At 41.4% G+C, this 1,082,262-nt stretch overlaps 13 protein-coding genes across 13 annotated transcripts; 6 read left to right on the forward strand and 7 right to left on the reverse strand.

Moving 5' to 3' along the window:
• Nucleotides 1-7,170: 7,170 nt before the first annotated feature.
• On the reverse strand, nucleotides 7,171-563,723 carry macrod2 (mono-ADP ribosylhydrolase 2). Its single transcript, XM_079559786.1, has 18 exons — nucleotides 563,516-563,723; nucleotides 560,579-560,680; nucleotides 559,754-559,867; nucleotides 442,020-442,049; nucleotides 386,255-386,371; nucleotides 221,902-222,023; nucleotides 170,429-170,459; nucleotides 151,021-151,094; nucleotides 69,835-69,913; nucleotides 55,760-55,798; nucleotides 51,761-51,820; nucleotides 44,621-44,659; nucleotides 44,150-44,194; nucleotides 40,232-40,366; nucleotides 38,422-38,511; nucleotides 13,581-13,622; nucleotides 12,202-12,264; nucleotides 7,171-7,765 (listed from the first exon to the last, which is right to left on the reverse strand). Exons 1-18 carry the CDS (start codon nucleotides 563,550-563,552, stop codon nucleotides 7,740-7,742), a joined length of 1,245 nt encoding a protein of 414 aa, XP_079415912.1. The 5' UTR covers nucleotides 563,553-563,723; the 3' UTR covers nucleotides 7,171-7,739.
• Nucleotides 487,032-496,174, forward strand: flrt3 (fibronectin leucine rich transmembrane 3). Its single transcript, XM_079559763.1, has 3 exons — nucleotides 487,032-487,261; nucleotides 491,302-491,954; nucleotides 493,174-496,174. Exon 3 carries the CDS (start codon nucleotides 493,216-493,218, stop codon nucleotides 495,151-495,153), a length of 1,938 nt encoding a protein of 645 aa, XP_079415889.1. The 5' UTR covers nucleotides 487,032-487,261; nucleotides 491,302-491,954; nucleotides 493,174-493,215; the 3' UTR covers nucleotides 495,154-496,174.
• Nucleotides 563,724-568,179: 4,456 nt separating the features above from the next.
• On the forward strand, nucleotides 568,180-591,227 carry tasp1 (taspase, threonine aspartase, 1). The gene is made up of 14 exons (XM_079559787.1): nucleotides 568,180-568,350; nucleotides 568,822-569,023; nucleotides 569,094-569,161; nucleotides 569,302-569,370; nucleotides 569,724-569,844; nucleotides 570,033-570,117; nucleotides 570,177-570,256; nucleotides 570,710-570,816; nucleotides 572,838-572,957; nucleotides 573,285-573,363; nucleotides 579,485-579,595; nucleotides 582,390-582,497; nucleotides 583,200-583,273; nucleotides 590,534-591,227. Exons 2-14 carry the CDS (start codon nucleotides 568,894-568,896, stop codon nucleotides 590,624-590,626), a joined length of 1,245 nt encoding a protein of 414 aa, XP_079415913.1. The 5' UTR covers nucleotides 568,180-568,350; nucleotides 568,822-568,893; the 3' UTR covers nucleotides 590,627-591,227.
• Nucleotides 591,228-600,244: 9,017 nt separating this feature from the next.
• On the reverse strand, nucleotides 600,245-615,223 carry ism1 (isthmin 1). Its single transcript, XM_079559783.1, has 6 exons — nucleotides 614,366-615,223; nucleotides 607,856-608,077; nucleotides 605,986-606,226; nucleotides 603,768-603,911; nucleotides 602,655-602,744; nucleotides 600,245-601,640 (listed from the first exon to the last, which is right to left on the reverse strand). Exons 1-6 carry the CDS (start codon nucleotides 614,498-614,500, stop codon nucleotides 601,123-601,125), a joined length of 1,350 nt encoding a protein of 449 aa, XP_079415909.1. The 5' UTR covers nucleotides 614,501-615,223; the 3' UTR covers nucleotides 600,245-601,122.
• A 6,083-nt stretch (nucleotides 615,224-621,306) lies between these two features.
• Nucleotides 621,307-651,131, reverse strand: sptlc3 (serine palmitoyltransferase, long chain base subunit 3). Its single transcript, XM_079559777.1, has 12 exons — nucleotides 650,956-651,131; nucleotides 649,370-649,561; nucleotides 648,576-648,730; nucleotides 647,556-647,704; nucleotides 640,350-640,474; nucleotides 639,303-639,396; nucleotides 637,767-637,872; nucleotides 635,198-635,417; nucleotides 628,810-628,936; nucleotides 625,400-625,535; nucleotides 622,513-622,642; nucleotides 621,307-621,709 (listed from the first exon to the last, which is right to left on the reverse strand). The coding sequence occupies exons 1-12, from the start codon at nucleotides 651,058-651,060 to the stop codon at nucleotides 621,596-621,598; spliced, it is 1,653 nt and encodes a 550-aa protein (XP_079415903.1). The 5' UTR covers nucleotides 651,061-651,131; the 3' UTR covers nucleotides 621,307-621,595.
• A 104,635-nt stretch (nucleotides 651,132-755,766) lies between these two features.
• On the reverse strand, nucleotides 755,767-762,226 carry LOC306965615 (BTB/POZ domain-containing protein 3-like). Its single transcript, XM_079560133.1, has 4 exons — nucleotides 761,375-762,226; nucleotides 760,540-760,630; nucleotides 757,954-758,072; nucleotides 755,767-757,885 (listed from the first exon to the last, which is right to left on the reverse strand). The coding sequence occupies exons 1-4, from the start codon at nucleotides 761,692-761,694 to the stop codon at nucleotides 756,853-756,855; spliced, it is 1,563 nt and encodes a 520-aa protein (XP_079416259.1). The 5' UTR covers nucleotides 761,695-762,226; the 3' UTR covers nucleotides 755,767-756,852.
• Nucleotides 762,227-808,904: 46,678 nt separating this feature from the next.
• Nucleotides 808,905-829,273, reverse strand: LOC306965361 (uncharacterized protein). The gene is made up of 15 exons (XM_079559724.1): nucleotides 828,567-829,273; nucleotides 824,985-825,085; nucleotides 824,613-824,748; nucleotides 824,444-824,493; nucleotides 821,977-822,082; nucleotides 821,640-821,798; nucleotides 820,432-820,549; nucleotides 820,290-820,351; nucleotides 819,997-820,122; nucleotides 819,830-819,918; nucleotides 817,260-817,418; nucleotides 816,953-817,149; nucleotides 816,426-816,555; nucleotides 811,419-811,606; nucleotides 808,905-809,249 (listed from the first exon to the last, which is right to left on the reverse strand). Exons 1-15 carry the CDS (start codon nucleotides 829,243-829,245, stop codon nucleotides 809,009-809,011), a joined length of 2,541 nt encoding a protein of 846 aa, XP_079415850.1. The 5' UTR covers nucleotides 829,246-829,273; the 3' UTR covers nucleotides 808,905-809,008.
• Nucleotides 829,274-943,782: 114,509 nt separating this feature from the next.
• jag1b (jagged canonical Notch ligand 1b) lies at nucleotides 943,783-980,060 on the forward strand. The gene is made up of 26 exons (XM_079559710.1): nucleotides 943,783-944,157; nucleotides 944,437-944,742; nucleotides 952,019-952,070; nucleotides 955,206-955,463; nucleotides 956,089-956,149; nucleotides 958,700-958,830; nucleotides 958,916-959,035; nucleotides 961,206-961,319; nucleotides 962,412-962,525; nucleotides 962,613-962,726; nucleotides 963,659-963,705; nucleotides 964,432-964,605; nucleotides 966,452-966,602; nucleotides 968,801-968,965; nucleotides 969,488-969,601; nucleotides 969,746-969,859; nucleotides 970,027-970,140; nucleotides 970,975-971,091; nucleotides 971,874-971,901; nucleotides 972,398-972,483; nucleotides 973,337-973,450; nucleotides 973,641-973,750; nucleotides 975,937-976,176; nucleotides 976,952-977,083; nucleotides 977,423-977,564; nucleotides 978,160-980,060. Exons 1-26 carry the CDS (start codon nucleotides 944,101-944,103, stop codon nucleotides 978,633-978,635), a joined length of 3,651 nt encoding a protein of 1,216 aa, XP_079415836.1. The 5' UTR covers nucleotides 943,783-944,100; the 3' UTR covers nucleotides 978,636-980,060.
• Nucleotides 980,061-982,081: 2,021 nt separating this feature from the next.
• Nucleotides 982,082-1,029,078, reverse strand: slx4ip (SLX4 interacting protein). Its single transcript, XM_079559794.1, has 8 exons — nucleotides 1,028,982-1,029,078; nucleotides 1,028,698-1,028,759; nucleotides 1,018,159-1,018,251; nucleotides 1,017,110-1,017,236; nucleotides 1,002,534-1,002,593; nucleotides 1,000,798-1,000,889; nucleotides 984,156-984,262; nucleotides 982,082-982,763 (listed from the first exon to the last, which is right to left on the reverse strand). Exons 2-8 carry the CDS (start codon nucleotides 1,028,722-1,028,724, stop codon nucleotides 982,136-982,138), a joined length of 1,134 nt encoding a protein of 377 aa, XP_079415920.1. The 5' UTR covers nucleotides 1,028,725-1,028,759; nucleotides 1,028,982-1,029,078; the 3' UTR covers nucleotides 982,082-982,135.
• Nucleotides 1,029,079-1,029,737: 659 nt separating this feature from the next.
• mkks (MKKS centrosomal shuttling protein) lies at nucleotides 1,029,738-1,032,778 on the forward strand. Its single transcript, XM_079559775.1, has 4 exons — nucleotides 1,029,738-1,030,749; nucleotides 1,030,980-1,031,161; nucleotides 1,032,107-1,032,217; nucleotides 1,032,294-1,032,778. Exons 1-4 carry the CDS (start codon nucleotides 1,029,756-1,029,758, stop codon nucleotides 1,032,708-1,032,710), a joined length of 1,704 nt encoding a protein of 567 aa, XP_079415901.1. The 5' UTR covers nucleotides 1,029,738-1,029,755; the 3' UTR covers nucleotides 1,032,711-1,032,778.
• Nucleotides 1,032,779-1,034,888: 2,110 nt separating this feature from the next.
• Nucleotides 1,034,889-1,040,221, reverse strand: memo1 (mediator of cell motility 1). The gene is made up of 9 exons (XM_079559813.1): nucleotides 1,040,140-1,040,221; nucleotides 1,038,533-1,038,614; nucleotides 1,038,392-1,038,460; nucleotides 1,038,192-1,038,304; nucleotides 1,037,762-1,037,873; nucleotides 1,036,962-1,037,104; nucleotides 1,036,287-1,036,363; nucleotides 1,036,023-1,036,127; nucleotides 1,034,889-1,035,933 (listed from the first exon to the last, which is right to left on the reverse strand). The coding sequence occupies exons 1-9, from the start codon at nucleotides 1,040,198-1,040,200 to the stop codon at nucleotides 1,035,802-1,035,804; spliced, it is 894 nt and encodes a 297-aa protein (XP_079415939.1). The 5' UTR covers nucleotides 1,040,201-1,040,221; the 3' UTR covers nucleotides 1,034,889-1,035,801.
• A 1,579-nt stretch (nucleotides 1,040,222-1,041,800) lies between these two features.
• Nucleotides 1,041,801-1,047,145, forward strand: spast (spastin). Its single transcript, XM_079559818.1, has 16 exons — nucleotides 1,041,801-1,042,142; nucleotides 1,042,233-1,042,316; nucleotides 1,042,395-1,042,478; nucleotides 1,044,282-1,044,445; nucleotides 1,044,517-1,044,647; nucleotides 1,044,723-1,044,816; nucleotides 1,044,902-1,044,976; nucleotides 1,045,055-1,045,126; nucleotides 1,045,215-1,045,290; nucleotides 1,045,383-1,045,474; nucleotides 1,045,567-1,045,646; nucleotides 1,045,723-1,045,765; nucleotides 1,045,842-1,045,921; nucleotides 1,046,009-1,046,079; nucleotides 1,046,167-1,046,207; nucleotides 1,046,282-1,047,145. Exons 1-16 carry the CDS (start codon nucleotides 1,042,025-1,042,027, stop codon nucleotides 1,046,405-1,046,407), a joined length of 1,431 nt encoding a protein of 476 aa, XP_079415944.1. The 5' UTR covers nucleotides 1,041,801-1,042,024; the 3' UTR covers nucleotides 1,046,408-1,047,145.
• Nucleotides 1,047,146-1,067,851: 20,706 nt separating this feature from the next.
• Nucleotides 1,067,852-1,079,552, forward strand: LOC306965388 (opsin-5-like). Its single transcript, XM_079559785.1, has 6 exons — nucleotides 1,067,852-1,068,064; nucleotides 1,069,767-1,069,972; nucleotides 1,073,929-1,074,028; nucleotides 1,077,133-1,077,237; nucleotides 1,077,438-1,077,661; nucleotides 1,079,018-1,079,552. The coding sequence occupies exons 1-6, from the start codon at nucleotides 1,067,917-1,067,919 to the stop codon at nucleotides 1,079,501-1,079,503; spliced, it is 1,269 nt and encodes a 422-aa protein (XP_079415911.1). The 5' UTR covers nucleotides 1,067,852-1,067,916; the 3' UTR covers nucleotides 1,079,504-1,079,552.
• The last annotated feature ends 2,710 nt before the right edge of the window (nucleotides 1,079,553-1,082,262 follow it).

Below are 1,082,262 nucleotides of genomic sequence, written 5' to 3' on the forward strand. Positions count from 1 at the left end.
CATGGAGTTAGGTTTAGGTTTAGGTTTAGGGACCGGCAAATGTGACATAAGTTGCGTTTTGCTCACACAGACATAGTTTTAGAAACTAGAAATTCATGGCTTTCAAATGAGGCATCACACTGGCACATGGGCTGTGAGCTCTCCGGACAATTTGGATATGCACAATTGCTAACTCTAACTCTAACCCTAACCCTAAGCTGGCAGATAGGGTTAATGCTAAATGTTTGCAATGATAGCTTTGCATTTGCAAAAACTAAAATTTCCTTGTCACATTGCATTCACTATACATCTGCAGAGCGCCACCTACTGTTCTGCAGTGTGCATAATAAGATATACTTTATCACAAGCTTTATGATAAAGTAGACCTGAAAGAGCCATGGAAAACCTCTGCTGGGCCCCAATGAGTAAAATATGACACACTATAGCCTTAGAATTAACTTTTATGAACAGTTTACAATCTTCATTGGTTCAGTCATTGCTGAACAAACCAAGCGTTGATGCAGTATGATGACACAATCCCAGTCTGTGTATGTATGGACTGGGGAGTAGGTATCTGGAAACGTAATGGTTCAATTTGTGTGTTTTTGAAGAAATTTCCCAAACTTCCATGCCTCTAAATCTTGATCTGTAATATCTGAAACACTAATTTATTCACTAAAAGCCACGAGGCACCAAGCATCCAGGTGACATTTTGCCTTAATGAGTTAATCAAAGTTACTGCAAAAATAAGCCAATTCCATTTATTAATGTCCATTTTAATTACACATTTTAGAGCCCCCTGCATTTCATTTGCATCCATTAATCTCCTCAGTCTGATGAACAACAACAGAAATAACACTTTGCTAACAAGGATAGCGAACGTGCATTTCTTAACTTAATTAAAGTTAAAATCTAGAGTTGTAATTTATTGCTACCGAATATATCACACATTAGCTTAAATTTACATAGAGGCTTGTTTATGGAGTAAAAGCTTTGACCTATTGGATAATGGGGACAATTCTGAGTAAATTAACAGTGGCTCGTTGTTGATAGGTCCCCAGTCAAAACACAAATATTAGCCCCCTAGCTGTTAGCCGTCTTGGTGGTTTACAGCGTATACCCATAAAAGTAATTGATTTGTCCACATAGGTTATATTTATAAGGTAATTAAAAAAAAAATCTCCACCCAGAAGAAACCGGCGCAAACACGGGGAGAACATGGAAACTCCACACATAAAGGCCCCGGTGGGGATCAAACCTGGGACCTAGCTGTAAGGCAAGAGTGCTAACCACTTTGGTGCTAGTTCCTGGTTTAATGATGTTTCAGACCTGGTTAGCCCCAGTTTAAACCTGGCATAGGCCTGGTTTAAGTTTCTGGTTCTAGTTGAATCGGGTTGTTTTCTTTCTTTACTTATATATACTTATATTTACTTAATATAAAAAGAAGGTAAATTATACACATTCTCAAAAATGTTTTATACATAGACAGTGCATTATGAGCTTGCTATAAATTCATAATGCACTGTACATAGGGCAGGTCCTGGAAGGTACAATTACATCTAAACTCTGTTACTTCAAAGATGAGATGAGATGAGATGAGATGAGATGAGATGAGATGAGATGAGATGAGATGAGATGAGATGAGATGAGATGAGATGAGATGAGATGAGATGAGATGAGATGAGATGAGATGAGATGAGATGAGATGAGATGAGATGAGATGAGATGAGATGAGATGAGATGAGATGAGATGAGATGAGATGAGATGAGATGAGATGAGATGAGATGAGATGAGACTTTATTGATCTCACAAAGGAGAAATTCACTTGTTACAGTCGGCGTTCAAGAAGATCACTCAGGTTAAAAAGTGCAGCTGATGCAGAGATTATTGCACATGTTACTTTACAGTCTTATTGTACTGTCTGACAGCAGAAAGCAATACTAAGTACTGTAACTTGTTTACCTTAATAAATCCTTTTCGTAGTTCCTCTGGGGGTAACACAAGTGTTAATGGGATGATTGGGGGGTCTTTCATCTCATCTGGTGTCTCTGGCCAGAAAACCACACTTACATCTTGACTGCCATCGGACCGGAGCCACCAATACACACTAATAGAATCACGAAGAAGAAGCTAACAGGCTAACGGGCAAAGCTAACTGCGGGCTAGCACCACTTTAAACAGTATTTACAGCCAAGTTTGAATGGAAAAAAATGATTTCTATTGTGTAATTGAATGAACAATATCCCTCACTCCCTTCGCCTTTTCTTTTGGCGCAGTATTTACTCTCATGGATCAGTTACAAAATCGCAACTAGCTACGACACCTGCAGTTGCACTTATGACCTCTAGGGCAAGAGTTACTTAGTACTGCTTTAAATTTGGCAATTAGTTTTGGTGTAGTTTTGAGAGTGTGTTTAATTTGAATAAGCTTCCCCCTGTACCCTGTTTTTTTTTTTTTTTTTTTGCTCTGGGCACCATCCAACACTTCTGCTTAGTGCACCAAAATGGCTAGCAGCGGCCCTGTCCACACAACCTTCTTGCTGACCCTACTGCTGCTTCGTCTTTCAAAAGATGTTGCAGGTTAAAAATATTGATGTTGTGTTTTATAACCACCTATTTCGATAATCTGCCACATAGCACTGATTTAATTTATAACCCCGGGTGCTAACGTCTTGTTCTTCATAGCTTCTTGATGATCCACATTGAAACAGAACATAATTGATTCTTTGTTTTACGCAATCCCCTTGGTGCCACTTTGGGACCAATATTCTTTTAAGCCAAATCAAAAACGACAGGCCAATAAGTTGAAGGAGGCAATTTGTCTGATTTGCGGCTCCAGTCAATAGAAGCTGCACTGAGGAGAGGCCAGTGGCTATTATGACTATGATTTAGAATTTCAGTGCTTAAATTGATTCTTTCTCGCAACTGTAGCTCATATTTGCTGGCACCTGATTAAGAACATTATCACATTGGGTGATTAAAGAAAAAAACAACAACCAAACAACAGATGTACTGAGATACGATTAGTTAAAAGTTAATCCTTTTTCTTGTGATCTGGTGCCACAAGAGACCAGCAAATTCTTTATTTTTTTTTATTTTTTGTTGCATCTAACAAATGGGATTTGCATGCAATTTGTGTTGGCAGAGTTTTAATCGACACATCATCAGTTGTTCAAAGCGAACTGCTAGTCAATTTCCTTTCAACATTTCAGTGGCGCTGCAGCTTTGAAGACGGGCGTCCATAATGACCAACATCAATTTTCCTACCAATTAGAGTCTTTATCCTGGCTTAGTTCACCTATAGAGTAGCCTATGTTCCTCCTGGGTGGGGGAAATGAATTTTTATGAAGGACATGCACGTTTTTTTTTTGTATATTAAAGGAAAAACAGTTTATCTGGCCTTGGGATTTAACAGTTTAGAGATAGCAATTACTTCTATCCAATTTGCCTTAACAGAGGTTGTAGCACAGGTTGCCAGGTTGGGAACAGTAGCGTGTAGAGTGGAAAAAAAAAAGCGACAATGTCTCAAAAGGGAAAGAAGAAAAAGACAAGGCGAGAGAAGGGGGGAGATAACATGTGATTTGTGTTGGAATAAGAACAGGTCTACAGAGCTTTCATCTGGAAAATGGAATAAACGGAGCGCATCGTATCAGCCGCAAACTGCCTGATGAAAGGTAACAGACAGGAACACGCTTAAACTACACAGGTCAATCAAAGCTAGTGGTGTACACCTAAAGTGTTTATGTTAAAGCCGACATAAAGATGCAAGGGAGACGTTACAAAGCAGTGTTTTCTAACCTCTAGTACAACAAAGGAGTGAACTGTTTCTTGGTGCCCATATAGCAAAGACAAGGCTGTAGTAGCAGATAGGACAGGACTTCTTGCAGGTCACATAGGAACACTTTTTAACCCAATGGCCGAGTTTAATAAATAAATGCAATTTGCAAATAGACAGCAATTGCTCAATGAGCCACATGTCACTCCCAGACCTTTTGGTTTACCTACCCACCTCTGAACTAGAATCTGCATATTTCTCTGTTTATTGTTTTGAATGTATTTCAAATATAAATGTATATGTTTGCATACACATGTTAAACTAGTGCTCTTGCTTCAATGCCACTGGGGCAACCTGTCAAGTGCACAGAGTCTCCATCTCCATCTTCTTGAGCAAGGTTTGATGTGTATTTTTGCCGGTGTTTTGTGCATGTGCTTAAATTTGCTTAAATTTGCTTACATTAATGGTGAGAAATGAGTGGGTATATGAACAAAAACATAATAATATATGACTACACACAGCGACTGCTACCTACAAGAACATGTAAGCCTGAGAAAAGTAACATTGTTGCGTGTAAAGCAGGCTGGCAGGCTGTGACTGAGGACGAGGTGTATTGTGAGAGTGAAACATTTTGTATGCCAAAGAGCTGGTGTAATAGCAGCGAGCCGTCTCTCCCCTGACAGTGCTGGGGACCCTCTGCTGCACATGCAACATTTAAATGAAGCCATTAAAATTTAAAGCCTCTCTATTCCAGGGACAGACTCTCCGGCATGCGCCCAGTGAGCCAGAAGTAAATGGGACATAAACATTGGCACCACTGAAGTTAAATTTAAATTTGTTTTTGACTGATGAAGCTCAACATATTGGACACCTGTTGGTTCGATTCAATCAATTTAGAGCTGGCCACCAGCAGCTGAATGTAAAACTTTAAGATGCATAGGTTCTCACTGCTGATTCAATTGAGGAGTGTGGCGGTGCTCAGGTGCCCAATATTCTTATTCTCATGTTACCCTTGCATACAGCTGATACGCATCACCATTTCACCCTGTGAAAACAGATACCGTATATATCTAAAAGGGCAATACTGACATAAATTTCCCAAGTCAAATAAGCTGGATAATGCCAATACATCAGCTGCTGCACGCTGACCAGCATCCAATGTGGGAGTTTAACTGATCCGCTTAGCAGTGCAGAACCCCGAGATAAGACACAAAGCTGACAGTGTATCGTCCTGGTTACCCTGGTGACGTGCCGAGTCTTTGAACAGAAAATGAACTTTACAGTGAAGATTTAAATCTGCAATTAGAATCACTGAAAGAGAGAAACAACACACTTTCTCATGTTCTATTAAATTCAACGACGCTGTCACAGGTCAAGAACAATACAGTAAGCGCCATTTAAAGAAGAGCTAAGGTGAAAAAGGTGATCCAATGTATCCACAGCTGCTTTCCTTCACAATAGGTGATGGGAGGTGAGGGAAGATTACAAACGATGGTAGAAAGCTGTGTAGCTGAGATGCAACATAGGTCGAAAAAGGGATTTCAGACACTAGACCGTAGAGCCCAAGTGATATATTGATGTTATAGGCACTTACTGAAATAAAATCTATTAGCCAAAATGCTTCTGATAAACTTTGTTCATTGTTCCACTGTTTTCTTACTTTATTAACAGAATGAGCTTATTAACATTTCCACTTAACATTGCTCTACACAATAAAGCAGTGATTGTTTCTTATGTTTTCTCATATATCTGTTCTTAATGGTGGTTGGATCCATTGACGCAGAAAACATGTCTTGTGAAATGCTTGGAGTGCCATGTGAAAAACGGCAATACGCTATATGATAAATAAGACTCCTTTTCTTTGCACTGATCCAACTCGTGTGAAAAGCAATCGCCCCAGTTCACTGTTGTCGACAATGTTTTCAACCAAACACGAGGCAGACTGTTGAGTTTTAATTCCAAGATCATTTCGATCTCTAAACATTCCCCCGCTCAGAATAGAAAAGGTTTTCTGAAGTTGTCTTTTTGGCAGTTACACGTGTGATACCTCCTTCTCTTTTCGTGTTTGTCTTTTTGTCTTTAATCCATGCAGCGTTAATACCAGACTGCTCACGGCGCTGCATACTAATCATTACTTTACCTTTTTGACGATTTTCACTCTTTGTGTTCTATTCTTGTTTGTAATTGTCAGACAAAGTGTTTTTTTTTCTTTCTTCCTTTTTCTTTTGGAGATGAATCAAAAGCAGGAAGCATTTTTAAAGGACAGTAACAGCATGGTAGGTAAAAGTGTAAGGACAAGGCAATTATGGAGATCACATGGAAACAGGACACGCACCAAATGTATTTAACACAGTATAAAGACTTTAAACGCAATAATAATTCATAATAATATATTATAAACCCAAACATGGACAATTGGCTGATACACATGATGTGGAAACTGGCGGCAAAACGCAAAAGTTACCATACAGTTTCAATATTACCATGCCATTACTGTTGGTACAAGCATATTAAACCTGATAAGGACCAGCAGGAGACTTGGTTTTCATCTTAAATCTTTATTAGGTGTTTCTCTTATAGTTTTAGCAAAGCAAACATCAAAGAATGAAGGCATCATTTCATAGAACTGTCATTTATCTGATCTTTATCATGGCACCATTCAAAATGATATAGGAATCGCACCAACGTCTAAAAGAAAAAGAGGTTTAAAATTCAGGGAAAAGCAATCGTTAACAGTAGGTATTAGCCATTATGAGTAAAATTACAAATCATCTGCATGTATCTAAGATTTAGTACGTGGACCACCTCCGTCAATAAGAAATAAGGCAGATTCCTTTTATTGAGACAATCTGGTATAGGACATAGAAGCAGAAAGCAAAGTAATGAATGGGATTGCTGAAGTGAAAAGTAATATTTCGGCATGCACTGGCCCCAATAAGGACGAAGGAAGAGGATAATGGATTGTTAATGGCGCACACACATCCTGGTTCAGCGGTGTGATGATTTGGTGAAGTTATTTAGGCCTGAGTTATGGGACAAAAGAGTTAAAATAGTTATTATTTAATCGGAGCCGGTTGCAGCAGTGTGTGACGAGTGTGGCAGGTGTCTGAGTCATTTCACTGTAAAATACCGTTCACTACATTTACGTGCAAGTCAAGAAAAATACACTTATGCCTTAGTCCAACACATTTTTAGATCAGCGATATCAAGGTACAAGTGACAAGCTAGTTTGTTTGTTGATTATTCTGGTCTATCATAAACCAAAGATTCATAAGCAAATGTTTCGAAGTGGAAGCTTACAGTTCTGACTTTGTTGAGTATTTTCTCTTCTGAAACACAATATTCCAATTCTAATTCTCTCACACGACATTTACCAAATGATTTATTAAATTGAGTTTTGGTAGATGAGAACAAAAATGTGATTGCGACTTGTGATGCAACCACATATGGAGAGAAAATGGTCTCAATTTTCTACTATTCTACGCTAATATCCATGTAAACATAGAGACTATTTTATGTTATTTGCCATAATATTGGAAAGATAAGAACAAAAATGTATGTTAAGTATTACCCAGCCTGCAGTGGAGGGGCTGTTGCCCGATGACAGTGGCCACATTTAAAATAAAAAGGACTTGGTTTCTCTCTCTCAGACACACAGTACTGTAGTAAAATGGCAGATGGCTAACACACAGTGAGGTATGGCTCATCGTCTCGCTGATATGTTCAAGTCCTATAGGTTCAGTATGTACATTAATACATAGGTACATACATACATAGTTCGGGGTGAGTAGTAATGTTTAAACTATAGAGAAAGGGTTAAAAAAAAAAACATTTGGAATGTGAGCGCATGGTGGCGGGTAACTGGTTTAGCCCCAGTCGGGTGGAGAGAGGCCCTCTACTTGGGGCGCTGCGTTGGGGGGGGGGGGGGGTGGTCCGCACAGTTTGCTGGCTGTCAGATGAGGTTGATTGTCTGCCCCTCAGCTGGTCAATCCTTCTTCTCAGGGTCAGTGTCTGAGAAGAAAGGAAACAAACCCTTAACTCAACAAAGACAAAAGCAGAATGAACTTAGTTAAACCTTTTTAGTCCCCATATGCTGTGTTCTTTGCTTGACCAGGAGTAGTTGAAGGGTTAGCCTATTGAACACGTTTTATCTCACACAAGTTATCTGATGCTATAGTGTGTTTGATGCACCCAGCAGTTAAAAGAGTTGTCCGTGACCTTTTGCCTTATACACTGCCTTGACCAAAATCCACCGGGATTTAATGAAGAAGTTTGATCTGGTGTCGCTGCAGTTGGTCAGGTCTAGGTTCAGCAACACTATGTGCCCAAAGAATGAGATCTGCTGACAACCTGAACATCCTGAATGACCAGGCTATTCCATCAATGGATTCCTTCTTCTGGCATATTCCAAGATGACAATACCAGGCGTACACTATGACAGAGTGGTTCAGGGAGCTTGAGACATTATTTTCACACATGGATTGGCCACAGAATCCAGATCTTAAACCCATTTAGAAACTTTGAGATGTGCTGGAGAAGGCTTTGTACAGTGGTCGCACTCTCCCATCATCAGTACAAGATCTTGGTGAAAAATGAATGCAACACTGGATCTTTTGACGTTGCAGAAGCTCATTGAAACAATCGGTCAGGCAGCGTTGAACCACAAACACAGTGACAAGAACATCTGTACAATACGTCACTGATCTCCATAACTAGAATAGCAACAAAAATAACAAAGTTAAGCCTACGGATAGAAGAAGAGCGGTTCGAAAACTTCCCAAGGCCTAAAGTAATAGTAAACAGTCTTGTGTTTCATTTATTTACAAACTTGTGTGCGTCATTTTCAACCAAATGAATTTCTAGCTTAAAGCAGTACTAAGTAACTCTTCCCCCTAGAGGCCATAAGCGCAACTGCAGGTGTAGTAGACAGTTACGATTTTTTAACTTATTAATTGTCTTGGAGAGTAAATACTACGCCGACAGGAAAGGCGAGGGAGAGAGGGTTACTGTGCATCCAATTATACAATGGAAATATTTTTTTTCACTCAAACTTTGCTGTAAATACTGTTTAAAGTGACGTTCGCCCGCAGTTAGCTTTGCCCGTTAGCATGTTAGCTTCTTCTGCGTGATTTCATTAGTGTGTATTGCTTTCTCCGGACCGGTGGCAGTCAAGTTGCAAACATGGTTTTCTGGTCAGAGACACCAGGGGGAGACGAAAGACCCTCCAATCATCCCATAAACACTTGTATTACCCCCCACAGGGACTACGAAAAGGATTTATTAAGGTAAACACGTTACTTAGTACTGCTTTAATTCCTGCAATACTTTAGCACTTAGAAGTGATGGGACAGCGCCTCTCTAATAGCTAAGAGCAAGCCTAACACTTGTGCCGCATTTTGCTATTCCCAGGAACTATTTGTAAAAGGAGATGCCACGGCTCAAGGTAGAACATGTTATTTAAAAAACTGACAGCGCCACTTCGACAAATTTATCACTTACTGAACCAGGCAGTGCTGTGGAGGATGTTTGGCTGTTTATCAACTTCTGAGCGTTATTATGAAAAATTGAGCAAAATCAACTTCGTTTATTGAAAGAAGCCAGCTCCTCTCAATCGTTAATGGCTGCAGTGCCCCCAGAAAGTTTTCAACAAATCAATACTGAAAACAGGGGACTTTTCATAATAATGTGAGATAAACACATAATAAAAAGTGTGTGTTTTGTGATTTCTCAGTGTGAAAAGAAGAGAGGCATTTCGTCTTCTTTACTGCTGATAAAGTCACAAAGCGTCCTGTTAAAAGCGCGCGTAGCTGTGTGTCGAGGTGCCCAGTGTCATGCATTTATGTGATTCACTCACAGCACACAGTGTGCACACTCCTCCACAACATCCTTTTTTCCTTTGCCTCTTTGTCTGTCATTGTTAAAGCTCGCTGCCTTCACCACAAGCCCTTTGTCTCTGCCAACTTATTCACACCCTGCTAGCCTGCTCGATTTATTCAACCCAGACAATCTGTTCACAACTTAATGAATTTTTGCACCTGGGAAAAAGTGGATGCCCAAATGTGAAATTCTATTCTTTAGCCACGCACGCAGATAGAGGCGGGAAGTCCTGCCGGAAATGAACTCCAAACTTCTGTTGCTTCTCTCATGTGTTAGAAAAATTCACCATTAATGTTGTCACTATACAGGAATATATAAACATACACATCAAAAAGAGCAGCCGAACGATGCATTCAAAGTGGACAATTGACCTTATCTGCAAGTGTTGTCGTGAATGTGATGTCTGTAAAATGGTCACATTTATGCAGCGCTTTCTACCTTCGATGGGCTCTCAAGTGCTTTACATCAATGAACCATTCACCCAATGACATTCCTATTCATACAACAGCACACTATACACAGACACTGGGGGCAAGATGGGTTAAAGCCATTGACAGTGGATTAAGCAGGGGTGTCCAAACTGAGGGCCACATACAGAAAAATATACAAACAACTGGGCCGCACTCAGTAGAGGTCAGACATTTAATTTCACCTCTATTGTATTAAAGTTCGCAAATTCATGTTATCTATGCTTTTTAATTGATATTCAGTAAAGTAAAGTAAAAAAGACAGCCTTCGTCACAGTTTCTATTAATGGGTTTTCATTTAGTTTTATATATATTCGATTTGGACACCCCTGGGTTAAAGGAATAGACCACCGTTTTTCTATAGTGTGATATGTTCTTACCTGAGCTTAGACGAGTTGATGCGTACCTGTCTGGTCTTTGTGCGTTCGCTCAGTCACGCAAAAAGACCAAAGATGTTGTTAGCATTTAGCCTCTCCCTGCATATTCCTATGGTCCCAAACGGGGGTGAAGTTAGAAGCGACCAAGCTCTTCCACGTTTTTCCTATTTAAATACGGTTTCATGAGTAGTTACACGATCCAAGTATAGTTAAACACGTCGATTTTCTAAGTGGAGAACTATATTGTAAGGCGTACTAACACCTTAGGAGCACTTCGACGTCTTTATCTTCAGAATTCTTTAGGAGTGAAGATATTACTGCGTGGACGTCGAAGTCCTAACTTGTGTAAGTACTCAGGTAACCGTATTTAAAGCTTGGTCACTTCTAGCTTCACCCCCGTTTCGGGTCCATAGGAATATGCAGGGAGAGGCTAAATGCTAACAACATCTTTGGTCTTTTTGTGTGACTGAGCGCACGCGTAAAGACCAGACAGGTATGCATCAACTCATCTAAGCTCAGGTAAGAACATATCTCAGTACGGAAAAAACAGTGGCTTGTTCCTTTAAGTGTCTTGCCCGAGGACACAACTGCCTTAAAGGAACAGGCCACCGATTTTAAATACTGAGCTTAGACGAGTTGATGCGTACCTCTCTGGTCTTTGTGTGTGCCCCCTCAGCCACGCAAAACGACCAAAGATTTGGCCTCTCCCAACATGTTCCTATAGCTCCAAACGGGGTGAAGTTAGAAGCTACCACGCTCTCCCACGGGCACGCACAAAGACCAGATAGGTACGTATCAACTCGTCTAAGCTCAGGTAAGAACATATCTCAGTATGGAAAAACAGTGGCCTGTTCCCTTTACGCGCTGGTTTGAAGCGGGGATCACACGCAAACCTTTGGAGCAGGGGTTGAATGTATGTTGTATGAGTTGGACCGAAGTGGATGAGCATCAGATCGTAAAACATCTTACAGTACAGAGGAATTACATTAACACAGATGAATCGCATTACTATGTGGCGCAAAAATAACAGCGGGAAGCAAAACAAATGTCAAACCACATCGGTGTGCAGAGGTGACAAAACTAAATGAAGACAGAGAAATCCAGAACACACTCAAGTTGTCTTCGCCGAAATTACACGCCGTCTTATTACCCAAACCTCGCTGGAGCCCCGGAATAACAACAGCGGTGTATCCCCCTCACATATGATTTATTGGCATGATTACTTCCCCTACAGTCCGTGTTAAAATAATATGCATTGCTCGCTTGATTTATTAAACGTCTGATGGTCGAGTTTGTGGGTAATTTATCACACTCAATCTCCAAAGACGCCCACACTGACATGCTCATACCAAAAAAAATCAGGGTCATAGCTGAGGGGTCCCGGGACGTGGTGAGCGAGTTTACAAATGCGTTTGGCCCTGAAGGAGCACTGACTGAGAGTGTCTGCCTGCCTGCCTGCCTGCCTGCCTGCCTGCCCGCCGCTCGACCCAGCTGAGAAAGGCAATAAGACGGAGAGGAGAGAGGAGAGAGGAGACGGGAGCGGATCAGGCTTGGGACAGGGGCGGGCAGGAGGGTTGCGTGAGGCATAAAAATGACTAAAGGCTGGGTAGCACTCAGTGTCTCACCGAGGATTCAAGAGCATTTTAATTCAGCAGCTGCGGTCCCTAATAAGTGCCGGGTTTATAAATAAAGATGGGAGTGATAAGTGCTTCCTCTGTGTCCTTACCTTTGGACTGCGTGTTGTCAGTAGCATTCGAATCGGGTAGACTCTTAACTTCCTCTTTCGCATCTGCAAAATAAATATGGACAAGTGGGTGGTGATTGCATTGAACATTTATAGTCATTTTGAATAATCATCTAATCTGTAGTTCCCAAAGAAGCCCAATACCAAATATCTAGTGTATAAACAATGAAAATCTTTAGTTGTGGTCAGAACACATGGATGGGTTTTGAAAAGCCCATTTTGCAACTTTCAGGAAGCAATACTATCACAGTAATTTAAAGCCACACCCCGTAAAATTTCACCCAATAAACAAAATTGAAATATACGCATTTATTGTATGACAGATATTTTCATCATTGAAAAATAATTTGTAAATGTACAAACAAGTGCTTTTGCTATAAGCGGTTCACCTCTCCTATAAGACACCCCTCCCAAGACACTTTACCAGGAGTGGTTACGTCTCCAGCTCGTCTCCATGGAAATGTAACTAAAGGCCAAATGTGAAATTGAAATAGGTCAGGTCCTCATCCAGATCCATTCTTTCATTACCCACTACAAAAATACCTTTTTTCTGTCATTGGGAGCATGTTTTCTATTGATGGCCACAGTATAGTCCCGAATGTTACGCAGTGTGCCTTTAAACAACAACTCAGATGCTAAAACACGATTGACAAAATGCTTTATAATAGATGAAGAGATCTTTTTGCTTTTATAATATACTGGAAGACTAAACCAATTCTATTCCAGGTTAATCCGGAATAAGTGATTCATTCACATCTTCCATTCCATGTCTCGTTTTACTTTATTTCAGATAACAAGTTATTGCTACTGGCTTTCTTAAGTATTGTAATTTTAATGGAAATAGTTAAGGATTAGCCCATAATGAGCTGCATTTCTGGAGATGCTCTGCAGGACATTTTCAACCTAATACAACCTCAAATCTTGTACCTCCTTTTTCGTGTCAGGATAAACTCCCCCCCCCTCCCAAACCCCCCCAAGAGTCACAATCAAGGTAAAAAAGAAAAGAAAAAAGAAATGTTTTGTTCATTCTTCACAGAGAAGCCAAAATCATCCCAGCTTCTTTGTGCTTTATACTCCGCTGAATATGAGCCTCTCGGAGTCTGATGATAGCTTTTATTCCTTTTGCATCTCCCCGAGCATCTACATAAGAGCGTCTATCTGTCTCGGCGCTGCGGACAGCTAGGTCCTCGGCGTATAATCAAAGAACTGATGTTTAGTGTGATGTTTTATCGATAGCGAGGCAGGTACGCTCAAGGAAAGGCAGCGCTGGAAAACTCAAAAGGAGAAGGCATGTTGCAGTGTTGTGTGAAGTGGCGTGTCGCAGTATGCGGTATAAGGAGACATACAAAAGCAGAGCTCACCTCCGTTGTTGCTGGTGTCGGTTTCATTGATGTCGGACACATCTGGATAACAAAAAGAGAAAAAGAGCACAGAGAGAGAGAGAGAGAGAGAGAGAGAGAGAGAGAGACAGAGATGTTACTTGTTGCAGTCTAACGCAAATATGTCACGTATCGACAAACAGGTTACGCAGAATAACAATTATCCAGAGGCCACAGAAAGCAGCTTCACAACACGGTTCAGAAAAGCTTATAAAAAGAGGAAGGCTTTGCTTTGTTATGGCAAGGAGCCTATTTATGTCTGAGAGCGGCAAGTAAGTAACTGAATATGTTATACGGCTGCTATACAATGTGCACAATTGCATAAGGATCTTCAATGATAAGACTTTGCTTCAAGAGAGTTATCTTCATTCCTTTAATATACTTATAAATGCAAAGTATAAAAGTCTGTAAACGATGGGCTTAAAGGTCGGGACAATCAGGGAAATGTTTTTGTTTGACAAAGCTCCATTCTCCAAACAATTAATTTTCAGACAAGTCATTTGGATAAATCTTTCAAACAGTACAAAAACACACTGTGGGAAAACAACTCAAAAACATAAAGGTTACAAAAAGAGAAGGAAGACAGCGGCGGTTCTCAAACTCCTCACACCAAATACCACCTTAAAAATGTCTCTCCCATTACGACCAGATCAATATCAAATAAAAGGACTATTTCTGGTATAAACTTGGGTTGAATCAAGTACACACAAAGGCCAAGCAATAGGACTAAGCCAGTTCCAATCAGCTCCAGTCACCTGCACAGTGCTTCTCAAACTTTTATCACCAAGACCAGAGAAAATACTTGCTCTATGAACACCACCAGGACTAGCGATCTCAAACTTTAACAGCACTACATCTAAATAAGGGATAACTAGGTATAAAAGAAGAGTGGTTCTAACCAATTACTAACCCAACAGAAGACAATACGTTTAGTAAAGTCCATAGTAGGACTTCACCTGCAGAGGAACCCGAGTATCACCTAAAGCAGTCTGTCGCAGTTTGAGAGACACTGATATAGAGAATACAAAGAGATTTAGTCAGACTACATTTAAGGGTGCAGAAAAAAAGGGAATTCATAAATGTATCCTAAAAAAGATATCCGATAGGACCAACAAGCATAATGTTGTTTTGTGGATGAATACAATTTTTGTGCTTTGAATACGCAGAGATTCCGAGCTTCTCTTTTACAGGCATTAGCTTGTCAACATGGATGGTGCTCAACAGTCCCCCAATCCCTCGAAGTCTGTTGCCATCTCAAAGACTTACTTCAAAAGAACAAAACAAACGCGAGCAGGGAGCAAGATGGATGCAGAATTAATTAGAGTGCCATCCCTGTAAGGCAGCCCCCATCTCCACCTCTGCTCCCCCTCGCTCCCACGGGCTCCGCCCATCGCGCCAACCATCATCCAAAACAAAGCAGCGAGTAAAAATAACAGCCCTCTCCAGGCAGTCTGACAATGATGTAAACAAATACAACTGTTTAGGCAAGACACACGAGCCACTAGTGACCTGGAATGGCTTCTGCGTGAGGCGTTTAACAGCAAGTCTATCGTGGATGGTTAATTTGAATATACAGTACTATGTCTGTAACAAAAACATTAACAACCATAGCATTGTCTTATATAAAGTCCCGTAGCAACAAACTAATTTGTTCAGACAACCAGCAGTCACTTCCTGAGCAACTTTGCTTTCTTGACCATTCAAACCCCCCTGTGTGTTTAATTTCAGTGGCTCAACGCTATTTAATATTTGGACCTGTTGTTCAAAACAGACTAAGATTACCCTACAAAAGATAAAATGTCAGCGTCATTGCTGATCTCCAAACCGTTTCTCTTTGTCAAATCTGCAGTGTTTTGGAAGTCTTGTGAGCCCATGTCTATTGGTGATATTGGGCCACATAAAAACAGATTAATATTAATAAACTCTTGGATTTATATAGCGCTTTCCTATGGTCCGCAACCTGGAGTGGGGAACTGTGAGCTGAGCTGAGGAGGAGCGGAGAGACCGGGAGGGAGTGTAAATGTGGATGAGGTCAGACAGGTACTGAGGGGCCAGGGAGTGGAGGGATTTGTAAGTAAGGAGAAGGACTTTGTACTGAATGCGGTATTTTATAGGAAGCCAGTGTAAATGGATGAGTGTGGGGGTGGTGTGTTGCCAGGGCCTGGTGTGAGTCAGGACCCTGGCAGCAGAATTTTGGATGAATTGGGGCCTGTCCAGGAGCTTTTCAGGGATTCTGGACAGGACCATTGCAATAGTCCAGTTGTGAGGTTATGAAGGATGTATGAGCGTTTCTGCTACTGAGGCTAGAAGTGAGTGGTGGAGGCGTGAGATGTTCCGGAGGTGAAAGAAAGCGGACTTTGTTATTTAGCTCATGTGTGGTTCAAAAGAAACTGTGGAATCCAGGATGACACCGATGGGGACGGGCAGATGTTGTTGGTGAGCACCAGATCCCCAACCTTCCGAAGCAGTTGTCTGGTAGCCACAACCATGAGCTCCGTCTTGTTTCATTTAAGAAAGTTGGATGTGTCCGGAGTCCGGAGTTCTGAAAGGCAGAGGGAGAGGGACTGTGGCGGAAGCTGGGCAGTGGGTTTGGAGGAGCTGTATAACTGTGTGTAATCAGCATATGAGTGAAAATTGAGTCCATATTTCCTCATGATCTGTCCAAGCAGAAGCATATAAATGGTGAATAGAAGTGGTTCGAGAACTGATCCTTGCGGTACACCTTGATGAACATGGGAGGATGGAAAGCGGGATCCAGTGATTGAAATAAACTTGTCTGTTGGTGAGATATGACTGAAACCAGGAGAGAGCAGTACCAGAGAGTCCAATGTATTTGGAGTGGCGGTCAAGGAGGATGGAGTGAGAAATTGTATCAAATGTGGCCGATTGATCGAGGAGGATAAGTATGGTGATTTTTCCAGAGTCAGCAGCACGGAGGAGAAGAGCTGTTTCAGTACTGTGATGTTGTCGAAATCCTGATTGAAACGGTTCAAAGAGCTCATGCTTGGACATGTTGTTGGATTTGACCAGCAACTGCTTTCTCCAGGATCTTACCTAGAAAATGAAGGTTGGAGATCAAGCTATGTTGATAGATATGAGTCTATTTCATTGTATAATCTAAATATATATAAAGCTTCTATTCACATTACCCTTCTATGGAAAATGCATTCAAGAGTCGAGCCAGGACACTGGTAGACTATACGCTTTTCTTATGTCATACAAACATATACAATTTGGGGCTTTATCCTTAGACTCCCAGTTCAAGTGCATGTGATTGACTGGAGAGTATATCATTCAGAGAAACGCACAATCTGTCTGTATCTCAACAAACACGGCGACCAATGAGGGTAAATAAAACACAAGAGCAAATAAAAATCAGACAGAAGAGACTGAGAAGCAACATGTCCTGAATCAACAGTCAACGTGTTCAGGATGTGCTAAAACTAACGGCTATGACTGGATCACTACCAGACTTTAATTTACGGAAACTTTATTGATCGAGGAAAACGGTGAAATCATTTGCTGTGTGCAGGGTCCAAGACGCTCCTGCGTGTAAACAGAAAGTGGCTCAGGAGCGAGGCTATCACTAATAAAATGGAAGTTACACATCTCAACAACTGCAAATTCAATATAGTAAAGTCAGAAAGGATAATAGTTTTGACGCTTCTTACTGTCTCAGGGTTTCGACAGGTGGCAGCAAGTCAAATGTAATGCTTTTTAATGCCATTTTATTGCCTAAATACTATATTTTTAATGCCACAAATGCAAAAAATCTTGGCATTTTGGATGATTTGTGGACATTCAATCACACAAGGGAAACTTTGATGTAATGTGAGTAATGTCATTGAGGGGGTTCTGTCTCGAGGGAAACATGACATTTTGTAAGACATTGAGATTTAATGCCAGTTTGAATCCAATTTCATGCTTTTTAATGACTTTGAAAGCCTTATATTTGACTTTAAATGACTTTTAATGCTTTTAAATGCTCCGCAGAAAACCTGTGTAAAGTACACTGCGTTCCAAATTATTATGCAAATTGGATTTTTGTGTCAAAAAGGTAAAAAAAAAAACAATAATAATGAAACTCGTGGATGGCATCGTGTCTTGGGGCTCTATGAATCACTGACATTAATCTCAGAGACCTGGGATGATTAGTTTTCAGGTTAAGCCCAGTTAAGGGAAAAACTACTGAAAAAGGGTGTTCCACTTTATTATGCAGATCATCCTTTTCAAGCAATATGGGAGAGAAAAAGGGTCTGTCTGCTGATGAAAAGCGTGAAATAGTTGAATGCCTTGGTCTAGGTATGAAAACCTTCGATATTTCATGAAAGATTAAGCGTTATCATCGTACTGATAAGAGATTTGTGGATGATTCAGAGCACACTCCGGTTTGTGCAGATAATGGCACAATATGGACGGTTTCTCCCAGACAAACACATCAGATTAAGAGAACAGCTGCTACAAAGCAGCAAACAGGTATTTGAAGCTGCTGGGGCCTCTGGAGTCCCCCAAACATCAAGGTGTAGGACCCTCCAGAGGCTGCAGTTGTGCATAAACCTTCTATCCGGCCTCCCCTAAACTGTTCATTGAATGTTCATGAACAGAAACAGCTGCAACGGGCTCAGAAATACATGAGGACTCATTTTCAAACAGTCAATGGAGTAGCGGATAGTTGGTGAATAGCCACAATGTCCCAACAAGGCTGCGACGTCAACAAGGAGGTGGCGGAGTCATGTTTTGGACCAAAATCATAAGGAGAGAGCTGGTCGGCCCCTTTAGGCCCTTTTAGGCTCCCTGAAGGTGTGAAAATTACCTTTGAAAAATATGTGGAGTTTCTGACTGACCACTGTCTTCTATGCTACAAAATGACAAGATCCTCTTCATGCATGACAACGCACCATGTCCTGCTGTAAAGAATACCTCTGCATCACTGGCTACCATGGGCATAAAAGGAGAGAAACTCATGATGTGGACCCCCTCCTCCCCTGACCTCAACCCTATTGAGAACCTTTGGAGCCTCAACAAAAACAAACGTCTATGAGGGTGGGAGGCAGTTTTCATCCAAACAGCAGCTCTGGGAGGCTAATCTAACATCCTGCAAAGAAATCCAAGCAGAAACTCTACAAAAACTCACAAGTTTAATGGATTTAATAATTTTGAAGCTGCTATCACACAAGGACTCCTTTGGTAAAATATAACTTGACCGGTTAATATTTTTTTGATTGAAATAGCTTTTGATTTCAGTAAATATGACCTCCTAATGCTACAAATACAACAAATGACCATTTTCAGTTAATTACAAGCTTTAAAATGTATTGAAACGATGAGTTGCATAATAATTTGGAACAGTGGATTTTGAGGTTTTTATTATATATATTTTTGAAAAAAAATACTGTTATCACTAGGAAATTTTTTCCACCACATTTAAATGATCCTCTACCAGTTAAAGACTTGAAAATTATGCTGACTCTCATTTGAGTTGACAATTTAGAAAATCTTAGAAAAACGTCATTTGCATAATAATTTGGAACGCAGTGTATGTGCGGCACTGATGGGTAAAGTTCAAGCGAGAGAGTTACAAGATGGTTCCGTATAAACACAATTTGACTGTGAAAACAATGCGAGCAATTCTAACCAAAAATGAGACAAAATAACAGTAATAACATAAATCTTTAATGTGCTGAGCCTTATTTTGATGGACTGAAACTACAGTGCACCAAATTATTTGAAAGGAAACACACACATTCACACAGAGAGTGAGAGAGCGACGACGGGTTTAGAGTAAGTCCATAAAGTATGCAGCCGTGTGGAACGATATATGGTGACACTTATCCACATAATCATCTTCAGCATATTACGGGAGACATTTGGAGGGAGCCAACACTGTCCAATGGTGTCTTCTACATGTGATCCAGAAACACCAGCCTAATTTTAGAAGCATTTTTATTTCTTTCTAGCGAGGTCATTGATAGATCTCAATTGTCAATTTGTGTATTAGCATTTGCACATTAAATTAGCGTTGTTTTAGTTTTTTGATGTGCTCCATGACATAGCACACTTACATTTCATCTTTGGCAAAAAAAGCATGCATTTTAATGAAGTGTGACCAAGCCTGAAGCTCTTGGGCAGCTGTTGTATTGGGGTGATAATGTAGGAGCTGATGTGAGTGAGCAGCATTGACCTCACAAACAAGTTGAGGGCAGAGGAAAGAGGGCCTCAGTCAAGGTTCCTCTGAAGGAGACGGGGTCCACCGAGGGCTGATAAGGAGCACCAAGACACTGGACTGAACAGGCTTCTCAGCAGGAAACCGGACCGCTTACCTCAGGTCTTCTACAGGACTTAGGTCTATGGCGCATGTGCAGTGCAGGGCCTTATGATTCCCTAGACATCTATTTACACACAGCAGCAGCACAGAGCAGCAGCACAGAGCAGCCTTCTCTACCAGAGATGTTTATGTTTAACAACTGTTTGAGAGCAAGCTGTGCTTGATCGATTACATTTCATTATGTTTTCACAGGAAGCACCTCTAATGCTGTCTTTTTATCCAGCCTCTACCATGGCACTGACTGGCAAACGGATTATCTAAAAATATTATATTTAGTGGACTGTCACTTAGATGTCTGTCTGCCATGTATTAAATGTCTGAAGTGTATTTATAGTTTAACGTATGTAAATCATATTATGAAGAGACACTTTAAATAGAAGAATAGAACTTGATTGTCTACCATAGAAATTAAACTTTGGCTCACCGACACATAAAAACACAAGACTAGGGTCAATACAAACATGTCCTGTAGAAAAATACATAAAAAAAATAAACGTACAAAAATGAAAACAGAAAAAATATTACAGAACTATCTTAAAGAACAGAACATGTTATCTGTTTTTTTTGTGCCACATTTCAGTTGAAGTGGGGGCTTATCCAAGATCTAAATCATCTAAATCAGTGGTTCCCCAAGTGGGGGTCGTGAGGCCTTGGGTCCCCAGATGATTTCAAGATGAAACAAAAAGAAAACTGTATATTGTGTGAAACAGCCAATAACTTGTGAAATCCATTCAGTTATTCAAAAATAAACTGTTTGTACATATGAACTCGATTTGAAAATGTTTGTCTGCCCTAAAGAGGCAATAACTTTACACAATGGGGGAACCTAGTTGTTTACTTTTTTGTACTTTTTTGATGTCCCAGCCAATAACGTTTAGAATCCCTGATCTAAATCATTTACAGTATGAAGTTTTGAAAAATTCCCTGCTCCTTGACTCCTAAAAGCTGCACATCTATAAAGAGACACTCTGTCATCCCAGATGCACTGATCTGCAAAACATCTCAGAGAAAGTCGATAGGTGAGCCGATTTTGTCGCCCCGCAAATAAATAAAAAAATCTGTGTCAATAAAATAAGCCGACCTCAGTGTCCTCCAGAAAAGTGCGGGTCCACAAGTGAATTTGGTCGATTACTTTCAGTGGGTATTTGAAGTGGAGAGAAAAGCTTTTATAAAGAGCAGGAGTCAATAAAACGGTGTTAATAGTGTTACAATGTGCTACAGGAAAGCACTTTGGGAAGAACTTGTCAGTGAAGGGATATTTTCACGCCCCATAATAGATCAATTTCTATCATTTTCTCAAAGCCAAAAATGTGTAACGAGATGAGTCCAGGGAGGGCAGTTTCCTGTAGTTGGCCAAATCCTTCAGCTCATCTTAATTATACGTCTCTATCACATACCATCCTCTGATCCGGTATACGGCCCCCATGCACCTGAGAATTACAAGTATTATTCTGCATCACAAATCACCAAGTAGCAGAAAATGACTGTCAGTGAAGGAACCATCGCTGGAGTTGACAAACAGCAGAGCTCATGGGGGGATGTGGATAACACAACGCAGGCAAGAAAAATACCACAATATTCATAGAAACAAGTAAAAGATCAATTATTTAAATGACTGCAAACGCTGCTTGAACAGACTTTGAACATGTGGTTGCGTTACACGACACCCCTTAAGTGAAACAACTAAATGCTCTTGGTGGTGCGCTACTCAGCAAAGAGCTTTTGGTTTAATCGGTCTTCTACGCAGCCTCCTCCAATCTCACAATCCCATGAATACAAAACAGAATCGGTAAATCAGAATCAGGCTTAATCAATATGAGAGAGAATGGTTGCCTGCCTCAAACCCACAATTATTGTCAGGGATGGCGACGTTTTGTGGGAATAAGTTGATAAAGATAATGCCCCGTTGAGAAAGACGCTGCTTTTTCCCAACAAATAAATTGCGAGGCTTAACTGAGCAAAGGTTTTCAAAAAGTAGTCATCTGCACTTAATTGTCCTGTGTGGAGAAGAACAAAGGAAGTGACTGTATTTTCAGCTTTTACAGAGTACTTTAAGGTACACTGTGTAACATTTTGAACAATACGGTTGCCGGCAAAACAAAACATGCACCTAATGACCAACTAAACACAGAAAATGCTATTACTGCAGTGTGTAATAAAAGGATGTGTTTGGATGAGGACCTAACCTGTTTGAATCTCAAATTCTACTGATTTTCGTTACATCTCCATGGAAACAAGCTGGAGACGTACCCACTCCCGGTAAAGTTTACAGTCATATCTTAGGAGGGGTGAGCCTCATAAATATTTGTTTGTACATTTATGAGGTATTTTTCAATGATGAAAATAACTGTCATAAAATAAATGTTTGTATTTCCATTTTATTTATTGGGTACAATTCTACGCGGTGTGGCTTTAAGAAGGTATTTGATGTAAGAATATTTCTCAAAATCATCCTCAAACCTCCCTGTCTGTTGAGTAAAGGGTTCTCTCTCTTCACACAAATCTTTCCTCCCTTCCCTCCCAAACCATCTTTTCTCTCCTTGGCTAAAATTCTTGTCGTCGTCGTGTGATACTGCGTCTTCAATCACAAAGCTGGTAAAACAAACTGCCTTGTTTACAAAGTTCTACATACACACACGCACCCCCAATGATACCTTTGGATTTGCCGGAAAATAACACCGACTCCATAAAACATGACTTACTAGAATCCCTCAGCTGTTTCCCAGATGCAGTTATATTTGGCTTTCTTTACGCAATCTATAAAACTAGGGCATAAATTTGGTGTTTAGATCGCATCTGTTTTACTACCTGCCCCGTGGAAATAGGCAACAAGAGCGTTAATATCTCATCTGCATCCTTAAATATGAAAACTGCAAACCCCAGCAATACGCAGGAGATCAATGCCTTTGCCTTCGCAGAGAGAGAGAGAGAGAGAGAGAGAGAGAGAGAGAGAGAGAGAGAGAGAGAGAGAGAGAGAGAGAGAGAGAGAGAGAGAGAGAGAGAGAGAGAGAGAGAGAGAGAGAGAGAGAGAGAGAGAGAGAGAGAGAGAGAGAGAGAGAGAGGTTTCTGTGCCGCTAATTACAAATAAACAAGACATCAAATGAGCTAAACTACAACTTAAAGAACATTTGGTGGCTTGGGGCTTTTATGCTCGGGAGCATCAATATAGGGGGCGAAATGTGCGTCTTATCAAACCCCACACGCGCACGAGAGGAGACGAGGGGAGAGGAAGGAGTAGGGCGTAAGTCACCCTCTGATGCAGACAAGCAGAAAATTACATCCTCCATCGTCTATGCCTATAAGACAAGGCGTAGTTAGCGTTTTCTTGGTCAGTATTAGCAAAGCGCATCACGGTATTCAGGGCTCTGTAACCTCGCTGCAATTCATCTAGTTCTTAATTCACAATGCTGATAATGCTCTTTACTTTTAGCTGTGGCCAAAAAGTTGAGTTGTTGCCAAGTATGCAGTGGTTTCAACCTCTTAACCCTCACCTGAACCAACTGATTTTTTTCCAGTTCAACTTTATATTGTATTATATTGTCATGGCGATGTGTAAACAGGCAGCAACCTCCCTCCCTCTCTGTACAGCTGCATTTTTTTGTGCCTTTTTCTACAAACTGCATTTGTGGTTTTAGTGTTCCACATTGTTTAACTGTTTTCTTCTTCTGAGACACTGAAGAGACACCTGCAGCACAGTGAAGGCGTCACCTTGAAGGAGCGGAGGGAGCTGCGCAGGAGGAAGAGGAAGCAGGAGGTGGAGCTGTCCAGTGCAGGACACCACGCTCTGAAACAGGGATAAACCCAGAAGGCAGTGCGCCGTTTCAGAGGATCAGAGGTGACTGAAGGCAACCAGCCAGGTTTCCTCCGGGTTATACAGTTTTCTATACCTCCAAAAACATGCTGGTCAGGTTGACCCACAGTGGCGGTGCGGCTTAGTTGCAGTGGCTCAGGACCAACACCTGAACACAACTTCACTGTACGCTTGCACAATGACAAATACAGCACTTACTTAATCAAATCTAAAAGCTTCTAGAAAACCCCTCATCAAAATAGCGACATAAACGAGGCGAGAACGAGGATGAAAAAGTCACAAAACCCCAACAAAAAACGAACAAAAAAAGTGTCAAAAATGTGATGAAAAAGTTCAATGAAAACACAACAAAAATGTGTCAAAAAACGCGACAAAAAGCAATGAAACGAAATGTCAAAAAGTGACAATGCAAAGAAACAAGATCAGTTTTGTAGGTCTTAGCTTTCAAATATGGCGTTACTCTGGCCTATAGGCTGTAAACCTATAGATTTGGTTAAAGCCGAACTGGAGAAAATGCACCCCGTTAAAGTGGAGGTTAAGAGGTTAATATTAAGTTTAGCTTTAGTTAAGGCCAAACGCTATTCCATCCGGATGCTTCAGCATTGATACTGGGCCGATATATTATTTGTGGCTAAAGGAAAGGTGAGTTCAATTTCATATTTCACACGAGAATATCCCTCAAAAAGCAATAAAAAAACAAAGACAAAACGTGGAGATGAAATACGTTCAGTTGTCAAATGCACAGCTAAGTAAGACTGAGATATAGCGCTGATAACAATAGTGGGCTATTCCAGTGCCATAGAGCTGTCATCGCCACAATACCTGGAAGATTGAGGTTCTCTCGGGTGATTTAGAGGGATGTACAATGACAATTTTTACAAGCTGTTACTTTAAGCTCATTTGTCACAACCTGGCCTGTTTTTACACCCCTCTCTGAACTCATCGCTCATAGTTTGGCTGAGGAAGGCTGTCCCCGCGGGTCATCGGCGCCGCAGCATGGGAACAGCCCACTGCCTAATGTTCCAGACAGGAGCTGTGGGTAGAACAGCCGGTTCTCTTTGTCCCCTCCAGCTACAGGCCACATCGTCTTTTTTTCTTCTTCTTCAAACTCCTTTTTGCCTCAAGTGGAGTAAAAAAAATCAATGGGCATGTACAACTGTCTGTTCCCCCCGGGAGGGTTTGGGATTTGGGCAGTTCGTTTGATCCTCGGTCCGTGGCAGGTCGGGCCTCTGCTTTGATCCAGGTGTCCAGCTGCTGCCACTCTCCCACTGTCAAAGACCCCCAGAAACTAACCGACATCTTGGTACAGTTGGCCTACACCGAGGAGAATATTCAGATTTAGATTTAATTTATTCAGATAAAGAGGGGACAAATGTATACATAATGTCTGAAATGGAATAGGAAGAAACTAAAGCTTATAGCGCCTATCCCAGTGTATTTTACAAAACAAAAACAGCTGCCAATGTCATATGCCTGAAGTTTTACTTCTTTTCAACCAGTTCGTCACATCATATTATTTTGTATCCTTAGCTTCCATTCTCAACATAAGTTTTATGATTGATTTCTTGAACATATCAATATTGGGTATAGTCAGATGAATTTACTTTACTTTTTAATACTTTTTATCTGACCATTAGCATCCTGCCTCCATCTTAAGTTTTTTTTATTGATAGGCCAAGCCAAATGTACTGTACTTCGATAAATAGTGTCAGGAATGGTCATATATTATTCAATAATTTCTGCGACAATACTGATAGAAATGTTTGTTTGGCAACAAACAACCATCATGAAAGTCTTCATTGGCCTGGCAAACTATTCTGACTTACTCCTTGGTGAGGTTTGAATTAAAGGTTTATTTTACACTACCTTGATACATTGTGTCAAATTTTGTATAATGTAATGGGCTTTGTAACAATGTGTAAGAACTTGTACCTAAGGGTTAGATACACGATGGAATAATATGTATCTGCAGTTTGGAGGTACATAATGTATAACTCTAAACCTAGCCTTAAGCCCTAACCCTAAGGGTCTTATGTTTTATTACATTATGTACCTGCAAAGTACTAATACACATTATTCCATTGTGTATGTACTACATAGATACACGTTATTACAGATTGTTACATAGCAGATTACATTGTACTAAATTTTGTTAGGCACAATGTATCAAGGTAGTGTAAAATAAAGCGTTGATATCTAAACTGATCATCAACCGGGGGGAAAAACTTATTTGTATTTGACAATTGGTTAATCTCAAGAGTCATTATTTCAAGACTCTTGAAATAAACAAATGTTAAATAATAAAAATGTTTGGCATTCAAAGCTCATTAAATAATAACATGAGTAAAACCATAACCCATGTAATAAAGTTCCTCTTACAAAATGGTCATAAAAGGCACAAAACAAAAATATTTGTTCTAGAATTAAACATTGAGCTCACATCCACTTTTATTTCTAGAGATTTGAGAACAACTTCAATATGCTTTATTCTGTTTCGTAGATGAGGGCAGATCATTTTAATAAGCAAACTCGGTGGCCTGGGAGCAACCTGGCCACGCTCTGCTCTGGGACCATGTATATTAACCAAGTATCAAAGAGCCCCCAGCTGAACTTTGCATGCTCTAATAGCTTTGGGCCCAAAATGCCCAGTGCACAGATAATTAAAGACATCTCCCCACTTACGCAAAACAAGAGCGGGGGGTACACCTCAACAAGTGCCTGACCAAAGGAACTAATGATCTGGTAAATGCAGAAAAGCAGCCTATTTTCATATGGTAATGTTAAGTTTGTAAAGCGGTTCTTGCGGAAATCGCTTTGGCTTCCATTCTGAGCAAGAAGAAAGGGTTTTTTCGAAAGTCTCTTCTATATAAGGATGGAGTGCAGACTGCCAATCTGAGCCAATTAAAGAGCATTGAGCTGTGACCTGCGGGTAAGGGAGCCGAAAACAAGCCTGCTTAGTAAACATTGTCTCCGCCTCTCTGTGTCTCTATGCCACAATCCTCCTCAAACGCTAAGAGTCTCATTAATATTCTACCTTTATTCTGCAGGGTTGTGGACACTGAGTAGCGTTGTGCACCCTTGGTGAGTTTGGGTAACCTTGCGAGGGGTGCAGAGTGGGTCAGGGTCTTTTTAACACTTTGAAAAGAGCTCATTACAAACAAGCTCGAGCCATGCCTGACGAGATGAGAAAACTGAATGTTCTTGGGAGTGAGAGAAGGGGGGGGCAGGATGCCATCTGCTAAGGGCTTCAGACATCGATGATTAGAGATGGCTGCACAACACACCAGAGAAGCATTCAACATATGCCACAAAAACTGAAGGATGTGAACAACGGCCAGGCCTTTGAAAATAAATACGGTCAAGAAGACACAACCTGAGGGCCTGAGGAGGGCTTGTGATACGAGTCCTTGCTTTATTCTACAGTTGTGTCCTCTGGTAACACACGTGTCTTATCTCACCTCTAAGAATGTGTGTATTTGGTGTTTGGTGGTCAAGGTTGTTCAAAGCACATATGGCGACCATGAATTTGACTGTGTCCCAGGGCAGAGAGGGACGCACTTACTGTGAATCATTTCCATTCTTCTCAACTGAACCCCCATCATTCCAGACTGAGCGGCAAAATCAAATAATAATACAGATTTTGCCACTCACTGCACAATGTCATGACATCAAGTTTGCTTGGCGTAGGGCCAGTTTTCTTCATTTGATCTCTGATTAGTCTTATAATATTCCTCAAGGTTTTGGTTCCTGAAAAATACCTGAAAACAAGTAATCCATCTTACAAACAGAGCAGAGTTGTTGTTGGTATGTTCTTACCTGAGCTTAGACGAGGTGATGCGTACCTGTCTGGTCTTTACGTGTGCGCTCAGTACCGCAAAAAGATAAAAAGGGGTACTATATTTATTAGGCGCAATAATACCTTAGAAGCACTTCGACGTCCACGCAGTAACATCTTCACTTTACAGCGTAACCATGTTAAACTCATTGACTGCCAAGTTTTTCAGTGGGAATGGATGCAGTAAAGCCTTGTGCAACTTTCACGCAAAGATCTTACTTGTAGACATTATTTTATTGAGTCAGCAGGTGGCAGCAGTGCTCTTTGGATGCCTGATCACAGGTAGAAGTAGAAACAGCAGCTACTCTCTTTAATGGAACGATGGAAGGACAATGGCTATGAGAGTAGGAGAAGATCGAGGGAGGAAAAATACAGGCAACATATACGTGAACAGGTTTTGGTCAGCGGTGGTTCTCGTAAGAGTAGTGGAGGAGGAGGATCAAGGAAGCAGACAGGTGTTACACCCATTGTTCGACCTAAAAAAGCTGCCGACAAGCATGCTAAGGATGCAAACCCGGACATATCGCTGACGGCAGCGCCTTTCATCGCATCTCACACGAGAGAGAAGCAGTTTTTTGCTGTAGAAGGGAACCACTGTTCAGAAGTTTGAGGTGTCACTAAAGCAATTAATATTAGCGTCCATGTCACTGTCACAAAGTCGCAAAGTCACGGTTCTGCTTGATTTGTTTCTTTTTAAGAAAAAAAGCTGATTTTCTCAGCTTTTTTGGTCAGAAACTCAAACGTCCTAAACCTCACCATATTCAAATGGTGATTATGGAAGAACGAAACAAGCTAGAAACAAACTTTCTTTTACTGATGAAAGTAGACAGTCTATTCTTTCAGAATCTGGTTTTACATAGTCATAGGACACAATATTCTGTGAGTCTTGAAAAATCAGTGAAAATCATCTAAAATGCCTGGCAATATGGGGTTGGCAGTTCTGAAATTGTCTGGCAGCCAATGAGTTAAATAGGGAAAACGTGGAAGAGCTTGGTCGCTTCTAACTTCACCCCCGTTTGGCCCTAGAGGAGAGGAGGAGAAGAGGCTAAATGCTGACAACATCTTTGGTCTTTTTGCGTGACATGAGCACACACACACAAAGACCAGACAGATATGCATCAACTCGTCTAAGCTCAGGTAAGAACATATCTCAGTATGGAAAATGGTTGCCTGTTCCTTTGAAGTACAAATATAAGCACATACAAGCATTTTCCAGTAAAAAAAAAAAAAAGAAAGTCTCATGCTCAATCAATTCATAAGCACCAAAAATCCAATACTAAATTTTTTTTACAACCAACTTCCCATTCAAATCCGTGGCTGCTCTACATTGTCCATTGTCATGAAAACTGCTCATAGCGCGAACGCTGCTTCAGTGCACACGGATAGATTTGAACATTTTTAAAACCCGAGTATTTATTGACTTCGAAACTCGGCAGTTCGGTTTCTCTCCCCTCTATGTCTTTCATTTCTGGCCTTTGCAGACAATCACAGTGGTCTGTCAGGGCATAAAACAGGAAGCAGCGAGAGACAGCCAGATGAAAGGCCTAAGTGAATAACTGATTAAGTGAAGTAGGGAGACAACACAAAAATAGACACGAAGGAGAGGGCTGCAGAGGCGGCCTCCCCCGGTGTGACCCACATACCTGCTAAACCTGCTGTCAGCGCTACTCTCTCATCACTGTGAATTACTTTACATAATCTTTAGAGTCTGCCTGTGCTTTTGGTCCTGCTGAGAGGGGACGCTCCGCACTCCTTTAAGTGCCTTTTGTGGTTTATCAAGGCAGCGACAGGCGGCTCTCGCAAGGGACGGGTGGATTTGACACAGGCGATTTGGCCAACCTTTAAAATAGGCCCTTACTTCTTAAACCTTTTGCATCTTTGGCTTGCAGGTAACGTTATAGTGGGTTACAATAATGCATAGAAGCCAAGGACACCAGGAAAGAGGAAATGAAGACGGGTAAGCATGCAAAACAAGCACATTAAAGTATACGGTCAAATGGGTCAAGTAAAAACTCTGGAACCTTTACCACACTTAAATCAATTTTTTGACAAGCACTTTCACTTTTACGCCACTTCATTTTTGGACCCTGGTGGTGGTGGAATAGGCCCATGCCCATCTGTAAATATGACAGGGATTTCAAGAAAATTCTGACGCAAAACACAAGCGATACTCAATGTGCAAAGGGGCAACAAAAAACATGTGAATATCTCTGCTCTTTGACCTTACCATATACAGTATTGGACACCATTGTACTGCGCAACACTGCGAGTGAAAACAGCAGGATTCAGGCACAAAGGTTGAGCTGTGAGGTTTCTATAGGAGATAATAGATTGAGCAGATTGATGTATAGTGAAATATGTGTATAGGCGAGATTGTGAAGAAAAGCAAGGCCATGGTAGAAGAAGTCTCTGAAACTAAAAGGTCAAAAGAGCAGGATTCGATTGGCAAAGTTCAGTAAAGACAAACTGGAGTTAAGTTAAGTCAAGTTAAGTCGAGATTCAGTGGATGGCGATCAAGGAAAAACTTGCATTGACCATAAATGTGTGACTCCAAAGTGAAACCTATAGCCAAACAAAAATCAGAAAATGATCGCTAATTAATTTCTATGTAAAAAAAAAATTAATAACAGATGGACGGTGATCTGATAATAGAAAAAAAGAAACTTGCAGAGAAAATAGTCCGAAACCCTGCGGTACACAAAGAAACATGTTTCAGAAACCACCAAGTATCTTCTGTTGTCTCTCTGCAACTAACGGACCGAACTGCAAAGAGCACATTGATTTGCCATTTTTGTGAACTAAACAGGGACATGCAGGGTGAAGATGAGAGCGCTGATCAAAAGATGAGCTTCAAAGGGGGCTGTGGAGAGTGTGTCCCTCGTAGCCTATTAGACAAAACCCTCTCTGTGAAACAGGCTCCTGGGCCAGAGGTGACCAGCATCCCACACAGCACCGCGGTCTGTCCGGAGCTATAGCTAACAACTCGTCATGTGCTTCTGGTCAATTATGATTTGGAAAACAGCAACAACAAAGCGAGCTCCCATGAGTGTGTCTTGATTGTGAAGGACTTGGAAGCACCAGCAGGGGCCAGCTTTCAATTATTATTACACACATCCTTTTTGTTCTTGACGCTGTGATGGAATATTTTGAGATTTAGGATTAAAGTTCAATGAAGTAAGTGCAGTGGTAAAGTAATACAAAAAGCTGCATAAGTGGAGATAAAGCTGAGGCCGTGGGTAGTCCCCTTGTATAACAGCACAGCGGGCAGTGATTGCGATATCCACAGCTCCAGGACTTTGAGATTGAAAGTAAAAAGTATAAAACAGCAGCCTAGTCTGTCTTCCACCCCGTACAGCTCTCCCCGAGGAACCACTCAGTGCAACAGTGTACACTGTTATGCCAAAAGTTTAATTGTGTGCTGACAACTCGTAGCCACGGGAAGGAGTGCACTGCCCTCCAAAGTGAGATTTACATCAGCGGTGCCCCGTTGTTCATGAAAGACCAAGACAAAGGGGCGCACAACAACCAATTAAGCAAAGCCTGAAATCCTTTTTTGCTTTTCACAAGGAGCGCGGATGCAAAGTACACTTTATTCACTGCAAATTCAGGGAGGAATAAACCAATGTATTCAGGGTTAAATTATTCAAACAGCCCTCCTCCGGTCTGTGATGGATTACTCAGACATTTGCTCTGTGTCGTGGATTGTGACACATGAAAGAGTGGCCGCTTGGGTCACGCCGATTGTGTTGTACCTCCGCAGTGCCACAGTTAAATCTGGGCCTTAAAAAAAAAAAAAAAGCCATTTGTTTCGCCTTGTTGCTACACTCGCGCCGCACCACTGGGAGCGCAAAAGAAATACACAGAAATCAATAACGTCTCCGAAACAACGCTTGCAAACGCGAGAATAAACCAACACCGGTGACAGTTGTTAAACGCTATTTGTTGTGCGTCTGCTAAATGCTGTTTTTAAACTGAAGATCATGCTGCAAACAGAGGTGAGGACCCACGTGTTTGCCATTGTTAACTCCGCCATATGGCTCTGTGCATATCTTGTTATAGCCTCACAAACACACACAGGCATTTGAGGCAACGTGTTTAATAAAGCAACTGCCTTCATCAATATTTATCATCTCTTATCCAACAGAGAAGACAGGCGAGAAAAACAGGAAGTCCAAGAAAAGAATAGGGCTGCACAAAAACTTGTAGAAAATTAGAAATGATTCGTTAGGTCTCTGAGGACGTCTTTTGTATTTTAAAAACAAAGATCTAAGGCGAGGAGAGCGATAAAATCAGAGAGATAGGAGCGGAAAGGAGCCTGCGGGGCTGATGTAACGCTTGTCTGTGCTGCTCTGGGACGTCCTCTGCTGGGATGGCCCGCTGAGGCTGTCTCCATCACTTCTTTCCTCTGTGTTCTCCCGCCGGGCCCGGGCTTTATACACCATTACGCTGTGGCCCTCCATTCACTATAGGCTTCCATACAGCCGTAAGCCTCCACTGTAAAGCATGGGGGAACGGCTTTTATCGCACCTGCCGCATCAGACAGACTGACGTACGGGCGCGCATTCCGGGTCCTCGCTCCCTGATTGTCGAGCCGTCCACGTTTTAGTGCTCGTCGTATATAGTGAAGCGAAAGCATTGTATTTTTCATGGACGCCTTCGACACACAAGCGGAGCGCCACTGATTGTCGCGTGTAAGACATAATGTTTTGTATCGCATCAGTGCTAATTTGCAGTTTGAACAGACCACAGAATGAGGAGTCTTTTTGAGGCCATTGAGAGGCAGCCGTTAAATCTTACCTTCCCTGATAAGACAATAGCAGCCACCGCCGCATGAAGGAAAAACTATTTCTGCTCACAACTTGGATTTATTTATTCATTGCTTTGGGCAAAATCTGTCTTATTTTAATTTATGGCTGTTGCACGAGTTCAGTGAAGCGCTTGCCCACTCTCTCCCTCTCTCTCTCTCTCTCTCTCTCTCTCACACACACACACATAAGAGACAAAGGCGAGCAGGAGATTTGAATTGCAAGAACAATATATGCAAAATTTACATTTTAAAGTGCGCTATGAATATTCATTAATACGATGATTCAATTTGTTGAACGGTATCGCCCGATCCTTCCAAGTATCACCATCCCACTGCTGGTGCCGACATATCTATATGATTTATATAGTGGAGCGCTCAGGCTGATTTAAAATACAGGGTGCTCCTCTTCTCTGCTGCACATAGATATTGGGGCATAAAATCTCTCCGATGTAATATTTCTGTGGACCGTATGGCTCTCGGTAGGTTGTAATCTCGCATTTTCGAAAGATTAAAGCGCTTTCATGCAAGCTCAAGTGCAGCAAATAGCAGGCGTGGATGTTTTGGCACCGTTGGTACATAGTAAACCTACGGCTTAGAAAACAGTTGTGCGATTTGAATGCAACTAGAATCACTGTTTCTTGTTGTGAATTAATATGTCATAAGCCAGGGTATTCATTTCTACATATGTTCCATGAGTTTGATTACTCTGTGGGGAGGATAAATATGTGAAAGTGAACACTTTGTAAATAATAAGAAAAGCCAAACAAAGTGTGCCATGAATCTAAATACAGAACTGACGCGATGGTTTGAACATTAACGTCAGTGGTAAATGTACTGTAAAAAGTCTACAGCACAGATGTCAAAACAGCTACGTAACACGCTCTAATGTTTGCAAGCAAAACACGAAAGCACATACACGGCAAGCAAGGCAACTTTATTTATACCGCGCATTACGTATACAAGGCATTTCGATGCGCCTTACATAAGAAGATTTGCGAAATAACAATCGAGTTGAGGCAAAGCACATAAAAACATCAGGAGTAAGTAAACTTTATTTTATTTATTTTACTTTATTTATCCCAAGACATGGGAAATACGCAGCACACAAGGTCACGTGCAGAATTTTTTGGGGGACAGGAAGGACAACCAGCCATTGACTGGGGGGTGTGGCTGAGGAAATGTGTTGAGGCAGACGCGGAACGAGGTTAGGGAAGGTGTATGTGTGTGCAGTTTACAATCCTGAAAGTCAGTGTTATGCAAAATATGAGCGAAGGAGCTCAATCCTTACTTAAAAATATATTGTTCAGAGAAATAAAAGTGAGTCCTGTCAACTTAGTGAGACCATTTGTTCTTCATAGTTGAATGCCTTGGGCTAGGTATGAAAACACTTGATAATTCACAAAAGATCAAGCGTAATCATCGTACTGTTGAGAGATTTATGGCTGATTCAGAGCACACATGGGTTTTTGCAGATAAAGGCACAATGAAGACGGTTTCTGCCGGACAAATACATGAGATTAAGAGAACAGCTGCTACAAAGCAGCAAACAGGTATTTGAAGCTGCTGGTGCCTCTGGAGTCTCCCGAACATCAAGGTGTAGGACCCTCCAGAGGCTGCAGTTGTGCATAAACCTTCTATCCGACCTCCCCTAAACTGTTAATTGAATGCTCATGAGCAGAAACGGCTGCCGTGGCTCAGAAATACATGAAGACTCATTTTCAAACAGTCTTGTTCACTGATGAGTGCCGTGTAACCCTGGATGGTCAGATGGATGGCGTAGTGGATGGTTGGTGAATGGAGAATCATCGGGGAGAGAGCTGCTCTGCCCCTTAAGGCAAAAAGAAGATCTGTGCTTTGCCTAACAAAATCATCTTCATGCATGACAACCAATGGCCGCTGGCTGCTCTGCTTTATGCCCACGACACTGGAGGCCGCCATTGCTCCGCTATTGCTGTAGTACCTCCATATCGCCGCTAGTGCCCCATTGAAAAGCATTGGAGTTTAGACACCTTAAAAACAACTTTAACGCCTGGTTTCAATTTTTTCAACACTAGACTAGGCTAGATATTCCTCCTGAGAGAACGCTGGGTTAGTCACAATTTAAGAAACCAGGCTGGTTTTTGTAAGAAGAATTTTAGAAATCTCGTACTTAATGAGGGTCGGACTGTTAGCATTGGAGCAGCGTGAGCTACACGTCACGCAAGGGCAGAGTCTAGAGTGAAGATCCCGCCCGTATGCCCTTTTTAAGAACATGCTTCGTCAGAGCTGGGGAGGGGGAGTCTGTAAATCCGCCATGAATTCCCCCATGACCGTGGTCATTATGGTAAACAGGGAGGAGTGAGCAGAAGCTGTCCATTTATATATACAGTCTATGATGACAACGCACCATGTCATGCTGTAAAGAATACCTCTGCATACCTTCTATGGGCATAAAAGGAGAGACACATATCAACAAGCAAAACATCTATGAGGGGGAGGCAGTTTTCACCCAACAGCAGCTCTTTGAGGCTCCATTAAACTTGTGAGTTTAATGGATTTAAGAATTTTGAAACTTCTATCACAGAAGGAACCTATGTTAAAATATAACTTGGCCTGTTAAGATGTTTCTGATTGAAATAGCTTTTGATCAGTTGATATCAGTAAATATGACCTCCTAATGACCATTTTCAGTTTTCAGTTTTCAGTTGCATAATATTTTGGAACAGTAGATTTTGAGTTTTTTCTTTTTACTACATTTATTTTAGAAACTGACTCTCATTTGAGTTGATAATTTAGAAGATCTTAGAAAAATGTCCTTTGCTTTAGTGTTTATGAAATATAATGTTGTTCCCTAATTAGAGTAAACGTAGAGTCCTTCTTTAGTATAGTATAGTATAGTATTTTAACATGCTGTATTGTGAGCATTCATTTTTGGTCCTCGGGCCTGACACTGTTTACCCATGCCCTACATATAGCCTTTGAAGTTATCCTAATACTTTTCTACCAAGTTAGCGCGATGAGCTAAAGCGGATAGGAAAGCTGTCGTCTCTGGGGCTGCATATTGGAGTGTGACTGTGCTGGGGCTGCGATGTTTGACTGCGACACACAGTTCAAATGTGCAACACCAAGCTACGTGCTAACAACGGGGTGTCAGCAGTGGAAACAAGTGCACTGCGACGTGTCAAAGCAGCAGTATTTGAGAAGACTGCTGAGACATGCCAATAACACATCCGCTAACAGCATTAAATTAACGAGTATAGTGCCATGACCTCTCCTTCAGGGTCACCATCAGGGAACAACGGTTACACTTCTTTGGCTGGTCAGAGCGGCTTTGGAACACATGAACAAAAAGTTGAGCAAAAGATACAAATGTGAGTAAAACTAACTAAATAAAAGATCCATATGCTGATTTATAGTAATGGAACAAAATTTTCATTGTATTGTCCAATTTTATGAACTTGCTGGTTAGTTTTCTAGCCTTTCTGTGAAAGTGACCCTGAAAAGTGACCCTGCAAGTTGTGAAATGTGCCCATAAACTCGTCCCTATGAAGAATTGTTTACTTCGTCCCACCTCTTTTCGAGTTTTTGTACAGCATTATTTATATATAGAGAAGCATGTGGAAATGGCATGAACGCATGTTAAAATTTCATAAAAGCTGCACATGTTCAGCATGTGTGTTTGTTATGTAACTTGAACTCGGAATAAACAATCAATTGGGATGCGACAAAGTTGTTAGAAACATTAGGAATGCGTTTGGACCACAACTAACATTTTTATTGTGAGTCTGCTAAATCTGTTACATGGCCTTTAAAGGGACTAGATGCAAGTTGGTCATTTTAGACTCACTACTGCCACCTCAGGTCTTAAGCGTAACTGCAGCTTCTATATTAAGCTCGTGCATGAGGCACTTCAGACCCGAATGAACAACTTTTTGAGTGACAGTGCAGGATTTTAGAGGCAGTTGTGATGAACAGGTCTGGGCTCATTCTACACATTAGGACATGGCTGGAACCTATAGAGGAGGAAACTACATAACTTTAACATTTTTAAAGTCAGTATAGCCATTTCTGGGCTTGTCAGTTGCTAAAATCATCTATGCAAAGTAAATAAGGACACTGTTCCTGACTCACAGCACCCATTTCTCTAAACGCTGCACAAGCACCGCATTCTTTAGAAGGACAAAAGGGCTGGCAAAACTCACAGTAATTTACAAGTCACAAAGCACTGCATCGTTAAATGCCATCTTGTTTTTGCATCACATGTGCCTTGAATGTTAACGTGTAGAAAGAAAATGTAGACTACGAATAAGAGTCATGCTTTTGAGAAATGAGTTCAAGCAGTTGGAGGTTTTGTCTAGTCAAAGGCATTTCGTTTTCTTTTATTAATTGACCAAAAACTGTAAATGCCGTCATTGGAAGGAGTTCACCTAGAGCTCAAAGCCCGCCAAAGAAAGTGCGACATTCTGATGGGCAATGGACAGCTCCAGTTCCCACAAGAACAAAGGGTTCACGAAAGGACGAGACGTGACCTAGAACCAGGTCATCTGTGGGAACGAGTCTGATCTATCTGGGCCGAACTTTGGAGGACTTAAAGGATCTGAGGCAGACATCTCAGGGGCACACCAGGATCAGTGACAATCGAGCAGCGCTGGAGTGAGGCAAAAAGGAGGACCTAACATTATGGCTTGTAGTCCAATGTTAAGTTTTGTATTTATGCTGCTGTTAATAAGGGATTTCTATTTTTGTATTTCTATCTTGAAGGTCTACACGATAAGTAAAAAACGCATGCACGCAGGTGTGTGTCTCTTCATTTTCAGCTGGTCTTTGATGACTATCCTCCCATTGTTATGAGACGGTTTATTATTACTTCTCACAATGAAGCCGAGTTAACCTTCTGTACGTGCGCCCGCAGCCTGATTACTGTTATTATTTTTAATAAAGGCTACTGGCTCGGGATTTCATTGGGTTTTGTGAATAGCTGGTTACGGATGGCTGAGTTGAGATTCGATATCCGAGACAGTTCGGGGGCCCACAGTCCTCCACGCAAAATCCAATCGGCTCCACGATCACGAGTGACGCCAAGTGTTTACAGCTGACGGGGAAGGCCTGTGGTAACCCGGAGCCAGTGACAGACAGGGGGCAGGCTGCGGCAGGACACAATCAACAGGCTGGAGTGAAGCTTTCCACTGATGGAGGAGCAGCCGCCGCGTCTCGCTCGACGTATTCCAATGGCCACTCAGAGCGGGGCTGGAGCGGCCTATCTCGAGCACATCTATCTGGAATACCGGCTCTCGCGGCTAAATAAATTGAATGTCAGTCAGAGAGAAAGTGAAATGGAGGTGAGAGAGTGACTTAGACCTTTGTGTTCGAGCGGCGTCGGAGAGGCGGCTCACAGATCTACCCTTGACTCCTCCAGAGAGCGCGCTTAATCACTGCCACTGAATAAATGGAGAAAAATAAAGCCCTGTGTGGGTCCCTTGTGGTCAGAGGGAGCGCAAACAGGAGCAGGTCTCGGACAGGGAGGGCTGCGGTGACTAATAGTCGGATTCATTATCGGTCTCATTTGTGAAGAGAGGCTGCTTCAGAATGAGTTTATGGTTAATGTCTAATGTAAGGTGGTTTAGACTCAATTTATCAGTATAACAATCACTACCTTTCTGATTCGCGGCTACAATCGTCTGTCAAACTTTGAGAAGCTAGTCAGAGCGCAATACAAGTCAAAGCGATTATGGAAATGATTGTAAGAGCAGTACATCACATCCTTCAGCCTTTGCATTTACAAGAGCGTTGAGTGCATATATTTTTAACACAATGTAGTGAAAGCGCGATGTACCCGTCTCTTGTAGTTTCACACTCGCTGCATGAACAAAGCCGATAACAATGTCAACAAGGAATGTGTTGACGTTGGCTGTCAATTCAGAAATAACACCGGAATATTTATAATTAATTTACACTGCTGCTTGAAATAAACCGCTGCATTGTTTAACGTGATGTCTGTCCGATAAATGTGACTTGCTGTCTACAATAAGTACTTAATAAAATGATTTCCATCCAAGCACAACTTACCTTCCATCTCCACAAAAGACATCTGTGTGTTGACCTCAGCCTCTCCCTCTTCTTCCTGGTCTGTTTTTGCTTCAGGCTCCTCTTCCTTGGCTGGGAAATGGTGAAAATGGTTTATATTCCATACATACAGGCATATTATATTAGGCTATTATTGAGAGAAGAAGCCTAACATGCCAAGTCGTCATGCTTATTTTAGCTTGGAGGCTGCGTGCTTTGAATTGCAATTCATCAATGATATTACAAGTCTGATATGTTACACGGCTCGCATCACAATCTCCCTTTACTTGACTCGCACATTTGCATAGATTTGAGGTTGGGGAAGAGATGGAAGGAGTCTGACAATGACGAGCTATTGTGAAAAAAAAAAAAAAATGTTGCTATTGTTAGTGATGCTGCATTTATTCAAGTAATATCAAAATCAGAATTATATCAAGCATGTTATTTGCCATTTGTGCATATCTGTGGACCACTATAGAACTGGCAAATTCCACAAGAGCTGCAGTTTTGGAGATGATCTGACCCAGTTGTCTAGTCGTTGTAAATTGTGCTTAGCCTTTTTAAGCCAATTTTACCTGACTTTAACATCAACTTAGGTAGAAATGCTCTATGCATAAAAATATATACGCTCCATCTCACACTTTTGAGTTTTAGAGTAATGTAACTAAACCAATCAAGTTAATTCTGTGAGATTCGTCGGATTATTTGGATCTGCAAAGGAGTGGCTTTCCTTCCAACACAGTCAGGTTTGAAAAAAAAAAAAATCACAAAATCTTGTGTTTCCACAGTTTGCACAGTGTTTGAGTAAGACACACCCAGGTACAGAGTGGAATCATTGCATCACTAAGCAAATGCTCACGGGCAGAGATAGACTCAAATATTGGACAAGAATCTAGAGAAGTATTCACTTACATATAACAGTATATGTATTATAGTAATAATGCCTTACACTTGTATTGCTCCATACTCACTCCATACTCGGCGGTGGTAAGCTACTGTTGTAGCCACATCTGCCCTGGGGTAGACTGACAGAAGCGAGGCAACCAGTCTGTGCTATCGGCCCCTCCGACCACGACTCACTACTCACTTACACACTACATTCACCCAGGCTTCCTGGTTTTACCAAATGGTCTCTCATCCAAGTACCATTCAAGCTCTTCCCTGCTTAGCTTCCGAGATATGACGGGATCAGGCAGAGCAAAGGCCGTATGGCCTTTGTTATACCGGTGAGAATATATGCCATAGGGTGGATCTGCAAAGGGTGTGGCTATCTTCTTGTGGCATCAATATTTGACATGAGGCGTTCATATTTTTGTTAAGTATAAATCTTCAGAAATCTAACAGATATAACAGATAGTGGCTCAGTGGTCGTCCATAGATCCAACACTGTTATTGCGTCACGACCTTCAATCAATCAATCAGTCAATGGTTTTGTATAGCCCAATATCACTACAGGAGGTGCCTCACAGGGCTGCACCAAACATTAAGGCAGTAAAACAGAGCAATGAATATAAAAATATAAAGTTCAGGCGAATGAAGTCTATATATGAATGTCATACATGTGTCACATACAGGAGTCAGTATGTGATTGGTGGTGTAGGTGTAGATTGACAGCCATGCTTCCATCAGTTTACCCTGGGGCAGCTGTGGCCACCACCACCACCGACAGTGGAGAGGCAACAAAAATGGATGAAATTGTGAAGCGACTTTGAATACCTGAAAAAGCCCTACATAAACTACACACAGTTTTTTTGTCATTTAAATCATAATGTAATATCAAATCCGTGTGTCCCATGGAAATCAAAATAAATACCTTTCTCTTCACTGTTAGCAGCGTCTGAGTCTTCATCTTTGTTATTGCCGGCGCTCGTATCCTCGACTTTGCCTTGCTTCTCATCTTGTTTCTCCTTTTCCTCTGGGTTTGGCTCATCAGCGCCCATTTCTTCATCTGTCGGCGGAAAATGTTCAAATCAGGACACGGCGAAGCATTGAAATAGGCGCGGGGAGTCAAAGTTATCACATCAAATTCTCCAAAACATAGTTGAAGTCTAATAGTTCATTACAGCACAGACAGAAAACTCGGGGGAACATTTCCATGCAAACAGGTTGCTCTGTTCGCATTTTGAGAGACAGGCAGTTGACAAGAAGAGAGGGACTAAAATGTTGGAAGTGCCACCTTTCATATACATTTGAAGCTTCACAATGACATAGCAGAGACACGGCAGCTGAAAAGCCATACAACACTGTGGAAAAAGATGGGACAATGTGCAAGCTGCATTTCGTGAACTTATAACCTTATTTAAGAAAAAAAAAATATTGAATCCTAAATGAAAGTGTCAAATCCAAATTTGTCATGTTTGACAGTTTTCAGGGAGCAGCTAGACATCGGTGCTACAATTGCTCATAATACGCTGAAGATGCCACACAGAATTCTCCTTTTTTCACTCCACAGAGGTCTGCAAATATACAATATACTGTTGGTGGGGAAAACAATTTTAACTCTATGACGAGTATGAGAAATACATACAGCCCCTTAAACATTTCTGAAAAACTTACCTCTCCTTGAGTTAGGGGAAACTTATGTCACACACATATTATTAATAGACCATCATATGTTTCACAAAATAACTACGTTCAAGGGGGAAATCATGGCGGATTTACAGACTCGCCCCCCCCCCCCCCTAGCTTTGAGGAAGCATGTTCCAAAAAAGGGCATAAGGGCGGCATCGTCACTGTACGTTCACGCAGCTCCAATGCTAACAGTCCGGCCCCCATTAGCACGAGATTCCAAAAAAAAGTCTTTAATTGGAACTCACCCAGCGTTATCACAGGAGGAATATCTAGCTGTAGAAAGTTTAAGAAAATGAGAAACCAGGCTTTAAAGTTGTTTTTAACGTGTCTAAAGTGGAATGCTTTCCAATGGGTGACTAGCGGCTAGCCTAGCACTAGCCTAGCACCACTAAACTTTTCAAATATAAGGACTGCATGAATAATAAACAAAAAAAAAACATACTAGATAGGTAACTAGCAAATGAGGCCCTATGTCAAAAATCCTGAAATATCCCTTTGAGTGGCAAATACATTCAGCATGTTATATATTGTTCATTGCTACACCCAACATTGTTTTTTGGACGGGCCGTGTCCAGGGCAAACTCATAGGACGAGTATTGTTGTACACTTAACTTTGTTCCAAATAAATTTGAAATGCTGCCTATTATGTTTTGTGTTGATAAATAATAGGTCTCCACATTTGCATTTATAGATTTCAAATATATTAAAGTTCATCCCAGGCCTGAACTTTATCAGAATACTGTAAAATGTACAAATAAGAAACTTGAAGGAAATCGCTGATCTTCACAGAGATTGGATTTAATGCTGCATAATTAAACAACATATTGATCTTTGGCTGTGGCGAGCAAACAGTGCAGACAAGGAAGATAAAAATAAAATCCCAGTCGATTAGGCCGGCAGGTGTTTTTTAAAACTAAATGCATATGCACTTTTACTGGCAGCTATCATTTTGTTTATGTCCTGCGAGAAACAAATTACGCGTGGAGGCTCTGGCCTACATCCCAGCTTTGCATTTTACACAAGTTTAGCACAAAATAACCACCCTAAAGTTCATGCTCTGAGCGTTTCTGGCAAATGGTTGTCAACGGGACGAGATTTGAATAAACAGAAGAGAGAGGCAAGGCGCTGCGCACTGGCAATATGCAAATGTGGAAATCTTAATTATATAGCAGCGGCACGGAGGATACTTGAAAGAGAAAAATGGTGGTAGCTTAAAGTTAATGGCTGGGGCCTTTGTAACACGCGCACACAGTCAACTCACTTAAAACTGACGGCACATTGGAGAATTAAGGTCTTTAGTAGCAGCAGCCTGTACGGATGCATTTGGAGAAGTTAGTTATCCTTGTGCAGGAGATAGGATAATGTCTATTAAGGGGACGCACAGCAAGCCAAACCAACTTTTTTTAAAAATTTTTAGATTTTGGGCCAGTTCTTAACATCTGTCGATTATTATTCAAAATAAGTTGTTTAATGCAGTGATTCAACATTTCTCCATAGATTTATAGGAAATTGTAACTACAAAAGCCATTTTCTCAAAATGCATTTTGACAGTGGCAACGACATCTCCATATAAGTACCACCTAAAAACTTTTTACAGTCTTGTACTTTACAATATATTTTGAAGGTTTTTCAATATCTATTTCATAGCAAGATTTATTTGTCTTTCAACCCTCGAAAAACAGGGCAACATTAGATTTTTATTTACTTTCATCATAACAAATTAATTCAAAGACAAAAGAAGATATTATGAAAAGGTACATTATGGCAGTAATGCACCTTTTTATAATATCTTATGCTATGCTGGAGTGTGGGCCAAAATATGTAGCCTAGCTCTGTCTAAATTATTTTCATATTTCTGTAAAATTTTATGGGTTTGATGGGTTACTGATTAAGTTCAAAGATTCAACCCCAAGTATTACTAATAAAAATACTACTAATAATACTAATAATAACAACAATAAAAAAAAATCATCCTATAAAAGGAAGAAAGACCATTGTCCTTTTTATCATGCAAAGGCAGAATGGAGATGCAGAGAAATGCCACCTCATGCTAGCCTGGCTAACGTCAGACTGCTGTGTGCACTCAAATCATTTCGAACTGCACAGCAGCCTGGGGACCATGGCCGAAATCTTCGCTTGGATTTGGGAACCAATCACAGAAGGAGGAGGGATGGCAAGACCCCTTTACAGTGGGTATGCACTATTCTTTTTTATTTTTATTTTTTTATTTATTTTTTTATTTGAGCAGTTGAAATTCTGCTCAAAAGGAGTGGGCCGAAGGAAAAGCTTATAAACGCCCACCCACGAATTCGACATACAGAAGCTTGTAGTTTGTTTACGGATAGAAACAAAAAGTTTATTTACAGACCTAACATGACAGCAACAGACACGACGCCATCTTTCAATCAAGCTTTAGACTGTGTTTAGACCGTGTTCTAAATAGTTTAGCTTGAAACTTTACAGTGGGTACGTCATTCATCATCTGATGCGATGATACGATTGGCTATGGCTACGTGCAGACGCATATGATAGACATTCGTAGCGCCCAATAAACGGCTACGGACAATCGTAAACCACGCCTCTCCTATGAGAAAATGAATTGGTGGTCCCCAGACTAGATATAACTTATGATTTTAGTCGAAATATCACTAAATATCACTTGTAAAATTAGTATGAAAACGTTAGCCAGGAAAACCTCATGCTTGGACCATGAAGTAAGTGCTTTATTTGTCATTGTACGATTGTACAAGAATTACGTTCAGGTGTTGGGTTAGTCCTAAGCCACTGCGACGCGCGGCCACTACCCTTTTTTGTTTCTCTTTAGTACCCTTGTGACGTCTCCACTGTGCTGCAAGTGCGGGGCTTTTGGTCTCAAATGTCTTAAGCTAAACTAGCTGATTGTTTACTTTAAAAAAAAAAGCTGGGTCCTTCATGGCTATGGACTCTCTGCAGTAAAAATCCACTGAACTTCACAAAAACACAGCAAAGATGTACAAAAGCATCCAGTGAAACAATGTGGAACACAGAAACCACAAATGCAGTTCGCAAAAAACACCGCTGTACCACAGAGAAAGGGAGGTTGCTGTTTGTGTACGCGTCGTCCTGACAAAAACTTTACCCATAAATCCAACACACATGCTTATGTTACTGCCGTCTTTACCTAGAGGTTGACTCATCATGTCCACATCAGCACTGGCCTCAGCATCTGCAAACACACAGACAATTAGTATTAGTATACAGTACAACGCACAAGAGTTCAGTGCAAGTGCCACATTTCAAACAACCCTTTCCTTCTAGTTTTAGGAGTAGCTTTGTCTCTGTAGTGCAGTATGAGAGCAATGGAACCACAAAGCCACGCATAAATTAAACAATAGAAACGAAGAGGGAAAAGAATGTCACTTCTAAAGCCATAGATAATTGAGGGATTTCTTTGTTCCATGTGTCTGAGATAAGAGAAGTTTTTCCTTTTTTTTTTGCTGGTTAGCGACGTACAGACGGAAAGAGAGGGAAGCTTCGTGAACTGGAGCGAATGGAAACTTCAATTTTTCATGACAAATGACATGAAGAAGCAGGGCGAGAGCTGCGGGGCTAAAATTCTTATGCTAATGATGCGTGTATCGAGGGACATTACCATTGGTGTCCTCCTCTTCGTCACCAACATCATCCGCGCCTAAACAAAGATGTCAGAAACAAAGATGTCAAAGATGTATTTATGTGTTACAGTTGAAATGTTCACAGTGAGCTAATTAAGTCTGAGGACTGTCCTTCCTCTATAGGCAACAGAAGCTTCAAGTATAAAGCAAATAAAACAAAAAAGCTGCATTTCCTGTAAACTGTCTTGTAAATATACCCCCTCCATTTTCATGTTCACCAGAAGCTCCAAACCCGCCTGATAATGGCGACAATTTGACTCATATTATGTGGTCAATTGACACTCTGTAAACATCTGGCAAGTGACAAACGTCAGTCTTACTTTGTACCACCACCGTTCAGCGCCTTATCCTGTTATTCAGCAGGCTTTATATTCTGCCTTCAGTGAAAAACCTCTTAAGAGGCTTAGACATGACACATATCACATAAATGTACACCAAAGTCTCTTAATCAGCCAGGGACTTTGCATTTTGAGTGGCGTGTCCATCTCAGGCAACTTTCGCATTAATTTATCTTGTACCGATGCCATGTTTAAATTGCAACATAAAACCATTCTCATCCATACACCAAATTCATCACTGCGCGCTCTTCTCTATCACACGCACAGACCCACAAACAGCGACATTTAGAACAAATTGACTAAATGAAAGCCATGACACCAATAAGAGAACATGCTCGACAATGGCTATTGTGCAGCTGCTATAATTGCTTTTTTAACAAGTCGCGGAGAGAGGCCATTTTTTCATATCCATGCAATTTTACCCCAGCGCTCAGAACAATAAAAACGCCAGCCTCTATTAACTGGGAAAAAGGCCAGTTGTACCAGTGCAGCGTGTTAGTCTCAAGTAGCGGTGTCCATCAAGCAGACTGCTGGTGACACGCCGTAGATGGCAATTCTTTCAGTATTAATCACGAGTGGCATTTGGAGACGCAGCTGCATACACCGGAGCTGGACAGAATACAGCATTGACAGAAATTGTGCTCATGGGACAAATGTCTCCGGCCACAAGAACGTCCTTTTGACCTTTCCCCTGCACTATGAATTAATGCGCGGCTGGTTGTGTCCATCTAAAGTGATCCTAAACAACAATATATCAGATATGACTACTGGCCGAATGCAATTTCCTCCCTGTTATTTGATCACTTGGTTTTCCAGTATTGAATGAAGGCAGTATTCAATTTGTGATGAAGCATGCACAGGGACCACGCTGGACGTCAGTGGACATGCACGGACAGATGATTTTATGAAAGGGAGAGAAAGGATCGGCTTTGTGCAGAAACAAGCCATGTATAGGCAGAATCCTTCATGTTGTGACCAGCAGGTGGCAGCATGGTCACAGCCGTAATGTAAACTTCTCACTACCACTGTCTTCAATATGAGTCTGACACTTTCAGCCAAAGTCCACATCCCCGGACTCTCACTGCCTGTGCACTGTAAAACCAGACATGAGATATCACTAAGATAAGCTACAGGACAACGCATTTACAGATTTCATTGTTTTAAGACATCCAGGTAGTTACTGACTGCCTGACTATATACGCACACAATAATTTTAGAATGACAAACATATTATTTTATAATCAAATAGTCCTAGACAGAGGTTCATCTGTATCATCTGCATCATCTGTACTTGAAATGAAAACATCAAACAGCGTAAACTGTCAAATAATGTAAAGCCAACTTGACTATATTCCATTAAAATGAGTTATTCTGTGTACTAAATCAATAAAAAAGAATAGTGCTAGAAGTCATTGTGAATATACTATTTTTACCCCAATGATTCTTTTTACATAATGCACGGTGCTTGCCTAATTTGAAGCGAAGTGTTTTTAGTGTTTTTCAGTTTATAGGAAAAGACTGTCTCTGAGTGTTTGTCTGGCCCAGTTTGGAGTTCTTCACATCCTCTCTTGCATAAAAGACGACTATGTCTACACATGTAGTAAATGTTTTATTTATGTCCACAACAAACTCAGGGTTACTGTATCACAAGGGCATAAAGTATTCAGAAGCTGATATATAGCCTTTTTCCTGTGTGTCCATGTTGCGTGATCATGCCCTCACCACAGTGGCGCGTCTTGTTAGATCTTAACAAAGTATGTTTTATTTAGTATATGAAAAAATATAAAAAAAATGGGCAACTTATGAGAAAAAAAGTTGTTTATGTACACATCCAAATTCTAGTGTTCAGTTAATTATTGACCGCTAATAAAAATAACAATAGAAAACACTGAATAATGACATAACCCACACGATACCGTATTTAAAATATAGGGAATATCTGGGATGCATCTTTTATTATGACCTAAAAAGAATGGAAAAATCTTGGTAAAAATAAAATCGTACCACCCTAAAAGATTAATGACGTGCGAAAAGGGGTTTCGGAGACGACCAGGACCTTTTGCCTGTATGATGTGTGCGTCCACAGCCGGTAAATGGTGAGTGATGCATGATGGGAGCCCCAGTTAAAAGCTGGCGTCTGGTGGGGATGGGGCTGCGCATCTGTCCTCGCGCCTTATTATTAATCTGATGCCGTCTCTCAGCAGCCCTGTCCTGTTTTGCTTGGGTCAGTCCCAGAAGCTCATGCCAAGCCCAAAAAACTCCCTTCATCCTCGACATCGATTCTTGGCTTAGGGACATGTAGTTTTTGCAGTGCCCCGTGACATCTCTTAATCTCTCTAATGCCGATCTGATATCAAATAATGGACTATAAGAGCGAATAGGCTGCCAGCTCAGGTGTGCTCCGGCCCGTGCTGCCAAGTTTTCCCCTCTTCTTTTTTGCTTTACCCGTTCAGTCTACAGTCAGGCCCTTTTTTTTTTTTTTTTTTTTCTTTTTTTTTTTTTTTTACAGTGCTGGGAGCACTGCATCTCGACGCTGCGCTTGTGTTTCATCTGGATTACATCACACAACACAAGTCACCCTGTGCAGCTAATCTGACTTTGTGCAAATACAAAATTGGATTAGATGTATTTGAGGAAGAGTGAGGAGTGTTTTGTTGAAATATATTTAAAGGTTTGTGTCGTGGCTGCCTAAAAATATCAAAATCCTTAAACTAAAAATATCAAAATGCGTCGCTACATCACACTTGGATCAATGGGAACATAAATTGAATGAATAATTTAGGTTCTTGCATTGGCTTTCTGACAGGTTACCAATTTCACCGGTGGCCACATTCAGCACTAGCTCAGCAAAATCAATGCTTAATAACATGATTGAGCACATGTTGAACTTTCGATGCGCCGAGATGTTGCTGTTTAATAAGAGCATCCATTTTCAGAAAATGAATGGTCTCGTTTTAAACATTCCCAGAAAAGAGCTGGCACATGGTGTTCATGGTTCAGACAGGTTATTTCAGAGCGATATGTGAAACAATTTAAGGACACATATCTCTGTAGCATTTTGAAAGCGGAGAAGATATTAAACTAGCAATTCGCGTTTCCAAGACTTTCCTTTTCTCAGAGTTTTCACGATCTTGAAACTCCTATTACTAGAAAGATGACGTGTTGTGTGTGCAAAGTACATTCAAGAGACTCACAAACTAAATAAATAGCTTTCCTGTGAAGATAATAAAATGATAATATTCCGTTTTAAAGCAGAACTAAGTAACTCATGTCCCATAAGCGCCCCTGCAGGTGTCGTCGCATGTTGCGTTTTTTTATCATTCTCATTAATTGTCCGTGAGAGTAAATACTACACTGACAGAAAAGAAAAAGGAAGAGCGGGATATTGTACATCCAATTACACAATGAAGATTTCTTTTTTTTCACTCAAACCTGGCTGTAAATACTGTTTAAGTGGCACTAGCCCGCAGTTAGCTTTGCCCGTTAGCCTGTTAGCTTCTTCTTCGTGATTCCATTCGTGTGTATTGGTGACTCCGACCCGGTGCAGGGAAGTTGCAATTGTAGTTTTCTGGCAGAGACACCAGGGGGAGATGAAAGACCCCCCCCAATCATCCCATCAACACTTGTATTACCCCCAGAGGGACTACGAAAAGGATTTATTAAGGTAAACAAGTTATGTAGTGCTGCTTTAAGTTCTAAGTATAGTCAGTGCTGGTTGGAAAACACAATCATTTCATTTCATCATAGCACAACAATTGTATGTATACATTAAATCAAAACAACTATATTGATTTACAAAGAATGGAATATGGATAAGAGCAAATTGTCAAATCAACTGGCGTATCCCACTCACCTTCACACCCATATAAAGGTTCTTTAACACAAAGAACTGCTGCTTTTTTTCTGTGTGAACTTAGAAAACGTAGCTCTATTGCACCAGCTTGAGCTTGTGGTTCAAAGAGTGATCTATGATAATCTAAAACGGGTATGACTGCGCACTGTTTCCACTTCAACTGTACTTAACAACAGCCAAACAACATACAAAAAGCCTTTTACAGAGTCCTGTTTCAGTCCGGGAGCTAAAAGGCCCCGACACAACTTAAGCGAGACGATGGGAGGGAGAGAGCGAGAGAGAGAACACCCCCCTCAGAGAAGCACCGACAGTGATGGATCACACTGAGCCGTATTGACACATACACTCCACTCCACTCATACAAAATCACTTAAATGGTTTTAGTCCAAGTAGGTGACCTAAATTGGAGAGACATGGAGGTTTGTGAAGAGTACTCTAAAGCTGTATACTTCAAAATAGTATTGGTTGAGTCAGGAAGGACATTTGGTAAAAACACCAGCCGAATTGCCCGCCGAAGTGGTATGTGAATCTAGTGCTACTTCCACTACTAGTATCTATTATGCCACTTTTCATACTCTACTTGATAACTATTTCAACTTTAACTTACTCTAGCCACCGCTGTCATGATACGATACTGTTTTTGCATGTAAAAGCACATTTTCTTTGTCCAGATATCTCATTGTGGCGTAACCGCAGCTTGCATTTCCCGTGCGGTCTGATATGTGACATCGGAGAGATTAATCCTTTCTCCATTGCACCAGGCCTAACCTTTACAATACAGCCACCGCTACAAAATCATTTCATTGGTTTCCTGAGAGGGAGGTTGTCTCAAGGACTGGCTGTTCCCATGCTGGAAAGCTGTGCCAAGGCCTTTTGTGAATGGATTAGTTACTATTAAGCTGGCGGGCCTGATAAATTAGGATTTATAAAGATTATTACAAAATACTTAGGCCCTGCTAATGCTGCTGATTGAATTTGTGAATCATATTGAATTATGGCAAAGGATTACTGGAAGGTACTGTACATCGGAAAGGCAGGCGCGGTAAGTTCTTCTGCACTGTATTAAAGAACTACAAGCTAGTTCCTAAACATTTTTCCCATTTGCCACCACTGTAGTGTGTAGAGCAAGCACATATCAGTCAGTTCAAATATGTTTGGACTTATTAATAGTCCAAAATATCATGCTATTAACAGGTTAACACAAATCAATTTTAACGGCGTCAATTGGCCGACACACATTAAAAAGGCGCCGCATGAGCCTCTCTGCTGCCAACTGTCACTCAAACGGGAGTTTACAGGTGAAAAGGTTTGTTTTGCCACGGCACCGCTGAGGACGCCTTTGAAATTGCTTATGGACTTATGAGGAAACAAGCAGCAGAAATGTTCCCACGGCTTCACTTTCACCCCGTCATGGACAACTTTTAAGTCAAACAAAACCAATCTGAGGCTACAAAGCTGCACTCCACAGGTCAGTAAGAAGCTGTCGCCTTGTTATTGTAAGCGGACCTTGCTTCTTGCTGCTGCATTATTTTTCATCACATATGCCTGTCGCGCATTTGCTTGAGCTCACTGCCGTTGTGCCGCATCTGGAGCAGAAGAGCTCTAGGCTACATCTAAACTCCAGAAAACAAAACATGCTGATCACACGTTCACCCCATAAAACTGGACATTCAACAAAACATAGCCTACTTTGAGTGGCATTTATGGAGTGGAGTGGATATTCTAACCCAAGCCGCCTGCACCCGAAGTCATACCGTATATTTGAAATACCTGAGAAGAGTATTAGCGTATTAAAACGATAATTCAAGGGAAATATAGAATAGATGTGTACACTTTCTATCTTCACATGTTATTGGACCAACAAACAAAAAACTATGAGTTGCTCTTGTCATTATGCTAGGAGGATGCTTCTATGTGAAAAATAGTACATCTACTACTATGCTACTGCTGCAACCACTGCGACTATTATTGTTACTATTGAAATTAAAGCTGCTGCAATTGGGGCTACTCTTTCTGCAATTCCATCAACAATTTAACTGAATTCTCCTTCTCTTGTTCCCTCCTTTGTGAAAAAAGAAAACTCCATTATATTACGCGAGATACGAGTCATTTTTTCCTAGGATGACTTCTATTATGTCGTGCTATTGAGTGAATAATTAGTTTTCAATCGAATACAGGGGACCAAAAGCAAGTAGTGCATTTTCTAAGCTCTTGAAGTGACTGTGCTTTCTACCCAGGTACCCAGGACGACGTCCCGGAAGAAAACAACCATGACTGCCATCTTTAAAAAGGCCCCACAACCTTAAGGCTCGGAGACAAATGGATGGTGTAGTATTTTAATTGCCTACCAACAGCCTCCAGTGTAAGAATCTAATTATCTCCGGTCCAAGGTATCGGAGAGGGCTATAATTGTTTCAATATTACACATCCAAGGGGGCTGAAACCGCAGAATGGCCAGATAATGGCTTCTTAAGCAACTTTACCTCCAAGAAAACATTCCTTAAGAAACATCCCGCTTCATCTTGTATTCATTTCCCCACAGACAAGCAAGAGATTAGGCGAAACTCAGAATTTATACTCGAGTAAAAGTAGCCTATACACGACTCAAAATAACCAACAGTGAAAAGAGAAACACTACCATTTCAACAGGTGATGGTTATTTTACTGCTATACCAAGTAAAAATACTCACATTTAGACCATGACCCATCCTTCTATGCAGTAGAAAAACCCTGTCAGCGGGTTTACCTTTGTGGACTAGGACTGCTACTACAAATACAACTACGGGTACTACAAAATCGGATCGTCCACGGATCGTACATACAGTAACTGACCACAAGTCTCTTCATTACCCCAACCACTCCAAATGCGCTTGGCATTTTCAAAACAACTTGTCACGTCGACAATATATAAACACAAAACCACGTACCCCTGTTGGCCTCTTCATCCTCATCTTTAGGTGTAGATGGGGGCGTTGACGGTGTGGTATCTGTAAGCAAACAAACACACTTTATTAAATTAGCCTCACCGTATAAACCATTTAAATTGGATTTAGCACATTTCCCCTCCCCCATCCTCAGAAAATAATGGTTCACTTCTCTTTAATTTGTCACTTCTTGTCTGACCACACACACACTGGACCCAAGCAGTTTTGTTTAGTACCTGTCTGACCAAACCAGTGCAGTGGGGTACAGGGGAAGAATGTGAGCCTTTGAGACAGTCCTGGGACAAAAGGCCTATTTCATGTGTGAGTAGCCTTCATTGGGACGGCTGAATGGTGTCCAGACTGATTCAGAGTCAAGCTGATGGAACAGTATCAAAGGCTGGTCCATAGAAAAAAAGACACCATTAAACTGAGCCAAACTGGGCCCATCCAGCTCTGGGCCATGACAATAGCAAAGACTTTACACAGCCTAGTGTTATAATGTTGGCACATGGACGTCCTCTGATGTTTTTTGCAGTACCAATTTGTATACGTTTTGCTTTTGTTCCAGAAAGTATTTCTAGCTTAGCCAGGGGCAAAAACTGGTTTGGACCTAGATATACAATAGATGAAAGGCCTAAATTCTGGTCTAGTTCTCATGATTCACGGCAGTCATTTTGTACAATTTCAAATAATTTGTTTTAAATGTCGCAAAATGTTAATTTGCTTTAATCAAGATTTTGCCAACTTGATCGAGGGTGTGTTCAAACTTCGTCTGCTTGAAGTTAATTTTGATGTACTTCCAGGGATGGAGCAAAGTGGTTCAAGGCAAATTAATTTTACAGCGCAAATAACAGTAGCGCACTAATTTTTAGCGGAGCAGTTGTTGCTAATTGGATAAGAAACCATGAGCACAACATAACATTATCTATAGTTAAAAAAAAACATTTTAATCATGTTTTTTTGCGCATAGCTGCAACAGGATTCACATCAAGCAGACACAAGTGTATATGCGATGCACCCTAAACCTCAGATACTTGCACACAAACTTAAAAAAATAGGATCTTGTTCCCACTTTCTTCTTTGTTTTCATCAGCAAACGAACATATGGTTGTAGTTTTAGCCCTCATTGATGAATTAGGTGGCGCGGTACTGCTGATTAAATACTGGGAAATAAGGGAAATTTAGTGCATGATTTTAAAATTAGTACACCTATACAAACATATTGCTCTTGTGTTGTACTTATAAATAGAATGTATCATGTTGATGTTTTTGTTCCTCAGTTTAGACCTCAAACTACAGCCCATTTAACCCGGCCCCTGACTTGCAGAGCACAAATCCCTAAGTAAAAAAGTAAGTCTACAGCCCATTCCTCTGCAGAGTAAAGATTTTTTTTTTTTTTTTTTTTTTACTAAATAACCAGTATACTCATTCCAGCCACTAGGGAGCAAACTTAAATAAATAAATAAAATAATTCCACATGTTTCCAGCAAGGCCATTGACAAAAGAAAGCAGGATATAAACAACACATTATAGCCACGTGGTAAATGAAGTTTACCACCACAGAGCTTGGAGTGAAGGAATAATACAGTGTACTTCGAAAAACTTGTGTTACAGGCTTGTAAAGCGCAAAAGTGTTAACAGTTATTACTTTGGTCACATTACTCAATGATGTTTTATTTGAAAAATAAAAACAAATGGAACACCTGTGGTATTTCAAATTAAAACAGTGTGAAGACTTGATTATTAATTTTGCAAACCACTACAGATAAACAAATATGTGCCTGGCATCAAGTGCTGATTTTGTTTGTATAATAGTGGGGATGACTGTGCCAGGCTGGCAATCTCTACTTCAAAATGAGGCCTTTTGGTCTGGGTCATACAACTCTATGTTATTACCAACCTGGCCCGGCCCCCCATCACAGTCAGGAACAATAATGTGGCCCCCAGAGAAAAAAAATTGAGGGCCCCTGGTTTAGACGAACGTTAGTCCTGACATTTAAGTTTATTTCAGGCATTAGTTGGAAAGTTACCTCTTTTCCTTCCTGTGAGAAGCACTGCTGTACCATAAAAAACTGTGCCAACCACAGTAACAGAACAATCTCGAGACGTTGATCGAGGCCTTTATGACTTCACCATTACACACACATTGTTTCACTCGACGGCAACAGATTTTACAGTGCACTTACAAAGCAGCCCCTCTTTTATGTTCACCCTAAAATTGAATCTCATTGAAAACACAGATGCGTGTAATTGGCAAATCATGGGGTGACTTTGAGAAGAAAAAACATTTTGATAGCACCCGCGTCCCACATCAGCGCAGTAATCAGAGCGCTTTCTTCACAAGGCTTGGAGTAAAACTAACATTGAGCGTGGTTTATTTGGTGGCACATGTACAATAGTGTCATTGGGAACATGAGAAAGCGGCATATGCCAGATCCACTCAACAAACACATGAAGATAAGCCGCAGTTGTTTCAGTTCACATTTGAAACAGCTGTCAAATAAAATGGTATTGAAAGGTAATCAGTGTTGTGGCAGTCTTCTAGAAGTGACATTCGGACCATTATCAAGACCATTACCACGGTCAATGCAAAGTGGAAATGTTAAGCGTAAGAAGTTCCCTTGTGGCGTTTGCATGCTCTCCCCGTGTCTCAATGGTTTTCTAAAACATGTACAATAGGCTGCAGTATTCAAGCGCTCTTGACCATGAACCTATAGCTTAAAATCTGGTAATGAGTCCCACAGAGCTGCACTGCGGTCGCGGACAGCTCCTGACAGATTACCTCATCGACACTGAAGTCAAAGACAGAGGACACATTTCTCTACAGGAAGAATAAAGTCCACCAATAGCACTATGGATTACCAGAAACAAAGGATCAACATCTGAAGTGAGCTAGTGCATCCCTGACAATAGCAGTACAAGTTCAGTCTCACCGGATCAAATATTTAATTTTGTGCCACTTATCTTTCCATGCCCAAAGTGAAGTGTTAAAAACTGAACTTATCCAATGCTTTAATTTGTTTAAGTCGAGACAAAATATTTCTTTTCCCATAATGCACCCGCTGGCTCCTGAATGCATTTACCGACAATAAACAGCTTTCCAAATGCCCTGTTCATGCCATTGCTTATTCAGGACATGAGTGCACAGCCTAATGTCAATAGTTGATCGTGATAAGCAGTATCAGGGAGTTTCAGGCCATGTGCCAAGATGGTGTAGTGATAAAGGCATTATGTGCTGACAGTTGTGTTTGTGCCGCGGTAAAGAGAGATGCTGCATGGCTGCTTCTTTAGGAGGGCTGCAGCTATTGTGGCCCAGCAACAGAAGAAAATAGTGTGAGGGAATAAGGAGAAAATGACTATACACTGGACATTTTATGAAGTACACATGCTCTGTTATTTTTAAATTCAAAATAACTAAGTGGGCTATAGTAGACAGTAGGAAGCCTTTTTAAGAATATATTGTAAAGTTGACCAAGAAATTAACAATCATTGTGTTTGTAGAATTAAATTGATGCCATAGGAACACTATTGTATTAGATTGATGGAGGAAACCTACACAGACATTGGGAGAACATGTCTTGCAATGAGGTAAGAGTTGTAGTCACTGAGCAACTGTGCCGCCTATGTCATATTCTGCAGTTGAGTCCTTTAGCAAGACACCTTCAGTGTATTTGACAAATACGAGCAAAGCCATGTATTTTCCTTTAGGCACGATGTGGACAGGATTGTATGGTATTATTCTATGCCATGATATCAGATGTACCCAATTATGTGGCCGATGAGCGCTCAAGCTCCTGAAATGTAATGCACATCAAGTATTTTTAACTGTGACGTGTCTCGGATTCAGCCGCCTTCTGAATAAATAAACATTCAATTTGATCTGCCTGGAGTGAAACGCAGTAAATCCGTGTGGCAGGAGCAGCTTTGCCTCTCACTCAGCCTCTGTGTGCTCTAATGCAGGTGTGAAGGTGAAAAGAAGCCATGAATTCCTCTGCCACTCACCATCCTTCTGCCGCTGCTCTGAAACCTCCATATCATTGTCTGAGGAGAGAGAGAGACGAGAAACAAGTCAAATTATGCAAAATTAATTACAACTTGTCACTCATATAAGTGTGCGAAGTTGAACCTTTGAACCAGTGCAACTATGGCATATACACAACATCTACTTTGTGCTTATAAATGATGAATAAGTAATATGGAATACGCACGTCTTCACATATTTCATAAATAATGACTGAAGTATTGATTAACACTTTACAAGTGCGTTGTGTGGAGCCATGAAGTAACAGTCTAAAAAAGTCATTTAGCTATAAATGTAATTGTTCACTGGACTTTATTGTTTACAAATAAAACTTACAATTTATTCACCAACTAAAATGCTCCTGCATCACTGCCATAAATAATCAATGATTAAGTAATTAATTCCTCCTTTAATTCCTCCTTTAGACCAGAAAGCACTGGGTTAGTCTCATAGACTGTAGAATTAATAGACAGCTTCTACCTCACTCCTCTCCATTTACCATAATGACCATGTTCGAAAGGAAAATCATGGCGGATTTACAGACTCCTCCTACCCTGCTGTGACGGAGCACGTTCCTAAAAAGGGCATAAGGGCGGGATCTTCACTGTAGACACGGCTCTCCCGGGGTAGTTAGGTGGTAGCTGCACCCGTGACATTAGCTCTAATGCTAACGGCCAGTCCATCCAAGTCTGGCCCTCATTAGCATACGAGATTTCTAAAACGTTTCTTAAACTAACCTGCCTGATCCCTTTAATTGTAACTTACCCAGCGCTATCACAGGAGCAATTTCTAGATGTAGAAAGGCTTTAAAAGTTAGGCACCGGGCTTTACAGTTGTTTAGAACGTACCTAAAGTGCAATGGTTTCTAATGGAAAACTAGCTTGTTTTGGCGCTCACATATGGAGGTCAAACAGCGTAAAGCAGTGCCATAAAGCAGTGCAACCAGTGGCCATATGTTGGTCTACTTGTACATGCGAACTACTGTATTCTTGTGTAAGATCTCAGTTGTCCAGCTGTGTTCCATTATAGAAAACGTTTGCAAAGAGCAGTCGTATAAATTTGCTTCTCAAATTCAGAATTGAGAATGCTTCGGGGTGAGACGTAAAACATGCTCTTCTCCGCACAGTTAAAATGTTTGCCCCGACTATTCGCACAGCAATTATAGAGATTATCAACGGACACACATGATAGAAGCCTTATCGAAAAGGCTGAACAGAGACATTACACTAGATTGTTTCCATAGTTAGCTTCAGATTTTTAATGAGGGAAAAAAAAACATCTGGACTAAATGACCCCATTGACACAAAATGTCCCAAAAAACTTTCACAGCCCTCCTTTACTTCCCCTGGCAGTCATTGCAGCATATAGTTATTACATTAAATTATAGGGTGCGTGTATAACAAAGGAGAGGAGGGGTCTGCGCTTTCCTTTTCAATTAAAGCTTCTCTGGTTGACTTGGTGTAAAATTCCCATTTCCCAAATTACTGGGACGGAAGGCTTGGGTGGACCATGTGGCTCAGACAGAGAGAAACAGCCCTTTGATTTGGCCCTTTTTTTCTCTCTTTCTCCAAGCCTATATTGTAAGAGACAGAGAGTGGGGACTGCGGTGGTTCTGGAAGGAGGAGTAGAATCACACTGTGAGAGATGAGATGGCTTTGGCTGCTGCTTCAATAGAGAGAGACAAGGCTTGTAGACATACTGTATACAGAACAATGGTCAAACAGAAGAAAAAATCAATAACCAGCACAACTAAATAGAAACAAATTTGATCCTCTTCTTTACAAAAACTAGTCTGGAACCTTTTCTGACTGACAGGATTATGCAAACAAAGTCATGTTAAACAAATGTGGCGGCTTACATGAGCAAAAACAATGGAAAGAATCCGAGAGAGGAGTGAGAAGCAACATAATCTGCAGCTTAATCGACTGATCTATCTTCCAAACCCCTTACAGTATTTTAACCTTAACCAAAACGCTTTTCCAAGAAGAAGTTAACAGGCTAACGGGCAATGCTAACTGCGGGCTAGCGCCACTTAAACAGTATACAGCTGAGTTTGAAGTAAAAAAAAATATCTCCATTGTTTAATTGGACGCACAATATCCCTCTCTCTGTTTGTCTTTTCTGTCTGCGTAGTATTTACTCTCACGGACAATTAATGAGTAAAAAAAAACGCAACATGCTACGATACCTGCAGTGGCGCGTATGGCCTCTAGGGGCATGAGTTGCTTAGCACTGCTTTAACAGTAAAATGAGTAAAGAGAGCAAACCTAAGTACAAACAAAAAGGACTGTAAAAACCTACTGAAATAAAAGGTCAATAATTTCTTCCAACTACATAATTTATCTATTTCACTGTTTCTTTATTCACCGTATTCAGCCCCGCCCACTCTTGCCGTGCAAACATTTACGCTCAGTCTAAGCACTTCCGGTAAGAAGGGACTTAGCAGAGAGTGACGAAACTAAAATGAGACTGAACGCGAAAAAGGATATGCATTTGCCTGGCCTCATGCTGATCACAGAACAGCATGACAAACTGACCTCACATTATTTTTAGCAATATTTTTGTGTGCTTTCATGTTGTGGGATAGCATTGATGGTTTGGCTGTGAGGATCTGTAAATAACCGAAGCCGAACAATATCTACCCAGCGGTTTGTCAGAAATGCCACATGTTACATCAATATCAGCAAAAGTTAGACCTGCAGTTTAGTCCTGAACACCGCGACCCCCTGAATAAGGTGAATACAATCAAGAAAAATGTTTAAAGCAAATGAACACAAAAGGAAAATCAAGCCATCATTCAGATCTCCACAGCGTTTACGCTTGAGTCATGGCGCCAGTGTGTGCATGTTTCTTCCATACACAGCCCCACCATGATCCCTGCATGCGAGTCTGCTGCAACCATTGCACTGTGGTTAGCGAGTGCGGTTAGCAGGCGTTAGCGTTGATGAAAGGCTGTTGTCATCAGCTCTATGGAAGTGTGAGCAGCGTGGCTCCCGGAGGATTCAGCGACAGGCTTTTCTTTTGTACAACACTGAATGAAAGGGTACAGTGCATTAATCTAACCCTGCTTTGGGGAGACAAAGGAAAGGGTGTAACAATAGGGCACAATCTGAAACATGGACGCTCACGTATCGTCAGATGTTATGGCATTTTTACAGGGCAAGGCGAGCACCTGCAGGAGTGTGGGCATGAGAGAATCCGGGAATAGCAGTGGGACAATAGGGACAAAGGCAAGAAAAGTCATAATATTGAGTATAAACCAGACATACGGACTGAGACTGTGCGACTACATTTATAAACACATCCGTTTCAAGGACTATGCAAATAACTGCACGCATATTCCCTCTCGAGCCACGCCCCAATCCTTCTGCGTCTGTGTTCATGACCTTTTCTCAACTCGTCGGCTATTGGTAAACAGCAATGTCCACTTAAAACAGCAGGATGAGCCATAAGTCAATTCCTTTCAATTGTTTGTATATCTTCCTAATTGTGATTCATCCTGCCAGACATTAGTTCCATTTTTATTGGGCAAGTCAATGTGTTTGGTCGAGCTTAATCTCAGCTACTATCTTTAACAAACTAAACGAAACCTTAATTTAACTTGACTTTATTGTTGCCCATGGGAAAAGACTGGGTAATGGAATCGTAAGGCTCAAACACACATTCAATTAGGCGCCACAATCAAAACGAGTTAAAACGGCACATGCTGCAACATTAGCAAGAAATTAAAGAAGCCTTGTGAGTCGCTGGAATCGCTAAGGCGGTTAGAGGCAAATGTGAGTGATGTTGCTTTTCATTTACTAGCTGCTGAAGTGATCGAGCTGGTTGAGCTTTGGTCAAGGTTTTTCCAAAGAACGTAGTGAGATGTGCCGGAGCATGTCACAGCAGCCACATCCTCCCTCCGCTGCATGTCTTCTATTTACACAGCACGTTCTGACATTGTCACACGTGAAAGTGAATCCATGTTTGAGCCGCAGCCGAATGAGGGACTGGTGATCACATGACTAACACACCGTGCCCTGTTCGCATCCCACTCCTGAGAGATTGCCCCAGCAAACAGACACGGCTCCATTTTCACCCCTCGCACGGTTCCCTGCAATTCTTCGACAAATTACAAGTGTGATACCAGAGCATGTTCATGTCATAGGGAGGTCTGGGAGTCTTCGATTATGGACATTGGAGGACGGTGCGCCAGTGTGAATCGCTGAAAGAGAGTGGGCATGGCTTCTGCTGCATTATTAGTGTCCAGATTTAGCTCCACTCACAAAACATGAGGGAAAAAAACACGCAAACAAAAACAACACAGAATGCCATTTATTGTGAAATGCCCTGGTTTTGAAATAATGGTCTTATTCAAAAATAATAATAATTCTTGGCTGCTTCTGGGTTGCAATAGTGAACTGTCAAACCCTGCTCACTCATCGGTAGGAGATATGGTCCATGATACAGTATTTTTGTCATTATTTTCATACAAACAAAATCTGATTTCAATTTTTCCCATATGTTCTCTATGTATTGGCTTTAAGAGGCAACTAAAACCAAGCAATCTCCATCTGCTGGAATTTCCCTCTTCATTTTGATCAGTTTGTCTCTTACTCAAAGCATGATGAGACTGACCTCCTATACTCGAACAGAGATTTCCTCCAGTTTGGCTTTACCCAAATCGAAAGCTTCTTGAAAAAAGCGTCCAAATAGTGACAAAAACAAGGATGAAAACGCAACAAAACAAATTATTTTAAAAGCGACAACAAATAAATCAAAATCGTGACAAAAAAGCACCAGAAGTGACAAAAAAATTCTAAAAAAAGTGTCAAATAAAGGATCAAAAAAGCGCAAAAAAAAAAAATTGTCAAAAGATTATCAAAAAAAGGTAAAAAAACAACAACAACAACAATACAGACAACACAGCAACAACAAGAGTAAAAGTTGTAGATCAGTTTTGTAGGTCTAATGGCGGGTCTACACTGTGTGATTTTGGCCGCCTACGACGTACGATTACTAGTGGTGAGAAAAATCTTCTGTCGTAGCTGAAAATCGCAGGTCTTAGGTCAGAGAGTGAGACAGGGACAAAGATTTAAAAAAGAACCTTAGTACGACCAAAGACGAGCTACGACCGACATCAGGCAGTGTCTGATATTTTGATCTCTGTCAGTGTCCCGTAAACACATCAGCACACACCACACGCCAACGGAGTCACAGGGAACAGAGGCCAGGCATGAACGGGTCTGACTCAGTTTACAGGACTTTCTTAGGACTTTTCTGTGGATATAAACCCCGCTAGCAAACAAACCTTCGATTGCAGCTACGACTGTCTCTTTGAAAACTTGTGGAGTGCAGCTCATGATTTTACCATCCCCAAGTCGTACAATGTGACATCGAAAAATCTAATAAAACAAAAATAAAATCGTACAGTGTACACCAGCCATTAGTTTTCAAATGTGGAGTTACACTGGCCTATAGGCTGTGAGCTCCACTCAGGAAGCTTTTAGATTTGGATAAAGCCGAACTGGGCAACATGTGCGTGATTAATGTTTATTGTTCCAAGTTGGTTGCTAACCAAAGGGCTCAAATCACAATTTGTTTTTTTTCATCATCCTGTTGCCCAGCCCTGAGTCACAACAGCCACTTTTATAGCTGAACAACCTCTTGCACCATTGTTGCCACTATCATTTTGTAAGCAGTTGTCATGCGGAGAGTGTCCTCAATACCGTCAGAATTTGAGAACAGGAAAGAACAAATTGTTGTCTGGTTATCCACTGGTGAAGAAATGAAATGAAGGTGATGAAATGCGAGGACCATTGTCATTTTTCATTCAAAAGCAAATATTCAATCTCTCGAATGGTGAAAAGTTGAGCTCATAAATGCAATGCTTTTAAAACTCCATCAAACTCCGTACTTTGACACAATCCTGGGACTGGTGCATGACACAGATCACAGGTACAGCAGGTCGATGTGCTTTTGGATATTTAGATGTCTCCTAAACAACATCTATTGGGAAGAGTGGTGAAACAGCATGGTGAGCGTGAGCTGGCCCTGCAGATCTGTGGGCTGTGTTAATACTGTCAGGACTGAGATGGAGCCCGCAGCCTGTGGGCAGTCACCCGGATCATATTAGCCGAGGAGTTGTACTCAGAATCAATTCCAACATGCTTTCGCTCTCCCCCAACCACAGCTGCCTGACTGCCTTCCTGCTCGCAAATAATACGTGCCAAGGCAAGCATGTGGTCAATCAAAATCTATGATCCAATCTGAATACCTAATAGAAGCCTGTCATATGATTAATTGCATTGATTAAGCTCTGCGAGTATTAATAGGGTTTACTCACACATCCGTTTCTCTCTCTCTAATGCGACACTGGAGAAATAGTGGACCGAATCAGTTACTGACAGGGTGACTCTCAAAGTTAAGCTACAATTGATATCCATTGAAAAACCATTGAAAAAAATAATAGTATTTTCTTGGCCTTAGATCGAGCTTATTGTTTTTGAGTTTGAACACGGGCATGACTTTCTCAAGAAAAGAATATGAGACAAACACACCTAGATACAGTTTGATTCAGCGTGAATGATTGAAAGCCAGGTTGCACTTTAAGCTCTCAGTCATCCAGGCGCTTTCCAATTCCATCACACAACACATGTAAATTTAGTTTGAGTCTTTTGATGAAAATATAGTTTACAAATTCTCTTCAATTTTAGTCTTGTTTTAATCGAGTAAAATGACTTTGCATTTATAATATTTATCATAATCATGTTTAATCGAGGTCCTCGCCTTCATGGAGCTTCTCCCACATGAACAAAGCACAGAGATGTTCCTTATTTTAATATTTAAATGACATGAGGCTCTTTCAGGCTGTCATTGGAGGTTTGGAAGATTTTAGTCTCTTCTTTTCATGTTTATAAGTCGATACATTTTCTGCAAAAATATGACTTTGACTAAAATTATGACTAAATATTTTAGTCGATGAAATTAACACTGCAGCACAGGGTGACAGTTGGTGAAGAGAGAAGAGAGTATGTGCAGCAGCTTTAACCACTAGGCTAACTGCACAGAGCTGTCGTAGAGCAGTGCATTATTACACTATTGCTAAACTGTATTTTGTCCAATTCATTTCTTATATTCTTTGCAACATTTCTTCTCTATTCTATTACCAGGCATGTACACGCTTTTACATTCATTGACAACTATCAGAATTTCACCAAAATTCATCACATGATCCATGTTTTTTAATAGTAGGAAGAAACTGGGCTAGTCAAAGATTTACGAGACGCCAAGAAGTGCAAACTACTCTGCCTCTATGTACCGTATTCAAAACAATGTTAACAGTTTCATCGCTAGAAATGATATGGATGTACATTTTTTCATTAATTATTAATAAACCAGGTTGTTGCTTCTGTACACCCATTTGTTGCGGTTATATTCTCCCGTATAGCGACAGCATCTATGACTTGTGGTTTCATAAACACATGAGACACAACAGCTCCTCGTAGCGTCGCTCCTTCAGCAGCTACATATGTTTGCGAACACTTGTGCACTATGATGCAACGCAGCTGCTCCTCTTTGTGAAAAACTGGGACTGTAACAGCACCTCTGAGATGTGGCGAGTTTAAGGCTGCAGTGCATAATGAATATGGTCATTATATCACTGGTTATGAGCGCGGTTGGTGTGGGGGTAGTTGAAGTATTGTAGTATACAAATGGTTTTATGTGTATTTACTGTGTGTCTGCCACTGAATGTGGTTTTATTCACAAACGCACGCCTGCTGCTTGTGTTTAGTTTTAAGCTGCTTTTTGACATCTGGTTAAAGGACTATACTTAAAATAAGTATAAGCGAACACTGTCAAATATTCCACCAAATCCTGTCCTTTGGTTCATCCCCAGACAGCGGGGAACTGAGCGGTGGCTTATGGGATAGCTCTTTATGGCTGGTGGGGAACCTCCTGTGGTCCTTATGCTAAAGGAGCTATGAGAGGAAGCATACAGGCTCCTTTTCCTACTTCCTTCTTCACTGACAGGACGATTCATGGCAAACGGTGATGCACATCCGCTTTTGGCTAAAGGAGCAATGACCCTTTTGATGTATTCTCAACATGCCTGTGCTTGATCAACAAAGAACAACTGCAAAAATGTAAAAAGAGAGTCTGTGTTAAGAAAAGTGTGCAAAGAGAAATGCCTTTTAATCAGACTCTGGTCTCTGGGCCTAAATAGACGCATTGACAACCCTGGGCATTGCTAATTGTTGTCTTTAATTAGCAACGCTCCGGGCTGTCAATCGACAAAGGCACTTAATGCCAAAGTTTTGTGGAGGAAGTTGAAATGAAATCAATCGGGTTTTTTTTCCTACTCATATCAAGAGCTGTATAAAGGTTGAGTGGCACAATGGAGACAGCCCTTACCCCTCAAAACTGTTCTGGACCACGCATCATTAAAATACAGTTAAGGACCAGTGCTATGTCTGATTTTCTTTTATATATATATATATACATTAAAAAAAAAAACATTTTATCTCACAATCAGTGCATCATTCTTCATCGCTTGGGAACAGTTCAGAGACTTTTGGAAATGTGTGCCAAACAAAACAGCTATTTTTCTGCCAGCTCTTGGCGCAAAAAGATGCAGGCGTATTCTCTCATAGTGACAGCTTGTGGGAATGCACATTGTAATAAAGCAATTTCCTGTATGCAAATATCCTGTTTACACATCCCTGCTCCAGTCATTGTCACTTGACAGATTGCCCGAATACAGGGAAAGCAGCTATACAATGAAAAATGAGAATAGTAAGACTTCAATAAAAAAAAATCTATTGTGGCCCGCTCGGGTCCAGACATGCTTAAAACTGATGTCACAGGGAGGATCTTGAGTCTCGGTCGTTCGCTTGCACACAAATACAAATTATACAAAGATCACGGCTACTTTTCACAATGCCTGATAACCGCTGGCAGATGGAGGAGCCACACCGTACCTCCTCCTTGATATAATGAGAAAGAATGATAGAATGTGGAGAGATGAAGTATTGGAAGAATGGCAGAGAAAAAAAATGTTGCAAGCGGGAGCGAGAAAAAGGGAGAAGTGGAGAAAATGGAAAATTCAGCTTATTGAAAGGAGGCAGCAAGGATCCAGCGCTGTGAATGGCCCTCCATGTTTTTATGTGGTATTTTCGGTGAACCTAACTGGCTGTCTGACTTGAGGCGCGAGGATGATGCTGATGGGATGTCCTGAAAGCACTGGAGCAAACCCCCCCGAGCTAATTCACACACTGATTCAGAACATTTGGAGCAGGGGAAGTTGAAGGCTGGAGCCATCATCAATCAGCAGCTCTTCAAAAATGATTCAAGCTATAGTGCAGAACATGCTATAATAATGCTCCATACATGATTCTCATAAAAAGACTAAAGGTTAGTTTATAAATGAACATAACTTGGCCATTGTTAACCCTATTTTATATACTGGAGGCAGCACGTGCTCTCAGGAATACATTTATATCACAACATGTCAGCGCTCCTATATTACAACTTTACTATATTAGTGAGCAAACAAAAGGTATCTTTGGTTCAAATTCTGAATTTTGATGAGTTAAGGCCGACACACACTGAGAAGCTTTAGCAAAACAGCCGCCTCCGTTATTTTCAATGAGAAAACCCTACACCGAGGGGCCTGGGGAGCGCGGCGACACCCGCCCCCCGGCACGATTCAGATGTAATGTATTCAGATGTGGCACGGCAGAGCAAAACACAGCCTTTTGCATTTCTGCAGTGAACACAGACAGGTCTCTAGTCAGTGACAGACAGGGGGACTGCTACAAACTTTCTTGAGAGGGACAAGAAGTGCAGTAACAAAAGGGAAAGTGTCTCCGAAACTCTTGCTTCAGCGCGTGCAGGTAGAATTCTGTCGGTCAACTTGGCGTGTAAAAAAAGAGCCACCACTGCCATGTTTGTGCTGTTTTGACCGGCGTGTCTTGTTTTCTCAATGAAAGACAAACCTTTCATATGTTTTTGTGTCATAATAGTAGCAGCATAAACCTTCTCTAATATGTGTTATGCTTCATTATATGATTTTTAACCACACCTCACCATAATGAATGCTAAAAGTTGAGCACATTCTGGAGGTCAGCTGAGGTAAAAACTAGCCGCCTCTTCAAAAGTGACCCTGAAAGTGAATGTTACTCTTATGCAGCCACTTTGTCTATAATGGGATTAATATCGTTGGCCTCCCACATGTGCGCACAAAGCACTGATACACTGGCCCTGACACGGGGGTCAAAGGGCTCATGACAGCAGCGCTCTGTGATGAGGAAAAGCTATTTGCCTGGCATCGCCGTGTCTGCAGCGTTAGCCTCTGGAACGACCCGCAGTTTAATCAAAAGAATGAGCTCATTAACATTTTATGAATAATAGTTGTTAATGGCCCACCACTCGAGTTATGGTAAAAAAAAAAGAAAGGTCATATTCTAAAATGGCTCTCTAGCTTTTTGATTCACTGGCTTCTGTTTTGTTTTTTTTTAAGTTAGATTTGCTTCCATGTTACTGCTATTAAGTACAGATATACAGAAGCTTGCACTCTGTAGCAATGAGGAGTGTCCCATGATAGAAAAGGGAACGTTTATCTCGGCTGTGTGTGATTGGTCGATTCAGCCCCCTATTCCACTCCTCCCCTATGCAGTCGCCCCACACACAAAGGTTCAACAGTATAAGTCAAAATCACTTTAAAAACTCCCATAGTACAAAACAAACAAACGTACATAAACCACATCATTTTAATTTCAAGATTTATCCAAAATTTTATAAAGTTACATAGGCTTTATGCCATAATAAGTGTTTAGTATTTTCTATCTCCTAATATTAAGGCTTTTGTGTCACTGATCATCATAGCACATATATATTTTTATGTTGTTGTTTTTTCAATAAAGTTGATGGAGATTTTGAATGGCATTTTTACTTGGGGCCATCTATACAGGGAGGGATTTTTACGCAACCAGCCCAGGGTTAAAAGCGGGCAGGACTGTGGAGCTCCATTAAGACAGAGTTGTCACTGACCCGGGTCAGTAAGCCAAGATGACACAGGATAATACACCGCCTGACCACAAATAAAAACTCGCCACAAAAAAGGTCACACGCTTTAATATTTCATTGGACTGCCTTTAGCTTTAGCCAGGCACTCAGATCTTGTATTAGGGCAGGGCGATATGGTCTAAAATCTCTATCACGATATAAAAAGAAATGTAATGCTAACGTTATAATTGACGATATAATTGACAGTGGACAAATTACTTCAAAAGTCCAGCCTTACGCCGATTTGGAAGATTAATGTAAAGCACCATACTAATTTTCTCGCAAATACGATCTACTCAAGCTAGCTTTACATCCTTCATTTCATTTTACTTTTTAAGCACCTGACCCTGTCTCCACATATATATCGTGTCCACAACAATATATAAAATTACATTGCGATAACAATGTGCGATACGATATGGCCCACCCCTATCGTGTATGGATGATGTAAGAGTGTAACTATGGCACAAAGCCTTCTCCAGAACATCTCAAGTGGGTTAAGATCTGGCCAATTAATGTGAAAGCAATGTCTTCTATTGTCTGGACCACTCTTCCATAATGTGAGCCCGATAAATCCTGGCATAGTCATCTTGAAAAATGCCTGTGCCATAAGGGAAGAAGGAATAACCTGGTCATTAAAGATGCTCAGATGGTCAGCTAAACCTAAATCAGTCACCCATTCACACTCTCATTCATACGCCAGTGTACGCAGATACTGGACTGAGACCTGACCAACAGCAGCAACCTCAGATCACACTTAAATCCAGGGGGCGACTTGTTGTTTGGTCAGGCAGTGTAGATTACTTTTACATGCTGTGCTATGAGTGAACAATTACTTTTCTTTGAGTAAAAGGCCATTGCAAGTCGTTTAAAAGTAACATTACGTAAACTTTTATGATCACACTGACAAGCCCATTGCCTATTGTTTTGTCCTGCCACAGTTTCTATCAGAGCTTGTATATGCTGCATTTATCCGGCGGGCCGACAGCACTTGTAAATGCTCGAAGTGATAACTGGAGAACAACAACAGCCCCGGATTCTCATCTCGGAGCACTAATATGATGAGACGGGCGCTGGGTGCACGGGGGCAGCCAATATAATTACGATCTCTCCCTCCACAAAATGTAATCTTTCAGGGAAGAGCCAGATGACTAGGACGGTGGCGGCGCAGGGGGAACAAAACACTCTCCATCTGGGAGCGGTGCAGATGAAGGCCTAAGAGCCGCATATTCCATTGGGGAGGCCGGGGGAGAGAGGGAAAATGGGAGGTAATGCTAGTCTGTCGAAAGCCAAGCCGGCCGCTTTCAGCATCCCAAGCTATTCAACGCAATCCTCCGTGGAGCCCCCATCACAGTCCGGACACCGAGAGAGAAAAAAAAAAGAAAAAAAAAAAAAAAAGATGATGGCATGGGAGAGGGGAGGGAATTGAATGCGGCGCTGAAAGAGAGAGACGGCATGGCAAAGTGGGAGTACAAAGATAATAGCTGTTTGTTTATTTCGCATACTGAATCGAAGGCACCGGGGATGAGGCGGTTGCTATGCATGCCTGGATTTCTGTTGTGCACCGTTAAGACGCCATTATTACAGTCAATCAAATCTAACATCAGAATATTATCAATTATGTAAAATATCAGCCCGCTGCTTCCCTAACAAGTCCTAATCCTATTAAAAGCATCTGCAGAGACTTGTTGTTGCAAACGTGGTAATCTCCCAAATGGCCATTGGTGGTGCATTCAAATTCTTAAACATTTCTAGGTGCCACCCAACCCTGACAAGCTTTTTTCCATTCTGGCGCTTCAGGAGCGAGCTATCTCCTGCTGCAGATGTTTCCCGCGTGCAAGCGATGAGCTGCAGTGCCCTGAGCAGATGGGCACGCGCTATAATAAAGTGTATGAATGAGGGCTTCACACAACGGGCCATTAATCATTAAAGCTTTATTTTAGTATCTCTTATTATTGGAACAAGTTGTCCAGGGACAGGTTTCTGAAGGAAGTTAGGTGGGCTGTGTTGTTAAAAGAATGGAAGAAATCGCACTACTCGTCAAGGCTGTTTTCCTCAAAGTGGGCATTCTTTTGGGTATGCCACATTAATGTTTTACATGTTATCAGTTGGAAGAGTGTTTACAAATGGAAAAGAAGAGATGGTCAGATACATTTCTGGTCATCGTGTGAATGAACTGAAATACTTTATATTGAATACGACATTAAACAATGGTTAAATCTACTAAAAAAAAGTTGTGTTTGTTCTATCAATATTCTGAGTATTTGGAGGCAGATCCCATTACCTTTGTTAACCTCTTAACCCCCGCCTGAACCGGCTATACCCAAATCGAATAGCTTCTTGAAAAAAAGTGTCAAAAAAATGACAAAAATGAGGATGAAAATGTAACAAAAGATTGCCAAAACGCAGTGATAAAGTGAGAAAACTGTGATGAAAAAGTGAAAAGAATGTGACAAAATGCAACAAAAAAAGCCAAAAGAGAGGAAAGCGACAAAAAAGTGACAAAAACAACAACAAAAGAGCAACAAACAAATTGGCAAAATGTAGCAAAAATCAACGCAAAAAATGTCAAAAAATGGGAGGGAAGGTCTTAGCTTTCAAATGAGGCGTTACACTGCAACTGGAGAAAATGCACTTTGTTAAGGCGGGGGTTAAGAGGTTAATAATGCCAGCAGATCGATAATCTTGTGGAAATATTCTCACTAGGTTTATTTTTCAGTCCATAAGGTAAATGTGTGAGTTACACAGGGTAATTTTCCTCAATAGTCCGAGCGTTGGATTGAAGAAAAAGAACTAACCGAGCGGTGGATTAAGCTTTCACCCACTGACCATAGAGCAATAATACTAATACTTTACATCCTGTACTCTCTACTCAGGAATGGCATCAACTACTTACTTGAATGAAAAGTTAATATCAAAATGAGCACTTCCAATTTTGATGTTTGCTGCTTGTCAGCTACAGCGAAGCGTGTATTACAACATGACACGACTCGAAAAACAACGGCCATACCTTGAAAAACGACAGCCATTTTCTTCTTGTAGATGTTGAAGTCTGTCTCCAGGAAGACGCAGAATATGACCCGTGTAATCTGCGGAGGAAAAAAAACACACACGGGAAAGCAATTAGCTCAACATCCTGGTTCATAAAAGGTCTCAATCAGGGGAAGGACATGGAAGAATAAAAGGCCAGGACAAGTAAACATCTGATGACAAGAGCGCACACGAGCGGGAAATAATCAAAGTCATTCCGAAAATCTAATTAGTCAGCCACCCATTCATGGCCACCCGCCATCGTCCCTGCTTTTATCATGTTACTGCACATTACATCAGAATCAGCATCAGGGAGACACGGTGAGTGCACTGGGGAGACTCGTACCGCAGTGTTTAAGAGAGCATGGGCAGATGAGCAAATAGAAATAAAATAAATTACAAACAAAATCAGTCTTTGTGGATATTTGCAGTTTCCCACAAGGAGACCATGGTGGCTCCCCATTGTCTCATTTCTCTTCCCTCCCCCCCCACAGTCAAACAAGCTGCAAAATAAAATGATATGACTAATGGTACTTTTGTTTCTGCCATGATTATAAACACAATGAAACACAACAAGTAACAGCTTTACTCAAAACATATTAAAATTAGGATCTTACACTGCACCAAAAATAACATTCGTTTGAAGACAATTCATGAAGCATTTGCTTACAATGTGCAAACTGCTTTAAAGGGATATTTCAGGATTTTTGACATAGGGCCTCATTTCCTAGTTATCCAGAGTGTTGCTGGTACCTGGAGTTTCGTGGCGCTAGGCTAATGCAAGGCTAGCACATTTCTACGGTATCAGCTAGCCTGCATTAAAAACAGTCTTACGCACTCCACAGAGCACCTGAAGCAAATCACTTATAACGCCAGACTAACCATATAAATGTCTGTGTCGATAGAATAATTTGTGGAATATAACAGACCTTGCATCACATGAATGATCGCATTTTGAGGGACTATTTTCTAGCACATCACTCCGCCGCTGCGTAGCTTATACAAACACGAAGCTGATGCTGCTCAAACATAAGTTATTTTAAAGGCAAAATGGTTAAAATTATTCTATCGACACAGACATTTATATGGTTAGTCTGGCGTTATAAGTGATTTGCCTCAGGTGCACTGTGCAGTGTGTAAGACTGTTTTTAATGCAGGCTAGCTGACATAGAAATGCGCTAGCCTTGCATTAGCCTAGCGCCACGAAACTCTTCAAACATAAGAACTGCATGAATTACAAACAAAAAATATATCCAGGTACCAGCAACACTCTGGATAACTAGGAAATGGGGCCCTGTCAAAAATCCTGAAATATCCCTTTAAGTACTTGGGTAAAAGGTAACAAGCACTTAGAAGGTCCCAGGTTCCATTACCACCTGTTTTTTTGCAGTTTGTTCTCCCCGTGTCTAGGTACTCCGGTTTCCCCTACCACTAAAAACATGTACAGTAGGACAGAATGAGTGTAGTGTAAGTGAGTGGCAGCGACAATAGTAGGCTCACCACCGAGTATGGCGTGAATGAATATTGACTACAGTGTAGCGCTTTGAGAAACTTGTAACACAGGCTTGTAAAGCGCAATACAAGTGTAAGCCATTATCATTATTATAGTTCAAAGGGTGTGAACTTGTTTTACACCATTTAACCAATTTAACAATCCACAAACATAGACCTATTAAATAACAACTTAAAATTGTTTTCACTCAAAATATAAAAGAAACCACATGAAAATATACGAAATACTAATTTAGTTTAGTTTATTTGAGCAGTAAACATTCTGCAAGAGCTTATAAGCACCCATCCCCAAAATCAATACAATGAAAATTCTCATTTCACAAGGAATATAGTCGAACAGCAAAAAAGCAACAAAACAAAAAAAATTATATACACCTGCAGTTTCTGATCATGGCTGAAATTTTTGACCAATTGAATAAATTGAATAAAGACATTTACAGATAATAATAACAAGACCAAAAGCATTTATTTTGTGCTTCACAGAACTAACAAAAGTGTGTGAACAGATATTTTGTGCAAAAAGCCACACACCCTCGCTGTGATAATGTGCTTAAAAGGAGTCAGACTACTCTGACTGACTGCAGAGAAAGAGGTCACCTCTGCACTCTGCTCTGTACAGCTGTGCATTACTCATACTCACACAGAACAGATAATCGCTTCACTGAATAATGGCAATTTTACACAACAGCGTAATGGTAGCTGTTCGCCTCATTCTCCCAGTGCAGGACAGTGATGTTATGGGCCCATTCCTGACCCCTTCAAACGCAAGGACCCCATTCAAAGACTTCCCTCCTGCTGCTTTCACGCACTTTTATTTATTAATACTTTATGAGCTGTTCTTTGCTATAAATGCTAGCAGTGAATACCCAGAATGTGGCATATCATTTCGCCTCTTTGTTCATGTAATATGGACTCACTTTCTCCACCCTTTGCCCCGACACACCATAAAGAATAGCCAAGCATCCTTTGAAGTAGTGGATTCGCTGACAAACAGATAGAGCCAAGATTGTGGATATACCGCTGAGCAGTGAAGGCCACAGGACGCTACAGCTCCCCAGGAATCCCCATTACTCTTTTATGACTGGGTTCAAGCCCACTCTGGACTATGGAGCATGATGAATCAGAAATTACGCTTTGAATAAAACTCAGTGGATGGGCAGGAAAGTCTGCGCGCTCTCATATACCCCATTGATTACATTTCTATTATATGTACAACGGGAAAATTGAGAAATATCGCACTCAGGCTCGACTACAGGGTTAAACCAAATTGAAACTCTCACAGTAGCTGTACGTAAACGCATCTCCGACTCTTTCTCTCAGTCAATCTCTTCCCTTAGTTCATATTCTGCACAAAAGCTCAGCAGTGCTTTTGTTTGGCAGATCAGAAAGCCCTGGTATGGCCTTTGACAGTCGTGAGCAACACCACGATGCCAAAGGAAACCAGAAATGCCAAAGCCACGAATTGACATTCTCTCTGTATCCAAACTTGAACCCTTGAATAAAACAAACAGCACAAGGCAATCTGTGAAGTTTCTCTTGGAAAAAAGGAAGCGCCAGTAGCTGCTTCTTTAGAGTTGGTAACCATATGCAATAACCCAAAACGGTTGGCAAGATATTAAAATAACAAACTGGGTTGCACTTGCTTCATCTACAGTCTTTATACTGGGTTAAGGTTAGAGTTAGGGTTATGACTTATCGGTTTTCTTGGACATTTTATTTCGATCACTGTTTAGTTTAGTGCAGCCCTGAGAGGCAACTCCTGTTGTGTTACTGGACTACAGAAAAACAACTTTATTGATTAATCGTAATTGTACCACACTATACCAAATTATTATACTATTAAGTCCCATGCCATTTCCACCCATATTCCAGCGCTGTAAAGTAAAGTACTAAAAAGAGATGCCTTTACCTCTTACCTTAACCGAGCACATTTTCTTCAGTTTTACCCCAATCTCGACTTACAGCCTATAGGACAGAGTAACTCCTCATTTGAAAAACGTGACAAAAATGCAACAAAAAAGGATGAAAATGTGGCAATCATAACGAGGATGAAGCTTAGAATGAGTTCTGTCGGTTTTAGTTATACTGGCCTACAGGCTGTACGTTCCAGTCGAGAAGCTTTTACATTTGGGTAAGCCCGAACCGGAGAAAAGGCTCTTGGTTAAAGGAACAGGCCACCGTTTTTCCATACTGAAATATGTTCTTACCTGAGCTTAGACAAGTTGATACGTACCTATCTGGTCTTTGTGCGTGCGCTTAGTCATGCAGACCAAGACCAAAGATGTTGTTAGCATTTGGCCTCTCCCAGTGTAATAGCTCCAGACGGGGGTGAAGTTGGAAGCTACCACGCTCTACCACGGGCACGCACAAAGACCAGACAGGTACATATCAACTCGTCTAAGCTCAGGTAAGAACATATCTCAGTATGGAAAAATGGTGGCCTGTTCCTTTAAGGCGGGGGTTAAGAGGTTAGGAAAAGTCAAAAGTAAAGTATAACCTAACAACCTAAGTGGTTTCAGGCTTTCTTGAGGCATACTGCCATTGAACACTTGGGCAATGTGTATGCAATTCAATTATGGAGGACAGACAGGCTAAAAAATGAATGAAAAATGCAAAAATGTATTAAATTAATTTTACAATTGTATAATGGTGTCGTAATTAGCGTCTCGGTGTGGATTTTTGCCTCCAGCTTTTATTGTTTATGCTGCACTATATCATATACAAAGCAACATACAGTTAACAGCACTTTTATTGGCCGCTGAGAGTAATGAATTTGTGCTTGCATTTGAATGTAGGTCACTTCCCCAAAAAGAAGACCAGCTGGGGGCTCTTTGTGCAGCGGTGTGAACATGGCCTCAATAATAATGCCTCTTTGCAAGTGTGAATAACGATTTAAATGAAAACAACTAACTTTTATCCTCTTTGAAGTAAAGGTGGGCTGCGGCGGTGTGTGAGTGCACGCCCGGCTTCCTACTGTACGTGTTGAGTGCGCACCCCGCAGCCATCAAGGTTGAAAAAGTTAATGGAAGACTAATTAGAAAGCTGGGATCACTGCGTGCAGGACTGTCTGGTCATTACTCATGGCTGATTGGGGGCCCTCTGCCAAAGGGTGAGTGCAATATGGTTTGGTCCCCTGGTCGCATCTGGAAAGGCTGGTCGTCTCATCAAAAACGTCTTCCGCACAGTGAGGTCTCCAGCTACTGAAATGGCCCTGTGAGTCATCCTCGTGAAATATATAATTGTAATGAGGGTAGTCAGTTGAAAGTACTTTTAAGATTTCTACGCAATGTAAAGATTTTATGTACAAGAAATGATCCAGCAGAGAACACACCCTTTATGTATTGCATAGAGACAAAAAAAAAAAAACAGACTGGAAATCAGGATATTTTAGTACTGGGGTAAAAGGTAGCGACTGCCACAAAAAACATGTACAATAGGCCAGAGTGAAAGAGAGTGTGTTGGTGGTGATGGTTGGAGCGGCTGTGTTTTACCACCACCGAGTAAGCCATTATCATTATCATATTATTATGATTATAATTAATAAACACAAAACAACAATGGCAGAAAGTTATAGAAATAGGAATAGGAGAGTCAAGGGTAAAGAATTTATGGTGGGCCTGTCATGATAATTACTGTATCGACTTATTGTTCAATAAATAACAGATCTATTTATTGTCTGTACATTTATTAGCATTTTCCCCGTGATGTTTTCTTGTAAAACAAATTGAGTTACATTATATTTCATGTTTGTTGCAGCTTGTGTGGTATATTAGGACATGATTATGAACTTTAAGAATTAGGTTTACTGTCATTTTTATACCTGAGAGTTGACAGTATCCAGCATCGTTAGAGTCAATAATATCGTTTATCGCGATACTCTGTCTCAATATATCGAACTTCAAATTTGTTATCGTGACAGGCCTAAATATAGCCTTCCGCTTCGATTGTTTTTAATAAAATAACGATGACCTTAAAGATATTATTTCTATCAATATCTGTAATGCAAAAGTGATTTGACGCAGGTTAACGTCTCATTTGTTTCGATTGACTCTGTTCATCTCGCTCTGGTTCGTTCTAAACCAAAGGCTGTTTGTTAATTGACACCGGGCTTTGAGATAATTAAAACACAAAGGCACTGGGTGACATTTTAACTCATCTGCACTGAACACATGGAAACAAAATCTGGGCACATAATTATCAGGTGTATGACAAGCGTGCGTGTGCATTCACTTGCATAATATAACTGTTGACTTGCACGTGGCTTCCCCCCCCTCCCAACTCTTTAAGGCATGTCATGGCCGTCCACCCGTCCCAATAATTACATCGGGGGACAGTGCCAGTGGAGCCCGATGTACAGCTGCAGCGCACACGCTTTTCACGACTCGCATTTCCTTCTTGATTCTGTCACAAACGATAACAGGAACAGGTTGCCATAGCATGTCCACCCCAGCTGGAGCAAAGGCCCATGGGAGACGCGTGCCTGTCGTTACCGCGAGGACGCCTGATTCCGAATGTTCCGCGCATGTTTCCAGATGGACAGCAGCGACGGGAGACTGATATACAATATTAACGTGGGCAGCAAAATTCATTCATTTCCTTTATTTGTTATTGCCGAAGGTCGGAGCGAGCAGACGTTATAGGCCCACACAGTCCCGGACGAGGAGTAATGAAATGAATACATCACGTAGCCGTATGCGGAATATTGTGTGTTGTTTTGTTTATGGACTGACATGACGTACTCCGCATGCGAGAGGCCAAATCACGCACTGATAGAACATGTCATTTTTCCAGGCAGATTGAATAAATCCAGCAAATTATTTTTGAGCCAGAAATATCAACCCATAAAATACAGGCTTCGAGCTGGATCATCAAAGCCATAATCAGCCAGCATCAGTCTTCTTTGTTGTCTGTGGCGCTGCCTTGGACAGAGGCTGCACTTTGAAGCAGGTGGAGCGTGTGCAGGGCTTATTACAGATGTAATTACACACACCTGCGCCTCTGACCGCTGCACAGACGACGGGAAAAACCTGAGTGTACAACAGACTGCAGACCACTGATGGTAAATAGTCCCACACAAAGAAACATGGCCGCATTATTAATAAACAGCTCCTCAGTAGCTTTGGCAGTGTGCGTCTTTAGCAGGAGGAGAGATTATGTGGTGACAGCAGCAGTCAGGCAGGTGAACCTGAGCTGCGTCTCCATTTGACTTTGATTGACCCTGTCTGCCAGAGGAGCGCTCCACCTGCAGCAGCAGCAGCCGCGGCAGCAGCAGCCGCGGCACGGGGAATTATAATTTCAAAGAAGTGCCCAGAAAAGGTTATCCCTTTGAACAAAACGTCTCCATCCATACATCAAAAGAGCATTCTGACACTGGGCTTTGAGACGGCACACTTACCTCCGAACACTGAGGGAAAACGCTGAATGCGCTTATTATTGCAGACATGGCAGATCTAGTGAGTATTAGGAGCCAACTGGATCTTGATTACAACAGTCCAACAGTCAATGGAGTGTTGTAAAGCAGACTGAGGATTTTGATGAATGTGTATGTACACAATCATGCCCAAGTGCTCAGTGCTGTGTGACTAAATAGCAGTGATTAAAGACGGGTAACCAGACTGGTTATTTCATCGCCTCATCATCATCACAAGGTTTATACATCCAGACCAAAAGCAGTATATTAAACATTTTGACTGAAAATGCTGCCTTGCTAGATTTAGTAAAGTCCATAAGATAATGCATCAGCAATTTGTATGTTAATTCAACAAATGCAGCTTGCCTCCACGTTTTACACATTAGAGCTGAACAAATAGTTCCAGTGTATTATCCGGCTTCGGCGCGCAGACACAAATGGGAGAACAGAATGCTGCAGGCACACAGCATTTGAGTTCACATTTTCAGAAAGTGTTCTCAGACTGAAAGAGACAGCATTTGACTTTGTGACGCTCTGAGCGGATCCAGCTCGCGCTGCCAGCAGCAGACACTGTGCTATCTGATTTAAAGCCACAGCCGACTGCAAAATGTACAACACATTTTATTCCCCATTATTTTCATATTTTATTCTGCTGAAAGAGAGGCCAGTGTTTATGGATTCAACTACACTGTTGGCAGTAATAAAACTCTGCACAATAGCTGAATGCATAATCATTTTCCTGCTTTACTGTAGTGATGTCTTCCCCTGCAGACTGAAGGAAAATGTCAATAAGTACCCACAGGGATTGTAACAACACTAACTGACAATGGGCTGTAGTAAATGTATGGCCCCACCACATACGACAGACTGAAACAACCTCTTCAGCCCTGCGGCCATTTTAGAGTATTCTTCAGGGACGACGCCTGACCACTGGGTCTCCAGGTATTTGGCATTCACATTAAAACACCATTTGTCATGTGACATGCAGAGCATTAGACTGTCCTGACAAATTTGTCAATTAATACGGATTGTCAAATAATTAGAATGATGGAATACGTGCTGGCAGTTGGTGGGAAGCAGTGGGAGTGTGAAGGATTGGGTCATTTTCAAATCATAAAGAGAAGAGGAGGTGCAGCTGTGGACCCGGTCAGAGGGGAGCGATGAAGGGCGCGCTAATATGAGCCGGTGTCTATGATCCATGACTGCATTGGTAATGAAGTGACCCCTGAACCACCACGGGCACCCTGGCTGATGAAGCAATGCACCTTTGCCAATGACCAGCACATACATGACAAATCTGGCCATGTCAAGAAATACCGCAAGAATCTTAAGAAATTTAAAATCCTTGCATTGATGCAAGTAATATCCTAATATCTCTATTTCTGCTTCTTTCTTCTTTTATCCCCCAACCAATTTAGTAATAGTGGTAAGATAGCTAAAATACAGAGGTTTCACTGAGTCAATATGACTTGGAAAGCAGAGGACACTGCTAATGTTAAGGGCTCTTGTCAAAAGTGGGGTCATGACACCAAATACCAAAGTCTCTTCAGCAAAGGCTATCAGCAAAGCTTTGAGCCAGAGGCTGGTTTTAAATAATGACTGTAAAAACATTAAGATGAAGCCTAATGAAAGGGTGTTTAGGGACAGATAATTAAGCTAATACACAGTTTCCAAGTACTATTACTTCAAAACAACACAAGTTAAAAAAAAAAAAAGGTTAAAAAGTACCTAGGTTCTTCAATCTAATGATAAATTAGGCAAAAGTTCACTATTTACAATCTACTTTCATATCTACTATACAATATTGGAGCGTCTACTGATAATGTGGCTTCTATAACAAAAAGTGATAATGTGTATGAAAAGAGAAAATTAGCAATTATAAAAGAAAGTCAGGTTTCTGTATATAGGCATAAACGTTAAAGGGGGGGTATTATGCAAAATCGACTTTTTCAAGCTTTACATCATGTTATTAAGTCATTCCCTCATTAAAAACATGCCTGAAGTGTTGCCTTGGCACATTCACGTATTTTCGAGTAATCTGTAAAAACTCTGGTGGCAGCCATTTTAGGGATAAAACACCTGATTCCTTCTAGGAACGCCTCGACCGCCTGAGCACCAGCCGAGTAACCAACCACTGCTCCTCAGCAGAACCCCCTCCCCACTGTGTCTAGCCCTAAGATGTAAACAGAACCTCCGGAGAAAGCTAATGCTAAGCTAAACCTCGAGTCATCACGTAAAAACGAGAAATATGCACACATAAAGTCAATAAAAACACCACATACATAAAGAACCGTTTAACAATGATCACACACGGAGCCTGGCTTGTTCATTTGGAAGTTTATTGCTCACATTTCATCTACAATGGGTCATAGCCGAGTGGCTCTCTCCCGGAGCTAACAAGCTAGCCGCGACAAGCTAACGGGAAAATTCACTGAATACAAGCAGCATATTATGCACTAAAAACGTCACTTCCGATGGCATCACCGGTGCCTCTGTCGACGCGGTTGTCACCACTACATCACTGTAACCCATGTAGAATTAACAAAACAGTACTGAAAATGAAAGAATATCTTTGGATTTAATAAAAGGGAAAGAAAGAAAAGGGAAGAGAGAGAAAGGGAAAAGGAAGGGAATGGCTGAGATGTATGTAGATAAGTATGTGGGGGTGTACGTGTGTGTGGGTGCGTATGTGCATGTGTGTACATGTGCACGGGTAGACTTATATATGTGTCTATATGTGCTTGTATGCCTCAGCTATTATTAATATTGGTACTATTATTGTTACTTTTATGTTTATTTTTTATAATTATTATTATTGTTACCATTTATTTGCTGTCTCTGCACTGGGTGTAAAAAAAAAAAAAAAAAAAAATTGTGTTAATTCTGACACGCTAACTGTGTAAATTGTAAAAATGAAACTTATGGCACAATAAAGTAATAAAAAAAAAAAAAAAAAAAAAAAACGTCACTAAAACAGGCAACTGCTTGAAGCAGCCTTTATGATGATCACACACGGAGCCTGGCTTGTTGATTTTGCAGTTTATTGCTCACATTTCATCTACAGTGAGTCGTAGCCGAGTGGTTTTCTCCTGGAGCTAAGGCACTATTAGCCGCGACAAGCTAACAACCTTCACCTTCACAACATTCATTGAAAACAGGCAGCATATTATGCACAAATAACGTCAATAAAGCAGGCAACTACTCGAAGCAGCCTTTACGATGATCACACAATGAGCCTGGCTTTACACATTTGTGGTTTATTGCAGACTTTTCATCAACAATGAGCTGTAGTCGATTATAACAAGGTAACGGGGTAACCTCGAAAAAACATTGTCCACCTTCACAGATAATGTCCGTCTTTTGAATCGTATGGGCTCCTGCAGATCCTGGTGTCGTCCATGGGGGTATAGTTAGAGATCCACAGGGCATGGCAGTTGCAAAGAGATAGCCTCCAAACAGCAGTTATTTTTCAGGCAAGAGCCCCTTCCAAGCGTCCGGTGTGGAAGGTTCGTCTCCAAATAATATCCTGTGTGGCCATTGTTCACAAAGTGATAAACAGTAGCTCCTTTCCAACAATAAAAATTAAAATGCACCGATCGTAGTTTCAATACTTTTGAGACAACCAGCGGAGTGTTGTGATGCCACAGACAGCGTGTGGAGGGGGCGTGTCGGAAAGGGTCAGGGAGCGTCTTAAAGAGACAGGGGCCTATTTCAAGCCATTTGCTACGGCCATTTTGAAAGAGCAATTTTATACAAGGCAGTTATTTTAATTTACTGCAATTACAGACCAACAGAAGGTTTCGTCATCATTGTAGTGTGCTATAGACTGGTGTTATGTGGCTGAAAAAAGCATAATACCCCCTCTTTAATTACATTCAATAGATATCTCTTTACTCCCCACCACTGAGAGGAGTCAAATCAAAACACACTTTTAAGAGATATTCCCCATAATGAAGGAGATTGTAAACTCTTTAGTTGAATCCTGTTAGATGGATTTCTTCTCACAGCGAGTTCATCCCTCCCGTTGAGCCTCTTTAAATCTACAACTAGCCTCCGACTCCTCTGCAGCTGCGCCAATCTCCTCATTGACCCGCTGTAGGTCGGATCTGGCGTCAGGGTGAAGTATTGGCATCTTGCTCGGATATGTCTGGCTTTGTGTCTTCTCCTCTGCTACTCCGGGATCATACAGGCCCGTCAAATCCACTAACATTTCATTTTTCCCATTTCTCCTAGTCAATATCTGCTCAGTGGGTGGGAGCTAAGTCAGCCATCTTGAGAGGGAGGCAGCGCAGGTGTAGATATTTGCCGTAAACCAGAGCTCTGAGCTTATTTTGATGAAGTCATTACTGTGTGCGAGTGCGTGGGTGTGTGCATGTGTGAGTGTGTGTGTTTGGTCAGATAAATGGTTTTCGCACAGTGTGGGAGCAAAGCCCCAAAGAAAAAAAACAGCAGGCGAGATTTATTTATAAGAAAAAATATTGATGTTCATGAAAGATAACACTACAAGCTTCATAGATAACGGAAATGTGCTAACCTAAACAAGGCAGGGCTTGATGTTAACGTTTGCTTGGTGTTGGTCTTTTTCATATGGCCACAATTTGATTGGTTACGATACTTTTTAATATCGTGGTGTTGGAGTTTGAGCACCCAGGAGCTCTGTTGTCAGGGGCTTCGTGCCACATGGCAAACAGGTCCTGGGTGACGGGTCAGACAAAGAGCGGTTCAGAAGCCCCTTATGAGAGACCAGCAGGCCCTGGTTACAATAGTGAGGCTGCCCTTCGGTGGACCCGCCCCCTGCAGGAGGAGCCATAGGGGATGTGGGGATGTGATTTGGGCAGCTTGGATAGCTGCCCCCGACGACCCGGCAACGGACAAGTGGAAAAAAATGGATGGATGAATAAAAGCCTATTGATGATTTGGGATAGATTGCTATTTATTTATTTATTTATTTGAAAAAGAGACTGAACATCAATCAACATGAGAAAAATGTTCCAAAAAAAGCTGAATTTTATTAGCAGTCCCTTTGCCAGATATCAAAAGTCACCCTAAAACTGAACACTTACTTAAAGCTCAGAGAACTGTGTCTCCACCAGACCTTTTTTATTAAGCGTTCCTCTTAAATGAGAGGATTTATGGGAAACAACAGCCAGGCCTAAAATGGTGTATGCTGTATAATTTTCTTAGTACAAAATCAGACCTACTATATATAAATATTATATGCTCTGTGGGGATGAGTCTTTGAAAATCTCAAACTGCCCTTAATTTCCTGAATTTGGAATTCTGTCCAGTGAACCAAAAACAAGCAAGAAAGCATCAATGAAAGAAAATTAGTCCAAAAAGAATTTCAGACATCCAGGAGAATCTGATGAAGCCAGACAGCCGGCTACATCTTGATTCAAACAGCCGACGTTCCATGATTAACTAAATCTCATCCTCAGGGCTTAGGGCGGTGACAGAATCTCCTACTCGATGTCAAAGTGGGCAGAGTCGTTAAGGAGTGTCAAGGAGTCAGGAGTTAAAGATCACGATGTATCCAGCTGCCTGCATTTATCAGACTTTGTTGACAAAAAAGTACATGAGCAATGAATTTGGATGGTTCATGAGGCATTTCTCAACAAACTGGGAACACTAAAGGACATCTGTATTTGGTGTGAGGAAAATAAGTCAAGGCATTTTTCTGTTTCGGTCAGTGGCAAGGACGGGTCAAATCGAAAGAATTTCCCCATCAGCATAAAAGTAGGTCTTACTTGGTTTAAAGCATCAAATGATGTGTCCAAAAGCAAAGAGGGGGTATGATTGAATTGAACAAGTTGAAGAATTAATGGCCACGTTTACTTTTTCTTCCCGCGCAGTCGGGTGTTTCACTTCGTCTTTATGCAGCACATGAAGCGAGAGGCTTGGAAATGATTCTTTAACATGTCTCTGCTCTCCTTTCAGCCGTCTATTTGTGCAGTCCTGGTCCGGGCCGGTTCTGAGGAGGAAATATGCGGATCCATCGTTGGTCCTTGCGAGTAACACAAAGCTGCCAGACAAATGGGAATCAAATCACTGCCATTCGTGTCAAGGAAGCCTGAAATGTATCCAACCCGGGACTCGACAGGCGCCTGGACAGCAAGACCGAGTCACTGACCTGTGCTTTACCACCATCCGCATGTTAGTCAAAGGACGACAAAGGATGTAACAAAGATAAGCGAGACTATCTTCTAGTTCAGAGGTAAATGCTGTGTCAAGTGCCCAGTCTGTCTCTATAAAAGATGCATATTTCATGTCCAATATTCTTAATCACAGTTATTTAAATACAAAACATACACTTGGCCATTAAACAGCATCTTTCACACCTGCCGAGAGGTTTTATGCCAAGAACTATGACTATATTTACTGTATTGTGGATCATGGATATCAAATTGCGCTTTTGTCTTGGCTGCATTATCATAATCTCGCGTTCTATATGACCTGGCCATTACTTGTCAAGACCAGAAAAAGAACGCGTGGGTTGCCGTATCCCACGCTACCTGGAAAATGCTAACAGTCCTCTCTCAGGCGCTAGCCATGTGCCGCGTATTTCCTGTGAAGCGAAATGCCACGAGGTCGCAGGGAACACTCATTAGAAAGCACTCCTGCTCACAAACAACTTCGACGCGCTGCCGCTATTACCCCTTTGTTACTTCCCGAACACACAGATACCAGCGGCACGTTCAGATGTTCTTGTTTCTTTGCTCATCCACCGTGTGCCGCAGCGGCGAAACCCTCAAAAGCAAAGATTCATTAAAGTCGGTGTTGCTTTCATATGGAAAAGGCGACGCCGTTACAAGTGTAGTATTCATTATTTCATCTCAGAGATAGCCGGCATTTGTGGCACAAACGCTGCAGCTCATTATGCTGCAACATCAGCCTTTTGATACTTTTGGCTTTTAGACGCACATTTACTTCTTAGAGCACACACGGGGGCATGCGGTGTATTTCCCGCTGTTAGTCTATTTGTGGAGAAGTTAGGAGCATGTGAGGGGACTCTGCATCGTCTACTACGGACATGTGTTTTCAGAATGTGTTTGGGTTTAATATTTAAAGGTATTTCTTCAAAGTTATGCATAGTTCAATCACCAGTTTCCATACGGTGTTGCTCAGCCTGAAGCATGGGTATCCCTGTGGGCCAATAAGCACTTCAGGCTTAGAATGGTTTCATATCAAAAAGAAAGATTTTTTGTTTTATTTGTAAACTGAGTACTAATAGAACGTTATTGTCAAATGGAAGGGAGGCAGTAAAAGTGAGAGTAAAAGTGGCTCAAAGCGACTAAAGTGGTTGTGAACCACAGGCTTAGGCTTCTCAACTGATGAAAAACAATGACTAATTTGACAGCAATTAACAGTTCAAAACAAAATGTTTAATCTTAAATGTCCATAACAGGATAAAGTCACGCAACTTAGACCTGAGCATAGAATGAAAGTGGCCTTTCTGGCTTAGCTTTTCCATTTAGTGAAACACTGAACTCAGAGGCTTGGTTGTAAGATTAGAGAAGCAAATCATACAAAATGAACATGCTATCACAATTTATGTTTATTTTTTTTTATAAACCAGGGAAGTCCTACTGAGATTAAGAATCTTTTTTCAGGGTAGTCCTGGCACTAGAGGAGAACCTATTGTACATGTTTTTTGTGATGGGGAAACTGGGGTACCTGGAGGAAACCTACGCAGATACGGGGAGAACATGCAAACTCCACACAGAAAGGCCCCGTCCAGGTGGGAATTGAACCCGGGACCTTCTTGCTGTCAGTGTTGGATAGTAAAGGAATACAGTTACTTAAATTACTACTTACTTCAAATCAAGGGGAGACATTATGGTACTGAATAATTACATTTTTGTTTCATGTTGCATGATATTGAGAGGAAAATGATTAAAATGACCAGGGAAAAGTTTAGTGATCCCTGCTGCATCCCTGATGTGCTATTGCAAAGAGCTTTCTTGCCTTCCTAATCAATGGCAAATAAATTCACACCAGGCTGAGCAACAAGCTTAAGCATACACTGATTTATGCATGAACATAATGCAAATGAATTCATGCTTTTCATCGTAGATACGCTACATCTGTGCATGGATATAAGCAAAGAAATGTGAAAGTATTCAGAATACAGTACTCTGATTGGACGAAGTAACGGAATATGTTACAGAATGCATTTTCAGTGTCCTGTAACTAAATGCAATTTCAAAGTATGAAAGGAAACGCGCTAAAAACAAATGCGGACTGCTTATAGAACTCATGTCTAACTTGTCAAAGCAGGTTCAGTCAGACTATCACACTGCTGAGCGCAACACGAGAGACGCGTAATAGCAGGAAATAAAGAACAGTCGAAGGAGTCGCTGAGAGCTCCACCATATGGCCGTGTGGGCGACTTCAAACGCGAAACTCAAGCCTTAAAGCTGAGGTGCGGCTCGACAAAACGTACAAAGTGTGTAAAGATCTGATGTGGACTGTGTCAAACGCATCACGCAAATTTACAACCTCTCCCTCCCCATCAGTCTGCGAGCTGTTTATTCAGAGTGACAGCTCAGCAGACGGTAAAACGATTCGTGAACGGCCAGAGGACTTGGATTACCATCAAAAAGAGCAAAACGTAGGTGAGGTCCACAAAGGCAATAAGTCACTGGAAACTTTGAACAAGATCATAACTTCAAAACATTTCAAGGATAAATAAAAGGAGACAACAAGGACGCTGGCAATATATCCACTGTGACTGGCAGGTAAATACACATATTGCTTTCAAAAAGTGAGAAGAATGGAGTATTTGAAAGTGGCAGTAAAGACAAAATGATCTGGTCTGAGTTTCCCATGTGCAGAAACTGGCGCAGTAACAATACCGGGGCGACAGAGGCTCAGTTGGAAGAACAGGCTTGATGAACAGATTTGTACAGAGCAATTCAAGCCATTATTGTGCCTGGAGACCGATCACATCACGAGACGCAAAAAATCTGAGTTTGTTCGGGCAATGCATACAATTAATAGAAATGAAACAAACTAGGAATATTGTATATCTGCAGGTCTACTTCAGACTGCCTAATGAACTGTTTTGGGCCAACTTTTGTTCAAAAACATTGCCAGTATATCCTCAGGCCACCTCATAACAGCCTGGAGTTACGCGCAAGAAACAATAACAATATGGAGATGGCCAGTGGCATTCCTGAATAAAAGTAATATGAATTAACTTAAGAAAAGAGAAATATATTTAGATGGAACACACACACCTTATTATATTAGTATATAGTTTTAAAGGCACGCTTCAGTCTAGGAATGCTTCACCATCTAGGTGCATCGTTGAAGGGGTAGAACATGTATTTCGGGCGTGATCCCACAGAGCATCAACTCTATGTGGACAGACAGATATCAAAAAGCTTTTAATTAGAGAAGGTAAAGTTTTAAATCCCAGTGACAATTGAGGAAAAACACACACCTTTTCACTTGAATACAGTAAAAACTTCCATGGGTGAATAAATAATGAGACTTAGCCCCTGTTCTATTCTCTCATCCGGCTGTTATCTTCATAAGTACATTTAAAATCCGACAGAGATTTCACATTATACAAAGCTGTTATATTAATATGAATCTCTTAGGTGTCACTTATTCCAAAATAGCTCTTAAAATGTGTCCCTGTAAAACTATTTTCACCTCTTCCATGGATGGAGATTACAGATCCTCGTCAGCCACGCTCAGGTGTGTCACACAGCGGCCTAATTTCCAGCCGGCTTAGGCGTGTCTCCGTGTTATCCAAATATAATGTGATTAGCCTCGGAGAGATACAATGTCAAACGAGGAACATGATCGAAATCAGGATTAGGGCTTGAAGTGATGCATACAGTTTTTCCAATTAGCAGAGACAGCAACTGTTTAGCATTTTACGGGCCGAGAATAACGCTGAGTTTGGTTACGCCATTTTGAATCGTAAGTGTGAGCTTGGTCAAAACTTCAAACTAGGGCTGGGACTTTATAAAGATTTTTGAACGTGTTAACATTTTGAATGCAGTTAATCGCATTTTCCCCCATATACAAAAGTCCAGAGCCGGAACTTTCTATTTGTATGTTTCTGGCGCGCCCGTAAATCTGACACCCGCACTACATCCGCTCACGTGATGGATGAAGACGCTTCACTTGGCGACTGGGGACTAATTTTTGCTTTAAGAATACTGTTGTGTTCGGCAAATGTCAAACTTTTTAAGGCAATGCTTCATGGCCTTTTTGCTTTACTACTTTTTAATATATGCAATGGAAAACGATCCACACGATCCACTTACGGTTAACAAGTTACATGAACAATCAGAGTTGCTGAAACACTTATTATAGCTATAACATCACTTTGCACCAATCTGTCTGTTGAATACAGAAAACAGATTAACAACAATATATTTGTTGTTGAGCTCATGGGTCTGTCTATTTATTCACAAATTTAGTTGCAAACAGGGAAATTTAATTGAACTGAAAGTGTTGTTTTTGGTTTTCGATTATAATGTAATTTATTAAAGCAGTACTAAGTAACTTGTTAACCTTAATAAATCCTATCCGTAGTCCCTCTGGGGGTAATACAAGTGTTCATGAGATGATTGGGGTGTCTTTCATCTCCCCCTGGTGTGTCTGTCCAAAAAAACATCCTTGCAGCTTTCCCTGCACCGACCCAGAGCCACCAATACACACTAATGGAAACACGAAGAAGAAGCTAAGAGGCTAACAAGCAAAGCTAACTGTGGGCTAGCATTGGTTAAACAGTATTTACAGCCAAGTTTGAGTGAAAAAAAGTATCTCCATTGTATAATTGGATGAACAATATCCCTCTCTCCCTTTGTCTTTTCTGTCAGCGTAGTATTTACTCTCACAGACAATTAATGAGTAAAAAACGCAACATGCTACAACACCTGGCGCAGTGGCGCTTATGGCCTCTAGGAGCATGAGTTACTTAGTTCTGCTTTAATTACAGACTGTCATTAACTCAATGAAATTTTCATGGAGTCCAACCACTACATCAAACATGTATGTACTATTTTCAGTATTTCATATAACTATTATCAAAACTATTGTGATTTTACTATACAGAATAAGAAATCAGGAAAACAATACTTTGGTGTAAGTGAATGTCACACGATCCAGAAAACATACTCTCTTGACGATCAAGCAGCATACTGTTGCCGAGCGCTAGAGCAAGATGCTTCAGCCACTTTGCCAGTGTGAAAAAGGTGATGTGATGTAATTGGTGGTGACTTTAGTTGCAGCATAACAGTCTCCTATCACCATCAAGCGTGTGGAGAGAGTAATGGATTCTGTAAGGTGCAATTTAAATCCTAGCCATTATTATTATTCTTGTGTTCAGTCTTTTTAGTGTAGCGATTTGCAGAGGAATCCATAAATGCGTACTCTCGTGGGATGAGGATAACATAAGGCCTGTAAGAATAATGAAGAGCGATGTATAAGTCAATCCGTAAACACGTGAAATTAAGTCTAAAAGTTTCTCCTTATCTCCGTCCGACTCAGCTACAGCTCTGGAGTGGGGGAGTGTGATTCCCTCCGGTGTCTCTGATTGGATCTCTGCAGAAGTAACCGTTATATAGCTGCCTGAGCCGTATGCTTCAACCCACGGGCTGCGCTTATGTGTTGCTAAAAACAGGCAGCAGAGCACGTTTTAAATAAACCAATTCTCGCAACAACAAAACAATTCGAGAGATCCCCCTGAGAAACAATGAAATGGCTAAAGTGGATCTAATTAGCGTTCTGAGCGGAGGAAAGCGCGCCGTCCTACTCTTGGATACAGACCAAACTATTTCACTCCGCTGGCAGATCAAATACAAACAATCCCCAAATGCTGAAATATCTCCTGACATGTTGACTTAAGTGGGATATCTGTGGGCTAATATGTGATCCAAGCTGTGAAAATGGAAATGGGCTGCATTTTTAATAGCGCTCCAGAACAATGTGGTGGGTTTTTCACAAACAAACAGCAGCTGCAGACGGAGGGGCTCAGCTTGTAGCCTGGGGATATTTCAGACATTTCAAAAAGAGAAACCGAGGCATCGAGCGGTCAGAGCTGAAGCTTGTGAATGACCAGACATACTTCCGGAAACAAAGTTAACGAAGAAAGGAGAAACAGAACGCAGGGGGTTTTGAGGGAAGGCTGTTGTGTTGCCCTTACACAAGCTAACACAGCGTTCTTCTCGGAGTCAATCATTTGTTTCCATCTAAACCAGCGGTGTCAAACTCATTTTGGGCCACGGGCTGAAATTCAGCTCCCACGGCGGGTCACGGGCCGCATATAATAGAGAACATTTTTTCCAATAAATGAATAATAATAAGCTGTGATTTGGTTAAAGCCCCAACTTGACCGTAGCTTCATTAAAAACAATGGCTTATACGTGTATTGCACTTTACAAGCTAGTGTCACAAGTTCCTCAAAGTACTACATAGTCCTTATTCATTCACTCCACACTTGGTGGTGGTAAGCTGGGGCAGACAGTACATTAAGATAAGATGATACTTTATTGATCTCACAGATGGAGAAATTGCATTCGATGAGAGAGCATCCGGCAGCAGCACCCATTCAGTGCGCACCACTCTTTTTTCTTTTTTTTTTTTTTTTTCTTTGGTGAAAGATCGTGTCGCGGCCGCCATCTTCACTGTTTTGGTCACAGGAGGAGCCACATGGCTGTATAATGTGTTGTTCATATCCTGAGCTCTTATTATGTCAGTGCCCTCTGCTGGACACGTTTGGAACTCTTTCCATCCATCCATCCATCCATCCATTTTCTTCCGCTTTATCCGGGGCCGGGTCGCGGGGGCAGCAGTCTCAGCAGAGATGCCCAAACTTCCCGATCCACACACACCTCCTCCAGCTGTTCTGGGGGGACCCCGAGGCGACACCAGGCCAGCTCGGAGACATAGTCCCACCACCGTGTCCTGGGCCTTCCACGAGGCCTTGTCCCACTAGGACATGCCTGGAACACCTCCCGCGGGAGGCGACCAGGAGGCATCCGAAACAGATGCCCGAGCCACCTCAGCTGGCTCCTTTCGACGTGAAGGAGCAGCGACTCTACTCCGAGCTCCTCCCGGGTAACTGAGCTCCTCACCCGATCTCGGAGGGTGCGCCCAGCCACCCTGCGAAGGAAACTCATTTCGGCCGCTTGTATTCGCGATCTTGTCCTTTCGGTCATGACCCAAATCTCATGACCATAGGTGAGGGTGGGAACGTAGATCGATCGGTAAATCGAGAGCTTTGCCCTCCGACTCAGCTCCCTCTTCACCACGACAGACCGATACAGCGACCGCATCACTGCTGACGCCGCACCGATCCGTCTATCGATCTCACGCTCCATCCGTCCCCCACTCGTGAACAAGACCCCGAGATACTTGAACTCCTCCACTTGAGGCAAGGACTCCCCACCGACCTGAAGAGGGGAAGCCACCTTTTTCCGGTGGAGAACCATGGCCTCGGATTTGGAGGTGCTGATCCTCATCCCGGCCGCTACACACTCGGCTGCAAACCGCCCCAGTGCGTGCTGGAGGTCCTGGTTCGTTGAAGCCATCAGAACAACATCGTCCGCAAACAGCAGAGATGAGACTCTGAGGCTCCCAAACCGGACACCCTCCGGCCCCTGGCTGCGCCTAGAAATTCTGTCCATAAAAGTAATGAACAGAACCGGTGACAAAGGGCAGCCCTGGCGGAGACCAACACGCACCGGGAACAGGTCTGACTTACTGCCGGCAATGCGAACCAAGCTCCTGCTGCGGTCATACAGGGAACGGACAGCCCTTAACAGAGGGCCCCGGACCCCATACTCCCGGAGCACCCCCCACAGGGCACCACGAGGGACGCGGTCGAACGCTTTCTCCAGATCCACAAAACACATGTGGACTGGTTGGGCGAACTCCCACGAACCCTCGAGTACCCGATGAAGGGTATAGAGTTGGTCCAGTGTGCCACGACCAGGACGAAAACCGCATTGTTCCTCCTGGATCCGAGGTTCAACTATCGGCCGGATCCTCCTCTCCAGCACCCCGGAATAGACCTTACCGGGGAGGCTAAGGAGGGTGATTCCTCTGTAATTGGAACACACCCTCCGATCCCCCTTTTTAAAGAGAGGGACCACCACCCCAGTCTGCCAATCCAGGGGCACTGTCCCCGACCGCCACGCGATGTTGCAGAGACGTGTCAGCCAAGACAGTCCTACAACATCCAGAGACTTAAGGTACTCAGGGCGAATCTCATCCACCCCCGGAGCCTTGCCACCAAGGAGCTTTCTCACCACCTTGGTGACTTCAGCCCCGGTGATGGGCGAGCCCACCTCCGAGTCCTCAGCCTCTGCTTCCTCATTGGAAGACGTGACGACGGGATTGAGGAGGTCCTCGAAGTACTCCTTCCACCGCCCGACGACATCCCCAGTCGAGGTCAGCAGCCCCCCACCCGCACTGTACACAGTGTTGGTGAAGCACTGCTTCCCCCTCCTGAGGCGCCGGATGGTTTGCCAGAATCTCTTCGAGGCCGACCGATAGTCTTCCTCCATGGCCTCCCCGAACTCCTCCCAGACCCGAGTTTTAGCCTCCGCGACCGCACGAGCTGCAGCACGCTTGGCCTGCCGGTACCTCTCAGCTGCCTCAGGAGTCCCACAAGCCAACAAGGCCAGGTAGGACTCCTTCTTCAGCTTGACGGCATCCCTTACTTCCGGGCGCCACCACCGGGTTCGGGGATTGCCGCCGCGACAGGCACCAGAGACCTTACGGCCACAGCTACGAGCAGCCGCATCGACAATGGAGGAGGAGAACAGAGTCCACTCTGACTCCATGTCCCCCGCCTCCCCCGGAATCTGGGTGAAGCTCTTCCGGAGGTGGGAGTTGAAGACCCCACTGACAGAGGGATCCACCAGACGTTCCCAGCAGACCCTCACAACACGCTTGGGCCTGCCAGGTTTGACCGGCTTCCTCCCCTGCCACCGGATCCAGCTCACCACCAGGTGGTGATCGGTTGACAGCTCAGCCCCTCTCTTCACCCGAGTGTCCGAGACACGCGGCCGGAGGTCAGACGACACAACTACAAAGTCGATCATCGACCTCCTGCCTAGGGTGTCCTGGTGCCACGTGCACTTATGGACACCCTTGTGCTCGAACATGGTGTTCGTTATGGACAAACTGTGACTAGCACAGAAGTCCAATAACAGCACACCACTCGGGTTCAGATCGGGGAGGCCGTTCTTCCCAATCACCCCCTCCCAGGTCTCACTGTCGTTACCCACGTGGGCGTTGAAGTCCCCCAGCAGAACAATGGAGTCCCCAGTCGGAGCACCATCTAGTACCCCTCCCAGGGACTCCAAGAAGGCCGGGTACTCTGCACCGATGTTGGGCCCGTAGGCCGAGACAACGGTGAGAGACCTGTCCCCGACCCGAAGGCGTAGGGACGCGACCCTCTCGTCCACCGGGGTGAACTCTTTCCTTATTCTTTAAAAAAAAATCATAACTCCACACAGTAATGGGCTAGAGACGTACTTTTTCTTTTTACATACTCTGGAATCTTTGCTCCTCAGGGCAGGGGCCGACTTAAATCCTCTCATCAGCAAAGTTCACTCAGTACTAAAGGCCTTCTGCATTGGATTGCTCAATTCACACATTGCCATTTATCAGCATCTAAGCCCAAAAGTATCTGAAAAAAACGATCAAAACCCGCAGACATACGGCACAGCTGGAATTCCCAATGTATTTTATCAGTTCACAGAGCCTCCGATGATGCTTCTTGTCCCTCTCTCACTGAAAGAGCAGCTCTGTTGGCCGTGGATTTGAGGTTTTGTCATTCGAGATGCTGATTTCTATCGAGAAAATACGCTAAATATAACCTATTTTACATAGAAATCACCCTGATTCATACTCACTATCTCCTCTGTACTGTTCAAGCCATCTGAATCCAGCTGTAATCTCCAACCACTATCCAACAAGAAATGGTTATTACATTTATTCATTCCTTATCCTCCCCAGACTATTTAGGAATGCATAAATAAATAGCTTTACACACCATTATTTCCTGTTTGTTTCCACACTTTTGCAACTTTCAAAGAATTCTTTAATCAGTACGACATAATCAAATGCGTCTTTTGGTCTGACTTGGACTTAGCTTAGCCAGTGACCCCGTCATTTCTACAATGCTTCCTACAGTGTTCCGGATTGCCTCTTCAAGCCCTCCCAAAGTCGACTCTGCAAGTGGCTGACACTTTGCTAATGCGACCATGTTGTTGGACCGGGCACTGAGGTCTACCGTAATTAATAATGCTAATAGGACATCACTATGTATGTCTGCACTTATAAGACAAACAAGGATAAGTAGGAGAGCAGCTATATGACGAATGAGTGGACTTACTAAGTGACTAATGCCAGGGGATAAGAGACAGAATTTCCCCCCTGTTGTTAATACGTTAATAAACAAGGACAGTCGCTAGTTTCAAAGTAATACATCCAGTCTGCAACTAATTAATGCGCGTGATAAATACGGCCCGTTAAGGAGGTGTCGAGGGACTAATTACATCAGAGGAACAAGAGTCACTAAGCATGCAGAAGATCTCACATGGGAGCGAACAGGAGAAAAAACCTCAGCACCCACTCAGTCATGTGCCAGAGACCCTGCTGGCTCCGACTTAAGGAAATCCTCCCCGCCCCATTAGGATGGATGAGGAGCCTAATGCATGGCCAAAGAATACAGCTAACATATCTACCGCTAATAACCAGAGGAGGAAGTTGACGTCGCTAGAAGATCACAACAGCAAAATCCCATAGTTGTTTTGGTATCCGATGTGTTGAAATGGCTTATTAAAATATTGCAATAAGATACTGCAATGTTCATGAGAGTTATCTAATATTGTGCAGGCCTAGAGCAAATGAATGAAAGGTTTGTATCAAAATACGTTCCTGCAGCCTCACAAAACATCAGCTCAGATCAGATGCCAGGTTCAGCCATTTTGCTCTCAACTCCATCAAAGGGAGTCATGTATATAGATATCAAAGACATAAGTAAGAGCTACCTCAGGCAACTCTATGTTTTCCAAACTTGATTTGTGCGTAGGTTTGTTTACTTGTTGGCAAGACAACCAAAAAGTTGTATCTTTCTTTTGATTAAACTTTTTTTTTTTTGCTTTTTCACTGCTATCTCTGTCCGGATCCAGGAATGGAAAGGACTAGTCTCATAGTGACAACATGTTTAAAGAATTAGACTGAAATTTTAGTAAGAATGTATACTCACAGGGTCAAGTTGCCAAATGTTTTTTTTAATAAAGGTCATAATTAATGTTTTTGTTTGGGTCACAGCTGTTCATTATATGTGGAAAATGGGTCCAAAAGCAAACCACAGCCATTGCTTTGGATTACATACTTGTACTCACGTCACAGGATCCACCAGGTATGTAAAAATGCCAGTGAGCTCTGTAGGTCATTTAATATTCTGTACGTATACGCTCAAGACAAAAGTAAATTTCCGGAGATATTGCAAGCCTCACAATAAAACCAGGAGTCGCCAGCAGGCAGCTATACAATAAGAAACGTAATAATCAAAGACGTGCTGTTATGTAATAGACCTTCATAAAGATAGTGCTAAACAGGAGCGTTTAAGCCCTTTGGATATCCATCTCTCCTGAAGCCACTATAGAAAAGTAAAGCCCAGTTTGACCCGCTGACCCCAGCTAGCATAGCTCCTATATTACCATTCTGCATGCCTCTGCCGCAACCTTTTCAAATCCCTCTTTAAAGGTTGCGTGTTCCTGCGTCTGTGGGCTGCGCTGGGTTTGCCGTTGCAGCACACCTCTCTCTTCCAACACAGAGTGACCTACAAAGCTATTGTATTAAAAGAACCATATTTATCACCACTCTCCACACCCACTCCAGCTCTACTCGCCGCACAAGGGATCGAGTCTCTTCCACCAGAAAAGCTTTTCAGGAGCCTTGTGCGGGAGGGTTCACTGGTCCAGAACTGTGATATGTTGGAGTGGTATCCGAAAGCATGTAAAAGTTTAATCAGTGTCGAGTGTGGATGTATGTGGGGAGGGATGTTTGAAACACAAGGATGAGCTGGTAAAGACCAAAAGCATCTAGATTAGTCTGCAGAAAGAAAGAATGTGCAAAGGAATAATCTGTATAAATCTGTTTAAATAAGGATTGAGAGATGCCTAGCATAGAATAGCATTGGGATTTTTCTTTTAATGCCTCAGATTTGGTATTGCAATCACAAATGGAATTGAATATAATCATACCGTAAGCGGTACATAAGCTTAATTAGATTTATTGTTCCTGCAAAGGATGTTCATTCATCAGCTGACCCTTTCTTCAGTAAGATTACTTATTTTGTTGATACAATAGCATTAACCATGCCGCCTTAATTAATTAAACGCTATTCACATACTTTCATTCATTCTGCGCTAGTGTCCCTCTGAGGTACTCCATGCACATAGAGGATATATAATACATGTTTTAATGGTAAAGGAAACTCAAATAGAACCCATGAGAAACTAACACAGACATGAAGAAAACCTATAGGCCCCTCTGGCCAAGTTAGCAGCAGCAGCAGCAATCCATGTTGTTTGTTCAGTGATAAGATGTGAATATATATAAATATATATTAATTGTTAAATCACATACATTTCTTTACAGTTCAGTCTCACCACTGAGCACTTACAGAGCAATTAATAAACCATTAAGTAACAGAACTTTGCATGTAATGAGCTAAATTACCATCAACAGAATGACTCGCATCCAGATGGTCACGAAGAAAGTACATTTTGGACTGGGAACTTTTTGTTTGTTGTTTGCCAATTTTATCTTCGCCAATTCTACACTAGAAAAAACTAACATTAGGCTGGAGAAGATTGCTCAAGGGCTCTCTTTGAAAGACCAAGCTCTTTTCCCATACCCTCGTTTCACGTTTTAGCTTTGCACATTACACGGGAGCTGTCAAGACTTCGAATGATGAGAGCTTTCTGAGAAAAAGAGGTTTTTTTCAAAAAGAGACACCAAATTGTGGATCAAGCAGACTTATCTTCCCTAGTGCATGTAGTAATCATTTCGAGTAGCGCTCGAAATGAGCAGAGCAAGCTGCTATACGATAAAGGGTCAAAACTATTTGAGTTGTCTCACTTTAACGAAAAATTACAAGAACCAAAAAACTAAAAATATATTGTAATTAGGAATTGGAGTGAAAGCATCTACTAATTAATATCTGTAGACTTTCGAAATGTGTTGTTGGTTCACCTTTATCGCATCACCTGTGCAAACACTTAAAGCTTTGCAGGTAAGCTTTACAATGCAATGCTAAAGATTAAAAAAGGAGGCTGTTAAAATCTTAGATAAAGAGAAGAAATAGGTAATGGCTACTAAATGTACTATTACAAAAACATGGGAAATTAAAGAGGCATGTAAACAACATTACAACAATATTCAAGTGAAAACACAAAAATCTTTACGGTGGATAAACCGCCATTTTCTGCCATTGCACTCTTCTTCGTGACAATTAAAAACTAATACTTTAAAGACTTTAAGTTCTGAAAAGTTCTTTACAAAATACTGGGTTCACTAAGGTTTGTCCTTTGAGCTCAGCGCCATTTCAGATCTTAGGATGTGTTACTCACATATTTGGCTTTGCATGTTCAGGCACTACATATGTTCTGCGTGTTGGAAGATCAATGTACACGAGAGCTGAAGGTCTCATTGAACTCCCACATATAAAGATTTTCAACAGTTTACTTGCGCATGAGAAATATTATTATATAATCTGACAGATATGAGCGCTGCTTTACTCAAACATGCAACGGCTTTCTAAATATGGCCCTGGATCAAATCAATCAGACAGATTTACGTCGGCTTTAGGATAAGAAAATCCATCGATTTACGGGACTTATAGTGAACTCAATCATACAGCAAAGCATCAAAGTTAGTGGTGGTTGTATTCAAAACTGGTCGAACATGTTGGTCAGTCTTGCGTACTTGGCGGCCTTAGTTTGCCTTCCTCTGTTCTTGGCACATACTGTACATTATTTGAAGTTAAATTACAAAAAAAAAAAAAGTCCCTTTTTCCTGACCGCTATCTGTGAGTCTGACACACAGTAACACGACATGGTGGCACTGATATACGATGCTCAAGAGATTTCCTCATAGGGTTAGTTAGGTTACACAGGAAAGCCATGGCAGATGGGAGAATGTGAGAATCTCAAACAGAGCCTTCACTTCCTGCTTTTGTGGCAGAAGGAGGTCATCGGGGGTCAATGTGCAGCCTCGCCTGGACGGCCCACGCTGCGCTCACAGGAATACGCAGGGTCGAGCTTTTATCACCGGGACACAGCGGAAACGTAGCTGAGGAAAAGATCAGAGCAGCACGCAGGGGAGTAGCGTATATCTGCGCCGCCTTCACTTACTGTGATAAGAGGCGAGTCGCTGACAGCCTGTCATCCCTGCCGCCGATGCACGTGATTGAGCTTTAATGGGTTTTCTGTGGATGACACGGCTTTGTTTTCACTGTATTTTTCTAATTAGGAGTCGGTCTGACATGTCGAGGTCCTCTTGTTTTTGTAGTGCGAGTCGATACAGCAAAGAGAAGACTGCGAAATGAGTTTAGGTTGTATTGAATTGTCAAACAAAAAAACAACAATCTAATGTACAGCTGTAGCAATTTAATGAGCAGCTTGTTATATTTTCTGATAGGGCCAAAACTGGACAATGGACAACCAGGCAAAAGCCACTGCACTTTTACCTTTAAGCCATACAGTACACACATATTTTTCTACACAAGACTGCATGAAATAATTTCACTTGTACATATATTCAAATGGTTAATTCCCTTTAGATCTAAGGAGTGTGCCGACAAGTATTCTGGATTAGTTTACCATAATAAATCCTTTCCGTAGTCCCTCTGGGGGTAATACAAGTGTTGATGGGATGATTGGAGGGTCTTTCATCTCCCCCTGGTGTCTCTGGCCAGAAAACCACACTTGTAGCTTTCCCTGCTCCGACCCAGAGGCGCAATACACACTAATGGAGTCACAAAGAAGAAGCTAGCAGGCTAACGGGCAAAGCTAACTGCGGGCTAGCGCCACTTAAACAGTATTTACAGCCAAGTTTGAGTCAAAAAAATGATCTCCATTGTGTAATTGGATGCACAATATCCCTCTCTCCCTTTGTAGTGTTTACTCTCATGGACAATGAATGAGTAAAAAATGTAACATGCTACAACACCTGCAGTGGCGCTTATGGCCTCCAGGGGCATGGGCTACTTAGTACTGCTTTAAAATGTTTTTTGTTTAGAGATCGCAAGATGATTTCAGGACACTGTTTTTATTAGTTGTATCAATTTATAAAATGTACAGTACCTTGCTCTGGAAATTATACATTTTAGAGTATGGGGCTCAAGGTCTTGGTCTGATGATTTTGAGGATCGTGGCCAAAAACTTAATATCTTTTTTACTTTTTCAAAATGTTTTGTCTAATCGATGGACGCTTACAACAACAAACAGAGCATTTAGGCCTTAACGGTATTTCATTTATAACTCTTGATCCTAAACTCAATATGATCTGAATCTGATCTAATGCAGACCAATCTCACAAGTGGTTACTGGAGGGACACGTGATTATTTTTGCTTATTACTTTACTATTGTAGGGTTTTGTTCGTCAGTCGATTCACCCTTGAACTAGCTGCTTCAGTCTGGGTGCTGGATTTCTATCACTAAAGCATTATTCCCCCCCACAGGTTGAAGCACACTAGCTTCTTTGTGAAGAGAAATTGTTGTCATTAGGAGCCAATTTTAGTCTTATTGATCTTCAAAATTACACAGGCAGTATTCAGTCTACTGGTGCAAATCTTCAAAAAAAAAAAGAGTACAAAAAAAACATTGTATTATTCATTCGTTGAAACACAATTTAATGCACCAAGATGAGAGGGAAGAGGTAGTATTTGCATAATCAAAAAGAAATGGATAAAAGTAACCTGTGCCATGTCACAACTGCACTGCGGGAGGCTAGAGTGCTCCAAAAGAAAAAGAAACCTGCCGTAATTAACATGAGAATGCATTTGTGCTGAACCAGGAGAAACAGCATTACCTTGAAGTGCAATTTACATTTCTTCTTATTAAAATTCATCTTTCCTCACAATAGTTCTGCTGTAATTGGCACATTTTAGTAATATGTGGCGACGATGAATATGAATGAACAAAGGGACCAGTGGATTTACTGTATTTCCAATCAACGGCACATCTATCTTTCGGTGCTCCAATTAAATTTGACATTCAGCGAGAGCCTGCGTTGAGTCAGGCAGAGCAGCGTGTTTATGAATATGGATCCTTTTTACGCTGTCAATTAAGTCGCGGATAAACGGCCATGATGTGCATTTTGCCATCTTTAAGTGCAGTTAAAGTCACTGTAATTAGCCGCTTTCAAATGAAAGGCTCGGATTCAACACACAGAGCCATGAATGTCCCAGCGGTCCAAGGCTACAAGGCTACACCAGACTGTGTGTTTTTAAGAAATGATATATCGTTTCACACGGTTAACACTTTCAGATTGGTTTAGCCTTGGCACCTATGGGTCATGTGTTGCCTATAATTTCCTTGAAACAGCAGACATCTGGAAGACATTTGAATGAACTGAGTTAGCCAGTGGTTCTTTAGGGTCCTACATTAAGCTTTATCCACGCAATTAAACTACTTTCGGACATCTTTGCCAAGGAGTTTTAGTGTAAGTTATAATAATTGAGTCTGGAAAATACCTAGTAGTTAAGAGGCTATAAATGTAGATAGACTGTGCCGGCACAGAGGACACACCGCACTCTACTACTGCAGTGAAGGGGGATGTGTTTGGATGGAAAGTTTCCGCAATGTTAGTAAGAAGCAAACATGCTAATCTGCGAGGGGAAGGGAGTTTGGTGAAGGTGTCGAAAACAGAGGAGGTTCATGGATTTGTCCATGTGATGTTTACCAAGGTGTGGGTTTGGTTTGGAAGAGGGAGGATGACTATGTACAGATAACAAAAATGTGTGGGGATGAAATAACACAGCAGTCCAGGTATGTTTTTTATGGGAATATATAGTATTATAACATGTTTAAAAGCACAAAAGGTTGATTTGCATGATGTTGGCCCCTGCACTACGCAACTTTCTAAAAAAAAAAGATAAAGAATTGACCTTGTAGTGACCAAGCGGCTGTATGAGTGGTCAGCATGGCGCCTTTACTTTCCATCACTGTGGTCTCTAGGACGCTCCTGGATCAACTGATTGGAAAGTTTTCACCACTGACAGATACTCTCACCTGAAAACCTACAAAACAATTGATCCTGGAGCGTTGTAGAGATCACCGCGATGGAAAATACAGGCATCATGCAGACCACTCATACAGCTGCTTGGTCACTATAAGGTCAAATGCTCACAAATATCAACTTGCATAGTTAAAAATGCACCTTTAACATTTTTAATACTTTAAAAAATAATACATAATAAAGTAGTCACCATAATATTTGCTCAACATAACGCTTTTGAAACCACTGACATGCAATGAATAGAGCAAAGTTAAGAAGATAATTCAGAAAAATACATCAACTAATTGTGTGAAATTTGCTGCAATTAAATGCTTAAAACTGGTTGCTCAAAAGATTTAGTAAAATAAATGAATACATTCGCAAAGATTAAAAGCAGGGGATTGGCCAAATAAACAAGCGTGAATAAACAGTACATCAGTGTATGACAGATTCATTATAAAATAATCCTTGGTATTTGAAACAATCTCTTCCTCATGTCAGACACCGTGCATTTCTATTAAAAGTATTACATTTTTTGTAATGGTGCGTTAAGCTGAATAATTACTTGTTAACATTATTTTGTTTTTGCATTCACGCCACTTGGTTCCCTGTCTGGGTTTTTGCAAGAATAATTACTCAGTCAACAGATTAAGATGATGGAAGTCAAAAAATAAAAAAGTGAATCAACAGAGTGAGAACTAGAGCAAGGGTGTTTTGACGGACATTTTCATTGGTTGAGTCTGAGTTTCTCTGGTCAGTCATGACCCACACTTTTATCTACTCGGGAACATTGTCTCGCAGAGGTACGATGGGGATGACAATTAATCAATCAGAGAAATGCAAACTCCACCACGTATCAAAACACTTTAACATCTGCCAAATCAACAGGTGAAGCACTAAACACACAAGAGGAGTCACAAAGCTCACTTTGAAAGAGAGGAACTGTCTACTCTTTAGAGTGATGCGCTACAAGTGTGTTTGGACCGTTTTTGCAATAGAAGTGATTATCTGTGCAGGGCCCTTGCTTTAATAAAGCAGGGCTGGTTGGCTCAGGTAAATAAAATGCATTCTGTATATCGCATTTTCCGGACTATAAGTCACACTTATTTTCGTAATTTGGCTGAGGGTGCAACTTATACTCAGGTGCAACTTATGTATAAAAATATATAATTTCACATGTTTGTTATTTTCATACAGCTGTGAGAGGGCGCTCTAGGCTTGTGTACCAGTATCTGCTACTCCTGTACCAGCGACATTTAAAAAACAGTAATTGAGCTGTAGAAAGAAAGTTTGGAGTGAGTGAGAAACTTGTGAGGCGAATGAACTGCAATGAAGAAAACAATAAAAGCTAATCATGGGCTAAAGGCTCGATGGCCACAGCTAGAGGAAAGAGTTTGCAAATGGGTGCTTGAACAACGTGATGCCGGGAGAGGCTTGTCAACAGTGTAGTTACGCCTCCATGCCCAGGTAGTTGCCACGGCTAGTGCGACTTCTACTCCGACTTATATACATTTTTTGGATGGTGTGACTTATACTCTGGAGCGACTTATAGTCCAGAAAATAAAGTACACAAATACAAAATATTTCTGACAGCAGGTCTTTACGATTGCAGAAATGACATGAAGGAGACATTGTGATGCCAAAATAACCATTTGGAGGAGCATAAGAGTGAGGCTCGTTTGAACCCTTGAACACACATCTGTTACTTATTTCAAAGTCAAAGTTTAACATTGGACAGAGTCATTACCACAGCCCGGGCTACAGCCCGTTACTAAATTGCCCCGAACTCGGGCGTCAAGGGGCATTTACTTGACTCGAGAAAGGAAAAGCCACATTTCCAGTTATTCACTTCAAAACCTATCTTCTTGTACTTAAATTAAGGTTTGACTTGCATCGACATGACAGACAGAGCAGCACTTTGCACACAATTATAAGCCGTTAAAAGCTAATAAAAGCTGTAGCATGCAGTTTGAGAACAGGGTGAGAAGGGCAGTGGGGGGAAGATGCCAGGCCTGCTCTGATTGGCTGAGGGCTGATGAGGGAGTTGTCCTATCTTACAGCTGCAGTCCCAACAACAGCCGCGGGCTTAAGAGGCCAGGGTGCAGAGCTGGGGTCACATCAATCATATACCCCAGCCGTGAACACTACACAAGTTAATACGGGAACTAATTTTTCTGTGCTGTGAATGGTCTCATATCAGTTTATAAGCCTTGTGGGTGCAACACAGGTCTTTGCTGTATGCTGCTTCTTAAAATAGAAATGTGCCTATGTGTACAGTAACTATAACTGAGTGTACAGAGACACAGATTGAGAAACAACACTTCATAATTTAAAGGGTCCTCTGAATTTATATCAGTGCTGCAAACGCAACATTATCAGGAGCATGTGGGCGACTGATGTGCGCCGCAGCCGAGCATGCAATAATATACAGCCTTCATTGTCGATTTCCAGCGAGGTGAAACCAGTTCATGCTTAGCAGGGCGCCCCCTAAACTAGCTCTGTGATTCTGACCATGAGCCTTGCAGAAGATCCCGGGTACGGCAATGCAAATGCGAACTGCTCCTTTTTGGTAGTGAAGCCCCTTAGCTGCATCAAATACAGAGGACAAATACAGTATAGTATATCCTAACCTACCTTAACCTTGCCTTAAAGGGATATTTCAGGATTTTTGACATAGGGCCTCATTTCCTAGTTATCCAGAGTGTTGATAATTTCTGGAGATTTATATATATATTTTTATTCATGCCGTATTTGAAGAGTTAGTTAGTGGTGCATGGCTAGTGCTAGGCTAGTGCATGTCTATGGTAACTAGTAGCGTGCACTAAAAACAGTCTGACCCAAGCACAGTGCACCTGAGGCAGATCACTTATACCATCCAACTGCCGATGTTGACTGAATCATTTTTTAAAAATATAACCATTATGCATTAAAAGAACTTATATGTGAGCAGCATCAGCTTCCTGGTTGTAAGCTACGCAGCAGCGGAGTGATCTGCTAGGTTACTGGATAGTAGTTTATTTACCTGCGGCATTTCTACACATGGAATTCACACAGGAACTTTCAACAAATCGGATATGGCAAGGTTTTGAGGACTACCTGATGATTTTGAAGAGGTTTTTAATGAAGGCTACTAGTTACCATAGACGTGTGCTAGCCTAGCACCACTAAACTCTTCAAATATAAGGACTGCATGAATACATTTTTTTTATAAAATCTCCAGAAATCAACAACACTCTGGATAACTAGGAAATCCTGAAACATCCCTTTAAGATTTGGTGCTGTTATGATTAGTCAACATAGAAAACAGAATTTGAGAGGAGGACGACGTTCCATTTTAGTGCATCCATGATATTGTAACTGTGGGCTCGAGTTGTTATACTGTATTTTCAGCATCATCTTGGTTATATTGGCAAAAGCTGAATCTACTAGTGATGGTAGGTTTCTGCTCAAAATGGTTCTCAGAGAGTCAAATTTGAATTGAGCCTCTAAAGTGTTGAACTTACATGTCTAATGTCCCTGAGTGTCAAATTATCCTTTCATCGTAACTCAGACGGTAAAGGACCAAGTCTAGACCAAAGTAAAAAAAAAAAACATTCCTATTCAGAATTTCACTCAGCGCAAGACGGCCTCTTCATGTCATTACTTTCATGCAGTGTCCATCGCCAGGGAGCTCATCAGGACCGCTCATTTCTAACCTAGAAAAATCAAGGTGAATATTTCTAAGCCAGTAAAGCATGTGTGATCTATGGGTTGTCCTCCACTTTATACTTGTCCTTAAGAACACCCCGAGGTTAGTAGGTTAATGCTATCCATGACTTCGTGAAATTTAATCTACCGCCATGTAAAAATGATGAACTGGCTACTTCTGTTCTTTAATCCTGCTAAAATTCGCATGAGGCGCAGTAAGTCAATTTCCCCTCTATAATTTAAACGAGAGGGGCAAAAATAGAAAGAAGAGTTGAAAGCCGAAGGTGCAGTGGTCCTGGGGGCATATTGGGAACACAACTATAAAACACCTCCATAACCATGAATAATGCTGAGGGGTAAACTGAAATAAGACGCCTTATCGCTATTCTCCAGTGAGCGACGCGGACGACCACAACGAGTCAAAGGTTCAAGATGCATTTAAAAAGTGCGGTGTCGGGTTATTATTATCACTTAGCATCCATAAAGCTATCGCCAGTGTTCGAGCTTTATCTCCGCAGCCTGGATATATACATTTGAGCTTTGACGATAAAATATTTATTCTGGTGCTAGCGACGGATAATAGGTTTTTGCCCTTGAGCTACTGGGCTACCAGACAAAGTGCAGAGAGACATACAGGGGAAATAAACGGGCAGTGACAACAGAATGGGTCAGATGGAGCATCAGGGCACAGCTTTTGAAGTATTAAAGACGTGAAGTAATGGCTCTTTAGAGAAGAGGATCGAGAGGTGAGCTTTGCTAGTAATTACACAGTAGGAAAGTATATTTAGATGAAAAAACAGCTATACCGCATATATATAGCAATAAAGACTTGATTTATAACACCATGTTGGGTGGGAAAAGACAAACATTGTGACTACCTTACAATATGAAACAGTGTTGCATTCATTTTCATCAAGATCTTGTATTGATGATGGGAGAGTGTGACCACTGCACAAAGCCTTCTCCAGCACATCCCAAAGATTGTCAATGGGGTTAAGATCTGGACTCTGTGGTGGCGAATCCATGTGTGAAAATGATATCTCATGCTCCCTTAACTTTTTTTTTTTTTTTTTGGGGGGGGGGGGGGCAGGCTACTACATTTCTGCTATTGGGAAATTAATAATATTTCTGCTTGTGACATATATTATTTATTTTTAAGTGGGAGTAATATGCTTTTTTACAGGTATGATTACTTTCTTCCATTTTGTGCAAATGGCCTGTCCTCTCGCTCCCCATCAAAACAAAACTCCATTGCATCTAACATCTCGTGGATGTAGTTTACTGTAGGACATCAGAGTGAGCATAAGGAGGGGGTGGAGTGTGCCGTTTTGTAGCAAAGCTCTGGTGATACTTTTGCCTCTCGGAAGCTGGGCGAGAGGAAAGGACAGTGCTTCCCGTTTACAATAGGATGAAGTTCGGGGGTAAATGGAGGAGCGATGTGAGATCGGGCGGCGCAGCACTTGGAATAGTTGCCTCAAGATATTAAAAGATTCTCAAACATGCCGTGAATGTCTGAAAACGCCGCTTCTTTTTGATTGCAATACCACGAAAACTCCAATTGTGCATGTCCATATTCACCTTTTTCTCCCATTACAGCTATGTCTAAACCGAAATGTCGATGATAACCGCTCAATACCGACTGAAGGTCAGACAAAATGGCCTCTTCACTTCACTCCTCCTTCAGATGGTGTGCTCAGATCCTCACTGTAAGCCAAGGGATAATGGCTCGGGTCCTCGGTACATGGCCGTGAGCGCCGTCTTTAGAAGTGGATCTTTGAGTAATGTAAACATTTGCAGATGGCAGCTCATGTGGTTCCTGTTCATACGTGGCTACAGTATTCACTTCTATTAAAAGCAGAAAACCTCCACATCTGAAAAGCATTTGTGCTCTCCTTGTGAACCCCATAGCACTCCGCGCACACTGCCCGAACGCGGCGTCGTAATAAATATGTTATTCTCGATCTTCAATGCAGCACTTGATTGGATTGTACCAGGCAATGTAGACCACTTAAACATTTGCCGAGCAGCTGCAATAAAAAGCCACATTCCATCGAGACGGAATCCGGAGTATCACTGGCTTGAAGTGGCAATTTAAAAATAACAAATACAGACACCCGTAAGCCCACAGGGACGCCGAACGGTAACTGTACAATGTACCAAGTCAGAGCCGCAATATCACCGGGTTGATAGATGCGTTCAAATGGGATACCAGACACACAGTTCCTCAGCGGTTCACCCTCATCGTGTTTGTATTACTGCGGCCTGATGACATTGCTGCTTATTGTGTCAGATGTGATGTTGATAAATGTCAAATAAACGGCGAAGAATATAATGTCTGCTGTCACTCAGGCTTTTACTACAGCGGTGACAAAAATGCTACAGGCATCAGGAGCCAAAAATAGCATTGAGGACCTTTTGATTTCCCAAATACAATATCACCGCATAGAAGAAAAAAAAGATTATTCTCAAACGAATGGGCAGAGCACTGTGTGTTATTTTGACAATCAGGAAAAACAATCTTCTCTTGTGAGTAGACCAACAACAACCACTCATTTTGATTTTCTTTATCTCCCCTCAAACACATTGGACCAAAACTACATATTATTATTACACATTTACCAAAAAATTACACAATTCCTAAATGTACTCATGTAGTCATTATTACCCACCTCTGGCTACAAGGTCATTTTACTCCCACATCACCAAATATGAATAATTCAACTGAAAATATTGTCTTTTCTATCTGCGCTTGATTTGGACCGCTCACCTCATTTTCCAGACAGTGTTGAAAACCCCCGTCATATCCGGCCTACTCAGCCCACTTTATGTGCTGTTGAAATGACATTAACCTTTTTCGACACGATTTCAGAGTTTTTTTTTGAATGAGGCCGAGTATTGCATCACTAATTGACTGCTTAGTGGAGGAAATGTGCTGTAAAATGACAAGATTATTAGATACAGAGAGGGAACGTAATGGAGCTGCTGAAGGAAGGGGCTGCCTAATAGCTCTCGATGTGTACTTTAAGGGTAAAAATACTCCCTTTTCAAAATTGTATTATTAAAAACGCACAGAGAATTGTTACTTTGATACATGCACTATGTCTGAAGATGATTTACATTAGGCAACAAATGACTAAACAAGCAACATTTTGGTTTTATGCAAGTCAAATCTGAAATAGCCTTTGGAGCGGAACTAAGTAGGCTAACTCATGCCCCTAGAGGCCATAAGCGCCACTGCGGGTGTTGTAGCATGCTACGTTTTTTTACTCATTAATTGTCCGTGAGAGGAAATACTACGTCGACAGAAAAGACAAAGGGAGAGAGGGATATTTTACATTCAATAACACAATGGAGATAATTTTTTTTCCACACAAATTTGTTTGTAAATACTGTTTAAGTGGCGCTAGCTCGCAGCTAGCTTCGCCTGGTAGCTTCTTCTTCGTGATTCTATTAGTGTGTATTGGGCCTCCGAGCCGATGCAGGGAAAGTTGCAATGTGGTTTTCTGGCCAGAGATACCAGGGGGAGATGAAAGACCCCCAATCATCCCAATAACACTTGTATTACCCCCAGAGGGACTACGAAAAGGATTTATAAAGGTAAACAAGTTACTTAGGTCGTCTTGAAGTAGATACATGAAAGTTCAGGCTGAAAATGCTTTATACGCTTTTTAAATTAAATTCTATTCTATTAATTATTTTAAAAGCCTTCTTATAATTTCATGTAGCCCATCTTTAATACATCGTTATAAAGCAGTGAATAACTTTGTATACAAATCGCGCTCTTCTAACTTGCCTTGCCCTACATGTATATCTGCTGGTTGTCACGTCTGCAAACCGTCTCTTTAGCGTGTACTGTGAAAAAATAAAAACATATGTGACATATTTACAGGCAGAGACAGGGCTAAATCCACACTCAAAGTTATACAGCCTTTACCATAAACATGCTAAATTCAATATAGCTTGATACGATTTTAATAAAGCAAAGGAAATACAGGGAAAGGCTTGGGGGCTTAAATAACTTTGTTTTTCTTCCATAGAGCCCCATATCACATTTCTGTGCTGCTGCCTTATCCCAATATCCCCCATTCCCTGCAGGAACACTTGTATGGGTTCACCGCTATAACAGCTACCATATGCTCTGTAACCAAGGCCACATATTGTACATCAGATAAAACCTCTCTACCAAAAAAAGACTGGGGCCTCTGTCTCCTCCTTCAGTTCTCACAATTATTATCAAATAAAGGATCAATCTGAAGTGGACAAGCTGAGCGCCTGGCTTGACACAACATACTCCTGTGACTCTAAATCAATTAAGATGAAGTTTGATAAGGATTTTTTTTTTTTTTTTGGGAAGAAAGAGGATAAAAAGTAGAGCCAGAAAAAAAAATACACTTTCATCTGCAGACACAAAGGAATCTGAAAAAGTCTGAAAGAAAGATCCAAACACGGCAGTGGGATTCCTTATGAGAAATTAATTGCTTTTGTCTTGGCGGCTCATCCCTCTGTGCATCGCAGAGTTATTCACTTTTTACATCAATCATAATTGCAGTGAAATGTAGCGCCCGCGTTAAAGACCTTCTCGATAATTTACGATTTCTCCCCCTCCGTCTTTCCACCCCAGCTTCATGCAATATTACTGAAGCTAATGTTACACAATAAAAGGACAGGGAATGATTACGATGGGCTCCTGCTTTATTGTTTTACATGGCGCGCTGCACAGAAACACAAGGCTGAGCGTGGATGGGCTTCTGAAGATGTTCTATAATTCCGAAATGGTCCATGAAATACGCGGGATTATTGCTGGGTACTGAGTGGAGGCTAATATGCATGCCAAATGAAGGACTGGGGAGGGCTCAGGAGTAGGGATGGAGCTGGGGTGGGGGGTGGCTCTAAAATTAATCGTAACCGAGTAAAATTTAGGACTTGTAATATGCACAATTATGTAATGGGGGAATGTTTACCGACCAGGGTTTACACAGGAGATCAATTTCAAGGCGTTTTAATACCATTTTAATATCCAAATACTATAATTTAATACCATGAATGCAATAAAAAATCTTAGCATATTTAGTTTATTAAGATTTACGATATTTCAAACAGAGGAATGAGGGGGAAATTCGATATTCAAAAGGAAATTGGACACAACGGGAAACCTTTGAGCGAAAAAAATGTGCACTATTTCAGCCAAAACTGCAGCTGAATGAGTTTTGAGCTACGATTTTTTTTTTCTTTTTTTTATGCAGTGATGCGGTAAAAGTTATTATTTCCCAAGGAATTTACATTGAATTCAGTTTGAATCCAATTAAATGCTAAAGTATTGAATGAAATTAACCTCTTAAAGCAGTACTTAGTAACTTGTTTACCTAATAAATCCTTTTCGTAGTCCCTCTTGGGGGTAATACAAGTGTTGATGGGATGATTGGGGGGGTCTTTCATCTCCTCCTGGTGTCTCTGGCCAGAAAACTACAATTGCCACCGAACCGGAGTCACCAATACACACTAATAGAATCACGAAGAAGAACAGGCTAACGGGCAAAGCTAACTTTATTTCCATTATGTAATTGGATATACAATATCCCCTCTCTCGCTTCGCCTTTTCTGTCAGCAAAATATTTATTCTCACAGACAATTAATAAGTAAAAAAAATCGCAACTTGCTACAACTCCTGCTGTTGTGCTTATGGCCTCCAGGAGCATGAGATACTTAGTACTGCTTTAACCCTCGCCTGAACCAAGCACATTTTCTCCAGTTCCGCTTTACCCGAACTCTTGAAAAAAGCGTCAAAACAGTGAGGAAAACGAGGGTGAATACGCAACAAAAATGCAAAATAAATAGACAAAAGAGTGACAAAAAACATGGCAGAAAAGCAACAATAACAGAATTAACAAGTGGCAAAAAAGCAAGGAAAAAAGTGACAAAAACGCGGTAGTCTTTAGCTTTCAAATGAGGCCTTACACTGTTGCTCTGTAGTCGAAAAGCTTTTAGATTTGGGTAAAGTCGAACTAGAGAAAATGCCAAGGCAGAAGGTAAGAGGTTAAGGCCTTCATTTTGGCACAGTTATTACAGACCCTGCCTACATTACATAGAATAGTCAGTGACTTATAATGGGATTATACAGACCTCCAATGGTTCAAAATTAAATTGTTAAACCGGTTACGCTTCATAATAAGAATCTTGTGAACATCAGTAATTGTACCTGACCTACACTTCGTGACTTGAGTATTATTTGTTCCAGCTTGAAGTACGTTTACTTAAAAACAGATTTCCGGCCCCACCCCTTCCCACCTCTATTAGTCATCTTGCCAAATGAACGGCTCGCGGTGCATTTCCCATTATGCGGCGCCCTGCTGAGAGGCTACCTGGCGTGAACACAGAGAAGCACGGCGCTGCAGCAGTGGCCAGTGACTCACGCTGGGCGCCCCACTCTCAGCCGATAATTGGTAGCGCCTGCGTGCCAAAAAGGGACCCAAACACGAAACTTCGGCATATGGTGCGTCTGATGAGCAAAACAGCATGGCGACAAAGAGGCTGAGGTGTAGATATAAGGAATCGGGACGATCTCTAAATAGTTCTAGTATAAATATATCTATGTCACTTTTTGACTGACATGAAGCGCAACAAAGATGGGAAAGATCTAAGGCGTATCAGAGCGGGTTTGCTCATTTTGTCGGTACACTTTTTTTATTCCAGTGTTGGCGAACAATTCCAGGTGTCAGGGAATCAAAAGACAGCGGAGCAGCCCAGCAAACAGGAAAAAAGGTGTCACAGTAATGACAAAAAAGGAAGAAATCCTATTTTAGATGGTATCACAGTCGACAAATAAACTGGTCCGACATTTTTACAATGCACTTGTAATCTCTGGTGGAATTTAAGCACAAAGAGCACAATTCATCAAAACAGAAATCCAAAGATAATAGAATTGATGTTTTAAAGTAATCAAATTGAACTCACGGATTGAGTGAAATTCGACTTACGATTGACACTACATGCAATACAATTTACTTTACGGAATTTAATTCAAAACTTTATTCTCCATTTTAAACTTTTATGCATGCACTGATTTTTTTTTTCTATCATGACAGTTTGGTTTGGCCTCAAAATGAGGAGTACAATGTAACAGCAGTGAAAGTGATCGGGCCTTTGTTCCTGCAGATTGGGTCGGAAGAAGCCCAGTCTGAGAGCTGAATCAATGTGACAGGGTTAATGACTGTTTCTCTGCTCTAAAGTGCGACAGAGGAGCAGCTGGGCCTCAGGGAGAACAGGTGACACCTCTTCTCTCTGTCATATCCGCACAGTCACACTCCGCTTCCTCACCTTACATCAGTCCCATGTCCCATAGCGCTGGGACGAGACCGACGCAGCCCGGCTCTTTCACCTGAGGGCCTCATGGGGATCCAGCCGTAACATGAACTGACTAACATTTAAACTAAAACAAGTCGAGATTTTTTTGTTTTCAAATTAGTTTCTGTACTGTATCTCAGGAAAAAATCCAAACTAAACCTGTCTTGATCCTGGATACAATAGCAATATGCAACCGTATGATATTAATATACTGTATATAATTTGCATGGGTGTATCTGTGTGAACTTCAAAGTTCTCCCCAATGTTTGAGCTTGTGTTTCCCCTACCACTAAAACATGTACAATAAGGTCCACTGTAAAACAACTACAATACAAAAATCTAAGTCTGCTTAATCCGATAGACGTAAATGTAGCATACAGAGGTGAAATTGCATTACTCTCAAACCCTCGGTGCAAACAATGAGTCTTTGTTGGTCGCCAGGTGATTATCAACTTACAATCACTTTGATTTGAAAAAACAGAGAATAATGCCAAGATACACAGGCCCATTTAGACAAATGAAGCCTAGGCATAAATTCTACCTGGAGACCAATTTAGCATCACCTACTGTACCTCTAGCCAATGATCGTGTCTGCTTGGGTCACGCCTACACCTCAGCCTATCACCGATTGGTTCATAGCAACCAATCATCGCCCTCAGTTCTGCTTTTAAGCCTCTTGCATTCATAACCGTTCGTTTCCCAGCTGTGCTGCGACCCACTTCCTCCCCGTCTCTGCCTCTTCAATCTACGGCTCTCCCTGCTGTATCCTCTCCGGCCTCCCATCCTACCGCCAGTGTCCAGGCTCCGGGGGAAGACATCTCCAACTCTAACCTGCCCATCCATTCTAAATTCAATTACTATAGCTGATGTCTACTGCCGGGGTCTGATCGCCAAAAATGTCAATAAATCTTTCTTATCGTTGCTTTTGTCTGTTTGAGTCTATCCAGGTTGTATTGGTGTCCAGCTTTAGTGCAGAGGGATGTGTGCATCCAAGGCTCTACATGATGGTGGAAACTGGTGGGTTAGTGTGAGAACTAGCTTCATGTGTCTGAAAAAGAAAAAAAAGTAGCTGATTTAGAGCCAGAAGCCACCTGTGCCATTCTCCCTGACCTTCATGAGGACGTGACAGCGAGCACTTCTCCCCCTATAGGAAGGCTGTTTTAACACGTCAGGGCATGTGGAAATAAATCTGTGCAGACACGAGATATATGGGAAGAGTAGACTTTTTTCATTATGTCCTGTCTGTAAGATGGGAAGAAACAAACAGGTCTTGGTTGAATTATTGTCGAGAGCATGCATGGAACCACTCTCACCTCTGAGTGCGGCTTGACCCGCTGATTTATACCTTTTTGCACTGGTCGCAGGGGCCTTGTCAGTACAGCTCCCACCGTACAGGAACACATCAACACCAAGGACAGTGTGCTCCTGACTGGTTTGAACCAAATCCAAACAAATAACCCCCGAGCACCGCCAGATTTATCGCCTGCGACCAGCGGGGGCGCAAGAGGATGACACCAGCAATGCACCGCCGGCATCCATCATCTGCGCTTCTGCCTCTTTAGCACTCAATCAGTTTAGCATCACAATATGAGAGATGAGATGGGCCGTTCCTTAGAAGAGGCGGTCGGGAGGGTGAATTTGGAAATGAACACGGTGCACCTGCCATTTGATTTACCGGAAGTCGGGCTGACCGGAGAGGCGCTGCAGCAGAGGACTCACTTGACAAATTATGAGGCAGCCATTCCTCCAGATGTGACCAAGCTGTCCCACTTTCTGCCACATGCTCCGCGCAGCCGTCCCGCCCGAGGACCCCCCCCTTCTCCCCCCCTTCTCCTCTCTCTTTCTGAACAGGGGAAGGGCAGGGCAGCGGAGTGGACAGAGAGCGGGGGACAGTGGCACACCGGTCCCCAGCTGCGGCCGCTGCTGTAGGGGGTGTCTTCAGTGCCATCTTGCCCAGGGCTTTGCAGCAGGAGCGCTGGTTTTGGTCCCTTGATCGCACTGGTGAGACTTTCATCTGTAGCTGTGGAACTGTGCTGGGCCCAAAGAGGCGACTGATGCCTGACAGCGAACAGGGAAGCAGGCCAGAGCAGGCTGATAATAGACGGAGGAACGAGGCAAATTCAAACAAGCCGCTTACTCACTTTTCACCTTTGCCTTTCACTTTGCAAATGTGCATTAGTTTAAAACATTTAAACAGCATGCTGCTCATGTTCAGTGCGCCTCTGCTTTTATGATCCTTGGGCGACAAACACACGACATTTGAAAAGCCACTTTTTTGTACAGGGCAGATAACGTTCAAAAGCATTTAGAGACAACACTGATGGAATTTGCAAGTGACTCGGCAGCAAACTCTATTATTTATATCAAAGTAAATATTCCATCCTGGACTCTATCTAACAGGTCATACACAAATATTTTGGCTAGACTTTCCAAACGACTTTCCACTTAGGTGCCAATTGAAACGCAATGGTGGAAAATGTAGTTACAGTAAATACAATATTTATATATTTTTATAGGGGGAGCTTTATGTCTTTGTTTGAGCTGCATACATTTAACAGCTAGACTCACCTTGACAATTTGATTGTGAGCAAAGAAATAAAAGCTTGCCATCTTTTAGTCTTCAATAGTAGCCTTGCCATTTAAAGTTGTTCAAGTGACTCAGTTTCGAACACTTGCAGCACTCGTCATTCATTGTCGAAGGTGGAACAACGCATTGCTCTTACCACTTTGCTCTCACAAATGACTGACAAATGCCTGCCACTCTCTGATACCAGGTGACTCTTTTACAATCTTATCAATGGTGTAATGGCATATAAGCTTCGCGCTGAACAGTGCTCCAGTCCTGAAGGGCTGACGGAGATGCTTGGCTCAATTTTCAGAAATAATGGAGCACTGCGCCATATAAGAACTTCAACAATAGCAGAAATTAATGATTTCAGTGGAGCCACACTGTGTTAAAGTATGGAGGAAATTAAATACCACTCGGAGTAAATTAACCATTGAAATGACTGCGCAATGAGAGGCTTGCATTGAAGTAATAACTTGGTAAGGAAAGTTAAACATAATACAATACAGAATGCACATATGAAAAAAGTGTAACATTAACATGACCGCCTATACTGATATACTCTGTTTTCTTTTATCATCATCTCACAGGGTCACCTTGTTCTTAGCATACATCCATGTGTTAGTTTTTAAGCCTATGTTCGATCTTTTCTTCTTTTATGTGACAATGCACTTAAGCTTATTTATTGCAATGTGGTTTAATACGGCAAACGGCAAATAAACTGAACTGAGCTGGTCATATCCAGGGCTTAAAATGATAATGACATGGGCACAATTGCATAAAACAACAGCACTGTGTTTATTATTTGGTTAACCTAAAAAAATATATATACCAAAACGTTTTCCTGACATTAGGAGTATGTCCTCATATTAAACATGCATTAAGTAAAGGTTGTGAGTAAAGGTGTTAGATGCTGAGTTACATAGGCTCTACTCTGTCCTGGCACGGCCTATACCTTTGGGCTTTAGCTGATGTTATTTAGGCCCCTGCTTGGGACAGGGTAAGAGTAACAGTTTGAGGACGATAGCCAAGCTGCAGGCAGGACCTGCTGTCATGGCCGCCGCCCCTCTCTTTATCTCAGTCTCACCTGGGTCTGGGACACTCCAATTCATCCCGCTCCGTGTGGTGGCTTTCCAAAGTGACATTCGATTAGTGGCCCATTTAGGACCAGCTCTAGCTTTAAGGCCTCTCTTTTACCCAATGTGTCAGGGTGGGAGCAAGATGTAGTCCACAGAAGTTTTAGTTCAATGGAAAGGCAACTAGCCGAAATGTTCATGCCAGCTTTACAAGCTTAATCAATGGACACTTTCACACTTTAGTTGTGGCTTTTAGATTCCTCTATCAGCACTTTGGCCTTTAGGTTAATTAATGTTGCTACTACAATAGCCAACTCCCAAATGCAAACCGATTCTTCCAACAGGTATAAATAAAGTTACCGCGACCAATGGGAGAATAAAGAGGATACCATGGGACAACAAAGCACAGTTTCAAACAACTTCGTGAAAGATATAACTTATAAGCCATGAAAAATGCATTTGAAGGTTTGTTCAAAGAAAACAGCATCATCTTTTGTATTCATTGGTTGTACGGGGATCCTCTGTTCCATTCTACAAAAGTGCTATGGTAAGTTTTCCTCGCCACATGGGGTGTGAAGTGCCCTACACAAGGGAGGACTTAGAAACGAGATGTGGAAAGAGAAAAACAACAAAGCAGAGCAATGACTTTTGTTGTTATTTTCCTTAAATACAGCGCGTTTTTATTTGAATCATATTCCAAAACGGTGCTACAGAGAGTTACATGGAGGCAAGTTTCAGTTAGATGTATAGGTATTTGAATATTAAAGCACCTATGGGTTTTGATTGGGGCATATGGACTGTGGCTACAGACGGAGAACTATTTACTTTCATTCACAGAACTAAGAGCAGTATACAGTAGTTCCTGTGGGGAAGCTGTCATGAAGCATTGAGCTGTGGGTCCCAAGAGGATTTGAAGATTCTATTTTACTATGTAAAAAGAACAACACCATATTTATAATATTCTAAAAGCACTACTTTTTTCAAGAAACTGGTAGTAAATTAGTCATTAACAGCTGTTGTTTAGTCCTGTGTGGCTCTTCACTAAAGGCCAGGGCTGAAAAAGCTGATGCCACACTATTGAAGACAGCCATGTTTGCTTTAACCTATTTCCTCTTGGAGTGATATGGATTTTCTTCAAAGAGGGGTTAATGCTCATGTTGGCTGCCTTCTTGACTTTTAACAACGCAATTAGTGCTAGGGAAAACTACCAACAAATCACTTTCATTTGCACTAATTGATTTCAAGCCATTGTAATTATAACTGAGTTGCATCCAGGCAGCGGCACACTCCGAGGCAGCTAATTCAGTCAGCTTCATGAGTGAGTCTGTCTCTTTGTGTACAGGGACCAATCCCAAAAAACCCGTCCTTCCCGACTCCATATTGGTTTAGTTTCTCACCAAATTTGCACAGATCTAATTTGGCATATGCTCGCGTAATGGCCATGCTCGAGAACAGGTGGAGCGGAAAAGATGGTGAGAATGTCCAGAAACGCAGCGAGACACGGGAAGTGCCGTCTGTCACCATCTTGCGAGAGGAGGCCCAGGAGCGCGCACTGACTCGTGGGTCGTGCCGCGGTGCTGGTAGGATTAGTTCATCACACTCTGTTATCACGGACAGCTTGAGTTTGCCGGATCCGTTTTTTTTGTTTTTTTTTGTCGCTGCGAGGCTTTGTCATTTGAGGTGTAAAAAGCTAAGCGGCTAATGTCATGCTAATGCTGTGATTCAACTGGGAAAAACTGCACGTCTTAGCTCCGTCTTTCTTTTGACAATTGTGGATTAACACTTCAAATTCTCCAATAGGTTTTTGCAACTAAAGTTATTTGTACTTTCACTTTTTTTCTAGTCTCTCTAACCCAGTGCTTCTCAATTATTTTCTGTTGCGTGAACGAGTACAAGACAAGGCAGGATGCTAAAGTATTGATCCTGCCTGCGCTGTGATCGCCGTTTAATGACCATACCTGCGTGAGTATTTGACCAATCTTCACCAAATAAACACCCATTTAAAGCATGCAAGCAGGGGCACAGCACTGTGGGATCTCTAAACAGTTAAATGCAGACAGTTTATGTGCATTATTTCCCCTAAATTACCGTGGATCCCCTCTACTTTGAGGTGCGCGCTGCAGCTGGCACTGACGCCCGTGTACACTTACACTCAAGGCCGGATTTATGCAGGGGCTTACGGTGGCTAAGCCCAGGGCCCCAGCAGGTTGAAGGGCCCATGGGCATAAGGAGAGTTCCCTCTCTCTTTGCAGACTCCCTCACATGTAAGACTGAATCAGATGACTTTGTACCCGAGACTAAACCAGGTCCAAACCAGGAATAAACCAGGTCTAAATCAGTTCGAGGTTTGCACCATTTTCACTGAGTTGACACTGGGAAAAAAATATGTACCTGTTGGTCTGTTAAAATGCATGAGAATGCACCAAATTGTGGGAGGACCCCCAGAACGCACTTTTAAATATGTCCCCCCACCAGTCTGGCAGTAGCAAAGGTTCTTCCACGAGGGCCATGGAGCTCAAATTGGGGTCATTATGTCATTTTTTAAACTAGTACTATGTTTAAGATGTTACTTCTGCATGCTCAAATAAAAAAAAAAACTGCATTCATTTATCTTTTCATTGTAGAGAGAGAGAGAGAGAGAAATCCGACAGACAGGCATACGGGGAGCCCTGAAAAAACCTTTAGCCTCGGAGCCCATTTTACTTATATCCGGCCCTGCTGAGGCTTTCACAAAGCAAAAGTGAAGCCTTAATTTATCTGGCTTCATGCTGTCCACTGCATAGTAGTCACAGTGAAGCCAAGCGCTACATACTCTTCCTCATATTTCCTCATCGGGAGACTTTCGTTTGTCTCATTATCTCCGTCTCTCTCTGCCTTTCTTTTCGTCACTATTAAATATTTTTCCATGGTGTCTCCTGAGGGTTTGTTTACTGCACTTCATATCTCCTGCTCTGTGCTGTGTGCGCACATACTCGCTGTAAAAACCCTGCCACCTGCTATAGTGGGTGTACAGTAAAATCAGCATGTTCCTCGGGTCACACGCGCCTCCCCCCCCCAACCTGCTATAGTGGGCGTACGGCAAAAACAGCATGTTCCATGGGGTCTCACACGCCCCCCCTACCCCCACCTGCTATATAGGGTGTACGGTAAAAACAGCATGTTCCATTAGGGTCACACGTGCCCCCCCCCCCCCTTTACAGCACTGTCTAAATGTTCACGAAACAAGACATTCATGCTTTTACCCTTATGTAAAAAAATAAATAAAAAAAGGATTTCAAAATAATAAATAGGCAATATAATCTTATTATTAGCTCCGAGGAAGCAAATTGGTGAGGATGTTTTTAGATAATATTCTATAATAAGATATGTTCTCTCTGATCTGCTGTCTCATGAATAGACTATAGCCAAATTCACACATGAGCCCCCAGCAGGCTAAAGTCAGTGTTTTGGTCCAAAAATCCTGACTTTAGCAGGACTTTAGCCTTTGCATGTGTGAATTTGGCTTATAAATACAAAAGAGTAACCATAACAAACACAGCTGCACGTGGTTCTTTTGGGACTCTTCCTTTGGCGATATTATGCAATTATCAAGCAAAAATGGATACGATTTGTGAGGACACGGTTAACAGAGTGCATTCTTACTACTGCCAAATGTCAAGTCACATGACTGAAATGGACCAGCTTCCTTTCTAAAATGGGAGGACATTTTGTTTTTAACCAAATGACGAAACAGTTGCCGTACAGTTTGTAATATTAAGCAATAGGCCCTAAGCATTATCCTTTCAGAACCATAGGAATACATTCTGATCTGTGGGTGTAAGTATTAAGTATTCTCGATGCAGAGAGGACCTGGAAGCAGCGAGGGAATTGATCTTTTCCTTCCTTGGGCAACACACGCCAGCTCTAATTGTCGAGCAGCCAGTAGAAGAAGGCCCTTGCAGAGCGAGAGAGAGATTGCCCTGGGAGGTCCCGGCGTGCTCGGAGCTCTGCTGGAGTGACAGGAGCTAACGCACTGATGCCCTGGACGCTGAATAATGCAAATCATGTCAGGCCCCACACCAGCCACATAACAAGACTCAGGCGGCCACTCGGTGCATCATCTGTAACAGTGACAAATCCCAGCATGATGCAAATTAAAACAGTGGAGGAGATGATTCGCGCTACAGTGGCCCACCTCCCGTGAATTATGAACCAATAAATTAAACTTAACAGAAATGGCTGCGAGCTACAGTACAGATAGATGCGTGCTGAGACACCTTTTAATTGGATTGTTGGGCCAACAGCAAACATTAGTGTGCGCAATCCATCATGCAAAAACGACACCAGCTCCACAAGACGCTTCAATGACAGTTTGAGTTTACCAAGAAGTATTATATTACACTATTTTACATTTGCTTTTGCTAGCTGCACCCACAGGATCATTTATTTGCACTGCTGTACTATATTTACCTATCAGTGGTTTTACAACATTATAAAAGAAAAGAAAACTTGAAATATGTTTCAAATTCTTTCATAGAATTAAAAATGATTGAGGCTTTTCACTGATTGCTGATGACCCAACTTGCTTTCAGACGTTACATTGGCACTGTCTGTTCAAGTATGTCCAAATATGACCCTCAGATCTATGGTTAAATAGATGGATATTTTAGTATTGTTGCACTGATTTGCTCCTAGAGAATGTGAACCATGTGAACTGTACATCTACAATACAACAGCTACCTTTATTTTCCAGTGCATTTCCTTTAGATTGTGTTACCTACATTTCACTTCAGTCTGAGCAAAAGTAAGCCGTTAAGAAAACCTGTTTCTCGAGTCCTCCACTCCACCACTCCACTGCTTGTTATTCCTGCTGAGCGCATGGATCCCTGCAGCGAGTCCACAGCTACATCTCAGTCTTGGTCACTTCAGAGGCCTTCAGCCCCAGGCCTCATTCATCACATCTGCTTCTGTCCGCGAGCTAAGGATCACAGAGCGCTTCTCTTTCTGCAAACTTTGCATTTCAGGACACCCCAAAGGGAGGAGGAGGAAGGCCATGATGGACGCACCGCTCAGGGCATGTGCAGCCAACATTGCCAGTCATCCACCCAGATTTAGCCTGGACTTCACTGACAACTCCCTCTTTGAAACACACACACACACACACACACACACACACACACACACACACACACACACACACACACACACACACACACACACACACCACACACTGATGGCGGCGCGATGCCCATCTGGTTGGAGTCAGGAGCAGAGCGGTGCCACGAGGGCTAGTCACATTCTCTCCTCCAAGACTGATATATGTGTACCAGCAGCATTGTTCTTGCCAGGGAAAAAGATTAGCTTGGCTGTCGCTGTCAAATAAATATTGTGAGTGTAATGCCATCTGGTAAAAAAGAGCACTTGTAGACATATTTTCTTCACAGTGACAGATATGTCCAAGACTCTCCCCATTAGACCTTTGGATGAGATGCCGACTTGTCCTTAGAGTTGCGGGTGATAGGTAAACATAACAAGATGATGTATTGTGTTGGACAGTGAGCAAGTTCCTCTGGCTTTCCCCTGGGGCGGATAGGAAGCCTCAGCCCGGTGCAGTGACTCACCTAAGGTCATTTTTTACACCTTGACGCCTTGGTCTGAGAACTGACCAGGGATGATAATTGTGTGTGACTTGACAGTCAGCGGGACATTTACATGTAGACATGTGAGTGTGCTCAACGGCTTATTAAGTCCACAGTGGATTTCTTACATAGAAAAGGCTGAGCTCCCATATGGCTCCCATATGGACTATAAAATATATACTGGATTTAATACTTTGTGACAACTAAACAAACAGCAACAGCAAGAAAAAAATGCAGATTTGGTGGCATTCAGGTGTGTAAAAATGATCCAGGTGGTAATTCAATGATTATTTTTGGTTTGTAAAACTGTAGCATATCTGTTAGGCTTAGAAAAGCACTTCCACTTGTCAACGTATCCTTCAATTATTCCGACACCGACATGTTTGACCCCTGAAATAACCATAGCAATGACAAAGTGTAGCAACGGTAATAACACAAAGTCTGAAAATGGAAACTAATTATTACTCTAATGCATTTGATATGATCGGTGATGGGAAAATCATCTCCTGTAAAATTCCACACTGATAATTACAATAACATTAACCTTTGCCATGTCAACTCAAGCTCTGCATAGCAATCCACTTTAGGTCGCAACCCATTTCTTCCACTCTAGTTTTGCGAGGGGCAAGGGCAGAGAGAAATCTGGCTAACAAGCACATGCTCTTTAAGATGAATAAATGCATGGATTCGTATTTGCAGCCTGCTGGTGCACGTCCCCTTGTTACTCTTGTCAAATGAGCGGCTTCTGTCTGCAGCTTTTGGTAATTGGAATACCTCTATGGCAGGGAGAAATGACTCAATAATCCATTCATGTCTGCCACTTAATGACGGTCTGTTTGGCGCTCATGTTGTGTTATTTGGATGCCTCTAATGATGTGTGAGCAGACACTTGCAAAAATACACACAACTGTTTTTGCCCAGACACACACTTGATCGCAAATGAGCCGCGGCGACACAAATCCCAAAATTAATACCGCCATGACAGAGAGTAAACACTCGATAAGGCAAATACAAACAGATAACACCGAGAAGACATGCTGAAGACGCACAAGTTGTATTTTATTTTGACATGTTTCCGCTATGCAGAGATAAAAAAAAAAAAAAGAATGTTTTCAGTGATTGGTCGGTGTCTGCTCTCTATATCATCACAAGGTTTTGAGTAATGCATTTCTTTATCATAAGAAAAAATATAATGGAACAACAGGGCTCCTTTCATGGACCGTGTTGGGCAAGTTACATAAAAATTGTAATATATTGTATATTAGTAATTACAGTTCTAAAAATGTAATATGTTTGTATTAAACATAACTGTTTCAAAAATGAAGCTGAGTAACAGTACTTCCAGTTGCTTTGGGCAAAATATACACTGAAAATAGTAATAAAGCCACCGAGAAAAAGTGCAGTCAGAGATTTCCTTTTCCTTTCTCTTTCCCCCGTTCTCTTGCTTTTTGTTTTTAGGACATTAACTACATGCAACTGCAGATCTTATACATCAGTGTCCAACTTGATTTGGCATGCTGCATTTTATTTGGGGGGAGTTCATATATTTAAATTCACTTGAAATGTAATGACTAATATATTCCAGTATTTTGTCTAAGTAATATGTTATATTCCTTAGTTACTGAAAAAAGTAATAGATTTTTGCAACTCGTAAAGATCCAGCTTAGATATTTAAAGGAATAGGCCACCATTTTTACATACTAAGATATGTTCTTACCTCACTTTAGACGTGTTAATATATCCCCGTCTGGTCTTTGTCCGTGCGCTCTGCCAGGCAAACGGAGCACATACGCAGCCTCTCCCATATGTCACATAGCTCCGAAAAAGCTCACGATAGAAGCTACCAAGCTCTTCCACGTGTTCCCTATTTAAATAAAGTTACGTGAAGTGTTTTCATGCGAAGTATATTTACACAGAAATGTAACATGTCGATTTTATAAGCAAATAAAAAGGGGGACTATATTGTGAGGCGTAATGATACGAGGAGCACAGCGTCCGCGTAGTAACTCCTAAAGACTTCCCCCGCTCACTTCCGTCAATAACCTTTAGGAGTTACTGCGCGGACGTTTTACTCCTCGTATCATTACGCCTCACAATATAGTCCCCCTTTTTATCTGCTTATAAAATCGACATGCTACATTTCTGTGTAAATATACTTCGCATGAAAACACTTCACGTAACTTTATTTAAATAGGGAACACGTGGAAGAGCTTGGTTGCTTCTATCGTGAGCTTTTTCGGAGCTATGTGACATATGGGAGAGGCTGCGTATGTGCTCCGTTTGCGTGACAGAGCGCACGGACAAAGACCAGACGGGGATATATTAACACGTCTAAAGTGAGGTAAGAACATATCTTAGTATGTAAAAACGGTGGCCTATTCCTTTAAATGTGAGTAATCACAGTTCCTACACTAACCACCAGGTTGATCTCGAGAGCCTCATCATTAACTTATTTGAGTCACAAATACAGTACGTCAATATGTTGATTACAGTTTCTAAAAGAGAGACCACTCTTGTAATGAAAATCCACTGGGATCCACCAAAACATATATCTGATGACTCAAACAATTCATTTAATGGTAATACTTTGCACAACTTTAAAATTGGCTCTTGATGCAAAATGAGGAATTGAAAACAGTATGTAGTTTATCTTTGGAATGGTGAAAAGTCCTAAAATGACACCCATTGCAGGAAAAGTCATGTGATTGAAACCCATCTTGAAGCAATGACATAAAGAAGTAATAGCAACTGCATGACAACAGAAGGAAAATGAGTGTCAAATGTCCATTTCCTTGTTTTGACAGGTGTTCTGCTTCAAATGAAAATAATGGAAGTGAAAACCATTTATTCCTTTTTTATTCCATCCATCCTTTTAGAATAAACACGCTAAAACTCAATCTCCTTATCTTTCAATAATGGTAATCACTGCTACTTTACCAAGTTCCCTTTTACTTTAATGTTATCTTCAGAAAGTTGCATAAAATATGTTCAAGATAGCGACCGATATTTCAACAAACCGCTTCCCATCGACATCTCAACCCTTCCCATGTAACTCACTGGGGCATAAACTGAAGACGTGTCCGTCAGCGCGCCACACATAACTGAAACGGCATCTGCTGTCATGTGAGAAATACAGGCCCAAACAGAGCCAGAGTCAAAACAGCAGAGAGTACAGCATGTGTCTCATTATCCGTCAGGCAGGTAGAAAATGGCGGGTGTGAAGCGACAGGGAGAGGATGCACTTGTCAGAATTATCAATCATGTCGGCGCCGGACACAGTTGCTTGGCTCGCCACGTGAAGTTATTACTTGCCAATCATACTCGGTTAGCTCGTGTGCTATGTTCATTCTTCAGTGCACCGAGCAATCTGCCATCGCTAAACGGAAAAAGCGCTTTTCCTGTCTTTCATGTGCGCAGGTTTACAGCTCGTCTCTCCTCAGCAGACAGTAATGAAGTCTGTATTTAGTTTGCATGAGCTGTCAGTCACTCTGGTAACAAAACAAAAAAAGAGAGATTATGTCTACAAATACAAAAAGAAAGACATCTGATGCATGCAATACAGTAAAGTAAATAAGACAATGGAAGTTGTATCAATGCGAAATGGAGTGTAGATCAAAGGTGCTAATGTTTTATCAGTGCATTTCAGAAGTGGAACATTTCATATAAGTACAGTATAATTCATTTGACAAGAGTGACGGCAACACAGATATTTATAGAGTAGAACTTGTAGTAGTCGTAGTATCAAAGTAACATTATCAACAGTACATCAGTAATATAGACAGGTTAAGGGTCAAGTTTAACGATAAAGCACATTTAACACAACCAATATCTTTAAGGAACCAGTTGGGAACAAAATAACAAACAAAGTCCTGCTTAGTTTATGTTGAAAGCCAGTGCAAACAAGTGAGTTTTCAGAAAAGACTTACAATTGTCTTAAAGGAACAGGCCACCGTTTTTCCATACTGAGATATGTTCTTAGCTGAGCTTAGACGAGTTGATACGTACCTGTCTGGTCTTTGTGCAGACCCTCAGTCACGCACAAAGACCAAAGATGACAAAGACAAAGATGTTGTTAGCAAATGGACTCTCCAAGCACACTCCTATAGCTCCAAACGGGGTGAAGTTAGAAGCGACCTCGCTCTTCCATGGTACGTACAAAGCCCAGACAGGTGCGTATCAACTCATCTAAGCTCAGGTAAGAACATATCCCAGTATGGAAAAACGGTGGCCTGTTCCTTTAAGACTGGGCAGCCCTAACATGGAGGGGTAGACTGTTCCAAAGTCTAAGAGCCGCTACGACAAAAGCCCGGTCTCCTCTAGATGCCAGCCGTGATCTTGGGACACCTAACAATAGTTTGTGAATCAACCCCATTGTTCTGCTCGGAGTAAGAACAGACAGAAGCTAAGAGAGGTAGGAGACATATAAGAGAGCACTGGCAAAGTTATGCTTGTGTTGGAGCATTTCTTCGTCACACTTCGTCAACCTCACTTGCCTCTTTGACCGACCATTTAAAAAATGGTGGCAACTGTGAGCTTATTGCTATGTCTGAAAATAGTGTTTAAGTGCCAGGTAAAATAAAATGAAAGTGTGGCTCTTCTTGATTGGGGTTTTCCTTGAGAATTACTGAGCTTCCGGCAACTTTATCCCCTCTATCTGATGCTGTTGAAGCGTATTCTGAGCTGCTGACTGGTTTAATTGTGCTGTCGAAAGTTGTTACAAAAACAAAGGAGACATTTGTAGGAGGAGGAATAGGTCGAGAGCAGAGGACTGGCTTTGCAATCGAAATCAGTTCTTATTACAGGAACATATGGTAAATGCAGTTCCCTTATGGAATAATGTACCAGCGAAAGATTCTATTCATAGACAGATATCAACTCATTAACGACTACTCCTCATTAGTAAGTTGAAGTTTTACTCTCACCATAGACTTTAATTCTTAGGAATTGTTACTCATTATAAACTTATTGTAATAAATGCATGTCATTTAATGAGAAAAGTGCCCCTTGGTGGTGAACGGGCCAATGGAGATGCACACATTGTCATTTTTCCACACAGCACAGTTCAACCCAGCTCTGTTTGGCCACAGTACATGCCACGGGATGTTTTTTTTACTTAAATGCTTAACGTGGCCAGCCCACGCTAGAATACACATTACTGAAAGAACAACAGCTTTGTGAGCTGCGATGCCTTTGGATGGCCAAGGCAAATACTAGAGGAAAGAAGCAGCTAAAAGACGAACTATGAAGGTAAGCTACATGCAGATAATATGCTAACAACAGTGTTGGGGAGAATACTTCTGAAATTGTATTTACTGAATACTGAATACTTGCCTGAAAATTTATTTTGTAACCTATTCTGTTACTTTGTCTAATCAGAGTGCTGTATTCTGAGTACTTTGGATACTTTTAGGATACTTTCACATTGATTGTCATTACAGTAATGTATGAAAAATGGCGTATAATTACAAAAACGAAGACTACGAGTGTTGGAACTCCTCTTACAAAATCACTTATTATTAATTAGGAACTCAAAACCTCAGGTGCAGCAGATACATTATCATGAGACACATGTGCAGTGTTTGTATGAACTGTGGCGTTTTAAATCTTTAGGAGGAGGAAAAACAGGTCAACATTTAAAGTTCTTTCTTAATAATGTTGTGCTATATGGAGCTAAAATTTCATGATTGATATTGGGATATATTCCCTTGATGTCTCTCTGAACTCTGGCCACTTTCAAAGCACGTTTTAAACTGTGGCTAGAGGAAAACCAGGCCTGTGAACACTTTTAATTGTTACTGCATGTATTGTTGTCACATTATGTAATTGTAAATTGTAAATTGTGTATGTGCTGCCTGCCTAGGGACTACAGATGGAAACTAGCATCCCCGCTATAATCTGGCATATTTACAGTGGTCATGTGCAACTGTTCATCAATATGCATTGTCCCTATCAAATAAATAAATAAATTAAAACAAAAAAATTGAAAGGTAACTGTACTCTAAATATTCTCATATGAAAGAGTGACTTAACCAGAATACAGTTACTCGAAATGAGTATTCTAAATATGTATTCTAAATACATGTATTCAGTTACTCCCCAACACTGGCTAACAAACACTAGCTAAATGCTATCATCGGCAAAATCACCTTTTGAAATAACGGTATGATGTTGTGAAATCTTAAATCTGCATGTTTAAGTGAGGGCCGTCCTCTCTCCTCTAGCCAATCAGAGGCCAGCAATCTGTTCCCGTCCCGTTACTATCAGTTCAGCGCGCTTTGGCCCTGGCCTGAGGTCGGTCCCAAAACTTGTACCTGGCTGACTCTGTTTGACCCTGGTCTGACCGGTGGAGACACTTGACTACACGGAAAGGCCTGGCACTGGGCTGGGTAGGAACTGTCAGAGGAAAAGCAGCACATGTTCCTGACTGTAGACTAGAAACCGCATCCTTTCGTTCCATACTGGGCTATTACATGATACACAAAAAGCCATAACATTTCACATTATGATCACTGATAAGCCAATGGATGGTTAGTGTTAAGGTTGTTGGACTATCAGGTAAATGTATCACAGAATCACAGTATTCCTTTGTTCCATATGTTGCCTAATTGTAATTACACACAGTACACTTACTTATGTACATTCAGTCACAGCCTCATAAATAATTTCCCATCCAACAGTGCTTCATGTGAGGTATGATTATTTTCTTGTGTGCAGAAAGAAAAACTAATATTGATAATTTTAGAAGTATTTAGCGGCAAACACCGGAAACCCTTTGGAAACAGTTGACACATTAGTAAGTTAATGCTTAAACTAACACCACTTAAGATGGAAATGGTGAAGAAAAACACAGCATTAGCATAAAATGATAATCACATTAACATTTTCAATTTACATTAAAACTTAATCAGTGCCACCATTGTTTGATCTCTTGACAATGCGCTAAATGGGCTGTCTGTGCAGCTGTCGCGTTGTACGGCTATGTTTGGAAGTGAACATTTTAAAATGTTTTGCATCCATCTACGGGGAGACCAAGACATGCATTTCAAAACAACATACGCCTTCTGACTTGCATGTGGACGGCTTTAATTATGAATAAATGCCAAGTCACAGGATTGGATGGAATGGTGGAGAATCGATTGGGGAGCATGGGTAATGAGAGAAAGCGTTGCGCTCTCTGTTATTACAGTGCTAAACAACCTTATCAGTCTCTGCATGTTGAATGGACAAACGTGCTGCATACAAAGGTCAGTCATATCATGAACACTGAGAGAAGAAGTGAAAAGCAAAAGAAGCATTAACATTAATAAGTAAAGTCCAGCCTCCCCTGATTGGTGTGCATTATGGCCTTGCCCCACATTAATAGCAAAAGGGCATGGGGTGGCCTTGCCTCACAGAAAAAAATCTTGGGTTTGATCGGACAGGATGAACAAGGAAGAATGCCTTGGGTCTTGTTGTCTATGTGAATATTTAGTAGCTTAGTTTTAGTAGTTTTAGTAGCCTGTATGAGTGGACTTTGCCTTCAAAATAATGTTTCTCCAAAACTTTAAAACGAAACAAGTCCCCTGTAAGTTCCCCTGTAAAAGAGATTCAGCTGAAATTTCCCGGTTTGATCAAATTAATGTTTTATCTCTCAGGCTTATATGAGAAACCACGAATGGAGCCATTCATTTTACAACATCTCCTATAACAAGACCCAAACCCCCGTAAACCGTTATTGTTTACTAGCTGAGACCCGGCCTTCGGCCGGGCCTCGCTAGTCTCCACATTTGATATTCTGAGATTATGAGTGATTACAAAGAAATGTCCAACCCGTCACACAGTGCAGCTGTAGACCAGTGGTTCCCAACCCATGCCAAAAACTATGGCCACTACAAATGAGTAAAAGAATGAATGCAAAAAAAAATGTCAAACAAACTGCAATTGGAGTGTTTGATGCACCCGTGCTCCTTTCTTATAAACTACAACGACAATATTTTCGCTCAACTCAGGGAATAGAATTCAAGAGACAGTGGAATAATTATGGATAAATATTAGGGGTTCAGCTGTAACGCTTTGGTTCAAAGTGCAGGACCCGTGGTTTGGTGCATCACGGTAGTTTACAATCCAAAAAATAAAGAGTAGGTTTAGAAATGAAATAGCCTAATTATCGTTGTTAGACAGTATTTATAACCTTACAATAAAATTGGCAATGCTTTCCAAGCTGCTTTAGAATAAAATGTACCTCTGGGCTCAATACGTGAAAGCAAAATAGAAAACAAATGGTACAGCAGCAAAGTAAAAAAAAAGATAAAAAGAAAAAAAACTACGCAGTGCAGGCCATGCGCTCGTTAAGTTGTAGTGTCATTTTCGCTTTTACGCACACGGAGGATAAATCAGTCGGAGCAGCGCGTGTGATTAGAGGCTCGTGTTTGAGGAGGTTTTGGGCACGCACGCACACGCACACACATACGCACACGCACACACACGCACACATGGCCCTGTTTGGATGCGCACGCGCACACATACATACACACACACGCACACACACATCGCCCTGTTTGTACGCGCGCACACGCACGGCAGTCAGATCTCGTGCACTCGCGTTTTTGTGACGGCGGGTTGTCCTCGGACAGCAGCACCGCGGTCCATATGGACCCGTGGCCAATGCCCGCGAGCGGTGGGACTCGTCACGTGGGGGCCGGCCGCGGATGTAATAACACCAACCACGCACACACTCAGTACTGTCGCCAGGCTTCCTGGTGTTCCCAAACGGTCTCCCATCCCAGTCCTAACCAGGCCTTTCCCTGCTTAGCATCGGAGGAACGGTCTCCCATCCCAGTTCTAACCAGGCACTTTCCTGCTTAGCTTCAAAGTCGGTATGGGAAATAAACATGGCGGCGCCCAGGCGGCGGCCATTGAGATAGCGTTTTCTATAATAGATTGACCAGAGTGCTAATTTGCAATTATACACCAAGTAATTTATTATTAAAAGGCCAGAATATTCCCCTTTGGTCTAATTTAATTCATGATCAAGCCCGTTCAGTGCTCATATCTTATACAATAGACCACCCACAACGGACATAATGTATACAGTACAGTTTTATTATTATGCTGCTGCTGGTCATGAGGGTGCAACATTTGCTCCAAAGCAGACTGCTGCCTCTTTTCATGTATGCCCAAGCTTTTTTTTACAAACAACCTCTTAATTATGCAGCGCTGCGAGCAAAAAAAAAAAAAAGCAACAAACAAACACTGGACCTGGCTCAAGCTAACAACACAGTGTGCACCAAACAAAGCCTTTTGAAGTTTGCCATTGGAGCTAGCGGAAGCAAGAATGGTGAATGCCCTGCCAGCAATTTGTACCTAAATTCACAGTTAGGTGGACTGGCCTAACAAGCACTGGATATATAAAACAAAGTAGCGTTAAGCTTGTTACTGCACAGTTGCTCCAATTTGTACCACAGGTCACAGTAGGGAAATACTAAGACCAAGACAACAACAGCATTATACTGTGCAATGCGGAAATGGAGACAATCAGCTCCAAAATAAACAAAATGTGTTGTTTGATGTCTTCACTAAACCTGCCTTGCTGTTTCTGTATGCTCGATTGTTTATCATACTATTCCCAGCCCACTCAATCATGATCCGGATGTACATGGCAACAAGTGAGGAAATTCTCATACACATTGGTAGAAATGTGGAGGTGGGTAAAACAGCACTATAAGGACCTAACCTATTTGAATCTCATATTTGGCTGCCTTTAGTCAGCATCTCCATGGAGACGAGCTGGAGATGTAAAATTACAGTCAGGTCTCAGGAGAGGTGAGTATTTTTAAATAAAAAGACCTGTAATCATTTAACTCTATTTATTGGGTGAAATGCTAGATGGTGTGGTTTTAAAAGTACGATTTTTACAAGCTTCATAATGAAGTGATATAATACTTTAACTTTCAATGGTTAATTCTTATCTTTCCGCTGAGATGCCGTCTTTTGTTGATCAATTGTTTGGCACTATCACAATAATGTGAGCCCCTGACCCATGCTACTGAAAGGCCATGTCAGTCCATGTAATAGAGTGTTTCTTGTGCTTCCTGTTGCAGATTTCTGACCCTCCCCAGACATACTGGGTGGTGTGAGACTCATTTTTCTCTGTCTATAACTGGGCCGCGGCATCATCACTGGGGCCTGATTGTGCTTTGATTGTTTCCAGCCCACTTCTTGGGCGCACGGTGTGGCAGCCCGTCCTAGTGGACTGAATCAGGACATAATGGGTTCATTAAAACCGGCCAGGACCACTGGCATTGGGAGGAATGATTAGTGAGATAAGCAGGGGATATGAGCTTAATGGAACAAGAGGTGCCGTGCTAAGATTAAAAGCCTTTTCCACATCACTGCCATTTTCCCTCCAATTCAGCAAATCGCCTAATTGAAATTCTTTTAATTTTCTTTTTAATTTTCTTCTCAAAACCCCTCCTGGAATTGCAAAACCATGATGAATGGGAGACAAAGGAAGCACTGTGAGGAGTTTTATTACACTTAAGTTGGCAATGTTTTAGCACATTGGACCTCCTTAGTCTGTTATAGATGGATTGTCCAAGACTTAGCACAGATCAACTTTAGCCTGAGATTTGACACTTCAATCAATATTAATGATAACAAAGAAAAGCATTGCGTTTAATAAAAGCAGCATCAAATTCCTCACAAAGACAGACATGGCTGCATAAAACCCTGGAATCAGGAATGTCAATGGAGGAAGAAACATGGGACTGGGAGGTTCAGGCATCTGTCAGTCAAATGTGAGGGTCCTTTGTAGTGTTATCCCTGTCAGAAGTGGAGCATCTCTGTGGTTTGCAGCATCAGAACCAGAGACAGAACAAGAAGACGAGTGAGGGAAAGAAAGAGAGAAAGTTTTTGTTGGGATGAGAGACGTTAATAAGTCTACACTGTGAAGAGAAACCAAAGACCACTCAGACCCATACTTCTCAAGTCAACAATAGGCCTCAGTGCTTCAAGAACATAATACTGTATGTTACTTTATCATGGTTCCACATTCTTATTCACAACTATGGCAATGAAAAATCAAGCTGAGACATGTCAGCTCTGAAAGCAGCTCTTTATGAGCCCCATTTGAAAAGCGCCTTCTCTCAAAGTCAGGCCATGCGTTCTCATTGAAGCCTCTGTCAGCGGCACTTTACGCCAGGCACGTCTGACGCTCTGTGATGATGTGACGGCTCCTGTCTGGTTGGGGCGGGACCTCCGTCTGGTCCATGACGGTACCAAAGATGAATAGGGGTTCGCACCAGGTCACAAAAGAGAAAAGTGTAAAAATCTGCCTGTCATGAAGCAGATGAAAAGAGCCTCATTCCAGCTTTAATGCCATTCAGTTTGGCATTGCAGCGGCGGACACAAAAGTGGGTAATTATTTTTGGATTATAGTATTTCAAACAGGGCTTGTGTAAAGAGCTCCTCAGTCTGAAGCTAGAGCTAACACAAACTGTGCTAACGAAGAACCAAGTGGGCAGACTTCTGAAAGACTGTGGAGACAAGTGAATTTAAGTGATCAGATCATGGAAGTCAAAGATCACACTGCGCACTGAGGAGGACAAATAGAGTGGGCCTCAAAAGGCTTTGAATGATTCACAGTAGTGACAAAACCTAACTAGACTGTAAAAGGTTCAGTGTTAAAGGTTGAGAACATGGCAGAGATTCATACCCTTGTCATCGGGTTCTATCAGTGGGTTTCCCAAAACATCTGCAAAAAGAGGTCCAAGCTAATGGAATAATAATTAATAGATGGCACTTTAAAAAAATGTCTATATTGTTATTGTCCTCTCGAATAAATTATTTGGGGCAGGTACAGGTACATTCCCATTACACACTGTTATATCATATCAGATATTCATACTTTACCCTCAGAAATTGAAAGAAAGGGGAGAGCGCTTCACCAGGGCTGGCCATCGGGATTTCCGGTGGGCCGATGTACTTTGGGCCTGGTCTAACCTGATGATAGGTTGCACCATACTGGCCCACAAGAGATACTGCGTATTCGATTGACGTGCTGCTCACTATATGGGCCCAATTTCATGATATATCCACTATATACTTTATACCCCTCTGTTGGCATGCTTTCTTGAGTTATGGTTCCCAGATAATCTGGTATATAATAAGCAATGGGCCTCTCGGATATAACATTACTCCTGCCGCTCACATCATATTTGCCAAGTGAATATAGGTCATTGTAACACCCTGCAGGACCAACAGAACCTTGTGTTTTCGGGGCAGTTCCTAAAATTTACGTGTGGCAACGGATAATGCTCTGCTTGTAGAACGCCGGGCTCATAACCACGAGTTTGAAAAATCAATCCAGACCCCCATCCACAGGGAAGAACATAAATCACCGTCTATGGTATAAAAAAATCAAACAAACCGTCTATGGTATGACTGATTTTATAGAGTCTTGACCCAAAAGTCCCGGGCCGATCTCTTCTGCCACTCCAGCCCTGCGCTCCACCAAATGAGGATCAAATTAAACACTGAATAAGGTGTTAAAAAGGTCATCCATGCAATCTTCAATCTGAGCATTGTGTCTCAAAATAAAAGAAATCCATGTGAAACTTGTGCTTGGTCAGTGCTATAATAGAGCAATGAAAAAGTGCTTCTTCACTTGGATTGCGTTTGTCCATCGATATGGGATAAACAGTATTATGATGCGGTAACGTGAAGACTACTGATGGTTTTTCATAAAAGCTTTGATGGACCTCAAATCTAATCTTCAAGGATACAGAGCCGAAGTATTTCAGGAAAATCTAGCAGCCGTCTTTGCCTTTGATGCGCAGTAATACCGTTCTCTCATCTGAAGAGGGCAAACCTGGAGCTGAGCACACAAGATTTTCTCCCAGAATGAGGTTAGGCAGCGGACATTCCCTCGCCAATGGTAGATATTGATTATTTCGCAGCTGTCTAACGGTGGGGATTTTCAGCACTTTGTGTCAGATTCTGGTCATTACTCCCCAAAACAAGTTCATACAGGCTGAATGTCAACTGTCAGCTGCAATGTTTTGGAAGGTAATTATTGCAGCGTAGCATGTTTTGGTCCAAAAATCTCAGTTTCTGAAAATGCCACAAAAAGGGAAAATGCAAATGGGATTAATTTCCCACAGCCGAGTAAGACAATAAAAAGCAGTTTAAATATGAGAAGCCCAAGCTGCTTTGAAGAACGTGCGCTCCGTTAATTGCATTGGGCGAGTGGTTTTGAAGTCTGACTGTGGGCTCATTTACATACGTCCCATCAGAATTTCTTTGTGTAAAATTGTGCGCCTTGATCATATGCTTAACCAGATTATGAATTGAAGTGAGAAAGTCATGCAAATGACCTTGAAAAAAAAGGTAAAAGTAAGAAGTAAAATGTGCTTTGTAATTGTTGCGTGGTACAAATCAGATAACTAAAGTGGGATCATACTCAATTTTGAGTTTGTGAAACTAATGAAAACAGAATTAAAAGTTGTCCTAAATGTTTTTATTTTATTCTATTACTTTATTTGACAGGGACAGTACAATTAATGAACATTTCTGTAAATGTGTCTGTATTAGCTGCAAAGCTAGTTTTCAACTGTTGTACCTGGGCAAGGTGCATAATGCCAACAACAAGCACTTTGAAGGCAGTGATAATGGCAACTCTTCTGGTGATTTGTAAGATAAAATTGGATAAACATGGTCACAGAAAAACAAACAGCATTTGTTGTTATTTTTTTTAGGTATTTAAAAAGGATGACAATAATCTTTCCAGATAGGCGCACTGAGTTGCCTTGTGTACAAAATACGCGGTATAAGTAAAGCTGCCTGGCCTTGCCATAGTAAACCGTTGCATTCAGAAGAAGTCGTGAACGTCAAAAATCACCTCCAATGTTAGTCATTGTTGCTCATATAATTTTATCCATCCATCCATCCATTTTCTTCCACTTTTCCGTTTCCGGGTCGTGGGGGCAGCTGTTGGAGCTGACCAAATCACATTGCACCAGCCCCTTATGGCTCCTCCTGCAGGTGATGGGTCCACAGAAGGACGGCCTCATGGTTCTAAACGGGCCTGTTGGTCTGTCATAAGGCCTCTGAACCGCTCTTTGTCTGACCCGTCACCTAGGACCTGTTTGCCATGGGAGACCCTACCAGGGGCACAAAGCCCCCGACAACAGAGCCCCCAGGATCATTCAGGTGCTCAAACCCCTCCACCATGTTAAGGTGGCGGTTCCAGGAGGGGCATATAATTTTAATCAAACTAATAATTTATTTAAAAAAAATAAGATCTCTATGTCGTCATTCTCCTGGTTCAACATTGGTTCAACATTACCCAGTGAAATCTCCACACTTTCTGTGTGGAGTTAGCATGTTCTCCCGTGTCTGCGTAGGTTTCCTCAGCTCACAGGTTACATCATATTATGAATGAACAACAGGAAACTATGTAAAATAAGATTGTTTATAGACATTGACTCCAATAGATTGATACACATCTCGTCTTTTTACCTTATTCAACTCCTGTCCACCTTTAGCTCTGCCAAAGGAAGTCATAAAAGCCAGAGAGGAGTAAAACTTCAGAGCTGCTCTCCTTTAGCAGGCCTGGATGAGCGGGGACTGGCTCTAGTGTGGAGTTCAGCACATAAATAGTAATTCGTAGCTTGAGGCGAAGAGAACACAGCGGTGGACTGGGACCACTCGACAGGACGACTGCCTTTTAACAGCCTTCTCTGAATAAAACACTGGAAATACAGGCACAGACACAGGGAAGAACGCGTTTGGTCGCATCAACCGCACTGTTTAATAAGTTCTGGGCAGAGCAGGAGGAAACCATTATTATCGGATCATTATGAAAAAGAAAAATTCAGGCGCTTGCCGAATGAGAGCCGACTTTGGAGTTAGTTGGTGAGCGCTGGATTTATGTACATTATTGATTTCCAAATTGAAATGTAGTTTATTACAACAATGAATTTTGGTGATGAGTTGGTGTGCTATTTCCAATGCAATAAACAGATACTAATTTACTAGACATAAACAAATGAACATGGAATTTAATGACACTTGTTGTCGTCTCAAGTCATTACTTCACAAACTTAGTCATTCACATCATCCTTGCAGTAACAATGTAATTACGCGAAAACTACCTGTGCATATTACAACCACTTTCCCTCTGATTAGGGCCCAAATGAGAGTGCAAACCGTTGAAATAAACAGCGTCACGCCGGTGCAATGGGGGTAATATTGGAGATTGGCCTGAGCGAGCGTAATGGAAAAGGACTTGTTCTGTCAGTGGCTCTCATGGTGATCGAATGCCACGCGCTCCCTCCTGACAGTGTGATATTGGCTTGGCACCAGCATGATGAATGCACCAGCCATAAGTCAGACAGCCCAGTGCCCTTCCCCACGTGAGATGTTTATATCACAGTATAGACAGGCGCTGTGCCATCGGACCATTGACTGAAATAGGTTTATGGAATAAGCAGGGATTGACCAAAGACGTGCACGTGTAAGGTAACTCTAAAGCAGGGGTCAGGAGCTGAAATTTACCTTGGTCCAATTGGCTTGTGCATAATTTCAAATCACCGCCCAAGAAGTGACTTCCTGTTTCGATCCAGCACACCAAAATAAAAGCACACAGCTTTGGTCCAGCAGGTGCTTGCAACATTACAAGAATATAATATAAAGAACTGCTTTATGGTGCTTTTATTTCGGTGTGCTGGAACGAAACAGGAAGTCACTTCTTGGGCGATATGATTTGAAGTTATGCACAACAAAGAGTCAATTTGAGGAAACAAAATGTACAGGGTAAATTTACTTCATTCGAGTGATAGATTGACTTGTACCGAAGAACTTTACAATGTTCAGATCCAAGGTCTGGGTCTGGACAGGTCAGCATTTGCATCTGGATCCAAAACAGAGTTTGCTTAATTGTGACCTGTGCTCTTCTGTAAGTCCAGTGAGGCTCCGGTCACCTGCAGTCCTGGAAAAATAATAGACGATGATGGGGGAATAGGGGGAAAAACTCAACAAGAATTCGACATAATGCAATATAGTCAAGCATTGTGTAAAGCAATAATAGGGACTAGGAATAGATTTTTTTGGCAAGAGTTTTAGGGAACGGAAGGCCAAATTCAAATTCTCGAAACTAAAAAGAGCTTGGGAATGAAGGTGCACATTTGGCCGGGGTGACTTTGCTGTTGAACTCTGAAGAGCTAACCAGAACTTCTCGGTGTGTTGTTGAGGCAGAAGGTTAAGAAAACACAGGAGCGGACTGTGCGAGCTGAGCAGGAGGAGGGGGGGGGCAGACCTTTCCTGAGGCGGGTGACGACCCTCCTCGGACCACCTGGCTTTGTGCCGCGGTCAGGCAATTAAAGCCACCCCCCCCTTTGATTAGCTCAGACAGGTCAAGCAGCACTGTCCAGACTGGAAAGACTCTCAAGGCAGCACGGACACAGGTTAACTACTCTCAACAGAACCATATTGAACGGAAAACCTCCAAAAATTTAATTATTACATTTAAAAGGCATAACATTTGTGGTATTCCTGGGTACAGACCATTTGTGTTTTACCTCCAGCAATACGCCTTGATGCTCCTAACCTCACTGCAATTGTGCCATTGACATAAAAATCTCACCATAAAACTGTTCATCCTACAAAAAGAAACATGTGCTTTCGCGAACCGAGCCTCGGATAACCTTCACACCGACTTCAAGCGAACCATCAGTTGCCACAGAGTGACGTGTCCCAGTTCTCTCCTGATTGGCTCTTCACTGGCTGCGTCCCGTTCATCCATCACTCGGCTCTGCCACACAGTAGACCTGAGCATGGTCTTATCTGTGAACCCGGGTGAGTTACAGCATGTACCACTCCTCCCGCTGCAGCCTCTGTGCCTCTGTCCCATTGAGACGCACGCCCCTGTCAATCAACGCATCCGGCATCATCTATCAGAGCAGCTGGAGCAGAAACAGAGACGGGTGAGCGAGGGGAAAGGCTGCACAGTTTCACTGGCAATCTTTGTGCCTCTCCCAAGCCTAGACGAAATAAAAAGCAGTAGCAGGAAGGGAAACTTGCTGCGTCCTGCTGTTTATCCTAAATCTAGACTAGGTTGCAGGGTAAAAAGTATGGAAAATCTAGCTCCTCACAACCAAAGGGTCATCAAAAGTTTGCCTCTTAGATCAGAGTACTTTTTGAGAACTTTTGCTCGGATGTTCTGCAGGTCCAAAACTGTCATGGCTGTTGAGTGCCCCCTGGACGGTAGAGTAACTGTCAAAACCATAGCAGCTAGAGGCAATAGCGACATAATGATGAAGACCGGCTGGCAGCTCAGAAGAAGAAAGTGAAACAACAACAAAGGCTGTACAAGATCATTTGACTCACATTTTGCCAAGATCACAACTTGTAATGACACACACAGCGTTTCATATTTTCCATTCAGTGGCTCAATACAAAGCAGTCTAAAAGGAGCGCGGCGAGGGGGGATAGTGCTTTAGAACTCAGCATGACTCAAGCGCTGCCGCAACCTTTTGCTCGACTTTGAAGAGCGTTTACATCCTTTTAAAGTTCAGCAGATCAATTGGACATAAGGGAGAAGTATGACCGTCTTCCCCCACCTCAGAAGAACGCCTCTCCTGGCAGCGGTAGGTACGGCACGAACGCATTTTAACACAGTTTCTAGGGGTAATGGAGAAGGGTATGAGCGGAATTTAGATGTGGAAATGATTTCCCAACGGCTTCCATTTTATACCGTAAACCTCTCGAATTGATGAGGACGTAACATATGTAAACATCACCTCCAAACCATGGCAGAGCTTCCTTTTGGATATAACCTTGGGCAAAAAACTCGCCTGATCAAGTAATTTATGCTCAGAAATAAAACATTGACTTTCAAATGCACCAGTGCCCGGAGCCAGGCTTTGAGGCTGATTTGATCCCCCTTTGAGATGGCGAGAGATACGGCCCATTCCCCCTAATCACATGCCAGAGACCCTGCAATCACACAGCAACAAGCAAAGTAATCACACCAAAGGTCTCCTCCCATTCAGGGACCATAAGCCAGCTATACCTTTATAGATCCAGCCAAGGTATAAAGAATCATAACTAATTAGTCCGATTCACATTAGTCATTTTCTCTTACATATTAATGCAGCAAGTACAACCCTGTATTGGACAGTAAGGGTTAATAGTAAATGGTCATAACCATTTCAAGTAAAACATCGTAAACTTCAACAAACTGACATTCTAAAATGGTCCGAGCAGCCATTCCCATATTAACAATGTTTGTGAATATGAGAATGTCTTTAAGCATCCAAGGCGCATTTCCCACATGGCCCCGCGAAGTGTTCAGTCTACTGAAACAGTTGTACTTTTTCTCATAAGTTAACTTACAGGGTATATACACATGCATAATTCTCTACTGAGGGCAAAATCAAACGATGACAATGCTGGAGCCTGTGTATCATCTGTGAGGACCCCAGACCCCATTTTGGAAAACACTGGATAAGAGGTGAACAAATGTCTCGCAATAGCACACGTTTAAACATGTATAATTTAAATGAGACACTGCAGGCAAAAACAAAAACATTTTTGGAAGGTCGGGTTTGAATGCCGGCTCCTGAGGGGTGCACACGGTCATTGTGTCCTCGGGCAAGACACTTCACCCACGTTGCTTCCAGGTGTCTGTGTACATTGGTGTATGACTGAAAGTGTGAAGGGGTGAGTGGTTCCTTACTGTAAAGCTCTAATGGTGGAAAAGTATATAACTATATAAGTTGAGACCATTGAGGGACAATTCACTCTCTTAACATGTAAACCTTCACCTGAAAACAAGTAAATGGACTACTCTTCACAATAAGGTGTTTAATTGTTTCACTGCTTCCGCATTTCTCCACAGATATAAGATAGATAAGACATCCAAAATCCCATTAGAGAAAATCTGTGTAACTACAACATCAACAGAATGAAACCATAAACCTTGTCATTGAAAATATAGGCAATTTCTGCCATTCTTATGCATAGAAAACTTTAGATTTGTCTGAAAACTTTAAATGACAGAAAACTTGCAATGCATTTTTTCCTTGTATTTATGTCATTGACAGCAAAACTTTCAAATTGATATCTGTACTTTATTCCCTCCTATTCACCTGCAATGTGTTGCCTTTAGACAAACACTTGAAAATTGGATCCTTTCATCATGTTAATGTTTAAATTATTCAACCTTTCTATTTCTGGGCTTCTTGACCTCATGACTGACCACAAGGACAGTGGAGCGCTTATGTTTTCGTCTCTATCTGGATTTTACTCCCCAATAATAATTACAAAGTGGTGTTTTTTTTCCGAGTCAACACTCAAAGAGATTATACCTAAAATTAGCAACGTATTCTCACACAGAGCTTAGTACACAGACACACCTCCGCAGCACAAGTGGGCCGCGCGATAAAAAAAATGTGTTCATATAACAAATGGAGGACCTAAGTTTGATGAGTCTCCTCTAAAGCAAAAGCTCGACCTACTCTCAGTTTATCACGGTGTGGCAGCCTACTGCTATCTGCACTGCACTAAATCAATTAGCATGTCATTAAGATAGCTCGTTCCAGCTCGTAAGCTTGAGGGAGGGGCTTTAAGTATTAACAGAGGACACCAAGCCACCCCAATGCTGATGGGTACAGTACAGTGGACCCAGGTGAACCCATAGGTGTTAAATAATCAAAAATCATGTTTTGTTCAGCCTATTCATCCCAACAGTGACCAACCACCCTTTGTTCATTTTCCTCATTGACTTTTTTGTCGAAAACACTGTCATTTTTCATGTTCTACTTCAGAAAAGCTTTTAATACTAATAACCCTTCACCCACTGCTACAAAATGCGCAAACTAGACATTGGTTCCCGGAGATCTGACCTAACAAAAAATCTGAAAACTTAACCTAATACAACTTTTACTGTTTAACTCAGATGTCACTTTTACACATTAAAGTAGAACTAAGTAATTTGTTTAAATCCTTTCCACAGTCCCTCTTGGGGTAATACAAGCGTTAATGGGATGACTGGGGAGTCTTTCATCTCCCTCTGGTGTCTCTCGCCAGAAAACCACAATTGCAACTTCCCTGCCACTGGGTAGGAGTTTGCTTGGCATAAAGCCAGACTGACTTTATTCATGTATTCATAAATACATATAAAGATAGTCTGGAATTGTGGTAATAGGACGCAATTTCCAAATCGAGACTCGAGGCGATCGCAGTTTGAACGAGAGCAAACCAATCAAACGCAAAGCAGCTTACGCTTTGCATTTACGTCCTCCGCCATGATTCTCGTACTCCACACGTGCAGTCGACTAAATGTTCTGGTGAAAGCCCTCAGAGCAGCTTCTTGCTGTTGCTTTAAGGACAAGTTCAGCTAATTTAAAACAGACAAAAGGGCACGGGTAGAAGATCGTTGTGTCGCAGCCGCCATCTTCTGGAGGAGCACTGGTTGATGGGAAATCCTAGCGCGAAAGATGACGCACCATTAACTCCCGCCTCCTGTGCTATGATTGGCTCGTCTTGGTTTTGCCGGTCATCAAGATTCAAATCGCACAATTCCAGACTGTATCCCCATGTATCTCTTAACATGGAGGATCAGTCTGGCTCGTGCCAGGCTAGGTAGGAGTCACCAATACACACTAATGGAATCATGAAGAAGAAGCTAACAGGCTAATGGGCAAAGCTAACTGCGGGCTAGCACCACTTAAACAGTATTTACAGCCAAGTTTGAATGAAAAAATGATCTCCACTGTGTCATTGGATGTACAATATCCCTCTCTCCCGTTGTCTTTTCTGTCAGCGTAGTATTTACTCTCACGGACAAGTAATGAATAAAAAACAGCAACATGCTACAACACCTATTTGCTACACAATTAATTATTTTGTTTTTTAAATACAATGAACAGTTCACAGAATTTAGCATTTGCATGCATTGTTTTCTTCGATTTGTCATTTTGCTTTATTAGATTTACCCAAAAAAAAAAAAAATAGAGACCGATGCAACAGCAATCCGAAGAAACATGGTGTGTTTGAGAATTAATCTGATGCAACCCTTACGGTCCAATAGAAATTTGGAGAACAAAGGTTAGAAACGTTTGCCCCAGACAAAGAAGTCCCAAAAGACAAGATACCAGACATGAAACATTATTGAATATTTGTGTTTTATGGTTATGTTCATCCTGATTGGCAGCAGCAGCATTGCATCAACACCAACCAGCCAAACACTGGAAGATTTCTAATTTGGCTTTTAATTTTTTTACTCTCACTTTGGCATGTTGCTTTTCCACAGTGAAATCAACAAGGAACTTGGCATTAAATATTCTACATTTTAGGTTTGTTCAATGCATTTGCCAACATGATCTTTATTTCCAATCACATTTAACCTATCAGTCAACTAAACAAATGTGTTTTATCGCACAAACATGAAGCAAGACTTTCCCTTTCAATCAAAGCCCTGCATCCACACTCAAACATTTCATATATTTTCACTCTGCTCCACTCTGGTCTTTGATAGGCTTAATCTTCATTAGCGCAGCAGCGGGGATATCTCTAAAGGATACAACATTTGCTGATAAACACGGAAAGTACTGCAGCTTTAGTCTTTTACGGCAAACTTTGGTTCATCTTTAGAAACCACAAATGTTGTAGATTAGTCTAAAAAGATCCAACATTTATGAAATGACTTGTGCTCATTCCAAATTGGATATCCATCTTTCCAAATCTACTCGCGCTGAAAGAAGTGGTTTTAGACTGAATCTGCCAAAGGTCAGAGGAATCAAAGAGCACACATCATATTATCCAGAGAAAGCCAGATAATAAAATGCTCAGATCATAAAAAGCCATAAAATCCCCACTCGGCTGCCCTGGGCATAATGGCTGCCACTAATGTATTAGGATACAATTCATGTATTAGCACCAGAGCTAGAAAAGTAATTCAGTGACTGAGAAAACTAATAGATTCATACACACTTGTCAAAGTGAGTCGACAGCCAAAAGTTCCATCAAACAATATTATTAGGCTATATTTGAATTACAGTGGATTATATTATGTAGATTGGACCTGCTTCTTTCAAAAGGACTCTGATGAGGTCCTATCATGGATGTTCTGGCTATAGCGAACCATCCCCTCAGAGCACCCTCCAGTCAGAGGCTGTTCTGTGGTCTGCAACAGTAAATCCCCTTGGGCTCAGAAAGGATTTTAATCATAGAGCGTCTGTGTGAAGGCAAACTGCTCTTATTCTTATTCCGACAGCTTTCACAAAAGGTCAGATTTTGTGGCAATTATTAGTTATTTTAACATCATAGAGATTTTCAACTCAGTCTAGCATAGCTCTGAACCAGCCCGCTCTAGCCCTCCACCAGGCTGGTTGGTCAGATTGGTCAAATTGGATCACGTAGTGCTGGCTGTGGTGGGCATGCGTCAGCTCTCACACAAGGGACAACAGAGAGCACGCTCATTGGCCAATAGCATGGAAACAAACATGGACGTTTCGAATAGCTCGAGCTTGAGTCATATACACACATTCTTAGAATAGATAGTTAGATATTCTGACATGAAGATGATAATTAAATAGTTTGGATCTGGGTTTTACATTTTAAACATTTTATAGGCAAAAAGGTAAGGGTGTACATTTTTTTTGGCAGTAAACAGGCTTTTCTAAACAGGACTCAGACATCCCTTATGCTAAATTTGGCACTTGTAACTCAAAGTGAACATTTTTTGTCCTGATCTGCTCTGCTATCATCTGTATTGGTTATAGCAGAGGGCGGAATATACAGATTAGGAGAGAAGGGTTCGGTCTGCTCTTCAGACGCTCTCAGTCACAGTGATATTCCAAGGGTCTAGACAGTGACATCAAAAAAATCACTGCTGCTTTGAAAAGTATCCATGTGGCACACACAGTGGCATCAGCCGACATCAGCCTCCTCCTACAGGCATCGACCGCACAAATGTTGGCCTCTCAAGACCCACAGACGCAGCGCCTGGCACCGTGCTTTCACTGGTTACAAGACAATCAAAACCTACACAGCCGGAACAAAACTGAGCGCCTCCTCACTTAGCACCCATGTCTGTTCCAAGAGTTCTGCTCTCAGCATATGTTCCAATTGTACAGCCATTTCATGGCTTAGCACGAAGAGTTGGGTCTTTGTGAATTGTTTTTAGGTAATGCTTTACCAGATTTGTTGGATAAAGGAGGCAAGAGGTTCAGCAGTGAAGTAATTCCATCTTCACCCAGTGAATGCTCTTACTGATTAGAATTTACATCTTATGCCCCGAGCTCAACCCCAAAGTCAGGCCAGGTCGGGCCGAGATATCACGCATGACAGTCGGGAAAGCTGGGGCTTTTTAAAAATTACTATTATCATATAAATATCATTATTATCTCTAATAAAAATATAAACTATAAGCTTTATCTACAGCATACAAAATGTGATTATATTTATCATAAAATAGAGGAGGCCTTTTTACTCCTATGACCGGTACATTTTTAATTTACTCTAATATTTAAACTGTGTGTTTGTCAGTCCGTGTATTGTACAGGAGGCTGTATTGTTGCAGATGCACATATGGTAGCGGCTCATCAATTATTGTGTGTCAGACTGATTAGTTTGATGAAGGCAGAACATCAGGTTCTTTCATTTACAGACTATTCACAAGGATTTAGGAACACACAAAAAAAGCAGAAGTGTAGAGACGCCTCTGTCAATAGACTTCTGTAGAAATATTTGATCCTATTTAGAAAAGAACACACTTTGATGGAACAGATGCAACGATGAAGGGGGAATTGTATGTGAGGCAATTCATCATAATTTCAACCCCAATGTACAGTAGCTGATAAATAAGCACTTATTTAGAGAGCATGTATGAAAGTGATATAAAGTGGGTCAAAGCACAAAAATATTCTTTTGTCAAGGTGGCAATGCTGCTGATAACGGTGGTCATCCATCTTACTCACTGAGCGACAAAGAAGGCTTCAATGTGTCATTCACCGAGCCCCAGACAGCCTTTAAACCGATATGTCTTCACATAAAACACATTGTAGTGTTTATTTCTCATATAGTTTTCCTTGATATTTTGTCACCAATGACTTTTATGTTGTGTGCCGCTGGGGACAAGAGGTAATATCAGGTGTCCACAGTGACACATGCTACAAGGTAAACAGATCTTTCAGATCAGGAAACGGATGTAAACACCTGCTTCGGGAGCACTTATGGTACAGTGCAGTGTTTAATACTAAAGCCCTGCTGGTGAGAGGTGAAATCTCTACACATCAATTTGTCCTGTGGCATTTCAGCCGAGCTTATTACAAACTCCCAATCTGTCTCCAGTATTGAGACTGTGTCACTAATGCCGGGCGGCCGCCCTCGAAACGCTTCATTAAGAGGCTTGGCCATCCACAGCACATTTGAGAGAGCCAAATAAAGTGTCAGAGCACATTATTCAAGTGTAGATTAAACCAATGTAGGCCCGAATTAATCCAAATTACATCTGAAAATGGAGGCAAACCAGAGCCAGATGAGAGGTGGGAGAGTGTGCTGCCACAGGAAGGAAAGGCTCCAATGCCATATGGACACACTGGACAGTCACGCTGAGGCTGGAGCTGAATATATGTGTGCAATAAAGTCTAGCATTTATTGTAAATCATTCAACACAAGGCTTCACTTACAACACAACTAGTCCAAGTGGTTGATAAGGCACTATTACATAAACTACACTTGAATATCGATTTATAATCTGAAAACTAATCAGTAATAAAGATTAAATGGTTGTTTCTTCTGCATCTTGGTAAGGCACCAGTCGTCTATCTCAAATTATTACAGGCTCGAGTTCTATTGTTTACAAATACCCACATATTCCATTCCTTTCAGTGGTCTAGAGGGGACAGCGAAGCAGAGGCGGATGTGACTTATTCTTTCATCTATTGTGATCTGAAGGACCATTGGCATCTGTGTAGATTAAAGGATGTGCTCTGCCTGACCATAACCAGGCTGTTTACTGCTCAAAATGAAAGTGGAGGTGCTTTTATGAGATTCATGCTGGCACCAGGGGTCTTTGTACACCGGGGAGAGCATCAGGGCCACAAAGGGTTGGCTTTAGAGATAAACTCACTGCTAATTCATTTAACATTACTCTTAAAAAAAAGGGTAGCACATCAATCAATATGTTTTATAAATGACTATCCAGACAAAAATACTTGCATAGCTGTTTATTTGGCTACAGCATATTTTGGGTTAATGATTCAGTTTCTCATGACTTGTGTATGTATAAAGTGCACGATGATGATTGCTTTACCTTTTCCTAGACGCCTAAAGGCCTATTCACACTTCATAAGATGCAAGACGTTTGTTCTTGTTCTTGAGGCAATAAGAAGTTCATTTTGGCTCTGTCATTTCATACTTTAAAAGACAACGACGTCTTTTCATCCTGCTCAGAGGGGGATGTCAGGGTGTGGTGGTCGCTGGTGTCAGTATCACGAGGACTAGAGTTGTTCTGAAACGGACCAGGAGGCTGTTAATCTAAATCTTGGCCCAGATATGCAGCCCGACATCTGTGTGGAGCGCTACACATATTCTATGTAAGCTACAATAGGCCATCTCACAGCCCTGCCGAACAAGTTCTGCTCAGCTGAGGTGCTCAGAACAAGCTGCATGAACAGCTGAAGAGGGTGCAAGAACAAAGTTCTTGCATCTTATGAAGCATGAATGAGGCACAGAAGGCTTTGCCTGTGGACGGTCTTATGACCCTAGAATAGTTTAAGGATTTACCATGAATGTTCTTGTTTTTAAGCATTATGTTAATGCTGTTGTAATTGACTTAATTTCTATGTTGTTATTGTTGTCTCTACTCTGTAGAGAAGGAGACAGCCTATAGCACGTGTACATAGAGTTTAGTAGTCTGTATTAGGATCATTTACGAGTCTATGCATATTTTGTTGAGATGAAGTGTTTAGTACGCAGGTGCACTTGACTCCTTAAATATCATAAATTGCAGAGCTTAAAATAATGCTTTAGTAGATACATTCAACACTGTTGAGCCCAAAATCCTTCTATGTGAAGGATGACTCCTGTATTGTACATCGTACAATCTCCATTTGGTTTATTATTACAGAATGCACAATATCCTAGAAATCTTATCAGGAAAATGCACAGCTTGGGATAAGTTATAATGCACTACAGTATTATACTATTTATTATGTTTTAAACACTAGTGACAGTCCCACTGGAAGGTTGAGTCAGAAAGGGCATCTTGCTAGAAATCTGTGTCAAATAAATGTGCACCAAAGACCTATATCCAAACTAAAGCATACTATGTGAGTTCAAACTCTAAAACTTTATTAACAAAGCCCTCACTTACAATACTGACTAAGCCATCCACATTTGATCAGCGGCGAGTTACAGGGCAGAAACTTTCTCATCTCTGGAGAGGACATCACATCGTGTACACACTCATCACTGCCATGGCATCAGGAGGTCCGGAGAGGCCAGCGCTGATGAGCAGTGGCCCGCGCTGAGCCTTAGATCATTGGCCAGTCCATTGTGCAGACATGCAGCTACAATGGCCCTGTATCTTCCCCAAAGCAGGCCCTTATCATGGCCCCGAACCAGCTCGGTCTCAGCGGATGCCCCAGCACACAGAGTGTCTGCGTAGAGCTTCACAGAGCTGGAGGTGGACGCGCACTGCAATCTCCTGCCATTGTTCCAGATAAAAGCCTCTGTATCTGCGGAGTCTGTGTAATCTGTGATAGTGTTGAAGTACTGAGAGGCACGAGAGGCGCTTCTCACGAGGCTTTGTCTTGTTGTTTCAGACGGGGCGGAGAGAATAAATAAAGCAAAATGTGTACAATAACCTGCAGCGCTCGTCTTATTATTATGTGCGTCCTCACTGTGACAACTAAACTCAGCAGTATTCTCAGAGCTGATATTTTGATTAGACGAGACAGAGAGTTATCTATCAAGTTGACACGTGTGTAGGAGTAAGTCCTGACAATTGGCCTAAACACACATCTTCATTCATCATCATTGTTCTCCAAAGTGCATCATTAAACACCTTCAGGCATACATGTATCAATCTCTATCAACCTTTATAACATTACAGTAAACACATTTGGAAAATATTGTATAAAGAGAGGGCATCAACATACAAAAACACACACACACACACACTTGATAAAAAAAATAAAAAATAAAAATCACTCCACTGAGACTGCTGTTATCTAGCAATGGCAAAGACAAATAGAACCAGAGCTGGCCACAAGCTCTTAGATGTAACCCACTAAATATTTGTGTTAGCTCTACAGAAATATTCCATCATAGTAAAAGCTATCGGCTACTTTATTTCATGTTTAAGTGAGTAAAGAACTAGGTAAGAACGCTCCAACCAGCTGAGATACTGTCTCGCCAGTATCTTACTATACAGCACTGGAACAGCATGGTACCAGAATAGTAGCGTAATACCTCATAATTATAGAACAACAACCCTCATTCAGTTATCATGCTCTTTAGATCGTATTACCATGTCATTGTTGTGACCAGAACCTTTGACACATTGAACCCAATTGCCTCTCAGCTTATTTTGTGTTATCACATTGTTTTACGTTTCATTCTCTTATCTTGCTCGAAGCTTCACTTGCACTTGCCTTTAAGAATCCAACGCATGTGGACGAGGAGCTTTGCCAACCAGTGCTCAGGCAAAAGCCTTTGTAGACACTTCTCTGTCATCGTGAATAGTCGTATTTTCCACTTGATCTCCCCATGCATCCTCCAAAACAGCGAGTAGCAAATACGGGATAGTGATGCAGCTCCGATCACAAAAGTCAGCACGGAACATTAGCGCGTTATTTACAGTCGGCAATAAGCTCCATAAAACCTTCCTGATGCCGCCGTGTTGATGGATTCCCTGAGTGCATGTTACAGCAATCATCAGGCCGAGAACAAGAGCCGCAAACGGAGGACATCAACAGCAAAGTAATCCTGCACCGCGCTGTCATTTGGCGAGGGCCCGTTCGCTACATTCATAACACTACAGAGCAGGCGAGGCGGCAGCAGCACCTATAAAACACCTCGGTCTACAGCGAGAAATAAAAAAAAAAACACACACACACATGCAACGCTGTAAACAAATATGACCTGTAACAGATCCAATCATAGTCTTACACTTTCATGGTCCCACAAAACTGCTTTATACAACAAACAGGGCGAGTAAGGTCAAGTACACAGTAATGCAGCACACATGCAGGTGCAGGTGCTTGAACATGTATCATTCAACAATTGCCTTGAACGAAGAGTTTTGCCACTTGAAAATGCGGTATTCTTCATAATCTTAAGCATGCCTTCAAACGTCAGTGTGAAGTGGTCTTTTCCTTCATTTTTTCGCCCACCAGGATAATGAGGTAGTAATGCCGGCGACATTGCGGCAAAGTCCTTGAAAGCAGCAAGTGGCTCAATCTTTAGTCCAATGGGTTTGAAATAAAACTGTCCACATTTGAGTTTCCACGGGGGAGGGAAATTGAGACATTTCGTGGCTTTGTAGTGGTCAATTCAAAAAAATAATATTAAAAGCCTAATAATTACAATTCAGCATAATTGGCCATTTGTTTGCTTTTTGTCGTTTGCGCTTACACTTTGAGGGGCCAATAAATTCAATCCAAATGAGAGGCTCTTAAAGGGATTTGGCATCAATCTCTTTTGTTGTTCTGTAATTAGGTGCTATGCTCCAGTGCTTTAAAACTGCTCATTATGAAACAGCACCTAATTTTAGAGCATTTGACTATAAATCATGTTTATAGGGAGTTGGACAGAAAAAATATAAAATTGTCGACATCTCAATCTCTTAAAGCAGAACTAAGTAACTCATGCCCCTAGAGGCCATAAACGCCACTGCAGGCGGCGTAGCATGTTGCGTTTTTTGTTTAACTAATTAATTGTCCGTGAGAGTAAATACTCTGACAGAAAAGACAAAGGGAGACAGGAATAATGTACATTGTGCCACAACTTAAAGACACAATAGAGATTTTTTGTCACCCAAACCTGGCTGTAAATACTGCTAAAGTGGTGCTAGCCCGCAGCTAGCTTTGCCCGTTAGCTTCTTCTTTGTGATTCTATTAGTGTGTATTGGGCCTCTGACCCAGTGCAGGGAGAGTTGCAAGCGGGGTTTTCTGGACAGAGACAACAGGGGGAGATGAAAGACCTCAATCATCCTATCAACACTTGTACCACCCCCAGAGGGACTACGAAAAGGACTTATTAAAGACGCATTATGCAACCTTTTGTGTGAAAAGTTGATATTTGTGCGTATTTGACCATGTGCCACACCCAGTGGCTGTATGACTGGTCAGCATGGCGCCTTTACTCTCCGTAACAATGGTCCCTATGATGCCCCTGGATCAATTGTTTTGTAAGTGTGAGGGTCCATCCTTTGTGAAAACCTTCCAAACAATTGATTCTGGAGCGTCCTAGAGACCGCTGTGATGGAAAGTAAAGGCACCATGCTGACCACTCACACAGCCGCTGGGTCACTACATGGTCAAATATGCACAAATGTCAACTTTATTTTTCACATAAAAGTTGCATAATGCACCTTTAAGGTTAACAAGTTACTTAGTTCTTCTTTAAGCTTGGTTGTTGTAAATCATAAGATGTCTCTACACTGATATCTTGAGTCAACATACTGTGCACAAACACAAAATAAAAAATCTTGTTAATTTTATGGCATGCATGACATGGCATGTGGAAAATAATTTGAACATTTTTTAATTCAGTCTAGTCCCTTTAAAGAACAGAACACAAACTAGCTGAGCAGTAATGTTGAGTTCATGAACACCGTCATGAAATCACCACTTCTAATCTTCTCATCTCTAATACACAAATAATTTCAAGTTAATTTTGAATGGATGAAGGCCCTAATTTGGATGTTGTGATGCATGTTCACGTTCTAGTGCATCTAATAGCTCTGCATGGACCAATTAACCAGTCTACAGACTATTTAAGCCCCGATTAGTCACAGCCGAGCTTTTAATTTGACATGCATGCTCTACACAGGCCAAACGGCTGATCAAGCGGAGCAGGTGAATCCCATGTCGGTTATGGCCAATAAGCGGCACAGCAGCATCAATGAACGCCTGCCTCAGTGATCCTCAAACATAGTACAACCTCTGAAAATCATTCAGTAAAATAGACAGGCTTAATCACGAAGACAACAGCAACAAAACTGTACTGTACCAATTATAAAAATCCAGCAAACACTCCAGCAAACTAAGACTTTACCAAGGCAAAAACAGCTCAAGCAGAATTGAATCAGCAAGATCTAATCGAGGAACTGAGAAGAAGAAGCCTGGACTCAATCAAAAGCAAACCACAAGTGATTTCAATCTAACATGGGCCTAAAAACTACTCTTAAAAGAGCAAAAAGCAGCTCTAACTGAGAACTGGACTAGGGCCTGAAATTAACCCGATCTACATCAATAATTACATCATGACAAGCCACAATAAAGATGGGGTCTCCAACTTGCAGCTTCGGAGTAATCGAAAGGGCTTCAAACTCATACAATGTTTGTACAAGATCTCATTTTCGTATAGGTGCAAACACAAAGGTTTTGTCAAAGCTCACAAGGGTCAAACATATCTACGGAATAAAACTAATCAATATGCTAAAGTTCCACAAGTTCCAGCAATCTCGTTTCCTACCTTATCAGGATTCTGTTCGATCCAGGTCTTGACTGTGTTCAGGGCTATGTCGGCGGCGGGCTCATTGGGAAAACCTGGCAAAGAAACACGTATAAAAAAAATCAGTGTCAATAACAGGAGGATGCAACATGCACAGAGAAGATAAAGCACACAAGCAAACCCATATCTCCACAGGTAAGAGCGTTATCTACTAAATCAATGGAAAGCAGCTGTCTGCCGGAACCAGCTGTCTGATAAATACGGAGAGATTTGTGGTGCCAGATGCACAAAGATGGAAAACATTTCAGTAAATACAAAGAGCACATAGAACAAGCACATCTGTAGCAGAGAGACTCATTACCATCTCCTGAGCTGCTGCTGTGGTTCACAGGTCACAACTTTTACACAGGTGATAATAGACTCTAGTGGGAGGAGGTTGTGGAAAGTCACGACAGCAGTGATGGCTGATATACATTCATTTTTATCAAATTCAGCATTCATTATTACAGTTCTCTGGCTTTTTATTATACATAAAAAGGTTGTATGTTCCCATTTTTAAAGCCATATTTAAAACATTCCACTCTGTAAAAATACATATATATATAATATATATTATATATATAATATATAGAAATATGTAATGGCACTAAAAAGATGATATATTGTCTTCTTGAGGTAAACAATTATGCACATTCTAAATGAGACTAATTAGTGCAACTGTCTTTTACTTATAGGATAACGGATTACGGATAATCTGCCAACAGGTTCAAAGACAGAATATTATTGTTGATAAAATTTCCAAGCCAATGATCGTGATCACAAACTCATAACTCATTATTTCAGTCTATGAAATGTACCTCTTATTTTTGTCTTTTGTTTGTTGTTGTTTGTATTTTTCTTTGAAGTTCAACAATTTCATTTGCAGTTTATTGCTTCCTTTCTGCTGAATCCAGATTCACAGCAGAGCTGCGCAATCACACTGATTATAATCAATGAGGAAAAACACAAACTACGGAGCAGCTTCAGTGCTCGCAGGTGCCCTGTCACTCAACATAACAGACATCTGAAAATTCATGCAAATGCACTTGGAGCACCTTGCACTCTTTCAAGTGTCAAACGTGTTAAACAATTGATTTATTGTTAGTTTCTTTGTTTCCCAAAGATCATTCCAGAGCCAGCCTAGTTGAAAAGAGCGTTTGCTCATGTCCTGTAGCTTTGTCCTTGTGCAAGACACTTAATGTTCAATGTCACTGTCTATGAAAGTGTGTGTGTGGGTTCTTTGATGTAAAGTGTTTAGAGAGTTTGAGAAGGGTGACACAGCACTTCACCAGATCAATAGTTTAATGTGGTGCTATAAAGTTGAATAGAACGCCACTCTTTTTGTAAGATTGGCATAGCTTACAAGAGTAGTGCCAACTCAGGGGCTTTAACACAGAGTTACCACGACGTATTGATCTCCAGAGCACAGATTGCACTTGTATTAATTTTTAATAAGGCCAGCATAAGGAGAACTCTGCTGATCTCGAGATCATTTGCTGCCACTGTAGAGAAGTTCCCAGGCCTGACACTTAGAGTGAGCTATTGACTTAAAAAGCCCTTGGGGTCGGCCCTGCCTTTGCGCCAGTACAGTATATGTGCCATTACCAAAAGCGCTGACAATCTGCTCCCTGTCAGAGTGTAGTGTTTCAGTTGTCTTCATTTAAGAGTAATTATAGTTGAGTGTGGTCTTTTAACCCTTCGCAAAACTTGAGTATTCCACTTACTTACAAAACTTAAAACGCCCCCTCTTCTCAGAGTCCAGACCAGTCATGCTATTTACTGGGAACCGAATCTTTGGGTTCTGTTCATTTCAAAGAGTTGTTCAACGACTGTCTCATTTTTATATCGATTGATTTTAAGAAGCCAGCCCGATGAATCACATTCTCTGAAAACTAACCACCGCGGCAGAAGTTTTAATTAAAATTGTCCAACCTTATAGTGGGACTATTTTTACTTTTAAATACTTATGTGAAAAATAAACACAGATATCATAGTTCAGAAAGTTTAAACATTGGGTTTTAACGAATGAGGCCATCGTTTTTCCATACTGAGATATGTTCTTACCTGAGCTTAGACGAGTTGATGTGTACCTGTCTGGTCTTTACGCGTGTGCTCAGTCACGCAAAACGACCAAAGATGTTGTTAGCATTTAACCTATCCTCCTCTCCTCTATGGGGCCAAACAGGGTGAAGTTAGCGACCAAGCTAGTAGAGGCTAAATGCTAACATCTTTGGTCCTTTTGCCTGACTGAGCGCACACACAAAGACCAGACAGTTACGCATCAACTCGTCTAAGCTCAGGTAAAAACATATCTCAGTTGTATCTAAGGTCATACTGTATATCAGGCATTCCGGCGTTTCAAAAGATATGATTTGGTCATGACTGTCTCGACTTCAGAATGCCATTTTTCAGACTTCAGGCGAGGTGACAAATACACACTTTAACCACTGCACCTTTTTACCCCTTAGAGAACTGACTTGAAAGTTATCCTTTGTTTGTATCATAACCTGTGACCCCATAAGGCACTAGAGGACAGAGTTCATAACCTCAATTTCAACTCCCATCAGCTCACACTGTATACGCGTCATACCACCAATGCAAGTTGTTGGTCAAAGCAAACATTTCCTTTTTTTTCCCCCTTTTCTTTGGGTCACTGCCACTGCTCAAACGCTCTGAGACCTATCAAACAGGCTTACAAGCGCCGCGCAGCCACCTCTCACCCTCGCGTTGGATGTAAAAGGGGAAATATGAAAAGAAAAAAAAAAAAAAGCACAGAGAGACGTAGCCAAATTATTTCATCACACAATCGGGCCGCGCTGTCAAAGCCTCCCCGACTGAAAATGTGCTAAATCAACAGGCTCCTCCATCAAGATGTGTCTCCGCTTTCATCCTAGCGCTACCTGCAGCTTTCAGAGAGCATTTGATGTCTCTGTCTCATGTTTAACTTCTCCTCCTGCCTGGTGTCTGACAGGAGAGGTAAAGTAAGTCAGGAGTGGCTGGAGCACTGCTGAGCCCTCCCTGAGCTGCTCTCAAGAGTCGTGGGTGAAGCTCGCGGTGTGAGATGAATACGGCGCCGCGCTGTGACAGCCGAGTCGAGCTTTGTACCCTCTGCCTAAGTTTGGTAGTGTGTCAAAAGAAAGTGGGTTCCCCAAACTAGGGAGCAGGAACTGTGGTGGTAAGGAGGGTTCTGCCAGAGGTTTTTTTTTGCAGTCAAAATGTATTTATAAAGCACAGGGAAAAAAAACTAAAAAAAGTTGATTTGCTTAAAAAGCAAATAAATGACGATACAATAAAATAAAAGCTGTATTAACCTCTTCCCTGAACTGATCAATTTGTCACGATGTCGCCGTGTTTTTGTCACATTTTTGGCATGTTTTGGTCTTTTTTTGTTCATCTATTTGTCGGTTTATGCTGCTTTTTTGCTGTGTTTTTGTCACTTTTTGTGTCACTTTTTATGTCTTGTTTTCATCACATTTTTTGACGGGTTTTTGGTGTGTTTCTGTTGTGTTTTTTTTAAATGTGTTTTTAACATGTTTTTGTTTCTTGGGGGTGTTTTTGTGTGTTTTTGTGTGTTTTTGTCATGTTTTTGACGTGTTTTTTGTTGTGTTTTTTGTGTGTTTTTGTCAAGTTTTTGTCGTGTTTTTGTCATGTTTTGTCGTGTTTTTGACGTGTTTTTGACATGTTTTTGTCAAATTTTTGTCAAATTTTTGTCGTGTTTTGGTCTCTTTGTTGGTCATTTGTCGGTTTATGCTGCTTTTTCATTGCTTTTTTGCTGTGTTTTTGTTGTGATTTTGTCACTTTTTTGTCACTGTTTTCTTCACGTTACGTCATGTTTTTATGTTGTGTTTTTGTCACATTTTTGTCGTGTTTTCATCACGTTTTTGTCATGTTTTTATGTCGTGTCTTTGTCATATTTTTGACGTGTTTTTGTCATGTTTTCGTCACATTTTTGTCGCTTTTTTGACGTGTTTTTGATGTGTTTTTGACGTGTTTTTGACGTGTTTTTGACATGTTTTTGACATGTTTTGTTGTGTTTTTGTCACTTTGTTGTTGCGATTTCATCCTCCTTTTCGTCTCTATTTTGATGCTTATAGATTTGGTTTATGCCAAACTAGAGAAAATGTGCCCAGTTGAGGTGGGGGTTAACAGGTTAAGTTCTTATACTGATAGTCCGTTTTAGCCTAGGCTTAGCCAAAGTAAAAAACCCTCCAGCTCCTCTCGCAGTGAAGGAGCGGCGGCTCTACTCCGTGCTCCCCCAGGGTAACTGAACTCATTTCACACACTTGTATCTGCATCTTGTTCTTTCCGTCATGAACCAGATCTCATGACTGCAGGTGAGAACATGGATAATAAACAAAACATAGAAGGTGAAATGCTAATTATGCCTGTGCAATTGAATTCAGACACCTCTAACACGTGTCAAAATTCGCCTCTACATGAACTCGGTTAGATGCATTCAGTCTGAACGTACCAAGATTCTTGTTTACAGCTTCCTGCCCTTCAAATAGCTGCTCCCAAGAGCTGCAGCCTCCCCAACGCAATCTGGGATGCCAAGCCTCTCCGTTGGTCAGCCCAAACCTCCACCGAACGCATTTAACCTTTACCGTTCTCACTTAAGACTTTCCGAAGGTTTATTTTATGAAGCATCCACACATTTGCAGGTGCACCAACACTCCTACTCGCACTTCAGCTAACACGGGCCAACAGATGTGCGGCTGCCGAGAAAGCTGACACAAAAAAGGCTCGACGGAGACGGGGCCAGCTGTTTCAGAGGAGCCGACACGTGGGAGAGGTGTCACAGAGGTATGCATAAGCAAATGGTAATTACAAGTTTTTTTTGCTGTTGCTTGAATTTATAGAAGGAGAGACAAATTTGAGGGGGTGATATAGAATGAAAGATTAAGATGAAACAGGAAATGAAACAAAAGTCACTGGGCTGGAAAAATATTTTATCTTGTCTGTTTTCAAATGTTACTTTTCTTTTGCCTTCCTAAAGTTGCAAAAAAAAGCTACCTGCCAGCCTTGAATCATTTTGCGGTTGTTTATTTGGCAGAGGCTGCACAACTCACTTGTGATACACTTTGCTGAAATCCCTGTCCTTTTGACTGTATTGACTGTTTTCAGTAATTAGAGGGCATCAGCATACAATCCGCCCAAAGCAGGTAATCTATGCATTTTCTTTTACATTTTTAAATGACCCCTCAGAAAGTCTTAAAGGAATAGGCCATCGTTTTTACATACTGAGATATGTTCTTACCTAACCTTAGTCGAGTTAATATATACCCGTCTGGTCTTTCTCCGTGCGCTCTGTCACGCAAACGGAGCACATACGCAGCCTCTCCACATGTCATATAGCTCCAAAAAAGCTCACGATAGAAGCTACCAAGCTCTTCCACGTGTTCCCTATTTAAATAAAGTTATGTGAAGTGTTTTCATGCGAAGTATATTTACACAGAAATGTAGCATGTCGATTTTATAAGCAGATAAAAAGGGGTACTATATTGTGAGGCGTAATGATACAGGAGCACAACGTCCGCGCAGTAACTCCTAAAGACTTCCCCCGCTCACTTCCGTCAATAGAAGCTGCGTGACTTGTAGAGAGCTCGCAGAGAACAGTTGAAGCGTCGATAACTTGTGAACAATGCCTTTTACGTGCATCGTGCCGGGCTGTGATAACAAGCAGAAAGTATATAGTGTAGTAATGTTTCACAGATTTCCAACTCACCCCGGACAACGACACAGGACTCAGGACCTCGACCATGAGGTAGGAATGCGCGAGCACTTTCCGAAAATATATTTTCTGCTTGTTGTAAAAGGCTCTGTTCAAGTCACGCAGCTTCTATTGACGGAAGTGAGCGGGGGAAGTCTTTAGGAGTTACTGCGCGGACGTTTTGCTCCTCGTATCATTACGCCTCACAATATAGTACCCTTTTTATCTGCTTATAAAATCGACATGTTACATTTCTGTGTAAATATACTTCGCATGAAAACACTTCACGTAACTTTATTTAAATAGGGAACACGTGGAAGAGCTTGGTAGCTTCTATCGTGAGCTTTTTTGGAGCTATATGACATGTGGGAGAGGCTGCGTATGTGCTCCGTTTGCGTGACAGAGCGCACAGAGAAAAAACAGACGGGTATATATTAACTCGACTAAGGTTAGGTAAGAACATATCTTAGTATATAAAAACGGTGGCTTATTCCTTTAAGTATAGAATGTGTCCATTTAGTCATAGTATAGTCTTTAACAAAGACTTGTTTAAAGGAGCACTATACAACTTTTTCAGTGGAAAAAAACAACTTAATATTTGTGTATATTTGACCTTGCAGTGACTCAGTGGCTTTATGGGTGCAGCATGGCACCTTTGCTTTCCCTCACAGTGGTCTTTATGACACTCCAGGATCAGTTGTTTTTATGGGTTTGTACCAGAAACTGTCCAGAAACCCAAAAACAATAGATTCTGGAGCATCACAGACGCCAATGTGAGGGAAAGCAAAGGTGCCCTGCTGCACCCTTAAAGCCACTACAAGGTCAAATATACACAAATTATTAAGATGATTAAATTTTCACTTCAAAAGTTGCATAGTGCACTTTTAAAGATCAAATCAAGGCAAGCACTGAGTTAAAGTATCATGCAGTTTGTTTTAGAAAGAAAGTGTAAATCCCTGTCAGATGTCATCATAATTTAGGAATATATTATGCAGCTCTAGCAATTGATTTTACTTTAATTTCGTGGTGTGGTAGAAGAAAAAACAGGGCCAAAGCATTGCAATGATGGATGTAAACAAACTGTGGAAAAAGTCTGACTATAAACTCCACTGAACATCAACAGCCCAAGGTCAACTGCATCACTTCCAGTGCTCATCATCTGTCTCTTTGACAACATCCAGAGTCCTCACCTCTCCTCCCCTCTCCTCCCCTCTCCCCTGTTTCTCACCGTGTCCTGGTCATACATTCCTCCTCTGTGGTACTCTGATAAAACACCTTCAGTCATCACTTCTGTAACCTTGCCTGGGCATACACTACGACGACAATTGATGATGCAAAAGGCTGACGGAGTGAACTTCCAAAAAACAGAGAGCCTCTTCTCCCCCTGTGCACCTCCCCCTAAATCTGGTGTGCTTCGCTGGCCGTGGAGGCCTCATCCTTCAGGGCCAGAGAGGTGGAGAGGCGCTGATATTTCGTCAACTCGAAGAAAACAAAAACTATATAAAAAAGTATGAAGGATAAAACTAGGGCTTAATCACAATCAATTGTCAACAAAATATCCTGTGTTCTTGTTGTAACAAATGTCCAGTTGAATTTATTGAACTTCTGTGTGTTTACCACCCTGGATTACATCAATCTTTGTTGGAAGGCCTGTGATTGTTGTATTAGTTTCTACATTTCTCTCAAATGCCGACACCCTAAACTCTTGGACATGTTGAAGGTGAGACACTGCAGGTACAATTCAAGAAATCCGTGGCAAAAAAAAAACAATGACCAAATAAAAAAAAAGAACCTTTGAACAATCTACAAAATCACACAAAAACTACAATGAATTTATCCTAGAAATGAAACAGCATTTTAAATGTTCCTTGTACTTACTGAAGTTGACTTCGACATACTTTATATTACATGTATTTAGCACACATACAGGTAGAACTCGGAAAATGACAATATCGTTAAAAAGTGCATTCATTTCTGTAATTCAACTTAAAGTGCCAAACTAATATATGCTATAGACTCAGTGAGATATGTGCAGCCTTTATTTGTTATCATTTTGATTATTATGGCTCAGCTTGTAAAAACCCCAAATTAACAATCTCATAAAATTTGAAAATATTTTGAAAATGGACTGTAAAATTCTAACAAATTAAGGCATAACATATGTCACTTTGCATGTAATGAGTGTATCATATAAGTTTCACATTTTAAGTAGAATTATAGAAATAAATGAACTTTTGAACGATATTCTAATTTTCTGAGTTTCATCTGTACGACCTGCTTTGTTTTATGCTTTACATGCTTTACGTACTTTATGTGCTTTATGTGTTGTATAAATTGTTGGCTCAGGGACTGCAGATGGAAATATCTGGTCAAATAGACACACATTTTCTTTCATTTATGCTTCCATGCAACATCAGGCACTGCATGCATTAAAAAAGGGATAAATGGACTATATTTTCAGCGATATAATATCATTTTTTGATTATCTTGATTATTAAGTAAAAACATTTCCTAAGTAACACTAAAATCTAAATAAGAACATGGTATCTGGAGTTGGGGAGCTGGCACGAGGCGCGATGGCGGTGAAGCTGCGCCCCCCGAGGGAGCCGCCGCTGCTTGCTTGGCTCGCCTCGCCTGCGTGGCTGTATGCTGGGAATATGGCCGGCTCAGGGAGATTTGTCTTAGTGAGCTGCACTGATGGGATGTGTGCACGCGGTGCCGCTGATGAGGACTCAGGTGGTGCAGTGTTATTTCTGCTGAAGGCCCCTGTACTTTATCACCAAGTAGAGCGCAGCATCACCCACCCACCAGAGAGAGAGAGAGACAGAGAGAGAGAGAGGACAGAGGTGGGAACAAAGGATGTCTCGCAGCACATGCTTTTGGTATCTCCGGATCTTAGCCAGTGGTTATGTGGTCAGTGTACCAAAAAGTTCATCCGCTCTCCCCCCGAGTTTGCTACCGTTTCACTGCTATTTTTGAACACAGGACTATCAGGACACCAGAACAATAGAATCTCTATCTGGGAAAAAAGCAAAAAAGTTACAGGGTAATTCTGCCTTTTTTGTTTAGACTCACTGGAGAATATTTCTTACCGGTGATTTGAAACATGTGGACAGGTTGATGTTCCAAATCAAATGTGTGATTAAGTTATTTGAGAAAGATGGATTCATTTCCCCAATTATGAAGGTACATTTTTCATCACTGCCCCGTGTCAGATGAGGGAGTTGCTCCGAAAGGGAAGATTTCTCTTGAAACAGAATCCACATTTTTTATTCCTATGATCTCGGGCATGTAGGACCTTTGTTAATAAGAAGAAAAAAAAGTGAACCCTGGAATCTCTGATGCAACGCGCCGACACCAGCCCGGGCCTCTGTTAGGCTAATGCAAAACACCTTTAAGAACACTTGAAGGCGACCCTGGGTGACTTTAAGGATTTTTACACTGAACTGCAGGGCGAGCTCTTTGGATGTTCAACCTCAAAAGGATATGCCTTGATGATGTAAAGCTGTGCAAATTTTTTGTGATGTTTAATAAATTATGTTAACAGCGTCTGAATAAGAGCATGATCTTCTTTCTTTTATTTTTATAATTTTAGGTGATAATATTATTAAAGGCTTTTTAATGATCTACCGACATTTGCAGAGTACATTTCAGGCAAACACGTTGTCCAGTGCCAAACCCGAACTTCTCACTATCTCAAGTCTTCAAATCCTCAAAGTTAACTTTCACAACAAACTGTGTAGCTAAGGGTTTTTTTCCACTGTGCAGACATTACAGCTTCACCTGGCAACACGAGGAAAAGTCAACAACATGTCTGTGCCATGATGCATTCCTATTCTTTGTTTGCAAATAAATGGCCAGGAACACATTCTGCCGACCACACCACTTCTGTTTCCCTCCGAGTGCGCTGGAATCGTGGCCACCACATCTCCAAGTTATTTTTAGGTTTATATTTTAATGTGTTTTTTCCCTCGGACTTGTCCTGGCGCTGGGTCTTGAATTTCGAAATATGGAAATCGGGAACAAATATCCTGTTAATATAAAAAGGTCCAGCCTATGTCGAGCAGAGGTAGGAATTGTATAGTTAGCTGTATTTGGTCATGGTTCCATCTGTACCCAGAGCTGCCTGCCATACTGCTGCCTCTTCCAGCCTGGGGCTATGTGTTTGGTATTTGTACATTCACAGCATGTGTTCCAGTCACTTGCAGTCAACATGGGAAGTGAAAAGAAAAGAAGAAGCTAAATAGAAAACAAAACGTTCTGTTATTCTAAGGGGGAGGGTTTGGGTGTCATGCAAAATACAAGGGCATGTTACAATGTTGTTTCCTCATCAAAACTTTCTCTCATTTGTGTTTTTGAACCTCCATGTTTGGGAAATATTTGGATCTTCCCAGTAATACCTAGATCTGTTTTTTTGTATTGGTGCCTATATAGTGGCTATGTTGAAGGACTGGGCGAGAGGAGAAAAACCATTAGGAGCTTCCACAGCTGAGGGCTGTTGGAGCGGAGGGCACCAGTGCAGTGTGGCGATCTGGAAAGGGGAGAAGGGGTAAGGGACTCGTCACCTCCATCAGAGCCCAGAGAGAGGTGAGCCGGCCCGGGGTGGAGGACACAGCAGCGCCCCGAGGACTCCAGGCTCCGGCGTGTGGGTGTCAAATGGCCCGGACACACTGGGACAAGTCGGGGCTGTGACCATGACCGAGTTTGCAGCCACAGAAGGAGACAGTAGGGAGAGATGAAGGGGAAGGAGGAGTGAAAGGAAGGCTTACGAGGGAGGGAGGGCGAGAGCAGGCTCCGTGGCTTCGACGACCTTCACTGGAACCAGCGCATTTCAGGTGGTGCCGTGGCTTTGGCCTGATTGCTAAAATGAACAACTTTTACTTCTTTGTTCTACATGCTAATAATATCCAGGCATGGCTAAGTTGGCAGAGCGTGTGCCATAAAACGATTACTCAATAAAATGAGAACAATCTAGTTTCCCCCAATATTTGAGGAAATGATTCAGTTCATACAGCACAGCAAAACAGAGGTCAGCATGAGAAAAGAGAGAAAAAAAAGATCTCATGACCGCTTCATTTGACCAATCATGGTCAGAGCACATTTTTACCCACATTTAAAAGCTACTTGAGCAACAAAAATGGGAGTAAATGAATATAAAATACAACAAAAAAGTGTCAAAAATGTGTGATGAAAACGCAACAAAAAAGCAACAGAAAAGTGACAAAGCATGATGAAAATGTGGCAAAAAGTGTGACGAAAAAGTGATGAAAAAATTACAAAAAATGTGGACGAAAACTCAAGAAAAAAGTGACAAAAAGGTGACAAAACAAGATATGAAAAAGTGACAAAAAGTTGACAAAATGGGACGAAAACACCAGAAAAAAGCGAGAATAGAGTGATAAAAAATTATGAAAATGTGACAAATGCAACAAAATTGTTGTAGATGAGTTTTGTAGGTCTTAGCTTTCAAATGAGGCCCATAGGCTGTAAGCTTTTAGATTTGGGTAAAAACTGGAGAACATGCACTTGGTTAAGGCAGTTAACTTTGTTTTGTAAGAGGTTACAAAACAAAGTTAAGAGCAAGTATAGGCTACAGCTTTATCATTATTTGATCTATTTTTTTTTTTGATTGAATGCATTGATTTATTTGTATTAGCATGTTATTTATTTCTTATTTATCTGCAGGAACAGACTTTGGTCAAAAACATTCTCCTCAAGAATGGTCTATTTCTGTTGTACTGCAGGCGTTAAGCATTTTCACACCACATAAAGCCAAGCATGTCCCCATTTACTGCTACAAGTGTCTAACTTTGTCTAAGCTCCCTCTGCTCCCCACTGATACACCACACTGCACCACCAAATACGCAGTCCAGCCAGGCTAAGCCCTCACTTGAAAACCCCTGGATTTTTTTCCCTTTTTTTTTTTCTTTTAAAGGGAAGGGGGTGACTTGCCGAGCTAACAGCAAGCCATAACTGCGGCGCGATAACGTGCCATGGAAGTCTCCCACCTGTAATCCTCAGCAGGGATGAGGGGAGCAGTAGCGGGATGCCGTATAGTGTGTAAAAAAATAAATAAAAAATAAGTGCTAGCAGCTTGAAACCTTTGATCTGGACAGTGCAGGAGAACAGCAGCATGGACACACCAGTGGAGCTGTGGGGATTACCGACATATCTCCCCGCACGAGCTGAAAGTCCAGCGTCAACACTTCTCGATCCGTGACAGAGACAGAGGAGGCAGAGGGGCACAAGAGGGGCACTAAACAGAACGAGATCAGGCACTTGTGTTTAAGGACTGGGCAGCTTTTACTCCTTGGGTTATGGTTTCTGTAGATTTGCTTGGTAAACTGCACTTCCAGGAGTATATTTTTAGCTCTCAACACCATCATCCATAAGAGGTCTTTAACTGTTTATCTGTTATACTTACTTTGCTTACAGCAATATATAGTAATTATTGTCTTTCTGATTTCATACATATCACAACAAACAACAAATCAGACATACCTTTTGACAATAAGCGATTTCACATGTGTCACCTTATATTCCTTTCCTTAAGCGGGAAGATATTTCTGCCCACACTGATGCTGTATGTATATAATAACAGTCTTACAGTAGACACTTAGCTTCTCTATTATTGGCAAATGACATCTGTCCTCAGAGAAGCTGTGCTTGAGGTTCTGATAGGTTCATAAAGACCTGTGTGGGATAGCAGGTGTCAGTTAAATAGGAGATTTAATGCTCACGTAGTTGCTCCACGCTCGGAGCTCGGGGCCTGTGTGGTTTTAAATCGATCTCATGTGATGCGTCCTAAACTGTACGGATCATTACAGAGCGGCGGGAGGATGTTCTTCAAACCACTATTATGTTCACGTTCTAAAAATGTGTTCTTGGTATCTACCGGAACAAAATGTCTGACAGCATGGGCTTTTTTTTCTTTCTTTTTTGCCAAATCAGATTATATTATCAAAACACATAACAACATATGGAGCCAGATTGTATGAAACTCCTTTGCTATTATGTCATTGCCTGGGTACACTTTTCTATTTACTAATCCAAGTCTCCTCATGATAGGTTCAGCCTGGCATGAACTTATTTAACCTCTTAACCCCCACCTGTACCGAGCACATTCCCTCCAGTTTGGCTTTACCCAAATCCCAAAGCTTCTTGAGAAAAGCATCAAAACAGGGACAAAACCGAGACGAAAATGTGACAAAAACACAACCAAGATAGCGATTACAAAGTGACAAAAAAGTGTCAAAAAGGCAACAATAAAGTGACATAAAAATCTAAGAAAAAGTGAAAAAAAAAAAAAAAGGGACAATGCGACGAAAAAGATCAGTTTAGGTCCATTTTGTAGCTTTCAACTCTCTTGTACAGTGATTTTATCTGTGAAAAGTGCATAGAAATAAACTTTACTTACTAACTTGCTTACAAATGAGGCTTTGCACTGGCGTATAGGCTGTATCCTCCAGTAAAGAAGGTTTTAGTTTTGGGTAAAGCCAAACTGGAGAAAATGTGATCGGTGAAGGTGGGGGGTAAGAGGCTCTGGTTCTCTGCATTTGATCCTTCAAGGCTGCTAGAAAACGTGTCCGGGGCGGATAATCTCGGTCATCATAACGTGGAGCATCCCCGATTTTGCCCAATTCAAAAAAAATGAAATCCTTTCCATGAATTGTCATACTTTTTGGGCCACTGCTGCATGTGTGAGAGAGACATATGAGGCAGAGTGTTCGGGAGAGCGCGCGCCACGCAGAACATGACCTGCCTAAGTCGCGGTACTTGGACTCTTGGCACTGATCCTCTGAGACATCCGCGGTTGTCTCCTCTTTGGTTGGAATAATCCATTTTAACCCGAGTCACTCAGCGGTGATGGATGCGCGAACACCAACAACACTTAATAACCTCCATCACGCTGGGTGACCCGGTGCACCGCAGTGGGCACCGGTTTGTTTACGAGGGGTACCTCCGGACACACTATCCGGGCTGAAATTCTGCTGTGGCTAATGGACCGGACTGAGGGATTGGACTGTCAGTGCGCTGTGAGGCCTCATTTTTCTTTGGGAGCGTCTGAGGTAGCCCCCCGCGCACCTCTGCAACCCAACCTCCATTTGTGCCATCATCTGTCAGGGCTGACGGAGTTTCCCCCCAAACAGAGAGGCGTGAGAGAGAGTGTCAATTAGCATTAGCTTTTCTGACAAATCTGTTTTCCTCAGCACAAAGGCGGAGGATAACTTGTTCCTGATTCCTCTCTGTCACGCCGCTGCGAGGAGGGGATTTGTTTTTGTACTACACTTTAAGCCGGGAAATGGGTCAAGTACATTCAGGTATTAATAGATGCATGACAGCGGTGACAATAAAAACAATGGGGCGGGAGACAGCAGTCAATCTAACGTGCAAAAGAAGAGAAGCGGCGCGGCGGTTTAGGCCTGTGAATACTTATGCTGCATTAGAGTTTAACCTCTTAACCCCCACCTGAACCAAGCACATTTTCTCCAGTTAAGCTCTAGCCAAATCTAAAAGCTAAAAAGAAAAGCATCACAATAGCGAGGAAAACGAGGATGAAACCGCAACAAAGAATGTGCCGGAAAAGTGTCCAAAACACTTCAAAAACAAGGTGACAATGTGACAAAAAAAGCTACAATCACTTTTGGAGGTCTTAGCTTTCAAATGAGGCATTACACTGCTGCTCTCCAGTCAAGAAGCCTATATATTTGGGTCATACCGAACTGGAGAATATGTCCTTGGTGAAGGCGGTTAAAGGCCACTCATGTAAACATGTTTGGATGTTCATTTCGTACAATTATTCCCCAAACATGTGATCGATTTAAAAAACTGACTCATGCCCCTATCTGGAAATATGGGCTTCTATCTGTTTGGGGTTTCTTTTAAAGGGACTAGACGGAGTTTAAAAATGTTCAAATCAAGTACTTTCTACCCCCTACTTGCTCCAGCAATGTCCTAATGTGTAGAATAAGCCCAAACCAATTCAACCCAACTGTCGTTAAAATCCTGCACTGTCACTCAAAAAGTTGTTAAAGCAGTACTAAGTAACTTGTTTACCTTAATAAATCCTTTTCGTAGTCTCTCTGGGGGTAATACAAGTGTTAATGGGATGATTGGGGGGTGTTTCATCTCCCCCGGTGTCTCAAAGAAGAATCACAAAGAAGAAAGGGCTAACGGGCAAAGCTAACTGTGGGCTAGCGCCACTTCAACAGTATTTATTTATTTTACCACTAGCGGAGACCCGGCCTTCGGCCGGGCCTCGCTAGTCTCCACATTTGATATTCTGAGATTATGAGTGATTACAAAGAAATGTCCAACCCGTCACACAGTGCAGCTGTAGACCAGTGGTTCCCAACCCATTCCAAAAACTATGGCCACTACAAATGTGTAAAATAATGAATGCTCAAAATAATTTCAAACAAACTGCAATTGGAGTGTTTGATGCACCCGTACTCCTTTCTTATAAACTACAACGACAATATGTTCGCTAAACTCAGGGAATAGAATTCAAGAGACAGTGGAATAATTATGGATAAATATTAGGGGTTCAGCTCTAACGGTTTGGTTCACGGTGCAGGACCCGTGGTTTGGTCCATCACGGTAGTGTGCAATCCAAAAAATAATAAGTTGGTTTTGAAATGAAATAGCCTAATGATCGTTGTTAGACAGTATTCATAACCGTAGAATAGAATGGGCAATGCTTTCAAAGCTGCTTTAGAATAAAATGTACCTCTGGGCTCACAATACGTGAAAGCAAAAATAGAAAACAAATGGTACAGCAGCAAAGTAAAAAAAAAAAAAAAAAAAGTACGCAGTGCAGGCCATGCGCTCGTTAACTGGTAGTTTCAATTTCGCTTTGACTCACACGGAGGATAAATCAGTCGGAGCAGCGCGTTTGATTAGAGGCTCGTGTTTGAGCAGGTTGTGCGTGTACTTTTTTTTCGGAGACAAAGCTTTGGAGACGGATATGGCCAGGATTGGATCTTACGCATACACACTAGAGTGCGGATCGGGCTGATTTTTTCTGTCCGAGCCCGGCCCTCGTCCGACAGAGCAGTGATCAAATCCGAACCGAGCCCGACAGGCATTAAGATATTTGTGTCCGAGTCCGACCGAGCCCGACACATTTAAAATCACAATATTTCCATAAGCCTAATGACACAGTAGGATACGATATTGTTTGTGTGGAAAAAGTCAGATTTTATCCATCAAAAGGCATTCGGAACGTCAACACAGATGAGCGGAGCACGCACGGCCACACGCACGCACGTACGCGGAGCAACAGTTTTACCTGTGCGGTCACTACACGTGTTTCGTTGTCACAGCAGTTCACAACTTCTTAAAAGCATTACTGCGTGCGCACTGCGCAGTGCATAAGCGGGTTTAAATGCCGCATCTTCTATTTATTTATTTATTTATTTAGTTTTTTGACAAATGAACGCTTGCTATGCATGAAATGAAACAGACCCATTTTATTTTCATGTTTTATTATCGTGCTGATGTGTCCGAGTCCGATCCGAGCCCGAAAATAAGTTCTAAATATTTGTCCGAGTCCGACCGAGCCCGTCGGGTTCCGACGGGTCCCGTCAGACGTCGGACGGGTTGCAGCACTCTAATACACACGCACACACACACTCACACATCGTCCTGTTTGGATGCGCGCGTGCACACATACATACGCACGCACACACACGCACACAGCGCCCTGTGTGGATGCGGGCGCACACATACATACACACACGCACGCGCGCACACACACATCGCCCTGTGTGGATGCGCGCACACGGACGGCAGTCAGATCTCGTGCACGCGCGTTTTTGTGACGGCGGGGTGTCCTCGGACAGCAGCACCGTGGTCCATATGGACCCGTGGCCGATGTAATAACATCAGCCCCCAACACCAACCACGCACACACTCAGTACTGTCGCCAGGCTTCCTGGTGTTCCCAAACGGTCTCCCATCCCAGTCCTAACCAGGCCCTTCCCTGCTTAGCGTCTGAGGAACGGTCTCCCATCCCAGTTCTAACCAGGCACTTCCCTGCTTAGCTTCAAAGCCGGTATGGGAAATAAACATGGCGGCGCCCAGGCGGCGGCCATTGAGATAGCGTTTTCTATAATAGATTCTACGACACCTGCAGTGGCGCTTATGGCCTCTAGGGGCATGAGTTACGTAGTTCTGCTTTAATTTGGGTCCGAAGTACCGTCATGCACGAGCTTAATATAGATATTGCAGTTACGCGCAAGACCTGAGGTGGCAGTAGCGAGTATAAAAATGACAACGCCCATCAACGTCCCTTTAAATACTCAATTGCAATGGCATTTCCTCACTTTGGATTCATGCAAAGGCACAGAAAGGGATGACACAAAAAAGCAGTGAACATCCACAAGAGTGCAATACTGATACATAAAGTATTGGCTTGTTTGTTATACATAGTTTTGTTGTTTCGATATAAAGGAAATATGCCATAGGCTGAAGTGTGTTTATATTAACTCTAGGTCTCATTTATTCACTTTTATTATAATAATCTATACAATGCTGAAAATAGCAGGCTTTGATATGCTAGCAGTGTGGATCTGTATTCTCAGACACAGCCTTATCTCGCTCTGTATGTCGCTTTGTTTTATACAGCAATGGGCAGAAAGTGAGAGATCAAGAAGATGTGCCGCTCACACTAAAAAGCCTTTGTTTACATTGCTGAGATGGCGGCTGACCTTAAAGGTTATCTTAAATGTACAGGAAACGTCAAAATGGCTGACAAGAGAAGCGGGTCTTTCCAGATCCGCGTTACTCCGGGGGCCACGCTGGGAATACGATCACGGCACTGTACGTCCCTCTGAAAAGCTCTCCTCTGTTGCCCTGTGCTGAGGGGAGATCTCCAATCCTAATCAGCCGCATTGTTCTGTGCAGTGCCGTTGTGAGGAGCGCTAAGCTGTTTATTTATTGAAGACTTGTTTAATTCGCCCCTCCGCTGCGTCGAAGCATGCCTTTGATGCTGCTGGAGAACTATGACAAGCTCCCACTGGCGAAAACACCAATAAGTGGTGGCCCAGTCAGCACTCTACATAATACAGTGATCTCTGCTGCCCCTGCGCTGGCTGCCGTTGTGTCTGGCACTGAAATAATTGCATAGGCATATTTGAGGGAATAGCAAGGGGAATTGTATTGACATTTTTGTTTGCGTAAGCTCTCAGTCGTACAGGAGTTGTCCATTGTGTTGTCCACTTACAGAGTACATATGACGGCTGAAGAAGATTTAACTCAGTGAAACCATTGAGGGTCCCAGGAGAGCATTGTAAATTATTAACTGTGTGACTGCCATTGATGAGAATTGCTGTCATAAAAATGGCAACTGTTGCTTGCCATGATGGTAATTCTCGTCAATCGTCATTTATTCTCGCGCCGGTACCAGCCACTTGTGTAAACAAGCCTTGAAATGCATCACACCAGGGAAAAGTATGCGAAATTGGGCAGAGGAATACCTGAGAACAACATTAAAATGAAAGAAAATGAATGAGAAATGGGTGCCTGTGTGGCAGAACAATAGATTTTTCTGATGTTTTTTACAGTTTCACAGTTAAATTTATGAAGCGGGATGTCGCAATTCATTCATGGGATGTTTTAAACACTTCAAAATGTTGCTTAAAGGCACACTGCGCAAGATTTTGGACTACACTTTTGCCATCAGAACAAACCTTGATCTTAATGACCAGTTCAACCCAGAAAATGCTGTTTTTGCAGTGGTAATCAAAGAATGGATTTATATGAGGGACTAACCTGTTTAAATCTCAAATTCTACTGACTTTAGTCACATCTCCATGGAGACGAGCTGGAGACGTGCCCACTCCTGGTAAAGCTACAGTCATGTCTGAGGAGAGCTGAGCCGCTCACAGCAAAATGACTTTATTTTATGAGGTATTTTTCAATGATGAAAATATGTGTCAGAAAATAAATGCTTGTGCTTCAATTTTATTCACTGGGTAAAATTCTACACAGTGTGGCTTTAAAAGATCTATTTTACAAAAGTGTGATTTTCAGTTCTTGCCAAAACAGGACTACCGTATCCGATAAACAGTGTTGGGCAAGTTACATTCAAGTTGTAATATATTCTACGTATATTAGTAGAATTACAGTTTTTAAAATGTAATATGTTTGTATTACACGCTCCTGTTTCAAATAGCTGAGTTACTTTGAGTTGCCTCTGAGTTACTTTTGGCAAAATATAAACCGTCTGATATAGTAATAATGCCACCGAGCAAAAGTGCAGTCACGGATTTCCCTTTCCTTTGTTACCTCCATTTTTCATTCATGCATGTGACTTAAGTTGGTTAAATTGTAATAACTAATATATTACTGTATTCTGTGTGAGTGATGTGTTATGTTCCTTAGTTACTGGAAAAAGTTGCATATTTTTGTAACATTACACCCAACACTGCAGATAAAACTATAATAAGACGCTTTAAAAAAAATGAATGTAGACTTAGATCTTTGTTTTGGTATAGCATGTGGTTATCAGAGTGCTGCATAATTTGAAAATGAGCAGACTGCTGGGTTGATTTTGAGAAAAGTGCTGGCAGGCAAAGAGTCACATTTTCTTATGGCAAAAATCCCACACACTTGGTTGTAGAAAATGTCAACATGCACATGTGTTCAAATCTTTAGCATTACAAAACAGGTACTCACCATAGATGCCGGTGGATATACACGGAAAGGCCTGCGAAATGAGAAAACATATTAGGGCACAGTGATATGAATATACATAAACCATAAGGGATGTTTCAGCAAAATTTCAGACAAGATCTGCTGCTGTTGTGACATTTTTAAATTGAATGTCACATTTTATTCATCTCCGAAATTAAGGCAATAGCAACAGAAATCCAATTTTAGTGGGTTCACCGTCTTAAGAAAATTGGCCATTTCGGTAGATGGATGTTTTTTCTCCCACATTAATAAAACAAACAACTCAACAGCTTCAAAAACGTACGTCTGGTGGTTTTGCAATATCACAGTGCTTCATCAACATCATTTACTTTTTTTTTTTTACTTGTTCATTTAAAGAGTTGGTTCATGCTGTTGCTCCAGGGAGGTGCAATTTTCCCCTGTTTTTTACCCCAGTTCCATTGCATAAAACGTAGCCTGAGCTTTTACGGCTGCTCCCAAATATACCGCGCATTTTTCTGCCTTCTCCCTGTCCCTGATGTTGTGACACATTACTGCAATTAAAGGGCTCTGTTTAACTGGGCTCAGGACAATATGGAGCGAGGTCCATACTTCACAGCTTGCATTTCGTTGCCGGAGGGAGAAGTCAATTAGTCTCATGAGGCTCGAGGTATACGCGGCTCGCTGTAATATCCACATGAATATCCAAATGAGCTTGATTGATCCAGTCTTTGGCCTCCAGGCAAACTTATAAAACACACAGCTCACCTTATTCCATTATTGAAATACATTTCAAGCCGGAACAAATGTTGTTTGTGTTTGTGTGTGTTCTCTCACGCCACACTCACCGGCTAACACGACTACTGCGTTTTTTATATTTCTACACTACTACACTTCCTACTGCTACTAGAACAGCATCTGCTACTTCTATTTCTACTATTACTTCACTTCATCTGCTTGAACTCTTGCAGCTTCAACTATTAACACTACAATGATTACTACTACTTCAGCTTCAACGTCATTGTCGTCTACCATTACTATTACTACTACTACTACTACTACAACTACAACAACTACAACTACAACAACTAAAACAACTACAACTACTACCTATTACTATTACTATTACTATTACTATTACTATTACTATTACTATTACTACTACAACTACGACTACTACTACCAAGACTTCTATCACTGTTTGACCATTTCTATCTTACTGCTATTCACTGATGAGCACAGGCTTGAACTACAGCCCTTTTTACTTGACCAAAGTTAAACAACTTTCTAATATGAAGCCCACATTTTCTCCAGATTTCAAAAAAAAAAAAAAGGTGCTGTCAATCAATTTAAAAATATAAAAAACATTAATCTCTTACCCCCCGCTTTAATCGAGTGCATTTTCTCCAATTAAGCTATACCCAAATCTAGAAGTTTACAGCCTATAAGGCTGCAGTAACGCCTCATTTGAAAGCTAAGACCAACTAAACTGCTCTCAATGGATCTTCTTCCTTGCGTTACTGCCATTTTGTCATCGGATTATTGCCAATTGCCAATTTTTTTTGTCAGCCTTTGTTGCTTTTTTGGGGCTCTTTAAATTGCGCTTTGGACCCATTTTTAGTTTTTTATGTCACTTTTGTGTTGTTGTTTCATTATGCAGCTTTTTTAATTGCATATTTGTAAATTTTCTATGGCTTTTTCACCTCGTTTTCCTTTAGTTTATGTCGCGATTTTGACACTTTTTTCACGAAGCTTTTTGATTTAGGTAATGCCAAATTGGAGAAAATGTTCTCGGAATTAATTGAATTGAATTATTATATTCACACCAATCCAACATAAAATGCTCTAACTTAAAGCATTTGCTCACATTTCATTCAGAAACTGGTAACTATATCATAAATCTATGTTTACAATTTGTAGTTTGTAGTTTAATGTCAGTGCTCCGTCCTTCAGGAAACATGTGCTCGAGATACAAAACATCTTATTCATTTGTGATTAATCCATGATTAATTAACTTTCATTTGATTAATTGTGAGCTAACTTTGACAGCCCTTTTTCACTAGGATAATAATAAATAAATAAATAAATAAATATAATGCAAATCTAAAGTCCAGAGTGGAATGTACAATAAGATTGTAGGGAATAAAAATGGAGCAGCCTCTGTTTCAGAAGCCCAAAGAACGCTTAAATACAGTCTGTAATTTGTAATGGCTTTTGATAAATCCCTTGCAGTTTGCTACAGTACACACTGTGACAAACACAAGCAAATAAAAGTAAATGTTACAAATGTTAACATTTCCAAGAGCTTAAGAGCAAAATTGTGCATATATTTATGGCTGTCTATTCCAAAAAGATTATAAAAAGTAACCACCTTGTAATAGTCCTGGCTTTGTAGCACTTTGCGGCAGACGTATTATTCAGGCATGGCTTTATAGCTGAAAATAGTTTCATTATTCTTCACTTCTGTGAGCAAATATATTATGATGCATAGGCCTCGCTGTAAGCTCTCCCATTTCGCATTCATCTTTTTAAGTATATTAATAAACAGTAAAGTGAAACGGATTTTTTTCAAAGGTCCCATTTGTCCAGGAAAGCAGCTGAATACGGGTTTTGGTTTGGTGCATTCATCACGAGGCGTGGCCGAGGCTGCGTTAATATAATCACATGACAAATGAAAAAAAAAGAAAAAAAAAAGGAAACATTTGCATGGGACGCTCACGAACAGATGAATATGGAGCATCTAAATACTACAAAATATTCATCACAAGAGCAACAGTCGTGTGTTACCATCCCACACAGCCAAAACTCACCCCAACTGTTTGTTTTGCCACAGCGACCCTGTCAAGCCCGATTTAGAAACACGCCACGGCTTTATTACTGAACCAACACACAATTAATCGAACTGAAGGGGGGAAATTAAGAGTAGAAGCACAAATATATCATAATGAGGATACAACAGCAGGGCTCTGTGTGAAACAAACTAAAATAAATCCACACATTAGCAAATAATACACCATTATGTCAATTTATCAGAGGTGGATTTGGCATTTTTTATTTTACTTTTCATGCTAATCCCTTTGTGACAACATGATCTCAACTTTACTTCCTTACTTCTTGAACACAACTTTTCCACGATACTCAATTCAAAGCGATGAATGGTAATGATTCTCTGATGGCAGGACTCTTCACAGCAGACAAAGCATCTTCGAACCCACGCATTAGCAAAATAAAAGGATTTCTTTCCCGAAGCCTGTGCGCGCGGTGCTTTGGAGACGCGGGCCCGTTTGTCCTTGCTCACAGCGCAGCGGAGTATGAGTCGGTTTGTATTCTTATTTACCAGTTTCCCGGTTCCGCCTGTCAGGGGGAATCTTTCTTCTGTGGCTGATTTAAATCTTTTACCGGAGCTCTGACCTTTCCAGATGAATGTCTCCCTCTGACACAAACCACACACGATGAAGGGAGGAGACGCACGGCCATTTTCGGGCTGCGCCGAAGCCATCGATGGGGCCCGGCAGGAAGAGGGGGTTTGTAAATGAAACTCAACCGACATTAACTGTAATTTACTTAGACATTCATTAGATATTCAATAAAGGGAAGTTCAAGAGTTAAACTAGGTACTTGATCAAATCTCTCCACATATTTGAGCAATAATTGATTTCTGTGTTTGGCAGTCAGTCTTGCATCATCTTATGGCTGGTTTGTCGTAGCAGTTTCAGGCTTCAGAAGGCGTGTCTTTAGCTGAGGCGTGCTAGCATGCTAGCAGGGTTTATTTCCGCGGAAAAGTCCTAAGAAAGTCCTGTAAAGTGCAGAGTCAGACTCGTTCATGCCTGGCCTCTGTTGTGACTCTGGCGGCAGTGCGGTCTGTGCTGATGTGTCAAGGTGTCACTGCCTGATGTCGGTCGTAGCTCGTCTTTGGTTGTACGACGGTTCTATTTTAAAGGGGGGGTATTATGCAAAATCGACTTTTACAAGCTTTACATCATGTTATTATGTCACTCCCTCATTAAAAACATGCCTGAAGTGTTGCCTTGGCACATTCACGTATTTTTGAGTAATCTGTAAAAACTCTGATGGCAGCCATTTTAGGGATAGGTTTGCCTGAGTCCTCCTAGGAACGCCCCCACCTCCTGGAGACGCCTCAGAGCTTTCGTCACCAGCCGAGTAACCAACCACTGCTCCTCAGCAGTGCCCCCTCCCCACTGATGCCACAGACAGTGTGTAGAGGGGGCGTGTCGGAAAGGGTCAGAGGTTCTTAAAGAGACAGAGGCCTATTTCAAGACATTTGCTACAGCCATTTTGAGAGAGCCATTTTATACAAGGCAGTTATTCTAATTGACTGCATTTACAGACCAACATAAGGTTTCATCATCATTGTAGTGTGCTATAGACTGGTGCTATGTGATTGAAAAAAGCATAATACCCCTTTTTAAATCTTTGTCCCTGTCTCACCGTCAGACTTGCGATTTTTAGCTACGACCTAAGATTTTTTCACCACTAGTGATCGTACGTCGCAGACGACCAAAATCGCTCAGAGCCATGGAGACTTCCCGCTCTATCAAAATGTAAACTGGATGAACACACACGCGGGACGTCCATTCAGACTCTGCCCTGGGTAAATACAGGGTGAATTAACCTCTTCACCCCCACCTGAACCTGAACATTTTCTCCAGCTTGTCTTTACCCAAGTGACAAAAATGAGATGAAAAAGGTGATGAAAAGGTGATGCAAATGTGGCAAAAATGTGACCTACAAAACTGATTGCAACTTTATTGTCGCATTGTCGTCACACTTATTGAAGCGTTTTTGTCTCTTTTTTTCATCGTGCTTTTGTATTTTTTTTTTGGCAGTGTTTTAGTCCTGTTTTTGTCGTTTGTTTATTGTGCTATTGTGGCTTTTCCGGCACATTTGTGTCGCTATTTTTACGTTGTTGTTTTTTCAAGAAGCTTTTAGATTTGGGTAATGCCAAACTGGAGTCAATGTGCTCGGTTCAGGCGCGGGTTAAGAGGTTAAAAAGGAAGTTATAATGGACCTCTGAGGACCCCGAGAGGCACAACAGGGAGCCCCCAAAAGCTTGTCTACAAAACAAGCACATTGAAAAAAGATTTTGAAAGGAAATGTAAATTTATCTACTAAAATGTACGACTTTAAACTTCTTTTAAACCCAAAGTCATTGCTTGATGTTATTTCCTATGTCATTTTTGATGTAACATAATATAAAATACCTTTGAATGGAGCAAATTATAAACATTGGGGCCCTGTGAGAGTTCTTGTAATGATAAAAAAATGATGATTAAAAACAAAATAAAGAACATAACTGAAATAAATCGATTTAATTCATCCTTACTGTATTCTCGAGTGCACATTGTTACATAGATCATACGCACACTCAGCACAGTATAACATTACAGCTGTATTCAGTGCCATTTTGCCTGGAGTCAAAGGGAGCCGCTGCCAACCCTGTCCCGAGCCAACGGCCTCGTCAGCTACAGGCCAAAATGTCAACAGACTCTACTAAAACTTGTGCTCCATAACTTCACCACTTCTGAGAGTTCGGCAAAGACGAGCACCACATCGGGCACGATCGCTTTTACTGCTGCTCCGCTTGATCCAATTTGATCCATTGATTTGTGCTGTATTACATTACGCCAGCACTTAACGGGACGTTTTAAAGATGACATGTACAGGATTTTGGCTCGTCGCGGATGCAAATGTCATTAAGACGCTTAAAAAGACAGTTATTGCCAAAAGGGAAGATAGGCAATAATTGTAAACGGCGGAGCGTCTTGGCAGAGGATTCTCGTATATATAAATTACAACAACACACTCAGCAGTAGTCTCTGCATTTAAATTCATGCATTGCTTTAACCTTGCTTAAACCTAACACTGAAAACATTTGCAAAGTTTAAGTATGTTTCACTGATCAAGGTAAACCGCTAAAGTCTTCCCTCCCTTTCATCCTGAACTGATCAAAATGAAGCCTACACGGGAAACAAAAAAAAGGAATAGCAATGCCTGTATTGCGTATACACATGCAAACTAGATGGTGCCTGTCAGCTCCAATAAATCTCCTCATTGTGGAGCAGATCTGTGACATGATGTTCAGTCTTCCGCATTTTTCATGACAAGGCGTGCACCAAAAATACACCACTGTGGGGGACGCTATAAGTAGGGCCCATCTTTCATTTGCTTTGAAGATCAAGGCTGGGCCACCGAAGTAGGGAGCAGTTTTGACAGTTGTTAGCGCACCCTGCCTTGCACACGTGCTAACTTTGCATGAGGCCCCCGTGTTAATTAGGACATCCAGCAGTATCTCCGCTGCCATGACCTATGATTTCTGGTTTTAGGTTATTATTCCCGTCTCTGAGTGCTCATTAGGAGTGAGTCAGCAATGTCCGCAGCATTGCGAGCACGGGCCCCACACCTGACATGTTGGCTTGTTGCTGATTTTCTTTGCTTAGGGAGAGTTCAGAAATTGGTCACAAGGGAAATTATTCTGTTGCCGGAACTCCTCCCTAATCTATCACATCACTTTAAAAGTAGAGCACCTTTCCACTCAGCCTCTCTGCGTGTTGAGCTCACAGGACTAAATATACTGCGAGCTGGTGCATGGGATAAAGTCTGGCAACTGTCTGTTTATGCTCAGTTAATGGAGCTGTTAATTGAGCTCAAACATATGGAATTTCCTTTAATATCTTCTTACTTGCACTTCTTGCAGCTTATTAAAGCAATGATTTAAAGACTTCAATGTGAGAATGAAGACAGTGCTCATGAAATGAAGTCCACAGAGAGGCTGACAGCCTGCAGGTTTCACTCATTTGTAAAGCAGCGGGATGTGGCACAGTAAAGATGGCTCAACCTGTGGCTGAATGGGCCTGTCCCACCGCAGCTGCACAGATGGAAACAGGGGTATACCCGCCCCTCAGTGCTCTGCTGCAGGACGCTGTCGGAGGCACATGGATGTGACTACCTGAGTAAATAGCAGCAGACCCGGGGTGGTGCCCTATAGCTTCAAGCCCCTGGCCTGTTTGCGGATGGGAATTATGCTTATAAATCACATCAGTGAGTGGAGACCTTGTGCAAATGCAACTACAAGTATGTTATTATAAAACAGTGTTACACAGTGAGGCCACATACGAATCCGCTATGGTGACTGCTGTAATGCTATAAGCATGCAGGTCATGCTTTCTCTTCACATCAGCTGCTGTCGGGGAAAGCACACAGCGCATGCAGATCCGGCTACTCAAATATTGCACATTATCACTTTTTTTTTTTACTTTGCATAATACCACACTCCATATTTGAATACGGCTGCTGATTGTTTGAGTGTCATTATGGCAAATGGAGGATGAAAAAAATGCAGCGAACGAGAAACCTGAAACCTAATGGTCCAAGCTAATGGCTCAAGGGCCATGTATTTTATATGTGCTGTGATCAAGTGGAACTATTTTGCAAATACAGCCGTCCATTAGGGCAGGGTGCCGGGGTTTTCACCAGCTTCACTCAGTGGCTAAGACATTAAGAAAAGCAGCTTATTTATGCGTACACAGTTCACACCACAGCCCTGTCTTTAATGGATAAATGTTATTATGCAGCCAGAGGTTTATGGATATCCAAGGAATCTCACACTGACAAAGGAACCACAAGTTAAATTTGATGCATGCACAAACATTATGTATTGCTTTGAAACCAAATAAACGTATTCAACTACTTGCATATTGTTGAAATTGCACAAAATAATCAGTGCACGCAAGGAAGGGGTTTGCGTGGGCATGACAGTAACACCAAAAGTCGTTTCTCTCGTCCAAAAGCACCTCATGTTAAAGGTTAGAAGACATAAAGGAATTGCCTGATGAAATGATAGAGCAGAGATATTTGATAATAACACAAATGACAGCTTGAATGTTACACAATATTGCATAAACATGTATGAATGCAGCAAAAAGCGATATAGGATATACTTTCTTTCAAGAACATTACAACAAGCTTGATCACTCCAAAAGGTAATTTAAGCCTCAAAAAGACCCTTTAGAGTGTAACGTATGAGCTATATTTAAATGTAATTCACACATATAAAATCCAGATCAAACATTAAAAGCTTCCCCTTTTATTATTCATGCCACATGGAGTTCCGGTGGTCTACAGTGACACTGATTTCCCAAGTGTTAAAGGGAAGCAGCTAAAAATTTCATGATACCATAATATGTTGAACTAAGGACACGTGACCGCTCAAACCTACAGATTAATCTCTACTTAACATGGCATAGACATTAAAGCAATAAAGTATGGATGGAGTGGATGACAGACAGGTTTCACACGAGTGGGGGAGGGACAGCAGCTAAATCTCGTCGAATAAAAAGTACCTTGGAAATTATGTATTTGTGAAGTTAATCTGTTCTGCCGCAGGTGCAGCCCTTGTCGTGGATTTCTGTTTTGAAAATGTATTGAATTGATTTGGAGAATAAGATCAAGGCCGTCTTCGTGTCCTGATCCGACATCACACATCGCGGAATCAACATCCGACGAATAAGACGGCTGATCAAAGGCAAACACACTTCTTTTTTTAGGCTTTTTGCTTAAATGTTTTAATATTTTCCAATCATATAATAATGTATGTTCTCCGTGGTGAAAGAATGTATGTAAATGATAGATTAAGGCCAACCTTTTATAGCGCCCATAGCTTCCCTATAACCTTATTCCAAGATGCAGGAAATCAGGCAACATTTTACAAGTAAAGTGCTTGTACATTTGTGATGTACTTTTTTTTTTTTCATTCTTCACTCTGCCTCTGAGCCTTCAAAGAAAATACTTCTTTTTTTTTTTTTTTAAATGCAGAGGCTATGTGCATGGTGCATTAGGACTCACTTGCATTTGTAAGTTACAGGTGGGCAATAAGACAAGATCAAAGCAAGATTCTGTGTGAAAGCATCAAAACTCTTTTATGAGGAAGTGAAAGAAACACCATGTACCATATTTGCTTCTAAGAATTCAAACGGAGGCATATGCAAATTCCCAATGTCCATGTCAAAAAGGAGATTAGCAGCATATGGAGCTAGAGGAATCCTTAAACATGTCCTCAGATTTGTAACATAAGGACGGATAATTCCGAGTAGATCTTTCGTGTAAATGTTAAAATTATGACCAAACTTACTTAATTTGCCACAATATACAAAAGTCTGTTATGTGCCCCAATACAGGGACATGCACTAGAGAGCAGATTTTTGAGCTCGCAAAACTACATTTCTGACTGTAAACAAAGTGCTGAAAAGCTTTTTTACTGGAACTTTGCTCTAGACCTTAAAGGTCCTATATCATGCAAAATCGACTTTTTGGAGCTTTTAGCCATGTTGTTATGCTATTTCCTTATCAAAAACACCCTCAGAGTGGTTTGTGGCTTCATTCACGCAGCTCTCAGTAATCCTCCTGAATCATGCTCTCTGAGCAGCTGCTCCTCTCTCTCCTGGTGAATGGCTGAGTGTTCAGTTGTGTCGTAACAACGGAACGGAAGTGCTCGACGTCTGTAATGTAATGTCTTAATTCTATGCTTACGGCCTGATTTTAATTTGTAAAACAGCTTTTTCATTATTTCTGTCGTAAGAGAGAAACAAAGAGTAAAAAAAAAAAAAAAAAAAAAAAAAAAAAAAAAAAAAGGATGTGCCCGAAGTGCTTCCAGGTCAGCTGTGGCCAAAACAAACACATCGCGTCTGAACAGATCAGTCATGTTTGCGCTGCAGCTGTGAAGATGGAGCTCGTTACCTACTCTGGACACCTGTGTTTTATTCTTAACTAACGATAATGTCACGGACGGAGAAAAAGAAGCGCGTTTGGCTACGAGGACGAGGAGTTTATATTCAACCCTTTTCAGGAAGAGGCCACTCAGCTGTTTTTTTCTCCGGGATTCAGCGACTATCAGCCATAATGGTGTTTTTCTGTGATTGTCACTGATGGATGTTTGGGGAACCTTCGCCAGAATCAAAGTGGATTAACTTTTATAACCAACGCGAGTCCCATAATGTAAACAACGATGGAGCAGAGCGGTGAGTCAATCCAAACGCGGGTTAGCTTGTGTGTTAGCATATTAGCATGTGTGTTAGCCATTTATGAAGCTGTGTTGCAGATGTCAACTCCATATAACTGCATCGTGAAGTAACTTCACTTATTGTTGTTTATTTATATTACGGTAAAGTTGTATGAGCGGAGAGAGGGGGCGGAGTTAACTGAATCGAAGCGTTGTGTCTTCCGGGTTTGAAAAATACCTCCAGAAAACACTTATATTTATCACAAAAATGAGTGCTCCATAATGGTAGAGGTACAATATATCATATAAATGCCTATACTTAACTTTGGAATGGCTAAAATAGCATGATATAGCCCCTTTAACAAGGAAATCCAAACTAAAGCAGCAGCAAAGTCGCACACACTGCCTGTTCCTTCTTATAGAGGCCATTGTTCGTTCTTTTAATGTTATTTTTTTAAATATCGAGCTGGACTAGGCCCTCCTCATTGTGCAGGACTGTAGTATTTATGGCTAAACAATGATATAGACGGGGCCCGTTCAAACTGCTTTCCTGTGATGACGTGGACAGGGTTTTCTAAGAGGGAGACAGCTATGACGACAGTCCAGCATCAGGAACAAGAAACCAGCGGGACCTGATCCTGCGGGACCTGATCCTTTGGGATCAGGCCGAATTGATGTGGCCATGGGTGGAAGAGTGTGGTCAGAACAAACACCTCAGGTGCCGACAGCACAGTCTCTAGTTTAGAGCAGAACACCTGGAATTTATTCAACCCCAACCAGAGCAATGCACTGGCTCTTGTCAGACAGAAGATCCAAGTGACAAGGACAGCTTCTTCCTCCAGGTTCTTCCCTCCCACTGCCTCCTAGTGTGTGCAGAGATTGTCCTGTATATAGTGGTAACTATTATCTTTCTATATATACTGTATAATGATTCTCTGTATGTTCTTTACATGAGGTAGAATTGACAATAAAGCTAACAGAACAACACAAACTAAATAACAAAATATATAAATAAATATTAGCAGCTGCAATGCCAGAGTTGAACAGTGAAAACTGATTTAGAAGGAACCACCGTGCATCATTACTTTTTACACCCGCTGGCAGCAAACACACAACAATGTGTCTAATCGGAAAAGAGAAAAAAGGAATTTTTGGTGTTGGCAGACATGAAAGTTGGCGGATGGTTCCCGTCCAAAGCTAGGCCGCTAATTAAACATTTTTTTGCTTTCAAGGCGCCCTTCAACATTTCAAAAGTGCCACATGAAAAGCACTTCAAAGTTAAATCGTGGAGGTGACAGAGCAGTATATAAGGCGAGCGACTGTTGCATACAGTAATGGAATCAGCATTGGCACAGCTGAGGTTAAAGTTAAATGTTTTTAGTTAAATGGCAAATGCAAATAACCATGATTGAAGATAAATGAACTGTGAGCACAGGACAGGCCAAACGTGTTAGAACTTTTGCAGACAGCTGCGAAACATTTACAACCATATAATTAAAAATATTGTTTAGGGAAAGTATCATGCATGTACCGGCTATATAATGTTGGTATATTGGTACTTTGCCGCACTAATTCTCTCCGCACTGGGACGCAGAGGGACATCCGTTATTGTGAAAGGGTTAGCTCCGAGTCAGTGCTGCAGAAAAGGCATTAACATGTGGTCAGTGGGGTGCAGAAGGGAATAAATATGGCTCCTGTAGTAGATTATTCTTAGCCGCAGCCCGCTGGTCACTGAAGCATATTTCTCAGCAGTGTCAGGACTTTGGATATGAAATGGCCCAATCCCAAAAGAGATAGACTCCCCGGCCTCCAGGCAATTGCCAGCCTTTGAAGGTTGACAGACTGCACAGTGACAAAGTCATTATTCGCCAGCACAACAACCATATAAAAGAGCGTTACACTCGGACGATCGCACTGCAGACATATGGCTCACTGTTTTCTGCTTCCCTCCTCCTTTCTATGGTGAATGTGGGTTTGTATGATACTGTACAATTCTAAAAAAGCACCCAAAATACCTCATTTTGTGAAATAAAATGAGTTTTGCTGTTAAGCATATTGTAACGGCAGACATTAGTAAAATATAAAAAAAAGACCTCTCTGCACTGTGCATCAAATTAGATAGCCTTTTTATGGATGGTGTACTGGTTGTTTTTATTAGTTCAGTTTAGTTTAGTTCATTTATTTATTTGAAAGGGATTGTGCGCAATTATAACATAAATGTTGCAATTTGATGCAGAGTAAGTCTGAAACAAGACAAAATTCACAAGACAAAGACGTTGACCACAAAAAGACCAACACACACTTCACAAATAAAAATAAAAATAAAAATACTCCTCTTACATACAGGACAACCAGACAAGACACATCAATGACACAAATACAAACACCAGAGCAGAATCAGCACCATGGGAGAGATCTTTTTTTAAGTTCAGTTTTAAAACTCTTGATGAAACTTGCTTAGTCATCACATGGAATAATGAAGGTGCTAGAAATGCTTTAGGTTTGTTTTTATAATAGTATGCTAAGGTTTTTATATTACAGATTCCAATATACAGTGTGATTTTCATGTTATTCTTGCTTCATGTATGCCTTTGACTCATTACTTTGGAAACCAGCCCTCGGTGAAGGGTAAGAGTTAAAGATTTAGACTTAGAAGCACATCAGCTTTTCAAACCTCATTTCAGTCAAGTGCATTGTGCTCATAGTGTTAGTAACCTGCTTTACTTCTTGTATTTGGAGTCACTTAACTGTGTCTATAAAAGCTAATATGGTAAAAAAAAAAAAAAAAAAAAATCTGCAGTCAAAACTAGGCCATAACTGTGTATGTCCCAAAGCGCAGCACGGCAAATAAACACTAACATTGCTCTACAGGCACAACCTCATTAACTGCAAATCGAAGCATGCTCTGTACTTGTGCGCCATTGACCCTTGGAAGAATGGCAAATACATAATTATTATTGAATCAAAACAACGTTTTCTCCAATTAAAGAGATTCCCTTTTCAATGGGACAGCACACACAATTACAGAAGTTCTGTTTCTTCTTCTCACACACTCACTGGTTTGAGGAAAAACACAAACATTTTAAAACAAGGATGATGTGTTGACTTAGGAATTAGGATGCTTTGTCATTGCCTCCACAACGCGAAAGAGAGAACAGTGTCCTATTTGAACAGCTTTGGATCGCACTTGTGCGCGTGCAAGACAGTGATGCAACATCGTGCAGAATAGTTGCATCTATGAACTCTTGGAAATTTGACAGAGCATAAAAGTGTCTAGACTGCAAAAACAGCACTGCAGCTGACCACAAAACATCTGATCATTTATAGTTTTGAAGCATTAATATTACAATTTAGGTTAGACTTTAACTGCTTTTACAATAGAAAGATAGAAAGCTTGTAGAGTATAAATAAGCACACAATCCAAGAATGCAAAGCGGTGTGTGCCTTCAAATGTCAGGAATTTGCACAGAAAAGTCGCTTTCACCATGTAAGTGAATCCTAGCCTTCCGTTTTGACAGCTTATTTACCCGCAGGGATCAAACGTTGGCACTTAGTGTCCGTGACAGATCTAAATCAATGCAAATGATCTTTATCTTACTGTCTGAATACAAATAATGATTAAAAAAAAAACTTCAATTATACTTGTCAGAAAAGATTGTCAAGGCCACATAACCCCTGCTGGCCTAAAATGGCTAGTCTGACCATTGTCAGCACTGCTCAAAATGATTCCCTAGTTCTCTACATACATCACACGCATGCGTCTCAGCCTTGACGCATGCGTCAAGGCTGAGCATATCGGGAGAACGCCAGACGCGGACAAAACACGAAAATACTGTGGTAATTAAAGATCTTTCTGATTTATAATGACGGCCAGTCAAGTATGAAGGTGGACTTGATCTGGTGAGCGAGCTGTGATATGTCTAAGAAGAAAACAAGGTCGCAAACAAAGCAAATTGGACTCGGCCTCGCTGAACAGGTGCCTGAGATTGACATGGCAGGAAAGGATATCAACACGCAGGAGCTGTCTGAGCTGATCCGAACCATAATTAGGGAAGAAATCAATGCAGCGGTTGATAAACTCCAACCGCAACTTGATGTCGTTAAAAAAGATTTGACTGAGTGTTCCATCAAAGTTGCCGCTATGGAGGAAGCACTGAACTGCATGGAGATCAGAGTTACGGCGCTGGAGTCTGCAAACGAAAGTCTGCGTAAAGAGAACACGGACTTGAAAGAGAAAGCCGATCGCTTGGAGAATCACAGTCGGAAATATAACATCCGTATTCTCGGCTTGGTTCGAGATACCGAGAAGGGAAATCCAACAAGTTTCGTGTCCGCTTTGCTCAACGAGCTGTTCCAGGACAAACTCCCTCGCGCACCTGAAGTGGAAAATGCCCACCGCATCGGACCCGTGGCTAAATCTGGACAGCGCGCAATGATTGCAAGAATGCACAGGCTTGAAACGAGGGATGCGATTCTACGTTTAGCCAAGAAGGAAAAGCTGTTTGAAATTCGTGGAATGAAGCTGCGCATTTTCCCCGACCTCACTGCGGAGACGGCGAGGGCCAGGGCGCGTTTCCGTGAGGTGAGGAACAAACTGTGGAGCGCAGGAGTGAAGCACGGGATCATTCACCCAGCTACTTTGATTTTGACTTTTAAAGAAGAGACCATGAAGTTTACTGACCACCGAGCTGCAGAGACATTCTATAAGACTGTGGTTGAACCTGAGATGCAAAGCACGAACTGATGGCAAAGCACAGGTATGGACTTTGCGCATGTAGCCTAGTCTACGGATATATTTAAGACTGCTTCTGAAGCTCGAAATACAACGTACATGCTTTCAGTATCCCTGTTTAAATTATTATTGAATTATCAGTTCAAATGCTAATAGTGGGACTAAGTGGTTGGCTTGATTTATGATTATGATTTAATGACCACAGAAGTTATGTGTAAAATATAAGTTTGTCTGAGTTGGCGTAACATCCTATTAGTTGTCGTTGACAAATGTTGGCAAAATGGGGGTGCATATGTGTGAATGTGTGTGTATGTATGTCTTTGTGTGTTGTGTGTCTTTTTTGTCTAATTTGTTTATTTGATAGCTCTTCAATGTGTTTAATCAGAAGTTACTATCTGTGTAAAATAAAAAATGGTGATGGATAAAATACTCTCAAATAAAGGACTAAAAATAGCTCATTTGAATGTCTGTAGTTTGCGAAATAAGATTCAGGATATTACTGGGATTCTAGGAAATAATTTGCACATTTTGGCAATATCTGAAACGCATTTAGATGCAACTATAGACGACTCCCTTTTGCACGTAAATGGTTACCTATTATATAGATGTGACAGAAATATAAATGGTGGAGGAGTGGCTTTTTATGTTCAGGATCAAATACCAGTGAAGATTAGACAGGACCTGGGTTGTATTGGGGTTGAGGCGCTGTGGTTGGAAGTGCAGTTATCACACTTAAAGCCGATTCTTGTTGGTTGCTGCTATCGGCCACCCAATGCACCAATAGTCTATTTAGATCGAATCTGTTATATGTTGGATAAAGTCTGTGATTTAAATAAGGAGATTTATTTTCTAGGTGACCTAAATATTGATTGGAGTTTGAACAATGGTTCAATGAAAAATAAGTTGCAATCTATAGCTGACACTTGCAATCTATCACAAGTGGTCACAAATCCAACAAGAATTGTTTATAATGATGTTGGGACAAAAACGGAAACATGCATAGATCTAATTTTTACCAATGCAACTGACTTGTGTTCAAAAGCAATTTCAATTTGTGTTGGCTTTAGTGATCATAATTTAATCGCAATTAACAGAAAAACTAAAGTCCCCAAACCGGGCCAGAAGATAATAATAAAACGGATTTTTAAACATTTCAATGAGACTAGTTTTTGTAGCGATATAAGAAATATTGACTGGTCGCAGGTACTACGGGAAGTAGATCCTGATCTTGCTTTGGAAGTTTTTACAAACCTATTAATGCCAATTGTTGACAAACATGCCCCATTAAGACGAATGACAGTGAGAAACATTGCTTCTCCATGGTTAGATGCTGAACTTAAAGAATATATGAGGGAAAGAAATAAATTAAAGTCAGAAGCAATCTCCTCAGGGGATAACGCATTATGGGAAAGGTACAAACAACTTAGAAATCTTGTTACAAAATTAAACAGAACAAAAAAGAGAAGCTATTATGAATATAAATTTGAGAACGTAAAATTAGACAAGAATAAATTATGGAATACATTAAACCAATTAACAGGGCGGAGAGATAAATCTGTACCGACATTTTTAGATGTAGGTGACACTTTTTTGACTAAACCTGCTGATATAGCGAATTATTTAGGAGATTACTTCACTAAGAAAGTTCTGAATTTACAAAAAGACATGATTTCACAGTCAAACCCTGATTTATCTTTCAATACAATTAAAAACACAATTATGCTGAATAAATCGTGTACATTTAAATTTGATAAAGTAAGTCTGACTACAGTAAAAAACATATTACAGTCAATGAAAGATAAACCTTCTGGTTCTGATGAGCTTGATGTCAAGTTCTTAAAGATTGTTGCTGATGTGATTACTATGCCTATATGCTATATTATTAATTTAAGTTTAGAAAAATGTGTTTTTCCTGCTATCTGGAAAAAAGCTAAAATTGTGCCTCTTCCTAAAAACAAAAAGGATAACTTCTCTGGGAAAAATAGCAGACCTATAAGTATTCTGCCAATTTTGAGTAAGATCACAGAGAAAATAGTTTATGATCAAATTAATCTGTATTTCTCTAAAAATGGCTTGAATTCACCCTATCAACATGCTTATAAGAAAGGACATTCCACAATGACAGCCTTAGTTCAAATGACGGATGATTGGTTGCATGAAATTGATGATAGAAAATTAGTTGGAGCTGCAATGCTAGATCTGAGTGCAGCATTTGATTTAATTGATTATGATTTATTATTGGGAAAACTTAGTTGTTATGGATTTCAGAAGGGTGCAATACAATGGATCTACAGCTATCTTACTAACAGGGAGTTTAATGTACTGTTTAATGGTAGTTATTCTGAGACAAAGGTTCTGTGTTGTGGGGTGCCTCAAGGGAGTTGCCTTGGACCACTGTTATTTTCTATTTTTACTAACGATTTGTCTTTTATTTTGGAGTGTGCCACTATTGCCCTATATGCAGATGACTTAACTGTTTATGTGTCGGATTATGACTCTACCAGACTTAATACTTCATTAAATAATGAACTAAAACTAATTGAAAATTGGATCAAAGAAAATAAGTTAATTATTAATGTTGCGAAAAGCAAATGTATGATATTGGGATCTAATCATCTTTTAAAAGAGTCCCCTGTTCTGAATTTGTTTGTTGGTGGGTCGATCATTGAACAAGTGGCTGAGGTCAAACTGCTTGGTGTGACTCTGGACAGCAGGCTGAACTGGAACGCTCACATAAAACAATTAGTGAATAAAATGGGTAGGAGTATGGCCGCAGTTCGGCATTGCAGAAAATGCATACCGACTCGCATACGGAAAACTTTGGTGGAATCAATAGTTTTATGTCATCTGGATTATTGTCCCATCATTTGGGCAACAACTACAGAGAATAATTTAAACAGATTACAGATTGCACAAAATAAAGCGGCTCGGCTTGTGCTTAACTGTTCTTTCAGAACAAGCATTACAGACATGCACAATCAGTTAGCATGGCTTCAAGTAAGAAGTAGAATCAATTATTGTCTTATTAAATTTCTAAAAAATATAATTATCACAAAAGCACCTGAAATTATTTATAATAGACTGACTCTCTTCAGTGATGTTCATACTTATTCCACTCGCCAATCAAGTGAAGGGCGTTTTCTGCTACCTGCCTGTCGAACAAATCAACTTCAGAGAACATCGTGTTATAGAGCAATGGTGGCATGGAATTCACTCCCACAATTCCTGGTTTCTGGGATTCACAATGTTAGTTTTTCCAAACGACTTAGATTGTATGCACTTACTTTGGAGTAACTGGATCATCTATGTAATGACTTTACAATGAGCTATGTCAGCTGATATGTTTTTGTTATATTTGATATGATACCCCGAGTGTGGTAATATTTGTTTTCATAGAAGAGCTTATGTTGTTATATTGTCATGTTCAGTAGGGCTGAAACAGTTAATCGATCGGTCGACTAATAATCGATTATTGAAATAGGTGACAACTACTGTTAAAAATTTGTAAAAAAAAAAAGGGAAGAGAAAAGAAGGAAAAATGAAAGAAAATTAACTAAAAAGGAAAGAAAAAGAAGAGAGAAAAAAAGAAAAAGGAAAAGAAAAAGAAGAAAAAGAAAAGAGAGAGAGAAAAAAAAGAAAAAACATTTACCATCCTAATACTCTATTTACAGCCAGTCAATTAGTTGTGTAAATAACTGATGGATTGATCGACTATCAAAATGACCGTTAGTTGCAGCCCTAATGTTCAGTATATATGTGTTATGTTTCGTTGTGTTTCGCTGTGTGTGTGTGTGTGTGTGTGGGGGGGGGTATGTGTTTTGTGTGCACTTCTGTATTTGTCTTCATTGTTGCACAGCCTTGATGTTAATATTTGTTTAAAATTGTTAAGACCCCAGGAAGAATAGCTGCTTTATTTAGTAGCTAATGGGGATCTAAATAAATAAACAAATAAACAATAAACACATGACTGTAGCTTATAGACCTGCTATTTGTGTGTCATGTTTTATACTGTACGGCTGTAGAATCTGGCCAACAGTCAAATACGTGTGACCTATCATGGCACATGGTAAAAAAGGAGAGTCATACCTGGTCGTGATGAATTTGAAATTCCTGTTTTATCCCTGTGTGTGCTGCTGCTGTACGCTTTTACTTTAAACCTGCGCGCTACATAAAGCCATAAATCTAAGCATGCCCAGAGGTAGGAGCAAACCAGCGCTAATTAACAGGAGCGGGACGAGGGGTCAAGGCTTGTGTCGTATTAGCGTGAGAAAACACTATTTTTCAATTTACAGAATACCGTCCGCCACATGGAAATAGAAATCTGTATTACCATGGGCACAATTATAAACACATACACTGGACAAATGATGAGTTGTGTTGGGAAAAGCGTAACGTGTAACACTGGTGCTTTTGCATATAACAACAAACTAATAGGGTGACCACAAAGCAAGGGCATTGATCTGAGCGGAGACTATGCGCAGTGTTAAAAAGGACTTTGGTGCAAGGACGTGGTAAGCCGTGCGGAGGTCAGTCCTGCTCGTACAGAGACCTAGGGGCCGCTGTGATGATGGCGTGGCAGCCGCGCACTCGGGAGAGGAGGGATTACAGACATGAAGACTGACAGCTCCCTTTGTATTCATTTGATCCTCATTTTCTGCATAATAGCACTCGGCGCTCAGGCCAGCGGCTCCTTCAAGGTGCTCTCACAGGTTGGAACTCATCAAGATATGCAAAACACAGCGCTGCATTACAGTCCTTCTGACGCCGGTGTGACCACTTTGCAGGTTTCAAATCAAATGGTTGAACTTTCTTATATAGTACAGCGATATAGTGGAATGAACTTTCTGAAACATTGTTCCTCTTCTTTGTAAATATTCTTCCAAACACCATGCCCCCCGAAAAAGTCTAATATTTAGCCATGTTTTCACCATACTGGATATTTTTGTCCGATACCTCTTTTGGCCCGACACATGCTCTTTGGGCTGCGAGCCAGATCAAATCATAGTCTCTCGTCCTTATTTGCATGAGGAGACTGTGCCAGGGTCTGAAATGACCTTCTCTTTTAGTTCACTTGACTCTTGATGATGCTTTTAAAGAGTCAATTAAAAAATGTTGCTCTAACTGTTCAAACTGGAGAAGATTAAGGGTTTCCATACTATCGATCATTTTATCAACATTGTAAATGTTTTGTCCACTTTCAAATGTATTTTATTGTTCTTTTAAGAAGCATTTTGTGGCTTCTCCTGTCCGTGAAAGGTGCTGCATGAATAAATTCACTTGCTGCTTTTTCCCCCCTTGAGATCAGAAGCCTCATTGATACCAACATAATGCTTTGCTACAGAGAAGCGATTCCTGAACGCAGTTCAAACACTGGTCTATTAGTCATGCTGCCGGCTCGTTTCCACATGTGTTTTTACTGTCTCCCGGGCAAAGGCAGCAGCACCCACTCACGTTTACAGCACTAACACTCCATCTCATCACATTCACACCTACGGCAAAATAAAGCCTGTGCATCGCGTCTGCAGAGAAAAGGAAGCTAAGAGGTGAATACACACTATACAGACTTCACTAATCCACTTTCACACTCCGTAAATGTACAACACATGTATTATACATGTGTATAAGTACATTATAACCTCTAAATGTGGCATGTAGAAAATGGTGAAAGTAATGGGCAACAAAAAAAAAATCACAAATACAAAGGACAAAAAAATAGAGTTGTTGTAATCGCATTAATGTTGTCAGACTGAGGTAAAAGGCGGCAGAGTTTTACAACAACAAGGTCTGTGTTCTCGCGGTGTCTGGCTTGGTTTCCTTCAGGTGCTCCAGCTTTTCCTTTAGACAAAACAACAGGCTTATCCTCCAAACAAACGTGACCAAACCCAGTTCTGAGTCTGGAGAAAAGTCCTCCAGTGCAGCACTGAGGTCATGTGTTTCTCCTGACTGGCAGACATTATCTCAAATGCAGAGGGTTCATTTCTTTATGGGAACAATTTCATAAGCTTAATCAGAAGACATTCTTACAAAAAGACTTTTTCAATTTATGTGGCATTAAACTTTGGTTTTAAACAACTGGGGCTTTGACATTCGAAAAAGTAAATACTGTTTTTATAAGAGCAACTAGTCTACATAGTGATCCACTGCACTACAGGCAACTTCTAGTGAAGCAGCGGGATTCTTGTTGTAGTGTAGCATGCAATCTTAAGAATGAAGAATAAAAACTTGTTTCTCAGAATCAACTACAAAAACAAAGCCAGGTTGTAAAACAACAGCATTTCCTGTTCACAACGGTTTGCATCGACACATGAATTTCACACCTCACAACATGATTTGGAAATTTGGAAACAACTCCAACCTTGCGCCCTCACCCGTCCTGCTTGAGGACTCCTGATGATCTCTGGATAAAAACACAACACTGAGGTAATAACAATGTCAGCCCTGGACGCCCAACTGTGATCCCCCAATAACCTCTGTACACTCCTTCTCATGTACCACAGCTATCCCACAGGCCTGAACTCTCTGCTCATGTCAACCTCAAGGAGAGCGCTTTAAAAAAGTTCCTGTCACGTAGTAAACTTCCTCTATTCATGGCAGGTCGAGGGATATGAGGGATCAACAGATGTGAAAGTGTTTGCTGCCATCTTTAAGCAGTCCTGTCACTTCTAGTCCTGCGCTCAGAGGGACAGGGTATAAAGTATGGGGCTGTAAAAGCAGTGTTTTGAAACATTGGGCGTTAGTGGATTTATTGAGTGTAAAACTCTCTCCTCTTCTCACTATCCACCTTTAAATCCCCAAAGAGATTTATTCCACCAAGTGTCCGGGCCTAATAAGAGGCTCACAGACAGTCTGGGGACAATGTTTTCTTCTGCATACAAAGACACAGGAGAGCAAAACAAACGCACTTTAATGAAGCAACAGTGGCTCCACGGTTAGAGCCTAAAGTTGGAGGTTCAATTCCAGCTCTACTTAAAACATTTTACCTTTTTTCCAATAGGTACAAATAACAGCTAGCCCAGTCAGAAGAATTGAGTGTCAGTGAAGTATATTGTGCAAGTTCCAAACCTGGAGAAATGGTGAAGTCCAAGCAATCAAGGTTTTACGCCCGATGCCCTTCCATAACACAGCCTTACTCTTCTATTCATAGGTGTGATGATATGTGACAAAATGTGGCTTGACACTTTCGAACTATACAAAACACGCCTCAGCCTGCATCTCCATATGCTGTATATAGACAGGGTTATTTGGGGGTGCATAGGGCTGCTGTTATCATCAAGATGCTAAATAACCCCGTTTCCAGTGGGACCTGACAGGCGAGTGGGGCTGATCCAGAGAGGGTCACCTTCATGTGGGGACAGCAGTGTCACCGAAGGGGCCACAAATAACGCCACTTCCACCGGAGCCTATAGCGCAGACACCTCCAGTCATCCAAGCAGAACAACAACTCTGCAGCCTTCTCCATGAAAACAAACACGGCTGATGTGAGAGGTGGGCAGAAATACAACGGCCACTGGGGGAAAGTAGACGGACATTCAATTGTTCGTTTATTTCCCACACAACCTACACATGGAAGTGGAGAATCAATGTTAGTCTGTGGATCAATGAAGATAAGGGAGCACATATTTAGCATAAGTTGAGCGAATGGCATGTGAATAACAGACAGAGGGCCAGATCTTGTGGCGGCGCACGGGGCGGCGCAGGCTCTTGGGGAATTATTTTCCGAGTGGCGGCGCTATATGTGCTATTCGCCTCCGCCACCTGTGAGGGGGCGTCACAAGAGGAGGTGACTGCACTGATGGAAACACGGCTGACATTCACTTCCTCGTTTACATTGTGCTGTCTTGCGTTCTTTCTTAAGCCTTAGGCTCTCACAGGTCAAACTAAAAACTTTATTTACCCCATCGTGAGCTAAACGATGTTCACGTCTCGAGAGCGCAAAGCAAAACAAAAGCACATGTTCACCCCACACAACCACTCTCCTGGACGGGGAGTCGATCTGGTTGGAGGAAAATGTGTGTGTCTCCACCCACTTAAATGCGCTAAGTCTGGAGTGGCAAGATCACAAAGTGCACTCCGACTGAGCGCAAAATGTCACGCTATCGTCTCCGTTTTGATGCACAAGATCGGGCCCAGAATGTTGTTAAAAAATGCCAAAAATGCCACAGTTCGTATTGGAATCACTTTGTATCGGATTGGATTCAAAATGTTAACGTAGCATAGATATTAAACAATGCTTCAAAAATAATTTCTGGTGTTGTTTACATTAGATGTGTTATGGTAGAGCTTTTGAGGTCATTTTTTAGGCTTCCCTACTGGTGTTGTGTTCAAGTGTCTATGTACATTGGTGTATAGGAGCAAATGCAGAGAAATTCAAATGATCCCAATTGACGCACTGTGCATTGTCCCGATCCAAATTCCAAATTCAATTAAAGGAAGAACAATTGGTACCAGTATATCTCAAGAGATATTTTGTTAAATGTTGTTAAATAAAGTATGATCAACTAAAGAGTTAAAGACACACAACGGGCTCGATCTTCAGCCTGGTGCCTGGTACTCTAGACAGCACCAGTGGAGCACCAGTGCTTTCGCCGGTAGCCTGAGGGCTGAGGGCATCACTTAGAAATAACAAGGGGTCGCAGGTCAACTTACTAAGTATTTCTACCACTGTGAGTGAAACACTGTGAGAGAGAGAGAAAATATTGATGATCCCACTAGTATTGAAGACCGCGGGGAAAACTCCATGAAACCGCAAAACAAAACATCAGCAGGTGAAGAAGATATCACAGAGCTATATCTATATCTATATCTATATCTATATCTATATCTATATCTATATCTATATCTATATCTATATCTATATCTATCGATCTATATCAATATCTATTTATATATGGCTCCTTTTGAACTCCTCGACAACGCCTATTATGCCACATACCCGGACATATTATTAACAATTATTTCAAGACTGTTGGGCCATTTGTTGTTTTGGAGCACAGCTGGTGTCCTAAATGAGGGGGGACTTAAAGACCAGCACCATGTCCCCAACCTGAGATTTGGGGCAGTGCAGTGAAGGTCAGAGGCAAACAGTGTAGACAGCATCAGACTGATTGGGAGCGCAGGGAGCAGCTGGCTGAGTCCAATCCGAAAAGTGACAGTGAGACTCTCCAGGTAGCTTGTGAATTATGGCACTGTCCAATGGATCCTTTCTGCCTCCATACGCAAACTAAGTGTTGCTTTGAAGTGCCCCGTCATTTACGCCTGGGGACCCATATCCGATTTCTGGCTAATTTCTGAATTGTGCATGCACCGTTTGGTCAGAAACTAGAACTGTTGCCATAGCAGATTTCAACTACGCTGGTAACTTTTTTAAATTTATTTTTTTCCAAATGGCCCTGGGGATAAAACGGCTAATTATGCTCTTCCAAATGAGGAGTTCATCATGAATATTGATAAAGCATTAATTAGTTGCTAAAAGTAGAAAATCATTTTCTCTGTGCCCAATATATCACATGTTTTTGGGGCAAAAATGTACAGAGTCTCAAAGGATAGTTTTTCTTCTTTAAAACAACGTTGCATGATATGGATTCCTTACATCCCTGTATTTCAATCAAAGGGGCACTCTTGTCATTTGTGACTGGCTGGAGGATTGGTTGCACCTATTTTTATTCTTTTTTTTATTACATTTTGCCAGAATGCCAGATGCCCTTCCTGGTGCAGCCTAAAGGTGACCGCTTTCCCTGCTATCCCTATGGTAACAAGCCATTTTCTATGGACCAATTCAGGATTATAGACTGCAATCTTACTAATTACTGTTAAGCAGTATTTTTTATGTGCAGTGCTGAATTGTGTTTACATTTACAACAGCTGTGATTGCATACTTTCTTAAGAGAGGTGAAAATTGTATTATGCCCTATTATCAACTGTCAAGCGCAAACTAAACTCTGTTGTTCTCAGACTGTGGAATGAGCCGCCCCGTACATTGATTCCCTTCTTGTTTTAGATCCTGCCTTAAGACTTGCTCTTCTTGATGTTGTGAAATCTTGACGGTTAACACTGTTTTTTTGCCACTATGTTGTGTTCTATTGTATATACTTTAACATTTTCTCTGTTGTTTGGTCAACTTGTTGTTTTTAGTGCTTTATAAATAAACTGGGTTGGATTATAGTATATAGCATTATAGGACCATTCTATACCAGATGTGACCCATCACTCCAGCACATGCTTTTATATAAGGATTTAATGAAAAAAATCATACAAAATCTCAAAGACATAAGGGTGACACATGTACACTGTCTCCTCAAAGCAGCATAAAAGACTTCATGTAGGCCACAGTCATTACATCCAATAGCCTCCTCTTAAGAGTGTGAAGACGCAGACAGAGGACTAATGTCATACTGGGCTCAGGTGGGGCGCTAATCATTTCTCACATTAGGTGTCCAAAACCATCATGGCCCTGATTAAGCCAAAGAGATCCGCTATACTTCTCAGAAAAAAATATCTTCTTTCTTTCATAACCTTCGCTCTATAGAAGGGAGTATGATTGGAGTCTGACTTCTCCTGCCTCGAAAAGCAACAGTAAAAAAGTATTTATGCAATATAGTCTAAATGAATGCTATATAGTCCAAATAGTCTGGTGACTCACGAGTACAAAGAACCTGGGGTTGGAAGGTTATATGTTTAACATTACCATAGAAAGCTTCTATTTAAGGGGGAACTGGCAAACATTGGGGGTCATTTCCCCAAGCGTATCCTAATGTGTAAAACAAGTGCCACGTGCAAAAGTGGATCAGCAGTAAAGCATTAATCATGTAACATTCTCTCATTTACATATCAGTTTTGGGGTCCTAATACTGTTACAGGCTGTTCATAAACAAAATGAGTGTGCACAAAAACTCCAGTATCAATCCCGAACTCTATAGACTCTAAGTCTTTTTCCTCAAGTCAAGAATGAAAGGTGTGTAGTAATAGATAAAGGAATAACAGTGGTCATGATTACACAACCTATGCCTTGTTTACCATGAAAAAATGGTATTACAGGCAGCAGCGGAGTACTGTGTTAGCTGGTTTAATACAGTAGAAGATGTACAACTTTAGAAGTAGCCAAGTCAAAGTGGTATTGATAGTATTGGCAGCAGTAAGGAAGTGACTGAATGCACCGTACGTAGACTCAACACTTGATAATAAACACTGTGTTCATTTCTAGATTTTTCTTATTTTGAATTAACCAGCACATATTTATACCTCTTTGTCCTCTGCCTGTAAAGGATGGGACTGGCGTGTTAAGGATTTCCAGCAAATAGCAACAACCTCAGGTATCAGCGACTTCTGGCATTTCCTGTAGATATGGTAATTGTAGAGGGCCTGGACCTTGAAGATACATCAAGCCCCACATTTCATACCGTGCATATTGTCATTACTAAAGGTTTATGGATGTGACATTAGATATTAGGCCGACGGAGATTTGGAGGTTATCTGGCATTTGAAGATGTGTGCGAAAAGTCAAGCCGTGAAAAAGGATTCACCCTGCTGTTCGCTCCGCCAGCACATCACTCACAGCACTCCGCAGCTCTGACTAAATCTTTGACTTGTCTGGATCCATGCATGGGAAATGAAAAAGGTGGCTATAGCTAACCTTAATGCCAGCCTTCAATTTATATCTTTTTCTATGGTTATTGCAGTCACGCCAGCGCTGAAAGCAATGTGACTTTTAGTATAGTAGGGGCACTGGTTGAAAACGAGAGAAACGTTGAATGAGCTGAGTTGCCTCATAAAAGGATTTTTTTTTTATGCTAATAGATCCATCTATTTAATTAGCTTGGATGTTAAGGTTTTGAGTCAAGGACTAGAAAGATGCGCTAACAACAAATTCAATAGATAAATGCTCACTATATCGGAAATGAAAAAAAAAAAAAAAAAACATATATAAAAGAGTAGTTATTCCTGTGGTCACAACATTTTTTAGCCACGAAATAATATGAAAAGGACGACACAGTATGAAAACTGGCAAAACCTTTGAAGTCAAGGTCTGCTTGTTGGATTAGACCATATACCCAGAGAGACAATGGCTCAGAGCGGGTCATCCAATAACCAAGAGGTTAGCAGTTCAACTCCGGGCTCCAGCAGGTGCAGATTGTCGTTGTGTCCTTGGGTAAGACGCCCATTACCTGAATGAATCTTGTGGGTGAGCTAGTGGTTGGTGGTGGTTGTAGAAGGCACAGATTGGCAGCCTCACTTCCGTCAGTCCAGCCCATGGCAGAGTATGGCGTGAATGCATAATGACTACAGTGAGTGCTTTGAAAAACCTTGAAACACAAGGTTGTAGAGCGAAATACAAGAGTAAGCCAATATTATTAATCAGTTACTGTAAAAATGTACCAAAAGTCCACGCAATTGGGTTTCCGTGTCCTGACAAAGGAACAGCCGAATGACAAAAACGTGCTTTTCATATGAAGGCCTTATTCTACATATAGATCACAGTAACTAAATTTGACTGCAAATCAAACACTATGCCAGGTGTGTTGCCTATTTCAGGACAAAGGTGGGACATTATGCTATAATTGTGTACGTGGGTGTCTAAAGGACAGACACACTCAGCAGTAGGCGGTATAAAGGCAGCAGATATTGCAGCAAGAAGCCTCCTGAATTGCTGAGTAGGCCTGGTTCAAACCTGACTCAATCAGAGCTGGGTGGGCCGTATGGCAACCCCTGTTAACTACGACCTTGGAAGATAATAATGTCTCCAAACTGCTGTATGCGTGAGGTAATGGCTGTTGATTAAAGCATTATACAAGCCGGAATATCAGCGAGTTTATACAAAGAGCTGGACGCAAAATTCACCTTGAAATGCGCGGTGTCGAGCCAAACAGCGTTGAAGATTTTGTATTTAAATTGATGGAGTTATTGACATAAATATGCATGAACCGGCCACCTGGATAGCACAATGAACTACTCGCACATCACTGTCAAAAGCATAATGGGTCTGAACAATGCAATTTTACCTTCGATCTAGCTGTGAGGCAGGTTTTTTGAGAGTCTGCAGCCTTCCCTGATGTAGACACGGAGTTGCATGCTCGAGAAGAAAGCAGTACAAACATTCCCAGGGCTCTGAATACCTGTCAGCTCCTGCCTTATGCATTCTCTTTGATACACCGCACGGGAACGGATGCATTAACAAAACACAGGAGGGAACCGGTGAGCTCAGCGTGTGCAAAGTTTACAGGGATCTGAACGGAAAATGTTCACAACAGAGAAGATATGTTCAGGACAACAGCTACTTGAGAAAATGAGGATGTGATGAATAAGGCTACTTCTGTTGGGTTCATTCACGGTAGCCACATCCACTTTGTCCAAGAAGAGAAACAACTTGGACGGGACTATTCTCTGATCAACAGAAGAGCAGTATAGTTTACAACCAAAGCTCCATTTAATGATACATGAAATAACTCCGTGCAAAGTAACTGCTACTAAAAAATTACTCATAAACATTTCCTTTGGGGATTTATCTTTTTTGGTGGATTGAAACCTTCACTGATACATGCAGTGTCCTTCGTGTCAGACCACAGTGAAAGACCTTGCGCATTGACCAAACACATCTGTAAGAGCTGGCTACAGTGATTGAAGGATAATTGGGTGCAAGCTTGTTGAAATGGAGCCCTGTGACAGACCGGGAAATTCCAGCTTCATGGTCAATGCCGGCAAGGTCGACACAGGGTTTGGCACCTACCCTCACAGAAAAAAAGCGAAAAATCCTTAGCAGTAGCTACATCTGAAAACAACTTGCAACAAGCACAGTAATGAGATTAGTCCTAATATTTTTCATGTTTACTGTTTATCTACTTCCTGCTTAACATGCAACAGGTTTTTTTTTCTTCTTTTCACAACGGTGTGTCTCGTTTTAATTAAGTGCAACGGCAAGCGACGCAAGAAATCCACTGCTCTCATCACTTTTCACGCAATAATAATTAAAATATTCATCTGCAAGGAGTAAATTGAAAATGTTGCCATGCGTATCACGGTGTCACCGAGATCTGTGGACCAGTAGGACATAAAAGATAGCTGGTTGTTTGACGAGAAACAATTGGCAATTAAGACTTTAATCGCGGGTCTGCTTTGAAATGCGGCGCAGTGTTTCTTAAGCACAAAGGAGCTAAAGCTGAGATAAATGAGAGACAAATGAATACGTATTAAATAGGCTTTGGGCACTTGGGGGGGGGGGGGAGCGAAGACCTGTGGGCCAGTATACAAAAAATAATCTCCCAAACGTTCTGTTGAAAGGTAGCATGCAGAATTCTAATAAGTGTAGGGGTGAAGAGCGTGGAGAGAGCCAGGACTCAAACCCATAACAGGGACAGAACAGTGTTTTGTCATACGTGCAGCCGCCTTAACCACCATAAGTTTGAAGTGTGATGGTCTAGTCATAACTGTATATTGACCACTGCAATCCAGGCCCATTGCCCTTTAAAGAGGGGGTATTATGCTTTTTTCAGCCACATAGCACCAGTTTATAGCACACTACAATGATGACGAAACCTTCTGTTGGTCTGTCAATGCAGTAAATTAGAATAACTGCCTTGTATAAAATTACTCTTTCAAAATGGCAGTAGCAAATGACTTGAAATAGGCCCCTGTCTCTTTAAGAACCTCTGACCCTTTCAGACACGCCCCCTCCACACGCTGTCTGTGGCATCACAACAACTATGCGCTCGTTGTCTCAACAGTATTGAAACTACGATCGGTGCATTTTAATGTTTATTGTTGGAAAGGACCTACTGTTTATCACTTTGTGAACAATGGCCACACAGGATATTATTTGGAAACGAACCTTCCACACCGGACGCTTGGTAGGGGCTCTTGCCTGAAAAATAACTGCTGTTTGGAGGCTATCTCTTTGCATCTGCCATGCCCTATGGATCTCTAACTATACCACCGTGGACAACACCAGGATCTGCAGGAGCCCATACGATTCAAAGACGGACATTATCTGTGCAGGTGGACAATGTTTTTTCGAGGTTACCCGTTAGCTTGTTATAATCGACTACAGCTCATTGTTGATGAAAAGTCTGTAATAAACCACAAATGTGTAAAGCCAGGCTCATTGTGTGATCATCGTAAAGGCTGCTTCGAGTAGTTGCCTGCTTTATTGACGTTATTTGTGCATAATATGCTGCCTGTTTTCAATGAATGTTGTGAAGGTGAAGGTTGTTAGCTTGTCGCGGCTAATAGTGCCTTAGCTCCGGGAGAAAACCACTCGGCTACGACTCACTGTATATGAAATGTGAGCAATAAACTACGAAATCAACAAGCCCGGCTCAGTGTGTGATCATCATAAAGGCTGCTTCAAGCAGTTGCCTGTTTTAGTGACGTTTTCAATGCATAATATGCTTGTATTCAGTGAATTTTCCCGTTAGCTTGTCGCGGCTAGCTTGTTAGCTCCGGGAGAAAACCACTCGGCTATGACCCATTGTAGATGAAATGTGAGCAATAAACTTCCAAATCAACAAGCCTGGCTCCGTGTGTGATCATTGTTAAACGGTTCTTTATGTGTGTGGTGGTTTTATTGACTTTATTTGTGCATAAGTCTCGTTTTCACGTGATGACTCGAGGTTTAGCTTAGCATTAGCTTTCTCCGGAGGCTCTGTGCATCATCAAGGCCCAGCGCAGAACCAGACACTGAAATAAGTGTTCTTGTCACCGGTTTTAATCCTGGGTGTTTCGGTAACAGAAACACTGATGTGTGTCTTTGTAAAAGTCTGCTGTGGCTCCGGTTCACAACACATGAAGCTAAACCTCCATGATGACTCTGTTTACATCTTAGGGCTAGACACTGCGGGGAGGGGGTTCTGCTGAAGAGCAGTGGTTGGTTACTCGGCTGGTGACGAAAGGTCGGAGGCGTATCCTGGAGGTCGAGGGCGTTTCCTGAAGGAATCAGGCGTTTTATCCCTAAAATGGCCGCCATCAGAGTTTCTACAGATTACTCGAAAATACGTGAATGTGCCAAGGCAACACTTCAGGCATGGTTTTAATGAGGGAATGACTTAATAACATGATGTAAAGCTTGAAAAAGTAGATTTTGCATAATAGGCCCCCTTTAAGATGTTCTCCACATACTCTTTTATATTTCTTTTTTATAGTTATTTTTGCAAAAAGCTTTACCAACCACCATGGACTTGTTCTGCCACACTGCTTCTATAACCTTTAATTGTAAGGGTGTCGAACTTGTTTGGGTAGTGGGCCGAAATTCAGCCCTAACAGCAGGTCACGGGCCTAATAAATAAGAATGGCTTCCATACACTTATTGTGCTTTATCAGTGCTACATATAGGGATTATTCATTCACTCCACACTCAATGGCAGTAAGTTACTATTGTAGCCAAAGCCGCCCTGGGGCAGACTGACCATTTACCACATGGCTATAATATGCTGTTTATCTTCTGATCTCTTATTACGTCTGTGCCCTCTCCTGGACATGTGTGGATTTTTTTCCTTTTTCTAGTGGCTGGCGTGAGCATTCTAGCTATTTCTTTAAAAATGCATAAAGGCCTCTGCATAGTCCACAAGACGCGAGAACTTTGTTCTTGTTCTTGAAGCAAAAAGAACGAGAACAAAGTTCGTCTGAGCTCTGACATTTCATACTCCACAAGACGTGTTGCTGCCGAACTGCCACGCCCCCTTTTTCCGCATCCAAAACAAACAAGGAATGACCGAAATAAAACAAGCCATTTGACTTCAAACTATTATAAAATGTATCAGTCACGATATTGAAAACATTTTGAAGTTGACTTCATGTTTAGCCACATCTCACGCTGGTTTATTATGTTAGAAAACGTTAACGTTAAAAGCTTACCTCCGTGTAACTCGGTAAAACCATGTTGTTTCATTTCATTTCATTTTATTTATTTCATTCAAAAGTAATGTTGTGCAATCACAATAAATAAAACGGCCAAGCCAACACGGCATGAATGAAACGGAGCAGAGGAGAACAAGTCTTATAATATCTAATAGTTTCACGTCTGTGTCGCTCAGTACAGGTTTTGTCCATCCAAGAACCTTCACTGAACATGTTGGTGATGTTTCCCGGTGTTTGATGAAAGGGTATGAGATGTACAAGCTTGGTATTCCTCCGTCCACAAGCCTGAACCACTTTTTTTTTTCTTTATCACTCGCCTCTTTTACGCAGGTAGCGCCAGGCTCTTCTGTTTCGTCCTCGCCCAAAACGTCCGCGTGTTTCTCCCCAGGACTTTTTTGCCATTTGCATGTCCTTGTAATCCTACAACGAAGTATTTTACTGCTGCGAGCGGTGCCGCAAAACTATCCATGTTGTCTCCGTTTTCCGCACCGGTGTTAGGACGTAAACATTGGATTCTCGCTTCCCGCTTCCGCTAAAATAACCCCGCCCACTAAAAATCCAGCCAATCACAGACAGAGTTCTCGCAGCCCTGCCGAACAAAGTTCTGCTGAGCTGATGCGTCAGCCAGACCTGCCGAACAGGAGCTGCGAGAACAAAATGACGTCATTTTGTTCTCGCAGCTCTGGGTGCGAGAACAAAGTTCTCGCATCTTGTGGAGTATGAATAGGCCTTAACTCCGCACAGGAACGGGCTAGAGCAGGGGCCCCCAACTAAATCAGCTCGAGGTCTGCAAACCTTTCTTTCGTAACTTTCGTCATATGTCCGGGGTCCGGACGATTTGCAGTCATAGCTCTTGAAAAAGTTAAAACATGAACACAGGTTGTCTATTTACAAATCAGAACTGATTAATGAATAAAAAAATGTCGCCATCTTATTTCAATGTTATTCTAATTGTTTAGATTATTTTTAATTCAGCCTTAGAAAATGAGTATATTGAGAGGATGAAAAGACTTTGGGGTCCGGACTAAAGCCTCTGGAGGACCCCAGGGCTAGAGACTTATTTTTGACATACTCAGAAATTCATGCTCTGCAAAGGGCCATATTAAATAATCTCGCTGGCCACATCTAGCCCGCGGGCCTTGTGTTTGACAAATGTGTTTATTGTATAATGATTATAATGCCCTTAAATCAAGATACTCATTTTGCCTGGAGTAACATCTTTTCAAATACTGTTATGAGTTCATTTAAAATTGATATTTTTTTTAAAGCATAGGCTGCCAACAAAGTAAACAGCTGCATAGACCTAACCTCTCTGGCAGAGGCAATAACATGAAGAAGCTCATTCCATTGAGATTGACTGTAAGCCATCAGTATTTGAAGATCGCTGGTTTGAAGATTGCCGTTTCGTTTTAAGAACAAGTGCCAAGTTGTGAGACATCCTCCTCCTTAGCGCAGCTTCTTTGATCAGAGAAGAAACATTATGAGGTTGTGCTGGAGCCGTTTGATGGCTGAAGAGTTTTAAGTTTTAAGTGAAACTCTGAACAGATGGTGGCGAACGGGAGAGAGACTGTTCCACGCCAATAGCCCCGCGCGCTGGTTTGGTTAAGAAGGCTTCAAAGCAGAACGCTGCCCGTGTCCATGTGCCGTCTCCTTCCTGAGATTTCCTCTTGTCGAGTGATGTGACTGAGAAGTGCCTGCCTCGGGGCTCCCGACTTCAAAACTCAGCCTGAACAGCAGTGTTGTCCAAATCTCAGCAGCGTACACAAGCAGAAACTATCTAATCACTATAAAGCTAAAAAATCCGCACAAAATCTGTTGCCTATAATGTCCCGTATCCCATGACTCACCAAAAACAGCAGCAGTGCAGGTAACTCAAAGTAAAATGAACACTAATTTCAAAGATTTCTCCTGATATCTGTTAAGGAAGTAAGGAAGTACACGGAGAAATTTGAACATCTGTTAATGCAGAATGAATGATAGGAATAGGAGTGGAGTCCGAGAGTTGTAAATTAGAGACAGGAGACTCTTACTGAAAAGTTTATCAGTACAGGACCTGGAGACATAAACACTCATACATTGTGGTAGTATTGACAAGTCAGGCTTTGCTGTGGGGGTTTATATAGTCCAAAATGAGACAGGGGATTGATTTATCCACACCTCGAAAAAAAACAAAAAACACACAGACACAAAAAACAAGGACAGGCCTCGACATTTCCACAACAATGAATTCACCGATAACGGATGATTGTTGGCATTGTTTACAGGAGGTCAGCCTTAGTTATGTACTTGAACATTGAAAAGGTTTTCTCAAATAAAGGAAAGAGAACACATACGCTACTGACTATCCACTCAATGCATTGCTTGGGATTTATTCAACCATATTGTGTAAAAAAAGAACTGTCTTTGTTGTTCTTATGCATATCTAACTTTCTTCAGGTGCACTTAATTAATTCATGCTCATGTTTTTTTGTCTTGCGGTGTGCGGCAGGAGCGACATCTGTTTAATCAACGGCTTCCTGTGACAGTCCCTCAGTCGGGCGCAGGCTGTTGCTGCTATTCTCAGACGGTGCCACGGAGGGAAGTGCGCCTCATCGAAATTCACAAATCCTCCATCTCCGAGCCCCTCACAGCCAGATACAGCTGCAGAGAGGAGAGGAAGACAAACCAGAGAGCAAACCCAGAGCTGTACCTGTGACTGTGTAGTGCTGGAGAATAACGTACCATTTGCTGGTGAGAAAATTAGGCTGTTTATTTAATTCCGTCGAATTCTGTCAATAGCTTTACACCGGAATTCACAAGGTAGCATTGCCACTATAGTGTTTGTTCTAAGTATTTGTTAACATGCCTTTCCAATGGCAGTGCAGTAGCTGAGTGGTTTATATGCATTTTATCTGCAGGAAACTGCTCCACCTGGGGATCAACACATCACTGTGCAACTGGCTGCTGGACTTTCTGGCGGGGAGACCACAGGCTGTACGTGTCGGCGGCAAGTCCTCCAGAACCATCACACTGAACACAGGGGCTCCCCAAGGCTGTGTGCTGAGCCCCCTCCTGTTCACTCTGCTGACTCCATGACTGTACTTCAAAGTACGACTCAGACCTCTTCTGCAGACGACACAACTGTGGTGGGTCTCATCAGCAACAGAGACAAGTCAAACTACAGGAGTGAGTGAGCAGTCTGGCCATGTGGTTCACTCACATAACAATCTCTCTCTGAAAGTTCACAAGAATCTCTTATGTCTGCTCCACATTTAAAGAGTGCGAGTCCAGCATGCTCCTCTAACAATCAATGGTGCTGCAGTGGAGAGGGTGACCAGCACTAAGTTCCTGGGTGAGCACATCACAGAGAAGCTCTCCTGGACCATGCACGCTACATCACTGGTCAAGAAAAGTAATCAGCGTCTCTACTTTCTCCACAAGTTAAGAAGAACCAGAGTCCCAGCCTCCAATATGTGCAACTGAAGCCTCTCTCCCCTCCATTAAGCACATGTACTCCACCCGTCTCACCCGCAAAGCCGTCAGAATCACCAGGGACCTACGCACCCATCACACAGTCTCTTCAAAGTAATGCCTTCAGGGAGGAGACTGCGGAATCCACGGGCCAGTTCCAGTTGACTGAAGAAAGTTTCATACACCGGGCTTTCAGGAAGCTAATTGTAATTTCAAATCATTCACAAATGGTTTGACAAATAAAACAATCTTTGAGAATGTCTGTTATGGAGTCAAATGGGGAGGAAAGTGTACCTTTACCATGATTTATTTTAAAAAATATATATAAATATATTTTATAGAGTGGGACGAACCCCATGTGATAAGCACTTAGTGTCAATAAGCTCAAGTCGCTTCCAATCCCTAACAAGTGCAATATGTACTAATACAATCATCTACACTTTCAAAACATCGGCTGTAATGTGCTGTAATGTTTCAACCTTTTTGTCTGCATCGTCTCACCCTCTATTTTTAATAGCCTTTGATATTCGCCGTAAACATCCGTCTTCGGTGGACCTGCTGCCATTTCACATCACATAACACTGGCCTCATCGGGGAGAAACGTTTTTCGTGATAGGCTTCTTGTGCTTGTAATCAAGACACTAGCATCCAGCCCCACTCCACGCGGGCACTCCTGAGATTACCTCTTCAATCCCCATCAACCGTGATTACCCCTCTCGAGGTGTGTGCGGAAATGTCAAATTTTACATATCATAATATTTCACCTCTCATAAACTTCCACCGTCTTCCCAGGAGGAGTCAGGAATAAAGTCAGGGGAAGATGATTTGTGAAGGCCGTCATATCTTTAAGACCAGAAGCCCCACCTCTCGGCAACTTTTGGATCAAGGCGCAGGAGCATAAATGGGGTTTCATTGGTCATTACCTTAAACTAGGCAGCGACACTGGCACACGCGCGCTGAGTGCAATTGAAGTTAATTGGCCCAGTGTTGCCAATGATTTGGATCAGACTAACAGCAGTGACTAATTTAAATGGCGACGTGACCTTTTGGAAAGCTTCAGTCTAATTAACCTTTCTCTGGTCGATGCAGGTACTGTATGTAGAATTAGGCCACGAGAAACAACCGTGAGGGCTAATCATGTGCGGAGCGCGAGCTAAACTCAAATGCTTTCTCCAGAAACAACGGCAAACTATGAAACGACACAATTTGTATGGAGGGCCAACGAGAAAAGAAAAACAAAATAGACAAATTACTATGCAATATTTCATTGTCGACACTGAACAAAATCAGTCAAAAAGAGTTTAAAGGGATGTTTCAGGATTTTTGACAAAGGGCCTCATTTTCCTACTTATCCAGTGTTATCCAGTGTTACTTATCCAGAGTGATGCTGGATAACTTGTCTACAAAACAAGTACAACAAAAATTTATATTTTTAAAGGAAATGTAGATTTATTTGCTACATTATACTACTTTAAACCAGTATTTAGCCTACAGTCAAGGATAAATGTTGCTTTTCATGTTATTCTACCTAAAAAATAATCAGAATAGTGTAAATATATTATTATTGGGGCCCCCAACAGATTTTCGGATCGATAAGGGGGCCGTGATGTCCCGTACTTTGGGAACGATATAAATGTCTGTGTCGATCATTTTAACCATTTTGCATTTAAAATAACTTATATTTGAGCAGCATCAGCTTCGTGCTTGTAAGCTACGCAGCGGCGGAGTGATCTGCTAGAAAATAGTCCCACATAATGCGATCATTCACGTGATGCAAGGTCAGTTCTACTCCAAAAATTATTTTAACGACACAGACATTTATACGGTTAGTCTGGCGTCATAAGTGATTTGCCTCAGGTGCTCTGTGGAGTGTGTCAGACTGTTTTTAATGCAGGCTAGCTGATACCGTAGAAATGCGCTAGCCTTGCATTAGCCTAGCGCCACGTAACTCTTCAAATATAAGAACTGCATGAATTACAAAAAGATATCTCCAGAAATTAACAACACACTGGATAACTAGGAAATGAGGCCCTTTGTCAAAAATCCTGAAATATCCCTTTAAGGTGCACAATAGCCCTAAAAATTATGTTGTATTTTGGTTTAGACTTACAGAAGGCGCAAAATTCTTATACTGCAGACATGGTCATCTTGCCCATGGAATCACAAACAGCTGTCCAATGCCAGCCAATGCCGGCTAAACTCAAAATCCCTCCAACACACACACGTACACACACGCACACACACACAATTAATTCATATTCAGACAAGATCACGCAACCTTTTCAGAAGCGGTCGCGTTTTGTAAGCAGATCAGTCAACGCTTTCCAATGCTCTGTCCCAATTAGTGGCATACATTCTGATCAGAGAGCTGGTCTAAGTGTCAAAACTCTGTCCTCCTCCAGCCATTATATAATTGAATCCGGAATCAGCTGCACTAAAGGACAATAATTCACGAGAGAAAGAGGGAGGGAGAGAAAGAGCAGAGGGATAAAGGGAAAGTTTGGGCACGATGTGTTCAGTACATAAATGAGAATTAATTAATCACTTGGGGAGTCGGCACAATACCAAAATGGAGTAGGTTGGAGAACAAAGTCATTAAGTTTGATATTGTAGTATTTGGGAACATAAATAATGACAAAGTGCCTTCAGGGTGCTCAAGTACAGCAATAAAAACACATTTCCCAATATTACCACTGACCTACATTAATCGAGGCGCGATAGTAAAAGTTATTTGCACATTGGGAGGCGGGCCAATGAATCAGAGCAGATTTGTCAGCTTGGAAATTTAACTACGGTAAATTAACTAAGGTGTACGCAATGCAAAGAAAGGAAAAGACGTATGTTTGGTCTGATGGGCTGAGGCAGTGTGGGTGCCTTGGTGGAGGTCTGGTGTCGCAATGCTACTCCCATTGCAGATGGTTCTTGTAATGTTGTTCATCTGTACTCAGCCTCACGTTAATTTTATTAGTAATGTGAGTGGGTGCATATGCGAGCGTGATCATTATCCGTGAACATTGTTTGTGCAATGGGTCAGTCACGCTACATTTATACAAAAAGTGCTTTATGAATAAAGTTTGATTGGATATGATACACTCACAGGGCCAATACTACCAGTGGTCGGGTTGCAGAGTAGCAGGACAGAAAAAAGTGGTAAAACATGAGTGTACTCTTCATATTTTGGCAGTATTTTCTGAGGAGCACAAAACCAAACATCCCTAATTACATTCATTTCACAGTGTTTACTTGAAGTCCAATGGCACTGCATGAATACAATGCGGTCCCACTGCTCATACTTGCTCCCATGTGCTGCACCCGTCGTGCTAACCAGATTACCTAGTAGGAGCTTTCACCTTGCCTCGTGTGAATATGCATGTGTCACTAGCAGATATCATTGCAGGAAAACGTTTTGGGTGCAATATGAGCAAAATGAAAGCTTCTAGCCGCCTTGGAATGAACCCGCTGAGAAGGGTAGCTAATCCTATCATTCTACACCATTCATCTCCAATCCACTTGGCTTTTGGCATTTTTTCTCAACGGGCAATTTGTGGCTTCCCCACTGGATCTCTTCAAAGCCAGTGTGTTATGACTACAAAACACTCGCAGTGCCGCCTGGGAGCCACAGACAAGGCACTAAGCGCAGTGTCCGACCCTGTCAGGGCCTGTAGTGACAGCTGCCAGCCCACCGCACACACAGACAGCCCCAATGACAGATATGTGAAGAAATGGAGGCCTGTCCACCTCAACCAAAGACTAATAGAGGCTGTTCAACCCCGAATCATTAGTCAACAATTACTGTGCTGTCTGAGCATTACAATAACAACCGCCTGAAAGGTTCAAGCCTGCTTTTAAGATGTCAATAATCTGCCCACCAAGTTCTTTAGAGCTGATGAAATGAGTGAATGAGATCAACAAAGTTCTATCTTATATAAAACTTATTGATGCATTATTCAATGATTTACATTCTAGAATATATCCATTCAGAGGTGTAGGCTATTAACATTAGTTTTTGTTTTGTTTTGAGTAATAATTTTCTGCATTTTTCACTTTTTAACCATAATTTGGAGAAACATCTGCTCCACTGGCTGCTCCAATCACTTGGTAGTTTTATTGAAATCAATAAAGCAATATATATTTTTTTTATTTCATGTTATTTGAAAGTTTGGACTGGAGTAAGTGTCTGTGAATATCAGTGAATATCTACAGGTGGTGTGTCTGAACAGTCTGTGGCAGATGCTACAGTGGGCTCCAGCAGCCATCCATGACACACAGAGACAGGGGACTGTGGCTCGGCTCTGTGCTCAGCTCCTCGGATCAGCTCTGTGCATCCTCAGTCTGCAGAGGAGAGCCACCGCTGGCTTCTTTCTACTCGTCACATTAGCACAAACACAGGTGAGCGGTTTGCCTTTCACACATGGAAACACACGGTATGGCACACAAGCGCATCATAAGAAACTTTTAAACTGAAACTATGTGAATTTAGCACTATGTTTGATTATGTTATGTTATGTTAATTTTATTTGATCCAATCTATTTAAGAACCTTGTATGACCTGGTTTGATGTTGATCTAGGTGGTAGAGGTTAAATATGGTACTTTGTGAAAAGTTTGTGAAAACTGCTCCAATATGTTCTGCTCTGCTAAATACTGAAAGTCGGCATTTGCATCAGGTTTGATATTGATCAAGAAGCCAGTGTTATTATTACAACTTGTGTCAATAATCAACTCATCATGAATCCATATTCGTGACCACATTTCCCCTTCACCTGAGCTAGCCCTGGAGACAACTGTAACAGGCTGTGAGCAGAGGAGGGGGCTGTTTGACAATGAGACGCAGAGTCCTGGGGTTTACTCCTCTGCCTCTCCTCTGGGAAGGTAAAACTCTTTTTAAATCTCATCGCACTTTCTTAAACACATTGGTGAAATGTGTTGTGGCCATACCACCTTTGCTCTGCCCAATCCCGTCAGACCTTGGAAGCTAAGCAGGGAAGGGCCTGGTCGGTACATGGATGGGAGACTGTTTGAGAACACAAGGAAGCCTAGCGAATGTAGTGAGTGCATGAGTGGTTGGTGGTGGTCGGAGGGGTAGACTGGTTGCCTCGCTTCCGTCAGTTTACCCCAGGGCAGCTGTGGCTACAATAGTAGCTTACCACTACCAAGTATGGAGTGAATGAATAATAAAATAGTGTCTTTGATTTTCCATAAATACGCTATATAAAACCGATATATATATATTTTGTAATGTATTTTCTGCCATGTTTTATGGTGTAAACAATCTCTCAACATTACTGTATGAAGCATGCTCTTATTTCAAATTGTATTTTATTTTTTTGCTTATGTATTAAACAAAATGATATTACTATTAAATCCCATTGTTGTTGTAAAAATCGATAGTTTTCACAAAGCCTACATTGCTCACTTATTGCTGTCCTATTACGTCCTCAACAATCCATATAGTCCATGGGCCAAACCCCAAAATCTGGCATATCGGTACCGAAAAGGTGGCAAAGGCTATCGTTGATTTTTAAGTAGGTCCATGTCTGAGGTTTATATTTTTGTATGATAGCCTTTTCAGAGTCACAGCTTTATCATAGTTTTCAGCTGTTGAAGTGAACCACCCCCATGTCAAAAAAGTCGCTTTTGACACTGGTCCATAGTTTGGTTTAGGCCATTTCCAGCCCATTAGATACTGATTTACACCATTGTATTTGGTATCATTGTAAAGAAGACATTTTCATGTTTCATTTGAGCCCAAATGTACTACGCTGTGACTATTACCGTGGTAACCAACGCTCCTCAAACACAAACCTGAGGACGTTTTTTCACCATTTTCACAAAAACAGTTTTACTATGTTTAACGCTGTTTCTTCAAGGAACATCACAGAGACAAATGTTTGATACTGGGAAACTCTCTAGACTCTGAGGATTCAGGAAATGTATAACATGTCAGTACTTTTTCAACTTAAGGCCTCACTGTGGGCCACGAAGAAAAAGAATGTCCACCTCACATGAGCCTCTCCCATTGAAATAAGCCTATATCTGCCATTCTAAGGTTGGAACCGCTGGTGAGACTTTCTGTCCAGGACAGGCTTGAAAATGCATTTAAAAAAATTACAATTATTCTGTATAATATAAACTGTATCCTAAATTGTAAAAAAATATCCATATTATGTAGCCTACACAATGCACTCACTGACAGTCTCATTCACTTTCACTCATTCACTACTCAAACCACATCATTTTACATTTGTATTTGGTAAATAAATAACATTTCTAGCGATATAACATTGCAGACACCATTATCTTTTGCTTCTAGAGAGTTGTGCAGTCGAATGGCCAAAAAGACAAAAGGGGGTTAACTATCACTAGATTTTGAGCCAAAAGCTAGGTTAGAAGTACCAAGGTGTTCTACCATACTAGAACTGGATTCTACAGAAAATTAACTCAGGGACATGAAACGAAAAGAACAACATGCAAACTCTACACAGAAAGGTCCCACATGGCCTGGGATATCAAACCCAGGAACGTCTTGCTGTAAGGTGACAGCTAGACATTCAGTCACTCTTGAATCCCCTTGTACAAAAAACATTATGCTGATAGAAAAGGGTGAAGGGAATACCTTTATGTCCAAGAAGACACACAAACTGCAGTTGGTTAGACAGTTGGTTATCCAAGAACCAAGCTTTTCCTGCAACAGTTGACAATCGCGACTCGTGACCAATGGCAATGTTCTTCCAACCAGACTCCGCGACCAGGAAGGGGCGAGGGAGAAAGGTGGTGTAAGAGTGGGGGTGAATAACGGCTGAGTACAGACTGGAAACATAGCAGGACCGGCTTCACATCTTTTTCTCTCAGATACGGACAGTGGTTAACTCAAGTTTTTAGTTTGACCTGATTATAGAAGCCCATAACACTAAAGGAAGAACATGAGGCAGCACGATGTAACCTAGGAAAAGAATGTGGGTCTTGTCTTGTTTGGAGCAGCGCTGTCCTTGCGCCAGGTGGAAGATCTGGCCCAAAAAGTGTTGAATGCACAGGAGAGATTGCAGGCCCTCAGTGGTTAGTCTTAGTGCTTAGCGTTCTCTTGCCTTTCAGCATGAAGTTCAATTTAGGTGTTTTTGTGTGGAGTTTACATCCTATGTCTGTGTCTGGACAGATTTTTTTGGGGTGCTTTGGTTTCTTCCATCAACGTAAAAGATGCACAGGAGGACAATCCTCTAACTTGGTGATTCTGAACATGAGCATGGCTGTCCACTGCTCCTGACATGTTCCAGGGGCAGATGGATGGGTTAAATGGTTAATTATTGTAAACAATAACGTACAGCTTCGATCTGTGGCTCCAATTGAAATGCATTATCTGAATTACAGTTCACAAACAGTTGTAAAAGTTCGGAATATCCATAAATCTTCACTTCGTTGTCTTCTTCTGGACCTCGATCCCTACTCTGTGCATGTCCAAATCTAGAATCAATCGGCCTCAGACCCTTGTTCTTCTGCATTGTCCTCACCACTTCCCAATGCATACTTGCTGTTTTTCATCTCCTCATACAACATTCATGTGCAACTTGTTGAGTCCAGTCTAAGCATATGAAGTATCTTCAAAAACACAAATTTCAACAAAAGGACTCTTGTGATACATTCCTTGTGCTGAATAAAGCATTCTCATTCTAGAATTTGCATGTTCTTTTTTCACTCTACACTTGTTGAGGTGTTGAGATAAAATGTGCACAAGAGGCAACAAGAGACGATCCCAAACAGGAATGGTTTCAGAGGTGGAGCCTGCTGAGCTTCCGAGAGACAGTTTTCTAGTTGCATTTGACTGGGCTCGATATAACTATTGTCAGCCTGAGGTGACACTGAACCCTGCAGAGGTGGCACAGTCCAGGATGACAACTCAATAAGTGCCATCGCCAAAAGATTTGTTTTCAGCATATTCTGAAGAGCATGAAGAATAATTCAGGATATGGGCACAACTCTACATTTAAACCTTCACAATCATCAACAGGTTTGTTATCTGCTAAGTTATGATGGGAATGAGCAGCGGCTCTACTCCAAGCTCCACTTAGTTGACTGAGGAAGCTCCTTTCGGCCGCCTGTATCTACGATCTTGTCCTTTTGGTCATTACCCAGATCTGCCTGGGAAGAAAATAAATAAATTACACAACATAAAGAAATAAAAAATAAACTCATATACGTTAATACAGCACATACACATACACACAAAAAAAATAAAATAATCCATGTACAAAGAACTTAAAATAATTTCAGAAAAGCTGGAGAAATTGTTTAATCAAATAAAAATATGGACTGTTTTGCTTAGTCGACTGCCTCTGTGATTTAGTTCTGGATGAGGCTAAGCTGTAGTTTTGTGTTGACTCTTCATGTCCTGGTTTTAACACCTCACACCTCACCATCTTTATACTACTATATTTGATTTATTAGTAATGAAATAAAACAACCTTACTGAAATGACCTTACACAATTATTATCAGTAAAAAAGGGTGATGTTCAACTTGCTGTTTATGGCAAATTCAGCTTCAGAACAGAGCACAGTTTTCTACAGCAAACACATTAACAACTGTGTAAAACAAATACATATGGTATTTTTGGCATAACCATGTGGTGTCTACAAAGACAAACCTTTGGAATTATCTTGGATTATTGAGACATTTTAGACAAATGTACAGGACTACGTATAGTAGTAAAAGAAACAGAATGACATTGTGTGTATGGCATAGTATATGATAAATAGCTATAATATATATAATATATGAACAACTTTTTGGTGAAAATACAGAACTGTTCTTCTCCACAAATGTAATTTCAAGTTGCATTGGCCTGTCCTGGACAGAAAGTCTCACCAGCGGTTCCAACCTTAGAATGGCAGATATAGGCTTATTTCAATGGGAGAGGCTCATGTGAGGTGGACATTCTTTTACTTCGTGGCTCACAGTGAGGCCTTAAGCTGAGAAGTACTGACATGTTATACATTTCCTGAATCCTCAGAGTCTAGAGAGTTTCCCAGTATCAAACATTTGTCTCTGTGATGTTCCTTGAAGAAACAGCGTTAAACATAGTAAAACTGTTTTTGTGAAAATGGTGAAAAAACGTCCTCAGGTTTGTGTTTGAGGAGCGTTGGTTACCACGGTAATAGTCACAGCGTAGTACATTTGGGCTCAAATGAAACATGAAAATGTCTTCTTTACAATGATACCAAATACAATGGTGTAAATCAGTATCTAATGGGCTGGAAATGGCCTAAACCAAAATATGGACCAGTGTCAAAAGCGACTTTTTTGACATGGGGGTGGTTCACTTCAACAGCTGAAAACTATGATAAAGCTGTGACTCTGAAAAGGCTATCATACAAAAATAAAAACCTCAGACATGGACCTACTTAAAAATCAACGATAGCCTTTGCCACCTTTTCGGTACCGATATTTGGTCTGGCCCATGGACTAATATTGTATACGATGCAAATTGTGTTAAATGAAACACTATAACCCTGACTCCTCTGCAGTGGTCAGCTGTGGCCAGAGCTGTGAGAGGCCGCTGCTCTTTCAGCCGCAGCAGAGAAAAAGAGGAGAAAAGCAGTGGAGCAGAAAAGACCTGAGGCAGAAGAACATCTGCACAAAGCCACATTCACTGGAGCCTCAGGAAAGTCACAAATCAACGGCAGGCCAAAATACACAGTATCACTGACAAACAGTGCAGGCAAATGATTTGGAAAATGCAACTCAATAGGCCATTCATCCATCCGAAATGAATCCAGGACACAGAGGAGACCTCTTCTGTATGTCTGAGCTGCACTGCAGATTCAGACAGTGACAATTAAATAATATACTTGAACACTTCTTGTATGTTGTCATTTAGCATCCTTCATTTAACTGTAAACACTGCTGCTACTGTATGGCTTCAGCTAATTACAAGGCCTCATAAAATAACAAAAGACATAAGTCATATTACAGTATGAAATGTATGGATGATTAGTCCACACTGTGCCACAGTTTAGCACTGTAGTGACACTGAGGAAAAATATCAACCCTGGAACATTGAAGTTAGGGGTGCACCAACACCACTTTTTCTTAAACCGATACGAGTATTCGGATTTCAGCACTTGCCGATGCTGAATACCAATACCAGTACAAGGGATTACATACTTTTGAAGTACGTATATAGACGGTTTATAGACAGACTTTAGCAGATTGGTTAGTAGTAATTGTAACTAATCGTTTACATTTACTTCAGTATCGGTATTCCCTAATCAGTACAGAAGATGACTCAAGAACCTTCATCAAAGATCCCTGTAATATGTGACAGTAAAAAAAAGCGCAAAATATAGATATATGCCTTTAACTTTCCTTTTGCATCAAATAAAAAATAAGGCACTGGGCACTGGGCACTGGGCAGTGTGGGCACGTTGTATTGGTTCTAACAAAAAATAGCATGTGTTTTCATCTGAGATTGCAAACCAGTGTCTTGTCAGGTAGGCTTTTCTATTATAGTCTCTCTATTGAAATAAACATCTTTCCAGCCATGTGGATTTTTCTTTCTCTCATTCTGAAGTTCATTTTGCCTTTGTTTGGACTATTTCATTGTAATTCACTGGAACCTTCATTGATAGATGCCCAGCAATGGTTCCCAGGCACTCCTCATTCTGCCCAGTAGTAGTGAGTAGAGACCCACTTGGCCGTTGGTCGTTAGTGGATCCTTTTCCGCGTATTACTGTACGGCTCTGGCCTATTCACACAAGAGGGATTGAGCTTAGTGCTGATCTGCTAAGCAGGAACTTTGCACGTTTTTGTTCTTCTGCAAGAGGCTGCTTTAAGACTCGTGGTTAACAAAGAATTAGGTCTTGAGAACCCTTGGAATCACTCATGAACTAAGGAAGTATGTCAAAGCTGAATAAAGCTTAGTTCAATGAGATCCCAGCTCTTGGAAAGCACAAAGTATTGTTCATGAATGGTTTGGAAACTGCAGCACAAGCACAACAGGTGGTATTTTCATTTATAGCTATAATTGTATCTATGGTTTGGACTATATTTGTGTTCTCGTTTAGTATTTTTTATAGCCTTCTTCAAGCAATAACACCGTGTTTAGGCCTGGTTTAGTATTGCAGTTTAGACTTGGTTCAGATTCATTTCCTTATCTAACCTGACTTAATTTCTTATCGCAGTCAATGGTTAGTCTAAACAGGCAAGTGGTGACAGTTAGTAACAGTGGTAACAGCATTTAGTGCAGTATAACTGTGCTAGATACTGTAATGGTCGTCATAATGCTGGTAGCAATTTCATTATGCCTCGCATTGAACTCCCCCAGACCCCACTCTCATCTCTTTCCATGAGGCTGAAGGGCCTTATTGTTTTGGGAAGTAAGTCAGAACATTAGATGATTGGCTAGAAGACAGAAACTGACATTTCATTGGTAGCACCACGCGTGGCAGCAGTCTCTGTTTTGCAGGCATATGTTTTACTTTTAATGGCTTGTTTTGTTGGGATATAAAGCTAGTGACGCAAATTGAATAGGAAAGCTCTTAAAGACTCATGCTCAGAATCTGAAACTATATAGGTGTGCATTCAGTGGACAAATAAGGCTCATCTCTCACTCAAACAAGAAGCTATGACTGCTTTTGTCATTACATTGTCCAGTAATGCATTACTTTCATCATACAGTAATGCAGTTACTTTTGAGGAGTAATCATTACTATAAAGTAACGGTCCAACACTGTGATGGGGATCCAAACAATTTCTCGAAAGGTGCATTCAAAATCCGAGGTGAAGCGATTTTGACTTATTCTGGCTGCAATGAGTCTAAGACTGAAATAAGTAAGAGCCAGCTGATCCATAGGGCCAGTCAGTCACAAAATGAATGTTTATGTGGAAAGCCTCCTGAACACGGAGCAGCTGTACAAATATATTAAGCAGGATCTGGCAAGCTCCTAGTAAAACAAAAACTCACAGTCTTGTAAATATATGGGCTTTTGAGCAAATAAATTATGGGATAGATAAACAAGGTGGAATGCGGTGGAAACGTTTTGTTATGTTTTTGAACAAAAGCGAGTGAGATCCAGGGATTAGGCCCAAGGGCAAGGTGCAGTTGGTCAGACACACTCATAACAAGGGTCGATCTGCTTTAAAACGGTGTCAGGGACTTTTGAGACAAACTGAAATGAAATCTTCTGAAAAACGCAGGTCCCTAAAATACAGGAAAAAAAACTTTAAAGCATTGCTGTTTTTTTCAAACAGCTCTTGATGAACCAAAACCTGCAGAGTAAAAGGATGTATATGTTAATGCTAGCTTTCTGCTGAGAAATACTATGTGGGGTGACTTTTACCACAACAATGTAGATTCAAAGATTGTTTAGATTATTTAGAAATTCGCAAGCCAAATGTTGATTTAGTCGAGTCCAGGGAGAGCACTACAGAAAATTACATGGTTGTTTTAGTTTACATAAATAATACACATTTAAAAGAATAGACTTTATGGGATAAATTAACATTATTGCTTTGTTTTATGGTTTTAGATGACAAATATTTTATTATATATATCGAGTAAGTAAACCAAATAAACCAAATACATGATTTTATTACTAAAATACAAGGGTGTGACCACATATGTGATGTTTATGTATGTGTTAAAGTCTACATGCAATATATTTATTATACAGGTGAAACTCAGAAAATTAGAATATCGTTTAAAAAGTGCATTCACTTCTGTGATTCAACCTAACATGTGAAACTAATATATGATAGACTCATTACATGCAAAGTGAGATATGTAGCCTTAATTTGTATAATAATTTAATTATTATTTTTGATAAAAAATTATCAAAATTATAACAAATAAAGGCTTGACATAATGTCACTTTGCATGTAGTGAGTCTATATCATATATTAGTTTCACATTTTAAGTTGAACTGCAGAATAAATGAATATTCTAAGTTTCCAAGTTTCACCTATATATCATGTAAAATTATTGACAATCATTTTACATGATTGTCAATCATTATAAGTCCATTTCAATAGTCAATTCTTCTGCCTATATAGAGACTTTTAGACAGTGTATTTGGTTTTGTCAAATGGGGACATCTTTCCATAAACTTACCCCTCAAACTGTGACAAACATGAGCAGAGTCCATAGCACAACAACTGTTATTAGCGTCTTTAGATTAGCGCCTAGATTAGCCTCATGCCTCTGATTCTGTTATGTGCCCAAAACACTCATCACCGCAGACTCAACTTCACAATCTATTTAATTGCTACCCAGAGGTGTCTGCAGCTCTCACAATAAGTCATCAACAGCACTGAGATATGTTCCAATCACGTTTAATGAAACTGGCACTTGTCTGTGTCTGTGCGCCCTGGTGGGAAACACTTGCATTGATTGGTCTCTGATGAGGTTGGAGGGCAGCGGGATGGTGTTTGAAAATGTGATTTGTGGCGATCGGGCCCAGCGCTGAGTTGTTTACCCTCCGTGGGCTGCCGAAATCCATATATCACGTGGACTACAGACCACGACACGCCGGCAGAGTGGGCAGCTAGTGAGAGAAGGATTGGACACTTCCAGCTACCAACTGTGGGGGCTTAAGTCTTGGAGTTTTGGAGTTATAAGTTAGTCATGGTTGTCAGAACTGAAACTAAAGACATGGGAAGTAGAATGTTTGGGGAGAATCAATCAATCAAGCCGAAAGAACATGCATGCCAGAACACTACAGTATGAAGTCCTGTCCAACAAAGGCAAAAGGGACCAAAATGTTTAGAGGTCTGGTCATATTCTGTGTCTTTTACAAACTCCAAAAGCTAAAAACTACACCTCCCCCACACTGACCACTTCCATTCAAGCACCAATCCTCTGTTAGATCAGAACACAAAAATGAGCACGCTCCCCCCATGGTCATCGTCATGTTCGTTTAAATGTCCCTTTGTTTCCTATTTGAGTTTGGGCGTGCAGTGGCTTTTCTTCAAGCCCCTCAATCTCCTCGCCAGCTCCACAGTGCTGCCTCGCTTGGCCGAGACTTCTGCCATCACATGTCTCCATCTTTTCGTTGGTCTCCCAGGTGGTTGTTGTCCCTCCATCCCATAGTTCAAAGCAGCTTTGAGCACACCACAAGAGGAGCCGTTATGCCAATCCCTCTAGAATATCCTTCAGCCTGTTCCTTGGCCTTTCGCTTCTGCCATGTGGAGTGCAATCCCGGCCACAGCAACTCTCTTCAAATCACATTTTGGCCCTTATAAAAGGCTTAGCAGCCACACTCTTGTAAAAAAGAACTTTTAAATAGATTCGGATTCACAATTTCACATTTACTTCGGGGCCATCAAAAGACAATACGCCAGAGCACATAGAGCAATGTGGTCCAAGTGAGTAATAAGCAAAGATGAAAAACCTCTCAGTTATTTCTTCACTGTAGACCACCTGAGTTCTAGTTCTTTAGCCTTCGATACAAAGGATTTCTCTTAATTTAGTCAACCCCCGCAGTGTTCATGAAAACCTCTCATTTAACAAACATAAAACAGTACAATTCCCTCTGTATGTCGAAAATAAAAGGAAGATTAAGTCTTTTCAAAACTGTATCTGAAACAAAAGATTCTAAACCCTTTCGTTCTTGTACCTTTTCCAAAATGTTCAGACACTTCTGCCTGAATGCTTTTTTGCTGTCAGATGAAAACAAAGGCACATAATTTAGCTCTTAAGCAGCACAGGGAAGGTGGATTTTCCTCTCTTAAGAATAATACAGCACAGTTCCAAATCAATGAAGAATGAGCACATGATGGAAAGAATTGCATCATTGGCAGTTGTTAATATTTCAGCAGCTAAACAATTCTGAACAGCAACTGAAACATACATTTCTCAGTGGAATAGTCGTAGTAGTAGTAGTAGAAGAAGAACAAAAATAAAACCCACCATTTGGTTGAACCAATGTTACTGCATGAGTTTGTGGATGGAAACTAACAAGGAACCATGCTGAAAATACCTACATTGCAACCTGACCTGGGGCAACTACTCCTTGGTTGCTTTCTGTAGATATTTCCCTATGCTCATTCTTCTGAGTTGTTTTTTTTCTTTGCCAGAGCAGCTGATTCAACGTGAGGCCAAGTGCTGTCGGTGAAATTCTATAAGGGTCGCTCCCCTCATTTTGGGCTTTATATCTAGAAGCTCGTGCTAGCGTGTCCGCCATTTAACACGGAAGCAAGGCAGGAAACTCTGGCAAATGGAGTCAACAGAAAGGCAAAGCTTTTTTTTTTTCCTCACTGGGATACTCAAGGTGCGATCTTAAAGATGAATATCGTAGAAGTGGTAATAGTGCGAGGCTGTAGAAGACATTGGGATAATAGTGTGTTAGTCTCTCCCAGGATGAAAGCAACTCATCAATATCAATGCATGGGAGCACTTTCTTCATAAAGCAGGAGTTTGGGAAACACGTAGACATTTTGGTGGTGCAATACAGAACAGTCGCTCAGTGCCTACAATTGCATCTCATCTACATCCACCTTCCCCCAAGAGTGTACACGTACACTGGTGTGTAGAGGAGAGGGCGTCTGAGAGTGCAAATGCAGGACTAAAGTAAGTTCATATCTTCATGAACAGGGTTTCCCCCAGGACATTTGGAAGTTATGGTGGTGTCTGTCGATTTGTTCAATGTATACAACATTGAACAATTATTTATTAACAAAATAAATAGAAAGAGGTTTTTTGAAAAAGTTAGTGAAAGGTCCTATATCATGCTAAATCGACTTTTTGGAGCTTTTAACCATGTTGTAATGCTATTTCCTTATCAAAAACACCCCAGAGTGGTTTTTGGCTTAATTCACGCAGTTCTAAGCAATCCTCCTGAATCCTGCTCCGCCCTCTCTCATCTGATGTCAGATAGGAACAAGGAAGTGCTCAACGTCTGTAATGCAATGCCTTACGGCCTGATTTAATTTGTAAAACAGCTTTTTCAGTCTTTCTGTCTTAAGAAAGAAAGAAAGAAGGTGGAAAGGAAGTGCCCGAGGTGTCCGCGCCACCTCTGTGAAAACAAACCTGAAAACCTGAGCGTCCGAACAGATGTCCTGTTTCTAAACTACTCTCAACACCTATTCTTTTTTCTTACCTAACGATAATGTCTCCGCGAAAATGCGCGTTTGGCTACAAGAGGACAGGACTTTATTCAACCTTCCTATAGAAGAGGACACTCGCCAGAAGTTGGAATATCTTTCCCGGATTCAGCGACTCTCAGCCAAAACAAGGTTTGTCTGTGACCCTCACTTCATGATATGATGATCAATAATAAACAAGAAGTGGGACCAAAGGAAAATGTCTTGTGCAATGTTCAGTTATGGTTAGTGTTGTCTGAATAGCTCAAATTAGGCAGTGTCATGCTCCTTCAAATTACGCACGGGAACTTGGAAATGCAATAATATAAATCATTATTGTCAGCATTACAGTATGTAGCAGTGCAGCAGTAGAAACGAACTGTACTCACCACAGTGCTGAGGCCGTGCTCCTTCAGCAGCCGGAGGGAGTTCTGGTAGCACGAGGTGAGGTCGCTGGTCTCGCCGGGGCCCACATGACCTCTGGCCACGGGGCCTACAGTGTGGATCACATCTAAAAAGGGGACAGCACACACTGCTCAGTCACACTACTACAAGGTTATACAGGCTCTCCGTGCATGTGGGGTGAGGATAAGGACAAGTGTTTCAGTGGCACAACACTGAGCTTTCACCATGCGCAAAGTCATTGTCGAATACACACTGCGATAAAGTCTGTCCTCACAATGAGACAATGGAAAAAGCATGAGCATTCCTCTGTCTGAAATGAATGCATTTATTCACTAAATGAAACGGCAGCTTAGATAGAAAATCAATTACAAGATTCTTTTATGCCATCTACTCACATATTCATATCTCTCCTCGTCCTGCCTTTGCCCACGCATAGTAATGCCTCTGCCTGTCAATCTGTGCTCTCTGCAGGCTAGCCCAGACGGAGGAATGCAGCGTCTTAATTGAATTATAGCAGCGTTGACAGGAAAATAAGAGAATCTGGGCAGTGACTTGACAGAAACAAAATCGGGCAGATTCTGCCCGAATAACCTTGGCCTTCTCAGCGTCCGACAGCACAGGTCAGCATCATTATACTAGTGGTATCGTTGTATTCACAGAGGCAACAAGTACAGGCCTCACAAAACACATAAAAAACTTTATCCGGGAAGATCCTCTGGAACTACTTTTTGGTTCAGTTATCACTAGATCAGAATTGTATTTATTGCCATTGTTTGAGAACAGGTTCACAGACTAGGAATTTTCTCGGTGCACTCGTGGAACATAAAACATGTAACACAGAATTTCAATAAAAAATAAGCTATGAAAACTATGACTAAGACTGTAAGGGTATGCATCAAGATTATCCATCCATCCATCCATTTTCTTCCGCTTTATCCGGGGCCGGGTCGCGGGGGCAGCAGTCTCAGCCGAGAGGGCCAAACTTCCCGGTCCACACACACTTCCTCCAGCTGTTCTGGGGGGACCCCGAGGCGACACCAGGCCAGCTCAGAGACATAGTCCCACCACCGTGTCCTGGGCCTTCCACGAGGCCTTGTCCCACTAGGACATGCCTGGAACACCTCCCGCGAGAGGCAACCAGGAAGCATCCGAAACAGATGCCCTAGCCACCTCAGCTGGCTCCTTTCGACGTGAAGGAGCAGCGACTCTACTCCGAGCTCCTCCCGGGTAACTGAGCTTCTCACCCGATCTCGAAGGGTGCGCCCAGCCACCCTGCGAAGGAAACTCATTTCCGCCGCTTGTATTCGTGATCTTGTCCTCAAGATTATTAAAACAAAAAAATATATAGAAAATAAAAACAGGAAAAACATGATAGGACAACAACAATTTGACATAGAACAACAGTGGTATTGTATTCACAGATGGGCAAGTGTATTAAGTGATAGCAGCAAACAGTAAATAAAATGTCACATTTATATATCGCCTTTCTCCTTGCTTTAGGCACTCAAAGCGTTTCAATCAATCAAAACTTTATTTCTAGAGCGCTTTTCATACAAGGTTGTAGTGTAATGTGCTTTACAGATTAAAAACAATTCCCAACCACCCACCTGTGCAAATAGAAGCAGACAAAAACACTCACATTCACCCCTCTCCCTTTCAAATAGCCAAATACATACACATACACACACAATCTTGTACTTCTATCTTAGTGAGGACACTCATAGACATAACGTATTACCCAGACCCTAACCCCTAACCCTAAGCCCATAACCCTAATCTTAACCCAATTCTAACCCTAACCCTAAAACCACATCTTGACCCTCAAACAGTCCTTCAAATAAGTGAGGACCACCCAAAATGTCCTCACTTTTCAAAAATGTCCTCACTCTGCTGGTTCAAAACTAAAACTGGTCCTCACAATGTCGTAAGTACAAGAACACACACACACACTGGCAGTCCCCTCACGATATGATAATGGACATAGGGCTGAGTCTGGGTACAGATGAACCAGGTAAGGAAACACCAGCAGGGGAGCCGTCTGCACCGGGAGCAGCACATCAGCCACAGGGCTCCGCCACAGGGCGCCAAGAAGAGGCGCAGTAAAAAACACCACACCTCCATCAGGCACCCACCGGACAGCACCCACACACAGCCGCAACCAATCACTGTTTGAAATCGAGGAACCACTCACCCATTCATACACCAGTGTCAGGCACCGGAGGCGAGGTGAAGTGCCTTGCCCAAGGACACAACGACAGTGTGACACCTGCGGGGTTCAAACCGCCGACCCTCCACTCTACTCTCTGCAGTCTGCTGCTCTGTGCATGTTAACAGTGGTTTATTTTATCCACGAGAATAAACACACAGCAGTTGGTGGAAGTGTATAAATCTACAGTAAGAGGTGCAAGTAAAGGTACAGCATCACAGGGTTAGCTTCTTGAGACGGAGTTGTGTTTCCAGTCAAAGGGTTAAATGGATTTTTACAGATGATTGACATTGCACACATTTCCTCACAGTTATCAACTGATCGTTACTGCAATAGCTGTGTCGTATAGAACAAACAAAGCAGTTTTCCCCTCTGGTTGATCAGTTGCCATTCATTTAGTTGCTGTGATAATCATCATGTAACAAATCAATCAAGTGTGTGTCCTATTAAAGTTGCAGCGCATTAATAAGCACGCAGGTTCATTATTCCACATGCTTGTCTACTGCGTGTGAGGAGCAAAAAAAAGCAATATCAGCTTCAGGGATACATTTAATAACACTGTAGAAAAGAAATACGCCGTTGCTCTGTAATTTTTACCGCCAAAGCTACAGACTTGTATTGATACATGCTTTCCACCGTTCGCTCAAAGCAAAAAAAATGTCTCAAAGTTACTTTTCCGTCCATTAGTCACTATTGGCACATCTCAACTCATGCCTCATTAAATATAGATCAAGGCTGTCTCATACATTTGCTACATTTAAGGCATCCATCTCCCCTTTCCCTGCATTCCCACGCTCAAAAGGATGTATCCGGAAAAAAAACCAAAAAAAAAACATCACATCCGCTCGAGACTAGACACAAGAAAAACATACCCCAGTGTGTAATATGCATCCTCTCTTGTGTTTTCTCACATCTAACCGCTGCCTTTACTTTAATACGAAAAACACTTAGCCTTGCGTTCCAGTTGAATAAATGTAAGCTTTATTATCCACCATAAATCATTCATGGATTATATTTAGATGTGTCTTAATAGGCTAGCATAGTAAATAAATCCTGCTGTGTAGAAAGTTAAAGCTATACTTCCTCTCCTTCGTTGAGTTCAGGACGGCCTGTAATGAAAATGTCTCTTTCCTCGACTCCTGAAGCAAGGCAGAAAAGTGTGGTGCGCAATAAGGTTATAATAGTGACACGTGGTCCTGTTGTTTTTGTTGCATAATTCATTCGCTCCTTTCACTACAAGAGCAGCAACGTGCCAATTAGGAACACGGGCAAGCGCCAAAACCCCCGACTGCTACTGGTGAATCCATGAAAGTTTAAACAGGCCTCATCTCACTAGCACCCACTAGTATCTGCACGCCCCGAGTATCTCCAGCACTTCCACATCGGATAAATATTTATACAGCTGTGGCTCCGTAAAGGTGAGAGACACATTTTACTTTGTAACTAAGGAAAGGGGGGGAAATTACAGCAGAGAACGGTTAGCGGCTGCAGCGCTCTGAAAACACTCTGACAGCAGCTGTGGGATCGAGCGTAAGTTAAACACAAATAACCTCATACCCTTGGTGTGGTACAACTGGGACTGTTTACTTTGTGCAGAGAATTTGAATATACATGAAAAAGTAATTATGCTGAGCAGATCCGGAAAAAGAATAACATGCATTTTTTTCTCATGCATATTTTATAGAGTGACATTTATTGGGCGTTTCGTCCTTATAGAGAAATGGTTTGTTGCTGTTAATCCACCTGTTAGCCTGTGCTGCTCCATCTGTTCAGCTGCACTAGGAGGCAGCAAACTATATCCACTTCAAGAAATATCAGACAAACTAAACATTTTTAGAATCAATATTTATTGTCTGTGCATTGTTTCCCTATTTTTTCCTAAGTAAATTGGGTTACATTATATCTATGGTTTTTGCAGCCTTTGTGGTTTTTAGGTCATGATTATTGGACTTTTAGAAACAAAGGTTTACATGTTTTTATTCTTAAGGCGAGACACTGCATGTGAATAGGGGGAAAAAATAAGTGTAGAGATATCAATTTGAAACCTTTGCTGAACATTACTGATATAAATATGAGAAATGGCCAAAATTGCCTATATTTTGGGCAACGAAATGTAAACAATGGATTGAGCCAGATTAAAATGTATGGCTTCATTTTATTGACGTATTAGTAGCTAAGATTTTTTCAGAGGGGATTTTGGATATATTGTTTAGTTTTTCAATAAACTAATCATGAGTGAAAAAATCTGTAAAACCTCAAATTCCGCCTGTTTTTTTTGGGGTTCAAAACTGAATAAATCAGGTTTGGAATTAGATATTAAAAAATCCCTCTGAAAAACCTTCAAAATATTGTTAAGTCCAAGACTGGAAAGTTTGGAGTCTGTTGGAGCTACTGTAAGCACTCAGACGCTGCTCGAGTGTGGCCTTCTCTCATTCAGAGAAAACCAGCCCTGAAGTTTTGTTCTTCTTTTGTTCTGCCCATTCTTCTACTTTTTCCGCACCAGCGTCTCGTAGGAGGTAAAATACCATATTTGGGTGAAAGCGTCATCACGGGCACCCTTCACAGCACACGTGGATGTAAAATCTGTCAATATTTGTGAATGAATACCCGCGGGAAAGACGGCCTTTTGACGCGCCGCAGCAGCTACTTCCGGGTTGTTGCCACCTCGCAGGCGAGAAAACAGCATAAAATAAACATCATGCGGGTGAGTTTTGTCATTTTCATACCCTGACATGAAAACTAAGATGTAAAGGGAGGAAAATAGATAAAAATCTCCACTTCGACCACTGCGTGAAAAATCAATACTTTCACCTGCCGTGTATCGCCTTGACTCACCTCGCAGTGAGTCAAAAATGTAGAAATATCAATTTGAAACTTTTACTGAACATTACTGTTGCATGAGTGGAGGAAAATCCTCATTTAGAGAAGGTGTGTATCAATCTGTTGGATTCCAGAAGTAAAAATATCATATTTGGGTAATAGCCTCATTGCAGGCACCCGTCATTATGTCAATATGTCAAAATTTGTGAATGAATACCTGTGTGAAAGACGGCTTTTCGAAGCGGCGAAAAAAAGGTTGCAGTCTAAAGATCAATGTAACAAGTGTGTTTTCTTCACACTTATTTGCCATTTCCTGTTGCTCTTTTATGTCACTTTTTTTTTTTGGTCACGATTTTGTCGGTCTTTAGTTGCATTTTCATCCTCGCTTTGATCTTATTTCTGTTACTATTTGACACTTTTTTCAAGAACCTTTTAGATTTGAGTAAAGCCAGACCGGAGAAAATGTGCTCAGTTCAGGTAGAGGTTAAGAGGTTCAGGCCATCCTTAAATTAAGTAAGGATTAAACAACTCGGAGCCGTGCATTAGACGGTTATAATGCACGACGCGGAGTCAAGAACATTTTTATGTGGGTTATTAGCCGGTCACTGAAGGCTCGTCTCAGAGCGAGTCATTCTCCGCAGCTATTATGAGGATCTCAGTCAGACGCAACCAAACAACATAAGCACAGAATCACAACACAACAAGACTAACCCGGCACTTTTCCGTGGAAGTAAACACCGATGTGCGGCACTCGTGGGCAGGAGTTATTTCACTTTTACGCTGTTTAACCTGGAGCTAGCTAGCTAGCTCAACGAGCTCAACTGTTTATGGAAACAGCTGCGGTGGAGTCCGCTTATACCTGGGCCCCACGAACTGAAACTTTTATGTTTCACTTTACTAATCCAGCCAAATATGTTTAAATGCAGGATCATGTTATGTACGCCTGAAAATCATGAATAGTGCCTTAACCGTTTTCAATAGAAATGTAAAGCTCATATTTTATTAACAGTAGGCTAACCTAGCTGCTCACTCTCCTCTACTTCCCATTTATCAAACATTTTGTTTTGGCCAAAAACGTTGAAATTAAACAAAATCCATCTCATACGTTCCTGTCAGTCACTAATTACGTGTTTATCTGATTCAGCTGTGTCATGCGTTGCTATGGCGATGCCCACAGCGGAGTGATATCCCAGTGATTTAACTACCGGACTACATGTGCGGTTATACCAAAATAATGCACGCTTGTTAGCACCCACCAGCCAATCAGAATCGAGTATTCACCCAGACCATGGTATAATCAAAGTGAATGTAGAATTATGGGTTGAACCTTTACTTCTAGAGCAGTGGACTTTGATTCAAAGTCCACCGCTTTTTTTGTTGTTGTTTGCATTAGAAAAGCATCTTAAAAACCTTGTCTGAAGTATTAATCTCTAAATCAGACTGGGGAAGTGCACTTGAGATTCCAGGCGGCACTTCTGTTCTGATTGCACTTGATGAGTAAACATTTAAGTGCATCCTGTTTTAAATTTGCCCAATTATCCTCCACAGCCACACTCTCAGTCTCAAACATTTTATAGCAATTTTCCTTTTACGACCACAAGTGCCGTCATCAACATCTGAAATGCCAATGGGTATTTTTTATCTGATAATTAACAAATAAATCATGCATACAGTTCTCCGGGAGGATGGCGTCGGTGGATTTGGGCTGGCACTTCTTCAAGCTTCTTCGAGCTTTTTCAAATATCACCGCTGCTACACTGCAAATGTACATACTGTATTTTGTTTCACGTTTGTGATGTTGTTTTCTGTTATATATTTTATTATAGTGTAGCTTTGGCCTGTTTAGATATTCGGCCTTTTAGTTCAATCATGTTGAGAACCTTTTAACCCCGAGGCAGAGAGCAATGTTTAAACACTGGAAAGAGCACAATGCAACATAATGTTCTTTCAGTAACTTAACAGTGTTGGTCATAGGGCTCATCGGGTTTATTCAGCTACGCTAGATTATACGTTTAGGAAAGAGAAGCTTTAAAGTGTAGCACATATTTCACAACTGAAACAAACAACAGAAAATGATTATAGAGATATGTACAGTACGTAGATAGAGTTGAGTATTGAGGAAGACTGACGGAAGCGCAGACAAATCCTCCAAGCAATACCAACCATTTACACAAAATTCACCCAAGCTCCAACCAATCTTATCCTGTTGCTATCCAGGGACAATCTACTTAGCTGCCAAATTCTGATGGTTTGGGCATTTGCAAGTTGGTAAGGCTTAGTCCCAAAGCCAGGATTTGTTGCAAGTATGAATGGATTAGGAATGACATCAGGTCATCATTAGGTCACAGCATGTTTTACACACTATACTAACCCCTTAACCCCCACCTTAAAGGAACAGGCCACCGTTTTTTCATTCTGAGATATGTTCTTACCTGAGCTTAGACGAGTTGATGCGTGCCTGGTCTTTGTCTTTGTGTGTGCCCTCAGTTACGCAAAACGGCCAAAGATGTTTTTGGCATATGGCCTCTCCCAATGAATTCCTATGGCTCCAAACAGGGGTGAAGTTAGAGGCGACCATGCTCTTTCACGGGCACGCACAAAGACTAGACAGGTACGTATCAACTCGTCTAAGCTCAGGTAAGAACATAATAAAAACAGTGGCCTGTTCTTTTAACCAAGTGCATTTTCTCCAGTTCAGTTTTACCCAAATCTTCTCGACTGGAGGGTATAGGCTATAGGCCAGTGTGAAGCCTCATTTGTAAGCTAAGATCAACAAAACTCATTGAAGCTTCCTCCTTGTTATGATCCATCCTCTTTGGTGGTGTTTGTCACTTTTTTTTACATGTATTTGTCACATATTTGTGGCTTGATCAACTACATTACACAAAAAAACAACCAAAAATGCGGCCAAAACGCTACAAAAAACAAATAAAACATGACAAAAATGTGGTAATAATGCAACAAAAATGTGACAAAGAAGCAATGAAAAAGTGATTTAAAAAAATGAAACAAAACAACAACACAAACAAGAAAGAAGCTTAGATGAACTTTGCAGGCCTTAGCTTTCAAATGAGGCGTTACTCTGGCCTATAGGCTGTAAGCTCCAGTCCAGAAGCTTTTAGGTTTGGGTAAAGCCGAATTGGAGAAAATGTGCTGGGTTCAGGTGGGAGAAATGAATTTTCAGAAATAATATGAATAAAATGACAATATTGTAATATTTGAACAACAAAATTCAAAAAGACCCTGAAAAAAATCTTCAATTCTGATTAGTGTTTATACAAAACAAAATTAACAAATGGCATCAATTATCTTCGTGTTAAGGTTAATTTCTCCTTTTGAATAATATTTCCCAAAATATTTTGCATGAATATTTTATATGATACCCCAGTAATGACAAATTTAATACATTATTCCACCAACACATTCCTGATTCTGAACATTAGTCATGCGCTGTATCCCCTGTGTCTTGTTTTAAGCAGGTCACTTCACCCAAGGCTTTCACGTCATAAATCAGCCCGTAACCCCCTGATGGGACCAGGATTATTTGCAATCTTGTCTGGTCTTGCTGTGAAATACTGCCATGTTGGTGTTTTGATATCTTCTAATCAAGCCACGCTGAGCCTGAGGTTAAAAGCTTTGTGTTGTAAACAAAGCAAACATAGACTGATTGGTTTCATTTATATAACATGTTTGTTTCACTCTGGAGAAGATGGATTGTGCATTGAAATCAACGGCTTCCTTTAAGGTCGATTTGTGTTAATTACTCTATGGTGGCGTGGATCGGGTCATAACATTCTCCTTGGATCGCGGGCCGGGTTGGGGCGGGTCAAAAAAGGTTGGTCGCCTCCATTCATGCGGTCATTGTATTCAGCCACTTATTCGATCATTTTTACAGCAGGTATTTGACGTATTGTAGATATCCTATTTTCCAGGTTATGTGTGTCGTGTTACCTCTGCTCTTTGGTCTGCCCCTCTCCTGATCCCGGCACTCTGCGTAGGAGGGAGGGCGAGCGTGAGGGCGTAAGACACGCCAGTCCAGATCATTTCAAGCACATTTTTGTACGGAGTTAAAGCCGTGGTCCATTCAGACGGATCATGTCTATATTGCGTGATTTCTAATGATTGTGGGGCAGGTTGTAATAACAGAAACAATGTTGTGCCAGGGGTCGGGTCGTGTTCAAACCATCTCCAATGCAGTGACTGAAAAAAACACAGACCTGTGCATCATGATTTCCAACCATTTTCACCCGGAGAGCTACTTTTACGCAACTAAAACGTGAGAGTTACTCATGTTTCGAAGACACGTGTGTAACAATGCGACTTAGAAGGAGCTCACCCAGGAGAGTTACGAGCCAACAGGATATTGGGTTTCAGCCATATACTTTACTATCATGCCTCAGATGTATACAGATTGTGTTCAGCACTGAATGAAAATGCCAATCCTCACTTGGATATTTTTGATATTTCTATATTTTTATACTGTGTCAATTTCCTTTTAATTATTTATATGTATACATACTTTCGCTCTGGTGCATTATGAAACTTTTTATGGGACAAAAAAAGTTGATATTTGTGCGTATTTTACCTTGTTGTGACCCAGCGGCTGTATGAGTGGTCAGCGTGGTGCCTTTACTCTCCATCACAGTGGTCACTAGAACGCTCCAGGATCAATTGTTTTGTAGGTTTTCTGGTGAGAGGGTCAACAGCGAAAACATTCCAAACAATTGATCCTGGAGTGTCCTAGAGACCACTGTGATGGAAAGTAAAGGTGCCATGCTGACCACTCATACAGCCGCTGGGTCACTAAAAGGTCAAATACACACAAATATGAACTTTATTTTTTCACATAAAATGTTGCATAATGCACCTTTAAAGCTTTTTATTCATTGAATAAAAATCATCAAGAGCATGTGGGAATCTATAAAGTCTTTGGTGAGCTCCCCAGAAAGGGCTGGAGAGCTTCTGGTTGGAGATCCCTGATGTAAAGATTGCATTGATGACCTGGAAAACCATGGCTGCAGGTATTAGGCCCAAATGTTAGGTTTGAAGAGAGGACATACAGTAGACTCATAGTCTAGTTTCATTACTTTACTCACAAGTGTCGTGTAATGGATGCAGCTTATGGCCTCGGCTGCCACCAGCCCGAGGGCAACACAATGAGCCCCCGAGGATCTCTTTCTTCAATGATTACTCATAATCATGGAATATGTCATTGAACTGGGGCTGTTACAGTATGAACATTTTACCTCACGGTTATTGTGACCAAAATTATTATCGCGGTATTTTTTAAATGTGTTAATATATTCAGAAAGCATTGATAGTCCTACACAAACAGAAACAGTTTTTAAAAAAAGTGTAACAATGTTTATTATAAAAAAATAAAAAAAATACAGACAAAGCCATATCAAAAGTGCTACTTTTCACATCAAAGTAAAGGAACTGCAAGTATGTATTGTTGATTGTTTCTAAGATATTACATGTACTATTTATAGTGCCAGAAACGTGTTATAATATTTTTGAACTAGATAAACCCTTTATATTAGGAAAATATTGTCCTCAGTTTGTGTCCTTCCAGTGTGGTTTGCAGATTTGGGAAAATGCCATCAGATAGTAATCATTGTTAAATTCATAATAATGCGGCGAGAGTGAATCTATTGTATTGGCGACCAACTCTTATCTGCCCCCCAGGAGCCCTGTAATGCATTGGGCCATTTCAATATGGAGGTATCCACGACACGGCTGCACTATGGGGCAACTCGTTGCGTTCTCCCTCAACCCAAAGTCCCCACATCAGCATTTCAGCTAAAACATTAACGTTACCTTGCATTGGCTATAGAGTTGTGGGTGACGTTCACGCAGATGAGTCATGAGGTTCCAAGTATTGCTAACTTTAGCAGACATTTTTTCCTGCACGTTCAGGATAACCGTCTTCTATCAACCGTCCCTCGGCCTTCTTAAAACACCCAAAATATGCCCGGACATCAGACTTGGTCCTCTTTGAAGGCTCATAGATGCCCTGAGAGCTGTCTCGGACATGATTCCAGCTTTGAGAAAGCTTTGTTTTGGTTGTAAGGTAGTGCACGGAGTGCACCTGTGCAGCAACTTATTGTTACTGTCCACGCCCACATCTATATCTGGGGGGCGTCATCAGAAGCTGCCATTAGCTCTCAAGCTTCTTCATATCAGAGGGAGTATCTGTGTCTTTCTAAATGTAGTTTACACTGCTTTGACTAGATTCTTACAAGATAGGAGTAATACCTTTAAGACGGAAGCAGCATCTCAAATTAGAGTGAAATATGACATATAAAAATTATCAATGCAACACATAGATATTACAAATGATTACTATACGGATAAATTGTATAATCTGACAGCAGTTATCAAGGCAAATGTTCTTATACCAATTACTGTCTACAATAGGCTGGTGAAATCTCAAGATTATTCATATTTTAGGTAATTTTTCTCAAATGATGCAACAGTGGCTCAACACTGAATTCCAGCAAGCACACGCATATTGGCTCGGTCTTTTAATAAGGGTCCTGCTGCGACGTGTACATACTTATTATGTAGAACCATAAATATCACATGAGCACTCTGACACATTTGTAAGAGCAACAGCATCAAGCCAACATGGAGAAGAGCAGGGACTAGAGCTCTAATTGAGACATCTTTATGGCTAATAACAGCGATTATGTACATTAATATCTATGGGAGATGAACTGGACATGAATGACCCCTTTTAGAAACCAATCATTGGGAATGTCATAGTCAGATTTACATATTGTGCTTCCCAGTGCACTAACCACCAACAGGGCATGTGACGGTACTTCAAAGACGCCACTTTCTTAGTAGTAAAAAGCTCTCTCAACTTCATTTAGAAGAGAGTGCTGTACTATTTAGGAGAGGGGCCAGCACTTCACCGCCTAACCAATCTTTTATTTTCACTTTCACCTGCGTCACATTCCCAGATAATTATAGCGAAGCAGGTTTCCAATGTAGGCTTGAGCCGGAAAACTCTAGAAGCTGATAAATAAAGACAGTTGGCAGCAGAGGTAAGCGCATATGAAGCAATTTGGATGCATTATCATTCACAGCAGACAATAATAAAAGTGCTTTCGTTCTGCCCATGCTAATTACTATATCCTCCGCGGCTCCGAACCAACAAAGCATATAATGACTTACAGCCCATTACGAAATTGTGGCCAAAATTAAATTTAAATGCAGTTGCCAGTTTTATGGGTCAAGCTTGATTTTGTACACGGCCTGGACCGGACGAGCCTTGTCAGAGCAGGGCCAATAAATTTAAATGTCCCTGTAAAATGCAGGGGAAATCTGATGCATCATCAGTTCACTTTTAATTGCAGTAGAAGCCGATATTGAGCTGCATAATGTATTACAGCACATGTTATAGGGCAATGTGAAATACCGCTTACGTCCCCTTTCGAAGTGTTTATTGTTTATGTTTTTATTGCGAGCGCCGCTTACACACTTGGGGGAGGTGATGAATTGAGGCAAATGTGTAAAAAGAAAAAAAGCATACGATCTGAATGATGTGTTATGATTTCAAGGTGGGTCATATCAATTAGATTTTGAAAACTGGCAAAGACTAGTAGGTTGTTGTTGTTTTCAAATAGAAAACACTAAACCAAGGGCAGAGGCCTTTCTGTGGAAAACGAGAAGCGAAAATATAATAATATAAAAGAATTAAACACTGATGACACAACTATTTGATGTTAAGTATGTGTATACCGAATCCTCTCCATATCAGCCCAATACCACCACAAATGGGAGGATCTGCAAGACTGAAAAAAACATACTTAAAGAGGGGTTTTATGTTTTTTCAATCACAAAACACCAGTCTATATCACACTACAATGGTGACGAAACCTTCTGTTAGTCTGTAAATGCAGTGAATTAGAATAACTGCCTTGTATAAAATTGCTCTCTCAAAATGGCTGTAGCAAATGTCTTGAAATAGGCCTCTGTCTCTTTAAGAACCTCTGACCCTTTCCGACACGCCCCCTCCACACGCTGTCTGTGGCATCAGTGGGGAGGGGGTTCTGCTGAGGAGCAGTGGTTGGTTACTCGGCTGGTGACGAAAGGTCGGAGGCGTCTCCAGGAGGTGGGGGCGTTCCTAGGAGGACTCAGGCAAAGCTGTCCCTAAAATGGCTGCCATTAGAGTTTTTACAGATTACTCAAAAATACGTGAATGTGCCAAGGCAACACTTCAGGCATGATTTTAATGAGGGAATGACATAATGACATGATGAAGTCGATTTTGCATCATACCCCCCCCTCCCTTTAAACACAATTGTATAAATTAGAGCAATGGTGATGACTGTCAGTGTTTGCTGAGGAAATAAATGCATGTAAGTCTAACGTGATGTTCACTGTATAGATCACTGACAGGTGGATACAGTAGTGTAAGGGGTTAAGGACTGATTCTGATGGCTCTAAACATCCTCATCTACTTCATCTGCCCCTGAGCATGTTTGTTTAAGTGCAGCACAAAAATATGGATTATGATGATTAGAAGACATTAAATTAAATTATAAAGTGTGTATGTGAATAACAGGGAGTTCTGTGAGGCCTGTAAAGGTTATTTTCAGATGTTTTGACTTGATTTACAAAGGCCTTGCAGCAATGCATCAGAACAAACAGAGGAAAGGAGATCAATAAAGTAGCACAACTTGTCTTGCTGCCATTAACATTGGATTTTTGTTTGTGCCTCTGCCAAAACATAAAGAAAATTGGAAAGGAGAACAAATGCACAACCATATAACAAATCTCTTTGGTCTGCCCATTACTAACAAATCCCAAGTGTTCACAAGCATTGCTGCAAGCTTTCATACTGTGCCTACTTTAATTCACGCATGCTTTGCTATTGTCAAATTGTCAGCCGGTCCAAATAAAATATCAAACTAAGTCGTTCGTTAATGAAGGCTTTCAGACTGTAACATGACAGGATATAAGTGTCAGTCACCGAGAGGCAGAGGGGATGCATCTATCTCATGTCAGTCATGGATCTGTCTTTGTGACGCATTCAATGGCCCATGGAGAAAAAAAAAGTGGGAGAAAAAAAATCAAAGAGATGACATCTTGCTTCAAAGCGCTCGCGAGCATTTCCATTCCTTCATCTCGAGGTGCGAGTCACTGTCAGTGTGTCAGGGCAGAAACCCTTTTTTTGGCAGGTCAAGAACCACCTGGGCAACACAAGGAGCTACACAAGTGTTGAATATTTATAGGGCGATGCTGAAATAAAGTGGCTGTAAGAGGGAATAAAGAAAAAAGAGGTGTTTTTATAGTAGATTTGAGTGAAGGTTAATGGAATAAAGGCAAAAAAATACTTAAATATCGACATGTGTTGAGTCCCCTTGTAAAATAAACAACAAATGAATATGTTTGCATAATGTTAAATGGGAGACTGGGCGCTAAAAGGAACGCCTGAAAAGACGTTTTAATGTGAAAAGCAGTGTTTTATTTCTCTGACAGGTAAGACAGCACCCTGCTTTTCCAACAGCTGCTGAAAACTTTAAGACAGAGCTGGATAACGTTTAGAATAAAGCAGAAATGTGTAGATATTGATTTTCTCGTCTGAAATGTATTCAAATCCCTGCAGTCTTGTCCACTCTCCAAAACAGCTCCGGTCCAACTTGTTCCATTGAGAAGAAGTGACCAGCGCGTTCCCGGCGAGTGTGTTTGGCCTGATTGCTCGTCTGGCTCCTCGCGGCACGCACACAGCTGTCTCACATGTTGGTCAGCGAGAGTCACTAAATGAAGTGTGTCCACCCGATCGGACAGGGAGACGGTGTCGCCATGGAGACGGGGAGAGCGGAGTGATCCCTGAAGAAGAGCACGAGAGGGAGAGGGGGGTTTTCTATAGTCCTGATACAGCCGTTATAGTATTAATATTTCTCCTGCTTTAAAAATGGATTAGGGCTGTCGCAGCTGATTATGCCACGGATTGGCTTTCAAAGAGCTGCCCCTATTGTGAGTGTCATTGAGAGTCTGTCACACTTAAACAGGCCATGGGTTGAAGGATGATGATGACAGAGCATACTATATACATGCAATATCAGAGCCTTTTGCTGCCCATGGATCGGAATTATTAATAATAAGCCAAGAATAGCAGGGGTTTCTCTTGTAGGCCTGTATTATTAAATCAGATTTTCTTACACCTTTTCCCCTTACTGAGACCATTTGTCTTTGATCACTGCTTTGAAAGAGATAATAGGGTCTCTGCACGTGAGTAACACGTGACTTCCGAGTGCGAGGTGGCAGTCCTTCACCAATCCTTATTTTCCCAATAAGGTTTAGCGGTGTCTTGCACAAATCAACGAATAGTTCAAGGAAACATCACGGACAGTGAGATACTGATGCGAACGTCTTAAAAACATTATGTTGGATGTAAATATTTGACTTCAGGAAATGTCTGTGTTCCTTGAGGCCCATTATTTTTTTGAGCGGCTCGTTCAAACCCTTGGTGCCAATTAAGTTTTTTATTCAGTGTTAGCCTGCCGTGATAAACATGGAAGGATCTTCCAGTGAATTCTTTACTCCTGACGCAATGCTATTTTCATTGCCAGCCAGGTAATCTTGAGCTATTTATTTTTTGGACAAGACATTGCTTCTAACTCATAGGGAAATAACAGGACAAGGAGAGCAGCGTCTCCTGAGGATCCACGCTCACGTGTATATAGCCCATTGAGTATTATACACGTTTCTCGGCCAGATGCCCTGCCTGGTGCAAATTTATGTCCGATGGCATTCCTGGAGAAACTGTCTTAAAGGGATATTTCAGGATTTTTGCCTCATTTCCTAGATATCCAGAATGTTCTGGAGATATATATATATATATATATATATATATATTTTTTTTTTTTTCAATTCATGCAGTCCTTATATTTGAAGAGTTTAGTGATGCTAGGCTAGTGCATGTTATGTTATGCTATGCTATGTTAACTAGTAGCCTGCATTAAATATCATAGGATAGTCCTCCAAACGTTGCCACATCTGATTTGTAGAAAGCTACTGTAGATCCGGTAACCGAGCAGATCACTCCACCGCTGTGTAGCTTACAACCAGGAAGCTGATGCTGCTCAAATATAAATTCTTTTAAATGCAAAATGGTTACATTTAAAAAAAATATTCAGTAAACACAGACATTTATATTGGTAGTCTGGTGTTATAAGTGATTTGCCTCAGGTGCACTGTGCTTGGGTCAGACTGTTTTAATGCAGGCTTCTAGTTACCATAGACATGCGCAAGCCTAGCACTAGCCTAGCACCACTTAACTCTTCAAATATAAGGACTGCATCAATTAAAAAAATAAATAAAATAAAAAGTGCAAAACACTCTGACAACTCGGAAATGAGGCCCCATGTCAAAAATCCTGAAATATCCCTTTAACTTCCATCCATCTATGAGACTGATGCTAAAAATAGCGTGGCTCATTGTGGCTTCACTCCACTATATTTAATGCATTGCTGTAGTATGACTCTTGATGCAGCGTCTTAAGTGACTGACAAGCCTTTTCCATTAAGCACGGACGAGCATTCACACTCAGTCAAAACAAGATAAAATTAGATATTTCAATCAAGCATAACAGATGGTTCCCATGCATCCACAATCAAAGGAAAGAAACACAACGCTGCCTTTAAATGTCAAGAAGCTTGTTGTGTCCAGGAAGAGCACTCACTTTAAAAGCCATCCCTCCACCACAGTCACAGGTGAGATAGTATTTTTGCTCCACAACGCTGAAGGACATGAACAGGGCGAGAGATGATTATTTGGCTGTACACTGCTGTAAAGAATGGCACTGCTGAGTCCATTGGGACGCTGAGCCCACCGTATAGAGACAACACAGCACCACCAGCTGTTTCCGCCGCTCTGGGCTTTCACTAACGTTTTCCCTGTAAGCTCCACTGAGCCTCTGTGTGACAACAGTCTGCATGGTCTAAGACACGAGTGCTCTCGCTTTTAATAAAATGTCAAAATATGATGTTACAGGAGAGTCCCAACAAGTCACACATACAGAGTAAACATAAAAGTAATGGTACGCCCAGGAGATACATGCATGGGACAGGGGGGCAAATCTGTTATAGTGGAAGGAACATGTCAACAAACCATCAAAGCAGAAGTGTTTGAGGAACTGATATGTGCCCATGGGGTTGGTCGTATCCCGTAACAACTATGCCTATATTTGAAAAAGTATTTTTCATGTTCTTTCAGGGGTAAATGCTCCATCCATCGAGCCACATTTACCTTATCCACAGCTCTGACCCTTCTCACCCTGGACACTGACTATTCACCCCTCTCCCCTCAGGCAGGAGGCTACGGTCTATTCCATAAATCCCGCCACATGAACAGTTTTTTTTCCATCAGATTCATGAACAAAAACAAGACCCAATAACTTAGTTACACACATGGATGTAATCTACTCTATTGCACTATCTGGTGTGTCCACACTTAGAACTGCTGCTATCACTTTATGCATCTGTAAATACAATCCTGCAGTTGTTCTATGTCAAATTGTTGTCGTCTTATCATATTTTACTTTTCATTTTATCATTTAGTTTAATATTCTTCATGCATGCCCTTATAGCCTTATAGTTTTAGCTTATCTAAATTATGTGTTCTATGTTGCACGATTGTACCAAGAAAAATTCAGAGTTTGTGAACCTGTTCTCAAACAATGGCAATAAAACCTATTCTGATTCTGATTATCTGAATTCAAACACTTTTCCAGAGCTTTTTTTTAATAACTTACATTTGACCAAAACTGCAAACATTCCCTTTTACACTGCTTAGGTTCAAAGCTTTTTATAATCTTATATTACTCCATACTTAGGTTCAACACACACAAAAAAGGTGGTACAACATGCACTGCTAGTGTGATGAAACAGTAAACGGTGAAAGAAATACTGTAGGTCTGAAAACCTTTTTGAGAGTATTCTACATCAGTACTGCAACACTGCAGACTGTTGTCACTAAGAGGTTCAGAGGCCAAGTATTCTGTAAAATCTATTGACACAATGAGTTGTCAACATTGCAGTTTATATTTGACTTGTGAAAAGCTTATGTAAATCAGGGCAAGGACGCACAACCAGAGTCAACAAACTGTAACCTTTCTAGTGAAACACATATATAGCTGTGACTCTTTGAAGGAAATCCTTGCTCTCACGAACTATAATCCCTGTTTTCTCTGCATGCACAGGTCTGTTTGTTGGTGTTTTCTCAGCAGGCAGGGCATGGCTGTGCGCTAATGCAGCACAGAGCAGCATGTGCCGACACCAGTGTACGTAAGAGGAAAGGCTCCTGCCGCGCTACATCCTCCATCCTCATGTTGTCAAGTAGGAACTATTTGGGATTTTCCTGACAAAAAGGGTCCTTAAACACTTGAGAGAAAAGCCTTTGTAACAACATCTGACTACATTTGACACTTACACATTCAGTAAAACGACAGGGTCCAAAATCCAACAGAGCTGGAGTTAGTATTGCCAGTCCATCTTAGAATGTGAGTCATCTATTTACCAGGACATTTCACACAGAAGCTTTAAAAAGTCAAAGAAAAAGCAGTTTTCCAAGGGTATTGTACTGTATTTCATCATGATATACAAAGTGAGAGCACGAAGTTCAGTAGTAAATGCTCTTTCTACTGAGGCGAAATAGGTTAATAATAACAATAGCTGAATCTCCAGATTTAATTGCCTCGATAATGGACAAAAAGGTTTATACTTCATCAAAACGAATAATTTACTTATATTTACATATGATCAGAGTCTTTATCAGGGCCTTTCCCACTCAGAAAAACAAAAGTTTTTAAAAGGATTACCAGGTCCGACTACATGTGTACATGTCATGTAGATCTGAATGGAAGAGGCATGTGTCATCCATCCAATCACATGCCGTCAACATGGGCAATATTTATTGTTCACTTTCAACCCACCACATTGTGTGCATGACCCTTTATGCGCCGCACACTGCCTTAAAAGTCTGCCGGTGAATGTACAACACTTCTGCTTTCATCTCGCTGTGATGTTGCCACCTGACTTTGACCGCATCTCATCATTTCGTCTGATTGGACCCCAAACAGCACGGGCAGTCCATCATCATTCTATACAGAGGAGCAGCAGCGAGGCCTTGAGCCATTTCATGAATCTTTTAGACGTCAGGAAGGTTGTTGCCCACACGCCAACACACACCGAGACAGAGGCGCGCATTGTTGGAGGCACAGCTGCAGGCGGAAAGTGATGTGGCCTTCGCAGATTGTATTAGCCGTCATTTCAATTAAGACATATGCCGCAGAGGAGGAGGAGGACGTGGGTTCGATTGGCGAGAAGACTCCAAGAGAGATTAAGTGCGCTCTCCATCCAAACACATGTGGCACAGTCTCCAAATTATCCTAATGACAGTAATTACACAGGCTCGCTCAGCCCCTGTTTGGGTAAGTAAGGGTTAGCAAATGGGGAGAGACGCATTGTGCTACTGTAGATTCACAGCAATTAGTCGCTTGGAAAGAGCAGCAAGTTTGGCGACGTTTAAAGAAGTAAACAACCTGCTTATGTTGAAAGAATTTAAATGACAAATTACAAACTTGCAACCCTGGAGGTTGTAATGGAAGGGAAGGAAGTTTGTATCCCAAACTTGAGAAACAAAGAAAACAAACGCACCACACTACACACTGGAAATCTGACCAAGCACATAACGTAAATTTAAATTCCCAATAGACACAGTGCACATTGTCAACACAACGACAATTTCGACCTAATAAAGGGCACTGCAGTGTGGGCATGCTGGCCCAAAAGGAAACAAAAGTAGAGAAGAGACATACCACATACATTCAAGTGTTGAAACGGGCAACTTAAACTACATACATACCACCTGTTACAACCTGGCTCTGTTAGACTAAAAGTTATAACAAAAACCAAGATGTAAAAAGGTTACATAAAGTTGTGATTTACTAAAAGAAGTGTGAAAGGTAAAGTTAACAATGGGGTAACCAAAAATAACCAAACCAAGGCTATTTACAATAAAGGTTAACCAAAACAAATAAAGGCTCAGTACACAAAAGTGAACAAGTGTACTAACCAAAGTAGGCCCAACGAATACAAAACAAAGTCATGAGTAACCAGACGAGTGGCCACCAAGGCCAGCAGCCTAACTAAACACGAGTGGTCCCTGGACACACAAAGTCATGAATGACACGATGGGACACAGACACAATACAGAATGGCATACTGGCCACCAAGGCCAGCAGCCCTGAATGTTCAGAGCTGTGGGCTGTTTATAGGTGTGGCTGGCACCAGGTGGTTGATTGGCCAGGTGTTCCGATGCGCCAATTAGAACCAGGGACGAGCAGCCAACCAGAACCGAGCTTGAAATAAGTCCACCAATCCCAGGCCAGAGCTCACACAGCCAAATATCCATGGAGGGAAAGACAGCATTAACCACACAAACAAACACAAAAAGGAGGGAGACTGGAGGCCTGGGGATGTAACATCAAGTCTATACTGCCTTTGCTCATGCCCGGTCACGTCAGATCTCTGAAGCAAAGTGAGGCTGGGCCAGGTTAGTAGCTTAATGGGAAACCGTGAGGGAATACCAGAATGTCTGGGTGAATGGTGTGAGTAGTTGGTGGTGGTCGGAGGGACTAATGGCGCAGATTGGCAGCCTTTTCCAGGGCAGCTGTAGCTACAAACATAGCTTATCACCACCGAGAATGAAGGGAATGAATTATGTACAAAATTGTAAAGTGTCTTTGAACGTCACTTTACAAAAAAGCACTGAATAAGACATCATTATTACAGCTTTGTGCCTGAATACCATGCTGAGAAGCAGTCAGTGTTGCTATGCTGAAGAATGAGTAAGAGATAACTTCATATTTGGCACTTCAAACAGAGAATGGAGTTGCATGTATTCTATGTATAGGTTGAGGTATTCCTGGAATGCATTTAACAACAATGAGAGGAAGCTAGGACACTAGGGGACATAGAAGGGAGCAAGGTGGATGCTAAGGACACCTTAACACATCCTCCTCTACACGCTGTGATAGAAAATAAACAATGTCACCAAATGGACAATACAAGTAGGAAGTCATTATTCCTTCATTGTTCAAATACCATACAGAAATGACAATGTTAGGTAATTCTTTCATAAGGATAATGCTTATGATCTACTTCTTTATAGGACAGGGCAGTACAATGTAAAAAGGGGGTGAAGTGACAATTCAGGAAATTGTCAGGCTCAAACTCACGATTCTGAGACTAGAACTGGAGCCTTATCCAGAACACTATTGTGACAATGGAATTGGGCAGACGCTTGAACCACTTTGAAACGAAGATGGACAATGCAAACTTCAATAGCCTTTCCCTTGAACCACAGGCTGCTTCAGAGTTTCTAATTGGGTCAGGGAATTGGAACAGTCCTGTATGCTTCCTTCTTGCTTCTTCTTATTTGTTTTTTGTTTCTTTCTTTAAAAATCCATCTTTTCTACATTATATAAGGCATCATTGTCTAATATAGCCAAAAAGGGGCGATACATATTAACAATTACACAGTGATATCTTCAAGCGCTCAACTGTGTAGGGTTACTCTGCTTTATTTCTCAGAGGAATTGGAGATGTTGTATAATAATACAGTCAGCAGCCAGTAGATTTTTTTGTGATAAATTGTAGCTCGATCTTGTGAGGTAAATGTTGAACTGTGTAAACTGTAAACATTTTTGGGAGATTTTGTTTACTTTGGTTCTCATTTTGGCAGTCCAAAGCAAAATGATAGTGCCCTAAGGCATTAGAAAATCCTGTTAGTAGATATAGAAAAACAATCAGCTCATTGCTAACATGCTGACAATCACAAGACATAATAAAAAAAAATACAGCGGGAGGCAAAAACATCTGATAAGCTCTCTCCAGGGATGCAAAGACAGCTGCAATGTTGAGCAAAAAATAAATAAAAACATTTTGTGGAAAGCTGCAAAAAATGTTGTATTTAAAATTTCACACAAAACAGAATCTGTTGATGAACAAATAGTTCGATGTGTCGACGTGCTCTTGAACACCTTGTTCAATTAAGTGCACACCAACACAGCTTTCAGGGAGCAACCTTGAGGCGCTTCCACTTTAATTTTGGTCATGAAAAAAAAACCAGACATACAAAGAAATTCAATATCTCATATTGACTCTATTCTATTAATACATTCTTAAAAAACTATGTTCAGTTTGTCTCAAAAGAAAATGTAGGGAACGGTCTTGAATTTTGCTGTGTTTATCCTATTATGATATTTCCTTACACCATTTCCTTTGAAAGTTAACATTTTTTGTAATGAGTTCATCAACCTCTGTCAGAACGAAACATTAAAAATACAAATTTGGTAGAAACATGGCTTAAATAAGCAAAAGCAAAATTGAACTTGAATTTTTACGTTGCTATGCGCAAAGTCAGAATGTTATTTTGCAATACATTGTGCCTATTTTGCCTATTATTGCTATAACAGAAAAATGGCAACATATTTCAGTAGTCTCACTTTATTTCAGTGCATGCCAATTGTAACCACAAAACCAGCATCCGGGTTCAAAGTCAGATCAGGGTTATTATCTGAGAGACAGAGGTCGAGGTTAACCAACACGAGTCAGGCCGGTACAATGGCAGCATTTAAAGTTCAAGTGCAAACATTTCAATACATTTCAGGAATCACATGGCCATTTTCACACCAGTTCTCTACATATTTGATTTTCATTAATCATTTGCTCTTCTATTTGTTGAAGTGTTTGTGAGGATTAGATACTTACAACTCAACATCTAAATGTAAAGTGTTTATAATAAAGTGATATAATACTCTAGATCGTATATGCTAAACTGTAATAGTCTTTAAGTTTAGATACTTCAATCATTTCAAGGCTAAACTCTTTTTTAAATGAACATATAGGAGACTCATGCATAAAAAACACGCCTCGCTTATTTCCATCCATTGTCATGCACTCGCACTCACAAACGCCATTGGTCCTGGCCCCAGAGGGAACTCGATTGTACCTGGGAGCTCATTGCTGTGAGGCCCCCCCTTCACTATCTGCAGGAACCAGCTGATCAGAGCTGGTGCCACTATACAGGACAGAGGCTTTTCTAACAAGTAAACGTCCCAAGAGAGTCCATCCCCACTACATTACAGGCCCATGTGTTCAGAGGCACTCACAAAGACAGATTATCTACAGCGGCATCAAAACTCCAAGCATCAGCGCGAGGCGGGCGTGACAACGTGTGTGAAGAGACCGCATCAAAATAAATAGGGGTCATCGCTCACTCTCTCCTCCCTGCCTCCTCCAAAGACTTCCCGGGCCCCATGTGGGTGAGGGAGAAGTGTGACCAAACTCCTCCGGGGAGTAAAGGGGGCTTGACAAACGGATGCACCGCCTGCGTACACCTGCCACCTAATGCTTCAAAGGAGAGGAAGCCCAAACGCAGCTGAATGCAGGCACGAGTCGTGAGACCAAACGCTACAAGAGGCACGTTCTTGTGGGAATATATGAGTCTTTTGTAGCACATGGCACAGCACTGATCAAAAACACGGAGCCGGAGTAAGTTGCCACACGGCGCGGACACGTGCAGCCGTTGCCTTGGATTGATGGTATGGTGAAATCTCATTAGGAGCTGGGTTGCAGTTGGACCCGGGCCCAGCCGCTTTTTTTTTTTCCCCCTCCCTCGTCTTTTTTCACTTTGGCGCACTTCGTCTTTTCTTTCACTCTGCACCAATAGGCTCCCGATTTGTCTCTCAGTAGTGCTGTAAATGAAATGTGTTGAACTGCCGAATTTAGCAAAGGTTTATGTGGCGGAAACGCAAGGTCATGCGTAGCAGCGGCCGCGGCTCCCACCTGCTTTATAGCGCTCGGTCTGCGGTGTATTTATCACATGCAGCCGCTGGTGCACCGAAAGCCACGGCACGCTGCGCACACGCTCACTTTGTTACCCCCGACAGAAATGTCTCACCAGGGACGAGCCTTTAGTAGAGCGCATATAAACTCCTGCCTTTTAGCGGCATGGGAAATGCTCAAATACATACATTTACAGCGGCTGTTTCTTTGCGCGGTGCTTAAACTCAGAGTTTGACCTTGTCTCTTCTTTGTGTCGCTTTCTATTTAAGTGCTGAAGTGTTAGTTTTAAACAATGGATAATTAATGTACTTTCCTCTACTTCACAGGGGCTCAGATATATGGAGGTGTCATACGCCCAGCTGCATCAGAAGGCCAGAAGAGGTACCAGAAGCAGCAGACACTTTTTAAATAAAGTTGTAATATGACATGAAATGAGCGCCGTTGATATGCCTAAATTGCAATCTAAATTTATATTATAAAATTATAATTATTATTTAGCAGTATCTAAGATGGTTTCTAGTCATTAGAGTAAGTGAAGTACCTCGCCTAAGTTTACACATAAGGGTTGGAAAGGGTTGTTTTAATTGAGATGAATAAAGTCGATGCTTGTACTAGCACAGTCATCAGATAAGCAAAGCCAACAGTAGATAATGTGGTGCTGCCGGATCTCTCAGCAGACCCGCATTAACGCCACTTACAGTTTAGCACAGCGTACTTAAGGGTGATATCTCAGTGACACAGACATGTTCAAATATGTTCAGCAAACACAGGTGACCCGACAGGACCGAGGTCACACACAAGTGATCCACAGACCGCAAGATGGACGACAGAACAATTACATGTGTGAAGATGAGTAGCGACCATAACCCTTTTCTTCCAGAGAATCATTCATTTAGGAGGAAAAAAACACAATATACATCTATGTAGTATTCGAACCATACTTTCTACAATATCCAAGTGGTTTTCAAAGCCTTGTGTTGAGAAAACATGAGAAAATTTGGACAGAGTTTTTTAGGGACAGAGTTTTAAAAAAGGGGGATGAAAATACTTAGTTTTTCATGTTCCAGCCATGTCCTAAGGGGCAGAATGAGGCCAGACCTGTTCACCACAACTGCCTCTAAAATCCTGCACAGTCACTCAAAAAGTTGTTACTTTGGGTCCGAAGTCCCGTCATGCATGCGCTTTTAATATAGAGACTGCAGTTACGCGTAAGACCTGAGGTGGCAGTAGTGAGCATAAAATGACCAACTTTTTCAGATTCAGATTTTGCAAGTATTATATAATTAGCGTTTAATAGGGCTGGGACAAAACATTGGATCAGACTTGGATCACAATACTTTTGCTGAAATATCAATACGTTATCATGTATTGCAATACTTTAAATACTTGAGTTTGGAGGCATTTTTATCTTCACCCTTTGCTTTCCAGTAACAGTTACACAGCACTTAGTTACATTTTGTGTTAATGCACCTTTTCAATCTTAACGCTTCAATAAATGTCAAATGGCATTTTGTTTATTAACTTTGGACACAAAGCTTTTTACACTTTTTAAGTTAAACATATTACTGATCATAATTTATTAATTTAATTTATTTGTTTATTTGGTGCATGTAAACACGCCATACCGGATTATAGCAATGGGGTAATTTCCATCCGTCGTCACACACTCACACTCATCCTGGCCTATTGTACATGTTTTTAGTGGTAGGGGAAACTGCAGGCAATTACTTACTGGATCGCGTAACAATACGTATCGGATCGGCACATGAGCATCGTGAACGTCAATAATGACTTAACGTTTTGCTTCAAATATCTCAACTTGCTTACAGATTATTTCCACTCACTTCAGTGCAAACTCACTGCCCCACTGCAGCCCACACAACTACCTCTTGTTCTCAGCCCAATACGAGCCACATGCAGCATGCACATTAATCTTACTTTGGTGAAAAAGCGCTGGCTTAATGACATAATTGTGAGGTTAGAGTGACAGAGCAGAAAAGCGGTGATGTGTGGTCCTGTCCCATGCAGAGAAGGTTATGCGGGATATATATGGCCTCGGCTGGGTCTTTTAGCTGACGCACACACTGCAGAAGAAATTGCCACCAGACTTTAGACCAAGATGGAAGACATGGCTGAGGCAGGGCGGTAGTTTTGCATGGGAAGCAATCAGACGGGAGTTTCAGTGAGGTATATGGAAAACATTATTTGGGTCCCGCGCTGCAACTCGTATACGCGTGGGTTTCACTTCAGATGGATAGAGCAAATGCCACTGTGACCTTTACAATATATCTCCCTTTCTGATCTAAAAATGCGGATAAACTATGTTCAAATATTGTATTGTTGTCGTGAGGAAACCTTGTGTAAAAGAAACTTGAATATTGCCCAATCCTACTGGCTAATAAACACAATGTTTTAAAGGAAGAGGTCACCATTTTTTCATACTGAGATATGTTCTTACCTGAGCTTAGACGAGTTGATGTGTACCTGTCTGGTCTTTGTGCGTGCCCGTGGAAGAGCTTGGTCGCTTCTAACTTCACCCCGTTTGGAACTATAGGAATATACTGGGAGAGGCCAAACGCTAACAACCTCTTTGGTCGCCTTACGTGACTGAGGGCACTCGCAAAGACCAGACATGTTCGCATCAACTCATCTAAGCTCAGACAAGAACATATCTCAGTATGTAAAAATGGTGACCTGTTCCTTTAAGATTTGATCTTGATTGTCAGGCAGCTCAGGAAGTTAATGCGATAGCAAAATAGCTATTCGTATGAAGACTAAACAGTGCCCTGCACGGAAACATCACTGTTTTGCACGACGCTTTCTCTGTTGTGTTTGTTCCCCCCCCCCCCCCATTTTTAGGGTTTGAGTAAAGCCAAACTGGAGACAATGTGCTCGGTTCGGGTGGGGGGTTAAAAGGCTAAAGCAACTTCATCCAAGTGTGAGCAATTGAGGTTTGGCAACAAAAGATGCTTTCCCAGTAAATTGAAAAACAAATTCAAATTTCCTCCGTCGTGATAACAGCAGAACCGGCTTCGTCGAAAAAATTCTCCAAGGCTGAAACACCAAAGTAACTACAGCAGCCCACGTTTTGTCAAGGGGATAAGAGTGCGATGCCTACTTGGTGGTTCTGGGGCCTTTATGGAGAGGAAACACTTACATTTGAAGCACTTTACATGTTTGGCTACAAAGTGAACAAACTATAAAAGTATCCCGTATTGGAGAGGTTTGGCGGGTTGACGATTGGTGATGGGAAAGCTTAAAAAGCACCGCAAAAAAAAAGGCACGCAGGGATGTCAGCGATTGCACTTCTGCCAAATAACCCAGCGGCGCGGAGCAGGCTCTGAAATGAAATGATGAAGAGCAGGTGCAAAACAGTGAAGCCATCAGTGCTGCTGCTCAGACAGGGCTGAAAATAGTCCTCCACACCTGAATGGAGAGAACGGCAGAGGCTAATGGACAGCCTGTGTCTGCCTGTACGCTCCAGGACCAATGATAAAACCTGATTAGTTTTACACTCCAAAGGCCCCCCAGCTGACAATTATGTAATTCGGTCTGCTGAGGTGAAGATGATGCAAGTGGCGAGATACATTTAAAACCAAAACGCTAAGAGTTACTGGCAGCACTAGTGAAGAATATGTGAAGCGTGTCCCGGCACTCAGGCTGTTCGAGCATCTGTCCCACCATGAGGCATTTTCGCTTTTCTTTTATTGCAGCGCGCATTCAAGGGAACACTTTACTCTATTTCTGCAAATGATGAGGGCCCTCTGTGACTAGCACAAAGAGGTAGCGTAGCGTTAGCTCATACTTAGCCGCACTGAGCGTAAACTCTTTCAAAAAGGGCTTCTGCGCGGCTGTTACGAGATCATACAAAACATGCTTCACCAAAGACTGCAGACGCCGGCCCATAGGCGTTCCGATACCACTGCGCTTATCACACTGTGAATGAACAAAATGTCAACAAGGCTAACGTTATATCTTAAACTGGAAAGGAGATCGTTGTACATTTCAATAAAAGAGGGAGAAACGACGATACAGACAGTTTCGCGGCCTCTTTCCTGCTACAGCATATCACACAAATCAGCGCTAGTAATGCGTATAGCGCGCATGAAGACTGAAAAATACAACATGTCACCGAGCGACTACCTGTTTAGCATGAAAGCATATATTCCCGCCAGCTGATTAGCATGTTGTCATAGAAACAGCGCACATAAAAGAATATGAGCCGCCAACATATACGGTTCGCAACAGATTTCTTTATGTGTGTTAACTATCCATTCTTCTAAAATTTTAATGATACGCACACTACAAATGGGTGCATGTGCGACAATCATCCTTATTAAATATAAATGACATTGTATAGCTGGCTTTGAGTGGGACCTCATGAGAATTTCTGCTACTTTTAAGGAATGAACGGCTACAGTGGAAGTGAAGATGTTGTTTACAAAATGCTATTCCTGTGAGACACTTGATCAAAGCCCACATCTCCAGAGCTGGCAGTGGTATCATGTGTAAACAATGCGTTGTGTTGTGGCGCGCGTGGGCGTGCAGCGGACGTGCGCGGGAGCTTATCTGGACGAGAAACAGACTAGAGGCAGGGGCCTTCTCCCTCATGTTGAGATTTGGAAGGAGATTTTGTGCAAATACAGCAAAAAGCACATGACAGCATGCTTAATTATTTTTGGCTTTAGCGGGTCCTGCCTCTGGTGGTGCCCAGCAGTGCTTGCCTCTCGTGGGGGCAGAGGCAGGCAGCCATCTCGGGGGGGAGGAGGGGGGGAGGGGGGCGGGTTGTGCATTGGCCTTGTTAGCATAAACCTAACTACAGTTGTGGGAAATTACCACTGAGACCAGCTCGGAATACAATAAAATCTCCGGATTGGGCACATCCTCTGGCCCAGGCTGCAGTTCTCATAAATAAACACATAGCATTTTCACCTTGCGGTATCTGCAGTGGAGAAGAAAACGGGGAGCTAACCTCAGTGGACGGCCAAATGAAATATGAGAGTGTGAAATGGGGGTAAATGCGCTCGCTGGTGTTTTCTTTAAGCATCTGCTAAGGTGGGCTGTGACATTGCTGAGGTAGGCTAGTGGAAGGGCACAAAGTCTCCCCGATGACTTGAGGAGGAAGCTTCTCTCGCTGCTGCACACAGGAACGGGGGAAACAATACATTTCCTCCAACTTTCAACAGCTCTCCCAATTGTACGTCATGACGGAGTGTTTGTTTTCCTCACTTGCCCTTACCGGAAGTCCCCAAAGACAAAACACAGCACAAAGGTTACCGCATGAGGACTTCTCGCTGTATACCAAGTAGTCCATTCTCCTTGCCTCAACAGCTTGCCTCCTGCAGAGCCCAGTGGAGGGCAGGAGGGCTGATGATGGCAGGCCCCAGCACTGACCCGGGACATAAATCCTCTAACAGGTGGCCAGCATGGAGGGAAAAGCACACCATCCCACTGCTGGTGAGGTGAGTCTGACTGTTTTATAGGCCTTAATTACACAGACCTCCAAAAACCTTCACCCACCGTCCTTCATTATAGAGCGCGAGGAGGACCCACAGTCTTTTTATTCAACATATAATATTTATGACTGTGGCACAGAACATTTCCAAAGTCCAAACCAATGTCAAAACCCTATTATTATAATATGCTACAAAATAAGTTTTATAGGATTTGACATCAGTTGTCAGATATATCTTTGATTTACCTCTACAGCAGGGCAGCCAGTGCTTTACAGGCCAAAACAGTTATGAGAACACAATCCTATCCTCTCAGAATAGGGCAGAGGTCACATTAACGGAAAATTCTCCTTGATTTACAGAATATTTTTAGCTTTGACGAATTTTGAAGACCGTCCGTCATTTTGACAATAATAATTCATTAAAATAAAGGCACAGTGCTGCTCTTTCTCTGAGCACCTGACCTCGGGACCGCTACGTAGTTTTGTGTTGTATTTCACATGGGAACTAAACAGCCTACGACGGTTCCAAAATGATGCTCGCTCACGTCGGAGCGGAGAGTGCGTTGACTTGGACAAATAGAAGAGAGAAGACCAGGCGTGGTACACAAAGGTAACACGGATACGGAGCGGTTGCGTGTAATGCCGGCTTCAAAGACGCATGAACTGCTGAATATTGCCCTGTCTACTCACTGTGTTTCTTAAAAGTTGTTAAAATGGAGGAAATACAGATAATAAGCTCCAATTTGCATTTGTAACAGTGAAATATGAGCCTTAATATAGATGGGCCGTCCTTCCTTTGAGACTTTTACACACAAGTTTTACCACATTTTCGTTGCAAAATTCATGTTCCATGTTCCTGTAAAGTTTAGCTAAAAAGAAATAGGCAGTAAAACCTTCATGCTGGATCCAAAATAAGAATGCAGTGATTGCAAGTAAGAGTCCGCACAGCAGTGAAAGCTCCCCATTTTTTAATAGTTTCTTACACCATAGGTACAGTATATGTGATTTTTCCTGTTAAATTTAACCCCATTATGCACTCTCAGATTATTTCCTAATATAAACAGTTGGTATAAACACCTAAACAAATGCATGAGAGATTAATTAATGGATAAAAAATAGATCATGACGGAATTATTACAACCCTGTTCGTCAAAATGACATTTTAAATTTCCTTAGCAAAATCCCTGGTGCTGAGACCAATTTTACCCATAAAATTGAAGCAAAAGGGAATGCATTCCTCAAAATAGGAGCTCAAATTAACACCATCAATAATGAAGGAGTTGCACTCTTGCCTCAATTCAAGAAGGTGCTGGGTTCCTGAATCAAGTGTTAACTTTCTTCAGTGGAATTGGCATGTTCTACCCGTGTCTAAGGGGGGTGGCGCTCTGGTTTCTCCCAAACCCAAAACATGCAACAGGCCAGATGGTAATCTCCAGGTACATTACAAAGACAATGCCAGTAGATCACGGGACGGTGCCCAACAAAAAGTCATATTTTGCAAAGAGGATATTCCCCCACTGGTCCTGATGTCCACATTTACCCACGGAACAACTAAGGACACCTACACCTTAAAGGGGCTGGATGCGAGTTCGCCATTTTATACTCACTACTGCCACCTCAGGCCATATGTGTAACTGCACCTTCTATATTAAGCTCGTGCATGACGGCACTTCGGACCCGAATTAACACCTTTTTGAGTGACAGTGCAGGATTTTAGAGGCAGTTGTGGTGAACAGGTCTGAGCTCATTCTACACATTAGGACATGGCTGGAACATGTAGGGGGAGGAAAATACATAATAATACATGGCGACGTGAAAACAGGAAGTGACCTCCCTCTCTCCTGGTACAGCTGAATTGTTTTGTTTTTTTCAGCGAACCACGTTGTTTTTCTGGATACTTTTGTACGTCTTTACCGTGTTTTTGTGGAGGTTTGGTGGATTTGTTTACTTTGAGAGTCCAAAATGATCCTGAAGAAAGCAGCTTTTTGAAGGTAAACAAACTGCAAGCTTATCAGCTAAACCCATTTGAGATCTACAAACATCTTCTTCTGAGACACTGAACAGTGAAGAGGCACCAAGAGCCCCCACACCTGCAGCACGGAGGAGGCGTCACAAGAGGAGCTACAGGAAATAAACAAAAGGGACCAACGAGGAGATGGTGATAGACTGTGGAGGGAGCTGTGCAGGAGGAAGAGGAAGGATGAGGTGGAGCTGACCAGTGCAGGACACCACGCTCTGAGACGGGGACAAGCCCAGGAGGCGGTGCACCGTTTCAGATGATCAGAAGAGACAGAGGGCAGCTACAGTTTCTCCATCCTCCAAGGTCATGCGGGTGGAGTGGCTGAAGGACAACGAGATCATCGACCCGGCCGAGGACAGGAACTTCTACATCACCGTGGACCACAACCTGATCATCAAGCAGGCGCGTCTGTCCGACACGGCCAACTACACCTGTGTGGCCAAGAACATCGTGGCCAAGCGCAAGAGCTCCACTGCTGTGGTCATCGTCTACGGATTTCCCATCAACCAGTGCTCCTCCTGTGACCAAAACAGTGAAGATGGCGGCCGCGACACAACGATCTTTCACCAAAGAAAAAAAAAGAGTGGAAAAAGAGTGGTGCGCACTGAATGGGTGCTGCTGCCGGATGCGCTCTCATCAAATGCAATTTCTCCATCTGTGAGATCAATAAAGTATCATCTTATCTTATCTTAATTTTAACATTTTTAAACTCCCTATAGTCCCTTTAAGAAGACACACATAATATTGCATTCAATCCTACTGAATCAAAATGTGAATGAAATTACAGCTCGTCCACAAGGGAGCAGGTAGAAGAGCATTGTAACAAAGACACTTTCTCGACCCCAGGAAGGTGAGTTTTGACATATCCTGCTGCATGTTTCTATTCTTTGAGGCCATTTGTAAATGATAACACCTGTTTCTGGCCTCTGACTCCACGGGGACTTGGGCCACGTGTAGTTGTGTCACTCTCCGTATCCAGGCAACTGAGCGTGTGTTACAGTGAAGCGACCAGCGCTGGCGGCGGTTGCTAGGGAACTGCTGGAGAGTGTTGCACTTGTGAGCGGCGCTTCGATAGATCAGCTTCTAATGGTTCAGGTCTGACGGAGCTCTGCCTACGAGGAGATGAAGGCGGCACGCTCCATCTCACCGGCTGTACCATATGTCACGGGCGACAAGTCTCCGGAGTCCCACGCATCAGCACACATAACAACCCAGATGAAAACGATGGCAGGTCTCCCTCAATAGAAAAGCATTTGCATAGATGTGGAGACTGAATAATTGAGAGGTGTGGGAGCGGGAGAGGGAAGAGGGTTTACTCGATTGGGATGAGGGGATGTATGCCTGCCAGCCAAATCCATTAGCCAGGCCCCCGCTCAGCCCGGGCAGGAGCAGCTGATGGGACGGGCCCCTGTTATCGGACACTAAAGGACACTCCAGCCTGCCATCACCACGCCTGCACTCGCCGCCGCGGGGAGAACAGACAGAAAGACAAGAGAGGGGATGGGGAAGAAAGCAAAATGACAAAAAAAAAAAAAAAAAAAGAGAGAGAGAGAGAACAGAGAGGTTCGATAACTGAGGAGGTGTGCCCGGTTACAGCTTTATAATTGGCCTGCAAGGGCGGTCAAACGAGGGGCTACTTATCGCGCCGAGCACTTCCACGAGAATACTTGTCCATCTCGACAGCGCAGGCCCATTTAAAAGAACATTAGGACAAATGAAGCGCTGAAAAAGAGGACACCGTCTTTCTGTTTAAGTGCGGATTAAAAAAAAAAAGGGAGCAGAATTAGACTATTGTATCCCATGCAAAATGCACTTCCAATGAGAGTCTAATTACCCAGGAGAATATATAAGAGCACTCATGAGAAGTATAGAAGTGTGAAGCCATAGAATAGACGAGAGAGGGACGGTGGAGCGGGTTGTCTCATAAATAATGTCCTTGGGCAAGACACTTAGGCCACCTGTCTGAGTGGATGTGGCGTGTGAGGGGTTGGTGGTGGTTGGATTTTCGCAGCCTCGCTTCCGAGAGTCTATAGCTAAAAATACAAAAGTATAGCGTACAACCTCAGAGTGTGGAGTGAATGGAAAATGCAATCCAAAAACCAATGCAATATTAATTCCTTTTATCTTAAAGAAATTTCAAGCAGGACAGACTTGGACATAGACGGAGGACTTGTTGATGATTAATTGAGGAGGGGAAAAACTTCGAGGTGTATGCAACAGGAAGGAAAAGCACAATAGATTTGTTTGAGGGGGAAAAAAAAACCTCCCTGTGCAGAGAGTGCAGAGAAAGCAGGCAGCAACAGGGTAGAAAAAGGTTAGGGAGTTTAGTTTTCCTGGTTGAATCTAGGCTTCAGCCTCATTAAAATATACCAAAAAGAAACAAAGATTCAACAAGATAAAGACATCAGTGTCTCCAGTCGTCCTGCTTTGGGTCAAAAACACTCTTGGCCTGTTTTGTAAGGTGCTCGTAGCAATTTACACGCCGCATCTCTCTGCAAAAAGAAAAAAAAAACACTGCTCTCATTGAAACACTGCCAGTAGGAATTATGTAGCACACTCTGCTGCTTGTGGAGAGGGCCAAGAGAAGGTGAAAATGCTGGAAAGGAACAATGTTTTGTTTTTTTGGACGCAACAAAGTGCAGCGTGGCTTTGAATGAGAAGTGAACAACATCAAAGTAATGGACCTCACAAAAAGGATTGACAGTATTTCAATGAATATCGATTTTCGGAGTCCTTGTAGGCTCTTTGCTCCAGTCTATTTGCAGCAAACACTAAAAATAGTCATAATGGGAAAAAAAAAAAAATACAATAAAGTCAGGTTGCGGAACAGACTAAAAATTGACACCATTCTTGGCTGAAGATGAAAATAGGCACAGAAAAGACTACTTCCAAAAGGGCTTCCGCAAAAAGGGTGGAGCATATTGCCCTCCACAAAAAAGAAATACGTTGAGAAATTGAGGCTGTGCAGTTAATTTTGTGATTTTCAATTTTGGACATTGTACATGGTTTCAAGCCAAGAAAAGATCCAGGGACTTGGACGATTATCAAGGTCATTCTAGCATTAAACTAATTGGGCAAAAAGCTGAAAATCTGAATGTTTTTGAGAGAACTGGATATAAACAAATCGTGGTAAAACCATGAGCAACACGGACTAAACCAGGCCTCAGTGATATGCACAAGCTCTAAACCAGGCTTTCAACTACAAGCCCTATCGCTCTACAAAAGCATACTGAAAAACCAGAACATGCCAAGTCTAAATGTGGACAAAAGTCAAACTAAACTAAAATCCCAAACATGCGCAATAGGCTTATCCCCCAGCTATATAATCCTGAGTAAGATCCCTGCACAAGATCTGAAGATGGGTGCTCGAGGCGCTGCACTGTGTTCACCCACAGACTCCGACAGCTGCCCAGAGGCACTGGCTGAAGGATGAGTCAAATGCAGAGGGCACATTTCTTTATGCACAATAAAGCCAAAAGAACATAAAAACCTACATAAACCTCATGCAAATAAAGCAAACCGCCAATGGAATCAGGAAACACTCAATATTCTGCCATAAAACACGCTGGTTTAATCTTCCCTCCTTATCAGAATGACTGAACTGATATGAGGCTTGGGGCAAGCTGTTGAGGTGCGAGTGCGCTAATACTGGCCATTCATTTGTAGAAAGAATAGCCTCATAATCTCACGTGCCATTTGGTGCATGGCCTGACCTCATGCATCACACTGTGAGAGCATAAATACTTAACATCCATCGCCCCAGCAGGAGTCAAGTCAGAGAGGCCAAGCACACGGTTCAACCTACTTGCATTATGCTAATATTTGCTTTGTACATTTGCATAAAATAAATCATCCACCAACATTACACACTTTTTTAATGATTTTAAGATTTTCACCCTATTGATCTTTTGACACTGAAGCTTTCACATTAAAATAATCTGCATTTACATTTATAAATTACACATTCCACATCTTTATTTTCTTCTCAACAGGTTTAATGATAAGAATGATATGATGCGCAATTCATAATTAAGACAAATGAAGTCAGGGATTGGACAACTGCTGAAAACATAAATTATCAGGCATTATGCAGTACAGTAGAACCTTTTATTGTTAAGCGTCTCACCACCCGCTCTTGGAGATCTGGGCCCATACCGGAGATGGTATTTGGCGTGGTTAAAAAGCAGATATCACATGTTAGTGACACTGCATCTCAATGAGCTTGTTACAGCTGCTGCTACAGGAAGTACCTCCGCGGCGATGTGCCAAAGCAGCCCCATTTGCATTTTTTTCTTTTTTTTTTTTTACATTTTTAAACCCTGGAGAGCGCAGACAGGTCTTCATGTGGCCTAATGCTGCGCCTGACATCTTCTGAGCTTGTAATTATTTCCCTGACCTGCCCAACAATCAGCCCTTCCTCCAGTTAATTGTGAATATAAACAAAGTGCGGTGAGCGTTTTGCATTCGTAACACACTGGCCTCATCGCTCACAGCCTTGAAATCAAATGTTGAAATGATCACCATTTCTCAGCAGCACTGTTGTGGCGTCTTTGTGTAGTGCTAATTACAGTTTCTCCGTTCCAGAGTTATTGAAAGAATGATGACTGTAATTTTTTGGAAAAGAATACTGGAATTGGACAATGATTACATAAAACCTTGGCACAGGAGAGCGGTTGTTATTTTAGATAATAGTCAAATAGCAGCAACAACAATTATAATAAGAAATATGTATATAATCAATTACAATTCAAGACACAAAAAAAGGATTTTAACTTATGTCATTAATGCTATAAAAATATAACACTTAATACTTTTAACAACTGTCTTGGTAGTCACAATAGAAGAGAACCGAATAGAACCATTGGTAGTGACTTCTTGTGATTATGATTTGGATATGGTGTGACCTTAGGGCCGGGCAATTAATTGAATTTCAATCTAAACGAGATTCTAATAAAGGTCGATCATGATAATTGCGTGGTGCATTTTAATCGAGGAGAATTGGCCAGACCTGTCTGGAAAAAAATATGGACGGCGCAATGCTGCAGCGCCTGTCAGGTCAATCCCAGGGAAACAGTTGGCCCAAACAAACAGGAAGCACAGGACGATACACGTAGCAGCATGAGGACCTGGTGATTTTCCATGTAAAATCAGCCACAAAGTTGCGCTAACTCCGTCTAAAGGCTGGTTTATACTTCGGCGGCCGGTCCTGCCCACCGCTCCTCTTGAAGTAAGCCAGAATTGTTCATCCACGTAGCTCCTCTGCGTTCACGTTGTGATGTATGTTTGAAACATTTTTTTTTAAGCACTAAGTCATACGAACGATATATTCATGAAAAATAACTTGAAAGAGGGAGACTGAAGGAGTTTGTTCTGTGTTTCCTTGTTTTGAGAAAGGATCAACTAATCACAGCGCTTGCGTTCTGCAGCTCTGGCCGTGGAGACACCTTGTGCGGCAGGAGCACTTCAGATGCAGCTGTCGCGGACTCCCCGATTGGCTCCCACGTGCGTCCAGCATGTAAACGCGGAGCTGCCGCTGAAGTATAAACCAGCCTTAAAGGGCAAAACGGAAACACGCGGGGAGCTGCCAGAGGACCAGGACGAGCGCACGGGGATGAAGAGTTTAAACCTTCGAAGATGGAAAACTATTGATCGCTATTTGGACCATGTGGATTCTAACACTGAATTGTAAGTTTGATCATCTTCTTTGCTAATAAATGTGCGGTTTACTCATTTATTTATGTAAATATATAAGTTGCTAGCGCTTCACTCCGTGACGTCGTGGCCTTTTGAGCTCTGCACACGAACATGCGCTCGTTGTCGCTTCTGACATTCTTCAAAACATTCCAATTTTTTTGCGTCTCCTTTGCAGATGTTTGTGTGTTGCTTGTCCAGGTGAAGGGGTGACATGGGGAGGCTGTACTGTGATGCTAGAAGTGTGGAGTGCCGAGTTAGCTGCAGTTTTCAGTTTGGCCGCAGTATCTGTTTATATGCTCATCTCGGAAAGACCACATTTATTGTTTTTTTTCTTTTAAACAAAAAAATCTAATCGAAAATCGAGATCGATCAATATGAGAAAAATAATCGTTTTTCCATAATCGCCCAGCCCTGTGTGACCTCATATGGAGATAAAAAATATCTTTCGATTAATTGTACCAGCCTGGTATAGGAGGTTTTGTTATGTCAATGCAAGTAGTACAATGAAACTGCTTTCAAAAATAAGAATTTATTGAAAATACATAAATGCACAGCGAACTCATTATCTCACTGCACAGTTTCTAATCAGGCATAGAAACCATTTCACGCCTTTCTAGCGGCATGCTTAATATTTAAAAAGGCCTGTGGATTAGTAAACAGCATTTTCCAGAGCATGTAGCTTTACGCTGTGTTCAGAGACGTGCACAGAGGTTGTATTATTGTGGCTCTTTTGTGTCTTGTCTGTATGTGCTCAATGTTTAGTGTGCTGTCGCCGCGAGTGAATATTTAATGAAGCCGTGGCAGGCTCCTCACTGCTGTTCATCTGGGCACCGAGTCAGCGGAAAAACTCTCTGCTCCTGCCATCTGTTTGAACTGAAAAGGAGGGGCTCTTAACCACCGCCAGCGCTCAGAGCTGCAGCATGTCCATCGTGAAAGCTCACACTCTCTGTTCCTTTAAGTCCCGTGCAGGTTAAACGGCAGGTGCTGATAGAATATGCCCTGTATGCTCACGCTAATCCTGCAATTAAATTATAGCATCCAGGCAGACAGGCTTTTTCCTCATCTCACGTTTGCACACCATTGTCCACACTCCACGCGGCGGCTTCAGTCGGATTTACGGCGGGAAGCGATACACCGCACAAAGACAACTGTATACATTGGGCATTAACACTGGTGGAGGTGTTTGCTTAGCGTGGCAAAGGCATTATAAAGCTGTCAGGCAGAAAACACTCAGAAATCCTCTTTGTCCTGTTTGTGTTGCTGATGTTTACAGTCGGTGTCTGTCTCGAGAGCGCAGCCATAACGCCTGTCAACAGCAGATGGAGAAGACTAAAGAAATGTCCCTCTCCGGCAGCCCGCGGGTGCTGCTCCTCTAATGGGGAAGAATAAGGTTGTTTAATTGTAGTTTATTTCGGTGCCTGATTGCTTTTATTGAGTTCCATTATTCTTGTTAATGAGGCTGTAATGTGAATGCTGATAACGTGAGCGCGAGTCTGTTCCTTCTCTATGTGAGACCCAGCCTTTTTTCTGCCTGGACACTAAATCCTCAGTGAGCCAAAGCCAAGCATCTGTTTGCCGCTCCCTGCACGGCTGCCACTGACCCCGCAAACACTCAGGACTGAAACTTAATTGCAGTGGAAAGCTACAGCTAGAGTCTCACAGCTGTGAAGAGCCTAAACCTAAAACCAGTAGATCCTCCAGGCAGGTAGGCTACTCCTGGAAAAAGATCACGACACAAGGTCTGAAGTACGATCGCCAGGCGATGGTTTGCAACGTCCAGCAGTGTTAAAGAATGGGTCAAATCCTGAGAATAAAAGCATTTTGGTTCTACAGACTAGCCCAGAACCCTTGCACTTGCGCTTGTTATCTGAATCAGTGGCAGCAAAACATGGCAGCAATACAATTAAATTAGAGACACTGAAACTGAATCTTTCCAAGTTTCCAGGTATTTATATTTTAGGCTATATAAGTGAAATAAAAAATATGTCAATCAAACCAAATAACTAATTTGTGGCTTCTTTCATTATGGTATTGCATCCCCTGATACTACAATAATAAATTGGCGTTGCAGCCCGACTTAAAGCAGAACTAAGTAACTCATGCCCTTATAGGGTCGTCAAAAAAATAGACTCCTCGATACTAAATCGATACTAAAAGTGAGATTGAAGCTTGACATTCACTTGAGCAGGTATTGATACTTTCTGTGTTTCCTCCAGGCTCGCACAGAGCAGCCACTGCTCCTCCTGCTCGCTCCCAGAGAGCCAGAAGGTACTTGCTGCGCTACGATTAAAAATTAAATTAGAGCTAAAAAGTACTCACTTAAAGCCTGAATAAAATTGTAAAACTAAATGTCGAAGTGTAGAATCAGACTACTGGTACTAGTACCAGGTTGAAAGGATTGTGGCTAGTGTTAGCTTAGCAGCGTCCACTGGTTTACATGTATCAGTTAGCATTGGCTATAAAGCTCCTAAAAAATCTCAACAAAATGAAATTTTACCAATGTAAATAGCTACATGTTACCTATCTGTACTTAACTCATTAATATATTTAGAGAAAGTCCAGTTTTAACATTGTGCTTTGAATTAATGCACTGTTCTGCTGCTAAATGTGACAGCAGTGACTGTTTCCAGGCCAAAAGAGTCACTGCAATGTGTTTTTTACTCATTAATTGTGAGAGTAAAATACTACGGTGACAGAAAAAAACAAAGGGAGAGGGATATTGTACATTGTGCCCCAACCAAATTACACATCTCAAATCGTGCTGTAATTACTGCTACAGTGGTGCTAGCCCACGGTTAGCTTTGCCCGTTAGCCTGTTAGCTTCTTATTTGTGATTCCATTAGTGTGTATTGCGCCTCCGATCCGGAGGCAGGAAAGTTGCAAGCGTGGTTTTCAGAGACATCAGGGAGAGATGAAAGACCCCCCAATCATCCCATTAACACTTGTATTACCCCCAGAGGGACTATGAAAAGGATCTATTAAGGTAAACAAGTTACTTATTGCTGCTTTAATACAATAGTAATATACAGTAAAGTAAGTATAATGTGATGATTAACTTTCATGACCATTTGAATATGCTAACGGTATATGTAAGACAAAATGTTAAGTTACTGACTGTTGAATGACCAATAACACATCAAGATTTTCCCAAAACTAAAAACTAAAAAAGAGCAATACCAGTCTTGTTGGAATCTTGCCCATTGGAACTTGGGGCTTTCTAGTTTCAGATAATAGCGCACTGGAACACACAGCACTTTTTGCTCAAAATGGACACTCTCATCCTGATCGGTGTTGATGTTTCTGCAGAAAAATAGTTTAAAGGAACTTTTGACCGCGCTCTTGGATACGTAAAAGTGTATTTTGTCCGGGACGCGGTAGAAAAAAACAACAACATTTTTCTCGACTTTTAAACCGGGTTACTTTGGCGACAAGTGTGCTGAAATGTCATTGGCATTTAGTACCAGGATGAGGCATTAGAATTACACAAAGGGTGCTTTATGAGTGAATAATGCAGCGGGCGACTGGTTTGGACACGCAGCAAAGTGAATGTCAAAACTCATTGGAGCGCACATTCCTCAGCTCGTGGAGCAGCGGATCACACTTAAACAAGAACACAAGGAAGCCCATCTCCTGCTCATTCCTTCATTATGGAGCCAGGGAAGAGCCAAGGAGGCACCGAGGATAGACCTATATACTTTGCCTTTATAGCAAAGCCTGGAGAATGGACTTGAAAATGTCCATGTTTTTTGGGTGGGGTCTGAGGAAAGGTACAAATTACAGCGCGACACTAGCCTCCTCTGATGCAACTCCGATGGAAGATGTTGGCCACTAAGATCACAAAAAACACAAGTATGAACATGCATGCTGGAAACAGGCATCAAGCCGACATGGGATCCCCCCCCCCTCACTCATCACGGGTCAGAGGGGGAGCGGGCGAGACAGACGCAGCTAAAAGCACTGAAACGCAGAGGATGGCCTGTCAGTTTGTCATATCCTAAACAAACAGATCCCCAAACAAAGTCGGCACTGTTCTCCGCAGCACTTTGAAGGTTTCAATCATTTACAAGTGTTTGAACAAGAAAGGAAAACCAGATGAAACACTATAAACTTCAAACGGGCAGACTGGACTTCTCTGTTTACATTTGTTATTCCAACTTCCAAAACGCACAAAGCATTTACTTCGATGAAAGCCGAACAAGAAATCACAAAAACACATACCTGCTGACAACGCGTTTATCCAGAGAAAACAATAAGAACGACACAGATTTGGCAAGTTTCTACAACTGAATTACAAGAGATTAAAGTAGTAAAGAAACATTTCATTCACAATCAAAATGCCGCAGATTGAGTGTAGAAACGCGGGGACAAAAAGTCGGCCTAAAAATCGTTCTATCTCACTGTTTCAGTTTATTCCTCGAAATATTTTAGCGCTAACGTCCATAGATAGTGCACATCGGAGGATCGCATCGCTGGACAGTTGCTTTGGAAACCTACCGCCAAAACCGGCTCATGATAATTACAGTCCTATCAGGGCAGTTATTTTGAGAACACATCTCTTTCAACATGACGAACGTTCCATTGAACACGCTTCAGTCTGTCAAACTCGGCCGACATAAATCCACAAAATTACAATAATTAACTTGTCCTTGGAAACTATGACAATAATAAAAAAAGAAAAAGAAGAATACAGCGTGATACGTTTGGAGAAAAGAGGGATTAATGCGAGATGTATTCACAAAGTAAGAATGAGCAGACTTGAGCTAATCCAATCACAGGTTTATAAAGATGTCCCTTAAATTTAACCACTTATAACAAAAGCTACAAAAACGAAGACTGTAAAATGTGTGTTGTAAGATAAAGACTCTCATTTTTAATTTTTTACCAAAGCATCTTAATAGAGATTTGCAGAACCCCAACAGGAATATGCAAAACATCAGAACACTTGGGAAGCTAATTTTCTTTTAGGGATTCCAGATGAAAGTAGGGGACTTCTATTGGCTGCAAGTCCTTGGACACTCTCAAAAAAAAAAAAAAAAAAAAGAAAAAAAAGGCGACAGCGGAATATCTGAAACAAAGGGGCAGCAGATGAAAGACATCTTAACAAAATACGAGTTAGTTGAGTATTACAAATCTAATCAGATCCATAGAATTCTCTGTTCCTTCCCATAAGCCATTGCACCAGCTGTGATGAATAGAACCTCGCAAAACATTCACAGCTTCCGAAAACGCCGCCACTTTTCTTAGTCCGGGACCGCGGTGACTTCTGAGAAAATGTAATGGCTGTTTTTATCTCACATCTCTCCACTGTGTAGGAAATAATGGGGTCCTCTCCCTTTAAAGACTAGATGCTGAAACATTTCCTGTTATGTTTAAGCGGCGCATAAGAGAAGTAATCGGCCATTGCGATTCGGGCCTGGACAAATCTTCCTCTCCTCTGATCTTGTCCGTGCCGAATTATCTGCTATTTAAATGTGAACTGGATTGAACTACAGTAGCTGTCGCGGAGGGTGTATCACTGGTGACATGCTGCGTTCTCATGTTGAAGGGAACAGAGGGTCCCGGGCTGCACGGGGACTAATGGGATTTAGCCAAGAACCCCAGACTGGATGCTAGGTCCTATGAGAGTGAGAAGGAGAGGGTGAAAAAAAACACTCTTGCCTTTTTGTTCTTTGGGCTTGCTTCAACGCTGTCCCTCAACTGTACATCTTTAATGAGCTGGCATCTCCCTCCCCCGTTTCAACTTTGTTCTCCAGCATTTCCACCATGCCCTCACTCGCTCTTTTTCATCACCCCCCCTCCCCCCTTCAACTTAGTCCAATATTCTTCCTTCTGGCATTCACACAGCTCCAGAAGGGGCTGACGAAACTTTTATTTTCCCAATGGTTTTTGCGGGAGGTTTTAGTGACAATAGAAAGAGAAGCTCTTAGAATAGCCAATCTGGCATTTCAATTTACATGTAAGAATAGTCCTAATCAGCAGCCGTCATCATTTGTATTATGCAAAGGCTAAAATGAATTCTTCAGGGGGAGACAATGCAGAACGGGACAGTCTTCCCCGCACTATTGGCTTTTCCATTTTGTCGCTTCATGTCAAAAGCATAGCGCCGTAAAATGGGACAAATGAGATTCCTTGAATAGATGAATGGCCTCTTCATACACACACTATCTAAATCAATCATTGATGAGTTAATTTGCGGAAAGGACGGGGACAGCGCTCTATCACGAGGGGCGAGACGAGATCATTTCTTTGACAGGGGCGGCAGACTGAAGCAGACAGCTGGCCCGGTTCCCCAGCACCAACAGAGTTTTAGCGGGACATGTGTGAGTGAACTGCGGCTTGGCACTTCAGAGGACAAACACACACCAGAGCTGCGAAGCGGGAGGAGGAATTAATGCGGCAGTTTGTGCATTAGCAAGCAGAACCATATTATAACAAACTATATTTCAAGTTCAAGACAAAGCAACCAGCCAGAGTAAAAGGTTAGACTTACAGGCAGGGGCGGACTGGGACTGAAAAACAGCCCTGGACTCTGACCAGCCTGGCCCAAATTAGTGTAATTGTCACTTCCACAAATACATATTTTAACCTCTAACCACCCGCCTTAACCGAGTGCATTTTCCCTAGGTCGACTTTTTATTTATTTTTATTTCTTTCATCAGCAAAAAGAACTGGAAAGGTGGTCGTAGAAACAGAAGCAAAATCATTAATATGAATAATAAATAATAATGGTCCCAAAATTGTACCTTGTGGTACACCATACTCCACGGAAATCCTTTTAGATTCATATTTTATTATACTGGGCTTTACCCAAATCTAAAAGCTTCTCGACTGGAGAGCAACAATGTAACACCTCATTTGAAAGCTAAGACCTACAAAAGTGATAGTAACTTTTTTTCACGTCATTTTTGTCATATTTTGTTATTTTTTTCCCATTATTTTTTCTATCATTTTATGTTGTTTTTATCACGTTTTTGTAACTTTTTTGTTTCTTTGTTGTTTTTCTCATGTTTTTGTTGCCTTTTCATCACATTTTTGTTTTGTTTTCATCCTCTTTTTCTCGGTATTTTGATGCTTTTCTTTTTAGCCTTTAGATTTGGGTAAAGCTCAGTTGAGGCGGGACTGGTGGCCCTAGAGCCAGTGGACCTTCTGTGCTCTTCCAGAATGGACATATGGTCAGTCCGGCCCTGCTTACAGGTATTAGGTAATGTATAACGCCAGTTTTGTTTGAGCAGTTTTGAATCAAGAATACATTTTTGCTGTGCGTGATGTGCCATCCGATGCAAAAAATAAAATAAATTGCGTCTACTCAAGGGCAGCTGGCCTGGATTGGCTTAGCACCACCCATGGGGTAAGTGGAAAAAAGTCGATTGTGTTGTGCTTCGAGTGATTTGTATCTGTGAAGAACACACCAAATAAGATTCCTTTCCCTTTTCTCTTTTTAGAACGCCTTTACAAAGCTTTTTAACACAGACAGATCCAGAAAACTGATCCACAAATGTTATGTGATTCCTTTTATATTGACATATCCAAATCTAGCCATTTCTAACACAGACCAAAAACCTCCTTTGACAAAAGCAAATCACAGCACAACTTGTAGCATTTAAAGTGAGTCTGAAAACATTCATCAAACCCCGACAGGCACTGCAGCACCCCACTTTACATACCTGAATACTGTTCCATCACTCCTAATTGGGTGTAAGACGTTCTTGGGTTGCCGACGCTGGGAGCTGGAGTGTGGAAAGTGTAGGAGGCCCGGCTGTTCCAACATGCCTGGCCTGTCTGCACAGTCCTTGGACAGTGATTTATAGGTCAATGTTGGACGTGTTAATGGACTGTGCCTATGGAGCATATCCATAGTACCTTATACACCCCAAAGATGGATATGCCGCAATAGGGACCTGTCTCGGCTCACCACTGCGGTTTAACTGACAGGGTTTTGTGGGGAAAGTTTAAAAGTCGCTGTACCTGTAGTGCCAGATGCCTGCTTAAGGATAGCTACAACGCCACAGCTAATGCTCTTAGCACAACAGCAAATTATTACTGCTCCGTGGGTGATTGAAAAGAAAGGCAGGTGAGAAAGGTTAAGAGCAGCATGGAGCTGTATAGCTTTGTTCCTACAAACAAACAAGTCTGATCTGACAAATGGCTTAAAGGGCATTTTGAGTTGTGCCAGATGGATCTAAAAATACATCTATTGACTACTCTTGCTTTGTATAGACTCCAAAGCACCACAATTAACTATGATAGATGGTTTAAAAGCGACCATGATTGTTGCATTTGATTTCAAAAAGCCACTTCATTGTCAATTGTATGGCACACTAAACTAAAATCAAGCCAAAAGAGTGCACAGATTAGTCTCTATATGAAGCTTCATTGCAAATTCAACCTGGAAGACCTACATGCAGCCTTCATTATCCAATCATCCAATCACGTTTCATCTCGAGCCGCACCTTCGAGTCAGCCAATCACCGCAGCTGCTCATCCTGCTTCAGCCGTTCATCGCCCAGGATCCCCTTCTTAAACTCCCCGGTCAATCACTCGGCCATTTCCCAGCCGTGCTGCGACCCTCCTCCGTCCCTCCTCCGCCCGGCCTCTCCTCAAAGATTCTGGCTATCATCCATCATCGCCATGTATTCCATATCGTCAATTGGGGTTCGATCCCCAGTCATGATCCATGTTCAATAAAGCTTCCTAACACATTCTGTCTCTGTGAGTCTTTTCAGGTTGAAATGGTTCAACCTCAAGGTAATGCAGAGGACTGAGTCAATCTGATATAAAACTAGTTCCAATAACAGTCAACTGTTATCATCTCCTATGTCACAATCTTTCAAGGCATGTATGGTATCGTAAATCTATGTACATCCCAAACGACCAATAGCAAAAGCACATGATATCGATGCTTCAACTTTACTTGTAATTTGATTATACTGTATTTACCATTTTAATGTGTTCACAACAAGAGAGAACACTAATTACTAATAATTTTTCCATCACACGTTCAGCAGGCATTAGTCCTCACATAATTCCAAAGGGAGCCTGAAACCTTTTTGTCGTCAGTTTAACAAGCAAATAACACGCCTCCGTGCTCCACAAATGAGAATAGATTGTGGAAGCAGATATTTTAATTCATCACACCCCCACCTTGCCGTTATGTGCTTCTGCAATGCTCCATCTTGGCTGAATACTCTCTCAAACTGTGCAATATGTGGATAATTGCCATGTTTTATCAAGGCGCGGAGCAGATTTGAAGAAAGCCGAGAGCCAGACTGCAGCAGGAGCGCTGGTCGTGTGTCTCTAAACAGAAAGCCTTTGGATCATCTGAGCCCTGCACACACCGTTAAAACATCAGGGCCTATAAAACACTTTTATGAAGTAAAGAGGCAAATTTACAGGTTTTGCGCCCGCTCTGGAAACGTATGCTGCGCTCTCTAAAGCCTATGGCATAAAAACACTGCAGGATGCAATTATACAACACACTGAATCTTTTGCTAGATAAAGTTTTACACCATCAGACATAGCATCTAATTGTGGTCATAATGTTATACGTCTTGAGCTTTTGGCCTTCAAAATTCAGATCATTTTTCGCTTTTTCTATTTTGAACCACCGTGCATGTGGCGTGGACCAGCCCAGGTAGCTTAGATCTTTATATATCTTCATTTTGAATCTGGAGGCCACACCCAGTGCAGAGAATCAAATCATTCCATATCATCTCTTAAACACAGTATATAGGGATTGAACATGTAAAACTGACCCCTAGAGGTGGAAACTTCGATCCCCTTCTGTCTAGGAAGGAGCACTATTGATTTTGTATACATTGGCTCTCTGCACTGGATGTGGCCTCCAGATTGATGGCACCACCCACTCTTTGGAGAAGATCTGATCCACCTGGGCTGGTCCACTCCACATGCACAGCACGTTATCTTTATGAAGAAACATGTACAAATATACCTTGGACATCGGCTACCTGAGTGTGCGACGCTGCTTTTTTGAATTTTGAAGATTTTCCTCAACATCTGCACCTTTGATCACTTTTGGTGCGCGTTGCTTCTCTTTCTTACTTGAGCATTTGGCCTGACATGAAGTGCTAGATGTAACAAACTGCACGGTGTGCTGGCACCATTCTATCAAAACCAACATCAATCTTCAACAATATGAGCTCTGTGGTTCCTGCCTCACAACATTTTTGATAGAGACCATTGTAGACCTGGGAACTCCTCACAAAACCTGCAGTGTTGAGGATGCTCTGACCCAGTTGTCTGGTCTTCACAGTTTCTCTTTTTCTGACAACATCTTGATGCCATTTATTTCTTTTTTTCAAATTATATCACATACAATTCAAGTGCACTTCCTTTTCACCAATAAGTGCCACCGTGAATTACGAAAAATCAATTAACTATCTCTTGTAAAAATACTTACTTGAATTGTTACAAAAGCTTTACGAACTTCTCCAATAACTACTTTTTTTTTTTATCCCTCCCCATGGTGTGGTAAGATACTCTTGTATTCTCTGACTACCACCAATTAGGTACGCACACACAAAGTCAAACTGGGTTGAAGGACATAAAAACAGCATAAACCAGCTGGAGTTGGGTTTGAACTGTCTGGACCCGTGAACAAACACCACCATGCACTTTGTCGGTATTCATAACTTTACACCTAATATCAGTGTAGAAAAAAGTTCTAAACCTGTTGCTTAACTCTGTCCAAAACTTGACAACTTCAATGAATGCAGCTACCTTTAGTACGAGCCAAAATAAAGTTTGAATTCAGCATGTGTCTGTGCACTCGACATTTCCCCTGTAATAACTGCTCAGGAGTTGCCAAGTAACGCCAAGGGTCATTGTTTACTCTTCGCCGCTGTTGTGAGGCTACTCCCACAGCAGCCAATATCCATTTGCAAAAGAGTGTTGTGTCCTTGCCTGCTTCTCTCCACACTTCCCCGTCCCCCTTTCCCTTACAATAGCCTCCTGATCAGTTTGGTCAAAAAAAAAAAAAAAAATGTCCCCAATTCCAGCTATATAAATAAATAAAGCTGGGGAAATCACTTATACAGTATTTTAGAGCCAACATTCATCATTGTCAGCGGGCATATACAGTTCGTATGCCCCTAACACGTCCCATTTCCCCACCAGCAGCCATCCCGCCTTTGATAGGACAGCCTCCTCGCTCATTTATAGCATGGCCTGTCACTTTTGTGCTATTTACTAATGTAAATGTCCCTCAGATGAAGTCATCGGCCGGCGTACCCTTGCTGTGACAGGAAAACACGCAAACACGGCCGATTTAGAGCCGCTGCCACGTCCAAACTGCGCACATTTAAATACCTGCTCTGCACAAAGTAGCTGAAGGTCAAGACGACCTCCAGACAGTAGTTTTAAGAGATACCTCGGCTGAAACTTGAGCAGCTCTCGGCTAAATGCTTGGTGCAAATACCGGTGCAAAGAACTAATTAGACGGCATACTGTACATTGCAAGTACACTTGAAAAGGTAAAAACACATTCCATTTTTTTTATATTGGAATACAATTCAGCCCAAATACATTGATAGCGAGTACTGTCTATTCGATCGCGCACCATTTTTTGAATCCAAAGCAAACGATATGCAATGTTATAACATTATGACCACCTACAATGTCACAGCTGCCAGATGTTACAATCGGGGTGCCGTCTCCAACTATTTGAACTTTGACCTTCAGATGGTAGTTCCTAAAAGAGATACCTCAGTTGAAACTCAATCGGTTGTGCCTGGAGACATAATAAAAATAACAGTGAAGCTGCTTTACTGGCTACATGCCACTTTACCGGTTCCATAAACAGTCTAACATTTCAGTCCCACTAATTGAATAAAGTGAAATTTCCCTGTGTTGCTAAGCGGTTTTAGTCGAAATTGTACCGTAAACAAAGGCTATAAAGACATAGGTTGTTCACATGCACAAACACAAGCCCTGTCCAACAGCGCTGTGCAGACGGACGGGGCTGTTGTTACCAGTTCCACAGAGAGGTGACTTTTTTGTTGTTTACAATAAAATTCCCTAAAAGCCATCATATCTGCCGGCGTCCTATTGAGTTACAGCACAAATGAATTTGTGGGCATTTAGTGTTTGTGTCTGTCACGGGGCCAGGCGGGACCTTGGGACAGGACCTGGAGGGGAAAAAAATGCCAATGCTGAGATCCATTTCGAGGCATGTAGGAGTGGAGCAAAGCTGTCCTTTTCCCCTCTCCTCTGCAAGCTTTCAGTTTACCCCTGCTGCACCGCGGTCTGCCCACTTGTTTTTTGAAGCCGATAATCGGCTCAGGGAAATTAGCTTATCTGCGTTTAGCATTCAGGAAAACAGAAGGGTCTCGTAAACAGAGAGGAATGACAGAACATGCGGTACATGTTTGTGTGGGTGTGTGAGACAGAGTGCGTGAGAGGGATTCTGTGACAGTTTGACAGCGTAGTCCACAGGCTTAAGGTGGACAAGTGGCACAATCAAAGGTATTTCTAGAACCCCAGGGACGAACGGAATACAATACTGAGGAAAAACAACATGGTGCACAGCATATAGACCTTTCATGGTGCAACAACAAGTGTAACAAGCCGACTTTATTTATATAGTACATTTCAATGAGAGGAGACGTCAAGAAAGTGAAGCAAATATCAGTTAGCATTACATAAAACAACTACTAACAGTATAAAAGAAACATGATGGTATAATTGTAAGCCTTGACTGGCTGTGGAACGCTTGGAGGAACAAGGTGGGTCTAAAAGACATCAACAGAGTGAACGTAAGGAAAGCAGATCATTGCAGAGCACAGGTTCGACAGCTTGGAAAGTTTGGGTTTCTTGGATCCAAAACCAAGTTTAAAGGACCCGAGGGCTTCCGCCTGTGGGAGGGGTATATGAACAAAGAAGGAATCTTTGATGGAGAGGATGAAGCCCCAGATGAACTACCCGGCTGCAAAGCTCAATAACAGAATTTTAAAACATACAAAAAAAAGTAACCAAAAGCGAGTGAAGAAAATTTTGAATAGGGGTATATAATATAATTTGTCATATTAATTCATAATGAGTAATGACTTTTGTAGTTTTGCTTTGCTTTGTACAGACTTAACTTATTATAATTTGTTCAATAATTTATATAATTGCTGTTACAATTACAAATTAGTTGTAAAGTGAAGACGGCACTTCGGACCCGAATTAGCACCTTTTTGAGTGACAGTGCAGGATTTTAGAGGCAGTTGTGGTAAATAGGTCTGGGCTCATTCTACACATTAGGACATTGCTGAAACATGTAGGGGGAGGAAAATACTTAATTTTAACATTTTTAAACTCCGTATAGTCCCTTTAAGTTTCACAAGTATTCAACATTGGAGGGATTTTCTCAATAAGCCAAACGTTGACTATACGAGATTATAGTGTGTGCTTTTAAAATAAATATAATTTCAAGAACATAGTTACTAGGGCTGGGACAAAATATCATATCGGACTTGGATCGCAATACTTTGTGCTGCAATACTATGTATCGCAATACATTCAATACTTGTGTTTGGAGGCATTTTCTTTCCTGTAATAGTTACAGCACTTGGTTAAAGGGGCAAGATGCAAGTCCGCCATTTTATACTCACTACTGCCACCTCAGGTCATACGTGTAACTGCACCTTCTACATTAAGCACATGCATGACGGCAATTCGGACCCGAAGTAACACCTTTTTGAGTGACAGTGCAGGATTTTCGAGGCAGTTGTGGTGAACAGGTCTGGGCTCATTCTACACATTAGGACATTGTTGGAACATGTAGGGGGAGGAAAATACATAATTTAAACATTTTTAAACTCCATTTAGTCCCTTTAATGCACTTTCAGTCTAAACACTTCAGTAAATGTTAAATGGCATTTGGTTTCTAAACTTTGGACACATGACTTTTTACACATTTTAAGGTAAACATATGAGTTATTATAATTACTTATTGTATCGCAATACATATCAGATCGACCCCTGGGTATCGTGATATGTATTGGATCGTGACAAAAGTGGATCGCCCCAGCCCTAATATCTACGAAAGTTAGAGATACAACACAAATATGCTAATCTTTATGAACTTTAGCATGCAGCCTATGGAAAAAACTGTATTATTTTTTACTGAAAGTGCTTTTGTATAGTCCCTGAGAAGTGCATCTCCCAGTCAATCAAAGTGATGCTGCAGGGAGCTGGTACTCAGTTGTAGTTATAACACTCATAAAAGTGTAAAACTTTTGTGCTCACTTGCAGGTAGAGAAATATGAGCATGTAAATATTGGGGCCGATATTTGTCATAGATTTTTTTCATTAAATAAAACAAAAAAAAAGAAAGAGTGCGTGAGAGTGAGATGCCAGGTCTCATTTGGTTTCATAGAACTCATCCATTAACTTTTTTTCACGCCGGGAGTGTAGACCTTGCATCGCTTGATATTGGCTTTGCGAGAAGAAAATGACTGTCACATCACATCCAGTTTGAACGGTCGTTTGACAAAAAGCCGCTGGTGGTGCTACACTTTATGAAACACGGGCGTTTAGCAGACAGTGCAACCTCCGCGGGCTAAACTCACCATCAGACGGGCTAACTCAGGCTGTCACAACTAATAGGACACTCTGAGGACAACAAACACTTTCAGTCTGTCCTTGTCTGAGTGAAAACGCAGACGCAAGGCCAGAGATACAAGCACATGAACAAGTCAGGGAGGACCATTTTAACTGTTATCTTAACCGTTAAAATGGCCGATACTGGAAAAAAGGTATCGGCTACATATATCCGATACTGAAACAATATCAGTTTTGGCTCTCAACCCCTTAAAAACACAGCTTTTACCACCTAAATCTAAGTGAATATGGGCTTGCTGTATATCTAAGAACTCAACTCGAGAATTCTGTTTCAACCTCCGCAAATGTTTTTTTTCTATCGCTGCGCAAAAAATCTGCGGTTAGCAATAGCATGCTAAAGCTAGCGGGAGCATGGCAATGCTAACAAAAACTAATCAAGGCTGGGTCAGTAGCCTAATAAAACAAAATAACCACTGCTGAAGCCATGTGTTTGTATTTTAGTTTAAAGAGACTAGATGCGAGTTGGTCATTTTAAACTCACTACTGCCACCCCTGGTCTTACGCGTAACTGCAGGTTCTATGTTAAGCTCATGCATGACGGCACTTCGGACCCAAATTAACACCTTTTTCAGTGACAGTGCAGGATTTTAGAGGCAGTTGTGGTGAACAGGTGGCATGAGCTCATCCTACACATTAGGACATTGCTGGAACATTTAGGGGGAGGAAAATGCTTCATTTTTACATTTTTAAACTCTGTATCGTGCCTTTAAGAATTAACTGATCTCACATATTTGTAATGATCAGATCACTTAATAGGAGTTGTTTATACTAATGTAACCTAAAGCCTTTCATATACCCGAGGATATTTAGTTTATCAATAGATATAATTGATGATTGATCTGTAACATGACAATAAAATATGACTTTATTGATCTTCTAATGGAGAAGAGTCAATTAAATGTTTCACTCAGAGAAGGCCACTTTTAAGAAAGTCTCTTGGTATCAGTAAATATCGGACATCAGCAAATACTCAAACCCCAGCATCGGTATCAATAGCAAAAAAGCTGGATCAGTGCATCTCTAAATAACATACCTAAAACATAACAGAAGGCTCATTTGAAAGGTTTCCCAAACAAAAAAGGAAAAAAAAGGAAAGTCTACAATGGCTTGTTCTGGGGACGTGAAAGGGTGACAATGCATGATTGGTTTCATTTGAACGTCCACAGTGAGGTCAACCTCCTACAAAACAATGGCTCCGGGGTAGAGTAAAATCATCATGCCGTTTTATGAATCTTGTCTGAAAAATCCTGTTAAAGCCGTGGGCCTGACAGCAGCACGGCAAAAGGACGCCTATATAACATCACCCGGGGCCAGCATCCCCATGTACAAAAACCTCCAACGGAATAGAGAGAGTCCCATCATTGATCTGGAGCTCCATGAGACTGTGGTAACTCAGGGCTTGGCGGGTTATTTCAAGTCACACAGTAATCAAAGAAAAGGACAGCGAGTTCCACGGAAGAAAAAAAAAATACAAAGCCGCGTTCTTTTTTTCGTCGAGTACAAGATGGGTTCATGTTGTGGGTAAGATTGCTGCTGTGATAAGGACGACAACTAGTATATTGCCATATGATGCTCTGTGTGTTAGGTACTGTGAAATGTGTTAAATGCAGTTGGCCAACCTTGAGATTTTAATTAAATATGTGTTGAAACATTGAAGCAGTACTCAGACCCAATACTAAAGCAGAACAGGGACTAAACTAATGGCAGATGAAATGGCCGATGAACCAGAAACACAAAGGTTGTTCGTTCAGTCTGGGCTCCAGCCGGTGCATGTTTGTGTCCTTGGGCAATTCACTTCATCAGCCTTGTCCATATATGTGGCGGGAGAGAGAGTGGCGGCCGGAGGAAGAAGACAGTCAAGCATCGGTCAATCTACCCCAGGGCAGATGTCGCAACCTAGCCACTATTAAGTTTTGAGAGTGAAGAAAAGTAAGGCCGTGTTCATACATAATAACAAAGTAAAATGTCTTTGCGTTTCGATCTTAAAACATGTACTCCCGTGTTGGCAAGAGCTGTTTCTGCCCCCATAGTGCAGGGACCTACCTGTGTGCGTGCGGCTCGAGCCCTGTGGACCAAAGAGCACAAACACAAATAGTACATCACAAAAGGAATGAAAATAAATCGGAGTCTGTGTAACTGACTGCTGCAGTATCTGACCTACATGCCAACTATACAACATAAAAAGATAAACAACTTCTATAATTTTCCCCACAGAATCAAAATGGAAGATTTGAACAGTAAACGCTCACAAATGGCTTTCTAATGCAACCAAGTGCTATACTTACAAGGTCTTCAACAGATACTATCAAGTAAAGAAAATTAGGGACAATTTTCAGTGGCCATTGTGTTAAAATTACTGCCGAGGAGACCAACCATGGATAAAATTACGAATCACCTTTTCAGAAGTGTAATGTCACTATTCAAGGAAGTGTTGCCTTGGAGATAATGCACGGTAAATAATCCCCCTTATGTCACTATTGTGTCGTTTTTTTATGACGATGTAATGATCAACGAAGAGGGTTTTCTTTTGCCGCTGTACAGCGGTGCATTCAGGTGGGGAAAAATCACTCGCAATAATGGAGGTAAAATGAGTATTGCAAGCGGTTTTAAAACCCAATAGCCCTTAACCAAAGCTCTAATTTGCTGCAGTTTCATAAAAAATCTCTCACAGTCGATGTAAAAAGGATAGTCGGGTTGAGTGACAAAGCCTGTACTCATAATGTCCTCTCAGAGAGCTTCTAACGCTGGTATGAATAATTTACCATCAAGTTTTGGTTCAAGAGCTGTATTTCAGAAAGTCTAACCAAGAACGGAAGGAAAAAAAACTTTTATAAAAGGGAAAATGAATACATTTTTTACACCATGGCCTAATGCAGTGGGAAGCCATACAAAAGGGAATAAAAGGAGGTCTTTCACACAACTCCATAAATGTCTTTCTCAAACAGGCAATATAACAAGTTCTGTTAACAGCAAGTAATAAGTTCTAACCATTTCTTAGCCAAGCAGCCTCAAGCAAGGTCCCGAGTTTGAACCCTGGTCAACAACCTAAAATGTTCAAAACGCAAATCCTTATCTCTGAAGAGACGCAACCGATTTCAATGTTCAGGTTCAGTCCAGGTTTGATCATAGTTTAGACCTGATTAATTCTCCTGGTTTAGACTTATTTTAATATGTTTACTGTTAATGCGATACTAAACCAGAATTGAATTAGGTGAAATGGATTGACTCAAGATTAGACGAGACACGCTGGTAACGTCAGGACTCGGGATGTTTGGGCTGCAAGATGCGTGGTCTAAAACTTACAAATGAATGGTACTTGTGACCAAAGATTCTAGTGCAAAATGCTCTCCACACTGAGAGGGCAGGATTAGTCAAATGCACAAATATTCTTATGTGGACATTCAAAATCACACATTTCCATTACACATACATTTGCTCCATCTTAAAGGAACAGGTCACCGTTTTTCTTTTTTTTTTTCTTTTTTTTTTAGACGAGTTGATGCGTACCTGTCTGGTCTTTGTGCGTGCCCGTGGAAGAGCATGGTAGCTTCCAACTTCACCCCCAATTGGAGCTATAGGACTACTAGCGAGTCTGTGGAGACTACTACTCGCTAGTCTCCACATTTGATATTCAGAGATTATGAGTTATTACAAAGAAATGTCCAGTATAGTCCCTATAACCCGTCACTCAGTATAGCTGTAGACCCGCACTAAGTAGACCAGTGGTTCCCAACCCATTCCAAAAACTATGGCCACTACAAATGTGTAAAATAATGAATGCTAAAAATAATTTCAAACAAACTGCAATTGGAGTGTTTGATGCACCCGTACTCCTTTCGTATATACTACATCGACAATATGTTCGCTAAACTCAGGGAATAGAATTCAAGAGACAGTGGAATATTTATGGATAAATATTAGGGGGTCAGCTCTAACGGTTCGGTTCACGGTGCAGGACCCGTGGTTTGGTGCATCACGGTGCAAGTGCAATCTAAAAAATAATAAGTTGTTTTTTATTAGACAGTATTCATATCCTTAGAATACAATTGGCAATGCTTTCAAAGCTGCTTTATAAAATGTAAAGAAAAAATAGAAAAGAAATGGTACAGCAGCAAAGTTAAAAAAAAAAAAAAAAAAAAAAAAAAGCTACAGTGCAGGCCATGCGCTCGTTAAGCGGTAGTTTCATTTTCGCTTTCCGCACACGGAGACTGAAGCACTCGGAGCAGCGCGTTTCATTTGAAGCTCGTGTTTCTGCATGTACTTTTTTCCGGAGACAAAGCCTTGGAGACGGAATATGGCCAGGATTGGATCGTACGCATGTGTCTGCACCTCTGACATTACGCAGCACTGGATCTATAATGAACCACAGGCACAGGAGAGACTTAAACAAAGACGCGCAGATGTCATGTGTTTTGGAGGATGTAACTGTACCTGTGCGGAGCGTCTACAGCTGCAGTTTAGCGATGAGTGACGATGACACACATCGCCTTGTGTGGATGCACACACACACGCACAGCAGTCAGATCTCGTGCACTCGCGTTGTTGTGACGGCGGGTTGTCCTCGGACAGCAGCATCGCGGTCCATATGGACCCGTGGCCAATGCCCGCGGTCCCTCCGCTCGCGGCCATTGGCCAGGGGCCACCATGTGACCGTCACGTGGGGGCCGCCCGCGGATTTTTGGGAAATAAACATGGCAAGACGTCTTATATAGCGCTTTTCCAGACGCTCAAAGTCGGTGTACAATTTGATGCAGTATTCATTCACTCCATACTCGGTGATGATAAGCGAGGCAAACAGTCTGCGCACATCAGCCCCCACCACCAACCACTCACATACACTCACTACTGTCGCCAGGCTTCCTGGTGTTCCCAAACGGTCTCCCATCCCTGTCCTAACCAGGCCCTTCCCTGCTTAGCTTCCGAGGAACGGTCTCCCATCCCAGTTCAAAGTCGGTATGGGAAATAAACATGGCGGCGCCCATGGAGTTTATGGCGGCGGCCATTGAGTTTGCGGTTTCTATTATAGATGCTGGGAGAGGCCAAATGCTAACAACATCTTTGGTCGTTTTGCGTGACTGAGGATACCCACAAAGACCAGACAGGTACACATCAATTCGTCTAAACTCAGGTAAGAACATATCTCAGTATGTAAAAATGGTGGCTGGTTCCTTTAAAGTTGTATTGTTAGACTAATATAAGTAATATTCAGGAGTCACCAGCTGCAAGAGCACAATCCCGACTTTACACCCTTTCCCATTCACAAAAGCTATTGTGCCAATGCCGACACTTGTCTTTCAGCGCAGTTATGTGAAATAACACATTCAATTCTCTGAAGCAAGTAATGGAAATAGCATTTTAAATTGGGCACTGTATTTGGAAATAGCCCACACCAAAAGCACTTTGAACACCAGTCCAATAACAACTATTTTCTGTTTTTTGGTAATTTACTCTAGTTGCCCAATACAAGTCTATTACAGCAGCAATGGCACTGAATGACAATCAGCGCTAGAAGAACAACCATTTCAAAAATGGACACTTAAGCCTTATCAAACTATCAAAGATATTGTCGTTATAAAACAACTGAGGCTACTGCGGCAGAGTGAAAACACATTGAGGCAGGGTTTAGAGTAGACCTCCTCCCAACTCACAGTTTGTCGCTTTTCATATAATTACAATGTGCGTGCTGTCCAACCTAGTAACAAAGAATCAAAAGCTCTCAGATGTCAAGGAGGTTATCTGAGAAAGATAAAGTGTGTCTAATACATTCAGCCGTGCACAGCTGGTGACGATTTTGGCCAAAGGATCACATCAAAGTATTCTTCACTGCCCCCGGATGAGGTCCATAAGAGTAAAAATAACAGGTCTTCTTTTGGGATTCTTTGCTTGGAGACTGCATGATTAGTGACGAGGAAGCTCTCTTGGAGATCAGGAGAAATTATTCATACTTCTCAGAATGACAATGGACGGATAAGGAAATATTAATGCCGAGTGAAAAACAAGAAGAACTGAGCGGCTTCATCAAAAGTTTTTTAGGGCAGCTCTCAGCATTGGTCTGCTCCTTCCTGTCTGAAAATGTATTACTCTTGGATTTCAAGTTGCTTTCTTTGGCCAAAAAAGGAGATCCCCTGCTGTAGAGGAAGGAATAAACAGGCGCGGGGCCCTGACGAAGCGATTCTGAGCACATCCCCTTACGGATGTTAAAGTGCTCTCGTTCAGACTGATCCCAAAGAGAACTATCCAATTTCCTTATCATGGATTAAAGAATAGGCAAAAACGGGGAAAAAAGAAGAAGATCGAAGACATAAAAAATACACATCCAGAAAAAAGGATAACAACAAAAGGACCAAACCTAGCTCACAACTTTTTGAAATAATCTTCTTCTTGCATTGGCCATTTCTTATCTTATCTTTTCGATTCATTCATTTCAATCAAACCATAAAATGCGTCTATTTGTCTCAGACTTTCCTTGTTATTCGTAATGTTTTATGGAGCAGGGTTATGTATCTATTGCTCTTTAAAGAACCGTCTAAATAAAGTTGAATCATCGATGAGAACACATGAAAGATTTAAGGGCCTATATCGGTGATCCTCAATTTTAGTAGCACCACATGAAATATTTGACCTCCCAACCACCATCAGGCCTGAATTAAGATCGAATCAGGCCTAAAGGGTTTCTGAAACAGACCTAAATGGGACAGCATGATGTCTAAACTGTAAGTAAACAATGGATAAACCAAAACAAAAAAGAGCAAGAGGCCCAAGTACCACAGTTTGACAAGCTCTGGCCTATATCATGCAAATTCAGCTGCTTTGAGATTTGAACCATGCTGCGTTTTCTCTTCAAGAAACAAATCTGTGAAGGTGTTTTGTCTCATTTACACACGTTTCTGCCTGCATGTCTTCCTTTTCCGCTCTCAAAAGTGCCTGCCTGCACCACTCAATCCCTCACCCTTAAGTAGATAAGCACGTTTTCAGATAGCGAGCCATTTCCAAAGTTTTATTTTAGCACTACTCCTCATGGCCCCATAGCGCAAGAGGAAGAAGTTCACTATCTGCTGGCGACGTTGTGTATGACAGAAAATTTAACAAAAACTATCTGACCTAAGTAAAACTATCTAACACATGCTTTGAATAGTCTGTAAACTGTTTATTAATAAAATGGCTCCATATCGCAGATTTCATTCATATACAGCATCACCTGTCAAAACTCAATGGCGGGTTTTAACGCCTCACTAAAGCACTCTATTGTTGCCAATGAGTAAACCTTTATTTCTTTTTCATTGCTTCCCCGTGTCAACAGCTAGTTGTCATAAAGCGCCACGAAAGCCTGCAGAGCCCCCTGGCGCAGTCAGAGGAGTACAAAGCAATCATATGTGCTGATTAAAGCTGTAATGGATTCTGCTGTGTGGGGCCGGCCTCTGCATCATTAATGAAGAGCAGTGTAATATCCTGTTTACAGGGAGAGGAGGGCCGCGTGAGCACTCCCACAACAGCACTTCCACTCCTTTCACGGAGGGGGCAGCAGGGCCTGTGCGCTCCGTCCACCTGCACACTTTAGAGAGCAGCAAAACGAGCTGGAGCAAATCCACACACATAAAGGCAGCAATTTCTTTTTTGTTGTGCCATAATTTCAGCAATTGTTTCTCTGCTGTGCTTTATTGAGGTTTTACAACTACTGCAGACGTCTTAGTCTTGGTATTTTTTGCAAAACAACTGTGTGTCTGGAAAATAAATAAAGGGGGGGTATTATGCAAAATCGACTTTTTCAAGCTTTACATCATGTTATTATGTAATTCCCTCATTAAAACATGCCTGAAGTGTTGCCTTGGCACATTTACGTATTTTTGAGTAATCTGTAAAAACTCTGATGGCGGCCATTTTAGGGATAGGTTTGCCTGAGTCCTCATAGGAACGCCCCCACCTCCTGGAGACGCCTCCGAGCTTTCGTCACCAGCCGAGTAACCAACCACTGCTCCTCAGCAGAGCCCCCTCCCCACTGATGCCACAGACAGCGTGTGGAGGGGGCGTGTCGGAAAGGGTCAGAGGTTCTTAAAGAGACAGAGGCCTATTTCAAGACATTTGCTACAGCCATTTTGAGAGAGCAATTTTATACAAGGCAGTTATTCTAATTTACTGCATTTACAGACCAACAGAAGGTTTCGTCATCATTGTAGTGTGCTATAGACTGGTGCTATGTGATTGAAAAAAGCATAATACCCCCTCTTTAAAGATGTAATAAAATGTCCATACACAACATACCAGTAGAGGGTGCACTTCCTCCTCTTGTGTGCTCTGTGACCAGTGCAGCGGTGTAAAAATTAAAACAGGTACCAGCAAACATGCTAATCAGCGCTAATCATGCTAATCAAGTTTTATGAAGGTGTCCGGACTTTAAAACACAGAGGAGTTTCATGAAAGTCTGTGTGACGGATACTGGAGAGTGAACCCACGAACAGACACAATAAACTTGTGAGAAACAAAACAATACTTGAGATATATATTTGGATTTTATGTAAAAAAAAAAAAAAAAGACAGGTTCCCCAAATAACACTGACACTGTCCCTTATTGTGCTCGCTAAAATGGAAGTTTTGATTACAACAAATTCTGTTTTCATTACAGCGCAAAGTAGTAATTGATGTGCATTGGGACTAATAATCAAAGGGACTAGATAAATTAGCCGTGTAGCTATAATCCGACTGTTAGTGCTGTTTCAACGCAGACGTTCATTAAAGGGGCTAGATGTAAGTTAGTCATTTTATACTCACTACTGCCACCTCTGGTCTTATGCGTAACTGCAGCTTCTATATTAAGCTTGTGCATGACAGCACTTAGGATCCGAAATAACACCTTTTTGAGTGATAGCGCAGGATTTTAGAAGCAGTTGTGGTGAACAGGTCTGAGCTCATTCTACACATTAGGACATGGCTGGAACATGTAGGGGGAGGAAAATACATTTTTAAACTTTGCATAGTCCCATGTCCCATGTCTCTATCAAATGAATACAAAAATTACAATAAATCATTGCAGGTTAAAAAATCTGACCGTATTATGTTCTCGACCTATTGGTGAACTTCCAACAAAAGACAGTCAACATCCTCAGGCTTACTACAAAAAAAAAAACTCTGTTTTCAAATAAAAATGATTCCATACCCTGATAAAATGCTGTTGCCCTTTGTAACCCAAAGCCTAATGACAGAAGTGAGAAAGACTTAAAGCCGTGGGGCAAGTGTGATTTTCAGCATAAATATGCACACATTACTGCTTGCATCTCCAAACAGTCAGGAGGTCATTCACAAGGTTGACTATCTTAGCCGAGGTCTCACATTATCTGGCCGATAGCTCCCTCCCACTCTGTGTCTCTATGCTGGCAGGAGCCCAGTGGATGCGGGGCCAAGTGGCGGTTCAGTGAGGGGGGACACCACCCGCTCGCCCGGCCTGGTGTATGGGACAAGCGCTCCCCTGCTCTCCCCATCTGTTGGTTTTGGCGCGCTGTTCTGGACCGCAGAGCGCATCCAGCCGGGCTTTCGCAAATACACTTGTCCCGCAGCCAGACCACTTTACACAGGACTTTTCCATAAGTACTGTCAGCAGCAGTTATATGTGGGAATGGGAGCGCGTCGGACTGCCAAACAGCTTAAACACTGTGGGAAAAGGTCACTCCCATCATATCAACAAATAATATCTATTCATGCCGCACTGTCTCTGGAGATTTTAACACTTGCAAGTTCCAGTATGATGCTCATTGTTTCTCTTCTTAGTCATGTAATGTTACGGACCAAACACTTGCCCTTGTCTCCTGAAAGTATAAACTAATGTAACCTCCAGGGCTAATCTCAAACAGGAGCAACATTGAATATACTGTAAAAACGATTAAAACTGATTAGATTTTCTCTGTTCTTTTCTCTTTGTTCCACTTGAGCACACAGAAAACAAACCAAAAAATTGTCTGTCATTCTATAAAAATAAAAAAAAAAGTCCCTGTGGTAATCAATTGAAGAGTTTGGTGTCACTGAGCGTGGAATACATAGCGACTTCATCATTATTAGACAGTGTAATTGGATTATCTTCAGCGAGAACAAAAAGGACTAATTATTCATCAGGACTCACTCTTGTGCAGACGCTGTTTGTTTTGCACTCCCCCCCCCTGAGCCTTTTACCTCCTGAGCCACAACACTGTCACGTCAACCCTGACAAGTAAACATCAATGACAATGAAATCGCCAGGCAAATCTTCAAGCTCATCTGCATAAAGCCAAGAGCTTCCCAGAGTCCGGCGGTACAATTACACATTCCCACTGGTGCGGAGGAGAAGGCGAATCAAGCGCTCCCGATCAGTGTTCATTTTCACTTTCATTTTCACTGCTTTTTTGTTTGAATTTTTGTTGCTGCAACTGTATTTTATGAGCAAATGCACAAATGATCAGGATTGTGCCTCAGATGTTAAACCCTTAACCCCCACCTGAACCGAGCACATTTTTCTTAAGTTTGGCTTTACCCAGATCTAAAAGCTTTTTGAAAAAAGTGTCAAAATAGCTTCAAAAAAAAAAAAAGACAAAGCAAGGATGAAAATGCAACAAAAGAGCGACAAAAACGTGACGAAAAAGTGGCAAAAAATGTGACGAAAAAGTGACCAAAATGTCTGACAAAAAATGCAACAAAAAAGCCAAAAAAGAGCAACAGAAAAGTGACAAAAAGTTATGAAAAAGTGATTAAAAAAAAGAAAAAAATAACAACAACAACACCAAAGCATTGGCGGGTTGGCTGTGACCTTATGGTTTTGGGTAAAGCTGAACTGGAGAAAATGCACTTGGTTCATCTGGGGGTTAAGAGGTTAAGGTATTTCACTGTAAAGAAATATTTGTAATTATTTAGTTGGATCATGTTTACTACATTGTCCCCATGGTTACTTTTCGTTACACTGCACAAAATGACTATTTCTATGCAACAAATCGTACTTAATGAACCTACAATTCCTTTCTCCTCGCATTGACTTTACACCAAAGTGACCTGCATTAATGTATCTGTATCTTGAAGCCGAGGTAATCTCGGTGCAGAGAGCAGCGAATCATACAGACACTCGATCGATAAAACGAGCCACAAGGAGGCATCAAAAGTGATTGCCTCAACCAGCTAAAGACAGCCAGAGGATATGAGCCGCGCTGAACATTTTCATTTGTTCAAAGCGGAAACGCACTGCAAAATACAGAGGAGAGGGTTTGACTTACCTGTACAACAAAGCAGAGGAACATCGGGCCCAACAAGGACATGAAAAAGAAGAGACAGAAAATGTTTATTAGTGACAATAAAAGAGGAATCACACACTTTCCATCACAGAGTTAACACACGGCATCACCTTTACCTTGTCAATGCTCATTTTGGCTTTCAACTTGATGGACATGAAATATTGTTTTAGTGCACTCATGCGTCTGTGGGCAGCTGCCAGCCAACTGTCGAAACATGTGAGAAAACATCTACAACTCTATAGTCTGACCAATAAATATGACATCGATGACCTTTGCCTGTTGTGGATGCTGTTATGAACGGTTCAAAAGACACTGTATAACATTTGGTTGTGAATTACAGATTGCTATAACAATGGCTCCTAAATTTTGAAAGCCATAAATAATCATCAGCATCTTAGAGCACAAATGAGATTTCATCTACAACAATATGGGAAAGCTTGGCATTTGTTACAGTATACTGATGCTTACATTTAGATCAAACCCAAGTACCAAAGATGCATTTTTATACCTTAACAAGTTTAAATTATGCACAAAACACCTTCAGCCTTACTTGCACACACAGTAACAACCTGTCTCTCAATTTTGCCAGCGCATAAACAAGTCCAAATCTAAAAGCCTATTTCTGTCACGCTCAAAACCTTTATCACGTTTAAGATGTGCATAAATATCCTCCTTGCTCTCGTTCCAGTATCCCAGTGGTGTTTTGATACTCTGCACAGCCTTCCTAACGACACATGTGGGTGTGCGGTGTCGGTGCGAAAGCCTGGCGACGCCTGGGGAGCGCGTGTTAACCAGACACAGGGGCACAGTTTTGCACTAATTGTGAACTCTAGATGTGTTTTTTTTTTTTCTCCTTGCAGGACGTGACCCCCGGATATAAGCGAACTAAATGATGATCCACATTCCAGCCACAATTCAGTTCAGAGGCTCCGGGACACAAATTGGCACCAGATGCCAGAGGGAGGAGAGACAAATCCCAAAATGAGGCGGCGCGATTGAGCGGCGCGTAGCCCAGAGCGCGGACACGGCGGCGATAAGGGTTCCCCCATTCAACACAGATGGTCAAATAATGGCCGACTTTACCCTAAACTTAAACACTTTCCTGTCACGCGAAACCTGCCTTGACGCCGTTCAGAGGTCAGTCGCTTCATGTGCCAAAAAAACTGCTGGATCAGACGACGCTGATGATACAGACAAAATGATCTGCTATTAAAAATGACATTCGCGCCTAACTTTTCAGGTAGCTTTCAGCATTGACATTGTAATGGCTTTGTATAACTGCACTTAAGAGTTGCAATTTTAAAAAAGTACATTATTATAATGTAGTTCGAATATTGGAGCGCTTGTATAAACCCAACCGAGGGAATATTCAAGCCAGTTTCCACAATATAATAAGCTGTTGCTATGGGAGTGCGCAAACATCTTGTTACAGTTACTATTATTATAGAGGATTAGCTAAAATCTCCTCACAAATGGCAAGTGAAAAATTCTTAAATTCATGCCAACAATAATTCGTGGTTTGGAAAGATAATAAAACCAACAGCTACTGCAAGATTGAAGTAAACAACTGTATTTTTATTTTATTTTTTTACTCCTCGGCTCAACTCGGCAGGAAGAGGATAGCCCATACTAAGAAGACAGGTGTGCTCTCCCCTTCTGCTCTGGCCAAGGGCAAGTTTTGTTTTGCAGGGATGTAGTGGTCACACTTTGGAATGGATTAGGCCAACGTGATCCAAAGAATACAGTGGGGCTTTGAGGCATCTTCTCTCCAGAGGGTGGTCCCAAGCCTGAGGAGAGGTAGATAGCGCTGTCTGTGATAACGCATGGCACACACATTGTAAGTGGATTAAGCCCTCTGGCCACGCACGGCCCTCCGGAGGTCAGCCGCTCCTCGGTGTATACTGCTGCAGGAGTGGGGTAAACACTCAGCGAGGCTACTGTCAAGAATACTTCACCACCAAAACAAGAGGCTTCTGAGGTTTCGGGGGTAATTGTTTGGAGCAGCACATGTCGGGCCAATTAAAGGAGAAAGTAGCATATTATGTTTCAGAGTTCAGCAAAAACAACAAACTTAAATGAAGGTTTTAACCAGACTGTGGTATGGGGAGAATTCATGATAGACAGCCTTGTAATTCTCAAAGCTGATTTAGAATGAATGTCCAGAAATAGAGGAAATTAAAGAGACGCTCAATCGCTAGAACAATCTGCAAGATGCCAACTTCTCAGCAGTTTCAACTAGACACAAAATATGCAGACAATGAGTAAATTATAAACAAATATGTTGTTATTCATAAAGACAAAAATCTCTGGAATACTAGACGTCAAGCAAAATTCATTTGCATAATCAGGCAAAATACAAAATAAAGCCAAGAAGGTTAAAAAGTAAGTGCTTCTGGGGTGACTATTCAATTTGCATGCTTTCTTTTCTTCATCCATGAATATAATATAGCCATCAGCCAAGTTAAAAAGCAAAGGTTATTTGTTAGATACAGTATATTCAAATCACAAACTTTCAAGTTTGTTCAGCTGACTAATTATTTTTACACAGCTTGCTTTTAATCCTATTGCAATGCAGATGCCACACTTGAATAACTACAAGTATCACAGTCATTTCCGCACACTCAATGTCAAATAATGATGACATTACAATAATAACATTTCCTTCCAGTGGTTCAAACACACTCCCTTATCCACAACCTTTTCATGATGATTTTGCGATGTGGCAACTAAACATTTGAATGCTGAACTTGTCTTCTGCATCAATACAACGCTAATATTAACTTTGCATCAGTGGTTTGGAGTCCCTCGGCGGTTCCCATCTGACCGACCTAGAGTACGCTGATGATGCTATCATGCTCAGCGCAGCCGACAGCCAGCTCAGAGACTGGTCATATACAATGAAGAGGGGGAAAAGCTTGGCCTTCAGCCGAGCTGGATTTTGGCTTCACTCTGATGAGAGACTTAAAACCTGAAATGATTGCAGAAGAGCCCTGGCTGCATCAGCTCTGCAGTCAAATCTGGAAACTACTCGAACGGCATCGCTTCATCTCATGCAGAGCAAAGCTGTGGATTTACAGTTCAGCAATACTCTTCATCCTGCTCTACAGCTAAGAGACATGGCCCTTAGAGGAGACTTGGCTGCAAGAATAGATAGCTTTGATAGCAGGGATCTCAGAACTATCAGAAACATCAGGTGGCCCCAGCCAGTCTCCAACAAAGGTCCACCTTCCTCCATCCAACAAAAGCAGCCATCTTCCAGTTTGACCCCAGGCAGGGCCAAGGCCCTTTCCGAAACCACGTCCTCCTTCCCTTTCCTACACACTAACACAACAAATGCGCGTTCCCGCAAAGGTAATGTCTGTCTGAAACCGACCACGCAGCGAGGAGAAGTGGCTTATGACCTCCCACACAACAAGTGAGTATCGACGCTGCTCTCCTGCTTACACCGGAGAGCAGCCCCACGAGCAACACGCACCAAACAATTATGGTTTCCATGTCTATTTAGAAGAGTTAGAATTTGAACAATTTTACAGTCATATAGAGGGGTAGCAAAAGAAAGGAGGAAGCCGTTTCAAAAAGGGCCTAAGACTGCAGGATGTAGATGGCTGCTGGAGGATGCTAAACTGCTGGCATTGAAAGAAACTGATTCACCTGGTTGGCTCAACGCACAAAACAGTGACGCTGTCCAAAGCCCTAAGGGAGGAAATAAGTAACTCAGTTGTTTAGTACTTTTACAAAAGGGTACCATACGTGATTGTGCCAAACATTACATTACGTTCATTCTGATAACAGCTCTATCTCTGGAAGCGCTACTTGCAACTCTGAGTTACAAAGCAATGGGGCCGCAACCGACTAATTAACTGGTGAGAGGCACGAACCATCAAATAAAAAGCTATTTAAAAATGGGAAATGGATGGTGCTGGTTTGAAGTCTAAAAGTTTTGACACAACACAGTACTATGAAAATCAAGATCAACTGCCCAATTAGCACAACCACACTTCTGTCTGGCTAGCTATTAACAGTTACACTCATTTGCATGGTGCCATAAAAAGAGAAAAACATGTTTGTTGCCAAATTACTGTCACTTCCACTGCTGTTAATTGTTTGTTTGTGTCGCCTTATTTAAGTACGCTGTTACATTGCCATCGTCATACAGTCAGCTGTCAGCTTAAGCGCATATGTGCTTCAAAGAGGCTGCACTTGTGAGGCTAAACTGGCTGCTATTGTTCCCACATACCATTAGGGATGTCTCTAATTGGCTGACAGCCCCGTGCAATAGCCATCTTAACTGGATACGAAGCACAACACATACAATGCATTTGGATCGGAAAATAGTGGCACATTATTGGAAGTAATGACACAAAACACAAGGCTGGATGTGAATGAACTTAAAGGAATAGGCCACCGTTTTTACATACTGTGATATGCTCTTACCTCACTTTAGACGTGTTAATATATCCCCGTCTGGTCTTTGTCCGTGCGCTCTGCCAGGCAAACGGAGCACATACGCAGCCTCTCCCACATGTCATATAGCTCCAAAAAAGCTCACGATAGAAGCTACCAAGCTCTTCCACGTGTTCCCTATTTAAATAAAGTTACGTGAAGTGTTTTCATGCGAAGTATATTTACACAGAAATGTAAACGTGTCGATTTTATAAGCAAATAAAAAGGGGGACTATATTGTGAGGCGTAATGATATGAGGAGTAAAACGTCCGCGCAGTAACTCCTAAAGGTTACTGACGGAAGTGAGCGGGGGAAGTCTTTAGGAGTTACTGCGCGGACGTTTTGCTCCTCGTATCATTACGCCTCACAATATAGTCCCCTTTTTTATTTGCTTATAAAATCGACATGCTACATTTCTGTGTAAATATACTTCGCATGAAAACACTTCACGTAACTTTATTTAAATAGGGAACACGTGGAAGAGCTTGGTAGCTTCTATCGTGAGCTTTTTTGGAGCTATGTGACATGTGGGAGAGGCTGCGTATGTGCTCCGTTTGCCTGGCAGAGCGCACGGACAAAGACCAGACGGGGATATATTAACACGTCTAAAGTGAGGTAAGAACATATCACAGTATGTAAAAACGGTGGCCTATTCCTTTAAATATAACGCACAGGTGTAGAAAGAATTAAAGAAAGATCATTGTCGATGCCACAATCACAGCATTATCTCAACAGTCATCATGCGCATGTGTTTGATTGGACCAACTGGGGTCTTTATAATGGCCATGCGAGTAGCAGCTCCGGAGACGCGGGGCCTGTCCAATCCTATGAGGGATGGTGAAACGCCTGAGGTAATTAACAGTGGCGGAGGTGCTGAAGGGCCGCGTGACATCTAGTGCAGGATAATGCCTTTCTCTCCTCTGTCTTGGGTTAATTAGTCCAACTAAAGCAATCCTATAGCCCCCCATGCTTCCTCTTTCCACTATCAAAGTCCACAGGGGTAATATAGCCGAGCGGACTAAAATGAGCAACCGGAAAAGCTGCAATTTGCAAACCACATGGAAGACATTGTGTTGCCTATACATAAATAGTGTTTTAATGTTTAATGTTTAGAATAATGACTCGGAAGAATGTAAGATATACAGAAGGTGTGAATGGTCAATGGTCTCAACTGATATATAGCTCTTTTCTACCTTCATTAGGCCCAAAGCACTTGACAGCAAGGAACCAGTCACCCATTCACAATCTCATTCATACACCAATGTACGCAGACACTGGAGGTAAGGTGGGTGAAGTGTCTTGCCCAAGGACACAACAACAGTGTGCATCTTCAGGAGCTGGTATTCAAAGCCCCCAACCTTCCGATCATGAGACGACCCTGCTCTACCAACTGAAAAACAAAGGAAAGCTAGAAGAGAACTGACCTCTACCAAGCCTAACCTATCTCATTAAAGCAGTACTAAGTAACTGATGCCCCTAGAGGCCATAAGCGCCACTGCAGGTGTCGTAACATGTTGCGTTTTTTTACTCATTAATTGTCCGTGAGAGTAAATACTACGCTGACAGAAAAGACAAAGGGAGAGGGGGATATTTTACATCCAATCAAACAATGGAGATATTTTTTTTCACACAAACTTGGCTGTATATACTGTTTAAGTGGCGCTAGCTAGCAGTTAGCTCTGCCCATTAGCCTGCTAGCTTCTTCTTCGTGATTCCATTAGTGTGTATTGGGGCCTCTGACCCTGTGCAGGGAAAGCTGCAATTGTGTTTTCTGAGACATCAGGGGGAGATGAAAGACCCCCCAATCATCCCATTAACACTTGTATTACCCCCAGAGGGACGACGACAAGGATTTATTAAGGTAAACAAGTTACTTTGTACTGCTTTAAATTTCTCTGCATAGTTCACTTTCCCACATCAGATTAGACAGGCAGAATTTTTCGACTTCTCCAGCTAAGTTTCCTATGCCACAGATCCAACAATGAACATGAAATACAACAAGACATAACTTACTTTGGGTAATATTTTAAGTATTACATTAGAAAAATGTGGAAACCATGCAAATAAATGTACTGATGATGAATATTGAGCCCAAAAACATATAGCTCATCTGTCATTCAGTAATTATCGTAACAGCCCTATGTGCAACACTTAGGAAACGGAGTATGTTGATAAACTGTTAACAGCCATTTTCACGCGAAAACCAGCACTGTATATATTCCTTCTAGCGGCTGTTGCTTTGATAGCGTCCTCTGTGTAGTAGCTCGCTGCTGCAGGTGGAGGATGCGACTGAAGGGAGAGAGATCACAGTGAGCCGGGACAGTTACATAGGTGCGTTGTTATTCCCTCCGCCAGTGGCACAAAGCTGTACACTCTGATTTATTATCCTGCACAGACATCAGCAGAGAGAAAAAAAAACATGTGTCATTTATGTAGATCAGGGCTGTCTAAGAATAGCCTTCAAGAGACATAGTTCTATATACAGTATAATCTAAATATACTCGAAATCATGATGAAAACGCCAAATAAAACTGGTGTTGTATATCTGGATATAACACTTATCCATAAAACCCATGATTTTAAAATGTATTATTTTTACTTTATTGCCTGCTACATTTTTTGGAGTACTGTCCTCGCCCTGACACAGACCCACTTAGTCGAATCCAAACCACAATTTGAGACCTTGATTGCCAGACAGTCTAATACGCATGCAGAATATAAAGCAGGCCACAAAGATAACACTTTAAAGGCTATTTATGTGGCTTTTAGGATTGTTTTTGGTGGGTGGATGAAAAACTCTCACTGACCACAAAGAGAACAAGGGGAAAATGCCCGTTCTGAAAAAAAAAATGAAAAAAGACAAGGGGAATCTCTCCCTTATCTTTGGCCCAACCTCTGTGTTTTATGCTTTGAATCTGACATCAAAGAAATGTTGGGGCTCAAAGTCACACTGTTGCGTGGGAGGCAGCTTTTACTTCAGAGTCTGTGGCAACGCTGTGCACCTGTTAGGTAGAGCATAGTGAAAAGAGAGAAAAAAGGTGTATGCTTAAGCAAAGTAATTCTAACTGTGCACTGTCGTATCAGTCAAAATTCATTCAAGCGATAGTTTTGATGACATGATGAAGATAAACCAGACTTGATTCAATATAAAACGGTTTACAAAGTATATTTTAGAGGCTGTAATGTGCACCTGCTCTACAGTGAGTCAAGTAAAGATATCCTGATGGTGTCATGTTAGCGCCTTGCAATCATAATTGTGCTTGTAATGTTGCACCTTGCTCAGCCGTGGCATTTAATTCCTCTGGTTACATGAGAAACAGCATCTATGGCATTTGACACACACGCGCGGCTGCTGACCTGCGACGGATGGATCGACTGCGATTGGCCAAAAACAAGGTTAGTTTCTCACAAATACAAAGACGGAGCTACTTTATCAAGCAAAGCCGTTCTGACAGCTGGCACTTTTACAGTCTCGCATGAGTTTGGGTGTTTCATGTCACTGTCAAACCACAATGTTTACTTTATTGATTTTCCCGTCTGATCTCATCACGGGCTCGGAGAAAGGGAGGCGGGCGAACTCTTCAGAAACCAAACATCAGAAAAAAAAAGTACTGTAAGTTGCTTAACAGAAGACTTTCTTTAGTGAGCTGAGTGGGATAAGTGCTTTGCAGAAATTGCGGCAGCAGCGTCTCACTGATCATTGTGAGTGTGGAGTGAGGCTGTCTTGTTTGTTGATTCCGGAGAGCACAGGAGCACCGTGACCTGCTGCCGGAGCCTGGTCCCTCTGTCAAAAAACGGAGCCAAACGCACTGCTCAATCATGGTGCGCTCTGGGCTGCGGGCATGTCATAACCATCACCACTCTTGTATTTTCCTCCAAAGAAACATCAAAAGTGCACCTCGTATGTGCCTCGCTGGAAGCTCCTGATGAAACGCACCTCTATTAGACAGACTGCAGGCTGCAACAGTCACTGACCTGCACAACGTGTTTTTCACCGGGCATTCATGATTAAAGGCAAAACAAGGCAGATGCTCAACAATGCGTCCCCGGAGGCTCAACAAAAATAGAACTGTTCACAACTTCGGTATAAGAATATATTACGTCTGACAGCACAGATGTAACAATCGCTTATGGTCATTAGAAAAGCATCGCAAACAGAAGGCATACCATTGCCAGCAATCGTAGACTCGTTCATTCATGCTTTTATTTTCCAACGGAATTGGTTGATAAGAAAATGCCTTGAGGTCTCTCCAGTGGAGCAGGAGGCTGAGAGAACTTCCTCCTCAACCCAGTTACCCATGTATGGACGGCTTATAAACTAAGGTAGACTTTTAGACATTTCAGATGATCTATGACTATGGTTCTTAAACTGTGTCTTCTTCAGTTTTAGTTTGTATTTCATTTCGAGTAAATTGTATAGAACTACCCCTTCTGGAACCGCCACTTTAACATGGTGGAGGATTAGAGCGCCCAAATGATCCTGGGAGCTCTGTTGTCGGGGGCTTCGGGCCGATGGATGGATGGATGGATGGATGGATGGATGGATGGATGGATGGATGGATGGATGGATGGATGGATGGATGGATGGATGGATGGATGGATGGATGGATGGATGGATGGATGGATGGATGGATGGATGGATGGATGGATGGTTACTATCTCAGAGAGCCATTTAATAATATCTGATGTGACACTTTATGAAACAGTTTCAGAACCACTGATTAAAACGCGCAAGTTCATCCTCTGATACTCTACTCTAGGCATAACTTTACAACCAATTAACAATTTGTGGACACAGAGTGAGCTGATCTAAATACTAAAATAGACTTTTATCTAAACATTTGGCCTCAGTTAGTTGGATTTTGTGACTTGCAACAATAAAAACTTTTTATATCTTTAAAACTCAAGACAGAGAATGACTAACCAGTGAAATCCACCCTGCCAATACACAATATTTTGCCAGCAATAATTCTAATTCTACGAAACCATTCAATGAACAGCAGATAAAGAAAACAAGAGACTTTTTTTTGCCTGTTCCATCTCCTCAGAGGAGCTCGTTTTTCATGTGGCAGTGCGCTCTTCCCCACTTTCTCTGCAACTCTATCACCAAATATGATTAATACGTCGAGCCCCAACCCAGGTCTAGGCACCGGCAGATAATTGAGTTCTAATCTCTGTACTGGGGCAATATCATTAACGAACTCCCCTCCATTGCACCATGAAAGAGACCCAAGCCAATTGACAGTTTTGCGTGTGCCGCATAGGTGCAAAAGCCACATTAAAATGAGACCTAGGAGAAAGCAAGTTTTCGTATTGCACTTGTTTAATCAATAGAGGCTATTAGGTCCGAGTCCCCGTGGCCCGGGCTGACAGAATATGGGGCTAGTAAAGATTAAAGAGGCCAAAGCACACAGGTACCCAAGTAAACCCAGTCAACAAAATAAATAGACTTGTGCTAATTGTATCGGAGCTGTCAATACTGCTGCAGTCACAATGTTCGGCTCAATCACTTGTACAAATTGGAAAAAGAAATAAGGAAGAAGCAGTTTGGTGTGTGCTTTTTTAACAAAGGGCATATTGATTGTCTCCAAATTCACAAAAAGGTGAGACTTATTTGTTTGTGAAGTGCTTTTTGAGACGCAATCCCAAAGTCACAGCCGCCCTGGGGTAGATTGACACAAGGAAGGCAGCTAAATCAACAAAATGCTACTTTCTGTATATAATTTGTTTCTCTCTTTGTTCGTGAATAACTGAATTTGCATCTTGTGAGTATAATATGGACACAAATGAAAATGATTTAGCATTTTCCTCAGTATCCTCATTTTAGGGTAATAATGCACCAAACAACATAACAGACGTTTTACTGATAAAATGAATAGGCTTTTAGTAATGGACTTTTGTCAGTGTTACAAAAAACACTAAGATTTGTCATGCATTGTAGATGGTTTTACTTACAGATTACAATCCGAGTTTGACTACAAAGCCAAACTTTTGCTTGCTCCATTGTCCGGATACAGAATTTGGAAATGCGCTAACTAATGAAAGCCGTGTGATCAGAAGTGTCTAATCATCAGCCGTCTCAGCAGCAGCCCTCTCTCCTGCCTCGCTTCTCTCACATCATGGGGCGAGATGTTTGGCAGCGGTTTGAGATAGAAAAACATCTCAATATTGACAGCTAATGCCAACAGCACTGACAGGCAGCGAAACAAGACACTCACAGAATCTTTACTGACACCATCCCCGGCATATACTGCCTGGTTCTACATATTATTGCATTCTGCATCACAAGCCAAAAAGTCTTGAGTATACACTGTATGATGGACAGCTGTAACCATATATGGCAATGGGTAAATCACATAATCTTTTATATGCTGCTTTCACATATTCAGATCAACTCACGGCTCTTACCCCCAGGCAAATTTCACTTTAGATATTATGGTAGATGAAGCGGACAGAATGTGGGACAGGTGCACGGAAAGGATAGGCTCCAATGCAAACCTGGAGGAAAATATATTCAACAGTCAATTGCATGTAAGATAGAGTTGATCAAACAAAGCAGTCAAGCTGAGAAGTGTTGACTTTACTTGATGCAACATTGTGGAACGTTACAAGTTCAATGTTGATGCCATTTCCCAAGATCAACAAAGCTTCCACATGTACAGAAATATACCGCACTAACAATGCTTATTACGCTCCTCCTAATCAGCTATACACCTGCAAAGATATTTTTGCAGTGGGTGACAATAATAAGAATTTGGAGGATCTAATGTTATGATGATGTTGGGAGGCAAGATAACCACACAGAAGAGCTGGTGTTGTGCTCTCAGTAAAGTTTATGAGTCAGAGGAGAGACGAGCCCTCGCTAACACACAATGGGCCTGGCAAAAGGACAGCGAAAACTCTAACTCGATGGCCATCTTCCGAAAGGGACGTTGCTTATAAAAAGAGAAGGGCAGCACTGAGAGCGGTGCTTTAATGGCAGCCTCACATTCATTTCCTCGTTTACATCGCGCTGCCTTGTGTTCTTCCTGAAGCATTATAGACTCTCACAGGTCAAACAAAAAAAATGTGTGAGCTAAACAATGTTTTACGTGTCTCGAGAGAAAGAGATAGCCTATATCTCTTTCTCTCGAGACAGAGATATAGGCTCTATATCTCAGAGATATAGGCTCTATATGGCGGTCCCGCTGTGGCGCGGATCGGCACTCTTTCGGCCGTAATAGCGACCAAAACAAAGGCACATGTTCACCCAGCGCTTCCCCACAACCCCTCTCCCTCACCCCTTCCCTTGGTTGGAGGAAAAAGGCTGTTGTGCATAAAACTGCCATTGGCCATGAGTGTTTCTCCACCCGACATACTTCCCACTTGAATGCACTAAGTCTAGGAGCTGCAAGAAGAATCAAAGCGCGCTCCTATAGTCGGCATTTAGAAACACAACTTCAGGTCCCATATCGTTAATGGCCAGTATCCAATCTTACCCCATTTTCACACCAAAAAAGTAGCATCAAAGAGTAATCGTTGCTAAAAAAGCTCAAAATATACACATAGCATTCTCTTATTTGCACTAAAGTAAGAAAACCTCATACTGCAATGGGGCAAAATGGATTTCACCTTTTGAAATGGTGACAAATTATATATATTAAATAAATATATGTTGTGATAAAACAAGGAAGCATAATTTATTTTTAAAAGTACTTCAGACAAAATCAAGCGTATGCAGTCTGCTACTAATCTACTCCCCACATCTTGTTATGTCTGCTTTAAACTAACACTGACATATGCTTCTTGTTCAACTCCTCAAACTCTCTTTTAACCAGAACAGGAACTTTCAATTAAGTGCCCACCACTGTTTAATGAAGCACTGATGTTGAGAGTCGAGCGGTGTCCAGAAACATAATCAAGTCATTAATGCTAATTTATACAAGGTCTAACATTTGAGCCCTTTGTTTATTTGCAAGCACTCAGACAACATCCTACGGGTTCGTTATGATGTGAAGAGCTTCCTGCCGCCGCGTGTGGGACATGAGGGTCAGGAGGAGCCCGCAATCAGCGGCAAGACTTTAACAGACGTATAGACTTGTATAGTCTAAGCAGAGCCACTTGTGTTCTATGCTAATGTCAACTCATGAAAAATGGACGAAGAAAGGTAAATAATGAGAGGATGCGAAAGACACAAAAGGTGAGCTATGTAGCAAAAACTTGAAGATGGAAATCTTGAAAATAAAGTACGGTTCAATTATTGAGTAAATAGGTAAGCATAAAACATTACCCACCACAGCATGCCACATTATCATTAGGCCTATTCTATTCAGTCAGGAGCACTAAATCTTCAGAGAGCCACAGAGGAGCAGCACATCCCTGATGCCATCTCCACATGCTAATTACAACAAGTCACAAACACAACCTGCTGTTTACCGCTACCCAAGGTCAAAGCGGAGGTTATCTCAGGTTCTCTAAGGCTGATTTCTCAAGGCTATTCCCATTCAGTCTTTGAAAAGGTCAGACTTTAACTGAGCCATAATAACCCAGCACCATTTAAGTGTCTCTATTTTAATGACCTACATATGCCACCTCCGGCGCAGAAGCTCCTAAAATGATAAAACTCCCATAAAAGGCCTTCTTAAGGGGTTAATTTTGCACTGCGCGGGTTGACCACAGCTGCTGGGACGCCATTTTGTGATTCATGACCCCTGCTGATGTGCAGTCGAAGCACTAATTGCCTGCTTATCACCTGCGCAATGTGGGAACAAAAGGCGGCTGAGGCAGAAACGCAGGCTTTCGGTTCAGGTAATGACTTATTATGAGCTGGGGGTTGAGTTATGCCCGCCTAATTCAATAGAGACGGTCTGAAGACTTAAAGACATGTTCTGGTCCAGAGAGCACTTTGGTTCCTGCCCTGAAACAAATGCAGTTCACACTTCAACAACTGCACAAAAAGTCATGATTTACTGCGCACAAGTGGCAAAGAGCACAGCACACATATGTAAGCACTATGGACCTGAAAAGATTAATAATAACCCAGCGTATCTATCTGAATTAATGTAGTAGCACCAGATTTACACTAGTTACCAATTATCATACTGGCAACTTACTACCGCCTTTATTTTTTGGATCTGGACCTTTATTTTGAAATGTATCTCAAAATTTGACAATTTATGGATATTCCTTTTTATGACAAATATGACACTTTATGGATATTCTTCAATACATGCTACATATTTTAACTTGTCTTCTTTTTTATGTTAATTTGTAGCAGCTAATAAATATTTGATCATATTGCCATTGAGAAACACTGTAGCCTTTGAATCCAAGATGCCTGTTGGTTGGATCAAACTGAAACATTATTTTCCACATTTTTGAACTATAAGGAACCAAAGAACAGATACTACTGATATGTATTTACACATACACACACAGTTTTAGGATTATCTGTGTAAGGATTAGATTAGTTCCTAAAATCTGCCACAAGGTGTCAGTAAAGGAACAAATTTGTTTATTTCATCCCAGTTTAGGACAAAAGGCTTTTGTGGCTCAGTGACACCCAAAGCCGAGCCCCTTTATTGCTACACATGTCAGGACATTGTTGTGTACCAGGAGTGAGATCAGGACAGTGTAAAGTGAGTCTCATGTACAGTGGAGGGAAAAAAGCACACCGTTTGGAATTTCTCACCTTTCTGCCTAAATTGGTCATAAAATGTGGTCTGATCTTCATCAAAATCATAAGAATGAGTAAACAGTGTCTGCTTAAACTAATACCACCCAAACATTTACATTTACATCGGCCATAACAAGTAAACATTCACAGGGAAGCGTGGAATAAGTAAGTACACCGCCTGAATCTCACTGAACTGCAACAGTTTTGTAAAGAGGACTGGTCCAAGAGTCATCCTGATCGTTGTGAGCGTCTAATCTGCAACTACAGGAAAGCAGGTATTGCTGCAAAAGAAGGGTCAGCCAGCTATTTAATACAAGGGTTCACTTACTTATTCCATGCTGTTTGAACGTCTCAAGTCTTTCTGCTAAATATTTTGATAAACCTGTGAATTAATTTTTCTATTGATGATAGCAGGTTTGTCCAGGCCCTGAGACAACAAAACACCTCCACACCATAATTCTCCTGCACCATAATTCACAGTGAGGACAGGGTTTTGATGTTGATGTGCAGTTCTATTTTTCCGCCACACATGACGTCGTGTGTTCCTCCCAAAATATTCCACTTTGGTTTGTGAAAGAGCTCTTGGACGCTCCACAGCACTACTGGAAAATATCCAGTGGACTGATGGAACATTGTTGAATATCTTGGACCATTCCTCTTTACGAAACTGCTGCAGTTCAGTGAGATTCAGGCGGTGTACTTACTTTTTCTTCCCACTGTATAATCATTAATGTGCACTGTTGTGACCACGTAATACACAAAGTAAAGCCAGTTGTGCCACCACATGAAGTTGCCATTCAACATATTTAGAAACACTGAACAATGCCCTGCCGTGCTGTTGCCCGAGTGCCTTCTTGGTGACAGAAGGAGCTCGAGTTCTTTCCAGTTCACAGTGTGAATGCAGTGAAATGACACTAAAAACTGCATATGAGTCAACATTATGTGACAAGCCTCATTTTGCCCATCAAAAGCCATTAAGCATAATTGATAGCAAATAACCGGAATATGAAATGCGGCAGTAAGAATAGAGCTAGTGAGGAGGAGGAGGAGGAGTGGGAGAGAAAGAGAGTCCTGTCGTCTCATGGTAAGGAAATGGATGAATTTAAGCCGTCAAGAAACTGAAGGATTGTCAGCTCAAATGGGTAAAAGCCAGGCACTCACAAAATCTCAACACCAAGATGCTGTCAAGATGCCCAAAAGAATGAGATTGGCAGCATTGTGAGGGAAGGAAATGTGCAAAGAAAAAAAAAAGAAAAAATAACACGCACCAATGCAAATGAAAAAGCTCAGTGAATTAATGTTTTGGGGAAATGAGGAGATTTGAAACAGGAATGACTTGGATTTTGAACGCGTAAAGCCTACACACAAAGCTAAAATCGGTAAAGTATAATTGTTGCGAGGGATGCAGAGAATCCCTGGAGGGTTGTTTTTATATATAGAAAGTACTGCCTCTGACGTTTCATATAGCATACCGTAGCACAGATAAACACACTGATTATTTACAGCAGGGGCTTACTGTACTTTAAAATGCATAGGACCCATTCTATTGGGTTTAACAACGTTTTTTATTGTCAAACTGGGAAAGGGGACAGTTTCTTTCATCATTTGAAGGTTGTTTGTACGTGCCTGGATTATACATTTTGTTTATACTATTCTTTTCAACAGCACATACAATTGTGGATCAGCAGCAGAGTCATTTACACATTTTCTTGTAAAGCAACATTCTCTCATTTATACATCACATTTGGGGGCCCTTAAAGTGATAGTCTGGAAGTCTAAATGTTAACAAATGTTACAAAATGTGCAAAAATCACCCTCCTGGTCTTGCATGTTGATGTAAACTAATTAATTATATATATATATATATATATATATATATATATATATATATATATATATATATATATATATATATATATGTATTATTTCTGGTGGAGTCCCTCCTTCCCGGATGCGACTAATCAGAGTCTAGTATCCTCCCGTGTCGAACAATGAGACGAGCTCTTCCTGTGAACCAGCCTGTCAGACCCAATCAGGAGAGAGGGGGAGGAGCTTGATTGTTTACTTTTGAAAATTCTGTTCCTGCTCACCTCATGTTGCAAACTAAGAAGGGCTTTCTGGTTAAAGAGGGGACAAATTTGATTGTTTACTCTCAAATTTTAATTTTCTCTCCTCATTTTGCAAACTTACAGACTATTACTTTAAACTGTAATGCAGGCTATTACAAATGGAGCAACATACCGACATCAAGCTAAATGCTATTTTCAACATCATAATCAATCGGAATCCTTACATGTTCTATTTTCTGTTTACCTGATCTATCTGTTGAAATTAGGGATAATATGAAAACCTTGCAAGGAACATTTTTAAGATAATTTGACAAGTTATATGCAATCCAATTTCTGACGGATACTTGGCAAAAAAATCGTAACATTCGTAGCTTTGTACGTCAGTTTATATTTGCCTTCTTAACTATTGGGGTTGTCGGAGTCCGTCTGTAGCCCGGCGCCATGTTGACCTGTATACAGTTGCCCGGCGTCAGAAACAACTGGGTTGACACTTCGGGGCCTCCTCTACAGAGATGTCTGTGTGCTGGGGGTTACCTCTTACAGTACAGTCCCCTGCTCTCATCATTAGGGCCTGCTGCCTGCTCCCCTCTGGGCCTGAGCTCCTGACTGCGCTTCACTGTAACAAAATGAAATCCAAGGGACATCCCGGCTCTAGCTGCAGGCAACAGAAAACAGGGTCAGATGACAACACTACAGTGCACCTGACACAGCGCCAACGATCTCTATGTTTAAATGCACACAACAAATGTGCCCACAGCTTTATACTCACACAGTATTTCGCCGTTTCGTCCATGTTTACATGAAGGAAAGAGAACAGAACATTGGCCTCCACTGTCAGCACTGCAGAGTATTACAGTAAATATCTTGCATCGAAGCTAAATGTAAACAAAACCACTATACCCAAGTATCATATAATTAATTGTATAAAGTATAACATAATTAACATATGACCAAATAGGTGAACAGACAACAGAAAATGCACCCCTTGCTAAATGTGCAATTTCATGTAAAACTCAGGCAATACTATCATTTCCTTGATCTGCAAGAGGCAAGTAACAAGTGCAAGCATTGCTCAAACAACAGTGTGATTTGGTCACAAATGAAGCAGAACTGCGTCAACTCACTGCAAGCACAGACTCAAATGCTTTCTCTCAGCAGCTGGGCGCGTCCCACAAAGAGGGGCACATAAGGCAATAATTCTGGCAGAAGGAGAGCTCTGTTCAGGGCACATTGAGCTGCATGTCGCTGCGCTGCTGAATTAGGAAATTATGAAATAACTGTGCTGTTCGGTGCAGATGTGAAGAGCCTTGTGTTTGGGCCTTTCTTCTGGTAATTGCGCAGCTTGAGTCCTCTCCCCCCCCGTCCCCCTCCCCTTCTCCAGGATTATTGCTGAATGCACACTCCATCCTCTCCGTTTGCCTGCGCCGTATTGTAAAATATAACGACCTATAGGCATTTGCTCGGTTCTTTCATTGTGAACACAGCGTTTCCTGTTCTCTCCATGCCACAACCATGTGCTGAGAGCTTAAGCCAAGAACCCCATAGACCAATGAAATCCTCAGCCCAGGGGATACTTCAGAACATTTAGCCTCAACTGTGGCCGTAAGGGAGAGGGGCCTGTGTGTGATTATGAAGCTTAAGGCAACACTATAGGTAGCATTTGCATTCTAAAATGCAGTTTATTTTAACACTAGGCCTAAATCCGATCTGCATATACGTTTTTCATATCATACACTTTCCCAATATATCCTCAAAGGGTACACTAAACACTACACAGTCTGTACACTCACACATTATGAAACTAAATGTAAAAAAGACAGTTAATCATTTTAGCTAAACATGGGCCAATAGAGAAAAGTGAACAACAGTTTTGCACGAGTCTTAATACACACTGGTGAAGTTTTACAAACAGAAGGACTACAAACTCAGGTCTTGGCTTATGGTTACCGCAAACACCAAAAAGGATTTGGTGTTAGCGGTACTTATTGAAAAGACAGTGTGGAAACTCATCTTGTCAGCTGGTGCATGACATGAATATGATTTGATTTAGCTCAGCCATGTCCAAATATGTTCATACTGTAACTCTGGATAAGACCTCTAGCCACGAATTCAAGGTCCAGTGTGTTTTCATTAAAATGTGTCCGGGACCTTGTGGCTGATTTTCCTTATGGAAATCTATGGTCAATAAAATCAAATGAATGACTTTAAGCCAGGACCCTCCACTGATTACTGAGGGCGCGGAGATGGATTGGACAAATCCAATACGCTGAGTGATTCCAGAAAAGCGCTGCATTGGCTGTGGCCAAAACTCAGCTCTGGAGGAAATATTAATCTGATAAATAGCCATGTGTTTGAGGTAGAACAGAGAAAGCAATGTAATGGAAAATGTTAACTTGACTTTACGAGTAGTACAACAGTAGAAGAGAATAGTCAAAATGGTAAGAAGGACAATTTAATGCAATTTTCTTTAAAGGGGCCAGATGCAAGTTGGCCATTTTATACTCAGTACTGCCACCTCAGGTCATACGTGTAATTGCACCTTATATATTAAGCTCGTGCATGACGGGACTTCGGACACGAATTAACAGCTTTTTGAGTGTCAGTGCAGGATTTTAGAGGCAGTTGTGGTGAAGAGGTCTGGGCTCATTCTACACATTAAGACATGGCTGGAACATGTAGGGGGAGGAAAATACATACTTTAAACATTTTTAAACTCTGTGTAGTCCCTTTAAGTCAAATACAGTAGCCATTATTTGCCTGCTTTACTTTCATAATAAATCTTTGTATCTTGAATCTTAATCTCAGTTCCTTTGTCATAGAAAGCAAACAATAGGTGTGATAACAAAATAATAATAATATTCATCACTTCATTTTAAGTTTCATGTTAATATCCACAAGATGTTGAGTACATATTTTTTCCAATTTAGTAATGAAACTATTTTAATGTTTTTGAAGTGCATTGTCATGTATATGTAAGCTTAAAGTGATATTGCATGTCTAGAGCAGTAAATAATTCCCTAAAAGGTCAGAAACAATCTGTATATTCAACATGCATCACAAACTAAAAGCTTTACACTCAAAAATCTCACACACTGGGCAGCAGTATTTTTATGCGCCCTGTTCATGGGATACATAAAAGTAATTTCAGTTAAAACCAACTGTTGGCACCATTACCTCCTGGTGAGATAAACCCAGGCTTTTCCATTAGGGCCGGATCCATAAATTGACAGCATTAGATCATACTGCCAGTCAGTCTGACAGCATTCAATCAGACGCTCCATTCAACCCTTCACCGTAAGAGCCTTTTTCTCTGCCCCTCGGGCCTGAGCTGCCGTCACATGACAACAATGTTGCCTCCGACACGCTCCCTGTTGGCAAAGGAGATGTTTCTTTTGAGAATAGCCAGTTGCTCCCCATCAGTCACACATATGTTTAGGTAATGGTGTCTTTGTAACGCTGCTTAATGCGGACTGCGGTGGTCAGCGGCGTCCCACAGGGATAGCACCGAGAGGCCGATCACTTCCTGCTTCTGCTCGGCACATACAAAGCTCTTGTGGGATGTTCGAATTAGCGCATCAATGGAGAACACAGCTACAGCACATGGGGTCACACAATGGCCTTTTCTACAGTTTCATTGTTTTGCTGAAAACAAGGGAAAGTTAAAGATGAACCGAGAACTTCCACCTGCTCCGTTTGTCAGTTGATTCGGGGTGTTTCGATGTTCTCTCTTAAAGCTGGACTCTCTGTTGGGTCCAGGACTGATAATGTTTGTTCTGTTTATAACCATATTGATTGTATTGAAGTCATTTGTACTATAGTAAATGCAGCCAAAGAAAAAAAATCATTTAACATAACATAAGATAAAACACAACATAACATAAAACATAAGGTAAGACATAGGATAAAACATAAGATAAAACATAATATAACATAAGATAAAACATAACATAACAGGGTATACGCAGAATGTGCAAGCTCCACACATAAAGGTCTCCCCAGATTGGGTAATTGAACCCATGACCTTCTTGCAGTGGGACAAGAGAGCATTATTCCTATAAATAAAATATTTTCTGAGAAGTTTATTTTTACATATAAATGCTGCATGATATGAGAAAGAAGATTTTACTAAACCATTGTCCATTTTTGGTAAGTTTGAACAAGAAACTTTTTTGTTTTGTTTTCTTTTTACCTTTATTTTTTCTTTATTCAACCAGGAAAGTCCCACTGAGATTAAGAATCTTTTTTTCAGGGGAGTCCTGGCCCCAGAGTGGAACCTATTGTACATGTTTTTAGTGGTAGGGGAAACCGGAGTAGCCGGAGGAAACCTACGCAGACACGGGGAGGACATGCAAACCCCACACAGAGAGGCCCGGCCCAGGTGGAAATCGAACCCAGGACCTTCTTGCTGTGAAGCATGAGCGCTAACCGCTGTACCACCGTGCCGCCCCAAAGCAGGTTGTTACCAAATTGTGCCAAAAAGGCTTGAAAATAGTCAGATCAGATGTGTAAACTTTTGCACACTATTAAGTTACGATGGGCTGTAAATAGTGTTCCATGTCATTCTTTGCTTGAACAAACAGTGTCATGTCATTTGTTGTTTTAACAGAAAACTGTCATAGATATGTTCTCTAGAAATAACTCAAATTGTAATTTTCATGATTGCGTTTTGAACTGATATTGTCTACTTTTACACAATGCCACTTGGGTCCTATTTCCAGCAAATGATTTAGGGTGTAATCAGGAGTTAGCTGGACCAAGCGCATCGGCTCCGTCCAGATGCAGTGATTGATACAGAGAAGGAGACAGTGCTAAACCCGTGGGACGCAGCAGCTGAAGACCGCGCCCTGTGTCATCAGTTACAGCATATTAGGAGGGTCCATCCCAGTGTAGCTACAAAGACCAGTCTGGGCCTCTCCACCCCACTGGTCCACTGCCCTGTGCTGAGAGCCCATCTGTTCTGCAGCAGTCACCCTGGCCATACATCACAAGCGCCCCTCGCTCCAGCGCTCACAGCAGTGGCAACAGAGAGAGGGGCTGATGATATCCTGGTCAGCAAAGTCATTGGCCCATCAGCGTTACACAAAGCCACAGTCCATTGAAGTATTGAACTTTGTATGATCGTTGTAATTAAAACCAATCACATAAAAAAGGATCTGCCCCCTTTAATCAATTTAACAAAACATGAAATCAATATCCAATCCATTGCCTGACAATTACATGCGGAACACGACTGCTTCAACAGTTACATAAAATTACAAAGAAGAAGCTGAGAGGAGATAGTGCCTTTTTAGTGGCTATGCCAAGATTATGGAAAAAGCTTCCTCTGTATATTAGACAAGCCAATTCACCGTTTTTAAATCTTCGCTGAAAATGTGCTTTTTTCTCGTTGGCAATCAAATCTGGCTGAGAGTCGATGTTTGTACTGTTAAGTCTGTTTTATATTATTTTGTGTAGAATTTGTGTACAGCAATTGGGCGACTGTGTTGTTTTAAAGGTGTTTTTTAAATAAAGTTAGATTGGATTGGATACAATAACATTACTTTAGGGTCTCATTCCTGCATGTAAAATTCGCCTGCATTCACCGCCAGTTACTATCAGTAAATGGGTTGTGTATAAAAACATATCCCAAATTACCAGGGTCTATAAGGCATATAGAATGTGTAGGTGATTAGCATTTTCACATTGTGCAGAAGTCATTTAAAATATCTTTCAGAATGGCCGAATTTGCCGTTCTCCCCCACACAAAACACTATGTCCCAGATTTTAGGCAGAAGGTCTCAGCATGCGAAAATATGGAGATTGCATTTGGCATGGCTCCATAACGAATACATTTCCAGCTATGTTTACCATGTAGAGAGTGGGATGATTATACCCGAAAGACAAAAACAGAGCTCGAAAAATCGCTATTCTTAAAAATGCCTAGCCATTCCATTCAAATGAAACTAAACTTGAAGCTACACTTGCAAACAGAGGAGCATGCGTTATATATTGATTTATAGAATAAACATGAATATACCATAATTACAGCGGCACTTTGAAACATAATTATGATTGTGTAATGTAACTATATGCTCGCTTTACCTTTTTGTTCATAATAATATACTGTTAGGGAAAGGCGTCAGATCTTACAAAGAGTTTTGGACCCATTCTGACTTTGTAATACTGTTTGCTATGTAAATTTGGGGGTCACAAACTGAAGATTTATTGGGCAAAACAGTGTCAAAACGTCTAAATATTTGTGTTTGTGCCTCTCGTCTAAGGTCACCTCAAGTGCGTTTTCGGCTGATGATGAAATAAGGCTGTAATGGTCTGTTTTGTTGATAGCAAAATAATGTTTCACTTTGCAAAGGTGAGGTCACGAAAATACACAAACTTATTCGCATCTTTAAACACGCTTGCAACTCAAAACCTTGGATTCCGCTCTGAATTGTAAAATACACATTTGTTTTTTTTTTTCCTTGGGAATCTTTCAAACGTGAGAGGATATAGGGCTAGCAGGGTGCGCGTGTTTCGCCTCAAAGTCCCACGGGCTGAATGCTATTATGAAAACTATTTAGCCAGGGCTGCTTCATATCTTCGCTCTGAAAGGATGGCTAATTCGCTAAAGCGGCGCAAATGATAGATTACTTCAGAGCTATTCATACATTAAAATGGCAACTTTTAATTGCACCGGGACATTTCTAAGAGCAGTTTTTAGCTTTTACCTGCACAATCATTTATATTTCATGAGCGGGTAATTGACTCCCTCATATTATCTGTGTCTTCCGGCATACTAATCCTTCGGAGAGATGTGTGCAGATGCATAGGGCAGGGCAACGCATGAATCACCACAGTCTGCTATTGATCCCCCGCTCCCTCATTGAAAAACAACTTAATGAACATTGGCCGGGGCGTCACACAATGCATCAGCTTGTTCCTGCAGATAAGTGTGCGCCTGGATTGACAAGGGGAAAAATAGGAAGCCCGTGGACACCAGAGTCCAGTGTGGGCCGGTCCATAGATTTATCGATCCCATCTCCAGATAAGAGATGTGAGAATAATGATGCTGTGAGCGCTTCAGCTGGGACGCCCCACGTGAGTAGGGCAGGGGAGAGAGTGTCAGGGGGAGAGCGTTGGGACGGGAGGTGAAAAGCCAATTTGTGCAGTCCTCCTCCTTCCTGATGGGTCAGAGCCATTAGTATTGATGGGTCCTGATACACTTTGAAAAGCTCTCCTAAAGGCCGTTTGCATGGAAAGCAACAATTCTGTACCGTAACCTTTTGGAGAGCATCGGCATTGCATGGTAAAATAGTGAAAACATGTTAGAACAATATTATTATGTTTGCCTTGATGTATTATTGTGACACTGAGTTTAAGTATAAATTTAAATCAGACGTATACATAATGCAAGTAGCTTAAAGCGGACAAACCATGCATATGCGGCTTAAGAATGGACTTAAAGTGCAGGTTTTAATGCTTTTGAAAATATGACTTATTTAGAAGGATGACATCACTTGCAAGTTCATCAGTTGCATAATTATAATTTTATTTCAGTGAAGCAGCCATTTTAATGAAGAAATGTTGGGCAGATAAGTTATTTTTATTTGAATTTTTAAGCTGTTGACAGGAAGTGACATAGAAGAAGGTAACGTTCAATAGCAGTGTGACTCACTCATTTCCTATTGATTCAACATGGTCGGCAACAGTTTAATATTGTTTACCTTCATCTATGTCACTTCCCGTCGGTGTCCAATAAGGAAGTGAAACTATAAACATCACAAAAATGGCCAAACTAAAGAAAGCTGGGTATGATCTATAGCAAAATCTTAAATATAATCATGTTAACTATGTTTTAGCAAAAATTGTGTCAAATGTGTCAGGTGCACTTTAAAAACATTATTTTGGGTTCCTCAGCATTGAGTTTTACATTACATCATTTTACATTATGTCTCTGTAAATATTAAATAATAACAATGAAGCGCAGGCTGGGGCTTGTGAAGACTGTGCCTGGGGCTCCTCCTGTTGGCAGCTGTTTTTATTTTATTTATATGTTTATTTGATAGGGACAGAACAAGAAGCATTGTTACAATAACCGATGCCATGTTCATAGGCCGTATAGCTAAAAGCTAGTTCGCAGACCTGGTCCCTAAGACATAAAATAGGGTCTGTGGGAATAATTAATTAAAAACAAACTTTCTGTTTCGATTTACAGCACGATCACTCGTTTCAGCACGACGTGATAAACACACTTTGAGCCCAGAACGGCTCAGAACCCAAACAAAATTGGATTGTGGGCTTTTAAAATGTTTTGTGTTTTTACAATGATGCAATTGTAAGTGCTGACACCGTAGTAGAAGAAACAGGATTATTCAAAACTGCGTGACTGCATTGAAATACTACTCCAGGCATGGTTAAAGCTAAAAAAATGACGGTGCATGTCATGTCTCCTTTAAACCTAAAAGAAGATAAACTTTGTTGTTTACAGTTAAGATGATCTAATCTCCATAAATTAAATGCAATAGCTTTATTACATATCTTGCAATGAGGATATTGTTTTGCTGAAATTGCAATAACAAATTTGCCATTGTGCACCTCTAGAAAACACTCATTAAGACATGAAAGGATACAGTAACCGAAATTGATGACCTTTGCAGCCACACAAAGGCAACCTCCCCAAGGAAAGCCTAAAAATAATAGGGAGTGGAAACTAAGCATCTTTACCTAACTATTCCAGTACGTGGCTCTCCCAGGCTGGAGCCCTAAAGGCCAGGAGAGTTATCCTCTGTTCCTCCAAAGTACACTTTGTCCCAGTTTCTGCACCAGATGGGCACTCTTTTAACTACTGCACTGTCTCTCTGATCATTATCATGGACACAGCAAAAATGAGGCACCAAAGAAGGCTGCTGCAACGCTTTAATCATTTTATCTTCGAAATGAATACAAAATGAACCTAAATGTATCTTTTTTCATTGCAAAGCACCGTGATGGTTAATGCTTCATCACACTGTGTTCTACGCTGCACTTCAGACTGTTCATGCCTTAATTGAGTTTTATGGTAAAAGCTGAAAACGGTAGAAAATAACAGCGATCTGCTTATTTCGGGTGACGGAAGAGGCCACAAATACAAACAAACATTTACTCAATTTAAGGTCAATAGAATATCCATATCTTGTGTTATGTGCAGACCATGAGGGATAAACGATGCACATTTTTCATGCAAATGCAAAACTTTAAAGCACATAATCAAATACAAATCCCATGAATATTACAGTGGATGCAGTGCTGTACCATGTAACGTAAGCCTTTACCACCGTTACTTAAAAATGCTGGTTATGGGTCAAGGTGAGAAAACCGGAGGCGAGACTGGCGCATCTGAAACATTATTTGTAGACCTTGACATGGCAGTAATGAGATCCGTCCTTCCGATGGCACACATCTGGCAGTCTGCACTATATTCATCAGGATAAGAGAACCGACTTGTCAAGCTGCTCCAATTGATCCTCTATACTGTCCATAATGCTGCCGAAGGTTAGATCACATGCACTCAGTGGTCAGTCATCTTCATTCACAGCTGGACATCAGAACTGTATATTCCACAAATAAGACGTGCCGTGTGCTTTCGCAAAGGAATCTATAAGTCATTTGCAGTGGCGTGCCCTTTGTTTTGGAGCATTCAAAGGCCAAGGAACACAAAAAGCTCATCAATGAAGATCAATTGTGGACGAGCCCTGTGGGTAACTGGGGCTGGTTGTCATATTTAAATCAGTCTAAATTTACACAGCTATCAGAGTGAAGAAGCAAGGCGATGTTAGTCGATTTAGGAGACTCGGGAGAATGTTTTTGAGAGTTCAAATCAAAGTAAAACATAGAATGTAAAGGTAAGATGTCTGTGAGAACTGGTTTTCAGAGTTGTCACCACCTCATGACATTAGTAAATGGAGGTGAGCATTTGGAGCTTTGGAAAAAGAAGAAAACAATTCCAACATGCAAAAGAACTGAACTAAGTTCATAAGAGGGAAAAAGTGTCTAAATCAAAAGTTTAGCACAACAAGAATTCCCCGATATATACAGTACTGTAGATGCATTGTTTTCTCATTCAACATTGCCCTGCAGATACACAGACCACCATCTTGTTGTCTCGTATGAGGAATGGCATGTTTACAGATAGTGAAACTTCACATGCAGCTTAAGGCAACCAAAGTTCACTGCAGTTGTAGTAGAGTTAATCCTGCAGCCATTTCCTTTGACAAAACAGCAACAACGCATTTCTAGTTAAGTCCAATTACCGAAGCTCATTATTTTACTAAAATGAAGTGAAACCACTGCAAACACGCAATTCAATAATTCCCTGTAGCACACAGGCTTCTCATGCCATATTTAAGTTCACAGACACACAGCGAGTGCTCATCACGTTTCAGTATCACCATTCACTGAGTCGTTCTCATGTGGTACTTTCTAAATTCAACAGGAATTTGCAGAACTGATGATACATTTTTATTTTTTGTGTGTAACCTTTGTTTACTCTGTCATGAGACTTATCAAGGGACACCAATAAGACAAGCACAGCCAGTGGTAATTCTAATAATAAACTAAGCATGCCTCACCTGTCCTGCATTACCTATAGTGCTGTAAGCTTTTTTTGTTGCAACAAATATGCAACAATAAAGATATGTACACAACAATATGACTCACATTGAAAAAGTTTATGGAAACATCCCTTTCCCTGAAAAGGATGTATTTAATGAGTACTTCTTCCTTGTACTCGTGTGATATGTCATGATACTTTTGGCGACTCAACACTACAGGACCTATTTACCACAGTGGAGTGCACAGGAGAGCAATATCCAAAAGTAAACAGCAGCATCTTTTCCGCTAAACTACTTTTGGAAAGGGCGGATCAAAGACACACACACACGCACACAAACTCTTATCAGCACAAAAAGACTTGTGGAAAAGAAGAGCGCTGTAAAGGGGATTGCCAGCCTTTCAGGAGCGAGTGTTGTCGAAAAATACAGTAAAATAAATTCAAGAATTATTTTCAATACAAACATGTGTTCTTTGAGATACCACCGCGGAAAGAAGTATAACAGTTGCTTTTCATCCGTCTGAAACCCACGAGGGTGACATAAAACCCGCAGTAAGTACATTTGTGAGAGCTGGCTATTCAAAAGCACAGTGTGATGGACAATACTCTTATGTCGGAGTCAACTGGACATGTCGACTTTGACTGTGCACTGCTCTTCGCAATTTTTTTCCATTCTGTATCTTAACCAAGCTCATGCAGAAGGATTTGTGTTGGACATATTGTACAGGTGTCATTTTTTTTTTTAGCTTATCACGTCATGAAGCTTCACTGAGAGTCTGCGCTTTGACATGACTGCATTGAGAGGGACATTTTCTTGATTATACTTTGTTTATCCTAAATTTTAGTTCACTTTATTCGCTTGTCCTTTTATTAGTATGGCTGTTCAATTCAGATTCAGATTAAAAAGAGTTACTATCGAAAAGCATTTACCGCTCAACCCGTAGAGCTTTGCGTATTTAGATCCAGCCTAAACAGTAGATCTTAGGTCTTTCACATATTTGCCCATGAGAGCTTATTGTGTAGCTTGTTTGTATGCCAGAAATTGAAAACAGTGGAATAATAAATGTGTAGAAATTATATGCCCAACAGTGTACAAATGATAAATTGGTTTAAGCATGGGCACAATACAAATTAGAAGCAGAAATGAATGTGTTTTGAGCTGCGAGAAAAAATGAGAGAAATGGTTGTGTTTTTTAAGCACTAACAGCTTCTCCTGGCACACACAGCCTTCATCTGGATAGTCGCTCCCAGGATTCTGGTCCTGTTTTAATTGACTGTCACTCAAAGCCTGTGGCCAGCAGTTACACCCGGATTTTGTAGATTCCTTTATAATATTCCTGACAATAAATCAATAAACAAGAGCTTGAGCTGCGGGAGAGATTTCCTGTCATTAACAAGTGCTGTCGATCTCTCTGTTGCAAGAATATGCTTTGTTCATGGCTGGTCCTGCTGCCTGTCACAGCTTACACATGCTCTGATGCTTTGGGTTTAAAATCATTGGATTAATGCCATTCATTGCACATATATTGTGTCACATTTTGAATGGATATAGTTACTGAACTCTGGCCTAAATTAGTCTGTAAGATGCTACGCTATATAGCATAAAACAAATAAAATGCAGATGCTAAAGAACAAAACACACACACACACGTTTGTAATGCTATCTTATGAGGACACTCATAGACATAATGTATTACCCAGACCCCAACCCTGAACCCCAAGCCCCCAACCCTAACCTTAATCCTAACATTAACCCTAATCTTAACCTAATCCTAACCCTAACCCTAAAACCACATTTTGACCCTTAAACAGTCCCTCAAAGATGTGAGGACCACCCAAAATGTCCCCACTTTCCAAAAATGTCCTCACTCTGTTGGTTAAAAACTCAAACTGGTCCTCACAATGTCATAATTACAAGAACACACACACACGTTTCACATTTCTTTGTTACTACTAAAAAAAATACACTGCTCAATACTGCATTTCAATCTGTTAGTGCAGACAATATAACCGATGTATCTCTGAAAGAAAAAAAAAGGACTATGAAATGGGGAGGGAAATGTTTCAAAACATTTAGCTTAGTTACTCTAGTCAGCATTTAACAAGTAAAAGGTTTTCATGTCAGCTTAACTTCTAAGAAGACTCAAGCCTTTAAAACTTAAAGAGTACAGTGTCGAGGGAGGAGGGCACTGATAAAGAAACATAATATTGTAGATATTAGCATAACTCCTGATAGGCCAACTGTGATAGATAAGAGTCCCTCACATCATCAAATAAATAGCTGGGGGCGAACTTTCTCTAATGATGCGCTGATGCTGATGTTAACTCTGGTTCCTTCCCGTTCTACGCGGCGCCGCTGTGTTGTAAAGCTGCCGTGTAGAGAACTTAGAGAACATGTCCACAGGCGCAATATGTCAGCCGCGTGACCTACTTTATTCAGCGTAAGGTCTCGCAGATCCCCCAAGAACCCCCTCCACGACAAAGGCATCGTTTTGTCTTCATTAAATCCTGAAAATGCCTTTGCACGTATGCAGTTTGTCTCCAAATGATATTAGCTTTGTTTACAATGTGTTTACAGCCATAATTTCGGATCACCGTCACAAATGAGAAAATGAGGAACGAGGAAACAAGCATGGGCCTTAATGAGTTTTGCCTTATACCTGCGAGTGAAACTGAACTGGTCTGCGGCTGAGAAACAGGCTGAATCCTAGGAGGTTTGCAAACAGTGGTGGTACAAGAACTTTTTCTTTTCAGGATTTTTTTTCTTTTATTTATTTTTTTATTAGTCAACATGAGAGGAAGCAAGAAACACGATACAGTATACACAAGCAACAAAACTGGATTCATGTGGGACTAAGAGGGTTATAGTGACAGAAAGCCCAAAACGCAGACGCCAAGTCTAATATGTCTAGGAAATGTCAACTTTCGACTTAAAGGAACAGACCACTGTTTTTCCATACCGAGATATGTTCTTACCTGAGCTTAGATGAGTTCATACGTACCTGTCTGGGCTTTGTACGTGCCCTCAGTCATGCAAAAAGACCAAAGATGTTGGCCTCTCACAGTATATTCCTATAGCTCCAAACGGGGGTGAAGTTGGAAGCTACCACGCTCTTCCACGGGCACGCACAAAGACCAGACAGGTACGTATCAACTTGTCTAAGCTCAGGTAAGAACATATCACAGTATGGAAGAACTGTGTGCCCTCAGTCACGCAAAAAGACCAAAGATGTTGCTAGCATTTGGCCTCTCCCAGCATATTCTTATAGCTCCAAATGGGGGTGAAGTTGGAAGCGACCAAGCTCTTCCACGGGCACACACAAAGACCAGCCAGGTACACATCAACTCGTCTAAGCTCAGGTAAGAACATATCTCAGTGTGGAAAAATGTTGGCCTGTTCCTTTAAAAAAAACACAGCCCATTTAAAGTACAGAATTAGTAAAACTTTTTGGATTGCTTAACCCAAAGTTGGCAAATTCCAATCTTTTATAACCCTCGCTCACAGTTTATTGCCTGTCCATGCCAATACAGCCTTATTGCCAATCCAAACCCCTGACAGTTCAGAACAACAGCTGAATAATGTATTTTGTGCTGGTCTGTAAAGTTGGATTTTGATATGAAATCGGTGTAAACATTGGAGGGTAACTGAAATACAACAGTGGAAACATATTGGCTGACATAAACATACTGTAGCCAAGCTTCCTTCTGGGACTCTTCACTGCTATCCTTTGACCTCTCTCAGACTTGCTGTCATTTTTTTTCCATAACGCTGGCATTTTTTAATCTTAAAAGCATTTCTTCTGCTGTATAGGCGAGTTGTTTTGTTCTTGTACTGTATGTAATTTCAATCTCAAACAATGACATAAATGGAGCCGAAGAGGAAGAGGCAGGACTCAGCATTCTGGCACAGTCATGACAATCATTGGAGGTGATGTCTGTGCATTCAGACGTGTTAATTTGTGCCATCATGCAGCTCAAGCGGCTAACGCAATTGTATCGTGAAAGACTGTGAATGTTTGAAACACTTTTGTTGAGGTGGGAAACTTCGAGCATCTTTGTGGCATAATTGTCTAAACACAACCATATGCGCAATCTGTAGCGTAGACCGCCTCATAGTGCCATAACAATGTTTACTTCTCTTTTTCCTGCTCTTTTTATGCCCTTTCATTACGACACAAAGTCAGTCCTTTTGCATTTTCCCTTCTTGTTTTGGATGACTTTGAAGTAGAAGACAGTGGCAGCAGCAGTAGTGATAGTACGGGGGGCACAGCGGCAGGGGACATGCCAGGGGGTACATTGCCGAAACACATCTTGGCGACTGAAGCCAAGATTGGGCTCATGGGGTAGTGAGAGGAGATGGCTGGCTCTTTGAAAGTCTCTACAGTGTCTGGAGATGTGGTCCTTATACGGTGGCTGTGGAGCTTGTTATCCAGAGTAAAATATAAAAAGCCCACTCAGATGGGGCGATGTGCCACCGCGTGAACCCACGCACACTTTTGTTTGAATGGCTTTCTGCATGCGCCCATGCCGCTTAGAAACAAAACAGCAGGAAAATTCACACAAACCTCTGTGTATATTGTGAAAGCATTTCTCTAATAAAGAAATACCCAACCTTTATTATACACAGAATGCAGGTATGACGGTGATGAACAATGGTTTATCATTTTAAATTACAGGTCAAACTTTGAGGGACTGTCTTTCATTGTAAGTAAATAAGACTTCAAATCAGGTGATGTTAATTATAATTCATCATAATATAAATGTAATTTTATCTCAAAAAAGCAGAAAAACAGCTTTGCGCCACTTAACACATTCATGCTGAAAATTAGTTACAACAAGCATCACAGTTACCGCAATAAAAACTACAGAAGCAATCAGCCTTTGACCAAAGATGAAGCCAAGAAAAAGTTTTCTAGTTCTAAGACAAACAGAGATTGCCAGACCAGGGATTTAACTCACAATTTCTTTTTGTATTATATAATGGTGTTGGCGTATTATAGTTTGTGTAGGTAAGGCACTGCCCACTGAAAAATGCAATTCTTTACTGCTGCTCCTAAATGTCTGTGGTTCATGTATTAATTTAGCAGAGCAAATGTTTCCGTCTTCTCTGAAACATTATTAGTGTTTGCAATAAATGCCAGAAAATTGGAATGACTTTAAAAGCCTGAGAGAACACCATTGCCATCATATCCCTGTACAACAAAAGTTTGAACGCTATGATGCTTTAGTATTAAGATAACGTCAATTCAATTCATTTATTAATATGCATATTAATGAAAAGACAATTGGTGCTTAAATATGCCAGATAAAGTGCCCCTTTATCATCAATTTTAATCTGTGCAATATTCCCCCAGTGTAAGATCCCATGGGAGAGTGGAACAGTGGGTGCCTTCTACTCCCTATAGTGAAAGAGAATGGTAATGATACTGATGAGCACATTAAACCACTGACACCTCCCTGCTCGGTAAACATTTTTCAAAATCACTGCATTGCTAACAGGGACACTCCGCCGCATTATTTAAGACTGATTGCTGTGAGATCATGCTGACCTGGCACTAATAACCATGATTTGTATTTTTCTTCTTTCAAGGTAAATGGTTTTCCTGTCCGTCAAAAAACAAATGACTGCTGCGAAGTGAGGAATCTAGGACACTCCGGGAGCATCTTTTCAATAGAGAGCCTCTGTGCACACAATCACCATGCATAAACAGCACGGACAGTGAATTATGGCTTCGGAGACAAATGCACGTACCTGGAGGTCCAATTGATATGACAAGAGAAAATCACATGTTGTTGGAGGTGATATATTTAGAGCCACGACTTCCCGGCCAGGCAAAACACAAAGGGATTCCTGACTGATTGCCCATCTTAATCATGTGAAGTTTATTTCTCAGAGTTTGTGACCAATTTGAGTAATGAACATGTGAAGTGTATGTTCAAGCCATATCAACTGCAACATTTTTTAGAAGATTGTGTTATCTGATGCAAGTAAAGGTCAGTAGAACATTTAAATGGATTACATTTAAAAGCTTCAGTTTCAAGTGTGTGTGGAAATCACTGCCAACTCAAACTGTATATAAAATGTGGGTGCATTCACATTTGCTATTTCGGGACTCGATAGGTCCTTTAGTTTGGTCAATAATTGTCTGTGCGCACCCGTTTCAGTTTCAGGCACACGAGCTGCACAAAACAAGGAGGGATTTCCCTGGAGTTGCACCAGGGTTTGCTAAAAGTGGACAAAATTAATCATGATAAATTCAGCTTTAGGCCTATTAGATGCTAGACTGAACAAAAATCGGAGGTAAAGTACAGAAAATTGACATATTTATTAGAATTATAATGCACATCGTTTCAAGGATGGACACAAGCCAGGGGTTCCCCAGACGTTTTGGGCCGCGACTCCCCAAATCACTAGACCAACACCCTTGGGACCCCCACTGTAAAATGTAATGTTTACTTGCATGCTTTAGATCTTTGGCTTTCACTAAAATATGCCGTTTTTAATCAAATGTAAAAAATATTGCCACGTAAAAGTCTGTTTTAATTTCATTGTGCGTGTGTGTGTGTGTGTGTGTGTGTGTGTGTGTGTGTGTGTGTGTGTGTGTGTGTGTGTGTGTGTGTGTGTGTGTGTGTGTGTGTGTGTGTGTGTGTGTGTGTGTGTGTGTGTGTGTGTTCTTGTAATTACGACATTGTGAGGACCAGTTTGAGTTTTTAACCAACAGAGTGAGAACATTTTTGGAAAGTGAGGACATTTTGGGTGGTCCTCACTTATTTGAAGGACTATTTGAGGGTCAAGATGTGGTTTTATGGTTAGGGTTAGAATTGGGTTTAGATTAGGGTTAGGGTTAGGATTAAAGGGTAGGGTTAGGATTAGGGGTGTAGTGTTCAGGGTTAGGGTCTGGGTAATACACTATGTCTATGCGTGTCCTCACTAAAATAGCAGTACAAGATTGTGTGTGTGTGTTGACGAGTTTTTTGTTGTTGCTGTTTATACATCATTCAAGTTGAACACTAAACCAGGGTTCTCATCTAAATTAATTCAATAACAAAGATTATTATTCGGGACAGAAGCGAAATAAATAAAATAAAAAAGGGTAAGAGTTAAAGCTTTGAAAAGAGGATCAAAATGCCTCATCTGTTCCAAAGGTAAACAAGAGGGGATCGGTAACACTGCCAGCAAAATTAACAACCAACTCTGTGATTCTTAATCCTCATTTGCGGGAATAATGAGAAGCTCCTAACGGCTGAACGGAGAAGAGAAAAGTTCTTGTCAGTGATTAAAAGCGAGGGCTTACGCTGCTCCACGCTTTTCTAAATAACTTTGAGGGAATGGAGATTACGCAGATGCCGCCGCAGTGTGTTTGATGCAGCTCATTATCAAAGAAATCCTCTTCGAACACATACAGGTATACGAACGCTTTAGTTTGTACAGCCAATCAAGGACATTAGTTTCTTTAATACTAAGAATCAAAGTGTGAGATGTGTGTATATTATTTCTGACTGACATAGCTTGAAACATCTAATGAGCTCTTTCATTATTATGCGCAATCATCAAGACTTCAAATAATTATGTTAAGGTATTTCGATATCAGCAGGTGTCAAACTATTCATACCAGGCACCACCGACAACAAATATGCCTCTTTAAGTAACAAAAGATGGCGCAGCGGATCGCACTATTGCCTCAAAGCAAGACGGTCCCGTGTGGAGAGTACACATCCTCTCCTCTGGGTGCTCCAGTTTCCCCAACCACTAAATAGAGTAATGGAAATGGATCCCCTACCACTAAAGCACGTGAAAATAGAGCCCCCCTTTGCACCAGGACCCCCTGAGAAAAAGAGATCTCAGAGGGACTTTTTGGTTAAAATAAAAATGCATGAAAAAACGGTCAAGCGTAGGCTGTATTAACAGTGGCATTCACATACAACAGTTCCTTCTGGATGTAGAAACAGAAAATAAATCCTAAAAAGCCTGTAATATTCACTAGCTTAGATAACATTTTAACATGTATAGCTAGGCATTAAGTGTTTAAAAAATACAAATAAACCTAAGAGGAAGCCTATCCAATAGAAGATTTAAAGATTATCCAAGAGAGATCCAAGTTGGCATTACCCAAATCTAAGCTTCTTGAAAAAAGCCTCAAAATCGCGAGAAAAAAATAAACAATAAAAGAGTGACAAGAAAGCAATGAAAAAGTGGCAAAACTCCAATAACACAATAACAACACAAGGAAAAAGATCTATTTGGATCAGTTGGTCAGTCTTAGCTTTCAAATGAGGCATTACACTGGCTGATAGGCTGTTAGCAAAGGCCCTGGGAACCCAGGGTGCAGAGGGTGCTGCAGCATCCCCTGGTGGATTGTTTGAGAACTGCAGGGAATATAAAAAAAATAGGTAACATGCACAGAAAAAACGTTTTGGGGTGAATTTGGTCCCTCAGCACCCCCAAATATAATATCTTCCCATGGCTCTGCTGTAAGCTTTTAGATTTGGGTAATGCTGAACTGGAGAAAATACGCTTGGTTAAAGGTGGAGGGTCAGAGGTTAAATACCATTATCGGGTCAAATCCTAATATGTTTTGCATGTATTGCCTTTTGTTTTCCTCCATCATCATAATCAGCGATAAACAGGGTTGAGCAGATATACTGCATGAAATGGTGCAGCGGTTATAGCTCGTGCTTCACAGCTAGAAGGTCCTGGGTTTGATTCCCGAGCTGGAACGGGCCTTTCTGTGTGTAAGTTTGCATGTTTCTCCTCTGGTTACTCCCATTTCCCCTCTACCACTAAAAACATGAACAAATGGTGAATGCGTGTGTGAGTGAGTGAGTGGTTGGTGGTGGTCGGAGGGGCTGATGGCACAGATTGACAACCTCGCTTGAGTGATTGTACTGAAGTGCACGAGATTATAAAGCGTCTTTGAGCGTCTGAAAAAGCGCTATACAAGACTAAAGCATTATCATTATCAGAAGATGAACAATCCCAAAGCACAGAAGGAAAGCCAGTGAGCAATAGAGCTGACAGATGCAATAGATATGTCTTAATTCTTGTAAATATTTTAAATCTTAGAATGAAATGGGTACTCAAAAGTAGCTCTATGATTCACAGAGCCAAGACGGATGCGTATGACTTTGTGTATGGGGCCATCATGAGAGACATTGCACTCTAAAATAAGCTGTGAGCCTGACAGTGCTTAATAAATCTTTAATGTTTCTGCTTAAGTTGTCAGGGAATGGGAAAATGGATTCACTTATTCTCAGGACGCTACAGCAGTGACACGGACTGCCCCTTCTCTGCGGGTAACCAAGGTGCCCCAGTTGGATTCCAGGCAACCATTTTGTTCTGCCTCCTCGGAAAGACAGCGACTCCTGCGAGCTGTTATGGGAGCGGAGGGGGGGGGAAAAAGTCCATTATTTATGAACTAATGAGAGTAATGGAATTTCACCGGGTTAGATTTCTGTTTAAAATATGCAAAGTTTAAACAAAGCAACGACACAGAAAGCCCTCTATTAGCATTAGCATAATTTCACAGGTCAGGTACAATCCAAACACCACGATTAAAACTAGCATAGCAGCACAATCACGGTACAGATTTACTGCCTTGAAGGAAATGTTTCATGTGGAGGGAGTAATCCAGCCAATGTTTTTGCAGGCTTGTGGTTGCAGGAGGGACATTTCACTTGGAACGAGCGAAAGTATCCAATTCGACCAGAAAACGGAGTGTAGCGAGGTTGTCTAGGAGCTGCCATAAACAGTGTATAGTGAGACAGGACAGACCTGAGCGGTGAGAGTACTCATTATGGACGCCCACGCAAGGACGACATGAAATAGAGGATGCAAAAGAACAAACCATCACAATCGGACATTCTGTCAAAACATATCACATTTCTGACTGATACACGCGATTAGATAAATGCTTAACAGGTTACTTCAGAATAAAACTGTTGTATTTGAGAAAAAGAAATCCTCTGTTAAGACAGTCAAACTGTACAAGAATCTAGCACCGTAAGAGAATTCCTTAGACACCTTTTTCATGTGCTTCCGCTTTCAAATTCCTTTCCACTGGATGAGAATTGGAGTATGTCAAATACTCCAATTTACTGAAACAAGTATAAAGACTAGAATATTTTTGTATGTTTGATCATTTACAGCAAAGAGTACACTTGAGCTTCATTTATGTGACATGTTGGCGTGGTATGCGCAGCTCCATCCGGACAAATTCCGTCATTCTTGTATCCGAGGAGCTATGTCTGAGGCTTTATGCCCCTGGTAGGGTCTCCCATGGCAAACAGTCCGAGGTGACGGGTCAGACGAAGAGCAGCTCAGAAGACTTCTATGGACAGTACAACAGCAAGGACCGTGATGTCGGTATGGCGCAACCGGGGCCCCCACCCCTGGAGTTTTGGCCTGGGGTTGGGGCTCAAATGCGAGTGCCTGGTGGGGCCTGGTGGGGCCCGGCCGCGCACTGCCTTCACGTCGAAAGGAGCCAGCTGAGGTGGCTAGGGCATCTATTTCGGATGCCTCCTGGTCGCCTCTTGCGGGAGGTGTTCCAGGCATGTCCTATTGGAAGGAGGCCTCGTGGAAGGCCCAGGACACGCTCGTGGGACTATGTCTCCGAGCTGGCCTGGTGTCGCCTCAGGGTCCCCCCAGAACAGCTAGGGGAGGTGTGCGTGGATTGGGAAGTCTGGGCATGTCTGCTGAGACTGCTGCCCCCGCGACCCGGCCCCGGATAAAGCAGAAGAGGATGGATGGATGGATACTTAAAGAGGGGGTATTATGCTTTTTTCAGCCACATAGCACCAGTCTATATCACACTACAATGATGACGAAACCTTCTGTTGGTCTGTCAATGCAATAAATTAGAATAACTGCCTTGTATAAAATTGCTCTTTCAAAATGGCCGTAGCAAATGGCTTGAAGTAGGCCCCTGTCTCTTTAAGACGCTCCTTGACCCTTTCCGACACGCCCCCACCACACGCTGTCTGTGGCATCACAACACTCCGCTCGTTGTCTCCACAGTATTGAAACTGCGATCGGTGCATTTTAATTTTATTGTTGGAAAGGAGCTACTGTTTATCACTTTGTGAACAATGGCCACACAGGATATGATTTGAAGACGAACCTTCCACACCGGACGCTTGGAAGGAGCTACACCAGGATCTGCAGGAGCCCATACGATTCAAAAGACGGACATTATCTGTGCAGGTGGACAATGGTTTTTCGAGGTTACCCCGTTACCTTGTTATAATTGAATACACCTCATTGTTGATGAAAAGTCTGCAATAAACCACAAATGTGTAAAGCCAGGCTCATTGTGTGATCATCGTAAAGGCTGCTTCGAGTAGTTGCCTGCTTTATTGACGTTATTTGTGCATAATATGCTGCCTGTTTTCAATGAATGTTGTGAAGGTGAAGGTTGTTAGCTTGTCGCGGCTAATAGGGCCTTAGCTCCGGGAGAAAACCACTCGGCTACGACTCACTGTAGATGAAATGTGAGCAATAAACTGCAAAATCAACAAGCCAGGCTCCGTGTGTGATCATCATAAAGGCTGCTTCAAGCAGTTGCCTGTTTTAGTGACGTTTTAGTGCATAATATGCTGCTTGTATTCAGTGAATTTTCCCGTTAGCTTGTCGCGGCTAGCTTGTTAGCTCCGGGAGAAAGCCACTCGGCTATGACCCATTGTAGATGAAATGTGAGCAATAAACTTCCAAATCAACAAGCCTGGCTCCGTGTGTGATCATTGTCAAACGGTTCTTTATGTGTGTGGTGGTTTTATTGACTTTATTTGTGCATATTTCTCGTTTTCACGTGATGACTCGAGGTTTAGCTTAGCATTAGCTTTCTCCGGAGGCTCTGTGCATCATCAAGGCCCTAAGACATTCGCAGCGTAGAACTAGTCACTGAAATAAGTGTTCTTGTCACCGTTTTGAATCCTGGGTGTTTCAGAGCTGCTGTATCTCCGGTTCACAACACATGAAGCTAATCCTCCATGATGACTCTGTTTACATCTTAGGGCTGGACACAGTGGGGAGGGGGTTCTGCTGAGGAGCAGTGGTTGGTTACTCGGCTGGTGACGAAAGGTCGGAGGCGTCTCCGCGCGGTCGAGGCGTTCCCAGAAGGAATCAGGCGTTTTATCCCTAAAATGGCTGCCATCAGAGTTTTTACAGATTACTCGAAAATACGTGAATGTGCCAACACTTCAGGCATGTTTTTAATGAGGGAATGACATAATAGCATGATGTAAAGCTTGAAAAAGTCGATTTTGCATAATACCCCCCCTTTAAAGCTGCATGGAGTCTAGTACAACTCCAAGTCAAGTCAAGTTTGCATTACATGTCTCCTTTAACAATTCAATTGGGTATTATACGGAAATTGTAAAAGAAAAATACATATTAGTGTGTATGTTTGATATAGTGATGATGTAGTTACTGATAAAAGAAGGAGTGACTACATACTATGTAAAAAGTCAAAGAGCAGACGGAGCATGGTTTGTCCCACTTTACATTAACTACATTAAACTATTTGCAGCTGATAGCAACCTGCTGATGCCCCGAGAAAAAGTCACCAAGGTCCAAGGACACAAAGGACAAGCGAGTCACAGGGGAAAAAGTCTCCGTATCCAAGAACAACAATATGAACAATGCAACAAAGACATGAACAGGCTAACAACAGCACGACATGAAAGATCACCTGATTAAAATTCAACCAGTGTCGAGCTGAGAGCTGTCAGAGCGGGTCCTGATGGCTACCTGCTGCGTGTGCTGGGGGATATTCTGCAATGGAGCGCTTCTTGCTTTTGCTGTGGTATCTATGGAGGCTTTCAGATAATGCTAGTTAGTCTTGATGATTTGAAAAAGGTAGCTTTGCAAATATGTAGTATAATAGTTGAATTGAAATGTCACAGTGATTGGGAAACAATATCTCAGAGAACTGCAAAAAGCGTCTTAGAAAGGAGAGAGTACAATCTCTCACGCTATAACGCGATAGCTGTTATACACAAGTGAGAGCATGTGCCTATATTCATTATACACGTTCTGCATAGTGTGTGGGCGCACATCAGCGTCTCATGTGATCTCTGGGGTTGGCATGTGAGACAGCAATAGCTAGGTGTGACCATAACCATAGCTTTCCATGTATTTGACTGTGTGGGTCGCTCCATGTAAGGGTTCTCATCATCTAAATAAAACAGAAAAGTGGTGTTGAGGATGTAATTGAGCTGCCATGTACGTTTATCGTCACCGTCAAAAGCCAAGCAGGTGCCCGCTGTACCTAAGAGAGGGCTATTTCTCTCCTCCTTCATGAAAATTAATCGTCAGTCGACCACAGTAAATGACATGCCACATTTGTTTATGGGCTGCGAGTGAATTGCTAGTGAGGCAAACAGGTAAGGCGAAGGAGGCGGGGAGCAGGGGCAAGGCTACTGACCCATGCCGGCTCCAACTGCATTTGCATTCATTAGCTCAATCAGGTAGCATCCTTACTCCCTCCATCATAAATGATAGATGGCTGAAAGGCTGAACAGTCAGTGAATCCCACCGAATATAGATATATTTTTCCAATATAAATTATTCATAAGGGGAATAACAACATCTGATTGGTTCATAAGGACTAGCTGGGATAGGGATTATGCAAATGTTGATCAGCCGTAATTGAGCATAATTGCATTGCATATATTTGTGAAGATCATTCATTGCAGCCTTTTAAATTTTGTTTTAGCAAAAGAGAGGTGAGTCACTCCAAAAGCACCTGTTCAGAGGACAAGAGAAACACAGAATAATGAACATTAATGACATTTTGTTGAGGAACAGTAAAAAGAAAAATCAAACTGCACAGTAGAGGGGGTTCTCAAGCTGTGCCACCGATTATACGGTATTTTGCATTTCTTATCTACTATAGCTTGATTTCTTTTTTATCCTTTATTTTTTTGGTTTCGACAGTTAAATCCAAATTGGTTTTGTCTGTTTATAATCTGAGCTGGATGCTGATTTAATGTTAGTAAGTAAGTGGTCTATCTATCATTGTACAATTGTACACGAGATTGCGTTCAGATAATCCATTTTATTCTCCAGTGAACATACATTAGCCAAAACAATAGTAGGGATAGAATACAGTTTGTCCCTTTTTTGTTTCCTATAGCGCCTCTTGTGACACCTCCAGTGTGCTGCCTCCTCTGTGCTGCAGGTGTGGGAGACTCTTGAATCCTCTTCAGTGTTTCAGAAGAAGAAATACAGAGTGTAACTCCAGTTTACCTGGGAAAACCATCTAAAGATATTGATCTATGATCCGGACAACTTGACATGACGATTAGCCTATTGTGCAGGTACGATATCAGTCCTAGTTAAGATGGTAGGCAAAGTGGTCATCTATTGTTTTAGAATTGAAGATGTTTCAAGCTGATCAAGCCTCTTGAGAGGTTGGTGCTACTTATTGCTAAAGATGTGACAATCACGGCACAAGAGGAAGCAGAATGAGTTTGTGGTATTTCAGTTTGATCAATAAACATAACCACACAACAATATACGTCTCTGGCCTTGGGATGAGTGCTTCTGTCAGCTGTGACACCCTCCCACTTTGGCAGTACAACCTTTGTGGGTCAAAAAGTTCGCCATCAGCACATTGCCATCAGCTCTGTCATTACGATAGCATTTATTATCAACCCAGCTGCAGAATGGCAAGGATTCAGCACAGACACACAATGTGCAAACTGATCGCTGTGACCATACTGGTTACTGTTTTCAAATATTTCTACAATATTTCTACAAAAAATACTGATATTCGACCAGTTATTTCAGTTTTGTAATTGAGTCGTGTTTAGATTTGTGTAACTTATTTGAATCGACTGTTACAAATAATTTCATCAGATTGAACCAGACTTGTGTGTTTTCCCCCATGTTGTTCACATATGAATAACAATGCATCTTTTTAAAAAAGGCCCACCACGGCACCACGCAATCAGCTCTGGATAGCCTCTGTTACAGTCCTGATCAATAGTCTTAATATAGAACTAAATAATGACATAGTCGTCAGCGTGAAACTCAAACAGGGGAAAGGCCCAGGGGCCAAAACACTGCAGCGATCAATGCCGCGCTTCCCAATCACCAGACAGCACCAGCACTTACGCAACCTTTAAATTTGCTAAGTACAAGGTCATCACAAAACACTGCTTCACATATGGATTTAAAGGGAATTCTGAAAATGAGACAATTTAAAGATCAATTGGATGGTCAATATTTGGAAACTAGCTTACGGATACGCTCAAGGTGAGTGTATTGGATGAGGAAATAAGCGGTCATTTTCAATAAGAGTAGAAATATTAAGACAACATAAATTTAAACATACATTTTGAGCTTTCTTACGCTCAGACAAATAAAAAACGTCTTGCAAGAACACAAAAGGACTCAGTGGAATAGAGCCATCACCTTTCCAGCTTTCTCAAAAGTCCTTTATAAAATGCTGCCCTTCCGAAGACAATGTAATATTTTTTTCCACATGACTTTTAAATACATTTGCATATGCGGGTACCATTTTGTTAAACAGTTCCCAAGTTTGCAAGGGATTTGTGTCATAATTATATGCAAATGAGGCGAAAGTCAACAGAAGCTTCAAACAGCAAAATTGAACAGTCACAAAAAAGTCAAAGCTCCTCTCAATGAAACATTTTACTGATCGAAAATGCAAATACAGCCCTGTTTGAAGTGGCCTATTTTGCATTACAAACGTGATTTACAAACTCGTAAAAAGAAAGCACAAACATTGCAGTGGTGGAAATGCAGAAGTTGTGACTGTAAAGCGGGGTTATAGATTATGTTTGTGTATGCTGCTTGTGTCAGAAGTACACACAAAGCCATGTAGCTATGTTGTTTCCTCGCAAAGAACATGAAATCCCTATGGACTTTAAGTGGCTCCGCAGAGAAGAGCGACGGTCCCAAAACACATGCATATTCACGAAAGCCGTTGCCTTTGTTGAGCTAATGTTTCTACTCAACTCCGAAGCACAGGAAGTCAGTTTTCACCTATCAAAGCGTGCAGTACAGAGACACTGCCACCGCACATGTGGGAACAAGATGGCTCCCGTGGCCAAGTTGTACCGCTGACAAGCCTAAAAGGAGCATGGTTTAGCGTGTGGTAAATGTATGATCATGTGGAAATTCATGCAGAGGTAGAAGAAGAAAAAAAAGGCAATACCTAGATCTAATAGTTTGGCAGGGGGTGTGTCTTATACTCCGGAGCGACTAACATGTGATTTTTTTCCCCTTACATCCCCCTTCAATTCGAATCTATAATTTCACATGCCACTAGAGGGCATTGCAGGCTACTCGAGCAGCAGAAAGGAAGTTTGGAGTGAGCAAGAAGTGGAGGTTACTCTTAGAGAAGAAAACAAAACAAAGCTCATCAGGGGCTAAAAGCTAGATGGCCACAGCTAGAGGAACGACTTCGCAAATGAGAGCTTGAAAACCATGCTGCCGGGAGAGGTTTGTCAACCTCCAGTGGTTGCCAAGGCGATTGTTCAGAAGTTACACCGAGGATGAAGATTTCAATGGATTTAGAGATTTGGAGTGAGATCGAGAGTTTGGTATGTTCTTTATGCTACAGCTATCTGAACTGTTTATGTGATGTTAACAATTTAGTTTGTTGTTTATGCTTCATGTAGCTAACCATAAACGTGCTATGCTAGCATTCCGTACGCCTATTCAGCCTGTTTTTTTTTCATTCATTCAGCATTTTTGTCTTATACTCCGGAGCGACTTATAGTCTGGAAAATACGGTACATTCATTTCAGTCTTGATCTGTTCTTAAAGGGGCAAGATGCAAGTTCACCATTTTATACTAACTACTGCCACCTCAGGTCATGCGTGTAACTGTACCTTCTATATTAAGCTCATGCATGACGGCAATTCGGACCCGAAGTAAATACTTTTTGAGTGACAGTGCAGGATTTTACACATTAGGACATTGTTGGTACATGAAGGTTGAGGAAAATACATTATTTTAAATTTTTTAAACTCTGTATAGTAAGTATTCTTTCAATCTTTAAATATTGTTTCCACACATTTGAGGAAACATTTTTTTCTTCTCATTATGCATCCCAAGCACATACAGATAATCAAAATGACATTTCTCTCGAAGCCTCTCAAACCAGACACTATACAAACACATATATGCACCCAATAGGGGTAGCTATGTAAGCAAAAATCACATCATAGCTTCAATCTCCCGAGACAAAAAAAAAAAAAAAAGATATTTACCAGAATGTTTTTCTCAGTATTGTCCTCTCTATATAAAAGGAGATTGAGTCACTGTCTCACATCTAGAAATCAGAGCTGTAAAACGATCATGTTGGCAGAGTTCACCTTCTCTTCCAATCACACATGAAGACATAACAAGTTTGATGAGGTGCAGAGAGGTCAGGTCTGACCACCTGCCACAGCTGAGCAAGCGCCAGGCACACTTAAAAGAGATATTCCATCGCCGCCGAGCTACTTCAGGATATATTATATAATCACCCATCAACCACTCTCAAATCAGAAAAGTGTCACTCCATTATGTAAAAATCTTTAATTATAAGCTAAAGCATGATGTGTAGACTGAATTATAAGCTTTGACAGACTGTCTTTTACTTTTGTAAGATTTGATTGAGAGCTCAAGATGTCCACTGTATCACAAAGGGTAACAAGTATAATGAGCGTTGGTTTATGCACAATTACTGTATAATGAATGAAGGCTTGATACAGTAAAGGTGTATGAAAAACAACTTTAGTTCTACATTTCCATTTGCCTTCCATCAACAAAGCTTTTGGTTTTAAGAATGCAGTGATGATAGACACCAGCTTGAAGTGTAAAACATATTATTCTTCAACAACTGAGGTATTGCCATTTTCTGTATGATACACTTATAACAACAGCAAAGACGTATTGTGTAATATCCCTGTACGTGCTGCAACAATTCAAACTTGTGCATTAACTACAAATTACAAATGAGATGTCTAGAAGTAGAAAAGACACTTAAGGACAAGCCCGGCGTGGACACAATGCGGTTCTCACTGTTCCACTGAAATGATGCACACTTCACACTGACTGAAGCCGACAGACCAGTGCAGCGCAGAAGCACTCTGTAGCCCTCACAAGAACGCTCATTCTGAGACACAGCGAATCAAGCCGCACTTGTTTAGATGTTAAATGTTTTTTTGGGAGCTTTCTCTAAAGTGCTGCTGCCACTAAGGACTTTCTCATGCATTGATAATCCGGTGGCCCTTCAATGTTTCAGCATGCGGTGCACAGACACGCAGCCAAAAGCTCTCACAATCTTTTTAACATTTCACAAACTGAAGTAGGATTTGGAACAGCGAGACCCTTGCACCCGCGGACCATCTTAACCTCTTCGACCTGATCTCCTCAAACGAACAAAGGGGTCCCGAGCGTTTCAAGTCACTGAAAAGAGGTGAAGACATGGCTGGAATATCTTCAACGACATAGATAGACAAAAATAACAAATTACGTAACGTTCTCCTCATCAAACTCAAATCAAAAGCAATTTTGAATAAGTCATAGTTTTCCGACGACCAAAATACGCCACATTTGGTTCATCGTTTGATCACGCGTCAGCTGTGTAGCTATTGCGGCGCGTGACTGATTTTCTGAATAATTTTAATTGACAGTTTAAAGTTTTTATTTTCCTGCTGCTTAATTTAGTCACAAACACATTCAGAAATAAAAGAGTCAGGCTGATTAAGTGGTCATGATAAATTATCTATTGTCTATATTTTCTGTTCGAAGTGCAAACTAGGACATGCAGCACTTTTTTGTGCAGGGGCATCAAATTAACTTGCCACAGAACACAATATACACCGATCAGACGGATATGATTATGATCAATTGCATATGTGTCCGAACACCTTAATCAGAAGTGTCATTTACCTCTTTGAAACAATTCGATTTGAGTAACAGCCGTCCATCTGTTGGATGACCTTTTTCGTCCATGTGTATCATCTGTCACCAGTTCTACACTATTATCCACTTTACTGACTTCTACAGATATAACACACAAGAGCTGCGCTTTTAGAGATGCTCCAAAACCCGCTTTCTAGCCATCGCAATTTGTCTTACATTAATCTTTCAAAACAAAGCTCTACGTTTTCCTATTTCTAACACATCACGAACAGGGAAACAAACGCTTTCAAAAACATAGCCAGTCTCGGAGGGATCACCGTTCTCTGATACTTTCCCCTTCACCTTTGTAGATGCGCGGAATGAAAGTATGCTCGAAAACTCTTCTATAAATTTCAGAATTCAAGTCAGACTACATTTCCTCGTTTCAGATTGTGCTGCTAAAATAATGGATGCCGATGGCCAATTAATCACAAACTTGTTTACCATAGTGGGAGCTCTATGTTCATTAGTCTGCTGAAGCGGCGCTGGAGAGGACTGCAGAAAACCGCAGGAGAGCAGATCCATCTCACACCGCGGGCGACATCCGGAGATTTACGACTGAGCAGGCACACGCCACATTGTGCATCCCCCATAAGACAATAACTGCTTCATTATCTTTTTAAATGGGTCTTTTTGTTTAAGCAGAGAGGCAAAACTGTGGTTCCCCCCCAAACGGGAGAGTCCAGAGACAAACATGGCCCATGAGTCAATAGGAACTGAAAAAAACAAAAAAACAAAAAAAACACCCATTCAAAATCATGAACTGTTTTAACCATCTTCAAAAAACATGTATATCTTCATGTAAATATATACTATTACTGTCACTTAGGGGGTCGAATGGTCCTCAAACTGGAAGAGTGATGGTTCAACTCCAGCTCTGATCCGTGAGTACTGTAGTTGAGTTGGGCAAGACAATTCTCCCACACATTGCCTGAGATGATGTATGTATGCGAGTGTAACACGGGTGGGAAATATGCTATATTTCCTTTAATGTCATTCCCTTGCATTACCTGCGCTGTCCCTACGTTTAGTCTCGCGAGCGTAGCGTCACCCGCTCACGGGACTCGTTGCAGCCTATCGCGCTCTATATTATCCAGCGTTCCAATATGGCTGACAGGTGCGGTGGCTAAGCCTCGGAGAAGTTCGAAGCCGGTATGTTTTAAAGTTCTCGTTTACCCTGTCCAACATTTTACAACTAATTGTTAACTTATAGGTGCCGACCATTAGGGCTGATTCGTGACGAGAGTGCGTCGATGTTAGGATATTAAGTTGGTGAGTGAATTTGTTGCTACTGTTAGCTACTAGCTGCCTCTATGTATTCCTAATGGGCGGGTTTGCAGGGTTAGCATTGGGCTTTAAACCCTGTTTTCCTCCATGTCTCTTAATTAATTTAAGTCATATTTATGTCGAGTCTTTATTTTATGTATGTACACCTGGTGTCTAAGTCCTGTGGCTGTTTAGGGTCATCTGAACTTTTTATGCTTAGGAAAAGACAATAATGAACATTGCCGCTGGTGCGCAGTCCGCTAGTGCGTACCGGTACTTACACCTGTCATAATGACATTTGTGTTTCTTATTTTTGTACAGTCTTTTGTATACATAAAATATGTTGATTTGTCATTAGTATTGCTAATGCAAGCAGTAGTATTTGTTTATTGAGGTTAAAAAGATAAAGATTATTTTAATGTGCGCACAATGATCGAACTCAGGGTCCTGTGTTGCACTTAGGTCCCTAAGTCTTGGAAGGCGAGCTGTAGATAGGCCTCAAGCCCGAGCCCAACGATCTCCACCTCTCAACGATCTCCATCTGCTCTGGTCGGGCTGGTAGGCGGCTTATAGCCACAACCCCTTGCCTCGCACCGCACTACTCTGCGGCCTTTGCATTACCCCATACACACTATCACCATAAACCGAACTCTCACTACGAACTGTCATACTCCAATCCCCAAGCCGTGGCCGTATGAACTGTGCATATGAACTGTTACACATGAACTCCCATCGCATTTGTTGTTTATGTTATTATTTTGTTTATGTCCATTTGATTGGCCATTCTTGTCCATGTTTTTGTCCAAGTGTCTATTTGTTTTTATGTCCACTGTAAATAATAACACAACATTTATTAGCAAATATCAGTCTCTGTCCTATCTCTCCGAGAGCCGTACTCTAGACTTCTGATTAGCCCAACAGTAAGAACTATTCTAGCTTAAGTACCTGTTACACAAACGTTTTAGTATTGGTCACAGATTGGCAGCCACGTGTCCGTCTGTCGCCCCCATGGCAGCTACGCTTCTAGCCGTAGCTTATTACCACAAGAATGCAGAGTGAATATATGCCATCCCATCCACTTCAAGGTTCTGCTCACCATCTACAAAGCCCTGCAATAAAATTGTTCCCTTTGTCCCCCCACAGACCTCCTACAACATCACCGCCTCGACTCTGCAAACTTCAACCTTCATAAGCACTGGACCTTAGGCGACCGAGCCTTTATTCGAGCTCTACACTCCCCCTCTGTGACTCACGACACACCTGTAAAAAAAAAACAAAAAAAAACTGTTACACAAAACATATAACTCATAATCACTGTGCTGCTACTCTCTGGTCTTCAGTTTGCTTTTTAGTTTGCGTCTTTGTAATGTAAGGTTTTTGCATTTCTTTTTTCCTATTTCTTTAGACGTAAAAATTAAAATGCAACACAAAAGTCAATTTACAATTCAGGATGTACTACTGCATTAACACAACAAACAGAGACCTACAAGATAATGCGCTATATTTTCCAGATCTTGGAAACACTTAAGATGTAAATGTGTTTGTATGTGTAGCACCTACAGTAACATAATGTGGTCACTGTGCAAAGGCAAAACCTTCAAGCCTTTAGAAATCTGCACACAAAGTAGAGAGTACAGTATAATGAATGGAGAGTGCAGTACTGTTCCTGTGCCGTAGATGTTCCCTTTTTTAAGCCGAAAGAGAAAACGCTTCTTTCTTGTCATGAGGCCAGCTGCATTGATGATAATTTTCCACAGCTCATTTCCCCACTTAGTCATTTTAACAGCACAAAGGAGCAGCAGAAGGTGCAGATTATCAAAGAGGAGAGGAGAGAGGCAGGGACAGTGCCACACACCACTGAAACGCACACACGCATATTCAGACAGTGAGCTAAGCCGCCCTGTTGGTCTTGCAGAACGGGACATTTTCTTTAGCCTAAATGGAGTTTAGCTGAAGCGTGTGTGAGCGATGAATAATTCACGCTGGAGGTGAGTGGATCAGGAGAGTATGCAGAGGGAGATTAGCCACTGGTGGCCTCTGACAGATGGAGGCCTCACACATCAGCACTGCCCGCAGCCCACAGCGTATCGTGTGTCACCTCATTACACACTTCATAGGCTTTCTCAACTTCTAGTGTTACCTGGTCTGATTGGGCTAACCAGGACCACTCCAAAACATGTCAAAGCAGTCGGCCGCAACACAAACACGGACAGGGCTGTTGACTTTTGATAAGAAATGAGGAGGTTATAGATGCCAGACGATTTGATAGATCAGTGGTATGGCTGAAGGCTCCTGTATTTTTCCTCTACTCAAAATCAACAAATCCCAGCGCATATTTCAAAGTATGACTTTTTATTGCACACAGACAGGAAGGGTTGGCTACAGACAACACAACAGCACAGACAGATTTGTTCTAGGTCTGGATTGACAAACATCTTTCAAAAGAAGAGGCAGTGGTCAAATTATTTTCACAAAGTGCCGCTTTTACATTATATTTAAGAAGGTGACTTTTAGGTGATACAAAGGGTCATCTGCAAATTTAGACAAATGCACAGACGTTAGTTCTCTTGTTCTGGTTTAGACATGATTCACACCCAATTTAGACACAAGTGAGTGCAATTCGGGTCAATGTTAAACGTCATTAACATGATTTATTGACGGCAGGGTGCAGACTAGAAGTTTCTTGAAGACATATAAATTGGAAGAAGAGATCATTTTTTACAGATATATCTACTAGATGAAAGTGAAAGTGTAACGCATGCAAAAAAGTGCAAAATGACAATGCAATGTAACACTTCAATTAAAAAAATTGATCGCAAAACAAAAAAAAACAAAAAAGATATATCTACCAGAATATTGTCGAACACAAAATGATATATACTTTTCCAATGCCTCCTACTCATAGATATCCTGACGTGAGAGGAGCTTCGGGCAATTTTCACTACGGCCTCCTAACCCAGAAAGATAATGTGAACGTATAGGACAAAGTTATTGTACTATAAAAAGAGATGTTTCCTGATGTCTTTCAATACTGAGTGGTCCTTAGTTGAATTACTGCAAGACACCACAGTTGGCGAGAAAGCAAAATGTAGGGCAAAAGGAAGATTGAAAAGACTGTTGAAAAGACAACTCTATGAAGGCAATGGACAGTATAGAATTGCGGTGCTTACAATATTCATGAATGGAAATAACATCAAACATTACAATCCCTAGAAGTACCTCCAGTCAAGTAAACAAGGTCAACAGTGTGTAAAGGAGTACAATGCAAACCTGTATTAGCGTGCCTCTTACCCATATTACTCCGCTAGTACTTCCACTCCTACTCCTGCAACTGCCACCACAAATATAGTACCACACACCATCTCAAACATTGTACTTTTTACCTCAATGGATCAACATTTTAAACAAATAAATGGCTGCATTTTCAGATATTCCAAAGACGACACCTCGTCACTTTTGATTTCTCTCTCCATTTTCCATAAACAGGTAACAGGCCCCGGTTACCTGTCACTTTAACTTCCCCTTTAATTGTTTTGGAAATGGCGACTGATCACTGACAGGCTGAAAGGACGAGATGTGTTTCAAGAGAGAATTACTCGCCTCGGCAAAATAGCATCTCCCGGTGAGGCGCCTCAGGGCTTCAGCTAAAGTGAAAGGGACATTTAGTTGTATGCCACGATCTTCTCACTTGTAATGAGACACATCGGCGAATGCATACTCGCTGAGTACAAGGATGAAATGTTGCATCTGAGAAGAGGACAATAGATTACTTTTTTTTTTTTCAAACTTTGAATTTCAAAAGAACGGAAATACAAGTGGTCCTGATTCATTTCCAAGGCCGGTTTAAGGCGAGCTTTCATACAGAAAGCAAAGAAGCCTATTCACAAACCACAGCCATACAGGCAATGCATTATGGGCTGTTGTGTAGTGACCAGGCTTACAGGTGGCATTGACCCAGCTAATAAAAGAGACAACACATACTATTCATAAATTATACTTTAGAGCTAAGATTGTAATGTGACCAATCATGTGAATGAGCTGAAACATTTATTGAACGTTTCTATACATGTGTTTCCAATGACATCACACATAGTTCAGACGGCCATTTTGAATACCGAAGTTGAATCATGCAGTACTACAACATGTAACAATATCTCCACTCAGGATGAACGTAAAAGGCAACTGATCGACAGTGGCATTTTTATGTAATCGTAATCATTGCTCAAGAAGATAAGAGTAAAAACACGGCCCCAGAGAGCGTTCGTTCATGTGATATAACCAGCAAATGTGGCACAGATGTAGCAGCTCTGTCTGTCGAGCTACAACAGGATTTACTAAAGATCGGCTTCACTCCTCAGACTAAATTAACACATCAAAGAGGAACAGCAGTAACAGCTAAGCTCTAACCTCTGTCACATGTTGTATCCAAGGCTAGATGTTTGGAGTGTGGTTCAGGGCTTTCTCTTGGAGAGGCCTATCATGTTGAAGCTAAACGCTAACCGGTAGCATGCTAACGTCTTGAGCCGATTAAACACCGACTCACTGGTTTCCTCACATAAACATGCGCTCTCTGGGGCCGTGTTTTTACTTTTATCTTCTTGAGCAATTCTGATTACATAAAAATGCCACTGTCAATCAGTAGAGTAGAGATATTGTTAGATGTTGTAGTACTGCATAATTCAACTTCGGTATTAAAAATGGCCGCCATAACAACAAAGGTCACATGACTGAAAGGCATGTATATCTTTCTATATTTCTATGCCCATTTAATTTATCAATTTATTTTGAAAGAGACATATTATACTGGACTGACAACAACTAGTGCTGCACATATGCCTTCGTAAAGCTGTTTGTTTCAACTGCTAGAAGTTTGCACAGATAAATAGCGTCAGGAAGGCCACATGACTTACAATCAACATGCAAACAAAGTACACACCAGGAGAACCCTTGAGAGGGCGAGGAAAAATACTTGCGAAGATTTGTGAATTCATATTAATTGTAATGCCACAACCATACCATTATTATTCCACACAAGAACACTAACCAAAATGACACTCAGACCTCAAGCACAATTTGCTCACAGATGGGATTTCCTCTCAGCAACGGCATGTTAGGCGAATACACAAATTATGCACTCAGTTGCAAACATTGCGAAACAAAACAATGTGATGGAAGACTCTTTGCATTGAAAATCAGACACTTGAGTGAGCTAATCTGGCCAAAGGCAGCACTCTCGAAGCCCGAAGCCTGTTCCACGCCGGCCTCTTTGAACTTCTGTGATAAAAACAAAACAAATCACTTTAGCATCTACTCTATACTAGCCTCGAGAAGGAACCATAGATCGCATATTTTAAATGTATTGGTGTCTATGGGGCCTGGTTTAAATTATTACGAGGCTGGGAGACCTTGGATGAACCCCTGAAACTCATTAAACCGCGTGCTATCGAAATATGCCATTAATCAAAACCATTATACTACTCTAATAGAAATCCTTTCATGACGCTTATCGGGAGGAAGTTGGAGGAGGATGTGCTCAGAGGTGTGAAGTAGAACATTTAGCCTGTTCTTACTTGAGTAACTTCTTGAATAAGTTATTAATGACTTTATCACGCACGTTTTACTTTGATCTAGTTATCACGCATACCTTCCATTGCTCATTCAGTACAAGGCTCTCAAAAGTACTGGAAAACTACTAATGTGACCCAATAAGACAACGAAGTTTACTCTTACCAATATTGGCTTTTATTCAAGTTTATTCATTGTTTTGAAAACTTGAAGTAGAAAAAAAAATAAGACATTTATGTGATTTGTTTGTTTGGCAATTCATTTAACTGGATTTTACAGTTCACAATTTTTGAAACATGGAACTTTTTTTCATTGTCAAAAACCCATTTAGGCCATATATGATGTACAACACTAGCACTGGTAGAAAGTGATGCTTTACTTTAGCCTACAATTGGAGGTAAAGGAATTGAAAGTATTTTGACATTTCCAGAGTACTTTAACAGGCATTTGATGTCTGATTTGTGTAATAGATAGAGGGCCGGTTTGGCACCCAGGCCTGGCTTTGCCTACCCCTGTCCTAAATCATTACAAGAACCATATCTAAATAAATCTTTCACCCATATTGGCCACACTACTATTGCATGTGAGTGACAAACTCAGAAAAAGTCTATCCGTCACTGGGCATCTGCAGAGTCTGTCCAGCCAGTAAACTGTGTCTGACCCCCAGCAGCCTGACAGTCGTAGAGCACAAATATGTGCTGCCGCGTTACCTGCCTGTCTCTTTCTGCCGTGTCAGGCTCAGAGATGCCACTGGGGGTCCTGACAGACAAAGGCCTGGCAGGGTGCAAGGGGTATGAAGGGAGGGGAGAGCAGAATGGGGGGAAGAGGTGAGTGATGTGCCCCATCTATCACAGTGGCGGTCGACGGTGGGCTAAGGAGATGAAACAGAGAGAGAGGCAGGAGAGAGATATACTGAAGAAAAGGGTGTGTGTGAGAGAGACAGTGAGGGAGGGGTGGTCCAGTCCAAGTCAGCACTCCTTCTCCTGATCCATCATCTGGACAAGAGCTGCACAGAAATCACTCTATGTGGGGTTGACAGCGGCCAGAATGGGCTCTTCCAGTTTGGTAGAAAGTATGTGCTGACCAGGAGAAAATGCAGGTGAAAAAGACTTCAGATATTTTCTCGAGGACTGGGGCCGATCAGCTCAGTCAGAAAAGTGTTTCAGAGCTGGACACTGAAAGGGAAATGAGGGGAGTTTGGGACAAGTGGATCATAGGTTTGGGACATTCGTACAAGCCATCAAAGAATACTCCAAGGACATTGCAGCGGAAGCAAAAAAAGGGATACATCTTCAGGGACATTATTTTTTGCTCTTTGCTGTAGTTCATTTGTAATTTTGATTTAAAGCTTGGGGGCTATGAGTGCCACACTATGAGGCAGATACATCCACTTCACACCAGTTAATATTTCAACAATTATAATGGTGATAAATCATTCATAGTGCAAGTTTGGATCTCCAAAATATCTCTTAAAGGATTGGAAAATGAATATCTGTAGTTCGTACTCGACAGTAAAACATGACATAAATAATCGAGGGACATTCAGCAACCTATTACACAATCTATTCAGAGTGCTACAAGAGAAATGCCACGGGGAGGCACTGAGAAAAGAAATATTGATCCTGGAGACAGAGGGGAGAGCGGGGAGAAGCAAGTGGGAGGCATGGACGAGTGTGAAACAAAGTTCAGATGCACTGCAGAGTTCACGGCGGGAAGCAGCCTCCTGTAGATCTGAAGAATTAAGAGTCATAGCAAACCAGCAGCGGGGGCCAAACATGGGTCTCCAAGTATAATGCATCACTGTTTCACGGATGGATTTTTGGCCTTTTTTGGGGGGAAATACGGCTCTTTTCATTCAGCTTCTCCCTTTGCAGAGTTGCCAAATATCGAATACCTTTACATACTGTGGATGGATTTGGCTAGTGAAGTCTTTTGACATCAGTAAAAAGGTTGAAGAGTGGGGAGAGACATTCAGCAAATTGCCAGAGCAGAATAGAACAGCAAACTGAAGTCTCCTCTGCTGTGAAGTAATGATCTGCGGAGCACATTGTGGGGAGTCCTAGTGTTTCTGTTTACGCTTTGACGGTACACATGCACCGATTACAGAGAGATCGTTCACCTAGCAGCGTAGAAGAGTTTTTTTCCAACATGGTGCTTGATTCCAGGGGCGGACTGGGACTAAAAACGGCCCTGGACTTTGACCAACCCGGCCACCGCTACTGCTACATCAGGTCTTATGCGTAACTGCAGTCTCTATATTAAGTCCGCCCCTGCTTGATTCAGTGTTGGATTAGCTTCATCAACCTGACTTGAGTCCTTAGTCTGCGAGAATCAATTTTGAACAGGAAAATAGTTTTGGTTAAGTTCTAAGCTACATGTGGTAACCAATACTTATTTGGGCTTTGGAAAGTGATCCTGTGACAGCCCAAAAATGAGTGTGAAAAGTTTGATAATCACAGATGTAGAAGATGTTACACAAAGGCAATTCAAAAGTCACACCATGCTAATCCTCTGCAGACTGAAGCGACCTCTTTCAGTCACGTTATAATTACTTGTCAACAGCGATGGCTTTCATCAGTTATTTTGAGTCTAATGCGCGTTAATGTGGATTCCCCTGGTGTAGTCTTGACCCTGCAGCGCTTCAGCAGTCTGCTGTCTCTATTCTGTGCACTGCCTTGTGACTAAACAAGCAGAGAATGCTAAACACAACAGAACAGTGGGGTCAGGTGACAGGAAGTAGCAGCGCATTCGGACAGGAGGTGGTTAAACTCTAGGTCTGACTTCTTCTGGCAGGACAGTCCAGATAAGGCACTCTTCACTGGGTACAGGCAGGACACAGCAGGCTACAACTTTAATGGATGGGAGTTACATAGGAGCAGCTGAACAAAGGAAATGTATTTCTGTTCTCTGCAGCCTATCCGGTGCACACATGGCATCTTTGTTTGAAGATGAAAAACCTGGTGGCCTTTAAACATGTTTGCTCTGTTTTATACAAATATCTAATGTCACCTAATGTGTTTTCAGATATTATTTGTTCATGTTCCTTTTATTCCATTTTTGACACAAAACAAGAAAAAATGGGTTGCACCTAAGTTGAGGGATGTCTTTGCATTATATCAAGTTTGCATGACAATAATGGGAGAAGGAGGCTATGGCGCAGCTCAGCAGCATATTATGAATGACCACAAATCCGGAAGTGGCACCAACTATTGAAATTGAACTAGCTTCTTTTTTTAATAATCAGAAAATTATAAGTTCAAGGACTTTACCTCAGTTGCGTTAATGCTGAAGATGTAGATGGGTAAAGTTAAACTGGTAAATTAGTCAATTAGAATGCTATATGTGAAAGTAAAATATGCCTGGCCTCATTTTGACCATGTGTTCATCCCCTTTGAGGCCTAAAAAGTTCCATTCACCTTCATTTAAACCCAATGGACAGAGACGACAGATGGACGGACTCTGCCCGAGAGAGGCCGGACATTAGGTGAATAGCTCTGAGTGAAAAGTGCTGTGGTTGTACACAGCTAAAGCTGTGTCCACTGGTGTCCAATGGGAGAGCTACGGGGCAGAGTTAATGCAGGACATTACTATGATGGATTGGCATGTTATGAGTGTCCATAATAGCTACCGCTCAATGTTGAACGTTCAGTTTAGCAAAGGTGTGCCCCAAAATGCAGTGAGTGTATTAGAAGGTAGAAAATGACATTGCTGAAGACAAATGACTATACCATTGAAATACTTTGTTACAATTGTGCTCTACCAAGAAACTTAGAAGCGGTAGTAATAATGTAATAATAGTAACTCACAATGGACATACCATGCATTTTAATCATGAAAATAACAAGGTCCTGCAGTGACGTGGGCTCATTAGCCAAAGCGCCAGGCTCAGACAGGTGCTCTTAAAGACAATCCAGCGTTGCGAAAGAGCAGACCACAGAGAATACAAGCGTGATTGCATCAGTCTGACATGACAAGAGGGAGATAAAGAGGCCTGCAGTCTTACATTCATTAGAGCAGAGATGGGAGGATGCCACAGGAAAGAGGAGGAAACCATGACACAGGGGATCAGCCATTCAGAATTGCCTTATGCTCCGTCATGCACCAGAGAAAGTACAATAGGCTTTCATATTTCAGAGCAAAGACAGGGACAGACAGCAAGATGTTGTCTGTGTTCTGCACATACAAATGCAAGTCTGACATAGGGCCTATTTGACAAAATGTTTCACCAAAAACATGCCCATAAGGATCTGTGTTAAATACAAGGGAACTCAGCAAGGAGCCAGGTTCATAAATCCACACAGGGAGACTGACACGGCATAGAAAGTGTAACCAAGGCTCAAATAAAGAAGTATCACAGTGGATGGAGAACAGTGGGACAACGACATGTCTTTGAACTGGACACAGCGTGAATTAATGAAACCAGAAACGCTATTTTAATTGCTTGTCATGTTGTGACTAAGTACACGACTCAATCATAAACCACAAAAGTGTTAAGTCACTAAAGTCAGCTGCTTACGTACCTTATCTTGAGCCATCAAATTATAGCTAAGCCTCTTAGAAAAAGAATTGGGATCTATTTTAAAAATGACACATGGCTGTAATATAGTCAAGGAAATGCATTATTACCGAAGTTTAGCAAACTGTGTTTTTCTGTGACGCTAGAGTTACATAATCAGCATTGAGGAAAAAGTACAGGCCGTGTCTGAATCTGTCACAGAATAAGTGCACCATATAGTCCTCTACATTTTACAATTTTGTGAGTGAGTGAAAAGGATTGACTTTGGGATAAATTAAATGATAAATCTGTTATCTTTGCATGTCCGTATAACAATAGATTTGCTTTATAATAATAATTATAATAAGAATAATGCATCGGTTTTATATAGCGCTTTTCTGGACACTCAAAGACGCTTTACATTGCACTATTCATTCACTCCATACTCGGTGGTGGTAAGCTGCCCTGGGGTAGACTGACGGAAGCGAGGCAACCAGTCTGCGCCATCGGCCCCTCCGACCACCACCAACCACTCACTCACTCACTCACTCCATTCGCTAGGCTTCCTGGTGTTACTAAACGGTCTCCCATCCAAGTACCGACCAGGCCCTTCCCTGCTTAGCTTCCAAGATCTGACGGGATTGGGCATCGCAAAGGCGGTATGACTTTAGTTATGATTCTATCACTTCAAGGTTCATTGTATCCTGTAGCTATTGTTTAGGTGAATGGGCCTGCATTGATTGGTACCTAAAGCTGGATTCATCGCCCTGTTGTTCTCTTTTGTATAATACAAACATGGAGAAGAACCTGAGGCTAAAGCTACAAATAAATGAGTTGGCTCACACTAATTGAGCAGTAATCATGACGTGCCATTTGTTTCCGTTGAAGAAACATCATTTGCTGATAAACATTTTTCTAATCACAGCTGCTGCAGGCTCCACTTCCCTGTTTAGTGCCAAGGTGACCCGGACAAAACGCGAAATAATGTGACATGAAATAGGGACGCTGCCAGGAGCCAAACGGTTTGTCACGCTTTTGCAATACGAGGAAACGATGAGTGCTATTTTGAAAATAAATCTGGCACAATACTATTAAAACAGCGTGAGTCAATCAATAGTTTTCTCATTAATGCGTTTATGTCAGCGCTAACAGGGGATTGGTTTGTGAACAGGAAAGATGAGCGAGCCACGGCCAACTGTTTCCATTGTGTGATTATGAGGGGGCACGTCTCATAAAACTTGTCTTGACAACTTAATTGATCACAGCAGGAGGAATAATAAATGCTTTCCACAAACTGGGAGGTATATCAAGGGGCCAGCACATTATGGCTTAATTTAATTACAAAGCATAATCACATCAGACCTGCAGAAGTAAACTGTCTTATTAGAAACCCCTCCGCCCCAGGGTCAGACAACTTCACTAATGAAACGCCCTGGAAACTTATGGATGGATTATGAGGACAGTGTCACGCTGCCTCATTCACAATTCAAATAGAGGCAATTTCAAGATTCATAGACTACAAATAAATTATTTGTGGCTAATCCTTTCAAAGTTACCTCAACAACTATTAGGTGATTTTTATCTTGTAATAATCCAGGCTTGGGGCTGCCAGTAAAAATGCTACTGGTCTATATAACAATGTTCTTAGATATTTAACTTACCTTTTCTTCAAACCTTTCTGGGCATTAATCATACAATACATAAAACATAAGCACGGCGGCTGCAAGCCATTTTGGTGCCCTAAACAGAAATGTTTAATGCCCCCAGGAAGGAGGAGTAGCTCAGTCAGATTAAATACAATCAAGTCTCTATACTACACCAATAATATTTGTAGAATTAAAACATTTAAGTTTAGTGTAAACGTTTTCCCCCCATTTTCTCTGCTCTGCCCATGCAGAGCAGCAAACTTCAGCTCCGACGTGTCTTCCCTCTCTGCACCTTTGCCTCTTTCCTTTCTCACTTGTTGCTGTGAGCATAGGCTCCAGAGAACACAACATGACACCAATGTTTTGTCAGGAAATCAGAAATTAACTTTGCAATTAATTTAGTACGTTTGAGCGAGCTGTGTGTGCATGGCACAGAGATTCCAACGTGTCATCGGTCGCACTGGCACACACAACTCTTCGTTCTCATTGTTCACATTGAATGTGGGCCGTTTGGTCAGTTGTATTAAAGGTCCTATATCATGCAAAATAGACATTTTGGAGCTTTTAACCATGTTGTAATGCAATTTCCTCATCAAAAACATTTTGATTCACACGCAGTTCTCAGCAATCCTCCTGAATCCTGCTCTCTGAGCAGCTGCTCTGCCCTCTCCTGGAAAACGACTGACTTTTGACACTCTTCACATATTTTATGTCATAGGGTCAAACAGGAAGAACCCGACGTCTGTAATGTAATGCCCCACGGCCTGATTTTAATCTATAAAACAGCTTTTTCATTACTTCTTTTGTGAGAAAGAAAGCGAGAAAAAAAAAAAAGTGCCCAAGGCGTCCGCGCCATGCTGCCCCTTCAGAGAAAACAAACACACCCCGAGTGTCCGAACAGTCATGTTTGCACCAAAAGTTGTGAAGTTGTGTTCTTTTTCTTACCCAACGATAATGTCACAGAGAAAATGCGCGTTTGAGAGGTGCAGGACAACCTTCCGAAAAATTAATCCACTCGCCAGAAGTGGGAATTTCTTTGCCGGATTCAGCGACTATCACTGGATGCTTGGTGAACCTTGGCCAGAATCAAAGTGGCCAAGGTTATAACTGTTATAACCAATGCGAGTCCCATAACGTAAACACTTGATAAAGGCCTGAGCCGCGAGTCAATCAAAACACTGTTAGCGTGTGTGCTAGCCATTTATGAAGCTGTGTTGCAGATGTCAACGCCTTATAACTGCACTGTGACGTGACTGAACAGCCATGTTAATTTCACAGGTCACTCGGGACACTGAGCATAAGGAAAGAACTGTAGAGCCGTCTAGCATTCATATGCTGTCTGAGGCTCATGTCACGAATGCATGTTGATGCTTATTATTAATTATTAATTATTATTATTATTATTATTATTATTATTATTATTATTATTATTATTATTATTATTATTATTATTATTATTATTATCATTATTATTATTATTATTATTATTATTATTATTATTATTATTATCATTACTACTACTATTCAAAACTATCACAGATGGTGAAAAAAAAATACTTCATCTGCTCTGACACGATTAGTAATGAGGAAGCAACAATGGCTATTTTGAAGGCTGGCATTATGGTAAAGAGCTCATTTGACTAGTTGCAAACTTCTTACAAACACACACAGCTACTAGATTTTATTCATGCAGTCTGGCCCAGCCTTCACCTCTCTGTTTACCTATCTGAATAACCAGATTTTGGAAGAGATTATTGGCTGAACTCCACTCTAAACAAGCAAAAGGTGCAGGAGTGCCAGCTAGTGTACTGCATCATCAGACGCCTCATTTATGGACATGATTCGGGCCTCACGATCTCTGGCTGCTCTGAGCACTTTGGCTTTAGTTCGCAGCCAAATGCGAAATGTCATTAAGTAGGCTTGCTCCGCACCCGCACACACTCGCGGTGGCGTTCATAGACTTTACTGTCCCTAACAGGATGCACTTCGACAGGCAGTAATGAAAGTGTCTCATTCGAAAGTCCAATCAAAAGCTCATCAATCACCAGGCGTGCATCTGAAAAACCCTCACGCAGCCAGCATTTTGCGTAGGGGGACGCAGGAGCTGGCTAGGCGAAATGTAATCATGTGCTATCAAAAGCTAACAGGCTGACAGGCTAAAGAGATATCCACCAACAAGTGAAGCTTATCATTATGGCATTGTATTGGATGTGTTAAAAAGGATAGGTGAAGAGAGGAGAGACGGCTGCGGGCGACAAGAAGTAAATAACAAAGGAGGGAAAGACTAAAAGGCACTAATTAAACAGGGTAAAAGACAAGGCCTCAACACAAATGAGAGTGAATAGTCCGTTGGTATGAGCAGCACAAGGTCAAACAACGTGCAGGTGTGTAAAAAAAAACAAAAAAGAAGAAGAAGAGGACTCACTGTGGATTCATAAAGCTTTGGCAACTCTGCGCAGTATGATAAGTGTGTTTATCATCACACTTTCTGCTCACCATATTGGAGAAAACCTGGCTGCTATGCTAACTCATAACTTCACGTGCAGATCCTTCTTTAGTTGATTTCACACCAGCGGGGGGTGTAAAAAGAAAGTAGGAGGCAACTCTAAGTAACTCGCCCTTCGCCAGAGCTAACAACAACATTGGCGGCAATAATATGTGCAACAGACAGGAGTGAAAAATGAAGGAGAAGATAAAGGAAGAAAAACTACTTCTGACTAATCGCAGATGGTCCGACAGCGGGGAATGTAGTGTGGATTATTGCGGCAATAATTCAAGCAATGTCAACTTCAGGACACATTTTTCATTTCGGGAACGGGTTTGTTTTGATTTTGGCTTAATATATGTATAGGCCTGTTTCGATAGAAGGCATTTTAGATGTAGTTAAATGAGGCAGGATATTACTTGAAATTCATACATACAATTGATGCCCAAGATTCAACAAAGAAACCACTTGAGTCAGAACTTATTGAGCTTGGCTGCTGCAAGTGGAGAAAGCAAAAATAAGACAGTGACTCAAAAATATGGGGAATAAAAACATACAGCCTTTTGGATGTGAACCGCAAGACTGCAAATAGGGCTGCACAAAATGATCAGAAGCCGTCTTGAATAGTCATTTAAATTGACAGAGTTTAATTTAAACAAAAAACAGAAGCACCTGTCTATTTTGTTGCGTGTGTGCTAAAACAAGACAAAATTGGGAAATCAATACCGTAATACCTCAACATTTTTATTTAAAGAAGATCTTGGTAACCTGTTTACCTTAATAAATCGTTTTCGTAGTCCCTCTGGAGGTAATACAAGTCATAATGTGATGATTAAGGGGTCTTTCATCTCCCCCTGGTGTCTCTGGCCAGAAAACCACACTTGCAACTTCCCTGCAACCGGGTCGGAGACGCAATACACACTAATGAAATCACGAAGAAGAAGCTAACAGGCTAACGAGCAAAGCAAACTGCGGGCTAGCGCCACTTAAACAGTATTAACAGCCAAGTTTGAGTGAAAAAAATTATCTCCACTGTGTAATTGGATGGTGGCACAATGTACAGTATTTCTCTCTCCCTTTGCTTTTTCTGTCAGCGAAGTATTTACTCTCAATTAATGAGTAAAAAAAAGCAACATGCAACGACACCTGCAGTGACACTTTAATTCTGCTTTAACAATGTGTTTCTTATTTAAAGGGATTATACAGAGCTTAAAAAAGTTAAAACTAAGTATTTCATCCCCTAAATGTTCCAGAAATGTCCTACAATGAGTGTAGAATGAGCAGAGAATGCAGTTACGCGTAAGACCTGATGTGGCAGTAGTGAGCATAAAATGAACAACTTGCGTCTAGTCTCTTTAAGGTTGCATTAGCAAAAATGTGTAAATCTGATGTAAGATAGATACATGCCACAACTATTACAATAATTTGGGGATATGTTGTGCAGCCGTACTTGCAAATGTTGTCAATTTTACAAAATGGGCAAATGTTTATTTTTTATTTTATTTTTTTACTAATTACTTTCATAGGTATTGTTGAGAAAACCAATCCGGAAAGAAATTGACAAAATGCTTACACTTTGCATCAAAAGAATGACGCTTTTTCCTTTTCCGGTGAATAATACACAATTGAAAGTGATAAGTTGAAAGGTGCTCATGTATTAAGTATGGCTTCACTGAAAGAGTCTGCTGTGGTTCTGGGGAGCAGAAATAGCTGTGCTCTTTGAAGTATCTCTCAAGGCTGAAACAGGGATCACCCACCTTGACCAGTTCCTGCCTAAGTGATGCTTTCATATTTATGGCATTGTGCAAATGCCCTTGCCCCGTTAGCTGCAGGCCGTCTGATAAGGCAGCGTGGCCAAACATCACCTGCTGCCTCTCCCTCCACCCGGGCCTGCCTGTTCTAAGTAGCATGGCACTGTGTTTGGAAAAGAAAACACTCCATTAGTAATACCAGGGGATCCAGAGATTGCTCTTATTAATCAGAGCATGTGATAATGAGCGGTGAATAATAACCAAGTGTGAAGGCCTATGAGATACAATCGTGCAAAAAAAGAAAAAAGAGGAGAGAAAAAAAAGACAGACCCCTCTTGAGATATGTTTATTTGAGATTTTGAGATTTAAAAGTTTCCAAGGTGCATCCCCAGAGATTCTCTGTGGGTTTTTCTGCCACTGACCTTATCCCTCAACAAAGAACTGCCAGATGCTGTGAACACTATCCTCCCTGTATCCACCGGGATGGAAGAACTGATTTAATGTAGAGCAATGAAATAACAATATGCTAAGAAAAGATATGCACCGAATTAGCAGCCTAGAAATCTGAAAATGTGAATGATGGCGGTACATTTGGAGAAACTGTGACCGAGCGTGTGAGTTTATTTAATCTAATGCTTACAGTTACATACAGTTCAATGGGGAGGTGGGTTTGCATCATTTGGGGGGAAAAAACTGTCTGCGGCGCAATGATGGTTAGACATTTGGCAATTGCAATCACTAAAATTGAAATTGCAAACTGATTGGAAATAATAATGTTGTGGGCGGACAGCAATGCATTTGTCAAGAGATGCTAATGAAAGACCAATGCAATATCATGACATGCATAATTCAATTTTCTGTCTTTAAGATGAATGACAGCTGATGCCAACCTAAAAGAAGAGAGCTTACAATATTTCCAAAACATCATTTTCCTCATTGAAGGTAAGGGCAGCAACCTTGAGTTCACATGTGGAAATTATTTTGGCCATAAAAGTAAACTGGGCTTAAAACTGTTGTCTCCCGTGTATTCGCCATTTGCCGGAAGAGCCGACTACGCAATTCCCCAAAGACAATTTACAGTCAACACCATTTTCTTAACTGCTTTCTCTCTTACATTATCCCGTAGCCATGATAAACAATGTACACTCACAAACAAGAGCCGTGCTATGAAGCAATAGGGGGATTTTTATTTTATTTTTCCTTCTGATGAGCTGTACAGCCTCAGTCAGCAGCGGATGTTCCCATGAAAAAGTCAAAGACCAAACATTGTTCTTCCTAAGGGAATAACTTACAAAACAGTCTGCATCGCTGCCACACTGGAAATGAAAATTGTTATTCAGTTCAACCTTGTACACAACAGCCTTTTAAAAAGCGCTGATGCTTCAAACCACACTGTAGTAACGCCTGCGAGCTTTGAGGGTGCATTGATAATTTATATGCACATATTGTCAAGGTTAAGCAGTCATTCTTTTAATATTGGTATCTTGAATCAATGCTTAAGGCGGCGAGTAACATTTAAATGATATGATTCACTATTTCTCTGATGATGACTGGAATAAGCAGTCCTCCTTAAGACTTAAAACGAAAGATAGTTGTCGCGTCACCTTGTCAGACAATGATGATCGGATAAGACGGCGAGAATTAGCGGCGCCGACGCACTCGAGATACCGAGGCACACGGATCAAGTGTTAAAAGTATCACAAAGCTTTACATCTCCCGCCTCAAAGACGACATTATTTATTTTGCGCAATGCCCCGTAGTTACAGCCAGACGATGCAACTAACAGCTCCCGCGTTTAAGAGCGTATTTGATATTTCGTATAGGCATTTGAGGCGAGGCGTCAAAAGGGGAAAACTTACTGTGAAGTCACCTTGAAAGAAATGCCCCGGTGCCAAGGAATTACAAAGCTAAAATAGTTTCTCAGTGGAGGAAGCCGCCGTTCTATTATTCTTTAAAATGCGGCGCAATAGCTTTTTATGAGAGTGTGGAAAAGCCATTTGAGACGCGGGTCAGGGGAGAGAGCGGCGTGGCCCTGAGCGCATTGTGTCTTATCCCTCTCCATTTCCAACCACCTTGTCCCTGAATAATGGGCAGAGCTCGTCGCTGCCCCCGGAGGCTAATGGCTTCTCATGGCGCAGAAATCAACACAGAAATACCTCCACGGGTAATCCTGCCTCTTTAACCGCCGACATGCGACGTGCCCAATCCCACTGCGTTCAAAATACAGAAATGAATGATTTGGGCCCCAGTGGGATGCCCGCCTTAATATTCACAAGAGAAATGAAATCTTCCCACACTGGAATTATTCGAAGATGAATCCTCTGCCTCAAACGGATGTCATGGAGAATACAGAGAGTGTAAAGCTGATATTTTTGGCATATATAAAGGCCAAATGTTGCTCAAACAAACCATTATGCAAAGCAGAGACCTACACTATGAATATAAAGATGCCATATAGTATTTTTATATCCCAATTTTGCAGATGTAATAAAAGGCTGTTGCAGATATTGAGGTGAAAAAGGTGCAAAGCCAAGTTGGACACATGAATAACTGAACATATAAATTGCTTTGAATACAGTTTTTAACCCGGGCCCCTTTGTATTGTTCAGCTAAAATGTAGCATGAAACATGTAGAAACGCAAAACCCCTGGCTTCAAACACTTTCCAGATAATGAATTATTAAAGTACTTCCAGTGGAACTCATGAGTAGAGTCACAACCTCTTCACAACAAAATGTTCCTTTATAGAGAACATTAGTGCTGCTTTAAACACCCCACAGCCCTCCGAGTGAAATGTAATTTCAAAGATTCGCAAAAAAGGTCAATACCGTCTAATTACCGTCTGATAAATATCACGAGCAAAGAGTGCCGAGATGGGAGATATGCAAAAAGCTCACAGGAGAGGAAGGCATACTATAGATTTGCATACATATATGCATACTACATATTTTTTCTATCAAACCTTACTGTGCCTTTGAGATTTTTTCTTATGTATAATTTCAACCAGATTAAAATAAAAACGGTGAAATATGCCACTTAAGAAGTATAGAGTATTTAAAGAAATACTAAAAAATGAACACTGTGAACAACAATTCCATTCAGATAATTTTCTTACTTAAGTCAGCATTAAAGGGACTATATAGAGTTTTAAAAATTTTCCTCCCCCTACATGTCCCAGCAATGTCCTACACAACTACCTCCAAAATCCTGCACTGTCACTCAAAGAGTTATTACTTCGGGTCCGAATTGCCGTCATGCACGAGCTTAATATAGAAGGTGCAGTTACACATATGATCTGAGGTGGCAGTAGTGAGTATAAAATGGCCAACTGGCATCTAGCCACTTTAACACATTGAGCGTCAAAAACGGAAAATAAATAGTTTTTGCGCTTTTAAAAAAAATATAATTACGAAACTAGACACTCTCATACACCTTATGTGTGATTTTGGTAGCTCTGTGATGAACAGAAGTGAAATAGATGACGATTAGAAACTTGTGAAGAGTCACGATCTGGACATTTTATATAAATATTATGGTTTCTTTTCTTTTTTAATAAAGTAATAAAGTATAAAGTATACAAAGCAGAGCAAAACAGTTGAGATTTTGACGTTTCTCTGAGTTTTTAAATGGTCAAAATCGGTCCCAGGACGACTGAGAAACATCCTGATAAAGTCTTGATCTGAGAACCAGGCTGTTTAAATGCACATGCACTAAAAGGCGATCGATCTGCGGCTATACGCGGTCGTGTCAACAATGTTGTCATTGAAAATTGACTTGAAACAAATATATTTAGGCATTTGCCTCTTCCCATAATGTTAGCGTCCATCCAAAGAGAGACAGAGGAGGCAAGAGTTGTAGAGAGGAGTTAATCAGAAAGGAGAGTGTTGCATAAAACACTTTTGATCTCAGAATCTAGAAAAAAAAAACGGTGATTTTGATCCAAACTAGCCTCTGTTTAGCTTTGGATTTTTCAGGAACCGAGGCACATAGAATTAAACCTTCAGAGAGCTTAGAGCCTCACCTTTCAAATGAGCCACAGCATGTGTCCACAGCTATAACATAGAATATGCTGTGGTGCTACAAATATCATGAAAAATGGTCTGGATTGTTGGCACTCAACAGCTAAATCCCAAAAACAGCGCAGCACTCAATATGTTAAGATTGTTAATTTCAGTCATTTTAACTATGACTTTTTTGTAATTTACTGCATGTTGAGCATAATGTTGAGCCTTTTCGGTGTCTGACTGCATGAGAAATATCCCTAACATGTCAGAGTAAATAATTCTAGAGAGCAGAGAGGCACTGCATATTGATCACTGACTTCAGAGGATTCTCCAGTTGTGGGCTTCGGTGTGGGCAGGATGTCACGGATGAGACAGAATTCCTTTAATTCCACTTAGGAACCATTTCAACATGTAATCAAGCTCGGACGCCTCTGCCAATCCACATTACAGCGACCCGTTTATACATGAAAGAAATCGATGGGATAAAACAGTTCCTCCTTGAGCTAGTTCCAAAATAAACCCACGTACGGCAACAAAGAAGGGTCAAACAGGTAATTTTGCACTAGGTTTATTTTTAAGCGTCTCCACGGGGTTTTTTGTGTGTGAGTTGCAAGAATTTCAGGCGAATCGTGACTTTGCAAATTAATTATTGAGTCTGGCTGTTGCTTCATTAGCGAGCTGTTTGAATCATGGGAGATGGAGAGGCAGGAGAATAACACCCGATCCTCAGACGACCCTGCTCTTCAGACAGTTTTAGCTTCCGCCAGTGAGCTCATAATTAAGGCTTTCAGTTGAAAATTATACACAGGGAAAGCGTCTATATTATAGGCGACGTATGTGTGAGAAACCCCAATGTGGAATTTGAGTGAAAACGTATAGATAAATACATGGATAAATATCATTCCTTAAAAAATACAGATGTCAAAAATAATATAAAATATAAATCGGCAAAAATACTTCATACCGTGTTCTCCTCTCACTCACGCTGAGGAGGTTGATCCAGGTTAGTTACTATGTGTGAGTGAGTGATGGGTGGGTCTATGGTGCAGATTTGCAGCCATGCTTCGGCCAGCCAATACCAGATACATGCACCCCCAAGAGGATAAAGTCACAATTGCAGAGTTAACGAAACCCTGTCCTTTGTGAAGCACTTTGGGTGAGTAAACAAACCACTTCACTTGCCTACCCTTTGCCAGAATGCTATAAGAAGAGGAAAAATTATTTGATTATTGCTTATGATCATAATTCAATTTTATGAGCAGCCTTTGCATTGAAAAACAAAAGCATTAATGTGACAGCTTGCGCTAAATAATTTATAATTTATAGTAGGCTCTTATATAATCATTTATTACTATAGCGCTATACTATAGAATCACAAAAACACTAAAACAAAAACTGTAAAACAGGCAGACTTTATGTGGGTGTGCACTATTTTGCAGCAATTGATGACACACAGAATACAATTACATGAACTGTGGCTACCACCATTTTAGGGAGGGTTAAATAAAACACTAGAATTAGGTTACATGGTTGCTGTTGCCCATTACAAAAGCAGTGCAGGAACAATAATAGTCTAATAGGATGGTGAATGTGTCTGGTTTGAAATTGGAGCGTCTGATTTTGCAATCTGCCGTTCACCCGTGTGTGGGTGGTCATTTCTCTGGGGCCAAATAATCCAACTACGGCAAGCCCGTGGGGTCAATTTCACACTTGTGCCAGGTCTAATGTCTACAAACACATACAAATTCACACTGAGCCAAAGCCTGCGCGCTCACCGACTTGAAGCGAAACAGGTGGATTTAATGCCCGCCATCTCATCTTTCACAGACCGCACAACGAGAAGACTGGGAAAAGATATTGCTTTCATATAATTCCTTTGATAATACAATAAAAAACGAGCGGAAATGAAATAAAAGTTCCTGAGAAGTGCTTCTAACAGCAATAATGTTGATCCCCATCCACCTGCTTGACTAAAGAGGATAATGTCCCAGCTAAATGCCTGACAAACCGTGCCAAGCATTTTAGATCGGGAAATGACCACTGCAGGTTGTTTACTACTCTAGTTTTATGGACTTTACCCGCTTTATTGCGCTGTATATACAAATCTATACAGATATAGGAAAGGCTGTGTGCTGCAGTTAGATGAAGTGTGCAGAGAAAACCTGGAAAGCAATCAAATGTTTTCAAGGAGGCTGAACATATTAAACTTTTCCAAAATGAAAAATTGGAGAAACATGCAGCCATTATGAAGAAACTGTTGGAGATTATGAGAAAAAACTAAATCGAAAAGGGGGAAAAAACATTACCAGGCCAAAGACAAATCAGAGAATTTGACAAATCAGAGAATTTGTCTTTGGCTTTGACAATGCCCGATGTGCCAATGCCTAAATGCCAAATGAAATACCAGATGCTCTAACGGGCTTAAGTAGAGCATTTGGCAAAGAGCCCAATGGTCGCCTGTTTGAATCCAGACACGGGCACGACCGTTTTCCCCCTTTGCTCATTCATGGGATTGGTTGGTTGGGATTGTTGGTTGGTTGGTTGGTTGGTTGGTTGGTTGGTTGGGTTTGAGTGGTGGGTTGGCTTTGGGTGGTTGGTTAGTTGGGTTTGGTTGGTTGGTTGGTTGGTTGGTTGGTTGGTTGGTTGGTTGGTTGGTTGGTTGGTTGGTTGGTTGGTTGGTTTGTGCGTGAGCGAGTAAGTCTTTTGCACATGCTACTCGCTTTGCACATGAATAAATTCTCGGAAAATGAAAAAAAAAGGTCCATTGTGATGAGCAAGGTATGGAGTGGAAGTGCAACACGTATAAACTACCTTTCCTAACAAATCACAATACTTATTATGTGCAGTATAATGGCAGTTTGGAATATACGGTATGTTTGTGAACAAAAGCCATGAGAACTTTTAGTATGAGATTTATAAAGATATGGCTCCTGTAACATCACCGCTAATAACCCAAGCACATCCATACTTCTTTTCCTGATAGCATCTGTAGCTCCATGCAAATATCCTCTACGGGCACTTATACAGCAAACTAATGATTGTGGCTCTCTCTTGCTATGAGCGCCTTCTCTGTCGGGCGAAGGTACAGTGTGCGTGAATGAGGCGGTTACGAAGCCCCTGGTGGATTTCCTATCAGTGGATACATTGAAGTGACATCGCGCAGCACAGACGAGACATCATCCCACATCAAAGTGTCTGACAGCCCAGGGACCATCTGCTGCAGAATGTATTCACTGCATATGCAAGCCTCCAATATGCTGCCGCTAAATATTTCAATTTTCTCTCAGTAATAATGGAATGTTTGTTTCGTCGAACATGGAAATGATCAAACACAAAGAAAAAGATTTTGAGGAGCTATATTTCTCCTTGTGGAGACATGCAGGAAATTATTGCCATTTTCTGTATTGATTGCAAAAGCATCGCTCATATAGGCGCAGTAGGCATCAAAGAAATATGAACATTTCTTATTGAAATCCATCAGAGGAAGCTGCACATGATGAGACTGAAGATGATCCTCTCTCTCACCGCATAATAAGACTTAATGATTAAGACTTGAACTTAAGCAACTCCATACATTTGTTATTTAATGTTGCATTGCCCCTTAACAAAAAAAAATACTAAATTCTTTCCCCTTGACCTCAACAAATCACTTTTATTGCTACATAGAATTCTCTTCCAGTCGCAACGAGCTACACACTTACTGCTAGAGAGGCAAAGTTTCATCAGTGAGAGATTAATTTATACTTCCATTTCGTCCGTAAACAAATCAGTGTGTTAAAGTTTCTGTCAATGCATTTTTGCTTCCACACGTTTCTAGTATCAAGCCTGTGTTATCGATATACCACCGCGGGGGCCAGAGAGAATGGGGTCAGCCAGATGTTTCCCGGTACTTATGTGTTCCCCTGTTCCTCTAGATGCCAGATTAACCTGCTGCATACCTCGGTGTACCATCGCAGTTCTCTCCTCGTACTTAGGGTTAGGGCTAAGGTTAGGGTTAGGATTGGGGTCAGGATCAGAGGCTTGATATGGACCCGTCAGTGAATGAAGACACGGGGAACATTAGGTTGGTTAAGGTATGCGCTACGATCTAGATGTGATCAGTGAGCTAGTGAGGTTGTGTGGTCCTTCCAGACTCAGACAAGTATGGCTGTTCTGCAGTACCGCTGTTCTGTATAAGTCCTACTGTTCCACCATCAATAAAAAAGGGGAAACAGCAGTACCTGGGAACATAGGTACGCACCCTTAGGGATTTTACCAGCACAGATGAAGTAGCAATGAAACAAAATTGGCACCAAGAAAATTAGGTGAAAGCGGAGATGGTTTGTTTGCAAATAGTTCTGATCACTTCTGAAAAGTTGTTATTTGTTCTGCTTCACCTCTTGAGCTGAATAAATAGCTTCATTGCTGACTCCCAGAGGATCAGGGGAAGAAAAGCGACTGAGCAGATGGACAATTCATGCAGAAATCGGACAGGAAGCTCCATGCGTATCCACATGCATTTTGAACGTAGAGCCATATGGTGGGCCCCCATAGTCCAATTTTGTCCCCAAAGCAAAAAGTATCATTTGTAAGATCACTATATGAACTATGTTGATAATAAATGTTTTTTTTTACTCCAAAAAATATAATTGTTCTGCTGAGACGATGGTAAATACCACCATCGTCTCAGCAGAAATAAACACTATTAACCATAGGGAAAGTTGTCAATTGTTGAAGTGCCGAGGATGCAATTAGAGTAAACACTTGGAAAGGGAACAGAATCTCCAAATATCAACTTAGATTTTTAACAAAATGTCACATATTGTTTTGCTATAAAGGATTCCAAGACAAACAGACAAAGTGAGATGTTTAAATGCATTCAAATAACACATATTGCCAAACTTGTATAAAAAGGCCAAATTTGTGTTGCCATCTCCGTGGACGCCATTTCCTCCCTTCCCTTAATAACTGCTGTACATCATTTGGCTGAAACTTTGCTGAGTTTAAAAGCCTAATTCTGTGTCTGCAGTTCAGCTAAAAATGCTAATGTGGCCATTACTTTGTGAGGCTTGACAGAAACAATGTTCGCTGGATGATGAATTAAACAATGTCTTCCTCTGCTCTTGTAGCTGGAGCGGAGATGACCCCTAAAGCACTGCAACAGAGCCAGGGGGTCAAATGTTCATTCCCAGTTCAATTTTTCTGCTTTATTTCACACAGATTAATGAAATGTCGGTTAAGAAGTCTTGTTTCAGTCTGAATTAAACAGCGACTGCTTAATGTGGCCTGGTAAAAAGTCAGGCTGGGTGGTTTTAATTGCGGCAAGGGTGAAAGTAATTTCCTTTTTTAATTTCAAGTGATTTCCATGATTCTCCATCTCTCTCATCTCTCTCACACCAAGCACGACCTGAGAAAACGTTTAGTAGATCGAGGCTCGTTCATGATTAAAGTTGTTCTAAACAAGGGCCATGCCGTGAGGACAAAAAACTACACACTAAATCCAAATCAGCAAATGGTTGAGAAGTCTAAGCCAATACCGGATGTGCATCAGCCTACGCGCCATGAAAAGAAGAGTCTGAATAGCCCTGTCAGTGAGGAAGGAGGTAGGGAAAGGAACCTGTATGTTTCTTATCATATCTCCTTCAGCGTAGGGACCTCTGAAGGTTCCTCACCAGCAGTAAGGAGCTATGAGCCATCCCATAAGCCACCGTGCTATGATTTGAGGAATTCAGAACCAGCTCTAGATACCACTATGTCCAAAAAAAGAAAAGAAAAAAACGACTACAGACCTACAGTACAATGCTAAAAGTACAATTCCATCTGAAGAAGTGTGTAAAACTACAGTATCTAGGGTTCTAGAGCGTTTGGTTGGATAGTAGCGGTGGAACAAGTATTTACATATTGTGCATTTCCTGTGCTCTGCTAAACCTCTTAAAGGTATGTTTATTTCAAGTAATCATCACTACTTTCTGACTTCTGAGCACTTCAACATAATGCTCCCAAAGCAAACCTGATCACACCCCTTTGACAACCCAAATTAAAAAGCACAAATCTCAAATCTCAATTGATTTAGTTTCCTTAAATTTGCAAAAATAAACAAGGGCAGACAGTAGCAGAGGAAGTCACAATGGCTTAAAACTCGCAGCATGAAATCCTGCACTGATCGCTGTGTTATTGGATAAAATGAATTTTAAATAAGTCCAGGCTTTACCAAAATCCCACAACTGCTTATATTTAAGTCTGTTTTTCCTGCTCCAAAACAATATTATGACCCGACTTCTTCTTCTGCAGCAGCACTTTGCATTATTATACCCATTATTCACTGCCCGCAGGTCCAGTGGGAGACAATAAAAACAACATAGAAAATCAAGTGGGCAACTTTCATGCAAAGTCTTTTAACTTTCGCAGCAAAATAAAATGTATTCAGACAAAACTTATCACTGTTACATTTATGACAACTCAACAAGGAATGTGCCCAAATTTCTTGAATAGTGTGCATTCTTCCCTCATTCAAATCATCCATTTGTGATGCTTCTGTCTCTTGCTTGTGTGGCCCGGCCTGACGGGTCCTGGCCGTGTCCCTGCACAGCACTGGTCTCGCACTACTCTCGCACTAATCTCTGCTGATCTATGATAATGTGTGTTAATGTCAGTGTTGTGAATGTCAACAAGTGCTGCATGTTCTTGTTAATGAACGTTGTTTGTGAATTTATGTGTTGTCTGTATATTAAGTGTTGTTTTGTTCTGTTTCTTTATCTGGATTGAATGACTTCAGTATTTTACAATTGCATTGGCCATCGGTATTGTCTTGCTTGTCTGCTGAAAAAAAAAAGGGTATAATATTAATAAATAAGGATATCCTTTTTGAAGATTAGAAGGTGGGCCAAGAGAGCAAAGAATTAACTTTCAGTGAGAATCCATTCGGTCATGAAAATGGGCAGATTCTGTCAATTAGGGGAACATTTATGGCTATAATAAGGGGTGTAACTATTAAGCTGGGACTCTCGCTCTCTGGACAATACTCTAGCAAAAAAACTATGATTATGCCAGGACTGGGACATGTGGAGGAGGAACTATGACCAAGATAGGATCTCTAAGATCTCGTATCTGTCAGAACCTTTTGACATCTTCCTCTGGTCTTCTTCATTACAACCCAAAACAAACCCACAATGTCTTCAAGTGTTCTTTGGAGGATTTGATTTATTAAACAGGAAGGATTTAGTACAAAATCTTTCCTGGCTCAGTACTGCGTTTGGGAGTGGTTAACTGCATGTAGGATTTTTTTTAAGTAAAAGATGACCTCTCTGTTTGGGCTCACACACGCATGACGCAAACGAATAAAATAAAATTTGTATTGTCACATTTTGGAATTGTTCTCATACCTCTAAAAATGATGACGAATGACAATGCAAATGCATAATCTCAAGTCAGTCATATATCGAGCTAAAGGGGCTGAAGGTTGATTAAAAATGAATGATAAGCAAGCAAGCTGCACAATATGAGAAAAAGATGCAACAATCAACTGTCTTTAATATTTTAATACAACTGTGATATTTTCCTAAACCATTTCTACACAGTGCATTCTATTAAATGATATTTTCTTTTTTTTTTCATTTAACTGTGTCAAAGCAGGAAAAACATGCCCAAAATCATGACAAAAACTGACCCACATTTATACGCTTATCGAAATGATGGAAATGCCAGTCAGATGGAAGACCTCAATCATTGTGTGATCAATTGTGGTTTCTTGCAATATGGATAATGCGTCGTATAATATTGCACAAACAAAGATGGCCGATATGTATTTCCGCCCTGATAATAAGCCGAGAACATGTCTTTGAACAAAACATTTTGCCTCTTTTTTTCTCCACAAACATCCATAACAAGCCTGTAGCGGTGTCTTAGCTTCATTGCGCTTTAGTTCGCATTAGCCATTCCCAGTTCATCCTCTGAGGCCTCCGGGCCATGTGGGCGTACAGGGGTGACAGGATCCCAGCGGAAACCACAAAAATAATTGGAAGGTCAGATTTGATAATGGCCACTCCAGTGAAAAGCGGGCTCTTAATTGGAGCAGGAGCCATTTGGGTGAGTTTTTTAAAAGGTATAAAAAAGTATGAAGACAGCCATTAGCGTTGCGCGAGCTGACACTGCCCCGGACGGCGAGATAGAGATTCCTTCCACTTTTGTTTGAATCATGACACGAACAGGTTTAAGCATAACCCGGATTTCACTTTAATGAGACCAATAACGAATCATTAAAGCCGGGGTGTCTGAGGGAAATATTTTAAGATATTTTGTAAGGGTTGGGAAAAGCAGCTGTCAGGTCAATCAGAACATCCTCACACGCAACAATTTGAAATGGTGAAATGAATTCACACCCTTAAGTCTCCGATTCCCTTTCAGTGACAAATCTCCAGGTCATTACTATGGGATCAGGAGTAGTGCAATAGTCTGGAAATCAGGAGGTTGTTGGTTCGAGCATAGCCACAGCAGGTGTTATTGCATGTCCCTGGAGAGGAAAAAAACAGACCAATGGTTTTAATGAACTGTTTACGTGTCATTGTAAACTTAGAAGAGTTAAAAGAGTTAGCCGTGTCAGCAGAAAAGTTGTTGTTCTTAGCTTCATCATGTAAAGATTGTGCTCCCAAATTTTGTGAAATGTGCTTGTAAACTACTTCCTGTGAAAATTAGGGAAGGTGTCAGGTGTGTTTGGGAACTAACTATGTAACCTCTTAAGTCCCGCCTTAACTAAGCGCGTTCTCCGGTTCGACTTTAACCAAATATCCAAAGCTTCTTGAAAAAAAAAGCATCAAAATAGCAACAAAAATGAGGATGAAAACACAGCAAAATATCATCAAAAGAGCGACAGAAACGGAACAACACAAGTGACAAAAATGTAGCAAAACAGGTGACAAAAAATTCTGAAAAAGCAAAAACGGAACAAAAAAGTGACAAAAACACAACAAAACAGGAGACAAAAGTGATGAAAAAGCAACAAAATAACAAAAACAAAAACGGAGCAAAAAAGTGACAAAATATGACAAAAAAGGTAGGTCTTAGCTTTAGCTTAGCAGGCAATTTGCCTGATGAAGGTCTCAGGACCGAAACGTTGACTATCCAAATAATAACTATCCAATAATAATATTTTATCAAGGTTGGCAGTGTGCGGGAACAATTATTATTTTTGCTCATGTAAACTGGGATTTCCCTAATCTCTTACGCATCTGCCCTTGGTAATTGATGTGAGAAGTTTCTCTCCAAATGAGGCATTACACCGACCTATGGGCTGTAAACTCTCCAGTCAAGAAGCTTTTAGATTTGAACTGGAGAAAATGCTCTTGGTTAAAGAGACTAGATGCAAGTTGGTTATTTTATGCTCACTACTGCCACCTCAGGTCTTACGTGTAACTGCAGTCTCTATATTAAGCTCGTGCATGACAGCACTCGGACCCAAAGTAACAACTTTTGGAGTGACAGTGCAGGATTTTAGAGGGGGTTGTGGTGAACAGGTCTGAGCCCATTCTACACATTAGGACATGGCTGGAACATGTAGGGGGAGGAAAATACTTTGTTTTAACATTTTTAAACTCTGTATAGGCCCTTTAAGGTGGGGGTTAAGAGGTTAAACTTAATTATCTCTCTCTACCACGGTTTGAAAGTGTTACAAAAAAAACAAAATGTGTTCAGGGGAAAGTCAAAGAAATACAGCACCACTTAATCAAATGTCAAAGCATTGAAATATGCCGTTTTAAAAAGCAGTCGTTTAAGTGCGCAAAAAAAAAGAAGTGTTTCATAATGATGATGTTGTTTATTAAGCCTATCAGCTCAAGAGTAAGATCCAGAAATTGCTAAAACTTTGCTAATTGCATCGACTCAATTGACAGATAGTTCCAGACATGTCCACACAGTATTGCCAACTTTCACCCGTTTCCCCAAAGCCTTCACAACACATTCCAAAGATAATTTTCATATATTTTCGGGGCCACATGAACTCAGACAACTCTCTAAACTCAGATTGCATCATGGGCATTGCAAACATAAAGGAGCTTTTTTCACCGCCGAATTACGAATCCCTCTAAAACCCTGTGATCACCTGAGAGAGTCGGGACGGTGGCTGTGGGAGTGGGAGAGTGTTGCCCCCGCGGGATGACTGCTTTCATCAGGACAGCCCCTGCTCTGACCCTGCCTCCTGGGATAACACATGAGTCTAATGAGGGGCGGCTGCATGTGTTCCGCACTCACACACACTGCTCCCTTTGTGCGGCACTGTCCCGGGTTGCCGCACCTCCCGGGAGGAAAAGATACCGCTTAAAAAACTAACATGCACCGGCTGATGGGCCAAGATCCTTGAATATATATGCTAGTCAGTTTCGGAGCCTAAATATATTATTTTGTTCTCGTCTTAACCACGGTTTCCCTTCACAAACAATCACATTAAAATAAACTTTGGTGTTGGATAGTGAGCAATAACCAAGAAAAGATCAGCAAAAAGGTTCAAACTAGCCGTCCACCAACACAGCCCTTAGAAACTATTCTTGCAAATTCGAGACAGTGACAGTGAAGAAGTGTGCGGAGGCAGCAGGGGGCTACTTGGCGCCTGCTTTGCTTTTTGCAAAACCTGGAAAGAAGCAACCTGAGTGTGATGCCAGGGTCAGACAAGGCTAATTAGTCTGCAGCGGCCGCTCGGATTTCTGCCCTCGGATATTAATGAAGTGATCCATAGGAAAGCAGCTGCATGCCACCACCACCAACCCACCGCCGCTCTCCTATCCCCCCCCCCCTGCCGCTCTGCCACTGTGCCTGGGGAAGGGCAGGAGCGTGCCAGCCTGGGAGCTCACACGGTCTCCCCCTGCGCGGCTGACAGCACCGATGGATGGCCGGGGCGGTGGGTGGAGGAGGCCAGCAGCTGTGCATGTGTCGCCGTGCCAGGAGAGGGTGACAGTGGCCCGGCGCGGCGTCCTACATTATCACAAAAATAATGTTTGTACACGCAGGGGAGAGCGAGTGATGTGAAGAATGGCTGTCCGCGCCTTCATATTTCATCTATTTGCGCTGCACCGTCACTGCGGTAAAGCGGGAAAAGCTTATTAGAGTCTGGAGCATGCTGGGATTCAGGTGGGCAGTTATGTCACCAATGCAGTACATGTCCTTTGCAAACTGAGAAAGGAACGCGGTATTGAAGGAACGCAGAAATAGAAGTTAGTACTCACAGACTTTCTATAGGCCATTGGTGTGTGAAAAGCAGGACAAAATGGCTTATATGTGATGACATATTATCAACAGCATTCCCTCACAGCAACAGCATAAAAGTGAAAGAGTTGCCGGTCTGCATTTGATTTGCCGCTCACTAGAATGAAAAGGATGAGCATGAGCGGCTTGTTATCTATTTAGGAATATTTCTACAACTGATTCATAATTAATTGTGAGAAAAGGATGAGTAAAGAAAACTATTGTGTACTCTGTAGTACTGCATTTCAGTGTCCAGATCTAATTTGTTGTCATGTCTTTCTGAGTGCGTATCTATCTGTATGCAAAAGAGAAACATTTGTTCAACATGGCACAACAAATCAACGGACAAAAAAAAAAGAAACCTCTCGGGGAGGAGATGTGCTTAGACAAGTTTAATCAATAGTTTTCACATATCTCCTTGGAAAACATCCACTCCATCAATGAGTGGGCAAAAGGTACAAAGCAATGTGAAAATTAGGTTCTATTTTTAACTCTTCGGAGGTTTGCGATTTGTGGCTGTTTAAAAGGGGCTGTTGTCTGTGGCGAATGAAAGGAAGAATGTCTTTTTCTGTTTGAAAATATCTGTGGAATGAACGATTTCCCCTGCAGCGGTTCAGGAAGAAGAAATCATTAAAAAATCTTGCATTGTCAATATTCACAGTTTATGACCGTCTGTGAATGTTACAAAACATGTGCCATGTACGGGCAGTGCAATTAGTTACGGAAAAATGGTTAAAGAGAACACAATAAGAGCTGTGATAAACAGTCATTTGATTTGTAATGAATCAGACTCTTAACAAATTACTTTTTCTTTTCTTTTGATTTATCTGTGTTTTGGGCATTTTAATTACAGAAGAAACCAAATGAGGCTTTAAAGACATTACGCTCAATAGAAACAAAGAGTAAAGATACAGATTATATTTCGGTTACTTCCTATTGTGTTGACAACTCCCTCAGACAAAACTATTTTCCAAAGTGCTCACGTGACGGCTTGTATTCAATATATCAAATGAAGCTGTAAAACATTATACAAGGGAATTATGTTATTGCCTTGGATGTGCTGTTTTATTTTATAGTTTTACGGCCCGCTGCCCCATGATGTCTGCTGACCTGCCTGTGCCAAATGTTTCGGAGCCGCAGAGGTTTATGGCTCAGTCGGAGGGACGTGCTGCTTCATCAGGCTGTTAAAGTGACGGCTCTGTGTCCGTCTGAAAAACCAGGACTTTTGCAGATGTTGGCCCTTAAAAGAAAAGTTGCAAATTCTCAAACTGTGTGGTCCGAGTAGATTCGATTTTTTATAAACATTTTAAGCTTTTATTTTTTAACGCGATGCTGAAATTGCTCCCCATTATTGAACATTTTACTTTTGATGTAATTTCAAGTGAATTTGAACTCATGCTTCAGGACACAGTATTTGTAGTTGTTAGCTATAGTTTTTAGATCATACAGCAGTGTTTCCCAATTTTTTTTTTGCCTCCATTACCCCTTCATTTAAAGGAATAGGCCACCGTTTTTACATACTGAGATATGTTCTTATCTTAGCTTAGACGAGTTCTCTAGTACCTGTGTACCCGTGCCTTCAATCAGCCTCTCCTCCTCTCCACTATAGCTCCAAACAAGGACAAATTAAACAATGTGGATTTTCTAAGCGGATAAATGGGGGAACTATATTGTAAGGCGTAATAATACCAAGAGTAGTTCGGCGTCCACACAGTAAAGTGAAGATATTACGCCGCGGATTTCAAACTACTCCTGGTATTATTACGCCTTACAATATAGGACATATCTCAGTATGTAAAAAACGGTGGCCTATTCCTTTAAACTCGGAACACCCCCCACCACGAGGATCCTGCCAATAATTTTGTGATTAACTCAACTCAGGTTATTCAACATTTAGTTGAGTGTTGTATTCGAAATGAAGCTAAAGTACTCATAGTCAAACCTTATACTGAAAACATCATTACATTTTTAATTGAAATACGACTAGGATTTACTTTCTTTTTGTTTTTTATCTGTAAAAAATCCGAGTATCCCCTGCTAAGCGCTCGAGCAACCCATTTGATGAAGGCCAACCTGCACGAGCAATGAAAAGGAAAGACACAAGAGTCCAAAATGCTGACCTGATAAAAAACGTCTCTCTAATGGGCTTTGAACCTTATTTTCCTGTTTAAGACTTAATGAGCATTGTCTGTAAAAGGATCATTTATCTCTCCAATTCACTGATACATGCAATACTGCATTTCCTTGATGATGTGCAAGCTTTAAATGCATGTTTGATGCGGTCCAGCCCCAGAGAACGGCTGAAAGGAAATTGAGAACGAATATATATCAGCGTGGGAGCGCAATGCTCTGGAGATTAAAGGGAAATCAACCGTTCTACTGGAAACGGGTGCCAATAAGATGTGGGAGATAAGAAATCTATATCAAGGAAAGATGATGCAAATCGTTTTGTGCGCTTTAAAGTTAAGTACATTCTGTGTCCAGTCGGATTTCAATCAAACATAACTCCGCAGTATACAGTGTGTGTAAACTTTCTAACAGTGGAGTAAAGCCTGCTATATTTAATAGAATTTATCTGTGTTCAGTATAGTAATTCTGTCACAAGCAGGTTGCATATTTGCATCCATGTATATGTTTTAAGTAATAGGTGCAGTACAGGAGCAAATGAATTGAATTTCTCCAGTAATGTAAAACGTCATAATCAGCCCATTCAGTCTCTAATCCTGACTGTCAACATGGAAAATTTGGCAAAAGCGGCTAAAGCTTTAAAAAGTGTTTAAGTCCATAACAGCCATGATGATTCTGATGCATAATGAAATCAGCGCAGTTGGAAATTGAATTTTTTGCTTTACACAAACGCCCTTGAATGAGGTGCGTGGGGTTAATATTCCCCGTGTGCGAGTGTCCCCTAAAGGCACGAGGCATCATTTAGCTTTTGTGGGCCGAGGTCTTCAGAGATGCACTTAGCCCAGTGAATTCTCTGTCTTATTACGGCGCTGACAGCTTATTCTGCACACATCTCTGAGCGCGCACAGGGACCAGACAGGAGCTGAAGGCCAGTGGAGCAGTGTCAGCCTCAGCACCTCTGCCTCTGAAGGGGAGCTGCTTTCAGAGGTCACTGTATGAATACACAATCAGTGTCAGTCCATACGCAGACACACCAACAAGATGGAAGTCTGAACATATTCAAAGTATAGATGTAGAGAATGAAGACATTTCCATTGAAATCTGTTAAACAATAGCTAGAAGCATTACAGGGAGAAAAGGTTGAATGAGAAGTAACCATTTCTACAATTTTAGAAACAATAATCACACTGTATTCACAAATGGAAGTGTCCACATTTTAGATCTATGTATTTTAAAATCAGATTTATGAAAAATAACCGTCATATTTATTGATTTCGAGATTAGGGATTTGCTGCGGCTCTATTTCTGTGCCGTAACCTTTATAACGCTCATTTACATTGGCTGATTCATCCTCGTGATCGTCTTTACCTTTTCTCTCCCTCTGCCCTGCCAACTGTTGTGTGCTCAAGCCTGACGCCTGGTGAGGGAGTTAACCCTTGGGTGGCGCTGACTTTCTCCTAAGTAGTGCTGCGCCGCTGCTTCATGAGTAATTGAACACTATTGATTTTTGGGGTCTGGGGGTGACAATAATGAGGTCAGATATCAGGCAAGTGCAAACAGCAGCTGTGAGGAACACTTCACTGTCACTGCAGTGCACATAGGCATTCATACACACACACGCACACACACACAATCTTGTACTTCTATCTTAGTGAGGACACTCAGACATAATGTATTACCCAGACCCAAACCATGAACCCAAAGGCCCTAACCCGAAATGTCCTCACTTTTCAAAAATGTCCTCACTCTGTTGGTTAAAAACTCACGCTGATCCTCACAATGTCGTAAGTACAAGAACACACACACACACACACAGGCACACCTACACACATAATCATTTCTTTCATTTATTCGTTTTTTCAGGTAAAGACATGATTTACAAGCATAAGCTAGTTCAATTTTGGTTTATGTTCGGCCCGTTTTACTCCTTTCAACTAGGTCTGGTGGTACTTGGATGGTCATATCTTTAACAAAGTGATACTTGCTGTTAAAAGAGAAACACACCTTTAGAACCTTCAAGTCTTAGACGAACTAGACCAAAATCTTTAATCTGACTGTCACAACATAAAATAATGTTAAAATGTTTAGCAGTTAATACAAGATTAGAACAGATAAAATAGCAATTTACAAGTACAAGAAATATTTTTTTGTTTTGTTTTACCACTTCTAAATTCAAAACAATTTCCCCACCAATGCTGTCTTGCTGTCTTGGTACTGTATCTGCTACTCCATCGATACATACAGCCCCATGCTCCGGGAGGGCAGGAGGCGGTATTGACATTCAGCTCAAACCTACAGCTCAGAGGAGTGCCGTCCAGGGTGTCAGTCATGAATTATGCATGCCTCGACGCCAGGGTGCTGAGCTACACCAGTGCCATCATAATTGAAACAATTGAAAAGACAATACCAGATGGGTCAATAATTAGACAGCAGGGGCAGGAAACTTGATCCGGACGCTCCCCTGCTTTGCCTGCCAACCCCAGCGCTGTGCTCATAGAGGGGAATGAGCAGAGCTGGGCCCCTGCAGAGAAACGCCATGTGAGGTTGTTTTTGGCTTGTATAACTAGAGTTTGATTTTCTTTTATACACTGTAGAAACAAAAGCAAAGCTCAGTTCATGTTTTCAGATATTTTAATTTCTGTAAGCACTTAAAATCCAAATTTGAAAATCCTGCAGCTTTTGTCTTTGAAGCTTGAAGATTTCAAATGTTTTGGAGCCCATTATAAAAATTAGAGCGTTCTGTAATAAACACTGGCTTCACACAATTGCATCTAGGTCTGGATGTTGCCAACACCTTACATCTACAATATAATCTATATCCCGTTACATGTACATCACGAGACACTGACCAGTGTGGGACACTACTCTCTGAAACAGGGACAAACCCAGGAGGCGGTGCGTTGTTTCAGAGGAGCACTGACTGAAGGCAGCCAGCCGGGTTTCCTCCGTGTGCTCCGGTTTCACCTCCAAAAACATGCGGAACAGCTTGGCCCACAATAGTGGTGCGCAGAGTCGCAGCGGCTCAAGACCAGTGTGGGGCAAGTTGCTAATTTTAATATATTCTATATTAGTAATTAAGATAAGAGATAAGATAAACCTTTATTGATCTCACAAAGGAGAAATTCACTTGTTACAGTCGGCGTTACTTCACAGTCTTATTGTACAGTCTGACAGCAGTGGGGATGAAGGCTTTGTGGTAGCGCTCCGTCCTGCACTGAGGGTGTCTCAGTCTGCCACTGAGAGAGCTGCACAGCTCTTCTACAGTCCCGTGCAGTGGGACTTACAGCTCTATGAATGTAATATGTCTGTATTACATAATACGGTTTCAAAAATGTAGCTGAATAACACTACTTTGAGATACTTATGGGAAAATATAAACTGAATATAGTAATAATGCCATGTAGCAAAAGTGCAGTCAGAGATTTCCTTTTCCTTCGCTTTCCCCCATTCTCTTGTGGTTTGTTTTGAGGACATTAACTACATGCAACTGCAGATCTTATGCACCAGTGTCTGGTATGCTGCATTGTTTTTTGTTCATGCATTTAAATGCTCTTGTAACTTGAGTTATTTAATGTAATGAATAATATATTCCCGTATTTTGTTTAAGTATTATGTTGTATATTTGTGTAACTCGTTACTTTTGTAATACATAACCCCAACACTGCTCAGGACTGACTCAACATCTGATCACAATTTTGTTGTACTATTGTTCAATGACAAATAAAGCACTTATTTACTCACTTATTATCCATAATACAATACACATCTTTGTCTTAAAAATAAAATCTGTATTATTAATAGGCTCAATAAAGCCCTGCAAGTTACAACTTGTGCAATATTCAGTTTGCATTCAGCGTGCAGTTGTGGTACGTTTTGGTATATACTGTAACAAGGGGTCATACAAGCATATTGAATTGTGTGTGTGTGTGTTTCATGATACAACTGTCCCAATACGATACGTGTTTTGACAATTCAATATGATATATGGTTCTCAGTCCTAATGTGTCAACATCTGATTTTAGTAAATTATGAGACATTATAAGGTTTGGGAGCACACTAGAAAAATATCCGCCAGATACTTTGGTCTGCAGACAGGCCGTTTGAGGCAGACTTGCAAAAGCTGAGAACTTGCTGAAAGGGCTCACTGTTAAATCTACAGCTATTGCAGCAGCAGAAACATTTGCTGCGTATTGTTTGTCAAAGCCGCGTCGCCTTGGATTTCGTTCCCGCCGTTACTCATTGGTGTCTTTCTTGTTGTGTGTAGAAAAACACGAACAAAAACAAAAGGGGGGGTGACTGATACTTTTCTCCTCCCGGGCCCTTCTATAAATCCCGGCTGAGAGCTCCCAGCAGATCCATTACGCTCACTGGTCTCCTGGCCCGAACTGCGACTAAAGGTGATCACCATAAAACACACGCCACAGAGTCATCCCTCAAACCCGCACTGCCTTTAAAACAAGCCGGAGAACAGAGGAGAGCATGACGGCAACAACAAATGCAGCTACACACCACACGGCAACACCGAAGCTGTACACATAAACTCAATCTAGTTAGGTGATGGTATTCTACACTGAAACATTGGACAGCGTGTACTTTCAAGTTGTTGTAGTCATTTTACCACAACTTGTTTTTACATGTGCTGTACTTCCATATTTCTGTTGCATTTTTGAAAACATTGAGGGAAATTTATACTGAATACTGTATATGCTTCTCAATGTAATAGAGCTGCAAACCAAATATTAGACTATAAATTACATGTTTTGCGTTGACTTTGGTGTGACGAAATGAAACATTATGAACCAGTCTAATGATGCTAATGACCCCTCCCTTCCCTTCTCCGGCCAAAAACAATGGACAAAAAAAAGCGGGACAAGAACAGACTGAACAAGCTGGTCAGGAGGGCCGCAAACTCTGGCCAATGTAGTGTGTCATAAATGTTATCCTCAAAGTTATGGCTGAGATTACTGCAGACTGTACTCCATTTAAAGTTAAGTAAACACACCTTCTCCAAATACTATGATTTGCAGTTATAAAAATCTTATATGGTAGAGCTTTCCAAAGACGTAAAGCTGCGCGGATATATAAAAACCTGTATTTTATTGCAAGGTGGCAGTCAAAGTGATTGGATAAGTGAGGTTAGAAATTCAAACAGCCTTGAGGTGTAAAGTCAACTCAAAGAGCGCTGTGGGCACACACTTTTCTTTGGAAAATATTGATCGAGAAAGCACAAAATTTGACTTAATCTTAAAAGGATTATTATGTTATCAAAAGGGTACTGAGCTACACCAGTGCCATCATAATTGAAACAATTGAAAAGACAATACCAGATGGGTCAAACCAAATATTATGATAATATTATGTTTTGCGTTAACTTTGGTGTGACGAAATGAAACATTATGAACCAGTCTGATGCTAATGACCCCTCCCTCCCTTCTCCGGCCAAAAACAATGGACAAAAAAAAGCGGGACAAGAACAGACTGAACAAGCTGGTCAGGAGGGCCAGCTCCGTCCTGGGCTGCCCCCTGGACTCTGTGGAGGAGGTGAGGGACAGGAGGGTGTTAGCCAAGCTCACCTCCATCATGGACAACACCTCCCACCCACTGCACGGGACTGTAGAAGAGCTGTGCAGCTCTCTCAGTGGCAGACTGAGACACCCTCAGTGCAGGACGGAGCGCTACCGCAAAGCCTTCATCCCCACTGCTGTCAGACTGTACAATAAGACTGTGAAGTAACGCCGACTGTAACAAGTGAATTTCTCCTTTGTGAGATCAATAAAGGTTTATCTTATCTTATCTTATCTTATCTTATCAAATGAATCTGACTGCACATCTTAGAAGATTTGAACTCAAGTAAAGGAAAACAAAGTGACTTCGAAAGGACATGGACTCGTAACGGGCGTCCGATTTTCCATACTGAGATATGTTCTTTCCTGAGCTTAGACGAGTTGATGCGTACCTATCCGGTCATTATGTGTGCGCTCAGTCACACAAAAAGACCAAAGATGTTGTTAGCATTTCGCCTCTCCCAGTATATTCCTATAGGGCCAAACGGGGGTTAAAGTTATAAGCGACCAAGCTCTTCCACGTTGTCCCTACTTAAAGGAACAGGCCACCGTTTTTCCACACAGAGATATGTTCTTACCTGAGCTTAGACAAGTTGATGCGTACCTGTCTGGTCTTTGGTCTTTCACGCAAAAAGACCAAAGATGTTGTTAGCATTTAGCCTCTCCCAGCATATTCCTATGGGGCCAAACGGGGATGAAGTTAGAAGCGTTTTCCCTATTTAAATGTTATGTCGTCAACGATATTTGGATAGTGTAACTACTCACGTAACACAATTTAATTTAATCATCGTCTTTTTGCGTGACTGAGCACACACACAAAGACCAGACAGGTACGCTTCAACTCGTCTAAGCTCAGGAAAGAACATATCTCAGTATGGAAAATCGGAGACCCGTTTAACATTTGGACTGGACTGGACTTGACTGTGGACTACAATTAATTACATGATGTCTGTTATTTGGGGGTGGAAGAGAGGGGATAGGATGCGGGTTTGGTTTTCCCTTTCTCTTTCGGTCCAAATTCAGTTTTATTGTTGATATACAGGCACATTTTCTTAATAAATAAAAGGCATTTAAAATTTATGGCTACCCATTAAGAGAAGCCATGCGCATCACCTTTGATATAGTGTTATTGCAGTGAGTAGCAAAACTTTACATCTGTTCTTAACACCATGCATCTCTATCTGTTTTTAATGTGTGTGACAATTTATAGAGCATTTATTGTGGAACTGAAAGATCATTCTTCAACCTCGCAAGGCCTGTAAAACAAACTGGGTAATATAGCAAAAGTGTAAGGGCCAGAACAAATGCAACTCTGGCCAGTGTAGTGTGTCATAAATGTTATCCTCAAAGTTATGGCTGAGATTACTGCAGACTGTACTCCATTTAAAGTTAAGTAAACACACCTTCTCCAAATACTATGATTTGCAGTTATAAAAATCTTATATGGTAGAGCTTTCCAAAGACGTAAAGCTGCGCGGATATATAAAAACCTGTATTTCATTGCAAGGTGGCAGTCAAAGTGATGGGATAAGTGAGGTTAGAAATTCAAACAGCCTTGAGATGTAAAGTCAACTCAAAGAGCGCTGTGGGCACACACTTTTCTTTGGAAAATATTGATCGAGAAAGCACAAAATTTGACTTAAACTTAAAAGGATTATTATGTTATCAAAAGAGGTGCTTGCATTTTTTATAGCCTCATTTCCTGATTTCTTAAAGTTAGTCACTCAGAGCACATAAAGAGGGGGTTTGTGTGTATGGGTCCTTTTTCCATTTAAGTTTTATAGGCAGCCATATGCACCTTTTACAGGGGGCTAATGGTTTTTAAGGAGCCCTTCACGAGTCCTAAAATGGGACTTTGGGACCTGCACACGTGTAAAGGAAGTGATCGAGACAAAATGTGTGCATGAATTGAAATTCAATGGTCAGTGTTTGAAATCCAGCTCCAACGGATGCATACTGTCCTTTTGTCCTTGGGGCAAGCAAGGTGTGTGGGTGGTGTGAATGGTCGATCAGATGGCCAGATTGCAGCTTCGGTCACTCTAATCCAGCGCAGCTATGGCTACATTTGTACCACCAATGTGGAAAGTGACTGAAAGGTCAGTAAATTGGATAATTATTGAAATATTATTGTGTTTTTGTAGTAGAATAAAAACCTCTTTCTTAAAACAGGAAGAGCTTTGAGTTTTGGGGGGTCATGGTGGTGCTGCACTTTCACCACACAGCAAGAAAAAAAAAATTATACCTCAATGGGTATTTTCATGTGAAATTAAAGTTGAAAATAAATAAATAAATCGACGAGCAGAGCGCTGTAGTTGTGTGTTGGCCGGGAGCTGTTCAGCGGCGTAACACTCACCTGTTACATCTGCATCGATGCAGACTCGCTGTGAAGGAGCTTATTAGCAAGCAACTGCACACAGGGCCGAGGCAAATATTTCCAACCTTTGCTGACTCTGCTTTGGTTTGTTTTGGACTCAAACTTCTTTGTGTGTTACTGTGGTTAGATTTACAGCAGCGCGGCGTAGTGAGTGATCTTATGAACTCCATGCGACTGCTGAGATTGGTTCGGCTATTCCACAGCTGCCAATCAGAAAACTTTCATCCGTGTGTGTCCAGACATACTTTCTTTCGTGCTGGCTAGGCTAATGTTGTACCTTAATTTGCTTGGCTTTGTTCCCAAGCTTGTCAATAATCTTCCCACAGCATTGTATATCATAAACAGACTGAGCAATGTATGCAAGCGGATACAAAATCTGTCTGCATTTACCATAATATAATTGTAATGAGCAGAAGTTACCATAGTAATTTAGCAAAAAAGAACATCAAAGAGCAGGGAGCAAGTATGCAGGCTGTATTCATGCATAATTGGCTGTGGAAATGGCACTAATACAGGAGTCTGTTAGTGTCTGTGCTTAATTAGTTCTTATCCTTGGTCTTGGATGAGAGGTAAACAGAGGCGTCAGATGAAAACTTTCGCAGACAAAAACTCGACAGAGAAAGCTGGTGAGACCCATGAAGTCTGCACCAAGGTCCCAAAGGAAACAAAGAGTTTGACCTCGGGCTAAGTCACAAGGCCCAAAAACCTGAACACCAAATAGACAATAAACGCAGCGCATACAAATCGAAGCTCGGCGTTTAGTGGCTCTTTCTGAAGTTGTCAATGTATGCCCCTCATGAACAACTAGAAAGTTGAGATCACCAGAACCATTTCTCTGGAGCAAACATAAAGTGCTCAACGTTGTCACTTGCAATTCAAGCACAAACAATTAGAAACAAATCTCTGTCAAAAAAGCTTTTATGTGAAAAATACTGTATTAGACAGCTGATTCACACACTGTTACAGCGAAGCCCCACTATAAAGCTGTATATTCTCCAGTTTGAACCAATGTATCAATTTTGTATCACCTCACTGTGAGACTGGGTAAATTGGGGGTTTAGCTCTAATATCAGATCAAAATAAAAAAAAATAGAAAGTTTTGTTGCAGTAGCCTGAGTATCTCACGAGTGGACGACCACAGAGTAAGACGGGTGTTATAAAGCCATCATTAGCCCCCCTCTCCCCCTACCTCGCTCACTCTCTCTCTGGGACAGAGGAGTTGTCTGTGATGGAGGCTGGACTGCATTAGCGCCACTGCCATGTTCCACTTCAAACATGACCTTCTCCGGGTCGCACTTCATCTGCCACCCACGGACCCCAGTACACCCTCACCCCCGCACTACCTCCCACAGCTTCCCACCTGGACCGCCTTCACTCCTGGAGCATCGCCTCACCGCCCTATGTCATTATCATGCCTTTATCTTCGCCACAAATGGACTAAAAAGCACACCACGCAGACTGGCGCGTTCTATTTTCAGCCTTTTCGTATCAAATCGCCTCACTTTTCTCCCCTTCTCTCTGCAAGTGTTTATCCGATCACTCACGATGCCAGCCTGACGCCCCACGACCCCTGGTTTGCTGGTGATGAATGACCATTGGCCGTCTCACTGACAGCTCGGCAGCTGATGCCACATAATTACAGTATCACCGTTTAGGCAAAATTACCAAATTACCGCAGTTCTCAAGAGGCTGCGGAAGACTGACAGGCCGGCCGACAAAGGAAATACAAATATCTGAGAAGAGAGAGGTCTTGAAGAAGTACGCAGACAGGCACAGAAAAAGTACTTATGTTACTGGGGCGCATAACTGTGAACAAAAGGAAAGCAAAGTTGATGAGTCTGAAGAAGCAGAGACACTTTTCCTCTCATAAATAATGCTGAAAACATCTGGCCTCTCCTTGATATTCAATCTTCCGCTTCCTACTCAATTTATTCATTCATTAATTCCTCTTGAAATGTTCAAGAGGCGTCAACATTTTAATATTTCATCGAATCAGCAAGGTCTGACCTTTATCTCTCCAAAAATACGGCTTTTTGTCTCTGCACATTTCGCTGACACGGATTGAATCTCGACACAGATCTTCATAAAAGTGTAGCGTTGAGTTATGTTCTATCTGTAAATGAAGAGAGTCGGAGTGGCCCGGGAGGGTCGGCTCTCGCCCCTTTGGTAAGTGGAGCGTGTGTGAAGTGACAGACTGACATTTATGACGTGGGCGCGAACAGTGAGCAGCGGGGAAGATGTTGACTTTTCCTGTGAGTGCGGTTGAAGGCTGATGGCCACCAGGGTTGAGTTATGCCCCACTAATGTATCCATGACAACAAAGGCTTTCATTCAGCGGCCTTGAGTCCAAATGTAAAAACAGCGTGAGGGTCGCGGCGCTCGGGTTGGATCCATTAGGTACAGTGCAGTCTGAACAGCTGTCTGCCATTTTCAACTTTTCTTTTGAAGTTGGTGCTGCATCGGCAAAACTGTTAACAAAGCATTTTAGATGTATGAGAAATATCTCTTGGAAATGTGTAGCTTTGAAAGGATTACAGGCTTTATGTGAGCCGAGTAATTCAATAAACCACTGGGATTATGGGGCACTTCGAAACCTTATGCATTAATACTACTGTGCACTTATGACTGACCTTTTCCCCTTTTTTGTTTATGGATTTATTTACTTATGTTAAATCAAAGTGAGAGTTACAATTCAAAAGAACAAAGAAAATTGTTGGACAATTTCTTTTTTTTTTTTTACTAATTTTACTAATATGGTTCATAAATGTAGACCACTTTTAAATAAACTTCAGCTACAACAAACATCAAGTTCTGTTCCAGCACTATTTAACACAGAAAACTTTTTCTTCTCCATTTTCTTCCTCCAAACTCCAAACCAAATGCTATGGCTGCCCAATAACATTAGCTAAAAACAGAATAAAAAAGTGATACTGATACCAATACTGGGGTTTGAGTATCTGCCGATATCAGAGAATTACTGATACCAAGAGACATTCTTAAAAGTGGCTTTTTGAAAAATAATAGTAATAAGTGAATACTGTATTGATCTGACAATGGAGAAGAGTCACTTGAAGTCATATTTTATTGTCATGTTACTGATTAACTAAACTCTTGGATAAACATTTAACATGGATGACTTTTCAACACTAAACATCATTGGGTGTATGACAAGCTTTAGGTTAGATTAATATAAACAACTCACATTAAGTGATCTGAAGATAACAAAAATGTTACATCAGTTATTTCTTAAACTAAAATACAAACACTTGGCCTCAGCAGGGACTTATTTTATTTTATTAACCTTCTTTAAGTGTAACCAGCCTTGATTAGCTTTCGTTAGCATTAGCATGCTCCTGCTGGCCTTAGCAAGCTATTGCTAACCGCAGAAGTTTGCACGGCGATCAAAAATACGTTTGGATGTTAAAACCAACTCAGCAACTGAATTCTCCAGGTTCTAAGCTTTACAATCATATGCATGCCCATATTGACTTAGATTTCGGTGGTAAAAGTTGTGTTTTTAAGGCGTTGAAGCGACAAAACTCGTATCGGTTCATTATCGGATATTTGTAGGATATTTGATACCCGATATCGTATTTTTTCCAGTATCAGCTTCGATATCTGATACCAGTATCGGATCCCTAGTAAATACATGCAACACACTGTAGAGTCCAAGTGTTTTGATGTGAATAATAACTCCAGTATTTAATAGTTTATTATTGCTGCATAGCCCACGATGCTTAGCGATATCACGTTCCTGAACTCTATACAAATGAGATGCCCATGTGACGTATGGTGTAATTGCGCTCGTGTCATTTATTGTACAGTCATTGTCAGCCCAATGTGGACAATACTGCTGATCACAAGTATGTAACACATGCACATGCCAAATGGTTACTTTTGTCAGATATCAATTCATTCAACAAGAATACACTATTCTGAAAGACAGTCAATTATTTCTTGTTGTCTTAGGTAGCTTTTGTTCTTTTCTTTCTTTCTTTCTTTCTTTTTTTTACACAAAATAGCACAAAACATGATAACTAGCATTATCCAGCTGTTAGTCTATCAATAAAAAGACATTATAAATGAGCACAATAGCAACAATGTGCTAGGCCTGTGAATTGTGAGATCAGCTGCATGTACAGAGCAGAGACCGCTCCGTTAAACATAGTCATAATGTTGCGGAAGTAATTTAATCAGAATGAGCTATATGTCACTTTGTAATAGCGCGTGCTTTGCCTTGATTTATCTGTGTTTGTGAAGAGGAGAGAGACAGAACAGACGGCCCGGTGCGGTGCAAAGAAATAGGCCATGGGAGAGATCCTCCTGCTCGAATTTATCACCGGCTGATGATTAGTATTATTAGCACAGGTGCAGTTACAGTAAACACTAGAGACTCCCGTTTTAAACTCAAAGTGAGCCTTAGATAAAGAAGAGGGTGAAGCAGGAGCCGGGGTGCCTGTCCCTGAGGTGTTTTGTCTCGCTACGGGCCTAGATCCGCCGGAGCAGAACGAAATGTGCTACAAAAAAAAAAGGTTATGGAGAAAATTACAGCAACTGCAATCATTTTTCACCAAGTTACATTAAAAGCAGAGCGAAATGTGGGCTATTAAGGGCACATCATGCATTCAAAACTGGTGTTTAGTGTGAAGTTGATAAAAGGACTAGGTGGTTTTAGGACAGCTGCAATGCCATCGGAACTGAAAATGCAATACAGAAGGAGATAGACTACTGGTATTATATACTAGCTGAGACCCGGCCTTCGGCCAGGCCTCGCTAGTCTCCACATTTGATATTCTGAGATTGTGAGTGATTACAAAGAAATGTCCAACCCGTCACACAGTTCAGCTGTAGACCAGTGGTTCCCAAGCCATTCCAAAAACTATGGCCACTACAAATGAGTAAAAGAATGAAGGCAAAAAACAATGTCAAACAAACTGCAATTGGAGTGTTTGATGCACCCGTGCTCCTTTCTTATAAACTACGACAATATTTTCGCTAAACTCGGGGAACAGGATTCAAGAGACAGCGGAATAATTATGGATAAATATTAGGGGTTCAGCTTTAACGGTTTGGGTCACGGTGCAGGAAGTTTGGTGCATCACGGTAATGTACAATCAAAAAAATAATGAGTAGGTTTTGAACTGAAATAGCCTAATGATCTTTATTAGACAGTATTTATAACCTTACAATAAAATTGGCAATGCTTTCAAAGCTGCTTTAGAATAAAATGTACCTCTGGGCTCACAATACGTGAAAGCAGAATAGAAAACAAATGGTACAGCAGCATCGTAAAAAAAAAGAAAAAAAACTACGCAGTGCAGGCCATGCGCTCGTTAACTGGTAGTTTCATTTTCGCTTTTACTCACACGGAGGATAAATCAGTCGGAGCAGCGCGTTTGATTAGAGGCTCGTGTTTGAGCAGGTTTTGGGCACGCACGCACACGCACACACATACACACACGCACACATCGCCCTGTTTGGATGCGCGCGCACACATACATACACACACGCACGAACACACACGCGTGCGCACACACACATCGCCCTGTTTGGACGCGCGCACACGCACGGCAGTCAGATCTCGTGCACTCACGTTTTTGTGACAGCGGGGTGTCCTCGGACAGCAGCACCGCGGTCCATATGGACCCGTAGCCAATGCCCGCGGCCGGTGGGACCGTCACGTGGGGGCCGGCCGCGGATATAATAATAATAAGAGTAATAATGCATATAGCGCTTTTCCAGACGCTCAAAGTCGCCTAACGATTTGGTGCATTATTCATGGACAGGCAACCAGTCTGCGCACATCAGCCCCCAACACCAACCACGCACACACTCACTACTGTCGCCAGGCTTCCTGGTGTTCCCAAACGGTCTCCCATCCCAGTCCTAACCAGGCACTTCCCTGCTTAGCTTCCGAGGAACGGTCTCCCATCCCAGTTCTAACCAGGCACTTCCCTGCTTAGCTTCAAAGTCGGTATGGGAAATAAACATGGCGGCGCCCAGGCGGCGGCCATTGAGATTGCGTTTTCTATAATAGATCCTACACGCCACATAATTATTCAGAAGATCCATATGAAAAAAAAAAAAGTAGATGTAAAGCAGATGTAAAGCTTGGAAAAACTCGATTTTGCAAAATACCCCCCCTTTAAAATATCCTGCAGTTATTTAGGTTACAAAACACTCCTCTTATCTGTGTCCATAAAGATTCATATGTATAAACACTGGCTTTAGTTTAGCCTCTACAAACATGTTTTGAAATATTTGTGTATTAGTTTTGCAGTCCATACTTTAGCCTTAAGTGTAGCAGAGTGTTAATGCGTTTAAAGTTATTACTAATACGCACTGTGACTTGAATCGTCTTAGACATTTACAGATAAAGTAAAGGAAAAGGAAACTTGCAATTTCCTCCCTGATTTTGATGCATTAGTGCATTTGCCTCGAGCGAAGAATGAGATAATGCCGCAAACACAGAACCAGTCAAAAACAATACGAGTCTGTTTTTCTTTATGCCTTAATGCAGAGATAACATACAGATTTATAGCTGTGTGCGAGCAGCCTGCGAATAAACTAAACAGGATCCACGTTAGGAGACAAGAATAATCTTCCTGGTGCCATATGGATAACACTGCATGGATCGGAGGATTGGCTGCAGGGCACAATGTACACAAATAATCAAATAATGCTTAATAGATATATACGAACTTTGCATATAAAAAGTTCTGGGGGACATAAAAATTAAGCATCCATTGTTATGAGCTAACTTAGACAGAATGCTGGCCCCACTTTCTTGTATCTAAATAGGATTCATTATTTAAAGCGTCGAGCTGAGGGAGTAAGGGGAGACGCTAAACAATAAACAGTAAAAAGGTTTTGAACTGCCAATCTCGTGTAGCCCTGGGGAGGGAAACAAAACTAGGTGAAAGATTTTCGAATAAAATCCAAGAAAGAAAACACTCAACATCTCTCTATGAGCTCCTGTGGGACATTATGGGTTTCTTAAACAGACTCCGGTTTGAACTCTGAATACCTCTGTGGGCTAAAGTGACGACTCAGACTAAAGTGTGTGTGTGCAGATTAACCCGAAAGTCTTACGCTAAATGCCATTAGTCTGGACTAGAATTACAGTCATGAGAAAAGTATGTTGGAAAGATCAGTGACCAGAGTAAGTCCAGAAATGTGTTTAGACTGCATGATGTAATCCAAGAATGGTCATTTCAGGCCTTCACCCTTACACTACTGTTACAAGTTAAGTTTTTATGCCTTTGGATTTACCCATCACAAATATTTTACTCATGTACTTCTTTATTTCTTACTTTTTCTACCAACAGAGCAACTTCTTTAACTAGTTCATACTAAACAAAGTTGCATTTCAGGTTTTTTTTTTCCGTGAGCACCGTTCCTACTTTCTCCAGATGCTCAAAGGGTAATTTTATCATCAACCTCAAAATTTGAAAATTGTAGAATTTGTTGCGACAATCGAAGCAATTTCCTGAATTCAGTTGAAAAATTAGGCCCCACATTTTTCTGCAATTATTATTCTGCAGAGAGATGAGTAACTTGTCGCGTGAGGGCAAACAGACCATTTCCTTGTCAGACTGGTGCAGCACAGAGCTCGCGAGTCTTTCCGCTATGCTAGGCGGATAATTACTGTCATTGATTAATAATCCAAGAACCAGCCCCATAATAATCTGTGCCACATGTGGCAGCGCTCTTAAAGGAAACACTCATTTCCCCGTGAGATTCAGGGCCTAAACTGCTTAGTGACAAGTAATAGAGAGTCATTTTCTTGTCTGGTGAGGAGAGTTTGGCTGGTCGTTTTCCATTGCCTCAGCACGTCAGATGTCCAAACAAGGAAGACGGTGATTCACATCCCAGAGGACAATCATGTTATTCAAGGACAAGTCATCTGTTAACCGTGGAGCTGCGCAGATTCTAATATTTAACATTGTGCGAAAGGATGACCATTATGGAAGCAAAGATTATAGCAGTTAGCGCTTGTGCTTTACAACTAGAAGGTCCCTGGTTCGAATCCCATCTGGACGGGGCCTTTCTGTGTGGAATTTGCATGTTCTCTCCGTGTGTAGGTTTCTTCTCTGGGTGGTTTCTCCTGCTAACATGGGTCCCTGCCTACTGCGAATGCCCACTGTTCCTAGGTTTCCCCTGCGGCATTACAGGATGGGCCAAATGCAGAGAACAAATTTCCCTACGGCGATCAATAAAGTATACCTTAACATGAACTCAATGGGGAAACAAATACATTTCACTAAGTACGTTAAATCTCTATCTCTGCTGCACAAAAGCAAAGGGGTAAGGTTGCTAAGGTTTCACCATGTCCATGGTATGGTATGGCTATCAGCAGACAAAACATCACAAGGGATATTTAGGCTGGGGACCACCAATTCATTTTCTCGTAGGAGAGGTGTGGTTTATGATTGTCCATAGCAGTTAATTGGGCGCTACAAATGTCTATTACAAATGTCTATTATATTGCAGTAACGGAATTTTCAGTCAATACCTTCATACCGGCCCACTTTTTTTGCCAGTTTATTATTTTCAGTTCTTAAATTACAAATGGCATGTCTGTGGGAGACATTCACACAAAAGATACTTTTAAAAATGGTCTGAAATGTTTCAAACATAACAGGACAACGCAGCACCACATTCCCCTCTCCATTTCTGTATGAACATTTGCTGCACTCTCTTTCCCTTATTTCTGCCTAATTTCCTTTCAAATTCTTATGAGCCAGAAAAAAAACATTACAGTAAAAGTACAGTGGCACATTGTTCACCATTGCCAACAACAAAAAAAGGAAAATAATCTAAAAATGAATCAAAAAATGTCATGATCGCAAAAAAATAATTGGTTACCCATTACCCTCGAACTCTTACACTTAATTTAAAAAGTGCAGCCCGATCCTCGTTATTCAGGGTCTAAATTAACTTGTTTTCAATTATGTGTAGCAGAATGGCTTCCAGACAGGAGTCCCTGAAGATGAACCCTCTCTGAGAGCTAGTTTGTGTGTTTATTGAGAAAATTGTGAAAAAGCGGTCTAATCTTCAGGCAGAATTGGAACGAAAAAAAGGCCACTTTAGGAATACAAGGCTTTGCCAAAATGTAAATGGTAAATAGTCCATCTGTCCTTGTGCCTCCACAACTGAATAGAACATGCGCCATTTGTAAAGAGGAAAAAACGTTGCAATGAAAAAGTGAACTTACTAATATTAACTAAATGAATCTCTAAGTAAATAAACTCTAATGAGGAAGTGACGGCAGAAGCACAATGAAAAGGTTAAAGCATAATGCATCAGTGACATTCTAAAAATTTAAATACATTAGTGTTAAATGATGTCTGGGTTGCCACCTCTGTCGTCTCTCGTGCTGCTGTGTGAATAATGGCATGCATGTTCGAATTAACCATTTAATTACGCAAATATGAAAATTAATTTGGTGTCAATTCTAATCATTTTATGCATCCTGTTTGGTCCCTGGCAGACACTCATTTACATAGCATTATCTTTCAATTATACTCGCAAACGCTCACCCATTCAAGTTGGAGCTTACTCTATGCTCACAGATGAAGGGAAAAGGTGTTGAAATCTTATGCTCAAACAAAATTTTATTGGGTGCCAGTTTTAGCCATAAAGCATCATCTTGTAGAGAGGATTTCCGATAACTGTTTTACAGCAGTACTAAGTAACTCATGCCCCTAGTGGCCATAAGTGACACTGCAGGTGTCGTAGCATGTTGCAGTTTTTTACACATTAATTGTAAGAGTAAATACTTCGCTGGCAGAAGAGACAAAGGGAGGGAGGGATATTGTACATCCAATTACACAATGGAGATTTTTTTTTCACTCAAACTTGGCTGTAAATACTGTTTAAGTGCCGCTAGCCCACAGTTAGCCTGTTAGCTTCTTCTTCGTGATCCCATTAGTGTGTATTGGTAACTCCTACCTGGTGGCAGCAAAGTTGCAATTGTGGTTTTCTGGCAAGAGACACCAGGGGAGATGAAAGACCTCCCAATCATTCCATTAACACTTGTGTTACCCCCAGAGGGGGTAATGATGCTAAATAATGATTTATTAAAAGGCAAACACGTTACTTAGTACTGCTTTAAATATTGGGATATTTTACTAAACCATTTGAACACAGTACAACTATGTCCCGTTCCATTTTGTAAGCAATTTGTTTCATCATCAAATTTGGCCAAAACAAGATGATCAACTAAATCATGAGCAAAACAAGGGTAAAAAGTGATATCGCTGGAACAACACCCAATATTGCCATGACAATAATCTAGCAATATACCGTATTGTGTTGCCCTTTTAGTGTATTTTCTAATGTTTGTTGTTTTTCTGCCTGCATGGATGGCCATAGACACATACAGTACAATCAATGTGTTTTTATAATGCGTGCTCAGATGTGAAGCAAGCACATCCCACCAACTGCAACAAAAAAACAAACTGGCAATTGACCACAAAGAAAATGTCACAATAAAGCGGTCAGTTTCCAGCCAGGGCAATCTCGGTGACAGTAATCAGAAAGGCTGGATATGGGCTCAGATCGCGTTGCACTAAACTGACTGAAGCTGCAGAGTCTATAGTGAGGCAGTATAGTCGTGGACCTGGACATAATTACCACAACAGCACCCGGTGGCGACCAGATTGCTCCCAGGTGACAGTGAGGGTTATTAAATTGTCACGGCGCACCACCCCGCTTTGGCGCTGAAACGGCCTGCCAGTGCCCACTCACAAGTTTATCTGCTCCATTTGTTTGACATCTTTACGACGCGGCGCATTAACACCAACCTAATTTCATCGGGACCTCTGTGTCTTTCTTCTCTGGCATGTCTCAAAGAAATCCTTCAGGGTGAGGTTAGCGCCGCTGGGACTGCCTGTCTCCACCAAATTATTACTCCGAGTGACTTCTTTATCCTCCTGTGTATTCGACTTTACGAGAAAAATCTCAAGGCAGAGTTCAAATGAGGCTATTAGTGGAGTGAATTAGCCTGATGGTGCACTAAAAGTTATTCAATTTTCAGCTGTTGAGACGCACACTCAAAATGCCTGTAAATTAACTAAAGAAAACATTGAATCTGGGAAGAACAAACAAAACACAAATAAGTGTCCTTGTTGGTGGAATTTATAGTTGATATTAAGTTGATTATCAAATATAAATCAGGGTTGACGTATCATTCGAATTAAAAACCTAATAGTGCCTTAATGTTTTTGTTTGCGCCAATAGAGCACTCCAGATGTACAACAAGCAGTACGTTCATTATCCCATAAATAATACCTCCTCGTTTATCATAAATGACTTCCCCAAAGTTTTTTTCATTTCGGCCGTGAATCTACAACAATGCAAAAGAGTGAACTTGATAAACATCTCCTCTTTTGAAACTCTGATGCTTCCTCGGTCAGTTGAAATCAGGACCGTTTCCTCTGGACACTAACAAGCCCACTCTAATCTGTGCTGTGCTGACAGTCAGTAACCTTTATACACACACCGATATGCAAGTGCCCTTGGATTAAACAATGAACGCAGAATCTAGATCCACCTGATAAATATAATTAAAATAATATCCCTGGGCAATGTGGACACTGCAGGTCAACACAGGAATCTTTCCTGCATGTCTGATGTTAATCAATTCAGTCTGTGGCAGAAACAAATCGATACAAATTAAAATCAGTACGCAGTTTCCAATCAAAAATAAACAAAAATCTTATGTATCATCACTGCAGTAAAGACAGGAAGTGGTTTCCTTGACGATGAACTCAAGTGCTCTTCCTATGGACATTAATGCAAACGTCGACACAAGCAATGTAACATAAAATAGAGCAATGTATTCAGACGCAGTCAGAGGCATTAAGGTAGAAAACATGTGTCAAACACAAGGCCTGCGAGTCCGTGAGATGATTTAATGCGGCCCTTTGTAGAGCATGAATAGTAATAAAAAAATGCTCTAGCCCATTCCTGAGCGCAGTTATGGATTTTTAAAGAAATAGCCAGAATGCTCATTCCAGCCACTAGGGGGAAACTTACATTTAAAAAAAACTCCACACGTGTCCAGCAGAGGGCACTATTAAGACTCAGGATATAAACAGCATATTATAGCCATGTGATAAATGGTCAGTCTGTCCCAGGGCGGCTGTGGCTACAATAGTAACTTACTACCATCAAGTGTTAAGTGAATGAACAATGACTATGTACCATTTTCACAAACATGTGGCACAGGCTAATAAAGAACAAAAAGTGTAAACCGTTGTTATTTATTAGGCCACAGTCCTTTACAATATAAGCAGCCTGCGACGCACCGTGGGGGCTGAATTTTGGCCCACGACCCAAACGAGTTCAACGCCCCTGACCTAGAACCTAGGCCCTGGGTGGTCTTAGCTGGTAGAAAGGCTGCTGCTAAATAATATATGATGCATTACAACAACTTCGTAATAACACTCGCACTAATACAATAGAGGATGGATCTCCAGCACTGACTTTATAAAAACAAACAAAACAAAGCGATATATACATTTCCTTTTAGTCTTACTTTGTGTGTTGATATTTGGCCGGGGTTGGCAAGTATGTGTGGTGTTGAGACGATATTGCAGGAAAAACAAGTCATTTAAAACAATTTCACCATATTGGAGCACTTAACAGGTATTTGATACATTTTGTGCGCTAATGTATTTCATCATCTTGGGGTTGAGCGCAGGATTAGTTTTGGTTTAGCTGCTAGCATCTATTAGTTCTGTGTTTGTCCTGGTTTTTAAATTATTCCTAAAAAAGTCTCAGTTTTCTCATTATTTAGTCATGTTAATTTGAGTCTGTTTTGGTCCGATTTGGAGAACGTATTTCTTAAGTTTAAGAACACTTGTAACAAAGCATTTTGAAACTCATCAATCATAAAAGTCTGGAAAGTTAATATGGAAAATTTATCTACTTAAGCAATCACGGTAAGTTCAAGGTCGAATAAGCAATTCAACAAACAAGCAAAGATATCTAACGCTCAGTGCAGTGCCAGCAGAGCGGACCAGCTGGTCACGAGCCACTAGCTTTAAATAAATGACTCTTATAAAAACAAAGATTTATGTTGGATTGTGCGTGTTTTGCCGCTGTAATGTTTCCCACTAAATCATAATGTGCGGTAAGTGTCAGCTAATGCAGGCAGGCCCCTCAATGCAAAGCAGCACGACTTCAGAATACTCCTCCGCGGCGCTTGGGGGAGTGCATGGTGAGGAGAACAAACATGTGTGCGGCGACTTTGGTTTTACTCACATTTTGCCGGGAGGTCGTATCCGCAGGTGATCTTGGCCTTGCCGGTTTCGCAGCCGTTTAGTGAGTGGCACTCGTCGAACAGGCAGGACCCCGCCGCTTTGTGTATGCACCCGTCAACTGAAACAGACACATGACAGGCAGAGGTATGAGGCCCGGCTCGATCAGACAGACAACAATTCTCCACGCTGGGCTAATTAGCTCTTTGCTTGCTTTATCATGTCAAAACAAGCACTCATTTAGAGAAACAGGACCAGGAACAAGCAGCATGTGTGTGTAATTTTCATCATTTTCTCCACTCCGAAATGATCTGGCTTGTATATCGTGTGTCTCTGTAGGGGGAGTGTGACAGCGCCTGTGTCTGTTACTGGTAAATATTGACGAGCTTAGGAATTAAATTAGCCGGGCCAGGATCTAATAACGCCTCCACGAAGCAAAATGAGACTGTTCTTCCTGTAATGCCTCTCCTCTGTCAACAGCCATGGGCCTATAGTACACACACTAACAACTGTGTAGGGTTTAGTGTTTTGTTTGAATGAATGAACGGCCAATCTCAATCAAATACCAACAAATAAACCTGATAAGGATTCAAACAGTAATACAAGTATTTAACTATTTCATTCTCGCTTTAAGTCCGAGACAATAACCACTGTCATGATCATACAGTAGGAGTAAACATTTCTGCATTAATTATAGTCTAAAATGTAGTCTGATCTTTATTTAAGTCACCAGAATGAGTAATCCAAGGGTTCACTTACTTATTCCTCCCTGTCCTGTGAATGTCTACATGCTATGGCCAATAAAAAAAAGATAACATGTAAATATTTGGGTGGTATTAGTTTAAGCAGACAATGTTTAGTCATTCTAGTGGTTTGAATATAGATCAGACCACATTTTATGACGAATTTAGAACTAAATAACCACATTTAATTAAGCCGTAACATCAGTTTTTGAAGACTAGAATTTAGTCACATTGGAACATGATACAGGCACCATTTTTAGTCACACCGTTGTGGATGTGGAAGAAATATGCCTTGCAGATCAATACATCTCAATTAATCTGAAAGTCAGTAGAGATTTCTTTGTGTATATTTCAACGTCAAACAGAAGATCCACAAAAACGTTGAATATCGCTCTGCGCGTTTTGTCGAGAGGAGATTTTTTTTTGTTCGTATTGCGCCATGCCCCTGATGAGAGTGTCCTTGTTCTACATAAACCGCCCCCCCTGCCTCCCCTCCTTCCTCCTCTCTCTTCCCTCACCTCTATCTCTCTCCCCATGCCTGCTCCTTAAAGTTTTAATTTTACCAGGTTAAGGCTGCGATACACTTGATTGATGGCGCGTCTTACAGGAGAAGGCAGAGAGATAGAAATCCACATTATCCGTCTCTGAAAGCCTGACATCCCTCCGAGAGTCTCTTATCAATCACCACGAGACATCATAAAAATCCTCCTCCGACTTGTCCTGCAGAGTCTTCGCAGCCATTAGCCCAAACAAGAGACAGAACAGGCAACACGGACAAATACAATGCTTTGTGTTGTGCGTCTTTGTAAGGGATCAGCGAGTGCGGTTAACGTGACACTAGCAGAAGTCTCACTGCTATTGCTGCTACCTATTTTGCCTGCAGAATCCTTCACTTCCTAATCTATTGGGAAGAAAAATATCCATCTAAAATTCTAATAAACCAGACTGTTCTAGATCCGTTAAGAGTCAATTTCATAGCATTATTATTATATATATTTTTTAAATAAATGATGCACAATCGCCTCCACAGGTCTAACTATGAAGGTCGATCGCACAGGGGCGGTTCTGTGGGCGTTCATGCACTAAGCCTTAACTGAGCATTGACAATTAAAACTCTTTTAATACTTATAAGCAGAGACACTGAGTAGCTGTACTTCAGGAGAAGCTACATCCCACAGTATTAACCTTTTAATCCCCGCCATAACCCAGGGCATTTTCTCTAGTTCAGCTTTACCCAAATCTGCAAGCTTACAGCCTAGAAAGCCAGTGGAAGACCTGCAAAACTCATCTAAACCAGGGGTCTGCAGTGCAGTGGCTCTTTGTCCCACTGGAGCAGCAACAAGTATATCTACAAGAAGAGCCGGTTCTGATTGAGTAATCCATTGGAACCGTGGGATTCCTTCATTAATGGCGCCTCTTATTGATGCCTACTTTTTTAAGAACCAAAACAAAGTGCACGTGCTGAAACATGTGCTTTTTCACGCTCGCCCGAGTTATTCAAAAAGGAATGGCTTGAATATCATCTTAAAAATAGAGGAAGGGAGAGAAAGGTAAGAAAATCACGAACAACCTGTTAATGTGCAGCTACTCCTCTGCTGGGTAACGAACGTTTTAGAAAAGGAGTGTCTGCCCCACTAAAATCGATTTAAATCCCGGTAATTTAATAACTATTAGCCTTTATAAAAATGCTTTGTATGATAGAAAGTTTATGTCAAAATGTCACTTCACTCTCTCGCCTGTTTAAATAAAAATCACAAGAAGCACATATTATAGTTTGTAGCCTATTTTTTAATGAATTGATAAGAGAAACGATAAAGAACCGTATCAATAAGAGAAATTATCAATGGTATTAATATTGCTAAAAAAATTCTACAAAGAAGTATTATATAAAACAAACAAAACATAATGAATCATTTCAATCAATATTAATTCATATAATTTTGTTCGGTCGTGTGGCTCTTTGAGATTTTCGTTTGGTTTGAAATGGTCTGAAATGGCTCTTTTGATGTTGTGGGTTGCAGACCCCTGATCTAAACGTATCAGTCAGAGGCTAAATTAGCACAGGGTTAGCATTGACGGTCTCGGGCTGAGGCTCAAGTGAATGATCGGGATGTGTGAGAGCTCGAAACCCATTTAGGCGACAGCTGAGGGATTTCACTCAAATACCTACGACTTTCACTGTAAGTAATTTAGGCAGTGCTTTAAAGTAAATATCCATTTATTTAATCAAATGTCCATTGTGTATCCTTTGGAAATGACTTATTATATCAAAACGAAAAGAAATCACACTTTTACGCTCATATAACTGTTCAAAACTCATATTAGTCCCAGGTACTTTAATTTACTTGAGGAATTATTATGGAGAAGTGGAGTAGAAATGAGAACAGGCGTCACAATATTTTTGATACAACACCACAATACTGTATAAGACTTTACAAAGAAGAAGAGAAACAGTGAAAACACGTCCTGATATCTATGGACCAATAACCACGCACAACCACAGAGAATACTGAAAATATCTTGATAGCTGTGTACTCCGTGTTCTAACATGTATACAATGTGTCTTTTGAAAGAAGACGCGCCTTTTTTTTTGCGAGTTTCCCTTTCCATCGCACTCAGATAAGTCAAAGACAACAGCTGGGCGGATGCTTTTCTCCTCCTATCAATCATCTTTAATGGACTGAGGGACAGGCGCTTGACAGAGACGGATCCTGATGGCTTTTCCAAGAAGTAACATGAGTGTGACAGTGATGTGCAGCCAATGAAAGCTGCTTAGCACCAAAACAGCTGCGCACCGGTACTGGTGCTAGCTCTAAACCCGGCATTTATCTTCCATACATTGAAATGCATTGCACAGAAGAGGCTGGTTTGTGATCATCAGGCGCACTTATTTGCATCATAATTGCTTCTGAACGTTGAGCAAACAGAGAATTGTCAAATGCGTTAAGAGCTTTGGGGCCTGCAGGAAGCAGTGTAACACCTTCCACACTGTGTTTAGTCACAGCTAACAGTTTAAATGATTTGTGTAGCAATGAAGCTAATGGGGCATTGTTTGGATGGGAGCCTCTGGTTAAGCCTCCGTCACAGGCGAGAGGGGTAATAACTATTCTCAACAGGGTTTGCCGTTTCATCAAAATGAAAAAGTGAAAAAGTCAAAGTGAAAAGTAATATAAATGTAAAATATAAATATCAAATATAAATGACAAAGTTGAAGTTTTAAAAAAGGTAAAGAATTTGTTTGTCCGAATATTGAGACTGAAAACTCAGAACAGGAAAGATTGCACAATTATGGCATTTCACAAACTAATACTGTAAAAACATATGTACAACGTTATTATATTACAATTTCTGCTTTCATTATAAAGTAGGCTTCAATAGCAGAACAAAAGGTAGTGTTAGAGGTGGCAACATTTCTAGATGTTAAAGGGGGGGTATTATGCAAAATCGACTTTTTCAAGCTTTACATCATGTTATTATGTCATTCCCCCATTAAAAACATGCCTGAAGTGTTGCCTTGGCACATTCACGTATTTTTGAGTCCTCCTAGGAACGCCCCCACCTCCTGGAGACGCCTCCGAGCTTTCGTCACCAGCCGAGTAACCAACCACTGCTCCTCAGTAGAACCCCCTCCCCACTGATGCCACAGACAGCGTGTGGAGGGGGCGTGTCGGAAAGGGTCTGAGGTTCTTAAAGAGACAGAGGCCTATTTCAAGACATTCGCTACAGCCATTTTGAGAGAGCAATTTTATACAAGGCAGTTCTTCTAATTTACTGCATTTACAGACCAACAGAAGGTTGTGTCATCATTGTAGTGTGCTATAGACTGGTGCTATGTGATTGAAAAAAGCATAATACCCCCTCTTTAACCTATTAATGTGATAAAAATCCTTTCCTAAGATTCAAACAAAGTATTGTTTTGATTTTGTGCAGGTGATTAAATCACATGACTGTAACATATCCTTAAGAAGTATGAAGCACACACTATGAAGGCACAGTTCACACAAGGGTCACACTGGAGCAGCTCAATAAAGCACACTATATTTATCAACTCAATCATCTGTTTAAATATAGTTCAGCTTTAATAATACGTCTTTTCCGAAAATTTTGTTGTTGTATAAGCATTAAATAAGCCAAAAAAGCAGAAATTATGATGAAAAACTATTGCGAACTACTCTATTACAACAGACTCAAGCAGTGGTTCGACACTTTTTCTGTATATACATTAACCTCTTAACCCCCACCTGAACAGAGCACATTTTCTCCAATATGGCTTTACCCAAATCTAAAAAGTTCTTGCACAAAGCGTCAAAATAGCAACAAAAACAAGAAGACGAAAATGAGAATGACAATGAAAGTGACAAAATAAAGCCATAGAAGTGTAACAGAAAAGTTACAAAAACGTGACCAAAACGTAACAAAAAAGCAATGAAAGTGCAGAAAAAAAGGGAGAAAAACAAGGCAAAAAATGTATTGAAAACACAATAAAAAATCCACAAAAAGGCAACAGAAGAGCGACAAAAAAGTGGCAAAAAATAGATGAAAAAGAATATTAAAAAAAGTGACGGGGCAACAACGGGAGGAATAGATCAGTTTAGATTACTTTTGTAGGTCTTAGCTTTCAAATGAGGCATTACCCTGGCCCATAGGCTGCAAGCTCCGGTCGAGAAGCTTTTAGATTTGGGTAAAGCTGGAATGGAGACAATGTGCTTGGCAAGACGGGTGGTAAGAGGTTAAAAGAAAAGTTTGCTGGGAAAGGCTCGCGACCCACTGAAAACGGTTCTCAGCCCAACAGTTGAGAACCACTGATTTCCCTCACGGCGAGAAGCCCTAGGGTGTCGTCTTGATCAGGATCCAGCATCTTAACTCCACAAGCCTGAATATAACAATACGTTAAACAGTAGTTTAAACAGTACAGGCACGAGAGCTGCTAAAAGTATAAACGTACACTGTGATCCCTTCTCAGTCATTTTTTTCATCCGTGTTGGCAGCATTTAATAATACCATCTACAGTTTTCATGAACCCCAGAGGACGCCCCTCTCCCCAGACACTTCCCTCTCATCACTGGGCTGATCTCAAACCTACACAAGTATCCTGGGATCGCGGTAAGGAAAGACGCACAGGCTTCTGCTTTTCATCTCAGCCGCTCCAGAATGAGATTGTGGATAATAGTTTTCAGTTTCCATTTTTCTGCAAGTGTGAGTGCCAAAGCTCTTTCCCTCGTGCCATTTGCAGCTTGTTCGAAACTTTGAAAATTCTGCTACTCATGTTCAAGGTGGTCTGCAAATAAAAATGCTGACAGAAAAGAGAAAAAGATTTAAGCAGGTGGTAACATTTAGAGGACAGCGCAGTGGTTCTCAAACTGGAGCAGGTAGAATCATCTGCTGCAATTTGAGACTTTATTCATTTTCATTCAATTTATGCTGCAATGCAAGACAGGTTTTATGTCATGTGTTTGAGTCACAAACAGACAAAATTAACTTCAAATACAAAAATTTAGGCTTCACGAATTTTGTTGACTCATTGCTTTTTTGCTGCAATTGCTTAGTTTGACCTTGTGCATAATGCATGACATTAAATAAACTAACACTCCCACTATTATGCTGCGTCTCGAGCGACAAAATGAGCATCGGCGCTCGGCAATCGGTAAATACCCTATTAGTCACCAAATTGAATCTACTGATTGCCAACTAAAAGGACAGCAGCATTCAAAGGGGTTCGCTAAATTTCCAATTCATTTATGCCTCGTTTGTGACTAGTTTCCATTTGAATTGCTCTATGCCTGGATGTAATTACACTACATTCACATGCTAAATAAACATAATGATGATGCACCTGTACTGCTCAATCAAAAAGCATGTCCTTTTCTCACACAGTTATCTCAATCTCACACCTACAAACCCGAAAGTGAAAGTGTTTCCGACCGTGCACAATCAGCAGCACAATGATTCTTCAGATGATGACGTTATGGAGGATATTTCATGTATTTACTCTACTCTACTATTTTACTGAGCCTTAATTCCTCAGGTAGGAAAAAATATACACATCCACCTCATCTATTTCCTCTCACAGCCTGTCTGTGTTCAGTGATCAGTAATAAATCAGTGATCAGTGTTCCGGATTAGCACAATTTGCAAAGTAGTGGTATACATTTCGATTATATTGTTCCTTATAGCTTGCTTGAAATCATAAAGTTGGTAAATATGTTTTAAAAGCTGTGATTGATGTAAGTGATTAGGGGTGGGCAATGTGCCAAAAAATCAATACACCCTAAGATGAGGATTTTCATTTATCATGATTTATGTACACTCAGTACGTTTTGATCGCCTTTAACTGATCTGAAGCCATCTACTGCTTCTTAAAGTTCACTGTGATTGGTGATGTTCGAGGAAGGAATCCGGGGGCGGACCGGGTGGAACACACGAGAATATGAATGCTAAAAAAAAAAGTGATTATCCAATTTCATCTGAGAACCTGTTGTTGAGACAAGATTTTTATTATGCTGTATTTCAATGTATATATATGTGACATTTTTGTTTCGGTTCCTAGTAGTTTTTCCCTAATATTTTTCCTGATTACAAAGAATTTGGGAAACACTTTTAACTGAGCAATTAATGCTGATTAGCAAAAAATGAGCATCCATTTTTCCACAAAAAGCCTGTTCTATTCACAAACAATTTTAACCAAAAAACATTCTAGATTGAGATCACAGCGCCAAAACTTGTGAACCCTTGGACAGAGGAAAAAGCCAATGATGCAGTACCTAAAGATCAAGCCGTGTTTGGAGAGTAGTATGAAAAGAAAACAAATAAATAATAATTATAATAGCCACAGCTGCCCATGGGGTAGACGGAAGCGAGTCTGCCAATCTGTGCCATCGACCACTCAGACCCCCACCAACCATTCACTCACACACACACTACCAGAGGTGGGTAGAGTAGCCACAATATTTACTCAAGGAAGAGTAACACGACTTTGAAGTAATTTTACTCAAGTATAAGTAAAAAGCAGTGGCCCAAATATTAACGCAGGAAAGAGTAAAAAAGAAGGAACTGGAGAAAATGTTACTCGTTGTTTCAGTTATGACAATAATGTGAAAATGTTATGATATTATGAAGAATAAAAAAAAGTCATAATTTCTGTGTGTGTCAAAATCAAGATTTGTCACTTAAAATATCTACTCACAGAGGCACAAGATACTTAAAAAAAAAAAACAGTATGGTTTGAAAAAAACTACTTGCAAAAGTACAATTACCTCAAAAAGTAACTGAAATGAGTACTACCCACCTCTGCACCCCACATTCACCAAGGCTTCCTGGTGTTCGGTCTCCCATGCAAAATCAACAGATGAATTGAAAAGACAATACAAAAGATAAAAATACCAAGAATGCTTGCTCTCTACCATTAAGGGCTACTCATTCGACACAAATGTAAACTTACTGACCTAAATTTATTATTAGCCTATGCCAAAAAAGAATCTCCCAAATCATAACCCACCCTCGACTTGCCGTTTTTGAAGTATCCATGGCAACAACACATTTCTCTCTCTCTCCTCCAGCACTTTCAGAGCCGAGCGCTGCCGGAGCCCCCTCCACAGTCCCACCTCTATGATTTACCACACTATTTTCCTCTGCACTCATTTCACTGGAGGAGATAATGACATGGATTAGCAGCTAATCAAGTGCCAATCAGAAATCTGGCTGAGCTAAATGTCAGGTGGAATATACTGGAGCCATTGTGGAGCATCCCTTGTGATACGGGATTATGTGCCCTAATCACTGCAATTTTGGTTGCAACAGGAGCCAGCCACGGCCTGCTCTGTACTGTAACCAGGCCAAAGGAATAATAATCTCCATTTTACCTATAATAACCAGGTAAACATGAGGGTTGGCTGTAACACAATCCCAGATGTTAAAGTGTCGGGAAACAGCTGAGGCTTACAGGACTCTCACTCCCCAGACGCTGCACTGTGGGTACAACAAGTGACATAACAGCCACAATATAATACGGCACACAGGCTGCCATTAAACTGGTGAATTACTGCTGCGGTTAACAAACCTCTTATAGGATTTTAAGAACATCTCTGAGATGGCAGAAACTTAAAAGCAAATGAAAAGAAAAGGAAAGTAGTAATAACTTAAGTATACCCCCCAGCAACACAAAATCATTAAACACAAATTGACCTAGAAGTTTTAATTCTACAATCAAGACTGATGCCTTTGTTTGATATACATCTTTCCTTTGTTGTTGTCCTGAAGTTGGATTTTCTTTGAGTTTTATTTTCTAAACCTAAAGAAAATAAAACCCAAAGAAAATCCACAGTTCGATTGAATTCATATGTACTTTGTCTTTGGGTTTTTAAGAACAGCCCTTCAATGTTTTGTCACAAATATATGCTCACATTAATGAGAAGTGGACACCGCATACAGATACAAGTTAAAACATGTAAAGTACAGCTAGGGTACACAGGGCCTACACTGCAGATCCCCACAGCTTCTGTCAGTTTACCCAGAGGCACCGGTTGAATATTAAGTCCATAGAACTTAAACACAAAAACAATATGCACCATTCTCCGATGATTTTTCCTGGTGTCAAACTTTTCTTCAAAGATATAATTAATAGCTCTGCAACATTAGAAAGCTCTGTGCCTACGAGGATTGACGGAGCAAAACAGAATATCCGTTTTTATTGTTTTCAATCACCTATGTGCAGCACTGAGGAAAACTATCTTGCCGTATTACAATTCATTGGATTGTTTAAAACAACCATGACACATTTGTGGCACCCCCCGCTGACATGTATACGCAGAATAAGCAGGTCTGGTTACCTCACGTGACAGCGTGGAGCCCAGACCAAACAGCTGTGGACGACCCGGTGCCATCCCTGACTGTGTTCACTGCCCAGGACAATTGTTATTGCTGTGTCCGTCACTTTTAAAGATGTTGTTTTACCGGCACTGTCCTGTTGTCCCGTTGTCTGAGCGGAGTCGCCCTGTCCTGAGCAAAAGTACACCGTCTGCATTCTTAAATTGTCAGCTCAGCTCCTTCAACATCCATAGCTTTGGATTGCACTCAAGACCTTTTCTTTCCCGGTCTTATTCTAGATCATGGCATAACTGAATTTCGGAGATACATTTGGGTTTTATTTATATCGATCAATTATTAATTGTGTAAAGCAAGATGGAAAACACAATGGCTGGTAGGATATAAGGAGCAGGAGCAGTAAACTTGAACTGTAGTTGCTGTAATAATACACTATCATTCTATCATGTAATCTGTGATGTCAAGTGCCAGAGAAGTTCTTCGTGTCAGAGGGAAGTAAAAGAACAAATTTCTCAAGATCTGTTTAGTTTATCAAAATTTCATCAGTTTAGAATCCATCCATCCTGGACCCATCACTAATGAAGTCTAAGGCCCATTACTGACCTTTCTTTTAAAATGTGTTTGTTTTGATAATTTGGCGCAGCTCAACAAACGCGACATGGTTTACATTCGCAGTCTGTCATTAGAACAACTATGACAGCAGACATTCTTTGGCTCTTGTCTCACTGTAGCCACCGTCTTTACCTCACATACTCAGCTGCTTGCCAAATGGTCTGCTTCCTGGTTCACTGACGGACTGAAATTCACCATTTGTGTCTCTTTTGAACCTCAAGGCTCTGAACTTTCTTTTCCGAGGGTGAGGCATTAATCAAAGTTAAACACAAGCCTCTTCCTGCTTCAATATGACGCTCATTTTTCACCTCTGACCCTTCATTCCGCCTGTTATTATAAACAAGCACTCCTTCAATGTGTCTATTATCGCTGTGTCTCCTAGGTTAGATTACCTTTGGCATCGTGGCTTTACTATTACTGCCAGGGGAGAAAAGAAGAAAGAATGGGGGAGATTGTCATTAGATAGTATCATATAGGCTCCCCCGGCAAAAGCAATCTAAAGAACAACGTGTGTTGGAGGCAAGTAGCAACACAAGCTCCCATTTGGCCTTAGAGAAGTTCTGTGAGCCGAAATAAAATATTTGCGTCTGTCCTTGTGAATTTAAAATGAAAACAAAAGGAGGTCCGTCATCCGATATAAGTTAAGGAAAAATATGTATGTTATATACTCATATTTCAATTAAAGCAGAACTAAGTAACTCATGCCCCTAGAGGCCATAAGTGCCACTGCAGGTGTCGTAGCATGTTGCGTTTTTTTTGTTACTTATTAATCAGTCATTAGTTCATGAGAGTAAATACAACGCTGACAGAAAAGACAAAGGGAGAGAGGAAAATGATCACATCCAGTTACACACTGGAGATCATTATTTTCACTGAAACTCGGCTGTAAACACTGTTTAAGTTTCTTCTTCGTGATTCTATTAGTGTATATTGCGCCTCCGATCCGGAGGCAAGAAAGTTGCAATTGTAGTTTTCTGGCAGAGACACCACGGGAGATGAAAGACCATTAACATTTGTATTACCCCCAGAGGGACCACGAAAATGATTTATTACGGCAAACAAGTTACTTAGTTCTTCTTTAAATGATCAAAGTCTTTCATATTCTCTTTGTTAATAGGTTAAGAAAAAGAATACAGGAGAGATATCACTTGCCTTAATCTCTTGTCTTACTTCGCCTAAACCTTGGAATGCCCTGGTAATGGCTAAAAGGCAATAAAACTATTCAACCCATTATTCACAGGCCTTCGAATAAAACTATTATCATCCGAGAATGAATCATCATAAATCATAACTGTGAGGTCAATTTTGCCTTCTATAAAAAGGATTTAAGCAAATCTTAACTTAATGCCTTGTGACAACCATCCATACAGAAAAGAGCATGTTATATTGGCTTACATCACACAGGAAATCAAAGTGGTGGAAACGTATGGAAACATAATTAACAACAACATAACATGGCGGGTATTTCTCTGTGAGGTTGAGACATCAAAAGGCCTTCGTGGCAGGGGTCTGAGGCGCGCGTACATTTACATTCGAGCTGTGAAGGTAGTTGACATGAAGAGGCACCGCTATACTCCACAAACCAGCACCTTCTCAGCGGGAGAGGAGCTAATCTGGAGCTGCCAGGAAAATCATCAAATAAAGTGTATGTTTCTTTAATTTGTAGAGTATAATCCTGTGGCTGACCACTGAGGGTTTCCGACTCAGATCAAAAGTCTGATCCGATGTAAATTATTGACTAGACATATCTTGTTTACTGCAGTGGAAGCCAAAATACTCTTGCACTTGTTGTTCTTGTTCTTTTTAATTAGGTTTATTCAAAGCAATGGAGGAAGCCTTATTTGGCTAAATGTGTGTCAACATTAATGAGAATTGACCAAGGAAAATTATGTTAAAAACAAATTAGTTCACAGAAGCTGGGAACGTTTGTTTACAATATAAATAGGATTGTGCCAAGTTTGTCCAAACATAATGGCTTTTGCAGGAGTCCATGTTCCAAGCTTTTATTTACTTTCAGCCATTTCTAATGCCTTGCTGAAGGATTATAGTATATAAGTTTTTGCTTCTTTTTAAAAGGCGGAACTAAGTCACTTATACCCCTAGAAGCCAAAAGTGCCACTGCTGTTTTTTTTTTACTTATTAATTGTCCATAAGAGTAAATACTACATTGATAGAAAGGACGCTCAAACTTGGCTGTAAAGTGTTAGCCTGTTAGCTTCTTGTTCATGATTCTATTAGTGTGTATTGTGCCTCCTGCTCTGTGCAAGGAAAGAGGTTTTCTGGCCAGTGACACCAGGGGAAGATGAAAGAGCCCCCAATCATCACATTAAAACTTGTATTAACCCCAGAGGGACTACACAAAGGATTTATTAAGGTAAACAAGTTACTAAGTTCTGCTTTAAAACTTTGCAATTTCCATCAAAATAAAAAAATATTTTAATGAAGTGGCAAAAAGCTAACGCACATGATGCTTATGTTAACTTCTTTTTCTTTTGGTCTTGTCCAACTGGAGTAATCTGTAATATGCACTGGCTTTCTCTCGACTCTCTCCTTTTATCAAGGCTTGGGACTGTATGTGGTACTTCAAATAAATCGTGGTTTCATACAAAATTCACACTGACTTGACGTTACTGGGTTCAGCTCTGATTAGAGACTTCCGGACTGACTGGAATGCAGGTATTTTCATCTCCATATAATTAAACACTAGCGCCTGTAGAAATCGGCCTTTTCTGCGAAGCTAGGCTAATAAGGGACACGCTAATGTTGTGAAAACGCTGTTTGAAAACACAACCCCCAGTGCGGCTCCCGGCCAATTTCATCATAAATTACTTCCACAGCACAAAGGGTTCACGGTGGAGCCGCCCAAGAGAGAGGCTGCTTCTGCGGCTGCCTGATGGTAAAGGATGGTTTTCTAAGAACAACCTGGTGAGAGGTGAGAGTTGAAACACAAGCACTTTGTTCAATGCAACAGAAAGACGGGGCCAGACAAATGCGTGCCATTAATGGGCAATCTGAATAGCAATAGCTTGAAAAACCCAGCGAGGAGGAAAATGGTGAGGACTTTGCAGCTTCAGGCTTGCGCATTTTAAAACTTGTGTAATTGTGAAAGCGAAGAATGATTCGTCCACTGAATGAAAGGCCTGTGCATTAGGATTAAAATGCATAAACAGCTGTTACTCTTTTGCATGCTTCTACGGGTTTGCTACTGGAAAGTGCCTCTTCAACACAGCCTTCAACCCTCTTTCTTACATTAACATTTGTAAAGCCACACAGAACACATGCCAACACCAAGGAGTGCTATACAGCTACGACTGATGCTAAAGCACACCAAACAAAGACAATACATTCAAGAACAAAGAGATAAAAATGAAAATATTTTTTTAAAGTCAACATTTTTATCAGGGTTTATCGCTACACTGGGAACCGTGACATCCCTATTTTTATGAATACATTTGTCTTTGGGAAAGGTAGTCCCACATTCTTAGTTAACCACAAACAAAGCACAAGATAAATACGGTATGACTCAAACATACAAGAATAACCACCTGACACTTCGCTCTGTTGGATTGTCAGAGCATCTGAACCCAGCGTGTGCAGGTCAGGTCTTACTCTTACACTTTATGTAAGATCAAGCTTACTCAAAGTGTAAAGGTGTGCCCCAAGGGTCTGTTTTAGGTCCACTGTTATTAATTACTTATATTAACAATATTGACAAAATTGTGTCTGATGCTGATGCTCAGGCTTTCTGCAATATATATATATATTTTTTTTATTTAGGTCACCAAATAAATACTTAATATATACTGCTTATTTAGTGATGTCACAGTGCACCTCTTGTTTATGTTGATGTAGTGCATAGCTTTAAACCCACAGTTAAAACTATTGCAAGCCATACAAAAGCTGGAAAGCACATCAGGATGGCTGAAAATAAACTCGAAGACGCAGAGGCAAAAAAAAAAAAAAATTAGCGTGATATTTCATTTTAAAAACCAGCATGATGCCCATCTTTCAGAAAATATTGCTCTTCTCAAAAAATCAATACAGATGCAGGTGATGTGTTTTCATTTTCTTTCTGAAATTACAGCTACAGTGCTGCAAATCATCATCAGTTTCTATTAGGAAGACATTTTCAACGAGATCATAAAAATGCTACCTACACATCAGGGCATGGTATTATATGGTAGGTGGAAAAAAAAGTGACCAACTTCATAAAAATCTTGTCATTGCTTTTGCAGAAAATAAATGAAAACAGTCAATATATGCCGCCATTCAATGTACATAATCAGAGGAATTGTTGACAAAACGCCTCATGGTGCAATAAAATCATTAGCCTCGTGTAACTGAAAGCAAACATTGGGCAGCATACCAGCAGGCGCCCGGGTCGGGTTTTCAGTCTGTGTGGAAATCCTCTGCAGTGATTTATCTGATGGCCAATGACAACTTTCTTGCAGGACCCGAAGTGTGCGATCTATTAATTGAGCCCGTGTTGGCGCTGAGGAGATTAAGCGAGTGCAGCTGCCCACTCCCGAGGTCTTCCCCCCCGGCCCAGCTGTGAGGCACAAATCAAAGGGCCGTGGCACCACCTCCATCCTCTGCATTAGGCCGCCGCTAATGGAAGTTCACACGCTTTTCTTTGGTAAACATACCTGGGATGTGGGGGAGAGCATGACAGAAGCTTAATCTACTCTATTTGTAAAACGGCGCAGCTCAAAGTCCACCAACACTGCACACTGTAAAAGACAGAAGGTTTGGAGCGATGAACAAAGAAAGGATGAAATGATTGACTTATGTGCCATTACCAACTCCCCACTTGTCCATAAATGATCGGCTGGTGCCCACACCTCTAAACTGGATTGTACCTCCAACACTCCCCCCATTTAAAAGCCCCAAATGTCCTGTACTGTCTCCTCTTGTGAAGACCCCTGTGTGGGCCTACAACTTGGAACCAGGCTTCGCGGCATGAAGCAGCAGAGACCAGGATTAACCAGAATGATCCTTTCATAATTATACCGTCATGATTCTAGCCTCTCCTGCGCTGGTCCTTTTAATTACGCTGATAATTTCTCTCTAGAGAACACCCGCTTTAGCATACTTACCGGCTATTTCAAAAGCGGGAATTTTCGAATCTGAAGTTCCACACAAATGACTGTCGATGCTCTATTCTGCCAGACAATAGTGGTGAAGGTGTCAAAAACAACAAAGAAAGTGTATAATAATGGCCTTTGTTGCTATATAATCTAAAATGGCTGCCAATTTCTGTTAATGGAAAGACATACATTTACATTAGCTACTTTCAAAATAGGTCTTCTTGCTATTCAAATAATTTTGATTACAGAAACAAGTACTGTTCCCATTAATAGGGAATGTGAGCTGGGATTTTACCTTATTGATGTGTTCTTGCAATAGTAATTCTTACCCTAAGATGCTACAAAACAGTAAAAGTTGGGACAGACCAACAAGAAGTGCACTTGCATTTCTCTTGGCATTTGGATATATGGGTCCCGTCTCAAGAAAATTGGGAAACAGTGCTCGAAGTCTCAAAGGGCATGTTCACTTTGGCCTTTTCCTTGAGTAGCCGTGTTTCAATGGCTTCCTCCTCCCACATGTGCCTGCAGTCTGACCTACAGACTCTCCTTGAACAGTCCTTCCATTAGACTTAAAAGTGGGTGGATCATGCATGATTGTGACTTTAAAGCTACTTTTGTGCATCTCAGCATTGATATTTCACCTAAAACTTATCTCGGTGTGTGGAAAAGAGACTATCACTATTGGCTGTGTTGGCTTTGTCTCATAAAATGATTGGAACACCCTCTGTAGGCAGCAAGAGGAACCAAACACGTTAAAAACAATGTACAAACCTTGTTTTTTATATGGCATGAAATTGATGGCACCCTGATAACTGCAGTTTGAGTGTTGAATACATGATGTTTTATGGGTTTTAAAAGTGCAGATGTTTTTGATGAGGGAACAACACAACAAAGCATGTTTTGCATGATCTGCCCCCTTTAAAAATGTTTTAGCTGATTACATTTGCTATGTAAAGAAATTGTCAGATTCTTTGACATTTTAATGCAATACCAGCAAAACCACATGAAGCAAAATGGATAAAATGAGAAAAACATGGCAGCCTTGTTTTACAGTGATTCTACGCTTGTGATTGGGAAACCCTTTTGGTTCCGCATTTAGATCGCAAAGCCATGATATCGAATGAAAGAATACTTTTGATGCCTTCAAATAAGGGCACACTCCAGAGCAGTAATTTTGACGATGATGGAAGCCAATGGCCTTTCTGTGATGATATGTGGACTTACACTACACTACGCTGTCACCTAAATCAAAAGTTCTTATCAATTTTCCCTTAAATCTTCCAGGTCAGCATGTGTGTCATCTGAGGAGAGCAGCAGCAGTGATGGATGTTCAAAGAAAAGCGGTCTTTCCTCTTTGTTTAGCAGCCAATGTCTAATGACTTCCTCGTAGCCTCTCGAGAATTCTCACCCTCCATTTTTCACGACAGGAAATATTAAATCCATTTATGTCATAATTGGTGATGTCGTTAAAGAGGAGATTAAAATATTATTAAAGTCAGATTATGTGGTGTATCAGGGCTGAGCTACCTCCTACCGAAACAAAAAAAAAAAGGGAAATGGGAATGCTTTAAACTGCTGCCAGGCAACGGAGTGAGTGGGTGTTATTAATGCCTATATAGAAACACAAAGTAATGAGTTGAGTGGTGGAAGGTGTCAATATAGAGTGGTTGTGGGCAGGGGATCCACACTGGTCACATGAACAAAACAAAAGAAAATGAGTGAGGATACAGTGGCGTAGAACAAGTTGTGGTTTTCTTCTAAGATGCAACAATAAAAAACAGGTACTGGCTCCATTTTGGGAACGTTTCCAATATTTCATCATTTTGGAGTACTGTGTACATATGATTATGCAATGCAACACCTGTAAGCGCCACAGGGTCAATTTAAACTCAAAAACTATATTAATCTCCCATTAATACAGAGCTGCCCTTCCCAATGCTCAGGACATGTATAACTCCTGTTATCATTATCACTGTTCTTTTAAGGATGAGATACAAGAATGAGAAACGTGTCCAGATAATCGTTTACTGGCCCTTTCTAGGATTCTAACCTGTAAGCCAAATATACACCCATGTAGATACCCACTGAAGGAGCACAGAGTACTTGCATTCAAGATTTTCTCACTGTGAGGTAAACTATGCCCATCTGTCTTACTGCCTGACAACACTATGGGAGTCATTGAAATATCCATTATACAAGGACATTCATGCCCTTTGGAACGACAGACGCCGCCTTTTCTCATTTTTTATTCAACAGGTGAGGCAAGATATGGGACAATCGGTTTGTAATCTAAAGAAATAACACACATTTGTTGCTTTGAGTTGCAGCAGTGATATCTCCTTTCGCTATCAATGCCGTAAAACAAACCACACAGTTTTAGGCTTTTATTCTCTACAAATACAAATCTATCTGTTAACACTCTTATAGAAACATTTTCACAGTCGTCAGCTTTAAAATGTGTTGATTCAGACATTATACTCAAAGTTGTCCAGCATGTGGGCCTCAAACACCACAGGAGTTAAGAAATGCCAGTCTCGTTGCACTTAGGGTCCCAGAGACACTGAGTATCGTACACCTTGCTTCCAAATACATTCTGTTGACATTTGAGACTCGCACTTTTGAGTTTTAAGTTGGAGAGAAAAGGTACGGATATAATATTTGGGATTCTGCTTCTGCATAAAACGAATGCAAAACAAAACCGCAAGACACTTTCAAGTTTATGTACAAACTTATACAAACTCCACTGACTGTAATTAAAAAGGCTATCTGTGCAAAGATATATCAGGATCAAACTATTTTTACATCCAGTATCAATAATGTTGATGTATTCCTTCTAGCACTGTGCATCTTCTTGTACAGTTCATGACCCTGCTGCGGTATTCTAATGTAAAAAGAAGAAGAGATAAACCAACTTTCCAATGTTTGTTTACTGAAGTTTAAATGTGGGATAGATCTGGGATGCAGTCAAAATCTTAAACACATTTTTGTGCTTTCTAACATTACACTAAAAAGGTTAACCAAGGTCCAGAAAGTGCAAATAATTTGAGTGAGCTGTGCTTACAGTGGCCTCAGCCTGCCCACAGCACAACAGAGACAATAGAAATATCGTCTGGGATTAAAGTGCTGCTCTCCCACTCCACTTCTCCTCAAATGGCCTCCATCTCAGAGCGAACAGTGCATGAACTTTCAGCATGACAGCCCCCAGCTCAGAAGAGGCCCATTCCACAAACTACATCTGCCAAAATATGCCTTAAACATGGCAGAATATCCAATAAACAATTTTATGCAACTCCTGTTCTCTCGGAAATATGCCGTTACAGGGAAACACAGTCTAAACGTCTTGTTAACTGCAGCGTAAATGTATTTTGCAAACCGCAGACATTACTTCGTTCCAAGGTAGCTTTGGACGAGAGAAGACAAGGAGCTGACAGAGACCAGTGGCAGGACATGACTGATTGATTTCATTTGTGACCGTCTCTGAGGTTTGTATGGTGGCCAGGTGTACAACACCTCCATATTAATGGGCAGTGAGCAGGTCTTGGGCAGTGGCCAGACATTATGCCGGGTTTAAGACAGCGACAGCCTGGAACGCTCGCCAGGTCCTTTCCAAGTCTAAGCAATCTGCAATGCAAATCAATCAGCAGTGTGGCCAGAGCAGAGCACTGCGGAGCAGGCTGCTGGAGCAGTCGCTGTTGAAATGATCTCTTTCTCTGTTCAGAACCATCCCTCTCTGTCAGGTGCATGACCACCTCATTGCCATTGCTCCAATTAGACTGGGCTCCCCAGAGCAGCAGCGTGATGGAAGACACCATCACTGATTCACAGCTTATCTCAATCAGCCTAAATGTGGATGTTGGAAGCCTTTGGTCCTTTTTGTTATGGCTTTGTATGATAAAAAGCAGTCAAGGCATAGTGAAAGGCAGTGGTAAACTAATTCAATATTAAAAATTAAATATGCAATTGGTACAACAATAGAGTTCCATACAGAACCGTTTGCATATTACATTCCCATTTCTTGCATAAGTCAAAAACGAAAGGCAAAACACAATAGAGCCAGAAACGACATCAAGGTTTCCGTTTTCTTTGTCTGAGCTCAGGAGAGTGAGACACGGAGACAGCCCTGTGGATTTGCTCATATCCATCTCTCAGATCATTCCTGCCAGAGTGGTGCTTAGCAGGTGATCACATCTGATGGGGATTCTTCTGTCATTTCACTAAATCGTACATTTCTCCTGACCCTGTTGCTATGGTTGCAGAGCAGCGGAGGAAAACTGGGCGGCTAACAGTAAATCTTTTCATTGATCACTTGGTTTCACTTTCATCATATCAGCTGGTTAAGATGAAATGCCTCCCTGGATTGGAGCTCTCACATAGAGGAGATTAAATGGTTTGATAAAAATGCTGTTCTCGATAAAAATGCTGTTCCTGTTGGAAAATGGCAGAAATGTGTTGATTATTCTTAAGGCACAGGAGAAAAACAATCTGCAAAGAAAATGATTTAGTAACCTATTTATTAAATAAATGTAACACTGGCATGTATTTGTGACAGGACTGGAGGGCAGGCGTAATGAATGGGTGCTCTGGAGTCATTTAGAAGAGATAAAAACTAGTTTAGTTTAATTAGATTTCCGAACAGGAGGGGGTGTTGTCCCAGTTCTGAATGAGAATAGGCATTGTGAACATGCGGCAGAAGCTCCTCTAAAATACATGATAGAACTGCATTTTAATCAGTGCAGAGTGAAAAGCCAAATCCACACAGCGGGAGCGTAATCACTGCTATTTTTTCACAATTTGTTATGCTTATGTAAAAGATATTGGAGTTAATTATCTATAGAAGGGAATCTCAAAATGTCAAACCTCAAAATAAATGCTCAGATGATTCAAATAAAATGACCACTCACTCCCTCACCTCGCACCAAATGCAAGAGCCGGGATTTGAATTGCCAACCTTTCAGTTATAAGGCTCTGCCACCTGAGATAATTATACAGTATTTGCATCCAGAAATTATGACCATTTAAATGCATCCAAGTAGGCGTAATCATATATACATACTGATCAAAAGGCTTCCCACAAAACCAATAAATTAGAAGCAAGAGCACATTTCTGTAACGTCTTAACCCCCACCTGAAACCGAGCACATTTTCTACAGTTTGGCTTATCCAAAATCTAAAAGCCTAAAGCGTTAACTAGGATGAAAACACAGCAAAAAAGTGAGCTTTCAAATGAGGCATGACACTGTTGCTCTCCAGTTGAGAAGCTTTTAGATTTGGGTAATACCGAACTGAAAAAAAAAATGCATTCGGTTCAGGCGGGGGGGTAACTACCGTATTTTCCGGACTATAAGTCGCACTTTTTGTCATAGGTTGGCTCGGGGTGCGACTTATACTCAGGTGCGACTTACATATGAAAATATATAATTTCACATGCTTGTTATTTTGACACTGACAGCCGCTAGAGGGCGCTCTATTCTTGTGTACCAGTATCTGCTACTCCTGTACCATTGAAGAAAGAAAGTTTGGAGTGAGTGAGAAACTTGTGAGAGACAAGACAGGTTACTCTTACTGCAATGTGATGCCGGGAGAGGCTTGTGCAGTTATGCCTCCGTGCCCAGGTAGTTGCCAAGGCTGGTGCGACTTATACTCCAGAGCAACTTATATTATACAATATGTTTTTTTTTTCTCGTCATTATGCATTTCTTGGCTGGTGAGACTTATACTCCGGAGCGACTTATAGTCCGGAAAATACGGTAACCCTTAACTGCAACTACAAACACACTCTTACGATGCATCTGTTATTCTCCACAAGTAGTTCATACTTTAAACGTATATGCTATGAAAATGCATTCAATGTATTAATAATCTTAGACTGAGACGGTACACTACAAAGGCCTGTCTCCAGAAAAACCCTCACCACAGTCCCCACCTGTGATTGTCTGCTGACCCTTGATCTCGCGCAGTTAATTTGAGCAGTTTAAGGGATGGCTTGCGGTCTGAATATGTCTAAATGCACGCTTCACTGAAGAGTTAAATAGCAGGTTGTGGCTGAAGAAAAAAAAAAAATCAAGCAGTTGATTAGAAATCATCCTTAAGCGATGCCAGACAGGGCTCCCCTCACCTGCTGCAGCTCGCATGAAATAGAGGAGGCAGATGTAATCGTAGGCTCAAGGCTCGTGGAGGATGTCCTCATATTTTGAGCCACGGACGCCCACCTGATTTAGAGCATATGTTGTTCAAGTGCCGCTGTTACAAGCCCCTCTGACTGAGCTGACAAGAGAATGACTGTGGATTGAGATGGAAAACAAGCCTGTCGTTGTACGCACCTCAGAGGACACTCGCTTGAACTACACACCAATCAATGGGAACAATTAATGCCCCCATGACGAGGGGTTCCTGATTCAGCAGCTAATTGGATAGATCTAAAGAGGTGGAATGGATGACCCCCATGACATCCCCCCCCCCCCGCCTCCTGAAAAAAGCCGCGCCTGGGGACAACCTTACGAATGACCCCGAGTTCAAGGGTTGATCAGGACGACCTAGATTAACCCTCACAGGCGCACTAGGACGTTAGCAACAACTCAATTCATGTGTCAGAAGATCGCTGCGCATCTGGTACACATTCTCCCAATAAGATTAAAATGATAGAATAATCAGCCATGACACGTGGATTTCTGTTCATTCAATCCCAAAGAATCTGGTAGCCTACAGGGAAACGTTGTAAACAGTTCGGTCTTTTGTTGCTCTGAATGAATGAGCTTTAATTAAATAACAGCAAACATTTCTATCTGACACAAAAGGCAACTCATACTAAAAAATTTCACAAAGCATACAATACTCTGCCGCAAAATGTTTTATATAAAAACACCCTACCGTGCCTTCAACTCTGTGTTCGGTCAACCACAATATGTAAGTAATTTATCAATCTCTTTTAGTTTGAGTATTTATGGATATTAGTTGGAGCACACCCTGTACAGTGTCCAGCTAATAAGTGCTGGGATGATTAAACACACAATTGTACAATGTCCTTGGTGGATTGTCAGAATAGTAATTGGATATGAAATATTTTGATATGAAAAGAAGAATGTTGAAAAGATCTTGCTATCACTATTATTTGAAAATAGAGGCACTTAATGGCTTCTTTTGACCCGATTTGTTTTACAAGGAAGAGGTTTTTAGGTTTCAACCTGCACAGAAAGACAGAAAAGCGAGAGTAATTAGGTGTACAAAGACAGGCTGGCCTTAAAAGTCGTGGTTGACTTGGCAGGTGTTAATGGGATGTTTGAAAGTGCGAGGTTTGTGGAGTGGAAGCCACATCTCAGACAGTCCCAAGCCTCAGCAGCAGAAGACAGTCACCCAGAGGCAGGTCTGACGTAGACTGGCAGCAGTTACAGAGTGGCTGTTCGGGCCTGCACTACACTACACTACACTCAAAACCAAGAATAAGAGCCAGCATGCTAAATGTTACAGCATAGAGACACTTTAAAGGCATCACGGTGCTGAAGGTTCCAAGTTCCCAGGTTCCATCTATCAATCTTTCTCTGTGGAATTTGCCTGTTTCTCTCCCAGTGTCTGGGGGGGTTTCCTCCGGGTGCTCCAGTTTCCAAATCAACCAGAACCGCATGTTAATCCTTCAGCCTGGTTCTGACCATTAAGCCTGGCTCTACATCTGAAGATGGCTGCCTACTGCTCCTTATGGGTAGCCCCAGCGGCATCAAAGGATGGGTCAAATGCAGAGGATGATTCTACCTATAGGGACAATAAAGAACACCTTAAACTTTAAAGGAGGTTGTTTGTGCTGATGAGACAATAGTGGCATCAACTTTGTAAATACTTGAGATGCACCGATCAGGCTTTTTTGCTTCTGATACTGAAACCGATACTGGGGGTTTGAGTATCTGCCGACATCAACCGATACCAAGAGACTTTCTTAAAAGTGGCTTGCTCTGAGTGAAAAAGTGAATGGTCCTCTTTTCTCCATCATGAGATCGATTAAGTCTTATCTTTTCTTCCAAACAAGATGTTACATATCAATGATTAATTATATCTATTAAGTCTATAAACTGTAATGGAAAAACATTAAACAAGGGTGACTGGGCTTTTCTACACCAATTATCCTTGGCTACATGACACATCAAAATAAACAACTCACATAAAGTGATTTGATCAATGTAACTGTTGCAATACAAATATCCAGCAGTGGCCAATTTTATTTTATGACTATGTGATCGTATCATATGTTCTGCCAAGAGAACAGAAAAGGGAGGATCCGAGGCACTCTGACTTACAGTTAAAAGTCCTTCATTTTAACATTGAAGGACTTTTTGGTCCTTCAATGTTAAAAGGTCGACTAACGCGTTTCAACCGCAGGTTGGTCTTCCTCAGGTCATACCAATATTTTCTGCCCAGCTTTGATTAGCGTTTACAGATGCGGAACTTACCCTGTGATTATCTTCTCCAGGTTCTGAGCTTCAAAAGGAGATACAGCATGTCCATATTCACTTTTATTTAGCTGTTGTGTGTGCAGTAGTAGAGGAAGTGGATCTGTCGCTTGGCTGGGCACTCACTGATTTAATTCAATGCACTCACTGGGAAAAACGTAAATTAGCACATATGCCTTCTGTTCACTATGTTCCAGTATCTGACACTCAGTGTGGTGTTAGTCATATATGAACAGATTTGATGTAGATACTAGTAGCTTCACCTTTTCTTAAAACCACAATGGTATGAACTAGTGAAAGTGCAAACTGATAAGTCCGAATATCAACTGAACCCTATAATTTGAAATGCCAAGAAGTGGCAACATGTAACCTATAATCAATACCACCTTTGCAAAACTAGTTGTTTTCTAACAAATATACACTGGTTTGACGTTTTGAGGCTGTGCGGTATTTACGAGTAGCATGCATTCCTACTAAAACGAGAATTATTGTGATAAGCTTTTTCCTGTGGCCATTAAGTGTGCCATGTGTTCCTGCAGCTGAAGAAACCTGAGTGCCGAGATGAGCGAATAAATTGCCTGTATCACAATATGCATGGAGTAGAGCAGCAGGCAGAATGGCCATGTTAATTATTTATGGAGGGAAATGTTGCTTTCACTAACAGGTCAGGCCTCAAATGCTGCCTCAGACACTTAACATATGCTACTGCAAAACCATTAGCGCCTCTTCTCACTGCTCAATTAAAAACACACACATTCGCATAGAATAACATTTATAATAGTGACATTTCTGCAAAAAACAACACCGTACTTTGTGGCAGAAGACATTTCAGACTGTTTGTTTAACACTTGGCATTTCTTCACAAAATAGAACAAGCCAGATGTTGCTAATTTACAACAAAACATAAAATGATTATGTAAAAGCACAGCTAAAACATAGTTGTAATCTGGAAAGATCAGGCGTAACATTATGACTACTGGCAGGAAAATTGATCTCTTTGTCCAAACTAGCTGTGAAATATTAAGCAGAGAGACCATTTAGTTGCAAGAATGTCGGGGGGACAAAATCACATCTAGATGCAGGAGCAGATCCAGTCCACAGAGACACTTAAGCTCAAATTGCTGGACGAGAATAAATTGCTGGCTTTGTGAGACAGTTGCCGGATCACATTGAAGTTTGTCACCTGTGGGGTCGGACAATACTGACGGTGCTCAGTATTGTCCGACCCCACAGGTGACAAAAGTTCTTATGCCGCAAAACTTAAGTTGCTGACAAAGCTAAAAAAGCTTTTTGAGAGAGAGGTAGACTTTACTGTGACTGCCTAGTACAGATGACAGCTCATGAACTTTTATACACAATGTAAATCCCCTATACGACTGAGCGAAATATGATCACTATAGGAAAGTGGTCAACAATACCAAACACAGCAATTTATCATGTGACTAACTTAAAGCAGAACTAAGTAACTCATGCCCCTAGAGGCCATAAGCACCACTGCAGGTGTCGTAGCATGTTACGTTTTTTTACTCATTGTCCGTGAGAGTAAATACTACGCTGACAGAAAAGACAAAGGGAGAGAGGGATATTGTACATCAAATTACACAATGGAGATCTTTTTTTTTCGCTCAAACTTGGCTGTAAATATTGTAGACCGCAGTTAGCTTTGCCAGTAGCCTATTAGCTTCTTCTTCATAATTCCATTAGTATGTATTGCGCCTCCAATCCGGAGGCAGGAAAGTTGCAATTATGGTTTTCTGGCCATACCAGGGGGAGATGAAAGACCCCCCAATCATCCCATTAACACTTGAATCACCCACAGAGGGACTACGGAGAGGATTTATGAAGGTAAAGTTACTTAGTACTTCTCTGACTAATGATACTCTCTTTTGGATTGAAACTCCTGTAAGATAAAAAAGTACGTCCGCTCAAAGTTGTGGCTCAGAATTGTGTATTGTAAGAACTACAATGTCTCTTGCATCAAATCACTGCAGCCCTTCTCCAGCTTCAACTATCTGAGACCATCTTTCGGCTGAATTGTTACTTTTGTGAAGGATTTAGAGAGACACGGTGCAATGCGTTTGGTATTGCTTCCTGCAAATTGCCAGGTTGAATAACAGACTTTTTTGTTTGTTTCTTTGTACTTTGATGTATCCCACTGTGCGTTCTCTCCCAAAACTTGGACAAATAAATCGCCGTTTTCAGTCCGCAGATGAGGAGAAATCATTTATGTTATAGATTTCCTGCTTTACCATCAAGGATTACCCTTTCAACCTTAACCTCTTGCTTCCTTATTGGCTTAGCTATTGATTGCCCTCCATATACACTCTTAAACCTTCAAGGTGACCCATAACTAATAAACAATCCAGCAAAAGTGTGCCAAATACACATGGCTAAAGAAACAAGAACAGAATCAATTTTTCAAAGTCCCGTAAGTGCAACGGTTACTGCTGCAGTAATACATACATATATTAATGTAATGTAATATTACATACTACAGTGAACAGTATGAAACTGAGGAAAAATGCTATTACTATAAACGGCTAAGAATCTATTTTAAACAATTATCAAATATATGCATGTAGAGACAACACGCCTAGATTGTTTATTTGTGTAAACCTAAAAAAGGGAAACCTTCAGCTCGTAATGCACATTTTTAATAACTTCGGAATAAGCACAGAAAAGAGAAAACTGAATAAAACAAACTGTTTTACACGTTGCGAATACGACAACCATTTTGGCAGAGGTCTAAATTCTAAGCTTGCCATTTTCTATTTTTGTAATGGTATTCCACTGAAGGGCAATGAGCGCAGAATTGTAAAGCAAAAACAATCCCATCCTTTTTTAAACTCATGCTTAATGCACCATCTCTCAAAGCTCTATTAGAGCAATAGTAGCTACAACACAACCTTCACATCCAACGGAACAATATATTCAGATTAGCAGGGCTTGGAGTGGATAAGGACTGCACATGGCATTGTGCTGTGGTTGCCACTGCTGCAGGAGAGGGTCACGATGAGGAGTGTGATAAAGAGGGAACATCTGTCTCAGAAGTGTTCCTCTATTATCCGTCTATTGTGAGGGATCGGCACCTGAGCAAACAAAGAGTACCCATTATGTGATATGCACTAAAGCCTGTGCCGCACCTTTACATGAGCACCAGACTCAGAGAAGTGGCAAACAAAAGGGAAAAAATATTGTAAAGGCTCTCTACATATTTTAGTCTGGTGTGAGCTCCTTAGACAAAACCAACAATGGCCATTAGTTATTAGGAACCTCTGCCCCTTAGCGCCACTGAAAATAGCTTTTAATGCTGCAGCGGGAAAGAGGTGTTGCGCCGTTTGTGTTGTTTTGCGTCTCTCTGCAAAAATCCCTCTTTAAAATCAACACTTGACCTGCTTCCACACATTGGAGTGTCCTTTCCACGGTAATGGCATTTTGCATAATGCCATTACTCTGCTGAAAGCATGAAATCGCTCTGCTTTGGTTGAATTTAAAGTGTGTACGAGCGGGACTGGGGGAAGGGGGGGGAGGAATAGGGCTCGGGATGGTTCATAATAATTTTTTTTCTTGTTGAAACTACAGTTTTTTATCACAGCCGAGAAGTTATGAATTTTAATCAGGCAGCAATGAGGATTTGAACTACATTTTATATTTTTGTCAAGGGGTGCAGAAAATGCTATCTTCAAGAGCTCCGAGATCATGTCTAATTTCAATTTGTATGCTCAAAATCTGTAATTTCTGCACTGCTTTTGAAAATGGGGCAACAGACAAACCCACAAGTTAAAAAAAGATACAATTTTAAATACAAGGTACATACTTTGCACATACTTTCTTACTAGCCTAACAGAAATCAATCAAAACATTCCGAACAGAGTGTCAAAACAAGTAACAGCAACTCAACATTGACACTTATTTAATGTTGCTATGCTATGGCCATGCTGAGTGTCAACAGCATGACCTCTACAAGCCAAATTGATCATCAATACATTTTGCATGGTTGGATCTTAACAAGTTTCCAAGCAGAACTTCAATATGCAACAAGAAGAAATTGGGGTGAGACAAAAAAAAAGAGTAAATCTTTAATTGAAAACAACCATCAAACAAATAGGCTGTTTTAAAGCTAATCAGAGGTTTTGGACCACATGCCTTTAAAGGCTAAATCTGCAAAAATGCAGATTCAGTTTCATTTTGTCAGGTATTCACACTGTCATGACGTCCTGATGGCAAAGCAAAAAAAAAAACCCATCCCTGCTGAGGTGAGATGCAATAAAACACTCATTTGGAAGATGTTATGGAACAAAAAAGTCAAGAGGAAGACCCAAAAAATGTCCCCCGCACTGAGCTGCCGGGTCCAAATGGCTGTCCATCAAGACACTGACTGCAGCTCAATAACCATCACACGGCATTTGCAGGTGAAGGTCTTCAAAAACAAAACATGTCTTCAAAGGTCTTGTCTCCTTGAATGCTACAGAACTGTCTGTTTGGACTTTGCGAGAGAGAACCAAACATGGGACATTGAAGGTGGAAGACAGTTTGATTCTCTAATGAGACAAAATGTGACCTTAAAGTGAGTCTGATGACTTTCCGATGTTACTGGCGTAACAGAGCAGATCAATCTGATATCAGATGAGATCAATTTCTATGCCCCATGGTGGAGCAGGGCCATAATGATCTGAGGGGCTTTTTTTCCTTCAGTGGAACAATGGAGTTTCAGGTGGTGCAGAAACGACAAACGCCTGCTGGTTCTGTGCAGATGTTACAGAGAGTGTCCCTCATGACTCAGGGTCCTCGTCTGTGTGGTAACCTCTGGTTATCCCTGGTTCACCAAGGATCGCTCAGTGTCTTGACAGACAGCCAATCGGATCCTCCGGCTCAGTGCTGATGACCTTTTTTGTGGTTTTCCACTCGACTCTTTTGTTCCATAACCCTCAGAGCTTTTCAGAAATTCTAAATGTAACGCAATAAGACAGTTCTTATTGTGTCCCACCTCAGCAGCGCTGTAAAAGGCTCTGCCCAAACAAGCTAAAATATATATATATTTTGCCTTTGGCATCAGAACATCATGACAGTCTGAATAACTGACAGAAGATGACACTGTATCCACATTTTTGTAGAGATTTGGCCTTTTAAAGGCATGTGGTCCTAAGCGCTGATCAGCTGCAGAGGCCTATTTCAATCTAATGCTTGCTCAAATATTTTTTTGTCTCCCATTTCTTCTTGTTGCATATTGAAGTGCAAAACAGGATTTTTTTTGACATTTTTGAAGTGTTCTTAAAATTTTAATCGGGAGTGTATTTGTCCATCTAAACATCAAAAATACACAAGTGAAAGGAGGATATTTGAGATGTTTTTTCTCACTGCAGCTAACTATTAAACCACTCTCCAACTATACTTTTTTCAGCATACTGTGACGTATGCCTATTGAGACATCAGTATTGACAATATTATAGGATTGTTATTTGATAAAAGGCTTAGTCCTAGACCCTCTGTCAATATGAGGGCGCATTTCCAAAGTGTTCAATCGTTTGCCTAAACACACCGCAGGGAGTCCAGGAGGAGACCCTGACCTCAGCTCCCCGTGGCACTGTCCGTCCTCCACTGAAGATCTTTCAGGCCAGCTGCAACATTGATCTTCCAGGCTAGGATTTCAAGGGCTGAAAAACTATCTCCCTGTTGGCAAACGAATGGCACAACGTCCTGGCTATGAGGTCAACGGTTCAATGGAGGGAGGCCTGGAGGTGGTGTAGACCGGTGGTGATGGAGAGAGAAATGTGTGAATGTTTATCTGAGATGCTGATGGAGATAGTTCTTCCCCGGGGACGAGTGACGGCCCGGGCAGTGACCAGGTGGAGAGGTCGCTTCTGTCTAAGTTGTGCACCGAATGGTGGGACCTTCAACAGCCAATACTTCATATCGGATTTCAATGGGCCAATGAGTAGTTGGACAAACACAAGCCTCCCTCGAGACAGATGTTTTCATTGTAAAAGTGTCTACAATATAACCACAGGTGAGTATTTTTTTAATACCACTACCACTACTACTGTTACTTGGAGCTGATTCACGTAACAGAATGCACACACAAACACAATGAATCGTGTGAATGTAGGATCCTAATGTAGATGTTTTTTGTCCATGGGGGCGAGTGACGGCCCGGGCAGTGACCGGGTGAAAAGGTCGCCCCTGTCACATGACATTTCACGGGTCACATTTGTAACAGAGAATTCACCAGCCAGTACGTCATATCGGATTTCAATAGGCCAATGAAGAGCAGGACAAACACAAGACAGCCCAGGAGTCAGTGAAAACTAAATTAGAAGAAAAATAGGCACATACTGTAACCACAAGACTAGATGGTTGTACAAAACTCACTATGCACAGCAGTATACGATTGTTTGTATAACCAGGACAATAACATACATATACGCCACACCGCATTGTAGACATTGGACAATCAGACAAATCAACAATCAGACAAATCACCTTCCTCCTATATTGTGTAGCATCTTACTTAGTTCAAGACAAATTGTCGATCAACCTTATAATTGAAGGTGGGGCTTTTGCGTTAGCTGAATTATCGTCAAACTGTGGTATAACGGACACGAGGACTCATACCACAGCTATTACCATATAACCACGCATACACACATCAGACCAAATGGGAAGGTTTGTCATAAGCAGCGTTTTAGCAGGTAACCCACAAGAAAATGGACCTTAATTGTCAAAATAAGGTCAGTGATTATGAATAACTTGTACATGCACTGAAATGTATCTAAATATGATGTTTGAATAGTTAAAAAATAAGGACCTATCCGGCCGCAGACTCTTATTAAGTGTGGACATAAAAGAACCACTTGATTATCTCAGCATCTCGCAGCGCTCCTTTTCAATTGAAGGGGTTAGTGGAAATGATTGGCCTTTGCTGAATTGAGCAGTGCTTGACTTGTTACATAACACCTCAGCAGTCTGGCCACAGACTTTCAAACGCAGACACAAAGTTGAATTTCTGAAACCACAGTGTCTTGGCCTTTACCTTCTGGACTTTATTTTATCTTATGTAAGAATTGCAGTGCCTTTCTAAAATACTCCAGCTAAAAATAGGGCTGCTTTATCATTCATAGCATTGCATAAAAAAATGAAACTTACAACAAATCGTAGATTGAAATCAGGCAAATTAGTGCATTGATATTTATTTCATCGTTCGTCCAAATAATGTGTTACACTTTTCACAGAGGGATTCATTGTCAGTTGCTCAAAAAGCTGTCAATATTATAGTAGTTAATCTGGTTGTTTTACAGACAATAGGGGCACAGTGCACAGGGCATTATGTGCACTCTCGCCTCAAAAAGATCCTGGGTTCAATACTGTACAGATTTCACTTGTTCTTACCGTACCTGAGCGAGTTTTCTCCAGACCCTCCAGTTCTCCACATCAGTCAAAAATATTCACATTGGCTATTCCACGTGCAATACACCTGATGGCAACACTGATGATCTATAGATGGTTGACCTGAGGCAATGGTTGAAGCATGGAGCTAATGTCCCTACAGGGCAATGTCAGCAAATCTACGCAACACAGCATTTTGCACATTGCAATCATATATTTTTTTCTTTTCCTCCAGTGCATATTGATTCACATATTGATTTGGCAATAGGTTTTATATGTTAAGTTCATGTGTTGCTCAGCACCGACACTTACCAGAAGATGCAGTGAAGTAATTTAAAATATGCAATACATTTACAGAGAAACATTTCCCCAGAGACTATTTATTGCATCATTGTGCTATTTTTATCATTCATCCGAATCTCGCGTCGCACCTAAAGCAGACATCCGAAATGGACTTGCATCTAACGGTCAAAACAACCATCCCGTATTCGGTTATTGAGCTTATGATTGTTGCAATTTACAGTTTATATATCGATCACTGACCACTAGGCATGCACCGATCCGATTACGGGTATCTGACATCGGAGCCGATACTGGAAAAAATATCCGATACTGAACTGATACTAGTTTTGGCTCTCAAACGCCTTAAAACACAACTTTTACCACGTAAATCTAAGTGAATATGGGCATGCTGTACATCGTTTTAAAGCTAAGAACCAGCTGAGTTAGTTTCAACGTCCGCAAATGTATTTTTGATCGCCACGCAAAATGCAACGCTAGCAATAGGATGCTAAAGCTTGCAGGAGCATGCTAATGCTAACGAAAACCTATCAAGGCTGGGTCAGAAACTATAAAAATACCTAAAGAAGCCTAATACCATAAAATAAGCACGGCTGAAGCCAAGTGTTTGTATTTTAATTTAAGAAATAACAGATCTAACATATTGATCAGATCACTTAATGCGAGTTGTTTATATTAATGTAACCTAAAGCCCGTCATATATCCAAGGATGTTTAGTGTAGACCAGTGATCCTTGCTTAATGTTCATCCATTAGTTCATCAATAGATATAATTGGTAATTGATCTGTAACATCATGACAATCAAATATGATTTTATTGATCTTAAAATGGAGGAAAGAGTCAATTCAAATTTTTCCCTCAGAGAAGGACACTTTCAAGAAAGTCTCTTGGCATCGGTAAATATCGGATATCGGCAGATACTCAAACCCCAGTATCGGTATCGGTAGCAAAAAATCTGGATCGGTGCATCTCTGCTGACCACAGCCAGTACAAAACAGCCCATGAGGTCAGCTTTGCAACACAATTTAAAGAAAACAATGAAACGAAATCAGCCCTTAATTTCACTCCATTTCTTAGACACAAACCCAATATATCCAGCCCTATTCTTTTGCCTTTCACTTTCTTCCGTTCAATTTTTCTTTTTGTCCCCCTTCTTTGATCAGACCTTGGGGGAGAGAGTTAGCGTCTGAGCGCGTCTTATCGCTTTCCTCAACCCCCTTGGCCAGAGAAATTCCCGTCCATTTGTTGAATACAAGTGTGATGGTGTGCGTTAGCGGCTCATCTGCGGCTGCTCTTCTTCACCTGGCACTCGCGTGATTAGATTCCATATCCCCGCCCGCTGCAGATAAACTCTATCTCCATCGACCAGGCCCCTCCACATCAATCTGCGGCGGCTGATGGCCTGTTGAGGCTGCAGTGTTCGACGGCCCCCCGAATGCCACGCTGCTCATGCATAACAATAAAAGCGCTCATGTTGCACGCCGGCATGTCATTTCAGATAAAACCTAAATATATTTGACTTCGCCGCAAAAAACAATGTGTGCCCGTTTAGGGGGACAATCAAGAGCAGCTGTTCATTCAATAACATTTAAAACAACAGGCACTTTGTTCCCCGGCTTTTCAAAGACTCACAATATCAAAAGAAAAGACTTTGTTCTCAATATAAAACACAATATTCAATTGCCTTTTATCGTGCATTGTGGTTTGTTTACTTGTTTGTTTGTTTGTTTATGGTTTTAGCTTCATTTCTTTAGGTTATTGAAATGGGAGAAGTGTTTAGCCCAAGGACGGCAACCGCAGTATGCAAACCCCCAAACTTTCAGGTCTGAAGTAAAGAGCATTCTCATTCAGTGCGTTTTCTGAGTTCTGCTAATCACCGCGCTTCCACATTCAAGGCTTGGTTGGTCAGCTTTTATTCAGGTAATCACGGTAATCTCACTTTTTTTTTTTTTTTTTTTTTTTGAAAGCGAAATAAATTGCTCATTTAACTTTTTTTCTGTTGGGATTTCTTTTGACTTTTATAAAGCGCGCTCAATGGCTTTTTGAGTGAGTCGGAACAAAGCTGATCAAAAATAACCTTGCATCTTGAGCTCTCTGGTAAAAGTCAGTTGAGTGCAAATCACCACGTTTAATCTGCTCTTATGATCCTACAGCTTATTTAAAAAAAAAGTTGCAGTGTGTACTTTGAATAGAGGTACAAAGAACACCACAGAACAAAGATATTTTTTTGTCTTTTCACACAAAGCTGCATGCTCAGATATCACTGACTCTTTCCTCAGCCAATAGAAAAGCTGGTTACATTAAAAAAAAAAAAAAAACACCTTGCATCCAACTCACCTTTATGCTTTTCTCTCCAGCTTCTCAAAACCTATGATATACAGTAGGAGGCTACTGATTTGTAAAAGTAGTGGTGATGCTAACGAAAGCGTAGTAGCAGAAATACACCCACATTGTAGAAGCGCCAGAAGTTTATTTTAGAGTCAACAGATCTGTATCAATAAAAAGGTTAAGCCCCTCCTGGATATGTATAAATGAGCTAAACTGCTACTTGACAAAGATCTTCTAGTGAAAGTTGAAACCTCTACTACTCTTAACCCACTACAAATGACGACTGCGTGCATGTTGTATACTGTCACACACCCATCCACCGTGATGAGATGCCAGTGAATATTTACCGTATGTCCACCTTGAAGCCAGAGAGAGGCACGCAGCATGGCAGACGCGGCCTGTTTATTTATTGTTCTCTGCTTCTTTAACGGCTCGTGACTGGCTCTGGGTTTATTAAACTGGGCTTTGAGCTCACACACCGCGGCACTAAAACTTCCAGATGGCTGAGGGGGGATCAATTCCAGTCACTGCGGCCAGGAATTACTGCAAACTAATGGTACTATCACACAGGTATAGGCCTAGTCTGCGTCAGGGGTTAAATGGACCATTGAAATTCTTTAATCAACTTCAGTATTAGCAGCACAGGGGACGGGCTGTTCCGCTCAGATATGTGCAGAGGTGTGGGCACTTTCATGAATATCAAATAAGGAGTGAACAAAAAGCTCCTGGTTGGGATCAAAAGAGAAAGAGTGAAAGGCATTCAACTTTTAATTGTAGTGTTGGACAGGCAATGCTTAAAATAGAGGTAAGAGAGGTAAGTGGTAACATTTTATTTTAAGTCATGCAATTTTACATCATTACGTCATCCTTTTGTTTTGCTTTTCAGGTTATTACTATGACTGGGCAATCTTCTACAACGCTATTCTCGGAAATCTCTCGGTCACCATTGTGTCTTCAACCGGACATGTTGAAGGATGAGCGATTTTACTGACAAAAATCAAATCATGCTTCTCTCAACATTAAAACAATTGAATTAAAATTGATTTTCTGCCTTGCATAAAGAGTGATAGTATTTCTTGGAAAAACAAAAACAGAATTTGAATTGACCACTTCGCTTCTGTGTATCCTCTAGGAACATTCTCTCTTTTGCTTGTTGACACGGCGGTCCATGCAACAAACCCCAGCCAACGCATTTTTTTCAGTAAATTGTGTTTCGCGACTGGTGGGTGACAGAGAATGGCCTGTGTTTGCAGAGGAGGACAGATTAGGGCTGATTATTGCTGCTGTTTGGAGATACAACAACTGACCCCAAGGGCCAAGAAGTCAAACTGCTTTCACACTGCAATGGACATGGAGGTTCTGGTTCATCCTAGATTTCTCCAAAGTCCTAGATAACTCAAAATCACATCAGTTTAGTATATTTAATGCAGTCCTGTGTTAATTTTAGTTCTGGGTTATACTGTTCTGCCTTTATTTAGCCTTCAACTGCAGTTTAGCCCCAGTTCAGTCTCGGTTTAGTTCATTTAAACCTTGTTAAGTCCTGGTTTGACCCTGTTTCACCTTCAATCCAGTCCCCGCTCCAACCCCCTATATCACCATGCTGGTAAATTGTGTTTTGCGGCTCGAAGGTTACAGAGAAAGGCCTGTGTTTGATGAGGAGGACAGATTAGCGCTCATCAGTGGTGCTGTTTGAGATCCCGCCACTGACCCCCAAGGGGCAAGAAGCCAAGCCGCTTTCACACTGCAGTAAACATGAAGCCGGTGCGAGCCCAACAGCAGCCCATTGTCACCGCAGAAAAGACAGCAAATTGCCATGTCAGGAACTTTAGCCCCCATGCCAATATAATACATAGCCTTTGTCACTCATCTAACCTGCTCATATAAAGGGAGCATAGACTGCAGAGTCGCTCAATCTCACCACAAAATAACACCGGGATGATTTGACAGAGTTTGTGTGTGGGCGGTTTCTGCACACTTCTATAGCAGCTGCAATGAAGATGTATAGGTAATGCAAATGTTCAAACTCAAGCAATTCCTACTCGCTGCATCTGTACCTTTTGTATAACACGACAAAATAAACAGATGGCTATAGGGGCTTTTAGCAAGAAGTAGTCAGTTATTATACACTTCATTAGACAAAATTGCAACTGCAAATCATAAGCAACCATGCGCACAATGATCACTTAAGTCATTTTAGTGCTTTACTAATGCTATAGACACGTTTCAGTAATGCCTCCTCTTTTCTGCGTTCATAACATAGGCTTCTTGTTGCTGTCAATTCAACTGGACATTTCTTCACTTAACATGACTCATTATTATTCCAACTTACAGCCAAAAGAAATTCCAAAGCAGAGGTGTCTAATACGCTTCAAATTTTGCCTCATTTCACAACTCAATTGTCAAGCCTACACATTCCCCCACCATAATGGACTTGAGAGTTTTGATGCTTTATTCTTCTCCTCGCTGAAGTAGCCGGTGGAGGTCAGCGGTTTAAAATGCCTGCTAGATGACATACATCATTAGTGTGGATTTCCATCTCTGCCCAGTAGCAAGCCATGCAAAGGTAATTAGGCATTTGTGTCTCTGACTGACACTAAGATTAACAGGCTTTGGGCGCACACTTGACTGGAGGTGAGAAATCTGCCATTGTTCACATGGCATGATGAACAGGGATCACTCGGGCGCGACCAAAGTGAGACATTATCGATATTAAGTTACTTTATATTGTCCTAAACATTTTCAGTTCAATGTTTACACAGACTTTATAGTTGAATTAAAGTATTCCTGATCAAATCTTGAAAGACTCGACCTTGGGTTTGTCCTGGTTCAGTCCTATGGTTTAGCCATATCAGTTCAGGATTTTGTGCGTACAATTTGGGCTGGTGTAAAAAAAATATATATATGCAAGATTAATAACTATACACAGTTTAGTTGTTGCCATTTAGCAATAAAGAAACAAAAAGCCAATGGAGTGTGGATCTTGAGCTATTGAGTACATTCATACTTTATTTTACAGTACCCTTGATACATTGTACCTACGTAAATTTAATACAATGTAATGTGCTCTGTAACATTGTGTAGAAACTTGTACCTATGAGTTAGATACGCAATGGAATAATATGTATTTGTAGTTTGTTGGTACATAATGTAATACATTCAAACAGCAAAAGTATACGCACATCACCAGGTGCAAGGCTACTACAGTGAACAGTGAATGTTCCCTGTAGTAGGTTATCATGACCTGAGGAAGATCCACTTTGATCGAAACATCACAATAAATGCAGTCTTTTTGGAGTAAGTGTCCAGGCTTTTTCATCATACATAATGTAATAAGACATAACTCTAACCCTAACCTTAAGCCCTAAGGCCTAAGGGTCTCGTGTCCCATTACATTATGTACCTACGAAGTAATAATACAAGTTATTCCATTGTGTATCTAACCCATAGGTACAACTTATTACAGATAGTTACAGAGCACATGACATTGTACTAAATTTAGTTAAGAACAATGTATTAAGGTACTGTAAAATAAAGTGATATCGTACATTCCTTCTGCGTGTGCGCCTCCTCAGGTCATTCAAAAACATGCACAGTAGACAGAAAACCAGCAGCTAGGCACTCCTGACCCAGATCCTGGCTCAAGATCTGAAGATAGGCCCTTGGGCGCTGCACTGGAGTCAGCCACTGCTGCTGACAATTTGCTCTGAGGCATTGGGTGAAGGGTCAGTCAAATTCACGACAAATGTCTCTATATATTACTCAATAATAAGTCTTTATTTTTACTTTCTTCGTCAAGTTTACAACTACAAAAAAAAAAGAAAAAAAGGCAAATCCTCTCGCTCACAAACCCACCACACCCAGCATCTGCATGGGCGCTAACAACTGATCATTAAATCATGCGTTTTATTTTACTGCAGCCTCTTGCATCTCTGTCACATGTTTGTTCTTTTATCGCCGCCTTTTAGAGCTGCCGCTGTGATGTGCTCCAGTCGTTTGTTATGTACTAAAAGACAAAAACAGGAAAGTGTTTCACAGAGTGACATTACTGGTGACCTTAACTATTTTCTTTCTGCAGGTTTTATTTGCAGGCGTAAGGCGGCATAGGTGTTAGCGACATGCTAAAAACATTTTATCATTAGACTTTACTTTATCAGTGAATAAGGATGTTTTAGGAAGTTAGCAATAATTCTTCTCACGCTCCTAATGCCAGAAAAGAAAACAGGTCTAACCCATTACTAAACCCAGACTCAACAATCAGACCCAGGACTAAATGAGCCTGCACCTAAGTGAATTAACTAAACCAGATCTAAACAAATTGTAAGACAAAATAAAGGTTTAAATGACTAATACATATAACTAAATACATTTCCAGTGTTAAGACCTTTTCAATGTGGGACAGCCCTCCAGTGATGATGTTTATGGCCATCACCGCTAAATCCAAGAGTTTAAGATGTTCGTACACCAATGCCAAATGACCATAGAGCAAAGCATGCTGATCTCCTCTACTGGGTCCAAAAGCAGCTGGTTCTTGTTTCACCAACTCTAGTAAATAAAAAGAATGTAACCGCTGCTCAGTGTGTGGGCAGGTTGGCTCTTTTAAAAAGCACTGAAAACATCTCAAAGCATAAAGTTTAGTTTTTGGTTTTTTATATTGATTTTTATAAAGTTGAGCACCTCCGAAAGTTTACACCTTAACAGATAGACCTCAAATTGACAAATTATTCTAACAAAGCAGTGTCCAAACTGTTGCCAAAGCCCAAAGCGGATCTCGGACCGAATTGTTGAAGTGTTTTGTCTCTTTTGTTTTGTTAATGATCATAAATGAAAAATAATAATAATCAGTGGTGGCAGAAATAATAATTGGACAATGTCTCTTGCACAGTATTTACCAAGGTTTAACTGGAACTGCCAAGTTTGGCGTCCCTATGCTAAATTAAGCTACAATTAGTCTTTGGCCCTGAATGTCACATCATTTTCAACGAAAATATGTTTTGACACTTGCGATCTAACGGATTCATCTAAAGCTAGTCTAAACATGTCATACAATGTGGATGATGAAAACAAAAATAGAATAAAGGCAATTACTGGACAAGGTATAGCTGATAAGGTATAGCCGCAAATGATCAGATGTCTTCCTCCTTGTAAGACGGTTGTAAGACGGTTGTAAGAGCGGGTCGTCTCATGATCGGAGGGCCGGCGGTTCAAATCCCAGCTTCTGAAGGTGCACCCTGTCATTGTGTCCTTGGGCAAGACACTTCACCCACCTTGCCTCCAGTGTCTGCATACATTGTTGCATGAATGAGAGTGTGAATGGGTGACTGGTTCCTTGCGGTGGTGAAGATGAAGGTAAAAAAAGCGCACGTTGAGTCCATTTACCATTTGTTGTGACTAAATAACAGATGTTAACTAAAAAACAGATGAATTACTAAATCATATGCACATATCGCTTTATATTAAGGTGTGCTCCTTAAGTATAAATAAGGTATTAAAAAACATTAGTAATCTGTTTAAGGTTAGGGTTAAGGATAGGATTAGGGTAGGCCATGAATAGGCACATTATTCATGGCCTATTAATTAAAAATGCTTATTTAATACCTTATTAATAATTAATGAGGAGATAATATTTCAGTTATTTTGTGTATATCCTTCTTTAAGAATCTTAAGGTTAATTTGACCTCAGACACTAAACTATGTACAATTTGTTATGAGAGACAAGAACAGCAATGCATGTGAAAGAATGACAACTATTGCTTTGTCTACATACAGTATACGAGGCCTGGAACAACTGCATAATTCTCTGTGAATATCTGTGACTTCCGCTTGTGAGAGACTCATGGGAAGAGCTCTGAAAGAAGCATGTCGTCTCTCTGATTTTGTGCACTTCTGATAGTTGCTCTTGCTAATAAATGTGGCTCTGGACACGATCCGCCACTCTCCGGGAGTTTTTTGTACGATTTAAACTTCCGCATTAACAAGCACAGCATGATACCAAATCATCCTTAAGTCTAAGATTGTACAAGCACTCCATGTACCACACTTTGAGAACCACTACTAGTACCAACCGCTGTGCCATGAGAGGATTTGTTTTTGAAACAGTAACAGTATTTCTCCAAGGGATAAGCAAAAAGATTCTCAAAGGAACAAAGACAGAGCTATTCGTCAGGCTCTTCCTCATGCTTCACAAGTTTACTACAAGGAGCCACAAATCTCAGGTGGCCCCCAGAGACATTCACAACAATAGTGGCACTATAGCTTTACACACATCATTGCATCTTTGTTGTTATCAATCCTTAACCGTTACTTCTTCAGACATTGAGTTTGTGTTGCGCTTATACAACTTTACATTTCTACACTACTGCCTTTATTCCGGTTTGCAGCTCATTCGGTTACTTTCGTGCTCAGTAAAAAAAATTTTTTTGCTGCTACAAGAACCCTGCAAAACTCACTATCCTGCATTTCTTTTTTCCACACCTAATTTCACACAGAAACTTTAGTGGATCAGTGTGATGGTTTGGCCTGTTCTATATATTGAAGATACTACAACTACACTTTTACTTACTTAATCAAGATCTTTCCTCTGCAAAAGCAACTCAGACATACATAATGAGGGATGAATTGCTCGTCCCATTACAAAACATAATCTCACAACAATAAGAACTCTCTAAAAGTAATCGTTTCAAGTTTTGTGTATGTAATTTCCATTCAAAACACCCAATTCAACAAAACTACGGAAACAACAAGGCTTTCACGCAGGTAGTTCTGACACCTGGAAGTGGTTTGAAGCTTAAGTAGACTTCTCGTCGAGGTAAACAAACATTCTTCATCAGTGTTTGACCAATTAAAACAAGCAAACACTTAAGACACACTGCGGGAACTGCTACTGCAGCTGCGTGTGCTCACTCTGCCCCCCCGAACCTTCTCATCCACGCTGGAAGCATTTAGGCCACAGACTCCCACCAATAACCGGAGAGGTGACAGCGTGGTGCTAAGAGTGCGGGAGGGAGGGAGGGAGGGAGGGGGGAGGCTTGTTTTGGAGATCACAGGTGAAGTTCGGCTGACGGTGGGAACGTCCCGATTGGTCTCGTAGGTCTAATCTGTCAGAGCAGGCTGCGGTGGGTCGGTCTCTCTTTTGTAAACACAAACGCTGCCAGAGGGGCTAATCTGATGAGGACACTCTGGTGCAATTTCACTTTAATAATCCCCTTTACCCACATCTGTAAATATGTAGTTTGCTTCCTTTGTTTTGAAACATCATTTTTAAAAGAATCGTTATCTTGGTTTTGTCTGAACTCCATAAGGGCTGAGAGTGGGCTCTTCCAGGGAGATTCTTAAATGATCTGATGCTACAACATACTAGGTTCACTCCATTCACTTTGTCTTCAAACTATAAGCCTTTTGTTTTGATTCTTTTGTTCAAACGAAGTAATTATGTTTGCTTGCTTTTCCCCGAGCTGTTGGTCTTCCTCGGCATCGATACCTTCTCTGAACAACAACGGTAAAAACACTCGTGGTCTCAAAACATTTGTTCAATTGTCTTAGCTTTGTTGCCCATTGGAGAAGCAGGACTGACGTGATTTCCAGGGGGAGTATTTCTCACATGCATTTGATACTGGACTGTTAGAGCAACACCAAAACCATTGCACCAAGCTTAATTAGCGCTTTCTGAAACTAATGTCTTGATACACCCCCAATAATGCCCATTATTACTGCTAAGTATGCTCCTCCATCAATTATGGCATGTGCTAATGCGGGCCTCACAGTAAGAGCCAACATGTTGCAGTGGGCTCAAATGGCTATGTTGCTCGCTCCCACTCAGAAATTAATCTTCACAGCAGACACCTCTGAAAATGCCCAAACAATGTGTACAACAGATGCATAGAACAGTTGGTAAACAGCATTAGATACAATAGAACAGATGCAAAGTAACTATTTGAATCAGGCAGTAGGAAAGAGATTGTTTTTTCCCTCTCTTCATTAAACTCCTCTTAAAAGACCCAATGATGGCTTAATTTGGGTTTCTATAATCGCACATCTTTAAGCTTCTGTGTAGGCTATGAACTAAACTACAAAGCAACAACAACCTCATATAAGATAGGGCAAAAACACAATAATTTTTTTCCATAATGCATTTTGATTTATCAATTTTTTTGTTTTTTTTCTTTTTGCTATGGCTTATACAGTAAAAATGCTTTTCACTCAGGTACCAATTAACTCAAAATAGTTCCCCTGCCATAAGATTGGCAGACCAGTTGATATATATAAAAAGCCCTATGCAGTACTATTACTACGACACTATACCTACACAATAGGCATAAAGGTGCATTGAAAATATGACAGAAAAGTCCTCCTCCCACACAGTTTGACATTAGAACATCTCCATCGCTCGGCTCGTTTCACCAACCACTTTTCTCCTCGCTCATCTTCCTCACCTTGCCCCCTCCTCTCCTCTTGTGCCTCTTAGGTTCTCAGTCTTTACATGAGACCCTGTGGCAGCGAGCAGCGGTGGCAGCAGTATGACTGATAATGAAGTGTGTGGGAAAGAGGATTAGGTGGAGTGTTGGGCATCCTCCCCGTGGTACGAAAGTGCGCTCATCTCTCCCTTAGGAGGCCAACTGTGATTCTTGCACCTCCACCCAGCTGCTATCTAGACTGTCACTCTGCAATTGGCCCTGAGGACGCAATGGTGAGGAGGGCTACTGGCTCCTAGGGGACGCTTGTTTCATCCCTTCACGCTGGCCTGTTTATTCTCAACTGCCAGGCGAGGGGAACTTGACAATCCTCACCAGGGGAGACGCTGAGAGAAGTAGATGGAGGGCATAGAAAGAGAGAAAAGAAAGATAGACACGGCGCCTTTATCCCTGTGGTCTGACAAAAAGATGACAGCTTGCCTCTCTGGAAATCCTCTGCCCTCTCCGGGACCAAACTTGGCTTGTCAGCCCCGGCCAACCAGGCGGCCCCAGGAGAGCTTGACAGTTTGTTACTAGTTGGGGAAAGGTCAGTGTGGCAGGTCACTGTGCACACACAACAAAAAGTCTGAAAAGTGTCATAATGAGCCATGAGTGGGTGACTAAAATGTTCATGTTGTTCCTGTGCTTCCAGAGAGGTTAAATGAAGTTGTCAGCACAAAAATAACAGACCCATCTAAAATAGAGAAATGGCTGATAGAAACGAAAATAAAAATGTAGCTTTAAACATCACAATATTAGAATTCTATGCATATTCAATACATTCTAGGAGAATATCAAAACACCTTCTTTCCAAAAAATTAAAGACAACATTCAAGAACAAAAATGTGCTGCTTGTGCCCGCCCAAAAAGCTTTCAATTCTGGTAGTTACATTTACCTGTAGTAACTAAATGTTCCATTTTCAGACCCTGTGGGGCCACAGTGGAGTCTGTATATTCTGTGGTTGGGTGATTTTGGTTGGATACTATAGTAAACTCTGTCATTTTGATTAGGCTAGTATTTCAGCTGGTCTTAAAGCAGTACCAAGTAACTTTTTTGTAGTCCCTCTTGGGGTAATACAAATGTTGATGGGATGATTGGAGGGTCTTTCATCTCCCCAGAATACTCAGGCCAGAAAACCACAATTGCAACTTTCCTGCACCAGGTCAGAGGCCCCAATACACACTAATGGAATCACAAAGAAGAAGCTAACAGGCTAACAGGCAAAGCTAGCTGCGGGCTAACGTCACTTAAACAGTATTTATAGCAAAGTTTGAGTGAAAAAAAGTATCTCCCTTGTGTAATTGGATGTACCATATCCCTCTCTCTCTTTGTCTTTTCTGTCAGCATAGTATTTACTCTCACAAAATACTATACTGTTACTTAGTTACTTAGTACTTAGTTACTTAGTACTGCTTTAAGGTAAGGCAAGGTAAGACGGTCCCAGGTCCAATTCTCAGTCCATCTGCAGGCTTGTTTTGCACGGATATGGATCAACTTAAAACATGCACAATAGGCTAATCCTCCATCTGGCTGAACATGAGTGTGGAGATGCCAAATGCACAGCACGTGAGAAAAACCCATTCAAACACACCCACTGGAACGGAACCTCGAGTCAGGTCTATTTAACATAATGGCTCACGGCACATTTACAACCCAAAATAGCTTTGTAATTCTGTAACTATGGCAATTGAACAAAGGGTGGTCCACAACACCTTTTTGGCACTAACAATCAGCACTATGTTTCTTAGCGGCGCTCCAGCTGTGTGTGGGCTCATTACTGAAATTGGATCTGGAGACTAAAGACTAAAGAAAACAGTCCGGTGGCACCAGCTCAGCACTAAAACCCAGACCAGACTCTACAGCAGGCAGAATTAAAGTAGGAATGTAAGGTGTTTGGATTAACTAAACAATCGTTACAACGAGAGGAAGTCTGCCATTGGCTGAAGCACCTAGTGTGAGTTTGTTTCAAGCAAGTCTGAAATGGATTGCTGGAAGGACAGACCGTGCAAAAAGGAGTGAAAACTCATCTGTCTCATCAGTAGAAGAAGTTGTAGTGATAATAGCAGATTTCAACATCATCATAGAACTAGTCGTAGTGGTTACTTTTTGCATAAGTTTGTGAATGGAGATTAGCAGGATGGATGGCCGTTGGAGCTATAGCCTCTTTTCCACGGGCGGACGTTGTACAGCCCAGTGCCTGGACAACCCGGTTGGGCGAGCTGTTCAACTGCCGAGGCCAGAGCCAAACCTGACCATGTATAAGTTTGGGACCAACCTCGGGCTGTGGCCAAAGCGCCGTGACTAACGTGATGTGAACAGATTGCTGGCCTCTGATTGGAAAACGAGAGACAGAACAGCCCTCACTATTAACATGCAGGTCATACGGACTCATACGGACGATATTAGCACGTTGCTTTCCTTCATAGTTCGTATTTTAGCTGTTTCTTTCCTTTAGTATTAGCCTTGGCACCTCTGAATGATTCCATAATCCCCACCAGAAGGCTGAATTTGTCCACATTTGTTTTCATCGTCGCTTACAAAACTTTTAATGACATTCTGAACAGTGTGCACATCTGTGGGGTGTCGTGTAGTGGAAAAACAAGCATGTACTGGGTAGAGTCGACACGTGAGAATGCAAGCACATAGATCGTGGTGTGTGTGATAGAGCCGTGTTCAGTGGAAAGACGGCCATAAACTAAATTGGTGACTTCTGCGGTACACCGGCCTGAAAATGCCTACAATAGTAACCTGCTGAGTTTCTCTGGCAAACAAAAGCCTGTCAGTCAACCGCAAGGCAACTTTTTTTTCTTTTTTTTTCACTGATATTTTGGCTGGAAAAGAAGAAAAAAAAGGGAGATGAGGCAGAGAATTGTAAGCTTTTTTAGTTTTGGCTTCGTAAATAGTTTTAATTTAATCTTGAATATTTTTATTTTAAAAGTTATGATCTTTGTTTTCCTTGAATAATTATTATTTCACAGAGCAATATAAACTTTTGCTCTATTCTTAGTCAAGCTGTAAATACAATATTTAAGATGCATTGTAGCTGGTCCCTTGTATTCAGCTTTGGCAATTTACATTTTTAAGGTTTGTTTGGTTTCAGGCTACTTTGAACCCACCCTGTTATTTGCCTTGTCCTCCAAATACATATTTTGCACGAATTTTCCCTTTGACAAATTGTGCTATTTTCCATGGCTTTTTTTTCTCTCCAAATAACAGCGTTGCTTGTGATTGGTATATTGGCATGTCAGCTATCCTAAAATCAGTGTGCGCTTGTGGCTGAGCGCCCAACGCGCCTTTGTGAAGGGGCCAGGTTTGGTGCAGATATGGGACGGGACGGTGCCGCGTCCCCATCTGTCAGATCCCATCAGAGCTCTTTTCGCAGCTGGGGGCAAACGGAGCAAAACTGACCACTGAGTCAACTGACAAGTCCAGTCAGCATCCAGCCCATACAAAGTGGGGCCTACGACGCAGAAATGAAATCAAGACAATTTCATCAATTCGTGTAAATACAGGCTGTCACAGAGGGATCCGCCGTATATGCTATTGTTTTGTCAGCAGAATCAGCTAATAAAGGAATAAGCAGCTGTATTTATAGGTTTTACCATACAATCGCAACATATGTGTATTTTTTTTGTTATTAAGGTATATGTTATTATGGTATAAGTCACTGTGCCTGTTGGGAAATTTGTCCTTGTGCATTTGACACATCCATTAATGCCATTGGGGTAACTTGTCAGAAGCAATGGGTGACTGCAGCACAACACCAGGAAAACCATTGAGATCTTGAGCCAGGTTCAAGTAGGGCTGCTCGATTATAGAAAAAATAATAATCACGATTATTTTAGTAATAATTGAAATCACGATTATTTGTGGCCTTAAAAAAAATCTTCATTTTATTTATTCATTTTTATTATTATTTTACAAAACAACTATGGACTACATTTTCTTTGGACAATAAGAGCTTTTTTTTTTTTTTTTTATATGCTCACGTTTCTAAACTAATCATATAGGGATACCTGCCCCCTGCTGGCCAGCCCTCACACCTGTCCAACAGAGCCGCGCGGCCTGATGACATCATCACACAGCGCTAATGTTTTTATGTCAAACCGAAGCATGAGCCTCTAGCACGTGAAATGCGAAGGGAACAGAAACAATCATCTCAGTGGCATGAAATAATAAGAGTTTGCTTTGAGCTCCGTTGAGATCTGCTCCTGAAGAAGAGTTTTAGACTTTTCTACTAAACAAAACCAGTGCCTGAGCAAAGGATGTCGAGGCTTCTACAGCGGTTCTCCTTTCAGCACAAGGTGAGCTCTTAACAGTGGTGTTATCTCAAGAGTTAGGTATAAAAAATATCAGTACGACATTATTTACAGTTCTGTCTCGCTGCGCTGGTGTTTCAGCTGATCAGACGCGTCACACAAACCGCGCAGGTCGGACTTTTTGCGCTTTGAATGGACGAGCGGGAGGGCATCCTTAATAATCGTTTGTTCTCGATTATGCTATTTTTGTGATCGTCTAGTGTAATAATCGAAATCGTAATCGAATTTCGATTAATTGCACAGCCCTAGGTTCAAGGTTAGAAGTAGCTAGATGGAGGATTACACTGTTGTGCATGTTTTGTATAGATGCGCTGAGAAGAAACCCACCCAGACACAAGGAGAACAAAGAAACTCCAGAGAGAGGCCCACACAGAGAGATCAGATCAGACCACAGGACCTTCTTGCAGAGACACTCAGCCACCATATACTCCAGCGAAAACATCTAAAGACTAAAGATATGTTAATTTTGACAATAACATTTTGTGGGCACATTTTTTGTGAATCTGGATGACTATCTTTATTTTAAATTTAATATAGACCACCAATGACCACAATATCTATTTTGTGTTATAAATGCCTGACAATATAATACCCAGACCAACCTCAGTCCCACTGATATACTGTAAATGTGACATACAAAGAACGCTTAAAGGAATAGGCCACCGTTTTTATATACTAAGATATGTTCTTACCTCACTTTAGTCGAGTTAATATATCCCCGTCTGGTCATTGTCCGCGCGCTCTGTCACGCAAACGGAGCACATACGCAGCCTCTCCCATATGTGACATAGCTCCGAAAAAGCTCACGATAGAAGCTACCAAGCTCTTCCACGTGTTCCCTATTTAAATAAAGTTACGTGAAGTGTTTTCATGCGAAGTATATTTACACAGAAATGTAACGTGTCGATTTTATAAGCAAATAAAAAGGGGGACTATATTGTGAGGCGTAATGATACGAGGAGTAAAACGTCCGCGCAGTAACTCCTAAAGGTTATTGACGGAAGTGAGCGGGGGAAGTCTTTAGGAGTTACTACGCGGACGCTGTGCTCCTCGTATCATTACGCCTCACAATATAGTCCCCCTTTTTATTTGCTTATAAAATCGACACGTTACATTTCTGTGTAAATATACTTCGCATGAAAACACTTCACGTAACTTTATTTAAATAGGGAACACGTGGAAGAGCTTGGTAGCTTCTATCGTGAGCTTTTTCGGAGCTATGTCACATATGGGAGAGGCTGCGTATGTGCTCCGTTTGCGTGACAGAGCGCGCGGACAATGACCAGACGGGGATATATTAACTCGACTAAAGTGAGGTAAGAACATATCTTAGTATATAAAAACGGTGGCCTATTCCTTTAAACAAGACCAGTCCGTGACACAAATGGACCCTGACAAAGTGGTTGGTTCATGACGACCAAAATCTTGACAACTGACCCAAAAATCACTGGTGCACACTGGGGTCCGTGATGGGGTGCAGGGGGTCTGCCATGTGGAAAAAATACAGTGTCTGCAGCTTAGTATCCGCTGGTATCGCCATAGACTACTGTGAATTCTCCATTATTTAAAACTAGACTGAAGACGACAAACAGTAAACTAAGTCTTTTCTAATCCCATTTGTCCCGAACTGGTGCCTGCTCACCACTCACCTTCAGTTAACTGCTTTAAAATTGTTTGCTCTATCAAATGTGTTGGCATGGTATATTCAAAATGCAGTGGATGACCCTGCCTGGTTAGAAATAATTCTGATGAGTAAGCATCACACCTGACTCAGAAGGAAGGTTAAAATTAATATGTGTTTAAAGTAAAGCACTTTAGCACCATTGTTCCCCTGTCCCACGACTAAAACAGCGGGTGCAACACAAAACAGCAGAGGGGTCAAACCCAAAGCTAAACAAGCATCTGCACTGTTTACAGCAGCAGCCCTCGGGGAAGGATAGGACCCAAATGTTGGATCACATATTTAGAAACCAATGCAGCCAACACTGTTATACCATATACCACGGCTCTACCCTACACGAACAAAAGTATACAATTACCTACAAAAAGGTGAAGACCCAAACTACAGAAGCCAATGAGCCAATGTTTCCTAGTGTTCTGAGTTCAGCAGGAGAGTTTGTTCAGGGCGAGCTGCACCTGGAATAACCCCTTGCTGCTGGGAATCAGGTTGAAACAGAACGAAAAAATATCCTCTCTGCTCTGGCCTCATAATACAACTCTAACACAAAGATGGTCACACGAAGATCACACCCTGGTTTTCTTTGATGTTTTTTTACTGGACAGAAAATAAGTCCAAGCGGAATTATAAAAATAACTGTAAATGCATCTAAACAAAGTCCAAAGTTTACTGCGTCGAGTGAAGAAAACTGATGTTTAAATGACCGGCTTACTCTTCAATAAAATAAAACATATCGATTTTACTGAGGAAACTGCATCGACAGCAAACGCAGGAAATAAAATGATGTATTTTGTTGTTTTGCCGAAATTTAACTCCTTAAGCGATCCTGTGAGTTGTCGTTTGTTGAAACTGTGTGAATTGTGTGACAGTTAATAGGTCAAAGGTTAATACGGAAATCACTGCTCAACAGTAATCAATACTAGTGATTATTTTGTGTGTTAAAATGTATCTTATTCAATTGCAATATTTTAACATAAGCCAACATGTGTGGTGTGTCAAGTTGGGTCATCCCCGCCTGAGACTAGGTGCCAGAGATCAAGTGATGCCATCAAGCGTTAATGACAGCAGTCCGCAGGCCACGACCAGCCGCTTGATTTATCCTCACAGACAGAGATGAATGATTCATGGAGAGAGGGAGATACTGAGGGCACGTGGTGCTGCTGCTTTACAGACTACAACATGCTGAAAAGGTCCACTCAGTCCATGCTCATATAAAAGCAGTGATACATTTGTATTGCTCCGTAGACGTACACAGTAAATTATATTTTATTTATTTGACAGGGACATGTACAGGAGCATTAATCAGCATATGAAAAGATGCTTTGTACCAGACTTTAGCTCTTGGAGCTAATTAAAGTATACATAGATTAACACCATCGCTCCAATTATTGAAGAATACTATTACTGCTTTGAATGTTAATGTTAGGGTTTCAAAAGGCTAATGTTATAGAGCTGTTTTCTAATGTTTACATGAGCAATTGTCAGTGCCGTACCAGCTGATTTTAGTGCCTTGGTTTTAAGCTTTTTCTGTTGATTTCTGTTGCCGTCCATGGATTGACCACATCCTCTTTCCTTCCATTTCTAATTCAATGAAAACCCTAAATATGGAACTTACTGTAAGCTAAAATGAACGACCTCATCATTTCAAATCAATTAGTCCATCCATCACTGTTCACTGGCGCAGCAGTGTGAGAGTCTTAGATAGAACAGTAGAGGATTTGGTTTAGAGACTGCTTGTATAAAAGTGCAGGGTCCAAATATGTTTTATTACAATATATTTATCAAGATTATTATTTTTGTATAATAAAGATTGTGCAACAGTAAAGGATATACTGGACATCATCACAACATTATAGAAAGTTTTCCATTTCTTCTGATACAGCACTCTCTGCAGCACTTTAGCAAGAATGAGGTGCAAAGTGCTCACTAAATACTGGCAGATAGATAAATCCCAGAGGAGGAATGGTGGCTACGGAAACTTTGCTACAAATTGAGCCTTAGTTATTATTTTAGTTACTCCGTGGGGAAATACACATCCCTGTTATAAGTCATGCTAACGGCTGTATACTGCCATCTGCGCAGTGCGAACATCAGTCAAGCTTACAGCAGTCTGTTGAGTTGTGAAAGAATTTTGCATTGAGACTTATCCGAGAGGGTTGTCCTGAGTCAGAATGGTGCTGTAGATGCTTGAACCATCACAATCCCATAGGGTGACCTCCCCTCCCCCTCTCACCCAGCAGTGTGCTCCGGTCACTCCAATCTGCTCAATAAACAAGCCCTGGGTGGACACAGACAGTGGATAATGGTTCACCTGGAGGTGACAGCAAAAGAAAACAGAGCTCTTTGCATAACGAATGGAGATAGAGATAAGCTCGCCCAAGCACTTAAGAATCTAGATAAAGGATTATCCAAACATGTCCAAAATTGGAGACATTTTCTCCTGCAGAAGTGGGGGAGCACCCACTACAGTGCATGAGTGCATTAGGTTGGAATCATAAGTTTTCCTTTTTGCTCACTAAATACAGTTTTTCAGAAACAGAGCATAACTTAATAGTAGTGGCTCCCATGTTCAGTTGTACTAAATGTTTTGAGGATTAGTTTTGCTTCTCATAAAAGACTTCACAATAATTTAGACTGTCCAGAAAAAAAACATGTTGCCAATTCGAATTACAGCATTTTCTTTTTCTCATAAGCACAAAGTGTTTCAACAGGCTCAGAATCAAATCACAGTTTAGGTGTGAGTTGGGCAAACACAAAAGAGCCAATTTTATGTAAGATATGACATAATCTGTGGACTCAGACAGGGTTAGCAGCCGGTGGCTGAATGAGCCTGAGTCAGGATGTACAACACAACTTTACACGTGCTGCTGTTTGAAGAGAGAGGCCCGACCTCAGAGCGATTTGTTGGGGAGGTCTAGTAAAAGCCAGAGCTAAATGGGCACAGCTCTGGTTTGAATGCTAATGAGCTGATCCCCTTCTGAATGGAGACATCAAAGACAGAGGCGCTCCTGGCCCGTGCTGCAAAGGCCTGCTCCTATCTTTAGCCACAGTAAAGGGATCCCTGTATTAGCATGTGGAGGAGAGAGACAACATGATGTTTACATTAGGTCTATTCTTCTGGGACTGTGGCAGCATCCAGCCCCACCGTGACACACATCACACCAGCAACCTGCTTCGACTCATAATTAGCCTCTATTCACAGAGGCCTCATTTAGCGTGCTATTATCAGAGATCATTGTTATTTCCTCTATGTATATGTGGGGAGTCCCAGGGAGAATTGCATGTCTGGTAGATAACTGGGCTATTTTGGAGAACCCATTTGTGTACACAATACTGGAGAAATACAACTAAAGAAGAATTCCCACAAGTGTTTTCGAAGGAATTAATACGGAGTCTTTGTCTTTTTAAATTAATGCTATACACAATTTTCCCTGAGTAGAGGAGCTTTAGACTTGGACTTTAATTGTACAACCCCAGGATTGGCTCCATCTTTATAACTTTTATTAATTTTCCTCAATGGTCCGGAGCAAATCACAGCCGCCTGGTAGTGTTTCATCAGTTATTAGTTTATCCAGGTTTGGGAATACCAAAACAAATGACATAACAAAGTCATTATTAAAAAAAATACTACTTGTCCTGGGTCAATTCACTAAACGAATAGAAGACAGTCGACCCTACAGTCCAGCCCGTGGCAGTGAAGCTAACATGGCTCAGGTGTGTTGGGCCACAGTGATGGATGATTGTGTTGTGGATCTGCCCCTCAGTCGAGCCCTGGAAAGACATTTGGGAGATAAGCAGAGGCCTGTATGAGCGCACATCTCCTCCCACATCAATCCTCTCTGCCACCGGAGCAGGAGGCCAAACCTCACATATAGAGACAAGCAAGTTCAGGTTTGCGGGTTTAGAAGGCATCCTCCAGTGATAAGAGCACCCCGAGATAAAATCGTGGTGAGCTGGCTTTGGATTAGAAAAGTAAAAAGTGAGGAGCTTTGTTTTGGGGGTAAACATTGTCGCAGCTCAAAAGAGGATCTCAGAAATCTTATCTGCATAATATGTACTCTGAATATGTTGGCAAGGTACTGAGATGAAGTAAATGATGAAAAAATATATTTTTAAAAATTGGTTAATTGGTTAGTTGCGGTTTGAGACGCTGGATTCATCGCTAACGCAAAGAAAATTACACATTTTAGTTGACCTGTTTACAAAGTCATTGAAGTTCATTTTTCATTTATATTTCTACAACACATGAAAATGCTCTGAGCTTTCAAATGATAAATAGCATGTTCAAGGTGAAACGTGTTTCCTCACTGTGAAGCACTTTGAATTGCCTTGTGCATGAATTGAGCTCTACAAATAAACTTGCCACATATGTATCTTAACCTCTTAACCTCTACCTTTCTACAGTTTCCCACATCTAAAAGCTTCTTGAGAGAAGAGCCAAGAGACAATAACACGCAGCTTTTCAAAGCAGTACTAAATAACTTGTTTACCTTATTAAATCCTTTTCGTATAGTCCCTCTGGGGGTAATACAAGAGTTAATGGGATGATTGGGGGGTCTTTCATCTCCCCCTGGTGTCTCTGGCCAGAAAACAACACTTGCAACTTTCCCTGCACCAGCTCGGAAAAACACACTAATAGAATCACGGAGAAGAAGCTAACAGGCTAACGTGCAAAGCTAACTGTGGGCTAGCACCACTGAAATAGTATTTACAGCCAAGTTTGAGTGAAAAAAATGATCTCCATTGTGTAATTGGATGTACAATATCCCTCTCTCCCTTTGTCTTTTCTGTCAGTGTAGTATTTACTCTCATGGACAATTAATGAGTAAAAAAACGCAACAGGCTATGACACCTGCAGTGGCGCTTATGGCCTCTATGGGCATGAGTTACTTAGTTCTGCTTTAAATAATGTGATAAAAATGCGGCGACAATGCAGCAAAAAAAGTGAACGTTTTGTAGGTGTTCGCTTTCAAGTGAGGCGCTGCACTGTCTAGCCTACAGGCTGTAAGCTCCAGTCAAGAAGCTTTTAGATTTGGGTAAAGCTGAAAAGGAGAAAATGTGCGTGGTTAAGGCGGGGGTTAATTAGTTGAGGAAACTCCGCTTCAGTTGTAGCGCCTTCTTTAAACCACTAAGAGCACATCTTGCAAAAATGCTAAATATACTGTTATATTTAAAGGTGATGTTTCTATCGTTGTGTATTTTGGTAGCTGAATACATTGTTCAGCCTTCATGACCCGTCAATGAAGCCAACACAAACAACGCCAAAACATGTGGCTCGGTACTCCATCAGTTAAATGACCTTGTAAACGCTGGCAGTAAGCTGGCAGCAGCAGCATCACTGTGAGTAGATTAACAGTAAAGGACAGCTTTGTGCTCTTAAGAAAAAAAAAAAGAAAAAGAAACTAGCTCCAACGATGATTTCTCTGGAGATAATAGGCGCAGCTGTGGGTCACAATCAAGTTTCTTTTACCCCCAATCTTTGACATGGACACACGAGATCTGATGCTCCGAAGTTGACAGGCCACAAATTCAACTCAATTTTGTGCCCCTGCCACGCCGAAACACTATGCAATCAAAAAACACCCATCTATTATTAGTTCAAGAAGACGCTGGTCTATCAAGACTGTGGAGAACTGGTGGTTTGCCTCAAAATAACAATAATGAAAACATAATAGCAAAGAAAATTGGTTCATGCGTTTCTCTCAACGAGGCAAATCAATAGAGTTGACTTCGGCAGAGTGGAGGGTGGTTGGGGAAACTGCGGACCTGAGCTTGGTTATGAAGACACATGTTGGTGACCCCTGACCTCAATCAGCGGAGTGCTTTAGACGGGAGAGCGCTGAGGGCCTCTCCAGTTCTCTGATAAGGACAGGGGCGCGATGAAACAGCGGTGGGAAAGTCTGCTATGTCTTTTGTGTTGGGGCCTATGAGAGCCACTCCAAATGACATGATTAGGCGTGTTATTTGATCCTGATGTATATAGAAGCTGGTCACCGGCTTACTTGCTTAATGACAAACCTCAATGCACAACTCATTAATGATATATGCTTTTTTGTACAGATCTTTTGCACACATTAAGAAAAAAGTAAATTCATCTTTGCTACAACACAAAACACTGCATTAGTATCACAAAAGACTATTTGTAAATCAGCCCTAACCACCGGAGGACAAAGCAATGTACCCTCTACTAGTGTGATGTGCAACTGTATCTTATAACATCTTAAACCTAGGGGTATTTTCTAGACGCATACAGTTATAGAACAAAAAAAATCCAAGCTGTCTATGATGTCTTACTCTATTATTCATCTATGATCAACACACATGATGTAGTATTCGTATTGTCTAACGCAGAGTGACCCTTAAAGTTATGAGAAAACTTCTTCTTCAAACCCCACTTGCTTCACATACTGTAAAAAATGCAAAAAGGAAATCATCAAGGAGTAAATATAGACATTCTTTCACTTATCCGACGACCGTGAAAAGTCCCATTTTAGCTCAGACAGAACAATAGTGGGCCTGGGCAGGTCCTGATCTTCACTTCCGCTGTTGCTTTGATGATAATGTTGTAGGGCATGTTGTAAATGTTTCAGAAACAAAGACAGGGCAAATATACAGTCAGCCTGTCATACCGCTGTGGAGAGGTGGGTGGCAAAAGCGAGTGAAAGCGGGGCTGCACGATTTTGATTCATGATGATGATTTTTCTGACAGATGTTGAGATTCAATTTGTGATTTTAATATTTCAGCCTATGTTTTGTTTTTCATGCCATTGAGCATTGAGCGGCACATATACTTCTAAAACTGCTGCTTCATAGCAACAAGATGCCAATCTGCACGAGGCAGCAAAGAGGCCTTTTGCCAGAAAAACATCCTCCGTTTTAATCATTCTCAAATAAAACGGGCTTGGCGCTCTCACACTCTTTCTCCCTCCCTATTCAGCTACATAAAAGCGTTATCTGAATCACAAGCTGCAAAATGCTGCTTGTTTTATGAAAATCTGCCTCATATTTTAGTCAAAAACCTGCTGAGGCTTAATACAACGATACGTGCACACGGCTATGATGAATCAGCTTTTTTTATCACCACAACACGCTCCGCGATAAAATGATAATTCCGTGTCCCAATCCGACCTGTGAGAGTTTGTTACTAGCGGTGAGAATAGTCTGCAGTTGGCCCGGCGCGAGACGCACACGTGGAGTTTGTTTATAGCGCACAGCAGAGCATAAAAACATGATTTGATCGGCCAGCAGGCTCCATGATTCTGATTGGCGAACATGTTTATCACTTAAATGGCGGCGGCGCAAAGGCAGGAAAGACAAAGAAAAACCTTGGCGCTTTTGCGGTTAGATTACCGCAGTAGCTGAGTACAGATGAACCGAATGAGGAAACGCCATCAGAGGAGCCGTCTGCACCGGGAGCAGCGCCTCCGCTACAGCCGCCAGGGCACAGACACGGGGCGCCCGGAGGAGGTGCGGGAAAGACACCCAACCTCCATCCAGGCAACCACCGGACAGCACCCACACAGCCTTTTTCTTTCCTTTTGTCTACGGCTAACACAAACTTAATGTCAAGCGCAAAACAGTGAGGCCATTTAGTGGGTAAAGAGATATGTACTCACCTCCGCCTCCGCCCAAGAGACTGGAGTTTGCTGGAAAAAACAAACAAAATAAACAAGTCAATACGCATATATAATACACTCAGCAAGAACATCATTTTTTGAGCATTGCAATGATTGACAAAATGATCCATGTCCGACAGAATTGTTTTTGATATTTCGCAAAATGCAGTCACAATCATTGCTTTTTGACAGTTCTCTGCCTCCGAATAACTCCCATCTGATATGTGGCTGCTCATTTTTTACATTGTCTCCGTGAATGACAAAATTGATCACTGATGCGAGCGGCTGCCAGTAACATTCCCCCCCCCCCCCCCCTTCCAACTTGGCAACGCTGTGTGCGATTCACTCAGCAGCTAATTTCAATATTCGCTTCTTGGCTGATTTCTTCCTTGGCAACGCGACAGAGGTTATGCTCAATAAAACATGTGGTTCATTAAACGCAATTAACAGTGGCCCGTAGTGCGCTGCGTTTGTATCGGGTCCTGCGCACAAAGGGGCCCCCGCTCCTGCTCAATGACGATGCGCTTTTTAATTCAGATTTTTTTTTTTTTTACAACTGGAGCACTGTGAAAAGCGGCTGCGGCTTGTGCTAACAGATGTGCATCACCATCTCTCATTGGTTTGAAGCACTGTGCCAAGTAGTTATTCTGAAGCATGAGCTGTGCCACTAAATCATCAGATTACACAAATGTACCTTGACAAATTATGAGAAATGATCGTTTTTTTATGCAACATTTGCAATCAAAAGATAAGAAAAACACTGATGTAGCACCTTTGGTCAAGCTGTGTCTTGTTTTCCCACATCATGGAGGGCGCCGGTATTTTACTATGTCAATTTTATCCAAGGCAAGGAGATCTGTATTTAAAACTGAAGATAATTTCAAACAAGCATAAAGGTTTTTCAAACTGTTGACAAATTTACTGAAGCTTTGAAGAAGAAAAAAATTGCGATATTCAATAACAGTTTATACCAGAAGTGAGATATTGTACCAAACTATAACTGTCAAAACGAGACTTTAAAGCAGTACTAAGTAACTTGTTTACTTTAATAAATCCTTTTCGTAGTCCCTCTGGGAGATGATTGGAGGGTCTTTCATCTCCCCCTGGTGCCTCTGGCCAGAAAACCACAATTGCAGCTTTCCTGCACCGTGTCGGAGGCCCCAATACACACTAATGGAATCAAGAAGAAGAGGCTAACAGGCTAACAGGCTAACGGGCGAAGCTAACTGCGGGCTAGCGCCACTTAAACAGTATTTACAGCCAAGTTTGAGTGAAAAAAATTATCTCCATTGTGTAATTGGATGTACAATATCACTCTCTCCCTTTGTCTTTTCTGTCAGCGAAGTATTTACTCTCACGGACAATTAATGAGCAAAAAACCTGTAACATGCAACGACACCTGCAGTGGCGCTTATGGTCTCTAGGGGCATGAGTTACTTAGTACTGCTTTAAAAACTAGAAAAAATCTTGGTATACTTTATTAATCCCTGTTTATCGTATCGTATAATCACAACTAAAACCAAACTTGAGCACATGTTTAAGTTATCATGGGTTCTTGGTTTAGGCTTTGAATCTCAGTCAGATGGAAGGTGTGATTTTGTGATAAATTGTAGTTTCTTGCGTCACCCGATAATGTTGAGAACACAGTCCAGTCTGTACAGTCACCAGTTACCACTTAGGTCTTAGGTATTACTGCAAGATCAAACATAATGACCCACTACGACAGCAGCAGGACGATAATTACATGTAATTTCAATATGTGAAAAGGTTTTTAAGTGTGGTTCAGGTAAAAGGAGTCTTACAACACAACATAATTTTAATGATCTTAATGGCACAACCATTAGCAAGTTTATTATCATTTCTTGGAAATTCAGAGCATAGAAATAGATAAAAAACGTGGTAGAAAAATACCCGCCTAATCACGGCATATAGCACTCAGCTTATTATTGTTTTTCATCAGTGCATGTAAAAAGGAGTCTCTTCTCATATCCAGCACCTTCTGTGTCCACCAATATTGCTCTGCCATTGTTCCCATCTGGAGCAGAGCACATTTGAGTGGCCGGCGGGACAAAGAAAGCTCTCTCTCTGCAGAATTTGTTTAATCAAAAGGCTTTTGTTATGCATGTGTACAGGAACAAAGTCTATGAACATAACGTACAGGCATGAAAAACAAGCCGTCTAAAAGGGATGCACTGACAATCTACTGTCATGTTTACAATAGCACCTCTCTGGGTTGTTCTGCGGTGAGAAAGACACTCGTGCTCCCGCCGCCTTTGTTTAGCTCTGGAATCTGTCAACTATCAACAGCGCGCACACACACGCGCACACACGCACACACACGCACACACACACACGCGCGCGCACACACACACAACTCTCATACAGTGAAGGGTGAGCACTTCAGATAAAGGGGTACACACTATAAAAGCAATATATCATAAAAGCTATGAGCAAATGCAATACACTGAACTGCATCAGGGATCAGTATAGAGGGCGTACAGTATATGCTAGTTTACCAGCAGCTTTTACAGCAATTAACCAATCGAAATCGGACCAGTTGTATTCAAAATAGACTTTCAATTTGCACAAGTCTAAGGAATTATCATACTGAAATAAAAATGGTTCATGACGGAACACATAATGTTTGAACGTAACCAAAAAACCCCACATTCTTTCATCAAGGATACACCACTTGGACTTGTCGCTGCTTGACATGTTCAATGCATAGATTTGTTGAATTTGTGCTTTGGAGAATTACACATACTGTAGACAAGAAACGGTTCAAACAATAAGTTGAAGACAAACAACAGTTCTGCGAGTTCTTCACAAAGTCTTCCACCGTAGTCCCGCCTCCTGCAGAGAAATCCTATTAAAACACTGGGGTTTAATTACCTGACATTATGGAAATGCATACCTGAGGGGGGCGCTTCATTTACCCCTGACTATAATCAGACACTGGAGCGGTACTTGGTAATCAGACAGACACCAGTCTCTGTGAGTGACTGGGGATGAGTGGGTAGAGCTGGTAGGCCTGGTGAACATCATGTTGAGATTTGGGGGGGGGTTGAGGCACTCTGTAATCACATTTAACTAGGTGGGATCGAAGAAAATAGCTGCACTAGCCCACTAGGAGATGGAGACAGCACGGCGGGAGTCTGAACTTTTTAGTTTACAAGATGAATTCTGAAATAAGCAGGGCCCTTTGCGCTTTATGCATTTTCATGTCTTCTGATCAGAACGTCGTTAAACATGTTTTGGCAGATTATTTTATGGCTCACTGTGCTCTCTGTGCATACAAATACCAAACCAACAGTGTCTGTGCACTTAGCCCACAGCTTCACATCGCAGAAGACGTTATGATCTCTAAATGGATGAAGACTACTTAAAGAAGCTTCTTGACAGCTAGTGACACCTTTCCAACAAATGTAGATTGATCAATCAAAACTGAAAAAGCAAATCATTCTGTCGAGTGTAATCAATAGATCGTCTCAGATGATGAAAGACGAAATGGGAAATTGTACCGTTTGGATCATGGTTTACAAAGACGTAATTGCAATAGGGTCAGAGTATGTAAAACCTGAAGATCTTGAGGGTTGTCTGTGGTATCTATTAAAACAATTAATAAAAAAAATCCATTGTGTTAGTGTGGCAAATCCCATTATGAGCTACTGTTACTGAAAGTAGTGCAGAATTGAAGAGAGATATCAGAAAATTTCTGGTTTGCATGAGCAGCATACAGTATAGGGCAAGACTTGAATGACACAGAATGACCATGTAGTATTGGCTCAATGGTGAGAACATTATGTCTGGTTTTGTAATCTTTTGATCACACTGCGCCACATCCTGACCAAACTGAGTCTCAGTGGTCTTCAGTCCAAGGAAGTGCTTCCATTATGAGGAGTGGAAAATCAAAATGCTAATCCATATTTGGCCACATTAACCCCATGATGCATATTTGATACTGTGTACTAGTGTGTATTAATTATAAAACAGCTCTTTCTGTCTTCTTTGAGTCTCACAAGAAAGAAAACCGATCTTGCCAGGGATCAACACATTTGTGCCTTTAGGGAGGCAGTTGGTGCACAAACAATTAGCAATATCAGAGGCCATTAGCTTCGTCTTCTCCAGCAGCCGAGCGCCCAGATGCAAGATGGCCTTTTAAAATCTATGTTTAATAGGTTTTTGACTTTACTGCAGCAAGACGCATCCCCTTTTTAGTGCCTTGCATCTCCCTGAGGCATTTCATGATCAATGTTTGTTCAAGGGCAACGGCGACCTAAGGTACTCTGTCCCCTGAAGACAGCCCTGACATGACAACATTAGCTTAAATACCTTAGTGGTTCCGGAATCTGAATTTGTCAGTGCACTGTTTTTACTCCCCAAAAGTAGTAGTGATTCTTTGCAAACCACAAAATATGCCAGCAATCTCCATGGGGCCTTATTATCTACAAAACTTGCAAACACCCTGTAGTTTGCACCGGTGTCATGTATTTGATCAGCAGTTCACATTTCAGTCTTCTCTCTAAAGTTGGATGTGGTGAAATGTGCAAACTGGATGGAATCTTGAAGCCAATTGCGATACGTACCAAAAAACAAAACAGTTATTTCCCAGAATTGTGCTCCTGCTTGTGCGGACTGCTGCTGACACTACACACGCAAAGCCAATAGGATAAGATAGAACTGTGACAGAACAATATGAATGTAGAGAGTGTCAGCTGTTATTATTATTATAGTCTCTGCATTTGATTAGTTTTTTTGTTTTTTACAGAATTTAGCATATTGTTTTGTAGACTGAAAGAGACCCCTTTAGTACCACTAAAAAAGGCCCATCATAACACCTGCCAAAATACCTAAGTGGTGTTTCAGCGAGAATTCTTGAGAGCATTCAAAGCTTCTTTGGCTGCTTAGATTCTTTTGGTTGGTAATGGCCCATTTACTGAGGAAAGAAGTAACCCCCAAATGCTCCAGCCATGGGGTTCTTGGCTACAGATAGTCCTCCCACCAGCATAAGTGCAACATGGCTCATAAATCTGTTTGGAGGGCTCCCCAGACCGCCCAGAGATGGCAGGTCATTAGGAGCTGCCGGTGCACGCGGCGTTAGGGCTCCCCATCAAAAACATGCACTGCACTGTCACTACGGCAACACCCACTTCCTGTCAGACCTTTGAACCCTTAAACCCCTACATCAGGCTTGTGTTTTCTTCACCCAATGGGATCACAGCAGAGGCACTGGTGTGTATTTTCACAGGGGGGAGATATCGATAACCGAGTTGCAGAGCGTGACAGGTCCAGTTTATGGTTTGTGTCAAGAGGGCAGAAAACGCATAAAGACTTAAAGCAGGAATGCCGGCTTCCAGTGACATAGATTTCAGAAGGATTTATGAAGACGTGCACGTGTGTAAACAGCTTGGATCTGTAGCAAAGCACAGGGCTAGTGGTTCTCGAACTGCGGGACGAACTGATCTTACACGAGCTTTCGGCTGCACTTGGAAGTATTTCTGCAGCTCAAATCCTTTACAGTGCGCTGTTCAGCAGGCTAGATCGTACATGACAATACAGCGCCACTTTGCCTCATTAAAGCTGTGTTATGCGTGTATAAACTCATCCCAATGAAGAACCGGGATGTTAAGAAAGTGTTGCCAAAGTTACAAGCACGTGTGGACAATGAATACAACTTAAACTTAACAAGCTCCCTCAGTCATGGTTTTAAAACGGGAAAATTGTGTACAGGGACTTGAAGTGAAGAGGACTTAAGTTCTGGGATTGTCATGGTTCAGCTTATGCCACATTGGGACCTTGAAAATGGTTTCCTACAAATTGTAAAGTGACACATCTAGAAAAGCACTACGAAAGGCAAATGAATCAAAGCCATCTAAGCCCCGGATTAGTCTTGGCTTCAACTCTGTTTAGACTAGTCCTGGGATAGTCTTTGCTGATTTAGTCTGTTTATGCTTGCTTCACTGTTATAGCTTCAGCTTACTTCTGGTTTAGTTTTCGCATAGTCCTTGTTTAGAGCTGCTGTAACCCTTTATAAGCCACAGTCCACATTTAGCCAAACATTTCTTCTGGCTTGCTATGTTAAAGACGGTAGTTTGAAGAGCAGCACATGCACATTATCTGAGGTGGTGCTTGGTGTAAAACATCTGAAAACCACCGCTCTGTGTCATATTATGGGAAGTACTGGGCGTAACCGCAAAACCCCAAAGCAGTAAAAGAAATATCCAGTTTCAACTATATGTGGCACCCTGAGTGAACCCCCTAAAACACTTCAAATACACACTAACCTTATCCTCCCTGGACCGCTCGCTTTCCTCAATAAGCCCAGAGGTTAATAGTGTACTCCGCTGTGGCTCGGGGATAAAAGGTGCACTACTGAAACTAATAAAAAAAAAAGTTTTAGGGCTTTGGATTGCCGTGCTGTTGCAAAAGGATATAAGTCGCAGAGAGAAGAATCATTTTTGTGAGTAAATCTGTCTATATGAGATTTTATTTTATTTTTAACATTTAAAAAGGAGCAAGATACGTTTCAGCATAATGCAAAATCTATATAAATATAGAGGATGACAAGTGTAAAAAATATTTTATGTCCACTGAGTTAACAATTATAATGCAAATTGCATTTCAGTGCCATAAAAGGTAAAAAAATATATATAAATATATCAAACACCTGATGATTAGTTGTCAGATGAGCCCAGTTAAGGGAAAAAAGGGCGTGAACCATTATTAAGCTGACCATCATTTTCAAGCAATATGGGAAAGAAAAAATATCTCTCTGCTGATAAAAAGCGTGAAATAGTTGAATGCCTTGGACTGGGTATGAAAACCTTCAATATTTCATGAAAGATGAAGCATAATCACACTGTTAAGAGATTTGTGGCCGATTCAGAGCACACGGGTCACACGGTAAAGGCACAATGAGGACGGTTTCTGCCAGACAAATACAACAGATTAAGAGAACAGCTGCTACAAAGCGGCAAACAGGTATTTGAAGCTGCTAGTGCCTCTGGAGTCTCCCGAACATCAAAATGTAGGACCCTCCAGAGGCTTGCAGTTGTGCATAAACCTTCTATCAGGCCTCCTCTGAACTGTTAAGTGAATGCTCATGAGCTGAAATGGCTGTAGCATAACAATAACTGTTAACGCAGTGTATGTGTTGAAAATTGCTGAAATCCACCATGTAAATTAAAATATTTCAAATTAACACCAGTATTATACTTTCAACTGTGTTAAACTTCTTTATCAGTGCACAATTTCATTATGGAGGAATACTAAAAAGATGTGGTTTCCTTGTTTTGCAGACTGGTTTGGTTCAGTAACATTTCAATTGACTTATCTGTTGTATGCCATCGTACAAATTCAGTACAAGAAAAAGCGGGTTATCAGTAGCCTCGCTCGACCAGGATGGTTATTAAATGTTCTTTAGTGTTGGGATGTGTTATATTTAGCTGGGCGTCCGCGTTCAAAGAGGCAGCGAAGTGAACGACTTGGGCAAATTCTTTTGACTTGAATAATGCACTTTTCCAACATACGTACCCTTTTCCGCTCCACCAGCTCCCCTAACAAGCACTTCTATAGCGGGTCTGGAGATGTTCAAAATTATATGCCCTGCTAGATATGTCCATGTATATGCACACGCTTGAGAAATGTAGAAGGATTCTACGATTTTTTTATTTTTTTTTTGAAACAGGAGTGGAGCATACAGTCTTTCACAGGCATTCAGACCATGTCAAGTAGGTACAGTATATGAATGTAGGAATGCCAGTTGTCACAGCCCTCATAGCCACAGAGACAGTACAATGCATAGGTTTTATTCTTCCATCTGGTGCTGCCAGTCCATGGCTCATATCTAATAGTCCATAAGAAGGTACAGTGTGTACAAAACGCTGTAGTTTAATGATGTAGTTCTTTAGTTTAACTTATTACAATATAGAAAAAAATAAAAGTGGGTCCATAATCCACTAACTTTCAGCTCACAGCATAACGTATATAAACTTTTTTGTCCCCTCTATGTGGCAATAAATTCAGGGAAAAGCAGATTGGAGCACATCAGCAGAAGAAGATACAAGAAGAAGATCTCCAAGGAAGGGTCGAGAGCATCCAAGGACATTGTGAGCCGACTGGATGACACTTTCCTTGAATGTCTGCCAGACGTTCACTTTGTCAGCAGCCAGGTTATCAAAGGTGTGACAGATCGCGCAACGGAAGCCACACCAACCATTGTTCTTATTTCCTTTCCTTTAAGGAAGCTCTGATTATAGCCGCCAAAATCTAATAACTCAAAACAACATACAAAGAGCCAAACAGTTAAACACACAAAATTATTACAAAGCTCTCCCCGGTGAACCTCTCTGCTTAAAAGTAAAAGCTTTGTTCTGTGACTTATGAATCTTATGCCAGAAGCCCCCTTTTTCCAATGGAGTACTTTTGAAGACGGTTGACTTTTTGTTTAGTTTTTTAGTTTCTTTGTAAGTACACCATTTCTAAATATTCATTGCATTACATTGGCCTGCATGGGAGCATTTACATTTCAAAAGAAGAAAGGTTAGGATGGTTTGAACATACTTCATAGCTCACAGGGAGGATCTAAAATAACACAAGGCAAATGATTGGGATCGACTTGTTAGCGAAGATTTATCCAAGAAATGATATGAGAATGATGAATATGAGGTGGCTGATGGTTCTCCTGCTGCGGTATGAGGGAAGAGGCACATAGAGCTGAAACGCAGCACAAACAAATTGAATAGAAATCAGATTTTCTTGTGGCTGCTATTATTATTTGTGATTTAGAGGCTAAATGTGTCATGTAGAGCTTAACTTGCTTCATGGCATCAAATGAGCTGGAGAATGCTTACTTTGTGATTTCCATATCTTTGCCATACTTAATATACACTCATGTGCTGGTTGAAATGATGTTGTATGCATAGCAGTAACACGAGCAGCGGCGGCGCTATGATGTCTGCATGTATCAATGTGACAACGGGCTGGTGTCGCTGTGATTAATCCCTCTTCCTGCGCAGACTTGTCACCTTCAACAAAGCAACAATAGCAGATGCCACAGCCAGCCCACACGTCTATTGTTATAATTACCTGACCTTCAAATCCACATTAATGAGCGCACTGGATGATCCTATTCTCTTTCATCATTTGCCTTCCCAAGCCCTCCTTTTATCTAACAAGGTCACCTTTCACAACACACAGAAATACACAACCCCCTCATAAATATACATCTACCTGCACTGCCACTGCTGCAGCCCCTTTTTTCAAGAAAGTGCCTGGAAATTACAGGAAAATTAAGACGTAGGTGGGCTCTGCAAAGTGACAGTTTTGGGGTTGCACAAGGGAGCAGCAAAGTACCCAAAGTTAGTCTGAAAATGGCAACTTTTATGTGATGTAGGTAGGTATCTTTAGTGGCTGCAAATGAGTATAATCTGATTGGGAAGCAAGTCAAAATATGTTGGCATGGACAGGGAAAGCAGACACAGAGGTTTAGATTCACTTAAGTCATTTTCTTTGATGTGACTGCTGGTATTTGTGGCCGCACTAAATAAAAGGGGGAAAACTTAATTGTGACAGGCCAACCTCTTTGCATCAACTGGTTGTGTGTATACAAAACCAGTTGAATTTGTAGACACAGCCAGTATTCAAGTGGATAATGCTGCTGCTATGTATGTACGAACACAGGTTCACCTCTGAGTTGTGAGTCCTGGCTGAATGTCTTTCCTTGCTCTTCACTTCTTTGAGATGCCGTAATGAGCAGAGATGCCGTAATGAGCAAGTTTACTTATAGTAACTTACTCTTAATTGAGAATAACTAAATTACTCAACAAGTGCATATGATGATGTACTTGTCAAACTAGAATATCATTAAAAAGTTCATGTGTCTTATATTTTAGACTCATTACATGCAAAGTGACATATGTCAAGCCTTTGTTAGAATTTTGCTTATTATGGCTCAGCTTGTAAAAAAAACCCAATTAAAAATCTCCTAAAATTAGAATATTTTGAAAATGGACTCTAAGCCATAATCATCAAAATTATAACAAATAAAGGCTTGACATGTCACTTTGAATGTAATGAGTCTACATCATATATTACTTTCACATTTTAAGTTGAATTACAGAAATAAATGAACTTTTTAACAATATTCTAATTTTCCGAGTTTCACCTGTAGTTCAGTTTCACTATCACATTTGACCAATACACAACTGGTAAGCCCTGTATACTGTGTGATCAGACAAAAGGAAATGCCCTGTTATCACCCACATGTTGATTGTCTTGAGTTGGACAATGTCCTACTGTTGTTTCACATCAAAAGGTGAATACGCATTGAATTCATTCACACCTAACACTTGAAAAGATCACTCAAGACCAGTCAATTGCGTCAACATTTATGTCACACAATGGTGAATTGAGTAACTATAAGAGACTGTTGTGACATAAAAGATACGCAAATTAAGTAAGTTACTAAAAGTGTGGGGAAAGTATGAAAAATATTGCCCTGAAACCCCAAACCTTGTTTTAAATCTGGACACTGATCTCTTGGAGCTGCACTTGCTACACCACTGGTATTGAAGGATGGGTCAAATGTAGAGAAAAACGTTCCAGACAGAACTCAAGCTGGTATATTTTATTTCTCCAATTTCAATGACAAAATCCCAAAAATTCAAATAAAAAAAAAAATGAAAAAAATATAATATACAAAAAAAGTTTTAAAAATACAAATTATTTATCACAATATACAATATGGAGTCTCAGTGACTGAAGGACAGCTTCATTCAGACTCTTGAAACTTGGACACTTTCACAAAACTCACAGTAAAATTAAAGGATTATTAAAGTTCAAGTTCTGATCTTATATTTGACCAAACTAAAATGTGGCAGTGTCTCAAATAACCAGTTCATAACATTGCCGGCAACTGGAGATGCGATACCTTGGTCACTGTAAAATAAAGTGGAATTTAAAATAAATTTGATCACGGGAAGTTGCTTCCAATATTTCTTTATTTTGTGCTGCTTGTTACCAGCAGACTCAAACAGCCAGGGCTCCTTCTTTCCCTCAGCCCCCTTAGCTCAATCCCCAACAGACTGCAATAACTAGAATTTGTAGACACCGAGCCGAGACAGCAATAAATTGGACGTCCTAAGCCACTGAACTGCGCTTTCTAAATCAAATCCATTTTAGCATAGCACAGATTTCTTTTGCCAAAATATAAAACTTCCTGATTCAAGCCGGCATGTCTCACAGCACACAGCCGAGACGAGTGCGTGCGGCTTAAGTGGATAACATTGCATTAAGGAAGAGAGCATTGTCTTTGTAGCGCTAAATGTATTTTAACTTCTCTTACTTCCTCACTACAATGCACTTAACCAGCACTTAAGAGCGGCTGTTCCCACCAGCGCAGATTTGATCACAGAGCGGCAAAGAGTGGAGCCGGTGTGTGAAGTCAGTCCTGGAGACCGTCCACCTGCAGCCAGCCTTAAATCAGATTGGCACAAAACAGTGAAGAGGGATAGCCCCACTTTCATGCTCCCAGTATATCTTATCCGGAAAAGCTTCAACACACATTGGATTAATGGTTAATGCAAAGCACTGTAGGGAACAAGCTTTTACCCACATCGTTAGAATAAAAAACAAAATCCAGTTTAACGATGCTTCACGTCATTATATGTTGTGAATGGACGTCAACATTAAAAAGCAGCTTTCCAGCAAGGGATTTTCTCTGAGATTGCCATCACTGTAGCTTCAGTAAAGTACTTCTATATACTCCATAACAGAGCCACACTAGGAGCACACCTACAATAAAAGCAAGTCTATCCCAGGCTTCTTTAAAGTGATAGTCTGGAGGTAGTACAAATTTGATAAAATGTGCAAAGTAGACCACCTGCTTATGCATTTTGATATAAAGTAAGTAAAAAGAAATATATATTATTTCCCAGATCTCAGCAACTAATCAGAGACAAGTATCCGCCTGCGTCGACCAATGAGACAAGCTTCTCCTGTGAACCACCCAGTCAGGTCCAATCAGGAGGGACGGGGAGGAGCTTGATTGTTCAATTTTGAAAGTTGTGTTCCCCTTTTCCTCATTTAGGAAACTAAAAAGGACTTTCTGGTTAAAGAGGGGGAGAATTTGATCGCTTACTTTCGAATTTTACTAAAAAATGTTTCCCTCACTTCGTAAACTTACAGACTATCACTTTAACATAGCATGTCAACACAATGGTGTTAAGATTATATGCTTCTTGTGGGTAGGCTAAAATCTGACATGTAACCTTGTGGACAGAAGTACACAGAAAAACAGTCCTGTTCGCTCAACTGCATAAGAGCTTGTATCTCCATGCTCCACAGGAGATTATCCCAATTACGAGTGGATTAATACTGAAGCATGCTCAGTCATGGCACTTTCATCATCGCATTATCGTTATCCAGTTTAAATCAACAGTTTTAAATTCTGTGTTGGCTTGTTATCTTGCATTTTGCCAGCTCATAAATTTGCTAAGTAAAAACCTGCAAAATTTAAGATTTCTTCATCCGATTATTATTGAAATTGACACCTGACTGATCTGACGGCAGAATTTTAATGAAGCGACTTTCTCCCTGATAGATGCTATACTTTGGAAAGTAAGCCGATTAAAAAGTAATGTAAGAAAGTTGAAGCGTCTTGCCAAATGACACCGTGACAGTTTGAAGAGGGAGAAACATGGACTGAACCAACCAAAGATTATTTTGAAAACGCCACCAATTCCAATCGAGCCCTGAGCTTCAAGCCTTTGAAAATACTTACTATAGGAGATGCACCGATCCAGCTTTTTTGCTACCGATACCAATACAGATTCTTGGCTTGGAGTATATGCCAATTCCCAATATTTATCGATACCAAAAAAAGTGGCATTCTCAGAGTGAAACATTGGATTGACTCTTTTCTCCATTTTAAGATCAATAAAGTCATATTTTATTGTCATGATATTACGGATCAATTATCAATTATATCCATTAATAAACTCTTGGATAAACATTTAGCAAGAATCACTGGACTTTTCTACACTAATATCTACACACTATATCCTTGGGTGTATGACAGGCTGTAGGTCACACTGATATAAACACAAATATACTAGATCAATTATTTCTTAAACTAAAATACAAGCACTTGGCTTCAGCAGTGGTCGGTTTTGTTTTATTAGGCTACTTTAGGTATTTCTATGTTAGTTTCTGTCCCAGCCTTCATTTGTTTACGTTAGCATTAGCATGCTAACACTAGCTCTAGCATACTGATGTTAACCGCAGCATTTTGAATTCTCCAGGTTCTTAGCTTTCCAATGATATGCAGCATGCCCATAGTCACTTAAATTTTTTATGTGGTAAAAGTTGAGTTTTTAAGGCCTTGAGAGCCAAAACTAGTATCGGTTCAGCGTCAGATATTTGTAGCCGATACCCGATATCATATTTTTTCACTATCGGCTCCGATATCCGATATCAGTATTCAGTGCATCCCTACTTACTATCATTATTTTTCAAGCTTTTGACCAAACCATTCAATATCCAGTTTGTCCCCTATTGAATAACAAGTATTGCTTCATATCCTGCCTGGATCCAGAGCCCTCAATAGATATTTAAACATCATCGCCCGATTCAACAGAAGCACTCATCACGGGATACTAGCAGTTTAATAGGCCCATTACACATCCATTTACACATCTGCATAATCAGCCTGGCCTGCCGCAAATGTTTTAATATGCATTTGTATTAGAGTAGATCGCTTCTTATCTGCCTGCGTATCAGTGATTGTTTTCTGAGGAACACACTGGAGATTTGGGCACATCATAATAAGCCGCATCAAACTCAATAATTGACAGACATGTTGGAGGCTGCAGAAGTTGAACGGGCACCTTGGGGATACTAAAGCGGCAGAGTAGATTGACAATGGTTGTGCCTCTCTGAATGATATTGCCGTCCTCCTGCTGAACTTTGCTGAAATGCTTGATTGCGACTGTTAATTGGCCCGCCTCCAAGCTCTTTATTTCATTGCTTAACCCCAATACACATCAGCTCCTGCCAATGCGAGGTTATGCACTAAAGCCAAGATTTACCTAGCACTCGGCCCATTGATATTTTGAACTACAAGAACGGGGGAAGAAATGGTATTTGGACAACTTCCTGCTGGCACCTGAAAACCCCCTCAGTGCAGTCAGATCATGAGGTGTAGGGACAAGATGGCAGCTAATAGAGATGGCAGCACTTTGTCAATAAAGAGACTCATTCAAACAAGAGTTATTAAGGGATAAAGAGCTAGAGAGTGTGTACAATTGCATCAGAGTATTCCAACGTCAATCTGATAGTGAGTATACTCCATGATACTACAAACAGTTTCAGGATTATTAAGTTAAAGCCATATTAAGATGTAACCCAGAAACTTTTAAGGAATAGGCCACCGTGCTTCCTTACTGAGAAATGTTCTTACCTGAGCTTAGACGAGTTGATGCGTACCGGTCCGGTCTTTGGTCTTTTTGCATGACTGAGGCCACGCACAAAGACCAGACAGATACGCATCAACTCGTCTAAGCTCAGGTAAGAACATACTGCATCTCAGTATGGAAAAACGGTGGTCTATTCCTTTAACTGGTATGAACATTTATAATGGGCAAATCTTCAACGGATCATGACAAGCTGCAACCCAAATTTCAACTTTTGATAAAGCTATTTGCAGTTTGCCATCTTAAAATGGTCCCGCAACCCAATTTTGAGTCCCAACTCATTTATTTAGCACCGTTTTAGAGAACAAGGCACTACATATTACAGCAAACCATTACTATTTAGATTCAGACTGGTGTTAAGAAACTAACATGGCACAACAAATCACACCAATACTAACTATTTTCATCTGCAAAAAATGGAAATTGAGGCCAGAATGTGTCGTTTTTACATGCGATATCGATCAAACATGTTATTAAATATACATGCATCGAACATGAAAACAGGAATATGCTCATCTTTATTAACAGAGATTAACAAAGTCAAATATTCAGCTTAATTGATCACAGCCCAAATATAAGGCATAAAAAATAGCCGGTGGCCGGTGAGAGAACCAAGCTTCGAACAACATCACTTCCAAACGGAGTGAGATCATTTTGCAGGCGACTGTCACCTTTAGTGTTCCTGTGTCACTATCCGCACAAAGGGAGGTGGGGTGACGAACAGAGAGCCGCTTCACTGTGGCACTTACAAAACACCAATCTAACTCTAAATCACGGCGGCGCACTACTTTCAATGTGAGGGGCCTGTCATTTCGGCACAGCCAATTTATGTGGCTTTTACACACTGGAGAAAGATGAGGGCTTTGAGGAAACTCTGAGAACTGTGAGACTGAGGGAAAGAGCTAAGCATTATAGAAAAACAAAGAAAAATGTTGAAAAAAACATCCCGCATTTTTTTTATGTCTGACATTTGCGGAAATGTTTTTGAGCATGTTAAAAGACACAATACACACCTGTGGATCTATCTCTGCAATCTGCATGTAGTCACATTTGCACGTTTTTGTATGTAAAATGTTTACTTTAAAATCAAAACAAAAACCTGCAAAGATGGCTAAAGATCACTGAAGGCAGGCGACGCTCCATCCTCCTCCACAGTCAAAGTCAAACCATTGTCAGGCCTATTCAGCAGAACTATACTTACACTGTGTTTCTGTCCAGGAGAGAAGGACTCGGCGGTAACCTTGCATCCCAAGGACACATAATTTGAAATGCATTGGGCGCCACTGCTCTGTGATATATCCTTTTTCTGGAATTAACCTTAGCTAGTCTTTCCTGTCACCCACAAATCAAGGCAGTTTGAGCTGGGACAGGCCACACACGTCCTGACAGGAAACACTGCGGGCTTGGCCTTTCGTGATGTCACCAGTTGGGGACAAATGACAAGTTTGTGATTGAAAAACACTAATTGAGAATCATTTCTTTTAGATTCTTCTGAAGCGGGGCAGGCTCGGTGACCTCTATTAGTGGCTCTGAGATCTATCTGTATTCAAGGTAACCTCAGCATGATACATCCAGTCACGGAGCAGAACGCCTGTCCGGAGAGGAGAGAAAACTGAGGCCTCAGATGGCTAAAAGCATCCATGATTAAAATGCAATTCAGTTAGGAGCAGGAGACGGATGAATGACCTAAATGGAATTGGCACAGGTACAGTGGCTCTGGCTAAACTGGTGCAAATCGAGACGACACAGACACTTGGTCAAACATGACCAAATTGAAGCTACAGCGTAATGATAATACGCGGTGCTTTTCTGATAGCTTTTCTGTTCATGTATTTCCTCCAATTCTACTCCTTTAATTGTTTGCATTTATCTCTTTATTATGGAAAAATAATGGGAACAGTAATAATAAATACTATTATAACACCGAAAGTGTTTCATAGCAAAAACAATTGGTCTGGTTTTTACTTCCACTTAAATCAACTTTGAGGTCATCCGACACTGAAAAATGGTGTGCAATCTATAGAATGCATCTATGCAAAATATTCATTTTTTTAATTGTCTAAAACAGTGCTTCTCAACTGGTGGGTCAAGACCCAAAAGTGATCCATGGCACCATTTTCAGCAGTGTTGGGAAAGTTCATTTCCTACATGAACTAGTTCAAAGTTCAGTTCACAAATTTCAAAATGAACTAGTTCGTTCATAATTCATAATTGTTCATGCTTAATAGTTCGTTCATGGTTCCAAAAATGAACTAGTTCATAGTTCTTTTTTTTATTTTTTTATTTTTTTGCTGCAAGCTATTATTCAGGCATGAAAAAGGTGAGAAGTGCAGTATATTTCCTCTCTCAGGGAAATATTTTTAAAATCCATATCTTAAAGCAACAATCTGAAGTATTTTGAGATGCATTTTTGCCAACCTTGGGAGAGCTGGAGAAAGTTGACTTCAGCCATGAGTCAAAAATATCATGGCTTCCTCACTTAGTGTTAAAGCTATTTCATGTCAGCCTGTCACTGTTTTAGGAGTGGATTTTGGAAATCTTTGCTAATCATATTTTGTTTGTTTGTTTGTTTTTTTTTAGTTTAATTTTTAAATTCTTAGTGGAAAATGAAGCTACATATATTCAATTGCATTTGTGTTAATTTGTTAATTTATCTTGTGAAAAAAAAATGTTTTAGGAGCTAATTTGTAGTTTAAAAAACTCCGCATTGTGACTTTATGCAAATGAGTGGCACCGCGGAACAGAGGAGTTTGGAGCGACAGACGTTACACAAGGGAAACTCGCTTCGTAACCTCACCCTGTGACTGCTCGCGGGCAGCGTGCAGACCCGCGGGTCACCGGTGTGCCAGGACATGTGCCAGCGCCATAAACAGCAGAGTTCACCGCCACAGACCTGGACACAGTCGGGCCGTGGGCGCGGAGGCGGAGCGGAGCTAGCGCGAGCTACACCGTGGACCCGCCAGAGTTTAGAGCCGCTGGTAAACTCTGACGGCGCGGCGGGGTTTTATAATTACATTCACTGATCCGCGGTCTTAAACCACAGATATAAGAAATCTGGCACCATAATGAACGAACGTAAAAAGAACGGGAAATGCCGTTCACAGACACCAGAATGAACGCGTTCATGGTTTCGTTCATCAGGCAGTAATCCAGTGCGTTCAGTTCACGTTCGCCCAAAATATGAACGCGTTCATGAACTTTCGTTCAATGAACGCGTTCAGGTACATCACTGATTTTCAGTGGGTTGCAAGACTTTCCCAGAAGACATTTTTTTCAATATTAATGTTTTGGAAAAGTATAGTAACACCGTCTGAGTCTGTTAAAACGACTTATCAGCTTGTTTCATCATGATTTCAGCTTTTTAGGCGTATCTAATGCTGAACAGACAATATTATACATTAAATGAGACAAATTCACGGTCGTGGCTCGTCATCCTAGCTCGACCAAATCAGTTGAGAACTAGGTGATCAAACAAAAAGACACATCGTGCTTTATGTTCAATTCTAAAGGTGCCATACAGATGATCTCACAAACCGGGGGCACAGCATGCTAACTGGCCCCGGGAGAAACTAAACCATCTTAAGCATGGTAGCCATCACTCCCAGATTGGGCATCAGATTAGTCTTTGAGCTTCTCCGAGCGCACGCTGACAGAATGTGACAGTGTCGGGATTAAGGAGCACTTCAAAGACTTTGTGATCATTAACGAAGCTGCTAATTATTACTGAGGAGCCACCAGTGACGGGCGGCGCGAGCATTCATACAGATTGACAACACTTCCAGGCCCACAAAGCTTTTAATTGGCTTAACTACCCCTCTTTGTTTAAATGGACACAAAGAAACCGCTATGCTAGCCAATAAGACAACATGTGCACCGGATTAGCGAGGAAACTAAAAATCTGTGCAACAGGCCAAGTCTTAATTGTTAGTTAACCTCTTAACCCCCGCCTTAACCAAGCGCATTAGCTCCAGTTCAGCTTTACCCAAATCTAAAAGGTTACAGCCCATAGGCCAGTGTAACCCTAAGTCTCATTTGAAAGATACAAAACTGATCTTTTCCAGTCTTCTGTCACTTTTTTGTTGCATTTATCACATTTTTGTCATGATTTTTTTTACTTTGTCACATTTTTATTGGTCTTTGTTGTTTTTTTGTCATATGTTTGTTGTTTTCTTTGTTGTTTTTTGTCACCATTTTGTCTATTTTTGTTGCTGCTTTTGTTGTCACGAGCTTGTTCATTTTGGGCACTTTTGTGTCTGTCTTTTGTTGCTTTTTTTAATTTTTTTGTTGCTTTTTACCTCACTATTTTGTTGCTCTTTTGTGTAGCTTTTTTGGGTCACCTTTCTGTTGTTTTCTTTGTTTTGTTTTTTGTCAGTTTGTTTGGTCTTCTGTGGCTTCTTTCTCACCATTTTGTTGGTCTTTTGCAGCTTGTTTTGTCACATTTTTGTTGCTTTTTTTTAAATCACATTTTAGTTGGTCTTCCGTGGCTTAACGTTTGTGGCTTCTATAGTCACTATTTTGTTGGTGTTTTTGCAGCTTTTTTTTTGTCACTTTTCCACTGCTATTCATTGTTGTGTTTTCGTCAGTTTTGTCTCATTTTTACCAAACTGGAGAAAATGCAGTCGGTCCAGGTGGGAGTTAAGAGGTTAAAGAGTCTATGGCCATTAAATATAAAACATCAGTAACATGCATAGCTAACCTAAAAACACACTGTATAGAAGGACACATTTATCAATAACATGGTGGGAGTGAACATCAGTAACACATTTCCACCACAACTGAAAATCAAGGAAAATGCCAAACTCCATGTTGATCTTGATTTTAAATACTTGCAATATTCATCATAAACATGCAGGGGATGAACACAAAGCGCTTCACAAGACACACTTAAAAGGTTTCCACCCAACCAGGGGTTTTGTTACACTAAAAGTCAATAATACAAGGGAGAATGAGAAAGTCTCGAGGTTTATCTGATCAAATGCTGCCTTCATTGATGTGGCAAGCAAGAGTTACTCATCCCCTGTAGGAACCGTCTGCTCAGTCCGATTGTGGCTAATACAAAGCTGTGGAAGTGGACGGATGCTGCCCAGCGCCGTAGTGTGCATAAGAGGATGTGGTTTAATCTTCACTGCCATCTTTAATGAGATCTGATGCAGGATGCTGCGCTAGCCGCGAAAACAGAGCGCGGTCCTGCCGAGCGGCACGCGGTAACACAATATGAGCGGAGTGATCAAGTGGTGCGTGCAGAGAAAAGACAGTAGAAATGATCCGATGTGGTTAGCCGTGTCAATCCTTCAGACACAAGAGGAACATTTAAGTCGAGCAGAAATGAGTTAGAGCGGAAACTCAAGACCCGTGCAGGAGTGTTGGATTAACCTCTACAGAAACAAGGGTGAGATGAAATGGATATGACCAAATACACTGTTACATGGTCCGTATTTCATGTACAGCTCGTAGCTGGTTACCTAATATTAAATGTTGCTTTGAAAGAGCTTTTTATTATCATGCAAAACTAGCGGTGGTACTTCATTAACATTTTTAATCAAGTTAATTATGTTCTTTGTAATGAATTAATCGCAATTAATCCCATTTAAGCATCATTTATTTTTTAGGGTTGTCCTTATATTTTAGATGCTTCTTTGTGTTTTCCTACATTTAAACTGATTTTTGTGGAGATGTGAGGCCTGTGTGATCATTTCACACACTTCAAAGACATTTGATTTATTCTGGAGAATTATCTTTTTTAAAAAGTTTGTCGGCTTAACTGTGTGAATAAACAAATTCAACAGTACAATCGTTTTTAGTTTAATGCCGTGTTCGTCCCAAAGCAACATCTTGCAGGAAAAAGGAAACTGAAAAAGTGTCCGTGACGCTAAAGTAAAGGGTGATTATTTTCGATTCATATTTTTAATCACGCTAAACCTTATGTTGTTAATTAATCTGATTGAAGCGGAAAAAGTCCCAGCCCTATGCAAAACACAAACTGAAAAAACAAACAATTGGCATGACAATATTCTACCCTACCAGTGATGCCACAAACATGCAAGGGAATTTAAGAGTTAAAATGGCAGTAATTTAAACCATAGCTTATAATTTTTGGAGCACATTTTTGAACTAGAACTAAAAAAATATCATAAAATAGCTGCTGTTGCACACACACACACCTACATTACATTTCTTGCCAAACATGTTACTGATATTGCAAGCAGTAGCAAAGCATGTACTCCACACGGAACTCAAAACAGAACCCACGCTAACAATATAACTACTATCCAAGTATTGTCTCTTTGAGGCTGGCCCCAAATGCAAACATTTCAGTCAGCTTCAAGCACAACCACTTCAGAAGTCTCGGAGGACTAAACCTGACCTCTGTCTACCAAACGTTTTAGACTTTTTCAGAGCTCTCTCATACTATGCCCAGTTCAGTGAGCAATAACACGCCGTGAATACTTCTCCTTTTTCTCCTGCAACTCCCTCAAAAGACAGAGGCCATTCATTCAATTTAGCCTAATCAAATCTGAACAGAGTTAACAGCCGCGTGTCAATCTTTTCTAGGGCAGCGCGCTCCAGTTGCAGATAAGCAATCTTGGCCCGTGTCTCCTGGGTATATTTAACTCATACATAAAAACAGAGATTGTCTCAGTAGATATATGGCATGTCACTGTTGGCCAGACTGCAGGTATTGGTTACAGGCTCTTTGCCGTCTAGACTGGCGACGGGGCATCTCTGAGAAAAGCGATACATATTTATCTATTTTGTTAAGCTGGAAAAATGCAGGGGACACGAAACACGAACTCACCCGCATGCTAATAGACTTGTGTTGATTCTTGGTCAATTAGGACTATGGTGCCTATGGGGGAGGGCGGTCTAACAGGCGGTTGGGTTAAGACTAGCCACCCAACGGACGGCTATAACGGAAGGAAGTCAGTCCCGGGAGTTCACTGGCCCGCTGTGTCTCCTGCCTGACTAATGTAATCCATGATTGCGCTCATCCCAATTAAAAGCAGAAACGGCCTCAGAACAGCTGTAAAGGGAGGTCTCGGAGGAGGGCATAACCACTGTTAATGTCAGAGGCCTCGTTTAAAGAGCAGCATCTGTTTTACATCCACCAGGTCTTCATGCTTCTGAGCCCATCAATGGACCGTACGACCCTGTCCATCTGCAGCACAGACTAGCTATTATTCATGTTAAAAACAACAACCAGATTCTTAATTTTAAAAAATTAAAAAATTAAATCATTTAGAGATTTAAGTCCCACTACCTGATTTGTATTCACTTTGTTTGCTTTCACGGTTTGTAAATTTGAAAATGTTGGTTATGCCAAGGCTCATTCCCCACATGCCTTTGTTTAGCAACTTTCAGGGTCACTTTTCAGAGTCACTATAATGCTCTGAACAACCTTGCTTGTTACAGTATTTCTTTATCTTAAAAAGAGGTTTAAATTAGGTGTAGTGTCTTTTTTACTAATGCGTACTTTTACAATTTACCAAAGAAGTACAAAAAACGATTTAATTCCATACCAGGAAAAATATCAGGCAGTAAGTGCTTCATTTGTCATTGTACAACCATACAACAAAATTGTGTTTAGGTGTTAGTCCTGAGCCACCGCGACTGAGCACACAACCACTGTGACTCAACCTGACCAGCATGTTTTTGGAGGGATGGGGGAAACCGTAGCACCCGGAGGAAACCTGACTGGCTCCTCTGATCCTCTGAAATGGTGCGCCACCTTCCTGGGTTTGTCCCTGTTTCAGAGCGTGGTGTCCTGCACTGGTCAGCTCCTCCACCTCCTCCTTCCCTCCCTCTTGCGCAGCTCCCTCCGCTCCACAACAGTCTTTCACCATATTCTGGGAAGCTTAGCAGTTAATTTGTCTTATTTCTCCAGTAAACGTCCATTAGCCAGAACAATAGAAGACATGTGTGGCTTAGCTGTGAGTCTCGCACCGGATACCTCCTTGTTTGTCCCCTTCTTGTGATGCCTCCACTGTGCTGGTGGTGGTGGTGGGTGCTGCTTTCTTCAGGACCATTATGACTCTTTGAAGTAAAAAAATACTCTACCGATCCCCACAAAAACATGGCAAAAACGTACAAAAGTATCCAGCAAAACAATATGGAACACAGAAACCACAAATGCAGTTCGCAGAAAAAGGCAGAGGGAGGTTGCTGCCCGTTTACATTTCGCCAGGGACATTTAGAGTCAGGTACAGAGACTTTAAAGACTCACTAACCACTAAGGTGGTTCTCAAACTTTCCACACAAGAATGACACCAGGCCAGGATCAAGATCAAGTTTGACCTAAAGGGTTACAAAAGGTTTAAAACATCCCTAAATTGAAAAAAAAAATATGTCTGGTGTACTAGGTGTAAAGTGTAAACCATGTTTAAATGAGACAAGGGCACATGGTGGGGAAAAAAGCTAAATCAAATCAATTCGCAAGTTCAGTTTTTGTCGTGACTCCAGGATTCAAACGATTTTATTCAGTGAAGCATAAATATCTTTATCTATGTATCCATTTGAAATCATTTCCTAATTAGAAACGAACAGCCCCACAGCCTGATTCATGTAACAGGAACCAGCCATTGTTGCCAGGAAATGGTGTGATCAGAGGAGATCTCGTAAAACATAAAAATGACAGTTATTCGTTTATGGAGACGACAGACATGAGGTCAGATGATCCCAGTTCAGTGGTCTTCAACGGGAAGTGAGCCTACAAAAGGACCACAAATAATCATTAGCTAAAATGATCTCCTGGAATATTAGACACTTTATTTGAGTCACCTTCAGCTAACGCACTATTTTCATTACTGAAGTAATTGTTTTGCAATTGCGACAGTGAGAGTGGATGCTGCTATTTGATTCCTCAAGGTACTAAATATTAGCGATGGAATTTATGGCCCTTTAACAGGAGCCGAATCTTTGGGATCCGTTCATTTATTTATTTATATTGACTTTTTAAGAAGCCAGCCAGAAAACGTACATCATCTTGGACCTAAATTCAATTAAAATTCAATATACAAAATGCTTACGAACTGTTAGATCTCAAAACATTTGCTTGAATAATTGTAAAACATGCTCGGTTGAAAGTCACCATCCAGCCGAAAGATGTGCAGCAAATTCGAGGTACCTGGTAATTTCTAATGATCAGCGTTCTTCATTTTCAAAGCAGCAGCGTGTGTGAAACTTGGGACGACTTATCTAATTGGGAAGCAAAACTGGTGAAATTCACTCAAAACAAAAACAAATTTGCTTTGTTAATATTTAAACTCCTAAATAACCATAGAAGTACCACACGTACCATCAGTTGTACCCGTGCCACAGCTTGGGAACCCATACACTACACTTAAACTGTGCCAGATGCAGTTTCTTAAGTGATGATACAGTTGCCCTTTAAAGAATACGTAAATGAACCACTACAACGTATCTAATTATTTCTATCATGAGTACACCCGAGTCTTGACACCACATTACCATTCCCATTATATTGTCATTTTGTATACGACTTACCAGCCCTGAACAGATTTGCTGAAGCCTGCCCAGCGCACTGGCTTTAAGTAGAGGGATAAACACTCACTGACTCCGCAAAAAACAATGGCGGAAAGCAGCTGGCCAGGATGCACAACTCAGCATCTTTCAGCGGGCTTAAATCAGACAGGGAAGTATTGGTAATCAAGTTTATCATGTACAAAATCTGCAATTACTGGCTCTTTGGAGGTGATTCATTGCCTTAATGGGAATACGACACACATACGGTGGTGAAAGCTATTCCCTGGTTCAATACGGCATGTAAACATTACCAGTGGGACAAAGCTGTGGGGTTACTCCAAAAATCTATGAACGATAATGACTCGTGTGAAAGCAAAGGTGAGGTGTAGTAAAGGCCAGTGCTTAACATCATGAATGTGAATATTAACAAACCATTTCTTTTTGGAGGATTGTCACAACAAACTGCACACACATGGATTCAGCAAGTATAACACTAAAATTATGGTCTCTACTAACCTATCACTATCCCACATTCATAAAATTCTTGTGCTTTACATTCTTCATCTTATTTCCATAGACTGGACTAAGGCAGTGCAGTGCTTGAGTGACGAGTAAATTCACACAGTAAGAAGCAAGAATTTGATTCCCCAGCAGGGTGGGGCCTCCTTGTTAGTGTATTGTACCAGGGTGGGTTTCACTCAGTCTCTCCGGTTTGCCCCTCCATCAACTCATTGCAGAACAGAAAGTTAAAGTACCCTAGATCACCAAGATCCTAGCTGACAGCCCAGGTGTCGCTTTGCTGGGGCCCACAGCTCCTGAAAGGTTGCCATTGTACCGGTTGAAGGAAGGGTAAAAAAGAATTATAACGTTTATGCAAAGATACAACATAAGGCAGGTGGCAAAGTATGGGTCATATAGGGACACTTAGGGATGCACCGACCTGATATTGGTATCGGATATCGATACTGGAAAAAAATACAATATCCGGTATTGGATACAAATATCCAATACTGAACAGATACTAGTTTTGGCTCTCAACACCTTCAAAACACAATCATATAAATCATATATCATTGTAGAGCCAAGAACCTGTAGAGTTCAATCGCCGAGTTAGTTTTCACCTTCGCACATGTATTTTTGATTGCTAAGCAAAATTCTGTGGTTTGCAATAGCATGCTAAAGCTAGTGGGAGCGTGCTAATGCCAACGAAAACTAATCAACGTTGAGACAGAAACTATAATAGAAATACTTAAAGTAACCAAATAGAATTAAAATACGCACTGCTGAAGAAATAACTGATCTAACATACAGTATTTGTAATGATCAGATCACTTAATGCGAGTTGTTTATATTAATGTAACCTAAAGCCTGTCATATACCCAAGGATATTTAGTGTAGAAAAGTCATCCTTGTTAAATGTTAAATGTCCAAGAGTTTATCAATAGATACAATTGATAATTGATCTGTAACATGACAATAAAATATGACTTTATTGATCTTACAATGGAGAAGAATCAATTTAATTTTTCACTCAGAGAATGCTACTTTTAAGAAAGTCTCTTGGTATCGATAAATATCAGATATAAGTAGATACTCAAACCCCAGTATCGGTAGCAAAAAACTGGATCGGATCTTTAGGCACACCCTTAACAGTGGCATTTTTGACATTTCACCTCACATTTTTATGCTCCGACCAACATAGAATCACAAAGGAAGGATACAAACTCCACCCAGACAAGCCGGCGCACTAACCACTCTACCGCCGCATCGACCATTTGTCTATTGGATCCCCCAAATCTCCATGTTGTCTCTCCCTCTTGAAAAATGCTCCAATGCTTAGATGTTGCTAATGAATGGTTACACAAGCCATCAGCTGCCATGTTTAGCTTAGTCGGTGGAACATTATCTCCAGCAGCCCTTGTCATCCCTCAACTCCTGCTTGGCAGAACGAGCTCAATTATATCTGCAGAGATTAATCGTCTTGTGAAATCATAAAGAAAGTGCGACAGCGTCAGCCGGGATTGGGAGACATTTTCTTGTCTTGCAAATACACGGCTGGTGAACAAAATATAGTTTCAGACATTCAAGTGGAGCTGTGCATTTTGAATAAGGAGATGCGTGATGGAACAAGATGGAGAGATGGAAGTTTGTCTTTATGGTTTTTTGAACACGCGGTCAATGTGTGAATAGTGTTGCGAGAAGAACTGCCTCCTCCATAATGGAAATTGCTGCCAAAAATTTGAAAAAGCCCCAAAAAACTCCTTTATATCCAAAAGTAAGGGATAGGGTGCAAAGGAATGTAACACAGCTGTCAAAACTTTGGAATAATGGCGGTGGTTGCAGCTGTATTTTATGCACGCTGCCCACTGAGGTATGTAGTGTGAATGCCTATGAATAATATATTGCTATGGGAGATTCTGTTTCTTTCACTGAATTTCCCATGACTACCGATACAAATGTCTTAAACCTTCTGCACCGTTTGAAAATAGAGAATGATTTTAGCATCAAACTACAGATGTCGGCCAAACTAACGCGTAATGAATCAATCAAATGTGTTACTGAATGGACAATTTCATTATCCGCCTGTTGAACATGCATAGCCCCTCCCACTGCACATGTCCTTGTTTCCCAATGATTAGGTTACGTAAACAACGCTTCTGGCGCGATCGAAAAATGAGTTCAACAGGAAATTTGGTTCACCTCTAATAGACCACAATTACGGCATGCGTTAGTATACCAGCTATAGCTAATGACAATGTTATATTTAAACATTCACTTACATCGTCTGCTGTGAGCAACGGCAATTTATTATTATAATGTGGACTGTGATGCAAGCTTGTTGAACAAATTGGCTAAAAAATAATGAGCTAACTTTGAGAGTGGGCCTTGCCTGGGCAGCCTTGTTTGGTTTAAATTGTTCTCAACAGCAATTTCCCCAAAACATGTACAGGGTATGTACTTATTCACAGGGGCTTTTACTGAACAGGTTTATGTGTAGGCCATAATTGCGTGACTGTGGCTTTAATGACTCGAAAGAACATCGACTTTAGGTGTGTTAGTTCAGTCCAATTTGTACATTATTTAGCGACAGCAACCTCTGAACACTATTTGCTTTCAGAAAGAACATGTTCCCCGTACATGTTTACAAAAATCAAAGATACCAACTGCAGTTCAAAACACGAACCCTGTAGAGCTGCATTTTGTAATAAAAAAAATCAAATGTGGCTTAACAACCCTCACCATAACCTTATATATAAGTGAGATTAAGGTTCAACATACACAACCTTACATTACCACTGATGTCAAATTCAGAGCTTTAATAGGCCTTTTAAAGATTGACAAAGAACAGACTGGATTTTTTTCTCTAACAATGCCAATCAAAAGAACATCTAAGTCCTCACAAACTGTACAAAGTTTCTACCCAGCAACAAAGGCTGTAATTGTAGTCAACAGTGTGAGACACATGCTCCGAGTGTCTCATCATCACATTTTCTGGGTCTTTGCTCAAGAGGATTAGAGACTCCTTAAGATGCCGGTATTAAGGGTTTACAGTCCAATAGCCCAAAGGTTTATACCAGTTGGAAATAGTGACCATTTCACTTAAAAGAGCAACTGGGACTTCTTCACAGGGGGGCGGAGGACATGGCTGGACGGTGCCTTAGTTAATGGCGGTATGCAAGCCCGAGTATCCACATGAGACAAGCTGGCCTAATGGTTTTGAGAGAGCGAGACTGGGAAAGGATTAGAAGTTTGCGGACTGAGGGCGAAGTGAGGAGTTAGCGCAGACCCCTCTGCTTTGTTCCTACGGCATACCTTTGTTCAGCAAGACAATAGGCTCAGGCACTCTCAGAGCTCCCAGTTATGACCACGACCCATTATGAACACCACTGCACATGACAAACATGCAATTTTTACTGATGGCTATCAATTGCATATGCCGGGGCGGCCCTCAAAACATTTTATGTGAGAGTAGGCGAATGGAGATGCATACAGTGAGGTTGTGGAGAGTCAAACACATAAATGAAGGTGCCAAGGGTGATTTCCGCGCATTGAATGAAAACCTATTGCATTCCGATTACTGTGACCGCCGCGCCAAATGAAATGGTTGGCTTAAAAAACGCTTTTTCTGGCCCTGAACCCTCATGCAAATCCTGGAACTGCCCTGTGACCCGCAGACAATTGAGGGGCAGCGCTTAGAGAGCACTCCCAGAGATTCTCCCCCAGACTCCAATTAGAGGGGCTTCACTTTACTATACACAACAGAGCTAAATCAGGCCAAAGCATCTTAAGCAGCTCCGCATGTGCCGCAGATCCTGCCGGAGCCGTGGCAAATACAGTTCACAAAGAGCATTAGGTACAGCATGGGTAAAAGTCTTAGGATGGGGTATTTAAGAAGCCTATGAGCGAAGGAAGGCATACAGAAATGGACAAGATGACCGTGTTAGAAACTAGAAGCACCCAAAGAATACACTAAACCAAGGCATTGATTCTGTGCTAAAGATACAGTGCCAAGACCTCAATAAAAAGGTCCATTTAAAATCTATCATGAGGTTTTGAACTCATTACAGGAAAGAATCTTCTAAACCGCTTTTGTTTAGTAACCTGAACTTCATGTTGTATTTGCCTTCTTCCACTCGAGGTCAAGAATAACTCCTGCTTCGAAAAATGGACTGATGGACAAACTGACTCAACATTGTTACCTTCACATCACAAGACATTAAGAGCTAGTCCAAACACGGAGTCATCTCCTGTTTATTATTGCTATTGTAGTCTCTTCACTGCAGCACAATTCAAAGCACAACCTTAGCCTGCAGTGGCCATGAATAAAAGCATTTTTCGGTTATCTTTGCTGACCACTGTTCCATAAGAGGTGTAAACGTCGTCCGGGCGCTGCATCCTAATAAAATGGAGGATGCAGTGGTTCCGATAAAACACGGTCCGCTTTCACATATAATCCCGAGGCAGTGGGGAGCATGCTGTATAGTGCATGCACAAGCAGTAAAGCTGTACCACTCCAGTGATAAAGGGCTGCAGCTCAGTACCTGCACACACAAATAAGCAACGCTGGAGAGAGGCGGTTTCAGAGAAGTATTGGTATAACATTTGCACTATAGGCGCCTAAGAAGGATCTAAAATTTATACAAATGTGTATAGTGCGGCAAAAATACAAATAATAGGCACAATAAAACAATAAATGGTGATTATATGTTGATATTTACTGTATCTGAAAGAGAAATTCAATAATCTCTTATTTACTTTTGAATTGGTGGAAATATTTAAAAAGTCTGATCAAATTGGAAAACTCGGGCATTTTACAAGCTAGATACAAGGAACTAACTTCAGAGTGTGCATGGACCACTAATGTTGAATAAGAAGAAGAAGAGCTGTTTATTCCTCAGAGAATAAGCAGCTCTTCTGAAGGAGACAGACGAGAGGCAGCAATTTGAAGGAAGACACTCCACCTGAAAGGTCACAGGTCCTCAGCAGACGAGGAGAGTTGCTTCAGCGGTTTCTAAGCAATGATTTGAGAGCCACTGCAAATGAGGAGCATCGAAAAGATACACATACTTATGTTGTAGGCACAGGCTGGATGATTTAGGTAAAATCGCCAATTGCGATTGATCTGGAAAGTATTGCATTAGTAGAGATAAGATTAGCTCACTTTAAGAGTGGGCCTTGCCTGGGCAGCCTTGTTTGGTTTAAATAGTTCTCAACAACAATTTCTCAAAACATGTTACAGGGGCTTTCACTGCGGCACCAAACAGGTTTATGTATAGGCCATAATTGCATGACTGTGGCTTTAAGGACTCGAAAGAACATCGACTTTAGGTGTATTAGTTCAGTCTAATTTCTACAGTATTTAGCAACAATGACTAGGGTTGTTCAGATGAACGACATCATCGTCCATCACGATGGAGAGCCACCATCGTGATGCCACGCCCCCTCCTGTCAGAAACATGCACTGGTCTGCTGTAGGCCTTGGAAACCTTCAAACTTTGCAGGGATTGCACTGTAAATTATCTTACGAATAAAACTATTATGCATGCTAGTTTCAGTAGCCTGCCAGCAGCCATGATGTGTTAGCCGCAATTAAAGTAAAGACGCAGCGCTGCTCTATTTCTGACGCACGGGGCTCTCTCTCGCTTTGCTTTGCTTCGTATGGAAACTAAACAGTTTTAAAATGACGTGATGGCTCTCACATCGGAGCTGGCAGAGCATGCATGGGTTTGGATATTCTTACGAAGGACCGAAAGAGGAGAGAGAGGAGAGAAAGAGGCGCGGTGGTGCAGGAGGTACGAGGCTACGAGCATACAGACCGGACGGCGTGTGGAACGGCTTCAAAAACATAGGCTACGACGCAAACTTCTAAATATTGTCCAGTTCACCCACTATTTCCTAAACATTACGTTAAAATTGAGCAAAGGCAAATAATAAGCTCCAATTTACACTAGTCTTAGTGTGATAAGAGCCATGGTATTGAGGAGCAGATGAAGCTCTGAATAAGTCGTTCTCCTCTCAGACTTTTACACACGATATCATCGTCCATCACAATGGTTCACTGTAAACATCGTCAACTGCCAATTAAGGGGACATCGCCCAACACTAATAACGACCTCTTTGCAATCCAAAACATAGACCTGTACAGCCACATTTTGTAATAAAAATCTAAACGTAATAATATACAGTGGGGAAAAAAAGTATTTGGCCAAAATCCAATAGAATGTCTATGTGAAACTGACCAAATACTTTTTTTCCCCACTGTATATATATATATATATCCATTTCTTTGTGTATTAAAATCACATTTTGTTATAATACACCACATTTTGTAAAAACTTGTATAATGCGATAAAATGTGCAGTAACACTCTGATGACTGTTCACAATTAAAGCATTTGTACTTATTTTATGATTTCAAAGACATTAAGAATTGATTTTAACACAATATGAATTGACAGTTGCTTACAAATGGGTTTTTATAACACAAAGAAGCTATGATCTTATTACATTTTTAACAGTTATTACATAATGCAGTGTTACTACAAAATGTGGCTTAACAACCCTCACCTTAACCTTATATAATCAAGTGAGATTAAGGCTCAATATACACCACGTTATATTACATTTAGGCAAAATCGCCAATTGTGATTTATCTGGAAAGTATTACATGTGTAGAGATAAGATTTGTGATTTCCTGTTTTAAAAATTAAGATTTAACTCAAAATGTGCATTTCAAACATGTGAGGTGCCTCAAACTAATACAAGAATCATGCATTTCGTAGCATGTTCGTCGAGGCCTAAACATCAGGGATAGCTGGTTCTGTACATAATAATACCTGGTGGACCAATATAAGTAAAGCCTTTGTGATTTTGTTTTTATTGCAAGCATTCAATTTGGGATTATCCCTGCAGTCCTAATGTATGCACAGATACGAGTTAAACCTTTTAAACCAAAGAACCTATCACCTCACAAACTGACCCTGCATCTGGCCAATCCATCCGAGCGCTGCAGGAGTCAGGTTTGTTGTCTTTACTTTCACCATCTCATCTCACATGCATTGAAATCCAATCGCTCGCATGGATTCAATGGGTTTTCGAAGGAAATTACCTGAGGAGATTAGAGCCGGAGCAGCTGCAGTGAGGGACCATCGGCGGATCATTCCAGCTTTTCCCTGCGCTGTTTGTTTTCACAGCACTTTAGCTAAATTAGTAATTACAGTCAATCTCGCCCGTGGCCGCCGCAAAGCCAAAGACACACCTGCACCAGCGCCGTGGATAAACAGATAGTTTAGCGGTGTACGAACTCCCAAAAGCTAAAGAGAAAAACTGGCGTGCGCAATTTTCTAGAGGAATAAGTGAAAACAATTACAAATGAGATATTAGGGTTCACTTAGATTATAGGTGGCAGCAACCCCCATCCCGAAATAAGAAATGAATAAACACAAATAGTCACATCACATTTTATTTTTCCCCGATCGTAATAATGCAAAACCATGCGCAATGGAAAAACACCCGAGGAGTCTATGTTGGTGAATGCAATTTGGTGGGAATGTTTCTGGTTGCACCCAGACTGTGTTACAATATGTCTGGAATGGCCCACTGGCAACTAGTGTGCAGAAAACCAGAGGGGTCCCGAATCCATTTTGTAAACCATAAGGCCCTGCTCAAATGTCCAAGGAAGCCCTGGCACAGTGAGAGGCAAGTAAACAGCTTGGTAAAGGAAAGGCACAATAGGAGAACCATGTAGTCTGCTTCTGTTTTTGTGTTTTTTTCCCCCCCCAAGCACACTGTGGTATCTGTCAAAGTGTGAGACTGTTAAATTGTTGCTTCATCCAAAAAGGCATGAAGTGTCAATTCTTTTTCAACTTTTTTTGTTGTTGTCTAAAGCCAGAATTCAACCTTTCTTTCTATTATTAGCCACTTACAGATAATGACGGTTTCGAGAAAGATTGTTGATTTGGGCCAATTTTGTTTCATTCCCCTTTCTGATAAATCTTTGTTAGGCGTCCTCCTTGTGCTCGAAATTCGCCGGGTTTAGACCTCCATTTGACCCTTGCTACAACACATGTTCATATTGGGTGGACTATCTGTCAAAAATGCATATCGCCAAATTTTTAGATGCTAGATTCCAATTTAGACCTCAACTCATGTGCACTTTGCAAGATCGTTTCTTAACATGAAGATACAATGTGGCTGCTACTTCTGATGGTCACGCTTCACTGTGATGGCTTGAATATGCCTGTCACTCGCTCATGCATAACACAGGTTAAAAATAGGCGTGGGTTGGAAAATAGAACAACACATGTGTCTATATGTGTGCATAAAGGGGAATGAAAACCCAAACACAATACGTGATCTCAGTGAAATTCACAGTTCATCACGGGGGCAAAACCAGATTCCATTTATCATCCTCGTATCGCCCACTCTAGTACATTTTAGATTATTATACAGCTACTTCATGCTTAGCTATACCGTCGATACAAAATGTGTCCAAAACTACATTGAAAACTTGACCAGGCTGGACTTGTCAAGGCCGCATGTTATTGCCGTCTGTGGGTTCGCAGAGCAGTCGCCATGGAAACCGGACAGCGACGAACAAAGGCGGAGAGTTTGTCGAACACGTAGGGCTCGGGTCAGCGGGTCGTGCGACGTGGGCCGAGGAAGCAGCAGTCGAAAGGTGCGCGATGTCAGACCAAGACTTCTGCAAAAATCCGGAGGAATCAAAGAAATTCTCGGACGCGCGGCCTCGAGTTACTGTATCTGAGTCACCGCACAAAAGCATCGATTTGGTGGTTGCACCTTATGCACTTCATGTATATAACAAACAGTGTTGAACTTCACATGAGAGACAAAATAAGGTATATGAGACAGGTTTTGTTTACTGATATTTGGAATCTGCACGTGGTAAATTCAACACCAAGAGAACACAGTGTATCATTGTGTATCATCATATCATTGTTAAACACTCGCTGTAATAATATCCGCATGACTTCTAACTTGAATAGAACTGCGCTGAAATAAATATATTGCAGTCATGGGGTCGATGATGACGTTTGACACTTATTGAATCAGATTTAGAGGACTCAATTCAATTACATATTTGCGTGCTGTAGAAAAGAATGCATTCAAAATCAAATCTCATTGAAAAATAAAACGAGGTTAAAACCTTTTCCTGTCAGTATCTGCCTCAATGCCATTTGACCTTAAGAAAATAATATTGTTCTGGTAATTTTTGGAAGGCCATAATGTTTCTTATCTTGCTCCATCTGTAACTATGGGCGGGGGAAACATTTGCAGAGTGACCACATGTGAACATTCCCAGCAGTATATTGTGCTGATAGGAAATAAATGGGCGACCTACTTAACAAAAATCTCACATTTCTAATGCAAGTTTGCTTCTTTTGTTTTTATCCGGCAAAGACAAAACATCACCAAAACAGTAATAAGGCAGGAACAACAGTGGGGTTGGTGAGAAAATCAGCTGATGAGAAAAAGAGTCACGCTATATTTCAGTCATAACTTTGTGAAGAGCTTGGCAGGGGTCCGCCAGCCTTAGCCCCAATTATAACCCAGAACGTCAGTGTGTCGTGGGGCTACAGTAAAACATGAAGAGTCCCCCTCGATCACCTCCGACACTGATCCTCACGTCCAGCTGAGATGTGACTGACAGATCTAGTGGTACCGAAGAACAAGCGTTTCACTGCGATAATAAAAGGCGTCCCGCTGAAGTGGCAAACACCAGGAAGAGTCCCATGTAAGAGAACTGAACTCACCCCAGCCTTTAATTATTTAACCGGGGAAGTTGGCCTGAACAAAATAGTTGAACGGGTAAAAAGTATGTGTCAAAGTGTCAGAAAGTGAAGACAAAAGAAGAATCCAATCCTGTGCAACTTTATCTGTGCGTGCTCGAGAAATGCCATTTAGTCCTCAACTTGTAAAGCTTATGAAAAGTCTTCACATTTGCAATGGTTCAGTTCTAGTTAAGCATTTACTTATTTGTCAAGGCTTTCCACAGATGTCAAGAGATTTTTTGTATTTATCTCAAAACCAGAGTTTAGCAAAATATTGCCAAACTTGTTTTTGTCGACATGAAGCCAATACCGAGCCAAGAGGAGGTGGGATTGTCTGGTAAGTGTTTGGGCAAAGGGTTCAAAGCAAACCTCATTATCAAACAAACAAACATCAAGGCTAATATTTTTCGTTTGCCGTCACAATAACCAGAAAAGTTATCTCTGTGTTTTCCATCTTTTCCATATCGGATCGTCCTATAAATCTGTATGCAAAAGAAGGTGCTAAACACAGGAACAGAGGACCAAGTGCCGATCTCTGGGGAGAGGCAGATAATTCCCTGTTGAGCTCCGCTAGCCCCCACCCACGCTCCAACGCTTATGAGTGAAACATGAGCGAGAATATTTATTAGCAGCACAATGAACTCTAATTAAGGGAGGTGGCAGCAATAGGCGCAGGTGTGGGTTGCACCTGGCTGTTTGTTTCGGATGCAAGCTCCATGAAGACGCTCGCACTTTCTCGACTTCCTGCCACGTCACTGAAGGCCCCGACCAACAATACCGCTCCACCTGCAGCACCTCTAGGAGTGAGCCAGGCGAGAAATATGCCGAGACAACGGATACACATTTTAGAAAAAGGATAACACCTTCAGATCTACTGTGTTTTAACGACAACGTGCAATTCACACTGAAGTGCTCCTTTGTAAGGAAGTTCCTATCATTGTATTCCACTGAAACTGGAAAGGCAGCATCGTGTGAGACTTGTCAACCTTAAAAAGGACTATTATGCAACTTTTTATGTGGAAGAAAAAGGTTGATATCTGTGGGTATTTGACTTTGTAGTGCCCCAGCGGCTGCATGAGTGGTCAGCATGGCGCCTTGACTTTCCATCGCAGTGGTCTCTAGGACGCTCCAGGATCAATTGCTTGGAAGGTTATCACTGCTGGCGGACTCTCTCACCAGAAAACCAACAAAACAATTGGCCCCGGACCGTCATAGAGGCCACCGTGATCGAAAGTAAAGGCGCCATGCTGACCACTCATACAGTACAACCGCTGGGTCACTACAAGGTCAAATACGCACAAATATCAACTTTTTTTTCGCATAAAAAGTTGCATAATGCACCTTTAAGCACATAAACTAGTATAATATGAGGTTATATATTCATAATATTGAATAAATGACAAAAACAGAGAATTAACCGTGTTTATGTGTTGGGTCACCTGAATACCATACAGCCTAAAGACATGAAAAGATAAATCAATGTGAGAATTAGATTTTCTGCTTCAATGTTGTGTTCTTTGTCTGGAGTCACATGTTTTTTGTTCCTTAAAATCCTGTGACTTTTCCGCAGTACGGCATGTCCTAACCCAGAATACAATTATTAGTTTGATTCATTTGGTAAGGACATATTCAAATAAACACGCTGGACTGTGAGGCTGTTGATAGGCAAACACTGTGTCACCGAGACCGCTGGACCCACAAAATAAACTCAATTCACATTATACTGCATAGCTCAAGCATTTCAACACATTATAATTATCTGGATATACACTTGAGCCATCCTGGAAGCGATCAATCCAGCTGCTACGGCTAAGAGTCCATTTTAGCCCTTCACCTGTTGCTAAGCGGTTCAGTCCGATCGTTCCATGTGTTCTGGTCAGTGAATGTGTGTGTGTGAGACGGTGACTTAGTGAGAGCATGTGTTTTATCAGTTGCTGGCGCTTGTTTGAACGGAGCCGTGATGAAAGCCTTAGACAAACACTGAGGAATGTCACCCGGGACGAAAGTAAACAGACTGCAGCTCTGACCACTGAGAAAGAGGCCACGCCCCCCGGCCGTGTCCCCCCCCGGCCGTGTCCCCCCCCCCCCGACCGGCTCCTCAGAATATGGCAGGGCCCGTTCAAGAAACAGCTGGGTCTGTGCACTGGGAATAGATAGGAACCGTAACTGTGCTGCTGTCACTTCAAACCAATAACTATACCAGCACTGTTTGAAATACAGCTGTTACCGTAAGCTGCTGTATAACAATCCTATATTTCCTAAAAATCAGTAAGATCTGTAACCGACTGCACTTTACCTCCTCATAATTAACACCAAAAACAACCCAGTGTAGCTATGTTTTTGTACAGGACAAACTGGTACAATCACTGTGTATTCTCTGTTGAAATTGCATCCCTGTACTTTGCCCGGGTAATGTAGTGTGAAGGCAGCACAAGGGCAAATGCTAAAGCAGGCTGGGCAAACATGGGCTCTATTCAGGTCAGCGCTGGAGCTTGGCGTTTTCTCCTCTTTGTCCGGTTTTGTGTGGGAAGCCGGTAGAGCGGGCTTGAATCCCTATTGAGTGAATGCGCTGAGACATTTTCCCTTTTACTAATGCTAAAGTAGGCATGAGGGCTAATCCTTGGGGGTTAAATGGAGGCTCTGCTGGGGTCTCCTGATCCTGAGAGAGCCGGGGGTGGTTTCTGCTCCATTTTGGGAGGAAAACTGGCATGACTTTTACTAACTGTCAGCAATCAGCATAAACAGTTTGCCGTCTGGAATTTCTTCATAAAAATAACACGTGTTGACACAAAATTTTTATTATTGGCACCAGAAAAATAAATGAAACGATACAAGCATGTTTTGAGAAAAAGATGCTTGCACCAAAATTCATATTAACATGAAATGGTCAAATAAAATGCTAGTATTGCATCCAATTTTGAAAAGGCCAATATCTAAATGAATCTAGGCATGATTAAATATTAGTGTTGGTTAACACTTTATTTTACACTACCCTTGATACATTATATATTGTGTACATACTACACATGTACAAGTTAAAATTGTTACAGAGCACATTACATTGTACTAAATTTACTTAGGTACAATGTATTAAGGTAGTGTAAAACAAAGTGATACCCTGTGTTGTAACTTATGTTTGTTTATGCATTAATACAAATAAAGACCCACATTTTAACCACAATTTCTCCTAATTCATATTCATAATTGGATAATCATTGCAATTTTGTAATTTTTATTTTCTCTGCATTATCAAACTATGAAAGCCTCCACCCATCACTGAAATTCCCCAAATAAACAAAAGAGCAGTAACAAAAGCCTGTGTGCAAATGCACTGAGACGAAACTTAAATGGAAGACCAACACACTCACGCTAATAGATATTTCCAAACAGGAAATGCTGGCATTTTGCGCATTAAAGGTGACCTTTAACGAGACACGAGTCCATTCTGAGAGCTTATTGCTCCAGTATGCAGGAGCTGGAAGCAGACAGCCACAATACGCTTCGTTCACAATCTAGCGGAATTTGAACAGAATTTCAAATAGAGGGATGTTAGACAGAGTTATGTAACTAAAGTGGATGATTTCTTTTATGACATAACCAATAGAACAGAACATCCGCTCCTCCATCCATGTAAGAAACCTTACTTTCAAGTAAAAATTATGCATGCGGCACTGGGACTGGGTAAAAATATCGGATCGGACTTGGATCGCTCTACTTTGTGCTGCAATACCAAGTATCGATGCTTTCTCAAGTATTGCAATACTTTCAATTCTTGTGTTTGGAGGCATTTTTTAATCATACACTTTGTTTTCTAGTATCAGTTACACAGCACTTTGAAAAGTGCATTAACACAAAATGTAACAATCTAAACACTTCTCACAATGTCAATGTGATCTGGTTTATAAACTTTGGACACATGACTTTTTACACATTTTAAAGGTAAACATATCACTTGCTATAATTTCTTACTGTATCGCAATACGTATCAGATCGGCCTATGGGTATCGTGACAGAAGTGGATCGTCCCAGCCCTGACTATAAGAACAGAACAGAACAGAACAGAACAGACAACAATTATGCCTTATTGTTATGGGATTAAATGAAGGAACCACTTAAACATTTTGGCTTACACGTGTATTGTGCTTTGCTTTTCTCAAAGCTTTACACTGCAGTCATTATTCATTAACAGCTGCCCTGGGGTAGATTGACGGAGGCGAGGCTGCCAACTCTGTGTGAATGCAGTGTGGGAGTGAGCGGTCAGACAATGCAGATGAAATGTCTGCTCCAGCGCCAGTATCCAATACCACGACCTTCTGATCATGAGACACACACTGGCCCTACCATCTGAGCTATTGTCGCCCAGTTACCAATTCTAGATTGACATAAAAAAAAGGAAATAATTTTAGCTCATTTGTGCCGACCGAGAAGACATTGAACCAGGTCAAATCATCAGACAGATAAAAAGGCCAATTGTGCCATTTAAACTGTGGCCTGTCCTCCACCTCAAAGTGAAACTATAGGCTCTTTATGAATGTTAGTCTGTTGAATCAGCACCACACAGTTCACAATGCAGAGCAGCAGAAAAGGCCTGGCTCCATCACCAAGTCGCACCTATTTTCACACCGGCTCTGAGACGACGAGAGTGGCTGCCACCCTCCCCACAACCCGCCACTGGTGTTTCGCTCGCCGCTCAGTCAAAATTCACAACTCTCTTATTGCTTTGTGATTGATGTTGGTAATAATGACACGGCTTCTGTTTACCTAACACATCTAGCAGCTCGTAGTGACGCACTGATGGATTTCTTCTGCTCTTTACTGCCACTCTTTGAAGAGTGGAGTGTGGAAGTGGAGTGATCCTTCAGACCCGTGAAATGTCACAGCCTTGTCCCTGTAGACTTAAGCATTTAAGCTACAATAAAGAGGAATTAATTAAAAGCTTTGATTTGTTCAAGGAAGTGTTTATGGAACTACTTGTCACGTCTGGTTTTATTTGTGAGACAATAGAGCTTGAGTGAATCATCATACCCAGGTGTTAGGCTTTTTCTTGTACTGCAGCAAGTCACGTCAGTTCATGTGCTGTTTTAGACCTGGTTGAGTTTCAGTTAAGTTCACGTCTGAGATAATTAAGAGCTGGTTTAAAATGATACCATACATTGAGCTTTTTGGACTAAATGGCATTTTGAAAGCCACATGTTTTGGGTTTTACCTTAAGTTTGTCCTTACATCAAGTAACCATTCACCTATCCACACTTGGGAACAGGAATCAGACTGGAAACCTTTGAACAAGCGAGCTCTACCGATGGAGCTCCCACTGGTCCAAAAGTTTGAAGCCAGTGCAGAGCAAATGTTGAAACTTCTGAGGCTCAAAGGAAGTAAATTAATATTTGTATCTTCTCCAGTTTGACAAAATACACAACTCGTGTCTGCAGCACCGCCAGCTTACAGCAGAGCGTTAATGAGTGGGCGGGACGGTGCCGTATGAACACTCCTTTGAGGCAACTCTTCAACTTCCCCTCATCTCAATTCAAACCTTTATTCCCCGTCATTACGGTGCGCAGGCTCCTTTGAACTTGTCTCCAGGCTGCGGAGAAATGTGACATGTGATATCCAAGAGGCTCAGGAGAAGTGCTGAAGCGCCGGTGTCAGACAGAGCCGCTGACACCTCACTGTTGTTGGGACGGGGAGAGGTGTTACCTAAAAACACCTTCACACGGAGTTTAAAGCCAATTAGATGGCTGCAGCTCCCGGAGTTTTCACAGGAACTTGAACCGGAGACTCTTAAATCGCTGTGATAACAACTTGTGCCATTCTTTCATGTAGGATGAAACGGTATAGGCACTTTTGGCTGGAATCAAAGTAGCAAAACAAATCAAAAATTGTAATGCAGCTCAAAAAACCATGAAGCTAAGTCCTCTACAAACATGTTCTGAAACGTAGTTCATTTTTTTTTAAGTCTTCTCTCAAATGCTCAGGGACACGCTCCAAATGTGAACCATGAAATAAATCTGAATAAATCAAAAATCTCATCACAATAACCACTTTGTGCAAGATCATGCGGCCCGAATAGGCACAAAGCGCTACAATCAGACACACAAGCAGCAATTAGATTCACGGTTAAGCGGCGTGTTTAAGCATGTCAACATCTTTATATTCAAAATGCCGAGGACACAACCTTTCTGCACAACATACAAAAATATCCCGATGTTTTTTTTTGTTTTTTTTTTGTGTGTCATAAATGGCGCACATCGAGAACTCATAAGAAGAAACATTTTTAGATACGGCTCACGAGAGTAAACAAAGTCACATAGATGATAGAGGAGACGGCGTCGGAGTCGGCGTTTGGCGCAGATAAGTGAAGACTTTGATCACGGCGATGGCAGCTCTGCGTGATGAGACCTCCCTTATTATAGCGCTCTAACCAAACACTTTAGCCCCTGCGTGTCGTCTGCTTCCTGTATTCCGTTCCAATCATCCGACCCATTAGAAAACTCGCCATTTTGTGTCATTTATCTTATCTTATCTGGGGCAGCTTAGACTGGGTTTGTTGTAGGAGATAACATTAGGGCCGACTTCCTCCTGTACCTTGCCTGACCCCGTACATGAGCCAAACCTCAAAAACCTAATGTCGGTGCTAGATTTTGCTACACACAGGAGGAAGGAATGTGCTGCGGAGGTGAACAATTATGTGCAAGTCTGTGGGCTCGCCATTGTAGAGATAAATGTTACCATTAATCGGCGAGGGGAAAGATGCTAAGTTGGCTAATTACTGATTTAGTGGTGGGATAGTAAAGCGGGAACAAAGGCGGCGACATGGAGGGGCTTGCGTAAGCTACATTAGCACTGTTTGTTGGATTGTGAAAACACTGTATGCTAATTCACACTTTTATCTGCTTTATTGTGCTGATTAGTCCGGCATGGGGGAGAGTGCTCTATCTAATCTCATCACGGAGCATTGTGTTGTGGGGGTCATTAACCTATGGGAGGTCCAGGAGGTTGACAAGTCAGCTCATACCCCCCCCCCCCTCTACCTTTTTCCCCCCTTGTCTGTATGGCAAACACAACAGTAACCACAAAAACATCCCGACGAGACAAAGACCGAGAGGAAAAACAGCCGATCGAGCCGTTTGCATGGCTCGTCATTCTTCTAAAAAAAAAACACATGGTGTGAGTGACTAGTGACTGACCAAGGAACCCTTACGACAGCAGCAGGAAGTAAAGCCTTTAGTTTCTGTTGTTTTGGGGCCCTTTTATTTGAGATGAGTCGAAAACATCTGGGATCTGCATCAGAAAGGGTGACCGCCTTAGCGCACAGCCTCCTTGATCTCGCTGCTATAGTGTCGGCGTTCATATTAAACTTCCCTTGGTGAAAGCTTGTTCTTGACAGCGCTATCGAATGAGACATTTCCATCAACACGCACCCCGGTAATGAAATCTAACATCCGTCTATATATTTATTTTGCCATTTTTGTACTCATTCTGTGAAACCCTCATTCCATCCCTGTCACACGCATTACATCCTCGGGAAAAAAAACTCAAAAAAATAAAATAAAACGTGAATACTCCAGCAGATCCGACGGCACCCTCTCATCCACAAATCCTAGTTAAACTGTTGTGATAGTGAAAAGCTGCCTGTCAGGGGTGGCACGGCGGAGATGAAAAGCCTACAGCTAGATTGCCGCTGATTGCCTGTAGAGGGTGAATATGCAAATAAAGGCAAAGGTAAATGAAAAACAAAGCCCGGGTTTTGGCAGCCGCCTTTTACACGCTCCCCTTAATTTGGCATTGGTTAAAGAACATGGAAAAGTCTACCATTAATGAATTCCAGTCGGAGCAAGGAAAGGGAGACATGAATGGAAATCAGTCTACTTTTTTTCCCCCCCCTGTGAGCCCCTGAGCAGTTTTGGGGCCTATTGTATTTCACACACACTGAAAACGTCAACGAACACGCGCTAAGCTTAAGTGACATGTTACAGGGAAATTGAGAGATAAAAAAATATGTGTAACACCTAAGGTACAAAGCACTAACTTAACACAGACGCCATGTTTTTTTTAGATCAGTCAGAAAAGTAGGCCACTGCAGTCAGCCACGAGTCACGGCCGTATATTGACTGCAATAAGAGCAAAAAAATCAATCTGGTCAAACGCTGGCGAGACAAAATCCTGGGTTTTGTCCATAACCTGACAAACGGATGAACAAGAGCAAGTGCAGCCCGCGACCACTGCCAAACAGCACTTCAGCTGCACTTGGAGAAGTGTCCACTTTTATTTAGCCATGCAAACAGAAAACAATCAGTGGAAAGCAACCTGTGTGTTGTGTAAACACTGTGAAATTGACCAAAAAGAGCGAAGTGCGTGAAAGCGGAGAGCGCCAGTGCCTTTGAACAAAAGACACGGAGCGCAACAGATTTTGGCTGGTCTTGAGATAACAGTAACCCAACACCGAGATCCTCCAGAGGGGCTCTTTGTACGTCTGAGAGCGCCTCAATCAGTAGCACTGACAGATGTGTCTGGGGTCCATTTAGAAAAAGGAAGCCACGCCGAGGTCAGGCCCGAGCCGTGGGCTGTGGCAACCCTGAAGGAAGAGCTGACTCAGGACAGCAGAATGACCCTTTGTCACCCTGTGGCCCATGGCACATAACACCTGGGCTTCGGAGATAAGATCATGTCCCTACCACATCAGCACACACTGTAGAACTGAAACAGTGGGAAGCTTGCTCTGAAATTCCCCAAAATGAGCAGCATACAGCATACACTTTAGACTGTTCTAAAAATCCCATTGTGATCTGAACAAAGGTAAGTGCCACTCCAACTGGAAAGCAAACAAATATGAAAACTCCACTGGAGGCCTCTGTAGTTTTGGCAGATGCTTCAGGCTGGAGTGTCTGTTCAGCGCACCCTCCACTGAAGATGGTAATAGAGGTTTAACCCGGTGATAATGCATTGAGGCTCGAGCTGGCACACGGTGCGCATTCTGCCATAGTGAAACAGCCGAGGAGTCAGCAGTGGTCAGGCCCTTGTACTGCCACAATGGTGCACTGCCCACTGTCCTAATGAGGCCAGAACAATTGGCTTAAGCACTCGCTAAAAGGACTGCACAAAGAAAGAGCTTTAGTCAATGGGGATTTTAAAAAGCTACAGTATACTTTGTCAATAGAAAGGAGCAATTTGCCTCCTAAACAACCCTGTTTTTACCCTGACATTTTACATCATATTATTGTGTTGTCAGGTGTTATTTAAAGAATTTACCTTTTGTAATGGCACACGATTAAAGCTTTTCCAATTAAGCTGACATACCTAATTTGGATAGATTTGGCACAATAATTATACTGCAGTTGCTGTTTCATCAAATCCAAAATAAATCTGCTCAACTTACGCTTAAATAAACATGAGACAACCCTACAGGCAGTCGAGACATGATGCGCTAATAGGCTTTAGATAATTAAACTAAATATGTATTGGGTTTAATGAGTAACACCTAAAGAGGCTCTAAATTAGCAAAGGCAGGAAGCAGACAGAGAGATGTCAGTTGGCTTCATTGTGCCGTGAAGTGCGTCAGGCATCCACCAGGGTCGTCACGATGTTGGAGGGGGGGGCAGGAGAGCACTGGTCAGGGCAACTACGTACATAGGCTTTTGACCCAGCGCAGTCCAGGACGCAAAGGAAGAGAAACTACGGCACAGCTTCATTATCGAATGGGACAAAACAGGGTCAGGGGGAGATGGGCAGAGGGCAAGAGTCAATGCGGGGTGTCAGAGTGATTCACATGTCCATCCGACACATAAAGTACTTAATGCCTGTAATGGAGAGAGTGGAGTGGCTGCACATCGTGATCAGCAATTAGAAGATAGAGCATAAAAGTCAACACTAACCATTCATTTTCATGGTATGTCAGTGAACCTATAACGTTGATGATACAGTGGGCTATACTGTACTCAAATCTAATGGGATACAACACTCTTTTCATGTTATAATTGCATAGTATTTAGCTCCGCATACAGGCTCTGAAATAGCCAAAGAATCACATAAAGAAATGACTGACAGAAAGATTGACTCGAACCGATGGGAAAAAAAGGGATTATGTGTAAACATAGCAAATAAAGATGTTTCACAGTGATGTACAGTACACAATATGAATACTGTACTATGCCAATGATTAATGTGTAAAGTTCTGCTGGCTCAGTTCCTTACAATAAAGTTATATGGCTTCTGTTTTGACAAAGAAAGATAGAAATCTGGGGCAACAGCTTATTTTCAGTTTAATTTTTTATAGATTGCATCCTCTACAGCAGATCAAAAGTTTCATTTGAATTACTGTCTGCAAAAAAGCTTCATTTAAACAATGCAAACTAATCATCAGATATTCTATTGACTACATTATGCTTTTTGGAGAAAATGTTTTGTAAAATAGTCAAAAATAGTCAATAGAGTGAACACATTCTCTTCCAAGCGTCTCCTTCAGTCATGCTCTATGTAAACTTTCCCTTCCCCCGTCTTCAGTAAAGAGAAGTACTCTTCAACCAGAGATGACCTGCTGCTGTGAAATACACCACATTTTCACTATGCTGTAGACATACTACCCCTAGTGGCGCTTGCGCACACTGCAGCTCTGTTGGTCTCTGAGCATCCCCCCAATCGCAGCGAGGCAGGAGGAGGAGAGAGAGGCTGAGCGACTAAACCCCGCCCACAGAAGACGTCACCAGCCCCCAGTTGAAGCAGAGCTAGAGGCGAGCACAAGCCCACATTTGTATTGAGCTCTATCTGGCAGCGCACCTATGTCCATCTAGCGTATGTGTTTGAGGGGGACCCCAGTAAACATAGTAGGCTACTGCTGCAGAGAGAGAGAAAAAAACAAAAAAAAAACTCCTTACAGCCTTAGTGCTTTGACATAGCCCCCCCATTGGATGTGAATTCAAGTTTTCTTTGCGTGGACTGGATTATATTTTTCCACTTTAAAAGGATACCTGTTACTTTTTAACGCTTTTTGGTTGGTTATTATAGAGGTAAGTGCGTTTGTTAGAAGTGCCACATTGGATTAACGCGCATTTTGTCTCTTCTGGACCGTCTATCGAGCAAAGGAATGTATCAGAATCGACTGGGGTGTGTATGTGTGCGTGTTGTATGTAGGCTAATTAGTTGCCCTCTTTTTCCCTTTTAATTCCTGGTTCAGACAGATAATATCGGGTGGCTGTCAAGCTGCGAGGACCACCTTCTGACACGTTATAAAACCCCGACTTTATCCCGTGAGCCAATATTCGCTTTTTCTTTTGCGCACAGAGCGGCTCCCCAAAGATTTCCATGCAGAGGCAGACTTTCATATATCGATTTGAGCATATTCTCCGGAACTTGTAACATGCTGCGTGCCTCGATATGTGCGTCCTAAGCAGTGAAATAACATCCCCTGGTATCAAACAAACTATTTTCCAATAATCTTTATCCAAACGCCTTGCTGGGATATCATTTAAAACGCCTGCCTACAACTGCACAATCGTTCCCAGTTGGCGATATTAAACCCAGCGAATGCGTAAACTTGATGGGATTAGCGGGCAGAGGGGCCCCCAAGTCTGTGCGAATAGACTCCCCGGCGAGTGCATTTGAACATCGCAGCGCACATCCCGCGGAGCTGGACGCGAAGGGGCAGCTGCACGGGCAAGGCTCTGCGGCAACACCGCTCGCTCCCAAGTTCCCTCTCCGCTTGTCAAGACATTACCGAAAACTCCGCCAGTGCCTTTCAAATTGGCAAAGACACAGCCTTGCGCCACGGACCACAGCCATGAGCGCCTCGAAATGTGTAAAGTGCGATTTTTTTCCCCCACAGGCGCCAATTCCTTCATCGGCGTAGCCTGGCGGATTAATGCACAATTGTAAAGCGGGCGTATAGAGCCACTCATGAAACAGAAGCGAGAGCGGTGCAGAAAGATGAGATCGTTGTGTGCGTAAAGCAGCCAATTCTCACTTTAATGTCAGCACGGGGCTGATCAATCTAGTTAGCTTGGAGGAGAAAAGTCTGGGCATTAATCCCATTAAATCAACGCTGTAAAGCAATAAACTAAAGGCTACTTTGGTTGTTTATCTTATTGGCAAGGGCAGGGCTCGAGCCGTTTTAATCCCATTTAACATAACCTCATGTCTCACAGTCACTAGAAGGTCGGCAGGCTTTGCACATTAAAGCATATTGGCCACAGACGCCTAATTTAAGAAGTGACTCAAAGCAGTGATGGCCTTTATTGTTAGAGCGTGTTAGACAAGGCAGACATGAAAACACATCCAATTGTCCTCACTGAGAGCTGCCTCCGGGCACATCGTCAATCTGAGGTTTTCACTGGATATCACATTACCTAGTGTGGTTACAATAAAGTTGTTTAGCAATGCATTATCCATTTTTCTTTAAACAAAAAAATGGTTTTCACACCGATGTGTAAACCAACATTTGATGGAGTAAATGAAGGGTGAAACATAGTAAGAGCCTTTTTTCCCTCAGCTGTCGTAAAGGTGTGAGAGCACAGTATTAGCAGTGCCAGTCAAAGCAACATGACTCAGGGAAATCGTGCCAAAGGGCTTCTTAACAAATCCCCTTCAGATTAGATCCATGCGTTTGCATGCTAGACACGAGAATCTAGTGTTTTGGTGCTGCTTGTCACACGCAGACACACAGCATTTCATCTTGCAGCGCCTACCACCCCCATGTGGGCAAAAACCATCGCAGCTGCCCGAGATCTCTCCTTTCAGAGCCGTGTATACAAAGAACCACCCCAGTCTGTCCCAGGCCTCTGCACGCTCCTTTCCCCTAATGGGCCTGTTAAAACTATCATCTGTTCAGTCCATCAAAAAGACAGCACTAGGTGGGCACATTCCAAATCTGGGAAGCAATGGGGAGGATTTTGGCCCGTTTTCCCCAAGAGCTTTGGAGTGGTCCTGTTTCCCTGTGGATCCAGATGAATGTGCTTTTGTGTCTTGGCATCACAGCAGGCCACTGTCTGGTCCTTTGACAAACAACTCACTAATACTGTATGTTAATTAGCAGCAGAGCAACTCCAGCAAAATGACATAACATTTAGCAGTGGTTCTCAGTTTGGCGAGGGATAAAATCATGTTTTTCCAGGTTGTATTTGCCCTAATGTTCCCATGCAAAACATTTTAAGACAAATCTTGGAAAATGTCATCTAAATGTCACAGCTAAAGTACTAAATTGTGCCTAATGAATAATCATTTTAATGCTACATTATGAAATAAGGTGAATAGTCAACAGGAGATACAAACAACATTGATTTCCCAGTGGGGTTCTGCGGTGGTTCAAAAATTAATTTCAGGCTGTATGAATAATGCAAAAGCCAATCATTACTACTTCTCCAGCTCTTTCCCTTTAAATGCACTTCTCGTGCTGTTAGTCTACATTTTACATGATTAAAACAAGGCATTTTTCTTTTACTCATGTTTTGACAGGCATGAAATTACTCCAATTTGTGCTCTATTCCAAAGCTTGCTCGGTGTATGGCCAGAGGGCACAACGTTTAGGCTCTTGTCATGGCAAGCTAGTGTTCGTTAATGCACGTTCAGCTCACTACAGCTCTCATTGTCCAGCTTTCTCAGTGAAAGGTAACTAGCTGTACACACCATTTAGTGGGATGCTCGATTTAACTTGGCTAGTAAAAAGTAAATGAAGCAGAAGCAAGTCGGGCTGCTGGGAAACATCCAGCCAAGCAAAGCGTGCATTGGAAATGACAGAGAGAAGAGCCAATAACTAGAATCCCTTATCTCCAATAGCAATAAACTGGCATTTTGAATCATATAGTGCAAAATATAGAGCCTCCTTTAGCGTCTGAGCTTTAACTTCTACTTCTGCTTGGCTGCACTGGCTTGGCTTGCAGCAGACAATGGAGAAGGGGTGCACACTCCTGTAATCTGATATTTGTGGAAAAGACACAAAACAGCCATCTATCTAAAACTTAGCATGGCACCTTTCATGTTTTTGTCTAGTATCTGAAGGCAAAAAAAAAAAAAAAGGCCACAAATTTGCAGAGCCACTTCTTTCTTTTCTGAAATGCTAAAAATGAAAGATTCAAATCACTCAGAAATATCTGGAGATAGAAGAACTTCAGAGAATGAGGTGAAAGGGGCTATTTAAAATTTGAAATAGCTCGTCTAAGTGCCGCATTAAAAGTTCATTCAGCAGGCAGTGCATATCCCTCCATCTTGCTGCCATTTTATACGGGTCTATTTTTTTCAAAACTGCTTGCTCCTCTCCTTCGAGTGAAGTTAGCAGAGGTCACAGCTGGTGCCTTTCGCCTGTCTCTAATCTACTCCTAATATAATATAGGACTAAAGGCTGTGTTTAGTTGGAGGAGAAAGAAAGGGGGTGTGTTACTAATAGCCGACATCTCAGGAGTAGTAATTGAGTTTACCAGGCTCTCCATTCCCTAATCTTCTCCTTGTCGAGAACTGCACTATTAAATAGCTGTGCCCCTTGTTCTTAATTTACCTCTGCATGTTTTACACCACACAGAGTCTGCCGGCAGGTTGTATGGACGGAGACATGTTGGGTCACTGAGCTATTGTGTTGTTAAAGGAAGCATAATATTTTCTTTTCGCTATGGAAATTCTATTTTAGACCCATAATAGTCTTCACAGAACGTGCAGGGGATTAAAGGTTAGGACTGGGAGTGAATAGGGTCTTGCAAAAACAATGACCATTAGTAAGCAAATATTTTCGATGTTAAATGCATAGCTTTGCAATCAATGTGGGACGGAGTCTGGCTTTACAGTAACTGCAAAAATAGACAGTGAAGTCCTCCACCCTGGGCCATTGTGTTGCCCAGGGATTACAGTTCGTTCTATTGTCCAAATCAAGAAATAAGTGTGTTGTTTGGAGTAACAGGAATATAAAGGTCAATCTGAAAAATAATCATTGAGACGAAAGGTTAGGTTTCCCACAGAGATCTCAGCAAAAACAACATTTAGTCTGCATGCAAACTTGGACTGTTTTAACTGGTTTTAAAACACCTGAATATGTGTTTAAAATATGTGTCTAATCTGTTTTTGGCAGGTATGAGGAAGTGCAAGATGAGCCCTCCTGCAAATCTATGAGGACAGTCGGGGTTTTGAGCGATAAGCACTCTGCCTTGTACAGAAGGAGAACCGTGCTTATCGGTTCTGGAGGAGAACAGGACCGCAGCCTGGATTAATGCGCACGCAGGCCCGTCCAGAAAGAAGAGAGGATTCTGGGATACCTGGGGTACACAAGGATTGAGCTTGTGGCAGATCGGGGGATTGGCATGGCTCAGAGCAGCTTTGTGTTACCCCATCATGCCTACCGGGCCTGATTACAAAGAGGAGTTTGTACAAGCCTGGTCTGCGCACAGATCTCTCCCCAACACCTCCAGAAATCCCATTTGCAGTTGGCTTTTGAAACTTGGTGACTTGCAACGGCCCTTTGGATTTTTAATATACCTGGGGGTGCGTGCTTTGTGGCAGCCAGCGGATGCTTTTTCTTTGGGGCTTATCTGTCATGGTAAAGCCACTGAAAGCATGAGCCTCTAACAACACAAAAGAGGTCATCGTCCAAACAGGGATCAGCTCAGCAAACAGTGAGCGGGTCAGGATATCACTGAAGCGCCTGACAAACTTCTCCAACGCAAAGGGCAAGGCCAAACCCAGGACCCTTTGACGGGAAAGGATTTACAACTCTGTGTAAAGCAGGTATGATAAATACGAGCGTTGTATTGTGCCAACTCATCTTAAGATGAAAGATGTGCAGTGGGGAGTGGCTGTGACACAACTTATATACAATTATGACTGAAATTTGAAGGAAGCGCAATGTAAAACAGTGATACTAGTAGTAGTATTTGGTCATTGATTATTTCTGAGCAACAAACAAAACAGCATTTCCATTGTTTTACACACAATGCGACCAAAAGGCTTTAGGCTTAAGTTAAAACTACCTGCTTACATGTAAAATAATGGAGAAAACAAAACTGAAAATATACTAATTTACAACAACAGACGAGAAATTCACATTTGTAATTCGAATTTAATTTTTTGTTAAACTAAAACATGGCCTTATTTCAACTACTTAATTTAGGGAACTCAGTCTTTTAACAAATTCATTGCTTTAGTTACTCCTAAACTCTATCATTTTGAAAAAGTACTAAATTTACCTTTTAAAAGCTTTAATTGTTTTGGATTGTAAAACCGTTCCAATGTCCAAACAGATTCCCATTTACTTTTTCTTTAGTTCTAGGAGAACTGTATTGTGCCATATACATCACTAAATAAATCATGTATTTCCAATATATTTAGCTCTAGAAAAATAGAGCTTTGTTCAGGTTTATAATCTAAATCAACATTGTTGATTAAATGGATAGAGTGTGTCCAAGTGTTGTACATTGTGACTGCTGAGAGACAGGTAATGACAGGCTTCTGTCGGTTCCACTGCTGCAGTTTAAAACAATGCCTGACTTTGTTCACAGATGTGTGGTCTGTAACGATGAAAGGCAGTCTTGAGATTTAGAGTTGTGTAAAACTAGAGAAGGCTATTGCATTTCACAGGCCAAGACTGTAGAGCAGTTTAGCTGGAAGTTTCATTAAAACACACCATCACTTCACACACATCTCCTTTTCTATGAATTTTTAAACTTAAAAGGATTCATTTGAAATTTGAAACTTAATTAAACTTTATACGTTTTTATGACAATGGATATAATATTGTCAACTCTTTTCATCAATGGTCTGTCTGCACATTTATGTGGTTTAATGATTTAATGTCTGTTTTATAGACATTTGATTTTGTGGAAGTTTCTTTTATCTATAGCAAGAGCTAGAGGCAGTATTTCAAATACAGAGCAATTATGTGAGCATGATTTTGGCTCCTCTTTGCAAAGGCTCTGTGCATTAAATGTACCTTGTGTCTTCTCCCCAGGGGCTCCTGAGTGATTAGCCTGCCAAGAAACTCAACTCCAAGATGGTGCGTCATTGTGAGGCTTTTGTGCTGTTGCTCGTCAGAGCCGCGCTGCTGCTGGGCCTCGCTAACCCCCTGGTGACCTCCACCTCATGTCCCTCTGCGTGCCGTTGCGATGGGACTTTCATCTACTGTAATGACCGTGGCCTGACATCCATCCCTTCTGGCCTGCCCCAGGATGCAACAGTGCTTTTTCTGCAAAACAATCGAATTAAGAGTTCAGGCATCCCCACTGATCTCCGCAGGCTGTCCAACGTGGAAAAGATCTACCTGTATTGTAACAATCTGGACGAATTCCCCACTAATCTACCTCTAGGGGTAAAGGAGCTCCACCTACAGGAGAACAACATTCGCATGATCACCCACACCTCCTTGGCCCAAATTCCCTATATTGAAGAACTGCACTTGGATGATAACTCCGTGTCAGCTGTCAGTATTGAAGAGGGGGCTTTTAGGGACAGCAATCACCTCCGACTGTTGTTCCTGTCCAGAAACCATCTGAGCACCATCCCGTCAGGCCTTCCCATGAGCATTGAGGAGCTGCGCTTTGAAGACAACCGCATCTCCTCTATTTCAGACCAGCTGCAGGATCTCATCAACCTAAAGCGGCTGGTGCTGGACGGGAACCTGCTCAACAACCGTGGAGTTCAGGAGCTGGCCTTCGTCAACCTGATCAACCTGACAGAGCTCTCCCTCGTGAGGAACTCTTTCACTTCACCCCCAGCAAACTTACCTGGTACCAGCCTGGAGAAGCTGCAGCTACAGGATAATCACATAAACCGCGTCCCAGCCGGAGCTTTTGCCTTCCTCAGGCAGCTCTATCGCCTGGATCTGTCTGGAAACAACCTGAGCAGCCTCCCACAGGGCGTCTTTGAGGATCTGGACAATCTCACCCAACTCCTGCTCAGAAACAACCCCTGGCAGTGCACCTGTAAAATGAAGTGGGTGCGCGACTGGCTGCGATCGCTGCCTTCCAAGGTGAATGTACGAGGCTTCATGTGCAATGGCCCAGATAAAGTTAAAGGCATGGCCATTAAAGACCTGACAACAGACATGTTTGAATGTTTAGATTCAGAACTACTGTCAACATTTGAAACAAGCACCGTCTCAAACACCGTAAGACCGTCACTGCCGCAGCGGCCCTCTTTTGTCACCAGGAGGCCTGAAAGAAAAGACTTTGGGAGGAACTATCACAGCACCACGACCACAGGCAGAAAGATTATCACCATCAGTGTTAAGTCCAGCACTGCTGATAACATTCACATATCATGGAGACTGTCGCAGCCTGTGACTGCACTCCGGCTCAGCTGGCTCAAGCTGGGACACAGCCCGCCTTTTGGCTCCATCACAGAGACCATTGTGCAGGGCGAGAGGACAGAATACCTGCTCACTGGGCTGGAGCCAGAGTCTGCCTACAGGATATGCATGGTTCCCATGGAGACTAGTAACCTTTACCTGTCAGACGAGACCCCTGTTTGCATAGAGACAGAGACCGGATATCACAAATCGTACAACCCCACAACTACTTTAAACCGGGAGCAGGAGAAGGAGCCTTACAAAAATTCCAGTCTGCCTTTGGCTGCTATTATTGGGGGAGCTGTTGCTCTTTTGGCAATAATTATGTTGGCCTTGGTCTGCTGGTATGTCCACAGGAATGGGTCACTTTTCTCAAGGAACTGCACTTATAACAAAGGCCGCAGGAGAAAGGATGACTATGCTGAGGCTGGCACCAAGAAGGACAACTCCATTCTAGAAATCAGAGAGACTTCTTTTCAGATGATTCCTATTAGTCACTTGCCAGTGTCTAAGGAGGAGTTTATGATACACACAATATTTCCACCAAATGGTCTGAGTTTATACAAAAGCCCACACAGTGAGAACAGCATTAATAGAAGCTACAGAGACAGTGGAATACCAGATTCAGATCATTCCCATTCATGATATTTAAATATGGACTGCTCATGAGTGGAGAGACTTTGACACAACACTGGAAATATAAAACTAGAAATGTACATTTGCCATATAATTTATATTTAAGGACAATTTATGACGAATGAGAAGGCTCCTGTTTCAGGCCAACACTGAACTGTGGGTGTTGTAACTAACTGCAATTCTATATTTTAGGGATTTGTAGTAATTTGTACTGTACTTACTTTGTTTAAGGATAAACAAACTTAAAGAAACTCTGTGTTCTACTGAGATATGACTTGTCAACTGTGAAAGTGGGTTTTCATTGCTGTGGTGAACAATCAGACTCTAGAAAACCTTGTAGTATAAGCACAGGTCATTCTTTTAAGTTTTTGGCTGTCTAAAAACAAAAAGGCAAAAAAAGTACCTAAACGTAGGCACAGCTGATTGAAGTCACTAAGGCATGCTGCCCTCTTAGAGCGATCAGCCGTAGCTGTCTCTGTGTGTTCCGGATCTGATTCACCTGGGATGTAGTACACTAAAGATGAGGTGCCACGCTTTATTTCTCTGCTTTCTTCAATGTGTAAATTTATGTTCGCAAAGAAAGAAATGCAGCAGAGAAACCCAAGAGGGCTCCTGTGTTTCTGTAGGATTACAGGCCACAGGACATATAAGCACACCGACCTTAACCAGAAGACTTGGCAGACCGACACAGAACCCCCACACATTTTATACAGCCACAATGGCCCTCTGACAATGGCGGCATTCTTTAGTACCATGTACCATACGTCATTGTAGTCAACAGGCCAAAAGAGCAGACTCGCTGGCTTTATTTAGAGTTACCACAGTGTCAGCAACTTCTTGGTATGAGTATTATTTTGTATTGTTTTCCAAATGAACACCTTATGTTGCCACAATTTGAAGTTAACTGTTCTTTACAATTGAAAACCAAAGTGCATTGTATGCCCTTTGGCCAGTCTTGTATGTGCCTTGATCCAATGCTTATTGTATTTAGCTTTTTAATAAAACAGTGACTTTTTCATACACACTTGAATATGAAAATATTGGTCATATTACAAAATAAAAAATGTATAAAAACCTCTGACTTGATTTGGATTTGCATGTCGTAAAATATATAGATCATTAACAGTTGTGATAAATAAATACTTCTGTTGCTGGAATATTGGACAAGCAGTAAAATAATATCTCAAGATCACAGTTGATAGCAGGTAAACCTTTAAAAGAACCTGTGCAGTATTTTTCAAGATAGTTTGGAGCTCTGTGTGGCCTGTAGTGCAGCATCTGCTCGAGGCTGCAGTTGTTCTTTCATGTCGTGAAGCCACATGTGACTTATCCAATCGGTCGAGAGAGAGAGACAAACACAACAGAGGAGAATTAAGGCTTTGGAGAGATTGTACTCTAGGGTTTAATGAACCTACCATGCAGCAGGGCAACAGAAAACTAATGATCGCTCACCATATGGAGGTGGCACAAGCGGCTCCTGCTGGGGATGCCCGTCCCGATAGAGGACAGACTACTGCCAGCTCCAGGCTGCATGCTAATGACACAGGAGCAGCTTACCCATGCATAGGACCATCAAACATGTGCAAAAAGTGAAATAGGCCAGTGCGCAGTCAACCAAATGCAAAGACTTCTATTCTTACTATATTGTGGTGCTATTTTTATGACTATTGACTAAACTCTGAAAAAAGTGCATTTACTTTGTGCCACTTAAACATTTCATGCTCCCATTCACACACCACAGGCTCCTCTGCAGCCAAAGCTTTAATTACAGTAAGAGGAGATGCTAAAAGCTGCTCAAGTGATCCAAACCTTAAGTATACACTAACCTCGCCCTGAAGACAAAAAATAGCACTTTCACTTCCAATTGAAGTTAATAGAAAGACCACTTCTAGAAAGGACAACAGTTTCTATGTGAATGCGCTGACTACATACCTTCTTCTCAATCTATTAAATAAGACTGGGTTGCGAAGGGTTCAAAACCGGAAACACTTCAGTAAGACTTAAGCATTAGATCTTTTCATTTTCATGTTGAAGACGGCGGCATTTTTCACATACCACAAAGCCTCTAAATAAATGATGCCTTTCACTTTCTCTGACAAATTACCTTTGAGCTGAGTGATTAAAAGAGACCGCAATTGTTTCGACTTCACAAAAACATTCGAGCGCTTTTGTCTTCGGTAAAATGAATGAACTGACTTCGGGTAACATGCTGTATGACCCCAACAGTGCCACACATGACCCTTGACAATGAGATGCTGGAGTAAAATGTATCCGAGTACTAACCACCTCCGCTCCCGGTGTTCTCGCTGAAGTCACACGAGCCACACCCTCGGCACAAGCGCACAAAATGGCAACTGCGTTTGTCTTTAAACCGCCAAACAATGACTAATTATATTCCCCCTTCATGTAACCTGTGTAGATTAGACTAATGGGGGCAGCTGCACTGTCTGTCCCGGGCTGCTGTTACCCCCATTGTAAGTCCCCGGTCAGGCCCTGGGTCACATTAGCATTCCTATAGACGCTAATATCAAACCACCCCTGGATGACCCCAGCGCCGGCAGCAGTTGGGTCTGCTTGTTTTCTGTCAGCACCATTAGCGGGATCAGAAAAGGACGGCGACTGTATGAGTGATTTGGGGTCAGATAGGTCGGGTCAGTTCGGGTGCAAGGTTCTCAAAAGGTGAAAAACGATGCGGATTTGAGTCAGCAAAGCAAGCTACTCGAGTGGGGTTGTGTGCCAACACTAACCTTTTGTTTCTGCTTAGAGTTACAGTCATGAATTAAAGGAAGTCTTTTTTATTAAGGCTGGGGATTGAGAAACCTTTGAGAATTCTTTAAACCTCTCTATTATATAGCAATCCGGTACTAAAATTATACATATATATTGCTAGGTAGTCTGACTGCTCCACAAAATGCACTCATAATAGAATTTCAAAAAAGCCTTGAAAAAAAAAGACTTAAAAGGTTTAGGCTGTAAATTCAATTCATTGCCTACAATACAGAGAAGTACAGCCTTTAGATACATGATGTTGAAGGATAAAAATACATACATATTTTACTTTTTAGGAATACTATCTGAATTATTGCAGATGTTTTTACAACCAGGCAAAACTATTATTTTCCAGAGCATTATGCAATGTCAAAACTGAATTAATCTCTAACCCTTATACACTTTTAATTTCCCAAAAAAATGCTGACTCCCTCTGCAAAGACAAACATCTTAAATAACTTCTGCAAACTCTAACAGCGCTGACCTTTCGAAGCGGTTCTATACAAAGCAAATTTAAATGTCCCCAAATCCTGTCCCACATTACTTGTTAGTCACGAGGCACAGTCTTAAACAAAGCAATCAATAACGCTGCCTTTTTAACTACACGACGCACAATAAATGTCGGACTTTTGTTCAAAAAAAAAAAAAGTGCTTCATCAGTGCAGCCGTGTAGCAGTAAAAGTCGTCTATTGAAAATGAGCGGGTGGCTCGTGTCCCCTCATGTGTAGCACACAGCTTGCACATCAAACAGTGCTGTGATTTACTGGGCTATAAATGCCCAAACTGCACAGTGGTCAGAAGTTGGGCAGGAAACACTGGCCTCCCACAAACTTCTGCCAATGTGTTTAGTGTCTGCTCGAAAACACATGTGACAAATATTAAATTTACTGCTGGATAGAAAATGATTAATGCCCCAGATGAATTGAGTTTAACGTGAATATGAACTACGCAAGACAATGCATCTGTTCTGCAGGGTTTCACAATAGATCGCAAGAGCAAGAATTTCTTTTAAACATTTACATACTTGGTGATAACTTCCCAATTTAGTTTCCTTTTAGCTATTGTTTTTGACACAACTTGATGGACAAACAAATTGATTTCATTATTTGTTTAAATTAATTGAATGAGTAGTGTTGATTTTTCCCTTTTTAAATATCACATTATTCAAGTCATCAAATACTGCATCAAATACTCTCCTGTGCTGCCTTTGAAATTATATGGTCAAGTGGTAACTGAAATTATTATCATTATAGTATTACTGCTATTACTATTACTTACCAATAGTCAGCCATGTCTATATACAGTATTTTCCCTTGCGGTCAACCAATCTTTGCTTCACAGATTCACATTCAGATGATAAACAGTTTACATGTAAAAAAAATAATACAACATGAACCATTTAGATTGGGTTTGCTTTGTGGCCATCGTAACTCGTCGCTTTTGTTTTTCTCAACAGATGTGGATGCTAAACCGTGTGTCCATCATCATGCTAACTACCCTTTGTCTTCATGTGTGTTCATTGATATACATGTTTATCAGTGCGTGTAAACAAACACACATTGTTCACGCATCAAATGAGTCCCAGTAAGACAAAGGAGCTGTCTGATAAGCAGTAACAAAATGTCCCGGAGGCATCTCGCTCCCTGTGCCTCTCAGTTGTCCCAAGACTGTCATGTGTCTGCGTTGTCCCGGTCACAAGCACAGTGTGATTTGGGCTGCGGTGGGGACCGCGTCAGTGTGAGGGATGTGTTTCTCTAAGGGGGAGGGGGGGTAATGAGGGGTGTTGTTCTCGCTCCTCAATCTCCGTCCAGGTCTACCCCCCGCCCGCCTGTCCGGGACCCTCTCCATCTCGTCACATTACGCGCTGACCTGAATCAGCAGGGCCAAAAAAATCTAACCAGCTCCTCGGTCTTCTTAATGAATCCAATTTTTTGCCTGGGAGGACAGAGAGCGTGTGCGTAGATCCACAGCAATGCAAAATTATCAGACATTAATAAAAATTAGCACAGACCACGGTACCATCAGGACTGTACGACTCTAAAACGGCACTACATCTCTAGAAGGCCTATACACTTCACAATGTGGTCAATAAACTCGCAGGCTATAGTCAAAACAAAAGCACAGGGGCTGACTGGTGTCAGTGCCACAATAAATTATACACAATATGTTACGAAAATATCCATATAATTGACTCAGCGATGGCAGACATTAATTCCAGTCCTCCATTAAGTGGGTTAAATGATCTTATAAGAGGCTATACATCTCCTCCTGCCCTTTGTAGGATCAGCACCACGTCCCCCACAAGAACTTAATCGACCCTCAGCACTATCTGTCCATAAAGTCTGGTGGTGCAAAGTGTTTGGCGCGGTTCAAACTTGTGCATTACAAACTCCCGGTAGAATCGCAGCCCTGCAGTGAAGACCAAAGCTCCTCTTCGATCCGTGTTCTTTTCTCATTTATGTTAAGCCAGCTTTAAATGTCAGTACAGTTTTTGCATGCCAATGTGGGTCTGTCTGCAGCTCATTATTTTCAGATGTTGACAGCCTAATCGCATGCAAGTTTAGCCCACTTTGCTAACCTAATGCTTGCTACGGCCAAGCAATACTGAACAGCGAGCCAAGGTCTGTTTCCGCAGTGCCGTTGTGCAGCTGCCCGACTTATTTTTGTGTTGCAAGGAGAGGACCTGGCATAATCGTGTAATTTATTATGACGGGCAACATTGGATACAAACTCAATGACGTCTGCAGATGTGTTTAACGTATGGGAGATTTAATGTTGAGGAGGAGGCGGGCCAGATCTGATATTAGCCTTTGACAGTCTGACCTTCAGGCATGAGCTCAGTCCAGCCTCAAGTCCATCACGCGGCTCACTCACTCCGACAGAAGCCTCCGTGCCCCTTAGTCAGCCCCTGCCTCTGCACACGGGACGCAGCGTTTTGGGACTTGTCCAAGTAGTGCAGAATTCAGTCGTGTCAGCGCCTTTTAGGATTGTAAATACAACATGTCACCATTCATCACGGGCAGCAGGAGGAGAACGCAGACATTTCAAGGCCTAATTATTTTTTGCCTGCCTCCAGCATCTTGACACGGGACCGTTGCGGTGCAGCAATGGGGGGGGGGGGGGCTAACATCCCTGACTTCTGGCCGCCAAAATCTTTTTATTAACATTTCATGTGGCTCGGTGCGGTTTCGAGTAGCAGTTACCAAACTCTTTGAGACAGAATTGGGAGGGAATAACGACAATTGAGAGTTCAAACACGTGAGCGCAGTTAGCAGCCTATCTCCCGCTTTCAGGAATGTGGAAAAGTGACAGCAGTGTCATCCTGTAGTGACAAGAGCTCTGCAGTGGGTTGAGAGACTTCCTCCCACGGCACCATCAGAACACAAACAGTCAAACTCGGGCAAAGTCGCGAGCGGGAAAGTTTGTGGTGGAGCCTGGAAGGGGCAGGGCAGAGTGGTGGATTAATTAAATGCTGCTGTCACGATGTTGGGCTGGTGACATGCAGACTCATGATTACTGCAGTCACTGTGAAAGGACTCTGCTCCGACAACTCATTTCCTCCTGGTCGAAGAGGGGGCAAAAAAGGGGACCGTCTGTTGCGCAAAATAACAAGAACGAGAACAAGACAATCATCCTTCCTTTGAATGAATTTAAAGAACTGAGAAAGAGGAAGGGACAGGAGGGGTTAGCAGAAACATGAGGAGGAATGCCTTTATTTTCTGATAAGATATTTCAAAGAAGCACACGTGGCTGCCAGTGGTGTGCGAGCGCTGGGAGGGTCAGAGGATATAAGCCACTGTAATCCTGCGGCTGCCGCTGTTTAAAATCTGCTACAGTCGCTCTGAGTCTCCCAAGACATGCAGCTTAAAAACAACATCTGGCAACACAACTGTATCAAACTTTACACTCTTTTCTTAGAATACTTTGTTATCCTTATTTGACCCATACTCCGAGGTCAGTCTTGCATCCAAAACATTGCAGGGCAGCGTCACTGTGACAGCTGACTCAACGTACATCAAACTAGTAATAACCTAAATAATAAAATAGGGTAAAAAATAAATAAACAAGATATAGTAAAAATGAGCAGGATCTACAACTGTACAAAAAAGCAGCAGATGTGAGGTGAAGAATTATGTAGTGGCTGCTTCTAAATCTTCAAAATCTTACAATACCATTTATCCTTCTCTTTCCAAAAAACTGTCATCCAACTTAGATATAAACAACTACAGGCTAAACAGAATCTAATAATTCAGAACTAGTAGTACTGAACGCCCACCTGCTCCACGAGTAGACAAAAGTGCGTGGATTTAAAGGCTTTTTATTATGACGGCAAAAAAAACATTTGGATTTCTGATAAAACTAAAGAGCTTTCAAACTGAATTTCTATCGCAACCTTGCTTTCGAGCTGACACTGAAATGCCAGGGCACGTGCAACTGTTCGCCCTGAGTGGATTGGTACATTGTGGTTTGGATGCATGCTGGATTTTGAACAAAGTAAAAAGTAACTAATTTGCTCAGTACATTTTGGTATATTAATGCTCGAGGCTCCCAGCGGTTCAGAGCGAGGAAGCGGTGAGACATGCAGTAAGTAGTTGGGAGTGTTAAAGGTTGCACCCCAGCTTCAGATGTCATTAACAAGCCGCCTTAAAGGTGAGAGCTTGGGTGCAAACAGGATACAGTGGGTGAGGATGTCAGCAATGGGGCTTATTATTTCGCACTTCAAGCTTTTCTGCTGAAGGATCTGACAACATGAGAATAGAGTTACATACATGCAATGTCTTGCTTTTGTTCTTTAAAGTTGATCATTACAGTGGGTCTGGAAAGTTTTCAGCCTTCGAAGCTAATATTCATGTTTCTTTATTGGTTAAAATCGGACACTGATTGACCTTGGGGGAAAAAAAATTCAAAGCGGCTAAACTATTCAGACCGTTCCAGTGCTCTCAAATTATTATTGCGCAATTACATTCTACTTTTTGTTGGATTTAAATCAGCAGTAAATTCCAATTAAAGCCCAGAGGCACAACCTCAAATTAAACTGTAGTATGTGTAGATTTTTTTTCACATTTTTTGTCACACTTACAAAAATGCAGAGCAGGAACGTGGGCACAGATCAAACATCTTGGGAGGCAGAGTTAGAGATTTCATATCGCCAAAAGACCAAAGGGGTGTAATTATTCACCCCGTTAATGTGCAGACAATTCATTTAAACAAAATCTTTGGCAGAAGGAGGAAATTTCCACTTTTGGAAAAACACTGCTGGGAAAGCTGGCAGGCCCATTCCTCATTTTCTAATTATGCAGGATTATTATTAGCCAGAACCACAGCTGATGAAGGAGACACTGATGGAGGTGGTGAGCTAATGAAATTGCATGTCAGAAAGGCATGCTGTGTACGTCCTACTCCACAAAGAGCAGCCAAAAAAACGCAAAACCAGACTCCACAATATATGGTAAGATTCTACATTATCGCAATAAAAAAAAAAGCAACATGGATTTCTCAATTTAGTTCTGCTCAAGTCCGTATTAACGTGCAAAGTAGAATATTACAATCAAATTAATGGACAAAGAAAAAAGACAAAAGAAAAGACAGAGGAGAGGGGGATATTGTGCATTGTACCACAACTCAACTACACAATGGAGATCTTTTTTTTTTCCACTCAAACTTGGTTGTAAAAACTGTTTAAGAGGCGCTAGCCCGTAGTTAGCTGGCCTGTTTGCTTCTTCTTCGTGATTCCATTAGTGTGTATTGGTGACCCGTAGGCAGCAAAGTTGCAATTGTGGTTTTCTGGCCAGAGACACCAGGGGAGATGAAAGACCCCCCAATTACCCCCAGAGGGACTACAAAAAGGATTTATTAAGGTAAACAAGTTACTTAGTTCTGCTTTAAGTTAAAGGGGATATACAAGTTTAATGTACAGCCCAGTCACCAAATTATGTATTATTCTAAAACTTTACCTACATGATGCCCTGTTTTAAAGCATCTTTCAAGATAATATTTGTATGTGAAAATGGAAGTAACATTATTGCCTTTCATGATATATAATATATATGATATATATATAACATACTGCTTGCATTGTCATTGTCCAGCCCTGTAAAACTACAAAAACATGACACTTTGCCTTTTGCTGATCTTCAGGCAGATCGAGGTGTACATCTGGTTACAACATATTTAGGGGCCCGCGGCGTGCGGCCAAATGTTCCCGCTCGCTGCTAAATGTGACAAGAGTGATCCCTTTTGTGTGCAGTCACCACGAGTCGTCAATGGCACCACGAGTCCAGGTCATTAATCATCCGTCCCCCTGTATGCCTGACAGAGCCCTGGTCCGAACAGGAGGGGGTTTAGCCCTGGAACACGGACTCCTTGCCCCATCCAGCCCCTATAGATCTGAATGAAAACTTCCCACACATGCATAGTTACTAGGTCACCAATCAAATTATGTTGATAGCCGGAGATACCTCGCAGGACAACAGAATTCATTTAGTATCCCGTCGGCGCCATTGTCCTAGTGCCAGCTCATCGCTGGGGTGCGGGATAAATCAGTAACCGCCCTTTTTTTTTTTCGTTCGCAATTTATTTGACTCTCTTCCAATGAATGGGGAGCCTTGTGAGAGCTACATGAATTATAAAAACAACAATGCGAGGGGACAGTTTTGGAAGATCTAACAAACATAGATGTCCAGGAAGATCTATGAAAATGCAAATCATCCGTGTGAGCCAGATGGCCATAGTTTTGGGCAAATCCACTTAGTCAGGCATAAATAACGTCCCGCATTATAAATATAGGCAATTTATAAGTGGCGACGCATAAAAGGAGGATGCCTAAGTGAAACGTGTCCATCCATCAACATCACAGGGGGGGGGATCAAATGGACAGAGATCCCAAACGCTTCCTCATAGTAACAATCTGGCCCTATATCTGAAACAGGACGTCCAATTGTGGGACACCAACACATGTCATTCATGAGTTTCCATAAGCCCCCAAAGGGATGTCCTGGCTTAGCTGCAGCCGTTTTAATTAATCCCAGGATGACAGACAGGTTATGTTTGTCTGAGGGCAAGGGTTGATGGGATGGGGGGATACATGACAGTGCAGGTTAAAAGCAGAGCCACCCAAAAAGGCAGGACAACGGGGGCAGCAGGTCCACTTGGGACAGGTGCCGTCTCTCGGGTCACCGCCAACTCCCCACGCGCACACACAAAGCCACCGTCTGTTGCCCGCGAGCCCAAAAAAAAAAAAAAAAACACACACAATCAGAGGACAGGAGAGGAGCGCGTGCCCTCGACTGACACGGGGCCGATATGAGAGTTCAACATGCGCCATATTGGCTAACCTCTGATTGATTTATGTGTTTGCTCTGCTGCCATCGCAGGCCCAGAGCATCCCAGTTGGTGATTGTCCTAAATTGCCGGCTCATTTCCCCGACTCCCTGTCCTGTCCCAAGGTGTGGTTAATTTGAGCAGCCTTAATGCAAATTTGACAGAGCGTAGAAGATATATTATCGCCATTGGGTTCTTTGCTTTGGGAAATTCGTCATTCCTGCGACCGTTTAAGCTCACATTTCACGTCCGAGTGTGATTTGAATACAGAGGTGGTCAACATCTAAAGAAATCCTTGAGAAATGCAAATCTCTCTGGGAATGATTAATTGAAACCTTTATTGTGGCAGCTATTGTTTCATGCCCTGAAGTGTGCCAAAATGGGTGACTGCACAAGTCCCAGTCAACCTGCAACGCTGCCAGGCTGCGCCACACTTAATCATGGGCAGACTCGAGCCGGAGTCTAAATACTGAAGGTTAACAGTGTGACCAAGTTTCAGTACATTTGAGAGACACATTAAAATCTATTTATAATATGTGCAAATGCTTACGACTGGACAATAACCATGACCGGGAGAAACGGAGCCACCAGTAAACGTACAACTTTACAATCTTAGACGTATTCTTATGGCATGAAACAGGACTAATACACACAGTCTGTTCTTGTCATTGCACAAACACAGCCCAGTTCAGAGTCAAATGAACTGTGTAACATGCCTCCGGGCCAACAATGTGTCTCCCTCTATGACCAACATAAAAGCGTACAGAGGCCATCTGCTACAACTCATTATTTCATTCAGAAAACAGTGAGTTGTTTGTCAAGCGCAAAATCATCTTTTTTTTTTATCGTTAGAAGATGATAAAGACAGTGGAATCTGCTGAATATGCTTTTGAGAATAAAGACAACTACACATAAATGACAGATAAGGATTTGTCATTGACAGAGTGCAATTTTTTTGTGTATTCTGTGAAATTGGGCACATTAAGCTTTAAAAAATAAAACATTCTTGGATAATTTTACATTTCTTTCTAATTGGAGCCTTCTTTGGCACACAGTCTGCAAATGCTGGAGTATAATTCTAGGAAAGCTTCAGAAGATGAATAGTTCCTTACGGTGCCAGTGTTTAGTTGTGATAACACACACACACACACACACACACACACTCACAATATTTCCCACGAGCTCAAAACAATGTGCATTCACTAATTGTCACAAGCCCAAAGAATATCCGCATTAAGTCACGGTTCATCCGAATTAGTCAGAATTAGATCTACTGATTGATGATGCATGATTCCAATACATTTCTGCATTTTATATCTAATTTGCCCTGCTGAAGAGATTTCTATCCCGCAGAAACACTGACGAATCACTCTTAACCAAACTAAAGGTTAAATGCTAATGTAATGAGGAGTGCCAGAATTAGATTACCCTTTCAGGAAATGGCCAGTCTGTAGCGCAGTTTCAAAATGCTGACAAGTATAGTGGTACAAATGGCACAACAGGCCATAATAGTCACATTCTACATTACTACTCGGGTTGCTTTGGGAAATTCAATGCATGTATTCTGCAAGAGGTGTGGACATGCAAGTCGTAGCTTGGACTCGAGTCATTCATTTTGGGGTCTTAAAACTTGACTTTATCAAATGGACCAAGATTTGTGCTTGACTTCGACTTGGGACCCTGAGACTTAAGACTTGATGCTTCTCCTCAAAAATAAATATTACAACAAACAATTTCTTAACACAAATTGAAGTTAACAAGGCCTCATGTGCTGCAAAGAAATGCTACCCTTACAGACCTGCCACACTGTAGCGTCACCAACACCAACAATGGATTTTGGCAAGTCCACAAAGCCTTGAAAATTCAAAGCGGACTTGAACTTGAGAACTACTGACTGGGACTTGCCCGTCTTTGACTAAGGACTTGACTTTGACCTGAAGCAGAACTAAGTAACTCATTCTCCTAGAGGCCATAAGCGCCACTGCCGGTGTCGTAGCATGTTTTTTTTACTCATTAATTGTCTGAGAGAGTAAATACTACGCTGACAGAAAAGACAAAGGGAGAGAGGGATATTGTACATTGTGCCACAACCCAATTACACACTGGAGATAATTTTTTCACTCAAACTTGGCTGTAAATATGGCTAAAGTGGCGCTAGCCCAGAGTTAGCTTTGTCCGTTAGTCTGCTAGCTTCTTCTTCGTGATTCCATTAGTGTGTATTGTAGGGCTGTGCAATTAATCGAAATTCAATTACAATTTTGATTATTCCACTAAACGATTACAAAATTAGCATAATCCCCCCCAAAAAAACGATTTATTTTTTTTGTTTTTAAATTTTTATTTTTTTGCAAAGCAGACTTACTATTTCACGGCGCTGGGATTATTTTCCCTTCGTATTTCACGTGCCATGGCTCATGCTTTTGCCTGACATAAAAACAAACAGTGCTGCTCAGTTTACTTGTGCAGGTGTGAGGGCTGGCCAGCAGGGGGCAGGTGTGAAACAGAGACCTCTCCTTAATCGAGGCAAACTTGAAATCATTTCTACTTTTATGACGATTCAGAAAACAGAAAATATTCATATATTCATATATTCATTTTTTAAATTAATAAATATATAAATAAAATAAAGACCTTTTTTTTATAGGGAACAAATAATCGTTCGAATAATCGTGATTTAAATTATGACAAAAATAATCGTGATTATAATTTTTTCAATAATCGAGCAGCCCTAGTGTATTGCGCATCCGACCTGGAGGCAGGAAATTTGCAATTGTAGTCTTCTGGCCAGATGAAAGACCCCCCAATCATCCCATTAACACTTGTATTACCCCAGAGGGCCAGCGTATTTATTAAAGTAAACAAGTTACTTACAAGAACTAGCATAAAAAATACTGTGGGATGACACCACTGCCACTACTGCTGCTGGTACGAGAACTACTAATAATAGTACTGGCGCTGCTGCAACTACTGCTTCTGCTACCTTGACTTTCACTCCTTCTCCTACTCCTACAGCTGTTTTTAACTGATTTTGCTTTCTTTATGAGTTCACAGGCTTCCACTACTATAGTTTCAAATGCTGGCCTCTTGCCCTGAACCACACACTTTCTGGCCTAGAAGCTTCGGGGGTTTCACTTGCATCTTGGCTTACCTTCTCATCAACCTCTTTTCGAACCAAAATAGCCGCCATAATTCATCCAAGCCAATTCAGCGAGAATGTAAATAAAGAACAAAAAGTCGCCTGTTCTTCACATATTGAAAGGGGGGCCCCTCTTTGGAAATTCTGATCCTTGCTTGGCCTCGGACGTTTCAGCAGAAGTAGTAGATACACAGGGCAGAGAGCCACACTCCAAATCACTGAACAGGCCTTATCTTGCATTGGCAGACAGCGGGTCTCCCTCTGCCCGATTCTATGTCTGGGCTGAAGCTACAGTGGCCTGGCAGTTTCCGCTCATCTGCATAGCCATCTCTTTTTCCCTCAATTCAATTTAAAATAATTGGCTTTTTTTTTTTTATCTTTCGCTTTGTCCTTCCACCATGTAATGTACCTCGTGGATCTGCCGGCTGAAGCAAATGTCAATTAAAAAGACATCCAATAATAAGCGCAGCGTCCAAGTAATGTTAATTAATATAGGAGGGGTTTATGGTGCACGGCACAGGTCCCCGACTCGGCTCTGGGCACTTCGTAAGCATCGGGCCATGCAGCGTCACAGCCACTTTTGGGCACTGAGAGTAATGGGGTTTGTCGGTGGAAGTGAATCGAGATTGCGAAATGGCCTCATCAGGTAAATTATCGAAGAGAGAAAACACCTTGGTAAAAGCCCCAGGGGACATTCCTTGTTGTTTTAGGTACCGAAAATAAGAAGGAAGAAAGAAGAAAGGAAATATAGAATTGAAAATGACACTGACCGCGGTCATTTTGAATGTATAACAAAGACATTATTAACACTGAACCTTTTGCATCAGTCAGAAAAAAGGCAGTCACATCAGATGCTATATTTTACTCAAGTGTGTGTCGTTATATGCATCGGTCTATGCAGGGACCAAACCCTTATCCGAGGATGAAAGCCTTGAGCCTCTAGGTGATATCTTTTATACCAAGACAAACACGAGACAAAGCCTGGAGGAGCAGGACCCTGGACCCAGATCAGAACCTCCCGAGCCAGTAGGTCTTTAACCCCGATAAAGGCTCATGGCCGCGCGCTTTTCTTTCACTCTATTCACACACTTCATTACAGGCTCCTTTCATTCACTAATTCCCGTTTCAAATTCACTCTTTGTTAATTAGAAGCAGGTTTAACCTCACAAAGAGCTCCCATTGTGTTTACTTTTCCAAATTATTGCTCCATGTAAATGAATTAGCTGCAAACGCACTGTCCGAGCGAGGGAGGCGACTTCCAAAGAGGCTCGGCTGTAATTGAATGCGGATCCAAACACATTTTGTGCTTTTCAAACCGGGCCGCCTTGGGTTTGTCTCCTGTTGGTGTTGCTAATTAACTCTGGTTTCAGGAGGGATTTAAAATAGGCCACACTGACGAGACGCACAACAAGGAACGAGACCAGCTTCGCTTTCAATAGAAAAACCTGGAGCTCGAAATGTAACAGGTTGTTTGTCACAGATGAGAGGGAAGTCTGGCTGGGTGATTGGTGCCATTTAGATTAACAGAGGACTGACACAATGTGGTCTTTGTACAAAGTTTTGCAAAGAGTGAATAGAAAAAAAATAGGATTACAATTAAATAACACAAAGCATATATAATACAGTATGAGTGCCAAATAATTATATAATGTGTTTTACAGATATATTACATGGTAAGCATGTGCATTATTGAAAATACAATCTAAACCACTGCGCCGCCCAACGTTTTACCCTCTTTATTGTGTTGACTGCTAAGCCACACCATGTCATATGCACATATTGGATTGAAAATGCGTAAAAGCCATCAATGGGAAACACCCGCTCATTAGAAGTACGTAATTAATCTAAAGAGGCTTTATCATTTTTTGGGTGGAGTCAGACAGTGCTTCTTTTTCACTCTCGCGGCAGCACACGCCTGCTCCATCAAATTAACATATGGTAATGCAATCACACTGCTTCACTCTTCTCAGACACCCTCAGAGCCAACTTCAGGTCTGTTAACTTCTGGGACCAACTTTCAGGAAAAAGAAATCACTCAAAAAAAATCACAGTCTGAAAATGTAAGCTCAGCTGTGTCAATAGTTACTTTTAACACACTGATGTAGTTGAGATTCATCCATTAAGTACTGACCCTGAAAAGCTAAAAGCTAGGGGAACTGCTGGAGTTGTCAAGGTCTGGCATTCTAATTAATCCGATCGAGTGCTTTGAGATTTAAAATATGCATATGATTGAAATGTTAACATCTGCATGTACACAAACAGACACGAAGTACGCACACAATCTTGCTGTATACATCTATATAAGGACATCCATAAGTGGCAAATTCTGTGTTCAAAGCACAAAACATAAAAACATAAAAGTGCTGCACTAAAGCAGCTTCTGAAATCACATCAAAAAGCAGTGAGAAGATCAGCTGTCCCTGTCAAACTGTGAGGAAGAAATTACCATATTAAACACTTTGCTCCATTCAACGGTCTAATGACTCAGTCTCATTGTCACTCCACAGACAGGGAATATGGGCCAGTTCTAGCGGCGCTTAATTGGTGATTTTTGACTTCGCAGCCGTCACAGAAAGTCAGCGCTGACACACATGAGGAGGGCTACAGGACGGGAAGTCGAGGGTGGCTGTGAGGACGCGAGATTTTTATTCCCTAGTGGGCTGAAAATGCTAATAAATGCAGCGAAATACAAAGGATAGCTGCAAAAGTGTGCTTGGACAGAGCCGGCAGCATTGAATTGCAAATAAAGGGGTCAAACACAAAGGAAACGCGGGAGAATGAAACAATAAGTCATTAATAAGACATTGCTTAGGCCTGTGAGAACATAAAACGCTACAACTACGATTCAATGCTACTTAAAGCCACACTGTGGAACGTGGTAACGACACATGTTTTTGCAGGTTTTTAACCAATGAAAAAATGCTAGTATTTGATCCTATTTACCAGGTGACTGGATTTAAGCAGTCAAGGTTACCAGATCGAGACCCTTGATGGCCTACTTTAATCAGGTATTTAAAAGAAGCTGCTCTAAACCATTAAGGACTAAAGCGAAACCAGACAGGAGCACATTAACGCAGTCGTTTGTGTGTTTGCTCTTTCTGTTCATAGAGAGTTAATGTTATTAGAGAAAATGAAGAAGGATTTTGTCCGCGTGCTTAAAAGCAACACAGGGAGTGAAATTAAAGCGCTCAAAGACGGCCCACAGTACAGTAAGCTGAGACGCGTGCAGCCAGACAAACATTTCCCAATTACCTTCCATGCAGGGTTTTCATTAAGTGCTTCCACATAAGAGTCGGACTGTCTGCTCTTTGTCTCCACAGCCGTCTGGAGCTAATCAAATTCACAGGCCGTCTCAGAAGCCATCCCAGCCTCCCATTATCATTCATCTGGATGGCCATCTCATCGGCACCGTGGTTAACGAACAATGTTAGGGCTAGAAATTCAATTTTCTGCAGTTAGCGACCGAATTGGTGATCAATTGGAGCATTGCGGAGATGAAGGATTGTCAAAGTAGAGCCCTCCATTGTTCCATTATCCGGACACTCAGATGAGTGAATGCCATTAATAAAGTACACAGCTGCGCATCACAACCAGCCGACACTAACGCACGCCCCGCTTTGATACGTCCTCTGCAGTGGAAGAGATAAGCCATCAAACAAAACAACCGCTAGCTGATAAACGCAGCATATGGCGATGAATAAAGAGCAACTATTTCAGAAGAGCTGCCAGCATCAAAACACAATCAGATGCAATACCTGTCTGTAAACAGCATTGTGAATCCTTGTACTCTATTCCTTTGTCACCGATCGTCAATAGAAAGTGATCTTTTTGATTTATCATACAGGCTTTAAAGGGATATTTCAGGATTTTTGACATAGGGCCTCATTTCACAGTTATCCAGAGTGTTGTTGATTTTAAAAGATTGTTAAAAAAACAAAATCTTATATTTGAAGAGTTTAGTGGTGCTAGGCTAGTGCTAGGCTAGTGCATGTCTATGGTAACTAGTAGCCTGTATTAAAAACCTCCTCAAAATCATCAGGTAGTCCTCCAAACGTTACATCTGATTTGTAGAAAGCTCCATTACTACAATTCCACGTGAAGTAATGCTGGCCGCAGGTAAACAAACTACTGTAGATCCGGTAACCGAGCAGATCACTCCGCCGCTGCGTAGCTTACAACCAGGAAGCTGATGCTGCTCAAATGTAAGTTATTTTAAATGCAAAAAATGTTATATTTTAAAAAATATTCAGTCAACACAGACATTTATATCGGTAACCTGGTGTTATAAGTGATTCGCCTCAGGTGCACTGTGCTTGGGTCAGACTGCTTTTAATGCAGGCTACTAGTTACCATAGACATGCGCTAGCCTAGCACTAGCTTAGCACCACTAAACTCTTCAAATATAAAGGACTGCATGAATTATATTTAAAAAAAAATGTATCTCCAGAAATCAACAACACTCTGGAAAACTAGGAAATGAGGCTCTATGTCAAAAATCCTGAAATATCACTTTAACATGTGGTCCAGTTGCATGGATTTAGCAAACTATAACAACTGCAATTAGTTTTATAAAGATAAGATTCAGTTCCGAGCTCTCATTTTAAACATGCTTGAAAGAAACCAGGTCAAAACGACAGTGCATTCAATCAGGATCCCAAACGGCAGAGATAATCTGATATTTGCAGAAGGCATTGCTGTATATTGCAAGTGCAGCCTTTGAGATAAGCGAGGCCATTTCACTTTTCATTGACACTGATCATGCATCTCTGTTACAAGTTGTTAGCCCTCATCCTGCGATAATAAAACGAAGGTGTCATTCATTTGTCACAACCGCAAAATGCATTAATCAGACAGATGCGACATCTAAAGCTCTACACAAAGCTGTCCTCATTTTAAAATGTGCGAAAAGAAAGCGATGCATCAGTGCTTGTGGTGTAGCAACAATAACAAAATTGTTTTCCCAGGGAGCGCCGACTAATGTAATCCCATTTATTACAGATTTAAAAGCAGTTATACATAATGCATGAGAGTTTTACATAGTTTAGCAGTTTTGGTAGATTTGCTCCTTGGTGGAAAAAAGTATGAAAAAGTGCGGCATTTAAAACTTGCCCGAGCTCCAGAGTTGTACGTGTGACAACATCTCTAAGTGGGACTGTGCAGTGGGAATAAAATGGATGTTATGTGTTCTGGGAGCCTTTTCTCAATGCAGCATAAGTTACACTGTGTGACTGCACCGGGGTCTATTGAGACAGAGTGCCTGCCAGAGGAGCAAAAGACTAATAGCATGCTGCCATTTGTGCTTATATTGTTATACCTGCCCCAGAGGATCGGGAATTACACCTGAACATGCGCTATTGCCACATTTGCCACATAAATGGGGGAAAAACCTACATGGCGAGAACAATCATTGGACTAACACAAAAGTACAGTGTGAAATACAAAGTCCATGTTTAAACCTGCAATTACAATATACAAAGTGGTCAAGATTTTAGTGTAAATTGAGTAAATTTCCACAATGGAACAACATTTGGCAAGCAGTACATGTTCTATCCAATCATTGAGACTTAGTAAAAAGAGAAAAAGAGAAATACACCGTGTCTGTGCAATCTACATTTGTGAAAACATTTATAAGCTTTGGCTCTATGTTCAATAGTAACATGGGGACGCTTGTATTGAACATAGAGCCAATGCCAGAAAAACAAGAGTTTTAGAGCCAAAACCTTTTTGTAAATATTTTTCATTTCATTCGTTTGCTTTTTACAAAACAAATTGGCTTTGATTAGCTCTTTTTGAATCACTTTTGTTTTGTGAAAGGCTCTTTATCAACCAACAGTGTTTGTAGTCTTTGCCATGGAACCAACTTTTAGCTGTCCAAATTATAATCCAGAATTATTACACTAAATTGTTGTTCAAAAAAGCAAGACCAGTTCCAAGCAAAACAAAAGAAATGGGGAATATAATGAATATTAAGAAGTACTTCTGTAACCTAAATTGTACATTTCAACAAGTGTTTACTGTACATTATTGAATGTTGCATACGAGAATGACAACTCTCTGAACTAAGATACATCCAGAACAAGACCCGATCTGACAGAGGTCCCGCTATGCTCCCCAATGACCCCCCGTGCCTCCAGCTCTGCTCCCCTTTCAGCTCCAGGACTGTCCCGCAGCAGAGGGGGGGAGGGGGATATGAAAGCTCTTATTTGTTGGTCTTTGTTGGTGCCTGCCCCGTCAGAGCGTGTGCTGGACTTTCTATGCAGCTCACGCATATTTCCAGTTGTTGGCATCGGTATCTTAGCAACAGCACAAGGCGAGCGATACAAGCACAATCTTACTGTAGCTGTGTGCATGATGGCACATCGGAAAACTGGCTCAGGCAGTTTACTTCAGAGAGGGGGCAACAATGTGACTGGGCCTATCAGAATTTGAAGTTTGATATATTGAGCCACGATAAAAATAAGAATTATCATCGTGACAGCCCTTTATTCTTTATTCTTTATTAGGATCCCCATTAGCTCATTAGCCCATTACTCTGAATTTTTAACCACTTATCAATTTCCAGTCACACCGAAACAATATGCTATACTTTTCGATGCAATCCCTGCTGGAGTTATCACGCTGTATAGAAGTGCATATTTGCATTTACAAGCACCTGTTTCTCTCCCCAATGCACTAAATTCTCAAATAGAAAATAAAGGTTTCACACATCACAAAAATTGTAATAAGAATATTCGTGCTTTATTCCAGAAAGAGCTTGTATCTACTCCCCGTGTTGTATGATATTGGACCCAATTTGTAGGTAATATTTCATGGAAAAATATATGGACACTTCCCAACAAATTTCTGATAACAAATAAAGTAAAGGAGGTTTCGTACAAAATCATCCATAAATATTATCCAGTTAATTCTTTTATGACTAAATTCAAAAGGGACATTGATGTGAACTGCTCTTTTTGTGGAGATCATCCAGAGACAATACAACATTTTTTTTGGACATGTTCTTACCCCAAGAAATTGTGGAAGGACTTTTGTAGTTTTATAATTGGACATCTATACAAGGACTTTACATTGAAATGGGAAAACGTTATTTTTTGTTTCTTCAGAAAGCAAAAGAATGAAGATATCTATTTTGTTATTAATTTACTTATCCTTTTGTCCAAATTTTACATTCACAAATGTAAATATTCTAAGCAGAAACCCAACATTTTTTTAGTGATACTCTCTCATATATCAAGATCTTGGAAGGTTCTGATAACAAAAAGGCTCTAAAAACTATTAGTATTTGCTCAAAATATAATGTATTTGTAACTGAATAATTGTATTGTACAATTCTGTTACCCCCTGGCATACTTTTCAATAAAAAAAAAAAGAAAAAAAAAAAAAAAAAAGTCCCCATTAGCGCCCACAAGTGGTTGCTAGTCTTCCACATGTGATAATACTTGTGTGTTATAACTGTGTTTAATACTGTCATATTTTGGATTATAAAAGAGAAAGAAATGTTTATTTACTACTAATGACAATAAGTTCAGAATGTAATGATTTATCTAATGTTTACAGCTCATATAGAAATATATACTTGACTACATATGTGCAGCACTACTTGGGTGCATACTAGTTCGAGATCAAGCCAAAAACAATGGTGTTTCAGAACGGTGCCTCTTGCCGTTTTATTTTAGACATGGTGAATATGAAGGAAGGGTGCCGGCGTATAAAGAGCAGGAGAACAGTTGCACCACCTGGGTATCCGTTTGCGTCACAGCACCTTTCATTGTACAACTTCAGCAACCGTCTCCAACATTTCCACCCATTTCCTCGGGCTTTTGTTTCGGGCAAAACTTGCTGCTGAAGATATAAAAAGGTTTGGGTGAATATGAAAAGCAGATGTGGCTGTAAACAAGGTGGCATCCTGTCAATTGTGATATAGTTTGGAGGTGGAACAATCGCTGAGGGGAGAGAACAGCAACTCCAGCTAACTGATAACAGATCAAACGGGTCAATGTTGATGATGTTCAAAAGCAGTCAATTGTGCTTCATTGGGTCGCGAGTCTGGCTTAGTGGAACGTTATCAGCAAGGCCAAGTTTTTCAATAGCATTTGTGTTAACTGAATGAGAATAATACTGTGCGGGGGAAAATTACATACATTTTGCAGCTGAGTGCAATGTGCAAACTTTCCCACAACTGTTGAAATGTTCAGACAGAGCTCATGCCCTACATTTTTGAAAAGCCCTTGAATAATTTGGTTCAAGGCTGAACATGAGATACCAATTCAATCGTAATCACAATAAATGGTTTCAATGGCAAATCACAAAGACTATTATGGTATCTAGGTCATGTATATATTTAATATGTTCTCTGAAAACATAAAGGAGGATTTGTCAAGTATAAAAGCGGCTAATCCTATAGTTTGCCTCAGCATGTTCTGAAAGTTCACAATTCAGAATATTTTCAACATTGAAGAATACTTAATACATGTACAAACAAACAAACATGTATCTTTGCTGTGAGCAGCTCAGCTCAGACTGTAACTTTACTGGGAGTAGATACGACTCCAGCTCGTTTCCATGGAGATGTCAACTAAAGTCAGCCAAATTTGAGATTTAAATTGGTTAGGTTCTCATCCAAATCCAGTCTTTGATTACCCACTGCAGAAATAGCATATTAAGTGTCAAGCTGGTCAGTGGGAGCATGTTTTTTGCTGATGGCAACAGTATAATCCATCTTTGGCATATTTTCATACACAAATAGTAATTCTAATACGTATCCAGAAAAAATGCAATAGGTTTTTATCGCAGTTTCTCTCTAAAGACACAGAGGGTCTTGTCGATTTTCCACACTATTGTTTACAAGCAATCTCCATAGTTCATGACTGGCCACAGCTCTCGTGAGTGCTTTACCGTTACTGGGGATGAAAGAGATATTTCAAGGGAACCTTACACAGTAACCGTACAAGCCACAAGCTGCATTGTTTTCAATTTTTGGAAAACGATGTGAATGGATATCACAGATGTTGGACAAAGGAGAAGATAGATGAAGTGTCATTAGGCCATCAGAGGATAAGAAACAGCCAACCACAAGCCGCGACACTGGCGTCCCTTCCCCTACTTTGTTGGACATGGACTAAGACCCCCTTCTAAGACACTGTGAACTGATCCTGATTAACCCAGTGGGCCTAATCCTCAGAGGCCGACACTGCCGGGCCGCTGCCCCCCAAAAAGAGACTCACTCCAGTGGACAGAGCAGCCAGACACTGCGCCCCTTAAACTGTGAAAACTCTCGGCACAATGGGGAACCGAGCAGAAAGAGAGATCCCCCCCAAAAAGCCTCCTTCTTCCGCCGGCCCGGTGCACTCCCCACGGTCACACTTGGGAAAGCAAAGGAGCGAAGCCTCATCCCAGGAATCCTGCTCAATATCCTGGGATTAGCTCGGGCCCCTGTGCGAGCCCCTTCTCTGCCTCCTACTAGGGCCGATTCAGACTCAACTCGTCTGGGCCGCTCCTTTGTCCAGAACCAACCACACAAGAGAAAACAATCAAATATACTAAACTTTAATCTCTTATTGGCTCATATCTCCGTATCCCCCTGCCTGCACGGAAATCCGACAGTGTTAAATCCTCGGACTTTGTTAAGCATAAGACCTTAATTTCCAGGTATAGGCCGGCTCTCACTCAGGAACGGGAGCCAAATGCAGTGAAATTATTTAATCAATGTAAATGCTGCAGCCCAAACCCTTTTTGCTTCTTTGCTAAGCTCAGCAAAACGACGTAAAAGTTTTGCATTCGCTTTACACAGTGGTTTAGTCGATAAACATAATGAAAACAAGCTTTGGTTCACAGTCAGGTCAGCTATATATTTAAATTACCATAAAATATTCACATATAACAAATGCAGCCATTAAAGAGATAGATGTCTCAGAACCAACTATAGGGGCTTGCAATTAGCTTCTCCTGGGTATTTTGCGGAAGGCTTTCAACCAAAAGGTTTCAGAATAGACAAAGTGGCATAGAGGCATCTGGCAACGCTCTGGAGTCCTATCTCACAAAAAGATATTACAGACTTACTGAACCACTTAGAGTATGAAAAAGTCTATTTGTGAGAGTTAGTGTCAATGTATACTTATTTTTATTTAATATATTGTTCAAGCATGAAATTAGTTAAAATCCCATTTCAAACTTTGCACAAACTTTGCCTCGGTAATTGATGTCTGGAAACCATGGGATGTGGGTGCAGCTGTAAAAATAGCCGCAGAGTGCCACCCATGCAGCCGGCAGCATTGTGCGTCTGTGTGCCTTAGGACTGATCCTTTTTCTGCCGCATCCTGTCACTGCCCCCCTCCTCCACGAACACAGATGTACACAGGCTCTGTCTGTGAGGTCTGACAACAACAAGCCACATGTATGTGTTCATGGGTCACCCCGCACGTCCCACTGACTTCCAGTGTCACAATGTCCGCTTGTATGTGAGAGTCAGTGAAAGGAACTTGGGGGAAACTGAGCCTCCAAACAACACGGTAGCTGCCGGGCCGTACAACACTGGCAGGAAGATTTGAGTCAAACTAGTTGGGTAACTTCTCGGCTGAAATCTCTTTTTTTTTTGTTTAGAATTTTATTTTGCTATTCATAAAGCTTTAGAAGTCTTTAAGGAATTTACAAGACTCTAAGTAACTTTCCGTAGTCCCTCTGGGGGTAATACAAGTGTTAATGGGACGATTGGGGGGTTTCATCTACTGTCTCTGGACAAAAAAAAACAATTGCAACTTTCCTGCCTCTGGGTCGGAGCCACCAATACACACTAATAGAATCGCGAAGAAGAAGCTAACAGGCTAACAGGCAAAGCTAACTGCGGGCTAGCGCCACTTTAGCAGTATTTACAGCCAAGTTTGAGTGAAAAAATGTATCTCCATTGTGTTATTGGATGCACATTGGATGCATCCCTCTGTGCCTTTGTCTTTTCTGTCAGCGTAGTATTTACTCTCACAGACAATTAATAAGAAAAATCGCAACATGCGACGACACCTGCAGTGGCACTTATGGCCTCTAGGGACATGAGTTATTTAGTTCTGCTTTAAAAGGGACTATATGGAGTTTGAACATTTAAAACTCAAGTATTTTCCTCCTCCTACATGTTCCAGCCATGTCCTAACGTGTAGAACGAGCTCAGACCTGTTCACCACAACTGCCTCTAAAACCATCACTGAAAAAGTTGTTAATTCGGGTCCGAAGTGCTGCCATACACAAGCTTAATATAGAAACTGCAGGTACACGGAAGACCTGAGGTGGCAGTAGGGGGGTATAAAAATGACCAACTTGCATCTAGTCCCTTTAAGATGTCAACTACTAGGCTAAATAAAAGTGTACAAAAAAGAAAATCTAAATTTGCGCACATTTGTTCATCTTGCATCACTAAAATGTCACCACAAACTTCAAAGGTAAAACAACTGAGACCATTTACCAATTTCCTACACTCGTGACATTGCAGTATCGTCTTCATTAGCACCTTCAAGCATAAGTTACCGTCTTAAACTATACTTTGATGTTGATGTTTGATGTTAAGGAATGCGCTAAATTACCCTTCTGAGACAGATTTCTTGGGCGTTTCACTCCCACAAACATTGCAAAAATAAATTTGTCACAGCACTGTAGGTGTTTTTTTATGCAAAGAAATGGAGACTGGGGTTTTTTAAACAACAGCGTGAAGTGCCCACGCCAAACAATGTAGGCAAGAAGAGTGTACAAAACAAAATTCTGATCAAAAGAAAGCGCCCATGGTTTGAACTCAAACTATGGAGATTCCTGATCAGCAAGCAATTAAGACTTTGTGAATAAGCATGAAAACTGACCATGGGAAAAACCTTATGCTTGTACCAATTTGGTTTAACAAGGCACCTGCGTAAACTATCTCTACATCCTGTTTACTCGACAGTCTCCTTCCTGCTTTGGCGGTCAAAACAACACTAGTTAGATTAGCATCAGATCCCCAAACTTAATAAATTCAGTCTCCCACACAAAACGATTGTGCAAAAAAACTATGTCTCTAGGCAAATAGAAGAAGAGGACTAAAAACGAAAGACAGCGCCTTAGTGGAATAAAGGAGGCAGAGGCACGACTAACAGAGTGGATTTTTGTAGAGTGGCACGTATGCAAATCTGGCCATTGGGAATACGCTGTGGCTCTACTGCGCCCCGTTCTGATGATGCAGTTAGAGGCAGTGGAGGAGCAAATTGAGTTTAGCCAGATAGAGAGGCTGAGTTAACATGTGGCCTGGAGGAACAGCAGAAGTCACCTGGCTCCCGCGGGTGCCGCTATACGCGCCAAAGTCCCGGAGAGTCCGACTGAGGCGCATGCCCCGCAGGAGGAGGCAGTGAAAAGGATGTGGGGCCATAATGACATTCAAATTTGCGCGTCCACTGTAGGAGGTATGTGGGGATGTGAGATTTAAAGCTCCAAAGTGCTGCGACTCTGGAGGTCAAAAGCACACAGCTTCTCACAAAGTTAACGGTTCCATTTTACCTGCCGCCTTTTCTAATGAGAGCACAAAAGCGTCTGCCTCTTTTTTTTCTTTTTTTTTGCTCCCCTGACGGACAGCCATCCTCCGAGGCCTTTAGCAGCTCAGCCTTACTTTAATAGCCGCTGAAGGCAGGCTGTCAGCTGACCTGGATCTCTGGACTGGAGCAGAGACGAGGTTGAGTGGGTGAAAATGCACAAGAAAGAAGCCCCAGACAGAGGAGGAGAGGCTGAGATCCGCACTTGACTGTGAGTGTCTTAAAGCTCCCTTTGGGTATATATACAGCGTTAACTGAGGACTACACCAAGTGCCAGATCGAGCCTACACTTACTTTTTCGGCTTGATTTATGGCAGTCTCCTCTCGACACAGGACTAACAAGTGAAGAGCGGCTGCGGTGTCAATGATGTATGTCTGAAAACAACTGCAGATTTACAGCAGTAATGACAGGGAGAACATGAGCAGTATTCCTCACTGTGATGGCCCTGGCTTTAGAGGCCTGTGTGTCTAGTGGGAAGAGGGGGGTACGTTTGTCCCCACAGTTGCTCCTCCTTCTCCTCTCTGTGCAGGTGCCGTGTGATCCGCCCTGATTGGATCCTCTCTCCGGAAGTCATTTAAGCCGAGTGGTGCCCAGTCCAAACTCTGCTTCACCGCCTCAGCTCAGAGACTCTCCAACTTTTATTGTGCTCCATTATGTAAATAGTTGTAAATAAATGGCGCTCAGGTGCCCTTAAACCTTCCTATGCCCTGCGTCCCTGTCGCCTCAATTTATTGGCTTATTTGGTGCATGTTAATGAACAAGCCACACTGGCCCATGCCTTGGGCTAATTTCCATCCGTCGTCCTGCATGCGCACTCTCAAACACACTCTCATTCATCCTGGCCTATTGTACATGTTTTTAGTGGTAGGGGAAACTGGAGTACCTGGAGGAAACCTACGCAGACCGCGAAGGGCACAAAGAAATAGGCAACATTAGTAAGATCATGGGTAGTTTAGAGAGGACAGCCTGGACACGTTTGCTTTTTGTGCGGGCGAGTTCGGAGCGTAGTCTGTGTAGTGAATCAGGGTGTAAAGTCAGCAGTGTTAAAAGCATATCAACTAACAGCAGAGGCCTGTCAGCAAAGGTTTCGCCAGTGGGTTAGGGAAGAAGGGCAAACCCATGTCAAGTTTGTGAAGGAGTTATCCACCCAGTTTAAGCACTGGGTGAGTGGTTGATGGGTTAGACCATAGTTTGGACTTATAATTTGGCATATTGTAATTATGGACAGTGGGCAGTGTAGCCTTAATCTGTTCGGTTGGGCAAGCAAGTTTTCTGTGCAGGCATCTTTGTGGACACCTGTTTGATTCCTGTGGACTGATGCGCCGGGTGCTGCGCTTTGTAAAGCCCCACTGCACTACACTTGTGTACATCGGTGGGTTCGCCCATCGGTGTCCAGGTACGTCTCTCAGTCCTGCTCAGTCCGCCTCGTCGCTGTGCCCAGGCTCCCTGTGTCCAGCTGCCTACGTTCGTCGGGGGGTAAGTTTGTCCCCACAGTTGCTCCTCCTTCTCTCTGTGCATGTGCTGTGTGATCCGCCACTGATAGGCTCCTCTCTCTGGGAGTCATTTAAGCCGAGTGGTGTCACCCGTGCAGGGCTGCCTGCCTTGTCTCGTCCAGACTCTGCTTCACCGCCTCAGCTCAGAGACTCTTCAACTTTTATTGTGCTCTACTATGTAAATACTTGTAAATAAATGGCGCTCAGGTGCCCTTAAACCTTCCGATGCCTTGCGTCCCTGTCACCTCACTGAGCCGGGCGTGACACTCACATAAGCGGATATTACTCGCTCAAAATCAAGTCAGTCGGGTAAACATTAAAGCATTTTCATAATGGCTTTTCCATTCATCTTTTGTTGGTCGGCATGATGACGTAGCGGTTAGCAGTCTCACCTCAGAGCCAGAAGGACCTGGGTTCATGTCTCCGTAGCAGTGTTGTTTTTTCAGCAGCCGACGAAAATGCTTTTAGTCATTTTTAAATGTTATATTTTAGTTTTTGTCAGTTTCATGAAAAGAAAAAATAAGTAGTAATTAAAAAAATGTATTTACTGTAGGTTGATAGGTATTGAAAATAAGGATTGGGATGAAGGTTGAGAGGCTGTAATAAGCTTATGACAGTCAGATTACATCACAATAGGCAGAAATGTCCTCATTGTAAACATGGTATTTCCCAAAAGCAGGCGCACTGCTCATCCTCTGATCATAGCTTTGAGATTTTTTATTGACAGCGGTGTCTGCACAATCGTTCATTAACATGCTTTCTGCGTTCATACTTGGACAGTATTCAACTGGGACAAAAACTGATAAAATATAAAATCCCAGTTTGGTCACCATTATTCGCATGCTCAGTCCATGGGTCTATTGCTCAGAGCATGCTGCATGTGAGTCCATGTGACCTGACGGCACCTCTGTCACGTGTAGCGGGTGTGTTCTCCGGCTCCGCGCTCGAGCCGTGGTTGTGAACGGTCTGACAAGCCTCATTCTCCAATTTTCATCTCGTTAACAAAAACTCACAAATGTCTCACGTTTAAATCACCAAAAAGCCGTTTTTAGCATGTTGCCATTACGTGATCATCGTTAAGAAAGGTGCATCAATAAAATGATTATGTTATAGTGTTCGTTGACGAAAACACTGCTCCATAGGTTTCCACAGGGTACTCAGATCCCCTTTAATCCAGAACTCCCCTGAACAAGGAATTATGAATCTTTTCTGGTATAATATAGGTCAAATCAAACAAACATCAATAATAAAACAGATTAAACTATAAAACACAAAAGATTTTGATAAGGTTTTATGCTGTCATTTATTTTAAAATCTAATATTGCACAATATTGCAAAGATGTACTTCTGATGCAGAATTAGAACATCAGATTTTTTTTAATATATAAAGGACTCAACACACACATTTTCATTAGATATAAAATGTTACAGTTCAAAAACCTTTTGTCCACTATAATCCTGTTTCTCCCCAGCTTTTTACTCAGCCCAGCCATGCCACACATATTGATATGCATCCTCTCCTTGTTACTTGCAGGCGCTTCCTTGTTCCCTCGGAGGATATGCTGTTGCTGACTGCCTGTCTCTGCCAGACCCAGACAGTGGCAGAGAGAGGGAGGCAGAAAGAGTGTGGTTCCACTTCCATGTTTAGTGTGAAGGCAAAAATCAAAACAGCCCCTGCCTGTTTCAGCGGCGGAATGGGCCCTGCCAACGTGAAAATCAAAGAATCTCCAGTGGAAAGCGTGTGATTTATTCATGGCCTTTAGCTGCACCCTCTCAGTCGCTGCATCATGTGAAACAGAGCATTGCCGTCACATGCACAGGTGCCTTTATGGGCCTCCGACATTACTCTTGATTTGCATTTCTCTATTGCACGGTACAGTGTGACCACAGCGCTGTGTATTTCTCCAGCAGTCAATAGCCGTAATGAATGGACAACCGATCCCATTGCGGCTTGTAAAGTAATTTAGTTTCCTATGGTACTGAAAACCCTTTTCTAAAAATGTACAATTTAATCATGATCATCACAGTAATAAACATACAGCACGATGGTCCAGGGTTTGATCGCAGAACCATGTTACCCTTTTCCATGTTCTCCACGTGAATGGTTTTCTCCTTTGGCCCAAACAACCCAAACCAAACCAAGCACAACAAGCTAATCCTCCAGCTGAGTACTCCTCATAAACCAAGCTTAAGATCTGGACATGGGTTCCCAAGGTTGCCCCAGCATCATTGAAGGATGAGTCACATGCAAATCTCCCTACAGTGGAAACAACCTGAAAGGATATAGTTCACAAGCTTTTGTTTAGACTTTATATCATTAAACAACAAAGCACTGAAATCATTGGAAGGCTCTAATCTTTCTTCAGCATGTTTATTACTTGATTCCATGATGCAAAGAGCTTCTTAGAAATTAAGGAGCTTAGTGAATCTTCTAACGTCAGTACCATTGCTTTCACACTGGTAATATAATATATAGAATTATCCGTCATAGATGAAAAGCATTTGCTACCAAGCAGAGTACACCGACCGCTGCACCTCCTTTCATTGTGAAGCTTATACCTGTGCTAATAATCTATCTGGGAGGAGGGTATTCAAAGCTCGTCTGCAGATCATTTATCCATGTTTACTTGCGAGGCACACAGGGGAGTAGGTGTTTTTGAGAGGCGAGAGTGGGTGTGGAGGCATCAAAAAGGCCAAATGAAGCACTTCCAGTGGTGCTGAGAGATTAGACGGCAGACTTTCGCTTCAAGATATCACTATTGATTTCCCTTTCTTTCTCCCATTTCTCACTCTGAGGAAATATAACTTCATTACAGTTCCAACTGACTCATCGCAACACGCGCAGGAAGAAGCCATCCATTCACCAGAGCCGCCCATCACACAAGGGCATTTCACATTATGGGGCTAAAACTCATAAAAGGACGTGTTCAAAGACGATAATTGACAGGGATAAACTGCTCTGAATGGCGGTGCTTAAGATGATAGTTAAAATCACCTCTCTGAATGATTGTATTTTCCGTCATTAATAGTGGCCCTTTTTAATCTAGCCTTTATGGGCCACAGCTTCATTTGTTTTGAATCTTCACAGGGTGATTGTAATAAACCTTTTTCTTTTATTCAATATGATTGACAGATCTGGCAATAAGAGATGTGGAAATCATCTTACTTAAGACTTGACGTATGAAACTACATGAACTACCTTAAACATATAAAACAAAATATGTAAAATGATAAAAGTGCATTATATAACTTTAAAGCATATATAAATGTTTTGTAAAGCCTTGACAAAAAATCCCTTTCAATTCAGACACTTTGCGCTACGCACTTAGATGAGGTCATTTTGAGCAACATCCAAAAGGGATAACTTGGTTCCAGAAAAGTTTTACTGTCCTGTTATATAAACTTTACATAATAGAAACAATTGGCTGTTTTTTTCCTTCGCGTTGTGATGAATTGGATGTGACAGCAGAGAAGGAAACCTAAAAAGTTGGCCAGCTTACTCTCTTTGTCCAGAAAAGAGGGATATAAAATAGGGACATGGCAAGACTGTGATGCAGTGTTCATTTCAACAAAACAAACATTAAAATAATACATTTAAAAAAGAAGGTTATTTCAGTTTGGATTGGATACGGAATTGTGAATGTAGTATCCCATGACATCAATGCCTGATAAGACGACACAAGCAAAACTAACAAGAGGAATTAAAAGGTGAGGGCTGGACCACACCACAAAAATGCTGTTCTTGAAGGGTGATCCCAGTCTGCAAGGTTATACTCCAGTTCACTATGTAATTTCGCCAGATTTTTGTATCAAAACTATACATTTTTTAAAACTTTATTAAATAATCAGAAAAGCAATGTTTCCATTTGCTTTTATATGTAAAAAAAAAAAAAAAAAAAAAAAAAAGGTGCGATAATAACATTTACATGGGGAGCAAAACACATAGTTTGGCAAATTTACAAAATTTGGCAAAAATTCGATTTGGTCGTTCCAATCAAAAAAGTCAATGAAAACCTTACCGTAGCGATGACCAGAACTCCCCATTTACTCTGGTGGTGGTGGTATAATTGCACAATTTTACCAAATGACAAGGGCAAATGGAAACATTGTCTTTTCTCCTTGTTTCCCACTTAAAGGGACTAGATGCAAGTTGATCATTTTTATACTCACTACTGCCACCTCAGGTCATACGTGTAACTGCAGCTTCTATATTAAGCTCATGCATGCCGGCAATTCGGACCCGAATTAACAACTTTTTGAGCGCCAGTGCAGAATTTTAGAGGCAGTTGTGGTGAATAGGTCTGAGCTCATTCTATACATTAGGACATTGCTGGAACATGTCGGGGGAGGAAAATACATCATTTTAACATTTTTAAACTCCGTATAGACCCTTTAAGGTTTCCAAAAATATATAGTTTTCATACTCTCCATGAAAATCCCACAACAGTGGAAAACATATAGTGAACCAGACTAGGGCTGCTCGATTATAGAAAAAATAATAATCACGATTATTTTAGTCATAATTGAAATCACAATTATTCAAATGATTATTTGTCTTTATTTTATTCATATATTTATTAATTAAAAAAAACAATATGCTGAATATTTTCTGTTTTCTGAATAGTCATGAAAGTACAAATGATTTCAAGTATGCCTCGATTAAGGAGGGGTCTCTGTTTCACACCTGCCCCCTGCTGGCCAGCCCTCACACCTGCGCAAGCAAACTGAGCAGCGCGGCCTGATGACATCATCACACAAATGTTAAGGGAAAATAATCCCAGCGCCATGAAATAATGCAAGTCTGCTTTGCAAAAAAAAAAAAAAAAATTATAAAATTGAAAGAAAAAAAATGCCAATTTTGTAATCGTTTAGTGTAATAATCGAAATTGTAATCAAATTTTGATTAATTGCACAGCCCTAAACCAGACTATTAGAAAAAGGATCAGAAGTACCAATAAACTAGTGGGAACGTGGGAAGTTGGCGTTACAACAAGCTACAACTTTACATGTCAACAAGCATGAACATAGCTCAGCGATCATACCTGATACAAGCCATGTATTTGCACCTTTGTGTGACAAATGAGACAATGATTGAATTTTTAATATGAAAAGTACGAATGCGCTGATGTTTTTCTGGTTTAGGGATGAGCCGTCTTATTTTTCAGCTCTGAGTGAAACCTTGATGGATTCTGGCGGGTGCTATCAGAGCCCGAGCGTAGCGTGAAGGCGGTGTGTGTGATGTGGATGCCGCATACGGCTGATTGAAGCTGATGCAGGAGTCGGGCATGAGCGCAGGTAATGGGATCAGACTGTCCAGCCCTCAGACGGGGTGCGCAATCTTCCTCCTGGGACCGTCAACAAAAGGCCTCCTAGAATTACGCTGCACAGAGCCGCAAGACAAGAGCATTTCTGTCTCATTAACACCCCCTGCCTGTGGACCCCATCACCAAAATACCCTGAAAAGTCCGGCTCCTGCAAGTGCAATTTATGATTTCAGTAAGACGATGTGAAACCAAACTCGCCAAACTTTTGCTTCTTGGTAAAAATCTCAGGAAAAAGAGACCTCAAGATTCCAAAAAATGAAAGTGAATATTAAGGAATTTCCATCCATCCATCCATCCATCCATCCATCCATCCATCCATCCATCCATCCATCCATTGTTACTCTGAAAAACACTTGCTTAGACAAACATTTCTGCGCATTCACTGCATGTTTTTGGTCTTCCTGTCAGTCTTATGGGTGATAAAATAAGATGAGACAAGCCAATCTGACAGCAGGCAGCCTGTGCAGGTTGTATAGGACGCCTGGGAGGGCCCAAACCAGATCGCTCTGTAATGTATCACATCTATAATACAATCTCTGCTCATCTCATCTCTTTGAGCAACAGCTGCTCTACCAAACGAGATTCAGCTCCCAGTTTTGGATTTCATTAGAGAATCCACAGAAACTAAACAGTCCAAATCAAATGAGAATATGAGGATTTTAGGACCAAACAAACTCCGCCGAAATTCCTACACAATATTAATTAGAGACGCTATGTATACAAAGAGAGGCCAGAGATAACCGAACTCGTGGCTCAATAATGCAATCTATCACCCTCCAAATAGTTAACAAGAACATTTTGGCAAACACAGATAAGAGTCCTTTAGTAAGCTGCGGTGTTTGTAATGAAAACCATATTGGGCGGCATCGGTCAGTCTGGTCAACAGAACAATCCAATGGTCTTCCAAAGAAACTAAACTAAAAAGAACCACTGGTACATAAAAAAAGGCACATAGGCAAAATATAGCTTTGTAGTGGTTTAATCTACAGAAATAATGTCTGAATGTGAACGAATTGGGCTACTAACCAAGCACTTTAAGGGATTTATTTTCCTTTACTTATTGTTCCAGAAAATAACACGCTGCCTGGCTTTAAACGAAGCACAAGTGGTGTAGACACTCTAAATGTTCTTCTGAAAGGCGAAGAAAATTAACGTGTTGCAAAATGAATGCAAATGTATGCAGATTCCTTCTATCAGGCTGTACACGGCTTTTTCTTCAAACCTTTGGTCTTTTAAAACTGCAGGCAGACAAACACCAAGCTACTTAAAATTCATGAAAACATTTGTTTAATTCTCCGGGCTGGGACCTTTTTCTGACAACCTTTTACTTCTCCCACTCATGCTCTGGTAGTTTGACATTCATCACGAGTGCTTTGGACATGATATGTGGCCCCTGACAGATCACCCTCATGCATCATCCGTATTGTTCCTTTGGGTTAGGGCGACAAACCAGGCACTGACAGCCATAAAAGTAGGAAGAGTACAGCACTGTATGCTACCCCCAAAATAATGGGACAATGGATAGTTAACATATGGAATAATTAGATGGCTATCACATGAATACAGGCAGACAACAGAGTTAATGGCACCAACAAATTCAGGCATTGTTAGTTTAAAGCAGTACTAACTAACTCATGCCCCTAGAGGCCATAAGCACCACTGCAGGTGTCGTAGCATATTGCATTTTTTTACTCATTAATTGTCCGTGAGAGTAAACACTACGCTGGCAGAAAAGACAAAGGCTGAGAGGGATATTGTTACACAATGGAGATAATTTTCACTCAAACTTGGCTGTAAATTTATACCATTTAAGTGGCGCTAGCCCGCAGTTAGCTTTGGCTGTTAGCCTGTTTCTTCGGGATTCCATTAGTGTGTATTGGTGACTCCGACCCATGGGCAGCGAAGTTGTGGTTTTCTGGCCAGAGACACCGGGGGAAATGAAAGACCCCAATCATCCCACCAACACTTGTATTACCCCCAGAGTGACTACAGAAATGATTTATTATGGTAAACAAGTTACTTAGTACTGCTTTGAGTTTTGTGATGGATTCTCGTGATGTTTATAATGCTTCACTTAATACTGCAGTAATGTTCGAACAACAAGTGGCTTTAAGTACCACCTGGGAAACGAAATCGCAGCCTGTCACTCCACAAGCCTGAGAGCAGGGCCGGTAATCATTGTTATTGACAAACTAAAGGTTCAAATGGGCTTGATAATGGCCCCTCTAACAACTCCCTTTGATTCTTGAAGTCATTCCCTTGCTTTTTTTTGCAGTTGCAGCGTGACTCGGACTCACTCCATCGCCTTCACAGCCCATCTCATTCCCATCCACTGATTCAGTAGAGGCCAGCTGTCCATCGGGTTGCAACGCTGTGTGAATGACAGAGGGCGCAGCGAGGAGCAGTGGAGCGCTCAACGTGAAGGAGGCCGCTTTGAAATCAGGCAGGTTCTTTTCTTTGAGTTCAGGGGTGTGTTAAAGTCCTCCACGCCCTCTGTGGGTCTCTCCTCCCCGGTGTGCCAGCCCCTCAGCTTCCTATTCTCACCGCATCCCGCTTGCTCACTCGTCCGTGCCCCTCTTCAGTGTAGTCGCAAAGTTTCCCAGAATCCTCGGCAAACCCCAAGTCTTAAAAGCACTATTTATTCTGCTTAAACACATTCTGTCATCTGTCATTTACTTTACAGACACACGCCCCTGCCTTGCCATATGGCTGCGAGAAGGAGGAAACTTAAAATATCACGAAGCAGTAAGCGCGCGCTCTGACACAAATCTCAACAGCTGACCCCATGCCATTAGCTTTCTGCCCCACACAAATGCCACTTAGGGTACCTGAGGAATAAAGAGGGTATTTAACCCCCAGAGTTGAGAAGCTGCCTGCCATCTGTTTAAGGAGCTTAACCTCACACGGTCCTTCACTGTCTGCATGCATTGGTGACAAGGCAAAAACCAAACAAGAGCATTCACCCAAGAACAATGAAGCATGCTCGAACTCCTATCCCATCTTTGCTCAACGTGTTCTCTCCACAAGGGCCATATGTCTCCAGATTTGGGTGTTGTTTTACTTTGTACTAAATAGGGCTGGCCATCTGGAACAGTGGGAGTTTCCCTGATGGGACCGGTACCCTACTGCAACTCGATTCAACAAAAATAAAATTATTTTTTTAAACTTCCATTAAGACTCGCCACCTGGAATACAGATGTGTGTGGGCCACGGCGATCAGCGTAAAAACACAAAATCTGCTCTCACTTTAGCGACGGTCCCTTTCGAATCAGAAGCAGAAATAAACTTGGCAACGGTTGCGAAGCTGGTAATTAACATTTATCAAACTACAAGTCACATTTGGGCTAAAACTCAGTCCACCATCTAAGCAAATATGTATCAACATTTGACATGCTTTTCCATTATTTAAAGCAGTACTAAGTAACTTGTTTACCTTAATAAATCTTTTTCATAGTCCTTCTGGGGGTAATACAAGTGTTAATGGGATGATTGGGGGGTCTTTCATCTCCCCCTGGTGTCTCTGGCTAGAAAACCACACTTGGAGCTTTCCTGCCCCGGGTCGGAGCCACCAATAATGGAATCACGAAGAAGAAGCTAACAGGCTAATGGGCAAAGCTAACTGTGGGCTAGCGCCACTTAAACAGTATTTACAGCCAAGTTTGAGTGAAACAAATGATCTCCATTGTGTAATTGGATGTACAATATCCCTCTCTCCCTTTGTCTTTTCTGTCAGCGTAGTATTTACTCTCACGGACAATTAATGAGTAAAAAACTGTAACATGCTACGACACCTGCAGTGGCACGTATGGCCTCTAGCGGCATGAGTTACTTAGTACTGCTTTAATTGCTAAACTAAAACTAGAATCAAAGGCACTTCAGGAAATATTGGTCTAACTTACAGGGTTACCCGAGTTTCATACTTAAAAACGCTCCCTCTGTTGCTCCCTATTGTGTGTAAATTTCTTCTTTTTGCACCAATAAGTTCGAGGGTAACACTATTTGGATTTGCCTTTGATTCACGTGATTTTAATTGAACTGAATGGAACTGAATGAAGATAATCCCAGTTTTTAGTTTGCAGAGGACATTCCATTGGCTAAATAACTGCACCCTTTATATTTCCTTCATTATGACTGTTCAAACTGCATTTTAACAGCACTGTCATTAAGCTCGCAGCCCCGATCTTGACCGTAACTACATTAATTACACATCTCTATCCTAATGATGCAAAAGAATCTGAAACTGGCATGTGTACATTGATCCTCTTACAGTGGAGTTGTCCTCTTATGCACCAGCTTGTCATCAACATCGTCAAAAACAAGGACAGAAAAGCTATTTCAAACAGAAATATGCCATTCAAACTAACCCTGAAATCTCTGCCAACAGCCATTGTATTCTAATTTGAGCACCCATTCACGCAACATAAAAGCCCTCATCTACATTTAATGCAGCATTTAGTACAATGACGCTGCGTTTAGAGCCTCCTAACAGGTGTCATAGGGATTGTGTGCTATGAAAGGCAAATGTCATGGTGAAGTGGGGATTACACTGTATTACTTTCTGAATAATTCTTCAGGCCCACAGGCAGCGCAGAGAATAAGTGTAATCTGCTGTGGCCAGTGTCCATCTGGACTGGCAGCAGCTTACTCCCCATAAAGTCCGCTTCTCTCCCTCTGCCCAGGACTCAAAGCAAACCACGTCACAGTCCAGCAGAGACCTGAAATTTGCCCATTCACACATCCATGTAAATGAAGCCACCTCTGGCCTATAACCAAAGCCCACAGAAGTGTCCATTATGAGACAGAGGAAGCACCCCAAAGTCGAGACCCGCCATGCGAGGAGACAGCTGAGGCTACGCAGCTCACAAATAGGCTGCCTGCTATTTCTCCTCCATTTCAAAGACTGTTTATGGCTTCAGGGACATAATAGCCATGTGTCTGATGTCCTGTGCCACTTTCCTCTCAGCAGTGCAGATAAAAGAAAACACATCTCATCAGGCGGCTTTTCAGACGAGGCTTCACTGTTAACATTCAATATAAGGAGCCTGAGATATTTTTAGACATATCTTTGCTTTGTGCGACGTGTGCTGTTCTTTTCTAAACACAATGCAGTCACCATTTCTGCATGACAGATTCTGTCTTCTTCAGATAAAAACTGCAGATAGCATCGCATTAGCATTTCAAAAATGTAAATTCACTTTCTTCATTAACTTTCTGCATCAACTAAGCCTTAAAAGTCGCAATTAGCTGTTCTTCTAACATGCCCTAACAGTTTTCATTCTGCAAAACAAATTTGACGAGAGCACAGTTAACTAACTTCTAATAACAATTTTTATTATTAGGTGCTAAACAAACATTGAGACAGGGGTGACAAATATAAAACTGTGACATGGGACCAATTTGTGTCCCATGTCTTCATTCATAGACACAAGATAAGACAAAACAGGTAATAGTAAACAAAAAAAAATGGGTACAAAGGGTTATTTCCAGGTGAGTTTGTGTGGGTCTGTGTGTATATGATTATTTATATTTATTTTGTTACAAGCTGGGCATATTGGGCAATTTCACACTTATTAAAGAAAAGCAGCCGTTGACCAAGAACAGCATGGAAACAGTGGAAGGTTTACAATAAAAAAGTCCTTTCCCGAGTAAGAGATTGTGTAACACACTACTTGTGAATTGTTCAAGGCTTGAAACCAGCAGAAAGCTCGACGTTATTAGCAGTAACTAATGCACAGTTGCGATTACCACCAAAATGGCTCGCAGTGGCCCAGGCAATTACAATAAAGTGTTACATAATACCACGTACAAATATGCAATTACAAAAAAATAAGCAATCCTGAGTAATAGTCCATGCCATGTACAGATGATCACTTCACAAAATGGACATGGATTGGGTGAGTCTGTTAATTTGTTCAGGCTCACCATTACTGGACCTGTCCCGAGGCAAATGGTCACATAATGACACTTATCAGTTTGGACCAAATGCACAGATTAACGCGATCTAATCGTGTAATTTATCTGTCCACTAAAAGGGAATGTTATATTGACCTGAGAGTCACGCTGATAAATGGAAACCGTAATTGGCATTTTCAGAAGCTGGAATATTGACTGTGGTAAAAAATGGCTCATTGATTATTTGATTATGGCACTCGGCGGTGATTATCTGATAAGGAGAGTGGATATTGGGGACATGTGGGTATGGCTGGTGACTTGAAGGAAGAACTTTATCAGTTTAAAAGGGCCAGCATTATTTCAGAGCTTTAAAACTACTCTTGGACACTTTGGGATTGCATACAACCTCCTGTTGGACATTTCTGTGAGTCTCCATCTAATGAACCTCCCCTTGCAAGCATAGTACAGACTAGTGTGCACCAATTTGGAACAATCTAAAGACAATGAGAGCAGACGAAGAGGGAGACAGAACTAATAGGACGCTGCTCAAATGTATGAGAATGAAACAAAACAAGCGTTTTTTTTTTTTATTAAGGGAATAATAAAACAAAGCCAAAAAGTCATCTGAAAATATGTTCATTAAAGGGACTATACAGAGTTTAAAAATGTTAAAATTAAGCATTTTCCTCTCCCTACATGTTCCAGCCAAGTCCTAATGTGTAGAATGAGCCCAGACCTGTTCACCACAACTGCCTCTAAAATCCTGCAATGTCACTCAAAAAGGTGTTAAATCGGGTCCGAATTGCCGTCATGCACGAGCTTAATATAGAAGGTGCAGTTACACGTATGACCTGAGGTGGCAGTAGTGAGTATAAAATGGCAAACTTGCATCTAGCCGCTTCAAGTTGCCAAAACATTTGAAAAATTTAAATTGCAGATATTTTATAAAGTTCCCTCTAGCTCTGTAATAAGACCTACCAATGTTTTGTTAACTCCTCCCCACCGAGTCCAGCCGCATCTTGTAAGGAGCCTTTCGATGCAAGTTGACAGCCACAATACAAGCTGTAATAGCCAAGTATCGCAGGATCAAATTAATTCACCCCTCATGAAAACTTTATGAATGCACTCCCGGGAGCTGAATATAAATGTGCATATTCTGTAAGAAGATGCACGGCAGAAAGAGATAGAGCTGTAGCAAGAATATAAAGTCGTCTTTGGAACGTCATCATCAATACAATCAAAAACACAATGAGACTATTTCACCATTCCACAAAAGATAGCAGGAAATCGACATGGGCGTAATCTTATATTCTATATGCAAATCAACAATAATTCACCATGACCCTATGTCCCAAAAATATTCACCCTAATTAGTTTCTCATAAATTTGTACATGCATTATTGAAGACGAGCAGGCATGTCATTCTAACTATAACCCTTTCGCGTCTCCTTTAACCTAATTATTTGGGGGTTTCTGATTAACCCAATTCACTTCTTGCGGTAAAGTGTGCCGTGCTGCGGGTCAAATGTTTGCATAAAAAGTAAGCCGCAACAAATTTGAATACATCTGCATGATTGTAGTGGTCCTGGTTTACTTAAGCAGCTGTTGTACGCCATATTTTTCACTCTCAACGGATTTTTCGCTTTGAATGGTCAATAGTTGAAAGGACTCAAAGCCACACTCCCAGTTCAATTCAATAAAGCAAAAGAACTGCACTGCAATCTGCTTTGTTGATGAAAATGAGCAGAAACAAAAGAAAGAAAATGTGTGTAACTTATAGGAAAAGTAGGTGTTGGTGAAGCTGGCTATTGTATTCCAATTTTCTATGGTTTGGTCTTGAAAGACAAGTCAAGATAGAAGAAATTATGTAACTTTATATCCGGAAGGCTGTCTGGCTTAAGAATCAATATCAATATGAGCATTACACTGCAGACCAAGAGAGTGATTTGTTGAGGCAAGCAACGAGCCAAAACAGAACATTTTCAAGATTGACGCTTTAATTTGTGGAGTAAGGAATAGTAAGGAATGACCAGATTCCAAAGCTCTGATACTTCCAAGCCCAAAAAAATTAACCAACGTTTTATCGGCGTCCCCAGGTAATTCTAATCCCATGCAAATAGGGCTTAAAGGGACTATACAGAGTTTAAAAATGCTACAATTATGTATTTTCCTCCCCCTACATGTTCAAGGAATGTCCAAATGTGTACAATGAGCTCAGACCTATTCACCACAACTGCCTCTAAAATCCTGCACTGCCACTCAAAAAGTCGTTACTTTGGGTCCGAATTGCCGTCATGCACGAGCTTAATATATATGGTGCAGTTATACACTGCGTTCCAAATTATTATGCAAATGACATTTTTCAAAGATTTTCTGAATTGTCAACTCAAATGAGAGTCAGCATAATTTTTAAGTCTTTACCTGGTAGAGGATCATTTAAATCTGGTGAAAAAAATTTCCTAGTGATAACAGTATTTTTTTCAAAAATAAATATAGTAAAAACCTCAAAATCCACTGTTCCAAGTTATTATGCAACTCATCGTTTCAATGCATTTTAAAGCTTGTAGTTAACTGAAAATGGTCATTTGTTGTATCTGTAGAATTAAGAGGTCATATTTACTGAAATCAAAAGTTATTTCAATCAAAAAAATATTAACAGGTCAAGTTATATTTGACCATTGGAGCCCTTGTGTGATAGCAGCTTTAAAATTCTTAAATCCATTAAACTTGTGAGTTTTTGGACAGTTTCTGTTTGGATTTCTTTGCAGGATGTTAGAATAGCCTCCCAGAGCTGCTGTTTGGATGAAAACTGCCTTCCACCCTCATAGAAGTTTTTTTTGTTGAGGCTCCAAATGTTCTCAAAAGGGTTGAAGTCAGGGGAGGAGGGGGTCCACATCATGAGTTTCTCTCCTTTTATGCCCATAGCAGCCTGTGATGCAGAGGTATTCTTTGCAGTAGGACATGGTGCGTTGTCATGCATGAAGAGGATTATTTTAGGGAAAGCACGGCTCTTCATTTTGTAGCAGAGAAGACAGTGGTCAGTCAGAAACTCCACATATTTTTCAAAGGTCATTTTCACAGCTTCAGGGAGCCTAAAAGGGCCTAATGGGGCCGACCTGCTCTCTCACCATGAATCTGGCCCAAAACATGACTCCGCCACCTCTTTACTGACGTCGCAGCCTTGTTGGGACATTGGGGCCATTCACCAACCATCCACTACTCCATTGAGTTGACCATCCAGGGCGACACAGCGCTCATCAGTGAACAAGACTGTTTGAAAATGAGTCCTCATGTATTTCTGAGCCACTGCAGCCGTTTCTGTTCATCAGCATTCAATGAACAGTTTAGGGGAGGCCCGGATAGAAGGTTTATGCACAACTGCAGCCTCTGGAGGGTCCTACACCTTCATGTTCGGGAGACTCCAGAGGCACCAGCAGCTTCAAATACCTGTATGCTGCTTTGTAGCATCTGTTCTAATAATCTGATGTGTTTGTTTGGCAGAAACCGTCCATATTGTGCCTTTATCTGCACAAACCCGAGTGTGCTCTGAATCATCCACAAATCTCTTATCAGTATGATGATTATGCTTAATCTTTCATGAAATATCGAAGGTTTTGATACCTAGACCAAGGCATTCAACTATTTCACGCTTTTCAACAGCAGACAGACCCTTTTTCTTTCCCATATTGCTTGATAATGATGATCTGCATAATAAAGTGGAACACCCTTTTTCAGCAGTTTTTCCCTTAACTGGGCTTAACCTGAAAACTAATCATCCCAGGTCTCTGAGATTAATGTCAGTGATTCATAGAGCCCCGCGACACGATACCATCCATGAGTTTCATTATTATTGTTTTTTTTTTTACCTTTTTGACACAAAAATCCAATTTGCATAATAATTTGGAACGCAGTGTATGTATGACATGAGGTGGCGGTGTTTTCAACACCTTATTTCCGTCTGGCATTGTTTAGTGGTAGCCCCGCTTCTGCTGGACATGACATTTCTCTGTTTGACTGGAAACAGATCGTTTGTTATGATGACTACGGAGAAATAAAATCATGAAGTAGAGATTAAGGGATAGGTTTCAGAAATCAAACGGGTTAACAGACATTTTTTTTTTTTCGCTCTGTGTCTCGTCTCAACCACCTCACTGACATCAAACTAACCTTTGCTCTCTGAAGACTCCCCGTTGTCCCAACAGCCTGCAGTCTCTCTCAAAGCACACCTCCCGTCCCACACGAGGAGGTCCAAAACAGCAGCACCTTGATGATATCACTCATATTAAGTTACACAGAGATCATCGCTCACAGAGTACGGGCCGAGGGGAACGAAGGTGGCCCATTGGCTGATAGCAATCTCTTTGTCTTATAGTGATGAACTGCGCTGCCGGGTCAACATCCTGCGGGACGAACCCAGGGAAGGCATTTTTCACCGGCTGAGAGGTGTTGAGACATTGAGAGCTGGTGTGGACAGAACTATTGAATTACGGTGATGGGCAGGGCTGTAAGGGGTGCATGTTTACTAGTTAGCCCCAGGCATTTGAAAAGGCAATAAGATGGCCAGCAGCAGCTCCTGTCTAGACCCCACTAGACTTAAGCTTGTTGTGCATCACTATACCACCAGAGTCATCCTAGCTAACTCCAAAGTAAGAAAACTGCCCAGAGTGAATTCAGGAAATATTCACAGCCCTTCTTATTCACTCTACACAGGTATTAGTCACAATGCACTTTATCGTTTGCTCATAGTCCAAAACTCTGCTGCAAAAACAAGTATATTTAATAAGTATATATTTTTTTTCCTTCTCTATGGTCGGCCCCAGAATCTGGAATTCTCTACCCCCATCACGTCCGAACAGCCCCCAAAATTAAGTGTTTTAAGGCCTTTTTTCCTTGGCTTTAACTCAGAGTGAGCTGTGTGGTCCATCATCTTGCGCTTTATGCAGGGTTGGGTCAGGGATGTTGCAATCTGAACACAGATGCCCAGACTTCCCCATCCACGCGCACTTCCTCCTGAAGAAACTGGCTCGACATTTCGGGGGAATCTGTTCTCGTTGATTGGACAAAGTTGTTTTATGAGTCATCTGTGTTTATTGTTTACGAGAAGCTGACTCGGCAGCCAGATGCAGTCATTTAGTCAGACTTCAGCATGTCACTTGTCAGTAAAGGGCTGCACAGTTTATCACAAGTCTTATGTTACGGTAAATCAGCAAATATAATCTCCATATGGCAATAAAGTGTATTTCAGTAATGTTGTGGTCATGCATTCCACACACTGAATGACACGAACGCCTCGAGTTTACTGTATCTACTTTCCTAGTTGTTCAGAGCCAGTGTTTTAGAAAAGAACATCATTACTTGTACGATTAAATGGCTAATATTGCCTTATTGTGCAAATGGTCCACTTTCAAATTTTAGGCTTTTAGGAAACACATGAAACCCCAATTACACAATCCTCTGGCACTGTTAACATAATTTAATGCCTGATTACTTACTGCTTTAAAACAAGTGTAGCTTTGTCAAATAATGTTCCTCAAAGGAAAGGATAGTCAGGTGGGAAGTGACAGATGATCCAAGCAACTGCACTATAAACAAACATTAAAATACCATAAAAATCCTTCGGGGACCTGAGCAGTTCAACACTAGTCGTATTTACTTGATCTTTTCACAGCAGTGCTCCTTCTTTAATTGCAGTCTGAATGATAAGGAAGCAGACGACTCCTGGTGCTCTCTGATCACTTCGACATGTCGGCTAATGAAATAAAAGCTTTGACGCGGTATTGAGCTTTTGATGCCATCTCCTTTTGGGCCGTAAAAGAAAGTTGGTGAAATGCGCAGTGATAAATGATCATAAAGGCCTGTCTCGTTTTACTGAGAGCCCATTAAGGTGCCATCCACAGAGGTACTTCCATTCTCCGACAGTTAGCGAGATTCTGCTCATCTATAAAACATGCAGGTTATGTTGAGAGGCCGCGGTAAACGGCCAGTTTGCTCATTTAGTAATGTCTGGGGAGAGCAGCACTAAGAAATTCACATTCCATCCTCTGGCCTCAGCGATGGCCCTGACAGAGAGGACAGACACATATAAGTCACAAGTATAAGAAATGTATTATCCTGTCCCGAGGCTGTGGTTTCATAAGCACTGACACTGCAATTACAAGACTTTTTTTTGGGTGGCGCAGTATGGTGTTAAGAGCGCCCTCCAACAGTGTTCACATAAAATTTCAAGTTGCATTTGAAAATTAGGATGCCATCTCATTGAATTTGTCACTTTCTTTTACAAAACACACAACACTGAAGCTAGAATTTCAAAAAGTTCTGTTACCTCCACTTAAAGCAGTACTAAGTAACTCGTGCCCCTAGAGGCCATGAGCGCCACTGCAGGTGTCGTAAATACTACGCTCACAGAAAAGACAAAGGGAGAGAGGGATATGGTACACCCAATTACACAATGGAGATTATTTTTTTCACTCAAACTTGGCTGTAAATACTGTTCAAGTGGCGCTAACCCACATTGGCCTCTATTTATTATCATTTCTATCAGCATTCAAAACACAGACTATTGTTTAGCATAATCATTTTCATATACATGGTGAAAGCAATGAGGATTAGTCCTAACGCTGTGATGTCACTAAAATTCATTCAAACATATTCACGAGTCTAAAAGTTTCATGCAGAAGAGTCACAGTTCCTGTAAAGTAAGTCTTAAGTCCGGGTTCAGTGTCTATGATCTGTAATAGGCCTGAACCTGCCGTAGAGATATTCTAGATGTGCTGCTTCTGTCTGACTCCTTCACAACAAAACTCTCTCCACTGCTGGATAAGTGATGCTTTTTTATCTTGGCAGGACCACAGGAAGCGTTTAGCTGTTGGAAGTGACATCAATGTCAATCAAAGGTGGGTATAGAGCCAAAATCTTTACTCAAGAGTAATGCTAGGTGGAATTACGTTTCTGTAACGACATATAAAAATATATAAAATAAACAAGAAATTGTTTTGAAGAATAAGGTACATGGAACAAGCTACCTTGTTTGTTTACTCAAGTAAGAGTACAGATACTTCAGTAAATGACAAAACTACTCCAAGAAGAACAGTTACTTCAAAAAGTCAGTCAAGTACATGCACTTAAGTAAATGTTACCGAGTACTGCCTGCCTCTGATGTATAAGCTTTACTGCAGACATGGTTAGACGGCAGGCTTGTGTGTGATCTGCTACAAACAGGGCTGAAAGAAAGAAGCTCACGCAGATCAGAGAAGTTGCTTTGAGTTTTGAGGAACAGTCCTCACCTGAAAACGGAGATAGAAGTGCTTTGAGAAAACTGCCAGGGCGCTATGGTGACTTTATTACAGCCCTAAACGGTCATGCTGCATTTGTCATGGGAGGTTCTAAAAGTAGCTAAAGCTAGTGTTAAAGTTTACAACACTTGGACCAGCTCTAATCCGCTACTATTGCTCTCGGCCAGTGCTCCACTTCCTTTTCCTTTGGACACCATTGCACGTGAATTGTCATTTGCAAGAGACAATTTCTGCACCCACTTTTGCCTCTTTTTGCCATCAGCACTTCCTTCGTATTGACACTTCCAGTAGTGCACCAAGTCTGAATGCCCAATGTTCATTTGCACCAACAAGTCAACACTGCACCGTTTCTCTGCGCGGCTTAAAACGGCTTTAAATTCGTGTAGTAACTGATTTTAATTCATGGCAGCACCCACGCGAATACAAGTATGGTTACAATATCGCACAACCCTACTTCCCATGAAATACATGCATTTGTATTGTTAGATCACATAACTATACATTTGTTTTAATTACAGATATTATCATTCTCGACTGCCCCATTTTCAATTAAAATAACATTGTTCCTTCATCAAAAACAAGCATGGAGTAGTGTTTAGAGTGATTGATGCAAGTTTGAGCAATCTCTAGATCTGCAACTGCAACCAGTCAAAGTGTTCACTCCACTGTTCTTCTTTTCAACACGCGTGTGTGTGCGCGCATACGTGTGCGTGCGCGTGTACACGGCCACTCACTTTCCCCACAGATTACTGACCACTGATTACTCCTTTAAAAAGTAACTTTCTTACATTCTAAACCAAGTAATCAGTAAAGTAACTAAGTTACTTAATTATAGCGAGTTTAGTGTGTTTATTATAGTGAGATTAATCTATGGTAGTCTGGGTATCTGACCACTAGAGGGCACTACTTACTGCTATTGATCAAGTCTGATTCACTTTAATGCGCTGCCGTTCACCTCATGCTGTAGCTAAATCAAGGCATTTCCATGAAAATTACGGCCGTGTTTTACCTCATGTCCTGACACTGACAATAACCGTCTCCTCCTGCATTAGCTGTTTGCTTTGCATCACCTGGTGGGACTTTCTGTAAGTTTGATTTCCGTGCTGCCACTCGGAATGTTTCTTAATTGGATATAGTGTCTTTGAAGCTCACTTTTTTACCAGCACAGAGTGTCATCTTTATTCAACACAAACTCAAATGGTGACTATTTAGTATTTCCAGTAAGAAAATGTGCATCTCTCTCCTCCTGTTGTTTACGTTTGTGTCGTGGTCCACATGCTGAAAATGTGACTTTTTTCACAAGTTATGTCACTCTTTGCGTCGCAAGAAGAAATCATCAAATATATCTCTTTACGAAGGAAAATGACAAAATAGTAACTCACTGTGACTTGGAAAAGTCAATTTAATCTGATTACTGGCTGGGAAACAGTAATGTGTTACATTACTATTAAAGTAGTGCGTTACTGGCTTCACTGTTCAACAGTAAACTACATCCAAATCTGGATAAAAGGTGGATTGTTTTTGATGATAGGCTTTGACTGAGCTCTTGTGAACGAGGGAAGGAAGGTCTAATGGAACATGGACAAAGTACTACTAAACTCACAGATACATTTAAGGTTAAGGTTTGATCCCACCACAAATGTATTCTTGTTTGCAACACTCAAAGTTAAAAATGAAAGCTTCGAACCCATCTTTTTAATAGCAACCACCATTGTGCTGTTGCCCAATTGTAAATTAAACCAAATATAATTTTAGATCAATGCAGGTTGCCGTTTCACATAATACGCCCCGGGGACACATCGCCACAGACCCAGAAAACTTTACTAATTGAAAAAGCGCTCAGCGTCAAATATAAAGCCATCTATCTTGCCTTTGTGCAATAACATTGCAATCAAAGGGTAAGTGCAGGAAGAGTATCTTTACCGCTAATTGCGCGGGAGTGCATTTGCCTAATGAAGCCCGGGCTGACCCTTCAGTTATCCCATGTTACTGTTGTGTGTGAATGTACTTCTGGGTTGTTTGGTCCCATGTGGGTCGGCATGATAGAATCCTTGTTCTGATTACTGATAACTCAACAATGCTGTTTTATATGCAAATGTATTTCAGGTGAGAGAAAAACACATGAATTAATCAGGCAATGAATGCAAATTCAAAAGTGATGATAGTAAATTCTCATGTGTAAATGGGAGTCATGCGGAATGAAATAAAGAAAAAGCTGTGTGTTACACCAATCACCTTGAAAGACCAAGACACAGACAAGATTTTCAAATTAAACAGTCTAGAAGTTGTGCTATGATCAGCAAGAACCAGCCTCACCAGATGAGTTTTTCACAGCTTATTCAACTAGCGCCTGTGACAACATAACTCCAGGTCAAATGAAAATGAACAGGCTAATGTTGGAGCGAGTTTTAGCTCACACAGCACAAACAGAGGTCTGTCTGACCTCAGTAGGCAGAAAAAGGAATAAATGAAGAATATTTGCACTGATTTATCCGCACCATGACTTGTTGTGGATGGTACACAAGATAATTGTCTCACAATGAAAGAGTAATTGAGCATATTCAGGCATTAACAACGTGAGGAGCCTTGTCAATACCGTCAGTGCTGTCTGCACTTTAGAGAAAATTCAATATCCAAGGATCCCTCAGAAGAGAAGCACCAATTAGTCATCCACATGTCTGGGTAAAATTTGTTTTGTACTTCTGACTGTTGGTTGAGATTATACAGCACAAACTCACATAAATCACATTTTATTTTGCAACAGACATCTCTTTCTCCACAGGAGGAAAATCTGAGCCGTAAAGAGGAAGTGCGTGATGTAAATGTTGACATGCCACACAGACTGTTGTGAGTGAAACACCAGCTGGTGTTTAGAGGAAAATCCTAAACCTAGTTTAACATAATGATGCTCTCAGATTGAGCACAGCTCTCCCCTTTGCCAACCCACTTCACTTCTTTTAACAAAACTCCAGTCCACCTGGACTCGGGGACAAACTGGAGAAAAAATATCATGGACTCCACATCCACATGACTATATTTCTATTTTCATCGAAAACTGCAAGAAGAGATAATATAATCACAACCAAGAGTGTGTACCAGGTTGTAGCATATTTCCACAGTTTCTACTGCAATTTTAACAAGCATACGCATTTACGTATGGTTCCTGTGTATGGACTTTGTTTTTACAATATTAGCTTCTCTGAATATCTATCACAGTGCCATCACAGTCATGTCTTACATCGTTCTACACTGCAATAATGCCTATAAACTTAATGTCAATGCAAATTCTAATTTCAAACAGGCTTAATTTATGTATAATCATCACAGCAGTTTTTCAGATGTTTTTTTCTCAACATTGACCAATAGTAGAAAATATCTAAAATCAATGATTTTCTTTGTGACTTCATATGTGCAGAGGAGTTGTGTGCCGCTGAGAAATGATTATTGTGTTATTTTGCCAAAACTTTTTTTAGTCATGTGGAGACATTGCATGGAAGATTTTCATCAATCATGCTGACGGCACCCACACGTTGATAAAAGCCCCTCTGCTTACTGCACCGTGAGGCTGGCCGTCCCCTGGGGTCCCGCTCGGCCCGGGATGGCTATGTGCTGCTGATTATCCTGGGAACATGGGAAATTAAATCTGCTGAGAGAACACAACAACCTCATCTGAGCTGCCTTCCTGTCATAGATGCATCCTCTCTTTCTCTCTGCCTCCCTCTCACCTGGCTGCTGAACAAAGTAGACCTATAAATATACAGTGTCTCTGCACCTTGTCTTCACATTTGTCAAAAGTGCCACAAATCTTTCACAAAAAAAGTACCCAGATGACAAACACTAGACATTCTCCTTTAGTGTCTTTTTTCCCGTCTCCATTCTTTCTCTACAAATTACATTCTTATAAAATCAATCAACACCTGCTCAGAGCCTAAGAGCCAGGAGAGGCGGCGATGACATGTAACCTGGCTGCTTATCAAAAGGAAGGCAGCATAGAAGAAGCTTAGGAGCTATTTACAACCAGAGATCCAACCACAGCAGATATAATTGGCTTTACTATATCCACACCAGGAAGCAGTATTCTACATGGAGAGGAGACAACCTTTTAGTGCTGCTCTGTGCTAATAGAATAATTGCAATCAACTTGCAGAGATCCCTCTTCCTTTTTCGCCTTAGCCTCCACATCCTCACCTGGTCAGTAATGAAGTACGCCTCCTACAGAGATTTGTTATAGCACAGCTTGATCAAAATGATGTCTGTTTTTTGTGTTTCTTTTGTGTTCATTTTTGTTAAAGCAGTACTAAGTGACTCATGCCCCTAGAGGCCATAAGCGCCACTGCAGGTGTCGCAGCATGTTGCGTTATTTTACTCATTAATTTTAAGAGAGAGTAAATACTACACTGACAGAAAAGACAAAGGGAGATGGGGATGTTGCACATCCAATTATAAAATGGAGATCATTTTTGGCTGTAATTACTGATAAAGTGGCGCTAGCCCGCAGTTAGCTTTGCCGGCTAGCCTGTTAGCTTCTTCTTTGTGATTCCATTAGTGTGTATTGGTGGCTCCGACCCGGTGCAGGGAAAGTTGCCATTCTGGTTTTCTGGCCAGAGACACCAGGGGGGGATGAAAGACTCCCCAATTTATCCCATTAACACTTGTATTACCCTCAGAGGGACTACAGAAAGGATATATTAAAAGGTAAACAAGTGACATAGTTCTTCTTTAAGCTATGTATACTTAAATTATGGAATACATTTCATATTGTCATAACACCTACATCACTCCACAATATGTCAGACAAAACCTGAAAATTTAAATCTAAATAGATCAACAACAGTAATGCCAAGTTTGACATGAATCCAAGAGGGTCAAGCTGAGCAGGATGCTGATCTCAATGGCCTGTAGACGAAATTAACATCTGAAAACAACACATCGTTTCCATGTTGTATTAATGTAATAAACCTGCCAAGCCATTAGTTTAGACCTCTCCAAATTTGTTCAGAAATACATTGGATTCTTGCACCAGTTTCAGCTTTTCTCAAGAGTTAAAGAGTTAAAGAGTTAAACAGATCTAACTCACAATGGAATGGTCATTTTGAAAATATAACTAAATTTGAAAATTGTCTCGATTTTCAAACATATTAGTGTTAGTCATATGAAAATAATAACGTGCGCATCGTCTTGAAATATAGGCCGAACTTCAACGCTATAGTCCTGGTCTCGGCCTTTGTGCTTTGTGACCAAAAGCCGTGCCGTTCTTCGCCTTATATGAAACTAATCTGCTTTGTTTGTGCACGCAGGGGGGCCAAGATTCTATTAAAGAGATTAAACTGTTTCCATAGCCAAGACAGGCATCAAAGGCCGACCAAATTGCAGCCCCATACTCGACTGGGCTTCTGTAAAGTCGCTTATTTGCCCATTTCATCATGCTAATGGCACAAACCGTCATCCCATTATAGCGCCGGCACAGCTGAGCGGCCTTTGACAATCGCAGTTAGTTTGAGGCTATGCTACCGTCACTGTCATGTACATCCAAACAAATCATCACTTGTCCATAACTGCTCAGTATAAACAACCTCTGAACTACAATATATTAGTCGCCTCTTCAATCGTTGGCACTAAAAGTCTGTGCTCTCTCTTCTCTCTCAAACGTATTTCCCACCTCCCGCATGAGCGTCAGGATACAATGAAGCTCCAATTCAACGTCTTGGTCAAGGTAAAGCCTCTAAAGAGATTTAATACTGGGACAAGTCGAGCATATAACTATAGATTTTCCACAGTGTGATTCTTGCAGCTCTAAAAGTAACCGGCTTCAAATAAAATGCACAAGAAAGGAGTTAAGATCTTTTCATCAGAAAGAAATACCTGTGGCAGCCCAGTGGAATGAAACAGCGCGCAAGTGGATGTGCCTTTTTTCTTTTGCCAATAGCACATGACCACAGTATAAAGCTAAAATACAATACAGTTCCCCATCTTAATAAACATTACAATCGTAAAACAAGCAAAACCATACCTTTTATTGACATCCTAGCAATGCACAATTAAAACTGTATCACAATCAGAGCTGTTGCTACATGTTTTTATTTGATATGGACATAATAGCATTGGACAAACAAGATGCATTGTTTTAGGAGGCTTTTAGACACATATAACATCACTCCCACCATGATATATTTTAGACAGTTTCAGATACAACACAAGGATGTTACGTCAGCAATAAGTGATATATTTCAGAATAAAGTATCTGATCCTCACAATGTGTTTTATTATGTGTTATTAAGAGTGCCATAGTTAAAAAGCAGCAACAATCTTGCACTACAGCATTAAATGTCACAATTAAATCTTATTTTAGTTAACACACAAATTCTACAAAAAAAAAAGTTTTTTTATTGAAAGCCCTTAAAGGGAAAGGATGTGACATTATGAAATCCCACAAAGATTTTATAAGATTTTACACTGCACTGATATTACACTGATATACTGTACTGTACAGTATTCAGCAACTGGGGTAACCTAGGGTATATCAGGCACTTGGACTTGAAAATAATTAGTTTCCAAAATCATCGTTGACTAATGAGGAGTTTACTGCATTAATATTGAGGTATTAATAGTAATTAGGTGGACATACCACCTTTGCTTTGCCCGATCCCGTCAGAGATCTTGTGGCTTTTTAATCTCACGAGATCTCACAAGATCTCTTGGCCCATCCTAATAGTAATGCATCATCATATCATTTGTAATTAAAAAACAACAACACAACACATCTCTGTCGAGAAATCAAGCAAGCTTATAGGCTACTGGTGGCTGAGTGTAAAGATCAGTGCTGGCTATGACCATGATGATACCCGTATCAGTCAACATAACAGCAACATCTCCATAAGTCTGGCATAAATTCCACAAAATGAGACACAGTGCTGCATTTCAATTGGCACTTATCAGGAAAGCCCAAAATCACTGCCCAATCTCTTAATCCCCACAGAAGCCACACAATCATTTGTGTCAACAGAGGGAAAACCCGTCTGACTGAGGTGGTCACAGGAGTTTCATTTACATAAAAGTGGGCTTGTTGTTCCAAAATACCAGCACTGAAGACAACAGGACAAACAACTAATATTGTGTGGACTGTCTTATACGCAGAGACAATTATGTGCATACTTTGCCTCTATAAAGTATACATTACCTTACAGAACAATATTGTAAATGGTCTCAACTTCTATAGTGCTTTTCTACTTTCACTTTACAGCAAGGAACCAGTCAATTCATGCTCTCATTCATACAGCAATGTACGCAGACACTGGAGGTAAGGTGGGTGAAGTGTCTTGCCTCAGGACACAACCATAGTGTGTTTTCATTTTCAGGAGCTGGGATTCAACCCCGAGACGACCTGTGTTGTGTTCACTATGACAGGACATTGTAACTGTATTAAATGATGTGTCCAGTTTTCTACATTTCCTCCACCTTGAAAAAGAGAATAGTCTATCCTGTCCACAAAAAAAAAAAAAAAAAGCATCACATTCCTCTGCAAGGCAAACACAGAAAGTGGCGATCCGACAGGGTGACATTTAGAAATATTGTGTTGGTGCGTTTCTTGAAATGGCTTTATTTAAAACTGAGTGGGGCATACCAAATATAAGTAACAGACCCAAAATAGCAGAATACTTCAGACTGAACCTTTCAAGCAAAAGCCCGTATTTAAATGTGTGAAGAAATGTCGGATGAAAACATGTTTTGTGAACACAAGCCCAGTTCCCGCGCTTTCAGGAAAGTTTGTATGTGCTCATAAATATTGGATGAAGGAAGTGCCGGAGGTTAGAAGAAGTGGATTCTCGTTTAAAGCTACTCCATAACATCAGGACGACTATCATTTTCAGCTGCTACAATCGCTCTCGTATAAAGACATTTATTGTTTCGCAAGCAAAGAATATCTGTGGAAAAAAACAAGACTCGTGTTCCCATCTACCAAACGCATTTATACTTGAGATGGAGTAGACAGTAACGCCGCATTGGGTCATTTTATTTCTGCTAAAGCGCTACATTTTCTGGAGAGCAAGAATTTATTTTAACAACCGCAATGCCTCAGAAGAAAAGGGGCTGCAACGCTGAAGCATAAAATTATAAAATAAAGTGACTGCTGAAAGAAAATTACCTCGCTCCGAGAATAAGCCTCAGCTGCCAAAGTGTTTTATGCACCTTTACTTGTAACATTACGCTGCTTATGACTTGAACCATTACTATTACCTTGCTATTATACATAGAAAACCATTAAAGGGACCGGCTTGGCACCAGAGGGCTACAACCAAGCAGCTCATCAGTATTTCTGCCTAGGCACACACTTTTCCAGGCTGTAGCTGCCAGCATATGTTTGTTCCAGAAGGTTTACATTATTATTATTTTTTTACAGTAAAGAACAACAGACAAACCAGCAAATGTGAGAGGGGAAAAAGAAAGAGAAAGATGCAGTGATAATGAACTTATTTGAAAAAAAATAATCAGTGAGTCGCTTGCACATGGCCACGATGAGCAAATGCTGCAGGGTAACAGTCAACGGTGAGGGGTTGATTTTTAGTGAACTTCTTTCACTCTGGCAGGCTGAAATGTTCACCCTGTATCACCCTACAATCTGACACATACCAGGCCAGGCTCCTTTCTTTGTAGATTAAACTAGAAATGCTGCATCTCCACGTCTGTAGCGAACAAGAATCTCGATTTCTGTACAAGCATGACGTTCAAACACACAGGCTTACATAAACGAGAAACATGTTTATCAATATTTGATTTAAGTTAGTTAATATTCAGAACTGTAAATGACTTGTACGTTAAGAGCAGAGTGTTTCCTGTTGTCACCTTGAGCTGCTTTTACAGAAAAATCATACACTGGTTTAAAAAAATATGTATGATCAATATTAAAAATGCAAAACATGCTCCGTCACATCGCCTCAACTCTTCATTCCTCACCTAGAATTTTATATGGAGCCACAGTGCCCCCTACAGACCAAAGTTATAGGGCCAGGTTTGTCAACACGACGGTTTCCAGTTTCAAGAGTAAAAGGCACTTGTCTTGACTTGATCACTTAGCTTGTATAAAAATATAAAAACGGTGCAATCTCACTGCTGGGAAACACCGGACAGGCTGTAAATTGAGAACGAATTCCACGCAGAAAGAACAGTTTTCCCCAACACAGAAATGATTGGCCGTTGGATATAGAAATGCAGAGGTGGAATGGAGGCAGGAGAAGAGGAGAAGACAATTAGGGATGCAAACACAGGCTTAACAACAGTGACTTCTGTCCCCCCACAGAGACATGCGAGGACACGCTCAGACTGAAGAGGCAGCGGCTTAGACAGTCTAAACAGTGCATTGTGAGGAGCTGAATGTGCGCAGTTTGAGTAAGCTGAGGAGTAGGCTGTCAGACAAAACCCAGAGGAAGGGGCTCAGTTGCCCAAACAAAAGGCATCCAGTTCAAATCAGGCTATGATCTATATTTAAATTTAGACACAAACTATGTATGTAATTTCCCCTGCAACTCTGTCTTTCGTTAATACAGTTGTGGGGAAGGTCTACTTTGGGCATGAGGGGGGTACAGGCTGGACAATATAGTAATCATTCCCTGTATCACCATAAGTATACATCAAGCATAGCAATATGGTCACTGAGCGTAGAAGCCAGTAAAGTGAAAAAATAATACAAATAGAAAGCACAATTCTTGCACAGACTCTTCCATATATTGCTATAAATAATGCCAACAACTGACCCTGGGTAGCGCAGTGGTCATCGAGTGTACTGCCTGGTCATGATGTGCAGGTCAGAGTGAATCCACAGAAACAAACACATATTTTTGGGGCTGAGAATAATGATGACAACCGGAGAAAGAGGAGCAGCAAGATGGTTCACAAACCTCTAACAAGAGTAAAACAGAGTCAGAGTTACAGGTGGCAGCTGGTTTGTCAGGATACATTTACAGGCTGGCGGTGGGGGAAAACCCCGTCTCTCCCTGTGCACCGGGCTCGCTGCTGACACGATTAACTGGACCTTTTAGTGCAAGACCCAATACAAGCCACTCACCACCGGAGTCATTTCACTGTTCAGCAGAGCAGCAACGCACGCAGCCCCGAGCATTGATTTTCATCCACAGTGTGACAGTGCAACAATCACAAGTTTGCCCAAGAAGTTAGCAGACTCCCGCCGTGGTTGATAATGTACTGAGAGCGGCTGACATCTGGGTATCCAAGCAACAGGCGCATGGAGAAATATGACAAATTTACTGTTGACCTCAGACAGCAGACAAAATACTGTACTAGATGAGACAGAACAGCTCCTATATGCAAAACCGATTCCGGGTTTTTTGCTTGTTTTTCCGGTTTTGTTTTTTAAAACCGTCTCACACTTAATCAACAATCAACATAAAATAATTTCTTATATTTCTTTTTTTCATAGTTATTTATCTGGGAATCGAAATAGCCCCCCCTGCCCACTACAGGCACAGTAATGATAAATGGGCGTTCTCAGTGTTTCAAATCACCATGGCTGGGTGGACTGGGGAGCGCTCTTGCTTCACAGTGAGAAGGTCCAAGGTAGGGATGCACGTCCTGCTCTTATTACTTATTGAATAATTGTCAACCATCAGCATGATGGCCATTGTGCTTTACATTTTATGTAATCTCCCTGTCAGAGTGGTATGGTCTCCAGGCGCTCACCGTTCCGTACGGGTCACCCTACCAGTGCCATTGAAGGACGGGTCAAATACAGTCAAACCTTTATTTTAAAATTAATCACAAAAATGGAGCTGACAGAATTGGGCATCACTTTATTTTACACAACCTTGATACATTGTAACTAAATTTACAATGTGCTCTGTAAAAATCACAATGGAAAAACTTGTAAGTACTTTGTAGGTACATAATGTAAAAGGACAAGAGACCCTTATGGTTAAGGTTTAAGGTTAAAGTTCTGTCTCATGAAGGGGAAAAAATGTGTGTATCATTGAAGCATGAGTATATTGAGACCCAAGGCTGTGGCCAGGTGCATCTGGTAGTGTATATAATATAATGTGAACAATATGGGACCCCCACAGTAAAAAAAACTAAGTACAGGAAATAATATATAGAAGATAAAATCAGGCAAAAATAAATAAATATAGTATTTAGTAGGAAAAACATTGTCTACGTTCATTCACAAACACCGTTTTCAGTTAGAAATGATATTAAATACACAATTTTTCTTTTTTATGAATTGAAATCCCTTTGGGACCCCAGCTCAGCTCTCACGACACCCTAGCAGGTTCCGACCCCCAGTTCCCACAACGGGAACCACGGGTCTAGAGTCTAGTGGATGAGATAAAATAAGATAATCCTTTATTGATCTCACAATAGAGAAATTCACTATTCACATGAGGCTGCTGCCATTGAATCGGATCATCATGCCCTTTCACCTAAATGTCCTGTCAACTGAAGTCTTTGGCCTTATTATTACAAAAAAAAAGGCTATGGCAGGATTCAGGAAGGACAAAGAGATACAGCAACTTCATGGCAAACAAACAGAACCACTAAAACAAAGAAATAGATGCTGTGGAACAGTTCATCGTGTATATTTATCTCAAGAGAGAAATTGAAAGAGGTGACTCACTTTGGTGTCCTGCAGTACTTGACAAGAAAAAAAAACCTCTGACTATACTTGGATCGAAGCGGCAAATTTGTATGGTGTGTTTAATATAATCATGATGAATAGTAACTTGCGATAAATACATTTTTACGCGTTTAGAAGTAACAGCCGTTTTCCTGAACTGCAGTCTGTCTCGCCCTCACCATGAGTGGTTTTCTTCGGAGTGTGAAGCTGCGGAGACAAGTCAGACCCCGCAGTTCTCCTCCTGGGGCTCACTGTTTTGTGCAGCACATCCTGAACCTGACAGAAAATCTAATGAAGAACTACCTGACAAGATCCCAACACGCTCCCCAACCAAATGCCATGGGTTTTTAGAGGCAGCACAAGACGCTGCAGTTATTGTAAAACTGACAGTGTTCTTGGCTCATTGCAATGCAGACTGCCAATCGAGATGAACAACTTCAGCAAAGCGCTTGTGTTACTGTAACAAGACGAAAACTGTATGCTCTAATGACAGCAACCAACTAGCATCTGGCATGTTTTGTTTACCACACTAATCTACATACAGGAATATTCCACTGGCATCAAGATTTTCGATCAACCACAATTTCTCAATACATGGCAAATAGTACAACCTCAAAGCCAGTATATTCCATCAACAGCTATGAATGCACTTGCGCCTTTTCTCTATATCCATCAACACAGTAATGGTTTATAAAAGCACTTTCCAAAATCCTCAAATGAAAACTAAATGTGCATGATTGCAGCTGGAATGGATTTTCAATGACTGTAAATAGCGTCATTTGGCAAAACACTGTTGTCTTGTTACATATTAAATGAGCTTCGACAGAAAAGGCAATACTTTTCTCCCGAAGACTAGCATTTCAGTCGAGAGCTTACATGCTGCATGAATGGTCGTAATAACAAGAAATGCCGCGTTGAATATAATATTGCGGTCCTCCTTGCTTACACAGACAGCTCAGCATGCATATAAAGTCTATTAGGTTCACGGTCTTCTGCTCTCAGTGGGTCAGCGCTCTCATTACACCAGTGATGTGCTGGACTTATACAACTGCATATCAATAGCTTTCCTCACTCACAACAACCATTCTTATTCTTTACAGCACCGTTACCCGTGTCCCTTTGCACAGTAAATCTGAATGTGTAAAAATGATCGAACTAGGGAAGATGAGAAAGGTTTACAACAGGTAATGTATGAGTAAAGTCCTTTGCACTGACTCATGAGGGAAATGAGGACACTACACTAAATTTGAATAAAGCGACACAGTAATGATTTAAAGCTGCGATGTTATTTCAGCTCTTTAGCGATGAAATGTCTTTAAGTACATATAGTAAATTAATTACCTACAAAGTCTTGGTAGTAGAAGGAAGAAAAGATGGAAAGTCCAGAGAATTGATGTGAAATAACTCAATATGAGCAGAACTATTATTGTGTCTGGTGATGATAAATGATAAAGAAATGACGTGTTTGAGGCACAGTCTCACAAACACTTTTACTTTTTACCCATGTTTTAAAGAACAGTAAAGCGAGAGGAACCGGGAGCTTCGGAGAGGCCTTAAAAGGATTTTATAAATTGCCCGTTCTATTGTGCGGGTCACCTACTGGCCCTCAAAGACCCAAGGCACCTTGTTGTAATTTGGCCAAGCTGCAGCAAAGCCCAGTCTCTTAAATCATGTCTCTCAGTTCCTCCTGTTCTTCACACACTGCCACCCAGGTGGCATTAGAGTCTTGTGCAGCCAAACAGAATTAAGGCCGAATTAAAAACTCAATGAGCCTAATAATTAAACTGTAATGGACAACATAAAGTACCCAGCACCTTTTAAACACTGCTGTCACTGGAACTATCAAGCTGCAGATCCTGCTATCTCTTTTACTCGGTACAGATACATCACTATTAAGCCCATTTCTATCTTCCCCCATGAACCCTTTTGAAAAGACTACAGGTGCACGGTTCCAAAAGAGGAATCTGCCCCACACCAATAGAGGTGATGTCATAACTCAGCATCAGCATCGCAGTTAGTATTATTCACAGCAACAGCTCTTAATTCCACGCATGTGGTGGAAACAAGTTGGCATAGTGATGTCCCTATAATAATAATAATAATAGATTTTTATTTAAAGGAATAGGCGACCGTTTTTACATACTGAGATATGTTCTTACCTAACCATAGACGAGTTAATATATATCCGTCTGGTCTTTGTTCGTGCGCTCTGTCACGCAAACGGAGCACATACGCAGCCTCTCCCACATGTCATATAGCTCCAAAAAAGCTCACGATAGAAGCTACCAAGCTCTTCCACGTGTTCCCTATTTAAATAAAGTTACGTGAAGTGTTTTCAAGCAAAGTATATTTACACAGAAATGTAACATGTCGATTTTATAAGCAGATAAAAAGGGGTACTATATTGTGAGGCGTAATGATACGAGGAGCACAACGTCCGCGCAGTAACTCCTAAAGGTTACTGACGGAAGTGAGCGGGGGGAAGTCTTTAGGTATAGTACCCCTTTTTATCTGCTTATAAAATCGACATGTTACTGTACTATTTCTGTGTAAATATACTTCACTTGAAAACACTTCACGTAACTTTATTTAAATAGGGAACACGTGGAAGAGCTTGGTAGCTTCTATCGTGAGCTTTTTTGGAGCTATATGACATGTGGGAGAGCGTATGTGCTCCGTTTGCGTGACAGAGCGCACAGACAAAGACCAGACGGGTATATATTAACTCGTCTAAGGTTAGGTAAGAACATATCTCAGTATGTAAAAACGGTGGCCTATTCCTTTAAGTCAGAGTGCCTCGAATCACCTTCTTCTTCTCCTCTAGCTCTTAATTCTGCTCAACTTTCTCCCATTGCAAAACACACTAAATTATATCTGTTACTCGCTGTTCTATATCTGTTACTTGATGGTAATTGTGAATTATTATAAATAAAAAACGATAAAAAACAAACACATAAGTAACAGAACTAATGTAAAGTGATTGTAAAATTATAGCTGGGGTGCCTAACTTTTTGTTGCTGTAGAGTACATTTATTTTGCCACCACAGAGAATGTTGAATGCAAAAAACAGATCTTCCATTGTCTTCACCTAACCTTCTATTGACCGATGGAGGATAGAAGAAGAATCGAAATTAGTGCAATTTAGTGCAAAAAGATTCCACCCACTCAAACACAGATAAATCTCAAACATGCTGTTCTCAATGTCAGATCGCTAAAAAACAAGTCCTTTTTAATAAATAGTTTTATTTCCTCTCATAATCTAGATTTTATGTTTTTAACTGAAACATGGCTAGACAAAAACACTGGTAATGCAGTTTTGATTGAGTGTAGTCCATCTCACTTCAATTTTGTGTCTGAAACACGCCAAAACCAGAGGGGTGGGGGTGTTTGTGCCATATTCAAGGACAATTTACTCCTGCAAAAATTGTCATTTGGGGTTTTTCCATCGTTTGAGTATGTGTCATTCAAAATTGAGATAAAACAATCTTCCATACTTTATATGACTATTTACAAACCACCACAGAACTGTTTTATTGAAGATTTTACTCAATTACTGTCATTTATATGCATTGATTTCGATTGTTTAGTAATTTCAGGTGATTTTAATGTGCATGTGGATGTGACCAACGACAGGCATGCAAAAGAACTCAGTGCTGTCCTTGAAATGTTTGGTTTAACTCAGCACGTGAGTGAGGCGACTCACAACAAAGGCCACACTCTAGATCTGGTTATTACAAAAGGTGTTAATATATCAAATGTGAATGTTGTTAATGTTGCTTTATCTGATCATTTTTGTGTTTTCTTTGACCTGTGTGTTACACCTAAACCAGTGGTTGGGCCTGGACTTATTCAAAGAAGACACATAAATGATAAAACGAAGACACAGTTTATGGAGATGATCAGATTTGAAAATGCCCCATGTTCTAATGTTGATAATCTGTTGGACTCTTACACATCAAGGGTCTTAAATGTTTTGGATACTATTGCTCCTGTCAAGGTTAAAATGGTTAACAATAGGCAAAAGGCACCTTGGAGAAGTGAAGTTTCGGTCAGGGCACAGAAAAGGGAGTGCCGAAAAGCCGAACGGAAATGGCGCAAGTCAAAGCTCCAGGTTCATTTTGAGGTTTACAAAGAAGTGCTTTGTGTGTTCAACCAGATTTTGCGTGGAGCAAGGGAGAAGTACTTCTCTACAATCATCTCAAACTGCAGAAACAATTCTCGTGTTCTGTTTTCCACAGTAAACAGATTAACTAACCCTCCAGTTTCACTGCCCCTAGAACTAATCTCGACATCTAAGTGTAATGAGTTTGCAATATTTTTCTATGACAAAGTCCAAAGCATTAAAAATGCCATAAATTCCACAACACAAAAAGAAACTCTGCCACCAGATAAACACCTTGAGCTGACACATTTCACACCTGTTACTGACAAAACAATCGAAGAGGTTATCTCTGGTCTGAGTTCATGTACATGCTGCCTTGATGAATTACCCACTAGATTTCTGAAGTCTGTGCTGACCAGCTTGTTACCACAACTTGCTCAGTTAGTTAACATCTCACTCCAGACTGGAGCATTTCCAAAGGCCTTGAAAACAGCAGTCATTAAGCCTCTTCTAAAAAAGAGCAGCCTTGATGCCAAGGTAATGAACAACTACCGGCCCATATCAAACCTGCCATTCTTAGGAAAAGTCCTAGAGAAAGTAGTATATCAGCAGCTCACTTACTTTCTCCTGTCTAACAATGTGTTTGATACTTTCCAGTCAGGCTTTAGGCCCCACCACAGCACTGAGACAGCTCTGATCAAGGTGACAAATGATATCCGCATGAACACCAACGCAGGTAAGGTCTCAGTTTTAGTTCTGCTGGACCTGAGCGCTGCCTTTGACACAGTGGACCACGGGATCTTACTTCACAGGCTAGAAAACTGGGTGGGAATCTCTGGTACTGCTCTAAACTGGTTTAAGTCCTATCTCGAGGACAGGACGTACTTTGTTGAAATTGGCAACTGTGTCTCAGACAAAATTGCCATGACCTGTGGAGTCCCCCAGGAGTCAATCTTGGGACCCCTCTTATTCAACTTGTACATGCTTCCATTGGGTCAGCTAATAAACAGCAACAATGTGTCGTACCACAACTATGCAGATGACACTCAAATCTACGTGTCACTGACGGCTGGTGAACATGGGCCTGTAGATACACTCTGTCACTGCATCCAACAGATCAGTTTGTGGATGCAAAACAACTTTCTCCAGCTAAATGCAGGCAAAACTGAGATCATTGTTTTTGGCCCACAGGCTCAAAGACAAAGTGTTGTCAGTCACCTTGAGTCTCTCTCTCTAAAACCAAAAAATCAGGTTAGAAATCTAGGAGTAATCATGGACTCAGACCTGAACTTAAACAGCCACATCAAAGCAATAACATCAGCAGCTTTTTACCATCTGAAAAACATTGCTAAGATCAGAGGAATAGTGTCAAAACCAGACTTAGAGAGACTTATCCATGCATTTGTCTCCAGCAGGTTAGACTACTGTAACGGCCTACTCACTGGCCTCTCTAAACGAGCTATCAGACAGCTACAGTACATCCAGAACGCTGCTGCTCGAGTCCTGACAAGAACCAGGAAATATGACCATATTAGTCCAGTGCTCCGGTCTCTGCACTGGCTTCCTGTCGCTCAGAGAATAGACTTTAAAACAGCTCTGCTTGTCTACAAGTCTTTTCATGGTTTAGCACCAAAGTACATCTCTGACATGTTAGAGCCGTATGAACCATCTCGGGCCCTGAGAACTTCAGGGAGGGGCCTCCTGGTGGTTCCCAGAGTCAATAATAAACACGGTGAGGCTGCGTTTCAGTTTCATGCAGCTAAAATCTGGAACAGTCTTCACGAGGATGTGAGACAGGCCTCAACTCTGACAATGTTCAAATCCAGGCTGAAAACAGTTCTTTTTACCAATGCATATGACTGAAAGTATTTTATCTGCACTCTCGCCTTTTACTGTACTTGATTAATTTTATGTTGATGTTTTTATTGATTCTATTTGTTTTCAACTGTGAAGCACTTTGAATTGCCTTGTGTATGAATTGTGCTCTACAAATAAACTTGCCTTGCCTTGCCTTGCCTATATTTGGGGTGGTGCCCCGTGCTTCACTGGATGTGCAAGAGGGATTGTGAGAGCTAGAAACGAGTATGGGCCAAAACTAAAAATGCCACTGTTTGAAGAGGAAAAAGAAAATCAGGTAGCTCAGCTTCAACAAAGGGGCAGATGTCATATGATTTCTTCTCTCTGCTTCTTTTCATTACAACTGCATTGAGTTAACAGTTTTGTTGTATATATTCTAATGTCACTCATTTTTAAATAAATAAATAAAAAGAAAATAAATAGAGCCATTCGAGCCCACTCTGACAGGAGATAATTATTGTGTCACACTGCTATGCAACTCAGCGTGGAAAATCCTGAAGAAATTCTATAAATTATGGAAGGAGGGGGGGCCGGATCTGGTCCATGGTCCGCAGTTTTCCCACCTCTGCTCTACAGTAACACACACATAACATGCACTGTATCTGAACTGCAAAGGTTGATATACGATGGACCACACTGCACAGTTCACTCGCTCTCAGAGGAAATCAGCAAATGAAAACAAAGGCACTGCAGCGTTCATATTAGAAGCAGAGTTGATTAAAGACGTTCATACTACGCTTTGTTAGAATTGACAGCATGGGAGTCGGGCATGTGTCCACTGTGGCCTGAATAACAGCTAAGACACACATTCCAACATGTACTAGAAACCACTCACTGATGATTGATTAATGACAACTTTTAAATGATGACCAGATGTCGTTCAATGAAGAAGCTAACCCTCTAGATCAGTTATAATGTTATATGACAGACTATGCACTTCTCCCAATGAAACTGCAAAAGCAACAGGTAAAGGCAGTTGTTCAGCATCGCCGAGTGTGCGTGGGCTGAGAGCTGACTGCAAAATTACATAACTCCAGAGTAAATATTTGAAAAGAATTGCATCAGTATTGCAGCGGCTCAGCATTAACTATAAAACAATCAATTACCAAACACATAAGTTCAGACAACGCATGTTTATCAATGAGCAAAAAAGAATGGATGCCACATAAAGCAAACAATCATTTTCTTATGCAGTCAATTGTGAAGCATTTCCCGGGCCTCCCCACTAGAGGGCAACCAAAGGCAACTTTTGCATTGTACTTACCAGCGTTGACAATGGCATCCACCTCCAGAAGCGTGATGTCTCCTTTGTAGAGGGACACTTTGTCTGACAGCCCTCCTCCGTTGGTCACCTGAGTGTCCTCATCAGTGTCATTGTCTGAATTCAAGAGAGAATGTAATTAAAATAACAATAATAATGAACATTTCGAATTCCAGTATAGTCACATATCAGGGATGAATACTGGTAACACACGTGGACACTGTGCTTTAGTGCTATATGTAGCTGCAGCTGCCGTAAAGAACTATGACGCACGTTAACAGACCGGATCAATTATTAAAAAGAAAGGAAAGAACACGAAGAAGCAAAAGCATCTTAGTGTCAAAGGACAGTTTCTGTACCTGACCGAGTATATCGGCTAGCACAAAGTATCTATCACATTAGTAGTATGCCACTGTAGTTGTTCATTAGTGACATTAACGTTGCTAGGAAAATATTTTCAACTATGAATACTAAACAACAGCACTGCATATGTACATTTGTTTATATCTATACCACTTTCTGACTTTCAGCACAATAATCTTGTGGCTTGTGACATGAGGTGTAAACAAGTAGCTACAAATTTACATGTGAGTCTAGAGAACATAAAAATGTCCGCACAACTAAAGTAGCTTCCAAGTAAGTAGAAATAAATTCTTGGGAGCTAACTTCTATTGATGTTTTTTTTCATCCAGCACACATTTAGAGAATGGGAGGTGGGTGTTTTGGTTTCGAAACATTGGCTAGAGAACATGAACACTGATTTATTTTGAAGATATTTTCAATTTAAAGAAATAAAGAAAGAAAATGACAAAATGATGACGATCATACTGCTGTTTTCCTCCCTCCAGGTTGGAATCTTGTCCAGAGAGACGTAATCCTGGCGGCGGTACTCCTTACGTCTGTCCTCTCGATCAAGACGGAGCAGTCTCTCTATAAAAGACAAAGAGAAAACATTGACTGTTACGAGTTAAAGTCAACTCACAGAGAGTTTTAATGTATTGTCTTCTGAAGCGCTTGAGTGGCTTATCAAATATTGGGCAAAGGTGCATCAATATGGCTGATATCAAACACGGACATGTTATACCTCATTGAGCATTTTAATTTTGTCATTATACAATTGTACAACCAATTGTGGAGATCTGATGGAGGGTTTGTCCTGAGCCGCTGAAAGTCTGCTCACCGCCACTATAGGCCTGTATGTTTTTGGAGGTAGGGAAAACCAGAGCACCCAGAGGAAACCTGGGGGAACATGTAAACTCCACAATGATGTTCATATGAATAATAGTAATTGTAAATGTTTGACGAGCGTTACCATGGCCTAATTTGCAAGGCTACAAATTAGTCTAAGAAGTGCACAATATAGTGCACAATATAGACTAATATAGACTATTTTATATCATGATAACGATATCACAATATACCACAACAAAGTACGTTTTCAGTTATTCTTTGAAAAGTTTGACAAAAATATCATTGCTTACTTTATTCAACTTTATTTTGAATTAGTGGTTTCGCTAGGGATAATTTCTCTCCTTCATTCTGACGACAGGGTTGTATGACTTATTTTTATTTGTCATGAATTAATCTGTCATTATATGCATTTTAAAGACATTTATATACCCTATACGGCAAATATGTGCTAATACTCACTCTCATTCATACATAGGTTTGTACATAAATAGGAGGCAAGGTGAGTGAAGTATCTTGCCCAAGGACGATTGGCACGGTGGCATATCGGTTAGTGATCGTGCCTCACAGCTAGAAGGTCCTGGGTTCGATTTCCAGCCAGATGGGGCCTTTCTGTGTGGGGTTTGCATGTACTCCTTGTGTCTGTGTAGGCTTCCTCCGGGTACTCCGATTTCTCCTATCACTAAAAATATGTACAATAGGCCAGGTTGAATGAAAGTGTGTTTGAGTGTGCGAGTGGAGGACAGCGGATGGAAGTGAGCCCATGGCAATAATCCGGCAAGGGATGTTAGCATGAGTCCCCCATGTACAGTATGTTCAGTAACATGCACTGTCCCGACCAAATAAATAAATAAATAAGGAAAAAAAAACACCGGCCAGAGATGGGATTAAACTGCCAACGTTTGTTCAGTGATTTACCACGGAGCTACTGCTGCCCCCAAACAACATTAGGAATCAACAAATAATGCGTTTGAGTCAGTGTGCTTCTGTGTCAGCCAAGAAGCGCGTCATACAAATAGACTGAACCCAAACCTTTCCCCTCAAGATGCCTGGAGACACCATGCAACATTCAACATAATGCTAAATTCAGTAAATTATACATCTTAATGGAGTACTTTTTTTTTTCTTTACTTTTCTTCAGAAGCAGAACCATGGATCAACTTCCTGGCTGGCTTATCCGGTGAATAGGTGTATTGTTGCAAATATTGGTCTTTTATTTTAACAAATTACTATTCAGTACAACGTCAGTTCTTGCTCAGGGCAAATCACCACTAAACGTCAGTTCAATACAATGTTAAGTCTCACAGTATCATCTACTTTTTGACTTGCCTTGATCTTCTCTTAAAGCAATTTGAGCTGGAAGGCTATATGCTCTGAATATGAAATAAGGTTTTGCTTTGATGTTCAGTTGATGCTGCTACCTGCCCGGCCTAGAAATGGGGGTGTATAGTTAATTATCTTACCTTTACTATGGCAGTAATAATCATTAGCCTATATATTCATCTAGCGATAATTGTAACTTCAATAAGGAGTCAGTAAGTTTGCCTAAGACTCATTTGACATTTGATTTGTTACTTGTTTGACATTTGATGCTGCATTATTGTTACTTGAAGATTTGCATACAACATTAAAATACATAAGGCTTAGAATACAGATATTTTTCATTCATATAACACTGCCAGAAAGTTGGATGGCATTTTAGGCATACAGCCTCTCCAACCACAACAGCCCCCAGTGACACATCCATACATAAAGTGGCACCACATTTGCAAAGACTGAATACATGGAGACATTAGTCAAGACTGCCAAAGTCTCGAAGAACTGAGCGAGATCTTGAACAAGACTTTCTCTTTTACTTACTCGAAGTTTAGCTTGTGGTACAAGTTTTGAGCAATGCGCAGTAAGGAAAGCACAGCCTTAAATTGATCACCTGCCCAAACTTTTCAGTGCAACAACAGATAAACCATGTATGTGTATTTATTTATTCATGTAGCCAATTCACCTCATGCTAAACTATACCAATTTTAGCATCCGATTAGTCTCTCATGCATGGTAGGCTAAGCTATACTATTAAAGCACGTGGTGGCTATAAAAGGCACCCATTTGCCATTGCACCTGCAGATTGTTTTCACTGAATGACGGACAAAAACTGTATTCTTCACAACCTTTAGTAAGTTAGCTATAGGCTGTTTGCAAGTGAAACATCTATGGGGTTGTCCCCATCACACAGGTGGAAGGATTAGTTTGGCTACCTTAGCTTACACTTGCATTAACAGGGATCATGGAATTAAAGCCCTGAAAGTGTGAGCTAATAATCATGCGAGAGGAAACGTGGGGATGTCTACTGTTGCTACGGATTATATCAAACAAACAGGTTGCACTACGGTTCCCCAATACCAGCATCCTCTACACATCTGTCCAGCTGCCGTGAGGGATGGACCACAAGTTATCAGCCCAAAAAAAAAAAAAAAGGCGACACGAGAACGCGCTGTCAATCTCCTGGCACGGTCGCCAATCATGCTGCCTGCCATAGAGATGATGATAGCTTGATTCCCCCAAAAGAAGAAGCAGCCTTACCTTTCTCAGTCTTCCAGTCCTTTTTCTTTTTGCTCATGCTTCCGGAATGATAAGACTTTGAATGGTTGTTTTTTGACTGTGGCAACCCCAGGCTCACAGTGAATAGTGATCCGGAGGGAAAGTGAATAGCAAAGTGAAACAGCCCCTGGACGGTTGTCTCACCTGTGAAGCTGTCAAATTTCTATGGACCTCAGTGGAGCCAACCTACCGTGATTGCGCCGTAAATTATGTGTACGACTTGAAGCCGCGTGATTGGCCGCCAGCTACGCGGAAGTGGGCGCGTGATTGGTTGAAGTCTCACGTCAATCATTGAAGGGCCACATATTGGTCGGAGAGGGTAGGTTGTGCGCAGTGGTTCATTCTCCTGGCGTGAGAGAGAGAGAGAGAGAGAGAGAGAGAGGGAGGCAGTGCAGCCGCGCCGGTGTAATACCAAGTTCAGCCTGGCTATTACAGCAAAGACACATCATCTAGTGAAGTAAAATACAGGATAACAGATATTTTCATTGAACTTCTTGAATGCCTTTGGAGGAAAAAAATGACTTGCATGACTGAGTTGAAGACATTGTTTTTGTCCATTTGGTCTGCTGTAAAATGGTCCTCACACCTTTTTCACTCCCAGTACTACCTTGAAAAAGTTGCTTTAATAATAAAAGAGGACAGAAACAGGAGTACAGTTGTCTGAGTTAAATAAAGAGTTGAAGGAGCAGTCTACAGCCCCACCTTTTGACGACAACTGGTGGCAGTTTGTTGTTGCAGTAGAATTTCCAGATCCATTGAAGCTTAAAGTTGATGTAAAAATGTTTGAAGGCCACCAATTATGCAGTGCCTTTCAGTGTTTTCTATAACCAATGAATGGTGTATTATTCATCAAATTATATAATATAATATCACTTTGCCTGAGAAATTATTCAAGTTTGTTGGTTGATAAGATCAGTCTTTATGGAGAAATTCACTTGTTTACATCAGCACATCTCACTCAGGGCAAAATAGACAGAAAATGTGCAATCAATTAAATAGTAAATAGGTATCTTGTATACAATGAATGCAAAAAAGTTTAAAGGTCAAAAAGTATAAACAATTTTTAAAAAGTTAGTTAAAACAGGCAGCATAGGCAGTGTACGGTTTACAGTTATTGTGCAAGTGGTTGCTAAAGTGACGCAGATGCAGAGATTATTGCACATAGTTCTGCAAGGAGGTTATTGCACATGTTACTTTACAGTAGTGTCGATTGACTGATATCTAGATTTTGATGTCGGCCTATCAAACTATCATTGCTGCATTTGGTGCCTATATCTAGCTCATAACTCATGCGATTATCAGACATGGGTTGCGGTGTCAAACAAATTAATAACATCTTGCTTTTGTTCACTGGCCAATATAGTATTTTGTGGGATAGAGGAGATAAGGCTGTCATATGGGGCAGGCTGGTTCCAGAGACCACCGTCTGTTATCTGTTGTGCTGGGTTGCTCCAGTCCAGACCCATCTGCTCCAAAAAACCTCTGATACTATCCCACAAAGGACGCTGTTTTTCATCCAAAACTGACTTTGATCCGTTTTGAGTTTTGTCCAATTGTTTCATCATTTGAGCATTTGCAGAGCTCTGAAATCCCAAAGAAAGTAAACACATCTTGCAACAAAGCGAGGAATGTTGGACAATGCCCCCAATGTGCAACTGCCACTCAGTAGCCTGCCTAACAGCCTACTTGTCATTGGGAATGTATTAGGAAATAAAGGTTTCCATCACATGAGTCGTGAGTCACAACGTCTGCATGCGTTTAGTTTCACTTTCTTTTAACAAAAAACGACACACGTGCAAAGTGAGTTAAACTGACCCTTTCACTATCATTGCTGCACTTTTCACAACTGGCCAGTAGATGTCGGTCTTGCATCATAACATTCATATCATTGCAGCGGATGAGACATAAACATTTTTATTACCTTGTGCCATTTTTCTCCTGTTTAAGTCTTCTCATATTTCTGAAATTCTTTATCATACAAACCCGTATCTGGTTCTTCGTTTATGTCGATGTAATAAATGATGCACCACCCAAGTTTACACATTTTATAATATGTACTATTGCAGGAATTCCCACACTTTTTTTGGCTGGGACCCCAAAATTGACACAAAAACAACTCGGGACCCCCATTGTGTAAAGTTATTGCCTCTTACGCTACTTTAGGGAAGAAAAACATATCATAATGAAGTTAATGTGTATCTAAACAGTTTATTTTGAATAATTGAATGGATTTCATTATTAATAGGCTGGTTTACACTAAAAAAAGGTGCTAAAAACAATACAATTTTTCTTTTTGTTTCATCTTAAAATCATTTGGCGACCCCCACCCCCCGAACCACTGTACTATTGCATAAAAGTAGCATTCGTGTTGCCACTTTATTATTTGTTTTTCTTCATACAATAATGGAATTTCCTTTGACTATATCACTTCTTGACACAAAACTTGCTTTACAATTTTGTGTATTATCCATTACTCTTCACACTCAGTGGAGGTAAGCACCTTCTGTGAGATGCCCAAATAGCTGCCTCATACATAGACACATGGTCAGAGCTGCCTTTTGATTTCCTTTTTTTATGAAGGTTTTCTTCGGAGAACAACAGACCTGCTGGAGGACTTCCTTCAATCCTATATCATTGTGGTGCAGTGACTTGTCTTTGGATCTGATCAGTGGCTGATGGATGGAACTTGTGAGGTATTGTTCAAGTTTATATAACACAAGCTATGATTTTAATGGGAGTGTTGTGTCATGTTTTGTGATTTATTTTGATCGCTGATAAAGTACAAACTTGGCTGCTTGTCTTTATAGTTCCTCAGGCGAATACAGAGGAGGATCTATTTGTGTGGTGTGTAGGCTATAGTCATGGTTACAGCACCAAGTTCAAGCCAAAGTCTGAACCCAACAGGGCCGTACCTACAAGTCATGAGTCAGATCTGTTGTTGTCTTAATTTGTATGTTTTTGTATTCTACTTCCAAATCATAGCAACATAATAACAGCTGGCAATTAACTGCACCAAAATCCATCAAAAACTTGGCCTGTGGGGCAGATAAACAACGACAGCAACTTACTTTTATTTTATTTTCTATTCAAACTAAATTACTCAATTTTGATAATGAGACTTATCAATGTCATTGGGACATTCCATTCAATATTGTCGAACATGATGCGAAAACAAATAAGGGGAATAATAGAGCTGGCTGAAGAATTGCTCATCCTTGAGGGGATCAGCTGACACCATTTATTGCACTTTGTTTATAGTATAACGTGTGAGCGGCTGCCAATAAATATTAGAGAGGTTAAAAGAAACATTTCTTTGTGGAGTGTGCAGAAACCGTGAATGTAACAGTTTGCTTGGTCGAAGGGGGTTTTGTCATCGCATACAGTTTAAGTTTTCAATAGAGTCAGATACAGGTCTTTGATCCCACTCTGCCCACCCTGAATATGAAACAGTGTGACCTGGTGGTTTCTGTGGGCTTGTGGTAACCTTTTAAATCAAACCCTTTCAGGCTAAATCATTGTAGTGTCCTCTCATATATCAGCTCATCTGTTGGGCAGATGTGGACACTCGCTGCTTTGATTAAACAAACTGAAAACTGTAACATGATGGGCAGTCTCCATTTTGCACAGAATAGATAGAATACATCAGTCGTTGTCAGACTTTCACAGCAACTGCCACATCATACCATTTGACCTTGAAAGCATCACCAATACATGTACACCAAAAATAAACCAAAAAGGATATTTTGGCCTGTAGACAACACAGACTTATAAACAATGTGCCTGAATTGCTAATTCAAAGTTTAGTGCCACACAGTAATGGTTGCATAGCATGTACCGATTAAGAACAATTTATACTTGTAGTAGGAAGTAACGTATGGAGTCATTGTTTAGTCTGCATGGTCACAATGGGTTTGAGGTTGTATTTGAGGTTGTAAGCATCACATTGTGAGTATTCCTTTCTTTTAGACGATTCCTGTGGCTTGTCGCTTTAGTAAAATGTGTTTCTGCAGCTCCCTATGTTTATTTTAGTGGCCATTAAATAAAGCTCCCAATCAGCATGTCTCCTCACACCCGAGCATGTCAGCTCTCTTATCCAACTGGGAGACTCACTGTGAAAGTAATTTAAAATAATTTTACTCAAGTAGAAAAGTATCTGAACAATTAGGCTGGTAAAAAAGAAAAAGTTAAAAGACTAATTTATCAGTAGTGTATTTTTCAGTAGTGACCTAATCCATCCAACTACCTTTTTTTTTTTTTTTTAATTCTGATGTCATCATAAAGCTTTTTTTTTTTTTTTACTCAAGTAAGAGTATTGATACTGTTAAATAGCATTCGTCAAGTAAAAGTAAAAAGAACTTGGATGAAACGTATCTAATAAGTACAACTAGCCCCCTTAAAAAGGTACAGCCTACCCACCTCTGATAATAGTCTACACGTGTTAACATTATCAAGTCTAAAGCAAATAGCTATTACATTATTTTGCAGTATCTAACACGGAATAAATATATAAAAATCATGACATTTAGCGTTTATTTCAAATGAATCCAGTTTGTTGCTGTAGTGTCAGCTGTCTGATGTTTACTCACGGCTGCACCCACGTGGGACTGCTCTCAGCGCACTTCCTTAGCAACGTATATCTGAACCAGGAAGTACTCTCGCAGACCCCTGCTGAATGGCTGTGCAAGCAGAACTGCACAGAGAGAAATGACAATAAAGGCGATCTGTTTAATCTGCAACGCTTCTAATGTTGGCGAAGAGCGTGGGAGCGTAGCGGAATGAAGCTGCTCATACAACTGAACTGCTGAGAGTCGATCGTTGTAAGTTGTGATTGTTTGTGCTAACTGAGCTTGCTAGCTGCAGGCTAACAAGCTACCAAACTCTGCTAGCCTGATGATGTGTAAAACTTTGATTTGTATTAAACTAAACGAATTATATGTCAGAATCGCCTCCGTGTTTAACATAGACGTCTTACCAGATTTGATAAAAAACGACAATGTGCCTGTAGTGCATTGTTATTGATTGTAAAGCCATTCACGTTGTTTATTTTTGGGGTAGTAACATTGGCTGAATTGAAACTTCTCATGTTTTTCTTTTAATCGCAATTTTATCATTATAAATAGAAACAATGCATGAAGGGACAACACACTTTCTCCTTAGTTATACATTAAAATATCACTTTTATTCAAAGAATATTTAACAGGTAAAAAAAAAAATACAAAATAAAACAAGAAAACATACTAAACCATGCTTGAGACTTCTTTTTATGAATATTTATGTTATTTTTGCAGGTGTGGCGATAAAATGTCTTCATTGGAACTGAAGGATGAGCCCTGATAGGCTTGTCAAGTAATGTAGGGGTTATGGAAAGTCTAACAAACTCTGAAGATCAGCAGGAAACTTTTGTTGTGTCCAATTCATGGCCCCAAACCCAAGAATCAAGCAAAAACCAGAAGTGGAAAGGTTTTGGTGGATTTGTTTTGGTTCATGCAGGTATGTGACTGCTGAGGATGCATTGTAAAGTTTTTTTAACTTATTTTTTAACCTGTACAATTGTCTCTAGGAGCAGGGTACCATTCAGAATCTAAAGCCAAGGAATACAAGCATGTGTGTAAAAGGGCCTGTCAGCGGGTGAGCCCTCTTCTCTACTTTGCTTTAAAGTCATCCTTCATAATAACTGTATGGATGTAATGTATAAATTATGATAAAAGATCAAATACAGGAACTGAATTAATAAAATGCATTTTAATAAAGTTGTGTCTGTCATTTAGGCTGTTGACCAGCTCAAATCTGGTGCCCTGGCTGTGGAAGCTGTTGCTGCAGCCTTGGTTGAACTTGAGGTTGGTTTTCACTTGTTTCTTTGATTTGTAGCTACTTCAACTGATTTTGGTCAGCTGCAATTATACTCTCAGCATCTGCTGCATGGATTAATTTAATAACATTGGGTAACACCCTGTCAGTTTATTTCTTACGTCCTTTTACTGTTTTATGTACTGTTGAATGATGTCATCTCCTCCACAGGGCAAACTTGTGTTATAGTAATTGTTACCTCAGGAAGAAAAGAAAATGTATAGCATTATATTTAACAGTAGCATATACTTTGATGTTCAGTCGAGTTGATCCCCTGTAGTTTTAACCCTGGTATTAACTTAACAAATGACTCTTTTCTGAGATTCTGATTTGATGTTTTCAGGACTCTCCCTTTACGAACGCAGGCACAGGTTCCAACCTGAACTTATCAGGCGAAATTGAATGTGACGCTAGTGTCATGGATGGGAAGTCACTGCATTATGGTGCGGTTGGTGCCTTAAGTGGTAAGAGTTTATGGACACCGATTAGGCTGTCATCTGTTTGTTTTTTTTGTGTGTGAAGGTTGCAAGCCTAAGATGCAACAAACACAATATAATGTTAACTCACTATATCCTACCAAACTTAAATGATCTTGTTCATAAATCCTTACTATGGAGAATTTCTGCGATCTAATTCTAAATCTTTGTTTCAGGAATTAAGAACCCCATCTTAGTTGCCAACCGCCTACTGATGGAGGCTCAGAAAGGAAAGCTCTCAGCTGGCAGAATACCTCCCTGGTAATTATCAGTTTAAATCCTTTTTGCATAGGAACAGGGATTTCAACCTGCTCTGTTAGTTTTTTAGTGGGACAAGGAGCACAAGACTGGGCTGTTAGCCATGGAATACCACCTTGCCCTTCAGAGAAAATGGCCACCAGTGAGTAGATATGGCTTGATTATTTTCACATGCTTCCACTTTTGCTAGACACCCCCAGTACCTAATAAATCTTTTATAGTGTGTGTGTTTTTTTTAAGTGTTGTGTTTGTTTTGTGTTTGGGCGGTGCATAGAGTTTCCCACAGGTTATTGATACATAACATAGCTCACTTGTCTAGTCATCATAGCACATTTACTTCATACAGCATATGAATTTCACTGGTTAGAATTTACTTACTGTCTGATTCAGTGGAAAACGTATTTTCCTTTATTTATTTTTTATATCTCGCCTTAAACTTGCATCAAAGCATGACTTGCGTGCATCATCCCTCCCCAAACACAAAACCATAGTAGATTGTGTTAGATTTTTCAAAGCCTTTTCATTCATGAATCCTAATTTATATATCTTTATATTTATTTTCTGTTTATGTTAACATGTCTTTTGTCACGTGCAGAGTTCAGTTTGTCTGCCTATAAGCGGAACAAGCGGAAAATGGAGCTCGCAGAGAAAATGGACGTGGGGCATAATGAGGCGAAGAGAAGACGACAATCAAGCGGAAACGTGAGTCCTGCTGAATGTGTTAAAATTATGCAGATTACAGTGTTCTGGTTAAAAGGCGTTTTGACAAGCTGCAACTAAGACATCAATACATTTTCTGCCAGTTATGATCTCACATTCTTCAAGGGTCATTAAGGGAAAATGGTATTGCCAGGTTGCGTAGATAGTTTCCAAGAAATGATTCAAGCGTTGACAAGACTTGGTGTTGGGTTTCCTGGGCCCTTAGCGGCACATATGTGAAGGCCGCGTCGCTGAGTTAGGAGCAGCTGAAGGGAAAGGCAATTTGTTTTCAGCTCTCGACAGCCAGGGAGCTACTATTGAGCTTTGATTTGAGTGAAAAAGTATAAGCGAAGAAATTGAAAAGCAAGTGAGCTGTGGCTGGTTGTCAACACTACAGTCCAAAACTACCATATGTTTATTAGCTACTTGATTCGCAATTACTAATGGATCACATGTTGAATCATCTCTCATTTTGTATTGAAATTGTTTTTGAGTTTGATTTAACTTTATGAGTTACAGAATGAATGTGCAGTCAAGGTTTCTACAGAGTTATCGCCCACCCTTACATCATGTTGAAGTTTAATCATAGCGTTGCTCATTTGAAATGTCTGTTGATCGCATATGTTAGTTCATTAATACAATAGTATACAAATTTGGTGCAGTTTGTTCATAACCTCTGTAACTACCAGTGGTTTATTCTACAAATATGAATTATATGCTTATCTACTCCTTTATTCAGGACAGCACACATTATTGAACATACTACTAAAAATTTGCCAGATTATTATCATTTTTAACCTCTTAGCCTTAGCCGAGCTTTACCCAAATAGAATTGCTTAAAAGAAAAGCATCAAAAAGTGAGCAAAAAACGCGACAAAAACATGACAAAAGGCAATGAGAAATTAACAAAAATGCAAAAGAAAAGTGACAAAAACGGAACAATGAAAAAGGAACAAAAAAGCCAGAAAAAGTGTGAGGAAAACATGCCAAAAAGCCTATATAAAAGCAACAAAAAACAACAAAAACAGGACAGAAATGTGACACGGCTCCGACTACGTAACAAAAAGCCGTACTCGGTTCAGGCGGGTGGCAGGAGGTTAATTGTGTTTCTTATAGTGATTATACAGATGCTATGCTATATGGTCAATACATAGCTCATACATAAATATGTGCATAATAAAAAAAACTGCAAACCATTAGTTTACAGGTGTATTTCAGAGGCAGGTACAACACAACCACACACAGTGTACAAATTTAACACAAAACAACTCTTTAAGACTTGCTTTAACTAAAGCCTAGGTGGAGCGAGGCCGCTTCCAATTTTAATACAAATAGAGCCTGTTCTGCCTCTGTGTTGTGCCAGGCAATAAAATCAGTTCATTCTTGTGGAGCAGTAAAGACACCTGCCTCTGGTCTAATATTGTTAAGGACATTTTTAAAGAGCCTTAAGCTTTAGTCTTTAATAGATATTCCCTCTCTACAATTAGGATGTTGATAAGAAATGACAAGAGCCTTTTGGCGCAGTTTAAAAAGCCTGGCCCTGTTCCTCTTTGGCTTCAAACGCTAGAGACAAAGTTGATTTAGGGGAAAGAAACAAATGAAAGAGACCGTTGCTGTTTTTGCTCTGCCTTATTAGTGGAGGTTCGGTGATGCTCTCTGGCTTGTGCGCCTCTGATCATGTATCACTATGACATTTTGCGCATTTTACTCGGAAGAAGTCTTTTGTTTGACTGAGGTGGCTTCCAAAATAAACTGCAATCAGGGAGGGAAACAAAATTATTATAAATGATTTCTAATAATCTAATACTGAAGCCAATTTTGTGGCATGGTATATTTCATAATTGTACGTGCGGCATTAGCCAAGGTGATATAACAAATCACACAGCTAAACTTGGAGGCTTTCTTTGATAAATGATTTTTTTCTCTCTGGCTACAGGCGATCCTATATGAGCTTTGTCTGTCAAATTTGTCTGCGTTATTTAATTACGCATACACTCCTTCTTTCCCTGTTGACTGTTTGGTAGGAAAACGGATCAGGGTGCCTTGACACGGTGGGAGCTGTAGTAGTGGATCTTGAAGGTAATGTTGCTGCAGCGGTGTCCAGTGGGGGCCTCGCCATGAAACACCCCGGCAGAGTTGGACAGGTAGTCAATTGTTCTTTCCCCTTATTTGAGTGGGTTCACTTTACATACATGGAGGAATACATGTGCAGTGTGCCTCTCTACTTTACTTGCACTACTTCTTATTCATCTACATGTTTACAGTACAAATTTATTAAGCACTGTTACAAAGACCAAGAATCATGTCTTGTATTTTATTGGTGATATTATGGAAACAGAGCTACAAAATCATTATCCCTGTTATACTATCATGTTATTATAGTGCTTGGCAAGGACACACACATTTGTACTTCGTTAAAAGTAATCCTTTTTTACTTAAACAAATACATATATTTGAATGTCTCCTTTCAGGCTGCTCATTATGGATGTGGGTGCTGGGCGGAAAATGCTAATGACATGATTTCCTATTCTACAGCAGTGAGCACCTCAGGTAAACCTTTTTTTCCACATTTTGTAACTGTGTATCTAGGCCTGTCACGATAACAAATTTTAAGTTCGATATATTGAGGCTGGAAAGTATCGCGATAAACGATATTATTGACTCTAACGATACTAGGTAGATACTGTCAACTCTCAGGCATAAAAATGACAATAAACCTTTGTTCTAAAAGTGCATAATCATATCCTAAAAGACCACACAAGCTGCAATAAACATGAAATATGATGTAACTGTAATTTGCTTCAATTAGTAATCAAAGTTTTATGAAGAAAAGATAGGTGGGAGTGCTGATGAATGTACAGACGATAAAACGGAGCCCAAAAATGCATCGTTTATCCGTTGTTTATAGAACGTTAAGTCAATATAGTCATTATCGTGACAGCCCTATCTGTATCTACTGTATGCCCTTTCTTCTTCACTGTCCAGTGTTGACTCCTGGCTTTAGCTCTGGTGATGACAAGTTTCAGAAAGAGTTATTTTACGTGTATTGTTTTGCGTCAGTGAGCGGCGCTTCAAAAAGCCAGATAATACTTTCCGATGACCTCCAGCCATTCCTGCTGAGTGATTCTCATCAGTCATTTCCTCAGCTGATTGAGTCATCATACACTGCTTCTTGTTGCTCAGCTGCGTGCCAGGTGCATTGCAAAGTTCCTTGGATTAGCAGCGATGTTTGCCACTCGATATAGAAATACTCGAAGTTGAATCCATGCAACTATAGAACTGTGCGTAGGTTATAGCACGATGGTGGTTAGAGCGGTTGTTCTTGGATTCAATGATTGGTGGTTCGAATCCAGCCCTGACTGGTCGGTACATACTCTTGTTTTGTCCTTAAGACACTGTACCCAGCTTGTCTATGTCTATGTGAAGGCAGTGGTAGCCTGGCCAGCTAGACTACACGCTTTTCCTTTCCTTTACAAAGATGTGAACAGAAACATAAAGCAGAAGTGGCTGGCTTGTCAGGCTAAGTGATTGCCGCGGTCAGAAAAGTTGTGCCGCACTTTGACCAGTTTATCTAAGCGTGGACGATTTAGCAACATCATATTACGTTTTAATAGGCATATAAAGCCTATTAAAATGCACACCTCTCCATGTTTGATTGAATAGGCATATTAATAATAAAGAATATGATGCATTATTCATTCGCACTATACTCTGTGGTAGTAAGCTATGTAGCCATCAGACCCTTCGACCACATCCAACCACTCAACACACACTACATTCACCCAGGCTCCCTGGTGTTCCCCAGCGGTCTCCCATCTAAGTATCAACCAGGCCCTGCCCCGCCAGGCTTCCAAGATCTGACGGGATCGAGTAGAGCAAAGGTGATATGGCCGAGCATGACTAGATTGACCAATTAGAGTGAGTGGGAGAAAGTGTTTGTATTTGCTTTAAACAGGAAAAAAAAAAGACTGAATAATATGATGATGGCATATCTCGTAAGTGATTTTTTTGATATGGAAGACATAAATTTGTTATTTTTACTTTACCTTAAATTTCTCTGCGGTAGAAGTCACACAAGGCCGTCACGCTTGCATCCCAGTCATCTCTGTTTGCTACTGTTGCCCTCACTGCTGCCCAGCTGTGCCATCCTTCTTTAGTTCTCTCTTTCTCATCTGTTCTTCATGTGGTTTTATTTTTCCTCGTTTGCCCTCCGGTGCCCATCCTAATGCTATTTTGCAATAGTTGTTTCCTCCCTTGCAAAGCACATTTTCTAACCAGGTCCATCTTCTTCTAACTTCATCACTGATGTCATTTAGTCCGGTCGGTGTTTTAATGCTGTTGGTGGATACATGTTGCTGCCAGCAGGCCTTCAATATTCTTTTTTGACATTTGTTTTGACATTTAGATAGATCCATTTAACAGTAGACGAATTGTCAAATATACCATCAATGGAAAGAGCATTTTCTCCAAGTAAATACCACATATATTTTCTCACACCGACTTATATTGCCACGAGTGACTTCTGGAGAACATGCCTTTTCAAATGCTTTAGTACTTTTTGCCACATTTTTATAAGGCAAAACATTAAGAACAAATTCTTGGCCTGAAAGTGCTTAACGTGCACTTAAAGGGACTGGGAATGGGATGCAAAACAAATAGTTACATTATATATAGGGAATTAAAATCATCCCTGAATAATGTTTACATTTTCTTGAGTCGTTTAAAAGCAAGTGAGATCAGTGATTCCAGCTTTTATTTACAATTTTATACATTGCATAGTTTTTTTTTTTCTATTCAAACGTGTAAGGCTCCATTGTTAATTACATGTGATAAATTTGGTCGTGGTTATTTTGTCTCAACTATAAAGTTCATGCAGTGGGCGTCAGTTCAAACTACCATTTTACTGCAGCCAGTTGCAGCTTGGTCTCTTGTGGGAGTGATCAAAAGCACTGCAGAAAACTGGGAAGTGCAAGAGGCCAGAGTGCCCACCTACTCACTCCAGCCTGTACTTATTTCTAGTAAATTGTTGCGTTTTTGGCATGACTGTGTGTGTCTGTCTCCGCTCTTATAAAGAAAAAAATACATTAAAAAGTTATAAGTTAGGGCTATTCACACACTATACACGAAGTAGACAAAGAACTTCAGTCACCCCTTTGACAATGAAGACCGTATCACCCAAGGCGCAGTCTGCTTAGCCTCTTAACGCAGACAAGCACTGACTTAAACAAAAGCAAGCTTATTTTTAGAGACGGTCTTTTATAAAACTTGTGAGAGATTTAAGAGATGTGTATGGCATTGAAAGAGCGTATTATATTTGACTCCTCTCGAGGATGTGTGGACATGTGTGTGGAACATCGCTTCTGGGCAATATTTAAATCCTTTTGAAGTGGATGCGGAGTCTAATGCATCACAGCGCAGACGGGATGATTCGATCAGACGTGCCGGGGTCATGATGTGTATCAGGAGAATTTGAACAGTGCATTTATGTGATCACAAGCAATCAGTGTTCCAGGGTATATAGAGCTCCCAATCAGCAAACTGACTTACAGTAAATGGCTATTAAATGCAAACAAATCTCATAATGCCACTAATGACATTAACTGTGGTCATTATAGTATAAGATGGCAAAGAGTTATTCGTTTCCAAATTGTGGCTACAGGTCCTGAAAGTGAGTTATGTTCAATATACGAGAAGAACTCTCAAGTATGTATTTATTTATTTATTTTCAGCGTATTGTGATGGCCCGTTAAACTGTAACAGGCTAACGGCCAAAGCCAACTGCGGGCTAGCGCCACTTAAATAGCATTTACAGCCAAGTTTGAGTGAAAAAAATTATCTTCATTGCGTAATTGGATGTACAATATCCCTCTCTCCCTTTGTCCTTTTCTGTCAGCGTTGCATTTACTCTCATGGACAATTAATGAGTGAAAAAACGCAACATCCTACGACACCTGCAGTGCTGCTTATGGCCTCTAGAAAGTTACTTAGTACGGCTTTAAACAGTCTTTTTCTGTGTGATTTTCTTTTGCCTGTTTTAAGGAGATTTCACTGCGATAATGTTCTCCCGCCATCTGGCAACTAGTCTAGGACCATCTACAGACACTACATGTTATACTTTCTAGCATTTTATACTTCATTATCTATGTCAATATTATTTGTCATTCTTTCATTCTTTCGCCCCGGGAGATGTGGCGTGGATGTTTAGCCTGCACATTTTTTCACCCTATAATGTCTTCCTATATTGTGGCTGAGCCTTTGATGTAACGCTCACAACGGGACGGAGCGAATAATGTGAGTTCCAGTACGACACCTGTTTTTAATTTCCCAACATGAAAGGCATTCCCATCAAACGCTACAGAACAACAATCATTTTTATCCTGACACACTGCGCACTGTATGGTCCTCACCCTCCTGTGTCAGCCCCCTTTTCCGCTTCAACCCCTTCTTTAACTCCTGCCACCCTCTCATTGAGGACTGTTTAGTCATGTGCCGCTCATGCGGGGCGTTTGTTTTACGCGGCCTGATGGCATTCGTCCGGTTTACGCTTTCCTGTGGTGAGTGACAGAGCAGCAAACAAATGTCACTGTTGACTCTCTCAGCTGACGGCTATTACACTGTTATATTCAAGTGCACCTTTATTCAATAGGTTGTGTTTATGCTGCATCAAACCATTCTTCTGAGCTCAATAATTCAAATTGACATAAGGCCAGCTAAGACTTATGCAGAATTTTCCTTTTTGTGTTTCCATTTCCAGCTGTTTTAGGCTTGATATTTCTGTAATTTTTCAACTAATCCACCGAAAACTTGCACTATTTGTCCTTGTCTCCTCTGATACTATAACTAGATAAAAAATGTTGACGCCATCAATCCAGATATAGCACATGAACAAACCCTTTACTGCCACTGGTGTGACCGAGCACAAATCACCACCAATTCCCCAAACGGCTTTATGGTAAACAAAGTACAAAAGCCCAAGTACCTGGCCAACACTCTGCTCTCGTTTAACAAGAAGGTGAAATTACTGCAGGCATCTGGTCTCCACAGTAACGCACTTGCATTTGAGTTTTGTTGTAGTTACCTGGCGGTTTTACGGGCCTCTCGTTTGTGTTTACAGAAACAACAGGGCCATATTCTGCTGTCTTTATGGGCTTTCAGAGAAGCTGGAGCAGATGTGTTTGTGATCACTCCTGGAATTGTCAGCTCGCCTTGGTACAAATACCAGTCCCATGCTACTTCCTTCACATTTGTCTATCAACATTCTGCATGTATACGTCCTGGGTTGCTCTTATACAGAATGAGCTAGATTAGAAAGGAGAAAATCTTATTTGTATGGTGCTTTCCACATGGCACAAGTCACCAAAAGTATTTTTAATTACTTTATGCTTGATGGTTGTTAGCTACTGCACATATGTAGCCACAGCTGCACTCTGGGGTAGACTGATGGAAGCACTGCTGCACTCATCATCACTTACTCACACACCTCAGGCTACCGCATATTCCCTCATGATCTCACAACAAGACCCATCTCGACATCGGGCATTCACTTAAGTGATTTGTGCAGTAATGCTCTCCGATCTCTTCAAACAAAGCAAGTATGTTCAGTTGCAGTATTTGATCTGAAAATTTGTGCAAATCTGAACCTGAATATTTTTCACACTTTATTTCTTTATTTACTTCCATTAGATTATACAATTATTGAGTATTGTAACAATGACTATTCAGTAATTTAATTGCTGCTGCTTTTTCCTCAATCTCTCTTGTGCAGGTTCACATAATAACCCAAACACTTCCATTGCTTCAAAGGGTAAAAGTTTGCAGAGGTGGAAGTACAGTGAGGTTTCTGTTTCAAATTCCCCACACCAGCTGGAAATCTGGGCAGAAGACGAACACATTTTGTGCTGTGACTTTTACCCTTGAGGAAAGCAGTTGTGAAGAGCTTTTCCTACAAAAAGAGGCGGAATAAAATGTGTTGCGTACCTACAAATCTATAGCTTTAGTAAGATTTTCCATAACGCCATTTTATAATAAGATAATAGCTGTAGCATCAAAGGAACCCCAGTAATGATCGAGTTGCCTCAACCATCCCTCAAAACTTTACAATATGTGATTAACAACATATTCTACTGATATTAGTGAAACACATTTCAGATTTCTGTTCAAACGAAATCGAGATGCTCTTGGATCCATTAAAAAAACATTTGTTCTGTTCCCCAAAGGGGCCTCTCTTAAAATGTCCTTGAAAACTCAGCATTTGAAGCAAGGTTGCTGAAGGAGCCTTTGACTTGGATTGACAAATGGTGACAATAGTTTTGAAATGCTGCATTTCATGATTTATAAACTGGAAAATAGTGATTTCAACCATTCGCAATGTGAAAAGATTGTACAACATAGGTTATGCCATTAAGGTAAGATACACTTTTCTATCCCAGGAAACTGTCCTCTGCTTTTGACTCATCTGTCAGTGCTGCTGGGACCAGTCAAGAGCAATGTCTCAGGGACATCATCACCAGGTCTAGGTTTTGTCAGCTTTAAGTCTATTGTGCATTTCTTGGGTCAAAAGCGGAAACCGCAGCACCTGGACCAAACCCTTCCAGACACATGGGGAACATTTAAACTAGACAACTGTCTTCTACTGTGTCTAAAATCACCTCTTGTCTTCCTCTTGTCCCAGGTTGTGGGGAGCATCTGATTCGCACCATGCTGGCTCGAGAATGCTCCTCCGCCATGCAGTCAGAGGATGCACACCAAGCGCTGCTGGAAGCTATGCAAAACAAATTCATCAGTGAGTCACTCACGGTTTTCCGTGTACACACAGCTTTGTCAGTCAAGAATGTGTTTGTGAGAAACACTGTGATGCATGGGGGGACTTTTGCTGCAAAACAAATGAAGAATCCAAATGAACAAGTGGAAAGTAATGCAGTCATACTTAAAATTGGTGGTTATACGGCCAGGAAATGTCCCAGACGCTACAGTCAATTAAAAATAATGGTGTCATGTTTCAATTAAGATGTTTATCTTGTTCAGCATTTTTGACCAATCCTGGAAGGAGGTTTATGTTGCTGACAGAGTAAAATTGTATATTTTCTCCTAGGCTCTCTATTATCATACAGGTTCACATCGAAAACGTTTTTGCAGGCTTGGTATAAAAGTTTGAGCATCTCTTTTTGAGTCACAGTGTAGCTAAAAATGTTCATAAACTCTACATTTCAGTCAATGGCTAAACTGGCTGCTTTAGGTCACCAGATCATTTGTTTTTTTAGTATATCTTTAAAGGTTAAGAATAAATTTGCTATTTTTGTACTTCCTTTTGCTACAGGGCCATAAAGCCTTTTGTCTCTTTGTTGTTCCGCTTAATTTATTGCAATAATAATGATATGGGACGCATTACACAACTGTATATTGCTAAAAGGCACACTTTATGGGACATTTTCACAGCAATTAAATGTTCCAGACACTGCAGTGCAGCTGACACTCAAAATATAGAAGATTTGAACATTTTCTTTGTGGTGACTTGTAGAGACACTTTTAACTGTGAATGACCGCTGTAGCTCAGAGTGGAGCAACATGTGGCGGACTGTGCCTCTCTCTGGCCTCCTTTAGAAGTCCGGCCCAGTATTTGTCATGACCATATGTAACAGCGAGACGTTTGGATATGCTGGATAAAGTCAATTTGGGCGTAATTCTTCTGATGTCTCTTTTCAAGACACACTTTGAGCGAAGCTAAACAAAACTCCGTAGGTCCTGCCTCAGTTGGGGCTGCATAGTTCCTGTGATCTCCGTTGGTCTTATAAGGAATCATTAAGCAAGTGTCTCTCACATGGTGTGTTCTAAACGTAACTGACCAAAAATATCAAACGGGTTTGAGATGATTCGGAAATTGGTCGCACACAATTGATGTTTGCAGAAACTCACTTCACACCACAATAGGAGATTTGACAAAGGGTCGACAAAAATAAATATCTCTGTGTTTTGGCACCTACTCGATAACTATAATAAAGTGATGTCATTGAAGTCAGAAATGCTAAAGTGGATTCAGACATATTAATTTAGGCTGCATTGCTCAAAAAGCGGGGGATTGAAAAACATATACCTGAAGTCGTTTTTCTTTTTTCTTTTTTTTACTCCACTAAAGCTGCTTTTTGGACCATATACTCCATATCAGAATTTTTGCATCTTTTCCAAAAGTTTAATTTATATATAGACAATGTAGCCCACGTCTTAATTTCATGTTTGTTTTCCTGTTCAAAGTACAAAAGCACTTAAATGGCCTGTATGGCAGTGTTAAGTAGGGGGGAGTGGGGTAAGTTGAACCAACCTTATATTTTGAAAATAAAAGATATGTTTATGTGAGATTATAGATTGGATCTTTAGATGATTTGAACTTGCCAAACAAAAACATTTGAAAAATTGGCTGTAAAATCACCCCATTTTTTATGAGAAAAATGTTTTTCACGACTCAAAGTGAATTTTTGGCCTGATCACAAGATCACAAAATGTGTCTTGGTCCATTGTTTTCCCTCATCTTGGTTAGTCATTGTGATCGGTGTAAAAGCAGATTAATAGCTTTGGCAGATTTCTTCTTAAATAAATACAACTACCTTGGTGTTTTCAAAGAAGAAGAAAAAATGGACAAATGGACAAATTGACAAGGGCGTTGGGGCAAATTGAGCCGCTGCTCCATAAGAAACAATGAATAACAAACTACAGAACATTTTAATGTACAATTCTTTACTTTTTGCATCGTTTATTGGTAGGTCTGGGTCCAGGCAATTTCACCTTTAGATCTGGTGGTTCAAATGAGCCACAAAAGACAACCTTTTATTTTTAAGACCAACATCTTTAAAACTTAATACCCCAGACAATTTTTAAAGATGCAAACAATTAGCAATAGCAACATTTTGTATCTATTTTATACTGTTTACACAATAACCACCAAAGCAGAAAGTGGCTCATCTTACCCCACTCTCCTCTACTAGCGTTGAATAGGAAACCAGAGTAGACAAAATGTTTAGCTATTAACACCTAATAATTGCGCTGTTTGAAACAATAATACATGATCATGTTAAATACATATGTTAAGTCGAGGGAAATGTGTGTAAATTGGAACAAAGAGTAACCTTTTGTTTTATTGTCTAAGAAGTAGTTTTATAGAGTGCAGGAAGTATTAGAACAATGAACAAAGATCATTGTTCATCATGCCGCAGAGTATTATAGCATGCAAATAATGCCATACTTCAAAATGGCCCTGGTTTTCTTCCACTGAGTCTCTTTTAAAACTCACTACTGTCTTTCTCAGCCCCAGACCTTATTATGTTTTACTGCCCACAGCCTCCACAGACTGTGCCATTCAGAGTCTATGTGTATCTGTCACCTCATTCAATTTCACCACTGTAGAGTTCAGTGCAAGTATGTTTCATTACAAAAAAAGATTTGACTCTGAGAAATAGAGAAACCAGTTCATAAAAGTTGAGCGTTTTTCACGTAAAAAAATACATGTTTCGTCTGTGGCTAAATATTGTCATATTGGATGGGTATTTGTGAATGGAGAATGAATTATGTTTTGTGTGTGTGTGTAGGCTCACCCTTCCTGGCCAGTGAGGACAGAGTTTTGGGTGGGGTGATCGTCCTGCGGTGCTGCAGATGTGTAGAAGCGCAGCCATCTCAAAACATTCAGGGTTTACTGGGTAAGATGTGAAATATTGCATGTCCTGTCCCCTCATTTTCAGAACCTATTGACCTTTCCTTTTCTTACTGTCGTGAGAAGTTCCTCAGCCTCTTCTTGTGCCAATCAGCTGCTCCTCCATTTAAATTTCATCAGTCAGTATTTAGACTCAGTGGGGCAGCTTCTTGTGGTTTGCCGGAGGGTGGTCTGCTTTTTAACCTACACAATCAGGCTCTGGTTTCGCACCCTTCATCTCAGATTTAGACCCAGACCTCCCAGTTTGGACTGAGCCACTAATCTCGGGACAAGAGTGGGCTCCTGAGCAGTGCCCGCTGATTGTAGCCCGGGATCTAGTTTCGCTACCTGCAGCTTCGAAGAATGCTCCCAAAGCTGCCATCCAAGAATTTGACCTGTCATGCGTTTTGCTTTGACCACGTCGTTGTCAAAAGATAGTTTTCAGACCTCTTTGACTTATTAGAATTTGATTATATAGCAATTTTGTACTAAGATAATGTAAACTTGTTATGTATTGTAAAAGATCTTCCCTGATTACGCTAAAACATACCCGTTTTTTATAACTTACATATAACATTGGAATCAATAGATGGGTATGGATACTCCCTAAATGTCTTGTCTGTGCTGTAACAATGATCCATCCACTTATGTTAGTACTTCTTCATAATGGTATCCTGTTTATTGCTAACTTTTTGTTTTGTTTCCACAGTGGAATTCCTTTGGAGTCACACCACTGAGAGCATGTGTGTTGGATACATGTCGGCCCAAGACAGCAAAGCAAAGGTACACAAAGACTGTCATGACAACTGAAAGTATTTGCCAAACTAATGCCTTCAGAACAAAATAGATTCTGTTCTGTTCGAAAGATACTGTGTTAGGAATAGTTGCCGTTCAGTTTCATCCATGATATAATCGCCTACACATCTGGAAGTACCCGAGAAGCTTAGAGTTTCATCCTGTATAGCAGTGCAGTGATTTCATGCTTGGTTTACCTGCTTGGTTTCTACCTGCAGACGATTTTGGTTGCCCAAATCAGTGCGTCCCAACCACAGGTACGTGGACTTCGCGGGGGAATAATTTCAGAATGAAAACTAATACCACTTTCAAAGGAATGTTCATTTCAGCAATGTTTTCCAGCAAAATGTTTGAATTTGAGATCATTTTAGCTTTATTTTAGGACACAACACACTACTAAATTACCAATAAATCTGACTTTTATTGTTATTTAGTGGTATGTGTCATTTTTTAAATGATCACACACCTCACTGCAGGGGGTATTTGGAGTAATTGAGTGATTTAAGGAATACGCTAGACAACACAGGTTGGGAACCACTGGTATACATGGATAATTTAATACTTTTCTCTCTCAAAGTGAATGTGATGTACAGTAAGTCTGTCTTGTGTAGGCAACAGGACATTATGTCCTCTGCCTCTGAGTTGAGTAACAGTTAATGTATCTCTGGCAGTGTGTATAAAGAGAGGCCACTGTTGTCCGGGCTGCTTCAGATTTCAAAGCTTTTGTCCCGTCCCGCCTCTCTGTGCTCACCTGCCTCTCTCTTTCGCCCTCTCCCCGTGCTCCTTTTCCTTTGCTCTGCTCGGCCCGTCTCCCGTGCAGAGGTTTGGTAAAGTTTACTCAGAGTCATACACCGTGGGGATATCCGTATCAATCTGCATTTTTGTCAGATGTGCTGTGTGGAGGAATGTGCACGCTCTCCTCTCTTTTTTCACACTTGAGCCAACCCCAAGAGATGAACAAGTAGCTGCTCAATCAGCTGTAGTCAAAGTCTGAGAGGAGCTGTCAGAAATTACAAAAATCTTTATATATTTACTTCTTCAGTATGGCCTTAATCAAGCACTTTTCCTCCATGTTCAGCTTATGGGCTTATATGCCATTTTTGTTGCCCTTTTACCATGAGAGAACAACTTTTTTGTAACCGTTGTAATGCGTTTTTGTCACATTTTTGTTGCGTTTTCATCATTGTTTTGTTTTCATACCTATTTTATCAATGTACATTTAATTAATTCAATTCCAAATCTTGACTGGCCGATCTGTCACAGCCCAAGGAAAGCTATTCAAGCCTGTTAAGTCATAGTTGCCTTCCGTGGCAGGGATATCTCGGGTGTGCGGCCCTTGATCTTGGGGGACACAGTATCCACTTCCTGCTGGTGACACGGTGATATTGGAGCCCGCAGCTTAGGGCACAGCTGCTCCGCCAACCCTCACACGACTGAAACCCTAGTGCCTGGTCAGGGATCTACAGCCCTCACGGCAACCTCGCACTTCTGACATACAAGTTTCATTTAGTCCAAGGGATGCCACAAAACAAAGCATCTGTTTTTCCTCCCGTCTGGTTAGGTTACAAAGACAGTGGGGGCTTTTTTTTTTTACTTTAAAGTTGGCTCCAGCCTCAATTGTCATTGTCTGTGGACTCTTTGTTTAGAAGCTGCTGAACCGCAGAAAGTCAGATGGTCACAGAGTTAAACTACCTGCTTTATGTCGTCTCTGACAGATAAATGTACATTCTATCTTCCAATTCAATGTAATATTTATAACTTTAGTATTGATATGAAAACTGAAAAAACTATTTAAACAAAGAAACACTAATAGTAGTGGCGACGTGAAAACAGGCAGCAACCATCCTCTCTCTTGGTACAGCTGCATTTTTTGCCTTTTTCTGGAAACTGCATTTGTGGTTTCTGTGTTGTTTTACACATTGCAGTAAAAAAAGTATCCAGTAAAGCAGAGTCTATAATGGTCCTGAAGAACGCAGCTTTTTAAAAGTAAGCAAAAATCTAGTTTATCAGCTAAACCCATTTGAGACCAACGCACTTCTTCTGAGACACTGAAGAGGCACCAAGAGCCTACACCTGCAGCACAGTGGAGGCATAACAAAGAGGCCCTACAGGAAGCAAAAAAAGAACAAACGCGGAGGTACCCAGGCAAGACTCACAGCTAAGCCACACATGCCTTTTATTGTTCTGGCTAATGTTCGTTCACTGGAGAATAAAACAGATTAACTGCTAAGCTCTTGGAAGATGGTGAAAGACTGTTGTGGAACGGAGGGAGCTGCGCAGGAGGAAGGAGGAAGAGGAAGGAGTTGACCAGTGCAGGACACTATGCTGTGAAACGGGGACAAACCCAGGAGGCGCTGCCCTGTTTCAGAGGATCAGAGGAGCATTAAAGGCAGCCAGCTGGGTTCCTCCGGGTGCCACAGTTCCCCCAACCTCCTGCTGGTCAGGTTGGCCCACAATGGCAGCGCGGCTCAGTCGCAGCGGCTCAGGACCAACACCTGAACACTATTTCATTGTGCACTTGTACAATGACAAATAAAGCACTTGCCTACCTTCTCCCTAAAAGTACCCACACTGTGAGTTATTTTGCTTATTTCTCAACAGTGGTTAAGTTAAACCCAGAATAATTATCTACTTCTAGATGATGTGCAGTTATATTCATTGTAATTTGCCATAGGTTTAAAGCGACTACTATAATTTAAAATTATGTATTTTCTACGCCATACTTGCTCCAGCAGTGTTCTTATTTGTAGAATGAGCCCAGACCTATTCACCACAACTGCCGCTAAAATCCTGTCACTCAAAAAGTTGCAAGGGCTTAATATAGATTATATAGATACTAGCTGAGACCCGGCCTTTGGCCGGGCCTCGCTAGTCTCCACATTTGATATTCAGAGATTATGAGTTATTACAAAGAAATGTCCAGTATAGTCCCTATAACCCGTCACTCAGTACAGCTGTAGACCCGCAGTAAGCAGACCAGTGGTTCCCAACCCATTCCTAAAACTATGGCCACTCCAAATGTTTAAAATAATGAATGCAAAGAATAATTTCAAACAAACTGCAATTGGAGTGTTTGCACCCGTACTCCTGTCTTATAAACTACATCGACAATATGTTGCAAAACTCAGGGAATAGAAATCAAGAAACAGTGGAATATTTATGGAGAAATATTAGCGGTTCAGCTGTAACGGTTCGGTTCACGGTGCAGGACCCGTGGTTTGGAGCAATCTAAAAAATAAGAAGTTGTTTTTTATTAGACAGTATTTATGTCCTTATAATACAATTGGCAATGCTTTCAAAGCCGATTTATAGAATGCAAAGAAGAAATAGAGAAGAAATGGTACAGCAGCAAAGTAAAAAAAAACATAAATTTAAAAAAAAAGCAACAGTGCAGGCCATGCGCTCGTTAAGTGGTTTCACTTTCGCTTTCCGCACACGGAGGCTGAAGCTCTCGGAGCAGCGCGTTTCATTTGAAGCTCGTGTTTCTGCGTGTACTTTTTTTCGGAGACAAAACTTTGGAGACGGAATATGACCAGGATTGGATCTTACGCATGTGTCGGAGCTTCTGACATGACAGCACTGGATCTGTAATGAACCACAGCCTTGGTCACTGCAGGAGAGACTTAAACAAAGACGCGTAGATGTGTTTTGGAGGATGTACCTGTACCTGCGGAGCGTCTGCAGCTGCAGTTTAGGGTGAGTGACGATGACACACATCGCCCGGTTAGGATGCGCGCACGCACACATACACACACACACGCACGGCAGTCAGATCTCGTGCACTCGCGTTGTTGTGACGGCGGGTTGTCCTCGGACAGCAGCACCGCGGTCCATATGGACCCGTAACCAATGCCCGCGGCCGGTGGGACGGTGACGTGGGGCCGGCCGCGGATTTTTGGGAAATGAACATGGCAAGTCTTATATAGCGCTTTTCCAGATGCTCGTCGGTGTACAATTTGTTGCAGTATTCATTCAGTCCACTGCGCACATCAGCCCCCACCACCAACCACGCACACACTCACTACTGTCGCCAGGTTCCCAAACGGTCTCCCATCCCAGTCCTAACCAGGCCCGTCCCTGCTTAGCTTCAAAGTCGGTATGGGAAATAAAAATGGCGGCGCCCAGGCGGCGGCCATTGAGATAGCGTTTTCTATAATAGATAGATATTAATATATGTAAATATATATGACCTGAGGTGGCAGTAGCGAGTAAAATGACAACTTCCATCTAATCCCTGATGGACTGCCTTTCTGGAGGCCGCTCTGACTGTGCCATAGAATGACCACCTGAAAAAAACAATTCAAGTGAGACCATTTGTTCAAGTGAAGCTTTAAATATATAATTTACTTTTTTACTTTTCCATACAGAGGGACAACTTTGTCATTCTCCTGTTATCTGATTGTCCTACTATTGTTAAGTTGTTGTTTTGTTTAAGCTCACTGTCGCCACAAATACTTACTATTTATATCCGATCAATTTATAGCTTAATTGCCCCAGTAGCAAACCTTTTTAAATCCATCTGCCCAGAGTATCATCCTGTTAATTCCTTTGCTTTAAATCTGCCCACATTAAAGTGTACAGCTGCTCTTCCTTGGGCATTCCTCCCATTCCTGCTTTAGCATCCCAGCGGGCGTCGCTCACTGTCCAGCCACACTGAATCTCCCCTGGCTTTTTGTGATAAGAACATGAAAGAGCAGATACACAGAGGTATTCGGGACACAGGTCAAGCTCAGTTTTTAACCGCAGCTAATTGAAATACTGTATACCTTATTTTATGCTTTTTTTTTTATATCTTCCACAGTTTGACAAATTCAAAGTTAACATAGCGCTTGGGCCAAATTGTGTTGCAACCCAAAGGCAGACACGGCACTGGCAGCAACTCACCGTTTTTCCCTCTTCACTCCGCGTGAGTTTCTTGGAAAGTTGAATCATGTATCCTAATCCTTTTGACATTGCAGTGTAAAATGGCCATAAAACACTGTGCGAGCATCTGGTTTTAGTCAAACGGCTCACCTGTGTTTGCGCTGGATCCCCTATCGGGACTTTGAGCCACGTTTTTATCCACAAAACGCTGCACTTGTGAGACAGCTCCACTATTGTTTTATTCTTTTCATGATTGGACAGATGAAAGACGGTGTACAGGGTCCAAAGCAACGCTGCGCAGCAACACTCTCCCCGCTCTCTCCTCCTGGACACCATTACCACTATAAAGCACAAAAAATATAGCACGTGGCACGCAGTTCAACCCTTGTGGTCATTGTCTGCTTTGTGTATTATCCAGAAATGTCTTTTATTATGGTAGGTTTTGCTTTTTATTACGCATCTTTCATGGGGAATAAATAGCATATGATTGTCTTTGGTGCATGGGGGAGAAGAATGCTCCAGCCACAATACAAAACAGTGGGGTAGTCATGCAGCTATATTTGTCATAGAGGCCAGTGTTATGGTGTTAATGTGTGGCTCTTTTGCTGCTCGTATTGCCCAAGAATGTTGTTTTTCTCCGACAGATGATTGTTTTTCAAAATCGCGTCCAGACCTAAATGCAAATCTGACATGTGGCTGCATTGAGTAAGAGAGCTGGCACACGCATAGGGCAACGGAAAATCCATAAATGCCCCAGCCACGTTTTCCCATTGTTTTTTTCCCCCACAATGCATGATTAATTCAGCGCTTTAATTTAGTTTGGAGCAGTGTAATTAATTTGTGGGAGCCAATTAAATCATTACTTTTCGCCGGGAGCAAGGTCAAGTCAGTTAATCCAGCTGCCACCTGCCGCGTTAGGCACAAACTATAGCCGCTTTCCCTACTTAAATCCTCAGCGATATCATCTGGAGGCAGGAAGTGGGCAGCGGAGAGAAGATTAAACTAGAACTAGTGATCAAAAGTGTTAAGTTAGTGTGTTGAGGTGCAAGAATAGGAAGAACAACATTTGGGGCTGTAAATTAAGCATTTGTTTATCGTTTCTGTGACATCAGCTACAATTCCCCCGCAAATTCTCATTGGATGAAACTCCAAATTTTTTAGTTGGCTTATTTTGTATTGGGGATTAAGGTTAGGGTTAGGGACATGGACAGGGTTATGGTTAAGGTAGGCAGACGCGAGTGATACAGCATTTAACTTAAGTCTCAAAGCTAAGCCCCGCCCACCACGTCCAATGTTTACAAAAGATTAAAGGGTCTGGTCTCTATTGTGTATGTTTGAGTGGTTTCTCAATACAGAAATGTACCTAAATGTGCCTACCTATACATGCTACTGGGAACTACTTGTGGACTGAAGAGCCACAGTGTAATGCCTCATTTGAAAGAAGCCTCATTGTAATGTTTTTGTCTCTCTTTTGTCGCTTTTTCTCACATTTTTGTTGCGTTTTCACTCTCGTTTTTTTTTTTGGGTAGTGCCAAACTGGAGAAAATATGTGTGGGGGTTAAGAGGTTAAAGACTCTCATGTTGACCCGGCCATTAAGATGCCCTCTGATATCGGTGTCATGTAGAATTTTCCTCTGTATCAAAGTCATCGGGCATGGCATATTTTGTGAATTCAATCTGGTAAGCATCTATAGACTGACCATTCCAGTACTCTTTCTCTTTCTCTGTCATGTCAACATCAAAAGCAAGAGATTTGGCATGTCACCATTAGCTAATTACGACTGTGGGACAGACCTTCACTTTAACGGTTTAAACCAGGCCTGTCCCAGAAGATGAAGGGGTGCAAGATGAACTCAGAAAAAGGCTACGGGAGGCATAATAGCCCCTTGAGAGTGCTACCATGTGTGAGTGCCCCGTCTGGCTGTTGTCTCATTGTCGTGACAGATGCCCTAGGGCTGCCCGGGTCAAAAGTCAAGCTCAAGAACTTCCAGAAGAGATGATGTCTGTGAGGCTTGGACCAGTGATGTCGGGCTAAATACAGCGGTCTGGACGGCAGCAGGGGCACAAGCAGGAGCACTGTTGGCTTCATGGATGAGAGGGTGACAAGTGTTTTTGGCACCGAGAGAGAGCAGATTCACCTCTGATCCTTCTGCCTCTACAGCTGTGTTTGCTGCTGCCTGTACCTCGGACACAGGGCACACTCTGTCCACTTTCTCTGATTCAGCTGACTGAAGTTGTAGCTCTGAGTTTGGACCCCCTCAGAGATGACAGATCCCCATCGCGAATGCATTTAGACTTTTGCCATTACTACAACATCATTTTAAGTTTGGCCTTCAATTTTGCATTGTAGTCACTGAGCATGCCCTGTTGTTTTTGTTGTTGCAGACACACATATCCCGTTTGCCTCCTGGGACGGTGCCGGGTCAGTCTCTCGCCATCGAGGGAGGCGTGTGTCGACTCATGAGCCCAACAGACTGACCCGCTTCAGTCCTGGGCTGCTCCAGCAATACTCCTATTCACCTGCCACCCCACCCCCCTTTTACTCTCCACCACCGCCACTTTTGTGCGGAGACACATAATGAGCTTTAGCTATTACAACAGGTGTCCGGAAAGGGAAGGGAGGGATGTTTGCTTTCTTACTTACTTTGTAGTGCACTTAAAGGACTTCCTTGTGTCCCAGCATGGTCCTCCCCTCTTCCTAAAGCTTTCTTTAGGACACCTGGACGAGACACCAATGCCTTGATGCACCATATTTAACTCTTACTTCAACATTAGCGGCATTTTCTTTTTGTACATAAGCTATTATTATACAGGAAAGCAGGGTGATTTATTATGTTCATTTTAAGGCGTGAGATTGTCTCTTGAATATAAATGGTTGCACCGTGTTGGACGCTTGCTAGTCATGCTAAACAATGTGAAGGGCAGTTATGCATACTTATAATACTGCATTACTTATTCCATTTACATGATAAAACCTATATTATTTCTCAGATTGTATCAGAATTGCGTTTGTCCTTTAGTTCAGTGGTTCCCAACCTTTGAAACCCCCTCACTTTGTGGCAGAGACAGGACGACCAACACACACCCCTATCCAAACACAAGGCATATCGAAGCATTTCATTTTTGTCTAGTGATTTTTTTTGTTCCAACAAGCATTTAATTTAGACAAATAGGTTCAGGTTTTGTTTTGACATTTTTGTATTCTTTTTATAATTACAAGTACCGTATTTTCCAAACTATAAGTCGTACTAGCCAACAAAGGCACAAATGAAGAAAGAAAAACATACATAAGTTGCTCCAGAGTACAAGTCGCTCCAGCCTTGGCAACTACATGGGCATGGAGGAGTAACTACACAGCTGACAAGCCTCTCCTGGCATCACGTTGTCCAAGCTCCCATTTGCGAACTCGTTCCTCTCGCTGTGGCCATCTTGCATTTCGCCCACGATTAGCTTTTCTTGTTTTCTTCATTGCATTAAGAGTAAGCACCGCTTTCCGCCAGTCCCTCACAAGTTTCACGCTCACTCCAAAGTTTCTTTCTGCTGCTCGATTACCGTTTTTTAAATTTTCAGTGGTGCAGAGACTGGTACACAAATCTATAGCGCCCTCTAGCGGCTGTCAGTGTGAAAACAACCAACATGTGAAATTATAAATTGGGATATATAAGTCGCACCTGACAATAAGTTGCACCTCCAGCCAAACTATTAAAAAAGGAAAATTGGAAAATACTGAGTTTTTTTTTTTTTTTCTTCTAAATTTGCGCACACAATCCATCCATCCATTTTCTTCCACTTGTCCGTTGCTGGGTCGTGGGGGCAGCTGTTTGGGGCTGCCCAAATCACATTGCACCAGCCCCTTATGGCTCCTCCTGCAGGTGGTGGGTCCACAGAAGGACGGCCTCACGATTCTAACCGGGCATGTTGGTCTATAAGGGGCCTCTGAACCGCTCTTTGTCTGACCCGTCACCTAGGACCTGTTTGCCCTGGGAGACCCTACCAGGGGCACGAAGCCCCTGACAACAGAGCCCCCAGGATCATTCGGGCGCGCAAACCCCTCCACCACGTTAAGGTGGCAGTTCCAGGAGGGGTGCACGGATGATATTTTTGATCATTCTCAGAACACAACTGTACTATGGGCCATACAAAGCTTTGGGGACCCCCTGCTATCTCTGCCACCTTCCAGTTGGGAACCACCTGTTTAGTTTGAAAATATTAAGCTAATATAAGCAAATATAATTTCTTGTAAACTTTTCATGCATGCACATATCCACAATAAGCCAGACTTGATGTAAGCTATGCAGATATGGTGTGACACGTGGTGCTCAGGTTGCAGCCGCCAATCTTTGACTGTTAATTATCACCGACATAATTTATCAATTTTGTATAGTCACACTTTAAAAAGGGTTTTTACTCCATTTTATGTTTGTGAAGCCCATGTAATGGTGCTAGTAAAATTTTACTTGAAATGTGTGATGGTCAAATCTATAATTGTAATAGGAGTTGGTTTAAGCTACTCTAAAGCTTGTACTTGAAAATACAGCTGAGCTAATATAAGCTTTTGTAACTGCACAGCTCTAACCGCGCTCACAAGGTCAATAAAACCTGTCTTGTTACACTTCTTGGTCTAGATTGTAATCCTTGTTTAATTCAATGTTTCTTCTTTGATTCCCTGTAATGCATAAACCACTGTATGTTTTACTGTTTCCAGGCCACTTTGTGCAAACCAAAACAGACGGCGTATATATAGACTGCACTGCGCTCTGCCAACATCGTAGAGCCCAGAAATTACATGTTGAACACAAGCGGGGAAAAAGTTTGTGAAACCTTTTTTTTTTGCATTGGAGGAAAGCTCTTTGTCTACGATGGGACAACGTGTACTTAAAAATAAAATAGAAATGTCAGCAGTTTGTATAGTTAAGTAAGAACTCAGCGATTGATCAGGCGAGTGGAGGCGAAGTGGGAGGGGGAAATGTGCAAAGCAGCAAGTGAGAATTTTCAAACCAAAGAGTGTAACGAATAGGAAAAAAGACATTTGAAAGACACATTTTTTGATGGATTGATTACTGGCTCAGAACAGTATTTGGGCCTGAATGTCATTTTTATTATAGATTCTAATCATGGGGTGAAATATTTCAAGCATTTAGTTGAATTGTAGATAAATAATCCCATTCATTCTTTTGAAAATCAGCAGTCTAGGGCCGCCTTTTGACAGGAGGGTAGAGCGTGTAGTTATATGGCTCTCCAGTCTTTTTGCCTTTCAGGTGTAACATGTCGCTGTGTCCTTACTCCTGACATCAGTCTGGCCCGGTGCGGTTGACAGCTGTGATGGGACAGCCTGGAGAAGGGCTTGTGTAATGGGACAGGAGGGATTGTGGGGGTGGGGGGGGGGGGGGTAGTGTTTGTTTTGGCTGCTCATGACCCTGGCCTGATCTTGAGGCTTCATCTTAACGGGAGACGCCTGTTACCTCGCCCCCCGCACCCACCCCACTCCACACCATTAGCTTGATTATACGCCATTACAGCTAGACCCCTTCTTTTCATCAATCCGTGTTGCCGGGAGACCCCTCAGCCCTATTGAAGAGCCCTCTTCCACGTCTCTCCTTCTCCCTCTCTCCCCCCCCCCCTTGCTTTGAAAACGGATCCCAGGTCTTTAAAAAGTGGATGAGACTCCCGTACCATTCAAGGTGTATCCAATGCCTCGCGCTCAGCAAGCCTCTTAAATGCAAAGCAGACGGCACAGCAAATAAAGATCAAAGGGAGCGCTCGCCTCGCCTGCCTGGCCCGCTGTCCGCACATGCCAAGCGACCCTCTCTCTCTCTCTCTCTCTCCACTCTTGTAGTCGTCAACTCAGGGCCACCTAAACCCCCCATGACACTGTTACAGCCTTCAATGTCAGTGTTTACGACCCAAGCACACAGGGTTAAAACTGGACTGCGTTTGCGGCCCTCATTGTCACATCAAGGCACTGCTGACCCTGGGAAGAAACCGCCCGTCTAAAAGAAACGTTTTTGTTCAGGCTTTTTTTAACGCTTTTCATAAACGTATTGTTTTGGAAAGATTTATGGCCAGTGCAATGCTTTGATTTCAGATAAAAGAATCCTACAGCATTTGGATTTGGGAATGGTATTGGAATGGTATCTTGGTATGTCTCAATTTGACTCGCATATAAAATCCCGCAGACTTACACCTGCCATACAGTAGGTTCCTCCCACAAATAGATTTGCATCTGTTTGGTATACTGGTAACTCCTACACCATTGCCCACGTGATGAATATTAATGAAATTAATCCGGGTAACTCTGTTGACAACTAGTTATTGTCCAGGTTGTGGCCACCGAAAATCCAAAGCTGCAGCAACAGAAAGTGATGTGAATGACCACCCTTCTCCATCTCTATCCATCTCTGGGCACAAGATCTTCATCGGCTTTACCCCAGGAGCTAGAGCAGAGCAACCTTTTTATATACTTTTATTACATTCATTTTGTCTTCTTGTTGTGCTTGAAAACGTGTAAGGTTTCCAAGCACAAGTTTCAGGCACTAGGTTAGTCCAAACTTCTTTCATCAAGGCCCAAATTCAGGAAGTATATATGGCATGGAGGGCCACAGATCGGTGGTCACTGCAGTAAAACATTGAACTGGGTGCATTTAAGAAAGGCCACCAACCTTTATTTAGGTGTGGAACCTAAACCTGTTACCTGCCAGCTTAGGTTCTCAAAGCCTATTGACGGGAGAGCTTACATCCTATATGCCAGTGTAATACCTCATTTTATCTTTGGTAATACCGTCTTTGCTCTGTCCGATCTCGTCAGATCTTTGAAGCTAATCATGGTAGGGCCTGGTTGTTGCTGTGATGGGAGAACGCCTAGGTGAATATAATGTGTGAGTGACACCACCACCAAGTATGGAGTGAATGTCCAGAAAAGAAAAATAAATAAATACAACAAATGCATTAATATTTTTATTTCATGTTTCGATATGTCGAAACATGTAACCTGTAAGCTTAACCTTTTGACATAGTTTCATATTTTTGTTCTTTGCTTCTTTTTGCAATATACTAATATTGAACTTGACACACACACGCACACACACACACACACAAAAGTTTAAGGCCAATGATTGAATTTCACCATTCAAATGATATTATTAGCAGTACAAGTGCCAAGGACCAAATTGTAAATAGCCACTGTTTGCACTGAAAAAAATCCCACTTCTTCAAATGTACTTGGCTCTCTTCTGTCCCGCTGCAGAGGTTAACTAAGGCCCTCTGAGATGCTCCACAGCTACTTGACCTGTTTGTTCAGCTGTACACCCAGCCACATGCTTCTGGCCGTCACTCCTTCCTCACATGACTGCTTCAAAGATAGGGCTGTGGCAAAGTGCAAGTAGTATAGTAATCGTAGGCTTGTACATAAGTGAGGACTGATTTTCAAAATAGAAGTGAATTCCTGCCATACAAAGTTATTGGCATTGTGGACAAAAACATCTGATTTTAATTTTTAGACAGGCAAGTCTTCAGAGTATTTTCTAGTATTTGCCAGCAAACTAAATTGTACAAACTTAAGTCTTGTTACATCAAACAATACTGTAATGCCGTGTAGGTGTACAATTTATTCTCAATATCTCAAGTAAATTTAGTTTGTAAATAAACCCATGTGACAGTATCCATTCTGCCAGCTCAACTTTCTTACTTAAGGTCAGCTATTCTAGATTAAAAGAAGTGAAAGAAAAAAGGCTTTTAATTAGGTTTGCCAGTGCAGTTAGGGCCCTGTGGTATTGTGGCGCAGACACTTCCTGCATTGTGCAACACCACCCATAAAGCTACACCAGCAGCAGCAGCAGTGAAGAAAGTAAAGCTAAAAATGTTTTTCCCACAGCAACACGACTGATGCCTGATTGCTGTCACACACCATTTAAAAACGCCAAGTGTTTACCATTGGGAACTGTTTCGCAAAGCCCAGCAGAGGTGAAATACTTTTGTAACAGTGTTTCTTGTTGGCCGGATAAGCAGATAAAAGACTCGTAAACATGACTTAGAAATTACATTGCTTAAATGAGAATTTCAGGATTCAAACATTGCAAAACATCGACCACCTTTTATTTCTACTACATTTCTTTTCTTTTTTTTACTTTTTAGGAGGAGGCCAGAGCAAATGATCATATTTATTGATACATTTTCTTTTTGTACCCCGCATGACTGAGTTAAGAATGCAGTGAATGCAATCAGTATCAGTATATAATAGTTTAGAGAGATCTAAATTTCCCCTGTTTAAATCCAACTGTGCAATTTAATATCCTCAAAAGTAGCTCTCTGCTGTTTTTGTTCAACCTCTTAACTCCCGCCTGAACTGAGCGCATTGTCTCATTTGGCTTTACCTAAATCTAAAAGCTTCTTAACTGGAGGGGAACAATGCAATGCCTCATTTGAAAGCTAAGACCTACAAATTGTAACTTTTTGGTCACACATTTTTTAAGCGTTTTTTGTCCGTTTTTTGTTGCTATTACGTTTGCTTTTTCGTCACGTTTTTGCTCTGCTCAGGTGAGGGTTAAAAGATAGAATAAACTTACAATGGAATCCAATCCCTGACGAATTCACCACAATAAATGATATACTGTATATTATATACTGTACTGTAACTATAAAAATGGGATGATATTTCCTTCCAAACACAAAAATAGAGACAAAATGCCTGTGATCATATCTTGGTGACGCTTAATGAGCCCTTTGAGATCCTTGATGATACACTCATTTGCTGCTTTGGCTCTGAAAATACCAACACAAAGACTGCATTTACTCCTTTTGCACAAATGACTCTATTAAAAGCAACTTGTGTAACTCTTTCAGTATAACTTCTTAAAGAGCTACACCATACATTTGACTTCTTACTCATTCCACTCTCCCACTCTTGGCCGAATGTTTACCTTTTGTACCTGGCTTCTTTCGGCGCATAGACCCTGAATGTTTTTCGGGAGTGGAAGAGTAATAGCGTTCTGTGGAGACATGTGGAGCCTGTCTGGAGCAGAGATAGTGGGAGCGCAGGGAAGGCCTAATGTTTTTAAATGAAGACAAACACCTCTCTTTGATCTCCCTTTGGCTCCTTCGCTCAGATGAAGCTCCATGCCACTTACAGTAATCGTAAAACCTCCAACCAACCTTTTAAAGCAGGCAAGACCGACTTAAAGGCGAATGTAGGTCAGTTTTTGTCTTTTCAAGTACTACGTTTTGTACCTTACATTGTAAAGATTATCCATTAAATGATGAACCTCAAGGACACACTGAAGCTACTGTGTATTGATTTTAGTTTAGGTGCTCTGAATGCAATGCTTTGAAACAGCATTAGATATAACTCTGGACTACACATGCATGAATATTTTTGTTATAAATTGTCCGGGCTTTTTCTTCTAGGTTATCACAACACATCTCCTGCCTCTCATCAGGATATTGCAAAATTCTAAGTAAAAGTAATGGTATTGCTTTGTATGCTCAATAAGTATTAATGAGCTTTAGTAATCTCTTTAGGGTTATGTTTTTCGGTTAAGAATGAGGTTAGGGTTAGGAGTGTTAGGGTAGGCCATGACCTAGAGCATGGTAGTTTATAATAGTATAATGAGAAGCTTATTAATATCTTTACAGGCAAATGTAATTGATGGCCTATTAAACCACTAATGCTAATACCTTATTAATATTTAAAGAGCATCCCTTAATCTAAAGCCTTACTGAAGTAATGGTATTTGTTGAAGCAGTTCCCATTGTTTAACTGGATACTTTTGTACGTCTTTGCTGTGTTTTTGTGAGGTTGGATTTTTTTTTCACTGCAGAGAGTTCATAATGAAAGCAGCTTTTAACCCCTTAACTCCCACCTGAACCGAGCACATTTTTTCCAGTTTGGCTTTACCCCAGTCCAAAAGCTTCTGGAAAAAAGCTGTGAAAATAGTAACAAAACTGAGACGAAAACAATGATGGAAATGTGACAAAAAAGTGAGAAAACATTGATGAAAAAGTGACGAAAAATTGATGAAAAAGTGGCAATAATGTCCCAAAAATGTCACAAGAAATTGACAAAAAATGGACGAAAAAATGACAAAAATGTGACCAAAAAATGACAAAAATGTGACCAAAAATGACAAAAATGTGACAAAAAATGACAAAAATGTGACAAAAAATGACAAAAATGTTACAAAAATGAGTTGAATACCCAACAAAAAAATGATGGAAAAAAATCTGATGACGTGAGGAAAAAGATCCTCTTGGTTCAGGCGGGAGTTAAGAGGTTAAAATGTAAACAACAGCTATCTTATCAGCTTAAAACATAGACTGTTGTGGAGCGGAGGGAGCTGCGCAGAAGGAAGTTAAAAGGAGGAGGTGGAAGAGCTGACCAGTGCAGGACACCACGCTTTGAAACGGGGACAAACCCAGGTGCACCGTTTCAGATGATCCGAGGAGCACTGAAGGCAGCCAGATGCTACAGTTTCCCTCAGGTTGACCCACAGTGGCAGCGCGGCTCAGTTGCATTGGTTCAGGACTAACACCTGAACACGATTTCATTGTACAGTTGCACAATGACAAATACAGCACTTACTTACTTACGTTGAACGACGCAGGGTGTTGTTTCTCCATACATGAGTTTGTAGATGGTGAGTAATGGGGCTGGTTGTAGGAACTGACTTCTGCTCTACACCAGCTTCAAAATGGCGTCATGTAACCTGCACAACCCTTGGTTACCCTGGGTATATATATATCAACATATGGGGAAAAGTAAAAATAGTCGTATGGCAGCGTAAACTGGAACTCCACTCACTCCAAGTACCCCACCTAAAGCCTACAGGTGCTGGGATAGACATGAGTCACTCACAACCCCAAACTTGAGGTAAATGCTAATGTATAGTCATACCAATGTTTTTATATTAACACAGCACTTCATACTTAGACCTAACTCTGGCCTGGCAGCTAAAGATCCACCCACACTAGACACCGTAGTCTTTCAGGACAAATAGCCCAGACAAAGTCAGCGCTTTCTCCATCATAAACCTGTGATTTACTGCAGATGATTTGGGTTGCTAATAAAAGGGCTAACTGTGATGCACATGAAGGAATCTAGTTTACAGTGCAGCGCCTGCAGTGTTCGGGACATGCTTGGGCCTGCCGTACCACACAGTCCCGCTCAGCTTTTACCATAGACAAGACAGGAATGAGGCTTCTATGAATGGCTTTCTGTGTGCGACAATGACTGCGGCACTCAGCATAGAGAAGGTGGTCAGGGAGCGAGAGAGAGGGCCCTGCCCCGGACTGCAACCAGCGAGTATGTGAAATTACCCAGGAATGTGAGGAGACATGCCAAAGACAGAAGAATTTGAGTGGCATTCTCAAGCAACCTTAGCCTCCTCTGTGCTGCCGGCTCTGTAAGGAATATCCCAATCCCATCAAAAGGCCGGGCATGAAAGCTACACACTGATGGAACTAATGGAAGTCTTGTGCGCTGGCTTAAGGCTGGTGCAGGAGGTTAACCCCAGAGATAAGGTGTTTTTTTCTGCCTTCAAATGAATGTCCTCTGACAGCGGCCGCTAAATCTGTGGCTTTGTTCACAATGGCCTCAGAAGTGGCCCAAAACATGGCACAGTGACCAGGCACCCCCACCTGGGAAATTAATCTACAATAACTTTATCAATCAAAATCCTGGCACATTCTCAGCGGCTGGAACCCTCCGTAATAAACCAATTCTTTGAAAAGAAGTGACGTTGCGCTAAAGTGGTTCAGTGGGCTCAAAATGGCTAAATCGGTAAGAGCGTTCGTCCATTAATTCAAAGGTATGTCCGAATCCCGGCTCCGACTTTGTGCAGACTGTTGTTGTGTTCATGGGCAAGTGCATTACAAATATAACCCATGATATTACTGTTTAACCTCTTAAGCCAAGTGCATTTTCTCCAGTTCAGCTTTAGCCAAATCTAAAATGTTACAACCTGTAGCCCAGAGTAAGTTTCCCAATGAGAAAATAAATGACCTGTTGTAGCAGCAACAGTAGAAGGCAACTCTTTATCTAACATCATGCTACGGACCTATTAATTTTACACACAAGTTGCAAACTCAATTCATTTCTTACCCATTTATTTATAGATTTGTATCTTAAAATTCTTTCCTTACAATTGTATTCACACATTCTCTCTGTTTAGCTTCGGCACCAACTGGAGGTAAACCAGAGGCCGTCAAGTTAGCATTAGCCACGCGCGACTTCAAAACGACCGCCATGGACACACGAGTCATACACAGCTAAAACATCCAAAAATAAATACTTTACAAAAATAATGCAACGCTTTTTTTGTTTGTTTTTTTTACAAAGAGGAGAGATCAGGCTTGTGAGAAGTTGGTCACAAAATCTATACCAACATACAATACGAAACCTGGAAAATGAAAGGAGAAATGGTTCTGGTGTATTTCTCAGTTTGAAACAACACTCACATTCAGATATCAGTCCGTGACAGTGGTTCTCAAGCTGTGGGAGGCGTTCCACAGGTGACACGCAGCAGCAGCAGCAGGCTTCCATCTTGTCTGTCTTAAAACTCTGGTCTGTTCTGAATTTTGCCTGATTTTGTCATTTGACTTCTGAGACATTCATTTCTTTGCTTTTGCCACGCAGCAACACGATGACATCACTGGCTTGTGGTTCGCATAACTGTGATGTACTTCTCTTATTCACGCCACAACAATTCTTTTCGCCAAGATCCATGATGCTGCAAAAAGGGAAGAACTGATCTATGACAAATATGGACATGATTTAAATTCCTTAAACAATAATTTTCCCTTTTTCAGAAATCCCTTTATCACAATAGCACAATCTGAGCTGCAACGCGTGACATATTTAGTAGTTCCTATCTCCATTCCATGTGTTTATACAGTTGAAATATAGTCCCAAATGTTCGTTACGTCCCAGTCCATGTACAAAGTCTTTTAACATTAACCTCTACTTGTGCTCCTCGAGGGAAAGTCTAAAATTCTCTGGCTTCTTCAAACTGTTTATAGTAGTCCTCATCCTGTGGGTTTTCGGGACACTTCTGCCCGTTGTTCGGAGGTCTTGCCTGGTTGTATCGACTCCAATCGCCTTTGCAAATGATCCACGGCAGGATGTCCACCTTGTAGTGCAGGTCGGCCGAAAACTCTATACTAATGAGGTTAGGAGTGCCCGCCCCCTTGCCGCGCATGATTAGCTTCATATTGTCGTCATAGCAGCAGTGTTGAGCGGCCAAAGTGGTGGACTCTAGTGTCAACATGGACCTGATGCAGTAGCGGGCGGTGGGTTTGTAGATTTCGAGTTTCTCTTTGGGTCCACTGGCGTCTTTCCACCTGAAGTCCTTCCCCGTGGGCGCGTCGTGGACATCGGCCGTGCTGTAGGCCACCTCCGTGGGGTACGAGCAGGGGCAGCTCGGCAGGTCATTGGCCACTTTGCTCATGTATTTCTTCAGGAAGTCGCTCTTGCAGTTCATCCAGCGCTCACAGCTGTCCGTATCTGAAAAGGAGTTAGACAGTTATTATTTAATTTCAAAAAGAGCGGTATTTTGAGCGTCTTTGGTCTGTGTGTCTCAAACTTTTCACTCCAAGGGACATTTTGCAAAAAGTTCGTCTTTTGAGTACAGTAAAAAAACAAAACAATAGATCCGCACAACTCATCAATTTCTTATTGGTGAGCATCACAGTTGTGCAGATTGTTTTTACTCTGTACTGTTTTTTTTATCCAGCTGACTGGTTTAGAGCTGTCTTTCCTCTAAAACTGACTTTTGAGTAAAACTAAATTTAAAACAGGACTATATAAAAGGATTATTCCTGGTCTAAACTAGGTCTAACCAAGAGGTTCTTGGAACCACGAATCTCTGATTGTCCTCCACACCCAATCAGATGAGATGAATTCATGAGTTTAAAACCATGTGTAAACCCACATTTTAGTGGGTGTATTGCTCTGAGTGAGGGAATAGTTATTTAAGTGTCTAACATCATAAAATCAACATCAGAGAATTACACATTTTATGCAGGGAACGCCTGCATATGGCTCAGACCCTGGTTTGAGAACCACTGAACTCATCATAACTAAAGACTTTGCAGACAAGGACTCACTCATCACATATCCATTAAAAAAGTTGACTCAATTATAGAAAGACTAAAGACAGGACTTCCAGTGCCACATAATGTATGTACTGTTGTTGGTGGAGATTATACTCTGCATTGTCACATTCACAAGTAGCAGCCTTACCATTAGGCTATCAGGGCACCATCATGCAGGTTTTAATGTAAATAAAACAAGACTGTCAGACATGAAAGTGAAATAAAGTGCATTTTGTGACGTTAATGCTCGCTGTCATTGGTAAGATTGAGAACAGAGATGCTGGGGGTGTTAGCTGTGGCAGACTCTGTAATAAGCAGCAGGTCAGGCAGGAGGAATGCTAAATGTGTTCAGAAAGTACCAAGGCCAGATGGATGGAGTGCCTTTGACAGAGCAGGCACATGTGAATGAGAGACAGACACTTACCAACTCCAAAGAGCTCTGTGGCATTGAAATCATCTGTTCCTGCCAGCAGACTCACTTCAGTAGCGGCTGTCTTGAAAGCGTCCTCAATACCTGTGGACACATGAGGGCACATAAAAAGATGGTGAGAATGATGAAAGACGCATCAAGATGGAGACTGTAGATTTTTTCCAGACAGGTCAGCCATTTTGAATCGTCTATATCATGAACAATTGGCGAGGTCTGGTCTATATTGGAGTTGGGTGCCATGAATTTACATTTAATCTAGCTCTGAACCACATACTGAAACATGGTGCAGAGAGACCAAATGTTTCAGCCTGATGCAAAAAGACAAAACAAAAAAACTTCAACCAATCAAAGCAAGGTTGAACAGTCTTAACCCCATCTCATTGTTGATAAATGTATAGTAAATACAATTTGACTTAAAGCAGAACTATGTAACTCATGCCCCTGGAGGCCATAAGCATGTTGTGTGTTTTTTTACGCATTAATTGTCCGTAAGAGAGAGGGGTATTGTACATTGTGCCACAACTCAATGACACAATGGAGATCATTTTTTTCACTCAAACTTGGCTGTAAATACTGCGAAAGTGGTGCTAGCCCGCAGTTAGCTTTGCCCGTTAGCCTGTTAGCTTCTTCCTCATGATTCCATCATGCATTGGGTCTTGTATTGCTCCCAGAGGGACGAGGAAAAGAATTTATTAAGGTAAACAAGTTACTTAGTTCTGCTTTATTTACAAGTACTGTATATTAGGAAGCGAGGCTAGTCTTGCGCAAGGACTCACCGGCAGTATACATTGTGGGGTTGAGTTCAGCATTAGAAATCTTCTTTTCTGATTCCATCTAAAGCATGAGTGGACAAACTGTAGGGCTGGAGGGAGCACATGGGCACTGTCTAGCAGCCCTTCAGTCTGGCTCTAAAACTAAACCAAACCTGGCCAACACACTCCCAATGAACTCTAAAACCAAACTTTGATGTATTGGCAAAAAAAAAGTATAAACGTTTTTTTGAGAAGTGCACTCAAACCGCAAAATTGCTCATGAAAAATCAATTTCATCCAGGAGTTCTGCCAATAATGGTTTCGCATCACAGTCTACAGTATTGCGATGTCCTACCTGGGCAGTTGGGCATATCACAGGTCCTGGACTCTGTGGCAGTGCAGGCGTATCCACACGACCTGGTCCTCTTCTGGTTCCCGTTGCCACACGTGACGCTGCAGCTGGACCAGCCGCTCCAGTCGCCCTCTCCATCCATGTAGTCTGCGGCAGAGGGAGAGAAACAGATCTGAGCCCCGGTGCGCGCCACATGCCGGACCCTCACAGGCCTGCGAGCATTCCTTGCTAATAATCTGTGGGGGTGGGACCTGAAAGGCCGAGAAGCTTAGGGTTTTGACTTTGACCTTTTAAGAGAAGAAAGCGCATCTGGAAAAGCACACTATTGATCATAGAGGATAGTTTTTATGATGTGGGTTGTATTGAGCTACATTACTCTGTTACGTTTTCTTACATTATGCCTCTCCCCATCACAAGGTAGGATTTATACAGTTAAAATTCCAATTCCAAGTTGTACACATTTCAATTTTTGGGGACGCAAACAGGCACTGGACAGCGCTCTATCCGTGATCCAGTGTTTGGCAAATAGGAAGTGAAATGGCAAGAAATCCTCCAGCTCCTCCAATTATCCCTGAGCAGATCTTCTATGATGGGAATACATGGAAACGGTGAGCTTAGGCTTCAACCACTTCACTGCATCGATGTTATCCCCACCGCACGCTAACACACGCCGCTAACACATCTTGAAAGCAGCTCTCCATCAATGAGCAGAATGAATGTGGGCATGTTGGGATGGAAGTATTTCTGGCCATGCTCCAAACCGTTCCTATACGCCCCCCCGCTGCCATCTGCCCCTCATTATGAGCGCTTTGTATGAATACTGCCCAGATAGATGCATAGAAAGCCTGGTTCCTGTCTTCTTATAATTCACTTGGTGCAACAAGTGGTAGTGTGGCTGATGCTCATGATACTGACCAGATTTTGCAATGCAATTCACCCACACCTTCGGGGCACATTAGCATTTTCTGTTTTGCGTACTTAAGTAGCATTCAGATTTATTTCTGCATATTCAACTATTTCAAGCCTTTCATCAGCAGAGAGATCCTTTTTCTTTCCCTTATTGCTTGAAAATAGTGGTCTGCTCAATAATGTGGAACGTCCTTTTTCAGTAGTTTTTCCCTTAACTGGGCTTACCTGACAACTAATCATCCCATGTCTCTGAGATTGATGTCAGTGATTGAAAGAGCCCTGAGACACAATACCATCCATGAGTTTCATTGAAGAACTTTTTTGACCTTTATGACACTGAAATATCATTTGTATAATCATTTGGAATGCAGTGTACAAACTTCACACTGACAGCTATTGGACCTTCTTTTTATAGGCAGCACACAGACTATCTTACACTTTTGGCTACTCTGCCCATCTTTCTGGGAACAGATATCCTCTGTGCTAGATGACCCACACCGCTTGCCCACAATTATAATCATTAGGTTAAAAACCATGACACTAATGAAGATAAAACATTTCCCTGTCCATTGGAGTGGGATGAAATGAAGTATGAAGGAGTCGACCGCAGCGATAAGCCAGAAACATTAAACATGGGGCTATGGTTTGGACCTAAAAAGGCTTTGTCAGACCGCTGTAGTACAAGTGCAAGTGGATAAAGTGTCATTTTCCACAGCGCGTGCATTCCTGTTGAACCATGTTGGTTTGGGCATGCTCCGACACGGGACGGACGAATACTGTACGAGTGTGATGGGAGTGAATTCTTGCGCAGCTGATTTATCTTTTGGGTTACCGTTGTGGGAGTCGTGTGGCGGAACAAGTCAGCTTCTAGCCCCTGATCCCGCTGGTTTAACTTTGATGTCGAGATGTGTTGTAAGTGTGTCACGTTGCCGGTCTGTTCCACATCGGAATCCAGCTCATAAAAGAGTGTTAAAGGCTTCAGTAAGAGTACTCGCCTGGGACCACTGCACTTATTATGGTGACAGCTTAAATCAGCAAATCGGAAAATTACAGATTCCTCATCGGACTACGGGCATCTGTCGGATCCCTGTGGACCAGCTCTAAAAGCATATGGCTAAAAGGCCAAGTTGACCTGTCTGTTTTTTAAACCCAGTGAATGTAACTTATGTTTACTTTATTTTAGTAGTTTTGCTGTTTTGTTTGCAAGGCTTGAAGACTGAATTTCGCACTTAGCTAAAGACAGGCAAACACCTGGACAAAGATGGCCTAAATCCAACTTATACCAATGATGACGCCTTATGTTTCTTCTCACCATATTCACTCTGAGCCTTGGCCCTGCTGCCTCCTCTTCGGTCCCAGTCTGGGGGTGGCCTGAGGAAGTTGCTGTCTTCAGATTTGGTCCTGTGCTCCTCTGTCTGGTGAGTGTTGGAGGACGGAGAGGAGTGGGGCCACCAGTTCCTCCAGTTTGGAGAAGCCCAGCTGGGTTTGGTTTCTTTACGGAGACCTTTCTCTTGCTCATGGCCTTCCAATCCATCCACAACTTCTATCGTTACCTGTAGGACAATATAAAGCATTGCCATATTCAATACTAATATCCATAAGACAATTAAAACACATATTATCATATTATGTTTGGTTGCAGGGTTAGTGTTTTGTGCATTCCCAATGTGTGTCACAATAAGTTCAACGACCCCTCCTATTAGCTTTTTCTTTTATGTAAAGAGCTCAACGTCAGTCTATGACAAAAATAGAATTTGTATCATGTTTCAAAATACAAAGCAAAAACTCATACTTTGATTCTGTTATTACTAGTGGTGATGCATTGGGAGGTCACAAAATAACATTGTTTCTTTGACATCTGTGTCAATATTTTCTCTACTTTTCCTCTTAAACTATTATTTAAAATATATTCCTTAGACTGCAGGATCACAAATTAAATTTTTAACAAAACTATCACAACACAATTTGATACATTTATCCCGTGACGGCCTGAAAAATGCTGAAGACCCCAGCCTGGACAGGAGATATTAGCTGTTTAGGTACCAATAAACTGATAAAACTGAAGCCATTTTTAGTCTTCATTTTCTCCTGGCTCTTTACTCGGACAATCCTTATTCTTCCTCAGAAAGCTCTATATTTTTGATTCTTTCAATTTCTCACATGACGCAAACCCATGTAGTCACATTATCAGTGCCCGATCCCCAGAACTCGCCCCTCTCTCCCTCTGTCTCTCCCGTTCGCCCTAACACATGTGCCTCCCAGATGAGAGGGGACCACCGCCGCCCCTGCTCCCCTGCCCCTCCGCCACCCTCTCTCTCCACCTAAACACGGAGTTCAAAGGGCTCCGTGGCCTCCTCCAGACCATGAAAGCCAGATGAATCCCAGGATCAAAGACAGCCCCCACCGCACCGCCCTGTCCCTCCACAGCCTCACGCCCCTGCTCGATTGGTTACCCAGCTCTCTTCCCACATCTTGAGGCCTCGAGATGGCGAGTGCACTTTTTTTGTGTGTCCGTGCTGGGATTTAGGGCTGATGCCTTCAGATATGGTAAGGAGGCCCTTTCGCTGGATTAGACAGGGAGATGATTTAAACGCATCTGCGCAGTGAAGGGAGCATTAACATAAGTGCGAGTGTTAGTCAATGCCTTTCAACTGGCATTATGATGGACCTCTCTGTTTAATATGAGGCAGGGGAGGCAGAGTGTGACTATGTGCAGCATCTATCCTCTTCCTGCTTTCTGTACGGGCTTCCTTCCTAATGTGTGCTTAAGCAGCCATGTCTTACAAGCAACAGCGGAATCAGCATCAAACGCGCTTCTAATACTCGGAAACTACACGATAAAGCTGTTTTCGCATTGGGTCATCGAAGTAAAGCATTGGAAAAGGACCTAATGTAATTAAATCTAGTGTTGGTCTACCCATTAGTCAAAGCAAAGCAGCAACATTTACAAGGAGAAAAATATATCAACATCATCTTTCCCTTTGGCATTCTTTAACTTCACGCCTTACTTTGCCATCAGTCATCTCCGCCTGTTTCCCCTTCTTTACCATCACCAATGCACTCGTACTAGCTTTATTGTTTTGCTGATGTTCACTAGCAGCTATGGTTCAAAGTATCTCCTTTCAATTTGTAAGCTTTACTACTAACAGTACATTTTGCTTCTTTGCCTGTCTCTGACATACCTGAATGTTTGGATTCTGCCCGTTGATGTCGGCCTTGGAGAGGTCGGGGAAGTTATGCAGATCCAAGAGGAAAGCTCCAGGGCTGTCTCGGTGCAGGCCTCCTCCAGTGCCTTGTGCCCAGGGCAGGGTGGCGGGACGATGGGACAGGCGGTGTCCTGGGCCAGACCTGCGCCCCTCAGACTCCAGCTGACCAGAGGAGCTTCTCTTTGCATTGATGTTATTCTGTTAGAGGATTAAAGGGAATCATATGAACAAGGTAGACAGATAACCTACCATTTAGAATCAAAATGACAGATATGGTGTGTTCACTGCTCCTTAGCCACAATGCAGACTTGAAACTGCAATACCGTGATTTCAACAGTCAACTTTCAGATTGTAAATAATCAATCATTGCATTCACTGCGAGTAGCTAAACATGGCAGTAACTGAAGAATTGTATATTCCTGGGTTCGCCTTTTGTTGACTGTGCAACTATGGCTTTGTAGCGATCATGGACCAAAGCGTAAAACAGGGCACGCTTCTTACTTGGGGCGTCTGTCTGCGCAGACCAGAATGACTGCATGCAGCCTGTACTTACGCCAATGTCACAGCTACACCGTATATTTTTCCATTTTTAACTGACAGTGTGCCTCTATAGCTGTTTATAGCTCACACTGGGGCAGCCTGGTCAAAAAAAAAGAATGGGAGACCAATGCTTTTCTTGCACTTACACAGAAACCTACGTACATAGTACATAGTGAAATAATTATGCCTCTTTACTTGTAGACAGAAAAACATTTGGTCTGTTGACGGGGGTTGTAAGTTCAGCAAAATGAACAGCGACAGTACACGGCGTATGTCCCCCGTCAAACATATGCGGAGACGAAACAATTGCTTCTCAAATGGACAGACGGGCCAAAGTAGTCAGCAATCTTGTGTTCTGGTGGTGGCAGCGGAGAGATCAAAGATAGTCATCAATCACCGCTCTTGTTTTCTTTTCCGTGTCCCGTTTCTGCTCCTCGGTGTCTCTGTGGTGAGCCGAGGCGGAGAGAATGGCAGCGGGGCAGGACGCTGCGGTGGCTGCGGTGCCACAATAGCCCCCAATGGAGCGCTTTGAGTCCAGCCAAGGTCAGAGGTGGGGAGTAATGGTCATCAATTTACTCTGTTGCTTTACCTTAAGGGACATTTTGAAAGTGGCCAAGGCAAGTTTTATGTTTACTATTATATACCTTACTATATTTACCTCAGTGCTTGCAGATTGTGTTTAACCTGTTCCCAGCTCGATCTTTGGGTGCACAAAGAGCAAAGGCATCTACACATAAGACTTACCGTGTCAAAACAGTAATGAAACTCATCAAGCTCAGACTGACTTTGGGGAGTTTCTTGGTTAGAAGCTACAGGTTGGAGACTCCTGCCTCAAATGGAACAAAGGAACTCCGTGGCCACCATTTCCTATTCTGAGTAAATGCTGTGCCATGAATCAGCGAGGCCCAGTGTGATCACACAATTGAGAGCAACGAGTTCCAAACGCACAGCACATGTCTTAATGCTAGCTACTGCCATAATTGCACTAATTATATAATTGCCTGTAATTTGAAGGCAAAAGATAGCTCTTCTGTGTGTTGCCTCCAGCCGCCAAATAAAAAGGGAGCATTTAGTCTTTATTATTATCATTTTTTATGGGCTTCTTAGGAAATCATCAAACTTGGGAACCAGTTTTGAAAGCTCTGTCGACAATTGAAGCCGAGCAGCTCATTATGGTTATAGAGACCTGTAAGCTTTTGCCAGCGAATTAGTTATTGACCCATTATGAAAACATCAGAGGATTCTCTATGGGTTTATCATAAGTACTTGAGTCTCAAGATGGCCATCCGATAACCCTGCCTTTCAAGTGCACATACTCTGTAAAGCCACTCCAAGGGATGGTGAAATAACACAAAAAAACTAAGAATCAATCACACACCTATGGCAAATATAATAGGAATCTACTTTCATCTCTTTATCAAAAGGAAATTACTCATGGGCCACACACGCGGCTTTGATCCGGTTGAGTTTTATGATGCTGATTGAAATTTAGATGCAGAGCCAGAAAACACTTAACAAGTGCAATGCACCGTCCACGGCCACTGAAAAGAAATAGTCTTGTGTTGCTGCAAGATGCGTGTCCTCAAAGTTAAGCCATCTTATGCAAACATTCAAAAGTGTAGATAAGGAAAAGGCCACTGGCACAGCACACATGTTTTATTGAATAAGCCAGACTTATTTGAACTCATAGACTAAACATTAATCCCTCAGTATTTAGTGTAATCGCTTTCTTACCGTGTTACGCATGTACTGCAAGTCGGTTGGTGCGGTTTTGACAAAACATTGGTTCATTTTGAGGACAAAATGTAAAAGCTGACTGTAATAAACTCTATATGCATCATTGTTTACTGTGTGTCTATCCTTGCCATGCCATATGTTGATGCTTTGCTTTTTCTCTCTTTGTTTATTTACCGCTCAGCTATATACAGAAGCTTTCATTTTCCGATTTCCGAACCAGTGACATTCCATAAACATTTTTATGTTACACTTTCCTCTGGCATTTTTTCTTTAATCCATAAAGGCTTTTTCAGGTCAACTATCCACAGAGAAATGGTATAGGAAGCATTTTAGCCTCAAACAAAAACACCCCTGGAATGTAAACACAGCGTTCTCTTTATATTTACAGTTCAACGTAATGAAACTGAATCACTGTCATTCAATCCCAGCTGTCCATCTTTTCCAATCAAGCAATCGTGCCTTAAACCGTTCATATAAATAAGTCTCATTCCACTCATCCTGCCACTTTAACAGTGTAGTGCAATCTTTTATGACCAAATCCCCAGTGTAGCAGCAAAACCATACACCTCCTCAGCCTCTTCATTCCCTCCTCCTCATGATTCTTATGCCCCCGTGGGAAAGAAGTCTTTCCCTTTATTGCACTTCTACCTGCCCAAGTTCAAACACACACACAGATACTTTATTATATCTTAATGTGTTATATTTTTCTCTGGTTGAAATAATAATTGCATTGAACCAATGATTTACTCAGACGGTCACCACAGAGACCAAAGATGAACACATTGACTGTCATGCAGCTTCTCCCTCTCTGTGGATCCCTTTGAGAAGAGCCCGCTCTGACAGTTTCAAAAAGCCGAATCAGCAGTGCTCCTCTTTGAAGGCGTCCTGATTTACAGTCTCTCCCTCCGCCGTGTGAGCGGGTCCTCATCAGGGAGCGGGCTTTAATTTGGAGATCAAAAGTGACACACCATTGCTCCGTTGATGTGGGGCCTCCCAGGATGTCACCCCCCGTCCTGAAGAAGCATCAATGAACAGTGCACATGGCTGCCCCCTCCCTGTCCTGCCTGTGTCTTCCCGCTCCCCCTGTTTCACTCTGTGCTTAAAGGGGCATGACTCCAGTCTGAATTGGGAGCCACTCAGGGGTCCTTCCCCCGGGGAGGCTGCAGGAAATGAAGGCACTGCACATTGTGCCAGATGCTTTTCAACACTACACTTGTGGAGGTGCGAACCGAAACTATCCTTCCTCAGTCACACGCCTCATCCTGTGCCCATGGATATTGTTTATCCACATCAGTGTTTCCCAACCAGGGGCATGGGGACCCCTGAGGGTACTTGAGCACTTAGCAGGTTGTGGAATTATTTCAGATTCTAAAAGATAAGGTGAAAAGTGAAATATTTAAATTTGTGAGTATTTTACTTAACACTCTTGTAAATTCTGCATAATGTGAGTTTAATTGAGCACGTTGTGAAGATACTGGTAGAATTCTGGAGGTATGGGGTACTCGGAGTAAAAATTAACAGCCAAAGGGGTCGACATGACAAAATCAGCACAATGGACCCTTCACTGTAAACCATTAAGGGTGTGACAATATGGGCAATATTCTGATATCACAGTATGTACTTTCTCGTACTGTTTTGAACACTTGCATCTGCAGCTTCTATTGCTTCTTTGGCTGTTTGTCTATCCCTTTTGCAATTTGCCATTGCCTTGACAGTGACCAGTTATTCTCAGGTCCTCTTCATAAAAACACATTTAAAACATAATTCACATAGTATTCTAAAACATATCTGTACAATATTAACCTGTAGGACAATATTTGCTTTTTTCTTTCTTTTCTTTTCTTTTTGTCGACCCGTTTCCTATATTGGACATCACTACAGGGTAAAGAATGGGGAGAGACATTCAGTGAACTGTCAGAGCCGGGATCCCGCCCACAGGGCATTCCTTTCTCTTAAAAAAGCCCCAAAACAAAACATGATAAAGTACTAGTTCTCATCGATATGCCCGTGTGCCCAATGACAGCTCTGAATCCCGTCTTGCTGCAGGTGCAAAGAGCTGCTTCATCCTGTCATTTGTGCCACACTCAAAAGCATCTTAAATATGACACTTTGGGGGGGGGAACAATGCACCCCCCGGGCCATGACAAACCCGGCTGAAAGATGACATCACCCTCTTCTGTGGCAAACCAGTCTAGCACATCCCCACATAGTCAGCGCATTCAGGAGCAAGAAGCCATTCAGCCCCCGTCTCCCCATGGGGCGACGCTGCGCTCTTTCATCAGCGGCCAGAATCCAAGTGTAAATGTTAAATGCATGTTGGTTTTTTTGAATTGTTGTACATCGGTCGGTCAACAGGGACTCCCTTTCTCATTGTGCACGTCCTGTTCAGTGTTGGCATAGGGACAAATATTTGATAAATTCCTGGAATATTTCCTGAGCTTTGCATGCCCCACTATCTGTCCGAACACTGGCCTGCTGTTATAATGATGCACTTTCAGAGTCAGGGGTAATATTATTTCGAGAATAAAGCAACTTAAAGCTAGGCCTCTGTAATCTTGGGAGTTTAATTTGGAAGTAAATGTGACAAGACAGAAACTGAAGTTGCTAAAATTGAGAACTTAATTGGGAACAGAGGTTGACCCAGCCCAATGCTACACTTAGTCTTGATACAGCAATGGTCCTCAAACTGTGGCTACTCTGCAGTTAGTCTGTCTTTAATTTAGAGTTAGTTTTATTCATGTCTTTGACCACCTTTTGGTCTTCCTGGTTTACTTTATTCTTGGTTTAGGACAACTTCAGGCCTCGCATTGTCATAGGCTATCGTTTAATGGTTATCGAAAAGCCCCACATTTTCAAAGGCACTTGGTGTAAAAGGCTTGAGGACCACTGATTTAAAGTTTCACCACAACTAAATGAGGACACACCAAACCACAGAGTACTAAATTTGGCAAACTGAAATCACAATAATCAAGGTCACTCATTTTAAATTTCAACCGGAACAAAACTAAACAGAAACAGACTTTAACCAAACAAGACTTTAGAATATGCGTTGCCCTCTGGTGACTCCTTTGCGCACAAAGCCAGTCTTCAGCAATGCAACTCAAATTATTTTCATTCATTCTTGTCAGAGCCTAATAAAGCCAAACGGAAGGCCCTAATTCCAGTGGGCATGAAAAAACATTTATCACCAGGAGATGAAGAATGAGCCACCAGAGTGTTTCATCCATCCATCCATCCATCCATCCATTTTCTTCCGCTTTATCCGGGGCCGGGTCGCGGGGGCAGCAGTCTTAGCAGAGATGCCCAAACTTCCCGATCCACGCACACCTCCTCCAGCTGTTCGGGGGGACCCCGAGGCGACACCAGGCCAGCTCGGAGACATAGTCCCACCACCGTGCCCTGGGCCTTCCACGAGGCCTTGTCCCACTGAGTGTTTCAATTGTTGCTAAATATACATCAAAGCACCAGATACAAGTTTGCAAATACCAGGCTCAGCTTAACTTTATGGTGAAGAACTTTATGGTGAAGTGGATGGTCAATGGGCAGTTTAACTGCATTAGAGCTGGTGTGGCTGCTGAGCCCAAATACTGCAGGCTTAGTAGGACTTATATGAGTAAACAACCCCAGAAAGTTGAGAATATATTTGCGTTTTGTCCAGTCTAACATCATTTAGATGATTTATCACATAGAAGGTTAGGCTTTGGGACTATATGGTAGTTCCCCAAATCTAATCTGGGCCATATGTGAGTAAAAGCATGTAGTACTAAAAAGCACCAAAGTAGCGTTTTAGTGGGAGCTGAACCATGTCAAAACCTGGATTAAATGATATGCTTAAATTGAAAGCTGCCAGTCTCTTCCAGCTCCTGCTTTGAGTGATGTTCGTAAGAGCTGCGCTCCTGGGGTTCGGCTCTGACCCTTGTCTCATCAACTGAACGCTTGGCTGACAGTGATGAGCATATGATGACAGAGAGCTGCCTGCAGCGAGCATTTAATCCCAACAATAGGGAGGTGTGTCTGGGATGAGGCTGATCTCTGACCTGCCTCTCTTCTCCATCCTCCGCTGAAGGACGGACCGACTGACAGACAGACTGTCTCTAGGGATGAGTAATCAATGAGCACAGCGGCGCACATCTTAGCGCATAAGGCAAGAATAGAGCCTTTGGTTAATGCCTAAGATTATTTTACACACTACTCCTGAAAGAAACTTACCTCTGTCAGAGCTGCGTCCTGGTCTAGGCTCGTCCCGTTCGCCTGTGGCAGCGGGCTGCTCCGCAGGACCGTGATGTGCAGTGTAAGCAGAAGAAGTCCCAGCAGGAGCAACAGTTCCGCCGCCAGACGCACCATCCTTTTGACGCGACCGCTCTTTGGAGCCTCTGTGACCTGCGGGTCTCCCACTCCTCCCGGTGCAGAGACTCCAATCTCCGGATCCGCCGGGGACGAGGAGCCGCAACACCACTTGGGAGCCACCTCGGGGATCAGGAATGCAAATAACGAATGGAAAATGATCGAAGAGGGTTTTTCAAAATTGTGACTTGAGTTAAATCCAGGTTCCTCTCAGAACAGCGTAAACAAGCACTCTATCTCTCTATGGAGTTTCATTTAGATTTAATTGAAAAAAATAAATAATAATAAACAAAGTTTTTCTTTTCAGTCCGGTGCGCTGCTCTTCACTTCACGCTCTTGTTGCGCGTAAAACTTGGAGCCGTGTTCCCCCTTGTTGTCCCCGCCACATTCTCACTGTCTGAAGTTCTTCAAGTCCACTTTACGACGTTTTCTCTCCTCATTCTGTGTCAAGCACCTCCGGAACCTTGTGTCAAAAGTTAACCTTCCCTTGGAGACTTCTTGCGGAGACTCTTTCATGCACAGATCATATCCATTTCTACTTTCGAAAGTTCATTGATAACATATCTTCAAACGGTGTATAGTCGGTTCGCTGGAGAAAACAAGTCAAGCCAAATCAAAAGTAGAACCCACTGAGACACACGCTGTTCCTGTTGTGCGCTTTAGTGGTGGTTTTATACCACACGCCCCTGCGCACGCTCCCTCCCCCTCGTTAACTCTTTCGCCCTCAAAGCGTCCCACACAAACCAAATCCGGAGACACCAAAGTTTTTTTTTTTTTTTTTTTCGGAACCGCGTGGACTTGTGGTTCAAACTGCGATCCAAACGCGCCAAATGAAATGCCAAATTACGCATGGAATTGCTGAGCTAATCTTTTGAACATTTTGCGGGGAATGCTTGAAATCTCCTTTCGCAGTCCTGAAGTAACCTTGGTGGTCCCCGGAGGCGCAGTGGCGCACAGGCGCGTCGCGGAGGCAAGAGTCCTCTCGCCTCTGTTCCTGTGTACACAACAGCAGCGGCTCGCGTTACAGTGTTTGTGTGTGATTTAAAAGCGCTGTAACACTTCACTTGAACAAGACAAACGGTGACTGTAATGTGCTTAAACCGTTTATTGTGCGCTTCAAAGGACTCATTGTGTCAAGTCAAGGAGAGTCAGTTTAACAGATATGCGTCACTTAAAGGTTGGATATCGCTCTCAAAGTTGATACACACTTCAGTAATCGTGAAGCGTAATTATGATAAACTGGTTCAAGGATGTTACTGTCCCGGATTATTACTATGTTTTTAAGTTAATGTTTTACCTCCTTCATCAACATCATGACACTAAGTGATTCAATAATCCAATAAACTCATAGAGCTGCTTCTTCTGTATAAAGTGTCAGCCACAGTGATTCTCAAAACAGTAATCCCTGTTTTGCACAGACCCATCGGCAAGCACAAAATAATGTTCCAACTAGACAAACTCTGCCATATTTGGAGGATAATTAAAGTAAATCAATTCCCCACACGCTGCCGTGTGCTGGGCCCCGGGCAGCACAGAGTGGGACAAGAACAGACTGAACAAGCTGGTCAGGAGGGCCAGCTCCGTCCTGGGCTGTCCCTTAAGGTGAGGGACAGGAGGGTGTTAGCCAAGATCACCTCATCATGGACAACATTTCCCACCCACTGCAGGGGACTGTAGAGGAGCTGAGCAGCTCTTTCAGTGGAAGACTGAGGCACCCTCAGTGCAAGACGGAGCGCTACCGCAGGGCCATCATCCCCACAGCTGACTGACTGTATAACACTACTGTAAAGTAACTCACGTGCAATAACCCCTTTGCAAAATGACGTGCAATAATTTCTGTGTCAGCGCCAACCTGCACTAGGACTGTAAACTTTGCACTGCCGATGTTGACCTTGATATTGTACTTTTTATAGTCTGTTCTACTTTTTATTTTATTTTATTCTTGTTTATATTTCTGCCCCTTAAGATTTTTGCTTTTACTCATTGTAAATAAGATACCTCTTTTAACTATTTGCACATTTCCTGTCTATTTTGCACACCCTGAGTGATCTTATTGAATGCCGAATGTAACAAGTGAATTTCTCCATTGTGAGATAAATAAAGGATTAGCTTATCTTATCATAATTCAACCTACTTTGGTCTTCTTTTATCTGATGCTTTGGGTCCCAACCTCAAGATTTGGAATCACTGCTATTCAGCACACACAGTGTATTCAAATAACAACTGCTTAGAAATGAAGAAATGATTAACTATCGAAATCTTTTGTTACCGTTCTCCTCCTTAGTCCGCACACTAAAAAGCTGTCATAACCATGCAAATCTGTCCTTTGTCTGCTCCACTTCAAAAATCCCTTTGCACAGAATCAAACAATCTCTTCTGTAAATGGAAAACAGAGAGCGGCGAGAATGGCCCGCTTGCTTTGAATGCAGTGGTGTACATCAAAGGTCTTAGCAGAGAGAGGATCCCCTTCAGAATAGCAGCTACATGCCATTCCAATAAGTGCGGCGCATTTGGATCTGCAGTTCAAAAGAGGCTGGTGCGGCCAGGTCTCCGGGGCCTCGCCACCGGTAGTCTGGCTGCACAGATGTTTCGAATGCCAGCTTGCACCATTTGCCACTTCTGCTGAGGTGGAGGGCAGCTGGGAGTGACTGAGGCAGCTCTGGTACAGGAGACATGTGCTGCCCACCTTGTGTTCAGTCAACCTTTATTACACACCCAGAGTCATATAGATGTGTTTAGGAAGGGCTGCAGATACTTTCATATGTGGAAACTTCTACATGTTTTACTTCATTTCGTTTCATTCAATGTTTCAGAACATGTGTGTGAGTTCACATCATTCCTTCATTTCACACATAATATTTCAAAGTAACAATACTCGTTCTATTACCCAAAGAAGAAGGTCCTGGGCTCAAAATTCAGATCCTCAAGTTTCTCTAATGTTTTCAGTGTCTTTTGGCCTCCCACAGCCACCAAAACATGTACCATATTCTCTGGACAATAAGTCGCACTTTTGGTTTGGCTGGGGGTGCGACTTATACTCAGGTGCGACTTATATATAATGTTTGTTATTTTGACACTGACAGCCGCTAGATGGCGCTCTAGCTAGGCTTGTGTGCCAGTATCTGCTACTCCTAGACGGTTGTACAATGACAAATAAAGCACTTACTTACTGTACCACTGAAAATATAAAAAAAAAAACATATAGTTGCTCAAAGGTTGCTCTTACTAAAAAATAAAAAGAAGCTAATTGCAGGCTAAAAGCTATATGGCCACAGCAAGAAAAAAGAGTTCGCAAATGGGTGCTTGAACAACGTGATGCCGGGAGAGGCTTGTCAACGGTGTAGTTACGCCTCCATGCCCAGGTAGTTACCAAGGCTGGTGCGACTTATACCCCATAGCAACTTCCGAACACACTTGAAAGTCAGCTGGACTACGATGTTTAAATAGAGGTAAATGACCCCGACCCCACAAAAAAAAAGAACAAAAATGTTTTTGCTCATACTGTTGGTAAATGTATTAGAACCTAGTGTAGCATGTTGAGAGTTAACACCTACTTTTGTATTGAGTATTGACACTTAGTTGGCCTCCTCATCACCTGCATTCCTTATACCAGTAATGCTTTCCTAATAAAAAAGACAGTTTGGCTATGACTTGTCCTTCATTTTCCCTGAGTAACAGTGTGAGAAATCTCCCTGTCTGTCTCCTGCACTGTACAAGCCCAAAGCAGCTCATTGGTCCAAAATGAATCCCAGACCTGCACAGGACCTCGGCAGCAGATCCGAGGCCACCTTCTCGCATCACGTCCAAACCTCTCTCTGGAACACGACACTGGGATGACATCACAGAGCGAGGATTAGAGACGTCCCGTATTGTTGCCGAGATAGGAGCCAGATGTGGATATTTATTTACAGATCAAAGAAGTGATCCCTTACACAACAGACAGCTGATATGGGCCCCTTTTTCTACATATTCTGCCCTCTTTGTCCTATTGCAAAGACACAGTTGAGAGAAAGTGTAAGCTGTTTTATGGGCTGATAAATTTAAGTTAGAAGAGAGTATACACTCACCTGTTTGTTTCGATATCTCACATAAATACTTAAAGGGCCCTATACCTGCTTTTTCTAGAATGATCTACATTATCTTATTATCTGCCTCATCTACATTTTCATACACAAAGTGATTCCTTCTACAACATACTGTATATAGGGTCTTTTTTTTAGTTGATTTGTCTTTCACATTTCATTTTGTTGCAATCTAGAGGTCACTAGGCTGCTGAAGGAGGATGAAAACACAGAAACACGGCAACAAAACAAGTGCCAACACGGATCAGCTACGTAAAACGCATTCATCATCCCATCTTTAATCCTTCCTGTGTTAATCAAATCATTATCCCATACCTCTAGAATTTGGAGGAGCGCTAATTGCTAGGTTAGGTTTCTGTTGGCTCAGGTGTCTGCATACTCCGCATGCTTATCTGGCTCTCTGTGTCTGTCTGCGAACAGGAGGCAGAGGACTTAAAAGCACCAACAAATTATTAAACCTTAACCACAAAACAGGCCACAACAGACAGTGATTTAGTCAGCGAGGTAATTGCACCGCTGTATATTGTATTTGTCGAGGCTATACTTGATATGTCGATGATGAATAGGGAGTCAGTATGAGAGGAGAGTTTATTAGTCAAGCCTTTTGCGCATTAAAATACATTAGCAAAACTATTTACATTTTAAACATGTTGTCACAGTCCGATCAGTCTTTACATGTAAGAAAAGTTCATTTAGTCGGGCTGCAACGACAAAACAGACGAATTGTGATTATTTGACAGTTTATCTTTGGCTTGATTATAAAAAAAAAGACAAGTTCGCCATGGCAACAGGTGGCCCACAGTGATGGGTTTTGGACACACTCTTCTACATGTGCTGTTGATGAAACTGAGATGGACTCGTGCGGCTGAGCTGTTTGTTTCAGCTGGACCTGACATTTACAAACCGGTCTGTGAATTCTCATGCGTAGTTTTATCTGTTGATTGAATAAGTCTCTCATTGAAGCTGTTGAAATTTAACTCCAGTCCAAGATGTGCAATTATAGATACAAACGGCGTCTCTGTAATCGCCCATATATGGCCATGTTTGAAGACAAAATATTTTAACAAACGCTGAAATATGATTAGAGTTTTTCACTTAACAAAGATACAAAGACGTGGGGAGGAGCAAAGTGGTTCAACAGCCCATAAATACATAAATAACAGAGAATGCTAGCTTGATGCTTCATGTTTGCATCGGGCTGATGCTAACGGTTAGCTAACGCTAGCTACAACTGCCGTTTTTTCTCTTCCACTGAACAATCTGCTGTGAGAAAATATCCATATGGGCTCGATTTACACTATACTTTATTTATGTGTGATAAATAAGTTCATATTCCACCAGAAAAATGGCTAAAAGAGTGGAAAATTGTGTTTCTCTTAAGATTCTATTTCCCCCCTCAGCAAAGCCACGCCCCCTTCTATTACGCAATGCCATCTGTATCTAAATTTTTCTACATGTCTACAACCGGCACATTTTCTCCTGTTTGGCATCACCCAAATCTAAAAGCTTCTTGAAAAAAGTGTCAAAATAGCAACAAAAACAGGGATGTTATCAAGACAAACATTTGACAAAAAAGCAACAAAAGGCTAACAAAAACTGGCCCAAAAATCAACAATTCATTAAACAAAAAAGTGACTTAAGAGCAACAAAAAGGTGACAAAAATGGATGAAAAAAGTGACAAAAACCACGACTAAGAAGCAACAAAAAAACAAAAACAAATAAAAAACAAATTTATAACTAAAGCCGAACTGGAGAAAATGTGTTTGGTTAAAGTGGGTAAGAGGTTAAATAACACCAATTAATGTCACTTTTTATCCCATGGTCATTGTTATTTATTCTACAATATGTAATTTGAAGCTGTAAAAATTCTATAGAATACAATGAAATATTATTATTGCGGGCCCCACCGAGGAATCTTGGAATCAGCTATGTGCTAACTACTGACTATTTTACGAAGAATGAAAGAATGAAATGAATGAAAACGCTAAATACTTGAAAATATGGCAAAATTATTCTATACATTATCAGGTTCAATTTAACTTTGTGTGTTTAATGTCCATGAGTTAGCCGGCACCGTTTTTCCATACTGAGATATGTTCTTACCTGAGCTTAGACAAGTTGCCTCTCCTCCTCTCCTCTATGGGGCCAAGGAGAGGCTAAATGCAAACAACATCTTTGGTCTTTTTGCATGACTGAGCGCACGCACAAAGACCAGACAGGTGCACATCAACTTGTCTAAGCTCAGGTAAGAACATATCTCAGTATGGCCTGTTCCATTAATATTTTAATTTTTTGACAAATTTATGCTAAAAATGAATGGGATTATTTACGTCTGGACTCACATGACCTGATTTGACAAATTTATGCTAAAAATGAATGGGATTATTTACGTCTGGACTCACATGACCGGAAGTGGGTGGGGCAGTGTGTGGTGGTAGTGGTGGCTCACTACTTTGAAACAGTACAAAAATGGTAAATACATATGTGATATATATTATATTTACTCTATTTTGATATAGCAATAATTGATCTTTATTCACTCTTTAGACATTGATTCACCTGAGACTGTTACAAAAAATAGTGTTATAAAAACAATGCAAACTCAAGTTTTTGCTTCTTTGTTGAAATAAATAAATGAAAAACACTAAAAAAGTTAGTAATTTTGTGCAGTGGGTTTATAATGGATAGTTATTATTATTTATTATTCACAGCTCAATTAGTAGAATATTTATTTATTCATTTAAGTTGATTATTTATTCACAGGTAAATCGGTTTTATAAAAAAAAAAGAAAAAAGTGAACATCATATACAACTTGTGCGTCCATTAAATTTTTTGCAAATGCATGTATAGAAAAATAAAGAACACATTTGTCACTCTCTCCTGTTATAAAATAGAGGTAAATCTGCCCCGTTGTGGCTCTCAGCGTCTGTCAGATGCAGCTGCCGAACACGGGCTGGAGAGGCGCACTCTTTGGTTTTGACACAGTGGAGCGAAGGTCAGAGGTTCGTCTCTCATTCTTCGATGTGGAAGACTGTCCTGTCTTCCGAGTCGGGCCGTGGGGCGCGTCTCCGCCGCGAGAACTTCAGACAGAGCAGGTCCCCCACTTCATTCAGATGGTGCAGCACCTGGACACACACAAGCACAATTATGTTTTAGTGATGCCAGAGGAATAAATAATTTTAGCAAATAAAACAGGAAAAACATCTACTTCAAGTTAATTGAGATTTATGATCTATTTTAAAAAGCATTGAGACACCGTTTCTTAATTTACAAATTGCAAAGGTTGTTTTAAAACTCTTTAATTACTTTGTGCAATGTTGTTTCGACAACTGTAGTGCTGTTACAGAACAATGACAGCAAATAGCACAGGTGGTAGAGTAGCCAATATATTTACTCAAGTAAGAATAATGTTACTCTGAAATAATGTTACTCTAGTAAAAGTAAAAAAATTCTAGGAGAAAATGTTACTTGAGTACTGTGAGTAACTGAGTAGCTGTTTAAGCGAAAAAGTCTGATTTATTTTCAATGAAGCCATAAATTGTGTGAAACAAAACATAAAATCATGAGGAAATTGTGATATTTACAAAAGAAATTCAAAGAAAATGGCATGAAAATACAGAAAAACTCAATAATTTTAAAGAAGAAGGTGCACAAGATGATCTACATTTACTTTATGAGTCAAAATGAGGCATTTGCCACTTAAATATTTACTCACAATTGAAAAAGTACCAATTATTTTTACTCAAGTCAGAGTACAAATACATAAAAAGAACCGTATGATAAAACTACTCTAAGAAGTACATGTACTTGAGTAAAAGTAACTGAGAACTACCCGCCTCTGGCAAATAGTAATAGGCAACAAGTAGCAGTTACAGCGTGATAAGAAGTAGCCACAGTTGTGCAGTTGTAGTGGTCTAGGTGAACTTACCTGGTCCAGCATAGCTCTGGTGTGGGCGGCAGACAGACAGAAACGCGCTCTGGCCTCAGTGATGGGAGTCGCAGGGAAACCCACCACCACCACACCGATCTTACGCTCCAGCATCTCCCGTGCGAACGCACTGCACACCACAGAAAACAATCATCTACAACAGCAGTTTGGACGTGTACTCTTGCACTGACACGGAGAGAAATACCAAGGCCAAAGTAAGTTCCAAACACATGTAGTAAAGACCGCAAAGTAAAGAGTATTTACTCTCCAGTCAAACCTGAAAGACCTTTTTGTCATGATTGGAGTCTTCATCGGACTAAACAAGGCCCTAACAATGAGATGTATGTAGTTTAGTAGACATTTTCCCAAGTACAGAAGTTTACTTATATCTAGTCTGCATATTTATAGCAAATATTAAAGCCCGTAAATGGTGGATTCAAACACCAAACTCAATCACAAGATGGTCAAACTTTCTTTTTGCAAAGCTTTGCTTCTTTGTTGCTTATTTTTTATTGTAAATAAGATACCATGGTAACGCTTTATGTTAAGGTGTGCTAGTTAAGTATTAAAAAGCATGAATTAATAGGCCATTAATAATATGCTTGTTAAGTATTAATAAGCTGCTTATTATACTTTTATCCATTTAAATAAAATACTACTAGGCCATTAATCATTTTCTTATGAAGATTAATAGGTTGATCATTCTATTGTAATCAACTACCACGCTAATAGGTCGTGAATAAAATACTTATTCATAGCTGACCCTAACCCTAAAAAGATTACTAATGCTTATTAGCACACCTTAATCTAAAGCAATACCTTTATTTTACACTGCAATAAGTAATCAGAAAATAAAAACATTTTCTTGAAATATACTAACTTTTTTTTTTTTAACAATAAATTCAGAAAAACATCTACAACAATCTTATTTTCAAGTACCTCAAATCAAGGACAAATTTACTTATTTCAAGAGAATTGCACTTATTTCTTGATTTGCAGTGCACTTCTTTTTTTTTTGCACATTTACCTAGTTTCTTCTTTGATTACATTTCCTAACTCTTTGTGTTTCTTGAGAATCTTATCTTATTTCTATGGAATGTATTTCAATAACACACAAAAGATCAACATAAATATTTAAAGGAATAGGCCACCGTTTTTACATACTAAGATATGTTCTTACCTCACTTTAGACGTGTTAATATATCCCCGTTTGGTCTTTGTCCGTGCGCTCTGTCACGCAAACGGAGCACATACGCAGCCTCTCCCACATGTCATATAGCTCCAAAAAAGCAAACGATAGAAGCTACCAAGCTCTTCCACGTGTTCCCTATTTAAATAAAGTTACGTGAAGTGTTTTCATGCGAAGTATATTTACCCAGAAATGTAGCATGTCGATTTTATAAGCAAATAAAAAGGGGGACTATATTGTGAGGCGTAATGATACGAGGAGTAAAACGTCCGCGCAGTAACTCCTAAAGGTTATTGACGGAAGTGAGCGGGGGAAGTCTTTAGGAGTTACTACGCGGACGTTTTACTCCTCGTATCATTACGCCTCACAATATAGTCCCCCTTTTTATTTGCTTATAAAATCGACATGCTACATTTCTGGGTAAATATACTTCGCATGAAAACACTTCACGTAACTTTATTTAAATAGGGAACACGTGGAAGAGCTTGGTAGCTTCTATCGTGAGCTTTTTCGGAGCTATGTGACATGTGGGAGAGGCTGCGTATGTGCTCCGTTTGCGTGACAGAGCGCGCGGACAAAGACCAGACGGGGATATATTAACTCGACTAAAGTGAGCTAAGAACATATCTTAGTATGTAAAAACGGTGGCCTATTCCTTTAAGTAGGGTCAGTGATTTAATTTTATCACCACATTGAGACAAGCTGTTAAAAAAATGTGCTATTTAACTTGAACTAAACAGAGGAATTGTGCGTAAATCATATTTTACACTATGATTTACAAGGTCACACTACCCCAAAAAATGTTAAATATTTAAATGAGATAATAACTTTAGATTTCTTGTATCATCATTTAAATACATAATTATAATTGTTAGGCGGTGACCACACTGACGCTACAACTGACCTACACAAATCCAAGCCAAGCCGCTCAATAGTCCTCAAAAAAAAATCTAAAACCTCACATTTTAACAGCGATTTAGGAGGAAATCGTCGCCATTATATAGCTTGTGGTGCAGATGTTTTGGCCGGTACAACATCAGATTTATAGCATTATTTTTGTGTCCTTATTATCACTGACAACAGTAAATCCAGAAGCTTTTTACTGCGCTGTGGGCTCCTGATGCGGCGATTACTGGCCGAGTCTTGACATTTTACGAACGCGCAGCAATGACACGCTTCAAAAAAAGGGATTGGATTATTATACCTGAGCGTCTTAAACGGGCCCGGTGTTTACATGAGCTGCGCCTAAGTAGTTACAGACGCCCCAGCTGTGAGAGCCCCCCTTGGTGGAAACTTTGCAGTGAGAGTATGGCAGCCATCCATATCGCTGTAATAGCACATGCTCCACTCGCTCGAAATCGTTTGTGACAAAGAGAGGAGGTGTCTTAATAGCTGCAATGTGCTATAAAAGCTCTAGCACTAGTCGTCGGTGGGCAGTGATAAGCTACAATTACTGTATTATTTTCTTTTTTCTCACTTCATTCTTGTGTCTTTTGAAGTAAAAACAATTGAGTACAGTTAACAGCTTCTCCTCGTGTATTCATCTCTCTAATCGTCTATTCTGAACTTTATTTATTTACCTAAAACTAAGTCATTTCCGTGACAACATTTCTGTCTTCTTTACTTTACCTGCCTTTGAAGACCATACAAAAGCAGTTTGTTGGACCTGCAGAATTGGCTGGTCCTGACGGTACTTACACCACTTTGCCGGGCATGTAGAGCAGGATGGGAACCACAGGTGAGTCATCATTTCCATAGATGATGAAGCCCATCTCCTTCAGTCTGGCTCTGAAGTACCTGGTGTTTTCTGCCAGTTGGCGCACCCGTCTGATCCCTGCAATTCAAACAAGATGCACTTGAGCGCAGGGCCGACATTTTTTTTTATTTACACTCTCCCCGACTGGAAAGAGCATCTGTCAGTATAGGCTAATGTAGGGTGCGCTTTTTTTTTTTTTTTGGAAAGCTTCCTTATTTCACTACCTCCATCTGGGCCGTGCTTTCACCATAAACTTTCTCATGATTACAACTCAGCTGCAGCGGCAGATGGCTCAGTTTTGTTTCATCTGACGGCCTGCGTTCAGATGAAGCCAGGCATTTCCGCGAACGGGGATGAAATTTACATTCACAAAAACTAGATACAAGCACTTAGCAATGTGCAACTATGGCAGACGTATTTATTAGACTCAAAATCGAAAGCAGCACCACCAGGCTTCCTAACAATGTTCCTCAGCTGCTTTTTGGCTTGGTCCAGTCTTGGAACATTACTGCGTTTCCCAGTCATTACCTGCGAAAAGATTGGCAGTGCGTTCAGAGGGATGTAAGAGAGCACTTTAAATCCCCTTATCTCTACACAAGGAGAAAAAAGAAACATAACATTTCAAACATCTGCCAAAGAGTGCAGCGCCCATTTTGTAAATCGCTCCTTTCTGCGCTGATAGAGGGCACGCAGGTCAAGAAGCTGCTGCCAGACGCTGGGATTGTGAGTAGGTGAGAGTGCGTGGATGCTGCTGTCTGTCAGAGCTTTCCCCTGTTTCTTGAGCGGCAGCCTCCAGTTCACTTTGGAGTGCGAAATTCAACATAGGAGCAGCTAGGGATAGTCTGGAGAACAGGGGGGAAAAAAACAAATCTTTCACTGGCATTTCCTGCGTGTTTCTCCGGTGTTATGATGGACATGGGAACTTGTGTTTTGAAAAGCTTGCAGCGTTGCTCCCAATGCTCCCCGTTCCTTGCTTGTTTGATAAGACAGGTCAAGACTGATTTCTCCATAACAGCGATTTAACGAGGCTACGTCAGACACTGAGCATGTCTGGTTCAGAGCCAGATGAGAAAGTTACTCATCTCGGCTTTAAACTGCAATTTCCATCAACCATAACATATCAGACTGTACATGCTGTAGCTATTAAGCACTTATCCACAGTAGATACGCTGACGACTTTCTCAGGAACTCACTGACATTTTGACAATGACAAACTATCTCATATAATGTAAATATAAGCCAATGTTATTATGATGTCTGCTGTTGCTCTGAGGAAATTCCTTTTCCTCTTATTACGTCGTACTGCCATGATTTGTACACCCAAATATTGCCTTTAAGCTACAATCCATCATTTCGGCTACATTGACTTACCTCAAAAGTCCTCCCGAGGTGTTTTAAGCAGCACTTAGTGAGTTTTTACTTTGACAAACATTGCCTCAAATCATTAGAATGTGTAGTCTCAATGTCAGCTGAGACATAAAAGCGGACAATGGATGATGCCGACGGTCAGGGTACCAGGCTCACCATTGTATTAGACAAAATGCACATAGGGCATAGACTTTTGAGCCTGATCCTGTTTCGGATTTATGACAAACTAAGCTCCTCAAAAACCGCAGTGACGTGCACCAACTGCGCATTTTCTCAAACTTGGGACGGTGGGCACCGAATGGCGGCCCCTTGTCTAATAAAATGAATTCAAGCCAAGATAACTTGCCCAACGCTTGCTGAAGAAAAGGTTTTCAAAAGGATCCTGACAGGAAAGCGTCCTAACATGTTGCCACCAATTTTGGTGAATTTGCCCAACAACTGGAACAGACCCAGTACAAACGACAACCTTAAAAAACCCTTCTATGATGGAGAACTCTGGCACAACTGAGAGCTTACACAAACACATTCTAAGCCTGGATAATTGCTTACGGTTGTGGGCTAAAGTAACCTACACAGGCAGCAGCAAGTCAAATTTAATGTTTTTAAATACCATTTTAATGCCCCAATAGATACAGACAGCATAGTGTCATAGTGGCTTCGCCGAGGGGGAAAATAGAATCTTTTGGGAAACACAATTTTCCACACTTTTTAGCCATTTTCTGGTGGAATATTAACTTATTTACCACACATAAAAAAGTCAAGTGTAAATCGAGTCCAGATTATTCGGTAGAAGTGAAAAAACAGCAGTCGTAGCATTAGCACGATGCTAACATGATGATTCTCCGTTTTTTTATGTATTTATGGGCTGTTGAACCACTTTGCTCCTCACCATGTCTTTGTATCTTTATTTAGTAGAAAAATATCTTCATAATTCAGCGTTTGTTAAAGTAGTTTTTGAATAATTGAATTATTTTCCCCCTTAACTGTTTCAAACATGACCATATATGGGCCATTCCAGAGATGCCGTCTGTATCTATACCAACATTTTCATGCCACATGCAGATATTCAGTGCATAATTTATTTCTTAAGATTCACGGACATTCGGACACGGACACAAACAGAAGAATAAGGGGAAAAATTTATTTTCAAACACAAAATTTGACCAAAGAAATGTGGACAATTTCTGCCCAAACTACAGCTGAATATGTTTGGATTTTCAACGAATTTATGCAATAATAATAGTTGACCAATGCCATTATTTCCCCACCAAAAAATTTGGATTGATATAATGCCAGAGTTGAATTGAATGCTTTTAACAACTTACGGCCAACATTACTGCACTATTACTTTAATCCCTTTTAATGCTTTTTAATGCCCCGTGGAAACCCTGCTGAAGTTATATGGACAGACAAATTGACCTATTTTGACCATGCAAATCCTTAAAACGCACCTTAAACCTACGTAATGCACAAATGAACAATACTATATCTCTCTTCTCAACAAGTGCATGGATAGTCTCCCTGGAGGTACCGCAGCTGGTTGAAAAATGTCTATGTTCCTGTCCCTCTGTCCGATGTCATTAACGCAGAGACTTCTCAGAGGTTTCCTCACAAGCCACACATGAGAATCATTTCCTCCATGTTGGGGTCACGTGCGCTCATGGGACTGTGTGTGTCCCCTCATCTCTCTCTCTCTCTCTCCAAACCCGGTCCCTCTGTAATTGCTCCCACATTTCAACGCGAGCAGCTGTTTGTCTTCCCCCGCAGGTTTAGTACTTACCTCTATGTTAACATGGAGACTGTCCGCCGAATCTGGTTTGCTATTGTTTCCATAAAAATTACAGCGAGGTGTAAAACTTTTCATAAGCCAGGGATAATATTTGTCCGAGAACAGAACATGACGTTTAATGGCCTTGTGGCGAGCGGCGCTGGGGATTGGAGGTGACGTTTACAAGAAAGAGGCAGAGTGTTGAGGGAAACTAACCTTCGTCGCCCCCGTCTTTTCCCATAATGCACTTCATGGCCCGGATAACCTGCTCAGTGACAGGCGGGGACATGGCGGTGGCGTAGATCGCACTGTGGGAATGTCTGCGTATGTAGTCCACAAGCACCTGCGACAAAAAAAGAGAAGGCAGATTTTCAGTTGTTTGCTAAAGCTTACAGGAAGTTGTTACATCTCCTTGCAAAGTCAAAGCCATTTTTTTTTTTTTTCAAACCTTTTCCGGCTGTTTCCAATGTATGTTTACAGCCTTTATCAACAGCTTTTGGGTTTGAATAAATACTTTGTTTTACATCAGTTTGCCAGTCAAGATCAGGAATGTGTCATCAAAGTGCAATGAATTATGGAAATACTTGCAAAAACCATAAGAATAAAAGGAAGCACAGTTAACTTTGACAAAGAAGAATTTTGATATCCATTTGTGATATAGCTATTAAAAGAGTTGTGCCACAGTTGTTTACTTGGCCTTTTTTGTTTTGGCAGTTGTCACTTTGATTGTTAATGCTCGTTGTAGTAACATGACTGTGACTGTGACATGTGCTGCACTATATAGGGAATAATGTGGCCATTCGGACACAGTCTGTCTTTATTCAGAGGTTGCCGGGGCAATGAGGAGGAAACTATAATATCCTCATTAAGGCATGCAGACTTATTCACAAGTGATTGCTAGGAGACAGTCACCGTCAGTTAAACATGCTATCTTAAAGGCATTGTATTTTCCAGACTATAGGTTGTTCCGGAGTATAAGTTGCACCAGCCTTGGCAATGACCTGGGCATGGAGGTGTAACTACACCGTTGACAAGCCTCTCCCGGCAGCACGTTGTTCAAGCACCCATTTGCAAACTCCTTTCTCTAGCTGTAGCCTGCCATTAACTTTCTTTTTTCTTCAATGCAATATCCTCCACTTTTCGCCAGTGCCTCACAAGTTTCTCGCTCACTCCACTTTTTATTTCTGCAGATACTGGTGCACAAATCTCGAGCGCCTTCGAGCAGCTGTCAGTATGAAAATAACAAAAATGTGAAATCATATATTCTGATATATAAGTCGCACCTGAGTATAAGTTGCACCCCCAGCCAAACTATGAAAAAAAGGGTGACTTATAGTCCGGAAAATACGGTATAAAGTATAATTTATTTCTGTAAATATTTCACAAACATGACCAAATTGTGTCCACAGATATGAGGTAAAAATGTTCAAATTAAATATGGATTTTGTTTCTTTACAATAACAACATTTGCATGATATAAAGGTTGTTGATGTTTTTCTTTTGGTTCTCAAGAAAAAAGAGTAAGTTAGTTGTCCATTTGGAAATGGACATACATTTGCAGACTCTCTCTTCTACTTCCACATTCCAGCACCGGTCCCCAATCAGGTCCTAATTAATGGTAGTGCAGCCTCCAATAGATAAAGCTCATCGACTAAACCCTGGAGGTTCTTAGCTTTCACTAAAAGTGCTTCTACATAAATTACCTTAAGTTTTCTGCTGTTGACCTGTACTTTTCTGATCAACCACTAGAGCATGCTCATGCACAGTCCTCACCTGAGAGTTAATTAAATGGCCTGCTTTTCCCTTGGCTGTGTGACTGTGAAGCTGGTTAATGCTTTGGCCCATCTCCTGCTCCTCGCTGCAGAGCCAGCCTTTTAATATGAAAGGGAAGCGATGCCGAAATGAGCCAGAATCGGGACTGTCACGCTCGTTATTCCAAAATGTCAGAAGCACATTAATTCGCCTGTAGTGGTTGTCAGGAGACGAGAGGACAGGCCGGGCAGGCTGCGGTCCCGGGAGCATGTGTGTGTGTAGCGGGCTGGGACTGTGATGGGCTTCTACTCTCCGGCTCTGCGGTGGCCCCCGGCGGGTGCGAGGTGATGACACGGAGCCGGAGATGCTGTCTGGCCACTGCTTCCACGCGCAGCCATCTGTGCCTGCTGGGGCGGTGGCTGTGGCTGAAGAGATTTCGAGGCAAATGCTCAAACATAGGATAAGAACTCTGAAACAACCGGACAGCTGCTTTCGTTTAGGGCAAAGGATTTACTCCGCTTTTCGGGCCCCGCAGGATTTTTGGTGCGACCAAGATAAACCAGTTAAGGGAATGTGTCCGCAATCTGTCTCGCGTCTGGAAAGCTGGGGTGCGCAGCGACAGTAGAGCCACATCTGAGTCGGAAATTGCAGTTGTATTGGTCAAGATTAGCAAATAGTTTGGGAAACATGGTTGTGTAAGCTCTCTGTTGAACAAGAGTTTTCCATCAATCTGTCATCTGTAAAGGGTTGTTTTATTGTCAAGAATGAGAAAACTTCTCCTGACATCTCACCTGATAAAACCTCTTAAAATGAAAGGTGAATGTCCTTTGAAAGGAAAAAAAAACAGCTTACAATCTTGCTAACCCTGTAGTTTCAACCTCTTTAAATATGTTCTGTAATGAATGAGATTCTTGCATTAGTTTAGAACAAAGTTTTTAAAACTTTTCGGAGCCAAAGCACATTTTTTTTCATTGATAAAATCACGAGGCACACCACCAGCAGAAAATGTTAAAAAATGTACCTCTGTAGCCTATATTCACAAAATAAAGCCACGATGCAACTGTCACACCTGTCGTATCCATGCTTCACTAATTCTCTTGTCTCAAAGAAATTCCGATAAGATAAGATAAGATAAACTTTATTGTCCCATAGGGAAATTTGTCTTTGACTTGCCATGCTGTGGTTGCTGTGGTCAAATTAGCTACCTGCGGCCACTTACTGATATGGAAGAGTATTACATGGTTACTCTGCCGATCACTAGACAGCACAGAGACTTAACAACTGCACATTATTTGCGATTTGTTTTAGAAAAATATCTTTTTAGACCAACTAGGTGAAATAAGATGATTTTCAAAAACACACCAGGCAATATCTCACGGCACACTAGTGTGCTGCGGCACAGTGGTTGAAAAACACTGGTTTAGACAACTGAAGTTACAATGTTCTTAACTAGGGCTGAAACGACTAATCGATTAATCGACGACTAATCGATTTTTTTAAAAAGTCGACAACTATTTTAGTATTCGATTAATCGTTTTCTGGTTCAAACAGACTAAAATGAAGCAAAAATGACATAAAAATGTAGCATTTTTGATGAAAACCTACTTTGATTTTATATTTAGGGTCTGTAGTGTTTTGTACATTGTAAATTTCATTAATAGAGCCTTCAAAAAACATTTCCCTTTAGTTTCCTGAATCAACACATCCTCAAACAGCGCCACTTAAGCTATAATGTGATAAAAAAAAAGAAAAAATCAAATTTTCCTGCACCATTCACAGCCAAGCGATTAATCGATTAATCGTAAAAATGATCGATAGATTAATTGATTACAAAATAATCGTTAGTTGCAGCCCTATTCTTAACCCCTCAACACCCGGCTTAACTGAGCGCATTTTCTCCAGTTTGGCATTACCCAAATTGAAAAAAAAAGTCAAAATAGCGACGGAAACAAGGATGAAAACACAACAAAAAAGAGACAAAAACATGAGGAAAAAAGCCACAAAAAAGCAATTAAAAAGCAACAAAAAAACAAAAACAAAAAAGACAAAAGAGACGAAAACAGGACAAAAACGCTTCAAAATCACAGCGACAGCGTGACAAAAAAAGTTACAATCACTTTTGTAGGTCTTCGCTGTCAAATGAGGCATTACACTGTTGATCTCCAGTCGAGATTTAGGTAAAGCCACAAATCATTATCCCATTACTTGCCAAGAAAATAAAATGCCAATATTTCTTTCCCTCCTCCTTTAATACAATGCAGTGCTAAGTGACAGCTGACATCGCTTCCTCTGGTTTACAGCACTGGCCGCAGTTCGGATGTAGCAAAATGTGTCCAGTGTGCCACAGAGGGAGCCGGGAGCGCAGCCAAAAGCACACACTCGCCGTCACACGTTTCTCCCCCAGCAGCACATGTATTTAATAAGCTCAATTAAATGCCCTCCTTTCCTTTTTGAATTGGGCGAGTGTGCACAGCTTCATATGGACTTCAAGTGAATTAGAAGGAGCTTGAAGTTGCATTTATTGGGCTATTTATTTTGGGTACTCTCATAAAACAGCTATAACATGACTGTTTTCCAGCGCACATCTGCACAGCCTTTTGTCGGTCAACCCGATACCACTTAGTGTCGGATTTGAGAGATTCCACCACAACAACAAATGCGTCGATTTCCAAAAGGGCCTCTCTCCTCATCTCGCTGCCTCGCTCAAGTTTACTGCGCCCAGCTGTCAAACCGTACTTCAAACATTATCATGCTTGTTAAAGGGCATCCTGTTAAATGTGCAGCGCAGTTCCGACGCCTGCCACAAGAAGGGGCTGGACCTCTGCCAACTTTACCTTCTTATTAGGGCAACGCGGGGCTGTGCCAAACATAAGGCCACGGCAGGAAGGGCTCCTCGCTGAATGCTTAACTCAAACAACATGGCCGTTTCCTCTGATGCTTTCTAATCAACTGCAACAAAAGTGGTGTGGTTATGTACTAAAGTGTACTTTTTAATGGAGTAAAGAGAAATTACAAAGCCGTGGAGTCACAACCTGGGAAACATTTGTTGGACACATGAGAAATAGGGTGTGACAGAGTGGCAGTCGTTAAGAACCAAACAACTCTGAGCTGCTCTCCATCCAAATGTGTTACAGGTTTCCCCCCAAAGTGACAAACAGCCTTTTGGAAATAACCTCAATTATGATTAAGCTGATTTTTTGTGTGTGAATGAATTAAAGGTATGACAATGCAAACATATGCTGCTGTTTGACGCAGGACTCAAGTTTCGCAACATAATATCCACAGCTAAGGAAAATCTGTCAAAACTTACATAAATGACATGGACAGAAGGCTCAGAAACTGATTACCAGAGAGAGGCATGTAGTAACTACAGTAGCTCCTCTGCAGCCAGTCGTAAAATGAAATAAGATGTAATCAGTTTAACAAAGCCAAAACAGATAAATCTCCTGAATTAGTGAAGGGCAAAAACTATTAACGTTACAGACTGTGGGCAGCTTTTGTGGCAACAGGAATAATGTAACCTCAGATTGAAAGTAAGAGATGCTATACTTAATGAAATGTCATCCATTTAATTTATTACAGCTAACACAATAAAATAAATAAAGATAAACAGTAAATTGCGCCGTTTTGAAAGATTGCACAGTGTCAGCTAAGCTACATGAGGAGTTGTTGCCGTAGGTTTAAAAACTGCACTTTTTGAGGAGGAAGACGTCGAGCAAAGATCCATCGAGTGCAAGCTGAGCAGTGTGCTTTGGGATTCATTTGCTCTAATCAGCAACACAACTACCACATTTTCCGGACTATAAATCGGGTTTTTTGCATAGATTGGCTGGGGGTGCAACTTTGTATATCAAAATGTTTAATTTCACGTTTGTTATTTTCACGCTGACAGCCACTTGCGTACCAGTATCTGCTACTCCTGTACGGTTGCACAATGACAAATAAAGCACTTAATCACCTACTGTGCCTCTGAAAATGGTAAAAACGGCAAAGTTTGGAGTGAGCAGGGAACTTGTGAGGGACTGGCGAAAAGTCGAGGTTACTCTGAAAACTACTACTGAAATGAAGAAAATAAAAAAAAGGCCGGCATCGCTTTAGATTAAGGTGTGCTCATTAAGTATGCATTAGTATATAATTTTGGAGTTAGGGTAACGGTTAAGGTCCGGGTTAGGTAAAGGGTTGGCTCTGAACAAGTGTATTATTAATGGCCTATTAATGGTATGTTTGCAGATAAAAGTAGATTAAGCAGTGTGTTCATACTTTACAAGCATATTATTAATGCTTATTAATACTTATTAATATTTAACAAGCACAACTTAATATAAAGCGTTACCAAAAAGCTAATCGTGGGCTAAAAGCTAGACGGCCACAGCTAGAGGAACGAGTTTACAAGTGGGTGCTTGAACAACGTGCTACCGGGAGATACTTGAAAATGGTGCAGTTACGCCTCCATGCTCAGGTAGTTGGCAAGGCTGGTGCGACTTATACTGCGGAGCAACTTATAGTCCGGAAAATACAGAAATCTTCCCAATAAATAATCATTCTGTCAGCACTGATTAAAAGGAGTCAAACATCTTTGTCTATCATAAAAGAGTGACATAAGTATATTTTAAATAGTCCATAAAATGGTAAATATTGGCTCACTTAGTCGTAGTCATATTGGCCTGGTGTATGTGCAAAACACAAACCTTTTGAATGTTAGTCAAAAAAATATCCAGTGCTTCAAGATGATTGAGAATTTTTATGTGACGGGTAACCTGTTCCATATAACTTTTGACAGAGACTGGAGCGTTGGCCATTTGAAAATCTTTTTCATGAACTTTTCACAGTCAGTCAGGAGTGAGTCAGGAACCTTTTTGCCTGCGATGTAGCCTCCGGAAGCCCCGAAGCTCTTGGTGAAAGTGCCCATCATGATATCCACGTCTGCGGTGTTCACGTTGAACAGCTCGGTCACGCCTTTGCCCGTCAGCCCCACCGCTCCGATGCTGTGCGCCTCATCCAGGTACAGGTAGGCTTTGTACTTCTTCTTCAGGGCTAAGATCTCCGGCAGGCGCACCACTGAGCCCTCCATACTGAAGAAATGGTCCAGAGAGAGAGCCGTTTATAAGCATATGGACACATTTAAAGGCCTGTTGATATTTCTATTCATATATATTATAGTAAACAGAGTATGTTCTAATGTTGTCCCCTCTTAAAAAAGTGCTGCAATGTTTTGTTGTTGGACAAATCTTGCAGCTTATTTAGTCTGTTCCCTCCTGCTGATGTCATGGAGTGGTGCTTATCAGTGTGTATTTAAAGTCTAGGCAGCTTTATTTGACTTTAAGTGACCTTAAATTGCCTCCACTACAAAATAATACTTTTTATCTCCTAGTTTTTATTTCCAAAGCTTCACTTACTTTTGTGCCAGCAAACAAAGAGTAAAGCACAATTTTCTATAAATGCTAGCGTTCAAGGAAATTACTTGATTGTTTCAGCTCAAATAAAATAATCCCCCCCGCCCCCCCCATTACTTTTTTAATTTCTTGCCAAGTTTGCCCCATTTTCCTCAAACTTTTCCCCATATTTTTTTCTTATACTTGCCCCATTTTTTCCTTCTGTTTTCCCATTCCCCATTTATTCCCTATTTTGTCCAATCAATCAATCAATATCCCCCCCCCCACTTTAACACATTTCTTGACATCAGACACGAACCCGATATTGTAACTTGCAGATCTTCCACACGTTACTGTTCTGTTTTGTGGTTCTAGATGACAAATCAGTATTGAAAAAAGTATAATTGAAGTATTTGTACTGAAAAGATTTAACGGTACCCAGCCCTATGCATGACCTAATTGGGTCTTCTGCTTGGAAATGTCGAAAGAATTGATTGTATTTCACACATTTTTAGGCATTTGATTTCTGATTTGTGTAATAAAATCATCTTCAAAATCATTCAAAACATCCTGAGGGCTAGAGGTTCTATGCTGGAGGCCCGGACTTGGCCCTCGGGCCTGACGTTGCCTGCCCCTGACCTACAGAATGCAGCCTATGTGGAAAGCAGGTAGGCTAAAGGAGATTAAGCTCCAATATCTAAGCATACAAAACAAATGGATCAATCCTCAATCCTCTGCCTCTCCAGTAAAGAAGATGCTGAAAACAATAGTTACCCGATACTAGAAAGAAGAAAGACTCTGTAGTAGAGGTGATTTGAGTGCTGAAAATAGGCACCGCCTCATGACATCAGCAGTGTTTGAGATCTTAATAAGTGAACAAGCTGAATACAATAGATTATGTAACAATGACACAAACCACAATTCTTCGAATGTTTTTCATCTTAACAATTACAAACGATTGAGTAGTGATGAGCTCAGTGTACAACACCTGCACATGTGTGAATGAGCGTTACATAATTTAACACCCACAAACGTAAAAGGGATATTTCCGCTGGCCTCTTTTGTTTTAACTCCCACTTCAGCCCGAACCTCTCCTCCCTCAGATACAGCCCTTTTAAGGCTACAAACAGACAGCATGAGCCGGCGTGGACTTGAGCAATCCCAGACGTACTCGCCCCGCTCCAGCGCAGGACGTCTGCAGCCCAAATGACACAAGACAGGGTTTGACTAGGACCTGTGCACACATCAAAGGCAGGCCCAGGATATAACTAAAGCATGCTTACTCTTTATCCCGGCCTTTTGATGTCAGCAGAGGGCCAGAGAGGGAGCATTAGTTCTCTACAGTGGCCACATGTCTCTAATGCCTGCCATTATTGCCTGATAAAGCAGCTTTAATGGTGCGCAATTAAGCCGTCTCTCAGATGACCAGAACTGGTGTGGAACTAATCATTACATTAATGCTCCCTGATGGCTGTCTTCGGGCTTTTATTCATTTGATGCAGGAGTATAAAAACAGTTTGGTAAACAATGGAGTTGAATGGCTCTGTGTAAGCAAACCTGACCTCATGACATGTGCCGATGGCTGAAATGTATGGTGTGAAACGCAAGTGGCCGTGATGTGAGTGGGAGCGGGGGTGTAGCCAAGTCCATCTCTCTGGCTCCATTTGGCCTTGATTTGGAGCTAATGAGCAGATGGAGCGGGTCACTGTGACTCTGCAGCACTCGCTAACGTGAGACACACATGATACCTTTCCCCTGTATCCGCTCATCAAATGGACCTGACTATTAGCCACATGCACAATTATCAAATGGCAAAGAGGGAAGCGCAGCAAATGAAGCCCATTATGAGCACTGCTGGACACAGGCAGCAGGTTTTGCTCAGGTTTCAAATGATCACTTCTCCCTGGACACAGTCAGTCGGACTAAAGAACCTGATAAAGTGAGAAATATCACCATGTCCAGCTATAGCAGTATTAGGAGCAGTAGTACTAGTAGTATTAGTGTTAGTAGTAGCAGTAGTTAGTAGTATGTGGTATAATGATGGCTGACCTGTAGATACCTTCCACCATGATAAGGATCTTCTTCCAGGGTCTGTGGGTCCGAGGCTGCCCAGAGCAAATTGCCTCTCTAAGCATCTTCTCCAAACTGTGCATGTCTGACACAAACACACAAAAACAATAGAAAGAGGAACTAACAAGGAAGAAACATTTGATACACACTTGTTTTATGGTGCATTATACATATGTAACAGCTTATAAACAATGAGGAATATGTCAATATGCAATTATTTACATACACGTCTCAGTGTACATCAGCTGTACAGGTATGATTAAGTGTGAAGGTATAAGGCAAACAAACATTTTAAGTTGTAGTGCAAAACTCAGTTGTGGTAAAAAAACAAAACAAAAAAACAACAGCCAATATACGCTATATGAGTAGAGTAGCCGTGTCATTCACCAGCAGATGGCAGTGTTGGTCAGCTACATACAGAGTAATGAGAATTACTTAAGGTCTGACAGCAACCAAAGCATTTTGAGTGAAGCTGTCAACACAATTTATCTCCAACAGATAATAAGCTGATAATGACAATGACAGAGAAACAGGTCTAACAACAGACAGCTGGTATAACCAGGTATCATCATATTTCAACTGCTCTGCTGTTAAAGTAGACTTATTAATGCACCTTGTGCTCATTGTGACTTCAATGACAATGACACAAATCAGTAGAGTAAAAACAGCAGAGATGTCTATTATTATGAAGTGCATGACCTTTCGTCATGTGACGTAAAACAGACTGGACTAACGTGTTTCTCTTTTATGTAGCATGAGATGCAGTTGAAGATATGTCTGTTTCGTTGTTCTCGCTATCTGTCCATGTTTCATTGATGCAGCCACGACTAATGTAGCCCTTTTAGTCAATATTTGCTTTGCCTGGATAAAAGCGGTACAGTGGTTTCTGGCGGGGCAGGGAGAGGGAGGGGTCAGTGCGCAGGTGCCTGAGGGCTCTTCTCTCAGACAGACCTGTGGGATCTGCCTGAGGACCCTTAACCCACTCTGCTTGTACCTGTCAGGAGACATTTGCTGCCAGAGGACTGCCTCATTTGTCCTAGCTCCCAAAAGAGCAAAGGCTTCTTCCAATGCAGTCGCTTTGAATGCAAACTAATAACTAAAGCTTAACCATCCCCTTTCCTCTCTGCTGACAGTAAAAGTACTACTGTAACGGTGAACTCAGTGATAGAAGTAAAGCCCTGTTTTGCTGCTGTGCGGCAGATGGAGACAACAAAGTCGTGACTGTAAACTGAACCCACTTCATTAAAGTTTCTAGATTTGCTGGTCTAAACACAGAATGTTAAGTAGGTCTTTCCTCAGGCAAATCCTGCTCCGCACAGAGACAGAGGAGAGGAGAGAGTGCCTCACTGCAGAACAGTAGAGACTGTTCACATGCAAGTTTTAGCCTGGAGAGCAAAGGGCCAGCATCGCCTTTTTTAATTTACTACAGGTTAAACCTAGACGAGAATATGATAAACTGTATGAACAAGACAGTGCTAAAAGGTCAGCACTCTATGTTCGATAAATCAGACTTACTGTTGTGCTTGAACACTCGGATGGTTGCTCCAGACAGTCTGGCTCCCAGGATCAAGGACGTGTGGTTGAGCTCATCGCTCAGTATCAAACAGCCCTGAAATCACAGGTTTAACTGTTTTTAATATTGACTTTAAGAAAGACAGAGCCACTATCAATTGTTATTTTATGAAATATCATGTTCTGAAATCAGCACTGATGCACTGCCACTCAGTTTTGTTGCACTGTATGTCACATAAAGTTAGTAAACAGCCCAATGTAATGACTAATTGGTTTGTCTGGTAAGTATTCGGCTTATATGCAAGAACATTTTGTAATTTGTATGCTAATTTATTCAGTAATTCCAGGAAAATTCCACCTACATTACCATATTTTTCAGCGAAGCTTTAAGCGTTTGACTGTCTTTGTGAGAATGAGAGTGAGTTGACCCTGTCTCAGTGACAAATCCCCTCTCTGCTCGCTCCACCAGCAGCAGCTGTCACTCTCATTTGCCTTTGACTGTGCAGCCAGCGCTGTCTTGGCATCAAACGTCCCTGTGGGATGGAACTGGCAAGGCGCTTTGACCCGAGTCCCTACGGGCGCCGCTGCCAATGGGCTGCTGTATCCCTCCATCTGCATAAAGGAGCCCTAAACAGCAGACCACCCTTTCGTGTCCGATCGAATCAGAGATATTCAGGCTGTGTGTTCCCCTCAGTAACCAGCGGTGGTCCGGGTGAGTCAGAGTGGTCTGTCCACAGGCCAAGGTCTGGTGATCATCCCCTCGAGTGTTGCTCCTGAAGAGACAAGCCTCTTGTCTCTGTGCCCTAAACACGCCCAAAGCCCTGCTCCTCTCGTTACTCTAATGTTTCATGATGAGTTTAATTAATGGGGGTGGGTCGATAGCTGTTCTCAGCTGGATATTAGCTGACTTTTATTCAATGGTTTAGGGCAAATGTACAGAATGAACCGGGCCCTGTTAATTGGATTAATTTGTTGCGTGGTGAGTGTAAATTGTTCCTAAACAAAGAAAAGCAGTCCACTGTATGCGGTTTGTTGTGTTGATGCGTGCACCTTTCCAACAAGTGCAGGGATGTTCATTGAATTAGTGGCGAACCCCATTCCAAAGGTCATAGAGGACTCCACTCCAAGGAAATTGGCCACCAGTTGCTCCAGCTCCTGGTGCAGGCTCAGGTTTGCTGCAACAGAGCAATCAGAAAAGGTGTTTTCATCCAAACAGAACTCTATTCCTCTGGGTTTATGTGCCACTCCATCAGGCTTTCTGTTTTCTTTGTCTGTGGCACCAAATCACACAGTGCCAGCCACTTTAAACCCAGGGCAGATCAGCGTCAGCACAATAGTCTTTGACTTTTATCAAACATGTATTGCTTTATTAAAAATCAAAAGGGGGTCAAATCAAGTCAAATATTTACAAACATCATGTCAATCTGCAAAGCTACCAAACAATACCAACAAAAACCTTGGCATGTCAAAGTTAGTCTTCACAATTTGCTGAATGTCTCTCCCTCACTCTTCAACCTCCTGAACAAACTACACGCTCCAGTCCAAATAATGAAATCAAACAAGGAAAAATAAAGCCTGCAGGCCGAAGAAAAGATTTAAAAAAAAAAATAAACCAGGCAGTCATATTATGCAGACATAAAACTATGCTTTACGACATAACCAGTGACCAGAGACGGGAGATGTAGTATTACAGACAGACCAGAAAATTAGCCCTCTAGTGCTGCTCCATCTACTTTCTATATACTTTACTTTTTCAGTTTAAATAACTTATGCAATATACTTTATAACGTTGATCAAAGTAGTATGTAAATGACCATTTAGTTCAAGCTGCTCTGTCTTTGCTCTCTATTCGGACTAGTGCCAGGTTCAGTCGATGCATTTCCTCCACCACTGCAGTACACAGCCCATGATGCCAGCAACAGCTTTTTTAATCAGGCCGCATTGGCATTTCTCTTTATGGAACATTTCACTTGGATGCGGCTCTATAGGCTAACCTGACCTCAGTATTGATGCGCTAACCTCAACAAGCTGTTCACAGTCCCACTACTCCACAGGTGAGAGGGACTTCAGTGTTTATTCAGTCTTGTACTCAAATGGGAATATCATGCTGACATCTGTAGTATTAGGTCATGTGAGCAGAAGCAGTCAATTTACGAACTACTGGGCTGCCAAATCAACTGCAATTGAATCAAAATCCTAATTTTAATGGTAACAAAAATAGAAACATCTGTAACATAATGTGCTCTGAAAGAAGATATATGTCCACTGAGGTTTCAAAAAATCTGCTAACCTTGAAGTTAAGACCGCTACAAACATATTTCTGAACTTGTGTCAAAAGTGCAGTAATCTGAATCCTGATTTTAAAACATGGATTGCAAATTTAAGTGAAATTGCAATACTTATATGTAATAATCCCCACCAGGTAATTTCCCAAAATCATGCAGCCATATGGATTGAAAAAATAAAATAAAAATCCCACTGTCTGATGGATTACCACCATATTGCTTAAAGTTTAAATCAACGTTTCTGATTTTTTGTTTCCTTTAGTGCAGTGTTTTTCAACCTTTTTTGAACCAAGGCACTTTTTTTCATTGAAAAAATCACGAGGCACACTACCAGCAGAAAATGTTGAAAAATGTAACTCTGTATCCTATATTCAGTCTTCTCATCAAAGTGTCTTTAATAGGAACACCGTATAGTCTCGCTAGCCACAATGCCCCAGTGCATCACTAATTCTCTTGTCTCAAAGAAATTAACTACCTGATATGGAAGAGTATTGTATGGTTACACTGCCGATCACTAGACAGCACAGACACTCAAAAACGGTGCATTATTTGTGGATAATAATGCATTTGTTTTTAAAAAAACTACTAGGTGAAATTGGATAATTTCCCAAGGCACAGCAGACAATATCTCACGGCACACTAGTGTGCCACGGCACAGTGGTTGAAAAACACTGCTTTAGTGGATCACACGTTTGTGTTTCCAAAATCATTCTTCAAAAATATTTTGACATCTACGTATAATTACATTTATTGCTTAATCATACTAAGGTTTCATATGATGTACTTGTATTCAGTTGCTCCATACATAAGTTTAACACAAGACATGCAGTAAATGGTAATTTTACTCTTTACTCTTCCATCATGTAAAACCCAGACTGGACAGAAGGCTGTTATGCTCAGAGGAATGAAATCCTGGAACTCTCTGCCTAAAGACATTTCTAACATTGCAGACATTAACATTTTTAAAAAGACTCTGTTGTCACACTGCAACACATGAAATTGTTGTAATTGTGTATTTATGTTTTTATGTTGTTGTGATCTGTGATCATTGTATGAAAATGTGATTTTATCATCTGGACCCCAGGAAGACTAGCCTTTGTCAAGGGCAATGGCTAATGGGGATCTTAATAATAAACAAAACAAAATGCTTCTTCGTACTTCTTTTACAGTAGTTTCCTATAATTTGTCTCAAAGAGTGTGAAGCCTTTATGGCGCTGTAATTACCAGTACCTGCTGCTACAATGCACTATTTTTGCTGAGGTTGTTTGAGGAAAAGTTTGGACAGACTGTTTAACAAGATGGCCATTCTTTGAAGGGTTTAATCATTGCTTTGACTAACCTATAATGAGGTTTTAGTTAGTCAGCCTCCTGTGCAAATACTGTACTCGCCCACTCACATTGGCATCCTCATAAAACACTCCTTGTATTGTGGCTTAGTGTCTTATATCTACTTGTCAGAAGATTAGTTCTCAAACTTATTTTAATTTATAAGCACTTAATACAGTTATTTCAAATCTTTTCTCTTTTATGTATGAGATTTATGAAGATATTTGTTAAACCTAGGTGTTAAGTGATACTGTAATATAATTGTCACAACTACTTATTGATTATTCGTCGGAAACATTAGTTAATTATTAATTGCTGATATTTAGCTCATAGAATTAATGTTTATTTACTGGGTGTGTGTTCTGTGCACTTTGTGCTCATGTGCCGATGTAGTTTAAAAGCACGTGTCATACAAAGCCGCACAAAGCCAGGTCAGAAGTTGCTACATCACAAGAGCAGTTAACTATTTTAAAACTGAACAAAAGCAAACGGCAAAAAGAAGCTTTCTCCTATTGATCAGCAAGACACCAACAATGCTATTTAATTTAGTAGGCAATAAAATGTATGAGATATTATAATCTTAAGGTTTATCAACATGTAGTCGAAGCAGTAACACAAAACATGTACCGGTGCATAGAGACGAGCTGCTGATGTCCCGATCCTAGAATAGATACAGGTCAGGTCTGAGTGAAGAGAGAGGCGAGGCAGTTGTGTTTGAAACATGCTGGTCAAGTTTCTAGGTGAATCTAAGCACCCGTCAATGCTGTCAATACAGACAGAAAATCTGAATAATTTACTCTTTCAAATTCATTGTGTTTCGAACCTAGTATTCAAAAACATGATCCAACTTTAAACATCTCTCTCTACAGTCAAGTGTAAATACAGTGGACACAGACTGTGACGATGATCATAATAGAGTCACTTTCCCACCAGACTCTGTGCGCTTTAGTAAATGATGCCTAATAAGACCTCATGGGGCCTCTACTTGTTATTCCTTCACCCATTCAGTGAGCGAGCAAAAACTTGGAGCACAAAGGCGGATGACAATCCAGAAAGAGAAATAAACATATGAATAAATCAGTGACATAAATTATGGATGGTATGGAGAGGAGTGTGTCGCGGCTCTGACAATCACCAAGTAACTAATGATCACATGCCCTTCAAGTCCTGTGCTCTGGGCTTTGTTTTCATCTAACTGCTGAGATCATGCAACACTGCAGAAGACGCTTTGAGCCATTTTGTCAGCTCATCTTCAATGAGTTTGCCCTCCGCCGATCTACAGCGCAGCATGCCACTGTCACAAGTGCTATAAAAGAAATTGGAGTGGCTCTTATGAGAAACATAGAAAAAGCAAAACAAAGCAACTGTTGTCCAATCAAAATTTATGGAAGTGGGGGCTAAACAGAAGATTGCGCTGGTGCTGAGATGTATCCCAAGATAGAATTAAAACGAGTTTCCCTATCCTTAATATGGCTTTGGAAAAGATTGCAACAGATTAAGAACTGGCCTAAAAAGACCCAATGAAATGCAAGCAGTGGGGTAAGTAACAGTGAATGGGCGCAAAAAGCTGACAAACAACTGGTTTGGACAAAAAAAAAAGACCATTTTACAGCCACACTACGGAACATGCTAGGTTATACAATATGCTGCTATATCAAGAGAAACACAACTTTCCAAAAATGCATATGCATCCCAATGATACCAACTGCTCTTGTTATGATCGGCTATAAATCGACAATGGTAATTAAGCAGTGAGTTTGCAAAATAAAACATATGGAGGACATAATGTTTGGCTACAATGTTTGGCTAGGCGACAAAACAAAACATTCAAATCTCTATGGAGGCGAGCTGGTGATGCCCAGGACTCAGATGGAATATCCCTGCTGGTTTATGCTTATGTGCTTTTTATAACGGAAATTTCACCCAATAAAAATGGTCTGTTTTCACTGATTAGCATGTAACTGAGCTAAGCGTTTAAATTTGATGTTAGCGTCTCTAAAGCTATACTTTGGTTTATTGGTTTTATAAAATGTCACGGCAATTTTCTTTTTGCTAATGTTCAAGTTGGTCATTTAACTCACTATTTTGTTACTCCGAGGACAACGACAGCTCATAGAACTCAGGAGAGTAGCAGTGTTTAACCAGAAAGCTCACATTAAACGATAAATGAACAAATCTAGAGGCCATACCCATTTTTGGGTATTTTGATGGGCTGATGCCGATATGCACGACAGATGTTTTTGACCAATGTTTCTAGCCAATTTTTCCAAATCTCTATAATCCCGCTTCTAAACTGTAAAACGTGTCAGTGTTGATCTGTTACAGCAGGGGCCGCTTTATTAGAGCTGATTTATTAAAATTATTCCTGTCAGAGGGAGCTCATTTTAAAGACAAAAATCAGCCGTTTCCAAAACTGAAAACGGTAAGTCTCTATCTCTAGTGGTTCCAAAATTATAAGCAAAATTCTGCAACTTAAAATCTAAAAAAAACTGAACAAACTTGTAACCTTTCTCAGTTCCCCTGAGGCCCAGGGAGTCATTTTAAAGCTCTGACTTAGCTTGACTGAGAAGTCTCTATCACCTTTGATTCTGGAGATATTGGCTTTTAAAAAGATACCCATATATCAGCCCGATATATCGGCCAGCCAGCGCCACATCAAAGCCAATAAAAACACCCACTAGGCATGTTGGTAGGATAAACCGAAGCACCTGAAGGCAACCTATGCAGGGAAGAGAACATGCGTACTCCACACAGAAAGGTACATGGGTGATATGACTGTCATGTACTCTGAATGAAGCCCAGCACTTCCTTACTTTCCGTCATGACACCTGGCCGCACCACTTTGCCGCCTCCCATTTCAAAACCTATCCCATATCACTTTAACCACTGAGCAACTTTGTTAATGTTTAATCTTAGGGAAACAAATAATTTTATTCACAGTTACATCACTGCGTGTGATTGCATTTACTGCAGAGTAGCCTGGCCGTTCACTGATTGGTTGAAGTATAGAAGCAGAGAACCGCTTATAATCATCAGAGCGAGCAAGTTCAGAGGATAAAACACCATTAAAATTGAATCTAAAGCACTGGTCACACTTTCTGATCCTCGCTGTACCAACACTTCCATCGCAGGCATTCTTCTTGCATCTTGTTTAATGTCCACAGCGTTTCATAATCTCACATTTCACCGCTCTCATGCTGACCACTATGTAATGATCTCAGCTTCTCCTCAAATGCTACATAATTTAACCAAAGGGTGAATTATTCATAATACACTGCGGCAACGGAAAGATAATTAAACATTTGAGGAGCGTAATACCTAATTCAGATAAACGGAAGATGGGGTTTCACATCCAGTTTGATTTTGAAGCTATTACACTTTAGAAATTAAATCAAAGACTGTGAAGGCTTTTAAAACTGACACGTGCATAATGGCAATTTTAACTTGTACAAGTTCAGCTCCTAAAGAGGGCGCCTTGCAAATGACACTTCTGACACACAAAGCATCATTAAGTGAAATGTAAACCTGTGGTTCTCAAACAGTGCTCTGTGTATAACGTTGAGTACTCTGGCTTGTTATGGTCATAAACACAGCTGGGTGCCTGCTTCACAAAGCACAGTAAGCAAAACACTGATGGCTGGCTTGGTTTCTATTGTATTTGATGTTTGCCTGAATTAATTAAATGTTTCTCATAAGGCATTGATTGGATTCTCTAGATCAGCCATTCCAATCAAGGACATCGCGGCCCCTTAACAATCAAATAATCCCTCAGGGACCCCCAAAAGTAAATATTTACTGAATGTGTCAATATTTGACAGCTAAAATGTGTAGTACATTTTAGCAAAGTCATATAATTTCCTTTTTTATTTATTTTTTCTTCAAAGCTTCAATGTAGTGCCTCAGAGGCCACCGTTAGGGGCGACCAGTGTGAGATTCAATAGTAAAGCTCCTTCCTTTAAACTAGCTTTTGAGCTAAAACTGGCACATTTACAGTGATGTTCATTAATGTGCATTGTCCCTGTTCAAATAAACTAATACAATTAAAAAACTATAGAGAGACTATAGTGTTTTCCAGTTAAAGACCAAGTGTTAGTGAATTTAGTGTACACCTTATTTAGACCCAGAGCTGATATCTGATACACTTCACTTTCCTCTACATTTAAAGAGCATGTGACAGGTTCTACATTTCCCCCCAATTTTATAGGAAGGTCTGTCTGTGGTAAGTAGCATGTTCCATAGAACTCTTGACTTGCCCTGGCCCATATGGTACAGGATGGCTGCACATTGCTATTAAGGAACCACTTCGAATGTATCACTTCCCAATATAGTAGTGAAATAATAACCATTGGCAAAACCAGGACATCTCGAAAAACTAGAATAATGTTTTTGGCAAAAAACTCCACAGAGAAAATCAAACCCTGAATTTCTTTTTTATGAGGCAGGAATGCAAACCAATGGCACTCAGCATGTAAATGTGTTCTGTGTAAATGAGAACACCTTGTTTTTTTTCCTCATGAGGGCCTGTTTTGTACTGATCTCCAGGGTTATTATGAAGCTGGCCTTTATAAAACGCCACATATTAATATTGTAGTTTCAAAAAGACTGCGGTAGGCTGTTCCACACTGAACACTGACCACAACAGTACCTATTTCCTGTCTTGTGCTGCACACTCCCACGCCATACTGCTGCGTCTTCTCTGCCACAGTCTTCAGGAAATCAACATTATTCTCTGCAAAACCGAGGTAGTTGTATGAGCCCACATTGATCACATTGGGTAAGGTCCTCCCGGTAAACCTGCACAGACGTAAACAGGCGAGAGTCAATTAAAATGTGCGCAGCGAAGAGCAGTAAATTATACAAAATGAAAAGTAATCAACATTCAATTAACTGTAATTGCTTGTTATAAATCCGGTACTTCATTTGTGGAGTTCGTTCTCAGGAAATGTGACATTGGTTCATTTCATGCATGCCTTAGCTGCTATTTTTATTACCCTGGGTGACATATGGAGCGCAAAATAAAATGTTTAGAGACAATTTACTCATATTTGAGTAAAGCACATGAGATTTAAGAGATAAAAACAAACACGCTGCGAGGGAATGTACTACGTGCCAGATGTTGTTTTGGGATAAGGAAGCATGTTCAGGTAGGTCACTCGTGTTTGAAAATGAATTTTTAAAAAGATAATTTTGAAGGTAGCTAGATCCTTTTTTTAAAATCTGACCTACTTTTTCTCACAGCTTGTGTAAACCCGTACACCCATGAAAAAACCCATCTTCATCCTTTTAGTGATTCACCGCACTTCACCACATTCAACCCGAGTGTCCTATTTCTCCACTTTCCTGGTACACCCCCTACAACCTTCTAGAACGTTTTGCTTCAATTTGGTTAAAGTTTAAGGTTAAGTCTACTTTATATATTTCCCATCGGGCTGGGGCCACAGTGCAGTGGACGGGGACCCATCTCTTGATCTTGAGCTTGGTTCATGTCCAGAATCAACCAAGCTGGAGAATTATTCTACTTTGCATGTTTAGGGTTGATGGGTTAAACCGCAGCACCCAGACAAAGGCGTTTGCATGCCAAAAAGGAGAGAGTGCAAACCAACATGGCACCGTGTAGCTTTATTTATGTAAATGATGTGTTTAAAAAAAGACTTAAATATAATACCGGAATGTCCAGTTGTAGTCATCAGAAACTCTCTCCATGAGGTCAAATACTGGTCCGGGCAGGCTGCATATTGGCCGGTTCCAGTTATCACGTACCCTCATGTACAAGTTACGAGTGTAGAAGTTTTCAAAGTCTTGATACAGAGGCACAAAATGCTGTGAACAAGAAAAAAAGACTATTTTCCAACAATAAACTCACAGTAATGTTTTGAAGGGCATGTCGTCTTTTTTTGCTATCTCCAAATGCACAACAAACTAACCCGGTAATAGCAAAACAATGTAAACCGCTTGCAACAAGATCATTTTTCCCTGTCTGCATCTATTTTGGCAATGTACGCTCCACTTATCTAACAAGTGACACAACACTTCCCCACTCTCTCTTCACCGTAGCAACTATGAACTTATCTTTGAGGCAATTTAGCATTTAATTCAAGCTAATGGCAGCATAAAGAGTTCTGTGGCAGTGTTTCACTCTTATCTGCAATCCGAAGCACTGCTAAAAAAAAAGAAAAAGAAAAAAATGTATCTCCGCGGAGATTTAATTAGGGTTTTGAGCACATCTCACAAATACTCTGGGGCGTCCTGTCTCACCCGTGGCAACTCAAAAGTGCGGAGGAACGAGAAGGAGGGAGGTAAAGAGGGAGAATAAGAGCTATATAAAAAAAGAAAATAATTAGTGGGGAAAAAAACAAATTGTGTTGACACCCAGGGGCATGCTTCCGCTTCAGCATAAAATGTCAAAAGTGCAAGTGCCACAATAAGAAAGGAGTGTGTGTCCAATTTTGTACTTCTTACCTTCTGCTCGGGTCGCTCCTGCGCAACATGGCACTTCTCTAAGCCCACAGCCCGGAGGAAATCTCTGAAGTAGCCGAAAAGGGTAACCAACCCAAAGCCGAGGTATGTCATGACGGCGACGTACATGGGCGCCTGTTCAAACGGCTCGAACCGGGGCAGCCTGTTGGCGACGCCAGTCCCTGGGCCATTCTTCTGTAACAACAAAAGCCCCAGTCAGCTGTCTTATATCGCACATTAGAGGGGAGAAAACACGGCCATTAATTGGATAGAAGCAAAACAAATTCAAGAGGAAAGGCAACAAGCAATTAGCAGAATATAAATACACATTAAAATGATAAATGTTTTAGAATGTCTCCTGTATGTGTTGCATGCTGCAGTACAGACATAGTGGAGACAATTTCACCAGTAACTGTATAATTGTTACAAATGACCTGCCAGACAACATCACTAGCAGCAGCAGCAATATGATCAGTGTACTGTATGATGATTTGTAAGCTCCTTTGTTATATGAATGGCCTTGTACCTGATGTTTGTTTGCAATAAATGAAAAAGAGAGTTACATTTAAACTGTTCAAAACAACTGGCTGTTGATATTTGATCAAATGGAATATAAAATAAATGTTTTGTGTGCTTGACTGAAGAACAAAAATAAAATGAATGAAAGAAATCAGGTAAAAGACCTGAGTAATAGAACAAAGTCTCAGATGTACTGTAGTGTACGCCTAATGCATAAAGGACTCAGCTCCTTTCACATTTTCATGAATACTTTTCGTGACCATGCAATTTACCTCATTTACCATTGACGTAAAGAGGATTTACAAGCTTTGTGTCAAGTTACCATTTCCCATTGATGCCAGAACTTCTTCCACCTCTGCTTTTGCATAACAGCTGAGATGCTAGCTGTGTGTAGTTTCTATGGGAACCCCTGATCCTTCCGCAGATCCGTAGACACTCCCTGAACCTGAGACCAAAAGCTTTACCTCCTGACCTGAGCTCACGTTTATGGTATTGCCTCATCATATAACAATGCCACAAAGCCCCAGTTTTATTGCTGCTATCTTGAATGGGTGGCGTGAGCAGAGGTTTGGCCTGTTTATCAAGTTTTATTATCCCAACATCTGAGTTTGTAACTTTGATTGCATCTCTAACTGAAAAAAAGAAAGAAAGAAACTCAACACACAAACTATTTAAGCTAACACACACCTACACAGTAACTTTTTTCAGATTCAAAACAGATTTCAAAGCTGACATACAAGCCAAAAGCTAATTAGCATTGGTTTGTCTTACGTGAAGCTAACGTTACATGACTAGCTAGCAGGTGTCACAACCAAATGTGTTCGCTTACACGTTTAATACACAGCTGTTATATTAAGCTGCTTCTAATTGTTATTTGGTAAGTTCAACAGGTTTACACTGACAACCCCCAGTTTTGCATCCACGCGTTCACCCGCCCATAATAAAAAAAAACCACTAGCATTTTATGATAAATATGAAAATACCGGTAGCTAATGTGGCGCGAGAAACAAAAACACTGCTGCGTGCATCGCGCCGTCACACCCAGCTGCTGTCTCATTTCTCTGACTTACCACCTGTGTCTTCTTGTGATATCCATTCACTTTGACATCTTCGCTTCTGGAGTTTTTCTGCTTAGAGTGCTGCCTGAGGATCCCGTTTGCGGCAGTCATGGCCATAATCCAACGGGGTTACGCCGGTGTGTGCTCTGTTGTCTGTCAGCGCGCCCGTGTTAAATCGCTGTTCTTTACTGAAGTTACAGTGACTTGACTTCCTCCTTCTGCAGCGCGCGCGCGAGGGAGCGCTCAGTATCACCCGCATCAGGTGCTTCCCCAAACACACTTCTATAAAGCATTTACAGTTTAGAAATGAAATAGGAAACCGGTTTTCACTTTTTTTTTTTTTTACTGTAGCTTAAAGCACTGGTATTAAAACCCCTGTACACATTTTTTTCCTCCCAGTAGTGGAATAAAATTTGTTCTTGAATATTTTTTTTATTATATTTGTTTTAGTATTTTTATTGATTGTGAACTGACAGCCTGTATTTTTTGGTGTTACCTTGACTGCCTGCAAATGATCCTTCCACGTGCTTATACAGTGTTGGGCAAGTTACTTTAAATTGTAATATATTCTATATACAGCTTACAGTAGTTACAGTTTTTAAAATGTAATGTGTTTGTATAACATATTACTGTTTCAAAAATGTTTATACTTTTGACAAAATGTAAACTGATTATAGTCATAATGCCACCTTGAAAAAGTGCAGTCAAAGAGTTCCTTTTCTCTTTTGGATAATGCTAGCTACAACTACAGATCTTATTCACCAGTGTCCAACTTGATTTGATGTTGCATCATATTTGGGGGAGTTTCTCACATTTTTGTTTGTACATACAATACAATACAAACCATTTAAATTGTAACTGGAGTTACGTATATTGTAATGATATATCCCCATATTTCGTTTTAGTAATATGTTATGTTCCTTAATTACTGAAAAAAGTTATATATATTTGTATCTTGTTACTTTTGTAACATGTTGTCCCCAACACTGTTTATAAACTCATCCCTGTTAGGGTTGAGTTTGGACAGAGCAACTGATGGTTCCAATTTTACTCATGGTTTATAAAACAAACGAAAGTACAGGGCCTGTAATATCCTTACATTTGTCTCATTAAAATAGGCCTAATTATAAAGGCACCCACATCTTTTCTTAGTTTAGATTTTTTTTGTATGTATTAATCTACCCTTGCTACAGCATCATTTGTGTGTCGAAAAGGTTTCTTTTTCTAGTCCCATGAGTCTTGATGATGTGTAAATTAGGCTAATAATATGTCTTGTTTCACCCCCAGATTCAGCTGGGAAGATGATTTCACAAACACAGCATGGAAATCCCATCTTTAAATAAAAAAAAGGCTACATATGAAGGTGAGTGGGTTTATAACTTGTTGTGGTCCAGTACAGCCATAGTTAAACCTGAAGGCAAACCCATGCTAATGATACTGTTTACATTCCCTGCAGCTACTGTTGCATTGTGAACAGTGAACCTAATCCGTTTTTAAAGCAACAGTGTGCATGCTACTCCTTGACTCGTCTTGTTAGCCTTTCTAGCAGATGATTTAACAAAAGTGTCATAAAATGGACCGCTTGCTGGTACAGGTCAAATCAAGCCTCGCTTGTAAAGTTGCAGTAGTTAGACAGTCGACAATAGGGCCTCCATGCGGCATTGTTGAAATGTTCCCCTCCAGGAGAAAGACAAAGATTTTCTTTCTCTGTGAAAGGTCAACACCTACTCAAGTGGTGTTGCGGTGCAGTCTTTCTGGAAGTGCATAGCAAAACAAAACATACTTGTCATAATTACATGTAAGTAGCCCATTTTAATGTTGCTATGAATTAAGGTAACTATCGCACTAATAAAACTGTACTCACAATAGGGTTCTTTAATAAATATGAGAGTGTACACCTCATTACTCATGGTTGACAAAGGAGCAAATTATAGTGAACTTGATAGGCAGGCACATGTGCTAACTACTACTAACTACTACTGCTATTATTACTATACTACTACTATTTATAATTCTGCTGTATATCAGTGCTGCAATTACTTTATTGCTTCTACTGCTCCTGTTTATTTCAACCCACATTGAACATGGGTTACCTTAGCTCAGAGGTACAACAAAACATCTTTTACGTGGTTGTCATATGCACACTATTGCTTCAGAATTGAAAATATTTCAAACTTTCACTCATTCAAGCACATTTCTTCAAATTCATTGAGCTAGCTATATCTGGTTACATATGCCTGTGGTCAGGAGACAGGCGTGCACAAGCAGAGCAGACAGCGGAGGTGATAATGTTACGAGGACATGTCAGAGATAGGAATGCAGCAGCTTGTCTGGACACTTTTCTCTTAGATTAGGAAACACTGGAATGACAGAACACGCCCTCGTCCCACTACAGTGTTTACTCTGAGGAATTGAACATGGGTTTGCCTTAGCTCAGCAGTATAACAAAACATATTTTACGTGGTTGTCAGATACACACAGAATATGTAGCTCTGAAGGTCTGGAATTGATTCGTCCACCTTTTTTTGACAAACTTCATTTCATCATTTCATTTTACGCCTCTCCCTGTTCGCCGCGTTGGCAAACAGAGCTGTCTTTTTTGACACGCGTCTCCTGTTCTTAGTCTTTGTGTATAAATTGCCTCGCTGCCTTCATTGTGTTGCGTGATATTTTGGTTGCCGACACAGCCTGGCCTTGTGGGATGGCACGTGTCATCCAGCATCACACCCCGAACTGTCTCCTACGTGTTACATTTTAACTGATGAAGCCTGGTGTTTCCTTATAACTCAAGATGCTTATCCGAGGGAGTGAGGTGGGACACGGGCTGCCACTTACATGAAAGGAGAGCTGGAGAAGGCTGAGGAATAGTGCTCGTAGTCGAAGAAATGGATTGAGAAAGACAGAGCTATATCCTTCTTTGAGATTTCTCTGCCTGTTTCGGAGTAAATGATTGAACGGTGGCCGCTGTGCGACATTCTTGATAAATTAAAGTCATCCACAGCTCACGTCTGGCTGAAGAACAGTATAGGAGATCTGGAAAGGCCTGTCAGAGCCTGGGTGCTTGCCTGCTTTGTGCCTGCACCACTGGATTGCTTTCAACCAGTGGTAACCTTCATTTTCCACCACCCATTAGCTATGTCAATCTAAAAGCGCCCCATTTTGCCACCTTGGGCCTTCCTCAATGTTTTTGGGGCACAGTTGATGTTTTAAGGGGCTATACGGAGTTTAAAAATGTAGAAAAAAATATATTTTCCTCCCCTTACATGTTCCAGCCATGTCCTCAGGTGTAGAATGAGCTCAGACACATTCACCACAACTGCCTCTAAAATCCTGCTCTGTCACTCAAAAGGTTGTTACTTTGGGTCCGAATTGCCGTCATGCACGAGCTTAATGTAGATGGTGCAGTTACACGTATGACCTGCGGTGGCAGTAGTGAGCATAAAATGGCCAATTTGCATCAAGCCCCTCTACAAATGGTACAAAATGTTTATAAAAATGGAGTTCCAAACGTAATTTTATTCAGAAATGATCTTTTGACCGCATCTCTTCCATCTGAGCAATTCTTCATTTTACTTTCCATCAACATTTCTGCGACATATTTTCTTTTTAAGTTTATAAAGGTGCGCATCTAGAGGGAAAATAGTCTCTAATTTTTTGGCTTCTGACCCTACACATTGAACAGGCTCGGCATGAAATACCGGTATTCCCACTTTGATTTCTGTTGATCTCATTTCCTTTTACCTTTAATTTTTCTTTCAAGATAGTTCTCTTTTTTAAGATGCGGAAATTGTTTTGAAGTGCGCTTGAAAGACGCCTTTACCTCGAATGCAGATGAATGGAGAAGCGGCGCATATAGGGAGAGGGGGCTGATTGCAGAGCCTGGGGGAACGCATTTCCATTCTATATAACTTTCATGTGAACGTCATGTACAATGGGCTTTGCTTGAAGTGCAGGAGTCGTGCCAACACACATTTCACGTTATTGCTGGATAGATTTTAATTAATGACAGGTTACTCTTAAAAGCTTTCACTCATAAACGCTCCCCAGAATTGTCTCTCCCCCGTGTGGCAGCAAAGAAACAGACATGTCAAACTTAGACACTTGAAAAGGTGGATTTAGAAGTTTGAAAAATAAAGACCAAAGATATTCACTGTTAACTTGTTTTTGATCTAGCTACAGTACTTAAAGGTGCATTATGCAGCTTATTAAGAGAAAAAAAAAGTTAATATTTATGTGTATTTGACTTGTATTGTATTGACCCAGCGGCTGTATGAGTGTTTTTCATGGCGCCTTTACTTTCGATCACGGTGGCCTCTACAATGCTCCAAGGTGAATTGTTTTGTAGGTTTCTGGCGAGAGGGTCCGTTACCAGTGAAAACCTTCCAAACAATTGGTCCTGGAGCGTCATAGAGACCACCGTGATGGAAAGTAAAGATGCCATACTGACCACTCATACAGCTGCTGGGCCACTACAAGGTCAAATACGCAAAAATATCAACTTTAATTTTTCACATGAAAAGTTGCATAATGAACCTTTAACCTCTTAACTCCCACATGAAAATGAACCGAGCACATTTTCTCCAGTTCGGCATTACCCAAATCTAAAAGCAAAAAACGTGCTGGAAAAGTAACAATAACACAATTGAAAAAGTGACAAAAACACGACTAAAAAGTGATGAAAATGAGGTGAAAAAGTGATGAAAACAGGACAAAAAGCAGAATAAAAACAAAAAAACATGTCATTAAAGTGTTTTGTCACATTTTCGACATACTTTTGTAGTTTTTGTCTTGTTTTCATTTTTTTAGGTCGGTTTTTTTTGTCACTTTCTTCATCGCTTTCCCTTGCTTTTTGACGTTATTTTTTCGTCTTGTTTTAGTTGTGTATTTTTGTCGCTTTTTCGACTTTTCCGACACGTTTTTGACGCTCTTTCGTTACTTTTTTGTAACCATTTTTGTTGAATTTTCACCAATGTTTTTGTCGCTATTTTGATGCTTAATTCAAGACAATTTTAGATTTGGGTAAAGGCGGGGGTTAAAAGGTTTAATAAAGATGTACCAGTGTAGATGTTGTCTCTGACCTCATGCTACCTCAGTTTCATACTCTATCAAATGACGGTTATCCTTGTGTATTTGATGGAAAACCTTCATTATAAAGCAAAGTGGTCTTCACGGACATGTTTTTGTTTGCTGACTGTATTACATGCGCACACATAGGCCTCATTCAGGTTTTAAGTGCTTATGGAGGAAGTTGTGTCATGCTGTGCCGTTGGAGGCCCGTCCTATTGCTGAGCTATATTTAAACTTCCCCTGGGGTGCCATTAAATCATGTAATTTCTTCGTCAGGCCGGGCTGACCTCATTTTAATGCCCACATCAGACGGCATTAGGGGAAAAAAACATTAAAAGAGGAATATTGAATTTTGTATCTGCGGCGATATCTCTGCATTTACATTTCACACTCCTTTCTCTTTTGAGGACAGTTTTATGTTGTGAATATGCTCAATTTTCAATTTGGAAAAGATGCAGTGCATGCATATAAAGTGCCGCCACGTGGGAGAGTTGAAAGGCTTGTCTATGTATAGTTTAGACATGCGTGGAATCCATTTGGACCACCAAGAGAGAAAACATCAAACAAGGTTGAGCCATTGTCTGCGCATAGCCTTGGATTTAAAAAGAAAAAGTACAGACAGTGCATATCATAAATAGGGCATAAAAAATTAATTGTGTTTTGCTGTGTTATTTTGGGAGCAAATAAAAATCTCTGTTCGAGCACCATAAAATTCAGTTTAGCCCTCAGCCGCTCTCAGATTTCGAAACAACATGACTTAACCTCAAATAATCCATACATCTTGTCTTTTTCTTCATTAAAAACATACCTGAAGTTGTCTATTGGTTCATTCATGCCTGTTTGAGTAATCCTTCATATTCAGCCCATCTCCCCGAGAGCTTGCCCCCCACCTCCTGATGTCAGGTGGGGGGCTCTTGATCGTTTTGTTAGCCGGGAAGCCTTTTTTAAACCGCTTCCCTCACCAGTGTACCAGCAGAGGGTGACCCCAGGCATTTTAGCGCAGAAATGGGGGCTGAATCACTTTGATCTACCCTCTGTACATATACAGTCCCGATCAAAAGTGTAAGACCAGTTGATAAATGGCAAAAATTCACATTTTGCATGGTTGGATCTGAACTAGACTCCAAGTAGAACTTCAATATGCAACAAGAAGAAAAGGGAGTGAGATAAAAACATGTTTTGAGTAAAGCTTTTATTGAACAACCATTAAATCAGCACTAAGAAACGTGTTGATGAGACGATTGGGGGGTCTTTCATCTCCCCCTGGTGTCTCTGGCCAGAAAACCGCGCTTGCGACTTCCTGCCTCCGGGTTAGAGTCACCAATACACACTAATGGAATCACGAAGATGAAGCTAACAGGGTAACAAGAAATTCTGACTGCGGGCTAGCGCCACTTAAACAGTATTTACAGCCAAGTTTGAGCAAAAAAAATATTTCCATTGTGTAATTGGATGTACAATATCCCTCTCTCCCTTTGTCTTTTCTGTCAGCGTAGTATTTACTCTCACGAACAATTAATGAGTAAAAAACAGCAACATGCTACAACAGTGTTTCCCAACCAGGGGTACGGGGAAACCTAGAAGGGGGTACTTGGAACTATTTCAGATTGAAAAAAAAAAGCGAAAATGTAACATCGTTTTTACAGGAAAAGGTATATTTTTCAGTAAAATGTGTTGCTTTGGGAGAATTTTAGGTTTATTTTGACTGCAACATTGTCCTTTTTCTTACAAATACCACTTTTAAGTAATTTTTTTCTAAAGAAACTGCAACACCTTTGAGGTAGGGGTACACAGTTGGCCAAGGCGTACGAAAGACAATAAACGTTGGGAACCACTGTGTAACAACACCTAGGGCAGTGGTTCTCAACCTTTTGGAGCTGCAACCCCCATTATAACTGTTAAAGAGGTTTGTGACCCCCCGCCCGGGTCACCCCGTGAGAAATAGGAAAATTAGCCTACATAATTCTTAAAAAACAAAGAAAAAACAAATGGCTGAAATAAAATTCATCAAACTACGAACAAATAATGGTAAAATAGCAAATACATGCTATAATAAAACATTACATTATATGCTGAAAATATGTATATTTTATCTAAATGATTTGGCGACCCCCAAATTTGTTTTGCGACCCCCTTGGGGGTCCCGACCCCCAGGTTGAGAACCACTGACCTAGGGGCATGAGTTACTAAGTTCTGCTTTAAATTGAAATAATCTGATCAAAAGACCATTTTAGTTTTTTTGTTGGTTTCAATAAAAGGTTTACAATTTTTTTTGTCTCACTCCCATTTCTTCTTGTTCCATATTGAAGTTCTACTTGGAACCTTGTTAAAATCCAACCACGCACAATGTGAATCTTTGCTGTTTTTCCAAGTGGTCTTAAACTTTTGATCGGGCCTGTACGTTCAGTGATAAAACATGAAATATCTGCTTAAGTCCTCAGAAGCACCTGAAAGAAAACACAATATTGGGCGTTTCACGCTGCAGGCCACTGATGTTTACCATTGACTTTGCATAACAGTGAACTTGCCCTGTTTGCTGTTGCAGAGGCAGCGCTCCTAACCTTGAGTGGGTGTTGATCCAGCGGGGATGAAGATTCCCTGTTTTCTTCAGAAGACATCGGCGCATGCAGGGAAAGACTTGAGACTGCGAGACAGATATTTATAGAGAGAGTGGGAGAAAGTGAGATTGTGGCTTGAAAGGTTAGTGCGAGCGGGCGGCAGAATGACAGCGGAGGGGAATGACAGAGTTGTTGGTGCAAACAGGGAACTGGGGGAGAATACGGATGAAGGGGAGAGGATTTGGGAAATGGAGGAAGTGCATCACAAAAGGCCTGCGACAAAATCAAATTTCCGTTCAGCGATCGGGCAAACCTTTGTTCGCCTTATCTGTTTTGTGATTATATTGTGGTAGATTCACCTGTGTGACCTTTAGCTATTGGCAATGTAAACTATCATAATCTTTCTATTACAATCATCTTCACCAATTTAGTTTGTTTTATGAAAGAGGAATTGACCCTATTGTTGATTTATCTTTGCATTTTTCCTCTGGATAACTAGGACATGAGGCCCCAGGTCAAAAATCCTGAGAAAACTAATATTTTCACTTCTGACCAAAATGCACGAACTGGTTATAGCTAAGTATGGTAAAATGACTTGACTCTTGCTAAGTCCTGCGAATATTGCAAATAAATGCCACTGTCTTTGGCCATTACTTCTTAATGAGTCAGATGCTTGTGCTACGACGCTGTTCCTTTGCATGGCAGTTGAATATCGTAGGTATATCCCAGGTTATTAGCATAGGCAGGACAAAGGAAAATGAGTTTTGCTGAAGCATATTAATGTTTCATTGCTAAGTCAAAATGTGAGCTCAGGAAATGATTATTTCCATTTCACTGTAATTATGTCACTAGACTTATAAACTACCTTCTTGTTTGCTGCATTTGTGTCCTTTTCTCTGGCCCAGACAACTGAAGCTGCTATTTGCTCCACACACAATAATCCATTGGCCTCCTGACATCAAGCCGCCTGCCTCCTCCCGCTTCGCCTCCACTGTAATCACTGTTTCCTATCTGCTGGGATTGTCCTGACGAGGCCTCAGCAAGAGTCGCCACTAAATCTCCTTGATGTTGACAGTCGGACATTGAGATAGGTACAGCCGTGGAATACAGGGCCCCCTCTGAGCGAAGACTTTTCTATGGAGGGTGATGTATGAACTGATGTGGGCTGATGCTAACGGATGGGCTAGCCTCCTACACTGGCCTGGGCTGAAGGCGTTGTCACATTGGACAAGCGCGCTTGGGAGGATAGATGCGTGTTAGCTGAGTATAGGCCAGGAGGAAATGTTGTCTGAGGATGCATGGGGGATAAGATACTGATACACCGTATATACACAGAAATATGGCTGTCAGCAAAATGTACAGGATGTTGGAGACACTATATCTCAGAGAATGTCGTAGTCTGGTTTCTATGTGCATGGACACAATGCTAAGATCTAGACCAAAGTTACAGGAAACTACCCAGAATACAAAACAACAAAAACATGATTTAATGATCTTTGAAGCCTCAAAATGATTGTACACTTCCCCTGTGTGATGAAAACTCTCCCAATCCAATTTGTTTGCCCACTCCTTGCTCTGGCATTGTGACTGTGAGAGTAAACTGTTATGTTGCACCGTATGGCTCATATTACTTGTACAGGCTCCCAATGGTGACTCCTTGACTCCTTGTAAAACAACAGATTTGTTTTATTTGCAATAAAAATAATAATCCGGCAATCTCAAGCACTCCAAACAGATCTGAGCAGTACGAGGAAGTACTTAAAAGGCCTTTATTTAGATGGCCACTACATATCATACAAAGCCCTGATCACTTGGTGGTCAAAACATGTTGTGTAAATAAAGTATTTTAGTACGTCCTCATGCTCCATTTGTTTGGAGTACCTGGTTTTGCTGCACTTTTTTGTTGCAATTTTGATTTGTTTCCCAAGAGCACCAGAGCAAACCTTTGGAGTACATTTGGACACTAGCAATCGGTCACATTGTTGTTTCTACAGATTTATTTTACATCTAATTGGGACAGAGTGTGTTAATGAACACACATGGGACTCATGCATGTAAATACACCACATCGGATTGCAGCCATGGACTAATGTCCATCAATTGTCCCGCAGTCATACTTTCAAACACAATGTTTCTCAACCGGGCCTATTGTGCATGTTTTTACTGGTACCCTGAGGAAAATTACCCAGATGGGGACAACGTGCAAACTCCACACAGAAGCCCCGTCTGGTCTGGGCTCCAACCTCATAGCTGCAAAACACAAGCGCTAACCGCTGTACCACCGTGCTGTCAACTGTTTTTCCTGCAGAGCAAAGACAAACAAAGCAAAATTATGCTGAAATATTGATCGGTTCCAGCAAGATAAAACTGGAGTAAGTATTGTACACAGTTGTGAAATAATAATGATGTACACAGGGTATTATAATGCCCCAAGGATTGCCTTGTGCAGTATTAGCTCATAAGAGATGTGCGACTGGTCCACCATGCAATCAAATCTCCATTAGTCTAAGTGAAAACGAAATAAAAGGAGCAAGGAGCAGAGATCGCTGAAGGGCCTTTTTCACAACCTGTTTAGTGGAGCTCAGTTATTATGAGGGTATCAGTCCCCATTACAGCAGGCTGCTGTTCCACTCATTTACAGCACGCAGAAGGCGCCCAAATGGGAATATCACAGCTACTGTATTTAAGAGTCACATTCAATATTTGTTATTCTTTCCCCACTACAGCTAGACAAGAATGTTAATAAGCCTTATAAGCCATGCAGAGCCCTGGCTGGTTGTCACTGCACTGCAGCTTTTCATGCCGGCTTTGGGAAAGGCAACACATGCTGAATCCCTGACACTTGTGCTTCTGAGGTAGTTAAAATGCAATGGCCATGGCGAACTACCCAAGTATGTTGACATTTTTTCAATTTCAAAATTCAAATTTAAGCATGGGGTAACTTTAGCTCTCACGTTCCATCTGTGCTTGGTAAGATTTCAGAAGCACAACTCGATAAGTAGAGGCTTTTGAAACACCATTCAACCTTGTAAATGTATTTGACTATCTAAGCCACAGTATTATTCATGACCAACACAATTTTCTTACAAAAGAAATATTATGTGTTCATCTTTTGGCGCTTAACAGAAGGACATGATTCTCACATTTACTGTCACCAGAGTGAAAATCATCAGAATCAGAATCATAGCATTATTTTTTGTCATATTGCCCACTCCTACACCAGCGCATGTAAGCAGGAATCTACTTACAAACGTTTGAACTACAGAGTCATATCTATCACCTCTCAGAAGAGTAACAGTTTCCTTGGCAAGGCGTGACAATCATTCCTGGTTTTACAGTTTATGCTTTGTCATTATACGGTCAAAGTGCACTTCAGACCTATGAAAGCATATGGCATTTTAGCTGCTGTTTACTTGCCTGAGCTACTCCCTTGAGGTTCACAGTCATAATGTTCTCAAGAGTCAGGGAAAGTGCAAATGTTAAGTCCACTAAACATTACAAAATTGAGTTTCATTTCACTGCGGGTTTTTTGCTTCAACAATAAGTGGCAAAGTAGTTAAAGTATCTTACCCAAGCACAAAAAGTAGTATACATCAGTAGTAGCAGAAATTGAACTGCTGTCTGCCACCTCTCCACTCAAAAGAGAATTTTCCTGTGAGATAAATATATACCAAGCTCTTCATTGAACTTTTTGAAAATTCTTTAATACACACAAGGGCAAAGCGTCATAGAGATGTTCAAATATCATTTATTGAAGCCTCTGAGCAAAAAGGTGAAATGTTCTCAACTCAAACAACCTCATCCAGTCGATGATATTTGAAAATCTTTACAAGGATGGAGACATCCTTGACGACTGAGAGCCTACACACAGTATCACAAAAAAAACAAAAAAACAAGTTGTGGGAAGTGTGATTCGTCTTTTTTAAGAGCTCATTCATCGACTACTCACGTCTTTTCCAAAACATTATAAATATTTGATTTACATTGCTGAAACGTGTGTCCTCGCTTCAGTAATACAGGCGGTTGTATCACAAATCACATTCTCCCCGTGCAGCAGTGCGCTGTATAGGAGCTGAATGTCTTTGAGGTTTCTGGACCTTTAAGTGCATCCACGGCCCACTTTAATCTGAGAGTCCAGTGAAGAATAGGTCGATACGGGAAACTCCCAAAGCAAAGAGGGAAGTTAATGGTTCGCTTTCACCCTATGAGAGTGGAATCAATAAAGCAAACGGTCGCATTTAACACAGTATTTCTCAAATGTCAGCCATGCTTTTTTCTTTTTTTTTTAAGTAATTTGTTATTATAATACTCTGGCACCTTGGCTCTACACAGGGTTTGCATGTTTATCTATAATGATTCCTGTTATATTGTGCGTGAAGCAAATCCAATCTGTATTCACGCAGTTTGGTGAAACAAACTAGAACAGAGCCCCGTTCAAGGCACTGACTATAGCTCGCAATGCTGATATAGTGTGGAAACTGACAATTAGCACCGGATTTCTGTTTTAATAACCCTCACATCTAATCTACGCAATTTTGTTATGCAATTGTACAATGACAAATAAAGCACTTATTTACTAACTTAATTATTGCTTTATTATTCATTAAGTAAGTAAGTAAGTAAGTGCTTTATTTGTCATTCTACAACTGTTCAGGTGTTAGTCCTGAGCCGCTGTGACTAAGCCACGCCTCCACTGTGTGCCAACCTGATGAGCATGTTTTTGGAGGTAGGGCAAAGCGTAGCACCCGGAGGAAACCTGGCTGGCTGCCTTCAGTGCTCCTCTGATCCTCTGAAAAGATTCACCGCCTCCTGGGTTTGTCCCTGTTTCAGAGCATGGTGTCCTGCACTGGTCAGCTCCAGCTCCTCCTTCCTCTTCCTCCTTCTCATTCATTCAAACCTTTATTTAACAAGGACAAATCTCATTGACACAACAGTCTTTCATCTTCTGGGAAGAGCGCAGTGAACATCCATTAGCCAGAACACATAGGGAAAGAAGGCATGTGTGGCTTAGCTGTGAGTCTTGCACGGATACCTCCTCATTTGTCCCTTTTTTGTCCCCCTCTTGTGACGCCTCCACTGTGCTGCAGGTGTGGGGGGGCCCTTGGTGCCTCTTCAGTGTTTCAGAAGAAGAAATGTGTAATGTGTGTCTCAAATGTCTTTAGCTCATAAGCTAGCTGTTTGTTTACTTTTGAAATGCAGCTTTCTGAAGGACCTTTATGGACTCTTTGCAGTAAAAAAAAATAAAAAAAATCAGCCGAGCCCCACAAAAACAAGGCAAAGCTGTGCAAAAGTATCCAGTGAAACAATGTGGAACGCTGAAAGCACAAATGCAGTTCGCAGAAAAAGGCAAAAAACGCAGCTGTACCAAGAGAGAGGGAGGTTACTGCTTGTTTGTTATTTGCTTTATTGTCAGTTCTATTGCATTTAAAGCCCATACAGAGTGTGTTATATTAGGTTCAACCCCAGATGCAAAAAATGTAATAAAACAATGTTAACAGCATGGCCGTATGGAAAGATGTAGAGTACAGGGGCAGCAGGTTGAGGTTGAGGTTGAGCAGTTCAGCTTTATGGCAGCCTGGTGGATGAGGCCGTCTTTCAGTCAGTTAACCAGGCACTGATCTAGAGTTTTATGTTTCTCCGTGCCTTTTTTCCCCCATTAATCATTCACGCAAAATAGCTGACATAAACATGTATTTAGAAGAAATAGCCTTTCTAATCATGACATCCTGGTTTGAAGCTGGCTGTGACTCTGGATTGGACAGGGGGGAGAGAGAGCGAGGGCCATTGAAAGGGGGTGGGGATGAGCGGAGGACTGATGGGCATGTGTCAACCCCGCTTTAAGAGTAAATGTTAGAGGGGACAGGGGTGGCTCGCTAATTGGGGCGAGATGTAAAAGTCCTGTCACTCATCATCAGCTTCACTAATATGTTTGGAGGCAAAGGCTGCAGAGAGGCACAAGTCAAGCACATTAGTCACTGCAGTGGGGAGGAGAGGAGACAGCGCTTGGATGCTGGGGCAAAATCTAACCACTGCGGAAAAGAAATTGTAATTGAATGTCATTGACTAAAATGTGCAGTAGAACTTTGGATGAGCAGGATAAATAATAATAGAAAATCCATGAAAATATAATAATTGAAAATGAATGAATGAAAGGCTACTACTTATTCATGTATGTATAATCTTGCCAAATAAATCTGCACTAATTCCACAAAGCTTGGCTGCTCAACGGAACGAGCATTTACCCCTGAATTTGAAGATCTCTCTTTTGATCCAGCTCTGAATGCTTTTACTGCTGTCTTACTGGAATAATGCCAGTGCTTCCAAGTGCTTCCAGTGTAGATGCACCTTTTTATCACATTTTTAACAACCACAACAATGTCGCTTCCTGAAAATCTGTTCAGGCAATTTCACAGATCAAAACCTTGGAACTCTTGGGGAATTGGCTGAAACACTGTGATGCCAAGTGTGAACAGAACAAACCGGTGCTAGGAGAAAGTGTTACTGGTTTAATAGTGGGAATGCCTCAAAGGGGTTAAGACGATTCAGGGATGTAATGATATACGTAAGAGAGAAATCAGAAATATAAACCACCTTCACTTTGTCGTAAAAGCCCTTTTACATTATATTGCGCTGTATCTTATTACTACTATATTGTAAAACCTTTTTGTGGTCCATACTTTATTTGTTTGTACCTCGATTCAATCTGCTTTCAGAAACCTCTTTGCTGTTGCTCAAGGAAATTACCTTGTATCCACAGTGGTCTGTCATTGTGAATACAGTCGCGACATTTCTAATTGTGCTCTTGTATTCTTTCAATGGCAGACAGTACAGTATCTAAACTTATGTATGATTTTATTTAAGTGCCTAGGGTTGACTTACAGTATATTATTCAATTATCAATTGCATCACACTATTTGTTCATTTAACGTGTTACGACAAATACCCTTTTCAGCCGTTCCTGCTCTTAGCATTTCTATCTCTTGAACCTAGCAATATCCAGTAAGTGATCTAGTTGCGCTGCTTTAATTGAGCGGCTGTTAAAACCTGTTTGAATCTAATTTGCCTAACCCTCTAACCGAGAAAACAACAGCCATTATGAGCCCTTGCATTAGCATGAAGTGGCACGCCGCTGCTCTTGTGTGCCGCAGGAGGGTAATTGGCCTGGAGCAGTGCAGTGGAGCCCTCTATGGCAGTACGGGACTCTCCTTGTCAGTGAAGGGGACACCGGTGCTGCTCCCCGGGGTGGGTCCATCAGCTCACTGCCCTCCAAGCCACACGGAGCATCTCATAATTAAAGTGAGACGGGTGGGGTCAGACACTGTCGCCTCTCAGAAATGTGTCGGATTTCTGGTGACTTTGCCAGCGTAACTTAGTCTATAATATTTCGGCTAATTCATGCCCAAGGCTGTTACTTCACATTACTATCTTTTGTGTTTTATAAGACTTATATACAGGATGTCCATCTCACTGAACAGACCAGATCTCGCTTGAGGCGCATTGCTCTTCACCTTGTCCAGTCAGTGTGGTTTACAGGACAGAAACTGGCCTAAAAGTCTTCCGGTTTGATGTGACAGCCCTTATGTTATATATCACCTTAGTTTATGATTCCCAGAGTGAGTAGCATAACACTTTTTACTTTCTGTTGCTTATGCAGTTGCAGTTCCTTCCTGCTTTTAGGATACTTTTAGTTTTAACCTCGTACCACCCGCCTTAAAGGGACTATACAGAGTTTAAAAATGTTAAAATTATGTATTTTCCTCCCCTACATGTTCCAGCAATGCCCTAATGTGTAGAATGAGCCCAGACCTATTCACCACAACTGCCTCTAAAATCCTGCACTGTCACTGAAGTTGTTACTTTGGGTCTTAAGTGCCGTCATGCACGAGCTTAATATAGAAGGTGCAGTTACACGTTTGACCTGAGGTGGCATTAGTGAGTATAAAATATCCAACTTGCATCTAGCCCCTTTAACCGAGCACATTTTCTCCAATACAAAAACAAAACAAATTTCCCTACGGGGACAATAAAGTATACAAACAAAACAATACGTCTTTACCAAAATCTGCATAAAAGCTTCTTGACCCGACCTTACAGCCTATAGGCCAGTGTAACGCCTCATTTGAAAGCTAAGACCCACAAAACTGATTGAAACAGACCTTTTTCCTTTCGTTGTTGACACTTTTTTGTTCAGTTTTATCACTTTTTTGTTGCTCTGTAGTGGATTACTTTGGTGGGGGGTTTTGTCACGTTTTTGTTGCATTTTTTTGTTCCTTTTTTTCTGGATTTTTTGTCACTTTTGGAAATGTTTTTTTCACCTTTTCATCCTCGTTTTCTTCTCGCCTTTAGGTTTGGGCAATGCCAAAATGTGCTCTGTTCAGGTGGGAGTTAAGAGGTTAACTTCTGCTTCAGGGCTAGATGAAATAGCTTTTTTAGATCAATTTCCGTGACTATGCATTGTCCCTTCTTATATTATTACATTCTCTTTAGTCTCTTTGGTCACACTCAGAGGTGTCATGGTACTATAGCCACACCCACTCTGGGGCTAATAACAGGAAATGTGACGATCATAGCTACACATTCACATCGGTAAGGTGGGTCAAGTGTCTTGCCCAATGGACACAGCAGCAGTATTTGCCAGCATTGATCAACTTTCTTGTTATTCGCCAACTGCCACCTCAATATCCCATTTTATAATTAACAAATAAAGTTAATCACGATAATAAGTTGAACGACCTCTCATTGCAGCGGCTCAAAAACACACGGCCTTCACTTGTGTGTGGCTTGCAGTATTGGATTTACAGTATAATCGTATAAGTGTGTGGACATTGTGCAGTGAGAGGGAGTTTTATTACAGTCTGAGAGTGGGCTCCCGGGGCCTGGCTGGTGTTAATTGAGGTGCACTGTGATTTGTTTTGCTGGACCTCCCCACAGCCCTCCTCTGTCCATTTGAATTAGACCTTCCGGGATCCCACTTTTAATGGTTTCGGCGAGATTCAAGGCTTTGAACAAGTTTAACGTCCCGAAGATATAATGGTAATGCTAAGAAGACATATGCAAAGTAAGTGGGTATTAAATCATGCAGTTTTGTGGAGCACTATTTTGGTTTCACATTTTTAAGAGTTCATTCATTTTATTCCATTGTGCATAATTCGAAAGCTGAGTCATGTCTGTGGGAGTAACAAGTTGGGATTGAAGGCACCGACGTCTAAATTAGAAATATGGCTTTTGAGCTTTGACCTTTACACTTGCGCTTTTCTGAATATAAACTACAGGAGATTTCACTTTTTTAGGACAGATTTTTATAAATGCTCTCGAACACAAGACATCCAAAGCAGGGGTTAGGCAGGGGGTAGGGCAAGGTCCGTGCCATTGATGGTATAGAGGGGAGAGAGAGATGGAGAGGAAGAGAGAGGGGAGAGAGAGGGGGGGAGGAAGAGAGAGGGGGGAGAAGAAGAGAGAGGGGGGAGAGGAAGAGAGAGGGGAGAGAGAGAGGGGGAGAGGAAGAGAGAGGGGAGAGAGTGGGGGAGCGGAAGAGAGAGGGGAGAGAGGGAGAAGAAGAGAGGGGGAGAGAGAGAGGGGAGAGGGAGAGAGAGAGGAGTGGAGAGGAAGAGAGAGGGGAGAAAGAGAGGGAGAAGAAGAGAGGGGGAGAGAGAGAGGGGGAGAGGAAGAGAGAGGGGAGAGAGAGGGGGAGAGGGAGAGAGAGGGGAGAGAGAGAGGGAGAGGAAGAGAGAGGGGCCAAGGTCTGGGCTTCAAATTGTAACCGTCTAGTTCAGGGGTAAATGCTCTATTCACTTACCGGTATACTAAAATGATTATTTATTTGCTTGTTGCTGTATTTGTATGTCTATAGCTGTATGAACTGGAATATTATAACACGTTATAAAACACTGGGCCTCAAGTGATGTAAATTTAGGTTGTTTCCATAGCAATACACTCTTAAAAACATAATATTCCATGTCTTGAATGTTCAAAAGTTCAGAACGGCAAACAGGAAAGTTATACGACCAAAACTCATTGCAGATCAGGAGTAAATGGGAAACTATTTTTGCTGAAGACAAAAGATTCAACCAAGAAAGAAGGCCCAAAACAGAACAAAACCAGGGCTCCAGAGTTTGTCCACTTTGGTCTGTCCAGAATATTTCACTGGCGTGACTAAACATTTTCTCTTGGTCGGATCAGTGCGACCTGATGTATCCTCGTCACACCACCCTCACCAGCCATCTCAAGTCACGCAAATTAACGTTTCAAGATCACGACAGCCATGACAAAAGGACCCGTGCTCCTCTCACCTCTGTGACATTGTGCTCTGGGTCCAAACAAACTTCCAACGTGCTCAGGTTGCACTCCAACACATTGATTGATTGATCTTGGCTTTATAAACAATACAGTTGTGGTATAATTCTGCACTCCTTTATGCTAAAACAAAAATGCCACAGTCCCATAATAATAACTATTATTTAAAATGTGCAGTAATAGAATCGAACAAGGTATTTAACAGGCTCTATGCACGCGAGTGTCACGTGACTTCCGAGTGGATCCTCAGGAGCCGCTGCTTTTCCTGTCTCGGTTATTTCCCTATAGTAGCAGCGTCTTGTCTTAAAAAAAAAGAGATCATGGCAGACAGTGAGTTACTGGTGGACAGTCACGAGTGTCATGTTAAAAACATTGCGTCAGGAGCAAAGAATTCACTGAAGGAAACTTCCGTGCTCATTGCGGTGTTTCTGTCTTGAAGCAGCTAGCGGCTAACACGAAGCAAAAAATAAAATACCACCAAGATTTTGAACGAGCTGCTCAAAAAATAATGGGCCTGTCTTAATACAAATACTTTTTAGTTGTTACATATTTGTGGTTGTGTTTTCTTATACTAGCCGTTAGCTCTTAGATTAAAAAAAAAAGTCTACCTCAATGAACACAGATGTTTCCTGCAGTCAAGAATTTACCTCCAATGTAATGTTTCTAACATGTAGCCAGTGACTTACCATTAGCATCTCAGAGTCAGTGATGTATTCTGGAACTATTCGTTGATTTATGCAAGACATCACTAATCCTTATTGGGAAAATAGCGAGAGAGGAAGGACCGCGGCGTGCGGTGATCGCAATGGGAAGCCGTAATTCTGTAGAAGCCACAGCCTATTCAATTGTTTAAAGCAGAACTAAGTAACTCATGCCCCTAGAGGTCATAAGCGGCACTGCAGGTGTCGTAACATGTTGCATTTATGTGGCGCTAACCTGCAGTTAGCTTGGCCTGTTAGCCTCTTCTTCGTGATTCCATTAATGTGTATTGGGGCCTCCGACCCAGTGGCAGGGAAAGTTGCAATTGTGGTTTTGTGGCCAGAGACACCAGGGGGAGATGAAAGACTCCCCAATCATCCCATTAACACTTGTATTACCCCCAGAGGTATACGAAAAGGATTTATTATGGTAAACAAGTTCCTTGCTGTAAGCGCTTTGAGTGCCTAATGTAGGTGGAAAGGCGCTATATAAGTTGAGACCATTTACCATTTACCAACCCAAAATGTACATAGTACCAGTCAAAAGTTCGGAACCACTCTTTTTGTATCAGCTTTTCTTTATTTTCAATGACATGAGATGTGCTATTTGAACATATATAATAATAATAATAATAATAATAATAATAATAATAATAATAATAATAATAATAATAATAATAATAATAAAAAACAAATAAACAATAACCCAGGACTTATTCAACTAAACCACACCCCATAAGAATAAAACACAAGATGCATATGTATTTGGAGTTTGAAATTGATACACATGCGGTATATGTTAATTTTATTTGTTCCTTCCTTTTCTGGAATAACCTTTTCTTGCGCTGGCACTGAACACATACATATCATTAGCACATTCCCTGTGTTTTTCTTTGACATTACCTTTGTCCTGAAATAACGTCCCCATAAATTTTAGTATCACACTTTTGTACTGCGGCATTATTATGGAGCATTTTAATGAGCACTATGAGAACCATGAACACTTGAGTTCGTTCAGAGAAGTCATACACCACCACTGCAATCAAAAAGTTCCCATTGAAACTTAAAACAAAAGTGTTGAAAAGCTTTGTGCGACGAGAGAAGCCTCATTAACTCAATAATAACTCCAAAAGCGTAAACCTGCACTTCAACCTATTTCTGGAGCAAATACCCTACATGTTGAGCAAGATAATATTATATTGGCCAATCTCCCCTTTAAGAAACTAATACATTCATTTTGTTGTACTGATCCCTAGTGACCCGAATGAAAATACATGGCCTTATTGTCTTCCTTTTTGAACACCATTGTTGACAAACCGGTGCAAGCAAAAACATATTTTTTTTTGTAATCCTCAACATTATACAAAACACAGACAATGACATTCATAGGCATCACATGGAATCCCCATTCATGCGTTTGCTGGAAAATCCTTCCCCATCTTGTAAGTGACTGGATCACATCATCTGCCCTAGTCCTATATTTGGTGACAGCATCAATATACAGTGCGAAGCCAACCAGGTGTGGCGTCTTTGGGGAGATTGTATTTATTCATGTGGCAGGGTTATACTCGAATACCCCGAACATTCTTGAGTGACCTTTCTGCATTGGTGCCACCGCGCTCACTGCAGTTCATGAATGTTTAATGCAACGGCAGCCTGTTTGGGGCCTGCCAGCCCGGGTTTGCGGCATGACAGGAACAAACTAACTCAAAGTCGGAGGGGTAGGGTTGGAAACAGTGGGTTGTGTCGAGAGAAACAAAAAAAAAAAAGGAAAAAGAAAGGAAGGACACACACACACACGCGCGACTTGAGCCCTGACAAGTAAAAACACCCTCACACCCACAGCGCACTGACGGCCAGATGCAACGACGTGCAATTACTCACAGGAACACAGTCGCCAATGCTTATTTATACACTGCTTACTGTACGGCTGGAAGTTGCAATATACCGAAAACAATTAAGTGTAAAGCAAAATTGTATGTTTTTTTTTTTTACATGTTTTAACTGAAAGAAAAAAAAAAGGTTTATGAATAAGGCGTTTGATGAATAAGGGAGCAGCATGAGCAAAAGTGGATCAGCACCTGAGTCATTTGTGCAATTTTTTTTTTAATGATGCAGCAGACTGTCATTTACATATTAGATTAGGGGCCCTTAATACTGTAGGACTTGCAGTTTCAAATGGTGATTTAGGTGCAACATGGCCTCAAAAAAGCATATTTTATTTTTTCAACCTGCACTCGCTATTTAGCATTTTTGGATGGCACTCTCGGATTTATCTGTTATGGAAGGAATTACAAATCTGAGCACCTCTGCGGGTAAAAAAAACCTAACCCAAGTAAACAGGATTTTTACACTACATCAGGTAAGTTTTAAACCTGGAATATGTAATTAGCATTTTTAATAATTAAAGGTGCAAAACGTTTCGATCCTGTTTTAATGATGTTAGTTTGGATACTGCATTTTGATATTTGGCTTCACCATAATATGCTGTTTTACACCAATTTCAAAGTCAGCAGTGTAAAAAATATTGTCTCATCATCTTGTGACCCCCACCACTGTGTCCCGTGACCAATAAATGTAACACTGTTAAAGGCTAAAGAAAAAAGTCAATTTTGCATGTCCCCATTAAATTTAACTGAAATGATCAACTTAGTTTTTATGGGGTTGAATATGTTTATCCTTTCAGTTTAATTCTGAAATAAATATATTGACACAAGACTGGTTTCAGACAGTATAGGAGTAGGAAGTAGGAGTGTCTGTCACATGTGCATATTTCACATTGTTGTTCTCACACTATCTCGGTTAAAGGTTTGTAAAACTTGGATCACCACCGTAACCTGTTGTTCCTGATAGTGGAGATAGTGAAGCCTGCAGTGTGGAGTTATGCACAGTATGTGGAGGAGTCACTGATACAATGTTGTGGAGGAAGTGACGGAACAAATGGGTCAAGTTTTCATTTCAGTGAAGATCGTTTTTATCGACGGATTTCAATGCTGACAAACATGAGACACGTGACTGATGTGCGCACGGATGCTCGGTGCAGAAACCAGGCGCTTCCAACATCATAAGTCATTTATATGAGATAACAATTGTTTACAGGGGTTACCCTCGAATAATGGCAAGGGACGAAATGCTGTTAAGGCTCGAAAATAGTTCAAAGTGCGAAGAAAGCTTGTCACCTGAGGACGCGGCGCTTACTCACTTTAAGTGCAGGTGAACATTTAGGTCTACAATGCAGGCCAACGTTAGCTTTGTAAATGCACTTCTCAAATATTTCAATGAACGTTAGTTTCGAGGGGTGGAGAGTCATGTCGGTCCTGCACCACTGGTATAAGATAAATCCATCTGACACGCGGCCAGGCGCCATATCAGCACACACTGGAGCGCAGTGCGTCACAGCACTTCAAAGGCTTTCATCAAACCGTGAGGCACTTTAAACATGTAATTTATCAATTTATTATAAATAGGATAAGACACATAGGTCATTTTTGCAAGAGAGGGGAACAATTGAGCACAGTTTTTGCATGTTAATAGTGTGTTGGCGACAGACAGAAGACTGAAGCAGGATCCTGACGATAGTTTCTCTTTATCAGCCTCTCCTGACCCTCCCAACAAAGTTTACTGCCGTCTCTTTGTGACGCAGGTGTCAGAGACCCGACTGTGTCACTGCCGAAGTGCAAAAAAACATGCATTGCAGATCTGAATCGTGTTCTTGATCTAAACTTCGGATCATTTGTGTCTCGTTTGACGCATGCAACCAAAAGCCTCGCCTATTCTCCTGAAAGGGTGTGCACCTGCATGTTATGAAAGTTAAGTCCTGGATTGTTGGTACTTCTTTTTGTGCAACACAATGGCAGTGTGTTGTTTTTATACAAAAACAAAAGTGTGTCAATCGCGTGGCGGTGCAAGTACAATGTAGCTTTCCAGTTGTTTTGCACCGAGCTTGCGCGCATGCACCAAGTTTATTATGCAGATGTTGCATGAAATGGCTGATAAATGCTTACAAAAACACGTGTCTTTACTGTCAGCACACTCGACCTGACTGAGATGTTGCAATGTTAAGACAATTTAGTCTTTTGTGATATTGCAACATATATGACTAAGAATGATCTGCAGCGTGACTTTAATGTACATGAGTTTACCTCCACTCTGCACAGTAACTGAAACATTGGTAACTGTGGCACAGTTGGTAGAGCGGGTCTGCTCATGATCGGAGAGTCGGAGCTTCATATCCAAGCTCCTGAAGATGCACACTGTCATTGTGCCCTTGGGCAAGACACTTCACTCACCTTACCTCCAGTGTCTGCGTACATTGGTGTGTGTATGAATGAGAGAGTGAATGGGTGACTGGTTCCTTGCTGTAAAGCGCTTTGGGCCTAATGAAGGTAGAAAAGCACTTTATATACAGTAAGTTGAGGCCATTTACCATTTAACTATGGTGCTCTGAGAGGCTTCAACTCTTTTACTCTGGGACTTTTATAGTTAGTAAGTCAAATAAAATGCAAATGCGGCAAACCGTGACGCAAGCACTGAGCATAATGCACTGTAAGACTGCATTGTCACCATTATTAAATTCTGAACTATTTGGTTATACATACTGGAAAGACTTGCAGAAAGGTGGAATGGCAATGAATGAAATGAAATGAAATAAATAAAAATTAGTCAGTGTATATTTGCTCTTGTATAATGTATAATTTGTGTATACTAGATATATTATTTTGCATTAAATCAAACACAGCACCTATTATTAAGTTTACAAATCTGTGGGCTGAACAGTTTTGTGCTGCTCTACACACCATGTCCACATATTAACCTTAGGCACCCTGAGTGGAAGAGGTTGAAGCTGAAACATGTTGCACACAAACAACACTGCGGTCAAAACAACCTGCTTTATTAGAAGGCGTGGAAACCAGGCAGCAATTAAATAAAAGAGAGCCACCTTATGTGCAACCAAACCTGTTGTTTTATCTCCTTGTTTACTCCCTACAAGTCGCTTCTGACAAGAAATGACTCGAAAACACGCAGCGCAGCAAGAGGCCGTTTGTAGCGACTAACACTATCGCGGGATGGGGAGATAATTGGGTTTCAGAGCACCTCAATCTACAAAAACAAGTGAGGAGTTTAAGGTTAGAATGAAAATAAATTCAGCATGTTATATTGCCATTGAAGTCGATCCATTGTGCATAAACCTGATTTGGGGCACCTCAGCATTGATATTTTATACATTGTAACTTTAAAGCCGTACTAAGTAACTCATGCCCCTAGAAGCCATAAGCGCCACTGCAGGTGTTGTTGCGTTTTTTTACTCATTAATTGTCCTTGAGAGTAAATACTGCGCTGACAGAAAAAGCAAAGGGACAGAGGGATATTGTACATACAAATACACAATGGAGACAGTTTTTATTCACTCAAACTTGGCTGTAAATTTGCCTGTCTGTTTAAGTGGTGCTAGCCCGCAACTAGCTTTGCCCGTTAGCCTGCTAGCTTCTTCTTCGTGATTCCATTAGTTTGTATCGGTGACTCCAACCCAGAGGCAGGAAAGTTGCAATTGACTCTGTGCATAACTTCAAATCATAACAACGCCGCCCAAGATGTGACTTCCTGTTTTGACCCAGGACACTAAAATAAAAGCGCCATCTTTTTCATTAGTTCAGCAGTTCATTAGTTCAGCTTTCTTTCTGCCTAACTATTAACAGACACAACACTTAAAATGTGTGTATTTGATTATATTCTTGTAATGTTGCAAGTTCCTGCTGAACTAATCAATGGGATAAGCTGTGTGCTTTTATTTTGGTGTGCTGGATTGAAACAGGAAGTCACTTCTTGGGCAGTGTTGTTATAATTTGAAGTTATGCACAGAGTGGTTTTCTAGACAGAGAGGGAGATGAAAGATCCCCCGATCATCCCATTAACACTTGTATTACCCCCAGAGGGACCATTTATTAAGTAATTAAACAAGTTACTTAGTACTGCTTTAATATTTTTTGTGTATTTTTTGTTTTTTGTTTATCATCCATATCTGTGTTGGTTAGTGTCTCAAAGTTTGGTTGGAGCAGGCCCTGCTAAACATGCAAGATGCAGATTTGTGCAGCCACGCTTCAGTCAGACCCAAAAGCGCTGAAAACAAATATAATTCCCTTCCCCCTTTTTATCAAATGACATGCTAATAAATTGGCGGAGCTTTGATTAATGCAGCTTGAGAACAGAGCGAGTCCGGTGATGGTTTATGGGCTTTAATAGCAGGAAGAACAATTTCTAATTCTATCTATTTGTGACAAAACTTAATCCAGAAAATATTAACTGGAGACGAGCTTCCGCAGTAAAAGGGGCCAAAGTAAACAAGATTTCACAAAATTTCACGAATGAAGCAAAAATACTACAGCAGTATATTCGCGGGGCAATATTTTCTATAGCAAATTGAAAATAATAACATTTTTTTTTTGTAATAACTTTAAAACCATGAAAAGGATGGTCTTTTGCCTTCCATCAGCTGTGAAGCAGTTTCCCCAATTACTCTCCATGGAGGAGACAGGCATGATGGATCCGCAGTGAAGTGTATCAGAGAACTGGAGACGAGATGGAGAAGACTTTGAACACCTCAAAAGTCGACGGGGGAAACTTTAGCTTTAACTTCAGCCTAACTCGCATTTTACTGCTTGGGTGGCATGACAAGATAAAACCTCCAGCTCTGGGCACAATGTGGAAAAAAAAGAGCGGCGGATGAGTCAGCTAACAGAGACGGCATATGAATTTCATTTCAATAAAAAGTCTATTTTAAAAAGCGGCTACAGCTGGCCAACTCTGGACTCCACTCATTTGACAAGGCATGGCAGATTATGTAACGGCAGTATTTTAAACCAACAATGTAAAGCTGTTTAAAATGCGGGCTTTTCCTCCATCTTTAAATAGACCCATCAACTCTACGGAAGAATCAGAAGTTGGTCCGCGACTCCTGAGGCAGATAATGCAATTGTTGTCAAAGCATTTTCCATTGGAGCAGTTTCTAAACTTTAAGATGAGTTTAGTAAAACTTTCTGACCTTGTTTGGACTCGTTTATTGATTGACTGCGGAATCCTTCCGCAGTCAACCATTGGTTTTCATGTTCTTTATTATTGATTGACTGCGGAATCCTTCCGCAGTCAACCATTGGTTCTCATGTTCTTTATTATTATTATATTTTTTTCCAGATTTTCGGGAGTTTTCACAGCTTTCACGGTTTCAGCAATTTCAGCAACTTATACCTCAAAACGTTCAGCATGTTGGAGAGAATTATGCTATTACTTTTGGGAATTCAGCGATTTCCGGTTTTTCCGCAATCGGACGATATTCGGACGATTTTTCCCATTACTTTTAATGGGGCTTCCGCAAATTCACAGATTCTGCAGTTTTTTCCGCAGTTTCAGCGATTTCTGCAGTTTGTGCTTGTTCAGCTTCCGCAGCTTGTCAGTTTTCAGAAAAAATTAGAGTTCTGCAGTTTTCCCGTTTTTTTCTACGGGATCGGGAATTCTGCCATTGATTTGTATGGGGAATTCTGCCCATTCATTTTAATAGGCCCATGCATTTTAATGGGACTTCAGATACTTTCAGTCATTTCTGCGGTTCAAATACTTCTGCAGTTCAAATACTTCTGCAGTTTCAAATACTTCTGCAGTTCAAATACTTCTGCAGTTCAAATACTTCTGCAGTTTCAAATACTTCGGCAGTTTCAAATACTTCTGCAGTTCAAATACTTCTGCAGTTCAAATACTTCTGCGGTTTCAAATACTTCTGCAGTTTTAAATACTTCTGCAGTTCAAATACTTCTGCAGTTTCAAATACTTCTGCAGTTCAAATACTTCTGCAGTTCAAATACTTCTGCAGTTCAAATACTTCTGCAGTTTCAAATACTTCTGCAGTTCAAATACTTCTGCAGTTTTAAATACTTTTGCAGTTCAAATACTTCTGCAGTTCAAATACTTCTGCAGTTTTAAATACTTCTGCAGTTCAAATACTTCTGCAGTTTTAGATACTTTTGCAGTTTCAAATACTTCTGCAGTTTCAAATACTTCTGCAGTTCAAATACTTCTGCAGTTTTAAATACTTTTGCAGTTCAAATACTTCTGCAGTTCAAATACTTCTGCAGTTTTAAATACTTCTGCAGTTCAAATACTTCTGCAGTTTTAAATACTTTTGCAGTTTCAAATACTTCTGCAGTTTCAAATACTTCTGCAGTTCAAATACTTCTGCAGTTCAAATACTTCTGCAGCTTCAAATACTTCTGCAGTCCAAATACTTCTGCAGTTTAAATACTTCTGCAGTTCAAATACTTCTGCGGTTTCAAGGATTGGGACAAAGATCCGAACCAAGACCCGAACCAAGACCCGAACCAAGACCCGAACCAAGACCCAGACCAAGACCCAGACAAAGATCCGAACCAAGACCAAGACCGAAGCCAAAAGCCAGACCAAGACCCGAACCAAGACCCGAACCAAGACCCGAACCAAGACCCGAACCAAGACCCAGACCAAGACCTGAACTAAGACCCAGACTAAGATCCGAACCGAGACCCGAACCAAGACCCGAACCAAGACCCGAACCAAGACCCGAACCAAGACCCAGACCAAGACCCGAACCAAGACCCAGACCAAGATTCAAACCAAGACCCGAACCAAGACCCGAACCAAGACCCAGACCAAGACCCAGACAAGACCCGAACCCAGACCCGAACCAAGACCCAGACCAAGACCCAGACTAAGATCTGAACCATGACCCAGACCGAGACCCGAACCAAGACCCAGACCAAGACCCAGACCAAGACCCAGACTAAGATCTGAACCATGACCCAGACCGAGACCCGAACCCAGACCCGAACCAAGACCCAGACCAAGACCCAGACTAAGATCTGAACCATGACCCAGACCGAGACCCGAACCAAGACCCAGACCAAGACCCAGACAAGACCCGAACCCAGACCCAAACCAAGACCCGAACCAAGACCCGAACCAAGACCCGAACCAAGACCCAGACCAAGACCCGAACCAAGACCCAGACCAAGATTCAAACCAAGACCCGAACCAAGACCCAGAACAAGACCCGAACCAAGACCCAGAACAAGACCCGAACCAAGACCCAGAACAAGACCCGAACCAAGACCCGAACCAAGACCCGAACCAAGACCCGAACCAAGACCCAGACCAAGACCCGAACCAAGACCCAGACCAAGATTCAAACCAAGACCCGAACCAATACCCGAACCGAAACCCAGACCAAGACCCGAACCAAGACCCAGACCAAGGCCTGAACCAAAACCCGGACCAAGATTCAAACCAAGACCCAGATTAAGACCCGAACCAAGACCCAGACCAAGACTGAACCAAGACCCAGACCCAAACCAAGACCCAGACCCGACCTAAGACCTGGACCAAGACCAGGTCCAGACCAGGTTACCATAGCAACCTGAATTAAAACCATAACCAGGAAAACCACAGAAGCCAGGCCAAGTCCAGACCAAGTTACCATAGCAACCTGAATTAAAACCATAACCAGGTAAACCACAGAAGCAAGGCCAAGTCCAGACCAAGTTACCATAGTAACTTGAATTAAAACCATAACCAGGAAAACCACAGAAGCCAGGCCAAGTCCAGACCAGGTTGCCATAGTTACCACAACCAAAATCAGATCCAGGCAAACCACAGAAGCCAGGCCAAGTCCAGACCAAGTTACCATAGCAACCTGAATTAAAACCATAACCAGGAAAACCACAGAAGCCAGGCCAGGCCAAGTCCAGACCAAGTTACCATAGCAACCTGAATTAAAACCATAACCAGGAAAACCACAGAAGCCAGGCCAAGTCCAGACCAGGTTGCCATAGTTACCACAACCAAAGTCAGATCCAGGCAAACCACAGAAGCCAGGCCAAGTCCAGACCAAGTTACCATAGTTACCGGAACCAAAACCAGATCCAGGAAAACTACAGAAGCCAGGCAAAGTCCAGACCGCATTTCCATAGTTACCGGATAATTTCAGGAGTTTCAAGTATTTCAGGAGTTGTGAGGAATTCAACAGTGTTAAGGATTATAGGAGTTTCAAGGTTTCAACAGTTTCAAAGAATTCAGGAGATTCAAGGTCTCAACAGTTTCAAGGTTTCAACAGTTTCAAGGTTTAAACAGTTTCAAGGTTTCAACAGTTTCAAGGCTTCAACAGTTTCAAGGTTTCAACAGTTTCAAGGCTTCAACAGTTTCAAGGTTTCAACAGTTTCAAGGATTTCAGGAGTTTCAAGGTGTCAAGAGTTTTGAAGATTTCAGGAGTTTCAATGTTTCAAATCTTTCAAGGACTTCCGGAGTTTCAAAGAAAGTATTTTAACAGTTTCAAGGCATTTTCAAGGATTTTTCAGGTGACTTCTGCATTAGATCTATTCCGCAGTCAATCGCAATTGCGCAGCAATTGCAAACATTTCTAGTTATTGATTGACTGCGGAATCCTTCCGCAGTCAACCATTGGTTTTCATGTTCTTTATTATTATTATATTTTTTTCCAGATTTTCGGGAGCTTTCACAGCTTTCACGGTTTCAGCAATTTCAGCAAGTTATACATTTAAACGTTCAGCATGTTGGAGAGAATTATGCTATTACTTTTGGGAATTCAGCGATTTCCGGTTTTTCCGCAATCGGACGATATTCGGCCGATTTTTCCCATTACTTTTAATGGGGCTTCTGCAAATTCACAGATTCTGCAGTTTTTTCCGCAGTTTCAGCGATTTCTGCAGTTTGTGCTTGTTCAGCTTCCGCAGCTTGTCAGTTTTCAGAAAAATTCCGCCTTCTGCAGTTTTCCAGTTTTTTTCTACGGGATCGGGAATTCTGCCATTGATTTGTATGGGAAATTCTGCCCATTCATTTTAATGGGCCCATGCATTTTAATGGGACTTCAGGTACATTCAGGTCTTTCAGCCATTTCTGCAGTCAAAATACTTCTGCAGTTTCAAATACTTCTGCAGTTTCAAATACTTCTGCAGTTTCAAATACTTCTGCAGTGTCAAATACTTCTGCAGTTCAAATACTTCTGCAGTTCAAATACTTCTGCAGTTTCAAATACTTCTGCAGTTCAAATACTTCTGCAGTTCAAATACTTCTGCAGTTTCAAATACTTCTGCAGTTCAAATACTTCTGCAGTTTCAAATACTTCTGCAGTTCAAATACTTCTGCAGTTTCAAATACTTCTGCAGTTCAAATACTTCTGCAGTTCAAATACTTCTGCAGTTCAAATACTTCTGCAGTTTCAAATACTTCTGCAGTTCAAATACTTCTGCAGTTTCAAATACTTCTGCAGTTCAAATACTTCTGCAGTTTCAAATACTTCTGCAGTTCAAATACTTCTGCAGTTTCAAATACTTCTGCAGTTCAAATACTTCTGCAGTTTCAAATACTTCTGCAGTTCAAATATTTCTGCAGTTCAAATACTTCTGCAGTTTCAAATACTTCTGCAGTTCAAATACTTCTGCAGTTCAAATACTTCTGCAGTTCAAATACTTCTGCAGTTTCAAATACTTCCGCAGCTTCAAATACTTCTGCAGTTCCAATACTTCTGCAGTTTCAAATACTACCGCAGCTTCAAATACTTCTGCAGTTCCAATACTTCTGCAGTTTCAAATACTTCTGCAGTTCAAATACTTCTGCAGTTTCAAATACTTCTGCAGTTCAAATACTTTTGCAGTTTCAAGGATTGGGACAAAGACCCAGACAAAGACCCGAACCAAGACTTGAACCAAGACCCGAACCAAGACCCGAACCAAGACCCGAACCAAGACCCGAACCAAGACCCGAACCAAGACCCAGACCGAGACCCAGACCCAGACCCGAACCAAGACCCAGACCAAGACCCGAACCAAGACCCAGACTAAGATCCGAACCAAGACCAAGACCGGAGCTAAAAGCCAGACCCAGAAAAAGACCCGAACCAAGACCCGAACCAAGACCCAGACCAAGACCCGAACCAAGATCAGAACGAAACCCAGACCGAGACCCGAACCCAAACCAAGACCGGAGCTAAAAGCCAGACCCAGAACAAGACCCGAACCAAGACCCGGACCAAGACCCGAACCAAGACCCGAACCAAAACCCAGACCGAGACCCAGACCAAGATCCGACCCAAGACCTGGACCAAGACCAAGTCCAGACCAGGTTGCCATAGCTACCGGAATTAAAACCATAACCAGGTAAACCACAGAAGCCAGGCAAAGTCCAGACCAAGTTGCCATAGTAACCTGAATTCAATCCATAACCAGGTAAACCACAGAAGCCAGGCAAAGTCCAGACCAAGTTACCATAGTAACCTGAATTCAATCCATAACCAGGTAAACCACAGAAGCAAGGCCAAGTCCAGACCAAGTTACCATAGTTACCAGAATTAAAACCATAACCAGGTAAACCACAGGAACCAGGCCAAGTCCAGACCAAGTCCCCATAGCTACCGGAATTAAAACCATAACCAGGTAAACCACAGGAACCAGGCCAAGTCCAGACCAAGTTACCATAGTTACCAGAATTCAATCCATAACCAGGTAAACCACAGAAGCCAGGCCAAGTCCAGACCAAGTTACCATAGTAACCTGAATTCAATCCATAACCAGGAAAACCACAGAAGCCAGGCCAAGTCCAGACCAAGTTACCATAGTAACCTGAATTCAATCCATAACCAGGTAAACCACAGAAGCCAGACCAGGTCCAGACCAAGTTACCATAGTAACCTGAATTCAATCCATAACCAGGAAAACCACAGAAGCCAGGGCAAGTCCAGACCAAGTTACCATAGTTACCAGAATTCAGTCCATAACCAGGTAAACCACAGAAGCCAGGCCAAGTCCAGACCAAGTTACCATAGTTACCTAAATTCAATCCATAACCAGGAAAAACACAGAAGCAAGGCCAAGTCCAGACCAAGTTACCATAGTTACCGGAATTACAACCATAACCAGGAAAACCACAGAAGCCAGGGCAAGTCCAGACCAGGTTGCCATAGTTACCAGAATTCAATCCATAACCAGGTAAACCACAGAAGCAAGGCCAAGTCCAGACCAAGTTACCATAGTTACCGGAATTACAACCATAACCAGGAAAACCACAGAAGCCAGGGCGTCCAGACCAGGTTGCCATAGTTACCAGAATTCAATCCATAACCAGGTAAACCACAGAAGCAAGGCCAAGTCCAGACCAAGTTACCATAGTTACCGGAATTACAGCACGGTAGCGCAGCAGTTAGTGCTTGTGCTTCACAGCTAGAAGGTCCGGGTTCGATTCCCACCAAGGACGGGGCCTTTCTGTGTGGAGTTTGCATGTTCTCCCTGTGTCTGCGTAGGTTTCCTCCGGGTACTCCGGTTTCCCCTACCACTAAAAACATGTACAATAGGCCAGGATGTATGAGAGTGTGTTTGAGAGTGCGCATGGGGGACGACGGATGAAAATTAGCCTAAGGCTACAATCCGGTGTGGCTTGTTCATTAACTTGCACTGTCCCTACCAAATAAACCATAAATAAATAAATACAACCATAACCAGGAAAACCACAGAAACCAGGCCAAGTCCAGACCAGGTTCCCATAGTTACCGGAACTAAAACCATAACCAGGAAAACTGCAGAAGCCAGGCAAAGTCCAGACCACATTTCCATAGTTACCGGATAATTTCAGGAGTTTCATGTATTTCAGGAGTGTTCAGGAATTCAACAGTGTTAAGGATTATAGGAATTTCAAGGTTTTAACAGTTTCAAGGTTTTAACAGTTTCATGGTTTCAACAGTTTCAAGGTTTCAACAGTTTTGAAGATTTCAGGAGTTTCAATGTTTCAAATCTTTCAAGGACTTCAGGAGTTTCAAAGAAAGTATTTTAACAGTTTCAAGGCATTTTCAAGGATTTTTCAGGTGACTTCTGCATTAGATCTATTCCGCAGTCAATCGCAATTGCGCAGCAATTGCAAACATTTCTAGTTATTGATTGACTGCGGAATCCTTCCGCAGTCAACCATTGGTTTTCATGTTCTTTATTATTATTATATTTTTTTCCAGATTTTCGGGAGCTTTCACAGCTTTCACGGTTTCAGCAATTTCAGCAACTTATACCTCAAAACGTTCAGCATGTTACAGAGAATTATGCTATTACTTTTGGGAATTCAGCGATTTCCGGTTTTTCCGCAATCGGACGATATCCGGCCGATTTTTCCCATTACTTTTAATGGGGCTTCCGCAAATTCACAGATTCTGCAGTTTTTTCCGCAGTTTCAGCGATTTCTGCAGTTTGTGCTTGTTCAGCTTCCGCAGCTTGTCAGTTTTCAGCAAAAATCCGCCTTCTGCAGTTTTCCAGTTTTTTTCTACGGGATCGGGAATTCTGCCATTGATTTGTATGGGGAATTCTGCCCATTCATTTTAATAGGCCCATTCATTTTAATGGGACTTTCAGCCATTTCAGCAGTTTCAAATACTTCTGCAGTTCAAATACTTCTGCAGTTCAAATACTTCTGCAGTTCAAATACTTCTGCAGTTCAAATACTTCTGCAGTTCAAGTACTTCTGCAGTTCAAATACTTCTGCAGTTCAAGTACTTCTGCAGTTTCAAATACTTCTGCAGTTCAAATACTTCTGCAGTTTCAAATACTTCTGCAGTTCAAATACTTCTGCAGTTCAAGTACTTCTGCAGTTTCAAATACTTCTGCAGTTCAAATACTTCTGCAGTTTCAAATACTTCTGCAGTTCAAATACTTCCGCAGTTTCAAATACTTCCGCAGTTTCAAATACTTCCGCAGTTTCAAAGACTTCTGCAGTTCAAATACTTCTGCAGTTCAAATACTTCTGCAGTTTCAAATACTTCTGCTGTTTCAAATACTTCTGCAGTTTCAAATACTTCTGCAGTTCAAATACTTCTGCAGTTCAAATACTTCTGCAGTTCAAATACTTCTGCAGTTCAAATACTTCTGCAGTTCAAATACTTCTGCAGTTTCAAATACTACCAAGACCCGAACACAGACCCGAACCAAGACCCGAACCAAGACCCGAACCAAGACCAAGACCGGAGCCAAAAGTCAGACCCGAACCAAGACCCGAACCAAGACCCGAACTAAGACCCGAACCAAGACCCAGACCAAGACCCAGGCCGAGACCCAGACCGAGACCCGAAGCAAGACCTGAACCAAGACCCGAACCAAGACCCGAACCAAGACCCGAACCAAGACCCAGACCCGAACCAAGACCCGAACCAAGACCCGAACCAAGACCCAGACCAAGACCCAGACCGAGACCCGAAGCAAGACCTGAACCAAGACCCGAACCAAGACCCGAACCAAGACCCGAACCAAGACCCGAACCAAGACCCGAACCAAGACCCAAACTAAGACCCGAACCAAGACCAAGACCGGAGCCAAAAGTCAGACCCAGACCAAGACCCGAACCAAGACCCGAACCAAGACCCGAACCAAGACCAAGACCGGAGCCAAAAGTCAGACCCAGACCGGAGCCAAAAGTCAGACCCAGACCAAGACCCGAACCAAGACCTGAACCAAGACCCGAACCAAGACCCGAACCAAGACCCGAACCAAGACCCGAACCAAGACCCAGACCGAGACCCGAACCAAGACCCGAACCAAGACCCGAACCAAGACCCGAACCAAGACCAAGACCGGAGCCAAAAGTCAGACCCAGACCAAGACCCGAACCAAGACCCGAACCAAGACCTGAACCAAGACCCGAACCAAGACCTGAACCAAGACCCGAACCAAGACCCGAACCAAGACCAAGACCGGAGCCAAAAGTCAGACCCAGACCAAGACCCGAACCAAGACCCGAACCAAGACCTGAACCAAGACCCGAACCAAGACCTGAACCAAGACCCGAACCAAGACCCGAACCAAGACCAAGACCAAGACCCAGACCAAGACCCGAACCAAGACCCGAACCAAGACCCAGACCACAACCCGATCCAAGACCCGCACCAAGACCCGGACCAAGACCCGGACCAAGACCTGAACCAAGACCCGAACCAAAACCCAGACCAAGACCCAGACCAAGATCCAAACCAAGACCCGAACCAAGGCCTGAACCAAAACCCAGACCAAGATTCAAACCAAGACCCAGAACAAGACCCAGACCAAGATCCGACCCAAGACCTGGAGCAAGACCAAGTCCAGACCAGGTTCCCATAGTTACCGGAATTAAAACCATGACCAGGAAAACCACAGAAGCCAGGCCAAGTCCAGACCAGGTTACCATAGTAACCTGAATTAAAACCATAACCAGGTAAACCACAGAAGCAAGGCCAAGTCCAGACCAAGTTACCATAGTTACCGGAACTAAAACCATAACCAGGAAAACTGCAGAAGCCAGGCAAAGTCCAGACCACATTTCCATAGTTACCGGATAATTTCAGGAGTTTCAAGTATTTCAGGAGTGTTCAGGAATTCAACAGTGTTAAGGATTATAGGAATTTCAAGGTTTTAACAGTTTCAAGGTTTTAACAGTTTCATGGTTTCAACAGTTTCAAGGTTTCAACAGTTTCAAAGTTTCAACAGTTTCAAGGTTTCAACAGTTTCAAAGTTTCAACAGTTTCAAGGTTTCAACAGTTTTGAAGATTTCAGGAGTTTCAATGTTTCAAATCTTTCAAGGACTTCAGGAGTTTCAAAGAAAGTATTTTAACAGTTTCAAGGATTTTTCAGGTGACTTCTGCATTAGATCTATTCCGCAGTCAATCGCAATTGCGCAGCAATTGCAAAAATTTCTAGTTATTATTATTATATTTTTTTCCAAATTTTAGGAGGTTTTCACAGCTTTCACAGTTTCAGCAATTTCAGCAACTTATACATCAAAACGTTCAGCATGTTGGAGAGAATTATGCCATTACTTTTGGGAATTCAGCGATTTCCGGTTTTTCCGCAATCGGACGATATTCGGCCGATTTTTCCCATTACTTATAATGGGGCTTCCTCAAATTCACAGATTCTGCAGTTTTTTCCACAGTTTCAGCAATTTCTGCAGTTTGTGCTTGTTCAGCTTCCGCAGCTTGTCAGTTTTCAGAAAAAATTAGAGTTCTGCAGTTTTCCAGTTTTTTTCTACGGGATCGGGAATTCTGCCATTGATTTGTATGGGGAATTCTGCCCATTCATTTTAATAGGCCCATTCATTTTAATGGGACTTCAGGTCTTTCAGCCATTTCTGGAGTTCAAATACTTCTGCAGTTCAAATACTTCTGCAGTTTCAAATACTTCTGCAGTTCAAATACTTCTGCAGTTTCAAATACTTCTGCAGTTCAAATACTTCTGCAGTTTCAAATACTTCTGCAGTTTCAAATACTTCTGCAGTTCAAATACTTCTGCAGTTCAAATACTTCTGCAGTTTCAAATACTTCTGCAGTTTCAAATACTTCTGCAGTTCAAATACTTCTGCAGTTCAAATACTTCTGCAGTTTCAAATACTTCTGCAGTCCAAATACTTCTGCAGTTCAAATACTTCTGCAGTTCAAATACTTTTGCAGTTTCAAATACTTCTGCAGTTTCAAATACTTCTGCAGTTTCAAATACTTCTGCAGTTTCAAATACTTCCGCAGTTCAAATACTTCTGCAGTTCAAATACTTCTGCAGTTCAAATACTTCTGCAGTTTCAAATACTTCTGCAGTCCAAATACTTCTGCAGTTCAAATACTTCTGCAGTTCAAATACTTCTGCAGTTTCAAATATTTCTGCAGTTCAAATACTTCTGCAGTTTCAAATACTTCTGCAGTTCAAATATTTCTGCAGTTCAAATACTTCTGCAGTTTCAAATACTTCTGCATAGATACAGACGGCATCTCTGGAATCGCCCATATATGGTCATTTTTGAAAACAGTTAAGGGGGAAAACAATTTTGAAAAAATGTAAATTTTCTCTAATTATTCAAAAACTACTTTAACAAATGCTGAAATATGAATTTAGTTTTCTACTAAATAAAGATACAAAGACATAGGGAGGAGCAAAGTGGTTCAACAGCCCATAAACACATGAATAACTGAGAATGCTAACTTGATGCTACATGTTAGCATCGGGCTAATGCTAACGGTTAGCTAGCGCTTGCTACAACTGCCGTTTTTTCACTTCTACTGAACAATCTGCTGTGAGAAAATATCCATATGGGCCCGATTTACACTTGACTTTATTCTTGTGTGATAAATAAGTTGATATTCCACCAGAAAATGGCTAAAAAGAGTGGAAAATTGTGTTTCTCTAAAGATTCTATTTTCCCCCTCGGCGAAGCCACGCCCCCTTCTATGACGAGATGCCGTCTGTATCTATTTTCAAATACTTCCGCAGTTCAAATACTTCTGCAGTTCAAATACTTCTGCAGTTTCAAATACTTCTGCAGTTCAAATACTTTTGCAGTTTCAAGGATTGGGACAAAGACCCAGACAAAGACCCGAACCAAGACCCGAACCAAGACCTGAACCAAGACCCGAACCAAGACCCGAACCAAGACCCGAACCAAGACCCGAACCAAGACCCGAACCAAGACCCAGACCGAGACCCAGACCCAGACCCGAACCAAGACCCAGACCAAGATCCGAACCAAGATCAGAACGAAACCCAGACCGAGACCCGAACCCAAACCAAGACCCAGACCAAGACCAGAAACAAGACCCAGACTAAGATCCGAACCAAGACCAAGACCGGAGCTAAAAGCCAGACCCAGAAAAAGACTCGAACCAAGACCCGAACCAAGACCCGAACCAAGACCCGAACCAAGACCCGAACCAAGACCCGAACCAAGACCCGAACCAAGACCCGAACCAAGACCCGAACCAAGACCCGAACCAAGACCCGAACCAAGGCCCGAACCGAGACCCAGACCAAGACCCGAACCAAGATCAGAACGAAACCCAGACCGAGACCCGAACCCAAACCAGGACCGGAGCTAAAAGCCAGACCCAGAACAAGACCCGAACCAAGACCCGGACCAAGACCCGAACCAAGACCCGAACCAAAACCCAGACCAAGACCCAGACCAAGATCCGACCCAAGACCTGGACCAAGACCAAGTCCAGACCAGGTTGCCATAGCTACCGGAATTAAAACCATAACCAGGTAAACCACAGAAGCCAGGCAAAGTCCAGACCAAGTTGCCATAGTAACCTGAATTCAATCCATAACCAGGTAAACCACAGAAGCCAGGCAAAGTCCAGACCAAGTTACCATAGTAACCTGAATTCAATCCATAACCAGGTAAACCACAGAAGCAAGGCCAAGTCCAGACCAAGTTACCATAGTAACCTGATTTAAAACCATAACCAGGTAAACCACAGGAACCAGGCCAAGTCCAGACCAAGTCCCCATAGCTACCGGAATTAAAACCATAACCAGGTAAACCACAGGAACCAGGCCAAGTCCAGACCAAGTTACCATAGTTACCTGAATTCAATCCATAACCAGGAAAACCACAGAAGCCAGGGCAAGTCCAGACCAAGTTACCATAGTTACCAGAATTCAATCCCTAACCAGGTAAACCACAGAAGCCAGGCCAAGTCCAGACCAAGTTACCATAGTAACCTGAATTCAATCCATAACCAGGTAAACCACAGAAGCCAGGGCAAGTCCAGACCAAGTTACCATAGTTACCGGAATTACAACCATAACCAGGAAAACCACAGAAGCCAGGGCAAGTCCAGACCAGGTTGCCATAGTTACCAGAACTAAAACCATAACCAGGAAAACTGCAGAAGCCAGGCAAAGTCCAGACCACATTTCCATAGTTACCGGATAATTTTAGGAGTTTCAAGTATTTCAGGAGTGTTCAGGAATTCAACAGTGTTAAGGATTATAGGAATTTCAAGGTTTTAACAGTTTCATGGTTTCAACAGTTTCAAGGTTTCAACAGTTTCAAAGTTTCAAAGTTTCAACAGTTTCAAGGTTTTAACAGTTTCAAAGTTTCAACAGTTTCAAGGTTTCAACAGTTTTGAAGATTTCAGGAGTTTCAATGTTTCAAATCTTTCAAGGACTTCAGGAGTTTCAAAGAAAGTATTTTAACAGTTTCAAGGCATTTTCAAGGATTTTTCAGGTGACTTCTGCATTAGATCTATTCCGCAGTCAATCGCAATTGCGCAGCAATTGCAAAAATTTCTAGTTTTAACTTGTTTTTTAAGTGCTATTTTGGCATTTTCATGGTGAATAAAATAAAAATAGAAACAAAATGTTATACATACTAATTCCCAAATTGTCTAAATATTGAGTTACAAATCAGATTTGTGAAAGTCAAGTTCAAAGCAGAATTAAGTAACTCATGCCCCTAGAGGCCATAAGCACCACTGCAGGTGTAGCATGTTACGTTTTTTTTTACTCATTAATTGTCCGTGAGACTAAATACTACACTGCCAGAAAAGATAAAGGGAGAGAAGGATATTGTACATCCAATTACACAATGGAGATCATTTTTTTTCACTCAAACATGGCTGTAAATACTGTTTAAGTGGTGCTAGCCCACAGTTAGCTTTGCCTGTTCTTCGTGATTCCAACAGTAAACAAGTTGCTGATTATTCTTTAAATTCATAGGCTTGTTTTGTTATTGTTTAGATATTGGATTTTGGATATTTTATTTAGACTATCTATCTAGTTATTTCTGAAAAATAAATATATATTTTATAAAATAAAAATTCAGTCAAGGAATGAAATATTAAAAACCTTCTAACTTACATGACTGAAAATATCTGTCGGTGCTACTTTTGGGCTCAGTTGTCCCTAAAGTTACAATGTACCAAATAAATCTGTTCAGGAAAGTTTATTCAGTGAAATAAAAATGAAATATATTACTGTGTAGATTGCACTGTTTCTTTGTTTCCAGGTGAAAGCACAGAGTCCAAAATGACTCAAAACCTGAAAACTAAAAGGAATAAAATAAAATGTTGCCTACATTGTGTCACCTTAAAGAACCTGCACCAGTTCATTCAATATGTTGTGTGTGACATCACTACATTCTAAAGAGCCCATAGTTTAAAATTGAGGTGGAGGGCAACAGGAAAGTCCATGATGTTCACTGTGGGAGCTGTGGTAACTGGCGAATTGCAATTTTTTTTGTCTTAGTTTTTGGTTAATATCTCAGTCATTACTGGAAGAATCCGAGACTGTCCTCCAATATACAAGTGGTCGTTTGTCTTATCCCTGAATTACGACCATATAAGACGTCTACTAAAACAGCGCCCCCAAGCTCCCATTGAGGGTATGTACATTACATTTAACCCAATTCAGAAACGCCTTTATTTTACGTAGTGTATCTGAACAACTTTGACGACGATTCCAAAAGTCAAACGCAAAGAAATGAATCACAAACTTGCAAAATTAGCCCCAATTGCAATATATCTGCACTCATGTGTTTAGCCCATTATGTCATGCATAGAAACACATATGGGTAGAATGATTATTATGACTAAGACATTTATTTTGAATAGAAAAATAATAACATTTGTAATATTGTCCATATAAATCACAGTCATCAGAAGAAATTCTCTACTGCAATTTAATTCAGATTGTTTATAATATAATGATGATAATTATTAAGACTTACCACTGGATATGACATTATGAAAGTGACATTATGAAAAAATATGACATTATGAAAGCTGACCCTTCAGCCAATCAGAGGCGCAGGCTCACCTGCCCAAACGCCCTCGAGCTGATACACGTGTTTTCATTGGACGAAGCGAGTGTTCGTCAAATCTAGTTCAAAAACCCGCGAGCTAAACGCAGCTGTAATGTTTTATATTTTCTATCCTTAAATGACGAAACTGTGGGGAAATGAACGACATCAGCTTCATCACGGACATGTGGCAGCACGTTCTCCAGAGGAACTCTGAAAGAGACGCAGAACTTTGTGGAGAACAGCAGCGGAGCCGAGGCCTGACTTTGCCGGGATGACGCGAGGAGTTTACCCGCATCATATGCACTGGAACCCGGCGCGGATCCGAGGCTCGCCGCAGTCACCGGACAACCGGACGTACGGATGGCACGGAGTCTGACAACACGAGGACGTTTGAGGACAGCGATGGAAGTGGACAGGAGAGATATGGATTTGGCAGTGACGCATATGGAGGAGAAGAAGGACTCACGAAGACATCAATGGTAAGTAATGCTTTGGTGTCGCTGTTGCTGTGAGTAAAATGGCGATAACCTATAACGTACCCATATAACATAATATAATATGAGAGTGGTAAATTTTTGCTGCTGCTGCGGTTGGGGAGGTGTGATGCGTAATAACGCAGAGCGCGCTTGGAGAGCCTTTGGCACAGCTGGACGTTCAGTTCCTCCACAGGTGTGGCAGGGCTGAAGACCTGGGACTGCTATTTGCCCGAACATATATTGCAATTAGGAATAATTTTGCAAGTTTGTGATTCATTTCTTTGCGTTTAACTTTTGGAATCGTCGTCAAAGTTGTTCAGATACACTACGTAAAATAAAGTCGTTTCTGAATTGGGTTAAATGTAATGTACATACCCTCAATGGGAGCTTGGGGGCGCTGTTTTAGTAGACGTCTTATATGGTCGTAATTCAGGGATAAGACAATGTGGTCGTATGGATTTGGAGGACTTGTTGCAGAATCCACATGAAACAAAAACTGTTTCAAAGTTCATTGTCTCCTCTGTCTGCACATATGAACTAATGTCCAATTATTTTCTCTGAACAATAGCTAAAAACATGAGCGTAACATTGGCCACATTCTAAATCGTGAATGCCACCTATTGTTTGATGTGGCCAAATTCATTCCTGACTTTTCCGGGTCATCATTGCTTCACAAATGCTAAGAAATCAGCTTGCAATTTTATGAAAACAATAAAAAACTAGCGCCTTATAATTAGATGCACAGTATTTTTATAAATTACTGACTTCACTGTAGGAGGACAAAACACATTTTGCAGCATAAAAAAAATGTGGGCTTTAGTTCAGTGTTCTCTAAACAAAAGACTGAATACCAAAGCTCTGCCACTGAGTCTGACCCAAAAAAAGCTTAAAGAAAATGTTTGAGTTTTGTTTGTGTTGAGAGTGATCCGGCGCACTCACCATGGCTTCATATCATTATCTCAGATTAATTTAAAACATAACTTTGATGTGTTTATCTTTTAGAATCAACTAATGTCATTGCACCAGCTGGGCTTTGGAAACCAGCCTGTTTAACAATAAACGAAATTGACATTGTTTGCCAAAAAAGTTCAAATCTAAAGCCTTTTGCATATAGTACACTAAAAGCAGTGACAAATCCATCTTGGTGAATGCAGAAAAGAATAAACGTATCTTTAAAAACTGAAAGCATTGTCTCCGTATAATCAATTGTATCCTCAACATCCTTATTATTAAAGGAAATTGCTTTACTTGCTTTCCACTCAACGGACCAATCCACCTGAGTGGGATTTGGACACCACCTTGAGCCGTCTCCTTAAATAACCAATGGTTTTAAAAGCTGGAGCCAGTGAAGGGGGAAATAGCTCCTCCAGGTGCCTGCTCTGCCTGGTCGGAGCGCTTCTCATTGTTAATGCATCAGGTGAAGAATCCATCAGGACCTTATCCATTTAATGCATGAAGCAGACATTTATGCAGAGGATGTGTGCGCCGGCCTCACCGCCCCAACCTTTGCCCAAGCTAAGTGGAGGCGGTTTCTTTATGCGTTCGCCAATACCTGAATACTCTCAGGTCAGCGCGGTCCCGCTATAGCTCCAGACAAAGGGATCAAAAATTCATGGGTTGTCATTTGGACTGTGGCGGATGTTCAACAATGTTTAGTGATGTCAGCCTCCCCTTTGTCTGCAAACACACACACACACACACGTAACTGTAGGCCTTATATCTGCGGGCATCAGGTGCACGGAGACAGTGATATCAATCGGCTCCTACAGAACGGAGAATGGCATTTCTTTTGCTTTGTTGTTTGCGTTTGACCTTTGAAAATATCACAGATTTTACCTTTAATTATAGATGAAGGTTGTGTCGTGGTGATGACTGGAGAGGGGGGCTTTGTTGCCACATGTAAAGGGACATTCCTGGTGCTGCGTGTTTGTTCAGCGCTAATGAGGCAACTTTCGAACATAACATTTCGAAACTGCACTTTTGTTAAAGGAAACATACTACAAGCAAGTTTTGCGTGTACGGAAATGCTGTAGCTCAGAGGATATATGTTGTATCACATGAGAAAGAACGACTATAACAAGCAGTTTGTTACAATGCTGACACCTTGTGGGGAGAAAGAGTAAACTGTGCACCTAACGTGATTCGTAATAACTGCATCCTTTATTGCTAATACTAAGGGTCTTAGTTGTTTAACCTCTTAACCCCCACCTGAACCGAGCACATTTTCTATTTTCTCCAATTTGGCAAAAATGTCAAAAACGTGACAGTAAAGCAACAATAATACAACAAAAAAGTGACTAAAGAGAGACAAAAATGTGAAAGCAAAGGAAAAAACCTTGAAAAAGCAACTAAAACATGACACAAAAACTATACGAAAACACAAACGCTTCAAAATGTGACATTAATGCACTGCAGCGACAAGGCAAAACAAAAGTTAGGATCAGTTTCATAGGCCTTAGCTTTCAAATGAGGCGCTACACTGTTGCTCTCCAGTCGAGAAGCTTCTAGATTCGAGTAAAGCCGAGCTGGAGAAAAATGTGCTCGGTAAACCTCTGCTCACACATTTTCTCCAGGTTTGGCTTTACCCAAATCTAAAAACCACTTGCAAGAAACGGTGTCAAAATAGCGACAAATCGAGAAGAAAACAAGGATGAAAATGCAAAAAAATAAAATTGACGAAAAAGTGACGACAACGCGGCACCAATGCGAGAAAAAAGATCAGTTAAAATACATTTGGTAGGTCTTGGCTTTCAAATGAGGCGTTACACTGGCTTATAGGCTGTAACCTTTTAGATTTGGGTAAGATTGAACTGGAGAAAATTCTCTCGGTTATATCAGGTAATGGACAAGCAGCCTCATTTATTGTGATTATACCTTGCCACGATACATAAATGTGGAGTTCATTATTGACGGGAAACAAACTGGAATGGGCAATGTCCTAATTTGTCGGTATATTTGATTAAAAAAAAAAAAAAAACGGCAATGCAAGTACACAGACAGACAACAGAAGAAAACACATCTCCTGAGAGTAAATAGACGGGCCTATGAAGTTCAGTTTAACCCATGTTTGAAATGCAAATATTGTCTTTCATGTGAAAATGTCAGAGGGGGGACACTCGGGAGCGGCTAAACATCTCAATTAGAGCCGTCCCAACACGCAAACAGTGCGTGAAATGAAAGGCAGCGCATGGACTGATCTGTAACATCAGGGAGAAGGAATCAGAGCCCACAACCCCGTCACGTGGAGCGTCACAAAATCACAGATGCAAATGCACAACAGCGTCTGAATAATGACCGGTGGGGGGGTGGGGGGGAGCCTCAAGTCAAAGGTCATGTTTGTTTGTGGGAGTTGGAGAGAAGGATCCAATGGTTCACGGTAATTAACGAAGCCATGTCAATGTGTTTCATTACGGTTTGTTTGGCTTCCCGAGGCGTGCACAATATTTCCGTAGCTTTATTTATTCCCATGAAAAAAACAACAATCTTATTTTCCATTCAAATTTTCTCCGAATTTGAATATGTACTAACGACGACTCTACAATTTTGTATAGCTCAAAGTGAAGGTGAAATCATGTTGCAATAAATAAATAAGTCTGTGACAGGGGAAACTAATGGTTAGATGAAAGTGGCAATAAGCTTTTGTAAGAATAAAGTCGTTTAAGTCAGTATAATGCTCTGTGTCTGCACCCCTATAGCGAGGTCCGGAGCCAGCTAAGCACTTTAACGAGACCAAATGTGCTTCTTGGCATTCCCCACCTGTTCTGTCCAGACCTCAGCTAATTCTGTTGTTGTACTTTTTCCGCTGGCACTTTTATCCGAGGATCCTAAACAACTTCAGTAAGTACAGTAGCTCATTTCCTAATGGCTTAAATAATGGTCTCTTTTAAACCGGACTATTTATCTTTGGAGACATTGAGAAATGCCTTTGTTTTGCGAAATCTCATCACAAGGATAAGAATTGCTCATTTTAGCCACACAATTGTCATCATGGGTCACCCGTATACTTGGATGAGACGTCCCAGGACCCATTTATTTTGCAGTAGCATATTGTAGCTTTGAAATTCTTCCGACCTCGCATGGTTAAAATTGATCAGTCAGGATTTATTTTTGCAATATTTGGCACATGAGCTGTGAACCTTAATTGTGATATGAGACAATAGGCCTAATTATTTTCTATTGTTTGCTGTATTGCTGTATAAAATGAGGCAAAGTGGGATCTCTTTACTTTAACTTCACAGCGAACCAGCTGAAAATCCAGAAAAAGTAAACGCTTTTCAAAAATTCCAGCACATGTCTTTGTGCCCTGCTGTGCCATAGTAACAGCTTGTTTTTTTTCTCTTCCATTATATGACAATATTAATGTGTCTAAGAATCTGCACCCCCCACAGAGAGTGACCTAATTAGACACCACATACAAAGTGTGAAGGCCACACCACATGGGGAAGTGTCGCCTCACATTTGATGAAGCTGTTTGGGTGTGTCATAGCCCAGAGAAATTAAGGATTGGTTCTGGAATTTAGGTTGGTTTCCTCATTTTGATTGTCTGTAAGCAATAGGCGTGGTCATTTCTTTATTTGTTGTTATCTTTATCATATTTGTATTAGCCTTAGCCTATAGTTTTAAAGTTTTATCATTTGTTTTCATCAAAATTATGTGTTATATGCTTATGTTTCATGTTGAGTGTACGGAGAACAAAATCCTTGTTTGTGAACCTGTTCTCAGACAATGTCAGTAAAACTATTCTGATTCTGATTCACTTAAAGGGACTATAAGGAGTTTAAAAATGTTAAAATTAAGTATTTTCCTCCCCCTACATGTTCCAGCCATGTCCTAATGTGTAGAATGAGCTCAGACCTGTTCACCACAACTGCCTCTAAAATCCTGTACGGTCACTCAAAAAGCTGTCACTTCGGCCCGAATTGCCGTCATGCACGAGCTTAATATAGAAGGTGCAGTTACACAAATGGCCTGAGGTGGCAGTAGTGAGTATAAAATGGCAAACTTGCTTCCAGCCCCTTTAAGTTATTCCAAATGGTTGAAATTCTTGTCTTTTTTCCCCCACTTGAAATGTTAAGTGATGCATTTCAAAACGATGTTGATCTCAAACAATCCAGTGATCCTCAGTTACAAGGAGACAGCTGCTGACATAAAATGATTTTTCATTTTTAGAATTGGAACTGTTTTTACATTTTCACATGTGCTATCCATAGACTGTCATCACTCCTCCCCATTTACATTAAAGCAGCACTAAGTAACTGATGCCCCTAGAGGCCATAAGCGCCGCTGCGGGTGTCGTAGCATGTTGCGTTTTTTTAATTCATTAATTGTCCGTGAGAGTAAATGCTACGCTGACAGAAAAGACAAAGGGAGAGAGGGATATTGTACATCCAGTTACACAATGGAGATCACTTTTTCACTCAAACTTGGCTGTAAATACTGTTTAAGTGGCGCTAGCCCACAGCTAGCTTTGCCCGTTAGCCTGTTAGCTTCTTCTTCGTGATTCCACTAGTGTGTATTGGTGACTCCGACCCGTAGGCAGCGAAGTTGCAATTGTGTTTTTTTGACCACAGACACCAGGGGGAGATAGAAGACCCCCAATCATCCCATCAGCACTTGTATTACCCCCAGAGGGACTACGAAAAGGATTTATTAAGGTAAACAAGTTACTTAGTACTGCTTTGATTACTCCATTTGAGAGAAAATCCTTGATGGCTGCTCAGTTTCTATTTGAGGGGACTGGATTGCAGCATTGTCAGCTCCCCACCATGAGGACCAAAGAGGTGCGCTTTCCTTGCCCATTGGCATTACCGCACAAATTTGGTACAAAAAAAATCTGTTAAGAGATCAATATATTGTTATACATACTATAGATTGGCCCCTTCAAGATATTTCTGTAAAGACTTCCACAATAGGTCCTAGACGTGCAGCAACACTTTAGTTCCTGGTATGACCGTTGTTCTTGCTGTACCCACTTGACGCAGACATCTCAAAGATTACATGTTTTCTAGCATCGCACAACTCTGCTTCATTCAGCCAAAGCGGCAATAGATCATGCCACTAATTGTTTCTTGCATGTCTCCTTCTCTATTCTGTTTGATAGTGTTTGTATGTAAACTACCTGTCAAAGCTGCAAAGTGCCCTGAGACAGGCACACTCACCCGTCTCCTGTCTCCTCCCGCATCTTTTTGACATGCTCTCGGGGAGTCCATGACACCTCCCTGTGTTACGATCCCAAGCTCCTACATGCAAGCGCAGCTCCGTCAGTGACACACAGTCGAGCGGAGCAGGGCGGATGTGCTATATACAGTCGGATTTGAGGCTGGTTCGAGGGGGTAATTATAAGTAGGTCACTGATTTTTAAAAAGATCTAAGAACAACAACAACAAACCGAAAAGGGCTCAATAGGCAAGCAAGAACACAAACAAGTGTGGATGGATGTGGGAGTGAGCAGATCGAGAAATACAGTATTCCTTATTGGACTGGCATGTCAGAAATAGGTCACTGAAAGTTGACGTATTAAAAACAGATGTGGTGATATGTGGGGGAAGATATTTTTACCATGCATTTTAAGTGCACTCGTATCTCAAATTGGATTAGTGATTGGTGAGTCAAGCCTCAATATCCAAATGTGGGTTACTGGAAAGCTTATTATAAATTGAATTAAATATGTGCGGAGCAGTAGCTTGTGATATGAGGTGCAATGCATGCTACCAATATTCCGTCCTGTCATTGCTCACTTTGGCCTGCTCACCTGAATGAATGCCGCAGTGGTTGGACATGTTGAACACTAGTGCCGATCTGCGCGTGTTATTAGATTGGGTACAGTCTGCATGCAAAACAAGGACTGACCCAGACTTCTATAACTGAATGCATTCTGCAGCCTCTTCTTGCTGTTTTCCTGCACCATGCAGTAATGCTGATGTGCGGTTTCCTCACCCTCCCTGTGGGACGATGTGAGGATACAGAGGATAGAGGAGAAGGGAGGAGGAGGAGGAGCGTGCCGTCAACTTCTCCCACTTTATCTCTGGAGATCTTTTCCATTTTCAGAGAAGAATAATCAGAATAATAAGCTTGTTGTTTGAACTTCAGCTTGTTTGCTTAATTTCACCAACAGAGTTCAACTTTTTGACAATTTTTGTTGTGAAGCAGTACTAAGTAACTCATGCCCCTAGAGGCCATAAGTGCCACTGCAGGTGTCGTAGCATGTTGCGTTTTTTTTACTTATTTATTATCCTTGAGATTAAAAACTACGTTGTAGAAAAGACAGGGAGAGAGGGATTTTGTACATCCAATTAAGATAATTTTTTTCACTCAAACTTGGCGTTAAATACTGTTTAAGTGGCGCTAGCCCGCAGTTAGCTTTGCCCATTAGCCTGTTAGCTTCTTGGTCGTGATTCCATTAGTGTGTATTGGTGACTCCGACCCATGTGGTTTTCTGACCAGAGACACTAATCATCCCATTAACACTTGTATTACCCCCAGAGGGACTACGAAAAGGATTTATTAAGGTAATCAATAAATCCTTTTTATTATTTACCTTAATACATACAATATAAAAATACATATATTGTATGTATTTTTTTCCATTGATTATATTTTATTTTACACGGCCACGCATCATTGAATAAATCGTCTTACAAACTTGGCAAAGAAAACAAAACTTCCAGCTTGTCTAGCATGCTATTCATGATATTCATTACCATCTACAGTGTATGCTTAATAAGACAGTAGGGTCGACATGCACTGAAGAGGTAGTTGTACAGGAAGCCTAACACAAACTCATTAAGCCTGCTCATTTCAGTGGAAGCAGATCTGCCCACACAGAGGTGAGCATGCGGGCAACGTGATGTCCTCTGGGTGCTGTAGGATGGTGGATGAAAGCTAACATGCAGCCCAGGCTAATAAGATGCTTCTCACAGTAAAGCGAATACGTGTGAATAACAAAGCCCCTTTTCTCTTAGTTTTCTTCATTATACTGCTGAGATCTCTCCCATCATGGCGCCCTACCCGGGGGCCCGGAGATTACATGTGCTTCCTTCACATTGGACTGTCTCTAAACCCTGGGCTGCTTAGAGCTGATCTGACTGCACAATCATCTCACTCTCATCTCCACGCAGCGCACAGCCCTCCCTCTCCCCAGACGCTTCTTACTTTCAGATCAGCAGAGCCTGCAGTGCCAGCGCAGGTCGGACAGTGAGTAAATTTGTCAGCTTGTCCGAGTACATGCGGGATCGCCTGGGAGTTTACCCTCGAAGTTTTGAAGTGTTTGCTCAAGCATCGAAGCTGGAAACAGTTTTGAGATTCACTGTGTCTATGTGTAGAAGAACACAGGAGGAATGATGAGTTATAATTGAATTGCTTCAGCTGAGAGTAAACTTCTCTGATGAAAAGACAAAATCCAACACTGAAATGAGTAAGTAAGCTGAATGTTGTTGTTAGTACACCACTAAAATCCCACACTGTTTCATCACTAAATACAACTTAACCTTTTGATTTGAACAACTTCCTGATTAGTAGTTGAATCACATACATACAAACAAACATACAGCTGAATTAAAGAGCTATGTAATCCTGTGCAGGGCGGCTTCCATCCACTTGCCCCGTAGCTGTTCCTCACCTATTATCACAGATCCACATTTGAATATTTCACAGACTCGAGGTGACACGCAAACTGACTGCTGACACATCAAAGCTCACCGGCAAATCAGCAGCCTCCTCCGCCCCTCAGCCCCATGTGTCAGTGCGCTTCCAGGGTGGCACCAGGAGAGGCCAGGCATGACTAAAGACCTCAGCATACGTATTAAAAAATAGATTCTCTATTTCCCACTTGGATGAGCTAAAGCTATGCCTGCGCCGGTGGGAGAGAGAGGCGGTTTGGTGGAGCATCACAGTGTAACCTGCAGGGGAAGCAGAGATGATCAGGAGCTGAGAAGGTTTGAGTTACAAATCTTCTTCTGAGGGACAATATGTGCCTTTGCTTGCTAACTCTAAGCCCTCTGTTGTTGTACAGATCAAAACACAAATATTCATTGTATTTTGTTTGAGCTACACATTTGCCTGAAGCACAGTGGTTACAAACTCAAGAAAAGCTGACTGTTGTTTTAAACTCATTGCCGAAAACAACATTCATTGTAATGAAATGTACTAACTAATGTTGAGTTAATACCCATGTTGCCAGAAGAGGGTGCTATAGCCCCCGAGCAATGCGGGGTTTCCAGGTATCATCAACAAAACAAAAGTATCTGGGAAACCGTCTAAAACTCGCCAACAGTGGTGGCAGTAATTTAAAATATATTTTACTACTGTGCTCCTCTGATGATGCAGGACCACCCCTTTCTCTTCCTACCACAGAAATAGCAGCTCTCATTTGAGATTTTGCCCTTCAAAACAGTGATTTTTGATTAAGAAATTGGAATAATATGGCCTTACATGGAAAAAAAGCACAACAAAACCTGCTGACAGTGCCAAACTCCACGGGATTACCAAGGACCTGGCAACCTCAATGCGCTTGATCACATGACTGTATGGGTTCTTGTGCATATCAACCATGTGACGTTAAGGGTGAGATATCAGAAGAGGCAACAGAGAGTCCGTGTTGCACTATATGGGCATGGAGTTTGCAACACCCATTCCTCTATGCTCATTGCTCTACTGTACATGCTTGGACCTCATGTCACATTGTTTGCTTAAGCTAATGTGCGATCTGCCAGTAAGTTACCTTTTGAAAAAAAAATGTTTCTACTCTACTTTCAGCCACAACTCCTCACAAGCAACTCTTAAAAAGTGTCTTTTAAAAGCTTAAACGTGTCCTCTTTAACTTGAACAAGTCCTCACTCCTCAAGTTTCCACTGAAGTATGCTGACAAGGAACAAGTTTACGACAAATAATACCCACTTAGTGCTGTGGTGCCTGTCATAGCCCTGTCTCAGCATAACAGGAGCTGGAGGCGCAGACGAGGCCGCAGACACAGAGATGACATAGACTCTGCAGCTGTCACTTTTAGACTGGTGCCAATTAGTGCCAATGACAGGACCTTAAATCACAGTGAGATATAGAGCTGTCTGTGGCTTCTTCTACCTTTCGACTGACCTTCTCCATCCCCCACCCCGCTCAACACTCGGACCAGCTGGACTATAATCGTGTCTCAATGTATGTCTTCCTCAGGGCTCACTAATTAAGAATTTAATGATTGCTGAGAGCGTAACGCAAACCACTCTCTCCCTCATGTATAAAACATAGTCTGGCTTTTCCTTCAGCACTTTCTTATAATTTTTTGTACATTTCAAACTAAAGTCTTGGGTATTAGTCGGAAAAAGCCTAAAATACAGTGCTGTGCAAAAAGAAAGTGGTATAATGCAACTAACAAATTAGGGAAGTTTTACAAAAGGGCCAACCCGTCATGAATTAATGAAACAGCTCCATTTACCCACAATGTGACAAACTATTTTGCTAACACAGCGGCGCTGCCCCCAAAAACACTGCTCATTTTTGTAGCACTTCTCCTAATTTCAGCCCCGTGCTCTGCGTAATGCCTCAGGGACAGCTCCTCTCCCCGCAGCTCTGTGCTCTGTAGACTTGACCTGTTCATATTCTGCACTTTACTTCCTCTTTCTCCTTAGCGGAGCCCTTTCCACCTCCAGCGGCTGTAATTCTCTGCAGTGTTTCAGACCACCATGACCTCCATATGGGGTGTAGTGAGAGCGGGCGCCTGCTGCTGCTCCTGATTGGAAACCTGTAGTGCTCCGAGAGAATGGTCAAGGTAATAAAGCTCTCGCGCGGTCTCTGAGGTCAGCTATTCTCTGAAGGCAATTAGCAAAAGAGTGGACCGTAATGGGGTGGCACACAGCAGCGGTGACATAGGGGACTTGTGTTCTTTTGTGTTGTATGTACGGACTGTGTGAGTGTCATCAGTACTAGCTGGAATCTCAACAATCGCTAAGGCTTTGCGTGATAACAAGAGGCACTCCAGTAACAGTATATAACCGGCTAAGCACGGAAAGCAATTTGCATTAAAATGTATTAACGCAGTGGCAATGAAAATATAATAATGCGATGTCAGTGTGTGATCTTGATGTCAATTATGGAATAGCTTCAAAACTCTGTTACGATTCTAATCAAATCTACAAATCAAACATAATTAAAGCCTACAGTGCAGCACAGGGAAAATGCTGGTGGTAAGTATGAATCAGTTTTACAGCAGTGAAGTGGCAGTTTTATGTGGAGGTTGGACAAGGAAAGTTTTTACATTCTAAAAGTTAAGTGACATACGAAGAAGGTACAATGATAAATGTCACAAAAAGTGCTGCAAATTAGCTTCTGCTATGAGCACTACGGTGCATACATCTGTCTTCTAATGCAGTTTGTAGATGAAACTCGGAAAATTAGAATATCGTTAAAAAGTGCATTCATTTCTGTAATTCAACTGAAACTAATATATGATATAGACTCATTATATGCAAAGTGCGATGTTGCCTTTATTTGTTATATTTTTTATTGTAAAAAACATCAAATTCAAAATCTCATAAAATTAGAATATTTTGAAAATGGACCGTAAGCCAAAGACTTGACACATGTCACTTTGCATGTAATGAGTCTATATCTTATATTAGTTTCACATTTTAAAGAAAGTGCTAAGTAACTCATGCCCTAGAGGCCATAAGCGCCACTGCAGGTATCGTAGCATGTTAAACAAATAAATACATGCTATGGTTTGTTACTCATTAATTGTCCGTGAGAGTAAATACTACGCTGACGCAAAAGACAAAGTGAGAGAGGGATATTGTACGTCCAATTACACAATGGAGATGATTTTTTTCAGTGTTTACTTGGATGTAAATACTGTTTAAGTGGCGCTAGCCCACAGTTAGCATTGCCCGTTACCCTGTTAGCTTCTTCTTCCTGATTACATTAGTGTGTATTGGTGTCTCCGACCCGGTGCAGGGAAAGCTGCAAGTGTGGTTTTCTGTCCAGAGACACCGGTTATTAAGGTTAACAAGCTACTTAGTACTGCTTCAGGTTGAACTACAGAAATAAATGAACATTTTAATGATATTCTAATTTTCCGAGTTTCACCTGTATGTTATTGTATTTGTCACTATCAAATAAACCAAAAAAAGGAGGCTAATCTAAGCAGGGAAAACTAGTATTTCTCTTTTGCAACATTTTAACTGTAGGCCAACTGTGTCCACTTTGATGAAATGGTGAGGCCTATATGCACTTTCAGTAATTGTGCAGTATGTAGATTTCACATTATTATTATTTTTATCAGCACAGACCAGGGAACTTCTTACTTAATTCTGAAAATTTCACCTTTTGATACTTTGGAAGACAGTGTTTTCCCATCACCGATTATGTCGTTTAGTCTGTGCCAATGCGTTACCAACATTCATTATTGTCTCCACGTTTTTAGCACAGATATAGACCTCCTCTCTCAGATAAAATCTGTGCCTGAGTCATGCCACATTATTCTCTAAAGTCTTTCTGACGGTTACTCCACATCCCTGAGCTTGATTCAGCTGCTTCACCATCTGCTCCATCTGCACCTGGGGTAAGTCCTGCCGTACTAACTGCCTTCTTTAATCCAATCTCTCTACTTTAAATGCCCGCCATAGACCTCTCCGCTCCAAAGTAATAGAAATAAGAATCACACGGCATATAACTTTTTATACTCGATCCATAAACAGCGGAGTGATTTATAAGTCTGCTGAAAGCTTGAAAGTGAATTGGCTGAACGTCCACATTTGAAGCGCAGTGAGGCTCTCTTGCACTAATGAACACTACAGATGTGTCAGGGAGGGAGGAGAGAGGGAGAAAGGAGGGCCCTGCCAACAGCAATGTAAACAGCAGCCAATTACCTGTCTGCATGATGAGCCTTTACTGTAACTAAGAGCAAAGACGTGCACAGCAAAGCATCAGCTGCAAGGACGAGACAAGCAATGCACACGGCACAATATACAGGCGACAATACAGCCAACGCAAGCATCGTACCTTATTGTGGACCACATCGTTGCATTGTTTCTTTCAGGACAAATGAATAACATGGAATTATTGGCGCCTTGACCGAGTGCATTTTTTCCAGTTCGGCTTTACCCAAATCTAAATGCTGCTCGACTGGAGAGCAACAGTGTAATGCCTCATTTGAAAGCTAAGGCCTGCAAAACTGATAGAACCTTTTTTTTTTGCGCATTTTTGTCTCATTTTGGAAGTGTTTTTGTTGGTTTTTAAACTTTTTTTCCCCCGTTGCTCTTTTGTCACTGCATTTTTGTCACTCATTTTTTATTCGTTTTTGTCATTTTTTTAATGTCTTTTTTTTTTTGCCTCTCACGTTTTTGTTGTGTTGTCATCACGTTTGTCACCTTTTTGTCGCTCTTTAGATACTTTTTTGTTGTGTTATTGTTGCTTGGCACGCTTTTGAAGCCCTTTTATTGATTATTTGTTGCATTTTTGTGTCTTTTTGGGGACTTTTTTTTGTTGCTTTTTTGTTTTGTTTTCATTGCTCTTTTGTCCCTTTTTATTTTAGATCCTCGTTTTCGTTGCTATATTGACGCTTTTTGGCAAGAAGTTTTTAAATTTGGATAAAGTCAAACTGGAGAAAATGTGCTCGGTTCAGGTGGGGGTTAAGAGGTTAACCAGTAAACTCCAGTAAATCAACCATTTTACAAACCTATTCAAAGCAACCCTGCAGGGCCTTCCATCCTGGTTCACCATGCACCCTTTCCCTCCCTGCCCTTGCTTCCCTTTAAAACAAACCTCTGGGTCTGTACAGGATACGCCTGGACCATCTTCTGAGCGGCTTCTGTTGTTTTGTAGTGAAGTGAAGCTTTGACAGATGTCTTTGCCTGTCATTGCTCTGCAAAGGAGGGGTGATCTGTGCACGCGATTGAGAAGTAAACTGTGGCACTTTGAATTGTCCCAGCTTAAAGGGACTATACAGAGTTTAAATATGTTAAAATTATATATTTTCATCCCCCTGCATGTTCCACCCATGTCCTAAGGTGTAGAATGAGCCCAGACCTGTTCACCACAACTGCCTCTAAAATCCTGCACTGTCACTCAAAAACATGTTAATTCGGGTCCGAAGTGCCGTCATGCACGAGCTTAATATAGAAGCTGCAGTTACGCATAAGGCTCAACACAACTTCCAGCCTGTTTTTGATTACGTAAACTTTGTTCCAGCAATTAGCCATGTCCTATTGACTCTGTGCATTACTTCAAATCAAAACAACCCCGCCCAAGAAGTGACTTCCTGTTTCGATCCAGCACGCCAAAATTAAAAGCACACAGCTCGTCTCATTACTAGAATATAACGATTTTAATTTTAAAATCATTATATTTTAATTGTTTTGTCTGTTAATAGTTTAGCAGAAAAAATGTTGAACTAATGAACTGCGGAACTAATGACTAAGATGGTGCTTTTATTTTGGTGTGCTGGATCGAAACAGGAAGTCACTTCTTGGGCGGCGTTGTTTTGATTTGAAGTTATGCACAGACTCAATTATACTAGCAAATATCTCCACTTCTGTAAACATCTTATGATTGCAGTAATTCACTTTCCTTTTTTCCCCTCATGTTGTCTTATTTTATTCAAAGACTGCCAGCATTAGCCACTTTCAGACAATAGACCCACGGTTGGCAAACTTGCTCGATTGCAGGCCGAGTGTAGTCCTAGCCAATAAATGACAATGATTAAATAATTGTTCCCTACACAGACAAATGAAAGTAAAGTAAAGTAATAAGACAGACAGATAGAACATTCCTCCAATATGCACCTAAAACCACTACATTTCTGATTCAAACCATAATGATGAGAGTTTAACCAGTGAGAGTGGGAGCGCGGGCAGCGGAGGGCGATCCATCTGGATGTGCCTTGATTTTGAGCCTGAGGCAGTGGCCCATGCGAGGGCTGCCCTGTGCTAACGTTCGAGCCCTGGATTTCACTGCTGCGCTTTATGTAACAGCAGTTATATAAAAGTGCTCAAGATGCTCTGTGTCGGCACATTTTAGAAGTGTGCTCGTCTCTTACTCTTCATCTTAACCTGAATAGCAGCTTTAGGACATCGGCCTCTCCAGAAAGAAATCAAGTATAGGTTAGTAACTTTAATAGGAATGCTGTGTCTTGTCCAGACGTCGGATACTGCATATATGGTTTATGGATATCACAGCAGCAACATGCACTCCTAAAACACTATAATGTACATACAATGCAAATCAATATATAGTTATAAGATGTACAACATAATTGAAAATTAGCAGGGAAAAAACTGCAAAAACAAATCGAAAGCAGCAAAATAAAATAATTATACACTGTAAATAAAATCGCTAATTCCACTGTTTAAAAAAAAATGGCTGCTGAGTAACCATTTTTCTTTCTTTCTTTACTTTAAATAATATTACTGTAAAAAGTACTTTATAGAACAGTAAAGTTGTAATAATGTTTGGAAAATGTATGTAAAATGATACTATAATAAGGCCTAATAGCGGTTGCTGAATATATTACTATATTAAGAAAGTTAACCTCTAATATTTATAGCAAATTTATATAAAATGTCAAATTCTGTCTCAGATGAATTACTGTAATTACTGCAAAATAAACAATTATTAATTAATTACAGTTTTTCAAAACAGACTAATCTGTGCCATATTCAAAGTCAATTGTGATACCCCCTCCAGTATTGTCCTATACACAGTGTTCCCCTAAGTCACTGTAGTTTGCCCATAGGGGCAGTCGCTGTCCATGGTGCCCAAATGAAATGGTGAAGGAAGCAAATGTAATTAATTAGAATATCTGTACTTATAATGTGATCATGAAATGTATTTTTAAGATTCCTATCTCCAATATTGTCTTGTTTGGATCCGATGGGCTCGCTGTTGCTCCTCTTGAAGGCTATGTTGAGATATAACGAGGCCTGACTTTAGCTGTTCATATTGTTGCACACACGACATCTTTGCATCAACCCCCAGGTGATTCTTTTATCTCTGTTTCCTTCTTTAAATAGGATTCACATTGAATATACAGACTAAACAAACACAGCATTACGATCAAGTACAATTGGAAATAGATATGAAGATTCTGCACACACTGTGCCGTGCTTTCCATCTGTCTGCATCAGTGAGAAGGCTGCTGTGTATAGGAAATCGGTGCAGTTTTCATTTAGAGAGTAATTTATAGCGACATGCCTTGACTCATTATGCTGCATTATAAAATAAAATATATCTCTGTTAGTAATGCTTGGCCAACTCCACAATGGGACCCACATGCACAGCCGTCTCCCAGCTATCACATTCACGAGTTAAAAATAGGAAACGTGACGCTTTTTATTAAGTGATATTGCTGATGCGGGCTCTTGAATTGAGTAAATAGGGAACATCCTTATCAGACTGAGCCCTGCGTTCCCAGAGACTCATCTCATTGAGCTCAGCCATCCGTAAAAGTGGTATTGCTTACACAAAAGGGGAAGTGGAGCTAGTCGGGATGCTGCTAAGGAAGCCTGGGACAGCAACAATAGCAGTGAGAGAAGGGAGTGGGACATGCCTCTCCGAGTGTCCAAGTTCACCCAGTGTGAGTTTGGAAACTTTGGGCAAATATGAGTTTTTATCATCGCATTATCTTTTAGTGCAGTGGTTCTCAACCTTTTGGAGCCGTGACCCCCATTTTAACAGGTAAAGGGGATTGTGACCCCCCGCCCGGGTCACACCATGAGAAATAGGAACATTAGCCTACATAATTTTTAAAAAACAAAGGAAAAAAAACAAATGGCTGAAAAAAATTCATCAAACTACGAAAAAATAATAGCAGTCTGGTAAAATAGCACACACATGCTACAATAAAACATTAGATTTTATGCTAATGAAAATATGTATATTTTATCTAAATGATCTGGTGACCCCCCAAATTTGTCTCGTGAGCCCCTTGGGGGTCCCGACCCCCAGGTTGAGAACCACTGTTTTAGTGCATTGATTTTCAAAATGCACATATAGAATGGTCTGAAACTTGACAATATACAAATAAAGACAGGAAAATAAGTGTTTTAATATATCTGAATATGGAAAGACTAAAACACAAACTAAATGAGAACTATATCAGGTTCACACATGAACCAAACCATGTCTAAATTTGTCAGAAGTAGAACGAGGAACTAAAGCAGGTCAGGTCTGCTCATCCTTTAGCTTAGTACTCCTGACCATGCAACTAGTTCAAGATTTGGATGAAGGCCCCTAGAATCTGTGGCTCTCTCTGCTTGTAACACGGGCGACACGGTGGCAGAGCGGTTAGCGCTCGTGCTACACAGCTAGAAGGTCCCGGGTTTGATTCCCACCTGGATGGGGCCTTTCTGTGTGGAGTTTGCATGTTTCCCCGTGTCTGCGTAGGTTTTCTTCCGGGTGCTCCGGTTTCCCCTACTCACCACCTCACCACCAGGTGGTGATCGTTTGACAGCTCAGCCCCTCTCTTCACCCGAGTGTCCGAGACACGTGGCCAGAGATCAGACGACACAACTACAAAGTCGATCATCGACCTCCTGCCTGGTGCCACGTGCACTTATGGACACCCTTGTGCTCAAACATGGTGTTATGGACAAACCGTGACTAGCACAGAAGTCCAATAACAGAACACCACTCGGGTTCAGATCGGGGAGGCCGTTCTTCCCAATCACTCCCATCCAGGTCTCACTGTCGCTACTCACGTGGGTGTTGAAGTCCCCCAGTAGAACAATGGAGTCACTAGTCGGAGCACCATAAAGTACCCCTCTCAGGGACTCCAAGAAGGCTGGGTACTCTGCACTGATGTTGGGCCAAGACAGTGGTGAGAGACCTGTCCCCGACCTGAAGGCGTAGGGATGCGACCCTCTCGTTCACTGGGGTGAACTTCAACCCACCCCGGCCCGCCATCTCTCCCTGTGGGCATCTCCAGAAAAATGGAGAGCCCAGCCTCTCTCCAGGCGTTGGGATCCAGAACCCAAGCTGTGCGTGGAGGTAAGCCCGACAATATCTAGCTCTCAACCGCCTGCACAAGCTCAGGCTCCTTCCCCACCAGCGAAGTGACGTTCCATGTCCCAAACGCCAGAATCTGCGCACGTAGACTAGGTCGTCGAGGCACCTGCCTTCGACTGCCACCCAGTCCTCTCTGCACCTGACTCTACTCTGTGGGTGGTGGGTCCACAGGTGGGCGGGCCCACGTCCTCCTTTCGGGGGGCCCCATGGGCAGAGGCCCGACCACCAGACGCTCGCATTCGAGCCCCAACCCCAGCCCTGGCTTCAGGGTGGGTCCCCGGCTGCGTCATACTGGGCGATGTCACGGTCCTTGAATGCTGTGAAAATACTTAGTTTTAACATTTTTGAACCCCGCATAGTCCCTTTAAGGGAACAATTCAATTGAAGTTTTTATGTTCAGTATATCTGTTTTTTATAGAATTAGTTAACTTTTAGCATTTCTTATCTTTTACAAGAGCCTAGAATGACTTTTTTGAGTGTAGGATGGGTCAGAAGACAAATTTGCCAAGGGTACAACATCTGAATCTTCACTTATATCACTGCACATTACAAACCTGATGATAAAACAATGGTGATATATTTTTTTCTCTCTAATATTTGGAGAATGTTACAGTACCACAAACGGAGCCTGCCCCTCCCGTGCGAGTTGTATTTCCCTGTGGGCTTTGGCTTTCCTGGCAAGATTTTCTGCTCTCAGCACAACATGAAAACAATTGTGGGATTCTCTGAGACGGTCATACTTTACAATGCACAAAGCCTCACTCATTACTTTTGAATGCTCACACATACACTACAAGCCTGCTCTCTTCTTAGAGCGAGCAGCATGCCTAAGTTTATGTTGCCTTTCACGGGACAAAAGCCATGCAGTGCCCATCCGAGCTTCCCTGGGGTTCAAATTAGGCACACCCATGTCTTGGCATGCCCCCTTAAGCCCTTCACTTCGACTACATAGGGCTATTGTATGTCTCCAGTGGCTTATACTCACAGCCCACATACTGTAACAAGACTTGTGCTATCTTTGAAAATAACCTTGAGAAAGTAGGGCTGGAGGGGACGCTTTCAGTACACTTGATTTGTCTCCTCTATAATAGGGCTACATGATTTGGCCTCTCTGCGGAGGGAGGCTGTCACGGTGCAGGTTGCAGTGCTGCTGAATGGTGCCCTCTAAAAAAAAAAAAAAAAACTATTTGGGAAGCCAACAATGCATTTAATAGTTTGGTGTTATGTAAGCCTTTTGCTGTACCAAAGTGAAATTGCGTGGGAGATGATGAAATGGAACAAAGGCACACACACCTTATTAGCTGGATAGATGAGAGTGATTGTAGTGTTGTGGCGTTTAGGAACAGGTTTGGAAACTCACAAGACGATAACACTTAGTACAGTGGTTTTTCTAATCAGTCCATGGGGATTTTTACAAAAGGTTGTTGCGCGCAATATGGTACATTGTGTAAGAAAACAACACTTAAAGGCCCTTTACCTGATATTTTCCCTAGGTAATGGAGACTAGGTGAGACACTGCAGGTGAATAGGAGATTTTTCTTCTTTTTTTTTTTAGAAATATCAATTTGAAACCTTTGCTGAACATTACTGATATAAATATAAGGATCAAAATGTATTGCAAGTTTTCTGTGATGTTGTTTTCTGTCATGTTATGTTTTCGTATAAGAATAATGCATTTTGTGCAGTATTTCCAAAATTGTCTATATTTTCAGCAGCGTAATCTAAATAATGGATAGACTCAGATTTAATTCAGTCTTTATTTTATTGACATATTAACAACAAAGATTTTTTCAGAGGGGATTTTGGATCTTGTTTAGGTTTGAATAAGCTATTCATAAGTGGAAAATAAAACAAAACATTTGCATTCAAAGCAGAATAAATCAGGCTATTAGATATTAAAAAATCCCTCTGAAAAAATCTTTAAAATCTTGTTAACTTTGGAGTACGTACGAGCTTATATAGTGACTTTGTCATTGCATGTGTGGAGTAAAAACCTCATGTTGAGAAGGAAAAAAAACATATTTGGATTTGAGGTAGTAGCTACTTCCGGGATATCGCTGTCTCGCTCGCAGACAAACCATGAAACAAGCATCACACAGGGTAAGTTTTGTTATTTATATACACTGGCATGAAAACTAAGATGTTAAAGAGACAGATGCAAGTTGGTGATTTTTATGTTCACTACTGCCACCTCAGGTCTTACATGTAACTGCAGTCTCTATATTAAGCTCGTGCATGACGGCACTTCAGACACGAAGTAACAACTTTTTGAGTGACAGTACAGAATTTTAGAGGCAGTTGTGGTGAACAGGTCTGGGCTCATTCTACACATTAGGACATGGCAGGAACATGTAACGGGAGGAAAATACTTAGTTTTAACATTTTTAAACTCAATAGGCCTATAACTTCAAACAAAGGTGAAGCTGTTTCCCTATTTAATTGGTTATGTTTGTTCGTTTGTTTGTTCGTATACTTTATTGTCCCCGTAGGGAAATTTGTCCTCTGCATTTAACCCGTCTTTCGATGTCGCTGGGGCAACCCGTAAGGAGCAGTGGTCGACGGCAGTGCCGCGCCTGGGGACCCATCTCCATGATGTGGAGCCAGGCTGATGGTCAGAATCACCTGGCTGGAGGATTCACCTATTGCACATGTTTTTAGTGGTAGGGGAAACCGGAGTACCCGGAGGAAACCTACGCAGACACGGGGAGAACATGCAAACTCCACACAGAAAGGCCCCGTCCTGGTGGGAATTGAACCCGGGACTTTCTAGCTGTGAAGCGGAGGCGCTAACCGCTGCGCTACCGTGCTTCCCATGAGCTTGTACACGATCCAAATATAGTCACACAAAATTAAACATGTATATTTTCTCGGTGGATAAAAGGGGTTGCCTACAATACTAGATTGCAAGGCGTAGTGATGTTACTACGCCTCGCAATATAGTTCCCCTTTTTCTCCGCTTAGAAAATTGATATGTTCGAAACACATTTGGAATAATGGGAATGAGTTTAGACCCAACTAAATACTGTATTCATAATGTACAAACAAAGATATCAAAAATCAGGTAGAGCCTTTAAATACAATACTAAAATAATGCAGCAAAGCCAGTCATGTACAACTAATATAAAGACCCGATTTCACTTAGTCACAAAGCATGTGGTTCGAGTTGACACCTCATAATTATATTATGTTGATGTGTATTAATTATATATTCTAGTTAAGAAGTTTAATCCAAACAAGAGTCAGGCTTCACTCCTGTGGACCACCTGGCGCCAATTCATCACTGTACGCTTGAGATATCTGACCTTCTTTTACAAAAAATAATGTTTTATCCTCATTTAGCCTTGATGTTTTGTTAATTCATTAGTTCGTCTCCTTGTCTAAAGCTCAAAACCCTCAGCTACGTTGGTCTATTCAGTAGTTCCTTCATAATTTTAAGTACATAGACCTTCACTAGACTTTATTCTGATCAATTCAGTGCTGTCACTGATGTATTCACCCTTCTGAACACCAATAAAATGCTCAATGCTTTTAAACATCGCATAATACACATTTAGATCTATGTTATCCATTTTTATTTTTTTTTGCAGATCACAAGTCTGTATTTTTCCTACATCTGTGAATTTGAAGTTGCATTCATGTATGTATTTGTTTTCCACATTGCATCTCCATCCCTAATGCGAACACCCGAATACAAGCGCCCCCCTGGCCACTGTTACCGCCTGAAACGACTGCCATGAAATATTCACTGCTGCGGACTCATGTTCAGAGGAGAGCTGTAGAAGTGGGCCCGTCCTGTCCCTGTCCACAGCGGCCTAAAAGGACGCTTTCATCCTCCGCCAGTGGCCATGTTTTCTTACTGGTTCTCTGTCAGGGCTCCACGGTATAATGTTAACCTACTGTCTTACCTCGATAGTAAAAACATCATATTCTGTCCTTTCAGTTTTTGTATTGTACCTCTCCTTTTTCCTTTACATTTTATCTCTTTTTTTTTTTTTTTGAGCAGCTGGCACAATAAAAAAACAAACAAACCAAGGCCTAAAGTAAAGTGTTTGTTAGCACTGATACCTATAATCTCAGCTTTACACATGCATTGTAGGTTGATGTTAATGTACCATATGAGTGTCAGACTTCCACGAGCAGTTGCTACTTGTCCAAAAAGCAAGAGTTTCACACAGTGTCCCTATGGCTGCTGTGTGTCTGGCCTGTTTTGGACAAACCAGGCCAAAGTTCAATTCTTTTGTGAGATCTGAGCCTGTTTCACAAACAATGGAAGGTGAGTCCTCCAGAGGACAGACAGCCCCTGGAGAGGTGACCAGAAATAGACTAATGAGATGCATTAAAGCCAGATTTAAGAGTCCTTTAAACCGGAACAGGGGAGAGGATATCCACTATATTTTGTCAGTCCTACAGTTTTATTGTTTATTGTCTTTTCACAGATCAATAAAATGAGATATCTGAAGAAGCACAGACTTATATTGTCTCCGCAGGCACCATTAACCTGTCCTTCTTTTGTGATTCCAGACGTTTAGACTGCAACTCGTGACATTCATATGATAGAAAACAGCAGTACTTTCCATTTTCACTCTGATTGTTGTGAAGAGGAGCCTTTTAAGAAATGACTAGATGCACTTTTCAGCGAAACTTTTTAAGAACACTGTGTCCTTGCTCTCCCTTTATGCCCAGAAGACTCACTCTATACTTGTGCGTGAGTGAATAAGTGGCTTGTATCGACTTTGGAACAAAATGTCAATGGAGGCAGAAACAAAACGCTTTGCATATTTGTGACGAGCGATAGGACACTTTAGCTGTAAGAGCAGAGCAGTATTGAACCTGGCACCGTGGCACTTAGCGCGGCAGACTTTAGCACACGCTGTTAACAAATGGTCTGATCAATGTGGAGACACACTAAGGCCAGATACAAGAAAAGGAGCAAGACCCAACGCCCTGTGGCACTGGTCTGAACAAAAACAAAAGATGTCAATGACTTTTTGAGGCACAAAGGAACAGAAAAAGTTAAGCTTTCAGAGTATTTGTTAACCTCTGAAACTTGTTATTCTTACAAGCAAGGCCCACAATGTTCTCCATCTCTAGATCTCTTTGACCTGGCCTCCATTCATGGCCTGCAGCTGGTCCAGAACACTGCAGCATGCACGGAAATATGAGCACAAAAGTCCTGCGCTGGCTGCTATAGCTACCTTTAGGATCCACTTTAAGGTTTTTAATTGTTTGAATGGGATGACCCCAACTTACTTGTCAGAGCTTCTGTCTGTTCTTGACCCAAGTTGGACAACGAGGTCATCAAATCAAATGATGTTTGATGTCCCAAGATTGTGGATGAAGCCTAGGGGTGACCGAGCATTAGCAATTGCAGCTTGTTACGATGTTAAAAAGTTCAGTCTTTGAATATTTTCAAATCTCATTTGAAGACCTATTTGTGTGCATGGGCCTTTAAAGCAGAACACTCATGCCCCTAGAGGCCATAAGTGCCACTGCAGGTGTCATAGCATGTTGTGTTTACTCATTAATTGTCCGTGAGAGTAAATACTACGCTGACAGAAAAGACAAGCGGAGAGAGGGATATTGTACATTGTGCCACAACTCAATGACACAGTGGAGATCTTTTTTTCACTCAAACTTGGCTGTAAACACTGCTAAAGTGGCACTAGCCCACAGTTAGCTTTGCCTGTTAGCCTGTTCTTCTTAGTTTCTTCTTTGTGATTCTATTAGTGTGTATTGCGCCTCCCACCCGGAGGCATGGAAGTTGCAAGGGTGTTTTTTTGGCCAGAGACACCAGGGGGGATATGAAAAGGATTTATTAAGGTAAACAAGTTACTTTAACAAAAGCTGAGCAGGATTATTTGGTGGTTCTTATCATTACTTGCGTTAAAAGATCAGGTCCAGGCACTGAGGAGTAGACAAGGACAACAATTGTCTGGTTTGCGTTTAACATTAATGGAGAGAGCAAAACTAAAATCCTATTCATTTTGTCAAATTGTGTGATTCAGGCTAAATCCGTGAGTGACTTAATAATGTGTGTTTATCCCTTGCTTAACGTCACCCTTTAAATACACTTTTAACCTAATTCCACTTGTTTTTGGTTGCAGTGTTGTTCTTTCATCACCTACTGCCCTCGGGGAAAATTCAAAATCCTTAAAGACACTATAAAACAAATTATCCTGATTTCCATAGTAATCACCATTGAGAAAAGATTGGGCGCTACTTAAGGCCAATCGAAAACACAAGCAATCAGAAATGAAAAGCCAATTACACTTTAGCCCTGACTGAAATGGCGCACGGTGGATGGGTCACGTCAATCAGCAGAGAACAATTGGGAAAAAGGCCAAGAACATTTTGGTAATTTTTATTGGTCCACAACATTAAAGCATATTGGATTCTTAAGGGCATTTGAACTATAAAAGTAAGTCTTCAGCTGCTACATTGTTTGCCGGGGAGGCAGTATAAATGGCTATAGGTTGACATTAAGGCTGTAAATGATATGTATTACAGTGTTACGAGTGAGAGGAGATGCAGCAGGTAATGAAGCCCCTCACTGTGAGACTGGAGGTTGTGAGGAATCAGAAATATCGCTGTGAATCATCCACTCCAGAACGTGTGGAGAAAACACTTGGCAAGAACTGTCCATCCCTCATGTCCTTTCCGTCATACAATTAAAAAAAAACCTTGACAACACAAGTTCCAAAAAGGGCATACGGAAAGCAATCAGAAAACTAATTGCGGCGCCAACAAACTTAAAGACAGTCCACATATCATTAAAGAAGAAGAGATATAAATAAGTGAAATACAGCAATTACTTTGTATTAGTGTTGTTACAGTTAATCAGTGCTCTCATTTCAACAGAGTGAACCACTGCTCTCTCTCTCTCCCTCACTGAAGGAACAGACTTTGTGTTGATCAAGGTCAGTGCTGCTCCTCAGACCCACTTTCTTGTCGGTATTCCAGGCTTCACTTCAGAAAACGTTGGCAGCAGTTTTCACTTGGCAGATACCTCCCGAGCCAATAGGGCACATGGAAGTGATGCGCTCGGAATAGTCGATTCTTTCAACCTGTGGTCAGCATTCCTCATGCATCCCTCGGAGCTAAACGCTCTTCCTCTGGTCTCTTTAAGGCTGACAGGAAGGATGTGCTGCACCTGCCTCTTTCACGGCTCATTCCGGAGTCTCTGTGGAAACTGTGGACTTCTTCTTTGAGGCTGTTCTCTGTGGGGCTCAGCTCTGAGAACAGAGGGCGACTCATTATTGTAGCTTTTTAACAGAGATGTTTAGGAGGATGAGGCGTGCTGTACCCCATGATCCGGACTAGTTAGGCCCAGTGTAAATGTATTTTGAAGTGGGCTGAGTTTCAGCACAGCAGACCTTTCTGCTGCTGGGAGATTACACAGAATCCCTGCTTGGCTTCGAAATGTCTGCCTTGTTTTAATGAAGCCCAGTCAGTTGAAGCAACCTGGCACAAGATCTCATCAAAGATCATCTGATTATTTAATGGCTCCCTCTGAGACTCAGGTCTTGGCCTGATCCACTTAAGTCCTGCTTTTACTCACTTCTACCCAGCACATTTGACACAAACTTTTTCAATATAGCACAAACACATTGTGGTTTAAAGATGCAGTATAGATTGCTTTGTTCAATCCCTGTGTATTGATGTGATTACAGATTCTCTGTAGCGCTCCTGTCAGCTCTGCAGAGGATCATTGATGATCCTACAGCATGGAGCCTGGCCTGGCCACGTGGGGAGGTGAAGGGGCCTGAGGGGGAGGGGAGAGGGGCAGGTAGATTAAAGCAGCTTTGTCTGCAGCGGGTAAGTGGATTATCAGCAGGTAGAGTGCGCCCCGTGTTTCCTCCGTCAATTGTGTCTGTGCACTTCCTGTCCGGCCACGGAGACGACCATCTGCCATTTAGCTCTGATAGATGGATCGAGCCACGCGTCACTCCGGCCTGTGGACAACACCCGCTGCATCCTGATCACTCTGTTGGATTTTTATTAGTGCCACTCACCGCTCTGTCACGATAAAATCCGCGGCGTGCTGCGAGGGTTCAAACGGCGCACACTATCTGCAAACAGCAAAAACAAAACGCTACGAGATGAACTGATTCCGGTGATTTATCACAGGCACGGCTCCAACACGCTCTACCGTCCTTAGATGTACAAACAAGACTCATTACAGGCCACATTATGCTCGGTGTCCGCTCTATCTCTGAACAGACTGTAATATTTCCACTGGCATCAAACAGACAGAACTGTGCCAGCTCCTAACAGGATTGTGTGTCTTGAAGCATAAGCAAAACAGTACAGTGTGTCTGCTGCCTATTGACTGGGACTTTAAAGCACAAATCCCGCGTTTTACAAAGCATTTCAGCGTCATAATTTAACCCTGTGTGTCAGACCGGTGGATAATCAGACAGAGGTGTGCAGAGACGGCGGGGGGTGTCTTTCATGTGACAGGTTTGGGAATAGAAAATGGATCCATACGAAGCTTTCAAAGGAAATGAACGCTTTGATGGGGAGAAAAACAGCTTGTCAAGTGACCATCAACGGCTAAAAGACGCAAAAAATAGACTAGACATTGTATGCAAAGGCGGACGGGAATATGATTAAATGTTAAATATAGCAGCTGGTTTGAAAATGTAAGAAAATAGATGGTGGAAAATGCGTGACATCAATATATTTCAACTCTGAAGCCACAGCGACTCACCTCGTGCGCTGAAAACACTACATTTTAAAGTCTTGCAATTGGACAGTGCCTCTGGAAACTCAACAGACTTCTCAAAGTTCTACACTGTTTCATTATTTATTAATTCCATGCTCAGTTGTGGCCTCCAAATGTGGCCACAGCTGCCCTGGATTAGGCTAATCTGCACCAACAACAATCCCTTTCGGGGGACAGCTACAACTTGCTTGAGATTCGAACTGCCAACCTTCAAAGTATCTCACTGAAAACACTTTTTAAACGCTGTCTCATCAGTCATCATCTGCTCAGTCTGACTGCATCAGGAAGTCTAATGCTCATCTGCTGCTTCCTCCAGACGTCCAGCCATCATTATGAAGATGAGATTTTTCACCCAAACATCAATGAGAAGTGATTCATTCAGATCCAAAAGTTAAAATGTATCACTTTCTGTCATAATGATTTTTTGAGTCATGACAAGATAATCAAAAGCCACTTAAAAACTGCAGCATAGAAGTCTTCTATATCGTATTCTTGTATGAGTTCAATCCTATATCAGATTGTATGATTAGTATGGGAAATGTCAGAATTTTAGCTCTACTTTTTTATTTTAAATGTTTCAATTGATCCCCCAATTTCTTTCCTTAAAGCGATATTTCAGGACTTTCGACATTTCCTAGTTATCCAGAGTTGTTGATTTCTGAAGATATATATATTTTAATTCATGCAGTCCTTATATTTTAAGAGTTTAGTGGTGCTAGAATAGTGCTAGGCTAGTGCTAGGCTAGCGCATGTCTATGGTAACTAGTAGCCTGCATTAAAAACCTCTTCAAAATCATGGGGTAGTCCACCAAACGTGGACATATCTGATTTGTAGAAAGCTCCTTTGTGAATTCCACGTGTAGTAATGCCGACCGCAGGTAAACAAACAACTGTAGATAACGGTAACCTAGCAAATCACTCCGCCGCGGCCTAGCTTACAACCAGGAAGCTGATGCTGCTCAAATATAAGTTATTTTAAATGCAAAATGGTTATATTTAAAATAATATTCAGTCAACACAGGCATTTTTATCGGTAGTCTGGTGTTATAAAGTGATTTGCCTCAGGTCCACTGTGCTTGGGTCAGGCAGTTTTTAATGCAGGCTACTAGTTACCATAGACATGCACTAGCCCAGCACAAGCCTAGCACCATTAAACTCTTCAAATAAGGACTGCATGAATTAAAAAATAAAAATAAAAATCAACAACACTCTGGATAACTAGGAAATGAGGCCCTGTGTCAAAAATCCTGAAATATCCCTTTAAGAACTTGTTATTGCTGTATTTTTATGAAATCTTTTTTCCATTAGAGCGAGGACAATTCACCATTTAAATGATACACTGTGTACCGACATAAGGGCTTATCTGTAGATTAAATCTCTGTTTCCATTAGAACATTAGCACATTCAGCATGAACGTGCGGCGCTGTCAATCTCACGACAAAGGCCTGGTTTTGTTGTGGCTCGAGTGCTGTTGACCCTTTCAGTTCAGCTCAGATCTGAATCCTGATATTCTCTACAGAAAGACCCTCCTGTGTCTCGTCCTGCATCTCTCTCTCTCTCTCTCTCTCTCTCTCTCTCTTATCTCATCAGGCCTGTCTGAGGTAAATCATGTTAAAGCACAGACTGGGAATCCACAGTGGCGTCCTCTGCGACACACCTGACTTTGGCTGCAATCCTGTTTGGCATCAGTGCATATCATTTTATGCATATCCATTTATAAAGTGATTACAGTTTGGTGCTTAAGCTATGTCTTATGTAAAGGAGCATTTGAACAAGGCTTGGGAAAACTCATTAACCGTGCAGCAATAAACATGAAAGGAGGTAACAGTGTGTACATGTGGACTGTCCTTGAGTTCTTACAATGTACAAACATAAACATGTCCAAACTAAAAAAAACAGTTTTTCTTTTTCCCTCAGTTACAGAATGCCAGCACTTCAGAATAACGCTCAGTGACTGAACTGTGGAGGTGGAGGAATGTTATTTCCACAAACGTGTACATTTGTGTCCATGCAGTTTATGGCAGGCCAAGTTTAGTCATCATTGGAGGTTTGCTGACAGGTAAGTAAGAGCCTCTAAGGCATAAATCTGGTCGCACTTCTGCCAGTGCCAGGAACCAGCTGCAGGGTCTTCAGCTGGGAGCCGTCCTTCACTGAGGTTTCGCCCCTTTAATCACGATGGCGGGATAGTGGGGCAGCAGACAGGGATGTCAACCTGCAGCCCCCTGCAGCTCGGCTCTAAAAACACACTATAAATAACATGCTAATTAGCAAATAAGTTGCAATTTAGCACCTGGCTTTGTAAATCAGGCCTTATACAGGTGAAAGTCGGAAAATTAGAATATCGTCCAGAAGTTCATTTATTTCTGTAATTCAAGTTATGAATGTCAAAGTAATATATGATATAGACTCATTACATGCAAAATTTAGTTGATTATGGTTTACAGTCCTTTTTCAAAACACACAAAAAATTCTGAGATTGTTAATTTGGGGTTTTTACAAGCTGAGCCATAAAAAAAACTATATCAAATAAAGGCTACACATATCTCACTTTGCATATATTGAGTCTATCATATATTAGTTTCACATAAGTTGAATTACAGAAGTAAACTAGAAATGGCTGCGCCATTGCGATTGACTGCGGAATTGCGGGAAGCAAATGCAGAAATTACGTAAACTGTTCAAATTGCATAAATTGCTTAATTTGCATAATCTAATTAGCATAAACTGGTAAAATGCATAAAATGTGATGTTGCATAAACTGTATAAACTGCATAAAGTGGTAAAATGCATGAATGGGTTCATTTGCATAAATTATGTAAATTGTATAAACTCTTTAAAATTCATAAATCCTAAATGGCATAAACTCTTAAGTTGCATAAACGCTTTAAAATGCATTAACTGGTTAAATTCCATAAAGTGGTTAATTTGCATAAACTTTTATATTCCATAAACTGGTCAAACTGTTGAAATGGCCTCAGTGCTTGATTGGCAGAAGCTGCACAAATGGCTGAAAGTCCTGGAGTCTCCCCATTGGCTGGATTCCCACATACACACCAATGCAAAAATTTCAAACTCCCGTATAAAAAAAATGGAAATCTGCAGAAGGCAATTTTTTTCTCAAAACACACAAGTTGCATAAGCTGAACATGCACAAAGTGCAGAAATTGCAGAAAATGCAGAAAAAAGTGCAGAAAAGCATGGATTTGCGGAAGCCCCATTATAAGTCAATGGGAAAAAGCTCCGGCATTTCGGCCGATTGCGGAAAAACCGTAAGTTGCAGAAGTCCCAAAAGTAATAGCACCCTTCTCCTCAACATGCGGAACATTTTGATGCATAACCTTCATAAATTGCACAAAGCATGAAGGTGCTGAAAGCTGGAGAAAATCGGGAAAAAGATGGAAGAGGAATAATAATAAAGAACATGAAAACCAATAATTGACTGCGGAAGAATTCCGCAGTCAATCAATAAAGAACATGAAAACCAATAATTGACTGCGGAAGAATTCCGCAGTCAATCAATAAACTTTTTAACGATATTCTAATTTTCCGAGTTTCACTTGTATGAGGACATGCTTCATACAATCCCTTTACTAGATGCAAGTTGGCAATTTTATTCTCACTACTGCCACCTCAGGTCTTACGCGTAGCTGCTGTTCTATATTAAGCTCGTGCATGACGGCAATTCGGACCCGAAGTAACTACTTTTTGAGTGAGAGTGCAGGATTTTAGAGGCAGTTGTGGTGAACAGGTCTGGGCTCATTCTACACATTAGGACATTGCTGGAACATGTAGGGGGAGGAAAATACATAATTTTAACATTTTTGAACTCCGTATAGTCCCTTTAATCATTACACTGTATAGTGAGTAAAATAACATGGTTTATTGTGAAAATAAAATGAACACACTACACCCTGCACTCATTAGACCATGCTATATATTTATTAGCTTTTTTCCTTGCAAAATGACATTATTCCAAACACTACACAAGTGGCCGTTTTCCCCCTGAGAGACGCAGTTGTCAAAACTTTGCCTTTGAAGTCTCTTCCACCAGAGAGGAAGCACAAACGAGCCGAAGTTACAATGTGTTGCTTATGATGACAGTGTCCCAAAGCCGGCCTGAGTTGCCCCATTTCTCCAGTGAACATCTGGAGAAAAAAAAAAAGTTTGCTCCAAACCTCAAACTAGGCTAAAAGCGAACACATTTCAGTCTGTCCGCGGGGCTCTAACCACTATTGGGAAGCCCTGTAGCCGTTTCCTGAACAAGCTTCCTTCATATTCATGTGACCTTTTCCTTTGGGCTCTTCATTCAATCCTCTTTCCTGGAGCCACATTTAGAGAAACTTCAGTTATAATTTTAATTAAGGCATGGGCAATATTAAAGAACTATTTGTTTATGATTTACTTTTAATGATAAATCAATATTTTTAATTATGTATACGTTTTTAGTCCTGTCTCGATCTCTGAGCTTACTAAGTATTTTAATCCAATATGAAAGAACACCAGCAAATAATTATTCCAACCTTTGCACACTGTTTTATCGTTTTGGGAGTGTCTGGCTCTCGATAAATCATTTCTCCCTGTATCATTCAGAGTGAACTTTCCAACTGCTCTTCACCAATGATGATTAATATAGATTTGCCTGTTGATTCTGCAGAAGGCCATCCTGTTTTTTAATTGTGCGAAAATAAAATGTGTGAGGCTTGCACTCACGCGTTCACTAAGATGCATATTTCTTTTTTAATCAACTTTAATATAGAACAAAACAGGTCAAACCTATTTTTATGCCGCCCATCTCACTTTATTGTAAGATTTTAGTTTTATGTCTCAATATAACTTCGGCTTCAAGTAGATTGAGTTCTTACACAGCAATTTATCAGCACCTTGACGTTAGCGTTCGTAGCTTCTTTCGGCCGCCAGCTGTCAGCGTGAGTGAAGCAAATATAACGCTGGTGTGTGCGCCGCAGACAGTGCCATCAATCAGAGGTAATAAGACAGGCCATGCATCATTTTGGGCGATCAGACAGAGGTGCAGAACTTACTCGCAGGAGTGGAGTTTAAGATGCTTCTGCTGGAGTCAAATTTGCAGTCATCTAGATCAAAGCTGAAACTTTTTTGGCGCAGAGCGGTGGGATGGAGTGAAGGAGGCCATTAAAATTTTCAGTGGTAATTATTAGTTTCAAGGTTCATGAAGGGTTCACATTATTACACACAATGCAGTTCTAGTAAGAAACTTTGTGGCCAGAAACAGAGGTGGTTAGTAACAAAGTGCATTTACTTAAGCACTGTTTGTTTGTTGAGAACTTATAGCTTTTGCTCCTGAACATTTGAAAGATACTGTAAATCTTACACTTTCTACTCTACTGCATTTCTATAGAGGCTCCAAAGTAGGCCACCTTTACAGTTTTGGAAGAGTGCTGTGACCACTTGCGATGAACTCTCACCTCTCAGACCGTGAGTGGACTGATACTGGCCAAACAACTCCAGAAGTGTTGGTGGCGCCGTACTTAGGGGCCGATCCAATACGTATTGCGATACAGTAAGTAATTATGATGTTATCCCCTCCTGGAACTGCCACTTCCAGGAGGGGTTTGAGCGCCCGAATGATCCTGGGAGCTCTGTTGTTGGTGCCCCTGGTAGGGTCTCCCATGGCAAACTGGTCCTAGGTGACGGGTCAGACAAAGAGAAGTTCAGAAGCCCCTTATGAGAGACCGACAGGCCCAGTTAATCGTGAGGCCGTCCTTCTGTGGACTCACTACCTGCAGGAGGAGCCATAAGGGGCTGGTGCAATGTGGTCCAACACCTGCCCCCATGACCCGGCAATGGAACAGTGGAAGAAGATGGATGGATGGATGGATGGATGTTTACCTTAAAATGTGTAACCTAACACCTAATACCATTTGACATTTATTGAATGTAAAAATGTAACAAATTGTTACTGGAAATCAAAGGAGTGCATGATGAAAATTATTGAAAGTGTTGTTTATACATCATCTGTGTGTACCACTTTTGGAACAATTGTCAATAAAATGTTCTATAGAATTAAAGAGGACTGGACTAATTTGAATCATCTATATCTTGTGGTCAGAAAAGCCAATAATAATGTGATGAAGACATCAGGTGTGTTGCCCGGTGCCTCTCTCTCGACACTAACCCTGTATCTCCCCTTCTGCCCTCTATCTCCTGTCCACTGCCTCGGGCCAATTATTTCTATCTAGAAGCCAGCATGGCCGCCTCAATGGGCCCCCACCTGCTGTGCTTTCCCCTGCCCTGCGTCTGAACGCTGGGCTACCGGTGTAACTAAAACGCTCATCCTCTGGCATATAAAGCTGACAGTTATATTAGCTTCTCCTCCTGCACTCTCTAAAAAGGTGAACCAGGAACACTGTGTACATTTTAGCCCCATAGGATTTAAACTACCACCGAATCATAGCTGTGTATAAAGTCAGGGCTTAGACGTTCAATGCCTGCCTAATCCAGGGAGTTTTCCGTGAATGGTTATTTCTCACTGAGTCAGGATTGAAACCAGAGCGATCCCGCTGTCTGTCAAATAAAGCGCTCCCCACACACCTCCGTTACATCGAGATAGGAGCCAGTGCGGCTTTCATCTCCTTCCTCTGAGCACAAAGTCAGTGCTGTGCTGCTACTGGGGCCTCGCCAGCCAAGGAAGTGCTCAGACGGTGACTGCAAAATACAAAATCACCCCACAGACCCTTTTAGTGTTTGTAAATAGAATGGAGAATCGATGTGCCACAAAAAGCAATGCATTTTTTTTAGCTCGACCTTAACAATTCACACTTATGGACAGAATTGTTAATGCTCTGTTTCCTTACAGCTGATGTGCAGTTGTGCATGCATGACATTAAAGCTATAGAGCAATTTGGCCAAGGCTTCACTTGACATGACAGCACAGAATGAAATAAGGTGGAAAAGGAGACACATCCCCTGAACTGTCAAAGAATGGGCTTATATAATGCTGCTAAAGGTGAGTTGCTCTGTATATTCTTTGGCAGCTCTAACCACTGAGCCACACTATAAATAGAGAATGTCCAACGCATTTCTATAAAAGACCACATTTACTTTGCTTTTCTACCTCATTTGGACACAGGGTCCGATCTTAAGGTTCTAAACGTAGACTGTAAACATGCCTTTTGCATTGACGGGGGCTTCATGCCTTCATAAGTCGGTGGGAAAGGGACGGAACAGACTCTTATGGCAATTACTAGACTTGAATAGGCGCTCTTTAGTACTGGTGCTAGAACCTGATCATTGATATAGTCGTGAGCTGGGCAGTGTTTAGCTCACCGTGGGAGAAATTGTTTGTACTTTGTCCTGCAAAAGATGCACAAGGCTGCGTGTGATGTTTCGATGTTAATAGGGGAACGAAGAGGGAGCATTTGATGTTGTCAGCGCTGTTTGTTGCACACTGCACCTCAGCTGCCCCCTTTTTTAAAATCTCTAACGACCGGCGAAAGCACTGGTGCGCCGCTGTTTGTACACATAGCAAAGCTGTTGTTGCGCCATTTGAAAGATTAGGCTGTCAGTGTTTAACATCAGAAAACACCTCCATTCACATGATCAGTCTACACAGCCACTGGAGGAAATGTGGTGACAACTATACTCTCACGTAACCGTATTTAAATAGGGAAAATGTGGAAGAGCTTGGTCGCTTCTAACTTCACCCCCATTTGGGTCCACAGAGGAGGGGAGGAGAGGCTAAATGCTAACAACATGTCCGGTGTTTTGGTGGGACTGAGCGTACGCGTAAAGAGCAGACAGCTATGCATCAACTCGTCTAAGCTAAGGTAAGAACATATTTCAGTATGCAAAAACAGTGGCCTGTTCCTTTAAGATCCAATGACCCAATCACCAGCCAGGACACCCAACATAGTCCCATGCCAGGACCACGGCAGCGAATTTCCATACAGTAGCGAGGAGGGAGACGACGGAAGGCCTTCAAGGACAAAGGACAAATTAGTGCGGGTTGGGAGCGAGATTGAACTGTAGACATTTGGATCAGTGAACCAACCAACAGAGCAAGTCTTTGGTTTGTACTGGACAAGTCCTGGTCGTCCTATTGCCAGCAAACAAATTTCTTATATCTTGCTGAGTTGTCGGGTTTTTTAGGTTGAGGGATTACAGGTTATATCCAGGCCCTGGGATATACACTGCAGCCCGATGTCCCACTGACCCTCCGAAATCTGCAATTTAGCGGGGTTATTTACGGAGAGAGCACACCCCGCGTCTGCCTCGCTGGATGGGCCACTCTCGCTTGGGCCTCCCCTGCTTCACCGACCATGGCACTTGGCAATCCTATTACCCCTCTACAGCCACATGGAGGGGCGATAAGAGCCGACAGAGGGGCAGAGCTCAGCCTCCTTTAGCTGCGGTGGGTGGCTTAACCATGGGAACAATGGGCCATGCAGCAGCACGCTCATCGTTTCAGCGGGAGTCTGCTCGGCAAAATATGTCAGTTTTATTAAACGCCGGAATTGCGCGGGGGGGAGAAAAAATAGCAGAAATGCAACTGTTAAATATGTAACAAAGGAGACTGTGGAGATAAGGGCTCAGAGAAGGCAAAGACGCAGCACAGGAGTAAAATTATTGCCACAGTGCAAACAAACAACCTGTGAAAAACATTGCTACAAGAAAAAAAAAATAGCTTGCAAACTGTATCTCATTCTCCAAGGTGCGTATGGCAGTAGGGTAACTTGCCACTTTTGAGAATAAATGAAGCATGAATTATGTTACTGCAAATACTTCTTTCAATTTGAACTAAGAATGTTCACGTTAGACGGAACAGTCTTTCAGTCCCAATATAGATGCCAACATTTTGAATATCTACCAATTCTCCACTACATTTGGGAAAAAAAGTGATCATGACACCAGACTGACCCAAATATTCAAGCAAATATTGTAATTCTCATCAATAACTCTGCAACTGCATTGTACAAACTACAGTGCCATTATTTTGAGATGTTCAGCACCAACAATGGCCACTTATTGGTCTTTTATCTGGCGTTTAATCGATATTTTAACTGATATCTGCTCCACATTCATTGGCAGCTCATTTCTCGATATAATTATTGTAATGATGTCGATGTCAGATAGAGGACCATGCTATTATTGGTGAGATCAAGTAAATGGTAAGTTAACCATGTGCTGTGCAACCCTAAGCATTAAAGATTTATCTGTTGGTTATTAATAGTTCCATATACTATCTTATTTGAACAAAGCTACATTTCATCTTTTAAGCACATCAGAGATTAGAAGCTTCCTCGCCATGTGCTATTCTTCGCTGTGCGCTGGCAGGGATGCTCCCACTGTATTAAAACTGGCTCACCCGCTCCAAGAGGGAATTTGATGCCATTATTTCCCAGCGTTGCAAAATAATCCCTTATTTTAGATGATGGCAGCTTGCTATTTGGAATGACCCGGTTTGAAATCGGTGCATATTTTTGTGAATGCCTTCTTATTAAGAACATAAGCTAACCCCGCACACAAAAGTAACATTTTCATCATCTTCTTGGACGTTATGAGGAGCGTGCTGGATTTTTAAAAATGCATATTTTTTATTGAATTATGATTGTCATATCCTCGTAGTGTTTTTAGCTGTTTGGGGACATAACATAAGGAAAAATATTATCCCTGAAAGGACATTGAGAAGATGAGATGGCGGTTCTGCTGCTGCATTAGTGCTTGTAGGTGTTCTTCTTCTTCTTCTTCTTCTTCTTCTTCTTCTTCTTCTTCTTCTTCTTCTTCTTCTTCTTCTTCTTCTTCTTCTTCTTCTTCTTCTTCTTCTTCTTCTTCTTCTTCTTCTTGGCCAAAGAAGAGTGCACAGCTAAACCACTTGAACCGAGCACTTTCGTGAGCATTTTCTTCAGTTTGGCTTTACCCAAATTTAAAAGGTAAAAAAAAGCATAAAAATAGCAACAAAAACAAGAATGAAAACGCAAAAATGTTTTATTCAAGTGCGGCAACAACGTCACAAAACCGTTTGTGTTGCTCTCCAGTTGAGAACCTTTAAAGCAGTACTAAGTAACTCCTGCCCCTAGAGGCCATAGGCGACACTGCAGGTGTCGTAGCATGTTGCAGTTTTTTTATTCATTAACTGTCCGTGAGAGTAAATACTACTCTGATAGAAAAGACAAAGGGACAGAGGGATATTGTACATCCAATTACACAATGGAGATGATTTTTTTCACTCAAACTTGGCTGTAAACACTGTGTAAGAAGCGCTAGCCAGCTGTTAGCTTTGCCCGTTAGTCTGCTAGCTTCTTCTTCGTAATTCCATTAATGTGTATTGGTGACTCCGACCCTTAGGCAGCGAAGTTGCAATTCTGGTTTTCTGGCCAGACACACCAGGGGGAGATGAAAGACCCCCCTATCATCCCATCAACACTTGTTAACCCCAGAGGGACTACGGAAAGGATTTATTAAGGTAAACAAGTAACTTAGTATTGCTTTAATTTTGTGCAAAGGTGAATTGGAGAAAATGTGCTTTGTTCAGGGGAGTAAGAGGTTAAAGAAAAGAAAAGGAAAACTGGTTAAGGAGAGCGTGCTTTTATATAAATGGGTTGAGAAGCAAAGCAACTAAATTGTGATTGTCTTAGTGGTAGAAACAAGGTACTACACAGTCCTGGTTGAATTTATGGTTCAGTTTCATTTAGACTTTATACCAGGCGCCCCAGCCCTCCACACGTGTCCCGGTTTGGCATTGGCTTGTGACTCCTCATAATTGACTTTGTTTACCCATTTGATCTTCTTCCTTAATGTGCCTGCTTGGTGTCACAGACAGACTGCTTTATTGTAACACATGTAAGAGTGCCCATGCTGACAGTGCTTTAACCCTCTCATCAAAGCCCTCGCCCTCCACTGCTTTCTTCATGTGATCCCTTTTCCAGCTCCGTATACTGTACCTCATTATAGTCAGGCCTATAGCATGAGAGGCAGGATCCCCACTGTACGACTTGAACCCTGTCAGGATGGGGGAAGAAGATAGGGCAAGGCGAGAGATAATTAGAAATCCGGTCCAGTTTTGCCACTTTTCCCTCACTGTGCTTCATCTGCATGTTTCTGAAGCCTTCTCCAATTACTGAGCCACTACCCCCGACCGCTACCTCATCCACCACCAGAGGGTTAAAAACACTGTCAGAGCGTGTGAGAGAAAGTGGCTTCTGCTGACAGTGAGAGCTTGAATTAATGATATTAACAGTTCCCGAGTTAAATTCAAGCATATACAAATTATCGTCACTGACGTTTTCCTTGTTTGTTGTGCCCCTCCAAGGGTTTTTCAATGTAGCATGCACTAAAACATCATGTGCACTATAGTTTTCCCAGAGGATACCGCTCTTGTACATGCATGGTGAGGCTTCAAATGGGCTGGTGACGTCAGTAAGGGTATGGTGTGAGTCAGTGGCCTGTAGGGAATGCTGTCTACGCCATTGAATTCGAAATCATGGACCGACTATATTCGACTGTTAAGTAAGAATTTATGTATTTGGTAGAGAGTTAATTATTCTCATCCACCGCAAGCTTCTTTACATTATTTGAACTTTGTCTTGGAGCCAAACTTTATTTAAATGATCAAGGCCAAACAGGGTGAGGCTGCTTTTCAGTTTTAGGCCCAGGGAATCTGGAAAGGTCTTCCTGAATAAGTGAGACAGGGCTCTAGTCTGATATTATTCAAATGAGTGGCAGATAATGGTTATTTTTTAGCAGTGCATATGACAATTTTAAGTGTATTATCTGCACTCTTCTACAACCCTTTTAATGATTATGATTCCATCCATCCATCCATCCATCCATTTTCTTCCTCTTTATCCGGGGCCGGGTCACGATTGCAGCAGTCTGAGCAGAGATGCCCAGACTTCCCGATCCACGCAGACCTCCCCAAGGCGACACACCAGTCTCACACCAGTGCAGAGACATAGTCCCTCCACCGTGTCCTGGGTCTTCCACGAGGCCTCTTCCCAATAGGATTTACAGACTCCTCCTACCCAGCTCTGACAAAGCATGTTCCTATAAAGGGAAAAAGAGTGGGATCCTCAGTAGACTTAGCCCTTGTGGGGCGTCGTGGTCGGTCGTAGCCGCGCAAGCAGCATTAGCTCTAATGCTAATGGCCTGTCGATCAAAGTCAGGCCCTCATTCATTATGCTTAAGATTTCTAAACTGTACCTTACGAAAACCAATCTGGTCTGGTTATTTTCAATGTGTCTAAAGTGCAATGCTTTCTAATGGGGGACAAGCGACTATATGGAGGTACAACAGCAATGGCGGACCAATGGCGACCAGCGGCCATTACCTGGAATACCTTTCCTGTCTGACATTTTAAATTCCTATGTGTAAGAATTGCTCTACAAGTGCTCCACAAATAAAGTAGCATTGTAGAAATGACTCCGACTCGGACGTGATGGAGGCTTGAAATTGTAACTTGTCTACAACTCTCGCTGGTCTTCAAAGCTCAACAGAATCTAATCAACGCCTGTCAAGAGCCTGGAAGTGACCATTACTGTTACTAACTCAGCCTCGAGAGACAGGAAATGGTGCGGCCTTTAAGGAACATACACACTGTCTCTGCCATAGGATTTATGGACATCGACTGGCCCCTCGCATTATCAGTCATCAGCACCGAGGGCGGCTTAAAAATGGCACCGCAACAAGATCAATCTTATTGGAGAATTGACTGATTAATGTCATTTGAGTTTGTCACACTTCCGCTGCGACATAAAGATATAGTAGACAGATGGATGCACACACACACAGTGCAGCGGAGCCGCCTTTAGCCCGTCTCATTTCACTGTTTTGCTGCATCAGCTTTTGTAGAGGTGAAAATATAATAGCGCGGAGCTAAGGACAGACTGAAGGTGAAAATGAGTGGCGCGGCAGGTGTTACAGTGATTTGGAAATAAAGTCACCTTTGTACATGGATTTCAGCGTAGGTTAATATAGTTTGGGTGCAGGAAAAAGCGATTTAATCAATATTTGACTGTCACCTTCATGGGAAGCAATTTACAAAAGATGACAAGTAAAGTCAACAGTTTGACTGTGGATAATGGAAAACAACGGTGCAGTTTTTCATATTTTCATTACTTGTGCAAGAGCTTTTATGCGCGGCTGGTTATTTTATTTCCAGTTATTGCTTTGACATACTATTACTCGCTTTTTAGTGTAATGCTCAAGGGTATTATGCTTTTTCTGGGGTTTGGTGACCATCTGAAACACATCTTGCTCGGTATTTTTCATTTTGTTTGCTACAAAATGGTATTAATCTAAAAATAGTTGTTCTTTCCTTGCTTTTTGGTGTGACTCATTGCAAATTGCTGTCTGTTCCTTCCTTCATCAAAACAAACTTCCACAGCAGCTGGATGACATCGGCGCTGGCATCAGAAGAGGCGTCAGCGTCTTGTTTTGTCGTAGCATTGTTGATATTTTTGCCTCTTGTCGCTCTCTGCAGAAAAGGGAAGCTGGGCTACGTCTGAAGCCTGTGCAGTATGGAAGGACAGTCCTCTCTGGTTAGATGAATTGGGTGACTGTCTACAAATAAATCAAGGCAGACGCTACGACAACGCTAGGTTTTTGATGAGAAACTGTTATAAAAGTTCAATATTGTATCATACCTTTTTGCTGTGTTGTCTTTTCTTTTCTATGCAGGGTTCTGGCTGCTGCAAGAAATCTATAGGCAGCATTAATTAAACATGGCAAAACAAGGCAAGAAGGTGGAGAGCATTCATGAGCTGCACACCCTACTGTTGATCCTCACAGCAAGAAGAAAAGAGTGTATTGACTGGAGAGAAAAATACATAAAATCCATCACCTTCAACTGAATTTCATTTGGATCTTAAATGAGACTTTGGGGGGGGGGGGAAGAGTCCAGAAACCAGTATTTTTTTTTATGCTGAAATGTGCAAAAGGTGTTTCACAACCTATTAGTCTGCCCTGCTGAAAATACCACCTCTCATGGAAAATGGGTCTTTGATGAGAAAATTAGCCTCACTCTCCTTAATGGAACAGTACATCCATGGAAATAAGAAAGAAGAAGAAAAAAAAAAAACCCTATTCGGACCATTTCTGGCAGCACCTACAAGCATTATCTTGGGCTTTCACATGGAGAGTTAAATAAAGGACTTTCTTTTCCCTGTTGGCTTCAGCCCTCAATCTGGAGTCATTGTCCTTCAGTTCAGTTGCCATCAGTGTCACAGTGAAATAGCCGACCGCAGCAAAAACTGTGCGGTTAATCTTATCCCGCTGCACTGGTCAATAGCAGCTCCCCTTCCCACCAGCTTTGCCCCTCACAGAGAGTTTGATCCGGCAAATCATTATGACCACCTGCGTATTAAGAAGAAATAGCACGTCATACCAGTGTTAATTTCGTCGACTGAAATATTTAGTCTTCATTTTAGTCAAAGTGTTATTTTTGACGACTAAAATTGGACTAAAACTAAATTAAAAGTTTTTCATGAGACTAAAACTATGACTAAAATGTCCAGATATTTTAGTCGACTAAAATAAGACTGAATGAGACTAAAATCATCCAAACTTCTATTGACAGTCTGAAAGAGCCTCAGATCATTTACAATCACTGCTAAAGGAACAGCTCTGAGCTTCGTTCATGTGGAGCAGCTCCTTGAAGCAGAGGAACAAGATTAAATATGATTATAATGAATATTATAAATGCAAAGTCGACTAAATTAGTCTTAAAGGAGCTATATCATGCTATTTTAGCCATTCCAAAGTTAAGTATAGGCATGTATATGATAAATTGTACCTCTACCACTATGGAGCACTCATTTTTGTGTTTTCTGGAGGTATTTTTCGAACCCGGAAGACACAACGCTTCGATTCAGTTAACTCCGCCCCCTCTCTCTGCACATACTTTACCGTAATATAGATAAACATGCAATTAACACTGCGTCATACAAGGGCTGAACTCCATTTTGAGTTTGGTCTGGGTTGTCTTTTGTACTCCTCAAATGGAATAAATAAAGTTGTCTTATTGTGAAATTTGACGAATTATAATTGCTTTTTCACATAACAAAGCTGAAAAACTAGTAGCAAAGATGTTGTAGTGAAGGCAATTTGAGTTCTGAAATGATCACAATTTGTCTGGTAAAGACGTATGCCTATATGGATTGTAAAACTTGACCTCAGCTGGTGGAAGAGTGGTTTCAGCTCTTGAGAAATTGACAGACTGAAGACGCAAGATTCCTCAAATCGACTTTATTTACAGAGCACCGTTCATGCACAGTGCAACTCAAGTGCTGTAGGGATGCGGTTAAGAGGAAAATGCAGCAGAATGAGAGAGAGAGGGAAAAACAGTCGTACAAAATGCTGAACATTTGAAAAAAACAAATTACATATAGTCCCCCAAGGTTTGATATCTGAGTAGTTCTCAGATATAACCAATTTTGACCTCTCATAGAACAAAATGGAAACGGGTAATATGTTTTGCTCCCAAAATCCGCAAAAATCGACTGTACTATGATGCTATAGTTTACAGAATGGTGTAAGAGATCTGCTCAAAATACCAGATAGATAGAATTTTTCTTCCGCTTTATCTGGGGCCGGGTTGCAGAGGCGTCAGTCTGAGCAGAGATGCCCAGACTTCCCTTTCCACACACACACACTTCCTCCAGCTGTTCTGGGGGAATCCCGAGGCAGCACCAGGCCAGCTCAGAGAACAGATAGAAAGTACAAGTCTTTTATCTTGTCTTAATATACCAAATGACATCTCAATGCATAGATTTTCACATTGGGAGTTCCATAATTTAGAAGTGCAGAAGGCAAACAAGGCTTTACTATTTAAACTGTACTCTGGGAGCAACCATGATTTGTCAAACATTAAAAATATACCACAACCTCCCACTTGCAAAAAAAAAGAAAACAGATCCTGCACAATTCACCTGCAGTGGCCGTAATGTTATGTCATTAAAGCCATGTCAAAATGCAGGTCTCCACAAAACTAACACATGTAAGTCTAGCTCCAAATAGTACAGCTCTTCCTTCACTCTAACCCTCGTATATCCGTGTATTATAAGTGAAAATTGCTCCAAAATCCCCTCCACCGCTCGGTATTCATGCGCCTGAGCCAAAGAGACGCGTGTCATAGAGCTCCTTATGAATAGAAATGGATAACATTATGGGCGGCTTCATTTCAACCATGTAATGTTGCTGTCATTGCGAGAGCTGTGGAGCCCTGCGTGCCACACCAGAGAAATACCCCGGCATCCCGCGAGAGAAATTTCATTCTCACACAGCAATAAGTCCAACCGCATCCCCAGAATATCAAGTCGAGCTAGGGGGGGGGAGTGAATGGAAACAAAATTGCCACAGGGTAAAGTGGGAAGACATATTAAAAACATACAAGGGGGCGATGGGAGGAGCCTGTATTGTTAGCTGGGCGCAGGTCAGAGGAGCGTCCAATCTAATCTAGTGGAGTAGTAGAAGGAGTGTATGCTTTGAAATGACATTCATCTAGCTGTACATATCCATAGACTTATTGTTATTGAGATATTCAGCATATACTGCATGTGAGTATGTGTGGTGTGCTAAAAAATGGAAACAGCGGGTTGACTCCATTGATAGTAGTTATGAAATCCTTTGTCAATGTTGTGTTGGTACTTAAGAGTTTTAGGTAATTTGTTTGTATATGCTTTGACCATTTCTAATACAGAATTGAAATCAGAGAAGAAAAGGTCAAACTAGGTGTAGTGAACTGAGCGATATCATTGGCTTTTATCAAGTAGTACATTTCCACATAGGGACACACAGATAAGGCATTGAAAAAGGAGGACAACAGGTTCCGAAACTATAAACATTAATTTATTTACTATATGTTATATTTTTTTTATTTAAAAAAAAAGTTTTAACAGTTCAGGAAAACAAATTACAAACAGTACACCAACGGCCAAAATGTCAACATACACTCGATCTGTAGCCTGGTCTTACCCTACCCTCATCATTTCGTACAGTACAGAGAGTCTGGATCTTCACAATTAAGCTCCATTTTCAGGTAGGAGGGGTGAACTCCTTTTAAAGGTACACTGCGTAACATTTTGGACTATACTGTTGCCATCAGTACAAAACATGCTCCTAATGACCAGCTCCACACAGTACATGCTATTACTGCAGTGAGAAATCAAAGAATGGATTTGGACGGGAACCTAACCTGTTTAAATCTCAAATTCTGCTGACTTTAGTCGACGTCTCCATGGAAACGAGCTGGAGACGTACCCACTCCCGGTAAAAGTTATGTCATCTCTTAGGAGAGCTGAGCCGCTCACAGCAAAATCACATGTTTGTTTGAGGTATAATTCTATGCTGAAAATATCTGTCATAAAATAAAGCTTGTATTTCAAATTAATTTTTGGGGTAAAATTCTACGCGGTGTGGCTTTAAAGTTTGAAACGATTGGATCTGATTTTACCCAATCGCTAGCGTTTGGTCATGACATATGTAATGCGCCCAAGTGAGTGAAGCAAGCTATCATAACTCTTGGGGACAGCAGCCTTCAGTTTCAATTTCTGGATATTTTGGAGCCAAGCCAGAACGGATTGAAGAGCTTCCTATACTTTCGTATCCGGCTCCATGGCCAAACTACAACCAGCAAATCCGGCGCAAATGCATGACGTCACCTACAGCACCCGCCTCCCCCGCTCTCACTGAACTGTAGGTTGAAATTCAACCGATGTAATGCGGCCACTCGGATCAGACGTAGCATGTAGGGAAATGATAATTGACCGGAGTTTACAGATGCCGGCCAGGCTACTCGATCTGGGCACATAGGGAAAACTGAAATAACAGAAATCCTCATCCGAAATACGTGCTTGGCTAATATGTTGAGTCTTTAGCAGAGCCTCCTCAGTGAGTGTATTTAGTGTAGCTGCTGTGGATGTTAATGTAAGCCACTTTTCTGTGTTCTGTGGCTACAAGGAAAGGAAGTATGCATCACGGTTTTGTGGTGCTCTTATTGTGAAAACAGGAAGTGAGCTGGAGAATGGTGTAGAAGGCTTGATGCAGAGGCAAAAAAGTTTTGTAGGAAGTATTTTATTTTTGTTAGGCCCGCATATCAATCTCCTTCACAATTCTCCAGCTCACTTCCTGTTTTCACAATAAGAGCACCATAAAACCGTGATGCATGCTTCCTTTCCTTGTAGCCACAAAACACAGAAAAGTGGCTTACATTAGCACTAGCTGCGTTAGCATTAGCTAGTGCGTAGCAATTAGCCTATTTATTTATAATGGCTGTACTACAGATATATCATGGCTTTACAGCATGACCCAATATATTAAATAGTTATTTCAATGAGTGACCAAGAGTGATACTGACACATTGACAGTGACCTGCTAACATACAGGGCTACCTTAGCCTTTTCTTCTCCGCTATGTGGGTGTGTTCCTCAACATTTCTTTATTGCACGACTTCGGCTAGGTTTTTCAATTCTACTTAACAATACTTTTGGACTGTGATTCCCATGTCCCGCAAATATTTCTACAGTTCTGGCAAATCTACACTGACGTTTGACTGATGCTAGTCTCAACTTCTGGGCGCTCTCTCGTGGTTGCGCATGTGCAGCTCTCCTCAACAGTGAACTAGCACGTATTTCCGAAGTGAGGTATTGTGTTCGATTGAAAGTTTGTGGTCAGTCTAATCCTCTCTGAATGGCCGTTTCCAAATTGAACTCACCTTAGACCTGTGTTGCTCAATCCTTGTTGCATCACCTCCTGTCTGTGGCTTAAAATGATCAATAAAACACAATATAATCCTGCGAGCATATCCTTATCTCTATGTTGCACCGTCAGTCTTGTCATGAACTCAATGTAAGATTGTTATTTAGAACGCCACGACAAACAACGGATTACTGCGGCACCACATTAACCTGCAGCTGTCTTTAATTGTTGGGAAATTGAAGGCAGCGCTCAGTGAGAAGGATCAATATTCTGAGCCGGCCGGGCTTATAGTGTCTAATCCTGCAAATCTGGTGAGGCCCCCGAAATGCTCTGCTGAATATGTGAAAGAGTGGGATAGCACAGCTTAAGGATAATTAATGCAATACATCTCCCTTTGTCCACTTTCTCTCCCTCTGCTGCTAAAAGGCTTTTTACCTCAGTGGACCTTTTATCCCGATATTTGGACACATTTATGACTTGAACTGTGGGGGGGGCGGCCATATATTTAAGTCTTCTCAAAACACGACCGACTCTATTGTTCTTGTAAATTGCACATACAGGAGAAAATCCAAATAAAGCTACAGGTTATAGATCCAGAATGTAAAAAGCTGTAAAACCTATTACACGGGGCTCTGTAGATGTATTCAGACCATATCGGCATTGAGCTTGATCTAAATAGTAATTATACACTACAGATAGAGAAACATCAGAGCTATTGATCGCAGCAGTAGTTGTTTAGTCTTGGACTGGTTTCAAACCAGCTCCGAGTGAGAGAGTGCAATAGCTTCTTTACAATAAGAGCCCCGGGATGTGTTAACCTCAGACCCTTGTATTGTTCACCATGAAAACGAACAATTACTTACTCCAATTATGTGCTGTATAAGCGTTGTCTTAATAGCAGCATGTAAGCATTTCCTCTATCATGAAGGCTTTACGGGAGAAGGAGAACATGCAGCAAGACAATAAGGCAATTTGCACACATTATGAAACTGACTGCTCTTTTTATGTCAACAGAAGGCGAGACATGTCAGAGTACAATATAATACAATATAACACAATCACTTCATCTACAAAGTCTTTTCCTGGGGTTAATCCCAAGGTTGGGAATAACTGCAAATCTACACCACCACTATAGTCTGATCTGATGTGCATTCGGCTATAAATACTTTCTAATTAATGCTCATTTTCTTCTCTGTACATGACCGTGAAGCGACCCTCGTATGCTCGACTGGATACTGTGTGTGAATCATAGCCGGGATTACAATCTGCAGTCTAGGGACTCTTGGAAAACTTCTTTGAAATCTAACAGAATTTTAAAGCAGAACTCTTTGGTGGCCTAATTTAGGGCGCTATACCTTCTTTGTTATCAGCGGCTAACCACGAGGCTGTATTGCGTGTTATAACGTCTTTGCAACGAGCAGGCATTCCAAGAAAAAAAAAAAAAAATCTGTATAATGCCAAGATGTGTGTTGAAAGATTCATTTTAACTTTGAAGCCCGTAGACTGGCTGCTCAATCAAAAGGGGATTGGGACTAATACAGGCAAGCTCTATATAAACATGCCCACAGCTGTATGAACCAGGCCTAATTGTGCAGCTCTGATGATGAATGCGGCGTTGGCAAAGCGCGGGATCTTTTCTCATCTTACCAATATCTCACGTAATTAGCCGCAGCTGCCTCCACTGTCAGAGCTATCAAATGTTAGATGCGCTCTCATTATGTTCAGTCGGATCATAAGGAAAATATTGAGACTCGAAACACGAGCATCAAACAAGACGCAGAATAATGGTAATTTTTAGAGTATGTGGTAGAGGCTGTTTTGATATGAGGTCACAGAATAGATGTTTTCCAAAATGTACTGATGTTTGGGTTTTTTTTCCCTCCGCTACAACTATGGAAATTGTACAGCTGCTTCTAACAGAATAATGACTCCACTTTACCAGCGTTATTTAGTGATTCAAGTACTAGTGGGTTGTAATTGTTTCCATTAGGTGACAGACAATCTCTGTCAAAGTTTTCTCGTAATCAGATTTATGAATAAGAATTGATATTTTGATATTTCATATGCTGCATTATTTTATGCATTTTTTTTTTGCTCTTCACCATGTACGTGGTATAGTCTCGCCAACCAGACTCCGCTTCTTTACAGAAGAGGGTCTGGCAACACTCCATTGCGCGCTTTCAAAGGAAGTGACGCAGCGATATGGAGCCTACCGACCAATCAGAGCAGCTCCCTGAACGGGCGTCACGTTGTTGCGCCTTTGTTTTGTAGTTTTTCAACACAAGCAACCACTTCACGTAATGCTCCGGTATGCTTGTATTCTTAAGTTTTTCTGACATAAACGACAGAAGTCATTTACTGAACTCCGTGTGGCAGGAGCGCCATTGTTAATGTTCGAATGACGACAACTTTCTTGTCACTGTTTCTGTCGTCACATCTACTATGTTCTCATTGGCTGCTATGCGCTTCGGTTGTCCCACATTTGTCCCGCCTCAAGCAGTAGCTTTTCTACGACAGGGTCGCCAGACTAGTCTCCTGTTTATTAATTAATAAACATCGGAGATTAGTCTGGATGCCAGGCTATACGTGGTATGGAGCACAAACTTTGACACGTCACACTGATAAACAAGGTAATATAGAGAACAACATACTTCTCTGATACAGTGGGAGAACCCCTTTTAAAGGAAAAGACCACCTTTTTTCTATACTGAGATATGTTCTTACCTGAGCTTAGACGAGTTTATACGTACCGTTTATACGTCAGGTCTTTGTGTGTGCTCGTGGAAGAACGTGGTCGCTTCCAACTTCACCCCTGTTTGGAGCTATGGGAATATGCTGGGAGAGGCCAAACGCTAACAATATCTTTGGTCGTTTTGCGTGACTGAGCGCACGCACAAAGACCAGACAGGTACGTATCAACTCGTCTAAGCTCAGGTTAGAACATATCTCAATATGTAAAAATAGTGGCCTGTTCCTTTAAAGGGGCTAGATGCAAGTTGGCCATTTTATCCTCACTACTGCCACCTCAGGTCATACGTGTAACTGCACCTTCTATATTAAGCTCGTGCCTGATGGCAATTCGGACCTGAAGTAACACCTCTTTCAGAGACAGTGCAGGATTTTAGAGGCAGTTGTGCTGAACAGGTCTGGGCTCATTCTACACCTTAGGACATTGTTGAAACATGTTGTTGGAGGAAAATACATAATTTTAACATATTTAAACTCTGTATAGTCCCTTTAACAAGGCGCCAAGAGCACAGATGCTCTTTGTGCTTTTAGGCTGAAACGTGAGCACCAATTTAAAAATAGATGGATAATTACAATAATACTTCGGCAGATATTTCTCTCTAAAAAACAATATCTCATTGTTTGTACACTCTAATTCATCTCCAGCACAATTATTGACACATAAATTAAATTTTCTCACATTTCTTTCCAGCCCTTTGTACCAATGACCTTAGGAATCCTTGAGTCAGTTGCAGATGACTTGCCGGTATTTGGGATTTTCACAAAGCAAATATTTCTCAAAATTATAGTCTTGTTTGAGTTCAGTATAAAAATCACAGGATGTCATTTTGTCACTTTTGGTCCTTCAGTAATCATCAATCACCCGATAACACGATGAGCGATCACCAGTGTACCATTAGAACACTGGAGCGATGGTTGCGAGAAATGCGCCTCTGCACCTATGTAGGTATTCCATTAAAAATCATCCGTTTCCAGCTAGAAGAGGCATTCACGACATTAACAATGTCTGCACTGTATTTCTAAATAAGTTAATGTTATCCTCAAACCATCAAAAATAAAGACATTTTAAGTGACCCCAAACTTTTGAGCGGTAGTGTATATGCTTTTGCCCTTTTTATATTCACTGTATATAAGATACCACTTAATTGCACATGTTCCAGTCTATTCGCACCACTGAGTGTTGAGAGCTGATGCAACAAATTCATTTTTCCATTGTTAGATCAATGAAGTCCTATCTTATCTTATTTTATCGTTTGAATTAGTAGTATAGTTGCGTAGCAGCTGCTGTAGGACTGTAGTATTGGTAATAAATGTAGTCATATCATAGAAGTAGTTAAAGTAGTGGTTGTGGTATGGATTATAGAAGCAGTGTTTATTTATTTGTTGAACATGTATCTATGCAAAGGTGTTGCTGTTCTTTTCTCTACAAGATTGACAGTCTAGTAGCTGCAGTACCTTTTATATTCTCTGAAATATTTATGCATGCGCCCATCAGCTGACCTGACTAAAGCTGGTTTTGCCTATATTCCTTTTACAGACAGGCCTGAAACTATTCCCTCACTGCCCTCGATAATGGCCTCAATTTAAGCTGCTGCACCTTCCCTCCTATTTTTACTTCCTTTGAGGACGCTTTACCCTGCTCTCAGCTAAGCCACGTAATCACAGCACATGAGATGAATGAAATTATTTTAAGAAGTTTACCTCGCGCCTATACAGTCTCCCGCAGATAGTCTACACAGCTATAAAAAAATTTAAATAAATGAAATTACGAATGTGAGATAAGGACTCGTGTGAAGCAGTCAGGCTTCTCGTCCTGGCTGTGTGTTTGACTGTGAGTAACGCGTGTTTTTAGTGGCAGTAATCGCACGTGCACAAGTGTGGGATGGACATTATGTATTCATTCAAGGGGGTGGAATATATGTGCTCTGGGTGTAAAGAATTACGATGCCATTGTAAGTGCGTAGGATGACGACATTTCCAGCTGCGCTCAACTTAACATGTTTATCCCATGTCTATTAGTGCAGTGCATCTGTGCTTTAACACACTCTGCACAGTTATTCTGACTGTATATTGGAATCTGTGGAAACAGATTACAACATACTGTAAAATGTACAATATTCAGAAGTACATGCAGAATCAACCGAGTTTGCATGTTTCTCTTCCCAAGTCTGGATGGGTTTCCTCCGGGTGCTCCTGTTTCCATCATCAACCAAAAACATGCACAATAGGTTAGTCCTCCTGCCAGGTGATTCTGACCTTCAGAGTGGCTCCATATCTGGAGATATGGGTCCCAGGCCCTGTACTGTGGACGCTCACTGCTTCTTCATCTGTTGCCCCAGCGGCATCGAGGGATGGGTCAAATGCAGGAGGACACATTTCCCAATGGGGACAATAAAGTACATCTCAAAGGGATATTTCAGGATTTTTGACATAGGGCCTCATTTCCTAGTTATCCAGAGTGTTGTTGATTTCTGGAGATATATATATTTTTTAATTCATGGTGTCCTTATATTTGAAGAGTTTAGTGGTGCTAGGCTAGTGGATGTCTATGGTAACTAGTAGCCTGCATTAAAAACCTCTTCAAAATCATTGGGTAGTCCTCCAAATGTTGCCATATCTGATTTGTAGAAAGCTCCCTTGTGAATTCCACGTGTAGTAAAGCCGACCGCAGGTAAACAAACTACTGTAGATCCGGTTACCTGGCAGATCACTCCGCCACTGCGTAGCTAGCAACCAGGAAGCTGATGCTGCTCAAATATAAGTTCTCTTTCCTCTCTTTGAATGCAAAATGGTTATATATATTTTTTTTAAATGCAGTCAACACAGACATGTATATCGGTAGCCTGGTGTTATAAGTGATTTGCCTCAGGTACACTGTGCTTGGGTCAGACTGATTTTAAGGCAGGCTACTACACTGCGTTCCAAATTATTATGCAAATGACATTTTTCTCAAATGAGAGTCAGCATAATTTTCAAGTCTTTACCTGGGAGAGGATGATTTAAATGTGGCGGAAAAAATTTCCTAGTGATAACAGTATTTTTTTCAAAAATAAATATAGTAAAAACCTCAAAATCCACTGTTCCAAATTATTAAGCAACTCATCGTTTCAATACATCTTAAAGCTTGGAATTAACTGAAAATGGTCATTTGTTGTATTTGTAGCATTAGGAGGTCATATTTACTGAAATCAGAAGCTATTTCAATCAAAAAAATATTAACAGGTCAAGTTATATTTTACCATAGGAGCCCTTGTGTGATAGCAGCTTCAAAATTCTTAAATCCATTAAAATTGTGAGTTTTTGGACAGTTTCTGCTTGGATTTCTTTGCAGGATGTTAGAATAGCCTCCCAGAGCTGCCGTTTGGATGAAAACTGCCTCCCACCCTCATAGAAGTGTTTTTTGTTGAGGCTCCAAAGGTTCTCAATAGGGTTGAAGTCAGGGGAGGAGGGGGTCCACATCATGAGTTTCTCTCCTTTTATGCCCATAGCAGCCAGTGATGCAGAGGTATTCTTTACAGCAGGACATGGTGCGTTGTCATGCATGAAGAGGATTTTGTTAGGGAAAACGCGGCTCTTCATTTTGTAGCATAGAAGACAGTGATCAGTCAGAAACTCCACATATTTTTCAAAGGTCATTTTCACACCTTCAGGGAGCCTAAAAGGGCCTAATGGGGACGACTAGCTCTCTCCCCATGACTCTGGCCCAAAACATGACTCCGCCCCCTCCTTACTGACGTTACAGCCTTGTTGGGACATTGTGGCCATTCACCAACCATCCACTACTCCATTGATTTGACCATCCAGGTTTACACGGCGCTCATCAGCGAACAAGACTGTTTGAAAATGAGTCCTCATGTATTTCTGAGCCACTGCAGCCATTTCTGTTCATCAGCTTCAATTAACCGTTTAGGGGAGGCCCGGATAGAAGGTTAATGCACAACTGCAGCCTCTGGAGGGTCCTACACCTTGATGTTCGGGAGACTCCAGAGGCACCAGCAGCTTCAAATACCTGTCTGCTGCTTTGTGGCATCTGTTCTCCTAATCTGATGTGTTTGTCTGGCAGAAACCGTCTATATTGTGCCTTTATCTGCACAAACCGGAGTGTGCTCTGAATCATCCACAAATCTCTTATCAGTAGGATGATTATGCTTAATCTTTCATGAAATATCGAAGCTTTTCATACCTAGACCAAGGCATTCAACTATTTCACACTTTTCATCAGCAGAAAGACCCTTTTTCTTTCCCATATTGCTTGAAAATGATGATCTGCATAATAAAGTGGAACACCCTTTTCAGCAGTTTTTCCCTTAACTGGGCTTAACCTGAACACTAATTATCCCAGGTCTCTGAGATTAATGTCAGTGATTCATAGAGCCCCAAGACACGATACCATCCATGAGTTTCATTATTATTTATTTATTTTTTTTACCTTTTTGACACAAAAATCCAATTTGCATAATAATTTGGAACGCAGTGTAGTTACCATAGACATGCGCTAGCCTAGTACTAGCATAGCACCGCTAAACTCTTCAAATATAAGACTGCATGAATTAAAACAAAAAAAAATCTCCAGAAATCGACAACACTCTGGATAGCTCGTATTTTGTCATATAATGTCCTTTTAAATATTGACAGTAACAGAACTTTCACACGATTATCTGCCATAGAATTAAATGACTTTAAGATGGAAAAAGCCTCTCGTTGTCGCCTATACCTGACACAGCAAGGAAGTAAGTTTCTTTTGCAGTGGACTCCCTGCAGACTGCACCACCAGCGTCTCCGAGAACAGAACATCCCCACGCACCCGCTGCACACAAAACACATGCATTTGCAAATTTAGTCGATTCTGCGCTTTTCTGAAAAAAACAATAGGAAAATATTTATAATTCACCTTTCTCCGAGCAAGCGCGGTCAGGCAGCAGCGCACTTTGTTACTGCGAGCAAAGATCATGGTGTGAATAATGAATATGTTTTATCAAAGTATATGCAGAAGTGAGTTTACTAAACAAGCTCTGGTGCGAGTGCTCCTTTTTATCGTAAAGGTTTACAAGGATGCCAACTGCTTGCTCTGAACTCTCTCACCGCACACTCTCCATCGCGCTGCCCACTCCATATCGCGCTGAAGAGCCGTATGGAATATCGAAAGGGCAAGTGCTCGACGAGAGGCTGGATGAGATCGGCGTGGAGATGGTTTGTCAGAGTATTGTAGTAGTAGGGCAGGAGCAGTGCACCCTCAGCATCTCCCGTGACCACAGGCGGGAGGAGGAAGTGGAGGAGGAGGAGGGTCTGATCCATTCGCACTGATGGAATTCTTTTCATCATGCCTCGTTTGCATAACAAAGGTGTACAAAATGCATTATATATGGCAAAGTTAACTATAGAGCAATGCAAAGCGCCCGGGCCTGTATTTGCATGCCGCTTAAGATAGAACATGGCGGCATCCGAGATGATAAGATGGAAACAATAGGGCTGCGTTACTGCTTTGTGGTATTGGCAAACGACTGAACCAAATATGAGTAATGATGAGCTGTCAGGATCAACTCTGCAATTCATGGATTCATTTTTAGGCTTCTATTGATGCCGTCTCTTTATTTCAATCTGAATTGACTTGGCAGGCTAAACGCACTGTTATATGGCACAGTTTATTTTTCTCTCGATGCCCTTTCTGTTGCTACGCACTCTTTTTTACCGGAGGTGATGCGGTTCAGGAGTCTTCAACCTGTAGCTAACCCATTTCAGAGTGAGGCTTTCTACATTTCCTGACATTTTCAGTCAAATTGGATGGCTGTCTAGACCAGTCTTTCTCGAACTGTGCAATGGGCACCACTGGTGGTACATGGGCTGCTACAGGAGGTACTTATGCTCCACTACAGTTCTTGTTTTTGTGTACTTTTCAGATAATCCTAATCCTATTGTTTTAAGGCCTAGCTACTGCAGAAATCCATTCTCCAGCCCTGAGTTGTGCATACATCTAAAAAAAAAAGAAAAAGACAATGGTCCATTTGCTGCGGGAGTTGAATGAAAGGGGTGAGGAATGACAACTAATTACTGCTTCGGGGAAATGACCAAAGTCCTTCACAGGCACGGCAAAATGCACGCTGAGATTTTCACCATTTATGCCCCCAATCTAGCGTGCGCCCCAACAACACAGAGAAAAGTGAAGCACAAACAAATGGAGGAGCGCACTCCCATTTAACGAGAGAGCCTCACAATGTGTCACCAGCTGGACACGGACCCTCGATTCCTCATGGGAAAACAGCAGACTGAGCCACACTCAGCCCTGGAAGTTAGTATAGTAGTAGTATAGTATTTGTAAAAAGTCACATTTTCAGTTGGTTTACTATTAATTATCGTTTAATCTAGTCTAGATATGGATGAGCCACTCTATGCAAGTAACTGTCCCATTGTTATTATATGCTAGCATCATGTTAAAAATATGTAGGCGAGCTGAAACAGGTGAGTTTTGAGCATTGTTTTGAAAGTGGTCAGTGAGCCCGAGTTTCTGATGTGGAAGGGGTGTGAGTTCCAAAGGGTGGGGGGCAGCGATGACGAAGGTTCGGCGCGTTGATTTGGTTGATGGGTTTGAGAAGGTTTTAGTTGATAAAAACTCCTCCTCAATGAACCAACATAATGTTTTAACACGTCGCCAGTCGCTCAGTGTCCTTGATGTTTGTCTTTTATGTGTCGACATTGCACTTTGAGCTTCTTGCACATTCTTTTCCAATGTGATTTCATACTGCAAATGGCTAATAAGCTGAATCTGAATCAATAGTTGTTGAGAGAGAGGATGGACCGCTTCAGTACAGTTAACATTACAGTAAAATCTAAAACATTGTGTTGAGGGGTTTTCTTTACACCCATCTTCACCTTTAAACGAAGAGCAGCTTTGACTCTCTACATTAATGCGATTGAAAAGCTTGAGTCATTTATTTAGCGGCCACAGTGAATGCCCTTTTCATGGCAACTTGAATATGTCCATTTAATTAGTTAAGTCATTAAAGCCTCATGGCCCAATGATTGGTTTCTTTTGACCCGACGAGGCACAAAGCAGACGGCAGTGGGTTGGAAATATGTCGTCTTTGTATTATGCAGATAGAAGAGGATGAGATGAGAGACGGGCTATTACAGCTGAGGATCTGTGCCAGGTGTCAGTCTAATGTAATGGAGTCACTAAAGACAATGAGAGACTGCCCTGCGGAGCCTTACTGTCGGGGGGGGGGGGGGAGAAGACTGGGCATGTGAGGACAAACGGGACGCTTTTGGGGCGCAACTCAAGGGACTGTAAGGTGAGAAATCAAAATGTCATAGAAAAGGTGGATGTTTAACTATTGCATAAAGATAATGTGCGATACTAATGTCACGGACTTGTGTGTTTATGCTTGTTTGTTGTGCAGGAGTTTTCCATCGCAGAAAGGTTGTCAAGTCGTCACCTGTACTTGGTTTGAAATAATGTTCTGCGGCTCGTCCAAAATGGTGTCATCTGTTTATATGTATTATATTATAATCTATCAATAGTTCATTTTTCATTCAGAACAACACTGTACAGACAATGACTTGAAAACCATTAACAATGTTAGGGCTTTTAATTTAAAGCAGTACTAAGTAGCTCATGCCCCGAGAGGCCATAAGCGCCACTGCAGGCGTCGTAGCATGTTACGTTTTTGTACTTATTAATTGTCCGTGAGAGTAAATACTACGCTGACAGAAAAGACAAAGGGAGAGAGGGATATCGTACATCCAATTACACAATGGAGATCATTTCTTTCACTCAAACCTGGCTGTAAATACTGTTTAAGCGGCGCTAGCCCGCAGTTAGCTTTGCCTGTTCTTCTATGTCATTCCATTAGTGTGTATTGGTGACTCCCACCCGGAGGCAGCCAAGTTGCAATTGTGGGTTTCTAGCCAAGCGACACCGGGGGAGATGAAAGACCCCCCAATCATCCCATTAACACTACGGAAAGGATTTATTACGGTAATTCTTCGTTAACGTTTTAATTTTTTTTGGAGAGAGATTTTTTGTCACACTGAAAAACCATGTGACATCTGTCAATATTTTCCAAACCACAATACTTGTGCTGACGGCAGCTTTTTCAGATTATAGCTTGACAAAACCTTATTATTTCTGGGTTGCATTGTGTTAAGATCCAAAAGCAGATAATGACAGAACATGACAAAATGGCACAGTATACGCCATTATTATTTCCCACCAACAGCAACACACAACAGCAATTTAAGCCGTGAAAGCAATCATCCAAATCTGCAATTTGCCAAATTCTTTGTGCCCGTGTGATAAGGACGCATTGTGTGTTGTTAGACACTGAACTTAACTACCCCTTCTTCTTCTCTGCCTTTTAGCACCAGAGGAAACATTCGGGGCTACGTCGTTCCAATTAGAAATTTAGAAGAAGACAGCGCTTTTCTGAATTGGTTTGTCTCTTTGAATGTTTCCCAGTTGTGCGATGTTGCAATAAACTCCTCATACCAGTCTGAAGCTCCAACAAATGAAGAGGAGGTGCTGAAGCAATGTGCAAAACGCTGCACACACGCCACTAAAAGTCAGCTAAATGTGAATTTGCTGATTTTTTTTTATGTGTCAATAAACGTGTTACATACAGTGTGCACAATCTTTAATGTCATGTCTAAAGCAAGGGATTGAAGGAAAAGACGTTAAACCCTATTTGTTTGCATCACTATCTTCTCATTACGCATTAGCCATCACACATTGAGCACATGAGCGATGAATCATTGCAGTTTGTTGTAGGCAGTGTTTCAAGCCTGGGTCGTTTTGGTGGAGCTTATTCGGGAGCTGCCACGGATCATGTTTAGTAAGCTCTCTCATTATATCAGACCCCGGGGAGAGAACGAAGGGCCCTACCACTCCATACTATCAAAGCCACAGCGCTGCCTTTAGAGGACACATACTTCAGTGCAAACAGAGAGGCACATACCGAGAGCAGCATGCTCAGCCCTCATCACCTCATCTCAACGGGAACCTGCCAGCATTCGCCGGTTTGATCAGACTTCGCCGCTGCGGCTACATGTGACAGGTATACGAGACTGTAGTTGAGGAAATAAATAGCTTCATTTACATAATGCATCCCCAACAAATTCCGCTGCCTCTTGCCTGTGCCTATATCACTCTGCATAGGCCAAACAGACAATTATATAAACACGGTATTTACCTCAATGCTGCTGGAAGCCACAGCTATTATGTGCTGAGACTTCTTGTATTCTTAAGCCGGGTGAATAGCCTGCATTGTCCACCGAAAGTGTATTTCCTCTCTTTTCAGGGATCATAATTCAGCGGTGACAAACAGCGCTTACCTGCACGAGTCAGACCCGTATTGATTCATTCGGAGGCAAGCGGCGTCGCTGTAAACAGGCCGGTCCGACATAAAAGCCAGCTCTTCAGTGCCCCGTTCGGACGATTTAGCTTTCTGCCTGGTGGCGATGAATAAGTAAATAGATAAATGAGACACAGCGGCAGGAGCTGAGCCACCGGTGCAGAAAACAAAAACAGTCAGAGTGAGAGAGATGGATGGGGAGGGGACCGAGACCAGGATTTGGATAAGGGACTTGACCTATGCATTGTCCAGGGAAGTTGTATCTTGAAAGTTGACACACTGCCTCAATGGGGAATAGTGCTCGTATAACATTCAAGGTACATTTAGTCAGATACTAGGATTAGAGATGCTGAATTATTTTACCTTTACATGTTTTACATACAACAAGTAACAAGTCAGACGTAACTAAGCTTATAAAGGGAATATCGCTCTGTAATACATGAAATATTTCTGTCAATCAATACAAAGTGAACACTTGAGCCAGTGTTGCCAATTCCAATACCAATATATTAAGAACTTAAGTTTACAATGGGAATGTGTTTACTTGAAAGAATGTATGTCCTTTCATAAAACAAGTCAGTGAAAAGTCTTTTTGTATATGGTAAGAGTCAGTTTTATGTGCTTAACCTGAGGTGTGTATCCACTGGAGCATGCCTCATGTGCCCATCCATCGTCACTCATTGTACGCTGCTTATGAGAGACATGAGTCTGTCATCAGTTCGTATCCACCTGTGTGATATAGACAAGGCTCTTTAGTCTTTGGTTTATTCAATTTAGGCACTCTGCGTGTTTAATGTGAGTTGATAGATTGCCAATTTACCATGATACCCTGAGGAAGACACTGTGCGGTTGAATTGCATATAGGCTTGTCCATGTCAGAATGAAGGGCTTTTCATTTTTGTAAAAGTGCTTTGGATCTTTACTTGCTGCACACCTCTCACACGTGCAGCCTTTTCCTTGAAGAGCACCTGCCACATTTTTCGACAAATATTCAGAGCCTTTTGAAGCACTCACCTTTGTGTATTTCAAATGTTTCCATGTTTGTCACAAATTTGCGCTCCACACCTCTCACGTGTTGCTGCTCTTTAGCATGGCGGTGGTGTGCTGACACGTGGCAGGTAGTTTGACCGTAATCCGTCTTGCCCTTGCCTTCACCTGCTCCTCCCCTCCGGCCCCCGCGACCTTTTGTCATCCTTCTAGTGATTAATTACCTCTTTGACTGCCCACTAATAACCGACGGGACAATTATCAAGGGAACGGCCACTTTTCTTGAATACTAGTCAGCTCCATTTACCTCACCTGTTTCTCACCATCTCCGTTCAACCTCCCCCCTCCCCCCCACATGCCTCGCTTCCCCCCCGACCGGCTCCCATGAATGTAATAAGACCATGGGGGGGCTCGGTTGCCCCTACATGTGTCTGGATTACCGCAATTCACCGCAACCTTGAGCAGACCTTGCAGAATGCTTTCCCATCGCGCTGTGCTTCTTATGGGGGCAGCACTACTGTTTCATCAATATGGGCTTTTGAGTTGGACATACAGATCTAAGGGAAGAAAGGGGGGAAAACATCCTTTGAGGGTTGTTGAATTGAAAAAAACATAATTTTAAATTATTTTCTTTGATGAATTCCTGAAAACTACAGCTGTGTTTCCGTCCCCTTGTCGGACATTATTAATTCATTGACATTTTGCAAAGATGGAAATGATCAGGATGTTGAAGTGGGGAGTTCTGATTGCCCGCAGTGTTCACACTAACGAGTAATACAGTGAAATTTGTAGAGTATTTGACTTTTTTCCCCTATTGCACCTGCGTTATTTTTGCCTTTCTAGGGTGGATTTAAGAAATATTTCTACCCGTTTAACCCTGCACCCAATTTAGTCACTGATGACGCAGGGTTTGACAAGGGTTTCACAGCAAAATGCCAATGCAGAAATCAAAAAGAAATGAGCCAAAAACAAGATGAGATTAGATTTCCTATCTGTTGATTTTAAAGCACACCTTAACCATAGACCTTAATATACACATGTCTTTCAGTCATGTGACTTTTGTTGTTATGGTGGCCATTTTGAATACCAAAGTAGAATTATGCAGTACTACAACATGTAACAATAGCTCTACAAAGGATATAAAAGAAAGACGGTGGCATTTTTATGTACTATGCGGAGAAACCAATGTTTAAGATGTTAGCATGCTACCGGTTAGCTTTTAGCTCCAACAGCTCGCCTAGCCAAGAGGCCTAGCCTTGGATACAACATGTGACAGGTATCAGAACTGAGCTGTTATCGCAGTATTTCCTCAGTGTTCATAGATGTGAGCCACACATGTGTTTATTGTGTTGAAGCCATTGACAGTTGATTGATGACTCTGTTGACATGACAAACTGTAAAAATCACAGAGAAAGGTTTTCGGTTTCTTCTTTGACGGGTTAATTTAGTAAAAAAAAAAAAGTCATTTCCAATGAAGTCCTTGGAAACGCATGTATTGTTAATTTAATCAAGAGCACTTCGTTTTAAGCCTCATAACAGAGCAAAATGTACTTCATCGTCATCCTGTTGTTAGAAAATGTTTAAGTGCTGGTTCTCGACAGCAAATGTAAGGTGGATTTTCACGATATAAAAAAAAAATCTCAACACACAACAATCTACGGTATCTTGGAGTGCTGCGTAACCAATGTTCTCCTGTCCTTTTCTAAAATAGTAAACAGGTGCTGGGAAAGGACCCACTCAATACTAAAGTCATCTATTATGGGCTAGATTCAATCCCCATTCTGATCCCGACCAATGCATGCGAATGTGTTTGTGTGACAGTGAGGGAAGGTTCAGTCACAGATTGGCAGCCACACTTCCATGTGTCCGCCCCAAGGCTGCTATAGAAACAGAAGTGTTGTCTCCTCAGTCTGAGCATCATCTTCTATAGAGAGGAAAACATCCCCCCATGGCTGGTGTCACTGACGGCTCCTGGCACAATCTGAGACAGCATTAAGAATGTTGATCAGAGCTAATCCACAGTCCTCCCTCCAGTCAGCCCTGTCGTTTCATCCTTAATTTGTATTGAAGAGTAATTAAACCCTCAATAAAGCTTTCCTCAACACTTCACACTCGGGCTGCGTCCCCAACTCTGCTCTTCCTTCTTCCGCTACTGCACTTTCTTTATAGACTCCACAAGTTCATTTAGCTGATGAATATTGCATGCGCTCCTCATCTATAGTCTGATGAGATTTGCAATTATAAACATTCTCAATTATTTATCACTGCATGTGAATACGTTTGTCAAGAATTTTTTACAATGATCACTGCAGGGGCTCAGCCAATGTGGAGCGCACTCTCTTTTGTGTTTATTTTTTATCATGATTAGCTGCAGCCATGCTTTTTATCTAGAGCTCTATGGATTCGCCTGTGTTACTTGTACAGTTGAAAGCTTTTCCAGTCAATAATTGTTAGCGCTTATATAATGTGAATGTTTGTGTGTGCCAGTTATCAGCATTGCACCTATGGTTTATTTAAAACACCGGCATGTGGAGTGTTTTATTTTTGGGTATTCAGTATCATTGTGTTCATATTGCACTCTTTAACATGGGGCACAGTAAAAGGCAAGAGCATGTAAGCATGCACACTTTGGCACCAGGCCTAATTCCATGGTTTATGCTAGTTTAAATGTAGAACGTTTCGCTTCTCATCCATGAAGCGTCCTTTTGACTCAAGAACCTTCATCCAGGTTGAAGGATGCGACAAATGTAGCCAATTCAACAACAGTGGTAAAAGTCAATGGCCCAGGAAAGAGATACAGTTTCTGTTGTTTTGCAAACACATGGAATTAAGCTAATTGCTTTTTTGTTTCGCCAATAGAAAACGAATCAGACAAAAAAGAAAAGATGTTAACTACGTATAGTGGACTAGTGCTGTAGAGTCTTTTACTGAACTTTCACCTAATAAAATAAATAAATCATCATCAAAATAAATAGAATCATTGTAAATAAAGTCTGCATAATGTCTGTTGTTACAAATTATTTATATCACAAGTTTATTGAAGAAGAAGTAGAAGAAGTAGAAGAAGTAGAAGAAGTAGAAGAAGAAGAAGAAGAAGTAGAAGAAGTAGAAGAAGTAGAAGAAGTAGAAGAAGTAGAAGAAGAAGAAGTAGAAGAAGAAGAAGAAGAAGAAGAAGAAGAAGAAGAAGAAATGTATGTAGCTTGAGTTTCCCCTGGGGGAGACTGACAGAAGCGCTGTCATGACTGCACACATCTGCGCCAACGGTCCCTCTGACCACCATCATTCATTTATGCACACCATCCTGATCTATTGTACATATTTTAGTGGTGGGGAGGCACATGGAAAACATGCAAACTCCGCACAGAAAGGCCCCTTTATGGTGGGAATCAAACCCAGACCTGCCAGCTGTGAAGCAAGAGCGCTAACCGCTGTGCTACCGTGCCTGTTCATAGAAAAACTAAGGACCAAATACCTCATATTGGGGTTTGAGCCAAGGTTTGTGGTACTGTTCTTATTATTCTCTCTATTTTTGTTTTCATTTTTCAATTCCTAGTACGCTTTCGTTTTCCACACTTTGTCAACAGCCTGTCTCAATGTTGTATTTCAAAACTGTACTTTTCCAGCCACACGGCTCTTCTCTCTTTGTGTCTGCTGAAACAGTCTTAACTCCGGGTGCATCTTGCTCCCCTGCTGCCTCGGCACAATTAATGGTCTTGCTTACAACATTAGCGCCGCACAATCATGAAAAATCACTCCGAAACAAGCCATCCCCCGGCGTATCGAACACCATTCATCTTGGGCTTTATGCTCATTGGCTGCGTCAAACTCGGGCCCTGCTTGGTCCCGAACCTGCTCTCTTTCGGGAGCCGTGCAAATCGAATACCTGTGTCTGGAAAGTGGAAGAGTCTTATGATAAATACGTCTAACACTGACGACACAGTGCATCCCGGGCTCTGTCATGCATAAACAAGGTCTAATACTGCGGTAAATGTGGGTCAAGTGGCACGAGTGAAATGCTGTCTACTTCATTCAGTGGTGTAGAGTGACATTTATCCTTCTACTGTATATTTATGTGGAGCAGTTGAAATCATTTGCTTCGAAGATGTCATCATACTGTATATTTTACTGCATTATAAAGGAAATTGCAACACCCGCACAATTGCTTTTGTTCTTTTGATTGTGATTGGCTAAAAGGAAGTGCGCTTGATCCAAACTTCAGCCTATAGGTTCGAGTAACGCCTCATTTGAAAGCTAAGACCAGCAAAACTAATCCTATCGTTTCTGTCATGTTGTCACTGCATTTGTCACTGCATTTGTCACTGCATTTGCCACTGCATTTGTCACTGCATTTGTCACTGCATTTGTCTCTGCATTTGTCACTGCATTTGTCACTGCATTTGCCACTGCATTTGCCACTGACTTTGTCACTGCATTTGTCACTGCATTTGTCACTGCATTTGTCACTGCATTTTGTCACTGCATTTGTCACTGCATTTGCCACTGCATTTGTCACTGCATTTTGTCACTGCATTTGTCACCATGAATTTGTTGCTTTTTCACTGTTTTTTTGTTTTTTTTCATCGCTTTTTAGTCGTGGTTTCAGCACATTTTTGTCACGTTTTTTGTCACTCTTCAGTTACTTTTTTGTTGTATTATTCTTGCTTTTCTGGCAGGTTTTTGTCACTATTTTATTGCTTCTTTGTCACTTATTTGCTACTTTTTGTGGCCTTTTTTGGTTGCTTTTTTGTTACGTTTTTGTCGCCCTTTTGTCACATGTTGTTAAATTTTCATCCTCGTATATTGATGCTTTTTTTCAAGAAGTTTTTCGACTTGGGTAACGCCGAACTGGAGAAAATGTGCTCGGTTCGGGGGCTCTTACCAAACCATTATGAAGTCACACAACTCTAACCTGATATATACACTTGATACTCTTTTCTCTCAGTTTTATATCCATGCCTATCTTGTTAAACATATACAATGTCTAACACTGCGTTGTAGCATCACTGAGGATACTGAAAAGTGAAATATACTCAACATTCGGGCGGCAGAGGCTCAGATGGTAGCGTGGGTCGTCTTTTAACCGTAAGATTGGTGGTGGTCGGAGGTTCAGGTGGTGCAGATCGATAGCAATAGTCAATCTACCCCAGGGCAGCTGATGCTACAGTAGAATCCCAAAGCCACCAAGTATGGAGTGAACGAATAATGTAATGTAAAGTATCTCTGAGGGTCCAGGAAAGCACTGCAGAACACAGAGGCACACTTGAGATGATACGCTCAACACTCAAAACTTGTTATATCCGAATGTAAAACCCTCCATTGTTTACCATATTCTATCTGTTTCTTCCTCACGATTTGTCAGAATTGATTGCACTTCAGAAAACCATTCTTCAAAGTTTGCGGCGCATTAAAATTCATATTTCGAAATGCGAAGTATGTTTGCATATTGTGTGATGGGGAACAGAGTCAGAGATTACCCGCCACAAAAAGGAGCGTTTTTTAAGTGGCATGAAAGCAGGAATCATCAATCAACAGACGGCTCTTCTTGGCAACATGAATTACTTCACCGCCAAAGGGCATCATCTGCTCCTATCTGCAACTTTTAGGCTAAGTGTGGCTCTGATACTGTTTCTTTTTTGCTGATGGAAATGAAAGAAAAGACATTTGGAACTTTTTTTTTTATTTGCATCATCGACAATCATACACATTCATTGGTCTCCCAGAAAATGTGCAAGTAAACACGAGACTTTAACACCAGTTGTCCCTTTCATCATTAGCCTGTGGACCAGCAAACTCAGTAGCACAGAATTTAAAAAAGACCTTCTTATTAAATTGAATTAAGACAAAATGATAAACTCTTTACAAACAAAAAGCAGTGCAGTTCTGTTGTATAACTTTGATGATATTAATGATGGCAAATAGTCACATTGTATAGGAGTGCTCAGTAGGACTCCACATGTGATATAAACAGCATCTGAAAGTGGGCGTATGATCTTCAGTGTAAACAAAAAAAGGTGCTTGAATAATCAGAGATGCACTTGACAGTAAAGTTAGGCACCTGTTCCAACATCTGCAATGTAAACTTAAAAGGCTGTACATGTGGTCATGTCTCTGTAAACAATAACTTAAAGTAAATATCTAGGGGACGGAGTGCAGCTCTACTCAGAGTAAAGGGGACATGTGCCTCATATATGCAGTGCTCCTATCTAAGACCCCAGCACTCTGTCTAAGTGCATTAAAACTGTTTAAGTCTACAACAAGCTGCTGGTGTAACATTCTGTCAAAAAATGCCTGTTTGAGTATTACATAAACCATATGATGGCCGTAGCATTAGATCTATTGTTATGTGGGCCTTTATAAAAAAAACGAAAGCAAAACAGAATGTGAAGTATTGCTGCTATATGTGCGTTCTATGCAAGCATAGAAATCATAAACATATTGTAGCATATTCATTATAGATATCTGAGTGGCCTGCTCTAACCACAACATAACTTTATATACTGTACATTTCATATCTACATATATTCATATGTACATGCACATTTATACAATTGTTAAGGTTTTCTTTTGTCATCGATATGTTACAGTAAAATATCCTGTTGTTCCCTCAAATGAATCATTTACAAAAGCACATGAAGCCTCTTCTGAGCCACTTCACCTTCACTTCACACCAGTGACACAAATCAAAGCACAAAGTGACACAAGTATACCCATTATCTTTTGAGAGTGCAGCCTGCATAAAGTTTACAGTAATTGTCAGGCGTAGAATATGAGTTCAGGTATTTGTCCGCCCTGCACACCTGTCCCGTTGGTGCTGTCAGAAGAGCACTGGAACTGGAACGTGACCTTCCCACACTGCACCTCTGTCATGCCCTCTTGCCCAAAGTAACTCAACTCATTTCCATCCAGGACCACACTGGCCGTGTAGAAGGTGTCCGGCTCTATCTGAACTGGATACTCAAACCACACCGGAAATGTGTTACTGGATCCATCAGAAAAGTATTTACTGAGGTTTTGTCCCAAAATGACCCCCTGCCGCTTGAGTTCGATCTTGGCGCTGTATTCGGCTGATCCACAGCTGGAGCCATACAGACCGAAGCCTGCGATGAACACTCTTTTGTCCACAGCGAACTGGATGCTGTCACAGCGGCCGCGGTACCTCCACTGGTTGCTCCTATAAGCACAGGACTGAAACCTGTGGCAGCGCTGAGGCGCCAGGCCTTTTCTGGGTTGACTCACAAACTGCAGCTCTGGTTTCTTAGCCGCTGTGTACCACAGAAAGATGTCATTGGTCTCATTAAGAGTCAATACACCAGACTGTGCTGCGCTGTTGGCAAAGTCGTCCAGTGCCATGGCGGGCACTCGGATCAGGTACATGGCTTTCCCCAACACCCTGCGCTTGTTGTCAGTGGAAGAGGTAATCTCCTGCCGCTGGCACTCGGCCTCTGCCCAGCTGAGAGCCGCCTCAAATACAACGATCTCCTTGGCGTTGAGAGTCTCTCGCTGCAATATGCTCTGCAGGGTCTGTGAGTCGATGTCACAGAAGCCCTCAGAGCGCAGAGCCAGCTCGGCCTGAGCGTCTATCACCTCCCAACAGCGCTGCGTCAGCTCCGGCTCCTCAAACAGGCAGCTCTGAGACAGCAGCACACACGCGTTCTTTGCACTCAGACTAGTCTCCAAAAAGTTGACACAGGCGCGCGCCAGGTGAGGGACGATGTACTTCTTAGCAGCATACAGAGTGGCCAGCACTGTGTCCGCACTCAGGTCAATCTCATCACAGTAAATGTACCTGCAGAGCAACGACATAGATGAGAGCTCATGTCAGAAGAATGAAGAGTTTGTACAGAGAGTCCTTACTTGAGCATGGCCAGGAAAGCCGCTGGTTCCACATCTGGAATACGTATTTCATCCTTGTTTTCAGCCAGTTCTCCATAAAACATGGCATGAAACACTGAGCTGCCCACAGCCAAAACGTACTGTTGAGAGAGAAACAATGAGACGGAGAAAATCCAAGCTTTAAATAGAAAGTGTAAAAATCCCATTACTTAGTTCTCATGTATTGCTTTGAGCTACCAACAAAAGATGAACGTTTTTGTTTCCATGCCTCTGTTCTAATCATAGAGAGTCAGACCTGTTGAGTTAGACTCAATCCATTCTCACAATGAAGCAACATTGCCAGTGAAGAAGATAGTGATCACCTTAATTAAAAAGAGGTTCTTCTAATAACAGAACAGAATAGATTACCGCAGAAGTTCAATTTGCTCAAATAACACCTTATCTGATATGACGAAACCAAGAGCAAAACTCCATGAGAAGGAACGTGCCAGAATAACCACTCGAAAGCTCTTGTTGTAGTCTTGAGCAGGTTGGTCTGTGTAGGTGGGCTTGTGGGCGGTATATATTTCCACATAGAGACACTTCTGCTAAGATAATGAATCCTGGTGAAATCTAAAATAAACCTGAAATGCAAATCAGCCAAGTCTGAGCTTTGCGTTTATTAATCATTTGTTACGACTCCGTAAAGTGCTCCTCTCGGTGACAGCTGCTCTTTTATATGTCTATACAGAACGCCATATATATAGACACATTAGAATAAGATGATTTCCACCTTCTGACCCACCGCATTTTACTGACGTCCACATAAATTACTACGATTAGCCACAGGCTGCATCTGCCATATTGAATAGGTATCGTTTTGTGAATTAAATCTTAATGCAGACCTGAACCACAGCCAAATAGCCATCATAAAAAAAGGCTGCAGGAATGTCATTAAGTGCCTCTATACTGTAATGTCCGAGGATATAGTGAAGTTTAGTCTCAGTTCATTGACTTCTCCAGCTTATGAAGGTCTAATACAGCTGGGCCATATAGATAAATACCTTTTCTTATTATCTAGTCTGGTGAGCACTCAGATCGAGGTTGATTTCCACTGGATGCGACAAGCATTTTGAGTAACCAATCAGAGAAATGATGTGTGGAAAAAGTGGCAAAATATAATCAACAAACATAGCACACACACTGGGAATGAATCTTTATTCCTGCCTGTGCCGTAAAACATCAGTGACCTTTCATTTATTGGCAGTTTTGTTTAAATTTTAGAGCTGGTAAGGCCAATCGTTGAATTATCTTGTGTCTAACTATGCTTCAAGTGGACACATCATGCTTAACTGTGGCTTATAAATCTGCACTTGGGCTCCTCAATATTGATTTTCAAACTTTATGGAAAGCACACTTCATCAGCATGGACTGCGTAGCTTTTATCCCATTGTACCCGCCCTCTTATCAGTATTTAAAACGTCATCGTTGGCTATCAAGTGCAGTGCGTCGTAATAAATGCGGTTTGAGTGGGAGACTTCTCGGAACTGCAATGAAAAATGCAACAATATCCAGGAAAACACAGGTCGGAGCGTTTTAGAAGAAGAGACAACAGTAAACAGGATGATGAAAACTGTAATGTGAATGGTTAAAAGCACCAAAAAGTTCATTAGATGTTGCATTTGTCCCCTTCAGAATGGAGAACTATAGCAAAGTCAGACTCTTCGAGCTGAGTTCTTTTGCATGTACTTGCTGTTTGCTAGAACCAATTCTGATTCAATTCTTATAAAAGTTTGTTTTCACTTTCCTATCACAGTTGCCGATAAACAGCTGTGATAAGCAGCAGAAAGTGTTTCTTAATTTTAGGCAGCTTGACTCTCTTTTTTCCTCCATATTGCACTACAACCATCAATTATACACATCCCATTCTCATAAATAGAGATAGGAAATGACATCGGCTCGACCTATATGACAGAGAAGAGAGGCAGCAAATCTATTTCTCTTGCTGCTTAATGGCTAAAAACGTAATGTGAATGACAGAGTCCTATTTAAATGTGCTTTTAGATGATACATTATTACTATAATTAACCTATTATGAACCCGTGTATGGAAAAACAGCTTTGACATACAGAAAGGAAGTTAACCTTTAGGGCCAGAAGCATATAGCGGCAATTATAATAATAATAACAGCCACACATTCATTGTCAAAAAGCTATTCAAGAAACCGGATATATTGTGTTGCGCAGCTTATCACGGAGGCTGTGGGTTTGCCGGTGGTGATTTGGATTAAAAAGTTGAGTAATTGCGGAGCTGTTTTTGAAAAGGCAAGACAGACAAAGCCGGTCCATTCTGCGCGAGATATGACTGCAGAGTGGAGGGCATTCCTTCTTCCTTCTCTCCTCCTCAAGCCTCATTTACATAAATAATTGAAGACTGTCTCCAAAAGAAAGACAGACACATGGTGCGGAAGTGGAGAGAGCACAAAGAGGTCGACTCCCAATATGGCTGGCAATGACGAGGGTTATTCTTGCGCCGATGCCGAGACAAGCGGCGGGGTGATTGCACATTGCTTGTTCATTTCCTCCTTGTTGTTTGCGTGATTTGTGAAGAAGGCTGAGAGATACTTACTCGGTGGCCCGGGAGTCGCTGTGTCCTTCCAGACTGACCCACCATAAAGTGAACATCTGCCATCAGCTCATTGTTGAACATCACCGAGTTTCTATATGGGAGAAACACAAGGAAATTATGTCAACTTTTAATTGAACTTTCCCCCTACTGCAGGCCATGCATATAAAAGGGATTAAAGTAAAAATAATTCAGATAAAGTGTATTGCTGAGATGATGAGTTTCTTATTGTGAATAAAATGACTGTTACTAATTTATGCAATACATGTGGTTTTCAAATTTGACTTTTAGGAGTAAGGACGTCGACCAAACAAAATACTTTATGATGAAAATATGTTGCTTTATATTTAAAGTTGTAAATCTACGTAAAAGCAAACACCGGAGACGTTGTAGAGAGTGGAAAATCCCCACTGTGAAAGAATGGGACCAACAATAAAGCGTTGTTCATATATTATTGAGTGGTGGAACATGTCACAGGGCTGGGTAAACAGCCCCATGATGTTCTGGAGAGACAACAAAGCCAGTTCGGACGCGCACATTTAGCCGAGACAGCTGGGGTCTTTTATTGATAGGCCAAAGTAAATATTTAGCTTTTACACAGCGCGTCAGCCTGTTGTGCATACGAAACGAGCCGGTGGATGTCCCCTCTCTGCGCTGTCAGTCTGTAGGAGAGCGGCTGTAAACACATGAGCCCAGCACAGAGGGGAGGGGGGGGGCGGGAGGGGGGTTACCCACTTCCACTGTTATATACAGCATCTACAGAACACTGCCCTACCGCCTTGTTTACACTTCAAAGTAATGCATCCTGACTTATTTGTGTGTGGATATGCAGACGTACCTCTCTCGTATGGTGGAGTACAGCCCTTGCCAGTTGCAGTTGTGTATGGTGTTGTTGTTGTTGAGGTTATTCTGCTGGTACTGCTGCACTGTGGTGGTGGTGGAGGTGGAGGAGGACTTTTTTGTTGGAAAAATATCCGCTGCCATCTTCTTCTTCTTCTTGCTCCTCAGAGTGATGATCTCATAACAAACTGGGGGCAGCTTGGAGCTGCCACTGGAGTTACCTTTTTTCGAGCTTTTACTGGACTTACTCTTCACTGACTCTGGTAGCATTAAAAAGAAAGTCAGACATTTCATGTTCCTCGCTTTGGCATCTACCATGAGTGTATTGAACTGCTGAGCAGTGGGACATACAGATATCGGCAGGTGAAGAGAGCACTCAGGGCTTGAACGGACTTGAGCAGCAGCTGCGCCAAAGGCTGCTCCTGTTAGAGGTTACTCATCTCTGTAAGTCTGTCCTGTCTCCTGTTTCACTCCTCTGATGAGCGCACTTTATTCCACTGGTCCAGCTGTTCTTTCCCTCTGTGAAAACTTTGATGTTTAGTCGGCGGTGTTCCTGAGGTTCCCATCCTGCTGTCCGGTGTGAGAGCTTTTCACTTTACATCCCAGCGCTCCTCTCTCAGCTGAGCTTAGTCTGACAGCTCAGATTTAGAGCCGCTGCAGAGGTCCTGAGGCAGCCTGCCCTCTCTCTATCACATCCCTCTCAGAGTGTCCGAGCTGCTGCTGTCCTGTGTCTGTGCGTCTGTCTCAGGATGGGTCTGTCCTGTCCTCTCTGGTCCATGGAGGGTGCGGGAGGCAGCCGTGATGCTGATGCTCGTTCTGCTGACAGAGGCTGAATGAGAGCGCACTGAGAGAGAGGGAGACCCCCACCCCTCAGTGCGCACACTGCTCTCTCTACGGCTCAGCCAATCACAGCCCTGCTCCACTCTGATAGGCACACAGGGCCAGTGCAGTGCATACTTAAATATGTAATAGGCAACGGCTCAATTAAAGTGACAGCCCTGCCCATAAGGCTGATATATCCATCATCACTTAGAGTTCGCCACACCTGCAGCTGTGCAGGCAGTTTGCTCTATATTAAATCTTCATGTTAGAATTCAAAAGGCCAATGCAAATGAACAAAGCATAGTTTAAGGGCAGGATTTGCCTAATTCTTGCATTGTTTGACATGCATACATTTCCTTAATAACCTTTTCATGAATTTATACAAACACTTCAATTAGCATTTCATTGTTCCCTTGGCTGTTTTGATTGGCCCTATTATCTCAATGTAAAATAGAGGAAAACCTTTTGTGGCTGATGTAAATCATCACTGCCATTCTTTACTCAACAAAATTATTCATATTGTATACATGCGTACATACAGTATACCCAGATAATCAACTTATACACTTTGTTACAGAATATTCATCATTGCTCTAATAGTGTAAAATACTTATCCCGATAGAACCAAGATTGCCAGAGGACTACTGTATGCCAGGGCTGGGGTATTCCCACTGGCTTTTAGAGTGTTTTTTGGTTTGTTTTGGGGCTGCCTTTTCTGTGTGTAATTGGAGGAGCACGGAGTCTGAATACACTAGTAAAAACCATAGGAAATATATTACATATATATGTCTATGTCTGTGGGACTTGGGGAGGTTTTTAAATACTTTTGGGCAGACTTGGCCACTGATATCCTCCAGCCCTGCCCAGGTCTACGCCACTTCAAGCCTAGATTGTACCAGGTCTAAACTGGTTTAGAACTGTCTAAACAATGACCAAATAGTCTCCTCAGCACCGTGTGAAGAAGTCTGTGTGCACAAGTGCTAACTTTGCCCTTGTTTGAGAACCACTGTCTAAACCCATTTACCTCCTGTATGTATTCTCCCATTACTTTTCTTGTTAAGTCATCTCTTCAGGAGCTTACACAGAGCTATGAATGTATTACACCCCTTGCACTATGTATAATGCATGGACTTCTTATGCTCGCCATCTTTGGCAATACGCTATTTTAAGTGCGGACACGTTTTAGCTCTTTGCTAAATCGTAGAAAATAATATGAAATTCTTCCTTTTGGGGGGGTTTCATTTCACATTGACTGTTTAATTTGTTGTTTTCTCTAACTATACCAGCCTCGCAAAGCCGATCTGCAGGCTATATGCAATGGTTTGTCATTGAAAAGGCCTTGCTGGAACTGCTGTCACTCTATTGATTTGGGCATAAAGCCTAATTAACTGTCTTGGGCTGAGAAGCATTAGGCCACAAAGCCCCTTGATACAGTGCACAGTTGAACAGGGGGAATTTGCTATGGTAACATTACTACAGGGCACTGTATTCTCAAATTGCAGGCCACTAGATGTTTCCAAGGTAACCATCCACATGGAGCATTAAGCATCAGATATGGGGAACCAAAAAAAACAATCAAATCTACTGCCAGTCAGGGTGAAGTGAACTAAAATGAAAAGTAAAGAGATGGGATTTTTTTGTGTCACATTAAAATTGAGAGAAATGTAAATGTTTAAATAAATCATGGACTCTATAGAAGAGGAGGCGTTTTGCTTCTTATCCTCAAAAGAACATAAGAGGTGAAAAGTCTTATATTCGAAGCAGCCAAATGAGTACTTTTTGAGCTTGCACAAAGAGATTTCTGTTTGTGATGTATTGTGGTATTATTTGGAAATGGAATAATTACAATAGTGCATCTTTGTTTATGCACAGAAACAGTCTATTGTTCAATCTCTTTCTGCCCTGTTCCTTTGAAACCTTAGACCCCACTCAGACCTCCATCCCCAAACGCCATTAATCTGGCAATGTGAGTTTTCATCTTAAGCATCTTTTCTGTTCTGTAAGCCTCGAGCATTTGAAGACTCTACTGAGAAAATAAGATAAGATAGGACTTTATTGATCTAACATTGAGAATTCACTTGTTACATCAAAATACAAGTACGCTGAACCACTTTAAAATGCTGTGTGTAATAATAAAACAATATTTATGTATATTACACACATTTACTGTATTTTTTTCAGATTGTGTAGTTGTAGGCTATTGAATAAACTTCTACTACATGCAGCACTACCATTTACCCCTATGATTTTAGAAAAATACACCTCTCTATTGTTCTTCTGGAGAGCCTGACTCTCAAGGATCTCAGGTGGTTTGAACCACTTTATCCCATTAAGAGCTTGGCTTTAACATCTCATTTTTATTTTTCTTCTTTTCCCCTGACTGGTTATATTGTTCTTTTCTTTTTTTTTGCTGCTACTTTAGCTATAAGTGCACCGTTGAGCTCCTCCACATTAATCCGTACTGAGTTTTGAGTGAATTCTAACAATTACTGTAGAGAATGGCATTACATATTCATTATAAGACCCATGTAAAAGATGATCCCTGTATTTAAATATTAATAATGAGAGTTTGCATTTGAGTGTGGGCAGCAGATATAAAGTGTAAAGAAGAAAAAGAACTTTATATAGCGTCTTTCACAGACATGGTCACAAAGCGCCTTACATGGTGGTAGGTTGCTTCAGTTTCCCCTGGGGGAGAGTTCACACGTCTGACCACTAGGAGTGTGACAATATATCGATCTTTTAATATATCGCGATATTTTGCGGGACGATGCAATACTTTTTATTACATTCTTGATGCTTTTGATGAGGTTATGCATATTAATGAGCGTCATTAGAATTCAGTCAAAACAGTAAGGGGGAGCACTACAATTGTAAGGGCTTTGACCAAACACCGTCACACAAATATATGACGGCGTTATCTTGAGCCATGTATCGCGTGTCGTATCGAATAGTGAGGTACCCAGAAGTTCCCACCCCTACTGACCACCATCATTCAGCCACACACGCACGCACGCACGCACGCACGCACGCACGCACGCACGCACGCACGCACGCACGCACGCACGCACGCACGCACGCACGCACGCACGCACGCACGCACGCACGCACGCACGCACGCACGCACGCACGCACGCACGCACGCACGCACGCACGCACACACACACACACACACACACACACACACACACACACACACACACACACACACACACACACACACACACACACACACACACACACACACACACACACACACACACACACACACACACACACACACACACACACACACACACACACACACACACACAGCATTCATCCAGGCCTATTGTACATGTTTTTAGTGGTAGGGGAAACTGGAGCAGACACGGGGAGCACATGCAAACTCCACACAGAGACGCCCCGTCCAGGTCGGAATTAAACCTGGATCTTCTTGCTGTAAAGCACGAGCACTAACCACTGCGCTACCGTGCCGCCACATGACACTTTTTTTTATAAATCACCCAAAACAATCCAAATAATTGGCCTTTCAATTGAATCTTCTCTCATCTCCTCGATTATTTTAGCTCTGTAGTCCCATCATCAAGGCGGCCATGTAAAAGCCAATGTCGAAGAATCAGAGCAGACGCCGTGGGCCTTTGCCAAACCGGCGTCTGTGCGACTGATCTGGCCCCACAGCCGGGCGGGACACATGATAAATAGGGTGTCATTCTATATTAACCTGGATGCTGCTCTGCTGGGTGTAATTGCATTTCTCTCCATTCATCAGCACAAAATGTAATCTTGTTTTTCACGCATCCGCACAGTGAGAGGAAGTACCGACGGTGTTGTCACTGCGTCAACATCCCCTTTGTCTCTCACTTTACCTCAGACGAAGCCCCGTTTTCACACAAAAAATCTTATACTATGAGGCCATGACCATTATCATTGGCTGAGTCGTTTGTGGAAAATAAGCAGTTAGCAGAAATGTCCGAATGAGCGCCTTTTTTGTTTTGTTTGGGCACCCATAACCTTCCCTTTCTGTATTTACCATGCCGGACCTGTAATGCATTGTTTCACGTGGCCCCCTCATCTTTTGTCTCAGTCGTGGGACAAACTTCAAACACAGGAGCTGAAAGAAGACAGACGTCCAGCTGTGCGTTCGTTGAATGTTCCTTGATGACAACAGCGCAACACCTTTATCTTCAAAAGCCTTTTTACTCCGGCAAACGTCCGTCCTTCTGAAAGCAAACTGCAGCCGGGGAGACAGCGCCAGGAAGTACTGAAAGGTAGTGCTGTATCTGACAACAATATTACAGCTCTTGGGTTTGTATTGCGGTTGTCAAGATTGTATTAAAGGGGATATTCCGTAACCTCCCTAAAGAGTTCCTTATAACAAACATATCTGTGTCTGTGGCCTCAGGACTTGAATTTGTCAAACCACCGATCAATCACTGCACACTTTTGTTATCTATCAAACAAAAAGGACAATTTTGTTTTGTAACCCTTTATACGGCACTCATATACTCAATACTTTGAAATAAATAATTTCAACTTAAGAGTGTTGTTGGGGGACATAACACAAAAGTGTAAGATGTTGTAAGATTTTTCAAAAAATGTCATTATCATGCAGAAAATCAATGTTAACGAAGTTACTATATTTAGTTCAGGGGTAAAAAAAATACAAAAGGGTATATATAAAATACATAAAAGTACTTTCAGGTCTTGAGGGGTGCTGAAATCAGGAGACGTTGTGTTTTGTGATATTGATGTTTGAATGCTCACACCTGTCATAGGAGTTTTTGTAATGTGATTGTGCTTTACATGCAGTGGGAGGGGTCAGTCACCTTCTAAAAATAACTTTTGGCAACATAAAAACATAGTCCTAGTCCTGGTTCTTTTGTCAAGAAAATACTGTAAGTATAAATAAAAGGTGCAACGGGCAAAACGAATTTGCTTAAGGTTCAAGTGAACCGGGCGTATGATCAAATATGGTGCCTGCCTTTTTCATGCTGTGATTTCACTAATTTCACTACATCCTCCAAAACCAACGCATATATCATCACAGCACAATTATTCACCAATAAAATGTGTGAGTTTCAGCAACTTGCATGGTTGGTTTTCAAGTTATGTAAAAAAAAAAGTACCATGATTTTAGCCAGACAAATCAGAAAACAGAGAAAACAGGAAGTTGAGAGTGTGACCGGTCTCTGCTGATTGGTCAAATGCCACATAGGTGGGATCTGTGATGTCGGGTGATCTCTTCTGATTGGCTGAGTGAGGACTACATGTTTCTGATGTGTAGCAGGGAGGCCATATGTAAAGTGTGCAGAAATTACCAAAACTAGTCACTTGCTCTATAAAGGGTTAAATTGTAGTGAAGAAAGAACCTGCAATTGGTCAAGATATCAGAAATATTTAGTTTATACAGTAGTAATACTGTTAACCTCTTACCACCCGCCTGAACCAAATGCATTCTGTCCTCTTTTGGCTGTGTAACACCTCATTTGAAAGCTAAGACCCACAAAACTGACCTTTTTCCTCGCGTTGTTGCTCTGTTGTGTCACCTTTTGTATGTTTTTTTTTCTTTCTTTTTTTTTTCTTTTTGTGACATTTTTTTTTTATTTTTTGTCACTTTTTGTTGAATTTTTGTCACATTTTTGTTGAGTTTTTGTTAAATTTTTGTTGAATTTTTGTTGAATTTTTGTTGATTTTTTTGTCACTCTTTGGTTGAGTTTTTGTCACATTTTTGTCACATCTTTGTTGAATTTTTGTCACTCTCTGGTTGAGCTTTTATCACATTTTTGTTGATTTTTTGGTCACATTTTTGGTGCTTTTTCCCCAAGAATCTTTTTGATTAGGGTAAAGCCAAACCGGAGAAAATGGGATCCGTTCAGGTGGGAGTTAAGAGGTTAAAGAAAATTCACCTCCATTATCTCACATCGGTTAACTTTAGGGCACAATGCATGGATAGAGCTACATACAGATAATGTTTCAAATGATGAAGCAGGCATTAGAGTCCACTGCGCTGTGGTTTTCTCTGATTTGTTACAGTGCTGTTACAGTATGGGAAAACAATGCGAAGGCCCCCATGGCAGTCGGCGGTCGAAGGCAATGATAAGACATAACACTACGTTCACCCAGTTGGGAATGCTCAGCTATCAGTGCTACGATCGCAGGGTAAATGGCCCAAGGCGAGAGTTGATCCTTGGCTATAACATTCATGGTATGTGCTTTATCAGGTAAGCTCTGTATGGATTAAATGGAGGCGGCATTATCGCAAACTGTGCTGTTGTATTGCAGAATTTGAACATTTTTTTTCTTTTCTTCGCACGACACAGTAACGAAAATACCAGCGCAATTAAAAGTGGAATATGCAAATGCTGGATTGTTTAACCAAAGTTGGAAATGTGTTACTGGTTGGCAGAGGCGCCGTGTGATTAGACAAACAGAAGAAGAGTTTGGAAAGACGTCAAGTTTGATCGTTTGCGCGAGTGGCGACTTTCTCCTCAAAAATACACAATGTTCCTGTTTCGCCGCTCAAAAAGAAAAAAAAAAAGCCCTGTCTTTGGGCGCATGCCACTTCCTCCCTCCTGTCAGGTGCCCTCCTGCTTTAATGGCGGTGACAGAGAGGACACAGAGGGACGCAGCCAAGTGCCGGACCATGTGCACGATCCTGTCCATGCTACTACGTGCCAGGCAGCCTCACAGTTCACTGCCCCACCATCTCCTCCCCCCCATCGCTCTGCTCAGCCAAGCCGCTCAAAAGGTGCCTCTTTGCAGAAGGAGCGCGGCCGTCGCACACGGACACAATTCTATGCTTCACTGCGAAATGGAAAGCATTTGCCTCCAAAACATCGTGTCTGACCTCCACGCTGACTTTGGGCAGTGAATGCTGAAATCTGTCAAATCTATAGACCCACCTATCTAACAATCTAACTACAGGAAAGCATGGTCGTCTGAGGCATAGAAGTAAATGGCAGAGGCATAAAAAAAAATTTGAAATGAAGGAGCCCAATTCCACTCATTGTGTTAGTCCAAAACCCAGATAAACCAAGGGTACAGATTAAAACTTGGAAAGGTGTTTTCTGAAACAGTCAGCTACTGCAATGTAGTACCGGTTGCATGATTGGCAGTACCAAGCTGAAGGATAGCTTACAGGCCAGTTTCATTGTTTGCAAACATTGTAGGTGGTGGGCGGGGCTGCTGCTGTTGTCATATTAACAAAAAACTATTACACTTTAATTTACAGCCCTGAACATTGTTCCCTTCTATTCCCTATTCTTGGACCCAAACACACAACAGAACAACATTTTCTTTTTTATTAACATTAATTTGCCAGTTTCTACAGTATTCGTTCCGCTGCTTCACTTTCTGCCTCGAGCCGTAAAGCCGGGAGAGAGTCTATATGGAGAGATAAAGCATAAGGAAGCTCCAGCTAAAGCCTTCATTCATAGAATCGATTCCTCCTGTCAGCAGCATAAGGACTGAGATGGTGAAAAAGGCTTTTCAATTTTGTGCTCCTTTTGATTGTAATCAGCTGCAAAAATGAGCTGAATTTTTGAGGATTGGTCTTTCCAATCGCTTTTAAATCGAAGGTGATGAAATTGCAACAATGCGGTGGTGGGTGCAGGTGTTTCACCTAAGCTGTATTTTGTATTTGTCTTATTTTGAAATGCACAGTGTTTTATGGATCCTTGTGTGTTCATGCCTCTTGTCCAGGTCACTCAATGAGTTTTTACCTAGTTAAATAAAAGTCAAATAAAATACATAATAAAAACAAAGGAATGAATGTGAAACGTCAGGTTGAGGGGACACTTGATTTGATATTGCAGCACCAGGTTGAGAAAAAAAACAAAACATGAATTTATTTCCTTCAAATCATTTAAAGCAGTATTAAGTAACTTGTTAACCTTACCGTAGTCCCTCTGGGGGTAGTTCAGTGTTGATGGGATTATTGGGGGGTCTTTCATCTCCCCCTGGTGTCTCCGGCCAGAAAACCACAATTGCAACTTCGCTGCCTACGGGTCGGAGTCACCAATACACACTAACAGAATCACGAAGAAGAAGCAAACAGGCTAACAGACAAAGCTAACTGCGGGCTAGTGCCACTTAAACAGTATTTACAGCCAAGTTTGAGTGAAAAGAATGATCTCCATTGTGTAATTGGATGTACAATATCCCTCTCTCCCTTTGTCTTTTCTGTCAGCGTAGTATTTTCTCTAAAGGACAATTAATGGGTAAAAAACGCAACATCCTATGACACTTGCAGTGGCGCTTATGGCCTCTAGGGGCATGAGTTCCTTAGTACTGCTTTAACACAATTGAAGACACTGCAGTTCTTTCTTGATAAAAAAGAAGGTATCATAACAAGAAAATGATATCAATTTAATACAAATGAAAGAGATATTTTAAAGGTCAACAATCAGGATAAAGCATATGCAGTTATTTAGATTTGAACATCCTTCATTTTAAGGCGCTTTCCCCAAACCATCCCTCTATCAGATCGTGTCGCTCTTTTCATCCCTCTATCTCTCCATCTGCCGGTGTGTGCAGCTCTAATGACAGTGCAGTGATGACCTCCCGACCTCAGCCCACCACGTGCTGCTCTCTGACACCCACACACTTGGTGCCACGGCTCACTCTTCTCCACCTCCACTGCACCACGCAAAACAACCATAATTCAGCCTGTGATTAAAAGCTTTGTTTGTGCGATGGCCTCTACCCTGACACTGCATACATGTACCCTCATGGTTGATTTAGTAATTTGGCCCGAATGCTGCTCACTCTGCCTGATATGTTGCGGTAAATGGCTTATCGTGGATGGTTTCCTGCTCTGGTCGGTCCGAGTGCATCCCAATAACCCCATTACGCAAATCAAATCAACAAATAATTGAAAACTTAGTGAGGCTAATTATAGTCGCTGCATGTGCACATTAGTCCAGTGATATTAATAATTTGCAAGCTCAAGTGGGAGGAGCATTTGTGGAAGCAGGAAGAGGAGATACAGGATGTTTTGCTTTCATTGTGATGCAAAATGAGGACCTTTGAAATAACAATTAAGAAATCAGAACTATTTTCAGTCGTCATAGTTTTTGGCTAATATCTCTGTCATTGCTGGGACAGTCTACATCAGGGGTGTCGAACTTGTTTGGGTCGAAATTCAGCCCCCACGGCAGATCGTGGGCCGCATATATTGTAAAGGCCTCATAAATACCACACTCGATGGCAGTAAGTTACTATTGTAGCCACAGCTGCCCTGACCATTTACCACATGGCTATAATATGCTGTTTATATCCTGATCTCTTATTATGTCAGCGTCCTCTGCTGGACACGTGTGGAATTCCGTCCTTTTTTAATTTAAGCTGCCCCCTAGTGGCTGGAGTGAGCAAATTGGTTATTTAGTTAAAAATCCATAACTCTGCACAGGAATGGGCTAGAGACTTACTTTTTTACATGCTGGGGAATTCATGCTCCTCAAAAGGTCACATTAAATGATCTCGCCTTGACCTTGACACATGTGGTCTACATGGAACAACAAGCTGTCTCAAAGTTCAGGTATAAACCTAGGTGTAATTATTTTCTCTAAAAGGTGCTGCTATAAAAAAAACAAAAAAACAAAAACAATGTTTGTGGGTTTGTGAATGGAAAATACTGATGAGGTTCAACATGTTCAGTTTTCTTTTTGGACATTTCTCACAAATATGCTTTCTCTCTCATATAGTTGTCTCTGTATTGGCCCCGGCCCTCCACCTGACAGACAATCTATTGCAATATAAAAATCACTGGATTGTCAAATATATGTCTTGAATCTAAATAAGATCTGTATTTTCAAGTGGTCCAAATGCTCACGAACTTTCACGAATGCTCACGAACTGTGTCGCATCAGTAATCCATATACTCAGATCTTAGTTTGTTTTCATGTAGTTGCTTTTCTTGAGGTGCCGTGTTGTGACAGCTATTTCACTACAATCATTAAATGTGATACAAAATATGCACAGTACAAGCAAAAAGCTATTGTGTTTATTATAGTCTAGTTATGCTCGATGCTTTCGCAGACTTTATTATCTTTTTCCTAGATCAACTGCTGTGCACAGATGTTTTTGGGCAAATTACCACTATGGCTAATGCATTTCGGAAGGAAGAACTTTTTTTCATTTTTCCATCTGGAACAAATTGCCCCATTGTTTGTATATCTTTGTTTACCGTCTAGACTCTAGATAGAAGATGTGGGTATAATGATTTTTGCAATGGCAAACGCAGCAGTGCCATCAGAGTTGGAAATCAAGAGCCGAGCGGGAGATGGGGGGGGGACTTTGAGTGGGCGCTCGTTCAAAACAGACGCACCACAGCGGCCAAAATCACGAGAGCACCTGCCGCTAGTGAAGTGACTGCCCGCTAACTGTGCACAACCTGCGATGAGGAAACAGGAAACAAATGTATGGTCCTGATGTTGTGCGGGGATGACGACAAATCGGAGCCAGCTTTTTCAAACCAACATGACTGTGAAGAAGAAGAAGAACTTGGAATTAGAATGAAGAGGACGGTGTTGGTGATTGCCAGTCAACTAAATGTGACAAAGCAATAACAGAAAGTGCATTGTTACTGAGCTGCTGCAGTTTTTCATCAAAGCCATACTCCATATAACACAAGCATTTATGTTCTGTATTTATTAACACTGTTATTTCAAAGCCGGGCAGTAAATATGCAAATACAGCACTTTTAGGTTGATAAATTTCAATATTACACCAGTGGCTGTCCCAGAAATCCACAGTCTTCGTCCAATTATCTGTTAATTGTAGTGACACCTTGCTTTCTCGCCTTTCAGATCCGCGTTGCAGTCGGCATGATTTCCTTTGTGTGTGGGTCGCCTTGCATAATTTACCAATTAGCACCGTGTTTCGCAGGCGTCTGGCACGTAAAATCCGGGACGAGCCACTGACAGGCAAGAAATGAGTCTGTAAAGTTTTCATTCGCACCACATCAGTGGGGGCCGCCGATAGTGTCACTCAGATAGGGCGTCCCAGACAGACGGCGCATCAGTGGAAATTTTAGAAAACAAGTTAATCTCAGTTAGCCCCAAGTGAATGAATGTGTGGCGTTATGAAGGTTTATCTTTTGGTGGATGCTATAGCGCCATAACATTACAGCAACGTACAAACCGTCAAACAAATGACTGTCCTCCACTGCAGACATTTTTTTTTTAATTTGGGATGGTCCAAATCAAAAGTGGTCAAAGGCAGTTATTGACAGTTTTAACCTCTTCACTCCCACCTGAACCAAGCACATTTTCTCCTGTTTGGCGTCAAAGTAGGAACGAAAACAAGGATGAAAATACAACAGTAAAGCAGCAAAAAAGTGACAAAAGAAGAAGAAAAAGTGATGAAAAAGTGACAAAAAGTAATATGAAAATGAAACAAAAGAGCGACAAAAACATGACCAAAAAGCCAAGATAAAGTGACAAAAACATGACAAAAAAAGGGATGATGAAGTGACAAAAACATGACAAAAAAAGGGATGATAAAGTGACAAAAAGTAATATGAAAATGCAACAAAAGAGCGACAAAAACATGACCAAAAAGCCAAGATAAAGTGACAAAAACATGACCAAAAAAGGGATGATAAAGTGACAAAAACATGACAAAAAAGGGATGATGAAGTGACAAAAAAATGACATTTTTTTTTATAAAAAAGCAACAAAAACATGACAAAAAAGGATGATAAAGTGATGACAAGAAACCAGTGGTGGATTGAGAGACACACTTCCATCAGTCTACCTGAGGGCAGCCGTGACTACATAAGAAGTGACTGAGGAGTAACTCATGAAACTGTACACAGTGTATTTGAGTGTCTTGATGCTCGCTTTATAAGACCAATGCATGGAATAAGGAAAAAAAAACAAGTGACATCACAACAGTTTGCAGTAGTTATTGGATGATGAGGTATGAGGTGAGCTGCGCAACTAACAATTGACCATTCTCCAAACTGCCCTCATATATATAAACTGACACCATATTGCTGGGATGTGTGTTCCTGCTATGACCTTACATGAATAAGCAGAAGAAGTAAAGGAAAGCATGAATTTCAAACACAAATTGCTTGCTCGGTCCTTCCTCCTCCGTCCAGTCTCACGCTGTGGCTACACTAAAATATGGAAAGCGAGTTGTTGATGCAGCTCTTTTGGCGTTGGCTTGTCTCCCGGTGGGGCTGGCCAGGCTGACCATATGTGCGATGGTGTGATGTGATTTAACATGTCTGTGTATCCTGCACAGATGCTGGGACTGGGGTAGTTACAGACGGAGCCAAGACAAAATGCCTATACCGTTGGCTTAAATACTTTCAACTGCATTTTTATTGTGATAAATATGTATGCATTTAGAGGCTCCTTATGTGTCCAAGCTGCGCCAAAGAAGCCCCAGAGGACACAAGTGCTGACCGCGCACATATGGGCAACAAAACACAGAGGAAGGGGGTATGAAAAAAAGCAGAGGGCGGACAGAGTGGGCAGATGGAGAGGAGATACAGAGCTAGCTCTTAATAGAGGTCCTTTTGCCATGGGACACAGGGACGTCTCCTTACTCTCTTAATAAATGGTACTTCAATACCACATGGGGTATTGATGGGAGCAGCTGTCAGGATAGTACTTAAGATATTTTAGAGGTGAATAATAAAGCTCCAATGAAATTCTTATACTTTTAGTCACGTCATATGACCATCAGGGCCGATATCCAGAGCATTTTCTTTCTGTAGTCCAAATTAGGTTCATTAGGTGTTCTGTAATGATACTATATGTTCTTATAGACCTGTATGTTACTCCGTCCTTGACAGCTTCAGCTACAACTGTGGCCTTCCTCAGAGGTTATCCCGTGCTGTTGCTGTGATGTGTCTGGTCAGCTGATTTAAACAGTCTAAATTGCCATCTGCAATCTGACTTCTTCAGAACTGTGTCCCAGGTGTGGGATAGACTGTGAACCGGGACGAGGGGACGTACTAACTTTCTCACATCTAGGAACAGCCAAGAACTGTTTAAATCAGCAACATCCTATGATAACCTTTAAAGGAGCTTTACCTGATTTTACTTCTAGAAATAGAATGAATTTAAATTTGTCCTTCTTTACTAAAAAACAGCATGTATTTGTAACAAATGTATAAACTTTCAGGCAATTTTTCAAGCATTTTTTGTGAAAGTGACCATAAAAGTGACCCTGCAAATTGTGAAATGTGCCTATACACGTGCATAAACTATAAAGAATTTGGAAGCTACACACATATTAGGAAAGTTACAAATGAGTTTGGACCACAACGATTGAAAAAATAACATTCACGATTATTTAATAATTGAAACAACATCCAATATCCATATTCAAACGATAATTTGTTGCCTTTAAAATAAAGTATATATTTATTTTATTTATCTATTAATCAAAACGTATGCTGAATATTTTCTGTTCTGAACAGTCATAAAAGTACAAATGATTTCAAGAATGCCTCGATTGAGGAGAGGTCTCTGTTTCACACCTGCCCCCTGCTGCTGTTTCGGCCCTCCTTCAACCTCTACCTGGCTCCACCCAGAGTCCACAATTAGGGGAGCAGTCCTTGTCCTGCTCAAGCCGCATGGTGGAGCCATCCACCTTCCAGGAGATGCACTGTGTGAATGACAGTGAGTCCGAAAATCCCAAAAAACTCTTCCCAACTTTAATGCTCCCTTTGAAGCTACATTGTGCATTTACCTGTCACTCATTTTCATTGATTTATACTCCCTCTGTTCTTTCTTAGACAAACCACTGCTCTCCCTCGTGGCCCACCATACCTCCAGCCCAAGCCCATAACCCCCACTACTACTCCATCTCAATAAAATCACCTTTTAAACCTGAATCTGCTGGCTGTCTCATCCATTGTGTTGGCAGCTTCACCAGGAATCAGCATACATCACAAGATTACCGTTACTGATATTTTCCAACCTATCTCAGTCATCTGTAAATATGCTGAGTAGGCTACTCCTTGCTAATAGTTTGTGCTTGTTCCATCCCCTTTTTTAAGAAACATTGTGGAGAAAAAAGAAAAGATTGGAAGCCAAATTAGAACATTTGCTGCACTCTTTCCTCAGCTGCAGAAGCTGTAGATTGTGTAGTCTGGATGGTTTGGGCTGGCTGCATTGTTCTATTTTGAAACATGAAATTGTACATGTGGGTGTGCGCGCGTGTGCGTTAATAGAATCAACTGGGCAGGAGAAGGTCGCGGAGGAGATTGGCTTTTTTGAACTGAGAAAAAAAAATGTCCCCATAGAAATACATGGAACAGAAAAAAGGCAATATGGTTGTGTGATGCACGGGAAAAGCCCTTCAAAGCTGACTCCTAATCCTCCCAAACCCAGTCCTGCTCCCCGCTCCACAACACAATTTAATCTCTGACACTGCATTAACATTTATATACATTCTTTCACACTGAATGTACTATGTGACTTGACCGTTCAGATTTATGCATTTAGGATTAATTAGCTATACCGCTGGGAACGGGCTGGACGGGTTAACCTTCTCACGGCTAATTTCTAATGATTTTTCTGACGTTGCTGCTCCTCCCCACAGGGAGGAAACAAGACCTTTTCCACTTTTATTATCTGTAATGCACAAATGTGTAGTAATCAGGCTAATGTGGCTGTGGCATTCATTGCATTTTCAAAAGGCTGATAGTCGCATAAATGAAATGATCAATTACATTACAACGGAATCATTTATTTGTATGTCTTTACTGCACAGACACTCCACTTCATACCAATTAAAAGCTATTACTCATGTATTGGTATTCAAAGTGGTAACAATACATTGCTTAGCTGAAAAAAGTCAGGTCAGGTCCAGGTTAAAGAACAAAATGGGCCCAAAGACTGAGGTCAGCCGACTACCTGAATATACTGAATGACCAGGCTATTTGTTTCTCCCCTGATATACCATGAGCGGGGCTGCAACTTGTTTACCTTAATAAATCCTTTTTGTAGTCCCTCTGGGGGTAACACAAGTGTTAATGGGATGATTGGGGGGTCTTTCATCTCCCCCTGGTGTCTCTGTCCAGAAAACCACCCTTGCAACTTTCCTGCCTCCGGGTCAGAGGCGCAAAACACACTAATGGAATCACCAAGAAGAGGCTAACTGGCTAACGGGCAAAGCAAACTACGGACTAGCGCCACTTAAACAGTATTTACAGCCAAGTTTGAGTTCTAACCTTCTTAAGTTGGGACGTAGTCATTGCTAGTGAATACAGATATACTGAACCCCCACCACAACTGCACCTACCACTCATCATTTTAACAATCAAAAGTACCACAGTTTTATTAGGGCTGCACAATATATTGAAAAATAATTCAGTATTCTTTTACGCTTTATTTGACACAGTTGGATAAAGACACATTGTTTAAATTTCATATAATGTAATGGTGAAATTGTTTGGTTGCATATCACAATAATATCTTTATTACAATATTCAAAAAACTGTCTTGCAAATATCAATATTGATAATGCGCAGCCCCAGTTCATTGCCATGACTAGGATATTACTGATCTTAACTGGTACCTTTTATGTCGACAACAATGTGCTTTTGCAATAATAATGGAATGGTGCTTTACAGGACTCTGAAAGCACTTTATACTCAATTAATCTTTAATTTATCTGTCTGTTATGCTTAATTAACTTCTGTTGTCATTTGAGGCAGAGGGAAGGAAGAGCATTTACTGCTGAAACTACTTCTACTACTGACTGCCACTGCAATTCAGAACTACCTCTTCTAATACTTGCTATTTTCCCCTTTTTCATGGTGCGCCCAATTGCACAAATGAATACATCAATTGCTACAACAATCCCGTGTTTATTTTCTTCCTTAACACCATCTGAATGCGGCCGCGGAGACAAAGACAACATTGTGGGCTTGCAGCAGGAGTCTTCTCTTTGGCTGACGTCCAGCCATGTGCCAAATTTACCGTGTTTGAACGGCTGCAGCATTGAACCTGTTGCAGAGATTACTGCGACTGAACTGCTGATGTGTGTGCCTCTCCCACCACACGTCGCGTTATCTGAAAGACGCCTTGTGAGTTATAGCTGCCAACAAAGATGAAATAAATAGCCCCTTTCTGTGCGCCTTTTAGCGTCCAACCTGCCTATGTGACTTTACAACTTTACAATCTGGCTCCCGGCTCTGCAGTTAATTGTGCTCTTTAAAAGAGAAAGTAGAAATAATGAGTGCTACCGGCCAAATATCCAGATGGAGATTGTAATGTTTTAAAAATGGCCACTTGAAATTTGCCTTGATGATAGTCCATGTGAGTATATTTTTTCTTTTTCATTTGGTTCCACAAACTCAAATTCAATCATTTATTATCTATTAAACTTATCAACCCTATATTGCCAAGATATAGGCAACAACTGCTTCATAACAAGCAATAACCGGACTGAGTTTAAGGTTTACTTTATTGCTGCCATTAATTTGCATCCAGGAGCAGTGGCCGGACGCAATGCAGCTCCCAGGGAGGTTTTAGCCTTTTGTACATGTTTCAAGTATATGGGGGAACCAGAGCACTGAGAGTAAACCACTAAGGGGGTCATTTATCAAGGCAGGTGCTATAACAGCTGCTATTTTGTGGGCATGTTGCACTTCATTCACCTGAAATCGCATGTGTACCGTATTTTCCGGCCTATAAGTCACTCCAGAGTATAAGTCGCACCAGCTTTGGCAACTACCTGGGCATGGCGGCGTAACTGCACCGTTTACAAGCCTCTCCCGGCATCACGTGGTTCAAGCTTTCATTTGCAAACTCTTTCCTCTAGATGTGGCTCTAGCTTTTAGCCCCGATTTGCTTTTTTTGTTTTCTTCATTGCAGTAAGAGTAACCACCTGCTTTTCGCCAGTCCCTCACAAGTTTCTCGCTTATTCCAAACTTTCTTTCTGCTCCTTGATTACAGTTTTTTTTAAATCTTCAGTGGTACAGGAGTAGCAGAGACTGGTACACAAGCCTAGAGCACCCTCAAGCAGCTGTCAGTGTGGGAACATGTGGGATTATATATGTTGATATATAAGTCACACCTGAGTATAAATCGCACCCCCAGCCAAACAATGAAAAAAGTGTGACTTACAGTCTGGAAAATACGGTAAATAAGACAATGGTATGGGGTAAAAAAATTCTGTAAATGAGTCTGCTGCGGATCCAGTTTTGCATGTGCTACTCGCTTTGCACATGACCTCCTATGACACAAGGAGAATATGCAAAACTCCATAAAGAAAGGCCCCACACAACAAAGGAATCAAACGTTCTTGAGACCTTTTACCACTCAACACTTGGTCATTTGACGCAGAAGTCAATCGGACAAGCAAGCCTGCCGACCCCTGCATTAAGCTACTTCAGTTCACTTTCTCCAGCAATAATTTCGAGAAACCAGTGAATTATTGCCACCTGTGACAACCGCCGCAGAATACCAATGGCGGCAAAGTGACTTGTACGTACTCAACATATCAAACTGACGGCAGCGCAGTGCCAATTAAAGTGGTAAGCCATGGACCCGAAGTTTTCCTTGCCTTGTTGTGTGCCGAGCCTCAGGGCATCCAGTAATTTCTCAGCCCAATTAATTTACATAAACTTTGTTCAAAAGGTCAGCGGTGAATGATGGATTATGGCTAGTTTTAATTAAAGAGATTTGGTTTCTGATGTGATTGGAAATTAGATAGTCAATGCAAATTTGTCCTTCCCTGTTTCTATTACTTGCCTTAGAAAATTGCTTATTTCTCCCTATGCTATTATGACCGCAACAGTTTTGTAAGTGTTGCAAAGGGTTTGATAGGCTATACAGACCCTGAAGCAATGTCACATATTTTCAAGCTTCAAACGTGTCCTGAAAGTGCTCATTTTTGAAATTCAAAACAAGCCATTGAGAGATTCACTCCTTAATTTTGCACAGATGACGAGTTGGAGATGAGTGATTGGAGCGGGTGCATTTTGTGAAAAGCATGCTTCAGTTTTTGCGTGCTAATTTCTGACATGTCTGACAGGGGATCAGCCCATGTGGGTGGTGTTGTAGATGGCTGGCAGCCTCCATTCAATACGATGTGCAACAAGAGACGACGGCAGCCTTGTTATAACAGAGGTGGGACTGCGCTGTAATGTAGAAGGGCGTATTTCAACAGTTTGGGATGTAATTGAAAATGACACTGTGAAAAAAGTTTTATGTACGCCTGCAAAATTGAATGGTGGGAAAAAAGTTTATCCAACTATGGCTTAAAAGGAAGAGCATTCATAGTTTAGACTTGTCTCGTGCTCCTGCTTATTGTTGAGTGCTTGGGCAAAACAAGCACGTTGCCTGCAATGTTGGTCAAAGGGCTCTGTCAGGCGTTTGCCAGTGAATCCCGCCTTGCTCACTTGTGTTAAGATGGCGGACACACAGCTTCAAGGCAGGTCACCAAGAAGGAGAGAAACGGCCTATTTTGTGACCAGGTAGGCTACTGCAGGTCTTCATGTCGCTGCACCGCACCTGATAAAAATAAAAAAAATTCTCACAGACGTTCTTTGAAATGGGCATAGGAATAATGGGGTAATGGGGTAATCAGCCCCAGGGCAGGTTGCCATGTAGGCAGGCTGGTACTGCAGATGTCACCAGCTCCTACAGCCAGAGTGCTAACTCCCTGCATGGTTCAATGGAATGGGTCCATAGTGCAGCACCTGGAGATGAGGGTTGGTTTCTGCACTAATATAAGATATTCACATTACAACTACTACTACTACTACATTAACAATAATACTACTACTACTAATAATAATAATAATAAAAATAATAATAATGCATCGGTTTCTGCATTCAAAGACGCTTTACATTGCATTATTCATTCACCCCTACATTAACTGCAATTACAACCATGACTAGTACATTAGCTTAATTACAAATATTCTCTATATGTTGCCTCTATTTTTTATATAATTCTTCAACCATGTTCTTACTCCCTGTATACAATGACCAAATCTTTACCCGCACCATGCCCATATAGTGCAATATGTTTCTTATTGAGTACAGCGAGTTGCAGCATGTCCCTTACATCCCACCCGGGTGCTGTGAAGCTGATTTATGAAAGGAGGGGCCCGAGAGCCGCAATCAGGCCGTTTCCATCAGCATTATGGCTGCCTGACAACACGCAGCTGTCCCTGATGTGCCAGCGGAGGCCGAGGGTACGCTTGTCAGCTCTGCTCTCTCACTGCAGCAGTCACTGACTCGAGGCTTATACACCACATGTGTACAGACTGTAGTCACACATGAGGGCACATAGACCCCCTCACTGAGAAATATGTACCTGCAAATGTGTGCAAGGCATGGCAAGAAGTGGAGCATTTGCATATATGTAAATGGGCTCTTCTGTAATTTGGCATTATGCAATTACTGGCACACAAATAATGACGTTATACAATGTAGCTGCATGTCTGAAGCACGACACTCAACTGGTCGGCGAAACTGAATTTAGTAATTATAAAGAGAACTTTACACAAAATTTAAGGTCATTTTTACTATCTAACGTGCCAGTAAAATGTTTATTCATGCTTTATAGCAAAGGAAGTTTTAAAGAGTAAAGTAGTTTCTGTGTCCACAAAAAGTGGGAGAGACACATAATAGTAATATATATATAATAATAACAACAGCAAAACAATATTTTTGAGGATGTGTTCTAAATGAAGAATTCACAATATTTCAGCCAGAATTTTACTTTTTTTTGTGTGGTCTTTTTACAGCAATAAAAGTGAGCCCTGATTTGAGCGACTCAGCTCTTTGGCAAAATGTCACAGTGACTGAACAGTTTGTTAGAAAAAATGATTTTGATGATATTTTGTGATTTAAAAAGGACAGAGCATTTTGTTCCCTGACGTTTTATTTGTTTCTAAAATCCAGATTTAATTGGTGACCTGACACAACTTGAATGATGAACGTCAAGAAACGACACAACTAGTTTTTGATTGGAGCTGGGAATTGAATGAAAGATTTTCCTTTTTAGCTTTTTCTTTCAAGTGTGTAATAGTTCAACAGTTTATATCCAAGGCTTGGGATGTGCACACACACACACACAAAAAAACACTTTGAGAACCTTTCAGCTTGTCCCTATAGGTCTCAAGCAAATGATCTGTCTGCTAGAGTGCAGGATTGTGAATATTGATTTGGTATAGACTTTATGTTGGACGCACTTCTTGAAGCCACCCTCCCTGCATTTATCCAGGCTCAAAGTCACACCGCATTGAGAATTAACAATCCCATCGGATCTCTAAAGCTGTATGCATTTCCAATGACATTACGCATTGTTCCGGCCTCCATTTTGAATACCGAAGTAGAATTATGCAGTACTACAGCATGTAACAATATGTCTACTCAGGATGAAAATGAAAGACAACTGATTGACAGTGACATTTTAATGTAATCGTAATCATTGCTCAAGAAAGAGACGCGCGTTTATGTGAAGAAACCAGCAAATGTTGCACAGCTCTGTTTGTGAGCTTTATTAAAGATCTGCTTCAATCCTCAGCCTAAATAAACCCATCAAAGAGGAAACAGAAAACCTTTCTCTGTGATTTTAACAGTCAACAGAGTCTCGGTCTGAGTCAGTGTTTAACCTATTACAGTTTTGTTCTAAACCTAACCTAAACTAAACCTTCTGTCTTACTAAAAAAACAAAACTGTAATAGGCTTAACCTAAGAAGACAGTATGAACCTTCTACAAAGGTCAGTGTTTAAGCTGCTCAAGACGTTAGCTTGCTACCAGTTAGCAACTGTCAACCATAGACAGTTGATTCAATTAAATGTCAATGGAATCAACATGATAAACACATGTATAGCGCACATCTATGAAAACTGAGGAAATACTACAGTAACAGCTCCGTCACATGTTGTATCCAAGGATCGATGTTTGGAGTGTTGTTCGGGGCTTTCTTATGGAGAGGTCAGAGCTGAGCTGTTGAAGCTAAATGCTAACCAGTAGCATGCTAACATCTTGAGCAGCTTAAACGCTGACTCACTGGTTTCTTCACATAAACGTGCGTCTCTGGGGCCGTGTTTTTACTCTTATCTTCTTGAGCAATGATTACGAGTACATAAAAATGCCACTGTTAATCAGTTGTCTTTCTTTTATATCCAGAGTAGAGATATTGTTTCATGTTGTAGTACTGCATATTTCTACTTCGGTATTCAAAATGGCCGGCATAACAACAAAAGTCACATGACTGAAAGGCTACTATACTATACTGTGGCTTAGTGGTTAGAGTATTCGTCAACCTATCCAAAAGTCAGCTCCACCCATACATGCTGTTGTTGCGTCCTTGGACAATATCACCCACCTGTTGTAAAACTTCATGAGTATTCAGTTCATCGTTTTGCATGAATGAATTTTTTAACTGTTACACAATGACACTGCACCCCATGGTCAGCCAATGCCTCTCCTGTGAAGAGCTTTGCCTGAGCGAGATTGGATGACATTTCTGTTCTTGTCTCAGACCAGGAGCACCGCAGTGTCCTAATCAGACTGTGACTCACCAAAGCTTCTGTGATGAGTCGTCTCTCTCCTCTGCAGCTGCTGCCCGTCTCAAAACTTCTCATATAATAACATCATACACTAACCTGATCAATTGCGCGCCCAGCTGGCTAACAGGATGGTGCACAACAGCTGGGAGGCTACGGAGTATTGGGCAGCGTTCATCCGAGGCAGCGCTTCCAAACCAAACCCGCCCACGTCACTCACGCACACAAATAAAATAATCAAAATGTGTTATTGTCTCAAGAACAGCGGTGCCCTGGAACAGTCTGCACTCGGCGGACTGCGGTTTCTGTAGGATACATGATGTCCTCTGTCAGGGCTGTGAAAGAACTATCATTTCTGCAGGTCAAATCCAGGAAGGAACTTTTAATCCAATAAGGAATGCCCACTCTTTATAGCATAGTATGTTGGGCAGCAAATAGAATGCTTAAACAAGGTTTGTACAGGCAGAAGCAAGTCCAATTTACTGCTTTTTAATGACACTGCTAATGCCCAAATACTATATTTTAATAAAATCATATTTCATTTCATCAAACAGAGGAAAGAGAATTGTAACAAGAGGCGACTTTATAGCAAAACTATGTGATTAATCTCAGTCAAAACTGCAACTGAATACTTTTTTGAGCATAATTTTGGTATTTTCGATGAACTTATACAGCAAAAAATTATTGAGCAATATCATAATTTTCCAATAAATGTAGATTTAATGCCAGTTTTAATCAAATTCAATGCTTTTTAATGTCCCGCGGAAACCCTGAATATACTGGAGCAAATGCAAAAGGTCAAAAATGTTTTACAGTGTTTACAAATGTTCATCCATATATTTATTTATTTTTTACCAATCCCACTTTCTGTAAGATAATGGCTTTGTGGTAGAAATGTCAGCACTGCAATACAGTAGTACAGTATGAATTGTTTTGAAAGGTTAGGCCATTTGTGCTTTCTCAAACTAAAATTCAACATATTAATAATCAAGCACCTGAGCTGCACAGTTCACTTACTCAGAAACAAAAAAAAAGCAACAGAATAACCAGAGGCTCCATCAATCACAACTGCACAATTCCACACTGCAAGACTTCATTCGGTCAATGCCTTTTCGTACAAAAGTGCAAAGCTGTGGAACTCACTACCCACTGAACTTAAAACCATATCTGAAGGTAAACGTTCACCTCTCGGGTTGGATATTGTCTGAAATGGAACCAGAACAGTACCGGTACAGGTGTGAGAATGAATGATTTGTACTGCGTATATAAGAAGGTTACATATGGGGCAAACTTGCTTCATATTCTCAACAGTCCTGATAAAATAAGATGGCAAGGGAGAGATTTCATGTTACAAGATGTTTTTGATCAATTATTCTTCAATGGCATTTGACTAATTGTTGTGTTGGAAATACAGTGCATGGCTTACCACCATGAGCTTATTTGATTCACAAATAGGCTGAATACCTTGGGCTTGGTCATGACGTCAATGCAAAACAGTATGTTGACATGCGACGACAATGCCTTATCAGGAAACACTGGAGGGAATTTTCATTAGCATTGATCAAAAAGGGCAAAAGGTAACGCTAAAGCTGCAACAATTCATCACATACTTTGAAGTAGTATTGGATGAAGTTAGAAGTTGTAATTGATCCACTTGTATCAATTATAACAGTACAATCTATGGGCATGAGTATGTGTATGGTATTTGTGCTTGTAAATGCAACTGCTCTACATTACTGCTTGTTCTTGTTTATCAGTTCTGTTTACAAACTGAAAATGGATCGTGTCAATTTATAGGAACATTTTAAAATGATTTTAATCTTACTTTGGTAAAAAGAAAACAAATTAAACACAAATTTTAAAAAAAGAAGTAATATTACATATGCACCAGAAGTTAAACCCTATCCTCTTAGCAATTTCATTTTTAGACAGAGCGTGAAATAAAATGTGTTTTCCGCTCTGAGTGGCTGACACAGTATTGATTTGGCCCACTTAATGCATTCCAGATATAATACCACAGCTCCAGTCGGCCGAGGAAGCTGTCCGTCTCTCTCTGATCAAGCATAACTAACCGCTACATTTCAATTACCACTTTTTATCTAAACACTGTTGGAGCCACGAATGAAGAGGCTCTAACAACAGTAAATGAATGCACATGTATTATGTCCTTGGTTCAGAGTTAATTAAATGTATTCCACTCAATTTGACTGTCTGTGGTAATAAAATAGTCTATGTAAACAGAGAACAGAAGAGAAGAAATTGTAGCACCACAATAAACGAAGTATAAGTACTTGTTTACCGTATAGTACCTCTGGAGGTAATACAAGTGTTAATGGGATGATTGGGGGTTTTTTCATCTCCCCTGGTGTCTCTGGTCAGAAAACCACAGTTGCAACTACCCTGCAGTCGGAGGCGCAATACACACTAATAGAATCACGAAGAAGAAGCTAACAGGCTAACGGGCAAAGGTAACTGCGGGCTAGCGCCACTTTAGCACTGCTTACATCCAAGTTTGAGTGAAACAAAATTATCTCCATTGGTTCATTGAGTTGTGGCACAATGTACAATATCCCTCTCTCCCTTTGTCTTTTCTATCAGCGTAATATTTACTCTGACGGACAATTTATAAGTAAAAAAGCGCAACATGCTACGACACCTGCAATGGCGCTTATGGCCTCTAAGGGCATGAGTCACTTAGTACTGCTTTAACTTACTATGCACAGACAGGAAGGGGGTCACAAAACCATTTGGTTTATTAAACATGTAGGACAATACTTCATTTAATTTGCCTACAGAATGGATGTTGGAGATCTCCAGTCCATATCGTGACCCTGTTCTTGAACAGGTGTGACCAAAATATTGCCACATTTTTACACTTACCAGGGGGACCACGACAATAGCAGTTTGAAGTGGTGTCGGTCACCCATCGCCAATGTGTCAAAGTTAGGTGTCAGACTCAGAGCCGTGGGAAGATATTTTAGTTAGTGGGTGCTGAGAGACAAAATTTACACCCAAAACCCTTTTTCTGCGCATATTTCCTATTTAATAATATTGCTTGCTGTTCCCAAACTATCCACCAGGGGGTGCTGCAGCCCCCTCAGCACCCTGGGTTCCCACGGCCTTGGTCAGACTTGTTCTAAACTGGCGTCTCTGTCTAAATTATTTACTTATGTCCAATATTCAAACCCTGTTGCAGTGCTATTTGCTTTTCTTAAACATGTAATTCTTCTTTCCGTATTTTCAGACACATAGTGATATCTTTGTTCGATTTGACATTTATTTTCACTGCCTCCCAGTTGCAATGTTATTCAAACATAAAACAATTGATATTTCTCTTCCAGACAGCAGATCCCCTTATACCACCATAATCAAATTTACATAGATTTAAAAATAACTACTCCATGTCCTGCTTTGCTGCTCCACTGAAACTCTACCCCTGTTTCCAATCAGTCACATCTAATACGCTTTGCCACTTTATTTGTCCTTTGCCATAACCTGGTGCTATTTTTAGTCAAGTCACCTTTCAGAAATAATATTCGCAGGTGCACATTTGGATGGAGATCCCTATCACTGCCTCACGAAGTCTATGGTTTGTGACACAGAGGGCGAGCAGACTGGCCTGTGTCGTTTTGCTGCAGTTAAGGGGGATGATAGAGAAGCGAGCGGGAGCCAAAAGGCCAGTGAGATCCCTTATGGCACAGGGAAATAGAAAAATACATAAGCAGGGGGTCAGAGACAGAGCCACGTCCTAAAATGGTGCCTGTCATATTGAGTTTAAGGCATCTTATCCCAATAGTTCCCATTTGAAATCTGGGCCGGATAGATAGTGTTTCAAGTGTATCTTCGCGAATGTCTTTGAGGTAATTAGAGAGGTATGTGACTAGATACTTGCCCGCTGTTTGCAGTTTGATCTGCATTCTCTATATCCATGGCCAAGTCAACATAATATGTAAATGGGAATATCAGGTTTGAAGTGCACATCAAAATGTTTGCATGATTTTAATGCACTGTAGAAGTAGAGTCTGACAATAGGGTATAATGAAGGTGGTCAACGAAATGAAGCCTAAGCGTTAATTCAACCTGGGAGACTAATTTCAGCATCACATACCTCCAGCCAATGATCACTTCCGAGACGGCCACACCTCCACCTCAGCCATCAGCGTAAGAGCCGCACCTCCATAGCAGCCAATCATCGCCCTCGGTCCCGCTTTTAAGCCCCAGCAATCATGGTTCTTTCGCTTCCCAGCTGCGCTGCGATCCGCCTCCACCCCATCTCCGCCTCTTCCATCCACGGCTTCTACCTGCTGCAGCTTCACGGGTCTTCCATACCACCACCAGTGTCCAGGCTCCGGGAAGACATCCCTAACTACAAGCTGTTCATCCATACTGACTTTCATACATCGATGTCTACTGCCGGGGTCTGATCGCCAACACTAATATACATGTCAATAAATCTTCCTAATCGCAGCTTTTGTCTGTTTGAGTCTATCCAGGTTGAATGGGGATATCCAAAAATATACGTCGGCAATGAAAGAACTACAGGAGACCAATGACATGTATCAAGCTAGAAAGTTTTGCCTCATTTTGTTTTGTATTCAATGATATTTAGTCCCTATATTGGCTGGGCTTTACAGCAGATGCCAGTGCCAACTTTATTCAGTCTGGCAAAGCTATTAGTCTTTTATGTACCAAGCCGGAATACAAGCAGGACCCGAAATGTGCAACTCAAGCTGCTTTGTGATAGCGTACTTTCTTCTGTTGCTTGGTGCTGTTTTCGTGACATGGCTAAATACTGGCTTTGTTAAATAATCCAATAATAAAAAGACTGTTTTGTTTGTCGGCAGCGCAAGCTCTTTGCCTATCTCTCGCTTCGCTCTTTGAAGGGAGGACGCCACTAATCACAGCGCCACATGTATCGGCAAGGGTATTTCTAAGCACCTCCGGCTTTTGAAGAGACACCCCTGCACCGCTGTGTGCTGTTTGTTCTCAATTCATTGTGCAGCAGATTGGCTCATAGGGGCGGCGCGCGCAGACACTTGAATTAAAGCTGCAAAACTATTAAAAATGTATGCCTTGTATGAATGCGTGACCCATATTCCTGTGCAAATAAATAAATAAACGGGGGTTTAGGGGGAAAGATGCAAATCTTCAGAAGTGGGACACAGGAATGGCTAATGACATTATAACAATAAGCAGTGGGGGATTTCACACTGCGAGCGTAATAGAGACCGAGCCGGTCCCGGTCGTTTGGGTGTAATCGGCGCACACCATAATGCTCCGTGCTGCAAGACACTTGTTCGCTTCACTGTCTGTAGTGATTCACCTGTAGAATCATGGAAGGATATCAAGCTTTCGAGGGATTTTCAGAAACAGTTTTCCTTTGCATTTGACCCATCTTAAATCAAGATGTTGTTTTATTTTGTTGATCCATTTTTGTGGTGTCAAGTGTCATGCACTTGTTTCTGTGGATCTGTGTGCGTAATCAGTGATATGAACTCATGAATCCATCTCTATTGGGATTTGTTAGCTATCGCTGTAGTTTAGGCCTTCATACGTCCCTGTTTTATGACATCAAACAGTTAATTTAGGCCATTGCCAGGGCATGCTATTAATGTGAAGGAAATTAACAAAAGTAAACGATCAGAAAGCACACTTAGACTTATATTTGTTTGTATTCTTTAGAGAGAGAAGTTAGCACCAATCAATCAGTCCAATCAAACAATCAATCAAAAGCAAATTTAGTGTCCAGGCAAACATAATGTCCAACAGAGGTAACGTCCAAATAAGCATCAGCAGCAAATGGTAACAAGCCTCAGGGCCGTCCCCTGTCCTTAGACTCGCCAACGCGGCAAAGAAAAACAAAACAAAAACCCAGTGGGAGAAAAGAGAAACCTTGGGGAGAATCACAGAAAGAGAGATCCACTCCCATGGACGGACAGTCTATAGACAGGCCCGGGGCTGATAGGAGTCCCTCTGGGCCAAGACCGGGGAAGAAGATCCAGTCCTTGGACCAGTCTCTGTTGGACAGGGGTTCCTTTGTGGAATAGCTGTGAAGACCATGAGAATATTAACAGACTACAAATAAAGAAAATATTGTGTCATGATTAAGAGACAAATTCTGCTGTAAGAAGAGCGAGAGGATAGGGCTCAGTGCTCACTTCCCACAGCAGTGTTACTTCTAAGGCAGCTTTGCTTTAGGCTGTTGGTTAGAGCTTTACCTTACGCTTTACCTTACGTTTTGAGCCTAGCTTGGTAGCTAAAGGCTCGACCTCCTTCAGAGATTTTGGGGACTTGAGTAATCACAAGTCGCCCTGCGTTTTTTCTGTTTGGCTGATAAGAAAGTATTGTGTAGTCAGAGGGTCAGTTTACAGGAGATATTATTGTACCTTGTTAAATAGTAAGAAACGAGGAACTACGAGAAGAGAAGTGCAAATCTCATACAGCGTCTATCCACTGCAAGAGTGTCGGTGTTGTTTTGATGTAAGGCAAGGCAGAAGGTTAAATATTCAATAAAGGGGAAAGAAGCAACATGCTTTTGGACGGCTGATGCAGGACTTTCAACACAAGGCATTACCATAAAGGCAGAGTAAAGAAAGTTCATGGAGAATGTGAGTGTGTGAACCTGAGCGTGGTGTAGAGCGTAAACTAGAAGACACACAGTTGAAGGTTATAGGAAACATCAGCCCTATTAAAACTAAAATCTTGTTGCAATATCCCGGCTTTCAAAGTGCTTCAAGTTAAATCCCCCCCGCAGTATAAACAGAAAACGCTGCCTTTCAGCTATATTGAATCTATAGCCCATGTCGGTCAATGTCTTTGCTTGTGCAGTATATTGGTCTCCTGCTGCCTGCCTCACTTCCTCTGTTGCTGCACTAGATTTCTTCCTCTCCTCTCATTCAGGCACTGTCAGGGCCTAGCAGTGCAAATAAAGGCCACTGGTATCTCCGGTCGCATGATGGACCGTCGATGTCCGTCTGAAGCCGCTCACTAAGATGTGCCCAGGGAGAAGAATGGTGCAAAACATAGCCATCAAGCATCAACGGGGGGTGATTTGTGAGAGACTTTCCCTTGGTCCTTGCAGTTTGCTGTGGCTCGGAGCCATCCTTCTTTAAGTGCAAATAAGCCAGGAATATTTGGCGAGAACGATAAAGGGGGGTTGGCGGCATTAGCAACAATTTGTCATTTAGATACTGTAGATGAAAAGGTCACCTCGTTATCGCACGGTCTTTTGCGGCCTGAAATCTGGATGCTACACTAACCCCCTTACCCTGACAGGAGACTAACCTTTTAGCTTATGTTTTCTGCAAATGCCAGGGCGACTCTTTCTCTCTCTCTCTCTGTTCGCTTGTTTTAGTGCACTGAAGATTGTGCCATGTTGAGGCGAGACTGCTGGCTGTTTGTCGGAACCAGAAGATGAATCCATGCTCAAACGTCTAATTGGAAAATGCAGTGTACAAACTCATTCCATGCGGCAAGATACATTTTTATTTTTCCCCTTTTTGCATGAATAGCTGCAGGTTTCAAACACAAAGCTTCTTCCAACTCTATATTAGATAACAAGTTTTTTTTTCTCTCCGTGTTATTATGCTTGTTCTGTTGTTTGGCCCTAGGGACAGCAGCTCCCTCCTCACTAACTCTGCTGCACCCATGTTGTGGCTCTACTGTCACCGTCTTGGCTTTAAAGGGCGATTAAAAAGGCTGCTTCTAAATGAACTTGACAGCAAAGCCAAGGCGTGGTGATGGGGCTGGACATGCTAATCAATATTTCACATCATCCGGCACTGGTTGGTAGAGCATGCAGACAGACATGGGGAATGTGGCCTATACAGTGATTTAAACCACAGGAGGAGTCGACTGTGGCTTGGGAGTTGCAGAGGCTTCAGATAATGGAGACTTCTTTCCGTTATTTCTCTATTTCATTAGCAATGGCATATCATTATCAAATGCATTTCTTGTCTGTTGGCAAAATAAATCTACAGTGATAACACAACAATTACATATTGAAGATAGAATTTTAAAAGAAAGAAAGATTTAAAATGGAAATTACATACAAAATTCTATAGTGGCATCAATATTCAAACCTTATACAGCAACTACAGACCCATCGCAATCAGAGTTTTTGAACCTCAGGCTGCACCTATATTTTCTATTCCTACTGTAGAGTGAGATTGCCCACTGACAACTTTATTGAGGGGTACATTAGGCTGCTGAGTGGCACCTGCAATGTATATGAGCAAATATAAACCCAAAAGTAGTACTGATGTTAAAAACAATTAGCCTGACAGAATCTAATATTGTCAACATTGTGAAGGATGAGGATGTTAGGAAATGGAATAGTAATCTTTAGAATAGACCAATGGACAAGGAACGCGCTTCTCTTTGGTCCTCATGGCGAGGAGCTGATATTGCAATAGTACCACCCCCTGGTGGCCAGGGGCGACTCCAACAGACACTGGTCAGATCCACCTTCTTTCAAGAAGGTAAACAAGTTGCTGATTGGCGGCTAAGGCCTAGTCGAACCAATCACGACGTCACAGAGAAATGACAAGGTTACTGTACATCACTCACGGCATCACTATGTTGTTTGTTCATTTAACATTAACATTAGCCAAAACTAATCATGGATGAAGTAGTGCCTCCGCGTTCTCTGGGTGAATTTATATTCACTTCATATTTAGTGAATTGGACAACAGTTATCGTCACATCCACTAATTGCTGATTGGTTTATTTCACTGACAATCTGTGCACGTTAGGCCCGCCCATTCAAACTGCTCCAATTGCTCCGTGACCAGACTAGTTCCCTGCGTGGAATGGACAGGGAATAGCATGGCAGAGCCAATGGTTCCTATGTAGCTTTGGACCTCGTTTGCAGCCTGGCTCCAAAGAGTTTTTTTTTTTTTAATTGCTATGACCCAAGTGACAACGCTGGGCGAAGTGTCATATTTTTAACTGTGCTGTTTTTTGCACACAGCAACAGCAATAAAAAGTTGAAGCCTATAAATGTATGATTGACAGAGCTCTGTGGAGGCTCATAGGCTCCACTCCACCCGCGGGTGTTTGCTCTTTTAAGGAAAGGGATCATTACTATGAATGTGGCTGAATGGCTAATCATCAATCTCTTGTCTGTTTTATCTATGGTTACACATACATGTGGTTACACAGGCACAACAAAAACATCTCAAATGTTATTTAAAGGAATAGGCCACCGTTTTTACATACCAAGATATGTTCTTACCTAGCCTTAGCCAAGTTAATATATTCCCGTATGGTCTTTGTCCGTGCGCTCTGTCACGCAAACGGAGCACATACGCAGCCTCTCGCACATGTCACATAGCTCCGAAAAAGCTCACGATAGAAGCTAGAAAGCTCTTTCACGTGTTCCCTATTTAAATAAAGTTACGTGAAGTGTTTTCATGCGAAGTATATTTACACAGAAATGTAGCATGTCGATTTTATAAGCAAATAAAAAGGGGTACTATATTGTTAGGCGTAATGATACAGGAGCAAAACGTCCACGCAGTAACTTCTAAAGACTTCCCCCGCTCACTTCCGTCAACAGAAGCTGCGTGACTTGTAGAGAGCCTTTTACAACAAGCAAAAAATATATTTTGGGAAAGTGCTTGCACATTCCTACCTCATGGTCGAGGTCCTGGGTCCTGTGTCGTCGTCCGGGGTGAGTTGGAAATCTGTGAAACATTACTACACTATATACTTTCTGCTTGTTATCACAGCCCGGCACGATGCACGTAAAAGGCATTGTTCACAAGTTATCGACGCTTCTTTAACTGTTCTCTGCGAGCTCTCTACAAGTCACGCAGCTTCTATTGACGGAAGTGAGCGGGGGAAGTCTTTAGGAGTTACTGCGCGGACGCTGTGCTCCTCGTATCATTACGCCTCACAATATAGTGCCCCTTTTTATTTGCTTATAAAATTGACATGTTACATTTCTGTGTAAATATACTTCGCATGAAAACACTTCACGTAACTTTATTTAAATAGGGAACACGTGGAAGAGCTTGGTAGCTTCTATCGTGAGCTTTTTCGGAGCTATATGACATGTGGGAGAGGCTGCGTATGTGCTCCGTTTGCGTGACAGAGCGCACGGACAAAGACCATACAGGAATATATTAACTTGGCTAAGGCTAGGTAAGAACATATCTTGGTATGGAAAAACGGTGGCCTATTCCTTTAACACATGGGCAATTAATGTATTAAATACCATTAATTGCCCAAGACACAGGAAGGTTCAGCCTCTATAAGCCTATGTAGATTTCCAAGAAGAAAACAATCGTAATGACTTGAACATTTTCAGTGTTAGACTGCGTTAGTGAAGCCGATGTGTGTTGTTACTACATGACAGGTCATTTTCGACAGCGATCCAGATAATGGGGAGGGAGAGGTTTACAGAGCAAGCATCATTATAGAACAATCCTTTGTTTTGCTGCAGATAAACCACTATCAATGCCTTCAATTTAGCAAGATGACATCTGCGCTTTGTTTACTCGTGCGTACATGCCCTTGCCGCTCGCTGTCTTGATGTTGAAGGAAAGGATCAGTCCAAGCAAAGCAGATGGAAAACATATGGAAGCTGAGACAATTCCCCCGTCTAAGAATGGTGCCATTTAGCTCCACACAGAACGACTGAGCGGCGATGTGTCAAACGCTGGGCCAGTCAAACCGCGCTCGCGTCGTTCAGTTGTAAATTACGTTACTCACAAGGTCACCTTCGGCAGAGGTTGGTTAGTACAGAGAAATAGGCCGAGGGAGTAATTCATCTCTCCACGTCAGAGGTATATATCACACAGTGGAAATTGCAATTCTGGCGGATGCACGAGCACAAACATACACAGATGTCAGTATTTACGAGCCCATTAAAGCGAGCATCAAAAACCTCCACTACTGGCGATATTGCAGTAAATTCTGTTGCACCCGCTGGTCCTAAAAAGTTTTGCTGCATCACTTTCAAGAGGTATCGATTTACTCATAAGAAACTTTAACAAATGACGGCCTAATCCAATATTCAGATGCAAAGACCGATGGTTGGCTGCGCTAAATCTCCGTCCTTGGTCGACTTTCAACTCCAAGACACCCTCCCCAGAAGGATACATGTCTTAGCATAATACAGGCGGCTTAAGCGTCATTGAGATGTGGTCCCTACTGCCTTAGACACATTTAAGACGTCCCTCCCCCACGGCCTCATGCCACTCCGCTGCCAGCTCTTGTGCCATATCCTCAGCTTTGGCACCAATGGCCGCTGACTCCCATTCACGCCTCCCCTCCCCCTGTAAGAAAACCACGGACCATTCGCTGTCTGAAGGCATTACATTTAGTGTCATCCTGGCAGCTGCACAAAGGTCATCCCGTTTCCCCCCAAATAAGCACTTTTTGGAGTAAATCGCATATTTATCAATCATCCTGCCGCGCTGTGCTTTATCATATTCTTGAGGAGAGAGGAAGGTCAGGTCTGAGCCAGGTCCCAGCTGGCACTAGCCCCAGAGACGACAGTGTCTGGAAGAGGGATGCGTTTTCATGCTGGATGCACAATTTGTCTTGTGTTTACTCCGCTGTCCATTTGCATCAGCCACTGTAGACCGGACTGACATGCACAGGGAGCGCTGTAACAGAATGTTTTTGGCCTTTCCTTGAGCACAGAAATCTTTATCTGCCTCACTCCCCTGTGTTTCACACCTTGCCCTGGGATTTAGTTTTTAATTTGATGACGGACTGTATAGAAAAAAAAGTGTTTCCATGATGTTTTTGCAAAGTCCATAAATCCTGACTAAAGGCCAGGGCGAGGCTCCACAGTTTTTTTGTTTTCCACTGTGAGCTAGTTTCATGATTTAACAGATATACTGTACTATATAGACGGAACCCCCCCCCCCTGTTGCACCTATTCCCATTCACTATAATTGCGTGTGTGTTGCACTTTATGGGGCAGCTTTAGGTGGGGTGCCAATTGGGCCTGAGAATTGAACCCACAATTATCTTTACCAGAGGCACTAACTCTGCCGCTGACCACCACATCCACTGCATCACTTGGTACAACTAATCATTTGATTTAATTGCCCGGACAAAAGGCAAATCTCACTCTGTAGCTAAGTGACAGTGGTTTATTGACTTCTGGTTAGAAAATGGAGCACTGTTGCATTGAGTGAAAGCAGAAAATCTTGGTGAAATCAGTCGAGACCTGTCCCACCACATCACCTCTCTGAGCAGGTAATTGAAATACAATCAGTGGAATTAACTGTGCGGATCTAGCTTTTAAACTCAAAGCATTTATTCATTTAAATGTTTTTTTTTTTGCTCGGCTTACCTGTTTTAATATGCCTGACTTCCAGAACACTATGCAGCTTGTCGGTGTATTAATAACAACTTATCTTTGACAAAAATGACTTAAAAGTGCTTGAATTATTGGAATTTGTGCTGATTTTGAGTAGGTTTGAATGGTCTTATTCCCAGTGGAACAAGAGTGACTTTTTTATTTCATTTAAACGTTTTTTTGGGCTTATTGGCAATCATATTTCAAGACAGTCCAAAATCAATTCACAATAGAATGGCATTTTTTCCACTATGTTATACACTGCAAAAAGTAATTAACTAGATTAGTATGAACATCTCAATTTGAGCATAATAATCCAAATTTTAGTTGTTTTGACTAGGTAAGTTGTTGTTGGGCATTTGTCCTAGATTATTTCACTTGTTCTGAGATGTTTCTAACTCGTTTCGATACATTTCGTCCATATTTCAGGTCATTTTCTTTGCCAATGGGGTAAGAAGATTGGTCTTATCTCATTGGCAATTTTACTTTCTTATTTCAAGCGAGATTTACCCTAGAACTGGTCTGAAATGTCCTCAAACAAGCAAAGTAAACTGGGTCCGATCAGGAAAAATGTCTAAATTAGCGAAAGATATATTTCCTCAATTCAAGTCATTTAAGCCAATGCTTGATATTTACTTTTTGCAGTGTATATATTTTTCCCCAGGAAAACATAGCTGTAACGCCTGATGAGCACCTAAATATTAGCTCATTATTAACAATGGTCTTGGGTAGAAGCAGAAGCAGTTTGATCCAATACATATGATTCATTGAGTTATTACTGGAAAGATTCTTTTAGCTTCAGATAGAAATGTGTCACTGGAATACTGAATGCATGTCCTGTTTTGTGTAACATCAAGAGCCGTCACTAACCAGCAGGTGTTTGTAGTGTTATGGCCAATCTCTGTATAATTTTCATGATATAATAAGAATATCTATCACTTGCTCGCACCACTCTCCAGCAGTATCTTGCATGTATTTGATCCTATTGAGAATAAGAACATCACACATTCTGCATATTCTTGGCTTCATCATACATGAGAATTCATTGCATAAGAACCACTGGGTTCCTTTGCAGACGTACAGCGATCACACCTGATGATGAGCAGAATGACCTGATTTCTTGCGCATCTCTCGAGACATCTCTCCGCAGATGAAGAAGCGCGGTGCATTTCGGCCCCGTCTTTTCCCCCCCCTTCACTGCTGTCACGGCTTCAATCCTGCCTTTTAGAAGTGCCCTCTTTTGGGAGCAAACCACAGAAGGTGCTAGCGGTTTAACCTTCTCACTCTCCCTATTGCTATCTGCGAGCCAACTATCTATCCGTCTCTTCTTTTGTCATCTGCTTTCCCCCATTGCGAGATAAGCACTTTTTTTTTCCCTCTCCTCCCCATCACGCAGACTTTTTTTTTTCTTTTCTTCTCAATCTCTCTTTCTTTCATTTCATCTTCCTCTCTCTCCACGTGTCTTCGCATAGTGCAAGTGCAGCTTTGGGACTTCTGATTAGGACATAGAGGCTGTAAAAGACACAAACTCAAGAACTGGGTCATCATTGTTTCTGTGTGAGGGCTTGGGAGATGAAAGAACAAGGCGAGCGGTGTGACGATATGATGGCAGCAGCAGCAGCAGCAGCAGTAGCATCGGGGAGCCACGAGACATTTCTGGGCTACGGAAATACTCGTGCAATGGGGAAGAATTGGAAATGCAAAAAGGCAGAATTTATGTAATAGGAGCTGAATAAATCATGCTCCGAGGCCCACCCCACTTGTGTGCGTGCATGCGTGTGTGCGTGTGCGTGTAAACTCTGCAAGTCAGTAATCACGCGTCGTTCCTCTGAAAGCAGCGTGCTCATGCCAAAGATGCATCACAATTGAAAGAAAAAAAAAGTGGCTACGCACACGACAGGGAAAACCTTGGCTGTCAAAAGGTAATAGTGTTTTGACAAAGACCATCATGCTGCGTTTGTGGAAATGGAGACAGCAGCATCACTATAAAAAGGGAATGATAGTGGCCTTTCCATCTATTTGTGAGGTCTACAAATAGAAAAATATATGAGAAGTCTATATTGTATAGTCTGTGACATGTTTGTGCGAGCTCTCAGTCATACGGGAGTTTTCCATCAGAGACAAAAGTTCTGAAGTGGTCATTTGTACTATAGGGAGTACTGTGAGTGCTGTGATTGTTTCGCCTCACATTCCGGGGGCTTCTTTAGGTCAGCAGAACTAATGATTTGTTTCTTTGTTTTGTCTTTGCAACTGGGGGGGTTTAACTTACAGTAATTTGTACCAACCATCTTTGGCCTGCTGCTAAGAAAAATCATTTGTCGCTAGGGGGGAGGACCGAAATGCAAATTCCACGAGACGAGACTCGAGATTGGCTTCACGAGGAGGAGACGAGATATTTACATATTTTGTAATAATAAAAAAGATTGATTTGAAGTGCGAAATCATATATAATCTAACAATTAGTAGGTATCTATTACGTGTTCCTTTGAGTACCTTTAAGCCATCTACAGTAAGTGTATTAGACATAGCCTCGTAAAATGAATGACAAAATCTGCACTATGAATCTTCTCAGGGCTACTCTTGTTTGCTGATGATATTCAGCTTTACTGCTCTTTTAAGCCCTCTGAGTTCCAGAAATTAAGCTCTCTGCTGAAATGTCTTGCGCAAGTTAAACAATGGCTCGGCGCAAATTCCCTACAACTTAACTCAGACAAAACAGAGGTGCTGGTGATCGCCCCTGATGACGCTATTCCAGGGATTCACCAGTATTTGGGCGACCTGAGTCTGTCTGCTAAAACAAGCCTTAGAAATCTAGGCGTAAACTTTGACAAAGCAATGTCCTTAGAGCATCACTCTAAACTGCTGACAAGAAACTGTTTTTACCAATTGAGAAAAATCTCTAAACTGAGATCAATTGTGTCCAGAGATGATCTCGAAATGAACAAAAAGGAGCTGTCTCGTCTTCAGCAGATACAAAACTCTGCCGCGAGGTTACTGACTCGCACAAACAGAAGGGCTCACATTACTCCCATTCTGAAAGCCCTGCATTGGCTCCCAGTCAGTTTTCGTTTCCATTTTAAAATCCTGGTGTTGACTTTCAGAACCTTGCATGGCCAGGCCCCCTCCTACATCAGAGACTTGTTGTGTCCGTATACCCCCTCTCGGAGGCTGAGGTCTCAGGATCAGAACCTCCTCATGGTCCCTCGTACTCGTTTTAAGACCAGAGGAGATCGCTCCTTCCAGGTGGTCGCGCCGACACTCTGGAACGATCTTCCGCTTTCCTTGCGGTTACTTGATAGTGTCGATGTTTTTAAGAGTAACCTGAAAACCTACTTGTTTCAGAAAGCATTTTAAATTCCAGTGGAATAGGGGTTGTTTTATGACCACGTTTTCTGTGACTGTCAATGTAAATGTACTTTGTATTTATATTTTGTATTTTTGTGAAGCACTTTGTGACTTTTGTCTGTGAAAGGTGCTATATAAATAAACATTACTTACTTACTTACTACTTACATTTGATCTTGCAAGATCTTGTTGCTTTTTAATCTCGCGGGAACTTGTGGCGCGAGATCTTGGCCCATCCCTGTTTGTCGCTGACAGAGACTTTAGAATAAAAAGTAAAACACCAGCAAGTACAGATGATAGTTTAAGAACCTGTGATGTAGCCCCTGATAACAGACAAATATATACAAATGTATTTCTGTTCTTTGGGGAGAAAAAGCACAATGGCCCTAAGGCTGTTTTAACCACAAAACTAAAACCATAGGAAATCGTTATCAGAAAGCAAATGTTTTTAAATGGAAGGTATTGCATTTATTTTGTTTACATTAAAGTTGCACTATGGAAATTCTTTGTGCATATTTGACCTTTTAGATAAACAAGCGGCAACCTCCTCTCTCTTGATACAGCAGCGTTTTTTGCCTTTTTCTGCGAACTGTATTTGTGGTTTCTGTGTTCCACACTGTTTTGCTGGATGCTTTTGTATGTCTTTGCCGTGTTTTTGTGAGGTTCAGTAGATTTTTTACTGCAGAGAGTCCATAATGGTCCTGAAGAAAGCAGCTTTTTAGTTAAAGACATTTGAACCACAAATGTCTTCTTCTGAAACACTGAAGCGGCAACAAGAGCCCCCCACACCTGCAGCACAGTGGAGGCGTCACAAGAGACGCTAAAGGAAACAGGGAAGGGACAAAGGTTATAGACTGTTGTGGAGCGGAGGGAGCTGTGCAGGAGGACGCGGAAGGAGGAGGTGGAGGAGCTGACCAGTGCAGGAAACCATGCTCTGAAACAGGGTCAAACCCAAGAGGCGATGCACCAAGGATCAGAGGAGCACTGAAGGCAGCCAGCCAGGTTTCCTAACCCTCTACCTACAAAAACATGCTGTTTTTGTAGGTAGAGGTTTTTGTAGGTAGAGGTGATAGGTGCTCAGGCATGGCTCCTGAGCACCTATCACCTCAACACAATTGTACGGTTGTACAATGAAAAATAAAGCACTTACTTACTTAGTATTTGACCTTTTAGTATTTGACCTTGTAGTGACCCAGTAATGGAAAGTAAAGCCGCTGAGTCACTAGGAGGTCAAATACGCACCAATAAAAAGTTCCATGATGCACCTTTAAGATTGGGATTCTTTTCTTCTCGTGACTTCCTCACCGCCCTCCCCTGACCGCACGTCACTGCATAACACATTCGTGGAGATGAAAGCACCCCAGTCCATTGGGCATTTCACAGAAAATGATTCATCCGTGCATGATGTGTCAGACAGAGAAAACCTGGGTTGTCAAAGGCTAATAGTATTTTGACAAAGACCATAATTTTTCCTGCTCTCTTTCACTGCTCTGTCTCTCTCCTGTCATCTTTCCTCTGTGCGTCTACGTCTTCGCCCCTTTAGCGGCTCGTCTGACGCGGCCTGTCCCACTGGCCAAGCGTTCAGCACTCATCATGTGCATCATTTCCTTCCATCTCTCCCCGGTGTGCTCCCTCTATCTCCGCCAGTTGTTCACCAAGCGCGTCCATAAAGCCCTTTATGACCCTCCCAGTGTTTGGGCTATCGGCGAACACATAGGGAGTGGTCCACACAAACGCCACAGTAATGTTTTACGATAAGTCATTAGTTCTGTCCAAGAGGTTATGTTAAACTGCCTTGTTTGACTGCAGGCAATTTTCAAGGTGATATCCCAGACTGGCCAATCTAAATGTAATGTGTGTTTTTACTTCCGAGTCATAAAGTTTAACAATGTGTGAGACAAGTTTAGAGCTAGCATACAACAATCAGACATAATATTATACTGTTGACGGAAAAGGCAGTATTTTCAGCATTGCACCGGTCTCAGTCAGAAAGCTAAGTAGCAGGTACAATTCTGTCCAGTAACTTGAAGTGTTAAAAGCAAAAAATTGGCAAGTGTAAGGCCAAGAGAAAGTTAATCAAGAGTGGAACTGCGGGGGCTAGATGACTATTTAATACTATCTTCATTATTGCAGCTCTTGTAGGGCGCTACCAGTCTGCAGTCTCAACATTGGACCAAGATAGAAATGCATAGGGGCTGTCCTGGTTCAATCCTGAGGTTAGCTATATACTTGATGGTCCTAATGGAAGGCCCGATCTGTGTGTAAAGTTTGGGGTTTGGTTTAATGAGCCCATATTTTGTTTGACCGTTTTGAGCTAAAGTTCATATTGTTCCCTCGTGTAAAACCATAGTGTACTGTTTTATATCTGTATGTTGGAATAATTCAGTGTTTTTAGTTTTTTTCTCTCTCAAGGTCAAAATGCTTGCACCTGCTGATGTCATGAATCTGAATACTGTGTCAGTATTAGCTGCAAAGCAAGTTTTCAACTGTTGTCCCTGAGCAAGGTGTATAATGCCAATAACAATTATAAAACATATAGAACATTTTAAAGCAGTACTAAGTAACTCTTCCCCCTAGAGGCCATAAGCGCAACTGCAGGTGTAGTAGCAAGTTACGATTTTTTAACTTATTAATTGTCTTGGAGAGTAAATGCTACGCTGACAGGAAAGGCGAGGGGAGAGGGATAGTGTACATCCAATTATACAAAGGAAATGTTTGTTTTCACTCAAACTTGGCTGTAAATACTGTTTAAAGTGACGTTAGCCCGCAGTTAGCTTTGCCCGTTAGCATGTTAGCTTCTTCTTCGTGATTCCATTAGTGTGTATTGCTTTCTCCGGACCGGTGGCAGTCAAGTTGCAGACATGGTTTTCTCTCCAGAGACACCAGGGGGAGATGAAAGACCCTCCAATCATCCCATAAACACTTGTATTACCCCCACAGGGACTACGAAAAGGATTTATTAAGGTAAACACGTTACTTAGTACTGCTTTAAAGGTTGAGGCCACATACTTACAAAACATATTTCATACAATTCATACTTTGATGACATCTGAATGTGACTTGCACAATCGAAATGGATTTTGGTGCAAGGGCAGGTCATACAGTTCAAACTGTTTCAGCTCCATGATTGCCACCACTACAGCTTCTAGATTGTGTTATTCTTGCTTACTTCTAATGTAGTCTCATGGGGCAAGGCTTATGTCAATGTCAACTTTATTTATATAACACATTTAAAAACAGCTACATCTGCCCAAAGTGCTGTACAACAAACATTGTAAAGTAATAGACATACACAAAATACACAAACATATAATACAAACAATAATAATACACGAGACCTTCTCAGCTTGTGTTGAAGGCCAGAGCAAAAAAGTGGGTTTTCAACGACTTGAAAACATGAATAGACTATTTTAACATTCAACAGCAGGCTGTTCCAGAGTTTCGGAGCCGCTACGGCAAAAGCCCGGTCTCCTCTGGTTTCAGTCTAATAAGTTTTGGGTTATCATACTTCCCTCATTAGATATTTATATTATATTTTTTCAAAACTTTCTCTCTCTTTTTTTATTCTAACTCAAAGTTTTCTTCTCTCTTGGTTGAGATTTTTCCTGAGATGAAACCAATTTCGTTTCAGGGATAAAAAAAAAAGAGATTCTGATTCAATCAAACTCGCTTACCAACACCAGCATTTTTAAGCCGGAATACGAATAATGATTAATAGAGGACCTTTAAAAGCAAGAAGTATCTTACCATTTCTAATTATTCGTCCCGTCGCCTCTCATTAGATACTTCCCCAGCTGGAATGGGAGAATATGGCTTTGAATTAAGGGAACAGGCCTCACTCACTCACTCCTCTATTAGCTCTCCATTGTGTAACGGGGTGAGTCAAATTAGCGAAGTGCAGATTGACGAGAGTCCATATTGCACGTGTCTTCTGCAGCTCAGACCAGCGCCGGCCCCGGTCACGTGCTGGTGGTTTTATCTCTGCCTCTTTTTTTTTTTTTTTGCACCCCTCGCTCCTGTGATGTCTAGTCTGCCGCTTGTGTCAAATCAGAATCAGTGGCGCCTTGGCCTACTTTCCAAACCATCGAGGAGCAAATAATCAGCCAGTGCTAAGGATTTGCCTGGCACTTTTTCAAATATAGATGGCTGTGAAGCATCCATGTCCTAAGTGTTTCAGTGAGAGCCTTTTCTGCAGCGGCTCAGATCAGGCGTCCAGAAGCGAGACCTCTACTGCCATCTAGAGGCTCCCAGCAGAACGCTTCAATAAACGACCTGGATGGGAAATGATATTGAGAGCATTTAAAGGCATGCTGGCAATCACTTTTTTGTGTGCATTTTTTGGGTAAATTATTATTAAGATATTCAGCAAATATTAATATAATATCAATATTCAGCAAAATTGTTTCTTTTTTTTTTTTTTAGAAAGGACCATGTGAATGATGTGGTCAACCTTTTTTTTTTTTTTTTTACAGTCTATGGGTCAACCTTTAGAGGCCCCCTGCAGTGTTCAGAGGCCTCCCAGGAGACCCCGCTTTGAAAATGGCTGACCTGCTGAATATCATCATTCAAAAAAAAGAGACCCTGCTTCATCTGTCAATGAATGTGTTCTGTGCAATCATAAGTCTTTGGTTTTCATTCTGACAGACAATGAAAAGGTAGTGATAGAGACATCTGGCACTCCACCGTCCTGTAAATTATAACCTTTTGACTGTCTCTCTGTTGTAAATCCCCCCTTCCCTTTCTTTACTCTGTCTGAATGCTTTATGTTCAATGGCACCATATAGAAATCTCCTCTGCCTCTCTGTGTCTGGCAGCCGTGCCCCACGCTGATTATCCTAATCACCATTTTCATCTTGCTTTAATTAAACCTTCTATTGGACAGAGGCGCGGCCCATTATCCTCTCTATATTTCACACAGAATGGATGAGAAAATGACTAACACCTTATGCTGACCTTTCTCAATCGCTGCCTGCTGCAATTCCACCGGCGTATTTATCAGGTCCACCTCAGACTTAATCCTAACGCTCTTTTCATTACGCTTTTAATTGAGCAGACAAGAGAGCGCTAAACTGCTACGTTGTCCAGAGTCGGATCGAGCCAAGAGTTTTTTCATTAAAGGCACTTAGGGTAATCTTTGGGCGCAACCGCTAGTTACATGTTCGTTGTGTTTTGCTGCTAATATCATCTAAAGTGAGGCCAACTGAGGACCATTTTCAACCATTAGGCTCCATGTCAAATACCTTCTAACATGAGCAAGACTTGGATTGGTTTGTTGGATATACCTAAGTTTGTCATTAGGTGCATCACTATAGAAATGCCCCCAAAAGTGGAATAATCAAATATCAAAGCCAATTCATCAACAATACATTAGAAGGAGCAGGCTAATATAGGGACACACTAGCACCAGCTGTGTATTTGTGTACAATAGGATTAAAGCAACTCAGTCAACGTTTTGTGGGAATAATTGTCAAACCTTATTCCCTATATATAAAAAGAACAATGGAATCAGACAAGGAAAATCTCACCCATTTCTGCTCCCTTTAATCGATTGTAAATGCACCAAAATCAACCAGGCGGTGGGAGATTATGTCAAGAATCCCTGTGATTGGATTTGTTCGTCTCAACATTGAAAATAATTGTCACCCTTTAACGTGCGAATGAGGAATTCAATCAGAGCTCACTTCATAATCAGCCCCGAGAACAGAGTGCTGCAAACGGGATTTCTTTTGTGAAGCGTCACAAGAATGCACACTGAGCCATCGCAAAAAAAACAACAACAACATGATAGCAGAGCATGCAATGACAATTTGGTACAGCAGCTTGTTTCTTTAATTGTGTTTTTTTTTTGGAACATGTGGGACGTTTATAAAGCAGCCAGTAGGTGGTGGTGCATCCCCGACTCTGCTCGCCTCTGCCTGTGTGCCTTGAGGAACCCAGTCGGTACAAAGGTCAAATAGCGCAGCACTGTTGACCAAAGATATAGGGTGAAGACATAAATATCTCCCGGGAGTTTCTCAAGTGGCTAGTGCTGCTGCTTAGTGTGAGATTTGCCAGAGGAAGAGGCACAAGTCCTATTTCCACCTCTGCAAAATGAAATCAGAAGCCCCTGGGATTTGGCTGCGACCCTTCTCTGAGCCCTCGCTGCTGCCGAGAGATTACTGGAGGAGGAGAGGAAGCTGGAAGGTGTGGGGCCAAGTTAACTACACAGCGCTCCTGTGTGAACAGCTCTGGAAATAATGGACAAACATGACCGCAAATAAACTACGGTGTAACGTGTTGGATGGATGCAAAAGCAAAAGCAAAAACAGAGACAAAAAAAGACAAGCTTTATTGTCAGTGTTCCATTCTTTTGAGATGTGTTTCTGGTTTGCAACTTCGGAAGCACCTTTATACTGACAATGCATAAAACTCCATGTAACACTTGACATGACGCAGGTGGGGGCCCCTCATTCACCCGCACCTCATTCAGTATTTGTGTGACGCAGTGATCAGGAATTCCTTTGGTTTTACTTAGGACCTGTGCACATTTTTACTGGCTTGTGTGGGGATTTGGGCAGGAAACCAGAGCTAATGCCCCCTCTCCCACTTCAAACGCATGCCAGGCACCCTTAAATGTCACGGGCTGGTTAGAGAGTTGAAGAAGAGGTGGGGAGGAGGATAGACCAGGGAGAGGCTGCCACGGGTGAAGCTGAGATTTTTAGTCACACCGAGCTCACCTCAAGGCTTATCAGCGCTCGCGGGATGTGTAGCTGGAGGATCTTTCGGAGGCGGCTAAGGGGAAACAGATGCGAGAGGGGAGAGGATGGTGCCACTTTGTGTCAGGTAGCGCCGGGGTCAGAGCACGTTGAACGGGAGATGTGGTTAGACAAACAGGGCAGTTGTCTCTCACTCATGTTTAGTGAAGTTTGTGTTGTTTTTCATTTCAATTGTTGATGTTAAAGCCTCGCCGCATAACATTTCAAAAATAAAAAATGAACTACTTGCATTTATGTTACCTTAACGGAACAGACCACCGTTTTTACATACTGAGATTATGTACCTGAGCTTAGACGAGTTGATGCGTACCTGTCTGGTCTTTGTGCGTGCCCTCAGTCACGCAAAACGACCAAAGATGTTGTTAGCATTTGGCCTCTCCCAGTGTATTCCTATAGCTCCAAACAGGGTAAAGCTAGAAGCGACCATGCTCTTCCATGGGCGCGCACAAAGACCAGAAAGGTACGTATCAACTCGTCTAAGCTCAGGTAAGAACATATCTCAGTATGGAAAAACGCTGGCCTGTTCCTTTAACAACATAAGATTATTGTTGAAAAATGCCCTGAAAAAAAAAAAAAAAAAAAAACCAGACCAAGCAGCCATCTGTCTTTGCTGTGAGCGACAGTAACTTTACTGGGAGCGGGGACGTCTCCAGCTCGTCTCCATGGAGATGCTAAAGGCAGCCAAACATAAGATTTAAATAGTTAAGGTCCTCATCCAGATCCATTCTTTGATTACCCACGGCAAAAATAGCATTTTCCGTGTCGAGCTGGTCATTAGGAGCATGTTTTGTATTGGCAACAGTGTAATCCCAAATGCTACGCAGTGTGCCTTTAACTTCAAGTGTTTATTACGTGTGACTCACCCGAATGAGCAAAAATGAATAGATATGTATTAAAAAATGGTCCCTGAATGAAATAAGGTTCTGTCAGTGTTCTGAGGTGCTTTATTTGGGGTTAATGTTTTGACCACACATAACATAATGGAAGTGGGTAAACTCTACAAAAATGTAATATCATGTAGGGAAGGGAATATGTGAATAGAAGCATACTGTACTGTAATTCTAAGGGGACATATTAGGCCTTGTCAGACCAATGTGCAGCCTAGCATCAAGCATTTAACAAGTGGCCATTGGAGGAATATGAGAACCCCCCCCCCCAAAAAAAAAATGTTGTTTTGACTGAGAAAATGAACTGATAGTTGATTAATTTCACACTTTTTCCTTTTAGACGTTTTACTCAATAATATTGCACTGACAGGCCTATTGTACTTTCATTATGCTTGTCCTCTACTGTTTTGATTGACAGTCCATTGGTTAATAGCATTTAATTCCTGCCTGTCAAAACTGCATACGGTCCCTTCAAAGTGTTCCACAGTGTCAGTACAATTACCCAGCCCAGTGGATTTCTCAGATTGACAGCTCATCGGTTTATATTGGGAGTGTATGTGCGCTCTGGTCACTGGGAATCCCACGGCGCCTTTCTACTTGTGCCAGCAGCAGTGTTTATAGGATTTTCTCTCATTCCCCCCAGTGTTAATTTGTTTCCACCAAGAGGACAGCCATGACACATTCTCTCCTCAACTTTCTGTCTCAATCTGTCTGGCGTTTTTTTTTATTTCCTTTATTCATTTTTTATTACCATTGTGCTGAAGGACAGGATTGATCCAGTCTGTTACTTTGACAATAGACACATTAATGATGTTGTCTTCCTCCATCTGCTTCTGTACGTGTGGTCTAATAATGATCCAGAGTTTTTCTTGTAGGCTATACGAAACAGCAACGATGGAAACTGGAGCAAGCCCTGGCCAAAGCCAATATCATCTCTCTCAGCATAAGGTCCCATTTCCTTTGATAGCGGACCAGATGCACTTACGCTCATCCAAAGTGGCGACTTGCCCTTTCTCATCCTAAACGTGCCCCCCTCTCCCTCTCCTCTCAGGCTCTCTGGACCCCGGGGTCTGGGTCAGGACTGAGCAGTGTTTGCGTTGAAAGTGTCAGACTTGGATCGTCCTCTGTCACTTCACAAGGAACGACAAGGGGAAGTGGGGGGGGGGGGGGGAAGGGAAAAAAACACAAAGAAACGAGGCATTTCCGGGCCCACGGCTTTATTCCTACTGCATGGAGGATCACACTACACATGGGGGATGTGAATCATGTTTAAGAGGGATGCTTTGAACTGTTCTATAATATTTGGACGGCCAATTAGTCAAAATAGCTCGCAAAAGGGGAGGGCTTTAATATCCATCGCGCTCTCTTCAATAAATGATATTGTAAAGCATCAACATATGTACAGCAAGTTGTAAAAGGGAATATTTTGTGTGGTATTAGGTTGCATAGGCCCACCAAAAATACAAATCATGATATCATTTATTTATTTATTTTGACATGGACATATCAGTCGACAAACCAGATGCAAGTGTTTTTTATGGCACATGTAAAATACCCGTTTTAGCAAAGTAACAATGTTATTATTAGGCTGGCCATATACAGAACAAATGATAGACAGACAGAACAGAAATATGATATTCAACCTCCTTGAAACCATCATTGCTTAACCAGAAAACAATAACAATACACCTCACACAGACATTTCACAGTGAGCAAAATACAAAAAAGAATAGAGCTTAATCAGCCTGAATAAATTATGCAGCAATACACAATGAATAAATATTTAATAAACAATATTGTAGCAAATGAATAATGAAAATAATTTACACAAATTCTGTTCCAATGGATAATGTGGGACTAACTAAACTTGGATAATCTCTCTTTGTTTTATTTCCTGATACTAAAACTGAAGATGTATCGTCGTGACCTTTCATTTTATTCGGACACATGAATTTTTCATTGCTTAAGTCTATTATTAACCGCTGGAGCTCCTTCCACGTATCAGACCGCAATCACCCTCCGCCGCTGGGCTGTCTCCATGGCGACCGCATCCATCTCCGGACAGTCCGTCGGCACTGGGTCAAGGGGGTTAACCGGGAGGGGCAGAGGTGGCTGATGGGACGCGGCGGAGGAGGGTGGGCGACGCAGGACCACTATCTGAGCTCTGTGTTCGCGATATAGCAGGTCAGTCAGCTCGGACTCTGTGGAGTTCACCACCGGGAAACCGTTGACCTCCACCAGCCTTCGAATCAATAATACACACAATGTGTCACACACTGTGGCAAGTCTGTCATTAAAACCTGTTATTACTTTTATTGCAGTGACAGCTGGTGACTTATATAGAAGAAGCATTTGGCAGAGTCGAAAATATTCCCTACAATAGTTAAAGCAGTACTAAGTAGCCCCTAGAGGCCATAAGCGCCACTGCAGGTGTCATAGCATGTTGTTTTTTACTTTCAATTATGATTAAATACTACACTGATAGAAAAGACAAAAGGAGAGAAGGATTTTGTTCACCCAATGGACACACAATGGAGATAATATTTTTCACTCAAACTTGCCTGTAAATATTGTTTAACCTCTTACCACCCACCTAAACCAAATGCATTCTGTCCTCTTTGGCTATTATATAGGCCTGTGTAACGCCTCATTTTGGTCACATTTTTGTTGAATTTTTGTCTTTTTTTGTTGTTGTTGAATTTTTGTCACTTTTTGTTGAATTTTTGTCACTTTTTGGTTGAATTTTTGTCATTTCTTTGCTGAGTTTTTGTCACATTTCTGTTCAATTTTTGTCTCATTTTTGTTGAATTTTTGTCATTTCTTTGCTGAGTTTTTGTCACATTTTTGTTGAATTTTTGTCATTTCTTTGTTGAATTTATGTCACATTTTTGTTGACTTTTTGTCACTTTTTTGTTGTTCATATTTTGTAGCTGTTTTGGTGCTTTTTTCCGAAGAAGCTTTTTAATTAGGGTAAAGCCAAACTGGATAAAATGGGTTCCGTTCAGGTGGGAGGTTAAGTAGAAGAAGAAGAAGAAGAAGAAGAAGATCTTTATTTATATAGCGCCTTTCACAGACATATAGTCACAAAGCGCTTTACATGAGGCAGTTGTACATTCACTCCATACTCGGTGGTGGAAAGCTACGTTTGTAGCTTCAGTTTCCCCTGGGGGAGACTGTCAGAAGCGCTTTCGCGACTACACACGTCTGCGCCAACGGACCCTCTGACCACCACCATTCACTCACACACATCATTCATCCTGGCCTATTGTGCATGTTTTTAGTGGTAGGGGAAACCGGAGTGCCCGGAGGAAACCTACGCAGACACGGGGAGAACATGCAAACTCCACACAGAAAGGCCCCGTCTCTGGTGGGAATCGAACCCGGACCTTCTAGCTGTGAAGCGAGAGCACTAACCGCTGCGCTACCGTCCCGCACTAGTGGCACTATCCCGCAGTTAGCTTTGCCCTTTAGAGTGTTTAGCCTCTTCATTGTGATTCCATTAGTGTGTATTGGTGGTACCTACCCGGTGGCAGCGAAGTTGCAATTGTGGTTTTCTGGTCAGAGACACCAGGGGGAGATGAAAGACCCCCCAATTATACCATTAACACTTGTATTACCCCCAGAGGGACAATGAAAAGGATTTGTCCATAAACAAGTTACTTAGTACTGCTTTAAACCACAGAAATTAATCCAACTCAAAACCTTTTATACACACGGAAAACACAAAGGCCTCGTACCAGTTTTGTTTCTGGGTGAAGTGTGAATAACATCTATGTGAGTATTTATTTACCATGTTCCAATGGACGGCTTTATCTTGCATTAGTCAGTTAATTATAACCAATCAGAATTACAATCAAATGATTTGTTTCAATGGCAGTAAGCAAATTGCATAATAATTACTGCAACATATTAAACACCACTTTCCCAATGGTTGATCCCCTGAAACCACTTCATTATTCCCCCGAAGACTCTTTCATACTGTTCACATACTGTTCCCTCAATAGCCCATTGTTGGCGCCATGTGCATCCACAGCCCTACAGGTTATGTATCCAAGTATGAGCCTGTCATAATGCTGTAATTGCCCGATAATCCAAATGCGTTCATCCTTCTTTTCTCATCTCACAGTGTTGTGTTTCTATGTTTCAGGATCAGACTCTAATGGTTTCTATGGTGAAACTGTTGACAAAGAGGGAGTGGCAAATACCTGGATGACTAAGGTTTGAGCGTGACTGAATATTCAACCCACTCGTCTTTATCTTTAAATAAATGAGCAAAATTGCGACACTATGCCACTAGAGGGCAGTAACTGAAAGCTGTGCAAAGTTGATACTTAATTGGCTTTTCCCCCTGAGTACAGAATAGTGTTTCTCACACGCCACACACCATCCTATAAAACGATATAAAACTCACCTGTCGTCCACGCAGAGGTGAGTGTTGCCCACCTGCACCACCACGAGCCCGCTGCCCTCTCTGTATCGATACGTGAAGCTGTAGTGTCCGCCCGGCTCCCTGCTCTCCTGAACCACCAGCAACATGGCAGGGCTCTGGGGCGACACCAGCTGACTCAGGCTGCGGATCGGCTTCTTGGGCTTCTTCTCCTGAAAACAAAATCTAATATTGGTGAAGGTTCTTATTCTCCTTATTCAACTTTTGCAATAGTATAGTAATTTCAAGTTAGTAAGCACTTCCTGTGAGTGGGGATTTCAATTGTTGTCAAGAGTGATGACTATGAAATGGAAAACTCGCGGGAAATCTCAAAGGAAATGAGTTTGCGTGGCCTCAGGCTGATCACAGAGTGTATAGACGGCATGAAAAAATGACCGCAGATTATGTTTAGCGATATTCTTTCTGTTGTGACTCTGCTTTAGGTTGTGAGGATAAGTAAAGCAGTGCTTCTGAATGGGTCCAAACTCTATCCATTATGGCCTAGAGCTGGGTACCGTTACATTTTCTTTAACGATACTTGGTTTTCGATATTGATACCTTAATGATACTTTTTCCCCATACCTATACTAAAATATGTTTCATCTACAACCAGAAAACAGAACAATAATGTGTGAAAGATGTGCAAATTTACAATATCAGGTTCATCTCCAATGTCGAGAAAAAGGGGGAATAATTTGGGGGGAAATTGGGTAAAAGTAGGAAGAAAAAGTAGGGGAAAATGGGGCAAAAGATATATAGGGAATTTTTATTTAAATAAATTAATGAATAAATTAGGCCAAACTAATTTATTTGAGCTGAAACAACCAAGTCCCTTCCTAAAATGCAGTGACAGAACCAACAGCACCAAAATTTGGATCTAAAGATGTAAGATTTTTTTCGGTATCTGTTGTACCTAAACTTTTTTTCCGATACCAAACTGGTATCGTTACCCAGCCCAATTAGAGACACTTATTGAGGCGTAAATGCCATGGAGGGCAACAGACCCGTGGCCAATGCAGTGAAAGATTCAATTGGGCACATTTAGCAGAGGTTTTTAACTCTGAAACCACACCATTATCTAGGCTTGTAAGCTTAACGCAGCTCTTTCTCACACTAAAATGTAAGTTATTGAGGTTATAATCATCTACAACAATCAAATTTGCCATTCATGCCCAGTTTTGATTTATGATCAATGCCGAAAGCGACTGAACTCTGTAAAGAAATACTGCACGAAAATACCCTTTGCGGCCTAACCCTAAAAATATTTGAAGTAGAAGTTGAAAAGAATATTGTTCTTGGGCTGCGACTTGTCCTGATTCGTTGAAGGTGGGTCCTGAAGCCACACCAGTTGAGAACCAAAGCCGCTCAATATATTACACTTGTTTTACAGCTGTATGTCAGAAATGTCACATGTTTTATCATTATCATAAATTGAAGCCATTGCCCGAGTAAGTTAGTCCTGCGTGAGTTACGAGTTGAGTAATTGTGGACATAAAAAACATTTGGATACTTTTGTTTTCCCACTGCTCTCTTTTTAACTTTTCAACATGTATCTAAGGACATCAAACCATACACATCTCTTTGTAAACTCTCTCCAGCATACTATGGGTGACTACCTTTAAAAGTTAAAGAGGACCACTGTGTAGCCCCCCAAAAAGGCATTACCCTGTCTCTCGCAATGAAGATATAACCCAAACCTCGACACTACAAGCCTCTAGTTGGTTAACCTTCCATTAAACTCAAAAATAACCTTAACCATCCCGCAGCACCCCCTGTGGCCCTTGAGTCGTGTTTGAACATGCTTGACCCTTATTTTGCGATGTTAGAAGCTCCCAAAAAAGAAACATAACCTCTCAAGTGACGATGATCAGCAGTAAGTGCACCGAAATAAAGGCGTTGATTTCTTGGTGAAAGATATGCCTGAGAAAAAACAATTCCATCCCTCTGTACAAAGGATTACACTTACAACTATGTGGAAGCGCTTATGAGATTAGATTCTGGATGCCAGGAGACAACATGTAATGATTAGCTTTGGTAGAGAGATCACACCACAAGTAGCTTGCGGGGATCAGAAATAACTTGTGAGTCTAACCACTGAATTCCTTCACTCCCTTATCCTGCTTCTTGGCACCCTCGCCCCTCCCGCCTGCCCCAGAATGCCGTGTGAATGCCTCGCGGCTACAGATGCCGCCTTGTCGGGTTCAGAGGTCAAAGCTGAGACTTCTCTCTCTCTCTTTCTTTCTCCTCAGACAAGTGGTCCAGACAGGATATAACCGCGGAAACGCAGCCCAAGCCCTCCGAGACACGCAGACTAAAGAGCATCGTCTCGTCCCTTTAGTTTTTGCTTAATTTTGGGCACACGCCAAAAGACCCAGGAATGTCATCTTCATATTGGTCTTGTTTATTCACGTGATTGGATTAAATTTGGATTTACCTGGGCTAGACGCAAATTGGGAATCCGTATAGCTGCAAAGCCAGAAGAAAGATCAAGTTGAGATTCTTCGATGGCTCAGGTGATAGGGGTCATTTTAAAACTTAAAGCAGTGCTAAGTAACTCATGCCCCTAGAGGCCATACGCGCCACTGCAGGTGTCGTAGCATGTTGCGTTTTTTTACTCATTAATTGTCCATGAGAGTAAATACTACGCTGACAGAAAAGACAAAGGGAGAGAGGGATATTGTACATCCACTTCCATTTTTTTTACTCAAACTTGGCTGTAAATACTGTTTAAATGGCACTAGCCCGCAGTTAGCTTTGCCCGCTAGCCTGTTAGCTTCTTCTTTGTGATTCCATTAGTGTGTATTGGGGCCTCTGATCCATAGGCAGCGAAGTTGCAATTGTTGTTTTCCAGGGGGAGATGAAAGACATCAGGGGGAGATGAAAGACCCCCCAATCATCCCATTAACACTTGTATTACCCCCAGAGAGACTACGAAAAGGATTTATTAAGCTAAACAAGTTACTTAGTATTGCTTAAACTTGACTGTTTGTGCTTTGGAACAATAGCACTTTGAGAAGCTTGTCGAGTTTGCAATCCCACATTTATCAATATTAATATGTCAATTCCTAATTTTCTACTTATATTATTATCATTATCATATCATCATTTTAGTTAGGTACACAAAACGTATAGTATAGATATGATATGATACCCTTCTGAGCTGCCACAAACATACATTTGTCTCATTTACAGCTGTAGATAACACAAAAGGCAAAACAAACCTTTACTCTTCAAATTTCCCCAAGTAAGTATTTGTGAGGCTCTTGGGTTGTCCAGGCTAAACTGCTTATTTAAAACCACTTCCTCCATTTGTTGTCCTTCACCCCCACCCCTTACCCTCACTCTCTCTCTCTCCCCTTGTTTCTCTTTCCCCTTCCCCTGTCCTCCTCTTTATTGATGCTCCCCAGTCGCTGTAGATCCTGGAGATTAGGCTGACCTGATGATGAAATATTTCCTTATTGTCTGCAACGCGGAGACCAAACGCGGTGCGGTCTGCTCCCTATTAGAGACCCATCAGTTCCCAGGCCGCTCTGACCTGTGTGTTGACTCTTGATTAGGTCATATGATAAACATTAGGGCTGCTAGTTTTCCCACAAACTCAGCACCTTCAAAAAAAAAAAAAAAAAAAGGTTTGGGCCCAGGGCGACTGCAACGTGACACGGGCCACTATTCAAAGCGCAAGCCGCGTGTGTCCTTTTTATGCCACCTCGTTAGGGCTTCTCCAAACGGGATAAAAGAGCCACATTAAAAAAGTCGGGGCGTCCTTCGGGGATAGGCACAGATAGCTTTACACACGCCGGCCCATTTCTCTACATCGGCTTTTGTGGCGCACATTCCTGTCCCGGTATGGTCACAGGCTCTCAGATGACACCGCTAAACTCCATCATTCTCACAAAAGGCTGTAAAGAACTTCACTTGATGCCTATATGAGCTTGGTAACAGCCAAGGTTAACGAAATTCATGGAAAAAGAATGGGCTATTGTGCTGTCAGATGGTGTAACAATGGATAAAAGATCAAAGATGGTGGATGTAAGTGTTGAGTAAAGGCGGGCGAGACAGGAAGTCATTAATGTCTCTATTGATGTGAGAAAAAGTCTTCTGTTATTCAGAGGACAAACACCTATTAGCCATAACAATATGACCACCAATGATAGGCAGTGATTATCCTGTTACGGTGACCACCTGCCCCACATCTCAATACTATCTCACCGACATTACAGTCAGATATTTGTGATAGACTTTTTAAATACAGGATGGAAGTCTCTCGATGTCTCACATTATCATTAGTTCCCTTCTTGCACCACTTTTAATAGGTATTTGTTTATTTTGTGCGACTATGCATGTTAACCTCTTAATCCCCGCCTTAATCAAGTGCATTTTCTCCAGTTCTGCTTTACCCAAATCTAAAGAGGCTAGAGTAACGCCTCATTTGAAAGCTAAGACCTACAAAACTCTTTTCAAATCTTTTTCCTTGCATTTAGTAGTCACATTTTTTGACATTTCTTTTCATTGCTCTTTTGTCACATTTTTGTCACATATTCGTCACATTTTCATGCGTTTTCGTCCTTGCATTTTTGACGCTATTATTTTACTACATTTTTTCAAGCTTTTAGATTTGGGTAAAGCTTAACTGGACAAAATGTGCTCGATTCAGGTGGGGGTTAAGAGGTTAATGAACACACAAGAGGCTCATTGACATACTGTACATGCCACCTGTAGTCATCAAGAACTGTAGTCTTAGCGATGCTCCGACCATACGTTTGTCTTTAGTTCAAATCCTCCTGGTTGCCCATTTTCCGATATTTTCAACCACAAGAGCAAACAGTAGTCGACTAGAGGAGTAGGACACACCTGGAGGACTGAGAGCAACATACCATGCTGCCAAATGTGCGTTATTCAGATTCCTATTTCAGCAGAATGTATTGCCTGATGGGTGTATTGGAGCTTTTCTCCCCTCTCAAACAATGATGAAGAACCCCGGTGAAATAGTACCTTTACAAGGCTCTCCTGCAGCGCTGTCTGGAGATGGGCCAGCTGTCTGTTCAGATGCACAATGGAAATTTCCTCCTTAAACACTTCGCAGTTGAGTCTAATCTTTTCCAAAAGGCGGACCTCCAACTGTCTGAACACAAAGACAATGTTGTTTCAGCGTAATAGCTCTCAGACCGTATGCATTACAGCTGATGTTTTTATTGGAGCTAATGAGACGCTAAAGAGCAATGATTTTTATGATTAATTGTGTTATCAAATCACTCACATCTTGGCCACAAAATCCTCTGTGAAGTATACATTACGTTATATCTATTAGGGGTTGAGCAATAGACACATGCTGAAATATGTTCAGCAATGTGAAAATGCCTCATCATTTGCCTCTTTGCAGTGATTTTGAACCAAACACGGATCCTCTTCCTGTTCATGACCTTCAAATGCAGGTCAAGTAATAACATGCTAGGCCTGCATTTAGATATATTGATATTGCATTAATCAGAATTTGAACCATCTTCCATCTAGCCACCTACTTCTTTTTTAAGCCGTTGTTGTTGTTCGTGTTGTCCCTGAGAGTTTGTAGAGTCAGGCGTTTGTCATGCAGTCGTCCTTTCACCAGCTCCAGTCTCTGTTTGAGCTCAGCCGACCCCAGCCCCTCCACGTCCTGATGCCCTTCCATGGACTTCAACTCTGCACAGAACGCCACGAGACCCTGGTGCAACTCCTGGATCTATAAGAACAATGAATTATTGAATGAAGCAGCATTTTGGAGGACAATATTCTCGCATATGATCGAGTGTATCTTTGTTTATTCGTTCATTATGTAAAGCAATTTCCCACCTGCAGAATAATATTTTGTAGCGAGTCGACTTGTTGGTTTAGCTCCTTGATCCGCGTGTCTTTCTCCCGTTGGTTCACTTGGAGAGGTTTGGTGACTTCCTGATGGCCGTTCATGTTTCTAGTGTCTGAATGGTGCCTGGGGGGGACCCTTGGTTTGTCCTACAAATACACAAACATTTTACAATATCTCTCCGTATATCACTATTTTACATCTAACATACAAATATTATAGATGTGCTAGAAAAAGAAGAAGAAGAAGAAGAGGAAAAAATGGAAGAAAAAGGGGAAGAAGAAGAAGAAAAAGTGGAAGAAGAAGAAGAGGTGGAAGAAGAAGAAGAAAAATGGAAGAAGAAGAAAAAGTGGAAGAAGAAGAGGAAAAAGTGGAAGAAGAAGAAAAAGTGGAAGAAGAAGTGGAAGAAGAAGAAGAAAAGTGGAAGAAGAAAAAGTTGAAGAAGAAAAGGGGAAGAAGAAGAAGAAAAAGTGGAAGAAGAAGTGGAAGTAGTAAAAGTGGAAGAAGAAGAAGGAAAAGTGGAAGAAGAAAAAGTGGAAGAAGAAGAAGAAAAGTGGAAGCAGAAGTGGAAGTAGAAGTGGAAGAAGAAGAAGAAAAAAGTGGAAGAAGTGGAAGAAGAAGAAGAAAAGTGGAAGAAGAAAAAGTGGAAGGAGAAGTGGAAGAAGAAGAAGAAAAAAATGAAAGAAGAAAAAGTGGAAGAAGAAGAAGAAAAAGTGGAAGAAGAAGAAGGAAAAGTGGAAGAAGAAAAAGTGGAAGAAGAAGAAGAAAAGTGGAAGCAGAAGTGGAAGTAGAAGTGGAAGAAGAAGAAGAAAAAAGTGGAAGAAGTGGAAGAAGAAGAAGAAAAGTGGAAGAAGAAAAAGTGGAAGGAGAAGAAGTGGAAGAAGAAGGAGAAGTGGAAGAAGAAGAAGGAAAAAAATGGAAGAAGAAAAAGTGGAAGAAGAAGAAGAAGAAGAAAAAGTGGAAGAAGAAGTGGAAGTAGAAGAAGAAGAAGAAGAAAAGTGGAAGAAGAAGATGAAAAGTGGAAGAAGATGAAGAAGAAGAAAAAGTGGAGGAAGAAGAAGACGTGGAAGAAGAGGAAGTGGAAGTAGAAGAAGAAGAAAAGTGGAAGAAGAAGCGGAAGAAGAAGAAGTGGAAGTAGAAGAAGAAGAAGGAAAAAGTGGAAGAAGACGAAAAGTGGAAGAAGAAGACGTGGAAGTAGAAGAAGACGAGGAAGTGGAAGAAGAAGAAAAAAGTGGAAGAAGAAAAGTGGAAGTAGAAGAAGAGGCGAAAGTAGAAGAAGAAGAAAAAGTGGAAGAAGAAGAACTGGAAGAAGAAGAAGAAAAAGAGGTAGGAGAAGAACAAGAAGAAAAAAGTGGAAGAACAAGTGGATGAAGAAGAAGAAGGAAAAAGTGGAAGAAGAAGTGGAAGTAGAAGAAGAGGAAAAGTGGAAGAAGAAGAAGAAAAAGTGGAAGAAGAAAAAAGTGGAAGAAGAAGAAGAAGTGGAAGTAGAAGAAGAAGAAAAGTGGAAGAAGAAGAAGTAAAAGTGGAAGAAGAAGAAGTAAAAGTGAAGAAGAAGTGGGAGAAGAAGAAGAAGAAAAAGTGGAAGAAGAAAAAAGTGGAAGAAGATAAAGTGGAAGAAGAAGAAGAAGAAGAGGTGGACGAAGAAGAAAAAGTGGAAGAAGAAGAAGAGGAAGAAGAGGATGAAGAAGTGGAAGAAGAAGTAGAAGAAAAAGTGGAAGAAGAAGAAGAAGAAAAAGTGGAAGAAGTGGAAGAAGAAAAAGTGGAAGAAGTGGAAGAAGAAAAAGTTGAAGAAGAAGAAAAGGGGAAGAAGAAGAAAAAGTGGAAGAAGGAAAGTGGAAGAAGAAGTGGAAGAAGTGGAAGAAGAAGAAAAAAGTAGAAGAAGTGGAAGAAGAAGAAGAAAAAGTGGAAGGCAGGAGAAGTGGAAGAAGAAGAAGAAGAAGAAGAAGAAGAAGAAGAAGAAGAAGAAGAAGAAGAAGAAGAAGAAGAAGAAGAAGAAGAAGAAGAAAAAAGTGGAAGAAGAAGAAAAAATGGAAGAAGAAGAAGAAGAAAAAAGTGGAAGAAGTTTACATGAGACAATTCCGTCCATACACAGTGGTGTTCAGCTTCCCCTGGGGGAGAACATACAAACTCCATACAGAAAGGCCTCATCCAGGTGGGAATCGAACCCAGGACCTTCTAGCTGTGAAGCACAAGCGTTAACCGCTGTGCTACTACAGCCATTACAAACTGCAGCCTCAGAAAACGTTCAAACAAGGTCAAAAAGCACATCTAAAATTGTACAAGTCTGATCTAAGACCCAGAAACAATTACCTTGATGAATAAAGGACTTTTCCATGACAGTTGCTAACAATCTGATGGGCTTCCCAGAGGAACACAACGATATAAGTAACATGTACATCAAGCATGGGTCAAACTGCCAAATTTAGTGGTTATATGCTTTTAAAACTCTAATTGACTCAGTCATGATTGAGTGGTAATTTTCCATTAGCTGTGTTCATCCTATTTGTCAGATACTGTATATATACCGTACTGTATATATAAGGCATATATGGTTCCGTACCATTTTAGTCACGTGCAGCTCCAGTTGCCTGTTATCTGCTCCGGAGAGGCTGCCGACCTGTTGATCTGGAGACAGCTCCTCAGCTGAACCTTGAAAATGAACCACATGTTCTGTAAATAATATCCCTATGTTTTGTATTCATAATGTAAATGACTTTAATCCAGCACCTTCTTTGTGTTTTATGCTAAACAGGCTCCTATCTTCCGTCATTCCCAGCGTCTTGAGACACGAGTCCACGATCTTTCCCACAGTGGTTTCCTTTGGCGTTCTCAGGTGAACTATCTGCTGTGAAACTTCACCACAACGTGACACAACAAGCAGAAGAAACGACATGAATTATCTTCAAGAGCCGATAGCGCAGCGCTCGTGTTGCCTTAACGCTTTAGGCTGGACTTCAGTACAGCTGGATCATTTGTCCTACATGCATGCACTTCCTCCACCAGGGCATCTAGTTACTCACCATTTATGGCAATCTCTATGCACTGGGAGTTTCTTTGCGCTGCGTGGATTTGGCTGTTGTTCCTGTGGGTCGGAAGGTCAAAATTAAAAAGATTAAATACCAATTTTTAGGCCAGAGTGATAATAAGTACAAATGTTTTTACTTAAGCTTTAAAGAGCGTCGATTCCTGGTCAGGAAGCTCAGATGGGGAGATGACGTGGACTTGCTCATAGAAGGAAATGAAGACGAGTGAAGGGGACCATTGTTGGACACCACAGGGTCTGAGCACCAAAAAAAAAGGATATTTTTAGTACATTACAATTTCAAGTAGCTTTTCACTTCACAGCACGGTAATAACATGGCACTGAAACAGGTTATCTCTGCACTTATTTCATTAGTACTGAGATTATTGATTTCTTGGAAACATGGGTATTGCATAAATAATCTGTTTAGGGGTAGGATTAGGGTGGCCCATGAATAAGCATATTACTCATGGCTTATTTGCATGATAGTTGATAACAGTTGAGCTTATCAATATCTCTACAAGCATATTATTAATGGCCTATTAATTTCTAAAGCTTATTAATACATTACTAATACAAGCATTTTACTGTTATTAATATGGAAAAGGGCTGAATAATGCATCATCTCTGATTATTGTGTACTGTGATATTAGTAAAGTGCTACCCAGTTTGAAATAGGCACAGAGTGGAAGGAAAATGTATGTGAACGCTTTGGAATTTCTCACATTTCTGCCTAAATTGGTCTTAAATGTGGTCTGATCTTTATTAAAATCACAAGAATGAGTAAACAGTGTCTTCATATACTAATACCACCCAAACAATTTCATGTATTTTTCATTGGCCATAACATGTAACATAACATAACATTCACAGGACAGCGTGGCTTAAGTATGTGAACCCAGAAATCTTGCCTGAACTGCAAAAGTTTTGCAAAGAGGAAAGATCCAAGGTTCATCCTGAGCGTTGTGCACATCTAATCTTCAAATACGGGAAACGCAGTTATTGCTGCCAAAGAAGGGTCAGCCAGCTATTTAATACAAGGGTTCACTTACTTATTCCAAACTGTCCTGTGAATGGTTACATGTTATTGCCATTAAAAATATTATAACATGTAACTGTTTGGGTGGTATTAGTTTAAGCAGACACCGTTTACTCATTCTGGTGATTTTAATAAAGACCACTGTATTTTCAGGCAACAAAAATTTAGTTTATAATATTTACAGTTCAGTAATAGTAGTTTCAGACCTTAACATCAGCTCTCACAGAAGTTTGTGATTCAATTTTCTTTTACCAGATCAGTTTAAGAACTGACAAAGCTTTTTGAAACCTTTACTTGCACAGCACATACCAAATGCACTGGTGATCCTCTGGCTGATCTTGCTCGGATTGTCGAGCTCATTAAAGATGGCCGACAGTAGATGCTCCCTGTCCTCCATTGTGGTGATCTGCAGCGATTCCAGGATATTCATGTTGATGGAGGCCAGGTCTTCCCCGCACAACTGCGCGTCTGCAACCACACACACACCCATGTGCTCATGTAAGTGTCAGCTTATATCTGCCAGCATCGCTATCTCCTGTCGCTAAACTTTGCATCGAATCTGCGGCGGAGGTAATTGAAACAGGCCGCGTGTTTGCCTGCGCTGTTATGAAGCCAACGGGGACAGTTTACAAGAACAAGGATTTACCTCTGATTAAAGGGAGGCATTTCTGGAGTCCGATGCTGGTGAACCACTGGCAGACTTCCTCCGTGTTCATCTCCCGCAGACATTTGGCTACAGTTATTTTCATGTTCTGTGAAAAGAGCAGAAGTCGGGGGCAACAGCAACATTAATTCCTTTGTAAGTGTGTAACTTTTGAATAGTGGTTAATTCTAACAGCAGTAATATAGCAGGATATTTCTTCCATTAACTACGCTCACGTTGGCTGTAGCCTGTTCATACCTATCAAGTATTTGTTTATTTATAAAGGTAGCATAACTCAAAGATGAATAAATCTTAGGGCTGGGCATCAAACGAAATTTAATCGCAATCTCTACTTTGGTCAACCTCAAAAATCGTCATGGGTTTTCATAACTGTCAGGTTTGCAGCCATTTCCTTGCAAAAAATAGAACCTAGTTTTAAAATGATACTGGAGGAAAGTATTTGTTTTTGTATGAGATTAGGTTTGCATAAAGTTCATAAATGAGCTATTTTATAATGAAAGAATAAAATCGATCAGTATGAGAAAAAAAATCCTGATAATTCACTTTTTTTGGCTGTATCGTCCAGACCTAATACATCTCCAAAAAGATTTTAAACGCAGCCATCTGGGGTCACTAGATTTCAAGATTTCCCTTTTAATGTTAAATCTCAAAGATTGTTCTACATTGGGGTTAATAAATCAAAAATAAAGATTAACATTCACATTGTTTTTCTGTGGTTCCTGATCTGAAAAGTTTGAGGCCCTATTTCCTACCCCCCTGTGGGAAAGAATGGCTTTCACAATCACCACTGTCATCACAATGTCACACATGGAAAATGATTCAGGCCGTAATTAAAGAGAAGACAAAACATGGTCAAACATGGACACTTTGTCATTGCCCGTCCCTCTGATTCATTTTGACACAAAGCCATGTTATTACATGGCGCTGCGCATAAACATACATTGTGTGTGTTTAGCCATAAATAATCTCTTGGAAAGGACAATAAAATGTTTGCTTATCTGAAAGCATAAACATAGATTTCTGCGTAATTCTTGTCTTAGTCACTCTTGTACTGTTTATGCTGTTCCTGGGAAGAAACAGGATTCCCTTAAAAGGTGACGCTGGACTGATGAGCTTTGCTTGACTGTGTATTCACAGAGATTATGCTTTTACATTAAGAACATTGAGAACAATGAAGAGACTTGGCCCCAAAGGTTTTCAAGGTTGTATTTAGGGCTGGGTACCCTTACATACCGGTTCTTTAATGAAACTTGGTTTTCGATACCGATACCTGAACGATACTTTTTTCAATACTTATACTAAAATATTTGTCATCTAGAGCCAGAAAACAAATAACAATAATGCAAATTTACAATAATGGGTTCATCTGGAATGTCAATGTGGAATAAATTGGGGAAAATAAAGAAAAAATTGTGTAAAAAAAAGAAAAAGGTAAAAAAAGAAAGAAAAAAAGGCAAAAAATAAGAAAAAAATGGGAATAAATTCAGAGGAAAAATAGAAAAAAATGGGGTGAATTAGGGAAAATGCTAGTAATAAGAAAAATTAAGTAATACAATTATTAATTATTAAAATTGGGACAAAAATAAGAAAAATATGTTTAAAAAAATGCATTTTTAAAATGGAAAAGTGGGACAAACATTGGGCAAAAAACATTTGAAAAAATGGGAAAATTAGGGGGAAAAAATGGGGCAAAAAAAAAAAACTGTGTAAAAGAAATGGGGCAAACATTGGGCAAAAAGAACCAACTGCATCAAAACCTGGATCTAAAGATATATGATTTTTCCGTAACAGTAGTACCTAAAACTTTTTAACGGTACCCAGCCCTAGTTGTATTCAATGTCCTCTCTGTCAGCAAACAAATGAATAAAATAAGCCAGATTATTATTATTTCTTTTCTAATTTTCATAGAATGGTCCAAAATAGTTAGCAGAAAGGCTTTTAAGCCACAAGATTGAATATGGAAAGTTTGTGGACCAAATCCCTAACAATTACTGCTCATCATTTGTGGATTTTCTGTTTGCTTTCAAAAGCAGTAAATCACCCAAAGAGATTTCGAGCCCCCTGACCTCCATCTGACATCAAATTGCAGAACCTTATAATGACAACTATAACCAATAAATAAATAATAAGCCTTTTTAAATTTATTCAGTGATAAATGAGTAAATGACTCAAACGTAATGATAAGTTGCCAGATAAAAATTCGAGTCGAGAGGCTTTTTTGGTTTGTTTTCCGGCCAACAGATGGATCACTACGGATACGGGCAATCTACGCTGGCAAATCCTGGATTTAAGGACGAAAATCCCAGGACGATTTTGCAGAGTCATTGCTTTGGCAGATCAAGGGAATGCTGCGAAATATAAACAGATTGTATTCTGTAATTGCGGTGGCTCCGGGCAGTGTGCAGATGCCACCCTGAAGGCACCGCTTTGATGGTTGCGCGGCTGTTACCTTCTCCCTGCAGTGTCCGTTCATGTGCGCACTCAGAGGCAGATAGGACGCTGTATGGAAGCAGAAAGAAAACACAGTCATAAAGCTCATTGTTTGTTTTGTTAGCAAAGCATAGAGATGATATTATGCCGCTGGTCTGTAAGGTCATTCAAGCACTGCTGATTCATACCTGACTCGCCCACAGTTACGCGGCGCTGGCGTGGCGACTTGGGCTCACGAGGTTTCTCGATAATTTGTGCGAACATTTGGAGAGTGGGGCTCTTGCATAAGATGTCCCCGAAACTGCGAGAGCGAGTGATCGGCCTCTGTCAGGGGGGGGGGGAGAAAAAAAGGAAAAAAAGGAAAAGAAAAATCTGATTATTGCCACGATTAGACTGCAGATGTTTCCCAAATCAATTTAGTCTCGAAAAAGTACCTCCGCGCTCATGTGTCTAAATCGGATAAAGGCAGGAATGTGCAGAAAGTCTGTGTCTGTGGCTTTAGGTTGAGTTTGCATGGGCATATAGAGCCGTATGTAACTGGCTTATGTGACTGATCTTACCCGCGGTTGAGTGAAAGCATCCATCTTGGTACTTTGACGAACTTTGCAAAATTCAGACTTCAACATTTCAGAGCAGCTCGGATCACTTTGGTTCAGGTCATCTGAGCAGAAAGAGAAACAGAGTCCAAAAATGCATCAAAATCAATTTCTTTAGTGGTGCAAGTGTAGCATCGCTGTTTAGTCGGTAATCATTTATATCTGTTTGACTGTGTGGAGAAATGAGACTGGATATTTTTACTCAAACACACATTACCCATGAGCATTTGCATAATCATATTTAATTTTTGTGTAAACTCTCAGTCATAGAGGTACTGGCCATCGTAGACAGCGGGCCTTTAGATATTTTATTTTTTAATCACATATACAAACACACACATGCACATTACACTAATAATCCTAATACAATAAGAGTCAGTCACAAAGTACATTTGACTAACCTGTGTGCTTTTAAAGGTATAGGTACGGAGTGTCCAATCTTGTTGGCCTGCAGCAAATTCCAAAAACTCATTTTTTTTTTTGCTTTAATTGAATATATATACAATAAATGAAAATCCATTAATAGAAAGCTGTGATGTTACTTAAAGCATATCCAATTAAAAAGCAGAGTTAACATTTTGTTGAATTTGCTAACTTTAATACAATAGAGGTGAAGTTATACATCTGACCTCTATTGAGGTCTGTGTGCTGTGTGAGGTCTGCTGTATTTTTCTGTACGTGGCCTTCAGTGAAAATAGTTTGGACACCCCTGGTATAGTCCTACATTATATCAATAATGTCAGAAAATGTATTCACTGAAGAGATGTTTTAGAAAGGTTTTTTTTTTTTAATTCAAACATGAAGCGTTTAAAATCATGACGGAGGCTAATCAGCTATGTGTTTACTATTGACACAGTCCGCATATTCTACATGTTAGACCATACCAAATACTTAAAAATATGCAGAACTGCTTTCATAACTTTTGGTTTATGCCAGTCAGCAGGTCCCCCATCAATTAGCCAAATGCATTGCAAACAGTGTTTTTTCTTATTGAATATTTCTATTAGATTGAAGAAATTCCAATACTGTTGCCAGGTAACCATACTGATCCAAGTCCGAGTCCGATTTCTGTCTTTAGAATATGGCATTCTTCCTATGTCATTCATATTTTACAAAATACAAATTGCTACTTGTTTGGTTTAACTCATAAAACTGACACTTCCCTGGTTTAACATTGTTGTGCTGGTAAAAGTACTTCAGTTGGGAGTGGCTCAGGAGGTACAGAACGGCCATCCTAACCAGAGGCTTGACAGTTTTGAATACCCTTCTCCACTAATTTGTTGTGTCCTGTGTCCTATGTATTACACTTCAACCTCATCTGGTCTGCTGAGGTGCAACTAACTGGTAGAATAACAGTACTTTTACTCCATCATAAATTGGTAGCACTCCTGCATTTTGTTTTCCCCGTGTCCTGTCCTTGTCCCGAGGTCAACGAGTGTATTTGCGCTGGTTTCGCCGATGTGGCCGATGCTGGACTCACTACATCAGGTTGCTTGGTAACCTGTCAGACACACAAACGTCTGTCTAATCCGCGACATACTTTTCTGACAACTCAAGCACTTTCCCACAGAAACGACGTAAACCTCCTCTTTCCCACTGTCACTCTTTGGTCCGCGGCAGATATCCTTTTTTTTTCCTGCTATCATAACAACCAAGACAAATGGGGCTGAGAATTTGGCATTTAGTTTAGCCCATGCCACTCTCCTCTGTTTGATTTCAATACACGCTGGAATGTTTACACTTGTTACCCATAACTACATTAACTGTAATACGTCCAGTGATTGAAGGATCTATGAGTCTTCCAGTGTCCGAAAACAGTGGCGTTCTCAAAACAGTTTACCTAACAGAAATATTCAGCCTAATTTAGACACATGTTTTTCATTTGAGGGGCCTGACTTTATGAAAGGCGGGTTTGACATGGATGGGAGTTAGATGGAGTCCGAATCAGATAAGACAGTGTAATTGGTTTATGTGTGTCAGCAGAGGAATCTTGTCTGGGTCCAAGCACAGACAGTGAAGAGGAGGGGTGCGGGAGAGGGGGCAACGCAGCACTCTCTTCATCACCTGCACCGAGGCTGACTCTGGACAAGATCAAAATGTTCCAACAGCCAAATACAGTATATCCACGAGTTTGCACTATGGTGGTGCAAGTACTCAATGTCCAATTTTAAACCTAGTGGGCCGAAAGTAGCAATGTCTACACCTTATATTTGAACACTGTACTAATATAAGTATTCCTCTTTGTTACATTATACCATTGGAAGCACAGGCAGCACTCATTCCATCCAGGATTGAAGTGGGAACTTGGAAACTTGGAGGAAGATACTCATCTCCTGTCCTCAAAGACAATGCACTGTCTTTGAAATCCTGAGAAAATCACTTCCAGTCCCCTCTCTCTGCCCTCCTGTTTATGACAGTGAGGGACAGTGTCTGAGAATGCTAATGGAGGGATGGCGTTACATCCCGTCCCACCCCAGACGAGTGCTAGACCTCACAGAGCCACAGTCTTTCAGGAAAAGTCCAAAGTCCAATCTCAACAAACAAACAAACAAACAAACCCGTGTTTAAGATACTGTCTTGAAGCGTGAAATCCAGATCACAAATTAGACACGGACATCGGAGCTTAGCTACAAATTGGACAAGGCAAACCCTCGGAGCAGCTACTGTTGCTACATAACTTAGCTCTAACTACAAAGAAAAGAAAATACAAATCTCCTTTAAATGAACTAAAACTGCTTGAGCCATTTCTCAGTCAGCAATGGTTCACATGTAGTGGCTATAAAGCAAGTTCTTCCACAGAAAATGTATATGTATAGCATCTCTGCCAAGTCATTCTGTAGCTGCTGCAAACACACAGACGCTCTGGATGGTGCTTGACAGCTTTTGACAACAGCTCTCAAACCGACAGGCTTAAAGCTGCAAAGTAAGGCTTGAGGGTCCAAAACTTTTCAGCACATTTCTGTAACAGATAGGCAAAAGTGATGCTTATCGTTTGCACTATTATTGTCCTGCGGGCATCTGAAAGGAAAGTGAAGCTCTTTGAGAGATGTCCGAGGAGGGAGGAGAGCATGCTGACTCACGGGAACCCAAAACCTGGGAACCGCCTGCCTGGCCACGCTCTGGGAATACACTCACAAAAGCTAAAAAGGGCGCGCAACAAAAGGGGGAACTTCTGAGAGTCCCAGCGGAGGCGTTCAAGTACTGTAGCCCTGTCACATAATGGCTGCAATTTCATCTGAATGGAGCACTGAGATCAAAACCAAGAGCAATGCATGAGCTCTGAACAGCTGGATCAGGAAACCACCACCAAACCCCCCCCACCTGGACTTGCCTTAAATGCAGACTCAGGATAAAGGAAGAATAGTCTCACATTTGTGCTCAGGAAGTGGCAGATGATAAGTGGGAAAGTGTAGTCAAGTGCCATTGTGTCTAGTAAACATTCGGTAATCATGGTTCATATGACTTTAAATTATAATGCTAAGTTATGTTTTCCGTAAACTTGACCTTTCTTCTTCAGTGGAACTATTGGCTGTGCTGAAAACTCACTTGATTGTGTGAACACAGGAAGCTGAGTCACCAAGTACCCGCTCCGCAGTAACCTGGGCTTTGGTTTCTTCTCCTCTTTGGTCACCAGCACCACCTCTTTCTCTTCTTCCAACTCCTGAGTCATGTCCCCTTCATTAAATCCTACCATGTCATCAATGTTTCCCTCTTTCTCCACCGTTGTACATCCTTCCTTTGGCTCAACATCTTTACCCTCTTCTTGACACTTCTCATTAGTGTCACTGTCGTCATCAACCTCTGCTACAATGTCCTCCAAAGTGACATCGAAAAACTGGTCGTCTTCCACCAAATCGGATGGAGTCGGCGGAATCAGGTTTATCGAAGGCGCCGGTGTGTCGTCGTCAAACAATAAATCTTCTTCTGAGTCGTCTCCACTGATCAAAGTTATTGCCAGTTCGGGCTGTAGCACGTTTGGGAGGGATGATAGTGGCTTGAGTTTCTTCTTCTGCAGATATCTCAAACTTTCGGACGCCGAGCGAGTCAAAGGTTCCTCTTCCAACATGCTGAATCCGCTGTTAAGCATCCCCATGTCTTCCACTGTAGTCTGCACAGGATCCGCATCACCTGGTCCATTTAAATTTAGCTTCTGGGGGCCGCCATTAATCAGATCCCTCTCCCCTTCTTTCCGCACACAGCAACACATCCCCAACCAGGTCCACATGCGCTTTAGACATCCAGGTTTCTCTGCATTTTTGCTTGCCATCGCACCTCTCCCTTAACTAGCTTGCATTGGCCATTTTTTACATGTGTTCTGCCTGAGCATAATGATAAACAGCCATGTCTTGCTGGGGAGGGGGGGACTGTGTTGTCTAATTCATGCACGGTGGGTCAGGTGAGCACTTGAAATGAAAGCTGGATGAATGAATGGTCTTTGATATGTTAAGCAGCAGCATTGCATGTGCAGCTCTGGTTTCAAAGAGGGCTCTAATGTAACAACAGGACAGTGCCATTTCAAATCTTGGACGCAGGGTGATAATAATAACATGAATGTATGAATAAAATTAGCTCCTGTGACACAAAAGGTGCAGGGCAGATGTGTAAACGATTTAACCTACGCAACACTGGCTGTAAATATGAAATGCAAACACAAAATGATGACTGCGTTATGCTGTAAAGTGCAAACCTTGACATAATCGCAAAACAAGTTTGATTTCTAGGGCTGGGACAAAATATCTATATAAAATATATTGTATTCCTATTACATTAATTTTGGATGAAATATCACAGTTTGTTACAATAAAAAATCCTAAATATAATACTTTGTGCATTGGAATATATCGTATTGCAATACGTATCTTATTGGGCCCTCAGTATTGCAATACGTATCTTATTGGGCCCTCAGTATCACAATACGTATCTTACTGGGCCCTCAGTATTGCAATACGTATCTTATTGGGCCCTCAGTATCACAATACGTATCTTATTGGGCCCTCAGTATTGCAATACGTATCTTATTGGGCCCTCAGTATCACAATACGTATCTTACTGGGCCCTCAGTATTGCAATACGTATCTTATTGGGCACTCAGTATCACAATACGTATCTTATTGGGCCCTAAGTATTGTGATATGTATCTTATTGGGCCCTCAGTATTGTGATATGTTTCTTATTGGGCCCTCAGTATTGTGATATGTATCTTATTGGGCCCTTGTATCGCAATACGTATCTTATTGGGCCCTCAGTATTGTGATACGTATCTTATTGGGCCCTCAGTATTGCGATATGTATCTTACTGGGCCCTCAGCATCGCAATATGTATCTTATTGGGCCCTCAGTATCACAATACGTATCTTATTGGGCCCTCAGTATCATGATACGTATCTTATTGGGCCCTCAGCATCGCAATACGTATCTTATTGGGCCCTCAGTATCACAATACGTATCTTATTGGGCCCTCAGTATCACAATACGTATTGGATCGTGACAAAAGTGCATCATCCCAGCCCTATTGATTCCCTACCCTTGATCTGGTATGTTCTCTTCGTGTCCCAGTGTTTTTCTTCCAGGAAATTAATTCCTAGATACAGTATAGTATGTAACTTACCACCACCGAATTAATGTATGTCCTTTGTGGAGCACTTCAGATGAATTTAGTTTTTGAACACTGGATACAAATAAGATTCCCTTCCTTTTACTTTTATAGGACCTGTGTGCTGAAAAACCGGGCCCACATACCAGACGACAGACCCAATGTTTATCACATTTTCAACAACAACTCTCCAGTATTAACCATCATTCAGCCTCATATTTGCGGGTGCATGTGAGTCAATTGGGCATAAGGGTTGTCGGATGCCGCTCACACACAGCCCCTATGGCGTCAGGTGACATTTCCTACATACCCACAGGCCCCGTCCTGTCCACGATAAGTCATCCCGGCATCAGCTTAAAACCATTACTATGCCACACCACCCACACTTTGTTTGGCTTTTATGACGAGATGATATCTGCGTTTGCTTCTCACGCCCAAAAAGTGACAGCGATGGGAATATTCACGGTAATGTATAGTGAATATTAAGCTTCTGTTTGCAATACTTTTGAAACAATTGGGTCACAATATGGAATGAACATGTCTGAAAGCAAAAGATGGATTATTATACAAGAGGTCAGCGGCAAATGAACTGGAACATATTGTTTCATCGAAAAGGTTTTGCACCGAAAGGAACGATTATGTTAATGTCTGGGTGTAACCATTGCTTTCCACATACATATATTTTTGTCATTGATAGACACCTTTCTTTGTTTATGCTTTTAAACTCAGATCAGCGCCACACTTCAGGCTTTACCGGCTTGTTCCTCCAGTCTTATTAACGCGCTGCTTCACTATATTAGCTCCGTTTATTAGGAAAATCAATCCCGTGCTGCCACAAATGTTTCTTTTATTAAAAACTTTAACAACCTTGGCCATATTTTCCCAATAAAACCTGACCTCAGACCTTGTAAATATGCTCAAATAAGATGCAAGTTTTTTATGGCATAGCCCAACACAACCTATAAAGATGATATAACGTGCCATTTAATGTACATGCTCAATAACATTTTAGATGCTGTTTATGGGAAACTTTATTCGGTCAAAATGAACACGGGAGTGACTGGGCGGCTGCGGGGAATGGACATCATACACAGTTACGGGAGAGGGGAAACACTCAAAATTTGGAGTCGTAAAATGATGTCAAAATAATGCACCGCCTTCTGTGTAGGCCACTCACTAAATAAGCAATAAGCAAGAGATGACGCCATGATGTAAATGTGAGGTGAGAGCGTACTTTTATCAACTCCCTGACACATCTTGTCTGTGGGCCGGGGTCTTACTAATGTCTATGCAGCGAATCTACCAATAGAGGGCAGGAGAGAGCAGACACGCAGCACTGTCCGGACACAAAACAGAGCCCACCACTTCTTTTCATTCTCTCACCAGCCTGGAGAAAGTTTCACCACACACAAATGCTTTTCATTCACAGCCGAGTGAGGGAGACTTTTAGGATTTCTTGATCCGATATGTGCAAGCATATCAAGTGTTGCCCCAATGCCACTTTTACATGTTGTTTGAATATAAAAAAAAGTATTGTTCCCCGTCCTTTACAAGTGTTGTGCTCGTATTGGGCCGCAGATTCAAAGAAAAGTGTCTCCTTTTTGACACATTTCAAAAGATAGTGTTAGCGACAGGGCGGACAAAGATGAATCCTTCACATCTACCATAGCCGGGGGCCGTCTCTGAGAAAAATGACTTTGAAAGACCTATTAGTGTACACTTCATGACAGGATATAAATTCTCACTACAGTAATGGTTTCTTCGCTACTAGGTGGATTTTCTCTGCACCTTGTTACGTCACCAGCAGTCTCTACATGCCCGGGCATAGACCTGGGAGCAACTGAGCATGCTCCAAAAACAGCATTTGAGTTAATTTTACTCGGATGTGTTCCTCTGTGAGAACTACAACGTTTTTACTTCAACTTCAACAAAACAGAGAATGCTGCTGTACGCTTTTGTCTACTCTCTTCATCTACATAAAGTATTCTGAGAGGGAAAAGAGAGATGTGTGTTACCAATTAGAATTACTTTATCATTCCAATGCCTATTCTTATGTCATATATACTTCATATGTTAATGGCGATAAAATATACTGAATTTAACAAATTAACGGCAATAAGACATTACAGATACAGTAGTTGTTTCGTGCTTAACCTCCGTCATTTTCTTAACTTTACCCATACCTCTGCTTGTAACTGGACCAAAAGGCTCCGACTGGTGTGTTATGGACAGCTCAGCGCTGGTCGTGTGGTGAACATCAAAACCAGACCTGAGCTCAACAGGGTTTCTCCCTCTCTTTAAAGACCTCACCTCGCGGTCTTTGGCAGCGCTGTGAAACATGTCCAACATTTCCTGTTACACCGAAGCTCCCGCAACTCGGGACTTCTTAAAGGTCACCTAATTTTTACTTTTGCAGCGCAGTCATGAGTTCAATACACCGTGGTTTGGTCTGCTCAAATGTCAAGGGAAGCCTATGAGAGGTTTTACTGCAGTCCAAAAGTTCTAAAATGGGTAAGTGAATTTCTTTATCATCATATTTTGTTGTTCAGTTGACTATAATTGTGACCTCAATCTTCTTATTTTCTCTGAAAAAGCAATGCAAAGATGATCCAAGCATACCTCTGTTTCCAGGAGCTCTGAGCAGATGCGTTGCTGACACAGAGCTTCCTGTTTGCCGTCGCCACCGGACCGGAGCGCTTTGGAAGTGGGAGAACCAAGTGTGCCAAATATTTGCCGTTTTCCCCCCCGTGGCTGATACCTAATAGCATGAGAAAGGTTTTTTTTCTTCCTTTTTGGGGGGTAGAGAGGTGTGTGAGCGTGGGGGGGGGGGGGGTTGTCAGACGGAGGGGCCAGTGACCTTGAGAGCTTGTGGGGTTGAACTTTCCCCTCCGCCCCCTCTCCCAAGCACCAGTCCCCGCACTGCCTAATCAATTACTGTTGGCAGTCAGGAGACCACCAGTGATTAGCAGCAGCAAGGCAGACACACTGGTGGTTTTTTTAGGGGAGGGTGAAGGAGAGGGATGTGGGCCGGCAGGAGGAGGGAGGGAAGGAGGGAGGGTGGGAGGGAGGGAGGGAGGTTGGAGAGGAAAGAAGTCTTCGCTTTGATCAAAAACGCTGCACACAGAGACGGGGAATGCGCCGCGACCCCCCTGGTTCAAATGACCCCTGAGCGGCTTGTGTTTATTATGAAAGGGGCAGAAGTACTTCCAATTTGTACTCAAGTATAAGTACAAATAATGTAACCAAAGTAGAGAAAACTCCTTTGTCACAAGAGGGTAGCAGGATTCTGAACCTAAAATGTGTGCTGCTAATACAAAGGAAAACACATTAACATTAAATTGCTTATTTGACCCCACATTTTTGCCATGCAGGTTGAATCAGTGTACTCAGGTTCAATTATTTATCTTTCCACCATGTCATATGTAACTGACATGAGCAAGTCCTCTATGGAGACCCCGTGTTTCTAAAGGGAAGATGACATTGCTGGCGAGCGTGAGCAGGAGATGTGAATGTACCCAGGCGCGACGGCCCGAGCTCTGCAGACAACACACAGTCACCACAAATAAACAGGACCTTTCTGTTGTTCAGATCTTTGACGCATGAAGGGAATTATTTACTCGTTTATATGAGATCCTGCGCCGTTCCCACGCTTGGTGTGGTGAGAGTGCTCAACACAATCATCTGTCTTAGACTGGCTGATTAACTCTGTGGTGGGGAAGTCCTCGGGAATCTCTACTCGAGTAAATGCTCAGGTACTTCAAAACCATGTAAGTAGAAGTAAACTCTTCAAAACTTTGCCTCACAGCGAGATGGTTCCTGATTCAATTCCCAGACCTTGAATGTGAAGAGCCTGTTCTGTGTGGAGTGTGTTCTCCCTGTATCTGGGTGGGTGTCCTCTGGGTGGTCCGGTTTTCCTCATCAATCCAAATCATGCTCAATGAGTTAATCCTCTTTTTGACCATGAGCAGTATCTCCAAATTATATATTTCATTGGTTTATTTAGTTATGACAGTGCACATTAAAGCAGTACTAAGTAACTCATGCCCCTAGAGGCCATACGCGCCACTGCAGATGTCGTAGCATGTTACGTTTTTTTACTCATTAATTGTCTGTAGAGTAAATACTACGCTGACAAAAAAGACAAAGGGAGAGAGGGATATTGTACATCCAATTACACAATGGAGATCTTTTTTTTTCACTCAAACGTGGCTGTATATACTGTTTAAGTGGCGCTAGCCCGCAGTTAGCTATGCCCGTTAGCCTGTTAGCTTCTTCTTCATGATTCCATTAGTGTGTATTGGTGACTCCGAAAAGGATTCACATAAACAAGTTACTCAGTACTGCTTTAATGAACGCACATGGATCTTTTCACATAAACATTCCTCCCCCACTTGCATTCTCACTCATCTTGGCCTATTTTACATGTTTTCAGTGGTAGGAAAAACTGAAGTACCCGGAAGAAACTTACACAGACATGAGGAGAACATTCAAATTTCACACAGAAAAGCCTCGACCCTGTGTTGTATAAGTCACATACAACAACAGCTCCAAATACAGCACCGTAAGAGCATAAGGACACTAGAGGTGACACAACAACAGTGATGATCCTCCAACTCAGTGTGTGTAGTTGGCGGAATTAAACCTCTGTGTTTGTGGTCTGTACGTCCTCACATTATAATTATTATCACTATCACACTATCTACAGATATTACCAAAATCCATTAAAAAAACAACACTTGATGCTTGGGGTAGATTGCTCAGTGGTATCAGAGTTTGTCCATGAACGAGTTTACTTTGACTTGAATCACTCCGCCCACTCTTTTCCCGTTCTTCTGTTTTCACTTGAGTCCATCTCTGTTTTGAGTTTATAGCTTTATCTCTTTTATAGAGTGAGAGTGATTCTCAGAGAGAGAGAGAGAGAGAGAGAGAGAGAGAGAGAGAGAGAGAGAGAGAGAGAGAGAGAGAGAGAGAGAGAGACCATCCTGCTCTCCCTGCACATGTCAGAGATGTTTGTGCATTAATTCTTCCCCCTTTTGTTTTATGGCGTGAGTTGGTTTACATACGAGAGGAAGAGACATAAACAGACATTGAAAGATTAAATAAAGCAACATGAAAGAAAGGGGAAATATGAGCCAGAAAAACTGCTTAAAAACAGACTTTACAAGACTAGCTTCCTGCTGGGGGCTCCGTAGTTTTAGCGTTTTTTTGCTAACTCTCCCTTCACACAATTAATAACATTACGAGCACCACTGGAAAACTTCAGTGTAACAATTTTGTCTAAGACTTTCCCATGGGAGCTTTTTTTTGTGCACAGGCCAAGCTCTCGAGAGTCATATCTATTTTCAGGCATTTCGTCCTCCGGGCAGAGATAAGTCTGTGGCAATAAGCTCAAACTAAATTATGTTGTATCTCTTATTTTCATAGCCAGTGGTGATTGTTTTCATACTTTGCGGAACAATGCTTTGGGGACTTGGACTTGATTGTTTTGCAATGCATAATAATCTAGCGCCTGTGAGGAAAAGGGCTCTATTTCTGTCAATGTAGATTTGTTTGTCTAGTGGCATGAAAAAAATTAATAAGCAGAATTTTACAGGTCTGTGACGGGCCAGGAAACCGAGAGTGTAATACAAGATATTCATCATTGCAAAGAAAATGCAATTTTTGCTGTGGGGAATCAAAGAATGGATTTGGATGAGGACCTAACATTGACCTCTTTAAATCTCACATTGGCCTCCTTCAGTCGACATCTCCATGGAGACGAGGTGGAGACGTCCCCGCTCTCAGTTAAAGTGAATATGACAGGTTTTAATGCTATTGAAAATATGGCTTATTTAGATGAATAACATCAGTTGCAAAATAATCATTTTATTTCAGTGAAACGGCAATTTTAATGAAGAAATGTTGGGCAGAAAAGTTATTTTTATTTGAATTTTTAAGCCACTGACAGGAAGTGACGCTCCATTGCAGTTTGACTCATTCATTTCCCATTGACTTAACATGGTCGGCACGGCAACAGTTTAAGATTGGATAAGGAAGTGAAACTATAAACTTCACAAAAATGGCCAAACAAAAGAAAGCGGGGTACAATCTTTAACAAAATCTTAAATATAATCGTGTTGACGTATGTTTTAGCAAAAATTGTGTCCAATGTGTCATATGCTCTTTAAGTTACAAGTCAGGTCACAGTCAAGGCACATGACTGTTCATTTTTAGGTATTTTTCAACAATAATAAACCAAAGTGCTTTAGAGTAAAATCAAAACCATTTAAGATAAAATTTAAAAAGCAGTTAAATTGTTCACATATAATGAAATAATGTAAGAAATACAGCCTTGCATTCACTTAACCATTGCCGATAAACCATAAGTGCTTGTGTTTCATTCTATTTAAAGTGGAAGTGCGAAACAGTATTGTCAGCAGTGGGTTCCAGCAGCATTCACACGCCTCTATAAATAGTTATGTCATTACTTTTCCCATTATTCTACAGTTATGCCTTTATAGTGAGACTAACTCCTTTCGAAATCATGACAAATCAATACTTGTTCTTGATTGAGAGCATTGAATAGATCTGCAGCAGGAGTTTAACTTAGGCCAACAATGTTTTAGTTAAGTTTTCTTCCTAGTTCAAAGGAGTCTGAATACTTGATCTGTTTGGTGTGAGCACAGAAATGTTGTCTCACTTCTACAATGCCATTCTAGTATGGGATCATCATGTGCCTGCCTCTAGCTGTGAAGAGATACACAGAGAACACAAATTGAGAGACTAGTCCTGAGGGCCAGGAAGCTGACGAACACAAAAGAGTTTCCGTCCATGAAAGATACCTTTGAAAGCACTGTCCTCATCCAAGCTCAGAAAATCATTGAGAATCCATCACATTTTCTGAATGGTGAATATGAAATTCTCCACACAGTTTCAAGTGTGGAGAATTCTGTGTCTCTTTTAAACAAACGGAAGGATAAAGAGCAGGTGAAGAGGCCATCATAACTAAGATGAACTGAATTGCTTTATTGTGATGTATTGGTTGCACTGACTAACTGAATTGTTTTATATGAATGGTTGTACTGCATGTAAAATGACAGTAATAATCAAATTTTCTATCTCACAAACCTGTGATCACAAAAAAATAAATCGACACGTTACTGTTTTCATGGGATTGCCAATATGTCTTCAATACAATATATTTTAATGGGACGACCACAGCGCTTTGGCAGGGGTCTTTGTTTCCCGTGCTCCTTGTTTACGCCGAATTGTTGGTTATTGCCCATAAAGCATGCATTTCAAAGCTGCCGCCTCTCGTCGTATTTACAAAGCGGGGCAGCCCAAGGACAATGATGGTACCACTGGCAACTTGTCCATTCTTTGGTGCCTTTGATGTGTCCTAACGACGCCTCATAGAAATCAGCGCAGATTAACTTGAGCACAAACTGAATAGACAGATTAGTTCCGAGAGGATGGCACAAAGGGTGTTAAATATTACCACAGCTGCCGAAACTGACCTATTTTTCACCAGAACAAGCTCGAAGATCCACCGTCCTTTTGTCGAGTCGTGTCTGCGTGACCTCCTCGTGGAGTTCAAATCAAGTGTGGCAGGTGACTATTGATCTTCCGGGACGGGGACAGATGTTAGAAGTGACAAGTGAGTGGAAATAACTCTATAAAGAAGCTCAAACAAATATTGCGGGCTGCCAGGTCGCGGGCGGAGCAACAGCTTTTAAAAGAAGCGATTTCTGATTCGATTATGCCCTGGAAATGGCGAGCAGATGGCAGCGGCAGTCTCTCAAGTCTCGACATGATCCGCATGGACGGTTCCCCCCAAACCCCCCCCCCCCCCCCCGCGCGGCAGGACGAGTTCACTGCGACCAGAGGAAGTGAGGCTCGCGGACAGGTCACAGAAGGTCGGGATGCAAAAAGAAATACATGTCGTTTGCTTAGAGAGGATTAGCCAGTCAACCACAGTTAGTACAGTCCAGTGTGAGTGCACTCGCTCAATCAGCACTTGTATTCATTCAGGGTTAGCCCATTAGTGACTGGTCTTTTGTGATTAAATGATTTCTTTATTTACTGTATGTACTTGGCATTTATTTGTACACGTCTTGTTTCTATCAAGCAAATCGAGGCAAATACAAAGCTGTAAACTTGGAACAATCATAAAGGAGTGGTTTGAACACTTGTATTAGAAAGACACATTACAGGGTTCAGACTGTGTTCATTTACATCAACACCTACCAAATAATGGGACATTGTTTATTGCCGAAACCATCATCAGGATATCCCCTTGATTTGACCTATTATCAACCATAAATTGCCATATTTTACCCTTGAGTAAGTGGAAAAATGCACCACAGCAAAAATACAATCACCATAAAAAGACAAATAAATTAGGAAGTTCGTTGAGACCCTTTTGGGACACAATAACTGCCTGGCATTAAACTATTGGAGGTAATTTGACGACAGATAGAGCCGGGATTGTAATTGTTTTGCTTGCGATAAATAATCGTTATGTATCTTGGCAGTTTACACGGTTCATAGGAGACATTTAGGAACACAAAAAGATTGGGGCAAGTCTGGGTTTGTCTGCTGGCTGCCACTATGGGAACGGAGTCGCGACTCATTTTTGAATCTGTACCAAACGTTAAAAGCCAAAAGTCAACTCCATCTAAGGATGTATAAATCTAATTGTTTGAAGAGTTGTTTGACTCTGAAGCGGAGGCTAAACTTGCTAATACAGCGGTGCCATGGGTGAATGGATGTGTTTAGGCTTTGGAAATAGGCACGGTTAAAACAAGTGAGGAGAAAAAGGAAATCGGTGAAAGAGGATTTAGACATAACAAGTTGCTAACGGGCCCAAAGAAGGACTCTGAGTGCTCTATATATGCGAGTGTTTAGCCCACAGTAACATTAGAGCCGCTGTCACCATTGGTCCAGAACCTTCAGTAAACTGTGGCTGAGTCTAACCACAGTTCCTACAGTCCTCTGCCAGTCCATTCACTAATAAGCATTTGGAGTCTTTCTTGCGTAACCCAACAGTGACCGCTGTTAAATGATCACTTTACACATTAATATAAAGCCTATGACCGCGCTGAATGCTACATGCACATGTTTACTAAGGGATATTTCAGGATTTTTGACATAGGGCCTCATTTCCTAGTTATCCAGAGTGTTGTTGATTTCTGCAGATATATTTCTTTAATTCATGCAGTCCTTATATAGGAAGAGTTTAGTGGTGCTAGGCTAATGCTAGGCTAGCGCATGTCTATGGTAACTAGTAGCCTACATCTTCAAAATCATGGGGTAGTCCTCCAAACGTTGCCATATCTGATTTGTAGGAAGCTCCTTTGTGAATTCCACATGTAGTAATGCCGGCCGCAAGTAAACAAACTACTGTAGATCCGGTAACCGAGCAGATAACTCCGCCGCTACGTAGCTTGCATCCAGGAAGCTGAGGCTGCTCAAATCTAAGTTATTTTAAATGTAAAATGGTTATATTTCAAAAATTATTCAGTCAACACAGACATTTATATCGGTAGTCTGGTGTTATACGTGATTTGCCTCAGGTGCACTGTGCTTGGGTCAGACTGTCTTTAATCCAGGCTACTAGTTACCATAGGCATGCACTAGCCTAGCACTAGCCTAGCACCACTAAGCTCTGCATGAATTATGAAACAATATATATATATATCTCCAGAAATCAACAACACTCTGGATAACTCGGAAATGAGGCCCTCTGGGAAAAATCTTGAAATATCCCTTTAAAATAAACTGCATCTCCTTTTAGGTATAAAGTACAAAACTACAAAAACTACAAAAAGGCCTAAACAAGCAACACTTTGACACGGAAGCAAATGCTAAGCCAAGAAAGTATTTGATGTCAACAAATTCTCATTATTTCATTGAAACGAAAAAAAGACCCTGCGGTAACAATGCTGTAAAAGATTTTTAGCATCAAGTGACCTGTGTACTGTACATGAGATCAACAGTTGCCATGAAAACGGCGCACAGAACAATCGTCCGTGCAAACAGGGGGTTTCAGATTTGGATGAAGGGAAACCAAACTCCCCGCACAGCTGACTTGAGACAAAGGGATCACACTTAGCACAATGTCCAGTCTTGTCTAATCTTCATCGTGTCAGTTACGAAGAGGGCCCTAATCTCCTATAGCATTAATCTCCTGATATGTACACAAACAATGACTTTAATCCTGTAAAATGATCCCGTCCAGTGAGCGTGTCTGAATGTATATGGTCCATCGCGTGACTGGTGCAGGTGCTGAAAGAGGTTGATAGAATAATTTCAGATTTGTATAAAAAAAAAGACGTGGTTGCTCGCTTCACTATCTACAAGGTGAGCTGTTGACTGTTCGCCCTGTGAGCAGACCGTGTGCTGTTTTAGTGCTCAGACTGAAGGTCGGCCCCCTCACCTTGACCCCACTGAAACAGGATATCTCCAACACTGTCTACTGTCCCTCATGTCCTCAAATAGAAACATCGGGCTCTTTTTACAGTACCTCGGGGGCCACAAAGCAACTGCTGCTACCCTGACAATTTTATTTCTTCTTTTTGCATTAAACATCTATTCACCAGGGCACTGCACAGAACAGATCACTAGCTTTTACCCATCTGTGGCTAATTTAAACATTGTCTCTCTATATTGGACATAAACGCCTTTAATCTAAAAGTAACACACTTGTTGGCTGATCTCCCAGAGTTCTTTGCGCGATGATTTGATTAGAATGAATTGAACAGATATTCTTGCAGAGTCACACTCTTTGCCTTACAGTTGTTCCAGATCGCTGTAAACAATTATAAGCTCGTAATACAGTATGATCAAAGCACATGTGTAAAGCATCGCATCACAGCAGACAGAAATATAAACTTATATATAAATGGCTGGGTGAAAGGTGGTCCTGGGAAGTCCCCTAGTCCTGGTTCAGTCTTGGGTTTCGATAAGCTTTAGTCCTGGTCTAAACTGGTCTAAATTTATACCCGAAGTCCTGGTTTAGCACTAGATCAGTCCTTTCTGTAAACACACACTGACTAAAACTGATGGTGGCTTTTTACAAATCAGATTATTTTTTTCCCCTTCTGTTTTGTTGAGCAATCTGGTCTTGAGCTCCTAAACAATACAAAACCCAGGAGTAAGTTGAATAAAAATAAAAGCTGCTTACACAAGGTCTCAATTTAAACTCCTAACAATAACTGTATACGCTACTTCTTACTGTGAGATCTCTTCAAATATGCTCTCTCCTCTTTCTTTTATGCTTGTAATGCACAGAGCAACAACCCCGAAGCACTCCTATCAGTGGCGTGTTGACAGTCGGGCAAAGCCTCCCCCTGAGGCCGTATATACCTGTTTAATCACCGTGCACTATAGCCTTGATACGACACACTCAGATCACACCGTGTTCTGTACAGGCTGCTCCCGCCGCGAGGGCGTGTCTGAGGTTAGCGCAGGCTGATGTTCGTTTGGCTGTTTATTCTGAATTGGATACAGTGCCACGGCTGGGAAAAAAGAACTGGAGAAAACAACACACAATTGAGTGGTGTATAAAAAGACTTAACAGTAAACTATAGGCCACACAAAAAATGAGAATCTATTTGCAATAAAAGGCACAGCAGCAGATTTTGCCAGGTTTCTAAGGGTAAATAAAACAGAAAATAGATTAAGAAGAAAAAAGCTTCTGTAAGAGACCCACAAAACCCACTCTTTGCTTTTGATTCATTATCGTGATTGCTATTTATGCTTTGATTCTCATGTATTTTGTATTTAATAATTAGATGTTTGACTTGAATTTTAACACACCCTGCTTGTCAAATGAAACAAATTGCCAGGCCTACATCACAGGACATTATTGGGTGTAACCCCTTAATCCCCCCCTTAACCGAGTGCATTCTCTCCAATTCAGCATGACCCAAATCTAAAAGCTTCTTTACATCCTATAGGCCAGTGTAACACCTCATTTGAAATCTAAGACCTACCTTCATTTTATGCTCACTACTGCCACCTCAGGGCTTGCGTGTAACTGCAGTCTCTATGTTAAGCTCGTGCATGACGGCTCTAACTGTAACTTTTTGAGTGACAGTGCAGGATTTTAGAGGCAGTTGTGGTGAACAACTCTGGGTTCATTCTACACATCAGGACATGGCTGGAACATAGGGGAGGAAAATATTTAGTTTTAACATTTTAAAACTCCGTATAATCCCTTTAAGTTGTGTTTTTGACACTTTGTATTATTGTGTTATTGTGGCTCTTTTGCTGTGATTCCGTCACTTTTCATCTAATCTTCGTCACTTCTTTGTGGCTTTTTTTCTTTCCTTTTCCGGCACATTTTGTCAGTTTTTTAGTGTTTTTTCATCACTCCTTAATCGTCTGTGTTCGTCACTTTTTTCATCTGATTTTCATCACATTATTTTTACTTTTTATTGCATTTTCGTCACGTTTTTTTGTTTTTTGCATTTTCATCACTTTTTAGTCGTGTGTTTTTGTCTCTTTTTTATTGTGTTACTGTTACTTTTCCGGCACGTTTTTGTCGCTCTTTTGCCACTTTTTTGCGTTTAGATTTGGGTAAAGCCAAACTGTAGAAAATGTGCTCGGTTCATGTGGGGGTCATGAGTTTAAATTACACAAAGAGACATTAATAAATGGAATTGCATTTCATTGTATTGTATTGTATTTTTCACCTCCCAAAGTTGTCCATAGTTGAACTCTTGACCTGAGGTGAGGGTACATCCCCAAACAGACAACCGAGCGCTTTCCCATTCATTCACAAGGGGCATTTTCAGGTCACCAATCCACCCAGTATAAGCACGCCTTTAGCTGATGGGAGGAAGCCCTGTCCCCTAAAAAACACATGTCCGTGTTATTTTTGCACGTAAACCACCCCTCCCACTCTCACCTCATCCCGTCCTGTCCTGTCCCAAACTGGAATGTGTGATGGGGGGTTAAGGGGGGGGTGAGGAGGGGGACACTCGGTGATGTGATGGCAGACAGGAAGTCCGTATTGTACTGGTTTAGCAACGGAGCCAGACAGCGTACGCCAGCGATGTCATCCCTGGCTTGGCTCATGCATATCTTTGTACTTGCTCAGCGCGCCACACAAAGACGTAAATAAACACTGTTACCCCCAACTGTCATTCCAATTAGGCAGCGCCGCGATCGAAAGCACCCGGGCCCGCGTTTCCCAGCCATGCCGTTACCTCAGACCCTCCAGCGGCTCGTGCCTGGAGGGGGGCGGGGGTGAGTGTTTAGCTAGCGCCCCGTATAGAGCTGTCGGTAGCTGGGTTTAAATCTGCAGAGTCAACACTTCCTGGTTGTGTGCTGCATTAGCACAGACTGAAGCCCCGAGCAGCTCTCACACTCCGCAAACATCCTCCTGCTAAAGCCTGATAACATCTCTGTCCTGTCCCATTCAGGCCACATGTCCCTGTAGGTCTCACGTGTGGATACAAAAGAGCGCTTTCCAGGATTCGGGGAAGTGCTTTCAATTTTAATGTGGTCTTAGACAAGGATTTTTCCTCAATAGTGAAGACGAGAAAGCGCCTTGATAGTTGTGTTCAAAGTTGTTCAAAGGGTTTCCAAAAGTTGTAGTTTTGTAATCGTTTTTGAGCTAAACAGAGCTCAAACTCAACTTTCAAGACATGTGATTCAACTGTAAGTTTTAGTAATTCAAAATGCATCTTATGATCCTATTTAAGGAACAGGCCACCGTTTTTTTTTATACAGGAGTATGTTCTTACCTGAGCTTAGACGAGTTGATATGTACCTGTCCGGCCTTTGTGCGTCAGTCACGCAAAATGACCAAAGATGTTGTAAGCATTTGGCCTCTCCCAATGTATTCCTATAGCTCCAAACGGGGTGAGGTTGGAAGCTAACGCGCTCTTCCACGGGCACAAAGACCTGACAGGTGTGTATCAACTTGTCTAAGCTCAGGTAAGAACATATCACAGTATGGAAAAACTGTGTGCCCTCAGTCATGCAAGAAGACCAAAGACATTGCTAGCATTTGGCCTCTCCCAATGTATTCCTATGGCTCCAAACGGGGTGAAGTTAGAAGCGACCAAGCTCTTCCACGGGCATGCACACAGACCAGACAGGTACACATCAACTTGTCTAAGCTCAGGTAAGAACATATCTCAGTATGAAAAAACAGGCCTGTTCCTTTAACAACAGTGTGACCTGCTCATTAGTATGCACAAAAGACCGTATTGGGCTTGACACGGTCATTTGTCTCACACTCTTTGTTTAAATAAATATTAGCAGGTCCTCTGACACCATAATGTAGATCCTGACTTCACCGGAGTGAATGCGCGCTGCTGTGATTTTCCAAGACGCAAGCTTTTGGAAGTGAAACAGTGAATGTTTTGCTGCCGACCATAAATCATTTCAATTAGAAAGACACAGTTGTGACACAGTTTTTCCGATGTAATTCCCCCCCATGCATTAATCTCTATGGATTGAGGCAAGTGGTAATTACAGATGGGGGGCAAATCTGTGAGGAATAAAATGGGCCATTGTGATAATCCTCAAATCCCAGTAAGATAACGGCCATTTGCTTATCTGCCCGTGCCACTATTGCACTTTTTGTTCTAATTTGCAAGAACAAATTTGCAATAGGCTGTATGAAAATGATGCATTTATTTTGTTATTTTTTCTTAAGAAGAATTTGTTGACAATTTAAACCCCCATGTGCCCTGACCCGGCCACCCAAGTAAAAAAAAAACAAAAAAAAACCCTGGAACTGCCCCTGGTCAGGAAAACAACTCTTCCTTTGAAGCAGCCAAAGCCTTTTCTCTAACCGTGGTCTTTCCCTGTCATCAATATCACTTGCCATCTTGGCCTATACTCAAGGCTTGCAGGCCTGCGTAAGGTGATGCCTCATTGGTAGCGGTCTCCAAAGGCCAGCCCGGACAATGGATCAAATGCAACCCCAAAAATCTTTGAACTACCGTTGCCGGTCTCTTCCCCTCCGCCGCTCTCGGCCACTCTGACCTCGCTCCTCCTCCTCCGCCCTGTCCCATTCGAAAACAGTATCCAGGAAATGTCGATTTGCCTATGTAATCTACCTGTGACCTACATAATGGTCTTCTGCAGTGAGTACATGTGGATTTCACAGGCTTCACGCTGGCTAACTGCTGCTGTTTTTAATCTGATAAAGACTTGGACTGGAATTCCCCTTCATCTGACTGCAGGGCCGTAAAACTAACGCCGCTGCGGAGGTAGATCACGTTCGCTAGTGAGAAAATGATGGGAAAAACGGGTTATGTGATACAGGATTATAACCGCAATTCAAATGGTTCAAATTTACAACCTCAGGAAAAAGTCTATGAGAATTATAGGTCACCATACCATTCATGTACAATCTTGAGAAAACTTTGCCTTCCAGGTACAGTTTTTTATACAGTAAGTAAAATCCTGACGCAGGTCCAAACTAATAGACAAGATCAAGCCGCGACTAAATTACAAGGTCTAAATGAAGACTAAACCAGGGATTTACCACTACAGTGAATGGCTTAACTATTAGTCATCAAGTGTTCAAAGCCTCCCTCCAACTGTAGAGTCATAACCGTTTCAAAATCCAGTTTCCAGAATAAACCTGGCTTCGACGACCGGCGAAAGGAAAACAAATCCTAAAGCTTATTTGTGCCGGTATGTTGCCGCCAGCATTCATGAATAACAATACGGGAGTCCAAGAGCTTGAGGAATGGGACTTTCTTTCTTTCTCTCTTTCACAAGAGGAATCCTACAGGAATCCGATCCTGGATATCAATCTCTGTCCGCATGATAAAGGCCCCGATGACAGAGGAGTTGATCACTGCGGAGGGTGGGGTCGCTGCATATTTGTCTGCACTTCTACAGTAAACGCTCGCTGCTGTCTCCACCCAAACGAAAACCACTCGGAGCTGTCTGCACACATCACGTCTGACACGCTGCACTGAGCATTACAGTTGGAAGCAGCACAGGGAGAGATCCAGGCTCTTTTGCTTTTTAATGGGTTTAGAACCTCTGACACTGCACTGCCCACTGCATCAGACAGCTTGCCCAGACGGCCTTGAAGTTCCCATATGCAACGCTTTGAAATAGTCTACATAATATTCCATTTTGTTCTGACCAGGGGCGGACGGCCATATGTCCATTCTGTAAGAAAACATAATAGATTAAATTATAAAGCATTTGTGTCAATTTTATGATCTTTCAGGCTAGTTTTCTCGTATTTTTGTGAAAGTTACCCTGAAAACTGACCCTGCAAGTTGTGAAGTGTGCCTATAAACATGCTACAAACATGTTAGGAAGATTAGGGATGAGTTTGTACCTCAACCAACATTTCAATTGAGTTGCTTCCTCTTTTATTGTTTGAAATGAAAAATCATATAGGGCCTTTAAAGGGACAGGCCACCGTTTTTCCATACTGAGATATGTTCTTACCTGAGCTTAGACGGGTTGATTCGTACCTGTCTGGTCTTTGTGCCCGTGGAAGAGCTTGGTCGCTTCCAACTTCACCCCCGTTTGGAGCTATTGGGATGTACCGGGAGAGGCCAAATGCTAACAACATCTTTGGCCATTTTGTGTGACTGAGGCCACGCACAAAAACCAGACACGTACGCATCAACTCGTCTAAGCTCAGGAAAGAACATATCTCAGTATGTAAAAATAGTAGCCTGTTCCTTCAACCTCTTGCCTCCCACCCTATCCCAAATCGAAAAGCTTAAAAGAAAAGCATTAAAATAGCAAGGAAAACAAGGATGATAATGGAGCAAAAAAGTAATGAAAAACCAACAAAAACATGCCAAAAAAGTGACTAAAATGTGACGAAAACACAACGACAAAGCAATGAAAAAAAATCGATGATATAGCATCAAAAGTGCCACAAAAAGCCACAAAAAAAGAAATAACAAAATAACAACCAAAAATGTGACAAAAATGCGGCAACAACGTGACAAAAAGTTGCAATCACTTTTGTAGGCCTTAGCTTTCAAATGAGGTGTTTCACTGTTGCTCTCCAGTCGAGAAGCTTTTAGATTGGGGTATAGCTGAACTAGAGTAAAGACACTCAGTTAAGACGGGGGATAAGATGTTAAATAATTTGGGCCAGGCGGGTCAGAGTCCAAATAAACAAAACCACATGGTTATCGCAAGCAGGGTCAACAATTTTGTTCCCATTGAGAAATTTGCCTGGGAAGACCATGCCAATGATGTAAACTACCATGTAAATTACCTTCAACTTGCAACAAACCAAATGCGCTTTTACATCAGCTATCGATGTAGTCAAATACTTACAAATGAGCCAATAGTGAGTGTTTTTTTTACCCCAGAGATGATCAACGGCGAACAAATACATACTGTCAGAAAACTACAGGGAATATGAGCCTACAGATTACGCAGCTTAAATTATGGTGAAATTACAGCCCTAGAATGTAATCAGAATTGACCTTCATCCTATCAGGCATTTCTACAGACGGAACCACAAGGAGCCAGGGCTAATGAGAAAACAACATGTATGCAATCAAGTCGAAGGAACGGGGGGAAATTCTGCAAACCTCAGTCAGGCTATCGCTGGCAGGGGCTTGAGTGTGATACAGGATCGACTGGAGCTGCCAGCTGGCTCGGAGCGCACCCAGAGAAAACCATGACTATAGTGGATAATGGATCATAAAGTTTTGCTGGGAGCTCCCTCACAGCTCGACTCGATTCAGCCTTGTAACACAAACCCCATTAGTGCGGGGGCATTTCTACAGTGGGTTCAGAAAGTTGTCAGGCCACTTTGAGTCATCTCTGTTTTGTTACATCCAAAATGGTTTACATTTCTAGGTAGTAAAAGTGCGGTAATAGGATAGAAGCAGCGTGATAGCTTTAACTGGTGGTAATTATGATCATTACATGGAAACGGGACACACACCTAATTCATTTCATGGTAATGTGAATCATGATTAATCATCAACTCATTAAACAAGCCTTTGGTGACAATACATAAACAGTTCTTCGAAAGTTGCTACTTCCTATTATTGTGTTATTACTTTGCTGTAAAGAGTGACCAGTTTGTTGTCTATTGATAAAAAAAAAAAGTTCAAAAGTAGGGAAAAAGAGAAAGTTCACCTTAGTGGTAAATTGTGCTAAATTCTATCTACATAAGCCTGAGGGTAATCAGAATCCGAGTTCGTTTTATTGCCATTGTCATTGTTCACAAACTATGAATTTTCTTCGGTGCAATCGTGCATGAAACATAAAACTTGGTTGAGATAAATAATAAGCTATAAAAACTTATAAGGGCTTGCTTTAAGACTAAAAAGCAAAGTAATTTAACATTTTCAGCATCAGACTTCCACACAATAACGAAGGAGCAAATAGAGGGACTCCGTGAACCCACTATATGTTTCTATGCAAGGAGGCATCAGGCTCCAACTTAGACTTACAGTATATAGCCCTCGTAAATCATCCAGTGTGGGCAACTTGCACAAAAGGCACTTTACGATCCATCACAAGAAATGATACAGCTTATCACATAATAACTGTAAAATGATTGCCATGCCTCAGGCAATTATTCTCAACGGCTTTGAGAGAAAATATTTGAGCAATTTCCTAACCATAGAATCCACAAAAGTAGCCAATAAAATTCAGAATAATGCCAGTATTTGTGAAAGGCAGCAACTCTGAATTAAGGCGAGGCAGTACTGGTTGAAAGAATGAGTTTCTGGGCTAGACGGCTTCCAAATAGAAAACATATAACAACAGTAATCCAGCATATACTGAGCGTTTCAGTTCTCAAAAAGCAGCCTGAATACCAAAAACGTTTATGTCTATATAATGTCAACAATATGAAGCATGATTTTTGAACTATTAAAAGTGGTTTTATCCATTTCGTAGGTGCACATTACATGGAACATTGCAATGCATATTACAGAAAGTTACAGTGATGTTTGCAACTTGGACATATTTCTTTATTTACCTGTGTTTCAGCAATTTATCCAGACCGCTCATATGTTTACCCATGTTTGCACGCACCCAAAAATGGAAAATACTTTTGTTTCAAGGAATGCATACATAAAAACAAGCACACGCCATCTCTCACCTGTTTGTGAAAAGGCCCATCCGTCAGCACCGGGACGTCCCAAATCCAGGAAGAACCCACTTTAGGCTGAGTTCGGACCTCTTTGTTTGTGTCGGGACATAAGTGACAGAATGTGGATAGTGCGTTGGCATGAGGACAGGGCTGGCAGGATGACAGATAGGGATTAAATGGTATTAAGTGTGTCCAGATGCAGGAACACACACACACACAAACCCGTGCTTGTACAGAGTGACACACTGCACTACAATGCCTGCAACCATTATCGCTGCATCCCTCTGAAGCTAAACATATGCCACCACATAATCGAAAAGGTATTGACTTTGCGCGTTCTTCAAAGGCCGCGTGGTGTAAATGATTAAACTACTCGAATGCCTGCTACTGTAGCCGGCGTCAGGATCTGTTTTTACACATGCGCCTCATATCCTTCGCTTGTCTCTCGCTTTGTTGTTGAAAGCTGATTAGAGCGGACCAGATGGACCAGCGAGGCCAGGGCTGTTGCTCCGCCCCTCCCCCCGTTAAACACAGTGGACACATCTGTATGAGTGAACCAAGTGCCCACAAACTGGGTCAACACCACCAGGCTGTGTGTGAAGATTGTACACAGGAACAATACCGTGACAAGACACAAAAGTTGTTTTTATTGCCTGTGCCGATACTTGGTTGATTAAAGTGTTTCTCCAACACTGCTTTGTTTGATCAGATACGACTTGATTGATCTCACAAAGGTAGAACAAACAAGGGGGTGCAGATATTCAGAAAATGTGCAATCAAAGAACAACTGAGTAAATGTGCAAATAAGTAGTAAGTAATAGCAATAGCATGAAGGAATATTATGTACCATGAATTAAAAAAGAGAGAGAGCGATTGTGGTTGAAAAGTGACACTGATTGCAGGTTATTGCTAAACTGTACAGTCTGACAGCAGTGGGGATGGGCCCCTGTGGTAGTGTTCCTGAGGGGACCTCCGTCTGTCACTGAAGGAGCTGCCCAGCTCCTCTACAGCCTGGTGCAGTGGCTGAGAGGTGTTGCCATCCTCCTCTCACTCACATCCTTGCCTGCAGTGAGCATTATAATTTCAAAAGAAGGCCTCAAGGTTTAGGTTTAAAACCTTGTGACATTGGAAGAGGGCAGGTTTCATATTAAAACAATAGAAATGGGACTTGCTTGTGGCCCTATATCGTCGTACAGCAACTGTATGGAAATGACCTCTTGAAAGTCACATACTGTGCACAAGAAAGTGAAACATTAAACATCACAAAACAGTCAAACCAAACTGGTGAAAATTTTGCAAAATCTTGATTAGTTAAAGGGATCATTCTTAGTTATCCAGTGTTGTTGATTTCTGGAGATATAGATTTTTTTTAATTCATGCAGTCCTTATATTTGAAGAGTTTAGTGGTGCTAGGCTAGTGCTAGGCTAGTACATGTCTATGATAACAGCTAGCCTGCTTTCAAAACAGTCTGGCCCACTCCACAGTGCACCTGAGTCAAATCACTTATAACACCAGACGACTGATATATATGATGATATATATCACTCTGCCGCTGCGTAGCTTGCAACCACGAAGCTGATGGTGCTCAAATATAAGTTCTTTTAAATGCAAAATGGTTGAAATTATTCTATCAACACAGACATTTATATCGGTAGTCATGGCGTTATAAGTGATTTGCCTCAGGTGCACTGTGGAGTGTGTCAGACTGTCTTTAATGCAGGCTAGCTGTTACCGTAGAAATGCGCTAGCCTAGCACTAGCCTAGCACCACTAAAATCTTTATATAAAAGGACTGCATGAATTAAAAAAATGTCTCCAGATATCAGCAACACTATGGATAAAAATCCTGAAAAATCCCTTTAACTCTGTTCTGGTGGTAAATTCATCAAAGCTGCCTTCAAGGATGCAATTTCAATGAAAGAAAAATAATGACCTGACGCTTTACAATTGATACAATAGTTCATTTTTCCACCACATTGCTGGTGTTCTCTTTGGTTCTTTCAGTTAATACACACTAATGTCACTCCTCTGTGTCTTGTTTATCTTGTAGGTCACCATAGACAGGCCGAGTGTTTAAACCTTTAACTCAGTTACACAGCCCAGAGAGTCCCCTGGCTCCACTATCAGGGGGCTGCATCGGCTCATGGGACCCCTCCTACCCCCTGTGCCCCCTTCTAGACTTTTCCATAAACCTGCTGAGTGATCGCAGTGGTCAATTAACACTTGGTCAATTGCTCCCTGCGGATAAAAACCTTTGCATTTGTAACCGTACCTAACCAAAGCCCGCAAGTTCAGTTTGAGTTCTGCCATAACACCACTTTGGACCCGGTACAGTGAAAAATGTCTCCTAAAACACTATAATGGCCGCTATTGTGCTCGGTGGTCACACAGTTACTCAAGTGCAATATCCAGGAAAGCCATTTCATTACATGCAATAGAGCCTCAATCATGTGTAAAATTTGCAGTTTGAAAAGGCCGGCCGATCATATCAGTCATCGCTGTCCACTGTGGAGTCCTAATGGAGGCCCCTTTCTTCCTGCTGACCCGTTCTGTTTATTGTTCCTATATTTCCAGAATAAGGGGGACTGTTGCTTAATTTAGTCATTTTCTAATCAGAACAAGCCTCTCCGTCATTATCGCGGGGCAGAATCAGGGAGTTCACACCAGTATGTTTCCTAGAGATTAGAGCTGGAGGGAAGAAATCACTCACATTGTAGATAGCGCTCGCTGCGAGTTTAAATAAAGTGCTCATTCACTTGGCCGGAGCAACAACAGAGGAGTCAATTAGTGGTCAAACGGTTCAAATGATGTGAAAACTAAAGAGCGAGGATTTCGTTTTGAAGTTGACTGGCAGCAAAAGTCAATGTGCGGCTTCTTCTTTTGTACACCATTTCAAAAAACAATAAATAAATCATTTGGCAGTAGGGTTGGGTAGCTTTAATTTTTAAGCGATACCTTTTTTGATACCGATGCAAAGCTATTTGTCATATACTTTAGAGCCATAAAACAGATTAATAATGTTCATTTACTCTTTTCCTTCCTTTTAATTTCTTCTGCGTAAACTTCTTAAAAGGGCAGAAAAAAACACTTTCCAAGGTTATCTTGTTCACCCCATTTTTAAAGGGACTATACAGAGTTTAAAAATGTTAAAATTATGTATTTTCCTCCCCCTACATGTTCCAGCCATGTCCAAGGTGTAGAATCAACAACTGCCTCTAAAATCCTGCACTGTCACTCAAAAAGTTGTTACTAAAGGTCTGAAGTGCCGTCATGCACGAGCTTAATGTAGAAGGTGCAGTTACACGTATGACCTGAGGCGGCAGTAGTGAGTATAAAATGGCCAACTTGCATCTTGCCCCTTTAACATTGTTTCCACATTGTTTGCACATTTCCCCCAATTTTCCAACATGCTTTTTCTTTTTTCAAATTTTGCCCCAAATCATTCCATTTTTTCTCCCTCCATTTTTTCTTTTTCCCCCCCCAATTCTTCACAGCATAAAAACTTGATTATAAAGATTTTATATTTCTTTTTGGTACCTGCTTTAGATACTTTTATTATTTCAATACCAGCAGTACCTAATCCTTTTTTCCCCCCCGCATGTATTTAACAATACATGGGCCTAGTTATCAGGAGGGTCAGCAAATTTTTTGGAAGATTCAGCCAGAAGGATCCAAAAGACAGTGAACCTTTTCTATCAATCCAAAAAGATGTGAAAGCCATCACAAAGGGTTTTATTCAAAGAGGAAGAATCTCTGCAGGTGACACTTCTGAAATACCCAGTAATAAAGAAATGCATATTAAAAGTCCTGCTGCCCAAATGAACTTTGTGGTCAGGTTTTCCAATTCCATAGTGCTTTATTTTGCCCAAAGTTGTGAGGTTACAAAGCTTTTAACGGTGAATAATAAAGAGGCTAATTTTTAATTGCATACACGGCTTTCTGTGCAGCTCCAAATGTTCATTAAAGTAAAATGACATCATGCGGTCGCTGGGCTGGGCATGCGTTTCTTCTCGCGCACATAGACTTGGTTTACAGATGTTGTGACTTGGAAAAATAGGTGGCCACTTGTCCCCCCCACAAACCTCTTAATTTGCACTTTGTCGGTCTTGTTTTTTACCATGCTGCGAACTATTATGTATACAAGCATCGCCCAGTAAAATGCCCAAATATAAACATTTTATTACCATATGAGATTTTTTTCCCTAAGCACAAAAAAACATTTTAGGAAGTGACCTCATCAAACTGTCCACAGTTTTTAGCACTTTTCAACTATAAGCTGCACGGTGCAAAAAAATAAATCAAGTCACACATCTTAACACACAGGGATAAGAATGGCACATGTGTGGCTTTTTCTAGTAAAATGATTCAAGTTCAGACGCAGAACCAAAATTGTAGCAGTGGATTCGTGAGTGGGTTAGCCCAGTGTTTCTCACACTGGATGAAAACAGCAACATTATATAATAGTGTCTTTATTTGATGACAGCATGTGAAAGTTAAACTCTATGGACAAGACTGGGCAGGGTGAAAGAAGAGCAGCTACTGACAGCTTTTTGAATCAAAGATTTTTGCACCCACATTTTTTTTCTTTTAAGGGGACTAGATGTAGTTGAAAAATGTTAAAATGATGTATTTTCCTCCCCCTACATTTTCCAGCAATGTCCTAATGTGTAGAAAGAGCCCAGACCTATTCACCACAACCGGTAAAAGCCTGCACTGTCACTCAATAAGTTGTTTTGGATCCGAACAACCGTCATGCACAAGCTTAATATAGAAACTGCAGTTACGCGTAAAACCTGAGGTGGCAGTCATGAGCATAAAAATGACAACTTCCATCTGGTCTCTTTCAACTTGAACAGTCCTCTGGATTTGGTTTGGTGAACAATGTAGCCATTTTCTCATGATAGGGCAGTGGTTCTCAAACTGTGCTATTTGTAAGATTGTTGGTATTCAGAAGACTTTTGAAGAGCCCACATCATAGATAGAATAACTCTAGATAGGATGCTGACATGGTGACTCGATGAAATTAACAGCCACATGGTGACTATATTGAATGTTCAGGTTACATTGTAACCCTGGTTCTCTGAGTGTAGAGACTATCTCTTCATGCTATGTATTGTTTTGGAGAGATAGTCTTGAACACGATAGAGAACGTGAAGAGCTCATTGGCAAAACAAAAACGATATCTCTGTTTTGAATTTTTGTGAAACTAAGGTTCTGTGGATTTGATTAAGAACAAGTTACTTCATATTTTTCTGGCACTAAAATAGCTCTGGTTATTAAAAACACTTCTTTAAAACTCTCTTTTTTGTGCAAATGAACTCTTTAAATGAATAGAAGATTCAACTGATTTGCTTTGATAATTTTACTTTCATGTGTGTGTGCTTTATTTAATGGCAATGTTGACTATAATGATGCAATAATATCTTAAAAAATACATTTTTAAATTGTGCTCATACACATTCATGCTGATTTGAGCAAAAAATGAATACATTATTCAATGGATGTGCCCATTCAGTGGGTTGACACCAATGCTGAGCAGAAGAGGATAAATGATATGTTCAGTTTAGTGAAAAAGATATATGGACTTCACCTGTGTTATCAGGACTGCAATAATGATTTTTCCCTCCATTCATTTCAACTACAAAATGTGATATTCGCAAAATGGCAGTCCAGAGTTTCATTATACATTCATGGCCTCATTTTCAGTCCTTGTTTGTGCCAAAACAATACAATTAAGAAATACAATCTTTCATGCTTGAATCGTCATTCATATTCAGTGTGTTTCCCTTAGAGCTCAGAAATTTCACCCTCTCCTGCTGAGGTCATGAAATCCTCCTCTGCTCCAGTTCTGTGCTCAGTTTACACAGACCTTCGTGTTGACGCAGGTTACGTGCGGCAGGTACTTTAAAAGTCAAATGTTTTACTTTTTCTGGTACATTCAAAATCTGGAACCTGTCTGAGCAGCTCAGCGCCAGATAAGGCCACATTCAAGTGTTTGTAGTCACAATCCACCATTTCATTGCTCATTCCTCACTCTATTTCAGTTTGAAACTCAGGTCACTCGGAGCGCCTGAAGGTTTTCCCTGCAAAATCGGGAGAAAAGTCAAACAGTCTAAATGGCCAAGTAATTTACATTTCCAGTGGACTGTTTCTTGCTAATCTTTTTTTCTGAAAGGTGCTGCCTGGGGAGTGCATGAGTCAGACTGCAGGAATCTGCTCATTCACTGGTAATGTGCACTGACAAACAGCGAGAATCTCAACACTCCACTCGCTCCACTTCAGTGAGCGGCAGTTAAACATATAGGCCTGGTGAAGCAGTACACTGTCATAGAAATAACAAGATATCCATACACAGGTAAATATATCATCCCAATTTAGACAGCGCTTTCCACCTCGGGGCACATGGACAAGCTTTTGTAAGGTTTTATTTAACCCCTTAATCCCCACCTTAACCGAGCGCATTTTCTCCAGTTGTACCCAAATCTGAAAGCGTTTTGACTGAAGCTTACACCACATAGGCCAGTTTAATGCCTCATTTGAAAGCTAAGACCCACACAACTCTTCAAAGCTTCCTTGTTTTTGTGTCACATTTCTGTCACATTTTGATCACCCTTTCATTGCTTTTTTGTCACATTTTTGACACATTTTTGTTGCTTTTTTGTCAGGTTTCCAATGATTTTTTTATGTAGTGTTTTGAGCACATTACATTTTTTGTGTGTAATGTAATCAAGCCACAAAAATGTGACCAAAACATGACAAAAACGTGACAATCATAACAAGGATGAGTTTGGGTGGTCTTAGCTTTCAAATGAGGCATTGCACTGCCCTATAGGCTGTAAGCTCCAGTTGAGGAACTTTTAGACTTAAAGGGACTATACAGAGTTTAAAAATGTTAAAACTAAGTATTTTCATCCCATCCATAGAGACTGCAGTTACGTGTAAGACCTGAGGTGGCAGTAGTGAGCATAAAATAATGAAATTGCATCTAGTCTCTTTCAGTTAGGGTTATGGTTAAGGGGGGGTTAAGGGGTTAACTAATCTTATTGATAAAATAAAAGAAAAAAAACGTTGTGCAGGATTGGTCTGAATGTTATTGTCGGTTGGTTTGTGAGTGTCTTGCTGACGTAGGATTGTGCAATGTTCTTGACATTCTCTAGGGCGAAAAGAAAACCAAATCTTTGCCTGTGAACTTCTTTTTGTGTTTGCACAGTTCTGGGATTGTAGCAGGACTCTCGCCGCCGTCAGACTTGCTTGTTTGTGCTTGTTTGCTCTTGTCAGGCGATTGAATGGCAATGGACGGTCCTTATGGGATTGTATTATGACTGGTTTACACACTGTGCCAGTTTGTCTCTGCCCATCTCGAAGATTGAGAAGATTCAGTGGCACTGGCGGATGTTTTGAGGAGTCTCCTTGATGCAATCTCAGAGAGCGGTTGTTGTTGTTGTTGCCCGAGCGAAAACGTAATTGAATACTCCAAATGCATTTCTACCTACAATATAGCAAGTTCATAGGCTATAGATATTCAGCTACAGGGATGTTTAAAGGAACAGCCAACCGTTTTCAAATACTGTGATATATATTAGCTCTCTGGTTTTTACGTGTGCCCTCAGTCACGGAAACAGAGCACAGACGGTGTTAGCATTTAGCCGCTCCTCTTCTTATATGGATCCAAACGGAGGTAAAGTCAGAAGCGACCAAGCTCTTCCATGTTTTCTCTATTTAAATATGGTTACATGAGCCTGTACACGATCCAAGTATAGTCACACAAAATTAAACATGTTGATTTTTTTAAGCTGATAAAAAGGGGAACTATATTGCAAGGTGTGGTAATATTACTACACGTATACTACTATATTGCAACGCGTGGTAATATTACTACACGTATACTACTATATTGCAAGCCGTGGTAACATTGCTACACGTATACTACTATATCGTAAGGCGTGGTAATATTACTACACGTATACTACTATATTGCAAGCCGTGGTAACATTGCTACACGTATACTACTGTATCGCAAGGCGTGGTAATATTACTACACGTATACTACTATATCGCAAGGCGTGGTAATATTACTACACGTATACTACTATATCGCAAGCCGTGGTAACATTGCTACACGTATACTACTATACTGCAAGGCATTGTAATATTCCTACACGTATACTACTATATTGCAAGCCGTGGTAACATTGCTACACGTATACTACTATATCGCAAGGCGTGGTAATATTCCTACACGTATACTACTATATTGCAAGGCATTGTAATATTCCTACACGTATACTACTATATTGCAAGCCGTGGTAACATTGCTACACGTATACTACTATATCGCAAGGCGTGGTAATATTCCTACACGTATACTACTATATCGCAAGGCGTGGTAATATTCCTACACGTATACTACTATATTGCAAGCCGTGGTAACATTGCTACGCGTATACTACTATATTGCAAGGCATGGTAATATTACTACACGTATACTACTATATTGCAAGGCATGGTAATATTACTACACGTATACTACTATATCGCAAGGCGTGGTAATATTCCTACACGTATACTACTATATTGCAAGCCGTGGTAACATTGCTACACGTATACTACTATATTGCAAGGTGTAGTAATATTGCAATATAGTTCCCCTTTTTATACGCGTAAAAAAAAGCGACATGTTTATTTTTGTGTATCATATTTAAATAGGGAAAACATGGAAGAGCTTGGTCGCTTCTGACTTCACCTCCGTTTGGATCCATAGATGAGAAGAGAGGCTAAATGCTAACGCCGTCTGTGCTCTGTTTACGTGACTGAGGGCACGCATAAAGACCAGACAGCTACCCATCAACTCGTCTAAGCTAAGGTAAGAACATATCTTAGTGTTTTAAAACGGTGGCCTATTCCCTTAAGTGTAGTATGCAGATGCCAACCTTGATTAAACAACTTCTAATTGACCACCATGAATACATTTGTAACAAAATAAAGCATAAATAGACAATTCCCTTCAAAAAATGATTCTACAGACTCGCAGACTAACAAGTAAACACATCCAGTCAGATTGCATCTCTGGAGAAACTTGCATTGTGAGTAATGTCTGCCTCCTTCACTCGGGCGGAGAGGGAGAGCTTTCAGACATGCGGACTGTGCCAGCGCTGACATCAGGCACATGCTGAGGATGTAAAGGAGGGCGACACGACAAACGTAAATGTAAAAAAAAAACATACAAAAAAACGCCCTTTTAATGCACGCGTGTGTGTGTGTGTGGCGAGAAGCGTATTGTTCGCGCCCATGCCTCTCTCCTGCCAGGTCCCACACGTGTTTATTACTGTGAGTGTTCAGCTTTTGATTTCTGCGCCGGTCTGTAAAGTCATTCTCCTCCGTGGATTCGAAAGTTAAATGGGCCAGGGGTGAATTGCTCGCGTAAAACTTGCAAAAAAATTTATTGCACCATCGAGACGCCATTCAGTTTCTATACGGGCGTAAAATAACTTTGAGATCTGCGGCCAATAGCGAAATGATGATGACCTGCGTTATGCTCGAAGTGCGCTCGCAAATTGCTCACATACATGCATTACATTAGCGGATAAAATTTCCCTTTCGCTGCTTGGGCTTAAAATAACTTGCCAGCTTTTGGAGACTTCACACACAATGGCATGCACGCCACATTTCTCCACACTTGTCTTTTGATTGCTTATTTAATCCTATTGGAAATGAATGATGCCTCATCTTGGCCATTTAAGAACATTTGGATATCTTTATAGTCATAGTAAACCGCACGCCTTTCTTCTCTTAAATCACCATTGGCTCGAGATCGGACTGAGCGCTTTCATGTTCCATCCACTGTAAGCTCACTTTTGCCCCGACCGTTCCACAATGCAATTTATATGTCAACGCCGACTTCAGATTAAACACTAAGGCCGTTGTGTTGGAGACCGAAGGAATGTAACCAGGTATTAACCAGGCTTCAAATGGCCTAATGCAGCTAAATAATTACCCACAATCACTGCAGTTAGTTTAAGCCTGAGATCGAGAAAAGCTTTCAGGTGTCGGGTAACGAAACACAGCTCGAAGCGTCACGTGTCCCTGTACAAAGAGGCGAGGTGAGTCGCCAAATAGCTGCTCCTATGATTTATGCAGAAGTGAATTTCACATTGCGGCAAATACTTGTACATCATGTGGAGAGTATTTTGACCCGAGGGTGGCCAATAGGTTCATTTCAAGTACCTTTCCCCAGAGATTTTCCGCTTTTCTACATAAGCTTGATGAGTCAAACTTGATATCTGTCTTAGAATGTCCCTCAATATCGCCAAGTACTCAGAACATTACTGTAATTATTTTGTTATTTGTCGAGACTATGTTCTGCACATAAATCAGAACACTGTCCTCTGCATTGTGGGTTTGAGTTCTGGCTCAGGCAAGTTGCTGAAAAGAAAGAAGTTCTGTCCCCATTTTTTTCTTGAGGTTTTCAAAAATACAACCCAGCCCAACAAACAATAATATATATAGTTTTTTAACCTTCCTTTTCACTCATGCAAAAAGACTTTGAGGTAACCGTACTTTTACTTAGGTACAATATTCCAGCCCCACTCCCACCCCCTTTCCTTCTCTGCCCTCTCAGGTCTGGTCCTGCGGTGGTGCTTGGTGGTCGGGCTGATATGTGGAAAGTTGAAACAAGCGTCGCACCTCGCTCTTCCCCAGTGCAATCAGGGCTGGTCTCTGCGGTCGTCACGGCGGTTGACTTTCACGTTCATTGGTCTGAACTCCCCTCCTCGGTGCACATCATTTACTTATTAGACTAAGTGGGTGAAACAGTACGAGGAGGAAGGAGTACGAGATTTTCCCTCGTAACGGAACAGTAGAAAACGGCTGAGGGCCACTAAGCTTCGAGGTAGAAGCCATGATTAAAAGAGAATTAGTTTAGTCGCCCCTTATAACTATTTATCAAAATGTTTAAAAAATGTGTCATCGTGTTCCTAACGCAACACTTTGGTGCACAACGGAAAAAATGCATCGATAACAATGACTTGATGAGGCGGTAATCAACTTGGACTCATCGAGCTTGTGCAAAAATGTGAAAAACCTTGGGGGAGTGACTTGAAAGTGGTCAGGGAGCTACAGGATGGAAAATAAGATTAACATAAAATAATAATAATCATAATAATAATAATAATAATCATAATCATAATCATAATAACTGCTTACACACGCATTGTGCTTTACAAGCCTTTACAAAGCGCTACACTGTAGTCATTAATCACATCTGCGGTAGTTAGCTGTTGTAGCCACAGATGCCCATGAGGTAGACTGACGGAAGCGAGGCTACCAGTCTGTGCCATCAGCCCCTCCGACCACCACCAACCACTCACTACATTAACTCTGTCCTATTGTACATGTTTTTAGTGGTAGAAGAAACCGGAGCACGGTGGGAGAACATGCAAACTCCAGACAGAAAGGCCTCGTCCTGGTGGGAATCGAACCCGGGACCTTCTAGCTGCAAAGGACAAGCGCTAACTGCTGTACCACCCTTGACTTGGAGGATAGGGGAACTGGTAGAACTGCACAGCCTATAGGAGAATCCTTAATAATGTCATTGCTCATGTCTAATGCTTGTCTAAAGCTGACAGTGACTCACTAGACATAATGTCTGCGATATTAAGTCGTAGACGTGTCTCACCTTATAACGACTTACATTCGTCACGCAACGCAATTACAAGATTAGGTGGTTTTCATTAGCAAAAAGTGTAGCTTCTTAAATCATGGCCGTACCTGCTGTAAGTACAGTAGACCGAGCACATGTGCAGGGCTCCAATGACCTTTTTATTTTTATTTATTTAGAAGAAGAAAAACATGCTGCACATTGTTCTTCCATGTTTTTAGTCCAATGCCGTGAAAAAACGATGATAGATCCAAACATCTGTGATACCAATTTTAAGGTCTGAAATGTTACTGCTGCTCAAAGCAATAACATTGGTGAGCATTACAGCTATACTGATCTGTCATTGTTTTTTCACTGGACTGTTCTTTTGATCCAACACACTGGTTTAGAGCTGTGGACGTACGTGTCTGTCCAATGAGAATTTTAGTCCAGTGCCCCATGCCAAACCATGAGATGTTCTAGGGAGTGCATAGATTATTCTAAATTAATCTTTATTATGCCATATCTGTAGGTTATAGGGAATTGGCAATCCCTCCGTTTTTATAATGGCCTAAAAGCATTTTGCATATGGCCCCTAAAACGGTTAAAATATGTCTGTTCCTAAGTGCTTTAAGCATCACATACCTCCTATAGTATACGATAAAAGTAGTGCTATTTTTTTTAAAGGCTAGACGTGTTTGAGTAGGACTATGAAAATGTTTCTTACGTGTTGGTGGTGAACAAATGCCACCCAAGGCACTCATTTGAACTCTGCAGTGGTCTTTTTCAAGGGAAAGTGGCACCTAATATGAAGAATAACCCACATGCTCAAAGCCGTCATGCGTTTCCACTGGTCTCATCTCCCATCCATCATCCCGACGCTCCAAGTGTAAAACTGCTTTAAGTAACACATCACATCTCCCCAATTTTCCATTCTTTAATTTTTAACCACAAATCCCGAAGATGTTTTAAGACATGCAACCTAATATTACTTGAACTTTGGGACCTACCGCAAAGATTTCAGACGAGAAGAGAAACAAAAAAAAAGTCCAAATGGGAGGGAAGGAAGTGCAAAGACAGGAGGACGGGCGTGGATGGAAAGTGCGCAGCGACTTGGCAGCGGCTTTAAGTAACAACACATGGCAGGGCAGGAGTTGGTGGACACTTTACATGGACCGTCCAAAGCTCGGGGAACAGAGGAAGCTGATAAGACCGTGCCGTACCTAATGCGTTTCCATGTTGTCATCCTGGTATAGGAACCACAATGGGCATGATTCATGGGGGTAATTCCGCCTGCTACTGACTTGGCTCCTGCTCGTATTTGGGAAGAATGTGACCTCACAATACGACTCTTTCAGGACTGTCCCGTGTCAGTGTGACACCGACCACTTGTACAATTGTTCTGTAAGACCCAGTGCAGCAGATGTGTGACATTCTGTAGTTATCAATCAAACTATTACAAGGTATTGGGTCTGAGCTATATAGTCATGCAGTATTCAGTAACCATGCTGCGTAGTATTTCACTCAGAGTGTTTTTGTTGGTGTGTTTATACAGTTATTTGCCTCTTCTCAGACCTGACTCGTAACTTTTCCTGCACAGAGATGTTGTTTTTACTTTGATAACCAACTCCAATATACTGCAGCTTCTATCTAATTCATCATTGAGAGCGTTATCATCTATCTTTAGGACAGTTTAGTTGCTCTTGGTGAATATTATAATGGATTCCACACAACTGCAAGATAGGGTTAAGTAACTAGAGCCTCTAAGGTCCTTTACACCAATGCCATATTAGGTGTGTATTTCAGGAAACATTTTGTCAGGTGCTGAAAGACCAGAATCATGGTCATCTTACCTCACTGTGCATGAGATCATTTTTCTTTTCTTTCCCCCAGAAGAAAAAAAACTATTAATTCTTCTTCATTTTCTATTTTACTGTTTGAGAATAAAGCAAGACCACCCCTGTTTAAAAACCCATCATGATGCAGGGATCCTTGTAAGAATTTGAAATCTCCTAACTCAACATTTCTGGCATTTTCGTGAAGAAATTTCCCCAGTGAAAGTATGCCTTCAAAAATAACTTTCTGCCTGGTGTGTCGAATGAGAGAGATGTCAGGAGGGGATAAGTGCGGGACCTAAAATGCACCACGGTTGTCCAGTTTGGGCCAGTTTTCACCCCACAGGACCAAATGATTGATGGTAAACAATCCCTTAGCCTGTATGGAAGTATGAGGTAATTGCTTGGACCATGAGCTGAGCCAGGACGTCCCATGTCAGCCCTTTTCCAACTGTCCAAAAGATTTAAAAAAATTCCAAGAGTGAATGCTGGGATTACTGTTTACCTGCTTCGTGCATGGGGACAAGACAGGGCAGGGCGCAAAAAGCAAGAGTCCTCCTACACACCCCTTGTACACACCGCCGGCAGACTATATGGGGATGGATCGGTGAGGGATGGGTGGGGCTGGTGTTGCGAACGAGGGCCCCCATATACCACATAAGGGCATGACACAAGCACTGACTACACACATCCGGGGAGTGAAGGCTCTGTCACAACACTGCACCGGGCGAAATAAAATAAACAAAGTGAGGCAGGACGGAGCGGAGAGATAAGGACGTGGAACGGGCACCTGGATTCTGGGAAGAGGATTGAGAAATGGAAAAAGTAGTAGTGTTTTACGTCAAGTCGTTGCCACCGTAGTAGTCGTTATCATAGTAGTAGAGGTAGTCAACTTTTTTGAAATCTGTGAGTGTTTGATTTCCCAATGCATGGAGCTGCAATAACAAAAAACAAGCCAACAATCAATCAATCAAAATCATATCAGCAGAACAGATTTAATTCTGATCTAATCTAAATTACACCGGAGCAGGGTATGGCTTCACTGATTGGTCCACTGCTTTTTTTCCACACTCAGAAGTACAAGGAGTTTATTCTATAACTTGTGTTACAGCCCCCTTTTCTGATTGGTAGTAAGTAGGTCCAATTGGAACATATAGGTTGTTTTGCCTCCTTGAAAATGTAACTTAATTTTACAGGGAAGCAAAAAATGAGGGAGAATTAAATCCGGCAACTGCTAGACGCCAGATTCTGCCCCTTAAAGCTGGGGTATGTGACTTTTTGTTGTTGTACTGTAAATAATTTTTTGCCAATAACAGAGTAAATAAAAAAAGAGCTTGTTGGATTGTCTTCACCTAAGTAGAATCACCAAGTACAATCTAAACTAGCGCAATGTATTTTTCATTTCGCTACCACGCATATAATTAATAATGCATTGGACAGTTCTTAAAACCAATTTGAAGTTAGATGTTTTCTCTGATGCCAATGACGTGGTTGACATCTTTTTCACAGCCTCAGGATGTTTATTCTGGCGTGGTTGCTTAAGAAATGAGAAGTGACTCGTTGCATCAGTTGGGTTGAATTAACTTGTTTCTACTTGAAAGATCATCGTCCATGCAATAGTTATCCAGTAGGTTCTCAGCTAGTGTACCTGCAGTATCCTACGTATTTGCTTAGTGAAACACAGATGCCAGACAGTACATGTATGACGGGGACATGAGGCAGTGAATTAGTCCACAGCCATGAAACAAAAACAACTTATTTGGAGAACAGTATTCCAGCACAGTATGATGTTTACACTAATTCAACACACATCAGAAAGTTGAGCGCTGAAAGAAAAGGTTGCATTTCAGAAACAAAGCGACAAGCCCCCCCAGGTCGATTACTATTGAGTCAACCCCAAAAGTCCATTAGCCCAAATAACATCCAGGTGCTGCCAGGGCTATGGTGGCTTTTTTCACTGGGGTGTAAACGACCTGCTCCTTTTCATGCGCCAACACGGGAGGCCGGGAAACAAGCCAGACGAGCGTCGTGCCTCCCTGGGCTATTCCTCTCTCTCCTCCCTCCCTGCCCCATCACCTGCCCCCCTCTTGGACTCCCCGCTGCTACTGTCCCAGGACGTCCCAAGTGTTCCATCTGACATCAACACCACCCCAATCTGATGAGATGTGTTGTTATGTTTTGTCTTCTGGTTGTTTTTTGGGGGCGAATGCGGGTGGGACCTCCCTCTGTTTTAGCTGCTACAGTTACAGCTCTTCCCACAACTGAGTCAGGGGAGCCCCCCCCCCAACCCCCCTAATGCTCACACCAAAACATGCCTTTCTTCTCGGGATGTTTAATGAGGAATACGAAAGTGGGAGAAGAATGTTTGGCACAAAGAGGTGGATTTTTTCTAAATAAGCCACAGTGGATTTATGTGACAGCAGCAGAAAGGAGGGAGAGGGGCGTCCGGAGACTCTAGGGGTGTGAAGCGGAGCAGACCAGTGTTTCTCAACTGGTGGATCGGGGCACAAAAGTGGGTCGCCTTTCCTAAACCATTTCTTTCAAAAAATATCCACTTAAAATGACTGTATTTTATTATTTTCAAGTGTGGTTTCAGGTGTTTAGGCTTAATAAAGGCTTATTAAACAATAATGTGTAAAGAAAATATACTATTTTACATTAAGTAAAGGAAGCCTGTTCATAGAAAGGGCACCTGTTTTTTGAGGTATTTATTATACATCCGAAATAAATAACAAATTAAATGCATGTGACATCAAGAGGTCCTGACAATGAATCTATATTAAAGCTGCATTATGCAACTTTTTATACGGTGTTAGTTAGTGAGTAACTGACCTTTTTGTGACCCAATGGCTGTATGAGCAACTATACATTGCATAACAGCGTCATCTACAACTTTCCAGGATCAATTATTTTGTAGGTTTTCTGGTGAGAGGGTCCGTCAGCAGTGGAAAGATACCAGAAACTGTCAAATCAATTGATCCTGGAGCATCATGGAGGGCACTGTGATGGAAAGTAAAGGCTTCATTCTAACTTCCATACAGTGCTGGTTCACTAAAAAGTCAAATACACACAAATGAAATGCCCCTTTAAGCAGTGCCATACTGGGAAATCGGGAGAGTGCAAATTTTGCCCTGTGGTCCATGGCATTTTTGGGCTGGCAGTTTAACTGTTCGAGCCGGGATGCTGTTTGAGCATAGAGCTACATTAAACTGCAACGATCAGAATCATGATGTGACTATCTCTCAAAAAAAAAAAAAGCGCAATATCTCTCCAACAGTGCTTATGGCTCTGGTGGATGGTAAATGAAACAAAATGGATTGAGTGACTTCCTCCCACTTGACTGTTTAATCCTCACATCCAAGCAGATCAGCAAGAGCCCATGATCACAGGCCTCAACACCACAAACATAAATAAAATCAGTTCCTATGGATGACATGCAGCCAGTCATTATGAAGCTTTACACTTGAAAGCCCAGCCTTTGTTCCTCTATCACGGTGTTTTAGGGTTAAAATCCTCAAGACTATGAGCTGTGGCTCCTCTTCTCAAACACCAGCCCTTCCCATATCATGTCAACATACCTCGTCTAATGGTCACCCCTGGGATGAGTGGATTTTCTGCTTGGTTTGTCCCCAATGCAGCCTCCCACAACCGCTTGTTTGACTGACTGTGTCAAAGGCATCTTCAGAGGGAGATGATGCGGGACAGTTTGCATGTTCTGTGAAAGGAAAGGTACAGCGGAGTTTAGCAGTGCTCCGACTCCATGGGTTAAATAGGACACAGAAAGGAGTAGTGAATGTAAACACCGCACTGAGAACGATGAGAGGCTCACAGGAGACAAACATACGTGGGCTGGGCTTCTTGTTTTGACATGCACAATGCATACCCATGACAAGAGTACATGAGGGCTGCAGTGATTGAGGGCTTCTGTGCTGTGTTAGCTGGGCATACAAGCGTCAGTGATCTATGAGGCTTCATTATCAGCTTTTTGTTGCCCAGTGTACTCTCGTGCCATTCCTGAAAAGAGATGCTTCCTAAATTATGCACCGACATGTTGCCTTTGCACCAGGGATGAGTAACGAAAAACAAGGTGAAGTGTTTGAGTCGAAAGCTTAATGTTGGAGCTGTTTGCGTGTGTGTTAACCCAGCAGCTTAACCCATGTCTCAACCCTGTCAAATAAGGCTTGAGTTACATGCTGGTTCAGGGCAGGGATAACTACAATGATGAGCTTTGTCAAGGGCAAACACGCTGAAATAGTGGAAATCAACCATCATCATCCTCATGAGAAATGTCACAACAAGTTACGGTGAAATGTGTACTTGGCAAATAAAAGTTTGTAAACTGATTACAGTAATCCGGTTATATTAGCCTCAAGTTTCAGCGAACCGAACAAGGAGCAGCACAGTCTGGACGTCTGGTTGCATCATGCTGTGAAACACTGAGGCAGAGGGCAGGGGACACAGATACTGGGCTTGGCTCGGGTCAGGCCTGAAGAGAGTCCAAACTTCCTGTCCGAAAAACATTACATCTGTTTCATGTGCAGAAGAGTAAGGCTATACAGTGCACGGCTGAACTTGAAGCAGCTTTCTCTGAGTGTTTCATTTAGGTCAATCACGGCTCCAGGATGCCCCAGCTGCTATAAAAGGGGAATTAAATATGGATAAAGAACTCATCAAACATCAGACATCAAACTTAATGGGAAGTTTTGAGAATCGTGACTGAAATAGACCTTAAGCCTCAGTGGCTAAACATGGACCTGAGTCACTGTTTTAGGAGCTTATATATTGACTCCTCTCTTCCCACGGACTATGTCTCGTTGAGAAGTATCATTTGTTTACTCCAGGACAACGAATACTTGCATTAGGTAACTCAAACTATTCATGTAAAGTGCTGTATGAGTACTCAGTTAGGAAGAAATTATACATTGGGAGGAAAAATTGAGTACACCATGTGGAATTTCTTACATATAAAATGTGGTTTGATATTTATTAAAATAACAAGAATGAATTAACAGTGTCTGCTTGAACCAATGCCACCCAAACATTTATATTTTATCATAATTTTAATGGCCATAACATGTAGACATTCACAGGACAGGGAGGAATAAGTAAGTACACCGCCTGAATATCACTGAACTACAGCAGTTTTGTGAAGAGGAATGGTCCAAGATTCATATTGATTGTTGTGAGTGTCTAATCTGCAACTACAGAAAAGCAGTTATTGCTGCACGATATTTTGCAGAAAAACCTAAGATCAGGATGAATCTCGGACAATTCCTCTTCACAAAACAGGCAGAAATGTGAGAAATACCAAACGGTGTACTTACTTTTTCCTACCTCTGTACATCATTGTAAATATTAAGGATAAGGATTAAAATAAGAAAGATGAATGGCAATATTTCCCCCCACAACTGCATTGCATCGTTGCAAAAATATTTAAAAAAAAGTATCTCATGTTTTTATCTGATATTATTCACCTGCTGTAGCACCTAGATTTTCTGGAAATGTATGATTAAAAGCCGATTTGTGATAAAGTTTGCTTTGTGTGCTGTCCATCTAAAATCAGTGTTTTGATCGATCATGGACAAGATAGCTTGCTAGCATTCTTGCGGAGAAATTGGATGTTATATGTGTGTGGAAAGTAAGTAATAAGTTTGTATATCCTTGTAAGTAAACATAAAATAAATCTTTAATAATACAGAAGTATAAAAGAAGTATCACAAATATTATATGTAAATATGAAGATTATGAAATTCAAACTTTAAATTGTAAAGAAGACAAAAATGTACAAAGCCAGAATGTCTCTAATACGGAAAAACAGGAACAAAGCTCGTCAACCCTTACGACATGATAAAAGTATGAATTTCAAACTATTATTCTTGAAGCACTGTGCAGGGAGAGTCTGGCCTCTCTCCAGCCCCATTATCAGATTGATACTGACGTGAGAAGTGGGGAGGGACTTGATTTGTGAGCACAGTGTGTGAAGTGTGAGCTGGGTGGACATAGCGCAGGTGAAAGTAGAGGTGCGTACTTCGTATTGTGTACGACGTGGATGTTTGAGCTTGTCTCTGAATAAGGCTTGTGTGTTCAGTAAGACATTTATCTTTGGCAGCAGTGCTTAAAGTGGAAAGGCAGTTTGAGTGCTGAATAAATGTTATTTATGGGGCGCCCTGACAGATGTTCATACAGGAACAGCTCTCACAGAAGCAGCGATGAGTGCTCGGAGTAAACAAACCAGAGAGGATAAATCCCAGCTCAAAACACTCCAGCTCAAAACCCTTGCACTGATAACTATAACTTTCCAGGAATTCTGAGTGCCGCCGGGAATAACATGCTTACATTTGTATTTATTCGAAATATTCCAAATGGAGTTTGATAACTCCATAATGATGTATAATAATTCCACGATTATTATAATAATGACTGTTTATATGGCGTAAGCAGTACTATGTGACTTGTTTACCTTGATAAATACTTTTCGTAGTCCCTCTGGGGGTAATACAAGTGTTGATGGGATGATTGGCGGGCCCCTGGTGTCTCTGGCTAGAAAACCACACTTGCAACTTTCCCTGCACTGAGCCGAATGCCCCAATGCACACTAGCCAACTGCGGTCTAGCATCACTTAAACAGTATTTACAACCAAGTTTGAGTGAAAGAAAATTATCTCCATTGTGTAATTGGATGTACAATGTCCCTCTCTCCCTTTGTCTTTTCTGTCAGCGCAGTTTTTTACTCTCACGGACAAAACGGAGTAAAAAAAACGTAACATGCTATGACACCTGCAGTGGCGCTTATGGCCTCTAGGGGCTTGAGTTACTTAGTACTGCTTTAATGTAATAGATTAATTTAATATGAGTAATTTTACCCCCTCTGATGGTGCAGATGCCATTTTTGATTCCTCAATTTTATAATATGGTAGCACTTTACTGTCCAGCCCAGGTAAACAGTACAGACCATTCCCCAGGATAAAGACTAAATGACCATGTAACATAGTTAGTATTTTATTGGAAATAATATGGAACAGGATTAATACTGTGGAGTGAATGAAAATCCCCTTTTCATTCAATTACCATGTTCTAACTGTGCTGGAAAATAAAGTGAAACGTTTATGGGTGGGTTGAATATGTTTCTTTCGCTCATCTTTTATTCATCCACAAGTTTGAAGGCAATGAAATATCACTGGATTTTAAACCTGACCCATTTTTTTTTTAACTTTCTGTAGGGAGGATGTCCTGAAAAAAATGACAGTAAACAATATAGGAGGACAGCGCACGGCACTGGAGCTCAGGAATCCAGCCTGCAACTTTCAGAGAACTGTGCTCTCCTGTTGCGGTTGGTACGACTGAGACATGAAACATCCATTTTCATTATATTGGTCATCACTGCATTCTTGCTCGTGCCCAGTCTGGCTTGCCTCACCTCTCATGACTGTCACCCTGATGGTAAGGCCAATGATTCAATGGAAAACTGAGCGTGTATTGACAGATCACTAAAATGAATGTACGTCATGGTTTTGAGTCACTTCTGGAACATGCCAACTTCTCCTAAGGGACTGACCCAGGACAACCTCCATAAATATGGTTTGGTTAATTCTTGCTAAATTATCGAAACATTTTTTGCGTCATTTAGAGCTGTCCATTTATCTTTGTGAGTTGACATATGGGCACAACTAAACTGACTAATGATTTAATACATGTAGCAGACTTGTCTTTACAGTTTGGTAGAATGCATTTTGTGGTCTTGTATTACTGCGATTTATTATGCACGATTATGCTTGATTTGTGCATTGAAACACCCTGTTCCCATAGTAATATCCAGGCTTTACACTGCAAGCCCAATTTGTTAGCTGGCAATGTTTTCCCCCCTTTGAGGTTCACTTACTTGGCCTGGACTCGCATGTTTGGTACTTGGAGGCTCTCCACTTCTGACCCAATCCTATGGCCTGTGGACAGAGATGAAGACTATATTAAAAACAGCATCCCTGGTGTGGCCTGGGCATTAAAACACAGAGTCCCGCATGACTCTGGCATAGAAATTAATTATGTTACATTATTGCTATATATCTATAATATTGCAATGGTCGACAGATGGCCTACTCCACAATGACAGATTGGCTGAACTATTTCCAAAAAAATCTAAATGTCAATTTTTCTGACAAGTTAAGTGATTGTATTTATTCATAAAATTAAGATTTACAGAGCATTGGTATAGTAAGAGAAGACTAACTGCTTAAATAACATGAGACTGTAATGCATTTAAAAACGTGGTTCCCAACCCCAGGCCTCCTGGACCGGCCTGTTTACAGCATGTGCGGGGAATTGGGAACTGGTCTAAACAACATAATATGCAGGTTTTACACACAGTAATAACACCCCAGACAAGCAGGGTATTTCATTGAATTGTTTCATGACATCAAGATTTGATTGCAAGTCCTTGATTTGTAAATGGTAAATGGACTCAATTTATAGACCCACTCTACCACCTGCTCCACTGTGACTATTCCATCCATCTTCTTCTGCTTTATTTGGGGTTGGGATAGCGAAGGAGGCCATTATTTATTTCTTGGTTTATTTAATAGGTACAGATACAAAAACATAGACAAACTGTAACATAAATCTGATGTATGCATCATAGTGCAATGATGCCTGACTTCCCTCTCCAGCTCCTCCAGGGCAATCCCAAGGCGTTCCCTGGCCAGCTGAGAGGCATAGTCCCTCTGCAGGTCTTCGTCGGAAAGTTATTCTGGATTGATCTTGTAACCACAGATGGAATCTGGACAATAGGCAGTGAAGGCTGATCGTTACATCTTTCTTGTAATTCACCACTGCCATTAATTCTATAGTAGAAACAGGGCTATAGCACCTATAGGTGATAGGTGGATAAGCCTTGGACAATGGTCAGTTAGTCCCTATTATTGAGATTGCAGTAATTCATAACAGATGCCTTACATGGAAGGGGAAGGTAATGAAGGATGGCATTACATACAGTGCATATTATTAAATCCATCTGTGCCACAAGACTTCTTAAAGAAATTATTTTCATGTCATAAAACAACATTGCAGTTAGTTTCATGTGAAAATAGGGAATAAATTGCCCATGGTTACCCTCTTCACAGGACTATATGGCCCATCCCATTAGCTAAAGCACAGTATCATTACAGGCTGGGTCCCAAACAGACCGTGGGGCATTTTACAGTGGGATAAGCCGAATAAATCACCTCTCTTACCGTTCTCAAACTAAGCAGGTCTTACTTTGGACTCTTTGATCTCAGTCAGCACCTGCATCCGATGTCTCAGGGAAAATCCTTTAAAAGTCAGGCCTTGTTTATGTGGCTACCACGGAGACTTGCTTTCTCATCACTTTATTATCAACTCTTTTAACTCCGCGGAGCCAGGCTGGATCTTCTGTGAGGGACCAAAGCACAAGGACAAGGAAATACCAGGAGACATAACAGTCATTAAATGATTAAACCAAGGAAGGAGGGCATTGACTCATCTCATGCGAATTCATGGTGAGTGTGCGAGTCCCGTAGACACCTGTTAGCCATCAGGACGCCATTATCGAGGGTAAAAAATAGCCGGGGTCCTGCTGTAACATCCTGTTTCGCCTCATTGTGTCTGCGCTGCGTGGTGGGGGTCACAGTCCATGTACATCGAAGGAGGAGAACTAAACCCAAAGTTGTTTTGTTTTAATCAGTTTCGCCTGTAATCACAGTGCGGCGGGTTGGCAGGCGAGGAGACTGGAGATGGGCCCAATGTGGGTAAAATGACTTCCTCTCTCTCTCTCATGAGCTCATGGTGGGCCCGAAGAGCAACTCACGAGGCCAATACTCTGACATGGCTCAGTCTGTGAGTGTGGGGCCAGCACCAGTTTGATACAGAGTTAGTAGCACCGACTGACAAAATGGACCAAAGCTTATGGGTACAGGTTATTTTATATAATAGTGTTAGTTTGTTGCTCATTTATCATTTGCATTTGAAGTAATTTATCCTATCTGATATAAACAAAAATGAAATACTATGGGGGAGATGGATGATGGTGCCAGTTGCAGGGAAGACACACACCATTCACTGGCACCTTATTCAGGGACCGTGAAATGACCAGTGATCATATATTCTATATACTTATACTGAGTAACTTTTGGCAAAATATAAAATGAGTATAGTAATAATACCACTGAGCAAAAGTGCAATGATTTAATTTTCCTTCGCTTTCCCCCATTCTCTTTTGTTTTGAGGACATAAACTACAGACTGCAGATCTGATACGCCAACTTGTCCAACTTGATTGATTCGGCATGCTGCATTTTATTTGGGGGGAGTTTGGCATTTTTTTGTTCATGCATTTAAATGCACTTGTGACTCGAGTTACTTGAAATGTAATGACTAATATATTCCCGTATTTTGTGTAAGTAATAAAAAAACACAATCAACATGTGCTATAATAAATACATTAAAAACAATACAGTGGGCCTGTAATAGACCAAGGTCCACACAGTCATTTATTCAACAGGCGGATAAAGGTAAGGAGGGAATGTTATATTCCTTAGTCACTGAAAAAAGTAATATATTTGTATAATTCGTTACTTTTGTAATATGTTACCCATGTAAAGCACAATCAATACCGTTTAACTATCAAAGCTCATTGGTGAGGTATTACGTTTATTGTATGTCCCATCCCTATAACCGTGAGCACTGAGGCCACAGTCTGCCTCCCTGCTGTAGGGCACAGAGCAGCACATTTATGTCTATAGAGAGATAACAGTGGCTCCTATGTGAAGCGTGTCGGGCACAGTTAACCCGGCCGGCTTCCTTTAGACCTCCACAGTGACATCAGTTGTTTTCTTTTGGAACTCTCTCCGATCTGGCCTAAAGTCCTGGCCCTAGATTTGGCCTGCGTTGCCATGATGACACCCCTACCTTTGCACTAGCTAGGTAATGCCTTCCAGATGGATAGGTAAAGCCAAACATACAGCATTACATCAACATCTGGTGGAGTAATCTCCTACCACCTCCGAAATGCTTGCCTTGGATCAAGAGAGGAAGCGATGATCACAATTAACGACAATTTGCTTTCATTTTGTGGAAATGGGGGGGGACCACCACCACCACCTCGTCCCGGGCTGGCTCTGACTTCTAAACTGGTGAGGCTGCGGCTTATGAAGCAAAACTGGCTGACAAATGTCCAAGCCCACCCACACCTGACAGCCACATCCCAATACAATGCAGTGCACGGCAATATGCAGCATGACTTTCTGCGTTTTTCTTTGCGTACAGTGTTCCAAACTACTTTTTATTGTTCGGAGGGATTTCCTGGGGCTTAAGGCTGGCTCAAAAGAGGAAATGAAATGTTGATAGGCCGAAATAGTCGACAAACACAGATCAAAAAAGGCTGTAAATACCATGATCTCCATATTGAAAAGTCTGTCTGGAGTGAGTCGTGAACTAAAGGTTGCAGGGAAGCGGTTCACATAGACAATAATAATAGACTTTCCACAACGTGTGAAATTATTATTAACAAACAACTCCTTTTATACTAATGATAGGTGGCTACATCCTTTATTCCGCCTGTCGAGCCAAATCATTTGTAAGGAATGACAAAAAAAAACAAAAATCAGATAACACAGAAATGGTTGTAATTTAATTTGGGAAGGATTTATTGGCTAATCCCTCAGAGCGCAGATCTATTGTGCAATGATCTCTCTTACGCTACAGCCTGTGAAGACATGCGTTACAGTGAGAGCCGTGTGACAGCCGCTGATGGGAATCGTATTGAAGCACGGCATCATGGGATGTGTCATCACCGGAGCTGTTGGCATGACACCGTGTTGATGTAATATGGCAGTCATTATCTGCCAGTGTCGCTGCCAAAGGAGGAATGCCCTCTCGAATGTCAAGATGGATCAGTGTTGCGGAAAAAAACCACCTCGGAGACAAGAAGCAATCCGTCACATTCATAAAACGTGGCACCGCACCAGGGAGTGTAACGTTCATCATTTCTCTGATTGGGCACGATATTTTGAAATTGGAATATAACTCAATCTACCCGGAGCTTTTTTGGTCCGTCTATTCTTTTACTCATGGCCATCAAGGGTTTTGATTAGATGGAGCTTTGGGGAGGAAAAGATGAAAAAAAAAAAAATTGAGAATAATGTTATTAATTGTTACTTCAGTTCATTCACTTAACAGTTTAGTTTCCAATCCCATTCAGAGATAGAACAGTTTAATGGCTCAATGGAAATGGGAAAAGTGTTTCAGTCGGTCAGCTTTGTTTTCTATTCTACCACATTGAAAGCACACACGGACTACATATGGAGCAATTTAAAATTAGGGAGAGAAGTGGAGAGTTCAGCTCAAATCGCAATCTCTACTTTGGTCAATCTCAGTAATCGTCATGGTCTTTATAATCGACAGGTTTACAGCCATTGCTTTGGCAGAAACAACTGATTTTAGACACAATGATGGATTTTTGTGTGTGTGTGTGTGTTAAATGAAACTGGAGGAATCAGCCGCCAACATATCTATAACATATGTATATAAAACACAGATTGTCAGACTTTCATGGGGATGTCCACTCCTCCAACCTCCCTGCAGGACATTTTTCATCAGTCCACATTGACTCATTGGCGTGAAATCTTAGCTGATCCTTCTGCTGCCGTCTGGGTGGAGGTTTAGGATCTCCGTTTGTACACACAAGCGCTCTAAAAACTCCTTTGTACCACACGCCTTCAAATTAATTAATGGAAACAACTAATATGTGACTGTGTTTAGCCATGTTGTGCCATATTGTCCAGCCCTGCTTAATTTGGACCTGGCACGGATTGAGGCTCTGGACTATATACCATTGTGAGACAGAAATACGGCCTTATCAAATACAGACTCCACTCCTTTGAGATCACACGTTTTCATAATGAACTAGAAACAAATGGGCCCTATTGCTGCTATCAACAGCATGTTCACTGTACAGATGCATGCTGGGATCTCAATAAAAGCAGGGGAAACCAATTTGGACCCCACACTCAGAATCAGAATCCGCAAAATGTATGATAAGCGCATGTGGCACTGGTTTCCCATTTTGAATTCCTTGGCAGTGTAGTTGAGCGCTGCGATGGTTTCCCCCGCGCATAAAGACGCTAGACGACTGCCAACCATTACGCTATTATTTCAACATTTTTTGTTTACGTTGGCGATGTCCGGACAATGTTTTGCTTTACGACTCTCCTGGACGTTGTTTAACTATAGCTTAAGATGTGACTTGTGGGTGAAGACGTCTAACATTATAGCTAATGTGTGGCCAAGGGGCAGGGATGGGACTGTCCAGGACATACCTTTCTGTTGTAATTGCGTTGAGATTAACCTTCTGAGAACAACTTGGACCGCATATGAATCGATGCAAACTACAACCATATGAAAAAGTCGGCAAAGGAATGAAAGGAGGAGAACATAGACAATGACTGCAAGGCCTAATGTAATTGGGAGCGGTGGCCGGAGCTGGAAAAACCCCTCTGAACTGGAGCGATTGATTTGGTCTGTCTGCGCACACGTTCATATAGACTCACAAGGGGGTTTACTTTTTCTGGCATTGTGATATTGAGTTGATACTTTAAAACATTCAGATGAAAAAGTGAGGGTTTGATGAGGTTCCTCCGCCAAGAGCTGTTGCAACACCGCTCTCATGCAGAGAGAACATTTGGAAATATGAATCTACTGTTAACTTTTACCGTAAAGTAAAATGACCATACTTCAACACCAACTCTTGTCAATGTTCATGCTATCAGAAAAACAAAGTATAGCTACTAGTTGCAGTCAAATCTTGTAATGTGCATATACTCAACACTCTTCCAGTTCAGGAGTAAACTGTATCAGCCCTGTGTCGACAAAAAAAGGAGCAAGAAATAATAATGATAAAAATAATAATAAGCTAGATAACAATACAATCATGTCGCCTGAATGACCACATTAAAGAATAAAATATATTCTACCGTTCAAAAGTTTAGGGTCACTTAAAATGGTCTTATTTTTGAAAGAAAAGCACTTTTTTCAATTTGGATAACATTAAAATAATCAGAAATACAGCCTAGACATTGTTAATGTTGCGAATGCCTATTTTAGCTGGAAACGGGTGATTTTTAATTCAATACCTGTATAGGTGTGCAGAGGCACATTTCGAGCAACCATGGCTCAGTGTTCTAATGTGTTAGAAAATCGTGTTAAAGGGTAATCGATAATTAGAAAACCCTTGCGCTAGCACTGCTGAAAACTGTTGTGCTGATTAGAGAAGCTATAGAACTGGCCTGGGTGACCCCAAACTTTGGAACGGTATATACATTAAAAATGTTCTACTTCCTTAACACATATAAAGCATTTTTCTTGCACCCTTTACTGAAAGGGCCATTTAGTTGAATTGAGTCGCCTTTTACTTTTAGGTCAACAGCCCGTGGCAGTTACGGCTCATTGTTTGGAGTTGAGATTGAACTGAAGATCTCTAGTACAAAACCATGTGATGCCAAACTGTTTTTCAAAGGTTTAAACAAATGCAACAATAGATAAAAAACAAGAGATTGATTAATAGCTGTTTATTTTCTCTCATATTGCCTCAGCCATAGTCTGTGCTTACTTCCATTCTGTAAAACTCTAAATCATAATAATTCCTGATTACAGAGATAGGAGACATTTGACACATGGGAATTCGGGTCGGTGATTGTTATCTAATAACTCCAGGTTCATCTGCTTTCAGGAAATCATAAAGCAATCCATTCTTATAACAAACATGTTCTCCTTGTTCAAATCTATGCATAAGCCTCAGTGTGTTTTCAATATTTTCTTTTTCTCAGCAGCTGGCAGGCTCCAACGCACACCTGGGTAAACAATACTCAGCTCGCGTCCCGTTGCCTCACTGAGTAAAAGATTGGTGACTCTTATGGGAAAATGTATTTGACTTTGTTGGTCTTTTTAGGTAAAGCCTGGATCCTCTCAGTCAAACCTTGCCAACTCTGTCCCATACCACAGATATCAGAGGGACGCTGCAGCCAGCAGTCTGTCCGAAATCCCCCTAAATCCTCCCCATGCAGTGCAAGCTGGACCCACAGTGTGCATTACATCAGGACAGCTCACAGTCTCTCTGCTCTGAGGGTAACTTTCACCTTTTAAGTCCAGTTGTTTTATTAAGTCCATTGGCCTGTCAGAGAAAGAGCAAAATACTGAGGGCAGTCGATGTGTTCAGCACAATCCAGAACATGGTTTTGTCGGCCTATAATGTATGTCCACAAATTCATCTAGGATTATACCTGTTAACTGCTATCTTAGGTTTAGAGTTATTCTCTCCAATACTGCATACTCAAATATCAAAGCGTAGTAATAAATAATAATCAATACATAGAAAATGATTCACTGTTACTGTATATTTAATGATACATTAATATGGCCAGATGTTGAATGAGATGAACATTCAAAATAAATCTTTGCATGAGCAAGTGAATGCTTTCCACTTTAGCACCATTTAATTAGCAACATAAAATCCAAACTCAATGAGCTATTACTGCTACATGATTAGCTGTAAACCTGTCAAATAAAAGCACCATGTACATTTAAATTGATTGTACATTCAGACACGATTCGATTCTTGCACAGCCCTACCTTGAACATAGCTTTAAAACAAGTGCCTTAACATAACATCAATAACCTCACTCCACTCACTTCTAATTCCCCCCTTGCACTTTGTAATCCCAAAACCAACCAGCCGTTAATACCCCAGCCGTGCATACATTTCTTTTCTGGCACACTGGCCCAAAAAACGGTGCCAGGAGTTGGATATTAGCTCCTAATGTCACACCTGAGTGAAATGTACAGTGTGCACGCTGCCCTCCAACCACCACTCCCTTTATTACCATTCACCACAGAGCCAATCCTATTCGAACAGACGTGCTCCTTCTCTGACCTCCCTCTATTGCGGTGTGGGCCTCCCGATGCTGGTGACTTAACCCCTCTGCCTGTAAAACAAGAGTAAGAAAAACACCCTTCTTACGATGACTATATTGGTGGCCTGCTTGTCCTGAAGAGCAAAGGCTTGGCTGGCGTTCATTGCAACTGTAGGGCCAGCAAGTATTAGTGGTTACCGTAAAGTTTTTTTTTCTGAGGCCAATTGGTGCGACATTAGAGCCCCCCCCCCCCTCCCTTTGTTAATGTACCCCTTGCTGTTCTCCTCCACACCAGGGGGGGAACTCCATGTAAAGTGTAGATTATTTATTTATGTGGGTTTGAATGCCACAGCGCCCTGGCATGGGCTTTAATGGAGGTGAGACACTCCCTTGTCGCTCCATACTCCCCTCAGTAAAGTTTTACGGTGTCCCACCGCACTCCGGAGAGGCCAGGGGAAAGTGACGCCATGGCCTAGGAAAATACTCTGCGCTCATGCCAGGATTAGTGCTGGTGTGGGGCAGTGGGCTGTGGGCATGTCCTTCATATACTGGTTTAGTTAAAAGTGCCATATTCTGAGGCAATTGTTACACATGGGATGGGGAAACAGATGTGCCCACACTTGCTCTGGCAAAGTAATTTTTTACCAGGATTTTCTGGCAATTACTACATAATTTATTGTTTAATGGGTTATTTCAACATTACGTGCGTGTTCCTCTTATAGGCACTTATATAGAACTCTGTCAAGATCTATATCCGTCCCTGGTGCTGGTATCATTATCATTAAAACCAGTTTAGATATCAATTGATGTAAAGTAAAAAAGACCCTTTTCAGTCCCAGTGCTTGGATATGCCAGTTATGTTTTCTTTTTCAATGAATTACTTATCAAAACACAATATTTTTTGTGTCGCAATATGAATCATATCAGCCCCTACTTATCATAATAGGTGTTGTATCGCGACAAAAGCCCATACAATTCAGAGTTGCATTTCACAGAATAAATGTGTTGATTTGTTTTTATGTTTAAAGCAGAACTAAGTAACTCAATCCCCTAGAGACCATAACCGCTACTGCAGGTGTTGTAGCATGTTGCAGTTTCTTACTCATTAATTTTCCATGAGAGTAAAGATCACGCTGACAGAAAAGACAAAGGGAGAGAGGGATATTTTACATCCAGTCACACTATGGAGATAATTTCTTTCACTCAAACTTGGCTGTAAATACTGTTTAAGTGGTGCTAGCCTGCAGTTAGCTTTGCCCATTAGCCTTCTTCTTCGTGATTCTATTAGTGTGTATTGGGGCCTCTGACCCGTAGGCAGAGAAGTTGCAATTATGATTTTCTGGCCAGAGACACCAGGGGGAGATTAAAGGCCCCCCAATCATCCCCTTATCACTTATATTACCCCCCTACGGAAAGGATTTATTAGGTAAACAAGTTACTGAGTACTGCTCATTTTGACAAGCTCATCAAAATCAGAACCATCCCCTTGGGCCAGACTTGTTGATTGTACCTGCACAGCGCTAAAGTAAGCTTCTAACCGTCGTCAAAACACATTTGAGTCATTCTCATAACTCAATGCCAGTCATGTTTTAGTCTCTCCGCCTGTGTCTCCTAATCAGCCCAGCAGCCACTTGTATCTGTCAGGCCTCAGCACCACTGTGGCTAATGCATGAGGTTTTATCACACACCGGGATAGGCCAACCCACTGTCCCGAAACCCACCCACTTACCTCCGCAGCCCCCCTCCTCCCCTCCTTTCTCCCCTCATATGGCCTTGATGAGAACCAGACCCGGTGTAGGAGCATATTAAAGTGGCCCAGCAGTGTCAGCGGGAGAGCTAAATGCAAGGTAGTGAAATCTTTTGAACCTCTGTTACATTATAACATTTTTAAACACATGCAGATGGGTCCAAAGTTCAGGGAAGACATAAAAGCGCCGTTGCATGTTACCTTTGGTAGATGATAATAGCCGCGCACCACTAAAACTACTAAGACAGTCCACAATCAAAGGATCCCGGAGGAAAGGACTCCCCACACTTCTTACTGCCTGCTAATAGGCTTTGAGTGTGTGTGTCAGAGGAGGTATACATCTTGTTAGGCCGGCTACAACAAACATGATTGTAAATACGGGGGGACTTGTTGTTGGTGTTGTGTGAGTAAACTTCATCAATTACAGGTTAATGAAACTACAAAAGACTCCGAGGAGCGGTAATTGCAGGTACAGCAGTCTGGTAGATCACCCTTAGAGCTATGGCCTTGATGTGTGGCGGCTTGTGTCATGCTTTTATCACCGTGAAAAAAAAAAACTGTGCACTGCTGTTTTTTTATTTTTAAGTCACTTCGGAGATAACTTTAAAACCGCACTGAAACTAGCATTTAACTGAACGCTGCTCAGATACTCAGAAACAGAATAAAACACAAGCATAAACTTAATTACAGGTTCTTTTATTGGGAGCGGGACAATACCAGCTTGTCTCTGAAGCGATGTTTCAGCCAAAACGTGAAGTTTACTACATTAGGCTGATCAGCAGGAGCATAGAGCATGTAGTACTGACATATTTGTTTTAACAGAAATGATCAAGAATTCCTGAATGTTGCTCTTGTTACATAGCAATACATGATCTGGGATGGCTTTAAAGCCGTCCTAAGTAACATGTTTACCGTAATAAATCATTTTCGTAGTCCCTCTGGGGGTAATACAAGTGTTACAAGTGTTTCATCTCCCCCTGATGTCTCTGACCAGAAAACCACAATTGCAACTTTCCTGCCTACAGGTCGGAGGCCCCAATAGACACTAATGGAATCATGAAGAAGAAGCTAACAGGCTAACGGACAAAGCTAACTGTGGGCTTGCGCGACGTCAACAGTATTTACAGCCAAGTTTTAGTGAAAAAAACTATCTCCATTGTGTAATTGGGTTATGCACAATGTACTATATCCCTCTCTCTCTCTTTGTCTTTTCTGTCAGCCTTGTATTTACGCTCACGGACAATTAATGTGTAAAAAAAAACATGCTACGACACTTGCAGTGGCGCTTATGGCCTCAAGGGCATTAGCTACTTAGTTCTGCTTTAACTAAAACAACAAATCATTGTCGAATACAATACACAAAACTTTATCTAATCTGGGTCAAGTAACAAGAACTGAACCAATTTTACATTTCGATTCAAATGGCATCACTAAATAATTGAGTAACGCTATTTCCATGTCATGTCACTTATGTAACTAAGGGGTTCCCAAATTTTTCAGGTCATGACTCCCAAAATCACCCAGTGAATAAATCGGAACCCCCTTCTGTAAAATGTAATCAGCAATTAGAATAATAATTTAAGGTGCAAAACATTTCAAATCTGGTTTAACGCTGTTTGGATACTGACTGTATTTTGATATTTGACTTAATTTCTCTCAAATGGGATGTTTCCTATCAAAAATAAATCAAATTCAATATCAGAAATGTAAAAAATATTGTCTCAAAATCATCTAGTGACCTTCAGTGTGCTGTGACCCACTGGGGGGTCCCCACATCCACTGCTTCCAAGTTCTATGAATATAATTTTCATGGGAAGGATTGTCATTGTCCACATTCTCCTTGCCTTTCAGGTTTTCCTCTTCACTGCGTGCCACAGTCAATCATCTACCTCATCACGAATTGATTTGTGTATTAATTGGTCATAGAATGACTATCCTCGACTAACCTTGCATGAACTTCGGAAAAATCCTGTCTTGTGACTTGGTGTTTCTGTTTTGTTGAACTTCACTCGCATGACTCACCTACCAGGAGAGTGCCTTTTCGATTCATTTCCAACCCCACTTAACCATTCTCAATGTTTTCATTTAATAAGTAGCCTACATTTACGAGAGGTGCCCTAATCGTGACACTCTCCTCCAGAGACTCGGTTATACGGGAGTTGGATTACTGTCATGGGCGATATTGCTGATGGTGTCTATATTCCCGACTTGTTGCAGTAAGTGTGTGTGTTCCCTGAGCTATGTGGATTTCTCTGTGGTGTTCTAACCACACTCGATAAATATGAGTTTGTGGCTGGGCCGTGCTGCCTCAGGAATGCTCACATGTGGTGGAGCAGCTCTCACCACCATTGACTTATACATGGCTCTTGGACATTGAGGTTCCTATGGGGAGAGCGACGATGGGAGGCCGCTTGACTTCTGCTCTGAAAACCATGCTTACCGATGCCAATTTCCGCTCCGGATCAAGTCTGCTAAAGCGTGTTATTTGTTTATTTCCTAGTAGCCTGACCCCAGCAACCATTGCACTATTGTTTACTGGCAAAAAAATGCTCTAAATCAAGGGTTTCGGAAACAAACAAGGAATATCAAAAACATTTCCCAGATGAAGTTGCTGTGCTATGATGTCCATTCTGTATTTATTTATGTAGGGCCTAACTGCTCTCACGGTCCTCAAGACGGCAAAGTTATGGACAGACATAACTATCTTGACTGCGAGTGTTGGTTTTGGGAAAGAAATGGAAAAAGTTCAGGAATCTGTGCTTGATCCAACCCAAATATGAAGCATGATAAGAGTGATCTCAAGTGTAGGCATTAATCAATAAGACGTCCAGACCAGAATTAGCACTGGTTAGTATCCCAGCACAGTCATAATGCCCACCAAATATCAGCAGACACTTCATAGCTGCCGTTTGACTTTATATAACTGCCCTAAATAGGATATTCTTTCCCTAAACCATAATAGGATAAAACCTTTACGACTAAAGCAGCCAGCTCTCACGGTAACTATCGCTGTAATAATGACCAGGCCAGATGTGACTGCGAAAGATACAGAAAAAATGATTTGAAACCTGCAGCATTTTGCCAAACATTTGAAGACATTTTGTACAAACTCAATATGAGGCTTGTTCCTTAAATAACTTTTTAAAGGGTGCTCATTAAGTGGGGGCAGGAGTAATACAACAGCAGAAAGTGGCAAATTGTTCCATAAGCAACAGTGAGTAACAATTATCCAGAGTCAGTTCTGCTGTGGTCAACCCAATAAACTCTGTTTCTCTCAAACATCAAGTGTTTGAGGAAAGAAGTCATTATAAATCATGGGACTATGAAACGCCTTCTACATCCGTCATCAGCGACCAATCTGTTGTCTCCCATAACTGGCTGGACAAGGGTCATTGGCCTGAGGCGCTGTGGAGACTCTATCCCCTGACGGGACAGATGCAGTGGCATAAGAGGGGCCCGGATGCCCCCCTCTCCCGCGGCTGACCCCCTTCTCTCCTACAGACTCTGAGAAAGGGTCCCGAGGTTGAGAAGGTCCTGGGGACTGGACACATTGCAGCATTAATTACATACTCAGTTACCATTGAGCCTAATGTTTGGCCTCCCCCATCGGGGTTAACTCCTTCCTGACAGCAGAGAAAGTAATGGGGCCTCAGTGGCTCGTTGCTCTCAGACAGGTCCTGCTCTGAGCGGAGCTGACTGACAGCAGCTAAATGCTTCAGGCCCACAGAGCAGCAGATAATGGAGGTGTGAGGCGCAGTGCGGGGTACACTTCATCCCTTCAAAGGCTTTCTCTGCCGCTGCCTTGTGCAAACAAAGAGCTTTTTTAGGAGCGTTATCTATCAGAGGGCTGGCCCCTGACATCCTTACTGCACCTCGACTGGCGGCTTCACACAGAAGACTGAGAAGAGAGACAGGATATCCCCCTTGGTTAACACTAAAGTAAACAGTAGACTGAAGAGGAAGTCTAGCAATAGGTCCACTATCATATACTGTTAGGGCACTTCAGGGACATTCACCAACCACCAAACATTCAGAAATAATGACTGAACTTCCCATAAAGTGCATAGAATAGCTGCAACTAAATGTCCCCGAGTGGTGATACACTCCATGCACAACAAATAAAATAAAAAAGTTCAAAATTATACAAACAAACTCCTTCCCATAAAGTCTTGCACCCTCCAATAACGGTAAACGACAGTTGGTGAATATGACACCAACTACAGTAAATTTTTACAGCTAGTTTTACAGCACCAACTGTGTACACGCTTCATTACATTGGATTGCACCACACTGGAATCCCACATAGTATGGATGGTAGGTATTGTATGTCGTCTGCACAACACGGTGGGCTGTTTCAAGCTCGCGGTAATGTGTATAAACGACTTCCCCTGGCCCTCCTCCTGAAGACACCGCCGGCTGCATGTATAATCACAGCGCCTGTGCAAGTGCTGCAAGTGTGATGCGTGTTGACGGGGGCAGCTCTGTGTAACAGGATAGGAGCGTTCATACACTATCGCCGCTCGTGTTTCGTTTGATTAATTCATAGCCTACAGGATCTGAGAGATAGAAAAGAGCGTGCGGCGTGAGATCATGACCCTGGAATTCCAAACAAAAAACATCTGGGGCCAAGAGACTCTCACTTTTTGCCTCACACTTCCTCTTCCCCTCTCCACGTTTCCCGGGGCCATTCCCTCCGCTCAGATAGATAACACGTTCAAACGCACACGAACACACACCTGCAACGGCCCCTTTGCGTGTTCAACCAAACAGCCGTGTACTAAAAATATGTCACAACATGATAGGAATTGCTGACTTTTAAAGCCCTAGGCGTGTTTTACCGTTCTGTCAGAGATTGAGCAGATCTGCTTTGAAAGAAACAATGTAGTTCACTTAGAGCAAAGACCTCGACTTTTAGAAGGCAAATTTTGTTGTGTGAACTCTGCATTTGACCGATCCTTCAGTGCTGCGATGTCAGGGGCAGTAGGGACTCATTTCCAGACCGTGAGCTTGGATCGCGGTCAGAATAACCTAGCTGGAGGATTACCCCATTGCATGTTGTGGGTAGATGGAGGAAAAACAAATGCAGAAAAGGGGAGAGCATGCAAAGACACAGCCTGGAATTGAACCCGGAGCCCCCCTGCTGTCTGTTCTCTTTGCTGGCTTGCATCTTGCTATGACCTTAGTAGCACGTCATTAGGAAATTACTCATTGTCACTTGTCTTGCTTGGATCACTTCTTGGGGTAATTACTTAGAAATAAGTATCGTAATGTACAAATATTCTTAGCAATCAAGGCAATAAAACGGTCCACATCACTGCTTCCCTGTCAGAATATCATGTATTTTAGCAGTTACTTAAATGAAAAACATTTTGGCAGTGGTGGTTTACTCTGCAAGCCCACAGTGTTGGAGCAAAGTGAAATAATCCATGCATGGATTTAATGAATTGCGAGGCAATGTGCTGGGAACACGCTTCTCTATATTACATGCTCCACTGTGACGTTTTGCAAAAGAAGGATGGTCCGAATTAACTGTTTTTCTTAAGAGTCTCCAACTGTCAAATGTTATCCAGCGTCTCCTCGGCTGCTGAGACGAAGTGACGTGGTTTGCTCTCTTTCAGCTGGTTGCCACAGGGCCGCGGATGATAGATGAAGTGTTAGTTTGCGGGCTATTTTTAACTTTTCCAAAGCAATGTTTCAGTCAGACGCCCCATCTGGAACAGGCTTAAGGGCTAAAGCAGTGCGAGCTACAGGCCTTGCCATTTGAGACAGCAGAGTTAGCAGAAAACAAATGTTATACTTGTTTATGTGGCGTGACATGACCAAAGGAGTCTTGTTAATGGCTTTCAGGGGGTGATGTGCGACTGTTTAATAAGCCTGGACAAACTTCATGTTATTTTCTGTTTAAGACATTTCTCTGACCGAGATATCACTCGACTGTTATTATTGTTCCACACGTTGAGTTTATTTCCAGGAAACCACTACAAAATGTGGACCAGGTATGGTTCACATTTGCAGCTTTGAATGGAAAGCATCTGGTTGTCGAGAATGATCCCTGTTTGTTGACTATAGCCTTGGTCCTTCGTGGGTAAATCCCTTTCTTTCCCCAAATGTTGGCTAAATAACTCCCTTGCCGCAAAAAGACTGGGGAATAAAACAGCACGCTACTAGAGGAGACAACTCTGCATAGTCACTTAACACGGGTCTCACTCTAGTGAAGAAGCTTTAATTTTTATGTAAAAAAATATCATATATCATATCATATAATATCATAAAATCATAATTTTATTTTTTTATTTCATTCATAGAAGTTTCGGTAATGCTGCCTTTATAATCTCCCTTTTTATGGAGAAAGGCAAGGCAAGTTTATTTATACAGCACATTTCATGTCAAAGACAACTCAATGTGCCTCACAACACCAAACACACACAAAATATAATGAAAATACAATAAAAACAAGTCAATTGATACAATTACCTAAGAAAAATATACACATATATATCTACATATTATTTGGAACAGGCCACCGTTTTTCCAAAAAATTAATTCTTACCTGAACTGAGACGAGTTGATACGTACCTGTCTGGTCTTTGTGCGTGCCCTCAGAAACGCAAAAAGACCAAAGATGTTGTTTGCATTTGGTTCCTCCCAATGTATTCCTATGGCCCCAAATGGGGTGAAGATAGAAGCGATAAAGCTCTTCCACGGGCACGCACAAAGACCAGACAGGTACGTATCAACTCGTCTAAGCTCAGGTAATCTCAGTATGGAAAAAACTGTGGCTTGTTCCTTTAAAATAGGTTCAATTGCCATAGGCAGCAGTAAATAACCATGCTTTCAGCCTGGACTTAAAGATAGTCAGAGTTGAGGCCTGTCTCACGTTGTCACGGAGACTGTTCCAGACCCTTGCTGCATGAAACTGAAACGCAGCCTCACTGTGTTTAGTCGTGACTCCAGGAGCCACCAGGAGACCCCTCCCTGAGGATCTCAAGGCCCGAGGTGGTTCTTATGGCTGTAACATGTCCGCTACATACTTTAGTGCCCGACCATGAAGAGACTTGTACACAAGCAGCTCTACTTTAAAGTCTATTCTCTGAGTGACAGGATGTCAGTGCAGAGACCAGAGCAGTGGACTAATATGGTCGTATTTCCTGGTTCTGGTCAGGACTCGAGCATTTTGGATATACTGCAGTTGTCTAACAGCTCATTTAGAGAGGCCAGTAGTTCCTTCTGTTCTGATTGTATCTGTGAAAACTCTTTTCCTTGCACAGATTAGTAAATTGACCGGCAGCAATCAATTCAAATCAAAAGTGTAACTTTGGGCTCTTTTCATTTCCCCTCTAGGAGCAAGTTTGCGTCCTCTGCTGGTGTTTTGATTAACTGCATTTTAAAACATCTTTGTCCCGGGTATCTCAAAGTGCAAATGTTTTTCTTTGCACTAACAACGGTTTGAAGTCATGGAAAACTTCCTTGTAAAGGTGCCGATTTTCAGCGTCGTCTGAAGACATAAACTAACAATCTACACAGTGAGGAGACTAAGAGGCGACACAGTCCTACAAGGATAATAAAACAATCCTTAAAATGATCAAGGTTCACTCTGATGACGAATGATCAAATAATGACTTTCAGACTATGTAGAGGAGAGTTGTTCAGGTCATCTGTACTGGGTTGTTTAGAGTAGTGGATGTTTTGCCTTTCACCACAAAGACTTTGTCAAACACTGAAATTACAAGTAGCAGGTTGCCCTTCTCTACAGTGGAAAGTACAATTACAACTCTGCTTCTACTGTTTTAGTATGTTGTTTGTCCACATACATAGGTAAATTAGTATTGTTCACAGTACAAGAAATGAGACAAGTCTTAAGGAAATGCACTCATCTCCTCAAAAAGAGCTGAGGTCTGGAATAAGGTCTGTGCTAGAATCAGTTACTCTATAATATCTTGCAAAACATATTGAGTTTCTTAATGTACTCATTACTTACACAACCACAGGGTTTAAAGAATCACAAAGCGCCAACAGGGAGTCTCTCACCCAATCCAACTTTGGGAGCGTCTATGCACTATACACAACGGCTGTCTTTGATCTGTCCATTTAAGGGATTGTCTGACCCACAGGTGTCCGCTGGTGGTTTGTATAGTTTCAATGGGATAACTGTCTTGTGAGTGATGACCTGTCCCCCTCTCAGCCCTGCACCCCCCAAACTGTTTAAGCTCTCTGGGTGTGTCAGGATGACTGGGCCACATGAGTCCACACCCTGCCTACGGGCCAAACCTACAGCCTCGAGTCAAGTGCCGAAGTGTCCGGAAAACAATGCCCGGACCAGTCATGAAAAAGTCTGCAGCTGTGGCCCCGTGCAGCTGCCTAATACGCCATTGTGTTACCAGCCCGACCACAACGTCCACAAACAAGTGTATATATAGCACATAATGAGTTTTCATCAGCGACACTCTCACTTTATATCACTATTTTTGACTTTATACAAGAAACAGGGTGTTCCCTCCAATTTGACCATCATGGGCGCTATACAATGAAATCTGAATAATTACAGCTGCCACAATAACTGGTTGGGCATTTCGGCTTTATTGTATTATAAACCTTAAAACCTTTTAATTATATTTTCTTTAAAAGTGTTGTGCATGTGACAAACACAAATGACAAACACACATTTTTGTTTTATAATCTCTTAATCCCCACTTTAATGGAGCGCATTTTCTCCAGTTCGGCTTTACCCGAATCTCTTAAGACCAACAAAAGGTTTTCCTCGTTGTGTTTGAGGGTTTTTTGGGTATCTTAAGAACATTTGTTTATACCCTGAAAGGATAATTCAAGGGATACAGGGATGTACAGGGATGTACACAAGTACACAAGTACTGCTTTCCAATTAATTCTACTGTGATATTCAACTCAACACTGACAAAAGGTTTGTTTTAAAATGCAGGGTAGACAATTTAATAAAAGATATTGGGACACTGGTGTTGGGGATGAAGAAGAAGAGGTTCTGCTGCTAGAGGGGGGGGGGTAAAGTGCATTCACGCAAAGGGCTTGAGAAATGGTTGGTTCAAAGGCAATAAGAGCAAATAGAAGGTAAGTCGTCCATATTGTACACAAGCAGCATGTGTTTGTTTGATGCTTCTCTATAAAACATATATCTATTTTCCAATTGTAATAGATGATTCTTTTTGAGAGGATATTTTTCTCGGATCCAAGTTTCACATATAGGGAAATATATAATGTAACTTCCCCCATGCGTCTTCTATGGCTCAAATAGCGTTTCCGCCACCGACAGGGAATAGGTTTTCAATTACAGTCTCCCCAGACAATGGCGGCGGGGGGAAAACATATACACTCCAAGGGCATTTACTTTCTAGCTGTTTTCATGATGACAGCACTGGGTCCTACTGCACCAGCGTCACTCCAGACTCACAGTGTCTCCATGCATTGAAACCACTAATTGCAGCCGCGTCAAACTGAGACTAATTAGCACAAGCATAACACGAGAACACAGCAGAGCGGCAATTTATAGGAGCTTAAGCAATTTGTAGCTCACTTTGGGGATTGCTGCATTCCCCCATCTTTAACTTGAACATATGCAATGATTACATCTGTGTACCAACCTCTAAATTACAACTGGATTATGCTATTCCATTATTATCCCTGTCTTATTCAATATTACATATATATGTTTGTTTTTATTTTATTTATTCATATTTATTTATGTTTGTTTTTTTATATTTTAGCCTCTTAATCCCCGCGGTCACATCCTATAGGCCAGTGTACCACCTCATTCAAAAGCTAAGCCCTACAAAACTCATCTAAGTGGAGCCTTTTCCTCACGTTGTCGACACTTTCTTGACATATTTTTGCCATCGCTTTTTTGTTGGATTTTTGTCACATTTTTGCCCCATTTTCATGGCTTTATGTCACTTTTTCATTGGGTTTGTTTTTCACTTTTTTGTTGGTCTTTTGTGGCTTTTTGGCCACTTTTTTTTATCACTTTCTCATCACTTTTTCATGACTTTCTGTTGCTCTTGTTTGTTGCCTTTTCGTCCCAGAGTTTGTCACTTTTTAATCGCTTTTCATCACTTTTCTGTTGCTCTTTTTTGGCCTTTTTGATGCTTTTTATCACACATTTTTGCCACTTTTTCATAGCTTTTGTTTCATCCTTGTTATCGTCTATGTTTTGTATATATTTTGACCATTTTGACCAAGAAGCTTTTAGATTTGGGTAAAGCCAAACTGGGGAAAATATGCTTGATTCAGGTGGGGGTTAAGAGGTTTACAAGTTATTCCAATTCCATCAAATCATTGATCATTATTTTATTGTTTATTGTTGAGATACCTACAAAGCTGAAGATGGGATCATTGTACACACAGTAGTTTACCATCTTTTTGTATGATACACAGTGAATGGCAGTAAAACCCAGTCTGAGCCTCTGTCGTTATTGATGGATGAATGAATGAATCACAGCAACAACGCATCTGCAGTCATTTGCCCATACTGTACTAAGATAAACAAAACATAGGTCAAATAGACAAAAGAAACAATCCATATGTTTGCCTTTAAACGTCTGAATGTTACCCTCCCCTGGGTGGCCCTGCTTAATATTGGGGGGTCCTGGGGTACATAATATTCTCACCCGCCCTGCTTTTACTGACTGTTCTCTCATCTGTATTACATGTGCTTTTTGGGAGGGGAGCGCAGCCACCAAAGTCGAACACTAACCTCTTTCTTGAGGATTTTTTCTTTAAAAGAGCGAGTGAAAAGCATTGTGTCTGGAGCCGGCGCTAAAGGCTTTAAAGGGGGAAGCCCACACAGCAGGAACTACAGTGCAGCAAGGGATCATGGGAAAACATCCACATATCCATTTACATCAGCCACAACTCCAAAACTAACACTGTCATGAATATCGGGCTTAAATCTGGACCGCTTCCTCTGTGATATGACAAGAGCAAACGCACACTGGGAAGAAAGAAAAAAACATCATTCAGAGACTCGAGTTCTGCCCTGCACATATGAAGGAATAGACTCTAAAATCAGCAACGGCCGTTCGCAAAGAGCTCAGGATCAAAAGTTATGAATTGACAGGGATCCACCATTTTGGGGAGAACTAGCAATAAGTGTCCTTTGACTAAAAAACAAGATACAGATAAATACACACACACGTACACACACACACCCACACACTATAGGATCCATATGAATAACTCCTTAACTGGAGTGTTTGATCTCACTCCTCTTGGTTTGATTTTTGGACATAAGCCAATTCTGGAGAACTGAGCACTCACACAAACCAAGCTACACTAGCAGCAAGAGACGCTAGCTAATTAGACTTTGGAGTGAGAAGAAGCCTCTGAGAAGAAGGAGTAACTGTCTTCAACTAAAACAATGCTCCAACAACACGCAATCCATCTCGACTGGAATGCTAAATTCCAGGATGATAGCGAGCTGACACAAACATAATCCTGTGATGTAATTTAGAACAATGGTCCTCAACATTTTTATTTATTTATTGGTTTAATTGGTTGGGACAGTGCATGTTAATGAACATACATGGGTCTCATGCATGTAAATTATTGTATTACTGTATACTATTGTACATGTTTTTAGTGGTAGGGGAAACCGGAGAAGACGGAGGAAACCTACGCAGACACGGGGAGAACATGCAAACTCCACACAGAAAGGCCCGGTCCCTGGTGGGAATCGAACCACGAGCACGAGCGCTAACTGCTGTACTACCGTGCCGCCCATGGTGTCGGGGACCCACCGTCAGACAGCAAAGCATGCGACCCAAATAAGAATGAATTTGTCTTACATAATACAAAATATTGTATTTTCCCAAGAAATTATAGGTTAATAAGCGTTTGATAAGCTTAAAAAGGTAAAAATCATGATGAAAACAAGCTGATAACACTCTCATTTTAAAGCAGATCTAAGTAACTTGTTTACCTTATTGAATCCTTTCCGTTGTCCCTCTGGGGGTAATACAAGTGTTAATGGGATGATTGGGGGGGGTCATTCATCTCCCCTGGTGTCTCTGGTCAGAAAACAATGCTTGCAGCTTTCCTTGCTCCGGCCCGGAGGCGCAATACACACTAATAGAATCACGAAGAAGAAGCTAACAGGCTAGCGGGCAAAGCTAACTGCGGGCCAAGCCATTGTGTAACTGTGTTGTGCACAATGTACAACATCCCTCTCTCCCTTTGTCTTTTCTGTCAGCATAGTATTTACTCTTAGGGGAAAATTAATGAGTAAAAAAAGCCGCAACATGCTACGACACCTGCAGTGGTGCTTATAGCCTATAGGGGCAAGTTCTGCTTTAACATATTCAGACAGTGTTACTGCACTTTTTCAGAGGTGAAATGTCAACAGAAATGTTAGGGAAAGGTACGTAACCCAAGGCAAGGCAAGGCAACTTTATTTATACTGCGCATTTCGTACACAAGGCAACTCATTGCACACTGAAAACAGTTCTGCAACTCACTTTTGGGTCCTGGCCCACCAGTTGAGAACCACTGATTTAAAAAAAAAAAAGGGATTGCACGTAATTTAAGACCAGGTTTTACAGAGTCTATGTTGAGGTTTAGTCCCTCGCCACAAACTGCACGTTTTACATCGGAATAGCAGAAGTCACCCACTGAGAGGAGAGAGAGGAGCGAGCTTCTTTAATGCTTCATCTACCTAAAACAGCATGGGAGTGGCGTGTCTTCAATGTGCCATGAATCCATAACAATCTGGAAAATCAATTCAAATAGCAAAGGAAAAGACAGCAGGCTAAAGGCTCAATACGACAGCTTTTAGCACATTATAAATATTTGCTTTCTGCCTGGACTTAAAGGGTTGTACTTTTTTTCCTTGGTGTGTAGTGAGCTGAAAAATGACTTTGCTTTCGGGGGAACTACTGCATTGTATTATAATTATGAACCAAACCTGTAAGATTTGTTGGTGTTATCTAAGGTTCTTATGTTAGACCTTTTGTTTGTTTTTTTACTCGAAGGATGATCATGATGAAACAAACAAAAAAAGTTTAAAAAAAAATTGGGTAGAGTCTTTAAAGCAGAACTAAGTCACTCAAGCCCTATAGAGGCCATAAGCGCCACTGCAAGTGTCGTAGCATGTTACGTTTTTTTACTCATCAATTGTCTGTGGGAGTAAATACTACACTGACAGAAAAGACAAAGGGAGAGAGGGATATTGTACATCCAATGACACAATGGAAGTACTTTGTTTTCACTCAAACTTAGCTGTATACTGTTTAAGTGGTGCTAGGCCGCAGTCAGCTTTGCCCGTTAGCCTTTTAGCTTCTTCATGATTCCATTAGTGTGTATTGGGGCCTCCGACCCAGTGCAGGAAACTGTGTTGTTTTTCTATCCAGAGACACCGGGGGAGATAAAAGACCCTCCAATCATCTCATTAACACTTGTAGGATTTATTAAGGTAAACAATTGATTTAGTGCTGCTTTAAACTTGTGTGAATTTTCTGATGGGTTGAACAATACAATTTTTCTTTACTTTCGGCTGAGGACATATCATTGCCTAAATTAGCAACCTTTCCATTAACTTATTGCGACCCGCATGCATTGTACTTTTGATAAAATTATGTTTAATCTCGCACGATCACCTAAAAAGTATCCAACATTAAGTCCATAGATCTCTTAAGCTTAGCCCCATTAGAGAACGCAAACTGATCGAAGCAGCCTGAGAGCGCGACCTCTTAAAAGGCAGCCGTGACCTCTGGCCCCTCCGCCCTGCACGGGGGAACACTAGACGCTCACAAACACACACCGCACACTCTCATCTGCAATTAGGCCGCATTAGAAATTGGAAATTGCATTAGCGGTTAGCGTTGTGTCATCTGTTAGCATTTCCTCACATGCCGTGTTGTGTTTAATGCCTGTTAAGCAGCCCGCAGCTCCAAATGGAAAAGCTGTTGTGGCCTTTCTTTCCCCACACCCTCGTGTCATTTGTCTTCAGCTAACCCACCCTGAAATAAAATGGCTTTTCTGCATGGGGATTTCACTGTATTTTTTTCCCCCTCATTTCTCTCTTTCAACATTGCGCCGCTTGGAAGAGAGAGCCGCACTTGGAGGAACCCACTCGCCCACGCTCTCTGTCGGGACACTCGATTCCAATTAGATGTTTTCTTTGCCTTTGTGTTCTGGCCTGTCTGGGCCGGTGCTGCCTCCTGCTCCCGTGCAGTCCTTTCCTATGGTCTCCTCTGTGTGGTGTCCTCGATCTTATGACCTCAATCTCTCAGTTTCCGACACCATATGGCAGAGGTGGACAGAGGAGCCAAAAGACATAATGAAGTAGAAGAAAGTAGGGGGTTCATGATAATCTGTTAGAAGATGAATTCCCATTGCGTGGTTAATTGATTGCATAGGTAAGGGAGAATAAAGGGGAAATGACCATGAAATTTGACAACAGATTTTTAGGATAATCAAGCCTATAATGTGTAATCGATTAAAGAAACTTAACAAAATATACATCTCGAATCTTGAAAGTTACAAACAGCACCGATGAACCCAATGGGGTGAGTGAAACTTTTGCTTATGACTTTCTATTTCACCAGACTGTGGAAGAAGTATGTATGATGCAATAAAACTAATCCAATGACTTCATGTACAGGAATGACATGTTTCTCGCTCCCCTTTCATGTGATACGACAGGTTTTCTCAGCAGCCGAACATCTCGTGACCCACTTTAGACTCCAGAGTCTGTCACATTGGACACATTGCAGCCACTGGCAAAAAACTATTACAGCACGCAAAGCCAAGCCGTTTCTATTAATGATCAGGAGGGGATTGGAGGCTCTCAGAAGTTTGCTCAGACTTACTGTTTACACGGGAGATTTGACCTAGTTTGGGTCTTGTCCTTGTATAGACCTGATTAAGACCTGGTTTTGACTTGTTCAGTCCTAGCCAAGACCTATGTGCTTGATTTTAAGTTATATTTTCTGGATTTGACCTTATTGACCCCCCCCCCCCCCCCCCCCCCCCCCCCCCATTTTGTCCAGTTTGGCTTTACCATCTACCATTTACCACATCTAAAAGCCTCTCGATGGGAGAGCTTGGCCAGTGTAATGCTTCATTTGAAAGCTAAGACCTGCAAAATGAAATGTTTTTGTCGAGGTGTCGCAGAGCTTTTGTTCAGGTTTTTGTCAGGATTTTTTCAGGATTTCGTCAGGTTTTCGTCAGATATTTGTCAGGTTTTCATTAGGATTTCATCAGGTTTTTGTCAGGTTTTCATAAGGTTTTGGTCAGGATTTCGTCCAGGTTTTTACCAGGATTTCCTCAGGTTTTCAATAGGTTTTTGTCAGGTTTTTACCAGGATTTCCTCAGGTTTTCAATAGGTTTTTGTCAGGTTTTTACCAGGATTTCCTCAGGTTTTTGTCAGGATTTCGTCAGATTTTCATTAGGTTTTTGTCAGGATTTTGTCAGGTTTTTGTCAGGATTTCGTTAGGTTTTTGTCAGGTTTTTGTCAGATTTTCATCAGAATTTTGTCAGGTTTTTGCCAGGATTTCGTCAGGTTTTCGTTATGTTTATATCACATTTCTTTATACTCTTTTGCCACTTTTTTTGTTGTGTTTTCATCCTTATTTCACTTTTTTTTTCCCACAAGAAGCTCTCAGATTTGGGTAAAACCGAACTGGATAAAATGTGCTCGGTTCAGATAGGGGGTTAAGAGGTTAATGATGGTGCATTGAAAGCCCTTACAGTGTCTGGTTTAGATGCTTTCGCGAATATTTAACAGGACTGGGATGGTTTCGACATGAGATCAACCCAGTCGTTAACAACATACATTTGGCGTGAAATGGAGCGCAGTAGCCACATGTAATCCATCATCACAATCACTGTAATTAAAACATTCCACTGCTCTTTTTATCCATATTTCTTCATAATTGTGTTTGTCTTGTCTGACGACCCTTTTATTTAAACAAATCATGTGGACCGACACTATTCGGGGGAGTTCCTTTACACGTAACATGATTTAGGTGAAAAGTCTTCTGGCCACAACATGGTGGATTTTGACTGCCAAATGAAGTAAAATTCCTAATAAAATATCTATATCCGAAAGTTAGTAACCGTTAGTAACCGTAAACGTCTGCTCAAGCCATCTCCCTTTGCTAACTAGGCTATTCTTCCTCCTTTGTTGCAGCCCACATACAGCACACATGATTTAGGGCCGCCTTCTCAGATGGGACGTCCTCTGCGCAGGGGGTTCCTCTGCTCCGCGCAGGACGACTCCGATTTCTGCTCTGTGTTTAAGTGAAGCCTCCAAAAGTTATTGAGGTTGGCGGCCCCATCTATCAAAGCCGCACAGTCCAGAACAAAGGCAATAAATGAGTTATAGTTTCAACCACGGTGATAAAAGCGAGTCGTACATGTATTATTTTCATTATGGTGTTTGGATTGGAAACACTTGTAATTAGATTTGTCGTTGAGTAACGTGTTATTTAATTTCCCAATAGTGATTTATATTAGTGCAGTTGGGCCCGGTGTCTGTTTTCGTCACACAACATCAATTTGCCATGAGGCTGAATGTGATTATGTTGAAGATGGACCGGCTGAGGTGTGGAGAAAAGAGCCACACGACAGAAAGACGAGTGACTGTTAGTACAAAAAATAAAAACACACTGAAATAGCACAAAACAGTCTTTTTAGTTTTGGATTCTGTTTTATTTTATACTTTAAAAGCTATTCAGGGAGGGGAACAATGGGAGTTTATTTGTACAGCGCTTTCACGGACCTTTCTATGTTACAAAGCGTCTCACAGGGATCATTATTAATTCACGCTGTGTTTCACTAATGGTTGCTTATTCATTCACTCAAACGTGCATAGGTCAGTTGGTCATTTTTACACTCACTACTGCCACCTCAGGTCTTACGCGTAACTGCAGGTTCTACATTAAGCTCGTGCATGACGGCACTTTGGATTTTAGAGGCAGTTGTGGTGAACAGACCTGGGCTCACTCTACACATTAGGACATGGCTGGAACATGTAGGAGGAGGAAAATACTTCATTTTAACATTTTAAACTCTGTATAGTCCCTTTAATTGTGCATGTCCTTCTAGTAGACCCATTTTGGAAGGGCCCAACACATGTCATTCATAATTTGTTTTGGTTGTTTGCAAGCAGTGGTTCCCAACCTGAGGGGACGGTCACGGGTGATCCGCAGAAAGGGCACCTGGGATTGCAGTGGGGCCCAGAGCTTTGCCTGGTCAGAGGGCCAGATCATAAGTTACATTATTTGAGCAAATTATAAGGTTTATAATCAGCAAATAATACTAAGAAAAGTCTACAGGTGAATTCAATTTTTTTTTTTTTATATTCGATAATAATACAGCGCATGCACGGGGGCTTCAAGGAAAAAAGGTTGGGAGCCACTGTGCTAGAGCCCTCAACTTGCATACTAAAATTAATCTTGAATGCTCAATTCCTTCAGTCGCTGTTTGCTGATGTGTCCTTGACGTGTGAATGTGAGTATGAATGGGAGAGTGGTTCATTAATGTAAAGCACTTAAACACTTGAAAGCTTATGCTACCAGTAATTATTTGTCCAGATGAATTGTGCTGAAATCCCACCTCTTTGCCAGACTTGCACAATACATTATCTACCTAATAGTGAAGGTTTGCGCTTCTCGTTGCATAAGACTTGTTGGTCGGTGCAGAAAATAATTCCACGCTCCATTCGAAAGCACCCATTTCTCTGTGACTGAAGCGAACATAAACAAGAGCAATAAATTACGCACCTTGGCCTCGGTTTGAACTCTCAGGTGTGAAGGCAGTTTTACTTGTCTTTGGGAGAAAGCTGCACGTCAAGCTACTGTCAGTGCACCTTTCGCTATGAAAACTATTTATGGCTCACTCGGGGCAAAGCCGTTCATCACAGAGAGGAGGGAGATACGAGCGGACCCCCTGGTCAAGGAGAGCACACATTCAGTAAGTCAAAAAATCATCGGACCAAAAAAACAAGAGCAGCAGATCCGGATGATAATATCTAATGTCGTGCGAGGTTAAAGATGGAGATAGCAGACGGATGCATTTTGTCATGAACTTTCCAGATGCTTTGCCCACACATTGTCTGTAAGGAAAACCTGCAAGAGGGTAAGCTATAATCTAAAACAAATCCCGTTAACCAGAGGGAATAAGGAAACAGGCCTGAAACCCAATCGGCAGTGTTTTCAGGGGAAGCAGACACTCATCGATGTAAGATTTAAAACACTTAAAATCGGAAACGTTTAACCAAGAACAGTAAGGGAGAGTAAAAGCACTATTTATGAGTCTCCCTGTGCAGCTCTTTGGACAAAAAGGAAATTAACATGTTGCCAAGACCGACTGAGGAAGTGCTGGTGGGCTTTGACTGTCACTGAATATTATCTGATCTGGACGGAAAATGATGAATCAAAAACTCTTTGTAATGGTGCACTGAAGCTTTCCTCAGTCTGAGCTTCCCGTTCAAAGCAAAAATAGACGAATTCACCACAACAAAATAGCCTACAGCACTTCTTCCTGTTTTGGTCTATTCTTTTTTTTTATGGAATACGTTTTCTGTATATTATTGGCAGCTATTGATACATTTTTGACCAGTGGTAGAAAGTGTCTTCGTGATGTCCCTCTCCTGCCAATCTACTGTGCTCAGAACTAAATAAAACATAAAAATACACAAAAAGGAGAAGAGGAGTAGTGGAGAATTTAGCCGATGTATTTAGTCGTGTTTCTGAAAGGTTACGCCGGCCGTCATGTCTGAGGACCACACAGGCTAATCCTTCAGCGCCTCTCAAGGATGCTCCGTCGTGAAAGATGTACAACTTTGAAAGAGGAGTCCAGCCTTGCCTCGTCCTTTTAAAATCCACTCGCTCTCCTTGAGTGTCTGCAGAGTGGGACAGAGGCAGCGAAGCAGGAACGACCTCCGCCGAGGGTCAAGGCAGAGCTCAGGGGGGGAGTGAGAGAGAGAGGAGGAGGCCGCTGACCCGCCCAAGGAGCTCCATCACTCAAATGGTTTTCACTGGACGTGTGCATACATGTCTCCGAAATCTCTACTACACCTATATAACCACGAAGAACTGCAAACTGACAGAGTACTGCTAGTACTAACATAATACTAGGTTATAGGAGAGTACTGAAGTAAACTACAAACAAACAATGAACTAAAGAATACAGTTTTGAAGGTTAAATGAATAACCTATATTGACTGAAGATTTGAAGGACACTAAAAGGTACACAACAACCACCTGTTAAATTGTTGCTACAATTCTGAAGGTTTATCTTGTGCACTTCTTTGACTTGTATAACTAATACAACTGGGTTTTACACGGATCTAAGACAAGCCAGTGAGGGGGAAAAAAAAGCTTTGTGTTACAGCAGACTCTGGGAGTCTGATTGTGGACACACGGGTGAGAGCATCTATGGCGAGTAGACAAAAAGGAGGGAAGGTTATGGTTAAGGTGCTTTATCTGTCATTATACAACAACTGTACTCATTTTGTATTCGACCCATCCTCTGAAGCCACTGGGACGACCCGTAAGGAGCAGTACCGCGCCTGGGGACCCATCTCCAGATGTGGAGCCAGTCTGATGGTCAGAATCACCTGGATGGAGGATTCACCTATTGTTTGTAGTGGTCGGGGGAAACCGGAGTACCCGGTGGAAACATACACAGAAACTCCACACAGAAAGGAGTCCAGGTGGGAATCGAACCTGGGAATTTATAGCTGTGAAGTTTGAGCACTGTGCTACCGACCGGTACCGCAGGACATTTATCCTAATGGCTGTTTACCTGTTTAAATAAAAATAAAAATAAACTCTATGTAATGGGGATCTAGGGATATGTCTACAACCATTTTATTTATTTTTATGTTTAACCAGAAATGTCTACAGATCTCTTTTTCAAGGGGGCAGTGGTCATCGTGAAAGACATCACTTAAAAAATTCTGAAACAAAATCAAACAGCAAAGCATTCAGCGCCAGAAGAAAATGAGATTTGAGTCATATCAAGAGGCTGACGATTCCATTTCCAGCTCCGTGGGAATGGTGTCAAATTGAGCCAACGTGATAAGATTTGGGAGCTTAATTGTATGCTGTAGAGATTATTATTACACATACTGCAATGTTCCAGTCAACTTTTTCAATGGTAGCAGTTCAAGTACAACTACTTCCAGCCCAGGCACTCAGAGGGCACTTGGGAGGAAGGAGGCCACTCTCTCTCTCTTCACCACAGTCTGCGTTTCCCAAGATAACCAGACTCCTCCAGACAAGTGCGCTCTGTCACATGTAAGAAGTGGTTTTATGTCATGTCTGAAGCTCCATCTGAAGGAGTCTGCTTGTTCACAGCTCTTACAGTCTCTGGTACAGTCAAGGGCCCCCCCAGCTCACAATACACGCATTATCCGCCCTGCCACTGATCTGGACCAGCCACTCTGTCTTCATATTCGGCATTTACGGGCAATATGTTATGGCCACACTATGGATATGGATGAATTCAGGGGTTGAGTACTTCTGAATATTTACTTATACCGTGCATTACTTAATACACCGGCGCAGCTTGTCCGGATTCAGGAACAGTGAGCAGTGCCGGTCCCTGGTCAGAAGTGACTAGCTGTAAGTTAAGCCTGTGTGCAAGCTTGGTTTGGTTAGAGAAAACCAAAACACTAGCTTGGAAGAAACCCACCCAGACGCAGGAACAAGCAAACTAACCGCAGAGAGCTCCCACTCTGTCTGGGAATTGAAACTCAATAATAGTTACTCACTACCTCCATATGGCTGCAGCTAGATCATTTTTGTTTCTCTTTGTTAATTTAGCTGTTAATTCAGTTCCCATGTTCTCCTAGTGTCTGTGTGGGGGCCTATTGCTGCTCCGGTCCCCCCCCATCCACCCAAAATATGCACACAACAGTCTAATTCTCCGACTTGGTACTCTTAACCATGAACATTGCTAAGATTTTTACATGAGCAATGCGTCTAAGGACTGAAGAATCTCCCTGAGTCTGGATTGTGAAACGCATAAAGACGTCAAGGTTGTCTCTGTGTGTGGCTGCGAGTGCAAATGTAAAAAAGTTATTGTCTCACTCATCTAAAGTCTGGCCCGAAATGGAGCGATTCAATCTAATAGTTATTTAATACTCGCTGTGGCTTTTTCTATTGAAGATAAAAGTTGTATTTCCCTGTCATGTCGCCTTTCTTGCGCACGCTGTCTGGATCTCAATAAACTGGAATGGGGTCGCTAATGAAAGACAGTGAAAAGCAATAGACTAAAGTGACATTTTTGAAAAGAAATGTGGTGGTGTAGTCGAGCTTCAAGGGCAGGGCCCGCTTACATCAGATATCATGAAAGATATGTTCTCCACTTTGGGTCGGACTCCTCTTCATGTGACTTTTCCTTTGTTTTCAATTCATTCATAAGAAAATGTTTAGGCTGGAAAGAGATTGGTGAAAAGGCCGGTTCTATAGAAAAAGTTCCTGATATGCAAATAGGATCGCTGCATGGGTCTGACAAGGGGACACAAATACTTGTTAAAGGAATAGGCCACTGTTTTTCCATACTGAGACATGTTCTTACCTGAGCTTAGACGAGTTGATACGTACTTGTCTGGTCTGTGTGCGTGCCTGTGGCAGAGTGTGGTCACTTCTAACTTCCCCCCGTTTGGACCTATAGGAATATAGAACAAATGCTAACAACATCTTCGGTCGTTTTGTGTGACTGAGCGCATGCACATAGAACAGACAGGTACACATCAACTCGTCTAAGCTCAGGTAAGAACATGTCTCAGTATGGAAAACGGTGGCCTGTTTCTTTAATGAAGGGGAGGATGTCACATAGGACTTTTCTTTTAATTCACTACTTAGAAGAGTGATGAGTGATGAAGTTGCTCTCAGAAGTCGGCCAAAAATGTATTTAAAAAAAATCAACTGATTTTAATACCGTATTTTCCAGACTATAAGTTGCTCCGGAGTATAAGTCGCACAAGCCTTGGCAACTACCTGGGCTTGGAGGCGTAACTGCACCGTTGACAAGCCTCTCCAAGCAGCATACTGTTCAAGCACCCACTTGCAAACTCTTTCCTCTAGCTGTGGCCATTGAGCATTTTGCCCACGATTAGCTGTTTTTGTTTTCTTTATTGCAGTAGCAGTGACATCAGCTTTTCGCTTGTCCCTCATTAGTTTCAGTGGTACAATAAGGAAGTTCTTTATGTGTCATTGTACAACCACACAGGAGTAGCAGATACTGCTACACAAGCCTAGAGTTCCCTCTATAGAGTTCAGAAATGTGATGTTATATCGATTCGCTAAGCATTATGGGATTAGCAGCAATTAACCTGGCTAACGCCATGCTGCTGTGTGCGCTCGAATCATTTAGAACTGCACAGCAGCCTGGGGACCATGGCCGTAATTTTCGCATGGATTTGGGAACCAATCACAGAACGAGGAGGGACGGCAAGATGATGACGCGCTATTCGATATACGGAAGCTTGTAGTTTACTTACGGATTAAAAAAAAAAAAAGTTTATTTACGGATCAAACATGACAGCAGCAGACGCGACGCTATTTTTCGATGAAGCTTTAGGCCGTGTTCTAAATAGTTTAGCTTGAAAGTTTACAGCGGGTACGTCATACGTCATCGGATACGATGATACGATTGGCTGTGGCTACGTGCAGATGCATGATAGACATTCGTAGCGCCCCGTAAACCACACCTCTCCTACGAGAAAATGAATTGGTGGTCCCCAGACTAAATATCACTTGTGATATTTAGACTAAATATCACTTGTGATTTTAGTCTGGCGTTAGCCAGGCTAAGCAGCAATAGTAAACTAATGGAAATTTTAAAAGTTAAAATACTGGAGTTATTGTTCACATTAAAACACTTAGACACCACAGTGTGTTAGATGTATTTGCCAGCAGTAACTCAGCAGCTAACGGAGTTGTTCCACAGCCTTTTTCTCCACTTTTTATCAATGGAAATGTATACTAGCAGCTGCAAAGATGGCGGATCTCCATGGTAACTGTGGAATTTCCCGAACTCTAGAATTTCCCGAACTCTCTCAGTGTGAAAATAACAAACGTGAAATTATATATTTTAACTCGCACCTGAGTATAAGTCGCACCCCCAGCCAAACTATGAAAAAAAATGCGACTTGTAGTCTGGAAAATATGGTACCACAAACAACTGGTAGTGCTTATAGCTTCACAGACATTGACCTGTTTTGAGGTTGCTAACCAAAATCTCTTTTCTCTCCGCACCTTCCGAGAGCACCCACCAGCCCGCCGCATCCTGGACCAATGCCAGCGCAGGGGGGGAGGGGGGGAGGCCGTGGCCAGGCCTGTGGAGCCGAGCTTTACCTCATCCCAAACCCATAGACCACTTAAAACACATTCTTATAGCTCTTTAACACAACAGCTGAGGTCTCTAAAGCCTCCCAGACCACGCGCGGCAGGACCTCAGCAGCGGGAGGTCTGCGGGATAGGCCCATTACCTTCACCGCGGCGATACAATGAAATATGAAGCCACTAATTTGACAGAGTCTCTTGTTTGGCAGCGTCTTGATGGCTTGTTTTTGAAAGCCTTATCTTTGTGTTTTGAATCCTCCTCCACACAAATGAGCACTAATAATAAATTACAAGCATTTGACCTTCGAGGAGAAAGACAGATTTCAGGACACATTTTTGGAAAGATTCAGTGGCATGGATTTGCTATGCCTGCATTCATTCACAAACGGCATGTAAAAAATGGAACCTTGCAATATATCTAGAAGTCTTTAAAGGCCACATGTTATTCTAAGCTTTCGAAAGTACTTTTGGAACATTTAGCTTTGGTACTTGGTATGTGGTACTTAGATCAATGTTTTGATGCTGTTGGTCCAGGGACAACAACCAAGTCACAAGAAAGTGACTTGGTTGTTTCAGCTCAAATAAATTATTTTCCCCCCCAATTTTGCCAATGTGCCACACACACACCCCTATTTTTTCCCAATATTTGCCCCACTTTTTTTTTTTCACACCATTTTCTCTTAATTCTGCCCCAATTTTTTAATCCTTTTTCCCAATTTGTTTCCCTCATTTTTTTCTCATTTTTTTTTCCAAAATTTACCCTCAATTTATGTTCTATTTTCCTTATTTAGCCAAATATCCTACCCCCCACCCCCCATTTTTCCTTATTTTTGCCGTTTTTTTTAACCGTTTTTCACACATTTCTTGACATAGGAGATGAATATTGTAAATTTGTAGATCTTCCACACATTATTATTCTGTTTTTTTTGGTTCTAAACAACAAAGCATAGGTATCAAAACCAAGTATCATGAGGCAGTTTACAAAACCCACAACAATAGCTGCCAACAATAAGAATTTTTGGCAATTTAAGCACTGAAATGATCGAAAAGAGTTGAGGAAATCTAAAATAGTATCAGCCAGTGTCTACACAGGATCAGACAAATATGCATGAATGATGAACCAAATCACCACACCAGGTATGTTTTTCTATAAGGATAAAATTACTATACTACAATAATACTTAACTGTTGTCAGGTTAAAGCTCACACAAGTATGTGGAGTTTAGGATATGTGGACTTAAGCATATACCTGTACACATTTTTGTTTCCTTGGATATTGCACAGAAAGTTGACACATTGCTGCTATTAGGAGACTCTCAGTCAGCAAACAGCAATTATGTTTGTAATTTGAAAAAGTCATTAGCATTAGCTTATTTGTGAACTGATTTTGAACTGGGTCAATTAGCTGGGCTTATTAGCATTCAGTATAGCAAACATCTAGCACTGATGGTAAATACTGAAGGAAAGTGTCCACATCTGCGCATTTTGCAAAGGATGCTGTTTGCCTGTTTGCATGTCCAGAAAAGAGCACACTAATGTTTATAAAGAGATGCTGTGGGACAATAGCATTTGTTAACCTATTTGTGTCTTTCTCCTATGCACATATTTAAATGGATACGGGTCAAGAGCCACTTTGGCAAAGAGCTGAGGATGCATGTAAATGCTATGACCCCTTAAATGCACCATAAACTTAAGAGGCACATTTGTATCTTTCTCATACACTCGCTCTTACATGGGAAAGTTTCAAGACCCTCTTTAGTAAGAAGAAAAAAATATTTACTCAACTCTTAAGTGGTTTAAAAAAAGGCTCTGTTCATTTCCAAGTTGAATATAGCTACGTTTATGACTCATACTGTATCTTGGGAAACAAACTATACTACAAATTATGGATTACACAACAATAAAAAAAAACTTTAGGTTATCATCTTTACATTTCAAGACTATAATATCATATCATAAAAAGCTGAGGGATGAGGAACCCCCTGATATAAAGTCATCACATTAAAAACACACATGTCAGCAGTTTACCAAGCGCTGCATTGTAAAATTTTATGTCCGTGATAAATAGAAGTTCTCACTCTTGTCTGACAGGTCGGATCTTGTCCTGTTCAAATCCTGAGCTCTCACAAGAATACAAACCCTATTCTCATGTACATTATGTTCCACTGTGCAGCGATCAAAACAGGTTTGTAACAATAACACAATGAACTTGAGGGACTCCAACCGAAATCATGTTTTTATCCTCTAAATACCAAGACAAAGATGGCCGACGTCAGACACATTTCAGCACAAAACCACTGAGACAGAGCAGAGCTGAAGCCCTTTGAACGGCTTTATACTGAACCGTTGCTCCTGCTTTCTGGGGCGCATTGGAGTAAAATACCGAATTATGTACGGCTTTTGTTTCGAGGACATGTTTTATTGTTCCACAGATGTGCGATGACTTCACAGAGCGGCGAAAGGAAGTGATGAAAGGTGCAGTTATTTAACGTTGTAAGTTTAAATGCATGTCACTTGGTCACTGTGAGTCACATAAGGACATAGCAGATCCCCGCGCAGAGCTGGAGAAAGCACGCCAAGTCAGAAAAATAAAGGTTCTGGTGATACAAAACATAAACAAGGGCACTCAAATAAGTATACCATAATAATAGTGGAAGTACAACCAACTACTACATCTACTGCACTTTGCAATAAAAGAAAAACTTCATTACAAAAACAATTGGCTCCTTAACTGTTGCTACTTTACAACTAAGGAAAATACAAACAACTCATTGCGGTATTTAAATATAAATATAGATGCCAGTAAACCTTCAATCATTACTATCAAAGTCAATTTAGTTTTGCAATGCACCATTTTATTTACATTTAAAGCAGCACTAATTAAAGTGTTTACCTTAATAAATCCTTATCATAGTCCCTTTGGGGGTAATACAGGTGTTAATGGAATGATTGGGGGGGGGTTTTCATCTCCCCCTGGTGTCTCTGATCAGAAAACCATGCTTGCAACCCCCCTGCCTCCGGGTCGGAGCCACCAATACACACTAATAGAATCACGACGAAGAAGCTAACAAGCTAATGGGCAAAGCTAACAGCGGGCTAGCGCCACTTAAACAGCATTTACAGCCAAGTTTGAGTGACCACAACATGCTATGACACCTGCTGTGGCGCTTATGGCCTCTAGGGGCATGAGTTACTTGGTACTTAGTGGGCAAATGCTTTTGAATAAACATTTTTGACAAGTACTGTATCAGTAAGCCATAATTTCTTGAGTAAAAGTATAGAGCTGCTGTTGAGCAATGGTCCATTTGAGTTGTATAAGTCCATAATAATACACTGCCTGACTGACAGTTACTACACACAAAAAAGGGTCACACACACGATTATATTTTTTGGACCTCCTTTAGCTTTGATTACAGCTCAAAAAAAGCTGCTTTCAAAAAGTTTCTGCAATGTCAAAAACAATCCAGTGCTGTTCATTTCTCACCAAGGTCTTATATTGATGATGGGAGAGTGTGACCACTGTGCAAAGCCTTCTCCAGCACATCCCAAAGATTCTCACTGAGCTGGACTCTGTCAATGTGTGAGAATGATGTCTCATGCTTCCTGAATCGCTCTTTCACAATGCGAGCCCGATGAATCCTGGCATTGTTCTCTTTGAACAATATTCATGATGGAACAACCTGGTCTCTCTGGATGTTCAGGTCACACTGTAGTGTCCAGTATGATCGATCACAGTATTTCACATTTTACAATCTCCACCTGTTTATTATGGGATGTGTCAGGAAACCCAGTAATCTCAGTGTTTTTTACAATACAATTCCAAGCTCTATTAACTAATGCCCACCTTGTAGCCTATAGATATAAATAACACCTTTTTCCCACAAGAGAACCCTTGTATTATTGATTTGAGCAAGGAGTATATCAGGTCACCATCAGATGGGAAAGAACATTTTGTAAGTCCTTGGGTTAATGTGAAGGCGGTGGTGGTTATTTTGAGGACAGATAACTCGCTGTAGCATGTGGAAAGAATCGTCTTCCAACATGTGCAAGTCCAGGCACAAAAACTTCCCCTGTCACTAACTGTTCCACACAAGCCATTAAAACTGTTATTTTCTGTTCACCGGCTGTTCATGTCCTCCGCAACAATTCATTATGTTATCTGCAAACACAGCGTCTCATTTAAGATTATTATATATATATCATAGCACCGACCTGTAATTATTCCTAAAGACTATCTCTAAACATAACACAAACACGCCTAACCCTGACATTCACCACCGTGTACCCAGAGGTAATGCTTGCACTGGCGCGACCTAAGGACTTTTTGTTCCAATAAAGAAGACATCAGATAAACATACTGTGTCACTATACCCCAAACAGTCTGAGCAGGAGGGGCTTCAGGTATAAACAGTTTGGAAACCACTGTTTTGAATAAACGGCCAATAAAATTCTATATAATAATTCTTCTAATAATAATTCCAAATGTAGAATGACATTTATATTGGACATTGACATTAAAATATATAGGGCTCAAACCCATTGTTCACTATATTGAAATATGAAAAATCATGTAATCCGCTGTTTTTCTGTATGTTGATAGTGCTTCTATACTTTTTACTTTAATTGGGCGAAACAAACATCTCTCCCGACCTACTAAGCTACACTCCTTATGTCCCAACACTCCCTCAGACCCCTTTAGTAGTGGTCATTGTGTTTTTGTGAGTGGCTGCAGCGGGGCATGGACAGGCCGCAGCTCACTTTTCAAGTGGAGATGCCTTGAGTTCCAGAGGGCTGCACATGAAAGAGCAGCAGAATATAAAGGAGTGCCCAAGGATACACTGCTGCGCCTGAATCTGAGCACAATTTAGGCCCGATGGAGCCGCGGATCAAAGCGCTGGCCTCAGTAATTGCACATTCCCCAACAAACAGAGTGCCAGACCCCGGGACTCCGCTGTCCGTCCTGTCCCACCTTTACACACGCCGCCTTCACCGCGCTATGTTCTCTGTGTCCTCTATCTCAATGTCCCGCGAAGAGATTAGACAGAAATGCTTTCATTCCAAAAGTGCTCACAGTTTCTCTGTGAATGTCAAGATGGAGAGCGAGACATGCCACACAGATTCTTCAGCTCGTTGGAGAAGGTCACGGCATTCAATCACCGTGAATCATAAAGGGTAAAACCATGAACAGAGCTGCACTTTAAAACTCTTATTTGCTGAGTCATCTTAATTTTAGTAGGAGTTCATGTTTGATTTTACAGTATTTAGTAAAAGGGACTTGAGTCTGTGATTACACAAGTGACTAACTCCACTCACCTGCTGCTGCTAAAATAACCTTCTTGACTGATCTGTTTAAAATCATGGGTGTCCTGGACTCGTGATTTTAAACAGAGGTCTAGGGTGGGACAGGGGAGCATGAATTTCATTACTAAAAATAGATTTTGTTTATTTATTTATATGGGATTCCCAGTATGTTCAACCCTTTGTCAATAGGTGTGGTGGAAATGTCTATAGACCTTGGCTGCATGGTGGTGCAGTGTCTCTTGTCTCGCAGAAAGCGGGTCCAGAATTTCCCCTTTTTCCCCAAAGAGTTTCCCTCTTGGTTCTTCAGTTTCTCCTTCCACTGACAGGTTCTCTTCTGGGGCAGGATCTCCCAAAAGATATTGATATTGAACTTTCCCGGTAAAGGAGGTTAAATAGACTACCCACTATCTCGGGAGTTGGTAGATACGCCTTGTTCAACTCAACTCAGCACTTGCAGTTGTTGTGTCCTTGGGCAAGACACTTTAAGCTTTCCCAACAGAAAAAAAAACCCTCATATACTTTATAAACCTCTTTCTCCCAGTCTCACGTGCGTCGACGAGTCTACTGTCCGTTTTAGAGTCTGTCCAGCTGCTTGTAAACCACACAACTCTTCTCCATGCTGCAGGTGGGAATCCTCTGGATATTCAGGAATGCCTTGGCTCACAGTGAAGGAAACTGTCTATGAAAATGTATTTATTCGAGTCATAAAAACATGACAAGTCAGCTTGAGTAATCCCTAGTCTTTGCATTTCTTCTGTTTCTTCAGACTCCAGGATTGTGGCCTTAGCTTGTGACAACTTGTGCAATGAATTGGTTAAGAAGTCAAAGTCCTGGGTTTTGTTCGTCTTTTCCTCTGACTTCAAAACATTTAGGGAAGCCATTTTTCCGGGCTCCGTCACCAGCTGTTGGCACGAACGCATCGACCGCCTCTGAGTTTAACACTGAACAGAGATCTGGAGAAACAAGAGCGACAGAGCAGACACCATAGTCCCGCGCACTGGAGCCTTGTGAGTGCTTACTGCAGGACTTCTGATGGTTTTATGTTGCGTCTAGACTTTAATAAGTGGTTGTGTTTTCCTGAATCTCTTCTCCCATGGCACTATGAGGGTAATAAAATACAGTATGGATGTGTTGTGGAGCAAATAAACATGTTGGTAAAAGACGTAAATGTGGTTGAACTGTCATCGGAAACATCAGCACAGGCCTCGATGTGAGAATGTGTGTGGCATCGAGGCCTTGAGCTGCTTAGAGTTTAGAAGCTCTGGATTATTTGATAAAACCTTGCACATTTGATGCAGTGGTTTTGGGCAGAGCAAACGTTGATGTAATGTAAAGTCAATTTAATAAAACTCATTAGATCAGTTGTTCTCAAACCCTTCAATCATGAATCCCATAACTGCAGCTGTGTTTGAGACTTCACTGGGCACATGTTCAGTTCAAACTATGAAATATGCCTCCAGATGATCTGGAGACCCTCTGAAATAAACTTGTGACTCCTGAAGGCATTCCAAACCCCATGTTGAGAATTATTTCATAAGACACCTTATCCAGTAACAATGAACATGAAACACGAAACATTATAGATCAATCTTCTTGGCCAGGACACTCTTCAAAAATAGATTTTAAATATATAGTTATATCCTGGATAAATAAAGGACAAATAAAAAGAATTTAAAAAATCTCCAAACAATCCCAAAGTTAAATCTGTTGTAGCATGGTTTTACAACAGAGAGAGTGAGATCATCATCAGTTTAAGGGCTCTCACTTGTTACATAAACCCTGGAGTATCTTTTAGCTTATTTGATAAAGCGTGATTTCATCACTGTGTTTTTGACATTTGAGAACACTGTATTTGTATTTTATACTGAAGATTATCATGTGCACAGTCCAAGGTATTCAACATTATGGGTAAAACATCCAAAACAACAGCCTCTATTTTGTATAAACTACGCTCAGTGTCTGCGTCATGCCAGTGGTGCATGTACAGAGAAAAACACATCAAACGTTGTACGGCCGGTCTGCGATATCACCTGCTCCTGCTGTCTGTCTACACAGTAGTAGACAACACACAATTCATGTCTAACACAGTCTGGTTTCTATGTCAACTAACTTTGAAAATATTTTCATATCACCTAGTCTATTTGACTCCAGAGTTCAGTAACTTGTGAACATGTCTGCCTATATCTACCATCTGGCTCACCTGCACTGACTAACCAGATGCCCTGTCAGATAGGCCCTCTCTGGAGACCCCGTCCTGCTGACCTGTCGTTAACCTGACAGGCTTCTCTTACATGTCTCTGAAAACCATTTACTTTGGGCCATATTAAATTTCCTACTCTCCTTCAAAGCCGCACACATCAGGAAGTCCAAGAATATGACCAATTTTAACGTGCTGGTCTGAATAAGCACCGCAAAGAGGTTATGACGAGGTATAATGACCATTTCCCCACCACCTCTTGAGAGAAAAAACACACTTGGTTGACGGATTCGCTCCAAATTGTATTTCTTTCTGGCGTTGGCACAAACCTGTTGAGGTGCTAAGAACACAAGGCAGGCCGGCCGTGGACTGGGTTTTGACAGCTCCATGGCTCAGTTTCACTCAGAAGGCAGCGGACCGGAGAGATGAAAGTGTGCAGGGGAAGAGGGAAGGACTTTGGTGTTAATCAGGTGTTGATTGGCAACACGGGAGCCTTTAAAACCTATAGGAGACAAGTCCAGGGAGGGTTCATTATGTGTGAAAAGGACCACATTTCCTTCCTATTGTTGTCAAGACGGTGGCACAGATTTGGTTTCAGTTTTAGTACGGTTCTTACCCTTAGTACGGTTCATTTGCAAAACAAGTCATTCGTTTGTTATGCCAAGAAGTCTTTTCTTCTCCTCATTCATTTTTCCCATTGACTTTTTCAAAAAATTCATATGCTAAGAGGTCAAAAGTGTTTGGAAGTTAAAGTCTAACTCACGAACATGCAATTTCAACAAGATTTTTCAATGTTTTTTAAAAGCATTTTCATGTATATTCATGTATTTGGTGTCAGTAGTTTCCATGGAGATGATTATAGCCTTCATTGTCCCCTTTAAAGTCTTGATATCCGGGGGAAACTGAATGGGATTTTATTTTACTTCTGGAATCAAAGCAGGTCCACATGTTTAAAAGCTGATCAATTTCAGGGATAGCGTAATGGCTTTGTGCCTTAATAAATAATGCCAAAATTATTGTGCAATAAGACCAATGCCTTTGAAGAGGCCTCCAAGTGTGTCTAGTTTGTTTAAGCTCACAGCAGATGTTTTTGTCTCGCATTCAGTGGATCATCTGGAGATTACACAGGACACTGGCTAATTTGAAGTTGTCAGGAGTTAAACACCCCGACTCTCGCCCCAGTGCTGTGTGAGACCAGAGGAGGGTCTAATGGTGGGACGGCAGCTGAGAATGAACAAGGGACACCCCAAGCAGATCAACATCGAGAGACAGATGATCCAGCTGTGGCCTATTACAAAATGACAATACAGGCAGCTTTCCAGTAAACTGTTTTGGATATTGTAAATTGTAGTTGAGCTATGTTTTCCCCCAGCCCTGTTTTAGTTGGTGCTGTGACACTGACTTCACTGCTGCATGGATTTAAGTACTGTATCTTCTCTTTATAATAATGTAGTAATATTTTGCACAGAATAGGTTTAACATGACGCGATCAATGCCTTACACTTAAACAATAAGTACATAGGTGAAGTATATATCAAAATATAATATAGTAGCACGCCATACTATAGGCTACCAAAATTACAGGGTCACCAAAGACCTCTTTTTCAGACCAGGACCCCTGCCATTTGCAATTCTAACTTTCTAACCTTCAGCCAGAAGATACAAGGACCAACAAATATACACCATAGTAGCATAATTGTAAGATTCTTTTGAATCAGAGATTAATTTCAGTCTCTACTGGGACAAATATTACCGGTAAATATAATCCTATCACTAATGAAGCATGATGTTTTTTTTCTCTAGCTAAAAGGTTGGATTGAAAGAAGATTCCTGTAGCGCTCTGACATGCTAATGTGGCTGAAACTCAGCCACATTAGAAACCTTTTGGATGAGAGGCGAAACGTTCTACGCCTCATACACTTCAACTACAGAGTACAGAGATCCTCTGTACTCAAGAATCATCATTGAAGATGGACAACTCCTGTACGACTGAGAGCCTACACAGACATTTCTAAAGAATGCACTGTATAAGCTTTAAAAAAAGGGGGGGTGGGGGTACAAGATTATTAACAGCAATTACAATCATACATCTTCTTCACTTCACAGATAATGTCATTTATCTGATGAGTTATAGCACAGAACTAAATTACATCACCTTTTACTTCACACGTTTTTTGCTGTGTGTCAAAACACACGTCGTTCCCCCGAACGCGCCTGCCGTGTATTTTTCTCTCTCTTCTTAGGGGCCCTTAGGAGTTTAAATTCTTGTTCGTGCTTTGAAAATGCCTGTTTGACCCGCGGCAATGAGGATGTGGTAAGAAGTACATGAACGGTGCTTATAGATAGTGATCTTGTAATAATACACAGCTTTCTGCCATAGATTGAGAGTAGGTGCAGAGTGAGCACACGCCCCTGTATCGAAATATTACAAATACTGTCACACTAAAAGTACTCAATGCTTATGTCAGTATCTTTCAGTGCTGAATGCAACTTTGAGTGAGCATGAAAGAAGCAGGTAACAATCACTGCTGCTCATATTTAGTATATTCAGTACTTGTGAATCATACCTGGCATTCCACTGCACGTTTGAGGTATTTAAAGCATAAGCTGCATATTTCTCTATCTATCAATCACTGTTATGTCAATGGTCTTTTAATCATGCAAAAACAACATGCTATTACACAAGTGCACAGCCTGATCTAAATTGATTGCTTTTCCACAGGGATGTTGCAAGTGGAGCTGCCGATTGAAGGGTGTTTCGGATTTCTCTGACCACATTTATGATCGGGTCGAAGCCTTAATCCCAACCCAGTCATCTCCCGCTACTGTCCGATAATTTAAAGTCAACATATCACACCCTTGTTTTTCTGCCTGCGGGATATCTTCTATTGCTTTGATGCAATATGAGTTGTAATTTATGTTGACCAAAGAAATGCTTGGTGTCATTTTGGATTTGATATGGAAGGGTTGGGGCCATCAGATCAAGATGTTTTGGGTAGTTCCTCCACAAAAATCTACAACAGCTGTAGTGTTTAGGGAGTAAGGCCAAATACGGAGAAACTAAGCATGAAATTACATTGAAAAACAGTGTATCATTTATTTACTTTTCGTAGTCCCTCTGGGGGTAATACAAGTGTTAATGGGATGATTGGGGGGTCTTTTATCTCCCCCTTGTGTCTCGGGCCAATTGCAACTTCACTGCCTCCGGGTAGGGGCACCAATACACACTAATGGAATCAAGAAGAAGAAGCTAACAGGCTAACAAGCAAAGCTAACAGTGGGCTAGCGCCACTTTAAACAGCATTTACAGCCAAGTTTGAGTGGAACAAATTATCTCCATTGTGTAACTGGATGTACAATATCCCCCTCTCCCTTTGTCTGTAGTATTTACTCTCACGGACAATTAATGAGTAAAAAACTGCAACATGCTACGACACCTGCAGTGGCGCTTATGGCTTCTAGGGTATGAGTTACTTAGTACTGCTTTAACAGCTTACATTGTAAGCAAGTTTTGAATTATTATAGTTATACTCTCTTATCAATCTCAGTGTAGTCACTAAAGAAGGCATCGCATCATTAATGAAGTGGATCTTGGAGAGATAAATAAAAACACATTCCGGTCTCAGATCACATCCTGGTTTGTGTTGGCAGGTCATTTCTAAAATTATTCATCATGGGAAACACAAAAGCAGAGAAATTGAGGATAATTGAGGAGAAAACAAGCCAAGCAAGGAATTGTGTACTTCCTTGCCTCATAAGAGAAGCCGTCAAAATATCAGTGATGCAAAAACCAACACCTAAAGCAAAATGAGGAGGCAAGAGGAGCTGTTTGAAATATTACAGTACTGTCTTCTGTTTCTATAGAGCCCTCTCATCCCGTAAGACCCAAATGTTACATACATATCTTCAAAAGCCAATGAGCTAGTATGGTCGTGTCAGTCATGTCCTCTTCTTTACCTCGTACCACTTTCTCTGCTCGTAATTGTGCTGAGATTTCCCAACACTGTAGCTGCAAACCTCAATAGCCACAACTCATCTGTCTACTGGCCACCACACCTACAAGACACACACCCACAGGACATGGTTTGTGCCTCAAAATATTGGAAACATTAGTTTTCCGCTCCCTGCTCTGGGTAAACAAATAGCTGAGCGGCCAAAAGCATCCATGGACTATACTCTTCAATAATGAGCCGGGGTTGCAGCAGAGTTGCAAAAGAGGCCACTAGACCATGCGGTATGTCGTATGACGTTCAACATCACATCTGTTTATGGAGAAGAAATGATTTGCGGCAGGCCAGAATCACACAGTACAAGTTTACAATGTGGGTTATACAATGGTTGTGTTTTCTAATATTCAGTTCTGCTAAGATGCACAAAAGCCATCATTAGATTTCCTTTTTATTATTTTAGTAGCTGGCTGTGTGATTAAGTACAATTTAAGTCAAATGAAGGTGAAGAATAAAAGAAACCAGGAATATTATGACTGGTTACATTTACAGTACCCGTCAAACACTTTTTATTTCAACACTATTTGCATTGTGTGATTCTCATTGAAGACATAAACACATGGGATTATACAGGAAACTAAAAAGGGTGAAATAACTTTAAAATGGCCACCTTTATTCTTGGCATTTTCTTAATCAGCTTCATAAGGTCGTCCCCTGAAATGGTTTTGAACAGTCTGTGAAGTGAAAACTATTTCTTGTGACGACATCGTGAAGCCCATTGAGAAAATGTCAAAAGTGTGCAAAGCAGTAATCAAAGCAAGTATATTTTGAGGAACCTTTTCTTTGAGCATTGAGATGCCTTGTGTACCAAATGCGCTGTATAAACATGCCTTTCTCCCGTGTCCCGGCCCGGGCGCAGCTCGCCTAATCGGACCGGGGCTGCTCGGACTCCGGGCTGCATCGGCCACACACTCATTCAAACTATCTTCTTGATGTTTCGAGTAGATCAGTAGTTACGTGAATAGAAGAGAGAAAAGGCCGTTGTATTTGTCTCAAATGGGAGTTGAATCCTATCCGCCTACTTTCAGTAACTCTAGTTCTCCGAATGTGCTTGGTCTAAAACTAATTTTTATCAGGCTTATTCTCAGTGGTATGATAAAAATATAACCATCAGGTGCAGGTTTCAGTTAGTTTGAAGTCAGTGGTTCCTAAACTGGGTCAGAGACCGGAGGTGAGAGAATGTGACCATTTACCATTTTAAAAAGTGGGGGAAATAGACGAGTATCGTTCTAAACCACAGTCTGACAGTGGCTTAGTGGTTAGTGGGGCAGGGCCCAAATCAAGGTCAGGTTCCACTTCTGCCCTGCTCCACAGTGTAACTGTTTTTGATTGTAAATGGGTTCGCTCTTCGTCAAACAGCCTTGGGATGCGTGCTGTTGGGCCCCCGAGTGGATTTTTGCTTAGGGCCCCAGAAGGGCCAGCACCGGCTCTGTGCCCAAGGACACAATGATGACTGAAAATAAGATAAGAAATCAGATAAGATAAGATAATCCTTTATTGATCCCATAATGGAGAAATTCACTTGTTACAGTCGGCATTCAAGAAGATCACTCAGAGTGTGCAAACGGGAAAATGTGCAACCAGTTAAATAGTAGAAAACGAGGCATCTTATGTACAATAAGTAAAGCAAAAATCTTAGGGGGCAGAGTTATAACAATAGGGGAATAAAACTAAATAAAAATAGGATAAAAATTAGAACAGGTTATAGAAAAATAGGATAAAAATTAGAACAGGTTATATAAGTAGAATATCGGGGTGTAAAAGTTACAGTCCTAGTGCAGGATGTCAATAAGTGATGCTGGTACAGGGAATAAAGTCCACCTATCGTGAGCCAGGATCGATCCACTAACAATAACTGAGCCACAGCTAGTAAAATATCAGTAAAAACTCATTCAAACCTCAACTCACTGCACTCTCTCTCTCCCACAAATCCATCGGTCGGCGGTTCAATCCAAGCCTTTCCCAAATGAATGATCATTGAGTAAATTAGAAAAAAACATCAAATCATGAAATATTTGACACTTTAAATGAAATGTTCTGATGAAAACCTCTGCTCAGCCCTGCCCTTATACTCTTGTTAGTTCTCACAATAACGTTACATGCATTTTGATTGAGCACATTATAAAATCCGCCCTGACAGCGAGATGGTGTTTTATTGGGATCATATAATGGAGTGATTGCAGTTTTGTTTCCAAGCTGAACAAAACAAAGCCTTTCAGCATAAATCACAAACAAAGCCACGTATGACATTGTTTATACATGTTTTGCTGTCAAATAAAAGGATTTTGGATCGTTTTGAGTCGAGTGATCATATTTAATTTAGGGCTGAGCGATGTTTAGATATACATGGATACATGGGCAGCACATTATTCGAAACATTGCCATCTTTTGCGATTTTCTCCACGACCATTCGATTTGCGATTCCGATAGCGATTAATCACGTCGCCTTGTCTTTACAGTGCTGCAGCTCAGTGTACATGTCCTGCACTGGGACGTAGAGCAGCTGTATCCTGGTGTGGGACAGGAGGGTGCGAGGGAGGGAGCCGCTCCACCTAGTCCCAGGACGCATTACTCACCCAGCCCAGTCCGAGCGCAGACCATGGGACTTCCCCTTCTCTCTGCACACAGGCGCACAGTGGATTGCCTCATGCAGCACTGAGGTAATACATGACTTCAACAAAGCGCGGCTAAACCGGACTCCAATAGTGTCTGGAAGTGTCCAAACCGCATTATGGGAGTGCATTTGTAAAAAAAAAAAGAAAAAAAAAAAAAGCAATTTGTCACCAGGAGTTGTAAAGCCAGAGAGCGCTGGTATTTCAGAAGACATTATTGAAACGCACAATGATGCAAGCGACGGCGCTTGAGCATGTGCAGAATGGTCTGGGTTACCCCCCAATCAGTCCAGAGAGATTTCAACAAAGCCCACTGCAGCAACCCCTTAACCCCCACCTGAACCGAGAAGGGTTAGGGTGTCCCAATACTTTAGGGAGCAAGAGGAAGTGGCTATGTCCCCCTGAAAAGGCCGTCAGCAGCAAGTCAGCTCGGGAGCACACTTGCGGCTTGCTTAAGGGCAAGGGAGTATAAAGATGGCGGCTACCAGTGGAAGACAATTAAAAATGTGACAATATATACGCAAATAAGCCTGTAAAAATTCTGAAATGTGTTGGAATGTGTTAGTTAGATGTATATACAATTTGACTACGTTTGTAAATAAGCCGAGTGCTTCGCAAGAGTCTGCTCAATATACACTGACCGCCGGGTGTGTGTCCAGGTGTGTGCCCCGGTGTGTGCTTATCCAGGTCCTCAATCTACGGACCCTTCTCCTGTGGTGACAGAGGACTGAAGTGTTGCTTTATGTGACATAGATGATTATTGATTGACCTGATCGGAAACAGTAATGCATCATGTTTAATCATTGAACACACTGGATGCAAACTATACGATATTAATGTGTTGGGCGTCTGGTTTTAACACACTATGGTAAGCTAGTTGGAAGCTGAGTTGAGCAAAGTGCCAACATTTGACGAAACGACATACCTGAAACATCCCGACTTACAAACAAACGGCGAACGTGTCTTCTTGTTCGCATTTAAGATAAGATAAGATAAGATACATTTACCATCTGCTAGACTGGGGTGAAATCAGATGCGTTGATGTTGCATACTAGTGGTGGTGAAAATCTTTGTGGAAGGAACTCATACCAAGTGTTCTCAGAGCAAGTGAGAGGAATGGGACGGGGCCGTATTGTCTCATAGGTATAGTGCAGAAAATAACCAACACGTGGTGCAATATGGACAACTTGAACCAAGACGGGTGTTGTTGCAAGTTTTTTCTCCCGGATTGATAAACTATTGGTGTATGAGCTACTCCTTTGAATAACCATGCATATTCAATCGAGCCCCAGTGGGTTTTTGTCAGCAGATGTGTCACCTTTAAGATCTGAAGCCTTGAGGCCAACTTCTAGTCGCAGTTATTGAATTTCTTCTGAGTGACAATTTCTCCTTTTTAACCCTTACTCCACTCCTGCACTGAATACCTTTAGCTATTCTTGTCTTTATTCACTGACTGACACCAGTTCAGGGGAAACCCTTAACAGGGGTGTGCTGAGCCTCACCTCTATATTATGTCTTGCACGCAACTAAAATTATGTACTTACTGGCAACCGTTCAACCGCTTCAGGGAGCATTTCTGACACCCACAGAAAAGTAAAGGTAAAGTTCAAGCCATTCTCAAGAACGCATTTCACCGCCAAGACCATAATTGTACCCCAGCCATGTTATTTTACCTAATTTGCATGTTCACGGACTGAAGATGAGTTTAATTCGCCGACACACAAACTGAAGTCAACGTCGAGCATTACTGCAACTTGGAGCAAAGCGTTTGGTCTATCTCCGAAAACAAACAGGACCATATATTTCAGTTGGAATAACAGAGATCAGCTGTATCAACAAAGGTCCTCCTACTGCAGCCAGCACCTCCACTCGAACTGTCCTCTCTGAGCCTTTCAGACGTGTCCGTATAAGAAACAGGAGAAATGACTTACAATATCAGCTAATGTGAGCTACAAACACAGGGGTATCTTTTATATCAGCGAGCTTCGGCCAATCTTTCATCAACTTTAGCTACTATTAACTATCGGCAATGTTATATAAAGGACATTCACATTCAATTATTGACAAAAATGTAATAGAAATTTTGATAATTCTCATCTTGGGTGCACATAGTAAAAGGTGAAAGAAACCCGCTCCATTTGGATACAATTTTGACAAGATACATGTGCTAGTTAACCTGAAAAATGAACTGAAAAATTGCTTTAATCAGCCAAGACTGTGACACAGTGAGACAAGTAGGAAGCTAAATTTCGAGAGCTCACAATGTCAAACTAGAAAGTGTAGTTTACCACAAAAACAACTTCCAGCGCATCATGAAACAAGGAAGGGACAAACGAGGAGGTATCCGGGCAAGACTCACAGCTAAGCCACACGTGCCTTCTGTCCCTATGGACGTTCACTGGAGAATAAAACAGATTAACAGCTACACTCTTTCCAGAAGATGTAAGACTGTTGTGGAGCAGAGGAAGCTGCGCAGGAGGAAGAGGAAGGAGGGGGTGACCAGTGCAGGGTGCTACAGTTTCCCCGACCTCCAAAAACATGCTAGTCAGATTGGTCCATAATGGCAACGCGCTCAGTCACAGCGGCTCAGGACTAACACCTGATAATGTACAATGACAAATAAAGCACTTACTTACTTACTTACTTACTTACTGCCTACAAACGGACAATACGGTATTCAAGATTCAAGCCACGATACTTGGCTCGTTGGTTTATACCATGGTTTTCAACATTAAGTCAAAGTTGGTGTAAAATATGTCTCTCTAACATGGGTCCAATAATATTTACAAGATTTTGCATTTGGGCAAAATGCAAGGCAAACTTGGAAGGAAAATAGAAAAATGACTTTTATTGCACATCTTAATCCAATACAACTGCATTGACCTGTCAGCTCGAGCACACTGCTCCAGCTAAACAGCATGTGCCAACCTTCAAACGGGCCCATCAGAGGCGCGCTTCACGGCTGTCATATTTGATGGCCGTATTATGTTAGTGGGGCCTGCCTAACTTTTGAACACAAATAATCTTAAAAGACTCACTGTTTGCACTGGCACAGCTGCTCGCGTTGCCTTTGTTCAGCTGTCTGTGCGCTCCCTCCCTTCCCCACACTTTGATAACATAATACCTTGAGCATGTTCCTGAAGGGTAATAAAACTATGTGCGAGCCGCTATCTGCCTTTTGGATTGAGCAACGCATCTACTCAACCTGTGACACTTTGCCACACTGTGATCTTCCTCTCCTATGTCCCGGAGACAGGGAGCGTGCAGTTGAAAGGATTCGTACATAGTTATTTTCTTATTTTCCTTTCTCATCCTCAAAGACTTTCGGATTTTCGGGGCCTTTGAAGTACAGAATTTGACATTTTATTTTATGGCTCAACGCATTATGCTGCAAAACACATATTCGTCATGAAATAATTACAACCAAACATGTCTTAATCTGGGGTTTGACACTAACAATGGGCTGTTATACACCAGTATGTCATGCTTGGGAATGCGATTATGTAAAGACAGTTACAATAAATTACAGCTATAGCTGTATCAAGTCAAAACAGAGATCAGTTTGCAGGAGGATTGTTAATATTTCGACATCACATTGGCAAACACACTAGCAATGGCTGCCTGTGCAAAACTAAAACCAAGGACACTGTGATCCAAGACAGCTGAATCATGAATCCTTATTTCCTGTCAATATCTGAGTCCAAAAGATCTTCAGTGATGATTGTAAAACTATCAGTGGTGGGACTCGATTAACATTAAAAGTTAACTATGGCCTTTGTAATTACCCAATCACATTTAAACATCATTTATTTAGGGGTTGTATTTATTTTTTACAGGTCTATTTTAGGTGTTTCTTTGTATTTTCCTACATTGCAACTTATTTTAAGTGGAGATCCGAGGCCTTCGTTTGATTTTTTTTGTCCTGCCCCAAGACATAGGAGAACGACCTTTTTAAATAAGTTCATGTCAGCTTAACTGTGTGAATAAACCAGTTCGACAGTAAAATAGTTTTTGGCTTTACACAGTGTTTGTCCCTAAGTAGCGTCTGGCAGGAAGAAGGAAACTGAAAAAGTGTCTGTGCTGCTATAGAAAAGTGTCACTAATTTCGATTAATATTTTTTATCACACTAAACTGTATGGAATTATTTAATTGGAGTTAATAAAAAATGCCCGGGCTACACAATATACATGCATAATTTGACAACAACTTGAGTTCAAAGGGCCAGATCTTGCAAGAGTCTTGTGCTCATGAAAAGACAAGAGGCTCTGATGGCAGCCTCATATTCATTTCCTCATTTACATCGCACTGCCCTTTATTCTTCCTTAAAGGGACTAGACTGAGTTTAAACATTTTAAAGTTATGTATTTCCCACCCCCTATTTGCTCCAGCAATGTCCTAATGTATAGAATGAGCCCAGACCTATTCACAACTGCCTCTAAAATCCTGCACTGTCACTCAAAAAGGTGTTAATTCGGGTCCGAAGTCCCGTCATGCACAAGCTTAGTATAGAAACCGCAGTTACGTGTAAGACCTGAGGTGGCAGTAGTGAGCATAAAGATGTCAACTTCTATCTAGGCCCTTTAAGCATTATCGGTTCTCACCGGTGAAACTAAAAACTTTATTAACTCCATCGTGAGCTAAACAATGTCTTTTCTCTTGAGGAAAAGACATAGCCCTTGCCAGTCCCACTGTGGCACGGATCGGCACTCACTTGGCCACCAAAACAAAAGTCCATGTTCAGCCCCCACTCCTCCACATCCCCTCTTCTTCGGCCCTTCCCGGCTGCGGAGTCTACTCTGGTTGGACGTAAAAGGCTCTTGTACAAACACCGCCATTGGTTATGAGTGTTTCTCCACCCCACGTACTTCCCACTTAAAAGTCTAGGAGCTGCAAGATCTCAAAGTGTGCTCCTTCTAAGCGCAAAATGTTACACTATAGTCTGTATTTAAAAACACAAGATCAGGCCCAAGGTAAATAACTGTCATTTTCTCAGTTAATTTTTGTAATTGTTGAGCATATTAATAGGAATATGAATCAGCATTTGAGTTCACAGCATTTCATTACAACAACAACAGAAGCAATGCTACATTATCTCACAATTGTTACCCAATGCCCAATGTAACGTAGTCCTTAGGGATGAATCCCCCCATTGTAGTAAAATGTATGGGTTGAAGCAAGCTCATTGGAGACACTCTTCCACACTTTTCCAGTGTTAAGTGCACAGTTGTTTGCACAGCGTCAATTTGGAGAAGCAGACTGCAAATTACAGGCCTTGGAAGATGCATGGGTGCTAAAGGGAGTCAGTGAAAACTAATTATTACAAAAGAAGGCTTCTGAAACTAACAACTGTGTGTGTAATGAGTCAGTACTATAGCCTAGAAATGTGTGTGGACGTTTCAAAGCATTTTACGGTCTGTTAAAAAAAAAAAGTAAATGAGTGATAATCAGGTTTCTTTCTTTGATTGCTTCACTCTGATGATTTAACTTAGATGTTTATACCAAAGCATGAAAATATCAAGTATGTTGATAATAGAGCAGGAATATCTTATGAGGAAAAGTCGCTAATTTACCAATGTGATGGGAGCAACACATCTCTAAGAGGCTGAAACAGCTAGGACAATAAATGATGTGGTCGTGCCTCTTAAAATAGATAAATAAATAAAAGTCTAGATCAGGAATACAAAGATTTAATACAAAGATTTTGCTTAAGTCACATCTATAACATTGTCAAACATCCCGCCTTCAGTAAATACAAAAAAAAAGTCTAAAAGTGAATGGGAGCGATGCTTTTTGTGCATTGACAGATGTGGCATTTATTTCAAAGAGGGTCACCAGATTGCGCCCCGAAAAGTTTCACCTCTGACCCCTCCAAAAATCAGTGTCATTGTCAAGTCGGTTGGGTCGTCTGCCCCGATGTCAGTGATGCGCCGAACAAAGTGGTGAGTGACAGGCGTGAACCCGATACGTGAGCGGCTGCTGCTCTCTGCGGAGGTAGCGGGACGAGAGCGGCGTCTGAGGCCAGTTAATGTTTCCCAGTATACTTGCTTCAGAAAATATTCATGTATATCATTTTTTATTTATTATGCAGCATTTTGACCCTGACTTAAAACTGCTTCATATGGAATAGAAGGAGTCTCGATACGGCAAATAGTGAGATTAGAAGAAAAGCGGCATGAGATGAGAAAAAGAGATGAGATCAATTGGATTTAAGTGTATTCGATAACACGATAAACGGATAAACCATCTCAGCATTATTCTTTTTTATTCTTTTGTATCAAATTGTGTAAAAATAAGACTAGACAAAACAAGGTTATAATGGAACAAAATCAATTTTACTTATAATAATGTAGCGGATATCAGGTAACATAATGCGCTAATTTGATGATTTGTTGTGAAGCCCAAACACAGATGCATAAATGTAACAAATCCTAAAAGACAAATTGCAACACTGTTATTCATTGTGGACATTTCAAGGCGAGAGACTTCTATTTTGATAAAAAAAAAGCTTAAAAGTAAATTGCCCCAACATGTTCCCGCACCGCCATTAGCTTCTTAGCCTTTAATGACGGGAACGCACAGCAGGCAATGGGGCGGAGAGCAGGAAGAGACCTTTGTCCAACTGACAGAGACAGACAGAGACTCACAGCAAAGTGTTGTCCTGCATATGTAACGTAGCTGAAGTGAGTGGTTAATGCATGTGGGGCTTTCTGTGTGGAGTTTACATGCTTTAACTGCTGGGTAGGTTTCCACGGGGTGCTCTGGTTACCCCCGTCAGCCCGAAGCATCCACAACAGGCAAACACTAAACCTAAAGATATTGATAAGACTCCCAGCTGCAAATGACAAATCTCAATGTAGTATAAAAAGTATAAACATCGAAATGATAAAGAAAACACATTAGTTACAGTAAAGGACCACACAACATCTCACTCTGTGCCACGACTGTCCCCAGGGCCACACTTTGGACAGGTCTGGGGTAGACTAAACACTAAATACTGTAGGAGCGCAGGAAGCCCATACAAGCTGCACAGTCACAGCGCTGCGGGCCATAGTCAGGACCGGCTCCGTGTTTTCTTTCATTCATCAAAGCTATTGGGTTCAGCCTCTCCTCTCTCGACCCATCACTCAGCGACACTCACGGCCACTTGGGTCTGAAACTTTAGCCCGGGACTGTTGAGGGGAGCGGGTCTACCCCAGGTCCTGCTCCCATCCCGCTCGGCTGGGGGTCACTTCTCCCCATTCTTCTGCCGCACAAAAGACCTTCTTCAAGTGCCTGTGTGTGACAATGGCGCTTAGATCACTGGGGCGTAATGATTGCTGGTTAACGTGAATGTGCTTCATATTAATTGAGCCAGAATTAATATGGGAGCTGGCGAGGAGACTTGTTAGTGGCGTGGCTGACTGTTTTGATCACTGATTTACTTTTGCATAGCAGACATTATTGCGCGGACGAGGAATGCAAGCGCTGGGAACGGTTAATGACTTGCTAAATGAGGACAGCCTTCTCTGCTCGCGCTCTAATGTCTTCTGCTAATAACGAACATGCCCACATTAGCGGTGAAAAGTGAGTTCACAAGACAGGCAAGCTTCGAACTTCGCACAAAGGAATGCCAAATGTGTTGACACAAAAGACACCCCCCCTTTCCCCCTTGTTGTTTTAAATGCAACATAAGGCTCTGGGGAGATGTGACGTCTTGCACACCACATTAAAATGCACTCAGGAATCCGGCATGAGGTCACAACGACACGGATTAACAGATAAAAGATAATTGAAGCAAGCTTGGGATTCTTTAGTTTGCACGTTGTTTTTGTTTCGCCAGCCGTCATAAACAAAGTTAGCGGAGTTTGTCGCAGCAATATGGACACGCCGGGCCCCTTCTCGGATACGGAGACCCTCAGAGACCTGCCAGCGGGCCGCTCTCTTTCAGCACGAGCGGTTCGAGCCAGTGACAGACGGGCGGCATTGTGTCAAAACACAGTCTGCTGCTGCCTCACTGCAAAAAAACATTATCTAGATTTGGTCAAATAGATCGAATGAGACAATTAATCGCAATTTGGGCTGTTGACATATATTTTTGACATTTCATTGTGTATAATAGTGGATCAGAAAAATGTTGTTGAAATGAGGAAATAAAGCAGAACTAAGAAACTCATGCCCCGAGAGGTCATAAGCGGCACTGCAGGCGGCGTAGCATGTTGCGTTTTTTTTTTACTCAATAATCGTCCATGAGAGGAAATACTACGCTGACAGAAAAGACAAAGTGAGAGAGGGATATTGTACATCCAATTACACAATGGGGATATTTTTTTTCCCTCAAACTTGGCTGTAAATTCTGCTTAAGAGGCACTAGCCCACAGTTAGCTTCACCCGTTAGCCTGTTAGCTTCCTCTTCGTGATTCCATTAGTGTGTATTGGCCTCCGACCCCAGAGGCAGGAAAGTTGAAAGGGTGGTTTTCTGGTCAGAGACATCAGGGGGAGATGAAAGAGCCCCCAATCATCCCAGCAACACTTGTATTACCCCAAGAAGGACCACAAAAAGGATATATGAAGGTTAACAAGTTCAATTCAAACTCTTAGTCACGGCCAAGAGGTCACAGTGCATGAGTGAATACTTCCAGGTTCAATCAATAAAGAGGTTCACAATATAACACAGAACACTTTACATAAGCGACTTACTGCTCTAACAATTTAATCTTACAGTGGGTGGTCCTGGGATATTTCTGTGCTTTTTTTTGTGAGGTGTTGCAGTCTGAGACGTTTGAAAACCACTGCTCTGGGGCAAAAAAAGGACTTCTCTCTCTCTCTCTCTCAAAAAAAAAAGGTTCTGGGCCCTTTAACAAATTTGAGTTTTCTTTTCTTTCCTTTTCTTTTTGCAGTGCCGCCAGAGCTCACACAGTCCAACACTTAGCATCACTTACATATTCAAACACAGGCACCTGCGGCTGATTAAAAACACATTAATTCTCCTCTTGTGCAGCCACAGAGCCGCTCAGCCTGGTCCTCGGTAAAACATTCACGGCGAGAGCCTCCAGCCCTGCTCTCCCAGCGAACTCGCTCCATCTGCCTCCTTTGATTGTGCCGAGGAAGTTACCGACGCACACACTTCGGTCATGTTTTATCTTCATTTACCTCTATCTATCGGGACGAGCGTGAGATTCCCGCCCCATTTACTTGTCCTGCTTGCTTTTAATGGGAACGCTTTGCTTTGGTGTTGTGGACCGTTTAGCATGAAGCAACCACAACAGGAACGAACTGGGCACAGATGCCAATTTGGTGCAATCTGACACTTCTTCAAAGGGTTGTGTCCGTGCCAACCATGCAGCGCTATCATACCCCTGACCTGAACTCACTGAGGGTAGCGGGAGAATAAGAGAGGGCTGACTGGAGGCTTGTTTTAGCGTGGCATACTGTTAGGGTCAGTTGCAGTAATGCGGTCACACCTATATCATTTGGTGCATGTAACCTGCGGTGAGTGCAGCTAAAAATACTCATATCTCCTGCTCTGTTCCTGCCACATTAGTCTTCTCGCATGATGCACTGTACTGAGGGGAAAGGAAACGGTAAGATTTTCTCAAACTGTAGCGATTGTTTACGAACAAATGTGTCCTTGGGCAAGACACTTCATCTATCTTGCACATGTGAATGTAGCGTGTGGCTAATGGTTCAGATTGGTGGCCTTTCTTCCGTCAATCTACCCCCGGACAGCTGCAGCTTCCCACCCCCGAGTGTGGAATGAATGAATAATGACTACAGTGTAATGCTTGTCAACGCACGATTGTAAAACACAATACAAATGTAAGCATGTGGTGCATGAGCGGCATAGAGGAGTGCCTCTGTGGAAAGCATTGTCAGGTACTTTAAATTTGATGGACCAGCTGCATGTGAGCGAACTTATTAAACGAGAGTAACAGAGTATTCTTTATGTTATCGTGAAGGAAACATTAAGCATATATAACATAGTCAGGGGTGGCACACCACAAATTCTAGTGTAGTAGTCATCAACCTGGCACTTTATAAATAGCCTGGTGAGACCAGAATGATTCCCCTCTATATTCTTTTATACAGAGAGGGATCAGTCTGGATCCCCGCCCCCGTTGGCGCTATCCGCAAAATCAAAACGATCATGTACAATCAGATTTGTTTATCTGCATCATGTGTTCACTTACGGGATGCGGAGAGAGAAAGAGCGTGTCTCCAATTGGCCGTAAATGATAAAAAACACATCGACTGTAGGTTAGTTTCATAATTCTTAATCCTGCGCAAATATTGACGCAAAACTGCTAACAACACAACATCAACGGCAGACGCCCGCACTTCGCTGATTGGTTGACTCTGCTTCCTGTTTGCTTGCGTATGTACCGCTGTGGCAAATGGAATCGAAGCAGCGGTGGTACAGTGGTGAGTCTGGTTACCAGGCTACTTTATAAATGCATTGTTTCAAGGACTAGTTGCAATCCAGATCTTCAAAGCCTGATTCAATTAATAGTTTTTTGGTCTGTATGTGATGTCTCACATTTGCTCTAGAAGTTTACAGAGGCTCACTCTCAGTTAGAACTTTTTTGACAGGACAAAGAATTCTAATAATTTTATAGCGAAACAAGAAGCCAGGTGCCAACTCCTGTGGCTCCCAAGAGGAGAGTGGTTTTTTGTCAGATTTTTTAACAAAAGTTTAAATTTTACCTGAGTTAGCAACCCACTACTTAAATTATGGACAATGCTACTATTTGTATATCATTTTGGGAGGCTCAGCTGCATCTAAATGGAAAAAATTGCCTTGCGATCAAGCAAAACTTGTGAACCCCCACTTTAACATTCGACATTGTATAATGTGTTGCCATCCATCCATCCATCCATCCATCCATCCATCCATCCATCCATCCATCCATCCATCCATCCACCCACCCACCCAACAGACAACAGAGCTCCCAGGATCATTCAGGTGTTTTTTTCTAGATCCGCCGAACATAGTGAAGTCATGTGTCCTGACCTTTCCATGTTTGGCCTGTAAAGACACAATATCTGACGATGACACAGGATTTTTTCTGAATTTCCCAATAGTTTTAGCAAGTAGGAGTTTATTATGACTAGTCATATCACTAAGGAAGGACAACTCTGCGTCACCCCAGCTTAATCTCAAATATTATCAGCTGTACATCCCCACAAAAATGTACCATAAAAGACAAAGTCATTTGCACCACGCCGGGAAAATAAGAAACATTCTCACAGTACCAAATGATCTTATGTTGTCTGTATGACACTAATGCAATGCCGACATGTTATTTCTCATTAAGCCCTGTGGAAAATATTGCTTGCACTGACAGCTTTATGACAACTTCACACAGCGTTTTGAGAGTCACAGCCAACAAGAAAAATACTCGCCGTAAACCACTCCTGTTCCATATTAAGCCACAGTGAAATGTAACATGCTGAGGTTTACCATTGATCGAGTAACACTGCAGATATTGACAGAAGGCGGACTTGGTTTCGCATCCTAATGTTCTCCAAAATGTCGTCTGACCTGTTTTAACCTTTAGTTGGAAAGACATCAACTAGTTTAAGAGATTAACAGAAGCAGAAGTATTAATGTATGGTGATTTTATGGGTGTTTTAGGCTTGTACATTTTTGACTAATGCAGGCAAATCACTTTTGATCATCAACTTTGACACATCCAAGGCTCTAAACACCACTGACCAGCTACCATTTAGGAAACATCATATGTTTTTATTGTTTACGTCATGATGAAACTGGCACTCAGCCGGTTAAGACTTTCGAGAGTTTAAGAGATCTATGCAAAACAATGTATGGAGATTTTATGTCTATTTTTAGGCGTGGACAGTTTGAGGATGACACTCGGGTTACATTTGTTTTGAAGTTGACTGCTCCTTTAGGTCATTGAGGTTGATCAGGATTGCTGGATCACCTGATATTTTGCACGTGTCATCACAACCGTGGGAAAAGCAATAAAACTGATTAGACACGCCTGATGTGTGGATGGATACCTGTGGTTTGCTACTGATTACCTAACAGGCAATGTTTATAAGCCTTGGTTTCATAAATGGTATTTGCATATATGAAAGTATGCAAATACTTTTGGCAGACCTAGTATTTAAAAAATCTCCAAAAGATGTAGGAATAGGAGGAAATGTGACTGTGTAGCTGTGGTTACAAGGATAAAGTAACTACAACTGGACTGTAAGATTATCGGATTGCTGTGGCAAGATAGTGGCACTTTCTTGGCAAAGGTTTTCATCTGTCAAAATAACTATTTTAGGGCATTTCTCCTGCAAAGCCTGGTCTAAAATATAGCAAAAAGGACCTCGCACACTGCCAGCCATTTTTCTGTTTTCCTATTACATGTTTTTTCCACAAAATACTGAACTCTTTCACATGACATCGAAACCCTAAACTTCGTTGACAATTGTCCAGCAAAGGGATTCTTGGCAGCTCTTTGAATATGTATAAACTATGTCTGAGAGTCGTCCGTGCCAGAGCAAACCCATAAATATTAAACCGTTTCACTAACCCATCGCTAATACTAAACATGCATGCAGATTCTTCTCCCGTGACTGGTTTCCTCTTTCAAACTAAGCTAACTTTTAAAAAAAAATGACATGACAACTTGCAACACAAGTCCAAGGTGTAGTACATTTAGTAAAGGTGCTAAACATTCTATATATTTCTTCAATGTTCCAGTGCAGGATAGTCGTTGCAGCCAAAACACACATCATAGTCATGTACAGATGGAGTCGAGGGTTTAAACAGCTCTGTTTAGACTGAAAATAGCCTCATTAGTTTAACATTAACAGGTAGTTGACATGGTCCGGCGATAAAATCTGTCCTGGGACACTGAGCCGTGGGCCTGTTTTAAAGAGTGAACTCCTACAGTTCTAGAGTTTGTTTTAATGGTTTCTTTTTATTTCTGTCTCAAGCACATGTGATCAGCTCAATATCTCAACCTAACGAAGACTGAAACTGTCACTAATTTGCTCTAAATCAGAATAGAGCTTAGGATTGTGTGTGCTGATCAGGGGTGTAACGATTCACTCAAGCCCCTCGATTTCCGATTTTAAGTTCCCGATTTATTTATTTATTTTAACCTTTTTTAGAGAAAATTAATATGATTCATTTATTCATTCACTTGTTTCTTATGTTTTAACATCTGTATTTTTGTCCTTGTAACAAACTGCAACTGTCTCAGTAAGAGAACTTAAGATTACAAAAGAAATACAAAGACATGAAAATGAACTATAATCATTTTGACACGTGTCTTTGTACATTTTTCAGCATAAACAACATATGTAGCAAAGCAAACATTTTGAGACCTGTTCACCACAACTGCCTCTAAAATCCTGCACTGTCACTCAAACAGTTGTCACTTCGGGTCCGAAGTGCCGTCATGCACGAGCTTAATATAGAGATTGCAGTTACGCTTAAGACCTGAGGTGGCAGTAGTGAGTATAAAATGACTAACTTACATCTAGCCCCTTTAAATTAATTTACCAAACTTTCTTTTTTTATTTTGTTTGCAGTTTGAACATAATAATTCCATTTAGAACTAATTTTGCAGCGCAGTTTTTTTCTTTGCAATCCCTCGAACGCCTCACAGCCTCCCAGTGCTGCCTCTGTAATCGTGAGGAGGAAAAAGACATGACCGCTTTATGTAGATACTGGGTTATTTGACAATTTGATGACTGTTTCAGCAGAATCAGAGCAGGTCGGTCAGATATTTGTCAGCTTACAAACTTCTGTCATAATGCTAAACTCTGCGTTAGCCGCTAACGCTAATCTCTGACTGTGTAGCCGCTAACTTTATCTGTGTGTGTTAAAAAGTTAGCTAGCTGTTTCTAGCGATGCAATGTGAGAATGCAACTATTCCGGTCGGGCAAAATGGAGTAGCCGATGGTGGCTTTAACATCGATTCTTTTATTTTTTTTTACATCGATTCACATTTTAAAGGGACTGTACGGAGTTTAAAAATGTTAAAATTATGTATTTTCCTCCCCCTACATGTTCCAGCAATGTCCTAATGTAGAATGAGCCCAGACCTGTTCACCACAACTGCTTCTAAAATCCTGCACTGCACATTCAAAAACGTGTTACTTCGGGTCCGAAGTGCCGTCATGCACGAGCTTAATATAGAAGGTGCAGTTACACGTATGACCTGAGGTGGCAATAGTAAGTATAAAATGCCCAACTTGCATCTAGCCCCTTTAAGCAGTTTAAATCGATTTTAAATCAATTTTAAATCGATTTTCGATGAATCGTTACATCCCTAGTGCTGATGTATGTATTAGTAGTGAACCGGCGACTAATAGCTCCATAGCTCTTTCTCTGCAATTTTATATTGTTTAAAGGGGCTGGAAGCAAGTTCGCCATTTTATACTCACTACTGCCACCTCTGGCCATATATGTAACTGCACCTTCTATATTAAGCTCGTGCATGACGGCAATTCGGGCCGAAGTGATACATTTTTGAGTGACCGTACAGGATTTTAGAGGCAGTTGTGGTGAACAGGTCTGAGCTCATTCTACACATTAGGACATGGCTGGAACATGTAGGTGGAGGAAAATACTTAATTTTAACATTTTTAAACTCCTTATAGTCCCTTTAAGCTAATGTTAGTAGAAGGTCAATGTTTGCTAGTTCTCCCTAAAAAGGTAAAGTGTAGAACCACTCTTATTCTTGGTGATTCTTCCGTTCTTAGTTGACACAGTGTAATCTAATAAACTGACAAAATATCATCAGAAATTAACATATTGTTGTAATAATCCAACCTAAAACTGCTGTGATCTTGTGCTTTGGGAGAAACGTAGGCTAAACACATTTAAGTACTGCTTGGTTTTGTTTAATTTTACACTTCCTAACACCACTTATTCATCTGCACTGTCATATCTTAGACTTCCATATGGTTTCCTGAAATAACATTATGGCTGTCTGTCTGCAAACTTGCAAAAACAACATCCATTTCGAACTGCCTTGTTCTGGAGTGAGAAGGATTGACCATGAAAACATACATCAGCTCGCAAATGCCTGTTTTATCTCAAACGGGCTCATTCCTGGAGCATGATCGCACACATTTACACTTATATTCTGTACGTGTCTGTGGGAGAGAGACTGCCCAATTTTGTTTACTTTAGAGGAAAGTGAAATGCTTGGGTTGCCGTTATTACAACTGACAGGTCCATTTGGAAGCAATCATCACATGTGTCATGGAAAAAGGCGCTACGTCATGGTGCGAGGGACGTCGAGACTGTGCCAGCGTCAATATTTTCCTTCGCGGCTGGCAGTGGTTGTCACAGGGCAGCTCAGACAGTGCAATTTCCCCAGACACTTGAACATAAAAGGACGACGCTGAATGGTTTTGAGGACACCTAGGTTTTTCAACACAAATGGAATTAGTATATTTTACTAATCTGCGTGCAGGGTGGCAGAGCGGCGCGTAGCCCATGTGTTTTATCTATTTGACTAAGAATGATATTGAACAACCCATATCTACATTTTTGGCTATTTATTAAGATTGGTTTGAAGGAGAGCACTCGTGAGATCTGTGGAGTCTAGTTGTAGAGTTCATTGAAACAACCCTAACCTGGAGTATTTCAGTTTATTTGCTGATTTGTTGCAGGCCTCAATATTGGCAAATCTGTAAAGTTTGCCTGATCATTTAAACCAAAGGTATTAAACTTGTCACACTAAGTGGGGGCGTGTAGTTGAATTAGTGAATAGAAATGGTCCCAAGCATATCATTTAAAAAGATCTGCTGTTTGTCGTCTCAAGACGGCCTGTCCATCATTCCAGCCACATAAGACCAATAGTTTTCAGGGACCGGCTCTGTCACCAAACATCGAACAAGAAGCACCCCAGAAATGTCAACACCACAATTTCAAATTCCACTTGCTTTTTTCAAAGTCTCTCTTTCTTGATTTGTTTTCCTTATAATATGCACAAACACAGTCACTCTTTTGACACATTGGTATTAATAATAAACAAACACCAGAGTAATTAACACTAGTGCGGCGGCATGCTGCCTCTACAAATGAGGCTTCTGCACACAAAGTGCAATGTGAGAGGTATTTTCGATTTCTTTTCACACTGCACAGAGACACAAACACAATTTACTTAAAGGTCGTCTCAAATGAAGATGAAGAGGATGAAGAGGACTTCACAATGCCATACCTCACCTTTTTTAAGATAAACCACATTTCTCAGCCCTGATTTAAAGATGACCTCATGTGCTGACCACACAATGCCATTTTCTGTAAACATCACTATTGTGCACATGCAAATGGTGCTTTGTGTTATGGAAAACACAACCTTTAAAAGCCACGTGAATATGTTTGCCTTCAGAAATGAAGCTTGATGTCTTCAGGGACAATGGAGAGAGCTCTCCTTATATCTGTTATATATCTGTTATATTAACAGTATTAATTAAACACCTCATTTCACCATGTGCAGCACTTAACTACTCTGTTTGTAAAATGTGTTACAGAAGTAATGTGGACTTCCACTACTTTGGTTCAGTTTATCTCAAGATACTATACCTTTAATGATTCTAATGTCTATGTCTATGTTAGAGCAAAGATATTCCCGTCATGTGTTATTCAATATTGAAAACAACAACCAACACTAACAGATATTAAGAAAAACACAATAAAAGGGGTTAAGTATGGAAACCCTGATAATAATTTGCTATGTTTTGTCAAAGGTGCGAATGTGCTACTACTTTTACACAGAGCCCAACATTAGCTGAAAAAAGACACCCCTGTTCCCTTTATCTAATCCACAAGTGGCTGTAATTGAGGGACAAAAGAGAGGAAGGGTTTTATCAGCGTCTCCTCCTTCAGATAGGAAGCCCAGGTAATTAACTACTCTCACCTCCAGCGAGCGCCAATATCCTGTCCCAATGCACTGTTCTGACTGACTGCTCCTGGGGTCACACCTCGGCTACACCGGGATGGTCCGTCCATTCTCCTGCGAGAAGGACACACAAATTAGTTAATTATTCAGGCAACCTACTCCAAGTAAGCCAAGTGGTATCTGGCGACGATACAAAACAGAGACATTAAACTACAAAACAGAGTTGAACTGAGCATTGAACAAAGAATGGAACAAGATGTATGCCCTTCATCAGGACTAAATCAGGTCTAGCTCTGAATTAAGCCATAAGACTGCAAGAGGACTTGATTTGAAGACTCCAACAGTCGTGTTCAAACCGCATTTAAACCATCACCTATTAAAATGTTCCTCTCATTTGTGTTTTTAAACTATTAAAAATATCTATTCTCCTCTATTAATAAGAAATACTGGATAAATCATGGATAAACCGATCATTAAAAAGCTCTACAAAGGCCTAAATCAGGGTTAAATCAGAACTAAACCAGGGCCGGTGCTAAACTGAGGCAGATCCTCGTCACATGGTTTTGAGGTCAGACCTGATATTGTGTTCTCCAGGTAGGGCTGCTGTGCAGACGAGGCGCGGGCAGTGTGGCCATAATCGGGGATAATCTCATTTGTTTCAGCGACTGCAGACTTCTGTGGCCTCTGCTCCTGCAGAGGATCAAACACCTCCTGAGACCACTGAGGACATCCCAGGACACACACCTGACCCGTGCTGATCCTCTCATGAAGATGACGTGCTTTCGGAAAGGACAGAAATAGTGCTGATCTGTGCAGCCATAAGATAGTAATAATACAGTGTCATTCATTTGTGTGACATTTAAACATTTAAAAACATGAGAGCTGATGAAAAAAATCCCCCTTCAAAAGGGGGGCCATGAGGATGTAATATGAGGGCTGTTGCCTTAGTTACATATAAGGAGTTCAATACAAAACATTTTGAAAAATCCTAAAATAGCACCCAAGAGATGATGTGACTGAAACCTTACTATAAAACTCTAATTACTATGGGCAAATATGGGCAATTCACAGATTTGGAAAGAAATTTCAAAGCAGAAAACCCACAAATGTTGAATCTGATCATAGGAATTTTGGTTTTCAGTACTTTCAACTCACAATTAGGCATTAAAGTATTAATTTTAGTTAATTAATGCGACAGAAAAGACATTAGACATTATACCAAGTTTTGTTTCATCTGAATAGATTTAGTAACTACAGAGACATCAATGATACACTGAGTTAATAACCTGCATCTCGAAAGTTAAAGGGACTAGATGCAAGTTGGTCATTTTTATGCTCACTACTGCCACCTCAGGTCTGAAGCGTAACTGCAGGTTCTATATTAAGTTTGTGCGTGACGGCACTTTGCACCCGAACTTTTTGAGTGACAGTTCTAAAAAGGTCTGAGCTCATTCTACACATTAGGACATGGCTGGAACATGTAGGGGGCGGAAAATACATAATTTTTAACATTTTTAAACTCCCTATAGTCCCTTTAAAGTTAAACTCTACCACAATTCATAACAGCCCTGCAACTAAAAACTGATACATAGGCTGTTTAGAAGGTTTTAAAAGCTCCAAGATTATAATTTTGAAAGTGGGAAAGTACACCCGTAAGCTCTTGCATCGGGGGATATTTGGAATAGGCCCCAGTCCTCTACATTAGTAAAGTGGCACAAAATGAATTAGTTCAGGACCTGCAGTGGAGGCTAAACTGATTTAGTGCATACCAGATTTCAGCCTGGGTCGGGGTCAAGTAATTTAGCTGCATTTGATTATATAATAGAAGCCAGGTTTAAGGGTTTAATGTGAAATGTATTTACACTAGGGCACCTTGGTAGCTCCTCTAATAGAGTGCAGCACATACTTAACGGACAGTCAAAGTCTGTGCTGGGACTGTCAATTACACTCAAATTCTCCAATATATACAAAACAGGTCTATCAATGGGCTCCTGTTATTCCCTGGTGTTCATCATTTAGACTCAATTTATTTTAAAGCCCGGTTAGAATACAGGTGGTGTTTTTTGGATGCATATAAAGGAAAAGTAATAATAAGAATAAAACAGCAATCAGGAGAAAGGAATTAACAATATGAAGACAACAATTGAATTCAAATTATATGGAGAATCAATGTACCAGTGGGATCAATAGCATTGGGATGGGTCTTTCCAAGCGTGTCAAGGCTTTGATGTCAACAGTTGTTCCTCATTTAGCTCTCCCAAACTCTTTTTTAGCTATTTACCATATATGGGATTGAGACTTGGCATTTTTCTAATTTCAGTGACATCACATTCCTGTGGTTCCCTATTTATCCTATCTAGAACAAATATAATTTTTATGCCCAGCAACCTCTCGGGAGGTAGAAACATTCTGAGACAAGCTTAAACAAACTTGACATAAATGAGTCACCCAGAACATGGCCGCAACAATTAGGCCCAGTCTGAGCCGATGAAAACGAAAACCTCTGCTCTCGGCCTCCCCCCCCCTTTAATCCACTTTATACTTAACCTCACATAGCTGGACTCTGGACCACACTGAGATACTTACTCCTACATCCAAATAACATCACCTCACAGGACAGCCTTTGGGATAAATGTTGAAACTAGAAAACTGGGTTACTTTAAGAGAGGGGAATAATATTTACCCCGTCCCGTTTGCTGATACCATCTGCAACACGTTTCTAAGAGCAGCTCCCATAAACACAGCGATATGTCTAAATGGTCCGAACTCTAAACTACAAAGGCGTCTTCCCTCTCGGCGGCGGATCCACTCAGATGTGCCTCTTCAACAGACACCTTCTTCACTTTCATCGGGAAAGGCAGTAAATGTCTAAATTCGATTATAAGTACAGGACAGAGCCGGAGACCAAGTTTGGGCTTTGTACCGCTACATTTGATCATAAAGTCACCAAATCCTTTTAACAGGCACCAGTGTTAAGAGATCTGGTGAACAGGCTGCTGAATTTGGATGGACAGACTGAAAAGGCAGGGGAGCAAAATATAAAGGTAAAGTAGATGTGAATTGCTTCTTAGGTCTTGCTTAGAATAAAGGACTTTTAATCAGTCAGTGTGCCTCGAACTTCTTTAACTATTGTCATGTTTTTTTTTCATCAGGGCATGCTTTATAATGCTGTTAGGTATGTTTGAATGGGTGGGATCTATTTTTCATTATCTTGAGTATCTTTTTTATCTTCAGTATCTTTTTTTTCACGCGTTGGTAAATGGAGAGCAAAACCTCGACCAAGGCAAAATACTGTAGATCCATCACTTCACTGGGCTGGCGGTCTATTCTTGTTTTCTTTTGTTTTTTTCTTTCTATATTGAAACAGCTGTGCAGCCGAGAGGAGGCGGGGTGGGAGGGGCTTATGGGGAGATTGTATAAAAATGAGGAAGTGAAACTGGATATTTTGTTTTGCTGTTTTACATCATTAAAGGAATAGGCCGCCATATTTAGATACTGAGATATGTTCTTACCTTAGCTTAGACGAGTTGATGCGTAGCTGTCTGGTCTTTACGCGTGCGCTCAGTCACGTAAACAGAGCACAGGCGGCGTTAGAGAAAGCCTCTCCTCCTCTACTCAATGGACCCAAACAGAGGTAAAGTTAGAAGCGACCAAGCTCTTCCATGTTTAATATCTTAGGAGCACTTCGACTTTACTGCACGGACGTCGAAGTGCTCCTGGTAGTTCCCGTTTATATCCGGTTAGAAAATTGACATGTTTTATTTTTGTGTGACTATACTTGGATCGTGTGAAGGCTCATGTAACTGTATTTAAATAGGGGAAACGTGGAAGAGCTTGGTCGCTTCTAACTTCACTCCCGTTTGGCCCCATAGAGGAGAGGAGAGGCTAAATGCTAATGGCGTCTGTGCTCTGTTTACGTGACTGAGGGCATGCGTAAAGACCAGACGGCTGCGCATCAACTCGTCTAAGCTAAGGCAAGAACAGATCTCAGTATTAAAAAACGGTGGCCTATTGCTTTAAAGTGATAGTCTGTAAGTTTGCAAAGTGGGGAAAGACAGTTTTATTTGAAAGTAAACAATCAAATTCCTCCCCTCTTTAACTAAAAAGCCCTCCCTAGTTTGCAAAATGAGGAGCACAAGAAACAGAATTTTCCAAAGTAAACAGTCAAGCTCCTCCCCCTCTCTCTTGATTGGACCTGACAGGCCGGTTCACAGGAAAAGCTCGTCTCATTGGTCAAAGTGGTATCCCGCGGATTCTGATTAGTTGCTGAAATCAGCAAAGGGGGGGACTTTAGAAAAAAATATTATTTAATATTGCTTATGTTACCTTTAATTTCAGACAATCTATTAAATTTGTGAAATATTTAAACTTACAGACTATCACTTTAAGGCATTCTCTTACCAAGTAGGTGTAAGATCCTGATAAAGATGTGTTTGATTATTATCAAAAGCATAATATCCCCTTTAAAAGTGCAAAAACAGTGTCAGTGACAGTGACACGGTGATGTGGGGTATTGGTCCAAACACACAGACTGACCAAACATCGTCATCGAAGCATTGCTTGGGGGTAACAAATAAATGCTACTTTATCTGATCTGGTTCCACCTTAAACAGAACAAATGTGTATTCCTATGATGAAATGTCTCCAGAGTCTACACTGCAGCCTCCCTGTGTTAGATAATGAGTTTTTGGTTAATGTTGACTGTTCACAAAGCTGTTATTGTTGAATGAACAGTATTACCTCTGTGTGCAAGGAGAAATTACCCACTGCACTGACCAAATAAAAAACAAATTAGATCGTACAAAGACAAGGTTGGTTGCTGTAAAATCTTTTTCAGGAGGAGCACACCACATATTTTAGTCAAAGTAGGCGGGGCGGGAGCACTCACTAAGCACCTAATCCAGCAGTGGTCTCTCGTTAGGGGTCCTGGCCTGAATTCACGAGGGCCACAATGCCATGCGGCGCTGATAGGAGGGTTAGCGGTGCGCTGAGGTAATTGGATTGGAATACGGCATTGAGTGTCAGACAACAAAAGATACCCACCTCTCTCATGGTTCTTTTGTTGCTGCTGTGGAATTCATTTGGTCACTCGCCCCATACTCTTCCAAGCTCAGCCGACACACTGGGATCCTATAGACCGGGGATTCACAAATGGGAGAGGCTATAAAGATGGTACACACATTTCCTAAACTCAGTCTGTTTGCAAGTCCTTAGTTTGTTTTTGTCAGTGCTATTAGATTTGAAGTTAGTTTGGACTATTGGTTTTGGTTGAGTCTTATTGTAAATATGGTCTGGCCCCAATTTAGTTCCAAAGTCCCAGTTCGCCTTGTTTGGATTGCCTCTCAAAATCACTTGGTAACACAAAATGTGCAACAGTTTTAAATTTGGTTCAAATTTAGGCTTATCTTGGTCCTGATTTTGACACAGTTTGATGAAATAATGGCTAATGATTTTTACTGTGTTGAAACAGTAAAATATCACATAATACCATAATTGCCAGATAAGACAATTACATTTGTTATTGTTTTAACCTTTCACGTAGCCCTATTACAAACTTTCATTCACTTCCAAAACTATCCTAGTCTTGATGTGTAACTCTAGTGATCCAGTGGTTAAGCCAGTGCAGTTGGATGTGTGAACCGTGGATCCCCCCAAAGCCCAGGGGTCATTTGTGCAATCATTACCATAATCACATTAAGTCTGCAGGAGATTAGCACCGCGGCCTCAGAGGAGAAATCCTGTCCGTGCTCCATGACGACTGCACACCACGGCGCTGTAGACACCTATTAGTCACATGACGGACGGCGGCACGAGGAAGTGGGACGACCAATGGGGCTTCAACTTCAACATCATAGGACACCTTAAAATAGAGTAAACATGTTATACCTGAACTGTATACCAGTAGTTATAAACAACAGCTACTTTTCTTCAACTTAAGCACCTTGGAAATAGGACAGAGACCACACTTGCTAAAGAAGAAATTGCGTTTCTGCTGACCATAAGGAGACACAATTATTTCTACCTTGAAGTATCTTTTTGTTCACTACAGAGACAACCTCCCCCACCTCACTCCGGCTCCATCCGAACACAATCGCCTCTTCTGGGCAGGTCAAAGGGGAAGGGTGCGCAGACAGGATCCCGCGACATCTCCCCCCGTTGGCCAAACCTTACGATCACTGGGCCCAAATTTAGTCCTACCGGGGAAGAGAGAATGTTCCCTAGGGTTAAAAACTTCTCCAATTAACCCTAATTACGCAGAAAAAACATTTCAATGAGGCCTGTAACCTGAGATGACTATCAGTCTGTGGCAGCACTGGGCAGTGACGGCTGCACCTTTCATCTTGAAGTTCAACCACAGGGAACGCTCACAGCAAAGGACGATGGAGAAACAAGATTTCTGATAGAGATCTATGTAAGTAAATCCATCTAATATGCAAAATATTATGTAATGGTATGTGAATCATGTTTTGCTCAGATTTAATTTGAGGCTTTCCTCGCGGCAAATGTGCAGAACTTGTTTACCTTGTTAACTGGCTTGGTTTTTGTCACCCTGTGCAGTCTGGATTATTATAACTTCAGTATCCCAACCTCGATTAATTCTGGTTTTGTACAGGAATCTTAAAATGCAAGAAGAGAGTAGAATTAAACATAAATGAATATAATAAACATATAAAACAATTTCTGTATTGGTTGCGTTGGCATCTATATTTATGTAATATATGGAATGAAATGGATTTGAATCTTATTTGTTTAGTGCTTTTCACATGAGACAAGTCACCCAAAGCACTTCACACAGGGCAGGGGATATTTATGTTTCAGTCAGGGTGGCAAGCAACTTACTTCTTTGGAGCAGGCTGACAGAAGTGCGGCTGCAGACATCTGCGACTACCATAATTCATTCACATACAGAAATCATTCATCCTGGCCTTTTGTACATGTTTTTAATGGTAGGGGAAACCTGACCACCCAGAGGAAACTTTAGCATGCACGGAAGAACAAGCAAAACCCAAACATAAAGGCCCTTTCGGCCCCGGGGATCGAACTCAGAATCTTCTTGCTGTGTAGCTCAAGTGCAAACTGATGCACCACCATAAATATACTGTATAATAATTTGTATAAAATAATAATAAAATATAAATAAATATATAAATAAAATATTTTATATATTTAAAAAAATATTTTATATGTAAAATAAATACATTATTTTATACACAGCATTATTATGTATATATTTCAAATATAATTGAATGTATAGTAACTATATTTGCAGAAGCTACTGTCAGTTAGATAAGATTTCTTTGAAAACAAGTGTTAAAACGGTTTTCCTATCACCAAGGCTGCATACAGGGCAGGCCATGTGACTTGGCCATAAACCTCTATAAAGTGAGATGGTGAAACATTGTAGGTACATAGTTACTCATTGATGTGGTCTCCATGGTGGTGCTGGAGCTCCCATCGGTGCTCCCTTGATTGACCCATTGAGTGACCTGTGTAATTGGTGCACACAAATCACTAACCGCAGGGCGCTGTTCCCGTCCCGTGCCTGATGGATGTGTACGGGCCGCTCGCTGATCCCACAACAGATTACCTTCCTCCAGTGATACACCTGGCCACAATTTGGCCTTCGACACCGGAGTCGGCCAAAGAGGACACGGCAGCAGCAACACTATTTAGTAATTTGTCAAACCATTTCAATGCTAATTACAGTGGCTAAGAACGTGAGCAGTGACTTCCCAAACACTTAAGTCACATAAATGAAAGTCTCTACTTAAGTACTGTCAAATGGTTTGGATGAAAAATGTGTTTTATGTATGAAATGAAGCAAGCGCTATGTAGCTCTGTAATAATCATATTCTCAAAGACCTTTGCACAGGAGTTTATTAACTCCCCTAAATGCCCAGTATAATGTATGGAGAATAAGTCCCACAATTCCATAATGATTTAGGGAGGAAATGTAAGTAATCATAATTTGTGGTTTGAAGTTGTAAATTTTGTAGTAGTTTGAGCTACTGTACATAACAAGAAACCCTGCTGCATGTTACATGTTGGACCCTGCGGTATCCGAGCCGTATGACGTTTTTATTGGTGAATGCATGGATTTCGCATTATTGTAAAAACATGCAGACACTTGGTGGAATCCAAAGCTTTTTCCAAGGTTCACATTGCAAGATGTCTCTCATAGCAAGCATTTTATTTATCCAAATGCCCTTGAGTCAGGCACTGGCCTTGTTAAATTAGGCCCAGTTAGCAATTCAAATGATTTATGTCACCTGCACATATTTAGAGGACAGTAAAACCAGCTATTACCATTTTTAAGATGGTATAAATCTTGAGCGGGGTTAAGAAATTGTGGTCAGTCGGTCATAAGAATTTCAATAGACCGGAGTGTTAGTAAATTGATGCTTGTCTCTACATAATTCATTCATTCAGTCATGCCTGCGGGTTGTAATAGCTTACGATTATCAATATGTGGGCTGGTCACGGTTTTTTATGTCCACTCTTGTTTTCCACCACAAAGACCTCCAAGCAGCAGGAGCAAGTTTATCATTACCTTGAGGATAACGCTTGTTTAGGGGCGGTCCGGCCGCGCCCCTCTTATGAATATGGAGATGCCTGGCTCGCGTGGACACTCCCACCGCTCCTTGTTGAACTTGTGCAGCGAGCGCCTCTTCGGACCAGCAGTCAGTCAGTCCGTCAGCAAGCAAGAGAGCAGTGGACTAGGCTGGCGCATGGCTGCACAATAAAAGTTTTCACCCTACAACAAGTGGAAATAAACTCAAGGAAGACGGAGAGTCACCAGCGGTAGTTCGCGTAAGGAGACTTTTTACGGGGAACTTTACCGAGGACGAGGTGGCTGCCTTATGACCCGGGAACGTGCGCTCTGCTTGCCCAAGTAGTGCTTCTTTCCCTGTCGTGCATGTTTAAATCAGAGGGGAGCAGAGGAGCCGTGTGTCGGCCAGAAGACTAATATCCAACAACCGTGAGGCAGGCAACAGCAGACTGGAGCAGGCATGGTTTGGAGACGAGGCTCAGTCGTGGCCGCCTTTTTGCTCTGCTTTCTCACGAAGGTACTTGCATTTACTTTGCGCAAAAAAAACAAAAAAAACAGAGGATCGTGTAACCTGTTTGATTTTTCCCTCATGTGGCGTGTGTGTCAACTAATAAAACGCGGCTATGCTAACGTTATTGCCATGCCTCGTGCATATGATTCCTGCGTTAGCTTTACGTAAAGTCATATTACAAATTAGCAGTGTTTACGTTTTTTTTTACGCACGGGCATAACAATAAACAACGCGATAATCTTGATGCTGTTTCTGGTTTAACTCACTCTCGTGTGTCTCCAACAGGTGTCAGTGGGATCTGGACAATTCGAGTTGCAAATTTTATCGATGCATAACGCCAATGGGGAGTTGCACAGCGGCTCGTGTTGTGACGGCGCGCGGAACACGGCGGATCGAAAGTGCTCCAGGAGCGACTGCGATACGTTTTTTAAAGTTTGCCTGAAGGAATACCAGTCTCGGGTCTCCGCTGCGGGCCCCTGCAGCTTCGGAATGGGATCTACGCCTGTCCTGGGAGGGAATACGTTTTCTTTCAAGAGCGCAAACAGGAATGACAAATCCCGGATAGTTTTGCCCTTCAGTTTTGCCTGGACGGTGAGTCTTTTTTTTTTTTTTTTTTTTTTTTTGGGTTAGTTTTTTTGTAGAGACTGAGAACTTTTTGTGCGTCTCGTGGGGCTTCTTCAAACGAAATAGAGAGAGAAAGAGAGAGAGAGAGAAAAGTCTGTTTGCATTTCAGTCAGAGCAATTAACATGTGTCAGTCACCAAAACCCACCTTGACAGAAATCACAACAAACTAGAAGAGAGAGCACTTCTCCTGTAATAGTCAGGCTCTTTGTGAGGTATCCTTCTGAACGAGGACCCCCCCCCTTGCTTTTCCATCATTTCTGTGTAAATTTACCAGATGCTGCTGGTATTCCTCTGTTTCAGGCCTAGACCTGTCTTTTTCTGTCTTGCTTTTAACACTGCTTTGCATATTGGACAAGACTATGCGCAACTGAGCAATTTGGATGAAAGCTAGAGTTTTATAGTTGACAGCCATTAACATCAACACAGCAATCTCCCCATGTGCTCTCTAAATACTCTGTAGTCATCCTGCTATTATCGCCCTGTATCAAAAATGTTGCCTCCCTCCTTTCGGCTTGTGTTGTGGAGTTGAGTGAGAAGATCTCTCTCTACTCTGGCTCTTAAGTCGTCCATGCTGTGAAATAGTACTTCCCTGAAAAATTCACATTCAAAAAACGTCTCCTTTCCTTCGCGTCAGCTCTTCTCGGCGCGAGGGTAAATAAATGGTCCTGACGTGCTTGTGGGAGCTTGGTTGTAGGTCTGTGAGAGAAGATTTGCCATGGAGCACATTTCGTTGTAATGAAAAGTGTGCTCACTCTACATAGACCCGCTAACCCCTCGCTTGGCTCAATGCCCCCACCACCACTGTCTGATACTGTAGGTCTCAGGCGCAGTGCGCTGGTCTGGTCACGTGCAGGCTGTAGTTATAATGCTTTAATATGATTTTTGCTAATGTATAGCGCACACATTTTGTCTGAAACAGCCGGGTAAAGGTCATTGAAGTCTTTTAAGTCTTGGATTGTGCAGTTCACTAAGTTGTTCCCAGCTGAGGGGGCAGAGCAGATCATTCAGGCTGGTTTTCCCCCCATGATCCGATCAGGCAGTAGAACAATGTTCACGGCAGGGTTGCATGCAATCTGATAGGGGCAGTATTTTTTTTTTATTTGCCCTCGACTTAGACACTGGCGCCTGACACCTTTTCGAAAGACAAAAGTTTCTGTTTATGTCCGCTCTATGGTAACCTTCACTTGGCATAAATGCTTAGTGCCGGATTAGTTTCATGTTATGTGGGGAAAATCGTTTCTCGTGGAAAACATCACTTGTTGACGTTTGAAATATGAGCAGTATTGCTGCCTTCACAAGTGTTGTAACTGCACTAGCTGTTGTAATGACACCTTGATTACACATACTCAACCACATCGTGCGCTAGACTGTCAAATGTAAGGCCCTGGGGCAAAAAGTGGACTGTAATAACTGTGTATTAGGCCTGAACATAGTTTTGACTTAGCAAGGGCTCATAACTGCTGAAAATAATAAACAGGGCAAGCTTTAGCAAAATACACGAAAGAGACAGAGCCGGCCCTAAAGCAACCACATGTGTAACAAAAGCAGGCTCGAGAAAACTAATTGACCTCGAGGGATACAGATACCATAAAGATATAGATCTAAAATAACCAACTCTTAGATAGATGATGAAACACGCAGTTAAAGCCTTTATTGTGGTTTATTATCATTATGACTTGGCTCCATGTGATACTGCATTTACCGGTACTTTATTGTCACAGCTGTCCTGCATTTTTACGACTACATCATTGTATCAAACCATTAGGAGCCTGGTGACATGTAAAGGGCAGGTCTGTGAATAGCTTTACACAATGCCTATTCCAGTGTCCAGTTGTGTTTTTTTTTTCCTCCACATTGAAAAGGAGCAGTATCCTCGTGCTTTTTTCCCCGAGAGCTCTACTTGAGTGCACATTTACAATCGTCAGGTTTGGTATGATATCACTCTTTGTCCTTTTCATCACTTGATTGGCTGCTGCGGACAGACGGCGGTGTGGTGCATTCGGGTTGTTGGAGTTCATGAGGCTGGTGTCCCCCTCCTCTCCCCCCCCCTCTTTTTTTTTTTTTTTGGTCTCTTCTCTTGTGAGCTGCATGAAGTTGGCCTCTTGTCCCGGGCCAAGGGCTTTGTTTAAGTCACGCTTGGTTGGACCTCAGGCATTTCATGGCTTTAACCTTGCCACCCACAGTAACCGCTGCACTTAATGAGGCTACGCGCATGTCCCTCCTCAGGTATAAGGGGCGACAGGCAAGACCTACAGCTGGACACTGTTGCCCGGGACATCTCAGACCTATCACGGCCCCATAACTTTGTCCATGCATGATTGCTTTTATATTACATGTTAGTGTAGAGCGTAGTGTGGGTCCTACCTCACAAAAGTGTATCAAGTCGGGACAATGGGGTGCCCTCAGTGACTACAGTGAGGATTACTGAACATAATGGAGCCAGTGCAGCTGTATTGCCAGCGCAGGGCAAGCAACAGGAAGTAGTAAACTCAGCACTGATTAAGCCTTCTCTCCAAAAATGATCTATTCTCCTTTGACTTTCAACTTTTTTAGGTTTTAAACTGTGGGTGCTACTTTTGGTACAATACAGGTCTCTTTTTCTGAGTTCATGCATGTTATTTTAGATATTTGTGGGCTATATGTTAAATGCTGTAATTAATTTCATGTTGTTATGTGAGTGTATTGGCTTCCTCTTGGTTCAGGCTGAATTTGGGCCCCGTCGTTGAGACCTGATTCGAGACCTGCTTTGGGATTGGTTTAGCTTTACTGGTTTGGTTTCATTGAGTCCATTTGTTTAGTTGTTTGACTGAGCAGTCATCAAAAGTCAGAGGTTTGACGTGGGCATTCTGTCGTTGTGTTGTCGGGCATGACACTTCACCGGCCTTGCTTATGTATAAATGTGGTAAGTGAATGAGTAATTAATGGCGGAGACTGGCAATCTCTCTTCCGTTAGTCGACCCCTCCCCAGGGCAGTTGGGGCTCCTACCTTACCACCCCTGTGGATGTGTAGTGAAGGAATAATGCATAGTAAAGCCCAATTCAAAACTAATACATTCTTATTCTTATTATTGCTTCAAAAAGTCTTAGCTCTCCCATTTTCTGTTGGTCTCTCTAAGCAGTTGTTTGACATCGGCGCCTTACTTCTGCAAACGTTGCATCCAGTCGTAATAATTTACAATGTTGGCGTCTCCATTTAGATGTTGCACAGCCTTGACATGATGATGATAGACCTCTTGACAAGTCATAGCCTTTTGAGCACCACTGTCAGGTGAGTTTTGCGGCAATCAGTTGCTTAACCTTGCGGGTAAGCACTGTTGGCAGCTGTGAAAGTAATAACATGTTTTTTTTTTATATCGTCTGCTCTGATGTGGCAGTTAAGGGCAAATTACTCAACTCAAAGAAGGGGAGAAGTATTTGGCTTTTTTTCTCCTCTCCTCGCGTCGCCAACAGCATCTCTGTGGTGGAAAGCGAACATGTTGTTACGTAATGACTTGTGATGTGTCACCGCCTTTTAATCTTATGGAGCTGCGATGCGCCTCAAAACGCCTATAATTGGGGGGATCTTATGTGTGTTGCTGTTTTGCTATTGGCTCAGTGACCCTTGGTGGCAGATGTAAGCGAAATAGATTGATCTGTCTGTCATTTTTGCCCTGCCTTAATTTTGTTTGACTTGTGGCAGATCCAAAATGATTCCGGGCTTTGTTTTTATTGTCATTGGCAAAAGTCGAGATTCCTCCGCTGGGAAGGTGTCGGCGAGGTTATTCCAGTTGATGCTCCCTATACGAAATGCTGAATAAATACCTGATTGTTCAAGAGCTGTTCTTGTTTTGATGAAAATCCCTTGACAAACACTGCATTCCTCCGCTGCAATTTGTCATTATCGGTCGGAGGCTTTGAGGAGATTAGGAAAAGTCTTGAGTTTTATGGGTGTGTTACAACCGTATTAATCACTGGGTTGATTCAGGTTGATAGCGTTGAATTGATTGACTCAGGAAAGCTGATAAAGTAAAGTGTCAATATCGGTTTGTTTACATTTAATCTGTAGGAAGTACCAAGACCAGCTTAATCTGATTTGCTTTGGATTTTTATTTGGTCTGTAACTTGTCTACATCCAGGCAGCAACAGGTAGTTCATTTTTAGCCTTGTGTTGGTCCTAGTCTGTTGAAATGATTTAGTAAATGATTCCAATAAAATAGTTATCGCAATAGACATGGGCAAACTAAGGGATCTACAATATATCCCAGTTCTATTAAGACGTAAAATGTAGATCTTCTCTTAGTTTTGGTCCTCACTTTTGGTTGTGTTTAACTGTCAACTTGCTTTAAACTATATCTTTGTTAGCCCGAACACAGCTTTGCCTTGTGACATGTTTTTCCTCTGTGAAAACGTTGGACGAACCACTGTTTTAGACCTTTGCCTTCCAGTTATTGAAACATCTTTTATTATTAAGTCCTGTTCCAGAGCAGGGCTGGACACCACAGATCTGGCCCTGAACGTGTGTGTATTGGGAAAATTCCCCTTGTAAGAGGATTCAGTAGTGTTCTTTGGCAGGACTGAGCGATTTGAACTGGAAAGATCCTTATCGCTGATGTTACATGTCTGTTGTTGGACACTGTCTGTTTGGCCGGCAAAGATAAGAAGAAGACGTATGAGCACACTTATTGCACTTGGACTTGCGCGTTTATGTGCAATTCTATGTTGTGCGCGCTTTGTGTGTGTGTGTGTGTGTGTGTCGGCCCTCTCTAAGTTCAAAGAGAAGTTGTGAGTCAGCTGGGAGCCTGGGAAAAGTGAACCTGGCACTGGCAGACTGATAACACTGAGAAGTTATGGAGTGTTAGTGAATGGGAAGGCATGCTCTCTTTCTCTCTCTCTCTCTCTCTGGAAGCACTTATTTTGTCCAAAACATACCAATAACAGTGAAGCTTCTTAAAGATAGACAGTTTAGAGCCCCTTGAGACTCGCTTTGATAACATAATCTCCAATATATATTCTTGTAAAGTAGTTCTTGCATACCAAAACATCAAAATGCGTTGTCTTGAATGTAAAAATATTGGGCTATGTCTTAATACATGCATAAACAGAATAACGGCAACTATATTGGCAAAAATTCAAGCCTATAATATTGTAATCCCATTCCAATTATGCTAATCTTTTTGCTATTTGAGTTGAATTTTCATTGTTTTCATTTGTATAATAATCATGTCCATAGAAAGCTTTCTTGTTCGACTCTATGTCTACATTTGATAGCATAATCGTCAATGTAAATCCTAAAATAGCTATTGTAATGACATACACACTTACTGCCAAACCACCAAACTACATATAATTATTGTCAGGGTTGAGCCTTCAATGTAAAGTCAATATATCTTATCTCTGATATGGCTCAAAGTGATAACTTCATTTGTCAGAGGTTGGTGATCATGACTCCGCAATAGCTCCCAAGTTGAAACAAGCCTAAATCATGCCAGATCTGGGTGTGTTAGGCCTTTATAGACACAGCCAGTAACCTATTAAACATTAAGTGTTATGACAGCAGTCCGTTCAAATTGATATATGATTATTTTCGCTCTTGGTGGGAAGTTTCTCTGTCTGAAGCAGGTGTACCCAGTGTTTGGGTGTTTTGGCAGCGGTTCCTCTGTTGCTTTAAATTGAGAGTCACCGCCTAAACTGTGACAAACTCCAACTGCTTTTAGTTCAAAGGAAGATAACTTATTTGTCATGCGGGTGTGAAGACATTTGGTCACCTTCTGATTACAGACAGTTATGGGAAATTAAGAAATAGTGACATATGACAAATTGTCAAATTTCTTATAAAAATTGTGGTTGTCCAGATGACTTCCTGTTTTTAAGACTATATTTGGACTGACCCTTCCAAATAATTTAGCTTGAACGCAAGTTTTTTCACGAGGAACAAATGGTGAAATCCCCCAAATTCTCCAAGCCGCGTGTATTTCTCTTCACAGCGGAGGCTTTTGCTGGCTAAGCATTAAGCGCTAGGCCTGAACCTGATACTGTTAAGCGCTCGGAGGGGAAGCGGAGGGCTTGTGTCCCTGGTGTTAATATAGCAGGCTGTAGGTTGTAGCGTTGTAGTGTGCATTGATGAGGTATCAGGTTGCCACATGACTGAGCTACTCAAGCTTTGCCTCCAGTAATTACAGCCAATTGTGGGAGAAAACACCCATAGTTTAAGACAGGCATATAAAAAATAAAAGCTTGTGTGATTGCAATGGAAATCTGGCACTAGATGAGACGATTGCTTCTTTAAAAAGGTGGAGAGTTGAACTCCTGACAAAACAAGGTAAAAAATGTTGAAGTGCGTCATGCCCTTTCCCTTAGAAGAAAGTGAGCAGGGGCTTTCCTTGAGCAGGTCTGTTTACAGTGAAGTCATTGCTGGTTGCTATGTCGGATTGCTGTCGTGCCTCGGAGCAGGAATAGGCAGAGGGGATGTGAAAGAGGAGTTTCTGTTGGATGCTCCGGCCGTGCGAGGGACTTGTCACCAGTGCATACTTTCTCCCTGACTCTTGGCGTGCGCGTCCACAGCCACATTGTTCGCTTACCCATGACTGAGGTACGGGCCAGTGTGCGTGTGAAAGGCGATACTGGTGTGAGCGCTACCGACCCTGCTTCAGACAAAGCGTTTCAGGAGTGCTGAAATCAAGACTGGCCCTCCAGAGTGGAGTTCATTCAGGCCGCCTCTGCCCCCTCAGCCCTGCCATCTCCCCCTTGTTTTTGTCTCATTCATTTCATAAAAATTGCTTGTTGTAGTTTAATTTTTCTGCTTCTAAGCTGGTTTTGCTTCTCTTCAAAGATGTACAAATGAGCGTGAAATTGGAAAACCCGTATACATCGTAAAACAGTGCTTTCTGAGAGAATTGGATATCTTCCACTGACTCCTCTCACCACATTTCATAAACATGTGGAAAAACTGTATTTGGGGAAAAAGTGTTACCGTGGCTCAGACGAAGACATGGTTTTGGAAATTGAGGCTCAAGTATCCTTCTTTCTATTCACTACATTTTTATTTTGACTGCTCTTTTACTCCAGAGACTGAGCTGATTTACTACAGTGTTTTGTTTGATCTGACTTGTCAAACCTCCCCTGTGCTCCTGATGTCATGAGGCATTCGCCAATGATGACCTTATCCAGTTTGCATTTTGTACAACATAAACATGATTACTGGTTATTAACAGTACACAACAGTACAAGAATGTTCTCATCATTTGTGTCTCTTGTTTTCCCCAGAGGTCCTACACTTTGATAGTGGAAGCCTTGGACTTCAGCAACGAAACCAGTGGTGAGTATTTGTCCTCATCTGCCTTCTCCATCTCCTCTTCCTGTGCTCGCTCCCTTCCTCTTGCCCAGTGAAGTCTAGGAGGAGTCGTGTGCTGAAGGTCAGTGGAGGAAGTTCACTCTCCTCAGTGGGTCCTCTGGGTATGAGTGCATCCGCATGGAGAGCAGTGCTGACAGGTGCCAGAGCAGAGAGGGTCTGAGTAGGGACAGAGCTGCAGACAGAGAGGAGGAAGTCTGGACGTGGAGGGCTGGAGGGTGCATCGGGGCCCTGCTGTTCTCTATGAAAATGTTTTCATTGGGCTGATGACTGATGGCAGGTGCTGCCAGCCGAGGTCAGGGTCACTGTCTCGCTGTCACTGAGGCGTGAACATAGTTGGTCCGGACGGTGCCGCTGGACTAAAGGCTCATTGGAGGGGGGGGGGGGGGGGGGACTGTCTTTAGGTTAGAGTTACCTCTCATGCAGGTGGACTCTGTTTTACTGCTGCTACACTCGAGTTTGTCTGTGAAAGCTGTGGTTGTACCTCTCATGCATGTGGGAATCGCACTGTAGTATCAATTTGAATCTAAGTTTTATTTTATTTGGTGCGGCAGAGCGGCGATGGCTCCGTGATCCAGCTCCCAGTGGGCTTTATCCCCTGCTTGTGTATGCAGGTCTGTCTGAGGTCATGCAGGTTTCGGTCTTTTCTGCTGTATTTGCCGCTCCCCAGAGAGCTATTAGGGCATTGGTGTGAAAAGCCCCTGAATGTACACACTCAATGCTGGTTAAGCCCCTGTGAGCTGCAAAGGGTAGTGCCCAGTGCTGGTAGCTGCATAGACCATCGCTATCTTTGCTGTCCTTTAGATAAGCATTCCAATATTTCCATCTATTTTTCTAACTTTTATACGTTTGTGTGTTTTCCTGTTTAAAATCCTCTGAGAAATCATTGAAATCCTTTATTTATCCTGCACTTAAGCTGTTAACCACCCAGCCCTCTGCTTATTGATAGTTTTACTGCCAAAGTGGGGCCTAGATGACTTTATGAAGCTTGTCTGAGCCAGCGTTTATGTTTATCCTGAGCCAGGCAGCAGGTAGTAAGGACGTGCTACTCCCGGCGCCGCGGGCAGCAGCCGGTAGAGAAATGCCTCACCGCTGAGCTCTGGCCTCCAGATCAATGTGAAATGTGGCCGTGCACTGTGATTTCTACTCGCCTCTCGCTCCACTCCACTATCTGCCGCTCGGGACTGTCCATGTTCAACAGCAGGCAGCCCCTCGCTCTCTGCGGGCCGTTGCATCATACTACACTCAGGGGCGACTCACCCAGCGGTCAGCTACCTCTGCTCTGCTCTGGGCAAATAACTGGTGTGACACATTTTTCATTCGCTCCCAGGTGGAAGATTTAGATAGCAAGTAGCAAGTGCTGGTGAGCGACTGAATGAACTGTGTTAATGTACAGTCTTTCTACTAAGACAACACTTTATAAGGAAAGTGTTTTGTTAGTTATCACAATATTGCCTAGAACATTGATTGAACCACATATGATCTTTCATTGGACAGAATTAGAAGTATTATCCCACTTTTTCTGGAGTCAAGCTCCTACATGACCCACCAGCATATATATATATATATATATATATATATATAAAAGGTGTTTGTTTTTTCCCCCCATGTTTTAGTGTTTATTCATTACTTACAAGGGCTGCACAATAGATCAAGAACCCATAAATGTATCACAAAATCTATAAGGTCTTCTATCTGAAAAGAAAGCAATTCAAACACAGCCTAAAACTTTAATGGAAAGTACTGAAATAGTTGAGTAAAATATGGCAAGAATATTGTTATTGTTATTGAAGACTTGTTGAATGTCATATTGTGCAGCTCTAGTGGCTTATTACCAGTCTTAGTGCACTGTTCAGTAGTTTGTTTTTCTATTTTTGTGTTGTGCAGCCCTGGTGAATTCAGTGTGAGGGCACCGCGGCGGCCATGTTTGCTCAGTTTAAGTGTGTTTGCGCTGTTTGTAAAGCTCATTACGGCTCTCGGCTCCCGGGTCAGCCTTTGCCCATTTGCCAGAGCTGTGACCTCGTCTTTGTTTGCCGTGCTAAAGAAAACTTTCCCCCGGCCTGGCGTGTGTTAAATCATGCATTATGGAGCTCCACTGTCCGTGTAAAAAAAAAAAGTTGTGTGAAAAAAGGCCCAAGACCTTTTGACTGGGGCGAAGGGAAGAATGTATATGAGAAATGAGGTTTGGTAAAAAAAAAAAAGAAAAAGTGCTGATGGTGCCGTGGCGGATGTCCCAGCGCTGGTGTCCACAGCCTGTAATTTATGGGCGCTGTGGTTGTGTCCTCGCCTGTGCAAATGTCTGCTGCAGTATAAGAGCAAGAGATTGAAGCTGTGTCCCCAAGCCGTAAACCTGAAACTGAGAAACCAAGCAAAAGGGAGATCTTACTCAAGCCTATACTTGTTTGTGTAAATGGTCAAATATGAGAAAACCTAAAAATCCTTGCATGCAGTAGTGGTTCGTGATATAGATTTTGGCTTTAGGTGAATTTGTCTCTGAAAAATGCCGCTTTGATTGTCTGTCTACAAATGCCTAAGGTGCAAAAGTATTGAGGAGTAAAATTCTACCCTACTTTAAGTTTGCACTCTAAACTGGGAATTATATCAGACATGACTGTAATTGAAGAAAACAACAAGCCACAACTTGATGCTTGCAGAAAAATATGTTGAAGTTAAAGTTTTCCTATAACAAAACGTGTTCCTCCTGCTTTTGCGTGTCGGTCCCTCACTGCCTTTAAATATATGAACAGGGCAGTATTAAAGCAATAGTGGCAATAACCCCAAGCTGTAAGCCTGAGAATCACAAACCAAACAGAGACACTTGGAGAAGAGAGCGTGAGAAAAACCCCAGTTAAAGTGCTCATTACAGTCAGCCTTTCTCTTTTTTCTTCTCCATTTCCTCCTTGTACTTCTCTTCCAACACACATGCTTGCCTTAATTACATATAATCTAGTATCTTGGAGATCTTCTGCAATTTGTGTCTGAATATTTTGGTTTCCCCGCTGTACGTTCGTCCAGATTTCACCATTGAGGAAGATGCGGCATTCCTGTTGTGTCCTCAAGTAGATAATAATAATAATAATGATGTTTAATTGTGTGTTTTAGGTGCGGATGGGAGGTTGATTGAAAAGGCGTCCCATTCAGGAATGATCAACCCAAGCCCTCACTGGCAAAAGTTGACTCACAACGGGCCCATAGCGCAGTTTGAGTACCAGATCCGTGTCAGCTGCGACGAGCATTATTACGGATTCGGTTGCAATAAGTTTTGTCGACCGAGGGACGAGTTTTTTGGACATTATACGTGTGACAGCAATGGGAACAAGACGTGTCTGGAAGGCTGGTCCGGACCTGACTGCACCACAGGTAAGCTTTGGGGCGGGTCATGTTGGTAAAAGGGGCGCAAATAGTTGCCAGAGAGGTGCTCATGTAAGAGGGTGGTTACATTAAAATAAATTGATTCAAAAATGTAGACAAAAATGGCACTCAGTATGCTTTTATTTTTTGTTGTGAACATAGAACTTTGAAAATCAATACTATAGGTGGAGAAATTGAACTGACCCACAAAAATCATCTTGCAATTAAAAACAAAGTACATTTTTGTAATGGTTCTCAAGTCACCACCTTAAATGACCCTTGTTGCTATTCGGCTGCGCTGCATTGTGGAGCAGGTTTAGTGTTGGCCTCATGAAGGAGCAGTGATTCAGGCTGATAGACTGTCTGCTGCATCCTGCCTCTCAATGGCCACTTTGTTCATGAATTTTCTTTTTTTCCACACCACAGGAATCAGACTTTTATTAGATATTGAGCCATGAATCATGGCTTATGGCGAGGCCTCGCATGCTTGTTGACAACACTGTTTATTCCCTCTGGTTGAAATGCAATAGTTGGAAGTAATTATCGTTTACTGCTGCAATTAAGAAGTGCTTAAACCTGAGTTGAGTCCGTCTTGGAGGCAGTCAAATAACTCCGTGCTTCTTTTCTTTTGTAGCTATCTGTCGACAAGGCTGCAGCACTGAGCATGGGTCCTGTGAAGAGCCGGGTGGCTGCAAGTAAGTGACCGAACTTCCTCTGCTTCATGTTCTGATGAGTTTTATGTCATATCCTGTTATTTGACAACATTTGTACTATAGTAACGTCAGCTGTGATTTGCACAATTGCATTCATGTACTATTATGACCACTGCCAGAAGTGTGCGGTGGAAGTGTCTTGGATGAGAGTTGTGTCCCAGCAGTAATGTAGCTGCATGGAGTTCTGTTTAAAATAATGAAATAGTATTAAAGATTTAGGCTGGTAAACCTATATTCTTAAAGGCCTTGTTCCCCATTTTGTTTGGTATTTTTGTATGTTAAAGAACACATATGGGACTCATCCATGTAAACGCGCCACATTGTAGCCATTCCCTAATTTCCGTCCGTCGTCCCACTCTCACAATCACAAACACCGTGGCCTCTTGTACATGATTTTGTGATGAGGAAACCAGAGCACCTGGAGGAAATTTACTCAGACTCAGAGAACATGCAAACTTTACACAGAAAGGCCCCACCCGAGGATCGAATCTGGGAACTTCTTTCTGTGCTAACCGCTGCGCCATCGTGCAACCAATTCATTGTTTGTCTACAAACATGAAAGAGCGAGCGCATGAAGCTAAAACGGTTTGTTGTGGTCCAAACTTTCTAACACAACAGTTGTTCACAAAGTGATGAATTTATAGCACGTTTCACAACGGGAAAAAAAAACTTTATAATTAGATGCAGTGTGCAGTTGTGTTTTTCACTTCCACAAACATCAACTTTTACAATGTACTGAAAGGACAAAACCCTTTGGGTACATGGCCATGGCCTTTAAAGCTTTGAAGTTGGCACTAAAAAGATGGGTTGTGTAAGCTGTAAATTTGCACATATGGTTGCTACCCATGAACATTTTTACTGGAATTACTATACTACTGTCATTATTTTTATATATTTTTATAATGTTAGATACTATGTGTGGTGTTAGATAACAAGTGCACTCTTCAAAAGGATCTTTGAAATTCTTCAATGTGACGTTTAGCTCAGTTAGATCAGTTAGATCAGTTCAATCAAGTACAACACTTGCATGAGCCTGCAAATGTAATGTTTGTGCAACTAATGGTTTCCTAATGTGACGTTTGCACACAGCCGGAGGAAAAGGCCAGAGCAGATGGGTATTCAAGCTAAGCCAATTGTTATTGGAGTTGAAAGTGTACCTGCTCCGAGAGGATTTCTTAATTTTCTGATTTGGCTGCATATCAAGCACAAAGTTGATGGAGTTTGTTCGTTTAGTGCTGCAGTTCTTGTTGTTTTTCCCAAGCCTTTGACATCATCAGGTTTCTTGTGAGAGCTTGTGTGGCCACTGGCAGAACACGGAGTTTGAATTTCTTTAGTCTGCGCACAGGTGTGGTTACATTTGGAGCTTTTGGTATTGCTTTGTTTATATGCACCTTGCCAGAAAACTCCTCCAGCCAGCTCTGCTACTGTTGTTGCAGTGAGCTGTTTCCCATGATAAGGATAACGACTCATACATGTTGTTGTATACTTAAACTCAAGCTAATGCTGGTGCATTGTTGAATTAATTACATTTCACAGAGGAGCGGTCTGATCCCTGCCACGTTGAGTGTTGTTAGGCAGAATTTCTTTCATGCTTATGTTTATGTGCTGCATAATCTAATGTTGTGCTGCTCAGTAATTTGGCTGTGTAATGACTGTCGATGATTTAGGATGCTGTCGGTGAGTGATCTGCTTCTCATGAGAGGATTAGCACACTTTTAAGAATAGCTGCTTTAATCACAGACTGAGGTTTACTTAACCACGCGTTTATTTTTACAGTCCGTCCGTTTCTTGGGGCTAATCAGTGCGCCACTTCCCTGGAGGGACACAGGGTTTCCTGCTCCTGCTCTCAGCGCTGCAGTACTGTATCGCCACTTCACCACCTTTAACAGCACATTATCAGCAAGCTGCACTTCTGTCTTAATGACGGAGGCCTGGAAGAGGAGGGCAGCACTATCAGTGTAATTATGGCCTGGACATTTTAGTGTCCACTGCACTCCCTCCTTGGCCTCCAGGCACTGACTCCTGACTCATGGGAACCAGGATGAGCTGCAGTAACTCCAGCTGAACCACTCTGAGCAGAGAGAGTGCGACTGCCAAGCCGCAGGCAGGGCCTTGTTAAAGAGAGCGTCTTGCTGCATGCTAATGTTAGCTGTGCTAAAGGTCCCATTGGAGCCGTCATTTATTGTTTTGTTTTTTCTTATGCCATACCATTGTTTAAAGCTGTTGCATAAACCCTGCTGCTTAAGATTCATTTGTGGTCCCTTTAGTCTCAGCTTATTGTGAATGCAGCCTGTTGTTTCATGTGCTCAGCTCAGTGCTGCATACAGTATTATAATGCTGGTTCATTAGGTTCAGATTATTGCTGCATTTTTAAGAGGGACTTTGGAATGAACAACAGATTAGTGTGTCTCAGCCGCTCCCGAGATATTCTGTTTTGATCGTTTGTTATTTGCACATATGTTCCCAGTGCCACCACTGACTTTAGTGTGTCTGCCCCACAGTGAGTTGAGCCTCGATGCTTGTGTGTTGCAGGTGTCTGTATGGCTGGCAGGGCCAGTACTGTGACAAGTGCATCCCTCACCCTGGCTGCGTCCATGGCACCTGCGTGGAGCCCTGGCAGTGCCTCTGTGATACCAACTGGGGCGGCCATCTTTGTGACAAAGGTTGATCGTCTCTTATTTCAGCTGCAGTTTCTAAAGGACCGTCTGTGTTGTGTCAAAACATACTAAACGTTTGAAACTTTTCCAGATCTGAACTACTGCGGCACTCACCAGCCGTGCCTGAACGGAGGGAAGTGCGTCAACACAGGACCTGACAAGTACCAATGCACCTGCGCTGAGGGTTACTCTGGAGCCAACTGTGAGAGAGGTAAGAGCCACTGAGACATGGAGGCAACTATAACGTCTATGATCAGGGTTTGTGCCCAAACCTCGCTGTTGGCTACACAGAAACTGTGGGTTTTGAAAACATAGATAATTCCTAAAATGAGTCCAGTTGCATTGTTAATAATAATGTGAATCTGTGAAGTTGATTCCTTAAAAATCAGTTTTGGACAATGCTTTGGAGACATTTAGGGGTCATGGTCTATTATCCTCTGGTGTCCCGTCGTGAGCGCAGCCTAAAGGTCAGAGGTGGGCTGAGTGTGTAATCAGAGGAGGCGATAACTCGTCCATAATCTATTTTCACTGCGGCCTGAGTGCCTCCAAATCAGGTAATCCGCCAGTTTGATGTTGAGGCTCCGCTCATCTGTGCACGTCTTAGGTATTTCACAGACAGATGGGTGCGGTGCTGAGGAGATGATGGACTTTTCCTCATTAAATCTCAGACTCGCCGGGTGCTGACAGCTTAACTGCGGAGATGTCAGGAAACGGTGAACTTAGTAACAGGAGGTCCGAGACGAGGAGTGCGTCAGGCCATTGTGGAGCGAGAGGCCCCTGGGTGCAGCTCCGCATCCTCTGCCTCCCCCCTGTAGGTCCTTCCATATGTGCACCGTTCAGATAAGTTGCACCAGCACTTAGGGGGCAAAGTGCTTATTGTCTCTCTATTTATTTTTTCATTAGCAATCAAAAATATTATTCGGAATGCATGGAAAGGGAAGTCATCTCAGCTCAGACCGAACATGGAAGAAAGTGGATGGATGTTTTAGAAAAAGGATTGTCTTTTATATGGGATAAAATGTATTCCAACTATTTTATTGTCAGTTCCAGATGTCGAGATAGCTCAAAGAAGATGTTTATGTGGTATTTGATGGATTTACTACTACTTACTACTGCACTTGGCTAAAGTGTTTTTTTATGTGATCAGTTCATTTCACAATGTTCAACAATAGCAAAGTTGTAGTAGAGAAAATACTGCACTGCCAAGAAGCAGAATCAATAAGCTTATAGTAAATGGCCAACCCCTCTTCTTAGTTAACCAAGCCATGAGGGTAAAATGATTTGTTATATTCTCTTACTCGTTACAACCACTATAGAAAGCATTTTAATTGTTCAGTTCTGTTTACACAAGTCGGTCCATAGCTTAGCAACGACCTTCTCCCGCTGCACACCTCAGAGTATTGTAGGTATTCCACGAGTTAATTATTCATTTGTGATCCATTTGGGACCTGCTCATCCTTAACTCCTCCCGCCACTCTCTGAGCTCAGGCTGAGGAACGGCGGCAAGTGAAGGGGGAAGTCACGGTGCGTTGGTCGGGTCAACTTAGCATGAAAGATGATTTCCTGGTGGTGTGGTCTGCCGCGCGGGTGATCAGGCCGAGATGGGGGGAAATTGAGCGCGTTCTTGGGTTGAGAGGAGGGTTGAGAGGTGAGGGGTGTTGAACCTTGAGTTAGATCCACTGATGAGGAGTGTCTTGGGAAGGCGATTGAAAACAAGGAGATTAGAAGTATTTCTAGGAGTCCAGGAAATCACAGAATGGACTACAGTGTTTTACCCTTTCTGTATGCCACCTTAAAGCCATTCTGAAGTGTTGTTTTGGTATTTACTGGGCTTTTTCTTGTCTGCCGGCTGTTAAGGTGTTGATTAAAGGTTGCACAAGTGATTTACTTGAACGGTTGCAATTTGGCATCGTAAACACTGGTATTGTTTTGGCAGCACCACATCCTAGCAATATGCTACAAACAAGTCCTGAGATTTTTGTATTAGTTTAATTGTTGTTCATTCAGTTTTCTCTCAAATATGAATGCTTCTGGACACTTATACAATCTTTTTCCAATCGCAATACATGCCAGAAATATTGCAAATATACACTTTTTGCAAATATCTTATGCAGCACTGTTTTGTTTCATGGTTGCCTATGGAGAGTTAGTCAGCCTGTGTCATGACAAGGCAACATCAAAGTGCTGTGGGAGTATTAAGTTAATGATTTTAAAGCTTTAAGTACAGGCTCCATAGCGGCAATTAAAATCCAATGTGATTAATTTCAATTACATCAAAATCAAGTCTTAATCATAAATTGTAAAATGGGAGGATTTTTCCCACCGTTGCGTGAGTCAGACGGGTGTGTTGTTATTGACCTGCTTCTAAACTGTCGTTCCAGCTGAACATGCCTGTCTGTCCAACCCCTGCTCCAACGGAGGGAGCTGCTCTGAGACCAGTCAGGGGTACGAGTGCCAGTGTGCGCCGGGCTGGAGCGGAGACTCCTGCGCCATCAGTAAGACCTAAATCATTAACTCACTCCAAACCTTTGTCATTACTCCTGGAGATTTACTTCTTTCACTTTTGCTCATTGACTTTAATCTACTAGAGTTACATTATTCGGTTGTAAGTAACAATTAGGGCTGCAGTTATTAGCAGCCAAATTGAGATATGAATGGCAGCAATTATCTACATGCGAGGACTGAAATGATCCTGGCAGTACAATATTCTTTGCATGTGATTTTTGTAGTTCATATTTCAGTGTTTCAGATCTTAGCTTAATCCGTTTAAAATGTTGACATCAAACTGAATCTTGACTTTTAGGGTGCATTATGAAAACCTTTTTGTGACCAGTGTTAATTTCGTCGACAAAAATATTTAGTCTCAATTTTAGTCAATAATAGTAATATTTTTGCCGACTAAAACGAAATTAAAAGTTTTTCATGAGACTAAAACTGTGACTAAAATGTCCAGATATTTTCATCGACTAAAATACGACTAAATAAAAATGAAAAGGAGAAACTTCTATTGAGCCTCAGATCATGTAAATTCTTTCTTCTGAGCTTTGTTCATGTGAGAGCAGCTCCATGAAGCAGGACCTTGATTAAATATGATTATAATAAATATTATAAATGCAAAGTCAACTAAAACTAGACTGAAATTGAAGATTTTTTTTTACTAAATCTCGACTAAAATTGAATTACATTTTCGTCAAAAGACTAAAACTAAATTAAAATACGTTTGATATGTCAAAATTAACACTGTGACCCAATGGCTCTATGGGTGGTTACATGGCGCCTTTACTTTTCTGGTGAGAGTCGAAAAACCATCAGAAACTCTAAAAACAAATTGATCCTGGAAAGTAAAGCTGCCATGACGACCACTAGGTCACAAAAAGGTCAAAAAGGTTTTTTTCCACACAAAAAGTTCCATAATGCACTTTAAAGTTTTGTGTGTTCAGATTTTAAGTGCTGCTTATTTGGATGACTAAATACCTTTTAGCCTTCCTCTACCTCCATGTATATCTTTGAAGTACCCATTTGAGTACATTAAAGATACTGCCCCCAGTAATCAACAACCTGAATAACCAACTCTTAACCATGTGCAGATATGGATGAATGCTCACCAAACCCGTGCAATCATGGAGGGACCTGCCAGGACTTAGTGAATGGTTTCAAGTGCCACTGTCCTCCCCAGTGGTCAGGGAAGACGTGCCTCATCGGTGAGCCTCTCCTTCACTTCTCACGTCTGTCAACCGCACATATACATATGCAAACATCTCTAAACTCCTTTTCGTTTCCCTTCGTAGACGCCAACGAATGTGAAAGCAAGCCGTGCGTCAATGCCAACTCGTGCCGTAACCTGATTGGTGGATACTTTTGCGACTGTATGCCTGGCTGGACGGGGCAGAACTGTGACATCAGTGAGTGGAAGCTTGTCCTTTGCACCTGTCTAGCTCCAGTCGGCTTTTCTCTGTGGATTTAAGCTCATACAAAACTGTAGTAGGCAGGACTATGTAAAAGAATCCAGATTATTGTTACGATTTTTTTGTCGGAAACCTCTTTTAAACGCCATTTTAAACAGTTTATTCATTCATATTCACCTACTATATTTTTTAGTTAAAGGGACTATACAGAGTTTAAAAATGTTATAACTAAGTCTTTTCCTTACCCTAAATGTTCCAGCCATGTCCTAATGTGTAGAATGAGCTCAGACCTGTTCACCAGAACTAAAATCCTGCACTGTCACTCAAAAAGGTGTCAATTCGGGTCTGAAGTGCCGTCATGCACAAGCTTATTAAAGAAGGTGCAGTTACACGTATGACCTGAGGTGGCAGTAGTGAGCATAAAATGGCCAACTTGCATCTAGCTTCTTTAAGGTCTGTGCAGTATTTTTACAAGATCTTTGCAAGACCAGTGCCTTGGCTGAAGTACTGAATACTCTCTCTAATTCATATGTTTCTTCTTATGTGTTTTTGTATCGTAATTCTCCAAAAAACCTCACTCCAACTTTTGCACAGTGCTTGGAAAATATCAGACAAACTGTTGAACAAGTGTTGCTTTTACTGCATCTTAAACGCCGTATCATTATAAACTGGCGTAGGGGCCAAGGCTGCGGTGATTAGAGGAGGCTCAAAACAATCCCACGACTAGTTTCACTTGGCAGCAGACGGGATTGTGCAACACCACGCTGCTCTCAACTCCTACCCCGTGTTATCCAACAGTTACTGAGCAGTGCATTGCCTTCACTGTGGCATTGAAAAACATGGGAACCATAAAGGCGTATTTTACTGAAAAGCTCTGTGTTTAAGCTGTTCAACATTAATCCCCATGTTTGTGTGCGCTTTTTTTGCAGATATAAACGACTGCAAGGACCAGTGCCAGAATGGCGGAACCTGTAAAGTGAGTATTTTGTCAAAAGTAGGGCAAATGTATTGACAAATATTGTTATTGCACTGCTCGGTGACGCAATATATAACGCAAAAAGCCGCAACACATCTGACTGAGATTTATACTTGAGTTCATGACACACACAAACCCATAGTAACTTCAAAATACGTAAAAGTTCAGTTTTAGTTTTCCTTAGATCTGGAAAGTTCCATGTTGAAATGTTTTCGCAAAGTATCGCAATAATATCGCCGTTGCAGTATTCAAGACAGCTTTATTCCACTGCAATCGTCTGCGTTTGCCACGTGTTTACCGGTTTGCTTGTTTGTTTAAATGTCTGTTCTGCCGAAGCATGAGATATTTACAGCGGTTGTATAAATAGATGTAAACTGTGCTCTCCGAAACTCGACAGAGGAATTGTTGCAGGAATTCCTCGCTGAAATCAAAACCGGGGGGAGTGGGTTCAGACGGCTCTCCGAGGGCGGGACACACAAGCTCCTTGACCACACGAGATTGAATTACCACAAACATTATTGTCTTGAGCCGGTGCCAGGAAAATGTGTTGAAATAATTGTACGGCTCTGATAGTATTCCTCAAAAACGAACCCCCCTTTACGCATGTCCTGCCTCTCAAGAGCAGAAGCGAATAAACATCCAAATCACAGCGCGCAAGATGATTTCCTGAACAGAAAAAAATGTCAAAACAGCTGAAATTGAACCCTCTGCTCTTTCTTCCTTTAGGACCTGGTTAATGGCTACCGATGCGTGTGCCCCCCTGGGTTTGCCGGGGAACACTGCGAGAGGGACGTCGACGAGTGCACGAGCTCGCCGTGTTTGAACGGCGGACGATGTCAAGACGAAGTTAACGGATTTCAATGCCTCTGTTTGGCTGGCTTCTCAGGGAATCTCTGCCAGGTAAATGAGATTACGACTTTACTTAAGCAGCAAAGAAATAACATGGTCATGGGATGGGAACAGGACGGTAACTCTTGATAGCGGGGAGTTTCCAGTCTTTGTACTGGGTTAGCCATAGTTTAAGGGTAAACCTCTTAACCTCCACCTGAACTGAGCACATTTCCTCCATTTTTTCTCTCCAAGCAACAAAAAAGCCTCAAAATATTGACAAAAGGGTAACAAAAATCTTCAAAGTTCCGATCACTTTTGTAGGTCTTTGCTTTCAAATGAGGCGTTACACTGTTGCTCTCCAGTCAAGAAGCTTTTAGATTTGGGTGAAGCCAAACTGGACAAAATAAGATCAGATGGGGGTTAAGAGGTTAATCGTATTACCTTGAAATTAGGTGGGTTTACTTGCGCATCCTGTTTCCTTATAACTACACACAGTCGACTTTGTTTGTCACGCCAGTTTGATCCACTGGTTATTATTTTAATGAATTGCTAGACCCTTGTGATCCTGTGTTGTCTTGTTAGAAGTCTTCCTTTTGACCTGGATCACAGCAGTGTTAGATGTTACTCTCTGCCGTTTAGTTTTACTGCCCTGTGTCTCTTCCCTTTAGAGCAAATGGTAATTAATGCAAAACCGGACTATAAATTACCTGTTACTGGGGCATCCTGACCCAACGGAGACTGTTCTCATCTCAAACCCCTTGCTCTGCCTCCATTACTAGCCCTCTTTGTCCTGTATCTCTGGACTGCCTGTAAATTTTTCCTGCCCCACCCTGTAAATGTCTGTTGTTCCCCAGTCCTGGTTTTTAAAAAGGGAGTGCTTTGTTGAATCTGCTCCTGGCTCTGCAGCGGGATACATTCTTCGGCACTGAAGCCTCGGGTCGGAAGACGGCTCCTGTGTCTTTGCCTTATTTTTCCTTCTTCCTCCGAGCTGTGTGCGTGTGCTGTTTCCTGGCACGGCCTGCAGGGAGGATGCTGTGGGTTCTGCTCTGTCTAGTGTAGCAGAAACTATGTCAGCTATCAGATTTACCGTTTTATCTATTAGAGAGATTCTCAGGCTTTTCACGCCAATAGCTACTTAGAAAATGGGCAAGTCTAAACCGGGATTAACGGCGTACGAAACCAAGTCTAAGTCATGGCAAAAGGAGGGCAAGGCTAAACAAAGACAAAACCACTTTAATAGGTCACAACAGGTACCGCATTATGTCAGTGTTTTGTAGTGAATAATCTATTTCCTTCTTTTGATCTTTGTACCATGTTACAATGTTCTCTCATCAAAAACACTCCAGGAATTCTTGCATGTTTGAGGTATCTTTGAATCTTCGTGTTGCCATGGCACCTCACATTTTCATACTGTACATTACTCCTCCCTTTATACTGGGTCATGCTAGGGCTGCTCGATTATTGAAAAAATAATAATCACGATTATTTTAGTCATAATTGAAATCACGATTATTCAAAGATTATTTGTTGCCTTTAAAAAAAAGTATTTATTTTGTTAATATATTTATTAATAAAAAAACTATGCTGAATATTTTCTGTTTTCTGAACAGTCATAAATGTTCAAATGATTTCAAGTATGCCTCGATTAAAGAGAGGTCCCTGTTTCACACCTGCCCCCTGCTGGCCAGTCCACACACCTGCACAAGTAAACTGAGCAGCGCAGCGGATGACATCATCACACAGCGCTGTTTGTTTTTTATGTCAGGCAAAAGCAAATAAAAAAAAATAATAATAATTGCACAGCCCTAGTCTCAGCAAGCACCAACCCGATATTCAGTAGCACTTAACCAGGATCATATGTGAGCGATACCCATGACCACCTCAAAACTAACACACACTCTCCTCTGCCCTTTAGCTGGATATCGATTACTGCTCGCCTAACCCCTGTCAGAACGGGGCACGGTGCTTTAACCGGGCCACGGACTACTACTGCTCCTGTCCTGAAGACTACGAGGGCAAGAACTGCTCCCACCTCAAGGACCACTGCAGGACCACCACTTGTAAAGGTAGCTCTATCAATATCACATTAGCAAAAGATGAACCCATGTTTTCTGTTTTCTGAAGCTGCGCATATCTTAACCATATGACAATAATCCCTATTGTAAAGGAATTGGTAAGCGTCTTGTAAGGATGTTTCATACACACTGGACACTTCCAATTGGCTACCTCTCCTCGGCAACAATGAACTGACTTTGCATGATTCCTAAAGTAAAAAGTGGCTATTGTGCAAGCTTTAGCAATGGGAGTAATAGAGAGCTAGTTTTCATGCATGCTTGTTTGGGGAGTTGGCAAGAAGAAGAAGCTTTAGGTTGTGTTCCCTCGCTTGAGCTTAATAGTACTTCAATTATATTAGGTTCATTCTGAAGTTCCTTGGCGTAGGTGTGCAAGTTTTGTGTACCGCTGCTCAAATACCTCGGTAAAGCTCCTTAAATGATTTGTTCCTCAAAGTCTGGCAGTGTCCCCGATAGCGCTGTGTGTGTTCTCTGTTAGGCCTTGGTGGGCTCCCTCTTCTTTTCCCCCTCGCTGCATTTTGCCGCGCTGATGTGTGCGTATGTGTAATTGAGTGAGCGGACCAACCACTGAGTCAGATACCAGACGGTGAGATTCTCGCTGCTTTTGGCAAGAATCAAGTGATTACAGCGAAGCGTCGTTGCCCGGCCCCGCTAACCCGATCAGACAGGGGGAAAGGGAAGGGATTTATGCGCAAAGTGAAGGAGATCTCTCTGACTTGACTATGAAAGCAGAACGGCTTATCGCTGTTACAACTATCAATCACTAGTTGAGTTTCCGACCCGCGTCATGTGATACTCTCAGCGGTTACAACAAAATTACATAATTGTTTTTAAACCTCTTGAGGTGATTGTGTATGATTGCATTGCTCGGCAGATGAAATGTTTTCCTGCGTCTCAAAAATACAGTTAAGCTCTAAAACCCTCTTAATAGTGTATTTTCCACAGTATTTTGCTATTTTGTGTCATTTCCCGCCAGCAGAGCTCTATTAACAAAAAAAAAATAGGCCCGACCATGGATGAATGATCTGGTGCTGTTTAAACCAGGCCTGCTCAAAACGTTATTGTCATTGCAATATTTGGAGGCAATATCCAGATTGCAAGACGCCATATTATATTGTAAAATCACTCAGGCTTTTCCATCTGAAGGACACACTATTTTTAGTCACTGATTAGTCACTCTTTTTTTTCTAACGATAACGATACTGGGGTTCGAGAATCTGTTGATATCCGATATTTACCGATAACAAGAGACTTACTTAAAAGTGGCCCTCTCTGAGTGAAAAATTTAATTGACTCTTTTCTCCATTTTAAGATCAGTAAAGTCATATTTTATTGTCATGATGTTACAGATCAATTATTAATTATATCTATTGATAAACTAATGGATAAACATTAAACAAGATAAACATCTTTGGGTAAATGACAGGCTTTAGGTTACATTAATATAAACAATTCACGTGGAGTGATCTGATCATCACAAATATGTTAGATCAGTTATTTCTTTAAAATAAAATACAAACACTTGACTTCAGCAGTGGTTATTTTATTGTATTAGGCTTCTTTAGGTATTTCTATCATAGTTTCTGACCCAACCTTGATTAGTTTTCTTTAGCTTTAGCATACTATTGCTAGGGCGGCATTTTGTGTAGCGAATGTAAATACATTTGAAGAGGTTAAAACTAAATCAGGTTCTTAGCTTTAAAACGATATACAGCATGCCCATATTCACTTAGATTTAGGTGGTGAAAGTTGTGTTTTAAGGCGTTGAGAGCCAAAACTGGTATCAGTTCAGTATCGGTGGCCAATACCCGATCGTATTTTTTCCAGTATCCGTTCCGATATCCAATTCAAGACAGTTATTGAATGTTGAATTTTTTTCTCATAGTGTGCAGTCTTAGATAAACTATAGATTTTCATTTCCATAGTTTTTATCAGCCAATCTAGTCAAGTAAGTACTTGTTAATTTGCCTAGAAGCAACTAAATGCCGAAACACCTTTTGATGTTGATGTTCACTGGCAGAGTTAATAATTGAAGTAATAATTGGAGACGTTAATGTTTTGTTCCCACATTTCCTCTGCACACTAGCCCATGAAAGGTGTAAATTGTCATGTGAAACCAAGTGATAAACTCCTTTTATGATTGTTCACACTCCCTGTATCCAGTTGTGTAACTCCATTAACTGTCATCGCAGTGATTGACAGCTGCACCGTTGCCGTGGCGTCCAACAGCACTCCGGGCGGGGAGCGGTTCATTTCCTCGAACGTGTGCGGACCCCACGGACGCTGCCGGAGCCAGGCGGGGGGACAGTTCAGCTGCGAGTGCCACGAGGGCTTCAGGGGGACCTACTGCCACGAAAGTACGTCTATTGTAGTTTTCACCCACTTTCTTGCAGCATATGATCAGCATACCTAATCTCCTGTGATGATCAATCATTTTTGCAGCATACTTAGGCACCTCTGCACCTTATATATTATTTAAAGGGGCCAGATGCAAGTTTGCCATTTTATGCTCACTACTGCCACCTCAGGTCATGCGTGTAACTGCACCTTCTATATCAACCTCGTGCATGACGGCAATTCGGACCTGAAGTAAAAACTTTTTGAATGACAGTGCAGGATTTTAGAGGCAGAATATGTAGGGGAGGAAAATACAGAATTTAAACTCCGTATAGTCCCTGTAAGTGTGACTGCAGAAACCTGTCAGTAGCAGTGGGCCTAAGGACTGTTCTCCAGATCTTGCGCTAGGTTCAAGGACAGAAATACCCAGCTGTATGATTACCCATTGTGCTTGTTTTAGGAATGCTGCAGATGCTATCCATTCTATAAATGTTGCCTAAAGCACGACTCAAGTCTCATCTAAACTCTTCTTTCTTCTTCAGACATCAACGACTGTGAGAGCAACCCCTGCAGAAACGGCGGCACGTGCATCGACAAAGTCAGCGTGTACCAGTGCATCTGCGGCGACGGCTGGGAGGGCGACCACTGCGAGATCAGTGAGTAATACTCCTTGTTCTGCTTGTAAATTAAGCGCACGTCTTTGTCAAGTGAACGTGTTTCGACATCGGGAGCCCGTTTGATGTCATTTTTGATGTGGTAAAATCATAAATCTCATCAATCTATTACGTGTCACCCACTAGACATAGATGACTGCAGCACCAACCCTTGCCACAACGGTGGGACGTGCCGGGACCTGGTGACTGACTTCTTCTGCGAGTGTAAAAATGGCTGGAAGGGAAAGACGTGCCACTCCCGTAAGATTTTTTTTTTTAAGTCCTTTTCATCTTTGTAGTAGCTGTCTGCCTGTGCACGCTCCTGGTATGCGCTTAGGGCAGTTTATAATCATCAAAAATATGTTTATACTCTGCCTGACGGTGGTCGAAAAGCTTAAGTAACCTTGAGTTTTTAATGGTTCCCCCAGAGGAGAGTCAGTGCGATGAAGCCACATGCAACAATGGAGGCACCTGCCACGACGAGGGCAACACGTTTCAATGCAAGTGCGCCCCAGGATGGGAGGGGACCACGTGCAACATAGGTGAGAAATCCCATGGCTCGATTTGACGTTTTAATGGGTATTTTATGTGGCACAATACACATTCATTAGAGCACATCAGACTAGAATGTAATTGTTCCAAAGTTAAAAGTGACAGCTTTTATTGACAACTTAGAAGGGGATCGTCTTAGTCACTGACAGCCTTAAGTTTTGTGGCTTGTCAGTGTTGGAAATGTTCCCAATACAATATGAGTTTAAATTTGAATCGTTTGAAATGGGATTGGCACAGGATGTTTGCAATTTTGTCCAGTCTTTGACCTTTTTACTGTCAGGGTCACTAAAGTAAGTCACCATATGTGCACTGATTGCTTTATTGATTAGGCTCAGTTTTTAAACAAACTGCGCTTTCTTACCAGGGTCAATTACTTTATTTATCCTGGCTTAGGGTCTGACTGAGAACATGAGCTTTTGACTCTTTGTGGTTGGATTACATTGTAGTCCGATGTACATATTTATCTTTTCCATTTTGGGGAACTTTTTCTTGGTTTGTCAAATACTGTGGCTTTGTTGCTGAAGGTAAACAGACCACACACTGTCAATTGCATTGTATCTGTTATGTATTAATGTTCTGTTATTTGAGGTCCACAAATGTTTTTGATCCCTCAGTCAGCTCCCCCTCGCTCCTCTGAGTGCTGACAGATATCCGCTTTAAATCCCTGATTGCCCTGACAATACACTTCAAAGTGGAGGAATGTAGATTCCCCTCAGAGAAAACAAAACCTAAACCAGCGGTAGTTTCCTTTACATGCTAATATGCGCTGCTGATAATCTTAAATATAATGGAAAAAGTAAACTTTATTTGTTTTTGTATTACAGCCAAGAACTCGAGCTGTCTTCCTAACCCCTGTGAGAACGGTGGTACCTGCGTGGTGACGGGGGAGTCCTTCACCTGTGTCTGCAAAGAAGGCTGGGAAGGTCCTACATGCACACAAAGTAAGAGCTCCTTTAGGGGAGAGGATAAAGCTGGACAGTTATTACTAGTAAATCATGATAAAGCTCCTGCCTGCTACCTCATACAGAGTCCACTCCTGTATCTGATTATATCTGACTTTCTCTCATCTTGATCTTAAACATAAAAAAAAAAAAATCTTTTGCTTTCCCTCGCTGCTGCCGGCTATCAACAAAAGAGGAGGAGGTAGACACAAAAGCGTCCGGGAAAGTGGAGACAGATGTTCCTCCCCACTCCTCCTCCTAAAGACTTGTCCAACACTAGGCCTCTCTCTCTCCCCTCTGCAATCCTGTCCAAACAGTGACATGTCGGCTTGAACTACAGCACTCCTTCATTTCCCTGGCTTCCCTGGGATCCCTCAACTAACTCTGCACAAATTTTCTTCAAAACAGAAATTCCCCGATTTTTTTTTCCAAGCAAGGGAGAGATTAAGTAGTCAGGGTGGGAATGCATGTGTGTGTAAGGAGGGGGGTGGGGTGGGGGATGGATCGTCCCTATACTGTAGCTGTTGTGAAATTAGTCTGTGCTATTGTTTTGTTTGCCTTATTGTGTGACTCCGACTTTGTTATTTATAAGGCATAGTGATTGTGCAGCCCAGACTTGGAGCCTAACACGCCTTTGCACACTCAAGCTCAGACGTGCTCAGTGTTGTCATGTGCTTTAAACAGCCGTGCATAAAAACAAAAGTTTGAAAAAAAGAAAGAAAAACAAAACACTAAACTGTATCTCTCTCTCTCTCTCTCTCTCTCCTCCCTTTCTCTTTCAGATACCAACGACTGCAGTCCCCACCCTTGGTAAGTGGAAGGCAAACATTTCCCGTAGCTTTACACAGATGTAAACACGCTGCTCCTCCCACACTGTAGAGCCTCACCTGCTGGGAGCCAGGCATACACCCTTCTCTGTCATGCCTATGATGCAGGCAGCCGTTTGTGAGCTCCTGTGCACAACCCAATTCAACTATGCACTCACTCTAAAACCCGTACTTGTATAACAGCTTGTTTCCTGATTAATTTTACAGTGATGGTCGAGGGCACAAGCTAATATTGTTTTGCTTGTATAGAACCAGCTACAGGTTTTATTTATATCGGTGACAACATAACTATCCCAGGCCTATCCCAGCAATAAAGAGAAACGAGTTAGATTACTCTAATTGCTTTAAGAGCCAGTGATTATGTTGACTGCTGGGAAAGTCGTAGCTTGAAATGGGAAGGCAGATCTGATATAAAGCACTTTGTAAAACATGCCTCTGGGTATTGGAGACCCTAATCTAAAATGGTCTCTCATCTGCAGCTACAACAGCGGGACCTGTGTCGATGGGGATAACTGGTACCGGTGCGAGTGTGCGCCTGGATTTGCTGGACCCGACTGTCGGATCAGTGAGTATTAGCCCCTCATGTCCCGCTCCCTAGTTAGGATGCTCATAGCCTCGCACCAAATGCAAGGTCTCGGTCTAGTCGGCCAATTATCAGTGTTGGGCGCTCGGCCAGGCTCAACCATTTCGGTGTCACTCCGCCGGGCCGGGCTGCTGTCCCCGGGGGAAACAGGCTTAGCAGGCCAACAGCTAATCAGCCATGCTCTCTGACACTGATTACACAGATTGTTTTCCCTCTTAAAGGCTTTCAGATGGCCACATTCTTTCCCATTGCATACCCTTTGTTCTGCTAAGTCCTGCCTTCAGCTCCTGCATACCTGCTAATGATGCTGCCTTTAATAAAGCCGCATGGGGCGCAAATATCCCTGGCTGATCTAAAGCATGTTTGCTTGTTTTTATTAACAAGTGTACTTGTGTATGTACTGTGCAAATGACACATGACCTCTGGAAATTTAGCCAAGGAATTAGATTTGTGTGCTGACTGCTTAACCCAATATTTGTACTGTCTGGGCTTGTCAATGGAGCCCACACGGGGCAGTTTCTAATAAGCGAATATGATCTAATTGAGATATTTCTGACTAAATAGCAATGTATGTTTTAAATCAAGGTTTGTTGCAATGATATAGAGGAAAAGGCGGACATATGAACTGCTAGCCTAATATAAGAATCATCACATGCATTTTATATATTAACTATGATGAGGTCAGCAGGTTTTTAATAAGACGCCATAAAGACAAGATAACATTGTATTACCTACATACCCACATAATGGCTGCCTTTGTTAATTGTTAATTGCAACTATTGCCGTCTACTATGCAGCCCTAGTTTCTAAGCCTATTCAATTCTCTCTGTGGCAGATATTAACGAGTGTCAGTCGTCTCCCTGCGCCTTTGGGTCCACTTGCGTTGATGAAATCAATGGATACCGCTGCCTGTGTCCTGCAGACAGGACAGGACCTCACTGTCACGAAGGTATGTACGCTATTACTGTGTCAGAACCCAAGGGAAGACCGCTATTGATTTTTATATCAGTGCAAAAATGTACAGCTCCCTCTTTATAAATGTATACCAGCAATGATTGGAAAACTGAATGAAATGTTCCTCTTCTTGGTAAATCCTTTAGATAGAGAATAGTCTGATTAAGCGTTATTTCTTGCCTCAGAAACCAGAAAACCGTGCACCCTCAACGGCCACATGACCCCGGACGGAGTGAAATGGGACGAGGACTGCAACACTTGCCGCTGCTCCAACGGGAAAGTGGTGTGTACAAAGGTATGTCTTTAAACAGCTCACCATTATCTGAGTGTGAAGAATTTATGACGCCTGAGTACAGCTGTGTGTCACATGATGTCATCGTTTACTAATGGGAACCGAGCAGCGGAGAACTACGGTGCAATAAACCATTGTTGAGCGCAGATGGAAACATGTACTTTAGTTTTAGAGACATGTCGTTTTTTTTTTACTGGAAAACTGACTGGACTGGCCCTAAATCAAATTTGCTGTAGCTAACACAGATACTGAAGACAGTGGTTGAAGGTGGAGCTACTGTAATCTTAGGGCCACAAATTGAAGACTTGAACAGAGGTTCTCAATGATGTAACTTCGGGGCCCATTTTTAACATTTCATGACAAGCCACTACCCAAATAAAAATGTGTTTAAACTTGAGCTGAGCAGTTCTCCCCTGTTTTCGTTTATTCAAGCATTATCATAAGGTAAACGGTCATTCCAATACACCATGATTTCAAACCCATTTTTGTGTTCTTAAGCACCCACTGAGAACCATTGCTTTAATATACAACATGCCAATATAGGAGAACACGCCTAAAGAAAGCTTTTATTGGAATCAGCTCGGACAGACATGCCTTTTATGCTACTGTGTTCACAAACATGGTTGAACGTGCAAAGGTCAAAGATTGAAAAGGTCTATTGTATAGGATACTACCAGAGGGGTATTTGAGCATGGAACTATTCTGAGGGGAAAAAAAGAAAACTTTGCTTCTCAAACTGTGGTGCATACAGAGTGTTTTGCAATTTATAATGAAAGTTTGAAATAACTTTAGATCATTTCCGCTGGTATCACTTGATGGGCAGTAACCATGGTGACGTAGTGTAACAGATTATAGAGGGGGTTATGCAAATCAACACATTAGCTCACGTTAGCTCACTTGCTGCCGAAACACAGTCCGGACTTTGGTTTAATTTAAGTAAACAGTGCTTCAGGGAGTGCAGGAGCATTAACCTTGCTAATGTTTTGACCTCCAAGAATGTCACATGAACACCATCTATACCAAGCTAGCGGTAAAAAGACATATCTATAAATAAAAATCAGTAAACTTCTGCAAAACCAAACGTAACCTCTAAATCAGGAATGAACCTGGTTTGGTTTTGCAGAAGTTTATTGATTTTTATTTATATATATATGTCTTTGTTACAGTTAGATTGGTAGATTTGGAGTTTATCATGTATTACAGTCTGTCACCACGGTTACTGCCCCCAAAAGTGAAATGATCTATGGTTATTACAAACTTTCATTATAAATTGCAAAACAACAGCGTGCTCGGTATGTTCCCAGGTGTAAGGCATGTTCAGCTTGTAACAGCAGTGGCAAAGGGTGGAGTTGACTCAGAAGTGTCACATTCAATACAGAGATGATGCATTTTGTTTTGAAAAGGAGGACAATGGCGCGGTTGGGAATAGCTGCCAAATACCATTTACGAGAAGTCACCCTGGGTAAGACTAGGTGCTCTCTACAGGGAAAGGAGTTTTGTTTTTTGCTCTCTTTTTGGTAATTTGTCACGTATACTTCACGCCCGAATGAACAATGGTGCCTCACTGATACTGCTCGCCTCAGGAGGAGTAAATCATAGGATTGACCTTATGTGGTTTCACGTCTTCCAGGAGCGACTGGGGCAACAACACAGCAACGTTCTTTCTTTGCAAAGATATGAATCATCATCGAGAGGAAATTTCTCACGTTATTATCTCTGGTTATCGAATATAAGCAATGTATGACTGAGTTTCAAAAGTTGTTATCACCCTAACCCAGTTCGCCAAACAACGGTACACGAGCCACCCACTAGCCGCTTTGGGAAATTGTGATTGTGATTGAAGTAGTCCAAAATGTCTGCTCCCAATTTAACAGCAGCTCAATGGTTAGAGCGTAGATCCAAAAGTCGGTGGAGTAAATCCAGCTCTGACCGGTACATGCCGTCATTGTGTCCTTGGGAGAGGTATCTTCTATATCAGTGTTGGTTAGAGACACTGCATATTTCTCAGCTTAGGTACACCATATTTAGTAGAGTCAATAGTTCATTTCATATAGCTTCCTTTAACATCCCACAGTGTGATTCAAATGTGTCGGATCGGGGGGGGGGGGCGAGTAACATTCGAAAAAACGGCGTGTCACAGTGACCAGTGAGCACATAAGTCAATGTCAAACTTGTTATTGTTTTTCCAGATGTGGTGCGGTCCCAAGTCGTGCAAGCTGGGCGCCAAGGGGCGAGGCGGCTGTCCTTCGGGCCAGAGCTGTTTGCCGTTGCGGGACAGCCACTGCTTTGTGAAGCCCTGTCTGGAGGAGGGCGAGTGCTGGTGCAATAATCCCGCCACCGCGCCCCACAAGTGCCACCTGAGCTCCGGTTACCACGACAACAGCTGCGCCAACATCACTTTCACGTTCAACAAGGAGATCATGTCCCAAGTGAGTTACCTATTCACCGTGGAAAGGCGTTGAATTTAGATGAGGTTTTGGGGGGTTATTTTTTTATGCTACAAAGTCAAGAAGATCAGGTTTGGTGTTTTTTTTTCTGTCCTCTGTCTCGGGGGTTGACTTTTATTGAGCATTTAAACATACTCTAGGACAGCGGTTCCTTTCGGGCCTTTCATTGACATATCGAGGTCACCCTACCACAATGATGTTGAAGAGATATGTTTAAATAAAAGCTAAACACTCTTAGGATCATACCGTTAAATTGCTAATTAGCATATAACAGTTTCATTTGAAAATATTATTGAAGTACTACTCATTTTCATCTTGTTTCTTAATCTGAAATGCTTCCAACTACCCCTGGAAAGGAAGACTGTTCTAGGAAACAATAATTATGACATTTCCCCTCTTTTGACTTCTAACCCAGACTCCAATCCAAATTTTAGTGTTCCTATCCATTATTTCCCCCCCAAAAAACTTAACCACAATGAGATTAACTTCAAGATCATATGGATTTCAGCTAAATGGGTCCACTGGCGACTCTGTCACCGCACTGGGCCATCACTCGCCAGCTGCCTAATAAGCGTGACAGCCGAGAGCGACAAGCCTACGAGCCTGTGGTCTTTAATCTAAATGAGGTGGATCCCGACCAGATAGCACATTGAACCGGCTGCCAAAGCGCCGACCAAAAGATTGGTTTCTTTTGTTATTGTTTGCCCTTGCATTTTCCACTAAGCCTTTTTTTTTTTGTCATTCCGTTTTCCTGCAGGGCTTAACAGTGGAGGGCGTCTGCAAGGAGCTGAGGAGACTGTATGTTGTGAAGAACTTCTCGTTGGAGCATTCGGTGTCGATAACTTGTGAGCCGTCGTTCTCGGCCAGCAATGAAATCCACGTCTGCATTGTGAGTGACTTGTTACTTGGGCCATGGGGACAAAATGTGTTCGATAACGGTCTTGAATATTGTAGTGTATCACATTAAAGTACAATTACATTTGGAAAATCTTGCCAAAAAACAACTTCTTCCGATATTGCATCATTGCCAAAACAATAATTCGGTCATATACAGTGCACCCCAAATCGCTACAATTACAATCATCAGCATGCATTCTTTACCCCAACATCTACTTTGTGGTCAATTAGGATTAGCCATGATGTTTTCACAATGTAAACACAATCAGTAACAGACAAGATAAAACGTGGATAAACTTGATTAAAACGCTGCCTCTTTTCCCTCATGTAGTCGACTGATGACCATCGCTTGGACCGCAGCCCGAGCAAAGAGATCATAGACAGGATACTCGACCTGGTTAGCAAACGCAACGGGAACAACACCATCATCGCCGCCATCGCCGAAGTACGAGTGCCAAGCCCGAGCAAAACTGGTACGACCACAAGCCGATCCTATATTTATTTTGCTTGTATAATGTGAGAAGATTCAGTGTTGTTTTTTGCATGTTTTAAAGGTGATGAGATAGCAGTAGGAATTGCATATAGAGTAAAAGCCCTCTGGAAACACTGGGAAAGTATGTGTCTGAAAACAAATTCCCATTCCACCCACACAGGCCCCGAGCTGGAGACCTGGGTGGTGCAATCTAGAGTGTACAGTGCCGCTCAGATCTTTCATGGCAGTTGTAATTGAAAAGAATGCAGGCAGGGTTTCAATGGAAAGACTAGAGGTGCCTGGCTACAAGGCCTCAGACTGGCTCACACTGAGACTGGCTGGACCTAGTGGTAGTTAGACTCCTGCATGTGTCCACCATTCATCAACAGAGTGACAGCAGACTGCCGCCACGGCCAAATAAGAGCCGCCTCCTCCCTGTTAGGGCTCAGAGGTCAGGTTGCTTTGGCAAAGCATGCTAATGATTTAGCAGCCTTGACGCAGCTAAATAATAAAATCTTTTGTGTATTGTTTAAAAGGGATGAATTATTTTATGTGTGTGTCATCTCTCTGACCTTTCTACTTGTTTTGTCTCGCAGACTACCTAGTGCCCCTCCTCAGCTCCGTCTTCATTGTGATATGGGTCCTGGTACTGGTCTCTATCCTTCTGTGGTGCATGCGTCATCGGCGGAAACAGAGCAATCACAACGGGACGTCCACTACAGGCTCAGAGGACAACACAACTAACAATGTGCGGGAGCAACTGAACCAAATCAAAAACCCTATAGAGAAGCATGTAGGCCTAACGGTGGCCATCAAAGACTATGAAAACAAGAACTCAATCATAGCCAAAATAAGGACAAATCATCCCGAGGGGGATGAGGACGACAAGGAGAGGCACTTACAGAAGGGCCGCTTTGCCAAACAGCCAGCATACACACTAGTGGAGCGGGACGAGAAGACGCCCATCTCCAACCCCAACTCCACATCCAAACATCCAAACTGGACTAATAAACAGGACAACAGAGACTTGGAGACAGCAAACAGCATAAACAGGATGGACTACATTGTATAGCAGACAGCTGTGTTGCTGTGCAACCAAGCCGAATGCATTCACACCCCGGTGGTGGGTGAACGGGGAGCTTTGGCATGTGTCGTTAGCGGACTGTCATGTCAGTGACCCCACAGTATTTTCACATATTCCCCGTGTTAATTTAAGTTTTGACAAGCTGGCTTACACTGGCAGTGACAGTTGCTTTGGTTAGCTGGAACACAAGGCACTGGTATACATTTCAATGTAGAGCTGGTGGCACAAGTGTCCTATGCATTTCCGTTCAGTGGTTTTAAGTTCATGGACACATGGAGGGGCCCCTGGTGTAATTGTTGTACAATGACTAAACGACCCGACGTGTTCGACACTAGAGCTAATATCGTAGTATTGTTTGAATTCTTTTAGTTCAAGTTTGGAGAAAGTGCCTTTTCAGCTTTAGACTACAGCAACTGTCAAAAAAGATCAACTTTATTATTTATTTTTATTTCTGGGGGTTGGGGGGCAGGTTCGATGTCAGCAGTTGCTGCCAATATGAAGAATTTATGTCGATTTAGAAACTTGTAGATATGTACATTTTTTATTAATCATTGTGTATATTTGATTTATTAACTTAATAATCAAGAGCCTTAAGATATCATTCCTTTTTATTTATATGTTCTGTGTAGTTTGAAGGTTTTGATAGCTGTGGAAGCCTACCATTTCTTAAATCTTTCCGTTGCATTTGTAAAAGCCAAATTTCAAAGAATTTCAAAGACAAAGGACGGGCACTTTTGGCCTGAAAGAAACTTTTATTTCTTGTTTGACATTTCATGATTTGTTGCCAGGACCTTGATCGAAGGCAAGTGAGGTTAGGACAACAAACGACTACAGCTGCTCTGAGGGATGGACATGGGGGCAGACATATTGCTTGCCTCTAATGAAAAAATACTTAAGGGAACAAACGCCCTCAGCAGCTCCAGTTTAACCCCACAGTTCAGTCAGATGGCTGTCGATTTTTACCAACTTGCACAAGTCACAAAAAGACATGCCAGATTTCCCATCTGCTTTAGTCAGCGTAATATCATAAGCGAGACCACGAGTACTTGAACGGTGGGGGGCAATGGGAACACTGTAGTATTGGATAAATACACTGCCTTGCTCTGCAAGAGTCTTTTTCTGTGCACATTTGTTTCTTTTTAAAATGAGGCTCTTAAAGACAAACATGTTTTATCTCATTTGTTAACCCTTTGAGATCATGGCAACATTTTGTCCTACTTTTGACTTGTGTTATGAACTTGAGAATTGTGTTGATCTGGCAATATATTTTTGAAAGTCATATTTATTAAATATTTTGTATGAAAAGAGAATTAAAGTTGTCTTTGTTCTGACAGAGACTTTGTCTGGTGTTTAGAGCCAAACACTGAAGCATAGGAGAGGTTTCTCATGCTGCTGCCGTGGGAACTGCTGCGAGAGACACATCATAGACTTGAGCAAGGTCTCTGTCCAAATGTGTTTACAGCTAATTACGTCGTAGTGCACTTTCCCTGTGTTAACAATCTTTAAGACCAAAATACCCTGCTCCTCATGATCAACAAACAATGTTGTCCTTGTTGGTGCGGTTTGAGTAGGACACTTATCTGCGGCCTGTTCGCGCACTGAGCCTGAGAAGCTGCCGTCCCGGGCAGAATCAGTTAAAAGGATTAAAGCCAAAGCAAGAGATTATCAACACCCGAGAAATGACCTTAAACATATCAGGACTTAACACAATACTGTCTGATCCACCTCTGCCTCCATTACACTGTTGGGCTCTGTATGATGTCAAATTACACCCACTTATGATAGAGATGGGAACAGCATGAGTTTTATGTGCTGGACAGGCTGCCACTGTAATGTTGCCAACAGAGAAAGCTACATGGTATTTTAATAACACTAGCGCATTTGCATATTCCCACAAAGCGCACAAAATCCCAGCTGGGGAAATCATTCATTCCTCATTCAAATAAAATAAATATGAATGATGTGTATTGTATGCAAGTAATCAAACGGTTGTCCCTTGGTTGCCCTTCTCTTACTGTAGTTATAAAAAAGGCCATGCGAACTAAATGGGGAGTTGGAGCAACTTCAATAGCCATTTCAAAATCCAGCTATATTGGTAAAAGCAAAGCCATAAAATCCCCACAAATTAAGACATATTTCAGGTGCTAGGCAACAAAGCACTACCCAACTTGTGCATGAATGAAATCCTAACTACAACAATACATTTCTGCAAACAGGGTGATGAAATAAAACTGGAAACGGCAATCAATCAAAGCTGGAGCTTGAGTAGAGGGGGAACTGGACACTTTTCAGACATGTAGGAGCCAGAGTTTTTGAGCAAAGTCCATGACGTACTGCAAGGCTCCTGGCTGTCTGAAATCCCCAATCTTTAACACAAAACCAAATCTAGACTCAAATTAAGGTTTTTGACTTTCATTTGCGAGCCTCTCTTCTTGACCGCTGCAGACAGCACTTGTGGGTGGAGGCAGGGTCTGTTTTAAGTATTCGGCAAAGCGTAACTCGAGGGCTCATGTGTCAATTGTTGTAATGTGTTTGTGTCTGCTGCAGAGAGGAGAATAGACAGAGTAAACTATGACAGGATGAGATGTTTCCATACAGGGGACAAAGACTGCGTGGGGTAAACACATATCAGCTCTATTAGGCAGCACATGAGAAAAAGAAAGGCAACAGTCAAACAAGGCAATACTTCGGCATTATTGACTTTACTGGAAATGGTAAGAACAAGGTAAAGGTAAAAAGAACAATAAGAAAAACCTATGAAATTGGAATATCTTGCAAATAATACTGGAATTAAAAATCTTTTGAAATGCTCACCACAAATTGGTTTCATCTGGGTGTTATTTAAAGCTGCATTATGCAACTTTTTATGCATTCGACCTTGTAGTGACCCAGCTGTGAGTCAGCATGGTGCCTTTACTTTCGATCACGGTGGCCTCTACAATTCTCCAGGATCAATTGTTTTGTAGGTTTTCTGGTGGGGGGGGGGGGGGGGGGGGGTCCGTCAGCAGAGAAAACCTTTCAAACAATTGATCCAGGAGCGTCCACTGTGATGGAAAGTAAACGCCGTGCTGGCCACTCATACAACTGCAGGGTCACTACAAGGTCAAATACGCACAAATATCAACTTTTGTTTTTCCACATAAAAAGTTGCATAATTCACCTTTAATCACCGCATGTTGTTTTAAAGGAGTACTAATATGTACTCATTTCCAATTGGGTAAGTTAATTCAACACAATGTCAATAAACAAAATCAAAGCTTCAAAACAATGACCTAAAATGGCTTAAAAATACTAATACTACAAGTGAGATTATGGGCTTAGAAAATTCCTATACAGTCATTTTTGAAACATTTTAGTAAGAAGTTGATGGGTTTGACGGGGTTATGTGCATGTGATATGGAAATTGCATTCTCAATATTGCACTTAATCACTTTTTGTTATATAGTGGAGCCCTAATCTCTTATTATCATTATCGCTTTTCCCCTCTCTCAGGACCTCTTGATTCTCCGTAATCTCGATGCCCGGGGCACATTCTCGCGCCCCTCCTCTTCGGCCCGTTGTTGCTTCTGCGTGGATCTGGAACTAATAGAGGAGCTGGAGGATGCAAGCTTGACAGATAGGCCCCTCAGACTTGCGGCCGGCCTGTTTTGGTTGGTCTGTACCGTGTTATTGGTGCTTGCGAGGGGCAGCCGCGGGGCCTGTTTCCCTGGAGTAAGAGGCTCTACTTCTACTGAGGTTTCGACGCGCTCTGACGCCGGGAAAGCCTTGGATTGCGCCTTGGATTCCGCCTTGACGTCTGGGTCACGCCTGGAAGTTTGAGTGGAGCTTTCCAGACACGCCCTCTTGGCCCGTTGCGGGATAGGGTCTTCCCCCTCATCCCTTGTGGTCTTGCTAGTCTCTGGACTGGTTTCAAGTTGGCAGGAAGCTCCGTTTGTACTTGTCTGTTTGTCAGTGTTTCGATTATTCTGCTCACGAGTTGGGCCCTGGTCCAGGATTTTCTCAGTATGAACCGCCGGGACGGCTAAATGGTCCAATTGGGCACTCTCTTGTCCAGTGCGTCCTCTTGTATTCTTAGGGTCTTTCTGTTGTTCTTTCTGGACACTGGCCTGCTTGGCTCTGTAAAGTGGATAATGAACAGATGTTTGTAACTCAAAAATGCTCATGTTACATCCATCACTATTTGGGGAAAAAGCTACTTGATTAAACTGATCGTCTGTAAGATAGCTAAATGAGGAGAGATTTCAGAAATAAGTTTAATGCTGTTGATTGAACAGTTTTAATGTGTATTAATTGTTATGGTGCAGTGCATTGTATTTTAAAGATTTTGCCATTATGCAAACTCAACTTAAAAAACAAAACAAAAAAAACCCATAAAATAACATTGCTCTTTCATCAAAAACATGTGCTTGGATGCGTATTTCCTGAATTTGTTTTGTGATACTTCTGCTTTCAAACATTAGCATGCCATTGTCTTAAAATGATGGCTTGAATTCTGTTTTTACCATGTTTAATTCACCTTGCTGCCACTCGATAAGCATTATTTCATGTTAGAACATTATAAGGTTCACTAAAGCAGGTTTGTATGTCAAAATGTGGTCCACTTAAAGGAACAGGCCACCATTTTCCCATACTGAGATATGTTCTTACCTGAGCTTAGACGAGTTGATACGTACCTGGTCTTTGTGTGTGCCCTCAGTCACGCCAAAAAAAAAAAATGTTGACCCTCTCCCAGCATATTCCTATGGCTCCAAACGGGGTAAAGTTTGAAGCGACCGCGCTTTTCCACGGGCACGCACAACAACCAGACGGGTACACATCAACTCATCTAAGCTTAGGTAAGAACATATCTCAGTATGGAAAAACGGTGGCCTGTTCCTTTAAAAGCAGAACTAAGTAACTCATGCCCCTAGAGGCCATAAGCGCCACTGCAGGTGTCAGAGGCAGGGAAGTTGCAAGGGTGGCCAGAAAACCACAATTAAAACTTTTCCTCCCTCCGGGTCGGAGCCTACAATACACACTAATAGAATCACGAGGAAGAAGCTAACAGGCTAACGGGCAAAGCTAACTGCGGGCTAGCGCCACTTAAACACTATTTACAGTTTGAGTGAAAAAGATTATCTCCATTGTGCAATTGGATGTACAATATCCTTCTCTCCCTTTGTCTTGCTTGTTATGCTACAACACCTGCAGTGACGCTTACGGCCTCTAGGGGCATGAGTTACTTAGTTCTGCTTTAAATACTGTTCGTTGAGTTATGCACATTTGGTTTCGTCCAAGGTTGGAGGCACAAGGTTAGAGGTTACAAAGACAGCTGAAACAGTTATTTCATCAATGAGAGTACTTTTTACCCATACTTGAGTACTTTGAATTGTCACCAAGTACTTGTTTATAGCACAAGTACTGCCTCAAGAACTCTTTTCCCCTCTGTTAAACAGGATACAGACAGTTACACGAGTGTCCTCTTTGACCGGTGGGCTGGAAACTTCTGTATTATTTGCTCATACTTACATCTTTTGAAGCCCCGTTTTCTTTGTTTTTGTGGGGATGTGAGGAGGCTCTTGGGTTTCGGCCGCTTTGGAAAAATATTCAGATCGACTTTGTTCACTCAGCTCTTTCTGCGGGAGGATGAGAGGACAAAGAGGGACAAGTCAACTATCATTTAGCAACACCAGATGCACACATTGAACATTGATGAACACATTATTTGTGTTATCAGGTTGAAACCAGGGCTAGCAGCAGTAAACTGTTTTTTTTATGGATTTGTTGGAAAACTGTGTCAGCAATACAACCCCCACAGATCACTTGCTCAGGGGCACAATGGTAATATCAAACCAACAATCTTCTATTTTGCATTTCTATCTGTGGGCTGTGACGATCATTGCGTTGTGTTTTCATCCTTGTTTACGTCTCGTTTTTGGCGCTATTTTGACTCTTGTGCTCAGTTAAGGTGGGGGTTATGAGGTGAAATCATATGCACGACTGTTGTTTTTTCTGATTATGAGTGTGACTTTCCATTCTAAGTAAAATCACAATAGGATGCAGTGAAGTGGTTGGCATTTCTCCACAGGATGTGCAGAGAAATCCAACAACAAAAACATAGTTAAAATAACTGTTAAAAAGTAAGTGGTTAAGCAAAAAATAAATAAAAAATATGATAGTCCACCACAATCTTCGAGCATAACACTTGATGAATAATGGCTATTTCTTTGAGGCAGAACCAGGACTGGCCCAAATATTGGATCTCACCAGCAAATGCCCTCCACAGGCCACTAATGGAGGTTAATTACACATCTCTTCAATGACTGAGCCAGAACAGACTGGATTTATGAGTGGACGGGCACTGGAGGAAATCAAGCAGAACCTAGAGCCTGTCAAATACCCCCTGTCCAACCCACAGATAAAGTCTAATGTAGAAATAATGCACAGGCTTGAGTTTCATTTACACATATCACAGAAGATGTCTTTAGAGGAATGCTCAATGTTTTCTAAATCGTCTCACAAAAAGACGGTGCTTCTCGTGCTGTTCTAAGCACGAATAAAAGAATAGAGTTGCTTGAAGAAGAACAAACGTCAAATCAAAATAAACAAATCACTGCATGGGTATCGTCAAAAAGCCCCCCAAAAAGTGAGTGGAACAAAAAAGAAGTGCTACTACCAACAGGCACGAAAAAACGTAATACTTTATTTAAAATATATTTTGTTTTGATGACTAGCGGGTCTTGGAACAGCACTAACAGCACTAAGACGTTTTTGGTTGTTCCAGAAAAAACATTGCTTTGTATTTGTTTGTTTTCTAGTGAATAATGAAGCATGGACCAAATGTAAATTCTCCAAGTGGTTATTCCAATCTCTTGAAACAAAACTATACAATTGGGCTATGAATTTTTTAAAAGTGGCAATGTTTCACAGAGTTTATTAATGTCTTAACCCCCACATGAATCAAGCACATTTTCTCCAGTTTGGCTTTACCCAAATCTAAAAGTTTCTTGGTAAAAATGGTCAAAATAGCAACAAAAACGAGACAAAAACAAGTATGAAAATGCAACAAAAGAGCGACCAACACGTGACCAAAAAGTGACAAAAATCGGTGACGAAAACGGCACAAAAAGGCAAAAAAAACAGCAACATAAAAGTGATGAAAATGTGTCAAAAAACCCACAAAAGAACAACAAAAAAGTGACCAAAAAACAATGAAAATCCAACAAAAGAGCGTCATCTAGATGAGTTCGTATGTCTTAGCTTTCGAATGAGGCGTTACACTGGCCTATAAGCTGGAACCTTTTAGAGTTGGGTAAAGCTGAATTGGAGAAAATGCACTCGGTTAAGGCAGGGGTGAAGAGGTTAAGGGCTTTTCTTATGCTGTACATAACATAGGAGAAATAAAACAACATAAGAAACATCACCATAAGCTTGTACTCTTTAAAGGAGCTATACCTCAATTTTTTAAATTGCTATTTTCTGGGCCAAAGTCATCTCAAACATTCCTAATGCATTTACAACATCAAAATTCGTCACAGGGACTGAGTTTAAACCAGGTTTCACAACTTTCTGTCACTTCACTGTAAGAAAATGCCTACTACTACTACTTTTTGGATAAATGTCTGCTTCTACCATATACTAAAGGACAAAACAAATGTTATTCCAATATCAGAAAATAAAAAAATCAAGGATAGCTCCTTTAAGTACCGGTTCCTCCCTAACAAATTCGAAGGTACTCAGTCCTAACTAGGATACAGAGGGACAAACGTGTGTACTCTATCTCGGCTTGGCTGCACCAGAAAACATACAACCTTGATTAATAATTCCACACTAGAAAAACACCAACTACTAGAAAAAGAAAACCGATACGGAGAACTATTTGCACGGTGGTATTGAAGTTCAACGGGTGCAAGTTTCTCCTGGTATCCGCATTGGTCAAACCCTGAAATAACATCAGTCAAACTTTAGTGCGAAGGTTTCATAACTGCGTTGCATTGGTACAGCTCTTGCCCAGCGCTCGGCTTGGAAAATTAGCAGTTGCAGTGAATTCCGGGACAAGTCCTCTATGACCCTTTTTTAATATTCTGCAATAGCTGTAATAGTAGTTTTGGCATTTCCCCACAAACACGGGGGAGTGGAACGATCCCAAACAGAGACTCCTTGGGCATTGTGGCTGGGTGTAGTGTGTTGACCCTAGCAACTGCTCGCTGGTCTATGCGTTGTAAAAGAGGCCAAGCCAAAAGAAAGGGGGCAGAGAGAGAGAGGGGCCCGTCCGACAGGGGTAGTGGGCGGCTACTCACGACAAGGAACAAGGGACAAGATACCGAGGACGTGAATGGCAGACAGAAAAGACGACAATGCAACAAAGAGTGGACCTCCGAAGTCTCCCGGCGTCCCACAAATGGAAGAGTCCCACACAGGAAACTCGAGACAGGCGCGTCTTTGTCCCGAAGCGGAGGAGAGTGGGCAGAGGGTCAGGCGCTACGCAACCAAGTCTGGGCCACAACTGGATTCACACAGTCTCTCAGTACAGAGCAAAATGACAGGATACAAAAAAAGTGATCTGGCTTTTTAAAGAGCAAACTAAATACGTATCGCTGCATCTTCTATATTTGTGGTGTGATGTGCAGCTTCTATTACAAATATTTAGCATTTAAAGTCTTTCCTCACAGGGATGGATCGTTTTAGGCATTGATTGATTAGGTTGACTATCAAAAATGATTGATGATCTAAATGATTCATCGGCTGTCATTTCTGGAAAAGGCTCATGACCCACTGAAAATGATCCCACGACTTAAGTTTGGGATTTGAGAAGAACTGTCTTTCGAGAATCATCACTGCTTGGGACTATGGACACGCATTTTCTTCCATTTCTGTAATAGAAATGATCGCCTTACCAAACGATTATCGATTAACTGAGAAGTGCTGGCTATATCTCATTGTACAATACATTTTATATAAACAAGTGCTCAAGAATTAATCAAAATGAACCATAATCAAAAGAGTTAATTCATTAAAAACATACTACACTTTAATTCTGTTAGGTCTCAGATGGTACTTGATCTTCTATATATATTTCTTTTTTAAGCCGATGATGGCGATTAACTGATTATTGATCAACTCAAAGTGCTTTACAGCAAGGAACCAGTCACCCATTCACACTCTCAATCATACACCAATGTACGCAGAGGCAAGGTGGGCGAAGTGTCTTGCCCATGGACAAAAGGACAGTGTGCACCATCAGGAGGCAGGATTCTAACCCCCGACCTTCTGATCATGAGGCGACCTGATCTATCATCTGCGCCACTGTCGCCCCACAACTGATTTCTCATGAATATTTGTACTTTGGGCCACATATCTGATAGCATTGTGTTAATTGTACATGTAACTAAGCAACGAATAAAGATGTTGCAGATATTAATAGTGAATCTTTTTCGATTCGCATCTTTTTTCCATTTTGTTCGTCCATTTGTTTCCTATTTGGGGTTGGACGTGTGATCGCTCTTTTCCATGTGTTTCGATCCCTCGCCAGCTCCTCAGTGATGCCTCGTCTGGCCAAGTCTTCTTCAATAACTTTTCTACACTTCTTCCTTGGCCTTCCAGGTACTCATCGTCCGCTCATTCTCATAGTTCAAAGTGGCTTTCAGAACTCTCTCTACTTCTGCTCTCACTCTGTGCGTCCAAACCACCGGAGGAGCTGCTGTGCCACTATCTATGCATCTAATAATATGTAATAACATGTCCTGTTGCTGATAAGTCTATAGCAATCTGAACATTTTAACCAAAATCCTAATTCTATATCTCATTTGTAACACATATCTCTAGTATTGTGGCAATAACTGATGCCCTAAACAATGAGACTGTACGGTCACAGCAGTCTCAAACGAGTTCTGTGAAAGACGTGGGTGCCTCCATTTGCATCATCAGGCCTTGATGCGTCTCCTCATCTGCTCAATATGAATAAATGCTGTTTGAAAATCCAAACATGAAAGAAAAATCAACAGGGGACGATGGGAAACTTTTAGTGGCTTTCAGTTCCTGTCGGCAAAACTTCAAACGGGAGGATCTAGCGATGGAGGCCACGGATACAGGGGCAGAAAGACGCACAAAGATGAATAATAATCATAAGGGTTTTGATATGCTGCGTAGGAGAAAGTCGAGGGATTAAAAACTCAAGTGCGAGGGTGTGGACGAATGAATGCACCTTGTAATTATCACGAGCCATGGAGATAAAAAGCTGAGCATTGTGTGGGAAAGCGGGCAGCCTAATCTTGTAAGACAGATACATATATTTTAGTATGTCCTGTGAACAGGAAAGGAGTGTTCGTAGTGAATTATTTTTGATACAGGTCAAGGAAAATTGGTTAAGTAAAAGGTACACTGAACAATAAGATTAAAGAGACTATACAGAGTTTGAAAATGTTAAAATCAAGTATTTTTCTTCCCCCTACATGTTCCAACAATGTCCTATGGTGTAGAATGAGCCCAGACCTGTTCACCACAACTGCCTCTAAAACTCAAAAAGGTGTTAATTCGGGTCCGAAGTGCCATCATGCACAAGCTTAATATAGAAGCTGCAGTTACACGTACGACCTGAGGTGGCAGTAGTGAGTACACAATGGCTAATTTGCATCTAGCCCCTTTAAGGTTAAGGTGCTTTATTATAAAAACAACTGTACAACAAAATGTGTCCTCGGCATTTGACCCATCTTTCGACACTGCAGAGTCACCTGGCTGGAAGATTGAGTTAAGTTAAGTTATCCTGCATTAATCTCTGTAGAGAAATCTCTGTAGAGGAATTAGTTCTCTGCATTTGACCCATCCTCAGTGTTGCATGGGGCGACCTGTAGGAGCAGTGAGCTGCCAGCATGGGCCGGCGCTCGGGGACCCATCTCCATGATGTGGAGCTAGGCTGGTGGTCAGAAACACCTGGCTGGAGGATTAACCTATTGCACATGTTTTTATAACCTACCACTAACCTACACAGACACGGGGAGAACATGCAAACTCCACACAGAAAGGCCCCGTCCAGGTGGGAATCGAACCCGGGACCTTTGAGCTGTGAGGCACGAGTGCTAACCGCTGTGCCACCGTGCAACCTATTGTACATGTTTTTTGTGGTAGTGGAGGAAACCTATGCAGACATGGGGAGAACATGCAAACTCCAAACAGAAAGGCCCCGTCCCGGTGGGAATCGAACCCCTGAACCTTCTAGCTGTGAAGCAGCGCTAACCCCTGCACTCATGCTTATTACTGGTCTATATAGCAATTCATTCATTCATTCATTCATTACTAGATCCTTCTAGACTCAATAACTATGATAATAACTAGAAGACTTTACTGCAAGTTCTTAATCCGCAGTTTCACATAAATTGTTTCAAATTAGGCTCTACTATAAGTGGTAAGCAATAAAAATGGTGTGACATATCCATATATGTATATATGTATATATATAGATAGTTTTTTTTAAAATTAATATAGGATTATGAGTAAACTACTTAAACAGTAACAAGGGCAGGTACCACCCTACGCTACAAACTGTTCCGACTGCCTTTCCCCTTTAAAAAATGCAAACATAAATCAAAACGGTGAAAAACTTGCACAAGAGTTGTGCAAAATTCTCTGGAAGAATCATGACATAAAGCTATACATTCTTGAACTAGTGTTCTGATAGGAGCGACATGTTGTCGTCATAGTTGGACTGACACACTCATCCCATTTAGTGCTTAGTACTTGTGAAATGTCTTATGACAGGGGTACTCGTCATCACGCCCGGAGCGCTCGAGCATTCTAGTCCCCAAGATTATGACAAAAATTATTGTTTATGTTAAAGTACATAAAAATACAGAAATATTGTCCTTTCCTTTAAAACTTTTTTGGAGGATCCCCCTTTTAGATCTATATAATGTACAATTATACTGGGACGACAAAAAAAAAAGAAAGTAAAAGGTGATCATTGAGGGGAGGCTCGTGTCTTCATAGAAACTGGCAGTCTGCCATGCAGTCCTGAAAGATTGATTGATTCATTTTATGTGCTTTGAAAAGCAAAAATTCTGATGATGTGACTATAACATGATCCATATTTATTAGTCTATTCGCAGTAGAGCTACAGCGCCCTCTCTGGTCACTGAGCTCATCAACGGTTGCCCACTCACTAGGCGCCACATCTGGACATGGGATTATGATAAGCCTGGCAAAAGGGCAGTGAGAATAAAGTGAATGAATCACAGGGTTTTAAGAAGATACTGGTACCGATTCGCACATCTGACAAAGTAGCTGGAAAAGACTTCAAAAAGATAACCCACTACATGCCCCATAAAACACAGGGGAATGAGAGCGTTCCCCTCTGCCATCTGCGATAAGGGCAGGAGCACAGATACCAAGATTACCTGTGTTATCATTGTGCGCGGCTCAACTTTAAAGTAATGCAGTGAACTTCAAGCACTTAAAGACCGTATTTTGTACAAAGAAAGAGAATAACAGACTTACGGAAGCTTTAACATGTGATTCTCAGTTGGGTTGGAGGTTTTTTTTCTCAAAGATAATCTAGAGCAAAAGGTTGCGGGGGTCAGCCGGGGTTAGCTCCACCCTCCGAACTAGCAAAATAAACTGTTTTGTTCATGCCCTGTGCTCTGGCACTGGGGGTTATACCAAAATAAAAACAAGATGCAGCCTGACAAAGATGAATGAAGTTGGCCACTTCATTCACAGTACTTCAAATAAAAGTTGTTTGTTGTTGAGTGATTTGATGTTTTTTTATGCAAACTTTTTATAAACTTGTTGATGAAAGACACACTGGCTTTACTTTCACAGATGAAATTAGAGCATCTATTCCAAAATATCCCATATAATGAAAGGTGTCTGGTCTATATCGAACTGACAAGTTCAGAAAAGCATGTTGCTACTGGCGCTAACCTAAACGCAACATTAAGATATTAAGTTATTTTACAATTTAAAACTATAAGCCCCCTGTCTGGATTGTTTGTAAGGTGCCTCCAAATCACTGGGTGGGTTGTTTTTATAAGGTTTTTATTGCATTACTTGGATTACAGGAAGGTCAATTGCACTAGTTTCTAAAAATGGAGAGCTGGAACTTGGGAGAGATTTTGAGAAGGGTTTATACTGGCAGAAGCAAGTCAAATTTAATGCTTTTTAATGCAATTTCTAATCCCTAACACAATATTTTAATGCCCCAAATGAAAACTAAAAAATTGGTGCATATTTCATTTCTTTGGATTTGCAAACAGAGGAATGAGAACTGGACAAAACAGGTAAAATTTTAAGCTAAAGAATGTGGACAATTTCAGCCAAAACGACAGTGGAACATGTTTAAGGCCATTGTTTTGGTATTGTCAATGAACTTATGCTGTAAAATTTGTTAGGCGATGTCATAATTTGCCAATAAATTTAGTTTTAATGCCAGTTTGAATCCAATTTAATGCTTTTTAATGAGATTTCAGGCCTTAATTTTGTCAATTTTCTTCTAATTTTCAACAGATCTTTCAATGTTTGCTTCGAGTGCGAACGGGCTTCTCTCTGGGTTATGGCTGGTTATCAAACAGCATGAACGCTCAAAAAAGAAAAGGAAGAAATACTCCACACAGAAATCACTGCATTCCATTCAACATTTTCTTTGCTTATAAACGACGGCATGTTTTGCCATATTCAAATAAAAGAGCACTGTCTCACAAGACAAACACACACAGTTTGATGTACTTGAAGCATGCCAGTCAACAACAAAAAATGCTCAATGTTTTTCTTGCCATAATAAAATTAAGAAAATGAAATCATTCTTTCCACGGAGAGGCTTTGAAGAGTTCACTGCTGTTTCAGTCGAGTCGTCCAACTGGCACAAGCAAACAATAACACAACTGTATTTTGGGCACAAGGCCTCCAGCATCGCGTTTATGCAGAGGGGTAGAAAAAAAAAGGCCAAGAAAATACAATTATAATGTATCAGTATCAGTATTTTCAATCTCAGAGAAAAAAAAAAGTCATATACTCCTCAACCAAAATGTCCTAGAGTCTGAGGTTTACTGGGCACCACAACAGTATTGCCTTGTTAAAAGTATATGCACTAAATATCTTTGGAGTATGTTGGTATGTGTATTGTTTTATTATATTATTTCTCTGGCACAGTGCAGTTAGTGCACAAATTTCCCATTGCTCTTTCCACCCACCACTCCTGCTCTGCTCTCACCACACCGTCCTTGCAACAAAGTCAACAAACATGCACAGGCACATGCTTGTTTAAAATAGAACATTTCTTACAGTAAGCTTCTCATGACAAAGCTTTAGGATACACCCAGGAGTGCTAAGGCCACCACCAAATATTCTCCTTTGAACAAATCTGAGAAAAGGGTTTTTAACAAGGTAAAAGTGAAAACGCAAGACATTTGTGTAACCCAACTCGTCCTTGTTAAGGTTGTTAGAGGATAAAGTTAAGTCGTATTATCTCTGTCATAGTGTTGACCTACAAGGGTCCTCTAACAATGTGAATTGCTTAAAGGTGCATTATGCAATTTTTTAATGCCAAAAAAAGTTGCTATTTGTATGTATTTTACCTTGTAGTGACCCAGCGGCTGTATGAGTGGTCAGCATGGCGGCTTTACTTTCGATCACAGTGGTCTCTACAATGCTCCAGGATCACTTGTTTTGTAGGTTTTCTGGTGAGAGGGTCCGGTCAGCCATGAAATCCTTCCAAACAATTGACCCTGGAGCGTCCTAGAGACCAAAGTAAAGGCATCATGCTGACACTACAGCTGCTGGGTCACTACAAGGTAAAATACACACAAATATCAACTTTTTTTTTTCACATAAAAAGCTGCATAATGCATCTTTAAAGTTTGGTGCGTGGTTAGAGACGCTGTAGGGGCAGATTTGCATTCATACAATAGGCGGCTCGCTCCAATCACCACATCTTAGTGCTACAAAAGAGGACTGCATCCTTACAATAATGAAAGCACACACAATTCTTTCTTGGGTAACAATATTTTGGTGGTTTGGTTTGGTATCTTGAAGAAAGGTCGTCAGCAGACAGACAAATTGAGCGCTTGGGAAAGTATGTCCGATGGCTGAAGCGAGCTGTGAAGAACCCAGGCGTGCTGAGGTCATGAGTAAACAGTGAGAGAGGCTTCGGAGAGAGAGACGGGGGCAAGGGGGACTGGAAACACATCTGCACTGCCTTTGATCCCAACTTCTGCGGCCCAGCACGCCACTCACCTCAGCTGCCCACTCTGCAAAACAATGGCTTACAACCCGACGAAACTGCGCTCTTTCCCAGGCCGCCCTCCCTCCGAACTTGTGGGACAACGCTCGAGGTTTCAGATGCGCCTTGAGGTTCAACAAATTACAAAAGACAATAAATAGGAGTTTGTTTGTTTCAGTTTTATGCAAAGGAAGCACGTTTTTCGATGCGCTCTTTAGTCTAGGTTTCTGGGTCAGGCTTGATACGGTCCTCTGGCTGGATCAGAGAAGGAGCCTGGTGATGTGAGAGGCGCAGATGTGGGAGCAGCTGGGAGGACAAGAGCATTCAGTATTCAAGCCACAAAGAAGCATTGAAATATGATAGTAATAACAAACAGCATATCCATAAATCCAGTCACACAATTATGGAAATAGTGCGGTGACATGCGGTTAAGGCAAAGTAGGCCACAGATGCTTAATAGATGTTAAAAATTGACTGTTGGGGTTAGGTGGACTACTTGTATTCGACCAACGAATGCCCTGCACAAAAATGCCTATCGAGTTCATTACTTGATGTTCTGCAATTATTTTTTTTACGAGCTTTGTGCCTACAACATAATGTAACAACTGGAGCGTGAAGGGTGTGGACCTGGCCTGTGTGTGTTCCAGTGTGACAGTTGTAAACCATGTAATTACACCTCATTGATCAAATGCGCTGGTATGTTTTTATTATCATCGACTTTACTGGTGTTTTTAAACGCACGTGATTCTGAACCGCGGTGTCGACTGGAGGGCAAAGGGCCTTCGTACTCCATAATAAATTAGCTCAAAACTTTTGACAAAACATGATGGTGCTAAATATGGCTAAATATGACAAAATCAACACAAATAAACAAAGGAAGGAAAGAGAGGAAAGCAAAGAGGAATTTGCTCACTTCACGTTATTAGAGGAAAGAATATAAATACCTACTTCACATGCACAGACACAAATAGGTTACTGCCATCAAGTGCCTACATGGTGTGTCCGCTAACGCCTCACAGTAGATGTTCTCATGGTGCACAAGTGAGGACAGTCCAGTCACATGTCAGGCTCTTGAAACAAGCACTTTCTAAATGCACAACAGGTCATTATGTCCAAATTATGGGGATGCTTTCATCTTCTTTTGGTGAACCTTGGTGATTTTAATAATTTAAGTGCTGACTATGATAATACATTTATAGCGTAAATGTAGTTGTTAAACTGGACGACAAAAAACTATTAACAATAACTTTAGACTATAGTGTAGTATAGTGATCCTTGGCTCCAATTTAGTTGATTCTTTCAGTTTGTTGTTAGGTGGTCTGTTTTGCCCGTGGATGTCTTAAACTGATGATCGAGATATTAAAGAGGTTTTGAGTGGGCTGTGCTGATAGTGCGTAGTGCGCATGTGCGGGATCACCAACAATAAACAATAACATTCAACGTGCATACTGAAGTCATAATACACAATTGCTAATGTTAAAATTGTTTTTGCATTAAGCACTTATTAACTTAAATCTCATATTTGGCAGTCTTTTGTCAACATCTCCATGGAGACGAGATGGAGACGTCCCCGCTCCCAGTGAAGTTATAAGTCACAAGTCAGGTCTTTGGAGAGGTGACATGCTCACATTAAAAACTCCTTTGTTTGTGAATTTTGAAGTATTCATATTGATTCATCTCTATTTTTGAAAAATTCTATTAATATTTTAAACACATTGGGTTTTAACTAAAAACAAATGTCAACAAGACAATTTTAAATTGAAACTTCTAATAAAAAAAACGATCCAGGGCTATTCAACACAAAAGCCCCAATCTGATAATTGAGATGAACCATATGTGTGGATTGCAATTGAATGTATTTATATAGCAGCTTACTGATTTTTTTTCTTTTTTCATGTGTTTACTTTTACAACAGCCCCGAAACCAATAATTGCTCACTTGGTGACAATGTACTGGACTGACCCATTTTAGAGGATCCGTCTTTTGTTTTTCTTCGTATTAGCGCATTAAAAGACTTTCAATGTGATGGTCTATTTATAAGGCAAATGACCCTTCGCCTTGTAGTTGTCAAATAGGAACTGAATTCGCTGCACCCATAAGCAAGCATTTATTCAGTACCATCCAAAATACAAGCTTCAGCTGTGATTAGCAGCGACTAAACCCACACATCAAACTGAACCGCATTATAAATGACACATACGGCATGCTCGTGCGTTTGAGCTTCAGTTTTCTCAGGACAAAAGGCCAACCATGATGTCACCTCACTTCCCTCTCGCAGCATCACCCCCTGACCTTATGAAAAGTGCTAATTTGATGAGTCGACATTTCCACTGCGGTTGAGGAATTTTTGCCCCAATACTCATACAAATTGAGCTCTATAACAACACAAACCAAAACCTCCCACAGTCCCATCAAAACACAGGAAAACATGGCATATTTTTGGGACCTTAACGTCTCACTGTCAAAAGCTGCATGTGGGATGAATATAATACAAGTCTTTATGTCTATGCAGATGTTTCTATCTGTGGAAAAATACCTAAAGCAGAGGGATATCACCAGCTCGTCTCCATGGAGATGTTGCATACTTACTTTGACTAGCCAAAGGTCCTCTTCCAAATGCTTTATTTCAAAAAGTCATTACAATTTCGGGATTTCTCAAGTGCATTTAACATCGTAAGCCGCTCCAGATGAATGCCAATCCCAACCTCATCCGACCACCTCAGTGCTGTCAGGACAATATCCACTGGTTCTCCTCAAGGTTCAGTCATCTCTCCACTTCTCTTCACTCTGTAGACATAAGCGACTGCAGGAGCACCGCCCCAGGTATAACCTACATCAAGTATTCAGTTATCATGGACACTACAAACACACACGGATTGGAGAACTGTCAAGATTTAAATGTATCCAAGACCAAAGAAACGACCATTAACTTCCAACATGGCCACTCCAGCTCTCCCTCACTCACAGTCAACAACAAAATAATTGAAAAGGTTCATTAATACAAATACCTCGGCTCCATAATCAACCATAAACTCATATTTTCTCAAAATGTCAACCACGCCTCTTTTTTCTCCGTAAGCTCGGCAAACTCCAAGTCCACCAATCCATTCTCGCCTCTTTCTACAAATGTTTCATTGAAATCCATCCTCACATTCAGCATCACTGTCTGGTTTGGTTCACTCACTCTCACCCACCGCAACATGCTCAATAAAATCATCAAAATCAGCAATAAAATCATGGGTCAGGAGCAGGACTCATTCAGTAGCATCTATGACTCCAGAGTTCTGAGGAAAGGAACCCAGATTTCCAAAGATCCTCCATCTGCCTACTGAATAAATGACTGTGTGGACCTTGGTCTATCACAGGCCCACTATACTGTTTTTAATGCATTTAATAGTGCGCATGTTGATTATGTTTTTTTTCTGGCCTGTACTGGCACTTCTGCAAATGAAGTTCTTAAAGTGAATTTGATTTGATTTGAAAAATACCATTATTGGCGTCTAGCCCATCATTAGGAGGAGGATCTGTTGTGTTTGTGTACATATCCAGTTGAGTTGCTCCTACAGTGCAGCCTCTTACTGCAATATGAAAAGGTCTGCAATGTGGCTTTAAGTATCAATTTGACTGGAGTAATATTTGAAAGGACACATCTGTACTTTTACTCAGGTAATGACATTGAGCACTTGGACCGCCACAGCGTAAAACCATCCTATTATTTCAACACGACAGCATGATATTAGCTCTGACTCACCGTTTAACCTTTGTTTTTGAGAATCCCGATTTTCCTTGGTAACATTAAATTGCTCTAACTTACTTTTCCGACATATTAAAGTGAGTGGAGGATGTAAACAAATGATTGTTTTTGTCATGTGAAAACTTCAGCCTTTCTGTCTGGTATCTTTCCCTCAGCGAAACCGCACTCGAGGTCGGGATCGAGAACGCCTGGCCACAAGACTCCCACCCTCCAATTCCCCGTGCTTGTAGCGCAGGAGCCCAGAGAACCACATCCTGGCGCGGGGAACGCAATCGACAGCAATGCCTCCTTCAACTGGAAAATTGGTTACACAATTTGAACTTTTCACTGACGACTCTAGCTCCACTAAAAATATTACAATCACTGCTTTCATTGGAAGCCAAGTGTGCAAAGAGTGCGGAGACTTTTCAAAGAGAAACAATAGCAGAGAGCCCGTAGAAAAAACAAAGGGCCACTGATCATGGATGTGCGGCGAGAGATGTCGGGCCTTGAAGTCGGTGCCAAGGTGAAAGGCTCCACCATGTTTTCCCAGAATGCACTTGGGAGAGGGGGGATCAAATGAGCGCTGACCAAAGATAAACGTATGCAGACAAAGGGGAACTACTGTTGTGCTTATAGCGACCTACGAGCAGCAGGCGAGATGATACACAAACACAAACTAGAAATTATTGCCCGGATACGTCTGAGTCCCATCAATCAAGGCGCATGACATGAAAATGCAGATGATTACGTTAAATTGCCTGTAAACCCAGTCTGTGGTTGAAAAAAAAAGTGCTGTCTAACTCCATAAACTCTTGAACTACGCTTTGGTGAAAATGCAGGAAAACGACATTAAGTGCTTGACCAAGCCAAATCCCGTACCGAGGAACCGACATGTTCAAAAGTTGCGCAACCAGACATTACGGAGGGTCAAGATAAGGTCCACTGCTCCTGTCTTTTAACATGTATTTAAACGGTAGAAACTTTTGGTCGAGGCTTGTTCGAACCTGAGCCGCAGTTGCAAAAGTCACATTGTCTGTGTTTTCACTGTAGACACTGTTGTTTTTACTTTACTTTCAGAGAATCTCAAAACACTTCAGATTTGGCAGAGCAATCGAGTGTTTGTCAGCATCAAACAAACTGTATTACTGATGGATCAAGCAGAATAAAATAGTATAGCATCAGTTTCTTCGTGCATTGCCTGACAAAAAAAAAGGTGTCACCTCATCAATCAATCAATCAATCAATGCTAGTATCATTGTCATTAAAAACAACAACACAATTTTGTATGAGCAATCTAGATTTAACTGTTATGATCTGGGGTTGCTGCAGTTGGTCAGGTCTAGGTTCAGCAACATGTGCCCAAAGAATAAGATCAGCTGACTACATGAACATCCTGAATGACCAGGTTAATCCCTCCGCTTATAGGAGGGGCGCAATGTGAGATTTTGTGTCTCCCCTGGCGCATTAGGGGAAGTACAGTCTCCTATGGCCAATGGCGATGTTATGTAGAACAACCTTTTTCCTCCAACAAGACTCGTGCGAGGGGAAGGGATGGGACATCAACAGCGGGACCGGCTTGGGACACAAACAAACAAAACGTTTGACCTAATAAATCTTAAAGGAACAGGCCACCGTTTTTCCATACTGAGATATGTTCTTACCTGAGTTTAGACAAGTTGATGTATACCTGTCTGGTCTTTGTGCGTGCGCTCAGTCGCGCACAACGACCAAGCACTTGTTAGCATTTGGCCTCTCCCAGCATATTCCTCCAAACGGGGGTGAGGTTGGAAACTACCACACTCTTTCACGGCCACACACAAAGACCAGGAACGCATCAACTCGCTCAGGTAAGAACATATCTCAGTATGAAAAAACGGTGGCCTGTTCCTCTAATAATGCAAATGCTAAAGGAAGAACACAAGGCAGCGCGATATAAACGTGGAAAAGAATGTGATGTGCTGTTTGTAATAAAACCACGCCTCAGTCGACATCCTTTTATGTAAATAAGCAGTGCCCTCTCCAGGCACATAGCGCAAAAGCTGCGCCACATGCAAGATGACATCGCGTTTTGAGCAATGCTGTCCTTTCGCGAGGTGGGAAATCTGGCCCCAGATCTTAACTCCATTGAGAATCTATGGAGTGTGCTGGAGAAGGCTTTGCACAGTGGTCACACTCTCCAATCATCAATACAAGATTGTGGTGAAAAGTGAACGCAACACTTGGGGCCCGATCTTGTGCATCAAAACGGAGATGATAGCGTGACATTATGCGCTCAGTCGGAGCGCACTTTGTGATCTTGCCACTCCAGACTTAGCGCATTTAAGTGGGTGGAGACACACACATTTTCCTCCAACCAGATCGACTCCGCGTCCAGGAGAGTGGTTGTGTGGGGTGAACATGTGCTTTTGTTTTGCTTCGCGTTCACGCCAAGCGCGGGTCGATCCGTGCCACAGCGGACGCTGTAGCTCTTTTTCTCTCGAGACGTGAACATCGTTTAGCTCACGATGGGGTAAATAAAGTTTTTAGACAGCGCAATGTAAACGAGGAAGTGAATGTCAGCCGTGTTTCCATCAGTGCAGTCACCTCCTCTTGTGACGCCCCCTCACAGGTGGCGGAGGCGAATGGCACATATAGCGCCGCCACTCGGAAAATAATTAGCCAAGAGCCTGCGCCGCCCCGTGCGCCGCCACAAGATCTGGCCCTATATCTTTTGACTTTGCAGAATCTTATTGAAGCAAAAAATGTAATCAAAGCTAAATGCGACCCAACAAAATATTATAGTGTGTTACCTTTGTTTTGGTCAGGCAGTGTATTATAAATCAACCAAATTAAATGGAATAAAAATGATCAAAGACAAGGAAAACAACTCATTATAAACCTTACCCCCACGAGAAAAAGTGTGAAAAGTGTGAAAATTGTAAACCTCCAAAGTATGATATTGTGATTTTTATGTTAATGAGGAAATACAAGTAAAAAGCAGAAATTTCCGGAAACTTGCGACTTTGCAAACTCAGACTCCACCCCTGGTCCCCTCCTCTCACTCGCCCTGACAGGTTAACAGCCCCCTCCGTTTCACACTTAAACCCATTACAGATAAAGTGAGACCACTCTTTGGCAGCGCGTCCCTATAATAACACGCACTCTCAGACCCGACCCGTGCTGCAGGACTCTTTTTTTTGCCAGGCGGCGAGCAGAAAGGAAATGGGGGGAGTATAAACAGCACTCACCGCGGCCCGGCTCGAGTTTCCACGGAGCGCCGCCGAGGCATCCTCCGGACAGCGCACACACACAACGAAGCGCTCCGGAAACACGCGCAGATCTGAAGGGCAGACAGACACAGAGCAGAGCCGGCCCGTTAATAATTCGGCCTCACCTCTAATTACAACGTGGAGTCAGACCCAGGGAAATGTGGTCAAGCGATCAACAAACACCACGCACTCAATGTCTCTGCAGCCAGAAAATATAATGACAGTTTAGGGGAGTTTTATAAGGCCCATAAGCTGCATGAGATATGAGAGGGTTTGGATGTTTACTAAACGACTGGATCACATGTAGTACTCCTGACTAGAAAAATACAATAAAATATGGTCACATAAAACATTTAAAGGAAGCAGTTGTTAACATAAAACCACATCAAGGAACCAAGAGGAAAAGGACTTTTTAAATCAAAATTATGTACTGAATGAGGTTGAAACACATTTTCAAGTTTACAGATAGAGTTCATTTGTACTTGACTTTTTCCAATGCTCTATTACATGTAGGTCCACAAAAAAGGTGAAATCTCAACAATAATAACTTTGGTAAACTGCTAAGATTACAAAGCAGCAAGTTATGGAGGACATTGGGGCTTGGCCATATTTATTTTCTTGCCCATGGAAAAATAACCAATTATTAACTGTTTATCTCCTTAATTTTCCTTTATTTTTGTCTGCTGTTGTTCCAAACAGGGGAATAATGGCATATCATTTATAACAGGCCACATCACTTAAGCCTAGATGCAGAAAAACTAACAATTATCATTAGGTAGGTCTAAAATGCCACACAGTGTGAGAGACTTCTACAATTTAGTATTTTTTTTGAAAACACAACAAATTAATAGGATTTATTACCTTATTTATTATGTCTCTAGCGGACATAATAAAACATGTTCCAACAATGTAGTTGTACATATGTGGAGACCCAATTTCAAAACCAATCATGTAAAGTTGTTTGGTACAGCTCACGGTATAGTCTGTAATTTAAAATTTGGATTAATATGTTTAAAGAAATATGTTCAATGTATAGAGACAAGCTTTCATCTGGTTGCACAACATGGAAGAATGTAGTCATATTTAATCACTGTAATTATACTGTATAGAAGTCTATAATCATTTTAGCATAGCCTAGTAATGTATAGTTTCGTTACGTTAAAAGACACTAAGCTCAACTTGCATTGGTGAAACTATTTCCTTTATGTAATTTGTATATTAAAATGTGAATCCATGTATGCGTCACACAAAATAGTGGTTTAAAGAAACAATACATTCTGCAACAGATCCCTATACTGTCTCCTCATACAAAGCCCGAGGGGTGTAGATATTAACTGTACAGACAGGAAGAGAACCATGCCGGTCCCATGAAGAGGTCGCCAGGGGTCGGCGGCTCTAGATGAGGTGTGGAGCGAGATTCCTACTGCCCTCCACAGACATACCCCAGTCTCTCTCACACTCCCAGTAGCCTCTCAGGGGATGCACTTAATAGCAGGCTGGTCTGAAGCAGGTAGGGACCGGACATAAAAACAAGTGAGGGGGAGAAAAATCAACACACCGACCGCAGGGGCTGACTGGGATTTTCTGTGGGAAATGTGGCTGGATATGAGCCTTAGAGACGTCCATTTATGAATCATTAAAATACGGGGAATACAGTCATCGGAGCAAGAGGAATGGCTTTACTGTACTGTACATACCGCCATAAAGATGCTTACCGATGCATCGGAGGTTGGAGTGGCGCTTCAGGAAGTTCGCCGCCAAGTTGAAACCATTTCCTATAAAGAAAACAAAAACGTTTGATCAGTGGTGGAACAAATAAAAAAAAGTCTGTTGGGGCTAGGGACAGCACCAAAGAAACTTTCAGCTCAAATAACACAAATTTAAAAGCAAAAAACATTATTGTTCTGTCTTATGGTTCTAGATGACAAGGTAAGCATCATGGGATTTGGAGCAATAATAAACTAATGGAGATTTTAAAAGGTAATTTTTATACTGTTTTTAGCTAATATTAGCCTATGGAAAATGCATGGTGCGTTCGTGCGGTCCTCGGGAACTTGGGCGAACGACTTCCCCAGTTGGATAATGCACGCGAACGCTCGCTCAACTGGGGAAAACGACTGGGGAACTAAGGTCAAGACGAGCCTTTGAGATGCTAACACATTTAAATTATTAGCTCAGCTAGCGCTAATCAATGATAAAAGACCGTTTTTATGTGATGACATCAAAATCCCTACTTTCCACATAAAAACCGCATGAACACAAACCAACTGGGGACAATGATGTCACATCTCAGGAAAACGAGCACCCCATGCTGCACATGAATGCGCCATAATGGCCACAAACATGGCGAATCTCCATGGTAACGGTGGATTTTCCTGAACTCTATTGACCACAACAGACCACAAATTTCCCTACAAGGACAAAAGAGAATCTTCTCAAGAATAAAGATTTGGATTTAAGTTCATTATAAAGCATTTTTCTGTTCTTAAATGTTCTAAATGAAATTAATTGTGTGTTTTATTGTGTGTACTCTTTGTACGTTTTTTATTCCTCAAAATAAAGAATAAAATAAAGCACTTCACTTGTTGGATCCGTGTGGTAATTTTCTTTTTTTTTTTTTTTTACTTCAAGAACATTTGTAATTGAGTACACGTGACAAATTGCAAGCCTCCTTTATCTATTACTTGAAATTCCGTAAAGATATTGAGCACTTCCTCCACCACTGGTTTGCATTAGCTTGATAAGACTCATTACATACAATCAACAATCAAAGCACAAAACAGCCTCGTTGGCATTAGAAAAGCAAATGTTATTGTGATGACATAATGTGGCTCATGCACAAATCGTTTTGGCTAATGAAAGGCTATTTAAATTCCACACATGGCATTGGATTAGTGCATTCTAAGAAAGGCTTAGTAACTGATGAGCACGGCTGTGATTTACGGCTGCAGTGCCCACATGGAGTCACGGGCAAAGAAAGTAAAGCTGATTTATGTCACATTTTCAATAATGACCAAATACAATTTACTTCTTGATTCACTAACTTAGCTACAATCATTGATTTTCCCCCCCTAATCATAATCTTTAGTGGCAGCCTCAAGGTCCATAAATACAGACAAATGACAAAACTAACACCATTCATAGTTATGAATGAATGGCACAAAAAAAGTCCCTCGATCTGACAGAATGAAAACACATTTTTCTCATTTATAGTGCAGTGATAGTTTAGTAAGGCATCATGACTTAAAATGTGCCACCCACAAAAACAGGCAATAAACCCTCAGAAAGTCATGATGTAATGCTTTACCATATGGAGAACATGGGACAAAGACAATGTGAAAATGATATCACAATCATGATTATAGGAAAGGAGGGGACTTTTTTTTTTTTATGAATGGGAAGTGCAATAAAATGAACAAATGTATCAGTCAGCCCTTAGTTCACAGAGCTGGGACTTAACTGTATTTCCGAACACTTGCGCAGACGACTGTTGCCAAAAGCCCAACATGGATGTCTTTTGGCCTGTTGGACGTGATAATATTTCCACATTACCCGTACTCCTGTGTTTTCTCAGTGTGCGGGCCTGGCCAGTACACTCACATGAGCTCATTTATGGAGTGAGAAAGCATTTATTCCCTTTTAATTGCACTGCCCTCCTGCTCTGGCATCGGTTTAAGCGAGCGCTGTCTCTGCTCTATTTGTCATGGAATGTTTGTCATGGTATGTCAGATCCACTGGGCAGAAACGATGGCCTGTTGCCTAATCTGCCAGGAATTTGTTGACTAAAAGCAAGGCCATGGCTAACACGCCATCCAGTTGTTCTGAGTAAACAAGACCGCGGTCCTGGGAAGCTAACAGAACGCACTGCTGAGAGATCAATATCAGGCTAATGCGCAAAAATGCAGCTACAGTATGCAGGTCTTACTGTAATCATGTCGTGTGCTCTTCATGCTGTTGTGACGATTCAGTAAAAATAGTACTTCGGACATGAGATGTACTATAGGTTACTGTATTGTGTTATGACTACATGAGCAAAAACAATATTCGACTACATTGCATGGATGTATTACAATTTACAGACTTTACAGACTTACTAACAGTAGTATTGCCTTAGAGTCAAAGCTCTTTTGTGCATGGCAAACTCCATTTCACCCCTTATAAACCCACATATACAGTGCCTCTCGTAAGTATTCATACACCTTGAGCTTTTGCACATTTTGTCATGTTTACAACCCTAAACATAAAGATTTAATTTTGATTTTTTTACTGAACGTTCACACACAAGTAACAGACAGCTGTGAAGTGAAAGCAAAATGATACATGATTCTGTTATTTTTCAAAAAATAGAAAAGTGAAAAGTGGGGCGTGCATAAGTATTCATACAGCATTTTCTGAGTGCATTAAATTGCCTTTAAAACATTCCTCATAACTCCAGAATGTTCACACCTTGGCCTAACGGTTAAATAGTTTAATTTCAGCTGTTCTTTTAGGCCCTCAGAGCTGTGGTCGGAGTGTATTGGTCACTAAACAACATCATTAAGGTCAAGGAGCTCTTCAGAGAGGTCAGGGATAAAGCTGTGGAGAAGTTTAAAGCAGCATTAAGTTATACAAAGATTTCCCAAGATTTAAACATCTCCCAGAGCACTGTTCAATCCATCATTCAGAAATGGAAAGTGTAAAGCACCACTGCAGACTTACCAAGACACAGCCGTTCACGTAAACTAACAAACTGAACAAGGAGAACACTGGTAAGAAATGCAACCAAGTGCTCCATGATAACTCTGGAGCAGCTGTGAAGTCCTGCCACAGAGCTGGGGGAATCTGTACATGGGACAACTATAAGTCGTATCTACACAAATCTGGCCTTCATGGACGAGTGGAAGAAGAACGCCATTATTGAAAGGGGGCCATAAGAAATCCCGTTTGAAGTTTGCTAGAAGTCATATGGAGGACACAGCTCCATGTGGAAGAAGGAGCTTTGGTCAGATGAGAGAAAAATGTAACTTTTTGGCCAATATGCAAAACGTTATGTATGGAGCAAACCTAACACTGCTCATCGTCCTGAGTGCACCATCCCCAGTGTCAAATATACGGGGGGGAGCATCATGCTGTGGGGCTGCTTTTCCTCAGCGGGGACTGGGGAGACTGTAAGAATAGTTGGGAAGATGGATGGAGCCAAATACAGAGACATTTTGGAGGAAAGCCTGCTGGAGTCAGCAAGAGAACTGAGGCTGGGGCGGAGATTCACCTTCCAGCAGGACAATGACCCGGAGCACAAAGCTAAATCTTCAATGGAATGGTTAAATAAAAACATATTAATGTGTTAGAATGGCCCAGTCAAAGTCCTGACCTAAATCCTATTGAAAATCTGTGGAATAATGTGAAAACTGCTGTTCTCCTTCTAATGTGACAGAGCTTGAGTTGTTTTTTAAAGATGAATGGGCTAAAATGTCACTCTCTACATGTGCAAATCTTGTAGAGTCAGACCCCAAAAGACTTGTGCTGTTATTACAGCAAAAGGGGGTTCCACAAAGTATTCATTCATGCTGTATGAATACTTATGCACGCCCCACTTTTCACTTTTCTATTTTTTGAAAAATAACAGAATCATGTATCATTTCGCTTTCACTTCACAGTTGTCTGTTACTTGTGTGTGAACGTTCAGTAAAAAAAAATCAAAATAAAATCTTTATGTTTAGGGTTGTAAACATGACAAAATGTGCAAAAGTTCAAGGTGTATGAATACTTTCGAGAGGCACTGTATGTATATTTTCTGACTGAAACATGACATGCCACTGACACTGAAGACTGTCTTTATGTAGTATTTTTTACATTGTCATTTTTACCTCCAAGCCGGTCTTAAGAGTCTTGAAAGGTGTCATGAAATCAAATACATTATTATTATCATAGCTGAAGTTTGCACGCAAGTCATTGTTTTGGAAAAATGTGACCTACTGAAGCTTTCTTGAGAAGTGTCAGGGACTTTGCTTAAACGAGGGCTGCCTCCCATTGAAAAACATTGACATTTAGATGTCAAGGTTTCACCCCGAGCCCCAGCATCAACAGACAGGAGCTGTCCTCTTCCCATAAAACACTCCGGACAGATCTGGTTCAAAACCTTGACTTAACACTACAAATATGTCCCACTGAATGCATTAGGACTGAAATACAGGGCCACACAGACACCAATGAAACAGGCCTGTGTGAACACTTCCCTGCAGTTTAGCCAATGTCAGCGAGACTGCACTTTTAAAGCATCTAATTATTGTCTTCAAAAGGAGTCAGCTTGACTTCTTCACATAATGACATGCCATTACAGCCACAGTGGCACAAACTGCCACAGTTTACGGTGCAGTCCGATGGTCAGTGAGTAATGGCAGCGCACTGGTTTTCTAGTGCAGGTCATAAACTGAGGGACTGCAGGTGTCATTTTGTAAGAGATCACATATTTGTGTTAGTTATTGATAGTGAAAATGGACAGAGGGAAATTCAAATGGACCAATACCTGCACCTAACAATGTTATTGAGGTTGTCCCTTGACCTGATGCCTTGGTTTGGGGAGAACTGCTCCTTATGAAACCTCCATATTGGGAGTTTCATTTTTTTCCATGATCCATTAAATCTTTGGCCCATATGATGTCAGTGTTTTTGTTGTTGTTGTTTTTCCCTTACTCTTGACAACATGAGATTGAAAAGACTAACTATTTTGAACAGCATACAGAGCAAGTACAACATCCAGGCCCTCGGCTGGCTTTGCCTCTGCTGGAGCTTTGATGAAACTCAGATTGAAAACATACAAAGACTTCTTACACACAGCACTTTATTAAACCGGGCTGAAGCCACCGACATCAGCAGACACTTATTAGCGGCCGCAGTTCTTTTCCTCCAGGTACAACACAATTATCCACTGCTTTGGGGTTTTGTTGGTTTAAATGCAATTTTCCACAAGTAAACACATGCACCCTTGGACCGAGGCCATGTAATTGGCACAGCTACTCTAAACATTCCTCTCTTAAGTACTAAAAAATTGCATGCTTGTTTGCCTGTGCATTTCAGATCCCCATCCAGCTGCTGCCGTACTAAGTGCAAACAATCCACTAATTAGCTTCAAATTAAATTGGCAAACTGGCCTTGTTTGGTTTCAAGTCTAGAGTGGATTTAGAAGAAAACAAACAAGTGGGGCTCATAAGCTTCAGCGCATTAGCTGGACAAGTTGCAGAGCTTGTCTCAGTAATAAAATAAGTTACCAAAACACAGTGGTGGGAAGTAGATAGCTTTACCCTTACCATTTTGTTCAACATACTTGAAAGTTCAATACAAACACTTATTTTCTTACTTGTAGTAGTAATAATGGTATTGATGGTAAAGAAGTACAACTGCTTTGATCTTGTTTCATCTAAGCATTCATTTTATTACTTGGTCAACCTAAAGGAGATTCACTACAAAAATAGCCCCTAAAGAATCCGCCCATTGGTCGGCCTGTGCCCATTTCTGACGTTTTTACGCAGAGGAATGTGAATGTGTATCACTGTTTTCTTTGCCTTTTCGGGGCGTAGAAAAGACCAGGAAACTAACATTTTTCATTGCAGCATTCATGGCTTCTCAATGTTTTCTGAAGCTTTGATTTAGGCTCTTTATCCTCGCCTCGCTCCCCAACTATTCTCACCGCTCTCTCCCTGGTGGCTCGCAGCTTGCCAATTCCCAGGACAAGTTTGACAGGGGACGTCTGGACTCGGGGTTGGGAACCGATGCGAACAGCGTGGCCCGAGACATCAGCTGTTGCTCTGACTTTATAACGTCCTGCACAGCACAGAGTTGCTCTTGGCGTGGAGCCTGGTTTCTCTCGTGCTAAGCTTACATCCATGTCTCTCTCTCACAAACAGCGCGCTGGTGCCTCCTCTGGGACTGAGCGGCCTCTTTTCTGTGGCAACTTTGGACCACAGTGGTGCAATACCCCTAATAAAAAAAAAAAGATGTGGTTCTCAAACTTTTCACTTACCACTTCGTACCACCGCAGAGAGTCACTCACTAAAATAGGCCGACGCAAGGAATAAAAGATGTCTTTAAGTATGGCTGCGCAATATGAAAGAAAGTTATCATATTCACTTACAGTATTGAATGTCGCAATGAAATGATTGCAATACAATATAACACAGTGCACTCCATTAAACAAATGTGAGGACCCCAGGGGGTACTCAAGGACCTAGCAGGGGGTACTTGGAACTATTTCAGATTGAAAAAAGGGGAAAATGTAACATAATTTTTATAGGAAAGGCTATATTTTTCAGTAACATGTGTTGCTTTGGGAGAATTTTAGGTTAATTTTGACTGCAACATTGTCCTTTTTCTTACTAGTACCACTTTTAAGTAATTACTTTCAAAATAAACTATTACACCCTTGAGGCAGGGGTACACGGTTGACCACTGAAAGGCCAAAGGGGTACGAAAGACAAAAAACGTTGGGAACCACTGTGTTAGATGACCGACTGTGTCAAAATGAAAAACTAAAGACTAAATCAGAACCAGAACACGGCTAAATTAGGCTAAATTAAGACCATGACTAATGTACTTTTGCAATCATTTTTTGTTTTGGACTGTGCAAGCAAAGAAATGAATAAATCTCATTCAGATAAATATATAAAATATGCTACCTCATCTTTTGAATAGTTTTAAAATCCAAACAAAAGCACATCATGAGGGGGACCACAATAAAGAAAACTTTCGTACCACAGTTTGAAAAACAGTGGGATAAAAGCTTAAAGAGATTAGTTGTACTTCCTACAGGGGACGCTTGTGATGAATTGTTTTGAAATGTGATGCACGACAATATCCCCAAAGTAAATATGGCAGCATAAACGAAAAGCAAAGCTTAACGGGGAATAAAAAAACAACTTTTTTGCACAAAGAAACACAAATATAACTTGGCCCGAAGCTAAACCAAATCCCTCAACAACAACAAAAAAAAAAAAGTAAAGGCCTAAAACATATAAATCTGGGTTGTATCTAGAGGAGTAAAAAGTCTTCCATTGGGACTCACACCATAAAAGGGAATGCACTGCACAGGGAAGACGATTGCTTAATTGTTTTGTAACCTGAAGCAAAGTAATATTATGACACAGAGTAAACAAGCCAGCACGCTATGTTTTGACAAATGCTGTGGATAATATTGTAACCGCTTGTAAGGAAGGACGTATGCCATCTTGTAATTTACCACAGAACAACTGCAAAAAACAAAGAAAAAAAAAGAAAAAAACTCCTCGGGCTCACTGCCAACACTATGGCACTGTACTCCGAGATCAGGCAGACGCACACATGCACACATATCCCAGCCGCTTTCTCCACTTCCTGGGAAAACAATGAGAGGAAAGAAGAGTCAACAAACTCAAAGGCATCCAGAGCGGCCCGGGACAGTCAAATGGAACGGACAAAAGTGGAGAGGGGTCAGAGGTAAACCCCGCTGGAATGGACTTGATTAACTTCAGTCGCATCCTGAGAAGAGATCATTAAAACACTTACAAAACATAACCTGCTTCCAGGGAGGAGGGGAGAGGGGGCAAAATATTCAAGCAAGAGCAATGCTACCTCGAAAACATTCAAAAGGTCGGCTACTTGTGTGAAAACTCGAGTAAAAGTCCCGGAGTACTTCAAATCGTCTGCTATCTGCGGAGGAGGGCAATGACTCATTCCGGAATCCTTAAGCATTCCGACTTCTGAAATTCCGGAAAGCTGCGGTGTTGATTGCAGGTTTTTAAAGTATGTAATAACCCTCGCTATATGTCATCACTCTGCGCGTGTATAATGCTGTCTGTGTGTATACAGCATGGTCAAATCTTGTGCTGTAACAGGCACAGATGTGCAGGAGAAAGACATGGCAACCCCTGGGATCGTTTCACTACTGTAGGCTGTGCCTCGGGATGGAAATATGATGAATGAGGTGGTTTGAAAACAGCAGTAAAACTAAGCCCTGACTGAAATTGAATGCGATAAAAATCAAGCATAAACTTTGAGATGTGTGGATGCAAAAGGAGTGATTTACTGGTGCTAGGTAAAGGTGAGTTCTTCTCGGAACCTCATTATAACACCAAGTCAAATTAGGAGTAGAAGTAGTAGAAAAAAGTAGGGCTAGAACTGTAGTAGCGAGTAATATATTTGTGATAACCACCAAAACCATCACCTCCACTGAAATTGTTATAGTCGCTCGGAAGCCTAGTAATAATATATCATAGCATATTAAAGCATTCAAAATATTTTTTAACCATCTGGGGGGAAAAATGTAAGTGACTACATGGTCAAATCCTGCATGGACTAGACTTTTTGAGATTTCCAACTAGGACCCATTGTAGGACTCTTTGTGAAGCTTTAACTCAAAGACCCTTTATCAGATCGGCATCCTGCTTCTACTGCAGCAAGGTTATATCCAAATAAACAAAAATCTAGAATATGAAAATGATCACAACACTTCTTTTAATACACTTCTTTTGAAGAGCCACTGAAAAAAATCTGAAATTCAAAAATTGTCATTTTTTAGCAGCCTATAAATCCAAGGGTTTATAATCTAGCCCTATACATGTTTCCATTGCTGAGCTACAGCTCTTTAAAAGTGCACACAAATGCAAAAGTCACCGAAAAGGTGGTTACAACACCCTGTTTTGTATTATGTTTTTAAAAAAAATCTGAGAGGGTCACCTGGTAAGATTCTGAGAATTTGGCTGATTTGGGACGGAATGAACCTTATGGAAATGTGGCTGACAATCTGTGCCAATAGCCTTTCTGGCCGCCACCACCATCATTCATACACACTGTTTTAATTCAAACACAAGATGAATAAAGTGTCTTGCCCGATAACCAAATGATCAGTGAAAGTATTAGCAGCACAAATCATTAATAGTATTATTGTTATTGTATAATAGTATTTTCTTCTCTGCTTAAAGTATTTGGAAAAGAAAAACTCACCCCTGACTGAAAAAAACTAATACAAACACAATCCTAAACAGAGATTTTGGAGCACCACAAACCGTTTTAAAAGTCCATTGCCAGAGCGGCACCAATGTATAGCATTACAAATGGGAGAAAACTAAAAACTGAACTTTATACTTCACTGTGATTGGTTAAATTCACTTGTCACTCACTCAGATCCCGACAGAGCTTTAACAGAGCAGACCTAAACAAGAATGGAAACAAGATGGATAAAAACATGGAATGAGTCTATTCTGTTTCTAAAAGCCCTAGACCTGAAACACTCCTCTTCAAACACACATCGCAAAGTTGATTTCTTTGAGACTTTAAATGTCTCCGCTAATAGATATTTCAGTGTATAACAATCAAAGCGGATTCTTAAGCCGCTGTTCATGTCTGTCTTGAAAATTCCCAGAATTTTGCAACCCTCAGTAGAACAGGGCAGACGAGACACCAGTGCCTGAAGAATACAGCTCTTTTGACATCTAAGGACTTTAAGTGTGTGAACCGCCTCCTAGTCAGGGAGAGTGAAAGAGTGAGAGACGGGGAGAGGGGGCAGAGAAAGAAGATGGAGGAAGTTTCCCCGTGTGCAGGAGTGTGGGGGCTTTCCTGGAAGGACATCACTCTCTGTGGTGTAACTGTAACTACGGCACTGTGCCTTATCATCCCCGCGCAACGTCCACCTGAAACAATATTTACCCATGAGTGTTCAATTTAACATTTGGGTGACCCCTCCATCGCAGTTACAAAATATGCCGCAGCATGGTAGCGCAGGCCAACCCATAATGTAGCATGTGACTCCGGAGCGGCGGTGGGGAGCAGTTTGGGAGCACGGGAGAATTACCAAGGGGGAAAAACAGTTTCTCAGAAGAACACAATCGGATGACAGAAGTGCAGAGACAAAACGCAACGTCACTTTCAATCACCGCTGTGGCCTAATTAGGAAAACGGGGCACATACTATTGCACAAAAAGCCACAATGTTTTAAATTAAGGGCGTTTCAGAAAGGCAATGACGTCGACTCCCATATTTTGCATAAATCTAAATGAATGTTTGTGGGAATGGGATGGTGGGATTTGACTGTTGTGGCCAGATGCGTGCCGAGGCTGCATATCTGCCAGCGTTTAAGTATGGCACATATGGAGATACTATTATAACCGATGACAGAAGCTAGTAGAGAAATAAACATGATTGCTGAATGTTTTATTAGCGCATAAAAATTACATGATGAAGCCCAACCATGACTACGAGGATACATCAGCTCAGCCCGCAGAAGGGAGGGCATCGTGAGGACACTCAGAAACAAGGAGACCTTTTCCTTAAACAAGGCGCTCTGGTGAACACTTGCATGAGTTCAAGAGAGTGTGCCGTCTCTGAGAGGAGATTGTGGTGAAGTCGGACAGTCACATGAATGTGATCCGCACTCCGCCGAGGCTCAGGCCCTAATTATATGGGAGAGAGTGTGGTGTGACAGCTATGGCCAGAACTGTGGTGGTGAGAGCAGCTGACCTTGTGGAGATAGAGAGTGAGAAAGCTTAAAGAGAGGCTGTACAGAGCAGTTATGCGTATTATGGGCGTAAGAAAATGGATGTTGTAATAGTGGTATCACAGTCACAGATATGAGGAGTTAGGCTGGAGTCAGACAGTCCTGTACTGAGTAAGGCCAGGGCTTACAGCGGGATTTAAAGAGCCGCAGCAGCTCCACAGAGCAGCAGAGAGGGGGTGCCCAGCAGGAGCCAGGGCGGGAGGAGCGGACTCTGGTCGGGATACATTTCCCGTGCGGGCCTTGGAATTCCTTTGTTCCTGTCACAGGTCTCCGTTTCCCCCTGGCCATAATCCCAGCCTGCCTCACGCCCAGTAACACAGAGCAGGTAACTCGGCCACAGGCATGCCTATCTATTTACAGAGCACCCCCTACATAAGTGCAACTCTTATAATAGCAATAGCTGCGGTACGGGCACAAGGTAAGTCAAAACCTATTGTCCCAGTTTTACAATTGGCAATAACACTGTCCCTGTGAAGATAATATAAATAATTAGACACAAACAAATTATACAGTTGATTCTTCCATAGAGAGGGCCTGGGACCTTCGCAACACAGTAATACAGGGCAAGCAACATCAGAGACATGGCAGAAGTTGCTCCACAGCAGTCTTCTTGCAGAGGGAGATGGTCATTCATAAACACATTTCTAACAGTAAAGCTACAACACTTGTGCCTCTCCGCGATGGCCGTGGCCAGGCCTTAAGCCCCTTCATGGAGCTGCCAAGAGGAGTCAGTGGTACACTGTGCAGCACTCGCAAAGCCCTCTCCCACGGCTATTAGTGACCATTCATCTGGGGAGCCTGGGAAAATGCCTCTGCAGCCTGCCGTGGCCATGGGGGAACAGACTGGCAGGTGTTCCCTCCCTAAGCCCTGGCACCTGGAAGAGAAGAGCTGTGCCCGGCAAACCAGCCTCTAGGTGCCACAGAGCCACTGCCAGAGGCTGCGCTTCCTCCTCTTTGTAGCAACGCTCCACTACACTCACCCACTCCGCCACACACCAACAGATAAATCCAGCTGAATCAATATTAACAGTAGATGTAAGACATCTGGTAATGTACTTTGGCAGTTTGAAACGGTGTATTGACCAAATCCATGTAAAATGGGTCTTCTCCACTTACACTCAACACATAAATGAACACAATATACACTCCTATTACAAGCTGCAAAATCAATATCCCTCTGGGAGTAAAACTAAACCAGACCAGATATAAGGCACTCAGATATGTGGGCAAATATTCAATGCAAAATGGAAGGAGTCAAGAGGAATGGTCTAGTAAGTATATTATGCAATAGTAGCAACATCAGGGAGATAAAGTCGACAAAACCACTTCCCTAAAGAAATATCAAACATAAATCACACATATGTGGTCTGTAAACACAGAGATCCTATTATCCACTTATACTCTATCTGTAATTACAGAGAAATGTGGTTGGGTTGAACCTGGTCTACCAGGGAGAATGCAGCAGCCTCTCCCTACAACCCTGTGTCCACTCTGCCTGTCCACAGCCAAGATGTTTGGTGGGAAACCATCCCTCAGTCACGCCTCTAAAAACATCAATAAATCACATCACTATGAGCTAATCAGGAAGTAGCCTCAGTTAAACAAATCGGAAGGCAGTTACAATTTGGAAATGTGCTTCTACAGCTGAGATTTTAAGAAATTCCTTGGAGTTATAGCAAAGGGCTTGCTTCTCAGTGACATGCTAGTGGCATAAACATCAGTGTGGAAACATGTTCGGACACAATAAGCCATAGGGATAAGTTGGACACAAACACTTGCACTGAAAGGCCTTGGAATGTTAAAAGCTGTTGATGGCTCATTTGAAGTGCCAACAGCTGAGGCCGTTACGCTGTTCTCACTGCTGTCTGTTGGCGGAAGCCCTGTGATTTCACACTGGCACCAACTCTCCTATATACAATCTCACATAGAGCCCACGTTGCATCTGGCTATTCTTGGCACCAGGACTGCACTGCCCAACACCTCTCTCTATACGACGCACCACACACTTTGAATGAAACATACTCCTCGACCAGCCTTCATCTGCTCTCAAGTAACACAAAGGTACAAACGGATGCCAAAACAGCTTTTATTCCCTCATAGGACAAACGGAGAGACCTGGGAGGATTAGCAGGTTAGCGTTTGACCTGCTGGCAAAACAGACGACCCCCAATACTTAATACCCGCCCTGAGGTTTGCTGGGTTTCCCTCTTTAAGCCTATAGTCTGCCCTCCCCTTTTTATGGCTCCTGCCCGCTCACTTCTCACAGCCGCAGTCTCCACCTCAACCGCTCCGCTGCTTCTCTCACATGGGACAATGAAAAGACCAAGAATGCCATTACACTCACTTAAGACCTTTAATAGGACGACAGCACACGAACTGGGTCGCCCTGCTGAGGCGCTGGTGCTTTTCATGTTCAGCAAAGGAAAGTTGTCGGTTATGGCGTGGAGTCCTGTTCCACTGCTTACACTGCTCTTTGGCAAAGTTACAGGGAGCTTAATCATTTTAACATGCATATTTGAGTGAGATGCCGATAGTGTTCACACAGTGGAGTGTGAGCGCAGCGCGGCCTGTGATCTCCATCATTAGACTTGTCTGTCTCTGCTCAGTCTGTCATGGGGAATATGAGTCAGGCTTTTCAGTAACCTTACACTGCAGGCCTGTTCACACCTAGCCCAGGGGGAGGATATATCTCTCTCCTTCTGATTCTCACTATTCTGATCGACGGGGCGCACATGCATGTACCACTGCCAGCGCGGCTCATTATAAGACACTCATGCTGCAGAAGACAAGGACCTGAGGAGGCCATAAACATGCACGTTTATGTGAGAAAACACACAGTCCCACACGGTGCACATGTGCTTTCATGTGCACAAAGCGGCGCACAGGGCCAGGACAACTATAGACTGGGCTTTAGCGTGAGAGACAGGGCTGCAGCCAATGGAGAAACTTTATGAGGCCAACTGCCCTGTAATCCCACTCTCACAATCGGCCCTGTCCCGCTGAGAGAGCCCAATTTAACTGCCCCTAACTGCTACCTGTGACAAACCTGTCTGCCTTCAGCACTCAGCTGGAGGTGTGGCGTGGGTGGAGGAGGGAATGCACCACCGCTGAATAAAGAGAGAAGATTTAACAAGCTTATTTGCCCCACAGTGATTTATAGAGGTTCCTCAGTACGTATGACTGCTGATCTGTTTGCGCTGTATTTGATGTCCTCACAGTTACTTACAAGTATAGACAAATGCAGGTGTGTCCATACAACATTAAACACTAATGCACTTGCACATCGCATGTACAAGTGTGGCCAGGACGTGCCAAGTCAAACAGCACAATACAGTAAAAAGCCTGGTATCAGCTCCTGCCTCCACGGGTCACGCCCTGGGCGTAGAGCCACCATGTCCCGACTAGTTCTGTTGTCTTTCCACCCGCTCACAGCTCACAAAGGTAGTGGGGGGGGAAACAGCAACTTTACAGTCATGTTTCGCGGTTTTGTTCCCCTGTTGCATACGAAGACCTACAGATCAATGACTACACAAGCCCAGCGCTCTACCTGTCCATGGGAATAAATAATGGTTTTCTCAGCCAGAGTAAACCATCGAGTTCTTTGGGGAGTTGCTGACGGACACGTCAAGGACAAAGAAAGGGAAGACCTGGATGACTCGATCTCATAGGAATGTGAAACCAAAATCAAAACACTGTCAACATAATTCTGACTTAGTGCAAGACAAACATTGAACTTAATCACATATAAATCTGTTCTGAAATGACTACGGCCTTGTGCAGCGCGGTTACCGTTTACATAAAAGGCCGATGCCGGTGGCAGGTCTTTCTTGTGCTTGGGCAGTCGTCTGTTGTGGAGGGACTCGGTGAACTGCTTCACTCTTTGGTCCACAGCCTCTCGGACCAAAGCTGTAACTTCCTGAAAAAGCCACACGAATATTCCATGACAATAAATGTACGTTATGGAATATGTTCACAAAACACGAGTTTAGAAGACCACTGAACATACCCGATGAGTTCAAAGTGGAGAATAGAGCCGAGCAATTGTGTTTTTATGAAGATTTATATACATTAGAAACAATGCTAAGTCACAGTGCACACACATTTTGAGGATGTGTTTGGGAGAATGAAACATTAACTGCTAAAAGAGAATTGCCTTTAGAGGTCTAAACTTTAAACCAGTGTTTCCCAACCAGGGGTACGGGGACCCCAGGGGGTACGCAAGCATTTAAGAGCGGGAACTTGGAAATAGTTCAGATCTAAAAAGATGAAAATGAACAGTATGTCAATATTTATTTATTTTTAAACTTCCTTTCAATTATATTTTGCAGTAAGGTTTGAATTTCAGGGTGTTTTTGCTTTTGTTTTTAACACAATAAAGAGCAAATGCCAATAAATCTAAGTTTAGTGGATAGTTTTCTAAGCAATTGGCTGAGTTTAGAGGTTTGAGTAGAAATGAAAGACTCAAGGGGTACGCGAGACAAAAAAGGTTGGGAACCACCGGTCCAAACTACAGGGTTAGAAGCGTTATACATAATAAGGAAATACAGCATTAAGATGGTTGCTAGGGGGCAACATATTAAAGAAAGTACTGCACCCTTTGGATTTATTAATTGCATCCATTCAAATTGCAATTTCTATTTGATTGAGATTACTCTTACAGGCAATTTGGACTTTCTTTTTCTTTCCAACAATAAAAAGCCAGAGGGAGAAGAGGCAGGAGGCTCAAAGTCACCTTGGATTCCACGCTGCCGCTCTCTATTGAAAAGGCCCCCACAGAAACACAAGCCACACATTCAGTCACACTTATTCAGACTGGCCCTCTCCCTCCACGGCTTTACCTCGACCTGGTCCGCAGTAAACCAGCTGGGGTCCGCCGCTCGGTCGCCCCGGGGCAAGACGTGGAGATCCACCAGCACGGCGAAGTTCCCACACTGTAACACAAAGACGCAGGACAGCCACAGGTTGCTGAGGGGCATTGAGCTCGCAGACAACAAAGGAAATCAGAGCGTGGGGGTGATTGACAGCGGCACAAACCACAACGACCCCCTGTGTGCTCAAACATCACCCCGGGCAGGACTCTCACACAGCCTGGACTCCCCGCGTTCTGCAGACCTGCTACATGCGGGGAAGCTGAGTAAGGATTTCAGTGCTGGGCTTATGGGGAGTAATTATGGTGTTAGCTACAAGAATAGGTGCAAAGATATCATTTAAAATACATGTGCGATAAAGTTCCCCAGCAAGTTCAACAATTTTGGTCTATTAGTGAAAATCTCAATGAGGCTAAAGAGCATAATACAAATTAGACATGGCCTTTTCCATAGCATTCTTTTCATACTACCAGCAATACCTTTACTCTCTCCACAACATCAAACTTAAAATGACTCCCCGGTAAGCTCAAACACCCCAGGGCTCTCACACGACTCCCTGGCTGGGTGCGTTTTCTGTCTCGCCATCTCTGGACAATCTCCCTCCCGAAATACAAGCCATTTAACCCCCTGTGTCTCCTCTCTCCTCATAAAAACATATCCTTTTTTCTAAGTCGTGCAATACAGCTACTGCCCCGGGTCACTGCGCTCAAAACTTCAAAGATAAACGCCATAAATAAGGATTACAACATTATACCAGACCAGTGAAATGCACCCAAAAAAAAACCTTTTGTGAGAGGTGGTGGGTGGTAAATGGTAGCTTTTTTTAATTTAACTCTAAAATTGCCAACACATTAAGAGCAGTCTATTGGTTTTGAATAGATTGACTAGATTTTCGTAATCTATCGACTTTTGGTTCGATCGTCCATGGATTCAAAGGGGTCCGAATCCCAACCTTGACTTGTGCGTACTATTGTTGCATCCTTGGGGCAAGACACTTCATCCACCCTGCATGAGTGAATGATTGAAGATAGTCGGATGATGCAGGATGTTTAGTATTATCCATTACAATCATTACCTCCATGTCTATTCTTGGAGTAGTTTCTTTCTTCAGCCACTTACTTTTTTATCAATCAGACTTTGGGATTGCCAAAACAACAGTGGTTTTGGAAGGGTTCGGGCTGGAAGCCACATGTGTACCGATATTATGAACGGAGTTGAAATGCGGGCGAAGAAAATATGAGCTCAGCCATTTTCAAAACTCGTGATTTTATGGTGGGTGGGTTTGCATTTAACTCACTGTTGCCCCTTGTGTAAAATTGCTTTACTAAACCCACCACTCGAGTCTGTCTGCCCAGCTTTAGACGGCGCAGCAAAACGTTCAAAGCTAAACCCTACGACTAAAGATTACTACATTATACAGAGCATTAATAGCTCTCAAAGAACCCTCCTCTAATCCACTCTTACTTTACACAGTGCCTCTGCTCTACAACTTAAGAGAGCTTTACAAACTTGGGCCTGAGAGTGAATTCCTTGAGCACTATGTCATGGTGTCAGTGACAATAAGCTACAAGGGACACGCAGAACTGAAACGCCGGCGCTGGTTAGGCTGCTGTTACATCTTTGCAGCTTGCCTGATTATGGTTTACACATGAGTGCAAAAAGCTGCCCGCAGCACAGAGCAAAATGAATTTCGTGTGAACCCGAGTGCTCCCCGGACAAGGAAGTTGTGCTGGGACCACCCACAAAATGACAAAGGCTAAAAAATAAAAGCGCAATTGGACTTGATGATGCTCAGAAGAAGAAAAAAAAGGTCTAGTAGTCGATGAGCAGTAATAAGAAGGCTTTCGGTAACAAGGAAAACATTGCACACTAAAAAGCGTTGTTTTGGGCCAAGCTTGTCCCATGGGTTGGAGCCGAGCAGACAGAATGACTAAACTCTTACAACCCAGACATGAGGGATGTTTCTGCAGCTTTCCTCTCAAGATGACGTGCACAGATGAATTAGCAGGGTGTGTAGGGGAAGGCCCATGGCTGCTCCTTGTACAGAATAAAACAAGTCCCAATCGAAAACTAAATTGGTTTTCTGTCCGTCATTTCAAATTGAGTTACTCTTTTTTTAGGTCCAGTCAACGTTGGGAATGAAATAGTGTGAGAAACGATGAAGCAATGTTTTATGTGAGGCAGCTCTGCACATGTGAGGAGGAATAGGGACTTCCTTGTCTTGACTCTGAACAACTAGAGGAGATGGCGCCCCCATATGACTGACATGGGTACTCTTGTGTGGAAGCCCTAGTGCGCAAAAAGAGCAAAAAGGGTAAGCTAGCGATTGTAAAAACAGTTAAAGTAAAAGTCAAGGGCTACACAATGGAACAACTATATAATCTGTCATCATTGTGCTCCCTTACATGTAACACTCAAAAACCTCACACTGGTTGAAAAGTAAAGGTTGTAAAGGCTGAATACTGAAATGTATTTTCTGACCATTTCGAATATTACATATAGGAAACATTGATCATGCAGATCCGCTTTGCATAAATTACCAATTCATATCTAAGTGACCTCTTGCCTCACAGGAGCTGTGACCCAAAGTATTGCACTTCAATCATAAATATGTAGAATTTCAAACAAAGTCGTGAAATCCATTGAACACAACCCCTCCCCTCTCATACGCGCTCCCCTCAAGTATGAAATGAGTGCATGTTGCCTGTCAGCTCTTCCCCATAGATCAGTATTCTTCTCTCCATCCTTTCGCCTTTGTCTCGCTGCATGGATGACTGCTGGCCTCAGCTGACTGCTCTAACAATTATCAATGCGTGGGAAAACCCTAGAAACACAGGCTCTGACCTTGTCTGTCAAAAGTACGACTTGCCAAGAACCCACTGCGGTTTCTCAGACGTGAGATGAGTGACACCTTGCTTTTACTTTATCTTTTACTTTCAACTCACTGCTGGGTATTATGCAGTTCTCAGTCTCAGGAAATGTGCTGTTGATGGCACGAGGGGGCGAACCTGACACAAAATATAAACATGAAGCAAACTCAATAAAAAAACAAATCTGAAATGAGACAGGTTGACAAAAAGAAGAGAAGAGCAGAAGCAAACTTTCTTTATATTATTATTGCCATGGCCCAGTGGTGGTACTTTGTTATGCTTCAGGGCATCAGGGCCAAGTTTTAAGGCCATACACAGATGCAGACAAAGCTCTTCTAATTTAAGGTATTTCTCCATATCTGAAAATGCTTGCTCATATATTATAAATTACTATTTATATGAACCCAAAATACTACCTCAAAGTGAAGTGACACCTTCACCTGGCCCATCAGATTTTAGAGGTGGTCTGTGCTACCCTTGGCCACACCACGACACTTACAGAATCTGGTGTTAAAAAAAATACCAAGATATGACGAGGCCCAGTGGTTCAGCGGTTAGTGCTCGTGCTTCACAGCTAGAAGGTCCCGGGTTCTACTCCCACCTGGGCGGGGCCTTTCTGTGTGGAGTTTGCATGTTCTCCCCGTGTCTGTGTAGGTTTCCTTCGGGTACTCCGGTTTCCCCTACCACTAAAACATGTACAATAGGCCAAGATGAATGAGAGTGTGGGACGGATGCAGATTAGCCCCTGGCTACAATCCGGTGTGGCGTGTTTATTAACATGCACTGTCCCAAACAATTAAATTAATAAATAAAAAGTTCAGTTTTAATTTATTTTACCTTTCGACCTGCTGAGATTCATAATCTGTTTTTCAGGAGAGTCCTGATCCTGATCGACAGGGGACCCTATTGTAAATGTTTTAGTTGTAGGGGACACAGGACCTGAAGGAAACCTACACAGACACAGGGAGAGCATGCGTACTCAACACAGGAATGTCCCACCCGGCCGCGGAATCAAACAAAAAAAGCTCATCTACCAGTGTATTTGTTAAATTATATTTGGATTGAATTTATCCAATTCAACGCTTAGTTTTAGGGTACTTTTACCTTATATATATAAAAAAAAGACACAAATAAGGTAAACGACAGAGTGCATCATCTGCACATTTGCGTAGTGAGTTCAGTGTACGACTTGCTACTTACCTTAAATTGTGTCTCTATGAATCTCTGTTTTTCCTTATACAATATAAACTGGTGCATTGAACAAGAACAATATAAAAGCCTAAACAACTGCTGGCTTTTAGTGTGACTCTTAACCAAGACAAATCTATTGATCCAAGACTTCAAGTTGTCTCTTTTGATATAGCCAGAAGTTGCAAGCCCAGATCAATGCGGTGGTGCAAACTGCTTTAACTTAAGGAAGGTATTCTGAGCTGAAACAGGAGGTTAATTTGATCAATATCTGGGACTGTAAAGAGCTGGACCCTGTGTTTCCAGTGGTGTTTATGGAGTAGCACAGAGGGTGTATCGTCGTAGTGGTGTCTCTTTTGCTTCTGTCCACTTGTTGGGTTGCTGGATTTTTGGGCATGAGGCCAACCCTTGTTTTATCAAATTAAACCAGGAGACAGGTCCAAACGACAAACTAGCGGACGGTAATGATAAACAGTCACTCACACAAAAACACCATGTGATGCTTGGCACTTCTGAGAAGAGGGGGAATTTTGCCAGGAATGCCGCTAATGCAATCACACTAACGAGAAAACAATTAATTTGAATGAGCAGGATCTTTGGCTCGGGCGCAGGAGGGCATTGACAGTGGAGTGCTAAGTGTGGCGGCTCCATTTTAAACAGAACTGGCAGCTCCACAATGATTGAACTAAGGGTGGCGTTTTTTTGCAAAGAGCGACACAAAAATGGGAGGAATCTAATTTACACAAAGGCTCCGGCGACAATCGCATCATGTGGTCCAAATTTGTCGAAAACCCGCAGCACAAAGAGTGACCGGTGGATCTGTGAGGTGACCTTTGGCAGGACCTCTGACCTCCCCCTCCCAAATGAGCTTTCTTTAGCGAGATCTTTGTAAGCGGCTTATGCTTTGTGGATTGAATAACACAAGACCACAAGAGCAGTGTCCCTTTCCATTTGCAACCGCTTAAAAATGATAATAGAATATCCGCCTAAGCATCCACCTTTTGTCGTCCAACCCCAGTTTGAATAAAAAGCCGGGACACTCTGATGTCCATTTAAACTCTAAAAGGTTCGGGAATCACGAAAACCTCTGCTTCTGCTGAAATTGTGCAGGTATTACAAGTTTGAGACTGATTGTTCTGAGCTGCACAGTTAGTCATAATCAAAACTACAAGGTTTGTCCAGTATCCACTATTTGTAATTATCATGTAAAAGATGAACCAGCTAACATGGTAGTTTAGACTTCTACAAACATGTGTTGAAATGCGTGGGATTCTTTTGGTTAAGCACTTCATATTTCAATCTTCTTTCATCTTATTATCTTTCTTTTATCTTATTATGCTTTTTATCATGCACTGTGAATTGGATCTTCGTACAGCATAATTTGAGCTACTGTTCGGGCTCTCTGGTAAAGATGTCAATATTGGTCTGCCCAGTGCTTAATTTGATCCCCTGTTTGGAGAACACATCCCCCCACCTTTCAGGTTTTCAGGGTAAAGGATCCGGGAACGATTTGGGAGGATCCGGCAAACATATGATCTTATGGTGTTTAATGAGAGTGTTCTGAAACTACTCATTTACAAATTAAGCACCGAGTCTGCAGTTTCAGTGCAGTGGGGAGAGAGTTCCACAGCGTAGCTCCTCTGAAGGAGAAGCTGGACTGTCTTTGGGAGCACACAATCCCCGCTAACTGAGGCTCTGGTGGAAGATCTGAGAGAGCCCTGACACAGTTGTTCAAACATTTAAGAGTCAATTTCATTATACTGAAATGTACAAAGTTTTCAAAAATAATTGCCTGTTTATACAGAGAAGTGACTGGTTTCAGAGTGGACGCTGATGTTGTAATGCAGTATGACAAATGTGCAAAATATCCACTCTAAAATCAGACGTATGTTTACTCCATTTCATACATAAAAGAATCAGGATAAATCATAATGAATATCCTGTTTTGTTTTGTTTTAAACTACCACAACTAAAACCAAACTTGACTTGGCAGGTTATTGTACCCACAGAAACAACATGTTTTGTTTACTTTCCTTTGCGCTTCCACTTTTTAGGAAATACTTTGCGTAACTGTCACTGCGACTGAAAAGAAAAGCTTGATAAAGGGTCACGTTAGAGGAAGTTATTCCATTCATACATTCAAAGTGGGCCGGGACTGCTTTGTTCTCTGCCCTGCACTGGCTTTCTTGGGTTATTATGAGCAGAATCTGAGGGGTGAAAGCGACGCGGCTACTTCATACCAAATCCTTTATTGTGCCATCTTTTGTGTCCTGTCAAATGGCGATGAATAGGAGAGCTGCGTCTTCCTGGAGGCTATGCTCAACTTCCCTCTATCCTAATTCTCCCCACTGCCAATCAGACATCCTTGCAGGGCACAAAGAGTCAGGAAAGACAAAGGAGGGGCATTAAAATATGTGCGGTCGTCAAGTCGCTGTGAGAGAGGCCGAGTCATGACCGATCGAGTCAAAACCAAAAGCATGAGGAATGAGGGGGAGGGACATACTCAAGTTCCAGCACTGTAAGATAGTTTGGAAACACATTCAAGTTCACTGTTGGCTTTTATTGCTGCTGATTCTACCACATGTAAGCATAAAGTAGATAGTGGATACACAGAGGAGGGGTGATGTTGGCTGTTCTTTGGATCTTGGTCAAACAGCAATAGAAGTAATGACCACAGATCTCTGGTAAAGAAAGCAACGATCATGTAATGGCACCTAAACAGTAAAAGAAACCAGAACATCACAAATAGGTAGACAGATAACCTTAAAAACAATTTCATATGCTACCAATACCCCTGAGATACCAGGAAGGACACCTAAAACACCAACAAAGTGATCTGAGAAAAATGACAAATATGTTCCAACGCTGACACCCTGTGGCAGGAGTTCATGCTGAACAAATACATTCTTTTCAGGATTGAATTATTATAACTGGCCTTTTCCAATCATTTCACCAAAACATAAATAATCTCTGGAAAATTAAACAGAGAAACAACAAACAAAGCGATGACAAAGATGGCCATGGGGAAATAAAACATTTGGAAGCAAAGTATTGGGAAAAAATGTCTAAAATAATTTCAATACAAACAACTTTGTGACTCAGACTTTCTGTGATCTCTGTTTGAGACTGTGGATATCTGGTCTATATCACTTTCAGTTCCCAAAACACTCTCTACCTTCTCTTATCTCTCTCCCAGAACGGCCCCTCCATCCTCCCTGAGCCCCGAGCTGCTGCTGCTGTTGTGATTCAGGCACCCAGCCCAGAAGTATGTAGAGAGTACGCAGTGGATCTCAGCCTCCTCCTCCTCCTCCTCCTCCTCCTCCTCCCAAGCCTCACTGCCCTTTGCCATTGCTATCGCTGTCTATAAGAACCAGACCTGCTCGGACCGGCACTTAGCTCTCACCGGCTAACAATAACCAGCCGCAGATGTTTACATTAGCGGCGCAGGGGCAGCAGATGCGGTCGCACTCAATAAAACTTGCATCTCTCTCTCGCTCCCTTTTGTCCAACATTCCCCTGTTCTGTCTACAGTCTGCAGAGAGACCCAGGGGAGCTCTTTAGATGTGTGGGTGTGACAACTTCACTCCCATGCCTTAAAGTTGCCTTCTTCTCTCTTTTTCTTTGCCACTCTCTCTCTCTCTCTCTCTCCCTATGCTTCATTCTCCCTCCCTTCATTCCTTCCTTTCTTCTCTCTCAGATGTGAGTCACCTGGGCTTCCCCTATATACACACACAAAAAAAATCAAATCCAATTTTTCAAAACTGCCCGATTTTGACAACCGATGGCTTCTATGAGTGCAGTGTTCGGAAGTGCTTTATGCTCAAAGCTCCCTTTCATTCAGGTCAATGTTAGCACACCTGAGTCGTCTTTATTTGATGATAAAAAAAAGAGACACGGCCCAGCAGTGGAATTCCAGCTGCATGAACGGACAGGAATATCTCTAGGTAACACACTGCAAATAAAGCACAGCTGAATCATCCAAGTGAGAGATTGGGAGATGCTGAGATTGCAGGCTTAGACCAATTTGAGATCATTTGACCCAACCAGGGAATATTTGACTGAATTGAGAATTTCAGAACTAGCATGGTTATTGAAACTAGCAAAAACTAACAACTCAATAACTTTTGGGCCTTACTGAAGAAAAATAATCAAGCTGTATTTATAAAAACTATCATTAAAGTGCGGGAGGAAGTGCGTGTAAATGTCTTTGTTTGGGTTGATGCTTTGCTTAAAAGGAGAATTGATAATAAACAGTATAGCATTATTTATTTATTTATTATCTTGTAGACGTTATTTTGCCAGACAATAGCAGGACAGACATGCCAAAATCAGTTCAAACCTGGACTAAAACAGAACTAAATCAGGAATCAAATCAAAACCTGGACTAAACTAAGCCAAACCTTTAGCAGTAAATTGAACAGAAAAAAATATTTGACAAATCAAGTGCCAACTACTAAAGGTCCAACCAGCAATAAACAGATAATAAGGAAGATTATACAGTGGCTAAAGTACTTTGAACTTCACTTATTCATGGCCTATGCACCGAATGAAGCAAATAAACCCAAATACTAATACAAAATCGCTACATAACTAAACTAGACTTACTACCACTAGCGGATATGAAATGTGCGTGCCACACAAGCAGGATACTGCAGTTGAGAGCCAGTAAATAGGATATGATCTTATCCCAGGGTAGCAACGCAAACATGTAAACTGCATTAGCCTTGTCAACTTCACATGTAAGAATCCCCCTTAAGCTGGAAAATGTCAAACCGCTTCTTAGAGCAGAGAGGAACTTAATGTGTGGCCCCATACATGAGCTCATCCATAGAGTGACAATAACACTACGCAGCACATAAACCTCTGACTTTAAAGCTGCTCTGCGAGTCCTCATTTCTCTTATTGTTAAATGACTGTGGTGTCTGGGCCAACCTATTGGCAAGTCAGCATTGCTAATATAGAGCAGACAACAGCGGTAATGTCTCCGGCACAAACTTAAGCTCCTCAGTGCGACAGTGGATTTTAGCCTATGGGCTATTTTTTGGGAGGTCTCAAAAGTGGCAGATCAGATCACTACATAGTCTATCAAGAAGAGGCACAGTAACACTTTCAGTAGCTCCCTGGAGCAAGGAGTGTGTTTTGAAAAGAAAAAAAAAAATTCTGGAAAGATCAGTTAACAGCAGAGAGTCACCTCCATAAAAAACAATTGCTGGTAAAGAAAGGAAGACTTTTTTTTTGTCGACATCACGGTTTTGTTTCAATGTTGTGAATAATTTAGAAATGAATATCCAGATGCTCTGTCACTTTATTATTTTGTGCATTATTCATTTCATGTCCGTACTCTACTGCTAAACATTAAGTAAGACAAATTATTGTTATTTTGTTACTTTCTGAAGTCTTTGTTTTGTCCATTGCGAGATAGGATGAGTACATTGGGAGATATTTTTTACTTTGTATTTTTCCACACCAAACTCTAAGATTATAGCACTGTACTGTCAATGATTTGTAGATTAAAAATTATGCTTGTGGCAATGTTGGTTTTGCAAAAGAGCCGTCTTGAATGCCATTGTTTGGGCTGAGTCCTTCTAAGATATTTGTTTGTGGTTAGCTGGTTAAGCATGGTAGAGACTCTTTTACATTTTCTCAGGCAGGGTAACACAAGAGTATCATTATGTGCCCAGTGGGATGGAACCTCTACTCTCCCACAGCCGAACTGAAGGGGGTGGTTCACTATCCATACGCAGGCATGCATATGAAACAAATAAAGGGAATGAATGCAATATCTGGTCAACAAGGCACACACGGCATTACAGAGGATGTGGGAGATCAGCACAAATGTCTGCTGCCCAGCTACAAAACTCTCAATAAATGAAACATCAACAAAGGGGGAGGCCAAAAGCTTTGCTTGCACTTAACAAAAACATCTGATGTGCATTATTCCTGACAACGCACCAGACAGAGGATGAACGGCCCGGATTTTAACAGAATGAGTTTCCTCTGCTTCATATCACTGCTCCCATTGACTAAAGGCTCTGAGGGAGGTAGGTCTGAGACACGCAAAGGTGACCAATGCAGACGAATAACAACATGGGATTGTGAGAGAGTGCAGGACGAATATGCATTTGGACTGACCTCTAGTGGCCAAAGGGCAATCAAATAGAATTATGAACACATTTAGCAACACTGGTAGAAGTACTTTTGTAGCACTGAAGCAGAGACCACCTTGGCAACAAGAGTCAAACTCCAAGAATATACGTCTGCAAAATTAACGTTATTGCAGTTGTTTGATGGAATGCGATAAAAAGAAAGAAAAAAAGCTATGGGGCATCATGTCTCTTTCCATAGCACTGATGCTAGTATAAAAAAGTAAAAATTAAAAAAACTCTTGGTGTAAAAGATCATTTAAAATTTTCGAGAATCACATGTAGCAATTACTATGTTACACTCTTACCTTGATGACATATTTTTGGGGAGCCATGGAAACATACAGAAGACCCTCACCAAGATCGCTTCCTGTCAAAATTAACAGGCAAAACACTGACATTAGCATCTTCATCATACATAAATGACACTGTGACTTAGACCTAATTACCAAAACAGCATGACATCAAAATCTGATGTATATGAAAACAAATCAATGCAAGATGATTGTGATACAATCTGCCTAGTTTTGACTAGGCTAGACTAGGCTAGAGCGATTAAAAAATCTGTCATAGAAAGATAAGATGTTCAAACCTGAGAAGAACAAAACAAAAACAAAACAAGATTCTTCTGCTTTTGCTGGCAACCAAAGTAATACCAACGACAAAACAGTTCCACGATTAAAAATTAGTCAGAGTTAAAAGTTATCGTGGCATTTGTTTAATAAAAAATCTGTACAAAAAAATAAAAAAAAGTAGCATGCAACAACAGTGTGCACCGCCGACTGTTTGAAAGTGAGGCGACGAGAGATGACGTCACAAAGTATTTTTAGTTTATAAAAGCAAACGTTCATATTTGAGATAAATACACGCTTGTTGTGCTAAACATTGTTTTGATATTTACGCTGTTTACCAATAAATATCTCCAATAAAATTATTTTAAATGGTCGTAGTAATGACGTAGTCATGCGACGAAGCGAAGAAAAGAAGGACCCCACGCTCTCAGCGGTGCTATGGCAACTATGGATGTCTTTTAGAAAGCCTTCTTGTAATTTTTATTTTTATTTTACATTTGGTTTTATTACCATTTTTACAGACGAAAGTAAAATAATGCATTATTTATAACTGCTAAATGGAGCTTTATTCTGCATACCACATTATTGAATCGTCTGAATTTCTGCTAAATTCCCATCGGGCATAAACCAAAGCACTAGTGTTTATGTGGTGGCGCGGTAGTGCGTTTTGCAAATGGAAGCGTCTTAACGTTTTTGTCTACTTCATTTGTGTTTTGATAATACAACGATAGAGTGAACAGTTTTTTTTTATTACAGTCAAGGTTTTGTAGGTTCATGTTTTTCTTTTCTTTGAAATGTTGGGGATGTCTCGACTGGCCAAGAAACAACCTTCTCGTTGCACGGATTTGCCACTGGACAACAATGCTGACATTTGCAGCAAACTTTATATTTTGAAGGAACTTCTAAAGTCGAGTTATGGACCTACAGGTAGACTTAAGCAAATTCATAACAACATTGGAGGACAGGTGGCCACTACCTCGACATCATCTGTCCTTCTACCAGCACTGATCTCGTCGGAGCCCTTCATAAATTTAATCAGGACTTCTTTAATCAACCACACGTCCCGTTTTAGCGACTGTGGTCTGTTTACTGCCATCTTATGCCTGTATCTTATTGAACAGGTTCAACTCTCTGGACTTAGAAAATGTGTGTTTCAAAGAGTTTACAAGCAGCTTTTGGATCTGTGCACTACTTACCTTCAAGAAGAGGACTGTTCCTGCAAAGCAAAGGTTACCTACAACAGTAGCCAGATCCTGATCACACTGGCTTCTAGTGTCCTCTCTAGCAAACCAGCGTGTGTCTTAAAAGAAGCAGAAGTTCTTCATATTAGCACACTGACTGTACAGGGTTTTTTGTTTACTGTCCCCTGCAATGATCCAGGTGTTGCTAAACTTGGAAGAATAATAACCATACCAGTGGAAGGCCTTCCTGTGTTGAATTCAGCTGTTTTCCCGGGGCTATTGCTTGACACACCTGACATAACCCTCCACCACACAGAGCTGTGCAGAGGTGGGCCCCTACGAACTATAATAATCAGCGAGTCTCTTGCTGGGGACATCTCTGAACTTGGAGATGGGACGCTTGAGTTGCACAACAGGGCAAACGTGGAGTCACAGATCCTGGACCAGCTGCTGAAAATTGGAGCGCAAGTTGTTAAAGATGAGGTGCAACTGTTTATGTGCCAAAAGGTCATCCATCCAGTTCTCCAGCAATACCTGAGGGACCATGGCATCACAGTGGTTGAGAGGCTGGGAATAAATCTGCTGGAGCCAGTTATTAAACTCACAGGTTAATCAAAAATATTTAATTTCATATATAGTTGAAGTGAAATAGAATGGAGGAACTCTTCTTATTAAGTTGGAATATGCACATTCCATTATATTATTGGTGAATGTGTAGAAGATACTGTATGATCCGACTGTGCTATTTTCTAGGATTATTCTGTATACTAAAAGTACTTCTTGACATTCTTGGTGTTTTGTTTTTTTGGTAAAAGGTCTTTCTTACTATTTTAACAGGTGCTCAACCTGTGGCCACATTACATGCCCCCATTCCATCCCAGGCTTATGGAAAAGTCAAAGAAATCACCATTAAACAGTTCAAATCTAAGACAATGCTGCATTTGCTTCCCATTGAGGACATGACAATCTGCACTATAGTCCTCTGTCACAGAAATGAGACGATGTTGAATGAATTAAAGGTAAGTAGTAAAACAAAATAGTTGTTAGTCTAACAAACAGATTGTGACAAAGTATATTGTTAGCTTTTTGGCTACACATTGAGGTTTTTGATTCATTTAACTTCAATTTGCATTTTGTAAGGCTTACAACCAAAGAAACTGTCATTCCTATGAGGTTGCTTAAATGTTGTATTTGTTTTGTTTTGTTGTTTTAATTTGACTCAGGCAATTATGCTTAAAGGCTGACATTACCATAAGCAATTAAAGTCATATTTCTATGTACATTTCTATTAAGTAATGTACCATAACTATTATTGTACATCAGAGGGGGGTAGAGTAGCCAAAATATTTACTCAAGTAAGAGTAACATTACTTTGAAATAATTTTACTCAAGTACAAGTAAAAAGTTGTGGCCCAAATATTTACTCAAGTAAAAGTAAAAAAGTACTTATCGAAAATGTTTCTGTTTGAGCGAAAGTCTTGATTCGTATTATTTTCAATGACACCATAAACTGTGTGAAACATAGAAACATATAAAACATAAAATCATGAGGATGCGTGATATTTACAAAGAAAATTCCAAGAAAATGGGAAGAAAATACAGGAAAACAAAATTATCCTAAAGAATAAGGCGCACGAGACGAACTATGTCTATTTTATCGATCAAAATGAAGCATTTGTTGCTTAAATATTTCCTTCCAGTGGAAAAAGTAACAATTACTTTTACTCAAGTAAGAGTACAGATACTTCATTAGAATTTTACTCAAGTAGAGGTAAAAAGTACCGTATGATAAAACTACTCTAAAAAGTACATTTTCATCAAAAAGGTAACCGAGTACTACCCGTCTGTGTTATATATCTGTGGTGCTGTTGATTGTTTTGTGTGTTGTATCACTGTGTAATATTTTCGCAGAATTTAACAAGACAGTTGATGAATAGTACGGTGCGACTTTGTTTATGTTTTAGGTGACATGTGTGAAGGCACAACATGTCTTGAGGCTGACTCTGAGAGATCCATTTGCCCTGTTTGGGGGAGGATGCACTGAAACACATCTTGCATCTTATATCCGAGACAAGGTAAATGTTAATACAAGATTTGATTCAAAACACTCCTGATAACACTGTATTCCTTTGCTAATTTTATACTTTGTAGATTAAAATGAATGCCACCGAGACTTCCTCAGTACTGGGATGCTCACGATCTGAGTACTTGCTTGCCGCAGAGGGATTTTGCCGTTCTTTGGAGTCTGTGGCTGCAGCGTTGGAGCACGACGGTGGGAGCTCTTTAATTGATCTGACTCACGCTCACCACTGGACACTTCCCGCTGAAGTGACAAAAGACGAGATGGACCAACGTTTGAGTGGGTGTGGATGTGGGTTGGTGACGCACTGTAAAGATTATAAATTGAGCTTTTTAAACACCAAATATCCAGAGTTCTGTCCTGCAGCCAAAAATGGAGAGGCTAGTGTTCTTGACTCCTTCACAGCCAAAGTCAATGGGCTACAGGTCGCTGTAGAAACTGCCAATCTTGCTCTAGATGTGCAATACGTAATACAAGACACTAATTAAAGACAGAAACAGGTCAAGTCTGACATTTGAAGAATGGTTTGCTTGAACCATACACAAAATAAAGGGGCTACAGACGGGATGTTGGAACACTTACACCATAGTATAGTATAGTATAGTAGTATAGTAGTGAGCTGCATTCACTACAGCTTATATTTTGAGCTGTAGTGAATGCAGTTGCCTTGTTGTACCACAAGATGGAGTATATAGACTTTTACAGTCTATGTTCACAGGTTATAGACCAGGGGTAGGAAAGTTTGCCTCACAGAGGGACGATTTTCATCATAGCCAAAACACCAAGGACTGAACCTCACCATTGTAGCCTAAAGTTAAGAACCATTTTCTGCAAATATCAATGTTTTATATCAGTGGTTCTAAAGTGGTCCGGCTCCGAGACCCGCCAATACCTTAATGGCAAGCTGCGACCCAAAAAATATATATCGTATAAAATATTGTATTTACCACATGTTTTTACTGATCAAGCCGTAGATTTGCTTTTAAGACTGAAATGATCAAAACAACCCAATAATATTAATTTTAACAGACTCCAGTGTGTTTCTGTGTAGTTTCTGATGGAAATATTGAAAAATAAATTTTGGCAACCCACTTTTGAGTCCCGACCCACCAGTTGAGAATCACTGTTTTACATTATATATGACCAAGTGAGATGTTCTGCAAATACATTTAAACAATACACTATAAAAATACACTCAAATTTACTTAACAGGTATTTGATCCCTTATTTGCATAATGTTTCGCAAAATCATATTGAGGGCCAGAGGTTCTGTGCTGGAGGGCCAGATTTGGCCCCGGGCCTGACGTTGCCTACCCGTTATAGACCATAGCTTTGTTTTGAACACATATTATAGAATAGACTACGAAAACGTTCACACCAAATATTGTTGGTGCAAAAAAGTTCTAAAATATGTGTCCCTTTTCATATTGTCAAATGGATTCACGTTTTTGGATGCACTGTCTGGGTTCTTTTATTCCTTTTTTTGGTCCTTTTTTGTATCAGTGCTTTACAGCTGGGCTAAAGCACAAATAGCACAAATGAAATGAAAAGACCTGATATATTCTGTACTGTCGCCTTCCGTTTTGATTTGGGGTTTGATGCTTTCACAAAACATCAGGGAACCCGTTTGTTGTCTACGAAAAAAGACACTACAACAAGTATATTTTTCAGAACATTTTACTTTTTTTGTAACATGAAATTCGGCCTCTTCTTAGAGCCTTTTGGGATGCTTTTCTCAATGGAACCTGAGATAAAAAACTCCATTTCGGGAGCAATAAGTCATATTTTGCCTTTTTTTTTTTTTTTTTTTTTACTTTTAATGTAATGACGTGTAAGTTCCCATTCTCTAAGCAAAAAGAGAAAATAACAATAAAAAAAAACCCAACAACTTCTAAATAAAAAAAAGATTTGTAAAACAGAACATGAACAGTATTGAGGTTTCAGCCTTTTGCCTCTACAGGAATGAGGTGAGGTGGACAAAACGAACACCACCCTGCTGGAGACAGGAGATAACAGTTGGTGCCATTTTAGACCAATTTGGAGAGCGAGAGAAAAGGAGCTCCAGATGAGGGAGGGGGTATGAAGGGGTCACGCAACCCGGGCGAGCTGGGTGATCAAGGCAGGGGTGAGAGAACCACAGATGGGAGAGAGAAAAAAAACACTTGTGTACACATTCTAATATAAGACTTAAACGTGACAATATGCTGTATTTGTAATATGTGCAACAGTGAGAAAAGGCACGATAGCACAGTGTGTCATGCTTTAACTAGTTTCCTTTAGATTAGAGGTCAAGCGGGCCCATAATATTGTAGCCTAATGTAAAATGTAACAGCTTTTCCTTGCCACTCTGAGGCTTTTTATTTTTTGCTGCAACTGAGCCACTAAAGTTAAGAGGACTTCAATGTCCCAAAGTGGGGGGCGCTTGACATTGTGCGCTGCTGCTTCTGCCTACTCTTCAAAAGCTGAAAATGCTACTGCAAAGTCTGAAAAACAAACATTTTTATAATAGTAAAATAATTCGAAGATACAATCCATTCAAATCTTATTACTGGCTTACACTCCATCCTAATATGTGTCCTCCTACCATATATTTTGTAATGAATGTATGCTCACTCAAAAGTGATTTTGTTGCCTAAAAAATCATCATCCAAATTTTATGACTTTGAAAAGATCGAGTTGATAATCTACGGTGCCACTCGGGTAAACTTAGAATATGAACTGCTGTCCAGCATTGTCAAAAGACCAATAGACTTTTCTATATAGATCTCAAATATATATAGGATGCTACAAGAATTGATAACTGTTCTACATGAGAAACGATACACTGTTTGACACCACTGTCTTTGTTCAAATTCAAAAAACTGCTTAATACTACCACATCTAATAAAATACTTAAACACAAGAGATATATTTAATAAATGGGTATAAGAATAATAATGTTTTTGGTTTTACATAGCGGGGATTAGTACATTTTGTTGATTTGCAGCCCTTTGTTAGCAACTAATATATGAAGAAGAGCTATATAGTGATCATTATCTATGACACTACCTTTAAAACAAGTCTTCTGTAGCTTGTATCAGCAAAAGCCAACATCGCCTCTCCAGTCACTTCTGTCTGGCATCAGATTTCACTTTTTTTACTCCCTTCATCGAGGCAAATTACAAGGTGGTCTGCTTTCCTCAAGTCCACAATGAAAATTGCTTTGAAATAGCTTATCTTTCATGAAAACAAAATAGGGCTTAAATGACTGTTCCTCGCTAGTATCTGAGGTCCTCCAAAAGTCAATATAAAGCCTACTCTTCCCATCTCCTCCAACCATTGCCTAGATAATCTCAAAACTACACTTCAAGCTAATACTTCAATCAAAAGCTCCAGCACACATGAAATTAAGAGAGGGGTGTAGAAGGTCAGCTGTAAGGATAGAGGGACAGAGGAGGGAGATTGTATTGGCTTTCGAGTGTCTAGGTCCTTTCTGCAGTAGTAGGTGCAGCTGGGGCAAAGGGTCGGTGTTTGGGGGGGATATGGCGATAGAGTACGGGTCGAGTGGCGTCGCTGCAGAGGCCTCAGCCCCAGTCGACCTCAATGGACGATGAGTGCTCCAGCAGCGTAACTCACAGAGCTATCATCCATGGACCTGCACTCGCTCGACTGCGCGTAGTTCAAGAAAGTGAAACTCATGTCTATTTCGTTCTTCCTCAGCTCAGCCACAGCCTGAAAGAGACAAGTCACAATTACAGCCATTCACGTCGACTAGCTCAATTGTGCAAACCGTGTGTTCCTTTTGCTTTGGTGACACGTACGTTTAGTAGCACTCCAATGGGATGCCGGCCACAGATAGTGTTGCGGTACTTCTTCAAGTAGTTGGTAAAAGAGATTGGGTCTAACTGCTCTATAATGCGCATTCCCTACAGAAACAGTAACCAAAGCAGAAAGCAATTTTTACCTCAATTTATTTTAGAAAACTTTGCAAAGAATTACATAATTTTAATTTATTTATGACAGCTTTCAGTCTACAGTGCGCCACATGACATGATGCAAAGTATATTTAAAAAAAATCTTCTTACCGTTTTATCAAGATGCTCGATAGATCTATAGATCTCTCCTTGAGCATCATCATAGTATGTGTAGTTGAAACGTTGACCTTGTTAAAGAAAAACAGTTGCATCAGAGCAAAACTCATGGTTTAACATCAAAACACTTAAAGGGATATTTCAGGATTTATGACATAGGGCCTCATTTCCTAGTTATTCAGAGGGTTGTTGATTTCCGGAGATGTAGATATAGATATTAAATTCATGCAGTCCTGATATTTTAAGAGTTTAGTGGTGCTAGGCTAGTGCTAGGCTAGCGCATGTCTATGGTAACTAGTAGCCTGCATTAAAAACCTCTTCAAAATCATCGGGTAGTCCTCCAAATGTTGCCATACATGATTTGTAGAAAGCTCCTTTGTGAATTCCACGTGTAGTAACGCCGGCCGCAGGTAAACAAATCCGGATCCAGTAACCTAGCAGATCACTCTGCCGCTGCGTAGCTTACAACCAGGAAGCTGATGCTGCTCAAATATAAGTTATTTTACATGCAAAATTGTTATATTGCAAAAAATACTCAGTCAATATATATATCTCCAGAAATCAACAACACTCTGGATAACGAGGAAATGAGGCCCCATGTCAAAAATCCTGAAACATCCCTTTAAAGTTTTTTTTTTTTTCATGCACTATGTTTTGTTGTTGCCTCACCCCAATGGCAGAAGTCAGAGGAGATGACAAAAAGGTTGGATGGGTCTGCCAAGTATTTGCTGAACAGGCGTCCATATTCCTGCTCTTTAGATTCACTCAGTGCACCCACAAGCACCGGGACAATGGTGAAATCATCTCTGCGACTAAAAATAAAAGCACACACACTGCATTAAAACATAGTTGTAATGCTGGACGTTGTGTTAGATTTTACCATCTGTTGCACGCCACACACAACTGTTCAAAACCTTGCTGTCATACGCCGAAATAAAACAGCTCAGTGTTTAACGACTGACAAGAAAACACACAGCAGGATGGGGAGACACAGGAAGAGTCTAATTCATTCTACTGCATATGTGAGTTGACAGATTGGCCATAAAGCAAATGAATTGGACGCAGATAAGGGACATTTGTTTGATGCTGCCCTCACCTGCATGAGCACAGGCACAGAAGATTTGAATACATTATAAGTGTCCTCAAAAATCCCCTACATTCAGTGCTAAACCATGGAAAACAGGCTATTGATTCGGGAGTCCTGTTTTGTGGTCTGTTTTCCCTGTATTTCCTGCTTCCTCCCAAGAAATGACTTTTAACTCTTGCCAACCAAACAGAAGGCTGCCATCAATTATGCACACAGACACTTCTCATGTGCCACTGCATTACAGGGATTGTGACTCACAGCGGGTGGAGAATGACAATTGACAGAAACACCCAGAGGAGTAGTCATACTTGGGGGCCTTTATGTGAGCGATTGTTCACTTTGGCTCGGGGTTTTGTTTGTGTAATCAATGCAAGTGTGTTACCTCTCCATGGCTTTAGCAGTGTAAGGCAAGTGCATTTCAATACTGTGCTCCTCAAGATCTGTCTTCTGAGTCATGCGGTCAAACAACCCAGTTTTCCAGAGCTCCCCATACACTGGAAGACACGTGTCATTTTATGTCAGTCCGTGAGTGTTACAATAATAAACAATGATGCCATTAGATTTTAGAGCGCAACCGCCAAGTCGCCTGATACAAAGATCTTAAAATAGTTCAAACCTCTCAGGCTAATCTTGAGAAATGTGAATAGCTTGTAATATGCAACCAAGCAGGGGCCATTAGGTTAATGCGTTCTATGACAACACCAATACATCTGATTCTGCATATCAAGTTATTCTTTTGTGACACTAACATCACATTAGGCAGCAAAATTAACCAGAAAAACAACACTAGCTGAAGAGTAAAGAGTAAATACCCTTCTGATCAATCCTCAGGTCATACAGAGGGGTTCTGTAGACTTCTGCAGGCGACAGGGCACAGCGAGACAGGGCCACGTGATGCGAGGGTCCCAGGATGAACACCCTACGACTGTAAAAAGAAAAAAAGAAAAACTGCATTAAAAAGGCACAACCTGTAGTTATTGGTGATGCATGAGAGAAGAACAATTTGACTTACGTAACAGAAGGGTCAACCTGCTTGTAGGCATGTGCTGCACAGGCACCGCAGTAGGTGTACCCAGCATGTCTGTGAGGAAAAAAACATGAGATATCATTAGACAAGAGTCAGGCTTCACTGCAGGAGTCCAGCTGTGCTTACGGTGCAATGATGGCTCTAGCAGGTCTGAACGAGGAGTGAGCATGGGACAGCCAACCTTCTAGTTGTGCATTAAGCTGTGCACCTAAAAAGCCAGAACATACATACATACATTATAAATGAATGATTATCATATCTGTGTAAGGATTGTAACGAAATCTGAACAAGCTTCTGGCTCATGCTTTGCTTACACGCTACAGAACAAGACCATGTCAGTGAGATTAGCAGATAAACGATGGTCAACACCATAATCATTCTGCACATAACATGAAGTACAGATAATATGGAAATACGTAGCCACAAACAACTCACAGATGGGCAGTCACCCTCTCTGTGCAGAGGATAAAAGGGGACTGTCAACGATGGTCTGGACTTCACTTCTCTTTTTCTGAAGTCACCAGCTGATTTTACTTCTTTGTAACTTGGAACAATGGCAATAAACGCCTTATCTTTGAGACCACTTCCATCTCCAGCGTATGCTTTTGGCGATTTCCAAATATCTGTTCTCGCGTGATACAAAAGAGCCGGGTCCTAACATCTGTATCTGTGTCAGTTGGTTTAGAAATGTATTAAAAGAGCAAATACGTGTAGCTAATAATTACAGGAAAGCGTCAAATTGAAGAAAACCCAGGAGAACCTTACAGCTGCTCTTTGTTTTAGTATTTGACAGTAACAATGAATTGCCTTTGTTTTTGTTCAAGCTTGATCCATTATTTTTCAGAGTTGGTATATCCAAACACATTGTCAACAAGACAAACAGTTCTATTCGTTTAATGGTACCCTTATGTTGTGAATGGAAAAAAGCTAAAGTGGCTCATTAGAATAAAAAAAACAAACAACATCCACCAAGGACATCCTGTATTACACCCAATAGATCAAGGGGCTGTGGTTTTCTTTGTTCAAGCGCATCTGTTTGCTTGACATTCCACAATATATATGTTATCCTCTTCCAATTATCTGTGTTTATCGGTTCTTCATCATCACAATAAACAACTACCGAGTGAAATGGGGGAGGGGGAGCAACTTGAACCTTCAGCTTTCTCTGCCCTGCCCAATCTTTTGTCAAAGCAGAGTGCATTTCTCCACGAAACTTGCCATAAGCAGCACGAATTAAACGAGTTTAGAGGTTGATCATATCATCCATCATATTGTCAATAAGTATAAATAGGTGACAAATGGATAGAACCACTTGATTGGAGAATGTCATTTTATAGGTTTACAATGCAATATTTTTTCCATTTGAAGCCTGGAGGGACTGGTTAAAATCCGTGCCTGTGCAGGTCACTGTGTTTTAATCGAACTACAGGCGAACAACAAAGAGAAATGCTGAATAAGCTCAAAACAACCATGCACCAAGCAGATCAGAGATGAGGGAGTCGAGAGCAGCTAGCTTAAAATGCTAGCTTTTTCGCCAAGTAAAACCTTCCCGTACTGGTTGTAATATATTTTAATTCCTGGCATGTCAGACAGCAATGGAAACACACAGCAACAGCTTAGTTAAACATTGCCTAAGATTAGCACGCCGTGTCCAGAAGCGAGGAAGAAGAAAAAACAACAACAACAGTGCGCTAACACAGAGATTTTCAGGCCAGTGCACTGTTGACAATTACCCGAAGCGGAGTACCAGGCCCCGGCGTGCTTGGCGTCTCTGCAATTCCCTCGGTTCGACATCTTGGTTCCCCAGCCGCCTATCTTGGTTTACTTCTCAATTATCAGGAGAAACGAAACAATCGAAACGACACGGGTTGCCAAAAGAGAGAGGCAGGGCAAGCTCTTAGTTGCCAACTTGTTTGTAGTCTACAGACAAAGGGTTGCTCGCTCGGCTTATAGCAGCAGCAGCAGCAGCCTTCCCGTCAGCTGGCCGTGTGTAAGATGTTACCGGTTAGCATGTAGCTAGCCGGGGAAAAGCCAACAAATGCCAGCGACTAGACAATCTTTAGGTAATCGCGAAACTTGGAAAGGCACAGGTAGACGAACGTGTTTTGAGTGCCAATACAATGCAAAAGAACAGAGAGAAGACGGTTATTTCAGTCTGAGCTGTCAGAAACTGAGCTCCGGAGGCTTTAAAAGAGGAGCAGGTAGTGGGCGGGGCTTATACCATTCTATGAGTGACGTACGTGGCTTTGATTGGTTGTCTGAATAACCTAGTTAATCCGATTGGTCGAGGCTGAGTATAGGCGGGGCTGTTGCGAAGACGATGGTCCCATTTGTCCTTTATGGGTTTAATGAGAAAGATTTTTTTTCTTTTTCTGAGGCACTTTTTATGGGCTTCAATCCAACAGGAGACAATAGGCCCATGAGTATGTGTAGGCCATATATGGCATTCCAAGCCAGATAACAATTAGCTCTTTTCAAAGGAATGTGTTATTATGTTACTGCTAAACACTATTGGAGGGGAACTAAATACATGTATTTAGAATACGTATTATTGAGTAACTGTATTCTGGAAAAGTATTCTGGAAAAGTTCCACTTTCCTTTGAGAGTATTTAGAATACAGTTACTTTCCAAATATCAAGGGAAACATCCCAGTACTTAATCATTCCACTTTAGCTCCATATGCACAACATTATTAAGAAAGAACTTTAAATGTTTTTCCTCCTGGCATAAGGCGTTTTTTAGAAGGCCTTGTTCCACAGTTCATACAAACACTGCACATGTGTCACATGATGCTGTATCTGCTCCTGTGCTTTGCCAAGAGAGTGAAAGAGTTCCCCATTAATGGTAAGTGACTTTATAACAGGTGTTCCAAAAATCGTAGTCTTCATTTTAGAAATTATACGCGATATTTACATCAATATGATGACAATCAATATGAAAGTATTCTAAAAGTATTCAAAGTATTCAGAATACAGTACTCTGATTAGACAAAGTAACGGAATATGTTACAAAATACACAAGGCAAGTATTCAGTATTCAGTAACTAAATACAATTTGAAAGTATTTCCCCAACACTGCTGCTAAAATTACATACAAAGAAACAGCTCGCAATGTAGGCCTACTTATTTGCTCTACTCAAATAAATAAAAATGGATCGAAAAGAATGAGAGGGGAAAGTAGTGAATTAAAGGACACAGAGGGGAAACGGGGTCGGCCCACTCTAACCTATTTCAGTGCTTTTGTTTATTTATTTTTTATTGATGTCAAGAAAAAAAATGCTCTTAAAGATCATCTCGTGCACCAGAAGATGGCGACGTCTTCACAGTATTATCCCAAAGACATTTACATTTAATTTCACCCTGAAGAAGAAGAAGAGGGGCGGGCGCACGAGCTGTCAGTCAGCGCAGAACCGGAAGCGCAGAAAATGTTTTTGTAGCACAGAGATGATATTTTTCTCTCCGTACTGTCATGTAGCTTGACTGTTAAATATAGATAATTACTTCAATCTACCTGGTCGTCTATGAACATTAAAAGGCGGTGTTGTGTCCGTGCTGGTAAGTTTACATTGACACGCTTACAACTGGGAGCGCGCGGCGGCGGTGACAACAGTAGTAGTAATGTCGACGAAAATTAACCCAAGTAAGAACAAAGATAACGCCGAAGTGATCAAAAACTACCACAAGCAGGCGTTTGAGTACATATCCAAGGCCTTGAGGATCGACGAGGAGGATACGGGTGTGTGTTTGGGGCAAATATTTGGGGCTGGGGCGTTGTTGTTGGGATGTGACAAGCCACGAGATAACGTTACCCCCCGTGTAATAACAGGAGAGAAAGAGGAGGCTGTTCAGTGGTACAAAAGAGGGATTTCTGAGCTGGAAAAGGGCATTACTGTGGAGATAAACGCGCAAGGTAAGAATAAAATACAATCAAAGAGCATTGCTATGAGGAAAATGCAGTGTTGACATGTTTTTTGTGGTGTGTTCACAGGGGAGCAGTATGAGAGAGCCAAAAGACTACAGGACAAGATGGTCAATAATCTGGCCATGGCTAAAGACAGATTGGCTTTGCTGGGTAGGAATTTGATCTCTTAATATAACGTAACAAGAGAGTCCAGGGCCATCCTTTTGTGCAAACAAGGAAGAAGGTTGCACCATGGGAAGAAATATAAATAAGGTGTTCAAAAAGCATGTGTTGTTGTTACAATAACTAAAACAGTTTTTCTTATGAGTAATAGAGGCAAGACAAGGCAAATGTATTATGCAGCACATTTCATCACAGCAACACCAAAAACACAATAAAACAAATCTATCAATACACTTATAAAAATAAAAATTACAAATATGGATATGTTAAACTATATATTAAAAGTAGTTAAAACACCATCAATTGCCACAGGCAGCAGTAAATCGGCATGTTTTCAGCCTGGACTTAAACATAGTAAGGATTGAGGCCTGTCTCACGTCCTCGCTGAGGCTTTTCCACAGTTTTGCTGTGTGAAACTGAAACGCAGCCTCACCGTGTTTAGTGGAGACTCTAGGAACCACCAGGAGATCCCTCCCCGAGGACCTCAGGGCCCGAGATGGTTCATACGGCTGTACCACGTCTGCTATATATTTTGGTGCCCGACCATGAAGAGACTTGTAAGCAGAGCTATTTTAAAATCTATTCTCTGAGCGACAGGAAGTCAGTGCAGAGACCGGAGCACTGGACTAATGTGGTCCTATTTCCTGGTTCTGGTCAGGAGTCGAGCAACAGCGTTTTGAATATACTGCAGTTGTTTAACGGCTCGTTTAGAGAGGCCAGTGAACAGGCCGTTACAATAGTCCAACCGACTGCAGACATATGCATGAATTAATCTCTCCAAGTCCAGTTTAGACACTGTTTTTTATTTTAGCAATGTTTTTGAGGCAGTAATAGGCTGCTGATGTAATGGACTTAAGATGACTGTTAGACACGGTTTTAATATCATATTATTAGTATTCACCCGTGACAATATTTTTAACCGTACGTGTGATAAAACACAAGGTTTAAAAACGTATTTGACCACACAATTCATTGTTAAAATCACCCATCCATTCCCCTTCATTATTTTCCACATATCCGGGTTGCAGATACAGCATCATAGGCAGGAACACTCAGACTTTTTCCAGCGCCTAAGGGGGCAGGATTAACAGGTTTCGGCAGGCGAACGCGCCCAAAGCTCGCAGATACAGTACAGCGGTAATTTCCAATGTATTTTACTGATTTTCCCCAACAATAATCCAACCCACCCATGTGTTCCTCACAGAAAGGGCAGCTTTGATGGCTGTGGGTTTGAGGATCTGTCTTGTAAGATAATGATTGTTATAAAGCTATAAACAGCACATGGAAAACAGCTCTGCTAAAACCCACAGTTTTTGTTTTCAATATAAAAAGTTAGTCTTTTATAATGCTTAAAATATCTAAGGGCCACAGCTGAGACAACGTTCATAGTGCTCATTCTGTCAGGGAGATGAGCTGTGTACTTTTGTTCCACCATAATTGGCTCCAGCCTTAGTTTGACGCAACACATTAACGCGCTAATTTTCCAGGCCCACGTGAAGAACTCATTTCGATCCCCTGTATAAGTTGCTTGTTTGGTCATGACCCACAGTTCAAGGCCATAGGATAAAGAGTAGAACTGTCGATCGAGAGTTTTGCCTTTTGGCTCAAAGATCAGACCATATCACTGTAGACACTGATCCACTTCTTATCTCACATTCTGTCCTTCTTTTGCTCACGAGTTGTTACCCGGACCTTAAAATACGTCTTCACCAACCTGAATGATGTTAAAATTACATTATGAACTTTTTCTATATTGCTTTGAACTTCAACCATTTTCTTTGTATTTCTTAGAGACAACACTTGAATCCAAAAAGAAGAATGATTCTCAAAGGACGTCTTTCTTCTCAACTCAGCCAAAGCCTGTTCCCAAGAGTCAGCCTGCTGCCCGCACTTCACTGTCTAACCTCAGACCCTCCTCTGCTGTCAAGCCCGCTGCCAGAAACAATGATTTCAAGGTACATTTTGTTTTATCTTGAAATACATTGCATAAAGTTATAATTAAACTTCTAATCGCTTTTTACTGAAGGTAACCCCTACGACGGCAAAATCTAATGGAAGAACGACATCCGTGAAGCAGCCTGTAAAAAGGGATTTGAAAAACTTCAAGAATGTAGACAGTAAACTCGCAACTCTGATTCTTAATGAGATCGTTGACAGGTATAGTTCAGTACATATTGTAAGTAACGAGATTACACTATTCTCATACTGATCATTAATTTGTGCTTAATCCAGTGGGGCTACAGTATCATTTGAAGACATTGCAGGACAAAAACTGGCTAAACAAGCTCTCCAAGAGATTGTTATTCTTCCTGCCTTAAGACCAGAGGTTGAACTAAATACTTTCTTTTTTTATATTACATTGATATATATATATTTTATGTTACCATTAAACATGAGGTTTTGCCTTTTAGCTCTTTACAGGACTGAGAGCTCCAGCAAGAGGTTTACTTTTGTTTGGGCCTCCGGGAAATGGCAAAACCATGTTGGTGAGTGCGCTGTTATTAATATGAAGTTGGCTCCTCATAATCCCATTAGTATAACACATATAATAATATTTGCTTTAGGCCAAAGCTGTTGCTGCAGAGTCAAATGCAACATTCTTCAATATCAGTGCTGCCAGTTTGACCTCTAAATATGTAAGAACACACTTTATTAGACCATCTCTTAAATCTATGTCTTTTTGGACCAGTATAAGTATTCTCTTTCCCTGTGCTTTGTTTGAAGGTGGGAGAGGGGGAGAAGTTAGTACGAGCTTTGTTTGCTGTGGCCAGAGAGTTACAACCTTCAGTCATCTTCATAGGTTACTGCTGTTTTACTTCATGACACATTTAATACTAGAGACGCTATATATTTATACAGTACATCTAACCAAATGACACATTTTCTCATCAGATGAAGTCGACAGTTTGCTGTGTGAGAGAAGAGAGGGGGAGCATGACGCCATGCGCCGATTGAAAACTGAGTTTCTGGTCGAGTTCGACGGGGTAAGAGTGCTTTCAAAGTTCTGAGGTTTGACTTCTATGATTACAGTGCATTTTACTGAGATGGAGGCATTTTGCAACACTTGTGCTTCCAGATGCAGTCAGGGGGAGACGACAGGGTGCTTGTGATGGGAGCGACAAACAGACCCCAGGAGCTCGATGAAGCTGTGCTGAGGCAAAAACCTTTGACTTTACGTAGAACAGTATATTTCAGATCGAAAGACATTACATTTAACATTGTCTCTTTGCAGGCGGTTTGCAAAAAGAATTTATGTGACTTTGCCAGATGAAGAGGTGAATGAACAAAACAAGGAGAACTCATACACATACTGCTAACATGTGTATTAAATGTGTTTATTTTTATGCACAGACGAGGGCGCTGCTGCTTCAAAATCTGTTGTCAAAGCACAAGAATCCACTGAGCAAAAGTGAACTCTCCTATTTATCTAAGTATGTCCATGATTACTTTCCACACGTTTGTTTTCATACAATATGGCACAGTTATCGAGAGTACAATGTTATTTATGTTATTTACAGGAAGACCCAGGGATATTCAGGGAGTGATCTGACGTCATTAGCCAAAGATGCTGCACTCGGACCAATTAGGGGTATAAACATAACACTGATGCTTTATCATAAACATTACAATAGATTTTGCCCCACTTTGATAATGACAATGGTATTTACTCTCGCAGAGTTGGGGCCACAGCAGGTGAGAAATATGGCTGCCAGTGAGGTACGTTCCCTAAGATAGAATTACTATTCAAGTAATGTTTTGTGCTTTTCTAACCTCCTTGATTGTGCTTCCAGATGCGGAACATTAAGATGAAAGACTTTGACGATTCGCTGAAGCGGATCAAGCCCAGCGTGAGTCCCACGACACTCGACATGTACTCCAGGTGGAACCAGGACTATGGTGACACAACAGCCTTTTGATTACAACATATGTAGTTTCTAAATATGAGACTAAACTGCTTCCTCCTCTCGGGTGCAAACTGTAATAATGTAAATACAAGGGGGAGCGAGGCCTCTATTGCACTTCAAAAATAGAACAATTCCTGGCAATTGATTGGGAGCATTACTTCCTGTTTTATGGGAAGACTGTACTTACTGCGTTTTTGAGCTTCTTGACTGTATTAAAACTAACTGGATATTTATTATTCTCCACATTGTCCCATAAAATCAGAATTTGTTTGTCCGAAAACTGCCTCAAGAGGGCAGCATGTCTCTGTGAATACTGAGCACACTTGTAAACATACATCACACCTACACTGTACATTGATTGCTTGCCTGATGTGTTAAACGTAATGGTTCTGACCACCAAGTGCTCAAAACAGAAGGATTGCTTTAGTTGGGTGGATTTACATTTTGTGAGATGTGTTGAGAAAGTTTTCCATATGCACTTACTAGTTTGTAGACATACTTTCACTTGAAAGTATCAGATTTGATTCAAGTTTTTCTTTATGGATGTATTATGCAGGACACATTGAAAGTTTGTATGGTTTGCGCAGTAAAAAAAAAGAACATAAAGTTAAATGAGTCCCCTGCAATTACATTACATTAACAGTATTATATATTTACATATACTGTATACAATCATCAAAAAAAATCATAGATTATATAAGCCTCTTTATTTCCAGGCTGTCATAAGAAAATCCTGCATAACTCATTTGAAACTTTGATTTACTGAACATGTAATGCTTTTCATTTGCATCAATAAATCTGTAAGACTGTGTTTTTTTGTGTGTTTCATTTCACTTCTGCACGTCCAGGGCCAACATCTGCTCTGCAAAGACATTCATCAAGCTCATTTAAATCAAGACACGAGGCCTCCAACCACAGAACAGAGGAATGCAGCAAATTGATATTAATGAAAATCAAGAGTTTGTTGGTTGTCAGGAACATGACACATTGAATTAACTCTGCTCTTCAGGTCCTGTCAGAAATACTTGTTCATGCTTGTAGATTCAAGGCTTTAGGGAAAGGGCTGACCCCATAACCAGACCGTGTCCAAGGTTGTGGATGAGATCAGGTCTAAAGTGCAACAGGTTAGACTACCCATTTCCCCAGGACACAGATCACACAATTTTTTTGTATCGTATCAGATTATGGCTTTGATATTTTTTATTGTCAGGTTTATTCTCAGTTCTATCTTTGGAATATGGAATTTTCTCTTCTACGTCACATGTTAAGAGTATAAGAATTGCAACGTTATTTACTTTTCTTCATAAAATTGTCGCTTTACAAGGTTATCACCAGTTGTAGAGTAAGGTCACTCAATGTTTTCTGAATGTTTGGGGGTCACTTTGTGGAAACACTTCTGGCCTAAAAATTCAACGTTTCTTCTGAAGTCGCTTCCTCTTGTCAGCTGGATTTAAGATTTAAAGGGGAAATATGAGGCTGAAGTGGTCAAACCATAACCAGTGACCCGTGGCTAAAGTCCACTCAGGTCACCAGCTGTAGGAAAAGCAATGAATGCCTGTGGTCACTTGCATATCTTATTCCGATGCGCACTTAACACCCCGGCCTAAAAATCCAGTCTTGCTCCCAAAGGTGCTTCCTCTGGTCAGCCGCTGGAGTAGACTGTGGTTTGAGTGGCCGGGACAGTGCTGCCTGTGTTTATGAACTCTGCAAATGCAAACTAATTATACTGTATATTCTGACATTTAAAGGCCCTATACTTTTTCTTTTCTTTACAAACAGTTTGAAAACAATGACAGAGTGAGCATATACATTAGTAATGTAAATAACAATCAGTACACATGCTTTGTAGATGCATAGTGCAAATGATTTAAAGGGACTATACAGAGTTTAAAAATGTTAAAACTAAGTATTTTCCTCCCCCTACATGTTCCAGCCATGTACTAATGTGTAGAATGAGCCCAGACCTTTTCACCACAACTGCCTCTAAAATCCTGTCACTCAAAAAGGTGTTAATTCGGTCCGAAGTGCCGTCATGCACAAGCTTAATATAGAAGCTGCAGTTATGCCTAAGGCCTGAGATGGCAGTAGTGAGCATAAAATCATGAACTTGCATCTAACCCCTATATACACAAATGTACGCTTTTGCAAGATAAATACTGAACAGGAACAGGTTTTTTTTTAAAGAAATTGGTCCAACTTATTTTTTCTCGATATAATGTTTTATTTAAAGCCACACCGCGTAGAATTTCACCCAATAAATCAAAATTACCAAGCAAGCATTTATTTTATGAAAAATGCCTCATAAATGTACAAACAAACATGAGCCTTTGCTGTGAGTGGCTCAGCTCTTCTAAACCATGACTGTAATTTTACCAGGAGTGGGTATGTCTCCAGCTCGTCTCCATGGAGATGTCAACTAAAGTCAGCAAAATTTGGGATTTAATTACCCACTGCAGAAATAGCATTTTCTGCGTCGAGCTCATTAGGAGCATGTTCTGTACTGATGGCAACTGTATAGTCCAAAATGTTACGCAGTGTACCTTTAAGTATTATTATTATATAATTGACTGGAAAAGATAAACAATTTATTAATGTTGCTTCATGCACAAATTGTATAAACAAGTGAAACTTACCATCCAAACATATAACATATTTATTTTATTATATTTAAAGGGGGGGTATTATGCAAAATCGACTTTTTCAAGCTTTGCATCATGTTATTATGTCATTCCCTCATTAAAAACATGCCTGAAGTGTTGCCTTGGCACATTCACGTATTTTTGAGTAATCTGTAAAAACTCTGATGGCGGCCATTTTAGGGATAGGTTTGCCTGAGTCCTCCTAGGAACGCCCCCACCTCCTGGAGACGCCTCCGAGCTTTCGTCACCAGCCGAGTAACCAACCACTGCTCCTCAGCAGAACCCCCTCCCCACTGATGCCACAGACAGCGTGTGGAGGGGGCGTGTCTAAAAGGGTCAGAGGTTCTTAAAGAGACAGAGGCCTATTTCAAGACATTCGCTACAGCCATTTTGAGAGAGCAATTTTATACAAGGCAGTTATTCTAATTTACTGCATTTACAGACCAACAGAAGGTTTCATCATCATTGTAGTGTGATATAGACTGGTGCTATGTGATTGAAAAAAGCATAATACCCCCTCTTTAAAAAAAAAAAATGGATGGAAGATAAAGCCTATTGTGACTGAAATGCCTGTAGACCTATAAAGATTTTGAGTAGAATTTTCATTGATGTAGTGGAGTTCTGAAAAACGGCTTCAGTTTGTGTCATGCACAATTAAGCATTTGCTAGTATAGTTTGTTCGTATGATTCCTATACTGCACATAAAGTTGCATAGTTGTCAAAATACTCCTGTTCTATTAGAGCCACACCCAGGGCTGCACTCTCTGCTTCGGGGCAGAGAGGTTGAGTTTGCGTGTGCGTTTTTGACTCGGCGTGACTGAAGAGGCTCTTTCATGATAGTCTCTGCAACGTAGCGGTTTCAGGTTACAATTTAGTTATCACCTTTTTTTTAAATATATTTTCACTTCACATGGAAAGCAAACCGACTTCTCTCCAACCTCTTCAGTTCATATTTCTTATCATGCATCCAAGTTATTACAACCAATAACATCCTAAGTAGGTCTAATTGCAAGTGTAGACAATGTGGTTTGGATTTTCAACCTGGCTATTATCGATGTGTTAAATTTGATTGGCGGCTTCCCTTTGCGTTGCGTGTCAGTGCCTTGTGCTCCACAGTGGCTCATTGATGCTGCATGGGCTCCTGGGAAAATGGAATAGATGATCATTTGATACCTGCGGCGCACGGCCCACCCCTGTGGAGAGCAGAATAATAGTCAACACATGAGGACTTCTCAGTGACTGTGCAAACAGTGAGGAGTGCTCCTTAAAGTGGCCCTTTATTAAAACAGGTCTGGATGGGTGGGCTTTGTTCTACTGCGCACAGGTTCACTCTTATGGCACTGACAGACATGCATCATTCAGTGTTGATGACTATGGTTTTGCCTCAAAGGACATGTTTGCTGAAAAGTTTATTGCAAATAGGGCAAAAGAGAGGGAATTACTTTCTTTTAGAAACCTAAATGTGATTTTGTTCACCAACAACAGAGTAGTCGACCAATACAACAGGCCTGTCTTTCAAGGGTAGTAAAAGTTGTATCGATGACAAATATTGAGGGGATCGTAGCTTGGGAGATTGATCTTCATAGGTGATGGCCTGTTTGACGTATACCTTTCACATTGCCTATACTGTATCCTTGAGCAGGTCACTTTGCCCAAGCAACTGGTTAGTTTGTCTCAGGAGCCCATTTACTATTATTAGTCATTTATTTTATACAATAGTATTTCCCAGTCAGTCTCAGGGCCCTAGCCCATTTGGGCCCCCCCCCCACGCAAAAAAAAGAAAAGAAAAGATGTATATTTTTCATTTATAATTCTGCATGTTTCTTGGCCAAAATAGCATGCTTTCCTTCTTCTTTTCCTCCAATCCTTTTGGACACTTTTGGGATATGGTAAAAGCTTTTTTTATTTGATTTTATTACGATTATTTATTAATTTAAAAAAAAACATGAAAAAATGTGTGATCATGAAACATGCATAACAGTTATACTGCAGGAGAACCTCTACTTCTGAAGTAAATGTAAAAATGTCATCACATTTTCATCGTGATGTTGCACGGCTCCCTGGAGGGCTAGAAAGACCAGAGGGTTCATTTGAAAGCTTGAAATCTTTTGTTCCAAAGTTATATCTGAAAATCGGTGATGCTGTCAATTGCATATTGGGTTAAAAAATGAAAGCGGCCCCTCCAGAAGATGGCGGCCGGCTGGGTTGCCTATGCCTAGGGCTGGCCCTGGAGTCTGTCGACGGCCCTGGCTACATGCAGTAGTTCAAGCACCACTTATAATTGGAGTGAATGTTACAAAAATGTAAAGAGAGTTATTTATTTAAGACACATCAATGTTACCGTTGCACCAAATTACAGCTACATATAACCTTTTGAGTTATCTAGCCACAAAACAATGGTCACTTTGCTATTTGTCTTAGAAAGCACTTTTGTTACCACAGTTGTATATCTATATATATATGTGGTTAAAAAAGTAGTCTAGAGTTTAACCTACAGCAAGCTAAGTTCATTTTCTTTATGCCCCAAGCTTGCACTGCTCTGCCATAATCACAGCCTTCATACACAGATCACATATCATGTGGACATATCTATGGGCCAACAGTCGTTTTTCACTTACACATAGCTGCAGATAGTCTCACTCCATAAATAAACAGGTAGCAATGAAAATAAATTGGCTCATAAGAGACAGATGTTGCTATTGGAAACCAGATTAGTGCAGGCCCGGAGCATCCCGAGAGAGGGAAAGACAACACTGCCATCGTAAATGAAGTTATATATCGTCCGCTGCTGTGGACCCCTGGAACAGTAGCAGTCAGTGCCCAAAGTGGACACAAGTCAGGCCTGAGGGTGTCTACTGTCTGAGCACTTGACTTCATTTATCAAATCGAGCAATCAGGAATACCACCGTCAAAGTTACATTCGGACTCAGAAAACGTTATTCATCCCAGGAGAGTAATTAAGTCTTCAACCGTCGCTTTTGAGAATAAGAACCTATAGAAAAACGTACAAATCAGGTCAATCAACAACCAATCAAGAACATAGTTATCTGTCAGAGCTCATAGTAGGCAACAACAACAAGGGAAACAGCCTCTGTAATAAGATGCATGACACAGCAGGGAGCAATTGTCAGTTATTAAACACCTCTCAATAACTGTTTTCTACTCAGTTTAGGAGCCTAATGGCAGCTGGAATAATTAAACATTTGCAGTGGGTTGTGGGTCTAGGCCAAAAAGGAAAATACTTTTGATAGTTGACTTTGATCAATGCGTGAATCAACCTATTGTACTGTGATATTGTATACTATGTAAAAGTGGAATTACTCAATGGTTTATGAAGCTTAACTAAATTTGGACTTCAACTTAAGACTCAAGCTGAATTAGCCAAAATTGCCATATTTTTTTAATGTTTCTGTGAATTTGCTCAATTTTCAAAGGTCAAGACCCCTTAACCAGCGGGCAGTGACCAATGATCGATGAGTCTATAGTGCACTAGGGTCACCAGCTGTAGGCGCTCACTCAAGTTTGATGCTTGCGGTCTTTCCTCTGTGCACTTAACCCCTCTGGCCTGTGTTCACTCTTCCTGAACCTTACATTTGTATGATTTACTGACGTCTGAACAAGACATCATCACTCATTATGTATGATATTAATATGAGTCTGAGGCATGGACCCCTGTTCTGCTGTAGATAAAACACACAGGAAGGCCCAATGTCAAGTGTCTTTTCAAAACACTGTCGTGAAGTGGTCCCGTAATAGGAAAGTGGTTGGTTACACGTTTGTATTGCAGATGTGTTGGCACAGATTTGCAGCCATGTCAATCCCAGGGTAGCTGTGGCTTAATAAGTGGCTAACCATCACTGAAGTTTAGAAATGCCAAATGACCTAATGTAGCGCTTTGATGGAGCTTGTAGAGCTAAGATTATCTTTTATTAAAGCTGCACCATATTTTGTCAGGGTGAGCTTTTTACAAATCATATTATTGTGACTTGAATATTGTTTCATTCATTTTTTTTCTTTTCATTTTCTGTAGCACTGTATTGCTTGTTTCTAGGGAACAGGGGCTCACAGTTGCCAAAAGTGGGAGTTGATTCATTTGTTTGTCGTGATAAATGAATCTGAATCAGCAAATCCTAAAATATAAAGGATGGCACATCAACTAAAATATTTAATTTCTGATGTGACTCAAGGTGAACCCCATGGATCTAAAAAACGCCCTAAGCACCGTTTAAAATCCTTTCCAGGTATTGCATGTTCAACATATTTGGTATGTGATATCTGATAACAATTTAGATTGCGTAAACCTCCAGGGAATCTTCTCTAAAATGAAAACATATTTTTTTATCTGACTTACATTCCCCTCGTTGGGATCTGGAGCCACGAAGCAGTAAAGTGAAGCCGTGGACCAGGCTGTCATGCCCACACAGGACCCAGTGCTATTAATCTGAGCGTATAACCTCTGTCACATGACCAGGGGCCAAACCTCTTCAGACACAGCAGCAGATGGACTGGCCTTGACATCGGGCCGAGTGGCTTGTCATCGCCACAAGAGGCTATTTCCACTCTCACATCTGGAGGATCTGCTGATAAAACATCAAAATGAGAGGAACTGAATACACATCTCCAGAATGGGACACTCTGGCTGTTTTAACTAATACAAAAAGTGTCAGGAAGGAATAGAGTGGGATTAGATAGAGGATATGTCTCTTCACATATACAAGTTTGTGAACCCAGTATGTGAAAAGTACGATTTCCATTTTTGTGAAACCTTCTGGCCTCAAGACAAATAATGCTTCCCATCATTATCTCTCGTACCCAGAAAGCTGTTTGAATAACTGCTGCGCCCTTTCAGTGGATTATGTTTTCCTGATTGTGTGCATGAATATCAAGAGTTGGACCGTGGTGGACTTGTCGAGGCCTGGACGGGACAGCGCGAGGGAGGGAGGGGTGAGGTGCAATGCGGCGTTTGCCCCGCGGTGCATTCCTTCGGCTCATGTGCAGCCAAAACACTTGATGAAAAGTGAAAGTGCAGCAAGGACTGAGTATTTTCAGAGAGATAATGCTCCTGTCTGTCAAGAGTCCAGCCGCGGACTCTGGGCCGGTTCACACAGTTGCTCAAAGTAAAAGCTCGATTTGTTGTAGATTTATTAACTTCATGAATCATATTTTTAAGCCTAATGTTATATTTATTCACCATGTGTTGTAGTGATGAGGCTGTTTCCAGTGTTGGGGAGAATACTTTGAAATTATATTTAGATACTGAAAACTTGCCTTGAAATGTATTTTGCAACGTATTCCATTACTTTGTTTAATCAGAGTGCTGTAATCTGAATGCTTTGAATACTTTATTGTTGGAACACCTGACTATAAATTAGGAACTCCCCAACACTGGCTATTTCCTATATCCATATAGTTTATATATAGGTGCTCGTCATATAATTAGAATATAAATATATATAATATAATTTTTTTAAATCAATTTTTTGTCTTTTTTTTGTGTCATTTTGTGTCACATTTTTGGTACATTTTTTTGTCATTTTTTTGTCAAATTTGTTGTAATTTTCTGTCATTGTCTTTTAATTATTTTTTTATTTTTTTGTCACATTTTTGTCATTTTTTCATCACTTTTTTGTCAAGGTTTTCGTCACTTTTTTGTCACATCTTCATCATTGTTTTCGTCTCAGTTCTGTCACCTTTATTCACACCTTTTTTTCCAGAAGCTTTTGGATTGGGGTAAAGCCAAACTGGAGAAAATGTGCTCGGTTCAGGTGGGAGTTAAGGGGTTAAACTGTGAAACTAATATATAGACTCATTCTCACTCAGAGATATGTATAGCCTTTATTTGTTATCATTTTGTATTATGGCTCAGCTTATAAAAAATCTCAGAAAATTATAATGTTTAAGCCATAATCATCAAAAATTATAACAAACAAAGGCTTGACATAAGTCACTTTGCATGTAATGAGTCGATATCATATGTTATACCATGCTCTGGGTGAATACTCGATTCTGATTGGCCGTTAAAAAGTGATAATGTACATCACGATCTACATCACTCCACGATAAACAGTTGAGCTGGAGCTAGCTTCAAGTAAAACTGATTAAAAAGTGAGATTATTCCTGCTCAGGACTTAAAAAAATAAGCAAACAGGCCCCAATGAACAGTTTCAGTTCACGGGACGATGGTATAAGCGGGATAATGCACTCCGAGGTGTCCATTATCAGAGCAACTGGACTCCACGTCATCCAGTTATTTCACCTAAGTTGAATAACAGAAGTAAATGCATTTTTTCATATTCTAATTATATGACGAGCACCTGTATATTATTTTTGCAGCAGGACGCCAAAAGGTCATTAAAGTGGCTTGATTCCCTATATAAGACTTGGCTTTGAACATATCAAATAAATTATCCGTCTATAAATTTTACTATTATGATCCTTAATGTTCAAGGTAAATCCCCCAGTACTTACAGCTGCTCCTGTCCAAACAGGCTTTTATTAGTGCTATAATCGCTCAGGATTTGAACCCGGATTTAAACAAACAGAGGTGCGTCTATTCAATATCATTTACTTTGGCAAGTGTGTTGAGCTTGCAAGGAGTGGAACAATGTGCAAAATCTCTGGTAGGATATAATGCGCTAAATTAATCCATTCTTGTAGACTGCAACGTGCCAGCTTCAAGGCCAGAATCATGTACACCATATGAAATATAATCTATGGAATCCTGGTGCATCTGCGTGAGATTGAAGCCCATTTCACTGTGGTTAGCAGCTGTAGATTCCAGCCGAACCTGACGTGCCTTAAATTACATGTTATTATATTGTTTTATCTTTGCCGGACATCAACATCTATCTGGGACGTCCCGCCAGGAGAGGGTGAGGGTCTGATCAGGAGGGTTCAAAGAGGTCTGTCCTGGCCACATGCCCGGAGCACACATGAGGGCTTTCATCTCACGGACTCCTGCAGTGAACCACCAGCGCATCACACAAGACACAACAACACGGTCCGTATGCCGATGTAGTGATGTATTAGCGCCATTAAAGGTCATGTTAGTCTGTATTGAAACAGGTGGGTCACAGGGTTGTTTCTTGACTTAAAGATAACATTGAGGTAAAGGTTTGGTTTACGCTGGTGTTTAGCTGTTCGGTCTTTATGTCAGCAATCTAAATAAACAATCATTAATGAGAATAATAAGATGACAACATCATTTGAGACTGGAGATGAAGATATTGCTGGCAGCTCTCCGTAATTAGGCATATGTATAAAGCTTTTACACTTAATTATGAACTGATAATGGAATAACAATAGAAAAAGTATGAACAAATGTTAGTAAGTAAGGAATTCATCACAAAAGCAATGTTTCCCATACATTTCATGCTTGAATACTCATCATTTACAGAACATTTACTAAGTGTTCCTAATCATATGCAATATAGATGCTGTGTTGTTAGCAGTGAGCACCATCCCTGTGTCTGGTTAAGCAAAAGGAATATTGGGCTATAGTTTTCGTGTAAGGCTCTGGGTCACTACATACTCATGGTCAGAGGAATAACGTAACTCACTATTTTTGTTATAAACGGTAATGGTGATGAGGAATGCTTCATAAATGTTTTATAAATTACTAATTTAGAAAGCAGTACTAAGTAACTCATGCCCCTAGAGGCCATAAGCGCCACTGCAGGTGTCGTAGCATGTTGCGTTTTTTTACTCTGTGAGAGTAAATACTACACTGACAGAAAAGACAAAGGGAGAGAGGGATATTGTACATCCAATCACACAATGGGGATATTTCCTTTCACTCAAACATGGCTGTAAATGCTGTTTAACGGATGTTAGCCCGCAGTTAGCTTGACCTGTTAGCCTGTTAGCTTCTTCTTCGTGATTCCATTAGTGTGTATCGGGGCCTCCGACTCGGTGCAGGGAAAGTTGCAATTGTGGTTTTCTGGCCAGAGACACCAGGACTACGAAAAGGATTTATTATGGTAAACAAGTTGCTTTAATATTAGCATTGCTTTACAAATGCTCATGTCTTTTTTATTTCATGCATCGATTAAACTTAGTTACTTGTAATCCAAAACATTTTATTATGATGAGGTAAGTGACCTTTGGGGAGCTCCTGCAGTAATTGTTCTGTCCACCAGGAGGCCCTACACCTCACTTTGGAGACCACTGGTCTAGTTCAAAGCTTCCCTCATCGCTGTCTTTAAAGTGAATGTCAAAGATGGCATATGTCACATTAGTTCTGGCTCTAGCCCTGTAAACTGTGGTCCCCGTCTGTATCCTGCTGCGGGACGGGGCCGCTCTGAAACGGGACCTCTTCTTGCGTAGGTGCGCTCGGTCACAGGGCAGACCCTGACCCCTGTCACATGACCTGTCAAACAGAGCACCCATTATCCGCAGCATCAGACCATGAGGTGCGGCTGTCGGGGCGGGACGGGGCCCGTCTAGAGCTGCCGAGGTTTTGATCTGTCCTAATGTTTTTACACAGGGATTTGAACTTGAGCTTCGGAGACATAGGAAATAAAAGATTTAGCCTAAAGAAATGCAGGCAGTCACAGGAAAAGGTGTAACGATCTTTTATTTAACGCCTAAATTAAACATAATGAACTGTCAGGTTAGTTCATGACTGAAGTGATTATGACTTTATAGTTCAGTGTAATGCGCTTCAGCCTTGAGGGTTGTAAGATTTAATTTGCATCCTGTAGTTACTGCAAAACTTAAACAACGTGTGAAGTGAGGTGTCAAAGTGCTTAAAGTCATGCTGTTTTTGTAGACAGACAATCAAGTTATATTGCAGTGAAGTTGTGATTGTCATGGGGCAAGAGTTGAAATGATGCATTCCATACCTGGTTAGTCAGAGGAAGGTCTCAGGCCACATGGAGCCAATAAAGAATAGCTTATACAGTAAAGTGTGTGGACCGGATTAGTGTTGAGGTGTTCTTTCAGAAGAGCATTGAAACCTGAGCTACAATCAGTCTGTACACAAAGCCAAACTGAATATTGACTCTCTTGAATTTCAGTTTCATCATTCTTTCGACGCCTGACATATCAGTATCAGCCGTACTGTATTTCATCAGAAAGAAATAGCTTTTTGATTATTGTTGTTCATTATACACTTTTTATATGCGCATATCTTTGCTGAGACTTCTCTATCAGTGCAGCAATAATAGTCTCTCTGATGGATTTCTTTTTGTGACAGAAAATCATAAAGATAATTACAGGTATAGACCAAGCATAATGTCTAATGATTAGTAAGGTATGCCTTCACTGTCTCATAACTCATAGAAAGAAGGTTGTGTTGACCAGAGGTTATGAGAAACGCTGATGGATTGCTGCTTTTCACGTGCATGTTGTAAGCTTACACATCCACAACACATTTCTGCCGACAGTAATGAGAGTAGCAGTGATCTATCTGCACTTGCACCTTTGTCCCATCCACTGTTAAGGCGTAATATGGGACTGGTATTTTAAGTAGAAGAGCAGATCGGGCCAGGTGTTGCAGTCTATGGCAAGTGTCTGGTATGTTGTCCAGGTGGCGGTGCACGCAGGGCTTCATTTAAACGGGGACGGACTCACTGTATGGGTTAAGTCTTTGCATGTGTGTCTCAGAAAGTAGCTAAAAAGACCTCTTTACGCCTTACCCCTGTTCTGCCATAGGGTCAGCGCATCAATCATCCTGCTCAGTCATGTTTATTGGCTTCCTTCATGCACCAGACCTGTTCATCTCTCACAATGTTCTTATAAAACATGATGTATTGGTGGCATAACTGCAGATATCAGCATTAATGTTTTACGCTTGAGCTTGTTTGATGTCTGCTTAGTGTCTGCCTTTTTTGTTGAACTTTCGCGAAACCGTCCCCATTCTGGTGCTCAGTGATTTAAGTTAAGTTATACCTTTTCTGCATTTGACCCATCTTCAATGCCGTGGGGGCAACCTGTAGGAGCAGTGAGCTGCCAACGTAGATCCAGATGTGGAGCCAGGCTAATGGTCAGAAACAAACTGGCTGGAGGATTAACATGTTTTTAGTGGGGGGGAAGCTGGAGCACCCAGAGGAAACGCAGACACGGAGAGAACATGCAAAAACTCCACACAGAAAAGCCCCGTCTGTGATCGAACCCGGGACCCTCTAGCTGTGAAGCATGGAGCCCATTCGCTGTGCCGCCCCAAATCATTGGATTTTTCTAATGGCTTGGCATAAATTTTGTAAATCTTGGATGCAGCTCTCTCCATTTAACCAAATTTGATCACCCCTTCATATTGATCATACTCACTGCAACAGACCTAGTGATGGTATCATTGAATCTGCAAACTCTTTTCGGATTCCTTGCTCAATCCACGCACTAATGTAAAATACTGGTGTTTTCGTTCACATAAAAGCATTTGGACACCACATTAGTACAATAGACAAATTCACCAGTTTATCCAGTAACTCCACGGATCACCTTTTATATTATTTTGTGTCTGTAAATGTAAGGACAATGTCATCTTCTCACAATAAACATGGTGGATTTTGCTCATAATGTTTCATTTATAGCATTTGATTCCAAACTGTTAGTGAATAAGCTCATGTTCAGTCTTGCCCCCTTCCCTCAACCCCTTGACATCCTGCTTATGACTGACCAAAATCTTTATTACCTCATAACTTGAAAAAATGCTTGGCACCACAGTTCCTCAGTGTTGTTGTCTGCAGCTAGAAGAGCCACTTCCTCCGCATCTGCCATTTGACTCCATGTTGTCTTGTCGGCGAGATGCCCACAGTTTCAGTCATCCTGTGGTCTACTGACATTCTTTGGGTGATGAAACCGTTTCACCCTGGATTTCAAGCATCAAAACCTGCACATTTAAGGTCTATATCCCTTATGTTTGGACTAGAGCTGCACCTAGTTCATTAGGCTCCAACACGCCTGTGCCATGGGTCATTGGGTTAACCAGCAGCGCCTCCTTTGTGAGTTTAGCTGAAGCAGAGATAATTGTGGTGCTCCGTAACCTTCTGTCACTTGTGGGTCACCTCCCTCACCCTCGCTAACCCGCACGGGCGGCGAGACAGCTGGCAACATGTCCACTGCTTTGGGGGGTCACGCTTGCTTTTTAAGGGGATTTGAGATTCTTGTTTCTGATGGCGGCTTTGATCCTGGTGGAGTTTAAAAGCTACTGTTTGCGGGTGTCACTGCTCATGTTTCACGGTGAGTGGGCAGTTGGATTTCCTCGGCAAGTCAAAAGATATATCTATTGTATAATGACTGGCAATGATAGTCACATTTCAAGGAAAGTCAAAATAAAAGATACACGGACCGTTTCTTTGAAGTCTAATGGTTTTGAGTTACTGATGGTTTCGCAGATCAGCTTTCTGTGGATATATAGGTATGAAAAGAAATGTAAAAACCTGAAAAGTAAAGATTGGCACCTGTCTATAAGTAGGTTAGAAAGACACAGCCGAGTTTGTGGTGCCATATTTCCGCTGCATGACTTGACAGAATAGCTCTTGGTGTCAGATATGTTGCAGAGCCTTTCGGGATAGGCGCACACTGAGCGCCGCTTACATAAGTGACCAGCTTAAACAAATATAGTGGAGAAATGCAAACTGGACTCTCTGCCCAGATAAATGTTAGTCTGTGGTTCAGGGCTCAATGTCCGGAGCCACAAACCCAGTCCACAGCCTCCAGGGCCCAACTAAGAGCCCGACATAGACCGACACACAGACCAACGGAGTCAACTATAGAACTAGAGTGCATAAACCATCCAGCTATTCTTCCCAAAGGAGTTTGTTATGGCAAATTATGGCCAAATGGTTCCAACTCAAAGCAACACTGCCTTTCTGTGCTCAATATAACACATGCAAGAAATATCAAAGGACATTTTCCGGCAATGTGTGTCAAATGAACCACTTAAAGGGATGTTTCAGGATTTTTGACATAGGGCCTCATTTCCTAGTTATCCAGAGTGTTGTTGATTTCTGGAGATTTTTATATTTTTTAATTCACGCAGTCCTTATATGTGAAGAGTTTAGTGGTGCTAGGCTAGTGCTAGGCTAGCGCATGTCTATGGTAACTAGTAGATTAAAAACAGTCTGACCCAAGCACAGTGCACCTGAGGCAAATCACTTAATAACACCAGACTACCGATATAAATGTCTGTGTTGACTGAATATTTTTTGAAATATAACCATTTTGCATTTAAAAGAACTTAATTTGAGCAGCTTCCTGGTTGTAAGCTAGGCAGCGGCGGAGTGATCTGCTAGGTTACCGGATCTACAGTAGTTTGTTTACCTGCGGCCGGCATTACTACACGTAGAATTCACAAAGGAGCTTTCTACAAATCAGATATGGCAACGTTTGGAGGACAACCCGATGATTTTGAAGAGTTTTTTAATGCAGGCTACTAGTTACCATAAACATGCACTAGCCTAGCACCACTAAACTCTTCAAATAAAAGGACTGCATGAATTAAAAATATATATATCTCCAGAAATCAACAACAATCTGGATAACTAGGAAATGAGGCCTTATGTCAAAAATCCTGAAATATCCTTTAACTTAAACTACTTATGTTTAGTCATATGTTTATAGTCCTTGTATAAAGTCCTTGGTAAAGCAAGTTTTAATCTTCACTCTCTTATAATTCACACAAACAGGATTGCACAGGTGGCACAAAGGTCCTCTCTGTTGGTTTGGCTAGTCTGGGTTTAGTTTAGGCTTTCTTAATCCATTAACTTGATAAGGTAAATGTTTTGGGAGGCTCTACTAATCCATTTTTGTGTTGACTTTTGTTTAGTTTCTTACCAAACTTTGATCACCCATTACTTAAAACCTCTTGCCAACAGTGCCTTGCCATCCCTCTTCTGCTCTTCATTGTGTCCCTGGTAATATTTAGGTCAATAAAGACAATGATTGAATGGTAGTACCAGTACGTAATAGCCCATAAAACTCTTTCAAGTTGACAACATGGGCTGCGTCACTCGGGCCTGAGGCTGCAGTCCTCAGAGGGAGGTGTGAACACGCAGTGGGCCATCAGCACAGTTTAAAGGGATCCGTTAATGGACCTGAGCCATCTTCACCTGCGAGCCAGCTGGAGGCAGTCCACATGTGCCTGTTTGGCTCGGACAACATGGACAAACAGACACATCACACCAATATATCCTAGAACTATTGCACACAAAGACCCTTTACTTCAGGTTTTGTAAAAGACAGTTGTATTGAAAAACTCTTCTCACTAAAATACAGTGTCTTTTGTTTCAGTGGGTTTCCAGGTTGAACTAGTTTTTGCGTTTCTCCTATTTTTGTTTGTTGTTATTAGGATATTCCTTCTTTAGGATTAGTAGTTAATTCTACTTTAATTAGGACTGGCTTAGGTCTCTTTGAACTCAGATAGACACATATTTTCTTGGCCAGAAGTTGGTGTAGCTACAAGGTCTGTTTCTGAAATTGTTGGTAAAGTTTTGTTTTGTTTTTTTCTCCAGAAAATATGATCTGAGGGAGATCACCACATTGTGTTCATGAGATTTGTTCAGAAAGTCATGCATGCTCACGGTCTCCCACTGTATAAAGTAAAGGTGTTGTGCAAAAAAACAAAAAAACAAATAAGGTAAACATATCTTGTTGTGCATGAACCTGTGCAGAAAGAAGCAAATTTCCATATTTGAAGCACTCGAGTGACATATTTCCACTAAAATATCCTGCGGTTTGACCCAAAAGTTTACAGAGGAGCATTTAGCCGCCCCTGACACAGCCGTCCCAGTGTGGCTGCAGTGTCACAGAGGGCTGAGGGGATGCTGTATTGGCCCAGTGCGCTGCTGTATGTCTGTGTGAAGCGAGCCTTTGTTGCCCTCAGACAGCTCTAACCTCCGACACACACCTCCATAATAGCATCTGTGTCTGGGACTTTCCATTTGGAAAATTGTGAGCGTTTAGCCTCTCCTCGACAGAGAGTGTGAGAGAGTAATCATCATAAGCCTAATGATACAGTGGCCTAGTGTGGCCCGTGCCGAGTGCCAAGCTTTACAAACACGTGCCAAAGCAAACCGGAGCTGAGCTAATCTTAATGTGCCCCTGACATGCTAACACCTGAGCACAGTGCCCGGCCCGCGCCGCTTCACACCATTGGCTTCAGCAAATCACCACTGCCCCACTACCACCACATGCTCAAGAGTGTTTCCATCAAATCACTAAATCACTCTGCAAACACATCTCTCTGTGATTTTGTTTATCCAGACTTATAATTCAACACAAACAATACAACGGTGAGGCTATTGTCTATTGTGAATGGGGAGCTAGTTTGAAACATCTCATCTGCAGCACAGACTGAGAAACCTGTCTTTTCTGAACGCAGTCAAAAAACAAAGCACTTAAAGCAAGGCACCAGAAAATTACTTCTCTAACCTAAGTCATTGTAAACAAATTCAAAATAAGATCTGGTGCTTGAAAGTCTATTGTTCTTGTTTACTTGTAGAGAAGTCAGTCACAATTGCTAACCATTTGTCGCCTATATTGTTCTGAGCCAGGAGCCGTGGATACTTAGCGTCTTCACCTCTGAATGCTTTGACCTTTCCCCTATGAGCTTCTGTAAATCGGTTCAGCAGCTGTCCTTGACTCTGGCAGGACGCTGCACACTTGTTGCCAGACGCTCTAAGCTCCTCACTTTCATTGTAAGAGGATGACACTGCTGACAAGACAAGGCGTCCCAAATCATTCATGGAATTAATTAACTGTCATAGCATGTTCATTGTTTTAACCCAAGCTGACTATATTGGGCAAAGCTTTATGCTGAAGATTTTGTCCTGCAGGAGACCATTTGGGGACTCTTGCCATGAGGTGCTCCAGACCGGTGCACTGTGGGAAAGTGGTCAAAACCTCTACCTCGACAGGAGATTGTTGTGGCTGTTCTTGCGCTGCTGCTTCCTCCCACAGACCATGTAGGTGGATAGGTCTCTTTACATTGCAAATAATAAATCACATTGAATTACAGTCCATCTGCGCTTGGCAAAACCAGACAGCTAACCAACTATTGAACATTGTATGTCAGCTGTTAGCATGCAATAGGTTAGCAATAAATAACTAGCACACTTTATGGTTAGTCCAACCAATATTTTAGCCAAAAGGAAGCCGGCTATCCACCACAGTTTCCTTCCAGTGGTCATATACGTGTAGGTGTATTGGTCACATTACACTGCAGATGTGGGAGAACACATCACTCCAGTGCTATTTAGTGGTCATTGTCACCCACCTCATCTGACAAGGCAGATGAAGTAGCAGCTGAGCAGAAAAGAGTAAAGCGTAAGGAGCACTATCGGGCAACAGTTACTGCTTTCAAAGTCGTCAAAGTCTACAAATACAAAATAGCACTACGACATAGATGACCTTTGTATTTAAACTGTCAACAACATAGAAAACCTACAAAGTCATATTATAAAAGCATTCAATAAAGATTTTTTTTTTATCTCACTGTTATGTCATTATATGCCGGACGTGGACTTTTAGATTAATAGCAATTGTCCCAGCAGTCTGTAACAGGCAATTTTCAAGGAACAATGTGTGAAAGAGGCTTATGATTGGTCAGATAAAGGTTAGCAGTGACTCACTGAGAATACCAAGCCCACTGTGCATGGGCTGTATCACTTGAAGCTGCTCTGTATATCACGTATTATATACAGCGGGAACCAGATGTTTACCTACACTTTGTAAAAAAACACATTTGCATTTTTTTCTCTCACTGTCTGACATGAAACCAGAGTGAAATTTTCCTTTTTTTTAATTTTTTTTTTTAGATCAATTAGAATTAAAAAAAAAAAAGAAAATCTATTTGCTTCATGCTAGAAGAATGAGAGATAGAATTTTCAAGAAATGTTGTTGTTACTTTTTACAAAACCAAAAGTTTACACACACTTTAGTTTAGTTTATTTGTTCATTTGAGCAGTTAAAATTCTGCTCAAAAGGAGTGGGCCGAAGCAAAAGCTTATAAACACTAAGATTACTATACCTTTAAACAATTTGGGAAAGCCCAGATGACGATGTTATGACCTTGGAAGCACAAGTCTGGTTCATCATTGGGTGCAATTAAAGGTGCCATGTTCACACTTCACAAAATAGATCATATCATGAAGAAAAAACACTATGTGGAAATATTGGAGCAACATCTAAAGACATCAGCCAGGAAGCTCAGGCGCAGATGGGTCTTCCTAATGGACAATGACCCAAAGCACATGGCCCATACTGGTTAAAAAGTGGCTTAAGGATAACAAAGTGTAAAACCATGTAGAAAACTCTATCTCTCATTCTTCTGGCATCTAGCAAATAGAAATAATTTTGAAAATTCAATTGACCCAAAAAAAAGTAAAAGTTAATGGTTGAGAAAAAAATGCATGTGTGTCTTTTTTATAAAGTGTAAACATCTGATTATAATGTTATGATGATTTCAAAATCATTATAGGGCTTTTTTTTTCATGTGTACTGTGTGTTTGATCTGTCTAGCTATTGTTTTATCGTCCTATCATTCTATCTATCATTCAGTCATTTTATCATTCTGTCTGTTCTGTCATTCTATCTATCGTTCTATCTATCATATATATATCTATTCTATCCATCCATCTATCGTCCTAATGACACTCCATTGACAGCAGGCGTCAGAGTCTTCTCTCCTCACCTCCGTTTCAGGCTAAAAGTGTTGGCCTGATGGTTTTGGTGGGAAGCGCTAAGGCGTTTGGCAGCGGCCCGTCCCTCCACATCCTGAGGCTCAGAGCCGCTCTGTGGTGACTGAACAAGGTCCTGTCTGTGACATAAACTCAAACTGGAGCTGGGGGAGTTCAGGTTACTGCTGCTGTAAGTGCTCAGCCACAGAAACTCACTGTGAAAATGAGAGACAGGGGCCAAGGCAATATGTCAAAAAGGAACATGTGCAATATTCAGCGGCGTTAACCCATAAGTGAGGCACGGGCCGCTTCTCCTGGGCTTTCTTCTTTCCAGATTTGAGGTATTTGATATTTATGACATAGTTCCATTCTTTTGCCAATACAACATATAGAACATATAAAGGTTGTGACCTCTTGGTCTTCATGCAGCACTATTACGACCACTATTCCTGAAACCATTAACAACCCATTGCTCCATTGCCTCTTCTTACACTGTCCAAAGACTTGCAAGTTTAGCCGAAAGCTGAAAAGAGGTCCATAACTAATAACTGTCCTCGATGCACATTACCTCAAGCAACAACACGCGAATGAAACTGATCTGCTAGGTCCCGGCTCACTGTTTTGGAGACCCCACATCCGTTTTTCTCCTGCATGGATACCGACACTGTGTATATCCTCCAACAGCCTTAGAAACGCCCGATCCTCTCGCACTTACATCACATCATCACATCACATCACTGCAAGCATTACCTCACGCAGATTTGATTACATTTTATGTGATACCCCGGGCCTGTTTTACATTTCGCCGACTGTTGTCCATATTCACACGAGTCATCTGCGCTGTGACCCTTTTGAAGTGATTAGTGGAAAGTGGAACGCGTCCCGAGAGACGAGGCACCCTCACAGCCCCCCGCTTCATACTCACTGGTGCACGACTTATGGGACAAGTACAAAGGGATTGTTTCAATGGCTGCAGTCGGTGACGTAAATTATTGCCAGACCATGTAGTGTACAGAGCAGTGTATATGCAGGCTTCAAAACAGTCTCCAATCAGTATCAAAGGTCAAAGTTCACAATGTTGAGTCTCTGGAGATACTTGTGTTTAGGTGTTTTGGCATATCGTTAATAATAGTTAGTCGGAAATTAATAGGAGGAATTGTAGCTGGGTTTGGTAATTCCCAACCTTCGTATGGATCAAAGCTTCACAGTGAGTCCCCAGACCCTTTGAATGAAGAGGTCCAAACTAGGAAGATGGAAATGTAGTGAAGGGATGGCATTTTTTATTCATTTCTGATCTATAATAACTTCATTAACTCTAGTAATTCAAATAAATGACTCCAGTCCCAGCTCTGACTGTTTGCCGAAAGTCTTAGCTGTTCTTTACTCAATTTCTGTCCCGTCCAATAAAAAGCACGTGAGGCCAAAACTTCTTTTAAAAAAAAAAGGTAATCTGAGATGCTCCTGCCGAGGTGTGGCACCCAAAGACCTCTATTCACATGAGCGGCACCAAAAAAAGCCAACAATGAAGGCATGTTTAGGTTACAAGACTGAGATCCGTGTTTGGTCCATTTCCCAAACTTCTTTTTGTGCTTCACCCCATTTTGCGTGACCTGGATGACTCTCTTTCCACCTGAACTTTCGACCTCGACTCTTGTCAGATACAGATATAGTACGACCCACCTGTTGCAAAATGACCACGCAGTTATCAAGTTCTTTGACATACCTGCTTTATTGCTTTGCAAATGTATAATTTAAAGAATATCCATGGGTACACTAGCTTTTACAAGAAACATATAAGGCTCGGTCAGAAATTATTTAAAGGCCCACTGTGTAACATTTCAGATTCTACTGTTGGCATCAATATGCTCCTAATGAACAGCTATATTTGGCTGCCTTTAGTCAACATCTCCATGGAAAGGAGCTGGTGAAAGTTAGTAAAGTTACAGTCAGGTTCAACTAAGCCATACATTTTTTTTAATTTTCTACATATTTGAATTTGATGATCACTGATTTAACTCAAGTACAATCCCAGTCAGTGGTAACTAGGAACGCCCCTCAACTACTCCTCCTTCTTAAGCTACAGAGTGGATTAGCAATACAATTAACTGGACAGTAAGTGGTGGGGCATTAGAGGCTGCCGCTAAGTAGGATTTACTATGAACTGGCTCGTCTTCTGCTTTTCTTTTGCACAGGAGCGTGAACCGGGAGCAGCGGAGGGGAGCGGAAAGGGGACGGCGAGGATTCATGCCTTGGATTCAAAAATATGGAGAAATTGGAAATAGTGCTGAAAGGGTTCCCCGTTAAGGTGGCCAGTATCCCGTGGAGGAACAATAACCTGAGCTCTTTGCATTCAGAGCCCCCGCTGTCTGAACAAGGAGAGACCATCATCGGAGTCTACCTGCTAATCCTGGGTAAGATTCAACCTAAAACAGGAGGGGGAATGCTAAGCTAATGGCAAAATTATTTGTGAAGTACTGGCAACAACAAATACATACATCACTTCTATGTCTAATACCACAATATGTGTGCAAACTTTGCTTTGGAGACTTTGACCTTGGCAATGTGCTCCATGTACTACTACTGATTTCCATTATAACAATGGTATTGCACTTCACAAGCTTCAGATAATGTTATCATTATTTTATTCACTCCGACAGCGTCATACTACACAATTGGCCACTCCCATCACCACCAATCACTCACACACCATCTTCACAAAGGCAATAATGATGAAGTGTCTTGCCAAAGGACACGAGTGTGCACCAGTCAAAGTCAGGATTTGAACCGCTAACCTTTGTATCCTTGAACAAACACTCCAAACAACTGAGCCACTGTCCCTTTGCAAGTAAATGGTAAATGGTCACATTTATTTAGCGCCTTTCTACCTGCTTTAGGCTCTCAAAGCACTTTACATCAAAGAACCAGTCACCCATTCACACTCTCATTCATGCACCAGTGTACACAGACACTGGAGGCAAGGTGGGTGAAGTGTCTTGTCCAAGGACACAACGTCAGTGTGCATCTGCGATCCCAAGACCACATGCTCTACTCTCTGCTCCACCGTCCCCCCCAAGTTCCCAGCATGTTCTTGGCGAGAGTGTATATTTTTACTTAAACATGAGTCATTTATGAGGAAAATTGGATACCATTTCTACCAGTAATTCTATATATTTTCCGTTTTCATCCTTATTATTTGAGATATTGCTTTAATATTTTTTATACAATTACTATTATTGAGCTACTGTTACCCTTGTGGATCAACAAAGTTTGTCTAAGTCTAAATTATTTGGTTGGTGGTTGCTGGGCTCAGTGATAGAATAAAAGCACTTAAAGCATCTTAAAAACACTATTAAGAAACAAAAATGACAAAATAAATGACAAAGCAATGTACAACATTTTGGATCAATATGTACAACTCAAATAATACCCTTACAATGCCAAAATGATTTTAAAAAAAATGTCTGTAACATATCTTGACATCCTTTATTAACCTTTATTTGGGTTTGGACCTGCCCATTGTATTCTTGTAATGCCTGGATTTTTGTAAGTCTTCCATTATGGCAATTGTAAAAGTTTTCAAAAAGTGTCACCTGGTCTTTATTGTTTTAGGTGATTATTCTTTAGAAACTTTGCAATAGAAAGTAATACAACAAAGAGAAGCTGCATTTGTTAAAGACAAAGTCAATTATGCAATCGATGCTACTACTACTCCTATTCTGGAAGTCCAGCTTTGGCCCCCGCTGAGACAGACAGCGTGGCGTTGGCAGGGTGTCTGTGTGTCCGTCTGATCTAATGCACTCCGAGGGTTTGCGTGCGAGTGAGGCTGAGTTATAAAAAGGCCAGGGATTTCTGAGGCTTTTGTGCCACTTTTATCTCTCTGACTTTATAGTGGTTTGTCTCGACGACTACTGTACTTCACTTCACAAAGATTTAAAGCAGTACTTTGCAATAGGTGGAGCAGTAAAGAAGGATACAGAAGAGCATTGGTAGCTTTATCAGGGCAGCGGTCACGCATCTATACTACACAATATCAAACTTTACATAAGATAGTGCAGGAAATACTTAATCTTATACCTTATTTTATTCAGCATTGCCTTGCATTGTGTCTCGCAGGATGGCTCTCGTGGTTCGGGAACAGTTTGGTCATGTTCGTCCTGTACAGACAGAGGTCCACGCTGCAGCCCACAGACGTCCTCACGCTAAACCTGGCCATCTCTGACGCCAGCATCTCCGTTTTCGGATACTCCCGGGGCATCCTGGAAATATTCAACATCTTCAAAGACAACAAGTACCTCATCACGTGGATATGGACATGCCAGGTACGCTGACGGTTTTGTGAATTTTGATAATAAGGGCATTTAAAGCGGGAAAGTGGGATGCTATTGCAAGATGTGGCTTCTGTGCAAGAAAAACAATGAAAAGCATGTTTAGGTTTCATGGCTGAGCTTCTTGACTGTAAACTATGGCCAGTATAGAACAAGATTGTTTACCACTGCCGCACATACTATAGGTAAAAAACTGAATCTGTGGTGAGCAATGGACACTACAGTAAACTTGTTGCAGCAAAGCACTGAATTGGGTTCAAGCTGTGTTGTTGGCTTCACGTGCAAGTGAATGTGTGAGATTATATTGCGGTCATGTGGGCTTCAGGATCAGCTGTAATGAGATTAGCTCGGACCCTGTAGCACTAACAAGTAGTTCTTATGATGCTAACTATCTCCCAAATATGAGAGGAACAACACCTTCACAATGTCCTGCAATATGGCGATATTTTGTTATTTGACCCTGACCCAATTTCATCTACTCATATGTATTCATGGGGCTTAAAGTTGGACCTCTCCTTGGATATTATTCTTGCTGCTTGCCAGATAACTGTGAAAACCTACATCCCGACCGCAGCTTCAACATGGAGTTATGCCCAAACACTACATTTGTCCCTTGAGAGAAAACCCGTAAAAAATGTGTGAGATTTTCTGTAAATGAGCCACTGTTTTAGCTCGGATCCTTATGGGACCTCATCTTTCAACCTTCTGACGTGAGGCGTTCAGCTGCTTGCAGAAATATTAGAGCAGCGATACGCCTTTTCCCCCAGGGCATGAAGGGGGCTGGGAGGTAAACACACGGAGAAGTAAAAGTGACAGAAATATACAACGAAGGAGATGAGGAGAGAGGTGGGTTATTACGTAGCATATGAGCGATTCTTTTGAATTTTGGATGGAAAATATTTGGCGTGACATCGGAGAAGGCACCGAGAAAGGATAAAATCTTATCTCAGTGTTTGTTTTATCCTTATCTCGCACTGGCTGAAATATAGTGCCAAGACTAGACTGAAAATCAACAAACCTTGTTCCGGGTTAATAAAGCTACAAAACTTTTTAAATGAACTTGAACAGTGGTGGCGGAGCGGTTGGTTGACCCTATTAACCCAAAACATGCACAATAGGTTAATGCTCCTGCCAAGTGATTCTGACCATGAGCCTTGGTCCAGATCTGGAGATGGATCCTGACCATAGACTGTAAATTAAGAAAGGACTAAGTGAGGGAGGCTTCCCCCATTCGGTGCAGGCTAACTGAAGCTCATCATGCTAGCAATTTGGCTGGTGTTTGGAGCCAGATCAATTACATAGATTAGAAAAAGAAAAGAAAAATAGCGAAAGGAGAAAATAGGAAGATCTGGCAAGTGTAAGGGCAATCAGGTAAGCATGACAAGCCTGTGTTCATTGATAGCTTAACCTGTTACTTACCCCCTGATCAGGGAGTTAGGTTTGGGGTTAGGGATGGCAAATCACTCACACATGTCTTACACATATTTTTTAAACTAGAAGGTCTTGGCTTTCAAATGAGGTATCAAACTGGCAGATAGGCTGTAAACTCTCTAGCCAATACACTGAGATATGTATATGCATAAATGACAACTCTAGTCCCAAGCACAGGTTGAAGAGGTGGAAAAAAATGTCAATGGAATTTCCATTATTAGAGCAAGGAGCATTAGAGTCTGCTCCCATTTCCATTCTAGTCCAGTCTCTTCATGCTTTAGCACCAAAGTACATCTCTGACATGTTAGAGCCATATGAAACATCTCAGGCCAGGAGTCAATAATAAACACGGTGAGGCTGCATTTAAGTTTCATGCAGCTAAAATCTGGAACAGTCTTCATGAGAATGTTCAAATCCAGGCTGAAAACAGTTGCTTTTTCTCGTGCATATGACAACTGAAAGTAGTAGTTTATCTGCACTCTTGCTTTTTACTGTAATTGATAATTTTTTATGTTGATGTTTTATGGATTGAGTGATCTGCTTTTGTGTCATTTCATGCAACTGTGAAGCACTTTGAATTGCCTCGTGTATGAATTGTGTTGTACAAATAAAATTGCCTTGCCTCCATTTACAGTCTATGATCCTAAGGTGCCCGAATAGCATTGAAGGATGGCTCAAGTGCAGCGGATACTTGTTGTAAAGTGTGCGCAGAATTGACAATTAATACATTGAATTCAGATTTAAGCTAGGAAATTGTTTTGTCGAGGTTCCAAACACGAAGTCCCGACTTTTCAGTGAAAGGCAACATGGGACAAGTTCATATGTCGACGGTATGTGAGTGAAGTCCACCAACCATAGACCGCATTCGAATCAGTGGTACCGGCAAAGACAGAGGAATAGTTTCTCCAGGAAGTGTGACTGTATGAACGTGCTGAGTGACTGTAATAGGATTAGCCGTGAACAGGCCTCAGGACGGTAAGCACTGTTATAGACCTGAGGTGATCCCTGAGTCACCTGGAAGTGCCACAGCAGGGGGGGTCGCCCAGTGGGAGAACCTGTAAGCCCATTGACAAGAATAGTGCGGAAAAGATGATCAGCTGTCCATACCAAGCCCCACAGATTTAAGCCTGGCACCATATTGCAATGTTGCTGACCTCACTGGGTTGGAGTAGTCATTCTGTAGTCATGACTGACCTACTTGCACTTGATCTGCAGATATAGACCTCAAGTAGGGATGAGATGTGACTTGTACTATAGAGGATTAAATTTCCACCTTTGGATTTCTCTATTATGCGCTGGCAGTGGAGGATAATGCAAAATCAGCATCTATCACGTTAATACATGTCTTAAAGTTCATAACATTCAGCAAATACCATCTGAGCCTCGTGCCACAAAGACAGCTTGTAAGATGTTCCTTGTGGCAAACTGGCAACATAAATAAACTTTCTGTCAAGATAGACTGTTTCTATGGAGAATGTGACCAGCTGCTTTTTCCGAGTTGGGAATTTATTACACCAAATGCTTTCTTTAGATTTAACGAAATGAGCAATTGATTCATTGCATTGTGATAAACTAACACCACTAATAGTATGGTAATATGATGGTAATTATGGGTAGTACTCAAGGAAAGGAGATACACACCTGTCATTCTTTATTCCATGGTAATATGATAAGCCAATCTAACCCAATGTGAAGACAGAAATCTGGAGAGTTTTTTCTTTGTAATAATATGAAAACAGGGCTGAATGACGCATTATCCTGAGTCACCTTGCGATTTCCATCTTTTTACTGAGCTGTAGTGAAGTGTGCCCTGTCAACACGGTGAAGCAGCATGTCATAAATAAAGGCTTGCTGTTTTTCAGAGCTCTATGGTGCAATTGAACCCATGCATCGAGACCGAACTCCTAACAGGGGGCCTAATATGCAGCAGCTTGTCTCACTATGAAATAAACGGGAGTAATCAGTCAATTTGGCCCAATCATGAGGCTTGTGGGTTTGAAGGTTGCACACCCACTTCGCTCTGCACTGGCCCAAGAGAGACCAAGCCATATACACTGCATACATACATTTCCTTAATCAAGCTGCCCTGGAAATATCCCAGAAATTAATCAAAGACATTACAACCAACCTGTGTGTGTGCAATATAAATGGCCACATAGCGTGACATACATCTAAATGCATAGTGACAACGCTTCACATTGATATTTGAGAAACACTTTCCAGAGTGTATTCTGGCAAGAAGTATCCATTCCATACAGTAGAAATGTAAGAAGATATGTTTAATCAGCTAAAATGCATCTGTGAGGTCAAACAGCCTTGAGCAAAAAGGAAACATTTACTGTCTGCTCCTCGTCTGCCACTCACTCACAGGAAAAGCTCTTCTCTGGCCCCACTTTGATCGGATGACGCCAAACCAAAACAAACCCAAATGTCTGCTACCATTAGCCCTCCTGGTTTTCACCCAAGGGTTTTTCTTTTGGAAACAATCTCACTCACTCTGAATCTCTGACTTGTTTCAGGTTGATGGATTCTTCACGCTGCTGTTTGGCCTGACCAGCATCAACACTTTGACGGTCATTAGCATCACGAGATACATTAAAGGATGCCATACGAACAAAGGTAAGGAAAACTTCAGTACGTGGAGCAATATGACCACAACTTCAACTTGTTAGTGTTGTATTCATGCAGCTCTATGCTTCATGTTCACTTCTCCTTTGGGTCAGCCTCGATTATGTATTTGAATGAGTGACAGGCGGATTTAAAGCAGTGCTAAGTAACTTGTTTACCTTAATAAATCCTATTCGTAGTCACTCTAGGGGTAATACAAGTGTTAATGGGATGATTAGGGGGTCTTTCATCTCCCCCGGTGTCTCTGGCCAGAAAACCACAATTGCAACTTTCCTGCACCGGATCGGAGTCACCAATATACACTAATGGAGTCACGAAGAAGAGGCTAACAGGCTAACGGACAAAGCTAACTGTGGGCTAGCGCCACTTAAACAGTATTTACAGCCAGGTTTGAGGGAAAAAAATGATCTCCATTGTTTAATTGGATGTACAATATCCCTCTCCCTCTTTGTCTTTTCTGTCAGCGTAGTATTTACTCTCACGGACAATTAATGAGTAAAAAACGCAACATGCTTCTACACCTGCAGTGGCGCTTATGGCCTCTAGGGGCATGAGTTACTTAGTACTGCTTTAACAAATCACAATGAATTCTGAACCTTCAGAAGAAGCAAATAGCTTTAGTTATGTCTTGAAAGCCATAAATCAAGTATCAAAAATGCAATTTGGAAGAAAAGGTCATGAAAAAAAAGTCCTTCAGTATATCGTGAAAGCAAAATTTTATGGAAAAAAATGTTGGCCGTGAACTAGGAGACTATTGTCATTAGCTTTACTGCACGTTAAAGCTACACTTTGCTCTCTGAAAGTTGTGAAACATGGGTATAAATTCACCTCTGTGAAGAATTGTGAAGTTAAGTTCTCAATTCTTCACAGTAAAGTTATAGGCGCATTGAGTTGCCTTGTGTGTGAAAAGTGCTATGTAAATAAGCTTGTCTTGCCTTGCCTTAAGCTGCATTAGGAAAGTAGCAATGATTTTGCACCACAACAATCTGGGACAAGGTTTTCAAGAAACATCCTTAAAGAGGCTACAGACAAAATATTTATGCTTACATTAATCCCACCATCACATTATGATCATATGCTGCCTATAATGCATCACAGCCAACTCTGTTCTACCAGAACCATCTTCTTCTGCATTTTCTGTTTCTTCCTTTGACAGATACTTACCTCTGCAGTAAGTCCTGAAAAGAGCTGATTTCAACATCAACATGAGCTTCTTGCTAAACTTGATCCTTTGAATTGACAATTCTTCCTTCTTCTCGCTCTTCACATTTGGAGAAAACCTTTCAAAATGCTCCCTAATCTCTCCCATAAAGTTTCAAGGTGGTCATATATTTGCTCAATCTGTGTACTGTCACGATGTTTTCCACAGATAACAAAGCTGTAGCACTTCGCCCAGCTGTCAAAATAACGAGCCAGCAATTTTCTTTACATTCACGCTCTACACCTTTCAGGCAAATTGAGGTGACATTATCTATTTCAGGCTGTAATTGAAGCAGAGGAATGTCTTAATTACATGGAAATGGAGCACAGCTTGTGTTGTCACTGTTGCACTGGACGTTTTACGGTGTTTGCGGTTGTTCATAAAGCTCTGGTTGTATAGCTCTATATGAGAAAATTAAGGTTGGAGAGAGAGTCTGCTTTAAACTAAATTGGTTATTTTGGAGGGATTAAATTGCAAGGGCCAGAAGTGTAGCAGTGAGAGCAAGGGTGAAATGAGGCATGAGAACTCCTATTCGAGAGACTCTGGGAAATATCTCCTGTATCAATTTAATATCCCTGGTGTATATGATCATCATACAGTATTTTCTCACAGAGCTCTGTTGAACCCTGCATTGATCATAAGACTATGATCAATGGCAAAAACACTAACCCACCAGAACTGGTCCAACAAACCACTTTTGGACATCAGAAACCACTGTGCAATATCATAATCCTATAGCAAGAACATCCATTAAAACATTTTTAAAAGTTGTCACAAAGGTAGTACAGTGGTTAGCGCTCGTGCTTCACAGCTAGAAGGTCTGGGTTCGATTCCTCCCTGGGACGGGGCCTTTCTGTGTGGAGTGTGCATGTTCTCTCCATGTCTGCATAGGCTTCTTCCGGGCTCTCTGGTTTCCCCTACCACTGAAAACATGTACAATAGGCCAGAATGTGTGAGAGTGTTTTTGAGAGGCTACAATCCGGTGTGGACATTTAGCTTTTTTTTCTCTCTTTTTGAAACGTAAAACTAATTATGGCAATACTTATAGACCCTTTAACTGCTGACATCATCAGTGACATCATCTGGAGGCAGGAAGTGATCAAGAGAAATAAGATTGAACTAAAACTAGCGATTATAAGTGTAAAACTACAACTAAAAAATGTGGTCTTGTTGTGGCTTAAGGTGCAAGACCAAGAGGAATGACATTTGAGATGATAAAATAAGGTTTATGTGATATTTCCAAAAACAGTTAAACATTTGTTTATCGTTACCATGACAACAGCTCCAATGGAAATAGATAGGAATCTAACTTCCTGCCTCCAGCTAAGCCCCAAATGTTTATATACAATTAAAGGGTCTATACTAAATCTTATATTCACTTTTATATATAATAATACTTAGACTTATACATGTAGATATAACAATACTTACACTTATAAAAGTCAACATATAAATAATTCAGAGAGTAAAGTGTGTAAAGTGTAAGGTTTTCCCATCACAACACATAAACAATGTTCATGATTATGTTTTACGTCACTATATCCAACAATCTATCACCACTAGAGTCTGTCTCGCTCAAATTTCCTGTGAAAACTAAGCCAACCACTCTTTAACTAACACGGTGAGACAGACTCTTATTTCCAATTACAAATACAAAACCTTTTTAACAACAGACAAAGCGTCAGTTTGCTCTCCGATGTTTGCTTTCATTGTTCAAAAATGTCACCATTTGACATTCATTTCCGTGGAAGAATTTGTCTTCCCTCTCACGTTTCCATCCCTGTGTTGCCAAAGCCATAACAGTGTTGACCTTCACACAAATGGACACAATCAGACAAGTGTTTCTCAACTCATGACTATTGCAATGTGCTTTTTCTTTCCTCCTCTCTTTCAGCCCAGTGCATCAGCATGAGCACCATAGCCGTATCACTCGTCTGTATTTGGACGGGGGCAGCGTTTTGGTCAGCGGCTCCTCTGATGGGATGGGGAAGCTACACAGGTTTGTTGGACTTTTCAACCAATCACACCAGTGCAATACATTTATGAGTGAGACTGCATATTCTCATTCCCATAAATATAATGATGAATAATGCAAAGGACTTTTAACTTTGTAGATCGATAGTTCCAATCCTCAATACACAAGAACGTGCAAACTGTCTGCACAAAAGGATCATTCGCCTGTTTGCCTTGTTCCTGCAGATCGAGGGTACGGGACGTGCGAGGTGGACTGGTCCAAAGCCAACTACTCCACCATCCACAAATCCTACATCATCTCCATCCTCATCTTCTGCTTCTTCATCCCCGTGGTCATCATGCTCACCTCCTACGTCTCCATCATCAACACGGTCAAGAGCACCAACGCCATGTCCGCAGACGGCTTCCTCACGGAGCGCCAGAGGAAAGTGGAGAGGGACGTCACCAGGGTAAGATGAAAGTACTAAGAGCATTTGGGCGTTTGTTGCTTTTACTTTGAGCCACTCTGCGTTGTCTTCAGTGAAGGTTTTTGAGTCATCTTCTGTACTCTGTAGTTGAAGTGTCGAACGTTTCGCCTCTCATCCAAAAGGCTTTGTCGGCGCACTACAAGCAGGAGTTTTTGTTGGTGAAAAGTCGCTCTAAAAACACATGTCTTTAGTGTGAGTGAACTCGTCTCTTCACAGTCCAGAAACATCACCAGCTAGTTTTGCTAAACATGAGATTTAACCTCTCCACTTACACCAAGCCGCATCCATTTCGGCTTAATTACCCAAATCTTAAAGCTTCTCGATGCCTATAGGCCAGTGTACCGCCTCATTTGAAAGACCTGCAAAACTGATCTTGAACTTTTTTGTCTCATTGTCGCTGCGTTTTTATCACATTTTTGAAGCGTTTTCACCAGTTTTTCATTGTATTTTTTTTTTTCTTCACTTTTTTGTGTTTTTTGTGTGTTTTCCCTGCTTTTATGTTGCATTTTCCTCTTTAGTCATGTTTTTGTCCCTATTTTGACACTTTTTTCAAGAAGCTTTAAAATTTTGGTAGTGCCAAACTGGAGAAAATGTGCTCTGTTCAGTTGGGGGGTTTAAAGCACTACTAAGTAACTCTTGCCCCTAGAGGCCATAGGCACCGCTGCAGGTGTCGTAGCATGTTGCGTTTTTTTACTCATTAATTGTCCGTGAGAGTAAACATTACGCTGACAGAAAAGACAAAGGGAGAGAGGGATATTGTACATCCAATTACACAATGGAGATCATCTTTTTCACTCAAACTTGGCTGTAAATACTGTTTAAGTGGTCCTAGCCCGCAGTTAGCCTTACCTGTTAGCCTGTTAGCTTCTTCTTTGTGATTCCATTAGTGTGTATTGGTGACTCCGACCCGGAGGCAGGGAACTTGCAATTATGGTTTTCTGGCCAGAGGCCCCAGGGGGAGATGAAAGACCCTCCAATCATCCCATTACCACTTGGATTACCCCCAGAGGGACTATGAAAAGGATTTATTACTTTATTTATTGTTACTTATTTCTTCTTTAAGAGGTAAAGTACATTAGGGCCACTTCCAAAAATTGCACTGTTGGTGGAGCATTAAGTTTGCATTTGTGAAGTAGCAACATAAAGCCAGGAATGTTCCGCTGTGTGGCTTTAACTTAAACTTCATAAATCGACTGAAAGTTGTTGTTTGCATCTACTTTACCCTCCTCTGTGTGCGAACGTAAAATGAGAATTTAAGACTTTAAGAGTGGCCTCACCGCTGCAAATTTCCACTCGTGACAATTGCTACCTCATGCTCTTCCTCCCTTTTTTTTGCAGATTTCCATTGTAATCTGCACCGCTTTCATCATGGCCTGGTCCCCATATGCTGTGGTGTCGATGTGGTCCGCCTGGGGTTTCCAAGTGCCAAACACCACCAGCATCATCACCCGGATGTTCGCCAAATCCGCCAGCTTCTACAACCCGCTCATCTACTTCGGCATGAGCTCTAAATTCAGGAAAGACGTCTCCGCGCTCATCCCGTGCGCCCGGGATCGCAAAGATGTGGTGCGCCTGAAGAGGTTCAAGGACATTAAAGCCAAAGGCGACGCCCCGCCCCCGCCCGCCGCACTGCCCGCATCACTTCCTGTCCCGGCAAAGAAGCAGGGGGTGAGATTCGCAGGGGAGAAGATGAGGGGTAAAAATGACAGTGATTCGGGAGTGAACAGCCCTCCTGAGACGCCCCCCTCCGCACCACTGGAGGTCTTCTATGTGAATGTCCCGTCCCATGTTGAGACATCGGAGTATGAGTGTGACAGACTCTGAGCGCTGTGTTCAATACTTTCCTGAAGATATACTTGAATTTAAGCTAAGATTAACAGTCTTTTGTATAATTTTGTTTATAATGTATAAATACTGAATAAATTGTATGTATTGATGGCTTTACAAGATTGTATTATTGATTTGAACTTTTTCTGTTACTGAATACAGGAGCTTCTTACAACTTTCATGGAGAAGAGCTCATAGTTAAACTACTTGGAAGACAAAAACAAATAGACTCTGTATGATCTAGTATAACACACTGTCCACAAAAAAAAGGTGCCACAAAAAAAGTCACACGCTCCAATATGTCGTTGGAGCGGTGGCTTTGTTTCAATAAACTTCTGCAATGTCAAAAGATCCAGTGTTGCAGAATTTTTTTTACAAGATCCTGTATTGATGATGGGAGAGTGTGACCACGGCGCAAAGCCTTCTCCAGCACGTCCCAAAGATTCTGAACGGGGTAAAAGATCTGGACTCTGCGGCCAATCCATGTGTGAAAATGATGTCTCATGCTCCCTGGTCCACTCTTTCACAGTGTGAGCTCGATGAATCCTGGCTTTGTCATCTTGGAATATTTTAACCTCTTAACCCCCGCCTTAACCGAGCACATTTTGGCATTACCCAAATCTAAAAGCTTCTTGAAACAAAAAAATCCTTAAAATAGTGACGAAAACGAGGATGAAAACGCAGCCACAAAGTGACCCAAAAAACAACAAAAACAGGGCTAGAAAGTCATAAAAAGCAGCAAAAAAGCCACAAAAGAGCGACCAAAAAAGAGACAAAGCAGCAACAAAAGAACGACAAAAACGTGCCTGAAAAGCAACAACAACACAATAAAAAAAAGTGATGAAAAAGTAAAAAAAAAACAACAAAAAATGAATACGAAAACGAGGCCAAAGCGCTTAAAAAATGTGACAAAAAAGTGGCGACAATGCAACGAAAAGGTCAATTTTGTAGGCCTAGGCTTTCACATGAGGTGTTACACTGGGCCTAGAGGCTGTAAGCTTTCCGGCCATGAAGCTTTTAGATTTGGGCAATGCCAAACTAGAGGAAAATGAGCTTTGTTAAGGCAGGGATAAGGAGGTTAAAATGTTCTTGTCACTGCTTGTCAGCAGTGGTCGAGTCCTGCACCCAAGGACTCATCTTTACATCTTGAGCCAGGATCTTGTTCTGCTGTTCATGGCTACTGGGTTAAAAGATACAACTCTATAGCCCTCGGGCAGTGGGAGAACATGCCAATGCCACACAGGCCCAGCCAGGTCCAAGAACTGATCCTATAGGACCATGTTGTAAAGTATTATATGACAGTGGATGAAGGGTTGGACGACTCATTAGTGTTCTGAGAAGCATCTCTCCGTGTAATCAAGCCATGCACCAGGCATTTATAGGAGCTTTATTGGCCTATAAGTGAAAGTGGGAGGATCTCTCTCACTTAACCAGTGATTAGGCAGCTGCTGCTTTGGCCACTGACCAGTAATGGCATCTTTATGGTCATTTAAAGTGAGAGGCCTGCTCACTTGAGGCATTTGGGACAACAGCATCTTCAAAGAGTTTTAAATTGTCCTACGTATTGATACTAAATGACACCAATGTGGTATTTCTGAAACATGAAAGTAATACTCATGATAATTGATGTCATATACTGAGCCGGGTTTTTTGTTGTTGCCTGGCTTGTACTGCCTAATGCTCACAGCTACTGACAGGCATTCACAACAGCATATTAAGAGAGGAAGAAGATTATATGTATTTTTGAGTATCCACTGACAGGTTGTGGCTGTGGAAAGTGTGTTTTGGGTTGCTCGATGATCTGCTCCATCTGGAAGCACTGAAGTGTCCTGAGCTCATCCCAAGCAACAGTCTCTTCTCTGCATCCCCAGGCCTCATCATACCATCACCTCAGCACTTACTTTATAACACATGTGATATGAAAACCTGTCTGCAAAAGCCGCCTATAACTGCACGTTTTGTACTTTGCTTTTCATTGCTATTTCAACGTGAAATATTCATACAGACAGTTGTGAAGAGAATATGCCTGGGGACATTTTTTTTTTTTGCTCCAAAAACATCCACATGGTCCGGGAATCAAACCCTTCTAGCAGTGAGGCACGAGGACCACAATATGCTGAGTGGGAGAAGCTCTTTGCACGAATGACCAATAAGACTCCAAGACAACCAAATAATCGCTAAAAGATCAAGAGGTGCTTTTTGATATACACCAAATTCCGCAATGGAAATTTTACTTACTTTGATTTACAGCTGCCCTCAGGTCGTTTGAACTTTGGCATGCTGCTTGGCGAATGACGTACAGCCGCTCAGTTTTGTGTGCTAGAATAAACAAAATCACAGTGTTATCTCACACAGAGTTTACAGTGTTTTGTATTTAAAGGTGCAAATGTATTGTGATACGGCAACAATGGGACAAATGAAGAGCAAACAGCTTGTTTGCCGAACAGATTGAAAGGTGCAGGTGGGGGGGAAAAAGTCAGTCATGTCTTACAATTAGTTCCTAAATACTTTGTAGATTTAACCAACTCTTTTCAATGTTTGCTTTTACTCATAATTTAAACAGAAAAGGGCACAGAGCAAAACAAGTCAATCCTGTTTCCAGACATGTTCTTTTCGTATAATTACTGTATTTACATAAATCTTTGGGACATATTTTCAGAAGGGAGTTCAGGTGTGTGATTTGGAGGCTTAGACGTGTAGATGCGTACGTCTGATCTTTGTCCATGTCCTCAGTCACACAAAATGAGCAAAGATGT

This window comes from Gobius niger (assembly GCF_951799975.1).
Source record: "Gobius niger genome assembly, chromosome: 7".
Taxonomy (NCBI): domain Eukaryota; kingdom Metazoa; phylum Chordata; class Actinopteri; order Gobiiformes; family Gobiidae; genus Gobius; species Gobius niger.

What these genes read in the sequence shown, in the direction of transcription:
- LOC306965361 (XM_079559724.1), bottom strand. Translation starts at nt 829,245, where the DNA reads ATGTGGACCTGGTTGGGGATGTGTTGCTGTGTGCGGAAAGAAGGGGAG. An exon ending in CGACGCTCTTTAAAGCTTAA is followed by an intron (nt 820,352 to 820,431) that starts GTAAAAACATTT and finishes TCCGACCCACAG; the next exon opens with GAACAACAGCCAAATCCACG. An exon ending in TGCAGGAGAGCCTTGTAAAG is followed by an intron (nt 811,607 to 816,425) that starts GTACTATTTCAC and finishes TTTTGTTTTCAG; the next exon opens with GAGAAGAAGCCCAAGAAGCC.
- sptlc3 (XM_079559777.1), bottom strand. Translation starts at nt 651,060, where the DNA reads ATGGCCATGACTGCCGCAAACGGGATCCTCAGGCAGCACTCTAAGCAG. An exon ending in TCCCTGCACTTGTTGGAAAG is followed by an intron (nt 639,397 to 640,349) that starts GTGCACGCATCA and finishes CTGTGATTTCAG; the next exon opens with GGCTGTTTGATACTGAGCGA. An exon ending in AAAAGACGGGGGCGACGAAG is followed by an intron (nt 625,536 to 628,809) that starts GTTAGTTTCCCT and finishes TTTGAATTGCAG; the next exon opens with GGATCAGACGGGTGCGCCAA.
- LOC306965615 (XM_079560133.1), bottom strand. Translation starts at nt 761,694, where the DNA reads ATGGTAGATGCCAAAGCGAGGAACATGAAATGTCTGACTTTCTTTTTA. An exon ending in TACTCCACCATACGAGAGAG is followed by an intron (nt 760,631 to 761,374) that starts GTACGTCTGCAT and finishes TCTCCCATATAG; the next exon opens with AAACTCGGTGATGTTCAACA. An exon ending in AGCGACTCCCGGGCCACCGA is followed by an intron (nt 758,073 to 760,539) that starts GTAAGTATCTCT and finishes CTCTCTCAACAG; the next exon opens with TACGTTTTGGCTGTGGGCAG.
- macrod2 (XM_079559786.1), bottom strand. Translation starts at nt 563,552, where the DNA reads ATGAGCAAAAAGAAAAAGGACTGGAAGACTGAGAAAG. An exon ending in TCGAACAGAATCCTGATAAG is followed by an intron (nt 69,914 to 151,020) that starts GTAGGAAACGAG and finishes TTTCCTCCGCAG; the next exon opens with ATTACACGGGTCATATTCTG. An exon ending in CGACACCAGCAACAACGGAG is followed by an intron (nt 12,265 to 13,580) that starts GTGAGCTCTGCT and finishes TTTATTTTGCAG; the next exon opens with ATGCGAAAGAGGAAGTTAAG.
- flrt3 (XM_079559763.1), top strand. Translation starts at nt 493,216, where the DNA reads ATGGTGCGTCATTGTGAGGCTTTTGTGCTGTTGCTCGTCAGAGCCGCG.
- jag1b (XM_079559710.1), top strand. Translation starts at nt 944,101, where the DNA reads ATGGTTTGGAGACGAGGCTCAGTCGTGGCCGCCTTTTTGCTCTGCTTT. An exon ending in GGGGCAGAACTGTGACATCA is followed by an intron (nt 962,727 to 963,658) that starts GTGAGTGGAAGC and finishes CTTTTTTTGCAG; the next exon opens with ATATAAACGACTGCAAGGAC. An exon ending in GACTGCAGTCCCCACCCTTG is followed by an intron (nt 971,902 to 972,397) that starts GTAAGTGGAAGG and finishes TCTCATCTGCAG; the next exon opens with CTACAACAGCGGGACCTGTG.
- spast (XM_079559818.1), top strand. Translation starts at nt 1,042,025, where the DNA reads ATGTCGACGAAAATTAACCCAAGTAAGAACAAAGATAACGCCGAAGTG. An exon ending in CCAGAAACAATGATTTCAAG is followed by an intron (nt 1,044,446 to 1,044,516) that starts GTACATTTTGTT and finishes TTTTTACTGAAG; the next exon opens with GTAACCCCTACGACGGCAAA. An exon ending in ACCTTCAGTCATCTTCATAG is followed by an intron (nt 1,045,291 to 1,045,382) that starts GTTACTGCTGTT and finishes TTTTCTCATCAG; the next exon opens with ATGAAGTCGACAGTTTGCTG.
- tasp1 (XM_079559787.1), top strand. Translation starts at nt 568,894, where the DNA reads ATGGAAAGTCTAACAAACTCTGAAGATCAGCAGGAAACTTTTGTTGTG. An exon ending in ATTTGTTTTGGTTCATGCAG is followed by an intron (nt 569,024 to 569,093) that starts GTATGTGACTGC and finishes AATTGTCTCTAG; the next exon opens with GAGCAGGGTACCATTCAGAA. An exon ending in AAACATTCAGGGTTTACTGG is followed by an intron (nt 582,498 to 583,199) that starts GTAAGATGTGAA and finishes TTGTTTCCACAG; the next exon opens with TGGAATTCCTTTGGAGTCAC.
- LOC306965388 (XM_079559785.1), top strand. Translation starts at nt 1,067,917, where the DNA reads ATGGAGAAATTGGAAATAGTGCTGAAAGGGTTCCCCGTTAAGGTGGCC. An exon ending in AGGATGCCATACGAACAAAG is followed by an intron (nt 1,074,029 to 1,077,132) that starts GTAAGGAAAACT and finishes CCTCTCTTTCAG; the next exon opens with CCCAGTGCATCAGCATGAGC. An exon ending in GGGATGGGGAAGCTACACAG is followed by an intron (nt 1,077,238 to 1,077,437) that starts GTTTGTTGGACT and finishes TTGTTCCTGCAG; the next exon opens with ATCGAGGGTACGGGACGTGC.
- mkks (XM_079559775.1), top strand. Translation starts at nt 1,029,756, where the DNA reads ATGTTGGGGATGTCTCGACTGGCCAAGAAACAACCTTCTCGTTGCACG. An exon ending in CGATGTTGAATGAATTAAAG is followed by an intron (nt 1,031,162 to 1,032,106) that starts GTAAGTAGTAAA and finishes TTTATGTTTTAG; the next exon opens with GTGACATGTGTGAAGGCACA. An exon ending in CATCTTATATCCGAGACAAG is followed by an intron (nt 1,032,218 to 1,032,293) that starts GTAAATGTTAAT and finishes TATACTTTGTAG; the next exon opens with ATTAAAATGAATGCCACCGA.
- memo1 (XM_079559813.1), bottom strand. Translation starts at nt 1,040,200, where the DNA reads ATGTCGAACCGAGGGAATTGCAGAGACGCCAAGCACGCCGGGGCCTGG. An exon ending in CAGGTTGACCCTTCTGTTAC is followed by an intron (nt 1,038,305 to 1,038,391) that starts GTAAGTCAAATT and finishes TTCTTTTTACAG; the next exon opens with TCGTAGGGTGTTCATCCTGG. An exon ending in ACTGCTAAAGCCATGGAGAG is followed by an intron (nt 1,037,105 to 1,037,761) that starts GTAACACACTTG and finishes TTTTATTTTTAG; the next exon opens with TCGCAGAGATGATTTCACCA.
- slx4ip (XM_079559794.1), bottom strand. Translation starts at nt 1,028,724, where the DNA reads ATGGCTCCCCAAAAATATGTCATCAAG. An exon ending in TTACTGCGGACCAGGTCGAG is followed by an intron (nt 1,017,237 to 1,018,158) that starts GTAAAGCCGTGG and finishes TGGCTTTTTCAG; the next exon opens with GAAGTTACAGCTTTGGTCCG. An exon ending in AAAACGGGGCTTCAAAAGAT is followed by an intron (nt 982,764 to 984,155) that starts GTAAGTATGAGC and finishes TCCACTTTACAG; the next exon opens with AGCCAAGCAGGCCAGTGTCC.
- ism1 (XM_079559783.1), bottom strand. Translation starts at nt 614,500, where the DNA reads ATGGTGCGTCTGGCGGCGGAACTGTTGCTCCTGCTGGGACTTCTTCTG. An exon ending in AGGACGCAGCTCTGACAGAG is followed by an intron (nt 608,078 to 614,365) that starts GTAAGTTTCTTT and finishes ATCCTCTAACAG; the next exon opens with AATAACATCAATGCAAAGAG. An exon ending in GGCAGAATCCAAACATTCAG is followed by an intron (nt 606,227 to 607,855) that starts GTATGTCAGAGA and finishes ATTGTCCTACAG; the next exon opens with GTAACGATAGAAGTTGTGGA.